General features: G+C 41.8%; 4 protein-coding genes, 2 non-coding genes and 1 pseudogene across 11 annotated transcripts; 4 read left to right on the forward strand and 3 right to left on the reverse strand.

Moving 5' to 3' along the window:
- Positions 1 to 6,397: 6,397 nt before the first annotated feature.
- CLCN4 (chloride voltage-gated channel 4) lies at positions 6,398 to 93,787 on the forward strand. Of its 2 annotated transcripts, none has more exons than XM_059910800.1 (12): positions 6,398 to 6,933; positions 47,478 to 47,632; positions 52,313 to 52,412; positions 56,841 to 57,028; positions 65,212 to 65,334; positions 71,921 to 72,127; positions 72,234 to 72,314; positions 73,277 to 73,822; positions 75,953 to 76,139; positions 76,656 to 77,054; positions 84,036 to 84,252; positions 90,561 to 93,787. In XM_059910800.1, exons 2-12 carry the CDS (start codon positions 47,489 to 47,491, stop codon positions 90,649 to 90,651), a joined length of 2,283 nt encoding a protein of 760 aa, XP_059766783.1. In that variant the 5' UTR covers positions 6,398 to 6,933; positions 47,478 to 47,488; the 3' UTR covers positions 90,652 to 93,787. The 2 variants fall into 2 exon arrangements, with proteins under 2 accessions (XP_059766783.1, XP_059766784.1); XM_059910801.1 differs by lacking the exon at positions 6,398 to 6,933 and adding an exon at positions 8,283 to 8,359.
- Positions 50,775 to 50,897, reverse strand: LOC132358045 (U4 spliceosomal RNA; annotated as a pseudogene).
- A 113,451-nt stretch (positions 93,788 to 207,238) lies between the features above and the next one.
- LOC132356904 (nucleophosmin-like) lies at positions 207,239 to 208,458 on the forward strand. The gene has a single exon (XM_059910110.1). The coding sequence runs from the start codon at positions 207,254 to 207,256 to the stop codon at positions 208,136 to 208,138; it is 885 nt and encodes a 294-aa protein (XP_059766093.1). The 5' UTR covers positions 207,239 to 207,253; the 3' UTR covers positions 208,139 to 208,458.
- A 102,257-nt stretch (positions 208,459 to 310,715) lies between these two features.
- MID1 (midline 1) lies at positions 310,716 to 914,684 on the reverse strand. 4 transcript variants are annotated; one of them, XM_059911918.1, is made up of 10 exons: positions 914,663 to 914,684; positions 436,679 to 437,394; positions 398,350 to 398,445; positions 370,070 to 370,177; positions 361,295 to 361,443; positions 352,995 to 353,122; positions 345,564 to 345,707; positions 325,704 to 325,865; positions 322,225 to 322,432; positions 310,716 to 314,805 (listed from the first exon to the last, which is right to left on the reverse strand). In XM_059911918.1, the coding sequence occupies exons 2-10, from the start codon at positions 437,336 to 437,338 to the stop codon at positions 314,457 to 314,459; spliced, it is 2,004 nt and encodes a 667-aa protein (XP_059767901.1). In that variant the 5' UTR covers positions 437,339 to 437,394; positions 914,663 to 914,684; the 3' UTR covers positions 310,716 to 314,456. The 4 variants fall into 4 exon arrangements, with proteins under 4 accessions (XP_059767901.1, XP_059767899.1, XP_059767898.1 ...); XM_059911916.1 differs by lacking the exon at positions 914,663 to 914,684 and adding an exon at positions 688,171 to 688,281; XM_059911915.1 differs by lacking the exon at positions 914,663 to 914,684 and adding an exon at positions 486,846 to 487,089.
- On the reverse strand, positions 376,855 to 376,927 carry TRNAD-GUC (transfer RNA aspartic acid (anticodon GUC)). The gene has a single exon. It is a non-coding gene; the product is annotated as a tRNA-Asp (tRNA).
- On the forward strand, positions 518,576 to 518,683 carry LOC132358109 (U6 spliceosomal RNA). Its single transcript, XR_009500463.1, has one exon. It is a non-coding gene; the product is annotated as a U6 spliceosomal RNA (small nuclear RNA).
- A 24,384-nt stretch (positions 914,685 to 939,068) lies between the features above and the next one.
- Positions 939,069 to 947,525, forward strand: LOC132357687 (holocytochrome c-type synthase). Of its 2 annotated transcripts, none has more exons than XM_059911355.1 (7): positions 939,069 to 939,214; positions 939,791 to 939,934; positions 942,556 to 942,707; positions 943,849 to 943,997; positions 944,723 to 944,842; positions 946,545 to 946,631; positions 947,247 to 947,525. In XM_059911355.1, exons 2-7 carry the CDS (start codon positions 939,823 to 939,825, stop codon positions 947,443 to 947,445), a joined length of 819 nt encoding a protein of 272 aa, XP_059767338.1. In that variant the 5' UTR covers positions 939,069 to 939,214; positions 939,791 to 939,822; the 3' UTR covers positions 947,446 to 947,525. The 2 variants fall into 2 exon arrangements, with proteins under 2 accessions (XP_059767338.1, XP_059767339.1); XM_059911356.1 differs by having other exon boundaries at positions 939,857 to 939,934.
- The last annotated feature ends 11,678 nt before the right edge of the window (positions 947,526 to 959,203 follow it).

Here is a 959,203-nt window from a genome sequence, read left to right on the forward strand (position 1 = left end):
ACACCTTTCTGGTTGAGCTGGAAACATTTCAGTACATATGGCTAAGAGAGAAAGACACAGTATCCTTATCACATCATAACATTTAATAACTCCTCAATGGCATTCATCATCCATGGTTCACCTTTTCACTTGCCTCAAGGTCATTCTTTTTTTTTTTAACTGAACAGAATCCAAATATCTGTTTATTGGGATTTTTTTTTTAAGTCTGTGGTTTTTTTGGGGGAGGGGGAGCTTTCTTGAGATAGAATTCACATACCATACAATTCACCCTCTTAAAGCATGTAATTCATCAGTTTTTAGTGTATTCGGAGTTTAGTATGTTCGTAGCGCAAATGCTACAATCAGTTGTAGAACTTCTTCCTCACCGTAAAAAGAAACCCTGTGCCCGTTAACCGTCACCCCCATTTCTCCCCCTCCCCCCTGCCCCTGGTAACCGCTAATCTTTCTGTCTCTGTGGATATGCCTGTTTTGGACGTTTCCTGGAAATAGAATCACATGCTATGTGTGTTGGCTTTGTTCGCTCAGCATCATGTCTTCTGGGCTCGTCCACATTGTAGCCTGTGTCAGGACTTCACTCCTTTTTATTGCTGAGTAATATTCCTTTGTGTAGATAGACCACATTGTGTTTATTTGTTCGGCAGTTGATGGCCATTTGGGTTGTTTCCACTTTTTGGCTAATAGGGATAATGTTGCTGTGTACATTTGTGTACAAGCTTTTGTGTGGACATAGGTCTTTATTTCTCTTGGGTCTATACATAAAAGTAGAATTTCTAGATCATATGGTAATTCTATGTTTAACCATTTGAAGAACTGCCAGACTATTTTCCAAAGCAGCTGCCCATTTTATATTCCTACCAGCAGCGTACAAGGGCTTCAGTTTCTCCACTTCCTGGCCAACACTTGTCATTTTGATCATAGCCATCTTCATAGGTGCACAGTGGCATCTCAGTGCAGTTGTGTCTGTTTTTAATTCACAGGATCCATCCCCCCTACCACACACACACCTTTGTAATTGGTTGAAGAAACAAGATTGTGTGTTTTCTGATCTCCCACAGCCTGGACTTGGCTCATTGTATCCCTGGGGGTAGTTTAACATGTTCCTCTGAACTTTATTTCCTAAAAATAAATGCTGAAAAAAAGCTGTTGTTGAACTTAAAAGCTTGATCAGATTCCAGTTCGTTTTTTTCCTTTCTTTTTTGGGGGCTGGGACGGGTGGCAAGACATACCTTCATCAGGTGACTTATAATAATGTTTCTTTTTATAAGGTTTGCAACTATTGATAATCAATACATAGGTCCATTCATTCACTAAGGGTTGCAAAATGATGATATTCTCTCAATTTTTAAAACATTATTATTTACTTTGAAATGCCTTTATAAAGAGAAACTTACTAGTCTATTTGGTTATCCAGTGGTACAGTTTGTATGGGAAAAGCAAGATAAATGCTTGATTTTTTTCTTTATTGACCAGTTTTGAAAATAATTGTTTCCCCAGCACTGTTACAGTGGTGACCAATTTGTTTTTGGTTTTTGGAATTTTTTTTTTTAGTATCGTTATTATTAACACAAATTTAAATATGTTTGGTGTGCTTTAATCCATTGGAGTTGTTATCCTTATTAATGCTCAAATTCCCTCCTCTGTAGCTGGGGCAACCTCTACTGGTTGACTGCTGGGTCCTTTTTATATGTCCCCAGGAGTCTGAGATGGCTTCCTTGCTACTGAAACGGAGCGGGACCCTACAGAGCCTTCCTGGGGACAGACACTTGCCCAGGCCCCGTGTCCCCTGCCCGCCTCTTGTGTGTAGAAAAGCTTTAGCATCCTGAACCTTCCCTGAGTTCCAAAAAGAAAAATTTAATAAGAGAAGAAAAAAAAAAACAGAAACAAAAAATATTCAAGTAAGACTAATAACAGTTTAGCCGTAAAACAAGGTCAAGGGCCTTTGGTTCTTCCTCAGGGGCTATAGATAATACCCTGGGCCATACCCTTCAGTTGTCTGCAGACACTAAAACCTCCACCAGGTGGAAGAAGTTAATTGCATGCTGGTCACATAGACCCCAAACCAGTTGGAACCAGAAGGTTGATGACTGAGATTCCTGAAACATCACCCTGTTACCTCACCATCAACCAATGAGGGAATTGTGCACGAGCTAGCTGATAACACACCCTGTCACCCTCTCCCTCACACTGTCTTTAAAAACCCTTCCCTGAAAGCCATTGGGGAATTCGGATCTTTTGAGCTCAGCCTCCCGTTCTTCCTTGGCCTTGCAACAAACGCTGCGCTTTCCTTCACCACAAGCCGGTGTCAGTAGATTGGTTTTGCTGCTCCATGGGCGAGGGGACCAAGTTTGGTTCGGTAACACTACCCTGCTTGACCAGATGTTTGTGACCTGGAAATGGTCATTTCTCCAGGGAGACTTGGTTTCTTGGTGCCAGGAGTACTCGTTACTGCTGGGTTAGTCATTGTTTGTAGATTTATTGTCTGTCTCTGTTAGGTAGACAGACAATATTTTCTTGTCATGCATCTCAATTTTTGCTTTGAAACAAGTGATCAGACACTGCCACCTCATTTTGGAACAAGGTTTGCAGGCCCTTGGTTACATCCAAAGGCAGAGGCTGCACGTCTTTTGGTGTTTGGAAACATTGTGCCTGGGACCTGTGGCAAGAGGCACGCAGCTTTCTGGAATCTGTGCTTTTCCGTCCTTCCCACCCACAGACACTCTGGCCAGATTGCTTTTCCTACTCTGCAGTTACAGGCAGAATCCCCTGGGTAATAAACACAAATTGTTTTATTGCAATGGAATTAGTTTAAAAGAAATGCTTCACAGCACTGCCCAATAGAACTATCTGCAATGATGGAATTGTTTTGTATCTGCACTAAAATATAGTAGCCACTAGCCACATGTGGCGATCAGGCACTTGACATGTGGCTAGTGTGACTAAGGCACTGAATTTTATTTATTTAAAAAAATTTGTTTAATTTTTAAAAAATATTTATTTATTTATTTAGGCTGTGCCAGGTCTTAGCTGCGGCGTGCATGTGGGACCCAGCTCCCCGACCAGGGATTTAACCTGGGCTCCCTGCATTGGGAGTGCGGAGTCTTACCCTCTGGACCATCAGGGAAGTCCCTGAATTTTAAATTTTATTAATTTAAATTAGCTTAAACTTGAATAGCAGCTTGTGGCTAGAGGCTAGCATATTGAAGCAGTGCAATTTTACCCTGTATTACTGTGTAAGGGGAATAATTATGTCCAACTGGCCAGGGGTTACATGCCCTGCTTGTCCCCGTGGGTGGGTTTATGTGAGTTGACAGTGGCGTGCAAATGAACTGGGCCACGTGGGGCTTTATATATAGATGTGTGTGTGTTTGATTGTGAGTCTTTATAACTTTTTCCACTCGGCTCAAAATATGCTAGGTATTTTGATAAGCATATATAGGGGTACGCATTTTTCCTTGCGTCTCAGGCTCCAGTAAGGCTCTGCAAAGCACTGCTTACTCTTTCCAGAGCCCTCACTTAAGCCTTAAAATGCCCCCAGGTGGTGGAACCTTTTACTACCTCTGCTGCTCCCCACTTTCCAGAAGGGAAAATCGAGGCTTGCAGAAGCTTGACAAATAGCACAGACAATAATACTGTCATATGGCTGTTATGTAATACTTCAAGATGGTGTCTGAGAACATTTGAAGACAGTGTTGGTTCTGGTGTAACACTGTATCCCAGAGACAGTTTTTTTGTTTTGTTTTGTTCTGTTTACCATGTAGCGTGCTTCCATGTCTATGAAAACTTCCTTCCCTCTCCGTGTCCCAGTCACTGGGCTCCGCTCCCCAGAGATAACCACCCTTTGCGGCTTCCTGTGCATCAATTCTGAAATAGTCTATGAAGATACAGGCAATCATACTTCCCACGTGCCAGCAGTACCACATTTAAGGGATTATAATGAAGCAGAGCTTCCAGCATGTTATACAATGGTGAACTCTTAAAAATGACTGGGAAGGGCCTTCCCTGGTGGCGCAGTGGTTGAGAATCTGCCTGCCAATGCAGGGGACACGGGTTCGAGCCCTGGTCCGGGAAGATCCCACATGCTGCGGAGCAACTGGGCCCGTGAGCCACAACTACTGAGCCTGCGCATCTGGAGCCTGTGCTCCGCAACAAGAGAGGCCACGATGGTGAGAGGCCTGCGCACCGCGATGAAGAGTGGCCCCCGCTTGCCGCAACTGGAGAAAGCCCTGGCACAGAAACGAAGACCCAACATAGCAATCAATCAATCAATCAATCAATGTTTTAAAAAAAGGACATCCTTTCAGAATAGGCTGATTGGAATCTTTAAAAAAAAAAAAAAAAAAAAAAGACTGGGAAGGGCCTTCCCTGGAGGTCCAGTGGTTAAGACTCCGAGCTTCCACTGCAGGGGGCCTGGGTTTGATCCCTGGTTGGGGGATTAAGGCCCCTCATGCTGCGGGACTCGGCCAAAAAAAAAAAAAAAGCCTGGGAAATGGAAGATTTGGGTGCCTCAAATTATACTTTATAAGCAGGGTGTCTCTGCTTTGGCGCTGGTGATATTCTGGGCTGGAACATTCTCTGTTGCAAGGCTGCCCTGGGCACCGTAGGATGGCGAGCAGCATCCTGGACCTCCACCCACCAGATGCCAGGGGCACCCCCACCCCCCGCCCCGAGTTGTGGCAGCCAAAACTGTCCCCAGACATTGTCCAATGTACCAGCAGCAGATAAGAGGGAAAAAATGTAAAAGATTCAAAGGGATTAACAAGTAGAAATCTGTGAAGAAAACAGAAGGTGCCAGTATGGAGAAATTAAAGCTCAAAGGTTATTACATAAGTGTTTGAAGAATCTTTTCAGGAAGGATCTTAACGGCTATCTTTCAATCTTCACACATAGCAGAATAAGAAGTGAATTTAAATGGAAGAGAAATTAAGGCTGGACCTACAGACGATGAAACGGTACCACCAGTTCTGAGCTGCCATCTTCCTTCCTAAAGATTTTTATGAGCAGAATAACCTAGGATGATTAGGAATTGTTCTCTCGGGGCTTTGCGGTTATGATTTGAGAATCTTCAAGGAATGAAATCTGCGTTAAAAAGCAAAATATACATAATCCATGATTATGTCTCCTACAGCGCTTTAAAAAAAAAAGCAATATCTGTTTCTTGTTACAAAAGCAATGCATGTTAATCGTAGAAAAATTAGAAAATGCAGCTAAGCTAAAAAGAAGAAAATGAGAAATACCCTTAATCTCACTAATGAGTGAAATACTAAGGTCGATACTTTAGTGAATTTGCTTCCCAGTTGTTTTCTCTGTTCAAAGGCATTTGCGTAGATATAAATATATTAAACTGTAGGGGGGGAAACTCTTCCCTTCTTCCCTTCTAGGTTTTTTGACTGGTCTAATAATTAAATTGACATAAAATGGATTAACAGGAGAGAAACAAATTTAATTTCCTACGGTAGGGGAGCCCATAGAATTCTGAGACTCCAAGAAGTCACCAAAGCAGGCAGCTTTTATACCTTCTAGACAAGGAAACCATATGTTTGTGAAGAATTGGAGAAACAAAGGGGTTTGGGCTTGGGCTAGCAAATTAGTGAAAGTAACAAGGTTTGTTTATACAGCCTTCCAGGTGGTGAATTCCCTGTCTCCGCAATAAGGATGCCTTTTATCCACCTGGTGGGGGGCAGGGTACCTTCACATGCTTTTGGGGGGACCAAGGAAGGTCAGAGTGTCTTTTTTTTGCACAGGCTGTTTCTTAAGCAACTTTAATTCAAAATAATCAGTATGCCAAGTGGCATACTTTGGGGGTGGCATATTCTGCTTCCCTTCAACATCTACATACATTCGTCGGATCATTCAGCACATAATGCTTTGGAGCTTGCTTTTTTTCATTTAAGACACCGTAAATGTCTTTCCATGTCGGAAAAGTATCTATTACCATATCCGTTTTAATTCTTGTGTTGTACCGATGTCTTATAAACTTAACCTATCCTCTGCTTTTGGCCACTTAACTTGCTTCTGGTGCTTTGAGGTCATACATAATATTGCAGCAATTTTTCCTTCCACGATTCTTTCCGTTCCTTTCCTTTTTTCCTAATGAGGCTAGTTCCTGGAGCAAATGATAGCAATAGCTGTCGGGCCCACTGTATGTTTCAACCCGCGCATATTTGCAAGGTTTTTGGTAGGAATTGCTAAACAGCCCACCAGGAAGATTGTTCAATTTACATTCTTATGGCGGGGGGTAATCTTTTTTTTTTTTTTAAGTCCTTGCCAAAAGGACAATTTCATGGGTGGAGGTGGAGGATGTCGGAAGTGATCTCATTCTGCTGAAAACTGTGCGCCCCAGTTTTAGGCTTTTCCTGAATTGCCTGTTTGCTGTAATGTTCTTCACACTTGAACAATCACCTGGAGAAGAGAAGGTGAAACTAACCTACTGGCAAAAAAAAATCGCCCCACGACGAGGAAGGTGCCTCTGCTTGAGTCACTGCCGCCAAGCCGGAACACAGAGCAAGTCACTTCGGACGTCGGAGGGCATTTTACAGACAGCCCCGCGTCCCAGCTCCCGTCGATTCTTGGAACTCCCACCACCGTAGTCCCGGCAGCCCAACCCCAGCGGGCAGCGCGTCCCGTGTCGGGGGCGCTGGGTCCTCTGTGCGCCCGAAGGAACCGACCGTACGAGGCTTGGAAGGGCCTCCGAGCCGAGGGGACCCAGCCTGCGGGGCAGGGCGGAGTGGCTGGGCGGAGCACGTGACGCTCGCAGCCTGGCTCTTGGCTGGGGGGAGTGGGGGCCCGCCCCGCGCGCCCAAGGCTGAAATCGACTTCTGCCTCTGGCAGGAAAATGAGCTTGTCAGTTTCTGTCTCTAGCGGACCCTCAACCCCGTGGAGCAGGGGATTTCGGTGGCATTTAAATTGTGTATCTCAGCAATCTGAAAGCAAAAGGTAAGTTGCTTATCACTCAGAAAAACAAATGAGAGGAAGGACCTGGAATACCGTACGGCCACTCTGTTGATTTTTAAAATCGAGTTGAAAATAATCGATCGCTGGGCGAGACAAGGGCCATTATTTAGCCCCAAATTAGAGACTGACCTTCTGAACAGAAATTTGGTTAATCAGGAGGGGATGGTGGTAAAAGGCCCCGGGGTTAAATATAGAAGGACATGAAAGCTGCCGGAATAAACAGCAAGTAAGTAACCCTGGCCTGCTTGTGAAACAACCCATTTCACATCTCTTTCAGGGGCGCCAGCGAAGGGAATGTTAAAATTGCAATTTAAACTCAAACGAAAGGAAACTAATCTATATGAAACTGGAATACAAATAAAAACAGTTCCTGCTTTTGCTCTTTCACATTTCAAAAACGTTTATGTGGTTTGGCAAGAAAGTTGATATCTTCACAGTTTAAGCCTGAAATATGCCATTTCAAATTTATGAAATGATCACAGTTGGAATTTTCTAAGTCCCTCTAGGCAAGGCTGTTTCAGTTGTGAATGAGAAATATTGACATTGTACATATTTTCTGTAATAGATGACTCACTTCCGCAGAATGTGATAAAAATTAGAAAACGTATAATAATGAGTTATTGCGAATTAACTTTCATGTCTGAGAGATCAAATTCTTTGCCAGAAGATTTAAGAAAACAGACACAAGTACAACCATGCTCATGCAATAGCGCTTTACTTTAAACAGTCAAATGTTCAAGTAAGAAGTATAACTATGTGGTGTCACTGTTGTTTTCTTCGGCAAAAACACGTTGATATTGGAATGCAGGTACTGAGAGTAATTAAAAGCATTATTCATCAGTGCAGTTAGTATTACATTCCACAATGAATATGCTTCAAATTAATGTATTTGATATACGGTTTGAAACATGGACCCTCTATGCAAAATATGTATATGCACTCTGTATTTTAACTGTCATTTTGATTTGCACAAAATAGATTTATTTATTTAGTTCTCCATCGCATTTGATAAAGACTTTCTAAAAATAAAAGACTAAATTATTTCCTTTCATTACTAATCCCCTTATTGAAATCCTATTACCCGCGTGGAGGCTGGAGTCATTTGGGTCTCCCCTTCTGTGTGCTGTTTGTTTCCCACAGTTCGTGGAAGGCTAGGCCAGCCGCCCACACCAAACACTCCGCCCTGAAAGGAGGCCAGAGCGAGGCTTCCCGGGCACTCGCTCCTCACCTCCAGGGACTTCCAGGGTCTTTCCCCCCCGCCCCTCCCCTCCTCGCCCCGAGGGCGTCACGTGGCGGCGTGAGCCCGCCTCCCGGTGACGTCAGCGCGTTCGCAGCCGTTGCGCCGAAGAAACGATGCTCTAGGATGCGGTGCAGGTGGGCGAGTGGCCTGCGCCATGCGGCACTGCAGGTAAGGGACTCTGCAGGAGGAGCCCCTGCAGCCCGTCGGCGCCCCAGGAAGCGAAAGTGGGGTTTCTGGCTGCTGCGGCTGCTGCAGAGGCACCAGGCAGCAGGGGGGCGCGGAGGGCGGCCGCTGCAGGCTCACGCGTGACTTGGGTCTTGGCAGGCGCACCCTGGGAAAGTGGGCAGGGGCCCGACTGAAAGACCCGGGCCTCTTTCACAGGAGGGGAAAAAAATCAGGAATGATCACAGTACACGCATTGTAAGGAGAGAGCGGGGCTTGTCAAAGGTAACTGTTTACCGACGGTCATTGTGCTTCTTAAATAATGACGCGTTTACTGATTCTCCTTACGGGGGTTTGTCCTCAGTAGTCAGCCTGATTTCTTTCAAAGGCAAGCTGCTGCTTTGCTTGAAATGGAATGGAAACTTCTTGGTTAGCATTTGAAGAGCTAGATGTGCGGTCTAGATTGTTTGGCATTATTTTGCAAGGTTCCAGCATTTAAAGGGGTATGTCAGAAATGTGTTTGTTTTCTCCAGGTGTTTTAAATAGATTAAAAAATAACAGTATCCAGTAAAATAAAATAAAGCTTCCAATGCGCGTGTAGGAGAGTGCAAACCAGCTACGTCTGTTCAGGACAAAAAGGTCTTTAGAAGGGGGTGGAGCTGGAAATGAACACCAAAAGCCATGAATTTCCAGTGTTCTTTTTGATTCCATTGCTAAATAATTTGCTTGCTGAAAGAAGGGGCTTGATGACGCAGTGGCAGATGGAGGGGCGTCAGCTGACTTCAATTTTAGCAGAACAGGGGGTGGGATTTTAATGGACTCTTTTGAGAGTTCAGGCCTGTGTTTACATTCCTTTCTCTGGTTCACATATGACCCGAGGCCAGGACATGTGTGGGTACCTTAGGAGGAGAATGTGGCGTTCTTTCCTGTAAAACGTGACCCCTCTGGAAGCCGTGGTATCACTGAATTGTATTGGAACTCACACCATGAATCATTTGACCCATGCAGCAACTGTGGGAGGACCTGTAAAACGATGCTATTTTCGTTGGTAATTCAATAAGGCATTTCTTTCAGCGTTTGGACACCCTGATGCGTTGCTGCAGTAATTCAGTAATTAATTTACTGCAGTTTTCTTCATTTGGTTCAGGTTGGCTATTAGAGTGCAGATCCTCAGGTCCCTACCTTCCCTTCTCCCCCAGCCCACCCCTAGACAGACAGAGCAGATGATAGACAGATGTAGTAGAGACGTGACTCCACTTCTGGCTTTGGGACTGTGGAACCTGGGACAAGTCACTTTGTGTCTTTGGGACTCAGTTTTCTTGCCCCCAGAGTCACCAAGGAATTTATACCAGGGTTTCTCAGCCTTGGCACTATTGACGTTTGGGGCTGGCTGAATCTGTTGTGGGCACCGTCCTGTGCTCTGGAGGATGTTTGTTTAGCTGCGTCCCTGACCTCCGCCCACTAGATGCCAGTAGCCCCCTCCCCCCAAGTTGTGACAATGAAAAATGTCTCCAGACCCTGCCACTTGTTCCCTCGTGGCGCTCCATTGCCCCTGGTTGAGAACCACTGATTTGGATGATCTTGAAATGTTCTTCTGGCTCTGGTATTCTAGAATTCATTTTCCTATGATTTGTTTCATGCTGAGCCCTTGGTCAGAGATCCGATTCCCTTTCATGATGTTGTCAATGCGAAGACTTTTTTATGCTCTGGGGTTCCAGAAGTAGCTTCAGTCAAAGAGGGGAGGCCTGCTTTGTGTGCCAGTCGTAGCTGGGAAGCTAGCTTGCCAGAGTGTCAGGGAAAGAGCGAAAAACACAAGCACTGGATCAGCGTGTTTGGAACTGGGGTAGCCCAGACTCCCCATCCTTATCTGCAGAAGTGGGAGTAGAAGGACCTGTGTGGAGGCGTCGAAAGGAGGGAGTGAGATAACGGGGGTGCTGGTGCCCGTTGTGGCCGCCACGGTCATGCGCTTTACGCTCCAGTGCAGGACTGGCCGCTAAAGGTCTGGCTCTGACACTTCAGAGAGCGGCTTTGCTGCATCACTTCACCTCTTGGAGCCGTTGCCGAAAATGTAAATGGGGCTACTGTACTTGCTGGTCCTGCTTCTTTGGCTTCTGGGGGGATCAGATGGACGTAAGAGGGTCAGCAAGCTGGAAACTCCCGGGAGACAGGAAGCAGTGATGGCAGTGGCATTGCAAGGCGTGGGCCATGTGTAGTGGGTTTGGGGGAGGGAGCTTATAATGATCAGAAAAATTATCCTTGTCCCCCCACGGGCCTGGGACTGTGGTGTGCCCCTCCCCCAATACCCTTGCCCTCAGCTCGCTCTCTCTGCCTCTTCCTGGCCCCATACAAATTGCTCTCCTGGGGGAGGGTTGGTCTTTAGTGAGAAAGAGCCAGTGTGCAGAGACCAGGGCACAGGCAGCCTCCTTTGTCCACTTCCAGCCATTTTCTTTACAGGTGGCGCCCACAGCCGGCCAGGTAGCTTGTCCCCAGAATGGCTTGGCACCCTAGGTGGGTCATTGGGCGCTGTCTCTGCACCCAGTCAGTGATGCGAAAGAAAATGAAAAAAGAGTGAGGGCTTCCCTGGTGGCGCAGTGGTTTAGAATCTGCCTGCCAATGCAGGGGACACGGGTTCGAGCCCTGGTCCGGGAAGATCCCACGTGCCGCGGAGCCACTAAGCCCGTGCGCCACAGCTACTGAGCCTGTGCTCTAGGGCCCACGAGCCACAACTACTGAGCCCGCGTGCCACAACTACTGAAGCCCGCACGCCTAGAGCCCGTGCTCTGCAACAAGAGAAGCCACTGCAGTGAGAAGCCTGCGCACCGCAGCGAAGAGTAGCCCCCCTTGCCGCAACTAGAGAAAGGCCCCACACAGCAAGGAAGACCTAATGCAGCCAAAAATAAATAAATAAATAAGTTAAAAAAGAAAAAAAAGAAAATGGAGGAGGCTTCTCCATCAAATGAGACTTAAGAGATGGGATCACTGTCCTAGGCAGCTCTGCCGCTGTGACAGCACCGCAGGCTGGGTGGCTTACCAACAAGAGACGTTTATTTCTCACAGCTCTGGAGGCTGGAAGTCTGAGATCAGGGTGCCGGCGTGGTTGGGTTCTGGTGAGGGCTGTCTTCTGGATTGCAAACGGCTGCCTTCTCCTTGTGTCCTCACATGGTGGGAAGAGAGCAAGCTAGCTCTCCGGCCTCTTCTTATAAGGGCACTAGTCGCATGGTGAGGGCTCCATCTTCATAACTTAATCACCTCCCAAAGGCCCCACCTCCTAATACCATCACATTGGGGATTAGGATTTCAATATATGAATTCTGCGGGGGGATACATTCAGTCCATGACAATAACCAAATACAACTTGTGCCCTTGATTGGATCCTGGCCTGAACAAACATCGGTAATAGGCTTTGGGGACACCTGGGTTATTTTTATGTGCCTGCCTTCTCGATCATGTGAGGAAACGATTGTAAGTTTGATTAGGTGCCATAATCTTGTGGTGTGGTGGGCACCCAGCTCAGCCACTCGTCATTCCTGACACCGAAGCAGTGAGGTGAGACATGCTTGTTTCCTGCTGCCATGTTTCAGGGTAATTTGTTACACAGCAGTAGGTAACTAACACGTGTATATGTACAGGAGTCTTATTTTTCAGTGATGCATGCTGAAGTAGTTAGGGGTGAAGTGTCATGAGAGCAATAAGTTACTTTTAAAGTTTTTTGGGGTTTTTTTTTTTAACATTTCTGGAGATCTTTTTAATGTATGGCTGAATAGAAGACAGATGAATTCTCAAACCTGCTTCTGCATTCAGTCTGTTGCAGTATCACATGTCATGTAGCCTCTGGAAAATTCCACTGTACACTCATGAGAGAATGAGAATGGAAAAAGGCAAATAAAAGTTTACAATTATTATAAGGATGTTTTTGACAGCATGGACCCCCTTAAAAGGCCTTGGGGACCTCAGGGTGTCCCCAGACCACACTTTGAGAACCACAATAATTTACTTTTAAATGGTTCAGTTGAATGAAGAGAGAGCGAGAAGAGGCAAATACAGTCAAATAGGAACACTGGTTGAATCTGATTGGTGTTATTCATTGGACTCTTCTCCGTCATGTGCTGTGTATTTGAAAATGTGCACAATAGAAAGTTAGAAAGAAGGTAGAAAAGAAATGTAGACTCTTGGACATGTGAGGGGTTCTGATTGAGATCTGAGGGTGGAGCCCACGGGGAGCATTTTTAACCTGAGCTCCAGGTGCCCTTGACCGCACGAACCTGAGGCCCCAGGGGAGACCTGCTGGCCCGGAGGTTCCCAGGTTACCCAGCAGCCCTCCAGCCCTGCACCCTCCCAAACCAGACCCAGGGGGATTAGTTAGTGGGGAGGAGGGTGGGTGTATGAGCCCTCTGCAAATTCTGGCGTGTGGGCTGCGGGAAAGGCCTTATTATCAAAGCCTTGCTTGACTGTATTGTCAGGGGCTGGCCAGAGATAAGTTGTCCTTTCTCAGGGCAGGGCTGGTTTCCTTTCTAGAGAGTGATAAGTATTTTTTGAATGACTTGTTTTTCATCGAAATAGTAATAGATGCTTTTTGGGAGGATTTCACGCAGGATAAAGGTTATGGAAAGAGGACAAAGTCTCTTTCCCATTCCCGGTCCCCCATCCCACTTCCAAAGGCAACCACTGATAACTGTCTTATATACTGTTTCAGAAAATGTCTATGCAAATACATCCATCTATAGAAGGTATACAGCACTTTCCTTTTTCTTTTTTCTTCACTAGGATGTAATTTACGTGGAATGAAGTGCATGGATCTTAATTCAGTTGGTTTTGACCAACTGAAGAGAACATTCTTGGTACTCCCAGAGGGCCTCATCTTGCCCTCCTTTAGTCAAATCCTCTGGCTGGAGGGTACCACCATGCTGATTTCTGTCAGCACAGTTTACTTTCGCCTGTTCTTGAACTTCTTATACCTGGAGTCCTATGATCTGTACACTCTTATGTCTGGCTTCTGCACTGGGCATGATTGTGAGATTCATCCGTGTTGTATCATGTAGCACTGATTCATTCATTCATTCCATTTTCTTGTGAAAGTACTTGGGAGAGTAATACACTTGATAGACCTCGTTTCTCTTACTCCTGCTGTTTGGAAGCTGTTGTACATACATCAGCTTGCTCACAGCATGTTCCAGAGTGTGGATGGTGTGGAAGTTTACTTAACCAGTCCCCTCTTGATGGGTGTGTGGATTCCTCAAGCTTTTGTAATCAATGCTTATGGTATTACGCCAATGTAAAAATGCCAAACAGGAGAAGACCTCTGGGATTATTTAAATGCATAGAATTTAGATGTTGGAAGCTAGCTAGCTTCAAAAATCAAAGCAACCCTTATATTTTACATATGACCAAGAGATGCCCCGAGAAGTCAGGTGACTTGCCCAAGGTCACGTGACCAGTAGCGACAGAGTTGGGGAACCACCCAGGTCCCCAGACGCCTTGTACAGAATGTTCTTTTTTGCACTATAGGCTGTGTGAGGGAAGGAACTGTGTGTGCTTTGTTCACCACTGTAAACCCAGCACATAACACGTGGCAGAGTAAGTGCTCATTAAATATTCGTTGGATGAAAAATTAAGTGAAATGTTAGTACCCTGAGAAAAGACCACCGATATCCTGAGAACTGCAAAGGCGTTTCCGTGAGACGTGAGCCTCGATATTCATTCATTCATTCACTCCCTCATTTGCTTCTTTGTTCAGCCAGTATCTGTTGGGTCCCTGCCGTGTGTCTAGGCCAGGGTTTCTCGCCCTGGACACTGTGGGCTCTCGGGCTGGATGATTCTCTGTGGGGGCTGTCCTGTGTACTGTAGGATGTTTAGCGGCGTCCCCGGCCTCCACCCGCTCGATGTGGGTTGCACCCACTGCCCCGTCCCCCACTTGTGACGGCTGAACTCCAGACATTGACAAGTGTTCCCTGGTGGGCAAAATTGCCCCTGCTTGAGACCTACCAGTAGTCTAGGCGCTGGGGTTTACCGTGGAACCAAATGGCCAAGGTTCGTGCCTCGGTGGAAGTGACATTGAAGTCGAGGAAAGAGAAGATAACTGTATTTGATAGGTTGTGCTGTCGCATGAAATATAGCGGGAGGCGGAGGGTGGGCAGTGGTGGCTTCAGAACCCTGGTTAGACAGGGCGGTCACGGAGGCCCCTCTGGGGGCCCACACGTGACCAGGGACTGAGGGGGAGCCACGTGAACATCGAGGGGGCAGAGAGCTCCGGCTGAGGGAACAGCCAGTGCAAAGGCCCTGAGGCGAGGCAGCAAGGAGGTGGGCGTGTCCAGAGAAGAACCGCCCAGAGAAGCGTGGTGGGAGAGGTGCTTGGAAGGGTGGCTGGGCGGACCCTGTGGGGACTCGGCAGGAGTGGCACCAACCCTGGTGGCTCTAGGTGTGATGGCAAGCCACTGGGTGCTCTTGGGTGGGAGAGTGACACTTCGGGACTTGTGTTCGAACGGATGGCTCTGGCTGCGGTAAGGAGAGAAGTCAGAGGTGGGTGAGAGAGAAAGCAGGGTGGCCGGCGAGGAGGTCGGGACGGTGGCCACGTGAGCGGTGACCTGGGTGGCCAGGTGAGCTGCAGCTTAGAGGACCGTGCCCTTAACCAGTTTAGCAGCCGTGTCGTGCTTGGAGCCAGGCGGGCCTTGGTCGTCAGAGGAGCGCGTGCGGTCAGGTGGCACTGTGAGTGTGGCGACAGCGCCGCGAGGTGGAGGCCGCCTGCAGCGCCTCTCAGGACAGTGTCACCAGTGACGGGCGGCGGTTCGCAGGGACAGCACAGGCGACAGCTCTTGCATTCCACAGATGACACTGCAAAGGCTCCCCTTCCGGCCTCCTGGTGTGGATGAAGTCGCTCGAGCTTTCTCGCGGGCCCTCGAGCCCGCCGCCTGCCTCTTTCCCTGTGGACGGGCTGTTCTCTGCCTGGAGGGCTACGCCACCCCCGTGCTGGCCAGCCTGGGTCGCCCACGGTCCACTGTCGCCGAGCCCTCCCGTGCGGGTCCTTGTGCCGGTCCTGAGAGCAGGCAGCTGGCCGTCGGTTGGACTGATGGAGGTTTGAGACCAGAGCCTTCCCCGTTGGAGGCGACTGTCCCCCTCCTGGGGTCCCGTGCGGGGAGAGCCCTGCGGGCTAGGCCGGGCCCTCGACCCCCCGAGGACGCTGCCGGGCCTGCTCCCACCAGCGGCAGCGCTGGTCCGGGGGTGGGGGTGGGGTTTGGCCGGAGGGAGCGTGACACAGACACGCCGAGTTCTGTTAATCCCCTCGGGAGGTCTGGTCCTTGCCCTGGTGCCCGGGGACCTGCTGACTCATTTCTCGTGGCTGCTGTTGCTGCCCCTGGGCTCGCCCCGCACTTTTTACCGCGTCTCTGGGGGTGGCCGGAGCTTACCTCCTGCCGGGATCTTAGCCTCCCTTCTGGGTTGCGATGGTCAGTGTAAAATTTATTGTTTCCATCCACCGGAGCCCTTGGAGGTGCTGGTTGGGTTAGGACGAGAGGGGCCACCGCAACGATCCCAGACACATTATTTTCCTCTTAGCTCCGTCAGGTCTCCCACCAGCCCCGCTTTTGCCCAAAACATAGGAATTGACTGACATTTCAGCCCTCACCTTGGTAACCCCGCTGGAATACGGTTAAGCCACCCCGTGGCCGTGTTCCCGCTGTGGCCTTGCTCTGAGGACACTGCGAAGGACACCTCGAGGCTGCATTGGAGGACTCCGTGCATTTAACCTTCACGGACATGCTGGTTGTGAGTGTCTGTGACATTGTTTTCATCCCCGAGGGGGAGTAGCCCACATGAGCAGGAAGTAGATTGTTGCCGAGGAAGGTGGTCTGCAGAGGTCCCAGGAGAGGGAGGGACACGGCAGCGTTTCTCACCAGCATCGTCTTCAGCCGCTGTCATGGGCTGATATTGTGTCTCTCAGAGCGCACGTGGTGAAGTCCTAACCCGTAGTACCTCAGAATGCGACCTTACTGGGAGATGAGAGCTTTGTAGAGGTAATCAACTTAGAACGAGGCCCTGAGGGTGGCCGCGGTCCAGTGTGACTGGGGTCTTTATAAGAAGAGGGGGTCTCTGCACAGACAGGCGCAGGACGAAGAGGGTGTGAAGGGGCGTGGGGAGAAGACGGCCGTCCGCCAGCCAGGGAGAGAGGCCTGGGACGGATCCTGCCCTCACAGCCCCCAAGGAACCAACCCCGCTGTCACCTGGATCTCAGGCTTCTGGCCTCCGGCACTGGGAGACAAGAAGGTTCTGCCGTTCGAGCCACCCGGCCTGTGGGGCTTGCCAGGGCAACGCTGGTGAACTAATCCAGGTGTTTGCCGGGGCACACGAGCCATCGCCCCCCCGGGAGGTTGGACGGTAACCCGGCAGCCTTTACTTGAGCGCTTTCCGCGCAGTTTAGGAGAAGCTTGGCGAGCAGCGCCCTCTCCGTGGAAGCAGGTAGCTCTTGGGTCCCGAGAGGAACGAGGCCTGTTCAGTCCTCTCCCGACCCAAGAGGAAGGGTCCTCGGGCCCCGGTGGGAATCTGGCTCCCCGCTCACTGTCTGTGGGACTTGGGCTTGAGACCTAACCTCCCCTCTGCCTCAGCTTGCTGATCTGTAACGTGGGCCTGAGGGTGACGGCATTTACTTCACAGAGTGTCAGGAGCCCTGGTGGCTGATGCGTGTGACGCGCCTAGGACGGGAGCCCTATCCAGAGTCGTTGTTGTTATTATTACTGTGCGGAAGTTCTCCATCCTTGGCCCCGGGTGCCGGGAACGCGGAGACCTCATGGCCGTCTCCCTGGCCTCTGGGGAGGGGGGCGGGATGTGAGAACACGGAGTCCATTGTGTCACCGGAGGCCACGTGCCTTTGGCCTCAGCCCCTTCCCAACACGCAGGCTGTGTCCCGAAAGGGGACAAATAGCCGCGCAGCCCTGGGGCCACAGGAGCCGTGCCACGGAAGGCGGCCGTGCCCTGCACCAGCTCGCCAGCCTTGGGGGGCAGAAGGGGTGCGGGGAGGGCTGGGGGCTGGGCAGGGGCCAAGGGGGAAGCAGGAGGGGGAGGTAGAAGTGACCCTCCCCCTCTGTGCCCGCTCCAGGCAACATTTTGAAGCTGACAAACTTTAATTCTCACGTCTCTTTCTGTGCAGCCTGCGGCTTGAGCTTTCTTCTCTTGGGGACGCCGGAGGGTGCCGTGGCCCTCGGCCTCTCGCCACGTGGCCACCAGGGGGCTCCTCTCAGTGTCGGCGCCGCTGGGTCTAACCCCCCCGGGGAGCGCCGTGCGGTGGCTGGAGGGTTGGCTAGAGGGGGTGGATGAAGCGTGGCCCGTCACCCGCCTAAAGGTGTCTGCATCTTGAAAGCGAGACTCCATCATCTCAAATGAATTTGAAGTTGGTGGGGTTTCAGGTGAGATGAGAGGGGAGGGGAGGAGCTTTGACTAGTGGGGGAACCGGCCTCCAGGACGGGCCCGCTGACTGCCTCCTGTGTTCATGGCCAAGTGCAGCCTCTCCCACACTGAGTCCCTCAGGGCTGACTGTGCCCCCGGCGGGGCACGCTGGAAGGGGCGGCGTGTGACTCGCAAGGCTAGGTCGTAGAGACTGCTGCTTCCACCTCGCTCCTGTGGAGCACTTGTTCTAGAGGAAGCTGACTGCCGTGTCCCGAGGACGCTCAAGCAGTCCCGTGGAGGCGCAGGGTGCAGTGGAACCGAGCCCTCGCGCCAACAGCCAGCACTGACTTGCCTTCAGATGCCTGCGGCCCTGGGCGACAACCTCCTGAGAGACCTCGAGTCAGAAAGACCCAGCCAAGCTGCTCCTGAATCCCCAACCCATAGATACTGTGTAAGATTATATGTTTATTATTTTAAGCTGCGGAGTTCTGAGCTAGTTTGTTATGTAGCATTCTAGATAATACACGTGGGGAGGAGAGGAGCTCCATGCACGGTTTAGGTTATTGATTGTAAGTTAGGGCATATTGATGATGAGCTTCAGTGCATTGATTTTAAGTAAATGGACAGCTGCGTATATTTCAGGAAAATGTCTACTTCCCTGTTGATCTTCATAGCCTGGAGACTTCAGTCTTCACTAGCCCCCAAAGGCCAGTGGGGTTTGGATGTCTGCTGTCACTTCAGGCACCCAGCATTGCCAATCTGGGATGTCACTTTCTTTGGGAGCATCTCCCCTTTTCTCCCTGCACCAGTGAAACGTGCTCCAGCCTGTAGTGCAGCTTGGAGCCCATGTCATGGTGGGTTTGCCAACCCCAGTGCCTTTGCTCGGTCAGAGGGTTCAGACTTTGGACCTGAATTATTTCAGTGGGAGATCAGTTTTTCTAGGTAGGTATTTTAAAAGAGAAAGAAAGTAGTTCACAGGCGCTTGAGAGAAGTGTTGCAGCATGCCAACTAAAAAATCTAACTTTTGTACAGTGAGGCGGAGAGATTTAATTTTAGTTGATGGGTCTTTTGGGGTGCCTTGAGTAATAAATCTTTTATTGAAATATAGGTGCAGAAAAGTGTGTAAAGTGTAAGTGTACAGCTTGATGAATTTTCACAAAGTGATCACACCTGGGTAACCAGTGCCCAGATCAAGAAACAGGAAGTGGGACTTCCCTGGTGGCACGGTGGTTAAGACTCAGTGCTCCCAATGCAGGGGGCCCGGGTTCGATCCCTGGTCAGGGAACTAGATCCCACATACCTGCTGCAACTAAGAGTTCACACGCTGCAACTAAGGAGCCCACGTGCTGCAACTAAGGAGCTGGCGAGCTGCAACTAAGACCCGGCACAACTAACTAACTAACTAACTAACTAAATAAATAAATATTAAAAAAAAAAAAAAAAGAAAAAAAAAGATAAAACGTGACCAGCCACCAGAAGCCACCCCCATGTCCCTTCTGGTCACTCCTCAGCCCAAGGGTAACTGCTGTCCTGATTAACTCCGCACATTCGGTTTGCTTGTTTGGAGCTTTGTTTTAATGGACTCGTGTCCTGTGTCTGGCCTTCCCTTGACATTGGGTTTGCGAATTTCATCCTTGTCAGTGTATGTAGTGGTAGGTTGTTCATCCTTGTGGTTGTGTCTAGTCGCATAGTTTTCTCTGTATATAGGTGTCTTTTTTTTTCTTGCTGCTTTTAAGATATCCTCCTTTTCACTGGGTTTAGCAATTTGATTATGCCACTCCTCAGTGTGGTTTTATTCTGTTATTTATTTGGGTGCTTGGGGCGTATTGATTCGCTGAGCTTCTTGTATCTGTGGGCTTGTAGTCTCGTACTTTAAATCCTGTAGAACGGGATTTCCTAGAGCAAAAGTTCTGGGCCACAAATGAAAACGTATTTCAGAGAAATTTCTTGAGAGAACTTAAAGGGAGTTTTAAACCAATTTCCCTCTCACCTCCTGCACTTGGATAAGAAATGTGAAGTAGGGTTTGGCTCATCCGGCTGCTACAGGGACTGCCAAGTCTTGGTGCTCCCCCCTTCCCGCTGTGATGGGTCCAAAGTCCACTTCTTTGGGCTCCCAAGATTCTGGGTCAGATGCCTGTGGTTGGGCGTCAGCCAGGATGTTGGCCGGCTGCACCGAGGAAGAGATCTGTCTATATTTGTCAGCCCAGCTTTTTTCCTGGGTGAAAAGTAATAAGGGAAGAATCAGGATGAATCGAGCAGTTAAAGAAACCCCCCGAACCTAGGAGGGGAAAGCAAGGCATGCCCTTCAGACTCGCGTTGCTACAGAGGATAAAACTGCGGACCATGGTGCATGCGAAAGGCGACGCAGTCAAAGAGACGTGTCCCAACCTCTCATTTTCACGTCTAGTGACTTGAGTATGGTTTTTGCATTCTTTTTGTCCTGTGTATACTCACAGGTAAGCTATCTTTCTTGTATGTTTTTTTTTTTTTTAATTTATTTCTTTTTGGCTATGTTGGGTCTTCGTTTCTGTGCGAGGGCTTTCTGTAGTTGTGGCAAGCGGGGGCCACTCTTCATCGCGGTGCGCGGGCCTCTCACTATCGCGGCCTCTCTTGTGCCGGAGCACAGGCTCCAGATGCGCAGGCTCAGTAGCTGTGGCTCACGGGCCCAGTTGCTCCGCGGCATGTGGGATCTTCCCAGACCAGGGCTCGAACCCGTGTCCTCTGCATTGGCAGGCAGATTCTCAACCACTGCGCCACCAGGGAGGCCCTCTTATATGTATTTTTGAGCGTGCCTGTGCAGTGATGTCGCAAGCGTTAAGCTGACTGCTTCATAGAGTTTTCTATCTCTAGATGGATGTAATTTTGTTTGTTTTTTAAAAAAATGTTTATTTAAATGTAGTTGATTTACAATGTTGTGTTAGTTTCAGGCGGACAGCAAAGTGATTCAGTTATACGTATATACGTAAATATATGTATTCTTTTTTTTGCATTCTCTTCCATTACAGGTTATTACAAGATATTGAGTAGCGTTCCCTGTGCTATACAGTAGGTTCTCGTGGGTTATCTACTTCATATTTTAATCCCAAACTCTTAATTTATCCCTCCCTCCCCCTTTCCCCTTTGGTAACTGTAAGTTTGTGTTCTGTGTCTGTGGGTCTATTTCTGTTTTGTAAGTAAGTTCGCGTGTATCATTTTTTAAGATTCCACATACAGGTGATATCATATGGTGTTTGTCTTTGTCTGTCTGACTTACTTCACTGAGTGTGACCATCTGTAGGTGTAGATGGATGTAGTTTTAATAACGCTCCTTGTAGAGGAGAGATCGTGTGTGCGGTGGGTGAAGCTTTTTAGGGTTAACGGATGTTGTAACTGTACAGCTGGCTCAGCAAACACTGCCTCAAAGGTGCAGACGGTAGATGGGGGTGAGTAACGCAGGCCTCTGCCCTCAGGAGCTCAGAGGCAGCAAGCTTTGAAACAGTGATTCCAGTTTATAAGTAAGATTGATATTCAAAACAGTAGTAATTAAAACACAGCGGGAAGGACGCAGGGAGAGGGAAACGGAGTGGGGAATAGGGGGCGAATGAAGGGCTTATAAGGGCCTGGTTGTTAAAGCCCGGTCCGCGGACCAGCAGCATCGACCTTCCTGGGAGCTTGTGAGAAATGCACATTCTCGGGCCTTGCCCCAGAGCTGCTGAAGCTCAATGTCTGGGGCCGCGACCAGGACCGGGACCCAGCCCTCCCGATTTGCCAGGTCACCTGTTGCAATCAGTAAAGTGTGTCAGGGAGTTTTCCTGCGTTCTTACACGGATGGCAGGTTTTACTTTGCCCATTAGTACAACTTACCCATTTGGTTTCTTTTAAGGGTCGTGCTTTGGTGTCATCCCTAAAATCTCTGCCTAGCCCTAGGTCATGAAGATTTTGCCCATTTGTACAGGGCCATAAACATCACTCAGGGATTTATGCAGGCAAAGGCATCCCTGGCTGAAGAAAGAGAAAGTGGCCCGCGATGCCGCCTTCATTTGGGTTCTCTGAGAAGCGGACCCTGAGACGAGGATTCTGGTGCAGGGCGTTTCTTGGGTGCTGCAGGGACGCTGGGAGGGGCGACCGGGAGAAGAAGGCACCCGTTAGAGCCTGGGCTGTTAATGCAGCTCACCCTGTGGGCAGCTGGAGCTTAACTCCATGCTTTGGAAACTCTAGAAAATGATGCTTGCTGTGTCACGAGCTCCCCGAGTCACCTGTGGGTTCACTAGGAGGACTTAGGGGACCCAGTGTATAGTTGTCTTCACTGCTGTGACCTCCTATAATGGAAGGCTATAAAGCAAAATCAGCAAAGGGAAAAGGCGACGGGGCAAAGTCTGGAGGAAACCAGGCTCCGGCTCCCAGAGTCCTCTTCCCGTGGAGTCCCACAGGATGTGCTTCACTTTGCCCACAGTGAGCTGAGGCAGCACTGGGGACGCGCTCTCTACCCAGGAAGCTTGTTGGTCTCAGTGCCCAGATTTCTACTGCGGGCTGGTCCTGTAGGCACTCTGTCCAGCTCGTATCAAAATTCCAGACTCCCGGAAGGAGAGCAGAGGTTCGGCATCAGTCACAGTACTTGGACAACCAGTTTAGGTACCACGAGCCATTCTCATCAGTGCTGGGGATGGTGTCAACCCTCCTGGAATCCAAGTTCCCAGGTGCCAGCCGAGGGCCAGCCTTGCCAGCAGGCCTTTCTGAAGAGAGCAGTCTCTGGCCTGCAGTGCTAAGTCTTTTCTGCACAGGTACGAAACACATGCCTTGAAATGATCCCGTTCAGGGGGCGAGGGAGTGGGAGTATTTATGCACCAGTTCCTGAGGGTCATCGGTTAATACCTGCTCCCAATAATGCTCTTCAGGTGTGCCACACCAGCAGAGCCACCTTCCACGGGGCCTGAGGCAGTGACCTCAGGCGCAGAGATACAGTTGGGAATCAGCTGGAGCTCACTGGAAGGTTTTGAGGGATATGGGTGGGGCACTGGGAGCATCAGGTACAATAGTTATTCTAGAAATTGGGTGGGGACGACAGAGCCATGTGTCCAGGGCAGTTCACATGCATGTAGTCATGCGGCAGTATTACAACTGTGGGTGAAAAGACCAAGGTCAAGGCTTCCCTCTAACTTCCTTGGGGTGTGGCAGGCATGCCGGGTAGGAGGCACCGGGGGAGCCATGGATGGGCACCTCCTCCCTGTGTCTGCCTGTTTCTTTCTCTTCTTCTGAGCCTCCCATATGCATATATTTGTTCACTTGATGGAGTCCCATAAGTCCCTTAGTGTGTGTGTGTGTGTGAGTGTGAGTGTGAGTGTGTGAACGAGCATTGTGGAGGCAGAAGATACTGGTATGTTTAACAAATGTTTGCTATAGCCTCAAACATGCATGGCAAAAAACATTTTTTTTCTTTATCCACACGAGCACATTGGGAGACCCATGTCTGTTGTGTAATTTGAAGCTAGCTGTGGATTTGTATTGGATTGCATTTTTGAAGCGTGTCATGGTGGTGTGTGCACAGAGATCCAGGGCATGAATAAAGGCAGGCCGGCGTCCCCTCATTCATTTTAAGCTCCTGATTTCCTCCCCCGTCAGAGAACTGAGTGGATGGGGAGCTGGCCTGGCCGCCCTAGGAGGAGGGGCTGGGGGGAAAGGGTTTACACTGGATCACACGGTCATGATGATGATTGTGGTAATGCAGCCCTCGAGTTGAGGTGTGACACTCTTCAAAGGCAGGAGCTCCAAGACTGCCCTCTTCCCCACCCACCCCCCTCCAGGATCACAATCTGCATTTTAATAAGACCCCAGGGGATTCATGGGCTCATCCCAGCCTGATTCAGGGTCTCACCTGCGAGGCTGCACTTTGAAGGCACCTGGGGAGCTTTAGAAGTGCTGATGCCTGGGCCCCCAGACCCGGATTTAACTACTCCGGGCTGGACCTGGGGTTGGGGGCCTTTGTGAAAGGCCCCAGGTGATTGGGCTGTGCAGCCAGGGCTGGGACTGGCCTGGGACCTGCTCACCGCACCTCCTCAAAACTCTCCTTTCTCAGCCCCCAAGACACCTGCCCTCCTGCCTGCCTCTGACCACAGCTTCTTTTTTTAAATTTTTAATTAATTAATTTGGCTGCGTTGGGTCTTCGTTGCTGAGCGCGGGCTTTCTCTAGTAGCGGCGAGCGGGGGCTACTCTTCGTTGCGGTGCGCGGGCTTCTCATTGCGGTGGCTTCTCTTGTTGCAGAGCACAGGCTCTAGGTGCGCGGGCTTCAGTAGTTGTGGCTCTCGGGCTCAGTAGCTGTGGCTCGTGGGCTCCAGAGCGCAGGCCCAGTGGTTGTGGCGCACGGGCTTAGTTGCTCCGCGGCATGTGGGATCTTCCCGGAGCAGGGCTCGAACCTGTGTCCCCTGCATTGGAGGCGGATTCTCAACCACTGCGCCCCCAGGGAAGCCCCTGACCACGGCTTGTTAATCTGCTTGGGCCGTGATTCTGTCTCTGGCCCCCAGTCCCGCCTGGCTCCCCGGATTTCTTCTTTTCAGAGTCTTCTCCCATATAGGCCATTAGAGAGCACTGAGTAGAGTTCCCTGTGCCGTACAGCAGGTTCTCACTAGCTGTCTGCTTTATATCTAGTAGGGTGTGTATATGTCAGTGCCCGTCTCCCAATTCACGCCTCCCTCCTCCCCGGGTTTCTTCTTTTCAGATTCTTTTCCCATATAGGCCATTAGAGAGCACTGAGTAGAGTTCCCTGTGCCGTACAGCAGGTTCTCACTAGCTGTCTGCTTTATATCTAGTAGGGTGTGTATATGTCAGTGCCCGTCTCCCAATTCACGCCTCCCTCCTCCCTGGGTTTCTTCTTTTCAGAGTTTTTTCCCATATAGGCCATTAGAGAGCACTGAGTAGAGTTCCCTGTGCTCTACAGCAGGTTCTCACTAGCTGTCTGCTTTATATCTAGTAGGGTGTGTATATGTCAGTGCCCGTCTCCCAATTCACGCCTCCCTCCTCCCTGGGTTTCTGACTTCAGCCCGGTCCCTTTTCTATATTCAAAGTGTGGTCCGCAGACCGGCAGCAACAGCTTGTGAGAAATGCAGAGTCTCAGGTCCTACCGTGGCCGTGCTGGGTCAGAATCCGCATTTTAGCCAGCTGCGCAGTGTGCCAGATGTGCGGGAAGGCGGGAGAGGCGCCGCTCCCGCTGTCAGGGCGCGGGGAACTGGTGGCGTTGGCGGGAGCCAGGGAACCGGCCGCAGGAACGGGACGGCCCTTGCTTGCTCAGTTTCTCGGTGTCGCTCTTGACGTTGGCGCGGGCCGCTCTTTGCTGTGCGGCCGTCCTGCGCACTTGGGATGGTTATCGGCATCCCTGGCCGCACCCACTTGATGCCGGGAGCGCCCCCGGCCTCCCCCGCAGTCGTGGCAGCCGGGACTCTCTCCAGGCACCGCCAAGTGGCTGCCTAGGGACACAGTTGGCCCTGGTGGGTGCTGCCACTGCTTCAAGCACAGCTTGCCTGCAGTGGAAGGCCACTCTGGGGAGAAATGACCTGTGAATCCACATGGTTCAAAGGTCACCAGTTGACTCTGGGGCCCCCAAATATAACCCCCTGCAGGGAAGTGCCCAAAAGGCTCGTTTGGCCCAGTTGCGGATGAAGGCAGAATTTCTCCACCTCAGCGCTGGCGGCACTTGGCGCCGTCCTGGTCCCTGTCGGGTGCTGAGCAGCAACCCTGGCCTCCACCCACTAGATGCCAGCTGCACCCCTGTCCGAGGTGACAGAATGTGCCCAGTGACCCCTGGGGGCAGAATTGCCTGTTGGGAGCCCCTGGCCCGTCCCTCTTTGGTCCGTGTTGCCCGGTCTCATCCCCCCGCGGTAGACCCGCCGCAGAGGTGGCGGCCCCCAGGGTAGCCACTCCCCTGGACGGAGGGTCCTCCTTTTCGCTGTCGTCCGCATGTGGCACTGCATGGGTCCCCTGCTCGCCCCGCAGCCAGTCGCTGTGCCTGGCGGTTGGAGACTGTCACTGGCCCGCCTGGGTCACGTGCCCACGGTGGGGCGGGGAAGCTTTGGTACCCAATGGAGGGGAGGGACGGTTCTGGGGGGCGAGAATGGCCTGCTCTTGCACCCCTGTGCGGAGCTAAGTGCTCGGCTGCACTGCCGTCTAGCCGGTGACCGGCTCATCTAGCAAATGCCAGGTGCCGGCGTTTCTCTGCCCGTCTCCGGGCCGCCTCGGAGGGCACTCAGCCCTCTTACAGGTGCGCAGCCCAGGCTCGGCGGGGCTGGCGAGGCACCCACATTGGCCTGCAGGGCCCAGGTGTCCTAACCCCCCATGCCCCCTTCAGTTTCTCCCCCTCCAGGCCTCCCTCCACGGGCCTGGCAGAGGGCTCTTTCCAGGGCATCCTCTTCTTCTCCAAACGCTTCTGCATCTCAAAAGAAAGCGAGCGTTTTTAGACAGCCCCGAAGCCCCTGCCCATCGAGCTGGAGCTTTCCTTCCCACCGTAGTCCCCTTCTGCCCAAACCTCCAGGACCGTGGGGAGTGGGGAAGGGCTTGTGCTCCAAAGAAAAATGACGCTACTACTGCCGGAAGACGGAACAGATGCGCTGGGCAAAAGCCACAAGTGAGAATCGTGCCTAAGAAGCTGCATTTCCTGATGGGCAGCCCGCATTTTCAAACACTTCTTCAAATTGCAAAGTATAGCAAACACGCCCCAAAGTGCCTAACACCTAACTGTATGGCTTAATGGATCGAACACGAAGCCTCCGTGTCACCACCTAACGTATAATTTATAGGATGCCACGTAGATGGAATCACACTGTGGATTCTGATGCATCTCGACTTCGGTCAGCAGGCTGTGTGAGACCCACCCATTGCAAGCACACTTCGGGAAGCACTGGAGTCAGAGGGTGTGTAGAAGCCGAGAAGCCACTGAAGGTGACAGAGGAGTGGCCACGGGCCGGAGCGGGAATTGCCCTTGAGTTGCTCAGGGCACAGAGCCCAAGCCATGGGCTGTGGAGACAGGAGTTCCTGTGACCTGAGGCAGGAGTTGGGGCTAAAGGAGGCTGAGGGAAGGATGGCGGGTGAGGCAGGGCAGGGTACTGGTTGGAGCAGATGGAGAGGAGGCAGGCCCCGCCCGGTGGGCTCAGCTGCCCCAGGCAGCAGGGCTGCTCACACAGCACCCTCTGGTGGCCCAGTGGTGCAATGACACCCCTCTGAGCCCCAGGGAGCCCAGGCTGGTGGCCTTCAGAGGAGCGGCCAGCACCGAGGAGCTGGCGGCCAGCAGACATCAGCCCTGAGTTTAGTGCCTGCTGTAATCCATGCAGGTTGCAAGAAAAGTGACTTGTGATTGGTTGTTGGAGCTTCTGGAAAATCTGTAAGACATGAAGCTTTTTTCCGTATTTTTTTTTTAGTTGTCATCTCAGGCCTGGCTCTGAACTCTGTGTTCTCGAATCTTCTCCTCCTTGTGTCCCACTCCTTTCACGGTGTCTTGTGAGTATGTGTGACCTCTAGCCCTGATGGCCTTGACCACTTTGTCAAAGTGATGCTATGACCATATTTGTATTCACAAGCCAGGGGCATCTGGTGTCTTGAAGCATTAGGATAGCTAATTTGTTGGAGAAACTTTTCCGATGGTAGGATATCATAGAAACCTTGATGTGTATGTGTGTGTGTTAAGAACTACCTTTTATACCTCCAAAGCTTCCAGGTTGAAACGCCGCTCGGGAGGTCCTGTGGTTGCATTTCCGGGGTCCCATCCTTCCCTTCCAGAATCCTGTGCAGGGCGGCCGTGCCTCTTCATCTGTGTACGTTCCCAGCGGGTGGTGACGCTTGCGCTGCTGCTTGTGTTGGTAGGTGAGGCTTGAAGGCCTGCCGGTGGCTCTGGCACCGTGGACAAGGGCCTGGCAGGTGGCAGATGCCCCGTGACTGCTTGTGTCAAGTAGCGCCCAGCAGCCCCCGAGCGCGGCCTGTTTCTGTAGGTCACACGCCAGGGCACACAGGCACACGTCTTCTTTCCGCTCTGTCTGGGCAGTTCTGTGCTTCAACGACCAAAGGGCCGACTGGATGAATTGCAACCGAGACTGCATGGCCCCTGAGCTGAAAACATTTCCCATCTGGCCCTTTGTAGGAAACATTTGCCAAGCCCTGAATGGCAGTTAAGTTACTGCGAGGGCACAGGGAGGAGAAAGACGGCGAGGCCAGCTTGCTGGAAAGGCTCATGGAGCCGGGAAGGGGTTTTGGTGGCAGTTTCCACCACGCCCACGCTGCCAGAGGAACCTGCTGGAACTCACCCTTGGGGTGACCAGCCTTCCTTGCTGATTGGAGACCTTCGGTTTTTTTTTTTGGCTGCACTGTGCAGCTTGCGAGATCTTAGTTCCCCGACCAGGGATCGAACCCGGGCCCTCGGCAGTGAAAGCACAGAGTCCTAACCACTGGACCGCCGGGGAATTCCGAGACTTTTAATATTTTAATCTGAGTGATGACTTTCCGTTCCATCTGCCCAGGTCATCTGGGGATTAGCTCATAGTGTCATGGCTCCAAGTGGGAAACCAGCCAAATGTCCATCCACAGTAGAAGGGATAAACTCATGGGGGTCTGTTTCCACCATTGAATACTATAGAACAGGAAGAGGCAAAGGACATCATCCCGTGGGCCAAATCCAGCTCACTGCCTGAGCCAAAATGAGCTAAGAACGTTTTTTATATTTTTTAATGATGGAAAGAAACTGAAGGAAGAATAATACTTTGTTACAGGTGAAGATTATTTGAAATTCAGACTTCATTGTCGATAAATCGAGTTTCATTGCCACATAGCCCCAGCCATTAATTTGTGTACTGTCTCTGGCTGCTTTTACGTGACAGTGGCAGAGTTGAGTAGTCCCGACAGAGGCCATGTGGCCCACAGAGCTACAAATATTTACTCTCTGGCCCTTAATAGAAAAAGTTCACTGTTGTAGAGCATAGAGAATGAATGAACAATAATTAGACACACTCAACAACATGGCTAGATCTTACAACACCATATAGAACAGAAGAAGCTGGAAACGAAAGATCCCATTTATATAAAGTTCAAAAACGGGCAAAATTAATCTGTGGTGTGAGGATAGTGATGCCCTTTCCGGGTGGGGTAGGGCCTGGAAGGGGCCATGAGGGAGCTTCTGGGGGCTGGTCACGTTCTGTTCTTGATCTGGGTGCTGGTGATATGCGTGAGCTCACTTTGTGAAAATTTGTGGAGGTGTCCACTTAGGACTTTTGCCTTTTTATGGATAGATGTTTCTTTCAATAAAAAACTTACTTAAGTGATTTCAGTCTGGCAGCTCCTCAAAAGGTTAAACGTAGACTTACCATATGACCCAGTAATTCTACTCCTAGGTGTCTACCCAAGAGAACTGAAAATACATGTCCACGTGAAGACTGGAATGATCATAGCAGCATTAGTCACCATAGCCCCAAAGTGGAAACAGCCCAGATGTCCGTCAGCTGACGAACGGACAAACACAACGTGGTACATCCACACAACGGAGTATTTTTCAGCCATAAAACGGAGTGAAGCACTGATGCTCCAACATGGACAAACCTTGAAAACATTATAATAAGAGAAAGAAGCCAGACACAAAAGGCCGCATATGATATGATTCCATTTCTGTGACGTGTCCAGAAGAGGCAAATCTGTAGAGAAGGAAAGTAGATGAGTGGTTACGAGGGGCTGGGCCAGGAGAGGGACTGCTGTGGGCATGGGGTTACTTTTAGAGGATGAAAATGTTCTGGAATTAGATAGTGCACCTCTGTGAGCCAGAAGGAAAAGGTCCCAAGATGACAGCCACCTCGCCTGCCCTTTCGTGCTGCCCTTCCAAGCACAGGTGACTCGAAGGTTGACAGGGGGAAGGCCTGACTTTTCCACCAGCTAATCCAGACCTGCCCCCAGATCCAGGCCGGATGAGTAACGCAGAGCAGTTTCCAGAATGTAGGTAAAATGAGGACGTTAGATTTGCTACTTCTGTTTACTAAAATAGCAGTTGCACAAAAAGCAGGGCAAGTTGGAAGACTGTAGATAACTCACTTCCTGGACTTGCCCTGTGGTTATGCCCAGGCCAGCCCCGACTTCCCTGGTCTCTGTTTCCCTCTGGCTGGATTGGAGGGAACAAGCATCTTCCTAGTAGCTACTGGTGCACATGTGTTTCCACCAAGGAAAGGAGCGTGGACTCTTGGCTTCTTGCTGGTTACAAGATCCCCCTGCTTACCTGGGGCTTGCTTTTTCTATGTTTTTAATAATCTTTTCTGAGTTACACTTTTGGGTTCGCATTTCTAGCTGTTAAGGGCAATAATGCTCACAGATATCACTATAGCTTTTGAGGATGTGAGATTACCACTCAGATGATCTCAGTTTTGCCAGCAGTGAAGAGTATGTTGTTTTTTCACATGATTTTCTGCTCTGTAATGACTGATAGAAACGGCTGGCAGTGAAGACAGCTCTGAAATTTCTGGAAAGTTCCCGAGGCTTAACCAATATCTGTGCAGGGACAGAAAGTTTTGATGAATTAAAGATTGTTTGCTTGTCCCCGAGCGTGTGGAAGGGGCTGGTACTAAGTTTCAGTCTCTGTGTCATCTGCTCTGGGTGGAAAGCACCTGAGAAACAGTCCAGCCCAGGACTGTAGTTTTTGAGAGGAGGGCGGTGAGGGTCAGCGGGGGTCAGCGGAGGTCACACAGCCAAATGGGATTCACGCAAATTTCTCAGGTTAGTGGTCCTTTCACTTTGAGTAGATGTATTTCGTTTGAAAGAAAATAGTCTCTAATAAATGTAAACACTTTGAGGAGTTTTCAGGAGAAGATATTTAAAATGCCAGGCGTAGATTCATGTTTTAATGGCCTCACGAGTTCTTGGTAAACAGAAATCGTAGCAGGTCCCCCAAAAGTTCAGTTTGACTTGCTTAATCTCCCTGAGCAGAACTGGAATCCATCAGGTCCCTTCTGTGAGCTACAGACATCAAAGGACTGATTAGATAAACTTTGGGAATGAGGGAACATGCAGGGTGGTAAGGAAAATGTGTTTTCATGAAACACTTAAGGGTTTTTTTTTTTAACTTTATTATTATTATTTTTTATTGGAGTATAGTTGCTTTACAATGTTGTGTTAGTTTCTGCTGTACAACAAAGTGAATCAGCTATACGTATACGTATACCCCCTCCCTCTTGGACCTCCCCGCCCCCCGTCTCGCCCATCTAGGTCATCACAGAGCACTGAGCTGAGCTCCCTGCGCTACACAGCAGGTTCCCACTAGCTCTCTATTTTACACGTGGTAGTGTATTTATGTGAATCCTAATCTTCCAATTCGTCCCACCCTCCCCTTCCACCCCCCGTGTCCACATGTCCATTCTCTATGTCTGCGTCTCTATTCCTGCCCTGCAAATAGGTTCATCTGTACCATTTTTCTAGATTCCACATGTATGCATTAATATACGATATTTGTTTTTCTCTTTCTGACTTACTTCACTCTGTACGACAGGCTCTAGGTCCATCCACATCTCTACAAATGACCCAGTTTCGTTCTTTGTTATGACTGAGTAATATTCCATTGTATATATGTGCCACATCTTCTTTATCCACTCATCTGTTGTTGTTTTTTTAACATCTTTATTGGAGTATAATTGCTTTACAATGGTATGTTAGTTTCTGCTGTATAACAAAGTGAATCACCTATACGTATACATATATCCCCATATCTCCTCCCTCTTGCGTCTCCCTCCCACCCTCCCTATCCCACACGTCTAGGTGGTCACAAAGCACCGAGCTGATCTCCCTGTGCTACGCGGCTGCTTCCCAGTAGCTATCTTATTTTACGTTTGGTAGTGAATATATATCCATGCCACTCTCTCACTTTGTCCCAGCTTACCCTTCCCCCTCCCTGTGTCCTTCGGTCCATTCTTTACATCTGCGTCTTTATTCCTGTCCTGCCCCTATGTTCATCAGAACCTTTTTTTTTTTTTTTAGATTCCATATATATGTGTTAGCGTACGATAGTTGTTTTTCTCTTTCTGACTTACTTCACTCTGTATGACAGACTCTAGGTCCATCCACCTCACTACAAATAACTCAATCACGTTTCTTTTTATGGCTGAATAATATTCCATTGTATATATGTGCCACATCTTCTTTATCCATTCATCTGTTGATGGACACTTAGGTTGCTTCCATGTCCTGGCTATTGTAAATAGTGCTGCAATAAACATTGGGGTGCATGTCTCTTTTTGAATTATGGTTTTCTCTAGGTATATGCCCAGTAGTGGGGTTGCTGGGTCATATGGTGGTTCTATTTTTGGTTTTTTAAGGAACCTGCATAGTGTTCTTCATAGTGGCTGTATCATTTACATTCCCACCACCAGTGCAAGAGGGTTCCCTTTTCTCCACACCCTCTCCAGCATTTATTGTTTGTAGGTTTTTTTTTTTATAAGAAAGCCTTTACCATTTTTTTTTTAAACTTTGGGTTTATTTATTTATTTATTTATTTATTTATGGCTGTGTTGGGTCTTCGTTTCTGTGCGAGGGCTTTCTCTAGTTGCGGCAAGTGGGGGCCACTCTTCATCACGGTGCGCAGGCCTCTCATTATTGTGGCCTCTCTTGTTGCGGAGCACAGGCTCCAGACGCGCAGGCTCAGTAATTGTGGCTCACGGGCCTAGTTGCTCCGCGGTATGTGGGATCTTCCCAGACCACGGCTCGAACCCGTGTCCCCTGCATTGGCAGGCAGATTCTCAACCACTGCGCCACCAGGGAAGCCCGTTTGTAGGTTTTTTGATGATGGCATTCTGACTGGTGTGAGGTGATACCTCATTGTAGTTTTGATTTGCATTTCTCTAATAATTAGTGATGTTGAGCATCTTTTCAAGTACCTCTTGGCCATCTGTATGTCTTCTTTGGTGAAATGTCTATTTAGGCCTTCTGCCCATTTTTTGATTGGATTGTTTTTTGTTTGTTATTGAGCTGCATGAGCTGTTTGTATATTTTGGAGATTAATCCGTTGTCCGTTGATTCGTTTGCAAATATTTTCTCCCATTCTGAGGGTTGTCTTTTTGTCTTGTTTCTGGTTTCCTTTGCTGTGCAAAAGCTTTTAAGTTTCATTAGGTCCCATTTGTTTATTTTTGTTTTTATTTTCATTATTCTACAAGGTGGGTCAAAAAAGATCTTGCTGTGATTTATGTCAAAGAGTGTTTTTCCTATGTTTTCCTCTAAGAGTTTTATAGTGCCTGGTCTTACATTTAGGTCTTTAATCCATTTTGAGTTTATTTTTGTGTATGGTGTTAGGGAGTGTTCTAATTTCATTCTTTTACATGTAGCTGTCCAGTTTTCCCAGCACCACTTATTGAAGAGACTGCCTTTTCTCCATTGTATATCTTTGCCTCCTTTGTCATAGATTTTTTGACCAGAGGTGCGTAGGTTTATCTCTGGGCTTTCTATCCTGTACCATTGATCTATATTTCTGTGTTTGTGCCAGTTCCATACTGTCTTTTTTTTTTTTTCCACACACACACACTGTATTTTATTTTTACAAGAGATAAATAGACTGACACCAAGCATTGTACATGGATGACCACAACAAAAGCAACAATGATTGCAATTACCAAACATGAAACACACTCATACTATGTCATAATATTGACATTCAGTCCAGTAATCCTCCACTGTAACAGCTCCTTTACTTTGCAGTGAAAATTGATTTGTATATTCTTTGCCTCTGAGTCCTTGTGGGATTTTTTTTTTTTAATTCAGACAGAAAGTCACAAAAATTATACTCATCCTCATCAGTTCACTCTGTCCCATGTAATTAATTTTTTTTTTCATCTTGATCTTTTGTTAGCACTTTTATGAGTTCATCAGTTTTTCATTAGAGTTCTGGAAATGCTTATTCATTCAGTTCAGCAGTACAGTCAGTTACCAGAAACCTGTACTTGTCAGAGTCTTTTCCATGAATTTCTTGAAGATGAAACCCTTTTATAGGAACATATTTGCAAAATCATCAGAGTACACCCAGAACTGTCTGTAAATGACAAAAGACTTAAAAATGACCACGGTTAAAGATTTGATGAAAGTTCATAATAATGCAGTTGACAAGAATATTAGTTATTTCTGAGATACACATTTTAAAGTAATAACTAGGATTATTACTTATAACATTATACCAGAACATATAAGATTTTTAGAAATTTCATGTAATGTCTGAAACATTTATGTTAACATATTTCCATACATATTTCCATACAAATACAATTATAAGATTTTTAGAAATTTCATGTAATGTCTGAAACATTTATATTAACATATTTCCATACAAATAACCCAATGAAAGTTTAGTATTAGTTGTTTTGTTTGTTTTTTTATACTGCAGGTTCTTATTAGGCATCAATTTTATACACATCAGTGTATACATGTCAATCCCAATCGCCCAGTTCAGCACACCACCATCCCCACCCCACCGCAATTTTCCCCCCTTGGTGTCTATATGTCCATTCTCTACATCTGTGTCTCAACTTCTGCCCTGCAAACTGGCTCATCTGTACCATTTTTCTAGGTTCCGCATACATGCATTAATATACGATATTTGTTTTTCTCTTTCTGACTTACTTTACTCTGTATGACAGTCTCTAGATCCATCCACGTCTCAACAAATGACTCAATTTCGTTCCTTTTTATGGCTGAGTAATATTCCATTGTATATATGTACCACAACTTCTTTATCCATTCGTCTGTTGATGGGCATTTAGGTTGCTTCCATGACCTGGCTATTGTAAATAGTTCTGCAATGAACATTCGGGTGCATGTGTCTTTTTGAATTACGGTTTTCTCTGGGTATATGCCCAGTAGTGGGATTGCTGGGTCATATGGTAATTCTATTTTTAGTTTTTTAAGGAACCTCCATATTGTTCTCCATAGTGGCTGTATCAATTTACATTCCCACCAACAGTGCAAGAGGGTTCCCTTTTCTCCACACCCTCTCCAGCATTTGTTGTTTGTAGATTTTCTGATGATGCCCATTCTAACAGGAGTGAGGTGATACCTCATTGTAGTTTTGATTTGCATTTCTCTAATAATTAGTGATGTTGAGCATCTTTTCATGTGCTTCGTGGCCGTCTGTATGTCTTCTTTGGAGAAATGTCTATTTAGGTCTTCTGCCCATTTTTGGATTGGGGTGTTTGTTTCTTTAATATTGAGCTGCATGAGCTGTTTATATATTTTGGAGATTAATCCTTTGTCCGTTGATTCGTTTGCAAATATTTTCTCCCATTCTGAGGGTTGTCTTTTCGTCTTGTTTACGGTTTCCTTTGCTGTGCAAAAGCTTTGAAGTTTCATTAGGTCCCGCTTGTTTATTTTTGTTTTTATTTCCATTACTCTAGGAGGTGGATCAAAAAAGATCTTGCTGTGATTTATGTCAAAGAGTGTTCTTTCTATGTTTTCCTCTAAGAGTTTTATAGTGTCCAGTCTTATATTTAGGTCTCTAATCCATTTTGAGTTTATTTTTGTGTATGGTGTTAGGGAGTATTCTAATTTCATTCTTTTACATGTAGCTGTCCAGTTTTCCCGGCACCACTTATTGAAGAGACTGTCTTTTCTCCATTGTATATCTTTGCCTCCTTTGTCATAGATTAGTTGACCATAGGTGCGTGGGTTAATCTCTGGGCTTTCTATCTTGTTCCATTGATCTATGTTTCTGTTTTTGTGCCAGTACCATGTTGTCTTGATTACTGTAGCTTTGTAGTATAGTCTGAAGTCAGGGAGTCTGATTCCTCCAGCTCCATTTTTTTGCCTCAAGACTGCTTTGGCTATTCGGGGTCTTTTGTGTCTCCATACAAATTTTAAGATGATTTGTTCTAGCTCCGTAAAAAATGCCATTGGTAATTTGATAGGGATTGCATTGAATCTGTAGATTGCTTTGGGTGGTATACTCATTTTCACAATGTTGATTCTTCCAATCCAAGAACATGGTATATCTCTCCATCTGTTGGTATCATCTTTAATTTCTTTCATCAGTGTCTTATAGTTTTCTGCATACAGGTCTTTTGTCTCCCTAGGTAGGTTTATTCCTAGGTATTTTATTCTTTTTGTTGCAATGGTAAATGTGAGTGTTTCCATAATTTCTCTTTCAGATTTTTCATCATTAGTGTATAGGAATGCAAGAGATTTCTGTGCATTAATTTTGTATCCTGCAACGTTACCATATTCATTAATTAGCTCTAGCAGTTTTCTGGTGGCAGTTTTAGGATTCTCTATGTATAGTGTCATGTCATCCGCAAACAGTGACAGTTTTACTTCTTCTTTTCCAATTTGTATTCCTTTTATTTCTTTTTCTTCTCTGATTGCCATGGCTAGGACTTCCAGAACTATGTTGAATAATAGTGGTGAGAGTGGACATCCTTGTCTCGTTCCTGATCTTAGAGGAAATGCTTTCAGTTTTTCACCATTGAGAATGATGTTTGCTGTGGGTTTGTCCTAGATGGCCTTTATTATGTTGAGGTAGGTTCCCTCTATGCCCACTTTCTGGAGAGTTTTTATCATAAATGGGTGTTGAATTTTGTCAAAAGCTTTTTCTGCATCTATTGAGATGATCATATGGTTTTTCTTCTTCACTTTGTTAATATGGTGTATCACATTGATTGATTTGCATCTATTGAAGAATCCTTGCATCCCTGGGATAAATCCCACTTGATCATGGTGTATGATCCTTTTAATGTGTTGTTGGATTCTGTTTGCTAGAATTTTGTTGATGTTTTTTGCCTCTATGGTCATCAATGATATTGGTCTGTAATTTTCTTTTTTTGTGATATCTTTGGTCTTGGTGTCAGGGTGATGGTGGCCTCATAGAACAAGTTTGGAAGTGTTCCTCCCTCTGCAACTTTTTGGGGGAGTTTGAGAAGGATAGGTGTTGGCTATTCTGTAAATGTTTGATAGAATTCACCTGTGAAGCCATCTGGTCCTGGACTTTTATTTGCTGGAAGATTTTTAATTACAGTTTCAATTTCATTACTTGTGATTGGTCTGTTTGTATTTTCTAATTCTTCCTAGTTCAGTGTTGGAAAGTTATATCTTTCTAAGAATTTATCCATTTCTTCCAGGTTGTCCATTTTATTGGTATATAGTTGCTTGTAGTAGTCTCTTATGATCCTTTGTATTTCTGCGGTGTCAGTTGTAATTTCTCCTTTTTCATTTATGATTTTATTGATTTAAATCCTCTCTCTTTTTTTCTTAGAGTCTGGCTAAAGGTTTATCAATTTTGTTTATCTTCTCAAAGAACCAACTTTTAGTTTTATTGATCTTTGCTATTGTGTTCTTCTTTTCTATTTCATTTATTTCTTCTCTGATCTTTATGATTTCTTTCCTTTCACTAACTTTGGGGGTTTTTTTTTGTTCTTCTTTCTCTAGTTGCTTTAGGTTTAAGGTTAGATTGTTTATTTGAGATTTTTCTTGTTTCTTGAAGTGAGATTGAATTGCTATAAACTTCCCTCTTAGAACTGCTTTTGCTGCATCCCATAGGTTTTGAGTTGTTGTGTTTTTGTTGTCATTTGTTTCTGTGTATTTTTTAATTTTTTCTTTGATTTCTTCAGTGATATCTTGGTTATTTAGTAGTATAGTGTTTAGCCTCCAGGTGTTTGTGTTTTTTACAGTTTTTTTCCTGTAATTGATTTCTAATCTCATAGCATTGTGGTCGGAAAAGATGCCTGATGAGCCCAGGAGGGATATGAACTATTACTGTACCGATTTTACAGATGAGGAAATTGAGGCACAGAGAGTTTAAGGCTTGGGTAGAACCCCATGGCAGACATAAGTTGGGACCATTACTCCTGCACATGGCCTGGACCTTAGCACAGAAGTCTGGTTTTTCCCGGGAAGCAGAACCAATCAGATTTAAGAGGATGAACAAACCAAAAACTGTTAAAAGAAACTTTGTCGTTAACTTGAATGCTGATTTATTAACTCAAAATGAGGTGTGGACTAGAATTTTCAGGAAAGGTGCTCTCAGTTCTCTGTACCTGAAGTGCTCCTCGAAGCCATGGCACAGAACCAGGGACTTCTTGGGGATGTTCTTGGTGGCTCTTGCCATCCTTGTCTGAGGGTTAGATGTCCCCCAAATCATCCTGAGGATGTCAATGCAGAGGAGACTGGTCTGGACTCATGAGATTGTGCAGGAGTCAAACTGACAAGCTAATTCCCTTTGTACTCTTTTTTTTTCTAGGCTGTCTCATCTGCTCACATATTTATTTGTGAGTCTATTTATCCTATTTATGATAAAATTGTGACTTAGACATTTTTGGTAGGTGCGTAGATGGAACCTACAAAAATTCTGTAATGGGGCCTTGCCTTTGTTACCCCAGTGGTTCAGAGATAACCACACACTTAAATGAACTCAAAACACTTTAGTGAACATTGACCACATGCCAGACACAGTGATGGGAGTGCAAATATAAGTAAGTCATTGTTCGTCACTGCAGAGGGTCATGGTGGAGTGGGAAGATGTTCCAGCCACAGTGTAATTAGGAGTTCTGATAATGCTTTGGGGCAGAGTGACATCAGCAAAATGGTAAGATAGAAGGCCGCGGCCATTGTTCCCTCACAGAAGCACCAATAGCAATGATGTAGAGACCTTTATGAGAATTCCAGATTCCAGTCAGGAAGTTGCAGGACCCCAGGAGAGCACAAAGCCAAAAACAGTTGCTTTGAAACAGGTAAGAGGAGTGACTTCACTTTACCTGTGTCGGCCCGTCCTCCAAGATGGCACAGCTCAGCACTGAGAGAAACTGCCTGCAATTTCTCCTCCTGGGGAAAGAGAGAGTAGAACGTGTCTCCAACATCTCAACCTTTCAGAGCCCTACCTCAGGGCTCGCCTTCCTCCCCACTTACAGCACTGATGGAACCAGCATGGGTTGGAGGCCTGAGGGTAGCTGAGAACAATGCAAGTGGTGGGTGGCTTGCGGCAGCTGGCATGGATTTGCATGACTGGGAGAAGACCCTCAACTTGAGACTTCTCAGTCATGAGGGAGAGGAGTGAAGAGTGCCTCCAGTGTCCTGGCTTTTCTGAGGGCAGCCTGAGGGACTGGTTTCTGTTTAACTTCATTCCTCACTTGGAGCAAGAGACAGGAAGAGAAGTGGAGTTTGTATCCAGCTCTCTGGATTTTTGCAGGGCTGCCTGAGGAGCTGATTTCTCTTTGGTCTGATGTGAGGTACTGACAAGGAGCTTCCTGGTTGCCACTGAGAACCCAGGAGAGTGAGGCGGCTTGCTGCTATAGAACCAGAGAACTGGCAGCGCCAAGGACAGGCACAGAGGGAGCAAGAGATTATGATCTCGTGAACAAATAAACAAATAAACTGGCAAATTCCTTTAATTAGGACTTTACATGCACAAGTCTGCATCAGCAGAAAAGGTTTGAGAGGCCTCCAGATTCTCTAGTTGGGCTGATTCGTGCAGGTCCTTCCCTGTACAAAACTAGTTTGCAAAGACTGGGAGAGGTGGCTGTTTTTTCACATGTGTAGATACCAATACAAAAGTTGAAAGAAATAGACAAAACACGACTCAACCAAAGAAACAAATATCCAGAAACCAATCCCAAAGAATCACATGTATATGATTTACCTGATACAGAATTCAAAGTAAACTGTCATAAAGATGCTCAACAAGCTCAGGAAAACAATCCATGAATAAAACGAGCATTTTAACAAAGAGATAGAAAATATAAAAAAGAAACAAATTTTGGAGCTGAAGAATATAATAGCAGAACAGAAAACCTCACTAGAGGTGTTCAACAACAGACTTGATCAAACAGAAGAAAGAATCAGTGACCTCAAAAGCAGGTAATTGGAAATTATCCAGTCAGAGGACAAAAAAAAAAAAAAGAATGAAGGAAGCCTAAGGGACTTATGGGACTCCATCAGGTGAACAAGTACATGCATATGGGAGTCTCAGAAGAAGAAGAGAAAGAAAAGGGCAGAAAGCTTATTTAAAGAAATAGTGACAGAAACTTACCAAATCTGGGAAGGAAAATGGGCATCCAGATTCAAGAAACCGAACAGATTCTATAAAAGATGAACCAAAGAAGTCCACACTGAGTCACATTGTAATCAGACTGTCAAGAGTCAAAGATAGAACTGTGAAAGCAACAAGAGAAATCCACTCATCTCATACAAAGGCTCCCCCATAAGACTGTCATTGGATTTCTCAGCAGAACGCTTGCAGGCCATAAGGGAGTGGGATGATATATTCAAAGTGCTGGAAAAAAGAAAAAAAAGAAACCCCAGCTAAGCAGGAATACTATATCTGGCAAAACTGTCCTTAACAAAATCAAGGATAGATAAAGACTCCCAGATAAACAAAAGCTGAGGGAGTTCATCACCACTAGACTTGCCTTATAGGAAATGCTAAAGGGAGTCCTTTGAGGTGGAATGAAAGGATGCTAAACAGCAACACAAAAACGTTTGAAAGTCTAAAGCTCGCTGGTAATCATATGGACAAATGCAGAATACTGTAATGCTGCAGTGGAGGTGTGTAAATCACTGAATTCTGGTATAGAAGTTAAAAAAAGAAAGTATAAAAAAGAACTATACCTATAAAATATATTAACAGATGCACAATATAAAAATATGTAACTCATGACATCAATAATATAAAATGTGTATGGGGGGAGAGGTAAAAGTGTAGAGTTTCTGTATGTGATTGAAGTAAGTTGTTATCAACTTAAATTTTTATCACTATGTTTTATGTAAGCCCCATGGTAACCACAAGAAAATACTTATAGAAGATACACAAAAGAAAATGAAAAGGGATCAAGGCATGTTCCTACCAAAGAAAAAAATCAAATGAAACACAAAGGCAGACAGCAAGAAAGGAAAAGAGGGACAAAAGAGCTACAAGACAGGCAGAAAACAACGAACAAAATGTCAGTAGTAAGATCTTCCATATCAATAATTATTTTAAATGTAAATGGATTAAACTCCCTAATCAAAAGACTTCAAATGGCTGAATGGATTAAAAAAAACCGAGATCCAACTCTATGCAGGCTGTAAGAGACTCACTTTAGACTTAAGGACAAATAGAAGCTGCAAGTGAAAGGATAGAAAAAGATATTCCATGCAAATGACAACCAAAAGAGAGCAAGATGGCCAGAAGAAACAGAGGCCTTGAACAATGGTATAGACCAAGTGGACCTAACAGACATTTGTCGAATGTTCCACCCAACAGTAGCAGAATACACATTCTTCTCAAGCACACACAACATTCTCCAGAATAGATCGCATGTTATGTCACAGAATAAGTCTCAACAAATTTAAGAAGATTGAAATTATACCAGGTATGCTCTCTGATCACAATGGAATGAAACTATAAATCAGCAGAAGGAAAATAGGAAAGTTCACAAACATATGGAAATGAAACAATGAACTCTTAAACAACCAATGGGTCATAGAAGAAATCAAAAGGAAAATTAGAAAATATCTTGAGACGAATGAAAACAAAAACACAACATACCAAAACTTATGGGATGCAGCAAAAGCAGTATTAAGAGGGAAGTTTATAGTGATAAACACCTACATTTAAAAAGAAGATTCTAAATAAACAACCTCACTTTACACCTCAATGACCAAAAAAAGAACAAACTAAGCCCAAAGTTAGCAGAAGGAAGGACATAATAGTGATTAGGGGAAATAAATGAAATACAGAATAGAAAAGCAGTTGAAAAATCAATGAGACTAAGAGTTGGTGTTAACATCAATTTTTTGTTAAATAGCACCATCTTTTTGTTAAAGGTCAACAAAATTGACAAAGCTTTAGCTAGACTAAGAAAAAAAGGGAGAAGACTCAGATAAATAAAATCAGCAATGAAGGAGGAGACATTGCAACTGATGCCACAAAAATAAAAAGGATTATAAGAGACTACTATAAGCAATTATAGGCCAGGAAACTGGATAATCTAGAAAAAAATGGTAAATGCCTAGAAATATACAACCTGCCAAGACTGTATAATGAAGAATAGAAAATGTGAACAGACCTGTAACTAGTAAAGAGGTGGACTTTGTGATCAAAAACCTCCTAACATAGAAAAGCCCAGGACCAGATGGTTTCATTGGTGAATTCTATCAAATTTTTAAAGAAGAATTAATTCAGTTTCTTTTCAAACTCTTCCAAAAGAAATTGAAGAAGAGGGAACACTTCCAAACTCTTTTATGAGGCCAGCATTACCTTGATACCAAAGCCAGAAAAAGACACTACAAGAAAAGAAGATTGGAGACCAGTATCCCTGATGAGTATAGATACAAAAATCCACAACAAAATACTACAAACTGAATTCAACAGCATATTAAAAGGATCATACACCATGACCAAATGGGATTTATCACTAGGTGCCATGATGGTTCAACATCTGACAATCAACCCATGTGATACACTACATTAACAGAATGAAGAATAAAAATCACATAATCATCTCAATAGATGCAGAAAAAACATTTGACAAAATTCAACACCGTTTTGTGATTAAAAACATTCAACAAGCTAGGATAGCTTGTTGAATATGAAAAGCCCACAGCTACCCTCATACTCTATAGATCTTTCTTGCCTTTAAGGATTGGATAAAAGACCTAGGTGTCCTTTGTGTCTTCCAAAGTCCCTTTGTAGGTAAATATGGTTGTGTAAGAGAGATGCTCTTTTTTCAGGGTGGACCCCTCCAGTGTGAAGTTCGATTCCATCCTGTCTCTGTTGCCAGTTGTGTCGTCTGTTGCTGCCCCAGTCCTCCTCCCTTGCAGCTAACTTAGCCATCTTCATTTCTCCTCTCCCTCGGAGCCCTCGTAAATCATACCTGTTAGACATTGTTATGATGCTGCTACATCTACATGACAACCCTTTCCAAAAAACCCGGTGGCTTAAAACAATAACCATTCATTTTTCTCACGGTCTGCAGGTCAGCCGGGTGGTTTGATTGGGTCAGACCCAGCTGCTCTTGGCTGGGCTCACTCATGAATCTGTGCTTGGCGAGCCTGGATGATCTAGGGTGGCCTCAGTTGAGGTGACCCACCCTGACTCCATGTGGTCGCTCATCTTCCAGCATCTAGCCTAGGCTTCTGCTCATGGCAGAAGGCCAAGGAAGAAAGCAGAGGCCGCGTCGCCTTTGGGGTCTAGACTCAGTACATGCATGCTGTCACTTCCACTGCATGTCCCAAGGCCAGCCCTGACTCAAGAGCTGGAGAAATAGACTCTACCTCTTAATGAAGAGGAGCCGCCAGGTCCCACTGAAAATGCTGTAGATGCAGGGACAGGTAGAGAATCTGAGCTGTTTCTGTGTTCAGCCCCCTGTGTAGATTGGGAGTCAGCGAACGTTTTCTGTAAATGGCCAAATAGTAAACATTTGAGGCTTTTGGGGCCATTTGGCCTTTGTCATAACTACTAACCTGTGCCGTTGCGATGTGAAAGCGGCCGTAGACAATACGTAGATGAGCGGGCATGGCTGTGTTCTGCTAGAACTTGTTTACAAAGCCAGGCAGCAGGCCGGATTTGGCCCACAAGCTGCAGTTTGCTGTGCTCTGACCTCGACGATCCAGACCAAGTAGGAATCTCAGATGCAGGATCTAGGATGCTGTCCTTCCTGAAGTCATAAGCAGAGGTGTCATCTGCCAACAGAAGTGCTCTTATTGGAGGGAAGAAATAAAACCAGGTGAGAGGAGCAGGGGCTCCCCTCTAAGGTGCAGATGACTACAGTTGACCCTTGAACAACGTGGCAGTTAGCGACACTGACCCCCAGCACAGTCGAAAATCCACATCCTGCTCTCACTGCCTCAAAAACAAAGGAATTGATAAATGACTCACCCAAGGGCAGGAAGCTGAAACAGTACGGATAGAATCAGGACTCAAACCCTAGTTCTTGTGATTCCACATATTGGGCTCTCTAATTGAACACAAACTTTTCCCCTCCTGTAGGTAAAGATCTGTAAAACAAAAATACAGGTATGATATTTATTGAAAAAAATCCACATATAAGTGGACCCACCCAGTTCAAACCTGTGTTGTTCAAGGGTCAGCAGTATTTGCATCCCTTTGGGTGCCATATTGAACTTAACACAGGTTAAGTTTATTTCTCATCAAGTCCTTGGAGTTCATTCCTTTTTGTTCCTGTGTTTGGCTGGATTCTTATTTCTTATCCATCTATATCTCCCAATGGATCCCAGATAGAATTCTTTCCATTTTTCTTTTCTTTTCTTAAATTTTTTGGCCACGCCACACAGCTTGTGGGATCCTACCTCCTTGACCAGGGTTCGAATCCCTGCCCTCAGCAGTGAAAGTGCAGAGTCCTAACCACTGGACCACCAGGGAATTCCCTCATTCCATTATTTCTGACCTGGATGCCCTCTTTCTGTCTTTCTTAATCCGAGCTTCAGAAGCGAAGTCACCACCTCCTTCTGGGCCCCCAAGGAAAGCCTCCAATTAGATCTACGGATTAGATCATGTTTGTTTTCCTTTACCAATTATGCGTCTGATTGTCAGGACCATGACATGCTCCATCAAAGTTTAAAGATACATTTGTTCTCCAGAGTGACTTTTTGTTTCAATCATTATTGCCTGAAGTTGTTGCTTGACTAGAGATTTGGTTAAATTTCAGGTAACATGAACTTCTTTTTAATAGAATGTCCAAGTCTCTGCAATTCTTCGATCTGCTGGCTTGGATTTTCTTACGCGGGCTACCCATTGTGGGTCAGCAGCCTGCCATCTTCTTTTTCCCATCAGAGATTTTCTTTACTGCATATAATACAAGGCTGTTACCATCTTGTTTTTCTAGAAATGAAAATGAAATCTTTGCTTTCTAATTTTATTCCTTCCCTTTTATTATTGGTTGCTACTGACTTCTGCAATATGATTCTTCCCTGGGCATTCATCAGTGGGTATAGTTTTCAGCTTGGCATGGCTCAGACTTCAAACTTTTAAAGTTTTAAAGTAGCAAAGTTGCACAGACAGTCAATAAATCAATAACTATCGCCATTTTATTGCTTGTAAGGTGATTACTCCCCTTTGCCTGTAGCGACTTTTCAATTTGATCAAAATGCAGTTTTGTCAGGTCGTGGTTGAGTCCTCCAGATATAAAAATACATAAAGCCATTGAGAGAAGCCTATGCTCAAATATTTTAATAACTACCCTTCACTTCTTTAACCATCTTATTCCGGCACTTTTGTGGTTCCCGTCCTATAATTCAAATTTCCATGCTCTTTGCCAAAGAAATTTTGATTTAGTGCTTACTCCAACCTCTTGTCTTAGTAAGAGTGTATTATTTTTCTTGCTAACTGGTGGTGAGCATTGATCCTGCTGCAAAGCGTTTTCTCCGTGTCAAATTATTTCCTGTGTGATCTGTAAATCAGGTTCTGATGGTGGTGCAACATGGAAGATGTCTTGGTTTATTTGAGATTGTTTTCCAGACAAGTGGAGGCAGAATAATGTGAGTGGAATTGTTATCTTAGGCAGTAAAGGAAGAAATCCTCCACTTTGCTACTGCCCTGGCAGCAGGCACCCTTTTGACTGTATTTTAAGGAAAATTAGAAGTGAGGGCCCGCACTCAGGGCTGCTTGCCCGGGGCAGTGTGCTGCCAGCCTGGCATGGCTCTTGGTTTGTCTTAGTCTGTTCGGGCTGCTATAACAAAATACTACAGACTGGTTGGCTTATAAACAACAGACATTTATTCCTCACAGCTCTGGAGGCTGGCAGTCTGAGATCAGGGTGCCAGCGTGGTCAGGTGATGGTTCTTTTTCCAGTCACAGATTTCCTGTTGTGTCCTTACGTGGTGGAAGGGGCAAGGGAGCTCCCTGGGGCCTCTTTTATAAGGGCACTAGTCCCATTCTTGAAGGTACTGCCCTTATGACCCAATCACCTCCCAAAGACCCCACCTTCTAATACCATCCTTTGGGGGTTAGGATTTCAATGTATGAATTTGGGTGGGGGGACACACACGTTCAGACCATAGCATGGCTCACGTGGCAGGTTGTCCTGCCTCCTTGTTATCCCCATGGCATCCCCCCCGCCCCTGGTGCAGAGGACCACTCCCTCTGTGGATCACCTTGCCTCCCACCAGTGAGTTAAGTCTTAGCATTTTCACTCTGCTGTTGCTGTACATCTTGAATATCCGCAGTGACAACCGCAGAGGTTGTCTGTCTCAGTGGTCCGCTTTCTCCCAGGAGAACCGGTTACTGGTTTGACTACAATGATTTGGTTTTGAGTGGTATGCCTCAACCCTATTTCCCCCAGGCCTCTCATGTTGATGCCCTGCTTTTGCAGAACGTGAGGTTTTCCAGAAATGGATATAGTTGACCCTCATTATGAGCGGTTCCGTGTTTGTGAATTTGCCTGCTCACTAAAATGTATTTGTAACATCCAGAGCAATACGTGGGGCGCTTGCCCGGTCATTCGCACAGTGCACGTGCAGAGCCTCAAAAAGTCTGAGTTGCCAGAAATGCACGATCCTAGCTGAGGTTGGAGAAATCGGTGCTCTGCTGTCTTGTTTCAGTTCCCAGACCAGAAACAAGTGTTCTTTTCACAGTCTCTTTAGTGCCATATTTTTCGCATTTTTGTGCTTTTTTTATTGGTAATTTTGCTGTTTCCAGTGGCCTTGAAATGCAGGGCAGGCGTGCCTGTAGTGTTTCTAAGCACGGGAAGGCCGTGCTGGGCCTTATGGAGAAAATACGTGTGTTAGACAAGCTTCCTGCAGCGTGAGCGACGGTGCTGTTGGCTGTGAGTTCAGTGTGGATGAACCAACGACATATATTTGATAAGGTGTCTTTAAACAGAAACACACAAAACAAGGTTGTATACCGATTGGTTGATGAAAATGTTGTGACCAGAGGCTCGAAGGAACCTAACCCTGTATTCCTGTTGGGGACGGTGATTTAGTACTCACTAATTCGGTGGCCATGGTGACTTTATAGCACATAACTACCACGAATAATAAGAAAGTAACATTTGTCAGAAACAGACTCACAGACTTAGAGAATGAACTTATGGTTACTGAGGGGAAGGGTGGAGGAAAGGGATAGTTAGGGAGTTGGGGATTGACATGTACACCCTGCTATATTTAAAATAGGTAACCAACAAGGACCTACTGTATAGCACAGGGAACTCTGCTCAATATCCTGTAACAACCTAAATGGGAAAAGAATTGGAAAAAGATACATGTATATGTATAACTGAATCATTTTACTGTACACCTGAAACTGTCATAACATTGTTAATCAACTATACTCCAATATAAAATAAAAAGTTAAAAAAGAGAAATTAACGTTTGTGTCTCCCCAAAATTCATATGTCGACACCTAATCCCCAATGTGATGGTAGGAGGATCCCCAATGTGATGGTATTGGGAGGAGGGGCCTTTGGGAGGTGATGAGGTCATGAAAACTGAGCCCCCATGGATGGGATTAGTGCCCTTGTGAAAGAGACCCCAGAGAGCTCCACCAGACGAGGACACAGTGAGTAGATGGCCATCTGTGGACCAGGAAGTGGGCTCTCACCACACACTGAATCTCTGAGTGCCTTGATCTTGGACTTCGCAGCCTCCGGAACTGTGAGAAATAAATATGTGTTGTTGATAAGCCACCCAATCTATGGTATTTTTGTTTTAGCAGCCTGTGCTCACTAAGACAGACTATATGTATCTTTCATCACAGCAGAGGTGCCTATGCTGAAATGTCTTTCCTGTACAAGAAAAGAGCGCACGTGGATTGTTCTGCCAGGTCTGTGCAGATGTTCTGCTTACGTTTTTAACGGCAGGTTTTCTCTCCCAGGTGTAAGTAGCATGGTCAATGCAGGAGCGATGAGTGGCTCTGGAAACCTGATGGATTTCCTTGACGAGCCATTCCCTGATGTGGGGACGTATGAGGACTTCCACACCATCGACTGGCTGAGGGAGAAGTCACGGGACACCGACAGACACAGAAAGGTACATGCTGTTCATAAGGACACTTTGAGGGGAATCCCTTTGGAGGGCTGGGCCATGCTTTCATCGGACAGTCACTGAGCTAGAGCTTGGGTTCATGTGTCATGTGCTGAGCTAGGTTCTAGAGAAGAGAAGGGCTGGTGGGAGAGGCAGAGATGTGGACAGGTAATTATAATACCAGGTGCTTTGGGTGGAAGGTTGTGTCCTACAGAGGTGTGGTGTGGAGGGCAAGGAGGGGGCTCTGGAACCAGACAGATCGGGTACATCCTGACTTTGACACCTTTAGGCTGGCTGACTTTTGGGGTGCCATTTCTGGACCCCATCTTCTCATCTGTAAGGATGGAGTTAATTATACCAGAAGATTAAATGGGGCAGTGTGTGTATGAAAGCACATATTACAGTGCCTGGCCTCTAGTAGGCAATCAATATATATTTTTATGGGCTGCAGTAAAGTTACGTATCAAGTGCTGTGGGATCATTTAGGAGGGATGGTTAGGGAGGGAGTTTTTAGAGAGGGTGGGATTTCAGTGGGGTCTTGAAGGATGACTAAGAATTTGCCAGGCAGAGGAAGGGGAAAGGATTCTCATCACGAGTGACTCTTTTTTAGGTCACAGAGGCGTGAAAGACCGTGGCACATTTAGGCAGTTCAAGGAGCTCTAAGGTTTGGTGGCAGATTCACGGAAGGGGAGGACTAGAGATGAGTCCGGCCACGTGGACAATGGGGCTGCATTGGGAACGACTGAGTAGACCATGAAGAGGAGTTTAGATTTCCTTTTTTTTTTAAATTTTATTTTATTATTTATTTATTTATTTATTTATTTATTTTTGGCTGCGGCGGGTCTTAGCTGCAGTACACGGGATCTTCGTTGAGGCGTGCGGGATCTTTTCGTTGTGGCGCGTGGGCTTCTCTCTAGTTGTGGTTGGCGGGTTTTCTCTCTCTAGTTGTGGCGCACAGGCTCCAGGGCGTGTGGGCTCTGTAGTTGTGGTCTGTAGTTGTGACACACAGGCTCCAGAGCACGTGGGCTCTGTAGTTTATGGCACGTGGGCTCTCTAGTTGAGGTGCGCGAGCTCAGTAGTTGTGGTGCGTGGGCTTAGTTGCCCCACGGCATGTGGGATCTTAGTTTCCTGACCAGGGATCGAACCCGCTTCCCCTGCATTGTAAGGTGGACTCACCACCACTGGACCACCAGGGAAGTCCCTGGATTTCCTATTTACTTGTTTGTTTGTTTGTTTTTGGCTGTGTTGGGTCTTCATTGCTGCGCGTGGGCTTTCTCTAGTTGCGGCGAGCGGGGGCTACTCTTTGTTGTGGTGCACTGGCTTCTCATTGCGGTGGCTTCTCTTGTTACAGAGCATGGGCTCTAGGCACACGGGCTTCAGTAATTGTGGCGTGCAGGCTCAGTAGTTGTGGTGCACGGGCTTAGCTGCTCTGCAGCATGTGGGATCTTCCTGGACTGGGGCGCGAACCCGTGTCCCCTGCAGTGGCATGCGGATTCTCAACCACTGCGCCACCGGGAAAGCCCTGGATTTCTTTTTCATGGCCACAGGATACAAGAGAGATGCACTGCCAGGGGAGAAACAGGAAGCTTGGAAATGAGCTCAGGAGAAAGAGGAAGAAGATCTGACAGAGGGCAGTGAAGTGCCGACGGAGAGAGGCTTGGGGTCCAGATCCTTCACAGGAGCCGTTGCCAGGATGGAGGCGGGTAGTGGGGCCAGGATGACGCCCTGGCCGTGGTCAGAAGAGGGTGATGCCTTGGATGACGAGAGGGGAGAAAAGGGACGCGGCAGATTTCAGGGGGAGGCCACTGAGTTTGGTTTCAGGCGCTGTAAGTCTGAGCCGTTTGTCCAGCCTGTGGCTGGAGGTGGTCGGCAGGCGAGAGAACCCTGTGCAGTTCAAGGGCAGGGTCAGGGCTGTTGGTGGAGCACGGGGGGTCCTTGGCGTGCGAGTGGGCGCTGAAGCTTTAGAAGCGGCCCAGGTGGCCTGGGTCTGTGGAGAGAGAGGGGTCAGGAGCATTTGGGCCCCGGAGCAGTGCCAAGATTTAGCGGGTTCCGGGGGGCGGGCTGGGGGTCAGTGACCGATGCTTAGAAGAAGCAGGTAGAGGTGAAGGAGGGCAGCCAGCAGAGTGGCCACAAGTGAAAGGGGGAGAGAGTGGCGAGGACGGGGCCCCCTCCGCGGAGGGGTCAAGTCGGAGACGAAGCAGCCGCGAGGGGGCTGTCGGTGACCGAGGGAGAGCAGCTTCCGAGGGTGCGCTGAGGGGGCAGTGCCGTCGAGAGTGTGACTGTGTCGCATCATTTCACGCAGGTTGACAGGGAAGGAGGCAGAGAGATGTGTAGGGAGCGAGGTAGCGTCGAGAAGCTGACGCAGCCGCTTGGCTCCGACCTGGAGGAACGGGGGAGCTGGGGCGCCCTTCCGTCCGGAGCAGGGGTCGTGGACTGTGGCCCTCGGGCAAATCCAGCGCAGCGCGTGTCCGCTTCCTTGGCTCGCAGCCCCGCCCGCGCATGCGCATGCTCCGTATGCCTCCTTTTGTGCTACAGCAGCAGAGTCCGGTAGTTGCCACGGAGACCATCTGACCTGCCCAACCGAAAATAGTTACTTTCCGTCTCTTTACAGGAAATGTTTGCCAACCCTTGCTCTAAAGGGTCATGAGGGGAATGATGATCTCAGGAATGTAGGATTCTGTTAACACAGGGAGGCAAAGGGGTCCTCTTACAACGTGTTTAGATGTAACCATCTGCCTGGAAAGCGTGATCCAGGCTGGCTCATTCAGCCTTCTTGCTGTTAATCAAAACTACAACGAGGTATCACCGCACACTGGTCAGAATGGCTATCATCAAAAAATCTACAAACAACAGTGCTGGAGAGGGTGTGGAGAAAAGGGAACCCTCTAGCACTGTGGGTGGGAATGTAAATTGATACAGCCACTATGGAGACCAGTATGGAGGTTCCTTCTGTTTTTATGTTTTGGTTTTTTGGCAGCGAGGCACTTGGGATCTTAGTTCCCCCACCAGGGATCGAACCTGTACCCCCTGCATTGGAAGCACAGAATCTTAACTACTGGACCACCAGGGAAGTCCCCTGGAGGTTCCTTAAAAAACTGAAAGTAGAGTTATCATGTGATCCAGCAACCCCACTCCTGGGCATGTATCCAGAGAAAACTCTAACTCGAAAAGATACATGCACCCCAATGTTCATTGCAGCACTATTTACAATTAGCAGTAATCACGCCTCGGATAAACCTCATTGGCTGTGATACTGCCAATGCACAAAGCTAACAGCACTATTCACAATAGCCAAGACATGGAAGCAACCTAAATGTCCATCGACAGATGAATGGATAAAGAAGGTGTGGTACATATATACAATGGAATATTACCCAGCCATAAAAAAGAATGAAATAATGCCATTTGCAGCAACATGGATGGACCTAGAGATTATCATAGTGAAGTAAGTCAGAGAAAGACAAATATCATATGATATTGCTTATATGTGGAATCTAAAAAAATGGTACAAGTGAGCTTATTTACAAAACAGAAATAGACTCACAGACCTAGAAAACCAACTTATGGTTACCAAAGGGGAAAGGGGGTGGGGGAGGGATAAATTAGGAGTTCGGGATTAACAGATACACACTACTATATATAAAATAGATAAACAAAAAGGTCCTACTGTATAGCATAGGGAACTATATTTAATATTTTGTAATAACCTGTAATGGAAAAGAATCTGAAAAAGAATATATATATAAGTATAACTGAATCACTTTGCTGTACACCTGAAATTAACATTGTAAATCAGTTATACTTCCGTTAAAAAAGAAAGTTCTTGGGACTTCCCTGGTGGCGCAGTGGTTAAGAATCCACCTGCCAATGCAGGGGACACGGGTTTGAGCCCTGGCCTGGGAAGATCCCACATGCCGCGGAGCAACTAAACCCGTGTGCCACAGCTACTGAGCCTGCGCTCTAGAGCCCGCAAGCCACAACTACTGAGCCCACGTGCGTCAACTACTGAAGCCCGCGTGCCTAGAGCCTGTGCTCCGCAACAAGAGAAGCCACTGCAATGAGAAGCCCGTGCACCACAACGAAGAGTAGCCCCTGCTTGCCACAACTAGAGAAAGCCCGTGCACAGCAACGAAGACCCAACGCAGCCATAAAGGAAGGAAGGAAGGAAGGAAGGAAAGAAAGGAAAGGAGAGAGGGAGGGAGGGAGGAAGGAAGGAAGGAAGAAAGAAAGAAAGAAAGTAAGTAAGTTCGTTCTTGTTGTTAACATGTAGCCTGGAAAATGAAAGAAGGAATTGAAGTCTTTGTCGAAGAGGGTCTTTTGTGAACAAAATTTACGATTTAAGCTAAAATAGTGATTTGTATTCAAAACGGTGACACCAAAGTGATGTCTTCCTTCAGAATGGCTTTGAAATAATAAAAGATCAAATCACACTTAGTGAGGTTTTTTTAATTAAGTGAATTTTTTTGGATTCTTTGGAGACTGTTATGCCATCTTTATAGCTCTGTGAACTAGAAAGCCCATTTAACCATTGTGCTAGGTAACTGAAAGAATCACGTAAGTGGCAGTCTAGTTGCTTCATTATATTCGTTTTCTCAATCACCGTGTGGCCTGAGGAAACAGTTTCAGAGAAGGAAGCATGAATTGGAAGGTGTATCCATGCCAACTCCAATGTCTTTCTGTTTCTAGATAACGAGCAAGAGCAAGGAGTCCATATGGGAGTTCATCAAGAGCTTGCTGGACGCCTGGTCGGGATGGGCGGTAATGCTGCTCATCGGCCTGCTGGCGGGTACGTGGGGTGTTTCTCTTGTTCTTCATGCGAGGGGGTTGTTCCTTCAAATACCTAAGAGCACAATGCACGACGATGCACTTAACATAAATCTATCATCAGTAAAGCAAGAAGGCCCCAAGGCACGGACGGGCCCAGGTGCGGTCATTGGAGAGCGGTACCGAGAGAGCGGGTTGGCCCTTTCCACACTGTACAGAGGTTTACTGCCATGCTGGATTTTACTGAAAGCACACATTTCACATTCTATAGTACTTGGCCCTGTAGAAGGCGAGAAAGGACGGGAACGTGTTGATCTCTAAAAATAAAACATCCTATGAGACTGGCCTTTACTAACACCGGCAGGCCCTGAGATGAATTGTAAACATCGAGAGACGCTCACTGTAACGCGAGACACCACAGGGTCTGAGGTAGGCCCGGGGGAGGTACCTCCAGCCCATGGGTTGTTCTGGCCCTCAGGGACTCCGTGTCCTTCATTTGTATAATCCCAACACCGTGTTTGTGAGCAGTAGCTGTTTCCAGAGTGAACGAATGAGTATCTGGAGGGGACACCTCCCCTTTTAATAGCAAATGCACCAGCCCTCCGTGGAAATTGTTTCCTGAAACTTACTTCCTTTTAGGAGGCTGTGAAGGTTAATGTCTCAGAAGAAAAAAATTTGATCATGCTAAAGAGATTCCATTAAGAAAACCCCCCTGCCTGTAGTAACACGCTAGTTGTGGTGATAGGACTGATTAGAGAATGGCTGTGCGATACAGGTTGAATATAGTGCATACTTGCAGAGCACCTGCGGGGCATAGAGTAAGATTTTGTGATTAGAGGACTTGGATTTCTGGCCGCCCTGTCACTCGTTACACCTACAGCGGTAGGAGGGGCTTGGTTGCCAGGGAGGGACTCCCTGCCTGGCATGTCCTGAAGGGCCCAGGAGAGAGCTGAAGGGGCAGTCCTTCCGGTCACAGCAGCTGCCCGCCCCTCCCCCCCGCCCTGTCCTTCCCCTCCCAGCGGCGCGCCCGGTGTATATTGGCAGCAATGCTGGGAGGGAATTCGAGTTCATGGACATACGGCGTTTTGCCACCCATTAGTTTGGCTCTATGAAGACCTTTAAAGGTAGGTGGGGGGGGTGGGGAGGGTAGTTTGCTGCGAATTTTGATGTGTTTCTTTAGAAAAGATTTATAAAGCTGTATACCCTGTGTTATTCTTGGCTCCTGGGAAGGAGGGATGAATACGGAAAATGAAGGAATCAGAGTAGATGTCTTGGCGTCCTGCTGGAGTCACACAGCATAGATTTATCAACTGATCTCAGATCCCTGTCGGGCTGTCTTTAACAAGTCAGATACCGACCATCGGGCTTCACTGTTAATCCGATTTCCATCAGTTCTTTCAGGAAGAATCACCTGGGGAATTAAAAAAAAATGCTGCTGCCCAGGCTTCAATTAAATAGTACCCCTGGAGATGACACCCTAGCACTGAGTAAAGCCCCCTTTCCCCTGTGATTCTAATGTGCAGCCAGGGGTGAGGACCACTGGAGAAGGGCGATCCCATGGTCACATCAGCAGGTGAATATAGGAGGGAGGCAAGAAAGGGGTGATCTTGGCAGTGAAGGTGGCTAAAGTGTTCTTTTGATCTGGATGAAGGAAAAGCCAGAAAACTGCCCCATTCACCTTCCCGTTCCCCAGTGGCGAGCCCCAGGGGTCCCACTGTCTGGCCTGTCACCTCCTTAGTGGCAGCCCAGACATTATATTCCGATGCCCAAGACGGAGAGGCCCAAAAGCTGCGGCTCCTCTGCAGGGCATTAACCAGGAGCCACCACTGGGTGTCGCTGTTGCTCCACACAAGGCAGTTTTTGTTCCAATGTCATCTGCTTGAGGTGTTCTCTGACCACCTTTTCTAGAAGTACGTCTCTCCCTCTCTGAGCCTCGTCGCCCGCGCCCACTATATGTATGTATGTGTGTATGTATGTAACAGCTTTATTGAGATATAACTCACATACCAAACAGTTCACCTAGTTAAAGTGTACAACTTGGTGGTTTTTAGTGTATTCACAGAGTTTTGCAACCATCACCAAGGCCAATTTTAGAGCATTTTCATCAGCTCCCAAAGAACCTCCCTACCCTTTAGCTATCAGCCCCAGTGCCCCTAGCCTCCTCTCAGTCCTGGGCAACCGCTAATCTACTTTCTGTCTCTGTAGATTTGCCTATTCTGGACATTTCATAAAATGGAATCGTACAATATATGGTCTTTTGTGACTGGCTTCTTTTACAGCATAACGTTTCCAAGGTTCATCCATGCTGTCGCGTGTGTCAGTACTTCATTCCTTTTTGTTGCCATTGTAGGTGGACCACACTTTGTTTCTCCGTTCAGCAACTGTTTGGCTTTTGTGAATATGCTGTTGTGAACATTTGCGTACATGTCTTGTGTTGGGTATATGTTTTCATTTCTCGCGGGCAGATGCCTAGGAATGGAAGTGTTTGGTCAGGTGGTGACTCCTTGTTTAACTTTTTGAGGACCTGTCCGACCGTTCTCCTGCACCATTGTAGGAAATGGCTGCCATTGGAACGTGCTGTATTCTCCTCTCTAGCACCTACCACCTTCTGTTGGAGCCCCTCATTTACTTACTTATTCAGTCTAGTGTCTTCTCGCACAAGGTGAGATTCCATGAAGGCAGGGACCTGAGTTTGCTTTGTTCACTGCTGTACCCCAGGGTGTGGAACAGTACGTGGCACGTAGTAAGTAGGTGCTCAATAAATAGCCCTTGAGTGAATGGATGGACCTGAGTTTTCTGATTTTCACTCGTTTGTTGCTCTCATTCATTCAACATGGATATATAGTTCCAGCTATGTACCTGATGTGAATACAACAATGGCCCTTGCCCACTTAAAGGGGAAACAGGGTCTAGACACCTGGCTTGATCCCCACTGTGGCACACAAACCAGACAAGAGACTCCCCCCACCCTTATAGACTAGTTGGAGTGAGTGTGTGTGCGTGTGTGGGGTGTGTGTGTGTGTATACACATATATATAAATATTGATCATATCAGGATGTGGTAAGTATGGTGATGGGGGAATGCCTGGGAAGTATACTTAGCCCAGACTTAGGAAATCAGGGAAGCCTTCCTGAAGGAGGTGATATAAATGCCAGCATCTGGAAGATAAATAGGAGCCTGCCGGGTTGGGAGAGGACAGTGCTATCTGAGGCGGTGCAGAGAGGAGGGCCTGGTGTGCCAAGGAACACTGTGTGGGCAGGGTGTGGGATTCGTGATGGAGAGAGAGGAGCCTGGAGAGAAACGTGGGAACGGCGGTCAGAGCCTGTGCGCTGCTGAGGATTCGGGTGTTCTGGCTAGAACAGTGGGCGACTGCTGATGGAACCAGGAGAGTGGCAAGGCCAGGTCGCCTGAGGCTGGTGTATGGCTGCCTTTGGTGTTGATGCCGGTGGGGAATTGATGTTGTAATGAGGATCCAGTAAAAGTGTGAAAAGTTTGGTAGCCCAAAAGTATTCCCTGCCTTCGTAAAAGACTGGAATGGGTTATTCTAGAAGGAGACCTAAAATGGCCTTCTCTGACCCACTGCACACTCGATTTTATCCCACTTCTATCGGCCTTTAAGATAGTTATTTACTTATGTAGCTCCTCAGTCCTTTATCCATAATTTTTTAAAAATCCAGAAAGTTCTAACAAGTGAGATTTTTCAAGCTGGATTCCATTTGGTGGCAAAACTTTATTTCAATGACCAGGCTGTTATAAATTGTTTTGTCTCCGTTTTGTCTGAACCGTCAGGTTTCCTGGAGGATACTCATGTGTGTGATCCCAGCATCCTGCCCCAGAAGCCGCTGAGGGGGTTACATGATGTATAGGGTGTAGGTACCCTGTTTCTAAGATTCGGAAGGGCTGGGTTCTGAAAGCCGCTCGGCCCCAGGGGCTTGCGGTGGGCTCAGCGCTGCGGGTCTCTCCCTCCCGCCCGATCAAAGCCCCCCGAGGACAGCGTATCGTTGGCCTTTGTGTCTCACTGGGCTGGGCACCACCTTTGCCACACCTGGTGCCCTGCCACTCGCTCAGGTGACCTCAAGACTGAAGAAAGAGGCTTCCTGGGTGCGTGGCAGCCCGGGGCATGGGCACCGCCGCCTGGCCCTCCGGGCGCACGTGCTGCCCTGGCCCACGCCGGCCGTCCCTCTGAGTGGCAGCCCGGGGCACGGGCACCGCCGCCTGGCCCTCCGGGCGCACGTGCTGCCCTGGCCCACGCCGGCCGTCCCTCTGAGTGGCAGCCCGGGGCACGGGCACCTCCGCCTGGCCCTCCGGGCGCACGTGCTGCCCTGGCCCACGCCGGCCGTCCCTCTGAGTGGCAGCCCGGGGCACGGGCACCGCCGCCTGGCCCTCCGGGCGCACGTGCTGCCCTGGCCCACGCCGGCCGTCCCTCTGAGTGGCTCTCGCTGCTTCCAGGCACCCTGGCCGGGGTCATCGATCTTGCCGTCGACTGGATGACAGACCTGAAGGAGGGCATCTGCCTGTCGGCCTTCTGGTACAGCCACGAGCAGTGCTGCTGGACTTCCAATGAGACCACGTTTGAGGACAGGGACAAGTGTCCACTGTGGCAGAAGTGGTCGGAGCTGCTGGTGAAACAGTCGGAGGTGGGTGCAGGGGCGGGTCCTGGCTGGGAGCCCCGTGGCTGGTGTGGGGGGACGGCTGGGAGCCCCGTGGCTGGTGCGGGGGGACGTCCGAGCTCTCACCTTGCAGCGTCTGTCCTGACCGTCGTCGTGGCTACTACGAGTGCCACTTGCCGCTTGGCTTTTTCTAGCTCTAGGGTTCAAACTTCACTTGGAAAATCCTTTCCCACTATTTCATGTGCACGATGTATGTATTTTCTTTAAAGCCTTTTGTTTGGCTTTATTTTTCTTACTGAGAGTGATCTCTTGATCATGCTGAAGAAATAGGGTTGATTTTTATACCTTCTGATTGAGAAGAAAAGATGTTACTATTTTTTAATAACAGCTTTAGTGAGACATAATCCATATTCCATGGGGTGTACCCATTAACGGGTACAATACGATGGCTTTTAGGATATTCACAGAGTTGTGCCACCATCGCCCCGATCTAATTTTAGAACTTTTTTTTTTTAACTTTTTTTTTTTTTATTCAAACAGAAAGTCACAAAAATTATAATCAACCTCATCAGTTCACTCAGTCCCATGTAATTAATTTTTTTTTATCTTGATCTTTTGTTAGCACTTTTATGAGTTCATCAGTTTTCCATTAGAGTTCTGAAAATGCTTATTCATTCAGTTCAGCAGTACAGTTACCAGAAACCTGTACTTGTCAGAGTCTTTTCCATGAATTCCTTGAAGATGAAACCCTTTTATAGGAACATTTTTGCAAAAGCGTCAGAGTAAACCCAGAACTGTCTGTAAATGACAAAAGACTTAAAAATGACCTCGGTTAAAGATTTGATGAAAGTTCGTAATAATGCAATTGACAAGGAAATTTAGTTATTTCTGAGATATACATTTTAAAGTAATAACTAGAATTATGACTTATAACATTATACCAGAACATATAAGATTTTTAGGAATTTCATGTAATGTCTGAAACATTTATATTAACAAATTTCCATACAAATAACCCAAAGAAAGTTTAGTATTAGTTTGTTTGTTTTTTTATACAGCAGGTTCTTATTAGTCATCAATTTTATACACATCAGTGTATACATGTCAATCCCAATCGCCCAATTCAGCACACCACCATCCCCACCCCACCGCGGTTTTCCCCCCTTGGTGTCCATACGTTTGTCCTCTACATCTGTGTCTCAACTTCTGCCCTGCAAACCGGTTCATCTGTACCATTTTTCTAGGTTCCACATATATGCATTAATATACGATATTTGTTTTTCTCTTTCTGACTAACTTCACTCTGTATGACAGTCTCTAGATCCATCCACATCTCAACAAATGACTCAATTTCGTTCCTTTTTTGGCTGAGTAATATTCCATTGTACATATGTACCACACCTTCTTTATCCATTCGTCTGTCGATGAACATTTAGGTTGCTTCCATGACCTGCTGTAAATAGTGCTGCAGTGAACATTGGGGTGCATGTGTCTTTTTGAATCATGGTTTTCTCTGGGTATATGCCCAGTAGTGGGATTGCTGGATCATATGGTAATTCTATTTTTAGTTTTTTAAGGAACCTCCATACTGTTCTCTATAGTGGCTGTATCAATTTACATTCCCACCAACAGTGCAAGAGGGTTCCCTTTTCTCCACACCCTCTCCAGCATTTGTTGTTTGTAGATTTTCTGATGATGCCCATTCTAACTGGTGTGAGGTGATACCTCACTGTAGTTTTAATTTGCATTTCTCTAATAATTAGTCACGTTGAGCAGCTTTTCATGTGCTTCTTGGCCATCTGTATGTCTTCTTTGAAGAAATGTCTATTTAGGTCTTCTGCCAATTTTTGGATTGGGTTGCTTGTTTCTTTAATATTGAGCTGCATGAGCTGTTTATATATTTTGGAGATTAATCCTTTGTCCGTTGATTCGTTTGCAAATATTTTCTCCCATTCTGAGGGTTGTCTTCGTCTTGTTTATAGTTTCCTTTGCTGTGCAAAAGCTTTGAAGTTTCATTAGGTCCCGCTCGTTTATTTTTGTTTTTATTTCCATTACTCTAGGAGGTGGATCAAAAAAGATCTTGCTGTGATTTATGTCAAAGAGTGTTCTTCCTGTTTTCCTCTAAGAGTTTTATAGTGTCCGGTCTTACATTTAGTTCTCAAATCCATTTTGAGTTTATTTTTGTGTATGGTGTTAGGGAGTGTTCTAATTTCATTCTTTTACATGTAGCTGTCCAGTTTTCCCAGCACCACTTATTGAAGAGACTGTCTTTTCTCCATTGTATATCTTTGCCTCCTTTGTCATAGATTAGTTGACCATAGGTGGGTTTATCTCTGGGCTTTCTATCTTGTTCCATTGATCTATGTTTCTGTTTTTGTGCCAGTACCATATTGTCTTGATTACTGTAGCTTTGTAGTATAGTCTGAAGTCAGGGAGCCTGATTCCTCCAGCTCCGTTTTTTTTCCCTCAAGACTGCTTTGGCTATTTGGGGTCTTTTGTGTCTCCATACATATTTTAAGATGATTTGTTGTAGTTCCGTAAAAAATGCCATTGGTAATTTGATAGGGATTGCTTTGAATCTGTAGATTGCTTTGGGTAGTATAGTCATTTTCACAATATTGATTCTTCCAATCCAAGAACATGGTATCTCTCTCCATCTGTTGGTATCATCTTTACTTTCTTTCATCAGTGTCTTATAGTTTTCTGCATACAGGTCTTTTGTCTCCCTAGGTAGGTTTGTTCCTAGGTATTTTATTCTTTTTGTTGCAGTGGTAAATGGGAGTGTTTCCTTAATTTCTCTTTCAGATTTTTCATCCTTAGTGTATAGGAATGCAAGAGATTTCTGTGCATTGATTTTGTATCCTGCAACTTTACCAAATTTATTGATTAGCTCTAGTAGTTTTCTGGTGGCATTTTTAGGATTCTCTATGTAGAGTGTCATGTCATCTGCAAACAGTGACAGTTTTACTTCTTCTTTTCCAATTTGTATTCCTTTTATTTCTTTTTCTTCTCTGATTGCCGTGGCTAGGCCTTCCAAAACTATGTTGAATAATAGTGGTGAGAGTGGACATCCTTGTCTCGTTCCTGATCTTAGAGGAAATGCTTTCAGTTTTTCACCATTGAGAATGATGTTTGCTGTGGGTTTGTCGTGTGTGGCCTTTATTATGTTGAGGTAGGTTCCCTCTATGCCCACTTTCTGGAGAGTTTTTATCATAAATGGGTGTTGAATTTTGTCAAAAGCTTTTTCTGCATCTATTGAGATGATCATATGGTTTTTATTCTTCACTTTGTTAATATGGTGTATCACATTGATTGATTTGCATTTATTGAAGAATCCTTGCATCCCTGGGGTAAATCCCACTTGATCATGGTGTATGGTCCTTTTAATGTGTTGTTGGATTCTGTTTGGTAGTATTTTGTTGAGGATTTTTGCATCTATATTCATCAGTGATATTGGTCTGTACTTTTCTTTTTTTGTAGTATCTTTGTCTGGTTTTGGTATCAGAGTGATGGTGGCTTCATAGAAAGAGTTTGGGAGTGTTCCTTCCTCTGCAATTTTTTGGAAGAGTTTGAGAAGGATGGGTGTTAGCTCTTCTCTAAATGTTTGATAGAATTCACCTGTGAAGCCATCTGTTCCTGGACTTTTGTTTGTTGGAAGATTTTTAATCACAGTTTCAATTTCATTACTTGTGATTGGTCTGTTCATATTTTCTGTTTCTTCCTGGTTCAGTCTTGGAAGGTTATACCTTTCTAAGAATTTGTCCATTTCTTCCAGGTTGTCCGTTTTATTGGCATAGAGTTGCTTGTAGTAGTCTCTTAGAATGCTTTGTATTTCTGCGATGTCTGTTGTAACTTCTCCTTTTTCATTGCTAATTTTATTGATTTGAGCCCTCTCCCTCTTTTTCTTGATGAGTCTGGCTAATGGTTTATCAATTTTGTTTATCTTCTCAAAGAACCAGCTTTTAGTTTTATTGATCTTTGCTATTGTTTTCTTTGTTTCTATTTCATTTATTTCTGCTCTGATCGTTATGATTTCTTTCCTTCTGCTAACTTTGGGTTTTGTTTTTTCTTCTTTCTCTAGTTCCTGTAGGTGTAAGGTTAGATTGTTTACTTGAGATTTTTCTTGTTTCTTGAGGTAGGCTTGTATAGCTATAAACTTCCCTCTTAGAACTGCTTTTGCTGCATCCCATAGGTTTTGGATCGTCGTGTTTTCGTTGTCATTTGTCTCTAGGTATTTTTTGATTTCCTCTTTGATTTCTTCAGTGATCTCTTGGTTATTTAGTAACGTATTGTTTAGCCTCCATGTGTTTGTGTTTTTTACGTTTTTTTCCCTGTAATTCATTTCTAATCTCATAGCCTTGTGGTCAGAAAAGATGCTTGATATGATTTCAATTTTCTTAAATTTACTGAGGCTTGATTTGTGACCGAGGATGTGATCTATCCTGGAGGATGTTCCATGCGCACTTGAGAAGAAAGTGTAATCTGCTGTTTTTGGATGGAATGTCCTATAAATATCAATTAAATCTATCTGGTCTATTGTGTCATTTAAAGCTTCTGTTTCCTTATTAATTTTCTCTTTGGATGATCTTTCCATTGGTGTAAGTGAGGTGTTAAAGTCCCCCACTAATACTGTGTTACTGTTGATTTCCTGTTTTATAGCTGTTAGCAGTTGCCTTATGTATTGAGGTGCTCCTATGTTGGGTGCATACATATTTATAATTGTTATATCTTCTTCTTGGATTGATCCCTTGATCATTATGTAGTGTCTTTCCTTGTCTCTTGTAACATTCTTTATTTTAAAGTCTATTTTATCTGATATGAGTATAGCTACTCCAGCTTTCTTTTGATTTCCATTTGCGTGTAATATCTTTTTCCATCCCCTCACTTTCAGTCTGTATGTGTCCCTAGGTCTGAAGTGGGTCTCTTGTAGACAGCATATATATGGGTCTTGTTTTTGTATCCATTCAACAAGCCTGTGTCTTTTGGTTGGAGCATTTAATCCATTCATGTTTAGGGTAATTATCGATATGTATGTTCCTGTTACCATTTTCTTAAATTGTTTTGGGTTTGTTTGTGTAGGTCCTTTCCTTCTCTTGTGTTTCCCACTTAGAGAAGTTCCTTTAGCATTTGTTGTAGAGCTGGTTTGGTGGTGCTGAATTCTCTTAGCTTTTGCTTGTCTCTAAAGCTTTTGATTTCTCCATCGAATCTGAATGAGATCCTTGCCGGGTAGAGTAATCTTGGTTGTAGGTTCTTCCCTTTCATCACTTTAAGTATATCATGCCACTCCCTTCTGGCTTGTAGAGTTTCTGCTGAGAAATCAGCTGTTAACCATATGGGAGTTCCCTTTTATGTTATTTGTCATTTTTCCCTTACTGCTTTCAATAATTTTTCTTTGTCTTTAATTTTTGCCACTTTGATTACTATGTGTCTCGGCGTGTTTCTCCTTGGGTTTATCCTGTATGGGACTCTCTGCGCTTCCTGGACTTGGGTGGCTATTTCCTTTCCCATGTTAGGGAAGTTTTCGACTATAATCTCTTCAAATATTTTCTCTGGTCCTTTCTCTCTCTCTTCTCCTTCTGGGACCCCTCTAATGTGAATGTTGTTGCGTTTAATGTTGTCCCAGAGGTCTCTTAGGCTGTCTTCATTTCTTTTCATTCTTTTTTCTTTAGTCTGTTCCACTGCAGTGAATTCCACCATTCTGTCTTCCAGGTCACTTAACCGTTCTTCTGCCTCAGTTATTCTGCTATTGATTCCTTCTGGTGTAGTTTTCATGTCAGTTATTGTATTGTTCCTCTCTGTTTGTTTGTTCTTTAATTCTTCTAGGTCTTTGTTAAACATTTCTTGCATCTTCTCGATCTTTGCCTCCATTCTTTTTCTGAGGTCCTGGATCATCTTCACTATCATTATTCTGAATTCTTTTTCTGGAAGGTTGCCTATCTCCACTTCATTTAGTTGTTTTTCTGGGGTTTTATCTTGTTCCTTCATCTGGTACATAGCCCTCTGCCTTTTCATCTTGTCTGTCTTTCTGTGAATGTCTAGAACATTTTTATCACCCCCAAAGAATCCTTGTACCCATCGGCAGTCACTCCCCATTTCCCCCCAAGTTTGCCAGCCCTAGGCAACCACGAATCTACTTTCTTGTCTCTGCAGATTCCCCTGTTCTGGACAGTTCATGTAAATGGAATCATACAATCCGTGGACTTTTGTGTCTGGCTTCATTCACTTAGTGTAATGTCTTCCAAGTTCGTTCGTGTCGTAGCATAGATTGGTACTTTACTCCTTTTCATGGCCAAATAACATTCCATTGTCTGGATAGACCACATTTCATTTCTCCACTCAGCTGAGGAACACGGGTTGCTTCCACTTTTGTGCTATTATGAATGATTTTGCTTTGAATGTTTGTCTACAGGTTTTTGTGTGGACATATGTTTTCATTTGGGTAGATACCTAGGAGGGGAATTGCTGGGTCACATGGCAACTCTATATTTAACCTTTTGAGGAGCTGCCAGACTCTCTTCCAGAGCGGCTGCACCACTTGAGATTCCAGCAGCAGTGTATGTGGGTTCCAGTTTCCCCACATCCTCACCGACCCCAGTTGTTATCTGGTTTGGATTATAGCCCTCCTAGCAGGTGTGAAGTGCTATCTCATTGTGGATTAAGTTATCATCTTCCAATGCATCTTAGGAACACATTACAGAGGATGTTTGTGGGCTTTCCGTGATGGGAATATCCCAGGCCCAGGGGATGCAGCAGTGAAGCACAGACCAGGCGCTTGCCTTCATGGCACTCCAAGCTTCAGATCCACATACAAATCTTAGTTGGGGTAAAGGGTTAATTTCTACCCAAATTCAGTGGTTACCACGGTGACTATGGGTCATCGCCAGATCAGAAGCCCAGGTGAGGGGGAGTTAGTTGCCAAGATGCACATTAGGCGTAGTGTGAGGACCATTTCAAGCTAGAACTCTTCTTGGAAGATAGACGTAATCCCTTTATTCTCCTCCTCCCTCTCCCACTCTCTTGCCCGATTGACTTAATGCAGCTCAAGACATTTGGAATGCACTTTGCCATTTGCTAAACCTCTTTCTCTGTGGAGTTGAAAATTAATTCCTTCAAATCTCAGAAGTAGACCGGGATCTTGAAATCTCACATGTTCTCAGTGCTCTCCATTACTTCCAAAAATAAATTCTCTGCTTGAGTTGATGGAGGTGGGCAGGCAGAATTGGCTGGGCGCCATGTTTGATTTCTTCTCTCCTACTTTGGGGGGAAATATGGCCGTCTAGCTTTTCAACCATTTCTAAGATTTATACTTTGATTCAAAGAATTACTGTTAGCAAGGGTGAGACGTTATTTTTAGTCTCAAAAGAGTCCATTTTTCACTAGGTGAAATGTATTCCTCCGTCTGATTTCTCACCACATAGGGTGTGAATATCTGTGACTGTTAAGGCTAGAGCCGCCTCCTGGAGCGTGTTTTTGCATTTTACAGGCACACATGTGGCCGTGCCCACAGCCTGGCTTGTAGGTGCCCTCCTGTTCCCCCTCCGTCACGTGAGGCATCCAGATGGTGGCAAGAAGCTGAGGGCTGGGGAATCGTGGTCTCCGCCCACAGACCAGGTCCTCAGCCTCAGAGACGCCAGACTGTGTGTTTGGTTCAGGAAGTGTTCCGCACACATCAGATAATTTGGAATATTGGGGCGGGGCCTGAGACTCTGCATTTCCAGCCCACGCCCAGGTGATGCTATGCTGCCGGCCCAGGGACCACACCTGGGTAGCAGTATTCTAAAGTGCAGTTTCCACACTTCCTCACTGGCAGGGCAGCTGCGTGCTGCGGCGTGGATGTGGCTTTCATGAAAGCAAAGAGGCTGATCCACCGTAGACGAGACCAAACAAAACTTCCTCGGGGCTCGAAGGCAGAATTTTCTGTTACACCTTTCATTAACTTGAGGGCCCGGAGCGATTAAAACCAAGCCTCATTCACAGTTGCTATGACTGCTGAGACCTTACCTGGTAGAAGGTGTGCGTACACAGCTCCCGGAGAAGCAGCCGGCGCCGTGTGTGTGTGAACCGACTGTAGCAGTAGCAGCAGCTGATGAAGCCAACCCTGCCTCTTCGCTGACACAGGACCCGGAGAGAAGCTGCCTGGCGGAGGGGCAGGCGCGTCGCTCGGTTCTGCGGTGGCTCACGTGTTCTTTCTTGTTCTGTGTCTTGTTTAGGGTGCCAGCGCTTACATTCTGAATTACCTAATGTACATCCTGTGGGCGTTGCTGTTTGCGTTTTTGGCCGTCTCCCTGGTACGAGTATTTGCGCCATACGCCTGTGGCTCTGGTATACCCGAGGTGAGTGGGGGCTGAATGAATTTCTTTTGTGCCAATAATAAGAATAGCAAATACTTACGTGGCACTTCTGTGCTAAGCACGGTTCCAAGCACTGGACATCTGTTCACTCATTTAGTCCTCACAGGGAGCCTATGAGGTAGGTTATTCTTCATTTGACGGTTGGGGAAACTGAGGCACAGAGAGGGTAAGTAACTTGCCCAAGGTCACTAAGCCGGTGAGCTGGGAGTCAAATCCAGCTGTCTGGCTTTGTGCTCTGTTGCTTCTGAGATGCTTAAATTCTTGTCTTACAAACGAGGCATAACTCTTAAAGCCTGTGGAATCAGAGTTCATTAACCACACACACAAGCGTGGCACTCTGGTAACTCATAAGTGCGTCTATGATAGAACGTGAAAGAGGACAACAGTGGAGGTTTACTGCTCAGAAAGCTTACTGATGAGTGAACTCCCTCGCCACGTTTTGCTCTTCTGGTGACAGTGTAAAAGCAATCTTTAAAAAATGAATTCCACGTTCAGTACATGCGCCGTGAATGCACCCTTGTGGGTTCAGAGTTCTTATAAATATTTTTCAGCACTTTCTTGTAACCAGAGTATGAGGGAAATGACCTCATCGATCAGGAGGAATGCCCAAGACCAAACTTCAAACCAAGGAGATCTGCTGCGTTAGAATAATGATACTTGAGCAAATTCCCAAAAAACCCAGACAGTAAAACTTTTAGCCAGAAATCATTTTAAAAGCTCTTAGATGATCATTCTAATCAGTGCTGTTCCATTCTCCTTCAAGTTGGTGCTTCAGCAGTGCCCGTAGACGGCGGAGATGCTGAGTTTATAAAGATGTGAGCGGTCATGGCAGTGGACCCACGCTCTTTGGCGATGTCACCAACACCGCCGCTGGTCTGGGCAGTTCATGCAAAGGGCTGGGGTAATTAAAGGATCATCGAAAGGGAAGCTCAACATTGTCTTGATCCAGGAAAAGATAAAAAAAAAAGACTATTTCATGCTGAACTTTGGATGGTTTATATGAACATGTTGCTGCAGGAGCCTGAAAAATAAGCTGCAATACCATCCTGTTTCCTTGGTACAGCCAGTGCTGCTCTAAGGCACCATATGCATTCCTAAAAATCACAAAACTGCATCATCAAAACCACAGAGCTTGTGGGGAAGATGGGGCTAGGGGCACAGCACTCAGAAACTTCACTGGTGACACATAAAAAAGATGGGAACCTCATAAAAGCAGTAGCAGAGTTAGACGCACGTTAAATGGTTAAGAAATGTATGAATACTCCCCTAGTGCATGCGTGAGCTGGGAGTCGCCTGAGACGTGTGCCTGTGTGCATTTTGTGTATCCCTGCACGGCTCGATTCGCAGCTGCAGTTTTCTGCCTTGTGTTTCTCCCAGATGAAATTGTGCAGAAACAGATGCGAAATTGGCATTATGCTCAAGTTCTGCCCTGACGCATGAATCACACTGGAACAAATTTGGGTTTATCCAAACAAGTGTTCGGGCAGAACTGACTGCGTTTTATTGGATATCGGAGACCGAAGGCACCCGGGACACTAAAAAGAACAGATTACTGTTGGCATCTCAGTTTCTGATCGCAATGCCCAACAGCAGGCGCTTTTGGACTCAAGCCGCCTATCAAAATAAGGAGATGGCCAGTGGGGAACTGGTGGGAAATTTAAAGCAGCAATAAAAGATGTGGGGGGCAATACCATCTTCCCCTTCCAAGAACCAGAGCTGCGTGGCTCAGCTCGTAGACAGACAGGGAACCCTATCTGGGAGGGGCTGGCTGGACCTGGTCTTCGTCCAAAGCAGGCATCTTTATTTGTGACAGCTGAACTCAAAAGGAATAAACTACTGAGTTGAGCATTGTTTCCCGTGTGACAAAGTGCAAGGAACACATTGATGTGGATAAAACTCAAAAAAGCGGTATCAAGTGAAAAAAGTAAGTTGCAGAAGAATATCTAAATAAAGTATGAATCTATTTCTGTAGAGTCCCTAAAACAGCCAAAATGAAACAAGCATACTGTTTAGTGATACACATATGTGCTAAAGCTATAAAGAAGGGCAAGGGAATGATTGGAGAGGGGAGGAGGAAGGTTCCACTGAGGAAGCAAACACAGGGCTTTCAAAGGTACCTGCTCTTCTGTCCTGAACTTGGTAGTGGGTACATGGTAGTGGGTACATGAATATGCTTTCAGCCATATATAATATGTAACAGATTCATGTCTCTATTTATAAAAGAGTTCACAATAATCTTTTCAAGTATCAGGAGCCCAATGGAGATTTTATAATTAAGCTTTGGTTATTATGACTCAGTAGTAGGAAATTTTCCCTGTTATTACAGTAGAGCTTGAAATTCCTAACCTAAGGGTGCAATACCTACCCCAGTTCTTGGAGGAGAGGGGCAGAGTGAAAAGTAAGTGCAAATAAGTAGTTCCTGGATATAAAGAATGTCCTTCCAGTTAAAACCCAATGGACCATGCAAACAGCTCTACTCAGTTTGAGATACAGGGCTGTTCTTCACTGCAGGAAAGATACTAAATGAGATCTTTAGAAAATACACTTCCCATGGTAGGAGGTGATCTGCCGTAAGCTGTTCCTGGTGTACAGTGTCGCAACAAACTTTGAACGCAGTGCACTTCTGCACAGTTTAAAAATCACTCATCCTTTGTAATGTTTGCTTCTGAAACATTTAGATTACTTTGGATGACAATGTTGCTGACCAGGATTCTTGACCGCCTTAATCAATAGAAATTGATCAGAGGCCAGGCAAGAAATTCAGGCAAGGCTTTACTGGGGCCTGAGCTGCAGCAGGCCGGGAGGGAGAACAAGTAACAGGTTCCTTTGCTGGCCTACTTGCTGGGGGGCAAGGCGAGCTGGTTCCTTATATGCGGTGAGGGTAGGGGTGTGTCCAGGGGTCGGGCCAGAGGAGTTGCTTAGGTGGTCTGCCCACCCCTTTGGTGGTGTTGAGTGCAGGGGGCATGCGCAGTGACCTGCTTTTGCTCCAGGCTCTTCAGAAGTGGCAGTGGGGCTCTTTGGTCTCTTTGTATCTTGTTGTCCAGAATTTGCCCCAACTGGGCACGCATGCAGTTACTTTTAGTCCCTTATAGTTTCTTTGTATTTTGTTGATAGATGTTTGTCCAGGTGCAAGCATTACAGCAGTGCAGCAGAGGGTCCCAGGTCCCAGCCAGTGTCAAAAATTCCTTTGAAACATTAAAAAGAATACAAATTTAGAGACCATTTTTTTTCTGTGTAATAAATGCTCTTGTATTAGCCCTACAAAGCACATTTAAAAGTGCACACTAGTTCTTGGGCTTCAGAACTTAGAGCGAACTGGGCAAGGATGACTACTACTGTCTGCTTCATTCATAGAACCACTGTGGACCGTATAAGAAATCATGTCCTCCTAGGGACATCCCTGGTGGCGCAGTGGTTAAGAATCCGCCTGTCAATGCAGGGGACACGGGTTTGAGCCCTGGTCCGGGAAGATCCCACATGCCGCGGAGCAGCTAAGCCCGTGCGCCACAACTACTGAGCCTATGCTCTAGAGCACACAAGCCACAACTACTGAGCCTGCGTGCCACAACTACTGAAGCCCGCACGCCTAGAGCCTGTGCTCCACAACAAGAGAAGCCACTGCAATGAGAAGCCCGCGCACTGCAACGAAGAGTAACCACCGTTCACCCCGCAACTAGAGAAAACCCGCACGCAGCAACGAAGACCCAACGCAGCCTAATAAATTAATTAATTAATTAAAGAAAAGAAAAGAAATCATGTCCTCCTAGAACTTACTTTGAGTTGATGTTTCAGTTCTATACAATGTGAACTCTCTCACAAATATTTATTTGCCAGAGAGGTTTTAAAGTTACCACCATCAAGTCACAAATGTGCTGCAATACATCGCCTTAAAGCCCTGCTTGATTCAGTCTCTGTTGATCCAAATTAAAGCAAGCGATTGGATTTTGGCATCTACTGGGAATGAATTTGCCTTCTTTAGTCCCTAATTTGATCATGACAATTTTATAAAGTCATTTCAGAGAATTACAAAATACCTCTTACATTGTTCAATTCACCACATGTCATGGCTGGCAAAGGCTCAGGTAATTTAGATGCTTGTAATTTTCTAAATGGTATTACGCTCTTCAACTGTACCCTGGGGTCCAAATCCACATTAACTAACTGACAAAAAATTATAGATAATTTTATTCTAGGCAACACAAAAGGGCAGGATTGTGGCAGGCATAATAAAACGTCCCTTAAATAAAGGGATCTGAGATCCCCAGAGCACAGGCTCAAATAGGCCCACTAGCACTAGTTAAAGACCAGTTTAACCACTGCTAGTTTGTCTGCCTTTAGGAAGGAGCTTAGTGAGTTCTTTCGAACGGATGCCCACACGCTCGCTCACTGTTGGTCTTTCTCCTTGAATTAAGAAACAGATCTCTATCAAGAACTCCTGAGATGAAAATGGTCCAGTCACACCCCTGTAAAATTGCTAGGATTAGTTCACTTCACGACCGTCTCCAAATCATCACAGGTGACATGATGCCAGAGAGCGTTTCAGGACCGCCCTTAAATACAGAGGAATTAGGAATAGCTGTACTGCTCTTCTCAGGATGAGAGCAGTGCTTCTCTACCTGGACTGCATTTTAGAATCACCTGGGGAGGCTGTAAACCTCCTATGCCCAGGATACACCTCAGACCAGTTGCATCAGATCTCGGGGCGGGGGGATACCTCGTCCTCACTGGTGCCTGATTCTCCAGGTGATACCACGGAGTGCCGGTGGAGAAGGATTGTAATAGCTACGTGAGAAACTGATCTCTTGGCGCCCACTGGGAGGCTCTTTGACATTATGTAAACATCCTGACCGTGACAGGAGCTGAGACTGTCCCATTATGTATTATACAATGGGAAAACGGATACTGACCATGAATTTCATTAGCTGACTCACTCAGTGTCTAATAAATCTCTGATTACAGGCTTGTAAATTGCTAGCTGGGCAGTAAACATTCACTCCATTTCAGCCAGTCGCGGGAGAGGTTGAAGGTAAAATGTTACTTACCCATTGGTGATGCTTCCATATCCAGAAGAACCCTGTTTTGGGGGAAGAGGACTCCAGTAGATGAAGTTAATCACTGAGATTGGCACCCCGTTGAATTCTAGAAGCGTTACGTCCATGACACTCTCTCACCCTGTCACATCTCACCCCTCCCCCTCCCCATATCCTCAAGTCCATTCTCTAGTAGGTCTGTGTCTTTATTCCCGTCTTGCCACTGGGTTCTTCATGACCTTTTTTTTTTTTTTTTTTTCTTAGATTCCATATATATGTGTCATGGACATATATACACTACCAAATGTAAAATAGATAGCTAGTGGGAAGCAGCCGCATAGCACAGGGAGATCAGCTCGGTGCTTTGTGACCACCTAGAGGGGTGGGATAGGGAGGGTGGGAGGGAGGGAGATGCAAGAGGGAAGAGATATGGGAACATATGTATATGCATAACTGATTCACTTTGTTATAAAGCAGAAACTAACACACCATTGTAAAGCAATTATACTCCAATAAAGATGTTTAAAAAATAAAAAATAAAAAAAAATAAAAGCATTATGCAAATTCACATACACCTTTAGGGAGAAAGCCATTATTTGGCGTTTACAAAATGTCGCAGGTCTGAAAGTGGTGCACGAGTCAGCTCTATCTGTAGTCAAAGTACTTTTCAGGACAAGAGGGCAAGATTCAACGGAAGGGAAGGGGTTGCCACGGATTCAGATACCCTTACATCCCCCAAGAGTGCGTTATTAGAATGTTGAGCATCTTCTTTTTCCAATATTGTATTAAGAATATTTTCAAACATACAGGAAAGTCGAAAGAATTGGACAGTAAACACCCATATACCCCTGGCCTGCATCAGGGGTTGGCAAACTTTTCCGATAAAGGAGAGTCAATATTTTGGGCTTTGTGAGTCAAGAGGCAAAACTGAGGAACTATTCTCACTAAAAGGCTAGTAGTCTTGTTTACATATTACATTTAGAAACATTAAAAGCACTCTTAGCTCGTGTGTCATACACAACAGGCCGTGGGCTGGATTTGGCCCATGGGCCATAGTTTGCCGACCCTGATCTGAAGTGCAATTGATATTTTGTTGTATTTGCTTTGTCACATAGCCAGCCAGATGTCCCTTTATCTTGGCCATCTTTCAGTAGTGAAATATTAACAGTTAAAATCAATAGATACACGTATCTTTTCAACACAACAGAGGGTAAAATGCACAGGATAAATGCCATAAATAAAATGAGACTCTGATAATTACTTATTCAGTCCTCGTTACGATCTCTCATTACTCTTGGAATTATTAAGATTTACTATGCTTTGAAATTGTTTCAGGGTTCCATTAATATATAAAATTAGGCGTTAATATAAATTCTCAATATAAAATTATAGCTAAATTAACAACTAAAGCAGCCTGTCTTCCATATGATTTAGCGAATCTCGGTTTGAAAGCTGCTCCTCAGAGGAGGGAGAGGTTACTTTCCTAGCCGTGGCGCTGAAGCGGCTCACTCCCCATCGCTCTCCATCCTGTGTTTCAGATAAAGACCATCCTGAGCGGCTTCATCATCAGGGGCTACTTGGGCAAGTGGACCCTGCTGATCAAGACTGTCACCCTGGTGCTGGTGGTGTCCTCGGGCCTGAGCCTTGGCAAGGAAGGGCCGCTGGTGCACGTGGCATGCTGCTGTGGCAACTTCTTCAGCAGCCTCTTCTCCAAGTACAGCAAGAACGAGGGCAAGAGGCGCGAGGTGAGCAGGTGCAGGATGAAGCGCCCTCCCGCCCTCTCCAGCCTCTCCAGTACCCGCTGATTTGCCGGAAAGGCCTCGGGCTGACAGGGAGCTCTTTGCTTCGCAGGTGCTGTCAGCTGCGGCCGCTGCCGGGGTCTCTGTCGCCTTTGGTGCTCCGATCGGGGGTGTGCTTTTCAGTCTGGAAGAGGTGAGCGTGGGCACCGGAGGGCACCGGAGGGCCCCGTGGTTCTGAGCGCCGAGGAACACATCGGGGGTCGGGGCGGCAGGAGGCTTCCCTCTCTAGCCCTCTGAGGGCTGAGAGATTCCTGCGGCTCATTAAGGAGCCGCAGTGTTCGCCATGAAATATGTGTTTTCAAGTCCTGTTTTAAAAATTGCCAGTGTGATTTCTGGGGGGAGATTTGCAGTCTTCTCTCTCGTTTTCATAAACAACATAATGAAGCATTTTTATGTTTTGCAACCCAAATGGATCCAGTCCAGCAGTCGGCCCACGTTGTCCGTAAAGGGCCAGGTAGCAAATATTTTAGGCTTTGCGGGTCTCAGGGCTCGGTCGCAACCACTGGGCTCTGCCCTTGTAGCGTGGAGGGCGCCACAGACAACACGCACGTGCGCGGCTTGGCTGACTTCCAACGAGACCTTCCCTATGGATGCTGAAGTTTGAATTTTATGTAATTACCACTTGTCACTAAGTCTTGTTCTTTTGAATATTTCACGTGTCACAAAATAATTCTCTCTTCCCCCAACCATTTAAAAACGTACAAACCATTCTTAACTCATGTGCCCTCCAGATACATCTGCTGGGCCAGGGGTTTCAACCCATGATCTGTTGTCTGGAGAATCAAATCAGAGGTTTCTTTTCTTTTAGGAGGGTGTCTGTGCTATAAACAGAATGATGATGAAATGTTCTCATTTGTCTTAAAAAATAGCGCAAACACACCTTGACTAGTGTCCATTCCAATTGTAGACATAGAGTCCTTTAACTATCTTTGTTAGTGCATTTGGGCCATCCTCACACCTAGGTTGAGGAAGTGAGTACCGCCCGTCTTTGGTCTTGAGTGTGACTTTATGGCCTGTGCCAGCAGGTGGGGCTGGGGCTCTGGGCGGCTCTTTCTGCCGCCGGTCTCTGATTTTCCACCTGTTGCTTGGTCGCAGGTCAGCTACTACTTTCCCTTAAAGACCTTGTGGCGGTCCTTCTTTGCGGCCCTGGTGGCAGCCTTCACGCTGCGATCCATCAATCCCTTTGGGAACAGCCGCCTCGTCCTCTTCTACGTGGAGTATCACACGCCCTGGTACATGGCCGAGCTCTTCCCCTTCATCCTGCTTGGTGTCTTCGGGGGCCTGTGGGGAACCCTCTTCATCCGCTGCAACATCGCCTGGTGCAGGAGGCGCAAAACCACCAAGCTGGGGAAGTACCCGGTGCTGGAGGTCATTGCGGTGACCGCCATCACTGCCGTCGTCGCCTACCCCAACCCCTACACGCGCCGCAGCACGAGCGAGCTCATATCCGAGCTCTTCAATGACTGCGGGGCCCTCGAGTCCTCCCAGCTCTGTGACTACATCAATGACCCCAACATGACGCGGCCCGTGGACGACATCCCCGACCGGCCGGCCGGGGTCGGCGTTTACACAGCCATGTGGCAGCTGGCCCTGGCGCTGATCTTCAAAATCGTCATTACCATATTTACCTTTGGCATGAAGGTAAGTGAAGGGGAGGGAAGGTGTCAGGGGAGGGAGGCAACCTCTGTCCTTCTGGGGATAGCACCCTAAGTCCCCAGAATAAGATTGTGACAGGGGGAAAAGGGGAGGTGACCTTTACTGAATGTTCTCATGTGCAGGGCACTTGACATTCTTTTATTTTTTTTTTAAATTAATTAATTAATTTATGGCTGTGCTGGGTCTTCGTTTCTGTGCGAGGGCTTTCTCTAGTTGTGGCGAGCGGGGGCCACTCTTCATCGCCGTGCGCGGGCCTCTTACTATCGCGGCCTTTCTTGTTGCGGAGCACAGGCTCCAGACGCGCAGGCTCAGTAATTGTGGCTCACGGGCCCAGTCGCTCCGCGGCATGTGGGATCCTCCCAGACCAGGGCTCGAGCCCGTGTCCTCTGCGTTGGCAGGCAGACTCTCAACCACTGCGCCACCAGGGAAGCCCTTGACATTCTTTTAATCAACAAGAAACAACGCTTTTGATAAACAGCAAGCCTATGGAATAGAGATTTATAACCCCATTTTACCAGTGAAGAAGCTAAAGCTTGGAGTATATCATTCATAAGGAGACATGTACAGCTTGGTGAATTCTCACAAAACATACACACTTGTGTGACCAGCACCCAGGACCAGGAGCAGAACGCTGGCAACCCTCCAGAACCCCCTTGTGTTCCATGACTGTTGCTTTTTGTGGTATTCTTACGAATTAAAAAAAAAAAAGTCTAGGGACTTCCCTGGTGGTCCAGTGGTTGAGAATCCGCCTTCCAATGCAGGCGACGCGGGTTCAATCCCTAGTGGTAACTAAGATCCCACATGCTTAGGGGCAACTAAGGCCGCCTGCCACAGACTACAGAGCCCACGCGATCTGGAGCCCCCATGCCACAACTAGAGAGAAGCCTGCGCACAGCAACGAAAGATCCCGCATACCGCAACTAAGACCCAACACAGCCCAAAAAAATAAATAAATACAAATAAATAAATATTTTAAAAAATTCTAAGAAGCTGTGTACTTGGGTGCAGTGGTCAAACACAAACCTGAATTTTTGCCTTAAGAACAAGGAAGGATGAACGTTATTAAATAGGTGACTGTCTCTGATGCAAAGGGGTTTATTTTCTTCTGGTGCCTGCTGGGAGAAGTCTGCTTTGAAGTTACAGGGGATTAAATGACGGGGGGATAAGGGGTGCTCAGAAAGGAACAATTTCCTCAGGAATGTCTCACACTCTGGAAATCACACCCGAGGATCCAAACTTAACTCGAATTTGGGTAAAGATCCACTTGCATCCTCAGATTGATGACAGCTGGGGGGCGGGGGTGGGGTCGGGGTGACATAAATGCAGCTCCCGGTCAGGATCGGCGGTCACATGCAGTCTCCACGAACAGAGTCAAGTCTGCTCTGTAGCAAATGTCTGATCACTAGAGAAATGAACATGTTTTTCACACAGCAAAATATAAAACACGCTATTACCTAGACCTTTCAGTTTCCATGGTCTATTTCTTTGCTGCATCTAGCCTGGCTTGAAAATATTCAGAATACTTTTCGGAAAATGGACTTTGTTAGGAAGACAGACCTGCTCCCCATCTCTCTCTGACAGGTGTTTGGCCACTGTACATACAAGGGGGCAGTAAGCCCGTGCCAAGGTTTTTGGAAGATGCAGGGCAGCTACACTGACGCTTTTAGCTTCTTTGTTTGACCTGTGAACAGTTGAAGGCCTTGCTTTTCCATTTTCATGCTGTGGCTTGACATTTAATTTTAAAAGCTAATCTGAATGACACGTGAGGGGAGAGAGAAAGTGGTGAGTATCTCAAGTGACAGATGTGCACTTTGAATGTTATTTGCAGTGGGGCTTATCATTCTTTAATCCACAGCAGGCAGACTAGGCCAGCTTTTGAAGGCGAGGAAATGAAAGTGTAAAATTGCATTTTCTCCAAGTCACAGTAGATACGACCAAGCAGGTGAAATCACTGGTCCCATGGTTTCCCAGCTGACCCATGTTTTGAAGCGTTGCCCCTCCTTTGAAGACCGAAGCAAAATGCAAGCTTGTCGAGGGGGCCTGAGTTTCCCGGCGGCGGGGCGGCGGGAACGGGGCCCCCTTCCCTCATGCTGCTTTCCCCGGCGCTCCCCGCAGATCCCGTCCGGTCTCTTCATCCCCAGCATGGCTGTGGGGGCCATGGCAGGCAGGATGGTGGGAATTGGCGTGGAGCAACTGGCTTACCATCACCACGACTGGATCGTCTTCAGGAATTGGTGCAGGCCCGGAGCAGACTGCGTCACCCCAGGGCTCTACGCCATGGTGGGAGCCGCCGCCTGCCTAGGTACCGAGTGTGTGTGTGTGTGTGTGTGTGTGTGTGTGTGTGTGTGTGTGTGTAATGTGAGTAGCAGAGGGCTTTTCTCTGCTCAGTCATCCGGGGACCCAGGCTGATGGGGTCTCCACCGTCTTGCAGCTGTACCGTCTACAATTGTGGATAGTCTCTACAATTCTCCACCTCGAGGGGTTCTGGTAGAGAGCGATGCTTGCTGAGTCAGAAACCTGCAGAGCCCACATAGGCGCCACTCACCAAAAAGCAAGGCGGGTCCTGGGTGAATAGACAACTTGCTGTCCCTCACGGGAGAAGAGCCCCTCAGTGAGATGCGACTTACGGCTCCTGATGCAAGGCTGTGTTTACCAAGACTGGCCTCTATCCTAGAGGTCTGAGCCTGGGCGCCGTGTAGGACTGTCTCCGCGGAACAGGTGCCGGGAGGGTAGAGCCGGCTTGTCAGTTTGCACAGTTCATGTCCTCTCGCGGGTGTGGGGTCGAGTCCTGCAATTTCATTCCTCCCTTTGGTTGCAGGTGGAGTTACCAGGATGACGGTGTCGTTGGTGGTCATCATGTTTGAATTGACGGGTGGTCTCGAGTACATCGTGCCCCTGATGGCGGCGGCCGTGACCAGCAAGTGGGTGGCTGATGCCTTTGGGAAGGAAGGCATCTACGAGGCCCACATCCACTTAAATGGGTACCCGTTCCTGGACGTGAAGGACGAGTTCACCCACCGCACGCTGGCCACCGACGTCATGCGGCCACGGCGGGGGGAGCCGCCGCTGTCCGTGCTCACCCAGGACAGCATGACCGTTGAGGACGTGGAGACGCTCATCAAGGAGACCGACTACAATGGCTTCCCCGTGGTCGTCTCCAGGGACTCGGAGCGCCTCATCGGGTTCGCCCAGAGGAGGGAGCTGATTCTCGCCATAAGTGAGTAAAGCAGGGAGGCTCACGCTTCACGGAGACGAACGGCACCCCTGTGCCCCGACATTCTCAAAGAGGTTCGAGAGAGTGGACGAGGGTCGGAGGGCTTCAGGCCAGGGTCTCTCACGCTTTAATGCTTATTCGTTTCACGTGGGCGTCTGGCCAGAATGCAGTAGGTCTGGGGTGGGACCCGAGACTCTGCATTTCTCCCGAGCTCCCTCTTAGTGCTGCTGCTGCTGCTGCCCCCAGGTCACACCGTGAGGGACAGTGTCCCGTCGGAGGCATTCTTGGCTGGACACCGAGCACCACGTTTGCAAGCAGCCCCCTGGGCCCCGCCCGCCAGGAGACACGCGCTCCGCCCTTTAGGGACTTCCTGGGCGAAGCTGAGCAGGACGAGGTGGGAGAGCGCGGGCTGGCCGGGCAGGCCGGTCGCGGAGACGGACTTGCAGGCAGGCTGACCGACCCAGATGCTGAGCTCTTGGCCTCAGGCGCCTCCCTCGGCGCCGCTCAAGCCCTTCACTTCGCGACTCTGTGTCCGGCGCCATCAGTTAGAGGCCCGCGTGGGTCCAGTCAGTTCCGTGGGATGCTTTTCCTCCTCGTGCGCTGACTGGATCAGCTGGGCTGAGGGGCAGGCTGCTGAGCTGGGAGAGCGGAGAGGGGATGAGGCCCAGCTGGGATGTTCCCGACACGGGCGGCTCCGAGAAGCCCGGGGCTCCCGTTGGCCCAGGGATGAGCGCCTTGGAGGGGGAGCGGGAGGTAGGAGGACTCCACAGACACAGGCCTGGGTGTGAGTCTTTGGAGGCCCGGGCAGGCAGGAGCAGGAGGCCTTAGCGGGCTCCCCCAGGGTGGTCCTTCCGGACTTCCCGATGCAGCGGGGGCAGGGAGCCGCAGAGCACATCCGCGGCGCGTGGTAAACACTGATGCCCTCCGGCTCAGCGCCCCTGCATCTCACGGTACGCCGGGGCCCATCACATGGCTCATGTGTGGCCGTGATGATTGTACTTCCAGAACATTTGTGAAGTTGGCCAGGGGGACTTTTCCAGGTATGATGGTGGAACGCCCCACCGGGAACACACCTTAGCTTATCCCTGCCCTTCGGTAACTATTTCTTAGGCTCTCGCTTTGAATTTCCAAAACCTCTTCGCGATGTTAAGTAGCTTGTAAAATGTTTTTAAAGTATCTTCATCAAAGGCTTTATAAAAATAAGTTTAAATAAGCTATATAGCCTCTGATGTTAGCTTGTTGCTCAAACATATTTACCTCCCCCAAAGCAACAGTTGATTTTATATTTTAGACACGAAAGTACATTTGTGCTTTAAGTGCTCCATGATGCTTCTCTTTATTATATGTCCTGTCGCTTAACAGGTAGGTGCCTTTAGGCATGACCATTGCCTTATAAATAATGAGATTTTTTTAGAAAAAGCTGTATAGTAGGGTTGGGTTTGTTTTAAATTAATGTAATCAGCAGGCTTTAAAAATTTATTCAATCCTTAAAATCTTTTAAGCAAAGGTTGAAATTTAAACACTCTAGTAATAAATGTCACGGAATCCATTACCTATTGTGCCGCTCCAGGCACACCTGCTAAGAGAGAGCTTACTAATTTTGCTGAAACCCATTACTGTAATCAAGTGGGAAGCAGTAATTGTCATCAGCCGGTTAGAGAAGAAATTTAAGCTTGCCAACCCAGCGCCCTCCTAGAAGCTATGTTTGGAATGTCTGAAGAGGCAACACACGGTGTAAATAATACCTTTATGCTTTCCATCAGACCGATAAGAGTACGGAAGCTGCCATTTACATGGTTTGCGGGAAAGCAAGGAGTGTTTGGCTGTGAGCAGTGAGAAAAGCTGTTTTCCTGCTCCGTGGATATAGAAAAGTCCTGTACTCCGGTGGAGAAATTCATGACCTGTATTTGCAGACTTAGACGCCCTTTTCCGAATATAGAAATAGGACTTGAGCATTGAGCTAGTAACGATCCCATGCCAATTTCCCTTTCAGGGGACTCAGGAGCAGAGATTTTACATAGATCCAAGATAAGAAAAGAGTAGTAAATGAGGCAAAGATTTTTTTCTCACGTGTCATGTTTAAAAAGGTGTCAGTTGCTCCCGTGAAGCTGAAAATGTCTTATTTTCAGTCTGTCTCTGGAATGCCAAACCATAGCTGTTGTCTTTGCTGGAGAGCCATTAGTCGCAGCACCTCGGAAACGTGGCCCTTTCACCATCACGTACTCACACGTAGGGCCATGTGTGGCCCTTGTTCAAGTTCCTGGTAGATGGGACTTTCCCTCTTGGGGCTCTCTGCAAACACGAGGCTCCTTCTGTGCCCGGCAGGCTCGGGCTCTTCTAGTCTTGAGTTCCACAGTCAAGTGAGGCTGGATCCAGAGAGGGCTCAGTGGGAAGCCGCGAAGATGATTAAAGGGATGGAAAGTTAGAGTCATGGGCCAGAGTTAAGGGAACTCTCATTTTCTTCGCCTGGTGGATGATTTGATGATGATTCTCCAGCATGTGGAAGAGGCCCACTTGCAGAAAGGGATCTATGTCCAGAACTGAACAACAAGATACGTGTCAGATCTGTTGGACGGGTTCTTTAGGGATAAAGAGGTTTCTTCCTGGGAGAGCTGTTTGTTAGTGATTGGGATAGGCCGTGGAGAACAGTGGTGCCATCTGCTTCCTTCTGCTGGGGATGAAAAAATACATGCAGAGGGACTTTTCCATGCCTTATAAACTATAACTTGTCAGAAAATCATCTGCTTTTCCTTCTAAATAGTCTTTACTTTTTTACCACATAACCTTTGTACTGACCACCACTATAGTTGCTTCTAATTTTCCATTTTAACCTTTCTTGTCAATTACATCTGTTTTATGGAAGCATTTTTTTTTTTTGGAAGCTTTTTTTTTAACCTTTGATGTCTGGCATCTGCCTAAGCTTTTTTAAAATTAAAAAAGATTTTTTTTATTTTGATTTTTTTTACTGAAGTAGAGTGGATTTACGATGTTGTGTTAATTTCTGCTGTACAGCAAAGTGATTCAGTTATGCATATAGATACATTCATTCTTTTTTATATTCTTTTCCGTTATGGTTTATCACAGGATATTGAATATAGTTCCCTGTGCTATACAGTAGGACCGTGTTGCTTATCTATGGAAGCATTTTTTTTCTTTTTTTTTTAATTAATTAATTTATTTTTGGCTGTGTTGGGTCTTCGCTGCTACGCGCGGGCTTTCTCTGGTTGCGATGAGCGGGGGCTACTCTTCGTTGCGGTGCGCTGGCTTCTCATTGCGGTGGCTTCTCTTGTTGTGGGGCACGGGCTCTAGGCACGCAGGCTCAGTAGTTGTGGCACGTGGGCTCAGTAGTTGTGGCTCACGGGCTCTAGAGCACAGGCTCAGTTGTTGTGGCGCATGGGCTTAGTTGCTCCACGGCATGTGGGATCTTCCCGGACCAGGGCTTGAACCTGTGTCCTCTGCATTGGCAGGCAGATTCTTATCCACTGCGCCACCAGGGAAGTCCCTATGGAAGCATTTTTAATGAACAGGATGATAGCGTATTACCTCCCTAAAAACATGATTAGAGTTTCTCAACCTTAACGCCATTAACATTGGGGCTGGATCATTCTTTGTTGAGGGGGGCTGTCCTGTGCACTGTAGGATCAACCCTGGTCGCTACCCACTAGAGTCCAGTAGCAACCCCGTCCCCCCAGTTATGAGACCCCAAAATGCCTCCGGATATTGCCAAGTGTCCCCTGAGGGTGGAGGCAGAATTACTCCCAGTTGAGAACCATTGCTCTAAAGCGATTGTAATCACTTACTGGATATGTGATTGTTTCCAGTCTTTTAAAATTTCTTGGCCTATCATAGCTTGTGGAATTCACTTTATCAACACTTTCCTCATTACCCTCCTTGCACCTGGCATTATGATCGTACTGCTGCTAACAAGTGGAATGTCAGGTTGAATGACCTTAACAGGCGCTCGTAAAAGGTACATCATTTTTCAGGAGCTGCAGCCACTGAGAGTAGTTGTGGTAGAATAGAACAGCAGACCCCCAATACTAACAACAATTTTAAAAAGTTTAGGGGCTTCCCTGGTGGCGCAGTGGTTGAGAGTCTGCCTGCCAATGCAGGGGACACGGGTTCGAGCCCTGGTCCGGGAAGATCCCACATGCCGCGGAGCAGCTAAGCCCGTGTGCCACAACTACTGAGCCTGCGCTGTACAGCCCGTGCGCCACAACTACTGAGCCCGCGTGCCTAGAGCCCACGCTCCACAAGAGAAGCCACTGCAATGAGAAGCCCATGCAATGCAACAGAGAGCAGCCCCCGCTCACCACAACTAGAGAATGCCGCGTGCAGCAACAAAGACCCAACGCAGCCGAAAATAAAGAAAAAAAAGAAAAAAAAAGTTTAACTACTTGATCTTTACAACAAAAATGAAGTTTATTACATTTTTTAAAGTAAAAGTAATACTGAGAATGTTGGGGAAATCAGAAGCAAAAGAGAATTAAAAAGGTGCCCACATTTTCAACACCGTAGAAGGCTCTGGTTAATATTTAGTGCTTTTCTTGTCTTTTAGGCCTTTTACACATGTAATGTTGGGCTATCTTTTTTTTTTTTTGGCTGCTTTTCTAACACGGGTTCCCATGAGTCCCTGGGGTCTGGGAGCCTATACTCTCACAGCACTGGATCATGCCCTGGGTGAGGGCTTGGTTTACGCTTCCGTGCAGGAAATATTTCACGTAGCACCCACCATGTGCTGGTGCCATCCCGGGAGCTGGGAGCACAGGGCTGGCAGCAACCAGGCTCTGCCCTCTGTGAACGTACATGCTGGAGCTGGTTGCAGGCATTTTGGTGACAGGTGATTTCTTGTCCAAAGTGGGAGTAGATGGTTCCCCCAGTAGAGAGATGAGGAGAGCTTTCTTGCTGATTCTTCCATTCACCAGCTTTCGGCTGTGCGTCGTACCTCCACCCCCGAAGTTCAATCAAGGCTTTAAGATAGGTCTTTATAATAGAGCTCCAAAGTGGCCTCACAGAGAGCCCTTTGGAGAGAGCCACAGCTGCTCCTCTTGGACTACCAAGGAGCGCTGCTCAGGTCTCCGGCTCTGACCCCAGCTGTTGCCTTCGATTCTTGTTTGGCCGTGGATAGCTCAGGGCTTTCCTTCCGAATGCCTCCTTTGTGAGATAGGCTCTGTTCTACATGACAGGCAGAGCCAAGGACACCGACGTTCAGTAGACCTACCCTCTCGTTCATCCACTTGTTGGTGGATTGACGCATGTGCGCACTTGGCAGATACCTGTTCTGTGTCTGCTGTGTTCTCGTCATTGTTCAGGCACTGGGAATGCAGTACTGAGCAAGAATTCACGGAGCTAGGTGCTGTTAGAAGCAGGGCTCTAACCCAATCAGTAGCTTCAGAGGCAATAGAAGCTTGTTATTCATTTCAACAAGTGAATTGACAGTTGGCTAAGTTGTATTTGGTTTTATGAGGGGGCTCAGCAAATCCATGTGATCAGTTCTTGATTGGGTTTTGTGGCTTGATCCAATCCTGATGTTCAACTGGATTGTTGAAATAGATGGGATTCCCGTTACATGGGACTTTTAGAGAATCGGTCGGTCTATGAAAATGAGCGATAAGTGTGTGTTGACTGTTGCTGCCCACCTTAGCATTTCAGGACAGAACCATCTCGATTTAGGAGAGAAATGCACAGTGTGTATTGTGTGGCATCTGCGTCTGAAAACATGTTGTGCATCAGTGTCATCTGGTATTTGTGGTTGAATTGTACTCCATTGGATGTAACTCGATTGAACCTGACCCACATACTGTGCAGGCATTTGCCCAGCAGGCCCTCTGTTCCCCTTTTAAACAGCGACCCTTTTTCAAACTCAGTCTGACCCCGAATGCTGCCAGTTTTCCATTAGAGTACTCTGTTGCAGTAAATGGCTTTAGAGCCAGCAGTTAGAATTTTATTTTTCAAAGAACAATATAGGTGAATAGTAGTCTTTGAGAAGGCAAAAAAAAATGTATTATAGAAACCAGGATCCATTTTAAGGCAAACCTTGCTGTACATTTCCCCTAACCTTTTCCCATGAACCAAAAGGAAGATTAAAATTCCAACAGAAGGAAAATCGCCTTGGAGAAATATCTTGAGACCAATGGATTTATTTCATGTGTGACTTAAAATAGCCTAGGTTTCTAGTACCGCATAAAGCTGTATTTCTAATGAGTTCCTGTTACCCTAGTTTTCTTCAGCTTTCTTTCACGTGGGCCTGCCTACAGATAGAAATAGGCTAATTGTTACCATAACAGTTTTACTATCTTTCTTTGAGAAATCCACAAAATGGCCCATATTTAAGAGAGGCGATCCAAGGGGTTGGGGGGGAATGCAGCTTTTCTAGGGTTATTTCTTTGGTCCCAAGGGTCGTAGTTAGACTGAGCTGCGTTTCTGGGCTGTGAGCCTAGGATGGTCCTCTTGGTTTCTTGTTCCTTTCAGGATTTATAATGCCATCTGGGCCAGTTATACGTTAGTTTGTAAAAAAAAAAAAAAAACACCAAACCATGTATTAAGGTCATTGGGCAGCTAAGTGAGGTTCCTTTTCACGTCAAACCTCGGCCCCTGATGAGGTGAAGGTGTGTCAGGAAAGCAAGGGTGGCAGGCCCTGGGCCCGCTGGGTGCCCTGACGTCCAGGCAGAAGCAGTGCATTTCCCTAAAGGAAGGAGCCTGGTCGGGCCCGCGTCGCAAGACTTTGGCAGTGAATGATCAGGTCACAGCAGGGGGGTCTCGCACAGCATTAGCTTGAGAGAGAGGGATGCCAGTTTCACAGATGTTTGGCTGAAGCTCCAAGTTAAGAATGTAGAGTCTGCCTGCTGCGCCCCTCCTCTGCGGGATTCTAGGCTGCTGGGGGAGGGAAGTCGTGTGTTACTGTGGGATGGGGTGGGATGGGGTGGGGGAAGGGACCCCGCAAGGGAGCCTCGTGGGGCTCACCGTCCTGCTCGCCCATTCCAGAGAACGCCAGACAGAGGCAGGAGGGCATCGTGAGCGACTCGGTCATGTACTTCACCGAGGAGCCCCCTGAGCTGCCAGCCAACAGCCCGCAGCCCCTGAAGCTGCGGCGCGTCCTGAACCTCAGCCCTTTCACCGTCACGGACCACACCCCCATGGAGACGGTGGTGGACATTTTCCGGAAGCTGGGGCTCCGCCAGTGCCTGGTGACGCGGAGCGGGTGAGCGGCGGGACCCTGGGGGGAACAAGATGAAAGGGACGCGGGCTCAGCCCTGGCGGGACTGGCGGGGACCGGGGCAGGGGGGTGGGTGGCAGTGCTCGGAAGAGATGTCAGCAGGGGAGCCCAGGAGGAGGAGTTGCCAGCGAGCGTGGGACGCAGGCTTCCCGGTGGGGCTGCTGTCTCTGCCCTGAGGTTGAAGGTTGAGTCCCGAGGGGAGGAGCCAACGGGGAGGGGCTGGGGCTCCCCCGCCCCCCCCCCCCGCAGCGGTCCTGGCTCTGGGAGGAGGTTCAGCCTGTCCTGCTGCGACGTTGTGCTGTGACAACACGTTCCTGCACATCATGGCGCTCCGCAGACACGAGCGACGAGGATCTCAGGGCTGATGAGAAAAATAGGGTTAGGCGCACAACGCTCCAACACTTCGTCAGTGACAGATTACAAAAGAGTGACAGATTAAAAAAAGAGAGATGGGAATCTCATAAAAACGGTCAGACATTTACACACATTAAATGGTTGAGAGGTATATCAAAAAGACAGTTTATTGTCCCTTCACCTTGAGAAAACCCCGCAGTTGGCTTGTGGAAGCGGGCATCGCGAGGGCTGCGGCTGAGTATTCCCATGCCCCTGGGTGCTCCCGGCCGCGGGCATTTTTCTCTGTCCTCCTGGAGTTTCTTGTGGATGAAATCACCCATAAGCAAACGTGAGGTTCACAGTATGCTCAAATTGCTCCCTAATACATCATTCGGTTCGAAACAACTTCACGTGTTCAAATGTTATCGCAGAGCCGAGAGGTTTGGTGGCCCATGGCATTGTCTCCGCCGCAGCAATATTGCTTTCGCTCTGTGTTATCACGAACCAGGAAACCAGCACTGCAAAGATCAAAGATTCGTGATGATGTGAGAGGTGCAGTGCTCCGTGGGCCGTGCTTTGGGCTCAGGGGCTCTCCCTAAATTCCAGGGCCTCAGAAGCTTGGGGGGAGCGAGAGATTGGCTTGGTGGAGACATCGGTACCAGGGCGGCTTTCTTCCTGCCGCCCTGCTCATGGCTCTGCAAGGAGCTGAATTTGCACTTGATCCAGAGAACTCTCGGCGGATGGGACGAGTGTCCTTCTTAGCTCTGACTGCAGCTGGGGTATGTCTTGCACATGGGGAGGGGCAGTCAATAAGGAACAAATAAATGTTTGAGGCTAGAGGTCATTTCTGCTGGTGGTTTTTAAAGGAACTCAGTGGTTCTCAAACTTGAGCAGGCGTCAGAATCCCCCAGAGGAGTAAACCTCTAGGTTAAACCCAGAGTGCCGGGCCCCCCTGCAGTTACTGATCCCTCCGGCCTGGGAGGGGGCCCGAGAATGTGTATTTCTAACCAGCTCCCAGGGCTTGCTGCTGGTTGGGGTCCCCACTTTGCAAACTTCTGAAGCCCACCGATGAAGCTGAATTTCCAACGCTCGGCAGAAATACCACCGTGATCACCCGTGTCGTCTCAAGTGTGTAGCAGTTTCTCTTTTCCTTTAAAATAATAATGTAATGTCAGTTATCATTGGAATCTCCAGTTCTGGCAGGAAATGCTGCCCTCGACGCCCGCTCACACCTCACGGAGCCCCGTGAGGTTTTCCTGTGAAGATCTGGGTGTCGAAATTGGCTCCGAATGTTCTGCGAGAAAACAATCGCACCCTCTCTCTCGCTCTACATATTTTAAACAAACACAGATGCTGATACATTAGTGCTGGCAAGAGATCCTTGTTTGCGGGGCCTTTCATCTTCTCGGGCTTTGAGCCAGGGCAGGCACGGCTCAAGCCAGCTCGCGTTTTTGATGTATTCCGTCGCCATGTGCCTTCCCTGCTCTAGGCCGAGCACTCGAGCTCGTACCCTTGACTCGCGTTGTCTGCAGGATTTCTCAGGGCCTGGGCTCCCAGGTGATCGTGAAAGCAGACCGGGAGCCAGGGAAGTCTTTGTCTCCCTAAGGCCAGAGCCTAGGAAGCCTCCAGTGGCCAAGAGTGAATCTGGGATTTTCTCCACAGAGGATCTAGAAAGAAAGAGTGAGCAGGGAAGATGGTGTCAGCTTCCACCAAGCCCTGCTAGGTGGGCCTTGGGGGCCTGGGCGGGGTGGCCTTCTCACAAGAGCCCAGCTGCTCTAATCTGAATTATGTTCATGGTCATAGATGGACTGTTTATCATTCCCCAGATTCACTTGAACTGCTACCCAAAGGGGCTGGAAGTTTAAACACTTGATTTATATCAAGTAGGACATTTCATACCACTAACAAACCCCGCTGGATTTAATGCTGCCTCCTTTTGGGAGGACGTTCAGCTTGCTTCTTTTTTGATAGTTATTGTCGCAGGCCAGGGCACAATTTATGCCAGCACCCAAGGCAACTCCTGAATTCGTATTTCCCCAGAGCCATGATAACCAGCTTGACTTTCAGACATAGTTACCAAGCTTTAAGACGAGGCTGTCAGGACTGCATGTGCCTGACCTTTTGATATTATCTCCAGGATGACTGTGAGGAAACAAAACCCAGGCTTTATAGATACGGGAGGGGTGTCTGTGTGTGTGAACAAGTCGTCTTTTCTCAAAGCGGCATGGGTTTCATCACCATCTTACTGAGCATCTCTGCGAGGGAGAACTGGAGGAGGCTCAAAAAGCGTTTAAAAAAAAAACAAAATCAAGGCGCTTGTCATCCACCGAGGAACATGGCCGTCACCCAATTTGAGTGGTGTTCCCCAGGTGTTCTGGAGGGCAGTGTCCTCAGCCAGGCTTTCAAGTAGAAAAGAAATGTCCGAAAGAACAAAGGAGCCTTTTAAGCTGAGGGACTGTCTGCCAGTTGGTGGCCGCCAGCCACGGAACTCCTCCCACCGCGGATGAAAAGGGGCTTCACCTTTTCACGGGCTGCCACTTCTCTGATGATCGCAGCTTTCTTAGTGGTGTATTACAGGCGTAAGCTGCTTGCCTTCTAACTATTCCTTTTTTGATTTTAAAGGGAGTTGAAGGACCGTTATGGACTGAACTGTGTCCCCCCCGCCCCATCCCCGAATTCATATGTTGAAGCTCCAGCCTCCAATATGACTGTCTTTGGAGATGGGGTCTTTAAGGAGGTAGTTAAGGTTAAATGAGGTCATAAAAGTGGGGCCCTAATCTGATAGGGCTGGTGTCCTTAAAAGAAGAGGAGACACCAGGGATGCTTGCACAGAGAAAAAGGCCGTGTGAGGACACAGCAAACAGGTGGTGTCTGCAAGCCCAGGAGAGAGACCTCTGGAGAAACCAAACCTGCCAGCACCTTGATCTTGGCCTTCCAGCCTCCAGAACTGGGAGAACATACATTTCTGTTGTTAAGCCACCTACCTAGTCTGTGGTGCTTTGTTACAGCAGACCAAGCTGACTCCGTCAGGACGCAGACTCAGCTTGGCAGGTTTAGTATAATAGCATCTTGTTTTATGGGGCATCTTCGATTTTACTGTATTTTTATAAATTTTAGAAATGTGTTTAAAGTGATCTATGAGCACTGTTAAAGTCAAGTAGCTCTAAACAGCTGGAAGGAACAATTCCTGGCTCTGTCCTCCTTCACCACCCACCCCCCTTTCAGGCAACCACTTTCTTCCCCCTAAGAATTTTGTGTTCTTGAATTAATAGACTTTATTTTTCAAGCAGTTTAAGGTTTACAGCATAATTGAGCAGAAAGTACAGAGTTCCCTCTCTGGTCCTCTCTCTGTTGCCCTTACTGTCAAGTCTTGCATTTGTGTGTTATATTTGTTGCCGTTGATGAGCCAGTATTGAGATGTTATTATTAACTACGATCCATTGTTTACATTAGGACTCGCTCTTGGTGTACATCCTGTGGGTTTGGGCAAATGTATAATGACATGTATCCACCATTGTAGTATCATCAGGAATAGTTTCACAGCCCTAAGAGTCCTCTGTGCTCTGCCTATTCGTCCCTCTCTCCCCTCACCCCCTGGCAACCACCGATCCTCTTACTGTCGCCATCATTTTGCCTTTTCCAGAATGTCTTAGCGTTGGAATCACACAGCGTGTAGCCTTCTCAGATGGCTACACTTTTCACTTAGTGAAGTGCATTTCAGGTTCCTCCACGCCTTTTCCTGGCCTGCTGGCTCATTTCTTTTTAGAGCCGAGTAATATTCCATTGTCTGGATGGACCAGTTTGTATATTCACTCACCTACTGAAGGACATCTTGGTTGCTTTCAAGTTTTGGCAATTAGGTATGACGCGTACATCTTCTAAGACTAAGGACATTCTTTTACATAACCACTGAGCCATAAGTACACAAAATTAATGGTAACTCAATATATCACTCAGTACCTAGTTCATATCAAATTTCAGTCCAGAGTTCCTTTAAGGTTCAGACATTGCATTTGGTTGTTTTGCCTCTTTCGTTTTTTATCTAGAACGGTTCCCTGCCTTTTTTGTTTGTTATTTATGACATAGATTTTTTTTTTTTTTTTTGATTCGGTTTAAGTAGTTTCGAGTTTCGGGCAGTGTTCCAATGTAGATGATATCATAATGTCAGCTTTTCTGACTTTGTTGGTGATAAACTCCATCACTGGGATGAGGTGGGGATGGCCAGAGCCCTCTGTAGTAAAGGGACATTTTTCTCTTTGTACGTAATCTGTGGAGGGATACTTTGAGACCATGTGAATTTTCTGTTTTCCAGCAACCATTTACCTGATGGTTTTGGAACCCATCGATAATTATTGGCTAAACTAATTATTACATTGGGGGTTGCAAAATGTTGATTTTCTAATTCTTTTGTGCTTGCTACATTTTTTCCCCATCTTTTTTTTTTGATTATCATGTGAGTCATGGTGCTTTCTTTCAGTGTTTTGTCATCTGTATTGTCATTATTCTTTTTGTTTAGTATGCTTTTAAAGGCCCTTTTTGCTATTTTCCTCTCACCTGAAGATGTTCCTATAAGATGGAGGGGCAGAGGTAGTATCTGCTGTCTCCCCCCGTGTGATAGATGGGGAAACTAACACAAGAAATCAATCGCTTTTTCAAGGTTAAGGTCCAGTGTGGTCAGGGACAAGGAAGTGAGAATTCTGGCCGACAGTTTCACTAACCAGTGTCCCTTTCACCAGCTGTCACTGACTGGAGTGAGTACTGCTCCGGGTACTTGCGGCCCCTCTTCATGTTCACTTCCTATTCGTAAGAGATGAGTTTCATAGTTTAGCTTTAATTAAATAAATGGCAGTGTATTACAGTTGTGTTTTCGGAGTTTTTTGGTATATCATCATTTTACCCAGATACAGAGTAGAAACCTGTCATTTCCATAGCCGTACAGTATTCCAGGGTGAGACTGCCATCCTTTACTTCTCTATTCTCCTCCTCTTGGGGATGATGGAGACATGGTGAGCAGCGTTTTGCAAACTAATTTGGCAATGGAACTTCTTTTCTCTGAAGAACTTGTGTACATCCCCTTCTTTCAAACCTTTCACTTTCCCCAGGGGGCATGATTTGACCCCAGCAGGTGGTTATTTAAGTATTTAATAAATCGAGAGTGAGGCATGATCCAGGGGCACTGTTCACGTTGTCGTGTTTGTGAATGGTGCTCCCTGGAGCTGGGTGCAGTATACAGTATAGGTGGCCCTATACCAGGGTCCCTGGGAAGTGACATCGTTTTTGTAAGTTGAAAGCCATGGAATTTTGGAAGAGCAGGTAATTTACATGTCAAACTTTACCCTTCCAGTAAGATAGATTTAAAATAGAACCGATTGTTATCTTATACTTAAAATTTCTTATGCTTAGAATGCCTCACACTTGGAATTTCTGCGGTGTGGTCAAGTTTGGACAATGGCTTTTGTAAGCCCTTTTTAATTGATTATAGTCTTGAAATTTAGGGGAGCATATGAGTCATCATAGGCTTACTGCTGTAATAAACAGGCCTGCAATCTCAGTGGCCGAACACAATAAAGGTTAATTTTTCTCCCATGTCACTCACATCCAGTGTGAGTTGCAGCAGGTGTGGGCTTTGCACCACACAGCCATTCCAGGACCCAGGTCTTTGAATCTGGTGGCTCCGGATTCAGTCCTCTGTGACCTCAGCGTCCTTCACTGGCTCCTCTGTCTCGGGCTGGCAGATGAGGAGAGAGAGGAGATGTGCAGGTGACTCGGGAGGGGTATCTCTCACCTCCACCCACACGCCATTGGCCAGAGCTCACTCAGTTGGACCCACCCATCCGCAGGGGAGGCTGAGAAATGTTGTCTCTCCGTGTGCCCGGGTGGAAGGGGCGCTGGGGATTAGGGACAGGCACGAGTCAGGATTGCGAGGCTGACCCCTTTTCTCTATTTTGTTTCTTCTCCAGGAGACTTCTTGGTATCATCACGAAAAAGGATGTTCTGAGACATATGGCCCAGATGGCAAACCAGGACCCTGAATCCATCATGTTTAATTAGAAACAAGATGGCAGTTTCTTTGAGAAAAACACAACTGTGTCATTTGAAAAGAAATAAACAAATGATATGTCATCCTAATAAACGGTCATGCACTGGGGGCAGTGGAAACAAAAGCTTTGTTTAAAAGGAAGGGAAGAAGAATGAAACTTAGAAAAAAATACATTGGCGAGTAGGCATTTTATAGCTTTAACCCCTTATGAGTTTCAAGCTGTGTTATGAGTTTAGTAACTGCTATGGGGGCACGTGGGTGGGTGTAAACGATATGGTTTGTACGAGGACATGGAAGACAATTGCTGAGTCAAGAAACATTTGCCCCTTCTGTTGAAGGCTGGTGTTGGTGAAGCTTTGAGTCTGAAAGGCCAAGGGGTATTGGCGTGTCAGCGTCCTTATTTATTGGTTCCTGAGGTTTGGCTGCTATGTTACTGATTCAGACTAAAGATATTTGCACTTACTTTGTTGGAAAAGAAAAATTAAATGTGAACATAGTGAAAGCTGCAAGTATGCTAGTGGGTTCACTCGTGACCAGCTGTTGCTGGCTCCTGTTCTCAGCCTGTTATTTTGCTTATCTGTCGCTTTCTGAACCAACATTGGGTCACCTGCCATGTTGAGTATGAAGAAATCATTTCTCTATGCGAGACCAGCGTCTTGGGACTGCGCGATGAACTGTCGGAGCATTTAGCGCTGCACCGTTTCCTGCCACGAAAAGGATTCATGCTTATTTTGAGGGTATACATGCCCATCATTGCTTTGCATCCCCATCGCATTTGCTTCATTTATTTGTTGCTGTTGCCTGTGCATTCTTAAATATTGATCAGTCTAGCGCTTTCCAAGGGCCATGTCCTATATTCTGCCAGCTTGCCGTAGTGGCTGAATTTCCAAATAGCATATACGAGAGTCAAAACAGGCTACCCAGCGTTACTACTTATTTTTCCTCTCAGATCCTATTAAATACGGCTGCTGAGAGGGTGAGGCAGACGAGTTCTCAGTGGGAACTCCTCCAAATGGGCTGCAAGAGAAATGCTAAATTGATTCTAAATCTGTTCCATTCTCTTCTCTGTAGGATGCAGAGCTTTAATGTGTAAGCATGCGCTTTCATATTAGCAATCAAAGCGCAGAAGGACAGAGTAAAATTCGAGACAGGCAATTTGAGCATTGGGTGTCTTTGAACTGAACGTTATGATACATTTATTCTTTTAGTCAGGACTTCTGTCTTGCCCGTGGGAAGGAAGTTGTGTTTCTTAGGTCCACTGGATGATCTGTGTAAGACCGATCCCCCTTGCCCTATCACTTTCGTCTTTGTTCTTCCCTTTTCACCGAGTCATCCTCATCATTGGATATTGATGTATCAGGCGTGCATTTGGCTGCAAATGATAGAAAACTGAACACAACGAAGAGCTGCATAAGGAACCTGGAGGTGGGCACTCAGGACTGTCTCCGTAGTATCATCGACGACTCACAGTCTTTGGTAGTTTCTTCCTACCATCCTTACCCTTTCTCCTTTGGGTGACTGCCTTGTTGTCGCAAGATGCTCATGAACCGCCAGGTCCGATATCTGCTTTCTAAGCAGAAAGAGGGAGGAAGAGGCAAATGACAAGCCGCAGTGTCTGTGTCGGGAAGGCAGTGCTTTCCCCAAGATGCTCGGCTTTTCCTCCACTGGCTAGACTTCTGTCGCGCGGCGCCCCCAGCTGCGTGTGAGTCTGGAAAGGAAAATATTTAGCTACGTAGGCATATTACACTGAATGAGATTGAGATTCTCTGAGTAAGGAAGGGGGATTGCTCCTCGGGAGGGGGATATTGTCTGCTCTGTGGGATGCTGTCATCGTGTCCCTGTCAGTCATTCTCTTTCTCACTGACCCCCTCCAAACACTCTCCTGTGACCTTATCGTCCCCCACCCCTCCTCTTGGCTTTGACGTAGAACTCCCAGTCGGATGCCATCGTTTCTTAGCCCTAATTAAAATGTTCATTCTAGATAAAAACCTAGCTATAAGAGGGTTTCGTGCAACTTCTAGTGGATACAAGAAAATATACGGATATGTTTTAACCTGACTGAAAACTTAAAGGAGTTTAAGTCAGATCACGCTGACAAATTATGGAAAATATGTTTCTGTAATTAATTGGCCTCCTCCCAAATAATATCAGATAGCCACTTCAGTGTAGAAAGGTCAGTCTATACTAGAGAATGTAATCTTTGGTCCTATAAGAGAATGAAATTTGTTGTCTCACTCACAGCACCTAAGTACTGAGTAACGGATCCTAACATTTTGTTGCTATTGAGGTTTCCATGGAACAGTGCGCGTGAAGCTGGATTCTCCTGGACTTTCAATCCTAAAAAGTCTTAATGTAGTTCCCTTCTTAACTCCCATGTAGGCTCTCGAAAGAGTCTTAGTCGTAGCCTGGATTTTTATAATCCAGGGCACCCTGTTAGCCGAAACAAGGAGCTTCAGAAGGGAACACGAAACAGTGAACAGACGGCCAAAGGTCAGTAAAACCACAGAATTCCCCCTCCTCCAGCTGAGGCCTGGGAAGGGGAGGGGAGAGTTGACTCTGGGCCGAGGTCACCGACGGGGCTTGTGTCCTCTCCCCAGTGCTTAGCGTGGAGACGTCCATGGGGTTCAGAGGGCCGGCGTCAGACAGGCAGGTCGAGGCCGGGATGGGGGGGCTTGCGGCGTCACTGCCAGAGCCAATTGCCTGCCTTCCCTGGAGCCCTGACCTGTAGCCACCGGCCCAGGCCTCAGACACACTCACGGGGAACGCACTGCTGGGCCCTTCGTGGCACTTTCTCATAGAAGTACGTGGATGGGGATTCTGAAGGTGTTGGCTGTATTCAAATGTAGAACTTCATCCACTTTACCTGGTGATCTGATGAACGAGATGAGTAGATCTGCAATGTGGACGTGAAACCAACATTTCTTAGAATACTGTTTTTGTTTCATTTTCCACAACCAAAGGCTGTAGACATTCGTTGAACTTTCTGGATTCTTTCTGAATTGTTTTTTTAATGTAAATAAATATAAGTACATAATGGAAAAGGAGTTCTGTAATGAGGCACATCAACCTACTTCTTGCTCTTTTTCTATCACTAAGGGAATGTGTTGTAGAAGGACAGATGGCAAATAAAAAGCATCCCGAATGTGACATGTGGATTTCTTGTGTTTTTCAGCGCATCCCCTGGGAATGCAGATGTGCATGTGGCTTTTACGGAAAAGCAAGTGTGCTAGAAACAAATCTGTATTCAGTGTTTGCTGCTCCTTAGAACCAGGCAATCTTAAAGTTCTCTATTTGATATTTTCTGACGACTTGATAAAGGAGAAGACATGTCAATAGATATTTTTTTGGCCCTAATAAGTCACAGAAACTGAAAAATTTCCAGCAGTTTGTTTCACTTAGGTGAGAACTGGTTCCTTTAAATTATCAACACATGCAAAATCTGTTCAGTATTCATTGTATTTATTATTCAGATGCTGAACTGGAACAGGTGAGAAACCCAAGGAGGAGAACTATTGAATTTCAAGTAATTATAATATTATGTCTTCATTTTCATTTCGCGTGGGCAGTGTTTTATCAGACTCAGCTTCTAACCTTTGAAATGGTTGACCTGAGCGAGGAGCCTGTCTATCTAAGTTGGGAAACATGAACCAGACTCCATTTTCACCGGCGCAGTCCTAACTATTTATTTGCCATCCTAGTTGTGCTGGGAAAAAGATATATTCGCATTTGGTGTTGGAATGATGACATAGCAATGCGGGTTTTTAAAAAATTTATTGTAACACTCTGTGTAAACGTTGGCACCTTACTAAACATTACATGTTTGAACTCTGTTTTTTTAAAGGAACTATTTATTTTATTGGAGCATAACTGATTTACAGTGTTGTGTTAGTTTCAGGTATACAGCAAAGTGATTCAGTTATACATATATTCACTCTTTTTCAGATTCTTTTTTTTTTTTTTTTTAAGTCTTTTTTTTTTGACGTTATTTATTTATTTATTTATTTATTTATTTATTTATTTATTTATATTTTTGGCTGTGTTTGGTCTTCGTTTCTGTGCAAGGGCTTTCTCTAGTTGTGGCAAGCGGGGGCCACTCTTCATCGCGGTGCGCGGGCCTCTCACTATCGTGGCCTCTCTTGTTGCGGAGCACAGGCTCCAGACGCACAGGCTCAGTAGTTGTGGCACACGGGCCTAGTTGCTCCGCGGCATGTGGGATCTTCCCAGACCAGGGCTCGAACCCGTGTCCCCTGCATTGGCAGGCAGATTCTCAACCACTGCGCCACCAGGGAAGCCCTTTTTCAGATTCTTTACCCATATAGGTTATTACAGAATACTGAGTAGAAGAGTTCCCAGTGCTATACAGTAGGTGCTTGTTGATTATCTCTTTTATATATAGTAGTGTGTGTATGTTAATCCCAACCTCCTAGTGTATCCCTCCCCCCACCTTTCCCCTTTGGTAACTGTAAGTTTGTTTTCGAAATCTGTGAGTCTGTTTCTGTTTTGTAAATATGTTCGTTTGTATCATTTTTTAAAATTAGATTCCACCTACACGTGATATCATATATTTGTCTTTGTCTGACTTACTTAGTATGATCGTTTCCAGGTCCATCCATGTTGCTGCAAATGGCATTATTTTGTTCTTTTTTATGGCTAATATTCCATTGTATACATGTGCCACATCTTCTTTATCCATTCCTCTGTCGATGGACATTTAGGTTGCTTCCACGTCCTGGCTATTGTAAATAGTGCTTCAGTGAACATTGGGGTGCATGTATATTTTCAAAGTATGGTGTTTTCAGGGTATATGCCCAGGAGTGGGATTGCTGGATCACATGGTAGCTCTACTTTTCATTTTTTAAGGAACCTCCATACTGTTCTCCATAGTGGTTGTACCAATTTACATTCCCACTAACAATGTAGGAGGGTTTGAACTCTTTTTTTTTTTATATAAATTTATTTATTTTTTATCTTTGGCTGCATTGGGTCTTCGTTGCTGCATGCGGGCTTTTCTCTAGTTGCGGCGAGCGGGGGCTACTCTTCGTTGCGGTGCGCAGGCTTCCCATTGCGGTGGCTTCTCTTGTTGCGGAGCACGGGCTCTACGTGCGCAGGCTTTAGTAGTTGTGGCTCACGGGCTTAGTTTCTCCGCAGCATGTGGGAGCTCTCTGGACCAGGGCTCGAACCCATGTCCCCTGCATTGGCAGGTGGATTCTTAAACACTGCACCACCAGGGAAGCCCCAGAACTCTATTTTAAAAAATGAAACAAGCACAGAGTCCTCAAGAAGCATGTTGTAAATTGTAAGAGAGACCGATTTCCCAGCCTGTTGCTACCCCGTGGAACCTTTGAAACCTGATTCTGGTGACTGGGAGGTACTTGTCATGTGAGATTGGAGCTTCTGTTTGGCTCAGCTTTTTTTTTTTTAAATTTATTTATTTTATTTATTTATTTATTGGCCGTGTTGGGTCTTCGTTGCTGCACGCGGGCTTTCTCTAGTTGCGGCGAGCAGGGGCTACTCTTCGTTGCGGTGCACGGGCTTCTCATTGCAGCGGCCTCTCCTGTTGCAGAGCACGGGCTCTAGGCGCCCAGGCTTCAGCAGTTGTGGCTCGTGGGCTCTGGAGCACAGGCTCAGTAGTTGTGGCTCACGGGCCTAGTAGCTCTGTGACATGTGGGATCTTCCCAAACCAGGGCTCGAACCCGTGTCCCCTGCATTGGCAGGCGGATTCTTAACCACTGCGCCACCAGGGAAGCCCTGGCTCAGCTTTTAAATCCCTTGTTCTTAGCCTGATGGGTTTGAATTATGTCCTTCCTCACCAGTGTTGTATTTTGAAATTGTCAACTTTTTAGAAAATTTGGGGAAAAAAAAAAAAAAAACAGCACGAAGAATGCTCACGTATCTTTGACCTGGAAGAGGCAGTGAGGGGAGTCCCGCCCGACAGGGGAGGGAGCCAGCCCCGGGGACAGCCAGGGGAAGATCATCCTCAGCAGAGGGGCCCGCGAGAGCAACTGTCCTGTGGGGAAGCAGCCTTGGGGTCAAGCTGGGGGCCACCAGCGGTGAGCGGCTGCAGGGTGTGTGGTGCCTGGGGAAGGAGTGAGGGTTTTGAAGTTGGTTTCCTTTTTCCTGTACGGGAAGGGGAGACACAAGGAGGTGCTTCCGGGTCATGGAGGGCCAGGTACAGATACAGAATTCAGAGGAAGGACATGATTTGATTTGCATGGTACACGAACCATTCTGGCTGTTTTATAGCAAGACCAGAAGCCAGGAGTCTGGCTGGGAGGCTGTTAGGTGAGCCCTGATGGAGGCTTGCCCCAGAGAAGTTCTTGAGTTCTGGATGTATTTCCAAGGCGGAACCAACAGATTTGTCGTGGGATGGATATGAAATGGTACAGCTAGGTCGCCATTTACTGAGATGGAAGTACCACATTGGAGATATCTGTTGGGCATTCAAGTCCAGAGTTCAGGGGAATCGTTAGGGTTGGCGATGGAAATCAAGCCATAGGCATATCCGTGGTATTAAAGCCATACCTGGAAATTTCTGTGGTCTAGTGGTGTCCAAAGAGCAAAAAGAGCCAACATTCTAACAGAATTTCAACATTGAGTTTTTAGGGAGTTACACTGACTTAGATGCCTGTAGGACTGCCCTTGAATTCCAGCTCCATTGCCTCTTGGCTGTGTGACATTGTCAAAGAATCTCACCTTTCGGAGCCTGGGTTTCCCCATTGCTGTATAGCATGCCAGTGCCCTTGACCAGAGGCATGGCTGTGAGAGTTACTCGCTGTAAAGCACTTGGCATGGAATAGACCATGCAAATGGTAGATATTATCATCTTCTCACATTATGATGCCCTCCCAGTAGCTTTTTTTTTTTTTTTCTAAAGATTTATTGATTGATTGATTGATTGATTGCTATGTTGGGTCTTCGTTTCTGTGCTAGGGCTTTCCCTAGTTGCGGCAAGCGGGGGCCACTCTTCATCGCGGTGTGCGGGCCTCTCACTATCGTGGCCTCTCTTGTTGCAGAGCACAGGCTCCAGACGCGCAGGCTCAGTAGTTGTGGCTCACGGGCCTAGTTGCTCCGCGGCATGTGGGATCCTCCCAGACCAGGGCTCGAACCCGTGTTCCCTGCGTTGGCAGGCAGACTCTCAACCACTGCGCCACCAGGGAAGCCCGTCCTCCCAGTAGCTTTAACTGGAAGTTACTTTAATTAATTTTGTGTTGTTAAAAGACATATTGCACTTTAATTATAAGACTGCTAAAAGTAAACAGAGGTTGAGCTAACCAATTGCCTTTCTCTCCAACTCTTCCTGCAGTCATCCCCCCTCCCAAACAAAATGAAACCAAGCAAACAAAATAAACAAAATCTCAGATCTCTTAAGGGATGTCAAAAAACAAAAAACAAACAAACCTCACTGACTCCAAATTAATGGGAAATTCTTAGGAAAGAAACCACGTGGTAGGAAATTCCATTTCTCTGTGGCTTTATATTGACTTTTAAAAAAATTGTATAGTTGATTTAGTGGTTTCAGGTGTACAGCAAAGTGATTCAGTTATACATATATATACACACATGTATACATATATATTCTTTTTTATATTGACTTTTGAGCAGAAAAGCATAAATACACATGATGCTGAACTATTGATTAGCTTCATATTTGGAGCAAGAGTTCCTGAAACAAGACTGTGTGTAACTTGCTTGTTTTCAGGCAATGTAAAACCCAGTACCCACTACACTTGCAGACAGAGAAAACTCTCTCCGGCATGGTGTTAATGTAGAAATAAGTCTCATTAGTCAAACTCATGAAGACCAGCCTTTCATAGGCCTTGGATATTTCCCTTCAACATGATGTACAATAGTTAAAAGCCAAAGTGGGGGAATGAACTAACAGGATTTGTCCGAAAGGCGAAAAACCGTCATGTTTTAACTCTAGGGGCTTAGCCAGAGCTTACCAGAATGGCCTTGCAAATAAATGTCCGGGTTAGGCAGGCTTCTTCCTGGGCTTCCATGAGTTGAGACGGGGCCAGAAACTTCCACGTCCTCCCGGGACTACGCACTCTGGCGGGGCATGGCGGAGCCCGGCGTGCCTGTTGTTACAGCGCTTCCCCAGTTCGTTGGTAGTTAATTGGCTAGAAAGAAGCTACCATATGGGAAGGCAGATAGGGAGCATCTATTTCTGGCAGTTCCTCAACGCTGCATTTCATTAGAGAAATGGCTTTTTCTTTCCGAATGAGCAATAACCAAAGAGCACCTTGCGGGGATTTCCAAACCCCTTTGGTCAGGGTTTGGCTCCCAGAACGAAGGGAGCAATTTCTACGTGATTCCAGCGTTTATGATGGAACACATATTTCAAAGATTAAACAGCCGTCCTCAATCCAGACAGATTGTGTCAGAGAAATTGAGAACACACGTAAACTCTCATTCCGCAGGCTGCCTGACAGGTTGAGGCCCGAGGATGCTGCCGCAGGTAGGACATCCCTTCCTTCCTTCCGCGAGGCTCCGTGTGCATTTCACGCCCTCCCCTTCCCTCTCGGGGCTCCCACCTGCCTCCCACTGAGGATGCTGACCCAAGCGGAAACTGGAGCTAGCTCCCTTGTGATGAACGCTTTTCCTTTTCTGACATTTCTCGAACTTCAGTCGCTCCCCAGAAAGACCAGAGCGTTTCCAGGACTGGCTGTGGGTGGTTGACATGATCACCGAGGAACTCTCTCCAGGGAGTTGCCCAGCATCGAGTTTTTGCCCTGTGGGGTAGGAGTCTCAAAGAGCAGGTCTGCATGCAGTGGGCATGCGCTTCCCAAAGTGTTTCCAAGATACAGTGTTTCCGCAGGATGCTGGTAGGTGCCCGAGGAGAAGAGTGGATTCTGAGCTTCCCTAAATTGGAAAGTTCCATCTCATGAGACTGGGGTTCCAAAGACCAGTCTTGGGGAGGCACTGCTATGGCGTCAGGAGTGTCTCTTTTTTAGTTTCTTTTCAGAATTTCTATCTGAGCGACCTGGAAGAAGTGAGGCACCTTTAATGAACTTCAAGCACATCACCTGTGAGGCAGTGACCTTTCCTTATGCTTGATAACCAGGATGATGTCTAGGGATTAGCCATGCCTGCATCCCCAGAGCTGGTTAGAAATGAGTTCCAAGCCCCGCCCAGGTCTGCTGAGTCAGAATCTGCATTTGACCAAGATCCCTGGGGATTTGTGTGCAGAGTCAAGTTTGAGAAGCACTACCCTAGGTGACGGGTCTGAGCGAGGGGATCTCCTGAGTTTATGTCCAGCTCTAAGATCCAGAGTTCTCCAACATTCTCTCACTTCCAGAGAAAGAGACAGTGGTGGCTGTAGTGATTGAGTCACTGAAGGGGCCTGTGCAGAGAAACGAGGTGGAGAGAAGCTTGGCATGAGGTCTCTCAATCCCATTTTCCAGCCCCCAGACTTCCCCAGTCACCACCGCACTGAGGGTTTCTCAGCGTCAGCGCTAGTGGCGTTGAGGGCTCCATCCTTCTACATCCCTGCATCCCTGGCCTCTACCCACTAGATGTCAGTGGCAGCCATCCCCCTGGTTGTGACAACCCCAGATGTCTCCGGATGTTGCCAGGTTGTGTATGTGTGAGGGGCAAATCCCCCCTTTCCTGCACTCGAATTGTACAGCAGCGAGCCCTGAGATTTACAAAGCATGGACAAAGGGACCATACTTTTTTGGTGAGTTTTTCATTGAGGTTGGGGGGGGGGGGGGAATGCCTCGTGTTAGGCAAGGACAGGGTGAGGAATCCAAGGCCTGGGGACAGGCATTGCTGTGTTGGGTGGCTGGGGAAGAGTGTCCCCCCCACCTTTAAGCAGAAAGCACCAGTTTAAGGGGAGGGGGGACATTTGCCTTTTTAAAAATTTTTAAAACTTTTATTGGAGTATAGTTGATTTACAAGGTTGGGTTCGTTTCAGGAGTACAGCAAAGTGATTCGGTCATACATATGCGTATCTTCATTCTTTTTCAGATTCTTTTCTCTACAGGTTATCGCAGAATATTGAGTTCCCTGTGCTACACAGTAGGTCCTTGTTGGTTCCTGAGAACCTAACGTGGCCCACCGGGCAAGGCTGTAGTCACCTTACCGTGGCACACAGCTCACACCAAGTGGCGATTTTGAAGCAAGTGACTTGATGTTCAGCCGGCTGTGTCATCTGCCCTGTCCTCCTTCCCCAGATGTCTCCCACTTCTGGTCCACACATGCGACCACGGGTAGAAAATGGCTCTTTGCTTCTGACATTTCATTACAGAGATACCAGCTGCTTTCTTGAGTCGACTTTGAACATTTTTGCGTCTTGATTGCAAGTTTAGAGCAGTGGTTGGCAAACTACAGCCCATGGGCCAGATCCAGCCTGCCACCTGTCTCCGTAAATAAAGTTTTATTGGCCCGCAGCCATGCCTGTTCGTTTCCGCATTGTCTGTGGCTGCTTTCAAACCACAAAGACAGAGTCCAGTGGTCGCAACAGAGACTGCATAGCCTGAAAAGCTTCAAAGATTTACTCTTTGGCCTGTTACAGAAAAAGTTGGCTGACTCCTGGCTTAGAGTTAATTAGGGTCACCGAACCACTGGAGAGCCACCAAGAGTAATTTAACTTTCTTTCTTGCACTGGGTGGAAAACATGAAGAGTTGCTTTCAAAACAGAAGCAAAGAGAGGCGTGTGTATTGGTGGAGTAAGATGAACGTGTTAAAATGCTTTTTTCTCCTCCAAGTTTCTCCAGGAGTTTAACTTGTGCCCGAGATATCTGTCCCGACTTAGGTATTAGCAGAGGTATTGGTGACCTCAGGTAAACTTTAAATGTTTTCTGCCAGGGGAACTAACATTTGACTGGCGCTTTGTCATTTATGAAGGTTGAAAACATTGTTTTTTAATTTTTAATTATTTTTAATTCATTTTATTGAAGCAGAGTTGATTTACAATGTTGCGTTAATTTCTGCTCTATAGCACAGTGACTCAGTTATACGTATGTATACATTGTTTTTCATATTCTTTTCCATTATGGTTTATCACAGGATATTGAATGTAGTTCCCCGTGCTATACAGTAGGACGTTGTTGTTTATCCATCCTATATATAATAGTTTGCATCTGCTAACCCCAAACTCCCAATCCATCCCTCCCCCACCCCCCGCCCTTGGCAACCACAAGTCTGTTCTCTATGCCTGTGAGTCTGTTTCTGTTTCATAGATAAGTTCATTTGTGTGGTTTTTGGGGGTTTTGGGGGTATGTTTTTGTGTTTTTTATTTTAGATTCCACATATAAGTGATATCATATGGTATTTGTCTTTCCCTGACTTAGTATGATAATCTCTAGTTGCATCCATGTTGCTGCAAATGGCATTATTTCATTCTTTTTTATGGCTGGATAGTATTCCATTGTATATATATACCACATCTTCCTTATCCATTCATCTGTCGATTGACATTTAGGTTGTTTCCATGTCCTGGCTATTGTAAATAGTGCTGCTATGAACATAGGAGTGCATGTATCTTTTCAAATTAGAGCTTTGTCTGGATATATACCCAGGAGTGGGATTGCTGGATCATATGGCAACTCTATTTTTAATATTTTTAGGAACCTCCATACTGTGTTCCATAGTGGCTGTACCAATTTACATTCTCACCAACAGTGTAGGAGGATTCCCTTTTCTCTGCACCCTCTCCAGCACTTATTGTTTGTAGACTTTTTTTTTTTTTTTTTTGGCTGCATTGGGTCTTCATTGCTGTGTGTGGGCTTTCTCTAGTTGTGGCACGTTGGCTTCTCATTGCGGTGGCTTCTCTTGTTGCAGAGCACGGGCTCTAGGTGCGTGGGCTTCAGTAGTTGTGGCTCGCGGGCTCTAGAGCGCAGGCTCAGTAGTTGTGGCGCACGGGCTTAGTTGCTCCGCGGCATGTGGGATCTTTCCGGACCAGGGCTCGAACCTGTGTCCCCTGCGTTGGCAGGTGGATTCTTAACCACTGTGCCACCAGGGAAATCCCTGTTTGTAGACTTTTTGATGATGGCCATTCTGACCTGTGTGAGGTGGTACCTCATTGTAGTTTTTTTTTTTTTTTAAAGATAAATGTTCCTGTTTTTTTTTAAAGTTTTTTTTTTGATGTGGACCATTTTTTAAAGTCTTTATTGAATTTGTTAGAATATTGCTTCTGTTTTATGTTTTTGGTTTTTTGGCCCCGAGGCACGTGAGATCTTAGTTCCCCAACCAGGGATCAAACCCCCTGCATTGGAAGGTGAAGTCTTAACCGCTGGACCGCCAGGGAAGTCCCACCTCATTGTAGTTTTGATTTGCATTTTTCTAACAATTGGCGATGTTGATCATCTTTCATGTGCCTATTGGCCATCTGTATGTCTATGAAGGGGCTTTAATATTTGTGTTTATTCCCCTCAGTGGTCCTGTGGGGTAAAAATTATTACACCCATTGTTTAGAAGACGAAGCTGAGGCTCAGAGAGGTTAAAACACAGGGGAATTACCCCAAGATTCTGATGCAGTCCATCTTGGGTGGGGCCTGGCATTAACTTGGTAAAAGGCTGCTGGGGGATTCTGGAGTGTGGTCGAGATTGAAAAGCCCTACCCAAGTTGGCATAGCTCATTGGTGGTCTGACCAGAGCTCAAACTTGGCTCATCTTGGTGACTTTAAGTCCAGGAACTTTTTCTTCAGCATGACAACTCACCATCGCTTATATTAGTCTCTGAGTTGAACTGGTTGGTCTAACCCAGTTGTTCTCAAAGTGTGGTCCCTGGACCAGCAGCATCAAGATCCTCCAGCAGTTTGTTAGAAATGCAAATTTTCTGCCCGAGGCTGGACCTAGAGAATTGGCAAGTCCGGGGACAGAGCCCAGCCATCTGAGTTTTAATAGCTGATTCAGATGCAGGTCAAGTTTGAGAACCACTGGTCTAAAGTGATGGGAGAGTTGTGATGGAGGTAAGATGCTAAAACCAGAACACACACACACACACACACACACACACGTACGTACACACACACGTACGTACGTACACACACACACACACACACACACACACACACACACAGCCTCTGGGAAATTAGCCTGGGTGTAGCTGGGCAGAATGAGCATGAGAAGAGATGGAAAAATTCAGAATCCATGGGCGTTTGGGGAAGTATGAAAACACCAGGGCAGTGAAAAGAAAAAAAGATCTCATCACTGTCCCGGCATGAGCCTCTGCTAACTTAATGTTACCTGGGCGGCCCTGAAGGTGTTAGCAAGAATTCCTGCATTCCTTTGTTGTGCTGGCAAGTCGGAGGGTGTTTTGTTTTGTTTTGTTTCCTTTTCGTTTTTTAAAGTTTTGGGGTTTTTCTGAATCAAGCACTTGGTAGAGATGAACATTGTTGCGTGATTACACGAGCCCCCTTCTACTTGGAGCCAAAGTCACATTCTTTGCTTCCATTTCAGCCCAGGTGCTCCTTCTTAATTGCATTTCGTATTCAGCTGTGCAACCATCTCCTTCCCAGAGAGGGCCGGCCCCCTAATCACTACAGAGCTTTTGCTCCTGCAGCTGGGACTTCAAAGGCCCCAGAAGTCATATTGTAATGCAAGCTCCAAAATAGGCATCGTTAGTCAAGGCTTGTCAAGGGGAAGGGACACCTCAGTGTGGCGCAGAGGGGTGAAAGAATCCAGCCTCACCCTCAGTCCCTTTCAGAGCTTCCCCCTCCAAAGCATCGCCATTCCCAATCTGAAAATTGCACCAAGACATACATAATTCAGGGCTGTGCGCTGGTCGCCCAGAGTGAGGGGACAGACGTTCATGCCCCGGCAAAGAATGTTTGTTTCAACCAAACGTTCACAGCACCAGCTGCCAACGGGAGAAGAAAAGCAGAGAGGAGGACTCGCACAGACTGACATGGGAAAGTATAAACAGTGATTACAGACTCCGAGAAAGGGCTGTTGTTGGGTGAAATCACATCATCTGATTTGGGTTTTGTTTTTGCAATTACTGGATCTAGAGAGTGGAACTGAAAAGCACATGCTGTTTCCAAGATGAGTGGGACCATGTGAGCTCATGACGGTTTCAAGTCTGCACTTTGACATTCAAGTTGGACTCTTAAGCGTTAGCAAGAGCAGGCCTCGCTTTCTGTAGTAGCTTAATTTTAAGTTCCAAAGCACAGTCTCTAGAAGCAGATGTGATCACTTGCGGTTTTGTTTGACTTTTCAGCCCAGAACTAAGATCCATAGAGTATTGATTCTGAAAGTGGAAATTCTGAAGGTGAAAAACTGAGACTGGCCTTCTTGGTCAAATCTGTGAGTTTCTCAAGGTTAAGGAGTGAAGTCTCCAAGATCTTTCTTCAGTGTCAGTTCTAGTATCTTGTGTATAGATGGTAACCATTACGTATTTTTGAAGAATAGATAAGTGCTGAAAACCCATTCTTTAGTTGTGACCTTTTAGAATAAATCAAGAAAATAATCCTGGCAGAGTTTTCTGAAGACACAGAGCGTCTCCTCAGAAGAGACCCATCTGTCATTGTGTAAAATGTCACATACAACACTCCGTGTCAAAAGAAAATGGTAATTGGCTTGGTGTTTCACGGCCTGAGAAGGGCTGCTGGGTTGAGAGATCCTGAACTTGCAAAGAATGAATCTGAAAATGGAGTCTGAAGACTCTGTGCCCTGGTGTATCTTTGATCCAGCTGAACCTACAAAGAAGCATGGCAAGTTCTAAATGCTGCAGAGACCGCCGGCTCAGGAAATCCATGCCCATGGCTTTACTGAACATGTCACATCAAAGGGAAAAATGCCCTACTGACTGGAAAGTTCTTTTGGTGTTCAGTGTTGAGAGAGAATAGAAATGAGATTAAATTTCAGTATTTCTGGATTTGGTTAATAGATTCTCTCTCTCTTTTAAATGTAAGAACTTGAAGTGATTTTGTAGAAAAATTCTCCAAAAGGCGCGTCTCATAGCCATGTCTGAAGGGGAATAAAAATATAGCTGTAGATAGAAAGAGCATCGTAATCTTTAGAGAAGTGGTTCCAAAAGTGGTTTTCAGCCGTGACATTCCACATGGCTGAAATTCACCAGCACAAACGCTCCCACAGGGAGGCTCTGAGTTTGTGGGCAAACCCGAGCACACTGTTTGCGCCCTGACTCCTTTCTTGGGGATTCAAAGAGGCTGAGGCAAAATGCTAGGGAATGATCCTGCAGGAATAAGTATACTAAGTTATATTTTTTAAGAAGAAGAGATACTGTGCATACGTGAGTACGTCATATTATTAACAAACTGCTTGTACCCTACTTCACAGCCGCTGATGCAGAGCTGTGTTGGTGGATGTCTGCTCTTTCCTCCTGTACCTGGAGGAATCCATTCCTACTTAAGGCTCACCAGTAAGACAAAAGTCAGTGTCTGAAAGTTTCAGTTCTCATCTGTAAAAGATGTTCATTCATCATCTGTCCATATAAACTGGTTGAGGACAGTACCTGACACGTGAAAGCTCAAAAATGTGACTGTGGCAGAGACAGCGGATGCTCACCAAATCCGTGTTCTCTCTTCTTCCTGCGCACACAGCTAGACTACATTTCCCAGCATCCTTTGTAGTTAGGTGTGGCCATGTACTAGTTCTAGCCAGTGGGGTGTGAGCCAGCTTGTATAGCTCACAAGACCAATGCTTAAATTTGTAGGAGTTCTGCCAGCAGGTTGATGTCACATTCCTAGCTTGAAATGAGCCATGGTGGGAATATTACACCATGGAGATCAGCGGGTACTACAGCCAGCTTTTTTTTTTTTTTTTGGCTCCTTTGGAGAACATTTACCAGAACACGACTGACTGGGAATGTATCTTTTTCCCCTTTGTCTCATCCCAGAGCCTCATAACCTAGTGCACTGTGTATGTGTATAACTCAGAAAGTGTGTGTGTCTGTGAATCAAGATCAGGTTTGAATAACTTCAACAGAGGAGACATTCTGAAAGGGTGGAAGCTGACACCCGAGGTTAGGTGGGGCATACGGTGAAGCGGGAGAACAGCCTAATCTTTGCCCTTTGAAAATAGGGATATTTGTGGGGCTTCCCTGGTGGCGCAGTGGTTAAGAATCTGCCTGCCGATGCAGGGGACACGGGTTCGATCCCTGGCCCGGGAAGATCCCACATGCCACGGAGCAACTAAGCCTGTGCGCCACAACTACTGAGCCTGCGCTCTAGAGCCCATGAGTCACAACTGCTGAGCCCGCGTGCCACAGCTACTGAATCCCATGTGCCTAGAGCCCGTGCTGTGCAGGAGAAGCCACCGCAATGAGAAGCCCGCGCGCCACAACGAAGAGTAGCCCCCTCTCACCGCAACTAGGGAAGGCTCGCGCACAGCAACGAAGACCCAACACAGCCAAAAAACAAACAAAAAAAGAAAACAAATAAGTAAAATAAATTTATTTTTTTTAAAAAAAGGGATATTTGAGACGAGGGCTACATTTTTATGTCTTGGGTCTCTTGAGAAATTTCAGGTCTTGCCCCCCTGCTTTATCCGGTTGTCACTGGTCCACCTGGCCGGTGGGTGTCTTCTGCAGCCTGGGGATCCTGCCCTCACTCCCAAGCACTCGGTAATGACAGGCACCGGGGAAAGTGTCTTATTGTCTCTGCACTCCCGTGAGGGAGGCTGACGCCAGGACAGAGGGGGCTCAGTCTGGATTCTCCCAACAGCGGTCCCCGAGATGAGGATTCAAGGACAAGTCATTTATTTGGAAGGCGATGCCGGGAAACAGCATACGGGAGCAGGAAGAAGTGAGGCAGAGGGGGAGAGGCAGCTGACACAAGGTGTGTTATCCAGCAAATGGCCTCTGCGGGCGACTGGAGACATGGGACACAGTGCGGAACATGCATCTCAGAGCTCTCACCCCAAAGAGACAATGGCTGGGGTGTCTTATCTGTCAGGTCTCTTCGGTCAGCGGCATGTCTAGGATGGCCATAACCTGTCCAGACTGCCAGCTTGTCTCTGTTCTTTCCCTAACTGGCCCCTGAGAATCTCTTTACTCTTTGCTTTGTCAGAGGTGAGCTGACTCCCCTATTCTGAGCTCTCCATGTGGACTTCACGTGTATTGTCCTGGCGGCCCTTGACCGTGACTTTGATGTAACGTGTGCACCCTGACCTCTGTTGCATTCAATCCCTTCAGTGCCATCATGTATAAGAAGAATGATTTGAAGAATGATTTGAATCACACTCTTAAAAATGACAGAACTGGAGAGTTGTCTTACAATCTAGCGTGATTATAGTCATCTTGGATTAGATGTATATTTCATCAGAATTTCTGCCTTGTGGTAGATACAAAAACTGCCCCCCAAAGATGTCCACATCCTAATCCCTAGGACCGATTAATATTTTACCCTATGTGGCAACAGGGACTTTGCAGGTGTGATTCAGTTAAGGATCCTGAGATGCAGAGATGATCCTGGATTGTCTGAGTGGGCTTGTCAAGGTTCATATGAGAGGGAGGCGGGAATGTCGAAGTCAGAGAGGGTGATGGGATGACGGAAACAGCTTGGAGTTATGCAGGGCCAGGAGCCGAGGAATGTGGGCAGCCCTCAGAGGCTGGAAAAGGCAAGGAATGCCCATGAGAGCCGTGCAGATTCTGCCCTCGAGAACTGTAGTACAGTCGTGTTGCTCTGAGTTTGTAGTAATTTGTTACAGCAGCAAGAGGAAACTAATACACCCATGTAGTCAAGTTTTAAAAATTATGTATTTTGTAAAAATTATGTATTTATTTGGCTGCGCCGGGTCTTAGCTGTGGCACGTGGGATCTTTCGTTGCGGCATGCGGGATCTTCAGTTGCAGCATGCGGGATCTTTTTTTTTTTTTTTTAGTTGTGGCATGCAGACTCTTACTTGCAGCATGCATGCGGGATCTAGTTTCCCGAGCAGGGATTGAACCCGGGCCCCTTGCATTGGGAGTGCAGAGTCTTAACCACTGGACCACCAGGGAAGTCCCCCCAAATTATGTATTTTGAAATTGCCTTTGGGGGATCCAACGTAATTGTGATGTTTGGGAGTCTATTTTCAGTTAGTTTTGGGAATCAGCTCTGTGGGCTAACTGTGATCAAATCAAAGTCAGGGTTGGCGCGTCTCTGAGGTCTGCTATCACTCATCGGCTGGCTTCTCAGCGCAGAGCCCCTGACCTTGCACGCAGGTAGGTCAGCCGTTGCCGGGAGGGAAATCTGCTGGTGATGGTGGCTGCCGATTTCGGTCCAGGTATTTCTGGATTAACTGCTGCTTTTGATTACCCGAACTGTTTGTGGATAATCCCTCATCCAGATAATTGAAAATTCTCTGCCCGAACATACTCTTTTTTTGGCCACTTGGAATCCTAAGGTTTTGCAGCTCTAAGTCTCTGGTAGGGCCTCCCAAGCACCAATAACTTTTATCTTCTCACAAAACTGGTTGGCTAATTCAGGAATGTGCTTCACTCTAGGTAATAATAGCAAATATTTCCTGAACACTTGACCAGTCAAGCTCCCGGCCGAGCACTTTTTAAGATCATTACGTTTTTGAAGACTTGCTCAGAGCTGAGTCCCCCAGGGCCGCCCCCACTCTACAGACGAGGATTGGGGGCTCTGGGTAGCTCACTTAACTAGCGCATGGCAGAGCCCACCTCCGAAACCAGGCGGCCAGATTCTCGAGCTCACACTTCCAACCAGCACTGATGCTGTCACCCTCTTTTTGGAAATGGCTCGAGTTTGTTCTCGGAAATAGACCTGAACTTGGCATCTCGCTTTAGCTGGTAGTGGAAGAGGCCACGAACGAGTCAGGAGGCAAAGCAGCCCTCCGTGAACTGTTGCCCTTTCTCCTGGAGACACGTTTTTGTGAGGGGAGGGCCTCCCTGGTGTGATGGATGCTGGACTTCACCACCGACGTTGCAAGGTCTCGTTTCGTGATCAAAATGGGTTAGAAAGTGTTCCTGCTCGTGTCCAGTGGTGGTGCAGAGAGAATGTCTAAGCAACAGAAAGGAAGGTGCTAGTTATTCTGCATTACCACTCCCTTGATCCAGCTGCCGTCCGCGTTGGCCCGGCATGTCAGTGGTCTCAACCTGCGTTCAGTTTGTATGATGGCTGGGCAGCCTTTCTGGACTCAGGAATTCCTTCCTTTTAGACTGGAAGATTCCTTCCCTTCCAATTTTAGAAACTGTAATGCTAACACCGTGGGTCTCGACCGGGGGCAGCTTTGCTCCTCATGGGACATCTGAGGTATTTTTTTTTTAATAGATCTTTATTGGAGTATAATTGCTTCACAATACTGTGTTAGTTTCTGTTGCACAACAAAGCGAATCAGCCATATGCATACGGATGTCCCCATATCCCCTCCCTCTAGCGTCTGCCTCCCACCCTCCCCATCCCACCCCTCTAGGTGGTCGCAAGGCACCGAGCTGACCTCCCTGTGCTATGCAGCTGCTTTGGGGAGGTGTTTTTGATTGTCACAACTGGAGGACGGTGCTACTGGCATCTAATGGGGTGTATTAGTTTCCTTATGCTGCTGTATCAAACTCCCACAAACCAGGTGGCTTAAAATAAGGAAAATTTCTTCTCTCGCATTTCTGGAGGCCAGGAGTCCAAAAGATGTCTGCAGAGTTGGTCCCTTCTGGAGACTCTGAGGGAGAATTCAATTCAGGCCTCTGTCCTCGCTTCCGGGGGCTGCCGGCAATCCTTGCGGCCGCATCACTCCAATCTCTGCGTCCAGCTTCACGGGGCCTTCCCCTCTTCCCCCGTGCCTCAAATCTCCCTTTCCTTTCTCTTCTAAGGACACCTGTTATTGGATTTAAGGCCCACCCTGAAGCCAGGATGATCTCATCTCCAGACCCTTAACTTAATTACATCTGCAAAGGCACTGTTTCCAAATAAGGTCCCAGTTACAAGTCCTGGGGGTTAGGACTTGGACATATATTTTGAGGGGGACACAGTTCAGCCCACTCCATGAGTAGAGGCTGGGAAAGCTGAGAACCACGCTGCAATGCACAGGACGACCTCCACCACAGAGGCTGAGAAACCCCGCTCTGCCGTGAGTGAGGAGTTTGATTGTGGCAGAGGACACCTTTCAGCACGCTCCACGTCCTTCGCCAGTTGTCACGTGCGGTGTGGCCCACCCAGGCAATGCGGTCAGATGCCAGCTGTCACCGCCCAGTTCGTTTCCAGTGAGTGGAGGCCATTTGTTCCCAGCAGGTGGCCTTCAAATACCCACTATAACCAAGGCTGGTGTGCCAGTGACAGGAAAGGTGAGAAATGAATGCAACGTTCAGAAGTGTGTGTACTCCAGTGTATGCATAATCAGGTTTGCACCTGTCTTGTGAATGCGCATTAAGAACCTCTGATTTAACAGCGTAGACGCCCAAGGCTGCCCCCTTCTCCAGCCCCCTCCTCACCGTCATGATGAATCTCTTGGGGAAAACGTGTTATGGAAATGTGTACCAGTGGTCTCAGGCTTTCTCTGTAGAGGGATAGTAAGTATTCCTGATTTTGCAGGTCAGGAGGCAAAGCGGAGCCTCTTCTGCAGGTTCTGATAGAACGAGAGAGAGAGTGCTGCCACGCGCTGCCCCATGTGCCCACGTGGCTGGTCTTGGCTGGTGGGCAAGTTGGTGTCCAGTGCCGTCCGCTGGAGCCTTCCAGAGGCCCAGTGGCCCAGTGGCCCGCCCTGGGGCTGGGGCCTGGCGCTGGCGGAAGCATCGGGGGGCTGTGAGAAGGGGGCCACGCCGCCCTGCTCAGTTTCCCTCTCTGCCTCAGGGACGCCAGGCCCCAGCACACTCGTCTCTCCTCCTGAAGTGCCAAGTCATCTGAACCTGGGCGCCTGGCTGGAGGGCCCGGGCCGCTCAGCGCCCAGCAGGCGCCCACAGCAGAGGCCCCGGTGTGGAGGTGGGGACCAGCATGGGCCCTGAGCAGCGGCCACTGGGCCCGGACGCAGATTCTGGGTGCAGAGCGGGGCGTAGGGGTGAAACGTGACGCCCTGGCTGCCCTCCGGATTCCCAGGTGCCAGCCTGCTCCAGCCACATCTGCGGGCCACACAGCACAGCGGGGTGGAGGGGCGTGAGGACGGGGGCTGGATTTGGCCCGCGGGCCACACTTTGCCAGTCCCTGGTTCGACCTTCTGGCAGATACTCAGTCCTTTTCTGGCTTGACCAACTGCGTACCTCATTTGCAAAATCATGGGGTTGAAAGCAGTGAGGACCACCTGACAGCCCTGTGCTAAGCCAGTCCTCGGGGTTTTTGTAGGTAACGCACGGAGGCTCAGGAAAATGGGAGATGCAGAGCTTCCCTTAGCAAATGAGTGTGCGACCCGGGGGACCCCCAGGATCAGGGCGGTGAACAGAATGTTTTTTGCCTTTTGCCTTTTGAAGTTTAGCTTCTCTTCTCCTTCTAAACCCTCAGCCATCTTATTGGAGTAAATATTCCTGGAAAAATGCAGGCGCTAGGGGTCAGATTCTATTTCATCTTGTGATTTGTTGTATAGTTTGGGCAGCTAATATTTTAGGAATGGTGACCGACGAATTTCTCTTGTCTTTTACTGGATAGTCGTCGAAGGCAAATATCAGAAGCAATATGTTTGGAAAGAATAAAAGAGCAGAGAATTCCGTCATCCGAAGTGCGTGCTGTGTACACCAGCCGTCTGGCATTTGCAGTGTGGACGCGTTGGTGAAGACAAAATGCCTTCCTAGTCAAAGCCCCAGAGAATTGTCTGCTCTCATAGTAGCGACCGCTGTCGGCAAGTATTCTTTCCTCGCTTAGAAACTTCATTAAGATGCCTTCTCAACAATCAGCTGTCACCTCCCGTTTTATTCAGCTAACCTCATACTGTATCGTCCTTCCGATGCGCACTTCCCAAGCCTCTCTAAGCCAAGTTCAACCAGGTTTGTGGAATGTCAGCTCTTTTGCCGTCCCCTCTTAAATTCCTCTTTGATGCAGTTAGAGCATGATTGCAAAGCCCGGGGACCTTTCCCGAGTCCTTAATTGTGCACAAATTCAGAACTAAGTAAATTTCAGGCCTGCCACTCACCCACGGAAGTGATCGGCAGCCACCAGAAACGGAGAAGTTTTTAATGGAAAAACGAGAAATCAAAGATAACAAATGAGAGATTTGAGCCCAGAAAAGAGGGCAGAAATTGGTTTTCAGCCCTCCAAGCCGCACTACTGCCCCAGTCAGTCGTCGTTAGTGACCTGATTGGTGCCGACGGGGAGCTGTCTTGGAGGGAGGCTCGACGCTTAGGGGTGTGGCTGAAGGTGCCGAGGTAGCTCGCTGTCGCCCCCTCATCCCCATCCCTGTGATGCCCGGACGGAGGGAGTCCGTCTGTGAGGAAAGGGACACTCAGTGAGGGTTCTGCTACCTCCTGGGTCCTTCTTTATCTTCTGCAGCACCTGAAATTTTGCTGTTGAGGTTTCCTCTGGGCCCATGTAACATGCCTGTAATGTTGGGGAAACTAACAGTGAGCGCTGGCCTTCTCCAGCCCGTAAATATGGGCTTGTGGGCTCCAACCTTGACCTTCCCGTCTGTCAAGCTGTTTCAGCGACCTCATCCAGGCTCTCGGTTTTGACCATCTCTCCCCAATATCTGGCCTTGCCCTATCTCCAGGACTCCAGATTGGCTTCTGTACCTTCCTGATCGGGTGCACCTGGAGGTCCCCCAGGCACTTCAAACTCAACGTGCTGTCTATAAGAGACACACTTTAGATGCAGAACACCGAAAGCTTGCAAGGTTTGGCATCTGCTCGTATGTGGGAGGAGAGGGATGAGAAGGAGTCAGTGATGACACTTTGTCTTCCTGGAGCTGACTGGGAGCGTGGAGAGGTATTGGGAAGGTGGGCATGGTGGTGGTTAATGGGGGTGATGAGCGACTTAGAAGAGGAGAATAAGGTTGTGGTGGGTGAGTTCTTTTTCGGTTGCAAATTACAAAGACTCAACTCAAACTAGCTTAAACACGTGCACACATACAACAAAGAAAGGAAAAAAAAAGAAACTTGATAATTTTATTGACTCAAGAAATTGAGAAGGCCAAGGGAGTGGTTTCAGGAACAGCTGCATCCAGGTGCTCAAATAGCGTTATCTGTCATAGGCTGGGTTCCTCCACAAAGGAACCTAAGACAAAGGCATGTGTCCTGGTAGTCTGTTTGGGAGCAGCATTGGAAAGGGAAGGTGGGAGACCTAAGCAAAAGATTCTTGAACAAGTTGCCTGGCATTATGGGAAACTGGAGCTCAAGCTGTGGGATCTTCAGGAGATCCTTCCAGGGCATCTCAGGACTGTCCTTCCTGGAGACAGAAGGGGGAAGCATGGATTCGTCAGCTCTGTCCTGCAGGCATCAAGCGTGGCCCATGGGTGTGGACTCCTCCCACATCGATGGCTGGCACGTGCAAGCGCTGAGCTGCTTCCACAGCTGTCCCACCAGAGAGAAGCCTCCGGGGAGAAAGTGAACTCGCTGCGGCCACAGGGAAGTCCTAGGGTGGCACATAGCGTCAGGTCGTGCCTGCACGAGCCTGGTCGAAGCCTGCGCGAGATTGATCTCGGCAGCAGTGGAGTAAGGGCAGAGGCCAAGAGGATTGGAAGTGGCTCAGACAGGGGTCTCCCTCACCATCAGTGTGTCTCCATCTCCATGTCTCTTGGGCCATCTCTTGACTGTGTGCATCTGCCTGATCCTCAGACAGGCTTATCCACATGGTGATAAGATGCCCCCCCCCCCAGAAGCGACAAGCTGTCATCGTCCTTAGAGTTCATCACTGCAGAGAAAGAGAGAGACCCTCTCCGCCTTCTGCCTGAGGTCCAAAAACTGATTCTGATCATCCCTCCGTGGGGCGTGTGCTCATCCCCGTGACCAAGAAAGCAAAGGGTCTCAACTCCTTGCCCTGCTGGAGTTGCATGGTGCTGGCATGGGGCTGTTTCCCAGTGGAGAGGTGGCTGGCTCTGGCAGACGCAGAGATGTGCTGTGCAGGTCTTTCTTCCAGCTTCAAGCAAAAGCTGGTTGCTGAGCTGGCTGGCCGCTCAGTATGTGTTTGGCCAACTGCCTTCGCTTTGGAGCCAGGGTCATGCTCTTCCAAGGACAGCCCCTGGCCGAGGCCCGAACAAGGCAAGGCTACAGAGTCCCAAGCCATTTCCTCCCAATGCAGGCTCCTCTAAGGGTGGCTTTTGCTCTGGACCTCCCAGTTGTGTTGATGGAGAAATTGTCGGGTCAGCATCATAGTCTGGCATCTTCTTCTGCCTGATCCCTCGTCCTCCCTTTTTTCCCTCAGGCATTTCTCTCCAATACATCTTTCGCATTCCTAACTACATCTTGGTGCCTGCTTCCTGGAGAACTCAGCTGGCACACGGGTAGAGGAAGAAATAATCGACGTTCACCCAGGGGTGAGAGACCTTGAAGGATGAAAGGACGGACGAGGGAGGCGAGAACCCCAAGCTTTGAGTGGGTACAACAAAGGGCTCCCAATCACCGCCTCGTTGGTGCTTCTTTTCAAAACCACTTCCAAACTACCTCTCTGAAACTGGCCCTAGAAATACAAGGCAGATCTGGATTTGAAAACTATGCTTTAGCTTTGGGCAGCCCACCAACTGCAGGGCCTGCACTTTCGTGAGGCCATGGGTTCCGTCAAGCCGGGGCAATGAACAGAGCAGGGAGACAGTCTGCTCTCCCACACTCTTCAGGGCAGCCCATGAAGCCAAGGCCACTTCTCACGGAGGCATTGACCTTGGTCAGAAGCTGATGTAGGACCACACGAATTCCAAAGACTACCTGCCATTTGAGTTGCCGTCTGCCCGCAGGCATATGATGGAAGGGATGAGTTCTTTTGTTTGGGGCTTGGCTTTAGCCTTGCTAAACTGGAAATCCAAGGTCCAAGGGAGAGTAAGGAAACAGGTTATTACCCTAGACTTGAGTGTCATTATTTCTCTGAGACCACTCCGTCTAGTGCGTCTCCAGAAACCTGGTTTGCATGTCATTGGCCTTGGGTTTACAAACTGGGAGTGAATTTTATGGGAAGGTGGCACATAGAATTATGGGTCTATAAATGGCCATCAGAAGCCAGCCAAGTAAAAGGCATGAATTCCAGGTCACATGGTCTGAAGAAACGGAGCTGCAATCGCTGTTATTTTCGCTGGCAGGCAAATAAAAATGAACAAAATCCTTATTTTTCTGAGTGTATGAGAATCATAATACATTCCCGTAGTGACTTCTCATGACCTGCATTCAAGAGAACAAAATAGAAGGTCTGGTTCACCCGTCTGACTTCTAATCACTGAGATTGGATATGAATACAAATAATGATGGTCTTCTGTGGAACCTTTGTCTTGGAAATCCAGTATGCGTCACTGGCAGTGTCCTAAAACTTTTCCCATGGCCCCAAGAGGCAAATTTAAGGCAAATGCTATTACAAGCATGTCTGTAGCTGGATAAATTTAACAAGCAAAGGGCTATATAATTACTACTTTGCAATTTAAAGAATTGAGCTCTTTTTTGTCCATTCCTGTTAAATCATGAACTACAACAAAGGTAAGTGACTTCGTTGTACTGAGTCCCTGTGGGTGCATCCAGGGAGAAGTCTTCACAGGTACAGCTGAAGACAGCAGAGACATGAGGTGAGGTGATGGGCTGACACTTTAGGCAATGCAGGGGCTCACCATGTTCTGGGTTTTCAAAGACGGAAAGTCTATTTTATCAATGTCGTCAGAGATGTTGGGCTCTTGGGAATCAACTCAAGCTAGCCAATCACCTGAGAGACTGAGGGATAACACAGAACACAGATGCAAGCTCTAACCGGGTGCCAGGCTGGAGTATTTGTGCCAGCCATCCTGATGCCTTCTGTCCTGGTGTCCAGACGTCTGGGGAGTTGGCTTAGAAATGAGAAGACTGGGTAGATGACAAGGACTTAGGATCAAGGCTGATGGATGGTCAAGACTACTCCATCCAGCTCACGGTGACTCTGTTAAACCACTCAACTCTCTGTCTCCCTAGTATTTATCTCTAAGAATGAGAGCGTTTGTATTTGTCAGATTCAGTGCTGGCTTCTCCCTCCTGGATAAACCCTACCATGTTTTGCTTCTATTATACACATGTTTCTAGTCTACAGGTAGACCAGTATCATCTCACCTTAAAAAAAAAGAGCCTTTCTTTAGAAAGAATATAACACAATGGAATAGTTTACAATCGCCTTCTAGACCTGCCTGTCAAAGTTGAGGCTGGTGTAATTCTGATCTTACCAGGATAGGGGCAACTTCTTACTAGTCCTCATTATCTGATTGGTTTTTGAAAGTGTTGGGATGGACATTTCAAAACACAAAGAGGTAGGCAAACAAACACAAGAAGAGTTTTTCTTTCATTTCTTTTTTCCATGACAGTATCAAGTAATAATCACACATTAACCACACTGGGATTTTTAGCCCCATATCGGTGAGATTTTCTTTATCTTTCAAATGTTGGAACTTGGCATGCTCATCCCAAGATGGTGGACAAGGCAAACGGAGGCATGCCTGTAGCCAAGCTTGGCTGGTATGACAAAGTGACTTTATTTCATCTGGGGCAGAAATGATGAGAGCTGGTGTTTTCTGCTTATGATTTACTCTTCTCATTGGAAGGTTTCCTCTCATTATATCTTTAAGATAGCAAGTCACAATTTTGGAAGAGGAAGCTCTATCTCAGGAATTTTATACTTGTATCTGCAATTCTCTTCCCTTTCTGCAGCGTGTCTAAATTATATTTGGGGTTGAAGCAAGAGTCTGGCAGCACCTTGCCTTATTGACAAAAGTGTCAGTTTAGGCATCCCTTCTTTCCCAGGCGAAGGAAAAATTGACACACTGCCAGTAACCGGAAGCCCCAGTGCCTGTTAATCTCCACATTAACCAATGATTTTCCAGAGCCTCAAGGTCTTCATGGAGCTCTGGATATCTCCCCGACTCTTCAGTCACCCATTTACACACGTGCTCCTGATTCCTAATTGCATTCATGATATGTGAATGTTGCCTGTTTAATTTTCTAAAAATAATTTTGTTTCTCTTATATGGCGAAGATGGTTAGTCATCAAATTTACAGTGTGCTCCCCTATATTTCCCAGCCTTTTGGGAACTGGGGGCCATCTGACAACTTCTAGTGAAGGAACTGTGTGTGGAAATGGCATGTGTTACTTCTGGGCCAGGGAAGTGAAGGATTGGCCCATAAGTGACACATCCCTCTCTTTCCCAAGCATGGCAACCCAGGAATTCACATATTATGATGGCAGCATCACCAGATGGAGAAAGCTTGGATCCCTGAGTCACCAGATGGAAGTGAGCCCTGGCCAACTTGTATTGGACTTCACCTAAGTAAGAAGTAAATTTATGTTGTGCTCAGCCTTTGAGATATTTATTACTGCAGCATAGCCAATCCTATACTGACTAAACTGAATTTCCACCTTCTTGGAAAAATATACACTGTCTTCTCTGTGAACTGGTTACAAATATATTAAAAGTATGGCGATCTCGGCCTCAAATATCTGAAGTATCAGAATAGGCTAGGTGGAGAAACCTTCTGGTCAGACTCCTTTAGGACTCAAGCTAAAAATGTAAACAAAAATGAACAGGCAAATACAAACCCAAGTTTTCTGCTCAAATAATCTCTTCTTCTAAACTACCCAGGACCCCAGAAGTTCTGTGGTTTGTCAATGCAGAACTGTAGAACACTGCCTCTTCAGGAATATTAAGTTATTTACAAGATGGGTACAGTTGGCTTGAAAGTAGTATTGAGGAGTGTCCCTGGTGGGGCAGGGATTGGAGGGGACTATGGGAATTTGTGCATTTGCCAGTGTTTTCTGTATTCCTGTCCCTTATCTTCTGGCATTCATTCTTTAGTTACTGGGCTAAATTTGACTATCTGATAGGCAGACAATGCATGGGCTTAGGATACTCGTAACACACACACATACACATGCACACACACACACACACCATTCGGTGCGGGGGGGGGGGGGAGATTAGATGTTTTGAAAAAATAGCAAACTTGTAATCATGGGAAAATCAGAAACTTGTTGGACTTCCTTACATTTATTCTTTTGGGCTCAGTATTGTTTTGTTTTGTTTTGTTTTTTAATTTATTTATTTATTTTTGACTGTGTTGGGTCTTCCTTTCTGTGCGAGGGCTTTCTCTAGTTGTGGCGAGCGGGGGCCACTCACTGTTGCGGCCTCTCTTGTTGCGGAGCACAGGCTCCAGACGCGCAGGCTCAGTAGTTGTGGCTCACGGGCCTAGTTGCTCCGTGGCATGTGGGATCTTCCCAGACCAGGGCTCGAACCCGTGTCCCCTGCATTGGCAGGCAGATTCTCAACCACTGCGCCACCAGGGAAGCACCTCAGTATTGTTTTTATTTAGGTTGACATCGGGAAAGGGGGTTGGATATGGATGGAGTTTCTGTCATATCTTTCAGAGCTTAGGGCCTCTAAAGCTCTTCACAGGACCCTACTTAGATATTTCTTCAGAATTATATCGTGTATCCAATTCTTCTCAAATGGCTGCTAACAGGCATTAAATGCAAATTAAGCATTTTTTCAACGACAGAGGGTATTTACATTTCACAAACGTAGGGATGGGTTAGTAAGAGTTTGTGGCAGAGCCTGACTAGTTGATCTCCAAACTGTTTTCCTTTCTTTCTAGGGCACAAACTTGACAACATTTCCCAGATTCCTTGTAGTTCGATGAAGTGTTTGTTAAGCCATCTCCAGGCCTGGCCCATCAAGAGTTTCCTTGTTATTTCCCATACTTTCTCTCTCCCTGAGGGATGACCTAATGCAGAGCATGTAGTGGAGGCCCTCAAGACCCCCAGGGATGTTAGAGCCATTAGGTGGAAGGAACCTGGGTCCTAGAATAACTGTGTAGAGCAGAGCCTGCCTGATGGACTGCATTGAACTGTGATATGCATGAGAAATGAACCTTTAAATTAATGTGAGACCCCTGACATCTGGGAGTTGTTTGCTGCAGTAGTGAACCTACCTGACTAATACAAACCTCTTAGCCAGTCACAGTTTATTCTTCCCTAAGAAATGTGCACTGTATGAAGCCCTTTAGGACCCTGAACACCTCTGCTAAAGCTCAAGGGTTTGAGGATTACCACAAAGCATTTCCACCTTTGTGAAGAGTTTCCAGATGCATCCTTCCAAAAATCAGTGCTGATTATTTCCTCTTTCCTGACAACATGATAACAAATTTTTACCTGTCTGATGTCACCTGTCACACAGTACTGAAGTTCACTGTTAATGATGTAACTTGACAACCTTAGGCAACAGGGGGAATTTATTTCCTCTGAGGAAGTGGGGTAAACAGTCTCCAAAGATGGGCACCATCAATTCCTCTCCTCCCTGTACACACATGCTCCACCCAGCAAGGGCGGCATCTGTTTCCCCTCCCCTGGTATCTGAACTGTGGCCTTGTGACTTGCTTTGCCCAATGGAATGTCAAGGATATGACATTCTAGGACTTCTGAGCCCAGGCCTTAAAAGGAATGGCAGCTTTAAGGTCCTCCCTCTGGGAAGCCAGCTGCCATTTGAGAGGTCTGACTATCCTGAGACCCCCATGCTGTGAGGAAGCCCAAGGCGATCACGTGGGGAGCCCACTTAGGCACCAGATGTGAGTGAAGGCTTTGTGACCCTTCCAGTCAGCTCAGATGCCCACTGAATACAGCCGAGTGAGTGACTCTAGCCAAGGCCAGAAGAACCACCAGCTGAGCCCAGTCAACTCACAGATTCGTGTGGAAAAAATAAATCGTTGCTGGTTTAAGCCAAGTTTGGAGTGGCTTGTTACACAGCAATAGATAACCGAGACAGAAGGGGCTCTAGGTGTGAGGTTCTGACTGGTTAAGGAAAGACTTCTGAAATCTCCCATGGGATTGTTCATCGTTGTGTTTTAAGTCATGAAGGTGGAAACGTGGCTTTGAAAGCGGTCTGAGAAAGGCTTTTATGGCCAGGGGCATACAGTAGCCACTTTCCCATGCTCATACTTGAGCCTTGGCAAATATTTCTTCAACAGAAGTTTTTTGAATGAAAGTAATGATCACGTACCTCTCTGTTCCGTGTCTTAGGCCGTGAGCTCTTTTGGGGGAGATCATTGTCTGGACATAGAACAGTGCCGCCGCAAGGTTGCAGGCTTTAAAGGTTTATTGAGTGAGTTAACGCTGGGCTTGGGGGCGGGCCTCATCCTTTCAGAGGATGAGGGTGTGATGAGGAGGAGCCCTTGCCTTACCCCTAATGTCTCACCCAAAGGTCAAAAGGAAGCAGCTAAATGAAGAAACCTTCAGTGCATCTAGACAGTTGCAGTACATCAATAAATACACCTCTGTATGTTGCAAAAAAGAATTCAGTTGCCACTCAATAGGAAAAGAAAGAAGTTCCTTATCATTAGGCCAGAAAGCACTATCCGAGGATAAAGATCAAGCTGCATTTGAAACACTCTCTTTATTGCTCTTGGGGTCCTTTTCTTGAGTCATGATTTAGCACTCAGTGTAGACAGGGCAGTGACTCCAGGTACAAATAACAGCAGAGATGGCCCTGGACTAGGAAAAGCAGATGTGAGATGCAGCACATCTGACAGAAACAAGCCTGCTGGAGACAAAATATGCAAGGGCTGTCGCTTAACCGGTTTTGCCCCACATTTTGGGTATAATTATCTTTACTTCAATAGCCAGGTAGAGCTTGTTCAATCTATACATCAATTTATAACAAAGCAACAGGGGTTCCTTGACCTGGGACTTTATGAAGATAATAAGAGGATTAGCTGAGAGGAGATGAACCAGGCTATGGAAAGAGAACTATATCCATTTTAATATTGTTAAATAGATATTTACCACCAACTCCAAAGAATATACTGTAGGGTTGTGTTATAACTTCCAGCTACTGTGTTTTAGGGCGCTGATCAGAACTTCTAAAAGGACTCAGGGTGTAACTGGGACTGGAGATAGACTTCCTACTCAGGATTTCCTTGCTTCCTTCCTTCCACCCACCTACCCATCCATTTATCCATGTATCCACCCACCCACCCATTGATTCATCCGTCCATCTCTCCACCCACCCACCCATTGATTCATCCGTCCATCTCTCCACCCACCCACCTACCTACCCATGTGTTGCACTTCGGCGTTGTATCAGGCACTGTTCAGGGGGCCGGTGGTACATTTTCAAGCAAAACAAAAACCATCTCTGTTATCTTGGTGTTTATGACCTGGATGTGCTTTTTTAGAATTTAGTCATTGACACCTCAATCAGTTTGGGGGAATTTACAGTTGAATTTCTTATTAGGAAAATATACTTGGCATCTTTGAAATCCACCAGTGGACTGTTTTTGTACCTACAGGATTCTACTTCAGGAAAAAAGAAACTGTCTCCTGATGCGGCTGGAAGAAGCCACCCGCCTAACGCCAGTTACAGAGGTGGGTAACTTGTTATCTTATAACGACGTGGCCGTGAACTTCACAGTTCCCTTTAGCTTGGCTTTCTCTCCTAGAACTTAGAACCTGCAGTGGTTGTAAACACTGGACAGGAAAGTGTGGATACACGATATTTTTTAGAGGAGCTGCTCGTATATGACCCAAGGAATACGAGGAGAACCAAGTGTGACTTCGAAGGATTTTGTAACTCACAGCATCAGGAGTGTATATATCCATCTACATAGATGCATATGCACATTTTTTAAACGATACGAATATTTAAAAAATAAGATTTGGACGCTCATGCCTGTGAAGCCCTCCGTGAGCCCCTAGGCTTTTTAGTGCTTAATTACAGACTGTTCGCCTCTCGCCTAGTACATGCGCGTCATGGCTGTTTTGTGAGATTGTTGAAATGTGCAGAAGTGTCTGTTTTCTTGTTGAATCCCCGACCTCTGGCACAGTGAGGAGAAGCATAGTAATCATTTGCAAACAAATAACTGAATTCTGCCCTTTGTGACTTTTCCTGTCTTGTGATGACTTCTTTTATTTTAATCACAATTTTATCTCCTTCTGATCCTGACATTTAAGCTCTGGTTTCTCTTGATCTGAGGAAGCTTTGAAGTTCATTTTAACCCGATTTCGCCTGAGGAAATGTATTTCAGTAACAGAAGACTCAGTTATCTCCTGTGACTTGCCCCAGGCTCCAAAGCCCTCTGGAGATCATCCTAGTTCTTTGCAAACACACCCAGGGAATTTTAATGCCCAGTTAATTGGAAGGTTTTACGAACTTCTGCCCTTCTACCTGCCCAGATAGCACAGTGTTTACTGTAGAAAAGAAAAAATTTTTAAATTGCAGAACTAAAAAAATTGGTTGTGACTTGTCATGTTTTTGTGCTAGAGTCTTCATTTCTGTACGAGATCAAAAATGAATGAATGAATACTCTTATTCAGTTTTTCATTCTTCTGCCTTACAAAAAGTTTGGGGCCGCAGGTGAGAAATGGGAGCGGTCTCTGAAACGTGACTGTGAGCCACGTGAAAGAAGAAGGACTTGGCAATGAAGTAGACAGTCACTCAGCACAAGTTTCATTCAAGTTGTTCATTCTCACTGGGGATTTAAAATATGCCTCCATACATCCAGAGAAAACTCTAATTTGAAAAGATACATGTACCCTAATGTTCATTACAGCACTATTTACAATAGCCAAGACATGGAAGCAACCTAAATGTCCATGGACAGATGAATGGATAAAGAAGATGTGGTATATATATACACACACACACACACACACACACACACACACACACACATATATATATGTATGGTATGTATGGTGTGTGTGTGTGTGTGTGTGTATATATATATATATATATATATATATATGTAATGGAATATTACTCAGCCATACAAAAGAATGAAATAATGCCATTTGCAGCAACATGGATGGACCTAGAGATTATCATACTAAGTCAGAGAAAGACAAATATCATATGATATCACTTATATGTGAAATCTAAAAAAAATGATACAAATGAAGTTATTTACAAAACAAAAGTGACTCACAGACATAGAAAACAAACTTATGGTTACCAAAGGGGAAGGGGGGGGAGGGATAAAAGAGGAGTTTGGGATTAACAGATACACACACTACTATATATAAAATAGATAAACAACAAGGACCTACTGTATAGCACAGAGAATTATACTCAGTATTTTGTAATAACCTGTAAAGGAAAAGAATCTGAAAAAGAATATATATATATATACATATATATATGTATATATATATATATATATATATATATATATATATATATGTAACTGACTCACTTTGCTGTACACCTGAAACTAACACAACATTGTACATCAACTCTGCTCCAATTAAAAAAACATGCCTCCTTATTCAGCAGTGTAACACATTCACAATTTTTCTGGACTCTACCTGTGGCATAAAGTGAGACACACCTGTAGATGATAAAAGGGGAACCAGTCTCCTCCGCTGACCTGCCAATCAGAACCATGCTCAGTGGAAACCAGCAGGAAGGAAGAGCTAGCTTTCTTCCTGGGTGGGAAAATAATGAGTCATCATATCCTTGTGGTAAACAGAATTATCAATTCATAAACTCCGTGTATTAGGTTTTCACCTGCCGGGGACTAATGCCCCATTATTTTACTTATGGGAAATAGCACCTTCTAGTTCCTGGTACAGACAGCTGCCAGATGACATGTGCTGGCATCTGTTGGTCTCTGCCCACGTCTAACGAGTGTGTTCTCCTCATTGCGATGCCGCCTCTAAAATGGAAGAAATATTAACACCTTCTACCAGCAGCTGCGGAGGCTGATGTCTTCTTCAGGGCAGGCACGAGCTTGGAATACATTATCTGTTTGGCACAATTTATTCACGGCTACTGCCTGACCTTCTCAAAACAGAAAAGGTCATCACAGCCTGGCTGTCCCAGAGCTGAGCTGGGCATAGCCGTTCACCACTGGAAAGGTCCTTCTCTCTCTGCATTCTCTCTGTAGGATGTGTCCCAGGTCACTGTTTGTTTGAGGCCTCAGTTTCAGAGATGAAAATATTTAATGATGTTGAGTCCACTGGTCTCTCATCCAAGGAGTTTATTTTGACCCTTAGAGTACATGAAAACCTGTCCTATGAACCGATTTCCTCTCTTTCTTTTGGCCTGTATTTGCCATAAGAAACGAATCGTCAGACAGACAAATGTGACATCATAAGATTCAGGCACCTTAAAAAAAAAGAAAGAAATCTGTGTACATGATTCTGAGCTAATCCTTGTTAAAAGTAATTTTCTTTGGGCTAATGTGACCTACAAGCTCATTCTTTCAAAACTAGTCATTGTTTCCGGGCTGCTGAATGTTTTCAGCTCACAGACCACGTACATTTCTTTTCACTTCTCGCTTCCTGTATGTTACAGCCCCGTACAGACACCAGACAGGCTGACCCCATAGCTAATGTGGTGTGGGAGTTGGTATGCTAGCTATGTCTCTCAGACAAATGTAGATGTGGCAAGTCTTTGTCTAGAAGGCTGGACGGGAGCTTGAAGGGTGGGTTGTAGAGAGGAGATAGCAGGGGTGAACCGGCAGGAGGTCCCAGTTTTAATGCCAGTAATTGCTAACTTTGTGACTTTGGACAAGTCACTTAAAACAATTTTTCCTCCAGAAAGCAAAAGGATTGGCTGTGTCTTCTAAGAGCCCATCACTTCTACAATTCTGGTTTCTAGACCTGCACCTATGTGGGGTCACCCAGACTAGAGGGTCAACTAGTCTGGAACTTTTCAGCCATAGCTCATGGTTCCTGCCCCTGGATAGCACGCTTCCTAAATTTGGAACACTTGACCATTTTTTTTTCTTTGTAATAGCAGTTGTATTTTTTTTTAATTTTATTGAAGTATAGTTGATGTACAATGTTGTGTTAATTTCTGCTATACAGCAAAGTGATTCAGTTATATATATATCTATACATTCTTTTTCATATTCTTTTCCGTTATGGTTTATCTTAGGGTATTCAATAGAGTTCCCTGTGCTATACAGTAGGACCCTGTTGTTTATCCATCCTATATATATTAGTTTGCATCTGCTAACCCCAGATTCCCAATTCCTCCCTCCCCCACCCCCCCCTTCCCCCTGGCAACCACAAGTCTGTTCTTTATGTCTGTGTTGACTCGCTTTTCACAGCTTAAATTTATTTAAGGCAACACAGGTTGGTACCGATTGTAGCAGAAATAACTACAGTGACAAAAAACACTACCCAGGGGTCAGGTTAACAAATTAAGGAGAACTGGAGATGTTTTCAGAAGAACCGAGGGAATTCTTTGCTAGCAGACCTGCACTATGAGAAATGCTAACAGCAGCTCTTCAGGCGGGAAGGAGGTGACACTAGAGCACAACTTGGACCTTCAAGAAAGAATGAAGAGCACTTCCTGGTGTGCTGGGTGATGGGCAACTGTGTCCCTTAGACAGATGTAGGGCCGGGACGTGGCACAAGGAGCCATGTCTGGGGTACCATGGTGGCGTAAGAGCGACATGATGGTGCTGCTGTAGGATTTCAATTTTCCCCAGTGAAGAGACTGCATCTAGAAGAGCAGCCTCAACTGGAGTCACCCTCTGACTTTCCACGACCCGTCTCTCTTTTTCCGCTTTACAGTGCAGAGGTTAGTGGAGATGGATGGGAATTTCCCATCCTGCACCTTTCATGTCTTCAATGGTGCTTCCAGTCGGTAACGAGTCCCTTGGGTCCATGGTGTTGCTCGTAATGGCCTTTCTTGCTCTGGAGGGAGGACGCTGGAGCCTTCCACACGCCTCCTACCACGGGCTGGGAGCACAGCTGGTACTTAGCTCATGGCTGAGCATACGCTCAGGATTTGGAAGAACTAAACAGAGGTGGGCCTGAGGTTCCACTGGGCTGACCCCTAGGTCAGCTCAGCTCAAATTCTGTTTAACCTCTGATCTCCGTTAAGTCCCAACTCCGACTAATGGGCAACAGAAACATTCCGCTTCTCTAGATGTTACTGTTGGCTCAGTGTCCTGGAGGGGTTTGAACGCTGACCACCAAAGGGAAAAAAAATCCCAGCATCTACTTTCCTTGGTGGTGTGTTCTCCTTATGTCTTTGATGAGTATTTCCCTTGTTCTACCACAAAGGGTTGCACAGCAAAGTAATACTCTGTTTTTCTTAAAATATTTAAAATGTTCAAATTGGGAAGGCTGACCTCTTTTGCCAGTGGCGGTTATTAGTTATAGAAATCGGGGAACTGGTTGGGGGCGGGGCGGGGCGAAAGGGTGAGGGAGGGTGTTCCCTCAGGGAGAGCCCCTGCAGGCCTGGGGGCCCTGGTCTGCGTGTCACCGGCAGCACATCCCAACAAGGGACAGAGTTCCTAACATGGGGCTCTGTCATGGTGACCAGGAACCTAGTTTTGCCCGCTGTGGGCTGGGGAATCTGGACCGCCATAGGAAGGCCGCGCTTATTCCTGGTTGGTATTAGTCCCCTATGGCTGCTGTAACAAATCGCTACAACTGAGTGATGTGAAGCACCACAGATTCCTTACCTTATTGTTCTGTGGGTCTAAAAGGGGCTAAAAATCAAGGTGTTGGCAGGGCGGGTTCCTTCTGGAAGCTCGGAAGGAGAATCCCTTCATTGCCTTTTGGGCTTCCTTGGTTCATTGGCTCCCTTCCCCCCAGCCATGGCAGGACTCCAAAAATCTGCTCCCATCAGCACGTCCCCTTCTCTGACTCTGCCTCTCCCGCTTTCCTGTTGTAAGGACGCTTGTGATTCCGTTGGGCCCATCCGGATAACCCTGGAGAATCGCCCCACCTCAAGACCCTTAACTGTATCACATCTGCAAAATCCCCTTTGCCATCTAAGGCAACAACACCTTCTTGGGTTTCAGGGATTAGGATGTAGACATCTCTGGGGGCTATTAGTCTGCCTACCACGCCGTGGTCTGCATATAACAATCCATGATGGAGTTCATTAACCCAGGAGCTCGGGAGCATGAAAGAAGGATGTGACACAGAGCCAGAAGTAACTCTAAACACTACCCCGCGAGGTCCTGTCGCCCATCCCCAGGTCCCAGTCGTCAGTGATCTTCACCAGGCAGCTGCAAGGATGGCCTCCAGTTTGGTCTGGTTGGGACTTCTCTCTCTCTCTCCAGCTTCTGCTGAATCTTCTCTTCTGAGCTCAGGAAAGGGGGTGGGTGCATAGACACAAGCAAGGAAGCGTGATCATTTCACCTCTTTGCATTCTATAGCGCTCCAAACCTAGAGGTGCTTAATAAATAGGTACTATTACTGGTGGTGGTTCCATTCTTAGCACTTCTGTGGCAAATATCGGTTGGCTGCCCCTTAACAAAAATCCCAGATGCCCAAAGTGAATGCCAAAACCCTGGGGCTCGGGGGGCTGACAGCAGCTACCGTTGTCGTCTCCCTGCAGCCAGTTGTGCAAAAGAGAGCGTTCAGAACAGAAGGGATCAAGTTCTGCTGTTCCTCTCGGGGACTGGGAAAAAGCACGCACGAGAGAATGAGCTACAGGGCGCCTAAGCCCGGGAGGAATATTTAGGCCGAGGCTCTCCACCAGGGTTGCATACAGGAATCACCTGGGGAGATTTCCACAGTGCCCTTGCTCGGCCTGCGCGGCCCGAGGTTCGCATCTAACTGGTCTGGGCATCCGAATTGTAAAAGGTCCCCAGATGGTGCCAATGTTGAGCGAGCGCTGAGAACCGGCGAGTGAGGCGTGGGAAGCAGGCCGCGCGGAGGGAGGAGCCCGGGCGAGGCAGCCTCGCACCCACATCAGCCGCACCCATCAGAGCCTCGCTGCCCTCCGCGTGCATGCGGATCCCCGGGACTCTTGTTAAAATCAGGTGCTGGCTCGGCAGGTCTGGGGGAGGGGCCCGAGGTTCTGTGTGCATTTCCAGCCGCTTCCAGGTGGTGCTGATTCTGTTAATCCAAGGACCAGACTTGAAGGCGTGAGGATCTCCCAACTCATTTCACAGAAGAGACAATGGAGGCCCCGGGCGCGCGGGTAAGTTTCCAGAGGTTTGTGGCTGAGTTGGAACTGGATCAAGTCGCCTTCTTCCCAGTCCAGTGACCGTCCTTCGTCACAGGCCTCTGTCAGGTGAGCAAAGGATTCAACCGTGCTCACCATGTTCATCAGTGAAAATAGGGCCTTGACTGATGAGGCAAAAATTGCCAAGACTTAGCAAAGTGAAAAGAGAAAAATTACGATAGTGGGAATTCATTGTTTTAGTTCCTTATGAGCAAAGTGGGCATACGTGGTTTATTGGCTTAAGGCACCATAGTCTATGTCGATTCAGGTTTTATATATCATTTTTTTTCTTTATGAAACACTATTTTAATGAGAAGAAACCCTGATGACCGTTAGTGGGCTAGGAGTGAGATAGGGGCTCTGAACACGGCACATAAGCCTCGTTGAAGGAATCAGACCTAATTTCTTCCAGTTGGAGATAGCTGTTACAGGCCGGCAGTGCTCAGACGGACACGTCGGGGGCTCTACGGCCGGGGGTTATCTCTGGTTGGTCTGTTACCACCAGCAACAGATGATTTTCTTTCCTTCCCTTTTTCTTCTTTTTTCCTTTTTCCCTCTTTCCTCCCTCCCTCCCTTCCTTTCTCTCATAAACATTCAGTGGGTGACCTTAAAACTCTTCGGTCTCTGAGAATCTCCCCACCCCAATTCAGTACAAATGTTTTAGAATGTTTAGTTCTTGAAGCCGGGTCAGTGAAAAGGAAGGCAAAGTCAAGTTGCCAGCTTTACCATTAGACCTCTCCTAACCCCACTGGTTAGAAGCGGGCAATAAGTTTATTTTTGAAGTGTTCTTGTAAAAGATAATTCAGGGGAAAATGGAAAATTCTTCCTGAAGGGTGCTGCTCCTGTTGCTTGGCTAAGCTGACCCCTGATTAAGACCACCTCTTAAACGTTAAGACAGAGGAAAGAGGAAAAAGGACTCTCTTAGGGAGTGCACGAAGTACAGGACGATCATGGCTTTATTCTGTCATTAGACCTGACCCCCGAGAGTACCAGCTGGCCTGGCAGGAAGAGGTCCTAGCACTGCCAGGCCCTCGAGATTACAGGCCTGGTGTTCAGAAGCCCCGACAGGCCCCAGGCAGACGGGGGTCAGCACGGCTGGTGGTTGTGCACACAGGCCTTCAGCGACGCACCCTGTCTGGTCTACACTGGGAATAGGAATTCTCTTGCTGGTGTGTCTGCTTGGGACAGTGCGGCTCTATGAAAGCAAAATTAAAACTCACATTGCTTGAAAAATCACTACCTGGAGATGGCATTTATTCAGGAGGAATGGCTAGAGAGAGGTTGGTAGCGAAGAGAAATAATCAAATGTGAATAGAACCCCGAACCCTGTAATGTCGGTGGCCACCATGCTCAATATCAGTGACATTTGGGGAGGCTGTGCTGTTGGATTGGTGTTTTTTTTCCAGTTTGTATTGACTTTATTTTTTATTTATTTATGAATTTATTCATTTTTGGCTGCGTTGGGTCTTTGCTGCACGCGGGCTTTCTCTAGTTGTGGCGAGCAGGGGCTACTCTTCGTTGCGGTGCGCGGGCTTCTCATTGCGATGGCTTCTTGTTGCAGAGCTCGGGCTCTAGGCGCGTGGGCTTCAGTAGTTGTGGCTCGCGGGCTCAGTAGTTGTGGCTCACGGGCTCTAGAGCACAGGCTCAGTAGTTATGGCACACGGGCCTAGTTGCTCCACGGCATGTGGGATCTTCCCGGACCAGGGCTCGAACCCGTGTCCCCTGCATTGGCAGGCAGATTCTTAACCACTGCACCACCACGGAAGTCCCTATATTGACTTTAAAGTCTGCCCTACATCTGAAAATACCACTGGCAAGAAAACAAGAAATTAGCCTGAAGAAAACATTGAAAGCATTTCTTTACAAAAACATTTCTTGGTGCGGTTCTTGTATTTTTCTTGCATTTCTTGGGTTTGTGTTCGAAAAAGGTGAAGTTTGGATACTGAAAAGAAGTGCGATGGAACACCTAGGGATTGTGGGTGAGGAAATGGACCATCACATTGACTCTAAGCCCTGCCTTATGGGTGACAACCAAGTAAGCTGTATGGATGACCCCAGGCCACTTGCCAAAGAGCTGCCTGGGGTCTTGTTTAAAAATGTAGATTCCAGGGTGCTGTCCTTGAGGCTGACAGCTCAGTGGGTCGGGGAAATTGTATTTTGAAAGCTCTCCTGTTGGTTCTACAGCTTAGCCAGATTGAACACACGCTATGCTGCACGGGACACGGGATCCCTTAGGGCTAAGTCCAGGATCTTCGGCCAAATAGGATTGATGGGTAATAGAACTAGATCAAGGGGGCAGTGACTTTTTGGGAAAATAGTGGTTCCAGGGAAAGGAAAACAGCTAGCAATTCTTGAATACTTATTATGGGTCAGCCACCATGCTAAAAGCTTTATAGAGATTAATCCTGGGCATTTATTTACTTATTTTTAGCCAATGAGGAAAGTGACACTTAAAAAGCTTAGGCAGTTCGGCCCAAGTCATACAGTTACAAGTGCTGGAGTGGTGGTTTGACGTCAAGTCTGTATGACTCTGCAGTTCAAAGCCCAAGGGCGGGGGGGCGGGGAGGGAGAGAGGGAGAAAGCTGCATCTCCCCTAACAAAAAGACATACAATTTTCCTTTGGAAGGAGTTCGGTGAATTTACATACAACTACTACAAGGACCCGACAAAAGGACATAAGATGATTTTCAGTTGCTGTTAAAATTCTCATTATGTTTGAGAGGATGAATCTTGTTAAATGTGGTCCAAACAAAGAAACTTACTCTTAGGGAAAAATTATAATCAGATATTAAACATCTGTGTGATTAATTTTATTCGGTTGACACCAAAGGCCAGTGTTTTTTCTTGGTATAGCCTTAAATGTAATAAATTGATGGTTTAAATATAATATTAGCTGTATAATTTTATTCTGCTTTGTTAGCTTATGTTAGCCCAATAAAATCTGACAGTGGAATGAAAGACTCTCCTTGGGGTGATATTTTAATTGTCATAAAAATGTCATATGGATTAAGGGGCCAGCTGAGCCCTTATAGTTTCTCAGGGACTAGAGAAATCATTAAAAAAAAAAATGCATATGCTATTTCCGAGATAAAATGCTGGCCGTGATTCCAGCCATAATGTTCTTTTTATGTGAATTTTGCCAAATACAAAGCCCTGAATTATACTAATACCCAGAAATCATCTTCCAAAACACTTAGATGAGATACTAGAGATTTCTTCCTCCTCCTCCTTCACTTTTTATTTATTTATTTATTTATTTAATTTATTTACTTTTGGCTGCGTTGGGTGTTCGTTGCTCTGCGCGGGCTTTCTCTAGTTGTGGCGAGCTGGGGCTACTCTTTGTTGCGGTGCGCGGGCTTCTCGTTGCGGTGGCTTCTCTTGTTGCGGGAGCACGGGCTCTAGGCGTGCGGGCTTCAGTAGTTGTGGCACGCAGGCTCAGTAGTTGTGGCGCACGGGCTTAGTTGCTCCGCGGCATGTGGGATCTTCCCGGACCAGGGCTCGAACCCGTGTGCCCCGCACTGGCAGGCGGATTCTTAACCACTGCGCCACCAGGGAAGTCCCTCCTCCTTCGCTTTTTATTACGGGGAATTTTGAATTAACACAAAAGTGTACATCATTGTGTAGCAAATTCCTTATACTAAAAATATTTAATTCCATAGCAATTTCTGCCCTTCCACTTGTGCTCAACTTTGAGTCCAGTGGATTCTCTGGTCCTTTATTTCTGGCAGGCTTTTCCTGCAGCAGTTGGGAAACACGAGAGTGAATAGGTTTTTCCTCTCAGCTATGATTACCTCCTTCTTTGGAATGTCTGTCAGCCCTTCCCCCCACCAGGAAGAAATACACGGAGACTCTGAGACTGAGTTACATAGATCGTTAGTTTAGATCGTTGGCAAACTACTGCCCTGCAGGTCAAATCCAGCTGCTACTTGTTTTTGTAAATAGGGTTTTATTGGTACAGTCACGCCCATTCATTTACGTTTTTATTGCCTGAGGCTGCTTCCCTGCTGCAGTGGTAGGGTGGAAGGGTTGTGACAGACTACAAAGCTGAAAATAGGTACTTTCCGGGGCTTTCCAGAAAAAATTGTCTAACCCCCGGTTTAGAGGTACTGCTGTTCAGACGAGGGTATTAAACTAGGTCAGTGTCTTTATTAGTCAGGGTGTAGTCAGAAAAAAGAGTGCCCCCCCAGATGAGAGTTTAATACCCAGGCTGAAAGAATGTTGACCATCTGGAATTTGCTGGTTACTATGGCCGAGGAAAAGAGCCATCTATGGTTCTGAAAGCTTCTGCCTGAAAGTGACACAAATCACATCTGCTCCCGTTGGATGACTAGTCAAAACTTAAATGAATCACCGCCATAAGCGGACACACACACTTAGAAAATACTGAAATCCTTCTAATGTTTCTAAAATATCTAACAATATTTCTAATAATTTAACTGGGTTACAGTCTTGCATTGTGTTTACTTAAGAATTTGCTGAGGAGTTTCCCTCTTAAGACTTCAAACGCCTTGTTTCTCAGCATTATGTATACAAATCACTGTTTGGGAAAAGAACTAGAACATACATGTCTATATCTAATTAGAGTTCTTTTAGTTTTACACAGACTATTGAAAGTGACTTAAAGCGGAAGTAGTGGAAAGAAACAAAACAATGGCATTTGCATATAGTTGGAGCTTGGAGGAAAAATTCTAAGTGTTTTAATTTGTAGGCACAGCATGTAATAAGTATGCTGATAGGCAGAACTTTGTCTCTGCCAGAAGCAAACACCTCTCAATTCCCAGGAACGTTGACTAGAGTCTGTCATGGTTACAGGGCTGACGGAATGTTCTGGAATGTTCTCGGCATCAGTCTGCAGTTTCTGTGAAAATTGTGCTCTTCTGGACATGGTTTGTTCACTCCCCTCCTTTTGACACCTGGTTGTGAAGAGGGGGAAGGTCTGTAAAGATATTACTATGGAAGAGGAGTCCTCAGATTAGGGTCCTCAGGCCAAATCTAGCTCACTGCTTGGTTTTGTAAATAAAGTTTTATTGGAGCACAGCCGTGCTCATTCACGTCCATGTGCTTTATGGCTGTTGTCCTGCTACTGCGGCAGAGTTGAGTAGTTGTGACACAGACTGTCTGGCCTGCAAATGTGAAAATATTCACTATCTGGTCCTTTGGAGAAAAAGTTTAGTGACCCTGCTTCTAAAGTCTTTCCCGTCTGCAGAAAAAGGTCTACATGTAAATTTTACACCCACCTAGAAAGTTATGTCAAACCTTTCAACCATATATAGAACATGATGCTGTAACAAAGGAATTTTATAAGGATTTTAATCATTCCTTTTGGTAAATGGAATATTTTTCTTCTTGATCTTCCTGTTTTCCACGTGACACCGTCTCTTCAGCCCACAGAAAACTCCAGAATGTTCTAGATTCAGCATTATTCTCTCCATCTTGAAATGTGTTTCTCTACTCTCTGGCATTTTGCTTCCTTTTCTCTAATAAATCCTTCTCGATCCCTCGTCAACTCTGTCTTCCTCAACACCCTGGAAACATCGGTGTTCCCCACGGCTCTGCCTTTGGTTTTCTTCTTGCTTCACCTATTCCACTAAGTGTCAGCCAGCCGCTCCTGTGGTGTCAGCGAAAAACGCTCCTCTAAAACTTGGCTTCACACCCAGATCTTTCTCCTGAGGGCTGGGCTCTTCGTTCTGGAATCCTCTCTCCTGGCTATCTCCACTCCCAGAGACCTCAGGCTGTGCACGTTCCTCATCGGGCTCACCCCCTTCTCCTCCAAACCTGCTCCCTTCTGTCTTTCCTGGTCACAGAAACTCCATGACCCCAGGTAAAGACTCAGGAGTCCACACCGATTTTTCTTCCTCTGCCAGTTGGCCGCCAAGACCCACAGATTCTATCATCTAAATCTCTCCCAAACATGTGGCCTCCTCTTCATGTCTGCTGTCGCTTCAGACTCTTATCATGTCTTGTCTGAATGGCCTCTCAGTGCTCTCCTGGTGACATCTACTGACTGTCCCACATCAATCCATACCCCACACTGACACCAGAGTCACCAGCCTCAAATGCACATTTGATGATACTCACACACTGAAAACTCTCCAGTGGGTCCTCGTCACCCACACAACATTTAGGGAAATATTCAAACATCCTAGCAAGGAATTTAGGTGCCTTCATGACATGGCTTTTACTTAGCTATTCAGTCCCATCTCCCACCATCCCCTTCCCTCAAACCTTTTGCTCCTTACTCAAGCCAGCACATACTGATGCCCATGATATTACCTCTGACCTGAGTGCCTTTTTCTACCTTGATGCTGCTTCCTGCTCTTCATCCTTTAAGTTGAGCTCAAGAATCACCTCCTCCTGGGAGCTTTCCTTGACTGTCCCACATCAGTCGATACCCCGCACTGACACCAGAGTCACCTGCCTGAAATGCACATTTTGATGATACTCACATACTGATAGACCATAGATGTGTGGCGAGTGATTTTTATATTCTAAAAAGTAATGTTTGAGCTATGTATAGGAAAAATAAGGGTATTTCTGTTCCAGTGAGCAAAGAGTCAGAATTTGGCTTTGAGTATATGTGAGGGGATTGAATCCAATGTACTGCTGAGACTGTTTTAGGAGAGGCTGGGCTGGTGGCTGTAACCTTAGGAGAAGCTCTGTAATTCAACCAGAAGAAGGATTCCCAGGATCTCTACATCTCTAGATAGTAAAACTGGAAGGGGCTACTGATATCTGTGCCCTGAGCCTCAGCTGGAGAGGGAATCAGTGTCTTTTTACTTGGGTCACTGGCTGTGATGTTGGAATCCAGTAGTGGCATGGAGGAAGCCCCCTGTGGGAGAGAGTGTGACAACACAAATGGGGAGACACTGACCTGGAGGTGGAGGGAGAGCCAGGGAGAGTGAGGTGGCAATGGTATTTGAATTCCGGACCAGCATGCCTTAAGTTAGAACTTATGTGAATCAATAAACCTCTCTTCTTTTCCTTGAACAAGTCTCAGTTGAGTTTGTGTCACTTAAGATGCAAAGATTCTTGATTGTTACTTAGTTTGACAAATTTATGTTTTTATTTTTTCTTGACAGCAGAACCGATATTAAATTTATATAAGCCACATCTACTCTGTCACAAGGATGAATGCATCGATGAACTTTTATTAAAATCCCTTGTACTACCTTATGACAGATAAAGAGAACTTATAAAGGGTGATAAGATGGCCGATGATAACTTAAAAAGGAACTATAAGATCTGTGTGCATGGGCCAAAGATTAGGATTTGTAGGTCTTGGGGAAGAGAAAACATACTTGTGATCTCGATTTATATGATTGGTTGTTACTCAGAAGAGGACGGTGAGACTTGCGCTCCAGGAGATAGGTTGGAGGTTCAGGTATGGTGGAGAGAAATTGTGACAGTGATCAAATACTGAAGGCACTTGTGGAATCTTATTTGGAGGCTGAAACGAGATTTTATTATTTGGAAAATGACTTCTGTGGGCTTTGCCTTTTTTTTTTTTTTTTTGAGATGATCATATGGTTTTTATTCTTCAATTTGTTAATATGGTGTATCACATTGATTGATTTGCGTATATTGAAGAATCCTTGCATCCCTGGGATAAATCCCACTTGATCGTGGTGTATGATCCTTTTAATGTGTTGTTGGATTCTGTTTGCTAGTATTTTGTTGAGGATTTTTGCATCTATATTCATCAGTGATATTGGTCTGTAATTTTCTTTTTTTGTAGTGTCTTTGTCTGGTTTTGGTATCAGGGTGATGGTGGCCTCATAGAATGAGTTTGGGAGTGTTCCTTCCTCTGCAATTTTTTGGAAGAGTTTGAGAAGGATGGGTGTTAGCTCTTCTCTAAATGTTTGATAGAATTCACCTGTGAAGCCATCTGGTCCTGGACTTTTGTTTGTTGGAAGATTTTTAATCACAGTTTCAATTTCATTACTTGTGATTGGTCTGTTCATATTTTCTATTTCTTCCTGGTTCAGTCTTGGAAGGTTATACCTTTCTAAGAATTTGTCCATTTCTTCCAGGTTGTCCATTTTATTGGCATAAAGTTGCTTGTAGTAGTCTCTTAGGATGCTTTGTATTTCTGCGGTGTCTGTTGTAACTTCTCCTTTTTCATTTCTGATTTTATTGATTTGAGTCCTCTCCCTCTTTTTCTTGATGAGTCTGGCTAATGGCTTATCAATTTTGTTTATCTTCTCAAAGAACCAACTTTTAGTTTTATTGATCTTTGCTATTGTTTTCTTTGTTTCTATTTCATTTATTTCTGCTCTGATCTTTATGATTTCTTTCCTTCTGCTAACTTTGGGTTTTGTTTGTTCTTCTTTCTCTAGTTTCTTTAAGTGTAAGGTTAGATTGTTTACTTGAGCTTTTTCTTGTTTCTTTAGGTAGGCTTGTATAGCTATAAACTTCCCTCTTAGAACTGCTTTTGCTGCATCCCATAGGTTTTGGGTCGTCGTGTTTTCATTGTCATTTGTCTCTAGGTATTTTTTGATTTCCTCTTTGATTTCTTCAGTGATCTCTTGGTTATTTAGTAACGTATTGTTTAGCCTCCATGTGTTTGTCCTTTTTACGTTTTTTTCCCTGTAATTCATTTCTAATCTCATAGCGTTGTGGTCAGAAAAGATGCTTGATATGATTTCAATTTTCTTAAATTTACTGAGGCTTGATTTGTGACCCAAGATGTGATCTATCTTGGAGAATGTTCCGTGCGCACTTGAGAAGAACGTGTAATCTGCTGTTTTTGGATGGAATGTCCGATATATATCAATTAAATCTATCTGGTCTATTGTGTCATTTAAAGCTTCTGTTTCCTTATTTATTTTCATTTTGGATGATCTGTCCATTGGTGTAAGTGAGGTGTTAAAGTCCCCCACTATTATTGTGTTACTGTCGATTTCCTCTTTTATAGCTGTTAGCAGTTGCCTTATGTATTGAGGTGCTCCTATGTTGGGTGCATATATATTTATAATTGTTATATCTTCTTCTTGGATTGATCCCTGGATCATTATGTAGTGTCCTTCCTTGTCTCTTGTAACATTCTTTAATTTAAAGTCTATTTTATCTGATATGAGTATAGCTACTCCAGCTTTCTTTTGATTTCCATTTGCATGGAATATCTTTTTCCATCCCATCACTTTCAGTCTGTATGTGTCCCTAGGTCTAAAGTGGGTCTCTTGTAGACAGCATATATATGGGTCTTGTTTTTGTATCCATTCAGCCAGTCTATGTCTTTTGGTTGGGGCATTTAATCCATTCACGTTTAAGGTAATTATCGATATGTATGTTCCTATGACCATTTTCTTAATTGTTTTGGGTTTGTTTTTGTAGGTCCTTTTCTTCTCTTGTGTTTCCCACTTAGAGAAGTTCCTTTAGCATTTGTTGTAGAGCTGGTTTGGTGGTGCTGAATTCTCTTAGCTTTTGCTTGTCTGTAAAGCTTTTGATTTCTCCATCAAATCTAAATGAGATCCTTGCCGGGTAGAGTAATCTTGGTTGTAGGTTCTTCCCTTTCATCACTTTAAGTATATCATGCCACTCCCTTCTGGCTTGCAGAGTTTCTGCTGAGAAATCAGCTGTTAACCTTATGGGAGTTCCCTTGTATGTTATTTGTCGTTTTTCCCTTGCTGCTTTCAATAATTTTTCTTTGTCTTTAATTTTTGCCACTTTGATTACTATGTGTCTCGGCGTGTTTCTCCTTGGGTTTATCCTGTATGGGACTCTCTGCGCTTCCTGGACTTGGGTGGCTATTTCCTTTCCCATGTTAGGGAAGTTTTCGACTATAATCTCTTCAAATATTTTCTCTGGTCCTTTCTCTCTCTCTTCTCCTTCTGGGACCCCTATAATGCGAATGTTGTTGCGTTTAATGTTGTCCCAGAGGTCTCTTAGGCTGTCTTCATTTCTTTTCATTCTTTTTTCTTTAGTCTGTTCCGCAGCAGTGAATTCCATCATTCTGTCTTCCAGGTCACTTATCCGTTCTTCTGCCTCAGTTATTCTGCTATTGATTCCTTCTAGTGTAGTTTTCATTTCAGTTATTGTATTGGTCATCTCTGTTTGTTTGTTCTTTAATTCTTCTAGGTCTTTGTTAATCATTTCTTGCATCTTCTCAATCTTTGCCTCCATTCTTATTCCAAGGTCCTGGATCATCTTCACTATCATTATTCTGAATTCTTTTTCTGGAAGGTTGCCTATCTCCACTTCATTTAGTTGTTTTTCTGGGGTTTTTTCTTGTTCCTTCATCTGGTACATAGCCCTCTGCCTTTTCATCTTCTCTATCTTTCTGTAACTGTGGTTTTTGGTCCACAGGCTGCAGGATTATAGTTTTTCTTGCTTCTGTTGTCTGCCCTCTGGTGGTTGAGCGGGCTTTGCCTTAAAGCCAGGTTAGGTCATTTGTTGGAATTAGTTTTTCTGTATCCTGTAATGCAGAATGGCTCCACTTCATAACTTTCTTAAAATTTTAGCATTATTAACCAACAATAAGGCTCAAGTATTGAACTTGGCTCAGGAATGACCACTGGAGAAGACCCTTTGGTGGCATGTGACATGCAGCTCTATTGTGAGAACATGGGCTTCCTTGCCCTTCCTCGTGTATTTCTGGAAGAAGAGATTTCACTTTTCCTTATTCTAATAAAACAAAAAATAATGTATGTTTAACAAAACTAAAGAATATCTCTACTGTCATTTTTCAGTACTACCAGAGTTAGAAATACAGTGTCCCTACCTTTCATACCTATGTTCTTCCTTCCTTCCATCCATCCATCCATCCATCCATCCATTTATCCTTTCTAGGAATATTCATTGACTGCCTACGATGTGTCAGAAGTTGGGCTTAGGTCCTTCTACTTGTAACACGGTTCTCAGCTCTCCTGTAGCCCAAGCTCTGAAAATGGAATCCCCTTCTCACAAAATAGTCTCTTCACAAGTCACTATTTACCCTCACAATCAGTTTGTTCTAACCCCTGGTTCCTGGACCAGCCAGGCATTTTTTTTTTGCTACTTCAGACCTACCTGTTTTCTTTTCTTGATCCTTTTCTTAGCAATCGTGGTGGCCTCAGCATAGAGAGTTGAAAGTACTGAGGCAGGTTTAGAGCTTAATCTGGGTAGAGGAAACACTGCTCTAAATTCTGATTTTTTGGTGGGGGGTTGGCTAGACATCTCTTGGCATGGCCTTCATTTTCTGTCTTTCCAGGCTCTCTGTTTGGTTTCATAGTGAGTTGCTCTTGTCTCCTGGGTTGCAAGATTTCCATTTTGAAGCCGGGCAAAACACTGTCTACCCTCTGTTCATGTTTCCTTTGTGGATTCTCTCTCTGCCCCGTTCTCATGACTTCCAGTGAACTTTCAGCCCTTAATCTATTGAAAGAGAAATGGCTCAAGGGAGGTGGCCGTGAAATGTATATCTTAAACTTAAATTCTTAAAACTTTAACATTTAAGGTTTCTTTAACATTTAGGACACAGAAAATAATTTTTTAAATATTGCTAAACATTTTCCGTGGATTATCTGCTTAATTGCTTGTGTGAAAAGATTTAAACTCCGCGGGCTCTCTGCCACTTCTGCCTTCCTTCCAATGATCTACTTTTGGCTTCTAACATCGGCTCCCAGTGACTGATTCTCCCATCATGTAGCCGCTAGACTTTTCCTCACCACCTGGCCCCAATGCTCCGTCCTATCATATGGCTTTGAGTCAAATAGTTGCTTATGCCCTGGCACTCTCAGACACGCACGTGTGCACCTACACAGCAGACCAGAGCCTTCTGTTGGAAGCCATGCATACGGTAGGCAGATCTTCTTTTCATCAGGATCAGGTTCAATGCAGTTGTTGCATCAAGTTCCCTGGATGATGCCCCGGTCAAAGGCTGGCTTCCTGGTCACTGGTATTAGCCCTTACATTTCCCAACTTCAATTTGAATCACGTTCACCAACTTGAAATTCTCTTTAGCAGTCGTGGCCAAGGGGGGAATGAGCATAAGAAAATGTTCAGACAATTTTTCCATTCCTTATCTTAAGCAGTAGAATAAATGCCTTCATTCAATTCTTAGACTATTGGCTGATTAGGTGGCTGGAGTAATAATTTGTATTGTATTTGTCAGTAATCACAGTCATCATAAGAACTGATAATGTTTATTCTGAACATACTGGGGTGGGCCCTTGACATGGATTATCTCATTAGTTCATCCTTGGATACCAGTCATATGGCCAAAACAGCCATTTGAGGGAGAAGAAAGGGAAAGCTGGCTGTATTTCTCTCTCTCTCAGCATCCAATTTTAAAAAACATTTTTCGGTTTTATGACTTTTTATTTTGAAATAGTTTAAAACTTACAAGAAGTTGGAAAAATAGTACAGAGAGTTCCTGGACTATGGCTTCCTCCAGTGATGATATCTTACATAAAAGTAGTACATTGTCAAGACCAGGGAATTAACATTGGTACAATACTATTAAAGCGTGTGTGTGTGTGTGTGTGTGTGTGTGTGTGTGTGTGTGTTGTGTTGTGTAGATTCAAATAACCGTCACAATCAGGATACAGAATTGTTGCATTACCACAAAAAAACTCCCTCATGTTACCCCTTAATGGTCACCTCATTCCCCCAACCCTAACTCCTGGCAACTGCCGATCTGTTCTCTCTCACTGTAAGTTTGTTCCTTCAAGGTGGTTATGTAAATGGAATCATACTGCATGTAACCCTTTGAGATTGGCTTTTTCACCCAGCATACCCTTAAGCTCCATCCAAGTTGGATATATCAGGAGGTTGTTATTTTTTGTGCCCTTTATTAAAATGAGACTTCCTTAAACAGTGCCCTAACTGGAGTGTTCAGATTTCAGCCAACTGTTGCTCATTTCTTCAGCCTGTACTGGGCAGGGTCCCCTTTAAAAGGTCAGCCATGGGGCAACCTGGAATCTATGAGGTTTGTCTTTGTAAAGACGCTTCTGGCTTCGATCAGCCTCTTGCCTTTCACCCAAAGTGTGGAATCTTCCTTCAGCACCTCGTCTTGTCTTTCCCTCGTTTCCAGCCGTCTCTTGGTCTTAGCCCCTGAGATGAGCGTCTGTGATAAGGATTTAGGTGCAGTTTTTTTATTGGAGAGGTGATGGCAGGAAACAGGAGTGAGGGACTAAGGAGAGGGAGGAAAGGAGGGTGGAAAAAACCAATAAACAGTACGTTCATGAGTGGGTTACAGCTGCGGACAGCTGGGGCTCAGTCCTACCAGGGACTCCTACGGAACTTTGTAGAATGTGCCTTAGAATTGCCACTCTGAAGCATGGGGCGGGAGGCGTTTACCCTCTAATTCCAGCTCTCCTTAGTGGAACGTTATTCCAAGTACATTAATGCCCTGCACTTTGGGACGGTCCCCGCACAGGGGGATTGAGTGAGCTCTGGGCTCTGCAGAGAAAGCCCCAAGAAAACACAGCGGAGAGACCCAGCCTGGCACTGAGGTGAGAACCAGCAGTGTACTTGGGGGCTGGCCCCGCCCGCGGCGCAGGGTCAGATGGGGTGGGGACGAGGAGGTGAGTCCAAGGCAACCTGGCCTGGCGCGAGCTCTTGCCACCTGATGGCCAGCTCCCTGGCCGCGTGTCACACCCTGACCTCCATGTTCTCTGGGGACCAGCTCAGGACCGGTCAGGAGGCTGGCTGCCTTCTGGTTTGCACAGCTGCTGCTTCTCCTGCTTTCTCCAGCTGTTCACGCATCTCACTTTGAGAGCGTATCATTCTTTGGAGGGCTTCTATCCATGTAATTAAATGAACCTAAACCTAAATCTGTTTTTCACCCTGACTAGCTTCAAATAATTTAAATAATAATTTTTCCCCATGTATCAACCATTTAGTGATGAAAAAACCAATGTGTATGTATACAGGTGTTAGTTAATGAAAATACTTGAGGGAATTCCCTGGCGGTCCAGTGGTTAGGACCCCGGGCTTTCACTGCCAAGCGCCCGGGTTCAATCCCTGGTCGGGGAACTAAGATCCTGCAAGCCACACGGCGTGGCCAAAAACAAAAACAAAAACAAAAACAAAATTTGGATGCACAGAAGCAGACGATTAGGATATGAAACTGAGTTTTAAAAGTCTGTGAAGGTTTCCAGTAAGAGATAACAATTATTTCCAAATATCATAGAAAGGACGGGGGCTACTTTGAGAATATGGAACATTGCGAGAAAAATTTTAAATACTCAACAGAGAAAATTGGCTGAGAAACTCATGTAAGAACTGAGTTGTTGGGGGTTTCCCTGGTGGCGCAGTGGTTAAGAATCCGCCTGCCAATGCAGGGGACACGGGTTCGAGCCCTGGTCCGGGAAGATCCCACATGCCGCGGAGCAACTAAGCCCGTGCACCACAACCACTGAGCCTGCGCTCTAGAGCCCGTGCGCCACAACTACTAAGCCTGTGTGCCACAACTACTGAAGCCCGCGTGCCTAGACCCCCTGCTCCGCAACAAGAGAAACCACCGCAATGAGAAGCCCACGCAACACAGCAAAGAGTAGCCCCCGCTCGCCACAACTAGAGAAAGCCCGCGCGCAGCAACGAAGACCCAACGCAGCCAAAAATAAATAAATAAATTAAAAAAAAAAAAAGAACTGAGTTGTTTTTTGGAGGGTAGAAGAATTTGATACAGGATTTGAAAATCTGGCTAGGAATTCTGATGTCAAAATTCAGAAAATTGAAAACTTTTCAGAAATACATTTTTTTCGCTATGAGATCAGTCCTTAGAGGTGTGAAAGTCCCCTTCTCACTAGAGAAATCCAGGTTGTGCTCCTGAGAGTCTAGTTTATTCTGCTGCCCTCCCAGAGGGGGCCCCCATACTCACCATGATGTCTTATCCGAGTGTTGTTTTTCTAAAGTGTTCTTTCGGCTTCTTGCGCATATGGCCACGCGGTGCTGCCTGTGGCTGATGTGTTTATCTGTCTCCTCCATTAACTTCCTTGATGTCAACGTTGGAGTTTTAATCTCTTTGTATCCTGGGCTGCTAGCACAGGGCCCCGCATGTAGTTGGGGTCCAGGAATGTTTGCAGCTGTTGTTGGGGATGCAGGTGGCGGGTAAACTACAAAAGGAAGGTTCCCACTTGGGTCTTCAGGGGACATAAGAGTGGGTCTTGGTTTTGGTCCCAGTGAAGCAATTCCTGGCGAGGCTGCTGCCTGCAGCATGAGACACAGCGGATGACAGTCACCTGTGCGCAGGTGTCCCGCCAGGCTCAATGCTCGTGGCTGGGGAGTTGGGTCATATGGCTTTGGGGACTAAAGTTCCTGTCCATAAAAGGGAGGACGCATGGTACAGAGAGATGAGCAGGGGTATAAAAGTCAGGTTTAAATCCCAGATAAGGACTTGATGGAAGTTGGATCAACACGCTTTTCCCCAAAAGATTAGCTGGCTCATAGGGTTGGGGTGAGGCCAGAATGATGGGAGGAGGGAAGGCTGGGTCCTGCTGGAGCCAGCAGTCCTGCTTCTCTCTGGCCTCACTGATGACACCATTGGTAGGCATCACCTAGACACCCGTCTGCCTATCTGGCTATTACCCTTCCCCTGTTTTACCTTATGAAAAATGTTATTAAAAATCACACTAGCCCACTGTTGCACTGATCTCTTGCTGTGTAACAAACTAGCCCCAAACTTAGACCCTTGAAACAATGATTTATTATTTGGTACAGTGTGGCGCGTCTGGAATTTGGGCAGGGCTCAGAGGGCTGGTTCTTCTGCTTCAAGTATGTCAGCTAGGGTTATTCATTTGGCTGTATCACCTGGCAGCTGGACTGGGCCAGAACATCCAAGAAAGCTTTGCTTATGGATCTAGGACCTCAGTGCTACTCCACGATGCCATTTGGTCTCTCTCTCTTTTAGTCCCCATATCTTCATGTACCTAGTTTGGTCTTCCTTGCAACATGGTGTAAGGGCTTGGGCTTCTTTCCAACAGGGTGGTCAGACTTCGAACATGGTGGCTGATTTCCAAAAGGAAGGAGACAGAAGCTGTCATTATTACTCAGACCTGGGCTCAGAAGTGCCAGAATGTCTCTGCCACCACAAATTATTGGCCAAAGCAAATCACAGGACAGCCCAGATTCAAGGGGAGGGGAAGTGGACTCATCTCTTGCAGCATGCTCGTATGGGGGTGGGAGAACTCTTGGGAGCCCTCTCTGGAGGTCACTTACCACATGCATCTAATTAGTCCAGTGGCAGCAGTGGGCTTGACTCAAGGGAAGGCAATGCTAAGCTGTACAGTGTGGCCTGGCTTGATAAAGCCAGTAGCTAGCCATTTCCTAGAGAAACTGGAGTCAAAAGGAGAGAGAGAGAGCGGGAGAGAGAAAGGGAGGGAGGGAGGAAGGGAGAGGCAGGGAGAGAGAGAGAGAGATAGAGAGAGAGAGAGAGAGAGAGAGAGAGAGAGACAGAGATAGAAGTAGAAGGAACCATGAGAGGCCACCAGCTGGAGAGCATGGAGACATGCAGAGAGAAAGGGAGATTTTTGGAGCCACAGACCATGACTGAGAGATGCAGAGAGAGTTAGTGCTCTCTCTGACGGGAGGCTTTCATTTCCAGGGTTAATTCCAGTGAGTCCTCGTGCATTCTGAGATACTCCTTTTTACCTGAGATAACCAAGTGTGTGTCTTTTCTTGATTTCTAACAAAATGATTCAAGAGGTGGATTTGAATCCCAGCCCTGCCACCTACTGGAACTTCCTTGGGCAAGTTACTTCTGTGCTTCAGTTTTCTTATCTGCAAACGAGAATAATAATTACGCTTATGTCCTATGGTTGTTTTCAGTGTTATAATATTTATATTAGGAGGGTTAATAGATTTGTAAGCCCTTGGAACAGTGCCTGGCCTGTAATAAGCCCTGTATAAATAATTGTTAAATTAAAAAAAAAAAAGACAATGTTTAGGGGTGTTGTGTTGAACGAACAAATGATTCTATTTTGGAAAGCAAGGTATCTTGTTGGGAAAAATAAATTATTTTCCCCCTGTAATCAAGGTCAGTCAGTCCTACCAGGCTGTTATTGGATGCCACTGAACTAAAAACATGTAGCCTGAAAAATCTGGAGCCAAGTTGTCTGCGGAGTAGCCGGAACTGTGACTGCGGTAAATCACGGAGCTGAGCCATCTCGATCCTTATCAGGAATTTAGAGCTTCTTTGAGCTTGCTATGCTCTTGTTTCCATCCTTTTTCTTCTTGCTCACTTCTCCCCTTCTCGAGATAACCTAATTTATAGAATTATCTCCAGATATGCTGGTTGACATGACAGCCTGAGTGGAGAAGAATGCCAGAGAGACCCAGTTGTAACCTTTTGATTTATGGTCGGTTCGCTCCACTGTCACTTGGTGATTTAACATCAAAAGAACCGATGAAGAAGGCAATCACGCTGGACAAACAAATATACTGTTGCAAATGACTTGGCAAAAAAAATTTTTTTATTATTCTGGCCATGTATAAAGTGAGCTAAAAGTGGCCCTTGGTGCAATCATGCAAATGCCTTCAGCCCTTGTACCATATGTTTCTTACATTTTCTTTTATCACATGTGATTGTATATTATAACACATGGCAATTCCAAAGGGGAAACAGATGGCTGCATGTTGCCCAGTTCAGGATTCTCTGGCAAAAAAGCAGAATGAATCTGGGGCTGACCATTGGAAGGTGATAATCACTGGTATTTAAGGAAGGCTCACATTGTCGATAAAGAGTGTAAGTGCTCAATCACGTCTGAATGTGTCTGTAATGGGCATATCCTTTAACAACGGATTTAATGTATTCCTTTACATCTGCTCAATTTGAATATGTTGAGACAAGCAATATTTTAAACTAGTCTTTCTTTTTGAAATCTACACATTTCAAAGCTAAGAGAATTCAGCACCACCAAACCAGCTTTACAACAAATGCTAAAGGAACTTCTCTAGGTGGGAAACACAGAGAAGGAAAAGAGCCACAAAACAAACCCAAAACAATTAAGAAAATGGTAATAGGAACATACATATCAATACTAACCTTGAATGTAAATGGATTAAATGCTCCAACCAAAAGACACAGACTGGCTGAATGGGTACAAAAACAAGACCCATATATATGCTGTCTACAAGAGACCCACCTCAGACCTAGGGACACATACAGACTGAAAGTGAAGGGATGGAAAAAGATATTACACGCAAATGGAAATCAAAAGAAAGCTGGAGTAGCAATACTTGTATCAGATAAAATGGACTTTAAAATAAAGACTGTTACAAGAGATAAGGGAGGACACTACATAATGATCAAGAGATCAATCCAAGAAAAAGATTTAACAATTATAAATATATATGCACCCAACATAGGAGCACCTCAATACATAAGGCAAATGCTAACAATGATAAAAGGGGAAATCAACAGTAACGCAATAATAATGGGGGACTTTAACACCCCACTTACACCAATGGACAGATCATCCAAACAGAAAATAAATAAGGAAACACAAGCTTTAAATGACACAATAGACCAGATAGATTTAATTGATATTTATAGGACATTCCACCCGAAAGTTGCAGAATATACTTTCTTCTCAAGTGCGCATGGAACATTCTCCAGGGTAGATCACATCTTGGGTCACAAATCAAGCCTTGGAAAATTTAAGAAAATTGAAATCGTATCGAGCATCTTTTCCGACCACAATGCTATGAGGTTGGAAATCAATGACAGGAAAAAAAACTGTAAAACCCACAAATACATGGAGGCTAAACAGTGCACTACTAAATAACCAAGAGATCACTGAAGAAATCAAAGAAGAGATTAAGAAATACATAGAAACAAATGACAACGAAAACATGACAACCCAAAACCTATGGGACACAGCAAAAGCAGCTCTAAGAGGGAAGTTTATAGCAATTCAATCTCACCTCAAGAAACAAGAAAAATCTCAAATAAACAATCTAACCTTAAACCTAAAGCAACTAGAGAAAGAACAAAGAAAACCCAAAGTCAGTAGAAGGAAAGAAATCATAAAGATCAGAGCAGAAATAAAGGAAATAGAAACGAAGAAAACAGTAGCAAAGATCAATAAAACTAAAAGTTGGTTCTTTGAGAAGATAAACAAAATTGATAAACCTTTAGCCAGACTCATCAAAAAAAAAGGGAGAGGACGAAATCAATAAAATTAGAAATGAAAAAGGAGAAATCACAACTGACACCACAGAAATACAAAGGATTATAAGAGACTACTACAAACAACTATATGCCAATAAAATGGACACCCTCGAAGAAATGGACAAATTCTTGGAAAGGTACAATTTTCCAAGACTGAACCAGGAAGAATTAGAAAATATAAAGAGACCAATCACAAGTAATGAAATTGAAACTGTAAGTAAAAATCTTCCAACAAACAAAAGTCTAGGACCAGATGGCTTCACAGGAGAATTCTATCAAAAATTTAGAGACTAGCTAACACCAATCCTTCTCAAACTCTTCCAAAATATTGCAGAGGGAGGAACACTCCCAAATTTGTTCTACAAAGCCACCATCACCCTGATACCAAAACCAGACACATATCACAAAAAAAGAAAATTACAGACCAATATCACTGATGAACATAGATGCAAAAATCCTGAGCAAAATTCTAGCAAACAGAATCCAGCAATGCATTAAAAGGATCATACACCATGATCAAGTGGGATTTATCCCAGGAATGCAAGGATTCTTCAATATACTACAAAGCTACAGTAATCAAGACAGTATGGTACTGGCACAAAAACAGAAATATAGATCAATGGTACAGGATACAAAGGCCAGAGATAAACCCACGCACCTATGGTCAACTGATCTATGACAAAGGAGGCAAGGATATACAGTGGAGAAAAGACAGTCTCTTCAATAAGTGGTGCCGGGAAAACTGGACAGCTACATGTAAAAGAATGAAATTAGAACACTACCTAACACCATACACAAAAATAAGCTCCAAATGGATTAGAGACCTAAATGTAAGACTGGACACTATAAAACTCTTAGAGGAAAACATAGGAAAAACACTCTTTGACATAAACCACAGCAAGATCTTTTTTGACCCACCTCCTAGAGAAATGGAAATAAAAACAAAAATAAACAAATGGGACATAATTAAACTTCAAAGCTTTTGCACAGCAAAGGAAACCATAAACAAGACGAAAAGACAACCCTCAGAATGGGAGAAAATATTTGCAAATGAAGCAGTTGACAAAGGATTAATCACCAAAATATACAAACAGCTCATGGAGCTCAATATCAAAAAAACAAACAACCCCATTAAAAAATGGGCAGGGACTTCCCTGGTGGTCCAGTGGTTGAGATTCCATGCTCCCAATGCAGGGGGCCTGAGTTCAATCCCTGGTCAGGGAACTAGATCCCACATGCTGCAGCTAAGACCCAGAGCAGCCAAATAAATAAATAAATTAAAAAAAAAAATGGGCAGAAGACCTAAATAGATATTTCACCAAAGAAGACATACAGATGGCCAAGAGGCACATGAAAAGATGCTCAACATCACTAATTATTAGAGAAATGCAAATCAAAACTACAATGAGGTATCACCTCACACCGGTCAGAATGGCCATCATCAAAAAAATTTACAGAGACTTCCCTGGTGGTGCAGTAGTTAAGAATCCACCTGCCAATGCAGGGGACACAGGTTCGAGCCCTGGTCCGGGAAGATCCCACATGCCGCGGAGCAACTAAGCCCGTGCGCCAAAACTACTGAGTCTGCGCTCTAGAGCCCACGAGCCACAACTACTGAGCCCATGTGCCACAACTACTGAACCCCGTGGGCCCAGAGCCCATGCTCCACAACAGGAGAAGCCACTGCAATGAGAAGCCCACGCACCGCAACAAAGAGTAGCCCCCGCTCGCCACAACTAGAGAAAGCCCGCGTGAAGCAACGAAGATCCAATGCAGCCAAAAATAAATAAATAAATATATTTATTTTTTAAAAAATCTACAAACAATAAATGCTGGAGAGGGTGTGGAGAAAAGGGAACCCTTTTGCACTCTTGGTGGGAATGTAAATTGATACAGCCACTATGGAGAACAGTATGGAGATTTCTTAAAAAACTAAAAACAGAACCATCATATGACCCAGCAATCCCACTACTGGGCATGTACCCTGAGAAAACCATAATTCAAAAAGAGACATGTACCCCAATGTTCATTGCAGCACTATTTACAGTAGCCAGGACATGGAAACAACTTAAATATCCAACGATAGATGAATGGATAAAGATGTGGTACACATATACAGTGGAATATTACTCAGCCATAACAAGGAACGAAATTGGGTCATTTGTAGAGATATGGATGGACCTAGAGTCTGTCATACAGAGTGAAGTAAGTCAGAAAGAGAAAAACAAATATCATATATTAATGCATATATGTGGAATCTAGAAAAATGGTACAGATGAACCTATTTGTAGGGCAGGAATAGAGACGTAGACGTAGAGAATGGACATGTGAACACAGTGGGGCAAGGGGAGGGTGGGACGAACAGGGAGATTAGGTTTGACATAAATACACTACCATGTGTAAAATAGATAGCTAGTGGGAATCTGCTGTGTAGTACAGGGAGCTCAGCTCGGTGCTCTGTGATGACCTAGATGGGGGGGGGGAAGGGGGGCAGGGAGGTCCAAGAGGCAGGGGATATAGGTATACATGTAGCTGATTCACTTCATGCTACAGCAGAAACTAACACAACATTGTAAAGCAATTTTACTCCAATAAAAAAAAATCTACACGTTTCAGAAAAAGCAAATAATTTCTTGGAAAGACAGTTCAAAATATGGCCAGTTTTCAACTCTTGCTCCCTTATTGTTGAGACTGCTAGAGAATCATTTGCTCAATAAGAAAAACTGGGCTAAACTGGCGGGAAGGAAGTAGGGAGGGAGGTGACTTGATACTTTCCTTCACATGGTTGAAGGGTTCTTGTTCGCCCCAAGCCCCACAAAGTGAAAGCATTTTGCCCTTAGAAGTGGGCTGGGACGATCACAGTACATGCAGCTGGCCATGCAAATTGCACAATATATGTTGCTGTCTTATTTGCTCTGCAACAGTACAAAAACGGTGAACCTCTCAGCATGAAAAAAAGAAACAAAATCTGTGACCACTTTGTTGGATTATACTGATGACCAGGCTATCGCCAGGCTATTTCTGCATGTGGCTCTACGCCCACCTGCACATCACAACATTTGTTCATGGAGAAGTGTGTGTAGTGGTCTCTTAAAAATTGGTGATGTAAAAAAAAAAAAAAAAAAAAATGGTGATGTTCTCAGGACTCTGGGGGTGAACCACAGATGTAGAAGGAAAATGCCTTTTCCAGAAAATGGTGGGGAAGTGGAAGAGCTAGGATTCGAATGCCAGATTGTGGCAACAGTGGCTCATCTTTTTTTTTTTTTTTTTTTCAGATTCTTTTCCATTATGGTTTATTACAGGATACTGAATATCGTTCCCTGTGCTATACGGTAGGTCCTTGTTGCTTATCTATTTTATATATAATAGTGTGTATCTGCTCATCTCAAACTCCTAATTTATTCCCCCCCCTTCCCTTTGGTAACCATAAGTTTGTTTTCTATGTCTGTGGGTCTGTTTCTGTTTTGTAAATAAGTTCATTTGTGTCATATTTTAGATTCCACATATAAGTGATATCATATGGTATTTGTCTTTCTCTTTCTGACTTACTTCACTTAGTATGATCATCTCCAGGTCCATCCATGTTGCTGTAAATGACATTATTTCATTCTTTTTTTTATGGCTGAGTAGTACTCCATTGTATACATGTACCACATCTTCTTTATCCATTCATCTCTCCATGGACACTTAGGTTGTTTCCATGTCTTGGCTAAACAATGGCTCAACTTCATGTGCTCTGGACTGAGAGCCCTGCTCTCCTCTCACCACCTGTAAACGTCAGTTCCCTCCACAGCCTCTTTCATGTCTGGCTCTGTCCCTCTCCTTTTGGAGACCTCAACTATACTCATGCTTCCTCTTCTACCTGGCGCTGTTCACCTTCTCTCTCCTAAGGCTCCCTCTGATGCTCCAAACTCAGTCACCCGACCCTTCCAGAAAGTTCCATCTCCAGTTCCCATAGGTATATTCAACTCAAAAGGACCCAAACTGGACTTAGCACTGCCCACCCTCTCTCCCCACCTTCCCCTCCCCTTGAATTCCTTTCTTTACTGATGGCCTTGTTACTTGTTCCATGCTGCGAGAGTATTTTTTCTAAAATAGAAATCTGATTATGGCATTCCCTCCATCAAGCCCATCAGGAGAGCCCCATGATATTTCGGATGAAGTTCAAACATCGTAGCAGGGCCTATGAGACCCCCCTCATCCTCCCACCCGTGCTTGTCTTCTTTCTCTTCACTCTGCGGGGGTCTGCAGAGCTAGCTGAGTTTGACTTCTTGGCAGTTCCTCAAACCTCACTTGTACATTCACACGGATGCTCCCATTCCCTCTGAGAGACAAGCCCTTTCCTTTCTCCTCGCCTCGCCTCCCCTGTTAAGAACTGCGCATGTCCTGGCATTTCTTACCTCCCCCTTCCTGTGAGTTCTTACTCAAGGTTGTGGGCTCTTCCGTCCAGTTGGCAACATCAGAGGAGGCCACAACGAGGGACCCACATCCCTGAACAAGGAACACAGAGGGACTCCTCCTTTGTCTCACTGCCTGGAGGGGAAGCAGTAGGGAGGAGCAATGGCAGTTGGGGTAGAGGTTCAGAGGTCTCATGGACAGACAGATGGACAGACAAAGGGCTGTCACGGAGGAAGGAACGAGGGCAGAGAATAGGCTACTCACAGCAGGGCTGTGGCCACCCCCACCAGCCAGCCCTTCCCCTAGAACGTTTCAAAGGCCAACGTTTGGTGGAGGGCTTTTACGTGCCTAAAAAGCCCTATGTAGATTCTGTGCCAACCACTTCCCTGGAATTTTTTCATTTAATCTTCACAACAATCTAAGGAGTTAATACCCTTATTAGCCCTATTTGTTTATGAGTTGATAATTCAGTCTATAAAATTCACCATTTTAAAGTGTACAATTCAATGTTTTTTAGGAGATTCACAATGGTTGTCCAACCATCACCACTAATTCCAGAATATTTCCATCACCCCTCAAAGAAACTTGGTCCCCATTAGCATTCACTCCCCATTGCCCCCTACCCCCATCACCTGGCAATCACTAATCTTTCTCCATGATTCTAGACATTTCAAAAAATGAAATCACACAATATGTGGCCTTTTGTGTCTGGCTTCTTTCACTTAGCATAATGTTTCAAGGTTCATCCGTGTCATAGCTTATGTCAGTACTTCATGCCTTTTTATGGCTGAATGATATGCCACTGGATGGATAGATCATGTTTTTTTATGCGTTCATCACTTGGTGGACACTGGGGTCATTTCCACCTTTTGGCCATTATGAATAGAGCTATTGTGAACCCCATTTTACAGGCAAAGAAACTGAGGCCCAGGGGGATTAATTAAAACATAATAATGAAAAGTATTGCTTTTTGAACCAGACAGACCTAGATTCAAAACTTAGCTTCATCACTCACTAGCCATGTGACTTTGGACAAATTATTCTTCCTCTTTAGTGTCCGGAGTCGATACAAAGATAGTAATATCATCTGACTGTCAGGGTTGGTATGAGGACTCTTGATAATTCATATAAAGGAGTGCTTTGGACATATTAGGACTTCCATGAAGAGTAATGATGGGACCCTTCACACCTGGCCCTTCATAGGTGTCCAATAACTAATTTTAAAGAAATGAATAAAAACATGATTTGAATTCTGATTCGGTCACTTATCGACTCTATGACCTTGAACAAGTTACTCATCTGCAAAACTGGAGGTGGTAGCTGTCACAGTAGTCATAAATGAGGTCAAGCACAAGATCTAGCAGAGTCCCTAGCACATGATAGGGACTCAGTAAATGTCAGTTCTCTTTCCCATAATGCCAGCTTAGTATTTCCCCTTTGATTACGATGCAACATACAACTTAACCCCTGAACTAAGCTTTCAGGTCTGCATTTACCTGTAATTTTTCACTTTTGAGTTTTACAAAATTAATCTTGTATATTACTGGGGAAAGAAAAGTACAGCATTAAAAACATCATCTGGGAGCTGCTTTTTTGGGTAAACACACAGTGTGTTCATGAAACTTTATTTTGCTTTTGCCAGAACCTTTACTTTTTGTTGTTGTTGTTGTTGTTAAAGCAAACTTCTCAAAAATCAATAATGTAAAATTGAAAGGCACCAAAACATCTAGCTTCTGCAGAAAGGCCTGAGTGTAAATTGATGATCGGGTGTTCTCAAGGTTTCTGCTTAGCGAGAGGGCGAGGACAAGTCTAAATGGAGAAGTCATTCCAAGGAGCTCCATTCACTTCGCAAGGGATGAAGTGTAGGTCGGGGTTGGGCAGGGCGAAGGGAAATGTCTTAGAAAGAACTCATCAGATGTCACTCAGGGATTATTAATTTACTGAAAAGTCTACCTTTGGCCTGGGGATTGACTACAGTTAGAATTTGCTAGGTGTTTCCTTTGAACTCTGTGTCCAGGCTTTCAGAGGAGTGCTGGCTTGCTCCTGTGCCGCAACCTTGCAAACCTGGCCCGCGTCATCACCCAGCTTGGGCCTGTGGCCGGGTTTTTTGTACACCTGAGGCTGATGACATGATTCTGCTCAGACTCTTCAGTAACATCAGGGTTTCAAAGATGAGGAGCAAAAAAAAAAAGGAAAAACAAATTGGGCTTCATGGTATTTTGGTCGTCCACTGCTTTTACCCAATCATTAGAATTCTTAAGTCTAAGGAGATAAAGGGCACAAAGGCCACTTAGGATCTGGTGAGAAATGAGATGTGTGGTGTGGAAAGAAGGTGAGAGGGTGTTAGGGCAGGTTACTTAGCAACAACATCACTTACTGGGAAATTGGCACCAGTGCGCGTTACTAGCGTTGATACTAGTATGATACCGATACTCTTTTCGTCTTTTCTCTTCCCCTGCAAATGGTTTATCAGTACATATTTTTATGCTATTTTAAAGTCTCGCTTGGTATTTATCCACTTCTGCACTTCAGGAATTTTAGCAAATTCATAGAGACAGAAAGCAGAATGGTGGTTTCCAGGGGTGAGGGGAGGGAAAATGGGTTGTTTAATGGTCACAGAGTTTCAGTCTTGCAAGATGAAGAGTTCTGGAAATGGATGATGGTGGTGATAGTTGCACAGCAGTGTGAACGTACTTAATGTCACTGAACTGTATGCTTAAAATGATTAAGATGATAAATTTTATGTGATGTGTATTTTATCACTATTTAAAATAATTAAAAAATTATGCTGCCAATCCTAAAGCTGTTAAAGATAGTAAGTTCAAAGCACCAGTTTTGAAATGAAATACATCATTTTGATGCTGTTTATTACTGCTCCTGTCACCTTGTATCATATATATATGTGTATGTGTGTGTGTGTGTGTGTATGTGTGTGTATAATGTATTTAATTTTTTTTAAAGACTTGGGTTTTTAGAGCAGTTTTAGATTCACAGCAAAACTGATCCCCCAACATGTACAACCTCCCCCATTATCAACATTCCCACCAGAGTGTTACATTTGTTACAACTGATGGACCTATTGAAACATCATTATTGTGCAAGTCCAGAATTCACAGTAAGGTTCTCTCTTGGTGTTGTACATTCTATAGGTTTGGACAAATGTATAGTGATGTGTATCCATGATTATAATATCATCCAGAATAGTTTCACTGCCCTAAAAATCCTCTGTGTTCCACCTATTCATCCCTCCCTTCCCTCCCTCGAGCCCATGGCAGCCACTAATCTTTTCACTGTCTTCATAGTTTTGCCTTTTCCAGAACGTCATATAGTTGGAATCATACAGTACGTAGTCTTTTCTGATTGACTTCTTTCACTTAGTAATGTGCATTTAAGGTTCCCCCATGTCTTTTCCTGGATCGATGGATCATTTCTTTTCAGTGCTGAATAATACTGTGTTGTCTGGCTGTACCACAGTTTATTTATCCATTCGCCTACTGAAGGACATCTTGGTGGCTTCCAGGTTTTGGCAAGTATGAATAAAGCTGCTATAAACATCCATGCGCAGGTTTTTGTGGGGACATACATTTTTGACTCCTTTGGGTAAATGCTGGATGGTATTGCTGAATGGTATGTAAAGAGTATGTATACTTTTGTAAGAAACCACTAAACTGTCTTCCAAAGTGGCTGCACCATTTTGCATTTCCACCAGTGATGAATGAGAGTTCCTGTTGCTCCACATCCTTACCAGCATTTGGTGTTGTCAGTGTTCTGCATTTTGGCCCTTCTAATAGGTATGGGGTGATATCTCATTATTGTTTTAATTTCCATTTCCCCGATGACACATGATGTAGAGCTTCTTTTCATATCTTCTTTGGTGAGGTGTCTGTGAAGGTCTTTGGCCCATTTTAAAATCAGGTTACTCAGGTTGTTTATTATTGTTCAGTTTTAAGAGTTCTCTCTATATTTTGGACAGCAATCAGATGGATCTTTCGCAAATATTTTCTCCTAGTCCATGTCTTGTCATGGCATTCTCTTGACATTGCCTCGTGCAGAGCAGAAAATTTTAATGTTAATGAAGTCCAGTGTGTCACTTATTTCTTTCATGGAATGTGCCTTTGGTGTTGAACCTAAAAACTCATCACTATACCCAAGGTCATCCAGGTTTTCTCCTCTGTTATCTTCTAGGAGTTTTATAGTTTTTCATTTTACATTTAGGTCTATGATCCATTTTGAGTTAATTTTTATAAATGGTGTAAGTTTTGTGTCTAGATTCATTTTTTCTTCGCATGTGGATGTCTAGTCGTTCTAGTACCATTTGTTGAAAGGACTACATTTGCTCCATTGTGTAGCCTCTGCTCCTTTGTCAAAGATCAGTTGACTATATTTGTGAGTCTATTTCTGGGCTCTCTATTCTGTTCCACTGATCTATTTGTCTATTCTCTTGCCGACACCACACTGTCTTGATGACTGTCATTTTATACTAAGTCTTGAAGTCAGGTAGTGTCTGTCCTCCAACTCTGTTCTCTTCCTTGAATATTGTGTTAGCTATTCTGGGTATTTTGCCTCCTCATATAAACTTTATTTATTTTTTCACATAAACTTTAGAATCAGTTTGTCAGTATCCACAAAATAACTTGCTGGACCTTGTATCATTTCAAAACACAAGTTACAACATGGTGTATATATTTTCTTTCCCAAAGATATAATTATACTTGCATGAAAGGTGAAAGTAGATTTTTGTGCTGATACAAGGCTGGTAAAACTTTCTTGAATATTCATACAAGACATCTCTAGTTAACACAATTAGCCATAAATTTTTAATGGGTTCCATGGACAGTTAATTCATCTAAACAGCTGAAAATACGTTTAGCAGAATGTGCTATGCCATAATAGTTACTCCTGAAGGTACAGCTGGTCACCTTCAAGCCCTTGATGTTTCAAGAAACTATTTAGAGAAGATCTAAGGCAAGTGGTTCTCAAAGTGTGGCCCTGGCCACAGCATTGGTACCACCTGGAAACTTGTTGGAAATAAAGTTCTTGAAGTTCATCCCAGACTTTCTAAATCAGAAATGCTGGGGATGGAGCCCAGAAATCTATGTTTTAACAAGCCCTCCAAGCGTTTTTGATGCACACTGAAGTTTGAGAATCAGTTCTCTAAGGAAAGAGTATGAAACTTACAGTGATCTGAGTTTGTTTCTTCTTATGCCTTATTGTAATATCTGCACCAAGCTTGCAGAATGAGAGCTTGGTAGAAAGAAAATACCCCAAATAACGAAAGAACATCAATCTTTGAAATGATGCATCAAAACAGAACATGATAAAATGGCATCATAAAACCTCATGACTCTGAGCCCAGAGTGATGTAGAAGAGTCTTTAATTCACAATGTGAAGGAGGTCTAGACTAAAACTTAGATGTTTCTATTGAAAAAGAAAGTGGTGTTTATGGATAATTAAATACAGTAAGTCCCCTACGTACGAACCTGCAAGTTGCGAACTTTCAAAGATGCAAACATGCGTTTGCATGTCCAATCACGTAAGTTAGTTCACGTGTCTGGCATATATTGTCACGTGTGTACATCCTGTACAAGTGGAGCTGAACTCATTCGTATGTAGGGGACTTACTGTATTATGATTGGTTAATTAAAAAAGACATTTTAGGAACTGCTAAGGCGTTTTGAGGGGTGGTATTAGAGACTATTGCTTGAGTGTAGGCAGATGCATGCTACCCTTCTAGAGGAGAGTTGCAAATGGTTTAGCTCTTCAGTGGGGCCCAACCCAAGATCCCAGTCTGAAGCACTGAACGGTTGATGTCTTCATCACAGTTGGGAAGGATTAAAGAACACCAGCCGTACTCTCAGCCTTGACCCACCAGAGGGTGAGAGGGATGATAGAGGTTAGAGGGCATTTCTGAGTAAGGTTAGAACGTGGTATGTCATTAAAATGAAACTCAAGACTCCAGAGATTCCAGCTCTGCTAATGTACACCAGGTATTTAGGCTTTCATGATATTCTTTCAGGTACCTTTGAAATAAAAGCAGAACAACACAAAATCACCTTTTCAGCCCTTCCTGGCCACAGGATTGAATAGACCTCATTGACTCTTGGTTCCCCAATATTTCTCATATATATGTCTGTCCTTGTATGTTAATGAATGTCTTGCCGAATTTTGTTCACAAGTCTGAATCCCTCCTAAGGGACTTAAGCCCTTCAAGACTAGGGCATCCTACTCTCCTCAGCATCTAATACACAATAAATGTTATTGAAGGAAAGGAGTGAATGAATGCATAAAGGCTAAAGATTAAGATTAGGAATTAGGATCTTAGGGAAACTCTATGAGGTAGTGAGTTTTCACCATTGAAAACAAATTTTTAAAACTTAGAAACTGTGTGGTAGAAATCTTTTGGGGAGTTTCTGGTCACAAGCTATCCTCTCCCTTTGAGAACTGTCCTCAAGAGTGCAAACGTTTGTCCTGGTGATCACTGCTTTATTCCAGCATCTGGTCGAATAGGCACTTAATACATATTCGTTGGAATATTGGATATATATATGGATGACCCTCTAGCAGCCTCGATTATGACATGTGACCATGCCCACTCTGGCTAAAATTGACTGGATCAGGTTTGTACACTTGACCCAATGGGCCAATGAGATTTTCTCCTGGGAACTTAATTTGATACTAAAGGACAGTTGAGCTCTGAGTGTTCTTGGAATAGTAGTATGTATGTATGTATGTATGTGTTGGCTGTGTTGGGTCTTCGTTGCTGCGTGCCGGCTTTCTCTAGTTGTGGCGAGCGGGGATGACTCTTCGTTGCGGTGCGGTGCGCGGGCTTCTCATTGAGGTGGCTTCTCCTGTTGCGGAGCACGGGCTCTAGGCACGCGGGCTTCAGTAGTTGTGGCGCACGGACTTCAGTAGCTGTGGCTCGCGGGCTCTAGAGCGCAGGCTCAGTAGTTGTGGCGCAGGGGCTTAGTTGCTCTGCGGCATGTGGGATCTTCCCGGACCAGGGCTTGAATCCATGTCCCCTGCACTGGCAGGCGGATTCTTAACCACTGTGCCACCAGGGAAGCCCAGAATGGTAGTATTTAAGTTGAGGGTCTTGTCAGGTTAGCCATATTCTGCCACATGGTTGGAGAAGCAGGAAAAGCCAATCAACACGGATATGCAGGCATGTACACGTGTGCATACACACACATACACATACACACCCCTCAGCCTTTTTTTTTGGCCTCCTTTCTGGTTCTTGTTTATATTCCCTCCCTGATGCCCAACTTCATCCCTTCCTTTGGTTCTATAAGACACCCGTATCCTTAAAATAAATCCTTCTCCTGCCTAAACCACCTGGATTTTTGCCACATGCAACCAAGAACTACTAGCAAATACATTGTCACCACAATTCATTTTCCTTCTCTGCTATTTCAACATTTGGAAGATTTAAAAATCACCCTAGTAAATATTTGTCTTAATTTGAAGCAATTTCCATTTCCCTGGACTTTAGCTATTTTGAAATGCCTACTTGGCCCCCCTCTACTGTTTGAAAAGCAAAGCAAAGCAAACGCAACCATGAGCCATCAGCTGATGTGAACTCTTAAGCTCTCTGTGTAAATTATGCCTTTGAAACGCTTGGAATCTTCCTGGGAAACCATTTCCCAGCAGGAGGAGAAAAGCTAACAGGTTTCAGAAATAAACTTGAAATATTACTCATTGCTATGGAAAAGTACAGCTTAGAAGTACCAAAAGAAATGAAAACAAGTGAGTTATCTGTAGTGTCAGGACTCACAATAGTCAAGAGTGGAGACCCAGAGCCAGATGGCTTATTGATACGTTGCAGCCATGCAACTGGAGGGCACACATTGTAAAACTAGCATCTGGGTCTTTGCTTTGTCCCCTCAGCTCCTAGCACAGGGTCTCACCTGAGAAGATGCTCCGTATATGTTAGCTGAAAAAAGACTGAGTGATGAAATAAAAGGTAGTGATTAAGTCTGAAGATCAGACTCAGAGGGAAATTGTGTGACCGTGGGTGTGTTACTCGTCCATGTCTTGGCTTCCATAACTGTAAAATGGGGATGAGAACAGAGCCAACGGTTCCAGAGATTGCTTCCTGATCTCCACTTTCCTGATTAAGAAAGAACTAGCAACACTCATGCAGCACTAGTTCTGCAGTGGGTTCCAGAGATTATTCCTAGGGGCCCAGCCCAAAGCCCTTCTTGCAGTACAAGGACCCTGCTTGTTCTCTATGGAGACAATGTAGACAGAAGTTCCTGGCACACAATAGTTTTCCAAGCCACGGCTCTATGAATGAACATTAGTAAGTGCTTCATTAAGTCAACACATGTTTATGGAATTCCTAATGCTGAGAAGTTGCTAAGCAGGTTCTGGATTCTCTTTTATCAGGTAGTTGCTATGTGCCTTCAGCCTCAGTTTCCTTATTTGTGAAGTGGTAACGATAATTTCACCCACCTCATGGGAATGCATGAAGGGTACATGAAATGATGCACATAAAGCACCAGTGAGGTGCCTGGCACGGAGGAAGAGGTCAGTAATGTTACCCGTGGAAGTGGGATTGATTCTGTGCTAGGTGCTAGGACACAAAAATAAATACAACAGACTTGGGCTCTGACCTGATGGAGCTTGTAGTGGAAAGGGGAAAGCAGACATTTAAGCAAGGTTAAAGGCAGCACAAGAATACCCTGAGAGAGGAGCACAGGACACCAGGGGGCAAACAGCTGGGACACCAAAACCAGCCTTGAGGAGGGAGGGTGGAGGGGACAGAGAGGTAGCCTCGGAGACAGTGTGCTGAAAACCAGTTGGCCAAGGACCAACTTGCTGAGAGCTAATTGCCCAATGGGCAAGTCACCTAATGCCTAGTGGCTGATTCATCAAAGTTTAAAAGTTTACTTACAAAACACTTTAAGTATATTCTTCTTGAGTCTAGTCAATTGCTGTATTTTCCCTAGACACAGTAACTTGTCGAAAGTTCTGGGTTATAGGGTGGTTTTGACTTCATGAATATATTTTCCATTAATATTTGTGGAAAACCATGCTAGTGAAGTTCTTTATTGAATATATTAATAATTATGAATATTTTATATTATGAATATATTGAATATACTCCAAAACAGTTATTCAGTGTTTTTATTTACCATAGTTAAGAAGAATATGATCCTAAAAATCAAGTATTTCATTAAATATATTCAAGAAGACTATCCCTTAAAGGAAGGTTTCAGACAATGAGTAATTTTGGCGAATTCAATCAGTTGGTCATTTGGCAAATCAATCATTTTGCAAATTGATCCTTCACTTAATTGCATTTAAACAAATTGATCATTTGGTGTGTTGGGCATTTGGCTAGTTGGCCATCGCTTCTTTCAGACTCTCTTTATCTGTGCATCTGTCATTCACACACAGACAGCAACGCATGTAGTTGTGTTGTCTCCTTGTCCCCAAGTGATAAATCCACATGATATTATACAAAATGGACAACTGAAAGAGGGAATTGCCCAACAAGAAAGCAAGTGCAGCAAAGAAATGAAAAGTGATATGAAATGCAAATCACACGTAAATGGAATTTCAGAAGAGAAAGCTGACTGCGGAAATACTGATGCTGCCACCATTTAAGAGACTTGAGATAAGCAGCCAGAGAAACCTAGTGAAGGGGAACAGAGCAACGTAAATGAGCAAAGTGGTTGTGATGAAAAGGATGAAGATGTCCCAGAGGAAGTGATGCCGGCAAAAAAAGTTCACTGAAGGAACTCTCAGAGGTAGTTCATGATATTGAAGGGACAAAGGATAGAATGTTAGAAGCGGGTCCAGGTTTAAAAAGGAGTATGACAGTTTTCCAAGGTGTAGAAAAGATACTCCATCGTGAGTGAAATGGTTTACAAACAAGTAAAACACTTTGATTCTTAATGTTTCTAACGTTTTATTAGAATTACAGTGTACCAAATAAATAATAGTTTTGCTGTGTTTTATTTCCCTATGCATTTATAACGGACAATAAGAGTTTTTAATAGTTTGGCACACTTTGTAATTGACAGTACAATCATCGTTGTCCCATTGATGGTTAGGTTCACTTGGCACAGTTCCAGCTTGCACGGTCATTTATGGTCCTGCGCCGCCACGCAAAGGAGCACTGCTTGTGCATCAGATTAGGCAGAAGGGGGATAAAACCTAGGGCTGTTGTCTGTCTTGCATTCCCTTTGATGTTCCCACTTCAAGAAATATACAAAATTCAAATATTTGGCATTATAAAGCCTGACTTCTGGGCAATTTCAGAGCAGTGAAATGAACACCTTTCCTTTCCTCTCTCTGGCGGCTAATTCAAATGAAACAGGTGGTGAGGAACAGAGTACTGTACTTGTGGAAGATGAGAGAGAATTTTGATGGCATCTGGAAGGATGTTATCTGATAGCTAATGGTGATTTTTCTCCCATGCGACAGGATTGCCCGTCGGTGGAGCCGAGCGGTGCTCTACACACAGTCAAGAACAATTTTCTCCTTCAGTGATCTTTTCCAAAAGCGTTCTCACTGAGGAGTTATTTTTCATTATTATTAGAATTTAAGTACCACACTTAAGTCAGACCTCTACATTCTGAGATGTAACCTTTAGCTGTCATTGTAAAAAGATAAAACAGAAGTGAAACTATACACCTGGTTAAATGAAAGGAAACGAAGAATGAGAACCATTTATGCAAAGATAGGAATATGAATATTTGTGTGCCTGCTGCATAAGCCACTGAGCTGGTTCTACAACAGAATGCACTAAAAATTTCTGTCTTAATTTTAGCACCATATCTCTCATAACTACCTGCAATTATTTCTATTAACCACTTGAAATTATGTTGATTAACTATAAAATTGGATTAGTAGTTCTCAGGGATTTTGCTCTCTGAACCACTATATGATCCAGCAATTCTACTCCTGGGTATATATCTAAAAAAAAACAAAAACACTCATTCGAAAAGATACACGCACCCCAGTGTTCATAGCAGCACTATTTACAATTGCCAAGATATGGAAGCAACCTAAATGTCCATCAGCAGATGAATAGATAAACAAAAGGTGGTATATATATATACATATATATATAATGGAATATATTTATTAGTATTAGTATATATATATATAATTAGAATATATATAATGGAATACTACTCAGCCGTAAAAAAGAATGAAATTTTGCCATTTGCAGCAACATGGATGGACGTGGAAGGCATTATGCTAAGTGAAATAATTCAGACAAAGACAAACACTGTGTGGAATCTAAGAAATACAACAAACTAGTGAATATAATGAAAAAGAAGCAGACTCACAGTTATAGAGAACAAACTAGCGGTTCCCGGTGGGGAGAGGGAAGGGGGAGGGGCAAGAAAGGGGGAGGGGATTAAGAGGTACAAACTATCAGGTATAAAAGAAGCTACAAGGATATATTGTATAGCATGGAGAATATAGTCAATATTTTATAACTCTAAATGGAGGCTAACCTTTAAAAATTGTGAATTGCCATATTGTACACCTGTAACATATATTGTACAGCAACTTTACTTCAATTAAAAAAATTGTAAAGAATATGAGACGCTTCTCTAAAGTGTCTGCCAGCTCTAAAACGCAATGGTTTCAGACTCACCTCAACTCTGTAACTTAGTAGGAAAAGAAGTTACAAAAATTTATTTATTTATTTATTTTTTATTTTTAATATTATTTTAAAATGCCCTGAAGAAACGGAACAGATAAAAGGTCAATTTAGGGTTGGAGAAGGAAGTAGTAAGTCCAAAAGTTAGGGGTATGTTGCAAGAGAATCTCCATGGGCTGACTTGATTACTGTATAGCCTAGTTTCCTTTCCCCAGCGCGCCCAAATGGTTCAGATGAATTAAGCACTTTAAGACTTGGCTCTTACAAATACAATAAATAATACAATTTACTGCTTTTGGGGACAAATGGAAGAAGCAGAGTTGGCATAATGACTCAGCCTTAGTGTCTCCTACTCCTGACCCCAAGAGGAACACCCAGCGTTATGTCTGTATAACGTGGATGATACCAGTTGGGAGACAGTTCTCCATGACTATTCCCACGTTTCCACAAGGTCCAGGTTTTCTGAGCAAAGGTCTCGGAAGCTGAGATAGCATCTCCCTAATGTCGGAGAGATTTAGAGCCTGACCTTAGAGCCATTTGCTTTGTGATCAGGGCAAGGAAGCTAGAGACACCCGCCCAACCCCCAGACGGATGAGATTTGCTTCCTGAGTCATCTTTCTGTTTTTTGGAGGGGACGAAGGGCAGATGTGCCGGCAGGCTATAGAAGCTTCGGGTCTCCTAATTTGGGGGTTCTTCTTAGAGGTTGCAGCCCTGTTGCATGCGCAGGTAACATTTGGCTTTCATTCCATCACCCCATGGGGATGAGGGCTTGGGAAACTGGTGCTAGGACGCTGCTCTGGCTGGTTTTGCCTTGAGTAATAAATTGTTCTCCAGTTCTGAAAGCCTCGTGCCTCCCATCAGATCAAATAGAATAAGGTCTCAGACTTTTCAGAGTTGCTGACTTCACATTATGTACCGGGTAGAGTCATTATGGGTATTAAATTAGATATATAGGCATGGAAGAGCTAAAAAATGGTTTCTTTTAACTTCCCTGCTATGATCTGAATGTTTGTGTCCCCCCCAAATTCATATGTTGAAATCCTAATCCCCAATGGGATGGTATTAGCAGGTGGGGCCTTTGGGAGGTGATTAGGTCATGGGGGTGGAGCCCTCATGAATGGGATTAAGGTTCCTGTAAAAGAGGCCCCAGAGAGCTCCCTTGCCCCTTCCACCAGGTGAGAACACAGCTGAAGTCAGCAGTCTGCAACCTGGAAGAGGCCCTCCCCACCCTGATCATCCTGGCACCCTGATCTTGGACTTCCAGGCTCCAGTGAGAAGTCAATTTCTGTTGTTTATAAGCCACCTAGTCTGTGGTATTTTGTTACAGCAGCCCAAATGGATTGAGACATTCCCTAAGGATAGATTAATAGTTGCTAACAAATATTAGGTCTTATGGGGCAGACACCGTGTTACGCATTTTCCATGCCCTTTCTAATCTAATTCTCAGAACAGTACTATGAGGCAAGTAAACCACTACCTGGACTTCTTTAGAGGAGGACACTAGGCTCAGAGAATTGAATGAGCTTGTTCAAAGATGCAGGGCTTTTTTTTTTTTTGTGGCTGCATTGGGTATTCGTTGCTGCATGCGGGCTTTCTGTAGTTGCGGCGAGCAGGGTCTACTCTTTGTTGAGGTGCGCGGGCTTCTCATTGCAGTGGCTTCTCTTGTTGCGGAGCACGGGCTCTAGGCGCATGGGCTTCAGTAGCTGTGGCACGTGGCTCAGTAGTTGTGGCTCACGGGCTGTAGAGTACAGGCTCAGTAGTTGCGGCGCACGGGCTTAGTTGTTCCGCGGCATGTGGGATCTTCCCGGACCAGGGCTCGAACCTGTGTCCCCTGCATTGTCAGGCAGATTCTTAACCACTGTGCCACCAGGGAAGTCCCAAAGTTGCAAGGCTTGTCAGTGGCAAAACAGGAATTCAACTGCCCTGAGAAGGCAGACCTAAGTCAGAAACCTCTACACTCTCCTGTTGCTCTGGACAAAGTGTCTGATTTTCCCGTATTAAACTTAAGATTGCAAGAGAACCAGCCTAGCCATTCGATGCCACCTTATTTAGTAATTTATTTCCTCTTGTGCACGTGGGCATTTCCTTACCTAGAATCTGGTCTGTGAAGTTAATAGGGGTGTAAATCCCTCAGAATCACCATCTGTGGGCCTCCCTGTTAGCAGGTGACACTAAGCTTCTAAGGGCTAATTCCAACGAGAGAGTCTGTTAAAAACTCTCCAGGGCCCTCGCGAAGCTACCAACACTCATGACCGACCATGAGCCTTGGAAAATCGACTTGTTCCTGTGAAGTCTCATGATAAGCCCTCTGCCTTTGAAGGTTAGGAAAACCTGCTTTATATGGCCTGGGTCAAAGCAGAGAGGGAGAAAGAGAGAGAGAAAGTGAAAAAGAAGAAGACAGAAAAAGTGAGAACATGAAACAGAAAGAAAGGGAGAGAGGAGGAAAGGCAAGACAGAAAGGAGGGAGGGTGGGAGGGATCTGACAGGAGAGTAAATCAACAGAGCCAGGGAAAGTCTGCACTGACTGAGGATTCGAGGAAATGGACCAGGGGACAGCAAATTAGGAAATGCATAATGCATAGAGAATGCAATTTCTGGAGCAGTCCTAGATCAAAGATCCCACAGAAGGGCCTGGAATCCATAAGTTTACTTTTAGTGCCAGAAAATGTTTCAGAAAAGCCTGCAAAAAGGCCTGGGAAATTTTCTTTTAGGATCACATTTACCCCAAAGGAGTCAGCCAAATGTTTTCTATAGCACCAGGCACGATTTCTTCTAGACCCCTCCTCTGCCAGAAGATTCTTCTTCTGTCAAATAACACCCAGTGTGAAGAGAAAATGGGCAAGAGAGAGATCACCGTGGGGAAAGGGGAGTGGGTGGACATTCTTGAAAAATAGCCCAAGCAGAGGAAAACACCGAGTGATTGGGAGTTACAGGGAACTGAAATACTCTCATGAGAAAGAAAGTAGCTGTGTTTGTTAATTTTTTGCATTTCTGTTATGCCTTGGGGACCAGGAGTAGGAGGTTATGGCTGCCCCCAATTATCTCTGTTTCTTATAAATTGTGACCCAATGTGCTCTATTAAACTGCTCATCTGAATTGCAGACAAGAGATTTTGCAGATGATGATAGGCATTGAAAAGTCCAGGTCATGTTTACATGGAATCTTTGTTTCAAGATCCCTTTATTTGCATACAGTGTGGTAGAAATAATGACAGAGTCGTGCTGTGGTGATGTTTGCTAGACAGTTTGCCAGTATATCATCACAATCTCCAAATCATCGAGGTACGGATGGGTGACAAACACCTACCCTTGGCCAAAAAGAGAAATGCAAGGCATGGCTATTTACATTTCCACGGTTCTCACTGAGAAGCATGAAGTCACATCAGATTTCTGCAGTGTATTAGTTTCCACTGGCTTCTGTAACAAAATACCACAAATCTAGTGGCTTAATGCACCACAGATTTAGTATCTTACGGTTCTGGAGGTCACAAGTCTCAAATAGGTCCACGGGGCTGCATACCTCCTGGAGGCTCTATGGGACAATCTCTTTCTTTACCTTTTCCAGCTTCTGGAGGCTGCTCACTTTCCTTGCCTCGTGGTTCCTTTGTCCATCTTCAAAAGCAACAGTGAAGCATCTCATCTCCTCTCTGAACTCTGCTTCCATCCTTATATCTTTCTCTCTCTCCCCCGCCTCCACCTCCACGGGCCCCTTTGATTATATTGAGCCCACTTGAATAATCCAGGATAATCTCCCCATGTCAAGATCCTTAACTTCATCACATCTGCAAAGTCCATTTTGCCACGTTAGGTAAGATAGTCAGAGGTTCAGGGGATTAGGATGTGGACATCTTTGGGGTCATTATTCAGCCTATCACATGTGGTCTTTACGTAAGAGCAGCTTGTTAAAATATAAGGTATATGAACATATGTATCAATTAAAGCCATATATATGTATTAAGGTCCCATATATTTGATGCAAAAATATATATCTTCTTTAGCACTTATTATAACTGGTTTAATGTCATTTGGGCCTTGGTTCTCCAACTGAAAGGCAAGTGAAATGTAGTCCAGATAACAGAGGTGTTCTGTATTATGTTTTCCTAGTTTCTTGACCTGCAATTTATTAGCTAAGAAATCCTCTGTCCACATGCCTGGATGGAAGAATGGTGGCAGGGTCCTCGGTTGTGGATATTGACCTACAGATATCTAAGTATTGGCATACAGATATTCAAATATCGACATACAGAACTAGACTTGGTTCTAAATATTGATATGCATCTAGATATTGACATATAGAACTTTCAATAACAGCAATACAAATATAACATCTATCTGTAATTGATCACCCATTCACTTGGAACTGGACTGGGTGTTTTCCACACATATCTCATTTATTACTTACCAGAACTTTCTAAAGCTGGTATAACTACATTGATTTTACATGTGGGGCAACTGAGGGTCCGAGAGAATAAGTAACTTGCTCAAGGCCAAAAACATGTTAGTTGCAATCTTGAGGGAGGCACCTACTGTTCTTTCTGAAGAGTGTATGTGAGGAACGCCCCATTCCCAACACACAAACACAAACACAAATGCTTGTGTTCCTTCATTTGGCTGACATATTGTAGATGTTTGGGGAATTCGAGTTCTCTCATTTTTAAATTTATTTTTTATGTATTTTTTTTAATTTAAAAAATTTATTTTATTCAAGTATAGTTGATTTACAATGTTGTGTTAATTTCTGCTGTACAGAAATTACCATTATGGTTTATCCCAGGATATTGAATATAGTTCCCCGTGCTCTACAGTAGGACCTTGTTGTTTATCCATTCTATATATAATAGTTGGCATCTGCTAATCTCAAACTCCCAATCTATCCCCCCCCATCTTTTTAGAGGCATGTGCAAGATCAGATCAGAATGAGAGTTAACCAGTCAAATTTTGAAGATACAAAACATCTGAACATGAGATACTTGAAACGTAGTTCATCTTCATTACTTCCTTCTTTATTTTCATTTCATTTTGGCTCAGTTCTTGTAGCTGAAATGGCTTAATGGTCATTACTGTTGTATAAATTTGCTACTAAATTTATTTCCTCCGTTGTTCCTCACAGATGGTGGGAACCTCCCCTCATTGCCTTTCCTTTTTCCACCTACTACGAAAATCTCTCTCTGAACATGCCACTGGCCCATGTTAAACATATTGATTTCAAAGAAATAGCTTGAAGGTCCCACCAGTTGGGTGACAGTAAACAGTGGGGAGTGGGGCTTTGCTGGTTCACGTCAGGGGCTGGGTTTGTGGTCTTAGATCTTATTCAGCTCAAATCCCAGGGATCATCAATAACAATGATGAGGATAAAATAGCCTCAAGAAATACAGATGAAAAAGGAGTAGAGGCCTGTTTAGTGAGTTTCTTTCAAAGTTCCAGGAAAATTGATAATCCCTAGGGGAGTGCCTCCATGGAGAGCAATTCTGAAAGAAATGTCAGGCCTCTGTTTAGACTGGCTGCTTGGGAGGAAGAGAAGAGGCTCGCGATGGGGGGAGGGGAGGTGAAGTAGGGGTGCTCATTCAAAGCAAGATGCTCTTAGGTTCCAAATCAGCATTTCAAGGTTTTCATAAACAGAGTCGTGTGTTTGTGCACCAGTGTCCTCCTGCCTGGAGAGTCCTTCAGGTGCACTTTTGTTTGATCTTCTGCATCTTTGCAAATCGTCTCTAATTTCATTTAAAATATAACCAAATGTGGGCTAAGAGAGTCCACACATCATCTCCTTTTCACTCCCAGAGACCAGTTCTTACTCCAAGTCATCATGAGAACCAGGGCCGTGTGATCTGGGTCCTACCTGCCTTCCTCTGGCGATCAGGCCAAAGTCTTGTCATGGATATTCTAATTTATATTATTGTTCATCTTATACACAATGACCCAAAAATGTCCTCCTAGGTCCTTTCCTGACATTGTAGTGAAAGGAGCACCGGACTTGGAGTCGAAAGATTTGGGTCCAAGACTTGATATTCTACTTACTAGTCATGGGACCTCCCTGAACCTCAGTGTTTTTATCATTAAAATGGGGAAAATAATACCTACCAGGAAGCATTGTCATGAAAATTAAATGCAGTTGTTGTGAAAGCTCGAGATAAAGTATTTAGTGAAATACAGATGTAAATATCTGTTACATCAGGAAGCAGTAGGCAGTTTGGAGGACCCATAACATTAAAAGTAATTACTGTGGAGAGAGTCCCTAGAATGACAAAGGGCCACAGTTTCACAGAGAACAATAAGAAACCAGAGAATTGTTTTAGAGCCATAAAAATTCTTGGAGTATCCCACAAGTTACAGATAACATTGCAGCACTAAATTTTACCTGCACTTCGTAGGTGACAACGCTGGTTCTGGAAGCCAGGTCTTCTGATTCCCACTTGAATTCTTGCTCTGTGATAAGACAGAATTCCAAAGGACTAACACAGAGTGCCTTAAACGATCCTCTTAATATACCTACAAATGGTCGTATATGTGAACACCTAAATAAATAGCGATTCAGTGTAAGGTAAAGCTTTGGAAAAAGACAAGAGCTAAGGGTTTATAGACTCAGAACGCATTCCTAAGGAATGGGAATTAATATATTAGTTCATTAAGCAAATTTTATTTGAATTTTTGCTTTAATCGTGGAACCATGTTGAAGCTGTCCAAGATGTACGCCACATTACAGGAGACGTAGCTCTTGAAGAACTCACAATCTAAGGGGGTGGTGGGGTTGTGAGTGATGAGAAGGGATGAGACATGCACCATATCGATTAGAAAAGCACCATGTTGGGGAAGACATTTGATGAGGCCCTGGAGGATGGGCAGGGCTTTCTCGAATAGAATTAAGAGCTAAGAGTAGTCCATTGCATGCAGATGGAAGAGTTGCCTGGGTGGGGAGAGCAAGCAGAGCAGCTGGGGTTTTATTTTTCTGGGAGGTAAGGAAAAGAAATACAATAGTTCAGAGCATCCTGTGTTGTGGATATGTGAACCACATCTAAAATACTCCCTCTTATCACTATTTCTATTTGTTATTATGAATTCAAAGTCTTGTAGAAAATGTATACTATAAATGTGATATTCTGTGGCAACCACACATTCTGAGTGCCTGGCATGTTTGTCCCTCTTCCTTTTGCTGGTTCCTGTGAGACTCTTCTCCTCTCTTCTATATGGTCTCAATGGGGCTCTTTGTCACTTACAGGAGAGGGAACATAAACCAAGCTTGACCCATCATGGGACATTACAGTAGACGTGGTGATTGGTTAAAAGATGGGCATGGGGACCATACCAGACTAATCAGAATAATTTTTAACCAGAGATCTTAGGAAAGATCAATGTTTGTTCTTCACTTTGCTAGAATAGAAGGATGTAAATCTTGACTGGCACGTAGAGTGAGCGTGACAAAGATTCTCTCCTTGAGCAAACTTTAGTTAGTCTCCTCTGAGCCCTCTTCTCAACTGGGCCTCAACCTTGGCCTTCTGTCTTCATCCTTTCCTTGCTGGCCTGCATAGCCCAGTCTTAGCAAAAATCCTGCTAAGTCTGTTTATTGAGAATCTCACCACCCCCCGCCCCCCACTTGATTTCTGATCACCTTTGATATATGATCAAGTTTCTCATCCCTCTACCCTGTGTGTCTCTAATGAGTAATTTTCCACCCACTGACTCCCTCACCCTGCTTTCTAGCTATAAATCCTCACTCGTCCTTGTTGTATTAGGAGTTCAGCCCAATCTCTCTCCTCTACTGCAATAGTATTGAATAAAGTCTTCCTTATAATGTTAACAAGTGTCAGAATAATTTTTTTCTTTAAAAGGGACTAACAGAACTCATTGGAGCTGAGAGATGGGGAAGCAAAGAACTGACCACATTTGAGACCCTGTGCCTGAAGCCAGATGCACGCATGGACTTGCCAGTTATATGAGCCAGTTATCACCCTTTTACTTAACCTAGATGGCGCTGGGTTTCTCTCACTTGCCGTGGAAAATGCCCTAATAAATACAACTTCTCATTGCTCTTAGGAAGATAGACATAGACTAACTGAGTAAAATAGTATTAAAGATAGAAATCCAAGAATGTCCAGATTTTCCCCAGGCCCTCCTTCTCATGGCAATGGGAATAGCAGTTGGTATTTCTTATGGGTGTTTTGTCCTTTCAAAAAAATTAACATTTTTAAAACTTCTGTTGTAAGGCAGACACTATGCTAGACGTTTTCATATAGGCATTTTTATTTAATCCTGCCTCTCAAAGAAGTCCTTATTACACCTAATACACAGATAAGACAACTGAGGTCCAAAGTTTTAATGAATCTTGGACTGTCTCCTTCAAATCACACAGTCTTTCTTCCACAGCTCTCTAAATATCCTTTGACAAGGAATTCTTTACATAGTTTTTTCCCTCTGCTTTAAGAAAATTGTGGTGAAAATTTACCAAGCATTTTACGTTGTTTCTTGATTAGTTTCTTCACACTCAAGCAAATATGCTGGAAAAGAATGAAACAATCTTAAATCTATCATACTTAGTTTCTGTCCTTTCTTTAAAAACAATATAATATTTACCTAATAGCAGGAAGGGAAGCCTCAATGGATCAAGATATGAAACACTCCCTGGAAAAACTCTGGGATGCCTCTAGGCTTTTACTGCTTGATCGCCTTGATGTGAAAGCAGCCCAAAATGTAGATGTTTCCACAACACAGGAACAGTGTTTCCCAGCTGTCTCATGAAAGCACTCTTACTGACTCTCAAACCAGACAAAGTTTCTGTTTCATGGGTTTTTCTTTTTTTTTTTTTTTTTAAAATAAATTTATTTATTTATTTATTTATTTATTTTTGGCTGTGTTGGGTCTCGTCTCTGCGCGAGGGCCCTCTCTAGCCGTGGCAAGCGGGGGCCACCCCCCACCGCGGTGCGCGGGCCTCCCACCGTCGCGGCCTCTCCCGTTGCGGACCACAGGCTCCAGACGCGCAGGCTCAGTAGTTGTGGCTCACGGGCCCAGCTGCTCCGCGGCACGTGGGATCCTCCCAGACCAGGGCTCGAACCCGCGTCCCCTGCACTAGCAGGCAGACTCTCAACCACTGCGCCACCACGGAAGCCCCGGTTTTTCTTTTTAAACCAAAAAAACTTTTGACTTCTCTGGAAAGGAGACAACCATTTTGAGCCTCTCATGAAATCCCTTGAATCCTCAAGGCACGATAAATTTCACAATTGGAAACCAAATGATGTTCCCAATCTTAAATCAGAAAGAAGTTACTTATTTTAAATCTAGCTGGGTTTCTAAAAAGATGGGTATCTAATTCATTCTCCTTTGAGCCAAAATGTTTTTTAAAAGTCTTTTCATAGTTTTCCTCTAGAAGAAAAATATTCGTATTTGTTACTTTACAAGAAATATTCTTCTTGTTTTCGTAAGTGACATCTAGACAGAGAGCAGAATCTGGCATCGTTGTTAGCATTGCCAGATAGTTTCTTTGGCTTGAGACTGTGAGTAAAATGTTGTTCAAATGGCAGTGCAGGTTGTTAAACTTCTGAGGAAGTCTTCTAGTTCATTCTTTTTTTTTTTTTTTTTTTAAAGAGCAGGTGATATACAAGCTGGCTTTTTATTTTTATTTTTATTTATTTAAACACTATTTTATTTGTTTATGGCTGTGTTGGGTCTTCGTTTCTGTGCGAGGGCTTTCTCTAGTTGTGGCAAGTGGGGGCCACTCTTCATCGCGGTGCGCGGGGCCTCTCATTATCGCGGCCTCTCCAGAGGCGCAGGCTCAGTAATTGTGGCTCACGGACCTAGTTGCTCCGCGGCATGTGGGATCCTCCCAGACCAGGGCTCGAACCCGTGTCCCCTGCATTGGCAGGCAGATTCTCAACCACTGCGCCACCAGGGAAGCCCCCTCTAGTTCATTCTTGAAGGGCTGAACACAGCATTTAGTGTGGTGCCTTACATGTATTACGGACTCAATAAATGAACAACCAGAATGCAATAAATTGTGGGTTGGGATATCTCACTTTCACTAAGAGCAGGAAGAAGGATAGAGAAAAAGTGAGTAAACAAAGAGATCATCAGAAAGACTTACTTTATTTGCGGCACATGGACTCTTAGTTGTGGCATGCATGCGGGATCTAGTTCCCTGACCAGGGATCCAACCTGGGCCCCCTGCATTGGGGGCACGGGGTCTTACCCACTGGACTGCGTGCCGCAACTAAGACCTGGCACAGCCAAAAAAAAATACATAAAAAAAAATAAAATAAATACATATATATTAAAAAAATACCTACTACTTAAAAAAGACTTTGATTATAATCTCAAGAAATAATTTCAAGTACACGGTATCACAAAATCTGGCAACATTAACCCATCTGTGGCATTGAGTGGGTTGTTTACAGCTGGTTTTGTTTTCTTGAAAAAACAAAGCAGTACAAATTTAAGCCGAACAAGGCTTTTGCAAACATGAATATTTTCCAGTAATAATGTAGTATGAAAGTTTCAAACCATGGAAATGTAATATTCAAAATTGTTTACATCTCTCTTTTCCTCCCCTTCCCCTCTACCCCTTCCATCCTTTGCGAAGTAAAAAAAATGTGTAAAAGCATGTTTTAAGCATGTTTCAGTATTTGTCAATTCTAGAGATAAACCCGGGGCCCATGAATCACTCCAATATGCAGTTCCAACATGAAACAACCAAACCCACCCCTCCCTTAAAAAAAAAAACACACACACACACAGCTATTTTTAATAGCAGTTTTAGGTTCACAGCAAAACTGATTGGAAATTATAGAAAGTTCCCACATACCCCCTGCTTCCATACGTGGACAGCCTCCTTGACATTCCCACCAGAGTGGTATATTTGTTACAACTGATGAACCTATATTGACACATCATCATTACCCAAACTCCATAGTTTATATTAGGGTTCACTCTCGGTGTGGTATACTCTATGGTTTTGACAAATATATAATGACACGTATCTACCTTTATAATATCATACAGACTGTTTTCCCTGCCCTAAAATTCCTCTGTGTCCTGCCTGTTCATCGCTCCCTTCCCCACTAGGCCCTGGAAACCACTGATCTTCTTACTGTCTTCATAGTTTTGCCTTCTCCAGAATGCCTTATAGCTAATTCCCTTTTAAAGTATTGCTCAGGATCACAATAATGAATACAATTGTTTGATGGGTATATGTAAAACCAAAAATCACTTATATTTCTCTGCTTGCTGAAGGTTACAATCATATTGGATAGGTTAACCACTTTGAGCGGGGGTGGGGGGGGTTAAGTCTTTTTAAAAATTTATTTGATTGAAATATAGTTGATTTACAATGTTGTGTTAATGTCTGCTGTACAGCAAAGTGATTCATTTACACATATATATACATTCTTTTTCATATTCTTTCCCATTATGGTTTATCACAGGATATTGAATGTAGTTCCCTACACAGTAGGACCTTGTTGTTTACTCTATACATAACAGTTTGCATCTGTTAATCCCAAACTCCCAATCCATCCCTCCCGGGTCGGGGTGGGGTGGTGGTTAAGTCTTAAACCCTCATTTCTGCTTCCAAAAGTAAGACACAGTTGGTTTAGAAATTAATGTCTAGTTCAGGAATGTAAGATTTTTTTAATAAGAGAAAAAATCAACTAATGTTATTAATTAAGGAGATGGAGAAATATATAATCACATCAATAGATGTATATAAGGCTTTTAATAAAATGCAATATTCATGATAAAAATCTTGGTAAACAAGGAATAGAACAAAACTTCCTTTACATTTTGTAAAGAATAATTACAAAGAGATTATAGCAAATTTCACACATAATGATGACTTGTTAAATGTATTCCTTTTAAAATCATGTGTAAGAAAATTTCTTGCTGTCAATAGTTCTATTCATCATTGTATTAGAGATACTGGCCAGGAAAATTACTATAGGAATTGAAAAAAGAACTCTCATTATTCACAGATAATATGATTATCTACATAGAAAACTCCAGGTCATTTTCAGATAAGTGTTTGGAAATGCTGAATACAAGATAAATGCACAAAATTAATGCTGTTTCATTTCACCAGTAACAGAAAAGGAAAAAAATTATTTCAAAATTTTAAAGTATTTAGGGATAATTTTCACAGAGCTTTATGGAAATAATAAAGAGTTGTTGAATGTCATTAAAGAGGATTAAAAAATGGAGAGTCATATTCAGAGAAATGAACACATGTATTAGTTATCTCTTGGTGCATAACAAATTATCCCACACTTAGTATAAGTGGTATAAAAATAAGAGGTATAAAAACAAACATTTATCTCACAGTTCCTGTAGTTCAGGTACTCAGGAGCAGATTAGCTGTGTGGTTCTGGCTCGGGTCTTTTGTGAGGTTGCAATCAAGATGTCAGTTGGGGGAATGTGGTGTGATCTGGGAGCTTGACTGGGGGTAGAGGATCCACTTCTAAGCTCACTTACATGGCTGTTTGCAGGAGGCATCAGTCCCTAACTGGCTGTTGGCTGGAGGCATCAGTTGCTCACCACACGGGTCTTTCCAAGTGGCAACCTGACAGCTGGCTTCCCCGGGAGAGAGAGATCCAAAAAAGAGAGAGTCTCTGAAGTCACTTCTGCTTTTTTCTATTTACTTGAAACAAGTCACTAAGTCAAGCCCGTACTCAAGGGAGGGAGAAATAGCTTCTATCTTTTGAAGGGAATGTCAAAGAGTTTTTGGACATATTTTGAACTGCCAGAAACCTCAATAGTATAAAGATACCAGTTGTCTACCAGTTCATCAGTAGATTCAATGCATTCTTTTTCCTTAATTGTAAGTTTTGGATATATTTTCCTAAACACTTAGATTTATAAGACTTAAAAAAAATGCAAACCTAAGTAACATTTATACAAATGTAAGTGATAAAAACTATCAGCAACAAACAATAAACCCAAAATTCAGGATGAGCTTTACCTCTAGAGCAGTGGTTCTTAAACAGGGGTGATTTTGGCTTCCAGGGGACATTTGGCAATATCTGGAAACATTTTTGGTTTTCTTGTCTGGGGAGGTGCTATTGGCATTCTAATGTGTAGAAGCCAGAGATGTTGATGAACATTCTGCAATGCACAGGACAGCCTTCTGCAGCAAGTGCTGAGCTTGAGATACCTTGGAAAAGGGAGTGGGTCTGACGTGGGGCACGTAGGGGAAAAAATAATAGTAATGTTCATTTTTCTTGAATTAATGCAGCGATGCAAACACAGGGATATATTTTATAATGATTTAAAAAACATGTAGCATAAATATTGTCTCGTGTTCACTCGGTAATAAGCACAATAAAAAAGAAAAATTGTTGAAACAACAGAACTTTGGACCCATTGGGCTTGGAAGGCTTGGGAGCTTCCTGTTTTGAGCCCTTAGATAAATGGTGGTACCATTTAATGCTACATTTTTTTTCGCTAAGATAAAAGCCTGCCCAGAACATTGCTCTAGACACTTAGCATTTTACTGAGATGGAAAGCAGCTCTTCAACATCAATATTTTGAAGATGACCTTAGACGCAGACTGCATTGGCGAACTCTGATAAATCTCTCGACTTGGCGATTTGTAAGTCACAGTTTACCCTTTCAAATCCTGCTGGCCTTAAGTCATTGTTCCACCTCCTCTCAGGGAGGGTCAAGAGAATAAACTCAGCAGTGAAGCAGAGACCTTGTAGCACCGGAAACATCAAGTAAGCAGAGGCCTCCGAGATCTCACAGCTCAGACGCTGGGTTAGCTGGCTTCAGCGCCCTGGCAGAACTTGCTGGCAGCCTGAGTCAGCGTCAAGCAGCGGACACTGGGCAGGTGAAAGCAATTCACCCTGAGCCCAAAGCCCAGACCAACCACATTCTCTTGGGGGCGGGTCTAGGGCATCTCTAGCCTCGCTCTGAACTCTCACATAAGTTCGTGGTTACCCTCGGCTTTAAATGGATGAAAATCAAGTCTTCCGTGATTAAAAACAAATGCTATGTTTGGTGCCACAGTTGCAGAGAGCTGAAGGTCTGCTATGTGTATCTTATACCGGAATGAAATGGAGGAGACAGAGTAAGAGATGGAGTTTAAGGTAACATGTGATCTTTTTTACTTTTAGATTATGCTCTGATTTCCCCCTTACCATGTAGTTGAATTTTCACACATGATAACAATATTTTTCCTTGCAGCAGATGGGGCCCGTTATGAAAGGGGTTTTGCACCTTATTTTGTCTTTCATATGTCTAAAAATTATACATAAAAACCCCAAATGTGAGCAATTCGCCTAAACTCTGCCAACCCTTTGTGTTTTTAAACAGCCAACCAGGAGGCAGTGGGGCTATTTGAGTCTTAAAAGTGTGTAATGACCCCCATTACGGAAATTTAAAATGCTATCCAATCTTAGAGAACCCCCAGTTTGTGGGAAAAAAAACTGCCCAATGACAGCTTTGGACAAAGAAGGATGACATGTTGTGAGTCCAAAGGTCAAGGCAAAACCAGCCCAACAAAAGATGGAGCTTACCCAGCATTAAGCCCGTTTTTAACTTCTGCTATTTTAAGCATATTTTAAAGCGGGACCCTGACCTGAGTAAATTTTCCTGGTAAAGGCAGAGCCATAGCCATCTTATATGATTCTTCTCCAGGATTTCAGCAGAGTTTTGGACTGCTAAATGTTTAAGAGATTATAAAAAGAGGGAAGGATTCCTTTTGTTATCGAACCAGGTTCATTTTGCGTAACTTACAGCAAGCCAAAATGGTGAGATGCTAGGTTTGCAACAAAGAGAGGGTTTATTCGCAAGGCAGACAAGAGAGGAGACAAGGAAACAAGTCTCGTATCCACCTTTCCGAAAGGGAGGGGCTCGGAGTATTTATGGGATAATGAATAAAAAAGCAGGGCGGTCTGAGGTATGGGGAGCGCCGGGAAAGGTGATTGGAAAAAGGTACAGTGATTGTTTTTCTGCGCAGGCATAACTAAACTACAGACTTATGCACTTGCAAAAATGGAGGTGCTTAGCACGATCTGAGGGTGGAGTTTTTGGCCCTCCGACGTCAAAACATCACTGAGCAGACACTCGCGCATGCCCAGTTGGAGGGTCGGTGGTCCTATCCAGTCTTAACCAGCTCAGCTCAAAACTAGACACAGCTGATTCCAAGTTCCTGGAAAACAATTTGGGCAAACATCTTATTGTTTAGGCTACCTGCTGCTTGGAGGACATGCAAGTCTTTTGTAGCAACAATTAAAGCAACCTTGATTACTGAAGGCAGGTGAAATGTGATTACACATGGTTTCACTTTCAGATTAGGCATAATACTTGGGAAAATTCTTAGGTCATAAAATGGCAGAGATTGAAGAGGTCTCTACCCTGAATTTTGAAGGATAGGAATGTGATGGAATGACAGACTGGTGGAGTGAAAAACCGGTGTCCTACCAGGTATCTATCTACCTGTGTGATCCTGAATCCTTCTCCTCTCTTGATCTAGTTTTCTGTTTTGTGAGGTGAGGGTTTTAGACCCATAATCTCTGGAATCCAATTCATTTCTAGCACTCTGTGATTCTAACAGCAAATGAAGTTTCACCTGCCAGAATATTCTTTCTCCCACTTCTTTTACATTTTAAAGTCCATATGAAATTGTAAAAATTGTATCTGTAAATCTTACCCCCTATAAATTGGGCTGAGTTAGCCCAGTCTGGGTGAAATGGCTGAAATGAGTTTTGGCACATTTTGGCGTGGTCATTGGCACAAAGATGAGAAGCAGTGATGAAGATGGAAGAAACAAGGGGAGAGTTAGTTAGTCTCTCTTTCGTATTTAAGGACCAGTCAGTGTACATGGAAAATGGTGGATGAATAAGATCATCTTTCCCATTTTCTGCTTCTCTGGGAAAAACAAGACCGAGCATGTACTTCGTGCTGGGCTCAAGACAGCACAACCCCTCCGTGGGTGTTTATGGTTCATGTCAAGTAGGCACAGCTGAACTTATCATTGCTCAATTATATTAGCTATCTATTGCCGTGCAACAGTATTACCACAAACTTATCAACCTAAAACCATGCACATGTATTATCTCCTGGCGCGGCTTAGTTGGGTCCTCTGCAAGGCTGAGATCAGGGCGTTGGACCAGGGTGGCAGTCTTATCTGAGGTTCAGGGTTCCCTTCCCAGCTCACTCAAATTGTTGACAGCATTCAGTTCCTGGCAGGGTGTCAGACCGAGGCCCCAGTTTCTCCCTGGGTTGGACACCCAGCCAATCAGCCCTTTCCACCAGCAGCTCTCAACGTGGCAGCTTGCCTCTTCCAAGCCAGAAAGAAGAGAGAGGGAGACTCCAGTAAGATGGGGCTCCGATGATGTAATCATGTACACGTAATCACGTACCTCCTGTCACCTTTACCACATTGAGTCTCACCTTTCTATTAGTTAGATGCAAGTCACAGGTCCTGCCCACACTCAACCAGAGGGGATTACACAAAGCGTGAACACCAGGAGGTGGGGATCACGGGGGCCACCACATCAGCTACTCCCAGGTTGCTCCCTGAGAGTTAATTAATGAGTTCACCCGACACACATCCACTGGGCGTTTATCATAGCTTGACCCTGTGCTGGGTGCTAGAGCATACAAAGAAAAGACGCTATGGTCTCTGCCCCTGGGAGCAGCCGATGAGTCAGTGGGGGCAGGGGGGGTGGGGTGCCACTGGCTTCTTCCCACAGTTCAGTTCTGCTGTCCTGGGCGTGGCTATTCTTCCCAGCACATGGCACCGGGGGCTGAGCCAGTGTTCAGCACTCGCCTCCACTCAAGGCTGCTGGGCTGGCTGGGAAGCCGTTGGCCTTTAGAGTGCAATCTCCTGACGACCTCCAAAACTTGCAGCGCCTCCTGTTGGCCGCCTGAGGCGGAACGGCTCCTGTTCATCCCTGACTCACTTCCCCGTAACCAGAGAGCCGTCCCGAGAGTCCATCCAGCTGCTTTCTTTTTCTTTTTTTAATATATATTTTGTTGGAGGACAGTTGATTTACAGTGTTGTGTTAGTTTCAGGTATAGCAAAGTGATTCAGTTATACATATACATATATTCATTCTTTTTCAGATTCGTTATCCATATAGGTTATTACAGAATATTGAGTAGAGTTCCCTGTGCTATACAGCAGGTCCTCGTTGATTATCTATTTTATATATAGTAGTGTGTGTATGTTAATTCCAAGCTCCTAATTTATCCCTCCCCCCATGTCTCCTCTTTGGTAGCTGTAGTTTGTTTTCAAAATCTGTGAGTCTGGGGCTTCCCTGGTGGCACAGTGGTTAAGAATCCTCCTGCCAGTGCAGGGGACACAGGTTCGAGCCCTGGTCCGGGAAGATCCCACATGCCGTGGAGCAACTAAGCCCGTGCGCCACAACTACTGAGCCCGTGTGCCACAACTACTGAAGCCCACGCTCCTAGAGCCCGTGCTCCGCAACAAGAGAAGCCTCCGCAATGAGAAGCCCCCGCACTGCAAAGAAGAGTAGCCCCTGCTCGCTGCAACTAGAGAAAGCCCGCGCGCAGCAACAAAGACCCAATGCAGCCAAAAATAAATAAAATAAATTTATTAAAAATAAAGTATTGGGGTTTCCCTGGTGGCGCAGTGGTTGAGAATCTGCCTGCCAACGCAGGGGACACGGGTTCGAGCCCTGGTCTGGGAAGATCCCACATGCCGCAGAGCAACTAGGTCCGTGAGCCACAACTACTGAGCCTGCGCGTCTGGAGCCTGTGCTCCGCAACAAGAGAGGCCGTGATAGTGAGAGGCCCGTGCACCGTGATGAAGAGTGGCCCCCACTTGCCGCAACTAGAGAAAGCCCTCGCACAGAAACGAAGACCCAACACAGCCATAAATAAATAAATAAATTAAATATTTTTTAAAAAATAAAATAAAAAAAATAAAGTATTAAAAAAATCTGAGTCTGTTTCTGTTTTATAAATAAGTTCATTTGTATAATTTTTAAAAATTAGATTCCACACATGAGTGATATCATAGGATATTTGTCTGTGTCTGACTTACTTCACTTAGCATGATCATCTCTAGGTCCATCCATGTTGCTGCAAATGGCATTATTTCCCTCTTTTTTATGGCTGAGTAATATTCCATTGTATATATGTACCACATCTTCCTTGTCCTTTCCTCTGTCCTGGATAGGTTGCTTCCATGTCTTGGCTATTGTAAAGAGTGCTGCAGTGAACATTGGAGTGCACGTATCTTTTCAAAGTATGGTTTTCTCTGGATGTATGCCCAGGATTGGGATTGCTGGATCATATGGTAGTTGTATTTTTAGTTTTTGAAGGAACCGCCATACTCTTCCCCTTAGTGGTTGTACCCATCTATCCAGCTGCTTTCTCATCATCTTTTCCAGAACCTCTGCTGGGGTGGTGATCAGGGTGGGGAGTTGGGGACGTGGCACTGGCCTTTGAGACTTCACAAGACCCAGTCCATCCTTACAAGTCATCTCTGTCTTGGGTTAGGTTTCCAAGAGGTGGAGCCAGAGGTGAGGATTCATGTAAAGGTGGTTTTGAGGAAAAACCCATTAAAGGGCAGAGGGGATGGGGGCCCAGGCTGAGGGGGGCCCGTGAGGGTGTGGTGTCCGGCCGAGCCCCATGGAAGGAAGTTGTGGGACCAGCTCTGGAACCTCTACATCTCAGAGGAGTTAGATACCAGGAAGGTGACCTGGGGGCCTTCCATTCCTGTACCCATGAGTCATTGGTGTAGAGCAGCTCCAAGGTGATGTGAATTCTTCCATGCTCTCCGTGCTCCTTTCTGTGGGCCAAGCAGGTTCCAGTAGCCTCAGGGCAGTTTTTCGACCGAGAGAGGTAGGAGCTGCTTGTGAGTAAAAAGACTGGGGGAGCTGGTATGTAGGAAACATGGTGCGGAAATCCCAGGGGGGGTGTGTGATAACATCACCCTGATTAAAACCTCCCTGAATTTCAGCATTTCAGTTGGCCTTCTGTCTTCCGCCTGAACCCTGACAATTACCTGCCTAGAAATTGATTGCCCGACTTTGCATATCGCTCTAAAACCATATTTAAGTTTCCCCCATGCATGAGTACTTACTTACTCTTTAGACCAAGTTTTCGCAACTTTAGCACTATCGACATTTGGGGTCGGTTAATTCTTTGTTGTGGAAGCTGTTCTGTGTATTTGTGATATTGTGATTTATAAGAAATATATGCATATTTGGTCATTCAGATGACTAAAATATATTTCTCCTATATTTGGTCTTCATCCACAATTCTTGACTCACAGCTCCCCAAATCCTTGGAATTTCTTGAGTGAAAAGAACAATGGGAGTATCTTTTGTTACAATATTTGGCTACTTCTCCTCAGTTCCAGAAAACTGGAATTTCAGAGCCATAGAGGAAAAATGGTTGTCTTGTAATTCATAACAAGCCCCTTTCCACCACAATAGGGTTTATATTAATGAGGTGACTTTTGGAAAGCACCTAAGGATGGGGGCTTGTTGCCAGGGGAATCAACCTTGATTAAAGGGTTGGAAATTTCAGTCCCACCCTCTGATTTCTGGGGAGGGGAGAGGGGCTGGGGGTTGAATCAATCACCAATGGCCAATGAGTTAATCAGTCGTGTTGTTGACCTGAAACAAATAGACTTCCAGAAATTTCTCTAGCAAAGATGGGTTTATTCGGGATCAGCAGAGAATTGCAATTCAGAGTCTGCAACCATAGCAAGCTGCGTGCAAGGCAAGGGAAGGAGAACATTTTTATAGGGAGGAAAAGGAAGTTGGGACGGCTATAGTAAACAAAGAATCCATGGCTTTTCACTGGCTGAGTCCTTGCCAGGAAAGAAGAGGAGTCCTTCTTCTTTGTGTTGGGTTCTGCTGTAGTCACAGGGAATGACAGCTCCCACTTCTGGTCTCCCAATTCTATTTATGTGACGTTTCTGTTTATTGATTTTTTAGATTTCCCCCTTTTGATCAAGATCCATCTCTGAAAGCATTGCTGATCAAAAGTCAGGTTTTCTAGATTCAGAGGCCTTTTTTCCTTAATGTCAGGAAGGACCTTTCTTGGATGTAAAGTCTCCTATTGGAGAAAAAGTGTAAGAGTGGAAACCTATTAAGTTCACATTTGAGTTACATGGAGGGGTAGGAGGGAGAACTCTCAGGTATTTTTTAATCTAAAGTCTCTGTTATCAAGATCGTGGACACTGGAGATCATCTGAAGCGTTATGTCATCGTCAAAGATTTGGTGACAGAATTCTAAAAGGCCTGGTCCAGATATCTTGGGAAAGCTGTATCATCAGATGTCATCTGCTTCATTTCTGGGAAATCTTTACTTTCAGGTCACCAGATAATGTGCAGATCCAGTCAGGGTTTGGCAATTTCTTTTGGTGTGTCACGTGAATTCAAGAGTCTATTGCCTGGAGTTTGATGGCACAAGAGTTTGTTAGCAGTACTTGATAAGGGCCTTTCCAGTGAGGTTGAAGAGAGTTTTCTTCTGATGGTGTCTTTTCCAATAGACAAAATCTTCAGGTTGCAAACTATGTATGATGCTTAAGGTCTTCTCCCAAGGGCACACTGTGGAAAGATTGCTTTACCAAAGTATCGTTATTTATTTTTTAATTGAAGTATAGTTGATTTACAATGTTGTGTTAGTTTCAGGTGTGCAGCAAAGTGATTCAGTTTTATATCTATATTTTTTGGATTCTTTTCCCTTATAGGCTATTACAAAATATTGAGTATAGTTCTCTGTGTTATACAGTAGGTCTTTGTTGTTTATTTTATATATAGTAGTGTGTATATGTTAATCCCAAACTCCTAATTTATCCCTCCCCCCTTTCCCCTTTGATAACCATAAGTTTGTTTTCTATGTCTCTGGGTCTATTCCTGTTTTACAAACAAGTTCATTTGTATCATTTTTTTAGATTCCACATGTAAGCGATATCATATGATATTTGTCTGTGTCTGACTGACTTCACTTAGTATGATCATCTCTAGGTCCAACCATGATGCTGCAAATGGCATTATTTCCTTCTTTTTTATGGCTGAGTAATATTCCATTGTATATATATACCACATCTTTATCCATTCATCTGTCGATGGACATTTAGGTTAAAGCATCGCTATTTTTAATAGACGCAATTAGGCCTTTTCAATACTGGAGTATCTCTTCTTTTAACGGTTGTGGGTCAAAAGAAGCAGGAGCCAAGTGCATTGGGCATCCTGCAACTGTCTCAAAGGGTGAGAGCTTATGAGTTCCAAAAGGGGTGGATCTGAGATTTAGAAGGACCAATGGCAGTGCTTTCAGCCAAGGTGTTTGGAGGGCCTCTACAAATTTTGCCAGTTTGAGTCTTAATGATGCCATTAGTGTGGTCAGCTAAACCAGAGGGCTGAGGATGGTAAGCACAGTGAAAGTGTTGTAAAACCAGCCAAACAGCACAGTTGTTGAAGTACCTGGCCAGTAAAAACAGGTTCCTTGATCACTATGAAATTCGAGAGGAGTTCCCCAGGTAGGGATAATCTTTTCCAAAAGGACTTTACCCACAGAAGAGGCAGTAGCTTTTCTGCAAGGGAGACTTCAGTCTAGTGTGAAAACACGCAGACCATGACTAAAACATATTTATATCCATTAGATGGAAGAAGTTGTATGAAATCCATTTGCCAGGCTTCGAATGGTCCATTAGGAAGTTTAAAATGTCTGGGAGTAGTACGAACAGACTTCCCTGGGTTGTACTTCGAACAAGTAAGACAAGTGCAGTAGGCAATTTTTGTGGCCTTGTTAATGTTTCCCCACCAAGGCTGAGTCATGAAGGCTATCATTTTGTTAGCAGACCAGTGGTTTAATGCATGTATGGTGGTGAGAAGTGGGAATTTTAGAGTCTCTGGTAAGACTGGGTTGTTATTTGGTTCAAACCAGAGCTTTCTCTTTTTATCAAACCAATGATTGCTAAACTTCCAGTCTTGTTTTTCCTTTTCTGAAGCCAGTTGATGGGCCTTTCTAGCCAGTTTTTCTAAATTATCATTTGGGGATAAATCCCTTTGGACCATGCCAGAGGTTTGGCTGCCGTGGATCCCGTTATGAGCAGCATTCCTTGCAGAAGTATCAGCAAGGTGATTTCCCTTAGCTTCCAGAGAGTCAGGTTTAGAATGCCCTGGAATCTTAATAATAGCTAAACAGCAGATAAAAGTACTGCATCCATTAATTCCTGAGCGTGGAGACCATTTTAAATTTTACTTCCTTTAGAAGTAAGGAAACCACATTGCTCCCATAATATTCCAAAATCATGAGCTACTCCGAAAGCGTATCTACTGTTAGTATAAATATTGGCAGTTTTGTCCTGGGCTAAAGTCCAAGCCCGTGTGTAATTCAGCTTGTTGGGCCAAAGTAGCCATAGGTAAAGATGTTGCCCCAACATCAAAAGGATTTGTAATAATATACCCGGCACAATATTTGCCATTGTCACCTTTTAAATAAGAACCATCAGTGAACCATGAGAAGTCAGTGTTACCCAGTGGAATTTCCTGTAGATCCATCGTGAGTCAGGAGGTGCTCCATCAGGGTTAAGTGGTCATGAGGGACTTCATCGGTGACAGGAGGGAGAAAAGTAATTGGGTTAAGGTTATTACAGTGTAAGAGAGTTACGAGAGGAACAGTTAACAAAAGGACTTCACAGGAGGTGAGGCGAGAAATGACTGAGAAATGTTGAGTGTGATGAGAATTCGGGAGATCTTCTGCATGTGGTACAAAAATGGTTAAAGGGGATCCAATGATGATTTTCTGGCTTTAACCAAAAGCGCAGTGGCCATAATAGCTCTAGGGTCAGAGGGGTATCCCCGTGCCACAGGGTCCAGTTGTGGGCCACAATATCCTGTGGGTCCATGGTGGTCCCCATGTTCTTCGGTGAGTACTTCGAGGGCATTCCCTTCCTTCTCATACACAAAAAGGAAACGCGGGAATCTGCCGATCGGGATACCCAAGGGCAGGTGGGTTCGTCAAACTCTCCTTTAAGGCCTTGAAGGCTGTGCCATCCATTTCATCCCATTAAATTGGGTCCAGGTTGTTATTGTTGAGTGAAACATACAGACGTTTGATCATAAGAAAGGAATTTGGAATTCAGTTTTCGTAATAACCAGCTAGCCAGAGAAAACCTTGCAGTTGGTGCTCGGTTTTGGGTTTGGGGAAGCTTAGGATACCATGAAGCCTATCTGGATCTAGGTGCAGCCCTTGTTCTGACATCAGATGCCCTAAATACTGAACCTGGGTTTGGGCAAACTGCAGTTTTTCTTTGGCAAACTTGTGTCCCTTTAAGGCGAAAAGTTTTAGCAAGTGGATGGTGTCTTCCTGTGAGGAGGCTTGAGAAGGAGAACAAAGAAGCAAATCATCCACATATTGCGACGAAGTAGAGCCTCTAGGGAACTTGATGTCATCCAGATCAGCCTTCAGGATTTGCAAGAAATAAGAACTCTCAGTAGGACCCTGAGGCAGTACTGTCCAGGTGAATTGTTTTTCTTCCCAAGTGAATGCAAAAAGGTATTGGCTATAGCTTCATCAACTGGAACACAAAAGAACACACTGCATGAATCAATTACAGTAAAGAACTGACTTCTGGTGGGAATGGATGTTAGTAACGTAATGTATGAGGGTTACGAATAACAGGGTGTCAAGGGTTAACAATGTTTATTGCTTGGAGGTCCTGAGCAAACCTCCACCCTTGGTACCTTGTGTTTTCTCGCCGGTAAAAAGGAGCTTACAGGGGCTAGTAAAAGGGATAATGAGGCCTTGAGCCTTGTAATTTTATATTATGGGCTTTATGTCTTGGAGGGTTTCTTTACTTATAGGGTATTGATTAATTCTGGGAAGAAGTTTTGAGGGGTCGATTTTAATTCTGATTGGAGTTGTGCCATGGGTTTTCCCAGCATCAGTTGGAGATTTTGCCCACAGAAAAGTGGTAGCTGATTGAATAGAGACAAAAGGTCAGAGTTTCCAGAATCTGCTCTAGTTCCATCAGAGATGAAACACATAAAAGACGTCAAAGGGTCATTCAATTCACCTGGTGGGTTATTTTGATGACTACTGTCAAGTTCTATGATTATTTCCCCCTTTTGGGAGAAAGAAATCCCAGCATGATACTTCTCTAAGAAGTCTCAGCCTAGTAAATGCATTGGGGCAGAGGAACTAAGGAGAAAACGGTATGTATCTCTCAAAGGGCCTAAACATAAGGGAATAAGTTTAGAGACAGGACCCTCTTGAGGTTCATTAGAGATCCCACTGTTTGAACTGTTTTAGTACTCCGAGGCAGGGGCTTTGTAGTAGTGGGGTCGAGCACCAAGAGTGTAGCTCCGGTGTCGATTAGGACTGGGCGATTCATCCCCAATCTGGAGAAATGCTTCGCCAAGGCAATTAAGAGGGAGGATTGGGAAGACCCCCATCACTGAGAATTGGGAGAATGTTGGAAAGGCTGGTTAGAGAGCTGAAAGCGTCTAGAGCACTTAACTTTGTAACAGTCTCTTTTCCAAAGCCCTGACTCTTTGCAATAATAGCAGAAACTAGGAGGGTTTTGGTCTTGTTTAGGAGCCTTCATTTGCTGGAGTTGAAAATTAAGAATTTTAGTGGTCTTCCTTGGAGGTGACTCATCTGCAGTGTGAAAGAGCTGGTTTGTCAGATTAACCAGATCCGGAGTGGACATAGTTTGCCTTTCCATCCTGGTCCTGATTACTAGAAGGGGAAAGTCTCGGTTCAGCCCATTAGTAAACATAGAGTTAAAAGCCCCTCAGGTGGAATCAACATGTGAAGGAAAACCAGAATTTCCTTTAAAGACAATCTGGAGTTGATTGTAATAGCCATGAGCAGATTCACCAGATTTTTGTGTGCAAGCCTGAATTTTGTTCCAATCCACAGGCTTTGGAAAAGCCGTAGGAATTTCTCCATGAAGTTGCCTAGTGATTGCCCTGATCGTATACTAAGTTAGCGGGCTTGTCTCCCAGGTGTAATTCTAGACACCTTTCTGAACTTTCCCACTTAGAGGTTTTCATCCAATGCTGGGCCTGGCCTTCACTGACAAGTATATGAACAGCCGACGTAAGTCAGAGAAGCCAGGTTGATAAGTTTGAGTGACTATATTAAATTCCTCAGCACAGCTGTGAGGATCTTCAGTTACTTTGGGAAAATCTTTGTGGCTCACAATTAAGTTTGAGTCCAGGGAATATAAGAAATTAAGGGTTTCGCTTCCAGATCCTCAGAAGGCTTAATTTTAAAGGGACAGGTTCTGACAAGCTCAGAGGAAGGGAGAGTGAGGAGAGTTTCAGAGGAAAAGGGAAGTTTGGCAAGAGAGTATGGGTGACTTGAGGGTATAGTGGAGGCATGGGCAGCACAGATGGGAAGGAGGAAGAGGGTGCCAGAGGCAGAGCCTGCCACGGAGAAGCCCAGGAAGGAGAGCGTGAGCCTTTGGGCGCCGTTTTACATTTCTCTAGTCGTTTGTTTGCCTCAGTTAACCTTAAAATCTTATTTTGCAGAGAGACAATTTTGTTATTCTTTTTAATTGAAGTATAGTAGATTTACAATGCTGTGTTAGTTTCAGGTGTATGGCAAAGTGATTCAGTATATATATACATTTATTCTTTTTCGTATTCCTTTCCGTGATAGGTTATTACAAGATATTGAATATAGTTCCCTGTGCTATACAGTAGGACCCTGTTGCTTATCTATTTTATATATAGTAGTGTGTATCTGTTAATCCCAAACTCCTAATTTATCCCTCCCCACCCTTTTCCCTTTGGGATCCATAAGCTTGTTTTCTATGTCTTTGAGTCTATTTCTGGTTTGTAAATAAGTTCATTTCTATCATTTTTTTAGATTCCACATGGAAGTGATATCATATGGTATTTGTCTTTCTCTTTCTGACTGACTTAGTATGATCATCTCTAGGTCCATCCATGTTGCTGCAACTGGCATTATTTCATTCTTTTTCATGGCTGAGTATTATTTCATATATATATATGTGTGTGTGTGTGTGTGTGTGTGTGTGTGTGTGTGTGTGTATCTATATATCTCACATCTTCTTGGTATATATCCCCATCCATTCATCCATCGATGGGCATTTAGGTTGGCTTCCCTGTCTTGGCTGTTGTAAATAGTGCTACTATGAACATTGGGTTTCATGTATCTTTTCGAATTAAGAGTTTTTGTCTTTTCTGGATATATGCTGAGAGGCAATTTTAGATTCCTGATAACATGGGGAAGCCTCAAAAAAAACCAATTGAAACAAGAATTCCTCTCAGTTCAGGAAATTTGAGCTATTTAGTCTAATATGGTTTTTTTTTAATTAATTAATTTATTTTTGGCTGCGTTGGATCTTCGTTGCTGCGCGTGGGCTTTCTGTAGTTGCAGCGAGCGGGGGCTACTCTTCGTTGTGGTGCGCAGGTTTCTCACTGGGGTGGCTTCTCTTGTTGCCGAGCACGGGCTCTAGGTGCGCGGGCTTCAGTAGTTGTGGCACGTGGGCTCAGTAGCTGTGGCTCGCAGGCTCTAGAGCGCAGGCTCAGTAGTTGTGGCGCACGGGCTTAGTTGCTCCACGGCATGTGGGATCTTGCTGGACCAGGGCTCGAACCTGTGTCCCCTGCACTGGCAGGCGGATTCTTAACCACCGCGCCACCAGGGAAGCCCCCTAATTCGGTTTTAAGGAAGTTAAGTTTGGGGATTTCAAAAGTTCTCCGGGCGTGAGAGCTCCCTCTTCTGGTCTCTCAACTCTATTCAATTGAGGTTTCTGTTTATTATTATTATTATTTTTACAATGCCTAGGTAATGACGCTTCCATAAAAACCCAAAAGGAGGGGGTTCAGAGAGTTTCCAGGTTAGGGAACCAGTACACTTCCATGTTGCCACCGTGCCAGGCCCCAAACTCCACAAGGACAGAAGCTCCTTTGTTCAGGAGCTCGCCCTGTGTGTCTCTGCATCTGGTTGTTGATTTGTATCCTTTAATATTCTTCATAATAAGTTGATAACCTAGTGAGTAAACAGGATTCCTGAGTTCTGTGAGTCATTCTAGCAAGTTAATCAAACCCGTGGAGAGGTCGTGGGAACCTCTGATTTATAGCCAGACGGTCAGAAGTACATGTGACAACCTGGACTTGAGATTAGCGTCCTGAGTTGAGGGGGTCATTGGAACCTCCAATTGGAGCTGGTTGTTCAGAAGCACAGGTAACAACCTGGGCTTGTGATGGGTGTTTGAAGTGGAGGGTGGTCTTGTCGGACTGAGCCCTTTACCTGTGGAAACTGATACTCTCTCCAGGTAGACAGTGTCAGAGTTGAGGTGAATTCTCGGGCACCCTGTTGGTGTCTGAGAATTTCTTGTTGATATGGGGAAGCCTCCACACACACACGCTGGAAATGGGTCCAGGAACCCGAAAAGAGCTTTGTAAAATGTTTAGTGGCGTCCCTGGCCTCTTCGCACTCGATTCCAGGAGCTCTCTCTCAGTTGTGACAAACACAGATGTCTCCAGACATTGCCAGATGTCCTCTGGGGATAAAACTGCCCCTGGTTGAGGACCACCGCTTTAGACCGAAAACCTAGCCCAAGGGGTGAGGGGTGCACCTTGTCTGTCTCAACTGGTGCCCGGAACTGGTTCAAAAAGGGTTAAAGAAAAACAAAAGGAAAATGCTTTTTAAAAAAAATTGGAGTGTAGTTGCTTTACAATATTGTGTTAGTTTCTGCTGTAGAGCAAAGTGATTCAGCTATACGTATCCATATATGCCCTCCCGTATGGACCTCCCTCCCACCCTCCATCCCACCCATCTAGGTCACCACAGAGCACCGAGCTGAGTTCCTCGTGCTATACAGCAGATTCTCATTAGTTATCTATTTTATACATAGGAGTGTGTATGTGTCAGTCCCAATCTCCCAATTCATCCCACCCCCTTTCCCCCCTTGGTGTCCATATGTTTGTTCTCTACGTCTGTGTCTCTATTTCTGCTTTGCAAATAGGTTCATCTGTACCATTTTTCTAGATTCCACATATATTCCAATAATTTTTCTAATAAAAATTATCAAAGAACTTTTGCAGGAATGAATACAGGATGCACCAACATATAATTAAGTGAAACACTTCGGAAACTGATCTTTTCACAGTTTAGTTTCTCTTAGTAAAAAATTCTAAAGCATGTCAAAAATATCATCTACAAAAAGAAACATTCTCTATATTTTAGTAAAAGAAAATGAGGTGGTATTAGCTGTTTGTAATCCACAGCAGCATATTTGAAAAGTGAAAAATTCAGCAACCCCCATATCCTGGGTGGAGACAAAAGAGGCGCTTAGAGGGAATGATTTTAAAATATGTAAATGAAGTTCCTTGGCCAACCATTTTTCTCGCAGGTGACTACAGAAGATTTGTGAAAAGAGGAAGGGAAATATGTGAAACACAAAGGAGAGGAAACCCAGATCTGTGCCCCCAAGGGGAGTGGGACACAGAGAAGAGCAAGGGTGCCGAGACCAGGATGTAGAGCCACCTGGGCCAGATGGCCACCAAAGGCAAACATGGCCCTCTCTTCATGTTGCCTGCCTGCCCTTTGTCTAGTGATGTTATTGAGAGGATTACACGGGCCTCCAAAGTTTTTTGGTGTCCGGCATCCTGCAGGGGCCTTCCTCATGCCCAGCGGGTGCTGGAGAATCTGAGCCGGACACCACGTCAAACTCGCATCCCCTGTGCTGGGTACTCAGTTCTGGATGGATGCTTTCTACTTCACGTTTAAGCTCCTTTAGTCTCATTTCTAAGCATCCAATTATACTTGTCTCTTCCAGGCAATGTTTGAGGTAAACACCTGGTGTTTTATTTGAAGAGCTAGAACCCAGCCCTCTTAATCAGTCTCCGCATTTGGCCTTTGCAGCTGGAAAACATGTTTGCTCACGCTGCATTTTTACCATACAGGAAATCCTCCGGGGAATTCGGGGTCCATGTGGTACCTTTGAAGTACCACAAACAATTTTCTCTGTCCTACTTTCCTCCGTGTTTTGTTACATTATTTTAATTGATGTATTCTGTCTGATGTATTATATTAGGAGAGCTTGAGGGATGATGTGCTTAGCATACAATGTCTCTTACGATTAAATTTCTTTGCAGAAACCCGACGCCTCAGTTTTCCCTCTGCTTACTACTCCTGGCGCTGGGTTACAATGACGCAAAACAATGCTGGGTGCGCCAGTGCAGGAAAATCACTCAGGCGCCCCATCTCTCACGTTCCTGCCCCAGAGCTGGAAATCCCTAACTCAGATTTGTTTTAGGTTTAGAAACTCTAGTATTTACAGCACATATTTCCTCCCTTTATGTGTCCTGCACGTCCAGTGAAACCTTGCGGGTAGAAACCAACCTCTTATTATTTAATGATGGAAGCGCACCCCAGCTCTGATAAAGTTGACCTAATTAGCATCTAATGCAAGTCCAAGGAAGGTAAAGACAAATACCAGTCCTGCTAACCTGCATTTTTATATTGGCTTAAATTTCATTTCATGGAAATTCCTTGAAACTTAAAGACACTGATGTTTTTCTTTCTTCTTCATGCATCCGTCATGCCTGGAAATAAGACATGTCCAGGAACAACCGTAGGATTCTCTCTGCTTTGCGACTTGCTCCAGAGAAGAAGAAAGAACAAAGGCCCCCTTCCTTTGCCATGAATATTTAAGTCCAAGTAATTCACAAAGTCTTTGGGTGGAATCTTAAGAATAAAAGCAGACATTTATTTAAAACCATCAGAGTTTGATCTAAGAGAGAACAGCAAAGAGATACAGCATCAAATACCATTTTAGAGATAATAGGTAGAAATGTGAATAAAAGTAATGCTGTCTTTTCTGGCTATTTTGAGAATTTCTTTTGGAATTTCTAAGAGTTGCTTGGTTTTTTTCACACAAGTGACACATTACCCCTTTTTCTTTTCCCACTTCCTTTTCCCCCTATAATATTTAAATTGTGCTTAAATGAACCTAGGAACATGCATTTGTCAATAAAAGCTCCAAATAATGAATTTATGATGATCCTCTCTGCTCAAGTGGTCAGAGATTCTCTGACCTTTGTAAGGGTGGAATCGTTTTTTGCTGTGTTAGATGAAGTGCAAGCCAGAGGCCCAGTCAGCCAATTTATGTTTGATTTTATCTCAAGCATGTCAGGGTCGATTCGTCCAACCCAGATTAGGGTGAGAGTGAGGCAGGGAATTGCTGAAATTGGAACAAATAAGAGTTGTTTTCAGGCTGAATGATACACAAAATCCATAAAGAATTCTCAGATGTTTTCAGTAAAATGAATGAGATTCAGAATTTGGCGTAGTAGGTTGCCATGAAATATAGTTTGGACCGCACAGCACAGAAGGTTCTGGAATTGATGAAACGGATGCGTGTGGCTGGTTTTATGTACATCGTGCCCCAAAATGGCCACTTCCAAGTTTGTGTTCTAAGAATAAGTGCATCTGGCTCCATCTTTTAGGGTGAAAATCTATACATTTAAGGGGGAGTACTAATTCTATGAGAAAAGGTAAAAGTTGCTTCATTTGCTGTAGAAATCCTCTGCTGCATTATTTGCTATAAAACCTGTGTCTGATCGGTCATTTGGTACCTTTTTTAGGATTAGCCAGGATCAAGTATTCCACTGGGGACCCTTCTCTGCAGCCCAGAATTAATCAGCTCTTGGGCTCCACTGGTCCCCCCAGCTTCTCACCGCACTGCAGCCTCAGCCTGCCCTTCCGTTTAGCTGTCAAGAAGCAGAATCATTCCAGGGACACCTGTAAACATCAACGGCCAAAGCTATTGGTTGTAGGCTGAGTGTGTCCGGGAGCTCTCACAGAGCAAAATAGGGAAGTAACAGAGTCAGGGTCACTGGTGGGGAGGGAGGATGGAGGAAGGAAGCTGGTGGGATAGTATGACTCGTGCTGACCCAGGTTGTGTTTTTGCCGGCAGCATCGTTATTCCTTTGCCCTCTGGTACTGCATCAACCTGACGCCCTGCCCAGTGTGCTGGCACAGAGAGAGAGGACCTAAGTTCATGCGTTTCCAAGCGTGCTGATGATTTTTTTTTTTAATTTTTATTTATTTATGGCTGTGTTAGGTCTTCGTTTCTGTGCGAGGGCTTTCTCTAGTTGCGGCAAGCGGGGGCCACTCTTCATCGCGGTGCGCGGGCCTCTCACTATCGTGGCCTCTCGTTGTGGAGCACAGACTCCAGACGCGCAGGCTCAGTAGTTGTGGCTCACGGGCCCAGTTGCTCCGCGGCATGTGGGATCTTCCCAGACCAGGGCTCGAACCCGTGTCCCCTGCATTGGCAGGCAGACTGTCAACCACTGCGCCACCAGGGAAGCTGATGATTTTTAATCAATACATTTGTCACTGTCCAAAACTATGGTGAAGGTAAAGTGCTTTTGTTCTGCCAAAGAGATACAAGTCTAGTTTTGATTTTGCGCAGGCCAGTTCAGTTTTTCAATGACTTTAATGAATCATTCATTTATTGAAATACAGTTATTAAATAACTGAAAGAGGTTAGCCTTTAAAAATACCTTTCAGCCTGGTTCTACAACCAACATATTGGTCAAAATGAGGCTGGATTCTCCTATCTCCATCTTCCAGGGCAATTTGGAGTCTAGAAAGGCCCATTTCTGCAGGGATATGATGGAGAAAATGCAGGGAATAATTGGTTCCATTCATTTTTAAATTCCTTTTAAAACCATGAGGAATTAATTCATATTCAGAGAGAACTGAACAAAGCCTCAGAGAAAGCCATTGTGTTTTCACAGATTTTTTGGAGTGGTGGGGTAGGGAGAGGTAACTAGCCATGATGAGTAGTTTTTCATAGAAAGTTCATTCATGAGAATTTCATGTATCGCCCAGGAATCTCCAAGCCTGGAGGAAAATCACCATCCCAGGACTCACATATTTTGTCTTACGAACGCTGCCCATACAAACATGTATATGTATGTGGTGTTTGAGTACATTTACACCTGTGATTCTCAGTCATGGTTGTGTATCAGAATCACTTCTGGGAATGATTGAGTCCTAATAGAACTGGCTATACTGCTGTAACAAATGGTCCCCAAATCGCATGGCTTACTACAGTGGAGACTTAGTTCTCACCGCAACATGTATTCATTGTGGGTCACCCATGGCCCTGCTCACTCTTGTGTTCACTGTGACATCAAGGTGACACAGTAGCCTCTAGCTGGAATACTACTGGTTGTCATGGCAGAGAGAAAAGAGAGCCTGGCAAAGTGTCAGCTGGCTGTTGCCACCAGTGCTCAGTTTCATTGGCCAGGGCGAGTCATGTGGCCCAGGTTAAAGGTGGGCTTCGGGAAGTATGGTTCTCCCCAGCGAGCCACAGCGAATCTTTGTGAATAATAATGCCATCTCTCACAGGGACGTTTAAGTGCTGCACATTCCTTGATCGACTTCAGATCTATTAAAAAAGAATTTCAGGATGGGACCTGAGGAACTGTATTTTCTAAAGTTCTCTAGCAAGTATGATGAGTAAGCAAGGTTGGAAAACACAGACTTACATGAGAAAAGTCTGTGTCAGGCCATTGCAGTGAGCGTTGTCAGTTCTGCAGTTATCTGAAAAAACAGATTTAGTGCATATTTTATTCTTACATAGTCAAATAGTTAAATAATTAGGAGACTTGGGGGTTTTAGGAGATGGCTTTTTTAAAGTTTCAAATATCCTTTTTTGATAGGACAGACAATATAGAAGTATAAAATAGTCTCAAAATTGCTGTTGGCTTCATGGAACACTGTGATTTATTCAATGATAAGAACACCCCCTGGTTATAAAAGTATGAGACATTCATAGGTAATGGATGAGGTCAGCATGTAAGTAAAAAAAATTGTAATCCAGTGAGGTTCTGCCTGAGAGGCGTGGCCTCAAACAAACTCGGAGGCATTGGTTTGGGTTTGGTGCTAACATTATAGTGGTGTTTGCACCATCTGTGGAGGTGAAATAAATCATGTGTTTGTTGATATCAGAGTGGTGGGTATTGTGAGCTAATAGTACATACATTGACTCCATTTGGACACTCACTGCATGTACACAACTTGAGCCACACTAGTTAGTACAGTGGAAAGAACACTGGATTCAAATTTAAAATGTACCTTCTATAGCAAACCCTAATGGAACAGAATATTTTAAAGAAGTATATATATGTGTAGCTGAATCACTTTGCTGTACAGCAGAAATTAACACAACACTGTAAATCAACTATACTTCAATTTAAAAAATTGGATTGAAAAATAAATAAAGTATATCTTCTGGGTCAGCCCTAAATACTTTACTATGCCATCTCTTATGACAGTCCTCTCTTTTACTCTGTATTTTAGACATTTCTGTACACTGTATAGGGAGCATTGCGGTGGGCCCTCCAATATCCATTCCACCTTACTGCATCGGGTAGGAGCTATCAGTGTGCAGCGGTGACTCCGCTCCAAGCTTCCTTCAGTGTGGAGCTCCAATTAGATGAAACCAATCTCAACCCCCTGGCCTCTATCATGGGTTTAGGGAACTCATGTCTCAGCCAATCAGATCAGGGCAATTCCTAACCACAGAGATGGATTCAGACATGGTCCCATCAGAATGAAGCTGAAGAGTTTTGCTGATAATCCAGGGAGAGAATTTGTCTGGTGTCAGTGAGCTCTCAGTGGTTCCGGGAGTATGTTTGCCCATGTGCTCTGGACTTGGCTGTTAGAGAGGATCAGAACCTTCTTTCACAGCTTCATCAGCCTCAGAAACACTGGCCTCCTGCTTGTGGTTCCAAAGCAGGCAGAAAGGTGCTCTGTTGGCTTTTCTCCTGCTAGCTGCTCGGACCTGGGGTGACTTGCCAGTGTATGTTGAGGTTGGCTCGCATTCACACTTCTTCTCATTCTGCTATGAGACGCTGTGGATGAGGAGCAGTGATTAGTCCTTCAGTCACCTGCACTGGCCTATTTTTGAACCCACAGCTTTTTTGGAGAGGGAGGAGGGGAGGGAGGAGGATTAGAAAGGCCCTCAGACAATATGATGCTAGCCCCTTAATCTGATAAAGCCCTAGACCCACGCCTTAGAGAGATGAAGTGTCTTACCCCAAGTGACTATAGAGCTAAGTAATTCTAGAGCTCGTGCTCACCTGTGTGTTCCGAGTTTTTAGCTGCTCCCGTTAGGAGATACTGTATACTGAGAGCACTCTGGCCCAGGGCACCATCGTCCCTTATCCAAACTGCTCCAGTGGCCTCCTACCTGCTGTCTCCGTGTGTACCAAAATGTCCCCAGTCCATTTTTGGACAGGAGCCTGATATGTCAACATTAATCTAATTCCCTTGAATGTCTTTACCTGGTGCCAGCGTGCTGACCGCTATGGCCAACCTGTGTAGCCTATCCTGGCCCAATTCACTGATCAATCGTCCTTTTTTTCTCTGGGCCTACATAGGTCCTATGAGTTCAAACACCCAGATAGGCGATGATAGCCACCTCTGTGTACTATTTCTATTTGTCCTGTCATTCCATTTAATTGTGAGGTCAGTCATTCTCAAATAATCAATGAGTTCGCCTCAAAGTCCCAAGTTATTCATCAGGTTATACATAGACTTATATTTTTAAGAAACCATACATAGATATCTGAGCTTGATGAGCCTTACTGATTTTTAGAGTCAAGGTAATTGGCACTCAGCTCCTGGAGAGTAAACAAAGTGTGGCTTTTTTTTTTTTTTTTTTAAAGATTTATTGATTGATTGATTGATTACTATGTTGGGTCTTCGTTTCTGTGCTAGGGCTTCCTGTAGTTGCGGCAAGCGGGGGCTACTCTTCATCGCGGTGCGCGGGCCTCTCACTATTGTGGCCTCTTTTTTTGTTGCGGAGCACAGGCTCCAGACGCGCAGGCTCAGTAGTTGTGGCTCACGGGCCTAGTTGCTCCGTGGCATGTGGGATCTTCCCAGGCCAGGGCGCGAACCCGTGTCCCCTGCATTAGCAGGCAGATTCTCAACCACTGCGCCACCAGGGAAGCCCCAAAGTGTGGCTTTATCCAAGCTTGTGTCACTTTGGGAACATTCAGGTTCCATGTAGGGTAGACCAGTAGTTCCCAACTTAGGATGATTTTGTCCCCCAGGGGATATTTGGAGTCTAGAGGAATTTTTAATTGTCATGACTGTTGGGGAGGTACTAGTGGCATCTAGTGGATAGAGGCCAAGGATGCTGCTAGTAAACATCTTTCAATGTACAGGTCAACCTCCCCCAACAAAGAATCGTCCAGCTTAAAATGTCAGCGGTGCTGGGACCGGTAAACCCCAGCATAGATCACACGATTTTGCTGGGAGGCTCTAGCATAATGTAGAAGCAGTTATTTTCTTTTCCTGATGTTAACAACGTGGATAAATGGACTCTTTCATTTCAGTCAACTTATTTGGTAGAGAATACAAGTATATGTGCTGGTAGGGAGCGAGAAGAGAAATATGGAAAGGAGCAGAGTGGAGAGGCATTTTATAATTTGTAGAAGACAAAGAAAAATCATCGAATTAGGGACCTGACAATTCCCCCTCCTCCATGGAAATGAAAGCAGTCAGTTGCTCCAAGAAGCGGCTTCTGGAGGGACAGGGAGAGAACACGGCCAAAGCCTCAGGCTCATGACCTTTAGCCTCTGTGGAGCTGAGAATGGCCACAAGCAAGTATGGCCTCAAAATCAGTGGCAAGAATCTTCAGATCACATGCACCTGAGCTGAAAAATAAGGTCATTATGTAGGATAACATGTCTGGGATTTATTTTTTTTGAAGCCCCTTTAAGATTTACATATGCAACAACTATAATCTCTATTTGAGGTCTTCCTGAAACACAGCAACTCATATCTTGTCTCTGGATTTTTCTGTAGGTGCTTTTATGGGTTAGAAGAAGAGAAAACTGTGGCTCAGCACAGGCAAGCAGAAGTAGTATGAGAGACTGGTGGCAGAGAATGGCGAAGGGGTGGGAATAAACACGGGTGTGATAGCCAGACTCTGCAAAGGACAGAAGTGCAGGATTGTCAGAAGTGTCCTGGCCGAGACCCCGAGGGCAAGCGAGCTGCAGGAGACTGGGGTGCTGGGGAAGGGCGGTGGAGGTGGCGGCAGGAAAGGGCTTCTGCTGCCCAGGCAAGTGCAGGCAGGCCATCTCGTCAGATACTGTGAAACGTTCGCACTCGAGCAGCCAAAGCTTTAGTGTCAGAAACACTCAGCCTTTTGCCCTTTTTTTTGCCATTCGTACTTCTTCCTTTGTGATACGACAGTTTTTGAGTTAAACATTGCGAGTCCTCATTTTCAAGCAATGTAACAGTTACCTTCACTGCGAAGGTCTCTGCACTTTGCACCTTTGTTCCTTGCAGAGTTCTTTGGCACAGAATAGGTGCCTATGAAGTGTCGAATGAAAGAAAGTGCCTTGTTATCCGTGAACATCTTCTTGAGGATTAATTCAGCACCTTGGACCCTGTCTCATAACCAGCGCGACCCAGGAGTGCTATGGGGGGTTCATTCATCGAAGCCAGGACAGAAGACACACCAGCTGGCTGGGGGGCAGGTCCTCAAGAGGAAGAGACAAATCAGGGTGGCTTGTGCCCTCTAGAACCTAGCAGTCATCACTGATTTTAAAAATAATTGCAGGGCAAAGCTTGGTATTCGTGACTTAGCCTTCTCGTTTTGTCTATTAGCCTCCAGAGAACTAAGACATATTGGAATTTCTAAGTGTGTTGAAGTGAACATTTACTTTTAAAAATATTTTAAAAATTGAAGTATAGTTGATTTACAATATCGTGTTAGTTTCAGGTATACAGCACAGCAATTCAGTTATATATATAACTTTTCCCTTATAGGTTATTACAAAATATCGAGTATAGTTCCCTGTCTATACAGTAGGTCCTTGTTTATCTGTTTTATTTTATTTTAAATTGAAAGTTTATTTTTTAAAATTTATTTTATGTTTTGACTGCGCCGTTTGGCTTGTGGGATTTTTAATTCCCTGACCAGGGACTGAACCCAGGCCCTCGGCAGTGAGAGCGCAGAGCCGTAACCACTGGACCGCCAGAGGATTCCCTATCTATTTTATATATAGTAGTGTGTATCTGTTAATCCCAGTCTCCTAGTTTGTCCCTCCCCCTACCCCACTTTCCCCTTTGGTAACCATAAGTTTGTTTTCTATGTCTGTGAGTCTCTTTCTGTTTTGGAAATAAGTTTATTTGTATCTTTTTCTTTTCGATTCCATATATAAGCTATATCATATGATATTTGTCTTTCTTTGTCTGACTTACTTCACTTAGTGTGGTAATCTCTAGGTTCATCCATGTTGCTGTAAATGGCATTATTTCATTCTTTTTTATGGCTGAGTAGTATTCCATTATACACACACACACACACACACACACACACACACATCACATCTTCTTTATCCATTCATCTGTTGATGGGCATTTAGGTTGCTTCCATGTCTTGCCTGTTGTAAATAACACTGCTGAAATGCAAATTTAAACCAAACTGAAAATAAGGCTGGGATGTGTGATCAGGCCTGCGGGCCTCCATTCTCTCAGGGCATCTTTGGTAACTCTTGTCATGTGATAAAATATTTCATGTCTTCAAACACCCCGTTGCACCATGAATCACTGTGCAAACTGGAACAACCTTTCAGGAGGACCATTTGGCACTGGTATTAGGAGTTTTAAAAGTGTTCTTATTGTTTTGTTTAAATGAGTGATTACTCCTCTAGGAATTCAGACCAAGGAAACAGAGATGTACATTCATAAAGGCATATCATCAAAGAATGCCACTGAAGCATTGAACATTGGGAAAAGACAAATCCAGAGGCCTAGGAAATTGGCTAAATTGGTTAAATAAATCATGTACCTTCCTTAGAAGTATTGGCAGTTAGTCACATAAACAAACACGTTTCCAAGACAATTTTTATGTAAAACTCGGGGAGCACAGCATATGCATAGATAAGTGATGACTGGTGCTTCCCTCTAGGTGATAGGAGAATGATTCATTTTTATTTTTTATACTTGTATATTCCACAGTTTATTTAGTTATTTTTTTTACATTAATGTGAGTTAAGGGAGTTAGAAAAAAATTCTTTCAAGACTCAACTTTGCCTCTTTGCTTTTGGTTATAAGATTCACAAATTACAGCAGTCTCTTGCCCTTTCTAGAGGGGTAAGGTACAGAATTCTATGGGAACATCATTTACTGTCCCAACAACTCAAGGACATAGGTACTATGATTATCCTTATTTTACACATGAGGATGCTAAATTTAGAGAAGTTAAGTAACTTTCCTATCACACATACCAAAAAAAAATGGCCAAGTTGAAACTCCGAGCCGGGTCTACAAAGCCAGGTATACAATACTCAATTCACACTCACTTTAGAAAGTGAGCATTTAAGTATGAACTTTCTAATACCTGTCAACATGGATGTGTCTTAATAAATGCAGTGAAAGAACACTAACCGTGGAAACAAGCCCTTGAATTTGAAGACAGGTCTTCACAAGTCAGTTAATCCAGAACTGCAGTGAGACACGCAGTTCCGCCTGCAGCCTAAAGCTGTTTCAATCAATATGAAAAGTGGGACATGAACTTTTGGTTGTCTCCTACTCAGTATAGGGTGGTTCATACTCCAGGATTGTCTTAGTTTGCAGGGACTACCATAACAAAATACTGTAGACCAGGGGGCTTCAACAGCAGACATTTATTTCTCACAATTCTGGAGGCTGGAAGTCTGATATCAAGGTGCCAGCCAGGTAGGTTTCATTCTGAGACCTTCTCTTGGCTTGTAGGTAGCCATCTTCTTTCTGTGTGCTCACATGACCTCTTCTTTGTGCATGTGGGTGGGGGGGCGGGGGAAAGAGATCTCTTCCTCTTCTTTTAAGGCCACTAATCCTAGTGGATTAGGGCCCCACCCTTACGACCTCGTTTAACTTTAATTACCTCCTCACAGGCTCCATGTCCAAATAAAGTCACATCAGGGGTGAGAGCTTCAACATATGAATTTTGGGCAGGAGCGGGGATACAGTTCAGTTTGTAGTAGTGATGGATCAAAGGTCTTACATTGTGGTCCTATTGACCTTCCCAGGCTGGCAAAATTTAGCTATCATAGCTTGGGCTCCTATAATAAAAATACCAAAGACTGGGTGGCTTAAACAACAGAAATATATCTCTCAAAGTTCTGGAGACTGAGAAGTGCAAGATCAAGGTGGTGGCAGATTCCATGACTGGTGAGAGCCCACTTCCTAGTTCATAGATGGCTGTCTTTTTGTTGTCACCTCACATGGCTGGAAGGAATGAGAGAGCTCCCTGGGGGTCTCTTTTAGGCACTAATCCCATTCATGAGGGCTCCACCCACATTATCTAATCACCTCCCAAAGACTCCCAATACCATCACAGTGGGAATTAGGATTTCAGCATATGAATTTTGGGGGGACACAAACATTCAGTGTACAGCAATAGCCTTGGCCTTCACACGACTACATGATTTACCTCACTTCACAATTTGTAGCTAAAAAAACCTAAAAACCAAAAACCCAACACTATGCATCATCCCTGCACAGCCCATTGCAACAAATGCTCTTTTATTTAAAATTTGCCAAAGATAAAGGTTTAGAAAAATCATCAGTTTTGATATTCCGCAAAATGAAGATCAAGGTGCAGTGTTTGAAGACATTATGAAACTGCTGCCAAATGTTCGTGCATAGAGCTGCTGTTTGTGCAATTTTGGAGAATAGAACAACAAAGAGGAAAATGCCATAAAAAGCTACACAAAACCTGGGCTCTAAAAAGTCCTCTTCTTCAAACTCAGGCAAATAAGATGATTTTTGTACACAAATCCCTACCCTTTTGCCCTGGAAGAGATTTAGAATGGAAATGAAAGGTGTGGCTTTTAAAGGAAAGTCTCTGGGTGTAGCAGCTCTGAACACTTCATCTGTGGAATTGTCTAATCTTCTCCAAGAACCAAGCTGCAAAGTCTTTATTGTATCTTCTCTCTGAATAACAAGTAAACTCTTTCTTCGTCTTTTTTTTTTGTGGTGGGCTTATGGGCAAGTTCTACAACCAGTGACATTTTCCCCCAAACCTATGAACATTACTAGCATCTGAAAGCATTCGTGTGAGAGCTAGTTGGAATCCAGTTGGGTTCCCCCAGAAACAGACTCTGAGCCCAGGGTTTGAGCATCGGTAGTTTATTTGGGAGGTGGTCTCAGGACACTGTGGTGGGAGAGGGAGAGAAGGGAAGTAAGACAGAGAATTGTTGAATATCGGGTTTGATATCAAGCAGATCATCACTGTGGGCAACTGTGGCTTAATCCCGCTGGGCACTCCAAAAATCTGGATAAAACACGTGCCTCAGATTTGTCCCACTTGAGGTATTGATACACCAACGCCCATCAGTCATTGGTTGAGGCAGCTCCGAGGGAGGTAAATTCCCCAGTTTGTCCTAATTGCTACTGCTGTCCCAACAGCAATATTATGTCTGGCAGCCAGAGAACATTCTCAGGCAAAAAATAATGCAGGTCCTGGCATTTGGGAGTTGGCTGGTATTCATCGAAGTGCTAAGAGTGAGGGGATACGGGTAGGGTGCCGATGGCATCTGCTACAGATTCATTTGCCAAATTAGTACTTGGATCCAAAATGTCTTTCCTCCTGTGGTTCTATGAAGCTAGGAAGCATACCTAGAAAACTTTAGGGCCATTTCAAAGAGGGTGAAGTGGTATGACCACATTTGAGAGTAGTTTGTTATCTAGAAATGACGAGGAGAGATGTATCCTATTTCCCATCAATTGTCTCCTAGTTCAGAGAAAGAGCCTCGCATGTGAAAAGAGAGAAAGGTACAAAATTTCTATTGCAGCAATTTTGGTAAAGGGAAAAAACCGGAAATAACCCGTATGTCCTTCAACAGAAAAGTTGAATGCAGAAAGGAAATTTTTGAGTGGCAGATCCAGAATATCATGTATGTACTGTTTCAAGCTTGAAAAACAGCTTTTTATATTGTTTATGAATACCTACCCATGCTGGAAAAGCATAAGGCATGCATGGGAATGAGAAACACCAAGTTCATTGGCAGTTATTTCTTGAGAGGGGGAGAAGCAGGTGGGATAAGGGAAGAGGGACACGGGAGCCTTGAATCACATCCAAAATTATTTGTTTTTTAAGAATTATCTGAAGCAAATATGGCAAACGTTTAAGATTTAACAAAGTTTTCTAGTAGGTATATGGATGTTCTTTAGAATATCCTCTCTATTTTTTTGTATACCTGAAACATTTCAGACTGTGACAGAAAACAAAGTCAAAACAAACAAAAAAAAGATGAAGTTTTTCTTACGGAATTTGTATTTTTGCCATTTTGGGGGAAACAAAATTGTACAATAGAGTGGTGGAATTTGGATTTTTTCCTACGGTGGAATTTCAGTTTGTATTTTGAACCTTCTGGTTTGCAGTTTGACCTTTATAGTTTCATTTTTGATTTTTCTAGTTCTAATTTTGATTTCCAAAGTCGGGCCTACTGTGTGATGGTACTCACTTAAGAAACCTAATATTTTCTTTCCCTTCCCAAGTTTTGGGACCAAGAAATGGAGCTCCTGCAGTGAGATGTCCGAAAAGATGATCTGGTAGTACATCTCAAGTCCAAGCTGTCCGTCAGGAGCACCGAACATAAAACACAGGCCCTAAGCAAGAGAAAGAGAAGGACTTGCTGCTTTTAAAGACTTAGATTCTGGAATTTTGTACATTTGAGTGTGCATTAAATTCCTGTCAAAACACAACCATCTGTGACATTCCAAATTTCTGGGTGAAAAGCAATAAAAGAAAGAGCCGGTGGGTTTGTTACTAGTTACCTGATGAGGTCAGGAGGCAGATTGCAAGGACGATGAATCAGCACTGGCTCACCCAGTCTTTCTTGGACAACCTGGCTTCCAGATTTTTCCGCCCTCCCTCTCTGCCTGGGCTGAGAACAGCCTTAGGCAAAACCGAGAAAAAAAAAACAAACCAAGTTCGTCTTGGGCACTCTCTCTTCGGCACTTCCGTGTAAGGACAACCACAAGAAGACAAACCCTTTTAAAAATTGATAATATGTTCACACGGTTTAAAATGCAAAAAGTACAAAAGGGTTTACAATGATAAGTCTCCCTCTTACCTTCCTTCTCCAGGTACCTGGGTCCCCAACCTGGAGGCAGCCAACACTGACAGAATGTTTTATGTACCCTTCCAATAATATTTTATGGCTCTACAGACAAACATGTGAATATGTACTTTTTCTTAAAAAAAAAGCATAAGATGTACACAGTTCTACACCTTACACTTTCCGCTGAACATATATCTTGGATATTGCCTCATATAAGTATATTAAAATATTTTCATTTGTAAAAATAACACATAATATTCTATTGTATGGATGTACATAATTTATCGAAATAGTTCCCTCTTAATAGGCATATAAGTTCTTTCAAATGTTAGGTTATTACAAGTAATGGTGCAATCAGTAAGCTTCACATGCATTATTACGTGTAGAATAAATTCCTGAAAGTAGAATTTCTGGGTCAAAAGGTATATGTATTTGTAATTATGACAGAAGTGGCTAGATTGCTCTCTCTAAAAGTGGTACCAGTTTTCTACTCCCATCAGCAATGTACAGGAGTACTCATTTCCCCCAATTCTCACCAACAGTCTGTTAAACTTACATTTGCTGAATTAATACATGAGAAATATGTGCATTTAATTTGCGTTTCTTTTATTACCTTTTCACTTGTGAAAAGTCATTTTCAACATGGGAAATTTGCTTTCTAGGGTACTAGAAGCTCTAAAAAGCTCTGATGGTATAACACATCCAGATTCTGGAGAACTTAACAACATATTTTTTTCTGAGTATCCAATAAAGGGAAGGAAAATTATAAAGGAAAAATGGTGATAATAATAATAAAAACAACAAGCATGATCAGACCAGGCAAGTGGGCAGGAAGCAAACAGAAATTTTAGAGTCGCCCTGGGCACAAATGCCACTATTACGGCAGGCAGGGTTGAATGGGGGGAGAAAATTGGGTACTTAATCTAGGGCTTCTGGAAAATGGGGCTGCTGGCCCTGAAACTCCTGCACTGAGCCAGGACCCTGGGAGGGGGCTCTGGGTGAAGAATAACGTCATGAAGATATTAAGAAGAATAATGATGATGATGGCTATAACAAGGTCTTCCTTTGTTAACCTGCAGCCACAGACCTGATATCACTTACGTTCTGATGTTCAGATTTATACTAGTCCTGAGACTTCTCTGGTGGCACAGTGGTTGGGAGTCCGCCTGCCAGTGCAGGGGACACGGGTTTGAGCCCTGGTCCCGGAGGATCCCGCATGCCGCGGAGCGGCTGGGCCCGCGTGCCACAACTACTGAAGGCCACATGCCTGGAGCCCATGCTCTGCAACAAGAGAAGCCACCCAATGAGAAGCCCGTGCACCACAACGAAGAGTAGCCCCCCGCTCGCCACAGCTAGAGAAAGACCGCACGCAGCAACGAAGACCCAACGCAGCCAAAAATAAATAAATAAATAAATTTTTATACTAGTCCTGAATGTGGATACATTAAAGTAGTTCCAGATAGGTAGCTCCTGGAGTCCATCAGAAGTCAATACAGCTTTCCCTGGTCTGATTCCGTCCTGCGCGACTGTTCCTTTGAACGGTAGTCTTTTATCTCCGTCCACTTTCTCTCCCACCGAAGTGCGTGCCACCAACCCATGGAAGATTCGATGGACATGGACATGAGCCCACGGAGGCCCCAGAACTATCTTTTCTGTTGTGAACTAAAGGCCGACAAAGATTATCACTTTAAGGTGGATAATGATGAAAATGAGCACCAGTTATCTTTAAGAACGGTCAGTTTAGGGGCTGGTGCAAAGGATGAATTGCACATTGTCGAAGCAGAGGCGATGAATTATGAAGGCAGTCCAATTAAAGTAACACTGGCAACTTTGAAAATGTCTGTGCAGCCAACGGTTTCCCTTGGGGGCTTTGAAATAACACCACCTGTGTTCTTATGGTTGAAGTGTGGTTCAGGGCCTGTGCATATTAGTGGACAGCACTTAGTAGCTGTGGAGGAAGATGCAGAGTCAGAAGATGAAGAGGAGGAGGATGTGAAACTCCTAAGTATATCTGGAAAGCATTCTGCCCCTGGAAGTGGTAGCAAGGTTCCACAGAAAAAAGTAAAACTTGCTGCTGATGAAGATGATGATGATGATGATGATGACGACGATGATGATGAAGATGATGATGATGATGACTTTGATGATGAGGAAGCTGAAGAAAAATCTCCAGTAAAGAAATCTGTACGAGATACTCCAGCCAAAAATGCACAAAAATCAAACCAGAATGGAAAAGACTCAAAACCATCAACACCAAGATCAAAAGGTCAAGAATCCTTCAAAAAACAGGAAAAAACTCCTAAAACACCGAAAGGACCTAGCTCTGTAGAAGACATTAAAGCAAAAATGCAAGCAAGTATAGAAAAAGGTGGTTCCCTTCCCAAAGTGGAAGCCAAATTCATCAATTATGTGAAGAATTCTTTCTGGATGACTGACCAGGAGGCTATTCAAGATCTCTGGCAGTGGAGGAAGTCTCTTTAAGAAAATAGTTTAAACAGTTTGTTAAAATTTTCCGTCTTATTTCATTTCTGTAACAGTTGATATCTGGCTGTCCTTTTTATAATGCAGAGTGAGAACTTTCCCTACCGTGTCTGATAAATGTTGTCCAGGTTCCATTGCCAAGAATGTGTTGTCCAAAATGCCTGTTTAGTTTTTAAAGTTGGAACTCCACCCTTTGCTTGGTTTTAAGTATGTATGGAATGTTATGATAGGACATAGTAGTAGTGGTGGTCAGACAAATGGAAATGGTGGGGAGACAAAAATATACATGTGAAATAAACTCAGTATTTTAATAAAAAAAAAAAGAAGTCAATACAAATCTTTGCTAGAGGAAACAACAATAAATATGAGCTCACCATAAAAAACTTACTAAAAAAATGAGGAAACAAGCCAGTACAAGTGAATCAGCAAAAACAACTAGAAGATGTTGACTATCAGGACTTAAGACATTAGGATTATCAGATAAAGACTATGCAATGACTATATGTCTATGACATGTTTACAGACAGAGTAACAATGAGCAAGGAGCAGGAAACAATAACAAATATCCAGGCAGATTTTCAAAAGAGCCAAATTGAACTTTTGGAAAAAAAAAAAATCATTGTAATTGGAAACTCTGGTTATATGCCTGCCTAGGTAGTAAAACTATAAAGAAAAGTGGGGAAGAGATTGCAGGATATGGCAGGAAAGTATATCCTGTGGTGCGGAAGGAGCAGCAGTGTGATTGAGTAGTCATATGTGGAGATTTCTGGAGGGCTCACAATGTCTTAATTCTTGACCTGGGTGGGAGTTACACAGACGTTTGACTTATGGTTATATAATTTGCTGAATTTTGTGTTTTACACACCACTATAGACTGAATGTTAGTGTTCCCTCAAAATTCGTGTATTGAAATGTAATGCACAATGTGAAGGTATTAAGAGGTATGACCTTTGGGGAGGTGATTTGGTCATGAGGGCAGAGCCCTCATGAATGGGATTAGTGCCCTTATAAAAAAAAAAAAAAGACTCCAGAGAGCCCCCTTGCCCCTTCTGCCACATGAGGACACAGCAAAAAGACAGCCATCTATGAACTAGGAAGTGGGCTCTCACCAGACACTGAATCTGCCAGCCCCTTGATCTTGGACTTCCCAGCCTCCAGAACTGTGAGAAATACATTTCTGTTGTGTATGAGGCACCTGGTCTGTGGTATTTTTGTTGTAGCAGCCCAAATGGACTAAGACACACACTTTTCTGTACATGTGTGGTATTTCACAATAAAAGTGATTAAACTATGTATGTTTAAACAGATTAGACATAGATGAAGAAAGATTTAGTGAAATTGAATAAAAATCTGAAGAAATTACCCAGAATGAAGCAGTGAGTAATAAAGGACTGGAAAATATAAGAGTGAAGAGACATGGAAGAGAGAAGGGCTAATATAGATCTAATTGGAGTTCCATCAAGAGAGAACAGCTACAGTGAGGGTGAGGAGATATTTAAAGAAATAATGACTGAGATTTGCCAGAACTGATGAAAATTATGAATTCACAGATGGAAGAAACACCATGTATACCAAGAAAGGTAAATAAAAAGAAATCTCCTAAACATGTAGTTATAAAACTGCAGCCATGGAGAAAAAATGTTTTCATCTTCAAAGGGATGAGCCAAATAATGGGGAATATCTTTTAAATGTGGGCAGAAAATAGCCCTCAACCAAGCATTGTATTCTTAGCAAAACTATACTTGAGGAACAAGGGTAAATTATGAGTTTCTAAGGGATTTATTTTAGGATGAAGGAAAATAAATTCAGAATAAACATTTGATATGCAAAACAAATGGTGATCATGTACATTTATAAAAGCATATGGAAATGTAAATGAACGTTATCTTTATAAATAACAGTATGAAAATATTATCTAAAATTCTTCAGAAAAGTAGTGGGTCAGGTGGGAAGGAATTATTATAGTTAAGTGTGCTAAGGTCTTTCAGTTTGTTGGGAAAGAGTTAAAATATTGATCAGTTTTATACTGTGTTAAGTGTAGGTGATAAATTTTCAAGGCTTTAACTTCTAAGCCAGTAGAAGAGAAAAGGAAATTTTAAAAAATCAAACATATGAGGCTACCCTAACACCAAACCCAGACAAAGACATTAGAAGAAAACTACAGACCAGTACTCTCACGAACATAGATGCAAACAAAATATTAGTAAATTATTAGTAAATATTAGTAATATTAGTAAATATTAGTAAATCTAATTTAACAATATATAAATATACATTGTTATAAATTTAAAATTTATAAAAATTTTATAAATTTATATAAAAATTTATATAAATTTAACAATATATAAATTGAATTATATACAGCACCACAACCAGGTGGGATTTATCCCAGGTATGCAAGGCTGGTTCAACATTTGAAAATCAACTAATGTAATCCATCACATCAACAGGCTAAAGAAGAACAATTACATGATCATATCGATAGATGCTTTGAAAAGTCTTTGACACTCTGAGACCTCACCATTTGCCATGTGGTTTCTTCTAGTGTGTGTGTTTATATATATATAAACACGCACACGTGTATGTATATATTTATGTATTTATGTGTATACATATGTTTGTGTATATTATATATACATAAACATAAAAGTATATATATTTATTTATCTGATATTTATCCTTATATGATGGGTGAATTATAGAACTTTTTGTATTTTTTCCCCCAATTTTTAATCTGATACCATGCCCAATTTATCAACAAATCTATCTTTCTTTCATTGACTTGAGATGTCAATTTTAACAGATACTGAAATTCTTGGATGTATTTGGGTCTATTTCTAGGCTTTCTATTCTGACTCAATGATCTTTTTGTATTTCCACGCTAAGCCCTATTTAAGGTGTTATGGTTTTATAATGGGTTTTATTTTTTTTAATTTTATGATTTATTTTTGGCTGCATTGGGTCTTTGTTGCTGCGCGGGGGCTTTCTCTAGTTGTGGCGAGCTGGGGCTACTCTTCGTTGCGGTACGCGGGCTTCTCATTGCAGTGGCTTCTCTCTTGCAGAGCATGGGCTCTAGGCGCGTGGGCTTCAGTAGCTGTGGCACGCGGGCTCAGTAGTTGTGGCTTGTGGGCTCTAGAGTGCAGACTCAGTAGTTGTGGCACACGGGCTTAGTTGCTCCGTGGCATGTGGGATCTTCCCGGACCAGGGCTCGAACCCATGTCCCCTGCGTTGGCAGGCAGATTCTCAACCACTGCGCCACTGGGGAAGTCCTTATAATGTGTTTTAGTATGTTATAGGGCTCGTCCCCCTTTATTATTCTGTGTTTTTTTTTTTCAAGAGTTTTTCTGGCTATTTTTCTTATTTAGTTTTCAATATCAGCTTTAGCTCTTCTGCTAAAAATATTGGCATTTCTATTGAGGTAGTTTTATATTTTGGTTTAAATCAAGGGCAGCTTGACATCTTTAGTCATCTGTTCAACAATTATTTATTGTGCACCTACTATGTGCCTGCAGTGTTCTGGGTGCAGGGATAGAACAGTGAACAAAACAGAAAAAAATGCCCTAGAGGACATTACATTTTAGGTGGTGAGAGAGGCAATAAACAAGAAAAATGAAGTAAAATATATAGTATGTTAGATAGTTATAGGTGCTAAGGAGGAAATGTAAACCTGAGATGAGTTATTGGGGGTATGGGGAAATGGGTTGTCGTTTTAGGAAAAGTGGCCAGAGCTGGCTTCAGTGTGAAGATGTGTTGGAGAGAGACCTGAAGGATTGAGGGAGCAAGCCATGTAGTATTTGCAAAGAGCATTCCAGGCAGACGGAACAGCCAGTGCAAAGGTCTGAAGCCCTAGCGTTTCTGGGGCGTTCAAGGAAAAACAAGGCGGCGATGTGGCTGAAGCAGAACAAACAAGGGCGAGAGGGGTCGAGAGGATGCACGGTGATAACAGGGGCTGCAGTGTTCAGGGACTGTTAGCCATTTGAAGGACCCTTTGTCTCATGCAAAATCTGAGCTGCAAAGGAGTCTGGAAAAGTTTTCAGCTTTCTAGCCTCAACGTTACAGAAAGCCATGCTGGAAGTCAAATGGAGTGTGTGTTGGAGAGACAGTTTTCGGTACCTGCCCTGAAAACTAGTCCAGTGTGTGTGTGGGGTGGGGAGGGGAAGGGGGTTGCTTAAAATGGAAAAGCTACTTTAAGTCCAATTCAGTAATCGTCAGGTACAAACAGCCTACGTAAGAAATGCACGGTGACCAGGAAAACTATTTGCACTTTATACCAATTAACTATGTGTGAGCAGGAACAAACTATGACGTGTGAGCTGGGGAGGAGTGAGGAGAACGGGAGATGGGTCAGTTGGCCTAGCGACCAATTGGGCTACAGATGCAATTGCTGCAAATTAATTAATTAATTAATTAAGTATACTTGATTTACAATGTTGTGTTTATTTCTGCTGTACAGCAAAGTGAGCCAGTTATACATATATATTCTTTTTTATATTCTTTTCCATTATGGTTTATCACAGGATGTTGAGTATAGTTCCCTGTGCTCTGCAGTAGGACCTTGTTGTTTATCCATTCTATACATACTAGTTTTCATCTGTTAACCCCAAACTCCCAATCCATCCCTCCCCGAACACCCCCTCCCCAAACACCCCCTCCCCCTTGGCAACCACAAGTCTGTTCTCTATATCTGTGAGTCTGTTTCTTGTTTAGTTCATTTGTGTCATATTTTAGATTCCACATGTAAGTGTTACCATATGATACTTGTCTTTCTCTGTCTTACTTCACTTAGTATGATCATCTCTAGGCCCATCATGTTGCTGCAAATGACATTATTTCCTTCTTTTTATGGCTGAGTAGTATTCCACTGTGTGTGTGTGTGTGTGTATACACATACATTATATATCACATCTTTCTTTTTCAAAACATGTTTTTGTATTGAGATAAAATTCATTATTTTAAAGTATACAATTTTAAAGTGTGTGGGTTTTTAAAGTATATTTGTAATGTTGGGCAACTATCACCATTACATAATTCCAGAACATTTCCATCATTCCAAAACAAAATCTGTACCTCTTAGCAGTCGCTCCTTGTTCCCTTCTCCCTCATCCCCTGGGAACCACTAATCTAGTTTCTGTCTCTATGGAGTTGCCTATTCTGCATATTTCATATATACGTAATCATCTGATATCTGGATTTTAGTGTCTGGCTTCTTTCAATTAGTGTAATATCCTCCAGGTTCATCCATGTTGTAGAATATATTAGTACTTCATTCTTTTTTTTATGGCTGATAATATTCCACTATACAGGTGTACCACATTTCATTAATCCTTTCATCCAGTGATGGACATTTGGGTTTTTTCCTGTTGTTTGGCCATTATGAGTAATGGTGCTATAAACATTTGGTTTTTTAATTTTTATTTTATATTGGAGTATAGTTGATTTACAATGTTGTGTTAGTTTCAGGTGTATAGCAAAGTGATTTAGTTATATCTATTCTTTTTCAGATTCTTTTCTCATTTGGTTATTACAAAGTATTGAGTAGAGTTCCTGTGCTATACAGTAGGTCCTTGTCGATTATCTATTTTATATATAGTAGTGTGTACATGTTAATTCCAACCTCCTAAATTATCGCCCTTCCCCCCCCCCCCTTTCCCCTTTGGTAACCATAAGTTTGTTTTCTATGTCTGTGAGTCTGTTTCTGTTTTATAAATAAGTTCATTTGTATCATTTTTTAGATTCCACATATAAGTGATATCATACAGTATTTGTCTTTCTTACTTCACTTAGTATGATAATCTCTAGGTCCATCCATATTGCGGCAAATGGCATTATTTCATTCTTTTTCATGGCTGAGTGGTATTCCATTGTATATATGTACCACATCTTCTTTATCCATTCATCTGTCGATGGACACTTAGGTTGTTTCCATGTCTTGGCTATTGTGAATAGTGCTGCTATGAACATAGGGGTGCATGTATCTTTTCAAATTATAGTTTTGTCCAGATATATGCCCAGGAGTGGGACTGCTGGGTCATATGAATTGCCACAATTCACATTTTCTTCAGTGTGTATTGATTACTGTCGGGGATATGCATCATCGTGGCTCCCCATCATCTTTTTCAAAGCCCTTCTATACTTGGGGAAATGCACAGGTTATGGGTTCTCAGTCTAGTAACCAATTGTGCTGGTTTGCCTGAGACTGAGGGGTTTCCTGGGATGCAGTTCCTTTAATTGCAAAACCAGAAAATTCCTGCCCAAGTTGGTCACCCTGGGTCTTATCTCCCAGATGTAGAATCAGAGCTCAAATTCCCAGGCTCTGTTGGGGTTAGGATGTGGCATATAACCAAGGCTCTGCCATTTAGAACTGAAAAACACCGAAGACCTGGATTCAGACCTGAGCTAGGAAGGAAACGAACTTGCAGCGAGCTTCCATCTTGCTGGCAGGGATGATGTTCCCCGCTGGCTGACTTTCAGGGGCGGGGGCAGTGGCTGCAAGATTGAGGTCCTGATGTGCAAGAGCCAGAGGCTTGAAGCTCTATCATTTGCAATCAAGCTGAAGTCCTGGCACTAGGGGCTTGGTGGCAACAGTAAAGCGGCAGTGGCGTCTCCCCCCAAATCAGGCTAATTCGCAGCATGGTTTTGGCATTTTTCCTGGAAGCTACGCCTTGGATTTGTTTCTTCAGCCCTCCCAATGATTCCGGAGCTACTGAATATCTTTCAATAAGCCCTTTTCCTGCTTAAACTCACCAGAGAATAGACTCCATTGTTTACTAGTCAGAATCCTGACCAATAAAATAAAATTTGAGTACTTCATATATGTGACGATGGATATAGCTCTTTTTTAAGTATATATTTTTTCACTGCTTTTTTTCCACTAAAAATTGTTTTTGGTAGATATTTGAAGGGAGAGGTGAAACAAATTGCTTAAGGGAGATTCTGCCATAATTTCATATTCTTTTTTTTTTTTTTAATATATACTATTTTACTATTGCTTAAATTCTGAGAAATATTTATTTATTTATTTATTTATTTATTTTTGTCTGTGTTGGGTCTTCGTTTCTGTGCGAGGGCTTTCTCTAGTTGCGGCGAGCGGGGGCCACTCCTCATCGCGGTGCGCGGGCCTCTCACTGTCGCGGCCTCTCCCGTTGCGGAGCACAAGCTCCAGACGCGCAGGCTCAGTAGTTGTGGCTCACGGGCCCAGTTGCTCCGCAGCATGTGGGATCTTCCCAGACCAGGGCTCGAACCCATGTCTCCTGCATTGGCAGGCAGATTCTCAACCACTGCACCACCAGGGAAGCCCCCGTAATTTCATCTTCTTAACGTATATTTGTCAAATCTCTGGCACTATAGTTATAATCACTCATTCTCCTTTGTTCCTTTTTTTGGCTTTTTCATACCCTTGTACCCCATTGGGTTTGCTAAGCAATAGGTATATGCTATTATAACATAGGGTGAAAAAATATGGTGAATATGTAAGAAGGGTGTTTATCCCCATTGCTCTATTTTTTTCCCACTTCTAATGTATTTAGCTCTTTAAATAATGTCATTTGAAAAGTTTCTGGGGGGGACTCATTTTCCTAAATTGCAAGCCAAATTTTATGCTTTTAAAAATAAGCTTTTAATTTTGGAATAATTTCCTATTTATAGAAAAGTTGCAAAGATAGTACACAGAGTTCCCGCATACCCTTCACCCGGCTGCCCCTAATGTTAATATCTTACATAATCACGGCATTGCTGTTTCTTTTCCGTGACACCTAAATTATAAAGAAATGTTGGACCTTGAAATATCACATACTATCAGTACCCTGAGAGCAGCTTCTCATAAATAAACAGAGGGCATTTGGATTTTTAACAACAGTGGCTTCCTTTATCCTTTGCGTCCAATCTTGCTATATATTTGGATGTGGAAGCCTCTGCTGCCAGTGGACTTTGCTCCGTGTAGACCTCATTCTGGCCTTGCTGTTTCTCATTAAACCAGTGTCCTTGGGTGGTGTGTGAAGATCATAGCTACAACCCGAGGAGCCACCCAAGGATACAGTTTGTTGGAGGTAGGCCCATTACCAATGTAAGCTCAGCATTTCAGCGTCTCATTTACAGAGACTGGGGAAACGAGGAGAGCTGGCAGTAAAGGCTAGATGTCCAATCCGCCTGGAGTTACAGTCTGCCACGAAATGCAGCTTCTCCAGCGTTATCACACACAAGAGGCTCTTGTTCAGATGTAGATTCTGGCTCAGCAGGTCTTGGGTGGGGACTGAGGTTCTGCATTTCTATCAGGCTCCCTTGGACGCTCAAGCTGCTGGCGCATAGGTCACCAGCATGGCCGTGGAGACTGTGTTTCATTGGTCATGCCACGGTTGCTGCTAAACCCAAGGCCAGAATCGAGTGGAAATCAAAGTGGCCCCGTCTTTCTTGTAATGTGGATTTGTATCACAGGCTTGTATATTTCTCTTCATATATGGACAGTCTCTGAAAACAGTTAAATATTACAAAAAACACAGTAGAGTTAGACGACCAATTATGACCATTTAACACATTTTTGACTGGAGACGTGTTACGGCCACAGGCGTTAGTTTCTGCAAAAATCCCCCAGTCAATAATGTGTTAAGTTCAGACTTTAAGATCCTGGAGAGGAAGAAAACTAGAATTGATGGAGAGTTTACCGTGGGGCTTGGGAGATGCTGGAAGCTTTTATGGGTTTGTTGAATGTAGGAGTTGAAAATATCCTCCATAGTCACACACCACATTAAAGATAAAACATGGAATAGAATGAATTATTTTGTATTAGGACCCAACTTGACATTTCATAGAAGACTTTCTTGTAGTTTGATAATACTCAGCAGCCATTTATTTAAGGAATCCATGACCCTGTGACAGTAGAGCAGAGAGGGAGAACAGGGTATTTGAAGATATTTATAGATCAGATCAGTTCTCAGTGTGCTCAAAAGAATTGATCTTACTACCGTTTTAGAATTTCCAGGCCAGATTAAAAGTTTGACTAAGATCAGCTCATGAGATTTGCAATAGAAGTTGCTACCCATGATATAAAAATGTGATTTGAGTTTAGGAATAAAAGAATCATTTTATATCAGAGCTACTATAAATCTTTTGTGCCTATGTGCAATTTATTCTAAAGGACCAATTTATAAAACCATATGCAACATTTCTATTTTCAGTAAGCTATTAAAAACCAAACCAAGGAAGCTGGAATCTATGTTGAAAAACAAGTCAAATGCCACCAAACATGCTGAAGGCTACAATTCTTTAAAATTCATACCTGTAGAGTCTCTCTCTTACCTGGGAAAAGGAGAGTATTTTCTAAGTATAAACTCCTTGAATGTCATGAGAGTTGAGAGGTGAATGTGTGCTTGAGGGTAACTTTAGTGCAATAATAATTAAATAGCATCATCATAAAGGAGTCTGTGTGGATTTATGTTATCCAGAAAATCAGTGGGCTTCTGGGATTTCCCACTCTGCTGAGGTGACCTCTGAGCAATGTACATGTTGTTTATAGGAAAAGAGCTGTAGGGTGGAAAAGTCCAGTTTCTCTTTTCCACTCAATGTTAAAAGCCCACAGTGGGTTTCTCTCTCTGAATAGGGCATACCCCAGATTCTGATCTATTAGAGAAGATTAAACTGATGATTAATTATAGTAATAATAGAATCCAATGTAATATTTTATGTATATAGTATTCTATGTATTAGTTTCCTATTGCTGTGTAACAACTTACCACAAATTTAGAGGCTTCACAAAGCTGCAGTCAAGGTGCCAACCAGGTTGCCTTCTCATCAGAGGCTTGACTGGGGAAGGTTCTGCTTCCATGCTCTCTCAGGTCGTTGGTAGACTTTGCTTCCTTGTAGTTGTAGGACTGAGGTGCCTGCATCTTCCTGGCTGTTGGCTGGAGGCTGCTGTAAGGTCCTAGAGGCTGCCAGCAGTGTTCTGCCGTGTGACTCTTTTCACAGGTAGTTCACAACATGAGTGTGTGTTTCTGCAAGGCCAATGGGAAAGTGTCTCTCTCTCCAGTCAGCTAAGACGGAGTCTTCTATAATGCAACCATAAGAGTGACATCCTGTCACCTTTGCCATATTCTATTGGTTAGAAACAAATCACAGCTTCCACTCACATGCAAAAGGAGGGAATAATACAACAGAATGACTCCTTTGGGGTCACCTTAGGGTGTGTCTACCACAAATAGTGAGAAATGGGGCAAAATCTGGGGCACTGAATTACTGTTTTTGTTTGAGTACTTCTGCTTCATTCCACATGGTACCTCATTTACCATCGAGTGCCTGTCTCATAGCAGGTGTGGAATGAACTGAGGGGCAGTGATCCTTCTGGAATGGGCCCCCTTTTGCTCCCCTCTCTGAGAAGTATGCTGGAGGCAAACACCAAGGGAGTTAAAGGGAAGATATTTTCCATGCTGCCCCCTAAATAAAACCCTGGAAAATGACAATATCTATAAAATTATAAGAAAACTTCAAAGTCACAAGAAAGATGCCAACTCCACAGCTTTCATCACCTCAGTGATTAGGGGAATCATTCTATTAGTGTCTGAAGAATTTTAAAAAATTATTATTATTAAAGGTGACACATGACACCTTTTCTACTGACCTCAATCAAGAAGTCACTCAGAGAATATGGGGGTGACTCTTGGTATATTTGTACCATCTTTGAAAATCTCATTATTGTGGCCTTTAGATGCCACCACGGCCAAGGTCTGGGAAGAGAGGCAGCTCAGCATACAGTTGTAGAGGTTGTGCACTGTACAACCCTAGGGGTGCCATTTACATAGACCACAATGTCTATTCCAGCCAATCCCTCTGAGGGAAAAGGGTCCATCACCCAATTCTCCCCAGTGTCAGTATTATTCCTGGTAAGAATGTTCTACATATCAGTGGACCATTTCACGTTCAAATGCAACTGAGCTTCAGAGCCACCCAGGCATATTATCCTGATTCTACAGATGAGGAAACCGAGGCTGAAAAGGTTTACATAACTTGCCTAGTGTCTAACAGTGTAAGAAACAGGGCCAGGGCTGCAACCCAAGACCAGGAATTTGAGCACAATGTCCCACTTTTCCCCAAAAGTCTTATTTTATTTTTTTTAGAGCTGTTTTTTTCTTTCTTTTTTTTTTTTTTAAATCTGCCCTTCCCAGAGCTCTTCTCCAGATAAATCAGGATCACGCATGCAGCCTGCCCTGGGAGTTCCCTCTATAGGTGTTAAAATCTCTCACCCTGTTAGAAATTCTTCAACTAACCCTAATCCACACACACACACACACACACACACAAATGTTTGGGAACCTGCACTGTCCCCTTGGATGGAGTCTCCCTGCTCCCTTCTACGTGCCCATTACATGGTGACGCATTCACCTTTGAGTGTCTGGCTCATGGCAGCTGGGTGGAGAGTGATCTTTCTGGAACTGGCTTCTTTTTGCTCCCCTTTGTTTTTACTTATTTATTTATTTATTTTACTTTGTTATTATTATTTTTAATATTTATTTATTTATTTGGCTGCGCTGGGTCTCAGTCACGGCATGCGGGATCTTTAGTTGCGGCATGCGGGATCTTAGTTGTGGCACGCATGTGAGGTCTAGTTGCCTGACCAGGGATGGAACCCGGGCCCCCTGCATTGGGAGCACGGAGTCTTACCACTGGACCACCAGGGGAGTCCCTTGCTCCCCTTTCAGCAGGACATCACCAGTTACTTGGCATCTTGAGCAGAATCCATGCATTTTTCACTTCAACAAATATTTATTGAGCCCAATGTCCCAGTGACTGAACTCAGGAAATGAAGGCTCTCTCAGTCTGGTCATCAAGGGATTTTTAAGTTGACTTCTCATCTTCCCAGGGTACAATGGTGTTGCCCCCAATCCTGTAATAATTCCACGTCTCGCACATGATTAATTCTGTTAGTGGGGGTAGACTTCACTGTATCTTCAGGGAAGATATTTTTCTTTTTGGCTCCTGCCGGTTAAATGTGGTAGAGTCAATGATGGGAATTTAAGAGAGTTTTCTTTTAAAAAACACAGTAGAAGAGGCAAATATTCCGTCAGCTTTTCAAAGTGGAAATAACCACGGGGGGAAATGCTGCAGCAGGTATTTCCCTTGTTTTTTTTTTGTAAGTTCATCCTGCAATGGTTCTTTAGAATTAGAACCAGAAAGGAAATCTGGATGGAAATTCTTTGTCCAGGGTTTATCACATGAACATGAAAGAATGACAAAAAACTGTCTATAGGCTGACTGCCACTCTCTTGAAATATCCGTTGTTCTCATTGGATTACCATTGTTAACCTCATAAAATTTAATGGCATTTGATAGCTGGCAAGGTCTACCAATGGGTTTATTTACCCATTGTCCCAGTGTGGTCTGTTAGATTTTTGTTCAGCAAATATTCACTTGGCTCACCTAGCCACGCGGTCACCTGCATGGGAGTATATTTCTCTCCCTCACTGAGCTGTGCTATGTGACCAGTTTGGGTCAATGAAACGAGGGCAGGAGAGGTGATGTCTCAGTTCTGAGATGAGGCCTTAAGAAGATGGACTCTCTGGGAGTTTCTGACTTCTGCCAGGAGAACTAGATGCCAAGTAGTGGCCACCCCTCCACCAGAGCCCCAGAACAAGACGCATGGAGCACATCTGGACCCAACCCGCCATCTGAAGCAGAGCTCCACAGCCAGCCTGCAGGAGCAGGGAGCAAGCGACGAGGGAGAAAGAACTGATTGGAGTCGGGTGCCCGGGAGATTTGGTGGGGTTGTATTTCATAGCTAATCTAACTCACCTGGTGATAGCAGAGCACAAAAGCTACAGCATAACTGCAGTTCCTCTACTCCGGCACATCTCAGACTCGAGCTCACACCAGAGTCGCCTGGAGGGCTTGAGAAACACAGATTCCTAGGGCCACCCCCAGAGAGCCTGAGGCACTTGGTCTGGGTTGGGGCCCAAGGATCTGCATTTGTATTAAGCTTCTTGGTGCTGCTGCTGCCTGGTCCGGGACCCACTTTGAGAACCACTGATGTAAAGCCGTGAATGTGAACTGGATTAACTGTATTTGGCAGGTTGTGCTGCACAGATAGAAATGGTTCAGTTCTTCAGATGTAGCCATTTTGGGGGGATGTGGTAGAAGCTGGGAACAGGATCATGACCCAGAGAAAATAGACTGCAAGGAAGAGGATACGAGTAGTGTTGGTATTGCCAGAGGCACTCATCTTAAAAATGGATTTTGATCCCTGAAGGACTGGCATACAAGGCGCTGAAGACAATAATCTCTGGGGAGTAGCCCAGATAGACCTAGGCATTAAGAGGCCAGATTGGGGGTGGTGATACAGCAACTTGCATTTTCATCTTGTTAATAAACATTTATGTGTTTTTGCTCCCAGTCTGGAGACATGGAAGATAAGACTAGAACACTTGGGTTTCTTGAAACACTTTTAAAAATATCCAATAAAGACCATGAATGTAGGCATCTTTACATCAGGATGAAAAACGAACAACTTTAGGAATCATCTGGAAGTTTTCAAACATCTGCAGGCCCCATGTAGATTTTGCCTGAATACAATAAGTGTGTAATTTGGAAATGGGAAGAGACAAGTCTAAAACATTAACTGTTGGATCGTCTTGCACATTCTGCTCTCGGTGTAGATGAGGTCCCAGTGGCCTGATGCTGACGTATTTATTGATACAATGAGAGGCAGGAAGCTGATCCCAGCTTGGCCAGGCACAATTCCCAGGAAAAAGAGTAATGAAATCAGATCACTTATTTGTAAAACGTATCCAGTTTTGAATTACATGGATTCCCCTGATAGCCCAAATTACTTATATAATGGAAGAGAGTTTATAGGAATCACTTGATAAGTGATGGGTAGATGGTCAATTTGATTTTTGAATTAATTTATCTGTATTCATATTTACTGATAATCTCTTTTGAAAACAGCTCTTGCTGATCCAACCCCAATCCTCACCTCCTGAACTCAAGAACACTGTCTCTCAAATTTCACCACGTATTAGAAGCTACTGGGGAACTTTGTATATCCAGATGCCCGGGCCACACACCAGACCAAGTTCATCAGAGTCTCTGGGAGCAAGACTCAGTCAGGCGTTAGGAGTTTTTTTTTTGGGCAATTCCCCAGGGGATTGCAAAGAGCAGCTCTGGGGCTTCCCTGGTGGTGCAGTGGTTGAGAATCTGCCTGCCAATGCAGGGAACATGGGTTCGAGCCCTGGTCTGGGAAGATCCCATGTGCCGCGGAGCAACTGGGCCCGTGCGCCACAACTACTGAGCCTGCGCTCTAGAGCCCGCGAGCCACAACTACTGAGCCTGCGTGTCTGGAGCCTGTGCTCCGCAACAAGAGAGGCCGCGACAGTGAGAGGCCTGCACACCGCGATGAAGAGTGGCCCCCGCTTGCCGCAACTAGAGAAAGCCCTCGCACCGAAACGAAGACCCAACGCAGCCAAAAATAAAAAAAAAATAAAAAAAATAAAAAGCCTTTAAAAAAAAAAAGTCTCAACTGATAAATGTCACCCTGGACAGTAAGAGAAGAAAAAAAAAAAAAGCAGCTTTGTGTGGGAACCAGTGCTCACCTCGCTGTTCAGTATTGCCATTTTCTGGGAGTTCTTTAGAAATGCAGTCTCAAGCACAGCCCCAGACCTACTGAATCAGAATCTACTTTTTAACAAGGTCCCAGGTGATTTGCTTGCACATTAAAGTGTGGATAAAAGTCACACGGGACAACACCAGGTTTCCATCTTCCATCGGCCCCAGCTGTGCGGAACATTTCCTGACTTCCAAGCAAAGTGGATCTTGCTGCCCCCTCTGCACTTGGCAATGAGCAGAGCACTGATTCTCTCACCTGTCCTGACAGGTGCAGAACGTCTCTTCTCTCTTTGTTTACTGAGCAAATATTGGCATTTCTCAAAGGGAGGGGAAGAGGGAAGAGGGAGAGGCAGAGAGAATGAGAGGGACGGTCACCAACACATATTTCTTATTTCACCTCAAAACTGGCCCATCGAGCCTTGGCTGTCACAAATTCAAGGAAATATCCAGTTCCTTTCACCGATGACCAGGAGAAAAGTAGCTTAAGGTATGCGCCATATCAAGGTCTGAAGGATGGGGGTGACGCTTCCTCTATCCCAGGGGTCGGCAAACTTTTTCTATCAGGGGATAGATAGTAAATATTTGTGGCTTTGTGGCCATATTTTCTCTGTTGTAACTATTCAACTCTGCCATTGTAGCGTGAAAGAAGCCATAGACAATGTATAAATGAATGGGCGTGGCTATGCGCCAATAGAATTTATTTTCAAAAACAGGCAGCTCTTCCACTTGGGGATATATACCAAAAAGAATTGGAAACAGGTACTCAAATCCTTGTACGTGAATGCTCATGGCAGCACTATTCACAATAACGAAAAAGTGGAAGCAACCTAAAGGCTCATCAGTGAATGAATGCATAAACAAACTGTGGTCTATCCATACAATTAAATAGTATTTAGCCATAAAAAGGAATGAAGTACTGATCCATGCTTCAGTGTGAATGAACCTCAAAATCGTCATGCTTAAGTGACAGGAACAGACACAAAAGGTCATGTCCGGTATGATCCCATTCATATGAAATATCCAGAATAGGTAAATCTATAGAAACAGGAAGCAGATAGACGGTTGCCAGGGGCTGGGGGAAGGGGGAATGGGGTGTAACAGCTTCATGTGGACAGGATTTTATTTTGAAGTGATAAAAATGTTTTGGAACGCAGTAGAGGTGGTGTCTGTACAAGAATGGAATTGCTCGCTTTAAAATGGTTCATTTTATGTTATGTGGATTTGGAATTATAACTCAATAAAAAAAGTTAAAAACGAGCCCCCCCCCCCAAACCAGGCAGCTGCTGGATTTGGCCCCAGGGCCATATTTTGCTAGGACCTGCTCTATCCCATTTAGACCCCACTTTGATAGATGATAGACTCTAACTCTGCCTGGAAACTGTTTCCAGGTCTTCTCTGTGAGCAGACATCATAGCTACGTGGTCCAACTCTGGACAGTCCCCCTCATTTCACCTCTACAGCTCCATGTACTGTCTTGGGTCCTGGTCTGGCTCTGGCTCTCCAAGCTTGGAAGGAGGCACCACATCTATTCTAAGATGTCTTCTGTTGTGCTTTGTAGGCTTTGGAACTGACCTTGCAGAAGCTTCCTTTCTCTTCACGGGCTCTTCATGCCTGAAGCACCTTCCCTAGCTAGTGTTAGACTTGGCCTTTCTCTTTGGTGACACCCCAGCCAGCTTTTAGGTTTTGAATCTATCAGCCTTGAGGGCAGACAGACAGACAGACACTCGATATATCCCATTTCCCTTGGGGTCAGTGCTGTCACAACCAGACTTCTTATTTGTCTTTTCCCAGAGGAGCCCTAGTTAAGCTACTGTTTCTTCTCCAAGGGATGTTAGTTCCTAGGGTAATATCTTTCTCTGTTGATGCCTGACCTATGTCAAGCACAGCGAATGACCCAAGATTTTCCTCTGCAAGGGTAATGAGTCTGCTGAAATAAAGGGTAGAGGATCCAGACTTCAGTATCAGCCCTGCTAATCCTACCTTTGTGGTCTTTGTGCATCATTTAACACTGAGCCTGAACTTTTTTTTTTTGTCTCTAAAGAACATCTGATCCTCGTCTGAAGGCTAAAGTGTTTTGTGAGATGTTTTCAAGGACTAGGGAAGAAAATGGCTTACATCACTTCCTATCACATTCTGTTGGCTGGAACTTAGTCATATGGCCTGATTTAACTGGAAGGGAAGATGGGAAATGTCATCTTCCTATATGCCCAGGAATAAGATACAGCACATTGTCCACCCTAGCTGTCTATAGTTTTCCCTCCCGTTTTCCCTCTGGTGGATGGAACACAATCTTGGTTCTCCTCCTGTAAGTGGCACAGTGCTATAGCACTGAGGAATCACCATCTCATTTCTTGCCTGATGCATCTTGCTTATATTAACTTCAAAGCCTCATCAGGTTAGTCTTGAAAACTCTCCAAAACAATCAGATCTGACATTTTGACAATTCAGACCTGGCACTTCCCAATGTTGGTAGCAGGAAATACAAACAGAAACAGAGCTGTACCGAATTCCTCCCCACTCAGAACCAAAGCTGCCATCTTAATAGTGATTATACCGTTAAGTCACCCCATTAACTTCGTGCCCTCTTTCCTGACAACCTTAAGATAGTATATCTTAGTTTTTGTAGTAAGAGAAAATTCCATTTTATTTGCCAAAGTAACATACATACAGACATATTTCCAATAAACTGTTTTTTTAAAATAAATTTATTTATTTTATTTATTTATTTTTGGCTGCGTTGGGTCTTCGTTGCTGCGCGCGGGTTTTCTCTAGTTGCGGCGAGCGGGGGCTACTCTTCGTTGCGGTGCACGGGCTTCTCATTGTAGTGGCTTCTCTTGTTGCGGAGCACAGGCTCTAGGCACGCAGGCTTCAGTAGTTGTGGCTCGTGGGCTCAGTAGTTGTGGCTCGCGGGCTCTAGAGTGCAGGCTCAGTAGTTGTGGTGCACGGGATTGGTTGCTCCGCGGCATGTGGGATCTTCCCGGACCAGGGCTTGAGCCCACGTCCCCTGCATTGGCAGGCGGATTCTTAACCACTGCGCCACCAGGGAAGCCCCTGTTTTTTATTTTTAATTCAGACAAAACAATGAATAGGAAACACATACCGAAAAGCTTAAGTCAACATATTGAAGAGAAATATTTTGAAGAAGGCCAGTTTAAGATTCAAATTGCAGGCTTGCTTCCTGTGGTGTGAAGTTTCAAGGTGGGAAACTGATGGCCCTCATGCTTTCACATTTCATGATTTCTCCATAACTATTACAGTTTATTATTGCATTGCAACTGTAATAGAAAAAGTAAAACCTTTTTCTTGATACTGGGGTCCTGCCCATCTTGTTCCCACAGCATGGTCACTGGTGCAAGGTTGAGGCGATAAGGGAAGAGAATTAGCCCGTCACTTCAGGAAGACAAAGTCTATGGATACCTAGAAAGCAGCTAATATTAGCATCTTTTCCTAAAAACATCCATTGGGCAGGAAGGATGAAAGTGATTTCTACTGGAAGCCAGCTTGATTTTATTTCATTCCTTTGTAATGGAGAGGTATTGTGTAAAAGAGGAGAATTAAAAGAAAAAAATGTGGTAAAATGATAGAAAGTCTAAGCTGAAAAGGAACTTTCTGAGGTTTAGCCAATTTCCTTAGCTCCATTCACTCAGTTTGGTTCAATTCTATTCATTTAAATCAACAAACATTCACCGAGTGTCTGGAATGTATCAGCCACGGAGATGCAATAAGTAAGATCCAGGCTGCCATCAAGTATCTCAGTCCTGAACGAAATTGGGTCATTTGTAGAGACGTGGATGGACCTAGAGGCTGTCATACAGAGTGAAGTAAGTCAGAAAGAGAAAAACAAATATCGTATATTAACGCATGTATGTGGAACCTAGAAAAATGGTACAGATGAACTGGTTTGCAAGGCAGAAATAGAGACACAGATGTAGAGAACAAACCTATGGACACCAAGGGGGGAAAGTGGCGGGGGGGTTGGTGGTGGGATGAATCGGGAGATTGGGATTGACGTGTATACACTAATATGCATAAAATAGGTAACTAATAAGAACCTGCTGTATAAAAAATAAATAAAATAAAATTTAAAAAATATCTCAGTCCTGTGTGAAGAAACTTCACCTGGAGATCTGAGGGGACTGATCTGAGTCCTACAACTAGTCAGTGGAGAAAACAGGGCTAACACGCCTGCCTCATGACTCCTGGTTCAGCAATCTGCCACCCAGACAATTTCCTACGCCAAATCAGAGATGAGCAGCAAAGAACTCACCCCAGTACTCGTGTGTTTCATCTATGTGATGTTCAAAAGAAGCCAGCCAAATGATCTTTGAGGTACTAAATATGAGAGGTGAGATTTTCTAAGAAGGGAGAAAGGGAGAAGGACAAAGGAAATAATGATGCCTTAGAAAATGTTGATAATTTAGACACTAGAGTTAGTTATAGCCACTGATCACTGAATTTCCCGGCTTGGGAGGAATTGTGGATCTCAATATTAGCAATAGTAGTAATAACGGTAGCTATGATATGAGTAGATAATACTTTTTGAGTGCTTACTAGGTACCAGTGACTCTTCTAAGGGGGCATACTTGAAATAACTCATTTAAGTCTAACAATAAACCTATGACGTTAAGTATTATAGTCATCTCCATGTAATTGTTAGCTCTTGTCATACGTAATGCTGTGTGACAAAGCTCCCCCAAACTCAGTGGTTTATAACAACCACCATTTATTATGGCTTTTGAGGGTGTGGGACAGCTGGTGGTTCTGCTGGGCTTGGCTGGGCTCACTCATTCATCCACAGGCGGCCGCAGGTCCCCTGGCAGTAGATCTAGGATGGCCTCAGCTGGGTTGACTTTACCACATGGCGAGCCTCCTCCACATCTCTCAGGTCCCTCCCGCAGGCTAGCTCAGGCTTTTTCCCGTGGTAAAGGCAGGCGTGCATGAGCGAGCAGTGGGGCAAGAAGAAATGCACGAGCACTTTTGAAGCCTGCTTGCATTCTGCTGTCTTGAGGTCAGGGGAAGAACTGGGACCATCATTGGAAACATCTACCACAGAGGTTAAGTAACTTTTCTTTTAGTTAGGACGTGGGTAAGTCTGTGTGTAGTAGAGGTCCCAAACAATGGTGGATCATTACTAGTGCAAAGATAGGCAGTCCAGGCTTGTGTGTTTGGTGTGTTCAACAAGGTCTCCAGGCACCTGGGATCTTTTTATCTGGTTTCTCTGCCTTTCCCTCAAGTGGTGGACTCGTGTACAGTCTAAGACTGGCCATCACTTCAACCAAAGTAAAGATGGTTCTCAGGGAGGGGAGAAAAGTATGCCTCCCCTCTCCTTTAAGAATATCAGTAGAAATCTCAGGATTTCCACTCCTGGTAATATGAACTAGGTAATAGAGATCAATCTTATCACAACTAAAAAAGCTGTATGGATTATTCTTAAAACCTAGGAAGCATTCAAGAGCTAATACGATACTGAGCAATTATTGGTCTGACATCGCAGAGAGGCCGAGAACTCAGAAAAAAATGAGCAAAGCCTTTGTCTTAAGGGATGCTTAGTTGTCCTTTTGGTGACCCCAAGGGACTAGGACAAATCTGAATCCTCTTTAGGCTGGGCCCCAAAAAAGCCCCAAGGGATCGTCTCCTAGAAGTAAAGGTAAGCTGGAAGTAAACTAACCCTTGCCTCATCTGAAACAGTTTTGTGAAAATATGATTTTCCCTCAGAAAAATCTCAAATCTAAAACTTAGATCAAGGTGACACTAAACTGCAAGCACTAACCCCAGGTCCCTAACAGAGGTCAATAGAACTAAGAAAATGTCACCTAAATCTTCAATTTGTTGGAGAATATTAAAAAAATTTTTTTTAATTGGCAGGGAACTGGAAGATATAAAAAATGATATAGCAATTTTGTAAAAGAGCCAAATAGAAATTCTAGATCTGAGAAAGACAACAATAGAAAATAAGATTAACAGCAGATTGAGAGTAAGCTCAAAGAAACAGTCCAAAATGAAGTACAGAAAGCCAAAGGATGAAACTCAGAAGAGCAGAGAGACAGAAGATAGTGGTAAAGCTTAATATATGTTTAATCGGCATCTCAGAAACAGAGGGGAGAGAGAGAAATTGGGAGAGAATTTTGAAACGATGAAGGATCAGAAACTTTGAGAAATGATGAAAGACGTCAATACACAGAAGCCCAGTGAATCCCAAGCTGGATTTTAAAAATCATGCATAAACGCATCTAAGTTCTGAAAACAGAATTAGTAAATCATATCACTTTTGTTCTCAGCGTCCAGATCTTGGTCATGTAGCTACAACTCTCTGCAGGAGAAGCTGAAAAATGTGGTTTTTATTCCATTGTTTCTTCAGAGCTATATGCCCTGACAAACACTGAGAGTTTATTACCATAAGAGAGAAGAGAAGCATCAACATTGACATTGACATCTTTCCAAGGTCACACAGCTAGGAAGTGGCAGATCAGGTATTTGATTTGGCATGGCCTGCCTCCACAGCCTGTGCTCTCAGTAGCTATGCGGAAGGCACGGCCCAAGGTTTGGGTTTGCAACCTTTGACCACAGGTCAACATAATGTATTAATTAAGCAAATAGACTATTTTTTTTTTTTTAAGATTTTTTTGATGCGGACCATTTTTAAAGTCTTTATTGAATTTGTTGCAATATTGCTTCTGTTTTATGTTTTGATTTTTTGGCCAAGAGGCATGTGGGATCTTAGCTCCCTGACCAGGGATCGAACTCACTCCCCCTGTATTGGAAGGCGAAGTCTTAACCACTGGACCGCCAGGGAAGTCCCAAGCAAATAGACTATTAAAAGCACATTGGAAATAGGGTAACCAGACCAGGATCACGCTAGTGAAAAACTAGCTCTTCTCAAACATTTCAGTGTTGTTCATGTTAAGAATTCGCTGCCCATGATACAAGGTCCAGACGTGCACAGTAGGCTACAAATACACCAACTCTAGGAGGGTTACATTGGCATGGGTAACTTTAGGCATCTGATTAGTGTTTATGAGTACAGGGGACAAGGTTTTGGTCTCTTCACCAGTTAATTCTTTGGGTCTCAAAATGAGAGCCTCAAGAATGCAAGTAGGAGAAGAGATGAAAAGTTGACTCTTGTCTTTCAGCGTCCAAAGTCAATTTTTCCAAATGTGATCTTAGATATATACCAAATAGAGTTGTATATTTTGTTAAGAAGCTGTAAGTCAGGGCCCTTAGCAAACTATGGCCCTTGGGCCAAATTCCTCCCGCCATCTGTTTTTGTTAATAAAGTTTTACTGGTACACAATCATATCCATTCATTTATGTATTGCCTGTGACTGTGACTGTACTTCCGTGGCAGAATCTGAGTAGTTGTGCCAGAAACCACCTGATTTGCAAAGCCTAAAATATTAACTGTCAGGTCCTTTTCAGGACCTGATTTGCAAAGCCTAAAATATTAACTGTCAGGTCCTTTTCAGAACCAGTTGGCTGATCCCTGCTCTAAGCCAATGACAATTTCATGCAGCTAGGCAAATATAAATTCATCTTCATGTTCAGCCTTATTATGAAGGAACATCTAGGCTCTTTATCTCCTCTCGGCCTTCCTTATTTTCCGGTGGGAGATTTCTGACTGTGTGAAACCTCCTCATGTTTAATGAACCCCAAGAGTTGAACTTGACAATTTTGGATATGGTTTTTAATAAGCAAACATTTCATAAATTCTCAATTTCTGATTTGGGTTTTTTTTTAAAACTGAATTAAATCATTTTCAAAATTTAATTTGGTCAAGCAGCTTGAAAAGTGTAAGCAAAATAAACCTTCCTATGCAATGAAAACTCAGCCCCCTAACCCCTAAAAGGTCTGTTTGGTATACAGGTTTCTCCAAAGAAAGGAAGTTTTTCTCTACAACGTGTGATTGAAAATCAAAGACATGTTTTTCTAAGGTCAGACCATAAGGGATCATAAAATCAATATTTCTAACGTTTATGGATTTGCTCTCATTAGTTTTTGGCAGTACACGATTTCTTGATTTTTGAAAGTGGTACAAAATGGTGCAGAAAGCTTCTGGAACATGAATAAAAAATGTATATATATATATTTTATAATTATAGTGTAAACAAACTCCAAGCATATGGATTACATTTCCTTTTAAAAATAAAGGGTTTTAGCATTTAATGGGAAAAGCGATTTGCAAAATATGCTTCGGATTTTGCCAAAACCAAATCACTCAAAATGTACAATTAACTCTAAACGAAACCAAATTCAACTGTCTTTGCTTTCAATGACTAAAAAAGACAGCTCCCATTGTTGCTCGTGCCTTCGAGTTCCCAGGTCGAGAAAGGGAAGTCGGATGTGCTGTCAGCTAGGCACTGTTCTTCGTAATGTCTGCCTCAGAATGTCGTTGAGCGGGAGAGTGTTTCCCGGGGGAATACATGTGACCTTCTCAAGTGTAAATCGATTTTGACTAGTTGTAATGTTTAAGAGGAATTATAGAGAGGAACTGACGTGTTTCCTGGTCAGGGATCAAGTTGTTAATTTCCACCGGCTGTGAAATGCCTATTGTCGTCCTGAGAGCTAAATAATCTGACAAAAGTCTTCTACATTTTAATGACCTTTTATATTTGTCACGAGAGCAGTGGAGTGGTCGTAAACGTACCATTAAAAAAATACTTTAGGTTTTTCTCTTAGATCACATTCATTTGCAGAAACACACATTGCTATTTGCAAACCAAGTGGGACTGACTGACTAACTGTCAGGCTAATACACCAAGGAGTACTTTGCTACTTGCTATTTCCGGTTAGTCTCCCGTTGCAGGAATCAAGCTGACTAGGGAGAGGCACAAAGCAAAACTGGGAGCCAGGGCTCCTGAGAACTCTTGTATCTACCAGTCTGTACTCTTAAAATAATACCTGTGCCTCCTTTGAGGAGACAGAAAATTACGAACTAGGAGTGGTTTGGAATATGCAAGTGATTCTTATGAAAATTTAAATTTTAAATGGAACTTATAGTCTATAAGCCATTTGCAGAGAGTCGAAGATGGTAATAAAATTGAAAAGTATGAGATAATGATGCAAATAAACTCTTAGTTCTGGACAGAATGGGGGAAAACATAGGGGCGCTATTTAAATATTGAAATCTAGAAGCATAGTTAGAACAGATGCAAAACCACTATATAAACGGTATAAGTAAATACAAGTGTGAGAGAGAGGAGGAAAATGATGGGAAAATAAATGGAGGGAAAGAAATGAACCCTCTGTTTGCTTCCCTTCCAGGCTCGTGTAACATATTAAAGCATTCATTTCACTGTCTCACAGAATTTTTCATTTGTCAACGAACTATCCAGTCAGGAGAGGAATTTTATATTTTCATATACATTTCTTCAACTCTTTGACGCAACAGTAAGGGCACAATAGCAAAAGGAAACATTGAATCTGGCATCGCAAAGGTCAACTTCTTTCATGTTTCAGTAACATATTCTTAGTATACTGGCATTGTAGAACTCAGTGTGACTAACAATTCTTCACGCTATACATCCATTTTTAAATTGCACGTTTCTTCCAAACATCACTAAGTTCATTCATATTTAGGTTTCCTATTTTCAGTTCCCACCAAAACTGATCTAAATGCGAAATCTACACTGTTGACAGAGCGGCAAGGCTGCAAGAGAGAATAATCACCACCGTTCCCGTGAATCAGCCGCTTTTGCAGTTCAAGAGATCGGTCCCAGAGGTCACATCATTATTTCCCGAGTTGCCCATTATGTGGTTAACATTTACATAAATATTAGGTACACTCGGTCCCTTCCCTGTGGCTTTTCCAGAAGGACTGCATTCCTGTATATTTATTGGCCACTTTCGAAAGCTTCTTGTTGTTATATCTTGCAGAAAGGAGAAAGTCAGAACTATAAAGAAGTCTTAGATTTGTATAAATCAGGGCTGTGTTCTTATAATCTTATGAAGATTTAATAAATAACTGCATAGCTGAACTCTAGAAGGCAGTTGGGCAAGAGTAGCCTTCTCTATCGCTCTTTCTGGAAAATATCCATGGGTCATTCCTGTCTCTCTGGTCATTACATACTTCTTCCCCTCTGCCTTTATTTTTAAGGGTTCCTTTCCCTCCTGATATTATACCGCACAGAATTCCTTGTCGACTTCCATCAGAGCCCTCGGTCTCTCTTAATTTGCCTGTTACTTTAAACTTCCCTCTCGGTTTCACGCTATTTTCATTTTATCAGGACTAGTTCATTTCCTCTGCCTGGTGTACTCCTCCATTTCTGGTGCTTGGTGGTGGCATCAGTGCAACGTTCACAAAATTGTTTCCACTTCCTCCTTGCATCGAGCGGGCCATGAGGTGATGTGTACATGGTGGACTGGGGACAGGGGTGATTTCTGCCCTGTCCAGGACCAGCCTTTGGAAAGGCCTGCAGTATCCTCCACCTTCATCCTCCTTTGATGGATTGGCCAGTTAGAGAGAATTCGGCAGTGTCGTTCAAGGCTCTGGAGGTCTCCGAGGCTCTAGGGGTTGGTGGAACCCACAAATACAAGGAGTCTGGTTGAAAGAGAGCTGCCCAGGACAGCCGTGTGATGGGGGACATCCGCCTTGGGCTTTGTGTCCACACAAACACTTCTCATGTGTTAAGCCATTGAGCTTTTGGGCTGTTTGTCACAGCAGTGTGCCTGTGTTGACTCTTGCAGTGATCTCGTTTAGGACCTTCAAGATTCAGCTCAATCATCATCACCTCTATGGAATCTTCCGTCTATGGACTTCTAGGGCAACTTAATTTGCTATAAGGGTACACAGTTTCTTCAATTATGAGTTGAAACTAATATCTTACCTCTGGTTCTTCTTTCCTAAAGAGAGCAACTTTTTTTTTTTTAAAGATTGATTGATTGATTGATTGCTATGTTGGGTCTTAGTTTCTGTGCGAGGGCTTTCTCTAGTTGCGGCAAGCGGGGGCCACTCTTCATCGCGGTGCGCGGGCCTCTCACTATCGCGGCCTCTCTTGTTGCGGAGCACAGGCTCCAGACGCGCAGGCTCAGTAGTTGTGGCTCACGGGCCCAGTTGCTCTGCGGCATGTGGGATCTTTCCAGACCAGGGCGTGAACCCGTGTCCCCTGCATTAGCAGGCAGATTCTCAACCACTGCGCCACCAGGGAAGCCCAAAAGAGAGCAACTTTGTATTCCAGTGCCTACTGCAACGCCTGGCCCAGAGCAGAAAGGTGCTCAATAAATCCTGGTAGACATTGCCCCTCCCTGAAAAGACGGCATAACGAATGGGAGAATTTCACCCACCGTAGCCTTTGAGGATGGAATGGGGTTGGTGGTGATTGAAGGGGTGGGGGGAATCAACCACGTATCCTTCAATGCCATCACCTACTCTGTTTATTACACGAGAAATGCTTTATCATCATTCACTTCCTCGTGTAAATAAAGGCAAGTTTACAAAATATTGATATAATGATCGTGCTTACGGAATCATTCTTTCAAGCATCTGTTTTTGCCTAAGTGCTGTTCTAGGTACTAGGGGAAAAGAGGTAAATATGACAGATCTGGTTCCTGCCTTCACAAGTCTATTAAGTCTATTTTCTGAACCATTAGCATTATGATATTTCTGAGACTCACCTTTCCTTTGCATGAATCCCAGGGATGTTGATGAATTTATGAAGCATAGTGTATCCCCTTTGTGCAAAACACAGAGACCGGGCAAGCAGTAGAAGCCACTGGAATTCTAGACACTATAAACAGGGTATCCATATAATTGCTCATATCCTAGCTTCTACTGTTCATTTGTAAAGACTTTATTATCTGACTACAGAGGTCACACATGACTTATACTTTAATTTCTCCACTTGCATTTTTTTCTTCTTTTCAATATTTGAGAGCTCCTTGAGGATAGAGACTAAGTCTTTAATTCAGTTCAACAAACATTTATTGACACAATGATCTATTTAATTACTTTGGGGGAAAAAAAGACTACAGATTCCTCAAAATTCATTTTCTACTACTTACAAATAATCCCTTTCAAGTACTGAGCTTTCTTTGAAGCATTTACTGCTCAAGTCTTCTTTTATGCTGCACAAGATTTTACTTATCCCAAATTTCTTTTTCCCATCTTTTCTTCCATACTTATTTACCCAACATTCTCTGAGTCCATATTTTAAAAAAATTCTATCATTGAATTAGTAAATTAAATCAGATGTTGAATGTCCAAGGGAAATTTTCAACATAAAGGAATTGTATGAGGAAGGCAATCATTTAATTATTCATATTTTTTTTTGTAAAGGAGAACTTTAAAAAAACCAGGTTTGATGAAAATAGTAGCATGTTTACATTCAGTTTCAGTTCATTTCATTTTCCTAATGTAGGGCTTTTCAGAATAAGGTTTTTCATGCCTACCCCTCAGCCACTCCTCAACTTGATCCACTTTTGGTGGAAAGGGGGATTAAAAATGTGTCACAGTTACTCAGGAGCGTGGTTTAGAGTGCTTCAGGGAGAGCGTTGGCACCCATCTTAGGAGGAGGAGTTGGGAAGTCAAAGGAAGGGAAGAGAAAAGTGGGAAGAAGCTACCAGAAGGAGAAAGAACTCAGAGACTCATACTTGACACTGCCCTGAATATACAGAAAATAGAGTTGCCAGATTTGGGCAAGAAACAATCAGAAAAGACCAAAAATTTTAAAAAACCCAACAATAACAAAAAACAGGATACCCAGTTAAATTTGAATTTCAATAAACAACAAATAATTTCTTAGCATAAATATGTCTCGAATATGGCCTTACGACATTGCTGAGATCCATTGCCTGGGACATACTTATATGAAAAAACTTCGCTGTTTATCTGAAATTCAAATTTACGTGAGAGTCTATTTTATCTGGTGACTAACTAAAAAGCCACTCTGAAAACGTGAAGAAACGTTTTTGAAATCCTTTGAGTGTGTTCACGATTGGCTTTCTGTCTAGAAATAGGGCATCCAAAGGCCCATTTATCTTAGACGTTGTGAGCTAGAACAGAGGGTTAAGTATAACTCAGATGTGATCCTGTCCTCCGCTCCTGGGCTAAGGAGGGTGTTAAATAAAGAATCGAGAAGCACCATGGAAAGAAATGATTGTTTAGTTTCCCAGAAGGGACAGTATTGTTGGTGGCCCTGTCTGGAGGCCAGTTCTTTACAACCCAATGGATGATTTTCCAGTGGGGGGTGAAGAGCCCCGACCCTCGTCCAGGCTGAAGGGGCTGGAACACGCGGAAGGGATGGGGTGAGCTGAGAATGAGTCCCCGCGGTCAGAGCCCAGAGTCAGGAAGTGGCCTCCCCTGGGAGATGCTTGGGGGAGGATGGGGGCACCGGATGGGTACCCTAGGGCAGATTTTTGCAACCTCGGCACCATTAACGTGTCTGACCGGATAATTGTCATGGGAGGGCGGCTGTCCTGTGCGCTGGAGGATGTTTAGCAGCGTTCCTGCTGTCTGTACTCACTGGATGTCAGGAGCGCTCCCCTCCTCTCGTTCGACAGCCAGAAATGTCTCCGGCCATTGCCAAATGTCCCCTGGTGGGCAACGTCACCTCAGATTGGGTCTCTGTCCTATGGAGAGAGAAGCCGGGGAACGGAGAGCAGGAACTGAATGGGAAAATGTGCCTGAGAAACAAACGGGGCAGGCAAGGATCTGCAGCAGGGGGTGCAAAGTGTCATAATCATAGCAAAAGTTCAGCACTGGCTTATTTGCTCAGGAACCACACCCCCCCTACCCACCCGCCTGCCACCCACCCTCACGGCCTGCAGAGCCTCTGAGAAATGGAAGCCTAACCCAGAGCATCTCCAACGGCACAGGGGGAAGCTTTAAGAGAGGACTATTATTATTGGGAGAAATAAACCGCTGCAGCCTCTAACTGATCTTTCTGCTTCCGCTCGCGCCCCCTGCAGTCTCCTCTCCACATAACCCTCAGGGTGGTCTTTGAAGAAACAGAAATTGGACCTCATGACACCCTTCATAAGACTCGGTGGCGGCTTCCCCTGACACTCAGGCTAAACCCCACCTCCTTCCCATGACTTGCCAGCACCTACCTGTTCTGGCCCCTCTCTCCTTCCCCACCTTCATGCTGCCCAGATGGCCACCTTGATCACTACTCTCTAGCCACACTGATCCGCTTGCTGGTCCCACCCCTGGGCCTTGGTCCATGCTGTTCCCCCCTGCCGAGGATACTCTCCACAAGGTCTCTGCTTAAATATGACCTCCTTGAATTTTCCACCAGTTTTACCTGACCAATTAGCAGTCCCTTGCACAACTTACACATTTGCCCCTTACTGTGCTTAAATTTTTTAAAGTTCTTATTGAAATACAGTTGATTTACAATGTTGTGTTAGTTTCAGGTCTACAGCGAAGTGATTCATATATATATATTCTTTTTTTAGATTCTCTTCTGTTGTAGCTTATTACAGAATATTGAGTAGAGTTCCCTGTGCTATACAGTAGGTCCTTGTTGTTTATCTATTTTATATATAGTAATGTGTGTATTTTAATCCCAAACTCCTAATTTATCCTTTCTCCCTCCTCTGTGGTAACCATAAGTTTGTTTTCTATGTCTGTGAGTCTATTCCTGTTTTGTAAATAAGTTCATTTGTATCATTTTTTTAGATTCCACATATAAGTGATATCATATGGTATTTGTTGTTCTCTGACTTACTTCACTTAGTATGATAATCTCTAGGTCCATCCATGTTGCTGCAAATGGCATTATTTCATTCTTTTTATGGCTGAGTAGTATTCCATTGTATAGATGTACCACATCTTCTTTATCCATTCATCTGTTGATGGACATTTAGGTTGCTTCCATGTCTTGGCTATTGTAAATAGTGCTGCTATGAACATAGGGGTGCATGTATCTCTTCAAATTATTGTTTTCTCCATATCTGTGCCCAGGAGTGGGATTGCTGGATCATATGATAGCTCTATTATTAATTTTTTAAGGAACCTCCATACTTTTCTCCATAGTGGCTGCACCAAGTTACATTCCCACCAACAGTGTAGGAGGGTCTCCTTTTCTCCACACCCTCTCCAGCATTTATTATTTGTAAACTTTTTGATGTTGGCTATTCTGACTAGTGTGAAGTGATACCTCATTGTAGTTTTGATTTGCATTTCTCTAATAATTAGTGATGTTGAGCATCTTTTCACGTGTCTTTTGGCCATCTGGATGTCTTCTTTGGAGAAATGTCTTTTTAGATCTTCTGCCCATTTTTTGATTGGGTTGTTTGTGTTTTTTTGATATTGAGCTGCATGAGCTGTTTGTATATTTTGGAGATTACTCCCTTGTCAGTCACCATGCTTAATTTTTTATAGCATTCATCAGTGTTTCTATTCCATTTATTTTATCCGTTTATTCACTATATTCATTGATACTATTCAATATTTTTGTGCTTACTTTTTTATTGAATATATATTTACAGGGTTATTTACTTGTCTCTGTCTACATTTTCAGGGCCTAGAAGAGGGCCAGGCACATCCTAGCAGCTCAGTAAATATTTGTCGAACAAAAGAGTGACTGGCAATGGGCAAAGCTAATTACAGGAATGCTGTAATTAATCATATATATGTTTAATCTAAGCATTTATCAATGCAGTTAGCATTTCTCAGTTATTCTCCACAATCTCTTTGTATTTTAAGTACCATTGGAGAACATCAGATCAATATCATTTGCCACTTAGGAGGAAGGACCATATGTCCCATAGTGTCCCAATTTATACCTATTGTCCCAGTGGAATTATTAATACCACTCTAACTCTCAAAAACACCCTCATTTGGACAATAAATTAAATGTATATAGGGTACGGATGTGTCTTTTATGGCCGATGAGTCATAGCAGTTGAGACTAAAAAGAGATGAGTGGGGCCTGGAATTGTCAAGCGTGACGTCATGGAAGATTCTGAACTAGAGTTGAGCCTGGAAGGATGGCTAGGAAGAAGGAAGGATTATTTGGGTGGAGAAATTCACATGTGCAAAGGGACAAAGATGCGACTGTGATCCAGGCAAAATGTGATGGAAGCTTTAGGCAAGAGAACATTCAGGGGTAAAATACAAAGGCAGATTGTGAATAGATTCCAAGGCTAAGACTCAGGGCTCCATCCCCTAGGCGTTGTTATGCTCCTGTCACGTAAACACAGATTTCGATGGCTGGGTTGGAATGTTTGACACTCACTGAAAAAACAATTTCTTAAAAACAAATGACTTTTTCAAATCAGTCCCAGATAAGATGAGAGAGAAGATGATATGGGCTTTAGGGAAACCTAGATGAGGCAGAATTGGCTCGTTAATGGCAGCTGTTTCAACAATTAGAGTTAAGTTCAGCACAATGATTCAATTTACTTTAATGAAATCAAGTCTTACATTTCAGCTTCTTAGTAGCTTCTACTCTTCCAGCAAGCCAGGAGAGCTTGGTTTTGGTATAAGCCACTGCCACTTTTGTTTAGTCAACATTAAGACAACAAACCAGGAAGAGAATGTCCGCTCTTGCACTCTTGAGAAAGTAAGTCACTAAGGACTTTATCCCAAGCAACTGGAAGAAGGTGAGCGTGGCTGACGCATCCATTGAGGTTAATAATGTTCATTGTTGGGCCAAGTCTTAGTTCCCAACTCAGTCAACAACATTTTGAAGTCTCATTAAAACAAGCAAACAAAAAGTCCCTCTTTCAGTCAAGTTCACCTCTCTGAAAGTTTTGTTTTTTTATAAAAAGGATATGTTATCATTCAGATGCATTTTATTCAATAGGTGCTTTTTCAAGACCAGATGGATTTCGCCCCCCTCTCCCACCATTCTCAGCTAGAGACAAAAGAACACTGCTTATACAACGACATGGCCACGGATTACAGCCTGAAGTCTCTTGTCACAGGTGTTTCCACAGAGACAAGCTTTTTGGTTTAAAAGCATCTTTGTGCTCAGATTTACCCTCTGGGTTCCTCTAGAGAAAACCCGCTTCATGAAACAAAGATAAAACAAAGGTAGAGGCAGATCTCAACTACCACAAAGTGTCTAGAGTAAGAAAAATGTGATGTTACCCTAATTGTCACCAAAGGATTTGAATTTTGGCTGAGAGTCCCTCATCTACTTTTTTGGGAAAAGCTGAGGGAAGCGAAGTTCCCTGGTTCTTACACTTCCATTGCTGTTTGAAATGTTCAGTTGTGAAGGATCATTGTCTCGGATAGGTGATAGAGCAGCCTTTAGATGACCAAGACCCATGTGCTGAGCTGGAGGCTGGGGTGGAGCTGAGGAATCAGTGACAAATGACTCTATACACAATAAAGTCCAAGCTGGTGTCACATTCTTTTTGCGCTGGGCTCAATTTAGACCTCTGTTTGTTTCACTGTTGGTGGTGGGGTTGGCGGTGGTGTTTCTGGGGATGAGACGAAATGTAGAGCTCTGTTTAGATAAATGTCTTCAACTTGCTGAAGAGTAGACTAGGAAGATTAAGAAGAGAGAATGAAAATCTACAAAGAGTAATAAAAGTGAAACCAATCATCTTTTAAAACTTAACTAATCTCTTTTCAGAATTGGATTCGATTTTATTTCCATTAAAAAGAAAAGAAATTATTAGAAAAACATTTTTTTCTCAGAAGGAAACAATAGTCAAAAGAACGTTTCTAATTAATAGGGTACAATTGACATTCTGAAATTTCCAAGGCTAGGGCATAAGAAGCCTTGCCAAGTTCTCTTGGGATGCTTGCTCTGGGGGAAGCCTGCCACCATACTATGAGGAAGTCCAAGCTAGCCGTGTGGAGAAGCCGCACGGAGAGAGAGATGACTGACCAGCTCCAGCAATCCCAGCCATCCCAGGCACCATTCATGTGAGTGCAAACCCTTCAGATGATCTCAGCTCCAACCTCCCTCTGACAGCTACCACCTGGCAAGAGACTTCTAGCAAGAACCATCAGCTGAGCCTAATTCACCCACAGAATCACAGAGATAATAATACATGTTTTAAAAGCCAGTAAGTGTTGGGTGGTTTGTTGTGCAGTAATAAATAATTAGAGCAGACCCTGAAAGCGACTTCAACTTGCAGATTTGGTGGTAACCGGAGAAATAAGATACAGAGGTGGCTGAGAGCCTCAGTTTTGCTGCCCGGCTGCCTGGGGTTGACTCATGGGTTCAAATTCTGACCCCATCACCTTGGGTAATTACTTACTCCCTCAAAACCTCAGCTTCTTACTTGTAAAATGTGGATGATGATGATGATAGTAGTTTTGAATGGTGGTTTTGAAGTGCAAATAAATTCGTGTAACGTACCTAGCATGCAGCTTGTCAAAGAGTACACACTAAATAAATTTCATCTGTTTTCATTATTTACTAAAATGGCCCATAGAAACCCATAGGCTTTGGGGGAAAAAAGTAACCTCTTATTTAGAAAAATGGTCTCTATATTTGGATAATTTATTCTGCTGTTTCCAGTGGGCTGCCCAACTCTCTGGAAAAGAATCATGTCTAAGATGGTGAACTGGGAAAAGTAGCAGTCCCATTCAAAGGTCGTTTTTGGGAAATGATGTTCTCTGTCTTATGTGGGCGAAAAGCTTACTGTTTCTTCTAAAAACCCACCAACAGAGAAACAAACACAGAAATGAGTCTTGAGGCATCTGTGGCAAAGTTAACTCCGCTGGGCCCTGGGTAATGTATACTGTACACTCCGGGAATGGCGCTGCCTTGGAAATTTATTACGTGTAACATTTAATAAAGGGAAGAGTTTAACAAAACACCCTGTAGACCTGCATTCTGATTGAGGATCTGCTTTGATGTCTGTCTGAGAGCAAGTCACTGGAGCTCTGTCTCTTATTTCCAACTACTATAAACCAGGCCAGAAGGTGTGCATGGTAATACCATTAGCATCAGGACAGTCAGGAGTCCCTCTGGGTTTCAGCAGCGGCAGACTTGGGGAAGGAGCAGGATGAGGTCCTAGAGGCATGGACACCTTCCAGCCTGTTACTTATTGATGCCGGAATGTTCCGAGACTAGAAAGAACCACCTTCTTATCTGTAGAGTCAAGTGGTACATATGGTGTGTGGGTGTGTGGTATATATATGCATACATATGCCGTGTAGTCCATATCCCATATCCAGGTATATGGACACTGGGGTATCTTTTGGAAAACTCCTGTTGAAATCATACCCACCTGGCTTTGATCAAACTCAAGCCTTGAAAATCAGTGGAGCCTGTGGTTGACACCTGCAAGGGGTCTTTGACATTCACCCTATAAAAAGTTAAGCCACTGGAGGATTTTCCAATGACCAGGAAGGACCTGTCTATTGGATATAATGATGGGGGGGTGTCAACTGTGGAGGGCACTGGTCACATTTCACTGAGAGTGACCCCTTCCATTTTGGGAGAGTTGCCATTCCAAAGCAATGGTTGACAAATACTTGGCTTCTCTAGGATTCATATTGGAATTCCTATCTCCTAGCTCTTGGTTAGGCCTAAATCACCTTTGTTAGCATCATAATTCATCCCAAATTTGGCACATTCTGTTGTAGACTCTCAAAGTCATATGTCTCCCCAAATCATATGTGAGTTTAGGGATCAACTGATGTGGAGCTGGAGAGTAAATATAAAAGATGCTTCCATCTCAAGATCTTATGGAGACGGCTGTTGGAGCCCCAGGGGACCCAGAGAGTATTAAATAGAGCTAGAGATGGAAGGTCAGTGAAGGCAGGGCCGGGCATTTTGTCCTGTTCACAGCAGAAATCCCAGCGCCTAGGACAGGGCCCAGAATACAGCAGTGCTCCAAAAATATTTGTTGAAAGGATGGTGACTCGAAGGCAGTGTTGGGCCAGAGATGTAGCTATTGGGTGGCAGGTAGTGATGTGAAAGATGTGTGACCTTCAGAGGATCTTGTTTCGGAATCAGTTAAGAAGGACCCAAGAAGACAAGCCAGGAGCTTTCGCAGGGTCTCTGCTCTGGTCCTTGGGTGGAGGAAGGGAGACTCTAAGGCAGAGAAATGATGTGGGCAGACTCCTGGGGGACTTCCAGGTTAGGGGTCTGATGTTTGTGAGTAGACTTGCATCCTGAAATCAAGAAATAAAGGGCATCATTTCCTCAAGAACGAATGAGCAGCTCTCAGAGTGACCTTGGGTGCAGGAGCCGATGGCATGGGCGCCTGATGTGTGTTACACTGAGATCAGTGGAAAAGACGAGACCCATCTGTATGGTCAGGCCACTCAAGGTGGCTGTTCGCTTGCTCTTGGTACATCCCCTGCTTCATCTGCACATCCCCACACGATCGTGCTTGCCCCCTGCCCCTCAGGACAGAACAGCTTCACTTGGTGGATTATTAAAGGGAAACACCTGCCCTCCTGATTCTCGTTAACCTGAGGGGAGGGGCTGTGAGGGACGTGCCTCAGCTGCTGGTTTCCCTGGTAACTAATGAGCCTATGTGACGTCAGCTCCTGCTATAAATGGTCGTCTCCTTCATGCGTTCGCTAGTGAAGAGTGCTGTTGTGTCTTGTCTCGCGTCTGTCGGACACCGTGGCGTGTTGCTCCAGGACATTTCTTCAGGTGTGTAAGATTCCCCCACCTATTAAGCCATCAATGTCCCTGTCACTGATTCCGGGCTCTTTATTCCATCTTGAGTCTGGGCAAGTGCAGGGTCTGCAAGCCTGCAGAGGGCAGCCCAACACATCCAAATCTCCCCACGGCTGTAAAGGAGCCTTTTCCCCCCCCAAATGGTCAGGTTACAGTGGAAATTAGGAAGAGAGGGTATTTATAAGAAGACAGGCAGAGGACTTCCCTGTTGGGTCACCATCTTGGTTGGGCCACTAAGAACTCAGAGTTCTTGTAGAAGAAATATATCATTTATGGCAAAAAAAAAAAAAATCCCTTGTTCTCTAGTAGAGGTGAAGGGGCTGTTTTAGCAGATGATTGATCTGTATTTAACTATTTTTTTTCTTATATTCCTCCTCTGGCCTTATCACCTTTCCTTTTGTCAAATCCTTTTAAAAACATGTTTGGGACGGCAGAACCTAACCATGCAATGTGTGCGAGGCTCTTTATGGATTTCAAAACACTTCCACACCATCACCACAACAGATGCCCCACAGACTAGCATGATCATATAACTGAGTCTGTCAACCTTTTCTATAAAGGGCCAGATGGTAAATGTTTTCAGCTGTGTGGGCTATAATCCCCGTCGTGACTATTCAACTCTGCATTGTAGTGTGAGAGCAGCCATTGACGATGTGTAAAAGAATGAGTGAGGCTATGTTCCAATAAAGTTTTATTTACAAAAATAGGTAGCAGGCCGAATTTGGCCCGTGGGCCGGAGTTTGCAGGCCTTTGGACTAGAGTCCTGCTATTTAAAGTGTGTTCTGCGGGCAGCATTACCAGCCTCGCCTGGGAGTTTCTTAGCAGTTCAGAATCCTGGTCCCAGACCTCCTGAGTCAGAATCTGCCTTTTAACAAGACCCAGGTGAGCAGCAATGAGCCGAATGGTGTAGGGTCCTTAAGAGAACGATTTGATTTTCCTCTCCTCGTTGCTCCTAAAATCTACTGGGGCACATCTTTCTTCCCCATCCCTGTCCCACTAGATCATATCTCAGGCTAGGTGTTTTGGCGTCTTCTGGGCATTAGAACAGTCTCATGTATAGCTTTTAAGAAGTCTGGGCCAATCTAAATGGATACTTTCTTAGCAAAAGCAATTCAAAGGTTCCCGGCTTTCCCCTTAGGCAGCCTGGCCAGCTGGGAAACCTTAGTGAAGAAGAGGCACAGGGTTTCTTCCTCATGCCCATCTTGAGCCTTGCCCTCCTTCCCCCACGGTGTCCAGGAGGAGGGAGGGAGATGAGGGAGTGCGGCCTTCCGCTGGTGACGCTCTCACCATCGGGTACTGGGGTCCTGTTTGGGCAGCCATCCCATAGCGCGCTCTTTCTCGCATGCGGTACTGCCGTCGGGTCGGGGGGTACCTACTCCTGTGGGTCCTCAGACTCTTCCTAGTTTCCCCACCGTGTTATGACAGTCGTGTCCTGGGGCAGGTCGCTCTGGCCCAGCTACCTTCGGCATCACTCTCTGGGCCTTAGGAAGACGCAGCCCCTCCCAGCTTTGGACGTGGAGGTTGTGCCAGCCTCAGCCTCTGACTTCTCCCCTCATCTTTTTTTAAAAATAAATTTATTTACTTATTTTTGGCTGCGTTGGGTCTTCATTGCTGCGCACGGGCTTTCTCTAGTTGCAGCGAGCAGGGGCTACTCTTCGTTGCGGTGCACGGGCTTCTCATTGCGGTGGCTTCTCTTGTTGCCGAGCACAGGCTCTAGGCGCGCGGGCTCAGTAGTTGTGGCGCACGGGCTTAGTTGCTCCGCGGCATGTGGGATCTTCCCGGACCAGGGCTCGAACCCGTGTCCCCTGCATTGACAGGTGGATTCTTAACCAGAGCACCACCAGGGAAGTCTGAAAGTTTACTTTCATAAAAAGGAATCGGGCAACTTTTGACCAAATACAGAAAGTAGGGATGTGTGGTTTTAGCTTTGGTTACTATGATCTTTCCATTCTGATTTCAGCTCAGCCAGGAAAAGGAGAGCAGTAACCAGCCCTTGGAATCCGGGCAAGTTTTCTTACCTGGGATCCATCACCTCTAGCATGTGAAAAAGACAACGGTGAGTTCGATAAAATATAACTCTTGGGGAAAATGATTTATCTAAACAAAATTGTTTCGGGAGAAAAAGCCCTGAGTGTGTTTGGGTGAACATAGTGTTGGTGTTGGTTCTGTGATTGGCAGGGCCTCGGGATTGGAATCTTCTGTGTGTATATAATGCAGCCTCCAGGAGCCTGATCTGCCTTCACCTTTGATTGGCAGAGGTCAAGGTTTCAACTGGGAAGTTTGTTGATTTATTTCTTGGTTTCCTGGTGTCCAATTTGACAATCAGGAACTCAGTCCCCAAACCACAAACTCGGTTCCTGTTGCCATACTGAAAGCATTTAGATGACAAGCCAAGTTGGTCATCATAACCTTGAGATGGGTGGGTCCGTGTAATATTGAGGGGTGAGGACGTGCATCTCATGACCAAATCCGAGTGCTCTTCTCATATGTTCTCCCCACTCCCATGTACCTTTCACTGTATCTTCATCACAGCCGGAGAAAATCCACTTTAATCCTTCCAACTCCTCCACAAAGTCGCCACTGATAGCCCTCCTTTCAACCTTCCATCCCAAATAGGAAGTAGAGGAAGAAGTTCTTTCTTCCTTTATGGTTCTCGACACCTGGACTTGGGGCTGTTTACTTGCGTGTCTTCCCTCCCCTGGGATGTAAACTCCTTGAGTTTTAAGACTATGTGTTATTTGTCATTGGATCCCCCAAACAGCTTAGCACAGGGCCTGGCACAAAATACACACTCGGTAGCCTTTCTCTTGCAGTCTAGTCATTATTATTCTGCAAGTTATGCATGCACGCAGTTCCAAAAGTGACATAGTTCCATAGGCTTGCCCCCTCTAGTAACTTCTTACTCCATACTTCCTACAGCCTCAACTGACTGTCTGGAAGCTGGTCGTGATGCCTGTAGGTTACAAGCTTATATCACCGCTTCTTAATTTTTCAATTTCACATCATCCACTGGCTTCCCATTTTGGAGGTTGAGGATTGAGTCTCTTTTTTTTTGTTTGTTTTGTCACCACCTCTTTGCCCCCCACCACCACATGCACAGCTCCTATCTGCCCATCCTGGAAATAGTCATTCTATAACTTTGTTTAGATCAAGTTTCAGAGTTGGCATGATCATGACAACGTAATGCTGTTGACAACGGAGGCGTCCCAGCTGCTCTTGTGGGCTCCCTCTGGAAGTAGAAATAGGCTTTTAGTTTTTCTGGTTGGCTTAGTTTTCTAGGCATGTATCGGATGCATTCTCAAGCCTTACCTTGGTTTTGTATCTCTCCTCTGTGCATTCACACACTGCTTTCTGTGGTGGAGTGTACCCCTTGGTTGATTCTTGAGGATGGGTGCATGGGACATACATTTGAGACATTGCATGGCTGAAAATGTCTTGACCCTTTATTGATAGCTTTATCTGGCTATGGAATTCCATGCCAAATGTCATTTTCCCTCCGCAGTTGGAAGGCATTGCTTTAGCTTCTTTCAGCTTCGATCCGGTGTTGCTGTCGAGAATTTCAGTGCCACTCTGATTCCTGATCCTTTGCGTCAAAACTGTTGCTTTTTCCTCCCTCTCTGTAGACACTTTGACCATCTTCTCTTGGCGCTTAGTGGTCTTAGATTTCATGATGAGACAACCTGGTGTGAGTCTGTTGTTAAGCATTGCCCTGGATGCACTGTGGGTAAACTTTGCAAATTGCAAAATCAAGCCTCTTGTTTCTGGGAAATTTTCTTGGATTACGTGATAATTTCCAACTCCCTGTTTTCATTGTTCTCTACTTTGTAACCCCAATTTTTTTTGAATTTTGTGTTTCTGGACATTTTATGTCACCTCCCCCTCCTTATTTTTTCTTCTCCCATTTTTCTTTGTCTTTTAAGGTGATTTTGTGGCAGATTTTCTCAACTTTCCTTCCAATCCTTAAAGTATTTGACTTCTGCGATTATACTCTAAAATTCTAATTGCTGTCATTTTTATTCTGAGTGCCCCTTTTTTCATGACATTTGTCCTTGTTTCATGCATGTGATATTTTCTGTCCTTCTCCAAGGATATTAATTTCCTTGGATTTTCCTTCTCCTTGGATTTTCCTTCTTGAATTTTCCTTCTCCTCCTCCGTTCCTCCTCCTCCTCCTCCGTTCCTCCTCCTCCTCCTCCGTTCCTCCTCCTCCTCCTCCGTTCCTCCTCCTCCTCCGTTCCTCCTCCTCCGTTCCTCCTCCTCCTCCTCCGTTCCTCCTCCTCCTCCTCCTCCTCCTCCGTTCCTCCTCCTCCTCCGTTCCTCCTCCTCCTCCGTTCCTCCTCCGTTCCTCCTCCGTTCCTCCTCCGTTCCTCCTCCTTTCCTCCTCGCTCCAAATTTCTTCCTTTTGTATAATACGCCACTTCCCCCAACTGTTTGGCAATCCTTGACCATTGATGTGTAAGACTGGGGCGCTAAGACTGACAGGAAGCTCTGAGCACGTGGGGGAAGCTGTTTACTACAGGCTTAGTTCTAAGGCAACTGGCCTGTTGGATCAGGAACCTTCTGATGTCAGTTTCTTCAGACACGTTTTTCTGAAGCTGATAAGATCGCTCTGAGGGGACTCCTACACGCCTACCTGCACACTGGAGCCTGCAGAGCTATCAGCATTGTGGGAGCTGAGTATGGGAAGCTGGGAGAAGTTGTAGTGTTGGTGTCTCCGTATTTAGAATATATATGTTGATTAATTCCGTGCTCTCCAGTGTGGAATCCTCGCCCTAACCTAGACTTTCTCAGCCTTGGCAGTATTGCCATTTTGGGCGGGATGATTCTTCGTGGTGGGGGCCGCTCTGTGTGGTGTGGGATCTTGAACAGCATCCTGGTCTCTACCCATTACATGCCAGTAGCATCCATCCCCCCAGTTGGGACAAAGATGTCTCCACACGTTGCCAAATCGCCCCAAGTTGAGAAGCACTTTCCCAGGCAGAGACTCCCTGTTTGTCTCTTTGCTAAGAATAAACACTCATTTTTGTTCTGGGTTTAGTGGACACTAGATCCTTAGTTGTTGAGAGGATCTCAGCGTTTAATTGTTTCTTAAATAAACATTCTACTAACCCTTCTATCATTAGCTCTACATTTGTACTTTTTTGCTGGAGTGTCTGGGCCAATGAATTCCTGAGCCTTTGGAGGTTCCTTAATACTGGTTTTCCCTTGGCTTTCCCCACTGCTGATTTAGGGTCCCATTTTCATGAGCCTAATAAATCAATTAACATCACCAGTTGCTGAAATTTTGTTCCTATTATCTCTTTTTCTTCGTTGTCCCGGGTTTCTGCCTTTCGTGAATGTGTTTAACAGTCATGAGAGTTAAGGAAAGGATTTGAGGAAGGGGAAGGAGGTACAAGTGTGTATTAATGGGAAGCTGAATCAACCATTTTCAAGTTGTAGAAATGTTATCTATAATTTTTTAGGAGGGGGCACAGGTAGGGAGCTGTCTTATCAGAACTGCAGGAGGAGCAGTGGCCAATAGGTGCATTTAATCCACCATGTTGAAGCACAAGTGCCTGCTCAGTGGATATATGTTGAATGAATACTGGATATTTTGCATCATATTTTTTTGGTAGCTTGAGTAATTTAAAGTTGGCCTATTTCAGTACTCAAAGACCAACCAAAATAGCATGTTTCCACCAAATTATGCTGTGGGTACACAAAGCACTTAAAAGGGAGGTGGACGTGGGGAAGAAGCCTACTACGTACTTGGCTCCTACCTTGGCTTCATGACAGTATTCCTTGATGGACGATTTGCTCTTTCCTTGAGGATGCACTGGTGTGGTATTAATCCCCTCATGTGCCATGTTTGGGTCCTGAGAGTCTGTCCTCATCTTTCTTGTGTGAGAAAAGGAGAGAAGGAGAATTGAGTCTCCGGGAAATGTGAACATGGTGGCTGGAACACCTCGATTCCAGTGGCCTCAGCTTTAGGCCTTAGCCTGCTCTCCATGCCCTACCCCCACTCTTGTCAATGATAGGAAAGGTGGGGTGGTTCTTCACTGGCCCTTCCCTTCCAGAGCTCCAGATTCTGTCCTCTCACTGGTTTACTTTCTCCTCAGGCCCAGTCAGACGAGTCGGGGTGGAAGGGTGAGTCTATTTACTGTGGCTCAGCTGCTTTATCTAATTTAGGGAGACAAATTCAGCAAGTCACAGCAGTCTTCTGACTAGGTTATACCAACTGGTACCTAGTCAGAAGACTGCTATGACTTGCTGAATTTGTCTCCCTAAATTAGAGCAATACCAACTGGTACCAAAGTTACCACTGGTATGGAATACACTTGATCCCAATATATAGTCACTGCCTGAATCATAAATATGATTAGTTTGACTTCTTAACCTTTATTCTTCCAAAAATTAAAAAAACAGAATAACATTTTGTGGGAAAATTCCTGATACACACTTTCCTTCTCTAAGATTAGATAATCCCAAACAGAACTTGAAACTATTAATCATTTTATAAAACACTTCTTACTTGATTGTAGCTTAAGTAATACAAACAATATAGAGATTTTTAGTGCTGTCACAAATACTTTGTCTTGTCTTTCCTGGCATGCCATAGGATGTCAGTCCTCTGATTGTTCTGAAGGTAGGCATGACCAGATGACTTGGATTGGTTTAAAAAAAAAATGGGAGGAGATGCTTTAAGAGTCAGTATGTAACTTAGCATTTACTCTCTGCCTAGCTTGTTTATTATGGAAGAATATCCAGATGGAGTTTCCATCAACCTTGCTCCCCAAGTGATTGCATTGAGCGTAAACCTGTGCAAACTGCTGTAATACATATAATACAAGAAAGAATGAGGTTTTTGTTGAGTGAAGCGCTAAGACTTGGGAGCTGTTTGTTACTGTAGTATAATCTAGTCTCTACTGACTGATACAAACTTGATACTTGGAGTTCGGTAGAAACTTGACACTTGATGGAGTTTGTATAATTCAGAAATGTTCATAATATCTTCCAGTGAAATGTGTCTGTGTGTGTGTGAGACAGATACAAACAAAACTGCTTTGTTTGAACCTGGGTTGGGAGTCTGGAGACCCAGCTTGGCCCCCCCCCTTCCCTCCTTGTGTACTCCTGAAGCACCTTCTCACAATCTTATCAGAAGACAGTTTGAAAACCATTACTAAAGGCTCCCAAAGTAATATCGAGAAGTTTTCACAACAAGAGTTTTAGGCTTTCTTTTTATCCAGCAGCAGTGGGAAAAAGTCCACCCATAACCACTAAAGAATAAGCTAAAACTAATTATAATCAGGCAAGTGAAATAAAGACTAAAGCAACGGAGGTCTTTTCCCAGTGAATGTTACCGTAATCACATACCTACGGGTTCAATATGAAGGCAGGGTTGTGTGCTTGCATTTCCATATGCAGCAGAAGTTTGAGAACAAGACTGAATAGTAGTACGGGAACTGGGAGATACTACGGTAGCTTGTCCTGCCCTGGGTCTGCTTTCATCTTCTCCAGCTCACCTGATTCCTCATCTCCATCAGCATGATCTTTGAGTCCAAGCTAAAGGTCACAATGTTTTCAAGCATCCTCAAATGTTAGGGTGTCCTAGTCCTTTGAAAATCTGAATTAAACCATGGACTCCAGGAAAAAAATCACATCTACACACTTCATATGTGCATCAAATTGCAGGAGTTTTAAGGCCTACCTGAACCTCAGCTTAAGAAATCCTGGTCAAATAGTTCCAGATATCCAGATATATCCAGAATGAATTTGGCCTCTTGAAGACGTGTGTATTTCTTTATTGGGTTGAGATGTGTGTGAAATAGGGACACTATATTTAATTGTTTTTCATATTGGTTAATATTTCAAGAGCATCTCAAATAGTAGAATTCTTTAATTCCATCTTTTAATTTTTATGTAGGTAGAAAATAGAAAACATACGGAATCATGTGGAATCATACGGTATTTGTCATATTGTGACTGGCTTATTTCACTTAGCATAATGCCTTCAAGGTTCATCCATGTTGTAGCCTGTGTCAGCACTTCCTTTTTAAGGCTGAATAATATTCCATTGAGTATATAGACCACATTTTGTTTATCCGTACCTCCGTTGTTGGACACTTCAGTTGCTTCCACCTTCTAGCTGTTGTGAATAATGCTGCTGTGAACATGGGTGTGCAAATATCCAAGCACTTGCTTTCAATTCTTTTCAATATATATCCGGAAGTGGACTTGATGGAACATGTGGTAATTCTATTTTTAAATTTTTTGAGGAACTGCCACACTGCTTTCCATAGCAGCTGCACCATTTCACTTTCCCACCAGCAGTGCACAAGGGTTTCTCCATGTGCCTGCCAACATTTACTTTCTGTTTTTTGATAATAGCCATCCTAATGGGCGTGACGTGGTATCTCATCGTGGTTTTGATTTGCTTTCCCTTAATGCTTAGTGATGTTGAATGTCATTGTATGTGGTTATTGGCCATTTATATATCTTTGCAGAAATGTCTGCTCAAGTTCTTTGCTCTTTTTTTAAATTGGGTTTTTCATTGTTGAGTTGTAGGAGTTCTTCATATATTCTGGATATTAACACTTTATCAGATAAATGATTTTCAAATATTCTCTCCCCTGGGTTGCCTTTTCACTGTGATAGTGTCCTTTGCACAGTTTTGAATTTTGATGTAGTCAAATTTATTTTCTTTTTTTGGTGTCATATCCAAGAAATGATTTCCAAATCTAAAGTCATGAAGCTTTCCTCCCATGTTCTCTTCCAAGAGCTTTATGCTTTTAGCTCTTATATTTAAGTCTCTGATCCATTCTGAATTAACTTTTGTATATGATGTAAGATAAGGGTTCAACTTCATTCTCTTGCATATGGATATCCAGTTTTTCTAACACCATTTGTTGAAAAACCTGTCCTTTCCCCATTGAATGGCCTTGGCACTCTTTGAAATTCATTTGGCAGTATATTGAAGGTTTTATTTCTGGGCTGTCTATTCTATCCATTAGTATATATGTTTGTCTTTATGCCAGTACCACACTGTTTTGATGACTGTAACTTTAATAAATTTTGAAGTCAGGAGGTGGGGGACTTGCAAATTTGTTCTTTTTGAAGATTGTTTTGTCTGTTGAGGTCCCTTGAGATTTTATATTAATTTTAGAATAGATTTTCCTTTCTACAAAGGAAATTTTGTAATTGCTACAAAAAAATTGGTGGGATTTTGATAGGGATTGCATTGAATCTGTAGATATCTATGGGGGTAGTATGGACCTCTTAACAATATTAAGTCTTCCAATCCGTGAACACAGGATACCTTTATTTGTGTGTTATTTAATTTCTTCATTGTTCTATAGTTTTCAGTATAAGTCTTTAACCTTCTTGCTTAAGTTTGGTCCTAAGTATTTAATTCTTTTTGGTATTATAAACGGAATTATTTTTTCAATTTCCTCTTTGGATTGTTCATTGTGTATAGAAACTCATTTTTGCATGCTGATCTCATGTTGGACAACTTTGCTGAATTTATTTAGTAGTCTAAACGATTTTGGGGGGAATGTTTAGGGTTTTCCATATATAAGATCATGTCATATGTGGACAGAGGTAATGTTCTTCCTTTTCAACTTGGGTGTCCTGTGTTTCTTTTTCTTGCCTAATTGCTTTGGCTAGAAGTTTCAGTACTATGAATAGAACTGAAGTGGTAAAAGTGGGCATCCTTACCTTGTTTCCGATCTTAGAGGAAATCTTTCCCACCTTTCACCATTGTCTATAACGTTGGCTGTGAGTTTTTAATATACGGCCTTTATTATGTTGAAATTTTTCCTTCTATTCCTAGTTTTTTTCTTTTTTAGTATTTTGATCATAAAAGTGTGAATTTTTTCAAATGCTCATTCTGCATCAATTGAGATGATAATGTGATTTTTTTTCATTCTTTAACGTGGTGTATTACATTGATTCCATATCTTTTTTTTTTTAACATCTTTATTGGAGTATAATTGCTTTACAATGGTGTGTTAGTTTCTGCTGTATAACAAAGTGAATCAGCTACACATATACATATACCCCATATCTCCTCCCTCTTGAGCCTTCCTCCCACCCTCCCTATCCCACCCCTCTAGGTGGTCACAAAGCACCGAGCTGATCTCCCTGTGCTATGTGTGGCTGCTTCCCACTAGCTATCTATTTTACATTTGGTAATATATATAAGTCCATGCCACTCTCTCACTTTGTCCCAGCTTACCCTTCCCACTCCCCGTGTCCTCAAGTCCATTCTCTACGTCTGCATCTTATTCCTGTCCTGTCCCTAGGTTCTTCAAGACCACTTTTTTTTTTTAGATTCCATATATATGTGTTAGCATACGGTATTTGTTTTTCTCTTTCTGACTTACTTCACTCTGTATGACAGTCTCTAGGTCCATCCACCTCAGTACAAATAACTTCATTTCTTTTTATGGTTGAGTAATATTCCATTTTATATATGTGCCACATTTTCTTTGTCCATTCATCTGTTGAGGGACACTTAGGTTGCTTCCATGTCCTGGCTATTGTAAATAGAGCTACAATGCACATTGTGGTACATGACTCTTTTTGAATTATGGTTTTCTCAGGGTATATGCCCAGTAGTGGGATTGCTGGGTCGTATGGTAGTTCTGTTTTTAGCTTTTAAAGGAACCTCCATACTGTTCTCCATAGTGGCTGTATCAATTTACATTCCCACCAACACTGCAAGAGGGTTCCCTTTTCTCCACACCCTCTCCAGCATTTATTGTTTGTAGATTTTTTGATGATGGTCATTCTGACTGGTGTGAGGTGATACCTCATTATAGTTTTGATTTGCATTTCTCTAATAATTAGTGATGTTGAGCATCTTTTCATGTGCTTTTTAACCATGTGTATGTCTTCTTTGGAGAAATGTCTATTTTGATCTTCTGCCCAATTTTGGATTGGGTTGCTTGTTTTTTTGTTATTGAGCTGCATGAGCTGCTTGTAAATCTTGGAGATTAATCCTTTGTCAGTTGCTTTTCTGCAAATATTTTCTCCCATTCTGAGGGTTGTCTTTTCGTCTTGTTTATGGTTTCCTTTGCTGTGCAAAAGCTTTTAAGTTTCATTAGGTCCCATTTGTTTATTTTTATTTATATTTCCATTTCTCTAGGAGGTGGGTCAAAAAGGATCTTGCTATGATTTATGTCATAGAGTGTTCTGCCTATGTTTTCCTCTAAGAGTTCGATAGTGTCTGGCCTTACGTTTAGGTCTTTAATCCATTTTGAGTTTTTTTTGTGTATGGTGTTAGGGAGTGTTCTAATTTCATTCTTTTACATGTAGCTGTCCAGTTTTCCCAGCACCACTTATTGAAGAGACTGTCTTTTCTCCATTGTATATTCTTGCCTCCTTTATCAAAAATAAGTTGACCATACGTGTGTGGGTTTATCTCTGGGCTTTCTATCCTGTTCCATTGATCTGTTTCTGTTTTTGTGCCAGTACCATACTGTCTTGATTACTGTAGCTTTGTAGTATAGTCTGAAGTCAGAGAGTCTGATTCCTCCAGCTCCATTTTTCATTCTCAAGATTGCTTTGGCTATTTGGGGTCTTTTGTGTTTCCATACAAATGGTGAAATTTTTTGTTCTAGTTCTGTGAAAAATGCCATTGGTAGTTTGATAGGGATTGCAGTGAATCTGTAGATTGCTTTGGGTAGTATGGTCATTTTCACAATGTTGATTCTTCCAATCCAAGAACATGGTATATCTCTCCATCTGTTGGTATCATCTTTAATTTCTTTCATCAGTGTCTTATAGTTTTCTGCATACAGGTCTTTTGTCTCCTTAGGTAGGTTTATTCCTAGATATTTTATTCTTTTTGTTGCAGTGGTAAATGGGAGTGTTTCCTTTATTTCTCTTTCAGATTTTTCATCATTAGTGTATAGGAATGCAAGAGATTTCTGTGCATTTTGTATCCTGCTACTTTACCAAATTCATTGATTAGCTCTAGTAGTTTTCTCCATATCTTTTTAAAATGTAGCATTAAAAATATTTTCAAATAAAGTCCAGGCTAAAGGAAACATTGATGTGTTGTCTCATTGCTGTCTGTGTATATAGACAAGGCCTCTCCACTTTTCCTTCTGAGAAGTCCCCTTGATTTCCTAGGCTTTGATCCTTTGCTCCTCACTTTCCTGTGGTCTCCTCATGAAAATATCCTCAAGTATAGAAATACTTCTTAAGAAAAATACAACCCTAGAAGCATAGATGGTTAAAACTTAAAATGACTTCAGAGTTTATTTTGTCACAAGGACACAGAGCTTGCTTTTAAAAAATGTTATTGAAGTATATTTCAACAGTTCAGGTTTCTTATTTCATTATGTGTTTAAGGCTTGGTACATACATAAAAACAGAAAAGTGATTATATATCTGGGACTAGCTGTGAGTAGATTCAAAACTATTCCACTTCAATTAGAAATATGTCTTTTTCCCAGTTTTACTTTTGTGAAAGCTATTTTGTTGGTGTACATTAGTATGCTAATCAGAAAAAGACAATTTACAAAAAGTTTCATTTATCTCATTGAGTGTTTAAAACAACCCAGTGAGGTAGATATTATAATTCCCAATAGACATATACAGGCCAAAAGTGATTACAAAATAATGGTCAAAAAGACATGTGGAGAATTCGAGAGAGAAGGGATATGATTACAACTTGGGAAAGGAGTTAAAAATGGAAGTTATGTTGTACAGAATATAAGGATTAAACACTTAGATGCAAGCAAAAGCTTTAAAAGGGATTTATTAGTATTACCATTATAATAGAAATAACCATGTGAAGTCATGACCTTAAATAGAAAAATCATTCTAGCTCTATTACTACAGTGACCTGGAAACAAACTGCTAGTACATATGTAGAAGTCCTTACTATGCACCCTGACTGCCCAGATTTGGGCTCTTAATTCTGCTTTCCAATAAAAGAGCTTTTTGTGAGTATTGGATTTTATATTTTGCTGGAGGGTAAAACAAGGTGGGTATGAAATACTTTACCAAAAATGTGAGTCTGTGGAAGGCTGAGTCCATGATGAATACTGAAAAGGAGAACAATTCATATAAAGTACCCAAAAGGAAATAAAAATAAAAATGAAAGATGACAAGCATGGCAAATATTCTGTTCTATATTTTATTCCCTAAAGGGAGTATTGACTTTCAAGGGTGTTGGTAAATAAGCTACCGAAATGCTTGGGGATCCCCCTACCCTCATCAAGAAAACTGAAATTAAAAGATTTTATGGTATAGCTGATTCACTTTGTTATACAGCAGAAACTAACACACCATTGTAAAGCAATTATACTCCAATAAAGATGTTAAAAAAAAAAAATCCCTTATTTTTCAAATCAAAAAAAAAAAAAAAAAATTTTATGGTGGCCAAGCCAGGTTGATGTTGCCAGAACAGAAGGATGGGCTACGTGGAGACTATTTTAAAATGTAAGGATTTTGCCTGTACGTCAGTGCAGCTAGAGGGAGGTCATGTTTTCTTTTCACCATCCATCAGAGATCCTGCTGCAGGTAAGGTCATGAACTGGACCTTGTTGCAGGCACGCCATCAAGGTTTGCACACCTGGGTATTCGGTCTAAGCTGTAAGCTGGCCTCTCTCCCTAAACCAAGGGCTCCCACCTTTCTTTGGGGGAATAGCCATATACCATAAAGAATTTATAAAGAATTTACTCGGGCGAGGGACCCCATTGGAAGCAGGGAAATTAGAACTTTCTGGGGACATATGTACCAGCTGAAAGCCCCACCCAGTGATTCTGCCCCCCTCCTACTTGGGAGGAGCTGACATAACTATCCCTGTCAAGAATCACACTTCTCACCAACTTAATTGCAAGGGTATCAACTTTCGCAACAGTGGAAATAATACTCCATGAAACGGCACAAAGTATCTGGTTTCCAGAACCAGAACTTTGGAATTTTTCATGCAAACTTAAAGAATCTAAAATGAGACATTGTGATTTACGTGATGAAAGTGGAAAATTAAATCATCTTACAAGCTACACTCAAAGTCCCTAGTTTCTGGGTGTAGATAAAACAATTCCACCAAATTGAGATGAACTACTGAAAGAGATTAGTACTGTCAATGAAAAGAGTTAACTTGAAGAGAGGTATTTTGTGTTTTATTAATTGGGGAATTAAAAAAACAGTGGATGAAAGGCCAGTGATTCAAAGCAAAATTATTTTTTCTGCACTGTGCCTAAAGTAGCCATGAAGAATACACTTTTGGATCAAATGCAGTTGATGGCTGTAACTGCGTTGGGAAGGTTGCTGAGATGCACCCTTGCCCAGGGAGAGAGGGCTATAACCAAATTTAGTATGTCTGCCCTAGATGCCAGCTCACATTCCCACACCCTGCTAAGGGTTCTTTGCTGTGAAGTGGTGAGAAGTTACACTCCCTATGTTTGAATAGCTTCCAATCTGGTTTGGGAATTGAGACACAAAAAGGTGAGGAAATAGAACCATTTCTAAGGCAATAGAGACACTTCTATAAAGCTTTCCTGTGCCCTGCCTCGTGGGACTAATTGCTCCCTTTTTGCTACTTCCATTAGCATTTTTACCTGATTATTGCTCCCCTGTTGGTTTGTAATGCCCTCAAGGGTAGGGACTGCAGTCCGTTGCCTGCAGAGGCCCTGGAGCCCTGCTTCCTGAGCTGGGGGGCCTTCACTGACAAAAGAATGAGCGTACAACGAGGGTTATGGGAAAGAACAGGGGGTAAGTACCAGGCTTGGCTCTGTTACCAGGCCCCTCTTGTTCCCTAACCCCCTGGACCTAGGTTTTCTGGGCCCATTTCTACGGCTGTCCCACTGAGTCTATCGGCTGCACTTTCAACTTCCAAATAAATTCCTCTTCACTTTAAGATCCGCAGAGTTGAGTTTCCCTTGCTTGAAACTGTTACCCAACCACATTCATTTTGCTTGCCGCGCAGCAAGCCAAAATGCCGAGACGCTGAGGTTTGCAGCAAAGAGAGGGTTTACCCTGAACTTGAGGGGCGAGGGATATTTATGCGATAATGAATAAAGAAGCAGGGCAGTCTGAGGGGGCGGGGGAGTGTGGGGAAGGGTGATTAGGAAATAGGTGGAGTAATTGTCATTCTGCGCAGGCGTGTCTAAGCCACAGGCCTCTGCACGTTAAAAAATGGAGGTGCTTAGCATGATTTAAGGGTGGAGTTTTCAGCCCTCTGATATCAAGGTATGGACACTCGCACGTGCCCAGTTGGAGGGTCGGTGGTCCTATCCAGTCTTAAGCAGCTCGGGTCAAAGTAGACACAGGTGACTCCAAGTTCCTGGAAAATGATTCAGGCAAACATCTTTTGTTTAGGCTACTTGCAGCTTGGAGGACGTGCAAGTCTTAAAACGACCTTGATTAGTGAAGGCGGGTGAAATGGATTTGACTAATAATGATTACCCACAGGTTTAAAACCAAGCACCCTGCCTGGGACTTTGTTCCACAGATATCTGGCTTTTTGTCCCCCTTCACGCCTTTGCCCCCATCACCATACTTCTTGTGTGATGTGGGGTGATGATGGGAGCCACATAATCTAAGAGCCGATGAAAACTCCCAGAGCAAGGGATTGCCAGCCAGTTGACCCTGGGTTCGAATTTTAGCTCTGCCACCTACTGTTGGGTCTTGGGCGAGTGATTTCTCCTTCCTGACACCCAGTTACCCAGAATGAATGGGACACAAGGTCTACCTCGGGAAATTGTTACGAGGATCAAGACAGAGAATATATAGTAGGCATGCAGCTCAGTACTGGTTACCCACCTCCCCTGTCCCCCTACTCTAGGTGCAATAATTGAGTCATTGCCACGTCTATTTTGGATATTGTCATTTAAATCCTTTAGCCTCTTAGGTAGCGATGCCTCGTTTCCCTCGCTGCAGGGAAAAGGCCTGACCTCCCCCAGTCCCTGGAGGGTGGGCTGTGTGCAGTAGGTACTCATCATATACACGCAGGGTGAGTGAGTGCTTGGGAGGCATATTTGCAGCCGCGGGGTGGGCTCGTCTTGCTTTACTTCCTTAGCGTCGTGCTGCCTGCCCTTCATGGTCTTGCTGACTGGTCAGACTTGCAGCCTCCCTCCTGGAGGGGCTTCTAGGGGTAACACTGGACAGACGAGGGCTGATTTCAGGGTTCCCCTTGAAAATCCTTGCAAACCGGCACTGGGCAGTGTCAATGGCCTCCAGCCACAGACCCCTAGGAAGAGAGTTGGAGGTGAACAAATTAGGTTTCTTGTTCACAGAGAGCGAGAATGCACACCTGGGGGCCAAGCGGGACATCTGATTCAGAGAAAAGACTCGTGCAGGAAACAGGTAACGAAGCAGGCGTGAGGCGGCTATTCTTTCAAAGGCCTGTTTGCAAGCCTGGCCCTTGGCCTTCATCTGGGAATCTGGACTTCGGGAATGTTCCCAGCATTTCCAAACTGACAGGAGTGGCTCGCTGTGCTTCAGTTGTCTGTGCAGGCAGTGAGGTGATGCTGAGCCCTGTTTTTCTCCTGGGAGTCTGGAATGTTGGTACACGCTAGGCGGGAAGTGCCTGTGTAATCAGCCCCCAGTAGAAACATGGGCAACTGAATCTCTGATGAGGTTCCCCGGTGATGGCATTTCACAGGCATAGTCACAGCTTGATGGATCCTGGAGGAATTAAGCATGTCCTGTGCGAGCCACCGGGAGAGGACTCTGGAAGCTGGAGCCTGGTTTCCTCTGGTACTTGGCTCATGCACCTTTTCCCTTGGCTGATTTTCGCTTTGTATCTTTACACTGTACTCCATCTCGGCCATGAGTAGCACTATATGCTGGGTCCTGTGAGTCTTCCTAGGGTATCACCGAACTTGAGAGTGATCTTGGGGATCCCTGACACGCTTACCACGGGATTTGAACTCAAGGGAGGTGACTCTGGGGAGGGTGTAAGGACGCGGGACTTCGCTCTGGATGGCACGATCTCGGGAAGCAGGGGTCCTTCTGGGACTGGGTAACGCGATAAACCTCATTTAGGAGGAGGGAAGAGGAGAACAAGGCCAAAGCTGTAATTGATGAAGAAGCAGCAGTCATTTATATGAGCCAGGAGAGGGGGAAATTTTGTCGTCTGTGGCTTGGGCGGTGTTGGTGTTTTGTCTGTGTTCAGACGTGACTGCAGAGGACTCTTGTTTTTGTCGTAATCCATCCCGGTCACAGGGTGACCTTGACTGATGCAGCTGTTCTGTGGAAGTGTTCACGTTCAGCAGGAGAACACCAAGGCCTGGCTGGGAGTGGCTGCCAGCCTCTTGGTGACAGGGGCTCCTTCTCTTCTTCTCAACAGTAATTCAGTCTGAAATTGTCTCGTCTGTGAGGCCACGGCTTTCGTTTATACGGAAAAATTTCTCCATAATGGTTTAGGCCTCGATAATTATAACAGATCTCTAATTTCCTGTGTCCATTGAGTGAAAATCCTACTGACCACGACCCTGGAAGAGTCTCGACCCATAGACTGCAGATCAAATGACCTTGCACCTTGTAATAACTGCTCACCAGCGTACTGCTTCCCCCTGGACAGCGGGCTCTCCTAACGTGCAGCTACATCCAATTTCATGAGTTTGGTCACTGGCACTTATTTCAACAGTCTTGTGTTGGGGATACAGTCCTGTGCATTTTAAGGCAGCACTGCCCAAAGCCATTCACAGCTCCCTTTTCCTGAAGCCCAAGGCTACGGCTGTGGCTCTAGCCATCTCTGCAGGCAGCTACTTGCAAGACCCAGCACTATTTTTTTTTAAAATTATTATTGGAGCATAGTTGCTTTACAATGTTGTGTTAGTTTCAGGTGTACAGCAAAGTGAATCACCTATACGTGTCCATATAGCCACTCTAATTCCCTTCCCATTTAGGTCACCACAGATCATTGAGTAGAGTTCTCTGTGCTATACAGTTGGTTCTCATTAGTTATCTATTTTATACGTGTATATATGTCAATCCCAATCTTCCAATTCGTCCCACCCCCACTTACCCCCTTGGTAACTGTAAGTCCTTTTTTTTTTTTTAATGTCTATTTAGGTCTTCTCCCCATTAAAAATTTTTTTTAAATTAATTTTTATTATTTATTTTTATTTTTTGGCTGCGTTGGGTGTTCGTTGCTGCGCGCAGGCTTTCTCTAGTTGCGGCGAGTGGGGTCTACTCTTCGTTGCGGTGTGTGGGCGTCTCATCATGGTGTCTTCTGTTGTTGCGGAGCACGGGCTCTAGGTGCACGGGCCTCAGTAGTTGTGGCTTGCGGGCTCTAGAGCGCAGGCTCAGTAGTTGTGGCGCACGGGCTTAGTTGATCCACGGCATGTACGATCTTCCCGGACCAGGGTTCAAACCCGTGTGCCCTGCATTGGCAGGCAGATTCTTAACTGCTGCACCACCAGGGAAGCCCACTGTAAGTTCTCTACATCTGTGACTCTATTTCTGCTTTGCCAATAAGTTCATCTGTACCATTTTTCTAGATTCCACATTTAAGCGATATTATACGATATTTGTTTTTCTCTTTCTGACTTACTTCACTCTGTATGACAATCTCTAGGCCCATCCACATCTCTGCAATTGGCACTATTTCATTCCTTTTTACAGCTGAGTAATATTCCATCGTATATATGAAATCTTCTTTATCTGTTCCACTGTTGATGGACATTTAGGTTGCTTCCATGTCCTGGCGATTGTATTGAATAAATAGTGCTGCAATGAACATCGGGGTGCATGCATCCTTTCGAATTATGTTTTCTTCTGGCTATATGCCCAGCAGTGGAATTAAGACCCAGCACTTTCTGACTCCATCCTGCAGCTCCACAGGCATCTGGCCCTCTGACAGGCACACTTCTTTGCCCTTTGCTCTGGGTACACCTGAAATCCCAATGCCAACCAATTTCCAGCAGCACCAGCTCTGGGCTGCCAGGCACAGGTGGGATGTGTCTTCCAAACCCATCAGGAGCTGCCCCTTCCCCTCTGTTCACTTGAATATTCCACCTCTCCCCAGGGCTCCTCTTTCCACGTCTGAGCAGTGGGGCAGGGCTGCAGGTGCAGTAGCTCAGGAAGTGTTCCGCCATGAAATGGGATGCTCTTCTGCAGGTGATTGAGAGAGGGTTTTCAGGGAGCTCTCTCCTCTTGTTTGGGAAGGAATTGGGTCTAGGAGCTCTGCTGCTTCCTGGAGGGGAGTGCATCTTATCTTTAAACCTGCATCCCTCATCATGGCCTCTTTGACATCTGAGGTGGGGCTTGTTGTGCTGACAGGGCCCGTCTCAGTGCATCCTCTGGCGGGGGGCGGGGAGAGGTGGCTGCCAGCAATTGCTGGTCCCCTGAGCTTAGGATATGGAAACCCAGTGCCTTTTCTCTGCCGTGAGTTCTAACTGCTAGTTCCGGAGAAAGATCCCTTGCAGTACTTCACACCAGTCATTCTAATTACATCAGTCAGCAGTTGTGGAGGGCAAAATCTTAATATTAGAGAACCTGGTTACAGTTGTGACAGAGCTTCTCAATTTGTCCTGTCCAAAACAGGAGCCCCTGGTGCTTATGGCTCTTGAGCCCTTGACATGTGACTAGTCTGCAATGAAATGTGCTGTGTTGGTAAAATACACACTGGATTCCAAAGACAATAAAATCCAGAATATAAAACATCTCATTAATAATTTCTGTATTGACTACATTTGTGATAATATTTTTTGATAATTTTTTTATTGAAGTATAGTTGATGTACAGTACTATGTAAATTGCAGATGTACGGTATAGTGATTGACAATTTTTAAAGGTTATATTCCATTTATAGTTATTTTAAAATATTGGCTATCTTCCTCATGTTGTACAATATATCCTTGTAGCTTATTTTTTACATAATAGTTTGTACCTTTTTCTATATTGCCCCTCCCCCCTTCCCTCTCCCCACTGGTAACCACTAGTCTGTTCTCTATATCTGTGAGTCTGCTTCTCATTCACTAGTTTGTATTTTTTAGATTGTACATATAAGTGATCTCATACAGTATTTGTCTTTCTCTGACTTATTTCACTTAGCATAATACCCTTCAAGTCCATCCATGTTGCTGCAAATGGCAAAATTTCATTCTTTTTTATGGTTGAGTAGTACTCCATTGTGTGTGTGTGTGTGTGTGTGTGTGTGTGTGTGTGTGTGTGTATATATATATATATATATCACATCTTCTTTCTCTATTAATCTGTTGCACTTAGGTTGCTTCCATATCTTGGCTATTGTAAATAATTCTGCTATGAACATTGGGGTGCATGTATCTTTCCAAATTAGTGTTTGTTTTTTTCAGATATATACCCAGGAGTGGAATTGCTGGGTGTTATGGTAGCTCTGTTTTTTTAGTTTTTTGAGGAACCTCCATACTGTTTTCCACAGTGGCTGCACCAATTTATGTTCCCACCAACAGTTTACGAGGGTTCCCTTTTCTCCGCATCCTCGCCAACACTTGTTGTTTGTGTTCTTTTTGATGATAGCCACTCTGACAAGTATTGTTATAATATTTTTGATATAATGGGGTAAATAAAATATATTATTGAAATTAATTTTACCCATTTCTTTTTTTTTACAAGGTTTTCAAGTGACAGCTGTTGATTTTTTTTTAATTAATTAATTTGTTTATTTTTGGCTGCCTTGGGTCTTTGTTGCTGTGCACGGGCTTCCTCTACTTGTGGCGAGCGGGGGCTACTCTTTGTTGTGGTGCGCGGGCTTCTCATTGCGGTGGCTTCTCTTGTTGCGGAGCACGGGCTCTAGGCACGCAGGCTTCAGTCGTTGTGGTTCGCGGGCTCTAGAGCGCAGGCTCAGTAGTTGTGGTGCACGGGCTTAGTGGCTCTGTGGCATGTGGGATCTTCCTGGACCAGGGCTCGAAACCATGTCCCCTGCATTGGCAGGTGGATTCTTAACCACTGCGCCACCAGGGAAGCCCTACCCATTTCTTTTTAATGTTTCTAAAGGTAGCTACTAAAAATTTAACAGTACCTATGTAGTGTTATATATGTATTGGGCAGGGCTGTTCTAGACCTAGTGTCTGCAAACCATGGCCCACTGACGAAATTCAGCTCACTGCCTGTTGGTGTAAATAAAGTTTTATTGGAACACAGCCATGCCATTTGCTTCCCTATTGTACAACAGCAGAGTTAAGTGGGTGAGACAGATCATATGGCCTTCAAAGCCTAAAATATTTATGATTTGCCCTTTTATAGACAAAGTTTATAGACTGTCAAATAAAATGCATTTTCTAAGTTTGTGGAATTTATTGAATTGTTAATTGCATATTAAGTATACATTATAGTCTTTCACTTCACAGAAAATTGATGCATTTAGGCTAATCCTATATTAGGTTGGGTAGTTAAATAATCATAACACCGCACGACCCAAATTAGTGGGTAGCAGAAGATTTTCTCCATGAGTTTCTCATGCCGGTATCCTTAGAGTTTGTGCTCCCTTCCTCCCTAAAGATCCCCACCACACAGTGAAGTTAATACACGCTCAGGAATTGAAGACAGTTTCTGGGGAAAATCCAGATGACCACTTTCACCTAAGTCTGAGTGACAAGCAGGGCTCCCTATGAAGATAAATGTCCACTGTGTGAGCGAAAGCCATGAGCATTCAGTGGAAATGCCCGTCTCAGCCTCAAATCACAGGCTCGAGGTATCCACTGAAATTACAGTTCTGCAGAAAGCGGGGTCTTTGCAGAAGGCAGAGCAGCCCCTTCCACACTATCACGGAATCGTATCGAGCAACATGTGGTCACTTCTGGACTCGCGCTCAGAGCCAGTTGTCGCCATGATTCCACTCCTCATTTCCCTCCTGACCTTTCATCTTTTTTATTCTTGTCGATTTTCTTTGGGGAGCGTTACCATTATGGTGGGGGGGTGTATGTCACGAAAGCACGTTCTGCGTCGCGCTGAAAATTATGGCCACAAAGCCTGCTTAAATTACACCCTAGTGGTATTTTCTTGGAAGTCATTATGAATTTTGGTTCCTCCTAACCTTTGCCATTGGGGATCACGTAGCACAGCTTAGCGTTTCCGTTGCTGTGCTTTATAATGGTGGTAATGTAAGAATTTACTGGGGACTTTATATACAGAGACAAAGGCACGCCATTTTATGAAGCTATTAAACACCATGGATTTTCCCACATGAGAGATCAAGCTTATTGTATTTCCCAAGTCTCCCAGCAGTAACCCTCCCCCCGCCCAAAGCACGGCTCCATTGTGTGCGACGGTGTGGTTTGCCTAGCCGTCCCTCAGCCCAGAGTTTTCAGCATCTGACTGCAGCCCAGCAAGATCACCAATGCATAGCTGCTAGAGACAACTCTCCCCTCTTTCACCAGGCTTGTTACTGCAGGACACCTGGCCTCTATGCAGGAAAGGTTATTATATTTCCTACTGACAGTTGAAACTTTTCAAGGGCCCAACAATGCCATTTTTTTAATAGCAGAGATTCAAGTTAAAAACATGACAAGCAGAGAGCAGTGTGCTTTTGTGTGCGGATAGGCAGACAGTTTCAGCCAGAGACGGCAGTAAGCTGCATGATCAAAATTCTAACTTGAAACTCCCAGGGTTCTCAAATTAGATGCTTATCTTCTCTTTTATGGGCGAGGCTTCATTTAAAACAAAATTTCTAATGGGGAAAATATGGTTTCACTCCCCAAATGCCTTTGCTAAGGGAATGGTAGGCTGCTGAAATAGATGAGACATTATTTGCATAGAAAATCATCAAATAATATACCTTTCTGTTCATAACATCTGAAAAGTCAGACCCATTTCCATTTAGGGGGAGGGGTGGTACCAATTAAGGCTCTCTTTGTGGTAATTTAGTTCTTAAAATCATTTGTGTTTTATGGAAGTGACCAAAATGTTTCTTAGATTTGAAGGTTTGTGTTTTTAAAAAAAAAAAAAATTAAGACTTCTCTGAATCTGGAGGTATTTACTGTGTGGTTTTAGTCGCTGATATAACTCTAAAAATATGTGAAGCTGCCTCTGAGATATAAATCATTCGACCACCAAACGTCCTCGTTTCTTCTTTGATTAGGAGAGGTAGGTTTCTGTCTAACAGTGGGCTGGTGAGTGGGCTGTGGTGCCGTGGTGACATCGGGACATCCAGATGGAAACTAGCGCGCAGTGGCAACTCAGTGCATAGAAAAAGCGGGCTCTTCGTTGTGCATGGTTAAATCGCAGTTGGGCAGGGACTTCTGACCCCTTGGATGGACATTGCACCAAAGACCTGAAGATTTTGCTTCGAATTCATTGAGGTGACAGAGCGCAAGAGTCCACTCGGTGACCTTGGCTGCCTCGTGCGCTTTCCGTGGACTCGAGGCCCCCGCGACCCGGGCCGTTGCCCCGCGAGCGCGCGGGAAAGGCAGCCACACGCTGGGTACCCGCAGCGGTTTGGATTTGGTGATCTTCATCCACATCAGTTTTTCCTTGGGACTCCGAGTTCATAGGCGTGTCTGAGGCGGGGAAAGCTTGGAGTTGGAGGCAGTCGCAGGACCTGCAGGGTAGACTGGCTTCCACTGACTGATATTTGCTGACAGGATGCTCTCTGGGGAATCAAGGTGCTGTCGGAAGGACAGACCTGGTGAGTGGGAAATACAAGACGTTTTAAGGCCCGTCTCCTGAAAAAAAAAAATCAACTTAAAAGAAAGTGAAATGACGGAGGGCCTGACCCGAGCCTCCACACACGGTTGAGGAAGCAGATCTTTTCAGCATCTGTCCTAAAAGCTCCCCGTGTTAGGAGGGACCCGAAATGTGATGGTGTGTCAATTTTTTAAAAACTCTCTTGTTGCTTCTTAGCTGCTGCCCGCAAATGTGGTAAAGGTTTTTTCTTTTTTTTTTTTAAATTTAGTTTTAGAAGCACAAAGAGGAAAATAAAGAGTACTAAATGCCCTGAGTTAAATGCACAGAGAATTTTGTGCTCAGAAGAAAAACATCCAAATGCCAGCTCTCCTTGGCTTGTGGAAATTTCTAGACCCCAGGTGTCCAGGTCCCTGATACTGCTTTTCTTTTGGCTGCTCAGACCTCCCTCTCTGCACCTGCCTCTCTCTATCCGTTCAGGCTCCCAAAGCTCTGCAGGTATCTGGTCACCATTGGATGGGGGAACCCTGTCTTCTGTTCACTCCATTACTCACATGCTTGGGAATGTGGAGAACTGGATTCAAGGAGAAATGAGAAGAAAATAATTTTTAATTTCAAAGAGAATCCGAGATATCTCTCCGCTGTGAATATATGAATACGGTACAATTTATGAGGTGCTGGAAAATATACTACATTACACAGTCCAAGTTCATGCAATCCGTGGAGCTCCAAACGCCCTTTAGAGCGTCTGAAGCCAACATTTACAAATACAATTTTAAATAGAGGGTAACTAAATGGGTGTGATTATTCTGTTTGGAGCCTGCTAACGAATTCTCGAGAACGTAGCCTGAATGGGTTGTCAAGGTAATGTCTGGGAAGGTAGCAGAAACTGTCACTAAGCCAAGTGGAAAAATTCAACCCTGACTCCGTCATATTCTAGGAATTCTCAAGCAAAAAGAAATTCCTGGACACCTCTCGGAGCCCTTTTGTATTCTCTTCCCTTTCATCCTTCAACCGTCTTTTCCATTTCCCCATAGATGGCCAAATGAAACAGAAAGTTCCCGAAGAAAACTCATTTAAAGAAGTTGAGTTCAGGGTCAGTCTTTTATTTTATTTTATTTTTTTCCGTCCACGGGTCTTTCCTTTAGTTTATACCCTCTGGGCTGATTCAAATTAGGAGAGTATTTTGGACTCTCTACGGAGGACACATGGTGGAATAACCTAAATTGAAAATGCATGTTTCATGATAACAGACATTTCCACTCTTGCTGGGTATTTCCAATTGCTGGAGAGCGCCTCTGTGACATGAACTAATCCACAGACCCTCTGGAGACTCGGCAGAGAAACTGAGGCCATGAAAGTGATTACAGGGCCATTAGGTATAAATGGTGGAAAAGAAATTACATTTGAATTTTTTTCATGTTCCGCTTTCATATAAATTACCTAAGACAATGGAAAGAAAAGACCATCTGGGTTTGGATTTCATAAAATGAGACTCACATCTGCTTTGGTATGTCATATAAATATTCCCTCATTAGAGAGTTCAGTCTATGAAACACTTTCCGTCAAAAAAGCATTAAGAAAAAAGGGGAGAGATGGCTTTTCATGGATGCTGATTAGTTTTAAATCCTCAGTCATAAATATTAACTGGAGAACACCTCAGAGGATTGTATGTGACTTTATTTTTAGAAATTAAAATGTCTTAAACTCTGTGTCTACTTTGGCCAAGGAATGCACATTGCTTTTTTATTTGTTAAACAGGAGATTTGGTGCTTTTTTCATCAAAAATCAGAGGCCTCTTGTGTCAGCTCAGCTTTTAAAAAGGGCTGAGGATGGCAAGGTACATGTTTGTAGATACATCCTTTGACCTCAGCAATGTGAGATTAATGTTTCTAGACACATTAAATTATTTAGCTTTCCAACAGTCTCTTTTGCCACCTCTTTTTCTAACCTTCTATCTCTTGGCTCCATCTACTTTATATTGGTTCAACCTCAAACTTCATGTGATAGCAAGATGGTGGCAGTAGATCTAGACTTTTGCATCCTCTTAGGTTCAAACCCGTGGAGGTGAGAGGTTCCTTTTCAGAATCTTACTGATGCTGAATGGGTGATGTTCCTATCCTGAAACTAATCGGTAATCACAAAGCCTAGGGAAATGTGGCATTCTGACTGGCTAAGGCCTAATCACATGCCCCGCTCCTGAATCAGGGGAGTCCTACCCGAAACTTACGGGCCAAAAATAAGGATGGATGATCCCTGTAGCAGGCAGTTTCTAATATGGCTCCCAGCTGTCCCTGCCTCCTGATATTTATGCTTTTGTGCATTCCTGTCCCCTTGACTCAAGGCTAGGTCTAGTCACTTGCTTCTAACCAGTGGAATACAGCAAAGGTGATGGTATGTCATTTCTGTGATTATATTACATAAGATAGTGACTTCTTCCTTGCCCTCAGACTCTATTGGCTTCTGAGCTTGCATACTTTGATGAAAGCGAGCTGCCATGTTGGAGGAGCCCATATGGCAAAGAACTGAGGGCAACCTCCAGCCAATAGCCATTGAAGAATAGAGGCCGTTAGTCTACCCACCCTCTAGGAACTGAATCCTGCCCTCAACCATGTGAACTTGGAAGCAGATCCTTCCCCAGTCAAGTGTTCAGATGATACCCCAGCCTTGGCCAGCCACTCAATTGCCAACTTGTGACGACCATGAAGCAGAGGACCCAGCTAAGCTGTGCTCAAACTCCTGACTCAAAGAAACTATAATAGTCAATGTTTGTTTTATGCTGCCAAGTTCGTGGTAACTTGTAATGCAGCAATAGATAACCAATACATTGTACCAGAGGGACTGGGGATACAGATGCTGGAGAAGGGCAGTGTGTTAAAATGTACTTGGGATTTGTTTTAATCAGGTGTGGTAAGATACACAGACACAGAAATGATTATCACTAGGGAAAAAGTTCATATAGATCTCTAGAAACAGGAGTCATGACACACCACACAGGGCCACACCAGGAAGGGACCTAGAGCTGGTTAGGAAGTGGAGGGCTGAGGAAAATCATGGGCAAAAGCCTTTACTGTGGTTTTCACAGGTAGGACGGGGCAAGGAAGGATAGACATACGTGGGATTGGCTAGTTTGAATAATTTCAGGATGTAGGGACTGCCCCTAGTTGCCCAGTAGCTGGCCCTGGGGTGATACTAGGGCAGGGGGGTTGTCTTAGTTGATTTTGGCTGCTATAACAGGATCCAGTAGACTGGGTGGCTTATAAACAACAGAAATTTATTTCTCACAGTTCTGGAAGCTGGAAGTCTGAGATCAGAGTTGCCAATACAGTCAGATTCTGGTTAGGGCCCCCTTCTGGGTTGCATACTCCCATGGTGGAAGGAACTAGAGATCTCTTTGGGGTCTCTTTTATAAGGGCACTAATCCCATCCATGAGGGCCCCACTCTCATGACCTAATCACCTCCCAAGGGCCACACCTCCTATCATGTTGGGGGTTAGGATTTCATTTCAACATATGAATTTGGAGGGAGTGCACAGACATGCAGATCATGACAGGGATAGCGGCTAAATCTGAGAGAGCTCTATCAAGGAGGCAGCTGGCAGGTATGGGCTGTAGATTGATTGGTTTGCTGGCTCTAGGAATTAGCTTTGGGATGGAAGGTCTTTCTAGGATGAACCACCCCCAAATGTCAAAGCGTCATGAAATACAGAAAATAAACACATAATTCATACAAGTAGGTGAAGTTTGGGCAGCAGAACAATAGCTTCCCACAGCAGCACCTTATAGGCATGAGTTCATTGTCTCAACAGTCCTGTGAAGTGGGTAGAAATTGCTTTCCCCCTATTTCTGTAAGGTGAGAAGACTAAAGAACAGAGACATTAAATAACCTGCTCAAAAGCACACAGCGAGTCAGAAGAGCACGATGCAAATGAGACTAGATAGGGCAGAAGATGCTATTGGCAGAGCACATTTTAACCTTAAGTTGTGTGAAATATGATTGCTTCCTAGTCTCTGCATAGTTGGTAATACTCAGGGAGTTTGAGATTTTAGATATTTTAGGTGCCACAGAACAGGAACCTTCTCAAGGCAAACTGCTAATCCATACCAAGCAGCCACTCAAGGGGTCTTAAGAATTGACTCAACTGGCTGATCCAATACCGGCAGGTCACTGTCACTCACTGTCAGCCCTACCTGCCCTCCCCAGCCTGCTGTTGGGCCTGCCACCGTATGTTCTTTCCCGAGCAGTTTCTGGGCCAGTCCTAAGCAGGACTGAGAGTGTCTGTCTCCTCAATCTCAAGTCCACCGGTGGTGTGATCTGGAACTGGTTTTGCTTTCCTTGACCTGGGTTCTGCATTGCCAGGGCTGGGCCATTCACACATCGTGACTCCTGTGTCCCAGCTCTGGTAGCACAGCACGTGTGCCTGGGAAGTGCCTGGTTTCCCTGCCAAGAACCGCGTCTTCCTGACTGAGTAGGGTCCCTGGGACATAGTACTCCTGCAAAGAACTGAGAACTCCCCTTTTCAGGGATGCAATCATGCAATCCAATAGGGCAGGGGCTGCACCAGATGGATTGTAAGAGCTCTTCCTGCCCTGAAAAGCCATGGCTCTACGTTTGCTTGCTTTGCTTGGTCTTGTATCATGGTACTTTTCATTCTTATTTGATCTCTCTTATTGGTTGAGATCAATGACTTAATGTATCTTGCACATACATAGTTTTAATTTTTAAAAAAATCTAAAACAGTTTCAATAGTTTTTACTTTGGAAATGGATCTAGGAAAAACAACATTCCAAAGAAAAGTAAATAATCTCATAAGTAAAAAGAGCTTTTTATTTTTAGAAAAAAGTTCCTTTTTATGTTGCTGTTTTACATTGATCCTGTATGACGAACTCAATGAGCACAGAATCCTGGTAGCCTGGGCTGTGTCTGCTGATGATGGTAGCTGTGTTTCAGTGCAAAGCAAACCAGCTCACAAAAAAAGGCAAAGGTGTCCATTAACATTGCTGATTACTTCCAGCACATTCTGGAGGTCGTAGTCAAGATTAGAGTCATACTGCTTAGTTTTATTTTTAATATAATGACTGAGGTGTTCACACTGCTTAACAGAATGGAATGACCCCAGATATTATTTCTTAACATAGAGCAGGAGTTGGCAAACTACAGCCTTTAGGCCAGATCTGGCCCTCTGCTTGTATTTGTCATTAAAGTTTTATTGGAACACTACCATGCTCATCTGTTGACATGTTGTCTAGGGCTATGTATGCACGACAATGGCAGCACTGAGTAGCTGTGACAGAGACTATATGGCTGGCAAAACAAAAAATATTTCTCTTTGTCACTCTACAGAAAATGTCTGCTGATGCCACACCTTAACGTTAAGGACAGTTAATAAAGTCTAAGCTTTTATTCTGTATTTCATTTCATTTCACTTTATTTTATGGTGCTCATTTCCTTTTGAGCAATGAGCAATTGGCGGTTTTTCAGTCCACTTATATGATACCTTCTCCTCAAGAATTTTAAGTCTGTTTGCTTATAGATTTACACATCTGGTACAAGGCTCATAAGCTCTTTTTCCAGACTCAGAGAGGTTAATTTGCCTTCATAAAGTTGCACATGCGGATGGTAGTAGGAGCCCAGAAGAGAGCTCAGGTTTACAATTCAAAGCCAGGCCCCATGTGATGACCATTTGTGTTTGAAGTTGTGATTCCTACATTGCACCGAAACCAATGTAAAAGGAAACTATTTAGTCCACTAACTGGTTTTCTGTCTACCATTTAACCTGAATAATACCAATAGCAAAGTCTGTATCAATGCCAACAGCCATACTTGCAGACACAAATGCATCTTTGAAAAGGCAGTACAGATGTCCTCTAGTCGTTGATGCCTTTTCTAAGTGGCTGAGTTAGAATAACACTTCCACTTTGTACTCCTCAGTGTGTCTCCCCTGGACACCAGTCCTGGACCTCATGTCATAAGAGTCCTCCTCTGTCTACACTTCTCCTCAAGCCCAGGATTCCACTGGGCTAAGCGAATGTGGTGACCCCTTGTGGACCACATGCCTTGTACCCAAGACCTAGGAATTCCCTGCCCAAATGCCCAAGGCTGCTTCTAAGCCTTCATGGATTCTTCCCAATGTCCCTCCTGTGTCTGAGGGCAGACAGTGTTGCTGGGCACATGCCCAGGCCTGAAAGCTGGCCAAGGGGCTGCTGTTTGCAGATTGTCCAGATGGCCCTTGCATGTGTTACCCTGGGGTGTCTACTGTCATGTGTCCGAGGCCCTTCATGGTGTGACCCTCATTGAGCTTGTGACTGTGGTGACTTCCAAGCCTGGTTATTTTGGGGATTTTTACTCTCGGAACCCAGACACCATGCTGTGAGGAAACCCAAGCAGCCACAGAGAGACCATACGTAGTATTCCCGGCTATCCAGAATCAACTGCCAGGTGTGCGAGTGAATGAGCCTCCAAATGATTCCAGCCCCTGCTGTTGGGTTGCCCCCATCTGAGGCCCTAGACATTGTAGAGCAGGGATAAGCCATTCCTCTGCCCTTTCCAGATTCCTGGCCCACAGAGTTGTGAACATTATGAAATGGTTATTTTTTGGCAGTAGGTTTGGGATGGTTTGTGGTGCAGCAGTAGTAACGGGGACACAGACTTTCCATTTGGTTGTCAATTTAGTGACATGATGGTGTCATTCTATCAGTCCTCAAATATCTATTGGGCTCCCCAAATGCCTTAACCGCTGTGTGGGTACCGGCTAGTTCAAGAATGGGTTCTAGGTAAAATAGTGAATTTGCAGGGCATGGGCAAGAGTTTAAAAAAGATCTACTTTTCACCACCCTAGTGTTTAGAGACATTGTGAGGAACCTATTGTGATAAAAATGTACAGACTGCCTCTGTGAGGTGAGAGGTCTAGAATGTGCTCCATTTAAAATAATGATTAGTGGCGTGCAATGGTTTCTTTCCCACTGAGTGGTTGATGGTTTCATTGCATTTGCTGTGTCCCAGTGGTATAGAGTTACTTTTATATGAAGTACTAAAATAGCTTTTCAAAAATAAGACAGGAAGTTTCATGCTCTAATGAACTAATATAGTAAAATGTCAATATCATTAACTGGAAAAAAAGCAGATGAATGTTTGAGTTCAACTCTGCTGTGAAAGTTCTTTTCTTTGGAAAAGTTCTTGTATTGAATAATGCTTAATTTGACATTGTCAAGAATTTATAGTCATTACCATTAATGCAGCAAAAAATGTATGACAAATAAGCAAAGACTGTATATAAAGATTCCATGAATTTGTTGTCCAAATGGTTTACTCTAAGGTTGGGGCACATGAATAAGCTACAATGATTATATGAAGTCTTCACGAATTTTTTAATGTATATAAATTTAAATTAACAGTGAATTCAAAGAAAAGGAAAAATTTGGATTGACAGAGGCCGTCCTGACACACCATCATAAAAATCCAGAGTAGCCTCCTATAGTTTCTTAAATTTTTAAATTTAATTTGGTTTTTTAGATTCTGAGAGTGGCTCTCAAGAAACCAGAGACAAGTACTTCCAAAGCTGGGTCAGAAGTGATTTTGAATGGTGTTTTCCAGAATCTCCCTTCAAATGTTTCTTTCTCCACCTCATCCTTCTCCCAGCTCAGCCCTCTTCAAGGCTAAGGAAGTCCCTGCTCCAAATTTGTTTGGGTCTCAGAAGGGCGCAACCTCTTAGCTCCAAAACATCCAGCCTCTTCTAAAATATCCAAATGCAGTTTCTAGGTGTTACTTGACAAGCACCTGCCTGCCAGGATTTCCAGGGTGAAGAAGCAGACCAAATTTACCTTGGAGAGTAAATGCCCCCAAAGATAAAGGAACAGTGTCGTCCAGCTGGGTAGCCCCATGGTTTTCAAATCCGCTCTGTGGGACATCGTTAGTGCCCACTGGAGGGAAGTAAAGGGGACTGTGGCAGATGGAGTTCTCTGTGCTCCACCTAAATTTTAATCAGATGTGTCCGGGTTTATCTGTTTTATATCAGTAGATCAGCCTTCCTTGCAAGCTTTCATCTGGGGACTTTTTGTAAGTCAGCATAGCACTTCACTGTTGATATTTGCGTCACTTGGTCCTCAAAAACACTGGTGTTACAGAATAGCTTCTGGGCATCTCTGAATAATTTGCAGAAAGCTAATTTCAGTTTTCCATCTCCTACTCATGGTTTAACCTAGATAGACCTTTTGAACACCAAGAACTAAAATAAACAACCAAAAGAGGTCAATTGTTGTTGGGATCATGAATAAATTAACGGTGCCAGATCCTCCAGATCTCCTGCCTTTGGCTCCAAAGGAGACGATTCTCAGGATTTGGACATTCATTTTATTAAGTTACTGAAAATTATTTAATTGTTTAATTGTGAAAAACACATAGACATCCCAACTTAATGACCCGTGTTGACCGTGACATGGTTCCATCTAGAGCCTCACTATTTTGCTTGTTTTAAAAGGCCATTTGGGGAAGGGAAAGGGGAGAAACATCGGGAAGGTCACGTTGAATCTCAAGTTTCAACCGAAGAGGATCTTGTTGATCTGAACAAGAAATTTGTGCACTGTGGCAGTCCCAGCCTTTTGCTGGGACCCTGTCCTTTGGTAGTACTCCCCGCCCCCCAGTGTCTTGTTCAAGGTTGCTCTCTGCTGATTCCTCTACCTCAAGGCAATCAGTATATCATAAAGGGGGAGAGAGGGATTTATATTTCATTATTGCAACTACTTTGTGTTACTTAGTGTGGCAAGCTGTCTCTAATACACCCCCCAATGACCCTCACTTTGTTATACTCATGCCCTGTGCAATCCCTTTCTCTCGAGTGTGGGCTGCCCTAGTGACTTACTTCTAACCGATAAAATACGGCAAAGGTGATGGGAAGTCATGTCTCTGATACTGTCACCTGCAACTTGCCAGCCAGCTAGGGGTGGCCAATAAATGTTGGTGTGACCCACCAGGTTACCCTAGAGTACGTTATCTCATAAGGGGTTCAGGTTTGTATTAAGGTAGATGAACTGCTGTTAACAAAAGGTGACAAAACGTGTATTGGCTTTCACACAACAGAAGTCCATTTCTTTTTTATTAATTTAATTTTTATTTTATATTGGAGTATAGTTGATTTACAATGTTGTGTTAGTTTCAGGTGTACAGCAAAGTGAATCAGTTATACATATACATATATCCACTCTGTTTTAGATTCTTCCCCATATAGGTTATTACAGAGTGTTGAGTAGAGTTGTTCCCTGTGCTATACAGTAGGTCCTTGTTGATTATCTATTTTATATACAGCAGTGTGTATATGTTAATCCCAAACTCCTAATTTATCCTGCCCTCTACCTTTCCCCTTTGGTAACCATAAGTTTGTTTTCTATGTCTGTGAGTCTGTTTCTCTTTGGTAAATAAGTTCCTTTGTATCGTTTGCTTAGATTCCACATATAAGTGATATCGTATGATATTTGTCTTTGTCTGACTTAGAAGTCCATTTCTTGATCTTGAAACAGTACTGGGTAAGTGAAGAGTTTGGCAGACTGTCCCTCCCTCCTCCACAGTCATCTGGGGCCCAGGGTGGTGGAAACTCCACCACTTTTAACACAGAACTTCCAAGGTTGCTCTGGGCATGGGGGTCATCATGATTCTAGCCCCTAGAAGGGCAAGAGCACATGGAGGAATTCCACGTAGAAGGTGTATAAGCCAGGCCTAGGGTTGGGGCATGTTTCTGCTCACGTTTCATGGGCCAGATCTCAGTCACCTGATCACACCACACTGCAAGGGAACCTGGGAACAGCCGCCTTTAGCTGAGCGGCCATTTCCTACTGACAACTCTATACTAAGGAGAGAGCATAAGAAATTTTGGTGGATAGCAGCGTTTTCTGCTCTACTGCTTCTGGGAAATTGAACGCTTTGCAATGGGGTAGGCAGATTAGCGTTCGGATATGACATGAAAGGTTTAATGTTCTAGACCCCTTCAACAAGGCCTGTTGCTTCCCACCCTTATCACCAGTCCCTTCATTCTTGCTTCTTCCACCCATGAACCAGCCAACCAGATCTTTAGCTACGGCCCATGATTCAGCATTGAAATTAATTGAGGTCTTCTGTCTTGCCATCCTGGGCAAAGAGGGAAATGAGATGTCCTGCTTGACTGTATATTGAGGGGATTTCTTTCCTCCACTGTCCCTCTGGACCACCTGCAATGGGAACTGTCATACTCTGAAATCTGAATCAAGCTAGTGCTGGCACTTTATAGACCTGACTCTGAAATTTCCCTCAACAGAATCACTTCCTTGTTCTTAAACCATTGCTTCCTTTGGTCTCCTTGGGTATCACATTTCCCTCATTCTCTATGCTCTTTCCTTAGATGAGCAGGGATTTAAATTTCTCCTTATAGACTTATGACTTCCAATTTTCTACCTCCAGCTTTAATGTCTCTGAGCTACAAACTGTCCACTAGACATTTCCAAGTCCATGTCAACGGGCAGTCCACATTTCACATGACGCATTGATGCCATTCCTGACTACTAATTGACATTAGCCAACCTCTCTCACTCCTTGTCAAATATCCACTTTTATTGTCTTTGTAACACATCACTATCTGAAGTTACTCGTCCATTTACTTGTTTGGCTGTTTATCATCTATCCTAGGTATGTACGCTCCACAGGTGCTAAGACTTGGTTCCCCTTGTGCAGAACCTAGCACAGTGCCTGGGAAATAGCCAACGCAGCGCTCCATAGATATTTGGCAAATGAATACATGAAGAATTCATGGTAAGGAGGTCCCCTTGAAGTATAGATGTAAATCTAGGAAAACTCCAGTAGAACAGCAGACATACTGACTGGGTGAGCTGGGAATTGCTTTCCCACCAAGACCACTCACAATGGGGGAGAGGTAATTGCCCATCAAGATACTGGAGTGCTATCCTATTGGGGGTTTGCAGTAAAGCAGGTAAACCCAACAGATATTTAGTGACGTTTGTAATTATTGCATAGGAAAAAATACAGTGTTGAGTCCCTAGATCCCTTGATCAGAATGGGCAAACATTTTTCTATAAAAGGCTAGGTTATACTTTAGGACTTGTGACCCATATGGTCTCTGCTGAAACTGCTCATCTCTGCCCTTGTAGCTCGAGAGCAGTCACAGATGATATGTAAGCAGGTGGGCGTGGCTGTGTTGCAATAAAGCTTTCTTTATAGACACTGAAATCTGAATTTCGTCTAATTTTCATATGTCACCAAATATTATTCTTTAGATTCTTCCCAACCATGTAAACGTAAAAGTCGGGAATTCCCTGGAGGTCCGGTGGTTAGGACTCCCTTCTTTCACTGCCGAGGGCTCAGGTTCAATCCCTGGTTGGGGAACTAAGATCCCACAAGCCATGTGGCACAGTCAAAACATTTAAAAAATAAATAAATAAATAAAATAAAATAAAAATGTAAAAATCATCCTGAGTGCGCAGGTCATAGAAATACAGGCACTGGGCTGGATTTGGCTTGCGGGCTGTAGTTTGCTGACCCCTAACCTAGATGGTCAGACAATTCAACCTTGTATATATTGGGATTTTTTTTCCAGCTCTCAAGGCTACTTTATAAATAATGTTTCATAAAACATTTTCATGGAATCTTTGGACTTGAGTCTCTAGGGGCGCTCTGGGTTGTGGGGAGGGAGAAGGAAGAGAGCCTCCCAGGCCTAAATGGTTAACATTTATATTGCAACATAAATTATTCTTTGCTCCAGATTGCATGTGCTATCCATGTAGAATGATTAACGTCAAGATGATAAAATGATGCAGTCTCTTGAATTTGATTCCAGCTGTTCCCGTCTTTGATATGATTTGTGAATGACATTTGTATTTTTTACTGGTGATTAGTTAATGCTGGGAAGGACGGCCAGATGATAGCTGTCTAGAATTCTAAAGCCAAAGATTTACTTGGCTAGAAAACTGTTCCATAGAATATCGTTACAACATTTGCCACAAATTCATTTAGCATTTGTCATTAGAAGGTTCTTAGTATCGGGGAAGCAATCTATAGCCAGAAGGGTTTCTGAGACCATTTGATTATACCATGATTACAGAGCAAGGGTAACCCAAAAAGGCTTCCATCCACGTGATGCATGGCTCTTGTTTAGAACTCAAGTGAACTCTTAAAGAAATGATTCCAGTTTTTCTGAGAGCCCTTTATTGACTTGTTCACAGAGGACATCTCCACCGTGCGTCTCAGTTTGGAAGCCAAATATCAAAAGTTACTGGATTTAGCCCACGATGATAATGGTGACCATTTATAGAGCCACTTACAACATGCAAGGCATTAAACTAGTTTACACTCATTTTGTCTTCACACCAGTGTTTTCTTAAAAAAATTTTTATTTCATATTGGATTTGATTTGCAATGTTGTGTTAGTTTCAGGTACACAGCAAAGTGATTTAGTTATATATATACGTGTATTCATTCTTTTTCAGATTCTTTTCTCATATAGGTTGTCACAGAATATTGAATAGAGTTCCCTGTGCTATACAGTAGGTCCCTGTTGATTATCTATTTTATATATAGTAGTGTGTAGATGTTAATCCCAAACTCCTAATTTATCCCCCCCCCCACCTTTCCCCTTTGGTAACCATAAGTTTTTTCTTTTTTTTTTTTTTTAATTTATTTTTGGCTGTGTTGGGTCTTCATTGCTGCGTGCGGGCTTTCTCTAGTTGCGGCGAGTGGGGGCTACTCCTCGTTGCGGTGCACGGGCTTCTCATTGCAGTGGCTGCTCTTGTTGTGGAGCATGGGCTGTAGGCATGTGGGCTTCAGTAGTTGTGGCACATGGGCTCAGTAGTTGTGGCACGCAGGCTCAGTAGTTGTGGCTCACGGGCTTAGTTGCTCTGCGGCATGTGGGATCTTCCCGAACCAGAGCTCGAACCCGTGTTCCCTGCATTGGCAGGCAGATTCTTAACCACTGCACCACCAGGGAAGTCCCATCATAAGTTTGTTTTTGAAGTCTATAAGTCTGTTTCTGTTTTGTACATAAGTTCATTTGTATCATTTTTTTTAGATTCCACATATAAGTGATATCATGATATTTGTCTTTCTCTGACTTACTTCACTTCGTATGATAATCACTATTTGCATCCATGTTGCTGCAAATGGCATTATTTCATTCTTTTTTATGGCTGAGTAGTATTCCATTGTATATATGCACCACATCTTCTTTATCCATTCATCTGTCAATGGACATTTAGGTATGTCTTGGCTATTGTAAATTGTGCTGCAGTGAACATCAGGGTGCATGTATCTTTTCGAATTATCGTTTTCTCTGGATATATGTCGAGGAATGGGATTGCTGGATCATATGGTAGCTCTATTTTAAGTTTTCTAAGGAACCTCCATACTGTTCTTCATAGTGGCTGTACCAACTTACATTCCCACCAACAGTGCAGGAGGGTTCCCTTTTCTCCACACCCTCTCCAGCATTTATTGTTTTTTGTTGTTGTTTTTTTTTTGGTGTGTGTGTGTGTGTGTGTGTGTGTTACTATTTTATCTTAAATTTTAATTTTTTATTTTATTTTTTAAGATATTTATTTATTTGGCTGTGCCGGGTCTTAGTTATGGCATGTGGGCTCTTCATTTGCCACGTGCGGGATCTTTGTTGCGGCATGTGGGATCTTTAGTTGAGGCATGTGGTATCTAGTTCCCTGACCAGGGATTGAACTGAGGCCCCCTGCATTGTAGTTTTGATCTAATAATTAGTGATATTTCATACCAGTGCTTTTTTATTGGCTGCACTGCATGGCATGTGGGATCTTAGTTCCCCCACCAGAGGATGAACCTGTGCCCCCTGCAGTGGAAGCACAGAGTCTTAACCACTGGACCGCCAGGGACGTCCCTCACACCAGTGCTTTTAAACATTATGCTATGCTGTCAGAATATCCGTCCACCCACCAAGTCATCAGAAAGGCATCCCATCTGGTTTCTTCTCTCTGCATCCATGTGGCCTCTTAGATTGTGATTCTCTGTGGATAAGGATGGGATGAGTTTAATTCGGAGTTGCTCAGCCTCAGTACCATTGACACCTGGGGCTGGATCATTCTTTGTTGCCGTGGGGACATTCTTTGTTGCCATGGGGGCATTCTTTGTTGCCGTGGGGACATTCTTTGTTGCCATGGGGACATTCTTTGTTGCCATGGGGACATTCTTTGTTGTTCTGTGCATTGTAGGATGTCTAGCAGCATCTCTGATCTCTACCCACTAGATGCCAGTATCACCCCCTCCCCAAGATGCGACACCCAAAAACGTCTCCAGACACTGCGAATATCCTCTGGGGGATAAAATCACTCCAAAATGAGAACCACTGGTTTAACTCAATCTCCCTGATGTCGCATCAAGCATATAAAATTGTCCTTGGGGTTCAGCCTGTATTTTCACTTCCTGCATGAGACCATCTTGTAATGAGCTTCTCTTTACTTGAGGAATTGAAATGGGAGCTGTGTCTAATTTATCATGAATTCTGTTTCATGGAAAATAGAGTTTATTACCATGTTGGCAACAGTGGTTGAACTCTCTACTCAGGATCTCTGGATCCAAATTAGTATGAAGAAGGTATCAGTTTTTTCAAGTGAAGAGAGCAGAATATAAAGGAGTGACTCTCTCTTCCCTCCCCCTCCCCCCATCTCTTCTGGATCGACATCTTCATAACCTTGAGCCTGAGGTAAATAAACCAGTGTTTTCTCTGCTTGTTGGGGTCATGAGCGTATTTTTTGTTTTCCTTTGTGCTATTCTTTATTTTCATAACGTTCTGCAATAAACATATATCATTTTTCAAAAGTCAGATAAAAATTCCTTTAAAAAATGAAGTCACTAATCCATGCTTAGATTTCTAGCTGAGGTCAACAATTTCTTTGGACAACGTGAGACTTAGCTTTCTGATCAGAACACTAATGCCATTGTAGCTGCACCGGTGAAACTTCTTACGGAGAGATTGACTGGCAGATCTAGGAAAATAATATCTATTAGTTAATCATGAAAATAAAATTAGAGCAATGTCCTGAAAATTAGAAGTGCCAGGGACCTGGAAAAATAAACATCCCACCGCCAGTTTCGAGTTATTGAATATTTTCATTAAAGAACAATGGAGGACAGGAACAGCAGTTGCTTTGAATTACATGCTATTTGGGACCAGCAACAGTGGGTTAACAAGGTTTTACTGTGTTTCAGATGTTTGTCAATGATTGATTGTCAGCATTCGTATCTACATATGCTTACCAGGCTTTAGGGGCTCAAGGTCTTCGAGACAGAGGTTATGTCTTTTATTGATTCTGTACAAGGCCAGACCACGCTGGAGAGCCCTAATATGTTGGCAGGGTATGTTGACCATTGATAACAGTGTGAGGACTATTTAGCTCAGAATCCCAAGGCCAAGGTGGAAACAGTCTGGGAACAATGCCTGCAAAAGCTTTTTATGACTAAAAAGCCCCAAGCAAGCATATAGCTTTCCCAATCACAAAGGCACTTGGCTCCAGCCTGTCATTAAAATGTGGCCACGGACCCAGCCCCGGGTCCCAGAAAGCAGCCCCCTTCCAGGCTCAGGAGCAGGCTGCTCCTGACAGAGCAGGAAGCCCTGGCCGCGGGCCCCCTGGAAGCTGAGAAGCTTCCTGAGTGGCCCAGACGCCAGCTCCGGCCTGTAGAAGTTGGAGAAGTGATGGCTTTCAGGCTGGGGCCTGCAGAAGCAGAATTCCCCAATTCCCAGCCAAAGAACATAATCCTGAAGTTGAAAAACAAATGGCATTCATACAAACTGAACCCAACAATTCCCTTTCTCCGTTGGAAAGGAAATAGTTGGGAGACGGTTGTGGACAAACAGTACACAGGGCCACACTCCTTCCTTCCTTCTTCTGGCAGAAGCTTGAGGAAACTCAGCTCAGAGTTAACAAGGTCAGAAGGTTCTGTCTGCCGGTCCCTCTGACTGGCAGCACCCTCCATGGGGCTCCCTACACCATCATGACAGATTTCCTTTGGTTCTGAATTTTTGTTTAGCTTCTGGTTCTTTGACTGATGGAAGCAATTGGATTTCTTAACCAGAATTAAGTCGTTAAGTCCCTTATTGCACAAGGGAGGAAACGTTCTCAAGTAATTTTCATTCAGATGAAATGGGAGTAAACTGGTCTTGAAATAGAAGGAAAGAATTAAAATAGTAACTATTCCCAGGTATGTTTTTCTCCCGTAGGAAACAGTGGTTTAAAGTTTATGGAGCAGGTTAATGAGTTGGAGAACCTTGCCTGTTGGCCCATGTCCTAAAATAAGACTTTTTAAACACACTTCAGAAATATACAACACTTCTCATTAATGGCCGATAAAGAATTAGGTCTTGAAGCAGGATGTAAAGGCAGAATGATTCATATAATAATATGTAGCAGAAATGAGGTTTTTCAGAAATGAAAATTTTCATTGATTACATGATTCCCAGAAGCATATGGATGTTTATTTTGCTTTGCTTTTTTTGTGTCCTTTGATATTTTTCAAAAATTTCGTTAATAAATATATATTACTAGACTGGAGAAAACAGACTAAATTTGAGAGTCGACAACTTGATGTGATATAAAGAGGACCTTTCAAGAAGTGGAGTTTCCTTCAAACATCTGTAGAAAGGGAAAAAAAATTTTTTTTTGGCTTTGCTTGAAGGTGGGGTGATGGATTGGGGGACCTTTATGCTTGTTGTTTTATTCTAATTCTGTTTCTCCTTTATGGCTCCAAAGCAGAAACGTTTGTTCCTTTTTCTAATATTAAGTTAATAGGAATTAACTGAGCATCTACTGACTCATCGTCATTGGTTATTTTCTCTTGCTGTCAGTTTTTATTCCGCTATATCCATTGTATCACCTAAACCAGCACATCACTTCCTTTTGTTCTGCGTGAGATGCTGGATCCTGGAAGCACCACCAATCTCTTTGTTATATGGCAACAAATGAGAGTGAGTTAGGCCAACCACCACTTGAATAAATTCTTTAGCACTCATAACAAATTTGAATTGTGTACTGCATGAATCTAGCATTGATGTCCTCCTTTTCTTTTTTCCTTTACTTATTTCCCTTTCTCCCTCTCTCTCTCCCCTTTTCTCCCCTGATCTCCTTCTCTCTCCCTTCTTCTCTCCCTTCCCTTCTTCCTGCTCCTCTCCCTCCCTCAATCTGTCCTTTCCTTCCTCCTTCCTTCCCTTTTTTTTTTTTAGTAAATATCCTTAACTGTGTTAGGTACCAGAGATATTAAAAAGTAATGATTAAGCACAACCCCTCCCTTCAGGGAGCTTACACTCCAACAGAGGAAAAAATCCTTCGGAGGAGGGGGAAAAAAAGGGAGGGGGAGGGGTGAGAAAAAAAATCCCTCAGGGGAAAGCAGAAATTTGTGGATTCTTCTGAGCTGTGGAAGGAAGGAAGGACAGAAAGAAAAGATATGATAGCTATACTTTTTTTTAAATTGAAGTACAGTTGATTTACAATGTTGTGTTAGTTTCAGGTGTACAGCAAAGCGATTGTTATAATATATGTCTATATTTATTCTTTTTCAGATTATTTTCCTTTATAGGTTATTACAAAATATTGAGTATAGCTCCCTGTGCTATACAGTAGGTCCTTGTTGTTTATCTATTTTATATATAGTAGTGTGTATATGTTAATCCCAAACTCCGAATTTATCCCTCCTCCCTCTTTTCCAAAGTATATAATAGCTATACTTTGGAGCAACCGTATCCTTTCCAAAAGCAGTCTCCCCACATTATTCTATGCAGAATATGTCTCCAGGTTTATGTCCCATTTGTTTATTTTTGCTTTTATTTCCTTTGCTTTAGGAGATGGATCCAAAAAAATATTGCTATGGTTTATGTCAAAGAGTGTTCTGCTTATGTTTTCCTCTGGGCATACTCAAAATGGATCAAAGACCCAAACGTAAGACCAGAAACGATAAAACTTTGGGAGTTTTATCGTTTCTGGTCTTACGTTTGGGTCTTTGATCCATTTTGAGTTTATTTATTTTTTATTTTTATGAATTTATTTTATTTATTTATTTTTGGCTGCATGGGTCTTTGTTGCTGCACGTGGGCTTTCTCTAGTTGCGGCGAGCGGGGCTACTCTTCGTTGAGGTTCACGGGCTTCTCATTGCGGTGGCTTCTCTTGTTGCAGACCACAGGCTCTAGGTGCACAGGCTTCAGTAGTTAGTTGTGGCACACAGGCTCAGTAGTTGTGGCACACAGGCTCAGTAGTTGTGGCTCGCGGGCTCTAGAGCACAGGCTCAGTAGTTGTGGCTCAAGGGCTTAGTTGCTCTGTGGCATGTGGGATCTTCCCAGACCAGGGCTTGAACCTATGTCCTCTGCATTGGAAGGTGGATTCTTAACCACTGTGCTGCCAGGGAAGCCCTGAGTTTATTTTTGTATATGGTGTTAGAGAATGTTCTAGTTTCATTCTTTTACATGTAGCTGTCCAGTTTTCCCAGCACCACTTATTGAAGAGACTGTCTTTTCTCCATTGTATATCTTTGCCTCCTTTGTCATAGATTAATTGACTGTGTGTGAGTTTATTTCTGTGCTCTCTATTCTGTTCCATTGATCTATGAGTCTGTTTTTGTGCCAGTACCATGCTGTTTTGATGACTGTAGCTTTGTAGTATAGTCTGAAGACAGGGCGTGTGATTCCTCCAGCTCTATTCTTCTTTCTCAAGTTTGCTTTGACTATTTAGGGTCTTTTATGTTTCCATACAAATTTTAAAAAATGCTTGTTCTAGTTCTGTGAAAAATGCCATTGGTATTTTGATAGGGATGGCATTGAATCTGTAGATTGCCTTGGGTAGTATGGTCATTTTAACAATATTCTTTCAATCCAAGAACACGGTATATCTTTCCATCTGTGTGTGTCGTCTTCAATTTCTTTCATCAGTGTCTCATACTTTTTGGAGTATAGGTCTTTTGCCTCATTAGGTAGGTTTATTCTTAGGTATTTTATTCTTTTTGATGTGATGGTAAGTTGGATCGTTTCCTTAATTTCTCTTTCTTGATAGTTCATTGTTAGTGTATAGAAATGCAACAGATTTCTGTATATTAATTCTCTATCCTGCAACTTTACCAAATTCATTGATGAGCTCTAGTGGTTTTCTGGTGGCAACTTTAGGGTTTTCTATGTATAGTATCATGTCATTTGCAAACAGTGACAGTTTTACTTCTTCCTTTTCAATTTGTATTCTTTTTATTTCTTTTTCTTGTCTGATTGCTATGGCTAGGACTTCCAGTACTATGTTGAATAAAAGTGGTGAGAGTGGTCATCATAGTCTTGTTCCTGATCTTAGAGGAAATGCTTTCAGCTTTTCACTGTTCAGTATGATGTTAGCTGTGGGCTTGTCATTTATGGCCTTTCTTATGTTGTGGTGTGTTCCCTCTATGCCCACTTTCTGGAGAGGTTTTATCATAAATGAATGTTGAATTTTGTCAAAAGCTTTTTCTGCATCTATTGAGATGATCATATTTTTTAGGTTTTATTGAAGTATAGTTAATTTACAGTGTTGTGTTAATTTCTTCTGTACAGCACAGAAATTCAGTGTTACATATATATTCTTTTTCATATACTTTTCCATTATGGTTTGCCACAGGATATTGAATGTAGTTCCCTGTGCTATACAGTAGAACCTTGTTGTTTATCCATCCTATGTATAATAGTTTGCCTCTGCTAATCCCAAGCTCCCATTCCTACCCTCCCCTCCCCTCCCCACCCCAGCCCCCTTGGCAACCACAAGTTTGTTCTCTATATCTGAGTCTGTTTTTGTTTCATAGATATGTTGATTTGTATTGTATTTTAGATTCTACAAATAAGTGATACCATATGGTATTTGTCTTTCTCTTTCTGACTTCTCTTTAGTATGATAATCTCTAGGTCCATTCATGTTGCTGCAAATGGCAAAATTTCATTCTTTTTGATAGCTGAGTCATATTCCAGTGTGTGTGTGTGTGTGTGTGTGTGTGTGTGTGTGTGTGTGTGTGTGTATACCACATCTTCTTTATCCATTCTTCTTTCGATGGACATTTAGGTTGTTTCCATGTCTTGGCTATGGTGAATAGTGCTGCTGTGAACATAGGGGTGCATGTACCTTTTGAATTATAGTTGTGTTCAAATATATGCCCAGGAGTGGGATTGCTGGATCATATGGCAATTGTATTTTTAGTTTTTTGAGAAGCCTACATACTGTTTTCCACAGTGGCTGCACCAATTTACATTCCTGCCAACAGTGTAAAAGGGTTTCCTTTTCTCCACACCCTCTCCAGCACTGTTTGTAGACTTTTTAATGATGGCCATTCTGACTGGTGTGAGGTGGTACCTCCTTGTAGTTTTGATTTGCATTTCTCTAACAATTAGCAATGTTGAGCAACTTTTCATGTGCCTATTGGCCATCTGTATGTCTCCTTTGGAGAAATGTCTATTTAGGTCTTTTGCCCATTTTTGGGGTTGTTTGTTTTTTTGTTGTTGAGTTGTATGAGCTGTTTGTATACTTTGGAAATTAATGCCTTAAGTCGCATTATTTGCAAATATTTGGAAATTAATGTCTTAAATCGCGTTATTTGCAAATATTTGCTCCCATTCCATGGGTTGTCTTTTCATTTTGTTTATGGTTTCCTTTGCTGTGCAAAAGCTTGTAAATTTGATTAGGTCCCATTTGTTTATTTTTGTTTTTATTTCTATTGCCTTGAGAGACTGACCTAAGAAAACATTGGAACAATTTATGTCAGAGAATGTTTTGTCTGTGATCTCTTCTAGGAGTTTTATGGTGTCATATCTTATGTTTAAGCCTTTAAGTCATTTTGAGTTTATTGTTGTGCATGGTGTGAGGGTGTGTTCTAACTTCATTGATTTACATGTGGCTGTCCAACTTTCCCAGCACCACTTGCTGAAGACTTTTTCCCATTGTATATTCTTGCCTCCTTTGTTGAACATTGATTGACTGTAGGTGTGTGGGTTTTTTGTTTTTTTTTTAACATCTTTATTGGAGTATAATTGGTTTACAATGGTGTGTTAGTTTCTGCTTTATAACAAAGTGAATCAGTTATACATATACATATGTTCCCATATCTCTTCCCTCTTGCGTCTCCCTCCCTCCCTCCCTCCCTATCCCACCCCTCTAGATGGTCACATAGCACCGAGCTGATCTCCCTGTGCTATGCGGCTGCTTCCCACTAGCTATCTATTTTACATTTGATAGTGTATATATGTCCATGCCACTCTCTCACCCTGTCACATGTTACCCCTCCCCCTATCCTCAAGTCCATTCTCTAGTAGGTCTGTGTCTTTATTTGCGTCTTGCCACTAGGTTCTTCATGACCTTTTTTTCCCCTTAGATTCCATATATATGTGTTAGCATACTGTATTTGTTTTTCTCTTTCTGACTTACTTCACTCTGTATGACAGACTCTAACTCCATCCACCTCACTACAAATACCTCCATTTCGTTTCTTTTTATGGCTGAGTAATATTCCATTGTATATATGTGCCACATTTTCTTTATCCATTCATCCGATGATGGACACTTAGGTTGCTTCCGTGTCCTGGCTATTGTAAATAGAGCTGCAATGAACATTGTGGTACATGACTCTTTTTGAATTATGGTTTTCTCAGGGTATATGCCCAGTAGTGGGATTGCTGGGTCGTATGGTAGTTCTATTTTTAGTTTTTTAAGGAACCTCCATACTGTTCTCCATAGTGGCTGTATCAATTTACATTCCCACCAGCAGTGCAAGAGTGTTCCCTTTTCTCCACACCCTCTCCAGCATTTATTGTCTCTAGATTTTTTGATGATGGCCATTTTGACTGGTGTGAGATGATATCTCATTGTAGTTTTTTTTTTTTTTTTTTTTTTTTTTGGCTGTGTTGGGTCTTCGTTTCTGTGTGAGGGCTTTCTCCAGTTGCGGCGAGTGGGGGCCACTCTTCATCGCGGCGCGCGGGCCTCTCACTATCGCGGCCTCTCTTGTTGCGGAGCCAGGGCTCCAGACGCTCAGGCTCAGTAGTTGTGGCTCACAGGCCCAGCCGCTCCGCGGCATGTGGGATCCTCCCAGACCAGGGCTCGAACCCGTGTCCCCCGCATTGGCAGGCAGACCCTCAACCACTGCGCCACAAGGGAAGCCCCTCATTGTAGTTTTGATTTGCACTTCTCTAATGATTAATGATGTTGAGCATTCTTTCATGTGTCTGTTGGCAATCTGTATATCTTCTTTGAAGAAATGTCTATTTAGGTCTTCTGCCCATTTTTGGATTGGGTTGTTTGTTTTTTTGTTATTGAGCTGCATGAGCTGCTTGTAAATCTTGGAGATTAATCCTTTGTCAGTTGCTTCATTTGCAAATATTTTCTCCCATTCTGAGGGTTGTCTTTTGGTCTTGTTTATGGTTTCCTTTGCTGTGCAAAAGCTTTGAAGTTTCATTAGGTCCCACTTGTTTATTTGTGTTTTTATTTCCATTTCTCTAGGAGTTGGGTCAAAAAGGATCTTGCTGTGATTTATGTCATAGAAAGTTCTGCCTATGTTTTCCTCTAAGAGTTTAATAGTGTCTGGCCTTACATTTAGGTCTTTAATCCATTTTGAGTTTATTTTTGTGTATGGTGTTAGGGAGTGTTCTAATTTTATACTTTTACATGTACCTGTCCAGTTTTCCCAGCAACACTTATTGAAGAGGCTGTCTTTTCTCCACTGTGTATGCTTGCCTCCTTTATCAAAGATAAGGTGACCATATGTGCATGGGTTTATTTATGGGCTTTCTATCCTGTTCCATTGATCTATGTTTCTGTTTTTGTGCCGGTACCAAACTGTCTTGATTACTGTAGCTTTGTAATATAGTCTGAAGTCAGGGCGCCTGATTCCTCCAGCTCCATTTTTCTTTCTCAAGATTGCTTTGGCTATTCGGGGTCTTTTGTGTTTCCATACAAATTGTGAAATTTTTTGTTCTAGTTCTGTGAAGACTGCCAGTGGTAGTTTGATAGGGATTGCATTGAATCTGTAGATTGCTTTGGGTAGTAGAGTCATTTTCACAATGTTGATTCTTCCAATCCAAGAACATGGTATATCTCTCCATCTATTTGTATCATCTTTAATTTCTTTCAGCAGTGTCTTATAGTTTTCTGCATACAGGTCTTTTGTCTCCTTAGGTAGGTTTATTCTTATATATTTTATTCTTTTTGTTGCAATGGTAAACGAGAGTGTTTTCTTAATTTCACTTTCAGATTTTTCATCATTAGTGTATAGGAATGCAAGAGATTTCTGTGCATTAATTTTGTATCCTGCTACTTTACCAAATTCATTGATTAGCTCTAGTAGTTTTCTGGTAGCATCTTTAGGATTCTCTATGTATAGTATCATGTCATCTGCAAACAGTGACAGCTTTACTTCTTCTTTTCCGGTTTGGATTCCTTTTATTTCTTTTTCTTCTCTGATTGCTGTGGCTAACACTTCCAAAACTATGTTGAATAATAGTGGTGAGAGTGGGCAACCTTGTCTTGTTCCTGATCTTAGTGGAAATGGTTTCAGTTTTTCACCATTGAGGACAATGTTGGCTGTGGGTTTGTCATATATGGCCTTTATTATGTTGAGGAAAGTTCCCTCTATGCCTACTTTCTGCAGGGCTTTTATCATAAATGGGTGTTGAATTTTGTCGAAAGCTTTCTCTGCATCTATTGAGATGATCATATGGTTTTTCGCCTTCAATTTGTTAATATGATGTATCACGTTGATTGATTTGCATATATTGAAGAATCCTTGCATTCCTGGAATAAACCCCACTTGATCATGGTGTATAATCCTTTTAATGTGCTGTTGGATTCTGTTTGCTAGTATTTTGTTGAGGATTTTTGCATCTATGTTCATCAGTGATATTGGCCTGTAGTTTTCTTTCTTTGTGACATCTTTGTCTGGTTTTGGTATCAGGGTGATGGTGGCCTCGTAGAATGAGTTGGGGAGTGTTCCTCCCTCTGCAATATTTTGGAAGAGTTTGAGAAGGATAGGTGTTAGCTCTTCTCTAAATGTTTGATAGAATTCGCCTGTGAAGCCATCTGGTCCTGGGCTTTTGTTTGTTGGAAGGTTTTTAATCACAGTTTCAATTTCAGTGCTTGTGATTGGTCTGTTCATATTTTCTATTTCTTCCTGGTTCAGTCTCGGCAGGTTGTGCATTTCTAAGAATTTGTCCATTTCTTCCAGGTTGTCCATTTTATTGGCATAGAGTTGCTTGTAGTAATCGCTTATGATCGTTTGTATTTCTGCAGTGTCAGTTGTTACCTCTCCTTTTTCATTTCTAATTCTATTGATTTGAGTCTTCTCCCTTTTTCTCTTGATGAGTCTGGCTAATGGTTTATCAATTTTGTTTATCTTCTCAAAGAACCAGCTTTTAGTTTTATTGATCTTTGCTATTGTCTCCTTCATTTCTTTTTCATTTATTTCTGATCTAATCTTTATGATTTCTTTCCTTCTGCTAGCTTTGGGGTTTTTTTGTTCTTCTTTCTCTAATTGCTTTAGGTGCAAGGTTAGGTTCTTTATTCGAGATGTTTCCTGTTTCTTGATGTAGGCTTGTATTGCTATAAACTTCCCTCTTAGAACTGCTTTTGCTTCATCCCATAGGTTTTGGGTCGTCGTGTCTCCATTGTCATTTGTTTCTAGGTATTTTTTGATTTCCCCTTTGATTTCTTCAGTGATCACTTCGTTATTAAGTAGTGTATTGTGTAGCCTCCATGTGTTTGTAATTTTTACAGATCTTTTCCTGTAATTGACATCTAGTCTCATAGCGTTGTGGTTGGAAAAGATACTTGATAACGATTTCAATTTTCTTAAATTTACCCAGGCTTGATTTGTGACCCAAGATATGATCTATCCTGGAGAATGTTCCATGAGCACTTGAGAAAAATGTGTATTCTGTTGTTTTGGGGTGGAATGTCCTATAAATATCAATTAAGTCCATCTTGTTTAATGTATCATTTAAAGATTGTGTTTCCTTACTTATTTTCATTTTGGATGATCTGTCCATTGGTGAAAGTGGGGTGTTAAGGTCCCCTACTATGATTGTGTTACTGTCGATTTCCCCTTTTATGGCTGTTAGTATTTGCCTTATGTATTGAGGTGCTCCTATGTTGGGTGCATAAATATTTACAGTTGTTATACCTTCTTCTTGGATCGACCCCTTGATCATTATATAGTGTCCTTCTTTGTCTCTTGTAATAGTCTTTATTTTAAAGTCTATTTTGTCTGATATGAGAATTGCTACTCCAGCTTTCTTTTGATTTCCATTTGCATGGAATATCTTTTTCCATCCCCTCACTTTCAGTCTGTATGTGCCCCTAGGTCTGAAGTGGGTCTCTTGTGGACAACATATATACGGGTCTTGTTTTTATATCCATTCAGCCAGTCTGTGTCTTTTGGTGGGAGCATTTAATCCATTTACATTTAAGGTAATTATTGATATGTATGTTCCTATTCCCATTTTCTTAAATGTTTTGGGTTTGTTATTGTAGGTGTTTTCCTTCTCTTGTGTTTCTTGCCTAGAGAAATTCCTTTAGCATTTGTTGTAAAGCTGGTTTGGTGGTGCTGAATTCTCTCAGCTTTTGCTTGTCTGTAAAGGTTTTAATTTCTCCATCAAATCTGAATGAGATCCTTGCTGGGTAGAGTAATCTTGGTTGTAGGTTTTTCTCCTTCATCACTTTAAGTATATCCTGCCACTCCCTTCTGGCTTGTAGAGTTTCTGCTGAAAGATCAGCTGTTAACCTTATGGGGATTCCCTTGTGTGTTATTTGTTGTTTTTCCCTTGCTGCTTTTAATATGTTTTCTTTATATTTAATTTTTGACAGTTTGATTAATATGTGTCTTGGTGTGTTTCTCCTTGGATTTATCCTGTATGGGACTCTCTGTGTTTCCAGGACTTGATTAACTATTTCCTTTCCCATATTAGGGAAGTTTTCAACTATGATCTCTTCAAATATTTTCTCAGTCCCTTTCTTTTTCTCTTCTTCTTCTGGGACCCCTATAATTCGAATGTTGGTGCGTTTAATGTTGTCCCATAGGTCTCTGAGACTGTCCTCAGTTCTTTTCATTCTTTTTTCTTTATTCTGCTCTGCAGTAGTTATTTCCACTATTTTATCTTCCAGGTCACTTACCCGTTCTTCTGCCTCCGTTATTCTGCTGTTGATCCCTTCTAGAGTATTTTTAATTTCATTTATTGTGTTTTTCATCGTTGCTTGGTTCCTCTTTAGTTCTTCTACGTCCTTGTTAAATGTTTCTTGCATTTTGTCTATTCTATTTCCAAGATTTTGGATCATCTTTACTATCATTATTCTGAATTCTTTTTCAGGTAGACTGCCTATTTCCTCTTCATTTGTTAGGTCTGGTGTGTTTTGACCCTGCTCCTTCATCTGCTGTGTGTCTTTCTGTCTTCTCATTTTGCTTATCTTACTGTGTTTGGGGTCTCCTTTTCACAGGCTGCAGGTTCGTAGTTCTCGTTGTTTTTGGTATCTGTCCCCTGTGGCTAAGGTTGGTTCAGTGGGTTGTGTAGGCTTCCTGGTGGAGGGGACTAGTGTCTGTGTTCTGGTGGATGAGGCTGGATCTTGTCTTTCTGGTGGGCACGTCCACGTCTGGTGGTGTGTTTTGGGGTGTCTGTGAGCTTATTATCATTTTAGGCAGCCTCTCTGCTAATGGGTGGGGTTGTGTTCCTGTCTTGATAGTTGTTTGGCATAGGGTGTCCAGCACTGTACCTTGCTGGTCGTTGAGTGAAGCTGGGTCTTGATGTTGAGATGGAGATCTCTGAGAGATTTTCGCCGTTTGGTATTACGTGGAGCTGGGAGGTCTCTTGTGGACCAGTGTCCTGAAGTTGGCTCTCCCACCTCAGAGGCACAGCCCTGATGCCTGGCTGGAGCACCAAGAGCCTTTCATCCACACGGTTCAGAATAAAAGGGAGAAAAAATAGAGAGAAAGAAAGAGGATAAAATAAAATAAAGCTATTATAATAAAAAATAAGAAAAAATTATTTAAAAATTTATTAAGAAAATTTTTTTTAGTTTTTAAAAATAAATTTATTAATTTTTTATAATAAAAAATAAAAAAATTAAGAAAAAATGTATTAAGAAAATTTTTTAATTTTTTAAAATAAAAATTAAGAAAAAAATTAAGAAAAAAATTTTTTAATTTTTTAAAATAAAAAATAAGGAAAAAATTATCAAGAAAAAATTTATTAAGAAAGAAAAATTTTTAAGTAAAAAACAAAACAAAACAAAACAGAAAAAAAACGGATGGACCGAACCCTAGGACAAATGGTGAAAACAAAGCTATACAGACAAAATCTCACCCAGAAGCATACACATATACACTCACAAAAAAAGGAAAAGGGGAAAAATTAATATATCCTGCTCCCAAAGTCCACCTCCTGAATTTGGGATGATTCATTGTCTATTCAGGTATTCAACAGATGCAGGTACATCAAGTTGTTTGTGGAGCTTTAATCTGCTGCTTCTGAGGCTGCTGGGAGAGATTTCCCTTTCTCTTCTTTGTTCGTACAGCTCCCGGGGTTCAGCTTTGGATTTGGACCCGCCTCTGCGTGTAGGTCGCCTGAGGGCATCTGTTCTTCGCTCACACAGGACGGGGTTAAAGGAGCAGCCGATTCAGGGGCTCTGGCTCACTCAGGCGGGCAGGGGGAGGGATACGGATGCGGATGCGGGGCGAGCCTGCGGTGGCAGAGGCTGGCGTGACGTTGCAGCAGCCTGAGGCGCGCCGTGCCTTCTCCCGGGGAAGTTGTCCCTGGATCACGGGAGCCTGGCCGTGGCGGGCTGCACAGGCTCCCGGGAGGGGCGGTGTGGAGAGTGACCTGTGCTCGCACACAGGCTTCTTGGTGGCGGCAGCAGCAGCCTTAGCATCTCATGCCCATCTCTGGGGTCCGCTATGATAGCCGCGGCTCGTGCCCATCTCTGGAGCTCCTTTCAGTGGCGCTCTGAATCCCCTCTCCTTGCGTGCCGTGAAACAAAGAGGCAAGAAAAAGTCTCTGGCCTCCTCGGCAGCTCCAGACCTTTTCCCGGACTCCCTCCCGGCTAGCTGTGGTGCACTAGCCCCCTTCAGGCTGTGTTCACGCCGCCAACCCCAGTCCTCTCCCTGCCATCCGACCGAAGCCCGAGCCTCAGCTCCCAGCCCCGCCCACCCCGGTGGGGGAGCAGACAAGCCTCTCGGGCTGATGAGTGCTGCTCTGCGCCGATCCTCTGTGCGGGAACCTCTCCGCTTTGCCCTCCGCACCCCTGTGGCTGCGCTCTCCTCCGTGGCTCCGAAGCTTCCCCCCTCTGCCACCCGCAGTCTCCGCCCGCGAAGGGGCTTCCTAGCGTGTGGAAACCTTTCCTCCTTCACCGCTCCCTCCCACTGGTGCAGGTGCCGTCCCTATTCTTTTGTCTCTGTTATTTCTTTTTTCTTTTGCCCTACCCAAGTACGTGGGGGAGTTTCTTGCCTTTTGGGAGGTCTGACGTCTTCTGCCAGCGTTCAGTGGGTGTTCTGTAGGAGCAGTTCCACGTGTAGATGTATTTCTAATGTATCTGTGGGAAGGAAGGTGATCTCCACGTCTTACTCTTCGGCCATCTTGCCCAGACCTCCGGTGTGTGGGTTTATTTCTGCACTGTATTCTGTTCCATTGATCCGTATGTCTGTTTTTGTGCCAATACCACACTGTTTTGATTACTGTAGCTTTGTAGTATTGTCTGAAGTCTGGGAGGGTTATGCCTCTTGCTTTGTTCTTTTTCCTTAGGATTGCTTTGGCTATTCTGGTTCTTTTATGGCTTCATATAAATTTCAGGATTATTTGTTCTAGTTCTGTTAAAAAAAAAAAAAAGTCATGGGTAATTTGATAGGGATTGCATTAAATCCATAGATTGTTTTGGGTAGTATGGCCATTTTAACAATATTAATTCTTGCAATCCAAGAGCATGGGGTATCTTTCCATTTCTTTGAATCATCTTTAATTTCCTTTATTAATGTTTTGTAGTTCTCAGCATATAAGTCTTTTACCTCCTTGGTGAGGTTTATTCCTAAGTATTTTATTTTTTGATATGGTTTATTATTTATTTATTTATTTATTTATTTATTTATTTATTTATTTGGCTGCACTGTGCAGCTTGCGGGATCTCAGTTCCCCCACCAGGTGTTGAACCCAGGCCACAGCACTGAAAGTGCTGAGTCCTAACCACTAGACCACCAGGGAACTCCCTTGATGTGATTTTAAAAGGAATTGTTTGTTTACATTCCCTTTCTGATATTTCATTATTATTGTAAAGAAGTGCAACTGATTTCTGTACATTAATCTTGTATCCTGCTACCTTGCTGAATTCGTTGATCAGTTCTAGTAGTTTTTGTGTGGAGTCTTTAGGGTTTTCCTCATATAATACTATGCCATCTTTGTATAATGACAATCTTACCTCTTCCCATCAATTTGAGTACATATTTCTGTGGTATCAGTTGTGATTTCTCCTCTTTCATTTCTTATTTTGTTTATTTGGGTCTTCTCTCTTTTCTTCTTGGTGAGCTGGTCAGAGGTTTGTCAATTTTGTTTACCCTTTCAAAGAACGAGCTCTTGGTTTTACTGATTTTTTTCTATTGTTGTTTTAATCTTTGTTTTATTTATTTCCTCTGATCTTTATTATCTCCTTCCTTCTGCTGACTTTAGATTTTGTTTGTTTGAGGTTTTTCTTATTTCCAGAAGAAGGCCTGTATCACTATGAACTTCCCTCTAAGAATTGCTCTTGCTGCATCTCATAGATTTTGTATGGTTGTGTTTTTATTGTCATTTGCCTCTAGGTATTTTTAAATTTTTTCTTTGGTTTCATCATTGACCCATTGGTTTTTTAGTAGCATGTTGTTTAGATGTAATTGGTTTTTTTTCTCATTTCTTTTTCTGTGGTTGATTTCTAGTTTCATGCCATTGTGGTCAGAAAAGATGCCTGAAGTAATTTCTATACTCTTAAATTCGGTGAGGCTTGTTTTGGACCCTAGTATGTCGTCAGTCCTAGAGAATATTCCATGTGCACTTGAAATGTGTATTCTGCTTTTTTTGGATGTAATGTCCTGAAGATAACAAGTGTAACTGTTCTATTGTATTATTTAGGATCTCTGTTGCCTTATTGATTTTCTGTCTCAAAGATATGTCCATTGATGTGAGTGGGGTGTTAAAGTCTCCTACAATTATTGTATTCCTGTCAATTTCTCCTTTTATGTCTGTTAGTATTTGTTTTATGTATGTGGGTGCTCCTATATTGGGTGCATATATGTTAATGAGTATAATATCCTCACCTTGTATTGATCCTTTTATCATTATATAGTGTCCTTCTTTATCTTTCTTTATAACCTTTGTTTTGAAGTCTATTTTGTCTGATATGAGTATTGTGACCCCTGCTTTCTTGTCATTTCCCTTTGCATGAAATATCTTTTTTCCATCTCTTATGTGTGTCCTTTGCCCTAAAGTGGGTCTCTTGTAGGCAGCATATTGTAGGCTCTTGTTTTTTTTATTCAATCTGCCACTCTGTGTCTTTTGATTGGAGCCTTTAGTCCATTGACATTTAAGGTAATTATTGATAGATATCTATTTATTGCCATTTTAAACCTTATTTTCCCATTGATCTTATTTCTCTTTGTCCCTTTCTTTTTGTTTTTCCTTTTGTGGCTTGATGATTTTTTTTGTATTATGCTTTTGTTCTTTTCTTTTTGTTTTTTGTGAATCTACTGTATGTTTTTGCTTTATGGTTGCCCTATTTTTTAAGTATGTTAACCCCTCTATATCTACTTGCTTTAGACTGGTAGTCATATAGGCTCAAACACATTCTAGAAAAAAATATCTACCTTTTCTTACTCTCCTCCCTGACATTTTATGATTTTGCATCTTCATGTTCGTCCTTTTGCTATTCATTGTGGTTATCATTGCTTTCACAGAAATTTTTTGATTTAAAAAAAAATCTGTGTACTGGCTTATTTAAGTGATTTACTTTCCAATTGTGATCTTCCCTTTCCTCTGTATTCTTACTTCTTTTCTATTTAGAGAAGAAGACCTTTTAATATTTCCTTTAGGATAGGTTTAGTACTGCTGTATTCTTTTAGTTTTTGCTTGTCTGAGAAATTCTTTTTCTCTCCTTCTATTCTAAATGATAATCTTTCTGGGTAGAGTATCCTAGGTTGCAGATTTTTTTCCCTTTCAGGACTTTGAATATCTCTTGCCACTCCCTTCTGGCCTGCAACGTTTCTGTAGAGAAATCAGCTGATAGACTTATGGGGGTTCCCTTGTAATTAACTCTTTGTTTTTCTCTTGCTGCCTTTAGAATCCTCTCTTTATCTTTAACTTTTGCCATTTTTATTGTAATATGTCTTGGTGTAGGTCTGTTTGGGTTTATCTTGTTCAGAACCCTCTGTGCTTCCTGTATCTGGATATGTGTTTCCTTCTTTAGGTTTGGGAAGTTTTCAGCCATAATTTCTTCAAATACATTTTCAATCCTCTTTTCTCTTTCTTTTCCTCTTGGGATCCCTATTATGCATACATTGGCACACTTTATATTATCCCATAGGTCTCTTATATTGCTTTCATTTTTTTTTTTCAATTGGGTTTCTGCTGTTGTTCTAATTGGGTGATTTCCATTATTTTATCTTCCAGATCACTTATTCATTCTGCTATTCATAGCCTTTATTTTTTATTTTAAAAATATTTATTTATTTGGCTGTGCTGGGTCTTAGTTGTGGCACATGGGATCTTCATTGCTGCGTGTGGGATCTTCATTACCACGTGCTGGATCTTTAGTTGTGGCATGCAGAATCTTTAGTTGCAGCATGTGGAATCTTTAGTTGCGGCTGTGGAATCTTTAGTTGCGGCTGTGGAATCTTTAGTTGCGGCATGTGGGATCTAGTTCCCTGACCAGGGATTGAACCCGGGCCCCCTGCATTGGGAGCATGGAGTCTTGACCGCTGGACCACCAGGGAGGTCCCTATTCATAGCCTTTAATTCAGCTTTCTTCTCTTCAAATGAATTCGCTAATTTTTCTTGGCTCTTCCTTATAGTTTCTAGTTCTTTTTATAGTAGTCTGCATTTATGTCAATAGCCTTTCTTAATTCCTTCAGTATTTTCATTATCTCCTTTTTAAACTCAGTGTCTATTAGAATGAAGAGGTCCGTTTCATTGTTTGTTCTTTGAGGGGAATTCTCTTGATCTTTTATTTGGATGTGGTTCCTCTGCTTCTTCATTTTACTTATATTTCTCTTGCTCTATGAGTTTAGAAGAAATAATTATATACTGTGGTCTTGGAGGGCTATTTTTATGTGGGAATGTCCCTGTGTAGCCTGCGTGGATTTAATATTTTTTGGTGCAAGGGCTGTTTTTAGTATGGATGCCTGCCACCTCTTTCCTCAGTGTGTGCTGGCCACTAACCTCTTGATAGGATGTGTGACTGGTGTTATGGATATTGAGTGGGGCCTCCTCTTTGCTCTGTGGTTGTCACTGCCCTGTCAGGGGCAGGGTCTGCTCCCTAGTTGTTGGAGTGGAAGCCCCCAGGTCTGTTTCTGAGCTTCATTTCTGATCTGCAGTGTGAGGCAGGCGGGATTGGAGGGCTCCCACTGGGAGAGGAGCCACTGAGTATTCGTCTGCTGGAACTGTTCACCTGTGAGCGTGCTCTGTTGTGTCACTTTTCACCCATTGTGCGGGCTCACAAAGTACACTGCTGTTGGCATTGCCCTCGGCCCCACCTCATTCGTGGGTGTGCTGGCAATTGGCCCTGGTGTCTCTCAGGCACTGCTTTCACCAGGCCACCAGGACAGATCCACTGAAGTCAGGTCCAAGGACTGCAGTAATCATGCACCTGGACCTGCTGTGGGAGCTATGGAGGCAGCTCAGACTCTGGCCCAGCCCAGCCCCCATGTGTACGCACCCACAAAGCTCACAGCTGCTAAGGTCAGACCTGTCCCAGCCACAGGAGCACCTGTTGTCCATTCGGATGTTCCACAGGTGCTGAATTTGCAAAGCCATCAGTGGAGGTATAAATCAGTGGTTCACACAGCCCTGGAGAGAGATTTCAGCTCTGCTTCCTAAGTTGCACAGCCCCTGGGGCTCAGCTGTAATTTCAGCCCCACCACTGCATGTGGGCAACCCACCAGCGTCTGATCCTGGGGCTGCCAAGGAGGTGGCCGGGGCATGAGAGCCTGCCCAGGCGGGAGCTTCTCCTGGAGCCTGCAGAGGCAGGGATTGGCACGTGGGGAAAGAGGCTGCTATGGTCTCCCCGCCCCTCCCTTTGCATGCCACTTAACAATGGCGCTCTGTTTCTATGGTGGCCTGGGCTGCTTCTGAGAACACTCCCCACTGTGGTGCCCCACACTCCAGCCCCTTCAGGCTGTCTCCATGCAGCCAACAGCAGTCCTCTTCCCAGGTCTGTCCTCTAAACCCCAAGTTCCAGCACTCAGCCCCCACCCATACCAGAGGACATGTGTCTCAGGCTGGGGTGCGCAGGATGGTGGCACAGACCTTCTGTGTAGGTCTCTCTCTGTCCTGCCTGCCGCAAACCAGCTGTTGTGCTCTCCTCTAAGCCTCCGAAGCTCCTTTTCTGTCCCAGCTGATCTCCCCACTGGTGAGGGGGCTTCCCAGGGTGCGGGAACCTCTCCTCTCCTTTAGCTCCCTCCCAGGGGTGCAGATTCCATCCCACTTCCTCTTTTTTTTTTTTCCTTTCTCACAGCCGGGTATGTGGAGATCTTTCTTGTCCTTTCAGGTGTTTGAAGTCTTCTGCTTTTGTTCAGTAGGTGTTCTGTGAGAATTTGTAGATACATTTGTAGATATATTCTTGATGTATTTGTGGAAAGAGGTGAGTCCCACTTCCTACTACTCTGTCATCTTGATTTCTCTGCTGATCATATGGTTTTTATTCTTCAATTTGTTAATGTGGTATATCACATTGATTGATTTATGGATATTGAAAATTCTTGCCTCCCTGGGATAAATCCCATTTGATCATGGTGTATGATCCCTTTAACGTCTTGTATTTGGTTGCTAATATTTTGTTGAGGATTTTTACATCTATGTTTATCAGTGATATTGGCCTGTAAATTACCTTTTTTGTGATACCTTTGTCTGGTTTTGGTATCAGGGTGATGCTGGCCTCATAGAATGAATTCAGAAGTGTTCCTTTCTCTTTACTTTTTTGGAATAGTCTGAGAAGGATAGGTGTTAACTCTTCTCTAAATGTTTGGTGGAACTCACCTGTGAAGCCATCTGGTCCTGCACTTTTTTGTTGGGAGTTTTAAAATTACTGATTCAGTTTCATTCACGTTAGTTGGTCTGTTCATATTTTCTATTCCTTCTTGGTTCAGTCTTGGGAGGTTGTATCTTTCTAAGAATTTGTCCATTTCTTCAAGGTTGTCCATTTTATTGGCATATAGTTGTTCGTAGTAGGCTCTTAAGGTCCTTTGTATTTCAGTGGGGTCAGTTGTGACTTCTCCTTTTTCATTTCCGATGTTATAGATGTGGTCCATCTCCCTTTTTTCTTGATGACTCTGGCTAAAGGTTTATTAATTTTGTTTATCTTTTCAAAGAACCAGCTCTTAGTTTTATTGATCTTTTCTATTGTTTTTTTAGTCTCTATTCCATTTATTTCTGCTCTGATCTTTATGATTTCTTTCCTTCTAGTAACTTTGGGTTTTGTTTGTTCTTCTTTCTCTAGTTCCTTTAGATGTAAGGTTAGATTATTTGAGATTTTTCTTGTTTCCTGAGGTAGGCTTGTATCACTATAAACTTCCTTCTTAGAAGTGCTATTGCTGCGTTCCATAGGTTTTAGATCATCATGCTTTCATTTTCATTTGTCTCTAGGTATTTTTAAATGTCTTCTTGATTTCTTCAGTGATACATTGGTTGTTTAGTAGCATATTGTTTAGCTTCAATGTGTTTGTGTTTTTTGCATTTTTTTCTTTTTTTTTTTTAATAAATGTATTTATTTACTTATTTATTTTTTGGGTGTGTTGGGTCTTCGTTTCTGCGCGAGGGCTTTCTCCAGTTGCGGCGAGCGGGGGCCACTCACCGTCGCGGCCTCTCCCGCTGCGGAGCACAGGCTCCAGACGCGCAGGCTCAGCAACTGTGGCTCACGGGCCCAGCCGCTCCGCGGCACGCGGGATCCTCCCAGACCAGGGCTCGAACCCGTGTCCCCCGCATCGGCAGGCAGACTCTCAACCACTGTGCCACCAGGGAAGCCCGCATTTTTTTCTTATAGTTGATCTCTAGTCTCATAGCATTGTTGGTCAGAAAAGATGGTTGATATGATTTCAGTTTTCTTAAATTTACCGCGGCTTGTTTTGTGGCCTTGCATGTGATCTATCCTGGAGCATGTTCCTTGTGCACTTGAAAAAATGTGTGTTCTGCTACTTTCGGATGAATGGAGAAGTGGCCTTCTTTAGGAGACGTCCTATACATCCCAGTAGTGCACTCCCCTCTCATTACCCAAGCTGTATGCTTTACTCCCCTCTCATTACCCAAGCTGTATGCTTTAGGGGTTCCCCCTATGAGGGCTGATGAGTCCTTCTGTTGTGGTGGGCTATGTGGGTGACCTGGTAGGCTTGGTTAGCTCCTAAATCCAGTTGGTTGCCAGACCCTGCCTTGTGTGGAGGCTGCCGGGTCATGAGGAAGCTGACTGTAGAAACCTAGGGGACTCCAGGGCTAGTGCTGGCTCACTGGTGGGTGAAGCCAGATCCTGGAGTTATTGCTGAAGTACTTGCAGGCAGAGCTGAGTCCTGGAGTTTGGCTGCAGGGCCCAGGTGATCCCAGAGCTGGTGTCAGATCACTGGTGGTGAGGGGGCGATTCCTGAGACAGTTGTGTACAGGGTCCAGGGTGTCCTGAAGCTTATGTTGGCCTGCTGCTAGGCAGGGACAGGTCTTAGCTGGTCCCTGGGTAGGGTCTGGCCTACGGTGGGCAGGCTGGGTGTGTAGGCTGCAGCATTGTAGTCTTGCTGCATCTGGTATGTGCACCCTGGCGGGTGAGGCTGGTCTGGAGGCTAATGCAAGCTTCCTAGAGGGCAGAGCTGGTGCCTGCCCGTTGGTGGGTGGAGCTGGGTCCTGGCCCTCTGGTGGGCAGGGCTGTGTTTAAGGGCTATGTCTAGAGGCGGCTGTGGGCTCAGAAAGTCTTTAGGCAGCATGTCTGCTGATGAGTGGGGCTGTGTCCCTACTCAGTTAGTTGCTTGGCCTGAGGTGTCGTAGCGCTGGTGCCTACCAGCTGTTGGGTGGTACCAGGTCTTGGTGCTAATGAACTAGAGGGAGGATCCCACCGTGGTGCCCTCCTACACCAGTGTCCACGTGGTAGAAGCTCCCCAGAACGGCTACCATCAGGGTCTCTGTCCCCAGGGTTATCTGCAGGCACCACCCCCCCTACTCTGCCTCTCCAGGAGACTCTCTAAGACCAGCAGGTGGGTCTGGCCCAGGCTCCTATCAAAATAGTGCTTTTGCCCTGGGTCCCGGTGCATTTGAGATTTTGTGTTCCCCCTTTAAGAGTGAAGTCTCTATTTCCTCCAGTCGTTTGGGACTCCTGAAATTAAGCCCTGCTGGCCTTCAGAACCAAATGCTCTGGGGGCTCATCTTCCTGGTGCAGGACCCCCAGGCTGGGGAGCCTGACATGGGGCTCAGAACTCTCACTCCTGGGGACTTCCCTGGTGGCGCAGTGGTTAAGAATCCGCCTGCCAATGCAAGGGACACAGGTTCGAGCCCTGGTCCAGAAAGATCCCACATGCTGTGGAGCAGCTAAGCCCGTGCGCCACAACTACTGAAGCCCACGCTTAGAGCCCATGAGCCACAACTACTGAAGCCCGTGCATCTAGAGCCCGTGCTCCGCAACAAGAGAAGCCATCGCAATATGAAGCCCACGCACCACAACGAAGAGTAGCCCCCAGTTGCCGCAACTAGAGAAAGCCCGTGCGCAGCAAAGAAGACCCAACACAGCCAATAAATAAGCAAACAAACAAACAAACTCTCCTGTGGGAGAACCTCTGCACTATAATTATTCTCCAGTTTGTGGGTCACCCACCTGGGTGTATGGGACTTGATTATATCGTGAGTCTGCTCCTCCTAGCCATCTTGGTGTGGTTCCTTCTTTTTGTAGAAGTTCTTTCCTGGTAGTTTCCAGTCTTTTTTGTCGATGGTTGTTCTGCAAATCGTTCTGATTTTGGTGTGCTCATGAGAGGAGGTGAGCTCTGGATCTTTCTACTCCGCCATCTTGGCCAATTTCTGTATTTGTATTTTTTGCGGGCTCCAGTTCCAGGAGGAAGAGGGCTTCTGACATTCCTGCCTCCCTCTCTGCTGACGTAACCGACAGCACACTGGGCGGGCCTGGGGTGTTGAGCCAGTGAGCTGGACAATGCCTGCATTATCAAGAGTCCTCACAAGTGACCCAGCGGCCTGGGAGCGGAGGAGGGAATAGAAAATTGGTAGGAAGGTGATGTGAGAAGATTCTGTGGACAGAAGGGATGTCATCATGATATAGGATGGATGTCTCCACTGAAGTGTTTATTAGGTCACTGGTCCTCAAAGAGGAGTGACTGTGCCCCCATCCCCCACCCCACAGGAGACATTTGGCAGTTGTCTGGAGACATAGTTGGTTGTCACAACTGGGTCGGGGGTGCTTTTGGTATCTCGTGGTCAGAGGCCAGGGATGTTGCTATACATCCTACAGTGCACGGGAGAGCCCCATAACAAGAAACTTTTCAACCCCAGATGTCCATGGTGCCAAGGCAGAGAACTCCTGCTTTAGAGACGGGACAGCTAGAGAAAGGACTGAACAGAGTCGAAACTGGGCATCAGAAGACTTTGTCCACAGGGACTTCCCTGGCGGTCCAGGGGTTAAGACTTCAAGCTTCCACTGCAGGGCACGTGGGTTCAATCCCTAGTTGGGGAACTAAGATCCCACATGCTGCTCGGCCCCCCGAAAAAAGAAGAAGAAGACGACTTCGTCCACAGAACAAGTGAGATGAGGAAGAAAGAGTATATCCGGAAATACACTCAAAAGATACCGGCTTTCCCATCCTGTGTGTCCATGAGGGTAGAAGATTGTACTTGGCAATCTCATTAGACCCTCAGTACATAAGCACACAAAGTTCGTAATATCCTGCCTAAATTGAAAATGAAAACTTGACACCCAGACTGTAATTAGCGAGAATGAACAACTTCCTCATTTTTCCCCAATTCGCCAGGGCATTGTAACACTCAGTCATCTCATTTCCTTCCAGAGCTGTAAAGGTGTCATGATTTCAGTCTCCCTGCAGTGGAATTTTTCTGCAACACGGAGCCTGGTCATTGCACTTTGGGGATGTTTTGGACGGCTGGGTCTGACAGCATGAAGGGAAATTGTTCACATTTGCGTCTCGGATGCTGTCTTGAGCTGTGTTGATTTTCCTCCCGTCAGGGCTGTCCCCGAGGACTTCCTGGTTTTAAGCGCAAAAACCTCAGGAAAGAGTGAGCTGCCTTTAAAGGTCAGCTGCCCCAGCATGGGCGGTCACTCTCTGAAATCGTGCAGACGGCAGCCCAGAGCACTGCTTCTGTGCTGATCCAGGAGTATCTCTTTGGCCTGGCTTCCTGCAGGGAGGGGAGGCCTGTGGCATTTCTCTGGGCTGTCCTCCATGCCCGGGGTGTCTCCCCGTGGCCATCTGTGAGAACGATTGGACTCTCATCTCTTGCTTGATAAATGTTCGCATTGTTCAAGCACCTCCACCAAGAAAAGATGGATTGACTTGGAAATTTTAGAGAAATACATGTATTTCAGAGCCTAGAAATGAAGCCCAGGAGGGAGCAGTTGGCCTTATGTTTTTGGCACTGAGTCCAGCGGCATTGCTTAATGAGAACTGCCTGTCTAGCAGGATCAAGGGCTCGGGCTCTGCAGGCTGGTTGGCCCCGTGAACTCTGGGGTTGAGGGTTCACGCCCTGGCACTTCTGCTTCCAGTCAATCATTTGAAAGTTGCAAACATCCTCCTACCAGCAACCTTCTCCATTTCAGGATGTCCTGAGTGCCAGGTCCGGAATGCGGGGAGAGAGCAAGAGGCAACCGATAACAGATGCTGCGATTTGGACGCCCTCCCCTCCTTTCTCTGTGTGTACCAAGTCCCCAGGGGCTGAAGGGCAGAGGCCTTGATTGCGCTCACTGGTCCACGATGAGGGCTAGACATTTATTCTTGTTTGTGTCTCTTGCTGCTTCTGAACCTGGCCTCGTCAAGAGGGATTTGCCCCAAGGCCTGACATACGGATTTAAACCAGGAATAGTCATCTCTGTCATCATCTACAGTAACTTATCTATTGGAGTAACAGCCTCCAAAATGCAGTAGGCCTGAGCAAAATACATAGCCAACTCCCTTTGGATAGGTTTGCCCCAAATTTTCCAATTCCAGACCCTGTATTCCTCAACTAACCCTGTCTTCACTCCCACTTTCATTCTTCTGGGGGGGGGGTGAAAGAAAAGGGGAAGAAGAGGGAATCATGCTTTCCTTGTTAAGTGAATTGGCTCCTAGGAAATGTTCCTTGTTTGGAAGTCTCCTTGGTCTGCTGTTAACACAGGTACCCCAGCTTTCTTTGGGTGAGTGCTTGTGTGCTGTATCTTTTACCATCTGTACTGGAGGAACTTCAACACAGCTCAACAGTAGCTGGGTTCTCTGTCCTTGAACTCCTTCCGACCTGACCTTCAACATGGACTCTGAACTTCCCAGGCAGTGGAAGTTCTCCACTTGGAATGCCACCCAATGGCTGTGTTGCCTGCTTGCTCACCTTGATCTTAGGTCACCAACTTGGGTGCTCCTGCTCAGAAATGAGAAAGGAGGCTGGGAATTCCCTGGTGGGCCAGTGATTAGGACTTGGAGCTTGCATTGGACGGGGTTGGGGGGGCCCGGGTTTGATCCCTGGTTGGGGAACTAAGATCTTGCAAGCTAAGCGGTGTGGCCAAAAAAAAAACAAAAACAAAAACATAAAACTAGAAAGGAGGCTGGGACTCTGTGATGCTGTCGTGAAGAATAGGGAGTCTGGTTTCTAAGAAAATGAGTAGCCCTTCCGCGAAGGTGGGACACCAAGGTCAGAGGGGACCTTCTCCCAGACCAAGGTTGACTGTGATACCCTAGAGCTCATTTTATTTGCACTTGGATTGTCTTAGAGTGTGGGATGAGCTGAGCCATTAAGAATTATATAAGCACAACTTCAGACTTCGAATTCAGGGATGGGAGCCAGGCGGGAGATGATAAAAGACACTGATGGGCAGATTTACTTGCCCAATTTTGAGGGTTTCTTTTCTGTTGGATGACCTGAAGCCACTATGAAGACAGGATGGAATTTGCTAGCAGGTAGATTTTCTAGCTTTTATTTTGATATTATTTTTCATTGTGCAGGTATATGTGGTTTCTGCCAATATGAAGCACTTATTCATTTATTTATTTTTAACACAAGTCTTTTAAAGAGAAGAGTTGAAGTCACGGGGGGGGGGTGGTTTAAGAGAAAGTTGCAAGTAGAACACATTCATGAGACGTTGGAATTCTACTCTAAATATTTCTTGAGCACATACTATGTGGCACACGTTGAGCCAAGTCAATCCTGGTCTCAGCCTTCAGTAATATTACAGTCTAGTGGTGGCAAAGAAACAAGTAGTAAACAAAATTTACAGAAAGAAATGCTAAGCTGCAATTGTGAACAGAGGCAGAGTGCTTTGTGAATCAGTTCTAGGGGAACTTGGCTCAGGCAGATGAGGAGAACACTTTACAGGAAATGGTGGTCGAGAAGTAATCAAAAATATTAGCAGTAGGTAAGGAGGTGAGGGAAGGGTGGTCCCAGGAGAGGTCTGTGGCAGAGCAGAGCATCGATACAGCAGCCAGTGTAGCCGGAGCGCAGGGAATAAGGCGAGAATGATCCAAGATGATGCTTGGGAAATATTCAGGGAGAAGGCCATGGAGGATCTCATAGGAACAGTGGAGGAGTTTCATGGAAAGTATCAAGAGACGGAACACTTTGAAAAAGTTTAAGTCAGTGTGTGTGGGTCAGAAGCGGGGATAAGAATGGTGGGAGAAGCATGTTGGGGTATGTGTGACGTGATCCCACTTAGAGATGACCTTGGCTGCTCTGGGGGATGAGTTGAAAGAGAAGATGCAGTGTGGATTACAGGTAGACTGGTTAGCAGGTTATGTCAGCTGTAGAGTGAGATGTGAAAGCTTGGAGTTTTTGTGCAGACGTAGAGAGGAGGTCAGTTAGAGCTCTTTAAGAGAGAAAATCAAAAGGACTTGGTGACAGACTGGACACGGAGGGTGAGGAAGACATCAAACATGAACCTTTCATTTTTGGTTCATGAAACTGGCTGGAGACGGCAAGGTTGGGGGGAAGAGACCCCGAGTGCCTTTTTGGACACATTGCATTTGAGGTGCCCTTTAGGCATCCAGAAGCGATGACCAAGTAAGCGGGTCAATATATGGGGCTGAGCTCAGCAGGGAAATGAGAGCTGGAGATAGAGATTTGGGAGGCATCTGCCCAAAGTGGTGAAGGAGGAGATGGTGTGGATGGCGCGTTGTCTAGGGAGGGGTTAAGAAAGAACCGAAGCGGGTTAACATCTCAAAAGCTGCTGTGTGCCGAGACGAGGCCAGACATTCATGGGAATATGTATTGATGCAGATGACATTGCTGACATCACTGAACACTGTTTGGTGGAGTGAAGACACTGAATGCCTGATGCGAGTGAGGGGGGGGGAGGTATGATGAGAAGCGAGGAAACAGAAGCAGAACATCTGAACTGCCCTTTGAGAAGCTTGACGGAAAAGAGGAGGTGAGAGAGAGGGCAGAAGCTGAAGGGAGAATAAGACTGGGGAAGGGGTGAGATAAGCTTTATTACCTGAAATATTTTACTAAACAACTTTTAATGACCATCATCAAAAATTGAGCTTTGAGGATAAATAGACCATGCTAAAGAACCAATGTTCATTAAATCATTTTTCTCTGTCTCTCCTTAATTGGTAATTGGTTTTTGGCCATGACAGATTTGCTTGTTAATTGCCATACTTCCTATTTAATCATGCCTTTATAATTCTCTTAGAGAACATGGCTGAAAAAGATTCAGAGGGAGACCTGAATTCCTTTCCATAAATCACCTATATTAAGACAGGACAACTACAAGAGAGGTTTTTCCATAAGCCCTTGACCCCATTTTAATTTTACACTCTTGAAAGTACATCCCACAGTGAGAATGGTACTCCAGGGAAAGGGATCTTGCAAGTTCCACATGTCTCTTTTTATGCTCCTATTATAATCACAAGCAGCTCTCTTCTTCAACCTGTTTTGCTTCTCTAATTTACAAAATAATAATTTGTAAAAGAGGGGAATGGGGGCTGCTCTCTGGAGTGTGTGACATGCCCTTCAGGTTGACTTTGAAAGGTGATTAATTACAGCAGCGTCTGTTTCAAAAGTTCAAATTAAATGTACTTCAAAACTCTTGCTAAAGGGAATATATTTTACACCTGTCACTTGTGAGAAGGGCTGATTTAAGTCAAAATTATGAAGGAGGTAAAGCTAATCACTAGAACGGGCACACCCTACTCTGTTGAACGAAAGAATCTTTTAATAGCCCTTGAGTGGCCCTGTCTTAAGCACTCGGTAACGAATTCTCCATGAGTTCTGTGATTGCAGAATTGATGTAATTCAGTGTTGGAAAGGACTTGTGAGCTCAGAGGCCCAGAGCCATGAGGGGACATGGCTGAGTCCCCAGCGAGTGAGGGATAGACAATGCACTGGAGGTTTCAGGCCGCTGGTCCAGCACTGTATCTGCTGTGGCCCATCACAGCGTGGGACAAATGTGCCCCGTGCTTGTTGTTGTAAATAAAGTTTTATTGGAACAGAGCCACACCCATTCGTTTACACATCCTCTCTGGCTGCTTTCACTCTCCAGCTGCAGAGCTGAGTAGTTGTTAGACAGTATGGCCTGCAAACCCTAGAAGAGTTCCTCTCTGACGCTGACAGAAAAGGGGCCGAGACCTGTGCTGCTAGATAGCGTTGGCTGCCAATCCTGGCTGCACTCGAGAATCACTTCAAAGAAAAGCACAGGGTGCTGGGCCGCACTCTGGACCTTCTCATCCCATCTTTCAGGATGGGATCCAGAAATTGGCATTTGTTTAAAAAAAAAAAAAAAAGATTTTCATGCTCAGCCAGGTTAAGAGTCACTGCATTACATCATGTTGCCTCTAAAGCACATGACCTTGAAAAGACATTTCAGGCTATAAGTGCGTGTTTATATGGGATATGAGCCTGGAGAATGCCCTCTAGAGCGGCGCTTCACGCATGTCCGCTAGTATCAGAATCCCCCGGAGGGCTGGTTGGAACTCTGATCGCTGGGTCCCAGCCCAGCAGATTCTGCCCAGTAGGTCTGGGGTTACACGTGCCAGAGAGCTGGCACGTGTAACAAGCATGCAGGTGCCACTCACGCCGCAGACCCATGACCACAGTCTGCAGAGCGCCGACTTAGGTCAAAAAGGCTTGCATCTCTAATGAAAGTCAAGTCCCGTTAGCCAGGGGAGGGGGCTGGCGATAGATTCATGGACCAACTGCTGGGATGGTTCCGGACCACGCTGTGAAGACCGCCACCCATCTGCTCACATCCTCCTTGCCCTCCCCTCCTCCACCCCAGCCGGAAGCCTGGAAACCAAGCCATTCTTCTTCCAATCTCCGCTCCTGTATAGGTTTTCTCTTACTGCGTCTTTACATTCTCCGGGGACTATTTTGTGTCTTGTACAGTAACTGTATTTTGATTAGAGAGAGGCCGGACGGTGGAGGCGGGAAAGTTTCAAGCATAAAAGAAAATGGGTATGTTGCGAAGTAGTATAAAGATTAGCAGAAGTTGAATCAGTATTTGTGGGAATCGTGGATGTGAACACACACACTGGCAAAAAAGGCAACAGAGACAGGCAGAGACAGAGGGCGTGGGAACCACAAAAATGATTTTATTTTCAACCAGAAAGCAACAGCAATGGAGAGTCTGGGCTGAGGGCCTGGCAGCGTGACTCAAGTACCAGGGATTGAATTTGTTCGGGTGCAAGGAGCAGCATACAGAGACCTTTCATTTCCAAACTAAGCAAATCACATCCAAATCTTTGTGACGCTTGTCAGTGGATTTCTATCTACACAGGCTTGGGCTTGCTTTTCAGATTTTTCAAGCAATTTTGTAAATATTTTTTTAAAGGGAAGGAGCCACTGCAGTGAAGGTTTTGGTGCCCCCTTTCTTTTCTTTCTGATATACCAGGCATTGAATCAATTACAGGAAAAGTTAAAAAAAAAAAAACAAAATTTGTGAGGGTTCTGATTTAAAAAGCCAAACCAAACCAAAATAAGAGTTTCTCATCTGCGGCACGATTGATATTTTGGGCCGGATAATTCCTTGTCGTAGCACAGCCTCTGAGCAGCAGCCCTGGTCTCTACCCACTAGATGCCAGTAGCACTTCCCCCAAGTTGGGCCAACCAAAGATGACTCCAGACTTCACCATATCGCCCCTTGGTTCAGACGCGCTATTTTAGAAACATTCTCCTGCCCCCATTACCGTCTCTGTATCCTTTTTAAACCAGACCATCAGGTTCCCAACACCGAAAGCACATGTACGCTCCCAGACATGTGGATCTCTCTGCAGGCACTGCATTTGTGCCTGGAGCCGAAATGGAATGCCGTGTCCACTGGGGGGCGCTGGTTTGGTTCCTCAGGAAGTCTCTAGATCTCAGTACCATGATAAAATGCCTCTTTGTCCTCAGGCCTTTTCCTCTTCTCCAGCAGAAACTCTCATCCATATGTGCAGTCAGTTTTTGAAGTCATTTTCTTTTAAAGCTGGAAAGAAAATCTTCACCCAAGCCCACTCTCATCTTAATCCACCTAGATTCCTACTTGAATTATATGGCCAGCCACTTGTGACATGGGATCCAGGGTTCTTCATTTGTATCCACCAGAAAGAGAGGTACCATGTTTCTGAGTTCTGTTATGAGGACTGGCTATATAATTTGCAAGGCCCAGAGCAAAATGAAAATGCAGGCCCCCTTGTCCAAACATTATTAAGCATTTCAAGATGGTTCCAGCACTGTTCACACACCCATGACGTCAGACCTGGTAGCCTTGGTTGACGCTGTATCACTTTTGTGTATTAATGTAATTGGCATTGCCAGCTCTTTCTCCCCCATGTTGCGGTGCCTCCTGTGAAGTAAGAACCTCAAAAACAAAATGCCATGCCCCCAATCCGTTTAAAGAATTGTACTGCAGCAAATGTTTATAGCATATATTTTTCTGGCTTTCAAAGAAAATCCACATGGAAATCTTTCTACATCATTACAGTAATGAAAGTAAACACTGTGGCCTTTCATCATATACATATTTTCCTGTAAATATGACAACATGGAAATAGTAATTGCTATTATCCACAATGTTTTTAAGTTAGCAAAGAGTGAGACTTCCACAACAAAATGATACATAATCCCTCTTGTCCTTATAAAAATAGCCAAAACATAACCTAAATGGCTTTCAGTGAAAGTTGGAGTAGTAACTTCTTTATATTGAAAAGCATTATAATTCATGGAAATATTGTCCTCGTAAATGCTTTAGATTAACATCATAAGGCAAACTGGAGCATTTATTGTACCTGGAGACCATGATTTTAAGAACCTCAGAAGCTGAGTTTTAGACCCTTTTATTTAAAACCTGTTAGTGTACAAAGTGCACGAAAATATCCATTATTCAGCTACCAAAAAAGTATGTAAAAATTACTAAGCCAACCCTTTTGGTTTATTCAGGGAAGGCCAATGCACATTGTTTTTATAGTGTAAGAAGAAAAAAATCCCATTAAGTTTCCAGACAATGATTAATGTTTTTTTTTCTATTGAGGCGTCCATCTTTTAGATGTGAAATTGTCCTAAGTCGCTGTCAAAATATTCATCTGGGTATAAATAATATAGTAAATATATAGAATCTGTTAAGAAAAAGGAGCGCATCTGCCAATGAAGAGGCAGGAGCACCGGGGAAGCCACCCATGAAGTCCAGATTCGTCATCACGTAACACGATGCTGAAACAGGGGGTCTGTGGACGAATTTCAAAGAAACACTTGGTTGATTTGCTCAAAAACAAAATCAGTAAAAACAATGTCTAAATCCCCCAGTCTGTTCAGTCAAAACGGCCAACCCAGTAGCCCAGATAAATATTTTAGCAAATGAAATGGTTGATAGATGTCACGCCCTTCGTCAAGGTAGAACCAATGCCAGATTCCTGGCCCAAGTCCAAGGACGGCTTAAAAAAGTCTTAATTCACGGACCGCTCCAACGTGTCAGGTCAGCACGCCAAGCATCCCATCTGACATGGCGTTAGCAGGTTCTACTAGCAGGTTCCGGAGTGGGAATAGTGGGTTTGATTTTTTTTTTGTTTTTTCTTACAACCCTATGGTAAACTACACTAGAATATAGAGGGACTTCTACATCTTTCAAGAGGTGTTCAATAAAAGTCTGTTTATAATAACTTTTGAGGCACGTATACTGGAGAACAGTACTTTATGCAATGTCCCTTGTCATTACCAACTCATATATATTAAGTGTTTTTCGGGTGACTTACAGTTGGATGTGGTAGTGGCAGTTGGGACCACGTGTTGACGTCCTGGAGAGCAAAATCGATCCAAAGTGGTGTTGCCATTTGTGACAGAAAATGTTTATTTCCTCAGCCCCAGAGACAAAAATTATTCGGGGGAGGGGGGACACAGGACAGCTATTAAACATAGTGAAGAAATTTCACAGGCCTAAAGAAACTATTAAAAGGAAATAGATTTCTATCATGTCACAGAATCCCACTTCCGAGAAAACGCAAATCAGCCTGAATTTTTGAATAATCAGTAGGATTCAAGGTGACTTTTCTCAACTGCAATCTCATTCTTCATGTTCTCCCAGCATCCTTAATCCTGGGAAAAACAGGGCAATATGTGGCCAAAGGTTTCAGAACCTTTCTTTCCAGCATCATCCCACCAGCCATTGGAGGGTAATTACAGATTTCACTATGGCAGATTCCAAGCTCCCAAGTCAAGTCTTTCCATTCTCTCTCTTGCTCTCTCCATCCTACTTGAACCCAATACGTTTTTCTGACATCACAGTTAAAACACTTCAAGATAAACCAGAGTAAGAAAGCCTGTTTAACTTCCCTACTAGATTCAAAACTATTTTTTATTTTGAAAATAGTTGCATACTGTTATGCAGTGTTGGGGTGACAGGACCTCCCACGGGATCCGTAGGAAATAGGATGTGAGAAGGTAGATAAGCACACAGAACGTTTTTCTCGAGCCCAGAGACTGTGCTGAAATAAAGGTGGTCAAGAGCTGGTAAACTTACGGGCCTCCTAATGTGCAAAACCAGAGAATTCCTAAGAGTTGTAATCCTGGTTATGTTCCTTTTATAAATAACCTATAAATTTTCCTGTAAATACAAAAAAAAAAAAAAGGTGAAGAAATTATTAAAGCCTGTACTTGATACAAAACACAGTGAAAGGGAGGAATCGCCCGTTTGGAGTCCTATCTTAGCGGATTTCTGGATACTTTCTGGTGAGATTTAATCACATTCTGGAAGCCTGTGTTTTCTGTGTCCCCGAAATGGTGGCCACCACCCTTTCTATTCCCCGGAAGACAGCTCCGCGGGGCCACGTGCTCACGGCAGCTGCTCTGTGCAATCCAGATGGTCTGGGATGGGGAGGCCGGTTATGATGGTCAGACATTTGTTCCACACAGTGAAGGTGGGGCACACAGGCTGCGAGAATGTGATGTCGAAAGTGTAGAGGTGGATGGAGTTCAAGGCATCGTAGAAAGCGATGGAGCCGTTATCGTAGTCCAGCAGGATGCCGACGCGCCGGAGGTGGGGGGCTGGCTCGATGGGGATCTCCTTGCTGTTGTGTCTCACCACCCAGGTATTGTGGCAGCGGCACAGCGCCCATGAAGCAGAGTTCTTGCCAATCCACTCATGCTTTGGGGCTGATTTGTAAGCGAGGCCAATGGCATACCTGCAGACACAAAACAGCAACGACAAAAACCATGAGCCATGTTGCACACACGCGTGAAATCCTTTCTGTGGTCCTCAGGGGTCAGGAAAACGCGATCCTCTGTCGTCCCTGTTCATTCTTCAGTGAAAGCTGGCAAGAACCCTGAACCCACGTTCCTCATCTTTTTCCCTTCCGAACATAGAGTGGGCAGAAAGGGGCCACTGTATTGACCCACATTCCCGTTTTCAGTTCAGGCGTTACAAGAGAATTGAAACTTTGTGTTCTGCTGTCTTTTTTTTTTTTTTTTTTTTTTTTACGTTCATGAAGACCCACGCGACGAATTCTCTAGACCAGTGCTGTCCAGTAGAACTTTCTGCAATGATGGACATGTTCTGCTCTGTTCAGTATGGTAGCCACGAGCCGCATGTGGCTATTGGGCACTTGAACTGTGGCTGGTGTGAGTGAGGAACTGAATTTTAAATTTATTCAATTTTAATGAAATTAAACTATTTAAAGAGCTACCAAATTGGACAGCACAACTCTAGACTTCTCCTTTTGACCTTCTTTGAATTTTTCAACTGACAACTTGTCTGTCATTTTCCATGATTTCAAAAGGCAAGCATGGAGAATGATTTTCATTTATGGGGATAAGTTCTTTGTCCTCTCTCAGCCTCAGTTTCCTCATCTGGAACACAGGGACAATGACCGTCATTGTGTCTCAGGGTTATTTTGAGGAGTTAAGGAAAGAATACGTGTACAACCCCAGGCACAAGGCCTGGCATATAATATCCACTAATTGTTATTAGTTTTGCCCAGTGACACACGACTAATAACTACCAGAATCAGAATTTGAACGTAGAATGACTCAAAAGGCCACAAACTTAAATAACACTCTCTAATGCCTTTCCTCACCAGAAGAGCCCTTTTGGTTTTATTTCCTACTATATTTTTAAAAAATCTGACTGTCTCTGAGAAGATGGATATCCTACTTATTCTAAATGTCCTCTCACTGCTCAAAAAAAAAAAAGTTAAGAATTCTCTCTACAGTGTTCTAAGCTGCTTAATCTGTTTTCACCCTGCTGAAGTTTGCCTCCATAATATTTGTAGTATTTCATAGTTATTGAGATAAGCAAACCCCATCATTCTTAATAAATAGTGACTGATTCAGAGTTCCATTCTTACAGTAGAAACTAGTCTAGCTGGATATTGACATATGGTACCTTACCCATTGCAGAGAGAAAAACTTCATTGGTCTTTGATAAAACAGACATTCTTTCGAAAATCATGTGCTGGATTTAAAATACAATCACTTAAAGAGTGGTGTGTTTAAAAAAGAAAATAAGATAACACACCATGACTGAATTAAAAGAGGATGGACTTCGTCATCTGTTCAGCCCAGGGTACCAGCCTGTGTGCCGTCAAACCGGCCTTTTCTCTTCCCTCTTGTCAATCCTGCTCTGCATCTCAGGGACAATCCTGGGGCTGCATTTCCCAGAGTCCTCCTTCCAATAAGAGTCTGCGTCAGATTCAGCCACTGACACCCTTGCACAAGATCCAGAAGTTCTAACAGGAGGGGAAACACTGTTTTCAAGATAGTAGACAGTGGAGGTGAGGTCTGTGGAAGCTTCCAGGCAAACTCCTGGGTATAAGTTGTCTCTGGGCTGTGGGTAGCTTTCCAGCTTCATGGACTGGAGCCGTGGGCTCCCTGACCTGCGCTCCCAGCCCTTCCAGGGCCCCTGGAAGCCTCTGGCTCTCTTCCTCCTTGGTGTACCTAGAATGACTTCTGTTTTTCTCAGAACCCTAACAGACACTCGGGAAAGGTTTTCGTTTTGCAATTTTAAGTATTCTCCCTCAAGATGTTCTCTCTGTCCTGGCAGGTGCCATTTCCCTTTTCAGATAATTTGGAACTTGCCTTTGCATCACAAAATAGCTGCATGTCTGTACTGTTTCCTTCTTGTTGCTACACACTGTTTTCATTTTTTGTTAAAGAACTTTGACGTTTCTTTTCCATATGAACCTTAACTGAACCCCCTACGAAGCAGCTGTGGCAGGTATGACTGACTTCATGTAGCAAGTGGGAAAACCAAGAGGTTAAAATGAGGAGCAAAATCCAGACTCTCGCCTCCCCTACCCCGCCCCGCCGCTTAACTCGGGGCCCAGTAATCTTTGCGTGAACCCACGTTAACACCATTTCCTAAAGCACCAAGAGCACATTAACAGCCTTAGAGTAAGAAAATAACTCCGTGTATAGTCCATTAAGCAAAGGAAAACACCATTATATTATCATTAATCTGTAAAACTATGTACATCTTTCCACCGAGCTTGAAAGGTGCAGGCAGAAGGCAGTGTTCCATTAAGGTGTTTCTCAGCAGTGTTAACATGCCCCAGGGCACGGATCATAACGTACGTGTTAATTTCAAGTCAGGACTCTATGTCACGAGAAAATATCTGTGTCATTAGCTGTTGCAAATCAAGGTACTACAGGCATTTTTGATCATAAGCGTCACCCTTTCCTCCCAGGAAATGTTCAGCTACTTTCTACATGAGAATTTTCTGCAGTGGACACAAGTTTGTAAAGATCCGAAAGTGTGGTGATTAATTTGAGAACCTTTTTCCCTCCTCGTGAGTTGGTTTTGACATCTGGTGTTTTCAAGGCAGTGCTGATCTGTGTTTGTATAACTGAAGTGGTCTGGTGGAATTCCCCACACCATTCATCAATGGGAATGAGGTCATAATGGTCAGGTATCATTTATCATAAGTAATTATTAATGGAGTTGTAATTATTTAGACACTGGATTCCATCCCAGATTAACAGAGTCCGTTAATTAACTAGAAATGTTTGCTCTTCTGCACCTGCAAAAATTCACTGTATTTTCCTTTGGGCTTTTATCTTGCCCCAGTGCAGCTACAAACTATAAATGCCAGTCTGGCCCAGAGTGGGGGAAGGATTTGTCCTCTACCCTCCAGTGGAATGTTGGAACAGGAATGTTCTGGGCAAAGAGAACCGTGTAGGTGGCAAGAGAAAAGAAACCTACTTGCTTGGCTAATATAGGGACCGTTGTTGGGAGAAATAAGACACCCAAGTTTATGATTTGACTTCTTGGATTTTGCACGACTTGTACCAACACTGTAAAGGACTTAGACACACTGCATTGTCTGCCTAGATTTGAATTGAAAGTTTTTGTTTTTTTTTTTTTAATAAATAAGTGTTTTAGCATTCTGATCTCAAAAGTAACACTGTTAATAATACTCATCATCTTCAAGTTAGGCAGTTGTTTTTTTTTAGGCAAAGATTAAACTATCACTCATGAAGTACACCACAGTTAGCCCTAAAGCGTATTTTTTTTCATTTCCTTTATGGTTTATTACAGGATACATATTTTTAAAATTTTTCCTGGAGGATAGTTGATTTACAATGTTGTGTTAGTTTCAGGTGTACAGCAAAGTGAATCAGTTATACATATACATATATCCACTCTTTTTTAGATTCTTTTCCCATATAGGTCATGACAGAATATTGAGTAGAGTTCCCTGTGCTATACAGTAGGTCCTTACTAGTTATCTGTTTTATATAGTAGTGTGTATCTGTCAATCTCAATCTTTTCCTCCCCCCACCCCATAACCATAAGTTTGTTTTCTACATCTGTGCCTCTATTTCTGTTTTGTAAGTTCATTTGTATCATTTTTATTAGATTCCACATAGAAGTGATATCATATGGTATTTGTCTTTCTCTTTCTGACTTACTTCACTTAGTATGATCATCTCTAGGTCCATCCATGTTGCTGCAAATGGCATTATTTTGTTCTTTTTTATGACTAATTATTACAGGATAGTGAATACAGTTCCCTGTACTATATACAGTAGGACCTTGTTGTTTATCCATTCTATATGTATTAGTTTGCATCTGCTAATCCCAAACTCCCAATCCATCCCTACCCCGCCCCCACCCCTACTTGGCAACCACAAGTCTGTTCTCTACGTGAGTCTGTTTCTGCTTCTTAGAGAATTTCATTTGTGTCATATTTTAGATTCCACATATAAGTGATATCATATGGTATTTCTTTTTCTGACTTACTTCACTTAGTATGATCATCTCGAGGTCCAGCCATGTTGCTGCAAATGGCATTATTTCGTTCTTTTTTTATGGCTGAGTAATATTCCAGTGTATATATGTACCACATCTTCTTTATCCATTCCTCTGTCCATGTACATTTAGGCTGCTTCCATGTCCTGGCTATTGTAAATAGTGCTGTTGTGAACATAGGGGTGCATGTATCTTTTCGAATTAGAGTTTTGTCTGGGTATATGTCCAGGAGTGGGATTGCAGGATCATATGGCAACTCTATTTTTAGTTTTTGGAGGAACCTCTGTACTGTTCTCCATAGTGGCTGCACCAGTTTACATTCCCACCAATGATGTAGGAGGGTTGCCTCTTCTCCACACCCTCTCCAGGATTTGTTATTTGTAGACTTTTTGATGATGGCCAGTCTGACCGGTGAGAGGTGGTACCTCACTGTAGTTCTGATTTGCATTTCTCTAATCATTAGTGATGTTGAGCATCGTTTCATGTGCCTGTTTGGCCATCTGCATGTCTTCTTTGGAAAAAGTCTGTTTAGGTCTTTTGCCCATTTTTTGATTGGGTTGTTTGTTTTTTTTGTTGTTGAGTTGTATGAGCTGTTTGTATATTTTGGAAATTAAGCCCTTGTCAGTCGCATCATTTGTGAATATTTTCTCCCCATCCGTAGGTTATATTTTTGTTTTGTTTATGGTTTCCTTTGCTGTGCAAAAGCTTCTAAGTTTGATTAGGTCCCATTTGTTTATTTTTGCTTTTATTTCTATTGCTTTGGATTTCTATTGCTTCGGTAGACTGACCTAAGAAACCATTGGTACGATTTGTGTCAGAGAACGTTTTGCCTATGTTCTCTTCCAGGAGTTTTATGGTGTCATGCCTTATGTTTAAGTCCTTAAGCCATTTTGAGTTTATCTTTGTGTATGGTGAGAGGGTGTGTTCTAACTTCATCGATTTACATGTGGCTGTCCAATTTTCCCAACACCACTTGCTGAAGAGACTGGCTTTTTCCCATTGTATATTCTTGCCTCCTTTGTCGAAGATTAATTGACCGTAGGTGTGTGGGTTAATTTTGGGGTTCTCTATTCTGTTCCATTGATCCATGTTTGTTTTTGTGCCAATACCATGCTGTTTGATTACTATAGCTTTGTAGTATTATTGTCTGAAGTCTGGGAGGATTATGCCTCCTGCCTAAAGTGTAATTATAATGTTTCAAAAATACAGCATGGTGGTTAAGAGCGGGGGTTAGCAAACTACAACCCATGGGCCAAATCTGGCCCTCTGCTTGTTTTCATAAATGAAGTTGTACTGGCACCCAGCCACACCCATGCATGGATGTGTGGTCTATGGCTGCTTTCCCACCACCACAGTAGAGGTGAGCAGTTGAGACAAAATCATCATCTGGCCTGCAAACCTAGAAATCCTGGCTCTCTGGCCCTTTACAGGCAATGTTTGTGGACCCTTGGTTAACAGCTTGTACCCTGATTACAGACTCCCCAACTCTGTCACTATGAGCTTTGTGCCCTTGGGCCTCAGTCATCTCATCTGTAAAATGGGATATTAGCACCTACCTTTGTGGGGCTGTTAGGATGAATAAATGAGTTACCATTCGTAAAATGCTTAGATCAGTGCCTGACATAGCTGTGCTAGATAAGGGCTGGCTAAATAAAAATTATAATTGCTCAAAAAGGGAGCTGGTTAAGTGGGCATTTGTGAGACAGATGGCCAGGGTGAGAGGTGCAGTTTATGGCTGTGGAATAGGCAAGGTCAGCTTTGTACGGTGAACTTGGTAGGGTTAACTAATTCCCATGTAGACTGCCCTGACCTCCACCCCTTAGGCTCAGAGAACTCAATGGGCTCAAAACACGGGGCTGGATCCAAGGGACCCTCTGAAATGAGTCCTGGCCAAGGATCACTGCTTCACCCCCAGCCTCAGCTCTCAGCTATTTGCACTGATGGGCCCAGTCTAGAATCACAAAATGTACAAGGCGATAGAAATTAGTTTAAGTGATGAAGAGCAGGAATTTAGAGTAGGAATTGGAGAACTTATTCTGTAAAGGGCCAGAGAGCTAATAATTTTGGCTTCATGGACCACAGGATTCTGTTTTACCTCCTCAACTCTGCTGTGTGGCTCAAAGGCAGCCATAGACACTGGAAAAGAGTGGGCCTGTCTGTGTTCCCATAAATAGTTTATTTACAAAAGCAGACAGTGGGCTGGGTTTGGCCCAAGGGCTGTAGTCTGCTGACCCATGCTTTAAGGCATGAAAGAGCAGTGTTAGCATACTAGCTAGCTCTCCCTGGGACCAGGACTCAATTCTTGCTGTAAATAAAAAATGAATGGAAAACAAGTAATTTTTCTTATTGGCCGAATGGTAGATTAGATGATTGCTTGGTATATTTCCACTCCCTCCTCTCAACTCCATGTGAAGAAAATATACTTCCCTGCACCACTAGCCTTGGGCTTGGCCATGTGACTGGCTTTGGCCAATAAGAAGTTAGCAGACATGATGCAAGCAGAGCTTTGAAATGTGCTTGCGCTCTTGGGCTCCTTGAGAAGGACATGGCCTGGGTAGCCCACATGTGCAAAGAGGATGAAGAAACCCATAGAACAGACCTAGATCCAACCTACAGCTTAAAGCAAGGCCCAGTTAAGATTAGCCTTGAGCAGCTAACCCACAGATGTGGGTGTCGGTGAGCAATAGTAAATTATTGTTGGTTGAAGCCACTGAATTTTGGGGTGTTTGTTAGGCAGCATTACTGTAGCAACAGCTGACTGATCAAGATTTTCTGCATATTATTATTCAAGATGGACCCTGCTATGTGTTGATGGTCTGACAAAGTCCAGAATAAGATGTGCCTTTTTATAATTATAGGACAACATCCATCAACAGATGAATGGATAAAGAAGATGTGGTGTGTGTGTGTATACATATATATATATATATACACACACACACATATATATATGTGTACACACACACACACACAATGGAATACTACTCAGCCATAAAAAAGAATGAAATAATGCCACTTGCAGAAACATGGATGGACCTAGAGATGATCATACTAAGTGAAGCAAGTCAAACAAAGACAAATATCATATGATATCACTTATGTATGGAATCTAAAATATAGAAAAGAATTTATTGACAAAACAGAAACAGACTCACAGACATAGAAAACAAACTTTCGGTTACCAAAGGGGAGAGGGATAAATTAAGAGTTTGGGATTAGCAGGCACAAACTACTATGTGTAAAAGAGATGGGGGACAAGGTCCTGCTGTGTGGCGCAGGGAGCTATGTTCAATACCTTGTAATAATCTGTGGTGGAGGAGAATGTGAAAGAATATATTTAGATAAAATTGCCTACCATGTGCTTCCGCTTATGACCACTTCCCAGTAATGCCGGCCACTGTCAATGAACACGTTTCCAGCTACGCCATAGCTGCCCTGGCTGGTGAAGCGTTCAGGCGTGTGGCTCTTTTTGGATGATGACTCATCACGTTCTACCGTCAAGTTATCGTGGGACACCTTTAGCTTGCGATGTGCAGATTTGGGGTCCAGTTTAAATGGTTGGCCTGGAAACGGTTACAAAACAGAAAGCAGAAGATGAAAAGAACTGTTGATTTTAACATGAGCGAGAACGTATTTTCAGAATCAGCTTTAAAAAGTACAGGAAAATAGTAAGAACAAGCATGTCCCTGCCATCATGAGCTCGCAGTCGGTCAGTTCTAAGATGCGGACGCAGGGGTGCTACGCTCACAATTCGACAACGGCATGGGCGAGGATCAACCAGAACATGTGGTATAAGCTATCCTCGGGGAATCCCAGCTGTACCCCAGCGGCACAGGTACATACTGGCTGAACAGCATGCGGGAAGGGAGGAGAAAATGAAGGCTTCGTTTTCAACCATTCCCATGTTCAATCAGCTTAAAATGGGTTCATGCTCAACAGACTACAGACCAGAAACCAAACAAATCAAGACTGCAGGTTTTCATGTATAGAATATTCTAAAGGCTTATATTATTTTGAGATTGTTCCAAATTAAGCATTACTCTCATGAGCTTCGAATGACTATAAAGTTGTCTATTTTTCAGCCCACAAGATCAGGCAAACAATGTGATGGTGACAGACACCTGGGTTTTGCCTCGTGAGTTCATTTGTCTATATAAGAAGGTCCTCTCTCTTTCACATTTGTGTTTTGAAAATCGAACCATTATAAAATCTTGGGAGAATCGCACCTGAACATCTTGTTGTTAACTGTTACTTCTTTGAGAATTCACCACTGGTGTGGAGGCCACCCTGTCATTCAACACGACGTCGGTACAAGGCACTTAAAGGCAGGAAGTGAGTTACAACGTGATGCAAACACCATGATGTTCAAACTCCACAGCCACTGGTGCAGCTGGGAGGCTGCTTCCGTGCAGTGCACGGGTCTCAGACAATCACAGGAAAAAGTCTGGTTAAATCTGACTGTGGCAATACACGATGGCTGAGAAACTGAGGCAGCGAGCCTGGAGCAGTGTGTGTGACATCACATGCAGGTAGGCCAAAGGATTTCTAGTCGCTGCTTGGATACAGACATGACACCAGCACTTCTAAAATCCTTTCTTTTAGGTCGGGGACCAGCATACTTTTTCTACAAGAGGCCAGATAGGAAATATTTTCAGCTATGTTGGCCCTGTGGTTTCTTCTGGGGCTATTTAACACTACTGAGACATAGGTAAACAGATGGGCGTGGCTCTGTGCCAGTAAAAGTTTATTTACAAAAACAGGCAGCTGAATCTGGCCCACGGGCTGTAGTTTGCTGACCCATTTTAGATTTCTGTTCATATCAAAGAAAAGCTTAAAGGGGAGCTGAGAAAATCCTCAAGTGCTCAGCAGGCAGTGGGTATTCTCAAAGGCTGTAAGATCGGCTGGATTCCATGTGTAGTTTAAACTTTGGCTTGGCTTGTTAAAAAAAAAAAAAAATTGTCCTCAGGAATGATCACACCAGCAACTATTAGGGATAAAGTATGAACTAAGACAAGAAGAATCTGAAGATAGTTTGGCTTGCTTAAAAGGTGTGATAAACCATAATGGAAAAGGACATGAAAAAGAATGTGTATATAACTGAATCACTTTGCTGTACAGCAGAAATTAACACAACATTGTAAATCAACTATACTTCAATACAATTGGAAAAAAAGAAAAAAAAAAAGGTGGAAGATACAACGTGCGTAAAAATAACTGGACCCTAATGGGCGGATTAGGAAGGCATTCCCTAAAGGCGCGCGCCCATCATTGAAAATGAAGGCTGTGTTCTGCTTGCCCTTCTTCCAGGGAGGAAGATCAGAACGTTACAGCCATTGAAAAGACTGGCCTTATAACGGTGAGCTACATCGTGTTGGCTTCAGCTCCCAGCCTCACCCGCACATGCATGGAGCAGGGTCATGCCACCTGATGTCAGGCCCAACCCCCTGCCTTCTCGGAACAAATTCCACTTGCGCCTCGGATGTGTTTCTCAAGGAAACTATGACCTACTCTGTCTAGGTTCAAGGCTTTTGCTTCGATGAGGACAAATTAGCGCAGGGAACAAATTAATCATTGACTTGGCTAAAGAATTCAATGCACTGTAGGACTTGTACACCTAAGAGTTTGGCAAACTATAGCCCGCAGGCCAGATTCAGCCCACTGCCTGTGTCTGTCAATAAAGTTTTGATGAAGCGTGGCCATGCCGTGCTTTTTGCACGACAGAGTTGAATACCTGTGACCAAGACCATCTGACCTGCACAGCCCCAAACAGTTACTATTTGGCACATTACAGAAAAAGTTTACCAACCTCTTGTACATAACTTAATAACATCTGGTCAATGATTGCCTGTCTAGACGTAGAAGATGACATTACCTGTCTATATGAAATGAATACATTATCTTTGGTAAAACCGGTGAAGCACAAACAAGATGTCTCTTAGATCTACTCTATAGAATTAACCTCAGTGTATGTATATATTCATTTGTTTTCTTAGTTACTCTCTGAGGACGTTTTTCTTCTTTACCAGCAGCCACATGGAGAGGAGAAATTAGCTTATGTTTAAGAGTATGTATCTTAAACACACATACCTGGAATAAAGTTACTTGACTACTGAAATCAAGGATTTGGGTTAAATGAGGGTTCCTCTTAAAAAGTAGTTCCTGTTGACAGGCTGGCAACCCTAGAACGTGCTGTGATATTGACACACTCCAAGTGACTGTCTCTTGGGAGGTCTTATGCAAAGGAGTACCATAGTATACAGCATAACATTTCTAGATCAAAAAGATGTAAAGAAAGATGAGCACAAAATAAAACCCAGGTGGGCAGAGAGGGGGAGATGACAGTGTTACAGGACGCACGTACCGCCTGGCTCGCCCTGTGTCGTAGGGGCCATCCTGAGGACTGGGGGGCGTTTCCCGTCATCCCTGGCCTCTAACCACTAGACACCAGTAACACCCATCCCAGCTGTGACAACCAAAAATGACCCCAGACGTGGCTCAGTGTTCCTCGGGGGACCAGAATCACCTCTGACTGAGAACCCCAGACCTGGACAGCTATCTGGGGTAAGAGAATTCCTGAAGAAAGACTTAGTAATTTGCTATTCTGCTATGGAAAAGAATACTATCTGCCAGTTCCAGCGCCCCGACTCTGTGTCTGTCAGGCTTGGAACCGAGAGGAATCTGATGCAAAACCCACGATTGCACACTGGCTCTTTGCTTGCTTTCTGAGGCTGTCAGCGATACCCGAGACAGAGAAGAGGAAAAGAAGGGGCGCTAGAGGCAGCTGAAAGGAGAGCAGATGAGAGACGACAGCTCTGCTGAGCTGGCGGCACGTACTGTTCGTCTTCAGCTTCCCAGGCTCACTGCTGCGGCTGCCCGCCTGGTTGATGGCCTTGACGATGAAGATGTACTTGGTGCCGCTCTGCAGACCGTGGACGGTGTAGTGGTTCTGCTTGATGTTGGGCACGATCATCCAGCTATCGGCCGAGTTACACAGACCTGCAAAGCCAAGCACACGTGATGGGTTCTTTGGTGCCAGCATGGGGTAGATCTGCATAATGTTAAGGTCGCAGGATTTTCGGTTCTTTGAACCGGAAGTGGAGAGCTTTGTCACTTCTCAGGGAGACCACCAATCAACTCGAGTGCCCAGTGTCCTGCCTATAACTAGGATGGCAACCTGTATTTATTATTATATATTCGGGCTGTGTGCTCGAAGTGGAAGCACCAACTAAGATGATTATATTGCAAACCCTGTTCAGTGTGGCTAGGAGCAGCAAGGATGGTTCTGTCCAGGATCTTAAGCACCGTCTACGGGCATGATGTGTTACTAGGTGCCGTGGGATGAAAAGCAAGCAAGTAACCACGGATCCCTCCCCCAGTTCTCATTATGATGAGCATTCAGTTTTTGATCTCATCAATTTTGAGACTCACAGAAGGTGAGGAGAGGCCCGGGTCACGTATGAGAAATTGCCTTCACTAACGTCGATGTAGTAGGTCGCATTTTTTGCCTCTCATCCTTCACCCTGCCCTGGATCCATGTCTAGGTGACTTTGCAGTTGCTCCTTCTAAAGACATGGGGTATATTCTCTTATCTCGTAGCTTTGGATTTGGCCATGTGACCTGCTTTGGCCACTACAATGAGGCTGAAATGATAACGTGCCAGTGGCAAGAGGAGGCATTACAAGGCCTTGAGGGTTTGTTGCCCCCTCGTGCCACTGCCATAGGGACGGCCATAGGGAGAACGTTCCCGATAGTCTCCTCCTCTCACCGACTGCCCAGCCGATTCGGGAGTGAGACCAGCAGAGACTGGCCAGCACCAGCGCAACTTCTGACAGGGGACCTAAGAGAATGCTCACTGGGGTTGTGTGTGACCCAGTACTCTCCTGGTCGTACTTCAGGTGATTCAGGACATGTGTCCCTCAGAGAACCCTGGAGTGGCAGCACCTGAGGGCAGCTCAGGGCCCAGGGCAACTCTGAGAAAAGCATCAACAGGGATTGGGACCAGCTGCACCCCTAGCATGGCTGGTTCCAGAGAAGAGCAGAGTTGCTCTTCTGGCGGCATGCTGCGGGATGTGGTTTGAGAAGCAGCCTGCAGATTTAGGAGGCTTTGGAAGAACATGTAGGAAAGAGGAAGCCGTCTTGTTTTTCAGCTGGCTGATGCTGAAAACATTTCTTTGGTCCTGGGCCCGACTCTCCTCTCCGCCCATCAATCTCCACGCTAATCGAACCTTTTCCCAGCCCCCTGGTGACTGGGCTGTCATGGCGTTTCCTGACTCTGGTGAATTTCCTTCATCGATTCTCGGTAGAGGGCTGGGCCCCTCCACTTCCTGAGGGGCGCTCAACTTGCCTCCCCTCCTTTCCCTTTCAGGGGATTTGCAAGTCAAAGGTTAGTTCTTTTGATCTTGAGGCAACTTACACCTTAACCATACGCCCAAGAAGCAGTCCCTTCATCTTTCTTTGGTCTTACCTCTTTGAGACTCTAATAAAACATTTCTGTAGAAGGAAGCTCACAAACGCATATCCCTACTAACCCACAAATATCTGCATAGCATTTCAAGATGTTCACGGCCCCATGACAGCTGTCTCTGAATCCTACTAAATACCGTCTCCGACTTTTTAGTTCAACATTGTTCATGGTAGTCTCACAGTTGAGACGAACGTGAAAATATTTTGTTAATTGTGAAAATTCACTTCCTACGACTTGTATCTTGGGTGCACAGTATTTGCAGGTGCACTTCAGTGAGTCTTAAAATAAGCAAACATGTATATAGTCATATACATGAAAAATCCTGTGAATTTTCTCTCACCTCTTTTCACTTCCATCTGTAAACATTTAAACCAGGAGGACTGCAAGACTTGACAGAGCCACCATAAAGCAAGGAAATGATGTGAGGCTCACAGAAGGGGTTGAGTGTGGTGTGCTTGTTTTTGGAGACATAATAGAGCAACTAAGGCACCATCCCCCCACCCCCAATTTCCCCCTATTTCTCCGACCAGTTCTCACTTGTATTAGACCCAGGTGAACATCCACAAATAGCTTAGTAACATGGGACTCTCCCAATTACATATCTATTTTGATACTTTCTCACCTTCCCTTTTCCTTGAACACAGCAGTGACAAACTCAATGCTTCCAGATAGTGCCACAACCAAATAGTAGATTTTGATCCACCCAAAATTGGATCTCAGCTCTGGGCCCCAAGAAGCCTGTAACTCACTTTATTATTATTTTTTGAATTTTATTTATTTATTTTTATACTGCAGGTTCTTATTAGTTATCTATTTCATACGTATTAGTGTATCCATGTCAATCCCAATTTCCCGATTCATCCCACCCCCACCTCCTGCGCTTTCCCCCCTTGGTGTCCATACGTTTGTTCTCTACATCTGTGTCTCTATTTCTGCCCTGCAAACCAGTTCACCTGTACCATTTTTCTAGATGCCACATGTTAGCGTTAATATGATATTTTTCTCTTTCTGACTTACTTCACTCTGTATGACAGTCTCTAGGTCCATCCACGTCTCTGTAAATGACTCAATTTCGTTTCTTTTTATGGCTGAGTAATATTCCATTGTATATATGTACCACATCTTCTTTATCCATTCGTCTGTCGATGGGCATTTAGGTTGCTTCCATGTCCTGGCTATTGTAAATAGTGCTGCAGTGAACACTGGGGTGCATGTGTCTTTTTGAATTATGGTTTTCTCTGGGTATATGCCCAGTAGTGGGATTGCTGGGTCATATGGTAATTCTATTTTTAGTTTTCTAAGGAACCTCCATACTGTTCTTCAAAGTGGCTGTATCAATTTACATTCCCACCAACAGTGCAAGAGGGTTCCCTTTTCGCCACACCCTCTCCAGCATTTGTTGTTTGTAGATTTTCTGATGATGCCCATTCTAACTGGTGTGAGGTGTGATACCTCATTGTAGTTTTGATTTGCACTTCTTCAATAATTAGTGATGTTGAGCTGCTTTTCATTTGCCTCCTGGCCATCTGTATGTTCTTTGGAGAATAAGGTCCGTTTAGGTCTTCTGCCCATTTTTGGATTGGGTTGTTTGTTTTTTTTTTGACACTGAGCTGCATGAGCTGTTTATATACTTTGGAGATTAATCCTTTGTCCGTTGATTCGTTTGCAAATATTGTCTCCCATTCTGAGGGTTGTCTTTTTGTCTTGTTTATAGTTTCCTTTGCTGTGCAAAAGCTTTTAAGTTTCAGTAGGTCCCATTTGTTTGTTTTTGGTTTTATTTCCATTACTCTAGGAGGTGGGTCAAAAAAGATCTTGCTGTGATTTATGTCAGAGTGTTCTGCCTATGCTTTCCTCTAAGAGTTTTATTGTATCTGGTCTTATATTTAGGTCTTGAATCATTTTTGAGTTTACTTTGTGTATGGTGTTAGGGAGTGTTCTAATTTCATTCTTATACATGTAGCTGTCCAGTTTTCCCAGCACCACTTATTGAAGAGACTGTCTTTTCTACATTGTATATTCTTGCCTCCTTTATCAAAGATAAGGTGACCATATGTGTGTGGGTTTATCTCTGGGCTTTCTATCCTGTTGCATTGATCTATATTTCTGTTTTTGTGCCAGTATCATACTGTCTTGATTACTATAGCTCTGTAGTATAGTCTGAAGTCAGGGAGCCTGATTGTTCAAGCTCCGTTTTTTCCCCCTCAAAATTGCTTTGGCTATTTGGAGTCTTTGGTGTCTCCACACAAATTTTAAGATTTTTTTGTTCTAGTTCTGTTAAAAAAAAAAATGCCATTGGTAATAGGGATTTCACTGAATCTGTAGATTGCTTTGGGAAGTATAGTCATTTTCACAGTATTGATTCTTCCAATCCAAGAGCAGACGGTATCTCTCTCCATCTGTTTGTGTCATCTTTGATTTCTTTCATCAGTGTTTTCTGAGTACAGGTCTTTTACCTCCTTTGGTAGGTTTCTTCCTAGGTATTTAATTATTTTTGTTGCAGTGGTGAATGGGATTGTTTCCTTAATTTCTCTTTCTGATCTTTTGTTGTTGGTGTATAGGAATGCCAGAGATGTCTGTGCATTAATTTTGTATCCTGCAACCATACAAAATTCATTCATTAGTTCTAGTAGTTTTCTGGTGGCATCTTTAGGATTGTCTATGTATAGTAACATGTCACCTGCAAACAGTGACAGTTTTACTTCTTCTTTTCTGATTTGGATTCCTTTTATTTCTTTTTTCCCTCTGATTGCTATGGCTAAAACTTCCAAAACTATGTTGAATAATAGTGGTGAGAGTGGACAGACTTGTCTTGTTCTCTTTGATTTCTTCAGTGATCTCTTGGTTATTTAGTAATGTAGTGTTTAGCCTCCATGTGTTTGTGGTTTTTATGTTTTTTTGCCTGTAATTTATTTCTAATCTCATAGTGTTGTGGTTGGAAAAGATGCTTGATATGATTTCAATTTTCTTAAATTTACTGAGGCTTGATTTGTGACCCAAGATGTGATCTGTCCTGGAGAATGTTCCATGTGCACTTGAGAAGAACGTGTAATCTGCTACTTTGGGTGAAATGTTCTAAAAATATCAATTAAATCTATCTGGTCTATTGTGTCATTTAGAGCTTGTGTTTCCTTGTTAATTTTCTGTCTCCATGATCTGTCCATTGGTGTAAATGAGGTGTTAAAGCCCCCCACTATTATTGTGTTACTGTTGATTTCCTCTTTTACAGCTGTTAGCATTTGCCTTCTGTATTGAGGTGCTCCTATGTTGGGTGCGTATATATTTATAATTGTTATATCTTCTTCTTGGATTGATCCCTTGATCATTATGTAGTGTCCTTCCTTGTCTCTTGTAACATTCTTTATTTTAAAGTCTATTTTATGTGATATGAGAATTGCTGCTCCAGCTTTTTTTTGATTTCCATTTGCATGGAATATCTTTTTCCATCCCCTCACTTTCTGTATGTGTTCCTAGGTCTGAAGTGGGTCTCTTGTAGGCAGCATATATATAAATATGGGTCTTGTTTTTGTATCCATTCAGTGAGCCTCTGTGTTTTGGCTGGAGCATTTAATCCATTCACATTTAAGGTAATTACCAACATGTATGTTCCTATTACCATTTTCTTAATTGTTTTTGTGTTTGTTTTTGTAGGTCCTTTTCTTCTCTTGTGTTTCCCACTTAGAGAAGTTCCTTTAGCATTTGTTGTAGAGCTGGTTTGGTGGAGCTGAATTCTCTTAGCTTTTGCTTGTCTGTAAAGCATTTGATTTCTCCATTGAATCTGAATGAGATCCTTGCCAGGTGTAGAGTAATCTTGGTTCTAAGTTCTTCCCTTTCATCACTTAAAACATGGTGTGCCACTCCTTTCTGGCTTGTAGAGTTTCTGCTGAGAAATCAGCTGTTAACCTTATGGGAGTTCCCTTGTATGTTGTTTGTCGTTTTTTCCCTTGTTGCTTTTAATAATTTTTCTTTGTCTTTAATTCATGTCAATTTGATTACTGTGTGTCTTGGCGTGTTTCTCCTTGGGTTTATCCTGCCTGGGACTCTCTGTGCTTCCTGGACTTGGGTGGCTATTTCCTTTCCCATGTTAGGGAAGTTTTTTGACTATAATCTCTTCAAGTATTTTCTCTGGTCCTTTCTCTTCTCCTTCTGGGACCCCTATAATGCGAATGTTGGTGCGTGTAATGTTGTCCCAGAGGTCTCTTAGGCAGTCTTCATTTCTTTTCATTCCTTTTTCTTTATTCTGTTCTGTGGCAGTGATTTCCACCATTCTGTCCAGGTCACTTATCTGTTCTTCTGCCTCAGTTATTCTGCTATTGATTCCTTCTAGTATAGTTTTCATTTCAGTTATTGTTCATCTCTGTTTGTTCTTTAATTCTTCTAGGTCTTTGTTAAATATTTCTTGCATCATCATGATCTTTGCCTCTGTTCTTTTTCTGGAAGGTTGCCTATCTCCACTTCATTTAGTTGTTTTTCTGGGGTTTTATCTTGTTCCTTCCTCTGGCACACAGTCCTCTGCCTTTTCATTTTGTCTGTCTTTCTGTGAATGTGGTTTTCCTTCCACAGGCTGCAGGATTGTAGTTCTTCTTGCGTCTGCTGTCTGCCCTCTGGTGGAGGAGGCTATCTAAGAGGCTTGTGCAAGCTTCCTGATGGGAGGGACTGGTGGTGGGTAGAGCTGGGTGTTGCTGCGGTGGGCAGAGAGCAGTAAAACTTTAATCCACTTGTCTGCTGATGCGTGGGGCTGAGTTCACTCCCTGTTCACTGTTTGGTCTGAGGTGACCCAGCACTGGAGGCCACAGGCTCTTTGGTGGGGCTAATGGTGGACTCCGGGAGGGCTCATGCCAAGGAACACTTCCCAGAACTTCTGCTGCCAGGGTCCCTGTCCCTGCAGTGAGCCACAGCCACCCCCTGCCTCTGCAGGAGACCCTCCAACACCAGCAGGTAGGTCTGCTTCAGTCTCCTATGGGGTCACTGCTCCCTCCTCCTGGGTCTGGATGTGCACACTACCCTGTGTGTGCCCTCCAAGAGTGGAGTCTCTGTTTCCCCCAGTCCTGCAATCAAATCCAGCTAGCCTTCAAAGTCTGATTCTCTGGGGATTCCTCCTCCCGTTGCCAGACCCCCAGGTTGGGAAACCTGATGTGGGGCTCAGAACCTTCACTCCAGGGGGTGGAGTTCTGTGGTATAACTGTTCTCCAGTCTGTGAGCCACCCACCCAGTGGTTATGGGATTTGATTTTATTGTGATTGCGCCCCTCCTACCGTCTCATTGTGGCTTCTCCTTTGTCTTTGGATGTGGGGTATCCTTTTTGGTGAGTTCCAGTGTCTTCCTGTTGATGACTGTCCAGCAGTTAGTTGTGATTCAGGTGCTCTCGCAAGAGGGAGTGAGAGCATGTCCTTCTACTCTGCCATCTTCTCACCAAATCCAAATGTTTTTAAAACAAGCTTGGTGTGTGTGTATGGATGGAGTGGGTGGGATATATATGTTGTCAAGCAAGTCTTAACTCCAGACTTAATTTTTTTCCAATTTCTGTTTTCCCCCTTGCTTTAGCCAATATTCATTTTCCATCCCTTAATGATCCCTCAGAATTATTTCACAACTTCCCAGTTACTTTCAAACTCAATGCACATTGCACCTGTTCCCCTTTCCCCAGCATAGGCTTGACCTGTGCTTTGGGGAGCTATGGTGGGCCAGACGGTTTTCCACTCTTCTGCTCTTTGTCCCACTCTAAGCACTCGAAATCGAGACAAGTGGCCTTGTCTGTCTCTCGGACATCTTTTTCTTCTCCCACTTCTAAGCTGTAGATTCTCCACTCACTGCAGTGGCCTTCTTCTTTGACTCAGGGTTTCTCTGCTACCTCATGCCAACTTTAGGATCCCCTCTGGCATTGACTTTCTCTGTGCAGTATGGTGTGCTCACTCCTGTGCTGAATCCTCTCATCTACAGCCTCATTAAAATTGGTCTGAGCATGGTTTTTCTTACCCTCCTTGTCACTGACCTCCCCCAAGTGAAGCCTCTTCTTAATTGCCTGGTGGTCCAGTGGTTAAGACTCTGTGCTACTGCAGGGGGCGCAGGTTCGATCCCTGGTCAGGGAACTTTTACTCCCAGCGGCACCTCCCTGGGCAGATCCTGAGCAAACCCAGGTCCTGTCAGCATGGACACAGCCCCAGGTTCTCCTGAAGCCCAAATCCCAGCGAGTACTATGGGGACTGAACTCTTGTTGCACGGAAGCTACCCCTCCTAGTCCCAAAGCAGAAGCCCTGGCAGTGCTTGTAACTCACTTTAGATATTTAATAAGAGCGTCACAATAGTAATAAAACAACAGCCACAGAAAACAAACTTACAGTTACCAAAGGGGAAGGGAGGGAAGGGACAAATTAGGAGTTTGGGATTAACGTATGTACACTACTCTATATAAAACAGATAATCAACAAGCTCCTACTATATAGCACAGGGAACTCTACTCAATAGTCTGTGATAAGCCTATAAGGGAAAAGAATCTGAAAAAAAATATATATGTATAACTGAATCACTGTGCTGTGTACACCTGAAACTAACACAACATTGTAAATCAACTATACTCCAATAAAAAATTAATTAAAAAACAGAACAAAATGATGAGCTTTTCCATTGCCTAGGACAATCCACTCATATTCCTAGACCTTTGTCAACAGCAGTCCGGCACAAATGCAAACAATAACAGCAGTCCGCAGAATCAAATGAGAATCCTATCAATGTCACTGTGTTTACACTGTTCCTATTTAATTGCATATGTTACAGCGAAATGAGTATTGTGGTCAAAGAAAGCAAATGTAAAAATGTTTCAATAAACTTTACATCACTGTACAACCCCAAAGCTGGGTTTAATGTGGTGGCGGAATGCTTTCAGCAACATCATAAAGCAGATGTCTGAAATTGCTGCACACTGCAACTTGGCTTACAATCCAAAGTCTTAACCCAACAAAAAAAGATTTAATGTTTCAGAAAACTTTTCCAAACCAAAAAAGGGACCCTGACCATCCTGATTAGTTTGTGAACAGGTCACTAATTGTTTTACTTGAATATTAAAAGAACAAAATGTTTATGTAGTAGTAAAATTTGATTGGATAAGTAAGTTTACCCTGGGACAATCTGCTTTGATGAATGCTAACTATTTAGGCTTACCTTTATATTATTACTATGGCCAAGGTCATAACTGAGAGGTTGATTACAGATGCCAAGAAAGCAACATCGACCGTTCTCTTTTGGGGGCTGCAGTTGGTGGGATGCCTCGGAGTACACCATTACTGCATTGCTAGTGTTGGTCTAGTGCCAGCACCACTTAACTTCTTGCATATGGTGCCAAGCGCCAGACTTCTCTGCCTTGATACCCCACTGTGTTGAGACCGTTGACCAGGTTTTATTCATCACTTTATGAAACAAACATCCATATAACTGTCCTGACTGAAACTTCTACTTTTCTCTAAATTCGTTTCCAATCATCTTTGAGGGGATGCCAACATTCACCTTCTCCAATTCAGCTTGAAGTATTAAAGCAACAATGGAACTTGGAAGATGATTAGTTCATAATACAATAATTGAGTTTTGTGATTTTGTACTTTTTTTCTCTCATTCACAATGGGTCAGAAGCATCTCCCTACATAATGCTGCTCCTTACAAGATCCTAATTACGTTTGGGACTTCAGAGCCTTGTACAGTAACTGCCTGTCATCTTACAGTAAAACATCATTATGTATAAAACATTATGCAACACGGACACCCTTCAGAGAGGCTGCACACCAGCTTCGTTTCTTTGAACAGATTGGACATAAGTGAACATTCTTTTCCTTCTTCTCAATACAAATAGTATATGTTTAATAACTTTCATGAATGTTTTCAAAATGACTAAAATAAATTAAATACAGATAACTACTTTGCCATGAAGGCTTGAAGACACGGATCTTTTGACTTTTGCCAATAATAAAAATAATAGGCTGCTGGGAGAAGGCTCCAATTGAAGATTTTCAATGATGCATTAAAAGTAGTTTTGGAAAAAACTGTAAAATTGAATACATATCTATCTATTTCTCAATAAGCAATTCGTTAACATCTGTAGTCATAAGCCTGTTCATAAAAATGAAAAATAAAAAATTAACTGTCATTAATTTTGCATTTGAGTGTATGAATTTGATTAGAGATAGTCTTTTTATAAGATTAAAAAGCTCCATAGATAGATAGTATCTAAGTTCTCCTTCACTGAAGTCACTTGAGGGCAATTAACTAGAATTTATTATAACAAGTGAAGGAACTGTGACCTAGGGACAGTAAAAGACTGCCCAGTGGCACAAGGAGCTACAGCCAGCTTTGGAGTATCTTTCTCCTTCTTTCCAGTAGAGTTTGTACTCTTAGATCTTATCATTCAATAGAACATCTGCAAAGGATAGTCCTTTCAAATGGGAGGATAGAAGAACAAACAACATGCAAGGAAGACCTTTCACACGAAGACTGTGTAAAATGCCATCATGTAGATAATCCTGGCAAATTGCACGATTGACCTTTATCATATGACAAAAAATATAATGACGGGTGAGTCTAGGCTATATTTTTGTAGGAACAGTAACTTTGAATAGCTAAGTGCTAAGTGCTAACACTGGCAAACACAGGGCTAAGAACTTTACTTTTAGTATCTCAGCCACGTGAAGTTAAAACATTACCTCTTCTTACAGATGAAGAAACAGAGGATGTTCAATAATTTGCCCCAAATTATAGAGCTAGTGAGGTCCAAAGCTGAGATTCAAATCCAGATCTCCCTCAATCACTACAACTATGCATAGTAGTTAAGAAAAAAATTATCTCTGGCCAAAAAGCACATGAAAAGATGCTCAACCTCACTAATTATTAGAGTAATGCAAATCAAAACTACAAAGAGGTACCACCTCACACTGATCAGAATAGCCATCATCAAAAAATCTACAAATAACAAGTGCTGGAGAGGGTGTGGAGAAAAGGGAACCCTCCTACACTGTTGGTGGGAATGTAAATTGGTACAGCCACTTTGGAGAACAGTATGGAGGTTCCTTAAAAAACTAAAAATAGAACTATCATATGACCCAGCAATCCCACTCCTGGGCATAGATCAGGAGAAAATCATAACTTGAAAAAAAACATGCACCCCAAAGTTCACTGCAGCACTGTTTACAATAGCCTGGACGTGGAAGCAACCTAAATGTCCATCAACAGAGGAATGAATAAAGAAGATGTGGTACATATATACAATGGAATAGTACTCAACCATAAAAAAAGAATGAAATAATGCCATTTGCAGCAACATGGATGGACCTAGAGATTATCATACTAAGTGAAGTAAATCAAAGAGAAAGACAAGTACCATGTGATATCACTTCTATGTGGAATCTAAAAAAAATGATACAAATGAACTTACGTACAAAACAGAAACAGACTCACAGACTTCAAAAACAAACTTATGGTTACCAAAGGGGAGAGATCAGGAGAGGGATAGATTAGGAGTTTGGGATTAACATCTACACACTATTATATATACAACAGATAACCAACAAGGACCTACTGCACAGCACAGGGAACTCTAGTCACTAGTCTCTAAAAACCTATGAGAAAAGAATCTGTAAAGTAATGGATATATGTATCTGTATAACTGAATCACTTTGCGGTACACCTGAAACTAACACTGCATTGTAAATCGACTATACTCCAAGATAAAATAAAGATTAAATTACAAAAGAAAAAATAATCTGAGAATGTTTACATCTCAGTTACCTTTAATCTAAATTTATTCTTCCATTGTTGCAATTTGATCCTGTAGGCATTGGGACTTCACTATACTGCTTTAATGGACATTAAAGAGACAAACAAATGCTGATACTAACAAGCTGACTAGAGTACCCCAGTTAGATGAACAACTGCAGTTTCACTGGTTTCCATCTGTCCTGGGAGAACAGGCCTTTTCAGGATCTACGTTTTAAATAAGGCAGATCTTGCACTGTATAGCACAGAGCACTCTACTCAATATTCTGTAACAACCTATATGGGAAAAGAATCTGAAAAAGAATGGATATATGTATAACTGAATCACTTTGCTGTACACCTGAAACTAACACAACATTGTAGATCAACTATCCTCCAATATAAAAAAAAAATTAAAAATACTAGATAAACAAGGACCTACTGCATAGCACAGGGAACTATATTAATTATCTTGTAAGAACCTATAATGGAAAATAATCTGAAAAAATAACTGAAACTTTGCTGTACACCTGCATCTAACACAATATTGTAAATCAACTACACTTCAATAAAAAAATTATAAGAACAACAACAACAAAAGGCAGGTCTGTAATCTTCGTTAAGCCATGTGCATTTATTTTCTTGTGGCAACTGCTTTCTGGGAACAAATCCCCTTCTCTGGAATCACCCAACATAAAGCTCTAATTTCAGTAGTATTGTTGTTGTTGGATTTCTACAGGTGTGGCCTTTTCTCACCTATTCCGTTCATGTGTCTTATTTTGGTATTCTTTTCCATGCCAACAGCATGGAAGTCAAGTTAGTCAGTTTAGCTACCGGGGAAACCCTAAGTTTCAAGCAACAGGTATCTTCCTTTCATTTTGGGGATGGAGTGAAGCACTGGTATCGAGCTAAGGTTCTACAATAGATGGTCCTCTGGCTCCACTCCCTTCCTTCTTGCTGTATCCACGCATTTTGTTTGCTATGTAACCTTGCAGGCCTCTCATTCTGACTCCAGGCTCACTCGTGGGAATGGGTCTGGCCAATGGCATGTCAGCTAACATGACAAAGACAGAGGCTTGAAAAGCATGTGGGCAACTGGGCCCAGCCTTCTGCCTTCACCTCTGCAATCCCCTGGAGAACATGCTTGCGCTAGATTGCAGGAGAGAGCTGTCCAGCAGCTGACAGCTGCCCCAGTCGTCAGCCTGACCTGCGAGGGAGCCTGACCAAGATCAGCAGGTTAGCTGACCCCCAGCTGACTCCAGATGCACAAACAGGAAGAACTACACCTGTAAGGGTTTGAGTCCTGGTTCTATTTCTCTACCTTCATGTCTCACCGTCTCCCCGTCCTCACTCAACTCTCTAGCCAGGCTTAATTAGACGAGATCTCCCACTACACCCTGCCACCTTCTGTCTCTATAGGTTTGCTTAACATGGCTGTCTGGTATGCCTTTACTGTACTGATAGGTACCCACTCTCTTTCAAGACTTAGTGATCACTTGCCCCAAGACCTTTTGGTTGTACCACTTCTGCCCTCTCTATGCTTTCTACCTACTCGGGCAGCTTGCCAAAGCCGTTCTCAACGTTTCATGATTTTCCCTTTCACTCCAAAATTATACATTCTTAGAAGATTTTAAGAAAAGCTTCCAAGGCAGGCTGATTAAGGAGTGAAAGGTCAGAGGGGTCAGGAGGGGAAGCTGGGAAAAGGCGATATAGGGAGGGGGAGCCATTTGTTGGTATGAGTCACTTCTACTTTAGCCCCTTAGAAGTGTGGGTCTTTCTGCATCACTCTTTTAATTACTCCTAAATCAAATTTCTATTTTAAGCATCATGTGCCTCAGAATTACAAAAGCAAGGTTGATAGGGATTTATTCAAAACATTTCTTTGTTGAAAAGTGACTGCTATTCTATCCTATTCTACTTTGACATATTCTATTTTTATTTGCTAAAGAAGCTTTCAAACTTGCTCCCCTAAAAATACATTTCTTCTCGTCCTTTGCCATTTGCTTAATTCAATTTAAATAACTGTGGGGTGAGAGGGAGTGCTTCCTCTATTATCATCTCTCTGACCAGCTACTTTGCTGCTATTCAAGATCATCAAATTGTCTCCGATACTATCTCATGGGCCCCAGTGAGAGAGGGGTTTCTCTGTGTTTCAAATAAGGTCTAAAATTCTTCCTAGGTGGGGGCCAATTGTTAATATTTCAGATGATGGCCCTGCTCGCCTCTGAATGAGACCAGGTATTTGGTATTCTTTGGCTATTCATATTATTAAATCCTTTTAAAAAAATGTGAAACAGATTCCAGAGACAAGATGGCAGAGTAGAACTTGAGCTCACCTCCTCTCATGATAACACCCAAATCAAAACTGCTGAACAACTATTGACAAAAAAGACTAGGACCTACCAAAAAAGATATTCTACATCCAAAGACAGAAGAAGCCACAACAAGACAGTAGGAGGGGTGCTTCTGCGATATAATCAAATCCCATGCCCGCCAGATGGGTGACCCACAACATGGAAGGAAAATAATTATATTGCAGAGGTTCTCTTACAGAAGTAAGAGTTCTGAGCCCCACTTCAGGCTCCCCAGCCTGGGGGTCTAGCATCAGGAGGAGGAGCCCCCAGAGCATTTGGCATTGAAGGCCAGCGGGGCTTGAGTGCAGGAGCTCCACAGGACAGGTGGAAACAGAGACTCCACTCTTGGAGGGCGCACATAAGGTTTCCTGTGAACTGGGGCCCAGGGCAAAGCAGCAACTCCATAGGAGCCTGGGTCAGACCTACCTGTGGGTCTTGGAGGGTCTCCTAGGGAGTTGGGGGTTGGCTGGGGCTCACCGGAGGGGCAAGGGCCAGAGGCCCCAGGAAATATTTATCGGCGTGAGCTCTCCCGGAGATCACCATTTTGGCACCGAGACCTTGCCCCACCCCACTGCCTGGTTCCAGTGCTGGTACACCTCAGGCCAAACAATGAACAGGGTGGGAACACAGCCCCACCCATCAGCAGACAGTCTGCCTAATGTCTTCCTGAGCACAAAGTCTCCTCTAAATGCACCTCTTGACATGGCCCTGCCCACCAGAGGGACAAGACCCAGCTCCACCCACCAGGGGGCAGGCAACAGTCCCTCCCACCAGGAAGCCTGCACAAGCCTCTGGACCAATCTCACCCACCAGGGTGCAGACATCAGAAGAAAGAGGAACTACAAACGTGCAGCCTGAGAAACAGAGACCACAAACACAGACAGTTACACAAAATGAGACAGCAGAGAAATATATTCCAGACAAAGGAACAAGATAAAACCCCAGGAGAACTAAGTGAAGTGGAGATAGGTAATCTACCTGAAAAAGAATTCAGAGTAATGAATTAAAAAAGAAAAAGCAATGCAAACACAACACTAAAGACAGTCATCAAATCACAAGAGAAGCGAACAAAAGAGGAAGGGAAGAAAAAAGACCTACAAAAACAAATCCAAAACAATGAACAAGATGGCAATAAGAACATACATATTGATAATTACCTGAAATGTAAAAGGATGAAATACTCCAACCAAAAGACATAAACTGGCTGAATGGATACAAAAATAAATCCCGAATATATGCTGTCTACAAGAGACCCACTTCAGATCTAGAGACACATACAGACTGAAAGTGAGAAGACGGAAAAAGGTATTCTACGCAAATGGAAATCAAAAGAAAGCTAGAGTAGCAATACTCATGCCAGACAAAATAGACTTTAAAATCAAGACTGTTACAAGAGACAAAGAAAGACACTATATATATACAATGATCAAAGGATCAAGTCATGAAGAGGATAAAACAATTGTAAATGTAGATGCACCCAACAAAGGAGCACCTCAGTATACAAGGCAAATGCTAACAGCCATAAAAGGAGAAATCAACAGTAACACAATAATAGCGGGGGGCTTTAACACCCCACTTACATCAATGGACGGATCATCCAGACAGAAAATCAATAAGGAAACACAGGCCTTAAATGACACATTAGACCAGATGAAGTTAACTGATATTTATAGAATATTCCATTTGAAAGCAGCAGAATACACATTCTTCTCAAAGGCACATATAACATTCTCCAGGAGAGATCACAATGCTGAGCCACAAAGTGAGCCTCAGTAAATTTAAGAAAATTGAACTCATATCAAGCATCTTCTCCGACTACAAAGCTATTAGATTAGAAATCAACTACAAAAAAACCCCCAAACACTGTAAAAAACACAAACACGTGGAGGTGAAACAATATGCTACTAATCAACCAATGGATCACTGAAGAAATCAAAGAAGAAATGAAAAAATACCTAGAGACAAACGAAAACAAAAGCCTGATGATCCAAGACCTACGGGACGCAGCAAAAGCAATTTTAAGAGGGACGTTTATAGCAATATTATCTCACCTCAGGAAACAAGAAAAATCTCAAATAAACAACTTAACCTTATGCCTAAAGCAACTAGAGAAAGAAGAAGAGACAAAACCCAAAGTTAGTAGAAGGAAAGAAACCATAAAGATCAGAGCAGAAATAAATGAAATAGAGACAAAGAACACATCAACAAAATTGATAAACCTTTAGCCAGACTCATCAAGAAAAAAAGGGAGAAGGCTCTAATCCATAAAATTAGAAATGAAAAAGTTTTAGTTACAACAGGCACCACAGAAATACAAAGGATCATAAGAGACTACTACAAGCAACTCTATGCCAATAAAATGGACAATCTAGAAGAACTGGACAAATTCATAGAAAGGTACAGTCTCCCAAGACTGAACCAAGCAGAAATAGAAAATGTGAACAGACCAATCACAAGTACTGAAATTGAAAATGTGATGAAAAAACTCCCAACAAACAAAAGTCCAAGAGCAGATGGCTTCACAGGCGCATTCTATCAAGCATTTAGAGAAGAGCTAACACCTATCATTCTGAAACTATTCCAAAACAATTGCAGAGTAGGGAACACTCCCAAACTCATTCTACGAGGCCACCATCACCCTGATACCAAAACCAGGCAAAGATAGCACAAAAAAAGAAAATTACAGGCCAATATCACTGATGAATATAGATGTAAAATTCCTCAACATAATACTAGCAAACCAAACCCGACAATACAGTAAAAGGATCATATACCATGATCAAGTGGGATTCATCCCAGGGATGCAAGGATTCTTCAATATCCGCAAATCAACCAATGTGATACACCACATTAACAAATTGAAGAATAAAAACCATATGATCATCTCAATAGATGCAGAAAAAGCTTCTGACAAAATTCAACATTCATTTATGATAAAAACTCTCCAGAAAGTGGGCACAGAGCCTCAATATAATAAAGACCATATATGACAAACCCACAGCTAACATGATACTCAACAGTGAAAAGCTGAAAGCATTTCCTCTAATATCAGAAACAAGACAAGGATGCCCACTCCCACCACTTTTATTCAACATAGCTTTGGAAGTCCTAGCCACGGCAATCAGAGAAGAAAAAGAAATAAAAGGAATCCCAATTGGAAAAGAAGTAAAACTGCCACTGTTTACAGATGACATGATACTATACATAGAAAATCCTAAAGATGCTACCAGAAAACTACTCGAGCTCATCAATGAATTTGGTAAAGTTGCAGCTTACAGAATTAATACACAGAAATCTCTTGCATTTCTATATGTTAACGATGACAGATCAGAAAGAGAAATTAAGGAAACGATCCCATTTACCATCATATCAAAAAGAATAAAATTCCTAAGAATAAACCTACCCAAGGAGCCAAAATACCTGTACTCGAAAACTGTAAGATGCTGATGAAAGAAATTGAAGATGACACACACAGATGGCAAGGAATTGGAAAAATCAATATTGTTCTTGAATTAGAAGAATCAATATTGTCAAAATGAGTATACTACCTAAGGCAATCTACAGATTCAATGCAATCCCTATTAAATTACCAATGGCATTTTTCACAGAACTAGAACAAAAAATTTTAAAATTTGTATGGAAACACGAAAAACCCCGAATAGCCAAAGCAATCCTGAGAAAGGAAAACAGAGCTGGAGGAATCAGGCTCCTTGACTACAAAGCTACAGTCATCAAAACAGTATGGTACTGGCAGAGAAACAGAAATATAGATCAATGGGACAGGATAGAAAGTCCAGAAATAAACCCACGCACCTATGGTCAACTAATCTATGTCAAAGGAGGCAGGAATATATAATGGAGAAAAGACAGCCTCTTCAATAAGTGTTGCTGGGAAAACTGGACAGCTACATGTTAAAGAATGAAACAAGAACATTCTCTAACACCATACACAAAAATAAACTCAAAATGGATTAAAGACCTAAATGTAAGACCAGATACTATAAAACTCTTAGAGGAAAACATAGGCAGAACAATCTTTCCATAAATTGCAGCAATATCTTTTTGGATCCACCGCCTGGAGTAATGAAAATAAAAACAAAAATAAACAAATGGGACTTAATTAAACTTAAAAGCTTTTGCACAGCAAAGGAAACCATAAGCAAAACAAAAGGACAACCCACAAAATGGGAGAAAATATTTGCAAACAAAGCAACTGACAAAGGATTAATCTCCAAAATATACAAGCAGCTCATGCAGCTCAATATCAAAAAAACAACCCAGTGAACAAATGGGCAGAAGATCTAAAGAGACATTTCTCCAAAGAAGACATACAGATGGCCAAAAAGCACATGAAAAGATGCTCAACATCACTAATTATTAGAGAAATGCAAATCAAAACTACCATGAGGTATCAGCTCACACGGCTCAGAATGGCCATCATTACAAAGTCTACAAACCATAAATGCTGGAGAGGGTGTGGAGAGAAGAGAACCCTCCTATGCTGTTGGTGGGAACGTAAATTGGTACAACCATTATGGAGAACAGTATGGAGGTTCCTGAAAAGAACTAAAAATAGAACTATACCATATGATCCAGCAATCCCACTCCTGGGCATATATCCAGAGAAAACCATAATTTGAAAAGATACATGCACCCCAGTGTTCACAGCAGCACTATTTACAATAGCCAAGGCGTGGAAGCAACCTAAATGTCCATCGACAGAGGAGTGAATAATGAAGATTTGGTACATATACACAATGGAATAGTACTCAGCCATAAAAAAGAATGAAATAATGCCATTTGCAGCAACATGGATGGACCTCGAGATGATCATACTAAGCAAAGTAAGTCAGAAAGAGAAAGACAAATACCATGTGATATCACTTATATGTAGAATCTAAAATATGGCACAAATGAACTTCTCTAAGAATCAGAAACAGACTCACATAGAGAACAGACTTGTGGTTGCCAAGTGGGGGTGGGGGTGGGGGCAGGGTAGGGATGGAGTGGGAGTTTGGGATTAGCAGATGCAAACTAGTACATACAGAATGGATAAACAACAAGGTCCTATTGTATAGCACAGGGGACTGTATTCACTATCCTGTAATAATCAGTCATAAAAAAGAACGAAATAATGCCATTTGCAGCAGCATGGATGGACCTAGAGATTATCATACTAAGTAAAGTAAGAAAGAGAAAGACAAGTACCATGTGATATCACTTCCATGTGGAATCTAAAAAAATGATACAAATGAACTTGTGTACAAAACAGAAACAGACTCACAGACTTCAAAAACAAACTTAGGGTTACCAAAGGGGAGAGGTCGCGGGAGGGATAGATTAGGAGTTTGGGATTCACATCTACACACTACTATATATACAACAGATAACCAACAAGGACCTACTGTACAGCACAGGGAACTCTACTCACTATTCTCTAATAACCTATATGAGAAAAGAATCTGTAAAGTAATGGATATATGTATCTGTATAACTGAATCACTTTGCTGTACACCTGACACTAACACAACACTGTAAATCAACTGTAATATAAAATAAAAATTAAAATAAAAAATAAAGTGACATAGACCCAAAGTCAGTAACAAAAAAAATTCTGAAATAACCCTCAGAAAAGAAAAGAAAAGAAAACTAAATGTATGATATAATGACTAAACCATATAACTCCCACCCAGAAAGTGCTGTTAACCCCATGATCTCCCCATGTTTTTCCAATGGTGCTACTCCCCTCCCATCCAAGAGGTAACCATCATCCTGACTTTTATTTATAGTTTTTACACCTATGTATACATCTCTAAACACAAGAGCTTTTTATCTTTAACTTATGTATGTACAAATAGACTCATAGTGCATTCATCCTTTGGTTTCCTGATTCCTTTAACAATATGTTTGTAAGATTCATCCATGTGGTTTGCTAGAGATCAATAATTTTCAACGCTATTTGGCCTGTTATTTTTCCTAGCACAGTACGAGTGAGTGCTACCATCTTTTTGGTTAGGAAAGACAAGCCAATAAATATTGTGTACTCTTTCCGTCCTTGTCTTCCCTTGATATTTAAATTCGGAAATGCAATTGATCTGAAAACAGTCACCAAACAGAGAAGTCAATAGGGTGTGCGATACTCACTCACAACATTGGCTTGTCCGGTGAATATGGTGTACTGGAGCTCGTAGGAAACCACACTGAACTCGTCATCGGAGGTCCAGTGAACGGTGATGGTGTCATAGGAAGCCGTGCAGAGCTCTTCTCTAATTGTGGGAGGGTTGGGAGCTGTGGGGAGCAAGATGGTCATCAGCAGAGAAGCAGACACCTCTGGGATACATTTCAAAGGAGATGTTTGACAGTCAAAGCAGGCCTTTTAAAATATATCCATCAGAACTACTAAACTAGAGATGGTGATCCCAATCCAAAGAACATTTGGTTGGCTGGTTATCACTGTGATTTTTCCCAGGTAGTGTGACTTCAGCCAGCCAGTATCTTATCTCTATTTATCATGAAAGCACGTTTAGAAGGGTAAGCAAACAAGACTCTCTTATTCATGAAAGAAAACATGTTAAACAAAAAGTAAACAAGATGAACTCTTGTCATTTCATCCCCATTGTGGGGATGGCAAACTTTTTCGGTAAAGAGCTAGATGGTAAATATTTTAGGCTTTGTGGGTCATCTGGTCTCTGTTGCAACTACTCAACTCTGCCTTTGTACCATGAAAGTGGCCAGAGACAAACTGTACTCAAATAGACCTGGCCAGGTTCCAGTAGAACTTTATTTACAAAAACAAGTGAGGACCAGATTTGGCATGTGAGCCAAAGTTAGTCAACCTCTGAGCTACAAGATGCCACGTATTTTTATATTCAGGCACCCAACTGAAAAAATACTGATGTTTGTTATCCCATAACATATCAGTCAGATAATTGTTTGAAAATTTTCTTTCATTACATGTTTTGATGCCTTATAAAAATGTATTAGTGTGATTCTGTTTTCTTCTCATTTTTTCAGTTGATAGGTGAGATTTCAAATTAAGAACATGATTGCCAATCGATCATATCTAAGAAGTACATTTTCCTTCCTCAAGGAAAACAGGATTCCTTGGCATTTGATTAACTTATCGTTGGGGAAGGCTGCTGTTTTATGCCTTGAACACATTCTGGAGCAGAGAAGTCTAAATCGTACCCAAATGATGATTTTAAGTTGACTTCTACTGGATTGATTTCAATAACTGGTTTTATGAGACGAGTTTGTGAGCAAGAAAAAGCCTAGGCAGTGAGTGCTTTGCACTGGCAATAATATTTTAGAGCAGGAGCTGGCAAGCTATGGCTATGGGCCAAATCTGGCCCACTGCCTGTTTTTGTAAATAAAGTTTTATTGGAACACAGCCAGGCTCATTCATTTATATACTGTCTCTGGCTGCCTTTGTGCAATAGCAGAATTGAGTAGTTGCAACCATATGTCCTGCAAAGACTAAAATATTTACCATCTGGCCCTTTACAGTCAGAGTTTGCCGAGCCCTGGTTTAAAGCGTCGATCCAGGCCTTTTCCCCCATTCTTCTGTACACCAGAACCTAACTTCAAAAGGAGAAATAGATCTGCATCCGACAGATGAGGAGCAATGTTTGCTTACACTATTAGAGAATTCTTTCCTGCTTGAAACTTTGATTAGGATGGCTGAGTCCTAAAGAAACCCGAAGAAGGAGGAAAGTTTATGAAAATGGTACAATTTAAAACTTTAATTGTTTTAGTACTCTGCACTTTGCCACTTGACGATACATGCAGGACAAATATCGTACGAAGCAAAGTAACTTTTATATCTGTGGCATAAAGTCAGTCAGCCCAGCTTAGTCTATTGATTATTGAATTCCACAAACATTATCGCGGCAGGCACTGCATTACGGTATGCATTAAGGGATACTACTCAGCCATAAAATGAAATAATGCCATGTGCCATGGACTTAAGAGATGATCATATTAAGTGAAGTAAGTCAGGCAGAGAAAGACATATACCATATGATATCACTTACATGTAGAATCTAAAGTATGACACAAATGAACTTATCTATGAAACAGAAAGAGACTCAAAGACATAGAGAACAGACTTGTGGTTGTCAAGGGGGAGGAGAGGTGGGGGAGGGATGGATTGGGAGTTTGGGATTAGCAGATGCAAACTATTATATATAGAATGGATAAACAGCAAGGTGCTACTGTATAGCACAGGGAACATATTCAATATCCTGTGATAAACCATAATGGAAAAGAATATGAAAAAGAATATATTGGGCTGGCCAAAAAGTTCGTTCGGGTTTTGCCGTAAGCTTGTGTATACTATATCTATATGTATAACTGAATCACTTTGCTGTACACCTGAAACTAACACAACATTGTAAATCACCTATACTTCAACGAAGTAAATTAAAAAAAAGAGATAACTTGAAAAAAGAAAGATGTGCATTACGATAGAAGGGCTCTACAGAGCCCTTAAGGCATTCTTTCTGGAATGTGACTTTATACATCTGTCTCCTGAAGTATCCACATGCAAGACTTAGTGTCGTCAAAAACAGAAATATAGATCAATGGAACAGGATAGAAAGCCCAGAGATAAACCCAAGCATATATGGTCACCGTATCTTTGATGAAGGAGGCAAGAATATATAATGGAGAAAAGACAGCCTCTTCAGTAAGTGGTGCTGGGAAAACTGGACAGCTACACGTAAAAGAATGAAGTTAGAACACTCCCTAACACCATACACAAAAATAAACTCAAACTGGATTAAAGACCTAAATGTAAGGCCAGACACTATCAAACTCTTAGAGGAAAACACAGGCAGAACACTCTATGACATACATCACAGCAAGATCCTTTTTGACCCACCTCCTAGAGAAATGGAAATTAAAAACAAAAATAAACAAATGGGACCTAATGAAATTTAAAAGCTTTTGCACAGCAAAGGAAACCATAAACAAGACGAAAAGACAACCCTCAGAATGGGAGAAAATATTTGCAAACGAAGCAAAGAATTAATCTCCAAAATATACAAGCAGCTCATGCAGCTCAATATCAAAAGAACCACCCAATCCAAAAATAGGCAGAAGACCTCAATAGACATTTCTCCAAAGAAGATATACAGCTTGCCAACAAACACATGAAAGAATGCTCAGCATTGCTAATCATTAGAGAAATGCAAATCAAAACTACAATGAGGTATCACCTCACACCAGTCAGAATGGCCATCATCAAAAAATCTACAAACAATCAATGCTGGAGAGGGTGTGGAGAAAAGGGAACCCTCTTGCTGCACTGTTGGTGGGAATGTAAATTGATACAGCCACTATGGAGAACGGTATGGAGGTTCCTTAAAGAACTAAAAATAGAATTACCATACGACCCAGCAATCCCACTACTGGGCATATACCCTGAGAAAACCATAATTCAAAAAGAGTCATGTACCACAGTGTTCATTGCAGCTCTATTTACAACAGCCAGGACATGGAAGCAACCTAAAGTGTCCATCGACAGATGAATGGATAAAGAAGATGTGGCACATATATACAATGGAATATTACTCAGCCATAAAAAGAAATGAAATTGAGTTATTTGTAGTGAGGTGGATGGACCTAGAGTCTGTCATTCAGAGTGAAGTAAGTCAGAAGGAGAAAAACAAATACCGTATGCTAACACATATATATGGAATCTAAAAAAAAAAAAGTTCTGAAGAACCTAGGGGCAGGACAGGAATAAAGATGCAGGCGTAGAGAATGGACTTGAGGACACAGGGAGGGGGAAGGGTAAGCTGGGGCAAAGTGAGAGAGTGGCGTTGACATATATACACTACCAGATGTCAAATAGGTAGCTAGTGGGAAGCAGCCGCATAGCACAGGGAGGTCAGCTCGGTGCCTCGTGACCACCTAGAGGGGTGGGATAGGGAGGGTGGGAGGCAGACGCTAGAGGGAGGGGATATGGGGATATGGGGACATATGTATACCTATAACTGATTCACTTTGTTATACAGCAGAAGCTAACACAACAGTGTAAAGCAATTATACTCCAATAAAGATGTTAAAAAAAAAAGAACAGATAGAAAGCTTGGAAATAGACCCATGATACATAGAACTTGACGTACAAAAAAGGCAGCACCACAAAGGTGGCAAAGCCATCTTCATGAGGCAAGAATAGATTGCTTAGAAATTATGTTGATAAAACTGGTTTACAATATGAAGAAAAATTCAGTTAAATCCCTACCTTACACTAAATACAAAGGTAAACTTCAGATAGCTCAAAGATATAAATGGAAAAGTAAAACAATGAGGCTAATGGAAGAAGCAGAATATCTTTGTGCCTTAGGATGGGGAAAGGTTTCTTAAACAAGATCCAAAAATACAAAACTTAAATCACTAAGATGTATACTTTAAATATCTTGCAATTTTATTTGTCAACTATACCTCAATAAAGCTGAAATTTTTTAAAAAATAAAAAAAATGGTAGAATTTATTAGTGGGAAAGAAAAAAGATTTAGTGCCATGTGCTGTGACTTGGATGAATAAGCGATACCGATCGAGAGATGCCTTCCATGGAGGAGGCCCAGCTGCATCGTAAAACATGCTTATTACTGTCTGTGTGGTCCCTGTTAGTGTGGGATCACCCTGCATGGATCAGTGGAGAAATATTTATTCTCCCATCATCTAAATAGTTCATTGAATTATTTCTCCATCAACCATCGTAGAAAGATTTGGTTCTTTCTGCACTGCAATATATGATTAAATATAAAGAACACTGTGTTTGAAATAGGCAGGTAGCTGGGAGACACACGGCAGGGGCTGTAATCAGGGAGGGAATGTCACCTCTCTGGGTTATTCACTTGACATACCATTTAGAGGCATGTCAGAGGCGAAAAAAAAAAAATCTTGTTTTCACAGCCAGGCAGACTAACCCTGTTTTGATTATAAACCCAATGGGTTTGTCCTGAAAAGTCAATATCCAATTTACAGTAAACGAGAACAGCAGCATGCTGCCAATTTCAGTATTCATGCAATTGGTATACCAGAACTGTTATTTTCTTGCCTCTGTCCATAAACAGGACACAAGAAATGGTGGGCTAATACTCCACAAACACTTCATTTCCTGCTTACGAATGTCTGATAAACTATTTGGACTTGGCAATATCAGCCAAGCATTGTATGTTATGGCCAGGATCGATGTTATGTCTAGAAACGGTCCAAATTTGTATTGGAGGGTGACAGCTAAGAAGGCATAATAGCAGGTACCCCATATGGTCTTTAGTTTGGCATAAACAGCCATCGGGATGATATATGGTGTACACTCTACAAGTCAGTGCAAACTACTCTCACAATTTCCCCTGTAGTCAGTACTCTGGCATTCACGTAGAGATTAGAATGGGCATACGTTATCGAAATGCTATTCAACAATTTTGGGGAAATGGGGAGGGCATTCTTGACAATAAGACACTGATTTTGTGCAGAATGGCCACGTGCCCGGCCAAACATTTTTCAGTCTTCTCTGCCCTTGGGCGTGACCTTATGACATGGATCTAGCCCACAAGACACAAGTGGAAGTCTGCTAGATGGATCTTCTGAGCAAGCTTTTGGTTTTCCTCATAAACAGACTTGGCTGACAGAGCTTTTGGTCATCATTTCCCATCTGTCCCTCTCTTTTTGTCTGTAACTTGGGCGTAACGCTTGGAGGTGGAATAGTTAGGCAGTCATGTGGCAAGACAGTGAAGATGGCAGAGCACAAAAAGAGGAAGAGCCTGGGGTCCGAAGTCATCACTGAGCCGCTGCCCAGCCCTGGACGGCAACAGAAGCCTCTGTCCTCCTGTTTCTCTGATAGGAACACTGTCTGATGGGTTTAGTCACTGCTAACTGGATTTTCTGTTGCTGTGACCACACTCATTCCCAAATGATATAAGAAAACAGGAGATTTTTAATAGGATGCCATCATAAAAAGCAGCTCAGCCTGAGAAAGGCTCACCTGCAGGGTCCAACACAGTAGCCACGAGCTCCGTGTGGCTCTTTACATTTCACTTTAATTAAAGTGAAACAAAAGTAAAAACTCACTAACCACATTTCAGATTTTCAACACAGCCCCACGTGGCTAGCAGGTACCCTACTGGACAGTGCAGTGTGTTTCTATCGTCCTAGAAAGTTCTGTGGCATAGTGTTAGTCGAGGTAAATCTCAGAGTGAAAAGCTACATTCATAAATAGTTGAAATCGAGTTTGGTTTCTTACTGGACGTGCTTTTTGAGTCAACTTCTTTCTTCCTTCATAGGCATGGTATGGTGTGAAAGAATTACCTAAGATAAGAAGATGTTTCTGGGGTGACTCGCCTCCCTTGCAAATGCACAAAGGCTAAAACCGGCACCTCGGGTCCAGGCAAAGAAAAAAAAAACTGATCTGGGTACAGTGCTCCTTGAACATAGAAATCCTTTGCTTTCTAGCCACAGACTGTAAAAATAAACATCACCCAATGCTCCGTCTCTCCTGCTTCCCCTTTCCCAACTGCTCTCCCACAAACACACATACACAATGAGAGTGGAGACACTGGTGCCGCGCTAAGTTAGGGATGTGGTCTCTTGAAGGTGGCACATCCTAAATTCAGTGCACAGCTGGCTTCACTGTATACGCGGAGCTTCTCTGAAGTCCCCGCGGCACCCGCGGCTTTGGATAACACAAATAAAGTCATCTAAACAGTCCACATTCTATGAGCGAATGTGGTCAGTTCTTGCCTTAGCAGTCGACGGCTAAGAAAAATTTGGAAGCATGGTTAGGAATAGGAGTAGCCAGAGGTTCCTTTTATTATGGCTGCTTTTGTTTTTTAAGCTTGACCTCACCCCCCACCACACACAAAAAATGCCTATCAGAAAGCACAGAACTGAAACATGGCACTAGGAATACAAGTGTGATTTTTGGGACATCTGCCATGGTGACCTTTGCCAAGATGAAATTCAGTCTTTTACTAGAAAGTATGGAGGTCTTTGGAGTCTGTACAGACCTGAGCTAAATCCTAATTCTGCCTCTCCCTAGCTATCTCACCTCCAGCGAGATGGATGACCTCTGTCGTCTGCAAAATGAGGATTATAATACTTCACCTCAATTCGATGTTGGGAAGATTAAACAAACACAAAGAGCCAGAGCAGGGTAGATACCCCATTAGAGTTAGCTGCTAAGTTTTTCTCTGCCAAGGCACTGTGAGAGTCATCTGCCTTGCTGACATGAAATGGAAAACAGCCACGCGGCCTCATGCACCTCTCTGATGGCCAACAGACGTATCATGTGTGGTACCCACACGCCGAGAGTGCGGGAAATGGTGGTAAGTATGCTTTCAATGACTGAGATTCTCTTTTTGCCTCTGTCCCCAGTTTAGTCTTGGACTGTATTATTTTGCTTGAAAAAAAAACAAAAACCAAAGGAATACCAAAAATGTTTTACAGGAATATTAGACTTCATTCCTAAATCAGAAGCCCACACCTCTGGTTTTAGGACACTGATCAAGTGTCAAAGTTTGTATCACTGAACATACCCAGTATTAAAGAAAACACAAAAGACAATACCTGTAAGGTAATCCAGACATTCTAGCAATTTCTTCTCTCGTGAAAAATCTAAGGCAAAGGTGTCAAATGTGTCGTTGAGGTTGATTTCAGGAATTAGCACCTGGGATGATGCCGTTGCCATGGAGACTCTATAATTGAAACAAAACAACTTTTTAGAAATGTCAAGCTGGCTTTTACCATCACTGCATCAGAGTGAAAAAATAAAACGAAAAGAAATATCATTTAAAAATCGTGCTGTTTTTTTTAAATTAATTAATTTATTTTTGGCTGTGTTGGGTCTTCATTGCTGCGTGCGGGTTTTCTCTAGTTGCGGCAAGCAGGGGCTACTCTTTGTTGCGGTGCACGGGCTTCTCATTGTGATGGCTTCTCTTGCTGCAGAGCACAGGCTCTAGGCGCACGGGCTTCGGTAGTTGTGGCACACGGGCTCAGTAGTTGTGGCTCACGGGCTCTAGAGCGCAGGCTCAGTAGTTGTGGCGCACAGGCTTAGTTGCTCCGCGGCATGTGGGATCTTCCCGGACCAGGGCTCGAACCCGTGTCCCCTGCCTTGGCAGACGGATTCTTAACCACTGCGCCACCAGGGGAGTCCAAAATAGTGCTGTTTTTGATGTAAGCTATTATATATAGGATGGATAAACAACAAGGTCCTACCGTATAGCAAAGGGAACTATATTCAATATCCTGTGATAAACCATAATGGAAAAGAATATTAAAAAAATAAGGTATATATAACTGAATCACTTTGCTGTACAGCAAAAATTAACACATTGTAATTCAACTATACTTCCATTAAAAAAAATAAAATTTAAAAAATGTCAAAAAATAAAACCAGTGCTCTTTTTACACGTGAGCCTTAAGAAAAATCTCGGAATGGCACAACAGGCAACACAATGCAAATGAGTATAAGCTACGAGAGAAGGCAGAGGAACTGGGAAAACAGTGGAATGGCTTCCTCCCTTCCTTTTTACTATCGGAAAAAAATTCCCCGTGGAGGCGAAAGAATATTCATATTTCACATTGCTGTATATTTAACTCTCTGGCCCCCGCACATCTAACCCCAGCGAGAAGCACATAGCTCCAGGCATTTCTTCACACATCTGTCTGGGAAACTGTTTGTTCCTTTCAGACTCGACCCTGCTCCACTTCAAAGAAGAGTCTCCCAAATTTCAAGCTGCATAAAAGGCAAAGTGAAGATTAAAAAAGAATGTTTCCAGATATTGGATTAGTTTAATCAATGACTAGCCTCTCCCTAAAAATAAACATTAAAAAAGGAGTTTTTGTCAGGCTCGTTTTCATTCTCCTTGTCTTCATGTTCTTGCACCATATTCCCAGCAGATGCCATGGAAAATATACATGAGCTTTCTCACAAATTCCCCTGATGGGTCCACCGTTTCTCCTCTTCATTAAGGTTGTTAGTTAGACTTCTCGTTTATAATCTATAAAGCAAGCTATTGGTATGTATTGGTCTCCTGCAATGGACTCTCACGTTGATTGGGAAAGTTATTATTAATAGCAGAACATTTTGACTAATTAACAATGCAAGTGATTCTTCTAAGAACAAGGTAATTATGGGATGATGTAAACCACTTCTGAGCACATCAAACTATGCTAGACTCATAATCTTGATTTTGGTATTTCAGGAAGTTCAATAAACACCACCAAGGACCTACTATGTGTAGGATACTGTGTAGGGTACTGGGAATTTTTGAGCAAAGAAACAACCTTTAAATGATTTAGCCATAACCTAGTTACTTATTTTCTAATGAGAAGGGCACTGATGCTCATTTATACAAGACCATACAGCTAGCTGGCAGCAGCCAGGAAGAGAATTCTAGGTCTGTACTCTTCCATTTAATCTAGAAACATTTCAACCTGGTTACACTAAAAGATAGATCTCCTCTTGCATCTCTCAATGGCTCTTAAAGTTTTGGATTTTATAAAGAAATATATCTTGGCTATAAAAATTACATCTGTGGGCACATCTATACAGTGGAATATTTTTCAGCCATAAAAAGGAATGAAATACTGATATATGCTATGACATGGATGAACCCTGAAAGTATTATGATAAGTGAAAGAAGCCAGACACAAAAGGCCATATACTGTATGAGGCACTTGTATGAAATGTCCAGAATAGGCAAATCCATAGAGACAGAAGGTAAATCAGTGGTTGCCAGGGGCTGGGGGAGGGGACAATGGAGAGTGATTACATAATGGGTGTGGGCTTTTCTCTTGGGGTGATGAAAATAATTCAGAACTTGATAGAGGCAGGAATTGTACAACACTGTGAATGTACTAAATGCCAATGAATTGGTCACTTTAAAATGGTTAATTTTATGTTATGCAAATTTCACCTCAATAAAAAAGTTACACCTATGAAATGCTCGAAATCCTTAGAGATAAAGTTTCTATAATTGTACTTCTGGTGCACATTCAGTGCTATATAGGGAGGGAAGTAGAGAAGATAATCAACAAAGTAATAATTGGAATGATACTGAGATCCATACATGAAAGTTTGAAGAGGAATAAACTCTGGAAAGAAAAGTTTCAAGTGTTTGAATGAGGGTAGAGAATCTAAATTCACCACCTGATCCTTTCACCAAGAAACAGTGAGGAGCAGAGTTGTGTGATTTTATTAGCTAATTATTGCACCCAAGAGAATCGGACTAATTATTATGACAAACAACTGCTAATTCAGACTGATGGATAAAGGGATGGTTGCTAGGCAATTTTCACAGACGGTCAAACTGGACTTAAAAAACGCTTTCCTTATGACCGATAATCACAAAAACTCCTTCAAACTCAGAGATCTTAGGATTAGTCACCAAATATTCAACAAATACTGACTAAGCCCTTCAAATATGTCATTTACTGACGAGCCCAAAATATTTGCATCAATGCAGAAAGGTTCAAAGAAATGCTACAGTGCCATTTGAACTCCTCGAATAAAAATTTCAAAGTGAAACCCCAGTTATTTCTGTTTCATGATGTCCAACAGGGAGAACTGCACCAAGCTATCATGAAACAAGCACCGAACTTTCTATTGTGTTTCTCTGCTGTTTCCGCGTGGCATAGATCTTGTGCTCACCAGGTTAGGAGATCTCGAATGCTCTGAACAGATAATCTCAAGCTGGTACTTCCCCTGTCCAGTGGCACAAGCTTCTGTTCAGGTTCATCCAAAATAGATTTCATTCCCAACTTTCTCCTGGTTCTATGGTCCACAAACAATTAACTAAACCATGCTTTAGTCAAGGGACACTGTTGACAATGCCTGACATCTTGATGGTGGGAACTTTGTAGAGTGGGAACAGAAAGGCTGAAAGTTCCTAAGCCTGGGAGGCAAAGACTGACAGCAAGACTCTTTGGAGACGATTGCAGCTTTTAACACCTACACATTTTTTCTGATAGAAGGAAAGACATTTATCTTTGGCTACAATTTCAAATTCTTAATTGGACTGACAGGCAAGCGGAGATCTGCCAAATTCAACATTTTAGGCTATGTTTTTCTTCCCCAAATCCTTGTTGCCCATCTCTTGGCCTTTCAGATAAATTGCCAAAATCCACCAGGGCCATCAGCACATGCCACTTTCTCAATTCTGTGCTTTTAGAGTCGTGTGTGTGTGTGTGTGTGTGTGTGTGTACGGGAATATGTGTGCACGTGCTTGTGGGTGTGTGTGTGTGTCAAGCTCTTAACACACTGGAGCAAATAAGGGCATTGTGTCCTACCTTGACACTTAATGGGGTGGGCTGCACGTTACTTCCCCTTTCTATTTTGACTTCGATGTCCCTAATCTCCATGACACTCAGTTGCTAGCAGCCACATGGGGCCAGTTTTCTGGAAGGAAGACATGTCTAGAGCTAGAGTGCTTCCAAGATTTCTGCCAAACAGTCAACACCAGGGGAAGATGCTCTACCCTTCCCGCTTATTATTCCCCCATGCCCGACCGCCTGACAATGGCACTTAAATGGGTCTCTCTCGGGCAGGTGGGCTACGACACACATCACCATGGTTAAAACCCGGTGAGTTCTCACAGTAACAAAATGTGGTTTACTTTAGTCAGCTCAGGAATTCCCAAATGCGTTTGACCCTGGAACCTTGTTGTTTTAACACCAATTAACACCCTGTAGAACACATTTCAAAAATCACTCATCAGATGCACTCCAGTTGATAACTGGAGTTCTCGGTTTTGTATTCTGGGGAAGTCTGTTGGATCCTTGAATTGCCTGTGGCAGTGAGGGACAGAGGAGTCATCCAGTGAAGTCTGAGTCCCTCCTAGGAACTCTGAAAAACAGTACTGTTCAGAGGGAATTTTCTTTTTATCATCCTCTTGATACAGATAATTTGCTGCTAAAAATGATTTCAATTTTAGATGTCTCATAAGTAGTAGACCAACTTTCTTATGCTTGGATTGAGTGAAGAGTTTTGCTTATTTAACATCATCTTAGAAAAGTGCACATTGAATCACACCAAGAACTATATATATTAGCGAGGCTTGAGCATATAGTACATTATACAATCCATTTGCATCCATTTAGTGAGTGCGAAGGAAGGAAATTAGCATTTGTTGGAAGTTCACCTTGAGACAGGAACTCAGCTAATATCTTTACTACATTATTTCATTTTATCCCTACAGCAACCATATTAGGTAGGAATAATCGGCCCTGTTTTATAGATTTGTTCACACATTCATTCAGATCAGGCAGTTTGCTATGTGCTGGGGCCATAATGGTGAAAACAAGGTGGCTAGGGGTCCTGCCCGCTGGGAGCACATGAGCAAAATGAGACTCACAAGTATTAGGGAGCAGCCCTAGTGCTACCCGTAATTACTCCTGAGCAATTAGCAGAGCCAAGCGCTTGATTCCAAAGCATATGCATCTCCTACAATGTAAAACTTGAGGCTCTCTCTCTACTTGGGGTTTTCTGATGTTTCTGAATTGAAAAACTTGTCGTGGTCTGATTCAGCTTGTGGGCGAACATATCCACTTCAAGTGGTTTAACGATGCAGAAAAATCACATCCAACTCTCACTTTAGGAAGGCCTGCGGGATTAAAAGCTTGTTCTGGGCATTCCACCCTTGAATAGAAGAATAAAGATGGTTTAGAAATACACAGGCGCCAAAGCCCAAGGCAGACACAACAGGAAACACAACTATGAAGTCACGTTCTAGAGAAGAATGTTAAGTAATATGAAAACATAAATCTAACAAACATTATGGACTATCTATCTACAACACTTAAGGCCTGTTTATAGGAGTCGCCAGCAATGTTATCACAACTCCCAACTACTGATAGAGGTAGCTAGTATGAGTCCAGTTTTCTAAGTCAAAAATAGCTCTTGGGGACTTCCCTGGTGGTCCAGTGGTTAAGAATCCATCTTGCAATGCAGGGGACGCTGGTTCAATCCCTAGTCGGGGAACTAAGATCCCACATGCCGCGGGGCAACTAAGCCTGCATGCCACAACTACAGAGCCCGCACTCTGGAGCCCACGCGCCACAACTAGAGAGAAGCCTGCGCGCTGCAATGAAGAGCCCACGCGTCACAACGAAAGATCCTGCGTGGGACTTCCCTGGTGGCATGGTGGTTAAGAATGCGCCTGCCAATGCAGGGGACAGGGGTTCAAGCCCTGGTCAGGGAAGATCGCACATGCTGCGGAGCAACTAAGCCCGTGTGCCACAACTACTGAGCCTGCGTGCCACAACTACTGAAGCCCGCATGCCTAGAGCCCATGCTCCACAACAAGAGAAGCCACCGCAATGAGAAGCCCGCGCACCGCAACGAAGAGTAGCCCCCGCTCGCAGCAACAAAAGACCCAACGCAGCCAAAGATAAATAATATATAAATAAATTTATATAAAAAAAAAAAGATCCCGCGTGCTGCAACTAAGACCCAACGCAGCCAAAAAATAAAAAAAAATGTTTTTTTTTAAAAAAAATAGCTCTTGGAGAAACCCAAAGAACCACAGTCAAAAAGTGAGAGTTCTAGGATTTGAACCCAGGATTCCAAATTCCAAGTCCAAGCCCAGTGCCTTTTTACTATATTCTAATTGCTAGAAAGGGAAAAGGGCTCAGGAATTGACCAAGAGGATTGACAAATAGAGACAGAAAGAGATAGGATGCAGAAACACAGGGACAAGGGCTCCTAGCAAAATTTTACAGGCACTACGTATTCAAACTTGATGGAAGTTTAGACTTCTCATAAGCAGTGGGCCAACTTACTTATGCCTGGATTTAGTGAAGAGTTTTGCTAATTTAACATCATTTTAGAAAAGTGTACATACAATCACATGAAGAACTGTATATTAGTGAGGCTTGAGAATACAGTATATGATACAACTCATTTGTAGAAAGAGCAATCAGTCATGTTTCTGTTCTTGATGAGATGGGCTTGTGAGAGGTAGAGCTGAATGGATCCAGGTATGACCTGCTGCGTCTGAGGGAGATCACATGTGGGCATCCATGCGCTTGTGTTAGACTTCAAATGCAGGTCTTAGCTTCCAGTTAAGTTCTCTCTTGACTGTTATGGGGCCACATTCTCCCCCCGTCTAGGTGAGAATTTATTCGTGTTAGACTGGATCGGATTTTTAGGGATTGCTGAGACATGCAGCTCACACTAGCCATTTCATCTGGACATCTCACAATTTATAGCTGGAGAAAAGTACTACTGGATCCCAGTTGGAAACCATGACGTAAGTGTAAACGCTGTCTAGTAGAGTGTCCTGGGTACACTGGAGTATTAGCGCTGTTTGCAGTTTTTAACTTTAGCATGAATATTTCAGGCAACTGGAGGCAGTTGAGAGCAGCGAAGACAATTAAATACTTGGAACCTACGAGTCATGAGGAAAGAAGCTGGCCGCTCTTGGAGAAGGGAGGAGATCATTTTAAGGATATAAAAGGTATGATAACCAGCTGTTATCCACGTGCTTTGGAAGAGATAAGTATCTAACCAGTCTCAGAGGAAATTCTCTCAAATAGAAGAAGTAACACAAAGAAGCCGGTTGGATTCTCGACCAGAGTTGTAAAGATACTCTACCCTCCTCCCATTGAAGGAACACTGAAAACGGAAATACCACTGCCTACCTCTATGCGGTATTTTGAGAATTAGCAAGTGTGCAACACAAGCAAGCCCTCCATAAGCATTAGTTTTCTTTCTCCTTCCTCGAAGAAATTCAAGTCAGAAGATGGTATTTTTTGCTCTAGGCCAAAGGTTGGCAAAGTACCACCCGAGGGCCAAATCTGGCCTGCCGCCTGTTTTTTGTCAATGGTCTTATTGGAACACACCCTCACCCATTCATTTCCATCTAGGCTAGGCTGCTGGAGACCTACCCAGAGTTGAGTAGTTGTGATGGGGACCTGATAACCTGCAAAGCTGAAAATATTTACTCTCTGGTCCTTTACAGGCAAAGTTTGCAGACTCCTGCTCTAGGATAATAGACCAGCATGAAGGAGCTGTCCGGCGGTCTTCTAGGGATAGTCTTCTATTATGGCTTTGGAAAAGGATCAGCTGACTCTGAAACTTTGAACGAATGAAGAGTCAAGGCCACTGGCATTGGTTGGAGATGTCATTTAGGTGGCGTTAGGTGCTTTTCCTGGGCTCCACAAGAATTGCTATAGGTGTTTGCATCCGTGAAGGTGAGTAATTTTATGCCCATCAAGTACGAGTACTGAAGGCACACTGACCCCTGTCGGTTTCACTGCTGACCTGCCCACTCAAATCATGTCATTTTTATGTCCCCCTACCATAGAATAAAGAATATTTTAAAAGAAGGAGGTATGAAGCTGACAGTTTTGTCCTTTCTTTCTCTCCCACATGAGTCGGCCTTGACCTTTCAGGAGAGGCAAAGCTTCTCAACCAAATAAAAACAGGCCTAACAGAGAATAACACCTGGGCGATTTTTAAAACTAGATAAGCCCTGAGATGGAAGAAAAGACTCCCTTTTATGTTTTGGTCTTCATTTTGATGCTTTGTTATCAAGCATACGATAAGATCAGGTCTGAGAGTCACAGTAAATGCTGTTTTGTGCCATCATAAGCTTTCTTCCCCCACTAAAAGCAGGCTGATTTTATTCTTTCTGACTGGCGGACTCTTGTTTCAAAGGCCTTGAACTCTGGGTTGATACTGAAAAGGCTTTGACATGTCAAAGGGAAGCATCTTTAGCTGGAACAAAGCACCTCAAAGCCTCTATTCTCTGTGGTACTCAGCCTTGAAAATGCAAACAAAGGCAAGGCAGGCCAAGGCCAACCAATCACACCCCGGACACGGGAGCCCAGGCGCCAGAGAATTTCCCAGCAGCCCCCGCACTCACCTCTCAGTGATATTCTTCGCGGTCTGGAGGAAACGCGCGTGATCGTTCTCCTTCAGAGAGTGTTCCGCTTGGGAGATGAGTGATGCCGACCGCTCAATGCACTGTTTGCACTTTGCAATCTGCTGAGCCAGTTTGCGAAGCCTCATCACCTTGAACAAAAGAGGCACGGAGATGGTTACACGGGTGGGCTCGCTTAGTGAAAATGTGTCGGGCTGGACCCCTCCCGGTGTGTGCGTTTTATTGTGTGCGAGCCATCCTTCAGTAAACGTTCAAAAAGGAGGCAGAGAAAGACGGAAATCCCAGCTATGGCGCTCTTGTCTTAGCTATTCTTTATCTCCTTGGAGAAGTGTTGCTAATTTGTTTTAAGAGGAAACCCTGAATTGCGAATTGCTTCCCTGTTGATGGGGGAAAAAGGTGTTGCCCAGTGTGCGTTACAGAGGGTCACCAGACCCCTTCCCTCACACAATTACCGTAAGATCGTAGGGAACCCTGAAACTTTCTCTAGTTCAATTTTTCAGCTGGCCATTGAGAAAATAAAACACCTCCATAGGTACAAATGTGTGCCTTAAGTCAAAACCATTTTCTAAGAAGTTCTTTGCCATCCATGTAATAAAATCGCGATGTAAAAACATTAGGTATCACTATTTCCCACACTATCTCAAACTCATGTGTTAAATTAACAGAAAGGGAGCATTTTTTTCCATTGATTAATATTTTTCCTGTTGAACAGATGAGAGAAAGCCAAAAAAAGCACAGCTGGGCCATTTCCCCTCACCGGGAACGTCATTTCCAGGCACTTTGTGCTTACTTGATAACTAAAACTATTTTGATAAGCATTTCCCAGTCGGGATAAAAACGCACGTTTGGTTCCAACCTCCATTCCAACTCCTGATTCCGTCTTGCTTGCAAACGACCCTCAGACGTAATTGACCATAACCTCTGGGGCAGGCCAAGATAAGTCCACGGTAACCCACTTGACCATTCGCTCTGGTGTTTGAAATGTGCTCAGAGATGAAGCCCTCTGGCCAGACGCCAAGTTCAAATGAGACGGCTAATTGGAATTGCCGTGCGCCTGGTGCCCCGGTGCACACAGCCTGGGACAGGTCTTGGCCGGCTTTATGATCATTCCGGAACGGAAAACAGCCCTGGGTGAAAGGGTAGGGAGGAGGCCAGTTCATCTGTTTTACAGACAAGGCTGGCTCAGGCTCCCTCCAGAATTCCTGCTAACTCCAAGAAATTCCTCCTTTCTCCAAGTCATCATTATCGTCCCTGCGCAAGTCTAATCGAAGAAAAGGAAGGAAGGAGATGTCAGGACTTGAGGCCTCTGAGGGCTGTCCAATTTCAGCTCTGTCCTACTACAGCAAACAAAGGAAATGAACGCTGAATCGTGAGGCATCAGCCACAAGACTGCAGGCAAGGGTGAGAAAGATTCTTGAAAGTAAAGGCTTAGAGAAATGAAGTGTCAAAACTCTGGGGCAAAGAGTATGTTATCTTAAGCCCGGTAAAAGATTTACCTCATTGCATATAATTATAGTGACCATCACCGCAGATTAACTGTGTTCATTAGTTGAATAAAATAACACTTATTTTACACCAAATAGAATTCAGCTGCTAACATCATTATATCCAGAGGTAAAGCTAAGAAAGGTACAGAGTCCAAATCAAGGTATTAGAATGCATCCATAAGAAATTGTCAGAGGAAGAAATATTTAATCACATAACATAAAGAATGCTTTCAATTACATAGCAGAATTGAAGATATTTAATACAGTTCTAACAGCAACAACAAAATAAGGACCAAATATTCCTTTTGAATAACTTCATGTCCTTTCGGTATACCTAATAATAGTGACCACACAGACGACAAATGGAAAAATGCTTGAACTCCATTTTCTTCTTTTTTAAAAAATTTCTATCATGATACTGGAAATTAAAAGCGACATAAGAGGAAAAGGAAGAAGCAAGAAAAAAAAAAAAAAGCCCTAAATCATGCATAAGTTGAAGCAAGCCAAAATGAGAGCCTCCTTTGAAAATATAGGAATTTTTTACAGAAAACTGTTGGCGTAATTTTAATTTTAGTTCAGTGTACAATTCCATCTGATATACCAGATTGGAGCTTTTCAAACCTGGTGTGCACAAGAATCAGCTGGGGACCTTTGTTAAAGAAAAACTGTAGATGTTTGGGCCGGCCCTCACATATCCTAGGTGAGGAGTTGTAATTGGCAGGGTGGCAGGAATCTGCATTTTAACAAGCAATGAATGTTTTTTGATCTGCAGGTGATGAATCGTCCGTATGGACAGGATTAGCATTGAAAAAACTAAATGAAAGAGGAGAGGAGAAAAGAAGGTAGCAGAAAGCATTCCTGGTAGAAAGGGCAAGATAAGTTTTGTAAAACTTATTTCTCTGTGTGTGTGTGTGTGTTGTGTGTGTGTGTGTGTGTGTGTGTGTGTGTTTGTGTGTGTGTGTGTCAGTGCTGGGTTTGATGTTACATGTATTTTTTACTGTGGGTTTCAGTAAAAAGAAAAAAGAAAAGAAAAACTTTTCTAAGTTAGTTCACAAACTATGGTCTGTGGGCCATATCCAGCACACTACCTGTTTGTGCAAATAAAGTTTTAATGGCACACTGGCACGTGCATCTGTTTCTGAATCATCTGTGGCTGCTTTCACACTACACTGTCGGGCAGCAGCGACCTGTTACGATAGAGACCGAAGGGCAAAACCTAAAATATTCATTATCTGGCCCTTTACAGAAAAAGTTTGCTGACTTAAACGATTCTGGTCAGATGGCCCTGCATTTGAACACACTCTGTGAAACACTGTCCTATGTGGTACCACACTTCAGAATCAGACACTGAGTGTTTAGCAATATACGGATTTCTTCATTAGAAAACACTTTTTTAATATATTACTTAAAAGTTTTTCCACGTTGGCACTGTTCTTTTTTTCCTTTGGGAAGTGCGACGGCACGTTATAATTTGTGGAATTCACTCCACACTCATCATGGAAATACTCTGCCTCCTTTTGGGGACATAGGCCTATTTAAATCAATCTATTTGCTGTTTATTTTACCTTACAAATGCTTTTTAAAAGTGGCCCTTTATTTTTCTTTAAATGTATTTTAAATGCTTTTATATATACGTAGGGTTCCCATGCCAAAGTTGTTAGGTCCAAACCATTGGTCCTCAATTAAAACAAGTATCTGAATCAACAAGGACTGTCCTCAGTGTTTCTATCAGGCTATACAAAAGCCCTGACATGTAGTCCAGGGTAATTATCTTACATTTTGGAGATTCAGAGTACATAAAAGCAGTGACGAGAAGGGACCCTTTTTCTCTTTAGCTGCAGCCTTCTACCATAGGTATGTGTCTGAACAAAGACACATAATTGGCTTAATCTGGAGTGTGCTGTCAGCTTTTCCTGTGTTGGCGTGAAATTTATCCCCTATTACTGAAGAAATAAGCCAGTTCTTTCCCGGGGAGTCTCAGAGCTTCAGACTCTTCAATCAGTCTAAGTATAAAGGCTGTTGAGCTATTTATTTCAAAGAAGGTGCAACGGTCTGAGAGCAGGAATTACCAGCATGTGCTCATGTGTAATATCGCCTGATAGGCAACCTCCCCAGTTGGAGGATTTGCGGTGCGTTTGTTTCCTCCAGATCGAATGGCATTGCGATTGGCGCCAGAGACAGATGAGGGCAAAGTCACTAGCCCTTCTCTGGATTGAGTGTCTTCAGACTTCCCAACCACCAGCCTGGGCACCCAGACTGGGCACCAAGTCCATACTTGCCCTCCCTGCCCAGCCTCTCTGATTTCCAGGGTGTCGGCACCCATGTTCTTTTCTTTAAAACGTATCTCTGACACCCAATGCCCTGGCCAGGGACTTAGTCACTGTGAATTCCCAGGTCTGGGATGAATCAGTCCTCGGTCGTGTACCAAAGTAGTTTCTCAATGGAAAGCTGAACGGGGCCTTCGTCTCTTCATCTTTCCCGAGTAACACTGCCTTCTGAGATTATATCCCTGAGCAAACGTGCACTTTAAAAAAGTGACACATCTCAAACATACGGACCGTTTTTAAAGTTATATGATCAACTTTCCCATACACAGTACCGGCTTTAGCAAATCTCAGTGTTTTCATCATACTAGCGTCTGATTTTTCAAAAGGAAGTAAAATATTATCGATGGCATTGAAGCCTTTGTGCGTCCCTCCCTAATTTAATTCACGTCCCTCTCCAGAGGAGAACACCCTCTTGATGACTCCCAAGCATGTTGATGTATATATGCCTAAACATTATATGGGATTTTTTTGTAGTTCATCAAACTTTATATAATATTTCTCATTCCCTAAGAATCATCATAAAACTTGCTTCTATTTTTGTGATTTGTCCATATGAATACGTATCACCCTAGTTCATTACTTTTAATTTCTGAAGACTGTTCCATTGTATAAATGTACAATTTACTTGTCTTACTAACAGCTTTACTGAGATATAATTAATATGTAAGAAACTGCACATATTTCAAGTACAAATCTGATTAGTTTTCAAATATGTGTAAACCCATTAAACAGTCCTCACATTCAAGATAATGAACATATATATCACCCCCCCCCCATTCTCCTCCTGTCCCTTTGTAATTCATCCCGCCCACCCCTCTGTCAGTCATCGCTAAGCGTCCACTGATTTGTTTTCTGTCACTGTAGATGATTAGAAAGTGTTATTTCTAGAATTTTGTATGAATATACTCATGCAGTATATACTATTTTCTGTCTGGCTTCTTTCACTCACAATAATTATATTGAGATTCATGTTGTTGCATGTGTGAAGAGTTCACTCCTTGCTGGATAGTACTGCATTGTATGGAAATGCCACAAACCGCTCATCTATTCATCTGTTGATAGACTTCGGGTCATTTCCAGTCAGGAAATTACCCTTAATATTACCCTTAATATTAACGTGAAAATTCACATACAAGTTTTATATAAACATCCGCTTTCATTTTTCTTGGTAAACACCTAGAATGGCTGGATCGAATGGTAAGTGTATGTTTAACTACTTAAGAACCTGCCAAACAGTTTTCTAAAATATACCGTCTCCATTCTTAGAAACAGTGTGTGAGCTATAGTTCCTCCACATTCTCACCAACACTTGGCATGGTCCATCTTTTTAATTTAACTATCCTAGTAGGTAAGTAGTGGTATCTCATTGAGGTTTTAATTTGCATTTCCTTAATTATTAATGACTTTGAACATCTTTTCATGTGCTTACTTGCCAGCCTTATACCTTCTTTGGTAAAGTATCTATTCAAATCTTTTATCCATTTTGGTGAAGGGGTCATCTATTTCCTTATTAATGAGTTTTGAGAACTTGTTATATATTCTGGATACGATTACTTTATTAAATAAATAATTTATAAGTATTTTCCCCTAATATGTGGCTTGTCTTTACATTCTCTTAAGAGTGCCTTTTGAGGAGAAGTTTTTACTTTTGGTGAAATACAATATATAATTATCTCTATAGTTTGTAAATATTTCTTTTATGTTTCTGCCAGTGTATATAATCTTTGGCCAACCAAAGCTCGCCAAGATTTCCTCCCACGTTTTCTTTCTTCTAGAATTTTCAGAGTTTTTACCTTTTACATTGAGGTATATGATCCATTGACATTTAATTTTTGTATGTGGTGTGAAGTATGGATCAAGTTTCCTATCCTTATGTGTAGACAGCCTCCCCTATGTGGAGGCTAAAACTCAGCTTCCAAAATTCCCTTCCCACTGAGTTTTCTTTGCCATTTCAGTGCATACGTTTTTCCCTCCGAAACTTCTAATTTGTTATTTTTATATCTATTTTTTTTTCTTATTTCACATCCTTCTTTTGTGATTTCACAATTTTTTGCTCTTTGAAGATAGAAGTCATTCCTTCATGTATCTCTTTGAACATCTTCTTAACATTTTCACATAAAATTAATTTCAACTGAGTTGAGAAAATGTCTTTGATTTTGTTGGCTGTATTTTTAGAAATTCAAGATCTCTTTATTTGCTTTGGAATTGTGGTTTGAGTTTCTGTTTTCAAGGGCTGAAGTCATTCATAATGTTTTTCTCCCTCCCCCACCTTGCTTAGCCTATCCTGTCTGTTTTACAGTCTCCTTCACCTCATCCTTGGGGGTCCTCATTCCAGAATCTTGTATTATCTCTGCATTTCTGAGGCTCCCATTTTGTGGAGGTATCAGAAAACAGTGCAGAGCCAGGCTCCAACCCAGCTGACTTGCTCTAGACTCCCAGGCCTGAAGTTTGCTAACAGCTATGACCCTAGGTGAAGGCTGGCAATAATCTGTTTTCGGTCCCTTTGAATGAACTGAGAAGCCTTACACAGCCCATGGCATTAACCAATGAGCCTGATTTCACTTTCCCATACCATCTGGAGCATTTCTAGCCCTTTTACCCCAACATTTCCAAAACTATTTAGCCATAGGAGTTGAAGGTGTAGCTGCTTTAGTCTCTTCCAGACCAAGTCCCAGGAGCCTGTGTCTTAAAAAGCCACCATCATGGCTTTGTAGTTTTCCTCTATTTCTGGCCCATGGAGATGTTCATGTGGTTTTGGGCCCAGCTATGTGTCTCTTTGCTCTTCTATTTTACTGTGTTCTCCATCACGGACATGTGTCCAGGGTAGAGTGGGTGCACCAGAGCATGAAGCCCACGCATCACCATGGCTGGAACTGGGGACACACACCCCTTCGCTACCTTGCTCTAGCTCATGAGAGGAACCCTCGTGCTGGGAAGTTACGTAAGGGGAAGGAAGACCTGCTGGCCAGGAAGTTGTGGCGGAGAGTCACTGCAGGCTGAATAAGGGCCCCCAAAGATGCCCACATCCTAATCCCAGGAGTTTTAAAAATATGTTACCTTACATGACAAAAGGGACTTTGCAGATGTGATGAAGTGCAGGATCTGGAGATGGGGGATATCCTAGATTATCTGGTTGACCCCAATGTAATTATAAGGGTCCTTATGAGAGAGAACCAGGAGAGTCTGTGCCAGACAAAGAGATTTCAGGATGGGTGCAATGCTCAGAGTGATATGATGAAGAAACCACAAGCCAAGGAATGTGGGTGGCTTCTAAAAGCCAGAAAAGAAATGGATTCTGTCCTAGAGCCTCCAGAAAGAAACAGCACTGCTGAAATCTTGACTTTAGCCCAGTTGTGACTGATTTTAGACTTCTGACCTCCAAAAGGTCAGGTATCAATAAATCTGTGTTGTTTTAAGCCACCAAGTTTGGGGTAATCTGTTCCAGCAGCAATAAGGAAGTAATATGCATACTGAGAGCTGATCCCTGCACACGACCACGTAAAGGCAACAAATTACGTTCCACATGTACGTTAATAATTAATTACAGCTGTTTTCAGGCTCTCATGTGCCTGAGAACCTGAAAGACGTCAGGTATTAAGAGAAATACACATGGTGCATGATGACAGAAGAGGAAGTAGATCCTGTACAGATTCCAGGCTGACATTCAGGATAATTTTTATGTGGGGGAAAGTAGCTGTTCAACACATCTGAGTCCGTCCCTGGCCAGGGAATAATTGTGTATTAATTTGATAATCTACTGGAACAGCTTCCAGAACTATTTGATTTGACTTCAACTTTTCTGATCACCATCACAATGTACATGTATACATATTTTTCAATCTATACAGACAAAGCAGTCTAAAACATTCTTCAATATTAGAAGCACCTTTCAAAGTTTGAAGAAAACAGGGCTTCCCTGGTGGCGCAGTGGTTGAGATTCTGCCTGCTAATGCAGGGAACACAGGTTCGAGCCCTGGTCTGGGAAGATCCCACATGTCACAGAGCGACAAGGCCCGTGAGTCACAACTACTGAGCCTGCGCGTCTGGAGCCTGTGCTCCGCAACAAGAGAGGCCGCGATAGTGAGAGGCCCGCGCACCGTGATGAAGAGTGGCCCCCACTTGCCGCAAATGGAGAAAGCCCTCGCACAGAAACGAAGACCAAATGCAGCCAAAAATAAATTAAAAAAAAAAAGACAGTTTAAACGAATAGAACTGATATTTAAAAAAAAAAAAAATGACTAATTTAAAAATAGAATAAAGTGATGGATTCTTAAGTTATCAACATTTCTGAATGAATTTTGAATAAATAAGAAGATGGCCATGAAGAATATAACCTAAATTTGTGAATTGCTTTTTGAATATAGTTTACTATAAAACCATAGGAATTTTAAACATACAAACATTAGCCAAGAAGTACTATTAATACTGTATATCCACAAAGGGGTATAAGATATAGTGAAACTACAGGAGTTTTGCCATGATGAAATGACACCTGTCTAAATTCCCTCAAGAGCATGAGAAAGCACTTCATAATTTCTGTATATAAAGTCTGATTCATTTAAACATTTATTTACTACTGTTTTGATTGCTAGGATATAGCAATAAATATGAAATGAACTTTTCCTCTATGGAACCCACCTTCTCATAGAGAAGAGAGATGGAAGACAGTGGCTATAACAGACCAGAGCTCCATGCTGTGCCCTGGAGCTGGGGAATGGAGCAGCCTTTGTATTACAGGTGTGCACAGGAGACCATAACACAAAGAAAGGGTGGAGGAAAAAATGGCCAACCAAGAGGCTTTGAACTACATCTTAAAGACTTAGGACGAGATGACAGACAATATAGAAAAAGGGGTCATTCAATATTTCCTAAGCTATTGAAGTGCATGGGAGTATATTTTCTCTAGGTAGAGAATACAAGACCTTCAGCTCTAGAAATCGTACCTTCCCTTCTTTGATCTTGGTTCCAATAATTTGTCGTCTTTGCTGAATGATCTCAATAAGAAGATCACACTCCTCCATCAATTTGGCTTCTTGACGTGATGCATTGACCTATGGGATAGATAAAATGGTGAGCATTAATTTGGTGTTTGTTTTAGTTAAATGCTCTTTTTTAAATGTAGACTAGTATATTTCTGGTAATTGCTGAAAAAATATTTTATTAAAGAATTTATTGAGGTATAGTTGCTATACAATATTATATAAGTTTCAGGTGTACAACATAGTGATTCACAATTTTTAAAGGTTATATTCCATTTATAGTTATTATTAAGTATTGGCTATAGTCCCTGTGTTGTACAATATATCCTTGTAGCTTATCTATTTTATACATAGTAGTTTGTACCTCTTATTCCCCTACCCCATCTTGCCCCTCCCCTCTTCCCTCTCCCCACTGGTAACCACTAGTTTGTTCTCTATATCTGTCATGAAAAGATATTTTATTTTTTTATTTGTCTACTGTTTTCTTTTTTTTAACATCTTTATTGGAGTATAATTGCTTTACAATGTTCTGTTAGTCTCTGCTGTACAACAAAGTGAATCAGCTGTACGTATACATATATCCCAATGTCCCCTCCCTCTTGCGTCTCCCTCCCACCCTCCCTATCCCACCCCTGTAGGTGGTCACAAAGCACTGAGCTGACCTCCCTGTGCTATGCGGCTGCTTCCCACCAGCTATCTATTTTACATCTGGTCGTGTATATATGTCAATGCCACTCTCTCACTTTGTCCCAGCTTACCCTTCCCCCTCCCCGTCCTCAAGTCCATTCTCTACGTCTGCATCTTTATTCCTTTCCTGCCCCTAGGTTCTTCAGAACCTTTTTTTTTTTTTTAGATTCCATATATATGTGTTAGCATACCGTATTTATTTTTCTTTCTGACTTACTTCACTCTGTATGACAGACTCTAGGTCCATCCACCTCACTACACATAGTTCAGTTTCGTTTCTTTTTATGGCTGAGTAATATTCCATTGTATATATGTGCCACATCTTCTTTATCCATTCATCTGTTGATGGACACTTAGGTTGCTTCCATGTCCTGGCTATTGTAAATAGTGCTGCAATGAACATTGTGGTACATGTCTCTTTTTGAATAATGGTTTTCTCGGGGTATATGCCCAGTAGTGGGATTGCTGGGTCCTACGGTAGTTCTATTTTTAGTTTTTTAAGGAACCTCCATACTGTTCTCCATAGTGGCTGTATCAATTTTCATTCCTACCAACAGTGCAAGAGTGTTCCCTATGAAAAGATATTTTAAATGTTAACTCTTCTTCCAATTATGCAGGGATGGCAAATATAGGACTTACATGTCCACTCCCTATCTTCTTGCACCTCTGGAAAACATTTATTATCCAATGATAGCAGTCTGTTTTGCTAAGCCATACTGAACCTCAGGATCTTTCTTTTTTTAAAAAAAATATTTATTTATTTGGCCGTGCTGGGTCTTAGTTGCAGCATGCGGGATCTTTGTTGCCATGTGCGGGATCTTTAGTTGTGGCATGCAGGATCTAGCTCCCTGACCAGGGGTCGAACCCAGGCCCCCTGCACTGGGAGCACAGAGTCTTAACCACTGGACCACCAGGGAAGTCCCTCAGGATCTTTCTTAACACACCATGTACGTAGCTATTACCAATTGATTGAAAATTGACACTTGAAATATATTTCCAATTCCTGCTTTTATATTTTGAAGGAAAGTGCAATTTTAGCCTGTTAAACATAAAAAGTTATAAAAAACTAATATTATTCTTTTATGGAGGATAGATTATGATCAGTATCTTTGGACAAATTTTCCAAAAGCAAGACAGCAAGGTTACATTACATTTATTTAACTTTTCTTTTATATACAGACATGCACTTTGTATTTAATCACTATAAAAACATCAAAAAGGAAAAGGATGGTTGAATATCTTATTAATCTTATGACATAATTTTAAATCTTACTTCTGGTATATTTCAGGAAGACCGGGGTTCTACAGTGAAAGCCTGCCATTCTCCTGGAAAGGTAGATCATTGTAGAATGGCTTGTATTTGAAGTTTTTAAGGCTCATTGTATGCAAGGGAGGGTTAAAATTAGCTCATTCTTGGCAACTGGGCTTGGGAAATACTCTGCACGTGCTATTTCCTCCATCTCATGACAATTCTGAAATGCTTATTCACAGACAGAGACCCAGAAATCACAGCTGTGGGAAATGGAGATAGCGTGCATGAGTTTTATGATTTTAACACAGCGCAGGAGAAGCTGCAGTGTTACAAAGAACGACAATAGCATTGATTACTCCAGTATAACTCAGGGAGGAGACATGGCCCAGTCATTAAGCCCTTTTGATTAGGGATACTTTCTTTAACTGGAGTAATTTCAATCTCTATGAATGACACAAACCGGAAGTGGGGTCAGGAGTTCAGAATAAAAATTCACTGATGGCTGTTCAGAGAAATCATGTCCTGTTTCCAGAGACCAGGATTCCTTGAGTTTTATTCCTGATCACTGTAAGACAGGGCAGAGAAACAACTCAAGATACCGTCTTATTGAGAAGATGATGGTCACTGGCCGTTTGCAGCGAACTATGAGATCATGTCCTATGTCAGATTAGCACACAGACATATTTGCTAAATGTTTAATAAACAAAAGAAAGAATTAAGAATGCATTAACGGACAAGCACAGAACGTGGAACTCAGGCTAATATTTCAAGGAAGTTAATCACTGGGCTCAATTTCTCTTACCATTACTTTTCTGTCATCATTTCTAGTTCCCTTGAGGCTTCTCAAATAAGTTGAGCTATCTATGGAAATATTTACTTGAAACCCCACTACTCTCAAGAAATTTCTTGTCATTTCTTTTGACTTCAAACTGAATTTAATAACTGACTACAACCGAGCTGTGAAAAGGATGGGATCATATTGAAACCATGGGCCCATTATAATGGAGAAAGTGAAATTTCTGGAAAATAGCACCTTACACTTGAAAAGTATCTCCTAGAATGAGCCCTCAGAGCTAAGTTGTACTTGAACATACAATCAAGGTAAATCCAATTGGATGCAAGCTCCATAAAGGGAGGGATCTCTGGCTGTTGTATGAAATGAGACATCTATCCCAAGCATCTGGCACCATATTTGGCACAAAATAGGCATTCAAAAACTATTTGTTGAATGAACAGATAGTGAAAATGATCTTCCAACAAGAGACAAGGTAAAATGTAATGAAGCAAGTAGCTCTCATGATATATTACAAGCACTCAATATGCAGGTATTGGATTTATTGGTTTTCTAGGACTGTATAGACACAAAAATATGTCTTAAGTTGTTTTTTTAGGGGGAAGGGTGTTGATTTTTTTTTTTTTACAGCCTTATTGAAATATACTTCACATATCATAAAATTCACCCATTTAAAGTGTACTGTTTGTGGGTTTGAGTGTATTCAGAGTTCTATAATCATCATCACAATCTAATTTTAGAAAACTTTCAATACCCCCTAAAGAATTCCCGTACCCATTTGCAGTAACTCCACATTCTTGCTACCCACCCCATTTCGAGGCTTAGGTAACCACTAATCTATGTTCTGTCTCTTTATGGATTTGCCTGTTCTGGACATTTCATAAAAATGGAATCAAACAATATGCGATCCTTTTTGTCTGGCTTATTTCACTTAGCATAATGTTTTCAAGATTTCTCCAAGTCATAGCATGTGTCAGTACTTCATTCCTTTTTATGCCAAATATTATTCCATTTAAGCAATATACCACATTTTGTTTATCCATTCTCTAGTAGATGGACATGTGGAGAGCTTCTACTTTTTAGTTACTATAAACAATATTGCTATGAACATTCATGTATAAATTTTTGTGTGCACATATGTATTCATTCTTCTTGAGTATAGGAGTAGAATTGCCGGGTCACATGTTAATTCTGTGTTTAACTTTTTGAGGAACTGCCAAACTGTTTTCCAAAGGGGCCGCATCATTTTATATTCCAACAAGAAGTATGTGAGGCTTCCAATTTCTCCACATCCTTGTCAACACTTGATACTGTCTGTCTTTTTTGTTTTATTCATCCTAGTGGGTGTGGAGTGGCATCTCATTGTGGTTTTGATTTGCATTTCCCTGATGGCTAATGATGTTGAGCATCTTTTCATGTGCTTCTTGGCCATATGTGTACCTAATTTAGAGATAAGACTATTCAGATCCTTTGCTCATTATGTAACTGGGCCATTTGTCTTATATAGTTGAATTGTATGATTTCTTTATATATTCTGGATACAAGTCCCTTATTAGCTATGTGATTTGCAAATCTTTTCTCCCATTCTGTGGGTTGTCTTTTCATTTTCGTGATGGTGACTTTTGAAGCACAAAAGTTCTTAATTTTGATGGAGTCTAATTTATCTATTGTTCTACTGTCACTTGTGCTTTTGGTGTTGTAGCTAAGAAACCTAATCCAAGGTCATGAAGATTTATACCTCAGTTTTCCTCTAGAAGTTTTATCTCTTACACTTATGTCTACAAACCATTTTAAATTAAGTTTTGTGTATTATTATGAGAAGTAGGGGTCCAACCTCATCCTTATATTTATGGATATCCAGTTGCCTAAGCACTATTTATTGAAAAGACTATTCTTTCCTCCATTGAAGTGTCTTAGCACTTGGTCAAAACTCAATTGACCATATTGTGAGGTCCTTAGGTTTTGATGTGGCTGCTAACATATTCTCTGCTTAAAGATATTCTGGTTTTCGTAACTCAAAAAGACACATGCACCCCAATGTTCATCGCAGCACTATTTACAATAGCCAGGTCATGGAAGCAACCTAAATGCCCATTGACAGACGAATGGATAAAGAAGATGTGGTACATATATACAATGGAATATTACTCAGCCATAAAAGGGAACGAAATTGGGTCATTTGTTGGGACGTGGATGGATGTAGAGACTGTTATACAGAGTGAAGCAAGTCAGAAAGAGAAAAACAAATATATATTAACGCATATATGTGGAATCTAGAAAAATGGTACAGATGAACCTGTTTGCAAGGCAGAAATAGAGACAGAGACGTAGAGAACAAATGTATGGACACCAAGGGGGGGAAAGGGGAGGTGGGATAAACTGGGAGATTGGGATTGACATATATATACTAACTAATATGTATAAAATAGATAACTAACAAAACCTGCTGTATAGCACAGGGAACTCCACTTTGCTGTACAGTAGAAACTAACACAACATTGTAAAACAACTATACCCCCCCCCCCAAAAAAAAAGATATTCTGGTTTTGACTGAACCTAGTGAGACCCTGCTAGTAACTCTAAAGTAGGTGCCATGAAATGTGGTATGGAGTACGAGCTCTGCTCGTAGGATGATACTGAGAAAGGCAAGGAGTATGTCCATTTCTAAGTTGTCCTATTTTGTAAAATGAGGTGAATATTGTCTGCTCTCTCAGTCAAGTGGGATTTTTGTGGTAAATACAATACCACAATATATGAGGAAATGACTTACATTATGAAGCCATAGACAAATCTGAGGTAGTACTGTCTGCATTGGGAAGTAGTTTGTTAAGAGACTATGATTTAGTTTGGGATCTATTTCACTCTCAAAATCATTGCAATTTGGGTTACTCTATGGTAGGAAAAGTGTCTCAGTCGCCATCATAACGTGGGGCTCAATTTAATCCAAATTCTGACTAATCGATATTTACAGTGAATAGGTTTGTTTTACCAACAAAGTGGACTGAAATCTACTTTGTTGAGCCAAATATGTTTTGAGAAAGCTGATACTGCAACCACCATCGTCCCAAAATATAAATTCCCAGAAGTTGGGGAATATCATCTGATCATTTTAGGCCAAGTATTATCCTGAGATCTTTCAAAGAATACAGATGTGACTCCTTTGAAACTGGGAAAGTTGAATCTCTTTTTCCACTTTGATGAAGCTTCCAAATATTTATAACCCTACCATTCTTATATTCCAAAAGGTACAATAAAATGAGTTGAATGCTATCCTAATTTCTAAAATCCTTCCAGTACAAAGAAGTTTTCCACAGTTGTGCTGTTTCATTTGTCACTTAAAAAAAAAAAGTTAATGATTTCATTGGACTTCATTTCTTATACAGGCTATTAATTAAAATATGGCAGGGTTTACTGGTTACTTGCAGTGTGTTCAGGTGTTTCCAGTTCCCAGTTTTGGTTTGGAAGCTGGCAGCTCCTGGTTATGATTTTAGCTTTTATTTCTGATTCACATCTTTTGATTCAGAAACCATGAAGGCTGATGGAAGTGCTCTGAGTAGGGCCAATCTAAGGATTCAAGAAACAACCCCCAAACCTTCTTTTACAGACCTACACTTCCACCTTTGTGTCATAAGTCTCCTTCTTGGTCCTTAACCTAAAGACAAGGGGGATGGAGAGAATTAGGAATGATGGCCAGTGGTAGCAACTGCTGTATACCACCTCTGGACCACATGGAAATGGGGTGCTTATCCTATAGAGCCCTTCACATCGCAGGACAAAATATAGCTTAAAACTGAGCCCTCTTCCCATTTCAGGCTCCTCACTGCTACTTTTTTTCTCAGCTTCATTGCACTCATGAGTAAATATCACATCAGCCCCTCATGAGGAGAAATTCGGTCACTCTCACCTCATCTCTGTGTTGGCCTCAGCCATGTGCTACCACGTATCTTCTCTACATCTGGAGTTACAGCTTCCTTTCTTTTCTTTTCTGGCCGTGCCATACGGCTTGTGGGATCTTAGCTCCCCGACCAGGGATCGAACCCGGGCCCTCGGCAGTGACAGCACGGAGTCCTAACCACTGGACCACCAGGGAAGTCCCCACAGCTTCCTTTCTTGCCGTGAAATGCGCCATCCTCCCCACCGTTGTCTCCTAGTCTTTAGTACTAACTTTGTCTCTTTGCAAAATACTCTAAGTTAAATTCTTCTAAAGTGAGATCTAATCCCAATTCTTTCAGAACTTATTTCTTCTTTCCGGAGTTATCACCCTATCTTTTTTAAGGCCCTAGCGAACACCTTTCTCGGAGACTGGAAGTACCATAGCCGATGTCACACAAACTCAAGCCATGACTGCTCTCAGAATACACTTGCAGCCTTCACTTTGAAAGAGCTACATACCACCGTTGATCCATTCACCTTTCCATTCACTTATTCATTCAAATAACAGCAACTGGGTTCCCACAGTGTATCAGCCAGCATTCCAAGTGCTGGGCATACATTGGGACCCAAGAGAGACAAAGTTCCCATTATCACAGAGTTTACACGTAAGCGAAGGGCAACAGGCTGAACAAGCCAAGAAATAAATAAAACTTTCAGATCGTGACGTGTGTAAAGGAAATCACAGAGGGTAATGTGATCGAACACGGCTGAGAGGAGGGTCTTTCTTAATAGTGGTCATGATCAGACAAGAATTCTCTGACAAGTCTCTCGAGGGATGAAAAGGAACCAGCCAAAAGATGTGGAAAGGGTGTCTGCAGGCACTCCTGATGCTGCTTTTTTGTTTGTTTTTGTATTTAGCAATGTCTTTTTATTTATTTTTTTAAACATCTTTATTGGAGTATGATGGATTTAACAGACCTCCTTGCAAACATTTAAAAATTCGTTTGTGACCTCCACATCAATACTTGGGGCCTTTTCACATCCATTTGCAGACAGGCTCAGAGCGTGAAAAAAAATGAGCCAGCACCCAGCTGCGGTTGAACAAGACACGTTCCGCCTTCTTGTGGCAGCTCTCATAGAACCACAGGATGGGGACAACAGAAGTGGCAGAGCACTGAGCAGAGTTAGACTGGGTTTATAAAATAAAGAAAATACAATCAACCAGGATGACTTGTTTTTAGGATTTAAGATTATAATCTATGTGTGGGTGTGTGTGTGTATGTATTTCCCTGAAGAGCAATGGTTCATTATTAGCCAGTGTTCCTGGTGACTTTATGGAATTTAAGTACTGTGAATAACGAGAATGCATTGTATTTATCTTCGATCTAGTGTGTTCACAATTGTCCTAAACTAACTTTTTTGGGGGCAGGAAGGGTAAAATGGGAAGGGAAATTTGTAAGCTACAGAAGAAGAGAGTCTTGCTTGTAGGGAGTTGCTGACCCACTGTCTCCTATTCCTAGGGTAATTCTGCAGCTTCTCTTTGACAGACTCTGACTTTCTGATCCATTAGAGCCCAGTGAAAGAGAAACTGGCAAGTTGAATAATGAAGTGAGGCCATTGCTCCTGTCTCACCCTAGCAGTAGCCCTGAGAGCTAATTCAGCACAGGGCCACCGGCCGCATTCATGCTTGGATCAGCTACCAAGAATCAGCCACAGTCCCGTGTAAGCTGCCACTGGGTGCACAGTTTATCTGCCTTTTTTAGAAATGCAGTTACATGTACACATTCCCCAGATTAGTTAATGATCACATAAATGGGTTGGCTATTTTCTCCAGAGCACTTGGTTAGCCAGGCCCAGTAAAAAGTCCCCCCGCTAAATTTTATGGTGTAATAGTGTTACAGTATTTCACAGAAGGGGTGGGGTGAAATGGACAATTTATTATTTTGTTCTTGTCGTATGTATATAAACATTAAAGGGATTTAATTACATCCACATACTAAAAATTGCACTACGTGTCTGTGAAATGTTCCTTAGAAGTCTGTAAAGTTTCTAAGTATTTCTAAAAACTTGCTCTTTTAATTTAAAAAATATATATATTTATTTATTTTTGGCCGCGTTGGGTCTTTGCTGCTGTGCGTGGGCTTTCTCTCATTGCGGTGCGCGGGCTTCTCATTGCGGTGGCTTCTCTTGTTGCGGAGCACGGGCTCTAGGCACGCAGGCTTCAGTAGTTGTGCCACACGGGCTCAGTAGTTGTGGCTCGCGGGCTCTAGAGCGCAGGCTCAGTAGTTGTGGCGCACAGGCTTAGTTGCTCCGCGGCATGTGGGATCTTCCCGGACCAGGGCTTGAACCCGTGTCGCCTGCGTTGGCAGGCGGGTTCTTAACCACTGCGCCACCAGGGAAGTCCCTGCTCTTTTAATTTGACTTGTATTCCACTGAGATGTTCAGTGCAGGGTATAAACATCATCAGATTTCAGATATGTGTGGCCTTCACATCTTTAGAAATATTTTATGGAACTCTTATAAGGAAACATCAATGTGGAAAAATATCTGGCCACTTCGCACAGGTGGAATTGGACTAATATGCATGTTAAAAACCTCTAGATTTTCAGAGTAAAACCTTTCAATCCCTCTTGTGAAAAGGATATGCTGACTTGATAGATCACTTCCTATTCATACCCACTGCAAACAATGAAGTAAGCCTAGGAGAGGATGACCCCGATGTGCTAGGGAAAGGAAACTTTATTCCAGGGTGTTGAGGAAAGAAGGGTGCTGGCATCGCACAATTCCACAGGCCACCATTCACTTTTTTTTTTTTTTTAAGATTTTTTTTTTTTGATGTGGACCATTTTTAAAGTCTTTATTGAACTTGTTACAATATTGCTTCGGTTTTATGTTTTGGTTTTTTGGCCACGAGGCATGTGGGATCTTAGCTCCTTGACCAGGTATCGAACCCGCACCCCCTGCATCGGAGGGCAAAGTCTTAACCACTGAACCTCCAGGGAAGTCCCCACCATTCACTTTGAAAGCACGAGAATGGTGCCCCCGCCAACCTGTGAGGCCCAGGAGAGCCCCCTACCACGCTGGCCCACCATTAGTGTACTCTTGATATTGTACCCCTTTGGTTTAAGACTCTAAACCTTGATCCCCTGAAATCACTACCAACGAGATTGGGGGTTTAGAAGACAAATGTCTACTTTACAAATTTGCCTAGAATTGGTCCTCCTGGCAAAAGCAAAGCTGCACCGTGATTCAAATGATGGTGACCTTGAGAAAGGTCAAAACTCTTTTTTGGATGCTCAACATTGCTAATTATTAGAGAAATGCAAATCAAAACTACAATGAGGTATCACCTCACACCAGTCAGAATGGCCATCATTAAAAAAATCAACAAATAAGAAATGCTGGAGAGGATGTGGAGAAAAGGGAACCCTCCTACACTGTTGGTGGGAATGTAACTTGGTGCAGCCACTGTGGAGAACAGTATGCAGGTTCCTTAAAAAACTAAAAATAGAGTTGCCATTTTATCCAGCAATCCCACTCCTGGGCATATATCCAGACAGAACTATAATTCAAAAAGGTACATGCACCCCTGTGTTCACAGCAGCAGTATTTATAATAGCCAATACACGGAAACAACCTAAATGTCCATCAACAGATGAATGGATAAAGAAGATGTGGTATAGGGACTTCCCTGGTGGTCCAGTGGTAAAGAATCCACCTTGCAATGCAGGGGACGTGGGTTCGATCCCTGGTCGGCGAACTAAGATCCCACATGCCGCAGGGCAACTAAGCCTGCGTGCCACAAACTACAGAGCCCACGTGCTCTGGAACCTGCACGCCACAACTAGAGAAGAGAAAACCCACACGCCACAATGAAGATCCTGCATGCCTCAACAAAGATCCTGCGTGCCACAACTAAGACCCGAGGCAGCCAAAAATAAATAAAATAAATCTTTTAAAAAAAGAAGATGTGGTATATACATATAATGGAATATTACTCAGCCATAAAAAAGAATGAAATAATGCCGTTTGCAGCAACATGGACCTAGAGATTATCATATTAAGTTAAATAAGAAAGAGAAAGACAAATACCATATGATGTCACTTATATGTGGAATCTAAAATATGACACAAATGAACTTATCTACAAAACAGAAACAGACTCACAGACCTAGAGAACAGGCTCGTGGTCACCAAGGGGGAGGGATGGATTGGGAGTTTGCGGTCAGCAAATGCAAACTAGTATACATAGAATGGATAAACAACAAGGTCCTACTGTAGAGCACAGGGGACTATATTCAATATCCTGTGATAAACCATAATGGAAAAGAATATGAACAAGAATGTATATATATGTATAACTGAATTACTTTGCTGTGCAGCAGAAATTAACACAACATTGTAAGTCAACTATACTTCAATAAAATACATTTTTAAAAAACCCTTTATGGTTTGCTGCTATGTTGATATTGTTGCTATTGTTTAAACTCAATAGCACTTTTCTCTATTACGAAGAATATGGAATTTTGAGTCTGCATCCAAACTTAAAGGGATTAGTGTTATTGTATCTTAATAACACTACTATTTCACACTGTTATATGTCACAATGTCCCTAACAATCCTGTCTCGTTCAAAAAGAAAAACACCGGAGGAGTGAGTTCCAATACGCCCAGGGCTGGAGCAACTAAAGCACCACTGAGCAGCAGAGGAGCTAATGATGTGGCCGGGAAGACGAGGGTACCGGGAAATCTGTGTGCAAGTAGGCTCTACGTCCCACTGCAGACTGCTGACCAGGTGCAAAGAAAAATGTGAGGATCTGAGGGTGCTTTGGGTTTTATTGTCCAAGGCAGCTGTAATGAACATTCCAGATCCTGGGGCAGAAGTTAGACAGAGCTGCCAGAAGGAACAATGAAAGGGATTCTAATATTTGAGTTTGTATATAAAACTGAGCCAAGGAGAGCTGAGAAAAGAGCAGACTGTATTACTGTAATTCATCTATCAATAATATGTTTATATGTAATCTCCATCCTGAAATTCTCTCACACCGAAGTCAAATATTTGTGGACCGAGCTGAAGGAGATGAGAGAGAGGAAAAACTGGCCACGTTCCCAGGGTCCCTGTTTTTGGAGGAGAAACTAGAGTACAGGATAACCTTTTTAAATATAATATTTAGCATGTTAACTTAATATTGAACACTTTTCACTAAGACTTTTAAAAGTCCAAGAAAGGCTTTTCAAAAAAAAAAAAAATGGAATTCCTTCATCAAGTGCTTTTGGTGAGAAGTAAAAGTAGTGATGGCATGGATAGAAGGCCACATGTAATCCAACCTTTACTGTAGAGTGACGTGGTGGAAAACGATTTGGCCCAGAGGAGACCAATTACACATATTGATTAACTATCCAGATGGGATTTTGTTTTATTTCCACTATGGGATCAAAAAAAAAAAAGCTCCCAGGAACCTCATGATAAATCCTCTTTTCTTGAGGTTTCTAAAATTATGATGCTTGAATGTTGGATAACGAATCGAGATGCCATTAAAAACAGCAACACACTGTGGTGAGCTAAGCAATAAAAGCCTTCCTATAAATGAAACATAATGGTAACGATACATTAAAACTGTCTGGCAAGAACGCCACTGCTAATGCCTAAAACTTGGAAACGTCACCACAAAAGAATTTTTCTCCCAAGAGTAGCACACGCAACATGACCATCCAAGATGTTGTTGATGTTGGTCATTCTGCAGTAAAGCAAAATCGTCAAACGAGGTGAAATTATTTATTTATTTGTTTGTTTAAATTTATTTATTTTATTTATCTATTTTTGGCTGCGTTGGGTCTTCGTTGCGCACGGGCTTTCTCTAGTTGTGGCGAGTGAGGGCTCCTCTTCGTCGCGGTGTGCGGACTTCTCATTGCGGTGGCTTCTCTTGTTGCAGAGCATGGGCTCTAGGCACACGGGCTTCAGTAGTTGTGGCTCGTGGGCTTCAGTAGTTGTGGCACGAGGGCTCAGCAGTTGTGGCGCACGGGCTTAGTTGCTCAGCCACATGTGCGATCTTCCCGGACCAGGGCTCGAATCTGTGTCCCCCTCATTGGCAGCAGATGCTTAACCACTGCGCCACCAGGGAAGTCCTGAGGTGAAATGATTTAGAGTGAACAAGGGCTAGAGGAGGCAGGAGTTCAGAACTCAGGGTCCTGAGGAAGTCTTCCCGGGATTGAACACCAGGTCTTGCTTCCTTACTAGTTGTATGTTCTCGGCCACTTGCTTCAACTATCCATTTCTCAAGTTCCTCATCTGCATAATGAAGAAAATACCAACTTCTACCTGGTTGACCAGATGTTCCCCCAGGGGACAATGGCAATGTCTGGAGACATTTTCCGTTGTCAAAACTGGGGGCAGGGGAGAGGGTGTGTGAGTGCTACTGGCATCTAGAGGGTAGAGGTCAGAGTTGCTGCTAATTACACATCCTACGATGCTCAGGACAGCCCCCACTAGAAAAGAGAATTATCCAAGCCTCAAATGTCACCAGTGTCGTGGTAGAAACCCCAGGGTTGGACTGTGGTGAGAGCTAAATGAATTAGTACATGGAAAGCCACTGAGAAATGCTTGGCACATTATAATTACTCAATAAATGTTAACTACCACTACGGTTAAGAAGCTCTGTTTATCTGGAATGTCCATATAGAATCAACACTTGATGTTCTAGGACCATTTGGCCTGTGCCAATTACCTGGGGACTTTCTAGCATGAATCAAAACTTGTATCCTTCATCATCTTTCACCAAAACAACAGCTTTGGAAGCTATAACAGGAGGACTAATTCCGGAATTTTCGAGTTACTTTCAAATCCCGAATGTATTTCCTTCTTGATGCAATGGGAGGTGAGGGTTGGAGATGAGTCTTCCATGATGTGGCGCAAGAGTTGGGAAACTTTGCTGTAAAGGGCTAGACGGTAAATATTTTAGCTCTGTGGACCAGGTCTCTGTTGTAACTCCTCGATGCCCTCGTTGTCATATGCAAGCAGCCGCTGATGATACGTAACCAAATGGGTGTGGCCGCATCCCAATAAAACTTTACTTACAAACACAGGTGACAAATCAGATTTGGCCCTGGGGGCATAGTTTGCCAACCTCTAGCACAGAGGAAAAGAGTCTATGGAGTTTGGAGCCTTTGGGCTTTGGAGTCAAAGAGTTGCAGGTGTGAAAAATGTGTTGAGTTTCTGTGAGAATGTTTTCTCATTGGCATACTTTCAGTGAAAATATCTGTAAACTCTCTGGCACTTAATAGGTGCTTGATAAATAATAGTTTTCTTCCTTCAGGGCATGAACAGATCCAAAGACTGAATTCATAGGATTTCAATTTGAAAATGAAAACATAACTTGCAGTATGGTTTTTACTTTGCCCACCATGTCCTGCCAACTTCTGTCCCAGTTATATACCAAATGCCGCTCTTCCCCTGAGGTGTTTCTCGGACTACACTCAAGTAACTTCAATCTTACATTCTTGGCATGAATGCCACTGACTTCTCTTTTTGTGTTTCATGGTAACTCTGTTCAAAGCTGTTCCAAAATGAAGAAGCAGAATGGAAGGTGTTGCTCATAATTCATTCAAAAACAATAAACTCCTCCCTTCCTTTCTCTTATTAATTACACACTTTATAACACAAGTGCTCTACACCCTTCCGTTTGGGTTGGGCACACAGAATGGAAAAAAAAAAACCTGTTAATCTGTCATGGGCACTTGTCTCTATCGAGTCTTTTCATAAAATTTCTGGAAAGTGCTACTTTCTATGAAGTGATTCTGAACCAATGTATTTGGCAAAAATCAGCTTTTAGACGTTGTGGTCAGAGCTAAAAAGTAACTTCTGGAAGAGGACGGTTGAATGCCGGGGAGGATGGAGGTGATATGTTTCAGGGAAGGGAAGTCATTTCTGATGGAAAGAGGAAGCTTCTATCCCATGACCTTCCATTACTCATTTTCAATCTTACATGTCACTTCTCATTAAGTGGCATTCTTTTTAGTTGTTGTGCCATGATTCCTGAATAGCAATGGACTGGAAAAATACAAAGTTGGACTCGTATTCAGGCTTGAGTTACTCAAGGGTGGGTGCTATCTGCTCTCCTGCAGAGTTATGGAGAACAACGGTTGGATGCCGGCTCTTTGGTCTTCCTGACCGTGAGTGAAATAGACTTGATTATGTCACTGATTAGACTTGCACTTGGAAGTATAACTGGAAAATGTCAAGCTTTGTTCTGGCTTTCTGATGTATCCACAAGCACTATCTACGAACCATCTTGCCTGGCTGTTGTCACTCTAGAATAAGCAGCAGAAGCTGGGAGGTTGATTTCTCAATATTTTTTTGATGCCCAGTGTTTAATATTCATATTTATTCAAATACAGTGAAAGGGAGAGTTTAGAGAAAACGAACAACTGAGCTACGGTCACAACGGGGAAAATGGATTTGGTGCTATCATTCCGTTTGAAGGGAGGTCTGTGGCTCTGTTCCCCTTGGAGCGGAGCATGAGACCGGGCTGAAGTACTAGTTGTCACCAGGAAATACCAGTAGGGGTGTGGGGAAGTGAGATAGGAGGAAACGTATGAAGCCAGTCAAGTGTGCTTTTACCAAGGCCACTGTGGTCAAATGGAGATGAATCCCAATGGGTAACTTTGGGAAACGGTGCAGAACACTGTTTCCAGCTGATGGGGAAGAAGAGGGGTATTTATCTACTATCTCCCATCAGTGGCTGGTTGGAAGCCTGTTGGGGGTGGGTGGGCATGAACTCCTCTCCGGAATTAACTGGGGTGGGGTGGGAAAAGCCCCCAGGCAGAGTCTTAGCCTCTTGCAGCTGGAAGCTCTCAGGCCGGCGGACACGGGACTGGTGAGCGCGTTACGGGCCTGGCACTGACAGTTAGAAAGGGGTGCTAGAGCGTTACGGGGGACTGCCATCTGGATGTTTCTTCAAGAAGAGCTGTCACGGAGGTCAGAGGACACTTGGTGTCACAGTCGTCCAGTCTGTCCTATATGTAGCTCCAGTGACTTAGGACTAATTGCAGAGCTACACAGAGTTTGTATCCGACAGCACTTTCTATCTTAACCTTGATCAGTCCTAACCTTGGGGCCACAATCCACCTACAAACTTCCATTTGCAACTGACCGTGAATGGGTCTAAATCTGAGCAATGGGTCTAAATTCCAGCAACAAAGTTGCCTGGAAAAGAAAACGCATGAAATCTAATGAGTCAGACTAAAATACATATATTTCTTTATCTAGAGACCCGTCACTTTTCCATCATTTCAACTCACTGTGAAATTATTACTGGCTTTACAGCTTTAAGGCTCAATATGTAATCTTCTGCAGTAAAACTGAATTGTAAACACTTGAGTTAGGGATCACACGAAGAAGTGCTTCTCTCTCTCTCCCTCTTCCCCCCCCCCCCACCCCCATTATCTGAAAGGTCAGCTGTATTTCTATACACAAACCTGACAGATGTTGCCTTCTCACCTTCCTACCTGGGCAACAGAAGGCTCTGTTTATGTTTGTCAGGATCAGGGGGTGGCAAGGAGGTGGCATCCTGCCAGGTAATGGAAACACTGCTTGCTTTAATTTTATTACCAAGAACAAAGCCCTCTTATTGCTTAATAGAACACTTAAAGGCAGGCCTCATGAGCATAGTTGTCATTTTTTTGAGACCACAAATATGAGGAATTCTTTAAGGCCATGTCATGAAAAACAGAAGGAAAAAAGTACTTTATTCTGCCAAAATTAAAGCAACCCTTTGTTGAAGTAGTCAGGGCCCGACTCCAGGTTAGCACGTGTGCGCACTCACTGTCTACGGGCATTTGTTTCCATTGTTCACGGAGGCAGCCATGCTTTCGTTAAGGTTAGATAGAGGCTATGTCAGAGATACAAAAGAAACCACCTTCCTCTAGGAGATCATCTCTTTGCCGTCATCATTTCCAGATAACACGCTAAAAGAAGGAACATTTTGCACCAAAAATAAACAAGCCGACACTCTCCCCTTGCAAACTCTATTTATAAAACTGGGAACCACACAAATCTTAATGCAGTGATTATTCTGATTCTGCCAGCAAACTCAACTTTTGATGCAGTCCCTGCTTCTCAGCTCTGAGTTTTAGAGTACACGTGGCGAAAGCTACTGGTCTCCAGAGATCTTTGCAATAGTCTTAGTAGCTAAGGAACCAAAGTAAGAGGAAACGCGCGTGCCCTTATCCCTCCCTGAATGAGAAGGATGTCACCGTTGTACAAGTGATAATACACGAAGCAATCCTATGGACTTGTTGAGCGCCTGCCACGCTAGAAAGGGAACTTTGCCTTTTCGAGAAAATGACTGCACTAGAAAACAATTAGCAAACATGCCACGTGCACACATAATTAACCATGGCTAAACCGTGGGCTACAGAAGTTCTAGCACCGTGGGGTCCAGTATGACAGCCACTAGCCACTTGCGGTTTCTGAGCACTTGACATGTGGCTAGTGTGAGCTGAGATGGGCCGTGAGGATGAAACACGTACATTAATCACTCTTGTACTGATCACATGTTGAAATGATGTTTTGAATATATCCGGTCCAATACACTGTCTAGTAAAATTAATTTTAACTATTTGGTTTTACTTATTAAAAACTGTGTTTACTTGGAAATTTAAAATTACATATGTGGCTCCCATTATATGTCGACTGAACAGTGAATTGGGAGGCTTAACTCTGGCGGGGTTGGGGGTGTGGTCTTTCCTAGACCTCATGTTCTTCTAACTGACTTCCTTTGCATCTTTCACCTAGTGGGTCTGCACCATCTCTCTTTGAAGCTAGCCAGGCTTACTTACTTTCCTAGGGTTCTCTTCTGAAACTGTGGTGGCAGTCAAAGTTATGAAGTGAGGAGGAGGGGAGATGGGAGGGAAACTGGAGAGCACTGTTGCTGTTCAAGATGGGCTTTGCCAAAAGGACAGTGAAAAGTGAATCTAATCTGGTTTGAAAGAGAAGAGGAAAGACCGTAGAATTCAGATGTCTGTCAGTTTCTGATTCTGAGGCTGCAGTGTGTGTGTGTGTGTGTGAGTGTGTGTGCGTGTCATGAGAGTCTGATATCAAAAATGTCACCATCTTCAGACCTAGGCTGATTATCCATACTACATCTGTGGAGGTGTTTAAAAGTGTTTCCCTCCACTTAATTCCAAGTGGCTATCTGGTCATTTTCTAAGGAAAAGAAAGATACTGTCCTGCTTCCCAACGAGTCCAACCAACTAGGAGAGGGAAGAGACATGCACTTAAAAATCATGAGGATTCTTGCCCAAGGACTGTACCTATATCAACAAATCACTATGCAGTTCTCCTTAAGCTTTTAAGTTGAAATTATGGATCTCATTATTCTATTCATAAATTCAAGAAATTTTATGAAACCAAGGATAATCACTCTCAGGGGTCCCTGAATCAATGTTTGATTAACTCAAGTTGAACAGACTCAACTCCATTAAACAGTCACTTCCATCTATATATTAGTTGATTAAGTTCCAGTACACGTTTTAAGAATTGAGGTCAAACTTACATACAGGGAAATGCATAAATAAATCTTAAGGGACAATTCAACGGGTTTTGATAACCAACCTAACCAACAGCTTAATCAAGATATGTTTCCATCCACCCAGAAAGTATCCTCAAGCCCCTCTTCCAGTCAATTTTCACCCCCTCAGGTAATCATTGTTCAGATTTTTATCACCAAATTCCTGTAACATTTTAAGTTGTGTTTATAAATGTAACATATGCAATTTACCTTATAACCACTTTAAATGCTTAACGGGACAAAATTAAAACCCTAACAAGGTAAACCTTCTCAAGTCCTTATGTAGCTCTTAGAAATCTAATAAAAACTTACAAATGTAGTGAAACTCAAGTTCTAGTGAACATTCTAACATTGGCTTGAAACAAACGATTTTACGCTTTCACCTTAAAATCAGAAGTCTAAAATAAATTACATGTTTCAGATTAGAATCTCAAAGCTAACCTGTCAAATTTCTGGCGTATGGCATATTCTCTTTAATGCTACAAACCCTTAAAATACAAACGTATGTTTTAGTCCTAAACCGTAACCCAAAATATTGATTCTATGGCTATTATTTAGGTTTTCATTTTTTTTGTTTTTTGTTTTAACATCATTCTCAAACTTCCAGGGGAGGAGGGAAAAAAGAACTTTATTTACTTAAGGAAGTAAACTGGTCATCTCAAAGAAGTTGAGGTTACCAGGTCAAGGATTAACAGTCAAAGATTTGAGGATAATTCACAAGACCCGAAGGCTCACTGGTTCTACTGGTACCACTGATGTATACCCATTGGGCCCTCGCTATCACGGGCTGGACAAGGTTTCCAATTCCCCAGCAGACGGGAATGTTTCTGGTCATGAGAATTCCCCCTAGGAATTTTTAATCATGTCTTTCAACTCTACCACCTGGTTTGGGTAGCTGAGGCCGGGTAACCACTCCAGTTGCTTTACTACTTGATTGGATTCAACCCATTTCTTTACTGGCTGATTCTTGTTCTGTCTGGCTTCAAGTCACATTTCTGTGGTGCCATTTACCTCAAAGGGCCATTAGGATATTGAAGTCAGGAAGTTATAGTAGGAGTTTGTCAAGTGGTCGTTATCGGTTTTCATATACATTTGCATAAGTCCTACCATTTCTGCTTTCCCTACACCACAGTCTACACCTTGCTGTGGAACTGTACCCACTTGATACAGTAATCATCTCTAACACCTGCAAGAACGGACAAGGCACCATCTTCCTAACCTGGGTAAATAGATGGTAGGTATCCTTGAACTTAGCACAGCCTAATGCCAAGCTTGCCAAGTCAGAGAATTAGGCTACTATGATAGTTTTCATCACCTCATATATATGAACCTGCTGTTATATCTAGTGAAAATACTTTTAAAAGCATAGTAAAAGCTCTATCATAAATTCCTAGGCCAGGAAGTTACCTCACTTGGTTGTAAAAATCTTTGTGTTGGTCCTCACTGAAAGCCTTGTACATTCAGGGGTAGCCTCAGGCTTTTTAAATAGCTGAATTTAAATTTTCATATTTCTGTTTCAAACAAAAATAGCCAGTGCTACAATTGCGCTCTTGTTAACAAACATTTGATATGCATGACTCATCTATTTTGCTGGGAAGTTTCAAAATTAGAACAAAGCTTTTCAGTTTTCCCTACAACATTTAGCAATTAAAAACAGAAGTCAATTGAATAAAGGTAAAAGATGATGTGTCCTGTTTTTCTCATGATCTTATATACAGAGATAATTTCAGCTTGATTATCACAAAAAGCAATTTTATATTGAGAAAAATAATTTCAACTGGATATTTTTTTAAAACTTTTACTGATGTATAGTTGATTTACAATATTGTGTTAGTTTCTGGTGTACAGCAAAGTAATTCAGTTTTATCTATCTATCTATATTCTTTTTCATATTCTTTTCCATTATGGTTTATTACAAGATATTGAATATAGTTCCCTGTGCTATACAGTAGGACCTTGTTGGGTTTTTTTCTTCTTTTTAAAAAAAATTTATTGGAGTATAGCTGATTTATAAACTAGATATTAAGACCCAGAAACAAAAGAGGCTGGTTCAGTAACAAAATGATGGATTGATGGGTGGGATCACACTTGTCTCTGGATGGCAGGCACAGGAGCAATAATGGGACTCAGTCTTCTACCATACAGTCACCTTCTCATCTGGGATCATTCCTTTCACACCTCTGACTCTCTCACCTGGATCCATCCAACTACCACCATCTCAAGTGAAAGCTGAGTTAGAACTATGATGGCAATTTAAAAAATTTTCATGGCCTGTTCTTATTATTCTTTATATCACACCAGAAACAACTCTGCTGCTCTAATCAAGCATCTAAATATTTCAAGGCAAGAAGGTTGTGTGTGGAATAGGGTAGAGGAGACATGATAAAGAATTCCTGTGTTATGGGGAGAAACTACATTAAGATATGTCAGTAAAACCATGTCTTCGCTCTTCATTCCTACTGCTCAACCATTTGGCATCCCCAATTAAGGCAGATTATTTCACATCTAAGTATTAGCCTTGGAAATCTGCATTGCTAAATTCAAATATGTAAGAGGGATTGTCTTCAGAGGCAGGTACACGTGATCATGCTCCAATACAAACCACCTGGTAGGATTCTGAATCTGACACAATAGTTCATTCCATCCAAATTGGAAAGACTATAGATGATAAAAGGTTTGGATCATGTTTTAAAAAGTTTCAAAGCTGAAATTTGGGAACGTTATTCTGAAAGTAATACCAAACTAATTAAGCCTTATATTCATTCATTCATAAGATTCATCTCTTATTCCAAAATATTGGAAGCCGTTCTACTGATGTCTTCTCATTATTCTTCATGAATATAACTAAGAAGGAAACAGGATCCAATGCCCTTTATGAATCAATTTTTTTTTTAAGGCAAGAGCACTGAATCTAAGGGGAGACATTCAAGTATGTGTTACATACTACCTTAATAAACAGTTAAATTTAATCTCCACTGAGAAAAGCTAAATTTGCATCATGAGTTGTCAATTTTAGCAACCTTGGTTGAGTAAACTGGATACAAAGCCATTAAACACATGCAGTAGTCAAAATTGAATCTTCTCGTGATTCAAAGAAATGGAAAGATATCCCATGCTCTTGGATTGGAGGAATATTGTTAAAATGGCCATACTACCCAAAGCAATCTACAGATTTAATATGATCCCTATCAAATTACCCATGACATTTTTTCACAGGACTAGAAAAAATAATCCTAAAATTCATATGGAACTATAAAAGACCCAGAATCGCCAAAGCAATGCTGAAGAAAAAGAACAAAGTAGGAGGCATAACCCTCCCAGACTTCAGACAATAATACTACAAAGCGACAGTAATCAAAACAGAATGGTATTGGCACAAAAACAGACATATGGATCAATGGAACAGAATAGAGAACCCAGAAATAAACCCACACACCTACGGTCAGTTAATCTTCGACAAAGGAGGCAAGAATATACAACGGGAAAAAGGCAGTCTCTTCAGCAAGTGTTGGGAAAGTTGGACAGCCACATGTAAATCAATGAAGTTAGAACACACCCTCTTACCGGACACAAAAGTAAACTCAAAATGCCTTAAAGACTTAAACATAAGACATGACACCATAAAACTCCTAGAAAACATAGGCAAAACATTCTCTGACATAAACTGTACCAATGTTTTCTTAGGTCAGTTTCCCAAGGCAATAGAAATAAAAACAAAAATAAACAAATGGGACCTAATCAAACTTACAAGCTTTTGCACAGCAAAGGAAACCACAAACAAAACGAGAAAACCTACAGAATAGGAGAAAATATTTGCAAATGATGTGACCAACAAGGGCTTAATTTCCAAAATATACAACAGTTCATATAACTCAACAACAAAAAAACAAACAACACTATCCAAAAGTTGGCAGAAGACTTAAATAGACATTTCTCCAAAGAGGACATACAGATGGCCAATAGGCACATGAAAAGATGTTCAACATTGCTAATTATTAGAGAAACGCAAATCAAAACTACAATGAGGTACCACCTCACGCCAGTCAGAACGGCCATCATTAAAAAGTCTACAAAGAACAAATGCTGGAGAGGATGTGGAGAAAAGGGAACTCTCCTACACTGTTGGTGGGAATGTAAGTTGTTGCAAGTATGGAGGTTCCTCAGAAAACTGAAAATAGAATTACCAGATGATCCAGCAATCCCACTCCTGGACATATATTCCGACAAAACTGTAGTTCAAAAAGATACGTGCACCCCTATGTCCATAGCAGCACTATTCACAATAGCCAAGACTTGAAACAACCTAAATGTCCATCAAAAGATGAATGGATAGGGCTTCCCTGGTGGCGCAGTGGTTGGGAGTCTGCCTGCTAATGCAGGGGGCGCGGGTTCGGGCCCTGGTCTGGGAGGATCCCACGTGCCGCGGAGCGGCTGGGCCCGTGAGCCACAGCTGCTGGGCCTGCGCGTCTGGAGCCTGTGCCCCGCAACGGGAAGGGCCGCGATAGTGAAAGGCCCGCGCACCGCGATGAAGAGCGGTCCCCGCACCGCGATGAAGAGTGGCCCCCGCTTGCCGCAACTAGAGAGAGCCCTCGCACGAACCGAAGACCCAGCACAGCCAAAAATAAATAAATAAATAAAAATAAAAGTAGCTATAAAAAAAAAAAAAAGATGAATGGATAAAGAAGATGTGGTAGATATATACAAGGGAATACTACTCAGCCATAAAAAAGAATGAAATAATGCCATTTGCAGCAACATGGATGCAACTAGAGATAATCCTACTAAGTGAAGTAAGTCAGAAAGAGAAAGACAAATACCATACGATATCACTTACATGTGGAATCTAAAATACGACACAAATGAACCTATCTATGAAACAGAATCACGGACATAAAGAACAGACTGGTGGTTGCCAAGGGGGAGGGGGTTGGGGGAGGGGTGGAGTGGGAGGTTGGGGTTAGCAGATGTGAGCTTTTATATATAGGATGGATAAACAACAAGGTCCTACTGTATAGCACAGAGAACTATATTCAGTATCCTGTGATAAACCATAATGGCAAAGAATATGTTAAAAAAAAGAATATGTTAAAAAAAAGAATGTATATATATGCATAACCGAATCACTTTGCTGTACAGCAGCAATTAACACAACATTGTAAATCAACAATACTTGAATTAAAAAAAAAAAGAATCCTCTCCAGAGAAGATGAAGTTCTGTGTAGTCCAAGAGTTCCTTTTCTCCTTTGTCCTGAGAATCCTAAGACTTAAACTTAAGAGACCAATCTTTACCACAGTGGCTTCTCATAATCCAGTTTCTGAATGCCACCATATTTGCAGTATCACATTATCCTTATTCCAGAGCTGTTTAACGAAGAGCCATGAATGACTGTGGGTTGTCTGATGTGGTTCCAGAATCTGACTCTAAATATACCTTGAGAACATTCTCACAAGGGCTCATATGTGGGGTGGGAATCTAACCCTTATCTGCAAGTGACAGTGGATCACGACTTTGGACATTCAAGTTGGTCCCTAGCAGGATACACGTCATCCAAGATCAGACATCTGTCCACAAGATACAAACAGCAGCACCTTTGGTGTTCGGATGGTGGTCTTAATCCAGTGGCTCTAGATGGAGCAACTGCCAAGGTTTCCGTAGACAGAGAATGCTTTGACATAAAACTACACAACAAAATGAATTTAAACATAAAGGTTCATCTTTCTTTTAACCCAGCAATTTTTTCCTGATTTCAAAGTTTACATTTGAATGCTTTTTAGAGCTTGGTGAATGGCTGAAAAATTCTTTTACAGACCCTCATCTGTTTTCCCAAATCAGTTTTTACCATTTCTTAAGCTATTTTATTAAAAGAAAAGAAAAAAAATAAAGACTTGGTGTGAAAATCAACGGCAAAAGGACACAAAAAAGTGATTATAAACAAGGCAAGATAAGCCAAAGGAGCTAAAAAGCCAGGACTTTGACAGGATGCTGGCTTAGAGAATGGCCTGCTAGGATGAGCTTGGGCAAGGACGGTGAAGTCAGCTGAGCCTTTATCTTCTCCAAAATGCTATGGCAATTAGACATCCTTTCATAGTTTTTCTCTACCATCTCACTGTGGATTTAGTCACTGGTTACCTGTAATTCCCAAAATGAGTATCTATTGCATATCTGGGTATTGCATTCCCTGTGAAAGAATTTGATTCTCAGAATGTGTGGAGGATATGATATCCGTCATTGATTCTAAGTATTTGCTTAGCTAACAAACTAGGTCCTCTGATTTTTAAAAGAAAATGGGGAGGAAGACGAGATGACGAAGAGAAAAAGTCCATATATGATCTAAAAATGCGAAGTGCTGCAGCTGATCCAAATTTTGACCACTTTTCATGGACTCGTTCTACACCCCATAACTAACTCCAAACTCAGCCCAAGGCAATTTTCTATTGCATTCTTCTCTTGCAGAAAACAAAACTCTGGCTAAAACCCACTAATTTTTAGAATCCCACCAAATTACACAAACATTGCGTGGGAGTTGACCTGATGTTGCCTTTTGTTGCCTTTTCAATGCTTCTATCTCTGAGTCCTAGACTACCTTGGCCTCATACCCTCTGTCCTCTAGTTTTAAAAAAATTTGGTACTTACTATCAAAAAGCTATTTCACTTGCTTGTTTAAAAACAAGCTATGAAAACAATGGGGATGGGGGTGGGAGACCTTCAGACTCTTTTCATTCTAAAGAAAAGCAGAAGTGAATCCCAGGAAGGAGGTGTGGACTTATAAGGATGTGGCATTTCCTCAGGATTTGGTGGGAATTCATTGATTTCATTTACAACAATTGAGAGTTGCCTCTGGGCTTTGAGTGTTTTTAGCTCCAGCTGGCACAGGGATTATTTTCCCCTGGAATGCTCATACCCGAACACAAGGACACCTTCAGGAAGAGGAAAAGGAAGAAATAAGGTCTAGGAACCTAGGATGTGAACCAGGAAATTCTTTTCCACTGCACTGATTTAAAAGACTGTCATGCTGGTGCCGAACAAATCCCACCACCTTTTTTGGAGTTTACTAGTGCTGGGACATTTTCCCTTGGATGTGTGATCGTTTTGCATCAAGATGTCCATACTATTTTCCCAATAACCAAAAATATCATTTCCTGAAAAGAGTTAGGGATGCTAATTGTAACTGTGAAATTTACACAGCGTTCCTCAAGCCCTCACTAAAACCTTCAAAACCGAATAAAGTTCAAACTCAGATGCAATGTTAAAGTCCACTGAACCCTCATCTCTCCAAAGCCAGTTCCTACTTATCCACCCTCAAACACTTTCTATTCCTATAGAATGAACTCCTGGCTTTGTGTACATACATTTTTCCATCCCCATGCCTTGGTTTGCCCTGCAAGCAGAGCCTCTCCCGTGTCTCCACAGGCCCGAATGTTACATACCCTTGAAGGCAGCCTCAGATCGTGTACTACCTCCCCCAGCTGGAAGAAATGTCTCACTTCTCTGAAATTCCAAAGTATATAATCCCCACCTCTCTCATGGCAATTCGTTTTTCTATTTGGTCTTGCTCTTTCATCTTAGTTGAGATAGTAAGCTCCGTGTGGGCAGGGTCCTTTCCACCTAGCACAGGGCAACACACACACACGGAGGACGCTCCCCACGCATTAATGGAATGAACTAGTGCGACCACTTACCAAACCGAAGTAACTGACCTCAGGCAAAAGTTGACACCCTCACCCAGAAATATGTGTTTAGTGGACACAGCTCAGAGATCAACAGTGTCCAGAACAGGAAGAGCAGAAAGTCACCTTAAGCTAAATTATCCACATCTTGGAAATAAGGCAAAAAGAAGACTGAGTCCTTCTGGTGTCATACTAGGGCAGACTCCATGAAGCCAGCCTAAGGAAGGGTCATCTGACTCTCCAGGCTGGGGTGTAACGGAGTTTGACTTTCTATTTACTATTGATGAGGGCTTAGTCTCTGCAAAGTTAAATGTTAACTTAGAGAAAACTGATGGTATGCAACTTATTTTGCTCAAATGTAATGATTTTATTGCCCCTTAGGTCACCAACCAGTTTTGCACTGAATTTAGCTATCTTACTCTAGCATTCTTTTCTCCCTACTACCTCCCAACCCCCATGTTTGTACGTATCAGTTTCGTATCAGTTACGAATCCTCCTTTAAGCCAGCTTTATCATCTTGCTTATTCCTTCATCAAAGATTAAATAAATTTCGAGGCAGACTCATTCGATTATTATATGAGATTTAGATGCTCAATTTTAAAAGATTATACTTTGAGAATATGAATAACTATGAATAAGGGAACACGTAAAAATAGGTACTGCTGGTATCATTATTTTTCTACTTATAATTTTCTTTGACTTTTACCTAGAATCAGTTTCCTAAATACCAAGTTTATTCACCCACACACATTTCTTTCCATTCCAAAGGATTTATACAGAAATAATAACAGTGAATGGAATGAATATTCTTTACTCTTTGTCTAGAATAACTTCTAATGGCATGTACGTGTCTATTTGAAAGTCTGCTGCAATCAATTCAGTAATAGCTTTATTTTAAAAGCCTGTTATGTCAACTAAATACCTAATCTTTTGAAATAAAAATAGAATCTGCTTGTAAATTTTGTGAATGACACATCTATCTATCATTTGAAATTATTGAACATTACAGAATGTAATTTTACATGTTAGGATGAACAGCATTTTCGTAAGCTCAAGCCATACTAATATTGCATTAGGAGCAAGACAGTTGTTCTGAAATCACTAAAGGCCATAATAGAAACCAGACACTAATGCTTTAAGAAGTAACTAGCTGAAACTGAATGAAATAATCACCTAATCCATAATGCATTTGTAAGATTTTGCCATACAACACAGGTAATTTTTTCTTTTCTTTCTTTCTTTTTTTTTTTAACTGAAGAGAAGTAATTCTTTCTTATGGTCCTAAACATCAAATGCTATCACATCATAAAAATGAAATATAGCACATGGATCATTTTTTTGTTCATCCGTTTAATTCTATAATACATATTCACTTCACCCTATAATGAAAACATTATGCTTGTTCACTATTATTTACAATGTTGTTAAATCAGCAAGGCTCGAAATGCTCCCTCGAAAGATCATTGCCAAAAGCGAATCTGTTCTAAGCGGAGGGTTAGAAAGATCTGCGTTCTGCAACTCGCCCTTGCTGTCAGTGCTGCCTGCATGCTCTTGACTTAATCCCAACATGCTGCAGTTGTGGTCAATTTCATGGAAACATATCTGACAGCCAAGATGTATTTAATACACACCTGTAGTGGGATGAATTGTATCCCCCCCAAGAAAAGGCATGTCCAAGTCCTAACCCCTGGTATCTGTAAATATGACCTTATTTGGAAATGGGGTCTTTGCAGATGGAATCAAGTTAAAGTGAGTTCATACTAGAGTAGGGTGGAGCGTAATCCAATGACAGGCATCCTTGTAAGAAGGAGATTTGGACACAGACACAGAGACACACAGGGAGGAGGCCACGTGACGACAGGGGCCGAGATTAGAGTGATGCAGCCACAAGCCAAGGAACACCAAGGATTGCCTGCATCCACTACGAGGTGGGAAGAGGCATGAGAGGACACTCCCCAAGAGCCTTCAGAACGAGCAAGGCCCTGCCAACACCTTGATTTTGGACTTCCGGCCTTCAGAATGGCGAGAGAATCAATGTCTGTGTTTTATGCCATCCAAGTTTGTGGTGATTGGTTACAGCAGCCCTCAGAAACTAATACAACACCTTTTAAATAGTGCTTTTTTGGGCTGTTCTTTGTAAGAGTGATTCAAATCTACAAGATCAGGAATGCTAAGGAAAGCTGGATTAGGGAGAGCTGTGATAGGAGCAGGGGCAGAGCAAAGCAGTGGATGGGGGGAGATTCTCGAAGGTTCTAGTTCCTTCTAATTTCATCCATGTTAGATATCTGGCATCTGCAAAAACTCTGACTTTAAGAAGATTCCCATTGGAGAAATATAAAGGGTGAGGGTATAAAAACCGTGATCAAGCAGTTTTCATATGAAAAATAGCACGCAGAGATACTCACCTCCACATGTTGACATGTTTGGATGAGTTTAGCCAAGAGCGTCTCCAGTTCCGTGTTCCTCTTAATAAGGTTGGTGAGGTTACTCTCTAAGTTTTGCTGTTGAAAAAAAAGAGAGGAAAATATTATTCTGCATACTTTTAATACTTTAGTATATACAAAATTACTCATACTCAGGAAAATGGATACATTTTTAAAGAAATCTCAATGAAATCTACACAGTTTCAAGTACTTATAGATTTAAACTGGATTTTGAAAAGTTACAGTGTAAAAGATTATTTTCAAAATCTTCAGATCTCACTTTTTGTTCCTGCTTTCTGTACGAACTCAGGCATATTTCACTGAATAATTAGTCATAGGTTATTTCCAGGTTGTGAACGAGGGAGAAAAGAGGTAATTGGATTTCTCATTCCTTTACCTGAATCAGAAATGGCAATAATAGAAGGAATATATTCCCACATCAAATCAACTACTGTTGGATTTTTAGAATTTACCATCTTATGGGCAGGCTGAGGTCAATCCGTTGGAAGAAGGTCTGAACTGTCCAACTATTGATGACACTATGGTCATTTATAGGCATTCATAAGAAGTCCTCATCATACACGTTTACTCATAGTACGTTTCACTGTACATGCTTCTATTCTTTGCCTATCAACCTATCAATGCCAGATCAAATTTCCTCGAATGCTACATTTTTCATATCACGGTCCTCCTTAAGAATCTAGAACTATTCCCTGTTCCTTTAGAACATCAAAATTTTTTGAAATTTCGTTTATTGAAGTCTAGTTGATTTACAATGTTGTGTTAATTTCTGCTGCCACATGCGGGATATATTCCACCATGTTTCCCCTCAGGTCCCCACTGCCCCCTCACTCTTCCCCCCTCTCATGTCTGCATTTCCTTTCATTTCTGATCCTCGGAGACTTTCCACTTATGTTTAAGCTTGGTTATTATTCTTTAAAATCCATTTTAAAATATTTTATCTGTAATTCTCATGTGTTCAGAATTCAGAGGGAGGCTTGGGGCGTTATTTCATCTGAACCGGAAGATCAACAGGAAATCTTCCATTTCGACTTCGAGACACTCAAAGGGTCTCAAATATAAATATTTTAAGGGAGAAAAAGAATCGTTTCTCCCTTGAAGGGTGGGATACCACAAAAAGTCAGAGAATGAACCAGACAGAGTGATTTAGGTGCAACTTAATGACCTCATGTTTGCATCAACGAAAAACTTGCTTTCAAAGCTCTTTACCACCTGCACAAAAGCCAAATGTTTTTCTACTGTTTGAATTAAACAAAGTGCAACCACTTTATGGTCCGAAACTAGAGAATAATTTCGACGCCTTCCATTATTCAGTGTCTTTGACTTAGATATGACCACTTTACGGTATATTTGTCAACTTCTTTTTGTATGTTCGTCTTAGGGAATCCTTTTACTTTTCTTTTTGGCTGACCCTTCAGAGCAGGAAATTACCAGGGAAATACATCATGAAAACTGTTTAAAGTTCAATTGTCATAGGTATGACTTAAGCTAGTCAGCAAGAGATCCAAATAAATATAATCTAACACATTTAGACTTTACAAACATCTGCTTGCTTTTCTCTCCTTTTATTAAGGATACATCATGTATAAAATCTGTTTTTAATCAACTAATATGCAGACTAAAGCCTGTGGTTTAAACACATTGACCTATCTAGATCCTTTGGGGTTATTCAAATTTAAATAGTACAAGTGTTACCGAAGTCCGCAAAGAATTACCAAGTCACTTAGAAGTATAATAAAGGGAAATGAAGCTGAGAGAGAGACTTGTTTCCAAGAGGTACCAAAGGGACTAACAACACTTTTCAAGAGAGCCCGGGTAACGGGCAGGTAACCAAATCCAGTCCTCAATGAACCACGCACCCATAAGCTGCCACTACGGGGACTTCTGTGGAGTTTTCTCGAATTTAACTGTATCACTAACATCCTGTGTGGTGATCGGCAGGTCCTATAACCCCTTGATTTTGACTGTGCCTTGTGCAAATGAGAGATAACATTTTTTGGCATCAGAGTCTTGGGACTAAAGTGGATATAAGTATCTACTTCCCTATGGATATCTAAGGAATTCTACAGAGTACCCCCCCCCAAAAAGTTCTAGTTTCCTGTTCTCACCTCGAAAACATCAATACATTTCCATCTCCTTATGGAGCTGAACTTTGTAGAAGTCCAAGGAGTCAGGCATGAGTGGCCACACATGTAGAGTGAGGAGCCTGGGGCCACGACCCCAGCTGAATTCTCCTGGACAAATGACGCTTGGGCTCAGTTTTCCCATCCATGATGTGTAGCAACAACAAATGTACCCATTTATGCTATTGTTCAGTTCAGAGGAGAAAATGAACACACACCAGGAACTATACAAATGCCTGTGGAAGAAATCATGAATTCCAGGGTGAAACATTGTTTGGTGTCAGTACCAGACACTACGGGGGCCAACCCCATGCCTCAGGCAGTCACCATTCTCAAGCTTGCTGGTGGCTTTTTGCTGCAAGCACCTGTTCCTTCAGGCTCCAGGGCTTTTTCTGGCCCCAGGCAGGGCAGGCGGGGGTGCTGGGGAGGAGAAGGGAGGTTGATGCCCCTAGGAGCAGCCCTCAGCCAGCAACTATTGGCAGTCGGTGGATGAACTGCCCGGCTTCCTCACCTCCAGGTGGGACCACTCTGAGTCGTGTTTCAGAAAATCTCCCGAGCGCCCGCACTTGTAGGAGCCCGATGCCCACAGCAATCACCTGCTCCTGACCATGCTCTCTTTCCGCTTCCTCTCCTTCTCGGTTCCGCCTCCCCTCTCCCTTCCAGATGCTTCCGGGATCACCTCCCAATTCGAATTCTGAGTTAGGGTCTTCTGGGAGAATTCAGCTAAAACTTTTCCCATAGACATCCTAATCTGTTAGTTTTGAGTATTCCTTCTTATGAGGAATAGCCAAATTAACAGAAGATTGTATTGCTTTTGAAAGATATTTGCTAATACAAAGGTTTGTTTTCTCTTCCCTCTTTCTAACCTTTTGTACAGATCACATAGCCTCCAAATTCCAGGCTCTAAACCAGCAGTGTCATTAGAAATACAATGTGAGCCACAAATGGGAGTCACATTTAAAATTTTCTAATAGTCATATTTTTTTAAAAAAAAATGAAAAAGAAACAGGTAAAATTAATTTTAACAATATATTTGACTTAACTCAATTTCCAAAATAGTATTATTTCAACACGTAATCAATATTTTAAAACTGATGAGTTCTTTTACATTCTTTTTCTTTCTTTTTACTAAGTCTTTGGCATCTGGTGTGTGTTTTACACATATAACATATCTTGATTCACAACGGCCACATTTCAAACACTTAGCTGCCACATGTGGCTTGTGGCTACATTACTGGACAGCACAGCATCCGAGTCTAGAACAGGGGTCAGCAAAGCTTTTCTGCAAAGGGCCAGGTAGTAAATAGTTTAGGCCTTGTTGGCCATATGTTCTCTGTCGCAGCTACTCGATTCTCCTGTTTTAGTAAGAAAGTGGCCATAGACAATATGTCAGCAAGTGGGCAGGGCTGTGTGCCAATAAAACTTTATTTACAAAAACAGGTGGTGAGGGAGATTTGGCCCATAGGCCAAGCTCCTTCCTGGGCCCGGGTACATGCTCTTGCCTCTGGAATGCATCTGCATGGCAGGAAATAATTCTACTACCAAGGAGAGAGCATAACAAAACCACAGTATGTATTGAGTACCTGCTGTATACCCATCATGGCTTAGTCCCTTCCCATTATAAATCCTCAAATATTCACTGTGGGAACAATTAGCATGGAAAACTGAATATTCATTGGAGAACACTTCTGAAATTGAATGTAGTAAATCAACTAACTAGTAAGTTCATTTAGCAACTACTATATATTGTTAAAACAACGACTTCTACCCTTTAAGGCTTTTCTCATTGGTAGTGTTGAGTCTGAACCCAAGAAGAGGGACTTGACAGTTTAGAAGCATTCTGAAGGGATGCTATACGACTCCATTAGATCACAAGATCTCAGGGAAGGCAAATACTACACTGTTGAATAAACAAGTGTTTACATGACTAGACAGTCTAGCAATTATCACTGACACATCTATTTCAAGTTCTACCTAAAATCAAGTTGTTCCTAGCCTTAATTCATTATCTCTCTCCCGGGTATTTTTTTTTTTTTTTTTTTTACAGCACTCCTCTTACTCTATGAAGGGAAAGGAAGTCTTTGTTGAGAAAGATGAGGCTTTTTTAAGTGTGCGACTATTTGTTGTAATTCAACACGCCCCCTCCTGCCATGCCATCACCACCAAAGAAGAGGAATATAAATAATTCAAAATGGTCCTTCTAAAGGTAAAGATGCAACGAGTCAGATCTCGTTTCCTCATATTAAGCAAAAGATTGGGTACAAGTCAAACTTGTGAAAGACAACCTTGTAAAACATGTGTTGCTTCAAGAATGAGGCTCCCCTGCATACTTTCTCCGGAAAGGATGACTAATTTTTCCTGTAATGTTTGTTTTAACACATACAATTCTAATGCATTTTCGTGGAGCCAGACTCAGCCTCCTGAGTTGATCATTGAACAATCATGGCAGGATAGCTGATTTTACAACCCATCTCAATACAAGCCTTTAGGCATGGATATGGACACCAGCTGAGAATAGTAAATCCAACTTAACAGATGAGCTTTGTACTTCTACATACACTGAGACCCAATCAAAGAGCAAGGTAAGCAGACAAAAATACCCCTCATTTTAGCCTTTGGAGACCTGCACCTAAGAGTCAGATTACAGGGAATGAATGACTTGTCACTGAGCACTACTATGGAAATGTATGCCTGAAACAGGAGATTTCAGTAATTCCTTTCGGGTTTGTCCAGGCCTAAAGAATGTTTGCTCTTATTCTGAAGTCAACGCTTCAGAATGTCTTTAAAGTATAATATTAAGTCTGGATACCTTTCAAGGCAAACACAGATCTGGCTTGTTCCATTCCATAATATTCAGAGTGACACTCAGGAACTGTGTTCATAGCCCTGACACCCAACACCGCCCCTCCAGCACAACCAGGATATGAACACGTCGAGGTCCACCGTCCGTATATTTTTTCCTAACAAACTTTAATCACAATCCTTAATACAAAAACACACTCGTATTAACACATGCCACCTGCATAAAAGCATAAATTCTTAGCATGTAACTAAACTCTTAAGATGCTTTAATTACGTTGCAGGAATTTAAGGCTATCTTCAGGTTCAACTCATGACAGACCGCAAATCTGTGTGATTTACGCTGGTTTGATTTTTTAATGCCTTTTTTTCATGGGTTATGATAGTTAACATTTCCAAATGCCCTGGCAAGACAGGTCGCCAGGGAGCTTCAAAAACATAATAAAACCCAATCTGCATACAAATTTAAGTCTAGTGTTCCATGGACGACAATTTAAGCCATTTTGACATGCAATACTGTATTTACCTTGTCAGGTTTTATTTGATATTTCTATATTAACACCACAGAATCTGCACCATATATTTATAAATTCCATCGTCAGGAGTTCAGTGTTTATTACTGTAATCTGGTAGTCAATAATATACAGAGAACAATTTTTAAATACCGTTTACGGCCTAGAAGAACTTTCAGATGTTAACGGAGATAAATAAATCTCTTAGTATAATTATATTCATTTAGTTGTAATTTTAGCAGATCCAACGATGACTACTTATTTCCAGGTATTAGAGATGTGAGTGGCCTTTCTTGTTCATTCCTCATCCCTCGGCCCTATTTCTGCCTGTAGTAAGAGAGCTGAGCAACTGACCAATAACACATCTGTCAGTTTTGAGAATCAATATTGAGTGAAGGGAGCTGGACTCCTAGGAAGCTTTGAAAGTCTCTGAACTTAAAAATAATAATCTCCTACAAACTAGTGGTTACCAGAGGAGAGAGGGAAGGGGAGAAAAACAATATAGGGGTAGCGGGGGGGAAAAGGGTTATTATGGGATTATATGAAATCATGTGTGTGAAACTTTTGAAAACTGTAAAGCACTCTAGAAGTTAAAGAATCTTTCATTCAATAAAAAAGGAAAATCTCGATTATTAAAAAAAAAAAAAATTGATCTCCTAAGAGAAATGTTTTAGAGAAAATGACTATGACTTTTATCATTGGAACATACGGGAAGCATTTTGTAAGATGACAGCATAGGGGTAAGAGCCATGAAGGTCCAATATGGCAGCCGTCCTGCTGTCTTCTCTGGCACTCTGGGCTGCCATAGCGGATCCATGGGGTCGTCTCAAGAGAGGTGACCAATTTGTCAGTCAAGAGTTAGATGGTGAAAAGATTATGGGACTATTGGAAAACAGACTAATAGTAGTTAGTTATTTTGATCAAGTGAGAGCTTTCAAGTTGGGGAGATATTTAATCTCCTAAACCAGGGGTTGGCAAACTACAGCCCACAGGCCAAATCCTGCCCGCTGTCTGTTTTTCTATGGCTTGCCAGGTAGAAATGGTTTTTACATTTTTGAATGATTTTTTTAAATCAGAAGAAGGATAAAATTTTGTGACACATGAGAAGTATATGAAATTCAAATTTCTTTGTCCATAAAGTTTCGTGGGAGCACAGATACTCCCATTTGTTGATGGTTTCTCTCTGCTTTTGTGCTACAATGACAAAAACTGAGTACTGGCCCTTTACAGAAAATTGCTGTCTCCTTGAAAAAAAAAAATCTTAAAAAAATAAATCACGGCCCTCTTATTAGTTAATACAGAGTATTTTCTCTATTGGTCCAAACCACTTAAAAATTTCAATGTAACTCAATTTGCTTAACATGAGAGTGTAGGAGTATGGCTAAAATTTCAATCATTCAGGTACTCAAAATTCTAAAGGAGAAGATCTTTCTGTTGGATACCCAAATAATTTTTAACTCACAAAAGAAAAAAAATAGCATTAAATCACCGGTAAAATGCAATGTCTGAATAAATTCCTCTGCAACCTTTGTTCAGAGAAGCAGAAGATTCAGACCAGGAAAGAGTAAGAAAGGATCTTCAGTTGGATCAAGGTTGCTATAGCAAGAACATGGTCAAAAGTGAGTAAAGAAGACAATGGGCATACATCTGGAGAAAACTCTAATTTGAAAAGATACATGCACCCCAATGTTCATGGCAGTGCTACTCACAATAGCCAAGAAGTGGAAACAACTTAGATGTCCATCAACAGATGAATGGATAAAGAAGATGCGGTACATATATACAATGGAATACTACTCAGTCATAAAAAAAGAATGGAATAATGCCATTTGCAGCAACATGGATAGACCTAGAGGTTAGCATACTAAGTGAAGTAAGCCAGACAGAGAAAGACAAATATCATATGATATCACTTATATGTGGAATCTAAAATATGATACAAATGAACTTATTTACAAAACAGACACAGATTCACAGACACAGAAAACAAACTTATGATTACCAAAGGGAAACATGGTTGGGGGGATTAATTAGGAGTTTGGGATTGGCAGATGCAAGCTACTGTGTATAAAACAGATAAACAACAAGGACCTACTCTATAGCACAGGGAACTATATTCAATATCTTGTAATAAACTATAATGGAAAAGAATACGAAAAAGAATACACACACACACACACACACACACACACACACATATATAACAATCGCTCTGCTGTACACCAGAAACTAACACAACATTGTAAACTGACTATACTTCAATTTAAAAAAAAGGAACCGCACAAGGATTAGTCAGTTCTTTCCATTCTGCAAATAAGTGTAAAGTGTTGGGTTGTGAGTACACCTCCAATGCAGAATTACTCATCGATTGCTGTTTCCATCAGTTTTCTTTTCCTCAGTATCTTTTTTCTTAATCATAAAATACACCTCAAAGGAGAGCTTAGAGCACTGGATAATTAATGTCTTTAAAATCTCCTGACGTTGATGGATGTCATACACATTGTTTGTATATGTCACTTCAAGCTTTACTTCCTCCATCACTCAGAGATTGAATAATTTTGATTTTATCCCTTTTTCTCTGTCTTAAGTAGATGATGACATTGCTAGATACTCATTAACAAACATGTTCTGGCCTTTCTACTTAAGTAGGGTTTTAACTGATACCATCAAACATTTTTACCAGACCTGAATGTCTCACGGTGGATGCTTAGCCTTCAATGAATGGAAACATTTTTTTTTACATTTTTATTCTTAAGATACTGTGGGAAGACCAAATCTTTTTCTAAGCCAGTACCTATACTTCATGCTGACTGAAGTGAATATATCGAATGTATTTCAAACTAAAACAGTTGAGTCTTTGATCTAATAATTTTGCATAGGTAACTATGATTTGCTTTGTTTCTACAGCAATTTTTATTTCCTCAAATTTTTAGGTTTTTCCATAATTCAAAAAGATACAGGTACTGCAATGTTCATTGCAGCACTATTTACAATAGCCAGGACATGAAAGCAACCTAAATGTCCATCGACAGATGAATGGATAAAGAAGATGTGGCACATATATACAATGGAACATTACACAGCCATAAAAAGGAACGAAACTGAATTATCTGTAGTGAGGTGGATGGAGTTCGAGTCTGTCATACAGAGTGAAGTAAGTCAGAAAGAGAAAAACAAATACCGTGTGCTAACGCACATATATGGAATCTAAAAAAATGGTACTGATGAACCTAGTGGCAGGGCAGGAATAAAGACGCAGATGTAGAGAACAGACTTGAAGACCCGGTGGGGGGTGCGGGGGCGGGGGGGGGGAGCTGGGACGAAGTGAGAGAGTAGCACTGACATATATACACTACCGAATGTAAAATGGATGGCTAGTGGGAAGCAGCCGCATAGCACAGGGAGATCAGCTCGGTGCTTTGTGACGACCTAGAGGGGTGGGATAGGGAGGGTGGGACAGAGGCTCAAGAGGGAGGGGACATGGGGATATATGTATACATATAGCTGATTCACTTTGTTATGCAGCAGAAACTAACACAACATTGTAAAGCAATTATACTCCAATAAAGATATAAAAAATAATTTTAAGTTTTAGAGGAATATGCCTTCTCTGGACCAGCTGCTGAAAATGAATTAAAATTCAATACACGGTCAGCTTTGCTCTTGAATTTGTGGCATTCCCAAAAAGGGTTCATGATGTTCACAACAGTCATATCCCCATCTGGGTAGTGGGGAAAGTATTAAAGTCAAGGGAGGTTACAAACTTCGACTAAAAAAATATATAGATTAAAATTCCATTCCATCCAAAGTGGGTCTGGTCTGTTAAGAATTGACAAAATCAATGTTGTGTAAGAGAATTCCCCATTTGGGACAGCCTAGAGAATCAAAGAAGAATAAGAAAGCATGGCATTGTTTCTCAGCCCTGAGTAACCTTCAAAGACAGAACCTTCCTTGGGTTTTAGGCGTTTGAATCTCAAATTCCTTGAATTCATTGCAGCCTTCATCCCTGACTTCACCACCTTTACTTAGCCATTTCCTCTGCTTTTAGTAGGACTGAGGCTGTCTTTGTCCAATCAAAGTGAGTTGACTGAGTCCAAATTAGAGCAACATGGAAGTTATGGAAGGAAGGAAGCAAGATGACAACCATCCACTGGGTGAGTGGTTCCCACCCTGGCCTGCACTCTGCCCTCACTTGGGGGGCTACACAAATACCATGCTTGGTCTACACCCCTTCCCAACCAGAGAGTATGAATTACTTAGATTGGGGTGAGGTCCAGGGATTGGGATCTTTAAAACTCCTCAGGAGATTCTAACGTGCAACCAAGTGTGAGAACTCTTGCTCAAAACCAGGTTGCCAAGTCGCTGGATTGTGATATAGTGTACAAAAATTAATCATGTACTCAATTTACTAGTTTTACACTTTAAGAGTTACTCAGAATAAAAGGAATATTTTTGTAATGTAGCATATGTACATAATAAGTGCAGGAATAAAATTATATATAGCTACACTAGAACTGTGAATTTATGTGGATGTATCATAGGAAATCCCAGGAACTTTACTGAAACAGTGCTCTGCAGGGAACACTAACTATTACTGTTAAGAAATTTAGAGGGGGACTTCCCTGGTGGCGCAGTGGTTAAGAATCCGCCTGTCAATGCAGGGGACATGGGTTCGAGCCCTGGTCCGGGAAGATCCCACATGCCGCGGAGCAACTAAGCCCGTGAGCCACAACTACTGAGCCTGCACTCTAGAGCCCGTGAGCCACAACTACTGAGCCCACGTGCCACAACTACTGAAGCCCGCGCGCCTAGAGCCCATGCTCTGCAACAAGAGAAGCCACCGCAATGAGAAGCCCGCGCACTGCAACGAGTAGCCGCCCCCGCTCACCACAACTAGAGAAAGTCCGCACACAGCAACAAAGACCCACGCGGCCAAAAATAAATTAAATAAATAAATAAATAAATAAATAAAAGTAAAACAAGAAACTTAGAGGGCTTTTTTGACTTGAAAATATAGGGGAATGCTTTGTTGAATCATTCAAGTATTCCTAATGTCTAAAAATAATTCCTGAGTGGTTACCTCAGTTTATACTTTGAACAGTATTAGTAGCATACAAATTTGGTTTGTTGATTTTAACAGTCATTACTTCCCCAGAAATATAAGAGAAGCAGACTGTAGATGTTTATAATTAAACAAGATTTTTTATATGGTAAATTAAACATTTAGCGAAAAAAATTTAAGGACTCTGATGACAAAAGAATAGATTCATTCCCCTACCCAGATTCTTTTAAAGGTCAACAGAGGCAATACAACTGCCCTGAGGACTAGAAACTCCTCTGTGGTTTAAAAGGTAAAATGCAAATGTCTGAAACGATGGAAACCACAGGGCTAACATTTAATTCCTTCCATCTTTGCTTTAGTATTGTTTCTTTGATGGATGGCCACCTGTCTGCTAGTTAAAACAACAACAAGAACAATCTGGAGAGTTAATTATTTAATTTGCAGTGCTTTACAACAAATTATTAAGCCATTTTCCCAGAGCTGGTTTGTATACATATGACTAAAGACAATTTAAGGGTCACTGTATTTAAAAAATGAACTAACTCTCATTTCCCTGGAATATATTTTAATTTACATTTACAGTGTTTTGCTAAGAGGAAAGACAAAGAATGAATGTCACTTAAAAAATGTTTTTAAAGTCAGTTGCTTTTAACCCAGTGGGAGAAAACGGTCCAATATTCAGAGAACTGGGAGGAGACTTGCCGGTTATAAGAATCGTGAATTACAAAGTCTCATTTTGTCCTATCTGTAGAGTCTAGAACAGAGACCAGGAATTCCTGGGTCAACAGCAACAGCTTCCCCAGGGAGCTGGTTGGAAAGACAAATTCTTCGACCTGCTGAATCAGAAACTCTAGAGGTGGGGGGTGTCCAGCAACCTGTGGTTTAATAAACCCTTCAGAGGATTCTGTGATTGCTAATGTTTGAGAACCACTTACACGAATGTTGTAACATCCTTCAGTGTGTGCGTCTGGGCGGGGAGGTGGTTAAACATTTTAAAGACAGGAAAAGCTACAGGTAAGTGATTCCCATACTGCTCTTTCCACCTTGCCTTTCTCATGGACACCTTTGGATCTTAGTACTCAGTCTCTGTCATCAGGCCCTATTCTTGGACTTTCCCCGGGTTCCTTGGTCTCCACTGGGGAACAGGAAGCATAATGGAAGAGGGTGCCAGCCAAGACATAGGGACAAAGGAGGGCTGGAGAATTTGGGAGGTGGGGGAAGATGACCCAACGTCATGGCAGGGGGAAGGTTTGGGAATGGATGTGCGCCTCACTCATTCATGCTTTTTACCCCTTCACCATTGGCCATTCCAAATTGCTTTTTCTAATAAAAACATACACAGAACTCAGATGTTCAGAATGTGCCAGAAAAAAAAAAAAACCAGTCTTGGTGAAGTTGCCCTAGTGTATTCTCGATTACTTATAAATGCTGTTTAAAAAAAAAATTTTTTTTGAGTGGTGTTGAAAGGGGGAGAGGGCACTCAGCCAGCTGAGGACCCAAACTCATTTGTTTTTGACAAAAATACAATGTCGTCCCCCCCCCCCCCGCCACTGGCTGGAGTAAGTGCACCTCCTGAAGATTTCGTTTGACACGAAATGTATAAAGCTGAAAGCCAACATGTTAAACTTTGCCCTCAGGATTTTTCAGTGTGACCTTTGTCATTTTTCAAATGTCTGTGACTTGGTCAACCACTGTGATAGGACATACGACATCAGAGACTGCTCAATAATTAAGTGGCGGTAGTAAATCACACGTAGTGGCCTTCCCCTAACCCCTGTCTTCCTCCAATGTCTTTCTTTTATTGGAATGAAGTGTCACTTAATATGGCTAATGAATACATTTTCGAATCAAAGGCATTTACTATAAAGGCAGACTTTCACACCGTGTACTTTTGACTGCAAGCAAGTTTTTCACCAGAACGTGTTCTTTCCATCTCCAAACAATTATGACACACAGCAGTGACTTCAAATATACACATTCCCTCAGTAAATGCATTCTCTTTTACAGCTTTGATTCTCTCCTCTGTCCTGATAATATTCAAATTTTGATCTCAGATCTCAAATCTGACCGACTCTTAGCTATGATGATCCCTTGTTATTTTAAACTCACCATTCTTAACTGCATCATGTGCCCCTTTGAAATTTCTTCCTACTTTCTACTTTCTAGTCTTTACAGAAGATATGAAGGATATTACCATTCCCTAGGTGAGCACCGGAACATCACCTGAGACTCGGACCTCTCATTCGTGCCTTCTCTTAATCACTCTCTAAGGCTGTTTGGTTGCTCATTAAAAGACCTTTTGGCTTCAGCCTTCCCTTTTCTTCCAAGGTTACTACTCTAACCATCTTCTTCCATGAATTGCTGGTTTTCATTCCTCTAATTTTTACCCAGCCAGTCGGGTCCATGCATGGCCACCAAAGTCATCATCCCAGTAAGCTTGTATTTTACTGCACCATCACATTCTCAAAAGTTCAAAAAGCTGTCCATTCTTAAAGGATTAAGCTCAAACTCCCGAGTTGGGATACAAAGTCCTCAAAACTATAGTAGGTTTAATAATTCTAAACGATACATGCACCCCAGTGTTCATTGCAGCACTATTCACAATAGCCAAGACATGGAAGCAAACCTAAATGTCCACGGACAGATGAATGGATAAAGAAGATGTGGTATATTTATACAGTGGAATATTACTCAGCCATAAAAAAGAATGAAATAATGCCATTTGCAGCAACATGAATGGACCTAGAGATTATCATACTAAAGAGAAGTCAGACAGAGAAAGACAAATACCATATGATACCACTTACATGTGGAATCTAAAAAAAACCCCAAAAAACACAAAGATACAAATGAACTTATCTACAAAACAGAAACAGACTCACAGACTTCGAAAACAAACTTATGGTTACTAAAGGGGAAACGTGGTGGGGAGGGATAAATTGGGAGATTGGGATTGACAGATACACACTACTATATATACCATAGATAATCAACAAGGACCTACTGTATAGCGCAGGGAACTCTACTCAATATTCTGTAATAACCTACATGGGAAAAGAATCTGAAAAAGAATGGATATATGTATATGTATAACAATCATTTTGCTGTACACCTAAAACTAATACAACATTGTAAATCAACTATACTCCAATATAAAATAAAAAATTAAAAGAAAAACTGTAGTAGGTTTAGAATTTCCCCAGTAGAAGCCAGCTATAACTACCACCGCCCTGCACAATGAACATTCAACTTCAGTTACAATGGATTCCTTATTGGTCTAGAACTGCAACATCCATTGCTCCTTCTGAGCCCCTGGCTGCATCTTTCCACCAATCTAGAATTTTTTCATTTCCCCCCATGGCAGCTCAGAATCTAGCAGAGGGCTAGAGGCACCAATAAATGCTTATTCAATAAAGGAGGACGTGAGTAATATTCATGCAACTAAAGATTTTCTATCTGTAACAGAAATCACATCAAGCCAAATCTTCATTCTATTTCAAAATTGGATAGGATTAAATCATACCTTTCTGAAGACATCAATACATATTTGAGACATCAAGCCAGAGTTCACTAAATCATAAAAACACTTTGATTAAATTAGTTTCAGAAATTGCTCTCCGGCCAAGTAACTATCTACTACGCAATGGATCAGGCAATAAATCTTAGACTCTATGTGCTGACAGGTATAAGATGATTTATTGAATTGTAAGACAAGGAATTGTGAAGCATTACTAAGAAAATACACACTCTCTTCCAACACAACATGATTTTACTTAACAAAAGCAATTTAGGAGGAAACTGTACTATTAAAATAATAGCAAACGTTTCCCATACAGCTCTAATTCTATGCATTAAAAATAATCCAGGAATGAAACCATTAGATCGTGCTGCTGGCTGGAGATCAGACGGATGACTTAATAATGATCCATCTCCGTCAAATAAAGCTCATCTCTGTCTGGTAATAATCAGAGAATTTACACTACCAGTAACCTCCAATACTTCTTCAACCACATGTTAGCACTGTGATTTTTCTCTTGTATCCAATTTTTCTTTGCAGTATTATTCTATTTTATATAATGACAACTAAAGAAACTTAGCTGCATATTTAACTTTCTCTTCCTGATTAAAGTTGATTACAGTGGTTTCCTGAATTTTAACATTTCATCAGTTTTCTTGAAAATTAATACTATTTACAGCTATAGTTTCCCCAACAACCAAACAATCAGACATTTTAAATTTTTTTAAAAATGAAGTGGGGGGGAGGGATAAATTAGGAGTTTGGGATTAATAGATACAGACTATTATATATAAAATAAACAACAAGGTCCTACTGTATAGCACAGGGAACTGTACTCAATATTTTGTAATAATCTGTAAGGGAACAGAATGTGAAAAAAATAGATATTTATGTATGTATAATGGAATCACTTTGCTGTACACCTGAAACTAACACAACACTGTAGATCAACTATACTTCAATAAAAATAAATTTAAAAAAATAAATAAAAGTAAGCTGGTACAAAACTAGAAAAAAAAATTTTTTTTGATGTATCTAAGGGGAACTGCATGTAGGTTTAATGAAACGTGGCATCTTTGGTGCTCAGGATACAAAGGTAAACCGGAGCGTCATGGGAGGGATTGATATGATTATGCCACAGCATATATGCAGAACAGCTTGGAGGTGGACCAATCAGAAAGGCATGCTTTGTGTTGTCAGGATGGAATGATATTGCTAGAGAATTTGATAGTTCTGCTATTGGTCTCTAGCTCCCCAAGTGTATTCCACACCAAAATCCTAGATCCAGAAAACAGGGCCCCTTAGGAGCCCACTCTAGGATGGTATGCCAAAGAGATTTGATTCTGGCTACAGCCAGCCCTTGGCACCAGAGGGAGGCTAAAAGATAGCAGGTAAGTGGGTTCCTGGCTCCTTGTGGAATCTAGATCTGTTGGCATGAATCTTAATGGCCATTTAGTTCCTGAGACTTTACAGAGGAAATCAGGGCCAGTGGTTGGTTATTGGACATGCAACACCACAAGTGGGTCTATTACACTCCTGATATATGGACAACAGAGTGATTGGGCCTATGTTCACCACCACTGTACAAGTGCTTTATGAGATGGGAATGGAAGCTCGGATAGAGGCAGACCCCTGCATGCTGCCTGCAGAACTTTAGAAAGTAGACCCCTTTAGAGGGCCTTTGCAAGGTTCACAAGATCTGGGAGGTTCCCAGATCCTTCAGAGCACCAAGTACTTATGAAATCAGTCCAGAGAGTTCTGCCTGTGATCTTAGTCTGTCTCCTGCGCTGTCAGTATTCCACGCCAATGGTTCTAGCTGTTGTCTGCAGAATGCTCAGTGGGTCATAGAAAGAGGTTCAGAAAGAAACTAGCTCAACGATAGAACCTGATGCATTGCTTCAAGGTATGAGAGTCAGTTTGTCCTTGATCATCTGAGACAGAGTATCTCACCCTTGGAGTCATGGGCCATGAAGTTGAATATATGGTGCGGGTAATGAGAATTCCACCCAAATAGTCGATTTGGTGAACATTAAATCTACCAGTGCCAACGTCCTCCAGTAACACATACTGACACTCTCCCTGCCTCTTCTTATAGTTAGAGGACTTCAGGTGGAAAAGATGTAAACTCCCTTGAAGGAAAGCATCATTAGGACAGGACTCCTGTCTCTCTTTTTCCCCACTGGATTCAAAGTACCTAACGCCATGTTTGTTGCACAGTAGATTCTCAACAAATATTTGCTTTAAAAAATGGGTGGATGGGTGGGTGAGTGGGCAGATAGATGGCAGGGTAGGTGGAGGAGGGTTCCTACAGAGTTTGGGAAAATAATTCGACACATTAGTCCCAAATCCTGAGAGTGAACTTAGGGGGTACAGAAAGTTCTCCGATCACAGAGCTACGCTGGTGCTGCCTGGGAGTTGGAAGTTTTTCCAGTTCCCTCAAATGGGCACTTCTGATTCTATTGAGAGCTTTCTGGAAGGATCCATTCTGACATTCTATGGAAGATACCAAAGGCAGTAGGCCTGTCTCCTTCTCTGTCAAAAACCTTAATTCTTTCCTGTACTTGTGCTGAAAAGAAAGGCCTCGCTCTCAGGGCTCCATCTCCTCCTGTTTGCCTAGAAAGTTGCTGTTGCAACTTAGCAGATGAAAACCAGCAGACACTAGTTTGGGGATTACAGACAAACAGAAAACATGGAGTTCAGGTGCTAGTAACATGTTTTCCCTCCAGTCATTCACAGCTGGTTATTCCAACTTCTCAATATCTAAAATCACTAACTTTAAAACTTGAATCTGAAGAAAACATTCTTCAAGGTACTCTGAAGTGGGCTACGTGCAGGCCATCCCTTTTGATAACCAATTACATGCATCGAGATGGAAAAACAGGAAGAAGTTGTCACTTGACAAGCATTTTCCTTCCTTTAGTCCTAAAGTACAACGAGGGTTTAAAAACGAGGACACGAAAGTCATTTTACATGATTTGCATTTTGTAGTATAGCCAAGTATCTCCTCAACACATCAGCCTGAAATTGTAGTTTAGTGTCTGTTACAAGAAGTTTCTAAGAAGTGTAAGAGGAAATTGCAGAAATGAGTTCAAATCACAAAATAAAAACCCTAAGGGTGAATTTTCTGAGCACAGGTAGGCAAATCAAGGGATGGATAGAGGAATGTGGGAGGGTAGGGGCTGTAAGGGAGAAAACCTTACTTCAAAGACTTCTGGAACCTTCCAGAGCTAGGTATTTCCACTGGATTTTTCAGGCCTAATCAGACTCCCTAGGACTCTGGTTTGTTTATTTCCAGGCAGCCATTTTACCATTTGACTTAAGAATCAAATCTATCTGGGGAGTTTTTTCACCACTAATGGAACCTAGTGTGGATTATGTTCTTATGGCGTAAGATGGAATTTGGCAAAATCATTGGCCATTTGACATGGTTAACACACTTCTGGATCATATCAATTAAAGCCTTCATAGAATTTTCACCTAAATTAAACATTACAAATGTACAGCTGGAAGGCAGGTTCAAAAAAATCTCAACTGTATACATTACAACCATTAATGTGTTTTGCAGATTTTTTTTTTTAAGTTGGGATGAATCCAAATTGACCATATGCAAGCTGTCTTTGGCAATCATATGGTTTTTCCAAAACAATTATAAAAATAAAAGAAACATTTGGTCCTTGCTACTAGTGTATACAATGTCTCCATAGGGTACTTTGTGCTCTTAGAATAAGTGCTCAAGACCTTAAAAAAAATGTTGTAGCCCATTATTTACCAATGTCTGCCAGTTTTAAGAAATGAAAGGGCTACAATGAGGGCTTCTGGGGTGGGAAATTTAAGACTTAATGTGGTGATTAACATCAGAAATAGTATCTAGGACTTCCCTGGTGGCACAGTGGTTAAGAATCTGCCTGCCAATGCAAGGGGCACGGGTTTGAGCCCTGGTCCGGGAAGATCCCACATGCTGTGGAGCAACTGAGCCCATGTGCCACAACTACTGAGCCTGCGCTCTATAGAGCACACGAGCCACAATTACTGAGCCCGCCTGCTGCAACTACTGAGCCCGTGATCTGCAACAAGAGAAGCCACCGCAATGAGAAGCCTGTGCACCGCAACGAAGAGTAGCCCCCGTTCGCCGCAACTAGAGAAAGCCCGCACGCAACAACAAAGACCCAACCCAGCCAAAAATAAATAAATAAATAAAATATTTTTTTTAAAAAAAGAAAGTGTCTAAACCAAACACTGAAGAAAAAAAGGGTTGAATTGAACCCTTGCTGCTCTAAATACATTCTTTCCTTCAACGAATATGACTTTATAATGAAAATGAAAAAAATTTTAAATGATCGTAGATTAAACATAGCAGCCAGGTTTACTAGACAGTAACATCCTTAATGACAAAAGTACCTTTGTGCTAATCTTAGTGTCCTCCCCTCTGCACACTGAGTAGGATCAATAAATATCTAAATTGCAATGGAACATAAATGGACCTTGGTGCTGGGAGTAACTGAAGTACTCCATTCCATTCTATTTCAAATGCAACAGATTTCAAAGATACTCCAACCATGCCACATTGGTAGGAGCCACCATAATTACAGTTGAGTTTACTTGTCTTAAACAGTTTTTAGGGCAACTCAATTCCAGTTCATTAAGTCGAAGTCTGAGTTCAACTAACATGTACCAAACATATAATAATCCTCCCTCTATGACACACTCACTTGTCTATAAATGCTCATGATAAAACCCACACAACAAAGTCTACAAACTTCTAATCCAGTTCGAAGTAGGTTACGTACTGATGAGCTTTGCAAGATCAAATATTGACCACGAGATAAATCTCAACACCTCTGACAATATGTGATTTCAGATAAACAATGTTCACAGCCGCGCAAACAGCATTAGGAACGTACTCAAGTTCTCATAGCCTCTATGGTCCTATCATTCTTCATAAGTTACTCTTGACTTTATCTGATTCCAAAGCACTTGATCATTCTCCTATCGCAGTAGAAAGGTGGGCTAGGATGAGGTAATGACTGATTTGTTTAGAACTAGAGGAGGTAATTCCTCTTTCCACACAGCTCTCCTCATGCAATAGGAGTCATAATAGCAACAACAATAATAGTAGTAGATTAGTAGTAGCAGCAGCCCTAATAGCAGCAATAGGAGTAGTACTAGTAGTAGCAATGATAATAGCAGCTACCACTTATTGAACATATACTATGTGCCAAGTATTTTGCATATTTTATCCCTAGTCCCCTTAATAATGCTATAAGGAATGTATTATTACCCTGATCTTTATTGATGGAGAAGCATACTCAGATAGACTTACTTTCCCAAGTTCACACAGCTAGTGAACGCTGGAGCTGGACCTCCGAGCCCAGTTCCATTTGATTCCAAAGCCTGTTCTCCTCCTACACCATCCAACTTCTGGAGTAGATTTACGTCTTGATCCTTATGGCATCATTCTCTAAAAAAGTCAACTTATTTCATTCTTTTTTGTTGTTGTTCTTGCTCCCCTGTAACATCTTGTAACATTGGCCTCCTTGTAACAGGAAAATGCCTGTTATGAGCACGTGTTGCACTGGCTTTACAAACTGAGATGCCAAAGGGAGAGTCAGTACTTCAAAGGGAAGGTAGGGATTTCCAAGGTTACACTTAAGGGGGAAGAGCCAATAAGCAAGGTTCCTCATCTAAGTGACACTGGTTAGAACCAAGAGGATTTGAAATCTCATCAACATTAGCTGCACTATGTGGAAAGACCTCTTCTGGGAAAAGGCATGCTTAGAACTGCTTACCAGGACTTAATGAAAAGACCTTAGTTTGGGAAAAGCTTTTCTACCATGAACTGAAATCTTTATCAGAAGACTTTTCAGAAGAAGGGAAATACTGTTTCATTTTCATATCCAACTCACTCTAAATAAAACAAACTCTGGGTCATTGACCCAATTTAGCATTTCATAAACAATAACAGGACTGAATCCAACTTAAGAGTAGAAATATATATAGTATTCCATGTCATCATTCCTTCTTTAACACCACAGGTGTCTCCCAAACTTTTTTTTTTAATTTATTTATTTATTATTTATTTATTTTTGGCTGCGTTGGGTCTTCGCTGCTGCACATGGGCTTTCTCTAGTTGTGGCGAGCGGGGGCTACTCTTCGTTGCGGTGCGCGGGCTTCTCATTGTGGCGGCTTCTCTTGTTGCGGAACATGAGCTTCAGTAGTTGCGGCGTGTGGGCTCAGCAGTGGCGGCGCATGGGCTTAGTTGCTCCACGGCACGTGGGATCTTCCCAGACCAGGGATCGAACCTGTGTCCCCTGCATTGGCAGGCGGATTCTTAACTACTGTGCCACCAGGGAAGTCCCTCTCCCAAACTTTTATTAGGACTTCATTCTTATTTAGATCTGTATCAATTATAGGGAGATCTATCAATATTCATCCTGATGAAAGTTTGGGTTCAAATTTGTAAGGAAAGGCTAATAGACGAATTCAGACCAGGTAAAAAATGGTGCTGTCCCATAGAGTAAAAATGCAACATAAGTATAAACTCTAATTTGTGAAAATATAGGCTATCTCCTTTCAAAGATAAATTTTAGATCATTACGTATGTACACCTTGACTTACTTCAGGATTTTCATAAGAAAAAATATCTGGCTGTAAGCGTGTTTGTGAAACCTAAGGTAGAGAACGTCACGGAAAGTTTCAGCCCTTCTTTCTTGAAAAATGTGGAATCTTGAGCCCAGATGAATGAAGTTTTCAGCACCTAGTAGGCTATCATGATACCGTTTGACAAACTCAGAAGGTAATTTTGGGAGCCTGGGTCTGTTGTGAAATAAGAAATAAAATATTGTTCTCCAACCTTTGCTCAGTCTACAATCATGGAAAGGCTCTTATCTTCCTTCAGTACATCTAGTAATCCCTTTGCTTGCCAAAAGGATGAAAGTCACACCAATATTCAGGTCACAAAATTAAAAGAGAGGAAAAGGCCCCAGGTAAATGTCTTCAAAATGGGGTGTATCCCCGTAGTGATAAGATGATTATTTCTGAATGACGGAGGAGGGGGGGGCGGGGATTGGGAGAAAGAAACCCATCCTAGATAATGCTACTTTAAAGCCCCCAAACAAGACTGTGCTCGATCTGTTGCTCTTTAAAAACTTTTGTTTATCAGTTTATAGTAGTCATGATTCTCATATTTATATTATCTTTATTTTTTCCTTCTTTAGTTCTGTTTGGCAGCGCTGGCTGCTGGAAGAAACAAATAATACGTCTGAATAAGCTTATAGTGTAGATTTCCAGAACTTTAGAAAAATATGGAATATTGCTAATGTATTTTAAATGGAACTCCCAAAAAACAGCATGTCCTCTAGGGGCTTCCCATGGTAGTTTGAGACTTTTACAAGATAAATGGCCAGGCTCCACGAGGCTGCTTCCTGGATCCATCCTGCTGTGGAGTTTCAGGCACGCCTGGAATGTTCTGGCATGACGCTCTCTGCTTATTGTCTTATTGCATGGAATTTATGACTTAGGAAAAAAATTTTTAAATACTTTAAGGTAATAATTATTCTTTAAGCAGTAACAGCAAAACCCCCAAAACAAACCAATATTTAGAAAGAGTGAAAGGAAGAACAACTTTGTCTCAATTTGGGGGAAAAAAAAAAAGTTCTGAAATGTTTTGGTTTTGCTTCACGAAAATTATTTGTCAAGGGTTCAGTGGCATTTAATGACCACGCTCTGTCTCCTTTAGAGCTGTTTTCGCAATGATAGTGTGAAACAAATAGAACTTATTTCTTCGAACATTTTCCATCCTACAAAGACAACCTCAAGTGCAGAGCTTACCTGGGAAGGATCAGTGGAACCACACCTGGTGTCTTAGCACCTAACACTTTCTTGTCCGAAGACACGCTTGGTATTAACTCCTATCACTGATCTTCTAGAACACTCCTTTGGAACACTTTATTTCATAAAATCACCTAGGGCTATATAACTCTCAACTGCAGGGGGAAAATGACTCTCCTTCAGCCTCCAGAATCAAAGATTAAGGCAGCAGTGAAACTTCACTATGGTGGAGTGAGCAGAGTGAAGAAAGCAAACTTAGAGCCATCCTCACATCTGCGGGGCGTCAAAGAGGGGGACATGGTGGGGGAGGGCATCCAAAACAGGGGGATCAGAGAGATGGATGAGGGATACTTCCTGTGGGAAACAAATTTGGTTTTGTTTCACCACCTCTAGTGTTTATCCATTCAGAGAAATCTTTGCCAGAAAGTCACTTTCTCGTTGTAAATATGATGTTGATTTTTTTTCAGGACAGGAGCACTTTTACTGAGCATATTGTTTAGACAGAAAATGGAAGAGATCGAGTCACTTTCGCTGAAAAATACAGGTATGTAGTAGGTAACTACCAAATAGAGGTAAATCAATTTCCAAGGAAACAGACCAGATTCAATGGCTTTTGAACCTTCCAAGAAACCTGTTTTATGAGTGCATTTTGGAGGAAGGGCTACACAAACAGTGAAAAAGACCAAAATTGTCATTAAGAACCAAACACGTAACTCTCCAGATTAATTGTGATGGCTTCATTCCCACCCCCCGTGGCCTTATTCCATGGTCACTCCTGAGGACTCCTGGGAGGCATCTGTAGCTCTCAGATATAATATTCAAGTTTGCTCAGATTTATTCAAAAGAAATCTGAATAAAATATCCCCTCACAGATCATCAGAACAATGATAAAGAATTAGAGATTTACAACTGATTTCTTCACTGGTTGAAAAGAAAAATCACAACCCGTTTTCCTTAGCAGAATTTTTTTTTCTTCTTGCATTGATGGTCTGATCATATTGTCTTATTTTCTGCCTTTCCAGTTGAAGAAAATCCCTTGGACAGAAATACTACTGACTGGCTTATTACTTCAGTAGAACTGAGACATTGTGATTATTATTATTATCATCTTAAATTTGATAGGTATCTTCAAAATGAAGACCTCTCATAAGAACACAGATAATGAAAATTTCTGTGCTCTAGACTAAAAGCATCTACATTAAGATACTTGTTGTAACTTACATAAAGGTATTTATTCAACTTCTACAGAAATTGGGTATGTTGTAGACACTGCCTCAAACAGAAAGACGACATCAAGTGGAACAACATTTATTGAAGGTTGGTATATTTGTGGTCTGGTATGTGGGTTTCCACTAACCAGTTGTGAGGCCTAAACCAGGGGTTGGCAAGCTATAGCCCTCGGGTCAAATTGGCCAGCCACCTGTGTTTATACAGTTTCATTGGCACACAGCCACGCCCATTTTACATCCTGTCTACTACTGTCTAGGGCTGCTTTCAGAGTGGTCCCGACTGAAACCATATGACAATATTTAGTAGCTGGCTCCTCCAATGTTTGCTGACTCCTGCCTTTAGAAACTCATCTGGGCCTCAGTCTCCCCATCTGTAATTGAGAGGTTGGGCAAGACTGACGTTTTTCAACCAAGTTTGCACCTTAGAATAACTGAATCACTTTGCTGTACACCTGAAACTAACACAACATTGTACATCAACTATACTTCAATATAAATGAATGAATGAATGAATGATTCACTTGGGGGAGTTTGGGGAAAATCTCAGCGCCTGAGCTGCACCCCAGAGGATCTTGTTCCATCCGGCTGGGCCCCTGTTCAAGGTAACCTCTGTGCAGCCAGGGTGAGAACCACTGGACTAGACAACAGCAAAGGCCCTTCCAGCTTGGGGCTTGCAAGACGTGTACTTCTTGTGAAATAAATAGTATCTGCCGGCAGGAACAAACACTTGGAAACGATGCCTAAATAACTTCAGCCTCAGCACTGAAGACTCACATCTGATTTATGCCATTCCAAGTCTCCGACTTGAGTTGCTGAGAATCTACAGCTCTGCACAGATACACATGCAGAGCTATATACATATAAACAGTTCCTTTGGGAGACAGCTACCCCTGGAAGGTAGTCCTGAACGTGAACTGCCACAGCTAGGAAATCTGGGGGATAGGAGATAATATCAAGTGCGCCTAAGTCACATTTGGGGAAGGGATTAAAGAATATTTAAGAAGCCTTTGGAGGTTGAGATATTGCTGAAACAGCCTGGAGGACGGCATGGGCGGGCCCAGACTGCTCAAGACAGGGCGGGGGCCTGGGGTGCAGGAAACTTGCCGTGCACAGCCTTGGGGCGGCCGCCAGCCTGCCGCTCAGGGCGTCCACAGATGGTGGGAGGGGACTCTGCAAGGGCTGGGCTTTCTAGTCTCAAAACAGATTTGGTTTTGGAGGTCACACAAACAAGTCAACGCCTCTGAGAGTGAAACTGAGCTTTCCCCCTTTGCACTGCCGGCAAAGATGCTTTGGTTAATTACAGGTATCCCAGCCTTGGCACCACTGACATCTGGAGCCGCGTGATTCTCTGCCAGGGGGGCTGTCTTGTGCATCCAGGATGTTGAGCAGCATTCCGGCCTTGATCCACTAGATACCCCTCGCCCTTCAGGTTGTCATAATAAGGCAATTGTGTGCTGCTAAGTTTACCCCCTAAGGTCTTCATGATTTCTTACCATCCTGCCTCAAAGGGGAATTAAAGATAACTGTTCTGAGGCAGCAGGGAACAAACTAATATACATAAAAAAATATGCATACTATACACACACACACATATATATATGTGTGTGTGTGTATATAGTATTATTTTATCCTGCCCCTTGTGAGTGACAAATATTTCATCACCTCTGTCTGAACTAAAGTCTTTAAAAATCGAATGGTCTCTCTATAATACTTTCTCAAAAGAAATCACTGGGGAGCAATTTGTCGATTCAGAAATGAATGCAGAGACCTAAAAGGCAATATTTTGCTTGCTTATGTATTCAAAGTTCAAAACAATGGCTGGTGGCCTACAATTTTCCTTTTTTACCTGATGGGCAAATTGTACTGTATCATCTGATTAAATTATTACGGGCTGTTCCATTTGTTTCTACAAGTATTTACTACTGATAAAACACCTTGTAGCTTTTAGAAATGCTCTAGTCACCGAAAAATGAATAATCAGATACCAAAGAACTATGAGATACAGGCGCTGAGCTTGAGAAATGAACACATGGTTGGGGCTGGAAGGCTTGAACCCAGAAATGTTTATAAAATAATACGGAATGCAGTGTAATTCTGAAGGGGTAGTAAAGACAAAATGGCGTGTCTGAGACTAGAGAATTTTATGAAAAGCAAACCTAGAGTAGTCCTCGGTTAGCCTAGAGTTAGTCCTTTAAGAATCAACTGGAGTTAGTAGAGGAAGAGGTAGAAGGCTTGAGGAGGAAGACTACCCACTTTGATTTATATCAACTTTACATTGTCTAACTTCTTAGAAGAATCTAGAATGTTTTTATAACTACAGAGAAGGCTTATAATTTGCAAATAAGTTGGGGGGTGGGGTGGAAGCCTTCAGGGGAGAATAGCAATGGAGAGAGGAACCTTGGGCTTCCTAAGGGTCAAGCATTACCGGGTTTAATCCTCAATTATACCTCTGTTGCACCGATGAACACCTAAGTCTTGGAGAAGTTAGTTGTGGTTTTTTTTCCTTAACCTAAGTTCACACAAATTTAAAATGGCCAGGCCAGGGCACAAGTTGAAATCAGACTCCAAGCCTGTCTCAGACCTGCTGAATCAGAACCTGCATTTTAATAAGACCCCCAAGTACTTCCTGTGTACATTTATATTTGAGACGATCTGGTCTAAGAAACTAATGTAAACCTACAATTCTGACTGATAAGCAATCCTAGAGAGGGGAATGGATAACAGACCCCAAACCTTTTTATTGACTAACACGTGGTGACCATTTTCACTTGTGTACATGCTTCGCCAAAAATAACTAAATATGAATAAGAATTCATTTAGGTCTCTTAAGAGATTTGAAATGTCAAACTCATAGACCAAGATGCTAAATTTACATTTTTAACCACGGCAAATAAATCATCACATTTCAAGTGATGGCATGAATTTAGGGATCATCAGATATTCATTCATTCCTTCATTTAACACTAATGTATAGAGTAGCCAGTGAATATTGAATAATTCAACATTACTGTAAGTAAATAAAAATTATTCCACATGGGTTTCCGTATTTCATTTTTGTATTTTTACTCCATTATTTATATTAGAATGGAAAACAGATCAGCTTCAAACTTTAAAGGAAATTTCTTTGCTTAGTCCAGGGAGCCCTTGTGTCAGAAGTTAAGGCAAAAGCACTTTGTCTCTCCATCACCCAAGCTCTTTCTCCTTCTCATTACTTTTTTGAAGTGTGGCATGTTTGGGCCATAGTTCTTTCTGCCTTAATCATAGGTGATGATTAGTTCGGGGCAGGATGGGGTCCCTGGGTCTGAACCCCCAAACTCGGATTTCTCTAACCATAGTTAATGCTATTTAATTTCCATGACCTCACGTTCCAAGTGATTAAGGAGGTTCCTATTTACCCAGCTTCCCCCAGCCACTAGACACTGAGCTAGACACTTAGACCTATATTATCTCATTTAATCCTCCCAAGATCCCTAATGAGCAGGTATTATCATTCCTATATTTTTGCAGGGGATACATGGTTGTTCCAAGGATCAAATAATACTTGAAAGTGCTTTGCAAACTGTCAATCTGGAGATTTACAAATGCTAGTTATTCCTCTCGGTAATAGCTGGTTCTCAGTGTTGAATAAGCAAATACCCTTGAACCACATCTGAAAACAACTTCAAGCAGCATCTTGAAAGAGAAATCTCCCTCCCTTACCACCCCACAGCCCTGACCTACAGGACTGTTTTCTAGAGGTACAAAGGCAGCGTGATGGCCTTGCCTAATACGTTTCGAGAGGTACAAAGGCAGCGTGATGGCCTTGCCTAATACGTTTCGAGATGAATTTCTAGAATAAAAGAGAAACTGGAACCACTTTATTTGACGAGCTGAACACTATAAATGGGTGAGATCCTGGTCGGCCGGGACTCTCGAGTGCTTTATTCAGCAATCCAGGGACAAGGAAAGCACTTCCCTCCTGGGTGGAGTTTGTACGGGGACCTTGGGTCTCCTCGATCTTCCAGAAGCGATAGGCCACACTGAGCATGAGTTGGAAAGCCTGCCCGTTTCGCTCCTCTCGGCCTTAAATCTGACGCCACCAACGAAGAGCAGCTGAGCTCTGGACAGCCACAGAAAGGGTCAGAGGACCGAGAAATAAACCTCTCTACCAGGCCAGGATGTTCATCCTAACACCTAAGTTCGTACAAATTCCCTAACAGATAAAGCCAGCTCCCCAGCTGGCTTGGTCACACAGCAGCTTTTCCTCCAGTGGCCTCTCACGGCGTCTTCCTAGAGATGGGTCCTTCCACAGTGGAAATGACATAAACTGCTCCCTTGCCTGGATATGGACCCGACCTATGAGCCCCGGTCAGGAAGGAAACGGAGACCTCTGAGGAAAGCACGTGAGAACCGCTGGCAGTTCAGCCCGTGATCAGAGGACCTTTAATAAGAAAGGGTCTGGCCCAGATTTTTTCACGGACTGGAGTCCTCCTATGTTGCCCTGATTGCCACTCCAAAGGGATGCGTGGTGCGAATGTCACTGTTGTCAAGGAAAAGCAGTGTTCAGAGAGGACATGTGTTTTCCCTTCAGCTTTTGGAATTAGGCAATTTCCAGAGAGCAACCCCTCAGTCAGCAATTTTGGACTATAAGTCATATTAAAAACTATCTCATGGATTGAGTTTCATGGACTCTTTTCATAGCCCTTTTCTATACTCTTATCACATGTTATAATTATGTCTAGACCATGAAAGCAACGACGTGTCTTTGTGACTCATTTCTGCATTCCCAGAGTTTATCCAGGGCTTATCTCATTACCTAAACACAAATATCCTTCAGGTGAATAAATATGGGTCCTTTTCTTTTTATAAATTTATTTATTTATTTATATTTATTTTTGGCTGCGTTGGGTCTTCGTTGCTGCGTGCGGGTTTTCTCTAGCTGTGGCGAGCGGGGGTCACGCTTCATTGCCGTGCGCGGGCTTCTCATTGCGGTGGCTTCTCTTGTTGCGGAGCACGGGCTCTAGGCACGTGGGCTTCGGTAGTTGTGGCATGCGGGCTCAGTAGCTGTGGCTCACGGGCTCTAGCGCGCAGGCTCAGTAGTTGTGGCGCACGGGCCTAGTTGCTCCACCGCATGTGGGATCTTCCCGGACCAGGGCTCGAACCCGTGTCCCCTGCATTGGCAGGCGGATTCTTAACCACTGCGCCATCAGGGAAGCCCCTCTTTTCTTTTCTTTTTTCTTTTCTTCTCTCCTCTCCTCTCTCTCTCTTTCTTTCTTTCAAAGCAGGATTTGACAAAGCAGATGGGGAAGAAGATCATTTATAAAGACACAAAGGGGGTAGAAGATTTTCAGGCTTTCCATATCGTTTCAGTAATAAGAAGCCAATCTACCCCCATGAATAAAACCTGTTATTTGCCTGACTGTTCTCCCCAACAAGCAGTAAAGGAGATACAAGGGAGGAGGGAGATGATGGCCACGTTGCTCTATCCATTCTGCGGCAATGGCACAGGACACCCAGGGCCGCTACAGTGGAGGGGCTGAAGGCCTCCCCCTCCGTCTGCAAGCTCCGTCGCTTCAGAGCTTTCCTCCTCCCCCAGCCCCATCCAATACCGAAACCCCTCCTTCTTCCTATTCTAAGGGAGACAGCTGCTAATGCAGAGCCCAGGGCCGCCTTGCTCCATCCTTCGTTCACACACCCAAGGCAATCTACAACAAAAAGGAAAGCTGGCCAACTGAGCTTGTGATTGGTCCAGGCTGCCCGCCTGTCATGTCACCTATATTTGTCTCATCTGTCTTATCTGTGTCGAAATGTGACAGTCATGGCATAAACCCGAATGCCAGCTTCTCTTTCCTCGGAAACAGCTGGAGGTCCTCTGTCAACACCTGGGGTGCTGATTCCATCCGATAAACCAGGAACATGAAAGACTAGCTCGTCCCCCTGGACTTCAAAATGGTGCTTGTTTGTAAAGCCATTTCTTTCAGTCCACCGCTCACTGCTCCTTAAAAGTCCATTTTACTACTTAGCTTGGTTTAAAAAGAAGGACAAATCAAAGTTTCCACCCAATTATAATTCCCCAGAGGGTTGTTCAAAATTTCCCATGTCAGCCAGAAACACAAATAGACCCTATAACCACTGAGTAATTTATGATACTGTCAGGAAATCCACGATTGGATTACACCAATGAAGCCTTTATTGTAACAGTAAATGCCCAGATATAATAATACCTCATGTTCATGGAACGCTTACTATGTGCCAATCACAAGGCTAGGCACTTTACAAGCATTTTCTTTTTTGATGAGAAATGCAAAATGTATTCTCCTCTGTCAGCTTAAAAGCTATCCTCATGGGTAGGCAAAGTCCTTAAGTATCCTGCCCAAAAGTCTAAAACATAAAGTGAATTAAGTTTTAAGTGGATTTTGTAAGTGTATTGATAGTTTTATCAGATTTTTCCAGAATGTCACATACTGAGAATATATCCAATCTTTAGCTACATTCACTGCCTCAGGCCACTTGTGTCCTCTTTATGATTTTACCTATCCAGTGTCAAAAAATTTGCCAGCCTTTCTAAGAAGAACCTAATTTATGATTTGTCAATGATAGAGAATGAAAGAGAATTCTGAATATCACAGCCTTAAAAAATGAAATATTTAGTTAATGTAATTTCAGCAAATCCTGCTAGCTTTAACTTTGTAACTGATCAAGACGAATCGTGTTCTTTCAAAACTTTTCAACTTAAATTCAAACACCATGCACAAATAGATACTCCTCACTTAACATTTACCCACTTTATATATTTAAATAAAATTAAGCAGTTAACTATATATTAAGACATTCAGGAAAAAATTACCCTATGAGGGAAATCGGTGAGCCCATGGAAGCTGCAAGGACAATTCATTAGTTTCCACACGAGTATCTCCTTTCCTCTGAGGTGTCCCCAAGGTCATCTGGGGGCCATCTGTGTGAACTCAGCTCCTGGCATGAGATCTGGCCCTTCAAGACAACCCAGTCTACGCTGGCTCAACTGGAGAAAATGTTGGCATGGAGATATCTTAAGGCAGCTTTTTTGGTGACCCTAGAGGCATCAACCACCATCCATGATGGTGGCCTACAGCCCGGCCAGCTGTGTGTGTAAAATCACTGAGTTAAGTCTCCAAACCTCAAAGGAACCACTTGAAAGGCAATGCACTGTTAGCTGGAGAAGAAGTAGCTGAAGAGACACAGAACAACTGGGCAGCAGGGGAACTGTGTTCTAGTCCTAGCTCAAAGTCCTATCCCCAGGTGATGTGGGGTCACCCCTCTTACCACTGTCAGCCCCAATTTCCTCATCTGCACAATGGAGATGAAAGAATATGACCTTCAAGGTTGCATCTGGCTCTAAAACATTCCTGAAGTCTGTGGTAGGCATTCAGAGGCTTGAACAGCAAACTCCTTATAAGTGGATCAAAAAGCCAGAAGAAATAAGCACACGTGGTCACCAGTATGTCGCTGCACTAGGGAAGCAGGAAAAGAATCACATTTATGTCTGGACCCAAGAGCCACTCATCAATGACCACTCCTATTTATCCTTGGTCTTCAAGGACAAGATACTGACTCACCTATTTGCATGTTTCTGTTGAGTGTGGGAGGTTTTGACCTATGACACTACTTGACTTTGCATATTAAAAAAGAGACCACAACATCTAAAGTAATGTGAACATCTTTTCCCCCTTCTGTTTCTTCTGTGGACACAATGACCCTAATCTTTCTGATATCCTCATTTGACCTTGCCTTCAGAAAATCTACATGACATCAGCCTCTCTCACAAAAACAAAACTCCTTCAGTGTTATGCTATAAAGAAGAGGAAAAATGCCCCAAACCCTTAACCTGGCACTCAAAGACTCAAACTCTTCCCCCAACAAGACTCTTCCGACATCCTCCCTCCTGGCCGCTCCATCGGCACCCTGGGCTCTAGCCAGCATTGTCTAGAATCCCTAAGCTGTCTTGCGGATTCCTGCCAACAGGTCTCTGCTGGCCTCACTCCTGAGGAACGCCTTGCTCTTCTTCTTTGATGCATAATCCACCCATCTGTCAAGGTGGCTTAAAGCCCACCACCCTGAAGCACAGTTTCTTGTCTACTCAAACCCAGAGTTGGCTTTTCCTCCTCCGAATCCCAAAACACGCCTCTAATCCATCAATCCCGCACCTGTCCATCAACAAGCATTTACTCACTGTCATGCCCCCGCCCTTCGCCAGGTGCTTGAGACACAGAACTACAAAGCCCATGAAAGCAACAACGTGGACTCTTACCTCACACGCAAATAAGACAAGCACTGGTTAAAAAATAATTGGCAGGGCTTCCCTGGTGGCACAGTGGTTAAGAATCCACCTGCCAGTGCAGGGGACACGGGTTCGAGCCCTGGTCCGGGAAGATCCCGCATGCCGCGGAGCAACTAAGTCCGTGCGCCACAACTACTGAGCCCGTGTGCCACAACTACTGAGCCCGTGCCACAACTACTGAGCCCATATGCCACAACTACTGAAGCCCACACACCTAGAGCCTGTGCTCCACAACAAGAGAAGCCACCGCAATGAGAAGCCCGCTCAGCGCAACGAAGAGTAGCTCCCACTCGCCACCACTAGAGAAAGCCCACGCACAGCAACAAAGACCCAACACAGCCAAAAATAAATAAATAAAAATTTAAAAAGAAAAAAGAAAAAATAATAATTGGCAGGTGGTCTGCCTCCAAATTCCACACCTTAACCATCATGCCATTCTAACCCCCTGGTTTCTTACAGTATTTTTACGTTATAATATATTGCCAGGCGCAAGGCTGAGGGTTTACGTGAAACATTTTATCTTGTTTTTCCATGATTCTACGCAAGTAAGTACATTATTAGCCCTGTTTTACAGAGGAACTTAAGCTAAGCAACACGTTCAAAAACTACATTTGTTTCCACAGCCATGTGACTAAAAGGTACCTTGCGTACTTGTCTGTGCATATCCCAGAACTCTCTGAGCTTCTCAAAAATGATTCCAATAACAATAAATCATCAGGCAATAAGACATTCCTATCCGCAGTTGAAGGAGGGAGAGGGGACTCCTCAGGGGGAATAGGCAGATGAGAAGGAGAGAGGAGAAAGATGGAGCCTTAAACTTACTGTTAAGAACATATCCTTAGAGATGTTTTCTTTTACTCCATATATCATAAATAGTTTTTGTACCCAACTAAGAAAATTAAAATATAGATTTAACATATTTGACAAATATTTGGAAACTGTATTTCGTCACATGGGAAGTTTTAAAAAATATATTGCAGACTAAAGAAATGTTCCCATGAAATAAATACAAGCAGAATCACAATTTGAAGGGGCCAGTTGGAACTGGTGAGACCTCATATAACCGAAACATTTTGGAAGACATGTGTCTGACGTTCACATATCCCCAGTGGCATCGTGTGACAGAATGTCATAAGGTATATCTACATGTTAGATTAAAATCTAGCCTAGAATTACTGTGAACTAGTCTGAAAAAAGATACAGGGGTTGCACAAGGGATGTGGTAACTGGGAAAAATAAAAAAGAATGACTGATACCAAACAATCTATGGTAAGCGGGAAAAATAAAAAAAGAATGATACCAAACAATCTACGGACATCTAGTAAATTCAACATTGTTTTCTCTAACAAACAGCTTGGCGATGGTAGGTGTAATGGCCCTTATTCCAGGAAGCCTTTCTCCATCTCTCAGGTCTGGGGTTGGTGTCGTCCCTGCTTTGGGCAGCGTGCCTCCTTCCACCACCACCAGAGAAAATGTTTACCCACCGGCACTCTCTGCTAAACTTTAAGCTCTGTGAAGGAGAGAGACTGTTTCTGTTCATATTGCCTTCATTTATGCAGCATACATTAACTTACTTTTGCGTGACCTCTCAAAAAACCCCATATGTCAGGGCTTCCCTGGTGGCGCAGTGGTTAAGAATCTGCCTGCCAATGCAGGGGACATGGGTTCAAGCCCTGGTCCGGGAAGATCCCACATGCCGCGGAGCAACTAAGCCCGTGAGCCACAACTACTGAGCCTGCGCTCTAGAGCCCACAAGCCACAGCTACTGAGCCCACGTGCCACAACTACTGAAGCCCGCGTGCCACAACTACTGAAGCCCGCGCGCCTAGAGCCCGTGCTCTGCAACAAGAGAAGCCACCGCAATGAGAAGCCCGCACACCACAACGAAGAGTAGATCCCGCTCGCCGCAACTAGAGAAAGCCCGCGTGCAGCAACAGACACCCAACGCAGCCATAAATAAATAAATAAATAAATAAATAAATAAATAAATAAATAAATAAATAAATTTTAAAAACCCATATGTCAGATACGGTTAATGGGAGGATAAAGGAAATGGTAGGTATAATGGGTCTATCAAGTGTCCATCACATAGGAGCATAAAACAAAGGTGAGCTTTCTACAAGTATTTGAGATCTAGTTTATCAAAATTCACACCATTAAATTTAAACCAATGAAATGCAATACAGACCAAAATAATCATTCACATCCAGCTGGATAAAACATAATGTACGGCCAGAAAAAAAAAAAAAATTACGCCAAGAAGGGGAAATCTGAACACAAAGACAAGCACACCGGGAGAATGCCATGTGAAGAGACACAGGGAGAAGATAGCCACCTACAACCCAAGGAGAGACACCTGGAATCCATTCTTCCCTCACAGCCCTCAAAAGGAATCAACTCTGCTGACACCTTGATTTAGCACCTCTGGACCCCAGAACTGTAAGACAATACATTTCTTTCCTTTAGGCCACCTAGTTTGTGGTCCCTTGTTGTGGCAGTCATGGCAAATTCATACGGTGACAAACACTAAATTCTCACAGATGAAGGTTTCTCAACCTGGGCACTATTGAGATTTGGGACCAGACAACTCTATGTGGGAGCGCCCATCCTGCACCCTGTAGGATGTAGCAACCCTGGCCTCTATCCACATATGTACGCAACACACACACACACACACACACACACACACACACACACACACACCCTTTCACTGGAACCTGCACTAAACCGGCTACTATTTTCAGAGAAGAAACAAGCTATAGAAGCTCTAAGGAGAAAGGAAAAAGTCTAGCTCAGTTTCTACTTACAACTTCCCCAATGGCAAATAAAGTACAAGACTTTAAAAAATATAGACCCTTATGATCTATAAATGAAGCTGAAGAGTGAAATCCCATGTCTTCACCTCCAGATGAGAAGGGCTACAGAGGAAGGCTGAGATTTAATTGGAAGCTTTATCAAACTATTATAAAATTATAACGGGATGATCCATTGAAAGGGGTATTTTACAAATAAACTCCCTCGGCCAACAGAAGGCCAATTAGAGTCAGAAAAGCAAAACAATGATTTGGAACTTCAGCTTCAGCTGACTTGAAGTCGGACTATGCTGAAATTGAAGGGCAAGGAAAGGTCAATTTTTCTTGGTTTGTGTATTTTTATAGGTGTAACTAGAGGAAAGAAACAAGAGCTGCAACACTGTATGCTGGAACAGAGGAAAAGAAATTACTGCATCGTAATTCCTTGAAAACTCCGGAATGCGTTCTATTAAATTCTCTTACATGTTATGTGGTTCGCAAATCAAACTTTTGATCCAAGTTTGGAGGACTGAGAGGCTTCTTAAAATTCAATCAAAACGATGTGAAAAGGTGCACATTATGATATGCTCCATTTAGAGACTTATGCATTTGTCGGGAAGACTTTTCTCTTTTTATCTTAGAACAGAGTTCAGGAAGTGCTGGTTTAATTTTCTCTTTGCTTCAATATTTTAAGAGTACTTCCCAATGCATAGTCTCTGAAAGCATTAGATTCCTGATGCTATTTCAAATGATGTGAAAGATTTTGCTTGCATGAATTCTACATGCTGGAATTTTTAAATGTTTTTTTCCTTTTGTGTCTAGAAAAAAAGGTGTAATGTACAAAAGTATATTCCAATCCTCTATATCAACACACGTATACTGAGAGCTCACGTGAGTAAAAAATGTCCCTCAAAGTTGAGTGTTATTGCAAGAAATAATTATTCTTCATAATCACTGCAGAATTCCCCCTCTTCAAATAATGGACTTTTACTAACAGAAGTAAAAAAAAAAACATTTTCAAACAGCAGACACCTGAATCCTTACATATTCAAATAAGTGAAACAAATCTATCATTTTATCAGTGAAAGCATCCTCAAATTCCTACATGCTTTGTGTTTCCACATCATCACAAATCCATTTCTGTACGAGATGCTAAAGCCTCAGGAAAATACACTAAAAGAACACATTTACCTGATGAACCTAGGGGCAGGACAGGAATAAAGAGGCAGACGTAGAGAATGGACTTGAGGACACGGGGAGGGGGAAGGGTAAGCTGGGACGAAGTGAGACAGTGGCATGGACATATATACACTACCAAATGTGAAATAGATAGCTAGCGGGAAGTAGCCGCATAGCACAGGGAGATCAGCTCGGTGCTCTGTGACCACCTAGAGGGGTGGGATAGGGAGGGTGGGAGGGAGACACAAGAGGGAGGAGATATGAGGACATATGTATACATATAACTGATTCACTCTGTTATACAGCAGAAACTAACACAACATTGTAAAGCAATTATACTCCAATAAAGACGTTAAAAAAATGGTTAATAAACCAAAAGGAAAAAAAAAACACATTTACTTTTTTCAGATCAAAGTAATTAACAAAAATACCCTGTCTTGGTTTTGGTCCTTTCAGTATGCTATTACTTTCTTCAAAAATTCAATGTTTATATTGTACTTAGGTTTTGAAGTGCCAGACAGCCAAATGTCATCTATTCTATGATTTTTTAAAAATTCTAACCTAAGTGGCATGTTTTAGAACAAACAGGCTACGCTAGCATGTTATTTGTTTAAATGTTCATAAGCACATTTTGTGAAATGGCTGTAAATAAATGCTTATAAGCATATTTTGTTGAGCGGCTATAAATGTGTTTTGGTGCACTGGGTGCTGTTTATATGCTTATATTTCTGGAATTAGAAGATAAAATCCACTAGATCATTAATTCTCAGGCCCTCGCGGTGACAGTATAAATGACCGCTAACCCACTGGCTTGATTAGACAAGTGTGCAGGGCTCATAATTGAAGAGTTTCATTTTCATCACAAAAAGGGCTAGGGCATGTAAGTGTCACCTCTTAAATTTGGAGATGTAAATAACTAAGAACTCCTCTGTGACGGTACACAAGTCATGAGAAGAACTCAAGGATCAGGTTTAAATATCAAGTCTGGGAGCTGCTGAATATGGAACCTCATTGTGGTGCTTTGACAAATGGTCATTACACGCAGTGTCAAGCCAGTTAAAGGAACATTTTTTGAAAAAAATACCGATCTGGCAGCTTTACGTTTCGGCAAGCAAAAACACCTAGGTCCCTGAAAGCCAACTTATGGTTACCAAAGGGGAAAGGCGGTCATGGGGGGGTGATAAATGAGGAGTTTGGGATTAACATATACACACTACAATATATAAAATAGGTAACCAACAAGGACGTACTGTATAGCACCAGGAACTCTACTCGATATTCTGTATTAACCTAAAAGGGAAAAGAATCTGAAAAAGAATATGTATCACTGAATCACTCTGCTGTGCATCTGAAACTAACACAACATTGTAAATCAACTATACTTCAATTTTTTAAAAAAGGACAAAAAACACCTATGTTCAATCATCCTAAACATTCTGTCCCCCCACCAAAAAAGGATGGCGGGATCACCTTGGTTTCTAAAATTTGATAGCCACAGCAATTTCTGAAGAATTTGTTTTAGCAGCACAATTCACACACGCGCTGCCTTTGCTATTAAGAACTCTGGAGGTGTGTTTTTGGCTACCTTCGTGCACGACACTAGAAAACCAGTCAGCGTCTGTCTTCCCTTGTCTGTATCACCTCCATCCTCTGGCTCAGCTCCCTAAAGATGGTTTTATACTAGTCACCTCACTTTGAGTGAGGCATGCTGCCCAGGTGATGCTTTTGTTCCCCAAGTGACGTTTGGAAGCAAGGATTCACTTCGGCATGCCAAACTCCCTCAGCGTACCAAGAAATAGCCAAACCAAATCACAGATGTGGTCCGTTCATCCCAGCATCCCCCAGATAAACGACGTGGTCCTGGTAAACACAAGCCCCCATCAGCGCTGAGGAGAAGTGATAGGAACCATTTGTGAGACGTGATGATGAGCTCTAGGTGGTAATACCTTTGATCATGTGATTCATTTTGTTTGCTCAACAACACAGTGTGTGTTTGTCCTGAGAGGAAGGACTTCAATATATATTTACGCAAAGCTCTTAATTTATACTTCCTTTCCTTTTAATTGGCATCTTGTTATCTAAAATTAGCTGGTGAACAGAGTAGACAGAGCGTCTCATGATCAGAGCAAACTCTCTCGGCTGAATTTGCAATAATTAGACCCGCCATCACCCGCAGATGAACAGACACCTGGAGGCCTGGCTTATTTCTTCCCTGGTGCCTTCTCTCCATATTTAGAGAGTGATTTTTAAAATCTGATGTATAGTCATATTAATTATCATTCCCTGAGGTGGAGTTTGGTTCCTAATTCATGTTAAAAGTGAAGTTCAAACATTCTTGCCTGTAACCTTACGGCATAAAAAGCCTCCACGAAAAGGAATTCTTTCGTGAAACCCGAGACGATCGGGACACTCTAGTTCACCAATACGCTGGATATCATTTACACAAGGAATAAAAGGTCACATGTCCTCTAAAGTCCCACATTTGCTATAGGCATTCCTCCTTCTATTCTTCTGTTTGGGCAGTAACTAGATACAGGTACGATGCAAGTGAAATGAGTTTTCCCTGATGAGTAAGGAAAATAAACGCCCCCAAAATGCCCAAACCCAGATTTCATCTGCCATTCCTTCTCACGCGCGCACGCTCGCTCTCTCGCTCCCTCTCTCTCTCTCTCTCGCTCTCGCTCTCTCTCAACTGCAAGGATTGAAAATGATCCAGATTTTTCCGAATTCGCCCTCACCTTGACAACGCTAACATTACAAGCAGCAGTCAACTTTTCCAAGATACCCTTATTGTGTAACATGGCTAGGCTGCCAAAAGGACGTGCTATAACGAATCAGATAACAAAGGCGAAGAGAAAACCTTCACCTGCCACGTAGCTAGCAGTGAATATACTTTTTCTTTCCATGACATTTGCTGGCAGAAAGGGGTTTGGCTTAAGGCGGATCGGACTAACCTTCAATTTGTCATAGCGCTCACTCAAAGCTGCCACCTGATGGTCTCGGTGCCGCCCGACCAGTTTACACAAGGCACAGATTAACTGGTCATCGGTCACGCAGTACATATTCACCTTCTCAACCTCGTGCTCCAGGCACATCAGCCCCCGGATATGCGAGTCCGGGATGGGCTCAATCAGACGGTGGCCTGTGAAGGGCTTCTTGTTCGGGTGAGTGGCTTTCAGGCACTCGTCACAGTAGGACACTTCACAAGTGACACAGGTCTTCACGGCGTCTTGGGCAGGATCCTGGTCACAGAACTGGCAGAGGACTTTCTCGGCCGAAGTCATGCTGTTGGCGTCGAACGGCCGCTCCCGGCGGGTCTCGCTGGGGGAATTGGGCCCGCTCACCGAAGCTTTCTGGAACCTGTCGATGATGTTCTGCAGGGTGACGTTGCGCTTGAGCCCGTCTAGACCTCGCTGGCTGAGCGTGATGACATGTCGGCAGGTGGGGCACTGGAAGGCAGTGACGGACTCCACGGACTCGTTGGTGGCGCAGTGTGACACCAGGATGCGGTGGGCGCAGCTGAAGCAGAGGCTGTGTGCGCAGGGGAGCAGGAGAGGGTCCTCAAAGAGCTCCAGACAAATAGGGCAGGTCAGCTCCGACTCCAGTGTTTCCATCTTCAGGCAAAGCTCTCCTGGGTCATCAGCAAAATCCAAGGAAGCTGATCAGCTATCTGGAAACAGAACGTAAGATTTGATTAGGCGCGAGGGGGTCAGCCATGGGGGGCTGTCAGCTTTGAACACATCTCAGAATAATTCCCAACACAGGTCACGGAAGGGTAAATGTGTGTACATTCCAAATAATTCTCTCTCTATTCACTGGGGAAATGCGGGGTGTGGGGAAACACCCTAAGCCAGCAGACCAGCTAACATTTCCTCAAGGTTCCCGTCACTGAAAGCAGCATTTTTTTTTTTTTTTTTTTGCAATTTTGTTCTTTAAAGGATCTCACTCCAAACTGGCAAGTTCTTGAAACTGTAATTTCCATATCTAATCACAATAATCCTACTGTGTCACGGCCAAGTTTTCCTTGCGTTGAAAATGAAAATGTAGAAACATTAATTAATGAACTATGGAGTCTTTCATAACTTTGAATTTGTGAACTTACAGGTTAAGTATATGTGTTTTAAGGGCCTCTACTCTGTGATACCGAACCAGGCTTCAGAGAAGGAGAAAGGCACTTACTGTAGAAATGGGCATGAAATGTGTATGAAATCAAACACATGATTTCAGGGGTAATGATAATGCTTCAGCAGGGGATGTCAGTTTCCAAAATACATTCCTGAGAAAAAACAGTGACTTTCACAAAGATGACTCTGATAGAGGCAACGTTTCTGGCAGGCGTTTGTTACTCTTCTGAATAATTCTATTGTTTAATCCAGCGGTGGGACGTGGGTGGGCAGAGGGAAGCAAAGAAAAATATCTGGGGGCCTTTTCAGCGGCTGCGGTGAGCTTGGGGACCAATGACTAATAACGACATAGTTCATTAGAACAAGGATTTTCGTGGCTACAATATTCATTTGCTAAGCTGTAACAGTGGGGACGATTACAGTTGAGAAAGCAGTTGAAGGTAGTCGCACTCGTCCGAGGAGATTTACAAGGGCTGCCGACGGACCCTGCACAGCCCTCCCGGCCTGAAATCTCCCATCAAGGGCTTGTCACTGTCGCCAGCGACAGGCCAGGCTAGCAGGAGGTCCAGCCTCACACTCAGAGCCACGTTGGCCCGGGCACGACCTCCGGCAGCTTTGTTGCTCCAGGCGGCCTTCGGGTGGCCCAGCTGCACGCTCCCCTTGCCGGGAAGACTTGCTGCTTTTGTGAACTCTCGCCTGCCTCCCCTTCCAAAACGGGAGGGCGAAGAATCCCACATAAACCCCTGCTCATTAAGAGGGAAGAGGCCTTATGCTCATTAGCAGGCCTGGGAACCAAGCCTCTTTGAACCTTCTCCCTTTCAAGGCCATTAGCAGAGGTCTGTGCAACGGTGACGGGCATATCAGATGCAGCCCACTGAGGGCTGTGGGAGAATCGTGCAGTTCACCCAGTAGATGCAAGGTTCAAATCACACTCTGGGGGGGTTTTCTCAGCCTGATTCACAGGAAGGCTTCACATCCAAAGCTATGCTTAGTGATTCTGACATTTCTGTATTCACACCTCCATTTATTTACAAAATTCGCAATTTCTAGAATGCCCTGACCCTCTCTGAAATAGCATCCCTCAGAAATACCATGAGGTGCTTTGGTTAAACTAATGCTCATCTTGCTATCAACTGAACAGTAAGTGATCATTAAAGTGTAAAGTATGTGCTAAGCTTGTTAAAAATTAAAGAGCTGCTGGCCATCCGCTAATGTTAACTACATAAGAAAGGATAAATGGGCAGCTGAGATTTGAAATATTAAAGCTTTCTCATCTTTCCACAACCTACAATGGAAACCCCAGGGCTGCTGTTGTGAGAAACTTACCATCCCCGCTTGTTCCCGGCCAACCCTTCCTACAGATAGCTTGGAAGAAATGGAAAGGTTTTACCCATTAATCATCATTTTGGTTCATCATGGAAAAACAGAATTCTCTCTACATCAAATTTCTTCTCACTTCCCATCAGAAGCATGTAAAGGAAAAAGGTAGCCCCTGTGGTCTGCTTCGTTCTCAGGTGAAACAAAAACACCTACCGATGGATCTCAACAGGGGGCTGAGCCTCAACTATGTCTGGAGAGTTTTGACGATTGTATTTTTCGGCAGGTGCCAGAATTCCATCCCGGAGCGGTGCAATCAGAATTTCTAGAGGCGATTACACTGCCGACCCCGATGGAAATGCTGACATTTTATTCAAGAGACATTTACCGAATGCCAGGCACTGAGCTGGCTCGAGAAGCCAGATTCTGGCCTCCTCCTCATCCCCTTTCTATGATCATGGACCAAGCCAACAAACATCCTCTCCTACCTGGATGATCGCAGTATTTTTTCTAATGGTCTCCTGGCTTCTGCTCACTCTTGCCCGCCCCCCCATAGCCTATCCTCCATTCAGAAGCCAGAGCCTGTTAAAACACGACAGAGCCTGCCTCGCCTCTGCTCTACCCTCCAGGGGTTTCCCATCTCACTCAGGGAGAAATTCACCAGAATAAAACCAGCCCCAGAAAACACAGACTCAGACAGTGACCTCATTTCCTCCCATGCTACGCCTTGTTCTGCTCTGGGCACATGGTCTCCTTGTGATTCCTCAAGCACGCCACGCACGTCCTGTCTCCCCTTGGCAAGGTCGTTGGAGTGACTCTCCGCTCCGATGTCACCTTCTCTGTGAACCCACATGAAAGCAATTCCCCTAAGACCACCACGACCACCCAGCCACCCATCGCAGCAACCCTTCTTCCCCTGTCTCGGTTTGTTTTCTTCTAGGACGTTCATCGCCGACATAGTCTATTAGTTTGTTCACTGCTCCGTCTCTCCCCATGGCCCCAGCATTAGAATATCAGCTCTACGAGAGCAGAGACTTGACTTTGCTCTTTGAAGGATATACAGCCAGCACCGGGAACACCGCCTCGCACACAGTAAGACTCGGACATTCGTTGGTTGAGTTAATACAAAGTACTGATGTTGGGGACGAAACCAAAAAGAATAAAACATAACCCTTGCTTTCAAGAATCTCTCAAAAATATGAGAACAGAGGTCAGCAAAGTTTTTCTACCAAGGCCAAGACAGTAAATATTTTTGGCATTGCAGGCCAGACAGTCTCTGTTGCAACTACTCAATTTTGCCACTGCAGCACGCAAAAGCAGTCATACACACTACAGAAATGAAAGATCGTGGCTGTCCGATGGAACTGTATTTACAAAAGCAGGTAGCAAGCTGGATTTGGCGTGCGGATCTTATTCTGCTGACCCATGTTTCAGAAGAGAGGAACATGTCCAGCCAGCCAAAAAGAGAAATGAAAAGCACTCTCAAAGAAGTATGAATAAAATGCTGTGCAGGCAACAATGGCCACACTGGGAGAGTAAGACTTCGACAAGCATGTACAAGTTTCGAGTGCTAACGGGAAATGCCATGCGATGGGATTTCACCCTGACATCAATGGACACGATGTGAGTCAAGTGCTCAGGGGCAATTTACGTAAGAATGATTTAATAGCAGCTGCTCAGAACTGGACCTTTTTTCTTTTATTGCCCTAGCACTTGGCGTGGCGCTTTATGCAAGTGTCTACGCTGTAAATGTTGGTTAATTATATTAAGTGATGACAAAATATCGAGATGCAAAGTGAGGTTCAGCCAGTTTTCTGAACCTTTGGCCTCTGTGCTGCCAGAAAGGAAGGGATTTTGATTTGATATCTACAGCGGATCTCATTTTTACTACTTTTATCCAGATTTTGCCACGGTAGCGATATTCTTGTTAAACTACTCAACAATAAATCACTACTAAGCAGGCACGCCATTCTCCCACCTTAAAAAAAAAATAGCATGGTTTATTTTCTAGCTTTCTTTAAAATCTTTTTTTGAGAAATGAAAATGCCACTCATTCTTTCACCAAATACTGAAGTCCCTCTAGGTGCTGAGTCCTGGGACAAGCAATGGTAACACCTGCCCCGCCTCCTCACAGCGATCTTATGGTCTATCAGGGGAGAGAACATACAAACAAATGGTTTTCCAACATGACAAAAGACCCGCGCCAAAGACTGGGGGAGAAGAGAATGGGGAAGCTTCCTGAAGGAGGGCAACATGCAAGTGGGTTTTAAAGATGAACAGGGGTTTCACCAAGCACATAGAGGTGTGAGAGTAGGGGCAGACTGTGTGCCAAATGTTATCTTTTTCTTTTCTGAACTCCTGTAATTTAATTTCCAGGCCTCCGATTAAGAGAGAGAGAGAGAGAGAGAGATAGAGATAGAGATAGAGAGAGAGAGAGAGAGAGAGAGAGAGAGAGAGAGAGAGAGAGAGAGAGAGAGATTCTTAGCTTTCACTACAATGGAAGGAAATCACACGTGCATATCATTGTCAGGAAATGCTATAGCTCAACATTTTTCTGAATGGGCTGATTGGTTCTCATTCAGAGGAGGATGTCGGTCATCATGGGAAGCCTTGCAACAAACTGGGGACGGAAACAATTCGCAGCTCACACCTCTACTCATCCACCGTTTGAGGTTCAGAACAGGGCACAGAACAGTGAATGAAAGGAGAGAGTTGCATGGGTGGCCAGATAATGCAGGATGATCTGCAGCTCTGCTATTAGCTGTGTGTCCCTGGGTGAGTGTCCGCAGATGTTCCCTCCAATTCACTCCAATCACATCCCTCAGCAGCAAAGTCTTTGGTCACAGGATGCAGTTAAGCTCTCGATCCTGGGAAGCACTGGGCACCAGACACCTTTTCAAGAAACTTTCTTATAGATTCAAGACTTCGAAGGAACGCACTTCTTTAAAATGGGAACTGACTAAATGGATATTTATTTTCCACACCTCTCCCTTGCTCCTTTACCTCCACTCCCACCCCTCATTCTGTGTAGCACTGAGATCGGGCTTTTCTGATTTTCCTCTCTCTCCTCCAGCTAAGCAAAGCCTAGGTGTTTTCGAAAGGGCCAGCCAGCCTTCCATCAAATAGCCATCCAGGCTGATCCACGTACTGCCTTCTCTGACGCCTAGGCTCATGTCTTGCAGCGCCATCTCTTTTCAGAATCCCAGTTCAGCACTGACAGTACTTTGCTTCGTTTACCGTAAGCCCTTCAACTCAGAGCGTGCATCTCATGGGACTCATCCGCTTCCCTCCCAAACCCATCTGCCTTCCAGGCCTCCTGGTATCTCCTCATGGTGCTTCCATTCTCCTGATCGGCACAAGTCAGAGACCCGCCTCATTTTCTACTCCTCCCTTTCTGGGGCAGGCAGAATAATGCCCCCCCCCCCCCACAAGGCTGGCCACATCCTAATACCTGACACCTGTGGATGTTTTACGTTCCAAGGCAAAGGGGAGTTCAGGTTGCAGATGGATTTAAGGTTGTCAAGCAGCTGACCTTGAGACAAGGGGATTAGCCTGGATCATCCAGGTGGACTCAATGTAATCACGAGGGTCTTTAAATATGGAAATGGAAGGCGAAAGAGTAGTCAGATGATGCCATGTGAAAAAGACTTGACAAGCTACTGCTGGCTTTGAATACAGAAGGAGGCCACAAGCCAAGGAATATGAGAAGCCTCCAGAAGCTAGAGAAGGTAGAAAAACAGATTATCCTCTAGAGTCTCCAAAAGGAATACAGCCCTGCAGATACCTTGATGATAGCCCAGTGAGACCAGTGTCAGACTGATGACCCCCAGTGCTGTTTAAAGCCATCAAGTTTGTGGTAATTTGTTACAGAATCAATTGGAAACTGTACACTCTCCTTCCCCCAAATCCAAACCATTAGCCAAGACACGTAAATGTCAAACCTTAGTAGTTCTTTGACTGGTTTCTCTGTTCTCACCGCCTCTGTGTTGATCTAGATCCTTACTGCATTCCAAGACTACTGCCAAAAACAAATGAACAAACAAAAACCAAAAGAAAACCCACACAAAAATATCCCCTAATTTGATTTATTACCTCCAATCTTTCGTCTTTCAGTTTCATCTTTGCAACATGCTTCCGGCATCATAACTTTTTCTGGTCACTTCTCTTAAAGGCTCAAAACACTGAGCAGCTCCCTGCTGCCCAAAGTATGAGTCCTGACATCTGATCTCCTTTTTCAAAGCCTTGCCCAACTTTCTCCCAAACTGCTTCTTTAACCTTACTCCCTATCACTCACCTCCTGTACCAGAGACCCAGTAAATGGGACCATTTTCTGCTCTTAGCAATTGCCCTTGCTTTTCTTCCTAGCACAAATCATTTTCACCCTTGTCTTTTTTTTTTTTGGTTTCATGTTCATTTTCTTGTTTTTTTAAAATGACAGCCGAACCGCCTAGAAGCCCAAAGAGCCCTGGCCACTATTGTATTTGGGGATTTCATACTAAACAAAGAAGAAATGTTTTAAAAGATGGCTCTAAATAGTGTGACGTGTCTGACATGTTTACAATTAGCCAAGTAAAGCTTTTAGCTGAAAAACACAAAACAAAATAACTACCCTATTCACAAAATAACTAAAATATTTATTTGAAAATAGTATTTCTTAGTACACAACAGAGTGATCAGTAATGAGACTCAGGTTTAAAGTTATATGAGTCATCTTCTTTCATCATTCACTCAATAGAATCAGATTAGCTCTGGGACCGATACAGGCAGGCATGTGTGAGCACAAACACGAATCTCATATGGAGGTAACATTCATAGTCAAAACTTGAGACCAACAGAAAGACTGCGGGAGAGCTAGCGGTGAGGGCTGGAGGGGTGACAGCACCTTGGCACCCAGGTGATGGTGAAGGTGATCTGGCTGATCCAGCCGCCTGGGCAGATGCCCCCTTGCTCCCTCTGGGCTCTAGGTACCATCATCCTGAGCTAGCACTCATCCCAGGAGGAGGACTTTCCTGGAGGGAGAAGGGCTTTCTTTTGTCCAAGGTACAGGATACGGAAGGAAACAAATTGGAGGAGAAAGTTCCCAGTGGAAAAGGAAGGACATTGGGACTTAAAGAGTTCAGATGTAGGGTTTAGGCTAGAGAAGGGAGATGGCTGAATTCAGGATGGGTGCCCTTATGGATCACTATGATAGGCCAGGGAGATGGAAGTTAAGAGGGTTCATATCTGTGTTCATATCTCTTGGATTCATCTTTTTTGCCCCCTCCTTTGAAGTAAAAGGCAAAACTATTCACCTGACAAGTCAATGCAGAGAAAACATTTAACCCCCTGCCTATGCTGTCACAACCCTTGCCACCATCCTGCTCGGTAGCTCATTTTAGAATTGCACAACTTTATTGCTTGGAGTCTCTCCTGACTTCTGCTATGACTTAATGAAGATAACCTGCATCTTGAAGAAACATCTAGGACCCCTGTGAGGATGGCATGCTTTGCAAGGTTTAATCCATGGTCAAAGTCAGTGAGCAGACTTTCCAGTTCAAAACCCCAGTAGCATGGAAATTTTACCCATATAATCAAGAAGTGACCAAGGATTACAAATCTCCAGACCAAGTGCATTCTATGAATTCAATCACCCAACTAGGATAAGGAGATATTCAATTGTCAGCAGGTCATCCCTGCGTTTTTTTATTCCAAATTTCTCTTAATGGAGACGTTGACGTTTTAATCATAAGGTAAATCCATCTCTCACTGCTTCCCTACAATGTATTCTATGTCATGTCTCCATCAACAATATTAATTTTTCTAATTGGGAGTATATGAAAAAGAACATGCATTCTAGCCACCTATAATTTTACTTTCAGTCCCTCACTTTGTAAGCTCTGGAAACCATCGCTATGAGGGAAATTAATGTCACTGGACCAAGGAATAAACTTGGATACCGACACTGGGTGGCCTGTGGTCAACTGTCGATATCAGGTGGCTCTCAGCCGCTGCCCGGGTGATTCCCAAGGACTTCCTCCCTTCCCCCCCCCCCCCCCCCACATCCTCTGGAGTATGGAAACTAAGCTGGATGTTAACCAAAACATACGTTTTACCAAAACATAACTGAGATTGCAAACACCGTCAAAACTGCACGTTACACCAAGCCCCATAAAAATGGTTTGGTAAAAGCAATTCCTAAAAGTGTTGTGAAAATGAGACAGCGTCAGAAATGCTATGCATACATTTAATTCTTTAAGAATTCTTTTAAATTTCAGAAACAGGATCAAGTCAATTTCCTACCCTCTCTCCTCACATGAGTAATTAAGGTTGAGTGGACTTAACTGCCGTCTGGATTTTTGCTATGAGATTATCTCTATTACAGAGCCACAGGTGGAGTATTTTTTTTTAAGGACTGTGGAACAATGTTTTTGTCTTGGATCGGCAGAAATACAGACTGTCAGAGGACTAAATACTTGGGAACTGGGAAACACTGGAATTGAACCTCAGTTGGTGAGGCAGGGTTTGCAACAGAGACTAAACTCAGAAAGGACGTGGTCTCATCTCAGAAAAATATAATCTCCAAACCCCAAACATGACCTAACAGAAACTCAGTAAAAACTGGGTGCTACACCCCAGATGAATTCACCAGAAATCGAGTATTTTAAAAAACAGAATAGGGCTTCCCTGGTGGCACAGTGGCTAAGAATCCACCTGCCAATACAGGGGACACGGGTTCAAGCCCTGGCCGGGGAAGATCCCACATGCCGCGGAGCAACTAAGCCCGTGCGCCACAACTACTGAGCCTGTGCTCTAGAGCCCACGAGCCACAACTACTGAGCCCACGTGCCACAACTACTGAAGCCCGCGCGCCTAGAACCCGTGCTCCGCAACAAGAGAAGCCACCACAATGAGAAGTCCGCGCACTACAACGAAGAGTAGCTCCCCGCTCGCCGCAACTATAGAAAGCCCCCGCGCAGCAACGAAGACCCAACACAGCCCAAAACAAAAACAAATAAATAAGTAAATTTATTTTTAAAAAAACAACATAATACAAGCACTCAATGTCTGCACATTCAACCCTGGTTTAGTATTTAACTTTGAGTTATAAAAACCACACAATAAAAATACTACCAGAATGCTAACTTTACTGATTAGTATCCTGGCTGATTTGAGAAGCAGGTGAGTCAGTAAATGCACAATAAAACAGAGCCATGGGATGATGGAAAGAGGGGCAAGGGAGATTCAATTAAATTTAATGGCATTCTGAAAGACTAGAAATTGAAACCACCACATAGGCTATATCCCACCCCAAATTACGGCAGAGAACAGTCAAAATGCAAAAGGGCTCTTAAAGCAACAGTATAAATAACACATGGAATAGGAACAGGTGAAAAAAGAAGTGATCCCGTAACATTCTATAGGTAATGCCTCTGAAATATCACTGTTGTTGACCTCCGACCATCAGCACACTCAAATTCATTCACTTCATTATGAGAGACGAGTAAAAAATTTCTGCCAACCAAGTTGTAGGAGACCAGAGGGACTGATGGGGAAAAAAAGGGACAAGCATATAAGCACGGAGGCACTAGCCTCAAGTTTGAAAATAACTAATGAGTACAAGAGATATTTTTAATCACTTGTCATTTCATCTGTATTCTAAGGAGTGCTGAAGTTCAAATGTTTTACCTGATACCTGAACTGAGAACCAGGAAAGACTTTTAATTTCACCCAACACCCACCTGGTGGAATTCATGCAAATTGAATTAAACTGTTCACAAACCCTTTCCTGTCCTTCCACATCTGTCTGGAACATGCTCATTTTTTAATAATTGGATCTCTAGGACATTCTTTAAAATAATCACATACTCTCTTGCCCATGCAACCTGATTAATAATGAATGAACATTCCTGAAAAGAATCACTTGGAAGCCTGGCAGATGTCTTTAGGGATATGAAACCTTTAATGATAAGAATTAAGGAGAAATGGGAGCTAGGTCACACTGTCTGGTTATTTTAATTGAAACCCCCAGTCTTCCAAATTTACTTAACAGAATGCTTAAATACACCTTCTGGAGTTCATTTATACCAGCAGACAAGCAAAAAGACACAAATGACGACGGAAAAAAGCAATCCTGATTTCTGGAGGAACAGCTGCCCGATTCTGCCCTGTCTTAACAGTGAAGAAACCCCTTCAACAGTCTCAGAGACGCAATTTGTTCTACTGAAAGACGGATAAACAGGTTAAAAACAGGAAACAGAACATTTGTCCTTAAGACTTCTTTTAGCATCTCTCCAGATTCTTACAAAAAGATTGCCTTGAATACCCACCAATGGACTGCACCCTAGTTCTTTTTGAAGAAACATCGCCGTAGGCAGAGGATGGGGACCCACGAAAGGACAGACAGGCCACCGAGACCAGATGGTGGGTGGCAGGCAGTGCTGGAGCGGTCCTGTGTGTCTGTGAGAGCGTCAACAGTGAAACACAACAGGAAAATCGACGCGACAATTCCAGGAAGGCCAGCTCCACCTCATCCACCCTGCCAGGGTTGCTGAGTTGAAGAATCAAAACTCCCTCTTGCTTTCTAACTGCCTTTTCCTCGGACCCTGCCGTGGCTTCCCTGGGCCCCGGCCCACTCAGTGCTCATGTGAACCAAATGAAAAGGCAGCTCGGGTCAGGTCAACACCCACTGCCTCGTCTCCCCCTCCCCGAAATCATGACTTGGCACCAGGACCTCTACCCTCACTGCTCACAGGGACCAGCAGCGGGTCAGTGTCCTACAGCTGAGCGCCAGATGCCAGCTTTCCACACTGCCAACGGGAGCCGTCCCACCCCAGCTCCCGGGGTCACCAACGGGCACTGGCTTCCCTTGCGTTTTGATCCTTTCGGCCTCCTCCTGAGCGCATGATCACATTATGCTCTGGAGGCTGCTTTGTTTTTTTTTTTTTAAATACTATACTTATTATTTTGCATCTATCTTCGGAATTAAAATATACCATCTAGGAGAAGTTTTTTTTAACGCTACGTCAGGAAGCATGATCTCTTGTAGAGACACAATAAAGCAGAGTCATTGTTTCTTTGAGAAAGAGAGATCTAAATTGCAATCTATCTTCCTGAGAAACAACTGAAAATATACATATGAAATATACATGCATGTCTATACACCCACAAGCAAGCTTTACATATATACACTACATATATGTAGCTATCACATACACATATATAGACATATCATATGTATATATGTACATATAATACAAGCATAAACACACACAAACACACAAAGCAAATCTGTGATGGGTGTCCCAAATTTGTCTCCAGAATGGCAAAGAAAGAGTGAATCGAGAATGGAAAGTAATCTATTAAGAACTGACTGTCTGAAGGAAGAAAGGGAAGTAGTCTTCCTCAAAGCAAAAAAAAAAAAAAAAAACCTGCCCTGCGCTGCAGTTCTTTCAAGGATGTTGCTTATCACACTGCACAAGGCAAAAAATTGCAACTAAAGTAAATCATCAGAAAAGTGTAAAAAAAACAAAAAACCAAAAACATTTAAAAACCCACACTGCTTGCGAACCTGCACAATTCGATTTGTAAACCAGACATTTGGACTCCACCAAAGGTGTTTAAAGAACATTTTTTTTTTTAACTTTAAAGAACATTCTTGATACAGGGCCAGCAGGAGGCAAGAACAGCTTCCCCGTGTCACCTGGTTCGCATGTTGTGACACCTACTTTCATGCCACTGCAACCCCTCATGGTAAACCAAAGCACGCCTCTCGTGTTTGGACATAAAAATGCAAACATACATTTTCTTGACTTGTGTCTCTACTAATCATAATTTCATTTGTCTTTTAACAATAAAAAATGGGGTTACTCAATTTCACCGACAGATGACCTCCCTAAGAAGTTCTTACTGTCCATGGAAGGGACACACGTACATCATCCAATAGAACAAAAGAACTGTTCATCAAGAGATCTGAAAGCACCGCTTTTGTTAAAACAACGTTAAAATTGTCAAGACTTCTCCAAGACATTTTGGCGTTGTTGTGGGAAAATTAGCCTGAAACATCAGGAAACATTTACTCTGCCCCTCAAAAGCCAAAGAAAATGATAAACAACAACAAACTCTATCATCTTCTAGAGAGCATAATCTGACCACCTCAACAGGAAATTTCCCACTGTCAGGGGGTCTCCGACATTTCATAGCTTTTAGAATTTATGTTAAGAAAGAAAGCATCCGGTTTTAAAGACAAATGGAACCTATTTTACACTAAATTGAAAATGACTGATGTTTTCCAGGTCTATGCTGTACCGGGTGTCAGGCAAGAATTTGGTTCTGAAGGCCGTGAGAGCAGACTTGAAAGAGAAGGAAGGGAGTGAGAATGTGTCACATCTAGTCTCCTGACAAAAATCTAAATCGAACCTTCTGGAAGAGCAGGCCCGACAGCATGGTGGTGGCAGAAATGGAGGCCACTTGAGTCCTGTGAAACCACCCACAGGGGAAAAGTGCTCCAACACTGCCTTTCCTGAATGCTTTTCCAAGTGTATATTCATAGTTCAGTAGGCACTTCCACATACATTAACAGAACTATTTCTGTCTATATAAAATCCTATGTATGTCTACAGTGTAATTAGTTCTTGAAGCCATATATAAACATGCATGTGGACACATCTGCACACACCCACACACATACATGTACAAAAGCACCTTTGCAAAATTCCTTGGGACTTGCTAGTATTCACTCTTCACAAACCTGTGGGTTATAGCATCCCTCCTGCATGAGAAAAACTTTCCTTCCTCTGTGCAAAAACAGAAACCTGTAAATAATTTATATATATTTATATAAATTTATATATGAAAAACCAAAACAAACAAATGACCAAAATAATCTGCCACTCATATCTGAAAAGGGTGACCTGGAAATCAGCAAAACCACACAAGAGGTCTAGTCTCTGAAGGACAAGACCAGTGGAGCTGGATTTTGACAGCAAGAAAATCCCACCTGGAAAACTGCTTGCCTCTTGGGGAAATGTTTTCTTACTTCATTCCTCCAACACTCCTCTGGAAGGCAGAGAAAATGCACATTCTCCCCTTCCCATTTCTTATCACCAGGAGGACAACGTATCAGTAAATAGGTGCTGATGATGGCCAATGTGGCACTGCACAATTTTTCTCTTAAGTTCAATGACACGACACGCACAAACTATGCACTCAGGTAATGACAATGTTACATAGGAACTACTTCTTATTGTAAGAAGAAGTAGTTCTTCTTGGGAAGAACTACAAGATTGGGAAATTCTCTCAAATATGAGAGCTCCTTTTCTCAAAGGAAATCGCTTTTCCTCTCCGTTTCAAAGTTAGCCACACACAAAACCCTAGCGCTCACAAGACCCTGAAGCTACTTTGCGATCTTAAAAAATAAAGTAACCCTGCTTCACAACTCCTGGTTAACTTTTATGAAGAACATGTTTTAAACATTTCCCGTGATCACTCAAGCCCTACAGTCAGGGGATGCAGTCTTTTTTTTTTTTTTTTTTTAAGGCAACAGAAAGAGGAGGGACTCTTTTGTTCTGAGTTGTTATTGTAAAGCACCACACGAGGGATGGGGAACAGGGGAACAGGGCAATGAAAAGGACAAGAGTGCTGACAAACGAAAACAGGATATTAAGAACAGTGTCGGAACTGGGTGTCCCCACAGAACAAAGGCAGGAGGCTTCTTGGGAGAAATGTGAGCAAAAATACCTTGAACTGATTTCAATGCTAATGGATGAACTCGTTTTCCTGGCAGCAAGAGATCTTTAAAGTCTGGGGCAGTAAAATTAGGTTATCATTAACACACACACACACACACACACACACACACACAAAGTATCATAAAATTAAAACTGCTTTCAAATCACACTAAATCACCCACTTTTCAACTTGTGATCCACTTCTTGAAAATTCTACATCTATGTTTTGCCCCATCTAAAATAAAATACTCTTTTTTGTTAGATAACTGAGCTAACTTAGTATGTATTCCTAAGGAAATGAATTTTTTTGATTAGCATACTCTAACATACATTTTAAAGATAACCTTTAAATAGAGCTTTCCAGAACTCCCAGAGAAGCTAAGGAACGGGTTCTACATTGAGAAACAATCGCTGCAACTAACTTGCTAACATTAACTTAACAGCCAGGTTTTGTCAAGTCATGCTTTTATCATCTTATACTTTTCTTCTGACGCAAATTCTGCTGAAGCTGCTAGTAGGACGATGCACTTAAGATCATCGGAGTTTATCTAGTTTGTTGGATTTATCACACAACAAGAATTATTATTATTATTTGCAGTCTCTAAGCTAAAGGGGTTTAGAACAGTAAATAATATACCCTATCTTGCATTGCATCTAAAATTGCAAGCTTTTTCCCTCTTCTCCATGTTCTACTATTCTTTTTACCTTTCCCCATCCTTTCCTTCTATTGTGAGATGAGAGATGAACCGATAGGCTTTCGTCTTTCAGATCATGCATTTCATCCGCCTTTCTCTTTGACGTGTTGTCAGAAAACTCAGGGTTAAGCCCTGAGCTCAGTTGGCCCAACCGTTCTCGGTCTAGTTTTGGGGTGAGGCCATCGGTGCGGTGTCGTGCAAAGAAACGTGTACCTCAAAACCAGATAAACCTGAGTTCAAACCCTGGCTCTGCCATTTCCTAGCAAAGGCGGGCAGGAGCCAGCTATGCAATGTATCTTACACTCACAGATCCGCTTCCTATCTTCTACAGCTTCCTTATCTGTAAACTGTGACAATGAGAGCCATCTCGAAGGGTCCTTTGAGGATTAAGTTGTGAAGCAAAGTCTTAAAATTGCCTGGCAAAACTGTAGCTCTCACATCCTTCTTCGCCTCTTGTCCTGAATCACCTCTTCCCACTCTTCTTTCACTAAGTTCATTATCTGTAATTTTCTAAATTGGAAATCTCTTCAAACCACGTTCGGAAGCAGAAGGGTTACAAGTCCATTTATTCATTCAATAACGTTCATTGAGTGTCTTATGTGAAGGAAGAGTATGAGTAATAATTCCTATTATTAATGTTAATTACTCTTTAATAATGGTCTTCACAAAGGCAATCTCATTGATTTCCTAGACTTGGATGTACCTCTATTCATTACCACTGGATCGCCTATCGTGATCTTGAGGCTTCAGTTCTCCGCTCCCCAGTGAAGGTCTCCCTTTCCCATATGCATCCTTTGCCAGAATTTGTGATTTTGCAGGAATTAAGGGACCCTGGCATGGGGTGGGGCATGTGAGACCATCAAGAACAGTGAAGGGTTTCAGATTTCTCCTACTTGCAAGCTAATCAGTTAGCCTCCTGGTTTCAGGGGTGCTGGCAGGAGACACGAGACTCCTGAATCAGAGACAAAGAACGTTTTGAGTCAGGGCACGGCAAGCAGCACGTGGTTCCTGTTCATGTCGGTTCCCCTTGTCCCCAGGTCCCATGGAGCAAATGTCCCGGGTGCATGCCGCACAAACAGGGGTTTGTATCACAGCTGAGCAACCCCAAGCTTAGGAAACCTGAATCTTTGATGATGGATTGCAAGCAAACAAGCCCAACATTTGCCCTGGAGAGAGTCATGATCTTTATTATAATGGACAACAAACCTGCTTTCTACCCTGGAGGGAGATGCCCTGTCTCTATCTTCCAAGGCTGTTCGCTGTACAAACATCCTTGAAAAGATAAGTCTGGAACAAAGGCAGTCAGTACCTCAGCTGACCAGGGGTACAGAAACGTGAGAGATCCATGGAGAATCACTCCCCAAGACACAGCCCCCGTCCCCTCCTGGAGAGCTGGCCAGTAGTGGTTCCTAGCATTTAGATCACGACCGGGCTTTCTAGCACTGATGGCAGAGGCAGCTAACTTGACATGAATGACCTCTGCACCATGGAAGACCACAGGTAAGAGGAGCTCATAAGAAAGTGTTCCAGGGAATTCCCTGGCAGTCCAGTGGTTAGGCCTCGGCGCTCTTACTGCCGAGGGCCCGGGTTCAATCCCTGGTTGGGGAACTAAGATCCTCTAAGGTCAGCTGACGATGCACCAGGAAAACTGGCAGAGAGCAGGTACGCCCCACCCATAGGTTTTGCCCAAACACACAGAGCCCTTAATAACTTCCTTATTCGTCCCAAATCAGCCTGTATCTGGTCTGGAACTTCAACTCTTCGCTACTCTTAACCCAAACTCATTTTAAGAGTTTGGAAGAATAAGCCAGTTTTGTTACTTTTATGACATTAGAAATCCTATACGTACATTATTTTGGCTTTCTTTAAGCATTAAAAAATTCTTTTAGAATTACTTTTGGAGTATAACCAGAGAGAAAGTCACTTCTCTGATTATTTTTTCATTCAGCGGGTATTTCTGAGGTTTTGCTGTGTGCCAGGCACTGACGGAGGCCTCAGAGATGCACTGGTGAATATGACAGCAAAGGTCTGCCCTGAGAGAGCTTACATTTTAACGAGAGAAACATAAAATGGACCAGAAAATGGGCGAGAAAATATGATAATTTCAAAGAACCATACATAAAATGAAAGAAACAAAAAGGATGACTTGATAGAAGGCAGAGGGGTGAGTGAGTGCAGGTCTGCTTTAGCTAGGAAGATATTTCTGCTCTGACCTGTGTAGGCTTTGCTGATATTTTGGCTTTTTCCTCTGCCCATAAACAAGCAAAGAACATCTTAATTTCAGGATAAAACTTTCCAGCATTTGAGCAGAGACTTGTGCTTTAATTTCCCAAGTTGTTAAATATTTAGTTTCAGATTTCCTTAAGGAATGATTTCTTTTTCAAGGACATTAAAATCCAACTTTGACTATTTCTAACATGAAAAACACAAAGTGATGAATCATTGGAAATCAGTGACCTCTTTGTTTACTTGATCCATGCAGTTTGAGAGAGAAAAGCCACAATCACACAGTGGACCCAAAAAAATAGGAATTATGTAGGGTAGTTAGAATTCCCTGAATGTCTGAGTGTTTGGCGGCAGGAAGTTAAACCAAAGTTGAAAGGAACCATGGACATGCAGTTAAGGTTACAGGGAAGGGTGTGAAGGAAATTAATTGAGGCACTTCAAGAGTCATTGCTTTTCTCTGCACTTACCTGTTTTTGGTCTCTCTAGGAGAAGAAATTCCAGAAAGGAAAGGGAAAGAAGTGAGGAAACAGCACAGGGGAAATGAAGAACCAGGGCTTCACGACTGGAGGATCAAAGATGAGTTAATACTAGAACGGTCCCAATGCCTAAGAGCCCTGTTGGGGTCTCACTGACAATAACAGCATTAACAAAAGGTATCTCAACAGAAAGAAATCCACTGGCTAGGTAGAACTGGAATAGTCATGATCGTTAGAGCCCATCTCTTCAAGAAGAGGCTAGATGGCTAAAGACACCACAGAGGGAACTGTCATGGAAGAATAAAGAGTTGCTACAGCAGAGGCCAAGGCAAGGGTTTGGGGAAGTCTCAGTGGAGACTGTCAACCACTCCACACGGAAACACACAAGAAGGTTTAGGAGAAGATGGAGTGGCGAGTTATAAAGCAAACAATTCTCAGAGAGTGACGTATCCCCAAGCCAAAGGCTTTCTGGCCTAAAAGCCAAGATTTAAACTGTTTCTCTGAAGTCTTGATAATTCTGCAAAAAGGAATATGTAAAACATATACATATTTCTGATCCATATGAAAACAAATCCCATAAATGTTATAAGCCTTCTAATGACTTTAAAAAAAATTCTCTCAAGGCAGGCTAAACTCTGAGATTCTTCTTGCATTATCAAAATATGTTTCCTTGTTATATTTTTGGGAGGTATTATAAATGTAATTTATAAAACAGGAAGTCACAATATTACCTTGGAATTAATGTCCAATGGTATGATCTTAGGGTCTTGTTTGTTTGTGGTTTAGGATTATGTGAATCTTAAAGAAAAAAAGGTTCATTGTAAGCTAATAAGTGTGCATTTCATCTTGTACATTTCATCCTTTCATTGGATCAAATTCTGTAAGAAGCTGGCTTTTTGAATTTAAGAAAAGGCGACATTCAAAGGACTCAGTACTTGAGATGCAATCTAGGGCTTAAAAATTCACTTATGAAAAAAATGTCTAGCTTTGAGAACAGTGACCTTTCCAGGTAGCTAAGCTATCTTCAAGTGGCAATATATTTCTTTTGATAATAAATCAAAAACAAGTTTTAACGTCTGATTTATCATCTTTACGGTAAGGATTGCTGGGTCATCCCTTGTTACGTAGTTCCTTTAGCTTGTCCTTATTTAAATCAACATCCTCTAGATTCAGGGCTTGACCCCAAACAATTCTGCCCGTTGTCTACATCTATTCTTTCCACTACAGATTCCTCCAAGTGACTCTCCCTCATAAATGGATGCAAATATTCCGTTTCACAACTCTATTCATTTTCTTCCTTAGAATACAGATTGGGAAATCGCTCACTCCTGGGGTGCTGGGCAAAAGGTGTAAGACAAGGGTAGTGTGACTTCCCAGAAGGGAGCTTTGTTGTGTCTGAGCCACTGCCAGGCAACCTCTGCCCAACATCAACGGCCAAAACATCACGGCCCAAAGAGGGGTGCTCTGCTCCCCGTGCCCGCCCCAGCCTATCAGCATCCAGAAGCAATTCTTTGCATGGGTGCTTCTTCATCAAGATCCTGACTGGCAGCTCCGAGGATTAAACTCGGGTCCTTTATGCACATTAGCCCCCTGGAGTGTTGAACTCCAAAACCTCTATTTTCTCCCCTGAGTCTACCCTGTAGCTCACAAAACCCTACTTAGCCACTGTGTTACACAGCTTTTCTCATTCTGGGTTAGTAAAAGAAAACAAAACAAAACACCAGACCCTACAACAATCTGATGGAGATGGTAATGATGGAGCGTTTGGGGCGGAGTGGGCAGATTCCAAGTTCTTTCAGAGCTGAGGCTTGGGAACCCATTTCCCTTCTTTATCATTAAGACTTCGCATTCTCATCAGCAGAATCTTGTTGACAATGGCACAAACGATCAACTGGCTGAATGAAAACCGTGTGTTTTGTATGTGTATACGTATACCCATTAAAAAAAAAAAAGGACCTCAAAACTAGTGAATGAAAATCAAGACCAGCGTCCTCTTAATCAAGCAGAATTTCCTGCTTAGTGACTGCATTAAAAAAAAAAAAAAACATCTGGCCTCTCTGCTACTTGAGGGTTTTCGCTCCTCACTTCCTGGTTATCTTTAGCAGAACATTATAATTTCACTTATAAATTCTTTTTACCACGATGCCGTTTCCTTCTGTGCACTACTTTAAGAAACGGAGAAGAAAACATTGTTCTATCTCTAGGAAAATAACTCCTCAGTTCTAAATGGCAGGTTTGAACGGGGAAAAGTATACTTGAGAGAGAAAGATGGAAGTCAAATCATAGTGAAAGCATTATCTACTCATATTTCTTTAAACATAAACGGCACTGCCAGGGAGCTCTATTTCTCTATATATGTATAGATGTATAGATATGTATCAACGTAGATGGATATATAGTAATAATTAAAGTCCAAAACCAAAAAGCCACCACTGCCCTGCTCATTTGAGGTGTTCACTGCCCTTAAGCACTCCTCAAGAAATAAGTCAGAAAATGGAAGATGCAGACTATTATATATAGAATGGATAAACAGCAAGGTCCTACTGTATAGCACTGGGAACTATATTCAATATTCTGTGATAAACCATAGCGGAAAAGAATACGAAAAAGAATGTATATATACATGTATAACAATTGTTGTACAGCAGAAATTAACACAACATTGTAAATCAACTATACTTCAATAAGATAAATTAAAAGAAAAAGAAAATGGAATTCACTTCTGCGTGGGAACTAAGACTACAATAAAAGTACAGTCAAACTTCAATTAATTGAAATTCTCTGGAAATAGAAGAGTTCTGGTTAATTTAATTTTCTGGTTAACTGAACTCCAAATAGAAACCTTTTTTTAAAAAATAAATCCCTGTTGAAGCATTCCTAAAATGCTTGAGTCCACTTTAGTTGCATAACTACCAACCATATACTAGATCTAATTGAAAGATTCTTAGGTAATTCCACATTTTATTGTTCCTAGAGATCATTATTATAAAAAGACCTTTTTTTCCCTTTAATCATAAATAGAGAAGATTTAAGAGATCGAGTTGAATGTATATTTGTATCCATGACAATCGATTTTCACATTAATCCAAAATATCACCTTTTTTCCTTGGATCTCTTGGAAAAGTATAACATAGAAAACTGTGGTTAATAGACAGGTTTAATTATTTTGGCAAAATTCAGGTAAGTTGAGGTTTCTGCGTGTTTTCATGCTAAAGGAAACTGACAAAAACTCCTTCTCTACCTGATGTCCAATAAGTATAAAAAATAATTTTTTTTTAATCTTTAAAAAAACTGTATTGGAATATAGTTGATTTACAATGTTGTGTTAAAGTGTACAGCAAAGTGAATCAGTTATACATATACACATATCCACTCTTCTTTAAAAAAATAATTTTAGGGACCTCCCTGGTGGTCCAGTGGTTAAGACTCCACACTCCCAATGCAAGCGCCCGGGTTTGATCCCTGGTCAGGGAACTAGATCCCGCATGCCACAACTAAAGATCCCACATGCCACAACTAAAGATCCCGCATGCTGCAACTAAAAGATCCTGCATGCCGCAACTGAGACCCAGAGTGGCCAAATAGATAAATAAATATTTTTTAAAATAATTTTAATATAGTACTTCCCAACAATTAACACAAATTAAAGACCATGTAAATTCCTTTGATGTATATATTTAACCTCACTGAGAAAGCTCTAGGATTTAAGTTTCATAATGGAACATAACGGCGGCTCAAGACTGGTCCCAAATGGCCTTCCACAATGTGGTCACCACCAACCCAGGCCTCACTTGGGCTCCACGGTCCAATTTCCCTCAGAACTTTACACCGTGCCACCTCAAGCTACAAATAATGACACCATATTGAACCAAATCACTGCCCAACAGAAAGAGACCTCCACTCTTACAGCAGGCTTGCTGCCCTTTGGTGAAGATTATCGTAGAAGGAACTCCTGCATTGGGTAGGAGACTGGAAAATGTCAGCTAAGATCATTTCCAATTGCAAATACCTTACACTGTGTGTGGGTGGATAAGACTGGGGCTCTGGCTCCTCCCTCCCTCCCTCCCCCTCCCCCTCCCCTCTCCTTCTCTCTCGCTGCTTTTTTGGGGGGAAGGGAGGGGTGTTACCTACCATGCGCTCATCCTCCAAGCAGCACTATCTAAAGGCAAAATCTAGAGTGTACTGACATCCTATTATTTGTCAGGAACTCTGTTAGCTACTGGGCACACAGAAGGATTTTTATAAAGATTTCCATAAAGGACCGAATGAAGCTGAAGGGATCAGCCATATCTCACTTATGGACCTACAAAACATCTCCTTATAGGTATTGATAGATCAATGATGCCAAAATTTAGCGGCAGTATTTTGAAAATGGTACAGTCGTTATACCCTAAAAATAGGAATTTATTGTAAGGCACAAATATACCCAACTAATATATCTTTGGCACAAATATATTGAGTATACACTGAGGATATGTGTATTGAGTATATATATTTTATCAATAGATCTTAATCTAAAACTCAGTGGAGACCTTGCCCATGATCAATGGAGTTTTCTTCTTGCTCATTTTGCCTTCTATCTATACTGTCTTGTCTCAGTATCTTTTCACAAAGTCTTGCCTCGAAGAAGGGTAACAACGCCCAAAACATAGGCACTTTTTTTTTCCCTAAGGGCCCCTCAAGGAATACAATAGACCTAAAACCTTGGAGAGTTCTGCAGACTTTCTAAACTGGGAGACTCAAAAGCAGTGTTAAGGGACCCGAGGGCAATTCGGCTCCAACATCAGTCACCACAGAGATTTCCAGGTTGACTGGGTTGATATGACGTCCAAGGGTCTGGGCACATGGTCCCATCGCATTGAGAACCACCAAACACTCTTCCAGGTCATTTTTAGAAGCAGCACCAGGAAGTCCTGTAGACTGTTACCAACTAACTCGATGCGAAGTTGCTCTTTCATTAAATACTTAAATGGCTTCCTTAGAAAGGGGCAAAAAGGTCTCATGCTGCATTACTTAGTTAACTATTATACCCTAATAGACAGGGTCCTTGTATTGATTCTTCACTGCACAAAACAAAGAATATCTGTAAAAGGAATTAACTTAATGGAAATAATATTTATTTGGGGGAGCTGGAGACTTCCAGACAATAATAAAGAATGCATTAATACACCTAACACCCAAATGGTTGACAGGTAATGCAATTTACGTAAGGTTTCCTTTGAGTTTCCTCTTTTCAACCATTCCTTCATATACCCATTGCTGACATTTTTTTTTAAATACCAGCAATTTGTGGAATACTTTATATAAATTGTCTCTAATCCCTACCCGATCCCTAAATAGTCGGTATCATTTCCCCCATTCTGCAGATGGTGAAACTGAGGCTCAGAATTAAGGCATCTTGCCCCGGGCCACACGGCTGGCACAGGGCAGAGTCCAGTTTAGAATCTGGGTTTTTCTGACTCTTAAAGATCACTTTCCTCAGGAACATGTTGCTGCTATGTCCGCAAGGAGTCCGAAGTTTCTGATGTACAAATGTAAAGAAAATTTGGATGCTGTAAATTCGGGTAGGGCTTCAACTACTTCTGAACTTTAATAAAAGACGACTAATACTGAAGCATTGGTCATGCGTCTTCACCAGGAGCCAGTCAGGAATTTCACAAGCTCAGCACTCCCCAGTCTCCCTTAGAAGGACTGACATCTGGATCGTATTGGCAAGTCGGTGCTTTAAACATGAGAGAAAATTAGGACAAAAACCTAACACTGAATTACTTCCACGAGTTCACGCACCAGTATCTCCCCAAGTACTTTCTTTTTTAATATATAACCAGCTTGTCATCCATCCTTCCTACGCAGTGAACAATGGCTGTGACCTCCCAGTTAGCAAGTTCACAGGAGAAATATATCAGTTATAATTAATGTTTACTAGAATAAATGTAAATATTTAAAAACACACAACTGTTCTAAGCACATGTGATTTCCATTTTATTTTATGAAACACTAAAAATCCACTTGTCCGTCCCATTAATTATAACCTGCTCTCAGCCCTGACCTGTACATAACTCCCTCTGACGTAAACTGGGACCAGGCGGCTCAGGATGGAAGCAGCCTATACCCCAACTGGGCTACAAAATGTCAAGTTCCCAAAGCTCTCAAAAGTGGAACCTGACATTTTTCTAAGATTAGAGGCAGTTGATGAATTTAAGAAGAGGGCTTAAAAACTCACCACAGTTAAATCCTACAGTAAGTCCTGAAATATCCAAAATAAACAGGACTAAGGGGGCTCCGGGGACACCAAAACCTCACGAAAAGAGAAGAAACACTCTCTAGTAGGTGGTATTTCTTTGCAGAAAATAATGTACATGCGTTCAAGCAGCATTAAGAAGAATGCAACAGTAAACTTGGAGGCATGAGGCCCTCTTGAGATCTAAAGGAGTCATGAATGGACCATGCAAAAAATTTCTCCTTCTGCTACATGTGAATGATTGCGTTTACACTGCCTATTCATCCTAAATGTTGAAGGCAAAAAAAAGAGAATGGATTACCCTTCTAATAGTACCTTTCTTGACACAATTATAACATGGATTCATTTATAAAATTCCCCCAAAGCAAAATGCCTGGAAGAGAATCTAACCCCTAAGAAGCAACATTTGGTAGGTCTATCTTCCCAGCCATCTTTCTATACATCTTATCCGCAAAAATGGGATCAGACTTCACATTTGATTTTGCAAGTTGGTACATTAAATATGAAAGATTGGGTGATTTTTCATGTTCAGAGACCCTTCTGATTCCTCAACACTAATCTTAAGTACCTTTTAGTACAACTGAAGTATTACTGCCACTTGCCAAATCAAACAGACCGTGTAAACTGAAGATTTAACAATATTAAAATGTGAGCAATTTCTTTCTTCCCATTACAATATGCATTGCGAGCGAGGGAGATACTGCCCCTGGGGAAAGAAAATTAGTTCTTGGTGGCAAAAAATCTTCCTCTTTTGATGGACAAAGCACAGATATACGCAAATAGATATATGATATAGTTGTACTATTAAAATTTCATGGAGGGGGCAATTAGGACAAAAATGTTTTAAAAGGCTCCATGGCGGATCAGTAATGAAAAGAGGTTGTGAAAACACTGCACTACAGCATCAGACTTGTAAATAGGGGCCTTTTACATTGCTGGAATTCAAAAGATGAATTTTTCCATTTTAAATGTCTCACCCTTGAATGAATTCCAGCCCATTTCCGAGTTGGAGAAACCAAGGTTCCAAGAAGCAGATCTTTACAGAGTTGACTTTCTGCGATACGCCTACGGTCAGCTCATGTTATATCTGCCATGTTCTGACTAAAGACTCAGTGGGGTCTGGATTAGGAGGCACATGTTGGGTGAGAAGATGCTTTGAAGACAGATGAACAGATCATCTCTGAAAGGCCTAGGACGTGGGGGGGGGGGCGGTCTGCGTTTCAACACTTACGAGCTCTTGCTCTGTGCTGCCCTCTTGTGCTGTCTGGGCCTCCAACACGTCTTTTCCCAGTAACCTTAAGATGCCCCAGATCGATGGACCATCTGTCCTCCAGTGTTTCACGGCACCCGCACCCAGGAGGAGGTCACAGAGAGAACGCCCAAAGACATAGATTTCCTTGCAGGAAGAAGCAAGTGTGTCGGGGAGGAAGGAAAAGCCATAGCGTTTCCAAGCTGAAAATCTTCATCACACTTTCTGTGGGAGACAGAACGCCAAAAACGGTGGCATTCTTGCCTTAATCCCCAGAACCTATGAACATGAGATATCACTGCCCTGATTGTGCTGTGTTATACACAGCACAGTTGACGTTAGGGGAAGATGATCCAGATGGGCCTGACCTGACCACACGGACCCTTAAAAGCTGAAAGCTTTTTCCACTTGACGGCAGGAGAATTTAGAGAGATCCTACATGTGCGAAAGACTCATGTGCCACTCAATGTGCCATTGCTGCTTTGAGAATGGATGGCCACGTGAGAAGGAACGTCAGTGGCCCCTAGGAATGAAGAGTGGACCCCAGTTGACAGCTGTCAAGTAAATGGAGAGTTCATTTCTCCAACTGCAAGAAAATGAATTTTGCCAACAACTGGAGTGAGCTTGGCAGGAGATTCTCCCCCAGGGCCTCCAGATCAGAGCCTAGCACGGCCAACACCTTGATTTCAGCTTCATGAGACCCTGAGCAGAGAACACAGCGGGCCACCCAGACTTGTGACCTACAGAACCATGAGCTAACAAATGGGTGTGGCAATTTGTTACGCAGCCATAGTAAGCTAATACACCTTCCCTTCGTCTACTCTACAATCATACCAATGGGTGGCATCCTGGCAATATCTGTCTCCTAGGTCACAGACCCCGGTCAGTGACATCAGTTCAAATAAAGTTTCCAATCTTGGGACTCTCAGACTGTCTCAACCCTTTGAGAATCTACAGTCAATCTGCCTAAGGGATCAACTGTCCCTTAGGCAAGGGACAATTGATCCCTGCCCTGATCAACTGTCCCTTAGGAAGATTTTCATCACCTTCCACTTAATGATCAAGTATCAAGTTCTCGGTGCTCACCTGCCTTCCCAGCCTCCACCACCTGGTTTACTGAGTGCTTGGCGTCTTCTCCAGCTCATGCATCCATCTGATGTACTTCACTTGAACTGTCTTTTAACTGCTTAGAACTTTTTTCCTACACCTAGAATGTTTCATCCACTTCACTAAGTCCCCAGTGACTTCATTTTCCTATAATGGGTTGCTCAAAGGATTAAGTCAGAATACTCTTCCACGCCTTCATTTTCCGTAGGAAAACTAGAAGCAGTGATTGTTAAGTCATATGCCAAGGTACAAAGAGTAAGAAGGGGATTAGGCAACAGACGTGGCTGAACTTGAAGTTTTCTCAGTACAATCATCCCTCAGTATCCAAGGGGGGTTGATTCCAGGACCCTGTAGCAAAATCCACAAATGCTCAAGTTCCTTATTTAAAATGGCCCATTTTTTGCATATAACTTACTGCACAACTTCCGTATACTTTCAGTCATCTCTAGATTACATATAATACCGAATACAATACAAATGCTATGTAAATAGTGGCAAATACAATGTAAATGCTACATAAATAGTTGCCTGCGAGGCAAGTTCAAGTTTTGCTTTTTGGAACCTTCCGGAATTTTCTTTTTTCAGAATATTTTCAATCTGCAGTTGGCTGAACCCACAGATGATGGACGACGAGTGGATGCCGACAGTATTTCATCACCTCTTGTACCTGCTGCATGTTTTAAATCTTTCTAGGCCTCATCTTCCTCGTTTGTAAAAGAGTAATAGTAATATTTAACTCATAAAGCTGCAAGGAGGAAAAAAACGGTGATGGCCCATGTAACAGAAACTGGATTATGCAAAAAGTTAAATATCACCGTGAAATGAATTCGGGTAATAGCTTGCATAAAATACTTTCAATTTTTCAGGAGGTAGCTTTGTAAATGATCTCTTTATCTCTTCTATTATCACAAGAACAAAGTCACAGTTAACCTTCTTTAAGGCAGACTTTTTAGCCTTGACAATAGACTATGGTATGATGTGGAGATCATTACATTTGCCCTTAGGATGCCGCATTCATTACTCTGACCAATAACAACAAAAGAGTTTTAGGATCAGGAAGAAAGTTCTGCAGTTGTTATATTTGTTAGGATATTTCTGTTGGTTCTCCTGTAAAGTTCAGTAGACCACAAGCCCCCTGAGGATGGTACCCATGTTCAATTCATCTTGCACATCTACAAGGTCTGCTGAGAACTATGGCCTCAGCAGGCACTTGACTTATTTATGCACCAAAAGAAATCAGTTAAAAGAGTGAAATTTAAGCAGAAAACTGTGGTGAGCTCAAAAATTGATTTTTTTCCTGAATTTTCTTATTTACGATCCTAGTCAATATGGGTTTCACTTTCCTTCAAATTAACAGATCTCAATACTTCTATGACAGAACCAAGGAGGGTTATTTGGGGGCGGGAGGTGCAGGAAGTGGGCCAGACCTCCTCCAAGTCTCCATGGTCTTCAGCTTCTGACTTGCGCTCAAATCAGAAAATAAACTCAAAAACTGTGATATAAGATGGCTGACATATTTCAAACTGTTTTCTTCCTTTTGCATATCCAGCCCATCACCCAGGAAGTATTTCCAATGTATTTCTAATGGCCACATCCTGTAGGAGCCATCTAATACCAACTGCTCCTTCGCGGATTGGAACACTGGGGACTTCCACGTCCAGATTTAAGGACACTTGCAGAAGAGCTATTCTTTCTGTAAATCACTTGTTATTAAAATAACAATGGATGCACTCATTAGTCAAAGATCATCCTTCTGGAAGTGTATCAAATGCAGATAAACTATAAAGAAGCACTGTTGATAGTTTCTTTTTAAAAATGTGAACTTAATGAATAACTTTGCTGTTAAAATTCAGCAGCCAGGGGCAATGAAAAACTCCCAGGACTTTAAATTCACGGCCTTGGCAGACTTCTCAATGGCCTATGTTCAAGATATCCATAGCTTCCCTGACTTAAAAATCTCAAAACCACACAAGGTAGCATTATTATAGCCTAAACACACTTTAGAAAAGATACTATTTGCTGATTTTTCTTTATTTGCTAACAAGGCAATGAAGTCTCTCAATAGCTCCGCCTTCAAACAGGTGGCATTATTTGCTGCTTTAAGGTGTGTACACTGGCTTAAGGAATGTAACATGCTTCACAACAAAGTGCTGATTAATCCTAGTACCTTTCTAAGCTATTACCCTGGAGTCTGCCAACTTCGGCCGAGGCCAAATCTAGTCTTCTGCTTGTTTTCTGTGGCCTACGAGCTACAAGTGGTCTTTACGTTCTTAGGTGGTTAAAAAAAAAAATCAAAAGAATAATATTTTGTGACCCAGGAAAATGATATGAAATTCCAATTGCAGAGTCGACAAAAAGCTTTTTTGGAGCACAGTCACCTCCAATTGCTTACCGATTGTTTATGGCTGAGTTGAGGAGCTCTGACAGAGACTGCATGACCCTCAAAGCCCAGAATATTTACTATCTGGCTGTTACGAATAAGTGTGCTGAACCCTGGCCTAGATTTATGTGGTATGAGAATGGTGCAAACAGCCCAAAACTTTGCCCCCCCTAGGAGTTCGGGTCTGTCCATAGATCCTGGAAGTCTCATGACCTAGCTCTGAGCACTACCGCCCTTGTTACACTTAAACACACACACACACACACACACACACACTTTTTCCTAATTTGGGGGGAATGAGGAAGGAAGAAAGTAACCAATATCAGGGTCAACCTCCAGTCTCTATGGTTGTGGGAATATTCTGCTTATACCCTTCAGAGAGACAGAATAGGAGTATTTTAAAATCCGGGAGAAAATCTACCAAACAATTAGCAAGTGGTTCCTGACCTTTTAACCACTACCATCCCCCTTCCCTTGTTTAAGGGGAGGAGGGGTAGTGGTTATCTTTGTTAAAAACAGCTTCATTGAAATATAATTCACACATCACAAACTCAACCACGTAACGTGTACAATTCAGTGGGTTTTAGTGTCTTCGCAGAGATATGCAACCATCACCACTAATTCCAGAACACCGGCATCACCCCAAAAAGAAACGTCCCACACAGTAGCAGTCACGCCCCATTCTCCCCTCCTCCCAGCTCCTGACAACCGCTAACCTACTTTCTGTTTCTATAAAATTTGCTTATTCTGCACATCTCATATAAATACGTCATTCAATATGTGGCCCTTTATGGCTGGCTTCTCTCACTTAGCATAATATATTTAAAAGCCTCTTCACTTTTAACTTCACACATTCCCCCGGTTTAGAAGTGTCTGATGAAAATAATCACTTTTAAGTAATGACTATCCAATTTCCTTTGAGTTTTTTGAAATGAGTTAAGTAGCCCACAAACTTTTCTTACAGGCCAAAGGGACGCCCGTGAGTCTCAGCAATGCCATTCAGGGCATCAGTTGGCCTCTATACGCTCATCCTACCATTTACCCAATAAATATTTGTAGAGCATCTGGTATATGCCGAGTACTGTGCTAGATGGGGAACAAAGACATGCCCCCCGAGTTTCAGATCTATGTCTTCACAACCTTACTTTTCATTAGATACTGGCTTGATCTGTCAACCCTTACATATCGTAGTGCCAACACACTGTGTGTATTTTCCAGAGTGTTAGTCTTTTATATAAAAATGATGTAATTTCTTAAGGGGCTCTAAATAAAATTTGGCCTTCAACTTGCCAAATAGCTGAAGAAAGCTCCTGATACCTCACGCACTCTTCTTTTCCTACACATCAGCCCCCTATTTTCTTCTCTTCCATCTTAGGACTCCTTCATTTGATTAATATTTTCACTCCTGTAATACACATCAACACGATACTGCAAATGTCCATGGAGTATCAGACAAGCAAAGGAATAAAATTCAAACCTTGCCCATTACTGATTTTTTTCTTAGTACCTAAATGCCGGCCATCATGTTATTGCTTGCTCACTAGTAAAGACTCAGAATTTCCATTCCAGAAGTAAGCCAGGCAAAGTCCCTATAATCCAGACAGCGAGAAGTGAAAATACTGGTCTTAAGGTCACTGGGTATTGGAAGCCAAATGGTACCTCTTTCCTCCAATCAGGTGAGTCTTTCCCATGGACAGATCATTTAACTGTTGGGCATTTGTACTTATGAACATTGCTTGCTCCTAAAGGATACAGTCCAAATCAAACACATCTGGGCATATTTAACCTAGAAAAATGCCCCCAGAAGGTCTTGTTAGCTTTGTCTTTGAAGTGCTGTCAGAGAACAGAGTAACTGCAGGTGTTCTGTGCTGTGTAGAAGGGCAATCAGGAGACACACACAGATTTCACCTATGGACAAACTGTACCCGCAAATGCTGTCCCAAATTGGAATGGACCTCGGCAGAACCCCCTGCCGTGTAAGCATTCCTGGGGCCCTTAGATGCTGGTGATATTATAGGAATTCAAATTGCATCAGGTTTGAAGAGGTGGACCAGACCTTTCACTCGCAGGGATGTAGATTCTCTGGCGAGCCTGTGATAGGAACCCATGCGGAGAGATTTTTAGCTTAAAGCAGCTATGATGGTTCAACCCCAAAGATCGGGGTGTGTTTTCGAAAGTGATAATGATGAGGTCTCAATGTCAATGGTAACATAATCTTTAAACGATTTATGCAGCAATTTAGCAAATGAAAAGGAGAGCATTAGTTAACATTTATAGGTAAGTGTTGGAGATTTTTAACCTGTCCAGATAGTATTATATTCTTTCTTAAACAAATATCATATGATATCACTTATATGTGGAATCTAAAAAGATGATACAAATGAACTTATTTACAAAACATGAAACAGACTCACAGACTTAGAAAACAGACTTATGATTACCAAAGGGGAAAGGTGAGGTTACCACCTATGGTTACCAAAGGGGAAAGGTGAGGGAGGGGATAAATTAGGAGTTTGGGATGAACATACACAAACACTCCTATATATAAAATAGAAAATCAACAAGGACCTACTGTATAGCACAGGGAACTCTACTAAATACTCTGAAATAACCTATATGGGCAAAGAATCTGGAAAAGAATAGGTATATGTATAACTAAATCACTTTGCTGTACACCTGAAATTAACACAACATTGCAAATCACCTATACTCCAACATAAAATAAAAAATTTAAAACAAAACAGAACAAAAAACAAACAAACAAAAAAGATATTTGGGCAAAGGCCAAAAGTAGTCTTTGGGAATTAAAAAGAAAAAATATATTCATATATATAAATATGAATGATAAATGCTTACTCTTTATACAGAGATTCTTAAAATGATCATTAGACAAGAGCTCCATGAGAAAACTTGAAATTTAAAAACATAAGGCAGTATGTATTTTTAACAAGAAAATTAGGAACCATAGGGAAGACTCTACCTTGACATTAATTATGAAGAACACAATAATTTAAAATCTAGTGGCACGCCATTGCCTTAGGCTGGAACTAATCCGAAGTATTCTTCATTTCTTGATATTACATTTTCTACCCTTGGTTCAAAATTTAAAAGCTCGAAACTCTTGTACACTAGTACAATAAAATGCTTTTAGAAGGCTTTGTTATCAGGAAAAAAAATGAATTACTTCTGCTATATACACGTTTAAGACTGACAATTTTTTTCTTATATTAAATATTACTTTCTTATCCTGTTATAACTTGAGGGGCTCCAATGAGATTTAGTACCAGCTAGAGTATTTGAAAATCCCCACAGCTTCCGTGATGATGTTCCATTACATGGATGGGTCATTTTATCCCAAATAACCAGTAAGTTCCATTTAAAAAATTCACTTTCCATTCATTAATTCAGTAATCCATCCATTCAACAGGTAGATAAATAAGCTTTGTGCTACGCATTGGGGAATATTCCACTGTACAGGTTTCAAGGACTCAGTTCAAAGAGCTGTTTAGGGGCTTCCCTGGTGGCACAGTAGTTAAGAATCCGCCTGCCAATGTAGGGGACACGGGTTCGAGTCCTGGTCCGGGAAGGTCCCACATGACACAGAGCAACTAAGCCTGTGCGCCACAACTACTGAGCCTGAGCTCTAGAGCCCGCGAGCCACAACTACTGAGCCCGTGCGCCACAACTACTGAAGCCCACGCACCTAGAGCCCGTGCTCCGCAACAAGAGAAGCCACCGCAATGGGAAGCCCGCGCACCGCAACGAAGAGTAGCCCCCGCTCGCGGCAACTAGAGAAAGCCCGCACGCAGCAACGAAGACCCATCGCAGCCAAAAATAAATGAAATAAATAAATTTTTTTAAAAAGGGGCGTTTAAAAGAAATGCCAAAAATTAAAGGCTTTTTTTTTCTTTACCAACATTTTATGGATTTGAGTGGATGTTCAGCTGCTGTGATAACCTCAGCAAATCGATCACGATTTGTAAGAAGATATTGTACCCCTAAAAGGTCACCTTATATATAAAGGAAGAAGGGAAGGCAAATATGAGCACGATTGGGGACCAAGGTCACATTATTAGGTTTATCCCACGATACTGTACCTTTAAAATAGAGCTTGTCAGGCAATAATGGAAATTAGAAAGATGTTATTTTGGATCCAGCAACCCTTTGCTACATAACTCCAAAAATAAATGAACCTCTTGCTCTGCTCATAAGGACTGTGTAGGAAACGGAAGCGTGCATAAAGTCACCATAACATAGATCTTAAATGAAGTTAAATGAAGGATGCCTGAAGTTATAATGTTATAACTTCATTGAGGCTTTCCGAAAGAATACTACATGAAGAAAACTGGTATCATTTCCTACAAGAAGGGCGATTTTAGCCTATATAGTAATGTGTATTCTCACTTTAGAAGTAAAAATTCCTCTATATAATCCTATAAACAAAGGAGGATCATTTTCTTAGCTCATATGGATATAATATTTCTTCCTCTAAAGCCTTTTCTCAACATAATCTACAAAGCCCTTTGGGCACTTTTTAAATAGAGTCAAGCATTTTCAAGTATTTTTGAGTATTATTTGTCATACTATGAAACAAATACATTTGCAAATGTATTCTATTATTTGGGGATCCAATCTGCTTTCCAGTGTATTTTTCTTGGTAAATTTTTTTATTAAAACTCATACACTCCCAAGAGCCTTTGCTGTATTTAAGCATCACTTGAGTTTAGTCTGCGGGGAACATAAGTGCACAGAAAAGAACAAGAACACTTCAGGACACACCTTCATCTAGAAATAGCGATATCTCCAGGCAGTTTATAAATCTCTACTCCTGAGAAAGGAAGGCTTCAGCATTCCTGGGGGATTTGTATTATAATACAGCTCAATGGCATAATTTACAGGCACGGCCATAATAGCTGTGAATTAATGGTAACTATTGTCCAAATCCTTGAGCACACTGTAACAACTTACATTCTGTCACTAACAAAATGAGGGAAGGGTGAAAAATAAAGTGCAATTTAAATTGTATAACTGATACAGGAATATTTAATTTTCACATGACGTTACAGTTTATCCTTTTCTCAGGCACTTTGTAATTTATATGTACATATAAAATATATATTTTAATTCTAATACTGATAAGAATCTACCACTAATAGTATTTCATACAGTGATTATTTTTTACTATCTTTTAATTCTAAAATAGAAAAATATATTTATGTAATATATTAAGATATAATAAATATAAAGTATACTTTTACCCTGTAAATATAATTTAAAGGAAAAAATGTAGTATTATAAATAATAAATTGTTTTCACCATATAATTTAAATTTTAAAAACAGACTGCATTTTCTCTTGCCTGTTTTAAAGTTTTTAAATGCCTTAAAACCTCTACCAATGGAGAATTAAAGAGAAACAAGTCAGAGGAAGATCCAGTATTGTGCCAATTTCTCAATAAAATTTTCTATGCACATACAGATATAACTCATTTTATAAAGATATTTTATTATCTATCCAATTTTATATCTGTTAAGATAATCATGATATCCAGTGTAAGTGATAAAACATCAATACGAAGTAAAACAAAACCACACTTGCATGAAGTCTTATTTTAATTTTGTGTGTTCAATTCATATTTTAAAGTATTGAGTATAAGCTATTTAAGAAACAAGGGCTGTTATCTTCCTCCATCAACCACTAACCTTCAGCCATAATGTGGAAAAACAAATTTGAAGAGATTAGTGTTATCACCAGTGCCCAGATGGGCACCCAAACCTGGGATATAGGCCCATTTGGGTGTGAGTATTTTACCTGGGAGATATGAACACACCTACATTGGATTATGAAGCATTTCTTCACCTTTTAAAAACCAATACAAATGAGATACCACTATACACCTACTAGAATGGCTAAAATAAAAATAGGGTCAACAACTAAAGCTGGGGAGGATGCAGAAAACCTGGATCACTGATACTGTGCTGGTGGGTATGTACAATGATTCGGCCACTCTGGAAAACTGTTTGGCAGTTTATTACAAAACGAAATATGTATTTACCACGTGACCCAGCAATTACATTACATGGTCACTTATTCCAAAGAAACGGAAATTTATGGTAACACAAAATTCTGTACACAAATGCTCATAGCAGTTTTATGTGTAATAGCCCCAAACTAGAAACAACCCAAATATCCTTCAACAGGGTGAATGGTTCAACTGTGGTACATCCATACCATGGAATACTACTCAGTAATGAAAAGGATCAAACTACTGATAGATACAACTTGGATGAACCTCCAGAGAATTATGCTGAGTGGGAAAAAAAAAGCCAATCTTATATGTGATTACATTTATACAATATTCTTGAAGGGTCAAAATTATAGAGATGGAGATCAGATTATTGGTTGCCAGGGGTTAAAGATGGGGGATGGGGTGGGTGAAGAGTGCACAGCACCTCCTTGTACATTGTTTTGCAATTTCCTATAGCTCTAGAATTATTTTAAAATAGAAAAAAAAATTTAAACCATATTCCTTTATCAGCAGAGCCCTGGGAAACAAGAGCATCCAAATAGCCACGTTCACAGTTGTAGGGTTGGTCAGTTTTATGGTCTCAGCTCTCAGCCGTGGCAATTCTAGGCACCATGCCCTGTAAAATACATTCTTTTCCATTTCTACCTTTTGTAGTATTTACTGTTCTGCTTAGTATCTCATTTTTGCTTCAAGGATATAAATACATAAACATGAGTATAAATGTAATTTCATTTCTGAGATAGTTTTAAATATAAGGTATGTAATATGTACAAGATTTTTAACCATTCTAAAGAATAAAATAGATGAAGAGGAAAAGCTTTCTTGGATGATGCTATGTGACAAAGACTTTCCTCGACCAAACTTTAGTCAGGCTCCTCTGAGCTCTCCTCTGGACTAGGCCTCAACCTTGGCCTCTGTCCTGGCTGTGCCTGCACAGCCCACTGTTAGCAAGAATCCTGTGCTAAGTCAGTGTAGAGGTAATCCTCCACCCTTGATATCGGATCACTGCGGCCTGTCTTCAGTAAGAATCCTGTTAGGATGGTTTAGCAAGAATCCCCCTAACCCTTGATGTCTCCTCTTAGTTATTTTCCATCCACTGATCCCCTCGCTCTGCTCCTTGGCTATAAATTCCCAGCTGTCTCTGTTGTGTTCAGAGTTGAGTCCAACCTCCCTCCCCTACGGCTACTGCAGTAGTCCTGAATAAAGTCTTCCTTACTGTTTTAACAAGTGTCAGAATAATTTTCTTGGGCTTCCCTGGTGATGCAGTGGTTAAGAATCTGCCTGCCAATGCAGGGGACACGGGTTTGAGCCCTGGTTCAGGAAGATGCCACGTGCGGTGGAGCAACGAAGCCCGTGCGCCACAACTACTGAGCCTGCGCTCTAGAGCCCACAAGCCACAACTACTGAGCCCACGTGACACAGCTGCTGAAACCCACGCACCTAGAGTCCGTGCTCCGCAACAAGAGAAGCCACCGCAATGAGAAGCCCGCGCACCGCAACCAAGAGTAGCTCCCGCTCGCCGCAACTAGAGAAAGCCCGTGCGCAGCAACGAAGACCCAACGCGGCCAAAAATAAAATAAATTAAACAAATTAAAAAAAAAAAAAACAATGAAAGAGAGTACGTGAAAATATTTTAAAGAAAAAAGAATAATTTTAACATATGAACACTAATGATGATTGATCATGTTCATCAATGAGATTTGGTACTATTTTAGCATATTAGAAGAATTTGTCCTACAAAGGTATATTTTTCAGCAACAAATTAGTTTCCTCACACATTACAGGGATATTTTTATATATACATGCACACACAGATATTTGCCTGAAGAGATAGATGCCTTTAGAGCATTACATCCATATAATACGTTACTCCACTGTGTGTACATGTGTCCACACATGCGTGCCTCTGGGTGGGTAGGTACGTATTCATTCCAAGGCTAACAGGTGGAAATATCCATAAAACCAAGACTTCTCTGAAACCTTTAGTTTGTTTTCACCAAAAGAGAAGGTAATCTAACATTTCTTAAATGCCTGATATGTAACCAATACTCTAAGTGCTTTATACTTCATTTTTTATATATCATTCTTCCTTTAGTTATTACATAAACCCTACGAGTTGGTAATAGCATTTCCATTTTATAGGTAAGGAAACTTGGGAGGCTTAAGGAATCAACCCAAGGTCACAGCGCTAGGAAGTGGCACATTAGGGGCCTCACTGGAGGATCTCTGATACTGTGCTTCCAAATCTACTGCCTGGAGTGATTCTCTCAACAATTTTATCACTGTCAAAATGTCAAACACCACTGTACTAGACCTGGCATTTTCTTTTTTTCTTTTCTTTTAAAGAAAGATCCCTTTATTCCAAGGAAAGCTTAACCAGAAGCCCAACATTTTGGAAGAGCAGAAAAGCAGAACACATCCAAGGTCTTCTTGCTGGAAAGGCAGGGGAACTAGAGGATGGTTCTTACTCTTGCATGTCTTCCCTCTTCCTGTGTCTGGGCAACATGGTTCTCCTCCTGCCCTGGGCAGCTCTGCAGAAGTCTTAGGGCTCTGAGAAGCAAAGGTCAAGATACTTCATTGGACTACCACTGGGGGAAAATTCTCCACGGATGCCTTGCATTTTGCACATCTTAGGAGCACAGGCACCGGTGGCCCTTGTTCCTGATGATCTTTTCAAGGCCTTTTGTCTAGCAAACAACCTTGGGAGGTAGAGATAATGTCTCCCTCCAGAGCAATGGGCAGGTGTGTGCTTACTATCAATGACAAGAGATTCAGAGTCTCTCAGCTCAGGATTCACACCCGGGAGGCAATTCTCCCGCCCGCACATCATCTACCTGGGGTCCTCTGTGTTGTCCTGGGGGAACCTGGGAGGCAAGGAGAACGAACGTGAACCTGAAGCTCATGCCACTTGCAGTGCCATGAGTAATACAGTCCTTTGTCTCTGACCCAGGAGTCTCATGTCTTCTGCCAGCATCCAAGAAACAGTGGCAGGCTAAGTTGCTGGTGTGCAAGTGGGATAAAGTCTCAGACACTTCACAGTTCTTGACAACCACCATTTTATAACTTAGTCAACACACACTTATAGAGTACTTACTCTGTATCAGGTGCTATTCTAAGTGGTAGACGAACAGTAACTCACTTAATCTTTATAACAACCTTAGAGTATAGGTACTATGATTGTTATTTGCATTTTATTTCCATTTTACAGGGGAGGTAAGTGTAATCACACACGATTGAGTAGTTGGATCATTTCCATAAAATGATAAGGACTTGCTGTGCATATTTATAAGCACTAAATGATCTTCCTTATTAAATGAAAAAACATACATTGAAACCTCAGACCAGTGCAACCGTTCTCCTCTTGTTGGTCTTGAACATAAAGCCCCAGTCTTCAATAAGGGTGATAGAGAACCACCACACTGTGCAGAAATATTAAAATCATTTTATCAATGATGCATCTTGACATTTGGCAATCTGAGAGGAAAAGTGGAAACTATTTCCTTAAAGACTTTCCAGGATCTTGAGTATTTCAAGTGGAAGCTCTTACTTCCTTGGAAAATGGTCACAATTCCAACAAACTGAGTACTAACGACGTAAGCATTCTCCCCAAATTAGACCCTCGATAGCAAGCTTTCAACACTCTGGAGGTTATCTTTACTTTATAAAGCTCAGCCTCTCGACAATCACTGGCTAGAGAGTAGAAGAGAAAGTGATCAACAGGCCTAGAAATCCAGACTCTCACATGAATGTATGCTGTGAACCAGCCCCACTTCCATTCATATAAAATCTTTAGAATTAGCTACATTACTACAGGAGCCCCTTTTGGATTATTTCGAACCTACTTGGGGAAAGGCAACAAGTTGTATCTCTTTGGTGAATGATTAGAAAGGTAGGTAGACTGGAAAATGAATGTCAAGAACAATCTGAAATGGAAGACGTAAACAGACATTGCACAAGAAATGCAAATGGCCCTTAATATACGCAAAGTTGCTCAACATCACTCACAAGAGAAATGTACACAGCGATACCTCTTTTCACGCATCAAGTAGACAAAGATGTACACGGTGGACGACGCCCTGTCTTGGGGAGGCTCTGAGGAAGCACTCACACACCCTGGGTAGGCAAATTTAGTTATTCATCAAAATGAGAAACTGCAATACACCCTTTGACCCAGCAATCTCACTCCTGGGGATTTACAATTCAGACACACATCCTCCACACAAACTGGCGAATGCACAAGGCTTTTCTATGTTCATTGTTTTAATGGCAAAAGATTGGACCCAACCAATGTGACCAGTAGGGAAAGGATCAAGTAAATTACGGTATATTGTCACTACAGAATGCTATGCAGTTGTTTAAAAAAAAAAAAAGGGCTTCCCTGGTGGCGCAGTGGTTGAGAATCTGCCTGCCAATGCAGGGGACATGGGTTCGAGCCCTGGTCTGGGAAGATCCCACATGCCGCCGCGGAGCAACTGGGCCCGTGAGCCACAACTACTGAGCCTGCGCGTCTGGAGCCTGTGCTCCACAACAAGAGAGGCCGTGATGGTGAGAGGCCCGCGCACCGCGATGAGGAGTGGTCCCCGCTTGCCGCAACTAGAGAAAGCCCTCGCACAGAAACGAAGACTCAACACAGTCATAAAGAAAGAAAGAAAGAACGCGAATTTCTAAAAAAAAAAAAAAAGACGGAGGGAAGCTCTTTGTGCACTGTTATGAAAAGATCTCCAGGAAAAATTGTAATGTGAAAAAAAAAACAGGTTGCAAATAGGGTATACGGAACGCCACTATTTATGTAAGATGAGGGAAATATATTTGTATCTGCCTATGACAATCTGAAAAAATTGCTGGGAGTCTGCCATCAACACCTAGAAATAAATATCATCATAGGAGCCACAGGGTATATTTCACCACTTCGGGTAGCTTAGAAGTGACAGTGTTTGTATACCAATTAGGGATTCCAGAAATCTTCTGAAGAAGTTTTTCTTCAAGATGCTAGTATTCAAATTAGCATAAGGATCAGACATGGAAAACAATCCTCTGAGTTGACTGTTTCAATCAACTTTTGAAGCCCCCTGGGATCACAGTTAGGGCTTGTGTCTATCCCAATTACTTTCATACTGTTTCTTTAAATGATCCACAGCTAATCAGCAATTTACCTGGTTAAAATTCAGTTTGGGAGTGCTTTGAAGGGGACGCTCCCTTCTTAGGTTTTCTGCCTGCAGACAGAGGATTTGCAAAGGAGCTAACAACAAAGGGATTTAATCAGAAAACAAGAGCAAACGGTCGATTTTTGAAGAGGAACCACGAATACATATTCGTGTGGGCTCTTGCCTGATTACATTTGTTACTAAGGAATGCCAAAACGTGTGCACCAAAAACCGTTCAAGGTCTTTTGGTAGCAAATTATACTTGTAAATTTGATGTCAGATCATCACTGGAAGAACTCACACTCTTTGAAGATTTGAATTCATAAACGTATGAAAGAATTAAACGTTTTTTTCCTCTAGTGATAGAAAGTATTTAAACGGCAGGAAAAAAATGTGCTTGAAATCAACTGAGGAAATAATTCATTTTGAAAATTATTCAATAAAAATGTTAAATAGGAAAAATATGTTGGGCCCGTTTTGACTGGATGAATAAACCAGAAATATGCAATGGACAAACTTCAGGATGATGGGCTGAGAAGTATCCCATCAACCTCCCCGTCTTATTTAATTTTTTTGTTATTCAACTATGCCACAGTAATCTGTTCCATCCCCATAAGACAAAGAAAGGAACACTACTTCAGATCAGCAGAAAACTGGCCAGCCTCTTGGAGCCTTCAAGAGGGCAGTGGCTCCCAATCAAGGAGAAATGAATGTCTTTGAAGACTGCATCTTAGATTGTTTTGTTAATACATAAAATCCTCTCTCTTTAGCATGCAGAAGACTCATTTCAAAAGGAAAAGGCAAGTCCATGAGGATTAGTTTGGCTTCCTGGAGGTCAGAACTAAATACACAAAATGAATAAAATGACGCTGAAATAAACAAGAATGTGAAATTGCTCATCCACGGGAATGATGTAACGAATCCTGACATAATTTCCAAGCAGAAAAGCAAAACTAGGTCAAAGCACGTTGGCCTAACATAATAAGCATTTTTGCTCCCAGAATTTTACCATGTAGGTTGTGTCTGCAGGCATTAATGTCTTCTGTTATCAATGTTCGGGGCTGTCACAAACTATTCATATCTTATCACTCTTTGTTAGCTAAACCAAAACAATGTAGTTTACATGTGAACTATTCAATTCTGACAGCTGAAATGTTAGAAAGGGGTAATGTTAAAAATATTCAGAAAGTGTCTCCTCCAGGCTAAGAAGCATTAAGCAATAAATATTCATTATTTAATAGTCTCCTATCATGTTTTTCTCTACGCAGAAAGCCATACCTCTCTCAATCAATTATTACGACTTTGTTTCCTTCTTTCACTCACAGCCATATGAAAAGGGCAGCCGCATCAATATCTCCTTAGAAATCCACTTTGAACACTGATCAAGGAAAAAAACCGTGTCACTCACTGGATAGCCAATTTTTCTATTCTGCTTTCCCCACAGGTTGACTGAAATAACTCACACTTTCTTCTCCCTTCTATTTGTTCCATTTCACTTTTCTGCACTATCTCCACCAAGCCCAGCTGACTAATTCGTAGAAAAAAGGATTCATCTCACTCCTTAAACTTTCTTCTGTGTAAACATAATCCTCCTAGTTTTTACTCGACAAAGTAGCACAAAATCAAGTATAAGACTATTTGGTTTTTTTGGATAGTATTTTCTCCTAAAAGTGATACAGTCTTTCCTGATTCTTGATTCATTCTAAACCATCAACCTATTTGAAAATTGTGCTGGGATTTATTAGCACATTAAATTAGTATGTGACCCCAAAACATCCAAATTATACCTTACTAGAAGGCATGCAGTACAGTCAAAAGAGAATAAGATAAGGAATCTAGAAGACGACCCAGGTTCTAAATGTAAACTTTGCTCCCTGATGGAAGGTAAAGCATTCCCCTGTGCTAACATTTTCAACCCACAAACGCTAAACTTTTAACCAGAACTTTCTGTCTGAATTCCTAATGCATCTCCTATAGGAGACTTGATCCTGTGTAGATTTCTAATACTTGGTGATGCCTTCCATTTATATTTCGCTTTGTCTGGCCATCCATCTAGTTACTGGTAACTCAGCAGGGCACTCAACGAATTCCAGTTGTCCACAAACAGCTCCTTTGCTCTCAATTGCTTAGGGAAGATCACTTCAAAATACATGCAGCTGAAGCCACACTTCACAACTGGACATATAACAAATAACATAGTCTACCTCATGGACCCTTTGAAAATGTGTTAGTCCTGTTGTCTCCATAAGCCACTCAATGTCTCAGAAATTTCTATTTCATCATTTTAACCGTAACTCTCAGAGGGTCTGTCACACCCAGAAGCAGTGAAAATGCTTTGTCCGGCATATGACTTGATTTTCACTGCAGAAAATGTGGCCGCCATCTGCATGGGGCAGAGCGTAAGACTTCAGTGTCCTTCCAGAAACAGACTCTCAGTTGCTGAGTGGCCTTGGGCACGCCACTCACCTGGCAAAATAAACCCACTGCACACGGACCAAAGGCTAAAACATCAGGTTGGGCTCAGGGAGAACAGGCAGCAGATTCCATCTTCGTTTTCAGGCTTTGAGTTGTTGGACAGCGTGCCCCATTTCTTAACCATTTCTGTAGTCCCATCAAGGAGCGTATAAGACAAGCTGCCTACCGAGCTCTGGGTTGTGGCCCCACCCCGAACACAACCGAGAGGATGAGATAGCTAAGCAACCGCAATCTAATTTTTCTCTAATGTCAATCTACTCAGTCCTTGCTCTTTCCCCAACCTTTCTAATGCCCTTTCTTCCTCATACCTCTCTGATCTTAAAGAGCATTTTCCATTCTCTTTCCTGCCAAAATTCATCCAGCATGCACCTGAAAAATATTTGATTCTCCTTTAATTTTATTTTTTATTTATTTTTCATCGCAGTACAGTTGATTTACAATGTTCTGTTAGTTTCAGCTGTACAGCAAAGCGATTCAGTTATACGTATACATATATCTCTATCTTTTTTCAGATTCTTTTTCCCTTATAGGTTATTACAAAATATTGAGTATAGTTTCCTGTGCTATACAGTAGGCTCTTGTTGGTTATCTATTTTATATATACTAGTGTGTATATGTTAATCCCAAACTCCTAATTTATTCCTCTCCCCCGCTTCCCCTTTGGTAACTGTAAGTTTGTTTTCTATGTCTGTGGGTCTGTTTTGTATATAATTTCATTTGTATCATTTTTTTTAGATTCCACACATAAGTGGTATCACATGATATTTGTCTTTGTCTGGCTGGCTTCACTTAGTATGATAATCTCTAGGTCCATCAATGTTGCTGCAAATGGCAAAAAATATTTATTGATTCTTATTGGGTGTCAAGGCACCGTGCTTGGACTTGAGGTTTTCAAGGTAATTAAGACGTAACTCTTGTTCTTGAGTAACTCAGTCCCGAGACAGGCAGACAAATGAGTGACTGGAAATATATACACTATTTAGGATACTTCTGTGGATAACAGGAAGTTCCAGCTATATCCCTTCCATTTATTGCGATCCAAACAGACAGTGCTCAGCACACAAAGACTGTACTTACAAACAACCCAAACCCACAAATGCCATCAACTCCCCTCACTTGGTCCCCTGTGGTTCCCTGGCTGTCATTCACAAAGACCCCAGGGAGTCCAGAAGTTCGGTCAGGATGCTGAGAAAAGAACAAGTGAAGAAGTTCGACCCACTGACAGACACACCAGCAAGTCCTGTCTGCCAAAGGCACAACCCTGCCCACAAATGTTGTCCCTGAAAGGGCATTCGTGATTTCTGCAGCTCCAGGCTCTACTGGCTGCTATTTCCCCAATTAAAGGTTCATCCTGAGGGTTAAAGGGCTGAGTCATGAGTTTTAGCGCATTCATATTGCTTCTCTCCCAAAGGGTTGAGACTATTGTCTAGAAGAAACAGGAGTGTGGTTTGGAGGTGGGAGAGGGGAGGGTGGGAAGATGGGAAATTATGGGAACTCAATTCACCGTGTATTAGGATAGGCCTGGGAGAGACATCCCAGTGGGACCCAGAAGATACTAGAAGGGTGGAGAAAGGTGAAAACTAGTGCAAACTTTTCCTATTTCAAATATTTGCAAGACTGGCCTGTTACCAAGAGTCTGGCAACCCCCTCTCCTTCTATGTTCCGTCCTGTATAACATGGAAGCATGTCCTCAAAATGCAGAACTTAATCTGACATTAAACAGATTGGTTATTTTTTAAAATAGTGCTTTAGTCTCCATCATTGCACCATTTCTCCCTGGAAAATGTTCTGGGTTTCAAACAACAAACTCTTAGTGCATAAGCATTCCTAGATTGGGGACTGCCTATGAGTTATTTTTTTCCATTGAGAAAAATTAATTGACTATTTACTAATTATGGTAAATTTATTTAAACTAGGAATTCATAAATTCCTACAAATGGATATGTGGGTAAAAATTAACTAAATTTCACAATTACAAATCATTTCTCAAGTCTCAGTTCAGGAAAGTTTTGGCTACCATCAATTTATTAAGCAGATTCTTATCCATATAAATATAACTGCAGGGACTGTATCAAAATCATGTTTGCAGCCCCAAAGTGGCCTGCTGTATAATAATCATTTAGAGTAGTTTTATTGAATTAACTAAGGAATATACTCATTCTGTAAGCAGTCAGTAAATGTCCTTGAATTATATAAGAAATGAAGGAGAGCCTTTGTATTATTTCTCCTTTTTGACTATTTCATCATAAATATTTGACTGTATATAAAAATCTACTACTAATGATCAGCACCTCCTTTTTTTTTTTTTTTTGGTTGCCCTTTTTACTTAGAATTCTCTTTTATAGCACAAAGCACGTAAGCTCTTAGAGTTTTGTTTTGCTTTAAAGGAAAGTCCCTTCTAAGCATTTTTTTTTCAGTGCCTCAATTTTCTCACCTCCTTAACACCACGTGACCTCCTGTAGGCCATTAACTATCCTGCTCTGTGTCAATGGACTATCTTCCTCTGGCAGGAAAAAAGATCTTGTGGATCTGGAAGAGTCCCTAATATTTTGTCCTTTCATTTAAAGGAATTTCTAGAACCTGCCAGTTCATAAAACTAGGCAAACAATCTTCTACAACAGAACCCCTGAGATGAGTTTCATGTGAAATAAAAGGAGTTAATAATGAGCCAGAAAGCATCGTGTTGATAAACTGTCCCATATCTTAATGGAGATTAGATTCCTGTTTGACCTGGCTTTGGAGCCCTTTCTTTAATCTCAGTGTATTTGATATTCTCTTCCTTGAATGAACTCCGTTTCACTGTGGCTTTGGTCACAAGATTAAAGAATCACTAACTAATTGTTCCAAATAAGCAGAGCAATTCTCTCTGATTCTGATCCTGGCTCCCAGCAGAGGCGTCCACCGCCTGGCCTTCCATCATAGACACTTCAAGCCTGACCTCTGCAGGTGGATAATTGAAATGCACACTGCCCAATCAGAGCTGGGTATTTCTTTCTAAAATCCCACCAAGTTCTGAAAACACAAACATTCATATGTGCAACAGGGAAACTGATATAATATGTTGGACTTCCCTTTTGTTTTATAAGTTGCTACTTTTTGAAAGTAGCAACCTCTTGATTGAAAAGGATTTAAATTACATCTGCAACATACCCTGGTCCTGGTTAGCCATTAATTCTTTTTGCCTATTGAGAAAAATCCAAATGATTTGGATGAACTATGATCCTCAAATCATGCAGGCTTAAAAGTGCCCTGATCAGCCCCACCTTTTTCTAATCAAACAAATTACTCTTTGTCCAGTGACCAAATCCCCCTCTTTCACCAATGCACAGCCCAGGTTGCCATAGCTACCTTGGATGTCTATTTACTACACGGGATCAAAGCCAGGAGACATAAACATACACACGTAGCCTTAAAACTTGCTGGAATGTCTGAGGATAACATGCAACTACCAATTAAAGGATTTGCTCGCGGCCTACGCGGTCCCTAGCCAAGCAAACTATGAGTACAGGTCATAAGGAATGGCAAGGAAAAGCCAACTCGAAAAAACTATTTCAACACGACCAATAAAGATCTTTAATCTGACAGTAAGTCACGATTATAACATTCCCTGCCAAGGAGAGATAGTAGGGAAGAAATGAAAATTCTAATGTGTGTTGAAGATACTGGACCTCCAAACCATGTGCAAAAACTTAAACCCTGTGCTATATGCAGCAGCTTCCCAGTAGCCATCCATTTTACACTTGGTAGTGTATGTACGTCAGTGCTACTCTCACGTCGTCCCGGCTTCCCCTTCCCCCGCTGTGGCCTCAAGTCTTCCCCTTCCCCCGCTGTGGCCTCAAGTCCGTTCTCTACATCTGCGTCTTTATTCCTGCCCTGCCACGAGGTTCATCAGTACCGGTTTTTTTAGATTCCATATACGTGCGTTAGCATACGGTATTTGTTTTTCTCTTTCTGACATCAGCTCGATGCTTTTCGATGACCTAGAGGGGTGGGATAGGGAGGGTGGGAGGGAGGCTGAAGAGGGAGGGGATATGGGGATATATGTATACATATAACTGATTCACTTTGTTGTACAGCAGAAACTAACACTATAATTGTACAGCAATTATACTCCAATAAAGATATAAAAAAATAAAACAAAACAAAACCAAAAAAACTTAAAACCCTACAAGGTCTGGTGAAAGGAACATGTCTCAGATACAGACTTTAAATTCCGGTTAGTTTCAGTATCTTTCTAGTTGGTGTCATAAAAGCTGCCTCATCTCAGTGTTGGGACAAATGAGAACAGAAATGCCTTTTACACTTTTACACGCTTGACTTTCAAATGAAGGAAAACATAGAACATACTTGGGACACCATATGCTGGTTACAGAATAAGAAAAGGGAAGCTGTAAGAGAGTTCCCTTTTAATCCCTAGACTCACTGTCGATTCTGAGCCCGTACAAGTAGCCTGTCTTTCTGGGTGGGTAGTATTCATCTCAGACTTGTACCTAATTTGCTGTGTATCTCTATACTTCAACTTTCTCTGTCTTCACCTCACCAGTTGTTCAATGAGGATCAAAATGCCACCTCATTCTCTCCTGGGGATGTGGCAAAGAATAAATAGATCGTGTTCGTAAAGGACTTTCTAATCCTCAAAGGAAAGATGAATACAAAGACGTTCATTATTAAACCAGATGTCCTTGGGCATTTTAATTCCAATCTGAAGAATGCAAAACGGGCTAAATCCAACTGAGTCACAGCTTCCTCGTAACAGCAACATCCTAGCCTTGTAAGAATTTAGCAGCTGCTTAAAGTGTTGGCTAACAGCCTTATTCTTTCCCTTCATGCTATAAGGCGACTGCAAGGATTTGTTTCAGTCCATCAGAAACAGAGTGAGTACCCTCTTCTCTTGGAGTGTTTTTTTAAATCATCAGGGTATTAAAAACACAAACTGTATCTGGGAGGCAATTTTGTCTGAAGAACCTGATTTTTTTTTTTTTCCGGTGTGAGAAAGAATGATTTGTTCTTATTTGTAGGGACAATGGGTGGCGTGCTATTTGAGGATATTCGCAGTTGTGGGAATGCCACAGGCAAACCTGTTGTTTTTGGCTGGGCTGCTAGAACAGGTGGCCATGCCTTTCCTTTTGCCTGGGAACACAGCAAATTCCTTCTCAAGGAAGTTTCAGAAGTTTCTCATTTATGATCAGAGGGCAGAGAAAGGTTGGCACACGCTTTAAAATTACTTCCTGATAAAGGCAAATAGGGTTCACCCTTTTCTTTTGGCCTAACTCAGCGTGACCTTAGGAACCCTCAAAGAATACTATCCCTCTGCACCATTCTTTTGCCTCAACCTAGCAGAAGGCAAAACCTCTCTGAATCTCATCGCCAGTCAGGCAGCTTTCTAATTCTGCTGGCCATTTCTGGCTACCCGCTGTGGCTAGTCAGGGGCGGGGGTCTCTCGGCTGCCACGCCATTGTTCAGCATTTGTGCAGCCCTAGGGACGGATCACTCCTCAGCGAAGAGATTGGATTTCACTGCTGAGCTGATGACACGTGGACCTGTTTGATAGTTAACCCTGCAAATCCAGCTGGGGCTGCCGGGCTGAGATGACAAATTGGCTGGTGGGTGCAATTCACCCCACCTGGACGCAAGTTTTCCCCCAAGAGAAACTCAAATCAAGTTAGGATTAATCCAAGTCAATAACTCCACCATCTCCTCCCCCTCCACATTCTTGTTCTGGCTGTTGCGGAACAACGTGTCAGATTCCTGAAACGCTGGACTGCCCAGATTCTTTGGATGGGCCATGACTCTTCCCCCCCCCCCCTCCTTTTTTTCCCCCGTCTCCCATCCCACCCCTAGCCCACCCTCTTTTCAAGGACTGCACAGGCCAAAAACTTATTGGACATACAGAGTTGTGGGATGAAAAGCTGCTGAGAGTTCCCTGGTGGCGCAGGGGTTAAGAATCCGCCTGCTACTCCAAGCAACACGGGTTCGAGCCCTGGTCCAGGAAGATCCCACAAGCCGTGGAGCAACTAAGCCTGTGCGCCACAACTACTGAGCCCGCGCTCTAGAGCCCACGAGCCACAACTACTGAGCCCACGTGCCACAACTACTGAAGCCCGCGCGCCTAGAGCCCGTGCTCCGCAACGAGAAGCCACCGCAGTGAGAAGCCCGCGCACCGCAACGAAGAGTAGCCCCCGCTCGCTGCAACTAGAGAAAGCCCGCACGCAGCAACGAAAACCCAACGCAGCCAAAAATAAATAAATAAATAAATAAATTTATATTAAAAAAAAAAGAAAGAAAAGCTGCCCATTCATTAAATGACTAAGGAGTTACTCCATGTGTACCCTTAAAACTTCACTACCGGGCTGAATTCCAATTCACATGAATGCCAGAAGGAGCCAGGCATGGGAAAAATCATGCCAAGCTCGGGACAGCACGCCTCTGGCATCAGGCACAGGGAGTGCCTCCATTCCAGAGGAATCGTGTGGGAACAGAGATTCTGAAAAGTGAGCTCAGACACCACCGAGAGGACAGGTGGCTCCGCGCTGGATCCAATGACTTCTTTGTTCCAGCCAAGGACCTTTGTCAAAAATGTTTTGTGTTCCTCTTTCTCCTTTTGCTAAATCCTTTCCATTTAGGCTTCTCGCTTCTCTTCCCCATCCCATCGGATTGCTCGTAAAAAGAATGGGGTCAGACCGTGAGTTTGCAGAACTTGAAACTGATCAGCGGCCCAGCCTCCATCCAGCCAGGCAAGAGCAATTCACTGGAAACACACACAGCACTTGCCGGTCTAAGCGTGCTTTTCTGCGCTCACTGCCACTTGCCAAGCACACTTGCTTAGCGAGCAGGTGAGGGGGCAAGAAGGTGAGCGTACGGTGAGGGCTCTGCTTCACCTCCCCAGGCTGCAGAAAACGGACAGAAAGTTCTAACCCCCTGGCCCCAGCCCCTAAACGGAAAGTTTGCTTCCTATGCAAATCACTTCCCCCAAATCGCACAGGGTGGCCAGCACCCAACCCACTTAGAAGAAAAAAGTGCAGAGCTTGTCTGACGGTAATACGGATGCTAACTTTTCCCACCCACATTTACTAAGAGCTGGCAAGAGCAATATCGCTCCTCTTGGGATTCTCTGCTCTTGCCAGCCTACTAGCATGTTTTTCCAGTCTTTCAGCCCTTTATATGAGTACTGATCTTGATACTGAAATATTGACATAAGGTTCTTCTATAACTTTGGTTGAGTTATAAATCACACCCTTTTCTTGGCTTGGTACACTCACTTCTTTCTTTTCTTACTGGCAAAGCTATAAACCTCGGCCTGGGCTGATAAGGAATTTTATCACCATGCCCCATAGCCACAGAAGAAGCTGCTGGTTTAGAAGTCTTTTCAGAGACTCATGGAAGTCATCCCCGAGCCGTTTCTCAGCTCACTACTTTCAGGGCTGTCTTCTCGCGTCCAGGAGCAATAACAGTTTCAAAACTGCTAGAACATAAAAACAAATCTGCATTTTTCTGGAAGGACTGTCTGTGCTCATTTCGGGCTGGTTCCGCCTTCTCAGCCATAAACACAGTAAGTGCTCAGGATGGGAAACCAAAATGAGATATGAGGCCCCGTGTAATTCTTTTTCAGGATATTCAGTTGTCTTTATTCTCACCCAAAGCATAGGAGAGAGGCTCAGAGCTCGAGATAGATCCTGAACAATAACTTCCAGCCGCTGCAAACTGGAATTGATTTACATATTCTAAGAACCGCTCTTAAGCCCTTTACAATGACTGCCTGACATCACCAATTCCCATGGAGAGAGGTGGGGGGAACCTCAGGAAATCTGCTTCTTGGGTTCCTTTAGGAAAATGCAGCCCCGTCTTTCCGCCAAATGGAAGGAACTGGCCAGGCATCTGCTCATCCGGAGTCACATCCCAGGGGTCCCAAGCGGCGCCCTCCCTCTCCACCCGCCCGTGCAGCCCCCGGAGCTCACCTGCCTCATGTTTAGACTTCCATCACCCATCCGGCAGGGAGCGAGCCGCCTCGAAGCCCACGCAGCGGTCTTCCAGGGGGAAACACCAAAGCCAACAGAAGCCCACAAGACAAAAGCAACTCAGCGAGATCCCCCGGCAGCTGAGAGCACGTTTTCTTCCTCTTTTTCTTTGATCTGTTGCTACACGCACTCAGCCCAAGACAACGTCAAGTTTCTCAAGCTTTGCTTCCTAGCCTATGAAAAGTCGGGCGCAGGGAAGCGAGGACCGCCTGGCTCTTATTTCAAATCGGGTCTCAGAGACGTCGTAGGTGGCTGGCTGGGGCCCCGGAGGAGTCTCGCCAATCAGGAGGAGGGGGTGGGCCCTGGGAGCCGGAGGGGCTGTCTCCGCGAGGATTCGAGAGCTTTCAGGATTGCAAGGGCTGGAAGCAGCTGCAAGCAGCCTCCGAGCTGAGCTCCCGAAGTAAAAGATGCGTTCTATTCTTATCTCACAGCTCTGGGTCTGCTCAAAGCTTAACTAGCTTAAGGCCTGGCCTTTTAAGAGCTCCCTAAAAGCACGCAAGCATTTGGAAGGGGCAGAATGATTTCAGCCAGAAAACGGCACACTCAGGGATCAGACGGATTTTGAAAAGGGTTATCTTGCACCAAACACTGGGGAGGAAACCAAACTGTTACTCAGAACACCTGAACTTAAACCAGCACTCGGGGAGGAGGGTGCCACCCACCTCATTTCCACACAGATGAACTGTATAGCCATCCAAGAAACACAAATCTTAACGGGAACGTGCACACAAATCTGCTGAAGCACGGCAAATGAACAAGAATCTTTATCTAGTGAGGGCCCGAGGCACAATTTTAAATAAAATTGTTATTAGAAAAACAGGCGCTGATGTTTGGTTAAGAAGAAAAACATTTTAAAGAAGTGTGTCTGCCTTTCACTAAGGTTCACCTGACCTACAAGGTTGACCTGGTGAACTTATTAAAAGGGACGAACTGGACATCCTCTCAGCTGGATGGGAGGAGAGCTAGCTGGCTTCTTAGCAAACTTAAACCCACACTTAAAAAGCATTTCCAGGGCTTCCCTGGTGGCGCAGTGGTTAAGAATCCGCCTGCCAATGCAGGGGACACGGGTTCGAGCCCTGGTCCGGGAAGATCCCACAAGCCGTGGAGCAATTAAGCCCCTGAGCCACAACTACTGAGCCTGCGCTCTAGAGCCCGTGCACCACAACTACTAAAGCCCACCCGCCTAGAGCCCGTGCTCTGCAACAAGCGAAGCCACTGCAATGAGAAGCCCACACACTGCAACGAAGAGTAGCCCCCGCTCACCCCAACTAGAGAAAACACGCGTGCAGCAACGAAAACCCAACGCAGCCAAAAAAAAACAAAAAAGCATTTCCAAAGTTTGCTTTCTTAGTTTCCTATAAACAGTAACTCTTTTCAACTCTTAACCAATATGATCTCAGTGGGAACCTGCCTTTTGGGTGGCAAAAAAGTGCAAGCCGAGCAAAGACTACTTTGTGTAGCACCAGTGATATAGTTTTTTCCCAAAGAAGTGGCCAATATTTTGTGAGAATAATTCAAGAAAGAAAAAATTTTGGTATCAGAGAGGGGAAAGAAAACCAACTTAGCAAATAATGAACGGGCAGCTTCAGGTGTGTCATCTGTATGGGTTCAATAGATGTCAGCTGTGCCCAGTTCTGTGAAAACTTGGCAGCCCAGTATCTGGACCTGGAGGTCTGTAACCCCGTTCCAGCCGCCCCCCGCCCCCGCTACCTTAGTAAGTTAAGGGACCACCTAGTGACACAAGCTGACTTCAGTCCTCCTGTTGTATTTACTACAGAGCCCTTGATTATGACCTAGACCAGGCTTTCTCAACCTCAGCACCACTGACATTTGGGGTGAGATCATTCTCTGTGGTGGGCACTGTACTGTGGGGTGTTCAGCAGCATGCCTGGCCTCAGCCCACCAGATGCCAGGAGCCCTTCCACAGTCATGACAGTCCATAATGTCTCCAGACATCACCAAGGGCAAAATCATACCCAATTGAGAACCACTGATGTACCCGCCTTGGAAATATTCGTTCTCAAACTTAACTGTGCAAAGAAACCTCTGAGGACATTGTGAAAAATACCAATCCCTGGACCTCTTACTCCAAGGGAATCTGATAAGTAGGTCTGAGGAGGGGCCTGGGAATCTGCATTTTATCCCAGTGCCAAAGGACACTGATTCACTTCAAGAAATACTGTTACCTATTCCTGCCCTAGGTACGCCCTCAGCCCCAGGACACAGGAAACTACCCAGGGCTGCTGCCATTAAATATCACTGGAGTTAAATCCCAAGGCATATCTATTTATCACCTTCAACAGAAGCTTCTCACGACTGCATTTGCCTTCAGCTGTCATCACCTCCAAGGCAAATATGAGCTGGGATTTCCTCCTGCAATCTCTGTGCCCTGTCAAAGTTTCATCCATCTTTCTTCTCCTTTGGCCCGTTGCCACCCCATCCTACAAGGTCAAGATGTCACCACTCTTTTGTGGCTTCCCCAAACGCCCCAAGACAAAGTAATCCCTTCTCTCCTCTCTACATTTTATAGACACTGAGCGATGTGCTGGTAAATGTTTCACAACCAGCTCTCAAAAAAAAAAAAAAAAAGCCAAGATTTGTTGTAGCCTTTGCCAATTTCCATAGTGTTAACAGTCCCTTGTTTCCCGCAGTAAGGACCCTAAACACAGAGGTGGGAAGAGTTGTGTTGAGCCAGGGGATGGTAAGCACCAGCTTGAGCAAACCATGATACATCTCTGCTGTTTCACATCTAAGTTGCACCGTAACCTTCTATTCTTCAATTTGTCTCTCCTAGCAAACTATAAAACTCTCGAGAGCAAGAATGGTATCCTATTCATCTCTGTAACCCAGCCACCTTCATCGTACCCACGCGCCCACAGCGCAGGAGGTAGTCAACAAACGTGTGTGGAAAGAGAACGAAATGCTTCCCTGAGAAAGGGACACCAATGTGACTGCGGCCAATGCCACGTTACGGAAGAGAAAAGAATCTCTTGGGAAACTAAACTATTAAAGTTACATTTTTACCATAATTTAATATCTATTCTGTACTTATGACAACAATAAGCATAATGCCATCTTTATCCTAACACTCCCACATCCAAGGTCAGAGTGCAAGAGAAGAGACCAGCCTCCTAAAACAGAACCTCACCTTCATGGACGTATTTGTGAGACAGTCTATCTTCTACGTTTTCGTATGAAGGCATCACACACTTCTGCATCTACATAATAGACATCTTATCAGCTACAGATGACAAGATCTCTAGGAGGAATACATATATGATAATCTCTGGGAGGTGCATGAAAGGGCAGTTCCACTGGTAAGAGATACAGTGATGGATTGATGGTTCTCTCTCCCATCTTCTCATTATGCATAAGGACAGGAATGCCTACGGTGGGGTTATTAACAAACACTACTGATGAGTATCTACTCATATCTACTACATATGACTATGAGCCAAGCATTTTGCCAGGCACTTTACAAATATGCACCATTTCATCTGCACCAAAATACCAAAACATAGACGTCACCACTATCAGGCTAAGAATGAACACACAGGATTGTTGAGGCAAAGAACCCAAGGTCTGATAGTTATCAATTGCTGTACTAGGAATTAAACTTATGTGTTTGGGATGAGAATTACTCTGCTTTTTGTTGTAAAATATGCTGTCTCCTGAAATGATTCCTAAAACTCTTAAGAAGGGGCTTCCCTGGTGGCACAGTGGTTAAGAATCCGCCTGCCAATGCAAGGGACACGGGTTCGAGCCCTGGTCTGGGAAGATCCCACATGCCGTGGAGCAACTAGGCCCGTGCGCCACAACTACTAAGCCTGCGCTCTAGAGCCCGCGAGGCACAACTACTGAGCCTGTGTGCCAAGAGCCCGTGCTCCGCAAAAAGACAAGCCAGCGCAATAAGAAGCCCCTGCACCGCAACAAAAGAGTAGCCCCCGCTTGCCACAACTAGAGAAAGCCCATGCACAGCAACGAAGACCCGACACAGCCAAAAATAAACAAATAAATAAATTTATTTTTAAAAAAAACTCTTAAGAAAAGGAAACAATGTAAATAAATGAAGTCTACTTTTTCATTTACAAATAACCATAGTTTTTCAACATTTCTAATTCAATAAACGGCCCTTTAGGGGGTTGTCCATTAAGTGAGGATTAGATCCACTTATTGGAAACAGTGTAAGCAAGTAAACTGAAGCAAGTAAAGAAACGTGCTTCACCAAAGGTTTGGATGTTCTGTTCCCTGGTCTGTGATTAACAGCATTTGCAAATGTCAGCTGAAGGGATGTGGTAGTCTTGGCAAATCTTTCTTAAGACAGCAGCTGGGGTGATAATCCTGTGTAGTTAAGTGCAGGTTTGGTTATAAACAGACCTCCACAGCAAACATAACATGGGTTCCTGGGCTAGTGGTCTTGGACAGGCCCTACTGGACGTGGATGGACACTGGGACGACACCTGAGAGGGCAATTAGCAGTACCTGTGCTACCTCTTTCAGTGTTCTGTTAGGTCAAAGCATATGGGGTTATGTGTACATAAAAAATGGTTGACTGTTAGTAACTTCCTATAGTTTACTGAAATATGTATCAGGACACATCATCAAAAGTCAATGAAAACCAAGCTGAAGTTGCCTACTCAGCCACCTGGAAAATGCCTGCTGCAAGGGCACAGTCTTGAGGGGCTATGAAAAGACTTTTTATTCTCCCTCGGAAGTTCCAGAAATCCAGTTGTTTTATACTTATGGCAGCCATGGAAAATTTGAGGTGATTAGTGAAGGTGATTTAAGTGAACAATGACATGAGTCCCTACTTAGGAAAAAAAAAAAAAGAAAAGAAAGAAAATCCCACCTATAGTTCTTATAGGATGTCATAAAAAAGAAACAAGTTTCTACTCACTGAGTACGAGTACTCATTCGGTTAGTTTCTTTCAGTTGGTTAACCAAAGCAATGTGGCATACTACAAGCATGGGTTGCAAATACGATTTGGAGTCCATTTTTGATGTTAATGTGGCCACAAAACTGGCTGATAGATGTCAGGTAAACCAAATGACATCTCTAAGCCCAAGGTTTTTCAGGGGACAGTTGGGCAAATTAGGGACTGAATATTCGTGTCCCTCCCCAAATTCGTATGTTGAAATCCTAACCCCCAATATGATGGTATTAGAAGGTGGTATTTTTGGGAGGTGATCAGGTCATGAGGGTGGAGCCCCCATGCATGGGATTAGTGCCCTTGTAAAAGAGACCCCCAGAGAGCTCTCCTGCCCCTTCTGCTACCTGAGGACACAGAAAGAGGATGGCCGTCTGCAGCAGGAAGGAAGTAGGCTTTCACCACACCCAGAATCTGTCAGAACCCTGATCTTGGAACCCCTGGCCTCTAGAACTGTGAGAAATATATTTCTGTTGTTTATAAGCCACCCAATCTATGGTACTTTGTTACAGCAGCTCAAATGGACTAAGACAAATGAAATCATATATGGGGAAGTTTTTTGCAACTATTGCTTACTGTATGAATTTGGATGACAGACTCTGGAAAGAAGGGAAGAAATCTGTGGATACAGAGACAGAACAAATAGACACACCATGAAGAAACTTTTAGGAGAATATATCCTAAAGGGTAGACTTTCAGACAGGACAGGGCTGACTAGTCATCAGGGCTCAATTTTAAATAAATTGAGCTTGACATTTCATTACATGAAAATTAAGGAGTTAAAACAATCATGTTATCTTAAATTTTAACTATAACTTACCATTTAATAATTCTATGCTTTTAGAGGTAAAATATTTTGACATTGTTTAGTTTTTGTTGATTAACTGTGGCAATCCTTCGTTATTTTCCTCTTAATGATCTGATAAAGGTTTATGCGTGAATTTAGCAATGGCTTTTGTGTAATTTCGCCACTGTCAAAAATCCTCTACACTCCCAATTGAACCTTGTGCTTCATGTCAACTTAATAATATCTTACTTCTCAAGAGTAATTCTTCACTTTCTGAATCATCTACTTTTTTTACTATAATCTTACATTTCAATTTATAAGAGAAAAATTATTATAATAATTTATCTTTTACTTGTCTTATTAACCCCTTTTCTAGATTCTGAGGTCATTGAGGCCTTTATCAGTCTGGGTTCCCTAGAGAATCAGAACCAATGGCATATTTAACATATATATTGAAATGTATTACAAGGACTTGACTTATGTGATTATGAGTACTGGTACGTCTGACATCCATAGGGCAGGTGGATAGGAGCTCATTCTATAGTTATCAGGCAAAATTTCTTCTTCCTCAGGGAAACCTCAGTTTTGCTCTTCAGCTGAATGGACGAACCCACCAATACTATCAAAGATAATCTCCTTTACTTAAAGTCAACCGATTATAGATGTTAACCACATCTACAGAATACCTTCACAGCAACACCTAGATTAGAGTTTGATTGAATAACTGTACTATAGCCTAGCCAAGGGGCTGTTGTATGTCCCTTCTAACAACTAGCACAGAGGATATGATCAATCAGTCAATAAAAAATGTTCACTGAATTGTTGTGAATAAGAGTAATAATAATAACTTAAAAACCTCCACTAGTAGAAGGTTCTCTTCTTTCTAAATAATGAAACTTTGCTAATAGATTTATTATACACTTATCAACTGCAACACTAGAAGGTAGGAGCTAGAAAGTTTTGAGATAAAATATGATCTCTAACTGATAATTGTATACCAAGTCATACGATTTATCGAATACCAGGATAAAATGCAATTATTTTCATACAAAGACTCAACATTTTTGCATCCCATGTATTCTTTCATTGGAATCCACTCAAAGATGTGTTTTAGCAAAAGGAGGGAATTAACCAAGAAAGATAAGACAATGGGACTCAGAAAACAGAGAAGCCAACACAAAGACAATAAAGTCCAAGAGGATAGATGCAGCAGTCTTAGAAAGGCCCGAGGCGAAACTGTAGCAGGAGGATGGAGGATTCCTGGAGGTAGGTCACCAGGGAACAAAATGATACTGATAGATCACATTTGAGAATGAACAGATATACATAAATATAAGCAAAAGGTGAGGCCATTATTAACTCCAGGAAAAACAAAAGAATGAACAAAAAAGGAAGTATAGCATAGCACACTACTGTGGCAGAGACTACGGGTGTTTATTTGGGGGCAGAAATGTGTTCAGCTGAAGAACATTTCCCAGCCTCCCTTGCAGGTATGGGTGGTCATGTGAAACTATTATGACCTATGGAGTTTTAATAGAAGCTGCTGTGTAAGGCTTCTGGGAAAGCCCTTTAAAGGAGACACAGACTGTATGCCCCTTGCCCTTCCCAGACTTCCTCACCAGGAATACGATTGCAATGCCTGATGTAGTGGGACAATTCTGTCACCATGAGGATGCAATACACGGTAAACCGGGAAAACAGGAAAGGTAGAAGGATTTCTTAGATTGCTGATGACATCTTGGAGTCTCCTAATGAGCCCTTAACTTCATGTTTTGTGAGAAAAATAAACTGCTAATTTGTTTGAGCTAATGTTTTGGAATTTGTGTTACTAGATGAACACAATTCCTAACCGAAATGTTTATATTAAGAGGAAGTGGGGTGGGGATGTGTAAGAGAGGTAATTCCTTTTTGATATATGTAGGGTATTAAAGATAATGTCTAAAGTTCATAAACCAAGGAATAGTAGTAAAAGCACATTATGGAAAATATGAAAGTATATACCAGAGGAAATTTTACAAGTTGAAAGTGATTACTCCTAGAATGGAGTGGGATGGGGTAGGAATAGCTATTTTTCATTACATGTCTTTAGTATATCTGTACTTTGAACATGTATTACTTTGATAAAAATTAAACTAATTAAAAAGAAACAAAAAGATATTCTCTGGTTATTAACTCAATTTCCTGTCCTCAAATTCACTTCCTGTAAACTAGCAATATTTTATAATTATCTAGCCCATAGTTGACCAAAGAGTCAGAGTGAAGCTTTAGAGAAGTTAGACGCCTGATGGCCCATTCTGAACCCCAAGTGCAATGTCACCACCTCATGCGCATATGATCTGATTGGCATTTCTTCTCTCTCCCACCACAGATTTAACGTACTCAGAGTTTATGACTGATTTGCCATGTGTAGCGAGTAACACATATATGAGTCCTGATCCAAACTGTTTTCAACAAACCTTCTTCTAGATCTCCAGGAATGAAGATTCTACAACCCAGATGTCTTAATAATTCATTAGACTAATCAAAAACCCCATTTTCTTCTTACTCCTAATTGGCATCATTCTTGATTTAAATCCTTTTTTTGGGGAGGGGGCTTAAGTATGGCTAGGAATAGCTGGTTACTGTTCTTCATATTATTACCATTTTACTCTTTATCCTTATTCTTTTATCGCTCTGACTTTCCTTATATATGAAAATGATTTCTTACTTTTATCATATACGAAAAGGATTAGTCTCTCAAACCTTTAACATTTTAATGCCCGAAGCTGATTTTTAAATTAGACCTAAAGATTAAAAAGAATTAACTTTTGTGAATCAGATCTCAGTTTGTGTATGTTAGAAACAAGCAAATCAGGCTGGTTCATTGATAATTACATGGACAGAAGGTGAACAGAAATTTTAATCAAAAGAAGCTTTGAACAGGACTTGAGCTCCTTGCTTGTAAAAAGACAATTCTTTTTTTTTTTTTTTTTTTTTTTTTTTTTTTTTTTTTTTTTTTTTTTTTTTTTTTTTTTTTTTTTTTGTAAGATTTTTTTTGTTGTTGTTGTTGTTTTTTTTTTTTTTTTTTTTTTTTTTTTTTAACTTTATAGCTACTTTATTTATTTATTTATTTATTATTTTTGGCTGTGTTGGGTCTTCGGTTCGTGCGAGGGCTTTCTCTAGTTGCGGCAAGCGGGGGCCACTCTTCATCGCGGTGCGGGGACCGCTCTTCATCGCGGTGCGCGGGCCTTTCACTATCGCGGCCCCTCCCGTTGCGGGGCACAGGCTCCAGACGCGCAGGCTCAGTAGTTGTGGCTCACGGGCCCAGCTGCTCCGTGGCATGTGGGATCTTCCCAGACCAGGGCTCGAACCCATGTCCCCTGCATTAGCAGGCAGATTCTCAACCACTGCGCCACCAGGGAAGCCCAAAAGACAATTCTTTATCCTTTAGATTCGCACTTCTCAGACGCACAGAATGATCGCTGAAATTGCTGTATTTTTTGCTGAGTGATGAAAACCCTCTCCCACTTCACATGTAATATCAATACTTGCTTTAAGATGGCTTTAAGATGGTAAAGATAAAAACTACTTAAGGATCATGGTTTACATGTCTCTTTCCTTTGCTAGGCACAGATCAGGGGTATGTTTTACTCTTTTTTTAAGAGCCAAGGAAATAATATTTGCCCTTATTTCCTTATGACTAGACAGCTCACCATGAGCTTTTCCTCTGCTGGAAACCACTTATGAAAAGTCACACGTACTGAGGTAGGCTTTCCTATACTAGTCCCCTGATGCAAGCTAAACATATTGAGTTGTGGTAAGGAAACAAAAGCAGACGGTGAACACCAGTGCCTTAGCTTTCTCCATATTTATTAAAGAGTTCTAAATGTCTGAGAAACTGCATTCAAACGAGGCTTCATTGTACTTCTCCTTTAACTTACTAACTTACAAAAGGAAGGACTTAATATTGCCTATTTTATAAATAGTGTCGCTATTTGAAATCATCTTAATGGGAGTGATTCAGATAACATCATACAATGAACAAGAGAACTATACTCTTATTCGTAGCATTATCTATGTTGTATCAAAAAGACCTACTGAGGGGCTTCCCTGGTGGCGCAGTGGTTAAGAATCCACCTGCCAATGCGGGGGACACGGGTTCGAGCCCTGGTCCGGGAAGATCCCACATGCCGCGGAGCCACTAAGCCCGTGCGCCACAACTGCTGAGCCTGCACTCTAGAGCCCGCGAGCCACAACTACTGAGCCGGCGAGCCACAACTACTGAAGCCCGCACGCCTAGAGCCCGTGCTCCACAACAAGAGAAGCCACTGCAATGAGAGGCCCGCGCACTGCAACGAAGAGTGGCCCCCGCTCGCCGCAACTAGAGAAAGCCCGTGCGCAGCAACGAACACCCGACGCAGCCAAAAATAAATAAAATAAAAATAAGTAAATTAAAAAAAAAAGAAAGACCTACTGATATTTCTCCGAAACTATTATCTATGTGGGGAAAAGATCATTCTGTTACAGTCATCTTTAGAAACCAACCAACTGGTGATACTTATCTTCGACTGGGCAAACTAATCTAACCCAATTAAAGGAACTTAAAACGAGCTGATACACCACACACTAAGAGGTCTTAGTTAAACCTTAAATTAAAAAGTAGATACCTGCACTAGAGAGACATGCTATTTCATACAATAAAACCCACCAGGAGGTATTTATGCTGAGTAAAAAGGGAGGAAACGAAAGGATCCCGCATCTTTCACGGACCAGTGAGGCATCAGGTCCTCTTGAAGATACAGCCAGTTTATGGTTTGTATATGGGAAATTGGAACACATCTCTCTGACGCCAAAACCGGTGCTCTTTCCAGCACGATGCTGACACCTAGTCCAGATTCACCTCCCAAAGCATCTCACACTGCGCCTTCGAGATAAGCTAGGAGTTTACCATCACATTTGAAAACAAACTGAAGCACTTTCATGATTTGTATTTACCTTGAATGGTTCTCTATATTTAGACTGTGTTCTCCTGATCATTTGTAGTTAGGGGGGATAAAATATATATGTCTATTGATAGGAGATTCCTCATGGAAAAAAATGTCGCTGTTTGTGCCATGAAGGGCAGGATGTGGATTTTAGGGCTATTTCTTTAGGACTGTGAATGAGGTTTCCCTTCTCCATTCAAAATTCTCCAATGGATTTCCCGAAGGAATACATTCCTGTGATTCATTTCCACAGTTAGGAATGCAGTCCATGAAGTGTTTTTTTTTTCCCCTCACTCAAAGCTAATTTGTACATTAATGCTTTAACCATTGATTTCATTAGCAACACATAGTATCTGTAGATCTCTGTGAATTGACTTTCATCACCCTCAGGGCATCCAAAGATCTCAAGTGTAAAGACAAGCGCCTCCTATAAGAAAAAGTTAAAGCAGAAACTAACACACCATTGTAAAGCAATTATACTTCAATAAAGATGTTAAAAAAAAAAAAGACAAAGAGGCTGGGGGCTTGCACGCATTAACCTCGTGCTAACAAAACATGCACTGGTACGCCTTCCTTATGCTCGAACGGCCAATCACTCATCCAACAAGCATTTGCTGAGTGCCTACTATGTGCCAGGCGGTGTTCCAGGCGGTGGAGGGGCAGGCAGACAGGTGCAGACAGGCTGAAGGCTGCCCTCATAAGCATGCCTGTCGGTGAAGGGAGACAGAGATCAGTCAACAAATAAATGTAAAGTGGGTCTGATGGTGATGGAGGTAAGGGGGCAGGGAGAACTGGTGGGGTTGGGAAGTTGATATTTTATAGGGTGATATTTGAGCAAAGTTCTAAGGAAGTGAGAGGAAGCAAGACTTTCAGCTTTGACGATGGATGCGGCAGTCATCCAGGCAGAGGGAACAGCGACTGCAGAAGCTCTGAGGTCAGGGCAAAGTCAAGGCAAGGAGCCTATGGTGGTTGCAGTGAGTAAGGGTGACAGCAGTAGGAGCTGGGGTCTCAGGAATGTGTCTGAATGTGTGTGTGTGTGTGTGTGTGTGTGTGTGTGTGTGTGTGTGTTGGGGGGCAGTGTCTGTAGGTCACATCGGGTCTAGCAGATCACGGGAAGAGCTTTGGGTTTCCCGTGGAGCAAGACGGGGAGGCGTGGAGGATTTGGAGAGGAGGAGTGACAATAGCCAATTGACATTTTAGAGTTCAGTGTGACTGCTGGGAGGACAGCAGCCTGTTAGGCAGAAGCAAAGTCGCTGACGAGGCTCTTGTGGTCACCCAGGTAAGAGATGGTGGTGGAAGGTACGACAGTGGAGCTGGGGAGACCTGGCTAGATTTTGGATGGTGATTGTGAAGATAGAGCCAGTGTGACTTGCAGACAGAGTGAATGTATCAGACAAACAGAGGAGACTAGGATGACTTCCAAGTTCTCTGCTGGAACTGCTGGAAAAATGAAGTCCCCATCGACTGAGATGGGAATGCAGTCAGGGCAGCTGTTGGAAGGAGGGGCCACCTCTCTGCCTCAGTCTCCTGTGGGAGGGGGAGTCTGGAGGCAGTGGAAGATGGTCCAGAAAGAAAGCAGGTCCAGGGATATATGAACCAAGCCAAAATGTTTATGCTACACGTGGAAAAAAACCACTGCCCATAAGTACTTGGTTTATTAATCCCAATCAATACAGTGTAGCACACTGGCTAGGAGCACTGATTCTGAAAACAGCCTCAGTCCAAAGATCAACTCTGACACTTAATAACTGTGAATGTGGCCCATCTGCTTATTCTCCCTCAAAGTTATTGTGATTTGAATGAGGCGATTTGTTTACAGTTAATGTTATTTAACTTTTACTGAGTGCTTACTAGATGCCAAGTGCTTGTGAGCACGCTGAATTCTCCTTTGCCCCGAGGAGAATAGGCACTCGTATTACTATCCCCACTTTCTGAGAGAAAGCTGAGGCACAGAGAGGCAAAGTGTCTCACCAAGGTCACAAAGCTAAGAGGCCACAGATCCTGGTTTATGTGCTCGGGCTGACCAGCCCCTGAAAACACGCTCTTAATCACAGAACTATGAGAATGCAGCACATAGTAATCGCCCACAGATCGTGGCTTGCATTACGATGAGGTGACTACCGAAACAATGAAAACACCCAATGGTCAGTTTGTACGACTCCGCTTGTAATCATCATGTGGCTCGGTTTCTACCGGGCCTCACTGTCTCCAGCTGTATTTTGGGTACACAGCCTGTGTTCTTCTGTCCATGGAATGCACAGATATGCTGAAAGCTTTGCTGAGAAAATCAGAACAAAGCATTCATCATTTGAAAGTTCCCTTTAAAACCCTCCTGCACTGTTGGTGGGAATGTAAATTGGTACAGCCACTATGGAAAACAATATGGAGGTTCCTCAAAAACCTAAAAATAGAGCTACCATATGATCCAGCAATCCCACCCCTGGTCATATATCCAGAAAAGACAAAAACTCTAATTCAGAAAGATACATGCACCCCCATGTTCACAGCAGCACTACTTACAATAGCGAAGACATGGAAGCAACCTTAGCACCCATCAACAGGTGAATGGATAAAGATGATGTGGTACATATATATAATGGATACTACTCGGCCATAAAAGAGAATGAAACAATCCCATTTGCAGCAATATGGACGGACCTAGAGATGATCATCCTAAGTGATGTAAGGCAGACAGAGAGAAACAAATATGATATGATATTACTTATATGTGGAATCTAAAAAATAATACAAATGAACCCATACACAAAACAGAAATAGACTCACAGACATAGAAAACAAACTTATGGTTACCTAAGGGGAAAGGGAGGGGAGGGATAAATTAGGAGTATGGGATTAACAGATACACACTACTATATATGAACTAGATAAGCAACAAGGATTTAGTGTATAACACAGGGAACAGTATTCAATACCTTGTAATTACCTATAATGGAAAATAATCTGGAAAAAAATATATATCTGAATTACTTTGCTGTATAACTGAAACTAACACAACACTGTAAAGCAACTATACTTCAATTAAAAAAAAAGTTCCCTTTAAAAACACCCAAGGCACAGGAGTCCTTAAGAGTCAGAAAACCCATCACAAGTGTGCAAATGTTGGTTTCTCACTGTCATTAATGACGTTCAAGACTGTAACTTACTTGTGTGCTCCAGATATGGACTAGGAAACAATCGCTCAGATACACTGGCAAGTAGCTCCAGGGTAGGCAAAGACCTTCAGACACTCTCAGAGTTTTGTCCTCTCTCCGAATCTTGGAGGTCTGGCTTCAGCCCCAAAGTGCTTGCAGATGGGCCTGTCCTGCACCTCTGCACCTTATTTCTTCCAATTACAGTTTCTAAAACCAGTTTTCATTTTATTGAGGGCATGTTTCCAGATGCGTTTTTAAATTAATCAGTGCTACTAATAAAAGACAACATGACCCCTGAAGCTGCTGGCAAATATATTCCATCACCAAACGTACTATTTTAAGGCTCATGTGTCTAAAAAAGCCTAAGTGGGCTATGCCATACCTATTTTTTCTTGTTGTGTATCTCGGGCAAGTCAAACCCTCTGAGCTTCAGTGTCCTTACTTGTACAATGAAAGCATGAGTTGTCTTGTCTGCCCACTGAAATCACCTGGAGGAGATTTAAAAGATACTGGTACTTGTCTTTCTCTTTCTGACTTACTTCACCTAGTATGATAATCTCTATTTGCAATCATGTTGCTGCAGATGGCATTATTTCATTCTTTTTTACGGCTGAGTAGTATTCCACTGTATTTATATGTACCGCCTCTTCTTCATCCACTCATCTGTCGATGGCCACTTAGGTTGTTGCCTTGTCTTGGTTATTGTGAATAGTGCTGCTATGAACATACAAGTACCATATGATACCACTTATATGTAGAATCTAAAATACAACACAAATGAACCTATCTAAGAAACAGAAACAGAATCAGGAACATAGAGAACAGACTGGTGGTTGCCAAGTGGGAGGGGGGTGGAGGAGGGACGGAGTGGGAGGTTGGGATTAGCAGATGTAAGCTTTTATATAGAGAAGGGATAAACAACAAGGTCCTACTGTATAGCACAGAGAACTATATTCAGTATCCTATGATAAACCATAATGGAAAAGAATATAAAAAAAAGAATGTATATATATGCATATATATGTTTAACTGAGTCACTTTGCTGTACAGCAGTAATTAACACAACATTGTAAATCAACTATACTTCAATTAAAAAAAAAAAAAGATATTGGTGACTGGGTCCTACCCCCAGAGACCCTGATTTAATGGATCTGGGCTGGGCTTGGGCAGAGAGATTGTTAAAGAGCTCCCCTAGGTAATTAGAATGAGCAGTGGGGAACCAGAGGTCTGTCTAGATCAGTGGCTCTCAAATTCAAACAGGCATCAGAATCCCCTCGAGGGATTGTTAAAACACAATTACGGGACCCCGCCTCGCCTCAGAGTTTCTGATTCAGCAAGTCTGGGGTGGGGCCTGGAAATCTGCATTTCTGCCTAGTTCCCAGGTGGGGCCGATGCTTCTGCTTTGGGAACCACTTCTCTAGATCAGCCCCCTTCTCCAAATCCCCGCCCTCAGGCCAAATCCTACCCACCACCTGTTACTGGATGGTCTACCAGCTGAGGATGGTTTTTAACATTTTCAAATGGTTGAAAAGAAAATCAAAAGAATTCTATTTCCTGTCATGTGAAAAGTATATGAAATCCATATTCAGTGTCCATATATAAAGTTTTATTGGAAGGCAGCCACAAATCATTAAGCCAAGCTCCGGGCCTTGCGTGACTGCATTGCTACGTACGAAGCCAGCCCTGAATGACATTGGCTACTGCAAGCTCCAAGCTTGATGTGTTTACCGTCTGAAGCAGATCAGAATATGCCACCCCCAAATATACCACTTTGGCATCAGGAGTATTTTGGGCTGAAGGCAACTGAGAACCAACAGATGTAGGCAGAGTTCTCTGCCCACCTCTTATCTGTCTAAAATCAGGGCATGAATTTCCCTTTGAGTAAGGTCTCTCCCACCCCCCACACCCCCCACACCCCCCGCCCCCAAGGAGAGGAGAGTGACTCTTATCATGGAAGACAGAGTGTTAACACCAAGATGAGTTTGCAGAAACAGACTGCACTAAAATAGCCCTTATCTTCTACGAGTCCCTCCACACCTCTCTCCTAGTCACTTCCTCACATTTTATTGTTCCTTGAAGCCCAAACCCTCTTTTCTTTGTGAAAAGGGTACATAAGCCCTCGAGTCTAACTGCTTCTTTGAGTTTTATTCCTTTTCTGTAAACTCCAGTGCACGTAAATGTTGTTAACACTGTGTGTGCCTATCCTGTTAATCTGGCTTTTGTTAGTTTAATTCGCAGGCCCCAATGAATAAACCTAAGAGAGTACACAGGAAAAGTTTTTCCTTCCTGACACTCCTTACCCAAGAGATGGGAAAAGGTGAAGTTTGCAGGCTCTCAGTTCTACAGCACCCCTTTACCATACCTCAGTTTGTCATCAGAGATGATCAAAAGGCCCACTCCTGACTTTTCCTCGCAGCCTACGTCATACAACACGACCAAAGAAAGGCCACTCCATCAGAGAGAGCATCTTGGAAACAGGATGACTTAAGTCAGGTCACCTCACAATAGAAAGATTATGGACTTTTACGTGATCTTGTGTCCTTTCTGGTGACAAATACCCGTGAAATGACCACCAAAGATCCAGACGCAGCAGAAACCTCAGGCTAATACCCATCGTGCAGGCTAAACGGAGGCTCTTTCTAAAACATGGTAGGCATGCTACGGCCAGGAAGAAGAGGGGGTCTGCTATTTCTTCTTAAATATCTGAAACCCGAAGTTATTTCATGGCATCTTAATAAAAGAAATCCCATATGTAAGAACCCTTTGGTGATAAAGAAGGCATGAAAACACATTCTACTGGAAATAAGCACATACGTTGTAAAACTTTCTTAAAAGCCCCTTCTCCTCCTGAATCATGCCCCTAATTAAATTTAAACCCAAGTAATATCATCCACCGTTAACTAATATGGTTTTATTTCTCCCTGTTTCTTTGAAAAGATGTGTATCTTTTCAGGTAACTATTCCCTTGACAAAGAGGTTGCTATGGATACATTTTTTTTTTTTAATTGAGGGCTGGTATTTTAAAGCCTGTGCAATTTAGTGAAGTCTACCTGGCCTGAGGGTTATACTAATTTAAGTGCCTGTCTTTAATGTTCACAATTTTATCTTAATACAGCTGCTCTGTGCCTTTGACATGTGGTGTTCAGGAGGGGCTGGAGATGGCGTGGGAGTTCCTTAAGGAAAAGCCAGTAAGACAAATATCACACGACCCACCTAACTGCAGTTGAATAAGTGGATGTTTCACTTGCCTGGAATTTGTCTGTTCTCGGCACGTTTAATAATGAGTCACGCTATGCCTTTGCAAGGCGCCCAGGGCCCAGGGCCACGTGATGACTTTCTGGGCCTAAATCCCTCGTCTTTGTTCAGACAGGCCCCTAATGCATCCCACAAAGCTGACCTAATGCTACTTCAGTGGGTCTCTTTTTCTTCCGCGGCTCAGCTTAAATGTGATATTTAGGAAGTCGATTGTCAGGCACGCAAATCGAGAGAAAAATATGCCACATTAAATCATGATGGTTTAATAAGGCTTTACTCATCGGCAAAAGACTTCTGGTTCTCTCCTTAGTTGAGGCAAGACAAAAAGCGGAACCTGCCACAGAGAAGGAATCTAGCACTTTGGCTGGCGTGCCACCTTTGTGGAAGCATTTAGTGAAATACGCCCCAATTTGCATACTGTGGCTGTCATTATTCTACCTGAAAATATAAGCAACTAGGTATCCTACTTTAGTCATGAACTTATTAGGTAAGGATCTCTACCATTATGATTACACTTGAGGGGAAATAGCAAACGTTTCTATGAATACAATGGCACCAAACATTCAGGAATGCTTCCTGGTGCCTCAAGAATTTCTTTTCAGAGCAAAAGAAATCTTGAAACTTTCATCTGTTACTAAAAATAGAAATTAATAAAATACGTATTCATTTTCCTTCAAGTTCAATTGGTTTTCTTCTGTAATCTATAGAAAAGGAAGCACATGTAAGAAGACATATACTTAAATGACACCCTTTTCAATCAGACATGGAATCTTGCCCCCAAAAAAGTCTAGAATTAAAGAATTGCAGTGTTGAAATTCTCCAGATCATCTATACACTGATGACTTTGCCTGCCACAGAACTATTAATTTGGTATTTGTCAGGGCTGTAAAACTTTACATCTTTATGTAGTAACTTATTCTCATGGAAGTATACTAATTAGGGTGACATGCAACGATAACATAAAACCAGTTGCTTTCCATGGGCTGATGGGTGTCTACCACAATCGTGCCTTTGCTCAAGAAGACTGAAAGCAATTTCACATGAAGAAACTAGTTTCATTCTTCAATTAACAATTGAAATCAGTGCTTAGTTGTCCAAGATTAAATACAAAATACATTACAGGCACCGAAAGCATTTTTAATCCTTTGTCCTTAACTACAGATGCTCCTTTGTTTAATTTTTGGTTTGTTTTGTTAGATAAAGAAAAAGACTTAAAGGAGAAAGACAGAGATTTAAAAAATAAAACAGAGGGAACAGCATGAAAGCAACTCTACAATGCTGGTAAAACGTGGGAGAATAGAAACCATGTGGAAGTGTGTATTGTGGAATAAAGTTTAAAAAAAAAATCTTCAGAAATCTTCTTTGAAAAGACAGTAACAGAGGAAAAAACTGATGAAAAATTAGCCAGTGCCAGTAGGAAAGCCTTGCCCAGTTCTCTTTTACTTAAAAGAAAGAGAACAAGATGAAGAGTTTAAAAATAGAGAGAAAGGCAAAACAGTAGAGTTCCTCCTCTATACCGTCATTAATCAACTACTCCAGCAGCTGACCGCCAGGGAGCTGCGCTGAGTGAGGACAATTCAAAGCAATGGAAGCCAAATCTGTCCTTACAGGTTGCCCCGTTGGGATTTCGACCCAGAGTGAAAGGAGGATAATGATCTCAGAGCAGCCTCTGGTGGCTGAATGTCAAAAGCTCAAGAAGTCAGAGGCCACCTTACTGGTGTTCTTGAGATTTTGTGCAAATGTAAGCTACTCACTAAACCACTTCAAGGCAGTAACCCAGAATTGACTTGGTGGAAATTGAAATTAATTCACTAGTCTCAAAGACTCTCACAGATGATGGGGAGACTAGATGCCGACAAATTGGGCTATTCTGACAAGAGGTAGAGTTTTCCTTATGTTTGCTCATCAACTAAATTAGGAGCTTGGGATTAACATACACACACGACTATATGCAAAACAGATAACCAACAAGGACCTACTGTATAGCACAGGGAAATCTACTCACTATTCTGTAATAACCTATATGGTTAAGGAATGTGAAAAAGAATGGATACACGTGTATGTATAACTGACTCACTTTGCTGTACACCTGAAAACTAACACAACATTGTAAATCAACTCTACTCCAATAAAATTTTAAAAAAATAAAGTGTTAAATACAAAATTACCTCCAACTTTCCTAGTATTTCAAATAAAGGATGGACCAGCGGTGACTGACACTCAAAATTTTAATTTTAATTTTAAGCAATGGATGTTTTTAAGTAATCCAAATATTTTCAATTCTTAAAAAGCTCTGTGTCTGTAGGAGGGAGGGAGTGAGTGAGTGTGTGCGCGCAGAGGTCTGTCCATTGGAAGCATTTGGGTGCATTTTCTTGTCACAGCTGGAAAACATCTGTTTGGGATAGAGGCTCATAAATTCCATCTGGTAGGTTCCCATTGAGCTATCTCATCTGGGATGTTTCCAAGGGCCCCTTTTCAAAATCTTGAACCTTACAATGTCACCTGTGTCAACTGTCATGTCCCAAAGAGTGCTGCCATCTGTAGCATCCTGTTTCTGAGCACATCACATTTACACAGCAGGTTAGAAGGTTTTGTTCAAAAAGAGATGTTTTATGTTCTCAAAAAAGGCTTGAAGGTTTCCAACAGAGCTAAGGTGAATATTCAAACACATATTTTAAAACTGGTTTCAACAGGGGTCAGCTTTACTCACTGTTAGCAATAAACCAGCAGTTTCCCAGGGCAGCTAGAAGCCATGGAATTCTCGTAAGACTACGTCAACCTGACCAAAAACCCATGGCAAATTCTGTGCGTACAGTGTTGAAATTATAAAGCCCACTTATTGCTCATTCCCAAATAAGTATCCTAGTTCAATCAAATATCACCATTTGAATGACCTGGGCTTGCCAAACCCAGGTAAGATGGTTCTTTGGACACAAGTTCACCATCTTTTTAAGTCTGCTGGCTTTCCAAATAAAGTCTCTATTCCTGGCCCCCCACCCCCCAAAGAATGATCTGGGCTCCTAATTAGTGCCCCCAAATTAGACAACATCTGTTTAAAAGTACACGGAATTAATAGTAATGTACCAATGTTAATTTCTTAGTCCCGATGAATGTACCATGGCAATGTAAGATGTTAACATTAGGGGAAGCTAAAGACTTCCCTGGTGGTCCAGTGGTTAAGACTCCGTGTTCCCAAAGCAGGGGGCCTGGGTTCAATCCCTGGTCAGGGAACTAGATCCCGCATGTATGCCGCAACTAAGAGCCTGCATGCCGCAATTAAGAGTCTGCATGCTGCAACCTAAAAAAAAAAAGAAAAAAAAAAAAAAAGATCCTGCATGCCCCAGTGAAAATCCGCACGCGGCAACAAAGATCCCATGTGCCGCAACTAAGACCCAGCACAGCCTAATAAATAAATAAATATTTTTTTTAAAAATTAGAGGAATCTGGGTGAAGGGTATGTAGGAACTCTCTATGCTATCTTTGCAACTTTTCTGTAAATTTAAAAATGTTCTGAAATCAAAAGTTTATTCTTTAGAAAGTACAGAAATTAATATGGGTGAATACACTGAGGGGAAGTGGTAAAGGATGGCCAAAATTCTCTCACAGGAAACAGGATTACTAATAGGCAATCATTTATTGTTGTTTGTTATGTACCGGGCACTAAACTATATACCTTAACACTAAGTCATTAAAATGGTGCCCTTTAAGCACACTGATAAAGGAATACTGTTGCCTACTCTGATTAACAAGAGAACCAGTTCTTAAGGAAAAAATTCCAGACATGCGATGTTTAGATTTCAGGAGGAGAACCTTCCTTTATCCTTCCTCTCTGTTATCTCCCTGTTTTCTCCTTCCCTGGGGTTTTAGGCCCACTTCAAACCCTATCTTTATTCCTTCCCTCCATGACATTTCTTTGTGATTACTCATATGCTATTACTCAATTGTACGGAATAATTGAACGTCCAATTATTTATTTCAATACTCAAATATTTGAATTTAGAGACAATAAAAACCAATAGTCAACTATTTAAACTTGGAGATCTCTAATACATATTATTTTCCATACGAGAAAGCAAGGATGTTGTCAACGTGCTAACCCTAGTTAGAGCCAACCTCGGTCTGGTCACGAGGCCCCATTGTGAATTCTCTGGACTTGATGAGTTCCTCTTCAGCATTTGTCGAGTAACCTAATTAGTATCTCAGCTATTCTTAGCTCAGAACAGGGTCCGAAGTTCCCATGACAGTCACACAGCACAATTTTCAAGCGTGACACAAAAACATTATTCCCTTCCATACTCAGAAAGCGAAAGATGCACAGATTACAAGCGTCAGCAGTAGGTCTCCAAAGCCCAGTTTCCTTTTAGACCTCTCTTGCCTTCCTTGTAATTCCACTGAGACTCACTGTCTGTATCACTCATTTAACTATTGATTCTATTCTAGCTTGCATTAGCTTCTCTGTTGTTATTATCATTATTGAAGGCAGACATCTCTTTTGAACTTCTTCCCAGACTTTACGGGTACGATTACGTGGCATCTTGCTCTCAGGCTTTTTAACCACAGCAAGTATGAAGGTGAGGCAGTGCCACGTGGCTGAAAGCCCCAGGGAACAGGTAGTCAGGAGCGCTGTCTCCAATTCTTTCTGCCACCAGCAAGCTCTGTGCATCCCAGGGCAACCCGGTTCACTTCTCAGAGTCTCAAAGTCCTCAGGGGAGCAGCGAGGGGTTGGACTTCACTCAGATAAACCACTAGGGTTTACTGAGCACCGTCCTGGACGCCTCTTGGGCACCATGTCATTCCTCTCATTGCCACCTCTTCCTCCAGCCCCTCTGCCATGGTGACCATTTCTACGTGGGCTTCAACCAGTTTCCCTTGGGTGTAACAGACGGTGTCTTGCCTCTGGGTGTACCAAGGGCCTCTCGATTCCTGCCTAAGGGCTTTGCTGACTGGGCGTGGGACTCCTGTATCTCAGATCTTCTGGATGCACAACTGGAAATACAGGGGCCACATAAGACTGCTGGGGCACAGGAGCCTCTTGTCCCACAGATGAGTTCTGAGACGCACTTGATAAGCTCCTCAAAACACTCCCTGGGATAAATCTCCTTTGCCCATGGGAGAAGCGAACTTGACAATGCCCTTGGCCCAGCCTTCCCACTATCTCTGTGACTCCCCCGTCGCACAGTGCTGCCCCCTGAGACCACTTCCCATACAGACTTCCCGCAAGGAGGCTGTGCTTCAGGATCCGCTCTGGGGGCGGTATCTGGGCTAAGACAACAGCCGACTCTATATCAGACACTGTCATCCTTTTCTGCTCTAAATTTGGATGGTTCTGCAATTACTTGCTGGAAGACTTCAGTTCTGCCCAGTGGTTCTTATAATAAGAACAGGCTGGGAAGAGGCTGAGTGGCCAGGATAACTGAAAATTACTTCCAGCTTTTTGCCTGACTTCGAGAGGCCACCGGGCATAAGGTTCTGGTACAGTCCCAGGGTGTATTTGGCTACATCACGTGGTGACCTAATATAAGTGGAAAGGAAATATAACAGAGAGTAATTTAAACAGAAATAGGCTAATGAGAAAGACCCAGAAACGGCTCTTCTTTCTTCCACTCCCTGATGTCAAGCAAAATGTTAAAGGAAGGACATTTCCACCTGAATTTCTGCTCAAAACGGAAGTTTTTAAGTTCAGGAGAAAATTTTCTAAAAAAACACATTTTTGCAAGTTGCCAGAAAATGAGAGAAGTATGTCATCTCTCCCTTTAGAACAGAACGAAGGGATATTAACCCTTGTTGCAAGGGGAGGGAGAGTATTTTTGGTAAAGCAAGTTTGGAAAATAAGTTAAGCAGGCTCTCTCTTTTCTAGATGGCAAGTTTTCTCTGGACCTTGAAAATAATATATATTGTGATGCTTTGAGAGGGAGACTCAGAAAGCAGCATTTCCCTAATTTATTTCTCCACAGGTCATTTTCCAGGACAACAAGGTGTGGAATAGGCTTAGAGAAATGAAAAGAAGCCTGTCTTTTTTGGCATGATTTGAACGTCTTCATTGGACAATGTAATAGGTAAATACTTGAGGCTTCTTCTCTATGATCTTGATATAATACTACTGGATAAGATGTACAAATGACCTGGGCTTTCTCTGGTGAATTAGGGTTTATACGGCATTGCCTCACCTTACCTGCACCCTTCAATCTAAACAACAATCTGGGAGGTAGGCAGAATAGGGATCCTTACTATTTAGTAGAGGAAATCAATGTTCAGCATTTGCCTACGTTTATTTTTTTTTTATTATTTTTTTAACTTTTGGCTGTGATGGGTCTTCGTTGCTGTGTGTGGGCTTTCTCTAGTTGCAGCGAGTGGGGGCTGCTCTTCATTGCAGTGCGCGGGCTTCTCATTGCGGTGGCTTCTCTTGTCGTGGAGCATGGGCTCTAGGTGCATGGGCTTCAGTAGACGCAGCACGTGGGCTCAGTAGTTGCAGCACATGGGCCCCTAGAGCACGTGGGCTTCAGCAGTTGTGGCACGTGGGCTCAACAGTTGTGGCTCGTGGGCTCAGGAGTTGTGGCTCGCAGGCTCAGTAGTTGTGGCGCACAGGCTTAGATGCTCCGCAGCATGTGGGGTCTTCCCGGATCAGGGCTGGAACCCGTGTCCCCTGCATTGGCAGGCGGATTCTTAACCACTGCGCCACCAGGGAAGCCCCTGCCTACATTTAAATGATAGAGGAGGCAGAACCAGGATATAAGGTCTACGTCTTCTCCTTCCTGATCCAGGATGCTAACCACCACCACACCTATATTGAGACATTTTTATTAGTTTGTTTGTTGAGCTTATCATTCTATAAAAGAGAAATCACTTTGTATTTTTACTAGTTATTTGGTCTTTTCCCAATAGTACTGCCAGAAAATGAAATATATGAGGTTGGGAAGGGTCAAAATCATCTCTGGAAAACTGTTAAGAGTATTATGTGTTCTCTTAGTTCAACTTCAAATGGCGAATTAAACTCTAGAAGTGTTGGTGTAAAAAAGTGCTACTGATTGGAACCAAGATGGCAGAGTAGAAGGACATGCTCTCACTCCCTCTTGCAAGAACACCAGAATCACAACTAACTGCTGGACAATCATCGACAGGAAGACACTGGAACTCACCAAAAAAGATACCCCACATCCAAAGACAAAGGAGAAGCTACAATGAGACGGTAGGAGGGGTGCAATCACAGTAAAATCAAATCCCATAACTGCTGGGTGGGTGACTCACAGACTGGAGAACACTTATACCACAGAAGTTCACCCACTGGAGTGAAGGTTCTGAGACCCACGTCAGGCTTCCCAACCTGGGGGTCCGGCAGCGGGAGGAGGAATTCCTAGAGAATCAGACTTTGAAGCCTAGTGGGATTTGATTGCAGGACTTGACAGGACTGGGGGAAACAGAGACTCCACTCTTGGAGGGCACACACAAAGTAGTGTGTGCATTGGGACCCAGGGGAAGGAGCAGTGACCCCAGGGGAGACTGAACCAGACCTCCCTGCTAGTGTTGGAGGGTCTCCTGCAGAGGCGGGGGGTGGCTGTGGTTCACCGTGGGGACAAGGACACTGGCAGCAGAAGTTCTGGGAAGTACTCCTTGGCGTGAGCCCTCCCAGAGTCTGTCATTAGCCCCACCAAAGAGCCCAGGTAGGCTCCAGTGTTGGGTCGCCTCAGGCCAAACAACCAACAGGGAGGGAACCCAGCCCCACCCATCAGCAGTCAAGTGGGTTAAAGTTTTACTGAGCTCTGCCCAACAGAGCAACACCCAGCTCTACCCACCACCAGTCCCTCCCATCAGGAAGCTTGCACAAGCCTCTTAGATAGCCTCATCCAACAGAGAGCAGACAGCAGAAGCAAGAAGAACTACAATCCTGCAGCCTGTGGAACAAAGACCACATTCACAAAAAGACAGACAAGATGAAAAGGGAGAGGGCTATGTACCAGATGAAGGAACAAGATAAAACCCCAGAAAAACAACTAAATGAAGTGCACAGAGGCAACCGTCCAGAAAAAGAATTCAGAATAATGATAGTGACGATGATCCAGGACCTCGGAAAAAGAATGAAGGCAAAGATCAAGAAGATGCAAGAAATGTTTAACAAAGACCTAGAAGAATTAAAGAACAAACAAACAGAGATGAACAATACAATAACTGAAATGAAAACTACACTAGAAGGAATCAATAGGAACTAGAACGAAAAATCTTAAAATTTGTATGGAGACACAAAAGACCCCGAATAGCCAAAGCAGTCTAGAGGGAAAAAAACGGAGCTGGAGGAATCAGACTCCCTGACTTCAGACTATACTACAAAGCTACAGTCATCAAGACAATATGGTACTGGCACAAAAACAGAAACATAGATCAATGGAACAAGTTAGAAAGCCCAGAGATAAACCCACACACCTATGGTCAACTAATCTATGACAAAGGAGGCAAGGATATAAAACGGAGAAAAGACAGTCTCTTCAATAAGTGGTTGTGGGAAAACTGGACAGCTACATGTAAAAGAATGAAATTAGAACAATCCCTAACACCATACACAAAAATAAACTCAAAATGGATTCGAGACCTAAATGTAAGACCGGACACTATAAAACTCTTAGAGGAAGACATAGGAAGAACACTCTTTGACATAAATCACAGCAAGATCTTTTTTGATCCACCTCCTAGAGGAATGGAAATAAAAACAAAAATAAACAAATGGGACCTAATGAAACTTCAGAGCTTTTGCACAGCAAAGGAAACCATAAACAAGACGAAAAGACAACCCTCAGAATGGGAGAAAATATTTGGAAATGAATCAATGGACAAAGGATTAATCTCCAAAATATATAAACAGCTCCTGCAGCCTAATATTAAAAAAACAAACAACCCAATCCAAAAATGGGCAGAAGACCTAAATAGACATTTCTCCAAAGAAGACATACACATGGCCAAGAAGCAAATGAAAAGCTGCTCAACATTACTAATTATTAGAGAAATGCAAATCAAAACTACAATGAGTTATCACCTCATACCAGTTAGAATGGGCATCATCAGAAAATCTACAAACAACAAATGCTGGAGAGGGTATGGAGAAAAGGGAACCCTCTTGCACTGTTGGTGGGAATGTAAATTGATACAGCCACTATGGAGAACAGTATGGAGGTTCCTTAAAAAACTAAAAATAGAATTACCATATCATCCAGCAATCCCACTACTGGGCATATACCCAGAGAAAACCATAATTCAAAAAGACACATGCACCCCAATGTTCACTGCAGCACTATTTACAATAGCCAGGTCATGGAAGCAACCTAAATGCCCATCGACAGACGAATGGATAAAGAAGATGTGGTACACATATACAATGGAATATTACTCAGCCATAAAAAGGAACGAAATTGGGTCATTTGTTGAGACGTGGATGGATCTAGAGACTGTCATACAGAGTGAAGTAAGTCAGAAAGAGAAAAACAAATATCGTATATTAACGCATATATGTGGAACCTAGAAAAATGGTACAGATGAACCGGTCTGCAGGGCAGAAATTGGGACACAGATGTAGAGAACAAACATATGGACACCAAGGGGGGAAAGCGGCAGGGGGATGGGGATGGTGGTGTGATGAATTGGGCGATTGGGATTGACATGGATACACTGATGTGTATAAAATGGATGACAAATAAGAACCTGCTGTTTAAAAAAATAAATAAATAAGATAAGTAAGTACTAGGGAGGTAATATACAACACGAGTAATATAATTAACACTGTTGTATGTTATATATGAAAGGTGTTAACAGAGTAAATCCTAAGAGTTCTCATTACAAGGAAAACATTTTTTCTTTTCTTTTTTTTTTACTTTAGATGATGGGATGTTCACTAAAATTACTTTGGCAATAATTCCATGATGTATGTAAGTCAAATAATTATGCTGCGTAACTTAAACTTAAAACTTGTATGTCAATTATATCTCAATAAAACTGGAAGGAAAAAAATTAAGTGATAACAAAAATTAAAAAAAAAAAAGTGCTACTTTTTTTTAGAAAACCCTAAACCCGAAAGGTAACAGATGATAAATTGGAAATGGATGAATCAAAGGCATTTAGTACCCATGTTACCAAAAAGAAACAGGTTATAATTTGGGGGGGGGGGCGGTGGTTATAGGCTTAAGGAGGCATCTGATTCCATGTGTCCAAAGCATGTAGTGAACCTCAGCAGAACAATCCTGTCCCTTTGTGTAGGTAACTATGGAAACTACAGTCAGTGCCATTCAAATGTGGTCCTGGATGAAATCACTGAGCAGCAGAATGGTCTTATGTGCAGGTAAAAGAGAAGCAAAATTATCACAAATGACTCAGCCATGTTCTTCATTCCTCATTTTAGGGATCTCCTCCAGTTGTCAAAAGTTACTTTTCCTTTCATCTTGTACACATCACTGTGTGCCTCTCATCTTTATGAAAAAGTATTGAACAAAACTCCTCAGTAATCTCCAGCCACAGGTTCTAACTATTCCGGTTATGTTTTATTTTTACCTTCACCTCTGGCAGAAAAATATGAGACTCCACTGCCATTAGCATTTCTAAGATTTCATACATGTACTTATGAGCAGCATAAAAAAAGACTTCTCTGAGGCTTTCCCTCTATTGTATACTTGAGCATATGCTTTTGTAGCTATGCTTTTGTTACAATGCCTCAATGACCATGTAACTTTGGGTAAGTCCCAAAACTGCTTCAGTTTTTTCACGTACCTCTAGGGTTAAGGTAAGAATTAAATACAACCAATCATTAAGTAGGGTACAAACATGAACTCTACTATTCTTTTCTTTTTTATGTAAGTGTAGTTGATTTAAAATATTGTGTTAGTTTCAGGTATGCAGCAAAGTGATTCAGATCAATCTATCTATCTATCTATCTATCTATCTATCTATCTATCTCTATATCTATTCTTTTTCAGATTCTTTTCCCATATAGGTTATTACAAAATATTGAGTAGAGTTCCCTGTGCTATACAGTAGGTCCTTATTGTTTACGTATTTTATATATAGTAGTGTGTATATGTTAATCCCAAATTCCTAATTTATCCCTCCCCCCTACTATTCTTGAATATAGGACATTGTGCTACCCACTGGAGATTCAAAGCTCAATAAGAGGCTCTTTTCCCTTGACAAGTTGAAAACCAAAACCCAAAAACCAAGTAAGCAAGTACAATGTATCATAATACTGTGATCAATAGTCTATTGACTATTAAGCAATGATATGCATAGATATACACTAAACTGGCCATCAGAAAATTCACTTTCAGTCCTACCTCTACCCGTATCTAGCTGTGTAAGCTGGAAAAACCAGTTAACCTGTTTGGGACTCAGTTTATCCATCTGTAAAGTAAGGGTTGAATTAAATAATTTCCTAAGTCCTTTGATTCAAACCCATGCTCTAGCATTTCTCATTTTATCTCTCATTACTAATACTTATTAGAGGCAAGATTGTATCTGGAAGACACTTGTGGTTGACCGTCCTATAGCCATTGCCCCTTAATCTTGGCTAACAGCACCCTCCCCCAAGTTTTGTCAGGTCTGGGGCAGCAATATCTTCAGGGAGGTGTGCTCTCCTCAACTCCAAGTGATGAGGTGGAACTCTCAAAGCCACAAAAAGGGGGGAATGTGTGAAGAGTAACTCCACTTTCTGCCTTTGGATACGGGGGAGTGAGGAGGTGATGCCTGAAGCTAGGGCAACCATCTTCCAACCGCTTGCTGATGTAAGCCTACTCACTGAGGATGCAGAATGGAAAACTGAGACACATCAGGATTCTTGATGACACTGTCATGCCAAGAAATTAATCAATCCTTGAACTGTGCTTGAATTTGTGTGTGAGAGATTTTTTAAAAAAAGAAGAAGAAAAATAGAAAATCTCTGCTGTTCAAGCCACCCAAAGTGCCCAACTAAAGACATGCAATCTGAAAAGCTGAGTTATGGTACTTTGAAATGTTCACTAACCACAAGCCAAATTTAATACTGTAAGAAAGAGAATTCATTTCAGACCAATAAGAGGATACGATGAGTGATTCAGAGAAAGAAAAACCCCTTAACAAATCTGATCTTCAATTTCCTCACCTGCAAAATAGAATCCAACATATGTCTACGTCATTGAGATGGTAAGGGCATAGTAAGAATCCACTAATTATTGTTAACTGTTGTATTATACCTGAGAAATCTCGCCTGGCAGAGATTGCTATACGGCCACCAAATCGTGTTATATTTTGTTTTTCTTCCTGGACACGCAGGAAGGCAATTTTTCCCCCGTTTCCCACATGAATCAGTCTCGATCACATGACTGAATTCTGCGTTGTGGGAAAAAGTGATGCAATCCGCCTGTGGCCTGGCTCCTGTTAATACCCCACGTGATCTTCTGGCTGGCTCTCCCAGTGTCATATTACTGTTGAATTTCAAGGCATGAGACCAAGTCTTCATATTGGCCACTAGATGGACATTGAGTAGTTTTATTTTATGAAAATATCTAACAAGATTTACTTCAATTTACGATGATCTCCTTTCACTCATGTTTTCTATTTTCCATTTAAAAATGAAAGGCAAGTTAATCATTAAGAAAGCTAGCTCAAAATCTATATACAATTAAATATGGGGAAGTGGCTTTAAAAATATCAGATAAAGTTTGCAAAATCCATGGACAAATTCTTCCCAGGGAAGCAAAGCAGCTACCCCTCTAAGGAGGTGCATATAAGTGGTATTATTTATACCTAAACATCGACTAGGAAGAATGCCCGGAAAGAAAATGATGTCCTTAGGCACATACATTTTTTTTTTTCCTTTTCTCAAGCACAGCCTAGACATCTTATCTTCTCCTGCAGCTTGTAACACACACTCTGCATTTCCACTGTCTGGCAGGGCTGGTTTTAAAGGAAGATGTGGGCTTGTGAGAAAATGCCGAAGGAGAAATCCACCTCTCCTTGCAGTTGAATCACATTTACCACGAGATACGAGCAAGTAAATGTGTGTGCCTGCTAATGGCAACATAGTTTTCGTTTTATGAGTTGTATCATGTTTATAGCAACTTCTTCTTTTTGTAAGCAGGCACAATAACAGAATTACAATTTTTATCCATCTAAGTAAAAAAATGCCATGGAGATAATTTCTATATATGTTACCTAGAAGATAAAGAAGTCTCCAGCATTTCCCAAAGAACTCTAGCTGGCATTACATTTTTTTTTTTTTTTTTGGCATTACAATTTTTTAATGTGAACCATGTAATGTGGAATACTATTAACATAGGAAATGATTTAAAATTTTTAGCTTAATGAAATGTAATGTACATTCTCATTCGAATTTGGTTTTGCATTTCACTTGAAACAGGGCTTAAATATGAATTTACTGATTTCGATATAGCTTGACTTTGAAAATAGTAATTTTTGAACACTTAATCCTAAAGGGTCTACCTCACTGGAAGACTGAAAAGAAACAGTCCTCTTCAGTAACAGTATGCACTTCATAACTTTTAAAAATATATATTAAAACTGATATATATTAAAATAAATATATATTAAAAGAAACAGAAAAATACAGAGACTGCATACATGTTTAAGATAAGATTATGAAAACAAAAGATGTCAAAGAAAGTTCACTGGAAACTAAACCCACGGTCACTAGGGAGTGAAACCTCTGTGTTGATAGGGATACTTTAGCGGAAAATTTTCCAAAGCACTATACTAGTTATTTGGTCAAATCGTTTATCTCCAGCTTGATTTTTGCCTCAAGAGTTTCACATCTAAGTAAGTGTGCTTGAACACATCCAGGGACAGGAAACTCATCCCCTTTCTTGCAATCCCTTCTACAGTTGGGCAGCTCTATAAGTTAGAAGATATACTGTCAGGGTAAGTAAATCTAGCTGCTACAACAAAAGACCCCCAATTCTCCGTGGCTGGACACAGTAAGGATTTATTTCATGTTCATATCACAGTCTAACATGGAGTTGCTGACCCCATTCCTCTCACGCACCCAGGCTCCTTCCAAACACCATCTTCTAGGGTCTCAGAATTTTCCCCTGGGTCTTCTGCACCTGGCTGGCAGGCAGGCAAGGGAACAGAGAGCATGTGGAAGGTCTCGAAGGCGGCTCTAGAGGTCAGGCCTAGAAGTAGCGTACATCAATCTCACCCACGTTTTATTGGCCTGACATAGGCCAGTGATCCCACCTGACTTACAAGGGGGGCTAGGACATATAGCGTATCAGGGTCCCAAGGCTGGAGATGAGCTCACAGATCACTGAGAGCACTAGCTGTGTCTGTTAAGGAAAGCTATCCTTCCATTGAGCTAAAGTGCTTCTTGCAGTAGCTTCTCCCTATAGGACCCAGCTTAACCTTGAGTCATATTGACTAAGTTTAATTCTGCTTCTGTACAACAGCCCTACAGATATTCAAAGATAGTCGTCATGCTTCTTGGTTCACTTTTGTTTTGGGGGCTACTCCTACAATTAGCCAACTTGTTCTCATGTGGTCTGCTTTTATGTCCCCACATGATCTTTTGTTTTTCTTAGCTCCAGTTGTTCTATAGCTTGAGTACAAACTAAATGATACTGCAGTGCTTACTTCGGCAGCACATATACTAAAAACTGGAATGATACAGAGAAGATTAGCATGGCCCCTGTGCAAGGATGACAGGCAGATTTGTGAAGTGTTCTGTATTTTTTACGTGGATGGACCTAGAGACTGTCATACAGAGTGAAGTACGTCAGAAAGGGAAAAACAAGTATCGTATAATATTGCTTATATGTGGAATCTAGAAAAATGATACAAATATTTGCAAAGCAGAAATAGAGAAACAGATGTAGAGAACGGATGTATGGATACCAGGGGGAGAAGGGGGGAGTGGGATGGATTGGGAGATTGGGACTGACATATATACACTACTATATATAAAATAGACAACTAATGAGAACCAACTGTATAGCACAGGGAACTCTACTCAGTGCTCTGTGGTGATCTAAATGGGAAGGAAATCTAAAAAAGAGGGGATATATGTACCCGTACAGCTGATTCACTTTGCTGTACAGCAGAAACTAACACAACACTGTAAAGCAACTATACGCCAATAAAAATTAATAAAAAAATACTGCAATAGTGATCTCATGGCTACCAAGCTACATTTCTTCCTTTTTGCACTTAGTTTAATGATAGAAGGACTGATATTCTATTCATTTCCCGTTGTTGGATTTGAATACTGTGACTAGCCTAATCCGAACACATTTGCTCCTATCTGTTCCATCTCTGGCTCTTTAAACATGTGACCATCCCTAAAAGCAAGTGAGCATTTTAGAGCCAGCCATGAACACAGCCAGATGCTCAGACCAAAATCTTTGTAGTTATCCATGGTTGGTTTCTTTCTCTCAAATCTGACATCCAATTCATCGGGAAATTCTGTCAGTCTCACCTACAATCTGATGACCTCTCACCATATCCCACTGCTCTGGTCCAAGCTACCACCATCTTTTGATTGCATTCCTGCTGTAGCCTCCTAAGGCGTGCCTGCTTCTACCCCGCATTCGGCCCGCACCCCCTCCCCAGCCTATTTAAGGCTGTCATTCTTTTTTTTTTTAAATTAATTAATTAATTATTTATTTATTTACGGCTGTGTTGGGTCTTCGTTTCTGTGCGAGGGCTTTCTCTAGTTGCGGCGAGCGGGGTCCACTCTTCATCGCGGTGCGCGGGGCTCTCACTGTCGCGGCCTCTCTTGCTGCGGAGCACGGGCTCCAGACGCGCAGGCTCAGTAGTTGTGGCTCACGGGCCCAGTTGCTCCGCGGCATGTGGGATCCTCCCAGACCAGGGCTCGAACCCGTGTCCCCTGCATTGGCAGGCAGATTCCCAACCACTGCATCACCAGGGAAGCCCCAAGGCTGTCATTCTTTTGAACTCCTCTGCTCAAAACTCTTCAATGGCTCCCATTTGCACACGAGTAAAAGCCAAAGTTCACGCAACACCTACAAGCCTCTAGAAGGTCATTGCCTGGCAATCCATGACACACACCTCACGCTCTCGTGTCAGGGCCTTTGCACTTGCTCTTCTCTCTGCCTGGGGTTCTCTCCCCCAGGAGAACAGCATGATTTGCACTTCTTTCGGGTCTCTGCTCAACTGTTATCTTTTCCAACAGGCCTTCCAAGACACTTCATATGACAGGACAACCTTCTCACTCCTCTCTCTTTCTGGAGCTTTCTTTGTCTTCACAGCATCTCTCACTACCTGACATATTAGACACTCGTTGGTTTATTGTCTGTCTCTCTACATTAGAATATAAGCCGAATGAGGACAGGGACTTGTTTAATTGACTTCTGTAGCCTCAGCATTTAGAATAGAGCTGGATATATTGCTGGTGCTCAGTAAGATTTGCTGAGGGAGGCATGAACGCTTTACTGCCCTCAACTTCCTGCTTCGCCCCTGGCCTGCCAGGTCCCTTGGCTTCATGTGTTCTTTTCACAGTGAGGTTACCTCCTGTCCCTTGAATTTGTACTTCAAAGTATGAGCTGTTTTCCCAGCCTTATATATTACCCTTCAAATGTATAAATTAATGAATAAAATGTAAGCTTAATTAAGGCACTAACTAGTTTCAACTCTAAGTTAACTTAGGCAAGACCAATTCAGTAATTCTTGTGTTTTATTCCTGCCTTCTGACTTAGAAATCAACTCCTGTGCAATAACCAAAATTCTCTCGAAAACATATTTTCAGCACTAGGCATTGGTTTTTGTTTGTTTGTTTATAAATTTATTTATTTTTTATTTTATTTTATTTATTTTTGGCTGCGTTGGGTCTTCATTGCTGCGTGTGGGTTTTCTCTAGTTGCAGAGAGCCGGGGCTACTCTTCGTTGCGGTGCGTGGGTTTCTCATTGTGGTGGCTTCTCTTGTTGCAGAGCACGGGCTGTAGGCGCACGGGCTTCAGTAGTTGTGGATCACGGGCTCTAGAGCACAGGCTCAGTAGTTGTGGTGCACGGGCTTAGTTGCTCCGCGGCATGTGGGATCTTCCCGGACCAGGGCTCGAACTCGTGTCCCCTGCATTGGCAGGCGGATTCTTAACCACTGCACCACCAAGGAAGCCCGGCACTAGGCATTGCTAATGCAAAAATCAGCACAGCACATTTCTCGGAAAATATTTGCTCTTAACAATGGAAGATAAGGTCTACACCTGCCTTAACCTTTCTTTTATATCACTGACCAAAAAGGTAGAAATAGAAACCTACATTTCTTTAAAGAAAAAAAGGAAAACAGGGCTTCCCTGGTGGCGCAGTGGTTAAGAATCCGCCTGCCAATGCAGGGGACACGGGTTCCAGCCCTGGTCGGGAAGATCCCACATGCCGCGGAGCAACTAAGCCCGTGCGCCACAACTACTGAGCCTGCACCCTAGAGCCCACGAGCCACAACTACTGAGCCCGCGTGCCACAACTACTGAAGCCCACGTGCCTGGAGCCGGTGCTCCACAACAAGAGAAGCCACCACAATGAGAAGCCCACGCACCACAACAAAGAGTAGCCCCGGCTCGCCACAACTAGAGAAAGCCCGCGCGCAGCAATGAAGACCCAACACAGCCCAAAATAAATAAATTTAGAAAAAAAAAAGGGAAACATTGTTTTTCTAATGAAAAATCCAAGAACTGAAACATGAAAAAGGAAATTATCAGAAAATTCCCCCCAATGTGAAAACATAACAAAATTTAATTATTTTGTTGATGGAGGTTAAAAAAGACAATGATAAGTTTTAAGGCCTTTTGCCAAAATCTACTGTCATTCCTAGCCATACCTTTTAAGGTTTTCCTCCATGGGAATGCAAAAGAAAATTATCAAAAAATGTCTGTTGTGTAAGTCGTCCCTGCCAAGCATTCTCCTTGAATAACAGAAAATTCTACCAATATTTTAAGAGAACTGTCCTTTAGCTTCAATTAACCACACTCCTTAGTGAAGCATTATAAAGATCTGTGTATCATTTCTACGGTCATTCAGACAATGAATATTTATGGAGAGCATGTTTTATATACATAGTTTGAGAAGAGAAAAAGATTATTCTCGGGGAGGGTGAGAGGGAGGCCCGAGAAGGAGGGGATATAGGTACACCTATAGCTGATTCACTTTGTTGTACAGCAGAAACTAACACAACATTGTAAAGCAATTATAATCTAATGAAGATGAAAAAAAAAAGATTATTCTCAGCAGATATAGTTCTAGCAAAGATGGAGTTTCTGCTGGGGCAACTGAACCTTTAGTGCACCTAGATATAGACATTAATATAGTTATAGTTACATGTAGATATAAATACAGCAGCAACCAAAAGGAATTTGGTCTTATTCCACCTAATAAATTTATTCATGTACTTCCTCTACCTTGAAAACATTACCTAAATAGGGAAAACACTTTTGTCATGAGAAGAATTTTCCCTTCCAATAACATTAGCTACTTTTCCTTTCTTGGGTAAGTCAGTTATTTATTTAAGAACAATTTATGGGGCTCCTACACATGCCTGAGTGGGTAGGGCACTGGAGATATAAAAATGTATAAAATCCCCAAAACCCACAGTAGACATGGGGGTAGAGTCGAAGGGCAACAATAGGAGTATGTGCTACAGAAGACTCACTCTGATACATTCATTCATTCAACAAACCTTTATTAAGCGCCTTCTATGTGCCCGGCACTGTTCTAGATGCTTAGGATACATCAGTGAAATAAACTGACAAAATCTCTGTCTTTGATGTGCTGCCATAGCAGGATAGAAAGATAATAAACAAGAAACAAAATAACCAAATAAATTATATAGTATCTTAGAAAATAAGCCCTATGGGGAAACAGAATATGGTAAGAGGCAGTGGGAGTATTGTCGGCAAGATGTGAGGTTTGTAATTTACATGAGAAGTCAGAGAAGCCCTCTTAGGAAGGTTAATATATGATCCTCTCAACTTAAGTAATGTACATTTGTGGGGTGACACCAGTATGTAGTGGAAAACCTTGACTTTAGAGTCCAGTTGGCTTGGATCAAAATGTGTTCCATGTTATTTAACAATCTGAGCCTGAATTTCCTCCTCAACAAAATGGGAACAATAACACTTCCATCACAAATTGTTGGGAAGATTGAAACAATATTTGCCAAACCTCTTTTTTAAAACATACACCTGAAGTATAGTAAGTACTCAATCACTTTAGACCCTGGACTTGCCCTACCGGCCATGAGACAGCCTGCTCTGTATGGCTTCCATCTGTGGAAAGAGCCACCCATCTTCATCCCCCAACACGCAGGCCAGGCCAGTCACCTTTATTCTCAGAATTTTAATTGGGCCTAAGAGAAAAGAACACTTTTCTCTCAGGTTATGATGTAGTGAGGATGTGAGCCCAAGAGGTGAAAGTGACCCGAGAGCCCCTGTCTTGTCAAGACAGCTGGCCCAAGAGATTGAAGTGGGTAGAGAACGAATAGAAAAGATAATAAGCAGAGGCTGTATTCTTTCATTGTTCTATTCCTAATTCTGTGGGTCCTCAGCTGCCCTTCTCTAGTAGATTGCAAAATTTGGCCACAAATTCCATCAAAAAGTAGAATCTATCCACTCCTTGAATCTGGGCATGGTTATACAGTTCTTGTAGGTCAACAGGACACTAGCAAACGTGAAGCAAGTAGAGGCTTAAAAAGTGTTTGTGCTTTGGGAGCTGCCCTCTCTTGCTGCTGGGTACCTTTCCATTAACCTATGCAATGGTCCAGGCCAGCCATCTAGAAGATGAGAGACATGGAGAGCATAGATCATATAGACCATGTAGAAGCATCATGGCTGATGCTTCCTAGACCAACCAATTCCCAGACGACCTGCCAGCTGACTGCAGACACATGAGTGACCCCAGGGGAGACCAGCAGAAGAATCACCCGGCTGAGTCCAGGTAATTGCTGGCCCACAGAATCATGACCTAATGATTGTTGTCTTAAGCCACTAAGTTTACAGATAGCTTGTTATGCAGCACTGGATAGCTGATACACTCCTCTCACACACACACCCAACACAAACTTTCCATTTCTTTCCCTAAAATAAAAGATTTTTTCTTTTGCCATTTACAACCAAAAGACATCCTGACTAAAATGAAAGGGCTTCTTGTGTTCGTGTCAGCGCCTCGATGCTCTGTCCATTCATTTAGTTTATTCTGTGACTCGAACTATGCCCCTAAATCCCAAGCTTCTCCTCCCAACCCCCATGTTGCCATTACCCACTTATGCTCTGTCCTCACAAGTTGCCAAAGAACCATCTCCTCCCTTCTCTCCATGCCCAACACCTGCAGGTTGGACGCCTTCCCGTGGCCTTTGCCAAGGGTCTGTACCTGCCACTTCCTGTTGGCTCTTCCCAATGCCAACTGCTTGATGATGCGACTCTCCATCTGTTACTGATCATCGGACCTACTGCCACCACTCCTCACTTGTCTGTGCAGACCTCCTCCTGCAAAGAGGAGAGCTATCCACCTGCCAAATACGGACAGCCAGCTTCCTCTTTGGATGTTCTGTTCCATTAGGCCCAGATTCCCATGCTCTTATTCTTCTGGTTTATCCTCTGTCTGAGATACAGCTGGGCCTGGGAAGTTAGGTGAATCTCCAGGAGCTCTCATATCCAGATGATAAATTGTAAACAACAGAAGTAGATGGTGATTTTTAAAAACAAGTCATAAGGAAATACTCTTTCTTTCTGGTGGAAGAATATTGACAAGGCTGTTGCAGGGACTGGTGGAGTCTGTGCGCTGCCTTTGAGGTGCATAGACAGTGAAGATGGTTCCGAATAATATGAACTGGATAGGTCAACGCTCAACTCGTATTCCCTTAAGCCTTTCCATTTCTGTGCCTGGTGGCCTGACAACTGCCAGCCCCTACATCTCTTTGCTAGAGAGCTTTCTCCGGTGCTAGAGCCAATTTTTGCTTGCTTGCTCTGGCAAGGCCAGAGGTACTGGAGAATTAAAGTCTCCCACCTCTGGCCCTGTGCAGTCCTTACCTAGTCAATGACCAGAGTTGGTATATAAATACCCCAACTCCCTTGTCACTTGGCTGGGATACCTCTGAGAAGTCTGTCTGACACTGGCTCCCAGAGTTCCCCAGTAGGATTAGGCTTCAGGTGCCCGCAGTGATAACTTACTTGAAACACATCCTTTATTGGTTTCCTTCCCTCCTTTGTCTCTCTCCTCCAAATAAATCACTTGCGCTTGAAATTTTGCTTCAAGATCTACATCCAGGAGAACCCAAACAAAGACAATAACCCACCTATTGGATGCCTTGAAGGACAGGCGTTGGATCTATGAAGGTGATGGCAACAGTTTAGGGGGAAAAGAGCCTAACGATGTGAGGATGAACAGAACCAGCCACTTGGATGGTAACGAGGCTAAGAGCTGCCGCTGGGCCCCATTTGCCCTCTGTCCAAGAGTCTGGGTGATTTTCCTGATAGTGGAGTAACTGAAACAGGCTGAATATAAGGGAAAGTTTTGGTTATAACCTGCTTCATCTATAACATGGGCATCAGTCACTTTGCCCAATATCCACAGGGCAATAAACTTGTGGAATTTAATTTCTTTTCATGTGGAGCTATTCAAGCATTACTCTGCAGATTTTTATGGGAGAATGATACTCTGATATGATTCTGTGTCTAAGAGCAAAGTACAACTTAAACAGATAACCAGGGGTGTTCCAAAAACTACGTTCAAATATTTATGCAACATTGACTTTTTGAGCACAGAGTTAAATCGGTTAGTTCTTTTGCCAAATGCCTTCAGACTTCATTGACTTTTTTTGGAATTAGTACAAAAGCAGAGATTATATCCAAAACTTGTACAAGGATTCTGTGTGGTCCAGAAAATGATGAGTCTTTACTGGTACATATGACTTAAATATTGAACATGTTTACTTTTCATCTTTCGGGATAGTGAGCAACCAAAGTGTCTGAACTGACTGAGGAAAGACTGCTGTATACATCTCGGACCTACTCTTCTAACAAAGAGCAGAAAAATGCTTAATAGTTCTGAATGATGAAGCGTGTAAGAAAAAAAGTGATTTCGGCATCTGGGAGACAATGTATACAGCCAGTATTGTTGTCATTGCTTCGTCAAGAATTCTGAGATCCTTCGAGCGTGAAAGGGAGGGTAGGAAATCAAATCTCTCTACTTAATAGAGAACGTATTAGAACCGCTTCAAAATTAGCCTTGGCTCGGCTTAATGAAATTGCCCTATTGTTCAGCAGTGGCCCACCAGATCCACAGTGTTCAAGCGGTAGCCCTTTGCCTGTAAAAAGCCTCGCAAATCAGAGAACCTACAAAATGAAGATTATTATTCCTCTTCCCCAGGTTCACACAGAGACTCAAACCTGCTCAGCCTTTGGAGTAGGCTAAATATTAGAGGCATCCCGACTCAGGAGGACACGCTTTATTCTCCAATGCACAATTTAACGTGTAAAATGCCTATGATATCGAGCCAGAAATTTCTGCTATGAAACTCACCAGCCCTGCTGTGCTCGAGAAATCATTTTCGAGAATGGCATAGTAACCAAGAGACGTGAACTGGAGTCACTCCTCTCCGGTGTCGTTGAAGTGTCTCCAGTGGGATTTTACTTGGAAGGCCTTCTCCCTGAGGACTTCTCCCCGGGTCTGGTTAAATTAACTTGCCTTCACTGGCCTGAGATAAGAGAATTATAATTGCTTCTCCCCTCCTCATCCCTTCCACTCTGCGCCCACACACAATCTTTGTGTTTCCAACCCTCCTGAACGTATCACTGCAGTATCCACATTACTTTCTAGTTGACACCAACATGTGCATAAAATCCGACCCTCACAGCTCACCTTTTATCACTCACTCTCTGTGTACTCATCTCCCTTTGGCCTGAACAACAGTGTGCCCAAACTTACAGCCTTCAGGGCACCAGTCAGTGACGCAATGTAGCAAACAAAGGATCTCTTGATTCAGATTATACCAATGTCAAATGCTGATGTGTGTAAATCATTAACTGTGTTTTCACTGGTGAGTCCAGTTCGATCTTTCATTGCCTGGTGACCCCTGGAGTCTGCGGCTCCCCAAGAAGCAGGGACGTTTAGGATTTTTTATTACCAGCTCATAACTAATTTATAGATTACTACGGAGTCAGGTGCACAGATTCAATGCCTCATCTATCACTATAAGTAGCTCCAGTGTTAAGGGCTGGCTACTTCCCAGCAATCAACCAAGAGAACAGAGATGAGGACAAGGGACAAGACCCATATGCCACAGAAGGGATATCTTTCCGAAGAAGCACCAATGTCTCAAGGTAAAGAGTTTACTACTTACAAACGACCAAGCTCTCTATCTCCTAAAGGTAAAACCCACTGTACGTGGCATAGTAAAAAAAAAAAAAAAAAAAAAAAAGAAAGAAAGAAAAGATCATTAAAATTATGTTCTTCCCCTCTGATTTGCCTTCTTCAGTGACGTTTTCACCAGAACAGCTGCATTAGACTCAAACTTGTAGGAAGTACTATTGATTTTTTTAAAAAAGAGAGGGCTCTTTCTTAACTGGAAAATTTTATCATGCCAGGAAATGACCTTGAAAGAAAAGGAAAACATTGAAGCCTAATTACAGCTTTGATAACACATGTGCTACGTCTTTTGCACAACAGCATTGAGCGTAGAGTTTATTTCCTTATGATTTTCTAAAGAGTGTGGTATTATGTGCACATGTTGATATGTGATAGAAAGAAGTGAAAAGTGCAAATGCTAAAAGGGCTGTTTATTACATATCTTCAAAGAAACCAGCGACTTAGGGATGTATGGTACATTCCTGAGTTTTACGTGGTTTCCTCGATAGCGTTACGAGTTTTCCGTGAAGATACTCTGGAATTCCATCTCCATCACAGCCAAGTATATGTTCCCACCCTCTGACCCCTCAGTCACGTCCACAAGTTTGACACACAAAGCTCGTTCTCCCAGAGCAAAGGAAAGATGGGCTGCGTAAATAAAACCTAAACCCAGTGGCATCTGAAACAAGTACTAGTGGAATAAAGAAATCTCTGAACATATTCATAAGGAGTGTTCCTTTATGGTACTTTTCTCTGTCTCAGGGACAGCACCGAAGCTGTGCCACATTCTGAAACTGTTGCTATGGCAAAGCATCTTGTTTTATTGACTATGGAGCACATTGTTGTGTTTAAGTCATGTAAATGATCAGGATACAAAGGAAAGGGCCTCGGCCGCCCCTGCTCAATCACGACAGCGCTGGGGTCTCTCCCCCTTGACACATGCATTTACACAGCTTGGGAAGGCATTTCTTTCAGAAAGCCTCACTTGCTGGGTGTTGTGAACTGGCCTTTGGAGACATTTATGAGATCTCCATATCTTTGAGAATTGATTCTGCAGGGGAAAAAGAATTCACAATGATGAAGCCCTTGCTTTTGTTTTAAGGCCAGGATCTTTCTATAGAAAATTTGCATTCTCTACCTATTAACATATTTTTGTTTCCAGGCTGCTGGTCTTGTCTAATACTTCAACTTTCTATCAATTTCTGTCACTTAGAAGCAAAGTAGGAGAGTTTCTCTTTTGTTCCCCACTTATCTCTCAAATGTGTGTTTTTAATTAAGTATTTTACTACAGCATCAATTCACACTGATTAGACACAATTACAGAAACAAAATATGCAGAATACATTTTAATAATGCCTGCCACCTCTGAGGAAACAATGAGGATCTAATTTAATGATCTAAGTGTTGTTTGAAAGCAATGCAGAGTTAAAAAATAGTAATATATTTTGAAAAGGAGCTTAATAGTATTTTTGGATACAAATGTAATCTAAAATGCACCACTATCTGGGGTTTCAATACATGTAATTAAAAATAAAAAACACTGAGGGTAACATTTGTTTACATGAAGAATCAAATGACACTCTTTAATAATTAAAAGCTTGATCCAATGAAAACAGTTTCAATTGTGACACTTGAGACAAGCTGTGATAATTTGCAGTCCAATTTCTCAGGGAAATTTTACCACTATGAAAATCGATTTTTGACAGTATTCTGTCAGTGTCGATTTCCAGGGTTTGACACTATATGCACTTATGAAGAATGTTATCATTGGGGTAAGCTGCATGAAGTGTACATATGAATTCTCAGTACTAGTTTTGCAACCTTTTGTGTCTTAAACTATTTCACACTACAAAAAGGTTAGAGCAAAAATCCATTTTTGATGCCGAATAAAAATGTATTTTTCCGACTTGTAGAAAAATGTGCTGTCTTAGTAGAGCTTAGATAATTACAATTACAGAGCCATATGACATATTACTCCCAGCACTTGGGTAGGGGTCTGGAGTCAAAGGAGTTTTGGACAATAAGTTAACTTTCTCAACAAAAATTCTATTTACTCCACATTTTCAATTCACTCAGAAAAGAATTCTGTAAACAATTATAATTGAGAGCTCTATTTACTTTTACTGCTTCAGATGTCCTTCCAGTAGTTATTAAAACAGTATTTACAATTCCCATAAACCTAGTTGTGTCATTGGATCTCTCACTTTAACTTTCTTGTTCTCTTTTTAAAAACTTGGTAGTTAAAATCCTAGTTTTGCATTCCTCCTCTTCATGAGTGAAGTTCAGAGATTAAAAAAAAAAGAATATAAAACATAGCACAGGGCTTCTCTGGTGGCGCAGTGGTTGAGAATCTGCCTGCTAATGCAGGGGACACGGGTTCGAGCCCTAGTCTGGGAAGATCCGACATGCCGCGGAGCAACTAGGCCCGTGAGCCACAACTACTGAGCCTGCGCGTCTGGAGCCTGTGCTCCGTAACAAGAGAGGCCACAATAGTGAGAGGCCCACGCACCGCGATGAAGAGTGGCCCCCGCTTGCCACAACTAGAGAAAGCCCTTGTACAGAAATGAAGACCCAACGCAGCCAAAAATAAATAAATAAGTTAATTAATTAAAAAAACAAAAAACAAAACATAGCACAAACCAAGATTATACCTAACGTAAATGTCTGTTCATATTTCACTTGGGTGTAACCGTGTGTGTCTGCGTATGTGTGCGGAGGTGTGTAATCATACAACGTCAGGATCAAGAGGATCATAGGAATCACCTAGTTCAACCTAACTATTAACATATTAAACATACATATATTTGATATTTATAATACATACTGCTGGTTATATAATAAGTCTTTGCCTTTCCATGGCATTCTTTAAGGGGCCATGATAGCACACACCTAATTTTATCCTAATATCATTCTGTGAACTTACTAGAGGCCGTTACCATTATTCTCACTGGGAAAATGGGCAGCTAACTTCTAAAGAGGTCCAACCGCTAGCTTACTCTTGTAAGGCATGCTAAGGTGAGGTGGGGGATTAAAACCCAGACTCCATACTACTCAGCCACCAACAAGAATGAAATAATGCCGTTTGCAGCAACAAGGATGGACCTAGTGATTATCATACTAAGCGAAGTAAGTCAGACAGAGAAATACCATACGATATCATTTATACGTGGAATCTAAAATATGACACAAATGAACTTATCTACAAAACAGAAACAGACTCACAGACGTAGAGAACAGACTTGTGGTTGCCAAGGGGGAGGGAGGGAGGGGGAGGGATGGAGTGGGAGTTTGAGATTAGCAGATGCAAATTATTACATATAGAATGGATAGACAACAAGGTCCTACTGTATAGCACAGGGAACTATATTCAATATCCTGTAATAAACCATAATGGAAAAAGAATATGAAAAGGAATGTATATATATGTATAACTAAATCACTTTGCTGTACAGTAGAAATTAACACAACAACTATACTTCAATAAAATAAATGAAAAAAAAAAAAAAACAAAACCAGATTCCACATCCTTGCTCAAGGTACTTCATTCTGAGCCACAGTCTCTAAAGCCACGGTCATGATTAAATTATCTTGTTTGGCATCTCCAATAGTGCCACTTGGCGAAAATATTTAATTAAAACGATAACAGGAGTTAGTTATCTTTTTTTAAAAATTTAAGTAATTTATTTATTTTTGGCTGCTTTGGGTCTTCGTTGCTGCACGCAGGCTTTCTCTAGTTGTGGCGAGCGGGGGTTACTCTTTGTTGGGGTGCACGGGCTTCTCATTGTGGTGGCTTCTCTTGTTGCGGAGCACAGGCTCTAGGCGCGCAGGCTTCAGTAGCTGTGGCTCGCAGGCTTAGTTGCTCCGCGGCATGTGGGATCTTCCCGGACCAGGACTCGAACCCGTGTCCCCTGCATTGGCAGGCAGATTCTTAATCACTGCGCCACCAGGGAAGTCCCTCTCTTTTTAACTTATAACAAATAAAAGCATTTTGGAACACTGGGCTCTGTATCATAACTCCTTTTCTTTCCCTAACAGCTTCACTGACATACAATTCACATACCATATAGTTTATTCATTTAACGTGCGCAAGTCAAGGTTTTATTTGAACATCCACAGAGTTGTAGAACTAGCAGCACAATCTAATTTACAGAACAGGCTGAGCTCCCATAAAAGAAACCTTGTATCCATTAACAATCACTCCCCACTCCCCCCACCTTCCACTCCCAGCCCCTACCAACCACTAATCTACTTTCTGTTTATATGGAGATTTACTTAATCCGGACGTTTCATACAAATGGAATCACAGAACATGTGATCCTGTGTAACTGGCTTCTTTTACTCAGCGTAATGTAGCATGTACCAGTACTTCATTCCTTTTTATTGCTGAGTAATATTCCATTCTATGGATTTGCTACATATTATTTATTCCTTCATCAGTTGATGGACATTTGGGTTCTTTCCACTTTTTGGCTATTACGAATGATGCTGTTATGAGCATTTATGTACAAGTTTTTGCGTGGACACATGTTTTCATTTCTCTTGGGTCTATACCTAGAAGTGAATTGCTGGGTCATATGTTAACTTTAACTTTTTGAGGAACCGCCAGAATATTTCCAAAATGGCTGCACCATTTTACATCCCACCAATAATTCCTTTTTTTAACCTGAGCTAACAAAGTCACTCTGAGGGCTTCTGTTTTGACTGTTATTAGTAAACTCCAAAGTTCCTTCTTTCACTGGCCAGTTGAAAGATGGGAGAGTGTATTTGCCTCACCGTGATTTCAGAAAAGGAATTAGAATGGGAAGCAAGGAAATTAAGGATGTGTTTATCAATTCTACATCTAGAGTGTGAATTACCTTTTGGCAAGGAAAACTAAAATTTTAGATGACAACAAATACACATCCACACAAAATTCGATTACCCTACAAAAATAAAAACAAACCAAATCAACCAACCAGTCAAACAGAAACTCCCAATGTGCAGGCATTTGCTTCTTCATCTCCTGAAGAATTAGGAGATATTTGAACTGTTTTTATAATTTTGTAGTTTTCAATAGCAAGAGATATTTTGGGCTATAAAGACATCCATGCAAAAGCCCTCACACCTGCTTCCTGCCCACAGACACACAACTATGAAAAAAAATCTCCAAAGATGCATGAATAAACCTTTTATAATCTCAAGGATTCTTACGTTTCTAGACAGGGATCAATACAGACTTTGGCTTTTCAGACAAGCTGGGACACCTTCTGGAATTTAAAACACATGCTTGGCCCCTGACAAATCAAGTAAGAGTCTGGAGGTGAAGGAGGTTGTTTCTTTTGTGCACAAACCTATCAATGCTCTGACTAGCTCTTTTTGTGTGGCCAGAAAGGTGTGTGCCAGAGAGGGATGCAGAAGTCTCCTGGCTGGCACTGCTAGGCAGCTGGGGCTGAAGTGGCCATTTTTTCTCCTTCTTCTTGATTCTTATAAGATCCATCAGTTGGTGCTTTCGACTTGTTCCTATCTGTGAACTATGTGACTGGATTTCAGGGAAGCCAGTGTGGCACTCCCAACCACGATAAGTAAACAAACGTTCTGGCTGGGGAACCATCTCCAGCAGGGAGAGCTGGAAGGTGTTGAGTGAAAATGGAAGAGAAGCAGAGGAAGAAGGAATGAGTAAACAGAAAAAAAGAGAGGAAAAAGAGAGCGTGAAATAGGGAAAGAGTACGTCCTGGGACAAAGGTCAGAAGGGGGGAAGGGTGGCAGAGAGCAAAAAACCAAGAGCTAGGAGGCACCCTTGGCTGAGGGTGTTAGCAAGTACTATTCTCCTGGGATCATCCCGGTTCCCACTGAGGTCTTCATGCCCTTGGTTGGTACAATGATTCATTGGTAATGCCCAACTTGAGTTTGCCAATGACTTCAAACCTCAGCAGGAGTTACCAGTGGTTTATAGCTTTGCAAACTGAAATTGAAACTCAAAATGCCTTTGATAAACTGCAATAAAATATTACAAAGAACAGAGAAGAAATCCCCTCTAGGTTATAGAATAACACAAAAAGAGAAACATCAATTCTTTTTCAATGGGAAAGGAATAAACAAAGCTATCCAGCTACCTAATAGGAAGCACTGATTGTAGAAGTAAGTTGAATATGGAGATACACTAAAGTATTAGCTACGCAGCCTGCAGAAATCTGGCCATTCAAACTATGTCAAAGGTACTCTGCCTAGTTCCGAGCGCCACAGTTAAAGAGGAGTGTGGAAAACTTGGCAAGAGTTCGGAGGAAAGCCACAAAGAAGATCAAAGAGTTGAAGAAAAGGGACCTGAGAGGAAAGAGTCAGGGAGCTGGAAAAATTCAATCTGGAGGAGAGAAGATTAAGGACATAATTGACTTCTGGTCCTCAGCTACGTGAGGAGCTTTTCATAGGCAAGGTGGCCACCTGCCCTCCATCGCCACTACGCACGGACAGAGAGGCAAGAGGCTTAGGTAGGCAACATGGGGATCTCAGTTAAGTTTAAGGAATTCCCTGACATGAGAAATGGCAAATAATGAAATGGGTTCTTGATCATGGATGGGAATAAGGAATATCCTCTAGTGTCTTAGAAAAGAAGTAAGACTCTCCTAGGTGTGGGATGGCTTACAGACCTTGCTACCTAGAGTTGGGGGTGGGATGATAGAGTGGGTCTATTCTGACATTCTAGAACACAATCTGGTTTGACTTCAGACTCGTGTATTCATCATTTGCCTGACCAAATTTCTCACATTTCTAGGGCTTGACACAAAATACCTTGCCTGGCATACTACTTTGAGATATAACCATTTCATGTGTGAAAAAGGACACTGGAAAAAAATCTTTGAAGAGTGGGAATTTGTTGACGGAAACAATTCAGCTAAACAAGACTCACCAAGGTGGGGGTGGGGTAAGGCACCTCGGAGTGCATGCTGGGATTAGGGCTAATTAAGATGTTGACTGAATCTATGCTAATCATGTCCCACCAGACTCTGCTGGATTAGTATGTAAATTGGTAAACTCTGTTCTGAAATTGCCCTACCAGCTGAGGTCTAATTACTGACTAGACATAACAAATAATAATGGGATTTGTATTTTAGGATGTTTAATTATGGAAATACACGTCTGGAAAAAATACCAGTTGTATTGCACAGAAAAAGAATTCATAATGTTTTACCCAAAGTTTATGAAATTTTACACCTTTAATAAGAGCACCGCGAACTAGGATGGGTGGGGGACTCCTTTCAGAGATCTAGCATCTGTGAAGGGAGATCAGAATCACAATGATTAATTCGCTGCTTGAGTAATTTCCCCAAAGCTTCTCAAAGACTAATTGTCTCATTGCTGATACACAGCATCTTGTGAGCTTTTAGTTCTATCACCAAAAGAACTGGAACTCATCCATGAATAACCAAGATGCTACGGACTTAACTCAACTACTCCGTAGCATGCATTCGGATGGAATTAAAAGCAACAGGCCAACAGTATTTGTAGGAAATGAAACCCCTAACATAGTTTTTCTTCCCAGAAATTATTCTATGATATTGCAATCATTAAATTTATAAATCAGAAAATCATTAGTCCAATTCTGAAGCAAGAGTGCATATTTCATGGTTTTAGAGAAAAGCAGCTTAGGTCTAGAATTCACTGAATGGGTACCTCGGGACACAAACTTCTTTGCAACTATTTATTGCCTCATTCTGTGACCCACCCTTTCCAGAAAATGACTCACATAGGAACAGTTATAAACAGAGTTTTAGACACAGTTGTGATAGCTCTGTGTGCCCACTGTATTGCTATTTCTCCCATAATTTTAAAGGCACATGGGTGATCATTAAATCTTTATTAGGCTTTACATCATAAAATAAATTATTCATGTTGTGCTAATACATTCTGATATCTTTACAGCCCTTCTGCCCACATTTAGCTAAACAAATCTCATTTGCATAACATTTTTATTTTAATTTAGGACAGTTTTGTTATGAAAATATAAGGCTTAAATGCCTATTATGTCCCAATTATGTGCCAATTTCCCACACTTTTCTTGGGTCCATACGGTGCATGACTAATGAGGGAAAGTTCACATAATTAACAAAGACGGATGATTTCCTTTCACTTACAAGAAGTTTTAGAATGTTTGCTCTTGCTGTTACGTGGCAAGAGGATGGGTATTATGAAACAAATTCGGTGAGTAAGCTTGTGTTTACAGTAGCTTCAGGCCTCTATATATTTGAAGTTACACAGGTATATGGAAATTAAATTTGTTGATCACCTTAATCTGAACTAGTGAATATAAAGCGTTAACTTATCTTTGTGGTGCAGAACTACAGCGAAGAATAATACAGTATTACTGTGACCTGAGGATCTCTGAACTCTGAATGGAAATTCATTGAACACAATAATTTTTCATTGAGGGGTCAGGCTTTGCAGATCTTACTGGCATGTTGATAACTGTATTTATTTAGGTTGCAATTATGGATTTTAGCTTCTTTGTTCATTAGTTTTAAAAATATAAGACACGCTAGTTCTTATTTTGAGATGTTTGATTACCTAATGGTGGATGAAAAAAATCTGAGCAAACTTTCCCTTTCGATAAGATACTGAGTTCTCACCGTCAAGCAGTGCTATTAAGTTTGCATGATGACATCTTCCTGTAGGCAATGTATCACTGAAACATTATTTTAAGTGCTATTTCCCAATGCCCAAAGGCACCTGTCAGCGATTATGTATTATTTACTATTAAAACTAATCGTGACCTACTGTAAGCATTGATCCCAGGGTCAGGTACTCTGGGATGGTCATTCTAACTTGGTCCCCTTCTTGTCAGGAGTTTTGGGAGAAGTGAACATGGGGTTAGAACATTTGGAAGGTTTACAGAGAGTGTTTTGCCAACACGTATGTAAGCAGAGTGTAAGCCTGAACAGATGTCATGTTGAATGTAAATCTCTCAGCCACTGGCTAGCAAGCTGTTGGGTAAATCTCCTATTTTTTGGAATTCTCACTTTGAAGCAAATTATACAATTGTAGAGCGTTATCCTTTCAACACATGGGCTTTGAAATCCTCTTTCGTTAAAGCAAGCTGCAGATTATTTTGATAAATAGGAATATTGATCCCAAAATGTGCCTAACATGGGAATATGACCAAACTCTCCTAGTCTGCTCTTCCAAATGGAGAAACATCATGGGGTCCTTCTCCGGCAGCTCTGAGCGCCCATCTTAGCTCAGTAGCTTGAGAGGCATGAGAGCCAGTCTTCCGGGCTAAAGGGCAGAAACCAGGAGTTCAAGTCCGGCTGTGCCATTCTCCAAGACTCTCTTTCCTCCCCTAGAAAGAGGAGCCTTCTGAACAAGAGTTGCAGGGAATAAATGAAAGCAAATGTGTGCCCAACACACAGTAGATACCAAATCATTGTTTGTGAAATAAACATCCAGTAGAAAAGGTTAAACACATCTAAAGGGCTTCCCTGGAGGCGCAGTGGTTAAGAATCCGCCTGCCAATGCAGGGGACACGGGTTCGAGCCCTGGTCTGAGAAGATCCCACATGCCGCGGAGCAACTAAGCCCGTGCACCATAACTACTGAGCCTGCGCTCTAGAGCCCATGAGTCACAACTACTGAGCCCACGCACCGCATCTACTGAAGCCCGCGCACTCTAGAGCCCATGCTCCGCAACAAGAGAAGCCACCATGATGAGAAGCCCGCGCACCACAACGAAGAGTAGCCCCCACTTGCCGCAACTAGAGAAAGCCCGTGCACAGCAACGAAGATCCAACACAGTCAAAAATAATAAATAAAAATAAATAAATAAATAAACACATCTAAACTTTTCTGTTACATAAATTAAGAAGCCAACTTAAGGGGCAAGGTCTCATATCTTCCTGGTGAGCTAGCTGTAAAAGAAAAAAAGCTCACCCTATTCCTCTCAATAATATCTCTTGGTATTTGTTACCTAGTGATTACTGTATTATTTTTTTAGAGCCCATAGGCACCTGTTCTACCACTTCACGTTGTAACTTCTGCAAAGATTACAGAATAGTTTAAAGAAGGTAACAAGAGAATGTAAAAAAGAAGTTTACACCTATCTTTCTTGGCAAGGATGCTTTTCCTTTTAAAGACCACCTACAGTGAGCGATACTCAAATCTTCACACACACACAAGGCAGCTCTACCCAACAGACTCGTCAATGATAACGATACTGAAGAAGAACCATAATACGGACCAGGGCTTTTCAAAAGATGTAAACATTATTTTAGAATTCCTGAGGCATTTAAAAATTTTATTTCAAGGTCTGGTATACTGAACCCAAAGCCTTTAGACACAGACTAGCAGAGTGAGAAATGAGACCTTGGGGTCCAAATGTTACTCTGGTACCTCTCTCTGCCTAAATTTCCCCATCTATAAGGCCAGTAATTTTATAGCATTGTTGTAAGGATTAAATGGAAGAATGTACAGAAAGTGCATAGCACGTGGAGGCATTGGCTCAAGACCCCTGCATCTGACCATCTTAACCTTCTCATCGCCTTGCTCTTTCCCACTTCCTTTTAGAAGAAGACTATATCCTCGTGGCAGAGTTCTCCAGAGGGCCTTGGAAGCACTTCGTTTTTGATCATGTATTTTTTTATGATTGCAATATGGTTTTCTCCATGTGGACATAAATTCTTAAAGAGCAGGGAAAAAGGATCTTTCTCTAAGGTTGCCCTTATGCCTAGTTCAGTGCTCCATACCAATATTTTATTTTATCACGCATCACATCCTATCCCCGTGGCACTCCCATGGAAATGTACAGATAGCTCTCATACTAAACAGCCCATAAAATTAAAATTAGTTATGAAGTGAGGCAGTAGAGTGTTATAATTAAAACCGTGGGCCCTGGAGCCAGACTACTTGGCTTCAACTCCCTTCTCTCCCCGTGCGAATTGCTCAAACTTGGGCAAATTATATAATCTTTCTTTCCCTCAGTTTCTTCATCTGAAAAATGGGATGATAATGATACTAATATCTACCTAAGAGGGTTGGTATAAAGAGTAAATGTAAGGTGCTTGGAATGAGATAAAGCACTCAATAAATATGAGTTCTTGTTATTACTATCACTGGTATCTTCATAACTGGGCTTTGAGCTACCCGAGCAAAGAGGTATTTCTGGCCACCACTGTATTACCAGCACCCAGCCCAGTGTACACACATCTTCTCAGAGTCACCCATCCTCTGTAGCTCCCCGTCACCCATCCAAGTTATCCAAGTCACAGACCCTTTCCTCTCAGCTGTCCTGCAGACACGCTCTTTTTATCTCTCAAACTCTTCCCCGTCCCCTCTTCTACAACTCTTCTGTCCTGCATTCCAGTTGTCATCTTAGTTGGGCCTCCATCTCCATAGGACTCTCTCTGTAAGCTTCCTAACATGGAAACCTGATTATTTCACCTCTCCACTTGAAATGCTTCCGTGGCTCCTCCTTACCTACAAGATCACGGAATAAATAAATATCATGTAGCTATAAAGAAATATTCAAAAGGGTGGGAAAATCAGACTAATGTCTCCCCAGTGACGTCCGTGTTCTGATTCCCCAAACCTGTAAATATGTTACATGGCAAAGGAGACTTTGCAGATGTGATTGAGGATGTTGGGATGGGAAGATTTCCTTGGATTAGCCTGGTGGGTCCAATGTAATCACAAAGGTCTTTTTAAGGGAAACAAGGAGACAAGAGAATCAGTGTCAGAGAAGGAGACATGACGATAAAAGCAGAGAGGTCGGAGGGATGTGAGGCCACGAGCCAAGGAATGCCGGTGGCCTCTAGAAGCTGGGAAAAGCACGACACAGATTCTCCCCTAGAGCCTCCAGAAGGAATGCAGCCCAGCTGCCATCTTGGCTTTAGACCACTTCAGGCTTCAGACCTCCAGGACTGTAAGAAAATAAATGTGTGTTGTTTTAAGACACTAGATTTGTGGTAATTTGTTACAGCAGTGACAGGAAACAAATACACAAGGCAGTTGGATAGATAGTGCTGACTAAATAAATGTGTTGAGGTCAATCAATGACTATACTATGGGTGCACCAGACTAATGCACCAATACATCTAGAAGTCTTTTTTATTCATGACATGCCACTGTTTCCTCTCTCTCAACTCACTGCTTTAGAAGGGGGCTGGGATGCATTTCCCAGGTTTCTACAGCTCTGTCCTTTCCTCAGCTTCCCTGCAGGAGGCAGGAAGTGAGGCCTAGCGGGGTGGGAAACCCACGTGTCTATACGAATAGAGGAGGAGACCCACTTGCATCCCAGCTTGCCTGCAGACTGGGACCTCTACTGGATATATGGTGAAAACCAGGGCGGGCGTGGCCAAAAACCAAACCAAATTTACTCCTCATTTCCCCTAACCAAGCAAACCTAATATGCTGCCTTCTACATTTTAATATGCTGTTTCTACTTTGACGTTTCAAAAGCAGTTTTTACACGTAAATACATACAGCACCTGTCGAATCCCTACATACATATGTTGGCTGTCAGCTCATAAAGGAAGCAGGGAACAGGGTGAAACTGTCAAGGGAGATTCTCTGGAAGCATTAAGATAAGCTGTAGGGAATGATCAAGTGATCTGGGATCTGGGAAGAAAGACATAGGTGTTAAGAGAGTGACACAGAAGTGGCTAAAAAGTGCCTTTGTGGAGCAAGGGACAGATCTGGGTTTGCGACCTCAGTAGTCACATGACATGATTTCATTCTTAGTTCTCTGGGTCTCAGCGTCCTCATCTCTAAAATGGGCATAATAATACCTATTTTGCAGCACTGTTGAGAAGATTAAATGATAATATGCTTGTGAAGATGCCAGGGCAGTGTCTGCTACATGGTGGATTCAAGAAAGGTTCCTTTCTTTCCCATGGTGCCCTTTTCCGATTGATATTATTGTAAACTATGTACTTTATTGTAATACATCATTTAACGAGACAAAAACATTTCACAAAAACCATCTAACAGAAAAAAAGCTAATAAGTCAAGATAAAAAATGAGAAGGAACAGTCATTTATAAGCTGTAAAGATTAAGCTTGTGAAAACGTTTTGGTCCATATTTTCCCAACCTGCACCATGACCAGATTAATTCATGAGAAACCTGACTTTTGAATTCTTGAAATGCCCAGCCGTGAGAATAACACACAGTGGATCTTGTGCAGTGTGAGAGGATTATTGATTAACTCAGCTCCCGGATTCTGAGTAGCCAGTAATATATTTTAAGGTATCAATAATTCAGAAGAAGGAGCATTTTCTGTGGCTGCTGAAACCACATTTGCACTTGAACCATGTGAACAAGCAAACAATTGTCAGAGCAGCAAGTTGGTCTCTTCCCTTCTAGCCGTGGCCACCTCTGCAGGGAGCCCCAGCAAAATACAGTTTTTATCTCTAAGAGCAAATGTGGGCCACACGGGTGACACCTAGACACTCAATAAATAGAGGCCAGATGAATGACAACTGCGTACGGTGGTAGTGAAAAATGACCAGCAAAAGTATTTTAAAAGATCAACCTGGAAAGAAAATCAATTCTAATAAACTCGATGCTCTCGGGCTCAAATATCATGAACCTAAATAGTCTTTGAAACTGCAATCAGCAAGCAGCAGAGAACAGTAAATAACATGGATCAAACCTGAAAACCTCCCAGGCATCCTCTGAGTTCACAGATAAATTGATTAACTGTTATCTCACACCCAGGACCCCCAAATTAACTGCCTGCATTCCGTAAATAATTCCCAGGCAAAGATAAAACTGTTCGGTTGAATTAGCATTTTCAGCTGAAGAAGGCTGAAAACCGAAGAAGAATGAAAACCAAAACTGAAAGGGAATTGGTTTTCATTTTTTTAAAGAAAGAGCATATATTTTTCAGGCATTCATATTAATAAGCATGCAAAGAAACTTTACTTAAATAGTTATATACTTAGAAAACCTGATTGCTCTTAATGAAATAAATGCCACACATTTTCAATTTTTGAATACTCTAATAATCGGGTCATTTTAAGACTGCAGAATTAAGGAGGCAAAACTCCAGGGGCCTAATCTCAATTGAGGTTCAAGTTGCAGACCTGCGTAATTACTTGCTGCTGAATCATTTTACTTGAGTATCGTTTGCATGATGTACAGATTCAACTGGCATGATCATAAGTGTACTATTTGGTATATGTTAAGTTTAGAAACTAAACATCTACTTTGCAGAACTTTGCACAGCTTCAAAATTTTTAGTTTTATTTTAATGAGGAGGGGAAAAAATGCCGTCAGCTACATTAGGCAGCACCCAAACTTTGTCAGGGAAAAACCACCACAGCAAAGATTACCACCCCTCCTGTGCTGTGGATAGGAGGGGCGGCAGGGTCTGCAGGAATTTGGTTCTCAGCTCTGGGGACAGGCTTCCGGACTTGTCCGTCACAGAAACAACAGCTGTCTGTCACTTATATCTTCCCCATGCGTACACCAGCTTGGAGGACTTTAGTAGTTTGTTTGAGGGATAAATGGCCTCCAACTGAATTCATATATTTCTAAACTATTCAGGCTCAAGTTTACCAGGATATACTAAAAGGATATATATATATATATATATCTCCACACAAATACCAAAATCAATTCTAAAAATAACAGAATGGAATTAGGGAGTAAGACATGACGTTTGCCAAATAAGGCCGTGTGAGCGAGCTGATTCCTTGAAAACGCTGAAGGAGCCTTGGTACCTATTCCTTCTGATTCTGGGGCAGCTTTCTCACTGCTTTCCGATTAGAACACTGGCTGAGTAATGAATAGAGAATGTAAGTTCTTCGTGACTGACTCAAAATTCCATTTTCCTCATTTAGGTGGGACCACTCTCCCCTTATCTCACACTGTCTAGAACTTACTCTTGGGATTGTTTGGTTGATCAGCAGTGGTTTGGGTCCACACGGCCCTAGTTACAAAACAGGTGAAATGGGCGTCCTCAGAAATGGGCATCCTTCCTTTCCAGAAAGGCCTGATTTTTCTCCCACCTCCATGCAGTTATATCCTCAAACTAATCAAATTTAGATATAACTGCTTTAAAAATATGATTATCCTATAAATAGTTGCATTCTGATACGGAGTATAGGGTCTGCATGTGTTTTGTTGAAATCAGCTGCTCAAAAGTGGTGCTAATCAAATTTGGGAAAAGTCAAATTATGCTCTGGCTACCAGCCCTTTGTGCAGGAAACAGCGCCTTTCCCATACGTTAGCCAGAGACAATGCAGGATATCCCCCAGAATCGCTAACCAATTTCCCTTCCTTCCAACACCAGCACTTTAATAAAGCAGTTAGAGTAGCATCCCAGGAGCAGTAGGGAAAAAAAAAAAAGGAGCCTTACCAGTTTCTCCTACGGTAGACGAGAGAAAACCGCCCCCAGCTGCTCTAGGCCGGGCAACTGGGTTTCTTAGAGTCACTTGACTTGAGGGGACCAAGAAGGCTGAAGTCTTCCTTCGCTCTGTTTGGTTTCTCCCCAGCAAGCCGTCCCAGGGCCTTTCTCACAAAGCGCTCTGCTATTCTCTAATCCCCTCACAAGGAAAACCGGCACACACACCAAATGACTTCTGCAGAAGCGCCTCTCCTGGGGAGTGGGAGGGGAGGGGGTGAAAGGGGGTGTTCGCTGGCAGTGATTCCTGCGAGGCGGATCCTCAGAGAGGCGTGGGACCCGCACAGCAAGTACGGAGCCCGGGACCGGGATGGGTCCCAGGCAGGCGTGGGGATTTGCGTTTGCTCTTTCTCGGTACCCTCCAAACGCTCAGGGATGGGCAAGGCAGCTCGGCCTAAAACTTCATCTGACTTCTACACTCCTTTCTACTCCCTCCCAGGACAGAAGAATTTCAAACAAGGTAGGTAGAAATCAGCTAGAAGCTGCCCAAATCTAGCTAGCACTTTCAGAGCCCTTGACAATTTACAGCAGCTGCTTGTTTCTCATGTATCCCCAAACTGAAAATAAATCGAAAACATCGAGAAAAGGCAAATAGCAGATAGGAAAACGTGGATGGACATGCGCTAGCGAAGATCCTGAAAATGACTGTTCTGACCAAACTTCATTTTTTAAAAATCATGTTTTAAAAATAGTAAGGAAAAGTCAGTTGCTAAGTTGTAAGGCATGACCTTTTTTAAGATCTAAAGTTTACCTTGTCTTCCCCAGGACAGGGTTCACCCTGGTATTTCCCAAAAATTTTCGCACCTTACAAATCCAAATCCCCTTCCAACCGAAGACAAATAGCTTACATATATCTCAGAGATACTATAATCAATCTGGAATTCCTCCCTTTCCCCTCAAGTTTTGAAAAAGAAGACTTACCTTTCCAGTGTGTCATTTGAAACCCCGAAACGAATAAATCAAGGAGGAGACGAACAGATGGCACCCTTCTACATTTTGCAGTGAGGGCTGTCTGCCTTGGGGTCATTATTTCTAAGGAGGCGTTGCTGCGCGGGTGCCTCGGCTCGGCAGCATGCCATTTGGGCCTTTGAAACACAATGAATCGGCTTCACACCACCAGCTTTACTACGTATTAACACTCCAGAATGCCCCAACTGGGGCGGGCCGCCTCTTTCCCTAGTGACCCTGCACGGAATCAGAAGTGACGGTTTGATGGATGAGTTTCCCAAGAGACAATGCAATCTGTGACATCACGGTTCTGTCTGCACCCCCTACCCCAGGCCCCGTCCAGCCTCTCCTGTCTCGATAGAAAACTGCCCCTGCTTGGTGACAATGCCATCTCAAAAGCAAAAATGAGCCCGGGGTGCACAGCAAATGCTATAACTTATCTGTCCTTCTTCACTTCAATTTTCTGATTCCCCTTGGCTGGGGTAATGAAAGGAGGACCGAGATATGAATGGTCTGGGGAGAAAATTCAGACAAAACCAAACAAAAGCGCAGAATTCAATATTCTAAAAGTTCATCACCTGACAGCAAAATAGTAACCTTCAAAAGGAACATTTTATTTTTCCTATCACTACTGAACACTTCCACAGCGACACTGATGTCCTTCTGTTACACGTGATTTAAGAGATTTTACAATGAAATTATATACAAACAACTGCAAAGATATTTCAAGTGTCCGTATGAAGACTTTCAGACTTAACCGCAACTCACTTAATACCACATTTTTCTTGATTATAAAAGATTTTCCTCTTCCTCACTCTCAAGTAATATATAACTCTTGAATTAACCTTGGCTATTCGCTCTATTCTGTGTTTTAGTTGTTCTCTGAACCAGTAACACGTCACCAGTCTTAACGTTTAAAGTAATGCTTAGTGGCTGTATCAATTTACACTCCCACCAACAGTGCAAGAGGGTTCCCTTTTCTCCACACCCTCTCCAGCATTTGTTGTTTGTAGATTTTTTGATGATGGCCATTGACACAGCCACTATGGAGAACAGTATGGAGGTTTCTTAAAAAACTAAAAATAGAACTACCATACGACCCAGCAATCCCACTACTGGGCATATACCCTGAGAAAACCATAATTCAAAAAGAGTCACGTAGTAAAATGTTCACTGCAGCTCTATTTACAATAGCCAGGACATGGAAGCAACCTAAGTGTCCATCGACAGATGAATGGATAAAGAAAATGTGGCACGTATATACAATGGAATATTACTCAGCCATAAAAAGAAACGAAATTGAGTTATTTGTAGTGAGGTGGATGGACCTAGAGACTGTCATACAGAGTGAAGTAAGTCAGAAAGAGAAAAATAAATACTGTATGCTAACGCATATATATGGAATAAAAAAAAAAAAGGTTCTGAAGAATCTAGGGACAGGACAGGAATAAAGATGCAGACGTAGAGAATGGACTTGAGGACACGGGGGTGGGGGAAGCTGGGACGAAGTAAGAGAGTGGCATGGACATATATACACTACCAAATGTAAAACAGACAGCTAGTGGGAAGCAGCCGCATAGCACAGGGAGATCAGCTCGGTGCTTTGTGACCACCTAGAGGGGTGGGATAGGGAGGATGGGGGGAGATGCAAGATAGAGGGGATTTGGGGATATATGTATACATATACTTGATTCACTTTGTTATAAAGCAGAAACTAACACACCATTGTAAAGCAATTATACTTCAATAAAGATGTTTAAAAAATAAAATAAAAAAAAAAAGCAAAAAAACATAATTAAAAAAAAGTAATGCTTAGTAAGTCCATTTGAACTTCTAATACAAACGTACTTGCAAATAAAAGCTCTAATATCTTTGCCACTCTCATCATTACCTCCATCCTTTTCACCCATTTAAATTTCAGATGTGTGGCACAAAGACAATAAAAAACCCAGAAGATATCTATATCTATATTATGTCTGTCTCATCTATCTATCTCATCTATTTATCTATCAATCTATCTCATCTATATCTCTATCTGTATCATCTATATCTATATTCTTTTTCTAGCTTATCTATCTATCTACGAATGATCAGTAGATCTAACTATATAAAAATCAAAATCTTTGGCATGGCATAAAACAGCATAAGCCAAGTCAAAAGAAATGAAGAACTGGGACAGAGGGCCTCTCTCCTTTATGTTTAACAAGTGGTTAAACTTTGAAAAGAGAAAAACCTACCACCCAAAAGAAAAATGGGCAAAGGTTATGAAACAGAGGTGACATATCATTAGTCCTTAAATGTATGGAAAGATGTTCTTTCTCACTTGCAGTAAGAAATGCAAATGAAAACTACACCAAGATATCATTTCTCACCTAACAGAGTAGACTAAATCCAAAGGTTTGGCCTCATACACCATTGGAGAAACAGGTACTCTCATAGGTTGCTGGTGGGAGTACAAAACACTACTACAAATATGGAGGGGATTTGGCAATAAGTAACAAATTCAGAGATGCATGTGCCCTTCCGTCCAGCCATACCACTTCTAGGCATCTCTTCCACAGAATCACCAGTACAAGCATAGAATGTCATACGTTCAAGCAAAATAATGGAAAGCCCAGCAGTAGATTGATTATTCCATAGTACAGCTACATAGCAAAGTTCTGAACAACTGCAAAAGGAAGGTCAGATCTCTATGTACTAGTATGACGAATGCCCAGGTCACTGAAACAAAGTGTAGAAGAGGGCATGGGGCTGTGAGAAATAAGGAAGGGGTAGTGGGAGGACTAAAAGTCCTAACGTAGCGTAGGCTAAACTCTGATGTTTCGTAGATTAGGAATATTAAATGCATTTTCTACTAACAATATTTTCAACTTACATTGGGTTTATCAGGATGTAACCCCATCACAGGTCGAGGAGGATCTGTAGTGTGCCAACCCCAGACAGAAAAGGATAATTAAACACAGAGGAATCATGTCCGTTTCTGCCCTTCTCCCCTCCTCACTTCCTTTCCCTATAAAGACTTATTTTTATTAGATTTTTATTTATCCTTCCGGAGTTACCTTTTTTTGCAAATACAGGCACAGGCATATAGAGACTTTTAGTCCTACAGTTGGGCAAAATCATCTAACACCAAGTCTATATTATAATAAAGTATTGAGTATCTCATGTAATTTATTGAATACTGCCCTGAAAGTGAGAACCAGAATGGTTGTCTGGGTCCAGAATGGTCGTAAGTATGGGTTGTATAGGTTGTATGGGGTGTTTCCACTCATGATCATGGGGCTGAGTGTGGCCTGCCACTGGCCAGCATCACGAGAGAGAATCGGACTGCATATCGCTTGCCAGGGAAACTATCAAAGTTCAAAATTCGAAGTACGGTTTCTACTGAATGTGTATCGCTTCCATACTACCATAAAGTCAAAAAACCATGGGACTTCCCTGGCAGTCAAGTGGTTAGGCCTCCGTGTTTCCACTTCAGGGGGTGCAGGTTCGATAGTCGGGGACTATCTGTATAGCCTAAGGACCCCAAAGGCCCTCTGCCTGGTTTTGAAAATAAAGGGTTATTAGAACACAGCCATGCCCATTCATGGCACGTTGTCCACGGCTGCTTTCCTGCTACAGTGACAGAGCTGAGTAGTCGCAGTAGCGGACTGAATGGCCCACAAAGCCTAAAATGTTTACTATCTGGCCCTTTACAGAAAAAATTTGCTGATCCCCACTCTGTGTGATGAGATGACTTTTAGCATACTGCAAGAGACAGTCTTAAGAAGATGAGGTAGATATCCCTGGTTTCTACTTTAAAAGATGTTAAATTGAGATCAGAATACTTGTGTTCAAGTCCTGGATGTCTCTGTCTGGTTACTTAACTTCCTTGGACTTGTTTTCATCATCTGCAAAGTGATGACCCCTGGCTTTGTTGTGAAGATTAAATAAAACAATGAAACAGGGCTTCCCTGGTGGCGCATTGGTTAAGAATCCGCTTGCCAATGCAGGGGACATGGGTTCGAGCCCTGGTCCGGGAAGATCCCACATGCCGCAGAGCAACTAAGCTCGTGCGCCACAACTACTGAGCTCATGTGCCACAACTAGTGAGCCTGCGCTCTAGAGCCCATGCTCTGCAACAAGAGGAGCCACCGCAATGAGAAGCCGGCACACCACAACGAAGAGTAGCCCCCGCTCGCCGCAACTAGAGAAAGCCCGCGCACAGCAACGAAGACTCAACGCAGCCAAAAATAAATAAATAAAATAAATAAATTTTTTTAGAAATCCGATGAAACAAATATGAAAGCACCTTGTGAACTCTCAGCTACTATACTGACCTAAGATTTATTTTTAATATTATTATATTAGAAGGTGATAGGTAATACACATGTACACACATAATCAGTATAGACAATTGATATTAGAATAGCCGTGACATTTAAAAAATTTGCAGCACTTAACAAGAAAACACTGCCTTTAAACTTTTCTCCACTTCACATTTCTAGGTAATATTATACTTATATCAGCCATGGTTACAGGATAACTCTCAGCTCCCATCTGTCCTCCACAACTAGTCAAGTCATTGCATCTGATCATCTGACAATACTGACTCACAGGTAAAAGCCTACTCAGGACAAGGTCTTCAGACTGCAGTAGAATTATTTGGTTTTCAGAAAGCTCTTGAAATTTTGAAACTTGAAGATATCTTTAAGCCCTAGTAGTTAAAATTCATCTAACAGAGGTTATCTTACTATGAAGTATGGCATACTACATGTATTTGGGGTCCATCTGGGGACTATACGTGACAAATATGTACTCAGATTTGAGGAAGAGACTCCCACCCTCAAAATTCATGTTTGCATAATCACTTTTTCTTCTTTGAATGTATTATTTAAAGAAATTTTTAAAAAATTTTTATTTATTTATTTCTGGCTGCATTGGGTCTTCATTGCTGCGCGAGGGCTTTCTCTAGTTGCGGTGAGAGGGGGCTACTCTTCGTTGCAGTGCGGGGGCTTCTCATTGCGGTGGCTTCTCTTGTTGCGAAGCATGGGCTCTAGGCACATGGGCTTCAGTAGTTGTGGCTCGTGGGCTTCAGTAGTTGTGGCTTGCAGGCTCTAGAGCACAGGCTCAGTAGTTGTGGCGCACGGGCTTAGTTGCTCCGCGGCACGTGGGATCTTCCCAGACCAGGGCTCGAACCCATGTCCCCTGCATCAGCAGGCAGATTCTTAACCACTGTGCCACCAGGAAAGCCCCTGAATGTATTATTTTTAACATAAAAACCAGAACTTCTTTTTGTTAGAACTATCAGTGGTTTTTCCTATACTCAATGATCTTTCCTTTTCAGTTAACGAATTTCTAGTAACTGACTTTGTCAAAGTATTTTAACTATTTCTAAACCATACGTATCTGTGAGCCTCTAAAAAGTGAACTGTCCCCAAATTGCATCAAAAGCCCTTAAAATATGCACATCATTTGACCTGCACCTCTACTTTTCGGAAATAATATTGAGGAAATAAGGCTACACATACCACTGTGTTCAGAGATATACATACAAGTGATGTATAAATTAGCAAAGCAACAACATCAAAATACTAGTAACAAAAGAAATGTCCCAAAAGAAGAAATCAGCTACAAAAGTTGTGGTATGGTCATTCAAAGGAATATTGCTATTCCTGCTATCTACTCCTATATAACAAACCACCTGGAAACCTAGTGGCTTAAAACAAGCCACATGCACCGTGCTCACAAATCTGTGATTTTGGAAGGGCCCAGCGTGGACAACCGCCTCTTCTCTACTTGGCATCAGCTGCTGTGGCTTGAAGGATGGAGGCTGGAGTCATCTAAAGACTCGCTTACCACATGGATAGCAGTTGATAGTGGGTGTTGCCTGAGACCTTAGTGGGGGCTGGTGGCTAGAACACCTATATACAGCCTTTCCTATGTGGCATGGGCTTCCTCAAAATATGATGGCTGAGTTCTAAGGGTGAGTGTCCGAAGGGAGGACTAGGCAGAAGTCATATCCCCTTTTATGATCTCTCTTGGAAATCATATGTTGTCACAACTGGCGGATTGAGGCAGTCATAAAACTTCACCCAAGTTCAGGGTAAGGGGACGTAGACTCTACCTCTTTTTTTTTTTTTTTTTCACTTTTTAATTAATTAATTAATTTTTGGCTGTGTTGGGTCTTCGTTTCTGTGCGAGGGCTTTCTCTAGTTGCGGCAAGCGGGGGCCACTCTTCATCGCGGTGTAGTCTCTACCTCTTGCTGGGGCATGACAGGTCCAGAAAGTGAAGGGGGTGATGGAAAGGTTGTCATCATTTTGGAAAGTATAATCTGTCATAATTATGCAGTCATTAAAATGATACAGCAGATCCAAATTTATTGACATGGAAAGACATTCAAATGATAGTGAATGCTGAGTTGCTAGAATAGCCAATATGGTGCCATCCACTAGAAAGAACACTGGCACATAACTGACACTCAACAAACACTGGTTGAATAAATTGTTGTATAGAAATGAATTATGTTTTATGCTTGCGTCTATATTGAAAACATTCTAAGAGAAGCTACATCAAAATGTCAACATTGGTTATATTTCTGTGATGGGATTACAGTTTCACTTTTTTAAGATAGTGAGTTTATAATATTCTTTTAATGAATGTTCATAGAAAATTAAAAGGTATTTCAAAATGAACCTCAGAGGACAATAATCTGGGCTGATTGTCAGAAAGGTTGCCCTATTTTTTTAAAGATAATTGAAAGCTAATTAGAATGTTCCCTGCCAAGCACTTTTTCCTTTTTCTGCTTGTTGGAAGAACTGATTGTTTAGCTATCTGTAAGCATTTAATTGATGTAAAGTATAATATTTAAAGAATTTAAGGGACATAAAAATAAGAACTTTCTCTTTCCTTTGTAATAACAAAAGAGCACCAGCAACATAAAATACAATTATTTTAAAATATAAGATACCTCATTACAGTAATTTGTCTCCAAATTAGTCATTGGTGAGAATAACAGTAATCAATTCACATTTTCATCACTGAAATAGTAGGCTATAGTTCAATGGGGACCAGGATATCAGAAAAGAAAAACTGTGGTGTGCACGTAAGGCACCATGTTACACTATCACTACCTTTTTCTTGAACATTAATATTTTTTAAATATATGAAAATAGAACTTATTTTTGGAAGCAAAATTGCTAACTTCTCATATAGCAAATACTTTGAAAGCGCTGTTTAACCAAGATGTTAGAAATGATACATGAACCAATGTGAATGTACAATTTCCTCTTGCGGTAGGAGAGTGATAGTGTCAAATTTGGGCATTGGATGAAGCTGGATTAAACAAACAATCCTGACAGAATGAGAGTCATTTGTGTGACACCAGAAGAATATAGTTTTAGCTGAACTCATAAACTGGTTTAATAGTCATCAGCTTTTAGTAAGCCTTGTCATGTTTGTATCCAATAGTAGTCATTTCCTTTTACTTGACTCCAATTGAAATCTCTAATATTTTACGCTAGAGCTCTAACTTCATCCCTTGAAAGGTCACTCCTCTGAAAGAATGCATGGGTGAACTCAGCTCTGATTCTCTAGAAGCAAAAAAAGTTCCACGGTCAACTCTTAATGACAAAATCATTAACATCCTGAATAAACACAGTTCATCTTGTTTCTGGAAGCCAGGATCTCTGATCCTCCTTTTCGGAATCGGATCATTAATCACTTGAATCACAGGCGCGCACACACCCACACTCACACCCACCCCCTCCCACCTCCAACTCCCACAGGCAAGACATTATTCATCCGAAGAGTCAATCATTTCGTCTTTCCAAAGAGTTTTTGATTTTTGTTTTTGTTTTTTCAGTTTGTAAGTTAATTGCTTCAATTAATAAATGCTCAATGTGGAACTGTGGATATTAAAAAAAATCTAAGACAAAAAATCACCTATAATTCAAAACCGAAGTGATAACCACTATTAATAGTTTGCTATACATATTTATAAATAGATGGATGATATAAATGATAGAGATAACATTCAACAAATTGAGTTCATACTGGATATATATATATATACATTTTTACATTGTGTTTTTCAAAAAGTATCATTATTTTTGAATCTTTAACAGCTTTACTGAGGTATACTTTATGTATCACAGAGTTCAACCATTTTAAATAACTTTTAGAAAAGTTACCAAGTTCTGCATCCATCACCAAAAGTCATTTTTAGAGTATTTCCATCACTCCAACAAGACCCCCGTGCTTCTTTATAGTTTAACCCCATTCCTACCCCCAGCCCTAGGCAACTACTTCCTATTTCTATAGATTTGTCTGTTCTGGATACGTCCTATAAATGGGGTCACATAATACATAGGTCTTCTGTGTATGGCTTCTTTTACTAAAAAAAATTGTTTTCGAGCGTCGTCCATGTTGTAACATGTACTATGACTCCACTGGTTTTTATCCCTAAATAGCATTTGTAGCTCTTCATCAAACCTAGCATAAAAACACTCAGGTTTAACCACTCTTTGGGTCTTCATTTCTTTATAAAGGCTCTTGTGTCATGTAAAACTTTTGTTAAATAAATATGTATGCTTTTCTCTTGTTAATGTCTTTTGTTACAGAGGCCCCAGTCAAGAACTTAGAAGCGTAGAAGAAAAAGATATTTTTCCTTTCCTCCAAGAGTCGGTTGATTCATTCAACAAATATTGATCAAGGGTCTACTATGTGCCAGTCCACTGTCCTAGATGATGAGTTCACACTAACATACAGGAAACGCAGTTGATCCTGCTTTCCCAGGGGTTAGAGTCTATTTGGGAAGAAAAACACTCAACTTGAGGGGATAATACAATGAATGAGAACTATGAAATGAGAGGTACAGGTAGATTAGAGCATGGAATAGCAAACACCTAACCTCTTCTATGGTTCTGTGAGCCCACACTTGGAACTCCAAAGTTGGTATAAAGATTATTTTAAGATGTTGACATTTGAGATTCAACAGATACAGAAGAAGTCTTCTTGGAGTTTCCCTTATTTGACTAAAAGCAGAAACTTAGGAGAAATGAAGACTACCATAAATTCCCTCTTGAGTGTGGCTTCTACTCCCAGGAGACAAGACCAAGAGTAAACCCACCATAAATCCCCTCTTGGGGGGAGTTTCCTAGTCATGCATAAGCAAACATTATCATAAACTTTAAAAATCTCCCACTTGTTCTTCTAAAAACCCATTTGACTTTCCCAAAAAGACCTATTTGTTCTTCCCCATAGATGTCTTTACTCCCCACTCCATTTCGCCTACTAAATTAGGTATATAAGCCCCAGATTTTAACCACTCCTTTGAAATACTCATCACCAAGCCCTCCCATGTATGTGCACAGCACATGTACATGAAGTCCGTCTGTTCTCCTGCTAATCTGTATTTTGTTAGTTTAAATTCTCAGGTCCCTCCCAATCACAAACCTAAGGGGGCAGAGGAAAAGTTTTTCCTCCCCAACAGTTTTTTTTTCTCCCCATAACAATCAACTTTGGTGACGAATAAGTAGGAATTAGCCAGGTAGGGTAGGAGAGATGATGGAGTGTGCTCCAGGGAGAGAATTGTACAAAGACCAAGAAATAAGAGAGAACAACGCGTGGGCCGACAGAAGGAAATTCACCAACACTGGAATGTGAATTTCACAAGGGAGAGTGGAAAAAATAGATGGAGTCCAATAGATAGACGGGCTAGACTGCGCTGGCCAATATGACAGCCATCGGCTCCACGTGGCTCACTGATCAACTGAAATGCAGTGAGTCTGGTTGAGATATGCTGAAGATGTAAAAATACACACCGGCGTTCAGAAATTTAGCATGAAAAAAGAATGTAAGGGCTTCCCTGGTGGCGCAGTGGTTGAGAATCTGCCTGCCAATGCAGGGGACACGGGTTCGAGCCCTGGTCCGGGAAGATCCCACATGCCGCGGAGCAACTAGGCCCCTGAGTCACAACTCCTGAGCCTGCGCGTCTGGAGCCTGTGCTCCGCAACAAGAGAGGCCGCGCACCGCGATGAAGAGTGGTCCCCGCTCGCCGCAACTAGAGAAAGCCCTCGCGCAGAAACGAAGACCCAACACAGCCAAAAGTTAATTAATTAATTAATTAATTTTTAAAAAAAGAATGTAAAAATATCTCGTTAATAATTTTAAAAACACAGATCATATGTTGAAATTATAATACCTTGGCTATATTGGGTTAAATAAAATATATTATTACATTGAGTTTTATCTGTGTTTTATTTGTAATTTTGCTACCGGAAATGTTTTAATTACACATGCAGCTCACATGGTATTTCTACTGGACAGTGCTGTTCTAGACCAGGGAGGGCCTGAAAAGCCAGATTAGGATTTGTCGGTGTATTGAAAAATAACATGGGCTCTAAGAGGTCGCTAGCAACAATTTTGCCCAGCTACATCCTGGCTAATAATTGTGTTGCCTGGAACAAACAGGAGGCTGACCTTTGCCCATAATCAATCCAAGTGTTTTTTTTAAAAACAGTTTTTTGAGAAGTCATTACTAGAACAATTCTCATCGACCTTTACTTTCTTATACATTTGCTACTAAGTCCCTCTGTTTCAAGAAGCATAGGGCCTGGGGATACCCCCCAGGTTCCCAGTACCATTTATCCCATTTATAAAAGAACTGGGAGATTGGAGACTCCATTTATTTCAGAAATCTACCAGGTGGTTTTGCTTTTCAGTTAACAAAACTCTGCTACTTCCTCTAAGAAATAGAAACAATGGATTAACAGGGCTACACTCAGCGGGTGAAAATGCTGACTTTATTCTACAAAGGGACACCACAGCCAGCTCTTAATGGCTCTTTAATGATCCATCCAAGGATCAACATTCAAAGGACTGGATCCCAGAATGCCTCAGGGGACGTTTCCTAAACTCAAATTACAAGTCCAAACAAAACCCAAAGAAACACTGAAAGAAACCTACAGAAGCTTGGAGCAGGGGGATTTGGGGATGAGAATTGTCTCTCAGTATGCAGAAGCTTTCAAAATAAGGCAAGAGAGATGATTTATACAGGACTGCCTGTGATCACTCATCACTGATGAGGGTTTTTTTTCCATGAAAAATTCACTTTGAGTCTATCAAAAAAGAGAAGCTCAAATATCTTTCCTGATGATTCAGTATGCTTGTTTAAAAACACATAAGACTCTTAAGAATTGATTGAAGGCTTTGGTCTCTTTCTACATATCTGGCGTGGTGTCTGCGGGTGTCCTGTGGCGGTGGTTTGTTTTTGGAGCCACGGCTGGGAGGCAGGGGGTGGGTGTGCCCTGACTTGTGCCGCAGGGTGATGGAAAGCAGGTTTTCTCCATCATGACACTATTGACGTTTGCGGCTGGATTATTCTCTGTCGTGGGGGCCGTCCTGTGCGTTATAGGACGTTTAGCAGCGTCCTTGGACTCGACTCACCAGATGCCAGTAGCTTTCACCACATCCCGCTGGTAACAACCAAAAATGTCTCCAGACTTTGCCACATGTCCCCTGGAGGTCAGAATCGCCTTCCCCCGCCTCCTCTTGAGAACCACTGATGTAATCCCTTAAAATACAGTATTTATAGAGACATAGACTTCAAAGCATTGATGTGCATTTTCCCGGTTGTTTTTCACCCCTTAAGTGCTATGATGCAGACCTAGACATGTGTGTTTCTAAAATCTCTCTAACAAGTTGGACAGTGTTGGAGAGAACACGTTTTCCGCTGAACCCTGACCCTGTCAGGCAAGCTGAGAGTTCAGCCTCAGTCTGGAGGGATCTTTTACTGGGGAGGCTCCGGTCACACATCAACATTCTGTTGTGGCGAGTCCCGCCCCCATCCTCTGCAACCATCCCAAAGAAACAAGATAGTCTCATAACCCCAATTTGTGTTCACCCTTAAATGAAATAAAATGGCCCATTTTAGTGCAACAGGGAAGGACCAAATCTGACTACATGTTGGATCTGTTTCTTTTACTTTAACCTTTGCTTCCCATTGCTTTTGTTCACTAAAAGGATACTGTCTACACATAATGGCCTGCCTCGGGGAACCCTGCCCCTCTGCCTGAATGTTAAACTAAAGTGCCTTTGTTCAGGGAAACATCCAGACCGCTGTCCACCTGTGGATGGCTACAGGCAAGAAGAAATTAACACATCCCCTCCCCGAGGCTGGCCATTCAGGGGATATTTGCAAAACTTATGGCGTTTTTTTACTTTACTTCCTCGTCTCCTCCCCCTCTCTGCTCTATAAAAGAAACTGCCATCCAAACCCCGATAAGATGGTTATTTTGAGACTCTAGTCTGCCATCTTCTCGGTCTGCCGGCTTTCCGGATAAAGTCGTCTTCCTTGTCTCAACACCTCACCTCCGATTTATTGGCCTGTCTGTGAGCTTGGACTCGGTAACATTAGTTTTTCAAAAACGGATCTCATTTAAATGGACAACCGACATCTTGACAAATGCAAAATTCTGGTTGAGAGCACACATTTAATAGTAAGGTAGACTGAATTTATATGGGTGTGCTCTTGTGAATGTTGTCCTAAAAGTGATTCAGAAAGGGTAAGAGGGGGTATAGCTCAGTGGTAGATCATTTGACTGCAGAAAGGGTAAGGGGTGCCATTTTATAATAAGGGGATCAACATCCCGAGTGTCCCCCACTATTCACTTCTACAATCATACACCCATTGAAGAGGAGCCGAATATGCTATCCCAAAATATGCCACTTTGGCATGATGATGACTTTGAGCCAAAGGCAATTGAGAAACAGCAGATAGAAAAAAAGCTCTCTACCCTCCCCTATTTGCCTAAAGGCAGGGCATACATTTCCCTCTGTGAAGATGTCTCCCCTCCACTCTCCTGTATCAAGAAGAGGAGACGACTTATCACTGGAGATGGCAGTGAAATCTGCATAAACAAATCTTACGGAAATAATCCTTATCTTCCATTAGTCTCCTCCATGTGTTCCTCACAATTTACTGCCCCTAGAGTCCTGAAACCCTTCTCCATTGTCTTGGCACATCTCCACCAATTTATAGCACTTTGTTAAAATAGTAATATAAGCCTCTAGGTCTGATAGCCTCTTTGGGGTTTTCACTTCATTTCTGTGAGCCCCCCCCCCCATATGCATATTTAATGAACCTTTTTCTCTTGTTAATCTGTCTTTTGTCAGTTTATTTTGCAGGGTCCCAGTCACTGAACCTAAGAGGGTAGAGGAATAAGCTTTTTTCCCTCCCTGACTCCATGCTGGCACCTGGAAGAGGCCTCCCATGTGGACATAGAACAGATCATGCTGCAATTGTGCAAGTATGGGGGACTGATACCTCCTATCTAGAACAAGTTTTACTAACACTTTTATTCCACCAGTGGGCCTTGCCAGTTTTAACCATCACTAAGTAACTAAATCCCTGGACAATCCTCCCCCACCCTCCTACAAAGAGTTGCCCTTTTGAGAAGCAGCTCCATTGCAAACTGGAGTCTGCAGCTTGGTGCTCTACCCCTGTGACTTATGCTCAGAGGCTCCCATTAGACCCATCACTTGTTTCTGTGGTCCTGTTTTGATAGGTGTGGCTGGTCTTTCCCCAGAGCAGAGTCCTGCATTTGCCCCTACCCTCTGAGGAACTGTACTTCCTAGTGGTGCCACACTCAGTCTCTGTGAGGCGAAATAAATTTCTGGACATCACAGTCTATAATTTAACTCAAACGACCACAGATATACTCTTTGAATATGTTAACGAATTGCCTAGATCTTTTCACTTAACAGCATGCAGTTTTTAGATAGACTCTTGGATGCAGATTAGGTAAAGTGGCTAGCTCGGTACTTTAGTCAAGTTCTATTGTAATGCAGTTGAAAGGTAAATTTATCCTACGATGTAGCAAAACACCGTTATACTTTTCCTCCTTTTCAATGTATTGTACATCTCATGGACTGTGTGAAATATGAGTAATAGAAATTGGGGTAAAAAGACATTTTTAGAAAGTTCTTTACATTTAGGAAAGTGGGATTGCAAGTAATGGATTACAGGGCAAAATCTTACATAGTAGCAGAGCAAAGAAAGAGGGAGGTAGCTTTAAGATATCTTAGGGAAAGAATTAGATTTGCCTTGGATAGATAGAATTAAAGGAGAATCAATATTTTTGACTAAATAATTAAAAAAAAAAACCAGGTCACTGTTACTCTATGATGATGTGAAGCCTACCCATGCAATGGAAATGTTCTTTTCCAACATTGGTGGGAAAGTAAATTTGTAGACTTTAGCAGTTTTTTAATGTCATCTACAAAAAACTTTTTTGAAACTATGGAGACAAAAAAATCATTTTTTTAGACAACTAAAGAGAGGCTTGCAAGCCTGAACACAAACCATTAAGAATGCAGTGCTGGAAACTCTGGTTTTTTTTGGTTTTTGCTTTTTTTAATGTAAAATCCAGAACAGGCAGACTATCGAGCTGGAAAAAGAAATTAATATAACCTCACAGGCAAGAAGAAAAGCAAATACTCACTCTAAAGCAGCTGCTGTTCATGCAAGCAAAGGTTACAGCAACAAGGCTATTTTCTAACAAAGTGTGAATCCCATTAGCGCCGAAGTGTTATCCACTCCTTAATCCTTACATCTTAGCCTGAACAGATTTAGGATTTTACTTCCATCATGATCTCAAGACTGGTAAATAGGACCCACAGAGATGTGCAAAAATGGTGAAACCATTCAAAAGGCATTTTCGTCTTAGTGTAAGATTTTGACATACACACAATAGGCAGTGGCCAAAGTCTGCGCAAATACCTCTTTAGCATGCTTAGGTGGACAAAGTAGGGAGCTGCCCCCCCCCCCCCCGTTTCCCAGATTCCCTTGCGGCCCCCATTGTCTCTTCCCAAATACACAATGATGCCATTTCATGATTGGTACATTAGATGTGGAGCACTTGGAAAAGTTTCTCTGGGGAGCTCAGAATTTAAACTTGTTTCATTTAAAGAAGAAGAAGAAGGAAAGTAGAGGAGTTGCGGCAGCAGCTAAAAAAGTAAAACATCTGGAAATTATCAATGACTTACTTATTTGTGTGCCCAATACCAAGGTGATATACTAACTTTAATATTGCAGTCCAGTGGACATTGATTGTTTATTACAGCAGTTCATCTGCAAGGATCTGAAATCAAAATGCTTGCATATGATTTTTTTTTTCTGTATCAAGATCTGTCAAGTATGTCTCCTAAGCTAGATTGTGTCACTGAGCAGAACCAAATAAAATCACAAAATGAAGTTACCTATTCTCGTAAAGAAAAATCCAATGTAAGAAAAGCTCATACCTTGGCAAAGATTTTCAACATGGTTGCAATCAAGTCATTTTCCAATTTTATAAGTAAATAACATTGACCACATGAAATATTCTGCCAGAAGTATACATAGTCGTGATGACTTTTCTTTATTAAAGGTGTAAAGCTAAGTGTTCAAATTTAAAATTATTGGACTTGGGTTTCAGCACTTAAATGTATGCGGTAAATGGGTAGGATAATTATACCATGATGTGTTTAACACAAAGAACATTTCTATCTTGAGGAAAAACTTTCTGATTCCCAACTGCACAAAGCTGTATCAACTTGCCAAGAATGAAGAAACAAAAAAAGCTTACTGGAAATAACATTTGGTTGTTCACATTAGCACTGAAGACAACTGTGGTTTAGAAATTTCCCGTTTTTTAATTATAGCAAGTAAACTATTTTGCCAACTCTCTTTGGGCAGCTCAATTTTCATCCTAGCTGACTAGCCTGAAAATGAAGCTGTCAAGAGCCCTAGGTTAAAATTGTTTTTCTGAAAAGAATGTGTATTATAGCATGTCTCCAAAAATTGTGGAGAATCTGTTCAGAAAGATATGTCGTCTTCAAACTGAGTCTGATGCATAGTTTTATTACTTAAGGTGAAGAAGATCCATATGAAAAGTTCTTTTAAATAATTTAAATCATATATACATCAGGACTTATTTTAGGTATCTTACTTATTTGCCTTTAAGTACACACCATTTTCAGAATCCATGACTAAGTTGAATACATACCATTGTGTTGTTTTGAAAGCAAACTAGGTTTGCACCAATACAAGTTCTTTCCCGACATTCACTTCATCACCAGGAAAGTTCTTTGGTAGTTAAGAAAAATTCTATAGGACAGTTTACTCTTTCCTGCAATTAATGAATGTTATGAACTGAATGTCTGTGTCTCCCCAAAATTCATATATTGAAGCCTTAACTCCTAACGTGACTGTATTTAGAGATGGGATCCTTCTGGAAGTAATTAAGGCTAAATGAGGTCATAAGCGTGGGGCCCTGACCCAATAGGATTAGTGTCCTTATAAGAAGAGACACCAGAAAGCTTGCTCTGTTTCCACGTGCATGCACTAAGGAAAGGCCATGTGAGGACACAATGAGTAGGCAGCAGTCTGAAAACCAGCAAGACAGCCTTTACCAGAAACCTAATCAGCTGGCACCTTGATCTTGGACTTCCCAGCTTCTAGAACTGTGAGAAATAAATGTCTGTTATTTAAGTCACCCAGTCTGTAGTATTCTGTTATGGCAGCCTGAACTAATACAATGAACAACACAATTTAGTAGCACAAATATATTTTAGTTAGAATCTTGTCATTACAGTAGGATTCCTGGAGCAAGCACAAAGGATACTGGGATTTAAGAAGGAAAAGTAACCGAAAATCACACCATAAGCATCTTTAGCCTCTAAGTATTTTTACTGCTTCACACTCAAACGGTACAGTTTGCAATATCCACACAATTAAAAGTGATATTTAGCTACCAGCTTATACGGTCTCACTAAGTAACAGCAAAACATAAGGAGATAGTCATAAGTTCATTATATCCAGAGTCAGGATTTTTAGCCATTGAAGGCAATGTTTAATACATTCTTTTTGCAACACAAAATAAACGTGATGGATAATTCACAAAATAAAATAAGACGTGGCCTAAGAATTTTAGAGGTGTTTTGAATCTTCTCTTCCAATATAATTTTCTCATTTTAAAAATGAGAAAGACCAAAAAGTAGAGACAACCTAAATGTCCATCAACTTGTGAATGGATAAATAAAATGTGATCTATCCATGCGATGGAATATAATTCAGTAATAATAAGGAATGAACTATTGATATATACAACAATATGGATGAACGTTGAAACATTATGGTAAGTAAAAGAAGTCAGTTACAAAGGACCACATATTGCATGATTCCACTGATAGGAAATGCCCACAAAAGGCAAATCTATATAAACACAAAATCGATTAGTGGTTGCCTGGGGTTGGAGATGGAAACAAGGAGTGACTGTCAGTGGGCAAATGGAATCTTTGTGGGTGATGGAAAATTTCTAAAGCTGGATTGTGAAGAGGGTTGCACAACTCTGTAAATTTCTTAAACTTATTGAATTGTACACCTAAAATAAGTGAATTTTATGGTCAGCAAATGATATCTCAATAATGCTGTTTTATAAAAAACGAAGAGAGGGGGCTATGAAATGCTGAGAAACACACCCACGGTCCCCCATCTAAATGAAAACCCAGGCCAAAGCCTCAGAAGATTCAGATCTTCATTCAGAACTGTCAAAACTTTAGATGTATTTCGACCTAGTCTATTAACATACATTCTTGATCTCTCTAGTCTTCAACTGGAAACTGAGTTAAGGGAAAACAATTACAGTGGGTGGTTCTTCTAACTCTGAGTTTTCATTCAGTAACTCTAGCATATATAACATCAATTTTTTTTCCAAATTAGAGTAAATATTATTTTAGATGGTAAAATTGAGATCAGAGTGTTCTAGTAAGAAATTACTAATAAAGGTAGGTTACCATTTTTTTAAAACAAATAACCAAGTATACATTCTTTTAAGATTCCAAGACTCAGAACAAAATTTGTGGAGGCTTTTCAAATATCCATTAGTACTAGCATGAAAACGGATGCCACTTTTCTTTCTTTATATTGATATGACACCAAGTTGCTTATACTGCACTCTCACCCCCTTCCAGTGCATGTACACACACACACACACACACACACACACACAAACACACACACCCCAGGCTGACTTTTACCTTCAAACCTTAGCTGGCCCCTCTTCCTTGAAAGCTATAACCATCCCCTTCCCACCTCACTTTCCTCCTCCTGTCTGGGGAAATCCGCCTTTCAGATTCAGGTCTGATCTTGCCTTCTCCGGAATTCTGCTCCTCTTTCCCAGCCACAACCTCACTTTTCTTCCTCGTAGCACGTTAAACACCTCTCCTTGAGGTATCACTCACATTAGACTGTGCTTAGATATGGAACTGTCTCTGCCTCTAGACGGGAAAGCGCAGGGATAATAAGGTCTTAGTCATATATGGATGTTTAGGGTCGAGGATAGAATTTAACACACCGTAGGTATTCAGTAAGTGTCACAAAAGGGTAGGAAGGAGAAGGAGAAGGAAGGGAAGGACGGGAAGGAAGGGAAGGAAGGGAAGGAAGGGAAGGAAAGAAAGAAGGATGTGAGGGAGTAAATCGTGCATGGCTGCCTCAAGGATTCTCTCCATTAATGCGCTTATTTGTTTTGTGCACTTATAGTTCAACCCTTTGTCCACAGCCCTGATGAGCCCCAAATCATTTCCTGTCCTGCACCTCAGGACCACTTCTCCTGCCACTGAAGGGAAGAGGCTAATGACCGAGGGAGAGAGCGCCCTCTTGGGAATCCCCATCAAATCAGAGGGGATCTGGGGCCCCAACGACTCTGAAAATACTTTAGAATCTTCTCAACTTAGGCAGCTTGGAGGTTTACAACTGGGAGCCAGATGCTTGGGTATGTGAGGGCGTGGGCGCAGCAGGGAAAGTGAACTTCGGACGCTGTAGGCATGTCCCGAGTTTAGCCCAATTTCCCGAGATCCTAAGGGACAACCTCAGTGGAAAGGGGGTCCTGATCAGCATCACAATGGTGGTAGTGACAGTGACAGGAATATACAGTACGGGCTACGGATTACGTAAAGGTTTTACACAGCTTACCTCACGGGACCACCCAGAATAAATACAATTTTGGGTACAATTTGTTCCCATTTTATTGTATTTACTTTCTGTTCCCATTTTCAAGATGAAGACACAGATTCGGGTAGGAGACGTAACCTGCCCAAAGTAACAGACTCAGCAAGCGATACTTGGAACGCTCTTCTCCCAGATGGTTGCTCCCTCCCCCACGTTTCTTCACCTCTTCTCCACTGTCTCCCTTCTACGATGCCTCCCATGATCGCCTTATTTAAAACTGCAGCCTCCCCCAAATCCCTTCCTTGTTTATTTTTCTTCATTGCACTGACCACCTTCTAATCCTTACGGAGCTTACACATGTATTTTTATAGCGTCTATTCACAAACATTCCCCTCCACAAGCTATAAATCCTGCAAGGACAGTCGTCCTTCTCTCTCTGTGTTGAGGGCTCTATCCCTGGCGCCTAGATCAGAACATCCTCATCAGTATCTGTTGAATAAACGAATAATCCAACAAGGATTCTGATGCCTTGTTGTGCCTTCTCAATGATTTTTCCAAAAGATATTACACCATTTCACATTCAACTTGTTAATTACAGTCCGCTTTCGGGCTTTCACCATTTCCAATTGGTAAATTTAAGTGTCCTACAGAGAAGTTCACTAAAGACAATACTGGTGCCTTCAGAAGGTTAAATTTGCAGAGAACTTAACAGTGTTAAAATAACTGTTAAGGGGGCTTCCCTGGTGGCGCAGTGGTTGAGAATCTGCCTGCCAATGCAGGGGACACGGGTTCGAGCCCTGGTCTGGGAGGATCCCACATGCCGCGGAGCAACTGGGCCCGTGAGCCACAACTACTGAGCCTGCGCGTCTGGAGCCTGTGCTCTGCAACAAGAGAGGCCGCGATAGTGAGAGGCCCGCGCACCGCGATGAAGAGTGTCCCACGCTCGCTGCAACCAGAGAAAGCCCTCGCACAGAAACGAAGACCCAACACAGCTAAAAATTAATTAATTAATTAATTATTTAAAAAAATAAATAAAATAAAATAAAAATTGTGTTAAAAAAAATAACTGTTAAAGCTTGACAGAATATAAAATATTACATATGCAGGTACACTATCAAATCTGGATTTTCCTTTTTCTGAGAGTTAAAAATGTGATATACTTAATCTAACTAAAATGAATACTCCTCTATATATGTATTATATATTTTAGGGGCTATCTCCATTGAAAACTGATGTATTTGTTTATCTCTAATTCTATCTCTCTGTTAGGCACAACGATGAGGCACCCTCAGTGTCTGAACTGAATATAAGTTAAGTTCTCTGGGGGTAGAAATAGTTGCCCCACCACTTTGCCAAATGCAGCGGCTTCTAAAGTATGCTTCCTTGAGATGCTTTCCATTAAGGATGTCACGAGACCAAGAAAGTTTGCCATCATAAAGCCTCTGGGAGGTCTGTACAAAGACACCTGTATAACTTTGTTCAAGTGTTTCCTCAATTTATGTGACCATGGTACCTACTGTGTGTGGACATCTGGAATAACTCACTTTGAGAAAGCTGGTTAAAAGCAATTACTTAAAATTCCTTTATTACATCCTATACCAAATACCCCAACCATTCTCATCTTTGAGGGAGGAAGGGAGAGAGAGGGGGGGAGGAGCGAGAAGAAAGAGGAGAAGAGGATGGCTTAAAATCAGATATTTTGTTCATAATGATTTTTTCTTTCCCTTTGGTGGGTTCAGAATTGTTTCTTTTTCTTTTAAAATCAATACATAAAGACTCAATGCCAGTTTTATTTCATCTCCAAGTTCTGATGAATGGAAATGAGATTTATTCTAATATAAATCACTAAAACAAATCTATTGCCAAAACATCTCTTAAGTATATGTTGGAGAGCTTTTATAATACAATTTGTATTGTGAGACCAGTTATTGCCTGTTGTACCAAAACCATATGGTGTTAGTTTCACAGGAAAAGAAGATGTAAAAGAATGCTTTCAAACCAGTGCCTAGTCAAACACTCGGCCCATCCCCTTTCTTTCCCCAGTGCCTTGTCCAATAGACGCAGTAAGCTTTCTACCAGTCATCTCACTTTTTGAAGTGGTCACAAAATCTTTCCTAACTGTTTATACTTTAGTTCTTCTACATAATTATGACATTTTAAAGACGCATTTAGCTCTAAGCTTCACTTACTATGTCTTTAGCAGGTCAAAGTTTTCCTATGAATTTTATTCTTAAAAAAACGCAGTTCAATGAAAGCCCAGGGAACACTGCATCCCACCATTCCCATCATCAGTAGCTTTGTCTCCAGAACCTTCTAACGGTTGTTGTGATTTGCTTTTGTGAAGGCAGCAAAGCTCTGTCAAGCTGATATAGCATGTGAATATCAGTAAAAGTAACAGAGAATCCAAATGCTATTGTACTGACAAATATTACTGAAAAAGAAGATGAGTTGAGAAATATTAAACTCAAAGAATGAGAGAAAGAAAGGAAGAAAAAAGAAAGGTCATAATCACCTAGCTTCCTTTCCTTTATGATTTTATTTTGTTTTGATTCTCAAAACATTGTTCAATTTAATTTGCTAAATCTTGTTAAGTATTAGATGAATGTTGGATAAGCTTTAATAAGAAATTTGAGGCTTTATTAAATCCCTTTGTTAGCATGAACCCAATGGAAGTTTTATAGCACTCTAGGGTGACTTTCTTGCATCTTAAAAATTGAGACAACTATGAAAACTGTATCTAGGCGAGTAAACGTGATTTCTCCCAGGCAGTACGGCAGTAAGATTGCTCTGAGAAATCCATACTCAATCCTTGCCAGGAGCATTGGATGAGGTATCACCACGGAAGAAGTAGAATACAGTGCATGATTTTAAGAAGCTTAGAATCCAGTTGATAAAACAGGGAAGGCACAAAGTTACAATATTTGCAACTTTGATTTACAAGAAATGGTACAATATGGGATCAACGATTTTATAACCTGCTAAATGTGTTGGCCAGAGTCCATTATATGTTAGATGAAAGCTCTGGAAAGTGGGATATTGCCACCTAGCTCAATAAACATTGTCAATACCACATGAGAGGAACTTTGTAAAGCCCAAAGGGATCACTTTCACACCCTTTGATTTTTTTGGGGGGGCTGCTTTTTGAGTCTTCGTTGCTGCGCGTGGGCTTTCTCTAGTTGCGGCGAGCAGGGGCTACTCTTTGTTGCGATGCTCGGGCTTCTCATTGCGGTGGCTTCTCTTGTTGTGGAGCACGGGCTCTAGGCACACGGGCTTCAGTAGTTGTGACTCGCGGGCTCTAGGGCACAGGCTCAGTAGTTGTGGCCCATGGGCTTAGTTGCCCCGTGGCATGTGGGATCTTCCGGGACTAGGGCTCGAACCCGTGTCCCCTGCATTGGCAGGCGGATTCTTAACCACTGCGCCACCAGGGAAGTCCTGAGCAAACATTACTAAGTACTCACTTTGTTTCAAGCACTTTATGAATGGCTGAAGATGCAATGATGAAGAAAACAGACATGGCCCTTGCCCTCATGGAGCTCACAACCTAGCCTAGGGTTTCTCAACTTCAGTGCTGTTGACATTTGGGGCTGGACAATTCTTTGCTACGGAGAGCTGTCCTGTGCACCAGAGGATACTGAGCAGCGTCTTTGGCCTCCACGCATTAGACAGCACGTTGTGACAATCAGAAAAGTCTCCAGACATTGCCATATGTCATCTGGGGAGGAAATTGCCCTGAATAAGAACCACTGCTCTTGTGAATACAATATTAAGAGTCTTGTGCTTAAGGAACTAGGGAACTCCTACTGAGCCTGAGGCTCTTTTAAGATACACAGTTTGTCTTTAAAAAACAAACAAAAAACCCCCAGATAGAGAGGGTGTGGAGAAAAAGGAACCCTCCTATGCGGTTGGTGGGAATGTAAATTGGTGCAGCCACTATAGAGAACAGTGTGGAGGTTCCTTAAAAAACTAAAAATAGAGCTACCATATGATCCAGCAATCTCACTCCTGGGCATATATCCAGAGAAAACCCTCATGCAGAAAGATACATACACCCCTATGTTCACAGCAGCACTATTCACAGTAGCCAAGACATGGAAACAACCTAAATGTCCGTCGACAGATGAACGGATATAAGAAGATGTGGTACATGGATACAAGGGAATATTACTCAGTCATAAAAAAGAATGCAATAATGCCATTTGTAGCAACATAGACGGACCTAGAGATGATCATACTAAGTGAAGTAAGCCAGACAGAGAAAGACAAATATCATATGATATCTCTTATATGTAGAACCTAAGAAAAAAAGATACAAATGAACTTATTTACAAAACGGAAATAGACTTGCAGATATAGAAAACAAACTGATGGTTATCAAAGGGGGAAGGAGGGGAAGAGATAAATTAGGAGTTGGGGATTAGCATATACACACTGCTATATATAAAATAAACAACAAGGACCTACTGTACAGCACAGGGAACAATACTCAATATTTTGTAGTAAACTATAAGGGAAAAGAGTTTGAAAAAGAGTGGGTATCTATAACTGAATCACTGAGCTGTACACCTGAAACTAACACAACACTGTAAATCAACTATACTTCGATTAAAAAAAAAACAAAACTCAGTCATCTGCCATAATGTAGAGCCTGACATGTAACTACCACCTCACAAAAAGGTTTCACATTCCTCTATTGAAGGCTTTCGTAGTGGAACTATCTCTAGTTTGGAAAAAGAAGTCAATAAGATTTGCTCCATAGGGAATTCCCTGGCAGTCCAGTCGTTAGGACTCTGCGCTCTCACTGCCGAGGGCCTGGTTTCAATCCCATATCTGGTTGGGGAACTAAGATCCCACAGGCCACAGGGCACAACCAAAAAAAAAAAAAAAAATTTGCTCCATAGAAATATGTTTCATAGTCAACTTCCCTGAAACAGAGTATACCATAAATTAATTACTATGTTTCCAAAAAAATTGAAAGGGATATACAGACATAGTGACTCATACTATAGTTGGGGCTAATTGTAGTTTTATAATTGGGCAGGTGAGCAAAGCATTGAATTGGGGGTTGCTAGGTTCAACACTGTCAGGTTGATCACAGAACTTTCAGGTTGCTGGTGGTATTAGCCCTGGCAGGTTAACTGTTGCAATCCAAAAATGACACAGTGAAAACTTAGTTCTCTACACCAGCGGTCCCCAACCTTTTTGACACCAGGGACCAGTTTCCTGCAAGACAATTTTTCCACAGACCGGGGTGGCGGAGGTGGGGAGGTAGGGGCGGGTGGGGGGATGCTTCAGGCGGTAATGCAGGCGATGGGGAGCGATGGGGAGCGGGAGACGAAGCTTCACTGGCCCGCTGCTCACCTCCTGCTGTGCGGCCTGTTAGGAAGCGGCCGGCCCCCTGCTCCACACTGAGACTCAGGAACCCAGGCTTCGATAGTGTGTGGATGGTGATGGTGGTTTCTACAGACTCTGACTAGAATTCTGATACCGTAAATCCCTTACCTATGAATGAGTTCCATTCTGAGAGCGCGTTCGTAAGTCCAATTTGTTCATAAGTCCAACAAAGTTAGCCTAGGTACCCAACTAACACAATCAGCTATATAGTACTGTACTGTAATAGGTGTATAATACTTTTCACACAAATAATACTCTTGCTTCTGGACATCCTGGGCTTGAAATAAAGATACCGTACTACTGTACTCTATACAGTACTGAACAAGAAAGTACACAAAAGCACAACCACTTGTAGAGGATGCACGCACGTGACAATGTACACCAGACACGTGAATTAACTTACGTGACTGGACGTGTGAACGCACGTTCCCATCTTGTAGGGGACTTAGTGCATTCCATTGGCAGGAATTCAGGTACATGACTACTGCTAGATACAAGGGAGGCTGGGATATGGAGTCCCACTGCGTGTCCAGGGCGGAAAGGAGAATTGTTTGGTGAACATCTAGCCATACTTGGCCCATATGGTCAAAATCATTTTCATTGCCCGAGAGCCATACGTTGTCTCATTTTCTGATTTATAAAATCAGAATATGATATACTTTATACAGATTCTGTGAGGACTAATGAAAGATGTGCAAGCTACATTTTTCCCAAAGATTTTGTGCTATGTATATATCTGATATCTAGAGAATAATATGCTATGCTAATTTATAGCCCCATTATGAATAGACACATTCTTAATTCCTGGCAGACATCCTGATGTGGTCAATCCGTTATCATTCATTACAGAAAGGAGAATGTGCTATGCAGTACAAGTTCATGTCCCTAAACGATGCTGTAATATTTTCTTTTGCTCTCAATGTGTGAATTATTAAAAATAAGCTAGCTACAATGTCATCATTTTTGATTATATCAAAAACAAAGGCAGAGACAGGACTGCTTCCAATCTGTGAAGTTATTTAGCATTTAATATTCCCTTTGGGAAATCAATATGGTTTGGAGGAGATTATTTATATACCACTAGTCAAGTGTGGTTTAAATAAATGCAGCATATTGCTAGTGTTCTGTGAATGAATCTTTCAATGTCAAGACCTTACTATTGAATAAAGAGATATATCATAAATCAGCTAATGGGAAAATGGTTAGCAGAAATTATCTGGTCATTTTACTGATATAGATGAATATCTTAGGTTCTATTTTTCTCGGATTTAGTCAAATCATAAAATAATGAATGTCTGGGCATTGTATGCCAAGCTATTAACATGTATTCATTATTTAAAATGTATGTTCTATGAAACTAATTTTATTTTAGGGGAGTGAAATGTAGGCTGGTGGTTCACACATGAATAAATAATCATGCTTTTCTTTTTATCCCACGAGGTTAAAAAAAAAAGAATTAATTGAATGACAACAAAATGATTCCTAACCTTAAGTAGTCAGGGTGCACTCTGCAGGATTCAGGATACAAATCAGCATCCTGACTTCAAGCTTCATGGAAATTTGGGGCAGAGGAGGATGGTTAGCAGGGCAGAGAGAAAAAGGGCGATGAAGAGAAGTCTCCGGTCTCTGAGCTAAAGCACATGTTGGTTAATTTCTCCTTAGGCTGCTTGACTCGTATTAGAAAACAAAAATTCCTGGGAGAAATTGCAACTAAAAAGAAAGTGCAACTAAAGAGATCGACTTTTCCAAAGCAATCCTGGGGGGTATTTTTGGAGTGAGAACCCACAAACCTCAGTGTGAACAGAGAACCAACACTGGCTTTCCCTTTCCCCATTTACCTGCTCTCCAGACAATGAGTATGCCCTGCTTTAAGCACATAGAACATAGAACCGGAGGGATAAATTCATTTGTCGTTATTAAATTTACAAAGGGATACCACTCTTTACTGCAACAGTCACTATAAAATGTATTTAACTAGTGACTTTTCCTAGGAGCCCATAAAAAACATTGTGGTTTACAAAAGTTATTTTCACATATTTATGTTGAACAATATGAAATGGTCACTACCCAACCATTCTGACTGGCAAAAACGGCAGTTCCTTAAGGTCCAGCAACCTCAAGATTTAGCTTTCTGAGAACATATCCTTTATAAAAAGTAAGCGGTGTCCTGCTGAGAAACCCTACAACAAATTGGATGGGGAAATACTTAATAGAGTAAAATAATTCAAAGGGCATTATTTTGAGGTAATTAAAAATCCCCAATATTCTGACCTCCAACACTCTCAAAGTATTGGACCATGACACTTTAAGTGTGGACCAAAACACTCAAGAAGTTCTGAATCTAAAAACTGACACTGTCAAAAAATCAACATTGTCCAACAATTGACTGATTGCATCAGTTTGCAAGAGCAATAACCAAAAAGATAGATCAGTCATTGGCGTCACAGAAGAAAAAGAAGTTGTTGGCTGATGGTATCTTTCCTTTTCCACTGTTATAAGTATTGTGTGTGCAATGTACTGCATGGTTTTGATATCACAGATCTGAGTCTTTTAATATCTGGGAGAGACAGAAGAGCAGGCTGCAGGCGGGTTAGGCAAGTTTTGCCCTTTCTGGCTCATTTGTCTAAGAAAGAATTTGGTGAGTTGACAAGTTTCTGAAAGTAGAGGAAAATGATTTGAGTGAAGGCAGCCAGAGGCAGTTAGCAAATTCTGACCACCATCATAGTTGTCACCCACCGAAATTTAAACTCCAGTCCAAATTTATACAAGTGGATTCACTTACGTGGTACAGAATTCACGTGCTATTTATTAACCATCACTGGGTCCTTTCTTCTGAACCCTGTACATTTTTGGATGGCAGGCCATTTTGGAAGCTGTAATCCCCTTGTGACAGGTTATAAGAGCCAGGTAAAACTTTCGTATTTTGTTCTAACTTCGTAGACTCATCTTTAAGCAATGATGATTGTGATTCCAAAGACGAACTTCAGGAAAGGAAGTGAAAAAGTCAGAAAGTCTGGAGAAGGTGGGAGGAGGGAGTGTGTGTGGGCTGTGTGGGGAGAGAGGAAGACAGCAGATTCTTCCCTTTTTTTAAAAAAGTGATTTTTCACTTCTAAATGAGACAGCTCAATTTAACTGCCCCGAATTTATGGGTCTAACCATTGGGAAAGATTATGTGTCTGGAGTCCTCTGGGGAAAGAAGCTACCTGGCGGTCCAACATTCATGGTCAATTGTTATTACAGGTGTGGGAACTCATTGCTGGCAAAGAGAGAATTTCTAGGGCAGGAAATTTAGGTGGGGTTCCTTGATGGGGCGGTGGGAAGCAGCCAAAGCCGTGTGCCAGTAAAGGGCATAGGTAACCACTGCAGCTAGGATTTTCTGCTCTGTACTTTAGAATTTGGGGGCAATCCATGATTTCTCTATAGAAACGCACGACCAATTTTATGTGTCCACTGACTTAATTTTGCCCAGAAGTTACACTAAAATAAGAAGCAGCCAAGTTTTTCTCTTTTTAGAGTGATAAGATTATCTTTTATAGTTTTAATTAGTAAGTTACATAAATTAACAAGTACGTTATTGGGCAACAATCATGTCTTTGCGATCAAAACCTGTGTATAGTGAAATGACCTATCTAACAAATGCATGAGTCCCTTAGAATAACTCTGGAAAAAAGCTGTCACTATATTAACCAATTAACCAGTGCGTGATCAGGATAAATTGATGAGGTGGACACACACTGAATTATTTTGTAAATACTTTTTTTTCTTTTAAAATTACTCAAGTAATTCATGGTCACTGTAGAACTATTGGGTTGGCCAAAAAATTCGTTTGGAAAATTCGAACGAACTTTCTGGCCAACCCAATACTAGAAAATCCAGGGGAGTACATCAAAACCACTTATGAGCTAGCCCACCTTCCAAAGTCAACCACTGGTAGCAATTTATTTTGTAAACTTCCAGAGTTTTTCCCATGTAAATATAATATAATATAAATATTTTAAAGTGGGATTATTCTACATATACCACTCTGTAATCTGCCCTTTTAATAGTATCATTATCATTTTTAACCGCTATGTAATATTCCACTGTATGGATATGTATATACCATACATTATTTCAACTAATCCACTTTTGTTGGTCCTTTAAATTGTTTACAGTCTTTTGGCTCGAATATGGATTATTGTTATCAACATCATTTTATATTCATATTAGCAATTTGTCCAATTACTTCCTTAGAATAAATTCCTGGAAGTAGGATTGACTGGTAATAGGATATATTTTTTGGTGGACGTTTTAACAGAGGTGATGAAGTGCTTTCCTTAAAACTTGTATTCACTTGCAATCTCACCAACCATATGAGAGTTATTAGTATGTTTTAAGAGTTTCCAGCCAGGCCATTCCCGACTTTGGAGGAGAACAGGGCATATTTCCTAATTTCCTCCCTTCTCTCCTTCTCTCCTTCTATTCCTCCCCCTGACAAACACTGATCCATCACCTACCACTTTCAGGCAGGGGACACCAAGTCTCCGATCACATTAGCCAGCATGTGTGGGAGGGTAATGATTTTCTACGATCTCATCTTTTGCCCTCTTATGGAATCCACATAAATATCATTGAAAATTCCAACATGTCGACCTCCAATCTCCCTTTCCCAGATGCTTTTCACATCTGGAAGTAACACACATCCTTGATTTTACTCTGGAAATACTGTCCCTGGAACTGTGGGGGACAGAAAGCCGCCATGTCCCATCTTCCGGCTGACGGCTCAACACATTAAGTAGCTCTTCCTCCCTTCTCCTCCTCAGTGATGCTTCTACGGTGTCTCTTCACCACATCCCCACTCCCCAGGCCCAGCTCCAAAGCAGTGCAGAGACAAGAGTGCATGGGTTACGCAGAGGCATCTTTCAGTGCCCTTCCTCCCTTATGGCAGACTATTACATTAATGAGCTACTTTCATGATGCTCTAAGAAGCCAGGATGAACAACAGTCTTTTTGTCAAGGAAAGTGACAGTTAATGGGAGTTTTCTGTATCGTAAGTAGAAAGCCCCTAAGTAACTTTTAAATTAGTGAGAGGAACTTCAGAGCTCCCTCTATGCCCAGAATGGTCTGACAAGTTTCAAATCATTAATGGACCGCTTTCAAGCCCTTGTGATGTTTGGGCTTTTACAATGACTACTAAAGGCCAACAAACCACTCCAATAATTATAAATAATTATAAATAAATAAATTATTTTAAATTAATTATTATAAATTAATAAAACACATTGAGCTGTACGCGACGTGAAACATGATTAAAACACTCCCAACCATACTGATCCCATAGACCATACTAGGAGCTTAGGAATTCTGGCCAGGCCTCTTTCAAGTGGTCCAAAGTAAAATTACACTGTTTTTTAATGGGGGTTTTCTTCTCTTTTCAACTATTTCCCTTCACGTAGAGAAAAAGAGAGAGCAGGGACTTCCCTGGCGGTCCAGTGGTTAGGACTCAGCGCTTCCACTGCAGGGGGCACTGGTTTGATCCCTGGCCAGGGAACTAAGATCTCACATGCCGTGTGGCATGGCCAGAAACTTAAAAAAATTAAAAAAAAAAGAAAGAACAAATGTTAGGATCGTTGAGTTGATGAGGCAAAGGGTTAAGATGCAATAGACAGCGTATGAAGGTTTGCACTGGCCAAATGTTGAAAGTGAGGCTCAAGTGAGTTACGGTGGCACGTTCTTACGAGAGTACCTTCTAATCCTTTTCAACACTTCAGTGATTTTGTGAATGATTTAACTTAGTGGTTCTCAACCAGGGGTGATTTTACCATGAAGGGGACATTTGACAATATCTGGAACATTTTTGGTTGTCACAACTGGGATGGAGGTCTACTGGCATCTAATGAGTAGACACCAGGGATGCTGTTAAACAATCTTACAAAGCTTAGGACAACCTCTCACACTAGAGAACTACCAGCCCTAAATGTCAATGGTGCCAAGGCTGAGAAACTATGATTTAATGTACTTCAAATTCAGTTTGTTTGATTCAAAGTTGATATGTGAATAATTATTTCAAGCCTTACCAGCTGTGACAACATGTGATCTTAAAATTCAACTCTAGCCAAGATTATAGGTAGAAGCCTTCATTTTCTTTTCTTTTTTTTAAAAATCTTTTTTTGTCCATACCACATGGCATGTGGGATCTTTGTTCCCCAACCAGGTATTGAACCCACACCCCCTGCATTGGAAGCACGGAGTCTTAACCACTGGACCGCTAGGGAAGTCCCAAGCCTTCATTTTCATATCAGGAAACTTCTGTAGAGGGGTAGCTAGTGCCTCAGTAACATTTGAGTTCTTCTGAAAGACCATTGTTGGGGAAAGAAAACCATGAAGAGGAACAATGAGAAATGTGCCTTTTCTCTTCAAGAAACTACTGGATACATTTTTAGGTTCTAGAAAAAATCACGTAAAGTTTGGCTGCTCTCCTTTGTAAACTCGTTCTAATTGTAAGGTGAGGGGTTAAGGAGGATTCCTATTGAAAGTTAAGTCCTTCAGATCAGCTGAAATCTTCTGCAAGTCCTGGAAGAACAAGAGACCACTATACGATGAGACTGTAGCTTGTTACAGATGTAAATTCTGAGGCCTCACCCGGACCTACAGAACCTGAAACTGATGGTGTCTCACTGTGATTGACCACGTCTTCCAAGTGATGCTGATAACATGCCCAAGTTCAAAACAACTTCAGCTAAAAAAAAAATGTTGGCAAGATAGAGAAGACAGAGAAACAGAGAGAAAACTTCTTAAGGAAGATCTAGGTTTGTGTTACTTAAGAACAAATCAAGATATTCTCTTAACCTCAACAACTTTTTTTTTTTTTTTTTTTTTCTGGCCGCGTGCACGGCTTGCAGGATCCTAGTTCCCTGACCAAGGATCGAACCCTGGGCCCACAGCAGTGAAAGCTCATAGTCCTAACCAATGGACCGCCAGGGAAATCCCTTAACCTCAACAACTTAATTTAAAAGTACAAAATCTGGGCTTCCGTGGTGGCGCAGTGGTTGAGAATCTGCCTGCCAATGCAGGGGACACGGGTTCGAGCCCTGGTCTGGGAGGATCCCACATGCCGCGGAGCAACTGGGCCCGTGAGCCACAATTGCTGAGCCTGCGCGTCTGGAGCCTGTGCTCCACAACAAGACAGGCCGCGATAGTGAGAGGCCCGCGCACGGCGATGAAGAGTGGCCCCCGCTCGCCGCAACCAGAGAAAGTCCTCGCACAGAAACGACCCAACACAGCCATAAATAAATAAAAATAAATTTTTTTTAAAAAGTACCAATTTAAAAAAAAAAGCACAAAATCTGAGTTGGGGCTTTCACTTAGAATCTCGTTTCCAGGGCAGCCTGTGATGTCATGGATATGTAGACTTAAAGCTCATGAGCTGAAATCTGATAGGTGAAAAATGATCTCTTTATTGTATTAATTTGTATTTCCTTGATTACTAATGAAATTGAACATCTTTTATGTGTAGGTTATTTATATTTTTTATTTTGTGAATTGTCTTTCATATCTTGTATGTACTCTTTTATTGATTTATCTTATTTATATTAATTCTGTCATATATACATTGTGAATATTTTCTCATTTGATGTTTGTCAGTGTTTACCGATTACAGTCATAGAAATTTAAAATTTTTATTTCATCAAAAAAAAAAAAAAAAAAAAGCTCACGAGCTGAGAGAGTCCACAGATCTTTAGAGCTGAAGTCTTGCCATTTAGTAAGTTTTAGGCCAGGAGGCGATAGGGGACCCTCTCCTGATGCCATTCCTGGGCACATTCAGGCTTTTCATGATCAAAGAGGGGGAAGAGTTAATACTTCCTATCACATCTGCACTCATCTCAATTTCAAGTTTTGAAAAAAATGTCATCATTCATGTTGGCCTTTTTGTGCCCTGTGACAACAGGATTCAGAATGCAGAGAGAAGAAAATGCCCAGTTTCCAGTTACTATTCTAGCACTGCCCTGGTTTAATCATTCTTTCTTCCCAGGTGCACCACTGTACTTAGAACACTTGGAATTTTATGCTCTGGCAGAATTCCCTCTTACAGACTCCACAGCAAGATGCTTTCTCTTTACATTTTGAAAAGATTACCTTTAGAAGAAAATGAAAATACAATGAAAGGGTGAGGGGAAAGCCTTCTTTTGTGCCAGTCCTTGGGCACCCAAACAACCAGAAACACTCATGATCATGCCAGCATCCCAGCCTAGGGAAGAATCATGCCTTCCTGGAGCACAGCTTAAAGTGGAGCCCAAGTGAAAGTTGAGCAGGAGAGGGCACAGAAGACCCTCAATTCCAAGGGAGCCCTAAGTGAGGTGACTGTGGAACCTGGAAATCTATACAGATCATGGGGCCTTCATGCCCAAATGAAGAATTCTTCTTCTAAAAGAAGTAGCACAGATTCATCTTTGACAGTTGCTGATCTTGTGTAGAACTAGCACAGTCTGTTTATAATTCATGAGCAATCTATCTTTGTTAATCGAATCTGGAACATTCTAACACGGCTTGTGTTTCAATTGTCTTAGCGGCATTGCTGATTTAACTGTAGCTCATGCTTCCAGATAATCAGGGATAAAAGTCAGTCACAGGTAACACACCAAATAGCCTCATTTATAATACTCCAAACATTATGAAAAGAGAATGAAAATGAAACCATGTCTGGTAGGGCTTGAAAAGATTTTATATCCAAGAAGCCTGCCAAGATGTGAACATGAGGGAACAATATCATCAGACCTAAGGGGGAAAAAAGCTACTAAAGCAATTAGTGATAATACGTAGAATGCCAAGCTTTCATTAAATAAAATTCTATCGTTAAAATATGACAATTTCCAAAAGTGTTTATTGTTCTAATTTTATGTAATCAAGGCATAATATTCTCTTTTGTATACTGTACGTATTGCAATTTTTAAAGAAATAATTTAATCGGCATGCATTAGAAAGTCAGTTTTTTCCTCAAAAATAAAGTTAGATGTTGAGGTTTTCTTGTGTTAAATAGGATATTTTCTCTCTCTCTCTCTCTCCCTCTCTCTGTGTGTATATATATATATATATATATATACACACACACACACACACACACACATATATGTATATGTATATATATATATACACACACACACGTGAATAGATAGACTTCTCTATAATCAGAACTAAAGGATAGCTTTCTACAGTGTGAATTAAAGAGTAATTAATCCAATGCCATATACACAGGACTGAGTAATAACAGATGTACAAGGTCTGTATGTTTCAAACTCGGAGACAAATTCATATAAAGTATATTTTTGTGAATTTCTGGCTTATCAGATCTAAAGATAACAGCCCTCTTTGCTAATGTTTCAGTGACATCAATCAATCAACAAATATTTTCCATGGTCATTCTGTGCCCAAAACACAGGATCAAATTTCTCATCACCCAAAGTTCAACTTGGAACATAAGGATTATGGGGGCAAAAAAACTTCCTTAACAAATGATGCTAGCAAAAACCAAGAACTGCTTTCTTGGGCAAAGGAGATTAAATCTAAAAACATTTCCTTCTGAAAATTAAGGCCAAATCAATAGTTCTGCACTTCAAACAGAATACTTTCTTTTATAGGGTACAGGCTTGCTATTTTGGGGATTATGCAAAGAAATATTTTCAAATTGCCACACACACAGTTCTTTGGCCATATCTTTACACCGCTGAGTAAATGTACGGTTAGGAAAAACATTTTATCCTACGCCAGGTACAATTTTAAAAGTAAGCACGTGGCTGCATTAAAAATCATATCATAGATGATGATTCTTGCCCAGAGTTGGGAGAAAGGGGACACAAATTTCTCAAAAGCCCCTTCTCGTTATCATATTTTCTTTTGCCATGTAAAAGGATACACTCCGCTGGCCTATCCCACGGAAGTTCATACTGCTATTATAAATATATAGCAAATTATATAAGCAAATGTGAATTTGGAGTCTCAAAAATTCCTTTAGGAATATATGATATGATCTGGATTTTTAGTAATGCTGGCCACTTATTTATTATTAACCAACTGGAGATGATAAATCTTTAAATAGTCCCCGAGGACACAAATGACCATTCCAACAGGGGGGGAAAAATATGAGACAAACAGGAATTAGTCAATTGTTCTCTCCCACCAAACGAACCATGAAAGCAGCAAAAACACCTTCCCTGGTTGAGAAACATCCTGTAATTTAAGTTGCAGGGTTAATGAATATCAACCCTCAAGGGGAAAACTGAAATTTATCTTATCATGCTAGTTTTTTTTTTTATTATTATTTATTTACTTATTTAAGCAGAAAAGGAATTTCTGAGATGACTGGAAATCTAGCTCAGAAAAGGCACAGGAACAAAGGGAACCTAGGCAGCCAGAAACCCAGCCCAAATCACGTCTTAGAATTTAGTTTTTCTGAGGAGAAAATCCCTGTAGCAACCTCTGACACTGTGAGCCCCCATTAGAAACGCAGAAGCTGCTGTTTCTGGAAAGTGTAACTGTCCCTTCCTTGCTGGTCACCCCCTCCTGCCAACCTTATCAGAAAGACTGTGTGTCAGGATTGGGGATCTAAAGAACCTCTTCTTCTAGGGGGTCGCTGAAGTTGAGGTGGTGAAGAATGGATGGAGGTGTAATGGTGCCCTCTGCTGGAGAGACTCAGTAATGCTGCCCAGTAAGTTTCCTACTGGGGCTGAAGTAATTTTGGGGGCGGGGGGTGAAGGGCACAAGGGTGTTTCTGGAACAAAAAGTCCTGAGAAGTACTCTGCAAAAAAGTAGTTGCAAAACCCCAAACCACATGAAATTAGCTTGATTCTGAGTTGACAGTGGAATTTGAAACCAGCTGCATTTCATCCTAAAATGTTAGCACTATAAACCCTTCATCAAACCTGGAGACAATTATTTTCTCACTATCTGGACAAGACCACATTTGTAGCGGCTGAATTTTTCCAGGGCAGACTTTGCTTTCCCATTTTCCTTTTGCAGAGCTCCCCTCTCACAGACTTGCATAAACAAGCCTCACTCGAGAATGAAGGATGCGCTGAGGTTCAGCCTTGCTCGACCCTCCATGATTCCCCTACTAAAAATCATCAAAGGAATTTGTTATGAAAGCACACATCACAATGGCCTTCCCAGGCTTCTTAGAAATACAGAGGAAGGCCACAAACTGATTTTAAAAAGTCATTTGAGAAAGTTTGGGAAAACAGTGGTATTTCATTCAAGGAGTAGTTTCTTTACCTCATTTACCAGTTCTGGATGCACAGTTTACATATTTAAACTACCTATCATTTAAACTAGCTAAAAGTAAATAAGGGACAGTAAAAGGAGACTGTCAAAATGCACTGCATGCTGATTGAACTTTTGGTAATAGGCATACTGTCGGCTTGACTATCTTCAATGATGTCTGCTAACCTCCGAGATATTAAGGAAACACCCTTTAAATAGAAGTGATGAGTAAAAGAGACAAAATAGAATTGCTTCAAGGAATCAAAACACTTTGTCTCCTGGCTAGTGTGGCTTTTTTTTTTTTTTCTTGTTGTTGCTGTTTTAAAACTGAAGCCATGACTAGACACCCGAAAACCACGGCTTTGGTTGGGTAAGTGAATGACTGATGGATTCATTCACTCAGTTACACACCCTGTGAGGTTGGCTTCACGGGTGTGCAACCTGTGTAGTTGCCCAGGGCCCCGTGCTTTGAAGAACCGTGAGCGTGGTTTAATGCTCTACTGCCGCCATCTTGAAATTCTTACAGTTTTTAAACCAAGGGCCCCGCGTCCTCATTTTGCACCGGGCTCTGTGAATTGGGTAGCCTGTCCTGTACGTGAGCTTATTCAGCACGTAGTTTTGAGCACCGTCTGAGGCTGACCTCCCTGGGGGACACAGTGCTGTCCAAAGTATCATGTTCTTGTTGAAGGAGCTTAGAGTCTAAGAAAGGAGATAAGACATGTCCAAGGACCATGAGAGCATGCGGCCGAATATAATAATTCAATAAAAGAGGCCTGGGCGCTCTGTAGTTCAGAGGATGATGGCAAGATCATTTCCAGCTGGGAAAACCAGAAATGCCTCATGAATGGGGTGTCATTTGAGCTGGGCCTTTCAAACTGATTCTTTAGTACTTATTTCTCTGCAGGAAAATAGAAAAACAAATAAAATAAATAGAGGAGCTTTTCCTTTTTGCCATCTGGTCCACTTTGTGGTTTTACTGTTTTCCTTAGTCACCTTAGTTGACTTTGGACTTTTAATCACAGGCTTTCAGTGTTTTTGTACTCATAAAGTGTGGTCTTCCGTAGAGAAAAGAGTTTTAATTTTTAAAAATCGGGGGACGGGTTCAATTTGTGTGCCTCTCAGCAAGCTTCGTTGGAGATGTCAGATGGAACCAGTGGGGGGCCTTCATTTTCCATGGAGGTTGCTCCCTTGTTATAGCCTCATGGCTATGAGGCAATGGCTGTGAACTCAAAATGTGTAGTATTGTGTAAGCGAATCAGGGAACACTTCCCCACAGGGGGATAAATCTTATCATCTCACTACAAAAAAAAGGAGCCCTCTTTTTCCTTCCAGGGATGATGTCACTGACACTGATGGTGCCAAACCTCTATCTAGAAAGCCAACTACGTCCACTTTAGGGCCCTAAAGAAGCTCAATAAATAAAATCAGGCACCAAAGCTATAATTCGTTGTACCCAAACGTCCAGATCGTGTCTCTCTCAACTTCCACAAGCCCCTTCCCAGCAAACCCTCTGCTTAAGAGAGATTTGGTTTTGAGGAGAGCAAAAAGAATACAAGAGTATTCGCTACGATCTGAGGTAAAAATTATACATGTAGGGATAAAGCTAAATGTAACCAATTTTCAAAAAAAAATTATTTTTAGGATATATTGGCTGTGTTAAATATTAAAAGTGAATTTTAAAAATCTTCATACATTAGTGGACGGAACCATACGCCATGCTTAGGGTCAACATCCTTAGAAAAAGAAGAATGAACTGCATAAAAGAAATAATACCGTCAATGAAATTTGCAGAGTATGCGAATATTTTTTCTTTCCTGCACTGTTTCATAGTTACTCTTAATATGTTCTATAATATATTCCTAGAATTTAGCCTCTTTAGTTCTTAATGGAACAAGGTAGAAGTTTAAAAAAAATCCACTACATGTTTTTAAGCCTCTGATTGTGGATAAAGCTATGTAAGCAAGGTACGATCCAATACATTATATGTTCTGACATTTTTCTTTTAGCCTTGCCTTATCTAAGCTTCACTTCTCACTCGATATTTACACCAGAGCCAGAAGCAGATAGTCTCTGTATATCGACGAAGCAGCATTTGTCATTTCTTACAAAACTGATCATTTTGGCTTGCCCCATATAATACAATTAAGAGAGAGCTCTTAATATTTTAAGAAGCTAATAATCTAATTCCCTAGGAGGGAAAAACAGTAAACATTTAAATCAAATTATTTACTTGTACTTTGTGACAAAATCAAGACAGAAAAGTAGGCATTTTTAACACTGTAGGTTTTATGACTCAGGTTAAGATCGAAGGTCAGGGATTTTACGTATTCAGTCTGTAATATAAAATTTAGTTGAGTGTTTCTTTCTCTGAGAAAAGAATACTAAAGATACATTTGACTCAAATTCAACAGCCAAGCCTGCTTGAATGAAACCACTGTCTGGCAGAAATTATGAGAGCAAAAGAAAACCGTGTAAGCAGCAGTTGGCTTTAGAAAGGGGTGGCATAACAGAAGCAAATCCAAGAACAGCAAGGTTTACCTTTGCCCTCATTTCCCATTTTAAGAACTGTGGCAGCATCACATGTTTCCAACTTGAGTCTTCTGGTCCTTATAACCGCTACGCTTTGGCATTCTGGCAACTCGCTGACCCACGTTTTTGGTGGCCACACTGTGGTTCGTGTGGGTCAGGGAGCCAGGAATTGCTGACTAAACTCTTTCTGAAGCTTGTGGCTACACAGGAACCAGTGGGCAACGGTTGGATTCCTCTTCTGTGCCCGGAGCACATGACATAGTGGGACTGGGAAGGGGTACAATTAACAGATGTCGCAAGACTGCTTTCTGGATCCCCATGGAATGCTCAGAAGAGCTGGAGCAAAGCAGTAGGTCTGCAGTCAAACCTCCATTTATGCAGTGTCTCCGTTATGTGGCAGAATGAAGATTCATGCTGTGGCTATTTCATTGCTATTTCTTTTTCAACTCTGCCTTTTGACTTATGAAGAATGGGCTCATCAGAGCCATGGGTAGATCCAAATGAAATGAAAATTGGTCTTCCTTCTGCTCAAGGAGAGGGGATATGGCGACTTTTTGTTAAAGTTTTTTTTTTTTAAGACTTGAGAGCATCGTTGTTCTGTCTAAAGCAGTGGTTCTCAAAGTGTGGTCCCCCGCCAGCAGCAGCAGCACCGGGAGGGGTTAGACGGATAGAAATGCAGCAGACTCCCAGGCTCTATCTCAGTCCTACTTAATCAGCATTCTGAGGCTGGGTCCCAACAATCTGGGTTTTACCAAGCCTTCCACGTGATTCTATCGCATGCTCAACTTGAGAACCGCTGATCTAAGGAATCAGTGCGGAGGTGACTTCTATGACAGTAAACAGTGCCGGCCTCCCCCTGGGAAATGGGCTGCCTGCTGATGTGTTACCAGGGCCACTTCAACTTTGTATTTTGTCCATGGCATCAGACCACTCTAGTTTAGCTGAAGAAAATAAGCCACCTGCCCCCTCAAATACTGTCATTTGGCTGGTTCAAATTCAAATTGCCCAAGGTTTTCCTAAAAGCCCAAAGCACAGAATATCATTTGTATGATTGAATAGTAATTCTCTGGACCATTTTCCATATATTGTTGGTGGTTTCTGTGCAATTAAAACGCTTATTTTCTCTCTGAAATAAATTTTTCAGAATTTATGGGCTCAAAGACTTTTAGAATTGGAACGGATCTTTAAAATTCGTCAGTATAGGGGCTTCCCTGGTGGTACAGTGGTTGGGAGTCTGCCTGCCAATGCAGGGGATGCGGGTTCCAGCCCTGGCCCGGGAAGATCCCACGTGCCACGGAGCAACTAAGCCTGTGCGCCACAACTATTGAGCCTGCGCTCTGGAGCCCGCGAGCCACAACTACTGAGCCCGCATTGCCACAGCTAGTGAAGCCCATGCGCCTAGAGCCCGTGCTAAGAGAGGCCAAGGCAATGAGAGGCCTGAGCACTGCAACAAAGAGGAGCCCCCGCTTGCCGCAACTAGAGAAAGCCCGCGCAGCAGCGAAGACCCAACGCAGCCAAAAATAAATAATAATAAATAAAATAAATATTTAAAAAAAAAAAAAAAATTCGTCAGTATATATATATATATATATATATATATATATATATATATATATATATATATTTTAACCCAGGGAGAAACTCAGGCCACAAGATGAGGACTGTGAGAGGTGATGCAGAGGAATCTTCACGGGTTAAGTGGGTGTAGGTGGCCAGCAGCTAAGCTATAAATTCCTCTACTGGAATCTGAAATCAAGGACCACATCGTATTCATTTCTTCTCTCCCTTCCATATCGCACTTCTTGGAACAGTGTTGGCATGGTTTGATCAATGTTTGTTGAAAAATGATATGAAATAAAACGTGTGTTCCTTTTTTCCCTGCTCCTACAGGGATGAGGGAAGATGAAAATTACTTCCGTTTCTATTAAATAATAGGTTACTTCTTTGAAGTTACCAACCTAGGAGGCTGTGATCATATAAACTGGATTCTATTAACAAGAGGCCCAGGACAACGAGCGAGAATTATCAGGACTGAGATCTGTCGGAAAGGCTATTTGGAGACGTTTGCACAGCACAGGCTCATTACTATGTCTGGCTCAGGTCAATTTTATTTAGCACCATGAAAACAGACTTAGCTTATGATATTTTAAGCATTTTAAACAAAGCGAGACTTATGCTATGGGGTGTGACTTTGGACCTTCCACTGTACCAGGTTTTCCCCAGATCTGGAGAGGCAAGAAACTGTTTCTTTATGCATCGCGAGTGCAAAGTGGGAAGCCCCCTCCTTCTCCCTTCTAACATCACCAGGAATGAATAGGCAGCGTGTTTCCCATAATTCAGCAATAACTAGGCTATTATTCTTTAATGCCTCAGTTTATTAATGTAACCAGTAGCATTCCTACCATGCCCATGTAATTAAATTACCCAACAGACATTTGATATGAAGCTCTCCATCCCCACAGAAGCCCAGAATTTCTATGCCCCTTTGTGAGTCCCTAATGAATGAGTGGCACAGACACTTCTGTCATCCACGTTCACTCACCGTCCTCTCTGACTGCTCTCCTGTGTCGCAGGGCCTGGCTCCTGCAGACAAACTGGGAACCGTTCAAAAGTAGAGGAGGGTCACGTTTCCAGCAGCAACAAGCACTAGGTATGCTATCACCTTCCTTTCTGTTTGTCCGGCTAAACCAGAGGCTGACCAAATTAAATTCTGAAACCACTGCCTGGGTGGATCAATGGTACATTCTTTAACCTTGGCTCCTCAGTGCTAATCCTTTCTTGGGTCATGAGTATAAAGGGAAAATCAACTGAAAAAAATTTTTAAAGCAATCATTGTGTCCATCCAAAGATACGTCACCTTGTGACTTTGTGAAAAGGAAAACAAATAATTTTACTTAATAATTAACTCTTTGACTTTAAAATTTTCCAAATGGAGCTCTAATAATGAAGCTTCCTCAATCCAGATGCTATCCCAATCCAGCTTGTGAAAAGGTACCTGTGATTATTAATAAAATAATGGATTTTTCCTACATCAACTGTTTATTTCAAGCTATTAATTACAAAACACAAATCACGCGAAATGTTGTAGAACTTGGACATGAACTCTTTAAAATAATCAAAAGAGACTGTACAGTAGGAATTCCTTTATTCCTAGAAATGGCACTTTAGAGACTCTAGATGTTCCTAAAGACTTTTTAAAAACTTGTATTTTGCATTTAACAAAATGTAACACGATTATCTTAGTATATATTTGTTATGAGGAGAGAGTCAGATTTGAATGCACACCTTGACACCTGATTTTTGAATATTTACTTACATCCTTTATATATGGCAGGAAGAGTATAAGGAAATGTAAGTGTAGAGGAATAAAAATTCAGATCTAATCTCAAAAACAATTACTTTGCTTTTACATGAAAGAAGCATCAAATCAAAGTATATGATGCCCACATTAAGGAGATTAGAAATGTTTCCAACCAACCAACCAACCAACCTTTTAGATCGGCGATTTGAAAGAAGAAATCACATCTTATTGGAATCTAGAAAATTTAAATGTGGCTAAAATCTGAGTAAAAATTACTCTCTTACTTTGACTGCTCTTTTATGTTAAAGTTTGTTTATATATGATCAACATAATTTTAATTTATGTGATGTCTCAACTGCACAGATACACAGAAAAAATATTAAATTTAAATCCTGAAAATATTTGAGGTGAAAAGAATACTTAGTTATTAGTAACTATTCTGTTAGTCTGAAAAGAATGCAATAAAGGTACAAGAAAACATCTAAAACATACACCTGAAACTAACACAACGTTGTAAACCAACTATATTCCAATAAAAATAAAAAAAAAAAAAGAAAACATCTAAAACAGAGGGGACAAATAGAAAACAAACGACCAGGTAGTAAACCTAATCTTAACAATACCAATCATTATATTAAGCATGAAGGAACCAAGCACTCCAATTAAAAGGCAGAAAGTGTCAGACTGCACTTAAAAATATATATATATAATTAATTATATGCTGTGTAGAAGAGACACACTTTAAAGATAAAAACACAAAAAGATTAAATGTAAGAAGATAGAAAAAGATATACTATGAAAATACTCAGCATAAAAAATTAGCCGAGCTATAATAATGTCAGATAGGATAGTCAATGAACATTTGTCAGAGACAAATAAGAATATTTCATAATGACAAAAGGGCAAATCGTCAGGATGACATAATGACAATAAATGTGTATATATTTAATAACAGAGCTTCAAATTAAATGAAGAAAAAGTGCCAGAACTAGAGAAGAAAAAGACAAATCCATGCTCCTAGTTGCAGATTTTATACCTCTATTTATTTATTTTTTTAATTACTAGCACCTTTAATTATTATTTATTTATTTTTTTGTCTGTATTGGGTCTTCGTTTCTGTGCGAGGGCTTCCTCTAGTTGCGGCAAGCAGGCGCCACTCTTCATCGCGTTGCATGGGCCTCTCACTATCGCGGCCTCTCCTGTTGCGGAGCACAGGCTCCAGACGCGCAGGCTCAGCAGTTGTGGCTCACGGGCCTAGTTGCCCCGCGGCATGTGGGATCTTCCCAGACCAGGGCTCGAACCCGTGTCCCCTGCATTGGCAGGCAGATTCTCAACCACTGCGCCACCAGGGAAGCCCTATTTATTTATTTATTTATTTATTTAAAGTTTTTAATCATTTATTTATTTATTTATTTTTGGTTGTGTTGGGTCTTCGTTTCTGTGCGAGGGCTTCCTCTAGTTGCGGCAAGCGGGGGCCACTCTTCATCGCGGTGCGCGGGCCTCTCACTATCGCGGCCTCTCTTGTTGCGGAGCACAGGCTCCAGACGCGCAGGCTCAGTTAACTGTGGCTCACGGGCCCAGCTGCTCTGCGGCATGTGGGATCTTCCCCAACCAGGGCTTGAACCCGTATCCCCTGCATTGGCAGGCAGATTCTCAACCACTGCGCCACTAGGGAAGCCCTATTTATTTTTAACCATTTTTTTAAACCATTTTTAATTCAAGTATAGTTAATTTACAATTGTGTTAGTTTCAGGCATACAGCAAAGTGATTCAGTTATACATCTATCTATCTACCTATCTATCTATTTTCAGATTCTTTTCCATTATAGGTTATTGCAAGATACTGAATATAGTTCCCTATGCTATACAGTAGGTACTTGTTATTTATCTATTTTATATATAGTAGTGTGTATATGTTAATTCCAAACTCCTAATTTATCTCTCTCCCTACCTGCCCCTCTGCTAACCCTTTCCTAACCATGTTTGTTTTCTATGTCTGTGAGTCAATTTCTGTTTTGTAAATAAGTTCATTTGTATCATTTTTTTAAGATTCCACATATAAGTGATATCATATAATATTTGCCTTTCTCTGACTTAATTCACTTAATATGATAATCTCTAGGTCCATCCATGTTGCCGCAAATGGCATTATTTCATTCTTTTTTTTTAAACTTTTAATTTTATATTGGAGTATAGTTGATTAACAATGTTGTGTTAGTTTCAGGTGTTGTGTTAGTTTCAGGTGTAAGGCAAAGTGATTCAGTTATACATATACATGTATCTATTCTTTTTCAAATTCTTTTCCCATTTAGGTTGTTACATAACATTGAGCAGGGTTTCCTGTGCTACACAGTAGGTCCCTGTTGGTCATCCATTTTAAATAGAGCAGTGTGGACATGTCAATCCCAAACTCCCTAACTATCTCTTCCCCCCACCCTTCCCCCTGGTAACCGTAAGTTCATTCTCTAAGTCTGTGAGTCTGTTTCTGTTTTGTAAATAAGTTCATTTGTATCGTTTCTTTTCAGATTCTGCCTATAAGCAATGTCATACAATATTTCTCTTTCTCTGTCTGACTTACTTCACTCAGTATGATGATCTCTAGGTCCATCCATGTTGCTGCAAATGGCATTATTTTATTCTTTTTAATGGTTGAATAATATTCCATTGTGTGTGTGTGTGTGTGTGTGTGTGTGTGTGTGTGTGTGTGTGTGTGTGTGTATATACACTGTATCTTCTTTATCCATTCATCTGTTGATGGACATTTAGGTTGCTTCCATGTCTTGGCTATTGTAAATAGTGCTGCAAAGAACACTGGGGTGCATGTATCTTTTTGAATTAGAGTTTTCTCTGGATATATGCCTAGGAGTGGGATTGCAGGATCATACGGTAACTCTGTTTTTAGTTTTTTAAGGAACCTCCATACTGTTCTCCATAGTGGCTGCACCAATTTACATTCCCACTAATAGTGTAGGAGGGCTCCTTTTTCTCCACACCCTCTCCAGCATTTATTATTTGTAGACTTTTTTTAAAAAAACTGGAATATAGTTGTATTTGTAGAGTTTTTAATGATGGCCATTCTGACCAGTGTGAGGTGACACCTCATTGTAGTTTTGATTTGCATTTCTCTAAAATTAGCAATATAGATCAACTTTTCACGTGTCTGTTGGCCATCTGTATGTCTTTTTTTTAAAATTTATTTATTTTATTTATTTATTTTTGGCTTCATTGGGTCTTCGTTGCAGTGTGCGGGCTTCTCATTGTGGTGGCTTCCCCCATTGCGGAGCACAGGCTCTGGAGTGCAGGCTCAGTAGTTGTGGCACACGGGCTCAGTAGTTGTGGCTCTTTGATATTAAGCTGTATGTGCTGCTTGTATATTTTGGAAATTAATCCCTTGTTGGTAGCATTGTTGGCAAATATTTTCTCCCAGTCCATAGGTTGTCTTTTCATTTTGTTTATGGTTTCCTTTGCTGTGCAAAAGCTTTTGAGTTTAACTAGGTCCCATTTGTTTATTTTTGTTTTTATTTCCATTACTCTAGGAGATGGATCTAAAAAAATATTGCTGTGATTTATGTCAAAGAGTGTTCTGCCTGTGTTTTCCTCTAGGAGTTTTATAGTTCTACAGTATATATGCCTCTATTTAAGTAACAGATACAACAACTAGACAAAAAAAGTCAGGTCTTTAAAAAATCCCCAAATATTTAAAAAGTAAATAACACACTTCTAAATAATCCATGAGTAAAGGAAAAAATCACAAGGAAAATTAGAAAGTACTTTGAACTGAATGAAAAAGAAAGCTCAATACATCAAAATTTGTGAGATGCAGCTAAAACATTGCTTAGAGGGAAATTTGTAGAGTTAAATGTCTATAAAAGAAGGAAAGTTTAAAATCAGTGATCTAAGTTTACACCTTAGGTAGCTAAAAAAAGAGCAGCAAATTAAATCCAAAGTAGTGGAAGGAAGGAAAAGTAATACATCACAACCAGGAATATAAGGTTAATTTAACATTCAGAATCAATCAACCAATAAAATTCACCACATTAAGAGGAAAAAGGAGAAAAATCAGATGATCATTTCAATAAAGGCAAATAAGGAGTTTTATAAAATTCAACATCCATTCAATGATATAAAACTCTGTAAACTAGGAATTGAAGGCAATTTTATCAACCAAATGAAGAGCACCTATGGAAAAACCTACAGTTCACATGTATGATGTGAAAGATTGAACACTTTCTCCCAAGATCAGGAACAAGACAAAAATGTCTGCTCTAACCACTAATATTCAACAACGTACTGGATACTATAGCCAGGGCAGTAAAACAAGAAAAGTAAATAAAAAGACATAAAAACTTAAAAGGAAGTAAATCTGTTCTTTGGAAAAAAACTGCATGATTGCTTATATAAAAAATTCTGAGGAACCTACAAAAAATTGCTCAAAATAATAAGTACATTTAAGAATGTTGGGCTTCCCTGGTGGCGCAGTGGTTGAGAATCTGCCTGCCGGTGCAGGGGACACGGGTTCAAGCCCTGGTCTGGGAAGATCCCACATGCCGCGGAGCAACTGGGCCCGTGAGCCACAATTACTGAGCCTGCGCATCTGGAGCCTGTGCTCCGCAACAAGAGAGGCCGCGATAGTGACAGGACCGCGCACCGCGATGAAGAGTGGCCCCCGCTTGCCACAACTAGAGAAAGCCCTAGCACAGAAACGAAGACCCAACACAGCCATAAATAAAAAAAAAAAAAAAAAAAAAAGAATGTCACAGAATGCAAGATTAATATAGAAATCAGTCATATTTTGCATAATTGCAGCAGGATAAAATACAGGGAATTGATTTAAAGATGTGCAAGACCTAGACTGAAAACTATAAACTACTGCTGAGAGAAATTTTAAAAGATAGAAATAAATGGAGAGATATACCATGATTATTGCTTGGAAGAGTCAATATTGTTAAGATGTCAATTCTGCTCTAATTGATCTATAGATTTAAAGCAACTCCTGTTAAAAGCCTCAAGGCTGTTTTGTAGAAACATACAAGTTGATTCCAACATTTACATGAAAATGCAAAGGAAAAAGAATGGCCAATCTTTAAAAAAATAACAAAGTTGGAGAACCTACCCTACTTTATTTAAAAACTAATTATAAAGCTACAGTAGTCAACACAGTTTGTTTCTGGCTTAAGGACAGACTGAGACCAATGAAACAAAATAGAATCCAGAAATATATTCACATATACATGGTCAGTTGATTTTCAACAAAGGGGCCAACATAATTAAGCAGGGAAAGGAACAGTCTTTTCATAAAATGGTGCTGGAATAACTGGAAAATCATGTTATAAAAAACGAACTTTGACCTCTACCTCACATTACACAGTCATTAAATCGAGATGTAGCACAGACCTAAACTTGAAAGCTAAAAATGTAAAGATTCTAGAAAAAAATCAAAGGCAAACATAACCACAAAGTAGAAATACATTTTTCACAGAAGAAACAAAAAATAATAAACATAAGAAACTGAAAATTGTGCTTCATCTAAATTTAAAAGTTCTGTTGGACTTCCCTGGTGGCGCAGTGGTTGAGAATCCGCCTGCCAATGCAGGGAACACGGGTTCGAGCCCTGGTCTGGGAGGATCCCACATGCCGCGGAGCAGCTAAGCCTGTGCGCCACAACTACTGAGCCTGCACTCTACAGCCTGTGCGCCACACCTACTGAGCCCTCGTGCCACAACTACTGAAGCCCGCACATCTAGAGCCCATTCTCCACAACAAGAGAAGCAGCCACCTCAATGAGAAGCCCACGCACCACAATGAAGAGTAGCCCCCGCTTGCCGCAACTAGAGAAAGCCCATGCGCAGCAACAAAGACCGAACGCAGCCAAAATTAAATAAATAAATAAAAATTTTTTAAAAAAAGGGCTGTAAAAAAAAAAAAAAAGGCCTGTTCATCAAAGACACTGTTAAGGAAATGAAAAGGCAATATATAGACCAGGAAAAATATTTTATCTATCCATCTAGCCATCCATACACACACACACACCTGACACAGTAATTGTATCCAGGATATATACTGAGTTGGCCAAAAAGTTTGTTCGCTTAATGAATACGTTGTTCAATAAAGTTCTTGGTAAAAATGAAATATGTGCCTTTTATTTTTACTTAAAACTGAAGGAACCTTTTGGCCAACCCAATATAATACCCCTCCAATTCAATAATAAAAAGATAATCAACCCAATAAAAATGGGTAAAACATGTGAAGAGAAATTTTACAGTGGAAAGTATATGAACAGAATAAGTACAGAAAAAAGGTTTTTAACATCGCTGTTTATCATCAGGGAAATGTAAATTAAAAACTCAACAAGATATCATTTCATACCCATGGGAATGGTAAAGATTAAAAAGACATCACCAAATGTTGGTGAGGATGTGAAGCAACCAGAAGGATTTGGTGTAAAATGGTACAGGCACTTTGGAAAACTGTTCTGCAGTTTCTAGTACATACACCTATGCTGTTCCCAGCAATTCTGCTCTCAGGTATTTACCTAAGGGAAATGAAAACACATGTCCTCACAAAGACTTACACACAAATGTTCAGAGTAACTTTATTCATAACAGCTCCAAACTGTATATAACCCAAATGTCCATCAGAGGTGAATGGATAAATAAATTGCGGTATGTTCATGCAGCAAAATACTACTCGGCTATAAAAAGGAACAAAAAATTGATGTAGGCAACAACATGGGTGAATCTCAAAGTATTATGCCAAATAAAAGAAGTCAGACACAGAGAGTTCACAAGGCATGATTCCATTTACACGGTGGTGAAAGTGAGAACAGCCAATGCCTATGGGAAAGTGCCTGAAGGAACTTTCTTGGGGGTGCTAACAGCGTTCGAGTGGTTGGACTTGCGCTTCCTTGGCGTATAATAAAACTCATTAAATTGTGCCCTTCTGATCTGTGCGCTTCACCTTATGTCAGTTTTTACCTCAATTAACAAGTTTTGGTGATTCCTATCTTTTTCATAGCAGTGGTTTGTCAGTCACTGCTAGCTTATTTGAAATACAACATAGGAATCTCGGGGGTCAGTTGCTTATCAAGGTCACTTCCAGTTGGTATCTCTTCCCTTCTCTTTTCCACCAAGAGTCCATCAGACATAGTAGGGACTAAGAAACACAAGCATTAACATCATAGTAGTGGCCTCCAATTACATCCAAGTTTCTCTCTGTCCTTACTGCTCTTGCTGTTTACACTGTATGCCCTTTTTCCCCTACCCTAAAAGAAAATCTATGATCTGTTCTCTAACAAGGTTAGGGAATTTTTGTTGAATTTTAAGTGTAAGTGAGTCTCAAGCTGAAGTTCTGTTTAAATTTCTTACCCTTCAAACTTCAAAGTATTCTGCCTTTAAAGGCAAGGGATTCCTGCATATAATTTTATATACTTATTTATGATTCTCGTGGTACACCGTCAGGGTGTGCTACCATCGAATATTTTTCTAACCTCTACCATGGAGTACATATTACACGTGAATTAAAATCAGTTGTCAAGGGTTGGCTATGATATCCTTAATCTAAAATTGTTGATTTTACCCTAATTATGATTCTCACACTGAGTCTGAAATCACAGGGTTTTTCTGAGTTGGGTGGGAGGGGTTGTTTTTAAAGCAGCACTTCCTAATGGCTCTATTATTGAGTTTTTCTTTGGAAAGAGCAGAGAATCATTTTGTCCTCGATATTCATAAGCCATGTTTGCTGTTGTTGTTGTTCAAGACTCCAACTCCCTCCCTTCCCCAAAGAGAGCCAAGGATAAGGCTGTTCACAAGTGTTAGGGTTTGATGACGGAGGTGGAGTGTTGTTCTCAAGGTCACCAGGCTGTCCTCAGGCCCTGAACATGTGGTGGAAAGCAGAAGACATGTTGGCGTGTGAACTTCGTCCATTTGTGACCAGAACATCAGACTTCTGAATTCCAAGGTGTTTTGATTTTGGCAGGGCGACCTCCTTTTCCCTGCTACCAAAGAATTCTTTGAGCTAAGGCTCATTTCCTCTTACGCTTATTTGTGAGAGCTACTTAAGATATTTTGTTAAAATGAAAGTGCTTAAACCTAATTTAAACTTAAACCAAGAAGTGGCATAATATCACTAAATAAAATCAGAAACCCCCAAATTCCTCATTCTTTCATCCCTAACCATGGTTCGTGATAACATCCTAAACAGTCTTTTTGTATAATCAAGTATTTACATACAACCACAGGCTTTAGAGGATTTGTACATATATGTGTATAGTATAGATTCCCATTCAGATATAGTTTATATATATAAAATATATTTTGAAGAAATACATGTATAGAGTTATTGTATTTACATTGTATATATGTGTGTGTGTATATATATATATCCTCTCACACAAATATGTAAGCACACTCTTATTTCAAAATAGTCTCTGCATTTCCCCTCCAGATTTGGGAAATAAAGAGTCTAAGAATATTGCTTTTCATTCTCAACAAGGAAGTGGGAAAGAGCTTATGAAAACCTTATTTTGATCCCTTCAAAAATATGCTTAGGAACAAACGTAAGCTCCAAGGATAAGAGCGATTTGACAGAATCGCGATTCTCAGAGCTCTCCGAGAGCAATTTTCTCAGAATTCTCGAAAAACTGGTTTCTACAAAACCAAGCAAACACATCAAACACACACACACACACTGGGGGCCTTGTAAATGAGGCCCTCCCTATCGATGCTCAAGGGGTGCTAGAAACTGCTCTGTCCCTGGTTTCAGTAAATCTGCTCTCTGGATGGATCCTGCAGCCCCAAATTAAGTAGGTTTGGTGTGTAGATTTGGGCCAACCCCTCACAGAAAATGTCATTGTTCCCAGTGGCAGAGCCTGGAAGGAGAAATATCACAGAAGGTCCCTGCCACAGTCTCAGAAATTCCTCCTCTGTAGAGTGACGCCGATGGCAATGCGTGAGACAGACAGGGGGAAAGAGGGAGAAAGGAAGAAAGGGGGAGAAGGTGGGAGGGAGGGACAAAGGCAGAAGAAGGGCAGGAGGCCAGGAGTAATGGAGCGAGGGGGAGACGCAGAGTGGAGGGAGGAACTGGAGCGCTGGAGAAGACAATGGAGGGAAGGGGCTGACAGGACCGGAGGGGAGGGATGTAGGAGAGCAGAAGTAGAAAGGGGCCTAGAGAGACTAAAGCGAGACCAAAATAGAACAAAGGGAGGGATGCAGGGACAAAGACACACTTAAAGGAGAAGAAGATAGAAAGATAAAGGGGAGAAGAGGTGCAGATTTGCAGAGACAGAGGGAGGGATAGAAAAGGGTCTGAGGGAGGCTGTGCAAGAGGGGATGTTGGTCCGTACCCTGCTGGTCTGCAAGCCCTGTACTTGCCCAGCCTTGAGACCAAAGAAAGAGCCCGGAGACAGCAACAGAGACATCAGTGGTTTCTTGGATAGGGATCTTAAACACCTGAAGCAAGGTCCTGGCGCCTGTGTGCAGCACACAGCGGGCAGGACATGGCAGCAGCGTTCACTACTCAGGAGAGAAGGAGGCTACGCTTTATAGGGGGAACTGACGTCAGGTGGGCTCATCAGCTACCAGGGGCTAATTAAGCCCTATAATTAAGAGGGTTGGACAGTCACATGAGTGAAGCAGGGACTGGTTAGGCAGGGGATGTGCAGAGATCAGGAGAACAGCCACCTGGAATGACCTCACCATACAGGAGACCACGCTGGCAGCTAAGCCACCAGAAAGGGCTGCAGCTGGGAGCAGTATGGGCATGGCCCAGCCGTGCGGCTGGACACCCCTGTGGTCCATCCCTCGGGCTGCTTCTCTCATGAACTGCAAAACCTCAGAGGGCCGAGTCCAGGGAGCTTCGGGTCACCTCTCCAACCACCAGGCTGTCCTGATCTCATTGCAAACGTAGATATCACCACTCCGGCCTTCTCACTGTCTTGATGAGTTACAAGAGGCATTCTCTTTTCCCTCCCCAGTTATGGCTCAGAAGAAGGGCACACACATAACAGGAAACGCTAGAGTAAAGCCAGGGGGTGCCGGAGGGGGAAGCAGAAGCTCTAGCCCTAGGTAGAATCACCCGCAGCAGGTCTCACTGCCTTTCACAAGGTCGTGGGCAGATTTTACCAGTCATACCATCTCCAGTTGGTCAACAGAGGGAGGGGCCCTGCCCAGGAAGGATTAAGACCCAGACCTGAAAAGCAAATGAGAAAGTCTCTGGTATCAGGATACTTTGTCTGGAACCTTCTTTCTCCAAGAAGTCAGTGGGCATTTCAGCCAGAATTACCAGGTTTAGCAAATACACAGACGGATGCCCAGTTCAATTTGAATTTCACATAAACCATAAATAACACTTTAGTAGAAGTAATACTTTTTGAAGATAAATATATCACACATAGAGAGGGAGAGAGACATGACACACTGAAAACAGGGGTGAAATGGGAAGGGGGAGGAGAGAGAGTGGCAGAGACAAATGCAACATTTGGGACACACTGATACTAAAAAGTTATTTGTTGTTTGTCTGAAATACAAATTGAACTGGGCATCCTGTAGTTTATCTGACAACCTTGGTTTCAGGTCTGTTTTTTTTCCCCCTGTTATTTTCTTAACCTATTTTCACTAATTCTACTGTCTCATCCATCCTTTTTATATCTACGGTTAATGACATCTATTACGATTTACCCTCACAGTGTAGCAACTTTCTGCTAAATACAAAAAATTTCCTAAACTTTTGTCCCACGTGCCAGGGTTTTCTTTTGTTTTGTTTTGCTTTTCATTCTAGCATCTCTTTTGATTCAAGCAACATTTTGTCAGGAGAAAAGACAATGTGTTTACTTCTTCCAATAGCAGAAAACCTGGTATGGGATGGGAAGGATGTCAATAGGTTGGATAAATTGTTGAGTGAAGATCCAGTGAACGGAAATAAGATTGAGGAGGGGCGGTTGAGGAGATGGAACTGCACAATTAGACATCCTGTTCCTGTGTGTGGGTAGCATGGATTCCCTGTCCCGGAGCTATATTACTGCCTTCCTGTACGAGTGGTGGGTGGGAAATGAGAATAAATGACCTCTAAGATTCCGTCTAACTGGGATTTTTCTGGCATTGATTTTAAAAATGGGCCCATGTGTACTCTTAAGAGTCTTCAATCCATTGAAAAACTCTATCATCTTAAGAGTCTTCAATCCATTGAAAAACTCTATCATCTTAAGAGTCTTCAATCCATTGAAAAACTCTATCATCAAGCCTCATCATTCTGTGAAACACCTCCTATTTGCCTTTAGAAGAAATGAGCATAGAAAACTTGGGAACCCCCCCAAAATGATTAAGCTAAAGTTTTAGCCTTCCCATCAAATATTCTCAGAGAATATCAGGGCCCTACACGGACTTTGGGATGACCCCAGCATGTCTCGGGGAAGTGCCAGTGGGTGGAGTGGAATATGGATATTGCAAGCGAAGGATAAACGTATGAAAACGTGGCAGCAGAAGAGTGAAGAATGCAAAACGAAGATTAGAAACAGTAACTGGGGCAAAGAGGAGTCTGACCGTGGAGAAACAAAAGCCCTATTCAACTTGTTACTTGAACATGGAGCGCAGCGTACGCCGCGGCAATACTCTCCCTATCCCCCCGTGTCCTAAAATGTAGATTCTCTTTTCTGAGCGTATATAGCCACAGCATTGGAGAACTCAGGAGAGAATTAGCCAGAGGCTAGGTCTTGGAGGATAGGTTGCATCTGTTCTGAATATGTTCATGGCCCACGTGTGGGCACTGACCTCCTGTCAGAGAGGCCTCTGAAGTGCAACCCAAGAAGATGTGTTGACCCAGAAAATGTTTATACAAAGCTTACATACTTGAAATCTTCTGTGCCTTTGGCACAGCAGTTAAAGATATTCTAGAACTGTACCGCTATCACCTTTTTTTTCTTTCTTAGTTTTAGAACTGGGAGGCCGTAAGGCATAAGGGGGAAAGATAAATGGAGAAAATCCAATATATGAACAGATGTTAACTTACATTTATGGGGCACTTCAGACTTTACACAGGGCTTGGGGTTGGCTATATGCTCACATGGGACCCTCCCAACATTGCAATAAGGTAGGAATTATTGATGGCATTTTCGAGATAAGGAAACAGTAACTCAAGAAGTGAAGGTCCAGCCAGGGACCAATATCAGGGCTTTTAATTTTCAAGTTCCATGCTATTCTCGCTAAACCAGAGGTGCCTTCCCCAATGCCATATGATTGATATGAGGTAAATTGACCTTTATGATCTTTCTTTGTGTCCAGGCAACTTACAGAGGTTAATGAAAAGAGCAAGAAGGGTAGTATAGTGATTAATTACTGAGTCCTGGAATCAAATCTCTGTTCCATCATTTATTAGCTGTACATCCAAGAGCAAGTTTCTCTCCTTTCCCAGCCTTAGTTTTTCTAACAGTAGAATAGGTTGAAAAATAATATTTTCTCCACTGAGTCATTGTGAGGATTAAATAAGTTCATATGTGTAAAGTCTTAGCATAGAAAATGCCCTCACCTGGATGGACTTCCCTGGCAGTCCAGTGGTCAAGACTCCGTGCTTCCGTTGCAGGGAGTGCGGGTTCGATTCCTCGCCGGGGAACTAAGACCCAGTGCGCCCGAACAAAAGAAAATGCCCCCACCTGCACATACTGTTGTTAGTATGATGATTATCTCAAGGTGTGGATTATACTCTTTCCTTCAGTGTTGACTTGCCCATCAATCTAGGATGTTGCTTGTGGAGTCTCGTTTTGTGGGCTTGCTCTAAGAGCATCAGGCATTTTGAAAGAAGGGATTAAGAGCGTCACCAAAAAGTAACTTATCTTAAAGTCCAGTCAGAGCAATCCATAGAAATATTTTCTAATGATTTTTGAGAAATGTGCAAAATTATCAGAAATCAAATGTGAGATGTGGAACCAAGCCTATTAGCAACTGAAGCTGGACTTAGAGGAAATGCACACAAAAGGGGGAAAAGTTCATTGTGCTCCTGCCAAGGGTATCTGTGTCTTGTCAACATCATTTTTGCTTAAATGCCTCTAAGTTTCTAAAGCCCGGAAGATAACCTTGGACTTTTAAAGCTAGGATTTTGCTGATAGGATATTAGATGATGAAGCATTTCATGACACTGTTATTTAATTTGGAGAGAAAAGATAAACTTCGGAAATAAATTAAGACTACCAATTTCAACACTAAGAACCTTAAAGTATGGAGTTATTCTGAAAATGTTTTGAGATGGTGAGAGACCTGCATGCTAGGGATCTGTGTGCAGACAGGATGTGTAGATCAAGACAGCAGCCTTGGGCTCTCGGCTGCACCCTGAATCACTGTACGTGGTAACAGGGTAGGACAAAGACATGCTTTCCTTTCTTTTCTTATTTCTTCCCAATACACTCTTTTTTTCTTAGGTGATTAAGAAGGTTTCAGTCTTTGAAAATAATCTTTGTTCTTTTTACAGCTGTTAAGAATCTAGAGGAAGGTAGTTGTTCCAAGCCTGTCCACTGGGGGAAGGAGACAATTGTTCATAATCTGCTGAGCTTGCAGTAGGAACACCATAAAATACAGCCCAATGGAAGACTGATTCCACTGTTGGGAGTGGGGAGACATTCTACTAAAGGAGCAACTTGTAAAATGAATTGTGTAAAATCATGTCTCAGGAAGAAGGGGGATTTAAGAAGAAAAAGAATACCGAGTGACATTTAATTGAGATGTTTTGTCTTTCCAGGAAAATTAGTCGATGAATAAATATACTCAAGGTTACAACTGAGTGGAATGTCTGGAGGAATAAGTGGCTAAAACTAGCTATATTCAAGGGAATGAAAAAAGCATGTTATATTTCTATAAAGCTCTTGGTAAAAAAAAAACAAAAAAACTGGAGGAATAAGCAAACCTAGGAAACATTTTGAAGTAAGATGAATTTGATATTGAGGCCTGAGTCTTCCAACTTAGTTCCCTTTTCCCCTTTTCGGCTCCTGTTGCTACTAAGAGACCTCGCCCCATCTCTCTCTGTGGCCCAGTGCCTTCATTTCTCCCTCCCTCCTGTATTTGTTATCAATTCCTGATCTCAGATGAGAGTCTGAAACCCTGGCATTTAAAGTTATAAAAACTGATATGAGATGACCATATTTTACCTCCCCTTTTCCAGAACTGCATTTTAATAGGGATCAAAGATTAATGTTAAAGTAATGATTTTACGTGGCATTCAAGACTGTGGCCAGAGAGTGGGAAGAGGGAATAAGGGAGTTTGAGGAGGAAAGGACCAAAAGAAGGGTTTTCATGAAAACACACTATGTTAAAAATAAGAATCCCCTCTACACGTGTGGAGCACGGACCTGCGAAAGGCATTATGTGCTTACCGTAGAAGGTCGAATTTAGCCCTTCCAACAACCAACCTAACTAAATCTACTTTTCTCAGAAAGCAAAGAAAGGGAATGTTCTGCAATACCTTATTATGACTTTTCTTTGGTAGTAACTTAAAAACACTTTAAATGGTAAAGACAAATTGCTTGTGGTTTAAACATCCAGAGGGCAAGACACTTTATCCCTGACTTCTTGATTTCTTCAAATAATTACAAATTATTCTCAGTAGAAAAATTAGACTCATTTTCTTCACATGTCTATGAAATTTTCACGTCCCCATCCTAACATAAGTGGCCCTGTGGCATTTCAAATCTCCAGTCATTGGAACAATTGGTTGACTTTGGCAGTCTCTATGACTAATGCGTTAACTCCAAACCATCAAATGAACTAAAACCGAGTGTGTTTGAATATTTGGTCTACAGATAAGCCTGTTGGGGACATTCAAACAAATGAAGTGAACTTGACTTTTCTGGTCCTTTCAAGATTATGTTCAGGGGAAAGGTTACCCAACAGTTTAGTAGAGCCAAGCCAAAAACATCCACTTCCAAAGCCTTGCTTTCAACAATAGACTGTCTTTGCATTTTGCTAAATTTTGTTACTTGGAATTAAAAGCTTATTAGAAGCAAGTCTTCCCTGCAAGCTGACATATTCAATTACAGTCATCTGTTCTAGAGAACAGACTGCGTCTAGACAGAAGAATACCACTGTGGCTTAGAAGGAACACGATGCGTTACAGAGGCTGAATTCTAGGGCTGGGTGACCGTTTTTACCATCTGCGCTGGGAACACCGTTTGATAAACTGTTTCACAGCTTCCCAAATGCACGTCGGTACAAAACGACCTGAATGGCTACAGCTGAGAGCAAAAAAACCCAATGAGATTAAATGACGAAGATTTGGTGGTGATGGGAGAAGAACGCGTAAGCCGAAGAGAAATAGGAAACAGAGCATTAAAAATGCAAAATAAAAGCAAGCAAACAACACCAGATCAATAGAAATGAAAGCCAAGATTCCAAGCTTTGCAAGAGAAACAAATTCTAGTCTTTGTTGCATGTTCCAGGATCTTCACAACTATGTTTAGGGCGGGGGTGTGGGATGAGTTATTTATTCCCACGTATGTGGAATAAGAACAAGCAGTTGGCTGGCTATAAGAAATTAAACATCTGTCCCAGGAAGCTTCCTCCCAAACAGAACCATACTGAGTGCATACCACAGGCAAAGGAATAGGCTAGGGGAACCGGCTGGTCCTGATAGAAACTTGTAAGGAAGCAGTCTTCATGTTTTGAAATGTTTAGGCTTAAATGCATGTCTAGCACTTCAGCGACTTAAAACGCAGTAGACATGTTTGATCTTAGGAAGAATCTCAGTTTAAATCAATTTTCCTAGGATGAGTTTACACGTGCTATAAATCATGCGTGCTTTGCAAACCATTGCCAATAGGTAAGAATAGGATTCTGCTCCCCGATGCACCACCCCCCACACGGCCCATGAAATTGGTCATCATTTTGAGAGACTGAAAATGCAATCATTGTCAGCTTTCTGGTTTCCATGGCTTAGAAATCTGAGAAGGCAGGGGTTCATTTCTTACTACATTTGCCCCCTAGGTTGGAGAAGGAAGACACAAATAAAAGGAAGGACATGACGTACGGGTGGTTGCTAAGAAACATGCAACTGAACACAGGCTGCCACTTAATAATGGCCAGAGGGGGTGTGAGCTGTGATAACATCAGCCCTGATAGCGCTGCCTCTCAGCCCAGCAGGGGCCAGTGCGGTGGGGAAAATGAAAAGGAAAGCAGTCTTGTTAGGGAAAATGTAAGAAGATCTGCAAAGGGAAATGAAAGTCTGAGGCCCTTCTCATACTGAGATGGTGCTACGGGTGCCTTGTGGGTAAAGGTTAAGCTTTGTGCTATTTTCTACTAGTAATGAAGGTGGACGGGATTAGGACTGATTCCCACTCTGCTACTTGCTCACCTGGTAGCCTAGAGCTCTTCTTTGAAAGACCCGGGGCCCTGTGAGTTCATTGCTCAGGACTCCAAGAGCCCACGCATATTCCAGACTTGATTAGCCCCATCAAAAGGAAAAAGGGACTTTAGCCCTGAGCTAACTAGCTACTTAGCTCCAAATAGCCGTAGGACAGACATACTGTATTATGCAACTGCCATGATCAGCACAGCCCAGTGGTCCAGAGTATAGCCTCTGGGGTCTGGCTAACCTGGGTTCAAATTCTGATCCTTCCGCCTGGTGACCTGGGGCAAGTTACACAAACTCAAGTCTCGGAGTGTTCACTGTGCTTAGAGGTGCATAATAATATGCACGGGCGAGTTTTCAGCCCAGCACCACGTGCCCCTTTTCTTCCAGTAACGGACCTCCCCTGCTCTTATTGTGGAGAAATCCCCGGCCAACGTAGGCTCTAGTGGGGTTACAAGTCAGAACACCAGCACCTGCCAAACCCACCCCTGTCTCAGCTACAGTAATTGGCACAAGGATTTGGGCAATGACTCAAACCAGGTTGACCAGAATCCTGCCACTGGGATTTTAACTAGATCAGGGGATGGGGTTCACATATGTCCAGGGCAAGATCCTTTCTGTCCAGTGGTGAAGCTGGCAGGGCTACTGGCAATCGCTTTTCCCATCACATGGATAAAGCTGGTCTACGGAGGAAGAGAATGACATTTACAAGCACAGACATGCACAGATGGGAGAAAGAAGTGCCCCAGATCATTTGAATACCTGGCTCTAGTTCCTGAGTTCCCTGAGACCATCTTGGTTCCCACCTACCACGGATCTAGGTGACAGTTAGATGAGAAAAAAATCTTTAGCACAGTGCCTGACACAATGTATTTCATAAATGTTTATATTAATACTCTCTCATGCCCGGGTGAAGAAGTTCATTGAACGGCTGCTTCTCCCCCCATCTGTTAACTGAATCCTATGGAAAGTGGCCTGTCCAGGATGGAGGAAAGAGGACACGATGTGACTGATGTGACTGCAGAGTGATGATCTGCTGTGGAGTGGCCCCGCTGACAGCGATCACCCCCACTGTGCCCCCCGACTCACTGAACCAAGTTGCTGCAACTGTCCAGATGTTCCAGCTTCCAGATGGACTTATTCTTAGTGGCCAAGAGTTCCTGGTTTTCACTAAGTTAAATGCAAACAGCTAAACGAAAAGGGCTGGACAAAAACATTACAAAGACTAGATCCCGGCCCCGATTCTGCCACGTGTAAGTTTAAGATTAAGCATCGCTTTGGGAAGGGGTGGAAATTGAGTTCACAACACTATTGAGAAGATCCCATCCTTAACAAGTATAAGCTCTAGAGACTCTGAGAACATGTGGGAGAGTTATTAATATTTTCCTAGAGGGCAAGAGAACTGGTATTGTGACTAAGGCCATTTCTACACATGCAAAGGAGAAGAAGCAAAGATGCAGTCCAGCAATTAATGTACTGAGCACCTTCTGTGTGTCGGCACTGAGGTTAGAGAAATTAACCACAGCTGCTATTCTTATGGTGTTCACAGTCGGACCCCTGAAACAGACCCAGAGACAAGGACTAAGAGAGCTGTGAAATCCCAGAGGAAGACGCAATGATTTACATCTGGAAGAAGGCCAGGGAAGGAGGCACAAAAGAGATAATGTTTGATCTGAGCTTTGATGTTCAACAGGCAGAGAAGAGATGGGAGGTCTTGGTGAGCAGAGACAATGTGGAGTCAGGGTGGCGGGACAGCACAAGGCACGCTTGGGAAGGGCCGAAAAGGCAAAAAGAACTGTGGCTAGAACACAAGGTACGTTGGCCCTGATATCCAGCTGCGCAGATGAAGGAGCCATTGAAGGCTTCAGAGCTTGGGAGGGAGGTGCTCAGTCTGTTAGTGGGCTCAGCATGGGAACAGGGGAAGGCTGGAAGGGACAGGGGACACTAGAGGAAAGAAGAGCCATCATAATCGTTGAGAACAGAGTTGACGAGGATTAGCACGACAGTGAGAGTTAATGTAGTGGCAGCTGGGATATGAAGGTTTTTTTCTTGTTTTTTGGCTGCGTCGGGTCTTAGTTGAGGCATGCAGGATCTTTCGTTGTGGCGTGTGGGCTTCTCTCTAGTTGTGGCGCGTGGGCTCCAGGGCGCGTGGGCTCAGGAGTTGTGGTGCGTGGGCTTAGTTGCCCCGAGGCATGTGGGATCTTAGTTTTCCGATCAGGGATCCAACCCGCGTCCCCTGCATTGGAGGGCGGATTCTTTACCACTGGACCACCAGGGAAGTCCCTGTTTTTGTTTTTTTTTAAAGCAATCTATGAGTCAGAGGATTCCAAAACATTCACAGTCTGTTTTAAAACTCAAATATTTGTGAATTTCAAGTGAAAGCAAATCTTCAAAAATCGCAACTTCAAGACCTTATTGACCGGCTATATAAATTTTCCTAATTAAGGCAAGGGCTGTGGATGATAAGACAATAAAATGATCATTTGTGTGTGTATATTAAAAATGTTTTCTCTAGGCTTTAAACTCATTTCTTCGTGGAAAGCTTTAAACTCATTTCTTCACGGAAAGCGTTTTCTCATTACCTTCCCTCTTCTGTGTATTTGGAAGCTACCCATTAAGTAGTCCTTCCTTTGAACCCCAAATTTGTGGGATTTATTTCATGAGGAGACGTTTATGCATTTAAGATCTGCGCACACCTTTTAAAAGTTCCTCACACTATACCTTTCAAAACCAAAAGCTTCAGACATTAGGCCTGATCTTGCAGGAAAAAAAGGAGGAATTTTTTTTTTTTTCAGATGTACCAATTCTTTAAGCTTCTGGGATCCATTTAGTGAGCTGGAGATGACAATGGTTCATGAGATTCTAGTGGCCCAAATCACGAGGAACTTATACAGTCTTGCTGCCCCCGGGAATGATATTCCTATATTTCCGCTGGCAACTGGCTCCAGCTTCTCCCACCTGGCCGGCCTCTCCCCTGCTTGCTGTTCACAGGGCCCCTCTTCAAGCAGTCCCATTGTTCTCCGGCCCCCGCCCATCGAGTCGGCTGTCATGATGCTAAGACACAGAGCCAGCAACGGCAGGGCCAGGGCTTCACGGTCCCAGGCCCAGGTTTAATTTATAGCCCTTTCCCATGGGACAGAAAACAACTAAATGTGAAAACTCACCTTTGATTTATGAGGTGCACTTTGTGAAGTCTGAAATTAAACAGCAGGCAAGTTGAGATCATGCTGGTCAATGTTGCTAGCCTTAAAGATTTATATACTAGCCCGAACAACTCAGAAGGAGGTCTGAGTTACAGATGAGTGCGTATTTATAGGTTATTGACGCCTTTACATCGAGAAAAAACTTCTCTTAATTTATAGGAATTGACTATAATGTTGGGTAGTTATCACCTGAGTAATTTATTGTTATGAATTAACCCATCCCCGAAAGCTAGTGGGAACTATAATAATTACAATGAAGTGAACGAATGGAAAACAAAGTAGGGTTTAGGGAGACGTAAAACCAATTTCAGGGTTATCAATACACACGCTGGTGGTCGTGTAGCACGTATGCCATGTCACCCAGAAGAAAAATGGCTTCATCCACAGTGTACAGTAGATGGTGGGTTATATGATAAGCAGGGGTCTGACCGCTGGTACTTTCAGCCTCATTAATTCAATGTGCCAGAGAAACGTGTGACAGGGCATGTCGGTACCACGGGGATGGGGGTGGGAGGTACGCTCTGGTGCTGTCATAAGGCAAGAGAGTCTTTGCTGCTGCTACTGCAAGAGCACCTCCTTTCTACCTCTGCAGTCAGCTCTGGGGTCACGCGTATTTTTCATTTCTGCAGAGCAGATTATTTCTGGAAGGTTCTGACCCTGTCCTCACGCATAGCCACACTATGTAACGTGGAGTGTTTCGTGTATCTTCACCGCCAGAAATGCCTCTAATAATCCACCACTTCCCCATCCTCTCTTCCAGCTTTATCTGAAATTCCCATCATAGGGGCTCTTCCTCAGTGTTCCATTAGGCCTGAAAGAGCTCTGTCTCCGCAGGGCACTGATAAATTGCAGACAGTATGTGAAGAGGAAGGCACAAAGGGTCTGAGCCGAGACGTCATCGCCAGAAAGGGTAGACCGGGACCTCACTACTCCCGGTGCGGTCCACGGGCCGGCAGCATTGACGTCTCCTGGGAACTTGGTAGAAACGACGAATCCTGGGCCCCGCCTCAGCCCTGCTGAGTCAGAGTCTGCGCTTTAACAGGATGATTTGACTGCACGTTACGGTTTGCACTGACCTTGAAGATAGAAGAGCAGTGTTGTTTGGAACAAGGATGGCCAAACCAAGACGACTAAAGAGATGGTTGAAGATAAAGTCGCTATTGTGCCAGGGAGCAATATTCTACCCACTGATTACCGAAGCAGGGTGAGCATTTGACTATTTACAAATGTACATTTCCAGATCACATTTCAGAGATTCAGGTTCTATTGATCTGAGGAGGTGCCTAGGAATCTCCATTTTTAGCAAGCACCTGCGTGCTTCTCCTGGAGCTGGTTGTTTTTGGATCTCCTGTAGATCACTCTGTGTCCCAACTAGCTACTACCTACCACTGCTTCTAAGCCAACATCATAACTTCATGGGCACCCACGTCCGGATCTGGTTGCTGAGTAACCCGGGCCCATTCTCAAATCCACAGCCATCTTCAGACTTACTGACCATGAAAACTTGAAATTATAGACCTGGCATTTGCTGTTGGCCTGACTAGAGTTATCCAAGACAGCTGATGAAGTGTGAGTCTATATTTAGAAGCATACTAGTGAGTATACTTTTGTTGAGGGGAAATGCCAATGATTCCAAATGGGCAGTGGACATAGGGTTGTGTCCTCAGGATCACAGTCACGCCTGCTGGTGATGCTGTCACTTCATCAGAAAACGATACAAAGTCAACGCAGGGTTTCTCTCAGTAATTTTCTCATTTAAAACAAAGGTCTCTACTGCCTGAAATAAGAAGGGAATTGCAGGCCTGATGCCTGATCGACGGTCAGCATTTGCCCTCCCTGTCCCCTCCTGAGGCTTCAGAAGAAACACCCAGCTCTCCACACGGGGCCCACTTCTCTCCTGGAGTCATAGGAAGCGCTGGCTTCTCTCGCAAAGGATTTTGCCTCACGGGGCAGCAGTTTGGAAAGAGTCTTCTTTTCCCTAAAAATGCCAACGTAGGGACTTGCCTGGTGGTCCAGTGGTAAAGAATCCGCCTTGAAATGCAGGGGACGCGGGTTCGAGCCCTGGTCAGGGAACTAAGATCCACATGTCGCGGGGCAAGTAAGCTCGCGTGCCGCAACTGCTGAGCTCGTGCGCCTCAACTAGAGCCTGCATGCTGCAAACTACAGAGCCCACGCGCTCTGGAACCCGTGCGCCACAACTACAGAGCCCACGCGCCCTGGAGCCTGCACGCCACAACTAGAGAAAACCCGCACGCCACAACTAGAGAGAAGCCTGTGTGCCGCAATGAAAGATCCTGCGTGCCTCAATGAAGATCCCGTGTGCCGCAACTAAGACCCAACGTAGCTAAAAAAAATAATAAAATAAAATATAAATAAATCTTAAAAAAAAAAAAAGCCAATGTAAGGAGTATGGTGCAGGGACCAGGAGTGTGAATTCTCCGGCCAGTCTGCCTACTTCAAGTCCTACTAGTCTCTTACAAACGATGAGACCTCGGGCAAGTTCCCCTGTGCCTCAGGTGGGCCCTAGAAAACGGGATCCTCATAATACCTCTGTCACAGAGCCGCTGAGAGGATTAAATGGGAAAATGTAAGGCGATGGACCTAGTAGACAGCATCGTCAACCTGCCCCCCAAAGTCCCTCCACCTAGAAACTTGCAAGAGCAGATGGGGGCCAATTGCCCAGACCCCTTCCTCCATGGCCTCCTGGGTACCCAGATTTCTCTATCCTCTGCAGGGAAACTGGCACCCAAATGGGGACATTGTTCTGTAGGGCAGCCCATGAGATGAGGACATGTTTTTCTGCCTTTCTCTTGTTCACCTCACCTTTCAGAGTCTAGAGTCCACTACTTCATTCTTCATTTCTTTCAAAAGAAAAGTCTGCAAGAACTTCACTCTAACAGGCCCAGTGAAAATGCATCTGAACTTCCAAAGGCCCTGCCCCACCCTCTCACGCCCCCCCCCACCGCCGCCCCCGCCAAGGCCTCTTTCATCTGGCAGTCTCTAATCTAGAACCAGTTAGAATGAACAGACGCTCCTCCTCTGTAAGTCCTGCCCTTTTCGGCAGATGCCTGCCGAATCTGGCCCTTGTTACCTCTGTTTGCTCAAATGGCTTTTGTCGTATTGAGGGGAAATGGGAATAGGACATGTGATGGGAAGGGGTGGGTGGAAACAGAAATCTTCAAAGACAAAACAAATGAGCGCTGAGCCCCCAGCTTCCACGTGTAACATCCTCGGGAGTCACGAGGTTGCAGAAACGGTGGCAGTCGTCGGCTAACTACGAGGGTGAATGGTATGCTGTCCTGGTTTGGCTGAAAAGACTGTCTTCCCCAGTAAGCAAATTATTGATTATAAACTGTTATGATTCCATCGGAGCCGTTGTGGCCAACTGCATTATTCCATCTGCCTTAAATGTCTGCTGTGTTCCCATGCCAAAACCCTTATGAAATTTCCACTGGAAAAAAAAAAAATGAGTAGCAAATTCGGGTCTCAGTGCTCATATATAATTTCAGATTTCATTAATGGTTATTAAATATATGCCCTGAGGAAGGATAAAGTTCCTCATATGAATGGAAAGAGAATTGAATTTATAAATAAGGTGACTCTGTTTTCAAGGACTATTCATTAGACATATCCAGGACATACTTTTTTTAAAAAAAACTTTCAAATGAAAGGTGTTTAAAATCTCACAGGATAAAAATGTTGGGAAAATGCAGTCTTGTTCAAAAAATTCAAAAAAAACCCTAAGTCTGAAATATTGTTCTTTGCCTGGAATTTGAAAATGAATTTGGGGGAAATTTTTTTAAAAGTTGTAAAAATATTTTCATATCGGGGCCAAAAGATATCCACATTTAGGAAATATGGATGTATCTATTGGTAGGTGGAAAACTGGATGTTAAATAGAATGTTGAAATTAAAAAAAAAAACTCCTTTTAAGAACCACAATTATAAAAAGACGAAAAGAGGCTATTTAAGTAATTTTGACTAAGTGAAGCCCTTTGAAGCTTTAGGCTACTAAAGCCACGTAACCTGGACAATATATTCTTAGGAGGAGTTGTCAAATGCCCAAGTAAGAAATTCAAATCCTTTTCAGACCTGTTGCAAATCTCCCTGAAAGCTGTACAAATGGCACAGTTTTAGCTTACAGTGAATAAGTAGATGGAGAATATTTGAAAGAGATAGTGAAGCTGTCGAAAGTTTGGAAGAACCGAGCAGAGCAGTTTGGTGTTTTTTTTTTTTAATCTTATGAGTGCAAGTGAAGTATGTGCCTGAGTGCTAAACTCCTAAGGAGAGATATTGTTGAACTCAAGACATTTTTGTACCAGGTGAGTTTTCTGACATCTATTTACACTGAATTGTCTTATTAGCCAAGAAGAGATAAGATCATTTTTTTGTCATCAGCTGGCCTGCTGCTGCTACGTGAAGTATCATCAGAGATAAAATATACAGAAGGTCTTCAAGAGTAGTGAGTTCAAATTTCAGCTCTTCTCACTAAAAAATGAACTTGGTGATATTTTCTAGCCAAAAAAAGAGCTTTTATAAATAACCTTAACACAAATCAACTGTTGATGCAATGAAGACAATTTTTCTATTTGAATTTTATGTCATGAGACCCCCTGAAATGGAATTTTATCTTTGAAAACAAATAATTCCCAGAGAGGGGCTGAGATGAATAAAACCTCCCTCCTGCCCTATCTTGTATTCATTTCTTGAGTGAGGTGCGCTGTGTGATGGAACAGATGTGATTAGCCCGACCTGTGGGACCAGAAGGCCATTTTCTATTGACCCTGTAATCTCTACGATCAGTCTCAGATCTAGGGAACATTTCCCAAGGAAAATTCACATCATCACAAATGAAAAGTCTCATTATTCAAAAACAATAATTATTCAGTTGTAGAATACATCAAACATAATTCTTATTTTTACTGTTTTCTAGGTATCCAAATTCAAAGAAGTTGGCCCCAAACATATGAAAATGTTGAGCTTTACATTATCCTAAAATTTTTTTTCTTATAAGTTTGATTCTAAGATACAAGTTCTTTTTGTTTTTTGTTTTTTTTTTAAAAAACCAGGTTGTTTCTCATACCAGAAGTGCAATGCCAGAGAACTTGTAGGAAAAGTTTGAAAAAGCCATCTTAAAGTGACACTTATATAAGGGGATAAGCACGAAAATGCTAGTGTAAATCCTATCCAGCTGGTTATAAGGTGGACTGTAGTGGACGTTGGTTTGTAGACTGAAGATTTAAACAGAAATGCTTTGGAAAAATAAGCGAAAAGCAACATGAATCCAAATATGCCCTCTATTAGGCTACAGAGCAGTAAAAGGAATTCCTAGAGAAGATTGTAGAAAACAAAAATCAACTTCCCTCCCTGAAACAGTAACAGAAAGTAGAAGCTAGAAAACAACGAAGAATATTGAATCATTTCCACTGTCCAGTGTACAGATTTTTTTCAAGAGTTGCTGATAGGAGATGGGGAGATGGTAGCTAATCTGGCAACGAGCACAGAAAAAAGAATTTTTAAAACAGACAAACTAAATGTCAAATGATGGTTTCATGGAGCAAGGGGAGTTACCTGTCATTTCATAGGGAGCATGAGAAAAAGAACAGATTTATCTGTTTCTTAGCAAAGACATTTGGTACAAGGCAGACTAGGGCCTGGCTAAACCAGAATCTCAGCAACCCCCAAGCCAGGGGCGCTTATCGCCCGCATAAAAGCTCAGGTGGCAGCTGTGGAATCTCAGATGAACTAATAAATATGGAGCGAGCGAGCTGAGTTTAGCAGGAAAGAATGTCAGCAATTTACCAGTGGACGCCTAGGAGCGTGTCGGGAGTACATCTTGTTACGGTTTTCAGAGAAACGAAGTTCCAGAAATTTCAGAATGGCAGAGAGGGCCCACTGGAGTCAAGAAATTCAAGGACAAAATTGGGGTAGGACAACTGGTGAAAAGGGGACATGGCTTGTTTTCATTCTGTGGCTAAATGCTTTCCCATGCTTGCACACCCAAACTTACTATGAGGAAGCAGAAAAAGGTGTACTTTGTAAAAAGTTTCTAATGAATTGAATTCCACGCTATGGTGTGAATCTGTCACTAATTTTCTTGGTGACGTGACACCACCTTAAGAAATGAACAAGATATCCAGGAGATAACCCTGTTTCTCTATTTATGCACACACGCAAACATACAGTCTCATAGAGGGAAGCAAAATTAAAAGCATACAGCAAACAGCCATTTACAACATAGAAGATTTCTGTAGTCCGTATAAATTAAGCTCCTTTGGAAGGAAAAAAAAAAACCCACGCTATGTATTTATGCAGGTGTTTTCAAACAAGTTTCTCAGATTACTTGATAATTATAATGTTATCATCTACGAACGAGCAGTGAAATTAAAAATCAGGACATTGCATGTGTGGAGCAAAGCAGAGAAATTTCATGAGGAGCTTTTAATTCTGGGAGGAACATTTTGAATAGAGTATTAAGATTGATTGTATCTAATTAAGATGCTAAATCATATAGTGAACAAAGACAAGGGAAAACACTAGGGTCTGCGGACTTGCAGCGAAGGCCTTCGGGAGCCCCAGCTCCCTCCCTTCACAGACGAGGAGCCTGAGATCCCGGACATTCCTACCGTGTGAAATCACACACACAAGCTCGGGTCAAGGCTATGTGTGTCCAGTCGTTTATTCATGTATCAAAAGGGGGAGATATGCACACATTCAAACACATAGAGAAAGAAAGGATGTGAAAACAATGCGGTGTGCGGTTGTGGGAATGTATCATTCCCCCAGGAAGAAAACACACACGCTTTGCAGAGAAAAGGAATTCATCAAAGTCGAGCCTTCCTGTTGTGTGCTGAAAGGTTGGGTGGCAGATAGTGACTCTCAGATGAAGTGAAAATGACAAGGGGGTCCTTAAACTTGAGCGTGCATCAGCTTCACCTGGAGGGCTTGTCAAGGCAGTTTGCTGGGTTCTACCTCCAGCGTTCCTGACTCAGCCTGCGGGTGGCCTGAGAACCTGCATTTCTAACAGTTGTCTCTGTGGTGAAGCTGCTGGTACACAGATCATACTTGGATTTAGTGCCCTGCACTAGCACAACTGAGGCTGGTTGAAACTGGATTACTGAACTGAGGGATGAAAATGATGCTCTTTTACTGGATCCCATAAAATATGGTGTGTGCATCTATCACCTGCAAATGAAAGCAGTGACAAAGCCTGAGGTTTCTAGCAGTGCCATCAGGAAAATATTGACAAGCAACCATTAAGACATTTTTCCAAGGAGGGGTTTAAATGATCTCCGTATGCAAGATCAATGGGATGGAACTTAAAAACACAGCTGTCTCAGTAATAAAAGCTAAACAAGTAATTACTGTAATTGTTGAGGTGGATGCACGCGGTTCTAAGAAGTGTGGGGAATTTTTATGTCATTTGGGGGTTAAATTAAGTATTTCTGAAACTACTTCATTAGAAAAGAGCTTTTTAATTACCGCAACTTTACATCCAAACTCTTCCTTTCTAAAGAAAAGTATTACGGAGTTTAAGCTGGATAGTCTTATTATTGGATTTTTACTTTTCAGCAGAAAATGGAACTCTATCAAAATGAAGAAATTAATGTTCTGTTCAAGCCTGCTATTCAGAACAATGTAGTTATTTATAAGTCAGGTTTTCTATTTTGGTTAACTTAATATGTACAAGAAAGAAAATTAATAATCATTTAAATACAGATTTGGGGGCAACTCACAAATGTATTAATCATGGTAACGGTGTTAAACCGTATTAATGTACATCAACTGCTCTCATAACTCACTTTAGATTTTGCATTAAAGACCAGTTTATCTATCAAGACAAGATAGAAAGCTTCTTTGTTCTAAGTTGGTTTATTTCTTCTCTTGATTAACCCTCATCTGAATCTGCAGGCCGTCAACAAAGAGTTTTGTTAGGTCTCCAAATGGCTGTATGTCTTCTTGAAGACAATCTATTTTCTTTTGTTTTTTTGAGGGGGATTGAACCCGTGCCCCCTGCAGTGGAAGCGCGGAGTCTTAACCACTGGAATGCCAGGGAAGTCCCTGAAAACAATCTTTAATAGTACTTTTTACCATGCCACGCTCCTCCACATGTAATTCAAATAGAAAAGCTGCAAAAATTTAAAGAATGCAAATCACAAATTATATCTGTATAACAAGCAGATGAAGTGAACTATTGAAAATCTGTATGCAGTTAATTAATTTTGCACCGGCCGGCAAATGATTACAGATGTTCCCCACACGTAACCTTTCCCATTTTGCATTCTTCATCCTGTAAAACGCTCATTTCTTTCTCAGAAGCTCCCAGATAGTAAATACTCCATTTTCAAGGGACGCGGACGACATATACATACATCATTCTAGTTGGGCAGTGAAGAAGGTGGCTGAAATCATGTAATTTCTCGAGTCGTTTTACCTTTGCAGATGGGTGACAAGACGTTCCCATAGAGCGAAACTCTGCAGCACTTCCTCCTAAGCGCTGCTGCCCGGCTTTGGGCCTCAGCTGAATGCTAGAGGGAGAGCAAGGCGGTAGGTTCCACTCGCATGTGGTGCCTCTAGGCTGTGGGGCAAGTGGCCTTAACGATTTGCAGAACTTTCTCCTGCAGTGTGAAGGGGTTGGAAACACAGATACATCAAATCTGATTTCCCAGGTGATGTGAGATAAGGAAGACTTCTGGTGAACGATGCCCACGGGCAAGATCACCTGAGTCACTTTCTGCTCGTCTACGAAGCCACCCTCCTTTACCTGCTGCCTTGGGAGCACCTGTGCAGTCTCCATGCTCCAGAGAGTACCTTCACCTCGCTTTCCAACGCCCCCTCCTTCCCCCCCCACCCCCCACCCCGGTTTCTCCTTAGTCACTTTTGTCACTGACATCACTGTGTCGCCCACTTGATACGTGATTCTCTGCACCCATTCCATCTGCCCAACTTTCCAGTTTTAACTCCTCTCTTCTGGGCCACCTCCGCACTCAGTCCTCTAATAAAAGGAGTATCCGTGTGGTTGGTAAAGCGCAACTTAAAAACGGATATAAAAAGTATTCCAGGGACTTCCCTGGCGGTTCAGTGGTTAAGACTTCACCTTCCAATGCAGGAGGTGTGGGTTCGATCCCTGGTCGGGGAGCTAAGATCCCACATGCCTCGTGGCCAAAAAACCAAAACTTAAAACAGAAGCAATATTGTAACAAATTCAATAAAGACTTTAAAAAAGCAGTATTGTAACAAATTCAATAAAGACATCAAAAAAAATCTTAAAAAAAAAAAAAGTATTCCAGGCAAGTGAATTCAGCTGCCGGATATATTAGGCAAGAATAAGCCTAATGGCACTGTTGGTGGGAATGTAAATTGGTGCAGCCACTATGGAAAATAGTACGGAGGTTCCTTAAAAAACTAAAAATAGAGCTACTATATGATCCAGCAATCCCGCTCCTGGGCATGTATCTGGAAAAGAGGAAAACTCTAATTCGAAAAGATACATGTACCCCCATGTTCATCACAGCACTATTCACAACAGCCAAGACACAACCTAAGTGTCCATCGACAGATGAATGGATAAATATGTGGTACATATATATAATGGAATACTATATATACTGAGTAGTACGAATACTACTCAGCCATAAAAAAGAATGAAATAATGCCATTTGCAGCAACATGGATGGACCTAGAGATTATCACACTAAGTGAAGTAAGCCAGACAAAGACAAATCTCAAATGATATTGCTTATATGTGGAATCTAAAAAAATGATACAAATGAACCTATTTACCAAACAGAAATAGACTCACTGACATAGAAAACCAACTTATGGTTACCAAAGGGGAAAGAGGGGAGGAGGGATAAATTAGAAGTTTGGGATTAACAGATACACACTACTATATATAAAACAGATAAACAACAAGGACCTACTTATAGCAGAGGAAACTGTATTCAATATCTTGTAATAACCTATAACGGAAAAGAATCTGAAAAAGAATATATGTGTATGTATAAATGAATCACTGTGCTGTACATCTGAAACATTGTAAATCAACTACATTTCAATTAAAGAAAAAGAGAAGGCTCAAGGGGAATCTGGGCTGGACCCTCAGCTGACCCACGCGGACACCTCTCCTCTCCAATGTGCTCGCTCGCGGTGCTATTTTGCCTGTTTCCCACAGGACTCCCCTTCCAGGACGCCCAGCCTCAAGGGTGCAGTCCACATACCATCCTGGGAAGCGCTTTTCCAACCCAATCCATTTTTCTTTTTTTTCTTTTAAACATTTATTTATTTAGGCTGCGCCGGGTCTTAGTTGCAGCATGCGAGATCTCTAATGGCGGCATGCGGGGTCTTTAGTTGCGGCATGTGGGATCTAGTTCCCCAACCAGGGATCCAACCCGGGCACCTTCACTGGGAGCGGGGAGTTCCCTCCACTGGACCACCAGGGAAGTCCCTGAAACCAATCTATTCTTCGAATTGAACACTTTGCATTAAGTCATCCACCAACCACAGCCCTGAAAGATGAAGGCTCAGTGCATGACTGTGATGTGAGCCCTGGATAGTCAAGGGCAGGTGAAGGCTCTCGTTCAGGGGCAATAAAAGCGCACGCTGCCTTTCATTAATCTACAACTGCACCATCTCCGCAATGGACGCGGCAAATCCTGCCCACTCTCCTCTTCATTCTGCTGACTTACCTAGTTAAGTCCCCCTCCCCCTAAAGATACGAGAAGAATGGAATATCACTATATACTTCATTCCAAAACTGTAAAATGACTTTTATTTTCTTGGGTATGCCTCAGATAACAAAGAAAATTTTTAAATTTACATTTCCTTTTTATGCTGTCCGCATAAACATCTCATGTGCTTTTGTGACTGTATTATGTGCCGGGGGGGGGGGGCAGGAGGGGGGGAGAATGTTAATATGAAGTTGTCTTTGTCTTGTCAAAAAATAAAACAAAAACAAAAAAGAAAACTGGACCCATCTTGAAAAAACTGGGTTGCCCTAAGCTTTGGGTAATCATTGGGGAAAGTCCAGAATTGTCTTGTCTGCTCTTCCGGCAGGAGAATCTATAGAATATTCACACCAATCAATAATTCCTGCCTGGAAACTAATTGTCTAAGCTTCACGATCACTTTTATTTTCTGTTAATGACTGTGTAAGTACCTGAGAACGAACGGCAGGAAGTTATCACACGGCTGGCATCAACCATCATCTCTTACTCAGAGCAACTAACAGTAAGGAAATCATTCCTTTTACTAAAATACAGACTAGGACTTTCAAGTAAATGGTTACACAAGTCTAATTATGTAGAACCTGCATTCCGTTCTTTCATTCCCCGCCCCCTTTTTTCCCCCCTCTAGTGTGTGCACACGTGCGCACACACACACACACACACACACACACACTACACTTGTAAATCTTCTATAGATGGAGAAGATGCTGCTTTCCTTAACTGGTAAAGACCTATTTTATTTATTTATTTATTTTTTACAAATTTATTTATTTATTTATTTTTGGCTGTGTTGGGTCTTCATGGCTGCGCGCCGGCTTTCTCTAGTTGCAGTGAGCGGGGGCTACTCTTCGTTGCGGTGCGCGGGCTTCACATTGCAGTGGCTTCTCTTGTTGCAGAACACGGGCTCTAGGCATACGGGCTCAGTAGTTGTGGCTCGTGGGCTCTAGAGCGCAGGCTCAGTAGTTGTGGTGCACGGGCTTAGTTGCTACACGGCATGTGGGATCTTCCCGGACCAGGGCTCGAACCCGTGTTCCTTGCATTAGCAGGTGGATTCTTAACCACTGCGCCACCAGGGAAGTCCCAAGACCTATTTATTTAATCAGTGGTAACGTGCTCCACCAAGCATGTCAGGGGCTTGTTCTCTAACCAAGTACAATGAAGTGCTGGCTACTCTCGGGGCAGAGTTTTGTATAAAATAGGACTCAGGTGGTTGAAAAGGGTCCAAGGAACTCTGTGAGGCTGTGTGTCCAGAATCCGACAATGTGCATCTCAGATGTTCCCGTCATGAGGTCTTGGTAGAGAACAGTAGTTGCCTGCCTCTTTGGTTACAGGGTAATTACAATTGAAAATAAGCATAATTCTGGGCCTGGCTTTCAGATAATCGAAACTTGTAACATTTGGAATAAAGTCCTTTTACTTTTAATCAACCTATGAGTGGAAGATTGGCTCTGATCCTTCACTTCTCCCTGTGTCCCAGCCCTTTGCCATGGTACACCGTGAGCAGGCTGTACTTCTCTGCCTCTTGACTTGGCCACGTGACTTGTTTTAGCCCAAGGAACAAGGTCGAAGTGGCACTGTGCCAGTCCTAAGCCCAGGATTCAAGAGGCCTTGTGTGTGTTTCCACTTGCTCTCGCAACTCTGCCATTGCCAGGAGAATGAGATGCCTGAGCTTGCCTACTGGTCCCAAGAGAAGAATGGGAGGCACTTGCAGCAGAGTCCTCCTCAAGCCAAGACCAGATAAGCCAACCCTCAGCTGATCAGCAGACTTGGGAAACATCATAAATCATACCTGTTCTAAGCCACTAGATGTGGGGATGGTTTGTTATGCGGTACTAACTGACAGGTCATTAAATCAGTATCAGGCAGGTTTGGTTTACAGCACTAATTGGTAGTGGTCCATGTGATTAGTTTATTTTTAAATGTGATATAACAATACAATCATGTTACTCAGTATAATCTTGTGAGAGTCCTAATAGAAACAGATTAGCTTTTGAGTCGAATGGCTCTATATTCATTCAAAGGGAATGTTCCCTCATCTTTCAGAGCCTGTTTGGGCATTTGTAAAGCCGGGATTATCATACTTACCTTGAAGAGTAGGAGTTAATGGGTAAAGTACGTAGTTTACCCAGCATATGGTAGAACAGTAAATGTTAGCTTTTTTTTTTTTTTGGCCATGCTGTGTGGCCTGAGGGATCTTAGTTCCCTGACCAGGGATGGAACCTGTGCCCCCTGCAGTGGAAGCGTGGAGTCCTAACCACTGGACCGCTAGGGAAGTCCCTTAGCTATTATTTTTATTCAGTAAAATATACAAGAGAAAGTCTATTTTATACTTGAGTCAGTATTTGTATTCCATGATTTTTTTCATCGTTTAATTTTTTGCTCATTTTCTTCTGGTTTCACTTACATAACTCCTCTCTTTTCCTTGCCTTAGGTCTTTTGAAAAATTCAAGTACAAAATCTGCCATTCTTTTTGCCCAGTGCCCAAAAGGGATGATTTATCAAAAGCGGTAAGTCCCGCTGAGCTATTTATATTGCTCTGGACACAAGTTTCATGTTATGGACAAATTTTCAAACATTAAGTTCTTTTGAAAGAAAATCAAGCATAGAAGATCATTAAATGTCCTCCTTAAAAAGTGAACATTTTTTTCTCTCCCCTCTCTTCCATAAACTTCAAATATTTGATATAATTGAGATGTTTTCTAATTAAACCCATCATCCGCTCTGTGTAAAGCAATGACAACAAGAAAATGCTTGCCTTCCTTTCTGTTGTAGCTACAGAAGTTATTTCACTTTGCAAAGGATCGTAAAACGATTTTGCCAGGAGCAAGCAACCTTTTTCTGGAAAGGGCCAGATAGTACATATTTTCAGCTTTGTGAGCCATATGGTCTCTGTTGCAACTATTCAACTCTTCGGTTGTAGCACAAAAGCAGCCATAGACAATATGTAAACGAATATGTATGGCTGTGTGCTAATAAAAGTTTGTATACAAAAGCAGGTGGGCCATAGTTTGCAGACAACTACTATAAACAATAAACTATAAGACAAAAGTCATGCTGATATTAATGCAAAATGAGCCACACTAAAGTTCAGATATTTTCTTTACTATAATATCCATACTATATGTAAATATCTCTTGGGCTGGCTTTTAAATATCAGAACTTTTTAAAGGTTTTGTGTAGGACAATCATAAGGTTGGGTTTTATTCATGGTATCTATCCTTATGGTCCAAAGTTCCCCAACATTTGCAGGACAGAATATTTTAGTTTCAATCCTGCCGGCAGGCTGATTTAATTCAATTTCATTCTAATTATTCTGTTTAGGACATTCATTCTGCTATTTCCACAAAGATCAACATTGGGTCTATGTAGCACCAATGTAATAGTATTTCCGTCTATTTGCATGTTACTCAGTCCTGTTTTAAATGGTGACCATATTAGACAATACATTTTTTGTTTTCCAAATAAGAGCCAACAGGAATATCAAAGGAAATACATGCCCCTCCCAGCCCAGTTTCATGTGGAATCTCCCCTTGGCTTCCCAAGGCTCATCATTAAGGTGTACTCTGACACCACTTTTATTTAGCTCTTCCTCACGTTAACAGGATCTCACACCAACCCAATAATCATTCTGGTTCACCCCCGTGAAGACTGACTAACTAACACGCTCAGCCCATAAGAAACAAGTTAAAGAAAGGCACGCACGTCCACAGAGTTCACACGAACCCAGCTGCCCTGACACGCTGTGGAAGTATTCATGTGCAAGCTGAGTTTGGTGTGCAGATGTTGGTGAACGGTTCATGAAGACCTCCACGAGAACATCAAGCCTGCCGCCGAGTGAACTAGCTAAAGGTGAATTTCTTCCAGGTTTCCATCGTTAAAAACGTTTCATTCACTAAGATGGGTTTCAGCAATCTCACAGTGTGACCTTTATTTTATTGGGTAATTTAATCTGCCCTTAATTTCAAAGGGTGGTATTCTGAGATAAAGCTAGACTGTGCCGTGTATCCCTTTTGTGAGGCAAGATGCAGGTTCCTCTCGTCTTCAAGAAGAAATGATTTATCATGTAGCATGTGATAGATCAAGCCATAAGATTCCCTTTCATCTCTGAGCCTGTCTATATTCCCAGTTTTTAAGACTCTGGATTTTCTTTGACTGCCTGGATTTTGATTATTTTTGGTTTCAAACCATTCTAACCAAAAACGTTGCCAAGGTGGGCTTTGAAAAAAAATTCCAGTTCATCACTGTTAATGTTAAGAAAGATAGAGTCAAGAAATTCATGTGAAACTAGAGTCCTGGTTTGGACAATGAGTATGTGTAGAAACATCAGTGTTTCTAAAAGCTCACTTCCTGATACCGTATGAAAATAAACGGATGTTTTTAATAGCAGAATTTGTGTAACGATTGTTAATACAAAGCTAAAAGCTGACACGGAACCCTTTCATCTAGGAAGCATGCTGCCTAATGTTGCGCAGGCTGCAAGACAAAGAAAAAAGAATCAAAAACCAAAAAAAAAAAACGGTGCTCAATTCCCCAACGCAGAGCTTCCTGCCTTAGGGTCCGAGCAGGGTGCAGACACTCAAAAACCCAAGGGGAGGCGGGCAGGGAGCAGACCCGAGGGCACTGATAGGTTATGAGAAAAAGAACGACACAGTCATGGCACAAATGGTCCTATCGCTGTGTGACTGTGTTGGGTGGACAGTCTGTTGCCCTGAGCCAGTGGTTCATAACGTGTGTCTGTGGGGGGAGGGGGAGGTGATTTTGCTCACCAGAGGACATCTGGTAACATCTAGAGACACTTCCGGTTGTCACCACTAGAAGGGGGTGCTACTGGCATCTAGCGGATACACAGGATGCTTAGGAGGCTAGTACACATCCTACAGGACACAGGGCAGCCCCACACCAAAGAATGATCAGGTCCTAAATGCAGGAGTGCTGAGACTGAGAAACCCTGTCTGGCCCTGGAGGGTATTTGGGGGGCCTGCAGTGAACTGGAGAGCACCAGCTCTCTCTAGGGGCAGCAGCTCGAAGGTTCCAGCTGATGTGGGCATGTGGGAACCTTCCATGCAGGAAGAGAACCAAACAAAGGACTGAGGTTTATTCAGGATATGATGGAATGACTTCAAATTATCTTTAGAGCCAGATGAGAAGAATTAAAATATCTTAAGACTTGTTGCCAGAAAGACAACACAAAGAAAGCCAACTTCTTTCAACCTAAATCAGATGAAAGAAATGGGTAATGAAAAGGGGAGAGGGGAGGGAGAGGGATGGACCGGGAGTTTGGGGTTGGTAGATGCAAACTATTACCTTTAGAATGGATAAACAACAAGGTCCTACTGCAGAGCACAGGGAACTATACTCAGTACCCTGTGATAAACCATAATGGAAAAGAATACAAAAAAAGAATGTCTAGTCACTTTGCTGCACAGCAGAGATTGGCACACATTGTAAATCAACTCTACTTCAATTAAAAAAAAGTGATAAAAAAAAGAAATGGGTAATGAAATGGATTCAGGGTCACAGGTTGACACGGTGGTTCTGAAAAAAAGGATATCCACGGAGGCGCAGTGCATACGCCCTGGCTGACAGCAGCCCCCCCGTCCTACGCCCTGGGTCAAAGCTCTAACCCAGAAGCTACCATGTTAACACCCTCAGTCAACCCATGATGGAAACTCAGTTGAGTTAATAAATGAATTTCATAGCGTTCTTTTGTTTTAAATTTAGGAACACATTTAGTAACTGTAGTGACAATCTGGGTATATGATTGAAAGCATTTTTAATTTTTAAGAGCCCTCTGGCATTTTAGAAAACGGACATATTTGCTTAGTCAGTAAATATTTGTCAAATGATTAAATGTATTAGCCTTTTTTTTAAAAAAAGTGATTTATTTATTTATGGCTGTGCTGGGTCTTCGATGCTGCACGCCGGCTCTCCCTAGCTGTGGCGAGCACGGGCTTCTCATTGTGGTGGCTTCTCTTGTTGTGGAGCACAGACTCTAGGCGCCGCGGGCTTCAGTAATTGTGGCATGTGAGCTCAGGAGTTGTGGCTCACGGGCTCTAGAGCGCAGGCTCAGTAGTTGTGGTGCACGGGCTTAGTTGCTCCGCGGCATGTGCGATCTTCCCGAACCAGGGTTCGAACCCGTGTCCCTTGCATTGGCAGGCAGACTCTTAACCACTGTGCCACCAGGGAAGTCCCCGTATTAGCCTTTTGATTCAAATTTTAAACGTGAAATTGACTTTAGACTTGTGATTGTAAATTGAAAAGTATAACAGAATTTAACTGTTTGGTAAATAGCATTGGACTCTTAAGGTGAACTTTCAATTCTCTAAATAAGTATGGATACTCCAGATATTTAACAAACTCAACAACTGAAATGTTTAAATGGTAAAAGTCTAAATATTTTAAAGTTTTAATGGTAATAAGTTGAAACATTTAAAGTTTAAGTGGTAATGAACTTGTTGAATAAATTAATCCATGTATTAGATTTACAAAAGTTGTTTAAGTTTTTTAAAAAGATTTTGCCTATTAGGGTTGTAAGTTTGCCCAGTTAGATAGATACTTGAATGGTTAAACAGAAAACAGAATATATTAACTTTATAAATGTAGATTACAATGTATAAAGAATTTTAGCTAATTAAATTTAGAAATGAGAGCAATTGTTTGAGTTTAGACTGTTTTAACTTAAATTAATTCAACACTAATCAAAACCCTCTGTAAAATTATTTGTTCTTATTATATACAAAAATGTTACTTGAATTATAAGCAGAAAAAGAATATTTGTAAGTTGAACTTAAAGCTTGAGGGACATTTTGATTTTTGTCACTTAAATAAGTTAATTATCAATTTAAAGCCTACAGAACTGTATATAGCCCTTTAGGGTGGGAGGGAGGGAGACGCAAGAGGGAAGAGATATGGGGATACATGTATATGTATAGCTGATTCACTTTGTTATGAAGCAGAAACTAACACACCATTGTAAAGCAATTATACTCCAATAAAGATGTTAAAAAAAAAAACCAAAAGAAAAATGCCAGCCTTAGACATTAAAAAAAATCATTAATAACAACCCAATTTGTCTTTCAGCAATCAAGAAATAATGTTAACTATTGAGCAAAGGTGATATGTCAGAAAGGTGCACAACTTTCCAGGTTCCACAGGTACAGGATTTCTGGAGCCAATCCTATGTACCCCATTTGCCTCAAGGAAACTGCAAAGCAGAGTTTGTAGCCCCTGGACAGATAAGGCAATGGTGCTGACTAGAATCCTTTCTGGAAGCTCAGTTACCATTAAATAGAATAGAAGAATGTTAGTTCTGAAGGACCCTTAGAGTTCCCAGGCCTCACCCCCCTCCTCACTTCTCCCCAGGGCTGAAATGGCCAGGACTAGTCCCAGGGCACCCACTGTAGAGGACGTTTCCAACAGGGTTACTCATACACCCTCCCCCGTCTGTTAATTTGTTAGGGTTCATTCTACAGTACTTTCCAGTTTTTATATAGCAGTTTCTACAGACCTCAGTGAGTTCCTTTTCTGCATGAGCAGATGAGCAATGAGGTGCCATGAAGCAAAGTATACGGCGACAACACACTTACGAGAACTGTCTGACAGCGCTGGGTAGGGGGAGCGCGTTTTTGAGTACAGGAGGGCAAAGTGAAGGCTGGCATCTACTTTTTCCTCTAATTTCCTATCATTTGAAAATGATACCAAGACTATGCTCTGCAATTCCATGATGTGCAGTTGTTAAAAGGGGCATATGATTTTCTTTTCTTTTCTTTCCTGCTCTGAATTCAGACAATGTATCCAGATGACCTATGAGGACACCTCATAACAGCTAGAATCCGTATTTAGACAGACCTGATGACAGGATAGTAAGCTGAAAATAAAAGCGAAACCCTTTTTATCTTATTAGCTAAAAAAATAAAACAAAACCAAACCCAGGAAGCTCTCAATTTAGCGCTAAACCAAACAGCGCCATCTGCTGGCTGCTTGCTAATAAGTGTTATCTAATCAGGGCCGCCAAACAATGGTGATGGATAGGAGAAAAGGGCGAAACGGGCTCCCTCCCCACTCCTTCCTCGGTGTCCTGGGACTCCCTGTCACAGGTCCTCCGCAACACAAAGATGACAAGGCTTGCTTCTAGGAGCAAGCATCCCCATTTCCGCTGGGACCCATTTTCTCCCCTTTCTTTCAATGAAGGACACAAGAACCAAAAATACCTTGGATTCGGCTTGGCCATCAACAAATACATTTCTAAGCAAACAAAGATTACGCTTAACTTCCTCATTTTCTTTTTCCACTCCTGTTCTTTTCAGGAAAGAGATTAACTACAAGCTCGCCAACCAATCAACGCAAATACACTGAGACTTTGACTCTTTCACTGAAGCTCCAAAAGGAAGGCCTGGGTAGAAGGAGGTGAAGGTAACTGAGGTGCAGCTAATCTAGCACCAAGCAGGCTGTTTCTACCCACAGGCTTCATGTTTCAATTCCTACGGCAACAGGACTAACTCTCAGCTGAGATGATACTGCTGGGCTTTTTGACTGTCTTGCCATTTCCATAGATGAGCTGGCCTGAACAATATTTATATTTTAATCAAATACAAATCCACATGAAACCGTCTTTTTTGGAGTATCTTTTCCTGTGTAACGAAGTGAAATGAGGGAAAACACTGACCTGACTAATCAGATTCACCACTCCAAAGAAGCTCAAATGTCATCACTATGGCAACAGAACAGTCAGGGTCCACCCTGTCTCTTCCCTCAGACTGGAAACTGCATAGCGCCCTCACTAATGAAGGAACGTGGTGAACACACTAAAAACAGTGAGTTTGGGGCTATGAGGAAGGGTCTTAAGACTGATCTGCTTCATGAAACATTCTATCCTGTTTTTAGTTTTCTCTCTCCAAATTAAATTAGCCTCTGAGGACCTGCTTTGCATAAAGGATTTGCTCACTTGCTGGCTTACTCTGTGCTTTCAGAAGGATCCCATGTTACTGAGCCCTTTGTTCTGGGAAATGACAGGGATCATTTCTACTTTGGAACCCAAACTGGGCAAATCTCAGGTGAAGTAATGCAGAAGGTCAGTCCAGTGTACATATCGGGGGGTAATTTTAACATATTAAGAAGGTATGCTAAAGATCCTCTATTCGTTAGAAGATCATTTATTGAAAATTCTGAATGAGTTTCTGACTAAACTCTTCCAAGGCTGGTGTTTATGTAGGCAGTCAATTAGCTTTAGAACTCAGGAGAAATGTCCCTTTCATCAATTATGTGCCTGATATTTGAGTTCCTTTTGAGGGAAAATTAACCTACACAGCTAGTCTAAACCACTTCATTTTATCAAAATTAACCATTTCTTTTTATCCATTCTTAAAATTGTACAAAATGGCTCAAAACTATCTTCCTTAAGATTCTTTTTACGTCTTAAAAACCTAGTTTTCACACAAGGAGGCCAATTTGCCAAAAGCTAATTTTCCAAGAAGCCAAATACACCAAATCTACCCATTGTAGGTTTAATCACTTTAATAGTTTTGAGTGGAATGTTGGATTTTAGTGACTGATATATATTTTCTGAAATGTAAGTAAATTAAGGGCAGCATAAGAATTCTAAAAATGCTAAAAGTCTGGCAAAAGAGAAATACTGTAAACTTCCCATATGGAAAACTATTTTTAATTTAAAAATTGGCATTTTTTATATATGCCAATATATATAAAGACTGTTTCAGCTACTTCTGATTTTAGTCTGGACGTTTTTAAAAGACACTCCCTGTTTTTTTCTAATTTAAACCATTTATCTAGTTTTTAATGGACTATCAGTCTTTCCCTACTACATCTAGCAATTAAAAAATTTTTTTAATTGTAAATTAAATTAAATAGAAATTAAACTTTAATTAAATAAGTACAAGTAAAATTCAAAATACAAATTAAAAGGCAGATAAGTCAGCATTTAAAATTAAAAATGAAGTTGAAATTTAATTCAAAGTATTGACATTTAAATCCAAAAGCATATATTCATAAATTGCCAAACAATTCTATCACAGGGTTTGATTATACACACACGCACACACACACACACACACACACACACACACACACATACATATATATAATTTTCTTTAAACAGTTGAGATTTGACATGGAGCTAAAATCATGTAAAGAAGTGGAAAGGGGGTATGGTAACCCAGGAAGGACATATGAAGAGTTGAGTGAATGGTAGCTCAATTTTGAAATACATTAACTACAAATATGTAATTGGACATGAAGGATTACAAAAATAAACTGGTTAAAGCAACTAAAAATGCTGAAAGATGACTGCAAAACCAAAGTATTTAATTTAATTTAAACTGAAAAATGACCAATTCTGATATTTTGATTATTGATAATGAAATAATACATTTCTGAACATATTATATTTTATTAATTATTAAATTGACTGTATAGAAAATATACATGTAACCCATCATCAGATGCTACGGTTGACTAGTTGTGTTAAAGCTGTTTAGATACTCCTTGGAATGCTCTAATGCCATCTTTTAATAAATCAGGACATGTCTATATTAGCTTTAGGTGAATGGACTGAGAATCACTGTGTGTGCGTGCATACACAAGTATGTGTGTGCGTGCATACACAAGTATGTGTGTATTTATGTGTGCAGGTTTTAAATTTAGCTATTTCTTACCTCTCCTCCTTTAATCATTGTGTTCTGACCAGTGCAGAGAATAGCAACTCTACTGATTTTTCCATTTTAGATGCTATGATTCTACTAATGCAGCCTCAGAGTACATTGTTTAGTCCCAAAGTCACACTGTGTCTCGTATCAGAGCTTTTAGTCAACTGATACCGCCAATTATTTTTTGCTAGAACTGATGTAAATTCAAATCGCCCTGATTCTACTGTTGTGCGGTTGAACTTTCTTGAACTTAAGCACTCGATTTTTTTCCTGGTTACATTTTATCTTGTTTTACACACTACGTTGCATTGTTTGTTGTGTATTAGTTAAGTCTGTGATTTCTACCTCCCCCCCTCAGTCCTTTGCTCCATTTTGGCCTAAGGTAGCCTATGTAACAAATCCGTCACTGAGGAGTGATACATACTTGCTGAACACACTTATCCTGTCCCCAGAGCAAATACCTCTAATACCTTCCAAGATTCCACTTATCCAACCCTTTGAAATTAATATTTTCATCTCTCCTGCCCTCATTTATTTGAAGTTCAATTATTGAAACATAAGAAAAATGCACTTACAAATGGCATTTTAGTAAAAACTTAATTAATGAACAAATTATGCCAAGTTAATTAAAAACTGAGATGAAAACAATCTGATAAAATCATTAATCTTCCTGAAAGTGTTTAATTAAAGCATAGAGTATATCTTCATTAATATGAATGTCACAAATATATGTTACAGTGATAGCTACATAATCAACTCTAAGTTTTAGGCAGCTATCTAAAATAACAAAAAGAAAGTTTAAATTACTTATATTTTCTTGGGGATTTGGGTATATTTCAAAGGTGCATATATCCAGCATTCTGAGAACTCACCCTCACTCTAAACAAGATAATAATAAAGAATCAAACCATAAAGAGAAGAAAACTTCAAAACCTCAACACTAAAGAAGAGGCAACTCCTCTTCTTCAATTCTTGAAGAAGAGAAGAAATCAAAAGTTTTAAGTGACCTTCCCCATCCCAAACTCAGAATTCTAAAGGATGCTAAGAAATTACGGATTTACTGAGGGAATTCTTCTGAAGTCTCTTGAGTAGCTATTCCTCATGTTAGCAAAATCTTTCTTGGAAATAATTATGGCTTCAATTCTAAAACCTGATAAACTTAAGAAAAAGTTTTAGTGGCCAGTGTCACTCATAAACTTCAAAATGAAACATTAAAATAAAGTAACAAATAGAATCTTGTAATGCTTTGAAATAAAAATAATCCCAAATCCTGGATGATCTCTTTCAGAAATATTAGGAAAGCTCAGTCAATGGAAATCCATTGACGTAGCACTGTATATTCTAATGAGAAAGAGATCATGTGAACATTTCAAGAGATAACAAAAGATATTTGACAAAAATGAATGTGTACTTCCTTAAAGAATTAAAGAATAGAAATAGTGCCCATTAAGATGTCATTGAAGACCCGTCTTACACTGAAAGCCAACAGCCACGCCCTAGCGCATCACTGTCTAGAGCTTTCTGTGATGACGGAAATGTTGTCTACCTGCGCTGTCCCATAAAGTAGCCACTAGCCACTTATGGCTACTGAGTACTTGACATGGACATTGTGACTGCAGAACTGAATTTTAATTTCATATTTATCCATTTAAAATTAAAAAGCCACATGTGCTAACGGCCATTATAAAGCACAGTACAGCCCTAGGGGGTGTTTCTTTGTTCAAGGTGGGAGGGAGGGCAAGAATGTATAGTGTAACCGTTATTTTTGATAGTTTAGCAGTTGCTGTTATCAATTATTAAGACATTTTTTAAAAACAAATAAAAAATTTTTTAAAAGCTATAATTTTATGTAGATAGTATAATTTTCTATCTAAGCAATTAAAAGGAGTTACCTTTAAAAATATAGTCTTAATTAGGATTGTGTAAAAGGGAGAGAGAAAAGGTAAATTTACAGAACTCTGTAGCACTGATCTCCAACAGCAATATTGACACACTGAAAATGGTGGAAAGGTAATGCCATTCACGACAGCAACCAGAAAAAAGGAAAACCATCCCTATCTATTAGAGAACATGAGAAGAATATAATATGGCTTATTCAGAAAACAAGAGCATAAGTCTATCAAAGCATATCCTACACATATCTTGGGGGGCACTTTTCTTCCAGATTTTCAGACTAACACTAACCTTTCAGGCCACAGAAGAAGAGAGCTGACACTGAGTTATGCTAGATGTTTTCTCTATCGCTGCTCGTTGTAGCAGAACAACTGGATTCATTACTTACTTTGCACCCCATTTTTATGGATAAAGAAACTGAGGCACAAGACACAGAGCTAATAAATAGCCAACCTGGGGCTTAACTCTTTCTCCAAAGCCAGTCTCCATGGCGTGAAAACATGTCTATTCGCTTTCTCACCTTTTCCCCACAATATCTGTCCTATTTCTTTCAGATATCTGCACATCTGATTTTTTAAATTTTTATTTTATTTTGGAGCATAGTTGATTAACAATGTTGTATTAGTTTCAGGTGTACAGCATAGTGACTCAGTTATACATATACATGTATCTATGCTTTTTCAAATTCTTTTCCCATTTAGGTTATTACAGAATACTGAGCAGAGTTCCCTGTGCTATACAGTAGGTCCTTGTTGATTTTCTATTTTATGTATAGTAGTGTGAATATGTTAATCCCAAACTCCCAATTTATCCCTCCCCCGCCACCTTTCCCCTTTGGTAACCATAAGTTTGTTTTCTAAGTCTATGAGTCTGTTTCCGTTTTGTAAATAAGTTCATTTGTATCTTTTTTTTAGATTCTGCATATAAGCAATATCATATGATATTTGTCTTTCTCACCTTTTTCCCCCAATATTTGTCCTATTTATTTCAGATATCTGCGCATCTGATTTAGAATGCCTCATTTGGGATCGCAGAGGGCATGAAGGCATAAAAGCAAAAGAAACTCCTGATAACTGTTGCAAACATCAATTGAAAAAAGGAGTTTAGTGTTGATGCAGGGTATAAGCAGGCCCAGTTCACATATAGGCCAACAGCCGACGCTGAAGCTGGTTGTTTGGAGCAGGGAATCCATGTTCCGTGAAACACCAATTATACTGAAGACACAGAACTCCGAGCGTGATTATTAATGCACGTGCTGGAACCTACATGTCTAAGTGAGTGCTGGTCCTTGGGAAAGCCATCTTGGAAATGCAGGTGTAAATTCTAATTAAGCTAAACTCGTTCAAGAATTTCTGAATTACTCTTTTAAAAGTTCCTCCAGAGCCAGTGTACAAGTAACAATAAAATTAGCCTTATAGATTTTCTGTGAGAAAATAACAAAACCAGTATTGTGAAGAAAACAAATAAAATTTATGAGGAATACCTTTAAAAATGACTTTAACTTGAATTCTGGTACTCCCAGAAAAGCAGCTTTGATTAGAACAGAATATGGAGGCAGTCAAAGGCTTTCCTCAAATTCTGAAGGGGCCTTCTAGGAGCTTTCATGGGCTTTAGAGATTGGTGGCTTTGGCTCTTGATTACATCTAAGTCCACTTCAAATCTCAACAACTTTTATTTTCTTTGCTAAAGTGGTATAATTCTAACTACTCCTCTGTTTGGCGTGGATGGTCTTGAAACTCTTCTAGCTCTAGAATGCTTTGAATCTTAGGAAGAAGCAAACTGCAATGGGATTTTTTGGAGGTCCTGAATGGCAGTGAACAGTGGGGCAGGGGATGGGGATGGAGCGAGGAGAAAATGAAAGAGAGAGGGAAGTGGGGGGGGGGGGGGAGGGAGGGAGGGAGGGAGAGGGGAGGGGTGAGAGAGAGAGAGAGATGGGGGGAAAGATGACCAGGCAGGAGTTGGGTGCGAGGAAGGATAGAGAATGGGGATTATAGAGCATGCGTATGAGAAGAGGTGATCTATAATTAACTGAGCTGTAGGAAGGGCTAGTTGGGTGGGGAAAGAAGAGCAAGGCAGATTGGAAAGAAAGGAGGAAGAGGGAGAATGTGGGTCAAGAAACCACACATTAGACATTTCCCAGCATTGGACACCAAAGAGTACTCGACTCAGATGTGCTTGACTGCTACGTAGTGTGGGGGAGGGGAGGGGAAGCAAGGAGGCAGGGAGTATCCCTGCATTTTTATATACAGGTCAGGTCCAGTACTCATTAAACTGAGTCATGAATGAATGATTTGTTTGGACATATCACACTGAGATCCTCAGGATGGAAGCACAGCATTAAGTGTTATAAAAGAGACTATTTCTGGCATTAATGAAGGCCCTGCATCAGACAGAGACACTATAAATTTCCTTCTGCCTGTCAGGGGAGTGTACCGTATGAGGCCCTGCAACGTAGCCTTGGCCTCCCTGAAGACCAGCAATCCTCTGGATTCCTTACTGTGGATAACGGGACCCAATAATGCCAGCCTGTATATTCAGGTTGATTCAAAAACAAGTGACCCCAGGGAAAGAGAGATGTCTTCTGCTAATTTAATCAGCAAGAGCTTCAAGGGTTCTTCAACCTCAGGTTCCTACACAAACAACTCCTGACAGGTAGACAATGGAGGAAGCCTATTCTCTTTTGAACAGTTGTGAGTTAGAAGGGCCAGATGGAAGGAAGAGATTCAATTCCCACAGTAACTGTCCAGATTATCTAAAGGCATTAAGGCTTGCCCTCTATTCCTTCTCCATCAGCATGAAGAAGGATTTCCAAGAGCCTTAACCCCCAAGACAAAGCAAAACACCAGTTTTTTCCCAAAGCAGAATGCCAACAATAAATTGCACTCATAGAGCGATTCTGCCTTTTTTCAAGATGCCTTTCTACTATCCTGCTTGATCTTGGTAATATTACGAGGTAGGCGCAGGCAAGTTTTCAAAATGAGGACACAGATGTTCTAAAAGGTGAAGTGATTAACCTCAGGCCACACCAAACAAGTTAGTTACAGAATCCAGACAGAGCTCAGAAGGCTTGAGGTCTATTCCAATATTCATGACAGCCAGAATATCCAATTTCAGGCTTCTCACCAGAATTAAACTTTAACTTTATTTGAATTAAGTTCTTGCAAAAGTGATGAAAAAAGAGCATCCAATTTAACCCCATACAATTACTGAGCACCTAGAATGTTCTAGATGCTATTTCTGTGGTTAGGTTACAATAAGCTAGATGTAGTCCCTATCTTTAAAACATACTGTTTAGCCTGGGAGACAAGAAAACAGGGAAATAAACAATTAAATGAGTTAGATTTTTCCAGGTGGAGAAGGTGGCAATGGGAATACCAGTCCCTTCACTTATTTTCAATTATGTATCCAATAAATTTACATTAAGCAGTCACTATGTGCCGTGCACTGGGCTGCCATGTGCTGAGGACACAGAGGTGGAAAGGTACATGATTCCTTCTCTCCAGAATCTAGGAAATACATATGTAACGGCCAAATGCCGTGCAATGAGGTCATGTCTAGGGCAGAGATGCACATACGAGAAGCAATGGAACCACAGAGAAAGGAACTGAAAATCTACCTGGGTTGTGTGAGACACTTCCGCTGAGCATGTGTATGAGTAGAGATTATCTATACTTAACTGAGCTGCAAGAAGGGCAAGTTGGGTGGGGGAAGAGCAAGGGAGATTGATTGGAAAGGATGGGAGAAGAGGGAGAATTTGGAATCTGACTCCGAAACTTCTAACACCCCGTCTTGCCCTTATGAAACTTATCACATAGCCAGAACAGGCCATATAAACAGAGAACTACAGTAAACCGTGGTAAGTGCCGCTGTGTTTGCGAAGTGCTGTGCTAACACATCCTCTAGCAACTCCTTCTGCGTGAGCACGTGAGGAAGCACCGCAGTTCTGAGGACTGAGCTGGCCCTTGGAGCACGACCAAGTCTATCAGGGAGAGAAGGCAGGAAGCCATTTCAGGCAGATGAGAACATAGAAACAAAGTCTCCAAAGCATGAACATACTTGGTAATAGGGATTGGGAAGTTTGGAAACAGGATCTGAGATTCGATTGAATAGAAGAATAGGATAGGAGGCAGGAAAGCGAATTTAGATGGTGTTTCATGAGTCCAGGGTAGAAAAGTAGAGGGCCTGAATAGAGGCAGTGATGATTAAGATGGCGAGATTGTATATTTATGAGGAGGTTCAGCTGTAGAACATATGGGACCTGGGAAACTTGCAATGTAAGTGAAGAGAGAGGGGCGGAAGATGGCTCGGAAGTTTCTAGCTTCACTGGCTGAGCGGCTGCAGAAGCATTCACGGAGGTAAGAGACACAGTGGTTTGGGGGTGTGGTCGGCAGAATAATGGCCCCCAAAGGTGTCCATGCCCTCATCCCTAGAAACTATGAGTATGTTAGCTTGTATGGCAGAGGGGGTTTGGCAGATGTGATTAAATTACGAATCTTGAGATAAAGAGATTCTTTTGGATTCTGGAGATTATTCAGATGGACCCACAGTAATTACAAAGGTCTTTGAGGAGAGAGGTAGGAAAGTCAGAGGCGGGGAAAGAGATATGATGATAGAAGCAGAAGTGAGTGAGAGAGAGTGAGAGAGAGAGAGAGAGAGAGAGAGAGAGAGAGGGAGAGAGGGAGAGAGGGAGGGAGAGAGGGAGAGAGGGAGGGGGGGGGAGAGAGAGAGAGAGAGAGAGAGAGAGATTGATTTGAAGATGCTTTGCTGCTGGCATTGAAGATGGAGGAAGGTGTCATGAGCTAAGGGACACAGGTGACCACTAGAAGCTAGAAAAGGCAAGGCAACAGATTCTCCCCCAGATCCTCCAGAAGGAAGGCAGGAATGATGAACCATTTTGGACTTTTTCCATTGTTTTAAGCCACTAAGTCTGTGGGAATCTGGTACAGCCTCAGCAGGAAACTAATACGGGAACAAATAGGAAGATTAAGAATTCAATTTTACAACTGCTGAATTTGAGTACCTGGGGTGCACCTACTTGGAATTCACATGAAAGCTAGAGTAAAACGTGTTGAATTGGGAGTCTGCAGTATATAGGTCATGGTGACGCCAAGGGGCTGAAAGGGGTTATCACTAGGAGCAAGAACCAGAAAGTGGCTGGAGTTACACCCTGGCAAAGAGCAACCTTGAAGGGTTTCACAAAGGAAAAGGGATCAGCTACAGAAATGAGGAGGTGGTGGGAGGGAAACTTCGAGAGCGCTGTGTCACAAAAGCCTGGGTGAGATGGCTAGCAAGGCAATTGTCAGTGAAGTTAAAGTCTACCTGAGGCCAAGTGGGAAGAGCTCAGAGAAGAGGGCGCTGGACTTGACAATATGGCAGGTCTTTGGTGACGTTGGCAAAAGTAGCTGCAGTAAAGCTGTGGGATGGAAGCCAGATCAGGTGGAAGAGTGAATGGGAGGTGGGGAAGTAGAGACAATGGCAGTCCATGATTTCTAGGAGGTTCTCCTGAAAGTTGGGTGAGCAGCAGGGTGAGAACTGGGTGAGTTGAGGCAGAAGTATTTGAGTACTTGTTTGGTTGCTACTTTTTGAAGTTGGGGGTTATCTGAGCATGTTGTAGACTGAGGGGGAAGATATTAAAGTGGAAGAAAGAAGAGGGAATGATGGATAAAGGCTGAATTCTCTGGAAGCCTCCATTTTAAGAGTAACAATTTCAAGAGAGCCCATCTTTATTCATGTGTTTACTGTGAACACACAACATGAGACCAACTCCCAACAGCCTTTCAAATGTCCATTAGCTGAGAAAGTGAGATGACTTCACAATCCTGTGGTTTTCACAATTTATCTCATGAATTTCTACCCATCACCAGGGCTCTGATGGTGGGAGGGGTGTGGAGGGGTGGAGAATTGAAAGTAGAGTTTTTATTTGTATACGTTGCAGGGAGCATCAGAAAGAAGTAAAAAAAACTTAATCCAGACACTTGGTCCTAAATAGAGAGAGAAATCTTCTACTTTGTTTTGGGAGTTATACTAAACGAATTGTTGAAACATTAATTTCAGCCAGGAGCATACTGTTAAATACAGTTTGGGAGGAGAGAAGCAATGAATCCAATCAGTCTCAAAGAAACATAGATGAAGGAAGTAACAATAAGTTCCTGAGTTCCTTTATACCAGGTTGAGTGTTTACAGTTTAAGCTGAGAACTGAATATTGAAATGGCCTAGATAAGTCAAAAAAAAAGTAGTTTTTAAAAATATCAAATCTCCTTTAGTCTGTGAACACAGGAGTTTTCAGTGATGTAAAATATAAACAGTGCATTCTTCACTTTTTGAAAAATGTAAGGAGTAAGAATTATATTTGAAAATGAAATTTCCTTGCCTGTCATTACAGAAATTTGCCCCAAACACCCAGGACAGTGATACCCTAAGTGATACCCTGTGATGTACAGGTCCATTAAAAATAATACTCTCAAGATGGCTGCACTGCTGTTTGTAGGTTTAAATCTGATAGATGTGTTATGCATGTTGAACAAGAAAGGAAACCATCAAATTCCTTTTAGTGACCTGAGGAGATTTCCCAGAGCCTTTCTAGTGTGTTATATGACATTCATTTGTTGTTGCTAAAATTCCCCAAGATTCCATAACTCCTGTTAAATTCAAAGATAAAGCCACCATTTGCTTTTGTGGGTTTAAAACAGTTCCTATCTACACCTCCATATGTACATGGTACTGAGGATGATCTTTTGAATAATTAGTAATACACTCCATTAAGATTGATCAGTGTTATCCACTGTTCCTGGAAATCTGATTTTGTATATATAAAACAACAGTACAGAGGGAGGAACCAAGATGGCGGAGTAGAAGGACGTGCTCTCACTCCCTCTTGTGAGAACACCAGAATCACAACTAGCTGTTGGACAATCATCGACAGGAAGACACTGGAACTCACCAAAAAAGATACCCCACATCCAAAGACAAAGGAGAAGCCACAATGAGATGGTAGGAGGGGCGCAATCACAGTAAAATCAAATCCCATAACTGCTGGGTGGGTGACTCACAGACTGGAGAACACTTATACCACAGAAGTTCACCCACTGGAGTGAAGGTTCTGAGCCCCACGTCAGGCTTCCCAACCTCGGGGTCTGGCAACGGGAGGAGGAATTCCTAGAGAATCAGACTTTGAAGGCTACTGGGATTTGATTGCAGGACTTCAACAGAACTGGGGGAAACAGAGACTCCACTCTTGGAGGGCACACACAAAGTAGTGTGCGCATCGGGACCCAGGGGAAGGAGCAGTGACCCCAGGGGAGACTGAACCAGACCTACCTGCTAGTGTTGGAGGGTCTCCTGCAGAGGCGGGAGCTGGCTGTGGCTCACCGTGGGGACAAGGACACTGGCAGCAAAAGTTCTGGGAAGTACTCCTTGGTGTGAGCCCTCCCAGAGTCTGTCATTAGCCCCACCAAAGAGCCCGGGTAGGCTCCAGTGTTGGGTCGCCTCAGGCCAAACAACCAACAGGGAGGGAACCCAGCCCCACCCATCAACAGTCAAGCGGATTAAAGTTTTACTGAGCTCTGACCACCAGAGCAACAGTGAGCTCTACCGACCACCAGTACCTCCCATCAGGAAACTTACACAAGCATCTTAGATAGCCTCATCCACCAGAGGGCAGACAGCAGAAGCAAGAAGAACTACAATCCTGCAGCCTGTGGAACAAAAACCACATTCACAGAAAGATAGACAAGATGAAAAGGCAGAGGGCTATGTACCAGATGAAGGAACAAGAGAAAATGCCAAAAAAACAACTAAATGAAGTGGAGATAGGCAACCTTCCAGAAAAAGAATTCAGAATAATGATAGTGAAGATGATCCAGGACCTCGGAAAAAGAATGGAGGCAAAGATCAAGAAGATGCAAGAAGTGTTTAACAAAGACCTAGAAGAATTAAAGAACAAACAAACAGAGATGAACAATACAATAACTGAAATGAAAACTACACTAGAAGGAATCAATAGCAGAATAACTGAGGCAGAAGAACGGATAAGTGACCTGGAAGACAGAATGGTGGAATTCACTGCTGCAGAACAGAATAAAGAAAAAAGAATGAAAAGAAATGAAGACAGCCTAAGAGACCTCTGGGACAACATTAAATGCAACAACATTCACATTAGAGGGGTCCCAAAAGGAGAAGAGAGAGAGAAAGGACCAGAGAAAATATTTGAAGAGATTAGAGTCGAAAACTTCCCTAAGATGGGAAAGGAAATAGCCACCCAAGTCCAGGAAGCACAGCAAGTCCCATACAGATAAACCCAAGGAGAAACACGCCGAGACACATAGTAATCAAAGTGGCAAAAATTAAAGACAAAGAAAAATTACTGAAAGCAGCAAGGGAAAAATGACAAATAACATACAAAGGAACTCCCATAAGGTTATCAGCTGATTTCTCAGCAGAAACTCTACAAGCCAGAAGGGAGTGGCATGATATACTTAAAGTGATGAAAGGGAAGAACCTACAACCAAGATTACTCTACCTGGCAAGGATCTCATTCAGATTCGAAGGAGAAATCAAAAGCTTTACAGACAAGCAAAAGCTAAGAGAATTCAGCACCACCAAACCAGCTCTACAACAAATGCTAAAGGAACTTCTCTAAGTGGGAAACACAAGAGAAGAAAAGGACCTACAAAAACAAACCCAAAAGAATTAAGAAGATGGTCACAGTAACATACATATCGATAATTAGCTTAAATGTGAATGGATTAAATGCTCCAACCAAAAGACACAGGCTTGTTGAATGGATACAAAAACAAGACCCATATATATGCTGTCTACAAGAGACCCACTTCAGACCTAGGGACACATACAGACTGAAAGTGAGGGGGTAGAAAAAGATATTCCATGCAAATGAAAATCAAAAGAAAGCTGGAGTAGCAATACTCATATCAGATAAAATAGACTTTAAAATAAAGAATGTTACAAGAGACAAGGAAGGACACTACATAATGATCAAGGGATCAATCCAAGAAGAAGACATAACAATTATAAATATATATGCACCCAACACAGGAGCACCTCAATACATAAGGCAACTGCTAACAGCTATAAAAGAGGAAATTGACAGTAACACAGTAAAAGTGGGGGACTTTAACACCTCACTTACACCAATGGACAGATCATCCAAAATGAAAGTAAATAAGGAAACAGAAGCTTTAAATGACACAATAGACCAGATAGATTTAATATTTATAGGACATTCCATCCAAAAACAGCAGATTACACTTTCTTCTCAAGTGTGCACGGAACATTCTCCAGGATAGATCACATCTTCGGTCACAGATGAAGCCTCAGTAAATTTAAGAAAACTGAAATCATATCAAGCATCTTTTCTGACCACAACACTATGAGATTAGAAATGAATTACAGGGAAAAAAATGTAAAAAGCACAAACACATGGAGGCTAAACAATACGTTACTAAATAACCAAGAGATCACTGAAGAAATCAAAGAGGAAATCAAAAAATACCTAGAGACAAATGACAATGAAAACACGACGATCCAAAACCTATGGGATGCAGCGAAAGCAGTCCTAAGAGGGAAGTTTATAGCTATACAAGCCTACCTCAAGAAACAAGAAAAATCTCAAATATACAATCTAACCTTACACCTAAAGGAACTAGAGAAAGAAGAACAAACAAAACCCAAAGTTAGTAGAAGGAAAGAAATCATAAAGATCAGAGCAGAAATAAATGAAATAGAAACAAAGAAAACAATAGCAAAGATCAATAAAACTAAAAACTGGTTCTTTGAGAAGATAAACAAAATTGATAAACCATTAGCCAGACTCAGCAAGAAAAAGAGGGAGAGGACTCAAATCAATAAAATTAGAAATGAAAAAGGAGAAGTTACAACAGACACCACAGAAATACAAAGCATCCTAAGAGACTACTACAAGCAACTCTATGCCAATAAATTGGACAACCTGGAAGAAATGGACACATTCTTAGAAAGGTATAACCTTCCAAGACTGAACCAGGAAGAAACAGAAGAGATGAACAGACCAATCACAAGTAATGAAATTGAAACTGTGATTAAAAATCTTCCAACAAACAAAAGTCCAGGACCAGATGGCTTCACAGGTGAATTCTATCAAACATTTAGAGAAGAGCTAACACCCATCCTTTTCAAACTCTTCCAAAAAATTGCAGAGGAAGGAACACTCCCAAACTCATTCTATGAGGCCACCATCACCCTGATACCAAAACCAGACAAAGATACTACAAAAAAAGAAAATTACAGACCAATATCACTCATGAATATAGATGCAAAAATCCTCATCAAAATACTAGCAAACAAGACACTATCAAACTCTTAGAGGAAAACATAGGCAGAACACTCTATGACATACATCACAGCAAGATTCTTTTTGACCCAGCTCCCAGAGAAATGGAAATAAGAACACAAATAAACAAATGGGACCTAATGAAACTTAAAAGCTTTTGCACAGCAAAGGAAACCATAAACAAGACCAAAAGACAACCCTTAGAATGGGAGAAAATATTTGCAAATGAAGCAACTGACAAAGGATTAATCTCCAAGATTTACAAGCAGCTCATGCAGCTCAATAACAAAAAAACGAACAACCCAATCCAAAAATGGGCAGAAGACCTAAATAGACATTTCTCCAAAGAAGATATACAGATGGCCTACAGACACATGAAAGAATGCTCAACATCATTAATCATTAGAGAAATGCAAATCAAAACTACAATGAGGTATCATCTCACACCGGTCAGAATGGCCATCATCAAAAAATCTAGAAACAATAAATGCTGGAGAGGGTGTGGAGGAAAGGGAACACTCTTGCACTGTTGGTGGGAATGTAAATTGATACAGCCACTATGGAGAACAGTATGGAGGTTCCTTAAAAAACTACAAATAGAACTACCATACGACCCAGCAATTCCACTACTGGGCATATACCCTGAGAAAACCATAGGTCAAAAAGTGTCATGTACCACAATGTTCATTGCAGCTCTATTTACAATAGCCAGGACCTGGAAGCAACCTAAATGTCCATCGACAGACGAATGGATAAAGAAGATGTGGCACATATATACAATGGAATATTACTCAGCCATAAAAAGAAATGAAATGGAGGTATTTGTAATGAGGTGGATGGAGTTAGAGTCTGTCATACAGAGTGAAGTAAGTCAGAAAGAGAAAAACAAATACAGTATGCTAACACATATATACGGAATCTAAGGAAAAAAAAAAAAAAAAAAGGCCATGAAGAACCTAGTGGCAAGACGGGAATAAAGACACAGACCTACTAGAGAATGGACTTGAGGATATGGGGAGGGGGTGGGGTGAGATGTGACAGGGTAAGAGAGTGTCATGGACATATATACACTACCAAATGTAAAATAGATAGCTAGTGGGAAGCAGCCGCATAGCACAGGGAGATCAGCTCGGTGCTCTGTGACCACCTAGAGGGGTGGGATGGGGAGGGTGGGAGGGAGGGAGATGCAAGAGGGAAGAGAAATGGGAACATATTGTATATGTATAACTGATTCACTTTGTTATAAAGCAGAAGCTAACACACTATTGTAAGGCAATTATACTTCAATAAAGATGTTAAAAAAAAAAAATACTAGCAAACAGAATCCAACAACACATTTAAAGGATCATATACCATGAACAAGTGGGATTTATCCCAGGGATGCAAGGATTCTTCAATATATGCAAATCAATCAATGTGATACACCATATTAACAAATTGAAGAATAAAAACCATATGATCATCTCAATAGATGCAGAAAAAGCTTTTGACAAAATTCAACACCCATTTATGATAAAAACTCTCCAAAAAGTGGGCATAGAGGGAACCTCCCTTAACATAATAAAGGCCATATACGACAAACCCACATCAAACATCATTCTCAATGGTGAAAAACTGAAAGCATTTCCTCTAAGATCAGGAATGAGACAAGGATGTCCACTCTCACCACTATTATTCAACATAGTTTTGGAAGGCCTAGCCATGGCAATCGGAGAAGAAAAAGAAATAAAAGGAATACAAATTGGAAAAGAAGAAGTAAAGCTGTCACTGTTTGCAGATGACATGATACTATATATAGAGAATCCTAAAAATGCCACCAGAAAACTACTAGAGCTAATCAATGAATTTGGTAAAGTTGCAGGATACAAAATTCATGCACAGAAATCTCTTGCATTCCTATACACTGATGATGAAAAACGTGAAAGAGAAATTAAGGAAACACTCCCATTTACCATGCAACAGAAAGAATAAAATGCCTAGGAATAAACCTACCTAGGGAGATAAAACACCTGTATGCAGAAAACTATAAGACACTGATGAAAAAAATTAAAGATAATACCAACAGATGGAGAGATATACCATGTCCTTGGATTGGAAGAATCAATATTGTGAAAATGACTATACTACCCAAAGCAATCTACAGATTCAATGCAATCCCTATCAAATTACCAATGGCATTTTTTACGGAAGTAGAATGAAAAAATCTTAAAATTTGTATGGAGACACAAAAGACCCCGAATAGCCAAAGCGGTCTTGAGGGAAAAAAACGGAGCTGGAGGAATCAGACTCCCTGACTTCAGACTATACTACAAAGCTACAGTCATCAAGACAATATGGTACTGGCACAAAAACAGAAACACAGATCAATGGAAGAAGATGGAAAGCCCAGAGATAAACCCACGCACCTATGGTTGACTAATCTATGACAAAGGAGGCAAGGATATACAATGGAGAAAAGACAGTCTCTTCAATAAGTGGTGCTGGGAAAACTGGACAGCTACATGTAAAAGAATGAAATGAGAACACTCCCTAACAGCATACACAAAAATAAACTCAAAACGGGTTCGAGACTTATATGTAAGACCGGACACTATAAAACTCTTAGAGGAAAACATAGGAAGAACACTCTTTGACATAAATCACAGCAAGATCTTTTTTGATCCACCTCCTAGAGTAATGGAAATAAAAACAAAAATAAACAAATGGGACCTAATGAAACTTCAAAGCTTTTGCACAGCAAAGGAAACCATAAACAAGACGACAAGACAACCCTCAGAATGGGAGAAAATATTTGCAAACAAATCAACGGACAAAGGATTAATCTCCAAAATATATAAACAGCACATGCAGCTCAATATTAAAGAAACAAACAACCCAATCCAAAAACGGGCAGAAGACCTAAATAGACATTTCTCCAAAGAAGACGTACAGATGGCCAAGAAGCACATGAAAAGCTGCTCAACATCACTATTAGAGGAATGCAAATCAAAACTACAATGAGGTATCACCTCATACCAGTTAGAATGGGCATCATCAGAAAATCTACAAACAACAAATGCTGGAGAGGGTGTGGAGAAAAGGAAACCCTCTTGCACTGTTGGTGGGAATGTAAGTTGATACAGCCACTATGGAGAACAGTATGGAGGTTCCTTAAAAAACTAAAAATAGAATTACCATATGACCCAGCAATCCCACTACTGGGCATATACCCAGAGAAAACCATAATTCAAAAAGACACATGCACCCCAATGTTCATTGCAGCACTATTTACAATAGCCAGGTCCTGGAAGCAAGCTAAACGCCCATCGACAGACGAATGGATAAAGAAGATGTGGTACATATATACAATGGAATATTACTCAGCCATAAAAAGGAACAAAATTGAGTCATTTGTTGAGACGTGGATGGATCTAGAGACTGTCATACAGAGTGAAGTAAGTCGGAAAGAGGAAAACAAATATCGTATATTAACGCATGTATGTGGAACCTAGAAAAATGGTACAGATGAACCGGTTCACAGGGCAGAAGTTGAGACACAGGTGTAGAGAACAAACATATGGAAACCAAGGAGGGAAAGCCGTGGGGGGGGTGGGCAGGGTGGTATGCTGAATTGGGCAATTGGGATTGACAGGTATACATTGATGTGTATAAAATTGATGACTAATAAGAACCTGCTGTATAAAAAAATGAATAAAATAAAATTCAAAAATTTTTAAAAATAAAAATAAAAAACATAGTAAGATCTCAAAACTTTAAAAACAACAACAACAACAAGAACAGTACATTTTTCTACAACTGGTTATAACTTGACTTCTTGGATTCAGAAAGTACTTTGGTATCTTTCACCGCTTCAACGTTGTTGTTATGAGCAATTGTCATTTTTATATATAGTACTTTAGACATACTAGGGTTGTATGGCATTCTCTAGATGTTGCTTTTCTACAAAATAAATTCCCCGTGTCAGCTTGAAAAAAAAAAAAAGAGATGAAGATGTTTTATAAAGTCCTCAAGGTGTTTCAAGAACTCTGAACCGTTTAGAATGAACATATACACACTACTATATATAAAATAGATAATCAACAAGGACCTACTGTACAGCACAGGGAACTCTACTCAGTATTCTGTAATAACCTATATGGGAAAAGAATTTGAAAAAGAATGCATATATGTATATGTATAATTGAATCACTTTGCTGTACACCTGAAACTAACATAACATTGTAAATCAACTATACTCCACTATGAAATAATAATGAAAAAAAAAGAACTCTGAACCACTCCTAAATCTGTGAGCTGCACAGTACTTTTCCTAGGTGCTTTGGATTGCTAGAACATTGTTTATCTGTGCCATTTTAAATGTCCGTTTCACACACACACACAGATGATTATCCTATGAGTCGCTCACCCAACAGGATGCTTTTCTGATGTGTGTGTAATAACGACTTATAAAGTACACCTCTGAGACAAGAGTCCACTAATACCCTAAAGAAAAAGCACAGAGATGAACGCAGCTTCAATCTGATCCGAGGGATAACAAAAAGGGTTTATATCGGCTTCTCGGTGGAAAGTGATGGGGGCGCCTTTTGTGTTTCCTGTTTTGGTGAGTGCCATTGCCGCTGTTCCAGTTCCTCAGGATCGAAACCACAAAGTCATCATTACGTCTCTCCTCTTCCTCACACCCTGCAGCCAAGTAGCTGCCCAATCCGGTTGATTCTATGACCTCAACGTGTCTGGCATCTGACCCCTCCTGTCTGCCGCCCATAGTTCCTTCTGCCTGGATTTTGTCATGGCCTTGGTATTGGCAGCGTCCTTTCCCCATCACTCCTCTCTACCGCCACCACATTTCTCTTCCTATGATTTGGATGATATAATTTCCTGGCTCACAAGTCAGGAGGAATCACTATTACAAACAGCATGAAGTACAGGATCCTCAAGCTGATATTCAAACTATAACATATGGTCCAGGGACCAGTGTGGTTCACCATGGGGAGACAGAGACAAATAGGGAGTAATCATTGAGAAACCTCTCTAGACATTCTTTCCTTTTTTCCTATATTTGTTCTGATTCTATTCATTGAAATGTAATTATATATCTGTTGAATCTGCTAATGTAGCTTTCAAGTTTGTAAATTTAAAAAATATTTTAATACCTTTTTTCTAGTAACTCAGTTTTACTCTTGAAAAACATACGTATCAACAGACCACACACTGACAATTTAAAACTGATTGTGAAGCACTGCTCTACAACGGTGTTACACCAAGTGTGGTCCCTGAAGCGGCAGCGTCCCCATCATCTGGGAGCTGGTTAGAAAAGCAGAATTTCAGGTCCCGCCCCAGACTTACCAACTCAGAGTCTCTGGGAGTGGATACCGGAAGCCTGTGTTTTAACAAGCCCTCCAGGTGCTGGCTAACATTTGAGAGGCACTGATTAACAATCTTTCCACTGCTCCTTCAACCCCCTGTAGCCCCTGGTGGCTATGAAACACTTCAAATGTGGCTACTACAATTGAGAAACTGAATCTTTAACTTTACTTAGTTTGATTGAAATCTACATAGCCACATGCAGCCAGTGGCTGCCATATCGGACAGCACTAGTCTATTCCCTATACTCTATCCTTAAATGGACAGCTGCAGTGCCACCTCTGTGCCGTATTTTTAAGCTTTTCAGTCCACCGAGGAAGAATGGTTTTCCAACCCCAGCACTCTCATAGTAATCTATTAAACTTCACCCATCTTTCAATATTTTCAACTCTTCCAAGAAGACCTCCAGGATCTTCCTTACTTAACTTAACTTCCCTCCTTGTTTTCTTTTTACGGTGTTTTTCTTTTTAATTCTCTTATAGAACTTATTACTCTCTGTTTTGTGCCCAAGTTACTTAGGGATGGGTTTGTCCTCCCCCAGATGGAGAGGTGCTGGTTTCATCATCCTTTATCCCACAACAACACCTACACGGTACTTTGCAAATGGGAGACATTCATCAACCATGTAATTGAATTAAACCTCCATGAAACCAGAAAGAAAAGTCTTCAACACCAACAATGCACCCTAGTGTCCTTAGAAGAACACTAGGGATTGACATATATACACTAATATGTGTAAAATAGATAACTAATAAAAACCTGCTGTATAAAAAATAAATAAAATAAAATTCAAAAATTAAAAAAAACCAACAAAACAAACAAAATGTTAACATATACAATTTAGTTTAGAATAGGAAAAATGTTAAAGTCATGGTGAAGCATTTGTCACAGGATCAAAATCCATTGTTATAAAAATAAACACAGTGCCTGCCTCATCATTCCTTTAGCAGCAGGAAAGCATTTTCCCTTGGCCTCCATCCTCTACCTCCATCAGAATTGTTCCTTAACTAAATTTGAGATTAGAAACAGACTCGTAGCTTTTAAAAAAAAAATGCCACTGCCATATTCTTGGTGAAATAAAAGCAGTTTTCCTATCAATTTCACGAAAGATATTAGACTTCTGAATGTACCAACATTTTGCTACAAATAAAAAAGGTAATCTTTATCTTTACAGAAAAGATGAGGAGAAAATACAATTCATTCTGCTTTATTTCAGAGTTCTATACTTGATCCTGTTCTTACAAAGCTATAAAATTAAAATACAAGAAATTAACCACACCAAACCAAACGTTAGGGTGGTTAATAATTAAGCATATTCTGCCATCAACGTAATGAAGCTCATTAGACTTTTACAGGGATTACATACCCACAATGACTCACAAACACAGCACTGCAGAGAACTTACACTTCACAATGCCCTCACACAAAAGTGAATGGGAAACGCATGTTACTTTCCAGCAATGGGAATTGGCAGCATTCATATTAGATTTGAAAACCTGAATGTCAAATACAATTGACACATTTTGGTGTGACTTTCATTATGGGAACTCACCAACTAACATCAATGCCAACCCCCCTTACAAGTTGTATTTTCAAAGTTTTTACATTGTCAGATTGTGCCATGGTAGAAAAGCGCACGAATCAACAAGCTCCAAGTGTCCACATGTGACACATTTGATGCCCTTCTCAATCTGTTCTGAGAAGCCTGGAAGAATGCATGTTTCTAGGCAATACTTTCTAATTTATTGTGGGCACTAATTTAGATGAAGAATAGGCTGGTAGTCCAAGATAAGATAACATATCTCAATAACCCACCATTTATTAGAACATAATGGCAAAAAGTATTTTAAGACGTGAATTAATGAAAAAAAAAGATATCACGGTACAAAAAATATATTCCTAGCTATGTAAAAATAAAGTAAATATATGTGAAAATACAGAAAAATAACTCCAAACTGTTAAAACTGGTTTCCCTTGAGTAAGTAATGGTGGTGGGGCAATGAGGAATATATTTTTCATCAATCTACTTTATGTGTTTTTGCTAGTTTGAATATTTTGTAACAAGAATGTTTCCATATACTACATGTATAACCAAAAGTAAGATTTTAAGAAAATAACAAAAACATTCTATTTAAAGAAAAGCAAAAGAAATATTTTTTTTCCTGACATTAGATTTTTTTCCTAAAATGTAGTATAACCCAAAGCAAGTTTTTAAAAAATGTTTTGTTAGGAAAACATAATAAAAAATTAAACAGGGCTCCCTAATGAACTGTGATTAACTCTTATTAATGATAATGAATATTTATATAGTGCTTTATAGTTTAGAAATTATACTTTACATTCATTATCATATTTATTAACTTAATGGTGAGACAGATTTCACCATCATCGTTTTACAGATGAGGAAACTGAAACTCAGGGATGTTAAACTATTTGGCTGTTACCACCCAGGTCATAAGTGGCAGGGCCAGAATTTGATCCAAATTCTGACTCCAAAGCTCAGGAGTCAGCCACCATACTCCCTCAACTCAAGGAGATACAGCTCAGAGAAACTGACTAACTGAACCTGATTAGAGAAGTTAAACAACCGAATCTAGACAATTAATGACTTTGTAAAGTTTAATGGATTTATTTGAAGCAATTCTGTATGAAATAGTAATATTTTATACAGCCTAAACAGTCTCTAATAACTTCCCTCCATACTCTTTCTAGTGATCCTTTCTTTAATTAGAAGAACCAGCAGTGGGAGAGAATGACTTAAGTTTCCCTGGATCCCAATCCCATGCTCATGGTTGTATCACATTTTAGGTCCATTCATTGTTCATTCACTTGTTCCACAAATATGTATTGATCTCCCAATGTGTTGCTTATTATGTGTGCAGGAAACGGTGTCAGGGAGAAGAATGAGGCATCATCCCTGCTTTTGGGGAACCCCACATTCCTGGGAAAATAGGTAGAAAATAATAACCCCACGTGAAAGAGAGAAGGGCAATACCAGTGTATGTGCTGATCTGAAGTGGTTCTCAAGAGGGGTGACTGTGCCACCCAGGGGATGTTCAACAATATCTGGACACAGGTTGGTGGTGACACTTGGGGAAGTAGCATGTAGTAGGCAGAAGCCTGAGATGCTGCTAAACATCCTATAAAGCACAGGACAGCCTCCACGGCAAAGAACTGTCTGGTCCAAAATGCTAACAGTGCCAAGGTTTAGAAATATTTTGCTATAGCATATTACTCGTTCCAGATTTTAAGTGAGGAAATTTATACCAGCTAAACAGAGGAATTTATAATTCCACAATAATGAGTGGATGAAAAATGTAAGTCATCTATTCTTGAATAAATGCCCTAATCCTGTCTTTATCTGTCTGTGGGATTAAGACAAAGGATAACTTTTCTAGAAGTGGGCTAATAATACATAAGAGGATTCTCCATTTTTAAGGGAATGAATTCCTATTCTTCTGCCCCACCCTTGGCCAAGCTCCCATCATCTCTCCCTTCTGAGACTGCTGTGCACCAGGATCAGATTGTCTTCTGTTCAGCCCTCTTAACAGATCCCCACTGCACTGGGGATAACATTCAACCTGGCTTCAACACCAACAAGGTGCCTGTGACCTGGACCCTGACGACCTCGCACCGCCACCTTGTTCCCTCTGCTTTAGCCACAATGATCCCAACTCAGAGGCTTCGCATATTCTGTTTCCTCTAAAGCTCCTCCCCCACCAAGAAATCCTCAAGGGCTTCCCTGGTGGCGCAGTGCTTGAGAATCTGCCTGCCAATGCAGGGGACACGGGTTCGAGCCCTGGTCTGGGAGGATCCCACATGCCGCGGAGCGACTAGGCCCGTGAGCCACAACTGCTGAGCCTGCGCGTCTGGAGCCTGTGCTCCGCAACGGGAGAGGCCACGATAGTGAGAGGCCTGCGCACCACGATGAAGAGTGGCCCCCACTTGCCGCAACTAGAGAAAGCCCTCGCACAGAAACGAAGACCCAACACAGCCATAAATAAATAAATAAATAAATAAAATTAAAAAAAAAAAAAAAAAAAGAAATCCTCAAGTTTCACATCATGACTTAAACAGCATGCCCTCAAAAAGGCTTTCCCTAACTTCCCATTTCCTTTCATCCTCCCCTTCCTTATCCATTCTGCCTGCTTCTCCGCCCTACTCTGTGCTCCTTGCCCCTGTGGCTCTGTATAACTCAAGCACCGTTGCTAGCGGGCTCCGGGTTGGATTCAGCCAATGGGAAGCATCAGTAAGAGATCTGAGGGCTGGAGGAGATGGACATCCAGGTATTTCAACCTCCTTTCCTACTTAGGTGCCATTCTGGGAGAGTTCCTCCTGCTAGCACCTCGGGCTCCTGCTCTCATTAAGCCCTGGTGCCACATTCTGTCCCCTTATCCCCTTTAGCTGATATGAGTTTCTGGTTAAGGTGGCATCGCTCCTGTGTCCCCTTCACCGCCCTCACCTCTGCAAGTGGGCCCTTCATTAACAAATTTTCACCTGAACCATCTAAAGTGAATTTTGTTACCGGCCAGCACTTGGACATTCATACACCTCAATCTAAATCAGTACAGATTCTTTGGATTATTTTTCATACAGCTACTTCCACAGCCCCCGGGCATTTCTCCTCTGAGTTTGTATCATATTTTATCAATGTGCACATGGGTGGTTGTATTTTGATCCTTTGTGTACTATCTGCCGCCTGACCCCACACAATTACGTATGTTCTACATGGATCATGGCTGTTTGGTTAATGACAGTTGAATGGATGAATTAAAGGGCAGGCCATGTCATCATTGAAGGCAGACACCTGAAATTGTCAGGAAATAAATCACTATTAAAAAACAAGGTTAATATAAGGAATTTATGGGGGCTTCCCTGGTGGCGCAGTGGTTGAGAATCTGCCTGCCAATGCAGGGGACACGGGTTCGAGCCCTGGTCTGGGAAGATCCCACATGCCACGGAGCAACTAGGCCCGTGAGCCACAATTACTGAGCCTGCGTGTCTGGAGCCTGTGCTCCGCAACGGGAGAGGCCGCAATAGTGAGAGGCCCGCGCACCACGATGAAGAGTGGCCCCCACTTGCCGCAACTAGAGAAAGCCCTCGCACAGAAACGAAGACCCAGCACAGCCATAAATAAATAAATAAATAAATAAAATTTAAAAAAAAAAATATAAGGAATTTATGGATGAATAAAACAACATATGTGAAGGAAAATGCTTGAAGCTTTAAGTACATTCATGCACGCGGTCAACTGACATTTGTCCAGCACCGTGCAGTGCCACGTTCTTCATTAGGCATTGGGAAGAGAGGCATGGAAAGGAAACAGTCTATTTTCTCAAAGGCTTATAGGCCAATGGGGAAGACAGAAATGTAAAGGTAATGGGGCACCTGAGACACTTGAGCCAGGGGCACAGTAGGGTCAAGAAAGAGACTGCTATCAAAGGGGGACGATTTACAAGGGAGGCATCTGGAAATAAAAAAAGAAAAAATTAAGAGCATGTTTCAATTTTGTTCAGAAAACACGAGGGCTCATATGACCGTAAGTTCTTTGTTCCTCAAATTCAGGAAGGAAGAGAAGGAAGTAACATCCATGCCAAAAGGTTGCTTTGGGGTAATGTCTCAGCCCAGATAAAAGGGTCCAGTTCACATTGGCAGGCAAAGATGCAATGACATGAAAATTGCCTGCGTTTTACTACAAGACTCCAAACATGTGGGTTCTGATCATAATGGAAACCCAAATGGTGCAATCGTGGAAGCCTCCAGCTAGAGTTCCTGTATTTTCTGAGCTGAGAAAGGTTTAAGTAATTTACCCGCTGTCAAGTTTGATACACATGTGTGTGCCACTGGGTGGTATGTATGGGCGTGTGTGATTACAATATGACATTTATAATCCTCAAGGTAACAGTTATGTTCACTAACATTCTTTCTGTCTTGAAATATTAAGAAAGAGTCTAACATCTTTTTTCATTGAAGGAATACTTTTTTTACCCTCCTGTCTAGAGGAAAACAATTATATCAACAAATGATTTTCTCATCTTCATGATTTTTGTCGATGAGTTGCCCCAGTCCAGAGAGGTCACGATGAGTCACAAATCATTCTGATTAGAACCAAATAAACACTTAGGTCCTGTCGTCCGTCAGACGTTAGAACAGGGGTTGGCAAACTTTTGTTATAAAGGTCAGCTAGTAAATATTTTAGGCTTTGTGAGCCATATGGTCTCTTTCAACAATTCAACATGGTCATCATAACATGAAAACAGCCACAGACAGGATGTACATGAATGGGCATGGCTGTGTTCCAATCAAACTTTAGTTACAAAAAGAGGGAAGAGATATGGGAACATATGTATATGTATAACTGATTCACTGTGTTATACAGCAGAAACTAACACACCATTGTAAAGCAATTATACTCCAATAAAGATGTTAAAAAAAAAAAAAAAAAGAGATGGCAAGCCAGATTTGGCCTCTGGGCTACAGTTTGCCAGCCCTGCACCAAACTATACAGAAGGAAAGGAAAAAAACAAACTGGGAACAAGGGAGACAGCTCCAAAACAAGTGGGAAAAATAGAATCATTGATGGAAACGCTGCAGTGGTACCAAGGAGAGAATGCTCTAGTTGTAAGATATACTAAGAGAATGATAATAAATCAATAAACTCTGACTTGACATGTGAGAAAATAAAACTAATCGGTAGAATTTCCTACCAACTATAACTACTGTGCAAAAAAATCCTATTTTGACAAATATAAATAAATACATAGCTCAGACATAGGAGCTAACTATAACATAGATAAGCCTTGAAAACATGATGCTTGGTGAGAGAAGCCAGACACAAAAGGCCACATATTGTACGATTCCACTTAGATGAAACGTCCAGAAGAGGCAAATCCGTAGAGACAGAAAGCAGATTAGTGGTTGCCAGGGGCTGGGGAGGAGGGAACGGGGAGTGGCTGCTAGGGGGCACAGGGTTTCTTCTGGGGCTGATGGAAATGTTCTGAATTAGAGAGTTGTAATGGTGGCACAACTCTGTGAATGTACCAAAAACCCCACTGAACTGGACACTTTAAAGGGTGAACTTTATGGCACATGAATTATATCTCAGTTTTTAAAAAGGGAGCAGGACATTCTCACTGAATGCCTCCATCTTTCCAGAAGGCAGTATGAGGCAATATATTGGGTTGGCCAAAAAGTTTGCTCGGGTTTTTCCGTAAGATGTTACGGAAAAACCCGAGCGACCCTTTTGGCCAACCCAATATATTAAAAGTCCTACAAATGTGAGAAGCGAAAGAGAAAGAGGAGCTAAGAAGATGTGGAAACGGAAAAGCAGCAAGTCAATCAATCAATCATGTCAGCAACTGGGATGGTCCTCTGTATATCAAGTCGAACACAAAAGGGCCTCTACCACGTCCTGAGAGCAATTAAAAGGTAATCCTTTACCCTTCCACCTCCCTGGAAAGTGGCCATGGATGTGTGATCTGTTTACCTGAGTTAACAACAGATTTGCCGGGACGTAAGATGATTATCGCTGGGCACTGGGCTGGGAGCTTTTCAGGCTCTGCTGACCTTTCCCACGGTTCCGCAGGTTACGCGTTCTAAATTCCATTTCGCAGATGAGCAAACGAATTGCCAAAGGCCATGCTCTTTCCCCCATCCCTCCTGATCTCGCAGATCTCACGTGGATGGTGCCTCTAGCAGGAGGTGGGTGTCAGTCTGCCCCTCACTTCCTGAATGTTCCTCAGCTGTGTTCTTTCCCTGAAGGGGGGGTGCAGACGAGGCCCTGCAAACCAGTTCACAATATCGCCATCTGGTGTTCAGCAGCTGGCTCTCACCTGGTCTTCCTGCTCCTTCTCCTGCCCGTAACTGCCAGAGGGATCTATTTAAACCTTCAGTCATCTCATGCCCCTGTCCCCCCACTAACTCCAGCTTAAAAAGTCAAGCTCTTCACCCCGACTTAGAAGGGCCCAGACTCCCTGGTTCCTTGGCTAGCACCCGTGCCGCATCCTGCCCTTGCCCTTTGTGCATCAGCCTATGGGCCTTCCTTCACATCAAGCCTCAGAGGCTTGCCCCAGCTGGTCCCTCTGCTTGGAATGCCCTTCCCACGCTGCGTCCTCCTTCAGGTCACCTCCCACAGAGACTGTCTTTGTCTACTGTTCCCAAGTAGCAACAACTCTTCAATTCCTTTCTTCTTTCTTGTTTCCTCTTTCCTTTCTTTCCTTCCTCCTTCCATAGAATATAAGCTCTATGAGAACACGGACTCTGTGCTGTTCACTGAAGGATCACCTGTCCCAGCCCATTGAAGGCACTCAATTATTTGTTGAAAGAATTAATGGATGAGGGTGAAACCTGGCAAAGGTCCTAGGTTTAGCTAATGATTAAAGATGGAAATCCCACAGCACACAGTCTTGCCTCTGCGGAGCGCTAACCAATAAATGGGAGTTCTAATGACCACAAACTTCAGAAGGTCCTAATCAACACCGACCATTTACAACTGCCCTCACCCCCAAAGTTCCATGTCTGAGACAAGTTTCTGCCTGGAGAGAGTTTTTATTACAGACTCATAAAGCCCTGAATCATGTGGTTTACAGGGCAAGTGCTAATGCAGTCATAATTATATTGGTGTGAACACATTGTCATAGAAATGTAGCAAACATAGACATAGGCGTTTAAGAGAAATCAGCTGCTCCCAACACAAGATCAACCGTCACATAGAAACCCGTCAGCAGGCACGCAGCTAAGGAACTTGAACTGAGTGACTGAAGGTGACACACCCTATAAATCAACGAGTAAAATGACAGTTTGCACCGACACCTCGGAGTAACCAACTCACTACCCAGAGAGCTATGCACTTGGGGGAAATCTATAAGTCATGGATACCACGTTCCCCAAAACGGTGACTGCCATTCCTTTTTTGTTTAATTAACCCAAACACAAAAGAAGCATAAACATCAGTCTGTGGGTGATTTCTTTCTTTTCTCTTTGGAAGCAGATCAAGAAACAAGAAGGGACATGACTTCATTATACATTCAGCACTTACCTATGGGTTTTTTTTTTTTTCCTTTCTAATCTTTGAAATAACAGTTGATCCATTAAGAGACTTGAAGGTGAAAAATGTCAAGCCTTTGACCTTTTCTTAATTCACACACATACTGAGCCAATGAAAACATACCCACCCACCCACCCACCCAGCGCATCTGCCCACAATTAGTACTTTCCATGGACTCCGTGACCGTTCTTGAGCAAGGTTTCTCACCCTAGGCACTGCGGACATCTTGGATCAGATAATTCTCTGTTGGTGGCAAGGGGATGGGGGAAGGGGAGATGTCTTGTGCACTGTTCAATATTCAGCAGCTTCCCTGGCCTCCACCCACTAAATGCCAGTAGCACCCACCCATCAGCTGTGACAACCAAAGATGCCTCCGGACATTGCCAAATGTTTCCTGGAGGGCAAAACCAACCCAGGTTGAAAACCGCTGTTCAACCAACAAGGACCTACGGTATAATAGCACAGGGAACTCTACTCAATATTATGGAACAACCTAAATGGGAACAGAATTTGAAAAAGAATAGATACACGTATATGTATAGCTGAATCACTTTGCTCTACACATGAAACTATCACAACATTGTTCATCAACTATACTCCAATATAAAAGAAAAAGTTAAAAAAAAAGCGACCGTACGTAAAAAACTAGAAGAAAAAGATCAGCAAATGTTCTCGAATTATTTTCCTCTTTCAACATATGCTGACACACTTTATCTCTTGGACACTATAAACTTATCAATCCAGAATGTGTACGCGCATTGCCCTGTATCATCTGTTGCTGAGTCGTGGACGTTGCTAAGCATCTTTCTGAAATGCCAGCAGGCCACGACTGCTCTTGGAGGAAGACTCCCTGAAATTCAATGCAGAATTTTATGCCTTCATCAAGAACTGTATGCCAAGATTACACTTTTTTAAAACAACCAGGGCCTGTAAATGCCTCTAAGACTCGGCAATATTTGCAATTGGTGGACGGATCTCAAAACTAGTTTCAAACCAGACATTTAAAGATCATAATATTTGTACGAAGAGCTCTTTAAAGGGAAAGAAGAGAGCTGGTTTTAGTTTGAAACCAATGAAGAAATAAGTCGTTTGTCTCTGCCTTTTGCTAAAGTAACTAACCTCTCTTAATGACGATGTATTTAGATTAACAACAGAAAGAGCGGAACTAGCCCTGGTATCGGCCTTACAAGATTTTACATTCTGAAAAGGCCATTAATCAGCAAACAATCTCTAAAGACAACCTAAAGAAAATGTGTTCCAACTGCCTCATTCCCTTGTCTTGGTTATAATCCAAGAGTAAATCCTCCAAGTCTAAATCTTGCTACCCATAAAACTTCTTATCTGCCTTTACTCAGTAAAGGCCATCAACCAAATCTCTATACACTGCTTTTCCCATGGAGGAATGAGGCTGTAAGTTTGTTCACTAAAAGGCACTAGGTGGGAAGAAAGACTAAGCAAGAAATCTACCATAAATCTTCATCAGCCTTCTTGTGTAAAGATGACATGGATTTAGACAAAGCTTTTCTTCAGGGTTTTCATAAACTTTATTATTTGCCCAGGAATAATTTATCCTAATTGGAAAAATGCATTTTAAAAGCTGTTGACAATCGTACATGGGTTATTTCACATTACACAGGAAGCTGACCAATGTAACACTTCTGTGGCATCGTCACACTATCGAGGGATTTTGTTTGCTTTCACAATTTTCTTGTATGATATTTTATGGGTTTTGATTTAGCACCAGATGCACATTTGGTATGAATGGTATAATTTCTTTGAGAGGGTGTTTACAGAGAGATGAAAAGTAGATTAGTAGCGTTTTTTAATCTTTATTTCCTGATGGGTTAATGACATGCACGGTGCAAACCCCACATTTTTATTGGGGCTGAAGAGAAATATATTTGACATAGTCCATCTCAGTCTAACTTGTGGTTTTGCTTTAAGCCCTCGACGAATAGCTTGCATCTTGTGATCTATTTAATACCTTGCCTTTCTTATTAACAAAACCAAAACTAGGCCATGTCCAGGGTGGTCAGCTGGAAAGAATGGGGCTCATCACAGAGGGCGGGTGTGTACCCAGCATTCTTCTCGAGGAACAGCAAGGCTCCCCACAAATGTGGAGCGTGGGAGGTCTGGGCCCCGAGTCTAACTCTTGACTAGGGGCCGTTTGAGCTTTTATTAATGACAATTTAAACACCCTTCCTTTCTATAGGTCTCCCATCAACTAATTCAACAGCTGCTTGGGGATCATACTGGCATCATAGATTCAGTTTAAGAGGAGTCTAAATGCTTCCAAGTCACTTTCATGTAATTTCTAGAATAACCAATCATGAATAATGAGCATCTTGCGGTTATAAATCAAGGAAATTAATGATTTGAATACTACTTGAATAAAGTGTGCTATTGTTTTCCCTCTCATCCCCCCATTCAATGGAGATACATCTATCAATATACCTTCTCTGCAAAAATGTGGTTGCTAATTTTCAGGTGACCTAACAGAAATTCATCCATGTGAACTACTGCACAGTGAAATGTCTTACGGGCCAGGCATTCACTGTATTCTTTCTATTTTCAGATTTTCAACACTACTTAAAAGCTAACTATTTAAGAAGTCTGAGGACAATTGGAGTTATATTTAGAGTGGGACCCAATAAATCAGGGCAGAGCACTTCTCTTCAGCTTGCCTAACTGTTCGCAGAGCGATTCATGGGGGTTTAACAATCCATTTGTGGTCTTCAGTGCCAATATCAGCTCCCTTTATGAAAAAAGCCAAATTGACCATCACCACCAGAATAGAAACCCTACAAGGAGCACTCCTGTTGCATTATTTTATTCAGTTCTCCACTCACTTTACAAGGAAGGTGCAGTTTCTCCCATTTTACTGAGAGGTAAAGTGATTCGCCAGAGTCGTGTAGCCAGCAAGGAGCTGAGACAGGCCTTGAAGGTAGCTCCACCCAAGCATATAGTCAGTGCTTTCCCCTACACGGGGAAGAGGAAGTCATCGCCCTGAGGTGGGGAGCTGTTGGCTCCCATCGCGAGGACGTGGGCATCACCAGTCAATATTAGTACCTGTGACTAAGTATCCTTCCTGTATGTTACTCTCCCTCTGAGACAGACCAATATGCAAAACCCCATGCTTGATGCATTGCTTAGCTCTTAAAAATCTCACCCGTGCTGTCCAGCCAATCTGTTTTCTTCTCTAGCCTTTACCCATCAGCTGTTCTTTATTCTGCCAGCACTTTAAATGGCCAGAAAGCAGGCACTGAGCAGGGGCCTGGCCTTTGGAAGTGCCTTCGAGTACAGTAACAGAGCTGCACATTGGAGCGGTGGGTTCTGAAACAGCAGTTTTGTTTTGTTTTGTTTTAAATTTTATACCTTATTTATTTATTTTTAAAAGAATTTTTTTGATGTGGACCATTTTTAAAAGTTTTTATTGAATTTGTTACAATATTGCTTCTGTTTTATGTTTTGGGTTTTTGGCTGCGAGGCATGTGGGATCTTAGCTCCTCGACCAGGATCGAACCTCCACCCCCTGCATTGGAAGGCGAAGTCTTAACCACTGGACCGCCAGGGAAGTCCCAACAGCAGTTGTTTTATGGTTATCAAGCGCTCGGGCTCCAGAGAGCACGGCAGGTGCTGCGTTTGCAGTGGGCTTTGCAGATGGCGCCTTGCCAGCTGTGGCTGTGACCTAGAGAATTAATTCCTTATATTCTCCTATTAGAGCAATTATTCTCTTACAGCTCCCCTTCCCGTAGTGTGTCCCCTACAGGGTCCCTCTCGATTTGCTTCGTCACCTTACATTAAAACGTCCTGAATCATCTGTCGTGTCCCCAGGACTTGGAGCCCCTCGAAAGCAGATAACGCTGCTCACTGCTGTGGATTGCCTTAGGGTCTAACAACCGTGCCCGGCTCACCTTGATGCTCCCCCCTCTCCCCTCCCCTCTCCTATTTTGGTTTCTATCTTCTGAAAGTTCTCATCTGAATTCTTTAAACTTCACTCACTCAAGCTTTACAACAGCACTTGACCACTTTGATTCCTCACTTCATTTTGCTTCTATTACTGATTTATTTTCCCTTAGATTTCTAGTGCAAGTCAGAAAGGTGAAGAAGACACACTGCAGATTCTGGAGTCTCTGGCGAGCTATGTGGTGAGGAGTATCTTTAATCACTCTGAGTTTACCATGATCCTCATTCCTACTTCTAAGGAGAGAGTGGAGTCGGGAGAAGGGAGGGAAGGGAGGAAAGGGAAGGAAGGGAAAGAAGTAAAGGGAAGGAAGAAAAAAAACAGCAAGACAGTCCATCTGTATGGTCATTGTAGGAACTTTAGAGACTGTGTTTTGTAAGCACCTGACACTTAACAACCATTTCTTAGTCGGCAGCCAGTTTTGTGCTCCTGAATCTAACCATGAATACTCCAGGGCCAAACAGAAGACACACCACATATTGGAGTAAGAGAAGATGTGTCTTGGATTGATTTTTTGTCACCATGATGGTAACTGTGGGTGACTTTTCTTCTTATTGGTGAATATCATTGGAATTTTTATTTATAAGGTGAATTCATATTACATTTAGTTCTTACTGGTGTTGGGATCAGCCTTCTAAAATATCTAATATTAGCAAGCAGCACTGAGATGAGGTCATCGGATCAACATTCACATCAGAGACAACCCCTCTCCAAACCTCTCTCACCCACCAGGCCACCATTACTAAAATTACTGTGATGTGGCCACCTCTACCTTGGTTTCTGCAGACAGTTCTTTAACACAAATTTTGTCCTCCTTCCTTTTTCCCCCTCTCAAGCAAATGTCAGTGAGGAATAATGCACAAGTAGGCAAGCACTCAAAAAACTGTTTTAAAGAGAAATGTATTGAATTTGGGCAAAGTGATCAGTTATTGACCACCATGCAGAGTACGATGAGGGGCAACAGATACTGTAATTTGTAGGAAACTTAGATTTCTAACCATGCATGTAGGCCAGAGCATGAAGGTAGCAGGGAAAATCTTATGAGAGTAAAAAGTCAGAATCAAATCCTTTGGGTTATTTTATAAAAATATCATAATTGAAAACCATCATTACCAAAAAGCATTCATTTACTGAGTTAATCAGTATATGGTTTGGGTGAGATATAACAAAAATCATGACAACTCAACAGACTTCCAGAACTTCCAGGAAGTCTAGGGTGCGGTTGAGATACCAAACAGACTGATTAAAGTCTCATTTCGAGCCATGAGGGAGGTGAAGAGATAGTAGCATGCCATGAACACTTTCACCCACCAGATGGGAGACCAGCAGACACTCTTCCTACATCTTCACAGCTGTTAGGCAAAGCCAGTGTGTTTATCTCCATATTTCTCAAAGGAGAAATTGAGACCTAAAGAAGGCAAGAAACTACCAAAGTCCAGACTTATTGGAAGTAGCTGAGCTGGAATCTAAACTCTTTTCTGGAGCTAGAAGTCTTTTTGATCAGGCACAATAGGTACCTAATTATACTGTCCTTCAAACCACCAAAAGTACTATGGTAGGCACCTCTAAGATGGTCTCCGATGGTCTGTACCTGCTGGTATTCATGACTTGGTATCTACCTTCCCTTAAGTAACTTGCCTCTAACTAATAGAATAGGGCAACATCGAGGGAAGTCACTTCCATGACTGGTCAAAAAAAGATTGTGATCTCCATCTCGTTAGCAGACTCTCTCCCTAGCTGGCTTTGATGAAGCAAGCTGGCATGTTGGAGAGGCCCACATGGCAAGAAATGGAGCATGGCCTCTGGCCAACAGCCAGAAAGGAAATAAAGCCCTCAGTCCAACAGCCCTCAATGAACTGAATCCTGCCAACGACAACACGAGTGAGCTTGGAAGCATATTCTTCCCCAGTCGAGCCTCCAGATGAGACTTCAGCCTCAGTGGACGCCTTGATCACAGCCTTGTGAGGCCCTGAGCAGAGGACTCAGCTAAGGTATGCCTGGACTCCTGACCAGGAAAACCTGTGTGATAATGAATGTGTATTGTTTTAAGCCTCTAAGTTCTGGGGTAATTTGTTAGGCAGCAATACATTCCTAATACAAGAGCCTCACAGAAAGGCCAAATAAAACCAATTGGCTTGACACATGTAGCTACCAGTTTGAGACACACAGAATACAGTGATGCTATTTTTTCAAAGTGACAGATAGCTGAACTCCTCCACTAGATCATACCCCCAAAATAGGCCAATGCAGTGAACACATTGCCTCCTGGGCCTAATACCTTTGCTTAACTCCTGTGTCAAAAGTATAAAACAGAAAGGGTGCAACCATTAGGCAGAAAAACAACCAATGAATACATAGATGTAATGAATTAATATAAATGAACAAAGAACAAGTACATACTGAATGATGGAAATTTTAGAAATCACTTTATTTAACCAGGCTGGAGTTACAGAGAATTCCAACCTACACTGAGATTTAAAACGAGGGGATGGCTGAGTCATCACCTAAGGAATCATTTTGGTAACCTGGCTGGTTAGGCTAGCTCTGTTTGGTTTAGCTTCATCAGCAGGGAGCAGTCCTTTGGATTAGAAAGTTTTCATCTTTTCTGGAGCTTTTATTTTTTAATAAAGGAATAATCAAGACTCAAATTCAAAAAATTTCTGGCCTGATTACATTTAGTAATATGAGAAATTAAGTAATTTCCCTTGGCTTTAAAAATTAGTCAAAGCTCATTTGGAATTGTTAAAATTCCTATTTATTTGATTTTGTTATTCTCTTCATCTATAGATCAGCCTTTATGTTCAATATCAGTTCCTTTGTATAACTATTAGAAGTGACAATTTATGTTTGACAATTTCCATACTAATGGGAAACCACAGCTCTAAACTTTATTATCAGAATGCAGAAATTTATAACTTTCCATTCTGAGGTCAATACGTATTCATCATACTAAGTTATGCTCCATCAGCACTATTTCTTAGTACTTAGAACACAGTCTGAGTTCGAATTCTTGTCAATTCACTTTCTAAACAAGTAGTCTTAACCTCCTAACTCTCAGTTTTATAATCTGTAAATGCGGATGAATATAAAGTCCTTGAGATGGAGATTTCCATATAAATTAAGCGACATAAGTGAAATGCTTATATTATACTTGGCACATAATAAGCAGCTGTTACTATATTTTAAAGATTTTCTCCTTGTCTTTGGTTTTCTGTGGTTTGAATATGATATGGCTAGGTACAGACTCTTTGGTATTTATCCTAGTTGTGTTTCACGAACTGCCTGGATTTATGGTTTGGTTTCTGTCATTAATTGTGGAAAATTCTCAGTCACTGTTACTTCAGCTATTTTTTCTGCCCCTTTCTCTCTTTCTTCTTCTGATAGTCCCATTATGTGGATGTTATACCTTCTGCAATTGTCTCACAACCCTTGGATACTATGTTCCTTTTTTTTTTTTTTTTTTTTCTATTCTTTTTTTCTCTTTGCATTTCAGTTTTGGGAAGTTTCTATTGGCATATCTTTCAGCTGACTGATTCTTTCCTTGGCCATGTACAGTTTACTATAAGCTCATCAAAGACATTCTTCATTTCTGTTACAGTATTTTTGATTTCCAGCATTTCCTTTTGATTCTTTCTTAGAGCTTCCATTTCTCTGCTTATGATACCCATCTATTCTTGCATGTTGTCCACTTTTTCCATTAGAGCCATTAGCATAATAATCACAATTATTTTAAGTTCCTGGTCTGATAATTCCAAAGTCTGTACCATACTTGAGTCTAGTTCTGATGCTTGCTTTGTCTCTTCAGATTATGGTTTTTCTTGCCTTTTAGAATGGCTTGTAATTTTCTGTTGAAAGTTGGACATGATGTGTTGAGTAATAGGAACTGAGATAGGCTTTATGTTGATCTGCCTAGGAATTAGGCTGTGTTTGTTGTAGCTGTAGGTATCAGAGGCTTCAACTTCCTTGAGTATCCTTGTTCTGTTTTGTGTTGTTTCCCCTCCTGTGGTCTTTGTGTTTCCCTAAAAACTCCTGCTTAGAGTCTGAGCATCATAGTTATTTCGCTTGTAATCTACTGTCATTAGACAGGAGCCCTATTAATGCAATGACAGAGTGGGGGGCATTCTATAATCCTATGATTAGTTCTTAATTTTTGAGTGTGCCTGTGCCCATGGGATGTGATCCTCACAAGCACTTCTTAGCTTTTGCTGTTCCCCTCAAGCAAGGTAGGAAGGCTAAAGAGGGCTGAAATTGGGTAATTTCCCTTCTCTCAAGTCGATAAAGCTCCGGTAAATTCTTTTCTCTTGCTGGTGAGGTTTTTGTTGTAAAGAATGCTCTGGGCTTGTTTCAAAATAGTTACTTTTCCCCTGAGCTTATTCAAAATTGTATTTCAAAATGGTTTCTTTCCCCCTCACTCTGCCCAAGCACTAGAGGATTTTCCTCTGATTTTCACCATGAGAATTTGGTGGGAATCCTAGAGGTGAAACACGCAAAAGTATGGGGTCCCCACTTAGACTGAGCCTCCAGTAGTTTTTTTTTTATTTTTATTTTTTGGCCGCGCGGCATGCGGGATCTTGGTTCCCCGACCAGGGATCGAACCCACGCCCCCTGCAGTGGAAGCGCAGAGCCTTAACCGCTGGACCACCAGGGAATTCCCCTCCAGTAGTTTTTAACTCTCAAGCTAGTCGATACTCAGCCACCAGCAATTCACTGAAGTTCTGGTTTAAGTGTTGCTACCAGCTACTGGGTCCAGTGGCTTCCGCTTTAGGTAAACTGATTATAGTCTCTGTATTTGCCTGTCTCTCCAGTTTTGAGGATGGCACTTTGCCTTGTGAGTTCATTCTCTGATGGAGCTCAGTTACTGATTTTCAGTTTGTTCAGCCTTTTTCTTGTTAAGAGGGCAGAAGTGATGGTTTCCAAGCTCTTTACATGCTGGAGTGGAAACCAGATGGTTCTGCTGTTAAAATATTTTAAATTTATGAACAAGTTACACTCTTCTCAACTAGAGAGATCTATAAATCTAAAGATCTAGAAATCCAATTGTCCAAATGTGTTTCTATCACGGCACTCAAGTTCCTCACATTATCAACCATATCTTATTACATGAAACAAATCAGAAATAGGAAAACAATTGCTCCTTTTTCATAAGTACAAACATTACCGCAGTTCATTTTGAAAATATATTTTAAGTAATCTAACTGGCAATTAATGATCTGAAATAGGAAAGAAAAAAAATTCTCTCAAATCAAAGGGGGAGGGATGGGGAAGGAATTCTTTTCCTACTTAGAACTGAAAGAAAAATATTTAGTTAGAATGCTCATTAAAAGAATCAATTCCAGGAACTTATAAAGAAAGACTGTGATAAATGACATATTAGTTTTCTAGTGCTGCATAACAAATTACAACAAATTTAGTGAATTAAAACAACACTTTTTATTATTTCACAGTTCTGGAGGTTTGAAATCTGGACAGGCTGTCTTGGGTTCTATGCTCAGGGTCTCACAAGGCTGAAATTAAAGTGTTTGACAGCTAGGACTCTTATCTGAAGGCTCTGGGAAACAATTCACTTCCAAGATCATTCAGATTGTTGACCAAATTTAGTTCCTTGTTGTTGTAGGACTGAGGTCTCCATTTCCTTGTTGGCTGCCAGTGAAGGGTTGCTCAGCTCCTACTGGCTGCTCTTCCATCCGTACACATGGCTCCTTCCATCTTCAAAGCCATAAATGTTGCATCAAATCTTTCTCATGCTTTGAATCTCTCTGTCTTCCTCTTCTGCCACCAGCCAGAAAGTGTTCTCTGCTTTTAAGGGCTCGTGGGACCACATCATGCCCACCAGATAATTTCCCTATTTTAATAGGGAATAACATACGTAGTCATGGGAGTAATATCTCATAACATCACAGGTTCCAGGGATTAGGGCAGGACATCTTTGGGGGGGCATCTTAAAAATTCTGCCTACCACAAATGGGTATGCAGAGGGCTCTTAGGATGGGAAAAGTCAGAAATATTCAGCACATTGGAAATTTTTCTAAGAACTAGGCCAATTCAGTCTGCAGAAGAGAAGAAATGGGTAACAGGTTCTACATTTTTCAAAGGCCATGTGTAGAAGGGATGGTATACATATAGTCACCCCACAAACAAGATTGGGTAGCTATTGTATGCCGAAGTATGTGTCAGATGTTGGAAAAGTAAAGATGAATAAGATCCATCTCTGGTCTCATGGAGCTCACAACCTGATGTCCAGAGAGGAGAAGCTGACACGAAAGCTTCTAAGGCGTTCCTGTCTGACAGACTTCTCTAGGATGATCCTATGTTCCTTCCCTCTATGATGAACTTACATATGATAACCATCAAAACTCCTTCCTATGAGATCCATCTCTGTAATGACCTACCATGATGTCCCTTTTTATGATGCCGTTATCTGTGATGGACCTCTCTATGATGCAGTCAATCTACGATGCCCTTGTCTATAGTGCCCCTTCTCTGGTATTCTTCTTCATTATGCCTATCTCCAGGAAGTCATCATCTAAGATGCCTGTTTTTAAGAAGCCCCTCTCTGAGAAGCCATTCTCTTTTTTAAACTATTTTTTTACAGTGGTAGAATATTCATAACACAAAATTTACCATTTAAACCATTTTAAAGTGTACAACTCAATGGCATTAAGTATATTTACAACATTGTATTACCATCACCACTATTGATTTCCATAAGTTTTTCATCCTCCCAAACTGAAACTCTGTACACATTAAATAACTACTCCTTATTCCACCCTCCTCCAGCCCCTAGTAACCTCTATTCTCCTTTTTTTCATTTTATTTTAAAAATTTATTATGCTTCTTTTTGACTTCCCTCCCTCAGCTTTAATGAGGTACCCCTGACAAATAAAACTGTATATATTTAAAGTGTACAATATGATGATTTAACATACGTATACGTTGTGAAATGATTAGTGTAATTAATTAACACATCCATCACCTCACATGGTGACCGTTTGTGCCTGTGTCTGTGTGTGCGTGGTGATAATGCTTAAGAGCTACTCTCTTAGCAAATTTCAGATATATAATACAGTATTGTTAACTATAGTCACCATGTTGTACATTATATCCTCAGAACTTATTCATCTTAGAACTGAAAGTTTGTACCCTTTGACCAACATCTCCCCACCCCCCAACCCACCCCCTCTCCCCAACAACCACCATTCCACTCTGTTTCTATGAGTTTGACTTTATTTTTTTTTAAGTTTCCACATACAAGTAATACCATCCAGTATTTGCCTTTGTCTGGCTTATTTGACTTAGAATAATGTCCTCCAGATTCATCCATGTTGTTACAAATAGCAGGATTTCCTTCTTTCTATGGTTGAATAATATTTCATTGTATATGTATATATATACACTATATATATGTATATATATACACTATACACACACACACACACTACATCTTCGTTATCTATTCATCTGTAGATGGACACTTAAGTTTTCTGTGTCTTGGTTGTTGTGAATAATGCAGCAATGAACATGGGAATGCAGATATCTCTTTGAGATGCTGATTTTACTTCCTTTGGATGCATATCCAGAAGTGGAATTACTGGATGATATGGTAGTTCTAGTTTTAATTTTTGAGGACTCTCCATATTGTTTTCCATAATGTCTGTACCAATTTACATTCCCACCAACACTGTACAGAGATTCCCCTTTCTACACATCATCACTAACATTTGTCATCTTGTGTAACGTAAGGATACAGTTTCATTCTTTTGCACATGAATGTCCAGTTTTCCCAACACCATTAATTGAAGAGAATATGCCAATTGTGTGTTCTTGGTGCTTTTGTCAAAGATCAGTTGATCATATATGTGTGGGTTTATTTCTGGGCTCTTGACTCTGTCCCATTGGTCTATGTGTCTGTTTTTATGCCAGTATCATACTATTTTGATTAGTATAGCTTTGTAGTATAGTTTGAAACCAGGAAGTGTGATGCCTTCAGCTTTGTTCTTTCTCAAGGTTGCTTTGGCTATTCAGAGTCTTCTGTGGCTCCATACAAATTTTAGGATTGTTTTTTTTCTATTTCTGTAAAAAATGCCACTGAAATTTTATAGGAACTGCATTGAATCTGTAGACCACTTTGTGTAGTAGGGATGTTTTAACAATATTAATTCTTCCAGTCCAAGAACATGGGATATCTTTCCATTTGTGCCTTCGTCAATTCATTTAATCACTGTCTAACAGTTTTTAGAGCACATGTCTTTCATCTCCTTGGTTAAATTTACTCCTAAGTATTCTATTGTTTTTGATGCTATTGTAAATGGGATTGTTTTCTTAATTTCTCTTTCAGATAGCTTGCTGCTAGTGTATAGAATCACAACTGAATTTTGTGTGTGGATTTGGTATCCTGCAACTTTAGTGAATTTATTAGTTCAAACAGTTTTTTGACGGAGTCTTTAGGATTTTCTTTATATACTTTTCCTCTCTCTAGTGTCCTTCTCTATGGCACCCTTATCAGTGGGATAAAATGTCCTTTAGGGGATGATATCCTTTTCCTAGAGGCATTTGAGTAGAGGCAAGATGGCCAGCAGCCATGGATACCATAGAGGAGAATTCTGAGGTCACTTCTGACTAGGATAGGACAGCAAAGTCCATATTTGCATAGTGGCTTTGAGCTGTTATTTCAGCATCTGTGATATATTTTCACTGACTCATCCAGACACCCTCCATATTGGTCCTTTCCTAGGGCCAGTGGCACACTCCATGAAAAAAGGACAGGGCACAGTTTGGTGTGCTGTTTTTGGTGAGGTAAATTTTTTTCTTTTTTTTTTTAAACCTGTTTTTGCTTCTATTTAACCATAGCTTTTATAGTGGTTACTCTGAGCCAGGGACTGTTGTAAGCACTTTATAAACATGAACATATTAAATCCGGTTAATTCTGATTTTTACAGATGAGGAATTGAGAACAGAGAAGTTGAGAAACATGTCCAAGTTAATACAGCTGGTAAGTGGAGATGCTGGGATTCAAACCCAGGCAGTCTGGCTAAGAATCTATACTCTCAAGCATTGAGTTGAAAGGTTAATAAATTTATTTTTGAAGACTGACCAGGTACAAAACAAAGATACAGTTCTTGTGCTTATTAAGGAGTCAAATCAAGTCCAGAAAGGGAGAGAGGCTTCCATTGATGGTGATTTTGACACAGAGAGTACATGAATGTGAGTGAGGAAAATTTTGGGTGGGAGGGTAGGCAAGGGGCTAGATCATGAAGAAGAGATTTGTCAGGGCTATTGAAATTTGAAACCATGAAGGATCAGACTAGGACTGATCCACGACGAAGTTTCATATGAAGAGCAGTGGAATGAAGAAAATGTAGATAATTTAATAATTTGTTCATAAAGCTAAATTTATTTAATATAAATGACTCCTCTTTAAGATTACATCCTGCTTATGTTTTCTGATGGTAAAATGTCCATTTTTTGAATATTTTGTGTGTAAGAAGGTTTTTTTGTTATTGTTATGTCATTAGTGGCAAAATTTAAAGTCAACAACTCATATTAGTCCCCTGCCATTAAAAAAAAAACAAGAATAAAATACCTAGGAATAAACCTACCTGAGGAGGCAAAAGACCTACTCAGAAAACTATAAGACACTGATGAAAGAAATCAAAGATGACACAAACAGTTGGAAAGATATACCATGTTCTTGGATTGGAAGAACCAATATTGTCAAAATGACTATATTATCCAAGGCAATCTACAGATTCAATGCAATTCCTATCAAATTACCAGTGGCATTTTTCACAGAACTAGAACAAAAAAAAATTTAAATTCGTACGGAAACACAGAAGACCCCAAATAGCCAAAGCAATCTTGAGAAAGAAAAACAGAGCTGGAGGGATCAGGATCCATGACTTCAGACTACATTACAAGTCTATGGTAATCAAAACAGCATGTTACTGGCACAAAAACAGAAATATAGATCAATGGAACAGGATAGAAAGCCCAGAAATAAACCCACACACCTATGGTCAATTAATCTATGACAAAGGAGGCAAGAATATACAATGGAGAAAAGATAGTCTCTTCAATAAGTGGTGCTGGGAAAACTGGACAGCTACATGTAAAAGAATGAAATTAGAACATTCTCTAACACCACACACAAAAATAAACTCAAAATGGATTAAAGTTATAAATGTAAGACTGGATACTATAAATCTCCTAGAGGAAAACATAGGCAGAACACTCTTTGACATGAATAGCAGCAATATCTTTTTGGATCCATCTCCTAGAGTAATGAAGATAAAAACAAAAATAAACAAATGGAACCTAATGAAACTTCAAAGCTTTTGCACAGCAAAGGAAACCATAAACAAAACAAAAAGACAACCTACAGAATGGGAGAAAATATTTGCAAATGATGTGACAGACAAGGGATTAATATCCAAAATATACAAACAGCTCATGAAGCTTAATATCAAAAAAAACCAAACAACCCAATCAAAAAATGGGCAGAAGAACTAAACAGACATTTCCCCAAAGAAGACATACAGATGGCCAAAAGGCACATGAATAGATGCTCAACATCAATAATTATTAGGGAAATGCAAATCAAAAGTACAATGAGGTATCACCTCACACCAGTCAGAATGGCCATCATTAAAAAGTCTACAAATAATAAATGCTGGAGAGGGTGTGGAGAAAAAGGAACCCTCTTATACTGTTGGTGGGAATGTAAATTGGTGCAGCCACTATGGAGAACAGTATGGAGGCTCCTTAAAAAACTAAAAACAGAGCTACCATATCATCCTGCAATTCCACTCCTGGGCACATATATGGAGAAGACCATAATTCGAAAAGATACATACACTCCAATGTTCATTGCAGCACTATTTACAATAGAGATTTATACATTATAAATATTTATAATTTTTTATAAATTTTTACGTTTATAAAATGTATAAATTTATTCATTAATAGGCAAGACATGTAAGCAACCTAAATGTCCATCGACAGATGAATGGATAAAGGAGATGTGGTATATTTATACAATGGAATATTACTCAGCCATAAAAAAGAATGAAATAATGCCATTTGCAGCAACATGGATGGACCTCGAGATTATCACACTAAGTGAAGTAAGTGAGATAGAGAAAGACAGAGACAGTTTTGACAGAGGAAAGGGGGGTGAGGGGCAGGTTACAGTGGGGATAGATAATTCTCATTTATCTTTAGGCAACTAAACTTGAGTGACCACACAGAAAAAATACATTTTGGCTCCTTACATGCATGTAGTTGCATTCTGCTGGTTGTTAGGTTGCCATATCTTTTAAGACACATGGGGAAGAGGAGTGACATAAAGAAATTAAGTAATTTAAGCCATAGCTCTGAAGCAAAAATATTGGCAACTCCAAAATTACTCATTTGTCGCTGTGAAAAAATCAGCCATCAGCTTTTTCACCACCCCCTCTCCTTCAGTTATGCCAAACTAGATAAACATCAGCATCCTAAAAATCTCCTCCCTGAGCATCTCTATGAGGGATCAAAGTAATGACCAGGGATGCATGTCTCCATCAGCAAGTCAAGTCACTCCAGTCCTGTTCTGCCTGTTCCAGAGTTGGGAGGACACCTGAGACTGGATGTTATGTCCTTTCCAGAGTGTGTGTGGCAAAGAACACAGGCCTCCCAGCCGCCAGCCTGATCTGCTCCAGGAGAAGTCGTGTGGGAAGCACGACCAAGTCCCCCTTGAACCAATGTGGAGAGTTAATCACAAGCCAGGGCACTGTGAATTGAACGTTCACCTGTGATGAACTGGCAAAGCCAGTCTCCCTGCATGCCTCCCTTCAGACTACACGATTTCAGTGGGAAGGTTGTCTTTACAGTCTGAAGGCCTGGAAACATTAAAAAATAAAAACCTGAATTGGCCTACTCCTGGAGACTAGTGCTGAGCCTACTAGGATAACATCAATCTGCAGGTTTCCCCCAGCACTGAAGACATATTTCATCCTATAACTGAAAAACAGACTTGATTTAGATTCCACTGTGGCAGAGCTTACACTTGGGTCTCTTAGTGGAGAGGTCTGGGCAACAGGGAGACGGTCTCGTTCTGAAAAAAAGACACTCCATAGACACTTGTGGAGAACGCTGCAAAAATGGAGCCAGGGTGATGTTTGAAAAAGGATTCTGAGAACTCTTGGTAGATTCTGGGGTTAGACTGAGGGATGTGAGGCATGGAGAGCCCAGACACGAAACAGAGCAAGTAGTGGCCTCCCATCCCGGAGCTAGCATTTGCGGCGTCCCACTGCAGGCTAGGCACCTGACGTATGAGTTCACTGGATCCTCTCAACGTCCCTGAGACTGGTTATCATTACCTCTATTTGAAAGAAGTGTAAAGAAAGTTCCAGAGAGAAGGGTAACAGAGCTGGCAAATGGCTCAATGATGATTTGAATTGGAACCCAAGTCTGTCTTGCTCTGAGATCATATTGTTTCCCGTGCTCCACAAGAAACCTCGTTCCTTCCCTCTGAGCGGATGCCTGTTGTCCTATGGGCTGAGTTTGGAAAGTTGTGATGTTTTTGCCAGAAGGACAAAGCAACATAACCCAAGATCACATGCTATCAACTCAGGCATTTTCCTATGGAGTTTATGTTGTGACCTGGTAGCATCCTTTTCCTCGTTGTCTCAGGGAATGCCTGGAAATCACATGTCTCTGCTCAGGGCTACTTTAGGAAACCCAAATGACAATGGGAAGCCCTCAGAGCCTAGCAAATTCTGGGCAATTATCCCTCTCATGCAGAGGTGGACCTACTTTTCCTGAAAAGGGTTGGTGAGTTGACGTTTTAGGCTTTATGAGTCAGTCTCTGTCGCAACTACTCAACTGTACCGTTGTAGCCCCAAAGCTGCCATGGACGATACATCAATGAACAAGTGTGGCTATGTGCCAATCAAACTATTCATGAATTTCATATAGTTTTCACTTGTCCCAAAATATTATTCTTCTTTTGAATTTTTTTTGAATTAAAAAAATGTAAAAACCATTCTTAGCTCGTGGGCCGTACAAAAACAGGTGGAGACCTGGATTTGGCCTGTGGGCCACAGTTTGCCAATACCTGCTGTAGAGGATCATACTTTATTGTTTCATGTATGTTCCATAGTTTACTTCTAGAAAATTTACAAAAGTAGAACAGAAGATCTGTTTACAAGTAATTAACGAAAACTACTAAGTGTAACTAGGCATTTTAAATCATAGTAACACCATGTATGTATAACAGATTCACTTTGCTGTACACCTGAAACTAACACAACACTGCAAATCAACTATATTCCAATAAAAATTTTAAAAAAAGTCCTAGTAACACCAATTTTGGGTTTCTAGAGTGGCTCACAGAAAATGAGGTTCTGTATGACTTTTTAAAAAAATTATTTCCTTAGGTTTTTTTTCATCCAAAATTGGGGTTTATTATTATTATTATTTTTTATTGGAGTATAGTTGATTTACAATGTTCTGTTAGTTTCAGGTGTACAGCAAAGTAATTCAGTTATACATACATCCATTCTTTTTTAGATTCTTTTCCTATATAGGTTATTACAGAATATTGAGTAGAGTTCCCTGTGTGTATGACTTTTTTAAAAGCTATTTTTTACTTGAAATTTTCATTGAGGTAAATATAGATTCACATGCAGTTGTAAGAAACAACACAAAGAAACTCCTTGTACCATTTGCCTAATTTCCTCTTATGGTAATAGTTTGTAAAACGATAGTATAATATCACAAGGAGGATACTGACATTGATATAATCTACTGATCTTATTCAGATTTCCCCTGTTTTACTTGTATTGGTGTGTGTGTGTGTGTGTATTTAGTTCTATACAATTTTATCACATGTACAGATTTGTATATCTGCCACCAGGATCAAGATGCAGAATAGTACCATCACCACAAGGATTCCTTGCGTTACCCTTTTGTAACTACATACACCTCCCTCCCTCCCTTCCATCCCTAACCCCTGGCAACCACTAATCGGCTCTTCATTTCTGAAATTTTGTCTTTTTAAAGAACGTTATATAAATAGAATCATACAGTATATAACCTTTGGGGACTGGCTTTTTTTGACTCAGAATAATTCCCTAGAGATTCATCCAGGTTGTTGAATGTATCAGTAGTTCATTCCTTTTTACTGTTGTGTAGTGTCCCATGGTGTAGATGTACCATAGCTTCTTTAATGCTCTACCTGTTGAAGGACACTTGGGTTCTCTCCAGGTTCAGGCTAACATGAATAAAGTTTCTATGAATGTTTGTGTACAGGTTTTTAAGTGAACATTTCATTTCTCTGGAATAAATGTCCAAGAGTGCAATTTCTGGGCTATATGGTAATTTCATACTATTACTTTTTAAAAATTCCCTTTGAGCATGTTTCAAAATAAGCTTTTTTAACATTATTTCAAAAATACTCAATAACAAATGACGGCATGGTAAAGGCCCTTTAAAAATTTCCTGCCGCCTTGCATTCCCATCTTATAGACCCAGGAACTCCAGACTAGAGGACTGAACTGACCGCAAAAAGTCACAAGTTACAGAATGGTCAGTGCAGGGTAAGCCAGGACAAGAAATCGCTTCTGTCTTGCCATTTAATGCTCTCTTCCTATCACACTGCACCAGTGAAATTACAAATGGAAACGGCCAAAGATGGGGTGTCTCTCATCACAGGAGAAAGGACATGATTTTCTTGGCCCTTGGGGATGTTGTGAGCTCACATCCAACCATCCGTCCTTGACACGGCCCCACTCAATGCGGTCTTGTGTGGCTTCTCCACTCAAAACGTGAAACTGCCTCACGGTGTGCGCGAGTGATCAGGGACAGCAAAGTGTGATTTCCCCCGGGTGTGTGCGGAAAGTGGAAACTCGAATGCTCTGTGACCACAGCAAACAAACCCTTTGCATCAGGCCCCCAGGGGCTATGCAGCTGCACGGTTAACAAGTTGATTCTACTGATTAGAGAGGGTTGAACTAGTTTGGATAAGTTAACAATTCCTCCGATCTAAAGCCTTACCGGACAACTTCCGAGGTCCTGAACGGTCCAAAGAAGAATTTATTTCATTTCTACATGAGTTGGGACAACTGGTTTTTTCACTCCAATGGCCATGACCAGAACTGCAGATTCCCTACATTTTCCACTCTCTCCTCAGAATCTAGGAGGCATTGCAACAGTGTGTCCATATCTTAAACTGGTTCTCCTCAAAACAGGGTCATTGGACCAGGAGCATCACCTGCAAACTTGTTAGGAATGCAGACTCTCAGGCCCCGCCCCCAGACCGGTCGAATCAGAATTGCTACAGGTAAAGCCCAGCCATCTGCTTCTTTACTAGCGCTTGCCTGGAGGTGCTGAAGCTCACTAAAGCTTGAGCAGTGGTACAACTACTTCAAAACTATATTTTCAAGTAGACAACGGAAACGGAAGCCATAGCTTGCAAATAAGTTTAAAAAAAAAACAGCCAACAGAACAGTTTCAGTCCTTTTCTGTCAATTACAGAGTCTTTACGAGGTCAATACTGATACAAGCATAAGCCAGAGTTGTTATTTCTGACACTCAACAGATCATAGCTCTCTTCACACGTGCTATATGTACGTTATGTTTCTAATGAAAATGTTCAGTTTGTGCTTCTACTTAGCACCTATTTAAAATTCCTTATCAAACTGTAATTTCCTTGAGGGCAGGAAACGTGTGTCTCCATAGCCTAATAAAGTGGTGCCTAATAAATGGTTGTTGAACAAATGAATGGTTTGTGCTTTATATTATAGTGGTTTTGTCCTCCACTGAACAGTGCACTTGAAGGTTGTAGAAGATTCTGGAATCGTGAAAACATTCTGACTATCCTTAAGTATCCAGCAGATTTCCCTGAACACAAAGGACTTGCAGATTGTTGAATAAACAACAACAACAACCAATGAAATCACATCTTTGGTGTTACTGCATTGACTCCAAATAATTTTACTGGGGACATTATTTCCATGTGCCTGTGGGAAAAACTAATTTCATAGGTGCCATCTGGAATATTGTTTAAAAAATATTATTGCCTACAAAATGGAACTTGAGAGCATGTCTGGGGAGGCTTGTGAGTAAACAAAGGTGCCCTGTGACAGAGGTACCTTCTCTCAGAAGGGTCACTCAGGGAACAATAAAGCCGGCAGGCCCCAGCTTCTGCTTCTACAATTTTTCTAGTTAAGAAACCAAATTACACAGTCTTACCAGATGATCCAAATTCTGGCATTAAGGTAGGGATGTCTCAAGCTCTTTGTTTGAAGTTGAACTTTTAGACTGTTCTGCCTGTCGGTTACTCTGTAAGAGTGAGAGTAACTGACACGACCACAGAAAGGTATTATGACAAATAAGCACTCTTGAAGGATCAGATATGTGTAAAGGAAAACACATCTCTACTTAAGGATCTGAGATCACTTAGCAAGGAAGATTTGGGCCCTTGAATTTTCATACAGCTCATTTGAAGGACGGGAAATTCTAAGTGTTCTCCTCAGTGTTCTTTGTTATACAACACTACAGAGGGATACAAATTTTGTAAACTACCTTTCAGTAAAACAAGCAAATAAATCATTCATCCGTGCCTCGGCATTTAAGAGGAGGAAAAAGTGAAATTAAGCGTTTATGATAAGAAGACTTCAGCAATGAAGTACTTTGGAAATCTACAATTATTAATAATGTTAGGATGACTTCAACATGGTTTTCTTTCCCATCCAAAGAACATTTCCTTGAGAGTGACAGGAAGAGGAAATGGCTACAGATATTCATTTCCTTCATTCAATATTGCTGCCATCTTTGCGTATTCATAGGAACAGGATTTTGTTGTTGATTAGGGTTTTTGCCCTGTTGAAATGGGTCTTCAGGACATGTAGATTTCTAAAAGGATGACATGTTGTCGATCCAGGAGGAAATACAAAACCAGTCTGGGTAAAACATCACCTTCCAAACAAATTTTAACTTTGTACTTAATTTGTTCAAGTATTTCACAGAGAATTTGTCACCAGGCAAAACTCTTAAAAACTAGTTTTCAGCCAACATGTGTTACAACAGTTGTTGGCAATCCCTGAATATTTTCGTAGCATTAATTCAAATATACTGGGTAACGTTTGATATACAAAGCTCCAGGCTGATCTAGTCTCAGAAAGATTCTTTAAAGTTATAAAGCTGTCCATTGTGAACTGAATAGACAGGGTGGTAGAAAATGAATGTCCACCTTCAACTCTGGCAGGTCACTGTCTCAACATGCTATCAAGCCTTTTCATTAGTTATATTAACAAAGAGATCCCAAGTCCTGCCTAAGTCCGTGGACCTCTGAAGGAAGTCTAAACAATTCTGAGTGATTTGGAGTAAAAGCAGTATTAACCAACAAAGTCAAAAGCTTGTTAGCGGGCACCCTCTCCCCCAGAGAAATTTATTCTCCTAACCTCTATGCCATTCTGCACTTCCTAACAGGGCATTAACAGCTAGTGATGGTTCTTCAATGTGCGTTCTTCTTTTCTGTATCTTTCCTTAGCTGGGATGGGAAGCAACACATATGTATTAGTTGTATTTTGGTTTATTTATAGGGGAATAATTTGCATCATGTGTACATCTGTGTGTGTGTGTGTGTGTGTGTGTGTGTGTGTGTGTGTGAGAGAGAGAGAGAGAGAAAGGGGGGGGAGGGAGGGAGGGAGGGAGGAAAGGAATACTCAGAAATATTGAAAAAGTTTGAAGACCACTCATCTAGTCTTTTCAACTAATTAAATGAAATTAATTTGAACTCTAATTTATCTCCCTTCTCACACCCCTCTATTTGCGACTTACAGAACACTATATTCTTTTTCTTAAACACTCCATTATAGTTGTTACATTTACTCCATGCAAGGGCCTCAAATTTCTCCATCTCATTCTTCTTGTCTCCCCAGTCATGAGGCAGTGGGCGTGTTTTTTCCCACCCCTAACTGCTTCCCTTTGGTACACATTCATTTCCTCCCTTCCATTTTCACAAATTCAATATTTGGAACCCAGAAAGAATAAGAAACAAATAGAAATCATTACAACCAAATATTTCCACATTTATTCTGTCTGGTCTCTCAGAGCTCCTAATTAGTCTTGTCTTAATTCTTTGGCAAATTTCAGGAACTTTCACAGTCTTCAAATTATCATCTTCCAATATTCTCACTTGGGAATTCCATGGAAACCTCCTGCCTCCATGCAATCCTAGGATTTGATTAAGAGCCATATTTTATGGAATGCCATGAGAGCTCTCACCTATCTGGCCTATTTTGTAACATTCTACAAGGTACAGGACCCAGTATGTACAGATATGTCCTCCCAAGCCTTTCCAATCAGTGGGCTAGGGAGAGCCATTATAGTATTCATTATACCTTTTGCCAGTCTTTTTTCAAATCTGGGATCATAATTGATGGGTTTTATTTATCCCATCGGTAGAGCCTTTCTTTGTTTCATGGATCTCATTTTCTTGAGCAGTCCCACTGGCTTCAAACCCTTACTTGCCATAAAAGTAAGATAAAATTGCCCACCAAGAGGCCCTGGAATACAGCCAGTCTGTTGGAATTTAAGTGACGGTCCTTGCTGCCCTGAAGCTTATCTGTGCTGGACACGAGCGTAGCCCGGAGGGCAAATAGATTGCCTGGCACACGTCAGGGTAACATAAGTATGCAGGGGAGGAAATAGCGAACCCTTGCGGGGCAAACTGAACTAGGCAAATCCACAAAGCCATGGTCGGTGAGCACAAACCAGTAGGTCACTGTCCCATATTCAGTGAATGAAAATGTGAGGTTTCTTTTGACCTCATGTGCTGATGTAAACCTATGGCGCACACAACCCCCAAAGACAACGCATTCCACAGCAGGCCAGGGTCCTTGAGTCATAATGTCATCCTTGAAAAAGATCAGGAAGGTAGAAAATACGATCTTTACAATTTTTGTGTACCTAAAGGGTCCATGATCTATTAAACAAATGTAAAGAGTGATGGTTTCAGGGAAACACTAAAACAGTCTTTAAAAATAGTCAGTTGATTCCAGTGATTTACGTCATCAAGAAACAGACCATCTTAAGTAACACATGGGCAATAAAAGCGAGCAGATGTTTGCATTCTAACCAGGGCACTAATGGAGGTGCTATGGCACGGTATCAAAGTAAAGTTTGCCATCTTCAGAACTGCCCACTGGAGTTTTAAATACAGCTGCGTAACTTTGACTCAACAACCGGTAAGCTTTCCCGGGCCACTCTGAACATCATGCCCTGCTGCAGGTAAGAATGAATAATTCACCATTAACATGCTATGTCAAACTCATTTCCTGAAATGGACCTTGAAGCGTGTGACTGACTGTAAGATCCGAACGTGCCATAAAGACAATTCCTCGGGTTGCTGAATTACAAACATAAGTTATTATGAGCGAAGCACAGTAAAAATAAACGAGCGAGTCCAAACCCACAAGAGACTGGATTTGGAATTTCACGCACAGGCTCTCTAAGCCTCGCAGTTAGGGAGTCAAGCATCGGGTACTTGGGTAAAGCTTGATAGTGGAAATGGATTCAGAAAAGACACCCTCTCCCTCCCACTCCCCTTCAGAAATTGACAGCGTTCAATAAATATTAAGCCAGGTTCTTCTGGCTCAGTAAATGACTCCCGGGAGTATGGAAGGCATTTGGAGGATTAACTCTTTAGGCCACCAGGCTAGAATAATTCTAGGGCCACTGCCCTAGAATAATCATTTATTAAATCAGGAATAGCCAACCAGCTCTGGAGCACCTCAGAGCTAAGGAGCCGGGATTCCTGCTACACTGGCGTTTTTGAGTAGGGACATTTAAAAAGCAAATTGCGGGGACTTCTCTGGTGGTCCAGTGGTTAAGAATCCATCTTGCAATGCAGGGGACGCCGGTTCAATCCCTGGTCAGGGAACTAAGATCCCACATGCCGTGGGGCAACTAAGCCTGCATGCCACAACTAGAGAGCCCGCCTGCCGCAACTACAGAGCCCACGTGCTCTGGACCCTGCGTGCCACAACTAAGAGTCTGCATGCCGCAATGAAAGATCCCTCATGCTGCAACTAAGACTCGACGCAGCCAACAAATAAATAAATAAAGCAAACTGCGTTCACACTACTATTACAGAATACGACTAATTACAAAAACCAGACAAGCCCTGCCATTTCTAGGGGTCAGTTTCACCGGGATGAACCCCGCCAGGACATTATTCCGCAGCCAGTCTCTGGCACCTACCCCTTGGCTGGCTGTCTTGTCATGTGGAAGAATAGTGCCCCTTTCACCTGATTCCTGCTGTCTTCCATCACTTGCCCGCTTTCATTTCTGTGCCATCTAATCCTCTTTTTTATCAAGACACCTAGAGAACAATGTCTTCTCAGCCCCACCGACTCAAGCACAATGACCATTTTTGTCTCGTATCATATTTCTTGATTTTTTAATGTTACCTCCTCATTTCTTACTTACTTCTGTAGTTGGCTTTTCCTGCCCATTTGCTTTAACTTTGCAAGCATTTCCCGTGAAGTTTCATTCTCACCCTTTCTTTTGTGTTTTGTTTTCTCTTTCTCTCTCTCTCTCTCTCTCTCTCTCTCTCTCTCTCTTTGGTCCCCAGTATTTTCTAGCAATTTGTGGCTTGCCCCTTCTTTTCTTGATCCCTTTGTCTTCCACCTGCTTGTTTGCTAGGCTTTTGTTTATAGATGGAGGGTGGACTTGGCTGGGGAGGGGAGAGTAGATTTCTGTTGCTTTGAGACCTCCTTTCCTCTATCATCTCCTGCTACTCTTTTCTTTCTTATACTCTTTTTTCTTTTCCTTTCTTTGTTTTACCCCTGACCTCTTTGGACTTCCACATGACTTCTAAATCATCACATTTGGTCTTAAAAAAAAAAGTGACCTTTTCTTTTCTTATGTTTCATTCGACCTAAAAATAATCAGTCAACAATGGCTACAACTTTCAAAGGGAAACATACATTTGTATACATGTAACATACATAGATACATACATAGATACGTAGAGTGTCGCTATATCATCCATAGTGACTCTAATAGATAAAACAAGAACTGGGTGTACTAACAGTAGTATGTGGAAATATTCTACAGGAACCATATAAGCCCTGAAAAGGTCTTGGAAGCAGCAATAAAAATTAATTTTACGATAAATATATTTTGGCATATAACAATATTCACGTTTCATTGGAATTACTAGTGTTATATATTGACATCTAAAGTTAACTGTGAAACTCCTGATCAACAGCAATAAGTTATATACGACACACACACACACACAACTGTTCTTTTCCCCACAGAAGGCAGGTCATTTAAAAATAAACTTTTGTATAATCTAAAACTCACATATTGACTTATGCTACCAAAATACAGCCTGGAGTAAGCAGAGAAACAAATAAATCAAATGGACAAGTATATATAAAATAGACTGCTTCAGAGATAACACGGGACAGGTTTTATTAACTAATTTATGACCTACAATCTGTTGGCGGAGACCTTCCTCCTCCCCAATTTCAGTCTTCCTGAGCAGGATAAACAGATCAGAAGGCCTGATGGTGTGCAAAGCTCACATCTTTATCTTTGCAAGAGCTTTATTTGGGGGCCTGGAAACAGAAGTTCTCACCATTTTTCATTCACTGTAATGTCTGATGTGCTTTCTCTTTGCTGCAACCTTCACTTTGGATCATTCTACCAGGTTCCTTCTTTATCTTTGAACTATTGGCAAATGATTTACTATTGGCAGGTCACTACATTCACAGACAAAGTGAACTCTCTCTGGTTTGACACTGTCTAGCTCCTGCTACTGCATTGTGACTCCTCAAACATCCAGACTTGGACCAACTACTATTGCACATGCTAATTAGAAGTTTCTACTGAGTGCTCCTGCTTTGAACTCAGCAAAACTAAAGCCAAGTGGGTCTTTATGAAGTGAAAAGGCAGCTCCTCTGGGAGATACAATTCGGATTTAGAATCGCCTTTTTAAATTGCTCTTATACCTTGAAATGCATTTGCATCAAAATGGACCACACAGAGAAAAAATTATAAAGGCAGGGAAGGTAGTGGAAAGAGGAAGGTCTTAAAAGCATGCTTGGGGCTTCCCTGGTGGCGCAGTGGTTGAGAATCTGCCTGTCATCGCAGGGGACACGGGTTCGAGCCCTGGTCTGGGAAGATCCCACATGCCGCGGAGCAACTGGGCCCGTGAGCCACAACTACTGAGCCTGCGCGTCTGGAGCCTGTGCTCCGCAACAAGAGAGGCCACGACAGTGAGAGGCCCACAGACCGCGATGAAGAGTGGCCCCCACTTGCCTCAACTAGAGAAAGCCCTTGCACAGAAACGAAGACCCAACACAGCCAAAAATGAATAAAAATAAATAAATAAATAAACAAACAAATAAATAAATAAAGGAATTCCTTTTTAAAAAAAAAAGCATGCCTAAGACTTCTAATTCAGATTAAGAACTTCCACTCCACTTCCTTCTCCACTCCTCCCACACACCCAAATCCCTGCCTGGGTGTATACAGTAAACTCTCAAATATCCAGATGGAGAACCAAGCACAACTTGGTTATCCGAAAAGTCATACAAATGTGTCACATTCTTCCACCCAAACAAGTGAAATAATGAAATAAAATGCCTCCCACTCTCTCCCACCCATTTTTCTGTATGAAAATAAGTGTTTCTTGCGTGGAAAAATAACTGAATGGGGTCTGGATGGGACACTTAATCTTTCTGATAATTCAGTGAGAGATAAATGTGGCTATAAAGAGACAATAGTGGGTCAAGAACAGAGGGAAAGAAGTGGAACCAGGCGACAGGGGGAGACTTTTGGTAGCGACTAGGATCCTACAACGCCAGAGCACCTGCAGAGAGGGACGCTAATACCTGGTTTCCACGGGGGGGCTTAACCCCTTCTGCCCTTTCACCTGCTCATTGCAGCGTTTTCCTAACCCGATGGCTGCAGCTTTCACTGTCTAATGGCTCCCTTTAACGAGGGAATATTTGGAAGCCAGAATGGAATTCGCTGAGGTCACTCAAGGGCAGCGGAATTACATATGTCGTATAAAATGCTCCCGCTAAACTGATGCTAGAAAAACAGAATGGGAAAGCCTTCACCCAAACCCTACAGGGAGTATGTAGTTAATCGACTGTGCTCATCTGTTAGTGCAAACTCTCGGGTTACATTTTCCTAAATCCCATAGTCCTCTTACAAGTGATAAGGGATCTCAGCTGAGAAAAGCAATGTAGCTTATTCCTATATGGGATCCCTTAATCCAGGCTGAGAGAGAGGAGGAGAGGGGGTTGGAATGAAATAGAAGGAATTCACTGGACAGCTGAAGCCAACAGCTGCCCTGTACATTATCAACAAGGCGAAACTTCACTAAGGTAAACTTACAGAGTGTTGAGATCTCAGCTGTCAAAACTCTCACACACCACCCCACCCCCTCGGAAGTTCTTGAAAATAGCCACTCTTCCTGTAGGCTTCATTGCTGGTCGATTTTGGAATAATAATAGTAACTCATGTAGGTAGGACCTTCGACCATATCTGAAGTTGTGTTGATTGTCCCAACAACCCTGTGAGGTGGGTGTTTACGGCCTCATTTTCTTTTTTTCTTTTTTGGCCGTGATGCACGGCCTGCGGGATCTTAGTTCCGCGACCAGGGATCGAACCTGTGCCCCCTGAAGTGGAAGCGGGGAGTCCTAACCACTGGACCTCCACGGAATTCCCCTCATTTTAAAGATGGGACAACTGAGGTTCAGAGAGACTTAGCATCACAAAGCTAGTAAATGGATGAGCGAGGACTTGAACCCACGCCAGGACTTCCGGCCCCAAAGCTCGTGCATCTTCCACTGCATCAGGCTACAAATGATTCCTCTCTCTACTGTCAAACCAGGTCAACTTTCATTGTTCCCTACATCATTAATGACACCACTATTCCTCTAGTTAGGTGGACCAAATTCCTGGGAGTCTGCCTTGACGCTTCCTGGTCCCTCATCATCGCTCATGTCCCATTCATTACCCACTGCTGTCTATTTCACCTGTGAAATATAACTGAAAGCCACCCACTTCTCTTCCTGTCTACCTCCACGATATTAGTACAAGTAGACATCGTCTTTCCCTGGACTCCTCTTTTAGGCTCACCCACATTCACTCTGATGCCCTCCGATCTAGTCTCCAGGATGCTGCCAATGTGGTCTTTCTGAAAGACAAATGTCATCCCTTGTTGAAAACCCCCTGATACAGTCTGGCCATTTCCTACCCCTCCAAACACTGACTCACATCCCTTCCTACTACCTCTCATTTGAAGCACCCCTTTCTTGGGGAAGCTTTCCCTGACTTCCCTTGAGCATCTAAATCCTCCCAGTACAATCTCATGGCAACATATAAGTATATAGCTTTTATTCTAGGCAGACTTTTACTCTTGTTTGCATGATATGTCATCAACGGTTGTCTCCTACACTGGACTGTTATGTACTTGAGTGCAGGCACCACTTCGGTCTTAGCACGTAGGGTGATGCCTGGTTCAAAGCAGGAATTTGATAAATATTGTTGAATGAATGTTGAGCTTCTCCTTTTTTTCTCTTTTCCTGCTCTCTTTCCATTCCCATATCCTCATCGCTATCCCATCCCTTGTCCCATCTTCACAGGCTCTTGCTGTCTGACTTCATCTTAATGGGAAAGAAACCCACGCCAAAGCAGTAAATACGGCAACTACAATTGTTGCTCTCTCTAGAGCCATTAATTTCTACTAAAACACTCTTGACACCTTAAAAGACAATTAAATCATTCTATAATGCTGAGATTTTAGGCATCCCTGTGGGATGGGGGAGATACACTCTATTTCCTGAGTTCTCAGGGGAAATGCTTTCCAGTTTAACAAGGCTGACATTGGGACGTATCTTACACTTGTTGCTGCCCAGGGGGCAGTCATGATATAATTGTCATTGCCCACCCATGAACCTTCTTGGTCATAGAAGTTCATATTTTTCTCACTTCTATTGAGTTCTAGGCATTATTTGAAACAAGCCCCCCACATTAGGAGAAGAGAAGTCACATGCTTGGCAAAGCCTCTCAAAGAAATGAAAAGGAGGAAAGGTTTCCTCCAAGCCAGAAAGAGATCCTCTTAGGGCTCAGGTGGGACTAGAGGAGAGTCGTCTGGACAGATACCTAGGAGATCAATGGAACCCACCAAGAGTGCTGGTTCTTAACACATTTGTGGAAATGTGTCAGAAGGGCTAAAGAATGAGCACACTGACAAGTGTAGTCACTTGGTGGATATTCCTGGGGGTATGAAGGGATAACTGCATTCCCAGGTAGGACCATTTGAGGAAGGAACATAGTTCTGGTTGTTACCTTTTGGTAGAGACTCAGAGACAGTAGAGAAGCTCTTTAAAAAGAAATGCTGTATTTTGGCACAGAACATGATGGCATCGTGCAGAAAAGCACACACATGACAACTCCAAATGAAAAGTGATTTAGCAAAGTTGGAATCTTAAAAAGTTTATCCTGACTATATTTTCCATTTTATGTATGCACAGGAGGAATACATGATTTTTGTAAAACATTGCTCTAAATAAGCCTAGAAGAATCCTTTCAATAAAAGTAGCATAAAATGCTTCAATGTTAAGAAAACACTGTTAGGGTCTAAATGGAAGAATATTTTTTCTTTCTTAATGCTGTATCTTACAATAGAGGTTATCTCAAGTTCAGTGAAAATAAGTCAGAAATAGAGAGTCACTTGATCTACGTTTTGATAAAGCCACTTCTGTGGACTGAACTGTGCCCCCCCCCCCACCAAGTTCGTATGTTGAAGCCCGAACCCCCAGTGCGGTGATATTGGAGATGGGGCCTTTGGGAGGTAACTAGGGTCAGATGAGGTCATGAAGGCTGGATCGCCATGGTGGGATTAGTGCCTGTGTAAGAAGAGGAAGAGAGACTGCTCTCTCTCCATCATGTGAGGACACAGTGAGAAGACGGCTATCTACAAGCCTCCAGAACTCGGAGAAATGAATGTCTGGGATTTGACCACCCAGTCTGTGCTGTTTTGTTATAGCAGCCTGAGCTGACTCATACAGCTGCCCTGTTTCCTCAACAAACCAACACCGTACGGTCCCCACTTGCCTTAGCCAGGAGTGAACTTTTGGCAGGGCACATCAGCCCACAGGACACATCCCGTCCACATCCTAGGAGCGACATCAGATTAAATGTTATATTCCACTGGGGTGGGATGTGATGGGTGGGGAGTGGGAGAAAGAGAATGGGATCTGAGGATAACCTTGGGGGCATAACACCTTAGAGAAGCCCATCCTCAAGACCCCTGGAAAACCACTGTTATGAACTGAAGCCAGGGAGATTTCTACTTATTGTTAATAAAACAAGTGGATTTTATCAATGAACTTACTAGCCCAGTCTCTCCCACCACTCCTGTTGGAAAGCTTTCAAGCTGTCAAATTAATGCGTACCAAATGAGTATTTTTTTGTTTTGCTTATAAAATGTGTTACTTTGGGGAAAACACCTTAAAAGGGGGAAACTTATGTTTGAGATGACATAGATTGCTACCGAAGCCTTTAGAACAAGAGTCTCAAACACAAAACCTACAGGGGACAAACAGGTAACACAAATTAGAAAAGAGGACCTGGTACAAGACATTAGAAAGTATATCATGCTTCAGTGAAAAGCATATTTTAAATCACCGAGTGGGCAAAATGACATATGGGACACCAGTGTTCGTCTTCTACTTCTTCAACCCCTTAATTGCCTTTTTTTTTTTTTTTTTTTTTTTTTTTTTTTGCCGCACGTGGGATCTTTCGTTGCGGCATGTGGGATCTAGTCCCCTGACCAGGGATCGAACCGGGGCCCCCTGCATTGGGAGCTCGGAGTCTTAACCACTGGACCACCAGGGAAGTCCCCACCCCTTAACTGTTTACTCGAGGATGCCTCATCCACCCCGACACATTTCACATCCAACTAATACTTATTGATTGGCCTCCTGCCCAACATTGTGCTAGGTGCTTTCAATACTCATAACTGTCCAGTGAATTGTGTATTTATGTCTCCAGTGATAGATGAGGAAATTGAATCCCAGAGAAGTTTAAGATGACTTAGCCAAAGCCACCATCCACTACTTTGGAAGAAACTTAGGAAACACTGCTATTCTTTTGTTTCTTAGCTTTAAGCCAAGTATATCAGTTCGAATAAACTTGTTATCTGTTCTCTAGTAGTTTATGTACTGTTTTGTTCCCCAAGGCAATACATGATGGCTCTGTCAGTACAGATCGAAATAGCTGCACAATTAGATACTCATGGGGGAGGGGGGAATAATTCTGGTTTAAATAACCAAGGCCTCTGTTGCAGAACAATAGCTATAAGTAATGCAGGATTTCCTGGCTCGAGCTCTTTGACCAAAATTCCAATTCTGTCACGTGTTAAAACTCAAACTGTCAAATTGAGGGGGTTCTGCTTAATTTCATCTCTGTCTCAAGTTTAGACAAGTGAAGAGCAACTCACAAGACAGTGTGTGCAGTTGGAGCCAATCTTTATGCAGATCCAGCTATCAAGCAGCCAGCATAGCTGAGAATGCTACATTCCACAAAGCACTGCTAGTCATTTTCATTTTCCTTTTAAATAAAAATCAAAATTAACTGAACCCTGGGCAACTGTACATAAAGTAACTTAATTTCTCCGAAAGCTTCACTCACAGAAGATTCCCTTCCATGTGATTGCAAGCAATTAATTAAACAATGGAAATGTACTTTTACATTTAACTAGAAGTCCTAGTCTAGTCGTGTCTATCACCTCGCCAGCCAAGCTTTCTTCAAATATAAATAGATTTTAAATTGGTTTTGCCAATGTCCTAGATACTTGGAAAATCCTACTGGCGCAAAGCAGTTATTGATTCGCGGTCCCTGACTCTGAGCCTCACATCTACAACCCTACAAGTAACAGCATGGTGCTCCTGCCAGCCTCATAAGAATTGTCCCTGGACAATTAGTAATTTCCAGTGGTTAAAAGCCAGTATAAAAGCTCTCGAGTCACCTAGTACTCTGGAAACCTCTCTTCTTAATGTGGTGCCCTAGGAACCCCTGACAATCCAAGAAAATGTGGCCTTGAAGAATACATCAGCAAAATATAAATAGGTATCATCCAGCTCCCTGTCACTAAGAGACGCTCTGCAGGGCATCTACCGGACACGTTCTGACCTGGAAATCATCTGGTAGTGACCAGAAAGCATGAACATCTTGACCTGTGTGTTACCTGTTTTCTGCCCAGCAGCTGGAAAGCTCTGACTTCAAGAGTGTCCCTCAGGACGATCAGCCAAAAAAGTGAGTGGTCGAGTAAGTTTGTAGCAAATCATACTTCAAATGCTGCACACCGTGCAGGCAATGAGACTTCTCTTTGCGGAAATGCTATCAGTTGCATGAAGATTTGGTTTAAATTCATCTGTCTCTTGTATGCCCGCTTTTCCTCCCGAGTACTTAGCATAGGACTTCAAAAGGCACTCAATAAATATTTGCTGAATGAATGTAACAGGAATTAATAACACAAAATGTTTTTGAAAAGGTAATTGATGTCAAATGGTAGGCAGAGAAAGCCAGAGAAAGTTCACCAGGGATAGGAATGCTGTGTACAAATTTGGTACAGGGTCTAAGGAAAGAATTTACAATTGATAAATAACTTCTGAAACCAGGTTCTTTTATGTCATTGCCTCTGGACTAGGCCACACTGGCAGCAGGAGAATCTCAGCCAAACACACTGTGATAGCAGTTTGAGAAAGGGAAGTATAAATGATAACAAAACGTTAGAAAGGATCCCGGGAGGAAACACTTTGCCATCAGCTTTCCAGGAGATCTTTAAGACTAGAACAACAATGACGACGACAGCAACACACGCACAAATACTTATTTAAATTCTTTATAGAATAAAGGGGGAAAACTGGATAACATACAGAGGACCTTGACATCCCCACCGTAGCATGAAAGATGATAAAGATTAGGGTATTTGCCATCACATTGAGCCCCAAGGCTCGGGTTAACACCGTGTAGTTGAACTTTGACTGGCTCTATCTGTATTCTGGGCCTGGATTGCCAAAGACGGTTTCCTAGCTTTTACACATCATGACAGATATAGCAATTGACCCTATCTGTACAACATACTGGGGCAAACTGAGGAAGCTATGTGGTCCACGGATAGCCTTCAGGGGGATACGCCCAGCCCAGGCACAGCTAGATGACCCAGATGCCAAGAGGGATCAAGTCCTGGGCATGTCTGCAACCCACTGATCATCTACCAGTACTCTGTGGCCCATCTGTTGGGAAGCTTTGCCTTAGAGAATGTTCCTCGGGATGATCAGGAAAAAATGGAGCCATCAGGTAAATTGGCAGCAAACCATACTCCATATGCTGCACTTTTTCGGGGAGTCACAACACACATTAGCAAAGGACCGTATTAATGCTCCGTTACTCTCTTTTTCCGCCCCCAGGATTTTTCATCCTCCTTCACCAGGACACTTACTAACATCTCACAGACCTAAGGAGGCTGCCGAATGGTTCCAACGTCCACACAAGCACGCAGCACCAGTGACTCGAAAAGAGCTAATGCAACACCACCACATCCTACCTGCCTCTCATTGCAGGATTAGTTCTGACACTGAAATAACTTTAATCTTCAAGAAGGAATCTTCCTGGAACTCTATTAATGGCCAGGTGTTAAATACAATAATCACTATTACTGCCCCCAAATGAGCTGCCTGAGGAGCCAAAGGTAAGTAGATTCAGGAGTCAGGGCTCCCAGTCATTGACAGTAATTCATAAGACACTGGCAAGGAGAACTCGAAACAGGAGATTCCCCAAACCCCAAGCTTACCCCCAGCGCTCCTCACCCTAGGAGACTTATCTATCTTTCTGGTTATATATTCCTTTGGCTGTTGATGTAATTAGTGTATAATAACTGCGTACATATCAACTCACAGAAAAAATGGCAGACGTGCTAGTTGATTTGGCTTGGGGCCATCTCTTCGGCAGGGTGAGACAAGCCGGTGTAAACATCTGTTATTAACCGTGTATTTTAAAATGGTGTTTTGTGTCTCCTGGGTTGCTAATTCCCATCAAAAGCAATACAATATCAAGACTCCTGTTTTTCTGAGCAGCACCTAGGAGATAACAAGCTTTAAAACATTTGCATTAGTCTTCTCAGTTCTGCTGCTTGTGTTATTAATTTTATTTACTAAGACATCTACTGTATTACACACACTGCTTTTCTCGGTTTCATTCCCATCGAGGTGAGCAGGTTTCATTTAAACTGTGTTACCGCGAACAGTAAGGCTTTTTCAAGTCGAGAGCGCTAAATAAAACTGGCCATAGCTTTTGTTTTTATGAATAAGCAGTTGCCAATCCCTGTATTGAACCAATAGCCTCACTAGGGAATGGACCATGACTTGCAATTTTTAAAAAAGTGGCCATTCTCTCAAATCTGCTTGCTTGCGCTGATTACTTCTCTTGAAATTAATTAAAAAATAATAATTTCTTAATATGAGAAATTGGAAATTGGGTCTTTGTGCCACTTGCCTGCTCCCCAAACCCTTAGGATTAAGTCGCTGCGACAGAAAACGACAATATTTCTCTGCGAGATGAACAGTCAAATCGTTCAAAACAATTACCCAAGCTCACTCAATTAACAAAACCACCTTGCCATAAAAAAATAAAAATTTGTACCCAATTCCAAAACCATTTTGGATGGCTATACTATTAAAAAAAAAAAATCGACTTTCTTTTCAAAAGTTTTACCTACGCCCCAGAACTCAGCTGGAATAGCTTTTTCTTCTTTCTCACTCAGTTGCCTCTGATAATTGACCATTCCCGAGTATTACTAAAATTCCCCTGCAAGTCTGTTAAACACTTTCACATTTCCATGTTTAATTACATTCAGATTTCAATTTTTGTCTACATATAGAATAGAGCCAAAATTTAACTCAATCGACTGCAATGCCTTTGACATAAAGCCTTTATTCATCGTTCTTGCCTTATGTATAAATAGACATACGCTACTTGTCAAAATACAAGAGTGGGCTTCTTTACATTGTCTAGAACAAAGAGCCCCGCTCGGCTTCTTTCTTTCCTCAGTGTCTCAGAAGGTGTCCTTTATTACATGTGCAGGATGCAAGGATTTTGCTGCCGCATGAATGAAAAATGATACCTTCAGACTGCCTTTTTAGTGACAAATTGCACTTCTGCAGACTATCACACTGCCTGTGGTTTTAAGAACCCCACTTAGATTTACTATTACTTCCTTGGGGGACTCAGCCTTCTCGCAAAGCACCCCAGGGCTCATTTCCACTCTTTCAGAGTGCAACAAAGATGAGAAAGTTTGCTCATCGCGGTGGGAGAGAAACTCTTGGCTAGTAAAAAAAAACACTCTCTGGAATGTCTAAGGAGCGAAAATCACTGCCTCTGTGGATTCTTGGGGTACAAAACAGGCAGGAAAAGTTGTCTGGAGGTATTTGCGAAGCATTGTGTTTGTTCAGGAAGGAGCTGTGGAGTGAGAGGCTGAGCGACGCCTCTCCCTTTGCTTCCTGGGTGAGAGCAATGAGGCGTGCCCCTTAGCAGAAGCAAGCAGAGAGAGATCGGTAAGACTCACCGGCTTCCCCATTTTTCCTAGGACGGGGTTTTTGTTCCTCAACTGTGATCTGGAAGAGGCAAACCTGTAGGTCCTCCAAGCAGGCTGCCTCGGGTCAGCTGAATGACTGGGGCGTTCAGGGAGCTTGCTCTGTCCAGCTCGGAATCACTCCCCCTCTCCAGGCTGTGTGCTTCCACACCTCCCAGTCAGCGCAAAAATCCGCCAAACTCAGGTCAGCCTAACAGGTTTCCTTATATAGGTAAACACGAATTGCATTCCTGGTGAAAGAAGTTAACTAGGAAGCCCGGTAACCCGGTTAACTCTCCACACGCCAGAATGGCTCAGAGTCAGCCAGCCTGCGTATGGTTTGGTTGCAGTACAAAGGGATTTGTGCGATTTAATTAAAATCATCTTTATCCCGGCAGTCTGTAAAATTGGCTCTTCTAGTGTGAGTCAACAGCTAGTATTTTATATCATGAGCTATGACCGACCTTATATTATATAAAGACACTGTAGAGAGGAAAACCGAAGCATAGGATATAACTTGTCTTGAAATGATTTTCAAAGAAGCAAATAGAACATGTGATGGGAAAAGAACACGAACAAACCTCTGTCAAGTAAGACTCCAATGCCTTATTTGAGCAGAGTAACTAAGAGTTATTCAACTTTCCCAGGCCTTTAGTAGATTATGCAATAAGATCATTTTGAGTTTACTCCTTTTACAATGCAGTAATTGCTACTGTTTTTTTTTTTTTTTTGATGGGCGAAATGACACATAATGACATCTATTTATTCCCCGAAATAACCCTCCTGAGCCCACATATTGAAGTGTTATTTGATGGTTTCAGGAAAGAAATCTAAGACTTGTGAATCTGCATAATTACATGGAAAAAATTTTAAACAACCTCCTAGACTTCAGAAGATAAGAAAATGTATCTTTAAAAGTACTCTGTGGAAGGTCTAACTCTAGGCTCAAAACAGTTTTTAAATGTAAGTGTGTAACACATCAATTGTCTAATAATTGGCTCTTCCGCCCTACATTTATCTACCATGGAGGAAAGTAATAATTCTTTTAAAGTCTAACCAATTCCACTGAAGTCTCAATATGAAGTACAGACTCAAGACTTAGTACCTGAGTGTTGGAGGTGAAGATTGCCTGCTAAATGAAACTTATCTTAAAACGAATCATTTGTTCCTATTTCATCCACTGGTTGACTGCTCCTTGAGTAATGCCAATCTTAGCAAAAATAGCTCAGTGTTGCGTTTTAGGTCTCTGCTTGGGAAAGGGGAGAGAATGAATGTTTACACACTATGGAAGCCAGCACCAACACAAGCCAATGATGAAGGGTTTCTGCTATGAGCGGGAGAGTGCAAAAAACACGGGGCAGGAAGAGTAACTGCTCTTTGATTGCATTTTCCACTGGGTAAAGACTTTTCCATACAATTTCTCTTCATATCTCCATAGGAAGTGTGTGTTATTACTTCCTTTTCACGATAACAAAATTGACTCACAGAGACAAAGTGACTGGTCCAAAATCTCGGGATCCACCTGTGGCAGATCCAAAATCCCAGATCTTCTAGAATTTACTTCCAAGAGAATTTTCAAAAACCGAGTCAACTTGAAGAGACAGAAGAACATTAAAATGGCAGTTTTCCATGTTCAGGTATAATTTTTAGGAATCACATGTCCAGAGAGTTTAAAGGCAATACACAAACTGATTAAAATACTCTTTATAAAGTCATAAATTACTGCTAAAATGACTGCCTTTACATAACTCCAGAATGATCCTAAAATGAGATATCAAGCGTATTTCTATTGAATACAAATTTGGGTTAAAAAATATTACGAAAATATAACTTTGCAAATATTGCACACGTTCTTCTGTTCACAATACACACATTTCTATTATATCAAGTTAAGACTCATCTTGACTGCCCCACTGGAAGGAATATTAGTGTTTCCTACTTATTGGGTTTTCATCAATCTTAAATAAAACTCGGTGTGTCATGCTAGGTAAATGGCTTTCACTAATATAGTCCATTTATGATCCCGCACCCTTTAGGTTCTCATAATTCCCGCGGAAGCAAGTTCTGTTTGTGCAGGAACTTTAGACTTTATTAACATGTCGATGCAAGACAAAGAATGCATTTTTTTCCAGGGCAGGCTAAACGTTTAAGTGCCTTAAGCTGGCCTCCAAATTTGTTCTTACAATTCTAAGCAAACAATCATTTAGGCTTTAAACATAAAATGTCTTAGGCTATAATTATTGAATTGGAAGGTCAAAACGAAATTTGGATCTGAAAGTAGCCTGTTTCAAAGAGGGAATATAACCCTCTGCTAAATCCATTTTGGATGCCTCAAGAAATGGTTTGGGAAAGACTGGGTCACGGAAGCAGCATGAATTCAACCTAACCATAGAGGACCCCAATGAGAGAGTACTTACAGCTGAATAATTACACCATGCCAAAAAAATAGCACTTATGGGAGACTAAATAAAATACAAGACCGATTTGAAGGGGAGAAAATATCATTGTGGTTTAAAGAAAACATCAGGGGACAGATTTGAGAAATTCCCAATGACATATAACTAATGAGTAGTTGAGCTATAATTCAAATCTCGGTCCATCAGACTACAGAATGTTTGCTCTTTCTACTGAACCCTGAGTGTACCACACTATCCAAGAAAGAGCAAATGCCTTAGAGGCAGAAGATGCTTCCATTCTGGTTCCGTCCCTTGGTTGTGTGACCTTGCATGAGTTGCTTATAATGTTTCTGAGCCTCACCTCCAAAATGGAAATAAAAATGGGTGCGTGTCTCACAGACGACGGAAAGTACCGAATGCGATTTTTAAAAATCCTTCCACATATTTATTGATGCTTCTATGGTCCGGGCATTCTGCTAGGTTCTAGGAATACAACCATGAGCAAGTGAGGCATGTCCCCCCTTCATGAAGCTAACAACCTTGAAGAAAAGCCTGTGCACATCTGTATTATGGAATGTGAAACTCTAATGTTTCCCTAAATTTCTTGTAACACAAACATGTTTAATTGAAGTTCCACCTCAGTATAGAAATACTAATAGGCAAATGTCCAAGCTAGTGCTCTCACTATAGTTAGTGCAAGTTACTCTTACTGGTCAGAGGCTGGCCTTACCATGATTACACTTGTTAGACCTGGGCTGAGCCAAATGAAGCAAATATCAGGGAAAGGTAAAACTGGATGCCTCCATCATAATGACAATGTCCTTTTATCTCACAGTTGAGGGGGGCCAGCATGTTCAACTGAAAAACATCTTGAAGATACTTAGGAAGCTGGATGTACATGGAGTTATTTTATCATTAGTTCTGTATATATGAATGGGATGGAAAAGCATAAAAAAGATTCCCTAAATATGTTAGCCAGCTATCTATCTATTAATCTATTATTAATTCACTTCTACGCACTAAACATTTAATTGGTGTGCCCAATGGATAAGGTTCTCTGAGGGATACACACAGAAAAGGATACATAGAAAAAGAATGGTCCCTAGCTTTAACGGAGATTTCTAGAAAAATGTTATGGTGCTCAAGAGCTGTATCAGGCACAATGGGTGAGGTTATGCTCTGGTAACAAGCAACCTCCAGATCTCAGTAGCTTACAACAACAAAGGTGTGTCTCCCACTCACGCTGCACACTTATGCAGATCACTATGGCCGGTTCTCCTATTCATAGTCACTCAGGAACCCAAGCTGATGAAGGTTCCTTTCAACACGTACTTCCACGGCTGCTGAGACAGGAAACAGGGACTTGGTGAATCATGAAGTGCCTTTCAAAACTTCACTCCATAAAGGACACAAACTTCCGCTCACCTTTCATTGGCCAGAGCAAGTCCTCTGGCCCTGCTTAACTTCAGAGAAAGACAGGAGAACTAGAATACGTGACGAATGAAGACATGACAGCTATGGCAAATCATCCGGCTGGAGGGACGGAGCCATTCAGTGGACATATTCACGACCCCTATGGCATAATGCCTGGCATTTGAAGTTTGGAAATCACTGACCAGATCCAATTTCTAGAAGAGTGGGAGCTTAAATGTGGACTCACAGATTATCAGTGGGTCTGGCTGAACCTTGAGGGAAACAGTGACATTTTAAAAGTATGTCCTGAGGCAGGCTCTTCTGAATATTTCTATCAGTTACTTGAGTGGTGAAATAAAAGGCAAGTTGATTTAATTTGCACATGGTGCCAAATTGGATAGCTAACACCTCAGAGGATTGTATTATAATTCAAAGTGACCTTGAAGAGTTGGGGGAAAATGACGTTAAGAAAGAAGCTTGTGTTCAACAGTGATAAACAGAAGATTGGAATGAAAGGTCTACAAAATGGATGGTAGAAAAACTATATTGAGGTAATACTAGCCTATAAGTTGAATATATTCTGGCAGCTTAGCACTTTTACTTGTAAAGCCTTTGGTATGGTGGTATTAGCCATGTAAGCACTGGAAAATAGGCGTTCTCAGAATACTACTTTACTGGGGATCCACATTTTCAGAAATAAGAAATCAGAGCAAATTCAGAAGCAAAAGCAGAAATTTCCAAAAGACTAAGTGCCCTAGGTCAGGAGTGAGCAAACTGTTTCTGTGAGGAGCGAGATAGTAAATATTTTCAAATTTGCCAGCCATAAGCTTCTCTGTTGCAACTACTCAATTCTGCTACTGTGGTCCAAAACAGCCATAGATAATATGTAAATGAATGGGCGTGACTGTGTTCCAATAAAACTTTCTTTACAAACCAGGGCAGCCAACCTTGGGCTATACTTTGCAGACCCCTACTCTCTACATTATGAGAACTGTCCCAGAATGGCAAGGTACTCACATTTACTGCAAGTGCCCAGAAGGCAAGAGGGACCCTATTTTGGCCTAGTTCGTTTAATACTGCTTTCCACACAGGTGCTAGTGAATAAATTGATGAAATAAATAAAATTAAATTAGCCAAAAATGTTACTATACTGGTCTCCTTATTAAATATTCAAAAAGAATTGGACTATGTAATTCTTGAAAATGTCATAGAAATAAAATCCAAAATATAATTTACCTTCTCAATTTGTTAAATATTTATCAATTATATTGTCTTTTAGGTATAAAAATATTACTGGTGAAAAATATAATAAACCTTGAAAAGAAGGATTACAATAATGAAATTAAAGGGAACAAAACTTTGCAAAGCAGAATATACACATATAGCCCCTTTAATTTTTTTCCCAAGTTCTTTGTAACTAGCTGAGGTTGATAAAGCAGATCTTGTCTTAATTAGACACAGGTGAAAATGGAGACAAGGAGAGGTTAACTCAGTTGTCTAATGTCACCAAGCTAGTGATGATGGAGAAGAAAATAGGACCCGGGTTCCCCGGGTTTACAATTCTAGACCATGATAAACACCAAATGCACAGGCACTCGGAAAAGAGAGCCAATACGGAATGCAATGAAAATCCTGCAGCGTGTCTTTCTGGGTGCCTGGAGGATAGCCCAGCACTCTAAATATCACCTCTCCTTCCCTCCCCCAAGTGCCCCGCACCCCCTCGCTCTCCAATCTAGTCTGTTTTGCAGTCAACCCCACGGCCCCTCCCTCCTTTGATAAAGCCCTGAAATCTAAAGCCTAGTTATGGGTGATTGTGTGTGCAAACGCCCCTGAATCCCGATTCTGACTACTTCTTTCTCTCGCTCCTGACCCTTCCAGCTTCTCAGCCTCTGCACTTAGCGCGGGATCATTCTTCCCAATGGATGCCAGTGGCACTCTCTCCCCTTAACCCCAAGTCGCGACAACCCAAAGTGTCTCCAGACATTGCCAAATGTTCCCTGGGTGCTGGGTTGGGGTGCAAAACTGCCCCTGGTTGAGAACGTCTGAACTAGATCACTGTAGTTGCTTTTTCTTCCAGTGGGATCTTAGTTCCCCAACCAGGGACTGAACCCCGGGCCCAAGGCGGTGAAAGCATCGAGTCCTAACCACTGGACCGCCGGGGAATTCCCCGTAATTGCTTCTTAATTGCTCTCCCTGCTTCTGCCCTTGCCTCTCCACAGTCTATTCTTCACAGAGCATCCCAAACCATCTTTTAAAAATATACATCAGATCATGCCATCCTCTGCTTAAAACCTCTAGCAGGGGGACTTCCCTGGTGGCGCAGTGGTCAAGAGTCTGCCTGCCAATGCAGGGAACACGGGTTCGAGCCCTGGTCAGGGAAGATCCCACATGCCGCGGAGCAACTAAGCCCGTGCGCCACAACTACTGAGCCTGAGCTCTAGAAGCTGAGCACAGATTCTCCCCTAGAGTATCCAGAAGGGACGCAGCCCTGGAGACACCTTAATTTTAGCCCAGTGAGACCTGTGTTGGACTCCTGACCTAAAGACCTGTACAAAAATAATTTGGGCTGTTTCAAACCACTAAGCTTATGATAATTTGTTACAGCAGCAATAGGAAACGGATACACCTGGCATCTTCACAGCTAACCCCTAAAGCCTCAGAATTTATGCAAAAGTTTTCTCCAGGAAGAGGCCATCCGTGATAAATGACAACCCAAAAGGACATCACCACCCATCCCACCTCCAGTGGTTCCATCTCAATTGTCCTATTTTATCACCTTCATAGCTCTGATCACTATGTGACATTACCAAAAGGCAAAAACGATGACAAACTAAAAAAAAACAATAATAAATGGGGTGGTCTTTTTATCTGCCTTGGAACAGGAATGTTGGAGAAAGAACCAGGTTTGGATTAAGTAAAGAACGTTTATGTTGGATGAAAAGACATTCTTGACGGTAGTTGGAGTAATTGCACAATGAAACAGGCTGCCAAGAAGGGCCACGGAGGACTAGATCGTGGCAACACTTACAGAAGAGATGAGATAACTCAAGTCAGGAGAGTAGGTGGAGCTCAGCCGAGAGCATTTACTTGATGACCTGCTTGTTCTTCCTCCAGCTTGAAAATGTGTGTAGCACAAAGCAATGAATCACAGGACAACATCTGCATGTAATTGCATTTCTGTTCCAATAATAAATGTTTCAACTGCTATGCTATTTATGAAAGCTGTTATCATAAAGAGCCAAGTGGGGGAAATTTGAAACACAAACGCTTATCTTAAGAAACCTTTCCTTTGCAATTCAGTGTCCAAGTACCCAAACACCCAATTTGCTGTGGTATATGAATTGTCCTGGGGAGTTTCTGTTTTGAAATTCTATTTGAAAGTGATTTTTAGGTGTCTAAGTCCCTGTAAAAGCCCTTTCTGTCACCCATGGTTTTCGTAATATTTTTTTGAACCCGAAGCGGAACAAAGGCTAGAAAATTGTTCATTATTTCCCTCACGGACTCATCGTCTGAATTTTGGGCCCATGGTCGATGGGGGAGAGAAGGTGTTTTGCACCTTCTTTTTAGTCAAGAATGTTTACTCTCAAAACAGAAAACGAGAATGACAGATTCTCCCACCCACCTCACTCCCACAAACCACCCCACCCTCCAGGATTTGGGGCCTTTGAATAACTCGCGAAATGCCAAGACAGTTTAAAATTATTAACCACCAATATAGAAAAGAACAGGAAATAAGAGAAACTCTTATTTCCTCGGATCAGCCTGCCCCCTCACCTCCCCACGGTGGCAGATCATTTGCCCACAGGCCCTGGTACAGGAGAACCCGGCTCCTTCATTCAACAACCCCCACGCCACCAGTGCCCCCAGTGCCACCAGCAAAGGCTAGCAATCATTCTGGCCTTTTAAACTTAGCTTGGAGGGAATGCATGGTCCGCAAAATCAAGCAAGCTGAATTTTTAAACAGTTCACTTTACTTGCAGTTGCGTCTGTCAATTTGGGTAAAGCACGAAAACTCGGTCAAGCCACAGAGAAAATAAAGCCAGAGCTCTTAAAAGCCTGCCTCTTTCCATTTCGCTAGGCAGGTGTTTCAGGATGATGTCTTTGAGAGTTGCTCTTTTAATGAGATGGCAAAACACCATGCAGGAGGGAAAATCCTCAAAGAGCAATGAAAATAAGCAACTGTACAATAATAATTCTAAACAGCCCCCCCCCCCATTTCCCAAGGTCTGTATCTCTTAACTCCTACCTGCTTAGCTCTCACTACATTAGCACTGTTGACAACACCACAGTTGAATATCAAAATCAAAAGAACACTTCGAACATCCTTTTAGGAGGACGAAAATGTATCACAGCTTTCCGAAGTTATTTTTAAGTAACGCTTTAAAACCCAAATCGATAAGAGTGGTTGCACTATGGAGTGGTTAGTATCTAGGCTGCCTAAGATATCTCTTTTTCCCACCCAGGGACCCTGACCTATGGTATAGATGAGGTTGGAGACAGATATAGAGATTTTCATTCACTTAGCAAGTAACATGGATTAAATACTATGTGTCAGACACATTCATATTTGGGGGTAGATAACAGCAACCTAACTAAAGGTTGGAAGAGTTTCAAAAGTTATGTTATAGTGAAACATATAAAATATTGCATTTTCTTGTTTTTACATTAAGAGCAATGTGCATTTAGTGGCATTAGAAATCAACAAGAACACATTACCAGTGATAAGTGAGGGCGATAGCATGTTACGATGTGATGAAAAGGGCACTTCACCTCCTTGGTATCCTTCCCCAAACCAGGACCCCAGTCTAATCATGAGAAAACAGGAGATAAACCTAAGGTCTTAGCCCATTTGGGCTGCTATAACAGGATACCACAGAGTGGGTGGCTTATGAACAACAGAAATTTATTTCTCACAGTTCTGTGGGCTTGAAGTCCAAGATTAGGCTGCCAGCATGGTCAGGTGAGCACCTGCTTCTGAGCTGCAGACTTCTTGTATCCTTACCTGGTGGAAGGGGCTAGGGAACTCTGTGGGGCCTCTTTTATAAGGGCACAAATTCCAATCATGAGAATTATACCATCACATTGGAGATGAGGATTTCAACATATGCATTTTGGGGAGACACAAACATTCAGACTGTGGCAGCTAAAATGAGGGACATTCTATAAAACACCTGACCAGTACTCCTCAAAACTGGGAAGGTTTTGAAAAGGAAAGACAGAGAAACTCACAGCCCAGGGGAGCCTAAAGAGACATGATGACTAAATACAATGTAGTGCTTTGGATGGGATCCTGGAACAGAAAGAAGACATTTGTGAAAAAACTAGAGAAATCTAGATAAAGCCTGTAGTTTAGTTAATAGTAATAAACTGGTGTTGGTTTCTTAGTTTTCACAGAAGTGCCATGGTAATGTGAGATATTAACATTAGGGGAAACCAGGTAAAGAGTATAAAGGATCTCTCTGTACTTACTTTGAAACTTTTTTGTTAACCTAAAATTATTCCCCCCAAAGTTATTTAAAAACAAAACAAAACAAAACAAAACAAGAACAACAAAACAACATACCACATTCATTTTACACTGTGGCCAGAGAAGGAAAAACAAGACTGAGAAAAGATCCATCCAAGAAGGACAGAGACCAGAGGCAGGGACATACAAAGAGCAACAGACAGATACAGAAATAGATGGGTGGGCTCCAGGAGAGTGTTAGAACTCCACTGCCTTGTTATGCAGCTCCCTGCTATTCTCTTAAGCTACGGGGATCAGAGAAAAGGATCATTCTTTAAAAGAACTGAGAGGTTTGACATAGTTTGGAAACATATTAGCATACAGAGAATCTTCGCTGCCTTCTTCCATTTTTAAACGTTAGGTATTTTTTTCTACGTGGTTTTGAAGGTTTTGCAGGTGTGTCAATGAACAGCTTTGGTTTACCAAGTTTTTCAGGAACCTCGGAGAGACTGATCACCAAACTTTCAACACTGAAAGCTGTCATTTGCCAAAGAGTTGCTCTTTGAGAATGCCACTCTCTCTAGTGTCCCAATGCCACCAGGGATACATCTAGAATTGGTATTTGACTTAGTCCTAATAAGCACTTCTATTTAGAAATCAATCTAGTTCTTGGTCTACTTGGGAATATATATGACGGCAAAAAAAGAAGCAAAAAGAGAAAAAAAGATAGTAAAAAAAAAATCCCTAAAGTTAGGTTCTGTTTTTATGGTTGCACATATGAAGTCTCTGGGGTTCTCTTCTTAGAAGAGTTGTCCCAGTATTTCACAGGGGTTTCCCCGATCATTTAACCCCACAGTTAATCTGAATTAATGCAGGATAAGAATTTGTGCAGACCAGTGTGCACTCATTTACACTTTCTATGGTATTTTCTAAAAAGGACTTGAAACAGTATTAACAATAAGTGAGGATAGCCTTGACCAGGTTAAGTGTGAGAAATTAACAGCCAGTCAAAAGTATTTCATTAGTGTGCGCCCTATATCAGTCCAACCATGTGTTTCGTGGATGGGATACTCACACCTAGGTCTCCAAATCTTTTATTGAGCTTGATCGGAGAATCCACATACATATTACATGGAAGAAATCTCTATCTACAAACTGATTGAGATTTTGGTAATGGTTGCCATGTTGAAAATGGGAGAATAGGGAGATAGACCTGGGAAGACATCTCAGGGGACTGCATATTTCATCTTGAATTAATTTTATATCATAAATGTGAAGTTCTTGTGAGCTTGGATTTAAACTTGTATTCGGCAAATTACATAAACTCTTCAGCAAGAGCCAAAGTTCTAAAGTGCCCGCTTATATTTGTTTTCTTTTTCCCCTTAAACAGCATACCAAATCTGAATCTGATTAAGTCTGCTGAATTTGTTATCAGTGCTAGGAACTATGTATTCTGTACAGAAAATTAACTTCACTTAGAAATGCATGTTTTGGTGGTTTTACTCCTAAAAAAATGCTGATTAGAAAAGCAATAAATCCTGGGAGAGGCCAAACTTCATTTTTCCCAATAATGAAAACAAGGCTGGATTTTGAGGGATGAAGACACATAATGACTTTACATTAAATTTGCTGTCAGTAAGGGACGTCCTGGTTACTCTCTGCTGAGCACAGTACATGGCACTTAGTACACATCTAGCTTTCTTCCTATGTATCTATGTATCTACCTATCTAGCTAGCTATCTTTGTATCTATCTATCTGTCTGTCTGTCTATCTACCTGTCTACCTATCTATCTATCTATCTCAAAGTTTCTCAACCTCAGCACTACTGACATTTTGGATCAGACAACTCTTTGTGTGTGTGTGTGTGTGTATGTATGTGCATGTATGTGTATGGGGAGGGAGCTGTCCTATGCACTGTGACAGCCAAATATGTGTCCAGATATCGCCAGCTATTCTGGGGTGAAGGTGGGACAGAATCTCTCCTAGGTAAGAACCACTAATTATTTCTATCTCTATGTACCTACATACCTACAAAAAAAAAAAAAAATGAACGAACGGATTTTATAGTAAAACATCCAGGCTTCAACCTGGCATGACCAACTAAGAAGGTGAGGAAGATTAGTGGGATTTATCTCATATGAGAAAATGCATAATATATATCTATTATAATAATAAACTATAATACTATTGGGTTGGCCAAAAAGTTCACTCGGGTTTTCCCGTAAGATGGTGTGGAAAACCCGAACAAACTTTTTGGCCAACCCAATATGTAATAAATGCAAGACAATATTTTGGGATTCCCGTATGTTTCCCTCCCCTATGCCTTCTACCTACTACTCTTCTGCATACCAGGTGGCAACACACTTTTTCTGTGCACACTGCTTTCAGATATAGCTTAGAACACATAAGTCAATTGTTTTGCAAAATCAAGTTAGTAAAGTCATAGCAGATCATAATAATATGAAAAGCAAAGCTCATTTGATATATAAAAAAGTAGGCTTTTGAGGGGAAAAAAATGGGATTTTTTTTAATTTAAAAAGTTTTTCTTTAAATATTAAGAGCCAGGGCCCTAGCTGATTCAGACCACAGAAATTAAAAAAAAAAAAAAAAACAACCCGACCAAAGAGATTTGGTTTCTGAAAGCAAAGACAGTACTATCCTATTTCCCATCTAAAAGATGAGGAAAAGACAACTTTACGGGGTACCCTGCCCACTAACCCAGTGGCTTGCACACAGTAGGTACTCAATCATTATCATCTAAAATAAATTATGGTACATTTTTAAGAATATATAACTGGTATATCAATACTTCATTCTAAACTTTAATCATAAACAAGACCATAATTAGAATAACTTGGATCACTTTCTTTGAATCAAAAGCCCAGAGTCTGCATTTTCATAATGCACCAGACTCCTCCATACCACAGCTGAGTAGAACACAGACATTCAATTAGGAAGTAGACAGATGACCTTGGGTATGCCATTAAAACTCTTTGAGGCTCTTTGAGCCCATCATCTGTAAAAAGGGAGAGAGAACAATTTCTACCTTTTAGGGTTTCTCTGAAGATGAAATGAGATCAATAAGACCAAGTGCCTTATTATAAACACTTAGTCATTTGCTTATTGCTTAACGCCCCTGGAGACTGGCTTCCATGGTCAACAGCTTTGAATGCAGTACCAAAATTAATGTTCCTCCTGTGCTTGAATCAAGAACATATATGTGAAGCCTGCTGAGAAAATACATTTATACATGATATAAATGTAGATACAGTGGCAGCAGTGTATGCCTTACTCTTTCAAGGTAACTCTTCCATCCTATCCCTCCTTAAACAGAAAGAGGATGCATTTAAAAATATATGACTCCCTTTTAACCCTGACCATTGTTTAAGGGCCCCCAGGACACATAATCCCAGGAGGTGGACAGAGAGGAGATCAGCTTCAGCTTAAAGTCAAGACTGAACTGTTTGTCCAGAGCTGCCCTGGCTGACCCAGCTTACTGACCCTTGTCTAATTTCCAAAACATGGTGGATTTGACTATTCTATTCTGGGTTGGGTGACCACCGTTAACTCGACCCCTGGTGTAAGTGACCTCCATGGCCTCATTCTCTCACTGCCTCATTAATTCACTCGTTCCTTCTCTGATGAACTATATTCAAGTTATAGTTAAACAGTGACACTCAGTGTTGCGGAAGATCAAAGGATGATTCAGGAATTTACTGTGTGAACAATCTGTGCTCACGCATACACATATACACATAATACAGATGTATGTGACATAAGAAGAATCCAACTAATATGTTTCTAAAATTCAATGAGAAAAAGATTACAAATAGAGGCTTATGCAAGTCTTTGTTGAAGGGCATCTAATCTGGTCTTTGAGGCATGGACAGAATTTGGTCTTAAGGAGAGAGTGACTATATAGGTGTTCATTTTCTAAAACTTTGTTAAGCTGAACATATACGCTTAACTTTAAAACATTTTGGCAGACTCTTTAATCATCATGTTTCTAAAGTTTGCACTACATTCTCTGCTCTTTTGACCATTCCAAAATATGGTATCTGAAATCTATATTTTAATTAGGCTAACAAAATTATTTTGTCAAACCACTTCTAACAATAATTGGGGTGTACTGATGAAATGGAAAACCGGGATTGGGATTCATCCATCTAAGTCATCTAAAACCCTGAAACCAAGATAATTTTCCCAAAGAAATAGAATCTATAGTTCTCTTCACTTTCCTTGACTGAATATTTCCTCTTGTAACATATGGATAAGATTAGTGGTCTCCCTGAGGTGTGTGGCTATTAATGGGAGTTACTAGGGCAATTTGTTCAAGTACTTTAATGAGCCCAGTGTATTTGAGATCAGTTCAGGATATCTTTCTTCCATGGGCAGACTGACCAAGGGTTCAGGAACTAGTTCATCCATCACAGCATAAAGGGCCTTAGCAGAATCTACGTAATGGGTGGAGGGTGAACTACTTACCCACAGTCCCCTGGGGGAAATTGACAATTAGATTGGTAAGTGGCTTGGAGAGCCAGGGATGGCTGTGGGAAGGACAAAGAAGAAGAGGTGGAGTAAGATATAGGAGAAAGTCCAACTACCGAGAAAATGTTTCAGTGGCTGGTGGCCTTGGAGGGTAAGAGATTACGAATCAGGGGATCCAGGGGTTAAGCTTAAATATGGGGATTTGTATATTCTAGTTATGTTTCAAAATCAACTTATAATAAATGACACACACAAAATAGAACTGTTAAGGATAAAAGAGTAAGAACAAAATAATGAACAAAAGGAAGCAGTTGGATTAGAAAGCAAGTCAGCACAGTTATTACAACTGAACACAATTATTAGCTCTAAGACCCTGGTAGCCAAGGAAGAAAGGGAAACGAGACAAATTACACAGTTCACGTGACATACAGAAAGAGACAACCATTTCACCAGCATCAAGACATAGATATTTTATTCAATGGATCTTGTGGTAGACAGAATAATGGCCTCCCAAAGATGTTCATGCCCTAATCCCTAGACCTGTGAATGTTACCTTACACGGTAAAAGGGACTTTGCAGACATTATCAAGTTAAGGGTCTTGAGATGGAGAGGTTCTCTCACATTATTGTTGTGGACCCAATGTAATCACAAGGGTCCTTATATGGGAAAGAAAGAAGTAGGAGGGGCATAGTCAGAGAAGGAGATGTGATGATAGCAGAAGAGGTCTCAGGGGTGCCATTGCTGGGAAGAACCCAGGACCCAAAGAATGCAGGCGGCCTCTAAAAGCTGGAAAAGGCAAGGAAACAGATTCTCCTCAGAAAACTTCAGAAAGAACTAGCCCTGCTGAAACCTTGATTTTAGCCTAGTGAGATCTATTTTCAGACTTCTAACCACAAAGTTGTAAGATAATAAATTTGTTTTTTTTCAAACCACTAAACTTATGGTAATTTGTTACAGCAGCAATAGAAAATGAATACAGATTGTTTTTATAATGGATCAAGAGAAAAATCATTAAAATATAACTTTTAGCTCGCTTCTGTTGGAAGTAAAAATAATATGGCTGAGTTATATAACTTTCTGATGAGGCTGACTAGGTATAAGAATCAAGACTAGAGAATTTGGAGTGATTTCTAAACCAGGTACATCAGAATCTGAGATGATGATGAAAAATTCAGATTCCCAAGTCCTCCAGTCTTGCTAAACAGACTTTGTGGCTAGGACCTGGGACTCTGTATTTTTAACAAGCATCTATAGTAGTTGTCATTATTGCAAGCAAATTACTACACATTCAGCAGATCAAAACAACAGACATTTATATTTCCCAGTTTCCGTGGGTTAGAAATCTAGGCATGCCTTAGCTGGTTCCACTACTTCAGGGTCTCCTAAGGCTGCAGTCGATTCACCAGCTGGGGATGGGGCCTCATCTGAAAGTTTGACTGGGAAAGGATCCACTTCCAAGCTCACCCAGGTTGTTGGCAAAATTCAGTTATTTAAGGGCTGCTGGACTGGGGGTCTAGGTTCCTTGCTGGCTGTTGGTTGGAGGCTGCCCTCAGTTCCTTTTCAGACAGACCTCTCCAACATGGCAATTTGCCTTATCAAAGCCAGCAAAAGAGAGAGTCCACTACAAAGGCAGGGATTACAATCTTAGTAATGTTATCATTGAGGTGACATCCCATTACCTTTGCCGTATTCTGTTGGTTAGAAGCAAGTCACAGGTCCCACACACACTCAAGGGAGGGGATTACACAATGGTGAGAAAACCAGGAGAAGGGATCACTGTGGGGGTGGGTCTTCTTAGAGTCTTTCCACCGCAGCATTCTGGATAATGCTTGTGTACAACCAAGTTAGGAAAAGGACTAACCAAGGAGAATAAATGATTAGAAGAAAACAACCATTTCATTTGGGCTTTTGACAGGAAGTGGACATGAAACAATTCAAGACTGTGGGCTCTGGTGATATCTCAGCTGTGTCCTTTACATAAAAAAAAAATGTTATGGGTTAGCTCAGTGTCTGGACCTTGGAGACAGTCATTATCATTACCCCCAGGCCCCTCTCTGCTGCCAGCTCAGTTGCTCACTGTCTCTGAGCTGACCTCAACATCTCAGGGTAGCAGCTTAAGTGGGAGGGAGAGAGATGAAGGAATGAAGGGGGATTAATTGACATGGTAAGAGTGGGTCTCTGAAATTCATGAGTTTTGATTATTTTTACTTTCTTGTCAAAAAAATGTAAATTTTGTCCTGTTACAATATAAAGAGAATCCCTTTCACAATTTATGCAGTTGATTTTAAATACTAATCCTATTTCAAGCTCCATCACATTTTCCTCAAATATTGAAATGATAGTCTGGCAGAAACACTGGCATGTGCTTGCCAAGCCCTCCTGGGCACAAAACTAAACAATATTTCCCAGCCCCTTGCAGTGAAGTGAGGCCAAGGAATGGAGTTGGCCTGTGGCAAATGGCCTGCCTCCTCAAGCCTCCTGCTTGGTCCGTGAAACTCTCTCTTCACTCACCCCTTGGCCAGATATTGAGAACACAGCCAATGCCTCTGAGGCCCTAGTAGTGACGGAGCCACTAGAATGAAGGAAAATGGATCCCCAGACAACTACTCCCTTTCTACTGTCATTGGCCAACTGCGCTGGAGTCAAATGTGAGTAATCAACAGTTGTGGGAAGTCACTGTTCATTTCAGCAGCTGACATTGCTTACCCTGACTAAAGCCGTTGTATTATTTTCTTTGTAGGACAAATGTCACACGCTGGGTATAGAGGGACAATGTAACAGAAAAGGTCATGAGGGTGGCGATGGGGGCATACACCCTTTGTGTTCTTCCCTTCTAAACTACACATGACCCTGGATCATGCTACACAGACAGTTCTCTGTCTGTGGAAAATGAGGTCTTTTCTCAGTGAGTCTGACAGAGTGGGGCCTCCTATTCTGACTCAGACACTGATTCTAAGGGGGTTGACTGCCAGGAATTTACATACTCCCACCCAGCTGACTTGAAATCATGATACTACTAGAAGCCCCTGCTTCCAACCTGTGCCCCCAGACCAGAGAGCTTTTGTATTAATGCTAGTCTGGCCCAAGTAGAGGTTGGCTACAGCCTTTGCACACCCTTTGTGTAGTGGAAAGTTGGCTTCCACTTGAGGGTCCAGTGATGGCTCAGGCCCAAATGAGATGGCTCTCATTTCTACATTAACACACTAGCCTGTGCCATTAAGGTACCAGCCTGTCTTGTGTCAAGATCCAAGACTTACTTTTTTTTTTTTTTTTTAATTTTTTGGCTGCGTTGGGTCTTCGTTGCTGCACGCGGGCTTTCTCTAGTTGCCGCGAGCGGGGGCTACTCTTCGTTGTGGTGCGCGGGCTTCTCATTGCGGTGGCTTCTCTTGCTGCGGAGCAAGGGCTCTAGGCGCGTGGGCTTCAGTAATTGTGTCACACGGGCTCAGTAGCTGTGGCTCGCGGGCTCTAGAGTGCAGGCTTCAGTAGCTGTGGTGCATGGGCTTAGCTGCTCTGCAGCATGTGGGATCTTCCTGGACCAGGGCTCGAACCCGTGTCCCCTGCACTGGCCGGCAGACTCTTAACCACTGCGCCACCAGGGAAGCCCAAGACTTACATTTTTAAAAAGAAGAAAAAGACCATTGAAGCCAACTAGTAGCAAAGTTCTCGCTTTGCAATCACGAAGTTCTCGGAGGAAGCAACTGTTGGAAAATACACTGCTTCCCACTGAGCTTTTTAGAACAGTGATAATCATGATCATGGGCATAGCAACTACCAGGATAATAATGCCATTTAATATGTGTGAGGCCTTTGTGCTCAGTATATCATGTTTTGTACGGTTTTATTTAAACTTCTGAGATAAAGTATCAATATTAGTATTATATTGCCGTCTGCTGATAAGAAAAGTGACTTGCAGAGAAGTTGCCACACAGCTAATAGGTAGGAGGACCTGGGATTAGGAGGCAAATCTAATTCCAAAGGTGACATTATTAACTCTGTGTGTCTGTGTATGTGTATAATGAATCGATTTTATAATGATTAGACTTTATATATATATACACACACACACATACATATATATGTGTGTGTACTGAGTAATATTTAAACCATATAGATGTATGTGTATATATGTAATGAATAGACTTTAAACCATATTTATATGTATGTACGTACACGTATACGTATTTAATAGAATTTAAACCATATATGTATATACATCTGTGCATCGAATAGACTTTAAACTATGTATTGGGTTGGCAAAAAAGTTCGTTCGGGTTTTTGTAACATCTTACAGAAAAACCCGAATGAACTTTTTGGCCAGCCCACTATTTATATGTATGTGAGTGTGTGTGTGAGTGTGTATGTGAGTGTGTGACTGTGTATGTGTGTGTGTAATGAAACAGAGTCCCCAAGGAGGGAATGCTTACTTTGCCAATGCCCCAAAGCTAGTGACAGAGGTAGAAGTCTATCCTGAGCTCCCCCCATCTATAAAAGGGACCTTCCTGAAGTCTAAGTGTTAACCTTAAAGAGTAACTTCTAATAATTTCAGCATATGCTTGAAATGCTTTGCAAAGGGCCAGAAATATGCATCTCCTGCATCATGACAATAGAAAAGGCCATGAGATAGTCTAAAACTGGAGTGTCCTATGGATTATAATATTAAAGATTATTTCTAGAATTTATTATAATGCTGTATTTAAAATGCCTGGATTAAAAAATGAACACATGATATCTCATACAACTAATTCAGAACCTGTGGAACTTGTGAATTAATATGTATGCTAATTTTTAAAAGTATAATTCTTAAGGTTTTTTGATATAGAGGGTTTAAAAATATGTAACATCTTTAACTTTAGCCTGCACATACACAGAGCTTTGAAATATCATCTCCCATATCAGTTATGAACAATTATTTGGTAAAAATACTTAGGGCTTAGGCAGAAAATTCTCTTAGCTGATATTCAACTAATGCTTGCTTACTTATTTACTGAAGGAATAAATGAACAGATGACTGATATGAGAATCACACTACTGAACCTGAATGATAATTAAAGGTTATAAAGTATATGCCACAGATTTTCCTGAGTAAAACAAATTAGACAACACTATTTGTCACACATACAAGACAAATGTCAAGTTGCTAAAGGGAATCCTCCTACACTGTTGGTGGGAATGTAAATTGGTACAACCACTATGGAGAACAGTATGGAGGTTCCTTAAAAAACGAAATATAGAACTACCATATGATCCAGCAATCCCACTCCTGGGCATATATCTGGAGAAAACCATAATTCAAAAAGATACATGCACCCCAATGTTCACTGCAGCACTATTTACAACAGCCAAGACATGGAAGCAACTTAAATGTCCATTGACAGAGGAATGGATAAAGAAGATGTAGTACATATATACAATGGAATATTACTCAGCCATGAAAAAGAATGAAATAATGCCATTTGCAGCCACACGGATGGACCTAGAGATTGTCATACTGAGTGAAGTAAGTCAGACAGAGAAAGACAAATATCATATGATATCATTTATATGTGGAATCGTAAAAAATGGTACAAATGAACTTATTTACAAAACAGAAACTAACACACCATTGTAAAGCAATTATACTCCAATAAAGATGTTAAAAAAAAAACAAAACAGAAATAGAGTCACAAATGTAGAAAACAAACTTATGCTTACGGAGTGGGGGGGAGTGGGGGAAGGGATAAATTGGGAGATTGGGATTGACATATACACACTACTATATATAAAATAGATAACTAATAAGGACCTACTATATAGCACAGGGAATTCTACTCAGTACTCTGTAATGACCTATATGGGAAAAGAATCTAAAAAAGAGTGGAGGGGCTTCCCTGGTGGCGCAGTGGTTGAGAGTCTGCTTGCCAATGCAGGGCACACGGGTTCGAGCCCTGGTCTGGGAAGATCCCACATGCCACGGAGCAACTAGGCCCGTGAGCCACAATTACTGAGCCTGCGCGTCTGGAGCCTGTGCCCCGCAACGGGAGGGGCCGCGATGGTGAGAGGCCCGCGCACCGCGATGAAGAGTGGCCCCCGCTTGCCACAACTAGAGAAAGCCCTCGCAGAGAAACGAAGACCCAACACAGCCAAAAATAAATAAATAAACAAAGTAAACAATGCCTTAAAAAAAATTCAAAAAAAAAAAAAAAAAAAAAAAGAGTGGATATATGTATATGTATAACTGAATCACTTTGCCATACAGCAGAAACTAACACAACATTGTAAATCAACTATACTCCAATAAAAATTTTTTTAAAATGTTAACTGATGATAAACTTGGCAGTTTGGTTGAAAGTATGAATTAAATTCTGATATGGGTCCCTGCTGCATATTCCTCAGTTTGAGGACTGTCTTATGCCAACTCAGGATGCCATAACAAAACACCACAGACTGGGTGACTTAACACAAATTTATTTCCTCACAGTTCTGGAGGCTGGAAGTCCAAGATCAGGGTACCAGCATAGTTGGCTTCTGGTGAGGGCTCTCTTCCTGGTTTGCAGACGGCTGCCTTCTCACTGTGTGCTTACATGGTGGAGAGAGACCAAGTTCTCTGGTGTCTTCTTATTAGGGCACTAACCCCATCAATTGGGCCCCACCCATATGACCTCATCGAAATCTAATTACCTCCCAAAGGCCCCATCTTCAAACATCATCACATTGGGGGTTAGGGCTTCAACATATGAATTTTGAGGGGACACAATTCAGTCCATAGCATGGAGTAATGAGGTCGTGATTTAATTTTTAATTTTCTAGCCAACAGTTGGTTACATTCTAGAATTCTGTTACACTGACCTCATATCACAAGCCCCTCACAATCATGGTTGTGTAACAGGGTTTCTCAACTCCACCACTATTGACAGTAGGGGCTGCTGTCCTAGGCCTTGGAGGATGTTTGACAGCATGCTTGGCCTCTACCCACTGGATACCAGTAGCCTTTCCTCTAGTTGTGACAACCAAGATTGTCTCCATTCATTACCACATGTCACCTGAGGCGGTTGGGGTGGGGGGGCCTCAACTGTTCCGCTTGAGAACCACTAGTGTAGAAGAATGATGAGCACGTGTGGGACGCCTTCAGCAGGGAGCTGTAACCCCATGACCTGGATTCACTTGCAGGTATCAACATTTATCTGGGTGGGACTCAGGGCATTGACCTTCCTTTTGACCTTAGCTGGCTCCAAGCCTCTTTACAGGTATCCTGAAGTTAACTGGTGACCTGGTCCGATCTCTCCACCCAGTTTATTTTTTATTTTTTTTATTGAGATATAATTGACTTATAACATTGTGTAAGTTAGGGTGTACAATGTGTTGATTTGATTCATTTATATATTACAATACAATTACCACTGCAGCATTAGGTAACACCTCTATCACGTCACACAACTATCATTCCTTTTTTTGTGGTGAGAACAATTAAGATCTACTCTTTTAGCAACTTTGAAGTTTATAATCCAGTATCGTTGACTATAATCTCTATGCTGTGCATTAGATTTCCAGGACTTATTTATCTACTAGTTGCATGTTTGTGCCCCTAAACTACATCTCCCCCATTCCCCCACCTCCATCCCCTGGTAATCACCACTCTACTCTCTGTTTTCATGAGTTTGGCTTTTTAAGATTCTACATATAAGTGACATCATACAATACTTGCCTTTCTCTGTCTGGCTTATCTCACTAAGCATAACGCCCTCAAAGTCCATCTATTTTGTTGAAATTGGTAGGATTTTCTTCTTTCTCATGGCTGAATAGTATTCCATTGTGTGTGTGTGTCTACACACACACATACATAACACCGTTCTTATCCATTCATTTGTTGCCAGACAGTTAGGTTGCTTTCATATCTTGGTTATTGTGAATAATACTGCAATAAACATGGGAGTACAGATATCTTTTCAAAATCCTGTTTTCATTTCCTTTAGATATATAGCCAGAAGTGGGGTTGCTGGATCGTATGGTAGTTCTATTTTTAATTTTTTGAGGAATCTCCAAATTGTTTTCCATAGTGACTGTACCAATTTACATTCCCATCCATCCAGTTTACATTCTGGCCATATGGATAGAACTTTTTTTTTTTCTCGTCAAAATACCTAAAGTTTAAACTTTAATTCTCACCTAACTCTCCTGGGACCTGGCAGAGTTACTTCAAAAAAAAATGTACTACTATACAGGCTACTTTTAAAATTACTTAGACCAGAACAGATATTAAATATGATGCATTTCACTCTCTTGACATCGACAGCTATTAAAAAAAATTTGATGAGCATAAGTGTTTACATGTATCTTCTTTTTTAACAGAATCTCCAAAGCAAACAATCTCTTTTGCGGACACTTAGATGAGGTTTTAATAATGTTTCATTAAGATCTCCATAAGACTTGTAGCGACATTTACATTTTGTTTCAGTGCTAGAGGAATGAATTGTTTTTCCTCAGGGGAACAAGGCCTCCAAAAATACCTTAAGGGAATGCTTAAGGGAAACAGATACAAATGCTAAAGTTTCCTATTGCAGCCCAGAGATAAACTGAAGAACCTCTCTCATCCAAAGAAGCAAATGGAGTTAACTCCTGAATTTGCTACCAAAAATATATTTTCACTGATGCTCCCCGTGAGTTAAGTCAATCTCAAGTCCCCCCCCACCAAAAGCATTATGTAGTAAGTGGGCAGGTGTAGTTTAAACAAAGAAATACAAACAATTATGCCTCTACACGAAAAGAAAAGTTCTCCAAGTCATCCTTGGAGAACACTCAAGTGTTTCCTCACTGTGACTCAAGTTTCTTTCAAGTTTCTGTGTCAGATTTGCCAATGCTATTGTTGACAGAGTCCTCTCAAAACCAGAACATAACATTCTATGCTTATTCTCTCTTGGTCATTCTCTAATAAATTTATTTAGAACCAAGACATGTTATTCCAAGCTGCAAGGTCCTCAACACAGCATGAGAAATCTGGGTTTTCTTCCATCTGCCCCTTGTATCTTTTCTCTTAAAAACAGTCCAGTAATCCGATTTGAGCTTGCATTTTACTCGGGACTCTATCAGGCAGCAGAGAATTCAGTTTGCTCACTTGCTTCCCAAGAACCCAGGCTGAAAAAAAGTCTTGTTATTGTCAAAGCAGACAATTTGAAGACTTACAAGGCATTAAAAGGATAAGAAAGAAAATGAGGTCCTAGTCCTTCAACACGTGATTTCTCAGTTTTTACTCTTCAGTGGGAAGCAGAAGGTGACTTTGTTTTCAATACAAAGTAGAACTTAAAAAGAAAAACTTCTGTAAGTACGGAATTTTCTCGGTTGCCCCAGGGATGATTTTCAAGGGTACAGGAAAAGCACGTGTTACTACCGAGAGGATGTATTCCTGATCAATAGTTGATGCAAAAGCTTCTTTCTTGTCACCCCAACTTGCCCACGTTAAGCCTCACAGCTAAAACCACATGAGAGTGCCAGGATATATTTATCCCCCTCTATGCACAATTCTTAGCTTATACTGTTGGTTCAGATCATCTCCCTCAAGATATTTTAACCAGAAGAAATATTTTGCTTTAAACCAAGAGTCCCAGGTCTCAGCTTAAAATCAGTAATGTGCTGAGAACATTCTGTGGAGCAGCACTTTGCTACATCTGCCTACCAGCTGCCAGAAACGTAAATACAGAGAGCAAATCTCCTATCAGAGATGCAGGTAGTTTTGATATCTTAGAGGAGAAAAGGTAACACAGAGAAAAGCTGTCGAAACAGAGCGGGAAATTCCCCTTCTTACCTTGCCCTAGACATCCCTCACCCCTATCCCATGTTTTTAAAAGTCATCCTACAATTCAGAACTCGAAGCTCAGACTTCTCATGTTCTTGTTGTGGCTTCTGACCTTTCAGCTGACCCACTGATAACCCAGCATAAGAGAGATTAACTAACCATATGCTGAAAGGTTGGACCATCCCTTAGGGGGTATCGAACTACACGGAGAACTCTATGTCCTGGCAAGGGAAACACAGTCTAACCCAATTTTTTTTTTCACCACTACATGCATTTCACGGGCCTGGGAAAAATGGATCTTCTTACTTGTTTAACCAAACTCCATCAAAACAAGACTGGGTGTCGCCCAAACAACTAATCAGAGCCTGGATTTTATTGTGGCTCGAGGGGAAAGCAGAAAGATCATTGACATTTTCTTGGCTCTCAAGCTACATTAGGGGACCTCACAACCCAAACATTCCTCAAGGGATACCAAATGTCACTATAATTGATATGGAAAGGGGTATTAACTCAAGAACCCAGATATCCTCATTCTTGTTTTGGCAAATTGATTGACATAGATGAGGGTAGTCATCTACAAAGACATCGTGCTACACTTGTTCTTAGTGCCTTCTTAGAGTTCAGTCCAAAATATTGAGCTAGTTCTCAAAACCTCGCCTCTGATGTCAGAAAGCTTGCAAGGACTCTATGCATTATTATCAGCAGAGAGCTACCGCCGCTCAATCAAAAGGCAAGGGCTGCTATGTAACCTCCCTTCCAGAGTTAGAGATCACTGTCTTCCAACAAAGTAAACCTCCAACACGAGGAAGGCAAAGAGCCATAGTTCCTTTCTTAAAACCTCTAGGTCAAGGTGCCAAATTTTCCAGCCATCTCTCCCAATCATAGGTGGCATTTCCCAGTTTCAAGCGCTTATCTAACTTTTATCCCCACCGCCCCTACTTTGGTTCAAGCCATCTTGTCTTCCTTGCATAATTACATCAGACTGTTTTGTTTTGGCATTATTTTGGCAATTATTGAGGTATAATTTACATATTACAAAACTCACCCCCTTTATGTGTACATTTCAATGATTTTTAGTAAGTTCACCAAGTTGTACAACTATCACTGTAACCCAGTTTTAGAACATTGCCATCACCCCCAAAGAGATCCCTCTCTACTATTTACGGTTAATCCTTGTTCCCACTCAGAGGCCTTGGAAGGATTAAATGTATTACAATGTGTGAAGCCCTTAGGACAGTCCTCACTGAAAGTTAGTGACGACCAACGAATTCTTCATGTTTTGCCTTAGATTTCACTCCCTTTTAGAAGCTGTCTCTGATCCCATATGTGTGAGCTTGCTCCTTTAAATCAATGTTTCCATAATACTTTGTTCTTGTATCATGTTATCAATGCCATCATATTGCCATTTACTGGCCTGTCCCCTGGCAGTCTCTGACTTTTGTAAAGCAAATTAAACCGCTTCGATCACTTCTACCACATCTATCTCCCAGAGCATAACTCACAGTAAGTGCTCATTAAAATATTTGCTGAATTGAAAAACTGTGCTAGATGTTCTCTATATTCCATCCATTCTCACACCTTTCTTTGTCCAGTTTTCTCTGCCAGAGAGACTTCCATGGACTGTAGTATCCAGACTCCTGACCAGCTGCAATTTGGTTGGGTTTGGCCAAAAGGAGGATCTGGCAAGATTGAGCGTGTCATCTGATTCCTGTTGGGACCCTAACTGGTACAGTGACTGACCATAGCCATTATTATACAATTCACATTCCTGCTGGGGGGTTCGGGTGGCAGAGGTTGGGGGGGCCTCTTTGCTGTATTTTGTTGGAGAGGTGGTGGTGCGGGAGAAAATTATTTCATTATTAAAATAGCCTGCAATGTTTATAGTTTTTATTTTTACATGTATACATGTCATTTGCCATATGCCAGCATGTGTTATTGCCAATGGTTTCCATATGGATTGTTCTTAAAGCATTTTACTGGTGGATCTTGCTACGGTGCACTCTGCAGTGAAGACTGGGTAGTAGCATGTGATTAATGGAAAATAGTAGTCCACCTAGAGTGCTAAGACTCTTCAAGTATCATGATTCTTTCTGGTTCCAGCTAACAGTACATTTCCCACGCAATTACTTCTAGTTCCATTTGAAAAACAATGCTGATATGTGACGCCATAAGTTCCATTACAGCAATAGGCTGTAGACAGCCATGTATCAGACTCTGAAACCAGGGAAGATCTGTAGGTCCAAAGACCACCACCCACACACCTGTGTGTCTTATGTTGATCTGTTAACATCTGTTGAGCACACACTCCTTACAGAGCATGGTCTTATTTGCTCAGTTCCATAGAAATAAGAGGCTTGGACTGAACATTCAAATAGTTTATCATCTAACTATGGCTTTGTGTCAAGGAGCTGTCTTTTATACGCATGCATATGAACGTAGAGTTATAAACAATCACCCACAAGGACCTGGCATTATTATCCCATTTGCATGATTTAAAATGTTTCTCTAATATGATCAAAGCTCAGATTTCAAAAGCCCTAACTAAACTCTTTTGTTGAAGCCATCAAAATGTGTCACGCACTCAATGTGAGAGGCTACACAGAGGAATTGGTGAATTTATAAAACTGTGTACTCTAAAAAAATAGCTGTGCTACTTTCCTATGGCTGCTGTAAAAAATTACCACAAATTTAGTGACCTAAATCAAAGCCAACTTATTATTTTACAGTTTTGGAGGTCAGAAGTCCAAAATGGGTCTCGCTGGACTAAATTCAGGGTGTCAGTGGGGCTGTGTTCTTTCCTCAGGCTCTGGGGGGGGAATCCGTTTCCTTGCCTCTTCCAGCTTCTAGAGGCTGCCTGTGTTCCTTGGCTCGTGGCCCCCTTTTCCATCTTCAAAGCCAGCGATGGCTGGCGAGCCTTTCTCACATCAATCATATCACTCTGATGTTGCTTCGTCCTCACGTCTCCTTCTCTGCCTCTCCTGTCTCCCTCTTTCGCGTATAGGACCCTTCTAATTACACTGAACTCACCTGGATAATCCAGGATCATCTCCCCATTTCAAGATTTTAACTAAATCACATCTGCAAAGTCCCTTTTGCCATGTAAGGTAACATACTCATAGGTTCCAGAAGTTAGGATGTGGACATCTTTGGGGGCCGTTACTCTGCCTACTACAGCACCTATTAAATAATTATTTAACATTTTAGAGACCTTTGCCTTTGCAGTTATAAATAATGAAACGTGGTGGAAATTAAAACTATTTTATGAGTGTTTTAAATTTTGCCCTATAGACACACAAAAAATCCCTAGACACATTCTGTTGCTTTGATGTCGTTACATATTAAATGAGTATAAAAATAACCACTTCAAAGGGTTTAGATTTTTGAATTTTAAATTAATAATGCAGGTAAAGTTACTGTTACAGAGAAAGTGCTTGAAATAGTCCCCAGTTATTACACACCATTTTAATACATATCATTTTCCCTGAGTTAGGAAACACAAATATTTCAGTAGTAATAATGATAACCGTTTAGGTTTCAGATGTCATTTTGTGATTTGGAAAGCCCCATGAAACGATTTCAGTTTGTATCCTCTCATCTTCAAAATTAATACAGGAGAAACACAATTTTTGAGCCTACATATAATTTTTACTTATATGTAGTTTGGGGTTTGGCTTTCTACAAGATAGGAACTAGAAAAATTTTTTGGCTTCTGTGGTCGAAGCTAGGAATTCTTCCCCCAAATAAAAAGCCAACGATCATATGTGATTATCCATTTGAGCAACTGAGAAGGTAACTGCAAGATTTGAAGAAGGCCAGGTTGGACTTAGCACCGTGAAGGTTATCATAGCAGTGTATTGTACTGAAAACAGTGAAGTAAATGGCTACCCAACAAAACTTATATTGATCAAAAGGTTAACTGATTGCCTGGTTAAGGACAAGGGTGGTGTAAACAGAAAGGGCGCCTGCTTTTGTGGTGCCTACATTCTAATGGAGGATAAGAGGGAAATAATATACCAACAGATAAGTGAGCCAATATAGGAACAATATAATTCCAAGAAAGGTAAATGCTATGGTGATGGTGACAGGATGGGCTGTGTTTGCGGGAGAGGGGAGACAACGCTAAGGGAAGATGTCTCTGGAGAGGGGACATTTGAGCCGTCATTTGATGATAAGCAATTCACGCTGTATGTTCTTAAGAGTCTGGATCCCTACGGTCCCTCTCTTCGTCTCCAAAGTGAGGCGTGTGTACTACTGAGAGTGAGCAAGTTAATCAGTTGGAGAACAGGCGGAAAGATGAAAACATCTACTTGTATTTATTTTAAAATAGAAAACAAGATAGAAATTAAAAATTGGTATTATTTAAATTTTTACTTTGGCACCCTACACTTGGCCCCTATGACAGAGAGCCACTCTCCCTCTGGAGTACTTCAATGTATTGCATTTTATAAGACCCTATTAAGTGAACTTAAAATGTTATTGTCGGGCTTCCCTGGTGGCGCAGTGGTTGAGAATCTGCCTGCTAATGCAGGGGACACGGGTTCAAGCCCTGGTCTGGGAAGATCCCGCATGCCACGGAGCAACTAGGCCCGTGCGCCACAACTACTGAGCCTGTGCGTCTGGAGCCTGTGCTCCGCAACAAGAGAGGCCGCGATAGTGAGAGGCCTGCGCACCGCGATGAAGAGTGGCCCCCGCTTGCCACAACTAGAGAAGGCCCTCGCACAGAAACGAAGACACAACACAGCCAAAAATAAATAAATAGATAAGTAAATTTAAAAAAAATAATAAAAATAAAGTGGAAAAGAACAACCTTCAAAAAAAATGTTATTGTCTAATTTTAACTAGAATAAACCTCACCTAATGGACCAATGGTCTTCAAAGTTTTCTGGAAGGAAACCATGGGTAGAGGTAATACTATTAATGCAATTTCAAGCTAATAAGAAGAAAATGCCAGAAGCAACTCTTTCTCTCCTCCAAGTAGGCCATCGTCAGCCACATTATGACTCTTCATTCAGAGCCAAAAAGAACTCAGCCACAAATACTTAACATTATCAAGAAATCCATATAAAACATGTATTGACAACCACTTCCATTGTAGACAAACCGTACCTAGCCTTTCCGTAGGATGAAGCCATCACAGTGAGCAACACATCTCAAAACATACCGGTTCCTGATTCATGTGTATAACATAAATTAATATACATATATTTAGGTTTTGTGTGCATTTATTTTTACTTCTAGACTCGCATAGTCAAACATGCTTTGCGATCACCGTCCTAAACTATTTGATAGTTTATGGCCCTTGTCAGCGACTGTCAGCAACCATATATGGGACAACCCAGCTTTGAACTCTGAAACGAATTTTCAAGATGGTGTGAAGTTTTGAGCATAATCAAAGTGCCAAGAATCACATAATCCAGCAGAATCTGGGTGGAGCAGCAATTCCCTAGTGCTTTGGAAGGAACATTCCAGTTCCAGCTAGAAGCTGCAGGGAATCTGAGCCAATCCCTGAGGCAGCGCTCTAATTCCTATGCCTTCAGTTCATACAGGATATTGGCCAAGATTCCTCTGCAGCTCCATTCCTCAAAAATAGAGTTCCGTGAGTCTACACAGGGTCTGATCAGTGACAAGTTTTATGTGAGTGAGTGTGCGTTTGTGTGCATGCATGCACACACGTGTACCAAAGTGAGACCAACCAGGGTTTCCTTTGACTCTTTGTGATTTTGTCAAACACCATTGAGATACTTTGATGCTTGGATAAAGTATTTCATAAAAGACATTGTTACTTTCTTTGGTCAGTAGCCAAGAAAACCCAAACTGTAACTATAGGCATGTTGACCTAAAACAAATAGACTGCCAGATATTTCTCTAGCAAAGATGGGTTTATTTGGGATCAGCAGAGAATTGCGATTCAGGGTCTGCAACCATGGTGAGCCACGTGCAAGTCCCCACATGGCAAAGGAAGAAGGATGCTTTCATAGAGGGAAAAAGGAAGTTGGGAGGGCTAGAATAAATGAAGAGTCCATGGCTTTTCATTGGCTCAACCCTCGCCATGAAAGAAGAGGAGTCTTTCTTCTTCCTGCTGGGCCCTACTATAGTCACAGGGCATGAGAGCGCCCCCTTCTTGTCTCCCAGCTCTATTTAACTGAGGTTTCTGTTTATTACTTTTACAGACACCAGAGAAAACCATACTTCGAAAAGATACATGCACCCCGATGTTCACTGCAGCACTATTCACAATAGCCAAGACATGGAAGCAACCTAAATGTCCCACGACAGAGGAATGGATAAAGAAGATGTGGTACATATATACAATGGACTATTACTCAGCCATAAAAAGGATGAAATAATGCCATTTGCAGCAACATGGATGGACCTAGAGATGATCATACTAAGTGAAATAAGCCAGAGAAAGACAAATATCATATGATATTGCTTACATGTGGAATCTAAAAAATGATACAAATAAACTTATTTACAAAATGGAAAATAAATGGTTACCAAAGGGGAAAGGTGTCGGGGGAGGAATAAATTAGGAGTTTGGAATTAACATATACACACCACTATATATAAAATAGATAATCAACAAGGACCTACTGTATAGCACAGGGAACGCTACTCAATATTCTGTAATAACCTATATGAGAAAAGAATCTGACAAAGAATAGATATATATATACGTCTAACTAAATCACTTTGCTATACACCTGAAACTAACACAGTATTGTAAATCAAATATACTCCAATATAAAAAATAAAAAAACTGCATTAAAAGGATGTATGGACAATGAAAAAAAGTTAAATGTTTTTTTTTTTTTTGCCAGTTTTTATCTTGTTCATTGTTTTAAACATCTTTATTGGAGTATAATTGCTTTACAATGTTGTGTTAGTTCCTGCTGTACAACAAAGTGAATCAGCTATATGTACACATATACCCCCATATCCCCTCCCTCTTGCATCTCCCTCCCACCCTCCCTATCTCACCCCTCTAAGTGGTCATAAAGCACCGAGCTGATCTCCCTGTGCGATGCAGCTGCTTCCCACTAGCTATCTATTTTACATTTGGTACTGTATATATGTCAGTGCTACTCTCTCACTTCGTCTCAGCTAACCCTTCCTCCTCCCCGTGTCCTCAAGTCCATTCTCTACGTCTGCAACTTTATTCTTGTCCTGCCCCTAGGTCTGTCAGAACCAGAGTTAAATGTATTTTTAAGTTATGTTTCCAGTTTACTCTAATGGTATTGATGAAATAATTTGCAATTTTGTTTGTCCTTAAGTATAGGAACTAAATACATCATGTAGCTGAGTCCTTTTTCGCCATGAATAAAGAAGCAATGTAGCTGACGATGGCCTATGATAAAAGGCAACTGCTAATCTTTAAGGATTTCTTCATGATTAGATTGTGGATGCTTCATCATGTACAACAGAATGCATTCGCGGGAGAAAAAGGACACTAGAAATTCAAAGGTGCCCCAGACCTACCATGTCCTATATTTCACATTTATCAAATTACTAACTGTCCTGTCAAAGGATTTTTCTCTCACTCCCTTTGCCTGTCCCCTTTGTCCCCTCTTCAGTAAGGCAGGTACACCCACTTTTGGAATACAGACTAACTCATCCCAGAAATACGAGCAGGGTAGAGTTACCTAAGACTCAGCTGGTCATGGTGCATTTCATTCTCATTTTTCATCTATATCTCTACCATCCCATGCTCTGAAGTGTAATACTACAGAAAGAACATTAATAAAAGCATCTTGGGCATGTAAATCTATGTGTGAGTGTGTATGTTTTGGTCATGGTGACCACTATCTCCGAGGAGGTGGATAACTTCATTTGAGCTTTGATGGTGCTGGTGCTGGTGCTAGTGGTGGGTGAGCATGTATGCGTGCAAAAACATTGGCAGAGGAGGAGGGAACAGGCTTTCATAGAAGACCCTTTCCCGTACTGTGGGAAAGAAGACAGAGTCGAAGCCTCTTGAATTACTAAACAAATACTATTGAGGGCCCATCCCAGACAAAGGAAACTTAGGAAACTGGCTTGAATGATCCATGAAAACTCTATATTCGGACCTGATTATTTGTTCCTTGGAAAATCTCTTCTGTCCCTTTCTTATTTTTACCACATCTACCCTGAAGGTAGATTCTGTACTTTAGGTTCAGGGAATCTATGAGTTCCAGATCGATTTTAATAAAAATATTTCTAGTTCTAAGCAATTTGGGGGTCAGTAACAAACTAGCCCCCATCTGGGTGAAGTGGCCAGCTCAGAGGGGACCTCACAGATTTGATCACCTTTGAGAAGGAAAGGGGTGGGCCTGGAGTCTCTCAATCACCTTGGCCTCCACTTTCTTCTCCACAGAGACCTACTTAGACACGTCCAACTTTGAATACTGAGGTTGTAGTGGATTTCCTCTATAGAGGTCAACGTCCCAGGGGGCTTCAAAAGCCCAATGTCCTAAACCAAAAATACAGAAAGCCAAACACCCCCCTGCTCTTGTCATCACAATAAACATGTGCCACAATAGGATGGTTTAATTTTTTTTCCATGTGGAAGATTTTATTAAGTTTAAAGTAGACTGGGTACACAGTTCTTTCCTGCAGCTGCAGTTTATGATGAGGGTAACCCAAAACACATGACCACATGATAAAACAATGTAATGCAGCGCTTCAAGAATTCCGAGTGGACAGAAGGTTGGAAAGCGATCCTTTGTGTAAATAAGAGCTGGCCTCACATAACGGTAGATGCTTGTAGATTTAAAAATCCAAAGAAACATGTACTTTCCCCAGGATGTCATTCTCAGGATACTAAACACGATTCCAAATGCTTTTACACAAATACTGTCATGTGAAGTGCTTGGATGTCCATCATTCTCCAGTACTATCTATTTGAACAGAATGTCAACCTGGAACTCTCTGGAAGGGCTTTTTATTTTTATGAGAGTAAATTCAAAAAAGATTCCAGCATTTCTCTTTCTTCTTGATCTTGCTGTCAGGTCACCAACCAATTGCTTCTTTCTGATGTTAGCCCAAGTGAAAGAAACTTCTTAGATGACTTTTGCAGGTTCCTCATCTCCCTGCAACCCATTGCCTCTTTTCCTGGCCAGTCCAGATACATGTCTTCAGACCCTCCACGGAGGTACAACTTGTAGCACTGCCCCTTCCACTATCACCAGCGACCTGCTCCAGCACTTAGGAAACTTTTGCAGAATGTTCTTTCTTGCTCACAAGTATAATCCTCTCATAATGCATGAAATATTAAGAGACAAAAATAGCATTTTGGAAAACATTTTGGATGACATATGCAGGAATTGGACTAAGCATGAAATGGTGTGATTTACTGGAGAGAAGACATGCTCTTCAGTTAGTAGCCTTGATTCACGGCACTCACTCTGCCATTCACCAGCTGGGGGAACTTGGCCAAGTCATTTGGCCTCTCGAAGCCTCATGATCCTCCTCATCTTAAAAGGGACCAAGAGGGCTTCCCTGGTGGCGCAGTGGCTGAGAGTCTGCCTGCCAGTGCAGGGGACACGGGTTCGAGCCCTGGTCTGGGAGGATCCCACATGCCATGGAGCAGCTGGGCCCGTGAGTCACAATTGCTGAGCCTGCGCGTCTGGAGCCTGTGCTCCGCAACAAGAGAGGCCGGGATAGTGAGAGGCCCGCGCACCGCGATGAAGGGTGGCCCCCACTTGCCGCAACTAGAGAAAGCCCTCGCACAGAAACGAAGACCCAACACAGCCATAAATAAATAAATAAATAAATAAAGTGTAAAACTTATTTAAAAAAAAAAAAAAAAGGGACCAAGAATATCTCTCTTACCAACCTGCAGGGTGCTTGTAAGTATTGGATTATTTGTAAAGTGGGTTATATTGGATTATTTGTAAAGTGCTACAAATAAGTGGGTTACTTACTGGTATCCAATGACTGGTTTCTGTGCTAAAGAAAGTTAGAGGTACTTCTAGAGATTATTTGGTAAAACCAGTTCATTTTCTAGATGAGTGATCTGAGGCACAAAGAAGAGAAGAAACTCAAAGTTTGTCATGGTTACCTAGTAGATGTGTTTTCAAGATACACAAGAATGACACCAACAATTGTGTCGCCCTGTGTACTCACTCACTGTGATAATCTCCACGATATCTATTCAGAACCAGTTTAGAGAACATGACAAGAACATTTCTTTTCCAGCTACTCCTTTCAAACATTCTCTGTTCCAGCTCCCTTCTCCTTCCTCCAAGATATCCCGGGCAGATCCTTTAGTTGCCTGCCTATTCTGATATTTGAAAATGCCCGGGCCAGTCCAGTTTAAACTTCAATCTCATATTCAATTTATCATGAACTCTTTCTCTGGGTGCCCAGTACGGGGCCTTGGCCTGAAGGGTTTTGAATAGGGGGAGAGATTTTTGACTTCTTTCATACTGCCCTCTTCTGGGTTCTTTCCTCCTGTTCTGTATCAGAGCCTAGGGAGAAAGAACAGGGGTGGTGGTACCTGGGGCAGACATCCCCGATAGAAGAGGGCTTTGCAGTCTTCTCTGTTGACTATTCCTGCTCCTCCTCAGGGGCCTCGTGCATGCATGAAACCAAACAGTCCCTCTGACCTGAGGCTCATGGATATATTTTTCTAGAAGCACCCTGGGATGGATGCTCCCACCACACAGTTCTCATGCATGAAGCATATACTTCAGCTTGAACCCACTGCAAATATTGCCCTTGGCCAAATAGGCAGCCATCATGAGGTGATGACTCAAGCCCAAGTACATTTCTTTGTGTCTGTTTGACTCGTGGGAAAGCCAAATGTCCAGGTTCACCCAGAATGAGTGCTCCTTGGTCTCTGTTTTGCTATCTCTCTACATTGATTGCCATGCTCCTCAGTCCCAGAGAAGAAATCAGCAAGTCCGTTACACAGGCAAACAGCCAACTATGGAATTAAATGACATACTTCATCTCTAATAATGATGCTCTAGAACCTTCTCCAGCACTTGATTTAAAATTTAGAGATGTTCTCTGATGATTCTCCAGTGTATTCGCAGTCTTCTACCCATACAGGTTGAGGGAAGTGGTGAGGAAATTGCAGCTATTTGGGGCCCCCCAACTCTCATTGAGTTCTATGGACTTTGTGAATTGAAAGTGGGAATATTTGGTGCCTGCTGTTTCCATTCTGGTGTCTTTATCCGCTCAAATCTGTTAAGCCCCTCTAGTAAATTTTTCATTTCAGTTATTATACTTTGCAACTCCAGATTTTCTATTTGGCTCCTAAAAAATAATTTCCAGCTCTTCATTAATATTCTCTATTTGGTGAGATATTCTCATACTCTTCTTTAGTTCTTTAGACATGGTTTCCTTCAGTTCTTTGAACATATTTAAAATAGCTGATTTAAAGTCATTGTCTAATATATACACTACCAAATGTAAAATAGATAGCTAGTGGGAAGCAGCCGCATAGCACAGGGAGATCAGCTCGGTGCTTTGTGACCACCTAGACGGGTGGGATAGGGAGGGTGGGAGGGAGGGAGATGCAAGAGGGAAGAGATATGGGAACATATGTATACGTATAACTGATTCACTTTGTTATAAAGCAGAAACTAACACACCATTGTAAAGCAATTATACTCCAATAAAGATGTTTAAAAACAATAAATAAATAAAGTCATTGTCTAGAGACTTCCCTAGCGGCACAGTGGTTAAGAATCCACCTGCCAATGCAGGGGACACGGGTTCGAGCCCTGGTCCGGGAAGATCCCACATGCCACGGAGCAACTAAGCCCATGCGCCACAACGACTGAACCTGTGCTCTACAGCCTGCAAGCCACAACTACTGAGCCCGCGTGCTGCAACTACTGAAGCCCGCACGCCTGGATTCCATGCTCTGCAACAAGAGAAGCCACCGCAGTAAGAAGCCCATGCACCACAAGGAAGAGTAGCCCCTGTGCACCGCAACTAGAGAAAGTCTGCGCAGCAACAAAGTCCCAATGCAGTCAAAAAAAACCAAACAACAACAACAACAAAAAACCAAAACCAAAACCAAAACAAAAAAAGCCCTCATTGTCTAGTAAGGCCAAAATCTGGCTTTCTCAGGGACAGTTTCTATTGACTGTTTTTTTCCCCTAGTGGATGGTCCATACTTTATTATTCCTTTCCATATCTCATAATTTTTTGTTAAAAATGAGACATTTAAAATAATACAAGGTAGCCACCCTGGAAATCAGATTCTCCCCTTTTCCTAGAGTTTGTTGTTATTTTTTTGTTGCTATATTTGGGTTTTGGTTTCTTGTTTTTTTTTTTTTTTTTTTGGTGACTTTTCTGAACTAATTAAGTCTGTATTCTTTGTCATTCAAAGCCACTAAACTCTCTGCTCAGTTAGCCAAATAGAGCTCTATTCACTTTTCTCATACTCTGTCAAACTACAAGAGAGATGAGTCATCCAGGGAAAGAAATATTAGTAAGGGAATTAGACCCAATGATAATATCTACATATGCCTATATATCTATATCTATATCCTTTAGGCTGAAAGCTGAGAATGTTCAAGGAGTGAGTGACAGCAGTAATTTTAGAGATGCCATACCAGGACCTTAACTCCATTACTGATCATTAGGAGCCAGGGACGACTTTGGGCAGATGCAGAAGAAAACTTTGACTAAGTCTAGACCTATACTGGAAATGCAAGATGATGCCATTTCCAAGAGTGACAAATTTAATATAGTGAAAAAAAGTACATTTCAAAACTATTACAGTGGGTGGATGAAGTATAAATATGACACTAATTAATGTATTTGCCTCCTATGTCAACCTGTGGGTCTGGTATGAACATTCTAGGGATCTCAAAGTTCACCAATAAGGATTATTCTCTTAATCAAAAACTTAGTCCAAGATGCAATTTTTTTCTTAGGTCCTGAAGGATGACTCCAAGGTAGAGAAATCACGAGGGCTGTCGTTCCATCAGATTCCAGCTCACTATTCTTCTAGCCTGCCTTTGCTTTCGTTCTGGTGGTAGAGATTTCTCCTGTTCACACATATCTGTGTCTCCTCTCCCCTAGAGCTATGTCCAGTTGTTCAGAGTCATGTGACTAGTAATAGCCAATATGCTGTGGGAAGAAGTGACTTGTGTCATTTCCCAGCTGGGGAAATTTATTGTCATTGTGAGACCCTGCAGCACTCTCTTGCCACTGCTGTCATGACTGGTGATGTTCCACATGTTGGTAAGTCTATTAGCCTGGGTTCCAGAGGTAGAATGACATAGAGAAGCACCCTTTACAGACATCTGCTATTTATCAGATGTGATTTAAAAAATAAACCTCAGACCAAGCACAAGTACTGAAATTGAAACTGTGATTTAAAAACTCCCAACAAACAAAAGCCCAGGACCAGATGGCTTCACAGGCAAATTCTATCAAACATTTAGAGAAGAGTTAATACCTATCCTTCTCAAACTATTGCAAAAAACTGCAGAGGAAGGAATACTTCCAAATTCATTCTATGAGGCCACCATCACCCTGATACCAAAACCAGACAAAGATACCACACACACAAAAAAAGAAAGAAAATTACAGGCCAGTATCACTGATGAACATAGACGTGAAAATCCTCAACAGAATACTAGCAAAGCAGATCCAACAATATTTTAAAAGGATCATACACCATGATCAAGTGGGATTTATCCCAGGGATGCAAGGATTTTTCAATATTGACAAATCAATCAGTGTGATACACCATATTAACAAATTGAAGAATACAAACCATATGATCATCTCAACAGATGCAGAAAAACCTTTTGACAAAATTCAACACACACTTATAAAAACTCTCCAGAAAGTGGGCATAGAGGGAACCTACCTCAACATAATAAAGGCTATATATGACAGACCTACAGCTAACATCATACTCAACAGTGAAAAGCTGAAAGCATTTCCTCTAAGATCAGGAACAAGACAAGGATGTCCACTCTTGCCACTTTTATTCAACATAGTTTTGGAAGTCCTAGCCACGGCATTTGCATTTCTCTGATGATTAGTGATGTTGAGCTTCTTTTCATGTGCCTGTTGGCCATCTGTATGTCTTCTTTGGAAAAAAATGTCTATTTATGTCTTCTTCTGCCCATTTTTAATCAGGTTGTTTGTTTTTTTGATATTGAGTTATATGAGCTGTTTGTATATTTTGGATATTAACCCCTTATCATGAAATCCTGCCATTTGAAATAACATGGATGGACCTAGAAGGTGTTATGCTTAGTGAAATAAGTCAGACAGAGAAAGACAAATATTGTACGTTATCACTTACATGTGGAATCTAAAAAATAAAACAAACAAATGAATATAACAAAACACAGACTCACAGATACAGAGATCAAACTGGTGTTTACCAGTGGGGAGAGGGGCAAGATAGGGGTAGGGGACTCAGAAGCACAAACTACTATGTATAAAATAAGTAAGCTACAAGGATATGTTGTACAGTACAGGGAAATATAGCCAATATTTTATAATAACTTTAAATGGAATATAATCTATAAAAATATTGAATCACTATGCTGTACACCTGAAACTAATATTGTAAATCAACTATACTTCAATGAGAAAATGATAAATAAGTACTAGGGATGTAATGTACAACATGACAAATATAATTAACACCGCTGTATGTTATATATGTAAGTTATTAAGAGAGTAAATCCAAAGAGTTCTCATAAGAAAAAAAATTTTTTCTAGTTTTTAAATTTTGTATCCATAAGAGAAGATGGATGTTCACTAAACTTATTGTGGTCATCATTTTATGATGTATGTAAGTCAGACCATGAGGCTGTACACCTTACACTTATACAGTGTTGTATGGCAATTGTATCTCAATAAAACTGGAAGAAAAAAATACAATTTATTTTTGTAAAAACAAAATAAACCTCATTGTGCTACCTGACTAGGATTTTGGAGGGTTTTTTTAATGCAGCATAATCTGTGCTATCCCAACTGGTATCTTACTTCATTTTGCGATTTTAAGCTTGACCCACCTACAGTCCTCTGGTTTGGCCCTCTGCACTATTTTTACCACATATGTCATATTCATCAGCTTCCTCATGCTTATTTGAGACAGTGAAGGGAGGAAAAGGGTTCATATTTTTTTTTCTTTTCCTCTGAGCCTCCCACTAACATATGAAGTTATGACACAAACCATAACAAACCAGTCTGTTCTATATTTAACTAACGTTCTCATTCTCATTCTATCTCTCTCTCTCTCCCCGCCTCCTTCCCTCTCCCACTCTCTCTCTCTGAAAGACAGATTTGACATGGAAGTCAACTGTCTACAATTAACTGATGAGACTACACACATACTCAGAGTTCCAATGCCTCATTATAACTTCAGCAAACCACCATCGTCTTGGGTTTCCTCTTGCTGCTCTGCAAAGCAAGGACAAGAGTGGTATTTCCCAAGGTGGTTATGAGAATGAGTGTGTGTGGGTGCAGGGGGAGTGTTAGGGGAAATGTGGTGTATTTTGCATAACGTGAGCTATAATTGAAACAGGCACTCCATTCTAAGGGAGTGGTCAAGAGAACTAGTATGGACCTCCACAGCATGCTGGAATCTGTTTTATATTTTCCCACGTTTGTTTCATGCTAAACTGTTTGGGTCCCCATTCCCCATTGAGATATTTGGCCCCAACGAAACATGGAATTGCTACACTATTTACTAATTTAAGAACAGTAGCCGATCCAATAGGAAGAAGAATCATTCTTGTATCAGTCTGTGGGGTAGGAAAAAATTGTGTTTCTGCAAATTCTAAATGCTTTCATTTTTAACTTTTTCTCATTTTGATTATAAAATAACCGGCCACTTTTCATTAAAAGATTAGTATGCTTATACAATGCTGAAATAATAATTAAGCCTTATCAAAGGATATGCAGGGTGAACTACATTTCATTTTCACCCCAGGCATCCAGGTTCGTCCTCCCCAGAAGCAACTCTTGTTACTGTTACATATTCTGTGCACACACAAACATAATATATGATGTATACAATGTATAAAACCTACCCCCTCCCCATATTTATCAACAAAAATGGGAGCAGACTGTGTACACTGTTCTTAACCTTGCTTTTTTTTTTTTTTTTTTAACTTAACAAGGTTATCTTGGCCATTGTTCCTCTTCCATCCACATAGAATGACCCACTTTTTCTAATGGCTAAATAATATTTCATTGTACATTTAGGACTTGACTTGGTGCAGTTGGCCAAATGGGAGGTCTGTAGGTGGGTCTAATTAAAAAATCGTGAGATGCAGTAGAATATGCGCTGTGATAGCCCAGGTTATGTTGCATTAACAATCCCCAGATGGTGGACGTTTATCTTGTTTTCAGACTGACTATTACAGACAATGCCATGAAGATCTTGTTTGACCATTGCATACATGTGCAAATATATATGAAGGATATATTCCTAGAAGTAGGGTTGCTGACATAAGGGGTGTGTACATTTTCTTTTGTTTTAAATAAACTTTATATACAATCAAATGCATCCTTTTTAAATGTGCAGTTACCACCAACACAATTAAGATATTGAACATTTCTGTTTTAATAAGCTTTATTATTACTGAGGAATGCTAAGGCCAACAGATCAAGAGATGACTGCTTCCTCCCATCTTTTCGCCTTTGCCTCCCATCATTAAGCTAAGACTTTCCCAGTCTTCCTTTCAGTTCTGTGTGTTCAATATATCACAGTTCTAGCCAGTAGGGTATAAATCAAAGTCTGTTGGGACCTATCTAGGTACGATTTTATTTACCTAATAAAGGGATGGATGTGCCAGCACTGCTCCCTCCCTCCCTCCCTCCCTCCTCGCTCCTTACTGACTTGATCGCAGACATGGTTCCTAATGCTATGGTTCGGGGGCTCTGGGTTGCCAGCAGCCACTTACCTCCAAACTTCAAATTATGTGAGAAAAGTAAACCTGGACTTATTTAAGCCATTGTGCCCCACATATTTTCTTATTTGCAGGAGATCAGACTAACATTCCTCACGTTCTTTATTATTCATCTAAGCAATAACAAAGGGGATCGCCAGTTGACGTACCTAGTGAATGAGAGTGTCTATTTCCTCACATTTCTCCTAACACATGGCGTGGTTTTCATCTTTACTCTTATGTTGTTTTAACAGACACTCACTTAATCATGGCTGAAGTTGGAGCCTCATTTGTTTAAAAGCTATTCATTGTTTTTTTCTGTGACTGGCCTGTACATGCCTTTTGGGTATTGATTTGTAAAAACTCTTTATATCTTAATAGCATCGGCTCTTCATCTGTCATATTCGCCTTTTGTCTTTCAATTTTGTGTACGGTAGGTTTTACACTGGTCAGAAATTTTTACTTTTAATATAATGTTTTTTTTGAAGTGAGATGTCCTGCATTCAGCATTAGGTCATCATTCTAAGGGAAATGACACCTGAAGTTGCAGAGAAGCCTGACTTTCCTAAGTGTGTATCCTTCCAATCTTTGTGAAAATGTCACTCCCTGAGGCCTTCCTGTGTAGGTTATATACAGATAAGTGGATCATCTGTCTAAGAGAAGTCCTACTTAAAGCACTGAAAAAAATTGGCTTTCTCTGGTTTATGGAAAGGTGTACTCATACTTCCAATCTTTTCTAAAAAACATGGCTCCTCTATGACTTCAGCTGTATGATATGGATAGCTACGTGGTAGGTCCAAGTTGGTCTCCCAAGATCAAATTTTATCTCCCTTTTGATGATCTCTACTAAAATAATTTGTTTTAGTTCATGAAATCTTCCAATGTCATTATCAATCGAGTGCCAAAATATTATCAACAATTTAGATTATTATTATTAACATAAAAAATTTAAGAACCATGGACAATCAGCTTAGTGTGGGCTTTTCTTTCCCTCTATGGCTATATAAGGGTGGGCGTTCGTTTTTTTTAACCTACATGAAATTAGAATTTTACAGTACATGCCAAACAAAATCAGCCTTTTCCTCAATCCCATTTCAGTTTTAGACTGTGATTTTGCTTTGGTTTACATTTTAATAAAGTTGGCATTTTTACCTCTGCTGCATCTGGAAATTCCCAATTGGCTTTGTCACGATGCAAACTGAAATAGTAATTCAGTTGGACTGAATTTGCTTTGAGGAATGAACCACCACTTTTTACATTTTTCTCCCCTATGATTTATTGATTTGCAAGATGTGCTATGAAATATACATATATGTGTGTATATATATATATATATAATATATAATATATATATATATATATATATATATATATATACACACACACACACACACACATATACACACACACACACACACACAGAGACTGAAGTTAAAAAAGAGAAGCAATGCGTGCATGGTTCAGCTTACTGCTAATTTGATTTCTTTGTTTAGGGCAGCTCCAAGGAGTTAGAAGCTGAAAAAAAGTGAACTCGAGAGAGAGGACAAACAATAAAATATATATGTAGATTGCTGAAAATACAATTGTTTCCATCCCTTCACTGCTTTTGGAAAATAAGCAGTATTGTTTTATGTGTTCAGTATTTAAGAAGAATATATTCTGATAAATCAGTAACTACAGGCAAATCCACTAGATACCCTAAACCAGTGTAAGTCTTAAATGTTTGAAATATTGTGACAGCAATCAAAGATGTCTATAGGGTCCTGCTTTTTCACCATCTTTGAAAGTAAACAGGAGTGTAATTTGCCAGCCAAGAATGGCCACCTGATGATGGCACTTTCTTTTTTTGTTTGAGGTTAAAAGCAGGTGACTAATTGTACCATTTACCCAGAATTGGGGCGGTTCCCAAGATATAGGACTTTCAGTGCCTGGGAAAGTCCTGGGAAACTCTGACGAGTTGGTCAGCCAAGAGCAGGGAAACCTGTCACGGGTGTTAAAACTGTACCCATCTGGGTTTGATATTGGAATATATGACTGTCCTTCATGTGCCCAGAACTGACATCATCCCTAGGACATGCTCATAGTGTCAAAATGGAAGAAAAAATTCTGAAACCACAATATTAAATGTTTTATAAGTTTAAAATGAATGCTTTTTGTAGTTTAACGTCTCCAGAGTAATCAGGATATTGATATAAACGCAGTATATTCTAAAACAAATTCAATTAGAGAAAAACAACCTTCCCTAAGATAAATGTCAAGTCTAAGATGTACACCAACTTAGTGTTTTGCTATGAGGGGAAGAGGGACGTTTACGGTATGGGTGGAAAGGCAATATTATGTCCAGAAAGCCATTTAGAAAGCAGCTTCTTTTATCGTTATTAGCATTGGACTCTCCAAGATAATGCAATGCCCATTTTATGGGAAAAAGTCACCAGTGGCTGACATTTTGGTGGCAACTTTAAAGAAAGTTTACACCTGAATCTGCCACTGTCGTCCACATTCAGCTAGGCACAGAATTGGGGACCGTATCTAAATGCATCGGATGTGAAGCAAAGACCTCTGAAAAGGAGCTATTAACACTCCCAGATTATATATTAAGTAGTTTGCAAACAACTAGACACCTCTCTTATCTGCCCTTCACAATCGGCCATTTTGTAGGAGGTGTTTTGGTTGAGAACTTTTCCATCTACTTTTGAGTTGATGGCTAGACAAAATGCACAGATGAGGGATGAGAACTGGCTGAACTTTTTTATTCTTTAAGAAGACTCAGGGTGTAACCCAGATGTCAGCCCAACCATGCTTTCCCTTTTGATTCTCCCTAAATCAGTTGGGATGGCACCTCCATCCCAACAGCAGTACAGACCCTCCAGGGATTCATGGGGGCAGGTGGGGCTTGGACTTCTCCTAGTTGTTTTTGACTCTAATTCCTTCTTCTGATGAATTAGTGGTGCTTGGACTGCGTCACCCTTTTGAGCTTATCTTTTTTGGTGGTCATGGGGTTGTACCAGTCAGATCTCCCTTCAAGACAATTTGCTGCCAGGAATGTGGTTAGCAGACAGCCGCCCGTGGTTGTACCTACAGATCTGCGATGACATTTATGCCATGGCTACACTGCCTCAGGGCCACTCCCAGCCAAAGAATTAGCAGGAGAGGAGACTAGATCCAAGTCCCTATCTGACGTGGATTCCCTAATGGGAGAGCTTTGCTCAGGGACTCCCCATCGTCTAGGCCACGATGGTCTCAGAGCTGCACTGTTGGCCAGGAGGCTCCTGACCCAGTCTTGCTTCCTTCCTTCTTTCGTGCATCATGGATTAAAGGCTCTCCCTGCCTCCTCCTGTTCTACCTCCTCCTTATCTTTCATTGGTATTTTCTCCATCTGTGTATCTGCTTCTCAGACGACCTGAATTGACACATAGTTATTCTTATTGCCTTATGCCAGATGCCACTCAAAGTACCAAGGACACAAGGCTCTGTGTTTAGCAGTTTTTTACTGAAGGTTGGAGGCAAAGGATGGCCTGTAACACACAAAGTGATGTAAGACTGCATCTTTAGCATCCTTGTCCTCAGAATCTTTTGTTGACACCCCATCTTAGAATTTCCCATCAACTCTTTTTCCATAGGCTCCAACCTCTTGCCCCATCTTTCACATTCCCAGCCTTGCCTCATTTCTTTGATCTCCACTCTGCACTCAATATTTGCTATGCCCCCTAGATCTTTGTTAACTTCCCCCTTTACAAATTATGTAATTGGGATATCACCTGCCACAGTTCAAGCAGTTTATTATTTCTCTTCCTAAAAGTAACTGTGAGGCCAGGGCAAAAAAATAACATTTTTTTCAAACTCCACTATGCATACCATGAATGACTAAGGATAAAGGACCACAATTCTCATGTTTACAGATGAAAAGAGAGATAACTCTACCCAACCGGAAAGAGGATTTCTTTACCCCTATGATGTCATGAGAAATAAATGAAGGGAAAAAAAGAGTTAAATTGGGTCAAACCCATGGTATTGTAATAATGTTTTACACATTTGGGATTTACAAATATTTACAAATATTCTTATTTGCCATAAAACCACCTTAATTTCAGCAGCCACTGATAGTCACTAATTCTAATGACACAGAATGTGGAAGAGATGAACTAGCTGTTTGCTAAACCCATTTTCCTCTTTTGTTGGGAAGTTCGGTGTGGTCACATGACAGAGTGTGGCCAGTGAAACATGGGCAGGAGTGATGTACACCACACACCACCAGGCGTGGCTCGTAAAACCCCTCATTTGTAGATCCTCCCTGCTCTTTCCCCCTTTTCAACAAGTGTGGAAGACAGCAAACCCACATGATGGAAAGATCCTGGGTCTCTGAAATTAGGTATGGAGAAGAGCATCCTATCTATCAAGAATTTTGCCAATTTTTATTGGGTGGCTGTTTTCTTTATTATTAAATTTTGAGAGTTGTCTTTATGTTCTGGATACAAATCCTTTATCAGATATATGATTTGGAAACATTTTATCCCAGTCTGTGCTTGTCTTACGATTCTCTTAACAGTGACTTTAAAGAGCAGATTTTTAAAAATTTGATCAAGTTCATATTATCAATTTTATAGATCATATTTTGGTGTTGTATCTAAGCAGTCTTTGCCTAATCCAAGACAAAACGTTTCCCTTCTATTTTCTTACAGAAGTTTTATAGTTTTAGGCATCACATTTTGATCACAGATCAAATATGTTGTGTATGTCATAGGAGACAGAGATCAAAGTTTCATTTTTTTTTTTTGTTTATGGATATCCAGTTGTTCCATCACCATTTTTTTTTTTGCAAAGATTATCCTTTCTCTACTGAATTGCTTTTGCACCTACGTTAAAATTCAGTTGTCCATATATACGTGCATGTACTAATAGGTTCTCTGTTCTATTCCATTGATATATTTGTCTATCTTTATATCAATATCACACTGTCTTGATAGGAGCTTAATAATAATTCTTGAAACTGGGTAGTGTTATCCCACCCTTTTTCTACTTTTTCAAGTTGTTTTGGTTATTCTAGCTTCTTTGCATTTCCATATGAATTTTAGAATCAGTTCGCCAATATCTATTAAAAAATCCTGCTGGGATTTTGACTAGGATTGCATTACATCTATTGATCAATTTTGGGGGAAGTGACATTTTAACAATTTTGAGTCTTTTGGCCTTTGAACAAGGCATATCTGACTTTTTATGTAGGTAATTATTTAACTTCTCTCAAGAATGCTTTATAGCTTTACCCGTACATGTCTTTTACATATTTTGTCCAATTTATCCCTAAGCATTTCACTTTTTATGCTATTGTACATGGTATTTTAATTTAATTTCCTACTGCTCCATGCCAGTATATAGGAGTAGTTATTTTTGTATATTGATCTTGTATCTTGCAACTTTTCCCAACTCGCTTACTAGCTGCAGCAGCTTTTTAATAGATCCATCGTATTTTCTACATAGGCTATCATGTCATCTGTGAATTTAGACAGTTTTACTTTTTCCTTTCTACTCTTTAGTTCTTTGCCTTAACTAATTTCTCTGGCTAGACTATCCAGTACAATTTTAAATAGAGGTGATGAAAATAGACAGCCTGATCTTGTTTCTTATTTTAGAGAGAATGCTTTCAGTCTTTCACCATAAGTATGACGTTAGCTGTGGGTTTTTCATAGATGCCTTTTATCAGACTGATGAAGGTCTCTTCTATTCCTGTTTGCTGAGAGGTTTTGTCAGGAAGGGATGTTGGATTTTGACAAATGCTATTTTCTGTGTATATTATCACATAGGTTTTTTCTTCTTTTTTTTAGTTTGTAAATATAGTGAATTAATTGGTTGATTTTCACACTTTATGCCAACCTGCATTCCTGGGGTTAACCACACACGGTCATGATGTATTATAATTTTTATATATTGTTGGATTTGATTTGCTAAATTTTTACTTAGAAGTTTTCTGAGAAGCATTGGTCTAGCACATATTAAATATTCAAAAAAGGTTAATGACCCAACTGCTCCAATGTACATACCCCTTCCACAGTTGCTGTTTTTCTGGAGTGAGATAAACAAAACTACAAAAAATATGCCCAGTAGTACATTTAAGCACCTGGGCAAGTTTAATTAACTTGTTAGGAGTTGTCATAGGAATTTAGGTTAAATTACATTTAAACCTAAGTTGAACTTCTATTTCTTAGCTACATGAAAATAATGAGCACATGTCCCTTCCTGTCTGTAACAAAAGGTCTCTGGAGCTGAGGGTTTGCTTGCAATCTCAAATTTCTCTCTGGCTTTCTATGTTCAGTTTCAGACTTATACAAGCAGCAGAAAAGCCCACCGTTCAAAATCATGGCTAACAGGGTGTCTTTACACCCTCACAGGACAGCAGGGTCAGGCTTCCAGTAGAGAGAACTGGGGAAGCCATCCAAATACATTACGTTCTGTTAAATCTCACACTTCAGATCCATTCACCCCTGAGCACACATTATGTCCAATTCACATTCTATATACACAAGGCTGTTACGCACACTGACTGAATTCCAATGCTTGTAATCTTCCACCCCATTCTTACACGTCAAGCAAAACCAAGGACAACCTGATGCAAGAGCAGACAACTCGTCTTCAGATCTAGTCCTCTGTGTCATCACCTTCCAACATTTCCTGGGTTAGTGTCATGGGTTGCGTAACACAGCCATTCAAACTGCCCAGACAAAGGAAAAGTAGCCTGTTCTGTTATCACCTATAGACTGTTTACACAACAGCTAGATGTAGACCCCTGTCCCTCAACCCCGGGTAAGCGGCTGAGTGTTAGGAGGCCTTGGAGAGGGGAGATAGCAAAAGAATCAGCAAATGTTTGTGGGTAGAGGTGGGGCTGTCTGTTGGGCCATAACATATAATGTAATACAATCTAAAATCTCCACATAGCAAACAATGTTTAAGCTTAGCACATTCATGTCTAAGAACCTTGAACGTTTACAGTCACATTCCATACTAGGCTGAAGCATTCAGGGTGTGGGAGCAATTTAATCCCAGTGGCCTCAAATACCTGTAAGGCAGGCTTGGTGGGTCTTCCAATTTGTCTTCTGACTATCTTCTGAGTGATCCCATTTGGGGTTCGAAAGTGACTACTATCATTTAACCTAGTATTTTGTAATCAACTTCAGGTATGGTTGAACGGAAGTATATTTTTAAAATGAATCATAGCCCTACTATTTACCTAATTTCTTCACCTTCTCTTGTTCTCTATTTGCTATTATTATATTCTAGGCAAAGACAGGATGGTAAATTAGTAGAAGTCTTGTTTACTGGGAGATACTGCTAAGAAAGCTCTGAGCTATTTCTCATGAGCACATATTTCTAAATTTTAAGCACTAAGTGAAAATGAAGCATTTTCCCCTCAATTTCTTCTGACCAGCTTATTTGGAATGCATATTCTTTCATTCACCTTTTTTGAGAATGCCGTCTGGGTACCCAATGCAAAGTTTCTGATTTTAAAATAGTGAAGCCTTTGTGTGCAAAGATATTCTCTTATATTTATTTGTTAGATACCAGCATATCTAACACAATGCAAGTCACATTATAAAACTTCCATAAATACTTACAAAGAATTTGAAAAACTGTGTATTTAGGGTAACACTTTCTGTTGTTTGGACATTTGGTCCAGTGGTTTCCTTACCTCTTTCTTGTTTTTCATGATTTTTATCATAGACAAATCCTTCTTTCACTGTAGCAGGATGTAGATTTTCTTTTTAAAAAACACATACATGTAAAAATTTATATATTCTATATTTGTATATTTTTGTATTTACTTATGTATTGATGTATTTATTTCCTTCTGAAAACATAATTGGCCATAAGTATGAAAGAAGGATATTGCCAGAGACCACACTCTGTGTGTTGAACAATACTTTGGCAGGACTTTGTGAGCTATGACCTCCCTGGAAGGAGGAAGCACAGAGTGGCAGATATGCTGAGCTGACACTCCTAATGATGGACATCTTCTTCAGATGGACACCACCAGCAGTACCCCCTCCTCGCATCATCACCACCAAGCTGCCATCTCTGTCCTAGCTCTACATTTAGGTTTAAACTCTAGGATTTTCCATGTCTACTGTGTGTTTTGCTAGTCTTTAGAGTAGAATCCCCTCAGGGAATGGTGGTCTATCATGTTCTAAAGACCCAATCTGCTACGCATTCCGTCCTACTGGTCTACCTAAAATTGTGTACCCTGTGTTTGTTCTTTCAGTCTCTTGTCTTAATTGGATGTGGGGAGGAGGGAAGCAACAACTCTTCCTTATGGAAGAATTCCAATTAATAAAAGTAGAAAAAATGATGGAAATCAAAAATAAAATTTCTAGGGGCTTCCCTGGTGGCACAGTGGTTGAGAATCTGCCTGCTAATGCAGGGGACACGGGTTCGAGCCCTGGTCTGGGAAGATCCCACATGCCGCGGAGTGACTAAGCCCGTGTGCCACAACTACTGAGCTTGCGCGTCTGGAGCCTGTGCTCTGCAACAAGAGAGGCCACGATAGTGAGAGGCCCGCGCACCACGATGAAGAGTGGCCCCCGCTTGCCGCAACTAGAGGAAGCCCTCACACAGAAACGAAGACCCAACACAGCCAAGAAATAAATAAATAAATAAATAATAATTAAAAAAAAATAAAATAAAATAAAATAAAATTTCTAAATAAAACAGTTGTAAATGAATTTGAAAACCACAGTGATAACTGAAGATCCACCAGTGGATGCTTCAATGAGTGGGTAATAGTCTAAGAAGAAACAGGATATTTGCTTCAATAGTATCTCTCCCAACATATTTAGTAATTACAAAGGGAAAAAAATAGTAAGTTACAGTGGAGAATCCTGGCAGACACCACCTTAGCCAGGTGATCAAATTTAACATCACCAGTAATACCTGTGGACACCATGCACCCCCAGATATGGTACCCTGAGAAGTGCTCCTCGCTTCAATAGTATTCTTGCCCCTAATGCATAACCTCAGTCTGATCCTGAGAAAACATCAGACAAACACAAATTGAGGGGCATTCTAACAAAACAAGCAACCACTATTCTTCAAAAGTGTCAAGATCTGGAAAGAAAGAGAAACTCTCACAGATCAGAAGAGACTAAGGAGAAGTGACAGTTGAATGTAATGTGGAATCCTGGATAGGATCCTGGAACAAAAAAAGGATGTTAGTGGGAAAACTGGTGAAATCTGAATAAATTCTGTACTTTTGCTGGTAGTTTTATGCTGAAGTTAATTTCTTAGGTGTTAAGAATAGGGGGAGCTGGGTGAAGGGTATATGGGAACTCTCGGTACTGTCTTTGAAACTTTTCTGTAAGTCTACAATTATCTCCAAAAGAAAAGATTAAGTGTTAAAAAGAAATTACATCTTAGGTTCTAAGGGGTATCTTGTAGCAATCATGTTTAAAAAAATTAGCTCCAGAAGTTCCCTTTTAATCCTTTTTTACTTCCCAATACCTCTACCCTTTTTGCTACTTCTCCAATAAAAGATTCTCAAGGTTGACAGAATGATTAATTAGTTCCATAACCTGCATTGAGATGGCTTCTTCTCTCTAGTGTGAAGTGTCCAGTGCCCAGTAGTCAGTCCTTTTTAGCAAGATTCTCACATTTTCCACTCAGAAAGATGGCCCTTGTAGAGAGTTCATTCTAAACAGACTCAGGCTCCAGGGGGTGGGGGACCAAACAGAAATAGAAATATATTGGGCAACCACATCACCAGTCAGAAAACTACTTGGTGAAGTTTGGGAAGATACTTCATGTCTTGGACAGAAAACCTAAGGAGCTATTTTACACTGCAGAAAATACTAGAAGGTGAAGTAGAATGATCGCATCTTCTAGAGAAGAGCCTCTTGATTTAAACCCTGTTGGGGCTTTTAGGACAAATTTCCTGCTCTCACCTCTGACTATTTTCAAAGAAAATTATTTGTTTAGTTTTAGATATTACTGTTAACGTTCCTTCCGTCCTCATTCAGTGGGTATTTGGGCTTCTCCCATGTATAGGGTGGATGCTGGTCAGAACCCTGTGGCCAGTATTAAGTGATCCCAGGGAAGAAGCCTGGGACTTCATGTTGGAGGAGCTTCCTTGCAGTTCCATCTCTGGCTCTGTTGGTAGATGAACCTGAGGTGTAGAGCTGCAGTTCCCCTTACAGAGCTGGCTCTCCAAATTTCTTAGATGTTTAAAAAATACAGTTACCCAGCCCACCTTTGGAAATTCAGATTCAGTAGGGTTTTTGTTAGGATTCTGGTGTTTTCCAAAAAACAAGAAGATTTGTAATGTGCAGCCAAGTTTGAATTTCCCAAAGATGCTTGATCATAAGCCTCACCAGGGAAACATTTCAAAACACATGGGCTGGTAGAACCCAAGAATCACCATTTATTCCAAGTTCCATGGGTGATTATTATCCTAAAGTTTGTGAAATACTGATCAAGAGGCAGAATTGGAATGTAGGCTTAAATAGCTGGAAAGTATGATACACATGTAGATTTTGTTATCTTTCATTGTATCCACGGATGACGTGTTTAGCGTGACACAATTCCAGAACAAGTGATGACCTTGACTGAAAACAGTATTATATTCATTTGGATCTTCTGAGCTTATAGAGGCAGGAGGAGCCTTCCCAACCAGCAAAATTATCACGATCAACCCTAGGGATTAGAGCACTGACATGTGACAGCTACCATTGCTTTCTATGCAGACCATCTGAGTAGAAAAGTAATTGTGTTCTCATGAGATTATGACCCCACTTTACAGGGTAAAATCAGCAGATTTCAGGTATTCCCTCTAAGATAGGGTGTCCCAAAGTACCTGTCGTAGAGCATTAGTTCTGTCTAGGGATCATAGTTCTGTGCAAGAGGTAATTCCGTGAAAAAGGAGTTGTGTGGACAAGTGGTTGGGGGCAATGTGGTATTTTAGATTCATCTCTTAGAGATTCATAGCACACATTAGCATATTTAAGGCTCTGATAAATCCTACATGCCTGATTAACATTGTTTAATCCAACATTTTAAATTAATTTTAATATAGAATTCTTTTTTTTTTTAATAGGGGTACCTAGTCACATCTGGCAAATCTGCTCCTTGAAGAAACCTTGAGGAACATTGTTCTAAGGTACTAATATTGTGCCGACACCTAGGAGAATTATTTATGGGATTTAATACTGATGACAAGGAACAGACGTCTTCTCTGCTCTCAGAAGATGCAATTAAACAAAAAATTAGGTACAAATGAAAAAATGCATTTGTTTAATAATGATGGAAATAACCACATAGAAAAAAGACAACCCTCAGAATGGGAGAAAATATTTGCAAATGAATCATCGGACAAAGGATTAATCTCCAAAATATATAAACAGCTCATTCAGCTCAATATTAAAGAAACAAACACCCCAATCCAAAAATGGGCAGAAGACCTAAATAGACATTTCTCCAAAGAAGACATACAGACGGCCACGAAGCACATGAAAAGATGCTCAACATCATTAATTATTAGAGAAATGCAAATCAAAACTACAATGAGGTATCACCTCACACCAGTTAGAATGGGCATCATCAGAAAATCTACAAACAACAAATGCTGGAGAGGGTGTGGAGAAAAGGGAACCCTCTTGCACTGTTGGTGGGAATGTAAATTGATACAGCCACTATGGAGAACAATATGGAGGTTCCTTAAAAAACTAAAAATAGAATTACCATATGACCCAGCAATCCCACTACTGGGCATATACCCAGAGAAAACCGTAATTCAAAAAGACACATGCACCCCAATGTTCATTGCAGCACTATCTACAATAGCCAGGTCATGGAAGCAACCTAAATGCCCATCAACAGACGAATGGATAAAGAAGTTGTGGTACATATATACAATGGAATATTACTCAGCCATAAAAAGGAACGAAATTGAGTCATTTGTTGAGACGTGGGTGGATCTAGAGACTGTCATACAGAGTGAAGTAAGTCAGAAAGAGAAAAACAAATATCGTATATTAACGCATGTATGTGGAACCTAGAAAAATGGTACAGCTGAGCCGGTTTGCAGGGCAGAAGTTGAGACACAGATGTAGAGAATGGACATATGGACACCAAGGGGGGAAAACTGCGGTGGGATGGGTATGGTGTTGTGCTGAATTGGGCGATTGGGATTGACATGTATACACTGATGTGTATAAAATTGATGCCTAATAAGAACCTGCAGTATAAAACAAACAAACAAAAACAACTAATACTAAACTTTCATTGGGTTATTTGTATGGAAATACGTTAATATAAATGTTTCAGACATTACATGAAATTTCTAAAAATCTTATATGTTCTGGTATAATGTTATAAGTCATAATCCTAGTTATTACTTTAAAATATATATCTCAGAAATAACTAATTTTCTTGTCAACTGCATTATTATGAACTTTCATCAAATCTTTAACCATAGTCATTTTTAAGTCTTTTGTCATTTACAGACAGTTCTGGGTGTACTCTGATGCTTTTGCAAATATGTTCCTATAAAAGGGTTTCATCTTCAAGAAATTCATGGAAAAGACTCTGACAAGTACAGGTTTCTGGTATCTGACTGTACTGCTGAACTGAATGAATAAGCATTTTCAGAACTCTAATGAAAAACTGATGAACTCATAAAAGTGCTAACAAAAGATCACGATGAAAAAAAAAATTAATTACATGGGACTGAGTGAACTGATGAGGATGAGTGTAATTTTTGTGACTTTCTGTTTGAATAAAAAAAAAAAATCCCACAAGGACTCAGAGGCAAAGAATATAGAAATCAATCTTCACTGCAAAGTAAAGGAGCTGTTACAGTGGAGGATTACTGGACTGAATGTCAATATTATGACATAGTATGAGTGTGTTTCATGTTTGGTAATTGCAATCATTGTTGCTTTTGTTGTGGTCATCCATGTACAATGCTTGGTGTCAGTCTATTTATCTCTTGTAAAAATAAAATACAGTGTGTGTGTGTGTGTGTGTGTGTGTGTGTGGAAAATAAATAAATAAATAAATAAAGGGTTGTTGGTGGTTAAAAAAAAAAGAAAAAAGAAATGTTCTGTTTTATATGTCTGTTTATATTGTGATATTTAGGGAATCAAACAAATTATGGGTTACCTAAGTTCAAAATCAAGTAACAGGCATGTATTAAATACTACTGGTTACTCTTTGCTCTGTTAGTTGCTGTGGACACTACAAAGTGATATGGGACACAGATTTATAATCTCTATTTATAGATTTATAATAGATTTGTCATATTAATAGTAAATGTTTATTGAGTCTCTAATATGTGCTGGGGTCCAGTCTAGTGCTTTACATATATTATCTCACTTAGTCCCCACGATTGCCATATAAGGTAAGTACTGATATTATGCCCATGTTTTTTGAGGTCTGGATCTTTTCTAAGTCATACTGATATTTAGTAGTGAACCTGGTGTCTAAGGCTTGAAGGTTTCACTCTAGAAGCTCCAAGCTTGACCAGTACACGGCCTCCAAACCACGTGCGTGGGTCCTTGCTAGCTAAGCATGTGGAAGAAAGGATTCCCGGGCTTGGAGGCTCATCTTAAAATTCCCCACTTGCTGTGGCCTTACTTTAAAATCTTAGCTTTGTTTGATTTAAAATATGTTTTATAATTTACATTTATCTTTTATTTTAAAACATATAAGTATATTATATATATAAATATAAATATATAAATAAATAAATAAATATATATATATATATATATATATATATATATATATATATATATGTATGTATGCAGTGTGTATTATCAGGTGGAATCAACATACAGTACACACAATCAATATACATCCGGTGTATCCCAAACATTTGCTTTAACGTTCAAGAAAGCTCCTATCCCTTGCTTTTGTAGGAACTAGTGTTTTGAAAAAAAGCTTGACCAAGTTCATTTTTACCATCCTACTTCAGTGGCAGGCCACATGTGAAATTTCAGCCTTGTTTGGGCTCTGAGCAGGGGCAGATTTCATAGTCTGTCATTATTTCCCAGCGACATGGAATTAAAGGCCTTTCCTTGTGTCTGTTGGCAACTTTTGGTACTTCGATCATACTGAGGTACTATAAGCATGAACAACCCTGCTGGGTTACCAGGAGTTTTAGTCTAGCGTACCAGATATGATTTCAGGTCAGACCTACTTGTTCGTTTTCTCTTGGTTGAATTTGGTCTTCTCCTATCCCTTTGGGCTTCTATCTTTGGATATTTATTTATGCTTCCGTTGTTTTAGAATGCGGCTTTCTTGTTCCATGGGATCCTTTCAAAATATTAAGTCGACCACGAAGGTGACAAAACACTCTCATTGCGTTATCTTTTCTGTGTCGCCTTATTCCCCGCAGTTTCTTGGTGGGAGGCTAGGGCAAGCCTTGCTGCTGACGGAGTGCCAAGCTGTTCACCGTGTCACGTCTTTTGAACGTGCACATGGCGACAGCTCATGCGCAGGGCCAGAGGCGTCCTTGGATGAGCCCCTTCCCTTCCAAATCCCTTCTAGGATGATTTTCCCATTTCCTGTCCTGCTGATTGCACCCTTGGAAGGGATTTGAAGTCTGGAGTGTCTTTGATGTTTTCTTCTGTCCATGCCAAAGCCTCCCCAGGAGACGACAGGCACTCTCAAGCCTGTGTAAATGGGTTTTTAAGTCAGTGTGTCTGCCAAGCTGTTGTGTTTCTTTGCTGTCTCTTTGATGTCTATCTAGCATGGTGCCGCGTACGCCTCACCCAGTGCCTGGCATGTAACAAGTCCTCATTACCATTGGCTTGGTGTGGAAACTTGCACGGAAAATATTTCTGGAACTCCCCCTTACCCATCCCAAGTGTATTTCCTTCTTCCCGTTCCATCTCCTTCCCCTCTCCTCTCTACCATACAGACGTTTGCCAGATGTGAAGAATTTTCAATACATTAAAGTAAAAAAACCAAAACAAACAAATAAGAAAACCCAAGAAGAGATAAGAATGTGTTCCTTTAAATAACAGACTGCAGGATTGGAATAAATTTGTGTCACTTGACTCGTACACTGGGAACCTACGGTTTCAAGGCTTCAGATCTTCTGACAAGGCTTTGGATTCATCCAGTTAGCCCAGTTTAAATATATTCCTTTCTTGGTCTTTCTGAGGTGTGAGAAGGGTATTTATGGAGGGGCTGATCCAAAAATGAGGTGTTAACAAATCAGACAATCACTTTCACCACCTATTGACATGTACATGAAAGTCTACTGACAACTTTCACCATGTTCATTTTATTTTATGCTTACTAGTTGCTTTCCAAATGAAATTTTTTACCCTGAAGAAACTAGTGAAGTAAAACACAAGGGGGTACAACTTTAAAGGATGCTATGTTAAATTTAGAAGTTTGATAAGCCACTGATATCATTAAAAAAAATATATATGCGTATATTTCAGTTCCTAGACTTTCAGTCATCAGAATGTTCCAGTGTAACTCCCTGGGAGGGAGTACAAAGGAGGACATTGAGACATGGCGAGGTTAAGGGACTTGAGTCCAAGGTCATTCACTGAGTCATGTTTTCTCTCAAGACTTTCTTGAAGCATTCTCTTCTCTTTCCTCCTGACTGATTATTCCAGCTCTGCTCCTTCTGGGAATGTCCGACATTTTTCTTCCTTTTCCACTTGAATTGTTCTACCTGGTACATATCATTCTTCTGTATTTGGTGTTTCCGTCCAACAATTCCAGCAGATGCTGCCCCTCTTTCTTTTCCACTTTGAGCTTCTGACAAGCGTGCATATCTCTCCTTCAGTCTCTGCTGCCTTGCTCATCTTGGTTAATATCTGAAATGAATGACTTGCCAATTGTAGATTATTAAGACTAGTCTAGTGTTGGCAGACTTCAGCCCTGGGAGTATTTCCCAGGGGACTGGTTAGGCCAGATAGAGCCATAAGCTTGGCAGCATTGTGTTGCTTCGAATGATAATAAATAATGCAAGGAAAGGGGCAGTGTTTAGGTGAATAAGGGCAGAAATATTACTTCTGTTGGCTCTTTATTAACTATGGAATGCAGAGGAACAGAGGCACAGATAATTCAGATACCTAAACATGATATTTGTACGTGGCTTCATAGCGCTCCTTTTGCAGTGAAACTTGAATATGAGCTTTTTGACCTTCCAAATATTCACAGTTTAAACACCAGGAGTGTTTAACCACTGGACTGAGGCACTGGGCAATTGGTCCAGATTACTTCTCCTGAAATCCTCCCTCCAAACCTCATTTGCTGAAGATGGGCTGCTTCCCATTCTCTGTTGCTTCTTGTAGACCAAACTGTTCTGGTTGAAGATATGTGTTTGCACAGTTCAATTTGCCTTCCAAATGCAGGAACAAAAGACTTTCTGGGGTTCAGAGAGTATAGGCAGAAAAGGTTAAACAGTTTGATGGCAATTGGATGCTTGGTCAAAACACAAGCCATTACCAAGAGAGTTCAGACCAAAGGTGGCAGGGCCAGTGAAGAAATTCTAGAAAGAACATAGGCCAAGATCTCATGAAGATTAGGACTGGGAACTGTGGAATCTGGGTGAAAGCAAGGAAGCCAGGCAAATGTGATATAACGGGAAAATAGAAAAGATGAGCTGGTATCGTCAGAATTGTTCTCTGCAAAGGGCCAGAGAATAAATATTTTGGGCTTGTAGGCTACAGGCTCTGTCCCACAACTCAATTCTGCAGCAGCTGCAGCCACAGACAGTATGTAAAGGAATGGGAATGGCAGGATTTGTCTTGCTGTGAGTCAGTTTGGCCTGTGGATCATAGTTTGCCAATCATGAGGCAAATAGAGCCAATAGCACACTTGGAGCCAAAATGTCCTTTGGGTTCTATACACAGTACCTCCTGGTTGGTCCTGTCTGCACTTAAAAACCTCCCCAAGGGGCAGAGGACTAAACAAATGACTACAGTCACTTCAAACAAGGCAGAATAATTTGGAGGATTCTTGATAACGAGGGGTCGGAGTTCCTCTAGTTATTGCTCTATATCTAGATAGAGGGGTGAGCATTACCTTGGAATTTAACCAAATTACTTATGTTTATAATACATTCCCCCCAATTACATACATTATATACTTTTATTTGGAAGTTAAATTTTAGAAGTGCTTTATGTTGAGGTTTCTTGAGATATTTTGAACCAAAATTGAATATAAGCCACTATTATTATTATTAAATGGCCTCTTAACTTGAAATTTTAGGATATGAGTAATTTGAACCAAGTTCTTGCCTTAAATTATTTCAGTAAGTTGAAATAAAGGAAGCACTAACGTTCTCTCCGTCCTTTGATTCCTCTCTGGCCTAGTGTTTTGTTTAATGTTCTCCTTAAACATTATACCTTTGAAATACAAGCTTTTAGAACATAATGGTGGCTAAATAGAGGAGGATGAACCAGAAGAGAATTTCAAATCATCTTGCTCTATAGGAGAGTTAGAATATACAGAAAACATTAAACTAACCCTTTTAGGAGTAAGATATCAATTCTATTTTCCTTGTACCCTCTGGGCTTTTCTTGAATCTTTGAAATCCCTTCTCTATAACTGGAATCCCTGTGAAGATATTTCTGTATATTTATTCTCAAGTAGCCTTAAAAACACTTTAGAATTCTTTGCTAACTTAATTTTATGATATTTTATAATTGTATCAGCCTTGTAAGTTATCTGGATACAAACATAATGCAAGATAGGCAAAATGCATAGCTGCTCATCTGCGGGAATGAATAAAGAGAGAAAAATACCTTTCAATATTTTCAGTTTCCATAATGTCTTATTAGTTCTCTGGAAATTTAATTTCGAGCCTGTATCATACTTTGCAGATTTGATTTGAAGTAAAAGAGCCACTTTCAATAAAATATCAGGAAGATGTTTTCCCGTTTTAAATTTCATTAGACTGAATACTGGTGTAAGACACACTTGGATCCATGTCTCAATCTACTACTTTGTAACATGGGAGTTGAAATATTAAGCAAATTGTTTTTCATGTAAGAAACTTGTCAGCAATTTGCTTTTACCTTGTGAAAAAAAATAATAGTCTCACATCCAAAACCAGTAAACAGACTATAGAATCATTTGAGTCTTAGGGCTGTGAATATTCTGATTATTAAATCCATGCATTCCTTTGGGCATAAATTAAGTAGGCCACAGGGCAGTTGGAGGGTGACCACAGCTTGACAAACCTTATGGTTCAGCAGATGTGGTTGTAAGATATGGCTTCACTGAAAAATATTCACCACTAAGCAATTTTAGAACTACACTCTGAGGTTTTGATTTAAAAACCTGGAATCTCCAATAGAAAAGGAGTGGGTTTATATCATATTGGTCGTGGGATACAAAAATACTTAGTTGCCTCAAGTAAGCAGTAATGTGAACCAACAGAGTACTTCAAACTGCAATATTTCTACAAATCTGTAAGTCACGAGCTGAGAAAGGCTTTCAGCACAAGCAATGACCCTATTTCAGTTTCTTTTTGTTGACTTCCAGATACCCAGGGGCTTTTCGTGGTATATATATTAGAAGCCTTCATGTGGATCATTTGCTTTAAAAGATCAGCTCAGTATTTGAGTAAATTATTTGAACAGTGTATTCTCTGATTTGGAAAATAATATGTGTATTCTCACGTAGGTGTAGAATTATTGAAATGTTCCAAGATTTTAGAGGAAATATCACAGCCACAACCATTTCCTTGGCTGTGGAGCTGAACACTATCATTTATAATATACATTGAGAAATTCCATAAAATCATGAAATGCACAGGAATCGAGTAAGTACCTAGACATGCGGGACGATAGGAACGAAGGAACTTCAGAAACAACCTAATGTCAACCTCATGCTTCCAAGGTTTGGGTTAATAAGAATTGAGTCAGACCAGCAGTACTACTTTGATCTAGATCAAAACTTCCCACTCTAATTCCCTGGCTATGAGAGGAAAGTGGATTTCCAGATTTCTCTTTGTAAAGGAAAAAAATAAACGTGAAAGATGCTGACATACTTCTTCAATGGTTTTAAAACTTGTGGTTAAATTTATGAAACTCAGTAAGTTACAATCCAACATTTACATAAAACAGGAGGGGGGGCTGATGAAATTAACACGTCCAAAAGTTACAAAGGAAACCTCTAAGATAAGGCGGGATTGCTGTAAAATTTCCTTAACGGGTGCTGGTTCCCCACCTGGGGGATAATTCCTACTAGGTGAAATACTTAGTGCGCAGAACCTCTTGATTTGTTCCAGTTCCTCGCTTACCTTCCCATGGAATATTCAGAGTATTTACTGGTTTTACTAGTCAGGACTCTTTGCTTTCCCGATCCTAACAATATTTATTTTAAAATATTCCTGTTTATTTCTAGTGTCCTTGAAAATGACCATATAAAACTTCACTGCACTAACTCATACAGATGAATGAAGACCAAGAAAAAGAAAAGTCGTGTTCTCATTGCCTAAGAAGTTGACAGTGCTTTCTCACTAGACTGTAAGTTCTGTGAGGGTAGGGATATTAAGTAGTTGTCTTTCATGTGCTAGTTATGTGGTTTGTGCGTAATATAGAAATTCAATCAATATTTCAGTTTGATTGATTACACCTGGTGTTATCAGCCCCTGTGCAAAGTGTTTCCTCTACTTATTACCAATTACACTTCACAACGACTTTTCTAGTTAGGCAATATTATCCTCATTTTATAAAGTCCCAAGATCACATAGCAGGAAAGCAAAAAGAATTGGGATTAGATCCTAAGTTTCTTATTCCAAGTTTATTACTTCCACATCAGCTGCCTAAAACAGTATTCGGTGGACAGAAGCAGTTGCAAAATCTTCCCTCATCCCAGCAAATAAAGGATAATATTTGATTCTTCTCATTTTTATCTGAATATCTGATATAGGTGTCCTTAACCACAGAAAAGGAAGCGTTTTGAAGTTCATTATTTCTTTCAATTGTGAAGGAACCAAAAAGTCATCAGTTAACTAACTATTCAGAGAAAAAGCTTCCCCATTCCAATATTTTCCTAATCACGTTCCTGGTTGGAACACAGGCACTGAATTTGGAACCTGAAGCCCATTTCCTGTCTAAAATGGTTTTCGTTCATTGAATGTGAACGCTTGTTTTTTATTGCAAAGTTGTTTACAAAGCTGAGTTGCTGGAATTCATTTCTTTAATGAACAAAAGAGTGATGGAATATGGAGCTGGAAGGAATTCACAGAGGGCTGCATGCAACTGGCAGCGTTTTAAGGAAAAGTTTTCAGTTCTAATGGAGGCTCCTCAGTCCAAATTGGAGGAACATTCAGGTAAAATTCTTTTAATGAAAGAAATGAATAACTGAGAAAAAGGAAGTTGGTAACCTCTTCAAACTAAACAGAGCCTGTTCTCATCCAAAAGAATCATTCATTCAGTAAATATTAATGAACATAAAATCCTTGCTACATGCCAGGCATCAGGATACAAAGTTCACTAAGACTGATCTGTACTCATAAAATGTAACCAGTAATTTTATGGTTTTATGAAAAGTGGCAAATGACTGCTATTCTTAAAGGCAATTCGTTGAACTGAGAGCAAATTATATTCAGAACCCTAACAGGTAGAACAATAAAATCAACACATAAGGCTGAGATCAGCTGGAAATACAAGTCCCCTTCAATACCAAAACTCGATAGATAGTTGACTTATAGAATATATGCATCAAAAGAAAGCATTCTTTTGTTTTTTAATTTTTTTTTAAAAAATGTAATCAAAACAAAATTAACAATTCCTTAATGTTCTCTAATTTAAATTGAGATACAATTCACATACCATAAAATTCACCATTTCAAAGTGAACAATTCAGTAATTTTTAGTATAGTCACAGAGTTGTGCAATCATCACCATTACCTAATTCCAGAACATTTTCATCACCGCAATGAGAAAACTCTGTACCCTTTAAGCAGTCACTCAGTCTTCCCTCCTTTTCCTAGCCCTGACAACCACTAATTTACTTTCTGTATCTATGGATTTGCCTATTCTGGACATTTCATGTAAATGGAATCATACAATATGTGGTCTTTTGTGATTAACTCCTTTCACTTAGCATTATGTTTTTGAGATTCATCCACATTGTAGCATGAATCACTTTATTCTTCTTTATAGTTGAATAATACCCCATGGTATGGATAGACCACATTTTGTCCATCTAGTCATCAGTTGATGGGCATTTGGGTTGTTCTCACCTTTAGGCTATTATGAATAATTCTGTGATGAACATTCATGTACATGTTTTTGTGTGACCATGTTCCTTTCATGGTCAACTTAGAAACAAAGAAAAGCAAGAATCAGAAAGGTACCCAGCACTGTGCCAATGACAGAAAATGTATCAGTAGTCTGTTCCTTTTGTTGCTGAATAGTATTCCATTGTATGAAGATATGACTATTTATTCATTTACCAGGTGTTAGGATGCTTGGGTTGTTTCTAGTTTTGGGTAATTATGAATAAAGCCAGTATAACACAGGTTTTTATGTGAATATAAATTTTAATTTCTCTTGGGTCAGGATCTAGGAGTGGATTACTGCATCATATAATTCTACACTTAACTTTATAAGAAACTGCTAAAATCTTTTCAAGGGAACCCAACCATTTTTCATTTCTACCAACAATGTATGAGTTCCAGTTGCTCCATATCCTTGCCAACATTTGATATTGTCAGATTTTTGTTTGTTTCATTTGTTTTGAACCATTCTAATAAGTGTACAGTAGTATCTCATCAATAGTTTTGATGCTCTAAATCATCCTAGGTGGGTTTTTTAATACTGTTTTTTATTTGGCAAGAATTGGGTTGGCCACAAAGTTCGTTTGGGTTTTTCTGTAAGATATTATGGAAAAACCCGAACAAACTTTTTGGCTGACCCAATAACTTGTTTTGTTGTTACTGTTGTTGTTGTTTTTCTCCCTAGCGTTTAAAAAAACTTGCACAGATGTAGAGAGAGTAGTATAATAAATCTGCATAAACTGATTACCCAAGTGTCAATGATTATCAACATTTTGCCCATTAGTTTCATCAAGCACTACTACCATTTTCTGTTTTTTTCTGTAGTTCTTTAAAGCAAATCTCATACTTTATTTCATGTCACTATTAAATATGTCAATACGAATCCCTTGAATGACTTTAAAAATAAAACAAAATGTAATCAAAACAAAATTAACAATTCCTTAATGTTCTCTAATATATAGTCTATGTTCAAATATCCCCAATTGCCTCAGAAGTGTCTTTTTAAAGATTATTTTGTTTAAATTTAATTTCCTTATAACATTAAGTGGAAGCTAAAAAATCCAAGGTCCTACTCTCTCCAAATGATTGAGGTTCCACTGAATTTTCAGAAATAGTTTGAAGTTAGTTCAGATTTTACCAAAGTTATAGTTTAGCTATTCCAAATTATATTTTTATTGCACAGAAGTAGTTGGGGATTATAAGGCAGATATTAAGAATACAGAATTGGTGTATCATTTAACTCACAGATCAAAATACTTAAAAAATGACTGCTACTATTAAACAGTGCAGCCAATTGATTCTGTTGGCAGTGAAAACATGGGTTGGCATTACCAGCCCAGGGTAGGGCAGAAAGGACAAATACAGAGGTGGGGACACAGGAAGGGGTTCTTTATTTGGCCACCAGACAGGAAGACTTGCTTCTCTCACCTGGCATTGTTCCATACAAGGCTTGTTCATAGTAGGCCCTCAAAACAACTGGAGAATTAATTAAACATCCTATCAAGAGGTGTATCAGGGGCTTCAGCCAAATAAAATTTTGGTTTTGTTTTGGAATAAAACCCAAATAAGAAAATTTTAAGTCATGTCAGTTTTAACTTTCACTTCATTTAATAAGCAGACAATATTTTATTTTGAATTAGTTCCACTTTAGTTCACAGTTGAGTCATACAAAAATCCAGAAATCACTATGTAGGTTTGAAGATAAGCAACTTGTTCTGTTCTAATTTTTAAATTAATATCTCAGTTTAAATTCCTGGTGGTAACACGACTTTTCTTCAGTGCAAACTGTCGTGCTGTGTTATATGGCTCCCTACATCCCCTCAGCTCTTTTTCAGAGTTTGCACAAATGTATTTGCTAGCTCTATTACCGTTTGGTCCAGATAACAAGGCTCAAGTAAATGTAGCCTGCACAATAAGAATATAATCGCTGTTTAAAATCAAACTTCAGAGCGGGTCAACATGGCATAATCTGTCTAAGTGATCTGTAATTTGCCTCTCTAGATAGTCATCACGGCCCTGGAGCAGTTTAAAAGGTAGTAGCTGCCAAAAATTGTTAACCATTAAACAAAGGTTTGCTTTTCTTTTATGTGGCAGGAACAAAGGTGCACTTCTAAATCTGTGTCTGAAAAATGTGGTTTCGAAGACTCCTATCCACTCTATAACTCTTGATTTTGGTATCCAAAACAAACCTTTTAAAGTGTTCTGGGAGTTTGGGTTTGTTTTTTGTTTTTTGTTTTGCCTTGGTTGGGTGATCCGAGCCAAGGTATATGGGTTTTACTTCTGGGGGCAAAGGTGACATAAAGAAAACTTGGAAAACCCAAAAGAGTCCTGAAAGGAGGGTGTATTACACTGAAATGTATTCCAACAATTGCCAGAATATTTAATAACACTGAGTCATCATGATGGGGAATGTCCCCTTCATGAGGACAAAGATGAGTTTTCATCATGGAGAATATACACCTCTCTTATTGAACCATGGTGCAATTTAGCAGTCCATATACTTGCCTTTCATGGTAGCTAAAAAGTAAACATTAGCATTTTTGTTCACTGTTCAATTTCATAAAGTTAGCCCACTGCATTGCTTCCAGCTTCAAAAAAGTCTAGTTTCATTTTCAAGGCAACTCTAGAAGACATGACATTTTAAGCACTAGGGGACTCGACACTCATACATACATGGCCTCTCATGGATTCAATTAGTCGCCATTAGAACCTGAAGATCTAAGTTTCTAAGTTTCTGCTTAAGGCAGGTCTCCCCCAGGGCATTGTGCTCTTTCACAATTACATTTGGTTTCTGCCAAGTTCTCTTTTTGGAACTTAGATTGTCTTTTTAGACCTTCACCAGTGGAAGGACAATGCCAGGCTTTTCATTAGTGGAATGGACCCATTCGCCAAAGCTAATGGAATATGATGTTACTGATCAAATTCCTTAGAGTAAACATGTTGGCAAAGTCATTGCTTGATTCTACCTATTAGAATTGTGGTTTTCTTCCTTTCTGAAAGAGAAAAAGATAGTAATGTTTTATAACCAGAGTTTTTCAACCTCCTTGGCACTGTGAAGATTTGGGGCTGGATCATTCTTTGTTGTGGGAGCCGTCCTGTGCATCGTAGGATGTTTAGCATCATCCCTGGCCTCTACCCGCTACATGTCAGTACCCACCCCCACCCCAGTCGTGACAATCACAGATATCTCCAGAAACTGCAAAATGTCCCCTGGGGGACAAAATCATCCCCTGTTGAGAACCACCATCTTATAACCAGCAAGACAAGTATCTATCTTCTGCCTTTTGAATTACTTATTCATTGATACATTCCACAGTCAACTACTCTATAAAGAGTGGTGCTAGACACTAGGTGGTACTAGACATGATCTTTGCATGATGCTTATCTTCACAGAGTTTATGGATTAGCCTAGGAAGCCCACAGTCTAACCTTGTTCCTAACATCCCCCTAGCAAGAGCCCTGAACCACAGTCAACATAGGCTAGGACCCATTCTGTGAACTCACATCTAGCCTCGGCTCATGACCTCCCTATTTGCCCCCAAATCCCCAAACCAGAGCACCTGTGTGGCCTCAGTGACCATTCCAAAGGATGATCCCACTCTCTTTTGAGCTGTTTCACGGTACTGGGTTTGTACCATTCATTACCTACTGCCTGGTTTATAGGTGCTATGTACAACTCATCATTTTCTTATAGCACCCCCCTTAGATGGCTGGTTGGTTGCCTGGATGGATGGTTGGGTCAATTACTGTGGAGCACCTTGGTAGCCAAACTAAAGAGTTTGGAGACAGTTTTTTTTTTGAGTATGAGAATGACATGACCAAAACAATTACTTAGAAATATCATCATGTGACACTGTGCTAGAAAGATTGGAGAAGGGAAACCTGAAGGCATGGAGATAGTAACAAAATTATTTTATATTCTTCCTATGGATCAATAAAGTACATCAGCAGAATAATGGCAACGTGAATGAGGAACAAAGGAACAAAAAGGAGAACTATTTTAAATAAAAAATAAATAAGATTTTGAAAGAAGAAGTGATCATTACAAAGGAAATGGAAGCCAAAGGACTCCGAAGTTTGGAGCGTGGGGATCTAAAAATATGGCTTCTTCATAAAATACAGATAGAAGTATTGAGATGAGCCAGGGATGTGCTGATAGACTGAGGTCATCATTCTTCATGTAACTTCCCTCCTTTGAAAGTAATATTCTTATGAATGTCCTACTCTTAAAGTCAGCAGTAATGTAAGAGCAACCAAATTAGGGAGTCAGATGATTCACTCTGTGAACATCACATGGAAAACATTGATGAGTAAAGCAACACAATGTGGATAAAAGAGGACTTACAGGATCCCTCCACTGCTATGAAGAGAACAGACTATGGTGGGTCTAGGGTAGAAGCAGGGATATCAGTTAGAAATCTATTACACTAGACTCCGGTGGCAGGGATGGGGACTGAGAAGCGGTCAGATTAGAGATACATTGTGAAGACTGAGCCAACAGAACTGTAGATGATTTCAGTGTAAGAAGTAACTCAGGGACTTCCCTGGTGGTGCAGTGGTTAAGAATCTGCCTGCCAATGCAGGGGACACGAGTTCGAGCCCTGGTCCGGGAAGATCCCACATGCCGCGGAGCAACTAAGCCCGTGAGCCACAACTACTAAGCCTGCGCTCTAGAGCCCGCGAGCCACAACTACTGAAGCCCGCACGCCTAGAGCCCGTGCTCCGCAACAAGAGAAGCCACCGCAATGAGAAGCCCGCACACTGCAATGAAGAGTAGCCTCTGCTCGCCACAACTAGAGAAAGCCTGCGTGCAGCAACGAAGACCCAACGCAGCCAAAAATAAAATTAAAAAAAAAAAAAAAAAAAAAAAGAAGTGGGCTTCCCTGGTGGCGCAGTGGTTGAGAGTCTGCCTGCCGGTGCAGGGGACACGGGTTCGAGCCCGGGTCTGGGAAGATCCCACATGCCGCGGAGCGACTAAGCCCGTGAGCCACAACTACTGAGCCTGCGCGTCTGGAGCCTGTGCTCCGCAAAGAGAGAGGCCGTGACGGTGAGAGGCCCGCGCACCGCGATGAAGAGTGGCCCCCGCTCGCTGCAACTGGAGAAAGCCCTCGCACAGAAACGAAGACCCAACACAGCCAAAAATAAATATAAATAAATAAATAAATTTATTAAAAAAAAAAAAAAAAAAAAGAAGTAACTTAAAAAAAAACAAACCCAAGTTTTATGGCATGAATTACTGAGTTGAGGAATTTAGGGAAGTAGCCAGTTTGGGGGGATATCAAAAATTCATTTTTTGACATGGTAACATTAAGGAACTTGTTAGATATCCAAGCACAGATATCAAGTAGCCATTTGGAAATATGAATCTAAAGTTAGGTGCTTGGCTGGAAGTAAAAACACGGGAGTGGTATTGCACAGAGTTCTTAATTGCAGACAACAGAATCCACTCTTGCCAGTTTAAATAGAAAAGGGATGTTACGTAGCTCCACGAATTTTGGGGTGAGATAAAACAACACTTGGATGTTATGCAGCCAAAAACGATGCAGCCAGGGCAAATGTCTAACCACACCAGGGGAAAGTTCTAATGGAAACACCACTGTTGCTCCTACCCACTGTGATGTTAGGAACTGGACACTGGAAATCTATCTGACTTGCCTCAGACAAACCAGACACCTCAGCCATCATGAAAGGTGACCCTGTCTCTCCTAGGCATGAGTGCACCCGAATCTTGCACTTCTGTGCATTTGAGTCACAGAAATTTGGTCACACGTCTCCATTCTAGCTACAAGAAAAACGTACAATTTTAGCTTTACAAGCTCTCCATTACTGGAAGGCAAGCTAGAGGAGGAGTTTGGAATGAGTGTTGAATAAGTCAATTTGCTATATCTGTTTTAGGGAGTCATTGGCGTATAGGCGGTATTTACAGTTTTGGAATTGGGCGAGGCCACCAGGGGAGAGAAGAGGAACAATGCCTGGGATGAGTCCTTCGGCACCCCAATACTTAGATGTCCAGGAAGGAGATTGAGAAGGGTCAGGTAGTGAGGAAAAGAAGAACTAGGAAAGTGTGGTATCCTAGAAGCTCAAGGAATAAGTGATCAACTGAAGTGAATGGTGCTTTGAGATAAATTAAGGACAGAGAGCTGCCTACTGGATTTGAAAACACTGATATCATTTGTGACTTTGACAAGAGGCATTTAAATAAATTGATTAGAATGGGTGCAGAAGAGCTCTGGAGAGGCTGAAGTGAAGACAATGTGTATAAAGGGGCAAAAATGTGTTGCTGGGAGTTAGAGGTGAAAATGGGACCAAGTGAAGGTCTTCTTCAAGTGGGAGATGTTTAAAAATTTAAAATGAGAGTGGACAACCTTGTCTTGTTCCTGATCTTAGAGGAAATGATTTCAGTTTTTCACCATTGAGAACGATGTTGGCTGTGGGTTTGTCATATATGGCCTTTATTATGTTGAGGTAAGTTCCCTCTATGCCCACTTTCTGGAGGGTTTTTATCATAAATGGGTGTTGAACTTTGTCGAAAGCTTTTTCTGCATCTATTGAGATGATCATATGGTTTTTCTCCTTCAATTTGTTAATATGGTGTATCACATTGATTGATTTGCATATATTGAAGAATCCTTGCATTCCTGGAATAAACCCCACTTGATCATGGTGTATGATCTTTTTAATGTGCTGTTGGATTCTGTTTGCTAGTATTTTGTTGAGGATTTTTGCATCTATGTTCATCAGTGATATTGGCTTGTAATTTTCTTTCTTTGTGACATCTTTGTCTGGTTTTGGTATCAGGGTGATGGTGGTCTCGTAGAATGAGTTTGGGAGTGTTGTGATGAGTATCAATAGTTTGTTCCTTTTTATTGCTGAGCAGTATTCTATTTTATGGATGTACTACCACTTCTTTATCCATTCACCAATGATGAACATTTGAGTTGTTTCCAATTGTAAGTGATTATGAATAGAAATGCTAAATACTTTCAGTTTTTTTGTGTCGACAGATCAAGAGATGTCTTCATTTTTACTGGGTAAGTATGGAGTGGGGCTGCTGAATTATAAAATAAGTGTATGGTTATCTTTTATCTACACTGGTGTGGTAACCATTTTATATTCCAACCAGCAATTTATCTCATATCCTGAGAACTACCTAAACTCACTTATTAGTTCTAATAGATTTTTTGTAGATTCTTTGAGATTTTCTACAATCATGTTGCTGAAAAAGACGGTTTTACTTATTCCTTTCTAATATGTCCCTTTTTAAAAAACTGCCTTATTTCACTGGCTAGGAATTGATATTGACTAGTAGTGAGAATAAACATCCTTGCCTTATTCCTAAATATTGGGGAGAAAATATTCAGTTTTTAACAGTAAAGTATGATGGATGTTTTTGTTGATGCCCTTTATCAGAATGAGGAAGTACTTTTTTTTTTCCATGATGAATAGACGCTGAATTTTGTCGAATGATTTTTCTGCATTTACTGAGATGAGCATGATGAATTTCATTGACGTTTGAATGTTGAACCAATCTTGCATTCCTAAGGTAAGTCCTACTTGGTCATAACTTATTTTTTTCTCACGCATTTTATTTGCTAATATTTTGTTAAGAATTTTTATGTTTATGCTCATGAGGGATATTGGTCTGTTATTTTCTCTCCTTTAAATGTCTTTGTCTGGTCTTGGTTTCAGGGTAATACTCGCCTCATAATTTGAGTAGGAACGTGTTTCATCTTCCTCTATTTTCAGGATGAGTTTATATAAAATTGTGCTACTTCTTCTTTCGATGTTCATAAATTTTGCTGGTGAAGTCATCAGAGCCCAGAGTTTTCTTTGTTGGAAGGTGTTTAAATACAAATTTAATTTCATTATTTAGTATAGGATTATTCACATTACCCATTTCTTCATGGGTGAGCTTGAGTGTTATGTTTATGACCTTTGAGCAGTATTTTTCATTGCATTTACGTTATCAGATTTATTAGTATAAAGTTGTTCATAATAGTCCCTTTATTTCCCTTTTGGTGTCCTTAGGATCTTTAATGATGCCTCCTCTTTTATCTGGGATACTGTTAATTTGTGAGTTCTCCCTCTTTTCTTGAACAGTTTGGCTAAAATTTTATCAATTTGATTGGTATTTTTCAAAGAAACATTCTGGGGCAGAATGGAGGTTTCGTGAAGTCAAAGGTAGGAATGCATAACATGCTTTGAAGAGAGACAAAGGCCAAGCCAGTGCTGCAGGCATTCATGACTAGAATTCTTAAGCCCTGTGAGAAATCAAGCTGTGCATAATTCTGTTCTAGCACTGGCTTCTCTTGGTTGCATTAAGTGACCACTTAGAGTGAAAGCAAAGTTCAGCTCCCCATGCTGAGCTGTACACCTGAATGCTCTGGAAACTTGTCCTTATTTTATTCTCCTTCAAAACCCTACAGCCTGCTGACCAGGTGAAAGAATAGAACATATGGTCTCTATTTAATTCCTTCGTGCTTAGCGCCAAGACAAGAGGAGGTTGAAGAGTGAAGATCTCTTGGCTGTCTCCAATGCTTTCCTTTAATCTTACTTTATTTACTAAGAGCTAATAAAAAATCTGAAGTGCTTAACTCTCCAGTGTTGTTTGTCTTCTGGGCATTGGTATTTGATTTGTTGCTTGGCCTGAACCCCCCTACTCTTTTTACTGCTGAATGTGCCATTGTGAACCTCCTTTTTAAGGCTCTTTTCATTCTCCTTTCTTTGATATATTTTTCAGCTTCTCAAAGTTTGTCTTTTCCCACTCATTCAAATTATTCTAAGTTATTTTAAAATATAATAATATTGGGCTTATAAAAGTAACAATTTAATTATAAAAGTAATAGTTACATGAACAATTTTGGTAGAGAGGAGAAAATCATTTATAATCTTACTGTCCAATTGCAGTAGCTCTTTATTCTTTTAATATACGTATTGCATTCTGCAAACTGACAGTCAGAGAGTGTACAGAATTCTTCCCCAAATGTCTTTCATTCCATATTATCCTATCAACACGGTTCTCTGTTTGCTAACTCTCCTTTGTAATAGCTAGGTTGGATATTCAAGTGACATTGCCTCAATTTACTTAGCCATCCTGCTATCAATGGGACATTTAGAATGATAATATCTGTTTTTAAGGCCACGTTAACACTGACAGGAGCTTTGTAAAGCAATCAAGCCTGCACAAAATTAACATGTAAGGGCCAATAATGTGTGAGATTTTAGATATGAAAATGACAAGTTATAAAAACTTTGTGACAAATAATTCAACAAGAACAATAATTCTTGTTGAATAATAATAATTATTATTATTGTGACAAATAATTCTTCGGTTATTTTCAAGACATATAGCTGTAGATGGGGCATGTGAGCATAGACATGACTGGAGTGTCAGCATCCTTTTTAGAAAAGGGGAGGATGGTTATTAATGTAATCTTCCATCCCCACAGAGTCAATTTCCTGCCATATCATTTCTGAAATTTATCCGTGAAAATGTGATCCTTGATACTATATCCAACTCCCAGGTCAAACTAATTTTTACCTTTAATATTTGTACAAGATAAATATTTCTTTCTTTATCAATTACGTAGTAAGTAGCTTTTTAATTATCTTCCCGATTCTAAGAGTCACACCTTCTAATATTTTATTTGGAGCCTTTAAAAAACTGACTTGTTCTTCTCAGGGGTTCATATTTCTCTATAGACAATAAAAACTGAGAATAAGAGCTTAAGAAACCTAAATGCATTGTTACTATTAAGCCTGATCACCTTGTTTTTTGAAAAACAGGAAATTGTAAAATAGACAGAAACATGCTCTTACCCTTTGTAAATTACTCACTGTACTACCTCTTTTTAAATATTGTGCTTCTTAGTATATAAATTTCTTTTCTTTTAAAAATTATTTTAACTTGTTAATAAAATACTTAGGATAGGGTATTAACAGGTATAAACTATTATGTATAAAATAAGCTACAAGGACATATTGTACAACACAGGGAATATAGCCAATATTTTATAAAAACTATAAGTGGAGTATAACCTTTAAAAATTGGGAATCACTCTGTTGTACACCTGTAAAAAATTAAAAAAATAAAATACTTAAAATGTACAGAAATCCTTGAGATACTTGATATGATCAACTCCTAGTCAAATACATTTTACCAATACTAAAACCCTTTAATACTCTTACTAGATTACTTTTTCCTTACTCATTCCATTTTTAATACCTTTTCCCATTTTTCTTTAATTCTATTTTATAATACATTAGTATGCCTGTTTTTGTGTTTGTGTGCACATGTATGTGAGATTTGATATTTCCCTGAATATCCTTTTTTTAATCCCTTTATTTTAAAATATTTTGTATCACTTTGTTTTATGATTCTCTTGTGAGCAGCATATATTTTATTATTTATCCAATCTGATAATCTTCATGTTTAATAAATATATTAACCTTTTTGCATTTATTCTTACTGACAAGTTAAAATTTATGTAACCTTTTACTTTTTTCTTTATTCTCTGCTACTATTTTTGTTTTCCTTTTTTGACTTCTGTTGGATTAATAACTTTTTCTGTTCTTTTAAAAAGATATCGTTTGCATTTATATTACTTCAGTGGCTCTTCATGTTAATATACATTGCAATTCTACAATTTTCTAACAACTTTAAGGTTATTTGATGGTCCCACTCTTTTCCAGGACAAAGCAAGTACTTTAATGCCTTAAATTCCATAGAAAATTCTACACCCTCTCTTTTTATTATTGTTCATAATTTTACTTTGTTCTCTTTCAAAAAATAACCTTATTCCTTATCAGAGTTATGTCCATTTACATATTTTATTAATTTTATGCTCCCCTTTTTATCTTGTATCCCACATTTCCTCCTGGGTTTACATTTCTTCGTGCAGAAGCCCCTCACTCCTTGGTACTTTAGTGAGGGTCTCTTGGGGGTAAATTCACTTAGTCTTTGTGAAACTGAAAACGTCTTTATTTTGCTTTTGTTCTTGAATGACAGTTAACTGAGTATAAAACCCTAGGTTGACATTTACCATCAGCACTTTGAGGCTATTAATCTTACATTATCTTCTGGCATCTATTTCCAATTATGAAGAAATGTCCTGGGAGTCTACCTGACAACAGTCCATTCTCTGTCTTTCTCTCTCTGGCAGCTCTTAAGACCTTTTGTATACTACCCTTCATGTTCTGTAGTTTCATTACTATGTGTCTAGGTGTAGATTTATTTTCATTTAACCTCCTTAGTATGGGGGGCATTCTTTTAAATTGAGGACTCGTCTTTCTCCAATTTAGATATATTTAAGCTATTGTAACAGTCATTTCCTCTAATCTGACACCACTTCGACCAGTTAGGGGGTTGAGGTACCTCGTCCCAGTCTCGAGAGGGTGGAAGTCTAAGCTCTGCACCTGGTGTTTGCTGGCAAGGGTGGTCATGCGCCTCCAGTCTTCTCTGTGGTGTTTGACTAGAGTGGTTAGTACCTAAAAGTTCTTTATGTTGCTAGTCTGTCCTTTTCCTGGTCCTTTAGCTAGAGAGAGATGGCTTTTCTCAGGTGTTTGGGTTTTTTTGTTTGTTTGTTTGTTTTGTCTGTGCCTGTTAGCATTTCCAGGTATCCAGTCTGGGGCATATGATATACAAAGGAAACCTCAGGTTCCAAGATCCCTAGTGGGTCTGCCTTCTTTTCTACACCTTTCTAAGCATTATGTTTGTTTTATGTATTGTGTTCAGAGTTTTTAGTTCTACCTACTTGGAGAAATAGGGAAAAGTATGTCTACTGCATCTTCTTGGAAACAAAACCTATGTATTTTAAAGTCTTTGTCAGTCTCCTCTATAAATTAATTTTAAGTGGGAAGAACAAATAATTATTTAATTATCAATATTTCTGGCTATGTTTCTTGCATTAGATTTCTTCACTTGTTTTTGCATTTTGGTTTGTAAGCTCATTTGAAGAGGAAAGTCTTGCTTTATTTCTCTTTCTCTCTCTCTTTCAATTATCACCCATCTGTTTCTAGTAATTTTGTTGTTTCTTTCTCCAGACCCTAGACACCAATTCTAGAACCAGGTTTAAAATGTAATTCAGGGTCTCTGCTCTTTGCACTAAGCAAGAGTTATCACAGACCTGGGTCCCAAGCCATTTGGTGATTCGGGTAAGCTCCTAGTTAACCAACTACGCCTGAGGTTTCCCACAGGCTTGGCCCATAGGTAACTAACTGTGAGCATGGTCCCGGGCAGTGAGTGGCAGCAGGTTTCTCAGCCTCCTTTCATTCGTGAGGTAAAAGGAAGTCCCATCTCAGCCCCAGCTTTAAGTAATGAGCCTATCCTAGTGCATCTCGAGTGGAGATGGAGAATCAGAGAGTACTTTAGTTGCTCTTACTTTGCAGAAGTCCAACTACCTGCTATCAGACTCAGATTCCAAGAGGTTGCTTGCTTCACCTCTGCCTGCCATTTTGCTCTTCTGTTATATTTCTGGACCAAAGAACTGTTTAATTACATGCTCTCTAAAAAAATCTTTTTGATATCTCATTGTCATGTGCTGGGAGCAGAAACTGTACACCAAAGCGTGAACTTACTGGGTCATATAGATGGAAAATCTAAACTTCTCTTAAATATGTTTTGGAAACACTTGGAGGAGATAGTTTATATAAGATAACAAGCTCCGAAATCCAAAAATGTCTTTAAGTTTGTTTCATAACAGAACCAGTTTTTTTAAAGAGTGACATCGTCTATTTATTAGCCATTTTGATATGTAATTATGCAGTTCTCTTACATCCCCTTCACCTCAACCTACTATCCAAATATGGGGAGATGGTAACTTTCTGCTACATTGTTATTGAACATTATTGGGTAAATATAAGCCAATTGTTTACCATGATTAAATTAACTTTCTTGTAAACTTTATTTTCTGGTGCTAATAATTGTCTCATTTTCCTTTGCTTCATTGTCTTTTTACTTATGGTTAATTCTTCCAAAACTGTAAAATATTACGGCAATGCAGATTTCTATGTGATCAAATCTCTCAGTCCCTATACCCTTTTCTCCTTTCTGACTTTCTTCTTACACTCTTCATCTTCTTGTTCCATTAGGACCAGTTACTTTCTTGGACTTCTGACAGTTGTCTTCTTGAAACTTCTCTTTCCCATCAACCTTCTCTTCTTTCCTGTGCTGCATCTCTCGTTTTCAGGACTTGAGTTCTTCTTTCTTGGTTTACTATAGTATGGCCCATGCTCCAGGAACTTCCTAAGATGCACTAGAAAAACCTTTAAATATGTCTGTTTTACTCTCATAAATGATGAGTTTACTCTCATAAAATGATGTTTAGCTAGTACAGCATTCTCGGTTGGAAATTGTCTTCCCCCAGAAGTTTTGGAAGTCACTGCTCCATTTTCTTCCAGTTAACAGAGTTACTAAGTCCAAAATAGTTTTCATTCTTGATCTTTCATATAGGACCTGATTTTTTTCCATGGAATATTTTAGGATCTTATTTACATTCTGCAATTTCATAACTGATGTACCGTGATGTGGGGTTTTAAAATTCTTTGAATTATGCTCTTGGTGGGTCTTTTCAATATGGTTATTTATGTACTTGAGTCCCAGAAATTTTTCTTGAGTTATGTGGCAGAGACACCTAAACTCCCATTGGAACGTTGTTTTTCCCCTTTGCTATGGTCTGAATGTTTGCATCCCCTCAAAATTCATGGGTTGAAATCCTAACCCCAAGGTGATCATATGAGGAGGTAGGTGCTTCGGGACGTGATTAGGTCACGAGGGTGGAGTCTTCGTGAATGGGATTAGTGCCTGTATATAAAAGAGGCTCCGGAGCACTTGCTAGCCCCTTCCACCATGGAAGGACATAGCAAAAAGTTGGTAGTCTGCAACCCGGAAGAGGGCCTTCAACAGAACTTGACCATACTGGTAACCCTGACCTTGGACTTCTAGCCTCCAGAACTGTGAGCCATGTATTTCTGCTGTTGATAAATCACCCAGTCTATGGTATTTTTGTTATAGCAACCTGAATGGACTAAGATAGAAAACAGAGTTTTGTTTTTCCCTCTCCGGAGTCCATCCCCCTCCTTGCATCCAGGTAGGCCAGATGATAAGTTCTCCCCAGTGAAGTGGGAGAAGAAGTGACATGTGTTACTCTGGGCCAGTGTAATGAGGAAGTTGGCAGATTGCTCTATTCTCTTTTCCTCCACTTGCCAGTGAATATGAAGGCGCAGATATCAAGGTGCTGGGATGGCAGAGCACAGGATAGAAGGATCATGGGTCCCTTAGTCATCACGGGGAAGAAGCAGTTGGTAACCAGTAACCAGGAATGTTTACCTGTTGTGTGAGCGAGAAATGTCACTTTAGTTTTATTAAGCCACTGATGTTTAGAGCTTAATTGTCATAACACTCAGTGCTCCCTGACTGATACATTTCTCTGAAATATTCTCCCAACTGCTTTCTCTGCTCTCAATTTCTGGAATGTCGATCAGTAAGATATTAGACTTCCCAGATTAATCTTCTAATTTTTAATCTTTTTTTCACTTTGTATCTCTGACTTTTTTCTTTTCCACTTCTAGCGGTATTTATTTGAAAATTTCTTCCAACCGTTCTATTAAAAACATTGGAGGGGAGAGGGAGGGGGAGGGAGCTATCATATTTTTAATTTCCAAGAGTACTTTCCTTTGATTCTTCTTCTTTTATAGTATATAGTTCGTGTTTGATTCAATATTTTCCTTACCTCTGAGGATAAGAATTATAGCTTTTAAAATTATTTTCCTGCTTTTTATATCATTTATTTCCTTTTTGTATGTGTGTATTGAAAGCTATTCCTCAATGTCTGATGATCCAGGGTTGCCCTGTTTCTTTAGATTGAAGCACTAGAAATCTGATTGAGAGTTCTATGTGTGGCAGGGGGGAACGGTGATGGTCTTGGCAACTAGTGGACTTCCTGTAGGGCAACTGGATGGCCAATAGCTTCTTCATTGGACCTCCAGTTCTGTGCCTTGGGTTCTCAACTTGGCCCTGATATTCTGAGAGCCATACAGGGGCAGGAGGCCAGGTGGGGGCGCGGAGTGAAGTTTCCATAACTTTTTATGCACACTTGCATTTCACCCTCACCTCCACCTTAAGATGTGCCACGTGTTCCCCCCACCCCACCCCCACCCCCCCGCCCATCCTCTCCCGCAGTCTGAAGCCTCTCTAGTTCAATGTCTCCATGGAATAAGACTCCTGGTCTTATTACAAGGATTAAGGAGAAATAATTACCAGATAAGAAAGCTAAGGCTGGATTGTGGAAGCAGAGCAGGATTGCCCAATTGGGATAGTCCAGAGTTTCAGGTCAAGTAATGTATTAATGATTATTTTGGCCAGGATATGGGCAACACAGGAGAGACAGTAAGTGGTGTATGGTTTGGGGTCCTATCTGATTGGCCTTCCTGTAGGATAGAAGGATCCCAGCAATGATAACCTAGATCATCAGGATATCTCACTGTGGAGTTTGCCTAAAAACAGAGCCTGAGATGATGACTTGAGTGAATTTGGCACATGATATTTGAAATAGAACTGAGGGAACAAGGAGAGTGAGACAGGAAGAGAGAAAAAGCCACAAAAGACTGAGTTACTGATTTAATAGAGTGTGGGAAACTGGGGCTCAAGCCCAATCAAAACCATCTGAAGAGCCAGTAAAAGAGACCTCAGAAATGTCACATCAAATGAAATGGAAATAAAGTTATTTGTCTATTGACTCTCACTGCCCCTCTTATCAGGGTCACCCCTGGGAGCACTAACATCCCCCTCACACTTCAGAGCAGTGGTTGTTTAACACCTAAAGAGTCTCCCGCTGCTTTGGAGAGAGCTCCTAGCAGCCAAACAAAGAGATGCTGAGATGGAGATGCTGCAAGCTGGCAGAATGCATCGAATGTTCATCCCAGCTGCACGGAGATCAGTTAGACTAAGAGCACATAGTGAAAGACACCATGAGGATCTGCTACACATGGCTGGCGGAGGATGATGCAAGTGACCAAACAAAAGAGAGAAGCACCTGCCTAGCTCAAGGGAATCAAGGTCCGAGGGGTCAAGTAGAGATCCTCCAAGGAGCCCTCAAAAAGGCCCACATGAAAAACAAACAAAAAAAAACAGCTTGAAACAACTGTCAATCACGGCAAAAGCAAAGCCAGCTCAGAAGGGACCAACGCCATTCGTTCCCTCTTCACTTTCCGACTCCTCCCTATGTGCAGACGCTTGAGCCAGCCGGTCAACGGGCTGGAGGACTGGAGAAGAGGAGAAATCCAAGTCCATGCCTCCTTTCTCCACTGGAGGCTTCAAGCCTGGGGAAGTGATGAAGTGCTGCCTTTAAATCAAGTTCAGAGTTTTCATTACTATCCTGGATTGGACACTGATTTGTGAACCAAGACTGTTTGCAACTCTCTATAACCGTGAGAGCTACATGTTACCTAAGAAAGAGCAGAAAAGTTTCCATCCTGGGGCAGGGGACATTCAACCCTTCCAAACAAAGTTCTGTGGGGGATGTGGGAGATCAATAAGATTGCATTTTGATCGTAGCATCAGTTGTCCTTATATGATCTAAAGGTATCAGACCATTTTTATAAAATAAGATTCATCTTTGCTTTTCTTTTATTTCTGAGTGACCGTATTTCCCGAAATGAAAAAGGTGATGAAGGATGTGACAGACAGGAAGTTTGGCTTGAGGCTGGAAGGATCCAAATCCCTTCCCATTGCTGATAAGGCCTGGTGTGGCCCTGAGCCTGCTTATCCCTCCTACTCCTGGAATACCCTCTTGCTCAAATTCTGTGCTCCAGCCACACTGAAACTCTTTCACTTCCTACAGAACATCACCATGTAGCTCTTCCCCAGTCCTCCATATTGTCATTCTCTCTCCTTTCCTCCCACCTCATCTTTTACACCCACCTAATTACTTATCATTCACTAGATCTCAACTTAAATCCTGCCTCCCCCAGGAAGACCCCCACCAAGCGTCCAAGTTTACATCATGTATCCTTCAGGTGGCGAAATAACTCATGGTGCCCCATCCCTCCTGGCACCTTATCACTACTGTATCTACCTGTTTACAGGGCACTCTCTGCCCTCACTCACTACCACAGTCTCTGTAGGAGGTCGTCTGTCTGGTTCACATCTGTAGCCCCAGAAATTTGCATAGTGTCTGGCATATAGTGGAAACGCTTGTCAAATGAATTAATTTCTATGTGCATGTTCATAAAACATCTGACAAATGTACACAAATTAAGCCACAGGTTTTTAAAAAATCAGCTTTGCAGGAAAGAAGAAAATGACAATATATTGGAACCATCCTGGAAAATTCAGGATTTAGGGTGGCTGTATATTACATATCCCTTAAGAGAGAGTTTCTCAAAGTGTGGTCCCTGGACCAGCAGCATCCCTGGGGAACCTGTTAGAAATGCAAATTCTCGGCACCTCCCCCTAATCAGAAACTCTGAGGGAGGGGTCCAACATGTGTATCTAACAAGCCCTCCAGGGTACACTCAAGTTTGAGAACCACTACCCTAAATGCCCCTCCCCCAAAAAGCGCTTAAGTCATATCTGGAAGGAGGAGATGGTGTCTATTAAACACCCCTGAAAATCGAGACCCATGTGATCTCCTCCTTCTTGATGCCATTCAAGTTACCCATCTAAACTAAAGACCTCCCCACACAGTCCATTAGCAGAAGACTCAGCTGGAAAGGATTACACGTGAGCAGCACTGCCCACATCTACAAACGGGGTCCAGGTGCGCGCATCTGGTACTCCTGGCTAGGAAACCACTGGATTACTTGCTTCATTTAGTTCTACATTTTAACGGTCTGACATTTTAAACTGCATGGCTGGGTTTTTAATCAGATGGGCCCATATCTATACCTATCTTGGCACGATGACTCACTTTGTGGGAGAGTTGAATTAGCAAGGGCGTTAAGCCTCAGGTTTGGCCAAAGGGAGAGGAAGTGACACTTGAAATGTTTGGCTGATCCATATGTGACCTCGAGATGTGAGATCAAAGCCTCCAGGTGGAGAAGAACAGTGAAGAGCCACATAGAAACCATCCAGACCCTGCGGTGAGTATAATATGCTGATTCCTTTACCCAAGGAGGTTGTATATTCTTAAAATCCTATCAAGTTCAGGGAGGGGGGAATTCTTGTACCTTGGATCACATTCTGTTTTATCCATGAGGGCCACCAACAAGACCAATGGGACAGACCTAAGACATAGGAAGGAAAGTAAGTTTTTAAATGGGGTAAAAAAAATACATTTTTAAAAACCAAAACACAAACAAAAAACAAAACTAGGAGAGTGAAGGGAAGGAAGGAAAAAGAGTGAAAAATTTTCAGTTCAGGTTAACAAAAAACAAAGAATAAATAAATAATGTGCCAGACACTATGTAGAGGAGGAAAAAAAGAGAGAAGAATAAAAATGCTCATCATCTTACTGCCAAAGGCTATCTACTTATCCTCTAGAGCGTCTCTGTCCATAAGGAAACGGGTAGCCACATGAAGCTATTTAAATTAAAATTAAAATGAAAGAAAATTTAAAATTCAGTGCCTTAGCCACACAAGCCACATTTCCACTGCTAGTTAGTCATATGTGGCTATCATATTGAACAGCACAGATTAGAACACTCCCGTCACCCTAGACGGTTCTATTGGACAATGCTGCTCTAGAACTTACTCTAAGGTCCAACTTCCAAGGATACCCAAATTCATAGAATATGTAAAATCAAAGGTAAGTGGCGGGCTTCCCTAGTGGCGCAGTGGTTGGGAGTCTGCCTGCCAATGCAGGGGACACGGGTTCGAGCCCTGGTCTGGGAGGATCCCACATGCCGCGGAGCAACTGGGCCCGTGAGCCACAATTACTGAGCCTGCGCGTCTAGAGGCTGTGCTCCGCTACAGGAGAGGCTGCAATGGTGGGAGGCCCGCGCACCGCGATGAAGATGGTCCCCGCTTGCCACAATTAGGGAGAGCCCTCACACAGAAACGAAGACCCAACACAGCCATAAATAAATAAATAAATAAATTTAAAAAAAAAAAAAAGGTAAATGGCCAAGGATGTAAGTAATTTTGCTTTGTTGATGAGTTAGAATTCTCCCTGAAATTCAGTGCAAACATGGCCTGATTTGTTTAGCTACACATCTCTCAAGCATATACACATCTCTCAAGCATATACACATCTCTCAAGCATATACACAATTTAACACAACGAACGTTAACTTGAATGCCTGCTCTGGGCAAGGCACTGCCTTGGGTACCACCTGAAGAGTCAAGATGCATAGAATGTAGTTCATGTTCTCCGGGGTCATATTTGACAGAAAATGTAAGACCAGGACACAGTTATAAGAAAAATAGGTACATTGGGAGAGGTATAAATTAAGGTGTGGGTCTCCAGCGTTGCTATGCATATAATAAGAGCCTTGTTAAAAATACAAATGCTCCAGCCCCATCTGAAGAGAGAGGCTTCCAGCATCAGGAATATACCTCCTTCACAGAAGCAGACACCTGCAGGATGGCTGTTGGGTATAAAGAGAGAGGGCAGTGTAGGAGAATGGGCATTCTCCTATAGGCCAAGAGAAGGAGGATTTATAAACTAGCTTTGGCAAAGACATTTGTGTGTTTTTGGGCAAACCTCTTTAGCAACTTAACGAGTGACTATTGTCAAAACATCCCATCATGATTTGTTTTTGAATCTTCAAAGCCAAAAGGACAATTTGAATCCTTGAGTAGGAAAATGATCTCAGGAGTTAGTGAGATCTGAATAGAATTAACAGGGAAACAAAGTCCTGAAGTCACCAGAGCTATTCAAAGGCCTTAAGCCAACCTAGAAGACAATATAGCCTATCCTTTGGGGACAGATGAGTCATCTGTTATACTTAACAAGCTATTAATTAATCTAGGGGGATCAGCAATCCTTAAGGGAAGCAAACCTTTTTTAAAGATAGAATAACTTTGGATTATAGGAAAGCATCCCTGGGGATTGCAATATGTAAAGCTGAAAGCAGCTGGCAAATATTATGCCCCAAGATGCTGGGCTTATCAGATGACAAAAACTCTGAGGTTCTTAGCCAAGGAGTAACTTTGTGAGCCTACGTTATCAATAGCTATCTTCTGGCCCATCCCTCGGCAGTAATGGCTTTAACGTCAGTGGCTGACTGACTCGGGCCAGTGAGATGTACAGCTGCCCTGTGTTTGAGCGAAACCAGAGAAATCAGCATTATGTTTGTAGTTGACTTTGATAGCATCACAGACTAAAATCATGTATTAAAATTTTAACTTTTCCATTCTCATCCTGGTTTCATTTTTGTTCTTCTATTCTGGGATATTGCAAAAACTCATCCCTTCTTTTTTCTCTTTCTTTTCCTTCCTTCCTTCTTGCTCCTTCCCATCTTTCTTTCTTCCCTTTTTATTTTTTAAAGATTGGAGATGAAGGGGATTGCTCTTTCTTAACAGGATAAAGCAGGTAAAGAGAAAGAATGTTGATTCACTCAAGGCTGTCTTAACTTTCTTTGCCTGAACATATCCTGTCACCACCACCAGAATGCCTTCTTTAATGACAATTTCCTGTTGTACCAGATTCCAAGACTTTAATCCTTGTGAAGGGCCATGCAAATGTTAGATTTGTAAGTCATATGCAGTTGTTCCAAGGAATTTTTATTGAGTTACATTGGACATGCAGGTTAAAAATGCAATTTCTGGCTTTTATTAAACACTAAAAGTCTATGTTTCAACTAACTCAACAAAGAAAACTTTGGGAGCGATACATAGCACATGGGAAGACCATCATGTAAGGCTGTACTGGTTGTACACTGCTCAACTCCAGGGAGAGCCATTCACAGTCTTTGAAGTGAACAGTGTCCCTGGGAGTTGTACAGTGTACAACCTGCTCAACTGTTCATAACAGCCTTAACAGGAAGCTTTCTAAATAATTATCATAGATTATTTGTTCACTCAATGAAGTATTTATTGGGTGTTTATCGTATGTAGGCTCTGCACTAGATCCTGGTGAGCAAGACTGATTAAGTCTCTCTCTTCATGGAGCTAACACTATACAGGCAGACCTCATTTTATTACGCTTTGCTTTCCTGTGCTTCACAGATACCGCGTTTTTTATAAATTGAAGGTCTGTGACAACCCTGCACCACGCAAGTCTATAGGCACCATTTTTTCAACGGTATTTGCTCGCTTCATGTCTCTGTCACATGTGGTAATTCTTGCAATATTTCAAGCTTTTAAATTATTATATTTGTTATGGTGATCTGTGAGTAGTGATGATCTTTGATGTTACTACTACAGAAAGATTACTGCTTACTGAAGGCTCAGATGATGGTTAGCATTTTTTAAGCAATACGGTATTTTTAAATTAAGGTATGTACATTGTTTTTTAGACATAATGCTATTACACACTTAATAGATTATAGTTTAGTGTAGGCACAACTTTCATATGCACAGGGAAAACAAAAAATTCATGATTTGTTTTACTACAATATTCACTTTATTGTGGTGATCTGAAACTGAACCTCCAATATCTCCAAGATACACCTGTATTAGGAGAGTCAAATAATCAAGCAAGCACTCACGATTAAAGCTGGGATACAAGACGAAATACATGGTGCTATGGGGCACGGAGGATGGAGTCCCTTTGGGAAGGGGCCAAGAGAGGTTCTTAAAGGAACTGATGGTGATTTCAAAATACTAGGAATGAATAGAAATTAGGCCAAGTGAGTGGATATGGTTGGCTTGGGGAGGTAGTAGGGGAGGCTGAGAAGAGAATGTTCTAGGAAGAACATTATGCATGAAAAGGACAGAACGATGTGTGGCACACTGAGTCATCAGCTACTTCCTGCTGCCACTTTTGTTGGAGCCAAGTGTACTTGTACTCTCAGTGCCCAGGGCAGAACCGAGCCATGGGTTCTGCTTGGGGAAGTCGTCATCTCTACGCAGTCACCTGGACAGCTGTATTTTGCCCCTACTTAATGACACTTGGCTCTAATCTTATGCTTTGTTTCAAAGTAATCAGAGTATTTTACTCCCCACTTGACTGCGGGAGCCCACTGAGAACAGGGTGTATTAGCTCTCAATGTCCTGTTATTCTGTCTTTGCATGTGGTAAGTATCCAATAAATACTGGGAGAAAATAATTGAACCATCATCTAACTTATGGTAAATCAATGTGAGATAAGGACTTGGAAACTTTATTTTTCCTTTTCCCAAATTTTCAATTAAGTTAAACCAACACAGACATCTACCTCAGGCAGTCTCTGAGCCTGGTTTTTCTGATTTCAACTGTGCCATTAGTCAACACATAAAGTGCAGTTTCCTGATATTGTAATATGACAGAAAAGGACATTTAAACAAGTAATGATATTTGCAGCAAAAGACTCATGATCTCATGTTTTGATTCCAATCTTATAAACACTTGAAAGTAGCTTTATAGGTGTCTTGGGCTAATTCTGAGAGAGCGTATAGTTCTTGTGCAGTCATTGGAAAGAAAACACAGTATCCTGTTCCAATAAAAGTTTCAGACATGGCAGTAAATCAGGCTCTCCTTTCAGAATACAACATTAGGCCATTGGTTTGGGCATAACATTTGGTAATATCATTGAGACACTGAAGGCAGTCGTCACAGCCCACATATATCCCCACTTCCAAGGGCAGCTTTATACTGAAGCCAGAACATGACGTTGGCATGTGGTTTTTACTTGGTATGGAGAAGACCATAGAGACAGCCTGAAATCCATTAACAAGATTAATCTTTGCCTTGACACCAGGGGAGTAGCTTTTCTGAAAGCTCATCAAATATTTTTGTGTCTTCACTAATAAGTGTGCAATAACAGTGGGAGAAAGTCTAATTCATTTCATTCAGCTTAGCACTTTTTAAAACATGTTAGACTGCAAATATGTACACTGACCTAACTCAATGGCATCGTTCCTTTCTCTTGCTAGTGACAATGTACAGTCACAGTGAAGATAAGTGATCTAAAAAAGTGGGTTTTCATAATGTGGCTTATATTTTCAGCTTGCATTTAAATTAGGAGATTTTACATCTAATTTTCTCCTGGTTTTCGGACTACTTTAATTTCTCACAAGATCTGATCCCAGAAGAGCTATGCCAAATTTGATCAGCCATGACAGTGGTAAAAGTTAGAGAAATATTGACCTCCAGATTTCTTTGGAGAACAAATTCAGATTTAATGATGCCAATACCCCATATTTCTTGGGAGAAATATGCTAGAATCTTTGATTTCACCTACAGGGATAATCAATAAAAATGAATAAAGTTACTCATTTAAAAGCCTCCCATTGGGCTTCCCTGGTGGCACAGTTGTTGAGAATCTGCCTGCCAATGCAGGGGACACGGGTTCGAGCCCTGGTCTGGGAAAATTCCCACATGCCGCGGAGCAACTAGGCCCGTGAGCCACAACTACTGAGCCTGCGCGTCTGGAGCCTGTGCTCCGCAACAAGAGAGCCCGCGATAGTGAGAGGCCCGCACACCGCGATGAAGAGTGGCCCCCCCTTGCCCCAACTAGAGAAAGCCCTCGCACAGAAATGAAGACCCAACACAGCCAAAAAAATAAAAAATAAATAAATAAAATAAAATAAAATAAAATAAAATGTTAGCACAATACCTGAATCCATGTTTAAAAAAAAAAAAAAGCCATCCATCTACTATATGTTCTCATTACTTTAAGTTCTGATATGATCTTGGATTACACTGGGCTATTTCAGCACTTAATTTTTCATGGTTTCTTGAGACTTTCAAACAAAGCAAATACACTCTTCAGGTGCAAATAATTGATATGTTACAGCATAGACATAAACAGCTTTACAACTGAGCATCTTTCCATATTTGCTTTGCACATAGTTGTCCGGTGATTTTTTAAATAAAAGAATGAATAATTCTCTCAATATTTCTCCATATCAATCAGCCAAAATATGTTAAGGCCAGACTGTGACTTGGATAATTTTCGAACAATATACTTCCAATTGCAAAATACAGTGCAAACCGCTCAGCATATTCAGTGCACTATTGCTCTGGTCCCTAGGTCTGTGTTCTCTCACAGGCCAGCCCAGCTCCCAGGAATAGCCAGTAAAGTGACGATGCCAGAGTCACCTCAGTGGGCGGCCCCATTCTCCAGGCCACATGAATGTTTACCTTGCTCTGTGGAACCCTCAGTAGCTCCATTCTCTCCCAGAGCTGAGCCCTCAGGCTTCCTACAAAAATCCTTCTCATAACTGAAGGTTCAATCCTGTGCTAGTTTCTGGAACCAATCTTTAACTTCGTTGGAAGGATTTCAGGAGCTCTTTTTAATATCTAGAACACCCTTTCATACCTTCTTGGTGTTCTTGTAACTGGATGTCTTCTTCGTCCCCAGGATAGCTGCCTCACCTGTGGCCTCCCAGCTCACCTCTTGGGTTCGATCTGTATCTCAGTAATTGGAATGAGCTCAGCGTCCTTAGGCATGTACTGTCTTCATCCCTTCTAGGTACCTTGCAGTGGTGGAGGACTGCTTTCTCTTGCTCCGCATCAGCTCAGGGAAGAACACTCCTGCAGTCTCCTGCCTGCCTGCTGCTGAGATTGCTCAACAGCCCCTCTGGCTCCTGAATTTCCTGCCAACGTGTTACTCCCACTTGTCAGACACTCCACAAGATCTTCTAACCCCTGTTTACTGTAGGCATGATGGCTGGGTACCGTGATCCACTGGTGTGTTAGCCCACACCCTCTGAGAAGCAAGTGCTGAGACAGGACGAAGTGCTCAAGGATTTCATTAGGGGGCAAGCCTGTGTGAAAGGAACTAGGCTGGGGAATGGAGAAGGACGGAAGAGCAACCAGACTGTGACACACAGTGACTTCCAGTGAAGGAGAGAAGGGGAGAAGGTAGAAGCTCCTAGTCGGCCCATCAGCCTGAGGAAGGTTCGGAAGAGCTGTCAGGGCATCTCAAGCAAAGTCACCCATCAGAGGGGTACTGTGTCTTCCGGGGACGGGCTTGCCTTGAAGCCATTGGCAGGGAGCAGCCTGTGGGAGGGGGGGCTTTGGCACACGCACCTCACGACGGATTGCACGGGGCAGCAGCTGGGGCCCTTGGTCGGTTCCCTGTCCCATGGTCACAGGCCTGCCAGGTGCACGCTCAGGGCCTTCACAACCTGCCAGGCTGGACTTTCTTCCAGCACCTGAAGCTGGGTCTGTACCCTAGGAGCTAGCCCCACCCTGGCAAGCATGCTGTTTTATCTCCAGGACCCAGCCTCTCCCAGCCTGCTCACGGCTTATCACAGGTAGCACTTTCATGTGTGAATTCCCTCCTGGCATTTCTCAGGGAATTTATGTGTGTTTCTAAAATCCAAATTCAAAAAAAAAAAAAAATTAGTTGAGACATCGAGGAAATAAGAAAAGGTGTTATAATCATTCTCCTCCGAGAATTAAGACTGAACAATCAACATAGAGACATAACTGGTTTGACGAAAAGTCATTGACACCAAGTCAAAAGAGCAGGAAACTCTTGATGCACACAGTCAAAGAACAACGTCGGCATTTCCGGAACTGGGACAGGAGCCCAGAAAAGAGGTCATGAGCTAGTCAGTCAGCCTTGCTTGCCCCTGTTGCTATGTTATACATGTGTGTTCATGCAAATAAGATAAATATTAATAAGTTTATATGCATAGTATACTTTATACAAATCATATCATTGGTGTTCAAAAAAAGGCAAGTTTTTGAAGCAAGATAAGTTCTTCAATTGGCAATTTCCATGTGTAACTCTGGGTAGCTTTGTTAATCTCATAAGGACACCTGAATGTAAGATTATTCGGATACCACCCAGTAACACTTGCCAGCATTTTCCAGTCTTTGAATATTTGTTATAGGTCACAATTCTTTGTAGATAAGGCTAAACTGAAAATTCCTTATCCAACAATTTTTGATATCCATAATTCCTAAAGAGCATGAAGAATGTTGGAATTATTTTAACAATAATGCATAATAGCGAATAACTTATGAAATTCCGCAGATTTCTCATTTCTTGTTCTGAGTCCTGAAGATTGGAAACACTGAGAGAGAAGACTTGGGAGTTCTCCAGGAACGAGGAGAGAAACGACGATGACTAAAATGAGGCTTTGCCAATAAGAATTCAACGCTCTTAGCCAAGCAGAACTTTAACCTCACTGCTCTGTGAACCTAATTTAACCGCTCCTTCACAATAAGGAAAATAATCATATCACACATGCTTCAATTGTGAATCTTCCCATTTTAGAAAAAGATAAGAGTTTTCTTGTAAGTTATTTGTCCTCTACAGGGCTTGGCAACCACATAGCGAAAAAGGAAAGAGATACTCCAAACTGAGAAAAAGAAAAGCACAGCCTTTCATTTATGCTATTGCTGCAGAAGGTTGCATACACTGGAGCCTTGGTGCACAGCTCTAAAGAGCTATTCCTGATTCTACTCCAGCGCCCTGGTTTGCTTGGAATGCCATGACAAAATTTCATAGACTGGGGGTAGGGGTGGGGTTCAACAACAGATATCTATTTCTCACAATTTTGGAGGCTGGCAATTCCAACATCCAGGTGTTGGCCAGTTTGGTTCCTGGGGAAGGCTCTCTTTCTGGATTGCATTTTGCCGGGTCCTCACATGGCAGAGAGACACAGAGAGACAGCAAGCTCTCTGGTGTCTCTTGTTTCGAGAGCACTTTTCCCATCATGAGGACTCACCCCCATGACCTCATCTAACCCTAAATTACCTCGCATCTCAAATACCATGACACTGGGGCTTAGGACTGGAACATATAAATTTGCCCAGGGGTGGGGGGGGGGGAAAACATTCAATCCATAACATCCAACATGGCTTCGTGACACCAGCACCAGATCATACACAAAGGGGTCCAATCCTGGAAGGGTGACTGGGCAGTTCTCAGCCCGCTTCCTTGGTGCTCCTTACTCCCCTGCAGGAACCAGTCCCTTAGCGTCCTCCTCGGGTCCCTCTCTGGGATCTAGGCAGAGAGTGAAGGGGGCACTGCGCTCCCATATATTGAGGGCAGACCATGTGCAGGGGCTCCACAAACATCATCAACTCCCGTCCTTCCAACATCCCTAGTGGGAGCCCTCCTCCGTTTTACAGACGAGACACATTTGGGGTTCAAACAGTTTCAGTAATTCACATGTCCATGCCACACAAACAGCAAGGACTAGACCTAGTTTTTTAAAGATATACCATACACCATAAAATTCACCCTTTTAAACTGTACAGTTCAGTGTTTTCTAGTACATTCACAAGGTAGTACCACCATCGCTACTATGAAATTCCAGAACATTTCGTCATCCCCTCATTCCTCCCTTCCCCCAGCCCCTAGAAACTGCTAATCTGCTTTGTCTGTATGCAATTGCCTACTTTGGACATTTCACATAAATGGAATCATATATGATGTGGTCTTTTGTGCCTGGCTTCTTTCACCCAGCATAATATTTTCAAGGTTCATCCATGTTGAAGCATGAATCATTACCTCACTCTTCTCTATGGCTGAATAATATTCCAGTGTATGGACTGCACATATTCTGCTTACCCATTCATCAGTTGATGGACATTTGGGTTGTTTCTACTTTTTTGGCTATTACGAATAATGTTGCTAATAACATTCATGTACAAGTTTTTCTGTCAACATATGTTTTCACTTGTCTTAGGCATATACCTAGGAGTTGAACTGCTGGGTCATACGGTAATGCTACCTTTAACTGTTTGAGGAACTGCCAATAGACCTAGTTTGGAACTGTCTAGTTTTGATCTGTCTGGGTTCCTCCCACCACATCAAGCAATTATCACAGTTCCTCTTAATCTTTGCTACACATTCCAAGCACCTGGGGACCTTTAAAATATACTGAAGCCCAGGTATCTTCCTGCAAGAGAGCCTGACTTAATTGGTCTAGGGTGGGGCTTGGACACTGGCGTTTGTTTAAAGCTCTGAGTGGATTCTACTAGGAAGCCAGGGTTGGGAACAATCACATTATGCTTTACATATTCAGGTCTGTAGACCTTTCAGCTGAGGTTGTCCTCCCTACCGTTGATAAAGAGAAATAACTGGCTAAAGCAGTCTGTGGAATTGTTGCTTGTCTCTTGACCACATCATGCTTTAAGAGAGTAAATATGCACAGGTCCCTGACAGAGGATCAGACGTGTCTTGGAAGCACGGTGAGACCAAAGCGGCCAGCAGGCCTGTTGGGGCCCAATGTACATCCATGGAAGTCAGGGCACATCCCCTTTCTTGAGCTCCGGGATGACATGGTTGTCTATTAACCTCACAACAGCCCTCTGAGGTGGTAATGGCCGTGATGCCCATTTTATAGATCAAAACTCTGAAGTTTGGAGAGTCAGCAAACATCACCCAAGGTCCCCAGGGGGTAGAGCTGAGATTTGAACTGAGGGCATCTGGCTCCAGAGCCCTCGGTCTTAACTGCTTTGCGATATTGACTCTGACTCTGTTCTAATAAACAACTTCATCGGTGATGAGAAATATTTCTGTACCTTAATTACTGCAAAAATACCACCAAACACAGTACACTCTATGACCAAAACCAAAACACTCTGGTGAGAAATGAACCAAAGGGTTTGACGTTTGGCCAAAGGCCCTAAGAAAATTAATACTGATATCAGAAAACTTCAGATACTCTGGCTTCCAAACTTGTGCACCTGACCCTAGGGCACAAGATATTTTTTCTCTGTACCCATGATGGAAATATTTAACGTTTCTCTTCTGCTCTGAGGATGCTCTGATAATGCACCATGCCTGATAACATTGCCCTGAATCTGGGAGGAGTTTTGAAACGTTGAAAAGTTTGCTAAGCATTTATCAGCACAGTGCAGCCTGGGCTGCTCTCTCCTTCTACCAACCAAACCATATCAATTTCCAAACTGTCTCTCTCAGTAGCCTCTGGTTTTATTTAATTTACTGCACTTGGAATTTGATAAGTTCCTGGCTAGCTTTCGCATTCTTTCGCATCCTCGTAATTCGCATCTTTCAGTTTTCAGTTTTTCGAATCTTCTAGTTACTCCTGGAGAGAAGCTGCTGTACCGTTTTATCTGGTTAATGCCTCAAAAACGTAGTCAAACACAGGGATATACCGTTACCCAGAAATGTCGCTGTTGTCCAGACACTCCTCAGCGTCTGACATTTTGGGAGGTCCAATTTCGTTCACGGGCCCCATTAGGGTTCTACCGATGAAAAAGGATGTCCCCATTCTACAGGAGCTCACACTTTTGTGGGAAGGACAGACAACAGCCAGTTATAAAATAATATAAGCATTCTGACTGGTATGTCCGTGGTGGTGCCCATGCCCGTGATTGCAGCAGACTGCACAGACTGTGGAAGCCAAGGAAGTTTTAAAATTGCAGGCTATAGTACATGATAAGTAAAGAAGTTCCAGGAGGCTGTGAGAGTGCATGTGATTCAAGCACAGATTTGGGGGCAGGGAGCGAAAAGACATAAAAATGGTTAATCCTCATACAGTTTTAATACACACCATGCGTAGTTCTTCCAGCTTAATAACTCCTAGTAACCCTCACAGCACTGAGAGGTAGCTATTACTATTTGCCCATTTTTGAGATGAGGATACTAAGGCAGAGAGCGGTCACAGTGCCCAGTAAGGGATGAAACTATGATTCGAACCCAGGTAGCCTGGCGTCAGAGTCCGCAGTTTAATTCTAACAGGCTGGTGTGGAGAGCGTGTGTCAAATCCCGAATGACTTAGCCAGTTCGTCCCATTCATTTGTTCATTTGTTCATTCATTCGCTCAACACATATTCCCAGAATGCTGCTATATGCCAGGCATGACAATAGGCTTGAGGACAAAAGAGACAAGGTCCTCGAATTCTACCCTTAAGGCAGTAGTGTAGGCAGGGCAATGGGCAGGCTGCCATTTAATTAAGATGGAATAGAATAATAATACGACACGGCCTCTCTGGGTGCCAGAGTCCAACAGGAGGAAATGCTATAAAACAGGAAATACTCCAGCAAATAACCTCAGTCAAAATCATGAAAAGAAAATTTAGGCTCAGCAGTAGACCTAATAAAGGTAAACCTTATCATGTATAAGTGGGAAAAGACTAGTAAAGAAAATACTGTTTCACGCAGAAGAGAAGGAATACTGTCCAGAGACAGCTGATGCCAATGGAAAGGGAAGACAATTTGGTATAAGGGGGTTACATGGAACAGAGGGCAGGGCAGGCTTGCTGGGCTGGTAAGTGGCACCTGAGGCACCATGAACAATGTGTGGGTCTCTATCCAGATCCATCATGGCTTCTCCCGGAACATCCAAGGATGTTGCCAGCACATATCAGCATCTGGAGGCGAGCCTTAATCATCTCTCTGGCTGGCCAAGAGGAACACTCACCTAAAGGAATAGAGTTCTGAATTCTTCCGGAAACACACTCAATTAGAAGACTCTGCTCTCAAGCGATAACGACTTCAGCAGACGGGGCACAAAACATAGGATCTCGCCAACTCCCCACTGCCTGACTTGCTCCAAAGTGGGCCTCCCTCACCTCCCCTGCCTCCTCCAGAACTTGAAAGTGACAAGAGGGGGCAAACTACTGGGCTTAGAAAGTTCTCCTCTAAAACTCCTTCTTGAACTGAAGCAGGGACAACACTTTGGGAAGCTCTTTCCAAAGCAGATTTTTCTGCTTGACCAAAGATATAATTTTTCCTACAGGAAGTTAAGGCACCTCATGCTGGTGTAATTGAGTTTCCCTGGGAAGAAGCTGCTGCCCCCTGGGTGGTCACTGCAGCTGAAAAATTAAACGCAGATGTTTGGCGGGTCGCCTCCTCATGCATCCTGCTCTTGTGTTTTTCCTCTTACAGAGATGGGAGTGGGTTCAGGATGTCCCTAATGCTGGCCCTATGTACTCATCAACAATATGTCCATGCAGTTGGCTGTTACACAAACCTCTGAAATTAATCAATCATCCAGTGACTCCAATCACCTCCCATATTGTTTATCCCTTCTCCCAGCCACTGTCCTAGCAATGGACACAGCAGTTGTATCCCTTTTATTTGAGGAATGATTGTGGGAGAACTCACAAATTTGCGAACTGTGGATTTTTAAAGCTGTGTTCCTATTTTAGAAACAACTGTCGATTTTAACCTTTCCAATGAAGGTAAAAAGGGTAATGGTTGCTTTCCTAACATGGCGCTATTAGGCAAGGGTGATGGATATTGATTTGCTAGTGCATTCACCTATTAATAGTAATTTTTGAGAAATTATGAGTTGGGGAAAAGAAGAGGTTAAACTTTTAAAACTTGCCTTTACAAATATCCTACTATTTCTTCTATTACAAAAAACATATTTACTCCAATCCCCCTCCAGTTACTCCGCTCTTTATTTCCTATCATTTATAACACAACTCCTATAAAGAATTGTCTGTACTCCAAGCCTGATGTCTCTTTTCCTACATGTTCCATGTTACTTCAATTTCTTCATCTCACAACAAAACCCATTCACTTGAAAACCTTCCAGATACAAAACAAGTCAGCTCTGCTTTGAGGCTGAAACTCATTTTCTTTCCAATCCTCTACTCTCTCATTTTAGGACCATGTTCTAATTAGGCTTGTGCATCAGTTCAAGGAGGGCTTCTTTTTAGCTCACGGCTCTGCTCTCCTGCGGTGGGTCCTTAAACAGGTCAATAAAATCAGTGAAAACTCTCTCTAGGACTTCATTCTACAGCACAAATATTAATCTATTGTCAGCTATATTTGCAGGCAGCAGTGTTTTCTAGTATCAACAAGCCTGTCCAAATCTGATACAATGCCCCAAAAAGCATTATGATATACAGTGAAAATACTGTGTTTCCACTCTTTTTAGTCAGGGTCATTAAATAGTGTGTGTGTTCACGTGTGTGCTATGTACCATAGAAGTACACAAATGCCACTCAGTCATCTTGCACTTCTATAACTGTGCTCATCGAATGTGTTTCTTCCCAAAGTGATAATAGTAGACTAGAGTAATGGATTGGTTTGCAAGTACATTCACCCTCTAATGGTAAACCCTGCCAGCAACTTTTGAGTAATTATCGGGTGGAAAAAGGAGTAAGTCAAAGTTTTCAAAACATGCCGTCATTTCTTCCATCACTCAATCCTTCTCCAGATACTGCCCATTTCCCGATTTCCTTTTACAACAGAAGTCCTTCAAAGTGTTGTCTCTACTTCCGGTTTCCAATTTCCTGGTCGCATGAATTTCCATCTTGTGAACTTCCTCTGATCAAACTTTTGCAGTCACCACTCACCAACGCTGTTCTACTGAAAGATCGCTAGTTACTTCCACATTACTAACCCAACCTCAATTCTCAGTCCTTCTCACGTGGGGCTCATTAGCAGCATTTTCCAAACTCACCATGTTTGGACATACAACATGTCCAAATCGGAACTTTTAATATTCTCCCTCACCTGCCATTTGCTGCCAATCCTGCTCCTGGTTTTTCAGTCTCAGTTAATAACAACTCTATCTATCTTTATGCTTTGGCCAAATAGCTTAGAGACACCCTTGACTCCCCCCATACGCACATTTGATTCTCCAGCAAATCCTATCACCTGCGCTCATCACCTCTACTCTGACCACCTAGGTCCAAATTGCCTGGTCTAATCTCTTCTAGATTATTAAAATGGTCCCCTGGCTGCTGGTCTCTCAGCTTCTGGCAAGACTGGGTTTTATATATATATATATTTATATATATATGTATATATTTATATTTATGTATATATGTACATACATACATACACACACATATATATGTATATATAAAAAATACATTTATAAATGTATATTTTATATATATATTATATATAAGAACAGCAACTCCTCAGGACTCTCTCTTTTTCGATGTTTTCACAAACTGTTAGTCTGAATCTGATTATAAAAAATTTTTGAAAAAAAAAAGAACGAATACAGCAGTTTGTATACAATAGTCACTCAAAAAACAAGTTTTGTGGTGGGGGACAAAAGCATTATGACCTTCCAGGAGAAGTTTAAGTCTATCCATTATCATCTGGTGAGAACATTCTCGACTGAAATGAGGACGGAAGAAATGACTTTGATTTATTCATTTTTAAAAGTTCTTGTATTCCGGTTTTATCTTCCTTGCTTCCAACTCTTAAGGAAAAAAAACATCCACATAAATTAAGTTTTTAGATCTACTCCAAGGGAAAGGAACAAGTTCTTCTTTGTGCAATTTTGAGAGTAATCTCCCTCCATCTATTTTAATATATGGACTAACTCCCGATTCCCGGCCCAGCTCCTATTCCATGTATGTGAATTAGCTCCATGTTGCCTAAGAATTTAAAAGGGCAGTAAATTAACTCTACTGAATCCCATTCACAAATAGAGGACAGCAAAGTAGCACTGAAAGCTTAAAGCAGGGTTCAGTTAGCATCAAACTATTTCACTTGTCCAATGGATAATCATGCCACTATTATTTAAGAAAATAAAATCTGTGATGTAATATCACTGTCAATTTATCTCGCTATAAAGCTGTGGGCAATTCCTGCCCCCCTCCCTGGGACATTTGGCAATGCGTGGAAACACTGTTGGTTGTCTCAACAAGGAAAGGGGGGTAGCTACTGGAGTCTAGTGTGTAGAGCCCAGGGATGCTTCTAAACATCCTGCAATGCACAAGACAGCGCCCCCCCCCCCCAACGAAGAATTACCCGGCCCAAATGTCAAGAGTGCCAACTCTGAAACACTCTCATTTAAAGTTAAAACATTTGTCACTCTGTCTGACCATGGGGTATAAATCCAATTAAAATAGATTTAAATTTTATGAGCAGATTTTTGGTTTTCAGACTTTTGGTGCCTTTCATTGAAGGCACAGCATTTACAGTTTTATGTAAGTCACCCAGGTGGCACCAAAGCAACTTCTGCAAATACTCTGAGAAGAACTCAGTGGCAACTAATTTCCTGAAGCACTGACCTGGCACCAAACTGACACTCCAGAGGTGAATACAAAAGCATGAAGCAAAGTGCATTGCACACAGTAGGTGTTGACAGTGTCTAGTGATTTACTGACTCTCATTCAGAATGTGTTTGCAATTCAAGTTTCTGGATGGTTTGTTAGTATCTATATTTATCAACCTGATATGGTATTCAAATACTTTGGGGCCCAGTAGGGTCCCGCAATTTCTATCAACGAAGGTGATGTGAGATGTTTTAGGAAGATTTTATTCTAAAATGCTCAAATCAACCTCTATTTCAAGTATAGGCATATGTGTAGGTTTTGATATACCTCTGTAACCACAGGGGACATCTTAAATTGGAAATCCCGCATGTACCGTATTCTCTACTTTTAGAGACTAACTGAAACATTATTAGCTTCCAGAATGTGGATACCTGAAGGACTAATAAATATCTAGTGCAACCACACCTCTCTCATTACAAATGAAGAAAGAGAAGCTCCCAGAGGCTAGAAGACTTTTCCAAGGCCACAGAGCTGGTTAGTGGCCAGTTGTGGACAGAAGTTCTGCTCTTCTGTTGGAGTATTCTGGGATTTTCCCAATAGACTAATCTTTCTTTGCTTGACTGGTTTGGAATCAAACTTTCTAAAATGGCTGTGTAAATTTGCACTGTCTAGTTTATTTTGAGTCTATAAACTTGATATAAGTCCCTGAATAAGTTATTTATCATTTTATCTAAAGTTAAAATCTTTCCACTAAGTACACAGCACAGTTCTTCTTTAAAGTGAGCTGAAAATTATTATTATACAGACCCAATAAATGCAATATATAATACATAATACTTAATACACAGTAACTGTCATTAATAATTGTTTTGCCATAACGGCTTTTGAAGAGTTGTATCACTTTGGGGACAATTCCTTTTTTCCCAGAACATCAACTTTTTAACCCCAAAACACACTAAATAAACTATAAGAAGTGATATGTCAACGTATTAATGTAGGCAATGACATACCAATTTACCTGACACAACAATTTTTAGTCAGAAAATTCAATAGTATGGAACAAATCTCAGGTATACCATGTCTGAATAAACCCAAAGAATTTTGTTTGGTCCTTACACCAAGCAAGCGAGATGAACAGGTTGATGGCTGTTGGCCACATGTGCCATTTCTATATTTTTAAGCACAATCATATTTAACCTTAATGTTTCTCCAAAAGTAACTTTCTGTGCTACAACTTCATTTGTAAGTTTGAGTATAATGTAACCATAAGCCTTAAAAGGTTAAAAAACTGGTAAGGAAAATGGGTCAGAAAAAGAAATGACAACAAACCTTCAAAACATTATATTTTACATATAAAATCTATTTATGTATTTACCTATTTAATTTATGTAGTATCTAATTAACAAAAGCTTTTTTTTCCCATTTAATCGTTTTCAGGAATAAATTAAAGTTAAGCAAAGATAGAGTTGAAAGTGATTTGGGATTTTTATCATAAATCCGAGTAGTCAAGCACCATGCACACTTAAAATTCTACAGGTCACCTTTCCCTGTTCCCCAGTAGAACAAATTATTAGAATATTTCATTCTAGATCTTCTCTTTACCTATCTTCTCTTTACATCTTTTCCTGCCAGCTAAATACTGAAGCGTTGTAACAGACACTTCAAAAATGCCTGGAGTCAGGCATATGACTTTAATAGGAGGCTCTGGCTGGAGTTTTTGCAATGAAAACCAATTAATTCTGCATTCAAATGGAAATGGAAATATTTCATCCCGAATTATCTTTACAAGGTGATTCCAGCTTTATACATATGAGAATAACAGTTCAGATTTTTATCTGTGAATTTCTCAGGAGCTCCATTTTCAAACTATGTGGTCTATTTTAAACACACCATATGGATTATGTACTCTAAGAACTAGTCTGGGCTAAAAAAAAAACAACAAAAAACTGTGCAAACAAAAACCGCCCAGTTCTAAAGTCCCAGCTGGCACTTCTGTTACCCATAAGTGCTCTTTTCTGTTTATGTCTCTTACACCCACATGTATATATGTTTACAGTTGGAATCCTTCACCCTTGTCTCTTGAAAATGCCTTGAGCAAAAATGCAGCTCAGAATGGGACTTCACTCCATTTCTGCAGGTCACTATTCCCCCCAGCAGTGTAGACAAGGCTCAGACTGAAGGCGGAAGGCTGCGGGGAGAATGCAGGGTCCAGAATCTCCTCCTCCCCCTCTTCCATTCTAATTTGCTTGTCTGCTGTTCCATTCACTTGAGGCTTAAATATCTGCTTTTGCAGATGCCACCCAATCTGATGAACCAGCACTTCCCAAAGTATGAGCCTTACCGGCTGTTGACAAGAGCCCCATGGAAAGAAGCGTCCCACGGCAAAAGTGTGGGGAGTGAAAACTTCTCAAAACCTTTTATGCCCAGAGCTTTCCATGTTAACGTTCATTGTAAATATTCATTGCGCTGGGTCAGCGGAGTACAGGCTATCTTATAGTCTGTTTAAATATGGAACTCTTCCTTTTCTCCTGAGTGTCCTACAGGAAGAATATTCCACAGAACTCATTTTGGGAACTACTACCAACGTTACCAGCTAAAGGGAACTTCTCAAGCTCTAATACTATATCCCAGGGCATGAGTCTCAAATAGGACATGCAGGCCTCCTAGATGGCTGCTGGGAAGCTATTTTTAAATAAGTGGCACTATTGGCACATGTCAGGACCCACCACACAAGTGGTTGACTATTTCAGCCCTGATAATGTACTCCCCTGTGACACAGTCACGTTGTCACACATCTAGGAGTGATAGCAATGATTTCAGGGATGATGAGACACGTGAGGCAAAGCAGAAAATAGAGAGAAATTGAACTGTGTCATTTAGGGTTTATGAATTACAAGTAGCAGCAATCCCTTTCGTCCTTTTGTCCCCCACTACATGATGATTACCTCGAGAGCAGGGCCAGGCTGTCCTCAGCTGTTGTCCTGGCACATTTGTGCACTCAGTGAATATCTGCAGCGTGACTCAGTGATCACCAAATTTGGGCATTCTGCTTGGCTTTCACGTTTCTCCCCTCCTCTCTGCAATTTCAATACCCGTTTTCACAGATGATCACGGGGACCAGTAGACAGAGGGATCAGAGAGGACCTCCAGGCAGTTGTTTGTCCCCAGTCCAAAGTGACCTACATTGGGTGAACGATCAGCTCTCTCGTGTTTAAAAACTCCAGTAAAGGAGGCTTCAAGGCATCCTTAGTACTCTGCTCCAGAGTTGCATGACACTCACGGCTAAGAAAATCATCCTCAGTCACACCTTCTGTCTTGTGCAACTGTCTAAAAGGCACTTGAGGGATGGTGGCCATTTCCCTGGAGGTGTCAAGTTCAACCACACTGTTTCCCTCAACACTTTCGCAAAACTACCAAAGAACAAGATTTGTCTTGCTGCATGATTAGATGAAGAACAGTCTCTGGAATCTTTTCCATTCTCACCTTAAAATATTCACACACACACACACACACACAGACACAAATATATCTGTATGTATGTGTGCATTCACAGATGTGTGTTTGCATGTACTAATATCATCTGCCTAATCATACATCTTCAAACTTTAGCCGTTTTCATGTCCTCCTCCTCCTGTGAACTTTGTTCATTTAATTAGCCACTGAATTTCATCCATACTGTTCCTGAAAGGACACTCACATTCATTGGATCTTCTCCAAATTTCTACCATTAGTTCTGGACTTCCTTCCCTTTCACTTACACTGTGCAGTAGGTTCCAAACTTGTAGAGAGATATTTTCAAACTCCCATCCAGTATTGCATTTTTATGGCCCTTTATAACTGCTAAAATGTCTTCCAATATATTATTTAATGCTTGTGACAGCCTATGTGTGGAGATGAGGTCACCGTGGATGGTAAACAATTAGCTCAGCGTCCCACAGCTAGTAATTTATTTGTCAACAAATCACACTTCCCCCAACCTTGCTTTCTCCTCATGGACCTTTGACAGTTTTAAAAACACAATTAAACAAATTTTTTTAAAGACTGCTAAATAGGAACTTATTAAGCAGGAAAAGACAGAATTTATCTTTATGTATCATTAATAAAGTTATTAGCCCTTAAAATCATAAAATAAATAACTACGGATCAAAATTAAATATATTCTACTTAAAACTAGTTAATTTACACTATGAAAAAAGGACGAGATACTTTTTTTGGTTAATACCTAAGGGCATGTGAAAAGTGGTATGTTACCATGAAAGGGCTCTGATATTCCCTAATTAATTGTTGGGATTTGTGGATCTTGCCAAGTAGAACGTACAGCGTATGGTGGGTGCATACACTGTGTTTGTCTATGCTTTTCTCCCAGCATAGGCTGCCTCTTCCCAGTATCCCCAAGCTGCCAAACCCTGCCCAGCCTTCGAGCTCCCGCTCACAGGCCACCCTTCCCTCCACTCTGCAAGTCTTCTCTGCTACCCTAGGTTGATGCTTTTAACTCCCGTAAGGTAGTCATCAGATCCTAGCCTATACCCTGGTTATCTAGGTACATATCCTCCACCCTTAGAGAATAATTCATTCACTTACTGATTCAACAAATAACCCTTCAGCGCTGCTACCATGCCAAGCACTATTCTGGGCTCTGAAAACAGAGAGTCTTAAGAAATAAATTCTGCCTCAGAGTGCAATCTTGTGCAAGCACCTGCCATCTTTGTTATGTCACATATATTGATGAATAGCGCTGCTGTGGCTGGTTCAGCATGTCTGATCGCAGACTCCAGTTTACAGAGAACTGTTTACTCTCCCCCTCTCTGGTGTAGCCTGAGACTGTAAATCCAACAGAAAGACATCTTGCATTTCAGCCTTGCATTTAGCATCTAACAGCTGACCGCACTTCAAACAGAACGGTGCTTCTATTGAGAAAGAAGTATCCCTTACATAAGCCCGGCATTCCATTAACCAATCAAAGAAAGTGTTGTTTAAACATGCCATTTCCCACTGAATTCTTCTCTTAATTATGTAGCTCAGAGCAGTAACAGTAGTGCAGAAATCTGTCCCAGCCAGGGTTCTTTTCCACTAAGGAACTAATTAGAACTTCTTTTTTATATTTATATTTATATATAAGAGGGAGTTAATTTTGCAAAGTGTACTGAGTTCAACAGTGATGAGAAGGGTCCATGGCCTCCCTGAATAATTAGGAACAATTGTTTCAGTGCTTTGGTGCTAATTATAACTGTCAGTTCATCACCTATATAATAAACTCTTCTAAGGGCCTCTTTCCACAGCCAGTGTAAATGAATACACTAAGGAAAACAAAGAGAAACTAAGGGAACAAAGGGAAAACAACTTTCAGAAGTTTCGGTAGACCCTAGAAATTACAGACTCCATCATTACTTTATATCTTGGTGAATTCTTTCAAAGCAGCATTTGAGACAGTTCTTAAGTAAGTACATAAATTCCGAATAAAAATAGGAAGCTGAGGTCATGAAAGGATGTAGAAAGATGTACACTCATACATTTGATGAAAATAACAGGTGTAACTCTGAGCTTCCTGTTGGCCAAGGCAAAGAGAGAATAATGACCAGTAACTAGGTTCTCCTTAGCAGAATGGACCACATATATGTGTTTTCTCTTTGGCTGAACACTGCAATTGAGATTGGATGGTAGCTTATTCATCTCTGCCTCCCAGTTTGTTAAACTGGATCTCCCATCCCAAGTGGAGGTCTGGGCTCCATTAAATTTGACTAAGTTTCCTCTGTAATTGAAGATAGTATTGTATTAAGAGCTTATTAACTAGGATGCCTGCCTTCCCTCCTGACCCCCTGTAATCCATTCTTCAGAGAAAAGTTAGAGTGATCCCTCAGGAACGTAAATCAAAGCATGTCTCTCTCATGCTTGCCATCCTCCCAAGGGTTTCCGTTGCATTTAGCATAAAGTCTAGACTCCTGTACTCTGACACCTATGGCTCTATAAGATCTCAGCTCGTACCTCCCTTCCTTTCCCTCAACTCAGCTTGAAGCACTGGGGTGGGGGGGGTGGTGTGTCTAAGCTCCTGCTGTTCCCTCTGCCTGGAAAGCTCTTTCCCCTGATTTTCACATACTTGTCTCTTCATTCATTCAGCTTTCATGCTGAATTCTCAGGAAGCACTCTCCTGACCACTGCAGAACCAGCCTGCACATGACTTTTGAACACATTACTAGGTCTTACTTCCTTCACCTTGCTTACCGCCTGAAGGGATCTTACTGCCTATCTTTGCTTTCTTGTTTGTCAGTGTCCTCACACCAGCACATAAACTCCTAAGAGAAGAGGCCTGTGTATCTTGCTTCCCTCTCCATCCCAGGAGCTCAGAGCCATGCATGACACATGGTGGTGATAAACCAAGCAATCCGTGAAAGACAATATACTCTAAACTGATTTTATTATAAAATGTACAAAATGAAAGAGGCATGTAACTATATCATGGTTAACTCCCTTCCCAAGCTATGGGGTAAAAGTCCAAATCAGTGTATTCATTTAATGCAGGGATCAGCAAACTTTTCTGTAAAGGGCAAATATTTTAGGCTTTGTGGGATATACCGCCTCTGCCTCAACTACTCAACTCTGTCATTGCAGCACGAAAGCCACCACACACAACACGTAAACAAACAGGTGTGGCTGTGCATCAATAAAACTTTATATGCAAAAATAGGCATCTGTTGGATTTGGCCTGTAGTTTACGAACTACTGATATAATGTGTAGATCACAGTTAGTATCAGGAAAATAATAGTTAAAACTAGAAAACAAACAGAAAAAAAAAATCAATGTTAAAAAACATCCAGAAACAGTAGAGTGAAAATTTGTATGTCTAGAAAAATAATGAAACCAAGTAATAATAAATGAATCCATGATAAGAATAATAAAAGAAAGACCAAATAGTAGCAATGCCAATGGCCACATCATTGTTTAGGCCACACTCACAGGCTTCACTCTGTGACTGTGAAGAGATAACCCTCCCTCTCGAGAAGATGCTGATGAGATCACACTTGGAAAAATGGAGACAGGTCCAGGCACTTCATTAAAGAGAAAATGGAAAAAAAATGTCCAAAAAATTGGAAAGCTTTAACAGTCACTGGCATGCATTCAGAGGCACACAGCCAGAAAGAAGGCTCAGGAAGCTAATGGTTGGAGAATGATTAAAAAGACCCCAAGATCTGTAACAAGGTGGGATAAATGAAGACGACAGAGGACACACCGAAGTGCTCATGTAAGAACACTGCAAATACTGTAGAAAGAAGAGGTATATGCTGTTCATCTATCTGGAGACTTGAAAACATGAGATAGAATGAAATTCAGATAATACATATTTAAGCCAAATTTTCCTACCAGAGTTCAGAATAAAAAATCTTAATATCCAGATTTTTAAAGTCTCTTCCAGTGATCCCAGAAAATGTTTCCAAGAATATGAGTATTTACATTTATTTAACACTTCACAGTTGTCCAGATACATTTGGATACTCCATTCCAATTTGATCATTAAGGCAGGCTGGAAAAAATTTATTATCCCCATTTTGTAGATGAAGAGACAGAGGCTCAGAGAAGTTACTCATTAGCTAGTAAGTCGTGGTAAAAAGCCCAAGTTCTGAAGATCTGAATTCAAATTATTCAAAGTCTGATTTGCCCATTTACCAGTTTAAGAAAGAACTCACTCTAAACATGTACGTCTTCATGGACTCAAAGAATGTTACACTTGGAGAACTTCTGGCTATACATTAGATTTAATGGAATGATTACTTTTAAGTGTAGCAATGACTGGGACCCATCCCAGAGCAATTAAATAAAAATTTCTGGGAGTGGGATTCAGGCATGAGTTATTTTTAAATGTTCTAAGGCATCGCTGAAGTTGAGGATCACTGATCAAGTACAGAGGTCGGCAAACGTTTTGTGTCAAGGGCCAGACAGGAAATATTTGAGGCTTTGCTGGCCATATGGTATCTGTCACAACTACTCTGCTGTTGCATGGTGAAAGCAGCCATAGATAATATGTAAACAAGTGGGCATGGCTGTGTTCCAATAAAACTTTATTTACAAAAACAAGTGATAGGCCAGATTTGGACCAAGGGCCATGGTTTGCTAACCCTTGATCTAGTAGAACCTTTCTGTGGAAGGGAGGCCTAGAGATGTTAACTATTTTACCCAAGGTCTCATCATTCATCAATAACAAACGCAGGGCTGGGATTCTGCTCTTCTCTCACTGGCCTACTACGGTTCCACTACTCGCTTGCTCTTGGTCTCTCAAACCACAACTTTGGATATGCTATGCTTCATTTTCCACAAGCTTAAAACATCTCTCTCAGAATAACATATCATTTATTGGGAAGAGAGCTGCCTTTGGACATAGAGAGCTGTGGTTTTGAGTCGCAGCTCTTCCACTTACTATCAGGGGAACCTCTGGCAGTTCCCTCAAATCATCTGGAGTGTCTGCATTATAAGCCAGGGACGAGATTCCCAAAGGAAAATGTCTGTATGGATTAAATGATTACTGAATGACCTGGTACCATGTGTGGCACATAGTAAGTGTTCAATAAATATTTATTACACAACCTGAGGACTTTTACTATTTTAAGATTTATTTTTGTGTTACTTCATGTGGAAAAAAATTGGAAAAACCTAGAATATTAGGAAAATAGAAACATTTCACCAAAATTTACTCTCACCATCAGAGAGAGGAACAGGGACGTATGAAAAAAGGGATGGGAAGAAAGGTAAAGGAGATATGCAAAAAAGCTCCCCCAAGAGATTCTGATGCCCATAGTCCTGGCCAACCTCATGACCAACTGAGAATCAGTACCCTAAATTTTGACTAATTTTCAATCATCCTAGAAGTTGAGAGGAGATGAAGAGAGTGTGAAGATTCCATGTTTTCATTCAGAGATATAAGATTTGGGGTGGGGGTTTGTTCATTCCATCCTCCTAAACTTGGCTAGTTGAATATGAACGTAAATCTCCCAATCCATTATTTGCCACTGAATATGAGAGACATGGTTAGTCAAATTATGAACTCAGGATTTACTTGACATGATATGATTGATTTAAACTTGATACTATTAGTGAATTTACTTTTCAAAATATCCTGGGGTGACCATCAAGCTACCTATTTTTCCACTGAGATTTATAACATTTCTATGTCATATATTCTAAAATATTAGGATGGTCTATAAGCAGGAACTGTTGGTTGACTGTACAACATACATTTCCTTACCTCCTTGCTAACGGATTCCTATTTCATTCAAACATACCTTATTCGAGTGCAATCATATGTTTCATGCTAGGGAGTCTGATCCTATTTTCAGCTCCACTCGTGGATCTGATTGAGCTAGGGGTAATAAAGGAGGCTTCCCACCAGTGATTGGACAGAGAATGGGTATGTCACCTTATTCTGGCCAATGAGACATGAGAAGTCAGGGAGGGGCTTCTGAGAAAGGTTTACCTAATTCTCCTGAGAGGGCAAGAGGAGAGACTCTCTCTCCTCTTTCCCTAGAAAGTACTGTGTCCATAGGCAATGCCTGGAACCTGAGCTGTCATCTTATCTGTAGTTAAACTAATCATAAAGATGACCCAGGCAAGTGGTGTCCAGAACCTGGATCCTTGTTGACATCATTAAGTCACAGAATCAACCACCCTGAACATGCTCCATCTATGGATGTTTGTTTATGTGAGCTAATACCTCTCCTTATGGTTTAAGTCAGCTTGATTAAGAATATCTTGATTCTGAACGCATGCTACTGAAACCTTTTATCTGATGCTATTTTGTGGATGTGTTTCTCTCCCATCTCTTCTAAAACCGCTTTTCAACTTACATTTTCAAAATACAAAAAAGCAGACAGTGAGGATTGGTTCAAGATGGTGGAGTAGAAGGACATGCGTTCACTCCCTCTTGTGAGAACACCAGAATCACAACTAACTGCTGAACAACTGTTGACAGGAAGACACTGGAACTCACCAAAAAAGGTACCCCCACATGCAAAGACAAAGGAGAAGCCGCAGTGAGACGGTAGGAGGGGCGCAATCACAATAAAATCAAATCCCATAACTGCTGGGTGGGTGACTCACAAACTGGAGAACAATTATACTACAGAAGTCCACCCACTGGAGTGAAGGTTCTGAGCCGCATGTCAGGCTTCCCAACCTGGGGGTCTAGCAATGGGAAGAGGAATTTCCAGAGAATCAGACGTTGAAGGCTAGTGCAATTTGATTGCAGGACTTCAACAGGACTGGGGGAAACAGAGACTCCATTCTTGGAGGGCACACACAAAGTAGTGTGTGCATCAGGACTCAGCGGGAGGGAGCAGTGACCCTGTAGGAGACTGAACCAGACCTACCTGCTAGTCTTGGAGGGTCTCCTGCAGAGGTGGGGTGTGGATGCGTCTCACCACGGGGACAAGGACATGGGCAGCAGAAGTTCTGGGAAGTACTCCTTGGCGTGAGCCCTCCCGGAGTCCGCCATTAGCCCCGTCAAAGAGCCTGCAGGCTCCAGTGCTGGGTTGCCTCAGGCCAAAGAACCAACAGGGAGGGAACTCAGCCCCACCCATCAGCAGACAAGCAGATTAAAGTTTTACTGAGCTCTGCCCACCACAGCAACACCCTGCTCTACCCACCACCAGTCCCTCCCATCAGGAAGCTTGCACAAGCCTCTTAAATAGCCTCATCCACCAGAAGACAGATAGCAGAAGCAAGAAGAACTACAATCCTGCAGCCTGTGGAACAAAACCCACATTCACAGAAAGACAGACAAAATGAAAAGGCAGAGGACTATATGCCAGATGAAGGAACAAGATAAAACCACAGAAAAACAACCAAACAAAGTGGAGATAGGCAACCTTCCAGAAAAAGAATTCAGATTAATGATAGTGAAGATGATCCAGGACCTTGGAAAAAGAATGGAGGCAAAGATCAAGAAGATGCAAAAAATGTTTAACAAAGACCTAGAAGAATTAAAGAACAAACACCTAGAAGAATTAAAGAACAAACAAACAGAAATGAACAATACAATAACTGAAATGAAAAATACACTAGAAGGAATCAATAGCAGAATAACTGAGGCAGAAAAATGGATAAGTGACCTGGAAGACAGAATGGTGGAGTTCACTGCCACGGAACAGAATAAAGAAAAAAGAATGAAAAGAAATGAAGGCAGCCTAAGAGACCTCTGGGACAACATTAAATGCACCAACATTCACATTATAGGGGTTCCAGAAGGAGAAGAGAGAGAGAAAGGACCTGAGAAAACATTGAAGAGATTATAGTCGAAAACTTCCCTAACATGAGAAAGGAAAGAGCCACCCAAGTCCAGGAAGTGCAGAGAGTCCCAGGCAGGAAAAACCCAAGGAGAAACACGCCGAGACACACAGTAATCAAATTGACATGAATTAAAGACAAAGAAAAATTATTAAAAGCAACAAGGGAAAAATGACAAATAACATACAAGGGAACTCCCATAAGGTTAACAGTTGATTTCTCAGCAGAAACTCTACGAGCCAGAAGGGAGAGGCACAATATGTTTAAAGTAAAAAGGGAAGAACCTACAACCAAGATTACTCTACCCGGCAAGGATCTCATTCAGATTCGATGGAGAAATCAAAAGCTTTACAGACAAGCAAAAGCTAAGAGAATTCAGCTCCACCAAACCAGCTCTATAACAAATGCTAAAGGAACTTCTCTAAGCGGGAAACACAAGAGAAGAAAAGGACCTCCAAACACAAAGCCAAAACAATTAAGAAAATGGTAATAGGAACATACATATTGATAATTAACTTAAATGTGAATGGATTAAATGCTCCAACCAAAAGACACAGGATCACTGAATGGATACAAAAACAAGACCCATATATATGCTGCCTACAAGAGACTCACTTCAGACCTAGGGACAAATACAGACTGAAAGTGAGGGGATGGAAAAAGATATTCCATGAAAATGGAAATCACAAGAAAGCTGGAGTAGCAATTCTCATATCAGATAAAGTAGACTTTAAAATAAAGAATGTTACAAGAGACAAGGAAAGACACTGCATAATGACCAAGGGATCAATCCAAGAAGAAGATATAACAATTATAAATATATATGCACCCAACATAGGAGCACCTCAATACATAAGGCAAATGCTAACAGCTATAGAAGAGGAAATCGACAGTAACACAGTAATAGTGGGGGACCTTAACACCTCACACCAATGGACAGATCATCCAGACAGAAAATTAATAAGGAAACACAAGCTTTAAATTACACAACAGACCAGACAGATATGATATTTATAGGTCATTCCATCCGAAAACAGCAGATTACACTTTATTCTCAAGTGCACATGGAACATTCTCCAGGATAGATCACATCTTGGGTCACAAATCAAGCCTCAGTAAATTTAAGAAAACTGAAATCATACCAAGCATCTTTTCCAACCACAACGCTATGAGATTAGAATTACAGGGAAAAAACATAAAAAACACAAACACATGGCAGCTAAACAATACATTACTAAATAACCAAGAGATCACTGAAGAAATCAAAGAGGAAATCAAAAAATACCTAGAGGCAAATGACAACGAAAACATGATGATCCAAAACCTACGGGATGCAGCAAAAGCAGTTCTAAGAGGGAAGTTTATAGCAATACAATCCTACCTCAAGAAACAAGAAACACCTCAAATAAACAATCTAAACTTACACCTAACGGAACTAGAGAAAGAAGGACAAAACCCAAAGTTAGTAGAAGGAAAGAAATCAAAGATCAGAGCAGAAATAAATGAAATAGAAACAAAAGCAAAGATCAATAAATCTAAAAGCTGGTTCTTTGAGGAGATAAACAAAATTGATAAACCTTTAGCCAGACCCATCAAGAAAAAGAGGGAGAGGACTCAAATCAATAAAATTAGTAACAAAAAAGAAGAAGTTACAATGGACACCACAGAAATACAAAGCATCATAAGGGACTACTACAAGCAAGTCTATGCCCATAAAATGGACAACCTGGAAGAAATGGACAAATTCTTAGAAAGGTATAACCTTCCAAGACTGAACCAGAAAGAAATAGAACATATGAACAGACTGATCACAAGCACTGAAATTGAAACTGTGATTAAAAATCTTCCAACAAACAAAAGTCCAGGAACAGATGGCTTCACAGGTGAATTCTATCAAACTTCTAGAGAAGAGCTAAAACCATCCTTCTCAAACTCTTCCAAAAATTGCAGAGGAAGGAACACTCCCAAACACATTCTACGAGGCCACCATCACCGTGACACCAAAACCAGACAAAGATACTACAAAAAAAGAATATTACAGACCAATCTCACTGATGAACACAGATGCAAAAATCCTCAACAAATTACTAGCAAACAGAATCCAACAACACATTAAAAGGATCATACACCATGATCAAGTGGGATTTATCCCAGGGATGCAAGGATTCTTCAATATACGCAAATCAATCAATGTGATACACCATATTAACAAATTGAAGGATAAAAACCATATGATCTGGCTTCCCTGGTGGCGCAGTGGTTGAGAATCTGCCTGCCAACGCAGGGGACGCGGGTTTGAGCCCTGGTCTGGGAAGATCCCACATGCCGTGGAGCAACTAGGCCCATGAGCCACAATTACTGAGCCTGCGCGTCTGGAGCCTGTGCTCCACAACAAAAGAGGCCGCGACAGTGAGAGGCCTGCACATCGCGATGAAGAGTGGCCCCCACTCGCCGCAAGTGGAGAAAGCCCTCGCACAGAAACGAAGACCCAACACAGCCAAAAATAAAAATAAATTAATTAATTAATTTTAAAAAAACAAAAAACAAAACCATATGATCATCTCAATAGATGCAGAAAAAGCTTTTGAAAAAAATTCAACACCCATTTATGATAAAAACTCTCCAGAAAGTAGGCATAGAGGGAACTTACCTCAACATAATAAAGGCCATATATGACAAACCCACAGCCAACATCGTTCTCAATGGTGAAAAACTGAAACCATTTCCACTAAGATCAGGAACAAGACAAGGGTGCCCACTCTCACCACTATTATTCAACATAGTTATGGAAGTTTTAGCCACAGCAATCAGAGACGAAAAAGAAATAAAAGGAATCCAAATTGGGACAGAAGAAGTAAAACTGTCACTGTTTGCAGATGATATGAATTTGGTAAAGTAGCAGGATACAAAATTAATGCACAGAAATCTCTTGCATTCCAATACACTAATTATGCAAAATCTGAAAGAGAAATTAGGAAACACTCCCATTTACCATGGCAAAAAAAGAATAAAATACCTAGGAATAAACCTGCCTAAGGAGACAAAAGACCTGTATGCAGAAAGCTATATGACACTGATGAAAGAAATTAAAGATGATACAAACAGATAGAGAGATATACCATGTTCTTGGCTTGGAAGACTCAACATCGTGAAAATGATTATACTACCCAAAGCAATCTACAGATTCAATGCAATCCCTATCAAACTACCAATGGCATTTTTCACAGAACTAGAACAAAAAATTTCACAATTTGTATGGAAACACGAAAGACCCTGAATAGCCAAAGCAATCTTGAGAAAGAAAAACGGAGCTGGAGGAATCAGGCTCCCTGGCTTCAGACTATACTACAAAGCTACCGTAATCAAGACAGTATGGTACTGGCACAAAAACAGAAACAGAGATCAATGGAACAGGATAGAAAGCCCAGAGAGAAACCCATGCACATATGGTCACCTTATCTTTGATAAAGGAGGCAAGAATATACAATGGAGGTGCTTACTTACAGGTGCTTACTGCATCTGGTCTCCTTTGGAGGTACATCCTCTAAGTCTGACACAGGAAAAAGTTAAAACTGTTCTGAAGGAGTAATCCCCCTACCCCACCATCCTTTAACTCTGATTTATTCCTAAGCTGAAAGTATTTGGCACTAGTTGAGCTAAAATAAACTAACTCTTATGACATATCAGTAAATTACTGGTCGAAATAAAATCTAAAATTCCTCCAGAGTACTTCACATAAACATCAGCAGAACAATTGAGTTGAGGTAAAATATTTTGTTGAAAGGCCCCCCCAAAAAAAATTCAGCTGAAGGAATTTGTTTCCCTAATCTCTGACAATGTTTAATTTTCTTTTCACGATAATTACAGGAAAAAAATCTCACTTGTATGTAAAATCCCCTCTTCTCTCAATTCTTCTTTGACTCCCTTCCTTTTCCATATCTTTCCCAGAAAATGGAAATAAAAACATTAGGAAAATGTTTAAACTCTTAGCTAAATGATAGCCTCTCAAGATCTGGCTAAAAGAAATCATGCATTTACTCAGTATTCACAGCTTCTAGGTTAAAATTCTAGAAAGACAGAGTGTTATATTTCCAGTCTATCTATCTGATTTTCCTTTTAGTTGGCCCAAGAACAGGCTCAATTACTCCAAAGACTTCGTAACCAGGGCACATTTGGGAGAATAGTGATTTCTCATCCTCCAATTAAATAGCCTTGAGGAACACACACACACACACACACACACACACACACACACACACACAAACAAAACACACTCCACTCAGTCACTGCACTTTTGCCCATTCAAGAACTTGTAAGAATGACTTCAGCTCCATTTTGCTTGGGAGTTTGTCCTGCCTTTCTGTCACTTGAAATTCCAAAATGATAGTCATTTTAGAAGCCAGAACTACAGTGTCCACACCACATGGAAAATCTTTAGGCCAACTTTTTCTGGGTTCACCACGAAATGAACAAGTCAACAAAATGTTGGGTGGCTCACAAGGCAATAAATTTTTCCTCTAAGATGTTGTGCTATCATTTTCATATTTACTTCTTTTTTTAAAAATAGATATTCATTGGAGTATAATTGCTTCACAGTACTGTGTTAGTTTCTGTTGCACAACAAAGCGAATCAGCCATATGCATACACATGTCCCCATATCCCCTCCCTCTCGAGCCTCCCTCCTATCCTCCCTATCTCACCTCTCTAGGTCATCGTAAAGCACCAAGCCGATCTCCCTGTGCTATGCTGCTGAATTTTTTTAAGGGAAAAATATCTCTTAACTGCCTCTTCCTTTTGTTGAGAAGCAATTTTGAAATTATCTGGTGGTTTGATAAATTTCCCTTATTTTTCTCAACCTTCCTTCAATTGTGCCAGTATTTTTCAGGCCACTCTCCTTTCTAGATGCAGGAGAAAAAGAAAGATTGCACTTGGATTAGGAAAATCGGGATCAACCCCAACTCTGCATTTATTAGCCACGTGGACCGTGGCTGGTCCTGGAGTCCCTCTGAGCCCAGTGGGCTTATCTGTAAAACAATGACATAAATAACTATAGCATGAGTAGAGGATTCAAAGAAATGGGGGTTTGTGAAGAAGCTTTCTAAGTGCCAAGATGCTGCACATAGGTATTTTTTTATTCAGATACATCTGTGTGATGAGGAATATTTGGCAAAAGAATGCACTGGCCTTCTTCCTCTAGGAAGAAAGGGTGCTGTCTCATTTATCAGCACTCCGTGCTATAAGGACAAATGTCTTCCCACTCTGATCTCCAGAAAACTCTCCTTCTCAACATTCAGAACCATCCTAGTCCAGTTCCCAGAAGATAACGCCACTCTTACCATTTTTGGAGCTCCGTCTACTGGTAACATCTCCCTACCACTTCATTTTCTTTCATCTCTCTGCCCCTTGTCTTGTTCTCCTCTGCTTCTTATCATTAAGGCTCCATCTCCTTTCCTGACCAAAGGAGGATAGGCTGCTCCTTGTCACACCTCCCATGATTTGGGGGTAGGGGTAGAATGACTAGGAGGTGATGAAATACTCTCTACTCTACTCTGCAGCTTCTAGGTTCCTGCCCCACCAATATGCAATTATACTCTTAGTTTTTAAGTCTTTTTTCATATGCTTATGCATCTCTCCTTTGCCATTCATTGTTGTTACATCTTGGGACACTTTCCCAGGACCTTTAAGATACTGAGCATCCAACCCAATCTTCCCTTTCAGTGGCTATCATCCCTTAAGGCTCTAACAACCCTACTGAAACCCTTTCTGACACCACACCTCCCAGATCCTTGTCCTTTAGGGCACTAAGAACTCATTTCTTTGGTACTTCCCCTCTAAGGAAGCATCACAATACACTTAACCATTGATTGCTACCAAAATCTCAAACTGTGAGAGTCCTCGAAGAGGTAACAACCTCCTGACCTTTCAACTCTTCCAAATCGTAACTCCTCCTACAGCTCTTTCCTCATCATGACACCCATTTCTTGACCCCTCCCTGCTTTCCCAGGGGATCACCATCTGTGGTCAAACAATAGGCCCTGAAAGGTGTCCATGGCCTAATCCCTGGAACCTGTGAATATGCTACATTATATGGCAAAAGGGATTTGCAGATGCAATTAAATTAAGGATATTGGGATAGAGAGAGAATCCTGGATTATCCTGGAAGGCCCAATGTAATCATGAAGGTCCTTATAAGAAGTAGATAGGAGGAGCAAGGCCAGACAAGGTGATATGAGGGTGGAAGCAGAGATTGGAGTGATGCAGCCACAAGCCAAGTAATGTCAGCGCCCTCTAGAAGCTAGAAGAGGCAAGAAACAGATTCTCCCTTGGAGCCGCCAAAGGAACCAGCCCTGACGCCATAATTTCAGCCCAGTGAAACTCATTTTGGACTTCTCACCTCCAGAACTGTAAGATAATACATTTTCAATTTAATCCCCTAAACTTATGGTAATTTGCTACAGCAGTGATAGGAAACTAATACACCACTCACGCAGCTGAATGTCCTCTTAACCCAGTTCTGAGAGTGCCAATAGTCAATAACTTCACTTTTGCCCTTATCTTCACCCTAGAATTCCTCTTGTTTGGGGTCTTCCTGGATTCCTGCCTTGCCATTCTCCAACTCTGATTGACTTCTATCCTAATGATGGACTTTTTCATTCCTGCTCATCAGTTTCTAAATGATGTTGGAACAGATCCCGAACTAGTTAATTGGAGCCATTTATAAATCACTGGATTTTAGATTTTTTTTTTTCCTTTAAGATTTCTCACTAGTGGCTTAGTAGCAGAAGGTACAAGTATTTCTCCTCTGCCTGGGATCCCAAATCCATCTCCTCCCACTTCACTGTTAGATGAACTCACCTTTTCTGAGGTTAAGATCGTCTACAGCCTTTCAACTTTGCTTCTATCTTTACTCCTTTTTCTTCCCTCTTGTCTCAAAATCAGTACCTTTTCTCCTTCCCCAATCCACATCCTCTCCATGCCACCTGGATCTCATGCCATCCCACATATTCCTCAACTTCACTCCACCCATTAGCTTCTGTCATTGGAACACATACGGAGGGGTCATTAGCTCCACTCCTGTGTGCAGGGAAGCAACATCTAAGCCATGCAGGATAAATCATTCTCTAGCTTTTTCCTAAAGATCTCCAGAGCTAAAAATCCATATCTTCTTTTACTTCCCCTTCTACTGTTTGCTTGCCTTAAAAATCAAGAAGTTCTCAAGTGGGAAAGAATATTCAGTTGTTCAGCCTTTCATAGACACACAGGAAAAATGGTAAACATAATGACATTAAAAGGACTTCTCTGAGATCATGCAGATTGAAAATTTCTATACCAATGTCTTCATAAACATCAAATGATTCTTTGTTTTGTTTTGGAAAATAGAGGCCCTCTTCCCATGAGTCCTAAAGAACTTTGTGTTTTATGTAATAAGCACTAGCTGTTTATTGAATTAAATGGTCAAAGCAGCTCATTGAAATGGAAATTTTCCATGAGTTGATCATCACGGGCCATAGAACTCTTAGCCCAAATAGCTGGATCTGCCTTCAGGTAAGAATTTCTCCATCTCTGTCTCGGTAAGTTGGTTACAGAATATCATTTTCATCAATGTATAACCTTTATCATATGGCTTCCCATTGTTGAAAACAGAATTATGTGCTTTCTACTGCTGACACTATTATATTCTTGTTATAGGTTTCAAAAACCTCACGTAATAGTTCAAACAATTTTTTGCTGGCAATTGAAGCCCATGGATGAAGGGAAAGAAGCATACAAGGGAAAAGTTATTTTAGAAAAACAACTGACTTTATGTAGACATTAAAGATGTCAACATTTTTGGGGAAAAAAATCTTGCTTATTTTAAAATGTCTAACATTATTCTAGCCAAATAAATACAGAACTAAGCTCTTGTAGAAATATAATCCTTGTGGAAAAGATATAGATTTTTTTCATATAGCTATTTACTTTTTCCTTAAATTAATTGCATGTGTATGTAAAGTCCACAGACCTATATTTTAAAAACATATTAAATATATTAACCTTCCCAAAAATTATATTTTCAATGAATTTACGTTTATGTGAAATATGTAAGCCATTTCAATGACAGTGTAAGAATACGTTAAAAACCCAATTTATAAAAATATCTTTAAAAAATTATGAAGTGTAAAAAGGAGAAGCAGTATGGAGTAGCAAAAAGAAAGTACATGTATAAGTCAAGCTGATCTGGATTTGAATCTTTATCACTCACTATATAACATTTAACAAGCTCAATCCCATTAATACCCAAAATTGGGTATAATAAATTCATAAAATATGAATGATAGACATCATTCAGTACGGTTAATATATATAATAGGTTGATATTAAGAAACCTTCCAAATGTATCTCACCCTGGTTATAAATCAAAAAGATAATTGTTCAGGAGATGTACAATTGTCTGGAAAGTAAAGCCCTAATAAAACCCTAACATAACAGGAAAAGGAATTGACATGGATAGGTCAATAGTGCTATAGATATAAAATACAGATTATTGATGTGTTTGCCTTAAAATAATTTGGGCTAAAACCAAAGCTGTTTTCATAAAGTGAAGCTTAGGTATATTTTAACATTTTACTCTGTCATCATTATCATATGGTATTTGAAGAGAGAAAAATAGGTATATAATTTTGAAATAAGGAAATGAAAAATTTTTTTAAATGGGGAAAATAATAATGTACTTCTCATCTTCCAAGGCCATTATGGCGCTTACATGAGTCATAGCTTCTCCGAAAACCTGGGTTTCCCCTCTTCCTTCTGTTAGACAGGAATAATTCTTTCTTCCTCAAGAGTGCCCAACACAATGCTTTGAACAAAGCAGACATTCAATAAATGTTTGCTAAGTAAATCAATGCCTTGAAAATCATTTGACAATATATAATATCTGCTTTCCTCCACACTGAGAAAGAAACCCCTCGAAATCAATCAAGTTAATAATTTCCCTTCACATAAGAACTGCATCTCAATTTATTTTGGAGAACCTTACATTTTGAGTTTCTAAGGTTTTCATTCAAATTATTTATCTTATATGGGACTTGGGAACCATGTGACTAAAAAAAAAGAGATATCAAACTTTAAGGAAAAGAAAAGCACATCATCTTATCCATGCTGCTTCTGCAGAAGATTTCATACACTTGGCCTTTGATAAACATGTCTCTCCAAAGAACTATTCCTGATTCTACTCTAGCATGGCTTTCCCAAGACCAGAACCAGCTCATGAAACAGTCCAATCAGGGAAGGGTGACTGGGCAGTTCTCAGCCCTTCTCCTTGGTGCTCCTTACTCCCCTGCAGGAACCAGTCCCTTAGCATCCTCCTCGGGCCCCTCTCTGGGATCTGGGCAGGGACTGAAGGGGGCATTTCCCTCCCATGTACTGAGGGCAGACCATGTGCAGAGGCTCCACAAATATCATCAACTTCCATCCTTCCAACATCCCTAGTGGGAGCCCTCCTCCGTTTTACAGATGAGACACATTTGGGGTTCAAACAGTTTCAGTAATTCACATGTCCATGCCACACAAACAGTAAGGATGACAACTGCTTTTTTTTCCCCCAAAGATATAGTTTATATACCATAAAATTCACCCTTTTAAAGTACAGTTCAGTGGTTTTCAGTGTATTTACAGTGATGTGCAACCATCACCACTATCTAATTCGAGAACATTTTCATCCCTCTAAAGAGAAACCCCATACCCAATAGTAGTCACTTCTCACCTCTCCCTCCAGCCCTAGGCAACCACTATTGTACTGTTTGTAGCTTTTCTGTACCTTTCATATAAATGGAAACATACAACATATGGTCTTTTGTGACTGGCTTCCTTCACTTAGGATAACGTTTTCAAGATTCATCCATGTGGTAGCATGCATTTGAACTTTGTTCCTTTTTCTGGCTGAATAATATTCCATGACAGAAAAAAAAATATTTTTAAGCATTACACTGTTAGACAAAAACTGTTTGTGGTCACAAAGTTCAAACACCATGAGGCAGAAAGATATAAAAAAGGAAACACCATTTTTCAACTATCAGATTGGCCAAAAGCTAAAAGTTTTATAATACTCTGTGCTGCTGAGGCTGTAGGAAACCAGCATTCAAGTGTTTCTAGGGCAAGGATGATAAACTGGTTCATTCTTTATGGAGGGCAATTTGGTAATATCTATTAGAATTACAAATTCCCCTTCTGGAAATTCATTCTATAGATACATCAGCACATATTTGATACAATGCATTTGTTTCAACATCATTTGTTGTAGCAAAAGACAGGAAGCCACCTTACAGTACACTACTACTGAACTGGTTAAATAAATGATGGTACGTCCATACAGTGCAATACTCTAAAGAATGAGAAAGTTCCTTACATACCAATATGGAAAGTTCTCTAAGATACTGTCATACCTGAAAGAAGAAGGTGAAGAACACTACATATAGAAGGTTATTTTTTTTTAATAAAGAAAGGGAGTAAAGTAGAATGCATATATTTATACTTTATATGCATGAAGAAACTCTGGAAGGATAACAAGAAGCTACTCATTGTGCTTACCTGTTTCGTGGAAGAGGTTAGAACATTATGACTGGGGAATGAGTTGGGAAAGACTTTTGGCTGCGCATATGCATGCCGTGGTAGGCAAAATTCTAAAAATGCCCCAAAGCTCCCTGTCTCCTGACTACTTACTCAAACACTCACCTAGGTACTGCTGTGAAAGGACTGTGCAGATGGAATTAAGGTTGTGAGTCAGTTGATCCTAAAGTAGGAAGATTTTCCTGGAATATCTGAGTGGACCCGATGGAATCACATGAGCCCTTAAAGGCAGAGAGGAAAGCAGAGGAGTCAGTTAGAGAGATGAGGAAAGGGGGTAAGAGAGACTTGACCCACCGTTTCTGGAGGAGGCCACTGAGAAAGCAAGAGGAAGGATGCAAGCAACTGCTAGTAGCAGAGAGTACTCCAACTGACAGCCAGCAAGGAAACAGGGACCTCAGTACTACAACCACAAGGAATCAAACTGGCCAACAACCTGAATGAGCTTGGAAGCAGATTTTTTTCCTCACAGCCTCTTTAGGAGAGCCCAGGTAGCTGACAGCTTGCTTTCAATCTTGTGAGCCCCTGAGCAGAGAAACCAGCCAAGCCAACTTGGACTTCTAACCCACAGGGCTCTGAGATTTTGTGGTGTTTTAGGTTGCAGTGTTTGTGGTAATACGTTACAGCAGCAATAGGAAACTAATACATATGTGGCTGTACTGCTTATCTTTTTATGATAAATAAAGATTTAAAGTTAAAGAAAATCCAAATAGACCTCACTAAGATAGCTGAAAATAAGGTTATCTTTCCAGAAGCATAACTATCAAGTCAAAAGTTCATGGTACTTTTCTTTGTTTTGTGTGCCTACACTTAAATAATTTCAGTCTGAAATCACAATTTTGATAAAAATCCCCTGGGCAGCAAGTCTGTCTTATAAAACCTGAATGGTAGGCTTGTTTTCCCAAGGCCCTCTGTCTCCTAAATCTAATGTCTTCTCTAAAAACTAAAATGCCAGGATATAAACACAGTTTATTTAATTCTTAGTTAGTTAGAACTGATAAAATTAAATTAATAGACTCTAAAGAGACAGACACTTGGCTTAAAGGAGAATGTTTGCCTTCTCTAATTGAAATGTCTAAAGGTTAAGCCTGCACTTTGTCTAACATTTAACTACACGTTTCTTCCCTTTGGTATTGGGTATGTTCCAGAGTTTTGTTAAAGGAGTTTATTGTTCCTCCATGGAAAAAAAAAAAGGTCAAATAAGTGATCTTTAATACAGAATTAAGATGAAAGCTCCAACGACACCAGTTCTCTTTATTATCATTTAGCTCTTTACAGCTAAAAACTTTGTATGAAAACAAAAACCTTCCAAAATTAACTACCTTCTGTGAGAAAAAGCAAAAATCGATTTCCTTTCTAATTTGTTAGAAGTTAAATTAATCTCACTGTTGAGAAAAACCTACCAATTAATGTCATTGTTAGGGAAAATCTACTTATTTTCAAAACTGTCTCTCCTCTTCTAAGACCTGCGTCTACTTCTTGCTACCCACTGTTGGTCAACATCTATCACAGTGGTTCTCAACGAGGGGCAGTTCTGCTCCATGGGGCACCTTTGGCAATGTCTGGAGATATTTTTGGTTGTCACAACTGGGGGGTGCTACTGGAATCCAGTGGGTAGAGGCCAGGGGTGCTCTTCAACATCCTATAGTACACAAGACAGCCCCCAAACAGAGAATTGTTTGGCTTCCAAATGTCAATAGTGCTGACGTTGAGAAATCCTGGTCTAGATGAATCTAGAAGGATGGGTTGGTAATGAATAAAGATGTGAGGTTCTCCATTTAGGAGAAACAGGGAAAGCCATATTAGTACAGGATGGTCATAAAAGGGAGAAAGAAAGAAAGAAAGAAGGGAAGGAAGGAAGTTCTTTCCTTCTAAGTTTCCCAAAAACTGAAGTGAGTATCGTTATTAAATTGAAATTTATTAAAAAGAAAGTAAAATTTAAAGTTCAGTGCCTCAATCACACGAGCCACACTGCAAGCCACATATGACAAGTGACTACCAGGTTGGGAGCATGAATTCAGACAATATTCCTGGGACATAGATAACATTTAATACATAGGAAGAGAGGAGGGAGGGAAGGGAGGAAGGAAGGGGGGAAGAGAGAGAGGTGGCGAATGATCACGATAAGGAAAGGGAAAGATGAGGCAAAAACCAAGTGATCAGAGAGATGAGAAGATAAGGAGGACAGAGGTCACAAAGACGAGGAGACAGTTCTGAGGAAGGCTTAATCAGCAAGCTTGACTGCTATGAAACAAGACTGCTGAGTGATCACTACGGAAAAGGACATGACTTTCTTACTAGTGTATCATGGGTGACCTCTGAGATACAAGCTTTCAGTGAACAGATGAACTTTAAGGAAGATTTCAAGGAAGATTGTTTTGAAGGAGTAGGAACAAACGTTCATTTTTATTTACTTATGTTTATTTCATTTGTTTGTTTTCTTGCCTTTTTAGGACAAGGAAAAATGGATGGTTATACTAATAAAATGTGGTTATACTAATAAAATGACCACCAAGCAGTCTCAAGTCTCATTGTGCAAAAACTTCTCCTCTGAAATAATCAGAACTTCAAATAATTTCAGAAAATTTTCACAACTCAAGCAATCACATAGGAAGGGGCATTTATCATGTATGACCTTTAAAGTGAGGTATAAACTGTTTCGTGAAAAAAGAAATGATCTAGCACAAAAAAGATATGCTTCTCTCCTTGTTCCTCCTATACCCAGTTGTAAAGTCCAGTTCATGAAATATATAAAAAACAAAAGGTGATTAAATCTAAATAATCAGCCAACTGGGGTGAGGGGAATGCAGAAAGGAGAGTGTTTTGGTTACACTGGTGTCTGGCATGAAGAGAATCAATTGGTAAACTGATTTGCTTTTGTTTTTTCACTTTTCAGCAGCTTTTTCTGAATGGTATAGAGAGCTTAAGTCTGATTTCCCCATTTGAAACCAAAACGAATTGGCATCACAACTATTTCTTTGAGTAAACCATAAAAAAATAATCTATTCAACTGCTTGCTTCCTCCATCCTGGACAGTTGGTTGCCATCCTGAACTGTGAACCGTCATTCTGGACCTGAGAAGCCCTTCCTTCATGTGGAACCCGGGCTGCTCCTGTGACGCCACACGGCCCTTGAGGGACATGCTCTGCGGCTCCTTGGAAGGGATATGAGAGCTGGAAGGTCGCTACGGAGCAGCAGACATGAGTCACTCCCTTTTGGAAAGCTCAACTGCTGTAAACAACCATAGACTGCAGATTTCTGGGAGGAAGTCTGCTCATCCAGTCTCTAAAAAGGGAACACTTTTGCCCAGACCCTTGAGAGCATTTGGTTCTAGCGTTCTCTTGGCTTTGGGTTAGAGAATCTAGCTGAGTAAGATCTAATCAATATCATCATGCATTCCCTCTCTTTAAAGTCACTGACATGCCAGCCTGGGGGCGAGAATTGAAGCCCAAAATGCCACATGCGCTTCCGCCTCTGTAGGTTGGTTAGCTTTGCCTTATGTCACACTGTCGCATCCTAAACAGGTCTACAAAGTCATGTGGATACATCCGCATGTTCTATGTAACTACTGGAAAATAAATAAAACACCATCTTCCCGATGTGAGACCTACAGCATCTGCCATGTAAAGGGAGAGCATTCTATTATTCTTGGTGATAAAAGTAGATATTACATAGAAGATATTCACATAAACAATTCTACTTCCAATTCATTAGTAGCTGAATTCTCCCACCATGCTCTGCTCTCCCACTGATTTTGCAAGTCAACAGCCCTCAGTCTGTCTCTCCAGTCCCCGCCTGCCCACCCCCCTTCAAGACTTTGACTCGACACAGACTTCTGTCTCTCTAATCCCTGCCCATCCACCACCTCGTCCAACATTTCAGAAGGACACCACAGGATCTTGGCATTGAGCTTGTGAAAAGTTGCCAGGCCTAACTGTATCAATGCCCCTACTGAATGCTCATACAATGAAATTATAGTTTAGTATGAAAAACCCCATCCCTTTCATAAATGCTGCGATAACACTCATTACACCAGTACAGAGCAAGAGAAAGGTGCTCAGACTTAATCCGTTTTAATCTTAGTTATTTCCCAATATAAAAGACTGTGGGACTTTTCACATTCTTTTGGAAGGATTAGTGAAGGCAAACATGAATAACAAATTGACATTTCTGAGTTCTGGAAGAGCCAAAAGCAATACAAAAGGAAGGCAGACAGATCAAATTTCTGAGCAGAATTATTTTTCTAAGCAGAGTTTAACAGTTAACATTAGGAACAAATGTTAAACAGCTCTGCACAGTTATTTTTCTGTACCTGGAACACATTTTGCCAAACAGTTAAAATGACAAGTTTGAAAGACACATCTTGATGTCATAGAGACAAAGGAAATTCGTCTATGTGACAGGCATGAGAGAATTTTTTTAAAAGAAGAGTTTCTTGGATAACAATTTTTATATTCCTTCAGTCACTTAGTTGTCTGAGATATTCCAAAGCTAATGGTGTCTATTATTTTTCAAGTGAAGAATATGTTGATTCCTTTCAAATCACTGAATACTGGCATTAAGAGATTTTGAAATAATGTACTTTGGCCTCTGCATCTCATCGATGAGGAAAGCAAGATCTACAAAGAGTCTCCAAGCCATCCAATGTCACAAAATCAGAGATCCATGACAGTTTAGGACTAGTACGCTGTTTTTTGATGATGCATTCCATGATCTTCTCTCATTGTCCCTTTCCTCGAGAACATTCTTTATTGTTGTATAGTATTAACTTCCTCCTCCATTATAACCCCATTCCAATTTGCTTCAATGTATCTTGAATCAAAATAGCAAGAACAAACTGGTTCTTGTGGTTGTGCTTGTCTTAATGCCCCCACTGAGGGCACTGAGAAATGCTGGGAGGATGGGTTCCACCCAAGCCCTTTGAAAGCAATTCATGTCTAACTAATAGAATTGGAAAAGGAAAAGATCCCTAAGGGACTAGTTCCAAGATGGGATTCTGGGTCTTAACACACTCCACCGTCACTCTTAATCCTAGACGTGGGGTTCAGTCTAAAGCCGGGTTTCTCAACGCTAGCCCTACTGACTTGGGGGCTGGATGAGTCACTGATCTTGAGTGCTGTCCTGTGCGTTGCTTAGGAGGCTTAGCAGCAACCCTGGCTTCTACCCATTGGATGCTAGTAGTGACCTACCACTGAGCGGTGATAACCAAAAACGTCTTCAGACATTCCAGATGTCCCCTTGGGGTCGGGGGTAAAATCACCCCAGATTGAGAAACACTAGTCTAAATCCTTCAGCCCCTATATAAACCTTGACACAAAATAGGAACAAAAGCCGAGATGAAAAGTGGGATAAAAAGGAACTCACTGGCACCTTTGGCTATGAACCTTCTTTAGCTCTAAAGCCACTTAAATGTTTTGGTGGGGAAAAAAGGAAACTTGTCTTAATCAACCCTATGCCTTTCCTCACTCCCCCTACACTTCTGCCTTCAAAGTCTATTTTTGTTGCCATGAAAACAGAGTCTGCCTGTTTGTAATTATAATATTACTCTGTAGCAAATTTCAGAAAGAGCCAATTGGTGCACTTCCAACCTTAAATTCACTCTCTCCTCTTCTCCATTCCTTAGCGGGGAGTTTGGAGAGAGGGGAGGAATGAGAGAAGAACGCTCCGTACGCTCAGCTCTGGCCTCGTTCTGATACTGAGGTACTGAGGTTGGTACACTCAGTACCAACCTCTCAGGTCTCCAGGACCTGCCCACCAAACTTCAAGCATCACCTTGGCTCTGCCCCAACTTCATGCCACGACAAGGTTCTCATCTGCTCAGCATTTTCACCCAAGACCACAGAACTTTGGTGAGAGATGGTCAGGACTCAACCATAGTGATGTGATGAAGGAAGGGAGGGAAGAGGTAGATAACCCATTCTTAATCAAAATGAGTTAGGATATTTTATTCATAGCTTGGGTTACTTCTTAGAATATACCAATGATAGCCATGCTGCAGAAATTCAATAGACATGTTTAATAGATGTGGTGCTTACATAATTTCTTCTCTGGCTTTTCATAGATTGAGATATAAATAATAAAATGCTCAAATCTGAAGTGTAAAGCTCCATGACTTTTTACATATGTATACATTCATGTCACCGCCTCCCAGATCAAGACCGCGTTACCCTAGGTTTCCCTGCCTCCAGTTAAAACCCACCTGCCACCTCCCAAGGCAAGCAATATTCTGATTTCTATCAATGAAAATTAGCTCTGATTTTTTTTAGAATTAAGTTGCACAATATGTACTCTTTGTAGCTTTTTTCCCACAAAACGTTTCTAAAGTTCATGCATATAGTTTTATGTGTCAGTGGTTTGTTCTTTTTTGTTACTATGTAGTATTCCATCATGGAAATATACCACAGACCCTGTTAATGGATATCTGTGGGGTTTAAAAAATATTTTGGGACCATTCGTAAAGAAAATGTATGCAAGGCTTCGTTTGGATATATGCATGTTGTTCCCTTGGGTGTATAACTAGGAGTGAAACTCTAATATTAACGAATAAAAAATATCAATCATTAAACTGAAGTTTTTATATCAGTATAAAGACTTAAAGGACACAACGATCATCACTCATCTATTTTGCATAAAGGAAAAATAGATGAACTTTTAAATTATGTATCAAGAAAAATATATACTAACATAGCTAACAGTAGGGTGAACACAGAATGTGTCTTGAAACTGGGAAACTTTTCAGAGCACAAAGGGCACTGTTAATATTTGCACTGGGGCCACTTAACCTGGAGTTGCCTGAGAAAACTAAATCTTATGGTCATTCAAGCTAATTCTGACTGAGAAGATGAAAGCTAGGGCCAGGTATCTAATGCCAACTTCATAATCAAGTTCCTTTTTTGACCCTGGCCAACTTGTTTAAACCCTTGTCCTACTTGTTTAAACCCTTGTCCTTTAATCATGACATTGGTCAGAATCTTTTCCACTGAAATTTTATAAATACTTCATTAAGTGGCAAGTCATAAATCATAAATCTCAAAGCCAATAGAGCTGCCTAGGAAGGACTGAGGGCTGGAATGCAGACTTCCAGGGTTGAGGTATACGCTTTCAAGAGCTTGGCTATACCCGCATCTAAAGTGCCACTCAATTAATTTATGAGGTTCTCGCTTCTCTTTCATATTCTCTTTCAGTTCTGAAGACATTCTGACTTAAAAATAAGTTTAGTCTAGCCACATATGCTCTATGTTATTTCACTGAAAAGAAGTGAACTGCAAATTACATCAGTGGTTGCTACGCGTTTGGCAATATCTTTCTTCTTCATGCTTCAGTCACTGGACTTACTGTGTGATGAGAATCCCAGAAGCCCAGTGCGACAGTGCCTGAAATCTTGACTAAATCAAATACCATGAAATTGTTTCATCAAGCTGATTCTCAACATTGGATGGGAGGGGGTGAGAGTCACCCCACTGAAGCTGATGTTTTAGGCTCACATGACAAAACAATGCTTTATTTCTATAGTGTTTAAAAGTGTGAAAGCTACACAAGACAATAACCATAAATTAGCAACGCCTTTTGAATGTGAAGGACTGCCAGGTTTTACAGGCATTTAAAACTACATTTGTTGAAAGACGGAGATAGAAAACTGAAAACTAAAATGGCACCCCTTGAAAGGAAAACAATGTATACTGGCCACATTTAGAATGTCCTCAGATTTGCTGTACCAAAATGATTAGTTGCATAGAAAGAGTAACTTTAAGTGGAATAATGATGATCTGATACTAAGGAAACTGTGCTTCCTACTGCAGAAAAGCAGCCACTCCAAGTGAATTCACGGGGAGTTGGAGCCTGTTACAAATTTACAGGTTAGAACAAGGAATAGAAACACAGTACAAGATTAGAAAACTGAAATAATACTTGTAACATGAATTCCTTGTGGAACAAATCTTATTTTATAAAATCATCGTTATCTTAATGTTAAGTTCATCTTTTCCAACATTTTTGGCTGAGTCTGTACCTTCTAAAAATTAACCAATGTGGTCACATTTTTGCATTTAAAAAAATCCCTATCTACACTAATATACAACCCAGTAATCATACTCCTGGGCCTCTATCTCAGAGAAATGAAAATTTATGTCCACATAGAAACCTATACACAAATATTCACAGCAGCTTTTCTGGTATTAGTCAAAAAGGGGAAGCAACCCAAACATCCATCAACTGATGAACAGATAAACAAACTGGTATGTCCATACCATGGAATACCACTTAGCAATAAAAAGGAACAAAATCGGGCTTCCCTGGTGGCGCAGTGGTTCAGAGTCTGCCTGCCAATGCAGGGGATGCGGGTTTGAGCCCTGGTCTGGGAAGATCCCACATGCCGCGGAGCAACTAAGCCCGTGCACCACAACTACTGAGCCTGCGCGTCTGGAGCCTGTGCTCCGCAACAAGAGAGGCCGCGATAGTGAGAGGCCCGCGCACCGCGATGATGAGTGGCCCCCACTTGCCGCAACTAGAGAAAGCCCTCGCACAGAAACGAAGACCCAACACAGCCATAAATAAATAAATAAAATAAAATAAAATAAATTTAAAAAAATTTTAATTCTAAAAAAAAAAAAGGAACAAAATCTTGATACATGCAACAATTTGGATGGGTCTCCACATAATTATCCTAAGTGGGGGGAGAAAGCTAATCTCAAAAGGCCACAGACTGTGTAATTCCATTTATATAAAATTATCAAAATAGAAAAATTATAGAGCTGGAGAAGAATTTAGTGGTTGCCAAAGGTTCGAGATGGTAAGCAGGAGTGGGTGTGACTATAAGGGGGTAGAGCATGAAGGAGCCTTGTGGTCATGGAACAGTTGTGTATCTTGACAGTGGTAGTGGCTACACGAATTTACATTATGTGATAGAATGGAATAGGATGATACCCACACATTGCACCAATGTCAATTTCATGACTTTGACACTGTAGTATATAGTGTCAAATATCTATATACATAAGATATAACCACTGGAGGAAACGGGGTATATGGTACATTGGATCTCTGTATTATTTTTGCAGCTGCCTGTAAATCGAATTATTTCAAAGTAAAAACTTTTGAAAAAGGTACAGCCACATTTATGTCTGAACACACACACACAGGTCTTGCCCCTACCTTTTGAGTCATTACCTCCTAGAAAAAAATCCTTCCTAAGGTCAATTTTCATAAGTAAGAAATAAAATCACCATTAATAGCAAAGAGGAAAGTTTTCACGCATTTCTGACACCCAAAAATCAACCGATTTATGCTAAGGCAACACCAAGTCATATTAAATGAACCCAATCATGTCAGTATTGTACGCAAGTTGTTATAACATAACAAGGAAACGGTCTTTTAATTCCTCACTGACAGAGTTGTCTATCTGTATGTGTTTCACTCTTTCCCAGCAGTTATGTACTGCGCATGGAAGTCTGTAATCATAATGCCTGCACTTGACACTGACTGTTAAGCAATTGTGCATTTAGTCAAAAAAATAAAAAGAAGAGCAATGACAAAACCATCGGTGATAACAATACAGATGGTGCCTGAGATCATCATTATTTGAAACAAGAAAGCCAGGCATTTTCTTGGAGGAAGAGATGCAAGATGCCATGTGCCTGTTCCCTTTCTACAGCACACAGCTGCCCGGAAGGCAGGGTGAATCTAGCCCATAAATATAAGTAGGAATATTAGACCAAACTCCCCTGAAAAGTCCAATTCTTATAACCTGAATGGCATAAATTGAAAAGAAGAAAGGCTGAAATGGTATATGACTAAATCTTCAAGGCAACTTGCAACCGGATGTTAAAATTATGAGGAAGTTTGTCTCTCATATTCTTTTTTTACACTTTCCACATTCATATTTTACTTATAAAATCAATTTTTGAAATATACGTAACTACTGTATAGCACAGGGAACTATATTCAATATCTTGTAATAAGCTATAATGGAAAAGAATCTGAAAAATAATATTTTCTCTATATATACACATATATATGTGTAACGGAACCACTTTGCTGACACCTGAAACTAACACAACACTGTAAATTAACTATACTTCAATTAAAAAATGGTTTAAAAATGTACATATCCACATACACATTTGTATGTATATGTGTACACATATCTGTGCGTACACACCTATAAATGGCAGTGCTCACCAAGGGTCCTTGATCTGAGATGGAATGGTGGTAGACACTTGCTCCCTCCAGATCCCCTGAAGTCCTTTTCACTCCTTCTGGGCCACCTCCCCTGGTTTTGCTACATTTTGGCCTCCAGCCACTGCACATGGCACTGCCCTTGGACTAGGGGAGCAACTTCGGCTACACCACATCCTGACATACCCGGTAGTTGACCCTTAGCTCATGACTAACAAGAGGGGAGCATGTAAACAAACACAGCTCCAGGCACCAGAGGAGGCGGCAGCCTCTGAGGTGTAAGTTGCTCTTGGAGCTACCCTGTGGCCCAGCAGGAGGAAGATGAGACTTTGCTTGCCATTGCATCCCTGCTTGGCTTCAGCCCTTGCTGCCTGCTTACCCAATCCCGTCAGCTGCATCACCTGCAAGCGTTTTCTTTATCGCTTACATATAAATCCTCATTTCAGAGTTTCTGGGGACCAAACTGAAAACAAGACTACTTTTCACATTAAAAATTTTCTGAAGCCAAGGCGTATCTTACAACTGAAATGAACATTTAATGCAGCTTTTGTTCTTGAAAAATCTATTATTAAATTGATGTTGCATCCTATAATTGATGACATCTAAGATTATAAGCTGTGTGAGGGCAAGGTGGGTCGATTTTATTCTCCACTGTGCATCCAATGCCCCAAACACTGCCTCAAACATATTTTACTCATTAAATTTTTGTTGAATTAATGGATCAAAAAAATATAGTTTTATAATCTGTCCTGTATTATTATTCAAGTGATGAATTTTCTTGATGGTAGGGCATGAATCATGTCCGTATTTATGCTTTCCATAATACTTAATGCAAAGTCTTGTCCAAATTCAGCACCAACAAATGTTGACTACAATTGGAACGCAGATGCAAAAAAATTTTACAGAGGGAAAAATACGTATAAACTAGGAAAAAGCAGGAGAGAGAAAAAAAGGAAAGGGAAAGAAGAGTTGGGGACAATAGGAATAAAGAAAGACTAGAGGGGTGAAATCACAAGAAATGACAAGTGGCAGGTCAACTTTCAAGTGACAACAAAGAAGAGATTACAAAAACCACAATGGCTGGGAATAAGATGTGAACAGGAGGCATCTGATCTACATCGAATTTAAGCAGGAAGAGTACACGCTTTTTTTTTTTCAAGACCAGAAAATTAAAATCTGGAATAGATCTCCCAGAGTATGCAAAATTCCCCATCCAGCAACTATGGACAGGAAGTAAGAAGACGCCCTAACACAGCAGCATAACACAATGGTTTGTAGAGCTCACCACAGTGCCAGGGATTTCTAGACACAAGCATAATATGAGAAGACTCTGAAAGCCAAGCTGGCAACACTGGGCGTCTATATTCTCTGGGCCAACCAATGAGCACTCAAATGCCCTTTCATCTGTCCTTCACCAAGGCCAATCTTCAGGACTGAGTCATCCTTCTCTAGTATTCTTTAAAGACAGCCAAGCAGACATGGGGGTGCTATTTGCAGTTTGGTGAGGACCTGATCAAAGGTAAGGTGACTTTTGAAGCTGTCCTGCATTAAGAGGTGTCTAGATAAGACAATAGTGTAGAGGAACAAAAATACACTATTTCAGTGGGAGCAAAAGTACCGTTATCTGTGTTTGTGTTAAAGCACACATGTGTCCATGTGTGCTGTGATGTGTCTAATCACAGTTGGCAAGTACTGCTGTGGAATTTGCTGAGTTAAGGGAGTTGGTATCATTGGGAGGGAATGAAGTCAACGTAAAGGATGTAATGCTTCCTTTGATACACAAAATTCATCTCGTTCTGATGAGTCTCCCCTTTGACCTGGCACGCCCAAACTCTCCAAGAAGGGGCGGAAAGCAGCGTAAAGGTGAAGGAGGCAGGAAACACAGGGCAGGGGAGACCCAGAAATCTGAGGCAAAAATTCAAAATCTGTTCAGGATGGGAATGGGAGAGGTGCAGGTGTGGGCAAGGCCTCAGCTGCACCTCCACTCCCACTTTCTTGTCCCCTCACGGAGGGAGGAAACCAGAAGAAGAGCACTGGAGCATCAGCCTGTCCTCCCCAGAGGCTCCCCCATCCATCCCCACCTGGCTCATCTCTCATCTCTCATCTCTCAGGGCCATCGCTTTCACCCAATATCCTCGTCTGAACAGGGCCACCCATTGGCACAGCAAATGTGGCTAGAGCGAGTAATGAGGAAGTGTTAAGAGAGGTGAGCAGAGAAGTGGAGTCACCTAATAAGAGATGCCTTCCAACCAGAACCCCTAAAAATTCGTGCTTCTCAACCAAGGGCAATTTTGCCCCTCCCCCCCGACCAGAGAGCACTGGGCAATGTCTGGAGATACTTTCTGTTGTCGTAACTTGGGGTCGGGATGCTGCTGGTTTCTAGCGAGTAGCAGCCAGGGATGTTGCCAAACATTCTATAATGCACAGGACAGCCTCCAACAGCCAAGAATTATGTGATCCCCAAATGTCACTTATGCCATGGTTGAGAAACCCTGGCCTAAAAGAAGCCAATCCCAAAGGTCAGCTTGGTGATGGAGAAGCAGCCGGGTTACACGGCCAAGGACAGAGTTGGATAGAGCCAGGCAGGGGCTCCACAGTCACAATCCAGAGCACGCCTCTTCACAGCTGCATGAGCTCAGGCAATTACTACACATGTCTCAGTCTCAGTTTCTTCATCTACAAGACCTGGGTTCTCACAACGGCACAGGTATTTGCAAGGGTTAAAGAACATGTTGGCCATAAAGCACTTCTCGGCAGGCACTCAACAAAGAGCAGTTCCCTTCCCTTTTCTGGCTCCAGATAATTTCTGGAATGAATACCACAGAGGTAGAGGGAGGAAGGGGACAGTCCGATCCTCTTCCCACAGCCCGATGTTTTCAGGGTTCCTGGATCCTCCTTCACTTCTCTTCTGTTTTCTTTCTCCTCTACCTCCTTTTGAGAATTGAGATTTCCCATCCATCAGTAATCACAGACTCAGGCAGGGGCTTGCGCTACCACTGTTTTCACCTTGTGACTCAGGAAGATCCAGCCGAGTGAACTTGCCAGGGATCTAGACACAAAAGAAACCAAGAGGCCTCTCGGAAAACTCCTCATCCTAAGAGAGCAAAGGGTCAGCAGCAAAAGTGTGTTTCAAAGACAACAGGTGAGCTTTGAAAGAAAGGGGTCATCCTGAGCACAGCATAGGTCCTATAACAGAACTGTTTCCTCGTTCAGTCACTGTAGTGTCACCCTGAGTCTCTGGACAAAGAAACTCTAATAAATATCTACTAGAAACCAAAATTGTTTCTGCAAAATTTCCGAGGGCTACTGAAAGTGCAAAGGAACAGAAAATCTGTGATTGTGGAGGAGGAGTTGGCACTGGAGGAGGCACTGATGGCAGTGGCTGCTTCATTCTGATAATCATACTGGTGACATGGTGGCCACCAGGCACACTCTTGACAGAGGGCGTCAGTTGCAACTGCAGCAGCAATGCCCTCGAGAGACATCGGCAGTGGAAGTAGTTTCTTTGGGGTCATTAAAAGCAATCAAATCCCTCCCCAGTGGACTTCCCTGGTGGCTCAGTGGTTAAGAATCCACCCGCCAATGCAGGGGGCACGGGTTCGAGCCCTGGTCCGGGAAGATCCCACATGCCGCGGAGCAACTAAGCCCGTGCGCCACAACTCCTGAGCCTGCGCTCTACAGCCTGCGAGCCACAACTACTGAGCCCGCGCGCCTAGAGCCTGTGCTCTGCAACAAGAGAAGCCACCGCAATGAGAAGCCCGCGCACCGCAACGCAGAGTAGCCCCCGCTCGCGGCAACTAGAGAAAGCCCGCGCGCAGCAACGAAGACCCAACGCAGCCAATAAATGAGCAGATAGATAGATAAATAAATAAATTTATTTTTAAAAAATCCCTCCCCACAGAGACCCAGAGGAGGGGAGGGGAGAGATGGCAGGCACTTCCCACAGCATCGGGAAGGAAGTCACCTTGTGAGTATGGGGGCGCATCCCCTGGAAAGCCCCAGCGCTCCGGAGGGACCACTCAAGCAGTGGAGGCAGACCAGCCGGATAAACACCGGTGGTTGTCACTGGCATCTTCTTCTCTTCTTTGTGTCAGAGGAATAAATATACTTTAATAATTTACTGATTACAAAAAGTAACACTCATTTTAGAATGGCTGGAAACTTTAACAACAAAAAAGAAACATGACAATTGTCAATCATGCCACTGCTCAGAGATGACCTCTTGCTGAGGTTGCAGTGCATTTGCTTTGGTCCTTTTCTTTGCTGCGGGTATGTTTACATAGTTGGGAACATGCTGGATGTCCATTTCCATGGCCATCTCTTTTTTTCCAGCTCACATGGAGATGGTCTAAGAGGTCGAAGCTGTGGGAAGACTTACCACGGCCCCTACCCACCCAGCTCCATGAGGGGTGGGGAAAGTGGAGTTACTATTCTTATCACTTACCTGATCTCCCAGCAATGCTTAGAGGTCACTGTACCCTCACTTCCCCATTTCAATTAAGAAAATATATTAAGTTCAAATCTTTCCCCTTAGGGTGAGGGAAAGGGAAGTCAAGGTAGCTTGACCTGCCTGGCATCGCGTTAGGAGACAAAGGAATACCCAGGAGCCCTCCCTCACCCAGACAATCATGGCACAGTCTCCCCTGGAATCAGGCAGCCTGGAACACATACAGTGTAAATAAAGACCTAAGGAGGAAATAAAAGCCTGGCTCTCTATGATATATTAGAGGAATGCAAAATATTAGACCTAAGTTATTCATATTCAATCTCTTACATATCCGAAGCTTCTTTTCTTGTTCTTTATGTCATTTTTTTGACAGGATGTTAATCCTCAATCAAGACTGTAAAACTAAACCATTTAAAATATATGCATGCTTAGCAAAAGGATCCCAGGGTTTAAGAATCATTTTTAAAATTAGATTTTTCAATTCCATTCAATAAACATGTATTGAATGTAAGCCCCAGAGTCTCCAACTCCATTCATTTGTAGGCACTAAAGGCCCCCAAGAGGCGAGCCCACTCTAGCCCAACCCCAAGTAATCTGTCCTCCAACCAGTAATACTTTCATTGAGAGCTTCCTATGTGCTGAGGTACTGGGCAAAAAGGTGTTTGAGTTCTGTATCTAATATGTCTACAATCAACACACATTTCTGTCTTTACTGTAGACAAGAAATATTTCACTTTCCTCTTAACTCTCCTATATGTATATATGTATAAGTGTATATAACTCTCCTATACAGTAAGTCCCCTACATACGAACCTTCAAGTTGCGAACTTTCAAAGATGCGAACGTGCCCCTGTACACCAGCTGGCCAGCTGTTGTACTGTACTACTGTACTTTTCAAGGTACTGTACTGTAAGATTTAAAGTGTTTTCTTTATTTTTTATGTTTGTTTTTTATGTATTATTTGTGTGGAAAGTATTATAAACCTATTACAGTACAGTACTATATAGCCGATTGTGTTAGTTGGGTACCTAGGCTAACTTTGTTGGATTTAGGAACAAACTGGACTTAAGAATACACTCTCAGAACGGAACTCGTTCGTACATAGGGGACTTTCTGTATACACATTTTACATATACATGATAATAAATGGCACCAAAGTATGGCTTCAATGTTGGGAGGCAATAGGAAATACTGGGAACTACGGCGACCCAGGGTGCTCATTGCCCACCTAAAGAGAACAGTCACGACCGATCCTAGCTGATTGATGCCTGTGGGTTCGTGGGGTCAATGTCAAGTTTTTCAAGAAAACCCCAATATCTCAGTTTTTAAATTAAATCTCCCTTTTCTAAAAATTCAGGTTTTTTATATACTGTGTAGGCCCAACAGAAAATGACTAAGATGAGGAATGTACTTCATACATTATGAGAGTGTGCATAAATTGGTTCAACCTCTATGGAAGGCAGTTTGGAAATATCTGACAAAATTAAAGTGCACATTCTTTCTGCATCCGATATCCCAGTCCTAAGTATTTATCCTGCAGAGATACTCTCACATTTGTGAATCACATACATGCCCACCAATGTAAAGCTAATTAAGTAGATACAGGACACCCATACAATAGAATTCTATGTCGCTATTTAAAAATTGAAGTAGCTTTGTATAGAATGATTTCACAGATAGAATGCCAAGTTAAAAAAAAAACCCCACAAAGTGCAGAACACTATATACATATGCTAACATTTGTGTAAAAAAAAAAGATGTATACATATAAAACTATCTATGCTTCAAGATGGCCAAGGGCCATTGAATCTCCCTCACACTTGCATGAGAGAAAAAATAAAAATCTGTATGACTCTGGATTCACAGCTTTTGGCCACTCTTCCACGGCTTTGAGGCAGTTGTTAGGAGCACCACACTTATCCTCTTCCATAATCCCCAGCCCCTGTTCCCAGATGGGCACTCCAATTTCTCAGTGCAGCTGGAGCCCTGCCCTAAACAGCTAACAGAAGCTGTGATCATCAGACTTTACCATTTCTCTTTCCCTGGGTGGGACACTGCCTCTGGCCTTCCCTGGCCACTCCTTCCCTTGCTGCTAAACAGTACCTGGGATATGCGCAGCCCCCCCAGAATGAGCCGTCCCTTTGTCATGCCTCTATGGGCATCAAGGAATGGACTACTGTCTCTCTCTTCTGAACCGAGTCCTTCTATGGCCTGGGTAGAGCACCAAGTCCAGGTGTATTGCATGGAGCACAAGAATCTCATTACTTATATGTTCAAATAAACCTTACAAATGCTGCATACACTTGCATATTCATAAGCACACTAACATGATAATGACTCTGAAGACTGCAGTGTAGAAAAACAGTTGCCCGTTGCCACCCGACAGTTACCCAAGATTATGTGATTAATGACTCTTCCCTCTTTTTGTTGAATGCCTGCGAACAACATGCAAAACTAGTGTTTCCCAAGCATAACACACTTGGGAAAATCTATTCTAATCCAAGTCCAGCTTCCATTCTTTCCTCCAGCTTGTCCTTTATAAAAGAGACTCCAGTGACCTTCCCAAACAAAGCCACAAGGGTTACGGTCAACTACAAAGAAAGGAGACAAAACAGGAGAGGGAAAGAAACCCAATAAGGAGGAAAATTTCAAAATTAAATGTCTAATTCTATGATTTCATGGTTACGTTCATTTCAGACAGAAAATGAACCAGATCATGGAAAGTAAATAAATCAGAAACCAGAAGGCAAGCAGGCAGGAGAACAGACAGGAATGTTGAAGGTCACAGCAGGCAATGGGTCATAAATCAGGAGCTAAGAGAACACAAATGCCTAAGAGGAGGTCAAGGTCAGTGGTTCCACTCTGGGCAGCCCATCAGAAACCATTAAAAAGCCACCAGAGTGAAATGGGTTATGGACTCTTCCCCAACAGAAGGTTCAAAGATGACTACTTTAGGTTTGATTGATCTGAATAGTTAGAGGACAACATGATTCCTCACGTTGTATACCTAAAGGAAACCATTAAGATGGCAAACACAGTAGATTTGTATATGTATTGCCATAATTTTATGGCAGACTCCTTCTAGCAAAATTTTTATATTGTGACAATCTAGAAATAGATTACATTTCTCCTTCATGCGAAGGTGCCATATGAGCTGCAGCAGCCCTTCCCCAGAGGTCTACTCAGTCCAAAGAAGGCCATGGGGCACATGGCAGGATGCCAACTCTTCAAGTCAAGTGACTTGCATCCTACACCTGGCTCCACTGGACAGTTTTCTTCACCCCTCTAGGTCTGAATGTCCTCATCAGCTAAATGAAATTTGGTACTAGATGATCTTTCAGTTATTTGAATACACTATGCACTTTCCCACCTCTGATTTTTCACACATCCTGTTGCTTCTACTTGAAATGCTTGTCCTTCACTCATTACCAGGCTGACCCTCCAAATCCTTCAGGTGTTAGCATAAATACCAAATATTCTGGAAGACCTTCACTTCTACCATGGTTAGGTCCCCTACTGAAAGCTTCTTCTATCATCCACCAACATAATTCACATCAGATTTTACCATAATTATTTATTTTGGTGTTCGTCTTTCCCACTAGACTTTAAACACTGCCAGGAAGGAAAACATCTCTTTTGTTCAGGGTTATCTCTTCACTACCAAGCACACAGTGAGACGAAGACATGAATGATCTCAAAATGGAAACCACCAAGTCTCATTTTTAAGGATTTTTTTTCTAGATCTAGTATAATCTCTTCATTTAAATTTAGCAAAATAAGTCAAATTCACTAGTCTCCTGCTTTAGAAAGTCAATTCTTGAATCCTGATTTCTTATCTAGACGTTTTCTTCTAAAAATAAAGTGCTATACAGGTTCAAATACATTCCTGCAAACTTGTATATGTTTTGAGTATGTGAAAATTGGCTTCTATTTTATTTATACTCAGCAGCTTAGAAAAGGCTTAGAAAGATGCCTACCATGCAATATCTGTCGGATGTGACGTTTATTATCTTCAGCTCTCTATTCACGGGCGGAGACTGCGAGGAAGCTGCTGCTGTAAGGCACAGAGTACATCCGGGTTCTCCAGCGCGGTCCGAGGCAATTGACAAAAATGGAAATGGCAACATTTCTTTGGGTCGGGGAGCCCAAAAGAGCCGAGGTCATTTAGAAGTCCCACGGGAACCGCTTGGGATCCTCCAAATTCTCTCACTTCGGTGTGGGCAGTGGCAGCACGGGAGAAGACAGAAGGCAGGGTGGAAACACCGGTTAACACAGGGAGGGTGACAGGATGAGAGAACACCAGTACTCAAGAAGCAGAGATTGGAAATGCCAGGAGACAAAGATCATTAACGTCCCTGGTCAAATGTTTGCCAGGCTTTCCTTTTTAGGTGTCTTCAGAAGGACAGGAGAGCAAGTGCCTCGTGGCAGGAGGCACCCGAGCCTAAAACCTTTACAACTGTCCTCCAGTTCTTTAACTTAACATGGAAAATCTCATTGGACAACACAGAAGCGCTGAGCTGAGAGAAAAAAAAATTAAGTCTCTCCATCAATAAATAATTTGTTAGCCTATTGTTCTCATGTTATAGTTTTGTACCATTTCCTGCCATGAAATACCAGAAACTAATTTTCACCTAAAACTGTATCAAGCTTTACATCTGGGCATTTAGAGACTACTGATTCATCACTAAGTTGTCACAAGCGATGTATATACATTAGCCTCTCTCAAGAGGTCATTTACGAGAGGAAGACACTATCATTAACTTCACTTCCAACAGTTGGCCTATTATAATCTGGTTGTTCCTTTCACAAAGCATCTGTGACATTGCTGGAACTTGTCATTAAGTCCCTTGGCAGCAGGCTCTACCTCTCGTCTTTGCCGGGCACTGGCTTCTTACTGCCCTGTTTTCTCACCCAGCTCCACATGCTGTAACTGAGGACTGTGGCTGGGCTTGCATGTGTAATTAGAGTTGGGCCTCTTTGCCAGGTGGTTTCTCCCTTCTCTACTAATTAGTCCAGTTTTCCCTTTAAGGCATGTAGGAACTATCAGTTGAGTCAAATGAAAACAATAGGCTGGGTGATGTCAGTTTTTAAAACTGTGGATTATTCTCCATATTATATCATATGGCCATGAGGATTACTCTGCACTTATGGGTAAACTATTCAGCCACTCATTAGCTCAGTCCAGACACATCGAGGCTTGTCCTGGGTAACTAACCTTTTCAGCCATGTGACACGGGAAAATCAAATCCTTCTCCAACAGGTGTTAAACTGAATATCGTACTAAGACCTTCCTTTCCTGGTGGCTTTTCTAGTAATTTTTCTCACAACACAACAATTCCAAAGACAAGGATTTGGAACAAAAAGCAATAAAAGAATGGTATCTTGAATATCTCTTAAGAATCTAGAGTCGTATATTTTGCAAATGTATCATTGGTCCATTTTTCCAACAGGGTGACAACAGAATGAGAAACTTCCTGGCAGTAGCATAGGTTGTTCCAACACTTCCAACACATCGATTCCGCAGGTTACCCTAGCACGAGGACTAGCTTCCAGATGTTAACTATGGGGCACGTGTTGTACACTCTTACTTCCCTCTCCAGGAGTTCTCAAAACCTGGTCCAGGACTGGCAACATGAGCATTACCCTGGGAATTTGTTAGATGGGCAACTTCTTGGGACTCACCCAAGACACAGTGAGTCAGAAACTCCGGGGGTAGAAGACAGCAATCCAAGTCCTAAGGAACTCTCTGGGTGATTCTGGTGCATCTCCCTCAGATGGAGCTCCACTGCCAATCATATGGCCAAGCAGATACGGGCAAAGCCAGTCTGTACAGATTTTGGTGGAATCCTTAAAGCTCATCCTGTTACTATGCATCTTAGATCACAGAAAACAGAGTGTTAGGATCACTGTTAGCCCTACGAAGAAAAGGAAGAAGGAAAAAATGCACCAATTTCCTGGTAAATTTCCCCAATGGTTTTAACAATCTTTACCATATGCAAAGCATAATGTTCTCAAAGATTAAATACCACTCTTGGGACTTAAAGAAAAGAGGAATAGAAGACCATACTTGGGAAAAGAAATTTCTCTCTTTCCTGCTATGAAGAAATATAACACTTATTAGGTCATTCCACAATCTACTGCACTGGTTTCTAAGACAAAGAAAACTTTTAAGACAGAATGGCCAAGACGAATCAGAATACCTTCTGTAGTCACTTTTGCAATGCTGCTGACACACAACTTCTCCGAAGAACTTTTTCCTAAAGAGAGTAACCTAATTACTCAAGTTCTCTTTACTGCAGTGACAAAGGAAGGGGGAGGGGAGTTCAGGTGAAACTGCCTTGAAATCAGAGCCCCAGACTTACACACATTCTTCACATTTGTGGCATTCTTGAGGCCACTGGACCACCCCTAATGACAGAGAAAAGACGACTAACTGGAGGCAGCACAAACAGCAATTACTAAAGCCATTTCCAAGTGGGTAACTCATGAAAACACATTTCTTTATAGCCATTAAGTGGCAGTAAGGATAAGGGAGGGCGTGCCAGCTAATGTAAGAGTGTGAACTGAGCAAGAGCCTTCCTGAACTTATCAGCAGGAGAAGGCTTTGAGGGGATGGAGATGCCTGGGCGCTGAGGTCATCTCAGCTCTAGCAGCTACCCCACCACTTCCCAGTGCTGTCAAAATCCAATTGTTTATTTGGATTAGCTCTGCCAATTTACAATAGATGCTTCAAGGAAATCAAAATAATTTATTGTGCTAAGTGAAATTTTAGGACCAGGACTAGCCAGGTAATTTAACCTGGAGGCGGAGCCACTTTGTTCATTAGCACTGACCTTGGTCAATTTATTAAATCCCTCATTGTTCCAGCGACCCCATGAGTGTAGTGGGAATATTACTGTCGTCTCGTTACTGGATGACTCCTGAGAGAAACGGATGAAAAGAGCTGGGCATTCTACAATTTTCTAGGTATTCTGATTTTTATTTTGAAGAACCAATTAGAAGTGGTCCATATTCCAAGTCTCTGTCACTGAAATTGAATGGGAAATTACTGAGCCAGTGGCAGGCATCCTATTGTGCATGACGGTGACCATTAAAAGGAGATCAAATGTTTCTTTTAACAGCAGAGCTTTTCTTCATTCAGAGTGAGGGTGTGCGTGTCTGTGTGTACACGTGCACGCATGTACATTCTTTTGGAATAAATATTCTAGAGGTATCTGGCAATCCAAGCCTTCAAATGAGGAAGTCGCTACACCAGCAGGGGAGATGCCATAGTTTCGGCCTTCAAGGTGGCCCTACATTCACTATCTGCCTACTAATGGCATTTCTCTGAGCTACCTCTGAACCCCTCCCTAGGTAGCACCAGTCCTTCAGGCTCAGCCAGCTGGGGTTGCTGTGCCATGGCCCAAGGGCAGGACAATTAAAATTCATTATGTCAGATCAAGGGAAGAATTCCAAACGCTGGGCCCTCCACCAAGAATGCAGCATCCTGACCCTCCTACTTCAAAAGCCCTGAGAAGTTTTCAGTAAAAATAACCCTAGCTAATCATAACTCCTGGGGAAGATAAAGATAATCTCGGTGAGGTCACAAGGAGCTAAAAAAAAAAAAAAAAAAGTCTTTAGAGATCAAAGAGTTATACTAAGAAAGGGTCAGAAAATTCAGGATATAATGATTCATCTTATATCCTCCTGCTCTTTCTGAGCCTCAGATGGGGCTGGGATGCTGGCATACTGGGATGAGGCTATCTGTGCCACAGGTAAAGCCTTATGTTGAATCAACTCCTATTACTTCCACGCTGAAAAGAAACCTCATTTTACCTTTTCAAATAAATGAGTAGCATGCAGCTAAATAACGTTCAAAACAGAGAAAGTCATCATTGTGACAGACTTGTAAAAGGCACTTGCAGGAAACTGCACATAATAAGCAGAATAAATATTACTGAAGTGAACTGGATGCTTCGTGTAACAACCGCCTGAAACGCCAACTTTCTTTCACATTTCACTTTTCCTCCTTTCTCTTTTTTGCCAGATGAATGTACTTCCAGCTGGACCAAGGAGAAGCAACGGTGTCAAACAACGACTTGTTAAGAAATACACACCTGTCATAAATGCAAGATTCTCTCAGGGGATATATTGAATTGCGTTCCCTGCTTCCTATGAAAAGGTGCAATGAAAAAATGAATTAACTATCAACTACCAGATGTTTCTAGCATCTCTATTAGTTTGAGAAAGATGAGACAATTGCTGCATTGTACAGATGTATAACTCACATAAACATAAGTATTTAGGATGTGGGAAGAAGGCTCAACTAAATGCGTCTTGAGAGTAATTGATCTTTTCTTTTTGGCAATGCTTCATAATAACAGGAAGAAATCTCTTCTCCTTGAATTGACACATCTTCTACCAACACAAAGAATAAATGGGCATTTTTCTAAGGGCACAATCATACAGATATGCATTTTTAGTTTGACTTTGCTTCACTGCATCAATTATAATTAACTTGAATTTGCTGGTGATTCTCATACATGTACATTTCATGATTTGAAAGCTGTCTAGTTACAGAAAGTTCTAAGTGCTGTAAATCCCATTCTAAATAACAAGAATGGATTCTAGTGAGGAGAGACATTGTGATCAATGGTGTGGGAAGCACAGAGCTGCCTGCTCTGTAAAAATATTAAAAGAGAATATATACAAAATGTTTGAGTTCCTTTCGACTTCACCACCATCAGTTCAATGTTCAAGTATGTGGCACAGTCAATGTGTCATTCAAGGGAAGGGACAGAAGTATATCATGACAACAGCCTCGATGTTTGCCTCTGGCTCCACATTACTGGGTCTCCCAAGTGACTGGGCTTTGAATTCAGTCCTCTGCCATCTCAGTTCCAAAGGAGAACCACAAAATGGAAAGCAGAAGGGGAACACCATTTTGTGTCACATAGTACATGACTCACAAACAGGAGTCACTCACATTTGGCTCACATGCCAAAGCTGATGGATTTTCCCTAGTGGCTGCATAGGCCCTTTCTGAAGGATTGTGAGATCATATCTGGGCAGAAAGAGGGTTGGAGTCTCTTAGCAACATCTGACAGTACTCCAGAAAGACAGGGTGTCAGCTCTCGGGCAGGAATTTTCCAGCTTGGAGCCTGGTAGCAGTTAAGGCAGTGGGCTTTCTGATCAACCAGACCTTGGTTCAAAACCACAGCTCCACTACTTACAAGCTCAGACAGTCTAGGAAATTTACTTCACCTCCCTTAGATTATTATCCCTACTTGAGAAAACAGGAAACAATGAAAATTACCCAAAAAGGCCACTGTAAAGATTAAATGAGATAATGTATGTAAAGCTTCACCCATTTCATGCCATAGAGTAAGGGCTACAAGAATGACAACTGTGGCTATGACAGTAATGGCTGCCCTAACAGCAGTAATAGCAGCAGTAACAGTCTAGTAGTAATGGTAAGAGTAGGAGCAGCAGTAACATTACTTAGTAGTTTAAAGACTCAAATGTGAAACATTTCCAGTATGGATCAGAGATGAAAACTAATATCAAAGGGGAGAGAGGGAATGGGAGGGAAGGAGGGAGGGAGGGGGAAGGGGAGAGAAAGAGCGAGAAAGATTGAGAGAGAGAGACTGAGAGACTGAGATTGAAAAAGAGGTGTTCTGACTAGCCAAGTAAACTGGAACCTGAAATCATCTCTGGAGATCATACCGACGGTGATCATCCTTCTATTGAAGTGACCCCCTCAGCCCCAGTGAGGTTTACCCTTCTCTCTTGGGTGTTCTCATAGTGTGACATGTGCCATATCTATTGGACTAAAACTGTGTCAGTACCTCTGAGGTGAAGGTTATGGTTTGAACTCTCTGAGTAAAGTGAGTAGCAACCAAGAAAGAAGTGAGGCAATGACTGGTGGTCAGGTGCTACTGAAAATCTTGAAAACATAGAGAAAACAGAAATGGAGGGAAAAGCCACCATCCCTTGAACTAATCCTTCATCCCAATGGTGCCAGTTCTTAGGACTCTGCTTTCTGAGTGGCACCCAAAGGTGAGTTATCAGGTGGCTTGGAGAGTTGAGAGCATCTGTGGATGAGTAAGAAAGAAGGAAACTGGTGAGTAGTTGAATGCTGAGAACACAGGTGGTGAGTATGTTCCCTCTGGATACTGGAGCTACTAACTGTAGCAGGGTGGGTTTGAGAGGATCAAAGACTATCGGTGTTTTACAAAGGCAGCATGTTCCAGTAAATTTGTTAGAGAAATAATGGCCACCCTCCAGACAAATAGTGAAAAAAGGAAAATTCAGAGGGAAGAGTTTAAAAGAATTTTAAAGAGCAGTGTTGGTAGAATAATAAAGAAATAGTAGCTATAGATCATAGACTTTTATTCCTGGAATAAGCCTTTGAGATCATTTAATCTAATCCCATTACTTATAAATGAAGAAATATACACCTTATGAATAACAGACCTGTGGAAATACCCTATTAAAACCATGAGTTAGGGACCTGGTGGGGATCCCTGACACCCAAGGAGACAGGAAGAATCCCCAAATGAACCTGATCTTGGTTCATGAGCCAGGGGTCGGGCCAAAGCTCCTGCGGTGGGAGCTCTGAGTCCAAACCACTGGACTAACAGAGAACCTCAGACCCCAGGGAATATTCATCGCAGTGAGGTCTCCCAGAGGTCCTCATCTCAGCACCAAGACCCAGCTCTACCCAATAGCCTACAAACTCCAGTGTTGGAAGCCTCAGGCCAAACAACCAGTAAAACAGGAACACAATCCCACTCGTAAAAAAAGGAAAAAAAAAAAATGAGATGGTAAAAAAATATGTCACAGATGAAGGAGCAAGGTAAAAACCTACAAGACCAAATAAATGAAGAGGAAATAGGCAATCTACCTGAAAAAGAATTCAGAGTAATAATAGTAAAGATGATGCAGAACCTTGGGAATAGAATGGAGGCACGGATTGAGAAAATACAAGAAATGTTTAACAAAGATCTAGAAGAACTAAAAAACAAACAAACAGAGATGAACAACACAATAACTGAAATGAAAAATACACTAGAAGGAATCAATAACAGAATAACTGAGGCAGAAGAACGAATAAGTGAGCTGGAAGACAAAATGGTGGAAATAACTACTGAGGAGCAGAATAAAGAAAAAAGAATGAAAAGAATTGAAGACAATCTCAGAGACCTCTGGGACAACACTAAATGCACCAACATTCGAATTATAGGGGTCCCAGAAGAAGAAGAGAAAAAGAAAGGGTCTGAGAAAATATTTGAAGAGATTATAGTGGAAAACTTCCCTAACATGGGAAAGGAAATAGTCACCCAAGTCCAGGAAGCACAGAGAGTTCCATACAGGATGAACCCTAGGAGAAGCACACCAAGACACATATTAATCAAACTAACAAAAATTAAATTCAAAGAAAAAATATTAAAAGCACCAAGGGAAAAACAAAAAATAACATACAAAGGAATCCCCATAAGGTTATCAGCTGATTTTTCAGCAGAAACTCTACAGGCCAGAGGGAGTGGCAGGATATACTTAAAGTGATGAAAGAGAAAAACCTACAACCAAGATTACTCTACCCAACAAGGATCTCATTCAGATTCGAAGGAGAAATCAAAAGTTTTTCAGACAAGCCAAAGCTGAAAGAATTCAGCACCACCGAAGAAACTTCTCTAGGTGGGAAACACAAGAGAAGAAAAAGACCCACAAAAACAAACCCAAAACAATTAAGAAAATGGTAATAGGGACATACATATCGATAATAACCTTGAATGTAAATGGATTAAATGCCCCAACCAAAAGACGCAGACTGGCTGAATGGATACAAAAACAAGACCCATATATATGCTGTCTACAAGAGACCCACTTCAGACCTAGGGACACATACAGACTGAAAGTGAGGGGATAGAAAAAGACATTCCATGCAAATGGAAATCACAAGAAAGCTGGAGTAGCAATTCTCATATCAGATAAAGTAGACTTTAAAATAAAGAATGTTACAAGAGACAAGGAAAGACACTACATAATGATCAAGGGATCAATCCAAGAAGAAGATATAACAATTATAAATGTTTATGCACCCCAAGTAAGAGTACCTCAATACATAAGGCAAATGCTAACAACCATGAAAGGGGAAATCGACAGTAACACAATAATAGTAGGGGACTTTAACACCCCACTTACATCAATGGACAGATCATCATCATCCAAACAGGAAATAAGGAAACACAAGCTTTAAATGACACAATAGACCAGATAGGTTTAATTGATATTTACAGAACATTCCACCCGAAAGTGGCAGAATACAGTTTCTTCTCAAGTGCACATGGAACATTCTCCAGGATAGATCACATCTTGGGTCACAAATCAAGCCTCGGAAGATTTAAGAAAACTGAAAATGTATCAAGCATCTTTTCTGCCCACTATGAGACTGGAAATCAATTACAGGAAAAAAAAAAACAGTAAAAAACACAAATACATAGAGGCTAAACAGTGCACTACTAAATAACCAAGAGATCACTGAAGAAATCAAAGAAGAAAATAAAAAATGCATGGAAACAAATGACAACAAAAACACAATGACCCCAAACCTATGGGACACAGCAAAAGCAGTTCTAAGAGGGAAGTTTATAGCAATTCAATCTGAGCTCAAGAAACAAGAAAAATCTCCAATAAACAATCTAACTCTACACCTAAAGCAACTAGAGAAAGAACAAAGAAAACCCAAAGTCAGTAGAGGAAAGAAATCATAAAGATCAGATCAGAAATAAATGAAATAGAAATGAAGAAAACAATAGCAAAGATCAATAAAACCAAAAGCTGGTTCTTTGAGAAGATGAACAAAATTGATAAACCTTTAGCCAGACTCATCAAGAAAAAGAGGGAGAGGACTCAAATCAATAAAATTAGAAATGAAAAAGAAGAAGTTACAACAGACACCACAGAAATACAAAGGATTATAAGAGACTACTACAAACAACTCTATGGCAGTAAAATGGACAACCACGAAGAAATGGACGAATTCTTGGAAAGGTACAATTTTCCAAGACTGAACCAGGAAGAATTAGAAAATATAAAGAGACCAATCACAAGTAATGAAATTGAAACTGTGATTAAAAATCTTCCAACAAACAAAAGTCCAGGATCATATGGCTTCACAGCCGAATTCTATCAAATATTTAGAGAAGAGCTAACACTGATCCTTCTCAAACTCTCCCAAAAAATTGCAGAGGAAGGAACACTCCCAAATTCATTCTACGAAGCCACCATCACCCTGATACCAAAACCAGAAAAAGATACTACAAAAAGAAAATTATAGACCAATATCACTGATGAACATAGATGCAAAAATCCTCAACAAAATACTAAGAAAACAGAATCCAACGACATATTAAAAGGATCATACACCATGATCAAGTGGGATTTATCCCAGGGATGCAAGGATTCTTCAATTACGCAAATCAATCAATGTGATACACCATATTAACAAATTAAGGAATAAAAACCATATGATCATCTCAGTAGATGCAGAAAAAGCTTTTGACAAAATTCAACACCCATTTATGATGAAAACTCTCCAGAAAATGGTCATAGCGGGAAGCTACCTCAACATAATAAAGGCCATATATGACAAATCCACAGCAAACATCGTTCTCAGTGGAGAAAATTGAAAGCACTTCCACTAAGATCAGGAACAAGACAAGGATGTCCATTCTCGCCACTATTATTCAACATAGCTTTGGAAGTCCTAGCCACGGCAATCAGAGAAGAAAAATAAAAGGACTATAAATTAGAAAAGAAGAAGTAAAACTGTCACTGTTTGCAGATGACATGACACTATACATAGAAAATACTAAAGGTGCCACCAAAAACTACTAGAACTAATCAATGAATTTGGTAAGGTTGCAGGATATAAAATTAATGCACAGAAATCTCTGGCATTCCTATACAACAACAATGAAAAATCAGAAAGAGAATTTAAGGAAACAATCCCCCTTACCATTGCAACAAAAAGAATAAAATACCTAGGAATAAACCTGCCTAAGGAGGCAAAAGACTTGTACTTCGAAAACTATAAAACACTGATGAAAGAAATCAAAGATGACATAAACAGATGGAGAAATATACCATGTTCTTGGATTGGAAGAATCAATATTGTGAAAATGACTATACTACCCAAAGCAATCTACAGATTCAACACAATCCCTACCAAACTACCAATGGCATTCTTCACAGAATTAGAACAAAAAATTTTACAATTCGTATGGAAACACAAAAGACCCCGAATAGCCAAAGCAATCTTGAGAAAGAAAAACGGAGCTGGAGGAATCAGGATCCCTGACTTCAAACTATACTACAAAGCTACAGTAATCAAGACAGCATGGTACTGGCACAAAAACAGAAATATAGAACAATGGTACAAGATAGAATGCCCAGAGATAAACCCATGCACATATGGTCACCTTATCTTTGATTAAGGAGGCAAGAACATGCAATGGAGAAAAGACAGCCTCTTCAATAAATGCTGCTGGGAAAACTGGACAGCTACATGTAAAAGAATGAAATTAGAACATTCCCTAACACCATACACAAAAATAAACTCCAAATGGATTAAAGACCTAAATCTAAGACCAGAAACTATAAAACTCTTAGAGGAAAACATAGGAAAAACACTCTTTGACATAAACCACAGCAAGATCTTTTTTGACCCACCTCCTAGAGTAATGGGAATAAAAACAAAAATAAACAAATGGGACTTAATTAAACTTCAAAGCTTTTGCACACCAAAGGAAACCATAAACAAGACGAAAAGACAACCCTCAGGATAGGAGAAAATATTTGCAAATGAAACAACGGACAAAGGATGAATCGCCAAAATATATGAACAACTCATGGAGCTCAGCATCAAAAAAACAAACAATTCAATTAAAAAATGGGTGGAAGACCTAAATAGACATTTCACCAAAGAAGACATACAGATGGCCAAGAGGCACATGAAAAGCTGCTCAACATCACTAATCATTAGAGAAATGCAAATCAAAACTACAATGAGGTATCACCTCACACTGGTCCGAATGGCCATTATCAAAAAAATCTGGAAACAATAAATGCTGGAAAGGGTGTGGTGAAAAAGGAACCCTCCTGCATTGTTGGTGGGAATGTAAATTGATACAGCCACTATGGAGAACAGTATCGATATTCCTTAAAAAACTAAAAATAGAACTACCATACGACCCAGCAATACCACTACTGGGCATATACCCTGAGAAAACCATCATTCAAAAAGAGACATGTAACACAATGTTCATTAAAGCTCTATTTACAAAAGCCAGGACATGGAAGCAACCTAAGTGGCCACTGACAGATGAATGGATAAAGAAGATGTGGCACATCTATACAATGGAGTATTACTCAGCCAAAAAAGAAATGAAATTGAGTTATTTGTAGTGAGGTGGATGGACCCAGAGTCTGTCAGAGTGAAGAAAGTCAGAAAGAGAAAAGTGAATACCGTATGCTAACACATATATATGGAATCTAAAAAAAAAAAAAAAAATGGTACTGATGAACCTAGTGGCAGGACAGGAATAAAGACGTAGACATAGAGAGTGGACCTGAGGACATGCGGTGGGGAGGGGGAAGCTGGGGCAAAGTGAGAGTAGCATCGACATATATACAGTACTGAATGTAAAACAAATAGCTAGTGGGAAGCAGCATCATAGCACAGGGAGATCAGCTCGGTGCTTTGCTATGACCTAGAGAGGTGGGATGGGGAAGGTGGGAGGGACACTCAGTGGGGAGGGGATGTGGAGATGTGTGCACGTGGCTGATTCACTTTGTTGTACAACAGAGACTAACACAGTACTGTGAAGCAATTATACTCCAATAAAGATCTATTAAAAAAAAACAAGAGTTATTGTACTAGAAAGAGGAAGAGAGTACAGAAATGGAGATGCAGACTTAGGAGTCATCTAGGTACATGCAGTAATTGAAATCATGTATGATGATACAGTTCACCCTAGCAGAGGGAAGAGATGCATTTCAGCTTCCAAGCAAAGCACGTAGAGAGTGGCACACCCATACTGAAATAGCCAAATGGGAAACACCCAAACAAAGAAAACTCTATGGTCCAAACCATGTGACTCAGAGGGAGCTGGACAGTTATAGTTCATATTTTTTTGGCATATCGGTTGAACTTTATTTTTTACTCTTGGGATGATTCTGCTTCTCAAAGATTGTTAAGGAAATAAAGGCAGATTCAAACTTTACACAGTGTGATACTGTTTGGCTAACAACTGTAAATATGTAAAGGAAAAAGAATATAAGAGAGACCTTCTGTCTGTTGGTAAGCACTGAAAATATTTAGATCCAAAGTGAGTCAAATACATATGATTATAGTACAGAATGCAAAATAATTCATCATTCTTGAAAGCAAATGTATGAGTTAAAATAGTTTCAATATTAAATAATATGGCTCTACAATCTCAGACAATTCCAACAAAAATCATGAACTGCGATATACACAGGGGAGGGGAAAATAAAAGCAACTAATAACCTCATCTTACATGGGATACAAATAATTATATTTCCTTTGTGAAACTGACTAATAGAGATATACAGGCTGTATTTTTTTAATTTAATGGTAACCATTATAATGAAAATACATTGTGTTTCCAGAGGAAAACAGCCCAGGAGTTAACTAATAATAGTTATATACTCTTTACTATATACCAGGTACATTCAAGGTATTTATTTATATGGCCCTCAGAATAACCCTGTGAAATGGGTACTATTTTTATCCCCACTTTACAAATTTTACAAATGAGGACATTTAGGTACAAAGAATTTAAGAGCTACTGATTCTTGAAAAGTTGAAATGAGATCCATGCTCAGGAAGGCATATGCTTGAGCTAATGGTCTTAACTCATATGCTACACATGCATCAAAAGATGGAAACCAATAGGGACAACAGAAAAATACTGTTAAATGTAAACCAAGATGTTAGAAGATCAAATACATTAGCATAAATATAAACACAAACTTGTTAAACTAATTTTTTAAATGTTTAAGTAATAGAACTATATATTATGTACAAAAGATTTAATACATAGAGCAAAATGAGGTAGAAACATTACACATGAAAGGATGGGAAAATATGTATCAAGCAACTAAAAGACAAAAATAGAAAGCATTACACAGATTGTAATAAATAATAAATACAGCAACACTACACTGATCAAAAGTATAATCCACAATAAAATATAATAGTCTAGATCAGTGTTGTATAATAGAACTTTCAATGACAATGGAAATGGTCTATACTTGTGCTGTCCAGTATGGTAGCTAGTAGCCATATGTGGCTACTGAGCATGTGAAATACAGCTAGAGTGATACATGAACTGCACTTTTAATTATAATTCAAATTGAAATTTAAGAAGCCACATGTGATGAGTGACTACAATATTGGACCGTGCACATGTAGGTCTTAGTAAATATGTAGTAAATGTTGCTGTAATTAAAAGTAGAGTTTAAAGGAGCACCTTTTAGCCATAAAAAGAATGAAATAATGCCATTTGCAGCAACATGGATGGACCTAGAGATTATCATAAGTCAAGTAAGTCAGGCAGAAAAAGAGAAACATCATATGATATTGCTTATATGTGGAATCTAAAAAAAAAATGATACAAACGAACTTATTTACAAAACGGAAATAGAGTCACAGATGTAGAAAACACACTTATGGTTACCGGGGGGAAGGGGAGGATAAATTGGGAGATTGGGATCAACATATACACACTACTATATATAAAACAGATAACTAAGTAAGGACCTACTGTGTAGCACAGGGAACTCTACTCAGTACTCTGTAATGGCCTATATGGGAAAAAAATCTAAGAAAAGAGTGGATATATGTATATGTATAACTGATTCACTTTGCTGTACAGCAGAAACTAACAACATTGTAAATCAACTATATTCCAATAAAAATTAAAAAAAAATAAAGGAGCATGTTTTAGTGTTAGATTATAAAACAATATTGAAATATTAAATAGACCTGAAACAAATAATAAAATCTGAATAAGTACTAAAATTACTTAATATTTACATATAGAACTGTGCCCTCTACAAAGAATGTGTACCCACATTCATAAATGTTTACAAATGGCAATACATAGACACACAGACACACAAAAACCTATTTTTCGATTTCCCCAAAGTAAAAATTTTACTGGCTTCAATGCAACAAACTAGAAATTCATAACAAAATTTTAGTTAAATACACATAAAAATCAACAAGTTGGAAATTTTAAAGCATAAATCTAAATTTGTATCAGTTTATAATGGAAATAAGCTCTACAAATAAAGCTAATTATAACATATCAAGATATAAGGCTGGGTCAAAATTATACTAAAGGTAACTTCACCACCTTAAAGTTTATTGATATTGATAAGAAAAAGAGAAATGGAAATAAATGAGCTAATGCAATCAAGAAGAGAACAAGAAATAACATAAGAAAATTCAGAGAACAGAAACTATAAAGGTAAAAGGTGAAATTAATGAATTAGAAAATAGAATAAAGTAGTAATTACAAAATCAAATATCTGAGAATTGAAAAATAAAATAATACCGGGAAAACCCTCAGTCAAGTTTTAGTGAAAAATCTTGAAAAGTATCAAACACAAAATGTGGAAATGAGAAAGGGAATATACAACAGTCACAGACATGATTTTTTAAATATTAAAATATTATAATTATATGCTAACACTTTTATTTTTTTAATATCTTTATTGGAGTATAATTGCTTTACAATGTTGTGTTAGTTTCTGCTGTACAACAAAGTGAATCACCTATATGCATACGTAGATCCCCATATCCCCTCCCTCTTGCGTCTCCCTCCCACCCTCCTTATTCCACCCCTCTAGGTGGTCACAAAGCACCAAGCTGATCTCCCTGTGCTATGCAGCTGCTTCCCACTAGCTATCTATTTTACATTTGGTAGTGTATATATGTCAATATTACTCTCTCACTCCGTCCCAGCTTACCCTTCCCCTTCCCCGTGTCCTCAAGTCCATTCTCTACGTCTGTGTCTTTATTCCTGTCCTGCCCCTAGGTTCATCAGAAGCACCTTTTCTTTTTAGATTCCATACATATGTGTTAGCATACAGTATTTGTTTTTCTCTTTCTGACTTACTTTACTCTGTATGACAGACTCTAGGTCCATCCACCTCACTACAAATAACTCAATTTTGCTAACACATTTTAAAATCTTAATAAATGGGTTATTTCTAGCAAAGTATAAATCACCAAGCTGACATGAGAAAAAACAGAAAACTTCTGGTTGTAACAATAATTTGTAAAATGTCTTCTATGGTTCTCAAAAATTATCTCCCAAAAAAATCCACCATGTCTAAATAGTTCTACAGATGAGTTCTGTCAAATCTTCAAGAGACAGAATACTAGATGCCCCAGAAACATTTCAGACCATAAATATGTAAACATAAGGCTGATTAAAAACCTGACAAAGAAAGATTAAAGAGAAAATTATAGCCTAAATCATTCTTAAATCCATAAGCAAAAATCAACGTTGAATAGAAGCAAATCAAGACAGTGAATTCAAACAACTGCTGTGTATTATTAGAATGACACACCTTAGAAACATGAGACTTATCTAAGATTTACTGCTAGGAATTTTATTATTTTGATTGAACACTTAAATATGTCAGAGGAGAAAAATGTTATTTCAAGTACATCTCAGAGGGGTATTTTGTTAAATACAATACTTGTTGCCAACTTCTTAAAATTCTAGAATCCAGGAATATGACTATTTCCATATCATAATAATTAACATCTCTGTTAGGAAAACAGTATCACAGTTGAATGTCAGCACAAATGCATTCTCACGGAAATCAAGAGCAACTCAGGATGCCCAATATCACCACATTTCCTGAAATTGTCCTAGAAGTTGTAGCCAACGTACTAAGACATGAAAGAAAACATTTATAGCTAATTCCCATAGAAAGGGAAAACTCTTACTTTGTGACTGATTTTATCTATGTAGAAAATTTAAATAACAAAACAAAGCTAGTATTGGTACAAATAACAGTAAAGTACCTCAAGATAAAAATATAGAAATATAAAATATTCTTCTATATATCTCTAGTAATAATATAATGATATAAATATTATAGTCACAATATGAGGAAAAAACCCTAGATTTAATCTAGGATTAATAGGGAATGTAAAGAAATTGTTAAATCTATTGTGAGACTTAAGATTCAAAAACTTGAAAAGGCATTCCATTTTCCTGGATGGAAAGACTAATGAGTAAGACGTCAACAATTCTTCGCAAACAGTAAGATTAACCTAATTCCAACTACAATTCCACCAGCACATTTGAAGAGTCTTTAAAAAGTTATTCAAAATTATATCAAGATCAAAGGGATATCATGTAAAAATAAAATTTTGAAAAAGAAAAAGAAAGTGTGAGAAAGTATGATCTACCAAATATTAAATTATATGCATGCAAATTTGATACATATCAGAATTTATTATATATTATATAATTACATTTATTGTATATTATAGCTTATTAATGATAAAAGGAAGGCAAATTCATTAAACAGTACTGTGACAAAAGCACAGATTTTATCTTCATGACTATATATATTTCAAAGTAAATTTCAGAAGAATTAAAGATTTAAATATAGGAAACTTCCAGCTACAGTAGCATTGACGTGGTGCTACTACAAATGCATATAAATGCTGGATACAATAAAAACTTTTAGTATACAGCCGACCTTGAAAGAAGGAAAGGAAAGAAGGCAGAGAGGGAGGGAGGAAAGCAGAGAGGGAGGGAGGAAGGAAGGAAGGGGAAAAGAGAATAGAGAGAAGAAAATCCTCTCAAAAAAATAAATAAATAAAAAGGGAAAAAGAAGGACTCTCAAGCCAGAGTAGTAAATGAGTAAACTGACACCAAAGTATCCCAAGAGGACATGGACCTTATTAAGACTGGGGTCTGTTCTGCTTTGGCATGGGGGTGGTCTGGGAATGAATTTATAGGAGCCTGTATTATGGAAATACCAGTCCAACAAATTATATGAGCCCCCCTATTGAAAGTCACACAGTAAGTCCTAAGGAGGAGAAAAATAAATCCATAGACATAGGGAAAGCACACAACACGAAAGACTACTAGAAAATTTTTAAAGCAGCCAGGGAGAAAAGACAGATTCCATATAAAAACAAACAAACAAACACAATTAGACTTCTAGCAGACTTCTGAACAGAAGTGGAAGATAATGGCTTAATATCATCAATGTGCTGAGGATAACTGTCAACCTAAAATTCCATACGCAGAAAAAATATCATTCAAAGGGGCTGGGAAAATGAAGGTATTTTTCAAACAAGATTGAGAGACTTTCCCATTCTCAGACCTTTAATAAAAGGATTGCCAAAGCTTAGTTATAACTCAGGAAAGAAAACTGACGTGAGAGGCAAGAGTGAACAAATGGAAAAACGAGATAATAAATGTAAACAATCACTGCTTGTAACTGAGAACAATGAACATTACAATAATGCTGACTAATGGGTATAGTAACAGTAAGTTGGAACTAAAAATCCAGACCACAATAACATCGATAGGGCAAAGAGAATAATCAAAGTTAAAGAGTTCTAAGGTCTCATATTGCTTGGAAAGAGGCTGACTGTAGAAAGTGACTGAGACCTTTTGTAGAGTCACAGAGGCACAGTCATGAGCATTATTTGAATGAGAACACAGAAACCCATCTGGGCTGCAGACAGGCAGCAGGCTGGGACTGGGCTCCACATGAAGCACTAAACAGCTGGAACCCGAGAATTCCTATAATCAACTGGCACCCCAAATCTAGATAGAAAACTCAAAGCAGCCTGTGTGTTCACCCTGATTGTTGAGGATGCTTTCCATGCTGCCCTGTAGCAAGGGAGAGGTTCCATGCTGCCTTGTAGGAAGGGGCACATTCCCACTACCAAACACAGGCACATACTGCAGGCTCAGCAGCACCATGGGCCCAAGACAGCTCTCTGTAGGATGGTGGATTGAAGGGAGACCTGCATCTTCCAGTCTCTTGCTTCAATTTCCCCTATAAAAGCCCCTTCTTTAAAGAGCCCCATATGCCAGAGTGGACTTTGCTCCAAATCCAGAGGCATAACATGTGGTGACCCAGAAGAAATCCACCTGGCATAAAAGTCATATATGCTTTTTTAATTTTAAGGCTAACATTAAATTAACAGAATGCAATAATTCCAACCAGCAGAGAAATATGGGGAGATAAAAACAACTCAAACAGAAAAGTGAGAAAAAATTGGAAAAAAGAAAATGAAAAATAAAAGGGCAGAAATAAATTTATATATCACAATAATCACAAAAATATAAACAAATTAAATATACTTGTAAAAGGATATTCTCCAATTGAGTAATATAACAAAACTAGTTTTGTGGTGTTTATAAGAGACATAACTCAAAGACAATCCACAGACTTGGAGAAAATCATTGCACATCATTTATCTGATAAAGGGCTTGTATCCAGAACACACCAAGAACTTTCAAAACTCAGTAATAAGAAAACCAACAGCCCAACAGATAAAATTGTGCAGAAGATTTGAATAGACACTTCAAAAGTAAGATATACATATAGGAGAAAAAGAAAAACCACACGCACACGAAAAGATACTCAACATTAGTCATTAAGGAAACACAAATTAAAATCATGAGATACAATCACATGCCTACTAAAACTTTAAAAATGAACCAAACTAGGTGTTGGAAAGAATTCAGAGGAACTGGAACTCTGAGACTGCAGGTGGGAGTATTAATTGGCACAACCACTTTGGAAAACATTTTGGCAATTCCTTAAAAACTTAATTATATACCTCCCATATACTCCAGACATTCCAACAGAATACATACTCATAACAAATAATTGCACATAAATTATCACACCAATTTGTAATAGTCCATAAGTGGAATCAGCCTAAATGTCCATCAGCAGGTGACTAGATTAAGAAAACTGTGGTATATCCATACAATGGAATACTATTGAGCAATCAAAAAGGAATGAGCTACTTATACATGCAACAATGTGGATCAACCCAAAATAATTACACTGAAAAAAGCCAGACTAATAAAAGTATAATTCAAACTATAATTCAATTTACATAAAACTCTAGAAAATGCAAACTAACCTATAATGACAGAAAGGAGACTGGTGGTTGTCTGGGGATAGGAGATGGGGAGGGCCCGGAAGGAAAGGTTAAAAAGGGACACAAAGTAACCTGGGGGGGGGGGTGATGGATATGTTCATTATCTTGATTTTAATGATGGATTCACATGTGTATACATTTGCCAAAAGTTATGAGATTGTACATTTAAATATGTACAGTTCATTATATGTCAATTATACTTCAATAAAGCTGTTATTATAGAATGACATACAAAAGGTTAAAGTAAAAGAATGAAAAAAATATTTAAGAGGCACATTCCAAAAGAAAGCTGGTACACATTAAACAGAATAGATTTGAGAGCAAAGAAAAAATTTTAAAAAAAGGTTAAGGTGAAGAGGATCTTCATAAAATGGTAATTGAAAAAATTCAACAGGAATATGTGAAGATCCTGAACATGTGTGCATCCGACAGTGTAGGCTCAAAATATATAAAGCAAAAAGTGAAAGTAATATAAGGAGAAATGGTGAAAATGATACTCATAAGAGTAAACTAAAATAACTCTTTCAGAAATCAAGTATAGGACTTCCCTTGTGGCACAGTGGTTAAGAATCCGCCTGCCAATGTAGGGGACAGGGGTTCGAGCCCTGATCCGGGAAGATCCCACATGCCGTGGAGCAACTAACCCCACGAGCCACAACTACTGAAGCCTGCGTGCCTAGAGCCCGTGTTCTGCAACAAGAGAAGCCACTGAAATGAGAAGCCTGTGCACCGCAAGGAAGAGTAGCCCCCGCTCGCCACAACTAGAGAAAGCCTGCGTATGCAATGAAGACCCAACGCAGCCAAAAATAAAAGAAATTTATAAAAAAAAAAAGAAACCAAGTATATAGCAAGGACAAAGAAGATTTGAATGACACAATTAACAACCCTGAACTAAATGAATTAGAAAATTCCCTGCACTCCACAATACCAGAGAACTGATTTTCACGTATTCATGGGACATTTATAAAAATGACCATGTAATAGTTCACAAAGAAAATTTCAACACCAAGGAGTATCATACAGCCCATGTTTTCCAATCGTAATTACGATACAGCTATAAATTAATCTTTAAATGTTAAAAAAAATACAATATGAACTAAAAATCACACATCTAATTTCCAATATCACACATCAACCTGGATATACACGTTTACCTCTACACCCTCCCCAGACTCCACTAAAATTACAGAGTTATAAAAGGGCCAAAACTCACAAGAATAAAGAAGTGGGGAAAAAGCCTGTACCCAAACATTTGGAATCTGAAACACAGATGGAATTTAAAATGGCAATGAGAAACCCCTAAAGCAAGCCAATTCATACCACAGGACCCTGGGATCATTCAGGAATTGGAGTCACTGAGTACCTTTAAAATTGGGTTACAGGCAATGCAGAAAATAGTATGATCAGTTGCATTTTAAAAAGCAGTTAAAGTCATGTATCTTTTCCCTAACCCAGGTGATCTGGAACTACTCTCATTTTGGTAAAAGTTTGCAGGTATATTTTTGGGAGGTGATGGGTTGCAGGTGCTTTGGGTTTAGGGATGGTCAGGGGGAAAGATGCAGTAGTGTATACAGGGCAATTAAGTGAAATTCCACTGTCTAATAAGTGATAACCTACTGAGTAGCTTCCAGCCAGCATTAAATCTCCTAGGAAGGAGATGGAGCACTTCTCCCTGGGGAAACTCGTCTCAAAGAAAAGACTCACAGATCCTGAGATTTGTGGAGCCTTCACAAAATAACTCATCCCAATGATTCCACATTGAAGCCCACTGCTCTAAAAGGCCCTCCTTCCCCAATACCCACACAGGAATCCAGAGCAACCAATTAGCTCCTTTTTATAAGCTGGAAGCCAAGGATCCCTAGACCTTCCAGAAAGCTTCCAGCAGGAATGACAGAGCAATACCAAAGAGGACCTGAAGAAAAGATAGGTAGTCAGGGAGGACACTTTAAAAAATTATATCATCCAAGAGATAAGAAACGATACGGCATTCAGAAAGGAAAGACAGGGTGGTATTTTCAAAAAGAAAGAAATATCAGACTTTAGAAAGTAAAATCATGATGATAGGCATTAAAATGTATGAGAAGGATTAAAAGTTGAAGTTGATAATGTTGCCAAAGAGGTAAAACAAAAAATTAGGGAAACTAGATAGAAAAAAATACTAGAGGGTAAGTTTAGGAGGTCTAAAATCCAACTTATTAGAAATTTCAGAGAGAGCAGAGAATATTGTAGGGAGAAAAGTATGTAAGAAATAATACATAAATTTCCCAGAATTTAAGAAGTTTCCAGATTGAAAATTCCTGTCAAGTGTGTAACACAATGGAGTCCTTCATCAGGTTGAGCACCACTCTGCTTTATTATATGACTATGAAATAGCATACCATGAACTAATTATATTCCCAGGAAAAGTACAAATGCAGTACTGTTGTCACAGAACCACTAACAGTCTAGCATCATGATACATAGCAAAAGCAGCCCAGGGCATCTCTGTATCATTTATAAGATCAGCTTTCCTATATCACCATGGAGAATATTGCTAGAAACGTTCTACTATGAAGAAATATATTCACAAGGGCTTTCCTGGTGGTGCAGTGGTTAAGAATCTGCCTGCCAATGCAGGGGACACGGGTTCAAGACCTGGTCTGGGAAGATCCCACATGCCACGGAGCAACTAAGTCTGTGCACCACAACTACTGAGCCTGAGCTCTAGAGCCCGCGAGCCACAACTACTGAAGCCCACGCACCTAGAGCCCATGCTCCACAATGAGAAGCCACCACAAGGAGAAGCCCGCACACTGCAAAGAAGAGTAGCCCCCACTTGCCGCAACTAGAGAAAGCCCATGCACAGCAACGAAGACCCAATGCAGCAAAAAAATAATAAAAATAAATTAATTAATTAATTAAAAAAAAATACGTTCCCAAGAGTCAAAAGCTGAAAGCAACCAAGTGACCATCAACAGATGAATGGATAGACAAAATGTAGTCTACCCATACAGTGGAATATTACTTAGCCTTAAAAAGGAAGGAAACTCTGACCTATGCTCCAGCAGGATGAATCTTGAAGACTTTATGCTAAGTAAGCCAGACACAAAGGGACAAATTCTGTATGCTTTCACTCATATGAAGTACGTAAGAGTTGTCAGAGTCATAGAGACAGAAAGTAGAATGGTGGTTGCCAGGGCCTGGAGAAAAAGGGGGAATACAGAGTTATTCTGTAGTGGATACATGGTTTCAGTTTTACAAGATGAAAACAGTTCTGGAGGTGGATGGAGTGATGGTTGCACAACAATAAGGATGTACTTAATGCTGCTGAACTGTATATTTAAAATGATTTAAATGGTGTATTTTGTTACGTATATTTTACCACAATTAAAATTTTTAAAAAATAAGGTATTAAGGAGTTGTGGGAAGTTAAACATTTAAAATTTTACCTTTTCTTTAAAAAGTAAAAAACCTTTGATTCAACATTCCCAGCCACACATGTATGGATGTATACATACATACAAACATGTATGTGTGTATAGCATTTTCATTTAACTTTTTTAAATTAATTTTTTTATTGGAGTATAGTTGATTTACTATGTTCTGTTAGTTTCTGCGGTACAGCAAAGTGAGTCAGTTATACATACACATATATTGACTCTTTTTTAGACTCTATTCCCTTATAGGTCATTACAAAGTACTGAATAGAGTTCCGTGTGTTATTCAGTAGGTTCTTATTAGTTATCTATTCTATATATAATAGTGTGTATATGTCAATCCTAATCTCCCAATTTATCCCCCCCTTCCCCCTCCCCTTTCCCTCCTGGTAACCACAAGTTCGTTTTCTACATCTGTGACAACTTCTGTTTTGTAAATAGGTTCATTTGTACCATTTCTTTAGATTCCACATATAAGCGATATCATATGATATTTGTCTTTCTCTGTCTGACTTACTTCACTCAGTATGACAATCTCTAGGTCCATCCATGCTTATGCAAATGGCATTATTTTGTTCCTTTTTTATGGCTGAGTAATATTCCATTGTATATATGTGCCACATCTTCTTTATCCATTCCTCTGTCAGTGGACATTTAGCATATTTAACTTTACGTCTATACTTCATAACTGATCTAAAGTGCACAGATCTTCATGTAGGTAATCACATGACTACAGTTAATCAAACTGTAATTTTACTAAAAATCGTTTTGAGTTCATGGTGGTCATAATTATGCTCAACTTAGCATTACTTGCCTTACAATTAAATGGCCTAAGAAAGAACTAATGTGCAGAAATATTTTTTTAAAAGGAAAGACACAGAGTGGGTGATCATAGGAGCTTTGCATTCTTTAAATAAAATGTTCCAGAACATTAAATTTATAATAGTGTACATTCAAATACAGAGGAATGAAAAAGTGTGCTTCCTTCAGTTTTCTGCTGAGAGATATCTCTTCTTATCTTTCTCCTGCCCTCCCATTATCCTCTTATCAGGTTAGACACAAACTTTAAAATGCTACCTTCTGTATATTAATTTTGTATACAGCAACTTTACTGAATTCATTGATGAGCTATCTGTTGTTTTTCTATACACTAACAGTGCAATATCAGAAAGAAATTAACCATTTACCATCGCATCAAAAAGAATAAAATACCTAGGAATAAACCTACCTAAGGAGGCAAAAGACCTGTACTCCAAAAACTGTAAGATGCTGATGAAAGAAACTGAAGATGACACAAACAGATGGAAAGATATACCATGTTCTTGGGTTGGAAGAATCAATATTGTTAAAATGTCCATACTACTCAAGGCAATCTACAGATTCAATGCAATCCCTATCGAATTACCAATGGCATTTTTCACAGAACTAGAACAAAAATTTTTTTAATTTGTATGGAAACACAAAAGACCCCGAATAGCCAAAACAATCTTGAGAAAGAAGAACAGAGCTGGAGGAATCACACTCCCTGATTTCAGACTATACTACAAAGCTACAGTAATCAAAACAATATGATACTGGCATGAAAACAGACACATGGGTCAACAGAACAGGATAGAAAGCCCAGAAATAAACCCATGCACTTACAGTCAATTAATCTTTGACAAAGGAGGCAAGAATATACAATGGAGAAAAGACAGTCTCTTCAGTAAGTGTTGCTGGGAAAACTGGACAGCTACATGTAAAAGAATGAAATTAGAACATTCTCTAACACCACACACAAAAGTAAACTCAAAATGGATTAAAGACCTAAATGTAAGACTGGATACTATAAAACTCCTAGAGGAAAACCTAAGCAGAACACACTTTGACATAAATCACAGCAGTATTTTTTTGTATCTATCTCCTAGAGTAATGGAAATGAAAACAAAAATAAACAAATGGGACCTAATTAAACTTCAAAGCTTCTGCACAGTAAAAGAAACCACAAACAAAACGAAAAGACAACCTACGGACTGGGAGAAAACATTTGCAAATGATGCTACCAACAAGGGATTAACTTCCAAAATAAACAAACAGCTCATACAGCTTAATATCAAAGAAAGAGCGCAATTAAAAAATGGGCAGAAAGGGGCTTCCCTAGTGGTGCAGTGGTTAAGAATCCACCTGCCAACGCAGGGAATACGTGTTCAAGCCCTGGTCTAGGAAGATCCCACATGCCGTGGAGCAACTGAGTCCACGTGCCACAACTACTGAAGCCCGCGCGCCTACAGCCTGCGCTCTGCAACAAGAGAAGCCACCGCAATGAGAAGTCCGCGCGCTGCAACGAAGAGTAGCCCCTGCTCACGGCAACTAGAGAAAGCCCGCGTGCAGCAACGAAGACCCAACACAGCCAAAAGTAAATAAATAAAAATAAATTTATTTTAAAAAAATGGGCTGAAGACCTAAACAGACATTTCTCCAAAGAAGACATACAGATGGCCAACAGGCACATGAAAAGATACTCAACATTGCTAATTATTAGAGAAATGCAAATCAAAGCTACAATGAAGTACCACCTGTCACACCAGTCAGAATGACCATCATTAAAAACTCTACAAATAATAAATGCTGGAGAGGGTGTGGAGAAAAAGGAACTCTCTTACACTGTTGGTGGAAATGTAAATTGGTGCAGCCACTAGGGAGGTTCCTCAAAAAACTAAAAATAGAGTTACCATATGATCCAGCAATCCCATTCCTGGGCATATATCCAGAAAAAAACTATAATTCAAAAAGAAACACGCACCCCAATGTTTGTAGCAGCACTGTTTACAATAATGAAGACATGGAAGCAATCTAAATGTGCACTGACAGATGAATGGATAAAGAAGATGTGGTACGTATATACAATGGAATAGTATTCAGACATAAAAAGAATGAAACAATGCTAATTGCAGCAACATGGAAGGACCTAGAAATTATCATACTATGTGAAGTCAGTCAGACAAAGACAAATATGGTGTGATATCACTTATATGTGGAATCTAAAAAAATGATATAAATGAACTCATTTACAAAACAGAAACAGACTCACAGACATAGAAAACAAACTTATGGTTACCAAAGGGGATAGCGGGGAAGGGGGATAAATTAGGAGTTGGGGATTAAGATATACACACTACTATATATAAAATAAATGACAAGGACCTACTATATAGCACAGGGAACTATACTCAATATCTTGTAATAACCTATAATGGAAAAGAATCTGAAAAAGAATCAGTTTATATATATATATATATAAATATATATAATTATACATATATATAATCACTTTGCTATATACCTGAAGCTAACACAACATTGTAAATTAACTATACTTCAATTAAAAGGAATGGTAAAAAAAAAAAAAAAAGTTATCTTCTACTCCATCTCAGTCAGCCTTGAAGGAAAGTCAGTGTTCCACCAGCACTTGGTGAGTATGCATCTATTTATGGTCTCTAAGTCAGAGATTTTACGAGCTCCCTGATAACTCAGATCTGTTCTAACTATCTCTTCTCTTAAGTAATCAAAGTTCTTCATTTCTTTCCTGCTTTGCCTTTATTGGAAAAAGACAGTTGAAATCTGTATGTTTTAGATTCAAATCATGTTTTAATGTGGTCACTGAAGAAACATTTTAAAAGTAGATTAAAGCTTTATAACTATAGTCTTATATACTATATGATGCCATTTATGTGAAATTCAAGAAATGGCAAAATTTTAGTGACAGAAAGACCAGTTGTCTGGGGCTAGGGGTGGGGAGAGGGGATTCACGGTGAAAGTTGGGAAGGTGATAATCGACTGAATACCACAATTCATTATACCATATACTAAAAATGGGTGAATTTTATCGTGTATAAATAATACCTTAATTTTTTTAAAGTGCTTTTTTAAAAAGGAAAAACAAATCCAGCCTGTAGTCTCACTACTCAAACACAACCACTATTAATTGATGTGTTCCCTAATGTTTATCATACAATTTTTCTTCATTTATAAACATAAATGGGCTCATATAGCCTTTTTGCAGCCTGTTATTATAACAATTTAATGTATTTTCTATATTACATGGTCTTTGAAATCACCATTTTCACTACCTAATATTCAATCAAGTGACAAGAATTACTTAACTGTGAAAACTATTTAATCACGTGTCTACTGTTACTCATATTGGTTCTTGCTCATTACTTATTTATGCAAACACTACTGAGAAAAAATTTTTGTACATAAAGTTCTTTTTTCCTTCAAAATTTAGAAATATTTTTTAGACTATATTCCCAGAAGTATAATATTGAGCCAAACAGTATAAGCATGTTTAAGGCTCTTGCCAAACTCTAGATTCTTGCCAAAAGAGCCATACACATTTTTACTGCCTCCAGCAATGCTTAATGCCCTATTCACCTGTCCAGAATTGGTTATTATCATTTTTTACATCTTAAAGACTTCCTAAGGACCTCTCCCCACAGCCTTTCAGCCATAATGAACTCCTGTAACCTTTTTTGTGTCAAGCTTCTCAAAATATCTTTTTCAGACCCCGAATAGCCAAAGCAATCTTGAGAAAGAAAAACGGAGCTGGAGGAATTAGGCTCCCTGACTTCAGACTATACTATAAGGCTACAGTAATCAAGACAGTATGGTACTGGCACAAAAACAGAAATATAGATCATTGAAACAGGACAGAAAGCTCAGAGATAAACTCATGCACGTATGGTCACCTTACTTTTGATAAAGGAGGCAAGGACATACAATGGAGAAAAGACAGCCTCTTCAATAAGTGGTGCTGGGAAAACTGGACAGCTACATGTAAAAGATTGAAATTAGAACATTCTCTAACACTACACACAAAAGTAAACTCAAAATGGATTAAAGACCTAAATGTAAGGCCAGACACTATCAAACTCTTAGAGGAAAACATAGGCAGAACACTCTATGACATAAATCACAGCAAGATCCTTTTTGACCCACCTCCTAGAGAAATGGAAATAAAAACAAAAACAAACAAATGGGACCTAATAAAACTTAAAAGCTTTTGCACAGCAAAGGAAACCATAAACAAGACGAAAAGACAACCCTCAGAATGGGAGAAAATATTAGCAAATGAAGCAACTGTCAAAGGATTAATCTCCAAAATATACAAGAAGCTCATGCAGCTCAATATCAAAATAACAAACAACCCAATCCAAAAATGGGCAGAAGACCTAAATAGGCATTTCTCCAAAGATATACAGATTGCCAACAAACACATGAAAGGATGCTCAACATCATTAATCATTAGAGAAATGCAAAAATGCAAAACTACAATGAGGTATCACCTCACACCGGTCAAAATGGCCATCATCAAAAAATCTACAAACAATAAATGCTGGAGAGGGTGTGGAGAAAAGGGAACCCTCTTGCACTGCTGGTGGGAATGTAAATTGATACAGCCACTATGGAGAACAGTATGGAGGTTCCTTAAAAAGCTAAAAACAGAACTACCATATGACCCAGCAATCCCACTACTGGGCATATACCCTGAGAAAACCATAACTCAAAAAGAGTCATGTACCACAATGTTCACTGCAGCATTATCTACTATAGCCAGGACATGGAAGCAACCTAAGTGTCCATCGACAGATGAATGGATAAAGAAGATGTGGCACATATATACAATGGAATATTATTCAGCCATAAAAAGAAACGAAATTGAGTTATTTGTAGTGAGGTGGATGGGCCTAGAGTCTGTCATACAGAATGAAGTAAGTCAGAAAGAGAAAAACAAATACCGTATGCTAACACATACATATGAAATCTAAAAAACAAAAAACAAACCAAAAAAACGGTTCTGATGAACCTAGGGGCAGGACAGGAATAAAGATGCAAACGTAGAGAATGGACTTGAGGACACGGGGAGGGGGAAGGGTAAGCTGGGACGAAGTGAGAGAGTGGCATTGACATATATACACTACCCAATGTCAAATAGATAGCTAGTGGGAAGCAGCCGCATAGCACAGGGAGATCAGCTCGGTGCTTTGCGACCACCTAGAGGGGTGGGATGGGGAGGGTGAGAGGGAGACGCAAGAGGGAGGGGATATGGGGATATATGTATGTGTATAGCTGATTCACTTTGTTATACAGCAGAAACTAACACAACATTAAGGCAATTATACTCCAATAAAGATGTTTTAAAAAGTATCTTTTTCTTTTTGTTCCTGTCTTCATTCCCCATTTTCTCTTCCTTCTTCCCTTCTCTCATCCACTGCATCTCCCCCCATTCCCAACACAACTGTAATTGATATTTTGCTTCTTTATCAAACAGAACACCCGTTATAATATAAATCTGAGAAGGTTTCGCCTCGGCCAGAACAGAATCTAAGGCATGGGAATAACAACAGCTCTTCGTGTAACACACTGCAGAAGATACTCAGAAAAATCAAACGCATTTCAGAGACTGGAGTGTCAGAGGCCAGAGACTGCAGACCTTCTTAGTGATAGGGAGTCTAGGAAAGCAGAGAGTCAAGGAGTCGGGCTTGAAGGCTGTCATCTCCTTTCTTAAATCCTTCCTTAACAAAGCAGAAATCTGGGGATAGAAGAGTCACTGGGACCTGGTGAGAATCAGGCACATAGTAATCAGCTAATGGTTGAACAATAAACCATTGTTATTGATCAGAATCAATAAACTCATAAACTGCCCTTCCCAATTTGGACTCCAGGGTCAGTCATTCCCTTGGATCTCCTGGGAACCTTCAGTTTGCCCACTGTGCCTCCCTGTCTCTCTCACACACACACACGCACATGGTCCTTTTCTTGTAAAGTCTCAGTCTTACTCTGTATTTCTATTCCCTTCTCTTGCCACTCATTGACCAGTGGTGTACCAAAAGGGCGGGGAGGGGAGGTAGTGGTATTTTATCACTGACAGTGTTTACAATCACAGGTGCATGGTAATAATGAAAATAAGACCACCTTTCAGCCAGTTTTATTAGTCTTTTAAAATTATCTGTATACGATGTACCTCCTTCTCTCTGGACCCAGGGTGAACTGGCCCCCTGCATACACTGTGGCTGGTATATTCTTTTCCCCCACTTCATTTATCTTTTCATTAACTCATAGCTTCAGCTAACTCATGACTTGTGAATCCTCATAACCACAGCTTCTCTGTTTCATTGCCAAGGTTGCCATATATGGCCACCCAGGTTCTGTACTGCACAACTGTGGGAGTCCTGCTCATGGCCCTCCTTCTACCTTGCTACTTTTTACCTTAGGCTTTTGATCTTTCCTAAAGAAGAGCTGGAAGGAAAATCCAACATTTCGCTTTGCACGTCCTAATTTAAATTTCCAAGGGGCAGGAATCTGACTGGCTTGACTCGCCTTTCCATGCAAGGCCACGCGGGAGGATCAACTCCACTGAGTCATGGACACATCTTGGATCCAGTAGATGATCACCCTGCTGCATCCTAGACCAATTCCTGTGGGGCGGAAAGTTGCACTTCGGAAAGGGAAGAATTTAGACATGCAGGCCTACCTGATAGGCATACCTCATGGAAAAAAATCTTGTCTTACTTACAGGATATCAGTAGCTCACACAACGTACTGAGTGGTATTAGGAAATGTACAGAATCTCCACAAAAAACAAGGACCAGTTTGTTTACTCGGAAGCCAAGAACAATACCCAACCACTCTAGTCTCTTCCAAATGAGGCCAACATCACAGCTTTCCCACCCTTGTACAGCTCACACCAAAACTCTACTTCTGTCTTCAGAAGGCAAATCCCATACACTTACATTGCTCACTTCTATATCAATGTCTCCTATGGGTGCCTTTGACTGCTGAAATCTAGGTCATGGGCAAGTGTCTGGCTGCCAATGAGGCTGGGGGAGAGTTTTTTGCCTTCTACTTTGGGAGGCAAGAAGCTTCCCACTTATTACAAGAGTGTTTAAAAGAATCTAGACAACAATCATCCACTATATCCTTCCTTCTTTATGACCAAATTCATATCCTCCTCCTAAGACACATCATCAGATTCCCTCAGGCATCGGGCTCTCAATCTCACGGAGCACACCTACATAGTGGCACGCTGTACTGGAATTACGCATTTGTGTTTCCCCGACTCATAACCTCCATAAAACCCGTGAGTGTCATGGGTGTGCCTTCTTTGCATTCTTCTTCTCCCTATTTAACATGTAACCAATGTCTGGCATATGGTAAGCACTTAATAAATGTTCCTCTTGGAAGACTGAGTAAAAACTGAAGAAATCCTAATTCAAATGTTCTTTATCTGCAAATAGTCCAATGATACACCATTAGCTGAATTCTTTGACTCAATACCCCCAATTCAAGGGAAGATTTTAAATTCCGATGCAATAATATAGCATTGTAATGTACGAAGTGCCTAACCAACACTAAAAACCTTTTATATAGTTTGTGGGTTTCTAATGTGCCCAAGGGAAATTAGAACACTAGCGTGAGTCTTCCCAAAATTAGCAATACACAAGCAATTTGAATTCAGGACCCCATGATATTATTAACAAAGATGTGACTTTGAAATGGAGACACAGCAGTGAGGAAGAGTCCAGAGAGGGGACCTCAACTGTAAAAGTCATTTAAAATGAGTTCCGTTTGTTTTGTTAATAACCATGGGATCTGCATCAATGTTACTCTGCCTTTACTTTGACATCATAAGGTGGTCTCCATGGACCTGCTGACAGCTTCATGAGCTGATTGTGACAACAGTCTATGTCCAGTGAGAGGAATAGGCAAGTAGGGAGTACATATTTTTATAAATGAACATAAAGGGAATAGTGAATAAGCAAGTTCCCTTTCTATGTTTGAAATGTACATGTTTAAATTTTTGAAAAAGAATTGGTCATTTGGAGTCAATTCAAGGAATTTAACGTCGAACTTTGATAGCCATTTAGTTGAAATTGTTATGAATCAGTTCTGCAAGTGGGACAATTCACAGAGTATCTGAATGGTAGATCCTCACCCCACACCCCCAAATTGTACAATTCCATGGCCCTGTAGCCTTGTAGAGTAGACAGTGTATGCAGGGGATGAGAGTGAGGTAGGCAAAGGGGAGAATTAATGCAACATATACCAAATGTATTAGAAAACACTCAAAAAAGATACATCCTAGAGCTACTCTGATCACGGAGAATAAAGGTAGAAAAACAAAGTCAATTTTAATACTCATTTCCACTCTTCCCTCCACATTTTTAAAGGTAAAAAAATAAAAAGAAAACTTGATCCTGAGCCTAAGTCATCCATTCCCTCTTGCATAATGAAATTTCTTTGATAGGAAAATCACACGAACTTCCCTGTGCTAAATACATTCACTGTTTTCCTCAATTTTTTGTTAAAGAGGAGAAAGAGTCCAGTTACAATTCCTACAGTAGTATGTTTATTATCGCAGGTAGTATACAGGGCTACTTTAAACATATTGAAAGCATTTCAGTACAATATAGATAATTTACTTTCCAATTATGACAGGCCAGGTTCAATTTCACGGTAGACTTGGCTAGCAAGGAAGGATGGGCTAGCATTCATCTGTGGTCTCCACATAGTTCTTGGCTTAATTTCAGCAATATACAGTATGAACTATGAGGGACCATTAATTAAAGTCCAAAAGACCAAGTGGAAGATGGATGTTTATTCGACAAAACTACTATTTTCTCGGTCTGTTTCTACATTGTGCAAATAAGGATTTTCTCCATCAAATGAAGAAAAGAAAACATTTCAGAAATGTCTGTATTTCCAAATATTAGGCTGAAATTCAAACGCTTCTAATAAATTTTGACAGTGTTTATACATGTTTTTAATCTAATCATTTATATATTCTTTTTTCTTCTAAAATGATTAATCTGTAAATGCATGTGACTTTGGCAAATAGCAGAATTGTGTTTTTCACTATGGTTTCAGCGGTTATGACTTCTTTTTCCTGCAATACTTCACTACTAGATTTCTCTTCCTCACCCTTTCATCCGCCATCCCTTCTTTGCTCTATTTTTCTTCCTTAAAATATCTTGCACTTTAAATAAAATGGAAATGACGCTAACACTAACTTCATTGGGTTCTTGTGATGATTAAATAAGTTAATGTAAGACTGGGAGTAACATATACACACTACTATATATAAAACAGACAACTAATAAGGACCTACTGTATAGCACAGGGAACTCTACTCAATACTCTGTCATGGCCTATATGGGAAAAGAATCTATAAGGAGTGGATATATGTATATGTATAACTGACTCACTTTGCTGTACACCTGAAACTAATACAACATAGTAAATCAACTATGCTCCAATAAAAATTTAAAAAAATAAAAATACAAAATACAAAGAACAACTGGAAAAAATAAATAAGTTAAAGTATGCAATATGCTTAGAACATTGCTGGGTACATATAAGTTAGCAAATGTCATCTTTATTTTTGGTAGCTATTGAATTTTATAATCCTTGTTCTTAATTTCAAAGCAGATGAGTGAAACGTCTAGCATTTCTCTTAAAAAAGCAATCTGAATAACTTACTCTTTATTTGTTCTTCAGTCTCCTCTCCTGCTTTGAGGAATTCCCAGTATCCCCAACTTTTTACAACAGTGGTTCTTCAGCTTTTGGGGATGGCAAGAGAAGCTCTAGCCTTCACCCCCAGAAAAGTGCCCATACACTAACCCAACACTTTGCACACTACTCGGGGTTTCATTGACATCTTTAGTTCATCTACTGGTTGCTTAGTGGTCCATTAACCTTATTTGAGAAACTCTGCTCCACAGAGAAGTTTTCCTACCCCGACTAGTACCATGTTACATAAATGAAAAACAAAAAGCATGTGCTTATGACAATACCAAAGTGGGGCGGGGAGGGGGGGAGAAAGAGGGGTTGGGGTGCTCTTTGAAAATATTTGTTACTGCTATTTCCATAGTAACTAAACATAATATTAGCCTTGGGGAAAATGTAAAACCCCACGGGACCTCTTTGCACTTATTTAGGCTTTGGCATTATTTTATTTTGCATCACGTTGGAGGGATTCATCTTTGTAGGTGTCGGGATCGTGATCCACACATGTCTTGCCTCAGGACTAAAAACAGTGTGGTCAAGGGAAGAGAGCAGGGATTTTGGAAGTTTATGTCCTGGAGTTTGTGTTCTGGCTCTCTTCTTTCACTTCCTTGCTTTGGATGAGATATTACATTTCTCAGAAGCCTCATCTCTTAAGGTTTTAAGAAGGTAATACCACCTACTGCACAGGCTGTTGGAGAGAATATGAGATTGGTATGTTAAGATTCATAATGCTTGTAGGCCCCCTTTCCTTGGATTTTTAATAGTTAAAGTTTGCTGAATGAACAAATGATAGTGAAGCCTGTTGCCCTTATTGTTTTAAGAGCAATTTTAGGGCTGTCACACCATGATCTCCATGCCTTACTGATCGTATCTGAGTGACAGATTTTGCTTTTGTTGGTTTTACTGTAAAATTTGAATTTAGAAACATAACTGTGGCATAGTGTTGCTGTTTTGAGGATGGGACATCCTTAAACAACACAGAGAAACTGTCCATGTGCCTATTTTCTTTGACTTTATAAGGGAAGGTATAGAGAAAAAAATGAGGAGATAAGAATGAAATGGTAAAAATGGGTGTGAAGTATCTGTATTCCTTTACATATTTTATAATAGAGAACAGTACAATTGGTATTAATCCTCTGATGCTTTAAACTTTCCATTTTAAAGACAAATTCTTATTCTTTTACCCTTATTCCTGTTTTTCTACTTGCTTCATAGTCTAAAAGGTGAAGAAATAAAATATCACACCTGGCAATGGTTTTTCACAGCAATATTCTGTTTGGAGTATAAACTTCTTCATACTATTTGACAAATTAAGAATTGCACACAAATTCCATCTGCTTATGCCATGTGCAGTAATTAATCTATTGTAAGCAAAGCAATTTTTCTTAACTTATAAAAGAATTTCCACTGAGAGGAAAAATTAATATTTCCTTAATTCTTTCCCATCCACATCTTATGCCAAAAGTACACTTTTTTCTGTACTCTTAAATATTGCTACAGGGACTTCCCTGGTGGCACAGTGGTTAAGAATCCGCCTGCCAATGCAGGGAACCCGGGTTCAAGCCCTGGTCCAGGAAGATCCCACATGCCGCGGAGCAACTAAGCCCGTGCACCATAGCTACTGAGCCTGAGCTCTAGAGCCCGCGAACCACAACTACTGAGCCTGCGAACCACAACTACTGAGCCTGCGTGCCACAACTACTGAAGCCTGCATGCCTAGAGCCCGTGCTCCACAAGAGAAGCTACCACAATGAGAAGCACGTGCACTGCAACGAAGAGTAGCCCCCGCTTGCTGCAACTACAAAAAGCCCATGCGCAGCAACGAAGACCCAATGCAGCCATTAAAAAATATATATATTGCTACAAAATTCACCGATCGAATATCCACTCACCTAAACGTTGAGATGGATACCTCTGAGAACAATTGTCCAAATAACTTTTGAATTTCCATTCTACCAGGCATTGAGTAAATGTAAAATGTTAGAGGCAGATATTTGGGTAGCACGTGATGTTCCTTTGGGGGACAGAGGCATACATGCAGAGGCTGAATGACGCAAATAGACTAGCATTTGGAAAATCATCCCTTTAAATCTATGTATCAGGACTTTTTCTTCCTTTTTCCCTTCCTAACCTTGATGGTTACTGTACTTCTCTTTTTGTATTTCCCCATCCTTCCTTTGATAAAAGCAAAGACGATACTTGCTTTTTAAAATTTCCATATCAGAAGCACCCTAAAAGAGACAAGTAAGTTCTGCTTTTTTTTTTTTTTTTTTTTGGTTTTCCTTCTTTATTTTTTCTTCCTGTGGTGGGAGGATAGCTATTAAATGATTTTTGAGATGCTGAATTTATAAAGACATGAAATTTACATGAAATACCAACCATTTCCACCAATAAACACTTACTGAGCACCTACTATATGCATCAACATTAGGCACTGAGGACACAAACATGGGTTAGGTATAATCGGGGCCCTTTACACAGGAACTGTCTATTGGGAGAAACAGATGCTTAAATAAGTAATTATAAAATAGACATACTCTCTAATCAAGTATGTGCCCATGAGTTTGCTGGCACAGAGGATGACATGATGACTTGTGCCTAGAAGGAACGGGTATCAGAGATATAACATCACAAAGGAATGATGTAGAAATGAATTTAAAAGGTGAAGGGTTCCAATAATGGCAGAGTAGATCACTGGAAGCACCCCTCCCCAGAAGGAAAACTGGACAAGATATTTAAAACAGCTCATTTATGGCATTAAACAACAAGGAAGTAAGCCATTTTATTTTACTTTTATTTATTTTTTATACATCTTTATTGGCGTATTAAAGTCAAGGAACTGGAAACAGAATCACAAAGAGGTAATCCTGCCATTTGGGTGCTCCTTCTCCCTGAGGGAGATTTGTCGAGTCCAAGAGAAGGGAGTGAGAAGCGGAGAAGTTGAGTAGAACTTCTGACAGTCTCCTAAGTCTAGGGGAACAAAATTGGGAATCCGGGATCACCAAAGAGAGCGGGAGCCTGCTAGCCACGCGAGGCTGTGGAACGGGACCGTGAGGGGCTGGCGTGGAGGAGTCAGGCTGCTGGAAAAACATCATCCCTCACAAGCAACTGTTGATTGACTAAATGATCAGATCTGTCCATCAAGGGGGTGGTGGCCCCTCTCTTTGCCAGCTGCCCCGTCAGAGAGCGTACAGTGGCTTGATGGCTATGTGGCAGAGGCAAGGTGGGGCAGTGTGGCCCAAGCACCAAAAGAATGTGAATCCACAGAATTGGGGTTCTGAAGTAGGAGGATTTAGGCAAGAAAAAAAAGAGCGGAAGAGACGTGCATCTGGGACCACCATCTCCAGCCAATTCTGTCCCATTTGGAACATTAAAATAGAGAGAGGGGGAGAGAGGGACAGGGATGGGGATGAGGAGGTGGGAAAATAACCCAGTTAAAAAAAAGGAAAAAAAAAACCCATTCTATTATATAGTGATCATAGTTTCCTACAGTTGCACAGAAGACATATTCCTTAAATCCACCATGATATTAACTAATTATGTTAACATCAATTTCACTTTGCACCATATTGGACAGCTCTGATCTCTCTTCATTCCCAATCCCCTTCTAGATCCCCAGTATTTAATAGTTTGAATCTCCAAATAAAAATTTCTTACCTTGTTGAAATTTTTTTCTAAGTTCTAAAACCTTCGGGTTTCAAGTTGACCACTCAGAAGAAGTGGGAGTTGTTCAAATTTGTGCACATTTCTTGAAACATTAGAGTTGTGAGTGAACAAAGGCAAAGTTTCCATTTTGTAGCTCAGTGATAAATGAGGCAAGTCTAGCATAGCTCTTGTACAAAATACAATTTGTCTTTCTCTTCCTCTCATTAGGCTTAGAAGGACCAGGTGACTGCCTCACGAAGTATTTATTCCAACAGCAAACGTGGTCTTATTGAACTGTTTTCTGTGGACGCCATGTGTTTATAAATCTCCTTATCCTGTTACCTCCTCTTCTCTCAAGCTGATACTCTGTATGGTATGCATTAATGCAAAATTGTTTAAAGGGTGAAAAATCAACACTCAGGAAATTTCTAGTTCAGGATCTTAGGCGCAATGAGAACTTGGCCATATTATATATTCTGGGTAAATTATGACACGGGTTTTACCACATGAACAGAACTGCACTGAAGGTATAAGTTTACAAGGGAGAGAGGAATAGAAAAATTACATTCAGGCCACAACACCCACGTAATTGGGCTGTAGAACTTTTGGAATTTCCTGACAACTGTTCTAAAAATTGGACTTTGCACGTTGATATTGTGGTAGCAATATTTGTATTTAGTTTCCATGGGCTTATTAAAGGAAGAAAGCATTCTAGAGAAATCTTCAACTTAGCAGTCCCTAACTCAAAAGTTCTTAATTCTTGTGTCTTTATGGGATTGCAATGGAACAACAATAAATCAGAACAAAAGATTAATATGTCTTTATGGGTTCTTATTCTTTACGTTTGTATTAAGAATCTTTCCTGAGAAATTACCATTCTGCTAAAGTGAACTTTTAACAATTTATCATTCAGAAATATCAAAGCACAGGTATCTGTGCTTTAAAATTTGTTTTTGAGCAAGAAATAAATGGGTAAAAGTGATGGAAAAAGCTGAACTGGGGAACTATCATTCATATTCATTTCCTCTCTCCCTCTCTCCCTCTTTCCTGACCACAGCCTTAATAACTAAAGAATCAAGTTTTAACAAGGATAAATCTTTAGCACTTCTTCTTGCTTCATATATGCAAATAGTAACCACAGATAGTCATGTGGTTTTCTAGATAAGATCAATTAATCCTTTGGTATCTGCTAAGAATTAGAAATCAGTGGCTATCTAAATATAATTTCCTTACCAACTTCCTGAAGGGATTGAGGATTTTAAATAAAATTTGTTATTAAATTCTAAGTCTGAAAAGTTACATCTTTCATGAATGTAACATCAAAAGCTCTTTTGGACTGCACAGATTCTAACAGTTGAAAAAAAGAGTATGTGAATTACCATGCTTCCTAAGTTTAATTCAGTTTCAGAAAGAGGGTAGAAATACATCAATTCACCATTTATCTCCTGGAGTGGGTGAGAAAATTCCACAAACAAAATTGAAAAGCCTCTACTGGATTAGAGTTAGAATTTCATTCTTAAATTTATGGCACACGAATATAAATGATTATTACTAACAATTCTGTTCCCCTGAGTAACAACGATAACAGCAGCTAACACTTGATTTCTCACTTTGTGTGAGTCATTGTGCTAATAAGCCCTTCACCGCCTTATCGCATTTAAGCCGCTCAAAAATACTATACCCAAATATGTATAAAATAGATAACTAATAAGAACCTGCTGTATAAAAAAATAAAATTCCAAAATTCCAAAAAAATTCTATATCCGAGATGCTATTACTATATCCTTCAGATGGAAATGGCAACAGCTGCTTAACAAGGTTTAGGAACTTGCACGGCAAGTGCATGTTTGGCAACAGGTGCACACTGCTGGTGCGCAGCTAGTGAATACTATTCAGTAGAAAATACAGAAACAACCGCAACACGTGGCCTTCCAGAAGCTCAATCACAGCTTCTGGAGAGTGCGAAGTGAAAAAAAAAAAAATGAATTTAGAGTCCTGCTATTCCGAACAAGAAGTTGATCGCTGAAGAAACAGACACTGAAGAAGTGTTCCATCTTTCACGGGGGGTGTTAATATATTACAAGTATTTTAACTACTCTCGGGAACAAACTGGTAAACAGAGACAACCACCCTCTTAACTCTACGATGTGCTAAAAATTGAGAAGCGGCAGCTCTCGTTTATTTGGTCACGTTAGCTTCTTGAAGGTCATTTTTCAAGGGCAGTGTATGTAATCGAGAGCAAAAGAAATTCTTTTATTTTGTGGCATTTGTTCACACATGGAAGAAGCGAATTGAATTTTACCGTTTATAATCTTGTTCATTTATCAACAGCCCAAAAGGGAGAGGGATTTGAAAATGCAATTAAATGAAAATGTCATCTCAAGAGCCAATCTTTAAATTCATCTATTGAACTTTCAATTCTTTGTTTGAGATTCATCTTGATTTTTGTCCCATCTATACAATCACATATTTTAAAGAGTCAAGTACTTCCACAAGGTTTTAACAAGGTCCCTGATCCATTGAATAGTTACCTGTCCCTCGACTCCAATGTTCCCCGTCCCATAGACACTATGATAGACATATATTGCTACTCCTGCCTATTTCCATTCTGGTCATTACCTATTACTTCTACTATGGCAGACGAAGGGTTTGGTTCTTGTTCCTCCTCACCCCGACTCCCCACAGACACCTCCCATCTCCAGCCCTCCTAAGTACTGACAGGGTTCAGGACATGCTATCCCCAAATACGGCACCTTGTCATATTGCATTTTTTCAGCTGAAGGAATTTGAGAAAAGGCAGGTGTGCGAAGGACTTTCTGACCTTCTCCTGATCAGGTCAGAAACCCCTCCGTGAGAGGTGCCCTCCCTACACGGGGAGGAAAGGAGCACCTTCATCTCCAAAGTCAAAGGGACAGAGAGAGGAATCTGAATGAACGGGTCTTGCTATGTTTCCCTCACTTCACTCTACTCATTTCATACCCTTTGTCCTATCGTATCTTTCCACGACTTTCTACTCTTCATCAAACCTGGCACAAAAACACTCATGTTCAGTCATTTCTCTGGGTCTTCATTTCCTTATGAAGGCTCCTGTGTCACATAAAACTCACGTTAAATAAATTTGTATGCTTTTCTCCTGTCGATCTGTTTTTGTCAGTCTGATTTTCAGACCCAGCCAGGGACCCAAATAAGATCAAGGAAAAGTTTTTCCTCCTTTACAGTATTCATCCTGTAATTTTGCTTAGGCTGTCATTTGCTTTTTATATTATTATGACTCTGTAAATCCTATTTATAACTGAGTCATGTTATATACTATGACTGTTTTCCCATGCAACATTTTGTTTTTCTTACAGTTACTAATGGTCTTGTGTTTGATTGCTTAGTTTTGTATGTACTTATTACCAACACATTTTCCAATTATCCTCAAGTTGTGTACATCTTTCAAGACATTAGGACACATTGACACCTCTGGATAAATCCAGAGTCTTCTGATAAATCTGATACATGAGTCTTCAATCAATCTGGATTGATTATCCTTTATACCCACATTAGTTATCTACTGATATAAATTTAGTGGCTTAAAACAATACTCATTCATTATCACATTGTTTGTCTGGGTCAGGGGTCCAGGCACGGCAGAACTGATTCTCTATGCAGAGTCTTACAGGGCTGAAATCAAGATGATGGCCAGGGATGCATTCCCATCTGAGGCCCGGAGTCCTCTTCCAAGCCCATGCGGCTCTTGGCAGGATACCGTTCCCTGTGGTGATAGAACTGAGGCCCTCAGCTTCTACAGACCACCCACCATTCCCTGCCATGTGATCCTCTCCATAAAATGGCTGTCTGCTTCTCTAAAGCCAACAGGAGAGAATATCTGCTGCTTCAAATCTCTCTGACTTCTTCACTCTATGATCTCTGGACCCTCTTAAAGGGCTCACCTGATCAAGTCAGGCCCACCAAAAATAATGTCCGTTTTGATGAACTTAAAATCAACTGGTTAGGGGCTTTAATTACATCTGCAAAATCTCTTCACCTTCACCATATAACTTAACTTAATCACGGGAGTGATATCCCATCATGTTCACAGGCCCTGCCCAGACACAGGGGAGGGGATTATTCACAGCATGTCTATCAGGGATTGGAAATCTTGGGGGCTGTCCTAGAATTCTGCCTACTACTACACCTAATAACTGGAAGTCATCCAGGAATCTTCTTTCATTACTTTCTCTTGGGTTGGAGTCCCTGTTTCCTGGACCCTATGTCTTCTTTCTTGATTAACTCCATAATTTTGTAGAAGCACATCTCAAACAGCTTCCTGAAAAGGGCAGCATGGGAAGCTAAGTTCTGTTTTTAGACACTGAATATGCAATTCTCAGTTTGAAGGGTTTTTTCCTCAGAATTTTCAGTGTGTGCTCCTCCATTGCTTTCTAGCTTACACTGCTGCTACTGATAACTCTGATGTCTTCTAATACTTGATACTGTGTATAAAACTTGCTTTTTTTTCCCCCTCCCTCGGAGTTGGTAGAATCTATTTTCTGTCCCCAGCTTTCTGAAATTCATTGATAACGTGCCTTGGAGTGGGTCTGCTTTACCCATTGTTCTGGACACTTAGTCATCCCTTTCTATTGGAACATTCACGTTCTTCGATTCTGGGAGACATTTTTTGAATTATTTTATTGATGATTTCCTTTCCTCTGTTATCTCTGTCCTCTATTCATAGAACATCAATTATTCCAGAACATTCTAGATGGGTCTTTTTTTAAAAAAAATCTTGTCTTATTTTCCTCTTTATTTTCTATTCTACTTTCTGGGCAGTTCCCTTAATTTTGTCTCCTAACAGTGTGCGTTAGCACGCTTTTAATGTCTAAGATTTTGCGTTCACTGAATTTTTTTATAGTCTCTATTTCTTGCCTCACAGATTCATATCTTCTCTGAAGATATTAATAAAAGTTATTATGCATTTTTTTTCTTTCCATTGGTATTTCAAGTTAGTTTTTAAAAAATCAATGTCTGGCAGTCCTTGACTGCCTGGTCATATTTAAGGGTGAGGTACTAAAAAGGTGACTGGGAGCTCTTGGGGGCAATGCTCGTCAATGGTGCTTTTCTCTCTATGGTGATATTTGGAAGACCTCCGATTCCAGTATCTTCTGCTCATTTCTTTTGGAAGTTAGGTTTTCAGAGAAGATACTTCTGACCTCTTGCATTGAAAGTACATGTCTGGCTGCCAAAATTCTTGAGCCATGGGAGGGGAGAAGGCTGGAGATCTCAAGTCTCATATATAAGGTTTATCTTAATCCCCATGTTTTCTACTTGGTCTCTCTGTTTTAGCTGTGCCTCATATTGTCTCGTTCAAAGATCATCTGTTTATCCTCTTTACAGAACAAACCTCAAGCCTCTGGCCAGAATAGGGGAGGGATGTTTGCTCAGCTGCCGAAATTTGGAAGGGAGCTATGAGGGGCTAAATTCTTAAACAGACTTTCAACCAATTCTTCCACCTGCCAAACTCTGCTCCTTTGGAGGATTCTGCAATGGACATTAGGTCATTTCTCCCCTTTCCCAACTTCCAGCTTAGGATTCAGCTTTCTCATGTCTGTGAAGTCATTTAACTCCCATCTACCTTCATACCAACCTCTAAGATTTTGTCACTGTTGTCTCCTATCTCATTATTTGTCCTTGTCTATTTATATCTTCTTTTCACATTCTTTTACTCTCATTTAGTGGGATTTGGGGAAGAAGAGGAGTTAAAGTACTTATATGTTCAACCTGCCATTCTTAACTATTTGCATAGAAGACAATCACAATCAAAGTTTTGGGGGGTAATCTCACCAAATGATTTGACAGCCTGCCTGGAAGAATATACTAGTGAGAAAGCCAATAGACTTCCGGACAAAAATAATGATGAGACATTTCTCTACAAGATATTAAAATATAAGTACATCATTACTAAAATGGAGTCATTTTAGTGGTTACAGACAGATACGTTAATGGAGCAAAACACAGCAAAACCAAATACAGAAAAATATTTGGTATATGTTAATGTACTAACTCGAATGGTGAGAAAAGGATTAACATGCAAATTAGCCAGTTGACAAATGACATTATAACAAATAACTAACACTTTTCATATACATATGTATAAAGACTTCATCAGAATAAATTCTGAGAGTCCCTACCACCTCCCAGGATCAGAAAAGGGTCCCAGGGGCTGACAAGGATTCCAAGGATGTCTTTCAGTATTTGCTCGTATCTCTGCCATTTCTCTTTGCTCTGGCTCTTGTGGGCCATCTGAAGGCAGCTGGCTTTTCTGACACCACCTGCCCCCTACACACACATGCACACCCTAAGGGATCATGACAGCCTTTTACCACCACTCTGAAGTTCTGCCGCTTCCTTAAGGCCCAGTTGAGAGTGGGGCACCTTCTCCACTGCTCTCAGAACTCCCAGCTCTTATCCGTGGGGCTTGGGAATTTTGCTCCTTAGGGGCCGGGACTGCTGCCTCACTTCTTGAACTCTTTGAGCCCTGATCTTGTTCTCCCTGACCTCTGAAAACAAGGGCCCCTTATCTGTCCCCTGAAGCAAAAAACTATACATGCCTCCAGACAGGAAGCCCTGGGGTTCCACAATTCTGTCATCTTGATGAACAAATTACCCCCCAACTTTGCACCTTAAGCAATAACATGAGGAGACATGTTTTGCTTGAAACCCTGCAACTTGGGGCTGCTCAAAGGCTGAGGACTGGGATATGGAGTTATCTGAAGGCTAGGACACTAACATTTCTGGTGGCTGATCGCGGCTGCCACTGCGGGAGATGGTCTCCGCTACTGCTGCCGAGTCAGGAATGAACACATGGTCTCCTCGTGGCTGAGGCTTCCTCACAGCACGGTGGGTGGATCTCAAGGATAAGTGTCCCAAAGAGAGAGCACGCCAGGTACAGCCAGAACACTACTTATGACCTGGCCTCGTAAGTCATACAGTGTCACTTCCACTACATTCTATTTGTTGAGCCCATCCCAAAGTTCTACTCAGGCTCAGAGGAGGAGAAATGGATTATACCTCTTGATAGGGTTGTGGCATGGTTCTAGAGGACCATGTGGGACTGGATATGTTGCTGTGGCAGTTTGAGAAAATATCATTTGCCATACCTGCCTTCCTAAGTTAAAAAAGAAGAGGAAGAAAAAAAAGTTTCCTTTATCTGTGTGTGAAAAGCCCACAGGCAAGAAAAGATACAGTTAATTTCTCAGTTAAGTTACCCTGCCCATCTGGTTTCATGGTTGAGATACAAGTGCTAACAAATGCTTGGCTACATCAATTAACTCTGCTTTGCTCCAAGGTCATGGAATAGGTCCTTAACTAGAGCCAGTCATCTTGAAAATAAATGATACTGCTAACAAGCGCAACCAGACAATAAAAAGAATGGCTCAGTGTAATTCCATTTCCACTAGCACATGATCTATTAAAGATGCATCAGAAAAAAAAAAAGATATATCAGGACATCTTCTTTGCCTAAATAAGGGCAGCCTATAAACATTTACAGTGACAGGAGTAGGAAATCATCTTCTGTTTTCTTTCCAAGTAAATTACTTGTACATTACTGTTCTATTGAACTCATTTATAGAAGAACAGATCACGTTTTTGTTTTTGTTTTAACTAAGAACAAGCCACCTTATTGCTAAAATGCAACATTACTGTCTTGGCAGCCACATTTAGCTAAATCTTTGTAGAGGTTCTGTCATTTGATTTTCTATCATGACTACATTTTCTGCAAATGTACCCATGAAAAATTAGCAATTGCCTTTTGCAGTGATTTTTTCTTTTAGGAATTAGGCAATCTGCTTAGAGATTTCTAACACAGAATAACTGCATTTCCTTTATTATCATATTATAAACAGTTAATAATCTAAACCAAATTCTTGGTTAGTTTCACTAAATGACATGACAAAAAGTTGCCTGAGGCTAGATTCTAAAATTCATAAGCAATATATTTGCATCTGGAATAGGGCGAGGGAGAAAGTTTGATTTGCTTATATCCTTTCTTGTTTCAAATAAATAAGATGTGAGCTAAGTAAGGAAGCTTTGTCCCATGTACTGAGGGTCTTTCTTAATAAATGAGTCAAAAAATAATTCGCTAATGACCTTAAATCTAATGTGAACAAGAGACATGGCCTATTTAACTCCCAAATCTGACTTTGATCAACGGAATTTCCTGGGAGACTTGTTAGAAACATAGATGCCTAGAACGACCCTTAAGAATTTGCTTACGTCTGGTGTAACACCCCAGAATCTGCATTTTCAACAATGCCCCTATTTGGAGACTGATACAAATGGACCGATTAACCCAGATGAAGTTTTATTGTTAGTTTTGACAATGTAATAAGAGAACTCCTACTCTATGCCAGCCGTGGTTCCAAATGCTTTACAAATATTAACTCATTTCATCCTCATAACAAGCTAATGACGTAGGGGCTATCATCCTCAACTTACAGATGAGGAACCTGAACGACAAAGAGGTCAAGTAACTTGTCTAAGGGCCCACAATTGAACCCAGGCAGCCCAGCTCCAAAGTCTATGCTCATATTCACTACGCTTTGCTGACTTCTGGGAGACTTAATCACAAACACATACAAAGTATTTGTGGCCACGGACCTATAGGATCAAAGACCAATAGACTGGAAGTCGTCAGCTTCCCTTTATCTCAGCCCTTTGTAGCTGGGGTTACCATGGTGGGCTCGACGTCATGGGGTTTCTGTGACAATATAGCCATGGAGTACCAAGTCCTACCACCAGGAGGAGACAGTGCTACCCAATTGTTGGCCATCCTAATTCCCCTAATTCCCATTATGGCAATCATCCTTATCCTCTGGGTTCTCCACTGGGACGGCCTGGAACTATCCCTGCCATCCCTACCCATTCCCAACTCTTGCCAACTTTGTCCCTTGAGTGACCGACTGATGGGTGCCATTTCCCATAAACCCACAGCTCCTGCCTGAGGTCCTTCTCTGAGGGACTCGTTTACAACCATGAAGTTTGTCCTCCCAGTGACTACCACTCTGACCCAGCAACCAGATCACATTACCCTGGACACATCCGCCATCCAGAACCAAGCCCTCATCTTTCCCTAGGCCTGGTGTCTTCAGCCTCACCCTAGCCCGTGCCTCAGAGCATTCAAATCCAGAAATAAAATACACAGCTCCCCAGCATGCTTTATGGGGTATTCCACATCCCCATATCTGGAAATAAGCTGATAGCTCAAAACTATACTTACAACTTGCTATCCCAACTCATTCCTTCCCTGAAAATGAGGGCAATCCAAAAATGAGACTTAAAAAGCTTTAATTTACATATAAGTAATTTATGATGCCTCTGAATTAGACATTTTCAACTTTTGCCTTAAAAAGATGGGATCTGTCAGATCCCATAATCTGGTTGTAGAAGTTTAACTCCATGAATTGACTCTATATAAAATATGTAAAACATAAGAGATGTGTTATAGAAGTTCATTATGGCCCTTTTTTAGCTCATCAAGAGGTACATTACGATAACTAGGACTAGTTCTTAGCTGCACATGCAGTATGAATGGGTATAAGGCTAAATTTTTCATTCCTAAGCATTTGGGTCATACATAATCAATGTGATATTGTGTGTTTTCTTGGTTTTATCTCTTAACTGTATTTATGTACCACAGGAGGCAGCAGAAAGAAAATGTTAACTATCCATTCTTAAAATAAAATTTGAAGAGAAAGATGATCTGTCAAGGTAGCATGGTATGGTGGAAATATTATCGACAATGGAGTCAGAGCAATCAGGGCTCAAATTCAACTCTGCAACTTCCAAATTACTTAGCTTTTCAAAGTTAAGTAAAGGTTCACAGCCTTATGCCTTGCTAGAAGCCATGCCAGTAGAGAAGCTGACAATGCAACAGGACACAGTGAAGAAAATTAATTGGTTTCTTAAAAATGTACTTTGAACCTTAGAAAGGAAAGGAAGTGGGTAACACATCAACCCCACCATGGGCCTTTTCCAAATGTCTGAATTATATCATTTTATTAAGTTGTTTCAGGGATCTGGTAAGTTGAATTGGGTGGTTTTGATATTTGAGGTAGTGTTAGGTGAGCAAAAGGGAGAGGGATTATACCATGGACAATAAATAAAAGGGTTATAGATGATTAGTTCAACTCCCCTCTCATTTCCTGGCATTCTCCATCAAGAGGTCACTGGGGAGATGACAAGTTTTCTTGGGTGTGAATTGCCAGTTGAAACAATTAACTCCACAGAAGCATCCTGCCTAATTCACAAAGCTTCAAATGAGGGTCACAGAGGAGCACCAGAATACTAAACTGGTTACATTGAAGAGGTCACCAAAGGACAACTGCGTGTGCATATTTATCCTGCAGGCAGAAATCAACAAAGACAAGGAACCTAATGATGAAGAATCAAGTTCTTGCTGTGACTGCGTATTAAATTCTCTCTTCAGCTCCTGGCTTTTCACTTCATTTAAGTCTACTTAAGCAACTGACCTTTTATCAAAGGTCACCAATGAAATCCTGGCCACCAGGCTCAACAAGTTTGTTTCAATCTTTTCCTTCTTTCGATTCTTCTGGGTTGCCCCTACTGGACACATCTTCTTCCCCAAGTGTTCCCTTGATTCCAGGACAGGTTTTTTTTGTTTGTTTGTTTTTTTCTGGTGTTCCTACTTCTTCTCTGTCCATTTCTTAGTTTTTGTTCCTTTTTTTTTTTTTCCTCCTCAGGCTTCTAAATGAAGGCATACCTCACAGCTTAGTTTGGGGCCCTCTTTTAATATTTACTCTTCTGGTAGTCTGTTCACGCCTTTGGCTCCTATTTTTCTATCTCAAACCCTGATCAACTTCTTAAGCATGGTTCAACATTTCTAAGTTGCTTGTACACATCGTTACCATGTACACATCGCTAACAGATGACTCACCGACCGCCGCAACTTTACATCATGCTTCTCTTCTTACATTCCCTGCCCCAGCACCCTCAAATTCCCCAGTATAGCTCCTCTTTGTGCCTTCCTCTCAAGCTACCCAGGATCACAAACTTGAGGTCACCCAGGACATCCCCTTCTCATCCGCCCTTGTACCTTAACAGATTTTAATTACTACAGATTTTGCCTCACAAATTCATCCAGGCCTATGTCACTCCTTTCCTTCCCCACTGACACTGTGTTTTACACCCCCATTACATCCTGCCTAGAGTTAACATCAAGAGAAATACAAGTCAAGTATTCAACTTGTTCAAAGATTATTAAATCTTAAATGGATTATTCACGTATCTGTTCCAAATAACACAAGGCAAAAAACACTGAATGATTATCAATCCAGGGAAAATAACCCAAAAGGCTAAAATGAATGCTGTGTCTTTAGATAGAAGCTAACTGTTGTAGAAAGAATTAATATTTACAAGGGGCAGGGCTCCTTTTTAAAGTAGACAAAGCAGACTCCGTGCTCCCAATACAGGGGGCCTGGGTTCAATCCCTGGTCGGAGAACTAGATCCTACATGCCGCAACCAAAATAGACAAAGCAAAGGTAAAAATCCATAGTTTCTTCCCTCCTCTAGTCAGTGTATAATACAGAGATGATGGCAACATAAGGATGCATATCAGTCTTTCCAAGTGCTTTTTATAGACCATCTGAATCAGGATCATCTGTGGGTATCTGTTAAAATGCTGTTTCCCAGGCCCCATACTTTACCCTTCTTTTGTAGTGTACGTAGAACATGCTTTTTAAACAAGTTCTCACTATGATTCCTATGCACATTAGAGTTAAGGAACCGCTAAAATCTAACAAGAAAAAGGTTATAAAACTTAGATAAGAGTATTATAAATTACATTCATTTTCCTTTTTATACTTGTCTCTCTTTTTCAAATTTTATAGTTATATAAGAAAAGGAATGTGTGATTTTAAAACCAAATTTGTAGACTATCCCTGAATTTTGCCTACATATATCAGGCAATACCTCATAGATAAATTCTTTCAAAATACTAGGAGGATTCTGTGAAAGGAGAAGAGATTTGAGGCAGAACTTTTCCATATATTCTCAAAAGTACAATGAAACTCAAGAGTGACTTAAATAATCTAATGGGATTTTTTTATTCAAAAATTTTTTTCAAAATTCCAGATGTGTAGGAAAAAGATAATAAAATTATAATACCATTGTTCTTTTTTAAAAACTTAAGTTCTCTTGCTAATAGTTAAGAATACTGATTTATTTAAAACATAACATGTTTCTGCTTCATAACAACATCTGTATTATTTTACATTTTTATTGGCAACTTTCACTGTACCCTGGTGATTTCTAAAAATCCTCATACTTCCCTGCTGGTCAAAGTTTCCAAAAAATAATAAACAAATGATTATTAACTCTGATCTTTTTATTCCATGACCATGTATCCCGTAAGAAACATTTGAGAAAGCTGAGCTATTAACTTTGGGGAAAATAAGGTCCATATACCAGATCTCAACTGTAGAGATTATTTTGAGATGGGCAGATCATCAAGAGTAGACAGTGAAATACCCACCACAAGTGCATTATTCCCAAGAGAGAGTGTCAGTATCTGGACTTCCATTAGCATTAAACACACTCCTAAGTTTTCCTCCTCCCAAAAGCAATGTCCATTGCTCACAGAGAAGCTGCCATCATGGCAAGTGTTGCCTATTGCTAAAGTTTCTAGCCAAGTTGTTCTAACTGGGAATGATTTGGACCTCTAGTGGACATTTGGCAATATCTATATATTTTATTGGTTGTCAGACCTGAGGAGAACTATTGGTATCTAGTGGGTAGAAGCCAGGGATACTGCTAAACATGTATCAAGCACAGGACAGCCCCCATAACAAAGAATTGTGAAGCCCAAAATATCAATAGCACCAAAGTTGAGAAACCCTGGGCTAAACCCATAGTTCCATAAATTAATGCCCACTACCATAAAGTGCTAGGCTCTGTTCCTGCTTCCCAACCTTCCACCATAATAACCATCATTTGAATCAAGCACCTGGGCTTCAGAGTTCTTTATACCCTCATATTAATGGTTACTAATCTCTTTGAAGCCTTCCTTAATCCATGACCTCGCCCCTAGCCCCTGAACCAACTCTGTCCATCAGAGAGTTTAGATCCTTCCATATCACCTTAAACTTCTATTAGTACTATTTGCATTGGAACTAAAGGTCTGTCCCTCTTGCTCTCGAGAATCATCTTCTTGAGTGTGAATTCTTACTTAAGTCTCCCTAGCATTCAACACAGTGCCTTAAACATAATAGGTGCATAATAAATATTTGTCAAACTAATGAAATAACTTTAGACTTGTGTTGTGCCAAACATGGATGATGATTCATGGAATACAAAACATAACCTTTGCCCTCAACTACTTCCGTTTTGGGGTGAAGACACACACAGGAAAGCATAGCTGGCAATGTAAAACAGTACCTACAGAGTAGCAGACGTATAACTCAGATAATAATTACTACAAAAGATTTCTGATGAGTGTGAATTCCCTTAGAATCCAGGTAAGCAGGGAGTGCCTCACAAAAGTGAAAATTTAGATATACCTCAAAGGATGTGTCTATCTTTTGTGAGTTACTAAAAGTGAGGAGGCCATTCCATGCTGGTAGGAGGTGGGTGTGAAAAACGGAGCTTGAGCAAAACTGGTCTTTGCAAAAGCATTTTGCCAAACAGAACTATGGCCTTTGAAGGCACATTCGTGGGCTCCTCTTTCATACTCCTTCTCATACAGTACTCCGAGGAGGTAGGGGCTTTACAGAAGAGCAGTGGTAGAGGCCTAGGCATTATCATCTCCGAAAGAGAACTTTGCGTCTGATTCTACTTCTTAGAGATAGATTTCGCTAGTGTAGTAGATGCTGTAGTGCGCTGCCCAGACCCCCAGTTGCCATGCATATTGGATAGGGATGACTCACAGCTGAGTTCCTCTCTAGGAATTACTCATTGCTTAAGAGAGCCACCTCACCCTAGTTCACACCCCCCTCTCTGAGTGCAGCTTGCATCCAATGACTGTTCAATGGAGAGGGATATAAAAGCCTGGGCCCCTTGTCTCAAGGCAGGACAACTCTGAAGATCCGTCAAAGCTCTAAGTCTTCCTAACCCACGACCACTTCAACTCCTCCCTCTCTCTATCCTACTTCTATCATTCCTCCAAAGGGGTTGAGAGCACTCTCCAATAAATTATTTGCATGAAAATCTCCATCTCAGAGTTTGTTTTCTGGAGAACCCAACTAAGACTACAGGAGAGGAAAAGAACCAACACCACCGGTGGTGGCAATGAGAAAGGTTGGGGTCCAGCAGATTTTAACACTGTCCTTCTTGGGCAATCAGCAGTTAGGCCACTGTAAGTATGTAAGGAATAACTGGTCAACCACCTTGCTCACCCTGCAGTATTTCATTCCTACTACCGAGCTGGTACCCTTGGAATTTTTCCCACCTACCCTCAAACAAGACCTGCTTTCAAAGCCTCATCCACATGGGAGATTAAATGACTGACAATATTTTAAAGTCTCACCTAACAGAAATCAGTGTTTCCATTTAACCTCGATGCAAGCTAAATCAAGGAATCAGCTTGCCGTAGGAAAGTGGTTGGGGAACATCAGGGGCCTTGACGGTACCTTTGAAATCATAGCAGTCAACCTGTATGGTGGCAGAGTCAAGGCCATAAACTCACCAAACTCCATTTTCTTACCCACCTAGGCTCCATGTTATAGATTTCCCAGCCTCCTCTGTGATGCCGCCGGGCCGTATGAATGAATCCTGGCCCACATAGTGTGGGTGGAAGTGATGGTTGCCCACTGCGAGGCCAGGTCCTTAACTACCACCCCCCCCCGAAAAAAAACAGACAGTTCTCCATGCATCCTCTCTTCCTTTTTCTACCATTTGGTTGAAAATAATCTAGTCAAATTCTGAGGCCTCAGGGGAGAGTAGAGCCATAAAACGTATGGAACCTGGGTCCCTGAATGGCTGAATGTAATACAGCCTTCTGACACACCATATCAACCGTGCTTGGGTTATGCCATGGAGATTTACAGGTCACTTATCACTACAGATAGTTTTGCTTACCTTAACACATTTGAATGCAGTCATAAGAGCTAGGTTTGTGAGAAGGTTCCTCGATATTTGAGGAAACTTGTCTCAGAGAAGCTCCACACATAAAAATATCCTAGAAAATTCAGGAAAAAGCAAAGACTTCTATGCTGTTATAGGCTTAGCTAGTGGAGATAATTTAATCAAAGGCATAGCCACTTACACACCAACAAACAACTGGCATCCTGTATTCAGCTACGGAAGATATGAGTGGATCATGTAATTGCATTCACCCATACATATTATACACATCATTGATTGTGTGTTAATGTGTTTAAATTTTGTTTCAAAAACAAAGTACCCTGTCAGCATGCTCTGGGTAAACAGACTCTTAGAAAAAATGATGAACAATGTCTGGGAAAAGAGAAGGAAAACTTGAGGAAAATGGACTAAGATTTTCACTTTTAAGTGAAAACTTGGATAAAATATAAGGCTGGTTGGGTAAATATAGAAATTATACAAGTCAGAAATTTAAGAAATGCGTATTTTAAAAGCCAAGATAAACAAAACATGATGAATATTAACTCACTGTTACCCTGCTTTCTAGATTCCTATATTCCATATTTGGAAGAGAAAATAACCAAGTGAAACAGGACGACTTGCTTTTCTCTTTTAAGTGAATTTTCTATGTTGAGGGATTTGGCTATGCTTTAGTTCTCTGGAGGGACTATTTTTTTTTAAAAAAACACAGATTGTTATCTTTGAAACCATCTTCACAAAGGGCTCAAACTTGAAGTAGTAAGAAACTTTGGTTTCAAACCTAGAAACGCATCTGATTTCATTTTATTTTGAATTTTATCCTCAAAGAGCACATTACGTATTTTAAGTCACTCTGGAAGGGGGCGTTCAAAAATCTTTCAGTTCACAGGAGTATTCACTAGACTGCAACATTTTCGTCCAGTTACTAATGTCTGAACACCTCTAACACTCATTGCTGGTTCAATCCACAGTATGGGTGTGTGCGCGAGCGCGCACACAGGCCAGTTTGTTGCATCAGAGGCACTTTTAAGTTTCTTTAAATGTGGGATCACACACTGCTTCAGGGAAAAAATGCATTAGATAAGATACAATGAATGGATATTCAAGCAGCTACACACATTCAACTTGAACAAATTTGAGGAAACTCAAATTTATGCTTCTGGTACTAGAAGTCTGTGCACTGTCAACACAACATTTTGATAAATTATATTTCTCTTGATTTCAATCAAAAATGCAAAAACAATGACACATTTATAATTAGGTTTGCAGCACTGAGTATATTTCTGACTGGATAGGATTTCTAGTTTAACTAGGTATCAACGAGAACTAAATCCAATGCATATAATTTTACACATCTGTTGATTAGCAAAAATGTCCATAGACTGACTTCTGGCTTCATACATTTCAAACTTTATTGTTTTCCCCACTATCTACATACTTTTGTGCCACATCCCACGGGGCACGCTCATACCCCAATACAATCTGTGGTCCTGTGCTTCAAGTCATAACACAGAGTGAGTCAGCAGTGGACAGAAGGAGTCTTCATGGAAGCCATTCTTACACTAGAACAACTAGTGGTAATATACACATAAGAGACTGATAATAAATATATTCCACCACTAATTATGGGGGTGTCAAAGTACATGTAACAACTGGGAATTTTATATCTGTATTTTTCATTCATGAGTAAACATACCAAAAGTTAGCTATGTGTATCCCCAACTCAACTTTCCCTTAGCTAGATTCCCCAAAAGCCCACGGCCTCTCAAACACCCTGAAGAGAGGTATAATGGAGGGGATTTTGAAATGGGAAGACACAGCAGTTTTAGCCCACTGTAGTTAAATTATATTACTTCTGCAAATTTTACAAAAACACAGAACATTTGAAAACAGGGGCTCCTCCCAGCATTCTAGAAGGGACCCATCCAGTGGCGGGTCCTCAGGTTTATGCTTTATCAGCTTCAGGATGTTTCTACTTCTACATATTTCTTTTTTTGCTCTGTAAAAAGTTTGTATATGGAAACTTTCAAACATATACAGAAGTCAGGAGAATATATAATAACTCACCACGTACTCATCACTCAGTTTCAGGAACTATCAGCTCAGGAAACTTTCTTATTTTCCTCCATACCCTTACCCACTTTTCCCTCTCCTCCTCACCCTGGCTTATTACCATTTCACCTACAATTATTTCTATATATACATATATGTTTAAGTTTATATTTCTTGTGAGATTTTATGCCAATTTTATCAATGGCTATAATTAAATAAACATTTGTTTTGACTTCTGCAAGGAGAATTACCTCTATTTCTACTATTTTCGTAACACAGACTGAGTCTGTTCAACACTACTCATTTTAACATTTGCAAAAAGACGAGATGTCATTTGACCTTAAACTTACATAATGTTATGTGTCGATTATATCTCAATAAAGCTAGGGGAAAAAAAGATTGCATTTGAACTGACAATGACCTTTCCTTAACAATTGAGCTGTGAATGAACTTTGCTCCAAGAACTCCCACATGTTCCATTTTTCTTATCTTTAATAATAGTCATTAATCAATCATCATATATGCATACATACAAATACACACAGAAAGACACATGTAATTTTTCTTCCTCTATCACATTCTTCTAGCCTAAACCAGATTTTTTTTGGTCACGGGGAAAAAATCTATAAATAAGGTGTTAAAGAAATAAGAAAAATACATGAAAAGTCATCTAACATGTTAACACAGTTAAGGAAATCAATGCCACACCCCATTCCACAGATTCCATGGGCAGATTTTCCTATCACATTTTATACCATAGTTATATACAACTTCACATTATCATAAAGCATGCCTAAAATTAAAATACTTTAAAATCTCATTACTAGCATTTTAGTCAAAGTCAAAAGAAGGAATTTAAGTTGGTGCCTTTAGTTCAAGAAAAAATTTATAAGATTTTACTATTCTCATTATTTAAAACAAAGGCTGTTGGGATACAGCACACCTTGGGGAATTTTCCTTTAGAGCCGTAAATGTACTAGCATGAGAAAAATAGTATATTAGTAGTATATTAGTACATTAAAGAGTGTTGGTACATGCCTTGGCTCTAAACTGGTCTAATATTAAAGTTATGATAAATTCCTTCATAATTTGAGAGATTCACCCTGGGCCGGAAGCCAAGAGTTCTGGGATTAACAAAACGAGCAGTCCCTACCCTCACAGAACTCGTGATCTACTGAAAAATACAACTACTCGAGAAGTCACAATCAAGTGTGACACTTGTTACGACAGAGGAATTACAAGGGGCTTCAGGAGGGCAGAGTAAGGGAGTTGAACCCAGGAATGGCCTGGGGAAGTGATGTGTAAGCTGAGACTTGCAGATCCTGCTTGGTGCAGTTTTATTTTATTCAAAGTTTGGATCTATGCAGAGTGGAACAGAGATTGGAGAAGACAATATGGGGGCAGAGAGAACAGGTAGAAGACCACTGACATTGACACGGACGAGAGAAGATGGCATCCTGAACCAGGGCAATGGCAAGGAAAACGGGCAGACGTAGACAGATTCATGAGCTATTTCAGAGCTAACACCCATGGAGTTTAGTGATGAGTTAGTAGGAGTGGTAAGAAAACAGGGAGAATTGGGAATGTAGCTGAGAATGGAAGGTGATGGTTTTTGTTTTGTGAAGTCGAACGAGTTGAGCTCTTTGGCTTCAAGATTTCTATTTTAGTTGATTCTCCAGAGACAGACACAAACATCTCAAATTAGAGCTTGGCCTTGTGATTCACGAAATTTTTAAGAATGTGCATGCGTGGTGTAATCACTGCTATAATTTAACGGGGCTGCTTTGTGCCCTAAAGCTGAGAAGCAAGCATACCTTTGTGTGTTCAGAATGTTAATTGAATTACCTCCGACTTTAGTTTATGTTCCTTAAGTACAAGCTCTTAAGTCAGGCAAAAGGGATCACAGTTATGTAGTACCATACTTAACTATCCTTTTTATAAGCAAGGATTTTTATACCGAAAATAAACAGAGGCATACAGACATAAACCCATAAATTATGTGGGCAAGTACTTTAAAGGAACATGTATTTGCACGAGGACCAAGAGAGCTTTCCTAAAAGGGACTAGGTCCTGGGAATTCTCTCTAAAAGTGATTTATTTCTGTCAACATTCTTCTTCAGTTTAAACATACGCATTCACATATATTTAAATTTCTCCAGACATCTGACTTTAAAGCTTTACTTCTGATGTTCTGAATAAATACCTTTAGCAAAGAAGCAATAAAGTAAGTTAAGGCAGCTTTTCTTTTTGAATCTACTTTTCTTGTACAGATCTTCCTCTAAACACCTCAAGATTATTTGATAATATTTCTTCAGAGATGGTTCTGTATATATATATGTATAATATATACATAATACATATCATACACACGTATGTTACAAACTATTGAAATGTTTTTTATTGCTTTGAATTTTTTTTCTTACAGAAGAGTTCTCAGCTTTCTGGCAACACAGATTTCAAACTTTATTAATGTATTTATATAATCACTTTCAACAAGGATTTATTAAACATCTACTCTGTATAGATGGATGTGCTGGTGTGTGTCAATGCATACTATCACCATAATAAGTCAACTGTCAAAAAACAACTAATAAGTAATAATGTTAAAAAAAATTCACAGCCACAGGTAAAAACAGACATATGCAACAATTTTCTACCTTTCTAGTTTATTAAGGGACAAGTGAGAATAAAACAAACTTTTATAAAGCTTGGTCCCTGGTGTATGGTAACAGGAATTGTCCGTTCTCCAGCCTTGATAACCCATTCGCCATAGAATCCGGACAATCACCTTCAATAGAAGGATACTGCACATGGCCAATGAATGGCACAGGTCAAGTTATTTCACATTCTAGGTTATTACTCAGTGCCCAGAAAGTCTTCACATTATTTCTCTTTCCTGTAAAATAATCTTTAGTTCCCAGGAGGAGGTCATTTTGCATTAAATGATGAAACTGCACTTTTGAGTTCTGTATCCTCTTAGAGTGTATCATATTAGTACATTATCCGTAATAGAAAAATCTCATCCGTTAGTTTAATGCAAAGCTTTACTTTCCCCTCACTTATAACTTACAGAAAGACATGTTGAACAAGTTAGTTATGTCAATACATGTCTGTTAAGCCCATGAGCTGAATTCCAAAAGGACTGGAGGAATTTTTTTAAATGCTCTGCTTACACTGCTGCTACGTTAACATCGCTGACCCAATTAAAAACATACATGGACAGTTCTGTATCTGTAACATTCTGTATGATTTAAATGACAAGGTACCTTAAAATGGAGCCAACATGTGTGTTTTGATGTTCCAGAAGAGATTCTCTCTGGCAGAGGGAATGTGATTCTTCAGCTAATTAGAGAGTGATCTCTCTTTAAATCTGGAGTTGGAGATCCCCAGCATAAGAAAGAGAATGGGCGCAAAAGTTACCCAGAACAGAGTGAATTTTTGTATCGTTCCTCAGGTCTTGGGGTACCAGGGAATTTTGCTGGCGTGAAGACGGGTGCATCCAAAGAGGAATCGCTCCAAGGAGTTGCTGACTTGCCCTGGGTAGCCCACCGCACACCCAACGGCTGCCCCTGAGATGACCATGCCTTGGCTCTCCCTTTGCTATGTAATGAAACATCATGGACAGACTCTCTTCCCTGGTTCCTGCTCCATCACTGCCTTTACTCAGCTCCAAACCTTTTGGCTCTACTTCCTGCCTCTCCCTGCCAGTCCCATACTTGATCTTTGGACAGATTTGGACACATGGACATTTGGCGCCTTGTCTGAATATGGTTTGAACTCACTCTCTGGCACCCATGTCTCTGGCTATCCCTCCATCCGAACTCCTGTGTCCAGTGCATCCACTAGACTCAATCCTGCCCAACAAGAGCAAAGCAAACAGTCTGAATTGTCCTAAAAGTACTGCATCAGTCAATCGGGATAGGCTTAGTGACGCTTATGTAACAAACAGCTCCAAATTCTCCATCGTCCAAAGCAGAGGTTTATGTTTGGCTTATTCTACACATCCATCGTGGCCCAGCTATGATTCTGCTCCAAGATACCTTCGCTCAGAGGCTCCTCTACTTGGAACATCCCTGGTCCCCATGGCTAGGGGAAGAAAGCACGATGCAGTGCAAATGAGCTCTTAAAGACTTGTCCAGGGCTTCCCTGGTGGCCCTGCGCTTCCCTGGTGGCGCAGTGGTTGAGAATCTGCCTGCCAATGCAGGGGACACGGGTTCGAGCCCTGGTCTGGGAAGATCCCACATGCCGCGGAGCGACTGGGCCCGTGAGCCACAACTACTGAGCCTGCGCGTCTGGAGCCTGTGCTCCGCAACAAGAGAGGCCACGATAGTGAGAGGCCCGCACACCGCAATGAAGAGTGGCCCCCGGGGCTTCCCTGGTGGCGCAGTGGTTGAGAATCTGCCTGCCAATGCAGAGGACACGGGTTCGAGCGCTGGTCTGGGAAGATCCCACATGCCGCGGAGCGGCTGGGCCCGTGAGCCACAACTACTGAGCCTGCGCGTCTGGAGCCTGTGCTCCGCAACAAGAGAGGCCGCGATAGTGAGAGGCCCGCGCGCCGCGATGAAGAGTGGCCCCCGCTCGCCGCAACTAGAGAAAGCCCTCGCACAGAAAGGAAGACCCAACACAGCCAAAAATTTAAAAAAAAAAAAAAAGCCTACCTGATTAAAAAAAAAAAAAAAAAAAAGACTTGTCCAGAAGCAATACATTCCCAGCCACATTTCATTGGCCAATGCAAGTCATGTAGCCCTGCCTCATGTCAAGGGGGCACAAAGGTACAATCCCACCCAAAGGCAGAAGAACCAAAGATATTGCTGAATAATATTAACTATTACCACAGGCATCAATTTTGAAGCCACAGTTTTCTGATCTCTTTGTTCATGGAACTGGAATATGGATTCAGTGTTGGTTGGCTCTATCTGTTAACTCTTAGTAATCCCTAGAGAAAGTTTGATTTAAGGTTTAATTAAGATACAAAAGGGATTGGCTGAGAGGAAGTAAGTCCTTGATAAAAAAAAAAAAACTTCCAATGCTGTAACTACTAACTGTCATTACTCCCAATATATTAATAACAGCTAGGGTTTCATTTATCAGGCATTTGCTATATGCCTCTAAGCTCTTTACATATACTAATTTGTTTAATCCTCCAGCAACACCATGATGCAAGTACTCTTTTTATTCCCATTTTATAGACAAGGAAACTTGACACAGTGATGTTTAGTAACGTGCTCAGGGTCAACAGCTATCGTGGTTTACTGGATGTTATTTTAATCTTTAAAATATTAACATAAAAGTGTAATATAGTTTGGCTCTTCTACTGTACTAACTCCAGGGTTTCCACACTGGGTTACTATAAGCCTCCTGGCCCATGATTTCTAAAGCAATGTCCCACTCTTTAGGCTTTAATCCAGAGAACATTTCTGGCACATCACAGCAAAGAATGGAGTAGGGGGGAAAGTGCAGGACTTCTGACTCTGGCTAGAATGTACAAAGTCTTAAGAGAGCATCATTCTTACCCCAACCACCAAAATAAGCCTGATAAGCTACAAAATCAAAGTTTTATAAACTCTATCTAAGAGTGGGGTATGCAAAGAACCCGAAATGAACAAATTTCCAGAAAACAATGAGCCTGTCCTAGGTGAGAAGAGAGCCGTTAAGTGTTCTCACTCAGAGCAGAAAGATGAGTGGAGAAGAACTTCACATGGAAAGGATAAGGAGAAAGAAGCCAAGATTGCAGTGAAAGTTCAATGGTCACATGTGGCCTGGCAGGACAGAGGACAACATCAAGGGTTCAGCCACAGAGCGAGTCTATGCTGAGCCATCAAATCATTCCCACGGCTTGTCACCAAGTTCTCAGGGGACAGGACAGAAGACGGATTTCCCCGTGAGAAGAACAGGGCCTCTCCCAAGTGCACAGCAGCCACCTCCCATCTCTAAAAGCAGAACGGAGAAAACTGCATCAGTGGCCCTCCGGGCTCTGAGGTACCAGAGGCATCGGGCTTCTCAGTTGAGAGAAATCCATCTATGACACTCCTACAAGTCAGCAATAAGAAAATAGTAAGAATGGACAAGTTACCAGGGAAATGCAAATTAAACCCAAATTTAAGAGACAGACATCAAATACCGGTGAGGATACGGAGCAACTAGAATTCTCATACATTTCTGGTCAGAGGTGAAAATAGTACAACCACTTTGGAGAACTGTCTGGCAGTTTCTAACAGTTAAACACGTATCTGTCCTAAGAACCAGCATTCCACTCCTGGGTAATTATCTAAGATTAATAAAATACATGTCCAAAAATAGATTTGTTTACCAATGACCAAAGCAGTCTTACTGATGAGCTCAAAACTGGAGACTACCTATGCTATGTGTTCATCAACATGTAAGTAGATAAAATTTTGTACGTTCACACAATACTACTCAGCAATCAATCAACGATGCGAATTACCAATACAATCAAAAACTAAGATGATTCTCAGAAACATTATGCTGAGTGAAAGAAGCCAAGCATGAGAGTACACACGTATGCATCCATTTATATGAAGTTCTAGAACAGGCAAAAGAATGCATGGCGATGAAACCCAAGACAGTAGTTGAATTAACCAGAAAGGGGCACAAGAGAGCTTCTGGCATAGTGGAAATGTTCTGTTTTTTGGCTTCGGATGGTTAATACATGCAGTTGTCAAAATTTAATCAAAATGAACTTTTGTGCAATTTACTATAGCTTAATTATACCTCGCTTTTAAAATGTACAAGGTTAAATATCATTCTTTCATTATACTGTAATGAGTCAGCTCCAAACTGAGTCCATGATACAAGAATAAAAGCCAGGTCCTGTAGGCCACCCAAGGTCAATATAAAACAATCACAGCACTTCTCTTATTCAGAGCATTTAACAGTCGGGTGCAGACACGACGGGACTTGCTATGAAAAAGGCACAACCCCACACCTCGTGAGTGATCCTATCCTTTCATCTGTTTCTATCCAGTGTTATCTCATGCTGATTCACCCAAAACCTGCTGATGTGTCACTGCATAATCTCTCAGTGTCAGCCTTTAATTGTTCAAGGTCAGCCCTTAAAGCACTGGGGATTCCCACTCTAACCACACAGAGCTTATCAACGTATGGCTTGCTAGAGCTCTACCATTAACTGCTTGATTATTTTGTTATTGCCATCTCTGATCTTAACTTCTCCATACAAGCCTGTGCAAACACTTTCCTGTGAGGCTCCTTCGACACGCTCAGAAACAACTACTCCTATAGAGAAGAAAAGTGGTATTAGGCAGTAGGGTGACTGTAGTTGAAAAAACACACATCTTGTCTTAATACTTCCTAAAATGGCACTTCTCGCACTTTAGTGTGCAGAGGAATCACCAAGGAATATTGTTAAAATGACGATTCTGATTCAGCAGGTCTGGAGTGAAGCTCCAGATTCTGCATTGCTAACAAGCTCCCAGGTTACGGAGTGTTGCTGGTCCACGGACCACAGTTTGAGTTGTAAGGACCAAGTTTTCTTTTCTCTAGGATTAAGTTCTCTGTTTCTCGAAGGTGCCTCTCTCCATGTGTGAATTCTCAGTCCAGGCTTCAACATTGGACTGCTTCAGGTTCAAACATGCAAGCTAGGGTCCCAGCAGTGGACCAAGGATAGCTTTTGGAATTCAAAATCAACATTCTGGAAAGGCATTTTAATTTTCATGTATTAACTCAAAATTAATATCAATACATCCCCTCTGATGTATTCCCATCATCCATCTGTAGGACTTCCCTTGACCAGCAGCTTCCACAGAGTAGGCAGACCTTCCAGAATCATCTGGGACTAGAGCCATGGACCATATGCAGGAGCTACACCAAAACTTCAGCTCACACTGGTTAGCAGGAGCACGCTGCCTGACAGCCAAGGACGGAAGGAGGGACGCAGGTCAGTAATCCCTCTCTGGAATGGGTCAGAGCCTGCTTCCATAACCAAGTGGGGAAACAGCTTCCTTCCCCAACGACTCTGCTGAGTACAGTGTTTCTCCTCAGAGGGATACAAAGGAACACAGATTTTGCCTCAGAGTGACCTTCTGGTAATAGCATTACAAGAGATGGTAAGATTATAATGACAGTATGATACTTGGCATCCAAGTCTTAAATCTTTCCAAAAATATTTAAGATATTATCTCTACACAAGAATTCCAGACCTCCTCTTTTATTTTTTTTAGAGAAATACACTTGGGTCATTGAATCTAAATAATTCAGAATATTCATAAATCCCCCAACCATTTTACTTAAGCATTTGATTTATCATTCAGAACAAAACTTTATATGTAAAACAAGAAATACTAATGCTTAATGTAGTATGATATACAAGAGTTATTGCAATTGATCAGGTTTAATTGGATTAGTGGCAGGACTTCACTGGTGGCACAGTGGTTAAGAATCTGCCTGCCAATGCAGGGGACACAGGTTCGATTCCTGGTCCGGGAAGATCCCACATGCTGCGGAGCAGCTAAGCCCGTGCACCACAACTACTGAGCCTGTGCGCCACAGCTACTGAAGCCCGTGCGCCTACAGCCCGTGCTCCGCAACAAGAGAAGCCACCGCAATGAGAAGCCCGCGCACCGCAACGAAGAGTAGCTCCCGCTCGCTGCAACTAGAGAAAGCCCGCGCACAGCAATGAAGACCCAACACAGCCAAAAATAAATAATAAATTAATTAATTTAAAAAATTGGATTAGTGGCATTAGTTCTTGAGCACACAAATACTTTGTCAAAGAAACACAAACAACTAAAACGTATGTGCACACAACATGTCAGCAAAAGAAGTCTTCAATCTGCCCATAGTTTTGCTAGTTTAAGAAGATGAGCCCGTCATAATGCGATGAAAGTTTAGGAGTTCTAAATTTTGCATAACAAGCTTAAAAATGTATACATAAACCCTAAATGGAGGCATCCAGTTAAGTGCTGCCTCTGACGTTCAGGAATCCACCTATATACAGAAATCTGTGGATTTATTAAGAAACAAACACTGGAGGAGTTCAGCTGGGATTCCCGGTACTCAGCAAGACAACTACATAAGCATATACCAACAGTCAACTATTTTATTTTCATTGCTTGCCTTCCCTTCTTAAAGTCTTCCTCTGCCATCGTAGGACATTTTATGACAGTGGTTCAAGGTTGTGGGAGTCTTTATTCCTAAAAAAGTAATTCTGCATAACTCAACATTGCAATACTAAAGCACTCACCTAGCATTGGCCCAATACTTTGGTAGCAATTATAAAATGGATACTGTCAGTCAAGCCTAGTTTTCCTAACATGGCTTTAGCTGAAGCATCCGGATTTCTCTCCACGCGCAAAATGAGGAGTGATAAAATCTGCAGCTGATCAGATATCTGAGGATAATCAGAGGTAAACTGAATTATTACAGAAAAGCCCTGGGTTCTTCTGCAACATAGTATAATCATCCCACCACCACCACTGCACTACAATCACCACTGGCACCCTTATCACTATATCATTACAATTAGCATCACCATTACTGCCACCATCATATACTAGTGATGGTACAGAAAACTGTACAAGCCTTACTGAAAATAATTTTGGTGGTAACTATTAAATCTTAAAAATGCATATCCCACTTGCATCCTGTAAAAATACATATGCAAAAAAAAGCATGGAAAAACTTATAAAAATGTCAATTCTCACCAATAAAATTCCAAAGTCCCAACAGGATTATTTTTAGGCAAATTGACAAAGGGACTCTAAAATTTACATAGAAACATTGCTTGAAACATGGAAAAGTTACAAATGCCCTAAGTAATTTCAAAGACAAATTTATTTACCAAATGTTTATCAAGTGGTTATTATGTGCTAGGTACTGTTTTAGCCAAAGGGATGACTAAATAAAATCTTGGTATGTTCCTACTACAGAACACTGGGTTCATGTAATAAGAATAAAAGACACCTAATCAACTAATGTGGAAAAATCTACAAGACATATCGTGAAGTTAAAAAAATCATGGCACAATATATGCAGTATAAGGCTGTTTCCTAAAAATCATCTCGATCTGAGCATGTAAAAATATAACTGCATAGAAAATAATCTAGGAAGATATCTACTAATAGGGGATGGATGATTACTTCTGGAGAGGAAAGTGGGATTGAGTCATGGACAAATTTGGCTTTGTGTAATATCTGAATTCTTAAAAGAAGAATGTGTTTATTACATGCATACCTAAAATCTACCAGGCTACCTGAAAAATACTGATGAAGTATTACTTGTCACAATCTAGTCTAGAATAAACTGTACGTAATAGAATGTTTTCAAATACCCTTGCTGTTGGCCATTTTTCTAGGAATTCAAATTCCGTAGGCTAATAACGGCAGACAAAGTTTATTTTTGTTTAAAGAAAAGGCAGGAAGGCAGGTGGTAAGAGAGAGAACATACCAGGATGGTGCTAACCATCAGTTAAATGTAGATTCTAATCCCTATTCTAGTACCTGACAAACACATATGTTCTCAGAATGTATGCTTTCAATAACAAGTAACATGATATCTAACAAAAAGTGGCTTAAACAATAGGGATTTCTTCACTCACACAACCAGAAATCTAGAAACGGAACCATGCCAAGGAGGACAACTGCAATAGTTCTCCCTTGGCTTTTACCTCATAGTTGCAACATGGCTGCTGCAGCTCCAACAAAACACCACATCCTTACAAGACAGCAGTCCAATGTAAGAAGGAATGAGGTCTTTTAAATATGCAGATCGCTACTTTATTAGGGAGGATAGCTTTTCACAGCAGTCCCCACAATTTCCCCTTACATTTAATTGGCCAGAACCAGGTCACATGGCTACCCTCAAATGAATCACTGGGAAAGAGAATAATGTTTGACTTAAGCCCAAACATATTTCATATCCCGAGACTGAGCCCTCCTTCCCTGAGCACATAACTACCTGCTACCTGCAGTAATTCTGGGTTCCTCTGTTAACAAAAGAATAAAAAAGAAATCACCACTGAACAGCAAATGAACTGTTACAATAAGTGATTAAAGATTCAGTTTGGGCATCTGTAAATTGATCCAAATGACCTATTCTCATAATTGTCTGGTACGCTAAATGAGATAGTATATGGTGAACACTTGGCTTATACTAGCTGCTTGATAAATGTCAGTTTTCTTCCTCAACCCCTTCCCCATCAGTAATTATAGCATTATTTCCATACAGAGCCTTTTAAAAGATAGACATCAAGAAAACTAGAAGGTGAAGTATCTAGATATAGTTCTCCATTCCTTGCATTTAGGTAGTTCTATGTACAAAATATATTTATATTCTGCAACCAGAAATGTCACTACCTGTCTGAGGACTGTTACCTAAAATGCCAAATTAGTTTCTGCAAAGAGTCCTGTAGCAGCACAACTAAGTGATAGAAGCCATTAGAGGAGATATACCATCAGGGAAAGATTTTTTCAATATTAATTTCAAGTTTATGTCTTGAAGAAAAAAGGGATCCATATAAGTGCTAACTGGACACTATAACCTCATGTGGCAGAAGGGACGAGGGAGCTAGGTCTCTGGGGTCTCTTTTATAAGGGCACTAACCCCAGACTCCCATTCCTCTCTTCACAACTCAGGATGACACATTTACTTTCTCATGAAAAACATTTCCCTGCAAACTTCAAAACAGTAACACCCAAAGTCCTTTGCACATGATGATGATTTAAAATTATTCCACTATAAACAATTTGATGACAAATTTGGCATTTTGATTTTAGCCACAGCAGGAAGGGGAAGAGTAAAAGGGCTCAGAGTTGGGCTTCTCTCCATCCAAGTAGACAGATTTACCTCGAGCAGTAGTTCTCAAACTTGAGTGTGTGTCTGAATCACCTGGAGGACTAGTTAAATCACAGATTCTGGGGTCCTGCCTTCAGTAGGTCTAAGGTGGATTCCAAGAATGTATAGTTCTAACAAACTCCCAAGTGATGTTGATAATGTTATTCAGGACCACTCTTGGAGAGCCACTGCCCCCGAGTGATGCAGGAGCCATGAGCATAAGTGATGGCATCAGTCTCTCCCTGAATCCTCACCTGTGAACTCAGGCTCAACCCCAGACAAACAACAATGGGGAGAAGAGCTGTGAAATGTATGACATTTTTGAATAATTTCAAATTATTTCCAGGCTGCAGAACTTGAGACTGGAAGACTTCATTTTGGGGTAGACCTTCAAGTAAGCTTGAAAGGAGAAGAAAAAGGCCACCTATCAAAGTAAGCCAGTTTCTTACTATCTCACCTGCTAACTTTCCAACAAAGAGAGAACAAAGTTACACTCAAATTCTAAATGCTTTCAAGGGTTTGCAAGTATTTCAAGTAAATTATCCTGCCTTTCTTTTAGGCCTCAAGAATTTAGGGCTTTTTGCATCTCTGCCATCACAAAAATCTGAGATTGGCTTGGGCTCCATCACAAAATCCAAGAGCGTGGCCCAGACAAACTGGCTAGATGAGCTTGCTGTCAACTGCTTAGCCAACAAAGGACCGAAGAACTGGATTAGAAAAAATTTTTTCTGTCATTTGAGGCAACAGATTTTTCCAAACAATATTTTAATTTGCATACCAAGCCAAATTCCCTCTCGGAGGAGGGATAGAGCACATTCCATTGTGTAAGATAATACTCATTCCCACACGGTGATGTCAGGGCTCAGCGAGCAATGCTCTTTCTGAGATCCTTTTCCTTGCCATTAAGGTTCCTATTATAAAATTTTAACCACTTCAGAATCGAGCAAGATGTTGCAAATCTTTCTGTTAGCGTTTTGGCAAAAGCGAAAGAGACAAGGCTGTCACCAACTGCCTCATGCACAATTATTTAATGACTTTTCCCTCATGGTATGAATAGGATTTCTGAAATCTATCTTCACCTCCCAGGACTTTCTTCTCATAGGAATACTGATTTGGGTAGTTTATTTCTGCCAGCTTTTGACGTTCAGGGAGCAGTCTGATTGTTTGCTAAAATGATAGGAGGCCTTTCAGGGCTCTAAGACTAAATCCTGGTAGGAATTTTGAGGTTAATGGGAAACACACTGGGCATTTTGCTAGTTAGGGGAATACTAGGGCACAGGGAAGATTAAGGACAAAATGCTCTCTAACACATAAATGAAATAAAATGGCATGAAGAAGTATAGCACAGCAGGGAGATTTTGGCAAGAGCCTGTTCTTATGATTACTTGAAGAAACACCAAGTTAAAAAAAAAAAACCACAATACTTTATCTACTAACTATGTATCTATCTTTTCTATCTATCTGCATACATATCCCATAATTTTAAGATTAAAGAAAAAATTGGATTTCCATTTGAACTCCAACCATGTGCTACTTTTTAATTGTGAAAAGCTTGAAAAAAAATATAGAACAGTGAAGAAAATACAGTATCAACCAGCCTGAAATAACGGTCGTTCACTTTTAGTCAATTTAACAAAGCTAATTTTAAAATGAAAAAAAGGAGAAGAGGAACAATTGAAATCCCCTTGACTTTTTTCCTTGTCCTATTTGCCTCTCACTATTGAATTTGTTGGGAGCCCTTCCAGGACATGGGTTTGTACTTTTATTTTATCTACATAAAATAAAAATATATATTCCAAACATATTGGAATTTATTATATATTCCAAAAATAATAAAAAATATATATATTCCAAAACAATGCTGAATATAGTTTTGTATGTTTTCTATTATCTACATAAACGCTTCCAATACAGTACGTATGATGCTGAAACTTGTTTGTTTGTTTTTTTCAGTGTTATACATCCGAGCCTATAGATGGAGGTCATCTTTAACAGCAGCACCTCATTCCTTTCTGTAAGTACACTACAGTTTGTCTTTTAGCCAGCCAATAAAAGCTTCCACTACTGTTGGAAATGGTGTTGTCCATTTGACAATTACAAACAATGCTACAAGGAAGAGTCTTCTCCGTGTTTCCAGAGGCTGGAGTGGAAGAGTTCTTCTTGCGACCCCATCGAGGGCAGAGTGTTGGAATGTCTGCACGCTTTCAGCCATGTTAGATACCATCAAAATGCTCTCCCAACGGGTGACCGTAATTAGTATTCCAATCAGAAGCACTGACAGTTTCTGTCTTCCCTCATTCCGGCCAAAACCCCAACTAGGTCATTCTTCAGTTATTCCACTCATCCAAGGATCCCTGATCAGCAGCCAAGGTGAGTTTTTGGCCCACAGCTGGAAGGAGACGACCGTGGGCACCTCTTACACCTCTACCCAACAGCATCCCGCATTTCTAGAAACAGAGCCTCTCTTTTCTACAGAGAACTGTCCTCCCACCCAGTGGGTTGTTGGTCACAGTCACGAAGGAGCTTCTCCCTAGGTATAATGACCCATCCAGGGGTAGAGAACAGAATATGAACAACCAGAATTTCTCTTTAGTGGTTAATATGGGCTCTGAGAGAAAAATCTCAAGCTTACTTGATATTTTAAAGAATTGAGGAGTACAGAATAAACTGTCTTTATCTGCCTGAGGATAAGGGAACAAAGAGGAAAGAGGAATCAAGATTAGACAGATAGAAATTCCACTCCTAGGTATAGATCCAAAAGAACTGAAAACAGGGACTCGAACAAGTATTTCTATACCGATGTTTGTTTTAGCATTATTCACAATAGCCAAAATATGGAAATGCATGTCCATCAACAGATGAGTGAATAAACAAAATATGGTATATCATACAATGGAATATTACTCAGCCATAAAAAATACAGTACTGATACCTGCTATAACATGGATGAACCTTGAAAACTTTATGCTATGTAAAATAAGCCAGACACAAAAGGACAAATATTGTTATGATTTCACTGATATGAAATATCTAGAATAGGTAAAGACAGAAAGTAAATTAGAGGTTACCAGGAGCAGGGGGGAGAGGGGAATGGGGAGTTACTGCTTCATGATTACAGAGATTGTTTAGGGTGATGGAAAAGATTTGGAAACAAATCGTGGTGACCTTTGTACAACATTGTTAAGGTAGTTAACGCCATTGAATTACACACTTTAAAATGGTTAAGATGGCATATTGTATGTTACATGTATTTCATCACAAAAAAATTTTAAGAACTACAAGACCTTTGAGAATGAAAAAAAAGATTAGACATATAGACAGACAAAAAGACACACATATGTATCTCCCAATGACATCGTTAGGCTCCCTGGATCCTGCCATGCCTGAAATCAGAACTAATTATTTTATCTCTTAGTTACATAAATCAGTATATTCTATTTTTTTCTTTGTCTAGTTTGAATTGGTTTTCCGTCACTAGGAACTGAAATAATCCTAGATCAGGTATAACAGTGTATGGTCAGAAAGGAACAAAGTATTATCTTCAAATCCACTTAGGTTCTAAACATTTTATTTAAACCTCTGCTGTTTGCAGGCAATCATTCCTCTTATTCTAATTGAGGGTTTGTTTTGTTTTGTTTTGTTTTTTGCGGGCTATTAGAGGAGCTGGTAATAGCTTGAATAAACATGGCAATTCCATAATTTCACTTCACTGCTTGATACAAGGTCTATCCCAACCCAATTTTTTCCAGATACATTTCTCCTCTGGTTAATGTGCTATGGAGAAACGAATGACATGCTGAAGAGGATACCAAGGAAAAAAAGAGTCCACAACAGTGAGAAGATGGACATTAAAAAATGATTCTTTACTGCCAAACAGAAATGATCCAAGATCCTAAGGCAAAAATAATTCTCACATTTTAAGCAATCATATTGACCTGGAGAGTGGGTGCTCCCTTTTCAGAGTCACCACCCCTTCTTGGAGGAAGCAGGAGTTCCCTCCTTTTTTGTAAAGGCAACTAAGGATTCTTGCCTTGATTTCACCTGCTCTTCAGTAAGCAGGACCAAGGAAACTGACCAGTCCTCAGTGGCAAAGAAGAAGGGGAGGAGGAAAAAGAGAACTGCTTCCCCTTGGTTTATCACTTTGTTTAATTTGATATTTCTAGCTTCACAAAAATTTAGCAACAGACAACATAAATATAGCAATATAAAAATAACAGGAGATGTGCAAAACTAGATAGGTAATTTTAGACCTTAACAAATTCATGGGAACAATTATACTTTGAATCCAACAGTTTCCCCTTTCTCAGAAATTACACATACAGCAAACCTGGCTAACCTGACTGTAATCCTGCTCCTACTATGATTTTAAATGAAGCAAAAAGTAAAATAAATCCACTTGCAAAGAGACAAGCTGTAAGATTAAAAGTATTATTTTTTGTAGAATTTCTTAAGGACTTAAACATGTGAGGTGTACAACAAAATTGTCTAAGACTCCAAAATAAGTAATAACTGTGATAAAAATCCTAGATATACAACAGTCTTCGGAACGAACAAGAAAGGGAGAAGAGGTTTGCTTGTGCAGAGTAGGGGAAGGGAAAGCACATCAACAGTAAACTGGCAGACCCTAGAGACTGCAATAGGCAAAATCCAAGTATCAGTAAGAGGGTAGATTGCTTTATAAGTGTTTTCACAGTGGCCAAGCACTAAAAATGCAAATTCAAACGGAAATTAGGCAAATATACCTAGTATCTGTTCAACATGAAAAGAAAACCACAAAGATAGGAAAGGAATACTACAGCATATGGAAGTTTTTTCCTCCCATGGTTCTTTTCTTCTTCTTCTTCTTTTTTTTTCTTCTTTTTTTGGCTCTGAAATAGCTCCATAAAGACTGGAAGGAGGGGAGAGCAAAGGAACCAGGGAAACTCCTTTAGAAAAACAAACAGGGTTTCCAAATTTCATTTATGCTGCCCTTCATCCAGTTTAGTCTGTTTCTTTCTCCTCTAAATGCTGACGTGGGTGCTTTTTCTGCCTGGTATTCATAAGCAAGACATTTTTAAAATATGTAGCTTCATACCAGTAATGGGGTGGGGTGGGACACCACACAAAGGAGCTTGCCTTCCAAATATTAACACAAAGAACTGCTTCTTGAAATATGTAACATTTCCAACTCTGGGAAGGCACTGCTGGCTAAGGAAGCAACACAAAAGGACTACAATGTATAGTCCATATCTCATTATAATACAATCAAAAATATGAGCTGCTATTTCCACTTCTGACTCCATGTGAGTTTTCAGTCTGTTTCTCATTCATGGAGGTTCAGTTGAATGAATAATGCCATAGTTAGAGGGAAAAGTTATTTGGCAGAAAGGAGGGACAAGGAGGGGACAGGAGAAATAATTGACATGGCAAGTCATCTGATATTACCAGTTAAACTCCAGAATTGGGGTTTTGAGGATAATTCCAAACAAAATCCCAGACATTGGTTTGGAAACCGTTTCTCTAATCTGTGTTCTACTCTTGTGGCATTCCAATGAATGATATCCTCAAATTTTAACCGTTTTCTTCAAACCGAATTTCCTGTGAATTGGCAACAATGTAATTGGATTGAAGAAAATACGATTAATGTTGAGAAGGACATATTTTCTCTGAATCTTTTAGAGGAAAATCTATTCTGTTTTGGTCAAAGTATGAACCATAGTTGTAAATAATTCATTATACAGTTCTATGATAAATTTGAGGACTTACTTAAAATACTGACATTTTCTTTGTAGGCTATAATAATTAAATGTATCGCGGGGAGTTGGATTCTTTATTAAAAATCCACTTTGCTAGTGGTTACCAGTGGGGGGGAGGGGCAATATAGGGTGAGGGAGTGGGACGTACAAACTATTAAGTGTAAGATACGCTACAAAGATGTATTGTACAACACGGGCAATATAGCCAATATTTTGTAATGACTGTAAATGGAGTGTAACCTTTAAAACTGTATAAAAATTAAAAATAAATTAAAAATCCATTTTAATTCAAGGCCAAAGTCATAATTTCCTTCCTACAGTTTTTTACCTTCTCATTTGTGCACATATTTCCTTGCACCCATTCATTGGCTCACTCTTTAGAAGCTGAGAGCTGTAAAACTGTTGCATACATACGTTAATAACTATCCTTTATTAAACAGTAACTGTAGTAACTATATGTTATCTAATTTAATCCTTGAGACAATGTTTTCATCTCCATTTAACAGATGAGAAAGCAAGTCCCTGAGGTGCTGGATAACTTGACCACAGCTGCATTTAAATGCAGACCTAACGCCAAAGCCTGTGCAGTTTTCAGTATGCTATGCTATCTCCAACTGAAAGAAGATGGCAATACTGCCACAAAGGGGACTATGTTAACACACCACCTAGATGTTTATAGAGAATAAATAGAACAATATATCAGAGAAAAGACCTTTTCCAAAATATTAGTTACAAGAGCTCCAAAAAAATTCTAGAACTACATCTCCTTAATCCCAAATCATTAGTATTACTCCATTATTTACATTTATATTACTGGAAATTTAATGTTTTTTTAAAAGATCTTAGTCCACTGCTTGATAGTATTTTCATCACTACAGCATTTACTACTTAATAAAAATTCAAATTATACACAAACTCAAATTTCTCAATAAAATACTTATATTGGGTTTGAAAACTATTTCCTTCAAGAAATTGGCCACAAGGCTTCCCTGGTGGCGCAGTGGTTAAGAATCCGCCTGCCAATGCAGGGGACACGGGTTCGATCCCTGGTCCGGGAAGATCCCACATGCTGCGGAGCAACTAAGCCCGTGCGCCACAACTACTGAGCCTGCGCTCTAGAGCCCGCGAGCCACAACTACTGAAGCCCACGCGCCTAGAGCCCGTGCCCCACAACAAGAAGCCGCCGCAATGAGAAGCCCGCACACCACAACGAAGAGCAGCCCCCACTCGCTGCAACTAGAGAAAGCCTGCGCGCAGCAACAAAGACCCAACTCAGCCAAAAATAAATAATTAAAAAAATAAAAAGAAATTGGCTACATTCACATCATCCTTGTGCCTATCTTCCTCTGTACTGCAGAGAGACTTGACAATTTATCACCAGACAAAACTAAGAAAAAGCAGAAGTGATGTTCAACCGGAGAATAAACCATCACTCTCCTGCCATCACTGTCCAGCAGCCCTACTGCCATCCAGAGGGAGTTGCAGGGAGTATTTTAGTCAAGTTACCTAACGTGGCTACATTGTATCACCAACTCATAAAAGCTGAATTAGTTACCTCACCCCTCTTCCCAGTATTTCACAGAGGTGAAAAGTGAAAATGAGATGGACCACACCTGGGAGAGAAGGGAAGGACTTGTACACCAAGTTAAGAATCTAACATCTATTTTTGTTAAATAGGGAGATATGAAAATATGTATAAAGAAACATTTTCTTATGTGCTTGAAATATTAACTGTCATTGGAATACAATGTGGTGTCTTTTTACCAAATAATAACACATATTTGAAACAAGGTTTTCCAATGCTATGATGACTTACATAATTCTAAGAATGAAGGTCTGTTATGAGTTCCACCATACATGTTTCCCATCAAACTAGCCCCAAAGACAATTTGTAGCAACACGTAGGGCTGAGAATAGATAAAATGGAATAAAGTCTACTTTTTCTATGTAGCCCCAAATCCACCCATCCGTATTTGTGTGTATGATTTATATTATCTTAAACAGATCTTAAGACTATAAAGTAACATATGATTTCCTATACTGATCATATAATACTAAGCTATATATATATAACTAATAATATTCTAACTCTTTCCAAATCTCACAATTTTGTTAGCAGTTCGGTATATACCTTTTTACATCTTTCTTAGGCTCACTGTAACGTGTACCTATTGCCTTTTTTTTTTTTTTTTAACATCTTTGTTGTAGTATAATTGCTTTACAATGGTGTGTTAGTTTCTGCTTCATAACAAAGTGAATCAGCTATACATATACATATATCCCCATATCTCCTCCCTCTTGCGTCTCCCTCCCACCCTCCCTATCCCACCCCTCTAGGTGGTCACAAAGCACCGAGCTAATCTCCCTGTGCTATGCGGCTGCTTCCCACTAGCTATCTATTTTACATTTGGTAGTATATATAAGTCCATGCCACTCTCTCACTTCGTCCCAGCTTACCCTTCCCCCTCCCCGTGTCCTCAAGTCCATTCTCTACGTCTGCGTCTTTATTCCTGTCCTGCCCCTAGGTTCTTCAGACCTTTTTTTTTTTTTTTTTTTAGATTCCATATATATGTGTTAGCATATGGTATTTTTCTCTTTCTCACTTACTTCACTCTGTATGACAGTCTCTAGGTCCATCCACCTCACTACAAGTACCTACTGCCTTTTAATTTTCTTCCAAAAATAGGATTATATTACTCTACAATTTGCTTTTCTCATTTATCAATAATCCGTATTCCTCTGCTTAATACGTGAAAACATGCGTTCTATTTTAATAGTTGCATAATGCCTCACAGTATGAATATACAATAATTTATTCACCTGTTCCTATTTTTAAAAATTTATTTATTTTGGCCTCGCTCTGAAGCATGTGGGATCTTAGTTCCCCAACCAGGGGTCAAACCCGCGCCCCCTGCATTGGAAGCGCAGAGTCTTAATCACTGGACCGCCAGGGAGTCCCAACTGTTCCCATTTTTAAAGGCATCTTGGCTATTTCTAGTCATTTGCTTCTTCGAGTGATGCTACAATAAACATTCCTCTGCATATGTTTATCTATTGGTGGTTTTATTTCTCTAGAACCAAGTCTCCAAATTGGGAGTACTGGGTAAAATTAGATGTTCATTTTAAAATTAAATAGATACTGTCAAAAATCAATAGCTTTTTCCTGTTTAGCTTAATGTAGGAACAGATATTCACATATAGAAATATTTATAGATATGTCTGTAAATTAAGCTATGTGACTGCACAGATTTCCTTACTCTGTCAACTGAGAGGACCTACTAGCAACAAGCCCACTTCATACCCAGACCTTGGATTTTAATAACGTTCTCCAATAAAAGGAACCAGAGGGCCTTGTAGGGATGGCTAAGTCTAGGGCTAGGGCAAGCAATATACAAGATGAGCCTGGAACAATTTGAACAAAAAAATGAATAAAGTAGTTTTGGATTATAACCCTAAACAAAATAATTATCCATGAGTCCATACTGGTAGAAATAAATAATTGAATAAATAAATGGGGGAGACCAGACATATCTTCCATGCAGAAGAATTCCAAATAATTCATGTAGATCATCTGCCCCCAAGGAGGTAGAGGATAATTCCTCATTCCTTAAATATGATCTGGGTATAGTGACTTGTTTCCTAAGAATGCAGTACAGAAAGGGGTTTAAAAAAAAACACACACAGTAATTTTACAGTGTAGAACTTGACAAACACTACCTCAGTCAGGTGATCAAGCTCAGTATCAACAGTGATAAGACATGTTGGCAGTATATACTGTTGATAATGTGATGAGAATGGAACTTTACCTCTGTGGTCTTCCTCTCAAGAACCCACAACCCCAGTCTAATTATAAGAAAAACAAATCCCATTAGTCGGGTATCCTACAATATACCGGACCAGGACTCCTCAAAACTGTCAAGGTCATCGAAAACAAGGAAAGTCTGAGAAACTGTCACAGCCAAAAGGATGTTAGTTAAAGAGACATGACGACTATATGTAAATCAATGACTAAAACAGTTTCTTGGATAAGATCCTGGGACAGAATAAAGACATCAGGTAAAAACTAAGGAAATCTGAGTCAACAATGAACTTTAGTTAATGATGTTTCAATACTGGTTCATTGGTTTTGACAAATGTACCATACTAACGTAAGATGTTAGTAGGGGAAACCAGGTGTGCAGTATTTGGGAACTCTGTACTATCCTTGCAACTTTTCTGTAAATGAAAAGATATTCTAAGATAATAGTTTTATTATTTTAAAAAACAATAGCTCTTAAAATACCAATTAAACTGGGGAGTGAAAGAAAATCATAATAGCAAGAAATACAAAATACTTCAAAATACATTTTTAAAAGGTATAGAACCTACATGAAGAAAACTACAAAATTATATTAAAATTATTAAAACAAGATCTTCTAAAGGTAGAGAAGTACCAGGGTCCTTTTCTGGAAGACTTAATAAAAAGGTCAATCTATTGGTTTAATACTATTTCCACAAGAATCCAAGTGAACTTTATTTGGATTGTTGGACTTTTTTTTGAGGGGGGGGTAGGGGGGTGAAGAATCAGATGAAAATGGTTATAAATTTTTATGAAAATAAGAAATTTTTGAAATGTAATAAAGAAAGATTTGCTCAACGTTTTAAAACATATAATAAAGTTACTATAATAAAAGGGTATGGAATGAACATGAGAAAAGACAAAGAGATTCAAATATATAAGAATTCAATGTCTGTTAAAGCAATTGTTTCAATTACAAAGGGAAAAAAATATATGATACGTTTGGAAGGGAGAAAAGGAAGGAGGGGAATGGAACACTGAAAGCAAAACTAAAAAGCAGAAATGCATATGACATGTTGAAAGGATTCAATGAACTCAAGCAGGAATACAAGGGAGTAGTTGGGGATTAGGGAAAGCAGACAGGAGAAGGTTTGGAGAGGGCCAAAATGTCAGGCTGTATTTAGGCTTTATCCAACAGTTACAAGACTGCTAAGGAAAAGTTTGAATGAGACAGAGAGTTGGTGGGGCAGGGGTAGAAGACTAACATTTATTGAGTACTGACTGTTGTCCAAGGTGTTAGTCTCAGAAATTGACATAGATCATTAAATCCACATTGCAACCTTATGAATTTGGTATTTTTCAATTAGTAGTTTGTCGTTCTGGTTCACCCTGTTGTTTTATATTTTGTAGTAATATTTATATTGTTATTTTGAATTTTTTCCTGTAGTGTAAAGCAAACAAGTATGCTATTAGTATTATAAAAAGATTTTCCATATAAGAGAACAAAGTCATAATTATAAAATTAAAGCAGAAAACTAGTATTGTTAATTTGAGTTGGAAATATGTATTATTAATATGAACTCATAAGTATTAAAAATACATACTTTCTGGTTCTGACAAGTAAAATGACCAGTAGAAATAAACGCCCAAGCCCTTAGATTTTGGCCTCTAATTCCATTCCCCTCTGAAAGGTATCAGAGTTTCTTGGAGAAACGGCCAATTCAAGATCTGGTTCAGTGGCAGGGAAGATACAAGATGAACCTGGGACATTTTTGTAGTGCCAGAAATCAAGGAAGATTTTAAAGACAAATAGAATCATTTCCAAAGGACACTGGAACCAGCTTAAAGAGGCTCCTACTCGTCAAATCTATGAAAATCTGAGCATCAAACAGTAACTGCAGTTCAGTATCCACATTTTATAAGTAGTAACTGTAGAAACTCAGGCTGGGGGAAGTGAAATACTTTGTCCAAGAATATCCAGCCAGTAAGAAGTAGAGTCAATGCTGACTGAGTTTTCATGACTCCAAAGCATTGTTTCTACCATACGCCATGCTCCTTGACCAAAGCAATGCTTAACTGAAGAAACAAGAGCAGAAGTGAGGAGCTTAAGAGGAGACAGTTAGGAAGAGGCAAGTAAGGAAACCTGAACTCAGTTTTCATTGGAAAGGATTTTCTACTAACTAGCTCCATGCAACACTATAAAAGGACGACTATGGATACCCAAGCAGTGGCTGGATAAGATGCATATTAGAGAAAGCACTCAAGTCCTTCCAACAGTGGTGTCCAGATGTGCCAAGTGCTCCTGCCTCATGGTGACACTTCCCTTTAATGTCCCTGTAATAGTGGTCAAATCCCCGCTCACGACACAGGATGTTTTCCAGCCCAGGTATCTCTGATGTGGAGATACCTAAAGATGTATTGACTATTCCTTCAGTTCACCCTGGTGCCCTTGGGGGCTACAGCCAGTCCTGGAATTCAGTGCCTGATGGTCTCCTAGCCATTCCCAGCAGGCTGCAGTAACTCTTCTCACAGCTTTGCCCCCAACAGGGACCCTATCCCTCCTTTAATTTCACAAAGAACTACTAAGACCAGGCCCTAGAATTTAATCAATTTTTGCTGAGCACATGAGGCTAACAGGAGAAAACTATAATGCAGAAGAGAACATTTAAAGCTAGATATGAAATAGTACAGCTCCTGGTACCCACCATGTTACAGCGTAGAGCCCACCTCCCATTACCTACTCCTCCTGGGAGGGTTTTTGACCTTTGTCTCCTCCATACCCAAACTCTCCTGGGACCTAGAGAGAGGAAACACTAGTTTATCCTTGATTACCAGCCTCAGGTTCCCCTCCTGTGAGGGTCCAACTCTGGCCTGCTATGAAGAATTATTAGGCACATGGCTTAGAGTTACAGCTTCCCTTTGACATAACCAAAAAGTTTACTGTGGGCATTTTTCTTCCCACAACTGAAGAGCAATCATCCTCACAGTAGAATCAAGCATCCATCTCTAGCAACAAAATAAACCACAGAAACTTCAACACTAGCGTGTCTTTTTCTCCCAAGGCTCAAATATCCCAGGACTAATTTCTTCAATTAAGGCCCAGGTTAAAATTCTGGGACTTTCTTTCATCTAGATTCAGAAGTCTCAGTGAAAGAAAAGCCGTCCCCAAGCATGTGACCTAGGATGAAAAGAGCACCCTTGATATGGGGGAGGGGGAGATGGGAAGGGAAGAATCCAAATAGGGTACCCATTTCCTTCCCAGAGCAAACACCAAGGAGCATATTACTACCTCACCTCCTCTCACCCACTGTATGATTCAACTAGACCCAAGAGTTTCACTTCATTCTACATCTCAACTAAGAAGGTGTACTGATAGATTGTGACCTCGGGGTGGTATAGCGTAGAGACAAGCAAGGTGGTCGCAGCTCTCACTTGAAAACAACCTCGCCACCTCTTTCCCCAGCCATCACCGGCTGCAGTCCAGCTGCCTGATGCTTGGGAAGGGCAGGAAATGTCCCTCCCTCCCTCCCTCAATCCCTCTCTTCAACCTCTCCAGTTCTCCCCTTCCCCCTCTCTTTCTCTGATCTCATCTGCCTACTGACAGCTGAATCTTTGGACCCCACCCAGGGAGAAGAGAAGATTTGCACACTCCACTCTTGCAGCCTGGCTCTGGACCCCTGGGGGCTGACCTCTATAGACTACAAGAATCAGCACCCCAGCGGGGAGTCCTAGCATAATATCAGAGAAAGCAAGAAGATTGAGTTTGAAGTAAGAATTCCCCCAGCGCCCTAGCTGCAGGGTCATCTCAACCAGGCTCTGTTTGTTGGCCGAAGGTCACAGCCTAGGCAGCTGGCCTCCTTGACTGAGCTCTCCTTGCCTCTGGGTCCTGGAAACTGTTCTCTCCCCTCCACTCTTCTGGCTGAGGATGCAAACAGCATCAACTCTTACTAGCCCCAGGGTACTGGACCCTCTTGAGGCTTCCACACCTTTGTAACTAGACCCTTTAATAAAATCTCTGCAAATGACTCAACATGAATGTGCCATCGGTTTCCTGCTCATACCATGACTCATCCAAGTGGTCAGGAAAGTTGTAACTTAACTCATACCATTGAGACGGATTTATGCTAAGATGGCTGCTTTTTTGAGGCACGAACCTACATTCTCGAGAGATCCCTCTGACTGCAATCCCTGGGACACGATAGGGCCTTTCCTCTGACTCACTGTTCCCAGTCCCCTCTGAGCTTCTGCCCCCAGCAGCACACACACTTGCCTTGTAATGCTGAGGTACCCCTGCTCGGTATGATGGACGCTGAGATGTGCTATCCGGATTCCCATTCAAGGAAAAGCTTGTTGCCCCAGCTGCTGAGAATGCCACGGGCCAAAAACCTTCAGCTGGCAACTTAGCAGCAGAGGGCTGCCAAAGTCAAGGTCAGGTCCTTCCCAGGGTGGCGTACACCCGATGACCACTGGTCAAAGCAAAGATATAAAATCCCTGACTTTGGCCTAAAGCAGGACCACTGTAATGGGTAATTTTATACCAGAGTTCCCCACAGGAATGGCCAAGGCTAACAAGGCCTGCATGGCAGCTCAACTTTACCCTCTACCCAATCCTGCTTCCTTCCTCTCCCTTTCCCAGGTGTCGACCCCAAGGGCATCCCTATTGGACATGCGCACACTGAACCCCCTCTCATGGTGTGCTCCCTGAAGAAACCAACTCACAACACTCAGCTGCAAGATCCTTGCTCAAACAACCCTCGGCCAATACTCCCATCACAAACTCCACAGATAGTCTCCAGAGTCCATGCAACCTACAGGGAGGGCGGTTTCCTTCCAGACTGAGCCCCCTCCGTCTGCATAAGCCATCTGGGTTTCCTCAGATGAGTCAGGCACCAGCCCCAGCCCTCTGGGGTCCTCGGGTGCAAAGGACAGACCGCACATGTCTCAGCGCCAGTCCCATAGGTGCTCTCCTCACTGTGACAGGGGTTAGGGGTAGAAGTCCCCTGCCCTCATTCTTGGATGGTGGGGGAAATGGTGGGACTCTCAGTGCTACTTCCTCCAAGGAAACCCCCTCACAAACACACCTTTCTTCTCTATCCTCCTGACTCTCATCTTCCATGTCAGTGAGTCCTCTGTTTAGGTTTTCCATGGCCTACCTAAAATGACTGTCCTGGTGGTCTCTTGGAACATGGTGTCCCTTGTCTTCATTCCTCAGCCAAAAATGACCCTGGAAGAGTCCCATTTTAACAATATGGGACATTATGGAAATGCTTGAATATTGTAAGATTATCTTTTCAAAGAATTCCAGTGGTGGTCTTCCCTGAGGAGGGAAATGGATGGGCAAAGAAGGAGGACAGAACTGAGACATACTTTTCATTCTCTTGTTTTTGGGGATTTTTGTACCATGTACATGCATGTTATACCTCTTAGATTGAACCTAATGAAACTACCAATGTCTGACAACTTTTGATCTACAGTTTTCTTATCATCTTGTTTGTCCTCAGCATAGTCAACTGCAGGAAACCAGAGGTGAATTACTTGATGTTTCCCCCACCATCCAATTATGACAACTGTTAAGTGATCTAAGCTGTCCCTTATCTCTTGCTCTCAAAGCTTGACCCTGCTATATAATTTTCCTACTTCTATCTTCCACTCTCGAAGTTTGCTTCTGGCAGCAGATAGGAGCAGAATGCAACCTTAGGGAGACAGGAACACTCCCACTCTGTCACTACCCTGTGTCCAACACTGTCCCCAAGGCCCCAGATAAAGAACCCTCTTCCAAGACTCTAAGACACCACCTTCTCCCTCTAATCTTCTACTGAATTTCTTCTCACTGCCTACAGCCCAGTGAAGAGAGACTGGCCATTCCATGGTACTGGCCATGCCTATCCAAGGACCTCTCGTGGTATCGGCCTCATGTGTAGACATAGCTGTCTCCTTCATTACACTATTCGTTTTTTTAAGAAAAAAAGTTCATGTCTTTATCCCCCAAATGAGAACAGCGCCAGAATCAGAAGAGCAGGTACTCAATATAACGATTCCTGAATGAACGAACGACCTCATCATGAAAGCTGGCATGATTTCATAGCATAAATGAACTCAGCAAATACTTCACGCTGTACACTCCTTCTTCGGGTTTCCGTGCAATATTCTGTCTCGATGTGCAGTGGGATACAACTGTGAGTCATTAGCATATGCAGACTCAATTACTCAATGGTCCGTGTATGATGGATGTCTTGGATATACAGTCCTAGCACACAGAAACACACTCTTTCTGAAAACATCCCTCGACAAGAAGGGTAGCCAGTAAGACCCTGGCTCCTACAGACGATAATTCCGTTATGCTTCAGAGCCTCCAAATTTCTATCTTGCTTCTAAGTGATGAGGAATTTCAAGTCTCTGAGGAGGACAAATAACAGGAGAAAACTTTGTCAGGAAACGACAGGCCCCCAGGGCCAGAGTTTAGAAAACACTCATGCAGGTGAGGCTGCTTTCAAGAAGTTTTGACTATATAAATTCCTCTTTGTCAGACTTAACCATGTATTAGTCTAAGACAGTTATTATATTTTCTTACTATAAGTATGCACTGTGTCCTGCACCTGGAGCTCTTGCCAAATTGTAGATTTATTCCTCTTTCTATACATCTGTGAAAAGAATGTGTGTTCTGTTTCATCAGGGAGTTACTCGAAGTCACAGGTTGCTAATTCCATATGAATAGAAACAGTGATTAATCTGGGAGATATGAGCTCGCCACTATTCATGTAACAGATGTCCATTATGATGAGTTACACATTTGTTCCGTGTTTACACTAAAATACAAAAGAAGACTCAACTCTCTTGTTTAAAAAAAAAAAAAGAGAAAAGAACGAAAGGGGGATGGGGGAAGGTAGGGAAGTAGAACATACTGGAAAATGTTTATTCAGGCGCCAGGTTAGATGCGATCGACGTGCGGTACGTCCGCAGGGTGGCAGGTAGAGAGGCAGAGAGTGAGGGGAGCGAGGGAGAAGCCAAGGTAAATGTTCCTGGCTTCACGTCAGGGTGTGGATATTAACTCAGTTCATCTCACTTGGCTGACAGAAGCACTAATGCCAAACCCGGCAATTTCATCAGCATCAGCTACGCAGAAGATGGGATTTCAGAGGGAGGCATGAGAAAAGGAGACTGATGTATGTAATTTTATTCAAATAATTAAAAACAAAGTTGGCAGTCTATCTTCCTGTCAAGAAGAATAAATATCAGACTCTGGAGTTGGAAGGCCAAGTGCAAGAGGCTTCCTGCTGCTCCATCTTAACTTTGGTCCAATACAAACTTGAGAGTTGATTCTTCACAAAAAAATCCATTCAAAGTGATCCTTCTATGTGCTTTTGCAGTTACTCTGTGCGCAGAGCTGACGTAGCAAGAGGACAGAAGCCAGGAGTAAGTGCGGAGGAGGCCGCCTGGCTGAGCCACGCTAGAGCTGTTAGTCTCACAGCCATGAATACAGGGTTTGTAAAACTGAGCTATTTCTCCACAATCGGATGAGCCCAAGAGAAGTTTCCAGAACTTTCCTCTCTCTCATTATTTGCCTCCTGTCCTCATAAGCCCAGGAACTAAAGCAAGGCCTGGCACACAGTAGGAACTAAGTACATACATATATACACTTCTTTTTTTTTAAACAGCCAACCGTCATGACTTTAACATCTTTACTGGAGTATAATTGCTTTACAAATGTTGTGTTAGTTTCTGCTGTATAACAAAGTGCATCAGCTATACATATACATATATCCCCATATCCCCTCCCTCCCACCCTTATAGGTGGTCACAAAGCACCGAGCTGATCTCCCTGCGCACACACTTTTTTAAATGAGCTAATTGAGCATGGGCTGGACTTAGTGAATGACACATGCACATGGATTATATTTATCAACAGATTAATTATCTTACAGATTTGCAGGCTCACTGGATTATAGCAGAGGCAGTATCACAACCAAAAGCTGAAGAATCTTCTTTGCATGTCGTAACAGGGCTGTAGCGTGTCAAACCCTCTCCAGAGTTTCTTTTTAATAGCAACACTTTTTAGAGAAGAGGGCAAGCTCCATTTTGTCACTTAATAAAGAGAAGAAATTAGCATGGCCAGCTGGTAAAAAAATAATTCCAACAGACTCACTGAGGGTTTTGCTTTTAAAGCATTTTAATCACTATTCCTCTCTATTTCCAGTAATGTATCAAATCTCTCTTCAGTTGCTCCTCACATGTTGAGTCTTAAGATGTGAAACACTCCACTTTTACATCTAAACCCTTTTTATTATTTGAAGATTATGACAGAAGGGAGCAATCCTCCTCGCATCTGTGACACAATTCCAGTTGGAGAGCAAAGGTATCCTTCAGAGAAGTCCTCGTGCTGACGAGACTTCTGGGAACCATGTAAGGCAGCAAGAGCCAATTTGTCTACCTTAAGCAATGCACGGAGGGACACACTGCAAAGGAAGCCAAAATGATTAAGGAGGGACTCAGCTCAATAAAAATGACATGTTGCAATGCCAAGTTTGAAGTGTTGGTAAGTGGGTACTTGGAGCCAGGTATAAGGTTCTGAAGACATCCTCAATCTCTTTGCCAAAAAAATTAATATTTTTATTTAGTCCAATCCCACCAAGTGAGCTAAGTTGATGATGACAGAGAAAAAAAGCTTCCATTTCTGAAGGTAGTAGGAATTAGGAGAATAGTGGGGTCAGCAAACTTTGTGTAAAGGGCCAAATAGCAAACGTTCTTGGCTTTGTGTGCCACAGGATCTCTGCTGCAGATATTCAACTCTGCCACTATGGGGAAAGCAGTCATAGTCAAAAAGTAAAAGAAAAAAAAAAGAAGAAAAAAAAAAGGCAGAGCTGTGTTCCAATAAAACTTCATAAAGGCAGGTGACAGGCTGGATTTAGCTCACAGGCCATAGTTTGCTTACCCCTGGGATAAAACATAGATGTCTCTCCAAGACAGACTGAAGATGCCAATCTTTAGATCCAATTGAAAATTATAGTGTTTTTTCATTCCCTGTATTTTTATTTATTTTTATTTTTTTCATTCCCTGTATTTTTATTTATTTTTATTTTTTTTTCATTCCCTGTATTTTTAAAACATGCTCAGCACTACCTACGATTCTTGTGTGCATCTTCACGATGTTCCAATAGCATGTTCCTTAAATCAATCATTGAGACGCACTTCTCATCAAACTATCTGCATAAGCTTAGATTCAATCAAGAAAATAAACTCATGCTAAACATCCCAGGAATAAAGAAGTCAATACACGAATTAGGGCTTATATCAGGGTTGGAATATCTGGGAGAGTGGGATCAAGCAAGATGATTCCAAAATGAAAAAAAAAAAAACAAAAAACAAGAAAAAAAGAAGGTCACTACCAAAGAGCAGGGAAGCAGGCACTGAATGCATCAGCCCATCACCACAGTGTGGGTGGTTATCAAAAGCACTACAGAAATTTTTCCAGTTTGCAAGACCCTACGAGCAACCTCTCAGCAACTGTGTCAGTCTGCAACACCAAAGCATCTTGGTTCTCCATCACTCCCTGAAAAGCCACTGTGAGTCTCCTGCCTGCCCAACATCCAGCTGCAACCACCCCTGAACATAATCGCTTCTATTCCTTTCACCTGAAAAAAAGCTTATGTTACTCTCTTTGGCCAACTCTAACTCAGGACCATATAGGGAAGGAGCCTGGAAGGGATGTCATGCCCACCTGGCTTCTCAGAGATGTAGAAGAGATCTTAGAAGGGGAGGTAGTGATACCTATTGTACTTGACCGTGGCTAAGCCACCACATTCCACCCCTTGGTCAATGTAGCATCCATACAGTCTCCCTTTACCCATTTGTAACTTCCAAATAAACAACATAATGCTACTGTTCTACTTGATGCAATGATTCCCTATCCACTGCAAACTCACTCAAGCTTTCCCCCCAAGTGGAGCCACCAAGTCCTGTTTGTTATTTTATCCATAAATGGTTGATGGTTGTCTTCCAGTTCAGTCACAATAGCTCTTTCCTACTGTGCAATTTAAAAATTGAAATACAGGTTTAACTCAATCCTTATATTACATAACAAAGGGAAGGACACATTTTATTGATATATACAGATATCCATATCAAAACTGGAAGAAAAATGCCTTAATACAATCCTCATTTCTACAACTGGTCACATGACCGTTGCTAGTTCTTATACCTGTCTTCTTTTATTACTCATGGGGATCACATAAACCCAGAACACTCGAGTGGGATCATCATGCATTCTGAACACCAAGCTGGGATCTGCCACCCACCAGTCATCGTCAGGTGACCCGTGTGCAGTAGTCCAGCCTAGGTCTCTCCAGCTCCCAGTGCCCCAACAGACCCCAAGGTCTCACCCACTCTAGTGACCCACTTCTTGGCAACTGCTTGGCTCAAGGGAGGCAAGTACATCAGAGTTGGGCGTAGCAAGGAAAGGAGTGGAGCCCATCCATGCTGCCACGTTCCCATATCCGAACGCTCCTCCCACCTGCTACCCCCATGATTTAACCTTTAAATCTGGTTGCTGGTCTTCTCAATGGATACAAAATTTAACTTTACCTTTAATTAATATCATCTCCTTCTCTCTTCCTCTCTTCCTCTCTCACTAAAATCTAGATTTTAGAGATAATATCTTCATTCAAATTGCACCTAAAAGGCATGTATTAGCTCTCTGTGATCTAAGCTGGGTAGCTGAGTTGATTATAGACTAGGGTTCATGAATTTAGATTCTGCATGAACATATTTTGCTTTGTTCCAAGGAAAAGCCAATTTCAGGACTTCAAAGTCTAACTCCCCTAGCCAGCCAGTTCTCAGGTGTGTGCTGGTGGTCAAGGGCAAGGATTATATGCATGATGTTTCAGTGCAAGCCCTACCCCCATCCGTAAGAAGCCAATTGAGAAGCATTCTCCTTAATGACAGGTGTTTTAATGGGCAAAGGATAATGAGGTTTCTTTTTAAAAAGAGGAAAAAAATGGTCAAAATATTATTATCATCTGAATAGTCTTTGCCAATAAAAGCCCCCAAAATATCCAGTTAGAATACCAGTTTCCAAACCCTCTCTCAGTGGACTTGAGGACACGGGGAGGGGGAAGGGTAAGCTGGGACGAAGTGAGAGAGTGGCATGGACATATATTCACTACCAAATGTAAAATAGATAGCTAGTGGGAAGCAGCCACGTAGCATAGGGAGATCAGCTCGGTGCTTTGTGACCACCTAGAGGGGTGGGATAGGGAGGGTGGGAGGGAGACGCAAGAGGGAGGAGATATAGGGATATATGTATATGTATAGCTGATTCACTTTGTTACAAAGCAGAAACTAACACACCATTGTAAAGTAATTATATTCCAATAAAGATGTTAAAAAAAAAAATCTTACAGGGGTACTAACCTGCCTACTGAAGAGTTAATTACCCAGGGAATGTACTTGTGTTTGACTTTCTTTTATTTGATTAGAATTCATATGCTCTGAAGTCATATGTTAATTCATAGATTTTTGTCCAGTGGTAAAGATAACCTCAAAGGTTGTAGTTTTATTGCCCTGTAGCATGTTAACCAGTTTTGAATCTATCCTAGCAATATTATTCCAACACACTGTTTTTCCCCTCAAAATGTCTATAAATACCAAATTCTTCAAAATGCTCTTGGCATCATCTTAACCCTCTTAGGGTTCCCGTTATTAATGAGTTGAGTAAATTCTTGACATGCATTCATTCTCTATTTGTGTGAGACTCCTGTTTTTAGCTCTTTAAAAATACTTTGACAGTACCTACATCATGAAGTTATTATGAGAATAAAATAATGCAAATAAAGTAATTAAGGTCCTGACATTTTAAGCAGTTAATGAATATTAACTATTATTATTAGCTATAATTAAATGCAGTTTGATGCACAGGAAATAAAAAATGTAGCATACTCCTAACTTGACCCAGAGATACCCATACAGTTAAAACAAAAATAAAGAGAACATTCATTTAATATTCAGCTCCACCTTGATTTCCCTTGGGACTTTTGACTCCTCTTGAATCTAGCCCAGTGAATTAAGCTTTTGAATTAATAGCCATTTTCATGGATGATGCCATACCTTATAATTATTGGGGTCTATAACTGTTGGGATGTGTAAGGGTATACAGAATAAAGAATCTATCCCATAAAGAAAAAGAACTTCCCCACTTCACATGACCAATAGTAGATAATACAATTAAAATTAGGATTGAAGTAAAAACTTCCCGCTTTGAGAGACCCAATTATTATTCCTCATTTTATTTCCTTCAATTTTAATGGGTTATCCTGTGGATTTCCCCCCCGAAGTTTTTAATAGCTACGTTCTTCCTATCTTCCTTTGTCTGAGTTCAGAAAGAAACTAAAGGACAATAAAGGGAGAAGCATGACCAATTCCTCCAATTTCACTATGATTTTCGTTGCTATTTATACTCAGATAACTTTCTCAGATTATAAATCCTCAAAAAGAGAACTCAATTTTAGTTTTTGTTTTTTGGATTTTTTGTTGTTGTTATCTGTTTTTTGGAACCTGGCATAGGAGTTAAATCAGCTTTGGCTCAAATAAGCTTTGGCTCAGAGGAACCAACTGAATTGAATAATTAAATACATGTTGAAACAACACTTCAAAAGTAATACATAACCTTTCCATACTGATGTCTAGAAAAGAATAAAAATCATCTGTAGAAATAAATACAAGGACTGAGGCACACAATTTCCACGTACAAGCACAAGGGAAGCAAATGGAACTGGGATTTACTCTGCACTGTACACAAAACCACAGAGAGCCTGGGTCATCAAATACTTTTTAAATAACTTCAAACACTGAAACACAATGCAGAAACCTACTGCACTCATTTAAAAAAGCAAACAAAGGAATATAGGGACTTAAATCAAGATTAAACGTTCAGCTGTTGTTCAGTTCCAGTGAACCAAAGAAGATCAAGTTGAATGTGAAAGAAAGTGAAGAAGACAAATAACACATGTAGTACTCAAGTGTTCCTTCTCTTTGCGGAGCTTATTTCTGTGTCTAGACACGATCAGACATTATATATATATATATATATAATATATATATATATATACATACATACACACACACACACACACACACACCTATGTATACTTCAGATACATAACGTGTGTATGTATGCCTACCTGTCTGTTTCGTATATATTCATACCAACACACATTTCTTAGCCTTTGAAATGAGAGAATACCACTAAGCAAGTGGAGAAATCAGTTGAGGCAGCCCTCATTCAAGATTACTGTAGTCCCCGGCTACTCAAAGTGTGGTCACCAGCACCAGCAAAGCACCAGCAAAGCAAAGCACCAGCATCACCTGGGAGCTTGTTAGAGATGCAGAGTCTCAGGCCCCACCCCACATCTCCTGAATCACAACCTAGATTTTAACCACATCGCCTGGTGATTTGTATGTACAAATTCAAGTTTGAGAAGCACTGGCCTAGATCCGCGCTACCCGCTACAAAAGCTATTAGCCACTTGTCTATTCACCCGACGTGTGATTAGTGAGACTGAGAAACTGCTTTTAGTTTAATTATTAAAATGTGAATTTAAAAGCTAATACTTGATTCCATTACTGGAATACTTCTAAATATGTTGGGAACAACTCAGATATATGAATCTAAAGACAGATCAAGTATTTCTGATGAAAATTTACTATCTGAATCGAGAAAGTGCTCTAACGTGTAAAATACACACCAGATTTCAAAGACCTGTCGTGAAAAAATGCATGCAACATATGTCATTGATAATTTTTTAGAATGATTACAGGTTAAAATTTCAGATATGCTGAGTTAAATTTAATACATTCTTAAAATTCATGTGCTTCTCTCTTACTTTTTAAAAATATGACTGCTAGAAAATAACACCTCATGTATTATTTTTACTGGACAGTACTGCTTTAGAGCCACGGTTCTCCAATTATAAAATTACTGGTGCCTGGGTTCCCATCCCAGGGATTCTGGCGAAGTTGGTCTGGGGTGAACCTGGGCATTAGGATTTTTCACCTCTCCTTGGGCATTCTACTGAGCCGCCAAGGTTGAGAACCACCGTCGCAGGTTAATACAGATTCATTAATCACAACTGATACATAACGACCTCCTAAAGACCTTACATCTTTTAAGACCTCCCATCATTCCTCAGCTCAAAGGTGGAACTGGAGAAGTAGTGCGTATTTCTTACCTAGAGGGCAAAAGCAGCCCACTGATGTTATCAGGGCTGGAGGCTGGGTGATATTATTCTACTTCAACTCCAGGCAGAATCAAACGTACCAAAACAGATGGAAATCGAGGTTTTCTCAGTATCTCCAGAAACCCGTCCCCAGCAATGTCAGCAATTCATTCCCATATCCGACGCAGTGGATCTCCAACTTCCGTATGTTTAACAGAATAACCCCTTGCACAGTTTGTTTAAAAGCAGATTGCTGGGCCCGAGCAAGTCCCAGGAACGCTGTGGTAGGGTGACAAACCATCCTGGATTGCCTGGACTGTCCCGGTTTGGGTTTTAGCACCACATCCTGGGAACGGGTCAGTTCTGGGCAAACCAGGCCAGGTGGTCATCCTACCCCGGCGAAGTGCGTGTTTAACGAGCAGTCCAGGTGACCATCCTGGACGCCAGGTGAGCACAGTTTGAGAACCACGCCTAGAAAACACAGGTTCTTGAATACTTTCTAGTGACGTTCCTTCTGGATTAACCAAGCGCCCTAAGAAAGCAGCCACTGAAGCGACACAAATAGTTCAGCAAATAACTGACTGGAGAAATGTTCGAACCTAATTAAACATACCAGGAAATTGTTTAAAACTGTATGCAAGAACAGCTACAAAAAGGATCACCCTGGTAGCCTTGAAGGGAGCTATTTCAATGTCAAGAATCCAGCAGATAGGAGCTGGGGAGGCCAAGTAAGTGTGTGGCATGAGGTCATGTCAACCTTGAGTTTGATCACTGCTTCTGTCATTTGCTAGCTGTGTGACTTTGGGGAAGTTCCTTGACCTCTCTGTGCCTCAATATTTTCATCTGTAACGATGAAATGAATAATTTATACCAACACTGAAGCTTAGCCATCAGAGTAAACAACTAATGCATTACATCAGACTGATCCCAGTTGAGGGATATTCTACAACATACCTGACCAGTCCTCCTCCAAACTGTCAAGGTCTTGAAAAACAAGGAAAGCCTGAGAAACTGTCACAGCCAAGAGAAGCCCAAGGAGACAGGATGATCCGCTGTAATGTGGCCTCCTGGAAGGGATCCTGGAATAGAAAAAGGACACTAGGTAAAAACTAACAAAATTCAAATCAAGAATGAAAGTTACTTAATATTAATGTATCAAAATTGGTTTATTGCTTGTGCAAATGCACCATGCTCATATAAGACGTTAGTCATAGGGCAAACGGAGTGTGCAGTGTATGGGAATTCTCTGTATGGCTCTGCAACTTTTCTGTAGATCTGAAACTACTCTAATTTTAAAAGTTTATTACAAAAAACGCCTAGCATAGTAGTGCCCAGGTCAGAAGTACACAGTTAACAACAGTCATTACTATTATTGTGAACTGTAGATTATGGACGATACCGAAGAAAAGAGCAGCATTCTGATTCAACATTTTCATGAGAAACTAGGAGCCTGAAAGCCTTGCAGATGAGGGTTGGGGGAAGAAAAGATGAGAGGGAAGACGAAGAGGCCATAAAGACTGTTTATTTCGTCTACAGCCAGTCCCAGGCCTGTAACTTCTGTCACATGACCCTGCTGGTTTTCTCCCTGACGTTGTTCAGAGTCTGTAATTATTTTCTTTATTCAATTGTTCTCAGTTCTGAGCCCAACCTCCCTTACCTCTCCACCATGGGCTAGAACCAGAATCCTTTTCTTATGTTTTCTTCCCCTAGCCTCCCTGTAGCTCCCCTACCTCTCAAAAAATAAAAGCACGCAAGCAAATAAACACAAACACCACTCCACTGACCAAGTAACCTCGCTTGGTGGGAAAGCCCTCAACATTTGAGTCCAGAGTTGCTAGGTTACATCTGCAAATATAGGTGATTGAGCTTAAACAGAAATACTTTAATATTTGCTTGTACTATATTGTACCTCGTGTTTTTGATTTAATTTAAGCTTCAGAAAAATTTTGTTGGATAAGCAGGGCAGATGTTTTCACCTCCATTTGAGTGATGTAAAAAATTTTAAAAAGGAAGGAAGCAAGGGAGGGAGGGAGGGAAGAAGGAAGGAGAGAGGGAGAGAAGAAAGAAATTTAAAGTGACAACAAGATTCATACAGTTAATTTGTGCATCATTGTTTTAATCTACTGGGGCCGCCCTTACAAAACATCACAGACTAGGGGGCTTAAACAACAGAAATTGATTTTCTTACAGTTGTGGAAGCTGCAAGTCCCAAACCAAGGGGCATCGGGGTCGGTTTCTGATAAAAGCTCTCTTCCTGGCGTGCAGATGACCGCCTTGCTGTGTTCTCACATGGTGGACTGAGAAAGTTCTGGTGTTTCTTCCTCTTCTTATAAGGACACCAGTCCTATCGAATTAGCACCCCTCTCATATGACCTCACTTAACTTTAATTACCTCCTTAAAAAAAAAAAAAAAAAAAAAAAACAACCTTCTCCAAATGCAGTCACACCTGAGGCTAGGGCTTCAACATATGAATTTGGCAGGGGGGGGGGGGGGGGGGGGGGGGGGGGAGGTGGAACCCAATTCAGTCCATAGAAGGATGTTCTCCTACAAGGGGCAGAAGAGTTAAGAGGATGACAGGGAGGAGATAACACTTCGAGAACAGGGAAGAACTACCGATTAGACGAGAGGTAGCTAACTGTGGCGACGCCCATTCAGCCACATATTGCCCACAGCTGCAGAGCCGAGCAGTTTCCAGTCAGAGGCTAGGGCTCACAAAGCCCCAAGTACTAACTCTCCCGCCCTTTACAGAAAAAGTGCGCCAACTCCTGGGTTAGACCGGTATATGATAGTTCGTTCCATCCACAAGATGACTCCACAGGTTGGTATTCTTGCCACTCCACTGGGAGCAGAAGTGACTTCCAGATTCACAGCCCGCAGGGAGGGAGCTCGAGAGAAGAACTCAAACACGGGGATAGAACATTCAGAAGGGTATCCTTTCCAGGCCACCCCACCGCAGGGCCTAGGGCTTTCCTCTTAGACCTTGCAACTGTGGGTGGATGTCGGCCCTCAGCACAATGGCTTCCGACAACCCTCTCAGCCTTGCAGACGCTTGTCACTCAGGCCCAAATGCCCCGCTGTCTCCAATCACACCCTATCAGTGTTTGCTGCAAGCTATTTTAGGCGCTCAGTTTCTTGCAGTTTTATTTTGTTTCAGTTTATGTTTTGCACCGGGGCATGTGTTTTATATGATTAGGATTTACATAGAAAGCAGATCACTTGAATTAAGGGAGCCTTGCAAATAATTATGGAGACCTTAAGGGGTTTCCAGGGATAATTTCAGGACTGTTAGTCCCAAATGCAGTTGTTGGTCCTTTTCGTTATTAGACAGTATGTTCCCTTTTCTTTTCAGCATCCGATATTGAACTCATGGTGCTTTCCTTATTGTACTGATTACAACTCAGGTTCCTTTTGATAGAGGCATTTGTCAATAGAAAACAGTTCCTAGATCCTCTTGGAATTAGTAGAGACATTCCCCAACTTACTTACTCAAGAATCCAGAGCCTTTTCATTAGGCCTATGGTAGAATTTAAGGACGCAAAACTACAATTGGGGTTAATTTTACGGTTGGCTAACTGATCTCATTAGTATTTGACTTATCGATCTTCCTGTCCGCACAGAGAAATTATTTGCATGTAGATTCCTGCTGCTTTAGTCTGTCCAGCATCAATTCCTCTGAGGAACATCCTCTCTCCCATTTCATGTGGTCCTAGGTGGGCTATCAGTTACAACGCTCCGGGCCCCCACAAATCATATTACCTTGTTCTACCCTTCAACAGAGTCATTGATCCGAAAGAAAGTATGTGACCTGATAGGAGCTAATTACCCAGGATATTAAAGAAGTTGGGAGAGAGATTGTCACACAGATGGACACCAGGCTGAGAGAGGGAGGCAGAGCCCCCAGATCCAGCCCTTCCTGAAGCCTTCCCCACCCCTGGACTTCCTAGGGATGTGAACCAATAAATTCCTTTTTCTGCTTGGCTAATTCAAGTTGGGCTTCTCACTCAAAACCCCAAATGTCCTCACTGATATAACATGCTTCCAGATAGATTTCTGAGTGTCCTCAGAAACATGCATCACCAACTTCCAGAGGGCACCAGGCACTGAGCACCGGGATCCATGGGTCCTCATCCGAGCTGCAATCTTGGAACTCCCAGGCCCTCCCTCTGCCAGGTTCGAGGGCTTTAGAAACGGAGAACCTATGGGACATGGGGTGCAACACAGTTCCTTGGATATATTTATGCCTTCTCTTATGCACAAAAGTGCAGTCTGGACTTGCTTTCTCAAGTTCTACTTCTCCTTGTCCTTTGGCCCTTCTTGGAGTGGAAGTGGGACAAAAACCCTTGTGCTGCTGACACTGATGGTATCAGTCTTGGGAAAGAAGAGAAAACCAAGTAAGATCAGTGGACCCCCAACAATGATAGTGCTAAATGGAGTGGGATGGCCAAAGTCTAGGGCCAGGTTTGGACCCCAATCCGACCAGTGGTCCCAAGCATCCCAGAGGTAACCGGGAAGGAGAAATAAAACCCACAGCCCACCACCAAGTGGCTGCAAAATTACCCCTTCAGTGAAGACACATGTTTTTCTCCTTTGTTTTCCAGAAGATACCTTTCTAAACCCATCTAAACTCTGCCTCACTAAATTCTTTGCCACCTGAAGTGTTAGCTATGACTCAGAGTTTCCTGAGATAAACTCTACAACCTCCCTCCTCCCCCAGGAAAGTTCCTGACTGAGGCCCACCCACACCAGCCAAAACTCTGATCCAAGTGGCTGGGAGATACCTTAATGCCGTTTAAACTATGCACTTACATGTGTTTGCAGGTCATGATAAATAAGCACCCTCCTTTGTTGTCTCATTTCTTTGCAGCTTAACTTGGCTTCCTCTGTTTCTAACTGATGGGAACTAAAGTCAGTTTTTAAGACACACAAGGAAGGAAAGCTCTTTGTGTTAAAGGCGGTCCGCCAAGGTGCTAATTCCATCTTTGGTAGGTTTTTCCCAGGACTGTGTTCCTTATCCAGGAATTTCCCTGAGCTTGGTGGTTCGCTAGTCCAAATTCCAGCTTTGAATAAATAAACCAGCTGAAGTGCTCCGTTGCCTCAGGGACAAGCAGGGCAGTTTCTGAACTTCCATCGCCCCCCAGTGGCAATTTCTTAAGTCTTTTTGTTAGTTACTCAAAAAGATTTAGGTTATGATTCTTCCCTCCAAACCTGTTTAAAATTTTTTTAAAAAAATTCTCACACTGAAGATTATGAAATGTGTGTGGGGGGGTGTGTTAGTAATGTTGAGTTTATAACTGCTGGGTCACAGGGTCGTAGATTCATGCAATTGACAGATCTCACCAATCAGGATGCCCTTTGGAAAAAATTCCTACCTATCATAGCTGTAGAGTCCAATATTAAAGTGATTACCCCAAATGCGTTTTTGTTTTTAATTTAGAGGATCTAGATCAGGGTTTCCATTTTTCTGGTTCAATTAAATCACGGTCATTAACTATAATTTTTAAACTCATGCTACCCCTTTGTAAACTTTTCCACCATAAAATGTTTTGTAACATTGTCCGAGAAGGTAAGAAACCATTTAAAGCCAAAAAATATGAAGGTTTATAAACCATGTATATAAAACTTTGTAAAAGCCAACATCAAACCCACACAAATAACTAGAAATTATCACTGTTAGGCTGTCAAAACCTGCAGCAGATTAATACACAAAGTGGCAGAATCAAATGAATGAAAGTTCGTGATTTCAAACTTTAACCAGGTGAAACTCAGAAATAGGCGACAGGGCTTCCCTGGTGGCGCAGTGGTTGAGAATCTGCCTGCCAATGCAGGGGACACGGGTTCGAGCCCTGGTCTGGGAAGATCCCACATGCCGCGGAGCAACTACGCCCCTGCGCCACAACTACTGAGCCTGCGCTCTAGAGCCCATGAGCCACAACTACTGAGCCTGCGCGTCTGGAGCCTGTGCTCCGCAACAAGAGAGGCCACGACCGTGAAAGGCCCGCGCACCGCGATGATGAGTGGCCCCCGCTCGCCGCAACTAGAGAAAGCCCTCGCACAGAAACGAAGCCCCAACACAGCCAAAAATAAATAAATAAATTAATTAATTTTAAAAAAAAAGAAATAGGTGATAGAGTTGCCCTGAGTCATCAGATAGTTTAATGATACTGAAGAGTCTCCATGGTCAGTAGGAACTGATGCGCAACATTTAATTCATCCCCCACCCGTCCGCTCACCTATCGTCCCATCCCCTTGTCCATCCTCCCACCCATCCATTTAGACAGGTTTAGGAAGATATCCTGTGGAAAACAAAAGGGAAAAAAGTGTTTCTTCACTGCAACAATAAGTTTGCAGCCTCCTGGTAGCACGCTGTGGGCACCTCCATCCAGCCGGCTGTACATTAGGTACGTGCCACACGTTGTGTGAGGTACCAAGGACAGAAGACGGGTAAGATGTACTACCTGCTTTCATGATTCGCAAAGCAAAAGAGACTTTTAAGATTTTCTCAGTATGGTCTCTATTCTAAGGCTTCATTCTCAGAGAAGGTGGAAATAACCAGTACCAAACCGCCAAATCCAGAGAAGACTCTCAGCGGCTAGCATCAAGAGGGCCTAGAGACCTAGTTGGCCTTGATTGCATGGGGGGTAGAGATGAGACCTCATTCAGCCACAGCCATTGAATGTTTTCTCTGCAAAACAAAATGTAGGCTATGTGGGATTCCAAAAACACAAACTATCTTGAGGGAGAGAGCAGGTATACATATGAAAGAGCCAAGGGACACTTTTATAGCATAATAAGATCACAGCCTCACATTATATATAGTCAATGCTTTTTGGTGGCTGGTATTAAGTATTTCACCTCATTTTTGAGAAAGGGAGGAAGTGGAATTTAGGAAAGCAAGTCCAGACTGAAGAGGCTTATTTTCAACTCAGAAAGGGGAAGGTTCTTGCCTGCCTACCCACGATGGAGTTATTACTTCAGCTTATTTTTCAGATCCCAGTAAATTATTTTGGTTCACCACCTGCTAGACCCTGCCTCCACACCCCTTTTAAATTAGAGGCCAGGCTTATAGTCCTTTAGATAATACTGACCTGGTGCTAACCTCCTACACCCCAAGCATTCCTGCCACTCCTAAACCCAAAGTGGAAGTGTGTGTCCTTCAGCTTCCTTTACTCAGATCTTGACTCCTTTCCGGCCAGAACGTTCCCCTCCTCTGACCACCCATCTCCCCTTACCTTTGGAGGATAAACTTCATCAAATCTCTTTTGCTCAAGTATCCCAAATCCTGGTGGTCTGGGGGCCTCATTATTAGTGTCAAAGTCTATCTTTTCTCTCTTTTTTCCTGTCTAGCATAATATCTCGCACATAGGAGGTGCTCAATAATTTGTTAAAAGGAAGGGAAGGGGCAGTAGTGGGAGAGAAAGACGGAAGGAAGGGGGAAGGCCAGAAGGAAGGGAGAGAGAGAGGGAGAAGAGAGACAAGAAAGAAAGAAAGGAGAGTTAGAGAAAAGAATTCTCTTACAAGGACCTGCTATCTCCCTAATTAACGCCACCCACCAATTAAATGCTCACTTGTCCTTAATGAATGTCCTCAGCACACTTTTGAAGTTTGTTTTCAGTGATGTGACTTTAAACAAATGTAATCTATTGGAGTTAATAGTTTACAGTGATGGTTTTCAGTGTTTTCCTGTGGTACTTTGGGGGCCAGACTGAGCTATTCTCTGTTAAAATAAAATAATACCCGCCCCCCCACATACAATTTTCAGGAAACCTTTAGAACATTCTTAAATTTAGCCCTTTTCCCACCACACAATTCTCATCTATATTGTCAAGTGTTCGCAGAGAGCAAAGCATATGAACACACAACAACAACACAAAATCCAAGGAAGTTCCCACAAGTGGAAATTTCTTTTAAGTATTTAACCACTAGTATAATATGCAATCAATTGTTTCTAGATCATGTGATACAATAAAATATATATTTCATGCTGTTTCCCACGAAGGAGTAGCCCATTTTCCAGCACCATAGCAGACTCACCTGAGGATAAATGTATCACCTTGTAGGTGACCCTCAAACCGCATCAGTGCCACACAATCCTTTCTCACCTCAGGGGGCTCAGTGCTACAACCCTGCAAAAAGCAATGGAATCAAGTGTGAGGCCACTCTGAGCAATTACAAAGGCATTTAAAAAAATAAAGCAAGTATATTATTTTCATTGATAATTATTATTGAAATTATTCAGATAAAGCTAGGGGCTAATTATATTATGATTGTAAATAGTAGAATAGTCATCCTCGTCTCTTCTACTCCCTAATTATAAAGCTGAGTTAATTTGGGGTAACTGAAAACTTTAGACAAATGCTCCTGCTTCTACGTGAGAGAAGAGAGAGAATCAACTTTCCCTCAAGAGGAGGTACTTTCAAGTAAAGCTTCTGGAACCATCCGTAGTGAAAGACTGGTTGTGTTGTTTTGTTTTGTTAATTTCTAATCAATTGCCCACCGATATTTTCGTACAAAAACCAAAAAATTACTAATGGAGTGAAATAAAAAGCAAATGTACAAAATGTACGCCAAATTTCTTTATTCTCAGATTCATGAGAAAGAAAATTACTCTCTTAAACTGCTACAAAAGTTTCTAAATGCTTCCTCTCAATCTCTGTATTTCTTTCTACGGACAACACACAGGGCACTCGCAAGCCTTGCCATCCAAAGTGTGCTCCTTGGGCCAGAAGTACTGGCATCACCTGGGTGCTTGTGAGAAATACAAAAGCAGATTCTCATGCCCTATCCAGACTAAGCAAATCAGAATCTGCATTTTAACAGGATCCCTGAGGGATATGTACACCCAGTAAAGTATGAGAAGCATTGGTCTAAACTAGAAAATCAAAAGCAATTGTACAGATACACAGACACACACATATAACTTTCAGACCATAGAATGTTTTATTATCAACTCATCACATTTTATACAATATTTAATAGATTCACCCTTAAGCAAAGTGTAAGCCTTTGTCAGCTAGGCCTGGCCTTCCTACCACCTGGGGCTCAAGATCTGATTCACTTGAATCTCCAGGTCCTCAGAAGATCAAGTTTCCCTAAGTTATATGGTGCTTCTCAGAAATCTATGTTCCCATGGTCACCTCTGCCTCTGGACTCCTCTTTCTACCTGTGCTGGTTCAGTTCATATTGACTCAGATGAACAAATCAACCCCTCTATCATCTTCTACAGAAGCCCATTCACCAAAGCATTTGTTGATTTTGTTAAACCTCGGAATAAAAAGAGATAGATGGATATTTCTTGAACATGATCAAAAAAAAAAAACTATATGCCAATCTAAAAAGTTAATGCTTTTGGATAAATAACACTATGCTTAATGGATAAATAACACTAGACACATTCCCACAAAAATTAGGAATGTCCACAACCACTTCTATTAGTTAATATTTTGCTGGAAAGTCCTAACATTTTGCAATTAGCAGAGAAAAGAAATTACAGGCATTAGAGTTAGAAATGAGGAGGTAAAATTATTATTAGTTGAGATTATATGAAAGAATCCCTGGAAAATCCAAGATAAATAAACAAAAAATAAGACTAACGACAATACATGAATTCAAAACATTGCAAAACATGAGTCGAATGTAGTCAACAGCTTTCATAAATGTACCAATAATAAGTTTGAAGATATAAAAAAGGAAAAGATTTCCCTTACATTGCAAAAACAAAGTTTAAATACCAAGGAATAAACTCAACACTTTAAAATGATTTTAAGAACACTTTAAAATTGCACTGAGGGACACAAAAGAAGACTTGAACATGTGGGGAGGGCATTGCATATTCATGTATAGGATGACACATTTTTCTAAAGAGTTCTAGTTTTCCTATATATATAAGTTTAACATAATCCCAGTAAAATTACCATCCAGATTTTCAAAAAAAATAAAAAACTTGACCAGCCAACTCCAAATTTCATTCAGAAATATAAACAAGCAAAAGTATCAAGAAAAATTCTGAAAAAGAAGAATAATGAGAGAAGAATGACTTGCCAGATGGTCCCAGTACTTTAACGTGGTATTGGTGTGTTGTTCATGGACATAATAATGGCTTGGAGTAAAAAGTCCAAAAATAGATCTGAGTATACATGGGAATTTCGTGTCTTAATAATGAGATGACATCTCAAATCTCTGTATGTGTGTAGGGGGATATGGGGGGATGGTTTATTGAAAAAATAGTCCTGAGACAATTGAGTAACTGAAAAAAACAGAGGGGAGAGTAGAGCTGTACTTTATTCCTTACACCAGAATAAATTTCAAATATATCTAGGGTTTAAAGTAAAAAGGTAAAACTTTTATAAATTTGAAAAATCGTAGAAGAATTCATTTAGGACTTAAACGAAAGTGATTCTAACGATGCCCCAACACCCAGAAACCATATAAGAAAAGACTGTGAAATTAAGGTGCATAAAAATTACTCAAAGCAAAATTCACCACAAACAAAAACAAAAGAAAAATGACTGAGAAAATATTTCTAACTCATTGTTATGGATCGAATTGTGTGCTCCCCCTCCAAACTTGTATGTTGAAGTCCTAACCCAAATACGACTATATTTGGGGAGAGGGTCTTCAGGGAGGTAACGAAAGTTAAATGAAGTCTTAAGGGCGTGGCCCTAATCTGATAGGACTGGTGTCCTCTCAGGAAGAGATACCAGAGAGCTCCCTCTCTCCACATGCATAGAGAAGAGGCCAAGAAAGCAGCTGTCTACAAGCCAGGAAGCCAGAAACCAACGCTGATGGCACCTTGATCTTGAACCTCTAACCTCGAGAACAAAATAAATTTCTGTTGTTTAAGCCACTCAGTCTGTGTTATTCTGTTATGGCGGCCCGAGCAGACTAACACACTCATACTTTGGAAAAAGGGTTAATTTCCTTACTATGTAAATAGTTCCTACAAAATCAGTAACAAAAAGAGCAGTACAATGTATTGATGAAGGTGTGAGGGAATGGGCTCTCTCATACATTCTGAGAGGGACTGGTACAACCACCTATTGAGCGTAATTTGGAAATGCCTACCAAAGATAAAAGCAACTTCCTCTTGAGCCAGTCATTTTGATTCTAGGTGTTTATTCCACAGATCTGCTCGCATGTGAGAAAAAATGTAAGTACAATATTATTCACTGCAGCATTGTTCGTAATGGGAAAACATTAGAAACAATTAAATTTTGTTCACTATTAAGAGACCAGTTACATAAATTATATTAATCTATACAATGGGACAGTGTACAATTGTTAAATAAAAACAAACTGGAATGCTTTATGTATCAATATGGAAAACCTCCAAGATATTTTAACTGAAGAAAACAAGGGTGAAAACTCTATGTGAAGTATGCTACCATTTGTGTAAAAAAAAAAATGTAGGCAGGGAGAGAACAGGTGTTATATTGCATCTAACAGTGTCTGATACACCGGAATAACCCCCAGTTAGCCTTTAAAGGGCAATTCATGGTGATGTTTGTACAACATTGTCAAAGTACTTAATGCCACAAAATTGCACACTTAAAAACAGTTAAAATGGTTTTTTAAAAAGTCAATTAAGAGGTCATCTCCTCCAGAGTAAAGGCCATGGCTAAATACATTTTCTTTATCCTCCCACAGTAAGTTTATAAAGTTACGGAATAAATGAAATTATCTGAAGATGCGTCTGTCTCACTACCTAGAGTACTGGTGAGGCAGCATGGAACATGTCCCACCCACCCCATGGCCTCTGAGACTGGCTCTATATCCAGCACATGGTAGAAGCTCAGGAAATGTTTTCCCTACAGATTTCACACTCAAGACTGCAATGTCAACTTATTGCTGAGTTTCCAGCCTGCTGGCCTGCCCTGCAAATTTAATACTTGGCACTGCTCACAGCTGTGTGAACCGATTCCTTAAAATAAATTTCTTGACATGTAGCTAGCTAGCTAGATCTCTTGTTGGTTCTGTTTCTTTGGAGAACCCTGATTTGGGGCAAACGAGCACTCCTCAGATAACCTCATGCATTAGGCTTCCTACTTACATGTAACATCAAGGAAAGTGCAACTGAAGAGGAGCCTTGAGCAAATTAGTAGAGAGCCCCCAGAGCAGAGGGGCAGAGTAACATATTTTAGCATTTATGTTAACAATTTATTTCATGCTTTATAATTCACAATATATTTCTTTGGCTATAAAGCCTTATATTGCCATTGCTGGAGAGAGAGACAGACAGACTGACTGAGAGAGAGAGAGAGAGAGAGAGAGAGAAGAAAAACCCAAACCTTTGCTACATTCTGATTATATCTTTTAAATATTTGTACCAATAACTCTGTATTTAGAGCCTGTATATCTTTGGTTTTTAATGCATAAGGAGACCAAGCAATAAAATAATATCACAAACATCTGTTCCTAGGATTCAAGAGTTAAAGTATGAATTTTAATATCTCCCAAAGCATATTTCTTGGAAAACTGTGTCTGATGTGGTGGTGGTAGAGAATGGTTTGTCAACTTGTCTTCTGTGGCTTTAATTCTTCAATCCCACTTTAGAGTGAATCCAAACCACTTAAGAGAGCCTCTCCCTCCTTCCCCTACAGCCACTCATAACTTACCTTCTTGATTTTCCTTCCATTTTTACTTTTCTTCTCTCCAATTTATTAATTCACAATGCTTACAATAACAAACAAAACTGCCGAAGAGGCAGGAATATATTTAGGTGAGCTAGTCAAGCATTCCCTTCTGTGTAGGGAAACCCAACTAGTCCGAAGACTCTTTGGTAAGTATGGAATGATAGCAAAGAAGAACAAAAGCCGTGAAGGCTATCACCATTCATCCTTGTGGTTTTACCATCCAACCACACCAGAGGACTTAACGTTTCTTTATTTGTAACCAGCTCTCACTTTCCTGAGTTTCAGTTCTGTGCTCTGAACTGCTTCTTGGATTTCACTGTTGATAACCATTGTCATCACAACTGCAGTGTTTCCAACAATGAACTCATCTTGCCCCTAAACCCAGACATTTCTCAAAATCAGCAGCCACTTCTTTTACTCCCTCTCTTCTTACCTTCTTTATCTTAATTTTCTCTTTATACGGTAAGTTGGTAGTTTCAGACATAGCCTACCATGTTGTTGTTCCCCTTCAAAAGAAAAATTATGTTGGATGGCCCTTGGCTACAGTTTATACTTAAAAAGTGAAAGGCAAATCCAATACCTGCAGGAAATTTCATTAACATAACCGTATTATTGCTCCATTTCTCTTTAACTTTGGTAATTATTAGCAAACCAGGTCCATTACCAATTATTTCCACAGGGGAGAAAGGATGAAATCTCTCACTCCTCTAGGCAAGACTATCCTGATGTTTCCTGCCTGCGTGGCTGGTAACACGTTGCTCTGCATAGCTCCTCTCCAGAGCAACGTGCATTTCTCCCGTTGTGACCCGTGGTACTCCTGTCATTCTCAGTCCACCATGTCAAATCTGCTCACCCATAAAGGCCCACTTGTGGTAACAACTGGCCTAATAACTTAATTACAATAACATAATAACAACAACACTTTACTATTAAACACTAGCTTTTCCCCCCATTTCAGCTTCAGAATAACTGGGGTGAAAATAGATAACCAACAAGGACCTACTGTACAGCACAGGGAACTATACTCAATATCTTGTAATTATAAGGGAAAAACATCTGAAAAAGAATACACAGATAGATAGACAGATGAATCACTTTTCTGTACACCGGAAACTAACACAACATTGTAAATCAACTATACTTCAATAAAAATTTTTTTAATTAAAAAAAAGAATAGGGTGGAAAGGAGGAGAATTAAGTTAAATTGTCCCAATGTAGTTACTTAGTAACTACACACACACATACACGTACATGTATATCTATATTATATGCTGCCCAAGCTGAGGAGGTAGGAGCCCATGCTCTAGCTGCCAGGTATCAAGGACAGCAAGTTTCTGGCCTTTGGTTTGCCTGGAACAGAGTCTCTCAACCTTGGCACTATTGACATTTGGGCTGCATAATTCTTTGTTGTGAAAGCTGTCCTGTACATTTCAGGATGTTAAGCAGCATTCCTGGCCTTGATCCACTAGATGCCAAAAGCAATCCCTACCTCCAGTGTGACAGCCCAAAATGGCTCCAGACATTGCCAAATGCCTCCTGGATGGGATGGGGGTGACAAAATCCCACCCCCACCCCCACCTGAGAACCACCGCTACAGAGGGAAGCAAGCCCCTGCCTCCTATCAAACCTCATACATGATGGATTCCCAAACAGAGTAAAAGGCTGGGCATCTCCCTGTCAGCATTCATCAGAGGACAAGCTTCAGTTTTCTGAACTGGTCCCATAGCAGGCCTGTCAGTGTCCTCCCAGGCCCACTTGGCACATATCAAGGAGAGTTCAGTCTTAAATAAGTTCAGCTATAAATTACAGAAACTTCTTCAAACAGTCATGCCCTGTGTACATCTGGAGATATGGAACTAGGGTTCAGATAAGTTGAGAGTGACCCACAATAAAAGGTAGTTATCTATCATCAGTGAATTAAAATTAATTCATTTTTTAGAGGTTTATGTTAAGAGAGCCTGGTCTCATCAAAAAAATAAATAAAACACACACACACACACACACACACACACACACAAGCTTGGAACTTGCAATATATTCTCTGAAGTTATTACAGTGGTATTAAAAATATTAAACAGAATGATAACCTCCAGTAATTTAATTTTACTGGCAACAAATCCCTTTGAAGAACAGTGGCATTGGGGCTTCCCTGGTGGCGCAGTGGTTGAGAATCTGCCTGCCAATGCAGGGGACACGGGTTTGAGCCCTGGTCTGGGAAGATCCCACATGCCGCGGAGCAACTGGGCCCGTGAGCCACAACTATGGAGCCTGTGCTCCGCAACAAGAGAGGCCGCGATAGTGAGAGGCCCGTGCACCGCGATGAAGAGTGGCCCCCGCTTGCCGCAACTAGAGAAAGCCCTCCCACAGAAACGAAGACCCAACACAGCCAAAAATAAATAAATAAATAAATAAAATTAAAAAAAAAAAAAGCAAGGAACATGACTTTAAAAAAAAAAAAAGAAAAGAACAGTGGCATTTACTGTATTTCAAAGAGTGAGAGGCAGCCCTGGCCCTTGAGAGAGACATGATACAGACACGGTCCCTCTGCGTACCGATGCGGCGAGTCCTGGTGAACCCATGCAGACCCTGTGGAACACTGAGCTATAAGGACGCCCACCGGCTGTGTCTTAGGAACTTGCCTTTGTGCATTCAGACCTTAGCAAAGACTGTGAAGGTCAAGGGCAGCGCTGGCTGGGAGCCAAGTGAAGGTGTCCAGGCATAACTGGAGAGTGGTGAAGAGCAAAGTTGAGAAAAGCAAATTCTCCCTATTGTCAGGTCAGTAACTCTTCTTTTTAAAACCCTCCTATGGCTTCACATCTCACTTAGAAGAAAATGCAAACCCCCCGCCCCAAGAAGCCCAGCACGCTCCAGTCCCCATATCCTCTCCTACGTTCTGCCCTCACTCACCCCGTGCAGGCCCCGCTGGCCTTCCCCTGTTCATTACAATCACACGAAGCTCTCCTGTGCTGTTCCCATTGTCTGGACCACTCTTTGTCCTGATCTTTACACGGCTGGGTCCTTCTCATGAGTCAGGTCTCAGCTAAAATGTCCCCCCCTTACAGAAGTCTTCCTGACGACCACATCTGAGGTTGTACCCAGGGTTCTCAATCTGCACTGTGCACACGGATCTCCTGGGGAACCTGTTACATTGCAGACTTGGACTCAGTGGTGGGGGGACGGTGTTGAAGCTGTAATTCCGCATTTCTAACAAGCTCCCAGGAGATGCAAATCTGTTGCTTCATGGACCACGCTTTGAGTAGCAGCATCACCCTTCAATCTCTGTCACACTACTTGTTTTATTTTCTTCATGGTGTTTCTCGCACTTTGAAATTATTTGTTTGTGTACTGGATTGTTCATTGGTTGCTTGATCTATTTGTTTACTTAGAAGGTAAATTCCCTAAGAGCAAGGACTTTGTGCAGTGCGTTCACCTGTGTGTTCTCAGCACTTAAGACCTGGCACATCACAGATGCGCCACATGTACTGTTGAATGAATGTTGTTGTTCAAGATTCATTGACTCTTTTACCCTTCCAGTGCCTGCCTACTGACTGCTTCAGTGACTGACAGTGCTAGCTACTCAAATGCCAGCCCGGGAATTGCTAGCTTCAGGTCCAAGCTGAGATACGAAGTTTGTACTAAAATATAAATCTGCTGTCACTAAGCACAACTTTAGTTGAGATGATGTATTTTTCATAGCAAGATTTTCTTGATGAAGGAAGCAGTGCCTTACTTTCCCTCTGGTCCAAGCTCCTCATCTCATGGCAGACTGGTAAGTGTGTGAACTAGATCCACTGGGGTGACACATTTTGAGTAGCACTAATATAAGGGATAGAAAGCTTTAAAAATGTATTTTCTGATTTCAGATAACCATAGGTAGGTAGCATAAATATAATTTTAAATACACAATTACAAAATATTTTTGTCATGCACTGAAATAGAGTATTGTCTCAGAGACAAGGAATTGACCCCCTGTCTTTCCCCCTTAGCTATGCCCTCCCAGGCCACCTGCACTCCATCATAACCATGAATTTTCCCACTTTTGCCCTGACAGAGTCATTCCCCTGCCACTTACACCACACTCTCGCATGTCCATGCCCACACTCCTCCCCACATGGCCATGCCCCTCCTCTCTGCCTGGCCATACACAGCTCATCTGGGTCACACTCGTCCTGCCACAGCCATTTTCCTTCTTGGCCACACCTATATCCCATGCAAAGCTAGCTATGTTCTCCTGCTGACACCCTACCTTCTGTGTCACATCCTCATTCCCAGGCCACACTCTTTCCACACTCTGGCCATGCCACTCCTGAATGGGCCAGACCTTCTGTGCTTCCTCCACCCAGGGGCCTGATCCTGGCAAACCCTGGAGATGGCCTCCAGGGATCTAAGAAATTTTGACAGAGAAAAGAGAATGGCAGGAGAGATGGGAATTAACAGTAGAAGAAAAAAAAGAATTATGGGAGAGAAGGGAGAACTCTGTGAGAGAGAGAATTGTGAAAGACGATCAAGTATTGTGAGAATGGAAAGTTGTGGGAGAAAATGGGGAATTGGGGAGAAAAAAGAATTGGAAGAGAAACAGGAACTTATTAGAAAGAACAGAAAACTGTGGGTGAGTTGAATTGTGGGAGACAAGGGTAGTTGTGGGAAAGAAGAGAGAATTGTGGGAGAGTTAGAGAATTGTGGGAAAAAGCAGAGGCTTGTGAGAGAAAGGGGAACTCTGGGGAAAAAACAGAGAATTGTGGGATAGATTAGGAATTATGAGAAAAACAGGAAACTGTGGGAGAGAATTAGAGAACTGTTGGAAAGAACAGAGAATTCTGCATGAAAAGGGAATTGTGGAAGTGACAAGGAATTGTAGGAGTGATAGGGAAACTGCAGGGGGGGCACTGGGACATTGTGAGAGAAAAAAGAATTGTGAGAAAGAAAAAAATAGACAATTGTGAGCAAGAACAAAAAATTATGGGAGAGAAGAGAGCATTATGGGAGAAGAAAGAATTGTACACAAGAGAATTGTGAGAGAAACAGAATTGGGAGGGGCAAGGAGAATTGTGAGAGAGAAGAGAATTGAGGAAGAAATGGAGAATTGTGGCAGACACGTGGAATTGTGGGAGAGAACAGAAAAGTGTGAGAGAGATCAGGAAGTATGGGAGAAACAGGGAATTGTGGGAGAGAAGGGGGATTGTGGGAGTGACAGAAAAAATAGACAATTGTGAGAACAAAGATATGTGGACAGAAGAGAGTATTATGGTAGAAAGGGGAACTGTGAAAGTTAATGGGATTCTAGGGGAGAGAATAAATTGTGGGAGGTAAGGAGAATTGTGAAAACAACAGAGAATTTTAGGAAAGAACACAGAATTGTGGAAAAGACAAAGAATTAAGAGAGAAACAGAAATCTGAGTGAGACAAGAGGAACTGTGGGAGACGGGGAATTGTGGGAGAAAAGGGAATTCTGGGATAGAACAGAGATTTGTGGGAGCCATGGGGGATTATGGGACAGAGTAGAGAATTGTGGGACAAAACTGAGAATTGGGGGAGACAAAGGGAATTCTGGGATAAAACAGAATTGTGGGAGAGATTAAGAATTATGGGGAAAAACAAAGAATTGTGGGAAAGATAGAGAATTGTGGGACAGAGTAGACAACTGTGGAAAAATAAGGAAATTCAGTGAATGCAGAGAATTGTGAAAGTGACAGGAACTGTGGGAGGCACTGGGACCTTATGAGAGAAAAGGAAATTGTTAGAGGGAAAAGTATACAATTGTGAGAGAGAATAAATAATTGTGGGAGAGAATAGAGTATTATGGGAGAAGAAACAATTGTGATAAATGTGGTAATATGGGAGAGAAGAAAAACTGGGAGAAATGGAGAATTGTGGGAAAGAACAGAGAGTTGTGGGAGACACGTGGAATTGTGGGAATGACAGGGAATTGTGGAAGAGAAGAGAGGATTGTGGGAGACCTGTGGAATTATGGGGGAAACCTGAGAATTGTGGGAGACGGGAATTGTAGGATAGAATAGAGAATTGTGGGGAAAACAAGGAATTGTGGGAGTGACAGGGAATTGTGGGAGAGAACAGAGAATTATGGGAGGCACACAGAACTGTGGGCGTGACAGGGAATTGTGGGAAAGAACAGAGAACTGTGGGAGAAAAAGGGAACTGTGGGAGACAGGCGGAATTGTGGGAGAGATAGAGAATTGTGGGTGACAGAGAATTGTGGAAAAGAGAGAACTGAGAGAATATAGAGAATTGTGGGAGTGAACAGAGTATGATGGAGGAGCAAGAGCTGTGAGAGATAATGGGGTACTGCAAAAGAATAAAAAATTATGAGAAAGACAAGAAATTTAGGAAACAGAATTGTGAGAGTGGAGAATTATGGGAAAGAACAGAGAATTGTTGGAGACAGTGGGAATTCTGGGAAAGAACAGAGAATTGTGGGGGACAGGAGGAATTCTGGGAGTGACAGGGAATAATGGGAAAGAACAGAGAATTATGGGAGACACATGGATTTGTGGGACAGGAAATTATGGGAAAGAACAGAGAACTGTAGGAAAAAGAGAGAATTATGGGAGACGTGGAATTACGGGAGAGACGGAGAACTGTGGGATAAAACAGAATTGTGGAATACATGTGGAATTGTGGGAGTGACACAGAACTGTGGGAAAGAACAGAGAATTGTGGAATACATGTGGAATTGTGGGAGTGACACAGAACTGTGGGAAAGAACAGAGAATTGTGTGTGAGACAGGGAATTGTGGGAATCACTTGCATTTCCATAAACTAATAATGAACTAGCAGCAAGAGAAATTAAGAAAACATTCCCATTTACAACTGCAACATAAAGAATAAAATACCTAGGAATAAATTCACCAGGAAGTTGAAAGACCTGAACATTGAAAACTGGTTGGCCAAAAAGTTCATTCGGGTTTTGCTGTAAAGATGTCACAGAAAAACTGAACGAACTTTTTGGCCAACCCAATATAAGATTTTTATTAAAGAAATCAAAGAAAACACAAATAAATGGAAGGATGTTCTGTGCTCATGGATTGGAAGGATTAATATTGTTAAAATGATCATACTAACCCAAAGCAATCTACACATTCAATGCAATCCCTATCAAAATTCCAATGGCATTTTGGACTTCCCTGGCAGTCCAGTGGTTAAGACTCTGCACTTCCACTGCAGGGGGCACAGGTTCGATCCCCGGTAGGGGAAGTTCCGCATGCCACGTGGCGTGGCCAAAAAGAAAGAAAAAAAATCCAATGGCATTTTTTCACAGAAATAGAACAAACAATCCTGAAATTTGTATGGAACCACAAAAGACCCCAAATAGCCAAAGCAGTCTTGAGCAAAAAGAATAAAGCTGGAGGCACTACAGAGTCTGATTTCAAACTATATTACAAAGCTACCATAATCAAAACAGTATGGTATTGGCATAAAAACAGACACATAGATCAATGGAATGGAATACAGAGTCCAGAGATAAATCCATGCATACACGGCCAAATAATTTACAACAAAGGAGCCAAGAATACACAATGGAGAAAGGACCGTCTCTTCAATAAATGGTGTTGGGAAACTGCACAGCCACATGCAAAAGAATGAAACTGGACCACTATTATACACTATACACAAACATTAACTCAAAATGGATTAAAAACTTAAACGTAAGACCTGAAACCATAAAACTCCTACTAGAAAACTCCTACAAGTTTACAAGGCAGTAAACTCCTTGACATTGGTCTTCGAGATGATTTTTTGGATATGGCAACAAAAGTAAAAATAAACAAGTAGGACTACATCAAACTAAAAAGCTTCTGCACAGCAAAGGAAACTATCAACAAAATGAAAAGGAAACCTACCGAAGGGGACAAAATATTTGTAAATCATATATCTGATAAGGCATTATTATCCAAAATATATGAAGAACTCAGTAGCAAAAACCAAACAATCCAACTAAAAAATGGGAAGAGAAACTGAGTAGATATTTTTCCAAAGAAGATATACAGATAGCCAACAGGTACATAAAAATGTGCTCAAAATCTCTAATCATCAGGGAAATGCAAATAAACCCAGATGAGATATCACTTCACACCTGTTAGAATGACTACTATCAAAAAGACAAGAAATGAGGATGAGCGTGTGGAGACAAGGAAACTCTTGTGCGCTGCTGGTGGAAATGTAGACTGATGTAGCCACTAAAGAAAAAAGCATGAAGTTTCCTCAAAAAGTAAGAAGAGAACTACCACATGATCCAGCAATTCCACTTCTGGTTATTTATCCAAAGGAAATGAAAGCCTAACTTGAAAAGACATACACACCCCCACGTTCATTAAAACATTATTTACAATAGCCAAGACATGGAAGCAAACTAACTGCCTGTCAATGGATGAATGGGTAAAGAAGATGTGGTATTTGTATACAATGGAATATTATTCAGCCAAAAAAAATGGAATCCTGTCATTTGTGACAACATGAAAAGACCTTGAGAGCACTATACTAAGTGAAATAAGTTAGACAGAGAAAGACAAATACCATATGATCTCACTTATAGTAGAATCTTTAAAAAATGAACTGACAGATACAGAGAACAAATTAGTGGTGCCAGAGGCTGGGGGTTGGGGGCGGGGTGAAATAGGTGAAGGTGGTCAAAAGATACAAACTTCCAGTTATAAAATAAATAAGTCCTCAGGATATCATATACAGCATGGCAACTGTAGTTAATGGTATTGTGTTGTATATCTGAAAGTCACTAATTGAGTAGATCTTAAAAGTTCTCATCACAAGACAAAATTTTGTAACTAAGTGTGTCATGGATCTTAACTAGACTTATTGTGGTGATCATTTCCCAGTATATACATATATCAAATCATTATGTTGTACACCTGAAACTAATATAACATACATCAACTATATCTCAATTAAGAAAACAATTAAAACAACCCCTCCACCACAAAAACTGTGGGAAAGGAATTATGGGAGAAGCAGAGAATTGTGGGAAAAAACAGAATTGTGAGTGAGACAAGGAACTGAGGGAAAGAATAAAGAATTGTGGAAGGCATGGGGAATTCTGGGAAAGAACACAGAAATGTGGGAGACACAGGGAACTGTGGGAAAAACCCAGAATTGTGGGGGGGAGGCAATTGGGGAAGAAATGGGGGAATTGTAAAAGAGGTCAGAATATTATCAGAGAACAGGGAATTGTGAGAGAGAATGGAGAATTGTGGAAGAGATGGGGAATTATAGGAGAAATGGAATTATGGGAAAGAAAGGAGAATTGTGAGAGCTCTGAGAACAAAAGCAACACTGTAAATGTAAGTAATTGCAGGTTTGGAAAGGAGACTCATTTTACCAGGACCAGTCATAAATTCTGTTTGTAACTCTAAAAGAGATTCAATTTTTCCTCTCTGCTAAACCCTGGGTCTGACAGCAGCAGCTCATATCACATTACCATGGATTGGCAAACCCATATACACTGCCTTGTATATGTGCATGAACACATACTCACACACGCACATACTCACACACATATACACACACACAAATGCACACATGCATATACACACGTACATAAAAATAAATACACACATGTCTTGGAAATTTCATACATGAGCAGAAATAAACCTAATAAAATGGATGGGAAATTTTTTAAATACCCTAAAAAATAAAACAAAATGAAATACTGATAGAAAATGAGAGAAACTTAGACTGCCAGTCTAGGAATCCGACATATGAGTAACAGAAGTTACTTAAAAGAAAGAATGAAGAAAGAGGAGGGGAGCAAGTTATTAAGAAAATTAATAATATAATATCCCTAACATGAAGGATGTGAGTATCCGGAATGAATGGTCCCTTCAGGTGCCAAGCCAGTGAAAGCAAAGAGGTCTATATCAAGGCACATCTTTTCAGGCCACTGGAAGAAAGAGAAGATGTTAAAAATATTGAGGAAGAAAAAAAAGAAATGACATCTGATTTCTCGACACCAACAGTGGGAATTAGAAGACAATGAAGCCATCACTTAACAATTCTGAAAGAAATGTCTCTAAACCTAGAATTATATATCCAAGCTAGCAGTCAAGTGGGAGGGTAAAACACAGACATTTTTTGATTTTCCAGACCTCAAAAACTGATGTGCTCCCAAAACAGTGCAAAGAAGAATACACGGTATCCAAGAACCAGAGATCCAGCACAGGACAGGAAAAGGTTGACAGCAAGTCCCAGGAAGACAATGGGCAGAAGTCATTCCCAAACAGTCTAGAACTGGGCAGTGGCAGAGGTGAGGTGTTTATTCAAAAGTGAGGACCCAAGGGAAAAAAAAAAACAAAAAAGGAAACATATAGAGTAGGTGATATATTTGAATGCATTGAGAGGAGATTTACAATGCTGACGGGTAATCATTTAAAACTAGACAAAGGGGAAAAACAAGGCAAGTATTAAATTCTAGTGGAAAAGTCGTACAAGAAAAAATTTCATCATTGGTCATTACGAATATTTTTAGAGTCATAATAACGTAAATACTAAACCGTGATTTATACAAAATTGTTTATAACTATTGGCAGAGGGAAGTGTTTGTGTGTGCATGTTTGTGTTAGCCTGTTACCTGGAATGTGGAGGGACAAACAAGAAGAAACAATTCAGAGAGTGGAAATTGGGGTCGAAGGTGTCCTGCCAGTCTTCTCACCCACCTACCGCTCCAGCTCCTTCTCTATAAAGCATTCTTGTTACTTACACTTTCCTCTCCACCCACTTCCTACACATCATCCTCACAATAGTCACTTCTTCCTTTTTGGCCAGGAACAGTCTGCACATACATATATTGAGATGTAAATATTGTTACTTGTTTGCATGCCTGTCTCTTCAATTACCAAAGGTTTTTGCCCTTTTGGTGCCATGTGACCCTTTGGAATCTGGTGAAGTCTGTATCTTCTCAGAATAATATTTTTACATGCATAAAATAAAATACAAGAAATTACAAAATAAACCAATTACAGTCGCTCCTCAGTATCCGAGGGGGCCTGGCTCCAGAACCCACCACGGATCCCCAAATCCAAAGAAGCTCAAGTCCCATAGGCAACCCTCCATATCCGCGGTTCAACCAATCCCAGATGGTGTAGTAAATACTGTAGAATTTACTGGGGGGGAAAAAAACCCAACCCTGCATATAAGTGGGCATGTGCAGTTCAAGCCCCTGTTGTTCAAGGGTCTACTGTATGTTGAAATATAGTTATCAACATATTTTTAAAAACAGATTAGGCTAGGTTCCCCAGGAAATATACACCAATGTAATATAGGTTTTTTTAAATGCCGTCTTGATCCAGTTTTGAGGCTCTGGCTAGAGGCTGGTCAGTTCCCCGACTTCAGCATCTAAGCTCACACCGCCCCCCCCAATCACCTCCCTTTCTGGGATCTCATACTCGGGGCCACTATCCACCTGCCCTAATCACCCCAGGGCCAGGTACCAAACAACTGGGGACAGCCCCTATGCTCCAGAGCCTGCTGAAATTACTCAAATTCGCCAATTCTAAACCTGCTTGCCCTGCTTTGCCCATTCCTTCTTCTGGAAACCATAATAAAGGCTCATGCCCACAGTCCCCCTCTCTCCCCCTGCCTCGTGATCAACCCCAGCGCCTCCACGTGTGGCGCCCCACAGATCCATCTCTTGGGATCTGTGAGTAAAATAAACTACCTTTTTAATGGCAGTCGTTTCCCAATCTGTCGGCCTCACCAAACCTAAATAACAATTACACTTATTAAAAAGGCTGAGACTCCACAAGATTTGTGCATACAGATGTTCTCATGAACAGCTTCGAGAGAGTGATAGACAGGGCAAGGGGAGAAATCGAACTGTGATGCAGTCACAGTGGAAGCCTCAGCTGACCCTAGAAGCAGCTCTGAAGCTGGGATGGCCCTTCTGAGTTGTCCCGCTTGAGGCTAGGGGCCTGGGCTTAGGTACCCTTGCAGAGACGACTCAGAGGCTGCAGCGTGTCCCCAGAGAGGGAATGTGATTTTGCTTAAAGCAGTTCTCTTAGGCAGAGGGCGATTCCTGGAAAGAGACTTCACAGATCCACTACGGTGATACAGAAAGACATATGCTTCTTATTAACACTTTAAAAAACAAGATAAACTTACTTTAATTTCAAAGTCGTGATGAATAGTATTTTGAGACAGAAATAACAATCATATGTGACATTATTTCTCTGTGAGTGCTATCAGTGCCACATATAGCTAACACAACTAGGATTTGTTGCCTGCCTTCCTGATGGAAAAAAAAATGCTAAATTTCTGTTACAGGCAAGTGAAAATACAGACCTTCAAATCCACACACCCAGTTAAGAAGACCTGGGGAGCCGGGACCTTGTTTTGTTCATTTTTAGATCTCCAGAGTCGGCCACAGTTCTGCACACCTACTGACGTTTCTTGAGTCATTACTATAATTAAAACTGACGGGACACAATTAAAAAGGTAGAAATTTTAAAACGAACTCTTCCAAAGCAACGCCTCCGCAGCCTAAAGCAGCTACACTAGAGAGCCTCACTCTACGGCGACTCTCTGGCCCAGCCGAAGCTTCTCTCTGCCCGCTCTGGCCAGGAGGGGCGGGGCCAGGGAGGGACCCTCACACTTATAGGCCGAGGAGGGAGGGGGCGGGGCCTGCTCCTCCGTGATTGACGGAAGCCCTTCCCTTTCAGCCCGCGTGCCCGCCTTCCACGCGCCCGGAACTTCCGCCTTCGGAAGAGGAAGTAGCGGTGCGCTAGAGAGCTAGCGGTGACCCGGGCAACCAGCGGTGATCGAGCGAGGGGAAGGTGGTGCCGGCGGGTCGCTGCCACTGCGCGCCGGAGTTGGCGGTTAGAGGCGGGGCCGGCAGCCCGGGACCGGAGTCAGGTGCGGAGGGGCGGGCTGGCTGAGGCCGTGGGGATCTGAGATCCTGGGACTCGACGGTAGCACGCGCGGGGACCGTGCGAGGAAGACTCTAGCCACGCCTTGCCCTCTACTGTCCTTTCCTTCCTTCCTCTAATCTTTTTTTCTATGCTATACCCTTCCCAGACCCCCAGACCCTCGCTGAGCTCCAGGGCCGGGGGTCTAATCTGGACTCAGTGGGCTTCCTTTCTCCCATCGGATCACCACCTAGAACCCCCTTCCTCCCAACCCCGGGCCTACACCCCCTCGCTGTGACATGACTTCTCAGGGACCTCCTCACCTCACCCCCGAAATCCGCACACCCTTAGAAACGTGTCCCCAAAGGTGGTGTAGATTTCACACTAGTATTTCCCAAGGTGGGTGACATGTTAAAGCTGTCCCTCGAAGTGGCGGGCGAAGTGGCGTCCCTGCCCAGCACATTTCCATAAGGATGACGAGGAGGAGAAACAAGGGTTGGCCAGATTAAGAAAACTGAGGGAGTAGTTGGAGCCCAGGCATCAGCATTAATCTATCTCTTTGCTCTGGCACCTGTGAATTTAGAATTGCTTGGATTCAACACTGCGATTCCAACCATGGGTTTGTCTGTATCTACCCCTGCTGTTGCAGTTCAGACCTCAAATGCTTCAGATCATCAGACAGCAGCCCCGCCTTCGGGATGCCCAATGCATGAAGGGAAGATGAAAGGTAATCTACCATTTGTCTAGGAGATAAAAACAAAAGAGAATTCTCAAAAGAATCCTCAGGAGGCAGTATAGCATTGCTAGTGGGGCCCCTAGGCCTGGGAGGGAGGCGACCTGGGTTCACTCCTTAGGTTGTTACTTACAAGTATGTGACTGTAGACAAGTTACTTCTCTAAGTCTCCACCCATCATCTGTAAGCTGAGGATATAATAATGATATCTCACAGGGTTAGTGTGACGATGGAGATAGTGCATGAGAGTGGAGGGATTCTTCCAGACATCAGCCCCCACCCCCAAAGTTTGCCGTTGTCTACTTCAGCGGTTCTCCCCCCGTCACCCCGCAGGACACCTGGCAACGCCTGGAGGCATTTTTGCTTGTCATAACTGAGAGGAGAGGGTGCATCTAATGAGTAGAAGCCAGGAGTTCTGCTAAACATCCTACAATGCACAGTGCAACCCTTAAAACAGAGGCCCCAAATGTCAAAGAGTGCCCAGGCTGAGAAACCTTGGTCTAGATCTCGCTGTCTTTCTTTACCAAGACAGCTTTACTCCTCCATCCGGTGGAGTACTCTCTGTGTAAAACTAAGGCATTGCCGGGACTTCCCTGGCGGTCCAGTGGTTAAGACTTCGCCTTCCAATGCAGGGGGTGCGGGTTCGATCCCTGGTCGGGGAGCTAAGATCCCACATGCCTCACGGCCAAAAAAACCAAAACATAAAACAGAAGCAATATTGTAACAAATTCAATAAAGACTTTAAAAATGGTCCACATCAAAAAAAGTCTTAAAAAAAAAAGTCATTGCATGATGGACTTGCTGTTCATTTTTTAAGTGCAAAGGGGAGAATGGAAATGCTTTCATTTTTAATCGGTCCACCTTCCGCTTTAGATTGTCCATGTAAAAGTATGGCCTGAATTCACCTGACGTGTGACTTCTTGTTTCAAGACCTGAGGGCAGGAAGCAGTGTTGCGTGCTTACTGAGTGCTGACACTCCCTTGTGTTGTAGCTGTTCATTCCCTCCGTCAGTCAGCAAGGATTTGCTCCCTGCCCACTCTGTGCCAGGCACTGATGGTTTCTGTGTGTTTGTTTTTGCACCGAGAGAACATCAGTGTCTGAAACAGACAAAAATCCTTTGCCTAGTGGAGTTTACATTCTCATCCTCATAATCCTGCATGGTAGGTTTTCCCCCTGTTTTATAGTTAAGGAAACTTACAAGTCACACAGCTAGTAAATGGCAAAGCCAGCGAAAATTCTGGGACCTTGGATAAGGACCAGTCCGATGCTCTTCCGGGGTTTCTTCATACAGGAAAGAATGGAGGCAGACTTGGACGAAACAGGTGTGTGCCTGCTCTGAGCATCCCCAGGAAATCACAGAGCCCTGTGTACGGTTTGATTTCATTTCCTGTGTATCCAGGAGAGCCGTCAGCTGAATTTGCATTAGGAAAGAATGTGGGTATCTGTAGGAGATCTAAGGGGCTAGTGGTTATATAATACGAAAAATGTAAACAGGATTTTCTCTCCAACACCCAGCTGGGATCAGTGACCCAGAGAAGACTGGCACTTGGAATGGTGGTGAGGAGAGAAGATATAACAAGTCTCCGTCTACCCCTGAGTAGACAGCTGTACAGGGTCCTAGGGAATGAGGGTCTGGGAGGAGAAGCAGAGGAAAGGAAGTGAAAGGAAACTTATCTTTTTTCGTGTAGGGCACCCAGCATTCAGTGTATTCCTGGTGCTAACTGCTGCTGCTTAAGATAAGGGTTCCTTTACACAAGCGCTGTCTTCCTGGACCGTAGCTCTCCCAATGCCTGCCCCCCACCTCCTGAGTCTACACTGCCTTCTGGGTCCGCACACTCGCTTCCATCAGCACCCAGGATCCTTGGGCACTCACTACCCTGCCCGCTGCTGTTCTTGCAGGTGCAGACCTTTCCTCTTAGGTGGCATCTGGATCCTACGTGGATTGTGGAACGTTTTCTTTAATGTGTGCCCTTGCTTGATAACGGGGGAATAGAACCTCGGCCAAGTGGTAATTTTCTGGGCCCTGTTTTAGTCCTGGAGCAAAGCACAAGCAGAGTGGCATTCTGACTTTTCTCCAGTAGCCTTTTTGATGGCTCCTCTGCTCATTTTTTATCTCCTGTCCCCAGTCCCTGAGAGAAGGCATCAGTAATGAAAGCCTGGCCTCCTGTGTCCTGGTTGGGGTTGGATCTTGTCTGGAATTTGGGAACAGAAAGTCAGGGAGACCCAGTCACACGTGGCCCCGGCCCCACGGAGGTTCCTCTGTAGCAGCTCACAGCAGCTACCTTCCACCCCTTACTAAAACCCTGGTGTGGGCAGTAGCTTCTCTTGCAAATGCTGAGGCTTTGGGGTTTATTTTTACTAGGGGAATGACACAGTAAGCCAATGGGTACCCGTTTCTCTTTCAAGGGGAAAGTAAATTTATCGAACCTTTTGCTGGTCTTTAGGATGTTAGAATGTTGACTGGCTTAACTCTTGGCAGCTGTGAACAGTAGCAACCTGGCTTTGCCTGTGCTGGTGGGTCACTGGTCAGACATTCAGCTCTTCAGGGCCCAGGATGAGAGAGGCAGATGTCCTGCCTTTGTGGTGGCACTGTTTTTACCCTTCATCTATTTCAGGCCGTGAAGTGAGTGCCGAGCCATCCGACCCAACCTGTGGGAGCAAAACGAACTCTGTGCCTGCGCACCAAGAACGCGCGTACGAGTACGTGCAGTGTCCTGTCACCGGCGCGATGGCTGAGAATAAGGAGAACCTAGATCCTTCTAACCTGGTAATCCGCGCCCGGCCCCTCTTCCTAAAGTTTTTATGCAGAGATGCTTTTACAGACTCCAAGACAAACTGGTAGGATTGATTCTTCTGTCCTTTTAAAACAAAGAAGTCTGATATTCCATCCACAGTGAAAATCTAGAGTGTGTCACTAAGTGTAGTTTCAGAGAGCACCTGAGAAAGCAAAGGGCCATCCCGAAGCCCCAGAGAGGGCTGAACGGGAATAAGCCAGGCCAGAGGACGTTGCCTTTTGGGATAGAGTTGTTAGGAGGGCAGGAAATTCAATTAGGAGCACAGCTAGAATTCGGAGAGGTGTTGGAGGTCTGGGGAAACCTCGTAGGCACGCTGCAAGATTGGGGCGCCTCTTAAGGCACACCTGGGTGCCAGCCTGCACGGCAGTGACTAGGGTGGTGCAGTGTCACGTGGCAGCCAGCAATGGAATGCCATCGAGAAAGCAGTGGTATTCTGCTATCTGCCTATCTATAAATACACACATACACACACACATATATATACATAGCCCCACCTTCTCTTTTCCAGGAATTTGTAGCAGTGCCTGCCCATCATGGTATTAGTTTTTACTTTTTAATCCTTGAGGAGAAGGAGACCAAATTTTTTTTTTTTTTTTTTTTTTATTTATTTATTTATTTATTTTTGGCTGTGTTGGGTCTTCTTTTCTGTGCGAGGGCTTTCTCCCGTTGTGGAGAGCAGGGGCCACTCTTCATCGCGGGGCGCGGGCCTCTCACTGTCGTGGCCTCTCTTGTTGAGGAGCACAGGCTCCAGACGCGCAGTCTCAGTAGTTGTGGCTCACGGGCTTAGTTGCTCCGCGGCATGTGGGATCTTCCCAGACCAGGGCTCGAACCCGTGTCCCCTGCATTGGCAGGCAGATTCTTAACCACTGCGCCACCAGGGAAGCCCAGGAGACCAAATTTTTAACTACAGCGTGCATTTACCATTTATGAGAACTCAAAACAACAAGGAAAAACAGCCAAATGACCTGAGAGGTCTGAAACTTTGATGTCGCTGGTTTAATAGGGAACCTGTGCTGTGTTTGTGATGCCTTGCTTTCTAGGAAGCAGTTAATTATATTGTTTCAACTTTATATCTCTGACCTTTTTTTTAAAAAACCCACTTATTTTATTTAGATGCCACCACCTAATCAGACGCCGGCCCCCGATCAGCCGTTTGCACTATCTACTGTGAGACAGGAGTCGTCTATTCCGAGGGCAGATTCAGATAAAAAGTGGGTTTATCCTTCCGAACAGATGTTCTGGAATGCGATGTTAAGGAAAGGGTGAGTGAGTGAGCACATTACTGAGGGTATAAATTTGCTCGTGAATCTAAAACCTCTTTCACATTTAATTCTTAGATGAATTAAATGTGAAAGAGGTTTTTAATCCCCCAGACGTACAGTAAATGTTTATGACAATCAACTGATTTTTCAGACTCATCAGAATATAAGTGCAAGGCCAATGTATTAGGATTCTCCAGAGAAACAGAACTAACAGGATGTGTATGTCTTTCTATACGTATAGAGAGATTTGTGATAAGGAATTGACTCACAGTTATGAAGCCTGAGAAGTCCCACAATCTGCTCGGCAGGGTGGAGACACAGGAGAGCCGACGCTTCAGTTCAAGTCCTAAGGCAGGAAAAAAACCGATGTCCCTGTTGGAAAGCAGGCAGGCAGAAGGAATTCCCTTTTACTGGCAGAGGCTCAGCCTTTTTGTTCTGCTTCAGCCTTCAGCTATTAGATCTGGGCACTCTCTGCCCATTTAAATATTAATCTCATCATAAAATTAACCCATCATAGCCAGTAATAGTTTAAAAAAAAAAGGTAACACTACTATATAAAATACTTGGGAAAGGTAGGGAATCGTGATGCTAATTGAAAAAGTGTCACCTTAAAAATAGATGGATCCTTGATATTTGGGTAAATCTGATTTTTGGTGACTCAATGAAATGAGTACACGGCACTCTCAGTAATATTTGTCAAGTTTTACCAAAATGTTCTTTCCTAGGTGGACATGGAAGGATGAGGATATTAGTCAGAAAGACATGTATAATATCATTAAAATTCACAACCAGAACAACGAGCAGGCCTGGAAGGAAATTTTGAAGTGGGAAGCCCTTCACGCTGCGTAAGTATGTTTGAAGTCTTAAAAAAACATCCTTCCAGCATCTTCCTAGTGTCATCGCCACTTTCTGTGAAAAGAAATATAGAAGCATTTTATTCAAACAATGTGCTATTCTAATAAAACATTTTAGGTAGTAGGCCTGTTCCAGTGACTTGTGTGACAGACCACCCCGCTCAGCCATGTGAAATGGCAGCTATTTAATTATGCCCGTGGGTGTGGTGAGTCCCAAGTACAGAAAGGGCAGAGCAGGGGTGGCTCATCTCTGCTCCCTGATGCATGGGGTCTCAGCCACCAAGACTCCGTGGTCAGGGGTGGCTTGACAGCCATGGGCTGGAATCCTCTGGCAAGTGATGCCAGCTGTCGGCCAGGACGCTTGCCCGTGGCCTCTAAATGTGGCTGCTTTGGCTTCTTCACACCATGGTGGCTGGGTTCCCAGAGCCAGAGTTCCAGAAAGCGGCAGATTCAAGGGGAGGGGCCGTAGACCCCAGCTGTCAACAGGAGGAGCGTGACAGTCCACTGCCCGCGGAGCATGGGGGCTGGGAGATTCTAAAATGCTCTCCGCCCAAAGGGAGCTGGGAAAAACAGCTTTGTTTGTTCACTCAGCAGCGTTTATTGAACCCCCACTAGGAGCAAACATCAAGCGGCATCTTTGCACGTGGTCCTCTTTCTCAGGGAGACTCTAGCCAAATGCAGTTGCGCGTTAGTGGCGCTGGGCCATCAGCCTGTTCAGAGCCGCGGTCCTCATGCTTTAGCTGCATCAGATCACCTGAGGGTTTGTTAAAATACCGAGCGCTGGGCCTCACCCCTAGGGTTTGTGATTCAGTCAGTCTGGGGTGAGGCCCAAACTTAGCATTTCCAGAATGATGCCGGTTTGAGGGCTCCCCCTGGAGCAGCGGGGGGCGGGGGGTGGAGTCTCCACGGAGCCAGATTTTACCATATGGTCGGTGGCTAATATTTTTAATTCACGGCAAAATGCGAGTGATTAATTTCTTGGGTAAAATCCACTTAATGATTTTTAAGATGCTCTGTTTGTTTTTTCATACTTGGACTCTGGAGTTCATTAGCCACTCCCTGGGTGTCACTTGGCCGGGCGCGGGGCCTGGGCCAGGTGGGTGAGCCACGCTGCAAGCACATTTCCCCTCCCAGTTCCCCGGGACGGGCAGGCGCCATCCTCCTGGCTGGCTCGTGACGGGGGCTACGAACGTCTGCGGCGACTTGTGCTGAAAGTGTGCTGTTGTTAAAGCCGAGAAGGGAAGGAGCTTGGCTAGTCCTCGCCTGGGGCCCCGTCACACTCGGGGTGCTTTTCTCCCTCCCAGTTCATTAGAGAGACCCGTCCAGGCCGAAGCCTGTCTCAACAATGACGGCAGCTGCCAAGACAAGCTGCCCGATGCCTCACACTTTTCCTCCTGAGAGTATATCCCCACCCCATGTGGAAAGGCCCTGTTCCCTCACTCCTGCCAAGAGCAGTGCAGATGTATGGAGGGAAAGGGGGGGGGAGTGAAACATACTTGATCCAGAAGTAAAGCACAGAATTTTTAACGAATTGGGGTATTTCTTTGAATTTTTTCGAAGTTACCTTTCTCTGTAAATGTGATATTATGTAAAATGCCTACAGAAAAATGTGTATTATTTAGAAACTGCCACACCCTGTTTTTCAAGGGAAAGAAAATATTTTAATAGACTTTTCTTCCTTGGGGATTTCTAGGGAGTGTCCTTGTGGTCCATCACTGATCCGGTTTGGAGGGAAAGCGAAAGAGTATTCACCAAGGGCAAGAATTCGTTCCTGGATGGGGTGAGTGTCAGTGCAGAAATGTTCTTTTCTGTCCCTCAGGTCAGGGTCTGCTTTCTCTTGGCACCAAAGCCAGACAGTGGAAGAACTGCGGTGCCAACTTCCAAGACGTCATCAGCGTTCAGCTGTAGACCTGTGCTCCCTCAAGGCGGCCACTGGCGGGCAGATTGCCTAGGGCGCCGCGGGCTGCTTCCTGTCTGGTTCTTACAGGATTGAAGCAAGTCATCTTCTGCGTTCTCGCATCTGTCCCCTCTCTCCTCCCACGCTCCATCTCTGTCCGCCAGAGCCGTCAGCGCTCCTGTTGTAGTCGGATTCGCAGCTCACACCCGCATTTCTGCAGGACCTCAGCTGACCTCCCAAGCCTGGGCGTCTTTCCCACCACTGACCTTATTCCCTTGTAGCAGATAAGCTGTCCTCTGATCGGGGCTCCTCCAGCTCTCCAGCCCCACCTGCCTTCAGCGCTGTGGACTGTTCTGACCTCCGAGTCTCACCTCCCATTAGACGTGGGCTCCAAGAGCAGGCCTCCCCATGCGCGGCCTCACCGTCTTGTTCACCGCCTAAACCCGAGCTGAACGCCCCACCAGCGTTTTAACCCCCGCCGGCATGTTTTCATTCCAGGTACGAGCTGCCTTTTGACAGGCACGACTGGATCGTCAACCGTTGCGGGACAGAAGTCAGATACGTCATTGACTACTACGATGGTGGCGAGGTCAACCAAGACTACCAGTTCACCATCTTGGATGTCCGGCCGGCTTTGGATTCGCTCTCGGCCGTGTGGGACCGGATGAAGGTCTCCTGGTGGCGCTGGACTTCCTAACCACTGCTTTGTCAGAGATGGGAATATATAAACTGGGTTTTTTTCTGAGCAATACATTAAACTGCTTTCCCCAAACTGAATTGCACTCCTGATATAATGGGAATGTCAAGGGGGTCATCACACCTTACATGTCACTTAGCAAAGGGTACTCTGCACATGCTCTTCTGAGTTCCATTTCCACCTTGCAGTTGATAGTGCATCATTTTAAGTTTTCTTCCCGTTTAGAGAAGTGGGAAGCACTCCCTTAGTTTTTCCTTTAACTGTAGTATTGCCTGTGTATTTAACCTAGAAAAGTCTGAACAACCTCCAAGAAAGACCTTTGCTTAAAACATGAAGAGAGCTGCTTTTTTCCTCCCTGTTCTCTCTTAAATACTGACACGTAGATCTGAAAGCCCATGGAATGCTCAGGAGCTTTGACCTGGTCCAGTGTTTCAATTACAAGTGTTCTGTTACGCCTTTGAAAAAGTTACCAACATTTCTAAAGTCCCTGCAATATAGTAGTGACCCCTGAAGGAAATGCAGTCACACACTGGAAATGCACTCAGCCAAACTGAAGTGTGTCTTGGCTCTACAAATTTTTGCTTATGTGGATTTTTCACACTGGACCTTGATCTAGAATAATTTCAGCTCCCCCATGACTTGATGATGCACGTGCATTGGAGTATGTATGTGTTTTAACTTTTTAAATATTTTTGTTTTAATTCCCATTGTTCTGATATGTAACTCTGCTCCCCGCAAGCAGACCTCACTGTACTGGCATTTGACAACTTAATCCCACCCTTGAGTCCTATTCTTTCCCCTGCCTGAAGGCTTTCTCTGCTCGGCCTCATCTGAACCAGGAAGGTCTGGCTGAAGTCGCAGTGCTAGGGACAGTCCCACTCTAAAACACGATTCTATTTTTTCCATTGTTAGAATTCACAAGGAGAATATTTTTCCCAGATGTAGAATGGCTGCATCGACTCACTGTCTCCGTTCACATTTGTTTTTTAAGGGAGCTCTAAGTTTGCCATTGAAATTCTTTATACCAGTAATCCATACACTGGTTGTTCAGCTTATAGCAGCATGTTACAGATGACTGTTGGGTGTTGTTTTTTGGGGGGTTTTTTAAGTGTTAATAATATTAACTCATTTGTCCTGAATACTGTAGTGTTAAATTAGTAGATGGACTTAGCAGTCTGGAGTGATTCATTTGGTATGAATTTCATTTGTTGTGTCTGTTTTGTGTGGACTTTTAAAAATCCAACAACCCTAAACTCTTCTACATTTCAAAATACTTGTGTGTTTTCAAAGAAAATAAAGCTGATAGTTAACAGGTTTTGAAAATCTTTTAAGAGTAACTTTACACTTATTCCATCAGACAGATGAAATATTTCTAATCTGAGGAAAATAATTACTGTTGGCATGTGTTTTGGTCCTAAGTGTCATTGAGTAAGTATAGGTTAAGGCATTATTATGAGAAACCACGTGTTGTAACTGGAAACTGAAAATTGAGCCGCAGGCAGGGAATCACCCCTTTGTAGGATTCTAGTATTTCTTGAGAAAAACCACCTCTAAAGTAAACTGTCAGGTGAACCCGATGACAAGATCACGTTTGTACACCCTTCCTCCACTCCGAGAGAAGACTAGAACCCTGGATATAAGAGCTGCTTGGTGTCCAAATTATACTTGATTGTATCCACGGATCAATACTTCTCTGCTCTGATAGGAGATTTCATTTATAACTTGAAATCAGTTTGGATATTCTCCAGGGTTTTAAACTAAGTCTTCAGTCGTAGACTCTTCAGAATCAGAACAAACTACTGCATCTAAGGCTAAGGATTAGCAAATGAGGTGAGGGTTTAAACTGGGACTGCAGATTAAAATGCAGCAGTATGCCTAGTGGATAAAGAAAACGTGAGGGAGAGAGAGGAAGATGACTATTACTCAGCCATAATAAGGAATAAAATCTTGCCATTTGCAATAGCATGGCAGGACCTTGAGAGCGTTATGACACGTGGAATAAGTCAGACCCAGAAAGACAAATACCATATGATGTCCCTTATATGCGGAATCCAAAACAGCCACAAGCACCCAAAAACCAGAGCTTGTAGATAGGACGTTGACATCGACGTTGGTGCTTGCCGAGTGTGGGGCAAATCTCCAGTTATAAAGCAAATAAGTACAAAGTACAGCGTGGTGACTACAGTTAATAAAACCGTAGTGCATATTTGAAAGTTGCTAAGATAGTAGATGTTAAAGTCACCACAAGAAAGGAAAAGAAAATTTCTAAGGTGACAGGTGTTAACGCCTTCTTGTGGCGATCATTTTACAACATATACAAATATCGAACCATCATGTTGTACGCCTGAAATTACACGGCATTATACGGCAATTATACCACAATTTTAGAAAAAGAAAAAAAGAATGAGTGTCCTGGAGGCAGACGGCTGGCTTAGAACCACGACTCAGCCCTTCACTCATCTCAGTATCTCTGGGCCTCAGCTTTCTTGGCCATAAAAAGAATTAATAGAACTGACTGTTTTTGTTCGTTCACATGGCTATTACAAATACCATCAACTGGGTGGCTTATAAACAATAGAAATTCATTTCTCACCGTTCTGGAGGCTGGAAGGTCCAAGATCAAGGCACTAGCAGATTCGGTGTCTGGTAAGGAGGGCCGGCTTCCTGGTTCAGAGATGGCGTCTTCTTGTTTTGTTCACGTGATGGAAGGGCGAGAGAGGTCGCTGAGGTCTCTTTTATAGGTACTAATCCCATTCCTGAGGGCTCCTCCCTCATGACCTAATCACCTCCCAAACCACCTGAAAGCACTTAGAGCCTGCAGCGGGGAAAGGCTTAATGAACGTCAGCCATTGCCTCATCATCACCAAGGGGGAAAGGGCATGGATAGGAAGAAAAGAAGTACTGAGAAATGATACCCACCCTCTGACTTCTCCCAAGAAGAATCTGTCTAGAGGGGGGACAGCAGAGCCTCCTCCTGATTTTCGTTAACTGCAAGGATTATCAGGTGCTTGCTCTAAGCGAGCTCATGTTATTTAAAATCGCTAAAGGGAAAAGACAGGTAGCAGTCTTTGACCTTTTAAAGAATATAAACACAACAGGGTGACATTTGGTTTACTTAATATGCCAGATCCACTCGGCAAAAATAAAGATTATAATTAGACCCTTGTGCTTCCTAATTTGAAATGTAGCTCATTGTGTCCTCAGGACCACAAAGGTATCCCCTCCATGGAAACTTGATATGTATCCAGATTCAAAATGGATATTACAACGTTATGTTTACTGCAAGTAAAATGTACCAAAAATCATTTCAAAAGCAACGTATTCCTCCTTACTTAAGGTAAAATTTTCGAAATTACATAATTTCTTAGATATATAGTATATTAAAGCAACACATCTCAGTTATCCACCCACCCCTCCCCCCAGTAACAGAAATGACACATTTTATTGCTGCAATGGAGGGGAAGCCATAGTACCTTAAATAAAATTCTCTGCCGTTTGTATATGTGGAAAACATCTAACTTCATGCTTCTGTACTCTACTCTCTTGCTTTGAAGAGAAAGCTGACAGCACTTTCTGCCAGGTTTTTAACACACATCACATGGCAAGCATTCCACTGTTTTTGTGAAATCATAGCAGGTACTGGAAATTAAAGTTTCTAAGACAAGTTTCTTCTTGGGGAGCCTATATCTATTTGGGGGATGAGGCTTACATTTATAATTACCTTTTACTTAATGCTTTAACATATACATTGTCACACGTGACAGGGGCTGCAGAAACTATTCATGTTGAGTGGTATAACCTAGGAATTGTGACGATTTCACAGTAACAGTGGAGTGGAGTCCTGATGGATGATTAAAGGTTATTATTTTGGAGCTCTGTGCAGAATCATCTTTTATACACATTGCTATTCCTTCTACATTTAGGATAAGTTAATGTGATGAGTTCCTGTGGCTCTTCAGTGGCTGGGTATGGAATATTATCAGGATGCTTTTGGCTGCAAGGAAGAGAATCCCCACTGGGACTCACCACCATAAGTGCAAGATTGGGCATGTGCCTGGTCGATTGCATCTCTCCAGATGACTTCCTTCCAACCTCAATTTCAACCTCATCTCAATTGGCTGATTTCTTTCATCATCATCAGATGGCTTCTAGTTGCTGTCTGAGCTTTCCAATCCTTATTTATGGCCAGTGGATATGAGACGGGGTGGGAGGGGGAAGCCTCCCGCAACCAATGGAAGATAAGTTTTCTCTTTAATCGATTTGGGCCAGTTTGGCATTAGGCCTGTGTCCTCACACCCCTCACCTTTTACATTCCCAGGAGAGTGCCTCGTGCTTAGATTAACTCAGACGAATCATTTGAAGAAAACTGCAGTGCCCACTAGAGAATTATATCACTAATTAATTTAAAAATCCCATCCTTAGCTGTCATTTCATTCAAGTATTTTTTCCTTCACTCTCTTAGGTTGGCATTTCAAATCTGGAGATGGTGGCTAGTGGAAAGGAAGAAGACAGGATTGGGGAATCTTCATTTCTAGACTGATTCTCTGCATTGGGGGGGATTTGAACAATCACTTTAGGTCTATAAGCCTCACTTTCCATACATTCTCTTGAAGGTTCCTTTCTGACCAGAATTCTAGGTTTTATGTGGCCTATTTCTCTCACGTTCGATGGACTGGGTTATGCCATGTTTTATGCTGAAAAGTTTTAAGCTCAGGGAAAAGAATGTGGTTTGAAAACCTACTTCAAACTAGTTTTTACATAAAGTACATCAATGGATGCACTCTTTTTTTTTAACATCTTTATTGGAGTATAATTGCTTTACAATGGTGTGTTAGTTTCTGCTGTATAACAAAGTGAATCAGCTATACATATACATATATCCCCATGTCCCCTCCCTCTTGCGTCTCCCTCCTTCCCACCCTCCGTATCCCACCCCTCTAGGTGGTCACAAAGCACCGAGCTGATCTCCCTGAGTGGATGCACTCTTAAAAGACTACATTTCAGATAATTCCTGGTTAACCAGTGCTTTCCTTTTCCTCTATAAAACATGCTGGCTTAGAAACAACCCAAAAGTCCATCAACTGATGACTGGACAAACAAATTGTCGTCCATCCATACAATGGAATCTTATTCAGCCATTAAAAGGAATGAAACACTGATATATGCTACAATGTGGATGAATCCTGAAAACATTATGCTAAGCAATACAAAGGGCCAAATATGGTATGATTCCATTTATAGAAATGTCTAGAATAGGTAAATCTATAGAGGCAGAAAGTAGATAGTGGTTGCCACAGTTGGGGTGAGAGAGGAACGGGGAGTGACTACTAATGGGTGTAGGGTTTTCTTTCAGGGGTGACGAAAATGTTCTAAAATTGATGGTTGCAAAACTGTGTGACTAGATTGGAAACCACTGAATTGTACACTTTAAATGTGTGAAGTCTCTGGTATATACTTATAGCTGAATAAATCTACTTGAAAAAAAGGAAAAAAATGTGCCGGCTGATCCCTACAGCTAACAGATCCCCCTCTGCTCCTATTAACCGAGTAGTCAGTCTACCAAGAGTCAGTAACTTAATTATTTTAATTAAGCAAAACAAAAGACGATGCATAAACCAAGTCTGTACATACTAAGGAGTGATTAAGAAGGGTTTAAAGGAGAATCACTAAAAATACTGCCATGAAACTGGAAAGCATTGGGGAAATACTGTAAACATCCAGAAAAATTCTTTGCTCACTGCTTCGCAGTGGTTTCTTCACTTTGCTGCAAAGAAACTGGAAGTGGGATGTTAGACGATGGCTGCGGATGAGCTAAGAAGGGGGAGTGGGCTGCTGGCCCTCCTGCACCCAGAGAAAGAAACAGCCGCGGCTCCACGTTGGAAGCTTAGCAAATGGTGTCCGTTTATGTGCTTTCAGTTAAAACGTAAGGCAAACTCATTTTATGATTTCCTGTTTCATCTGACTTTAAAAAATATGATTCGATACTGTTCTGACAAAGTATTGCATTAGGGCAGCATTTTGGATCTTGCTGCCTTTCCCCACTCCACCTCTCCCCATTCCGTGGTTTCCCCAGCTAGATGCTCTTCAAAATTCTGTGTAGATCAGAATCCCCTGGAGAGCTTGTTAAAAGGCAGATTGCTGGGCCCTCCCGCCAGGGGTCCTGATTCAGTAGGTGCCGAGAGAATTGGCATTCCGAGAGCGCGCCCGGGAGATGCTGGTGCTGATCCCAGGGCCAGGGTGCGAGCTTCGCGTTCCTCCTGCATCCTTCAAATCCTCTGCACTTCCACACGCTCCATCTTTGCGATGCATTGACAACTACCACGTATTTACACAGCCGTGGGTCAAAGTTCCAAGTAGGAAACGTGAAAGCAAATGTTATATGCAAACGCCACTTGTCCAATGTTGCTTATTCCCAAGTCGTCCTTGAAGTCCTCCCGCCCCCCCCCCCCCCAGTTCTAAATGCTGCAGAATTCCACCTTTGTCTTGTTTTAATAACGAAAACCTTTCCTTTGAAAGTTCATCTCACATCGCTTTGGTAGGTGATGATGGGGGCGGGGGAAGGTGACAGTGGGGTGAAGACAATGCCCACTCATCAGGGACACAGAAAACCCCTCTGATACTGGGTACTTCTTCTATGTGAATCGTGGTCTCAAAAGGCAGACGCTTTCCTGGTGGCCGCTCCCCTGAGCTGCAGAGGTGTTCTGGGTTGTCTCTGCTCCTTGAGCTTTGTTCACCATATTCGCATGCAAGGGCGTAACAAAGTGCCACAAACAGAGTGGTTTAAACACCAGAAATGTATTCCCTCCCAGTTCTGGAAGCTACAAGTAAGATCAAAATGTTGACAGAGCTGTGCCGCCTCTGAAGGTGCTAGAAGGTCTGTGTTCCGGGCCTCTCTCCCAGGTTCTGGCAGTTCTTGGCTTGTGGCAGCAGAACTCCAGTCTTCACAAGGCGTTCTCCCTGGGTATGTGTCTGTCTCTGCATCCAAACTTCCCCCTTTTTATTAGGGCAACAGTCATACTAGATTAGGGCCCACCCTAATGACCTCATCTTAAGTTGATCGTCTGCAAAGACCCTCTTTCCAAATAAGGTCACTCCCAGGTACTGGGGGTTAGGACTTCAACATCTTTTTGGTGGGGGACACAATTCAACCCATAACATTCGTGTTTGCAGAATGGCTGTGAACAACCGCACCGGGGCCAGGCCAGCTTGCCCCTCTGGCGTCTGAGCTCTGTCACTGCTGAATTGCTTCTTTGTTTGCACACTTTGCTCGGCAGTGACATTGCAAACCAGCACTGCCTTGGTCCCTAGCAAGTCTTTGCCCTTCTGCCAAGCTCAGCTGTGCTCACGGCTACAATGGCATCCGCCCCTCCAGATGGGATAAGCGGCTGATGGAGGCCAGAGGGGAGAGCAAGGCAACCAGCTCACCTCCTGCGAAGCAACAGGAAGGAAAACCAACCAGGCGACTCATCTGCCCTCAGGTTCCCCTCATGACTGAGTTTCCCAAGCAGATTCTGGACCCAGATCCTTGGTCTTTGACCAAGTAAAGTGATTTTACTTTAAGAGGACTCTGAGTTGCCATGTTTCTTTCCTGCATGAATAAGCGTGTTTCTAATTCCTTCTCTAATTCATTTTGCCCTTGTGGAGAAGACCACTCAGAATCCCAGACTTGGCATAAAGATGGTTTTAAGCTGAAGACATTTGAGATTCAACAGATGCAGAAAAAAGCCTTCCTGAGCTTCCCTTATCTGACTAAAAGCAACTTCTGGGAAATGAAGCTACCATAAATCCCCTCTCTGGGGGAGTTTTATGGTCCTGATGGAGACAGGAAAGACTGATCATACCTGTATAGACAACCATTATCAAAAACTTTCTTATCTCCCGTCTGCTCTCCTAAAAACCCGTTTGTTTTTCTTAAATAAACCTATTTGTTTTCCCCTTAGAAGCTGTTTCTCCCCACTCCTTTTTCCCTGCTAGGTTAGGTCTATAAACCTTTAACTATTTAAGGAGCCAGATAATTCTTCTGTTGGTTCCTGTATGCATATGAAATAAACCCTTTTCTCCTGTTAAAGTGCCTTTTGTTTAACTGGTGATTAAACACCTACACCCTCTAAGCAAACGTGGGCATCTTGTTTGTAAGGAAACAAGAAACAGCTTTGCTCCCCCTAGTGGACAACGGAAGGTTCGGTCCAAACAGCGGGTCCGCACACTTGGATGGCCCGCCCCCAAGTCCTGGTTCTGCTACCTTCCAGCTATGCGACCTTGGGCAACCCATTTGATGTCACTCTGAGTCTTTTGTGCGCCCTGGAAAATGAGGATAGTCATGGTTCCCGTCTACCGCTTGTGGGGGATGAAATGAGTTAATACGAGTGAAACAGACCAGAGCAGGTGTCGTTAATGTTAGCTCATCGTACCTGCATTTCGCAGCAGAGGGCTCCAATTTCTTTTTTCTAAAGTGATCTCACATGGGACATCAATTATACTGCCAGTTGTTAAATACGTGTTGTATGGCTGCCGCAACCCTAGGTATTTTCTCACTTAACCCTCAGAACAATCCTGGGAGTTGGGTGTTATTATGCTTCGACTACTCTGAGAAAAGGAGAATTAGCCAGTTAAAGTAACTGGTACCCAGCTAATGAATGATAAAGCCGGTAGTCAAGCTGTGTTCTCTCTGACCCTGAAGCCCACACTTTGAAACGTCACTGTTTCTTCAGTCATTAAATACTTATTGAGCACCAACCAGGAACCATGGAAATACACATCTGCTTCTCACGTTTACTCTTAAAGTTTAAATCTTAGGAGTGAAAAGGTGATGCATCACAGGCCGCTCGCCCGCCCTCTTTGTCCCCTACAGTACAGAGCTGCAGCGATGTGTCTTTGTGGGGCAAAGCTGGTTAGGAGACAGTGTCTCTGTGCTTGCCATCAGCTTCTCCCCAGACTGTCTCCTCCTTTCTTGAAAAACCTTTTTATCTGGAAAATAAGGTCCTACCTTTGTACTTGCCAGAAGGTGGACGGCCTTGTACTTTTTCTCCACTGCGTGGTAAACTGCTCGATCGTATTCATACGCATACGTTCAGCCAACATTTACCAAACACCAACTCTATGTCCGGTCTCTGCCCAGTCCTGAGGACATAGTCCCCGTCGTCAGGGACAGACTGGGAATGACCTACAGACAAAAATGTACGGCCGTACCCATAATGCACAGCGATGCTTGTTAACATGGTCACCTGCGCCAAATGCCAGAATAAGCGGCGATTCAGCGTGTTTCCGGGAGGGGAGGAGTCAAGCTAATTTTACAAGAAAATTAGCATTTGGCTGAATAGGAAGAACAAGGAAGAGCATTCGAGGCCCTTGGGACAGAGGCAGGAAAGCGTGTCCTGTCCGTGGGAATGGGGAGTTTTCTGCACGTGGCCAGAGTATGGGGAGAGATGAGATGCAGACGGCAGGTCGAGACCAGATTGTGAAGCGTTTTGACGTCATCATGAAGGATGTGGACCTTGTCCTCTAGGCCAGAGGTAAGAGCTGGCCCCGATGTCGTTTAAGCAGGGACGCGCCTACGACAAAATGAGTCAACAAGCCTGGGATCCCAGGGAGACTGCAGGCGAGACTCCCTGGACGGAGAGGTGGGTAGGGGATGGAGACCACGTGGCTCCTCGTGGAAGTCGAGGCTGCAGTTGGTCGTTCAGGGCTGTTGAGGCACCGTGGGGCATTCGGTGTAGATGTCAAGCAGGCTGTTGGGGACCTAGTGGCTAGCAAGGCTGCAGGTCAGGGTGGCCACACTTAGCAAATAGATGCTCCGTTCAACTGGAACGTCAGATAAACAGCAAATCCTTTTGTAATATTTGTGTGTCCCATGCAGTATCTGGGACAACGACTCTTTTAAAAGTGTAAGTATATCCCAAATGGTACCTGAGATATACTAAATTAAGATTAGTCATTTATCTGACACTCCAGTTGAACTGGGCTTCCTGTATCTTATCTGGCGACCCTACCTGAGAGGTACCAAGGTGGCGCGCTCTGGATCCTGGCCCCTTTCCCTACCATGCCAGGATGTGGAGCTTTTATTACTAAACCTGGGATGGCCCAGGCAGACTGGGATGAGTCTGAGTTGCTCACTCAAGGCTGAACAGATGTTGGTCAAATTGAATTGAGAGAATTTTCTGACCCTTCTGAAACCTCTGGGGGCCTTCGGTTGGGGCTGGTGCTGTGTGCACCGTGAGGAACCGCAGACCACGCCAGGCCAGGGGTCCACACCCCAGAGACCACTGTCTGCAGCTCCACATCTTCACGACGTCATCCGCTGCCTTGACCGTGCCAATGAATTCCAACCTTTATTGGAATTTTCCTGTGGTTTGGATTTTTTCTCCAGAAGAATATTTGCTACTGATTTAGTCCTGTTTTAAAATTCTGTCTGGTCGAAATGTTGTCCTGTTTTCATCTCTGTGTGACTCTTCCTCAGTCATTTCCTTTCTTCTCAGTTCACTTGAGTCCACCTCCTGCAGTTTGCTTATCAGAGCGACATACACCACAGGCCTGGACTGGGTCCTGACATCTCCTTAGATTTAATCCCAATGCTGTTTCTCTGTCAAGCAGATGTGTATTAAAATGTGCATAAGAAAAGAAGCAAGCTGGGCTTATTTAGAAATTTCTTCAATTTGCACACACTCCATTGGTAGAAGAGGTTTTTTTTTTCTATAAAAACCCACAACAAACGTATGATAATAGCTTCTTAGATCAAGACAGATTCCTGTTTGGCCATTTCTGCCATCATTCTGCCCCATTGCCAGAGACACAAAAACGGTGATTGAGTATTCAAAGATGCAGAGACATCTGTGGCACGTTGGAGCTTTTTTCTTGATTGTAGGATCTCTTTGCTCCCAGGAATGAGTGACTTCAACAGCCTGTTAAATGGTTTTGTCCAAATTGAAAGAGTTTGCTTTTTTTTTTTCTTGTCAGGTATTATAACATTTACAAGGTGTTAGAAATAACTCCAACTTCGACTCAGGTCTTTGGGGCTTGTGTGTGTGTTTTAAAACAGCTTATTTTCAGGCATAGAAAACAAACATATGGACACCAAGGGGGGAAAGGGGGGGTGGGGTGAATTGGGAGATTGGGATTGACATATATACATATATACACTATTGATACTATGTATAAACTATGTATAAAATAGATAACTAAGGAGAACCTACTGTACAGCTCAGGGAATTCTACTCAATGCTCTGTGGTGACCTAAATGGGAAGGAAATCCAAAAAAAGAGGGGATATACGTATATGTATAGCTGATTCACTTGGCTGTATGGTAGAAACTAACAACATTGTAATATACTCCAATAAAAATTAATTTAAAGAAACAGCTTATTTTCAATGTGATAAAGGCATCTGAGAAACAAGCTTTCACTCACTAAGCCAAAGATAGGGCCACTGGGCTTAAACCATCTAAAGAGAAAGGGAGAGTGAATATTGTTCATTACATGTACGTACTTGGGCATAAACAGGCACAGCACACACACACACACCACAATTTAATTGTATAAAAAAAATTCTGAGCCATGTTTTCTGGACTATTTTAGATCTGACTATTAATAGATAGACATACTTCACCTTTTGTGACACAGACGTCAACCTCAGGGCCATTTGATCTGGCAGTTTAAAAAATAGGACTATTAGGGCAAGAACCTGGTGGGGGGGCGGTCCCATATATCAGGCAGTTGAGTCCAGAAAGGAGACAGAGAACTGGCCAGACTGGTGTCAAATTCAA

Source organism: Balaenoptera ricei, chromosome X (genome assembly GCF_028023285.1).
Source record: "Balaenoptera ricei isolate mBalRic1 chromosome X, mBalRic1.hap2, whole genome shotgun sequence".
Classification (NCBI taxonomy): Eukaryota; Metazoa; Chordata; class Mammalia; order Artiodactyla; family Balaenopteridae; genus Balaenoptera; species Balaenoptera ricei.

Coding starts and splice junctions, on each gene's coding strand:
- CLCN4 (XM_059910800.1), top strand. CDS start 47,489: ATGGTCAATGCAGGAGCGATGAGTGGCTCTGGAAACCTGATGGATTTC. Junction 57,029..65,211: donor TGCTGGTGAAACAGTCGGAG/GTGGGTGCAGGG, acceptor TGTCTTGTTTAG/GGTGCCAGCGCTTACATTCT. Junction 73,823..75,952: donor TATTTACCTTTGGCATGAAG/GTAAGTGAAGGG, acceptor CGCTCCCCGCAG/ATCCCGTCCGGTCTCTTCAT.
- LOC132356904 (XM_059910110.1), top strand. CDS start 207,254: ATGGAAGATTCGATGGACATGGACATGAGCCCACGGAGGCCCCAGAAC.
- MID1 (XM_059911918.1), bottom strand. CDS start 437,338: ATGGAAACACTGGAGTCGGAGCTGACCTGCCCTATTTGTCTGGAGCTC. Junction 398,446..436,678: donor AGCGCTATGACAAATTGAAG/GTTAGTCCGATC, acceptor TTTTTTCAACAG/CAAAACTTAGAGAGTAACCT. Junction 361,444..370,069: donor CCAAGATCAAAGAAGGGAAG/GTACGATTTCTA, acceptor CTTTTGTTCAAG/GTGATGAGGCTTCGCAAACT.
- LOC132357687 (XM_059911355.1), top strand. CDS start 939,823: ATGGGTTTGTCTGTATCTACCCCTGCTGTTGCAGTTCAGACCTCAAAT. Junction 942,708..943,848: donor ACCTAGATCCTTCTAACCTG/GTAATCCGCGCC, acceptor TATTTTATTTAG/ATGCCACCACCTAATCAGAC. Junction 946,632..947,246: donor AGAATTCGTTCCTGGATGGG/GTGAGTGTCAGT, acceptor TTTTCATTCCAG/GTACGAGCTGCCTTTTGACA.